Raw genomic sequence first — 957924 nt, forward strand, 5'->3', positions numbered from 1 at the left:
GATCATTCATAGCTTCTCTTCTAGAAGTAGCACATTTTAGTTTTGCATCTAGTAGGGGATGAACAGGGAGCGAAGTAACTCAGTTCTGTTCAAAAGGAAAATGGTTGCCTCAGCTAGAGAAAATAGCAAAAATGAAATAAAAAGAGTTGTTTTTTTTTAAACTATACAAACACAAACCTCAGGAGGACTTGTGTATCACACTAAGTGATTCAGCAAACAAACAAACAAGGCATTACCTATTAGCCAAAGAAATGAAGGTACCATTAGAAAACTCTTTACCTATTATATGTGGGAAATAAGAGTTGGCATCCAAAGAGGGATTTGCATGTTTTGGTTAGCTATTGGTGCCTCTTTACAACAGCTGACCTAATAGATGACCACATTTAAAAATAATTTTGGATTTTTTTTCTGCTTTGTGTAGTCATGTTAATAAATTTTATTTGCCAAAAACAAAAAAAACCCCAGTATTAACTTGAACCTATCGGAAGCCAAAACCAGTTTAGGTTACCTTTTTATAAAACTTAAAACACGTTTAACAAACAGCAGGAGCTAAGACAATTATATAGACTTTTAGAGATCTGTTTTCTCAGACTGTAGCAAGAAGCTAAAGTTGTCAGCTAAGACCTTTACATTTCAAGGGCAAAGCCTTAGTCCTTTTAACTTTATGTTTATATTCCCTGGCACAGAGTCTAAAATACATTTTATATGAAACTGAACACCCAGAAAACTTGAGGGGGCAGGTGGTGGTGGAGAAGTCCAATGCAAAAAAGAATAAAACACAAGTTGGGAGAATTATGGAGTATTTGAATCATATATAGTAAAATGATGTGGATCAGTTAGGAGTCCTTGAGATAGCTGTTTAAAAAATGAAGGACCGAATCCTGTTTCCACTTATTTAGGAGAACAGGATCAGGGCAAAAATTCACCAGGGAATACTAAAACCCTACCATTTGAGTAATTTAATATTGGATTACACACCAGATGGAAGAACATTCTACTGGGCCAAATTCTGTGTTAGTGCAATTACTCAGGATTTACACAAACATCACTCACAATTTACAACTGTTTAACAGAACATAAGAACGGCCAGACTGGGTCAGACCAAAGGTCCATGTAGCCCAGTATCCTGTCTTCCGACTGAAAAAAACGAGAAGTACTTGTGGCACCTTAGAGACTAACAAATTTATTTGGGCATAAGCTTTTGTGGGATAAAACCCACTTCATCTGATGCATGCAGTGGAAAATACAGTAGGAAGATATATATACACACAGAGAGCATGAAAAAATGGGTGTTTTGCAATACCAACTGTAACGAGACCAATTAATTAAGGTGGGCTATTATCAGCAGGAGAAAAAAAACCTTTTGTAGTGATAATCAGGATGGCCCATTTCAAACAGTTGACAAAAAAGTGTGAGTAACAGTGTTGGGGGGGGGAGAATTAGCATGGGGAAATAGTTTTTACTTTGTGTAATGACCCATCCACTCCCAGTCTTTATTCAAGCCTAATTTAATAGTGCCCAGTTTGCAAATTAATTCCAATTCTGCAGTTTCTCGTTGGAATCTGTTTTTGAAGGGGTTTTTTTTGTCAGAGAATTGCAACTTTTAGGTCCGAAATTGAGTGACCAGGGAGGTTGAAGTGTTCTCAATTTCAGACCTAAAAGTTCCATCTGATGAAGTGGGTTTTAGCCCATGAAAGCTTATGCCCAAATAAATTTGTTAGTCTCTAAGGTGCCATAAGTACTCCTCATTTTTTTTGCTGATACATACTAACACGGCTACCACTCTGAAACCTGTCTTCCGACTGTGGCCAATGCCAGGTGCCCCAGAGGGAATGAACAGAACAGGTAATCATCAAGTGATCCATCCCCGTCGCCCATTCCCAAATTTAACTGAGCACAGGACTTGGCCCAGTGTAGGGAACAATCCCATACTGACAACTTCTGGGGGAATTAGATGATTAAATATATCCTTTCCACCTTGAACTTCTATGGTCCTATGAATTCAGCTCTTCCCCCACTTCCCAGACAAAATAGGAACTTACATATTGAAACAGCATTCCGCCATTTCAAGAGTGTCACTTGTCTCTTGTAAATCACAATACTCGACTTTTATGGCTCTTACATAGTTATTATAGTACTGCTTGTATCTTATTACATTTTTAACATGTCTTGAATCTGCATGTTTTTCTTTCTATTTCATAAAAGATATGAATGGAAGACGCCGTATGCCAGGCATGGGAACTCCCACTGAAGACAATGGCTTTCTCCACATGGAAGGACTGCAAGACCGGGCTGCATGTCATAAAGAAATGCATGTATGACATGTAACACAGGACTTTTTCTCAGCACACTTGGCAAAGCTATAATTCTTACTTTTGATAGTATACAATCTTTTCTTGTATTTTAACTGAATTCTTCTCCCCTCACAAATTTAGCAAAATAATTGAATATTTTTGATTCAATATCTATTAGCAATCCATTTTATTCTTCTGATTTATAAAATGCATCCTGTGCACAGGTCTCAAGTGCATAGTGTTAAAGGCAGTCATAATTTTGCCTCAAACATTATCTGTTAATTGGCATACTGTCCCTTTACAAGTTAATCATTCTTACAAAATCATTTCCACTAAAAACGTATTTCCAACCATGTGAAGCTTTATTACTAATTTGTTCCTTTTTAGCTTTACCCCGTACTTATCGAACAAAGCTTTTCAGTAGTCTACTTGAATAATTTGCTTTAATGATAAAGCGCAATTTACTATCCATTTTAAACATTAACATTTATGAGAGTCTTTGAGGAATTAATTGATCTTACTTTCAATATTGCAAATCACATATACATCTAAACTTATTAAAATAAAAAGGCGTTCACTTTTTTGAAATTAATGTCAATGTGTTCTGTATTTCCAGGAAATAAGGTGTCAATATACCCAGAATTATAAATAAAAATGTGTGCACTCAGAATTATAAATAAAAATGCAATTACCTGTAAGTAATCATTTGTCAAATAGCCACCCATAAATGAACCTTGGTTTAAAATAGTCCTATAAAGAGATGGTAATTATCATGGAAGCCTGGTTTTAAAATATAGGCCATTGCACAAATAAAAGTTGACCTTTAATAAATCATTTTCCCCCTCAATTTCATTTCCATTAAACATTATTCACTATGAAGTCACATCTATGTGATGAAATTAAACTATTCTAACAATATAGATCAAAAGTACAAATATATATGAATAATGTTAACTTTAATACCATCTCTCCACCTCAGTAAATCAGCACCTAAAACCTCCTCTACATGGATTATTTTGGTATAAAAAGTATAATATACAGAACAGAATAAACCTGAAAATATTGGAAGGAATGAGTAACAAAGTATGCCTGAGATATAATACAAAGTTCAAGTATCAAGATGGTGTTTACATGTACTTTGAAAGACAAAGTAACTTAAATGACCACCTATTAATACATTTTTACTTCACTGGCTTAGTCTCAAAGAAGCTTTCATAAGAAAAAGAATTAGATACACTTAGATTTCCTCCCTCCCCCTCTCACAGCCGTCATTTTTAAAGTTCACCTTTTACACGTGTATCCTTACACATGTAAGGACTTCTGCGTGGTTCTCTATCAACAGCAATGGACATAGTAGCTATTGTAGAAATAGTTCAAGTGTCAGGAAAGCGTGTCCTACTTTTTGAAGGTTTCAGTCTTTTCCATGTGAGTGACATAAACGGGAAGTGCTAGAGAGCATTCAGCCAAAAGGGTCTGGGGAAAGATTTTATGGGTGTCTGGAAATATTCTCTGACTTGTAATAAACATTGTAATTAAATGGGGAATTAGAATGAACTAATGGTGAACAGAGAAATCAAAGCTAAAAATGCTGTTCAAGATCTGTTTGTTCCTTCAATGTATTATACCTTCTTCATACTAATCGGGGTTATTAATACTGACAAGTTAAATAAATGAATTCATCAAGCTATAGAATATTATGAAATATCTTATTGAGATAAATTAAACAAAGTAGAACCAATCATTTTTACTTGCTAGTATAAAACACAAGAATATTAATCATCAGCCAGAGCTAATTCTAACATTAGCAGTTATGGAAATATCTTGTTTGCATTAGAGAAAAAACAGGTATTTGTTTTTAAGGTTTGTTTAAACTTTTATTTTACTTTTATATTTCATTTTTGGGTGCTTGCTACAATATTTGAATAGGTGGCCTATTACTACTGGCATTAATAATTCACCTGCTACCCACCTCAGGTCATAAGTTAACAAGAAAACTGGTGGTTGTACATACCAGGGTTTCTGGACTGTGTCACAGAGGTGATGTATGCAGCTTCTCAGAGAGAAGAGTTGGCCTGAAAAAGCAGGTTGCTAGGGAATGATATTGGCAGCAATTCTGGAGGCTGCCGGGTGCCCTGCCCTGTCCTCCAGATACAGAAAAGTTGCCAGGCAGCAGCTGACACGGGATAAGGAGAAAAAGAGACCAAAGTTATAAAATATTAGATTATTTATCTAAATTCAACATTTGAATTACATTATGAGATAAGCAACCCCTTTTGGAGAAAACATCTCTTAAGGAATTTCCAGTTTCTAATGCACTATATATTTTTTTTAATCCATTGTCTCTTCCTAAATGTGCATCTTCCACAGCTGCTGGAAAAGTTCTTCATGACTGAACTGTAATGTGTATATCTGCATACCAAGTGGCATGGATGGAAATCACTGTCTAGCATTCAAGACAGTTTGGCATTGCTTTAATACATGAACTGTAAAGTATTAAAAAAAGATACATGGAAAATGGAAACAATTGTGGTGATTTGCTTCAAAAACTGGAATATGTCATGAATACCTTTAAGAGTACATGAAGTCTGAAGCTTGGTGAATATAGGGATTTTGAAATATTCCTTTTTACATTTCAGCACTTTTCACACAAGACATCACTTTGCTAATCCTTGTTTTTAAATGATACACACAATACTGGGCCATATTCTCAATTAGCATTGCTCCACTGAAGAATATATAGCTACACTAACCAGTTGAGGATCTGGTCCAATATCTCACATAATGGATAACTGCTCCAGTTAGCTGGTTATAGATTTTCAAAAGAAAATAAAATAAAAAAACAATAGAAGCTCTTCATATAGATTGAAATGGTTGTTTCTTTTTGAAAATATTTCCAAACAAACTCTTGAAAGTAAAGACAAAAGGAATCTTCACTATTTTACTGCATTCAGAGGACAACTTTAAAAAGGAAGCATCTCTTTCAAGAAGGACTGTATTTTCAAGTTAGTTTATCATCAATATAAAAATATTTTCTGTTACATACAGTGAGCCTGCTTTTAATCTTGTACTAGTGTAAAGCAGAAATAACTACTCCACTGAAGTTGGCCCAATATAAAGCCAGAAAGAGAAATTAAAATCATGTCAAATAATACAGTATCTTTATTTTATAAATTCAACATGGGTGTGTGTATATATATATATTATATATATACACACACACACACACACACATAAATGCTGGGCAGGAATATTTCACAACACTGGGGAAAAGAATGCAGCTTCTTTGAAATTGTCATGCTTAAATACTTTGCTGGGGAAAAAAAAAAAAACAGAATTTTCAGCACCATGCTGAATAGAGCCTTAATTGTTCACAGGATTGTGCTTAGAATTAGTATCCACAAGCAGAAACTCATTTATTCCAAAAATCTGTTTACTTTATGAACAATGATGAATATTCGTAGATTCTAATATTCACATGGGACATACTCTCAGTTCCACAGGGAATTTACTGAAGGCTCAATTCATCATTTTTTTAATCAAATAATTTTTGCTGGTTGACACAGTGTTGTTTTTGCCCTGGATCAAGTTAAACAATTCATGAAAAATATCAATTTCCCCATGTAAATGCTTGCAAAGAGAATGCTTGTAGCTTCATATACATTTTCTACTTGCAAAATCTTAACTACAGAACTAGGAAACAGGCTAGAGTCCTTAGGCCAGATCCTGCTCTCAAAAGTCAACAGGAGTTTTACCATTGCCTTCAGGGGAATAAGCTTCATTGTCCAATTCCACAACTGGACCCACTGTCAATTCTCAAAATTTTATATATGATGCCCCCTATTCCACTCCTCCAAAATATGGTAGCTAGAAGTTAAGTCTTTTAAAGCAAGTTATTTTTTCAGAGTCTCACTTTGTGACAGCATTAAATCAGAGAAAAGTAATTCCACGTATTAGGCACTGTAAAGGGATCCCATTATGGCACACATCAATCATGTATTTCACATCATGCAACAAATCACAAGGAGAGTGATGATATACCAAACAATTATGCCTGCCCAAGTTGCGGAAAATGAGAAGCCTCAGAGTTTCTTCCCTGAATGTGAAGAGACTTTCTCTTTTTCATTTTTAAATTTAAATCAAATAAACATAATTATAGTTTTAATCAGGAAACTAAAATATCCACAAGTGTCAAAGAATATGCACAGTGGTGGAACTCAAGAACTGCCTCTTTTACAGAATACAAAGTCCTTTCTAATTCCCTTCTATTCTATGTCACTTTTATGAGTGCAGTACCTGCAACCGGGTCATATGAAGCTCCTAAACCTACCCCATTGCTGACCATCCGGGAGATTTTAAGGCATCATGCCAAAATCCATGGGAGTACTTAGGAATATTTGCAAACAGACATACTTATGCTAACCACAGGAAAAAGGAAAATATTTCACTGACCACTAACACACTCCCATCCTGGAGCCATACTTCATATTTTGTAGATAATGGACTTAAATATCTGTGTTTAAATATAATTTCTAATTTTAGAGCATGTTTCCACATGCAGCATTTTTAAACATTTCTATTTACTTGTTGAATATGCTAGTGCCTTATATAGGTCTGCTTATGGTGTCAAAATAAGGCAGATTTTTTTAAAAACACCCTCTTAAACTGGGATTAAAAAATAGATTTAAATTAAAATGGATTTTAAAATAATAGTACAAAATGTCATTTTTGAAAAAAAGCTGACGTATTTGGGGCAACTCTGAAGCTTTGTATAGAAAACCATAATTATTATTAATGAGCCCATTATAAGTATTATACATTACTTACATTTACAAAGAATACCTGTGTTTGTAGAATACTCTTTCTCCAAAGTTTCAGCTTTCTTAGTGCAATGTGCTTTTCCCCCCAGAGGTAACCCTCCCCTACAAACATACCTCTATACTGCTTAACTCATCAGCATTAGAAGCCACTAAAATCTCCCACACGTTATGAACATCAGGTGTATGTGCTTGACTTACTGAACTAGATCATTTAACTCTTTCCTTCATGCACACACTTTACTCTAAATAAACTGCACTTTATTATACCTAAGGCTTTAGCCTTGGTGGGATGCGGTGTATTGGAACCTTCAACTCACAGTAATTTGGTTACTTATAGGCCAGAAGCATCAGCATTCAATATGTGTGATACTCTATAGTTTAGAATTCAAACTTCCTTTTACATTCAGAGTATATTAGTAGTATTTAACTTGTTTAATTCCGTTTAGAAAGTTATCATGTGGGAAACTGTTGAGTTCATTTTTATGTTACCTTGATACAGAACACAAACTTACAAATTTGTACCACAGCATTTCAAAGATTAAGGGAATCTTTTTTCCCTCTGCTTCAAAATAAGTCACTGTGTGATGACAGCCAGGTGCCACAGCAGGATTTTCATTCTGGTTTTGGGCTAAATCTTATTAACCATAAAACGGTTCACATAAAGAAACATTTGGTACAAGGTTTTTACCATCAGATAAAAGCTATACGATGTCAGTCCAAATTATTGTTGTGGCAACCAGTTACAGCTACATAGTGGGCAAACTCTTTTCTTTACTGGCAAATTTATGTAAAAGGAAATTTGAATAGATAGTCATTTCACTTAAAACCAAGAACAAGGCACATGCCTCCTCGCTTTTAACATTCAAAACAGTCCTAACACTCAGCAGGAGAATAATAATTGTATCCACGACTGAAACATAATGTATTAGATATCTTGTTTAGAATTTTAAAATGCAGACAAGCTCAGCTGTCTACACTATCATGCTTTTATGCTTCTAGCATAATCAGGTTCTGAATGTCATTTAAATGCACTTTTTAATATGGCTTTGTCTTTCATTGGGGAATAGTAGGGCTATGACAAAGAGTGTTTTAGTTTATATTTTACTCACTTTTGTTCTCTGTATAAAAGGTAATGTGAAAATGTGCCCCAGGGTCTGTCCCATTCCATCTGAACATAATCTGACTGTCTGGAAATAGTAACAGCTGTTTGTGGTACCTGAGTGCCCCCTATAGGATACTTCTCAAATGATTACTTTAACAAGTTATACAAATGAAATCGTTTTCAACCACAGGAGAACTATGGTTGTGAATCACAATTAAAAATAAGCGAGAAGACTTGCAAAGAATATTTACATTGGCTTTGATTACTATAATGCCATTCAATATTTACATTAGCATATCTTATTTTGCAGAATTTCAGGGGATGGGGGTTAAATCTTAGGGAGGAAAGAGCAAGTTAACTCCAAAATGTCTGTGGCTTACCTTGGTCATTTAAATTGATAAGCATTTTCTTGTATGGATATTATGTTGTTAGATGGCAGAATGGTTACTAGTCTAACATCTTAAAAAGTAGCCTTTAGCTTCTAGAGATAGATACCACATATGGATTGTATATCTTTCAGGGACATAGTAGAGCTCTTTGTAAGTTCGAAAGCTTATCCCTCTCACCAACAGAATTTAGTCCTGTAAAAGATATTACCTCATCCACCTTGTCTCTCTAAGTGACATAGTGGGGGCATTTTTCTCAAAACAACAAACCTGATGTAACCATAACCCCACACACACACACACGCACAGGCACACACACAGAGTTGCTGCTTCCTATCACCACCAGCTTTCTAGTCAGCCACTCTGCACACGAAATACGTTATTGCTTGAGTGGAACTGGCAGGCGATACTCAATAGGGTAGGGGAAAGTCTCCTTCCCACCAGTCCCATTTCCTTAGAAACAATGTTTGCTCTTCACCACAGAAATAGAGGCATGCTGTTAAGTATTGTATCTATCTATGACTGTACACACTTACCTTTTCAAGCTCAGTTTAGTACCATATTTCCAAACCTGGGAAAACTAGCCTCTAAGGAGGCACAGGCCTACTTTAAGGCAGAAGTGGGGAGCAGCAGTGGCATGGAAAACTCAACAATCTATCCAGCGCCACACTGTAAACGCTCTCTGGAATGGCAGGCCAGAAGAGTAGGCAGCTCAGTGAAAAATTACCCATCCTCCTTTGCTCCTGTGAAAGCCCCTCTAATGCAGCCAGCCATGAAACACCTCATATGTATAGGGGTTGTGTGAACATGCAGCCATCAGCCACAGCTTCATTTCCCACGCATTCCAAGCAGCTTGTAGCTTTCCTCTGAACAGGGAGGTAAGGAAGGGACACAAATAAAATAAAATAAAATAAAATAAAATAAATAAATAATGTGTGAAACAAGTAGGAGGAAAAGAAAAACAGGACAGAGAAATAGAAAGAATAAAAAAAGGAGATGTGCTGGCACATTTGCCAACCTATGGTGCAAACTGGTACAGGTGAAACATATTCCTCTTTTCATCTCACAATAGAAAAACAGATGGGAGAATAATGGCAGTAGTTGTTGACCCACAAGCGTCTTATGGCCCTCAGTTCTGGAAATCTGTTACATTTTTTTTTTTTTTAGGCAACTGCAGATATCCCAAAACTGGAGCAAGGGGCTACTGCAAACATTCCCCAGTTAGCTTGTCATGAACCTTGCATCCCAGGGGGATATGTGCTTGCAGAGGAGGGAAGCAGGCCCTGGGGAATTTATTCATTTGTTTTCTCATGTGAACAAAAATGCCTCCATGAAATCATAACCAAGGAAGGAAGCAAAACCACTTAGCAAACAAAAATATTAAGCCAACTTTTATAGAAAGGTTTATACTTTATTCCGGGGGTGGGGGAGAATCTAATGCAGATAGCACTTTAGCAGTGCAAGCAGCTGGAATAATTTGAAATGGGGAAGTAAAGACCTCAGAGTGATTGCTGGCATCCTGTCTAGAAGAGATCTGGAAACCAACTGATACCTGTTGTAATATGGTGTATCCCAAAGGCAAAGCTATTTGCTTTTCACAAGTATTTTTATGAGCCACAACTTCAAAGTAGCAGAGATTAATGTAGTTGTAGCCAAAGAGGTGATTGAAAGGTAGGGGAACTTCAAACCAGCCACCTAGATACCATGAGTGAAATCCTGGCCCCATTGAAGTCAACAGCAAAATTCCACTCAATAGATCTGTAGTGTGTTTGCTTTAAATACTGGGCCAAGTTCTTTGCTGACATAACTCCCATGAAATAAATGGAGTTATGCGAGCAAAGAATTTGATCCCCATAATATACCTCTACCCTGCCCCAGATAACTCCTTGCTACAACAGAATCACTAATTCTAACTAACAATTTAAATGCATTTCAAATCAAGCTCTTGTATTGTAAAAAGTGTCAACTAAAGCAATGCCAATGTGTCCTAATACAGCAACAGGGTCTTTCACTGATGATGGTAAAGAATTTCGAAGGAGCGCAACTCACAGTTTGTTGTTGAGCCATTCCCATGCTGTCAAGTGTGTATCTGATGTCACTAAGGAGAGATGATTTCGCAAGTCAACATCTACTCATATTTAGGAGATAGACGAAGACACTCCATGGTAGAGGTCAACAATAAACAAATCAGCCATTAAAAAAAAAAAGCAGCAGTCGGGGCCCCAAGAACATATTAAAGAATATTAAGAGGATGAGGGGAGACGTCAAGGTAATCCCCCCATATCTCAGACCATCAGAGGAACACGGAGAACCCACCCATATGGGTCACATATGATCCTTTAGAAATAATATATCTGTTTGGTGCCAGGCAGATAATCTCCCCAACTGTTACCGTCAAAGCAGCAAAATAGAGATAGGAAAGGGATACACACATTTTTAATAGAGTATTTGATGTGATGGCAGGTTTCACCGTGGAACATAGGATGACCGCTGGTCACTTAGATGTCGTGTCCAACTCATTCCAAACTTTTATTGAATATTTTGATGCTTTGTCAAATTTGGTGCCCGTACTCTCTGCAGTCTAGAGGGCATGTACAACTTATTTCTTCTTGTCTGCCCACAAAATGATGTAAGAGGGCAACACTTTTTAGTCTCAGCCCAAGGGAAAGGAAATGATTAAACAAATCACTATTTAAAAATAGGAATCTCACATTATCAGCTTTCCATCTCTCTTTCAGTGTCAGAGTATCGCAGTGGAGCTGTTTGTTTTTAACTCCCTTTTTGGCTTCCACGGCCATCCAAATGTTCCTTTCCTCGGAATAAGTTTGGTCTGAAGGCCAGGTATATTTGTTTTCCTCAGAAGATCCTTATGATTAATGGTGGTAGGTGAAAGAGAGTTGCAAACAAACAATCCCCAAATCCCCACAGTATAGAGATGTTTTCTATAATCTTTCTTCAAACAGGGCTTCAACAAGATTTCATAAGGAATCTTCATTCCTTTTTTTCTTTCTTTGGATGTTTGGGGATACAGCCCCCCCTAAAACTACTATTAGGCATACTCCCCTGTTCCAAATCCCCTTGTAAAGTTAAAAAAACCCTACAAGGCAATGGAATGTCTGAGCAACATGAGGGATTAAAACTCTGTAAAAACAAACAAACAAAAAGAAAACAGTATGGTAGATTACTAGTTTTCATATAAAAGCCTGAGCTTCCAATTTGAAAATACTAACATGATCTGTGCTTCCTTGCTGTATATGTGAGATAGGCTAAAGATGGAAATCAAACAGGCTGATTTCTCTTACCTAATCATGAATAATTCAGAGACTTCCTTCCTTTATAAATCAAATGGCATTATTCAGCCTTTACATATTGCAGGGCTGGATTCTGCAGTAACATTTCACTCACTGAGTTCCCATTGTCTGCAACGTGAGGAAGGTGCACACAGTGACTGCAGGATATGGCCAGAGTGCTTAGTGGCAAGATGTATAGAAAATGAAATCTATTTAACAAAATCCTGGCAGCCACGGGGCCTAAATCAGATGCATGAAACAAACTGGCCTTTTTCCCAGGGCTGCAGAATGTCAGCAATGGCATCCTGCACCATGCTCCCCATCTACCAGGACCTGCTTCCCTTATTCCCTTTTCAGAAAGGGCCACACACTCACCTTCAATCATGTCATGCTGCAAAAGGGGAGCACTAATCCTGATAGTAACCTGCCTTTTGTTGGGCCACAGTGCTACTGCATTGTCTCCTCTGGATGGCTGTGCAAGTGAACGAATGGAACACCGAGAGAGCTCAGGCAGTCGTTCTGGCTGGAGATCAAAGTCCACAGAACAGCAGAACCAGTCCTTGTAGATTTTGGTGCATCTGTGGAACCCACACACTTTCTGGGTGTGGTGTTCTGTCCCATCTAGTGGCACTGAGACCACGTAAAGAGAGCGATCAAATGAGTCTGCTCTACAGTCTTAGCTAACAGCCAGTTGGCTTTTAGCTCATGTGGTAGAGGCTCATGCACTAAGCGCCGGAGGTCCTCCATTCGATCTCACCCGCTGATGACTGGATCTGTCAGAATTACGTCTGCACTCTGCCTACCCTTAGGTGCTATGCAGGAGCAGCATCATATCTGTTGCCTGACACATTTCTGCTGGCTACTCATCCATCCCAAGTTTTGATTGCTTCTGATTATGGGGTATATGCAGCACAGAGATGAGCCCATGTGCGTAGAAAGGTAGGTGGATTATTGTGCTGGAGGAAACGGGAGAGGATCCAGGAAACAGCCACTCTATGTACACGTTCTGCTCTCAGAATGATATCAGATGTAAAAAAAGCGTCTTAATTACTTCTGCTGAAGACAGCAGTAAATCCCCCTTTTATGGCTTTTGCAAGCAATTGTTGGAGCATGAACATGCATGTAAGCAGTAATGGGGCCAACCAGTGGCAACACACCAGAGACTAGAAGTGCTACCATTGTTGTTGGCATTCGAGGGGGCATATGGACTGGCCAGAGTCTATGGTACCAAGCCATTTTTTTATGCACTCTGGCTGCTCCACTCCATTACCAGTCCATTTCCCAGAAAGAACAATGCAGCAGATCAAAAACACAGAAAATTCATTGCTTGAGGCAGTACTCTCCTTCCACATAGTTTGCTTTTCCTGGAGAATGGCTGACCTCCATGGCTGCATGGCCTTTAAAGGGGTAGCGGTGATACAGTGATGGGATGTTACCATGAAGTTGCTTTTGGTTTCTATGCAAAACTCTTTCCACTTGCCCTGACTACCTTCGGCACCATGCGGAGGGAGCATAAATCCAAATGTCATCTGGAATTACACTGCTCCTACTCCAAGGGTTTTTCAGACATCTTTGGATCTCCCATGGGGACCGGCAGACCGTAACTCTAAAAGCAGCTTGGAAAGCTGCACTTACAATGTAATGCAAACCCACCTTCAATTATTAGGCTCCCATCACATTAACTCATTTTATTTTTAGCACATTCTGTAATGTATAACTGGCCCACAAATGGTATTGTAACATAGTATTCTGTTGTTTAATAAACTGAACTGGCCTGAATTGTAGTAGATAAGGCTTACCTTGCCTGTCTGTAGAGATAGGATTTGTGCACCTGCCAGGAGCCTGGGAATGCCAGCTCCAGAGCAAGAATCCCCAGAGGAGAGATTTGCAGATGGTATGACAATAGCCAGAAGAAAATAACTGATTAAGGACAATGGATCCCTTGTTGAAATGGTAGAAAATACAAATCAGGAGGAGTAGGTATAATTTTGAAATCAGGCCAACAAGCCCACTCTTTGGCACACAGTGTTGTTAGTTCAGGTCTCTTCCAAAGAAGATTCCTTCTGTGGTCACAGAGAGGGTATATACAATGTACTGTAGAATCAGGAGGAAAGATACACACGGTAAGGACTAGCTAAAAACTTACAGCTCTCTCCGACATAAATTACCATAGTTCAACATGTGGAAATCAAAGTGAATAAAAGACTCCACTCAATCTTTTCTTTGTGTGCTTACTGAGATACAGACAGTATTTACTGACTGATCCTATATGGTTATTCATTCCCATCTATTTAATACGGCTGTCTATTTAATACTGTGCAAACCAAAACTTTTAAAATGGATTATGTAATCTGCTTTACTTTCATAAAATAATTTTAGTATTTTGGAAAACACACATCAAACTCTACTACTATCAGATGAATATAGATGCCATAATATTGTTATATTCCTGTTTGCTTTTGCATTAAGTTGCATTTCTTAGGCCAATTCAGGACATTCACTGTCAGCAGCACACTACAGACATTTCAAGTAAACTTTCAAAGCAATCAGTGATTTATCATTTATTTATGGATCCTTTTCACATCCAGCTTAACATTACAAAAAAAAAAAACCCTACAGTCTTTAAGTTTACTATTGCATTTCACCCTGCATAATTAAAATTACTTCTGTGTCTCTTTTTTGATACGTAACTCTGCTTTGCCTGCAATGGGGCACAATTCTGACAATGGTATTTCTACTTCGAGTCCAGCACAATCTTAGTATATTTCACCTAAAGTGTGTGGAAAAGCACTTCTGTGACTGTGGCATGCAATGCTGAGTATGCTACAGTCCCAGTATAAGTGATGCATCATCAAGTTATGCATCATCTGCTGCATCTACCTTGGCACTGAAGGAAGAATGACTTTCTTGAACAATTCCATCACAGAAGGCAGGCCACCACCCATACAAACAGGTACTGAATATTTTGCAAAAACTAGCTTTTAGATTCTTAGCCTCAGCCTTCCTCTGTCACGTGTGTTGCATTCTCCCTTCAGCTGCAGGACTGCTGCCATCACGATAGGAAGGATGCCATTCAGACTGCTGCAACCTTCCATCTGCCCGCCCCCAAGCACCCTGTACATGAGCAAGTAACACTCTTCCCCCTTAAGAGGAGGAGGCCTAAGCAAGCCAGCTGCTAGCAGGGAGCTAGCAGCACCCCTAGCACTGGGGGTAGAAGATCTAGTGAGTCTCCAAATGCCACAAATCAGTCAACAATTGCTCTGAAAATCAGGGGACCTGTGGCTATTGGACCCAGAATTGGTCAGCTGGCTGTAAACTATCTTGACAGGAGTGCAAAGGCAAATCAGAAAACCAGGAAGAATGTTTTCTCTCTGATCATTCTTGATCTTTAAAGTAAACTTGACTATGAAGGAAAAATATAGCAACTAATAAGAAAACAATCAATCAGAAATATTAAATTCAGACTCTAAAGTCAGGAATGTGGTGTCACAGAGAGAATAAATCCTGCCCCTGCTTCCTCGAAAACTAGAGATCATGGAGAACAATATCTAAAGTAAACAGATAAGTGTATTGGGAATTAGAGAGGTATTAGGTGAAGGTGGAGAAAAAATATTGGATAGCAGGGCCAGCAATCACTTTTCCTAGCAAACACAGAAATATGGGATTCTGGCAAGAAGGAAAAAAGAAAAATATATCTTTTGACTTTGTGATTACTAGAGCCTGTTTTTTGTTGTTGTTTTTTTTTTTGCCAAAATGAGGCTGGAGAAATTTATTAAGAGGGAGTTATTCATAAATGCTCATCATCAAGGTATGAGAGTACCTTACAATGAAATAAACAGGTAGTTCAATGTTACATGGTTCTCTCTCTCTCACTCACTCTTTCTCATCCCATCTCATGGTAGTTAAAGCCACTTAGTTTCTGAATTAGTTATTATATTTTTATTGCTGAAGAAAAAGCTAGGACATAGAGATGGGATTTGTATTTGGATCTGCTGCTCAGAAAGATAGGCACATATCAATGTGAACTGGGGCACTCAAATTAGGAGGCAAAAATGTGCACCATAATGAAAACAGTATACATTGATAATTAGGCTGCAATAACATATTCAGATAGTTTTTGTGTTTGGTTTGGAAAAGGACCAAAATAAAAAACAAACAAACAAACAAACAAAAAAAACCCAAAAAACCAGGTACAGATAACAATGGTCCAGAAAAATATGAACTGATCCTAACCTTCACCTAACTCATACAGAAGCTTTGCTACAGTTCAAAGAAGTTTGAACAATGTTTGTTTTGAAAATATTCTTGCATGCCTCTGCATTTCCTTGTGTCACCTGGACGGAATTCTACTTTCATGCTGCTTCAAACCTGTTTGGATTTGGTTTGGTGTACAGGCCAAAGAGGCATAGCTAAGTTTGCTATAAACTTTGGATAAGAAATTCAAAAGTTTGGCTCACATAAGTTTCTAAAGTTTTTAACCTGAGAGGCATCATGGTCTAGTAGACCAAACAAGAGGCTACAAGCCAGGAACTCCTGAGTTCTTAATGTGGCTGTGTCAAGAACTTGCTAGGTACTTTGTGCAGGTCACTAAGTTTCTGCACTGCAGAAACAAACACCTCAGCAGTGAGTCTCAGAACCTAGGTCTACAGACTTGGGCTCACACTACAGCACTAAAACTAGCAGTGTAGATGTTCCTGCTCGGGCTAGAGCTTCGGATCTGAGACCCATCCCTCTCACCAGGTCTCAGAGCCAAGGGACATATATGCATGAATGCCAGGCAACACTCTCTGACTTTTAAGACATGCTCAAGAACATACCTCCACAGCTCCTGCTGTGGAAATTTTCAGAGAAGTTTTTCTGTGAGCTTTATTGGAGACAGCAAAGTTAGGTTTTCACCTCACAATCCCACTGGTATGCACAGTCCATGCCAAAATTTGGCCCTATATTGTTATTTTAATTTAATAGGGCCAGTAAATTCTTGGATGCAAAACTGGCTCCTGATGAAGAGGATGATGAAATAGTGAGTATATTGGGAAAAGCAGCTATATGGGGAAAAAGAAAAAAAGATCTTATTTGCCAGAGCTCTAATTATTTTCCACCACTGCTCTCTGGAACTGCAGCCCTGTTTTTCATTTATTGGATTTGCCTCCGTGACTGGGGTTTAAGATTTCAAATTTAGAAATCTAAAAAGTCTTCAGTTTTATTTCTGCTATTTTACCCCCCTAATAACAAGAATAAATTAAATAAAAGCCTATGAAGTTTACAGACTAAAGGTTCTATCCTGTGCCAACAGGAACTGCTTATTTCATCTGATTTATTCTGTTCTACAGGATCCTGAATTTGTGACAAATACCATGCTAAATTAAATATGTAGACTTGCCATTAAACTGTCTCATCCCACTACCCACCCATTCTTAAACAAAACATTCACCTTAGATATGAACAACATAATATCTATCAATCACATTCTTTTCCCTCTAATGGCCATATTCTCCTTTATTCCAGAAGAATCCTACAGCAGGAGTAAAAGTCCCCAAAGAATTCTGTTACAATATGAGAATGGCAGAGTTTCTGCAGCATTCCAAGAGAGAGTTTTGAGACAGACGGACAGTTCTGCACAAAAGTACTTGTATGCCCCCTAGTATCTGAGCACCTCACAAACTTTAATATATCCTTAACACCCTTGAAAGGCAGGCAAGTGTTATACCTGTTTGCAGATGGGGAACTGAAGCAGAGAGGCTAAGTGACTCGGCCAAGGTCACACAACAAGTTTGTGGCAGACCAAGGAACTGAAGTCAGGTCTTCCCAGTGCTGGGCTAATGTCCTAACTACTGGACCATCTGTCCTCTCAGTCAAGGGAGGGAAGACCTTTGAATCACACATGTGCCAAGGAACCCACTACACATCATATGATCCAAGTGCCATTGATTGTGCAACCAATTCCTCTAAACTCTGCTCCCAGCAGCAGCATGCTTCCTTCAGGAAGCACTTTTCCAGTAGCTTCTGCTTTTGCTGGCATAAAGTGAAGCACAGGGTGGGAGTTTACAGTGCCTGGAGCAGCACAAACACCCACAGAGTTACCAGCTAGGAGATATCCCAGGGGAGCATGCCACAGAATGGCTGCTCCTTCCACCCCACTCCTGCTAGAACTCACCTTAACTTGTGTAGCTGAAACCTGGTAGAAGGGCAAAAAGAAGGGAGCCTGCTAGGGAGCTGCAGGTACCTCACTCTGGTGGCACATGTCTTCTCCTCACCATCAGCAGAACTTGGTAAGGTGGATAATATCGGCCCCTTAGCCTTGGATTTTACTCAGGTATTTCAAGTGTGACTAATGCAAGGTCATGGTCATAGGTGTTGAAACCAAATATTTGGTAACTATGCAACTGAAAGAGTCCAGCTGTAGTTTTATGGAATTAGAAGTGACAATGTTGGGTGAAATCAAAAATAATTAGCTTCCCATACACAATTTTTTTTTTAAAGTCTGTTCTCGAATTGATGCATGTGCACAGCTCCATTTACCATTAGTGGGAGTTCTGCGTGTCTCTCAAGACAACTAGGTCCTTAAGAGAATATGCAGTAATTTCCAGAATTATACTTTTAGTCCCTTGCTTTTAAAATTATCTCTATGAAGACTGTATGTTTTCTTGCATCTTTTCAGATGCTGAGTGATTAGACAGGGTTTTTAAATTTATAATCATCTCTCTTTTTGCTGTGTCCTGTGTGAGAAATTTCAGTACATTTTGCTTTTTTTTTTCCCTTCTTCCCTTGTAGTGATAAGAGCAGACTCATCTAAATCAAGACTGTCCTCCTGGCAAACCTAACACAATTGTTTTAAAACTGTACTGGGTATTTGAAGTTATAACACATTTACTTCAAGAAAACATCACTGATCTACCATAAAATCCACAAGATTTGAAAGGGAAGCATTGGATTTCATTACAGAAATTTGCCCAAGAGATTTTAATAATATCATAACACTGATTAGACATATTATACACACGTATAACTTGTACACAATTATGATTTTAAAAGCATTTGTGTTGTGCTTCCTAAATGTGATTCACAAACTAGGAGTGATTATATATTAATAAATGTCCAGTGTCTTGTATTTTTTCCTCCACTTATTGTAGAAACAGGCAATTATACATTCAATTCATTATGCCATGCTATCTGCTATTCTCCTCTGCCAGGATCCCAGATGCAGCACTTCCCTGAGTTTCCCCTGCCCTGCCTTCTACTACCCCAGAATCCTCTCTCTTAAGGCTGCCATTACCTGTGAGGTACAAAAAGCTAGAACATCCAGGTTGATCCTGAGCCAATAAAACTGGACAGCTGATGGCACTGAATAAGACAAATCTGTCTTAAAATGAGCCAACATGGCCCTTCCCAACCCACACACCAGTGTTCATGCCTATGTGAAACCAGAGCAGAGCAAGTAGGGCGGCTACTTGTCCAGGTTTTCCCAGGATTATTCCTTTTTTGAGGTAGATGTCCCAGAATAATCTGTAAAGGTGCTCGGTATGCACTCCAATTGTCCAGTTTTATTGGCTCAGAATCATCCTGGATGTTCCAAGTGCAATGGAAAAACTGTTGGACAGGAAGAAGGAGGGGAGGAAAGGCTTTGGGAAGAAAGGAAATTGTCAATCTTATCTTGATTAAGACTTGAAATAAGGGTGAACTGTCTCAAATTGATTTTTAGCTGAAGTCAGTTCCTGGCAATGACATCACTTGTTTGTTGAAGAGTGTAAAAATGTAATCTCTTAAAGGGTTGATTGCTAATACCTGCTTGACCACACTGGAACAACCAATATGGCTCTAAGCACCTCTAGGTTTAGCCTGTTTGTAAGTATCTTGATCAAATGCTTATTAAATGTTTTATTATTGTTTGAATGTAGTAAATTGCTTATTATTTAGACTTTTTAGACAAGTTTAGATCAATTGTATAAGTACTATTTGGTCTTTGGATTTAATTAAGGGATATATGGCTAAATTAGTGTTTGGTGGTTTCCCAAATTAATAATTTTCAAATATTGTTAATAATTCCAACAAGCCCCCTGAATCACAGAGTGGCAGCCAATTTGTCCATGGGCCTGGCTTTAGCCTAATTGAAAACAATGGGAATGATGGCCATCTTGTGGGCTTCAGCCCCATTATAACATCAGGAAATGGTGGCCATTTTGAGTGAGAGAACATTTGGGAGTTGGCAGCCTTTCTTCATGTTTTCACAAGACAGGCAAGAAAAACCCCAGCAACCCAACACCCAAAATTGCTAGAGTTGCGATAACATTGCGAGAGTTGGCAATATTGGTTTATCCAAATGTACCCAGGCTGTCACCCCCATTGAAAGGTTAAACCACCTCCAGATTTCTAATGACTACCCAGTTATTTCATAAGGACAGTGAAAGTTATTTGGAAGCCTCAGCGGAAAAGAGTTACATTTGCTGTCAGCAAGGCCGTCGCCTCAAAGGTCAGTGTTTACATAAAGACAGTTATGTAATTTGACAGAGTCAGAAATTAACAGAAAAACATTGCAATGTGGCACTTGCCCCGGGCCCAACGGGTTATGGCGCCCAACCATCCCCAGAGCATTCTGTCTATGTAAGGTTCTTATAATATCGGTATATTATAGCTCACCACCACCATAGTATCTGGAGGCTCACAGCCTTTAATGTAGTTATTCTCACAAAAGTCCTGGTTTGTAGGCGAGTGCTATTATCCCATTTCGTAGATGAACACAGACAGCCTAAGTGACTTGCCTAAGGCAGACCAAGGAATTCAACTCAGTGCTCTCAAGTTCCAGGCTAGCACCATAAAATGGACTATCTTTATTCTGAGTCCTCCTAAGCTATCCTCCTCCTCCTCCTTTCCATTCCCCTTCACTCCCCATTTCCCAAGCTCTCTCATAGATCTTCCAGAAAGTACCTATCCCAAGAAACTGACCTGAAATTTACTCTTTGCTCATAGGGTTCTTCGTAGTATCTGTCTTGCAGACTGTCTCAAGCAGTTAAAAATTGCTGTTTACAGTGTGCATTTTCTGGCCAAGAGAGATTTGATCAAAGCTTGTATCAGCACTCCCATCCATCCAAATTACCAGATTTCCTAAGGTTCTCCTGGAAAGCAGTATTGTACCAAAAGAGAGTAATGTAGTTTTGCCTCTAGATTGCTCCAGGAGCTTTCACAATGATTATGAGACCAGTAGCTTTGCTTCTGAGGTCTCCAGGAGTCAGGTTGCTTATCTACTTAGATGATATTATCGTTACAGCAGAGCAAGAAGTGCTTCTGTGACTGCATTTTTCAGCCACAGTGCACCTGTCAACAGCATTAGGGATTCTGGTTAAAATAGACACATCTATTTTAATCTCTTCTCCCAAAATTTCTGGTGTTTATAGTAGGTGCCTCTAGTCTAGCCAGAATCGCGGAACAAAAAGCAAACAAAATATTAGGTTTCAGAGTAACAGCCTTGTTAGTCTGTATTCGCAAAAAGAAAAGGAGTACTTGTGGCACCTTAGAGACTAACCAATTTATTTGAGCATAAGCTTTCATGAGCTACAGCTCACTTCATCGGATGCATACTGTGGAAAGTGTAGAAGATCTTTTTATACACACAAAGCATGAAAAAATACCTCCCCCCACCCCACTCTCCTGCTGGTAATAGCTTATTTAAAGTGATCACTCTCCTTACAATGTGTATGATAATCAAGTTGGGCCATTTCCAGCATAAATCCAGGTTTTCTCACACACCCCCCCCCCACACACAAACCCACTCTCTTGCTGATAATAGCGTATCTAAAGTGACCACTCTCCTTATAATGTGTATGATAATCAAGGTGGGCCATTTCCAGCACAAATCCAGGGTTTAACAAGAACGTCTTGGGGGGGGGGGTAGGAAAAAACAAGGGGAAATAGGTTACCTTGCATAATGATTTAGCCACTCCCAGTCTCTATTCAAGCCTAAGTTAATTGTATCCAATTTGCAAATGAATTCCAATTCAACAGTTTCTCACTGGAGTCTGGATTTGAAGTTTTTTTGTTGTAATATCGCAACTTTCATGTCTGTAATCGCGTGACCATAAGCTATTACCAGCAGGAGAGTGGGTTTGTGTGTGTGGAGGGGGGGGGGTGAGAAAACCTGGATTTGTGCTGGAAATGGCCCAACTTGATTATCATACATATTGTAAGGAGAGTGATCACTTTAGATAAGCTATTACCAGCAGGAGAGTGGGGAGGTATTTTTTCATGCTTTGTGTGTATAAAAAGATCTTCTACACTTTCCACAGTATGCATCTGATGAAGTAAGCTGTAGCTCACGAAAGCTTATGCTCAAAGAAATTGGTTAGTCTCTAAGGTGCCACAAGTACTCCTTTTCTTTTTGCAAAATATTAGGGTGTATGTAGAGTGGCAGAGAAAATATACTAAATGTCTTATACTATTGATATCTAAACACTCTGTTCATTTCTCATCATCCTATCTCAAGGGCTATAGTAGATATAGAAGGAATGTAGAAAACAGAAAAGGAAAACACAAATGATAAAAAGAAATGAGAGCTTTGGAGAGTTTTCTTATATAGAGAAATTGAAAAGACGTCTGTTTAGTCTGCAGGGAGATGAACAGAGGGGACATGTATGGAAAGAGTAGTGGTACGGAAAACAATGTGTGGTATAGAGAAGGTTAATTGGGGGATTCTTTAAATTCCCTTGTAAAGTAGAGGGATTTTTAATGAAACTGAAGGGCATCACATTTTAAAAACTGGTTAAAAGGAACCATACCTTCCCATAATTAACTTGTGGAACTCATTTCCTTTAGATGTCTTGGAAAGCAAGATCTTAGTGGAATTCTGGAAAGTATTAGTCATTCATATCCACAGTCATACAGACGGATACAACTTTATAAAGATATTCATGGTTCAGAGCATAAACCAATTACTAACTGTTTAGGGTTAGGATGACATTTTTGGGGGTGGGGGCAGGTCACTATATAGTTGTCCATTGTGAGCTGTCTTTGCACCTCAATCTGAAGTGCCTGAGAATGGATACTGTCAGACATGATCAAACACCGGTCTGTTGCAATATGGCAATTGAATTGTGTGGTCCAAGATGAAATTAGATGCAACCATATGTCCTTATGTTCCAGGAGACGTTGTAACTTCCTCTGTTACCAAGGTAGTTAGCAAAACTATTGAGGAGCTCTGTACACTGTATAAAAAGTTGCACAAGGTATTGTCCTGTACTGAACAGGTTTTAAGGGTCAGTCAAACAGCCTATTTACAAAAAATAAAAAGGGACCCAATTCTGGCCTCATTTTCATTAGTATAACTAGTGACTTCAAGAGAACTATTATTGATTCATACTGGTATAAATGAGATTAGAATCAGGCTCACTATACTATTTTTCCCTTAAACAGAATGAACTTTTTTTAGTTTACATTCAAAGGAAATCCTTTTTTACAATTCAGCTTTATTTTGTATATCATCGTTCACAGAGTCTTTCAAAGTTTTTGTAGAAAGAAATAATACAATTACTGAGAAAATGACTCTCTGCCTCTGCTATAATTTAAGGATATAGGCAATGGAGCAAAATTCGTTTTCACCTGTCACTTGGAAGAAATGGAGAAACGATGAAGCCACAGAGTTGTAGAGCGGTTGCTCCATATGACAGGAACTCTCAGAAAGGAAAGCTCTCACACTGACAATGAGGAGATTATATGATGGGACAGAGAAGAGGCTGGGCCAGATGACCAGAGAGACACAATGAGCTATCAGAAACAATGGCTCCAGATACCAGACCAGGACTTTAAAATAGCTACAGAATACAATCCATTCTAGAGACTGTCTCATCCCCTCCCACAGCATCAGCTGCTGAGGGGTCGAAGAGGGAGGAAATCTCTGCAAAGATCCCTTCACAGAGTTCCTCATGCATTATTTCATTAAGGGCAGGCTTTGTCCCCCATGGAATAGGCCACACATCCTGCCCCTTAAACCTTGCAGATTCCAGGAGATCAATGGGAAGCTAAGATCGCCCATGTGGAGTTCCTGTATCTCTACAGTGGCTCTGGCTCCTAACACCCTGTTCCCTCTGTTCCTGGTGGCAACTGCCCCAGTGACTCACCCTGCTTACAGTGGGGTCACTACAAGAAAGGAGGCTCCACAAGAAGGTAATATAGCCCTAAGTCTGTCTTGAGCATCTCTGTGGAGCCAGCTGGGGGATGTGTGTTCCCTTGGACTCTGTCTCCAGGCCATCCATTCCTTCCCCAAGCTACCCAGTCCCTACTTTATCCTTCTAAGTGCCTTCTGGGATCAGAGAAGTGATTACTGCAGGGTCCAGGGAATGTGCCCAGGGGCTGGCTGAGGCCCCTACCTGCACAGCTGGGTGGGGTGAAGGGGGACACACCTACATGTAGACTGTCTCCTTTGGATTCAGATCTAGGGATGCAATTCTCCCCTTGCCCCCAGTGAATACACAGGGCAGGACCGTAGGTGGTTATTGAATGCTGTGTGAATACTTCTACAGTGCAGCCATGATTAATAAAGCTCACACTGTAGCTATTGGACCTCACCATGGAATCACAATACCTTGTTTTAAAGAGATGCCACTACTCAGGGACACAACAGCTTCTAGTGACTGCAATTTAGTGTGCCATAGTATGTATAAGTGCACAAAAGGTTTTATCAGCCAAAGAAATAACACATCAGTACTTGCAGCATCTGATTGGAGAACAATTCTTTCATGCAGCGTAATGAGGTGTATGGTTGCTCAGGCAGTGTCCTGAGAATAGTGCCACTATTACATTTATATCATCCTTTATTCATGGTAACGTAAGAAGAACACAGAAACAGGAACTAGATTCCAGTCTTCCCCTAGAATGCTCTTTCATCTGCCAGCCCCAGTAGGGCCAGGACCCAGCAGAAACTGCTGGCTAAGCATCTGCCATCACCATATTATAAGAGTGGCAGGTGTAGCAGTGGCTGTGAAAATGCATAAATCTCCTGGAGTGAGTGTAAGGGGCTAGTTATGCTAAAGAGGCTTGTACATACTTCATTTTAATTCACGTCCTTTAAAAAAAAAAACACCAAAAAACTAGCAGATCAGTAATCTTTTTCTTTTGCACTACTACACTCCTCTTCATTTTAATAAACAAAAGAATATTTACCATATTGCAATTTCTTTTAGATCCAGTAGTTAGGTGAATGTAAAGCTCTACAGATTTTTTTTCTTTGACTGTTATTGCATGTGTTTGACACTATGCGAGAGAAAGAGGTCATTATAATAATACACAGACTAGCATCCACACTAGCTCATAACAGAAGTCTGCCAGCATCTGTCCCCAGAGGAAGAATGAAGAAAAGGCTCAAGAGGCCATAATATCAATATATGTTAAATTTCTACAGTCATCGCAAGGATCATGCAAAATACTTAACAAGCTCAACAACCTAAACAAAGATAACTTCATCCACCTCTGAAATGCAGTCACCTCTGGAGTGAATATAGCAGTAATTTATCAACACACGAAAGCTAGATAATAGTGTAGTTCATGGAGGGAAGAATATAGTTTAAGTCATGTTGTAAGGTAGAGGGGGAACTTGGATGTAGAACAGTATTTTGCAAATTTAAATTTGTGCTGGACACAAAGGTCAATCTCAACTCTTACAAAAATTGGCTTGTGATATTTAATGATCACAAAAACACTCATGTCTCTAAATCTCAACCAAAATGCATCCTCAACAGCACAGCACTCCTACTTTCTTGCTGGGCAATGGTCCAGTTGTGACTCAGCAAGAAATATTCCACTTAATAGAAAACCAACACCACTCTTTGCCATACCAGTAGTAGAGGTTCTTTGAATGTCTCCTATTCAAGTACTATCCCAGCTTAACTCTGCTTATATATAGCAACTTCTGATTCAGGCTTTTCAACTCAATCACATTCCACAGGAGAAATCTGCATCCTAGCTTCTTGACACACAAGGACTTTCCTTGGACCATTCTTTCTCCAAGGGTAAGAGGGAAAATAGTATGGATGAGTGTATATGGCATCTAAACATTACCAAACATAATTATTCTACTGCATAGCATATAGGTTAAACTGGCAGGTGTGAGCTTCTAGGGTGATGATTTAAGAGACCACTCTCAAGCTGGGAGGGGTTGCAAGTCATTTGGAGATTAGGATTAAAATTCAAAATGATGTGGACAAACTGGAGAAATGGTCTGAAGTAAATAAGATGAAATTCAATAAGGACAAATGCAAAGTACTCCACTTAGGAAGGACCAATCAGTTGCACATGTATAAAATGGGAAATGACTGCCTAGGAAGGATTACTAGAGAAACAGATCTGAGGGTCATAGTGAATCACAAGCTTTTATTTTCAAACTTGAGGACTAGAAGTTTACTTTTTTTTTAAAGCTGAGATTTTCAGCAAGAAAACCAGCAAATATGAGATTTGGCATCACTTACTGGTGGGGAACACAAGTCAGACATTCCCCTTCCAGCAGCAGTTACTGAAATAATGGGGGCATTCAATGTAAAAAATCACCATTATTATCACACTGCACTGCAGAGGGCCAGATTAAGGATTTCAGGCCCTTTTCACTCACCAATATTCTGTAAGAGTCTTTTCCTTTGCTCCACTTTGGGGAAGGCAGCTGGCACACAATCTGTTCTCCTGTTTCTCCTCTCAGCGGGACTTAAGGAGCATTCTCTGGGGTTTTCTCCACATCACAGTAACTCCTTGCTTCACTCTTCTCACAAACAGCAGTCAGGCTTGCCATCTCCAAGAGGATATTTCATTTCCTGTCCTAGCAAACACACAAAAGCATTCTTAAAGAGATAGTACATCCCTTATGGGGTGCTAAACATAAATAAATGGATTTTTCTTCCCACCAACAGACACTCTGTTTGCCTCCTAACTTCTGCTCTTTTTCACCTTCTCCTTCCCCCCACCCAAAGCCACCACACAAATACTAAACAATTATAATTTCCCACAAAGCTGTAGGATAAATAAATTAGTGATGGGGACAATGGAATTTTTCATTAGTGAAATTACAGCTTGTTGGCCAATTAAGTAACAGGAATCTGGCCAAAGAGGGAAGTGTAGCTTCAGGAAAGATTTTGAAATGGAAGATTTTAATTGCCCACCTATAAAAAATGAGCAATACAGTGCAGTAGTCACTGTGTTATTTGTTTTTATATTGATTTTGAATTACACATTTTCATTTTCCAATCTGCTGCAGCCCGCCACCCTTAAGTTTCAGAGTTATTGACCATTTACGATGAATGGGGTAGTCATGTTTCAGGCTGTCTCCAAGCTCATGTAGACACTACTTCTTCATGGGTGTTCATTTGTAAGCTAGTTTGTAGAACCAGAGTGGCTGGAAACAATTTTTCAAAAATGAAATCTGAGGTTCTGGAGCACAAGTCTATAGCAAGAGCTGAATTCTTCTGAAAATTCTAAGGCCCCATAATCAGAATTCACAAAGGCCTACACATTGAGCCTGATCTGTAGCCCTTTGAAATCAGTGAAAAGAGTCCCATTGACTTCAGAGGGCTTTCAATCAAGGCTGTAATGTTTAACAATCTCTATGGCCATGAGTAGCTTCCACTCACATTAGCCAACCATGCACTCTGTACTTTGCATTGCCCATGCATTTGCAGGATAAAGGCTACCATGTGTTAATTTATACATATTTATAAATATAAACTTTCAATTCTTTTGTTTCTAACTTTTCATTGAAAATGTTATACAAACTAGTTGAAGCTTCATCCTCGCCTTTGTTAAAACTCTGGGGACAATTTTCAAATAGGGTTTTAAGGAAAAATACGTTAGCACTGCAGCCGACTTCTGATTTTTCTTTCTTTTCTTAAAAAAAAAAAAAGCATACCTTTCCAGCATGACTTCCTTTGATAAGCCTAAGAGAAGTAGCCTAGCAGCATCTCTGAATCAACACATCTCTGTCAGTGATATTTTTTTAAAATAAAGCAAATAAACTCAAGATCAAAATAAGTATTGGAATAATAAAATGTATTTCTGCACATGAGGGAATGACCTGCTTTAAAACTCTGCTTTACCTGATTGATGTGCCAGAAATAATAATAAAATTGTATTGATTCACATGCTGTTTCCATGAAATCCTGTTGACTCCAAAAGAGTGGAAATGACATTTTTCTTAGATTGTATAAGATATGTATGTTACAGAAGACTGTTTATCTAATCCAGTAATTTACCAGAATTATAGGTTTCTACGTGATATTGTAAGATTTTAATTACTATGATGTCTGGTTTTGTGACTGCAGATTTCAGCAGATTGCTGTATTCTGTAGATAAAAAAAGTACTATTTAGGCCATGACCCCGCAAATACTTACGCTCATGTTTAATGTGAAGCATCCAAGAAATGCTACTGACATCAAGGTAAAGTTAAACATCTGCATAAGTGCTAGCAGGATCAGGGCATTAGCAGTATTCAGGAGCCAGGAAAGGAATGTCAGTTGTGTGACCAGGGCAAGTCACTTGATTTCAATGGGAGCGAGGGGCCTAATTATCTTTGTGAAGCCCACCCCTAATCTCTCTGTGCCTCAGTTCCCTCTCCGTAAAGTGGAGATAGTAGGTGTTATGCTCATAAATATGTAAAAGGTTTGTCTAAGTCAGGGGAGGGATTTGAATCTACAGCTACCTCCCAGGCTAGTGCCTCTCTGTGGCCCAGTGAATATTTAAATATTTATACAAAGTAGAACAGTTTCAGAGGGTCTCATGTCCCAGGAGAGTGCCTTAACTAGTGGACCACAGGTTACAAAAGGGGACATGGACTTACAACACAGAGTTTTCTATCCTGAAATGGGGTTTTACAATTTCCTGACAAATTTCAAACATTTTCGAAACTGAGCCAAACATTTTCCCTGATTTCTCATTGTGCTGGCTCAACTCAAAAATAAATTATTCACCGAGCTCTAGACTCCACATCTACCTGTTGGAGGGATTTGTTTTCCTGTGTCTTTTTATTTTATTCTATTCTTTTAAAAATGTCTGAATAATTTTTTTAGAGCTCATAAAGCTGTGGAACTAACTACACCAGCTTGAGGTGGGAACGGTGCAATTTTATTCTTTCAGCTCAGAAATGATACTCCAGTCCTGAGCCTCACTTAAGCAGAAAATTGCAGTTTGGGTATTGAATTTGTGCTATGCATAAATGGGGACTTAGAAGAGACTTAGAATTTCACTTTTAATCGCAACCAAATCAAGGCCATCTCTCCAGAGTTATATTAACTAGAGCTGAGTGAAATAAACAATTTTTGATTTGTGGAACTTCTCACTCATTTTTCATAGGTTTTTGTTTTGTTTCGTTTTAAGATCATTATAAATTATTTAATGTGGAAACTGTTTCATTCATGATTAGGCTCCTTATGGTGCTATTAATACAAATAATATACTGTAGAATAATATTAATAATTTCACCCCTCCACATTTTTCTTCAGTCACAATTTCAGTCAAATGGTCATTTCCACATTAAAAGCTTACAAAAAGGCAGTTTCACATACTGTTGGTAAAAAAGCAAGCTTCACTCAGAAAAAGGGCTCATTTTCCTCCATTTTTTCATCGACATTAGCTTGGTTTTGATTGGAAACTGACTCAATGTGACTGGATCTTATTGGCCTGTTTTCACTTGTAAAAATCTATGTACTGTAGTGACATTTTCACAAAAATGTGACCATATGTTTGTTCAACAAGAAATGTTAAAGGCTTTGAATTCTGAATTGCTTTCCTTTATCTATAACACAAAACCCACATCTACTCCCTGTTCACATCCCTGCGTCATTTATTATTGGGAACAAGGATGGTCATTGGCAAACATCAGTGTCTTCCTTTTTTTGGTGCAATGCCATATTGTATAGGCATGCTTCCTCTTCATCCATGTGAAATACACAAAAAGACACCAAGTTTGTGTCTAAGGTCCCAGCCGTGCAAAAATGTGTAGGCATGCTTTCCTTAATATACTGCCTCATGGATACCTTACTTAATATAATTGTTATTGACTTAAAATGTGCACATGCATAAGTCTTTGTCTGATCAGGACCTAAGTCATTTATTGGATATAATTAAAACCAAGAGAACTCATTCACATGTCCTTGGAAAATATACTATATATACTTCAGAATTATAAGATTTGGAAATGAGATTAGCTGCTGTCATAAATATAAAGGGAAGGGTAATCACCTTTAAAATCCCTCCTGGCCAGAGGAAAAATCCTTTCACCTGTAAAGGGTTAAGAAGCTAAAGGTAACCTCGCTGGCACCTGACCAAAATGACCAATGAGGAGACAAGATACTTTCAAAAGCTGGGAGGAGGGAGAGAAACAAAGGGTCTGTGTCTGTCGATATGCTGCTTTTGCTGGGGCTAGAACAGGAATGGAGTCTTAGAACTTTTAGTAAGTAATCTAGCTAGGTATGTGTTAGATTATGATTTGTTTAAATGGCTGAGAAAATAGCTGTGCTGAATAGAATGAATATTCCTGTCTGTGTGTCTTTTTTGTAACTTAAGGTTTTGCCTAGAGGGATTCTCTATGTTTTGAATCTAATTACCCTGTAAGGTATTTACCATCCTGATTTTACAGAGGTGATTCTTTTTTACTTCTATTAAAAGTCTTCTTGAAAGGAAACTGAATGCTTTTTCATTGTTCTAAGATCCAAGGGTTTGGGTCTGTGGTCACCTATGCAAATTAGTGAGGATTTTTACCAAACCTTCCCCAGGAAGTAGGGTGCAAGGGTTGGGAGGATTTTTGGGGAAAGACGTTCCAAACAACGTTTTCTCAGGAACCCAGATAAAGTTTGGTGGTGGCAGTGGAAGTCCAAGGGCAAAGGGGTAAAATAGTTTGTACCTTGGGGAAGTTTTAACCTAAGCTGGTAGAAGTAAGCTTAGGAGGTTTTCATGCAGGTCCCCACATCTGTGCCCTAGAGTTCAGAGTGGGGAAGGAACCTTGACAGCTGCCATGAAAAAGCAACAAAAGTCCAGACTATTTAAAGAACATTTAATTCTGGATGAATGGCCAGAATACTTTAAGAATAATGAGCAAAACTGTATTGATTAATTGGAAAATGGTTTGAAGCTTACTTCTGAAATGTTAGAGGATGTTTTCATTGCTTTGAATGCTGAAATATTTCAAATTTAGCTTTTTTTCCCCAGCCTAGTAACGTCAAATCTTAATTAATAATTTTATAAGTCATATTGTGGGATCAGAAAGTAAGAATTCTGCCATCTACCATTAAGAGTTGCAACCTAATTGCAATCTGGAAAGACAATGATTATTATTTTTTACTTTATTTCCAATCAGGATAAAAAATGTGAAAATGGCAAAGGAAAAGATGTGCCTTTTATGAAAATTAAAAGAATCATATATCTTCTGATTTGGCTCCCACAATTCATCTATATTAGAAGCTTTATTCACACTCTTGGAGTGTTCTGCTTAAAAATGGATAGCACCAGGCAGCCCAGTAATTGGTCAAATATAAGAGTTTTCACATACTTAACTTTACAGGCTAACTCCTAAGATCTAGGCAAACTCACTTTGAAATAAAGTGAAGAGCTGGCTGGTTGAGCAGAGCATTTTTGGATTAGTGGGTACATTTTTTTTTTTGCTGTTTCTTTACACCAAAGATAAGTGATGACTGTCCACCCTGATCTCACCATTATATACAAAGCTGTAAGATTTGGGGGATGTTTAATAAGAGGGTTCTTGGGATACCCACGCAAACTCAACTGACTTTTTTTACATAAAGGGCATGGTCCTGCAAACCCTCACTCGAATGACTGAATTCAATCAGTAGCATTACATCTGGTAGGATAAATTTGCAGGATTAGGTCCCAGAAGTATTTATTGGGTGAATGTAGGTTCTCCCAGACTCTAGCTACATTGATCTTAGAAACTTGTGCTGGGGTTTTTGTAGTTTGCAATATTTTTCAAGCAACAAGTGTTTGAATAAACTGGAAGGCACTCCAGGCATAGGATAGTTATGTGGGCATTCTGATGGATTCTAACACTTACCTAGCACTCTACAAACATTAGTTAGGGCCAGAATAATAACTCATTAATCCTGTTGGTGAGTGGTTACTTACATGTCACCTTATTGACTTCCTTCTGGCCCTCTACATTGTGGGTAAGGGGTTTACAATCTGGCCCTTAATTACCTTATCTTCATTCATGTGGGTTAAGTATTATTCCTATTTCACAGAAGGAGAAATTTAAGTACTAGTAGGTGAAGTGAAATAACTTGAGTAAGGCCACAAAGGGAGTCATGTGTCAGAGTTGGGAATCAGGAAGCAGGAGTCCCTTTTTCTCAGTCTTGTGCTGACTTCCCTACATCATACTGCCTCATATGCTATTGAGCTGTTTCTTCCTGTGGCTGAGAAGGACCTTGTGGACACCCTAGTGTTATCAGTGGCAGCCTGGGAGACAATTGCAAACTGATCTGTGGTCCTCCTAAAATGTCAAGGGACCTGCGGTCATTGATTCATACACTCCAAAGGCTGTAACTGATGGTAAAACTGGTGGCAAACTTTTAACCATAGTGATCAGTTTACCTGCTCAAGTGTATATTTAAAAGAAAGCAGAGATTGGACCTGATAATTTTAGGACTGGATCAGAGGCAGAGGAGTGTAACTATGGCCTTCATTGCCCCAGTGATTGGTGTTTTGAATTCGAGTTTGCCTGCATATAGCATGAGTAAAAACTGATGAAGAACCTGAGGATTTGATACCGTAAAACAGAAATTTTTGGAACATAAAATATCTTCTCAGTGTTTATGAAGAATGCTAAATAATTTTGGATGATATATTTTTCCTATAGATGGACCAGATCCCACTGGATTTTGAAAGGTTTTCAGGAAGTTGTGGTGGAAAAGTTGAAAAGGATATGGAAAGATAACACAGGATGGCCCAATATGAGCATTTTATGACTAAAATTTACTCATCTTTCTTCAGGAACACTGTGAATCAATTTTGTTAGATTTTAATATTTTAGGAGAGTCACAGAAGCTGTCTTAATGTAGATAACATATTTTGCATGCTTTTCTGATTGAATTTATATAAGACTGTGTTGTTCTGATACTCTTTTCCCATCATGAACCGTAGTCTTTATTACATATGATAGAAAAATAATATTATAATCAAATGAGGATGAATGGATTGTTGAATTGGTTGGGTTTTGGAGATGATGGGTATTGACGTGTATTTTGTTGTGTTCCAGAAGGAATTCGCAATCTATAGCCCTTATCCTACAAACAGTTACAGTCAATGGGATTATCCTGAGTAATGTTGCTCATGTGCATAACTGCATGATTCAGAGTCATTCACAGATTCATAGATTTTAAGACCACAAATGGTCATAATGATCAGCTAGTCTTCTCTCCTACATAAACAAAGAAGCTCACCCAATAATTCCTGACCGCCTAAGTGTAAAAATTAGCCTAAATATCAACATATGGATAACATATAAAATAAGAAAACATAAAAATTAAAAGACAAAAAACTAATAAATATTTTACTACAATGTGGGTGCTTGGGTGTTTATTGTGATGAATTTATTTTTTATGTATGGCTACTGCTATGTCTTTTTAATGTATCAGAAACTGCAGCTATACTTTCCCCCAATTTAGAGTAAAAAGTAAGAAAGCATAGGTTTTCATGTTTTTGTCAGAAATTTTGGGTAATTAGTTCAGTAAAGGGCTTTGTAGTTTTTGGTATCATTTGTGTTGCAAAGCACACAGAATTCACACATTAATATGCACATGAAAGCAACCTTTCAAAGGAAAAAGGAAGCAATCAGGAATAATCAACCAATTGTCACAATATATTGTTTGGTACATTCTTTCCTAAAAATGGGTCAAAGTCATTTGACGAATGCATTTATTTATGAACAACTTGCTCAACCCTCCAGTATATCATCTGCAACAATTTCTTTAGTCGAGGATGAATAAAAGATCATATGTGATACTTTTCACAAGGAAGCTAATTTTATGGCATCTTCAAACAGGAAGTGCCAAAATATGTTTTGCAGATAGCGGAATGATATATTCCACAATCAAAATCCTACTCACAGTCCTCTAAGGTCTGATTAAAAATAGGTCAGTCCAGAAGCAACCCTTTATTGTTCTGGGTCCAACATAGCAAAACACACAAATAAAGAACAAATTAAATGGTTCTTCAAAGAACAGCAAGGTAGAAAGCAAGAGAGCCTCAAGACAACTAGGGATTTCAAAGCTCTCTTAAAACTTTAAACATTCTATGCCTCCAGCACAGAAACACCTGGCTGGATGGTGGATGAAAGGCACACAACCTGGCTTCCTAATGGAGTCCAAGGTGCAGCTAAAGTATAGTATCAAACATTCTTACAAATAATAAAGTTAAAGGAACTTCCAAAATAAACATACCCAATCAGGTTCAGTGACTGGGAATTAATGGCCAAATGGTGTTAGTTTCTGCCTCTTGTATTAGTAATAGTAGCAGTAGTGCACATTGTCTACTATAATGGGGCTTTACTTGCTACCGTGGTATCTAGGCATTATCATCATCGTCACTGCCCCATCATAACTGATACCTGTATTGTGGTAGCACCCAAAGACTCCATTCCGGATCATGATTCTATCATACTAAATCTGTACAGACACAAGCATGGACTCACTTCCTGCCCTAAGGAATTACAGAAGAAGAAAATAAGGAACACACAAAGCATCTTGCCAATAGGAGAAAACCTTCCCAAGGGGGAAGCCAGTAGCATATAGGATCCTTGCCACCAGGGATGTGTTCCTTGCCACAAAGCAAGAGCACTTTCCACCTTTTTCAGTTCAGTTTCATTACCCAACCAATTCTGAGTTTGAGTATAGTTATAGTGACTTCCAAAGTGTTGCTGGAGGAATTCTGGGTAGAAAGTGAAGAGAAACAAAACTCTCTCAGTAGCTGTCCTCTGTCCTATTCACCAACAGATGGGAACAGGTCCTTATTCTGTAGAGCTTCAGACCACAGGGCTTAAACACATTTTAATGTACAAATATACATTCTTTTACATCTCCCCTTTCCCAAACCTAACCATCATTTGTTGGCAGGTTTCTTGAAGGTGTGACAACAGAGGTGAGAGTTGAGAAGTAATTTAAAAAAGCATAGGTTCTATACCTTACCGATCAGCTCATGGAGGTCATTCCACATCTAAAGAGCAGTATGGAAGAAAGCATTTCCTGTGTTACCTGTTGCTATGATTCTGTTTTATGTATACTATACCTTTAAATGCAAGAAGTCTGCCTGCTTGACTACTAAGATATTTCTACCCTGCAATTAGACACGTGTGGCTGGCCCATATCAGCTGACTTAGGCTTGCGGTGCTTGGGCTAGGGGGCTGTTTAACTGTGGCTTAAATATTCAGGCTCAGGCTGGAACCCGAGCTCTGGGACCCTCCCTACCCCAGGGTCCTAGAGCCCGGATACCAGCCGGAGCATCTATACCACAATTAAACAGCCCTTTAGCCTGAGCCCCGGAAGCCTAAGTCACCTGGCAAGGGCCAGCCACAAGCATCTAATTGCAGGGTAGACTTACCCCTAGGCAACAGGGATTGTGTGGGGATTCAAGAGAAATATCTTATAGAGACTTTTCATGGAGATGTCATTTTTGTTTTTTTTTCTGTTTTAATTTATCTATGTGTAATGTAGAGTGAAAATTCATAGTTAGCTCTTCGTGTGAAGAAATCCCCTCTGCATCACTATTTGAACATGGCTGACGTTATTACGGACAGACAGTATTATTACCATGTGATGATTGTTCCACCAAACTGTCTGATCATCTCATTCCATTCTAGTTGACATGTGGCTACACCACATAAACCAGTGACACTAATTGCCATTCTTGTTGACAGCCTCAACTGAGAGGGCAAAAACTGGATGGAAATGGACTTTAATTATCTTCTCCCCGCTAGAGTTGATCCCACAATATCTGTGTTGCGAGATATTGGTAAGGGAGATTTGAGAGGAGCTTGTACTGCCACTGGTCATGATGTAACTGGTCTCTCGAGTAAAATTAGGTTTTCAGTCCCTCGTGCTTTCAGTCACCCTAACACCTTCCACAAGCATTGTTTGCTAGTTGGTTGGGGTTTTTTTTTTTTCAAGATGTGCTAATGGCTTATAGTATAAAAGGAAGAAAACTCATGAATTCATTTGCAAAACAAACAAAAAATAACCGCAATTTTGTAGTATTGATAGGCCAGGATAGTAGTGGTGGAATGAGTCGCATCAGTTGGGGTGGATGAGGGTAAAGGGACAGGGGAATCAAATTGGTTATGTTCTTGGTGTCTTCTTGAAACGTTGTCACACTTTTGTGACACTACATGAAATGTTTAACTTTTGATATTTAGCATTTCCCTGGTTATATTCCCATCATGTACTTTTGGGAGCAATTTGTCACAGCATCAGATGTTTTTTTTATGACAAAAGTTAGTGAACCCACCCCAGCAAAACACTGGCTAGTGTCCACAGATTTTTTTTTTTGATAGGTCTTGAACCATTACTTTGAATGCAGATATCCCCATTGTGTAGGGCCTAGTTCTCCAATAAGCTGAACCAGCACCCACATCCACATTCCTCAGAGCTATGAAGATGGGTGGGAAGGTGGAAGTGTTGAAATTACATCCAACTCAGATTTGAATTTTGTAGTTTGGGTCAATCTCGCTCCTCTCTTTTTAAGCGAAACTGACAAGAAACCGAAGTACATCAGTTGTGCTCAGTGTGCTAAAGCTTTCTGTGGAGCTCAAACAGCAACAGCCACACAATTCTATTAAATGAGCGCAGGTACAATGAAGCTATTGTATAAATATTGCTTCTGTAGTTGCCACCTATGTGAAAACCTTTCATTTTCATATTCATTAGCTTCAGTGCCAGATAATTACTCTTTTCTCTGTGCTTAAAAAAAATAACTGATATGTAAATTGAGATTCACCACGCATTGTATAATTTTTTGGAATTATGATGATTATTAAACAAAGTCTTTGGAGTATTATCAGAAAAAAATGTCACAATGTTGGGTTAGAGTTCAAATATAAACTACCAGGGTTTCAGCTGTTACTAAGACCCATGACTAACTGGGCCTCATAAGTATTTTGCTGTCTTGGCAGCCTTCTTGACAATAAACAGCCTGCTACCCATTATGCACTAGCAGATTATGGAGATGTGCTAGTGACTCCTTAGTTATCTGTCTGTAGTTTTTATACTTAATTTATTGGAGTCAAACCCTATATTATCTTGAAACACCACACAGATCATTGTCAAATTTCTACCATTCAAGAAAGGGATTGAATTTTCTAGTTAATTTCCACGCTACATTGTGATGCAATTGGAGAATTCTCAGCAATTTCTAATCCACCCTTTGTGAAAACAATTGTTAGTGACTTCTAGTTTTCTAGAACAGTTAACTCTACATAAACCACTGACACAAGTTATAAGGTACTAACTAATTCTCCCCTGCCTTTTCTGCCCAATGGACTTATTGGGGTTACTGTCAGGGAATCTTAATGCAGTGAATAAAAGTAGATCCAGTAGTGGAATCATAGGACTGGAAGGGACCTCAAGAGGTCTTCTAGTCCAATCCCCTGCACTCATGGCAGGACTAAATATTATCTAGACCATCTGTGACAGGTGTTTTCTAATCTGCTCTTAGAGATCTCCAGTGATGGAGATTTTACAACCTCTGTAGGCAATTTATTCCAGTGCTTAACTACCTTGACAGTTAGGAAGTTTTTCCTAATGTTCAACCTAAATCACCCTTGCTGCAATTTAAGCCCAGTGCTTCTTGTCCTATCCTCAGAGATTAAAAAGAACAATTTTTCTCCCTCCTCCTTGTAACAACCTTTTATGTACTTGAAAATTGTTATCATGTCCCCTCTCAGTCTTCTCTTTTCCAAACTAAACAAACCCAGTTTTTTCAATCTTCCCTCATAGGTCATGTTTTCTAGACCTTTAATCACTTTTGTTGCTCTTCTGTGAACTTTCCCCAATTTGTCCACATCTTCCCTGAAATGTGGTGCCCAGAAGTGGACACAATACTCAAGTTGAGGCCTAATTAGTGTGGAGTACAGCAGAAGAATAACTTCTTGTATCTTACTTACAATACTCCTGCTAATAAAGGAAGAAGCTATGGAAGCACTAGTATGTCCCTTGCCCACCCCTGGTGGACCACTAAGCTGCTCCTTAGCCCCAGTTGGCCTTCTCTGCTCCTTGAAACTCTCACATTGTCCTTGGTTCAACTTCACTTTTTCCCCCTAAGCCATACATACCATGGTTCAGCAAGTCTGATATTCTGACTGGCTCATTTTGTTGCTGGTGGGGGTTTTTGGTACCAATTACATGAGCACATGAAGCTAATCTCTACAAGTTTATCATGCATTAGAAAACTTAAAATCCAAATTATCATTTATGAGGCTTGGAAAGCAAAATGCAATCAGGATATTGGCACAAAAGAGATACCTTATTCTATTACTTCAGTGCTTCAGCTGGCAAAATAGTGGGTGTTTTGTTCTTTTTACTGTTATCACAACTAGCCCTTCTATTTTTCCCCAGAAGCCTTTTGTGATCATTTCCCCTCTATCTGTTAGTGTTGCTCATGTTTAGTCTCACAGACAGCTATGATAAAAATTGTTTCTGCTTTCATGAGCCTACAGGTGGGTTTTAAACAACCAGATGATTATGTTTATGCCAATCATACCCTCTGCATTGCTCACACCTCATTTTCCTCTCCTGACCATGGAGGGTATGTCTGTAGACCTCAGTTCTGATTCAGAAACTACTTTTCATAATGTTGAAGAAAGAGTATGTAATTACAGTTATCTGGGCATCCAAAAATACCAAGCTTATGACAACAAGCAAGTATTACAGCCAGCTCGATATCCACAGTGAGGAGGAGGGAAAAGTAATAGAAATAGGTTTTAGTTCTTTAGCAATTATTTGCTAGGAAATATTCCACTGAGCAACATTTTATATATATAAGTATATTATATTCTTTTTAATTAAGGCATTTGGAGCCTGATCCAACACTCGGTGAAATCCATGTAAAGTCTCCTGTGATCTTCAGCAGGCTTTGGGTAATGGTCCTCATGAAATTACTGCATAGGTAGTGTCACAGTTCAGGGCAACTGCACCTGTATCCTGCTCCAGGGTCCAGCAGGGACACCCATCTCATGCTTCCAGCTCCATGGCCATAACCTCTCTTGGGCAGAGACCTCTGCCTTGCTCCCTCCTAAGTGGGTTTTTTTCCAGGTTGCACAGCTCCCTGTCTACACTAAATTCCCCAATCAATCGCACTGTCTTAGCTGGCCTGTTTTGCCTTCTCCTCAGAGGCTACAAACAGTGTAATTGCCTATAGGTATAAGTTCCAACCAGCTTTTTCTAAGCAAGTACATTTATCTTTAAGGTGAAAGCATTACAGGGAAACATATTAAAAACAATCGAAGAACCTACACACATTCTAATAAGCTTAGCAGAGATCATCCCAACTCTGGCTGGTTGTCAGGGCTCTGGCCAATGGTCATCAATCCTTCAAACCCCACCAAGGGGGTTTTCTGTGGTTATTAGTCCATAATCACCTTGGTTCAGAACAAGCACACCCATGAAAAATCTAGTTCTTCCTTTATGCAATCTAACTCTTTGATCTGGGACTAGATCATTCATAGTCAATAGCTTCAAGAGGCTGGGTTTTGCACACACCTCATTGTTTCAAATAGACCTCTGAAGTTCATAACACTTCCCAGGGTTTACATTAGTCAGATTTGCTGCCCTAGAGATTCACGATAACAAATAAAAATATGCATTTTAATACAATTAACTCCTAAAATACTTAAATTTAATTCAGAAAGGTTTAACTTAATTTAATAAGGTTTGTCCAGGATATTGCAGGGAATTGCCATATCTGTCACAGGAAGGACTCTTCATAATGAGGACTAATGTTGACTGCTTTCCTAATACATTGCTAGGCAGCTGTTGCAGAAAGGGAAAGCTGGACCAGATTGTAATTATTCTGCAAGGAGCAGAATCAGGCCAACGTGTCCTAGATGAGACCAACCAAACCAGAGGCCTGGGAGAAGCATTTTCCAGAAATAAGAAGCCAGATCTGATTGGAGCTGTCCTGAGAGGAGCAGGGCCAGACGATGGTCCTGCAGGGAGGTTAAAATGGAGAAGACTAATTCTGTGCTGAGAAATGCTGTATGTCTTACCCAATGTGCCTCTTACACATTGACTTACCCCTATTGTCCACTCCAAAACCTTAGAAGCACATGTTTTGAGGTGAATAGAGGGTGAGTAAGCTAGTATGCCGGAGGGGTGGGTGTAGGTAAGTACACAACTCAGTCTGTGACATAGCCCTATACCCGTGCCAATTTGAAGTGTGGATGGGGGAAAGGGGTGTGTACCATGTCTCAAGTTTCAGTAGTCCTCTTTCCACAATTCCATAATACACTGAACCCTTTTCTTCCAGACCCTTACTTTATAAGGGTTCTAGTTTCTCCTTTTGTCACCAGTAGTAGCATTTCTGCACTTCAGAACAGCTTTCCACTGCGCTCTTTAGATCTATACAGGTGAACGTGGATCCTTGTTAGACACTGGGTCATGGGCAGAGATGCACAGTGGTCTACACAGGAGGTGTGCCTAGAGGTCAAAGCAGGAGTCAGAAAGCAGATCCAATCCAAGGGTCAGGGCTGGAGACAGCAGTCAATAGCTACACGAGGAGTCAGAGTGTGGACCAGGAACTAACAGTGAAACTATGCTCAGAGCTGAAATCAGGAACAAGTAGCCATGCCAAAGGTCACAGCTGGAGTCAGGAACTAATAGCCAACCTGAGGATCAGAGCCAGAATCAGAAACCAGTAACCACATCAGGGGCCAGAGCCAGAGTTAAAAACCAGGGCGAGTGTTAGGAGGCTGAGACCAGGAGCAAGCTGAGATAGCAAGAACTGAGCAGAAGCAAGGCTGGGAAACAATGCAGGAACAGGACTAGAACGAGGCAGGATCATGTCAAGGAGCTCCAGACACAGGCAGTATCATAGCTGCAGGAGTGAATGCATCAAGCAGCCAGAGAGATGCTACTGTTGCTGGGCTAAAAGCAGCCAGCTGCCATTCTTGAGTAATCAGGTGGTGTAGTCAATCAGGTAGCCTTCCCCAGCCACTTGTTGGGTTGCCAGGAGATTAACTGCTGCAGCCACGATCCCTGATAATTCTGCTCCAAAAGCAGTGGCCTGTCCCACCCAGGTGCTGTGTCAATGTGTGTCAGAGTACACCATCCTCTATTACTTTTTATGGGATATTTCACAGAGGCTGGAGCAGGCGGGTATTCAATGGACCCCAGCCCAGTTCCAAGAATGCATCAAGTACTTGAGGCTCCTGTACAGGAGCACAAAAGAACTCCAACAGTAGCTCTGGAAGGGCACATGGTACATACCCCTTCTATGCGGAGCCTGAAGTGTCTCATGACCTCCTGCTCAACCCCACTGGCTTCATTGTCCAATGGGTTGCCAATGAGTACCAGGGTGAGGAGGCAGTAAGCACTGCAGAGGATGCCCTGGAAGACAGAGGACAAGGAACATGTGATTTTGCATCTCTGCCTCGAGGAGACAATTGAGGAAGCCCCCTGGCAAACCCAGCAAGGACCTTGAACTGCAACAGGAACCAGAATCTCAGGCTGGTTATTTATGGTGGACCCCCAGCTTCGCCACCAATGTCCCCTCTTCCTCTGGTGCCACATTCCTGATTTTAAGATCCAGGGCATTTGAAGTACTTTGAACTGAGTTTTTCTCGCTGAATAATATCCCATGAACTGCTAGGTCTCTGTGAGTTTGAACTACAGCATTGTGAAAGCCCCATCCTCTTACCAAACTCCTCCAACTTTTCCCCTTCCATTCAGCCTCCACACTGTTCCACCCTGAAATGATTCCTAAGCCAGGCACAGCTATAAATCAATGATTTTAGTGATTTCTAATGAATCACTATTATGCATTTGGCTAAAGCTATGTCTTAAAACAGATTATTAATGAAAAATCATTCTGTCCTGTGTCTATTCATTTCTTGGCCAGCCATCAAGTAGCAACGGTTCCAGGGCAGTGTGGACTGGGGAAAGGGAGGGTGCAGGTTGTCTAAGAAAAGTTAGTCTAGCATTCCTTTCTCCCTTGGAAGATTACAAAACTTGTTCCTGTCCCTGGTGTCTGGCTGCTTCTCATACAAAGCCATGCTTTACATACAGTGGGGAATGGGTGGGGAAAGGATCTGGTCTGGCAGTTAGAGAAACACAGTGTGGTATCACTTTGCAGTGGAGAGACGAGGAGCTTGTGGTGCTGATCAGAAACACCAAGAAACCAAATAAGTCTGTAGTGTGCCTCTAGACAAAGGACAGCCACAAAATGGATGAACCACACAAAAGGACATAGAAAGTAGCCCAGGGAAACTTGACTACTGTCTGGTTGGGTGTTAGAATCATAGAATATCAGGGTTGGAAAGGACCTCAGGAGATCATCTAGTCCAACCCCCTGCTCAAAGCAGGACCAATCACCAATTTTTGCCCCAGATCCCTAAATGGCCCCCTCAAGGGTTGAACTCACAACATTGGGTTTAGCAGGCCAATGCTCAAACCACTGAGCTATCCCTCCCCTGTTGTCCAGATCCTAGGTCAGTGTGTTTCGGCAGATCCCCGCTGACCCAGTGGCAGAACACTTCACCACTGCTAGGGCCCTGGACTGGGACCTGGTGGAGCAGCATAGGCCCGGGTCCCCCTGCCACCACCACACTTGGGTGGCAGCCTCCCCACTCTAGGCCAAGAGGCCTGCATTTTTCAGCTGTCTGCAGCAGCCAGGATACCTGACACTTTGCTGTTCTGCCTGGACTGTAGGACAATGCCTCCTGTGTTTTTGTCACCCCACCTTGCCTGAGGACTGGGCACAATTGCTGCTCAGCCCAGCTTGGGCAGCCTGAGTGTTACATACAGCTAATTCCCCTCTGAGCGAGTGCCAGGACAAGGGTGCGACTGCAAGGAGGCATGGCCTCCCTCAGAGATTGACAAGGAGGGACAGCCAAGCATCCTTACACATACACATCCCCATGTTCAGAAATATCTGAAGTTCCAAGGACATATAGGAGAGATGGGGAAAGTACAGTTATATTACATGCTTACCAAAAGTGCTACTAGTTTTCAATGCAGCAGAAATCTAAAAGACAGAAAATAGGTAGATAAATGTCTTTATGGCTTAGTTCACATGCAGAAAACTGAAACACAATTCCAGTAACAATACAGGTAAAGACAGCACCTGCCACTTCCCTGCCCTCCTTCTCCTCAACCTTGACTAGTTTCAACCTTAGTAGGGATTAGTGCTCAATAACAGCTGCTAAGTGCAGTTAGCATTGGTGACAGTGAATGGTTAACAAAAAGAATGGCTCCATACCCCCTTGACCCCCCTAAAGCAAATGTTGATGAGGTCATTCAGAGAGATTGAGTGCTCCCAGTAACAGAGGTTTGTGAATTGTGAATACAAAGGTGTTATTCAATGACTGCATTAGAACTCAGCCACCACTCTCCACAGCACAAACCCAACCCTCAGGTGATAATCCAGTGGAGGTGTCCTGTTATATTTGTCTTCAATGTGTGCAATGTCACAGGAATGAACAGCTAATGTCCTTCAGCTACAGGGAACAAAACTGTCACCAGTGAGGGGGCAATGCAATCAGGAACTGCCATCAGCAAATGTGTGAAGCAGGGGGGAACAATACCAACAACACACAGCAAAGTGGTTCCTAAAGTGTCTTTGTCTGCACAGAACCCTGGGACACCGCTAACATCACATAAGAACAGTCACAGTGTGGACATGGTATATACAAGTGTAAACAGCATTATAGCCTTGTCAGGCACAGCAAAATGGAGATACTTGGCGTGGATATGGGGAGCGTGCATGAGCATGTACATGGTTCAGTACCTGAGTATGCGTGCCAGTGTAGACATAGCCGTAACGTGAGGAAAAGAAAATCACCAGGCACTTCTGCATGCAATTGAACAAGGACCCTCTATGTAGGACTCTCCCTCCCAGGGTACAGGAAATTTCCAATGCATTGTAATTAGCAGCAGACCCCAACCCACATCTAGTCCAGATTCATCCATCACTAGTTTGCATATATCCTGTGAATTCAGAGTAAAATAACTCTGAGTAGATAAAGTGATGATATAATGGCACTTCTAGTTGTCTGAGTGAAGGACTGAGTGCTAGAAATACCTGAGTTCTATTCCTGGCAGTACTCCCTTGCATGGCCTTGGGAAAGGAATTTTAACTCACATTTTATAAAGTGGCTTCTAATTTTGGGTGTTGTCCAAGGAACTGAGCATTCACAACTCTACTTAAAATCAATGAGAGAAAGATAGCTCTGAGCCACTTTTGTGGTTGTCTGACCCTGAGGCCAATTTGGTTCCTGGCTTCACATAAAGAAATCCATGTCCACAAGGGTCCATTCCAGCTACCAGGGAGTCCCATGCTGGGGAATCCCAGGGGCCAGATCCACTAAGTTTCCAGTTGAACTGTAAACAGTAAAAAGCAGCAAGAGTGGGGCCAAGAATCTGACCTAATGTTTATAAAGCACTTTGAAGATGAAATGTGCTATGTAACTTCCAAGCATAGTTGTCAGGACATGTAAATACATTTGAAATTTTAAGAGGAAACTAATGATATCTTTGATTTATATCATATCACCCCTCTAGCAACATTGACTCGGTGCAATAGGTGAGTTTCCTTCACTGTCGGTTGTTTTATATATCATTTTGTAGGGGAAAAAACTGACAAAAAAAATCTCACTTAAACTACAGCCAGGCGTAGGGGTGCCATTCTAAATTTACAGAGATACCAACATGTCCTTATAAGCCTAATTAATATTGTTTCATTATAGATTTTTATACTCACTGGACTTTGACCTGACAGACAAATCATATCATTGTTTGCACAGTGCAAACAAATGCTGTACACCACCTGGAAATAAATAATGTACTTCCACTGCAGAATCAGCTCTACAAATTATTATGCCAGTATTCCAAAATTGGCTGTCAGTCAAGCAACCCTTCCCTCCCAGCCCCAGCCCCCAAATACACACAGAAAATTTTCAGTCCTCCCTATTTGCAATCTGTTATGGCATATTGGAGAAAACAGTTGTTTAACTGGGAATAAAGTATGAATCCACTATTTAAATCTGGGCTTTACTAGTTTACTTGGGGAGACATTCTAAAAGTCAAAGTAGTAGACTCACTTTAAAAACAAGATGATTTATTATTCTGGTGTTTTATGTAGCAAACCAGTGGTATTGCATGACAAGTTTTAGCAGGCACAAAGCCATCCTCTTCATTAATCAAGTTATGCCTAAATCCACATATTGACTGCTGATTTGTTGTATTCCCTGACAAGATCTCTAGAGACAGAAAATATAAGAATTGACTGCAAAATTCACAAGCATCCAAGATTGGGCATAGCCCTGATAAATGAAAAGAAAACATGGTGCCTTCTAAGCATTAAAAATCAATGCCATGTGTTGCGTTTTTGTGAAAGAAAGAAAGAAAGAAAGAAAGAAAATGTGCTCAAAACAATACTATGCTTCAAAAGTTTAACTAATTTTGCCAATATTTAATGACATAAAATAGGTGTCAACAACTGCAGCAAATTTATCTCTCCATAATGATGGTCAGCAGTACTGACTGAAAGTGCAAGGAAAAAGAGTGTTTTCATATAGTTTTGCAATTGTTTTGCACTGTTTCTTTTTACCTGTACAGCTTTTGAAAATTATCTTTAAACATTTTCACTAGAGTTTTTATTGTGAATAAATTGAACAACTGTCTTGTCAAGCTTGAACGGAATAGAAGTATTGCAAATGTTAGGCCTCAAACTTCCGTATACTGCAAAATGCAAGTCTTGCAAAAATACAGCTTAAGCTTCTGGTCAGGACGTGCTGAAACCAGATAATATTTTATGCTGACTCCTATGTACTTATTAAACCCAAATTACCCACATTCAAGACCCAATTGGCTACAGAAAATAAGCAGGCCTAAATTATACGAACAACTAACAATGAGATATAAAAATTAAATACGCATCAATTATACAACTAGGGCAACCACATAAACCATGTGGCCCATCCCGATTGGTTGGTCTGTTCTAAAACATAGCCGTCAGATCAGATAAAAAGGACAAAGGCACAGGACTGTGTATGTGTTTTTGGTCATAAGGGAAACCTGACCCACACTCCCTGAACCGAAGAGACATGCATTTCTTGACTGTCTGTACCTGGCCAGTGCAGAAAGTGGCCGACTGAAGGGTAACGTATTTTTGGATGAATGCAGGGTAAGTCTATGGAGTAAAGAAGTCTGGTTGCTCAAGCCAAATTGATCATAGTTGTATTGATACTGTAGCATAAAACCAATAGCAGGTGGCTGATGCATAATAGCTTTGCATGTATTTGTGCTTGTCTTTCAAGTAGTCCGAGCGGATGCATGTAGTGCTGTCGTTCATTAGCTCCTTATACGTATAGTTGTGTTTGCCTTTGAAATATTTTGTCACCAGGAATATAAAATTGGTGAATAAAAGCTTTACTTATGCTTGTCTTCAGGGCTTTTATTATGACCTGCCAGGACCAGCATATGTAGAGTCATTGTTCAGAAACTCGCAAATGGTCCACAATATTACATGTACTTACGTTTGTCTTCAATATAATCTGCCTTTTGTATTCATTCTTATTTAGTGCTTGTCAAGGTTCCTCCCCCACTCTGAACTCTAGGGTACAGATGTGGGGACCTGCATAAAAACCTCCTAAGCTTACTTTCATCAGCTTAGGTTAAAACTTCCCCAAGGTACAAATTAATTTTATCCTTTGTCCTTGGAATATCCACTGCCACCACCAAACTCTAACTGGCTTTACTGGGAAATGTAGTTTGGACACGTATTTCCCCCCAAAATCCTCCCAACCCTTGCACCCCACTTCCTGGGAAAGGTTTGGTAAAAATCCTCACCAATTTGCATAGGTGACCACAGACCCAAACCCTTGGATCTGAGAACAATGAAAAAGCATTCAGTTTTCTTACAAGAAGACTTTTAATAGAAATAGAAATAAAGGAATCACCTCTGTAAAATCAGGATGGTAGATACCTTACAGGGTAATTAGATTCAAAACATAGAGAATCCCTCTAGGCAAAACCTTAAGTTACAAAAAAGACACACAGACAGAAATAGTCATTCTATTCAGCACAGTTCCTTTCTCAGCCTGTCAAGGTTCCTCCCCCACTCTGAACTCTAGGGTACAGATGTGGGGACCTGCATGAAAAACCTCCTAAGCTTATCTTTACCAGCTTAGGTCAAAACTTCCCCAAGGTACAAAATATTCCACCCTTTTGTCCTTGGATTGGCCGCTACCACCACCAAACAAATACTGGTTACTGGGGAAGAGCTGTTTGGACACGTCTTTCCCCCCAAAATACTTCCCCAAAACCTTGCACCCTACTTCCTGGACAAGGTTTGGTAAAAAGCCTCACCAATTTGCCTAGGTGACTACAGACCCAGACCCTTGGATCTTAAGAACAATGAACAATCCTCCCAACACTTGCACCCTCCCTTTCCTGGGAAATGTTGGATAAAAAGCCTCACCAATTTGCATAGGTGACCACAGACCCAAACCCCTGGATCTGAGAACAATGAAAAAGCATTCAGTTTTCTTACAAGAAGACTTTTAATAAAAATAGAATTAGAAATAAGAAATCCCCCCTGTAAAATCAGGATGGTAAATACCTTACAGGGTAATTAGATTCAAAACATAGAGAACCCCTCTAGGCAAAAACCTTAAGTTACAAAAAAGATACACAGACAGAAATAGTTATTCTATTCAGCACAATTCTTTTCTCAGCCATTTAAAGAAATCATAATCTAACACATACCTAGCTAGATTACTTACTAAAAGTTCTAAGGCTTCATTCCTGGTCTATCCCCGGCAAAGACAAAATGTAGACAGACACACAAACCCTTTGTTTCTCTCCCTCCTCCCAGCTTTTGAAAGTATCTTGTCTCCTCATTGGTCATTTTGGTCAGGTGCCAGCGAGGTTACCTTTAGCTTCTTAACCCTTTACAGGTGAGAGGAGATTTCCTCTGGCCAGGAGGGATTTTAAAGGGGTTTACCCTTCCCTTTCTATTTATGACACAGCCATTTAAAGAAATCATAATCTAACACATACCTAGCTAGATTACTCAGTAAAAGTTCTAAGACTCAATTCCTGTTCTAGCCCCAGCAAAAGCAGTGTACCGACAGACACAGACCCTTTGTTTCTCTCCCTCCTCCCAGCTTTTGAAAGTATCTTGTCTCCTCATTGGTCATTTTGGTCAGGTGCCAGCGAAGTTACCTTTAGCTTCTTAACCCTTTACAGGTGAGAGGATTTTTCCTCTGGCCAGGAGGGATTTTAAAGGGGTTTACCCTTCCCTTTATATTTATGACAGTGCTGGTCTTTGGTTTTCCTTTTCTTGTTTTGTTTATGCTGTTATTATAGTCAAAAATCATTAAAAACCTTCCTTGAGGAATAATTAGTAGTTCTTACTTATTTTATACGGACACCACTTAACTTCATTACATCTGTGTTGGGTGGTGGGAAGTAGTGAACATCCCGGGGTGAATTAGGGCCCCAAGGCGTGCCTCCTTCTTCCTTTATCTCCGCATTTATCATGGGTATGTTTAGACTTTGCCTATGTGGTGGTGATTTTTTTTTCTAATAGTTCTATTGAGATGAACTAAAAAATAATTTTTGGAATGAAAAATGTACCTTTTCCCCATACCACCCTTCCTGCATTCATTTCAGGTCAATTCATTATATCTAGAGTATTAACAAAACTGTTTTCTCTTAACAATTTCTGTCTCAAAATTCATCTATGAATATTAAGCTGAAATTGCAGAATCATCACATTTAAAATAGCTGAGTTTACTTTCACCTAAATTACATTTTGAGGTATTTTTAATACTTTTCTTGTACCATGTTCTTCTCTAGAGATTATTATAGTTTATCTTGCTTATCAAAACCTCTCTGACATTTATCGAGCTGGAAGTATTATTTGGCTATTCACTGTCAATCAAAATCTTGAATCCTACTTTTAGTTACCTATTATGACTTATGGCTCTGATTGATATTGAAAAATATCTCTATCACTGAGTGGATGAACTTTAATATAGAGGTGAGTGAATGCAGAATTTTATAGACGAAAGACTTTGTATAGTACGCTTTGTCATTGAAACCCAAAACAAAAAAAATTACATCTTTTACCAGAATCTTGGAAAATCCACCTGACCAGCAAGCTTGCGTTGTTTTTAAAAACTTGAGTCTAATTAAGCTTAGCTAAACCCAAAATAGCAAAACAAAAAATCTCTAATTGTTGGCCTGTTCTGTCTCCCACTGATGTTGATGGCACTGGCAAAACTTCATGAACTTTAACGAGAGAAGCAGCATCACGCCTCCATTTATTAAGAGTTCAGGAGAAAACAGAAAGGTCAAGAGGCAATCAGTAAAAGAGATCCTGGTTAAGAAATGTCATGTAGGAATGTGGTGAGGCAACAATAAGAATGAGAGCTCTCCACCTTTTCTATCTCTAAAAAGCCAAGAAAATGGTTGCAGAGCATAGTCATACTTGATTACGGACTACTTGCCGTCAGGCATCAGTAGTAGCCTAAGCGTATGTTATCTATGTGCTCATATAGCGCCTTCCTGCACCAAAAGCACCCATCTAGTCCCAGACAGTACACCATGCTCAATTCCCTATAGCCTGGCCCCAGCTGACTGCTCCCCATGAGCTAAAATGAGACTGAATACTCTGATTGCCCTCTTCCATGCCCCGAGTTACAATTCTGTTTCACCTCCTGGCTTCTCTGGGGAGTCACTTGAGACAATGAAGTTTCTTAAACATGATGGAGGGAGGCATGTCACTGCTGCTTCAGAAAGGATGGTCACAAACATGAAGAAGGTGGCTGGGGAAGTTGTGATTAAATGGAGTGGAGGGACCAGGTCATAGGTTGGGAGGGAGCTGGATGGGAATTCTACATATTACTTCATATAAAACCCAGTAAAATATACAGCCACCCCTGGCAGATATTGCCAAAATATTGCTATAATTCCTCTATCCATTGCATAGACTATATACCCATTGCTGGCGTATGGGGAAAAAATTAACTCTATAGAGAATATGTAAGAAAGCAAAACAAAATTAATAGAAACCTTTTGTATTAAATAGAGATATATAATGTTCATCACTGGTGGTGGATTGGGAGACTGAAGCTTGGGAGACTGATTAGAACGATATGCCAATATACTCTTTGGTCTGTCTTCTGTAACCACCAACAAAGTTTCCATCTGGTCCTCTGTGTCATGTGTAGGAGCTGGTATTCAGGAACTGGGTCATCAATGTGTAAAGGTCTCCTGGTCTGTTGATCTGTGAGAAACTAAAAATTTTTTTTTTCCAAATCAGGCAGCTTTATTTATGCAGACAGATTTCATTGCTAATGAGGTGAATTTCAGGGTCACTGTGAGGAAAAAAAAAACTAGCAAGTATACGAAACAGAGAAACAAAACAACAAACCAAGTTATTCTGCTTACTTGAGTACCAGACCACTCTTGTCGCTCACACTGTAGCACTGTCCTTGAAGTGAAGTATAACCTACAAAGGCAGACAGTGGAGCTAGTTACATAAGCCAAACCACACGATAGCCTTAAAGATACATACGTCTTCTCTTAAGCTTAAATACAAAGCTCTATTAAGTAAATGAGAGCTATGTTTAATCTCTTCTTCTATTCCTTTGTAATTCTACGTATTCATCTAATAAAAACAATTCTCTTCATTATAGATGGGGCACTGTAACATATGTTCATGTATCACCCCAGATTATATTCTGACCAAGGACCTGCACATAAATCATACTCACCTATGAATCACTAGATTCTCTGTCATGCCTGAATCTTACCTGGGGTAGAGATTGACACTGGAGAAGAAGGAATTCTGGCACGTTTCTTTCAAGAAATGCAAATCTATTGCTAAAAAATGCTGTTTTATAAAGGACAAAAATGTATGTAATGGACACAAGAATCCAGCCCTGCTCCATGTCTTACTGACATCACTGGAAGAAGGATCAGACCATTACTTTTACCCCTATTGTATCTGCAGAAAGGAATTCATAATGTATAAGCTTGTATTCAGAGAGAGGGGTGGGAATGGGACAGGGAAAAGAAGTATTTATTCTGAGATTATTTAAGCAACAGAAACTCTTCCTCATCCACTCACATTCAATACTTCAAAACTCCAAGTTTACCCTGGAAGTATTCATAATAATAGAAAGAAGGGAAGATGATTTAGGAATAGAATACTTTCACAGTTTGTTCTAGATAATCTCCTGCTTGTCCCACTCTACTCGACTGGAAACCATAATAATAAAAAAATGCTTATTTTTGCACTTTAAAAAATAATTTCCATTAATAGAGATAGGTGAATGTTACTCCTAAATCAAGAAAAAATATCTTAGATATAGTGGGATGGGAAAGGATTTCATGTAAAAATGCTTTTTTGTCTATCAATATTTGCCGAATAAAATATCTGATCTCTTCACAACAGAAGTAGTGTCAGTTTTGTCTTTAATTCTTCAGTATGTTCATACTTCAGAAGACAGCAGAAGATTATTTGTCTGGCATCAGAATGATTTTCTAGAAAATTATGTGACCTTGGCTACAAAAATTTACCATGTGTTGCATAAAATCCATTTTCCCTGAACAGATTTTGTTTGTTTCTGCTTGTAGTTTTGATTTTTTTATTAATATTCTATTTCCACAACTCTCTAATAGCAGTTCCTTTGAGTTGACACTTCTAAGCTCTTTTGTACATTGAGTACAAGTACATTGGCTAAATAAATATTCTGTTTGTTTGAGGTATTTTTTTAATAGAAATAAACACATACACACACATATATCCAATACATTTTTACCTTCAGAGAGCATCAGATTCTGTCTCAGCTTTAATATATATCGTCTCTGTTGGTAACCTTTCAGTTATGGAGAATTCAGTATCCAGCCCTATCAATCTTTTAACAGAGAGCTGCCAAATCTCCTAACACAAGAGTATTTTGTGTGAAGGGCAGACCAAATTGGCTTGTGTTTTCAATAACTGTAATGTCCAACTTCTCATAGTATTAATAAGAAAATGCAAATTTCATTCCCTTCAAAGAATTTGAAAATCTTGAAATGAGAAGTATCGCAGTGAATTGCTTGCAATATACTATTACATTTAGATCTTTATTTTCAAAACACAGTAGTTTGTTAGGGGTAAACAAAAAGAAACAAAAAAATTAAAGCAGGACAAAAGTGTGACTTTTCAAAAATAAACAAGCAGAACACTGCAATTGATAGTTGAATCAGAAACAATAAAAATCAATATGTAGTTCATAACCAAAGTTCTTTCACAATCCATTCCTTGGGAGGCTTACTTAAAATACAAAACAAACCATTATTATACAGTATATTCAACAGTTTAGAAATACTGAATTATACTTGGGAAATGACCAACAGTTAGTGAACCAATTTTCTGTCTGCTTTGTAAAAACAACTTCTGCTTTATTGCTTTTTGGAAACCGAACTGAAGTGATGCTTCACAAAAGCTATTAAATAATAAACAGAACTCGTGGCATGCAAAATGTTATCCCTTGAAATTACATCATTTTTGTTTCTCTTTTGATTACCTAATGTCACACTGAAAAGTGATCAGGTTGCTCATTTATTGCTTGTTCGGATTAGATATTTGGCTAAAATCCAAGTTGCCCTTTTATTGTGTGTGTGTAGGAAAGAGTGTCTATGAATGTTGTGATTTACGAGTCAAATGCAGTCCTCAGTTACATATACATAGCCCTCATTGACTTCCATTGAAGCCCTGCATGTTTATCCAAGGACAAATTTTGTGCTAGGTTAGTATTAAAAACTTGATTCTTGAAGTGAAGCAATGGTGTTAAATTGAACAGTCAATCCATTACTTGACAGTATTTTTCTTCCTCAGAGTAACCAACAATTTAAATTTCCATTAAGCACAACTAGCTTTGTTCCAGACTGTCTAAGGATGGACTGAGACATTGCTGGAATACAATTCTGGCATCAATACCTTCCTTCTGACAAATCTAAACAGGGTAAGGAAATTCCCAATGCATATTTTCTCCTGTTACTTGAGAGTGAAACATTTCATACAGAAACATCTCTATCTCTCTCTATATTAGCCACTTACTGCTGTAACCCATAGAAATTATTAAAATCAATTTATCTGAGTGAGTACTTGAACTGACAATGACATGAAGTATCAGAAAATGAGAAAAATTTTTGCTTGTGGAGAGGCATATTCTCCTCCTCCTCCATAAGTGACTTGAGCACAGATGTAAGAAAGCTGCACTGAGCTGCACTTGCATTTTGAATTAGCATTAATTTAAATACTGAGAAAACAAAAGGACTTTGCAGCATGAGTTGCTGGTAAACAGATTTGAGTTGTTTCACACCAAGATGGGAGGGAGAAGTAGATTCCAGAGTCAAAATCTCCTCCCATTTAAAGTGAGGAGCAACAGCAGCTTTTATTTACCTATTTTCTGTTTCATATAGAGCTAATTGCTCATGAAGCAGGTAGCATATTTCGATGTATGTTTCACAATTTCCCATCCCTTTTATATTCATGAGTTTTAAATGGTCTGATAATTTGGTTTTCAATAATTAAAAAAAAACATGGGAAAATATAAACAGAATTATTCAAATCCAGTACAATTTCAAAATTATTTGCATAGTGAATTACATCCTAAATGGAAACACTTCAAAAGAAGATGTTAAATATAAGTAAGTGTTTTGCTATTCATTGCAGTGAAAATTACAAACTAATGTAGATGTAATATATAACTGTTGTAGATCCACTTGTCGAGAACTACTGTGGGAAGCCTGAGATTTGTAGTGTTGACTACTATTAGTAGAATTGATTTGTTTCATTTGTCAAATGCTTGAAACTATGGCTACAGTAAGATCTTGCTTGTATAAATATTTATCTTTTGCACACACTGAAACAATGGCTCAAGGCTAGTGTTTACAAAGCCAGAGATAATGTGAAGTACTGAGCTTTCAGGTGACTTGTTATAAAAATTGCTTGCCCTCACCTCAGGATGAGAAGTCCAGGATTCTGCATCCCAGAGACTAGAATTCAATTGTCATTTCAAGCTTGATGTTAGATCTCTGAGTTGCTGTTTCATATGCATCATAGAGTATGATGCGCCAATGCTTACTATGTCTTATTACTATTATGGAAAAGGTACAGTCCCATCTGTCCAATTACAGAATCTATGACACATTACATGGAGTTTTTGAGCTTACTGCTTGTGAAAGGTACCTTTACCTATTCCACTAGTTAAAAGGGCTTTCCACATTATTTTGGATGTGGAGATGTAGCTGTACATGTCTTGCATATGCAAGAAACAAAAACAAAAAAAGACAGCCATACACTGCATATCTTATATGGAAGCCAGTGTACATCCTGTACTTTAACAGTAACTCATTGTTGTAAGATATATTTCACTGACTTCTTGCACCTTGGACACAGTCAGGAATCAAGCTATCTGGGCATGGTAGTTTACTTTGGAATATAGCTCCCATATTATTGGCATATTGAAGCTACTGAGTGACAGTATTAGTTAGGTCTCATAGAATCATAGAATATCAGGGTTGGAAGGGACCTCAGGAGGTCATCTAGTCCAACCCCCTGCTCAAAGCAGGACCAATCCCCAAGTAAATCATCCCAGCCAGGGCTTTGTCAAGCCTGACCTTAAAAATATCTAAGGAAGGAGATTCCACCACCTCCCTAGGTAACGCATTCCAGTGTTTCACCACCCTCCTAGTGAAAAAGTTTTTCCTAATATCCAACCTAAACCTCCCCCACTGCAACTTGAGACCATTATTCATTCTGTCATCTGCTACCACTGAGAACAGTCTAGATCCATCCTCTTTGGAACCCCCTTCAGGTAGTTGAAAGCAGCTATCAAATCCCCCCTCATTCTTCTCTTTCGCAGACTAAACAATCCCAGTTCCCTCAGCCTCTCCTCATAAGTCATGTGTTCCAGTTCCCTAATCATTTTTGTTGCCCTCCGCTGGACTCTTTCCAATTTTTCCACATCCTTCTTGTAGTGTGGGGCCCAAAACTGGACACAGTGCTCCAGATGAGGCCTCACCAATGTCGAATAGAGGGGAACAATCACGTCCCTCGATCTGCTGGCAATGCCCCTACATATACATCCCAAAATGCCATTGGCCTTCTTGGCAACAAGGGAACACTGTGGACTCATATCCAGCTTCTCGTCCACTGTAACCCCTAGGTCCTTTTCTGCAGAACTGCTGCCAAGCCATTCGGTCCCTAGTCTGTAGCGGTGCATGGGATTCTTCCATCCTAAGTGCAGGACTCTGCACTTGTCCTTGTTGAACCTCATCAGATTTCTTTTGGCCCAATCCTCTAATTTGTCTAGGTCCCTCTGTATCCTATCCCTACCCTCCAGCGTATCTACCTCTCCTCCCAGTTTAGTGTCATCTGCAAACTTGCTGAGGGTGCAATCCACACCATCCTCCAGATCATTTATGAAGATATTGAACAAAACCGGCCCAAGGACCGACTGTTGGGGCACTCCACTTGATACCGGCTGCCAACTAGATATGGAGCCATTGATCACTACCTGTTGAGCCCGACAATCTAGCCAACTTTCTATCCACCTTCATCCAGCCCACACTTCTTTAACTTGTTGGCAAGAATACTGTGGGAGACCGTGTCAAAAGCTTTGCTAAAGTCAAGGAACAACACGTCCACCGCTTTCCCCTCATCCACAGAGCCAGTTATCTCGTCATAGAAGGCAATTAGATTACATCTCCTGGATGTATTATATAATAACCTGCATGTATAGTACTGTTGCAGAAAATGTTGTCTAATGTTTGAAAAATAATTTACAGCACAAAGAAATAGCACTGACATTTGCTGAGGAAAGCCCTGGAAGCTCCCATATAGTTCTCCAAGGCTGCGAATCTGTCTATGTGCTATTTTTTTTTATATGGCTCAAGAACAACCTAGATTAGTGTCTTTTCTTATTCCTGCCAAAATGTAGAAGCTAGCACAAAGAGCTTGGTTAACAATGGTCCTGAATGCTTTGGGAGACCACCAATTAATCACCAAAAGAGAGTAAAATGTGTCAAACCCTAGGCTGCAAATACCTACAGATATGATATGGTGGATTTTCCAGGAGGAACTATCACTTGAAGGAAATAGTTCTGCAACAAACATAGGTTCATTCAGTGCTGTGAATTACAAGCCTCTCTGGTACTGTTCATCTTACAATTATCCTCCAGCTAGTGTCCCATATGTTCTTGAGTACTAGTATTTGCACTGAGACCTTTAAATTAGCAGATATATGTGTGTCTATTCCTCATCTTAATGTTCCAACTTCTGGGAAGACTGCTGCATAACAGTTAATTCATCTGAAAGCAAGATTTGTTTTTTTTTTTACCTGAACTCACCTTCATTTAAACCAATGCCAGGATGTTGGGCTCTGATTCGGTAATGCACTGCAGTGTGTTAATGCCCCCTTTGGGCCAAAACCTGACTTATACTATGCTCAACATGGAAGTGGTGTGGATCTGGAATAAAAGACTGCATTGGGTGTAAATGGAGGTCAGAATACAGTTCTGAGGTATGCAGTTCAAATAAGAGATCATGGACCAAACCTAGTTCTCAGTTTTGTATTGACCTTTATGGGGTTTAAACTGAGAGCAGATTTTTCTCCATTCTTAATTATGCCACTTGGAGATCCCTAGGGCTAAATCTATGCTGATGTACAGTATGTTTAAATTAACTGAAGTCAATAGAATAGCATGTAAATCACCACAGTAGTTGGCCCTTGATGAAGAGCTGATAAAAATATTTAATATTACATGATTAAAAAGGTGCAGATAAAACTACTCATTTTTACTTAAATGAATTAAATTTATACAAGATACCAAAATGTTATTAACAATTGCCAACAAATGAAAAATATATATATCTCTCTATATATATTCTAAGAGATGAAAGTGTTTTGCATAAATAGTCACTGAAGACCAGATTTGGATACCTTTATCATGACAAGGGGCTCTTTACTCCACAAAAGAGTACCACATGAGTTCATCCGGACTATTTGTAGAGTAAGATACTCCCCAACAGGAGTAAGGATATCAGAATCTGGTCCTTAATACTTAGATAACTTTACAGTGCCAGAAGGCATGGAGGGGATATGTAGAATAACTGCATTTCTGCTTACTCCAAAGTTGGTTGGATTTAGCATAATATTTGCTCAGCCACACTAGGTATCTTCTAAGTATATTCACACGTTCATAGTAGATAATTTGGGTCAAATTTATCCCTAGTGTTTGCAGGTGCATCTGCATTAACATCAATAGATTTTCACCCACTTACATAAGTACTGAATTCAGCACTTTACATTCACTTGTAGTCCAGCTGCAGAACCATACATCAACATTCTCCAGAAACTCAGACTCATAGACTTTAAGGTCAGAAAGGACCATCATGATAGTCTACTCTGACCTCCTGCATATTGCAGGCCACAGAACTTCAACCACCCACTCATGAAATAGGCCCTGACCTCTGGCTGGCACTCTTAGAACAACTACTATATCATCATGCTGACATTTTCAGCCAGAATAAATCCTGCTCACTGATGATACTTAGATACAGATAAAATTTAAAATACAGGAAACACTGGAAACCAACATAGTCATACTTGTGTGGTAACCTTTAAAATAAACTGCATTTGTGAAAAATCTTTTCCAACCAATTTGTATATCAATGACTATCAAACAAGTGTAGTAACATTCCTCAGGCCATGATAATTCCTATATTAGTCATTCAAAATAGCTGACAAAGTCACAGTAAAAGAACATTAGGATATTGTAGCAAACATTTCACCCAAATTTCATAACATTTATTTTCAGTAAATTTCTCAACATTCACCAATCAGCAGAAGACCATTATCCTGTGAGAATGGTCTATTCCTCAGTTCTACTGAGATCAACTCTTAATTATTATTTTTTAACAATAACAAATTAAAAGTCAATGAGATTATAGAACACTCCCTTTGACTAATACTCTGTGACTGTTACCTTAAATGCTCAGGGCTACAAAGTGAAATTTAGTGCATATAAACTGAAAGAAGCTATTTACTACCTTAACATTTCACAAGTCAGACATTAACATTTAGCAAGTCATAAAAAAATACATCATTAAGCATTTGTACTTATTAGGTTAGTGATATGCATTTCATTCAGGACCATGGGAGCAGCATCTATAAAATGATGATGTTCTGCACCACTTGCAAATAATTTATACAATTGGTGGTAACCAGTTGTATCAACCATTCAATGAGAAGAATGTGTAAGGCTTGTATCTGAAAATTACTCTTATTCATATGAATAATATTCAGTGCAATATTAAGCTGATACAATCCCTCTTAAATTTATGTTGCATGCAACATGTAGTAGAACAGTCATTCTTTGGAGGAATAGGTGTTTATTCAACAACTAGCTGGTATGGAAGAATTTATGGACGTAGACTACCGAAAAAGAGTTTCCCCTTTGAGTGCTTGCAAATGTCCATTGCACTATAGGTATGTGTGTGCCTCATGCACCAATGCCAGAGAGTTTTCCCTAATATGTGTAGTGGCAGCCCCACCCACTGATGAGCTTCTCGTGCTCCAAATGTAGATATAAAGGACAGTCTCATCACACCCTTTCTTTAGTTCTTTCTTCCTAGCATGGTTGGTGGTCAGAGCACTGGCATTCCCTGTGAATAACTACACAATCTGCCTAGTGGTACCCAAAAGTCTTTGGAATTTTCTCTTTTTTAAAGTTCTTTTATAGTTTTTATTTATTTTAATTTAGCCCTTCTTTTAATTTTTTTCCATTCCAGCAGGTCTCCGGACTGTGCTCAGGACCGGGGGGGAGGACCTATGCCAAAGTTCCTCGGTTCACATCTTGTGTAGACTGTAGGAAGCCTATGCCTGTTGATGACCCTAACTCCAGCCACCTCAAGTGTTTGATTAAGGGCCCCGTCAGAGATAGTCTTAAAGCAATGACAGAGAGAGCAGCTAAGATAATGAAGTTGAGGGAAGGTTCCCCTCAGACCGCATCAGAACCATATTGATCATCTAAGGGAAGCTCTTTGTAGACTCCTTCCCCAAATGCTCCCATGGTCATATCAGATGAAAGAGGCCACAGAAGATTCCTGTCTCTGGGACCATCCTCTTCAAGGTCCACCACTGCTCTAAAGTTTTATATTGTTTTGTTTTTGAGTGCAGTTATATAACTAACAAACAAACAAAAAATCTACATTTGTAAGTTGCACTTTCATGATAAAGAGTACAGTACTTATATGAGGTGAATTAAAAGATACTATTTCTTTTGTTTCTCATTTTTACAGTGCAAACATTTGTAATAAAAATATAAAGTGAGCACTGTACACTTTGTATTCTGTATTGTAATTTAAATCAATATATTTGAAAATGTATTAAATATTTTTGGATGTTTTTCTACATTTCAGTTGGTATTCTATTGTTTAACAGTGTGACTAAAACTGCAATTAATTGCGATAATTGTTTTTAAATCGTGATTAAAGTCAATCACATGAGTTAACTGCAATTAATCAACAGCCCTAATATAAATCATTGCAATTTGTAAAAAATAAGTAATAGCTGTGGTCATCTTCTTTCCATAAGAACTGTCTCTTTTACAATGCAATTGCATGCTGTTGATACCATAAATAATTTTTTTTAAAACTGAAGAAAAAAATAGGCATGCATTTTTCCCCAAGGAAATGCATTAATTGCATTGCTTGGTTGAGTTGTATGGGTTAAATTGCCCTTTTCTGTGGCAAATCCCTTGGGAAGTGAATTAGTGCTCCCACAACTCTGCAAAGTTTAAATTGTGCAGTTACTGTCACATTCTTTCCCTAAAGGGGTGGAGTTTGCAGCTGCCTGGAAGTGATTGGGGTCCAAAGACACCAGACCTCATTCTTCACAAGCCCTGTTCCCAAGAGATGGTAATTTCAAAACCATTTTCATACCACAGGTTTCAAATGTCACAATTTTAGGGTAATTGTACCTGTATTCCCCCTCTGTGCTTCACCCAGGGAACACACTTTAGGCTTCTCCTATTTCTCCTGCCTGCTGGGCTCTCTGCCAGTGGGCTGGATGTTCCCTGTGAAACTGGACCATCATTTCTCTTCTGGTTGTCAGAATACAGCAAGTCAACTAGTTGCCCTTTGTCGGCTCCTCAGTGTTGAACTACCCTTCTCTGCATAGCTCAACTAGCTTACCTTTCTCCAGTTGTTAATAACTCATTTCTCCCATCTCTATTTTTGCTATTCCTTTCCCAAAAAAAGACTACAAGACATTTCTTTATGCTTTACCCTTTACAGTACTTGCTTTCTTCTATTGGCATTACAGCAATTTACACTCATAGATCCCACACATGCTGCCACGATATGTATCACAGTTTTCAGAGTAACTGTACTTGTTCTTCCCTCCCCATGTTCCACCAAGGGTGGCCACTTAAAGAACTCCCATTCAGGAGAGAGTGATTTGTAGGTATCAACCCAAGAGATGGCTGGGAGCTGGAAACCTTTAAGACTGCACAATTCCTTGCCTACACTGCGATATCCCCAGCAAGACAGATTGCCTAAAAGGCCAGTATCTGTGTTTTGCTTTCTCTCTGGAGGATATTGCCAGTGGTTATAAGTTACCACTTCACTTTAAGCAAGCACATTTATTCTTAAGGTGATAGAATTACAGAGAAAACATTAAATACAATAAAAGAAGTTACACATATGCTAAAGAGCTTACCAGAGATCACCCCCAACTCCAGCCTCAAGCTCGATAGGTGTCAGTCCTTCAAAACCCCTGTTTTCCCATGTTTATAGGTTCATAACTGTCTTAGATTCAGAACCACAACAATGGCTTGACAGTTGTTTATACAGCTTGGGCCTTTAGTCTCTAGTCTCCAGGAACAGGTAATCAGCAGACAATGACCCACTGTTCAAGTGTAGCTTCAGAAAGCTGGGTTTTTGCATAGAGGGGGGAGGAAATGTCCATTAACCTCTCCCTAGGTAATGCCCAGGAAATTCACTTCACACTTATTATTCCAAAAGTCCATTTTTGTCTGGCACACATTCTGAACTCCCAGGCTTCCCATCACATCTCCACTCCCCTGAGAGTTACAAACCATCCTGGCCTGCAAGAATACATAAACTTGCATTTAATACAATGGACCCCAAAGATACTGAAACTTAATTCAGTAAAACCTCCCAAAGAAAATAAAAATAACCTTCCCATCCCCAATTTTTTCTATTTTTGGATTTTGTAAAAAAATTAACATTTTGAAATAACAAAAATCTTTCATGAAAATGTTTTATTCTGAAAAAGGCTATTCTTGACCAAAATATTTTTTCAATGCATTGTGACCAGTTCTCCATTCCCCTTGGTAATATGGTCTCCTCGACATTACTATGCTGTAGCTCCATCCCTCTCAGGGGGATGGAATAAGGATGCAATGAGCATTGTTACATTCTGCTCACGATTGTGCTGGTATTTCCTGCCATCTCCCCCCACAGAAATTACACTGGTTCACAACTACACAGCCTTCTGATGGCTTGAATGGGAAAGAAGCTGTGTGGCCCACAGTTTCCATCAACATCCTCCCCATGAATTCTAAATTAAACCCTTTCTGCCCAGTTTTCCATTCCTATTCTCCCTTCCATACCTTTCTGCATCCAAGAGCCTCTGGCTCTACATTTTTTATCTGGTACTTTTGTTACAATAATAATCTATTGTTATTCACACGTTATTTCAATATTCCAAGTAATTGAAACAAGTACCATTCTAATGTGTTTGCAAATAACATAATATATTTTCACTTCCATGTAACAAATCAGCTAATCTCTCTCAGATAGTTTTATAGATAATGGCTCAACAGATACATGCTAATAAATTAGAGTAATTAGGGGATTTCAAAAATTTGTCCTGCTGATAAATTTGAGCACATGTACTAACATAAATAAAAACACAATAAACACCCCTCCCCAAACATGCTCTCAAGCAAACAAGACTAAAGTAGTACACATTAATTGTGACATCCTTAGTGAAATTGCCTTTTAGGTTTCTTTTTCCCTCCCCATTTCCTATCTCAGAGGGTTCTATGGATACTGAGTAAAGCACAGAGTTCAGAGCCTTACCCTTTTCTTCTTGTGTGGGTAATTCAGACTATGAATTGAACTTCTAACTCTCTGCATCTGATTACAAGATTACAAGAATTTTCCACATCTTGCAGAGTAAGAGAAAGCAGTAAGGGTGCCGCTTCAACTGATTTCAAAGCACAACAGGGTAGATCTGATCGTATGGGTAATGAGGCAACTTGAAGACAATTTAATGGAAGTTTAGGCAATATTGGGCTGTACTGTTTGCTGGGCTTATTGTTGTTGAAATTTCTGTCTTAGAACCTTCAGACACGCTTACGTGATCCCCTCTCCCTCTCACCATGTCCTTTTATAAAGTCTTTGAATGAAACACTCAGTACATGTTTTTGTTTTCTGGCTTTCTTTCTTAGAAGCAAAAAATAAAAAAACAAAACAAAAGATGTCATAGCAACACCCCTGCCAAAACAAAAATCAAAACATCAACAAATCCACAAACAAAAACCCATCTCCACCCCACAACCCACCCACCGCAAACCCCGCAGCCAAACCCCACATTCTTGTTACAGTTCATTTTCTTGAAATCTTTTTTGGCTTTATAAAGCTGACAGATGTGTGTTGTTTGAAGTCTCATCGTAGGACTCTAGGACTGAGTGTTGTGGACACTCATTATTTCTTTTGTGAGAAACAACATGAAGACAACAGGCACAGGAGCATTTTGTTTTGTTAACATTTTGGACATACTTTTTATTATATTATGGAACACGATGCAAGCAAAAAAAGAAGCTGTTCTTCCCCCATCAACATTCAATGTCAATAAACTCAACAGGGCCTTATCAAATAAGATTCTTTCTACTGATGTCAATAGCTCAGGATTAAGCCCTAAGGAAGTAGACATGACTTCCTATCATGCCTATCCTTGAACACGGAGGTGAAAGAGGAGAAAGATGCAAACCTTATTTTCAATAAATTCTGAATGTAATTCAGCAAGCATGTCAACAATTAGCAATCAATTAGTAATTCAACCCATTGTTTTGACTAGCTGGAAAATTACAGTACTTTCCAATTGCTCCTAAGAAAACCTTTGGAGCTGGTTTAGTTTTTACATCAATAAAAGAAGTAAAATAATAAAGCACAAGAGGCAGATAATTAAAGTAAATTAGGCTTATTTTGAAATTAACAAATATACAATTCCTGCAACTAGGGTTTGAACAAAAATGGAACAACAAAAGCAGCACAATTTCTCTAAGATCTCTTTGGACCATGTTAAGTGTTCCTTATTGTAGCTCAGGAAATGTAGCTCAGGAAATGTTTCTCTCTGGTGTTTAATTTGTAACAGTTCAAAATGCTGTGTTCTGAGAATACTCTCTATTTCTTCGGTTTGGCCATCTGTTCTTGGGAGTTGTGCAGGTGAAAGACTCATTGCTGGGTCAATCCTGACACTGTGAATTAAGCCCCTCTGCATCACAAAATGTAACCTACTTCGATAATAAATGCTTCATTAATGTCCCCATCATTGTCTCCTTTAACGTCTTCATTACTGATTCCCAATAAACTTCCTCTGAAAAGTTCCTCTGTAAAAATGCCATTGTGAAATTCCATGTTTCATATCCCTCAAAGATTCCAAGTCAGATGCACTCCATTTACAAGTGACTGTAGCAAGTTGATCTGAATCCAAATACCCACAAGGATCTGATCTGTTAAGCAAGAAAGTTCTACTTTTACTGTCACTTTTCTGACCATAACTACACTTTAACTTTACCATTGCTGATCTGTTATATTGTAGGTCATTCCTTTCAGAGACAAAGGGCCAAATGCTACCCTCTGTTGCACTGTATCTTCCGTTTGATTTCATTGTCATTGCCTGAGTGTTCCCAAGGATAGAATTTGGCCCAACTTATTTAAGCAATTCCTCTTTGGTCAAATATGTTTTCCAGTGGAGATTAGCACCGTAAGGGTCTGATCCAAGGCTCACTGAAGTCCACGGGACTTTAAAGGACTTTAAGTCAGTCACTAAGGCAACTGTTACCTTACAGAAGAATAAATCACATTTAGTACAAAATTTCTCTTACTAATAATAGCTCTTTATCACTTTTGCCACAGGATAAACCAAACATCATCTCATTTAGAAATCAAACATTTATTTTCCCTTATTAATTATATTCTTACATTAGAGAGACAAGGTTGGTGAGGTAATATATTTTATTAGACCAACTTCTGTTGGTGAAAAAGACAGACTTTTGATCTTATATAACCTTTGGGTGTGCTAGAGTTCACTTCATTGCCCTTCTCCAGTGGCCCCAAAACCCCACTCCCATAGAAAAGCAGCAGGAGACCCAGAATACAGTCTCTAAGGATTTTCAGCAAGGATTGCACAGGGTCAATCTCCCCACATTCAAGTCCTGAAAAGAACAAAATAAATGAACTTAATTAAGTACCAACTTTATAAAACCGTATGATAAAGAAACAAATAATAATAATAAAATAATAATAACTTAATTTTTACAACATACCTACTTTACAGTCCACGTACGTATAACTGTGAAGATAATCTAAATATAAATAAAGAAAACTAATTAAATCTAAACAGGTCAGTCCCCACAAAAACATAGTGAGAGGAAACTCAGAGTTTCCAAAAAGTTAGGTTGAGTTCGCCCAAGCCTCAGTTAGAGTCTTTGATCACCAAATCTATACAATCTGTGGAGTCAAAAACAACATTTTCCCTCCACTTGCTTGTAGGAATCCTCAGGTGAAAAACATGCAGACTCTTCCTCTGCTGCTATCACTGTTAGCCAGTCACTTAACTGGTTAACCAACCACTCAGTTAAGTATATAGATTTTTTTAAGAAAAAGCCCTGCTACAAAATGCTTCAGAAGTAGGGAAAACAGCCTGCTTTCTACTCCTAGGCTCAGCTTCTCCCAGCCCACAAAGGGCATGTGGCCTTTTGTAAAGCAGCATCCCTGACTGCTTGCCCTCAAGGCATCCAAGTCCAGCAATAGGGAACCTATTGAGCATACCTGTCATAAATATAAAGGGAAGGGTAAACCCTTTTAAAATCCCAATAAGGCCAGAGGAAAAATCCTCTCACCTGTAAAGGGTTAAGAAGCTAAAGGTAACCTCGCTGGCACCTGACCAAAATGACCAATGAGGAGACAAGATACTTTCAAAAGCTGGGAGGAGGGAGAGAAACAAAGGGTCCGTGTCTGTCTGTATGCTGCTTTTGCTGGGGATAGAACAGGAATGGAGTCTTAGAACTTTTAGTAAGTAATCTAGCTAGGTATGTGTTAGATTATGATTTCTTTAAATGGCTGAGAAAGGAACTGTGCTGAATAGAATGACTATTCCTGTCTGTGTGTCTTTTTTGTAACTTAAGGTTTTGCCTAGAGGGATTCTCTATGTTTTGATCTAATTACCCTGTAAGGTATCTACCATCTTGATTTTTACAGAGGTGATTCCTTTACTTCTATTAAAAGTCTTCTTGTAAGAAAACTGAATGCTTTTTCATTGTTCTCAGATCCAAGGGTTTGGGTCTGTGGTCACCTATGCAAACTGGTGAGGATTTTTACCAAACCTCCCCCAGGAAGTGGGGTGCAAGGGTTGGGAGGATTTTGGGGGGAAAGATGTGTCCAAACTATGTTTCCCAGTAAACCCAGTTAGAGTTTGGTGGTGGCAGTGGATATTCCAAGGACAAAGGGTAAAATTAATTTGTACCTTGGGGAAGTTTTAACCTAAGCTGGTGAAAGTAAGCTTAGGAGGTTTTCATGCAGGTCCCCACATCTGTACCCTAGAGTTCAGAGTCGGGGAGGAACCTTGACAATACCCAAAACCACCGCTCCCAATTCCAGAAACTTGTGGATATGGAGTGCTAATTGTGCACCTGCCTAGCAACAAGAACCCAGACACAACTCATGCCTACCCACCCATGGTCCAATAGACCTCTTAAAGAGATATCTCCCTATTAGGCATGTGTGTTACATTTACACAGAGTTTTTCTTCAGGTCTGGGAAAGGAAGAAGAAGAGCTCAATCTAAGCTCGAAAGCTTGTCTCTTTCACCAACAGAAGTTGGTCTAGTAAAAGATATTGCCTCATCCACCTGGTCTCCCTAATATCCTGCATCCAACCTGGCTGCAACAACACTGCAAACTGTATTCTGAGATTACCTGTTAAAAATTATATCTTATAAGAATATTACATAAATAATCATAATAATAATTAATATTACAATACTATCCAGGGGCCCCAGTCAGAATTGGGGCCCCATAGTGTGAATGTCTATACTGATATATGAAGACAAGGAATTTTTAATTTAAGATCAATGGGACTACTCTCTTGTGTAAATTTACTCACATGTGTAAGTGTTTTCAAGAATCAGACTAAATAAGACAAGTGACAAAGTGGGGATGGAACAGCGGGGTAGATGTGTTGTAGATGTTCACAATTTAAATACATATAAGTGCCAACCATCTCCATCTGTCAACTATATGCACCATTAGATGACTGATTTCTTGTTTAATAAAAAAAATACCTTTCATTTTTATATTTAACAATACTTATAAATATCCAGTGATAATGAAAATGTTCTGTCAGTATTGAAAAAGGAAGAACAATTATCCAATGCTACTTCTTTACTATTTTATAGTGTCTCCCGTCTCCCATGCCAAATCAAGAACACCTCCAACAGGCTTCTGATTGTAGTTTACACCTTCCTACACGTGGCTGCAATTGTGCAACTTCTTAAAAAAAAAAAAAACACATGCTCTGATTATATGTAAAAAGTAGATTGGACAAGATAATTCACAGAGCATCTAAGAAAATGTATTAGGAGCCAATCCTCCAGCCTTTCAAGTCAATAGCAAATTCCCATTGGCTTCAATGCTCTTTAGTGTGGGGCAATCTGCATCACCTGGATATAAGCCTTTGAATGTGCTGAGATGGAGAAGCTCTTGTGGCTTCTCAAGCTGCTGCAAAAGGACTTTCTTTGCTTTTCTTTGTGATACGCTTGGAAGCCCTGCAGACTAAGAAGCCTTTTGTACTACTCACCAAGCCTGAGGTGAACTCAAGTATCCTATGGTTCTCACAGTTCTGCTTTCAAGTTATTCTGTCAGAGAAACTGACAGTCTCAATGATGTTACTTTAAAGACCTCTTGGCAAAAAGAAGGAAAACAAACAAACAAACAAACCCAGGGTGTCAGAAATCTCCCCATCTAGTGCCAAGCTCACCAAAATTGTATATGCCCTTGCAGTCACAGAACAGGCAATTCACTTGATCTCATATTGCTTAAAACTCTACAGCTCCATTTACTTCTCCCTATCTAAGCTATGCACTATTGGTTGAAAGAAAATGAAGGTAGGTGCTGATTCACATAAAAAACCCCATACATTAAAATAATAAGGCAATTCAAAAGTTGGGAAATGCAAGAATAAAGAAAAGGAGGACTTGTGGCACCTTAGAGACTAACAATTTTATTTGAGCATAAGCTTTCCTGAGCTACAGCTCACTTCATCGGATGCATTCAGTGGAAAATACAGTGGGGAGATTTATACACACAGAGAACATGAAACAATGGGTGTTACCATACACACTGCCACTTTTAGGTGGGTAGTGAGCTGTAGCTCACAAAAGCTTATGCTCAGATAAATTTGTTAGTCTCTAAGGTGCAACAAGTCCTCCTTTTCTCTTTTCAAAGAGATTGAAGTGTTCTCCGATTGGTTTTTGAATGTTATAATTCTTGACGTCTGATTTGTGTCCATTTATTCTTTTACGTAGAGACTGTCCAGTTTGGCCAATGTACATGGCAGAGAGGCATTGCTGGCACATGATGGCATATATCACATTGGTAGATGTGCAGGTGAACGAGCCTCTGATAGTGTGGCTGATGTGATTAAGCCCTATGATAGTGTCCCCTGAATAGATATGTGGACACAGTTGGCAACGGGCTTTGTTGCAAGGATAGGTTCCTGGGTTAGTGGTTCTGTTGTGTGGTGTGTGGTTGCTGGTGAGTATTTGCTTTAGACTGGGGGGCTGTCTGTAAGCAAGGACTGGAGCGGTTGTAGGATAGGTTCAGGATAGGTTGTAGATCCTTGATGAAGCGTTGGAGAGGTTTTAGTTGGGGGCTGAAGGTGATAACTAGTGGTGTTCTGTTATTTTCTTTGTTGGGCCTGTCCTGTAGTAGGTAACTTCTGGGTATTCTTCTGGCTCTTTGGTCACTCAATTACAGACCTAAAGGTGGCAGTTCTTCAACGAAAAAACTTCAAAAACAGACTCCAAGGAGAGACTGCTGAGTTGGAATTAATTTGCAAACTGGATACTATTAACTTTGGCTTGAATAAAGACTGGGAGTGGATGTGTCATTACACAAAGTGAAACTATTTCCCCAAGTTTATTTCCCCCCTTACTGTTCCTCGGACGTTCTTGTCAACTGCTGGAAATGGCCCACCTTGATTATCACTACAAAAGGTTTCCTCTCTCCCCTCCCCAGCCCCCACTCTTCTGCTGGTAGTAGCTCACCTTACCTGATCACTCTCATTACAGTGTGTATGGAAAAAGAAAAGGAGGACTTGTGGCACCTTAGAGACTAACAAATGAAACAAACACCCATTGTTTCATGTTCTATGTGTATATAAATCTCCCCACGGTATTTTCCACTGAATGCATCCGATGAAGTGAGCTGTAGCTCACGAAAGCTTATGCTCAAATAAATTTGTTAGTCTTTAAGTACTAACAAGTACTAACAAGTCACAAGTACTCCTTTTCTTTTTGCGGATACAGACTAACATGGCTGCTACTCTGAAACCAGCAAGAATAAAGGTCGCTCTTGCCACTTGAATTTGACCCCCTTTTGCTTCTACATTATAATACAATCTCTGATTACCTGATTGGATACTATACTATATTGAATACTGCTTCATTCAATGCATAGAATGAATGGTGCCCCTCTGCACTTATACACCCTCCACCTTTTTTGCCTGTTCAGCCCCTCCAACTCACTCTGCATCTATCCACTCCCCATCTCCTTGCTCCATCACCCAGTCACCCTCTCCTCCTATCCACCAATCCACCTTCCAGCTCCCCAAATCCCCTTTCCTTCAATAATGTGCATATAATCAGTCATCTTTTGTGCTATCACAACACCCTTTCAATGGCTCTTTTAAATGTTGTTTAAAGGCTACAGAATTTGTCTCCCTAACATTATAAAGCCATTCTCAAAATACCTGATATTCCTCAGAAGAAGAAGAATTACAGCAGAAGTAGGAGAAAACATGTCATTGGCTAAAGGGTAAAATAAGGACACTGAGTCAAAAATTCAACCCATAAGAGGTGTATATAATATTATAGCGTGGGTGCAAATGTGAAGTGTTCTCTTTGTCTACTAATGTTTTTTCTCTTTGTCGCTCTTTAAAAAAAACCCCTTTTTCATTTTATGACATAAAAATGTTTATTAATGCAACAGGAGTCAATGAGTTTCTATTTTGCATTCATTTTTTAAATATTAAAGGGACATCAATTTGAAACCTAGTCACTTGGGGTAAAGGAGTTAAAAGTTTGAAGGACTTAATTTGCCCCCGAGTCTCTCACTGTTAATTTTTTTGTGCTTTCACAAACCCATTTGTCTCCAGGGGGAACTGAATCAGCGGGAACTAAATTCTTCTTTCCCCTGTTTAGGAAACCCCCACAAAATATATGGGAAACAACTAACCAAGGCCCCATCTCTGCCATGATATCTGTACGAGTTGCTTCTGGGGCCATACAGAGCTCCACTGAAGTCAATGTGGATTCTGGGCTGGCGTGAGAATTGGTGAGCAGATTTCATTGCTGGATTAGGTCCTAACTGAATTAACAGGAGAAACAGTAAAATAGGCTGTACACAAAATGCTTTCAAACAGAGACTTTTTTTCTCTAATCTCTTTCAGTTATACAACTTTAGAAATGACTTATTATTACAGGGATAAGATTTTCAGACAGACATGTGAGTTTTAAATTGACAGTGTCACTTTAATGGCTTTGACATCTGGGATTTTTAAGTAGGTGGTGTATCTGATGCTGAACAGTTAAACCTGTTTTCCCTGAAGCTTTATGAGCTGCAAAATTAAACCTTGAGCTGTAGGGGAAACTAATTGTAATTAGGAACACAACAACACTGTGGGCACACAAATGACCTGGCCAGTAATTTCTCACCTGGAGGTTTAATTTATCCATGGGTCAGGAGATGTCTTCCTTCCACAAAGTTGAAAAAAACAAACAAACCTCAGAATAAGATGGGCTGAGGTCTACCAGGTCTCCAACAACTGCCTCTGTAGGACAACTAATTTGTCCTGTCCACTGTTATCATAAGCTGTAGCGGGGTGGTTACCCTGCTTCAGCCCTGAAAGGGTTAAACCCAGCCCTTGGAGTGCGCTGGGGCTGGAGAAAAGGCTAGGCTGATTGGGGAAACAGCCACAGCTGGGGCCATGCCCCAATCAGGCCACAGCTGGCCCTATAAAAGGCCAGTGAGCCAGGAGCTGGGAGACTCTCTCTAGCTTCTGAGAGAGAAGGACTTGGCTACCTGGGAGCAGAGCGGAGCAGTGCTGGGGAAATGCAAAGGGAGCTGGGGAGCTCCAGCCTGGTAAACCCCCAGGCTACAGGCCTTGGTAAAGGCCCAGAAAGGTACTGGGGCTGAAGAGGGGTAGGCTGGGAATAGGCAGAGGCAGCTGGTCCTACCCCCTTGCTGATGATGAGTGGTTTACAGACTGCAGTCTGCTCCAGTGAGTGGGGGCTAGATGGTGACTGGCAGTCCCCACTGAGGCAAGATGGGGATAGAGGGTTGGGGGTTCCCCTGGGTGGGGAGAGGGTCATTGAGGTCTGGGAGGGACACAGGGGCCAGCGGCAGGTGAGACACTGGCCTGCAGAGGGCACTCTGGGCTGGAAGAGCTAATTCCTGAGACCACCAGCAGGAGGTGCCGCACTGGTGAGTCATCGCTTTGCTACAGAAGCACAAACACAGTTCTAGTTATTGGCACTAAAATATAGAACAAAACATATAAGGCTCAGCTGTGGCTTTTAGCTAGTGACTCATCTGAGAAGTGGTGAAAGCTGCAGTGCCCAGTGGGATCTCTGAGAGGGACTGTGCTTTAAAGAGGCCCAGTCTATCCAGGAGCTCCTCACAGAAAGTGTGCATTCTGTTACACTGCTTCAGAGCATGCAGCATATTCCCCTCCCTGTATGTCCTGCCAGCTCTACTATCCAGAGGAGGAGGGGTGTTAGCTGTGACCCCATCTCTTCCTCACCCCTTGTGGGGGCAGGGGTTACTTGTGCCCTACCCTCCAGGCACCAGAAGGAAGCAGTACTTGTTGGGGAGCACAGAGATTGCATTGTTCTATTTCTGTATCTGTCCCTATATTGCCATCAGAACACTAGTATATGAGCAACTTCTAGCGTGTGTCTAGCTCCTGCCGAAAGGACAAGACTACGACTTTTCCTCCCCTGGGCTCCTGCACAGGGGCCAGGTACAATCTGGCTTTATTTGGACTGCAAAACAGTTCTCATGACACTTGCCTTTGTCTTTGCTTCCATGACGTTTGAGCATCCCACCATTGCAATCCTGTGACTTTTAGTAGACGTACCATGCTGTAACAACAGCCCTGGGCATAAATAATTTTACAGTGATGCTACTGAAGTCTGATAAGCTATGCCCTCATGGGAACCAAATATATAAATACATCTATTGAGAAAATCAAAGCTATACATTGTAATTATGGTGCATGCCGTAGGCACCATATTTATCAGTGGCATTTCACAAGGCATGAATTTGGCCCAGTATTTACACACTTTCAAAACAAAATAGAACAAAACAACACAACACTTAAGTCTAACCATATTCCTCAACACCTTAGCCACTCCCATTATATCTATCTATCTACCTACCTACCTAGAATTTGGTCCTATATAGGTAAAATAATCTGGTTGTGTAATCTGCAACACATATTGTCATCCTTTAACTCCTCTAAAGAAATGAGACTGTCCAAGAAGTCATATTTTAAATTGCATCCAGTTCAGTTTTTCATCCCTTGCACTTCTGCTGTTTAAGTCTAAAATTCTGGACCACTCAGAAAAATCTCTATATATTTCAATTCCCATCCTACTCGCAGGGATTGACAGGCTGACCTTGGGTATGATAATGCCGGTTGTAAGAAATTGAATTTATAAAGTGTCTGAAACATCTCTGATGCCTTTCGCAAAAACTGTTTGGCTAGAGACTATTTGTCAGGCGACTGGCAACATCACGTGATGCTTGCGCTGGAACTATTGAGGAAAGGGGAGGGGTCAAGCCAGACAACATACCCCAAAAAATGGGTGGCAAAGGCAACACAGCCTGAGTGCTGAGGGGATACATCAATTCAGTAATTTCCAAACAGACTCCCCCAACGGGTCTCCTAAAAGAATCTTGGGTGCACTTTATAGTCACCATCTTCTGGGGGAACAGCCAGAGGATACAGCCTGGATGGAAATTGCCCCCCAGATCATCACTGCTCCTCAAGGAGGCATGAATCAGTTTTCACATTGCATTTCCCATCAGTACTCTGCCTGAGCTGGGGAAACTAATGATCCAACCAGCGGACCAAATTCAGTGATTAATCCTGGTCATGTGCTGCCTGAGGCATGTTGCACATATGCTAAGAAGAAGACTGCTCTTCACAGGGGTGAAACAAACTCTTGGTACAATGTCAAAAAAGGCCTTTTTTAAGCATCCATAACTCAAAAATTGGATCACCAATTTCTTCAACCTGCCCCAGAGTGTGTGTGTGTGTGTGGAAAGCCCCTAATGGCCTAGATGCATGTGGGTAAATGCCACTTTTCCAGGGAGAAATGAAGAGAAGATGGTCGTCAGAGTGCTGCCACTGCCCTGGGGCTCAAGGGAAGGCAACTTCTCCCACAGAAGAATATGGAAGAACCTCATAGTTTTCCTCCTCCACTTAGAGCTTCACCTGTGAGTTTGCTGAAGAAGGGAGAGCTGATTATCACATGCTATAACTGGGCCAGCCTCTCAGCTGCAGGGTATCTCCATTATGAAGTTTTTGATCCTCTAAGAATGATACATGTTGACTATAGGGTGACCAGCTGTCCTGATTTTTATAGGGACAGTCCTGATATTTGGGGCTTTGTCTTATATAGATGCCTATTACTCCCCACACCTTTCCTGATTTTTCACACTTGCTGTCTGGTCACCCTAGTTAGCTAAATATAATATCCAACTTTTTAATTAAACCGTCCTTGGCAGATATTTTAGGAACCCATACCTGCTTCATCTAATGTTCTCACTGACATGACATTGCCTTGTACATTCGTAGCTATATAATAATTTACATAATTTAAGAGCCTTCAGCTATATCATATTTAAGGCCTTCTATCAGGAGCATTTGACACTTAAGAGAAATAATATTTTATGGATGGATCTAGCTGATGCTATTAGCAAATGAGTCGGCAAAAGAATGTATGTACTATAAACTCTAGTGCCTATCATAATCTTGTCTCTTTCCAAAATAAGCTGGTAAGACAGTACAAGAAGGGTACAATCTTGGCTGTCCCTGTGACAGATTCAAAGATTCATAGATTATAAGGTCCAGAGTGACGACTGTGATGATCTAGTCTGACCTCCTGTATTATATAGGATTTCCCTGAATTAATTCTTGTCCGAACTAGGAAAAACTTTCAATCTTGATTTAAAAATGGCCAGTAATGGAGAATATACCATAACCCTTTGAAAGTTGTTCCAATGGTTAATTACACTTACGATTAAAAATCTGCGCCTTCTAACTATTGGATCTTGTTGACCAAGGCCTTGATTCAGGAAGGGACTTAAGCAAGTGCCAGCATTAAGCATGTAAATAGTTCTGTTCACTTCAATGGGATCTTTTGCATGCTTAACATGAAACACATGATGAGGTAGCTTAAAATTAGTGTTTAAATGGGTGGGTCTGTGACAGTATTTTTATTCTGAAAATACATTCGAAACTCACTAATTTGCACTAATAATGGGAAGACTAATTGGGAATTATTGAATTTTGTAAATTATAGAATAAACCCAAATCCTCTGCCAGTTAGTAGGTGCTGGTCAGATAGCAGGGAAGAGAAGGGAGGCATCTATCCCCAAATTCCCACAAAGTGACTACCAAGCTGCTCCACAAAGACTTCTTTGGCTAGTGGCTGAAGGAGCCTCTGTAGTCCCTAATGTGACCACAAGGTTATGTATGTGACAATCTGCATAGCAGAGAATCTTCTGGCCCTTTCCCTACCCCCTTTTCTGGTCTGCCCAAACCCTGCTCCAGCCCTCACAATGTCTTGTGTAGAGCGGAACTCTGTGTCTCACAGGCTATGTGATACCCAATGAGATCCCCAGATCCTGCCCTGCACCATGCAGCAGAATCTTCGTCTGAGGAAGAAACTTTCTCAAAGGGCAGACTTCTGCAGGGTTTCTTGCATCTTTTTTCTGGAACAGCTGGTATTGGCCCCTGCCAGAGACAGAATGAGGAAGATGGACCATTGGTCTGATGATAATTCCAGTGTTCTTATGCTAGGGGAACCTCCTGGTGCTACAGTTGGGGCAGTTCTTGTGTCTTGTTTAATATGCACAATAAAAGGGCAAGGAGAGTACATTATCAAATGCATGTTTTTCATTAATTGTGACAATTGTAGTTCAGTTTTGGTTATTTAGGGTTAGAGCTTCGTCATGGTAAATCCTATGAGGAGGCCTGGTCTAGGCAGGGGGCAAAGGAAAGATGAAAGAAGTCACTTATTTGAATCCAGGTTATTTTACAATAACCTGTATAAATGCATTTAATAAGATTCAGCTAGTGGTTTTAAACCATTTTAAACTACAATCCTACTTCAACCACATAGCTGCTGCAGGGAGCACACTTACAATCTGGACTCTACTTTGAATGCTCGACAAACCACTAGCCTTCATTTATGAGAGTATTTGCCTCTCTTAACCCTCCATGGACACCTGATCTAATCTCAGCAGCTCTCAAGGCTCTCAGTGATATTGATTTTGACTGTTACCATCACATCCATCTACTTACACTTACTTACAAAAATCTCAGTGTCAAAAGTCATGGCTATATATAAAACAACACAAAATCTCAGAATCTGACTCTTGTGACAGCTGTGATGAAAATACTGCTTTATTCATAAGTAACACTTCATAACAAAAACATCATGCTATTCTTTAAAAAATAACAAGTCTTTGTAATATGAAAACAAAGTACTTATTTCCTATATAAAGTTCTACTGAGAGGCGGAAAGAGATGACATTGGGATGTGGGGTGTGGGGGAGGAGAAATGCCTTTTGTCTGTACATTAGCCAGGTTTCTGTTAATATGATTTAATATTTATATCAGGATTGGTATCACAGTGAAGTTTGTGGGATCAGGTCCCTAGTTCTAAATTAGCCTGCCCTACAATACTTAATAACAGCTCAATTATCAGTCACACAACATTAAATATGTGACAGGAAAAAAAGACAACTCATGAAATACCTATCATCCAATGATATTTCCAATTACAATCCACAACACAGCACAAGCACCTGGATTATTCATGTACACTCCCAAATTTTGATTACCCTGGCATCATGAAAGATACAATTACTACTGCAATATCAGAATCATCATCTTCCACTTCATTCTTTCAACATCAAGTAAGAGGAAGGAGTGTGTAATTAGCAAACCTTTCAGTATTCATTTTCTAGTTTAACAGGCTTTTCTGGTTGATAACAGCACTGATTATGTGCACACAATGAATGCTTAATGGTGGGTATAGCCATATTTTATTTTCTATTTGCTCAAGAGGGGAAAACGCAACATATTTGAGTCGGGGAAAATCCATACTCGGGGGTTCTATTCCCAGTTTTGCCAGGGATTTATTGTGTGACTTTGGCCAAAGGTATCCACAGTTTATCCATCTGCAAAATAGGTATAATAATTACCTGCTTCTCAGTGTGCAATGATGCTTAATCAATTCATGCTTATGAAAATGTTTCTCTTATATAATGCTGTTATTACTATTATTATTATTCAATATTCTCTAATATAAATGCTATTATTCAATATTTTGCTAATTTCTTCTTGTGTTATAGCTGAAACATAGTGATTGCTGTCCTTTATCTGCTAACTCTTGAATAAGTTTAAGGTAAGTTTAGAAGAAGTTATAACCAGAGTTAGAGCCCAACTTCCTTTGCGCTGTGTATATGAGTGAGCCTTCTGAGAGAAGCATGGCTCCAAATAGCATTTGAAGCTTCTTGTATTTAGCAGAAAAAAACTCATGAACTTCTCACTTTTATTCTTTATGAAGCTTGTAGTGCTCTATTCTTGCATGTTTTAAGATTCAGAACCTTTCCACCGCTCTTATCACTAGCCACAGGGAAGGCATAATATTGATCATAATAATTGACATTGTGTAGGTAGTATGAATTAAGAAAGCTACCTCTGGGATGCTGTTTGAGAGGTTCTTTTTGTTTTGTTCAATTAATGTAAACCTCAGCATCTGAATTAAAAAAAGGCTTTCTTTTCTCTAGTAAACATACAAGGCTGGATCCAGTCCCATCTATGTTCCCTTTGTGTCCCTCTCTGGTGATATGTTTGGGCCTTTCAGCTGTCATAAAGGGGTTGGTGATTCTTTCAGTGTGGAGCAAATTGTCAGCACCTGCACTTTACCCTTCTTGCCCAGAGGCCTGAAGGCATAGAGGTAACATTAATACTCCTGAAAGTAATGGCCTGCAGGCATGTGGTCAAAGTTCAGAGTAGCATTAACTAATGGGCAGATTCTCGATATTTGTGTGGCTCTGTTAGTCCCAGGCTCCATCCCTTCCTGTCCTTGTCATACCAACCACCCTTCCTGGCTCAGAGAACACGGACTTGACCCAGAGCTGCCAACTCTCTCGATTTTTATTGCAGTCTTACAATATTTTGTTTTAACTGAAGCTTCAGCTGATAGAATCAAATGAGAATCACAGCTTTCATTGAAAGAAAAGTTAATTTCTATTTCTCATGCTTTCAAAGAAAAGCTTGAAAACATAAACCCAGGGCGATCTACAGGCTCAGAAACCAGAAGGCGCAGAAGAACCCATTTCTGTGTTTTGTTTTTTTTTTAAGCAATGCCATGATTTTGGGGAACCTTTCTGATGATTTTTGATTGCTGGGGATTGGCAATAGTGTTGATTCATACAGACAATTCTGCTCTATGGCTTATGGGGCTTAGACAACCTATTTTACTTTCTTTTGCATTAACTAAGCAGCTAATTATACCATAGTTGTCACCATAGTATCTGAGTGTCTGTACCTGCAGGGGTGCTGGAACAATTTTTATAGTGGGAGTGCTGAGAGACATTGTAACAAACTGTAAACCCTGCATATAATGGAAACCATTTCAAGCCAGGGAGTGCAGCAGGACCCCAGTACCTATGTGTACCTGTGTACCTCAAAGAAGGAAGAAACACAGACCCCCCACATTTCTATATTTATAGAAAAACAGTATTTCAGAAATTCACATTTAGAAGCCTATCTCTGCATGCATTTATTTTCTCTAGATTTAGATGACTGACACTGGTTACAATACCACTTTATTTTTTAAATTGCTATATATAATTACATATCAATTTAATCTATCTGTCCCATTGTCTCTAATATCCCTTTTTACTTCAGCCATTGTTTACATGATTGAATGTACTCAATTTCACAGTTCATAGTTACCAGTCATGATAAACTGATTCTTTAAATTACTTTTGAATTTGGCAATAGGAAAACGAGTTCTCTTGCCTTTGCAAAACTGTTATCCCCAGCTACTTTCATTCCAGGTATAAAACAAATGTTAAAATAACACCAAGTTGTGGGAAAAAGCCTATTATACAGTATCATTGTTGTGTATTTAGTTTGTGAGCACAAGGGAGTTGCAAGTTTTTCAACAATGATGAACAAAGTTCACCTTCTCTTAACTTGTCCTAATTTTGGTATTCAAGTCACCTGTACGCAAAGCCATCTTTGTAAATCAGAAAAAAGAAACAGAGCTTGTGGTGTTTAACCCTACGTGCTTTAGAATACTCTCAGGCAAAGAACTCCACTTAGCTAGAGGTAAGCTTGTAAATATCAATCAAGTTCATAAGGGAAAAAATCCACTAAAAATACCATATTTTCCCCAATTCCCACAAAAAACTAGAGAGCTTGAAAAATCAGAGTTAAAGTTACACTGAATGCAAATATTATAAACTATAGAAATGAACAATTGAGATCTCCTATCCAACCTTAACTCTGTCTAGTTCCCTTCTGACCTTTTCTCTTATGCACATGATGAAATTTATGAGTAAGAGGGAAACATTTTTATAACATTATATATGTTAACTATATCACCTGGATCAATCGGTCTTCAGCTGTTAAGACTGCGCTGATCACAACACGTCTGCCATTCTTCTCGCACTCTTGCCTTTCTTCTCCACGTTTGTCCAAAACGTTTAACAATGTTATCTTCCCATCTTCTTGGAGGCTGACCAGGTGGTCTGTTCTGTTCTTGCGGGTACCACTCAGCAATGATTGCAGTCCACCTATTGTCCATGAGCCGCGCTGTGTGGCCCGCCCATTGCATTTTGTTATGTCTTCTTTCCACGACAATATCTTTCACACTGCTGCGTTCTCTGATCATTTCATTTGGGATGTGATCCAGAAGGGAAATTCCCAACATAGCTTGTTCCATTGCCCTTTCAGCTACTTGACAGCCGCTGTTCTTCTTTGTCAGTGCCCATGTTTCACTGTTGTACAACATGGCTGGCAGCACTGTTCAATTGAAGATATTTGTACATGTGGTCCTGTCAATTTTTCCTTTGAGGACGTCCTTGATGGAATTAAACACACACCATCCTGCCCGAATCTTTTTCAAGAGTTCTCCACTCAGGTCTTGGCGCAAATATATGTACTGTTCCACTTCTTTGATTTCTTCTCCTGTTACCATTATTCAGGCTTTTCATAAGACATCTGATTGCATGTATTTTGTTTTGCAGCAGTTCATTTTCAGGCCGACCTGACTGCTTTTCTTGTCAAGTCTTCGTAGCATGCTCTGCAGTTGGTTGGTACTTTTGACAATTAGTACGATGTCGTCTGCGAATCTGAGATGGGATAATTGTTCTCATTTATGTTGACACCACTCCTCCAAATGCTCTTGTTCATAACCATTTTGAGGTAGGCGGTGAATAGTTTCAGTGAAATCGTACCTCCTTGCTTTACGCCTTTCTCGATCGGGATGCGGAAGGGAGTTTCAAGGAGAGTAATGTCTGTTGTACATCCAGTATTTGCTTCTTTCAACAAACTGATGTACTGCGTGTTAATGCCCTGCTCTGCGAGCACCTTTAACATTGCGTTAAACTCGATGCTACCAAAGGCCTTTTCATAGTCGACGAAAGCAATGCACAGCTGGAGTTTGTATTTCCTCGCTCTTTCTAGGAGCTGGCTAAGGGTAAATATATGGTCGATCATGCTGAAATTTCTTCGAAACCCTACCTGCTCTCTCGGCTGTTCATCCAGACTCTGCAAGAGTCAGTTCGTTATCACCTTTGTAAAGAGCTTGTAGATATGAGAGAGCAGGCATATAGGGTAGTTCTTAAGATTTTCTCGATCGCCCTTCTTGTGCAGCAAGATGGTATTTGGCTCCTTCCAGCTTGATGATATTTTTCCTTCATCAAGATATTGACTAAATCTTAAAGCGAGGGCCTTCCAAAGTGCTTTTTTTTTTTTGTCTCCTGCAGAAATAATTTCTGACGTTATTCCATCTTTGCTTGGAGCTTTTCCCTTCATCTGGTGTAGTGCGCTGTGGACTTTGCTGTTTATTTGGGGGACGTGTTCTTCTGACTCTTGGAGCGTTGGGAGAGGCACATTTGAACACTTCTGTATAGAAGTCCTTGCAGACCTCCTCCATCCCTGCTCTGTCGATTACTGTCTCTCCATCCTTGTTCTTCAATGCTATTACTCTCAATCTATACTGTGTCAATTCCCGCTTGCATGTCCTGAGGCTCTTGCGTGATTTGGCTGTTTTGAGGAGCTTTTTTTTCCCGGAAGTTCTCAAAGTCGTCCTTCAGTTTTCACTGTATAAGCTTGCACAGAATGGAGTACTCAAGGTTGTTATGCAAGCTCCTTTTCATGTTTCTCCGCTTCTCCAACAAGCTTTTTGTTTCATTCGAGATTCTTCCCTTCGCCGCCTTCAGCTTTTCAATTGCAGCTGCTTTTATGCAACATCTCAGCTTGTCAGCAAAGATACTATAGTCCTCATCACACTTTTCCATCTGGCTCCAGTCAACCCAGAAATCGCTTTCTTTAGCTTTGCTTCATCGAATGTCTTCGGCCGCTGTTTCCTGTTTGCCATCTGTAACATCTTCTTTTCCACCACTTCATTGAAAATCAACTTCGGTCTAAGCAGGCGATGGTCATTGCCAGTGTTAAAAGGCTGCACCACAGAAGTCTTGAATGATGCGCCTTTTATTGACTAAAATATAGTCAATTTCATTTTTGCTCTTCATGTTTGGCGCGATCACGTCCACCTTCTTGTGGTCGTCTTTTTGTACAAGGTGTTTGCCACATACAGTTCTTTCTTTTCTGCCATCACTACCAGTCTTTCTCCTCTTTCATTCCTTTTGCTGCTGCTGTATCTCCCTATGAACTTTTTGCTAGCTTTCCCTTGCCCGACCTTGGCATTGAAAACTCCCATCGTGACAGTATAGGTGGACTTTTGCACGAGGGCTCTTTCGACCTCTCGATAGAACTCTTCCACTTCTTCGTCCTTACTCGCATTTGTGGGAGCGTAGGCCTGGATGACCTTGAGGGTAGCTCTTGACTCCATCTGAAGATGCAGCACACCAATACATGATATTAGCTGGCATGATATGACTTCTGAAGACCAATTCTTACTGACGATAAATGTGACTACCGCAACATTTCTAGCGCCATCTCCCTTTCCAAGCCTCACAGAGCTTCCATCCTTCCAGTTGACTTCCAACTCCTTCTTTCCTCAGGTTTTGCAGACACCGAGGATATCACATCTTATCCTTTTCTTCTCCTCCATCAGATGGTTTAAAGTGTCCTCCTTCGCCAGCAACCTACCATTGTAAAAACACACACAGCAAGGGTTGTCCTTTTCCATGTTGGCCTAGCACCTAACATTTTTAGCAGCCTCTCATTGCTCAATTTCTGCTTTGCCACCATAGAACGGTTCGATGACACGCAGGGAACTAAGACCCATTTATTAGTGTTTTAGCTGTTAACTTCAACCCATCCCACTGCCTAGGTGGGCATGCTTACCTCCTCAGGCTTAGCTAGCCCTCAACCTCTAAGGAGAAAGAAGAGCACTCTTTCCTCTGAGAGAGCAATCCCCCTCACTGGATTGGATAGTCCAACACCTTTGTAGCATGGCTAGACCTACCAGGGCATAAGTCCTGCTGCCATAGCTGTCAGACAGCCAGGGTCATCGCTGCTCCACAATGAGGTGCTGAGGTAGGATTTTGCAGTGGGTTAACTATATAATTATTACATATGTTAACATGTTATAATTCTTTATTTGTATTACAGTAGTTTCTGGATGCCCTAACTGAGATATTGTCATCTCCATTGTGTAGGACTCTGTACAGTCACCTAGTAAGAGACGGACCATTCCCCAAATATTTTACCATCTAAATAGAAAAGAGTGCAGTAGTATCCCCATTTTACAGATGGGGGACTGATGATGGACACTTGATGGAAAAGGTTGAGAGAAGGACTTGAAAAAGTTCACAGCCTGTGGCTGCAGACTTTTTTACATCTACCAAATTCCCTTTATTTGCTTAGTTTACCTGTAGAGAGAAGTTGATCTGGAATACATTACTTTGGTTTTGTACCATGTCTATGAAGTATGATCACTTTTACCTTACACCCTTGTGTATAAACTACATAATTTCTGGTTTGGCACTAAAAAGATTTGATTACAGATTTGGTAGTGAAGTGTCTACGATGAATGTCAAAGGATGAGAATACTTTTTACAACTGAATGCCCAGGTACTTTGGGGGCAATTATCCTCAACCATTGTACTGAAATGGCAAAAACATGTAAAACCCCATATTTTTCTCACACCAGTGCATGGAATTAAAGGCGTTGGGAACAGATGGCTGTAATGACATACAGATAGATGTACCTTCAGTTAAATACTAGAGTGACATAGAATTAATTCTATCTAGATAGTAAGGCAACTCACGTCACAATTTTCAGAGTCACCAATGTAAAGAAGCAGTGCATCATTTAAGGATAAGATTATCCCTGGTGTGTGTGTGTTGTGTTTTTTTTTTCCTGTGGGTGATGGGGTGGGGACAGCCAAGGTTAGATGGGTGACATTAGCTATGCATTATCAGACTATTTTTTTTCTTTAAGTGTAACCATTTTTAATTTCTAAATTTCTAATTATAGAGAAAATACAACATTGTCTTAAGTAATTGATTGTCACATTTTATGCCTGGGCATTCCCTTACATTTTAAGATGTTTACTGACATCCTTGCAGTTTCCATATTGCTCAGGGATGGACTTTACTGTATTTTTTCTTTTTACATGGCTTCCTCCCTCAGTCCCCAGACACAACTTTCTGTACCCACCCTGACTGATAGCCCACCTCTCACTACAAAGACCTCATTGAGAAAACTATGGACCTTGGCTGGATTTAAGTAAACGTATTTTAGGCGTGGTCTCTATACTGCTTCATCAGCCTCCTTTCTTCCCAAAATGAGCCTCTCCATTTTGCTCTCCTCTGCTTGCCCCAGCCTGCGCCCCAGCCCCTCCCAAATAGTTCTCTCTTCCTCCCACTTCCCCACCCAGGTTGTCTTTCATGCCTCTCCATGTCCTGCCTGTCAGTTTATCAGTTGTGGCTGACTCTGGCAGCACCACATGGACTTCACATTTGGAGCTGTTATGTATGGGGAAATTGCTTGAACAGCTAAAAATTTCTTCAGCAAATCGCACCCCAGGAATCTGAATGCTAGTCCTCACCAAAAGCACACCAGTTTGGAGTTAGAGAGCCAAATCAAGGGCTGGATCCACCCCCTCACACAACAAGAAGAGCAGGATAAAGCTTAGGGGAGAAAATAATTGTGAGGCTCCGCACCCTGGAGTTTCATCAGTGTTGTTCCACCCAGAGGCAGAGTTTGATCTCATTATAAAACAGGCCTCAGAATGACCACATGGATCCTAGGATAGGTGCAAGGACAGTCACATAGATACTTCATGGCTTCATAGCAGCTCTGTGCCCTGATGACCCTTTGACCTACTACTGATGTTCTGACAGAGTTCCAGTAGCAGGGTCTCCCTCTGGCCACAGAGATCCCTGCCTTCTGTGAAGTCATCAGGGGATGGGGAGATGATGGGCAATCTCAGCAGGGACTGGGACAGGAGTGGTGAGATTCATGCATGCAGGATACCCTTTGCCTGTGGAACTGATTCAATAAAAGAAATCACCACTTTTAAAACTCTGGTCTCTCCCAAAAATTTTCTCCAGTTTGCCCCAATCATTCCTGAAAAGGTCTGGCTCGGTCTAAGGTCCAGGTGAATTTTTTTTTTTTGGTGAAGATGGGGTGAATGGGCTTCCAATAGAGGGTTAGAGTCAACCGTAACTATGGAGAGAACAAAGTGTCTTTGTAATGTCCCTTAACGCTTGCTATCAGCACATTAAAATCTAAGACACTCTTCATTGAGGCATCATTATTGCTCTATATTATATAACTCATCTGAGTGCTTTAGGGTCTCTGTTTGGAAGCAATACAACAAGCATACAAGGATATGCTATTCAATATACAGGTGTAATATTAAAATGTATGAAAATATTTCTCAGCACTTTTTTTTACTGTTTTAATGCTCTGTTACCAATCCCTACTGTAAACAAGGGGAAAAATATGAATAATCAACTGCTTTTAATCTCAGTGTTGCTTTACATGAGAAAAATTGATCCTTAAATATTTACAGTGCTGTTTGTTTCCTTATCTACAGCATAAACTGACAAATAGGTTAAACTTCTCATTTTTGTTTTGAAATTTTAGATTTAGATTTTCTTGTAGCGATTCAGGTGCACAGCAGTGACGTAAATCCAATAAACTTCTGTTTTAAGGCGATCCATTGCTCTAATGATGGATATAGGCTATTAACAGCAACATACTGTATGCATTGAAAGAATGGAGCTGACTGACTAGTATAGTGGTCTAAGTGTGAAGCATAATACTCTGTCTGGATGGAATCTTGATTATTTACAATATAACAACTGGGGTAAGATTATGTGATCTTGGTTTGTATTTTTTAATACAAAGCAGACTAAAGAGTTTGTGCATATGGAGCCAAATGCTTCACTTCTAACTCGGACAAGACTCTTAGTACAATCAAGAGGCCCATTTCTGTCTTCACAAATTCATCATGAGTATTCTGATATTTGATGTTCTTAACATTGTCAGCTGCTGGAGTCAAGTGATTACCTGAAAACATCAAAATGTAAAAAGTTTAAAAAAAAAAAAGCCCTCTTGGTTGTGGAGAAGTTTAAAAATCTGACCTTTGTATACTTAAGGGCTCAGAAATCAAAAGTCCAACAAAAAAACCCTCTGTTTGTTTTTTCCCCTAAACCTCATGGTTTTTAACCCAATCTCATGATTTTGGGACACTTGAGTATGGCAATACTGCACTCCCCTCCTCACACAAGTAGACCTTTACTTATAAGCTTGAATACTCCCTTGTGAATGAGGTTTGCAGTATTAGGCCTTTATGGACTAACCCTACAGCCATTGGAAACACTTAATATTTTGCCATTAATTGAATGGAGACACAACTGGGACCTTGGTTTGTGTTTGAACCATACTATAATTATGCAAAAAGAAAAGGAGTACTAGTGGCACCTTAGAGACTAACCAATTTATTTGAGCATAAGCTCACGAAAGCTTATGCTCAAATAAATTGGTTAATCTCTAAGGTGCCACTAGTACTCCTTTTCTTTTTGCGAATACAGACTAACACAGCTGCTACTCTGAAAACTATAATTATGGTTTGTAATTGTGTACATCCTGGTTTGTGTAAATCATATCTTTTTGTAAAGTCTGTTTCTTTGAATAAAATGTTTATGAATGAAATATATGCTATTTTGTGTAGATACTTTGTTGCATGTCGGAGTCTATACGTATTTCAGTGGATTTATGTAAGCCACATTGCTTTCCTTGTCAATTCTACTGATGCATTTAAAATGCATTAAAAACAACGTTGAAGGTTGCTTTTTTTTGTTTTTGTTTTGATCCCTTTCCCCATCCCTCCACAAACCTTGGGACTCTGACTGATATCTGAGTGCAGGCAAACAATCCTAGCAGGAAATCCTGGGAGGTTACAGGCCAATAGTAACAGATATAATGTAATATTACAACAGAGAAATAACATGGCACATTATTATTGCTTGAATGACCTTCCTCTGAAGCAGTATACACAGCACCAGCATGGATGTAGTTATTCCTAAATGTGCCAAAGCAGTACTTCTGAAATAGCTCCAATACCAAACATGTATGTATTACCAATTCCATAATGTCAGTCCAAGTGGCTATTTCGAGGATGCCAAAATACATGAACCTCTTGCGTTTGCATAACGCTGGATTCACAGATTTTACGGCCAAAAGGGACCATTGTGATCATCTAGTTGGACCTCCTGCATAACAAAGTTAATAGGACTTCCCTGAATTAATTCCTATTCCAATAGCTGTAGATGAACTAGACCTAAGAGCCTACCTTACTGTTCCTGACCCAGAGCTACAATCCCTCTATAACATTTAGGCTAAAAGGAAATAGGGTTCTCTTTCTGGTCGTTGGCTTCATCTCTGTTGGTCAGAACAGTAATACATACATTTATCATAATTGTCAGGCAGGATATGTGATCAATGATCCCAATAATATTTTAAAAATGAACATTAAAATATACATGGATATAAAAACAATCATACACAATTCTTTGTTTACAATATATAGTCTAGTTCAAAAAGGATCCATGTAAGCAGAAGATCAAAAGTTCCATACTTGAGAAGTTTGACTATACTGAATCAGGATTGGGGTAATACATTTCCTCTCCAAACACATCTTCTTGAGATGACTGTGCTGCTGATCAGCACAGAGTGCTGTCCCTAAGGTATAAAAGGCAGTATATTCATTTTTTGATGGTAGAGGGTTCTAATTTAAAACCCACCATACAGCACAGAGTGTCACTAAGTATTATGGGTTCCAATAAATCTATGGACCAAGATTTTCATAAATGACTAGGAATTTTGGATGACTCAACTTTTGGGTAGCCACCTTGAGAGTCCTAGAGTACCCGCACTCTGAAAATCAGTCTCCTTCAAAGTATCTCAAGCTGGACACACCAAAACGGAGGCATCACAAATCCCTAGTCACATCTGAAAATTATTAATATTTCTAACCATTTTGACCTAGTACCACATAGTATTTATGCTAATTATTCCATTTAAACAACCACCTCTTCTCCTTTTATTGCTGACATTCAAATCAACATGCACCACTGAAAAAATGCATGGCACATAAATTCTTAACATGTATTTTTCTTCACCTCAATTTCTTTCAATATGATTTTGGCTTTTTGTGAGGTTTTTTTATTTGAAAATGTTCACTTTCTGTTATGTCTTTTGAATAAAAAAATAATCCCACTCTTGCAAAATCGTTCATCTAAATACTCTACTCTCCCTTTATGCCTATTCTTAAATCTTCAGCATTCATAGGAATTACCACATAAAACAAACAGACATAATACTTATAGGTTTCCAGGCGGGTTGGGGCTTTCTTTCTTTTTCTTTCACGAAGTAACATAATTCTCTGTGACAAAGTCAGACCTGACCGCTATAAGAGAGTGGTGGAAGGCAGGTATATGAGTCCAAGAATGGAGAAGGCTCTTTTTCCTATGAGGTCACCTAAGACACCTGAGTCCAACTAAGGGCTGCCAGTGACCTTTGAAAACTCCTCTTCCAATGAGAGAGTGATGAGAAACAAACTACAGCAGGGAGAAAAGGAGTCTAGGTGGAGGGGCTGTTTTCTACCATATAGGGAAAATATCGAGGGAACTTTGGTTTGGGGAAGGGCTGGTGACTGGAAGCTATCATAATAAGTCTATGCTCTAGTGAGGGCAAGTAAATGTATATTTTTTGTGTTGTGGGTGGTTTGTTTAGTTTTGGGTTTTGTTGTTGTTTTGTTTTGATGTTTATCTCACCCAAGTGTCCTTTTGCAGCATCTCAACCAAGGCTAGTTGAGATCCCATTTTCACTAATGTCAACAGGCTGTATATTTACTTCCCAGGTGCAGGATAAAGAGAGGTCTCCTGGCCTTTTACTTATATTCCCAAAGTCTATTGCCTGTCCTCAGAAATAGTAAAACCCCCATTGCTTGTTTTCCTGAATCCTGCTTCTTCCCTGTTTTTTTTCACTTCTTCCTGTTGACTTCTTATGTAAATGGGGCTTCCACTGTCTTGGCTTAAAATGCTTAATTTACATGCTGACCGAGAGAGAGGTGACTTCACATCCTTTGTCTGGCAGAAAGCCAGTTGGTCAGTCCTGCCTTGATAAAGACTTTAGGAAGCTATTTTCAGTATACATACGTAACTCCTTACAAAGTATCTGTTCATACTGTTCACAGCAATATTGATGACCAGCATGATCTTGACTTTCATTTAAGACCTCGTGAAATTATTTGATGTACTAGAATGTATATATCAATATTAGGATATTCCTGTAACCCCCTTGCCAGTTGCCATTGAGGAGTCATAAGTCAAACCTTCAAAGAGCAGGAAACCTTTTAAAGGTTATATATGATATTGAAGGGATACATTTCAGATATTAGATTGAGAATAATGTTTCAATCTGAGCCCATCTCTGTTTCAAAGAACAATATAATTTATTAGAGAAACAAGCCAGGCTATAATGCCATGGAATCAATATAGTATAATTAAACCGTGATAAAATATGCAGAACACAATTGCATTTCAGCTTCTTTAACCACTTTGTACTCTGTTCACATTAACGTGCAATAAGGAAAGGAATCGCTAATCTGCTTTTAAGAGTAAATCAGCTAAAAGTGGAGCACTAATCTGACGCGGCGGGGAAGGGGCGAACAACAACAAACCGTTTATAAATGCTACAAGTAGGAGCTCTGAAGTCTCAAGAAAAGTAAGACTAATTATGAAAATCAATTCATAACACCTCCAACTACCATAACCCCCCACAAAGCAAACAGCTTCTACATTACACCAAACTACAGAACACTACAGTTTTGATTGTTCCAATAGTCATTTGGAACTTCTTCTACAGCAGTTAGGGCTTGATCTGGAGAGGTAGTGAGTACTCACATTTGCTATTGTCTTGACACTTCTCAGGACCACCTCTTTAATCTTTTCTGCCTCAAAATTCAGTTTTTCCTTTACTTCACTTCTGATTGCAAGACCTCTGTCATAATACATTTTAGCTTTTATCTTAGCTGGAGGAGTCTGGTGTGTATACCCTGTGGGTTACTATGATATGAAGAGCATTCAGCTTTTTTTCTTATTACATATTCAGGGAAAAATTGTGCCATACCAATTGCAAACTTACTGAAAAGATATGTCAGACTGCAGTTTTGGCAGTTTCTAAGTTTCTGGACATACGAGATCCTGTAATCATAAGAACGGCCATACCGGGTCAGACTAAAGGTCCATCTAGCCCAGTATCCTGTCTTCCGACAATGGCCAATGCCAGGTGCCCCAGAGGGAATGAACAGAAAATCATCAAGTGATCCATCTCCAGTCGCCTATTCCCAGCTTCTGGCAAACAGCGGCTAGGGACACCATCCCTGCCCATGCTGGCTAATAGGCATTGATGGACCTATCCTCCATGAATTTATCTAATTCTTTTTTGAACCCTGTTATAGTCTTGGCCTTCACAACATCCTCTGAAAAAGAGTTCCACGGGTTGACTGTGTGTTGTGTGAAGAAATACTTCCTTTCGTTTGTTTTAAACCTGCTGCCGGTTAATTTTATTTGGTGACCCCTAGTTCTTGTGTTATGGAAAGGAGTAAATAACACTTTCTTATTTACTTTCTCCACAACTGTCATGATTTTATAGCCCTCTATCATATCCCCTCTTAGTTGCCTCTTTTCCAAGCTCATATGGAAGCTGTTCCATATCCCTAACAATTTTTGTTGCCCTTTTCCAATTCAAATATATCTTTTTAGAGATGGGGCGACCAGATCTGTATGCAGTATCCAAGATGTGGGCGTACCATATATTTATATAGAGGCAATGTTTTCTATTCTCTTCCTAATGATTCCCAACCTTCTGTTATCTTTTTTGACTGCCACTACTATCAGAACTATCCACAATGACTCCAAGATCTCTTTCTTGAATGGTAACAGGTAGTTTAGACCATTATTTTATACATATAGTTGGGATTATGTTTTCCAGTGTGCATTATTTTGCATTTATCAACATTGAATTTCATATGCCATTTTGTTGCCCAGTCACCCAGTTTTGTGAGATCCCTTTGTAACTCTTCTCAGTCTGCTTTGGATTTAACTATCTTGAGTAGTTTTGTATCATCTGCACATTTTGCCACCTCACTGTTTACCCATTATTCCAGATCATTTATGAATACGTTTCCGAGTACTGAAGTTAGGTTTATCGGTCTCTGCTTCTGGAGACTTTTTTTTTAAAATTGGCGTCACATTAGCTATCCTCCTGTCATCCGCTACAGAAGCTGATTTAAATGATAGCTTACATACCACAGTTAGTAGTTCTTGAGTTTCACATTTGAGTTTCTTCAGAATTCTCAGGTGAATACCATCTGGTCCTGGTGACTTATTACTGTTTAGTTTACCAATTTGTTCCAAAACCTTCTTTAATGACACCTCAATCTGGGACAGTTCCTCAGAGAACTAAAAAGAATCTAAAAAGAATGGCTCAGGTTTGGGACTCTCCCTCACATCTTCAGCCGTGAAGATTGATGCAAAAAAATAATTTAGTTTCTCCCCAATGGCCTTATCGTCTTTGAGTGCTCTTTAGCATCTTGATCATCCAGTTGCTCCACTGGTTGTTTAGGAGGCTTAATTAATTTTGGGTCAGATATCTGATGCTGATGTCAAGCACTCTGTTTGCAAGTATGTTATTTTCTATTTTGATGAAAAATATTTCAGTATGTTTGTCAAGGTTCCTCCCCCACTCTGAACTCTAGGGTACAGATGTGGGGACCTGCATGAAAAACCTCCTAAGCTTATCTTTACCAGCTTAGGTCAAAACTTCCCCAAGGTACAAAATATTCCACCCTTTTGTCCTTGGATTGGCCGCTACCACCACCAAACAAATACTGATTACTGGGGAAGAGCTGTTTGGACACGTCTTTCCCCCCAAAATACTTCCCAAAACCTTGCACCCCACTTCCTGGACAAGGTTTGGTAAAAAGCCTCACCAATTTGCCTAGGTGACTACAGACCCAGACCCTTGGATCTTAAGAACAATGAACAATCCTCCCAACACTTGCACCCCCCCCTTTCCAGGGAAATGTTGGATAAAAAGCCTCACCAATTTGCATAGGTGACCACAGACCCAAACCCTTGGATCTGAGAACAATGAAAAAGCATTCAGTTTTCTTACAAAAAGACTTTTAATAGAAATAGAAGTAAATAGAAATAAAAAAAAAATCCCCCTTGTAAAGTCAGGATGGTAGATACCTTACAGGGTAATTAGATTCAAAACATAGAGAACCCCTCTAGGCAAAAACCTTAAGTTACAAAAAAGATACACAGACAGAAATAGTTATTCTATTCAGCACAATTCTTTTCTCAGCCATTTAAAGAAATCATAATCTAACACGTACCTAGCTAGATTACTTACTAAAAGTTCTAAGGCTTCATTCCTGGTCTATCCCCAGCAAAGACAGAATATAGACAGACACACATACACTTTGTTTCTCTCCCTCCTCCCAGCTTTTGAAAGTATCTTGTCTCCTCATTGGTCATTTTGGTCAGGTGCCAGCGAGGTTACCTTTAGCTTCTTAACCCTTTACAGGTGAGAGGAGATTTCCTCTGGCCAGGAGGGATTTTAAAGGGGTTTACCCTTCCCTTTATATTTATGACAATGTTTTAACAGAATCGGTGACAAGAATTGTCCACAATCCCTCACTGTGAATCAAGGATGTCATTTCTTCATGGAACTGCTAGTGGCAGTTCATGATGGATGTTGTACCACATTAAATAACAAACACACAATGCCAGCATTGTTGTCATTAAATGTGAAAATCCAGAAAGCACACGCTGTGCAAACAAGTTCAGCAGATTTCAAAAGAAAGTGCCTTTTTTCTCAAATTAAGTGTTTCTTTGGAAGAAGTGTCATGTTAAGTTTCTTGACTCTTTCGATTAGATTCTCAGCTGGTGAAAAGCAGTGTAATGCCATTGTACCCAATAGAGTCATGCTGATTTACACTAGCTGAGGACATGACCCATTGGATAAAATTTTCAAAAGTAAGTTTGAGTGACTAAGCCACTCTGGAGCCTGGGATATAGGGTTCTAAGTGACATAGTGCTTTTGAAAATGGGACTTAGATGTTTTTACCCTTTATCTTTTAATGTGCAACTTTGATAACTCTTAATAGCTACATACCGCTTGGTTTTGTTTGGTTTTTTATGTGGTCTATATGTGAATCTACTTTGTCTGGATTTCTTATTTTGTACTTCAATTTTCATTATTTTAGGGGAGATGGAGTGTGGGTTGAGTTGAGGTTCATGAGTGTTTGGCACATTCAGGAGTAGGAACAATATCCAAACTAGGGTTATACTAAAGAAGAAAATGATTTCTTAAAAACAAAAATAATGTAAAACAATATACATAGTAAAGAACGTGAGTAAGTCATAAACCTCAGATTTCTATTTTCTAGCCCTTTAATGTCTAGGCATGTTTGGTTGTTCTCTTATTAGCACACTAATCATTCTCCATGGTGCAAATCCCATGCACAAACAGCCAGACAGTCCTAGGGGAGCTGCAGATCATTTGTAGAGCCACTCCTCAGACACTGCCCCAGCCCAGTGTTGAAATATCCAACGTAGGCTCTTGCATGACACACACTTCACTCACAACAGATGGCATGTGGGGAAGATCCCTGCCTCAGCAATTCATCTGGCTCTATCTCTCATTCAACCAACTTATTCCTTTTTGTCACAATCTCTAGGTATGTTTACACTGCAATAAGCCCAGAGTTAGCAGAACTCAAATGAGCAGTCTCTGGGTTTGTTAAAATAGGATTGAGTATCTACACTCATTTGTAATCCCAGGTTAAGAATTGTTGAACCGTGGGTCCCAACGGGGACTCCAGCATCTACACTGAATTTTGCAGGCCAGAGCCCAACAACCCATATCCCAGACTTCCTAGAGCCCTCCCATAAGGGGGCTACTCTAACCCTTTGTTCATGGTACAGTGTGGGAAAATCTGACTGTCCACCCAACTTGACTGTCCAGAAGACAAAGAAAGTCAACCCATGGGATCATGTAATCCTCTTGGCAGACTCCCAGAGCATGAATCCAGTGGGGCTGCAAAAGTGAAAAGTAATAGGACTTGACTGGGTCCTAGCTTGACTCAGGCTTGGACAGTCTATCACTGTGGGATCCTGGGACTGAGCCCTGGATTACATGACTTGTGTGTAGATAGGATAGGCACTGACTTTTATTTTTCCAGAGGTGTTCCACTCCCCGCTCCACCCTGAGGCCTTTCCCCAATTCTGCCCCTTCCCTCAAGGCCTCACCCTTGCTCTGCCTCTTCCCACCCCCACTCAACCTGCTGCTCCTTGCTCTCTGCCCTACCCAAAGCACCTCCCCCAGCTGATAAACAGCTGATAGGCGGCCCCACCTAACATCTGATCAGCTGTACAGCAGAGCAGTTGATCGGCTGCACTGCGGAACAGCTGATCGGCAGTGCTGCTGGACTGCTGATCGAGGGTGCATCAGAGATTGGAGATCAGAGGTAATACCATTCTGGAATCAGGAGGCAGGAATCAGGTTCAGAGTCAGGTTGAGATCAGGAGACAAGGTGAAATGTGGAAGTGTGTGTGGTTGCCCAGACAACATCCCGGGGCAACCCCTGTGATTAAGTAGGGTGCTTGGCCAATCAGAAGGCCATAGGGTATTGTCACTCCAGCTATCTTGGGCATTACCTCCTGTGGTGATACTCTCCACAGTGCCCCTTGGCTGTGGCTCTATGTGGGCTCCTGGTGGTACGGTCAGTCCTCCCGGGCTCTGCAGACTGAAGACCTACTCCGCAGATCTTTACACATTGCAGTATAGCCAAACCCTCTATGTCTGCAGAGGTTCCCTTGATAATAGGTTGGGAGGCTGCTTCTGAGTGGACATTCTACATGTCAGGAAGCCCAGCTGAGTGGTAGCAGGAGGAGGGGAGAGAGAGGCAGAGAGGAATCACTGCTATATAGGTCCTCCAGGCTGGAGTGGGTTGGGCTTTCTTAGCCACAGGGATGAGGTAAACTAGATGCAGCAGTTATGCAGCCTAAGGAGAAGATTACTTCTTCTTGTCCCCCATGAACACACTCTACCCAATGCCAAGCCCACTACCCAGTCTGGGCATTGATTTTGTCCTGAATCACTACAGTTCTCTAAATGTTCTTGCTATTGCAAATTTCTTCTTTAGGCTAGAGAACCTTCATAGTGTTCATATGTAATTTGTTTGTTCATTGGATTTCTTGTCACACATGTATGCAAAGCCCCTTTTTACCTCAGGCTCAAATATTTGTTTTCTTCCAGTGATTGCTTTTGTGGAATCTCTCATTACTCTAAGACCTCCGGCTAAAGCATCTTTCTCTTGGATGAGAGTTAGCTAAGCCCTTGTTGATACCTACCTTTTGTTGATTTATTGAATCATCGAATTGGTGCTTTGTTCCAGTGATATACTACATATTTCAATCCCTTGTGTTATTTTGTGGTCCAAGCTACTTATGTGTCAAAGTTGGACTTGCTTTGGTTTTGTCTTTTGAAATAACTCTGAACATTTTGTCTTTTGCAAGAGATACTATCTTTTTCTGTAACTCTTCTTTTAATTTGGCATCGTGATGCCTCATCTACATATTCCATCTCATATTTTATTATTAATTGTGTTTATTTTATTTTTTTTCCTCTTGGGAGATGGCTAAAGACGATGGAAATGACTTGTTACATTTATATAGTGTACTATTGTGCCCAGCACTCCTTGCATTCTGTGGTTCAGCCCATGCCCAACCTCACCCATATCAGCCACTTCTGGCAACTTTTGGGTGGGGGAAATCACAACTCTTTCACCTGTTAGCTACTTAGGAGACAACAGTAGGCTGGCATCATTTAATTTCAAATAGATTTTCACAGGTATACATTGGGAAAAAAATTGTTGTTGTTTCAGCCAGCTAAATGACGTCTTGTCTTGTCTACACTAGAATGTTAACATATTAGCTAAGGTGTTAAAATTCACCTTTCCCCCCAGTGTAGAATATGGCATTTGAATGTAACTGGAATAAAAGATGGTTTGTGTAGCCACAAACCTTACCCATGTTAGGACATATCCTCTTGAACGACCTCCTTCTGTCCTGCATGCATAGCCATTAGTCTTAATGATTCTTCATGAACAGTTCTCAGGTTGGCCATTGTTTCCCCTAATGTCATCTAATGAAAATACAAGTGAAAATATAGATGTGTGCACCTGTTTAGCTAGTCAACTTCTGTGAGGAATTTTCCCTATAGCTCTAGTGCAAATTATTCATATAGAATTCACATAAAAGTTCAGAGGTTAGTTACAAAATTATAAATAAGATATGCAGAGTATTATGCATCATGGAATGCATCACTTTTTTCCAGTGGTACTCATCACTGTAGTATCCAAGCACCTTTGAAGATAGATTAATTAACATGAACAGCCACCTAGTGAGGCAGAGAAGTCTTAATATCCCCATTTTACAAATGTGGAAACTGAGACACAGATTCAGAAACTTGCCCAAGGTCACACGGTAAGCCTGTGAAAAAGCTGGCAACAAAATCCAGCCCTATACATGCTTGCTTATGCTTTACTCACAATAACATTGTACCTTCCAGCACTAGTGTAATATGTACATAGGGACAGGCAATTGAGAGAGCACTGGAGGGAATCTTTTGGTAGAGATAAAACAGTGCTGAACTTTGTTAGTTTTGTATTTGGCTATGTTATATCTGTGGTTTCCTTCAACTTCAGTGTGATGGGGTGTATAAACCCCACACTAAGAAAAGAGGGGTAAAAGAACAGTTCTGGGCCCATGAAGCCCTGCTCTGGCAGGCCTGTTGGGTGTGCTCCAGTTGGAGGAGGGGGTTAAAAGTAGGGTGATCATATTTCCCAAAGGGAAAACTGGACACCGCATGGGGCTAGCCTGAGCCCAAGCCCTCCGTATGTGGGGCTGGCCAGAGCTGCTCGCCCGAACACCCCTCCTCATACAGGGCATGCCTGATCCTCTTGCCCAAGCCTTGCCCTTCCACCCCCGCATGGGTTTGGTGTCACTGCTCACCAAAGCACTGCTGCACCTCTCCCCCGCCCCCTGGTGCAAGCCCTGCCTCCCCCCTCCCTGTGTGAGGTGGACATTACTGATTGCCTCTTCCCTCCACCACATTCCTCTGCACCCCAGTTTCTTTTTTCTTGCAGAAGTGGGCATTTGTCCCATTTGCTTTTGCCAACTGGTCAAGTTGGCAAGAGCTAATGGGACAAATTGATCAAGTTGGCAAAAGCAAATGGGACAAATGTCTACTCTTGCCCAAAAAGTTGGGACAGCCGGGACAGGGCTTAAAAAAGGGACTATCCTGGCTGAAACAGGATGTATGGTCACCCCAGTTAAAAGAAGGTATTATAGCACAGCCAGGAGGCTCGCAGAGAGTCCTAGGCCTTGCTTCCCACGATAGAGGGGCTACACCAGGAGGGTTCATCACCAGGAAGGGGACCACAGCACACAATAGGGATCTAACCACTAGGTGAGGCTGCTGCTGTGACTCTAGCCAAGGTGTCAGCCAGGGTGAGGTCAGAGTCCCTCCCACAGCAGGGAGTATGAGGTTGATCAGGAGAGCCCCAGGGCACAGAGGCTCAGGGAGCTAGGGGGCATGGAGGTGCAGTCTCCCCTGGCTGTAGCATACCCAATGGAGGGAAGACAGATGGCAACCTCACCGGCATGCAATTGTTTTGAATGTGGGCAGTGCAGCCACTTCTGATGTGAGTGTCCCTTCATGGACTGTAGCTATAGGCGAGCATAGATAGCTGCCCCTGGACCCTGTATGCAGGGGTCAGCCAAGAAGATAACTCCAACAAGAGTCTACAGGTTTGAGGTGAAGGGCTTAATCAATGCCAGGTTCAGCCAGACCTCGTGAGTGAAAAGCTGGTGGAGGCCCATGGGACACCAACTGCCACAATCTTCTTATAGTGATACAGAGAGATGAATGCCCATACTCCACAAAGGAGATACAGCTGACAGGAGGGGGAAGCACACCGAAACCCTCCCTGTAGTTGTGGCGGCTTTTCTAGCCTACCCATCGATCCTGGACTGAAGTACTTTGGTGAGGACTTGCAGGCATGGGAGAAAGACCCAACTTCAGGCAATGACCGTGCCTTCCGAGATGGGGAGAGGCTGGGTGTGCGTAGCTGGCCGAGGCAGGAGTGTGAGAACACCCCAGTGAGGGGAATTTATGACTCAAAGAACCAGAAAACCCAAGAACCCCCTCGATACCAAATGGCTGACCCCAAACAAGGATTTCAAAGGGGAACAGAAGGGAGATTCCACCTTGTTTCGGGCATATGAACAACTGTCTGCTATCAATGGGAAGTAACTGACCAACAGAAGCCAGAGAAAATAGCCATACAGTGAGTTAAGGAAAGAACTACTTTACTGGATGGTGTGCAATCACCAGACTAATAAAGTATGAGCTCAACTTCTGGTAGGCCTTTGTGGAGGGAATTACTTTGGCTTGAACACTCAGTACCCTGCACCAGACACCTGGGAAGGGAGAAGACCCTCTAAAGAGTTACCAGATGGTTCTTTTGGCCAGGCAACTACAAAGAGGTGAGGGATTACTGTGTGTCTTGCCTGGAGTGTCAGTTGCCAAGACCCTAGAGTACTCCCTGGGCCTCCCAGTACTGATGTGAGAGAATTGTCATGGATTGGATCAGACTGCCAGAGAAGAGTGCAAATGGAAACCAACCCATAATGGTGATCATGGTTTACACAACACAGTACACCAAGGCTATTCCACTTTGCACCATCAAGGCAACAACGGTAGCAATGGAACTTTTGAAGGTATAGGTGAGGGTGGGAATTCCCAAGGAAATAATGACAGACCAGAGAATGAACTTCACGTCATGACTGATAAAGAGCTTGGTGAGCCACTGAAAATCAAGTCTCTGAGGATCTCTCTTTACCATCCACAGACAGATGGGCTAGCTGACTGCTCTAATGGAACCCTAAAGGAAATGTTGAAAAAGTTTGTGGCTGAGGACCCTAGCCACTGGAACTGCTTGTTACCATCCCTCTCATCTACTATATGCAAAGTTCCCCAGCCCTCTCACACATACAGGAGACAACCTGTAGGGATCCTAGGCCTAGTTTGAGAAATATGGGTGCAGCAGGATTCCTGGGGTACCAGGGTAGGACCATATGTTCTCCAGCTATAAAAGAAGCTGAAGACACTAGGAGCATTTGTAACCCACACATCTTCTGGGTATGGTGTTCTGTCCCATCTAGTGGAACTGAGACCACTTAGAGAGAGATTAATGAGTTTGCTCTACAACCTCAGCTAACAGCCAGTTGGCTTTTAGCTCATGTGGCAGAGGCTCATGCACTAAGCTCCCGAGGTCCCAGGTTTGATGCCGCCCGCCGACGACTGAGGTCTGTCGGCGTCACACGTTCATAAAGGAAAACCTCTTAAAGGCCCAAGAGTGCCAAGAACAAGCCTACAAATTTAAACCTTGCCATGGACTCTAACTACTATCTTACTTTAAAAACAATAATTATAGCTAAAAAGAGAGAAAAAATCTTTCCATTCATTCTCATGTGTTGCAACATCTCTGGGAAAGCGCTGACAGGGCATTAGATTTCAAGTCTCACTTTCTTTTCTATGCAGAGAACAAATAGTTAGTGACCTTAATTGATAGTCTGCAAACTGTCATATGAAGATCCCCATTAGCACATCATGTGACAGTGTGATATGGTACCACCAGCAGATGATGCCAAGGCAGCAGTTTTTAAGTCCACGACAGAAGCAATATCATAGATGCTAGAATATACCGAAGTGGTGTAGCACTCCGAATTCATCTTTTGGTCTCTTCTGGCCTTAAACTGTATGAATATCTGAACTATTGCACACTACAGAAATCCACCTATTCCTTTCTGTTCCACACTGCTGGATCATGCATCTGGAGACCTGCTATGCTCAAGAAAGGAATTTGCTTTTATTTTTTCACCATCTTTAAAATGTTTGCTGAAATATGGGTACCCCTGGACCCAGTCCAAAAGCACTTTGGGGCCATATATTTCTAATGGCTTTGTTATGAAGAATACCATTTGGCTAATGCATCCATCCAACTGCAAGGAGAAAATGAATATGTATTCATATCACAAGTCAAATATTAATGAATAAAGCCCCTTAGAGAATCGCACAGAGATTAGTCCATTGCATATAGATGTTTTGCCCTTTTCTATTATTTTTGTTTCACTGACTTCAGCAACATAGTGGATATGCGCTAAGAATGTTCTTTCAATGTTCTTTTTTGACCATTGTTTTGGTACAAAATACACTTCTTATGATTCTGTCATCAGATCAGTCTCTCATTAAAATTCATTGAATTTTTCATTGTGTTCAATTCTTCTGCCAAGGATGTCTCTGTGAAGTATATTTTCACACTTTTTCTACTAGGGCTCTTAACAAAAATGGGGTCATCTATGCCAATTTGTGAACCATCTTCTGGCTTGTGTATGTGTGTCAGTTTTTTATTATTATTGCTGAGTACAGTAGTTGGTGTAGTGCTATGACATAATGCTGGCAGATAAGTAGAATATCCCAGCTTCAGAAAAAGAGGAAATACTTTACTGGTCAAAAAAAACGGTCCATCTAGCCCAGTCTCCTGTCTGTCAGTGACCCATACCAGATGCTTTAGAGAAAGTTTCAAGAAACCGTATATTGGTCAATTATAGAATAAATTGTCTTTCTCCCTATCATCATCCATTAGTGGTTTGTATGCCCTAAAGCATGGTGCACAAAGTATGCATGTCCCTATATTTTATCATGTCTAAGGATGTTCTCATTTTCCATATAAAATACAAAGATTGCTAATTATCTGGTTCCTGACCAGAGATATTGCAGGGAGTTCCACTGATTGATTGCACAGTGTGTAATAATATTTCCTTTCATTGTGCCTCTCCTTGTTGTATTATGAAAAGGGATGAACAGCACCCAATTTACTTTCTTTACACCATTTTGTATACCTCTATCATATGCCCTCTTATTCATTTTCCCTCTAAATGGATAGTCCTAATCCTTTCAGTTTTGCTTCATATAGAAATCTCTCTATTTTTAGCCAGTCTCATCTTCACCCTGCACTCCTATTTCTGTTATATTTTCTTAGGGATGTGGTGGCCAGACCCGAGGAATTATTTCCAGGGAAAGGTGTACCATCTCCCTATATGGCACCATCCCCTTCATACCTGAGCATGTCACAAACATTACTAGACTGCACGGTCGAAATATGTATTAGCTCCATTTTACAGAGGCAGAAATGAGGTACAGCAAAGTTAAATGAATTGCCTCACACCACACAGGAATTCTGTAACATAGCCAGGAATTGAACCTATGTCTTCTGAGTTCCAGTGCCTGAACCACAAAATCATTCTCCCTCTGCTTTTGGCAAGAGAAGGTCATCCTCTAGCACACTTGTTCTAACTTTATAGCCTAATTTGAGAACCCGTTGGGAATAATCAAGGATATTAGCAGTGGATAGGTGACTTTGGAGTCAATTCTTAGCTAGCTTTTCAAGTATGTTGGTCAGAAATGGGAGGTTGGTCTCCAGTTAGTAATTTCTGAGGTCGACTGCTTCAAGAGACATTTTCCTGAGAATAGAGTGGACTATGGCATGTTTTGGGATGGATGGTAGGTTTCTCACCTGAAAGGGGTGTTGACAATCTCTGTAACAAAGTGGTGACAAGGATTCCTTTCAGTGTTTTAGTATTTCTTGTTCTGGGACTATGAAGGACTGTGTGAAGGTGGTGTGGTATGTTTTCTGAGCTGGTTTTAGTGTGTGGTTGCAGCTGTCTGGAGAAGGTGTCCTAGATACAAGTGATCTGTGGGATCTGCTTAATTTTTTTAGAGTCACTCCTGGAAGTGCTGAATCCCCTGTCTAGTAGATCTGGTGTGATGTGGGTACAGCATATGATTCTGCAGCAAAAACATTATTAAATGTCTGGCAGTGGTAGAGTTCTACCTGGAATAACGACACAGCCAGGGATGGATGAACTGGTGCAGAAAAATAAAACAAAATTGAATCCAAACCATTCATATGTTTTTGGATAAGAAATGAAAAACTGATTAAATGACTTTTCCCCTACCTATCTTACTTTGTGTAATCACCTAGAGATGGCAATCATTTCTTTACAAACAGCTGTTTCTGAGTCCGTCCCTCTTCCTCCCTTCCACAGCCATGGACCAGACTCATTTTCTTCTCCTTGGTCTTTCTGTCTCAAGAATCCAATTGACATTCTTGATATGGGACCAGATTTGTCAATACACTCCAGTTACTTTATTACTTTGAAAAGGAAAGATGTCATAAACATGACATAACTAGCTGTATGACATAAATAGAGGAAGCAAATGTACGGTTGCTTAAAATCACATTTTTTACCATATGTAGTTAAGTTACTCCTGAGCTAATACATCCATCCATTTCTCTCTCTCTAATGATCAGCTATATGGAAAAGTCGGGATTTATACAGGGAAAATGAGGTGACTGAAGTTTGTCATTTAAGCTTTACTTGCTCCCCAGCCACCTAAAGGAACATTCAGTTCAACTTACAGAATTGACAAGATTATTACATGATCTCTGTAGGGTTCCTTAAGACAGACAAGAGACAGGGCTTGGTTACTGAAACCAGAAAGGTATTCTTTATTCTGGATGCTGGGTGCACACTGATCCTAAAACTCTTCCAAGCTCTCCAGCTCACAGACTGAAGAACACAGATACACAGCGTTAGCATACAGGGTCTGTCTAAATGCTGACATCAATTAAACACTTATGGAATAGATTGCTGACTACATTATAGTTCAGACATATGAACTAAAAAAGATCCAGAAAGAGGGACTAGTCCATTTTTCCTTGCCATAGTTTGGTATTAGGGTGAAATTTGGCCTCTTATTACTTATGTTCAATGGAACCTCTTAGAACTAATGGCAAAGTAAGGTTTACTCAAGGGGAAGAAAGGTTGGCAGAATATTGCCCTTAGAATTCGGTTAAAGTTATTTACCAACTTGCTGTTTTCAGGTTCTTCCTTATATACTATTTTCAGCAAACAGCAGCAATTACACAACTGTCAAAAAGTGTGATTTTTTCCAAACAATAACCAGCTACAGTTCATTTACCCTCCCCTACACCTCACAGGTCACTAGGGAATGAATTTATCGAAATGTACACAAATAGGGCTGCGGGATCCAGTACTACTGCCCATGCCACAACTTAATGAAAGAATGCAAAGCAGGCATAAGGCTCAACAGTTTACTCCCTGATATGGGGCTCAGTCTGTGCTAATTTACTAAATTAGAGCAGCCTTCAAGCGTAAGTTATGTCAGCTGTCAAGAGCCCAGGGAAATGCTGATCAGCAGGGTCCCCTGTATGCTCAGGAGGGATGGTAGCATAGGAATACCTATATCACCAGAGATACCTTTTTGCACTGAGGTGAGCCTCCCATCAACAGTTAAGCTGGCTTTATCTGCAGAATCTCCTGGCAATTTAGTGCAAAGAGATTACATTGCATCTCAGGATCCAGCCCAAAGAATACATAAGTGAAGAATCAGTCTAAATACCCACAGGTCCAGTGATTTTGGTGAAATCCTTTAAAATGAATAAGTAATTAAATACGGAAACTGTTCAATGACCATTCCATATACTAAATGGTTAAATATAATGGCTATCTGCTCTGTTAAAAGAAAAAGCCTTTTAAACTAATTGATCTTCCACACAACAATTTATGTCAATGCCTTTTAAGATGATCCCATCTTAAATGGGTAGCTGACAAAGAAATATATCTGATACAGCTGCTAAATGGATAGATTTACAGTATGGTAAGGCCATGCATTTAAGAGGTCTTTCATGTATCTTGAGAATAAGTTAAAAAACCTGGCAGCTCTGAAATAAGCAGATTTTTAAGTAGTGTGTTTTCTGTGCCATAAGGTTAGTTTTTTCCTATTCTGAACCCCTAATTTTCATATGGGAATTACAGTGTAGTGTGGATACTCAAGTGTGGATTTTGGAAACACTGAGTCCTTGTCCCACAGAAAATGCAATATAGACATACCTTAAGAGCCAGCCAGCCTGTGACATGCCCCCTGACCTAATAACCTTGCCTTGTCCCAGGGCAAGAGTTACCATCTATATCAGGACCTGCCCTGAATTTCCTCCAGATCTCTCTTCAGTTGGTCCACCTCCACGAGGAATTGGTCTCTATCTTGGTGTTCCTTCAGCAAGCCCTGGACTTGTATGTCAAATCCAACTTTCTCATTCTCCAGGAGCTAAATGTGGAACTGCAACACCTGCTTCTCCCAGAGTAACTTCTCTTTTCCTTCCTGTTGGCTAGGCTCTTCCAGTGTAGCACGCTCCGCCTGGTATTTCTCTGCCAGAGAGATTAGGCGGTTCGTGTTCATAATTCTCACTGCAGCCTTGGTTCCTATGCCAGCCACAGCCAGTACTGTCATAATCGCAGCATTAGTCTTCTCTGTCACTTCACTGTTCACCCTGGTTTTCATCCAGTTCATCTCAATGGTAGTAGCCCTCTTGTCTCTTGCAGGTTGATTCTGCTGAGTAGCAGCATGGTTCCCTGCAATCACTGCCACGTGTGAGTTACCTGAAACCTTGGTGTGGTATTGCAGGATACCCACTCCTTTCTTTGCTCAGCTGCTTGTACCGCAGGTTTACATATTTCTGGGATCTCTGCCTTTTCTCCTACTACAGGTCATTTTCTTTCAAGGGCAGTGCCTCTTGCTATGGGTCTGCTTCCCCACACAAGAACATATTAGCCCTGTACATGCTTTTGTAGCAGGCCCAATACCACCCAGTACCTCCGCAGTTTTTTTCTATATTCCGCACAATAGAGTCAGCCTTAAAGTCACAGTGTATATAGGGGAAAAATCTCCTTATGTACCCCAGATGCCCCCAGCATAGCATTCCCTCAGATGGGCCTCAGGTCTCCTGGTCCCGCAATACCTCTTTAGGACTTTGTTTCTGTAGCTACTGACATTTTCTCCCTGCAGCATCTCCAGCAGGTATACTGCTGTTTTTCCTACTACTGCCTTTTGCTTGTGCAGCTCCATCTACATCTCTTGATGCTTCTGTTGTTTCTCCAGGACCTGCAGGAGGACTTCCTGGGTCTGCTTCTGCTATCCAGCTATCTCCAGCTGGAGCTGCATCTTCTGCAGTTCCTGTTGTCCCCCTTTATCCCAGCCTGAGAAAGTCGATATCTCACTGCCAAAGAGGGCCTTGGCACTTTTTGGCTCCCTTATTCATCTGTCCTTAATCAGAGGATTATCATGGCCTGGTTTACTTCCCCTAAAGTGTCAGTCTTCCTCCTTTATCAGAAGGGATCTCAGTAGATCCTGGATGAGCTCTGCAAACATGGAAAAGCTGCCACCCCAATATGCCTCCCCTGGCTGGCTGTGATGCTGCTGCAAATTCCCCCCCCCCCCCCCCCGGTCCTTTGTCCTACTCCATACATAGCAATTTCCTGGTCCTCTGGCCAGAATACTTCATCGAGTCCTGCGTCTTCCAGGGCCACAAAGTCCTTTATTAAAATCCAACATAAATACTCAAAACAACTGAATCTTCAGCCCAGACAGGCTCAGTGAGGTGCCTCTTCCTCAGAGGTGTGTCTTAGACAACCAAACTGTCCAGGGGTTTGAACATTCCTCTCCTCACTCAGCGGTTCAGACAGTCTTCTGCTCATCTGGGCTCCTGCCTCCAGTCAGGCTTCCATTTCACTCTGGAAGCCGCCTGTCTGCCCTTCCCCCATTTCTCCTTCTCAGCCTTCCTTGAGGCTGCCTCTCAGAGAGAGGGCACTTCCCACCTCCTCTCTCCACTGGATCTCTGCCCTCCAGCTGGGCTCATCTAGCTATTTTGAGAAACCCCAGCATTTCCCCAGCTGGGTCTAATAATGAAGTTGAGCCACCTGATCTCCAGCCAATCAGGATCATCTGTGTGCATATGTGGGCAGAGTTGCTGATCCATCACAGGCTAAACTGTTAAGGAGAAGCCAGCCAGTGATAAGTAGTATTAAAATATATGGGGTTTGGATGTTTTAGTGCCCTTGTTTAAATAATTGTTTTATAAAATGCAATATCAAAAGCACTTTAACAAGCGATAAATTCAAAATGTTCTCTTTATATTTTGTCTTTAAAAATACCGAAGAGCTAGATTGTGGTCAGTCCTGTGTGTCACAGATGGAAGTAATGGGTCAGAAGGAGCCATGTACCTCCCCGGCACTGACTACCATGCATAGCAGTGTAGAGAGGAAAGCAGCTTCTGCAGAACCACTACATCCTCCCATGATGCATGTGGATAAGGAGTGAGTGGGAAGGGGGAGAAATGGGCAGAGCCTTGCCACAGTTGTGTCTGTAGGAGTGTGTATGCTACCCCAGGTCTGGCACTGGCACACGGGACATGTCCCCTGGAGTAGAGGACAAAGTAGACACAGGGTTGTGACTCACTGAGTTTTGTTCCCCAGTCTGCTCCTGGGGCAGATGGTAAAATGCAAAAGTTCACTTAGCCTCATACACAGGCAGATTGTAGAAGGTCAACTTTGCCCTAATTTCAGTTTTACTTCCTGTCTGCTCCCATGTAGCTTTTTCCTCCTGTCATCACTCTCTGTAGCCACTTGAGCTGAAGCCAATGGGATTTATGTGTTAAAAAAAATCAGTGGCAGGAAATGACCTGTGGTTAGTGACAAAGGCACCTTTACACATGAGAAAAAATGGAGATTTCAGGGTTTTTTTTACATATGTGCTAATAAATGGGACAATGATCTTGTCAATTTCCATGTTTAAAATGCAAGTTAGGGTTTATTTATAAACACGTTGTTCCTATTCAATTAATGCTAAATTGACATTTTTTCAAATAGAATATAACAGAACTGTAGCATTGTTAAAATCTCCAACCTTTCCTCAGGCATTCAAGTGCTGAGCAGCCCTTCTTTGTGACACACTACCCTATGCGGCATTCCTGATTCACTCTCTAGCCAAGTGGAGCTCCCACTGCCATCAATGGAAATTTTAGCCTGAATGAAGAATAAGGAGTATGGAATAGGGCCTTATCCCATCAGAAAAGCAAGATGTACGTTAATACTTATTATTTATGACTGCTTTTATCACACAAGTGCCTGGAGCCCTCAGTCAGGACCTGTTGTGGTAGGTGCTGTGTAAACACATACAGGAAGACATAATGGCAGCTCTGAAGAGTTTACAAATGAAATTAGTCATTAAAAATATAATTAGTGATTTGCACATTTATATAACTACAATAGCTGAAGCAATTATTAAATAAACCACATCCCTTATTTCCCTTTACATACTCTCAAACAATGGTTCAATGATGCACAGGACATTGTCTCTTCATTATTCTACTTTTGTTTCATGTAAACATTAGTTGGTAGGTAAGGGGCATGAAATGCGGTGGGGGAAGTTTTGTGCAACCAATAAGCAGAACACAGCAACTTCCTGTGAATTGCTTGACTGTGCTGGATATGGAAAGAATGACTGGTGGGTCAGATCTTGAAAATTGTTTTGTGGAATAGTAGGATTCAAAGACTTAACGTTATTGCAGCAAAGTGGTAAGAATAGTTTCTCCGTTTATTCCAACCATTAGAAAATGAGAGAACTTCCATACACAGCAGTTAAAATACAGCTTAACCTTTAGAATGGAACATTTAAAAGGGAACTGTAATAGATATATATAAAAAGATATATTTGTGCATGTGTGCACACACCCAGATGAAGATTCATATTTCTTAGCAGAGGGAGAATACTTGGAAACTTACAAAAGATGTTGCAGCTTTCTTTTGCTATAATTGGCACTGTACAGAAAAGTCAAGAAATAACTATTTTACAGCATGATTTTTTTTTGTCAGGAGAATTGAAACATTATTAGTTTCCAATAAGTTTAATCTTGGCATGTCTCTAAAATGAAATAAAACTGAAAAGGTAATGAAATACATTATCTCAGCATTACCAAACTTGCATACTGCATGCCAAGAGTCTTAAAAATATAGTGCCTCATTGCAATGAAGTTTACCCCTCATATTTATTGCTTGGAATATTACATTATGACTTGTGCCTATCAAGTATAAATACCACTTGGTGTTTGAATATCTCTGATAGAATATAATTTAAAAGGTTAAGCCTTTTGGACTCTAGTTAAATTAAATTAATGATGTAGAGATATATGTGTTCATTGAGAGACAGGTAATACAGGTTTTCCCTTTATTTTACTTTCTACTCAATACCCTTTTGCATGGACAGACTCCTCATACTGTAACACTATTTCTTTCTTAGTAAGTTCTTACTGAAGCTTGACTTTAAAAACAGAAAGGTGAATCAACCTAGAATCTGGGCCAAATTCTGCTCTCAGACACACCCATGTAAATCAGTTGGTGGAGTCACTTTGAATTTATGCTGCTGCGAGCAAGATCAAAATTGAATCCTATGAGCCAGTTTCTGTCTCCTGCCGCAGTATATATGGACCAGAACTGCACCACAAAGAGCAAAGGAAGAATTCTGCCAGTGCAGACACAATATAGGGCTGATTGCCTCTTCGCAAACCCTAGTATTGAGTGTGTACTGTGGACAATAAGGTGTGTGTCATGGTGAGCACTGTGGAGGTTCTGGGCTGCTCAGGACTATGGAATACTCCATGGACATTCCACAGAATGTTGCTGTAAGTTTAGAGCACCCACAGGCTGCTCTAGTTTATGCCAGGAGCCACACTGGATCCTGGAGAAGCCTTGAATCTTAGTTGTCTTCACTCCCACTAAACTTTTCCCATGACTGCACCTTCTAGAAGGTGCAGCATAGGATCTCAGCCTCTATCTCTCCATTACCTTTAGATGGCAGATCTCAATAGAAATCAGGTTAAAACCCACACATGTATATGTTCAAATAAAATATATTAATAGAACAGGGCAGAAAATGTTAGGAAAATATTTTCAGTGAAAAAAAAAAGAGATCTACATAGTAGAGATACTAGTCAATAGACTGTGCTACTCAAACCAGTATCTGATACCATGTGGGTGTGCTATACAACATATTGCTTTCATAACCTGTATGTAGTTCCTGGAATTCTACATGAGACTGTTTCTTTCTCAGAAACCTTTTGGTCGTTCACGTTCTAATGCAAAAGCTAAAGCTTGTTTTGTGTTATACTACCTATTACTGGCTTCTTGACAAATGTAAAGGCTAAAAATTGGTCATAGTCTACTTTATAATGTAGTCTGTTTATCGTAATTTCTTTTTCATTATAGCATTGCAATTCTCACTGCTGGAGTGAAAGTGTCGTCAACACTTCCATTACAAATATTGTTTCTGAAGGGTTTGTAAGTTGCCTATTAAAATTCTCTCTGGGCTGAAATTTGGCATGCAAGTCTCAGCAGAAGAGTGTTTCCTTTACATGAAATTTAAATTGGTGTAGTCATATTTTTAAATGAAATTTGCATCTGTATTAAGTCACACACACCATACAATTGCATACATTTAAATAATCACACACAAAAAATAAAGATCCGTTTATAAAAAATATTTCCAAATTACAATGGGCATCAATCTGCTGCTACTAAAACATATGGGAAGAAGGCAGCCTGACAATAGAAAATTCACTCTATAAATATACATTGACAATTTTATAACTTTTAGGTGGCTACATTAGGTATAAGGCAATGAATAAAAATGCTGTAATCAATGCCTAACAATATAAACATAACAAATGTAGAAGCTGATGGAGGGATAGACATATATAGACCTAGTACCATGTTTCTGAAGTGGCTTTGTCGGCATAAGCAAGAGCTATACTCTAAATACATCTTATTTCACCAGATCATCATGGTGACATTATGTTTGGTCACAATTTCCCTTTGTTTTAATTCATAGAGCCTACCTCCTCCTATCAAACTCTGCTTGAACTAACTTCTGCAGGATGATCCAACTTCCACTAATATCAATGGAAAAATTCCCATTGAGATAAATAGATTTGGATCTACCCTCTGCACTCCTGGATTTCCTTTCTTGGAATTTGTCCTCCCTCAGCTACCTTGCTCTGCCTGACTGATCAAAATATCTTGTTTTGACTCTCAAAGGTCTAATTCACTTGTTGCAATAGTCCTCAAAATTTCTTCTTCTGCTGCTGCTCATCTGCATTTCAAAATGCTTAAAGATGCAAGTAAAAGGAACTCTTACGGAATTTTCCACTGAATGCATCCGATGTCGTGAGCTGTAGCTCACGAAAGCTTATGCTCAAATAAATTGGTTAGTCTCTAAGGTGCCTCAGGTACTCCTTTTCTTTTTGCAAATACAGACTAATACAGCTGCTACTCTGAAACCTGTCTTACAGAATTGGCAGACAACTTTTCTATTGGTACATAAAAAAAATGCATGGTGTATGCATAGACAGGGGTTCTGAGAATCATTCTACATAAAACAAAAGCTCCAGAATTGTAGGTGGTTCAAGGGTCATGATCTCTAAGACAACATGATTTTCTTCAGATAGAACTGCTGAAGGAAAAACTTTTTTTCTAATGACGACAGCAATGAACCCCAAGATTAAGCACTATAGGAACCTGTATTCGTTTAAAAGATCTTTTTTTTTCTTCCAGTGTTGCCTGCTTTTAAATAAAGAATAGTTAAAAGCCATAAAGCGCTGTATTATACTTAGCCTCCTAACATATTCTACATTCTTTGTTTAAAAACAAAAGACCAATTGTAGACTGGTGGAATAATATTGTATTTAACCATCTATTGTTCCTTCTCTCCCTCACAGCTGTAAGAATGGTGCAAAATAATCCGCTCACATAACTGGCACAAAGTGGGTATTGTTATATACAGTAGTTTACCCTCATTTGATGTGTGCACAGGAAAAGCTCTGTTCACTAATCCATACTTAGGTTTGTTGCCTTTCAGAGGTTTTCCAGGATCTTCATAAGGCCATTTCTCAAGTTTTAAAAGATCTGAATCTTTGAATTCATGCTCTTGAAAGTAATGGGGGGGGGGGGAGAAAGCTGTAATCATATTTTGGGAGAATAAAAGTTTATTTGTTCAGAGTATCTACAATTTCTTGCCTGCATTAATTTGACTTTGTACGTGTCTGCTTTTAAAGAGGACAATAAATCTTAGTGTTTACATTATGTAAAGGGTATTGTATTTGTTGAGAAAGGTAAATTCCAGCTCCATCACAGCTGGGCCAATGTGATAGAACAGTGGTTCTTAACAGGGATACGTGTACCTCTGGGGGAACGCAGAGGTCTCCCAGGGGTACATCAATTCATCTAGATATTTGCCTGGTCTACATAAAAAGCACTAGTGAAGTCAGTACAAACTAAAATTTCATACAGACAATGCCTTGTTTATATTGCTCTATATACTATACACTAAAATGTAAGTACAATATTTATATTCCAATCAATTTATTTTATAATTATATGGTAAAAATGAGAAAGCAAGGAATTTTTCAGTAATAATGTGCTGTGACACTTTTGTATGTTTGTTTGATTTTGTAAGCAAGTAGTTTTTAATTGAGGAGAAACTTGGGGGTACGCAAGACAAATCAGACTCCTGAAAGCTGCTGTGTTAGAAGAATAGAACTACATAGCCAAATATGGGAGAGATGACTTTTGTCCATTTTCACTGGGGGAAGAGAGGGTTTCCAAAAGTGACTTGATTTTCAATGGAACTTGTGTTCCTAAATCCCTTATGCTTTTGAAAATCTATGCTTAGATATGGAGGGCCAGATTCTCATCTGATGTAAACTGGTGCAGCTCCAGTGAAGTTAATCCAGAGTTTTTAGGAATAGCATAGGAGGGAGAATGGTAACAGCAGAAATGCATTGGTATAATGTTAGTATAGAATAGCTTCCTTTTCATAGTTCCTGAGTTATATGTATATAAACACTGATTCCCCCACCCCCAATAAAATAATAAATTGCATGTGATGCATGGTAGAGAAATAGAACATTTAAGGTGCAATAAACAGCAAAAACACAGGCATTTTACTGTTATTTGTAAACAGGAAAATAATTCTATGCAGGGAGCTATACTGCAGTCTGTTAAAAGTGCATCTGTTCCAAGTACACAGAAAGAATCCTTTGTAGTTCAGGGAGGACAGAAACTGAGGCTTAATCTTGCTCTATCATTTTGTGAAGTGACTGATGGTTTATCTTGATGTTGTCTGACATCTTAAAGTTCAGAAAATTTCTGTAGTCATAGCACCCTACCCCAAATGCATACACCAGTAGATAATGTGGTACCTTTTAATGGAATAGCTCACAAATTAGCATAAAAATATTCAAGTCCTTCTCCCCAACCCTTTCTTTGAACACTAGGAATTTTACAAAGAATGCAGTTTACGCACCTCATCCTCCCACTTCTAAACACTATACTGTGGGGTGGCAAGTCACAGTAAAGCGCTGTGGAAGAGTTTTAAAAAAAGATATTCCAATAAGCATCATTAGACTTGAAATTCTAATTTCTGAATTTTAATAAAGCAGAAAGTCAGACATATATAACAGGTAGCAATGCCAAACCAAAATGGACAAATAGATCGCTATACCCAGATATTTACAGAACAATACATACAATGTAACTGATCCCTCTTATGAGTCTTTGGGCATGGGGGGATTGCAGGAGAAAGGAATGCAGAGAAGTGCATCAGTCTGTTTCCTGACGTAATTCTGCATGGTGTTTTCCATCTAAATCCTCAGCCATTTGCTATGGAGCCTTACAGTCTGTGGGAAGTCATTTGCTGTTAAATAATCTTTTCCCTGGACCTGTCATAGCTAATCAGAATTTTTCCACCATTTAGTCATTCATGGGCAACTTGAGCAAAGAGGTTATATTCAGGCAACTTTCTCTCCTATGTTTCAGCAGGTATGTAGTGGCTGCATGAAAACAGTCTAGGAATAAACACTGGTTTGTGGTGCCTGTGCCTCTGATGACCAGTGTGCTAAATAAGTGCTCACTGATCACTTGGAAAAACACCAATACACAGTAGAGTTAGATGGCCAAATTTATTCTCAGTTACACTGGCGTACATTTGGCCCAGACACTAAATTCTCCTTCTAATGTCCATTATTGCTTATCTTCTATTGAGTGTTCCTTCATGAAGAAGGTTATATCCCTGAGCATCAGTGGGACTGATGCAACCTCCAAAGCATGCCACATCATCTGGAGGCTTTGGCAGAGAATTCAGTTTATTAGCTCTTGATGCTTGAAGTCCATATGTTGAGACTACTACAGAATGGGCATGGATTACTAGGTCTCCCCTTGTAACATCCTGTCTGGATTCCTATTTCCTCCTTAAAACAATTTCTGTGAGTTGTTTCTGTAAATTGCATCACTCATTCCCTCAAAGACACAGGTACTGGAGGTTCAGTATCAGTGAATAAAATACTGTGGTATAAAGTCCAGGCAAGACAACTAACCAATTTCATATAAAACATACAGATACCTCCAAGAAAAGTAAAACAAAGTCCATTTACTTAGTGACCATTAACATTAATTTCACATGTGCAATATTTAATGTTAATCACTGCTCAGGATTTATTTACTGCTTTTTTAGTAAAACAGTATATGTTCTTGCACAGAGATAAAAGCAACAGAAAGATCTAGGGAAAAAAAGATCTAAATTCTGTCTCTTAAATGAGTTGAATTAAGAAGCTGGCTTTAACCACCCCTTAAACTGTAGGTTTGACATCTGCATCCAAAATTTGGCCTTTCCCACTGTTCAGGGTATTTAGATTCTGTTCATTACTGAGATAGAGTCAAGCTGAAAACTTGGATCCAGACTTAAGCCCATATAATTAAAAGAAAAAACATTTTTTTTAAAATCACACAATTTACAACCACTGTTTTTGCAGTGTTACTTGAAGCAGGAGAGACTCCTTCCCTCCCCCTTCCCAGAATAAATGATGGGATGCTTGAAATACTGCATTTCCATTTAGGAAAATTAATTGCACTGTAAGTATTGAACATTTGGCCACAGCACTTTCACTAAGGGTCTGCCTAATGAGTCTATCATCATTGTCTTTTTGCTGAGGCTTTTCATCCCAGCAGGGTTGGTTTGACATTCATTGAGGTGCTTACATTTGTTAGGAAGTAAAGCCCTGCAACAAAGAGGATCTGGTGACAACAATGAAGAAATTCTGGCGACACCACCTGTTGATGGAAGACTGCAACTGCCACATCAACCACTTCCAGAAAGTTGACCCAACTGTTGTTCATAACAACAGTGGGTCCCCTGGAATGTGCATGCAGACTATGCTGGGTTGTAATAAACAATGGGAGTCATTATGCAACTGTCACATTTACAATTTCCATTAAAACTGTATATTGTGCAAGTGGGTTTAATTTTTAATGTTAGAAATTATTATAAATTCAGTGATTATGTATCCAGTTTTAAGTCTATTTACTGCAGCCTTTGGGGAGAAAATGAATGTTTAAGCTGGGATTTTCAAGGGGGTACAGGCTTTAGCGTTCCCTTTGAGACTCTCAGCCCTCCTGAACTACTGCAACTACGTTCTAAACATATGAAAACAGTACAAAGTTTGGAAAGTGCAGTTTGTGTAAAGGTGACCTCAAAAGTAAACCATAGCCAAAGGCAAAAAATGTTAGCTGGGGTTCCTAAGAGACAGTGGGCCTGTTTCTTCCCTCACTTATTCTGGTTTTACGTTGGTGCAACTCTACATTCTCCTCTAGAGTTACTCCTGATTTACAGCAGTATTAGCAAGAAGAGAATCAGGCTCAGTAACCTCAGATAAGTAAGTTTAAAAATAGGGGGCCTGATTTTCCACTCTTTTGCACTGTGTGCGGTCATTTAAACCTGTGCACCATGAGTACAGATCAGAACGGTTGTGTTTATTTTCCACTTTGCACAGTCATACATAGTTACATAAGGTTCCTGGCATGGTAAAACCAGGTCCACAGTGCTTTATTAAGCAGAAATAACAGTGAGTGTGACAGCTGCTCTGCCCCTTCCCCTACATCACAGATATTAAAATACAGACATGGTGGATATTCAACCTGAATTGCAATCCACTTTTTGATAACTTTGGATGGGGCAGATTTTCAGTGTTAAAAGATGGCTTCTTACAAAAGCATACTTCTACCAGGATACTGTTGCTACAAGACACAAGGGACATTTAGACCCAGATTTGATTTACTTAAACTTTACTAGATACTGTGTTTGGGTCATACCCACCTGGTTACGGTGTACTAGTTGGGCTCTTCAAAGGTGATTTAGAATATTAACAATATTATTTCATATTTAGAGAGAATACTGACCTATCCATCTCTTTATCTATTTGGGTCCTTCTCCAGTGCCCATGTAGGTATTAGAGCTCCACTTTGCAGAAATAAAAAAAGTTACAGTCTCTGCTTCCAAGACCCAATGCTCTAAATTAGACAAACTAAGGAACTGGGGAAAACTAACAAAGGTAAAAGGAGGGAAGACAGGGATGAGGTCCCAGCAAACAATTGGAGGGTGGAAAGTCACTGGAATGGAGCACAGCCGGACCCTCAAATGAATTATGTCCAGATCAGCTGAAATGTTTCAAATAACCTCTGCCTCATTAACCCCATTAGTGCTGTATGGCTATATTATAAGGAATCCATTGGCTGAAGACAACAAACAGCTGCTGGATAAATCATACACAAATTGAGAGTAGGGATTTAGAACCCTGTTCCTCCAGCTCCAATCACTTAGGTACAAGTAGCAGCAGGTTCCCTCTCCTCTCTGTGGGCAAGCTAATGGAGGGAACTATTACTTACTTTTACATGTACAAAGCCAGTATATTACTGTATGATGTGTGTCTAGAATCAGACACCCTGTAAAACCACATGTATATTATATGTCCTAGGGCTCTGCTGGAATCTGTACCAGTGTAATACATAAGGGGGAAACAACATAACACAATGCCATCCACAGCCTCAGAAATTCTGACATCATAACCAAAAAGGCTGACAAAGGAGGTGCTGTCGCCATCATGAATAGGTCGGAATATGAACAAGAGGCTGCTAGGCAGCTCTCCAACACCTCATTCTACAAACCATTACCCTCTGATCACACAGATGGTTACCAACAGAAACTACATCATCTGCTCAAGAAACTCCCTGAAAAAGTACAAGAACAAATCCACACAGACACACACCTAGACCGCTGACCAGGGGTATTCTATCTGCTACCCAAGATCCATAAATCTGGAAATCGTGGACGCCCCATCATCTCAGGCATTGGCACCCTGACAGCAGGATTGTCTGGCTATGTAGACTCCCTCCTCAGGCCCTACACTACCAGCACTACCAGCTATCTTCGAGACACCACTGACTTCCTGAGGAAACTACAATCCATCGGTGATCTTCCTGAAAACACCATCCTAGCCACTATGGATATAGAAGCCCTCTACACCAACATTCCACACAAAGATGGACTACAAGCCGTCAGGAACAGTATCCCCGATATTGTCACGGCAAACCTGGTGGCTGAACTTTGTGACTTTGTCCTCACCCATAACTATTTCACATTTGGGGACAATGTATACCTTCAAATCAGCAGCACTGCTATGGGTACCCGCATGGCTCCATAGTATGCTAACATTTTTTATGGCTGACTTAGAACAACGCTTCCTCAGCTCTCGTTCCCTAATGCCCCTGCTCTACTTGCGCTACATTGATGACATCTTCATCATCTGGACCCATGGAAAAGAAGCCCTTGAGGAATTCCACCAAGATTTCAACAATTTCCATCCCACCATCAACCTCAGCCTGGTCCAGTCCACACAAGAGATCCACTTCCTGGACACTACGGTGCTAATAAGCGATGGTCACATAAACACCACCCTATACCAGAAACCTACAGACCGCTATATTTGCCTACATGTCTCCAGCTTTCACCCAGATCACACCACATGATCCATTGTCTACACCAAGCTCTAAGATTCAACCACATTTGCTCCAACCCCTCAGACAGAGAGAGAAACACCTACAAGATCTTTCTCAAGCATTCTTACAATAACAATACCCACCTGCTGAAGTGAAGAAAGAGATTGACAGAGCCAGAAGAGTACCCAGAAGTCACCTACTACAGGACAGGCCCAACAAAGAAAATAACAGAACTCCACTAGCCATCACCTTCGGCCCCCAACTAAAACCTCTCCAGCGCATCATCAAGGATCTACAACCTATCCTGAAGGACGACCCATCACTCTCACAGATCCTGGGAGACAGGCCAATCCTTGCTTACAGACAGCCCCCCAACCTGAAGCAAATACTCACCAGCAACCACACACCACACAACAGAACCACTAACCCAGGAACCTATCCTTGCAACAAAGCCCGTTGCCAACTGTGTCCACATATCTATTCAGGCGACACCATCATAGGGCCTAATCACATCAGCCACACTATCAGAGGCTCGTTCACCTGCATATCTACCAATGTGATATATGCCACCATGTGCCAGCAATGCCCCTCTGCCATGTACATTGGTCAAACTGGACAGTCTCTACATAATAGAATAAATGGACACAAATCAGACGTCAAGAATTATAACATTCAAAAACCAGTTGGAGAACACTTCAATCTCTCTGGTCACTCGATTACAGACCTAAAAGTTGCAATTCTTCAACAAAAAAACTTCAAAAACAGACTCCAACGACGGACTGCTGAATTGGAATTTAATTTGCAAACTGGATGCAATTAACTTAGGCTTAATAGAGACTGGGAGTGGATGGATCATTACACAAAGTAAAACTATTTCCCCATATTTATTCCTCTCCCTCCACCCCCCACTGTTCCTCAGACGTTCTTGTCAACTGCTGGAAATGGCCCATCTTGATCATCACTACAAAAGGTTGTTTTTTTTTTTTCTCTCCTGCTGGTATTAGCTCATCTTAAGTGATCACTCTCCTTACAGTGCGTATGGTAACATCCATTGTTTCATGTTCTCTGTGTAAATGAAATCTCCCCACTGTATTTTCTACTGCATGCATCCGATGAAGGGAGCTGTAGCTCACGAAAGCTTATGCTCAAATGAATTTGTTAGTCTCTAAGGTGCCACGAGTACTTTTTTTCTTTCAGCAATTAGGAGGATAAACCATAAACTTTATTGAAAGTCAAATACTATTAAAGAAAAATTAGGCCTATTGAGTTAGTGCTACTGTGGTCCAATTAACAAGTACAGGGACAGGCAGACAGCTGGTGGCTGTAGTTACACAAGACAAGCTAAGAAGATAGAACACTACTCAGAAGGTGTGAAATTGTTAATTAGGACATACAACACCTCTGTGAGATAAGTATTATTATCCCCATTTCACAGATGGGGAATTGTTCTAGGTGTGATTCATTTTCTCACAATGTTAATTTCTGGAAAAAGAAAAGCAGACTGAATTGCTGTGTGTTCGCTGTACGAAAGACAAAACCCACCAGCAGGAGAACACCTTGCCAAGAAAGAGAGCACTGCATTTGTGATTTCACAATTTCAATTTAGAGGTGACCTTTAGATTATTTTACAAAACTTCCTCAACTGTAGCAATATGTGCTGAATGCCTGAATAGCCAGGAGGAGGATAGTCAGCACATTATTAATTTACATCTTTTTCTTTTCTATTTATGTCCTGTGACATCCTACTCTGATCAGTAAAGTGCCCCAAAGTCTGGCTGGTTGGGACATTTGGCACACGTTGTTATAACTGAAGAACTCCTGAAGGCAAAAAAAATCACAACATTTCCAGGTCACCTCTGAAAAGAAAAGCAAAACACATTCTGGGCTTCTGGATATTTGAGCTGTGAAGGATCCCATTTACTTGAATAATAATAAAAAGGGGATCGCAATAAAGATCACAGGGAGCTAGATTAATTGATTTTTACTGAGCTGAGCTAGGTGTAGATTGAAAGCTCTTTATGGTGGGGATCATCTCTTTGTTATTTGTTTGTGTTGTCCCTAGCACAATGGCACCCTGGCCTCTTGGCATTACCACAATACAAATAAGTAATATTAGGACTGGTTTCAGAGTAGCAGCCGTGTTAGTCTGTATCTTCAAAAAGAAAAGAAGGACTTGTGGCACCTTAGAGACTAACAAATTTATTTGAGCATAAGCTTTTCTTTTTAATTTTAGGACTGTGAAGGAATAGGATTAGATTAAGGCAAAGCACACCCATATGGGGTCTCATGATGGCCCATCTCCCACACCTAGGCCCATCCATTTTAGTTACAGCTCTGCCTTTCTCTGGGATGCATTTAGCCATCTGCTGATTTGTAAAGGGACATTGCAGCTGGGCTTCCCCGTGTCCCTGGACTGGGACTCTCTCTCTTCAGTTGGGTTGTGGTCTTTCCCAAAGAATGGAAGGACTCAACACCCTGCATCTAACCAGAGGATTTTGTTTGGGGAAGTTCCTGCTAACTCCACCTTATCAGAGTTATGACAGGATAGCAGTAACAAGGCGCTCTTCCACACACAGAATCATGTAGTGGGGTGACGATGGTGGAGAGCCCCTGATGGCAGCATATTTTAGAGTTATGATGCATGAAGTACTAGAACTGGAGCAGTGACCAAAACCTGCTACAATTTTCCCCAACCACTACCAATAACCTACAAATCAAGGGTGTCCCCCCCTATCCTTAAGGGGTTTCCTCTTACAACTGCATACTCATCCATGCATTTACTCCTGTGACTGTAATCCAAGCTCTTTGGTATGTTTATTAAGGAGAGGAACTCCTGTCCACACTTCTACCTGCCTTTCTTTTTACATCTTTTTAGACAATTGATCTTTGACCTCTATACGTCAGAATTTAATTATGAGGTCCAAAACACCATCCTTGCACTATGTTTATTGCTCTGCTTCCCTCTCTTTCCCAAGGGCTAAGGAAAATCTGTCTTTTTTCCTAGTAAGTACAATAATCAGCATCACCTATAACTTCCTGTTTTTTATCTTTGTCTAGTAAGATTAACACAATTAACACTTCTGTGTCCTCACAGTATGCGTAGCACACACACACACACAAAATCATGACAGACAGGGAGCTATCATATGATGGAGCCCATTATGTCTTTTTACTAGACGTCTAATTGCATCTTAGCAGCAGGAGCCTCCCTCCTCATTGATTACTTACCTCTCTCTATTTCTTATTGATCTATTTCAATCATGCCTCATTTTAATTAACAAGAATTGTTGTTCTCTTCCAGCTATCCAGAAACTCCCCAACAAGCAATGTTTCAGAATAGCAGCCATGTTAGTCTGTATTCGCAAAAAGAAAAGGAGTACTTGTGGCACCTTAGAGACTAACAAATTTATTTGAGCATAAGCTTTCGTGAGCTACAGCTCACTTCATCGGATGCATTCAGTGGAAAATACAGTGGGGAGATTTATATACATAGAGAACATGAAACAATGGGTGTTACCATACACACTGTAACGAGAGTGATCACTTAAGGTGAGCTATTACCAGCAGGAGAGCGGGGGTGGGGGGAACCTTTTGTAGTGATAATCAAGATGGGCCATTTCCAGCAGTTGACAAGAACGTCTGAGGAACAGTGGGGGGTGGAGGGAGAGGAATAAACATGGGGAAATAGTTTTACTTTGTGTAATGATCCATCCACTCCCAGTCTCTATTCAAGCCTAAGTTAATTGCATCCAGTTTGCAAATTAAATTCCAATTCAGCAGTCCATCGTTGGAGTCTGTTTTTGAAGTTTTTTTGTTGAAGAATTGCAACTTTTAGGTCTGTAATCGAGTGACCAGAGAGATTGAAGTGTTCTCCGACTGGTTTTTGAATGTTATAATTCTTGATGTCTGATTTGTGTCCATTTATTCTATTACGTAGAGACTGTCCAGTTTGACCAATGTACATGGCAGAGGGGCATTGCTGGCACATGGTGGCATATATCACATTGGTAGATATGCAGGTGAATGAGCCTCTGATAGTGTGGCTGATGTGATTAGGCCCTATGATGGTGTCGCCTGAATAGATATGTGGACACAGTTGGCAACGGGCTTTGTTGCAAGGATAGGTTCCTGGGTTAGTGGTTCTGTTGTGTGGTGTGTGGTTGCTGGTGAGTATTTGCTTCAGGTTGGGGGGCTGTCTGTAAGCAAGGACTGGCCTGTCTCCCAAGATCTGTGAGAGTGATGGGTCGTCCTTCAGGATAGGTTGTAGATCCTTGATGATGCGCTGGAGAGGTGACATTATCGGGGATACTGTTCCTGATGGCTTGTAGTCCATCCTTGTGTGGAATGTTGGTATGGAGGGCAACTACAACTCATCCACAGTCAGAGGAGAACAACAACTCTACTGGTACAACTGCTAACTACTGTTTCATTTAAACTTCTTTATCCTTTCTATTAACCTCCTTTTTTAATGTGTACCTTTAAAAGATGGATTTAAAGGAAAGCTTTTCTCTCTTCACACCAGCAACAGGGCAATGAAAATTCTTCTTCTAAATTATGAAGCTGTGATCTTCTTTATCTTTCACATAAAAGGAATCATTCTACTCTCATGACCTATTCTCTCTTACTTCTGGGGAAAAAACACTAACTGCTTTGCCTTTTTTATTCCCTGGTTTTGACTGTTGGCAGTTGGACAGGGGAAAATGAAACACTGTGTCTGTGTACATACGCAGACACAACAGTCATAAGTCATCATTTAAAGTATATGCATGCAGCATGAGGATTAACATTAGTAATATCTAATATATGACTCATCTCAAGGGACCCTATAGTGCTTCACAACTTATGTGCACCTGTTGTGGCAAAGATGGTGACGAAATGAAGCTAACACCTTTACTGAACTGAACCTGACCCGAGGTCTGATGGTGCTCAACTACATCCAAACTGAACTACATGTGACCTATCCCCTTTAAAGCAGTATTCCTTTCCATATATGTGGTGAGGTGTGTGGGTGTGGCAAATCCAGACTGGACAGCTCCACCTGGACTTTGGTTCTGATTGGACACCTGGAAGCCTAGCTGAAATTGTGAGTTTGAGTGCTCTCCTAACCCAGAAGGGTTTAGAATGTGCAGGGACATGGTTCGATGCACCATGTCATGCACAGCAGTGAGGACAGTATTTTGGAAGCAAAGGCTCAGGGAAACATTTTGCCCTGTGAACTTGGCTTTTGCCAGGGTTCTGGAAGCAGAACTAATGCATTATGTATACAGTTTGCTGCTGTTGTTGCTGTTTTATCAAGTCTTTCTTCAGGTGAATAGTAACTATGTAAATAGTAGGTGAAATTCACCCATGGGCAGAAGACCAGTTTAAGACCTGTGGCTGAGCTCCGACCTTGTCCCCATAGGTCCCGTGCTTCCAGGCAGTTTATGCTAGCTTCAGAGGCTCACTACAACCCTCCACATAGCCCTTCTCTCTCTAGGGCCAGGGATACAGTCTACTGAGCCCTTTTTGTCATAAGCCAGCAATGGAGGTTGGTGAGAGAATTCCCACAGTCTCTGTTGCTCCTACAGCCTCATGCCAAAACAGTTTAGCCTCCTGTCCTGAGAGGGACCTGTTTTCCCCTCCCAGGAGGTGTTTCTCTAGTGGTGGGTTGGGGGGAACCCAGGCCCACCCTCTGTTCCGGGTTCCGGCCCAGGGACCCTCATGGTAGCAGTTGTTGGCAGCTAACCTTTCATTGCCAGAGTTGCTACATTTCCCTGGACCAGCTCTCCTGTTTCTCCCTTCTTTACCCCTACCTTAGGGCTCCCTTACCAATGACTTGAGGGTGTCTTCATTAACCAGCCCTTTAGCCAAACTTGCTCTCCTCTGCCTGACTGGAGTGAGCCCTTTTATATTATCAGAGGGGCCTTAATTAGAGTCAGGTGGTCACATTAGCTTAATGGCCTCACCTGACTCTTTGCAGGTTAATTGGAGTCAGGTGTTCTCATTAGCCTGGAGCAGCCCCTGCTCTGGTCAATCACGGAACAGAACCCTGTTCATCTAGTGGCCAGTAGACCCGTCTTCGGCTTCTCTGCTGTACCTGGCTGGCCTGGAGGGAGGAGGGAGACTGCTACTCCTACTGCTGGGCCTTGGGCCCTTGCTGCTGCCGCCACTGCCCCTGCCGGGCTGGACGCCATCCACCCACCCCCCTTCTCCCCTACCTGGTTGCTGGCTAGCTGCTGGACTCTGCCACCCACCCACCCTTAGGTGCTGCTGTTACTGCTCCAACTACAGCCCCTTGGGGGGGGGCTGCTGGCCCGCTCCCCAGAGGGGGGGAGTGAGGGACCCCTACCCCAGCCGTTGCTGCTACCGCTGCTGTGGACACCACCACCACCATCAACACCACGTGTGAGGGGTCCTCTCTGTCTGCCTGGCCACCGGGCTGCTGCCTGGAGCTGCTGCTGCTGCCTTTGCTGCTGCCTGAGAGCTGCCGGACCCCGAAGGAGGAGGGGATGAGGCCATCTGCTGCTGGGGGAGCGTACAAGGACTCTGTAGACCACTGTGGAGGAGGCTTGAAAGCTGAGTAACTTTTGGACTGTGCTCTTGTGGTGGGGGTCCTGACTGTGTTTGTGGGGACACAGGGGGTGTGGTGTGGAGCCTGTCCCCTGGTCCATCAGTGTGCCCCCCCAACCCCCTCCCCCACCACCACCGTTGGCGCTGCTCCCTCCATCACCCCCAGTGGACACTTACCATCTGCCTCAAGCTCCTGCCTCTGGGACTCTGCTGCTTGCTTGGCCTGCTGCCCCCTTTCACCACCTTTTGGGCCTGCAGCAGCAGCCAGCCCGCACTGACTTTTTTGCAAGCGCACGTGCCCCCCGCCCCATCCTGGACTGACCCCCTTCAGCAGCCCCCAGCTTTATCCCTGGCTCCCTGCCCCATTTTTCCCCTTGCAGCCTTTTTGCCCTCCCTTTTACCCCAGCACTTTGCTGGCTTCAGTTTGTTTGCCTGCCCCGCCCTTCTCCCTCTGCAGCCTTTGCTTGTTTGCCCCGCCCTTGCCTCTGAAGTCAGCCCCTAGGTTCCCTGTCCTGCCTCCAGCCTGGTTCTCCCCCCTCCCCATGTGACAGCCCTACCCTGATTGGCCCCTTATTCAGTGCGCCCATGCCCCCTCCCATGCGCTTGTGCCCTTCCCCTGTTTGAGTTTGCCCCGATCTCACTGCACTCCCCGAATGTTGTTATGACCCCCCTTCCCTTGTACAACTAGAGGAGCCGGTTTCCTACCCTGAGTCGGTGACTGTCCCCCACAAGCCCTCGACAGCCCCCCTGTGCAGCCCATCCCCTTTGGCGCCCTCCTCTCCTGCCTGCAGCCTAGTGGGGAGGAGTGGTTGACCTGCCTCCCCTTTCCCTTCCTCCTTCTGGTGTCCTTCCCTCCCTCCCTCCCTGCTCATTATGGCGGGGGATACGACGGGTGTGGCCCCTCCAGCAGCCCTAGATACCACTCCCCCAAGCCTCTACCTCAGCCGCCACTGCCAAACCATCTGCCACTGCCCCCGCTGGGGCGCCGGCAGCGGCAGGCACCGGGGTGACCTCCGTTGCTGCCACGTCCCTCCCCCCCTTAGATTCTGGGGGAGCCCCCCCAGCCAGCGGGAGGGGCCAGGGTAGGAAGAAGGGGAAGGGCCCTGCCAAAAAGTCCAGGCGCTCCATGGCAGGGACTGCCCTCACTGCCGCGGCCCTGCTACCGGCCGCGGCCTCCCACCCCGCTGCTCCTTCCACCAGCTCTGCGGGTGTCCCTCCCCCGGCCCCCAGGGCGTACGCCCAGGTGGCAGCAGCCCCCCCACCTACCGTTACGTCATCTCTCCTGCCCACCGCCTCCGCTACCAGCTGTAGCGGCCGGGGCCCCTTTCCCACCATGACCAGGAAGCACGGCATCCGTTGCCTCCTGATGCCCGCCTCGCCCCACGTGGAGACGTACGTGCGGGCGTTGGCAAGGGCGGTGGGGCCCACGGCCATTGTGGCGGACTCCAAAATGTACGGGAAGGTGGTCTTCTTCCTGGCATCGGAGGCCGCCGCCCAGGAGGCGGTGGAGAAAAGCCTGGCGGTGGGGGGTGTGTTCGTCCCTCTCAAGCCGCTGGACGACCTGGGCGTCCGCCTGGTCCTGACTTCCATCCCTCCCTTCCTTCCCAATGCCGCCCTGTTACCTGCCCTCTCTACCCTGGGGAAGCCCATCTCTGTTTTGAGCCCTCTCTCCTTGGGCTGCAAGGACCCCGCCCTCCGTCACGTTCTCTCATTCCACCGGCAAGTGCAGCTGCAACTGCCATCGGCGGAGCGTGATGGAGAGGCGCTTGAGGGGTCCTTTTTGATCCCCTACCAGGGGGCCCACTACCGGGTGCATTATTCCATGGGGGAGGCCCGGTGCTACCTCTGCCGGGCGATGGGGTATCTCCGGAGGGACTGCCCCTTGGCCCGGCAAGGAGAGGCATCTGGGACCCCCGAGCCCTGGCAGGGCGCTGGCCCCGTCATCGCCGGCGCCCCTGGCTGCCCGGCGCCCGAAGCCGCCCCTCCTCCCACTCAGTCCCTCACTGCTCCCGCTTGGGCCCAAGTGGCGCTCCCCCCAGCATGCCCAGACGAGCGGGAGAGCCCCGCCTCTGCTGCCTACAATTCGGCGGGGCCCCTAGAGGAGGGTGCGGCAGGGATACCGCCAAGGGAGAGGGCCTGCCCCAGGGGGACTCTTCCCTCCCTTATTCCGCCCCACCGCTGTCTCCCATGGTCCCTGAGCCATCGTTCTTGCCCCCTGACCTGACCCCTGTTAGCCAGCCCCCCGATGATGCCATGGAGGGCTGGGCCCTAGTCCAGGGGAAGCGGGGCAAACGGAAGGCTCGAGCTCTGCTCCTTTCCACCGATGCGGAAGGCCCCCAGAAGACCAGAAGGGGGGGCGCCGATGCCGAGCCCTCTGCCTTGCCCGCGGACGCATACCATCCCCTGGTGCCATCTGGGGAAAACGTGGCAGCACGGGAGGGCAGTACCGTCCCTCCATTGGAGTCCCTTCCCTCCAAGGACCCCGATGTAGCCCCACCTGCCCCGTTACCATCCGGAACCCCCGTGAGCCTCGGGGTGAGTGTCGCTTCGGGCACTGGCGGGGAGACCTCCGGGGTGGCGGAAGGAGAGCTCCCGTCCATTTACGAGGAGATCGAGGCCCTGGGTCTGACCCCAGTCACCCAGGGGGAGGACGACCCTCTGCTAGCGGGCCTCGATCTAAGCGACCTCACCCCGGCCCCGCCTTCCCCATGTCCCCTTCCCTTAACCGCTACCTTTGCTCCCGCCTCCGAGAGTTCCCAGGGCTCCTCCATCTGCCCGGCCGTGGGTGGCACCCTCCTGTTAGCTGCCGAGCCCACCGGGCTGGCCCTCGAGGGCATGGGATGACTGACCTCCTTCCCGGGCGGGGACCCCACTGACGGTGCTGTGGCTACTTCGCCGGCCATGGTGATGGAGCCCAGCATCACGGAGGGCCCCCTGCCCTGCCTCCACCTCCCAGAGCCTGATCGAGAGGGGCCATTTTCCAACGGCTTGGCTCCTGGGGCCCAGGATCCTGCCTTTGCCCCTCTCCCTGGCTCTGCACCCAACCCCTGCCTTGCCCCTACTCTGGATCCCTGCCCTGCCCCTGATGTCAACCCCGCCCCTGTCCCTCCCACCTCCCGTGCTATCATTGCTGCTCCTGGGGCTGTCATCTCCTCACTCCTAGAGGATAGCCCCCAGGGAGCGGCTTCTGTACTCCCCAGTCCCGACTCACTAGGGGCTGCTACCTTCCCTCCGCCGCCCCCAATCGAGCCAGGGTTTGAGGGGGGGCTGCGTGGCGCTGGCCCATCGGGCGCCACGTTGGGGGTCTGCCCCTTGCCTGCCCGTTTCGGTGGGCCACGGAGCTGTGTCAGTAGTCCCTCTGGAGGACAGCCGGGGGCTAGTGACCCCGGCCCCCCATACGCTGTGGGAGGAGCTGCGGGAGTTCCTTGAGGACGTCCGGGGCTCCCGTAATAAGGTGCAGCTCGCCCTGCAGGGATGGGGGGATTTCCATCTCATCCTCCGGGCCACGAGGGCCCTTATGGGGGAGGGTAAAAGGATGGGGAAGCAGGCCGCCACGACTTACCAGCGGGTCCACCTCTTCCGTGACTCCCTAATTACCTACGGGGTAGGTCATGGATTGTTGCGCGGCCCGTTGGGAACCGCGAGCGTCCCTGCCGGCAAGGATCCCCCCCAGCCCTCCTCATGGAACCTCTTACCATCATCACGTTAAACACCCGGGGCTGTAGGATGGGTCTCCGCAGGTGCCAGGTGCTCTCCTTCCTTCGGGGGGGGGGGTACTCTGTGATTTTCCTGCAGGAGACCCATACGGATCCGGCCGCTGAAGCTAGCTGGCGGCTGGAATGGGGGGACAGGGTCTACTTTAGCCATCTCACAGTTCGTACGGCTGGAGTGGCGACCCTGTTCTCCCCCGACCTACGGCCCGAGGTGCTGGGGGTTGCCGAGGCTGTGCCAGGCCGCCTGCTGCACCTCCGGGTCTGTTTGAAGGGGCTCGTGGTCAATCTTGTCAAGGTCTATGCCCCGACATCGGGCCCGGAGCTGCTGCATTTCTCTCAGCAGGTGTCCACCTTCCTCGGCACTTTGGATCCTCACGAGTGCCTGGTCCTGGGCGGGGACTTTAATACGACCCTCGAGGAGTGGGACCGCTCGGGGACTGAGCAGTGTCCGGCCGCCACGGACGTCCTCCGGGAGATAGTCGACCATCACTCCCTGGTGGACGTCTGGTGCGACCACCACCCGGACGACGTCTCGATGTTCACTTTTGTCCGGGTGGAGGCCCGTCGGTCGCGCTACTCCCGGTTGGACCGCATCTATTTATCACGTTTCCATCTTTCACAGGCCCACTCCTCCAGCATCCGGCCGGCCCCATTCTCCGATCATCACCTGGCCACCGTGACGGTCTCTCTCTGTGCAGAGAGGCCGGGGCTGGCCTATTGGCATTTTAATAACAGCTTGTTGGAGGACGTGGACTTTGTGGCGTCCTTCCGGAAGTTCTGGTTGGCCTGGCGAGGGCAGCGGTGTGCCTTTCCCTCGGGGCGGGGCGGTGGTGGGACCTAGGGAAGGTGCGCGCCCGGCTCTTCTGCCGTGACTACACCCGGGGCGCCAGCCGATGGAGGGATGCGGCAATAGGGCAGTTGGAACGGGAGGTCTTAGAGCTGGAGAGGCGTCTGGCTGCCAGCCCCGAGGATCCATCCCTCTGCGGGGCATGCCGGGAGAAGCGGGAGGAGCTCCGGGCCCTCGAGGACCATCGGGCCCGGGGTGCTTTTGTTCGATCCTGCATCCACCTCCTTTGGGAGATGGATTGCGGCTCCCGCTTCTTCTACGCCCTGGAAAAAGAGGGGGGCCAAGAAGCACGTCACCTGCCTCCTCGCAGAGGACGGCACCCCCCTCACGGATCCGGCGGAGATGTGCAGGAGTGCCAGGGCCTTCTACGCAGGCCTTTTCTCCCCGGATCCAACCGATCCTAACACTTGCAGAGTGCTCTGGTATGAACTCCTGACGGTCAGTGCGGGCGACCGAGGCCGGCTAGAACTGCCTCTCACTCTGGCAGAGTTCTCGGAAGCCCTCCGCCGCATGCCCACCAATAAATCTCCGGGCATGGACGGGCTGACCGTGGAGTTCTACAGCGTGTTCTGCGACGTCATCGGCCCAGACCTAGTCACCGTCTGGGCTGAGTCTTTGCAGAGCGGGGTCCTCCCTCTTTCGTGCAGGCGAGCCATGCTCGCCTTATTGCCAAAGAAGGGGGACCTCTGCGATTTACGAAATTGGCGTCCCGTCTCGCTCCTCAGCACGGACTACAAGGTCGTAGCGAAAGCCATCTCGCTGCGGCTAGGGTCTGTGCTGGCGGACATGATCAACCCAGACCAGACCTACACCGTCCTGGGCCGCACAATATTCGACAACCTATATCTGGTCCGGGACCTCTTGGAACTCGGGTGTAGGGACGGTCTGTCGTTTGCCCTCCTGTCCCTGGATCAGGAGAAGGCATTGGACAGGGTGGATCATGGATATCTCCTTAGCACTGTGCGAGGGTTTGACTTCGGACCCCAGTTTGTGGGTTTTCACCAGGTGCTGTATGCCTCCGCAGAGTGTCTGGTCAGGCTCAACTGGACCCTGACCGAACCGGTCAGCTTCGGGTGAGGAGTATGGCAGGGTGCCCCCTCTCGGGCCAGCTGTACGCTCTGGCAATCGAGCCCTTCCTCTGTCTCCTCTGCAGGAGGTTGACAGGGTTGGCGCTGCAGGAGCCGGAGCTGCGGCTGGTCCTGTCGGCGTATGTCAACAATGTGTTCCTCATGGTCCAGGACCCGGGCGACTTGGCGCGGGTGGAGGCTTGCCAGGCTGTTTACTCGGCAGCCTCCTCCGCCCAGGTCAACTGGGTCAAGAGCTCTGGCTTGGTGGTAGGGGACTGGTGGCAGGCGAGCTCCCTCTGTCCTGCGCTTCAGGCCATCTGGTGGAGCGCGGGTCCGCTGCTCTATCTCGGCGTTTACCTTTCTGCCACGCATCCGTCTCCGCCAGAGAACTGGCAAGGTTTAGAGGGCAGGGTGGTAGATGCACAAGACTACTCTGGTGTCTCTCCCTTCGCGGGAGGGCACTGGTGCTTAATCAACTAGTCCTGTCCATGCTCTGGCACCGGCTCAACACCCTGGTCCCAGCCCCGGATTTCCTGGCCAACCTCCAGACGTTGATTCTGGAGTTCTTCTGGTCAGGACTGCACTGGGTCTCTGCAGGGGTTCTCCATCAACCCCTGGAGGAGGGAGGTGCCCTGCCCACCCTTCACCCCAGGCCCTCCAGGCCTTTTCATCGGGCCCCTGCCCCGTGGACCCAACCAACCTCCCCGCCCCTTCACCGTGAGCCGGCTACACAAGCTGCAGCCGGTCCGTTTCCAGACCGCGCCAAGGAAACATCTATACACACTCATGCTCCACACCCTTCACGTCCTCACCCTCTCGTCATGCCTTGACACAAAGTGGCGGGACCTCCTGCCACCTCTAGAGGGTGAGGAGCCCCGGTGGCCTGGCCTATATTCCACCTTGGTCCCAAGGCCCGCCAGAGATATTAGTTGGCGGCTCCTTCACGGGGCCGTGAACGCTGACATGTAATTGGCGTGGTTCACCCCAATCCCGGACACCTGTCCCTTTTGCGGCGTGGGGGAAACCCTGGCGCACGTCTACCTGAAGTGCGCCAGGCTGCAGCCCCTATTCCGGCTCCTCACGAATATTTTGTTAAGATTTTGGTTGCACTTTTCCCCTCACCTCCTTATCTATGCACTCCCTGGCCCCACTAAGTCGCGGGACTTCCGGGTCAACCTCCTCCTGGCCCTGGCTAAAGTGGCCATGTATAAAAGCAGGGTGAGGAGGTTGGCTGATGGAGTCTCCTGTGACTGTGGGGCCTATTTCCGATCCTCCGTCTGTTCATGCCTCCGGGCAGAGTTCCTCTGGGCGGCGTCCACTGACTCCCTTGATGCCTTTTGAGGAGCAGTGGGCGCTGTCCGGGGTTCTCTGTTCGGTGTCCCTGTCTGGTTCCCTTCGTTTGACCCTTTGACCGCACTCCTGTCCCTGTTGTTCATTAGGTGTCCCCCGTAATTATTTGGTTTTCCAGGTCCTGTGGACCCCCCCTTAGGCTGGGGGGGAATCCCTTAGTAGTGCCCTTAGCAGCTTTGCCCGCCCACTTCCTGGATCCCAATATGGCTACTCTTCTGTACCCAACTGGCCTGGGTCTATCACAGTCCTATGAAGTTCTTAATTTCTGCTTAAACTCTATTTTAAGTTTTGGGAGCAGAACTAAACCAATTCACATTCTCTTATTGCTTATCTACACAGGGAAGTTAATTTGGATTAATTTGAGATTGTTCGCATTAAAGTGCCTTGCATCCATATGCAATTGTTTGCAGTGCAAGTTATTTGGAGTCTTACTCCACATTTAATCCTTTTTGGAAGAGAAGTAACTCTACATCAGAATGAGTTTGTTTGGTTTGAGGGTCATATGGAAACAATTCTAATTCAGATTAATTTTTCTGCTTCTGGATGCAATCCTAATTCAGATTAACACTGGTATCCCATGCTGCATTGCTTCATAGCTGGATTGGCCTATCTGTGTACCTCTGTACCCTCCACTGCTCCAGGGTTATCCTGACTGTATGTTACCTCCCTGTTTAAATGCTGGCACACAGCCAGATGTGCCTCTTTGCAATACCCAGGTTCAGACACCAAGAATCACATACGCATTGTAGCAGCTATGTGCTTCCTTGTGGACTCCTGCAAGGCTCCCCGACTTGTTGATCTCTTTGGAAAGCTGCATGTCCAGTCCCATTTGGAGAAAAGTCATCAGAATGCAGACATTCACAAGACCCTGTCAGAGCAAATGAAGAAGAGGAGGCACTTGCAGAGGTGGTCCTAGTGCGGAGTCAAAGAAAAGAAGCTCTGGCAGAAGTACCTGATAGCAAGAAATAAGAATAGGACCTCTAGTAATGCTCACACTACCTGTCCATACTATGAGCACCTGACTGCATTTTTGCAAGCAATGCTACCACCCCAGAATGACGTGGAACTCAGTTTTCCACCTCATGGCAAGAAAATTTTATAGAATGTGACCAGGAGGAGATGCTCTGAGACAGTCAAGAGCTGTATGAACCGGAAGATTTGAAATTACACTAGAACACTATGCATGGAGACAGCCTACATGTGCTATGCAGGGGAGATCTACAAGTAAGTTCTGAGAGCTGCCAGGAAAACTGGAGAAGTGACATTCAAAAGTACTTTTGTGAGATTGTCTCTGATTACATTTTATGTCTAGTGAAAAGATGTAGAAAAATGTTTGTAGGCTTTGACTATATTATTGTTCCCTGAAAAACTGACTGGGGGAATGTTCTTAAGTCTTCACTATTGCCAAGAGTGCAATGCAATTTGCAGAAAGTATTATAGCAGGTGCTAATATGGAAAGTGAACATTTAGACTCTAAGGGTGAAATTCTGACCCTACTAAAGTCAGTTGCAAAGTGCCTCTTGACTTCTATAGGCTGGGATTTCATTCTAATATGATAAATTAACAAAGATATGAGCATTTTAAGAAAGAACTTCAACATAGACTAGCCGCCCCAGTACAGACCTGTCAGGAATCAGGAGTACATACTCGGCCTGTAGCTTGTGTTGAAGTCCCTGCCACTATGTCCTCATTACTAGTGTTTCCTGCACTAACTAGATTAAAGCTAGTACAGATGTGCCTACCTAAACTATAATCACACCTTCTGTGAAGTCAGACCCTACCTAAATGGGCTTAACTGGTCCTGCTGTTTAGCCTAAGGAAAAGTGCTTAGTGCACCTATCTGCTTTAACCAGGCCTGTGATTGTCTGATTTGATGGCAGCCATTAACATCTTTCAGGGCAACGGTACATTAGGCAATGTCTATACATATAGTGCTGCAGCGGCACAACTTAACCAGCTGCGCCACTGAAGCACATCTTTTGAAGGCGCTCTATGCTGACAGGAGAGAGCTCTCCCATCGGCATAATAAAACCACCTCCGTGAGTGGCAGAAGCTATGTCGGCGGAAGAAGTTCTCCCACCAACATAGCGTTGTGCACGGCTGCACTCTGTCCAACCCCATGGTCATTTTTAATGATGTTTTCTGAACTCTTTCCAGTTTGTCAATACCTTCATGATGATATCACATCCTGAACTGAATACCTGCACCAGAGTTGGATGCAGTGGGTAAGAATGCACTAATTCTGCTGTTACTTCATAGCATTTATAACTCTCATTACTATGCATTGTTTTTTATGAACTCTAATGTGTTACTATTGTTTAAGAATTCAAAAAAATAATAAACAGAGTTTAAAAATACAAATAACATATTCACTCTTCAATTCCTATTTCTCTTTTAAAACAGTTTTGGATGTCTCAGGTTCCTTTTAGGGTATCCAGAAATCAGCCAGTGAACAACAGAAACCATATATATTCATACTATTTTACAGTTATATTCTGTTGTGGGAGGAGAAACAGCCACTTATAAATATCACAGATACACTGTGTGTGGGTGGCGGGGGGGGAGGGGAGAAACTCATTTGATTTGCAGAAAAATAGGAGGTCACACTTTCTGTAGATTCTAAATCTACACAATTGCTGAAACTGTTGCCATGTTACACAAAGACATTTTGTTACAGAAGCTGCAGGAGATTGAAGAGCTATATGCCACAATGTGAGGCAATTCAAATATATCTTATTTTTTCTGCAAAATTTCAAAGGATTACTGCAGCTTCCTTCAGAATTAATGAAAATCATGTGTAAAGAATTTAACTGCAAGAAGTTTCAGTGGCAGAATATTTTCCATGGCATTCTAGTTTCTCACGGAACTTAAAAGAAAAGGATTGTGAACTGTTTTGTTTATCTACCATGATAACAATTTACTCCATGCTTAAAAACCTGTTATAGCACATAGGATTATGGTACTTAAACAGATTTTCTGTTTCTCATCTCGGATATGTTTTTCATGTAAAAGTATACAAGATAGGTCCTTTCTTTGTTTTCTGCATCAAGCATCTCAGAAATCTGAAAATATTATTACATTCACACTATTCTGTACTGGAAATCATAAACAATAAAGACTTGAAAGCTGAATTTCCATAACAGAGGCAAATATGCAAACTCCAATCACACACTTTTGTGTGACACTACATTTGATCTTACTATTGTTATTATTGATGAAACTGAGCTTATGAGGTCCATTCAAACACCATCTATCTTAACAGGTGAACAGAAAACAAAAATTTCCCCTCCCTCTGGCGCACAGATTGAATGGAAAGTTGTGAAGCTGTTCACAATCTACAAATTTCCGTGGAAGTGACAGCAACAGCCAAATGATAAATCTCCTTCCTGTGGTAGAAGTCTAAGCAAAAACAAAGTTTCTGTTGAGTTGAGCAATAAGATCTCTTCTTTCTGGCAATGGCAACCCATGTTTAAAAATCCACATATGCCAGCTGGCAATGATTTCCTTGCAGCTTTAGACATTATGTGACCTCCAGTATAACTTGCTGTCAAACATACATTATATGATAGCCTCAGATGTTCAGATAAGGATTTTTTGCTCAAGTAAATGTTCTGTGTAAAATAATATTAATATCTAATGAGTCTAGATTGTTACCTATACTGAGGAGGGGGAGGCACATAGCTGCACTGCCCCAGAAACTGATTATAAAATGGCTTATGATCCACAGAGAGTTCCTGCTCTGCTGCCCCTTTGCTTTGGGGGAGAGTATAATAGTTCATTTCTTCTCATGTCTCACCTTACTCCTGGTTGTGTTCCAGGCCAGCTGCTCTGTGTCCAGGCAGGGAACCTGGTCTAGGGCTCCTCCCACTTTCTGATCCTTTGCCCCCTCCCCTGCACACTTGCTTGCAGTGATTTGCTTGCAAGGGTAAATACTGGCTAGCAGCCCTGTTTCCCCTCCCTGGCGATGGACTTACAATCTGAACAGGGGAACAACGGGATGATTACTTCCCTGCATGGCTGAGTTAGGGCTGTGACAATCCAGCATTAAATTATTAATAGAGAAAAATGTTTTAAAAATAATATGAGTGTTTATATAATCTGCTGTAAGAAACAGCTAGAATAATTCTGAAGACTTGGAGTTACTTCACACACATAGTTAACTGAGCAAAATGCATTGTCCATGCAGCCTGCTGCAGAAGGTATGTCCCCTTTAAAGAGCCCCATATTTCAACACATCAGCATTTCCAAGATTGCATTCTGCTGTACAAAGGGACTACAGGGGCAAACAGCAAGGGGATAAAATACTAAATAAAGGAAAGTCCCCCTTCTATCCAAAGTCTCAGGAAGATCTGAAACCATCTTTAAAAATGAACTTCAGTTTCTATATGAATATCAGATGATATAGAAAAATTTGAACATTAGAGAGAGTCAAATAATTGGGATATAGCTGCATAAAAGGCTCTAGTACCCAGAATTTATAAATACAGCAATTGTATGTACTCTGGTTTAGAATTAATAATGGGTGAATTTTATAGTGGGCTTGATAGAAAGTTGTAGGAGTCAATGGGAGTCTTTCCATTGATGTCACCAGGCTTTGGATCTGACCCAATAACCAGAGGTTCAATTCAGCTATGGATTTTTGGACTTTTGAAAACTGCACGATCCTCAACACCCAACCAGAACCTTAATCTAGGATCAGAAAATCCATCTATGGTCTCCTTTCTTGTTTCATCAACATCTGCAGGAAAGCTTTCTAAATGAACATAAGCAACGATTCTGTGAATGCTGCATGAGACCATACAGAATCCAACTCATGCTTTCATATCTGTATTGGCCCTCCCATACTAGCATTAGTGAAGACTTATTTCTTCAGTAAAGTAAACCACTTTGATTCAAAGACAAGAGAAAGCAGATATAGTGAGTGAGAAGAAGGTGCCATCTTGACATAGATGCTTTTATAACCATACTTTAAGCACAAAAGGTGTTAAATAATATATCCCAAATTTTTTTAACTTTCATGTTCCAGCAATATCGTTTCTGAAATTGTTTAGATTTACAGTGTTTCCTTTGAATTGTAGTGCACTTCTCAATGATTGCCTTGCTGCAGTAAATAATTCAGGAAATCAACTTGTACTCTATTGTTCTTCAGGCACATGGATTTTTTTTCTTTAAAGCATGAATTTCTACTGTATGTGGAAACTTTCAAAGCTCTCGGAGGAATTGAACACAGGTTGTATAATTATAACAATTTCTAGTCTACCACCTGTACATCTGCTCTATCCTATGGGGAATAGAGCAAAACAAAATGTATCAATTCCCCCTTGATAAAATGTGTTTCCAGAATTTCCATTTTCTATTTTTCCGTACCACCTAGGCTGATTATTTTTAGAACATTATGGATTGTTAGTAAGCAATGGAGGATTGTTATAGAAATATAGACAAAATTCACAATATTACCCCTTTACAAATAAATAAGAACTGCACCAATGCCACTTTTTCTTTTATGAAGAGACTGCCAGAGCACAGCTCATATGCAGAACTTTATCTACTTGTATCAGTCTTTATAGGATGAGACGTAGGAGGAAGGGTATCTTAACAAGAAACCATTAACTGCTTTTGTCCACATGGACGTGTGTTCCAAGGATAATATTTTAAGAGTGTTTTATTCTGGCAACTTTAACAATTAACCAAAACTTTATAAAAATATTTCTAAAACACCACTTATAGTGTTGATACAGTGGAACTTTGTGAATTTTTTTTGTAATATGATCGTTATATATCTCAGTGCAGTTTATGTACTACCTTGCATAAGAGAAAAATTAGAAATAGTATAATAAATCATTATTGACTAAATGATATACATGGGCTTTATTCCAAATGCTGTAACGATTAGAGTGGAATAAAAACCTAGATAGAAAGATAGCAGAATGAAAAATTAGTTCGGGGAATGAAACTCAGTCCCCATTGAAGTCAATGGCAAAACTGCCACTTACTTCAGCAGAGCCAAGATTGCACCCTTGAAGTTTTCTCACACTGTCTTATAAAAGTCACTTCCTCTATAGCCCTGCCATACTAACTCTTATTACTTCTTATGTGCATAACACTGGCAAGTTAAGTGCACACACAGGGCTAGATCCTTGGCCCCTCTCCATTTCCTTTGCACCACCGTGGTGCAGCACAATGGAGATGGAAAGCTACTAAGAACTAACTAACTAACTATGTCTTTGTGTAGCAGAATCCCTGAGTGCTGGAAAGGAGAGTCTACTTCCCCTTCCCCTTCCTTCTCAATGCCCTGGTCTGGGAGCGTACTGGGAGTGGGGGGTATGCTGGGGCATTTTGAAGGTGTGGTGATCTTGGTCCTGCTTGACTTATGATCAGCTGTCTCCTGGCTCCTATTAGGACAGGACGAGTGCAAATGTGGCATAGTGCTAGTTTTGCTTTCCTCCTAGAGCCCTGTGCCAAGCACAGCTCAGGTGAACATGAGAATCTGGCCCAAGATGGGAAGAGAACACAAGATCTGGTTACATAACAATAGAGAAATACAGAGCTTCTCTTATGTCAGAGTGGATAATATACACATATAGTAGTACCAGCTCTGCATTTACCTGAGGACAGGGCCAGTGCTACCGGAGAACTGGGGGAAGAGAGGGACATATGCCCCTCCTCCCCCAATGACCTTCAAAGGGATCCAGATTATAAGAAGATTTGGACTAGTTTTTCCCCCAACAGGGTGTTGAGTTGTTATTAGTTTTTTTGCTTTTGTTTGTTGTGGGTTTGGGGATTTCTTTTCAAAACAGTTGCTTGTTTTGGTGCGTCTCACAGAAAATGTTTTGAGAAAAAGCCCAAGCTTTGTTCTCACCAGGATGGGCACATCAGTTTCAAATTCCTGACAGACTGGTGTATGCATGCATGCTGCACAGGGTTGCACGTCACAGCAATGCAGTTAGGCGGTGCATGCACAATCGGGTGGATGGGTGGCCGAGGGGGTCGGACTTTTGGCAGCAACACCAAGCAATATGGCAGCATTGCCCAATCAGCAGCACACACTCACATGTGGGCTATGGCCTGCCATTGCTGCTACAAGTAGGATTCTGCTCATGCATACGCCATGACCTGCTGTGTTATGCCGACATGCAACGAGTTGATCAACTGCTGTGTGTGTTCCAGGCCAATCAGCTGACTGCATGTTTGGCCAGGACGGTCAAGTGAGTGGCCAGGACAGGAAGGCCCAGTGGTGGCAAGATTCTGGGTGAATGAGGGATGATGGGGAGAATTGTAGGGTCTGTGGATGTAATTGGGGGGTGGAATGAGTGGGTGAGGACTAGGGGCTGGAATGCTGGGGTAAATGGGGTGAGTTGTGGGTGGGCTGTTCATGATGCTTGGGATTGAGGTGAGTGATTTTAACGTGCATGGGAGATGTTGAGGGGACTGGGGTTGAGTTGGGGTGGTGCGAGGAGATGGGAATGCTGAGTGGGGTTGGAGGCTGGTATATTGAGGGCTGTGACCACTGAGGCTGAGCTGTTAAAATGTTGGAGGCTACGGTGACTACGAACGTTAGGGAGGGCTGTTGGCATATATGTGGGATGGGAGGGGCATTCAGGGGCTGTGTGTGGGTTGGGGAGAGAGGCGCACATGTGGTTGGTTGACTTGTAGCTTGTTGGCTGGATTCTGTGTGGGATGAGGTATGTATGGGGCGGGAGCGCTTTGCTGAGCAGCAAGATCAGCAGGAGATCAGCAATCTCAGCATACTGTTTATGCCACGGAGGGCTGGCAGGAGCCAGAGCAGGGCGCTTCTGCTCCAGATCTGCTGCCCAACTCTTCCAATTGCGCAGAATTTGTTGACTGAATGCTCTGGCAGAAGGGATGTGAGGTGGCATCCTGAGAGTTGCTATGAAAGTTTCTCACCCCTTTGTATCCCTTTGGCCTGTTCCTCCTGAAGACCAAATTCTCTCACTTCTCAGGCTGGTGATTTACATTGGAAACAGCCCCAGCAGAGCCCTGCCCCTGCCAGCACTTCTTTCTGAGCTCCCCCTTTGCGTTAAAAACCATATGGGACTAATCCCCTCTGTGCAATCTGGGCCAGCAAGTTATTGTTGAAAAACCTGGCAACCCTGCTTCCATCCCTGGCTGCAGTCCTGCAAACCTGCCAGTGGCTGGGCTTTCCACATGGAGTGGGAGCACAAGGCAGCATGGCAACATCAAGCCTTTTGGCAATATCTGGACCAATTAATGCTCTAAGTCAATTGGATAGTATGGGTTCCAGGCAAAAAGTTTCCATTTAACAGGAAGTTATCATAAACAGGATTGTTGTTAATATGCGAACCTTCAACCATTCTATCATCAAAAAAGTGGAAATATCTGTCAGGTGCCGACAAGAGAAAATGCCAGGTTACCAGAGTTGATACTATGTAACATCAGCATGCTAGCCTGCCTGAGTGGCATTTTGGTCCTAGGTTCAGGAAGGAAAATGATCATTTAGGATCTAATACATCAATGGACATAATGTTTGTTTGCATTAAAAATTCAGAAGAGAACCTTACTGAACAGGAGATGATCATGCCTGCAACTTCTAAAGCAGGGTGAGGTAGCACTGACAATTTAAATGAGCCACCCGTTCCTATTTGTCATGAATATGATGATGAATCTGTCAGCTCAACCTTCTTGGCAAGTATCCAGGAAGAAGTCCCAAGCAACTACTCATCACAAGACAAACCAGGGCAAGATCCAGTAATGTGGCCATGTTCCCAAGAACTCTCAGACTCCATTCGATATCTTGTCGGGAAAGGCCCTATTCAAGTGACATATGAAATTTTTAATTTTCCACAGCAGAATGGTAGATGCTTGATTGATAAATACTATGAAATCATACTAGCAAATGGAGAAGCTGTCACAGCTTTCAAAAATAGCGTGTCAGCTGGAAAAAGTTGGAACCTAACCTAAGGAAGCACGAGGTACCTGAATGTCATATGAACTATTACTTAAACTGTAGAGAACTGTACCATCTGAAGAATTCTGGGATTATTGATAGAAAGCTGCCAGACTGAAGAGCCCATTATTAAATATTTGCTCCCCATGTAGTTACTTATAGACTGTAATCAAGTCACCCCTTAACCTTTTCTTTTTTAAGCTAAATAGATTGAACTCTTTAAGTCTATTACTATAAGGCATGTTTTCTAATCCTTTAATCATTCTCGAGGCGTTTTTCTGAACCCTCTCCAATTTATCAACATTCTTCTTGAATTGTGGGCACCGGAACTGGACACAGTATTTCAGCAGCGATTGTAGCAGTGCCAATCTAGATGTGAAGTAACCTCCCCTACTTCTACTCAAGATTCCCGTTCATTCATCCAGGGATTGCATTAGCACTTTTGGATACAGTGTTATACTGGGAGCTCATGTTCTGCTAATTATCCACCACAACCACCAAATCTTTTTTGGCATCACTGCTTCCCAGGATGGAGTCCTCTAGCCTCTAAATATAGCCTACACTCTTTGTTCCTAGATGTATATATTTACATTTAGCTGCATTAAAACACACATTATTTTGTTGCAACCAGTTTCCGAAGCGACCCGGATCAGTCTGAATCAGTGATCTGTCTTCTTCATTTACCACTCCCCCAATTTTTGTGTCATCTGCAAACTTTATCAGTGATGACTTTATGTTTTCTCCCAGGTCATTGATAAAAATGTTAAACGGCATAGGACCAAGAACCGAGCATATGGGACCCAACTGCAAAGACACCCACTTGCTGATGATTCCCCAATTACATGTTGAGACATATCAGTTAGCCAATTTTTAATCAATTTAATGTGTGCCTTGTTAATTTTATATCATTCCAGTTTTTAAAATCAATATATCATGCAATACCAAATCAAATGCATTAGAGAAGTCTAAGTATATTACATCAACACTATTATCTTTGTTAGCTTTCTTTGTTGAAGTTATAAGTTTGGTTATCAAGTTAGTTTGACAGACTCTATTTTCTATAAACCCATGTTGATTTGTGTTAATTATATACTTTCCTTTAATTCTTTATTAACTAAGTCCCATAACAGCTATTCCATTATCTTGCCTGAGATAAATGTCAGGCTGACAAACCTATAATTACCCAGGTCATCCTGTTTACCCTTTTACAAAAACTGACACAACATTAGCTTTCTTCAAGTCTTCTGGAACTTCCCAGAGCTCTAAGTTTTATTGAAAATCAAGATTAATGGTCCTGTGATTTTTCTCAGCCAGCTCTTTAAAAACTCTTGGATGTAAGTTATCTGGATCTGCTGATTTTAAAATGGCTAACTTGAGTTCCTTTGTTTTATATCCTCCTGAGATACTAGTGGAATGGAACGAGTGTTAGCACCACCATATGATGAGACTATATCATCTGTTTTTCCCAAATACAGAACAGAATTATTTATTGAACACTTCTGCCTTTTCTGCATTATTATGGATAATTCTACCATTTCCATCTATTAATGGATCAATATCATTGTCAGGATTCTTTTTGTTATGAATACATTTTAAAAACTCCTTCTTATTGTCTTTAATTCTGGTGGCCATAGATATTTCCTTCTGTTCCTTTGCTTCCCTTATCAGTTTTCTACAATTCCTAACTTTTGATTTATGTTCATTACTATACTCATCCCCTTTCTTCTACTTGTTTATATATACACCATATATATTTTACAGTTGCCTTCACTTCCCCTCCAAACCAGGCTGGGTTTTTTAACCACCCCAGCCTTCTTCCTCATTGTGGGATTGTGACTTTTGGGGCATCTGGTAAGTGTTCTTAAATTATTCTCAATTATCATTCACATTTTTCTGATTAAATTCTTCCCCCCAGTTGATTTGGCTCATAATTGTTTTTAGCTTTGTGAAATTGGCCCTTTTAATATAGTATTGGTCTGGACTTTATTCTGCTTGCATATTATAAATGTGATCGAGTCGTGATCCCTTGTACCTAAGCTACCATTAATTTTTAGTTCTATATTTAGCTCATCTTTATCTGTTAGGAAAAGGTCTAATAAAGAATTTCCCCCATGTTGGCTGCAACACTTTTTGAGTTTAGGAAATTGTCATTTATAAGCTTTAGAAATTCAAAGGAAGTTTCAATAAAGAAAGCATGAGACCTCCAGCATATTTCACTCAAATTGAAGTTGACTATGATCACAAAACTTTTCCCCCCACACTTTATAGATAGGTTTAATCCTGTTCCCTAGTGTGATTTGGTAGTCTGTAATAGACACCAGCTAACACCCCACCTTGTGCTTTATCTATTAGGACACTGATCCATAAGCATTCAAGATCATTTCTTCTGAGTTATTAGTGACTTGGAAACAGGTAAGGGGATTTTTTTTTACACAAAATGCCACTCCCTCTCCTTTTGCCTACTCAATCATTCCTAAAATGGTTATAGCCAATCATGTGAATCATCCCACCAGGTTTCAGTAATATCAAATAGATTGAATTTATGCACATAAATGAGCAATTCTAATTCTTTTTGTTTGTTACTCAGGCTCCTGGGTTTGGTGTATAGGCAGTTAAATAATTTCTTTTTTTGTGTGTCCTTTGGTTCATGGATTAATTTTGTTCTCAACATTTCCATTTTGTGTGGAGTGCTCCTATCTTCACTCTTTTTACCCTCCCCTCTGCTATTAGTTTAACATCCTCCTGACTACTCTAGCCACCCTGTCCCCTCTTCTCCCTTCTATTGAGAGGAAGGCCATCCGAGTTATACAGCCCCCTGTACCCACAGAAGGTGAAACAATGTTCCAGAAAACCAACACTACTTACCTAGCCAGTGGTTCACTTCCTGAATCTTCTGCTTTCTCTCTTCCTTCGCTTGTGGGACAGGAAGCATCTCAAAAATCGCTGGCGCATGCTTCTTTTTCAACACATGCCCAAGTTCCAAGAAGTCATCTACTATTTGCAAGATATCCCACAACTCAGGGTCATTAGTGCCAATATGAACCATCACAAATGGATCCTTGCCCATCAACTTCAGAAGCCTATCCAATCTTAGAGTGATGTCTCAAGTCTTGGATCCAGGAAGCACCCTGTCTTGTTGTCCACTTGTCCCTTGCAGAAGGTTCAGATGCAGTGTTTACTTTGGCTATTTCAGGCCAGGGACTGATTTCTGGTTTCACACATCAGTAATGTAACTGGTGATAACCTGTAGTGGATACTACATTATCTGATTAAGAATTTTGCTTCCATGGACGTATAATTTTAGTAGCTATCATCACCAGTCCGATTAAAGAAAATTTAAAGAACATATGGTAAGTGGTAAGCCAATCAGTTGATTCACTTCTTTTTATTGGTATTGTATTGGAAGAGGCTTAGCTTTCAATACTGCTTCCTATCCTTGAACTTATTATTAGAATGATTCTGTCTGTTTGCGGTGATGCCAATCAAAAAGTGAAGACTGTCTGGATCTTTGTGCCTTGTCAATCCACAGTTGTTTTTGAAGTATGTTATTTTACTGATTGACTTATCTAGTGAATGTGTGTCTTCCTAACTGCTGAGTAGTTCTTAGTAGTTCTTACTGTTTCAAGTTTTTCTATAGCACTGGCTGAAAATTAAAATACTGGTGTTTTGTTTGCTGTATAAGCAGATTCCATTTGGAGGATCTTCACAGTAAGAACAATATAATTTAGTATATTTTGTTGTGCTCTAAACCCTGTATTTGCATTTGGGGTTATCAGCACAAATAATTCATAAATTAGGTGCAGTGTATAAACTGTATCACCCTTGCCTTTTAGTGTGATAGATATAATTGAAAGCAGTGTACAACACTGTCAATATTTCATTCTATTCTATTTTTTTCTTGCCAAGCTGACAGGGAAAATTATACTTGAAACAGCAGCAGACTGGAGAATCTTCATCCTTTATATACATTATAAATGATAGCAAAATATTGACACAGTAGCCAAATTTTACTTTTTAAACTCTCAAAATCCAAGATTTTCTAGGGGCCTAACTAACCCCTGGACTCCTGGAAGGACTTTTTCTTAAATAATGACATCCAGAGGCCCCAAAATACTGACTTGCCTCCCCAAACATGTGACCCTAGAAACATCCCTGTCTTAGGAAATTTGCATCATTACATGAAGAACCTTTGGAAATACTTGGGGAAGTGGGGAACCTATGCAAGTACACTCTGCCTCACTCCTCCTGAGTTATCTTCCATAGATCCAGGTCTCTCTCTGTCCCCATGAAGGAGCTCTAGAGGGGTACTACAGTAATAGTGTAGTCAGCAATCCCTGCTTAGCACAAGCAAGGACACAGGGAGATCTTGTGTACTGACAGTACAGGCTGTGTTTAGTTAGTCTGGGAGCTAGAGAGCCAGAGAGAATTACCATGTTTATTATAAAAAGAAAAGGAGTACTTGTGGCACCTTAGAGACCTGTCATGTTTATTATCTGTGTCCAGTAGCCCTCCATGAAGAATAGACATTGCAAGCTTCTCCACTCTCTTCTCCATCACAAGTGCACTATACTTGTGAGATTTCCATCTAATCTTTCTATATAGGTTTTTATACCACTCCTATCATTATGGCATTTGGAATAAAACTAATGCACTATATACACAAATATTTAAACTAAATATCTAAAGTGGTATCAGAAATGCATTTTGCATTTGTCTTCTTTCCTCATTTCCTTGTAATCCTTTTATCTATTCCATGCTAACGCTAATATAGAAGTATAGGGCTGAAAGGGATCTTGAGAGGTCACAAAATCCAGCCTCCTGTGCTGAGGCAGGACAGAGTAAACCTGGATGATCACTGACAGATGTTTGTCCAACCTGTTCTAAACCACCTCAAGTGATGGGGATTCCACAGCCTCCCTTGGAAGCCTGTTCCAGAACCTAACTACCTTTATAGATAGAAAGTTTTTTTTCTAATATGTAACCTAAATCTCCCTAGCTGCAGATTAAACCCATTACTTTTGTTACTGCCTTAAGTGGACATGGAGAACAATTGTCTTTATACTGGCCCTTAACATATTTGAAGATTTCAAACTTCTTTTCTCAAGACTAAGAAGGTCCTCTTCATTCCCTCTTTTAAAGGTAGGTACTATGTTTACCCTTCTCCAATCCTCTGGGACCTCACCTGTCCTTCAGAATTTCTCAAAGATAATTGTTAACATTTCCAAGAATGCTTCGGCTCATTCCTTAAGTACTCTAGGATCAATTTCATCTGGCTCTGCTAGCTTGAATACATCTAACTTATCTCAATATTCTTTAAACTGTTCTTTCCCTGTTTTGACTTGTGTTCCCTCTACCTTGTTCATATTAATTGTGTTGAGTATCTGGTCACCATTAACCTTTCTAGTGAAGACTGAAGCAAAATAGGCATTAAACACTTCAGCCTTCTTGATGTCATTCATCGGTTATCAGGTCTTCTTCCTGCAAAATAGAGGAGCTACACTTTCCTTACTCTTCTCTTGCTTCTAATGTATTTAAAGAACCTTTTCTTATATACCTTACTAGGTGTAACTCATGTTGTGCCTTAGCCTTTCTGATTTTGTTCCTACATGTTCATGCTATAGTTTTGTACTCCTCCTAGGCAATTCATTCATGTTTACACTTTTTGTAGTATTCCTTTCTCATTTGAAGGTAATTGAAGAGCTCCTGATAGTCATATTGACTTCTTACTTTTCTTCCTGTCTTTCTTTCATATCAAGATAGTTTGCAGTTATGCCTTTAATATTGTCTCTTTGAGAAACTGCCCGCTCTCCTTAATTTGTTTTCCTCTTAGATTTTCTGCCCATGGGACCTTACTTGCCTGTTCTCTGAGTTTGTTAAAATAGTCTCTGTTGAAGTCCATTGTCCTTATTCTGCTGCTCTCACTAGTTCCTTTTCTGAGAATCATGAAATTTATCATTTCATGATCACTTTCACCCAAATTATCTTCCACTTTCAGATTTGCAACCAATTCCTCCCAGTTGGTCAGAATCAAGTCTAAAATGACCGTCTCCTGGTGTTACTTCCGCAAGTTTTCCCCAATAAATTCCAATAACTTACTGGAAAATATTTGTGTTTTGCAGTATTCTTTTTCCAACAGATGTCAGTGTAGTTAAATTCTCCCATTATTACCAGATCTTGTGTTTTGGATATTTCTGTTGTTTGGTATTGGAATGCCTCACACACCTCCTCTTCCTAATTTGGTGGTCTATAGTAGACCCCTACCATGACATCATCCTTATTTTTTCCCTATTTTATCTTTAGCCAGAGACTTTTCAACTGGTCTGCCTCTCACCTCCTTCTGGATCTTAGAACAGGTGTATATATTCTTGTATAATGCAATACCTCCTTCTTCCCCCTTTCCCCCCCTTGTTCTTCCTGAACAAGCTAAACTGTTATATACCACTATTCCAGTCATGACATTTATTCCACAAAATCTCTGTGATGCCAATTAACTCATGATTTAGCTTCTTAGTTTTGATCTAGCATTAAAGTTCCACCCTTTTGCAGGCAAATTATATTGGCTGGTCTCTTCTTTAGGCCCTTAAGACAGGTCTCACAGTATTTAAATTCTTAGTTCATGCTATTTAAATTACAGGACATTTTCTTTTAACAGTTTGTGGAAAGAAGCATGGGTCCTTTGTGTTCTTCACAAGAATTATTGTTTTTGTTAGGTTACCAAACCAGCACTAATAACATGCTGTTATTCTGGTGTTTTGTTACACAGCACTAGAGCAACAATAGGCATAGCAACAACAGAATCAGAAACAGTAAGAAACTCCCCAAGCTCACTGTTAGTTGATATTTGGGAACATGCAGACTGTTTGGAAATTAAACTTGCTTACGATGTTTTTAACCATTTCATTCAATTTTAGAGATTTGTCCTAGATGTGTGGACCTGGACAATAAGTTAGGGAGGCAATAATTCAGTGAAATATGTCACAAAGGGTCGGACAAATTGCAGCAACAAGTTATAGTAGCTTGTCTGCTGCAGAAATAAAATTAAAGATGCCTCGGTTGGATAATGAAAATGTGCTATATTAATAGGCACTTTATTAATTGAAAACTTTATAGATTTGTATCCAGAAATAAAATGCAGCAACAACAAAGTGAAAAATTAAATACTGTGAGACCTGTCTTAAGTGTTCAACCAAGAGACCAGCCAAAATAATTTGCCGGCAAAAGGGTGGATCTTTTATTCAAGGTCAAACCAAACTATACTTGAAATCTTGAGAATACTTTAAAGTGTATGCTGAGGGTAGGGTAAGATCACTCTGTTAGAGGTGATCCTTGGTTTGGATTTAAATGTAAAAATAGTTTAGAGGATTTTTTTATTCTCTGTCTTTTCCACTTCCTGTCTCTTCTCTGAACACACAGCTAAAGAAAATGTGGTAATACTGAAAACTCTTCTCCAAGCAAGAAGCAAATTAAAAGTGCATGCCATTTTTGTTGTAGCTTTCCTTTCAGTTTAACACAGTCTGTATTGTACCAGTGGGAAGTGAATGTACAGGAAGGTAATTATTATCCCCATCTGTGAGAAATTATGGAACTTACACTCAAGCTCAGAAGTACTTAAATAGTTTTCAAACTACCTTTCCCACACTGAACTAACATAGTGTTGTCAGTTAGGTAGCTCAGAGTATACACATGGGTCTAATCAGTGCCAGGGTCTCATCTTTCTTGAATGGACTTTTAAAAATATTTTCAAGGGGGACTTTTTTCTTAGGTGGAAAGAAAAGGGAATGTATCTAATGCTCAGTCTAGTTATCTTCAAATACAAAGGAACATGTAGATGGAATTTTTGAAGTGGTACTGTAAAAATAAAGTTAAAATTATGTTCCTCTAAATCCATAACCACCTGAATTCTGCATTGCCTTTAACAATATTTCTCTAACAGCTGTGAGTATGATAAGATCCGGAATAGTGAATGTTAGCTAAAACACTCAAAAAGGCAGAGAGGCACAGAGTGAATTCTTGATTTGGATTTCATCCATGCTCATCCATTTGGATCCAGATAAAAAGAACTGTTTAACAATTGTGCTAAGTATTAATTTGGTTGTGGCTTAATAGTTTGGTGTAGCCAGTGTAGCTGGAGCCAAAACCATTTTAGAACTATGTTAAGAAAAAAACTGTGCCATGTTTGGGGGGTGGAGGGGGGGAAGAGGGGAGAAACTGTGTTCTATTCTATGGGTAAAATTTGCACAATTGCTTTGCTATGTTTCAAATAGAAGCCACACTGGGCTGTAGTCGACAATGCGGATGCCAGTTCCAGACCACTTGGCCTTAGGTAACGTAACAAAAGACAACAGTAAATTCTGCCACTAGACAGCAATTAATATTGTGAGCAGCCTGCACCACTCTTATTCACTAGTGCTTAGAGACAAACCCTTGCTGAGTAAATTCTCAGCATGTATAATACTATTTTTAAAGCAGTTCAATAGGGGTTAACCAGTTAACTCATTTAGGTGATTTTTAAATGCCCATGGCTCCTATTTGCACCTTTAGGCACCTAAATACCACTGTCAATCTGGTCCAAATTCACTTTTGAAAATAGAATTTGGGAACACATTTGTAAGTTAATAGGACTTAGGCACCTAGGCACTTTTGAAAATCTAACTATGTGCCTGTCTGCATCTTTAGGCACCAAAATACCTTTAAAAATCTGTCCCTTAGGCACTTTTGCAAATTTTTGCCCTGTTCTCTACTTTGCATAGAACATTGTTTGGCCCATCTACATTAACAGTGAAGATTGGGTTAAAAGCCTGTTCAGACATTAATGAGTTAAAAGTGCACTTAATTATGGTAAAACTCATTTCTTTTGCAAGTATAGATGGGGTTGTGCTCAGCATTTTTTATGCCCTCCAACTCCTCCTGCATCAGTCCCCATCTGCAGTATGGGTGGTTTGCTGAACTCTGCAAATATTTCTTCTTCAGTAATGAATACTTATTTTTCATTGACATCTTAGAGCAAATATTCCCACGTGTTTGCTTTTTCCCTCCTTCTCTACAGATACTTTTTCTACACAAACAGCAGATTGCATTTCAACTAGCCTTTTCATCTAGAGATAAAAATTCCCACACCAATGATTCTTTTGATTTTCTTCACAATGGTGTGCAGGGGCATACACTTCCTTTCTCCCTCTCTGTAGCAATGATTGTTAAGAGATTTTTTCCCCCTCTGTAGTCTCTGTTTCCTTCTATGATCCAGAACTTTACACTCTGCACTGAGGTTTAACTCTCTAGGTTTGAAAAGACCTGCCAAGTCTCATTTACCCATTTAGAGTGAGAGACTTGTTCATTTTGATTTTTAAAATTGCTTTAAAATTAAGTAGCTGCACATTTGTAATGCGTGATTTTCTAGTGTGTTTCAGTGAGACATTTAAAATCATGCTCCTAATCTTTTTTAAATGTTGTGCATTTAAATTGTCACCGCTTGAGAGCCTTGTCTCAGCCTGCCCAGATATGCTATTCTTGCCAGTAATAAATAACAGAATAATAGAAATGTAGGGCTGTAAAACCCTTGAGAGGTCATCAAGTCCAGCCTCCTGTGCTGAGGCAGGACCAAATAAACCTAGACCATCCCTGACAGGTGTTTGTCCAATCTGTTCTCAAAAACCTCCAGTGATGGGGATTCCACAACCTCCTTTGGAAGCCTATTCCAGAATATAAATACCCTTATAGCAAGAAAGTTTTTCCTAATATCTAACCTAAATCTCCCATGCTGTGGATTGAACTCATTACTTTTTGTCCTGCCTTTAGTGGATTTGGAGAACAATTCATCACCATCCTCTTAAAAGTTCCTTAACATATGTGAAGACTGTTAACAGGTCCACCCTCTGTCTTGTTTTCTCAAGACTAAACATGGCCAGTTTTTTTAAGCTTTCCACATAGGTCAGGTTTGCTAAACCTTTTTTATCTTTTTTGTTGGATTCTCTTCACTTTGTCCACATATTTTATAAAGTGTGATGCCACAGTTGAACACAGCACTCCAGCTGAGGCTTCGCCAGTGCCAAGTAGATAAAGACAATTACCTCCCGTGTCTTATATACAAGTCTCTGTTAATGCATCCCAGAATGTATTAGTCTTTTTTTTGCAGCTCCATTACACTGCTGACTCTTATTCATTTTGTGATCCACTCTATCCCCCAGATCCTTTTCAGCAGTACTATTACTTAGCTAGTTGTTCCCCCATTTTGTAGTTGGGCATTTGATGTTTTCTTCTGAAGTGGGGACTTTGCACTTGTCTTTATTAAATTTCATCTGGTTGATTTCAGAATAATTTTCTAATTTATCAAGGTTGTTTTGAATTCCAATTCTGTCCTCCAAAGTGCTTGCAATTCCTCCCAGTTTTGGGTCATATGCAAATAAAGCACATGCTCCACTCCATTAGAGAAATCATCATCATCCCACCTTCTCCTGCCCTGCAAATCTCGAAAGGACTAGCTCACAGACAAAACTGTGCTAATACCATACCTGTGTGTTTCTTTTGTGGTGTATATGACTTCTTGGGCTTTTTTTAACCATTCATAGAATCACTGAAGATTAGGGTTGGAAGAAACCTCAGGAGATCATCTAGTCCAACTCCCTGCTCAAAGCAAGACCAACACCAACTAAATCATCCCAGCCGGGATGATTGTCAAGCCAGGCCTTAAAAACCTCTAAGGATTGAGATTCCACCACCTTCCTAGGTAACCCATTCCAGTGCTTTACCACCCTCCTAGTGAAATAGTTTTTCCTAATATCCAACCTAGATCTCTCCCACTGCAATTTGAGACCATTGCTCCTTTCTCTGTCTTCTGCCACCACTGAGAACAGCCTAGCTCCATCCTCTTTGGAACCCCCCTTCAGGTAGTTGAAGGCTGCTATCAAATCCCCCCTCACTCTTCTCTTCTGCAGACTAAATAACCCCAGTTCCCTCAGCCTCTCCTCATAAGTCATGTGCCCCAGCCCCCTAAACATTTTTGTTGCCCTCTGCTGGACTCTCTCTCCAATTTGTCCACATTCTTTCTGTAGTGGGGGGCCCAGAACTGGATGCAATACTCCAGATGTGGCCTCACCAGTGCAGAATAGAGAGGAATAATCACTTCCCTTGATCTGCTGGCAATGCTCCTACTAATGCAGTCCAATATGCCATTAACCTTCTTGGCAACAAGGGCACATTATTGACTCATATCCAGCTTCTTGTCCACTGTAATTGACCTGATTCTCACCTCAGTTATACCAGTGTAAATCTGGAGTAAATCATTGAGTCAGTGTCTACTCTATATCTATCTTTTATTTTGAAAACTTTGGGGGGTTGGTTGTAATTACCTTTGTCTTCATGTACAGCAACATACACATTATCAGCACAAAACTAATAATCAATGCTATCTCACTCTGGAGTTCCAACAATGTAATTGAGACCACGACCTGGCCCACTAATATTATCTAGATCACTATGTTGTTTCTCTCTGGCTTTGGCCCTTTCACTGCCGTTGGGGCTTTATGGCTCTGATAAAAGCAAGCAAGGATTAGATAGGATCCAGACCAATACAAACCTCAGGACTTGGTTAGACAGCAAGTCAATTAGTTAAGGGCTAGTTATTATAACTAGGACTCTGTCATGAGGTGTATAGATCCCATGCTGGCCTGGCAACGAAGGAGTTACTGCAGCATCCACCATCTGGCTCTGATTGGCAGCCTCACAGCAGCTGGGAGAATAAAAAAACTGGGAAGCAGCAGGGCAGGGTTGCTGCCAAAGGACCAAGCAAGCTGGAGAAGGAAGGTCCTGCCAGCAAGTTGGTGAGAAGCTGCCCAGAGTCAACATCCTAGAAGAGGGATGATCAGATCTACAGGCCGGAGAATCCTACCCATCTAAGAGAGGTAGGAAAGAGTGCAGGGAACAGCAGGAGGAGTTGTTGAGGCTTGATTCTACCTGCCTGGTGTAAAGGCCCTGAGCTGGAAGGGGTGTTGTCACATTAGCACACCTGCTCACAGGCTCCATTCTATCTTTCCCACACCATCTTCTTGGCTTTCAACCTCTAATTCCCTCACCACAATCTCTACAACTCTGTCCTCAGACCTTCCACCCTTGGCTACCAAAGGTACTTAAGACAGAATACAAGTAAGCTTACTGTATAGCTCATTTTGAGTGAAATTCTGAAGACATTCAGGACACAGAAGGCTTAAGATCAGCAGAATACTCGAGGTCCTTGGCACTGACCATGGAGTGGTCTGCATTCCAGTCATGCCTTTCTGTGGGAGCAAGAGAGGGAGATTAACAGGCAGGTTGGGGTAGCAGTCATTCCATAAGTGATTTAGCGTTGCCAGCTCCCAGGATTTTATTGCAAGTCTCATGATAATTGGAATTACCCTCAAAGCTCCAGCTTGGGGGCATGTGATTAAGTGAGAATTGCATTTTTGTAAAGTAAGTTTCCAGCCCTTATGGTTGTTCAGGAAAACTTGAAAACGTAAAACAAGAGTATCTTCAAGATTAAAAATATAGAAGGCAAATAAAAATAACCCAGTGTGTTTTAAGCTCATGATTTTTAAGACAATCACATGGGTTTTTGTGTCCTGATTCACAATTTTTGAATGCTTGTGGTCAGCAATACTGATGACTGTGAAAATCCAGTGGTGTCCACACCCAAACAGAATGAGCTCAAGTCAGTATTGCATTCTATGGGCTATATAAGTGGTTGTGCAGTCAATCCCAGTCATGTCCATAGGGTTCAGTATCCCACTCCCAACCCTAAATGTCTCTTCACAAACAGATTTAGATTTTGCACAGAGAGAAGCATAAGGAGAACAGAGCATTTCCTGTAATGCATTTTGAAGTGTCTGTTTGGGACCCAAACATTCTCAGCATTCTATGATCTATTTCCAACAACTGAAATATACTGATATGTCCCTGTAATTTGTATCAGTGAACAAATATATGGAGCAAGATGACTGTGAGATTTCTGTCCTTGTTTTTTAATAGTTAAAGAATAATTTTCAGATTGTTTGAACTGAGGGAGAGCAGGAGTTTTATTTTGGGTAGCCAGTGTGGGGACTCTGAATGTCTTCTACTACCAGGATGAGGCATTAAAATGCAGATTCAAAATGTTAAAAATTAGACATTAGGGGTACTGAGAGGCAGAACATTGTGCTGAATCAATTGTTTTTTGTCATGGAAGTTAAATAGAGGAAGTGTTCTTTAATTGCTCTAAAACATCGGTTCTCAGACTGTACTTTGTGGACAACTGGACAGTGGCACACAGAGCTCATTGTCCACAGAAAGCTGGCTGGTCCATCACACTGAGTGCCCTGCCTGTTTCCACCAGCTATATTGCATTAAAAGACAGCCAAAAGTCGCTTTTTCATGTGCGCAGTGGCTGTTGCCACAGGGATGTTATGAGATCACTAATGTCAATGTCACTTTCAATGGGAAACCTTCTATCATGATGTGGTCCACACTAAGAAAACATTTGAGAATCCGACCTTTAGGATTATTACAATGAGAGACCTTTAGGATTATTATAATGAGAAACAATAGACAAACTGTAGTTGAAAACATATACTTCAGGTAGGAACTTGGGATCAACAGCATATTTTAACAGACAGGTAGATTTTGGATGAGTTTAGTCCATGTCTGAGATATTGGCTTCCTTGATATGTAAGAGAGTTTTGACATATGAAAGAAGCACAGAGGAACAACCCTCTGTACAAGAAACAATTTAAATGGCAGTAATTAAAATTAAAATATTGTAAAGTTTTCAAGGTATGACACAGGAGGACTCTGAACTGCTTGTGTGGGAGCCAGGTGAAACCTTGTCATCTAATAAGGTAAAATACACAAGCATAACTGTAAACATCCTAATTACTTCAAGATTACTCCAAATACAGAACTATAGTATTTAAACATGTGATTATGTCCCCATTTTCACCTCTCCAACTTATAAATGATCTTTTTTTTCCAAGTTGTACCATCTACTTGGATTGGCCTTCTATTGTCATAGGCATCTTCAAATCATTCTTAAAATCCTACTTTTTCACTTTAAACTATCTAGCTCATACTTCATAACTCTGATGTATCCATCCAACTTAGATGTAAGTTTCTGAGTGCAAGTCTATTTTTTTTTTTTTTTTAGTAAAACAACATGTGTACCTTTGGCACCACTAATAACACTATATTCACATTCTTGAATATTCTTAAGTTGCATGACTTTATCTTGGGACTGTAAATAGCTGTAAAATACAAAGCTATTATTTTATCTCTTCTTGACTGTTATCTATTTTTGGAAAATACCCTCTAGCATGTCTGCTGGAGAGACATTATATTAATATATTATGAGTTAAGAACAGCTTTGTCAGTATGAATGCTGAAATAGAGGCAGGGAGCATTTCTTTGCAAACCCCAGAATGCAAGAAACCCACACCTCAAGCTAAGGAAAGCTAGTGATTGTATAAATAGAATAAGGATCTGATACTGGATCTCACACCACTGCACCTCGATTGATTTCAAAAGAGTTACTTTTCCTTTGCTCTGGCATGAGACCTGCATTGTGCCCTCATATCCAAGGAAAATCCAGTTCCCTCATTATGCAAAAACTGATAGGTCCCACTTTGAGGGCACCTGGGAAGAGTTTTAAATGGTATTAAAATCACAGTATAATTTAACATGTATGTGTAGGAGGGAAAAAGATGATCAATTTGTATTGCTCACATTGCTTAAAGAAAACATTACTTAAGATGTACTGCTTATAAATCCCATGAGTTTTTAAGTTTTAAGATGCGTATTTGGGCTTTTGGGAACCAGCTTACCCATCCCAAATGAAAACATACCATTTTCGACAAAATCATATCTCAATTTATTAAGTGCATCTCCTCTGAATTCACTGCCAAAGTCATTTTCAGACATCAAACTAACACACAAATGATTTGCCTGCATTCTTATAGCAATTGCCTTTTCCCTTCAAACATTTCTGAAGAAAAAAGTAAAGTTTTTAATTATGAAGAGATAACCAGAGGTGTTACCCTCAGAATTTAATTATTATTTGATTAAATTTCACAAAACACAACTAAGCTATGACGGGGTACAACGTACAGTAAAATGGTAATTATGAAACAGGAGATATGAATTAAGATAAGTCAGGAAACATTCTTCAAATGCACGCCCATGGGAAGGGGAATTAAAATTAAGTGAATATTACATCAAGCTTATAAAATGTTAAAATTGTGAAATGGAAGACACCTTAATTGATGCTGTGTCCTGAATGGACATGGAAACTGAGTTACTCCTTTGATCTTAGAAGTAACTTTATCATGTTAGAGATGAGCTGCATTATCAGGGCAGTGTGGAGAAGCTTGTGCTAATGCTGTCATGAGGCCCTGATCCTTCCCCTCTTATTCAGTGCCTCAGTGGGTAAGCAGTCCTACTTTGATGTCTACATAGCAGCTAAGAGCATGCCTCCCAGCCCAGGGAGACAGCATGCTAAAAATAGCAGTGTGGATGTTTGACATGGACAGTGGCTTGCGCTAGCCACCCCGAGCTCAGACCCCAGGAGTCAGGTGGGCCTGTACTCGGGTGGCTAGCCTGAACCACTGACCATGCCCCAACATCCATGCTGTAAGTAGTGTCCCAGCACTGTCAAGGTGGCAACGTCCAAAGGCACTGAACTAGATTTTTACAACATCTTTTAATCTTTATTTTTGATTAAAGATTCACTGTCATGCTCCAGCTACTTTGAACCACTACAGTGATGCAAATATACATATAGACCTGGTTTAACCCACTGTTTAAACCTGGTTTGCAGGGTGAAATACAGCCGGAGTATCCTGGTGAACTTAGCTTTGAAAGTTTTTCTCTCAAAGCCCTTCAGTTGCATTTTTCTGCATTTAGTACTGACATACTTTAGAGAGCTGGGATTTTAGTCTGCTGGTTTTCTGAGGAAGAAAACATTAAACATACCTTTATGACTTCATATCAATCGTGGAGAGACTCATAAAGTCCTTTAAACTGTCAAGATGGTTCTATCTGTGTACAGAGCTTCCTGCTTGCAATCTAAACATGAGAAACCTGAGAATTAGAAATAGGAAAGCCAGATCTGTATGCTGTTGAATACCTCTGTCCTACAATGAGGATAAACCAAGGACAAGCTGAGCTGGAAGCAATGTGTAGATATTAGAGTGCTGGGTGCAGCACAAAGCTGCAGTCCAGCTGTGCCCATCAGGAGATTACAGTACTATCCTGTGGCTGGCATTAGATTATTTTGGCATTAACTTTTTTCTCATTCTGTAGGAAAAGAGATCCCTTTTAATATCTTTCACCTACCAAGAGAAGGCTTCTCATCCCAAAGAAAGCACTCATTTTTTATTTCTCCAGTGTGCATTTTCTTAATTCCTTTCCTACTTTGAAATCTGCATACTGATACTACATTAGTTTTACGTCCAGACCATGAACATCCATCTTAAGAATGCATCTAACCCTGAAGTCGCTTAATAAATTGGTTGAAATAGCAGTTTGATTTAAATTGGTGTTAAGATAAATATCTCAGATATGCCGATATTCTTTTATACTGACCTTTAATTAAGGATTTAATAGCCTACAATTATCCAAGTTTCTTTTCTTTGGCTTAAATGGTTTTCCTGCTACCCTTAGAAAACTGTCAGAACCCTTCTTCCCCCCACCCCCCAACATATCACAGGGGATGCTTCCTTGACAACAAAGACAAAAAACTGCCATCAGGGCTCCATGCTTATTTTCCAGAAGGATGCACAAGTGCAGTAGTCTGTTTGTACCATTTTAATTCAAGTCACAAATGGGTTCTGCTGTTACTCTTTATTTCAGTGGAAACATGCTGCTTTTTGTTAATGAGACTTTGTACCTTGTCTTTTACTAGACTGAGTGGATACCATAGATAATAACGTAATCTGCATGTTGTTCCATCTTTTTCATATTCTAATACTACTTTATAAAGCTGTCAGACATTTTCCAATCACCTGGGGCAGCGAGAGGGGAAACTCCTATTTATGTGTATATACATATGTGCACATGTATTCCCTTGAACTCTACAAAGCATTTAAGTCTTTTGAATTATGCACGATTCAATATCTGTTTAAATTAATTGCAAATATTAGTGATTTATGTACATAATGGAATCTCTTCCCTCCCTTTTTCTCACACCTTTTTTTCTGTAAATTCATTAGAATGGTGCAGCACCTAAAAAAATCTCTGTGTATTGAGATTTGTTTGTGTTTTAAGTCAGTCAGTATTGTCAAAGATGTTTTCTCCAGCTGCTATAATAAAAAGTATTATTCTACCCACTAAAGGTATTTCTGTTACTCTTTGTGCAAGCTTTCCATCCCAAATCCCTTATCTCAGGAATATACAGAAGGACAACTGAATATGACGAGTCTTTCATTACTTTACACATATTCCCAAAAGAGATGAGGGAAAACCCTAACACTTGAGTATCATCCAAAAATACAGAAATGCTGCTTCTTTGGAAAAGTTCTTGTGCTGTCCCTTAGTCCGTTGCTAGGAGACCTGTTTAAGAATTATTCAAGGAAACATAACAAATGCTGCAAAATCAAGCATCGCTCCACAGATTGAACTGTTTCAAAGAGATGAGAAAACTTGGTTTCCATTTTAACACAGCAAAGACTGCTATATTGCACTATTCCCTTTAGTCTGGTGCTATACAAATGCATAATATTTACATTATGTCTCCAACAAAGTTGACAGTTATGTCTAGCCAATTATTACTGGCACAACAAGGAACTGGGAATGGAAGAATATGCTCAACTAAATTTAGAACACACTGGAACTTTGTGAGTAGGAAATAAGAGCACAAAATGGAGTATTTTTATAAGGCGCTTTGCCCACATTGATTTTGGGCCCTGGCACAGGCATTGTAGCATGCTCAACTTGCCAAAGAAAACCTGTTTCAAAACACTGAGTGAATCATAGTGGTAATGGATGACACCATGTGTGATCAGAATTAGGAAGACTGCAGGCTTGTGTACACAGAAAGGGTGTACTGCTTTAACTATGCTGGTATATTCTACCACTGCCCCCACCCTTCCAGAGTGAATGCCATTATACCAGTCTAAAGGTCATTTATACCTATATAGCTATTCCCATATGGAAAAAGGAATAAGTTACATCTGCACTAGAGGTTATGCTGGTATAACTATTTCTGTTAAAAAAAAAAATCACACAGTTAACTAAAATAGCTATGCCCGTACAAAAAGTGTGTTCAGACTAGGCCTGAGACTTGGACTGGCAAGCAAAAAGAGGGGAAAGCTAGGCCTTAGTGCACAACTGGATCCTGACTGTACAGATAATGATACTTGGGAGCAGAGAGGGAGCCTAGGAATAAAGCAACTGGAGTTTAGGATTTTGATTTAGGTTAGGTTTGGGGTTCAGTTCTGAGGCCAAACAGGTCTAATGTTCCTGTTTGGATTTTACAGAATATGTTCTCATGTTCTTTCTACCACAGATGCTGGAACTCTAGCAGACCAGATCTCCTGAGATTTCTACCATCACTGGCCCAAATCTCAAAAGAATGGCTTTTCTTATGTGAGATTAGCCACATCTGAACTAGAACTGGAAAACAGATCCATCCCAGTTTTGGATCCAAAAATAGGTTTGTGTTTGGCTCCAAGGATTTGAAAACACAATATGTCTATGTTCCTGTTCCAGCACATCTCTAATTAGGAATTTATTCTGTGTAGAGGTTGTGACAGTAGAGCTCATAGCAGACACGAAGAGATCAGAAGGCAGTAGAGGAGCCTTTCAAATACTGAGAAGGAGGTTTTGGAGAAGAGAGGATAGAAAGGATTGCTAGTGTAACCTCCACTGTGCCTTCTCCTGGAACTCTGGGCTGAGCCTCTAGGGGGACCTATCCTATGGATTACAACAATATTTGCTACCAGAGCCCTCTGACAACATCTCCAGCATGCTTGGAGTCAGTGGTGGGGATAGAATGGACTAGAAACTCCTGCTGAAGGCAATAGAGAGGCAACTGCATGGGGTGATATGGACAAGCAGATTGCTGAGCCAGTGGTGAGCCAGAGGGGCTCAGCCCCTTATTGGGAGGGAACAGGCACCTTACTCAGAGACAAAGGCTACATCTACACAGTGAGCTTGGGGCATTGTTACCCTGAACAATGAGTTTTGGGAAGCTGCTACATTAACCTGCCTATTGCCCCCTTAATCTGTTCTCCCTGAGTTCCTGGGGTTGCTAAGGAACTCTCTGCAGCAGTTTGTCTTTGGCTTTTCTTGCTGGCTCTTTGGCTCAGCCTGCACAGGTCTCGCCTCTTCAGATGCAGCACTCCCAAAAATGTTACAGGCAGCTGGCCTTTTATGCTACACTGTATCCTGTCTCGATATAGCTTCCTATGCTTGGCTAGAGTTACCTCACTCGCACATACTCAGTCTTGACTATTACCTCAGAATCCTGATTGGCAGGTCTGACCTTTAAAACCAGTTGTAACTGGTATGAGTGGGTTCTGATCAGTTAGAGGCTTAACTGACTGACCTCTGTGTCATCCCTTCCTTCCTTGCACAGTAGCTGTTTACTTCAAGTTAAGATTCTACTGACCCCTAAACACACTTGGCTTTTTGCCAAGGCGCCATCTTGGCAATACTGGGCTTTCTGCCAGGACATTTTTTTTTCATTTTAGAAATCCTAAGTTCTTAGTGAGCTCAGGATACTCAGGATTCACAGTGTCCATCTCAGAGTGGAGCAATTTTTGCTTATTCAGAACGGAGATCAGAAACACAAAGTAGAGCCTGGAGATTTTTCTCTGGTAATAACATGGTTCTCAGCTCCCATAGACATACTTGTGCTAGCTCTCATCTGAACTAGCAAGCAAAAAATAGTGTAGTTAGGGCAGCACAGGAAGCAGCAACACGTACTTGCTGCCCCCAGTACAATCCCGCTTGGGATACAGAATATTTCTCTTTGAACCTAGAGGTTGTTGTTTTGAAATCAGCCCAAGTGATAGCAAGTTTTTAAGTTAACGGCTGTTGGTGATCATTCAAGTTGCCAGGAGACAGATGTCTTCCCACACAAAGCCACCGTACCAGCTGGCATTATCTGGCACCCTTGTTGGCAGATTTATTGACTAATGTTCATAAAGATGTTTGTGACTCTGGATAAAAGGTGCTATCAAAATACAAAGAGGAAGAATTAGTCTTTGTGAAGAGGCCACTAATGAATTAGCATGAAAACTGGAATACCCTCGCTTTCACAGAGGTGGTCTCTCCTGGTCAGTGTTGAGACATGGTGGTAGGACATACAGGTAAACTTGCACTGGTGCTGCCTTTACTGTATCTGTTCAGTGTCTGTGGATAGAGGACTTTGTTCTCTAGGTTTGTCAGTCTGGTACCTTCCATGAGCTCTAAAGTCACTAAATTAATGCATTTCTTTTAAAAGGGAAAAAAGGCTTTGAATTATAAGAAAAAATTATGCCAAACCAATTCCCCAAAAGAACACATATCCAGTGCATCTTACGATTAGATGATATATAGGCACTAATTAAAAGGAGTTGATTTGCGTTACAGAAAAGAATTAACAACCAAATATTTCCAAAAGGGTAAGTCTATCTCTACTTCCAAATTTTACTTGCTTTTTTGGCTATTTTTTCTTCAGAATTGCTGGCAGTTTTGGAGCTAAAAATGAGTTTCACGCGTATTTTTTTAACTTCAGCTCCAAGACCTCATGGCATTTCTACAAGGGTCCATCTAAGCAGGCAGAGGCAGATGCGGAGGGGTTAAAGTAAAAGCAAAGTGAGGTAGCTTCTCCTTCTCTGTTTAAGGATGAGGGGAATGCCCCTTTCTCTCACAGGTTTGTAGGAGCTGTATTTCCCCAAAGCTGCTCCTCCTGAATTACTGCAGGGAGAGCTCCCCTTCCTGTATCAATCTATGTTAAGAAATTAATACATTTTATACTGAGCATCATATGAGAAAAATGAATGGGTAGGTGATGTCCAAAGGCAACCAGGTTTAAATGCACATTGAAGGGATATTACAAACCATCTTCCTCATCTGTGTCTGCTCTATGTTAGCTTGCTATCTCAAGCAGGTTGACAGGCAGTCAGACTGTGCTTGCAAGCATGGTAGTAACCTCAGTCCAACTGTCTTTGATCACAGCTCCAGGGCACTCAGCATTGCAGCTGTTCAAACTACACATTCTGGAACTACTCCTGGTTCCACTGAAGTCATTAGCAGAAGACCAATTGATGTCAGTATGAGCAGGATCACATGTCTGTCCTCAAGCTTTTGAGACTGGCAGGCCTGCTGTTGGAAAGCATCTGTTTAGGTGGTAAACACTACAATTACCCCAGTTCACTTTTTATCTAAATGCTGGAGCTTAGTATGACTCAAAGAGAATTAGACATTTATATGAAAGAAGTTCTCTGCAGTTTCATTAGGTAGAATGAAAATGTATGAAGGTTGTAAACCCTCATGCATGAGTACACAAGTCATCCAACTGCCTAGGGCCAGGGGAAAAAATCACATTGTTGATTAGTATCAAACACTGTCAGAGACAGAATCCTGGACTTAGAAGTCTGAGCTAGTTTGGCAATTCTGATGTCCTTACAGTCACTGAGTGTGTGTTTAACTTTTATTTAACTAAAAATACTTTAAACTCAAGCTTCCAGTTTCCATTTGTTAAGCCATACACCATTGCTGATGCCAAAGAAGGGGCATAACTGAAACAATGGCTTTGCCCAGGAGCAGCTGAAAAAAGCTGAAAAAAGCATTCTTTCAGGAAATCCAGTGTGTATATATGTGTGTATATGTATATGTATATGTGTGTGTATGTATATATCTCCAAGTGTATCACCTGTGTTCAGTCTGTTCCATTCTTTCCCATGTATTTTACCCTATGCCTATCAGTAAGATTGTCTACCAGTTTCTTACTCAGTCTCTTCAGCTTTTCTCTCTTTTGTCTACAATGTGGCTGCGAGCTGAGACAGAGAAGTGCTAGCTCTTCTCGAACTAACGTACTCAATACAACAGTTTAGCTGGGAATAATATGAGTAGCAGCTTGGGCTAGCTGACTTGAGTATGTACTTGGGAGTCTTGACAGGTTTGCACTTAGCATGTGTAGTAGCTCAGGCTACCACCTAACACCAGCTACCCTGCTATTTTTTGCACATTAGTTTAAGCAGAGGTAGTGCCTGTCTGTCTAACCATGCTGGGAAGTACGCTGCCAGCTGCCGTGTACCCTGCTCTGAATCAGGTAGACGGATGTCTCAAAGCCTTGAAATGTTCACCACTGTGACTCCAGGCCCTTCTTGTTTCCAAATGTAAATGTGCCAACATTCTAAGAGATAAAAAGGCATTAAAGGTAATGGACACACACACACACACGGCTGTAGAAGCCTTTATCTGTCAATTAAAGTTTTAAAAATATTACCTTGAGAATTCTTCATATTACTTTGAGAATTCTTCAGATATGAGAGTTTTAGGTCATGGGAACTTTTTTTAACTGTATTTGCAATGGTTTTGTGCATTCAGCACCATTGCATACCTTTAAATTTATTTCAAGATTTTTTTTTTAAAGACTACAATTTTTGTGATTCATTTCAACAGTAGAGTTTCATTTTTCTTCAGTTCCACAGCTACATCAACAATGTAAGCCTTCTAGTTGAGGGAAGGAGGCTGGGAAAAGTTGGCACAGAGTAGAAAATGGTAAGAGCAAATAGGAAGTTATTTCAAATATACATGAATATCCAGTATATTAAGAGATAATGTCACATCTCCTTCACCAGCAGTTTCTATAATCATTTTAAGTAATTTGAAACACATTCAGCACAATTAACATATTAAAAAATGAAAACATATGGTACATTCTTTAAACGCACAACAAAAGCTGATCAAAATTAACATGATTTCTAGGTCATAAGTCAAAGCATTCTAAGTCTGAGAGCAGGGTAATGTAAGAAAAAGAATAGTTGCCCTTTGTTTAATGATTTTAGCAACTTTAAAGCCCTTTAACAAAGCAGAGTTCAGTCTGAGCAATTATATTTTTTCTGAAACAATAATTGACAACTATAACTTCAGCATATTTAAAACAGTTTGAAACCAATTAGCTTCTCACCTAGACTTGAAGGAAGGCCAATACTACTTCTATAGTATAATACAATCAAAATTACATTGAAGTATAAAATGAGCTACCCTGATACAGTTTTTCCAAGTTTAGAAACAAAATTAATTGGATAAGTGTATAGAGAAAATCACTATATAGTAGGTCCATCAATGGAAAAATCCTTTGTACTACAATTCAAGCTCTACCCTACAGTCAATGCAGAGGAACTTTTTAATAGGTTTAACTTAAAACTTCTTGAATAATGCATTGATCTGGATACATTGTGGAGAGCATTCAAAATAGACTTTAAGGGCTGGGTTTTTCAAAATAGGAGGTGCGCTCAATTGCCAAGATTTCATATGGAGTCCTGGTAATTGTGCATTACAGTGACTGATTCTGGTACTTTGTGCATGCAATTTCCCAGTTTACATGTATATGCACAGTGATTGCATGTGCAAACCGAGGCATATAACTGTGTGCCTAATGGGTTTGAATAATCAGTTCTTAAATATTTAAAGGTACTTGTCAGTATGAGGGCTACCTCATATTCAGCATGCTTATGAAGCCATTAGCATGGTTAGTGAGTTGATATACATTGCATTACTTTCTGTGTACTGATGACAGCTGTAGCAACCTAACTTCCAAAGCTGCTCAGCACCCAGAGCTTCTGCTGCCTTCATCTGGAATTTTATTTCGGCACCTATGAAAATAAGGCCAATAATGTCACATTTTTTGCTTCTGGGACATTCCCTAGTGCCTGGTCAAATATGGGTTCAGGATGAGGGCTAGCTGACTGAAACTCAATCCAGACAAGAGGGGAGGGGGGAAATATTTGCAAATTAAGGGAATTAGCCAAAATAAGTGGTTGGATTAAGTCATCTTCCTTGACTGAAGGAATCCATCTAATGCTCGTGTAGAAGGTGAACAACAACCAATAGTACCACCTAGTAGCTAGGAGGGGGTATGGCAGGTTGTCTCCCCAAACACAGTCCTGTCCTTCAGTGCTCCCCCATCCCCCGAGTTTCTTGTCCTTCCCTTTAGCTCAGGGACTTTGGGGTCTGGGCCCTTCAACAGCCAGTATTCCCCGGGGGGGCGGGGTCCTCCCGTGAGGTGAAGGCTTCTGTTCTTGTCACATCTTCTTGGAGTGGGTAGGGGAGCCCAGACCTACCCTCTCTACCAGATTGCAGTCCAGGGCCCAATGGTGGGGAGCTACTCTCTGTACCTTGGGGGGGCTAAGCAGCTGCCCCCTGGAACACTTCCGGCCCCAGTCTCCTTTTTCCCACAGAGTAAATCAAAGAATCTCAAAGTCTCTGAGCTGCACAATCAGTTACTTGCCTCCCCTTTTCAGGATGGCTTAGATCTGTATTGTCAGGTCTCAGACAATGAGCTCCTGGCCAGCACTTCCCACCCGCCCCCTCCCCGCAAGCATTTAAAGCAGTGGACTGCTCCCTTCCACTGCCTGCCTCCCTCTGAGCTGCTCGGCTTCCCATCCTAAGCCCCACCTCCAGCTTGTGCAGGCTTTTCAGGTGTGATTGGGTGGGGCCTCTTGGGCCCAGAGCTGTTCCTTAACCCCTTGCTCTCCAGTCTGGGTTTTGTATACCCCATCCAGCTTGTTACTGGCCACTGTGTTTAAAATGTCATTCTCAATCTGTGCCTGTTGAAAATGTTGCAGCTTTTTCCTTTGGATGCAGATTTCACTACAGCCCTCTATGCCTTTGTTCCTTCCAGATCTGACTACTGTAATGTGCACAGGGATACATCCTGAGTTATTTAGTTATTGCCAAATGAGTCTGTCCATAAACAGTGTTTCAGACATAGCACCTTACACCAGAGCTCTGTATTCCGCCTGCTTTCCATTAGTTTCTGGGTGAAATTTAAGGTGGTGTTCTTGGTAAATGGATTGGCAACTGTGATCAGAGATGCCACCTCTCTCCTGTAATATCACCGAAGCTATGATCAGCAAAGTTACCCAAGATAACACTGTGATGAGAACCTAGATTTAGAAGAGGAACATTCATGGTAGGTATTTTCTTGAAACTCATACCCTTCAGTGATTTAGTCAAGTAGGATAACTTAATCCAACCACTTCTAGCTACTTCCCTTAATTTGAAAATATCCCCACCCCCCCATCTTGTCTGGATTGAGTCTCAGTCATCTAGCCCTCATCCTGAATGCATATTTGATCAGGCACTAGGGAAGCTGTTCAAATATTCCAAAAGCAAGAATATGACTACTCATTGGCCTTATTTTCATAGGTGCTGAACTAAAATTCCATCTGAAAACAACAGGAAATTGAAATTGAGGTTGCACTGCTAGGCATGATGCCAGGACCTTACATTTTTGTGGGGACTTGAGAAAGTAGTGGGCAGAGAGCATGATGGTTGGCTGTAGGAAGCTATTTTGTGGGATGAATTAGTGGGAAAAATTGATACTGTGAGCCAGGTTGGGATATATTTTAGTTTAATCCTTTCTATAGTGTGTATACCAAGTTTATGTAATTAGTACCTAAAATTATGAATAAGCATTCTTAACTATAAATAAAGTTAATGATGTCTTAAAGGAATACTGCCAGGTCAAATTTGGCTCAAATTTTAGGTTTTTGCAAAATGTTAGGCCAATAAAAATGTTGCTTCTGGAAGAAACATTCAAAAATGGAAAAACCCAACCTTTTAAGTTCATCCACTAAGAAGTGTTATTAATAAGAAACAAAAAAAATCCTATTCTACATATTGACACTGTCGCTTTAACTTCCAGTCTTTTAAAGAGGTCTTCCATTTCAAAGAGACTTAACATTTTTAGTACCTGGAAACAAATTGTTATCCAGAAAACATTAAACTACTAGCAAAATCTGGCTTCACTGATTTTGATGCATTAACTACACATTTACAATAAACAGTGGTGTCATAAACATAAAGGAAGGGTAACAACCTTCCTGTATATAGTACTATAAAATCCCTCCTGGACAGAGGCACAAAATCCTTTTACCTGTAAAGGGTTAAGAAGCTCAGGTGACCTGGCTGGCACCTGACCAAAAGGACCAATAAGGCGACAAGATACTTTCAAATCGGGGCGGGAGGGGGGAAGGTTTTGGTCTGTCTGTTCTGTGTGCTTGCCAGACACAGATCAAGGAAGCAAGCAATCCAACTCCATTTAAATTAGTAAATACTAGCAAGGGAATGCATTAGCTTATTTTTGGTTTGGCTTGTGATTTTCTCTGTGCTGAGAGGAAGGTGTATTCCTGGTTTTCTTTTTGTAACTTTAAAGTTTGGCCCAGAGGGAAATCCTCTGTGTTTTTGAATCTGATTGCCCTGTAAGATTATCTTCCATTCTAATTTTACAGAGGTGCTTCTTTTACCTTTTTTCTTTATAATAAAGTTCTGTTTCTTTCAGAATCTGATTGGGGTTTTTTTTTTAGTGTCCTAAACAAACCCAAGGTTGGTCTGTGCTCATTTTATTTATTCTCAAGCCTGCCCAGGAAAGGGGGTGTGGGGGTTTGGGGGGATACTAGGGAGGAGTAGGAACTCCAAGTGGTCCTTTCCCTGAGTTTGTCTAAATCACTTGGTGGTGGCAGTGTTACCTAATCCAAGGTACATGGGAGAATTTGTGCCTTGGGGAGTTTTTAACCTAAGCTGGTAGAAATAAGCAGGTCCCCACGTCTGTACCCTAGAGTTCAGAGTGGGGAGGGAACCCTGACAAGTGGATATCCAGTTGTCAATATACAAAAGGATGAACCTGCCGATGCAAGAACAAAGGAAATTTTAAAAATAAATATGGTATTGGATTGATACAATTAGTAAAACAAAGGGGAATGGAACCTGGAGCCTCCCTATTGTCCTGATATGAAGTGCCAGTTTGATAATTAATTGATTCTGACTGTTTGGTGGCTTGGCAGTTACAATCAACATTTCACAGTTTCCTGCAATCTGCCAGTCCAGCCATCCAAAGCATGTTACTGGATTCTGCCCCATTCTGTTTTCTCTCCCATCTGCTGTGTTATGTGAGATCAGATAAAGGAGTCCCAGAAAATCTAGAAAGTATAACGGAGAAAAACTTCAGCATTCAACTTTCAGTGAATACCCTGGTGGGGGAATCACAAAAACCAATGAACATTACGTTAGCACAAATCCCTACCCATGTCATGAAAAACTATTTTGGAACACACACCCATTGTGCATAAAAACAAGGTGAATTAAGGTGTTGTTTTTTAATGTAACACTGGCAATAATCAGAGCAATTTTACCATGCTGTTTACATTTTTTCCTTCCTTTCTGTTTAATTCTTCCACCATCCATCTTCCTCCTCCTTCTCCTTCCTTCCCTGTGTTTTCGTCTATTTCCACTTTTTCCAATCCCACACACATTTGTAAGTCAACTCTTCAAATAAAAACTTTTCCCCATTTTTTTAGTATATTAATATATATAGGTTCTCCTGCATAAGCATAAGGTAGACAGGCCTCCTCTGCAATTCCTATCAGACCACAGGTTTTAATACACTTCGGAACCAGTACGGCCCTCACTGAGTTCAATGGGCTTTGGATAAGGATCTTAAAATACTTTCCTAGGCCCTTAGGAAAACTTTCAAAGCATATAAAAGTGAAAGCCTCTGACTGGCCATTTGCAGATCATTCTCCACATTTTACAAAATGGTAAAACTGAGGCACAGAGACATGAAGTGACTTGCCCAAGTACAGCTGGGCTAAATATTTGATTCAACCAGAAAGCAGTCAGAATCAATATTCACTGAAGTTCAGCCTGAAAATCATGGCCAGGTTCCTAGCTGTCCACAGACAAGTCTGTCCAAAGCTTTTAGTGTGTATCTCTGGATACCATTGAACTTTGAAAGTTTGAAAAAAGTCTTGTCAGCATGTTATTGCTATGATTGTGATATGTCAAGAACAGCCAAGATGTAAAGTGGAGGGCATTCCACGCCAAAGAGGTCGCATGAAAGAAAGTATGAAGACACTTGTGGGAAACTGTGACAGGACCCGCAGGGTACAACCTGGAACTGTGGGACCACTGTGTACCCTTAACTCTCCAGCCTAGGCTCTCTCTCTCTGAATGCTTTACTAGTGACAAGCAGCAAATGCCTCCAAGTGCTGCAATCACTCAGCCACCAGCATACAGAGACACACCCAGCTAAATTGCATGGATGCTTTCTAAGCCACTCATGAACTATAAAGAGGGGGGCAACAGCAAATCCACCCCAGCCCTCAGCCTTGTGCCCCAGAAATGTATCTTCTCTTGAACAATGCAAGCTCATTTATTTGCCACTTTGTCAATGGATGGTGGACATGCACCAGCCTCTATAATCTGAGCGGATTCTCCAAGCACTTTAGACAAACTCATTGGTAAGGATAAAATTTTAAAATAAATGTATTAACTACAGAAAGATTTTAAGTGATTATAATTGGTAGGCATAAAGGTCAGAGATAGTTACCTAAGAAAATAAAAAGTAAACGCACAACCTAAATCCTAAACTTTCAGACTAAGCAAGATTTGAATCAAACGGCTTTTCTCACCACACTGGATGCTGCAGGTGGGTTACAGTTCTTAATACACAGGCTGAATTTCTTCTGAGCCTGGGACCAATCTCTTCAGTTCAAAGTCTTTGTCTTCCCAGCATTCTTGTTGCCTTCAGAGTAGGTGGGGAAGGAGACAGGTGGTCTCATGATGCCACTTCCCCTTATTTTTTACTCTCAGTTCATATCCCAGGGAAGATACTGGCTCAGGCATGTCTTGGTGGACCTTGCTCAGTCACAGAGTTGAGCAATCCCCATTGTGTGGTGCTTGCACAACTGTCTCTTACAGAATTGTAAATCTCTTGCTTACAATTCCCCTACTGGTCAATGGCTCGTGATGGTCGCTTAACATTTGTTTGGGTGAGGGTCACCTCCCTTGTTGCCACTGGAGAGCTAACTGTGGGCATCTCCCAGACACACAACATTTTTCAATAACAACCATGTAGCAGAATATCATAATTCCATATACAATGATAAAACACATATTTTGGCAGAACAATGAGTTTCAGCAGTTCATGACCTTTCATGTGGTACCTTGCAAGGCATGCCTTGTATGAAATACCACAACCATATTCAGCTGATGAATATGAGAGATAGAGGGTGCTATTTTAAGGTACAATGGATCACAGAAATATATATAAATAAATAATCAAGGTTTGCATAATTGGTGGAACAGAGGGATCAAAAGATTCAGGGAATCTCTATTTCCAACTTTCATTACTGGAATAGCAGAATTAGCTGATCTTGAAGTACTGATCCTAACTTGATCATTCTTTTTTCCCCTTACATATTTAGAGAGCATCTTGATATTATACTCTTAAGAATCATTAAAGTATGATATCTTGATTCAACCAGAACAAAACACCAGGACTAACATAGCTGTCTTTCTGAAGTAGCTTGATGAACACATATATTTCAGTACCGAACTGGGTATTTCTGGAGATTGCCTGTCTATCCAGGGTGTTTCTGTGTCAATGGGAAAGGCAAAAAGCAAAATCTTCCCTAAATTTAAACATACTTAAATGGCAATACACTTCCAAAGGGCTCAATTGTCCCTAGCCTCAATGCAGATGTGCAAGGAAGAATGGGAAAAATAAGGAGTCCAAAACTGTACAGCTGCTGTGTTACTCAGATTGCAGTTTCAGGTGGAGTGAGGAGAGAAGTGCCATGTGCCTGATACTAACACCCCCTGTCCACAAGCAAGTGGATAGGAAGAGGGTAAACAAAGGTAGAGCTATGATTCAGCTTCCCTTATTTCACAGCTAGAGAAAATGGAGTCATATAAGCCTGGAAAAAGCTGAGTCCTAAAACAGAGGGTGAAGTAAGTCACTCTCCTCTCCTGAGCAATGGGTGACTAAGTCAGTTTCTTCAAGTGCTCTTGGAACAGTGCAGCTAAATTCACCTGCTACACAGGGCTTAGCTTAATGGCGCAGTCCAGTCCAGATGTAGTAATGTGTTCTCTTCAGTGTCCTGGACGTGAAGCTATGTACTCTGACTCCAAGTATACATTTTTGGTATGCAAATTTTGCCTGCCCCAGTGTTCACAAAAGCTAATGAAAAGAGTCATAAATACTGTGGGAGGAAGTCTTTTTTGTTTCTATTCAACCATTTTTACAGTAGACACCTCATTTCTCGTGAGAATTAGATGAAACTTTCCAGTTTAGTTCATTGAAGGGGATTTTTTCATACAGATCAGACCTATCATCTTCTCTTTTTTCAACCAGCTGAAAAATCACTGAGGAATACATATCCTGTTGCCAAAAACTAAATCAAGCAACACATTGCATAGATAACCTCCATGCCAAATCCAAATAGCCAGCAAGGGAATTATTCCTCATGAAGTATTTTACCCTACAGTTAACAGGTGTGCTTTTGTCAGTCCAACAACATAGAGACACGATAGACTAGGAGATAAACTGAAAATGTGATCCTGCATTTTTTATTGTCTGTATTTATGTGCAAGATGGGACAACTCTACTTTTTACACACTGCTTGTAGAAAAAGGATTCAATCCTGTTCCCACTGAATTCTATGGCAAAATTCCCACTGATCTCAGTGACAACAATGTCTGCCACAAGAATTGCAGCACACACAGTCTATTACAGAAGTATTCAGTAACATCCTGGATGGTATTCCTCAAAGAGATTTGATATATAAGTTTGTTTCTTCAAAATCCCCCAAATCTCTTGTGCCCATGACTGAAATTCTGACTTGTATTGCTTTGGATTCTGGGTTTTGCCTAATGAACCTAAGGGTAAAAATGATCTGTTTATTCAACCTCATGCTATCTTCTAGTCAGACTTTCTTTCTTTCTTATTATTTGACAGATCATTTTATATTCTAATTCAACTCATTTGGAGATGTGCACACATGAAAAGGAACCTAGCTAAATTTTTCCAAATAGTGTAATCCAGCAGCTTCCAGCTAAACCCTCCTAAGGAGTCAGAGAAGTCTTCAGTGCTATCATCTAAGTTTAGTTTCTATGAATTAGAAAATAGCAACCACAGATGAAAAAGAGAAAGGTTGAAATCCTGTTTATCCAGCAAGGTCAAAGTAAAACATGTATAGGCAAACTTTATTCTTTTAAACATCCCACATGAATTCCATACATTTGCAAAAGACTTGTTTTCCATTATTTGTACTTAAGGATAAGAGCTATTTGAATTCCAATAAATCTTACTACCTACTTACATATTATCTCCAATTCAAACTGTCAAGAGTTAGAATCTAAGATCTGTATGAAAAATTAACTAAACACCAAGGACAATGACTAAATTTAACTTTTTCCTTCAGTGTTATAATAGGAGCTATTCTTCTGAAATCTCTGAAGATCAGGTTTCATCGATAGCTTTGTACTCTAAATTACCTAAAACCACTTCATTTCCAGGAAGTTAAACACTAAATTGAATCTTCCAATTACTAAACAGGAAACAGATCAAGCAATCAAAATTGTGAATACTAATAAAGTTCCTGGATGCACTGGCTTTCCAGTTATTCTACCAAGGCCTAAATCACTTTCAGGAATTAGCAGGTGTAACATTAGTAAACATTTCCCTTCATTGAAGCTGTTACCACTCTCCAAGAGAAACCAGATAGGGATCCTCATTCTGGGTTAGATCATTCAAACACTATTTATATTGCACTGACAGCAAAATCAACAGAAGTTCATTGAGCGAAAGGTTTTCTGGACTGGACCCTCCTACAATAGATACCCCACCTTCCTAACAAATGATGATTTACCTGGAATATTAGCAAATGGGAGAGAGAAAAAACTATTCCTCATATTCTTTCTTGGCAAACTAGTTTAGTCAAACATGCAGTAGATTAAATGCAATCAATGATAGAAAACTAAAGGAACGCATATAGCAAAGTAGCCACCTATAAGACAATGAAACTGAAAGGAGTTAAGGTCAGTTTTGTAAGGGACCATGTTAGCCGTAATTAGGGTGGAGTAATAGGAGGATTTAGTTCAGCTGTGAGCTGTTTGGGCTCTGCTTGCAATTATAAAAGCCTCATTTCTGAGCTTGCAGGGAGGGGAAGAGTGAATAGGTGGTGGTTTTGGTAGGAACAAGAATGCTGTAGAAGAATTTTACTAGTGGGATGGGATTGTTGATTTTCTGGAGAGGCTATTTTCCTAATATAGGAACTTACTTTTAATATTTTAAAGGTGTATTCTATTCTTTTGTTTGTGACACATTTTACACAAAATAAGCACTTCATCACAGACCGGTCTTAAACTTAGGGCTGCCATGCTACAGTCCCATGCTACAATTCAATACCATTGACATGTAAAGCAAATGCCCTTCCCATGGGAGAGAAAAGCCATTTGATTTGATTAAAAGGAGCCATTCTACCTATTTGAAATGCAAGGATTTAGCAGAAAGATCTATTTATTTAATACTTCACACTGTCTTAATTCAGGACATTGTTTATTTTCCTATTTCATAATAGTCCATCAGACTGTTAGTTCAGTTTTACCTTAATTCTTGTTGCCTATAATCAGCACTCAAATGCAACTATCTCTTGTCACAGCACCTGCTTGTTCTCGATGGACTTGATCAAAAGTCTATTGTCGTGAATAGGAAGACTACCATTGACTTCAATAAGGTATTGGATCAGGCCTTAACACTGGAACATGTTTGTCTATCCACATTAATCCTGAAAGATGTAAACTCTAGTGTGGTGATTGAATTGATTAATCTATTGCACCACTGAGGAAATATCAAACTTAATCCAAACATTTTCAGAATATTAAATCAATTAAAATACATGTGAAATTTTAGATTTTACAAAAATTATACTATGCAAGCATGTTTAATCCTTTTTCATTAAAATAAAGCCCTCTTTCAAACTTCTAAGGGTGATACTGAGCAAGTTGATATGCAAACATCTTTCATTTTCATACAGACAAAATGATTTCCAAAACTAGATAGGAATTACAAGTATTTTCTCCTTAATCCAATGTAGTGAGGAAGATGGACATCGCTTACTACAATTGTAATTTCACATATGAAATACATGTGTAGCATGCCTCATTCCCATTTATTCTCAAGTGGAATGAAGTTTTAGGACACTTTCTACAGATATCTATGGAACTACAAATTAGGAAAAAACACATCCATAAGATCTGCAGTTGGGGAGTGAATTTTCTAAATATGCATCATACCCATCTGTGATGGTTCTCGGGTATTCATCTCTGTGCAAAATTTCACCTATAAACAACAATCATTGGTTTAGGACACCATAAACAATTCCTCATAAAATTTTCAACTTTTCACTCTCATCTCCCCTTGCTCTCTTTTTCATGAACATATCTAAAGCTAATTTAGATTGTAAGCATCATTTTTGGGCCAGGACTGTCTTGATAATGTCTGCACCTTGTAAACAGCCAATACAGTGTCAGCACTTAACAAATATTTCTATTTTATTCACTCATTATTCAAAGGTTTCATTGTTCAATATATTAATAAATGATCGGGAAAAAGGGGTAAACAGTGAGGTGGCAAAATTGCAGATGATACAAAACTACTCAAGATATTCAAGTCCCAAGCAGACTGTGAAGAGCTACAAAAGGATCTCACAAAACTGGATGACTGGGCAAGAAAATGGCAGATGAAATTCAGTGTTGATAAGTGCAAAATAGTGCACATTGAAAAACATAATCCCAACTCTACGTATAAAATGACGGGATCTAAATTAGCTGTTACCACTCAAGAAAGAGATCTTGGAGTCATTGCGGGTAGTTCTCTGAACACATCCACTCAAAGGGCAGTGGCAGTGAAAAAAGCAAACAATGTTGGGAATCATTACAAAAGGGATCGATAAGGTAAAAAATATCATATTGCCTCTATATAATCCATGGTACGCCCACATCTTGAATACTGCATACAGATGTGGTCGCTCCATCTCAAAAAAGATATATTGGAATTAGAAAAGGTTCAGAAAATGACAACAAAAATGATTAGGGGTATGGAATGGCTGCCATATGAGGAGAAATTAATAAGACTGGGACTTTTCAGCTCAGAAAAGAGACAGGTAAAGGGGAATATGATAGAGGTCTATGAAATCATGACTGGTGTGGAGAAAGTAAATAAAGAAGTGTTATTTATTCCTTCTCCTAACACAAGAACTAGGGGTCACCAAATGAAATTAATAGGCAACAGGTTTAAAACAAACAAAAGGCAGTATTTCTTCACACAACGCACAGTCAACCCTGTGGAACTCCTTGCTAGTGGATATTGTGAATGCCAGGACTATAACAGTTCAATTATCTAGTTCAAAAAAGAACTAGATAATTTCATGGAGGATAGGTCCATCAATGGCTATTAGCCAGGATGGGCAGGCATGGTATCCCTAGCCTCTGTTTGCCAGAAGCTGGGAATGGGTAATAGGGGGTGGATCACTTGATGATTACCTGTTCTGTTCATTCCCTCTGGGGCACCTGGCATTGGCCACTATTGGAAGTCAGGATACTGGGCTTGTTGGACCTTTGGTCTGACTCAGTATGGCCGTTATCATGTTTTAAAAGGCATTTATTACCTGCCCATCAACATATTTCAATAGCGCAGATGATCTTTATATTAGCATATCTATATTTGTGAACTCAAGTACCACAGGACAATTTTGTTTATTTCGATGCCATTGCAATCTTACCATGCTGCTTCATTCACAGCTTTTCCATTTGTTTTTAGGTGCTTGTTTAAATAGAACATTAAAAGACTAATAAACAAATACAAAGCAATAATCCAAATCATGCAAGCATAAATTTTAAATTGCTCCTTTGAAGCTTGATCTTGCACCATTAAAGTCAATGGGAGTTTTTCTATTTATTTGGGTGGGGGTAGAATCAAATATTGATGTTTAATTGTGCCATGTTGGGAATAGCTTTGCTTACATTATGAGACATATTATAAGGTGAAAGTTAGTCTTTTATCTTTGGTTCCACATATACTAAGAGATTTCTTTTCTCTTTCACCTTTGTTCAGTACTTTTATGATATGTATTTCAGTGACGTACGATTTTGGTGCCCTCTTTTGTGATAAAAATAAAGACAGACATAAGAAAGTGCACATTGATGGTTCAATAAAGAAGTATGAGTGTATCTCACAGTCACTAGCAGCTCTTTAAGAAGTCTTGAAAGTCTTTAAAAAGCCATGATTGCTTTATACTGCTTGAAAATGGACACTTTCCCCACATCTGGCAAAGAATGTGACATTTTAAAGTATAATGAAAATGTTCACAGTAGGTCAGCTCCATAAACTCATTCAGTGTCAGTTTTGTTAAACTGTAATTGAGATACAGTGAAAAGTATTTGTTTAATGGCCAATACTTTATAGATGTATGATGAGTGTGTATGATGGCACACTGGCTATCCCAAAGAGTATTTTCTTTGTCTGTGTTTCTTTGTTTATCTATTAGTATCGTCTTTGTTAGAAGTCCATCTGAAAAAAATTGTGAAACTTATTTCAAAGATCTCTGACCTAAAATCCACAAAGTCCATATGTTCCCTTTCCCCCATGAAAACACATAGTGGGGAGATATGTATAGAGAAGATCTGTAGCTTTGGCAAAGCTGCCACTATGGGCATCATTCCTTTAGAACCTGTGAACTGTCAGAGCTGCAGAGAGAGCAAGAGTTGAGGCAAGCCAGGTAAATCATGTGTAAAACTGACATCTGCAGGAACAGATTGGCTAAATCCTCTGGATATCACTGAATTTGCACAGAGCCACTGTGTTTCAACAATGGTCCCACCCCACCTCCAGCACTGGCACCGTAGTTGGCACATTTACCATACATTTACTGAATTTCATGGGGGAAAAACAAAACCAAGTTGCATACACAAATTTGGCAGGCCTCTTAGACAGTTTAGCCCTTACAGTCCAATACATACTAAGCTTTGTTTTTGTTTGTCTGCATTTAAAAATGGCCTTCCTATGTGAAATTACTTTTCTGAATATTCTGTGTTTTAAAATTCAAATGTTTACTGAAAATTGTTAAAACAACAAGCAGATGTACGCAGAGTCAGGATGAGCTCTACCCTGACATCTGGTGGCGAGTCATGGTGGGTTGTGGAAAAGAACTTCAGGGGCTGGTCTCATTTGCATAGACACACCCACCCCACCTAGATGGTCACTTTGGCTGCTGTAAGAGCCCCAGTTTCTCTGTTATTGGGGCAGAAATAAACTGTTATTATCCTGATTATGTGAATCAAGGACAGTGGAACTGTACTTGGCCTTTTGTTATGATGGAGGGACTCACCATCAACTAAGCAGCACTTGCTAGGCAAGGGTCATGGGTTCCAAAAACCAGTGAATGGAGAGAGGCTGGGGATAGGTATTGATACCTGGTGGTATGGGTCTCCTGGTGAGGGCATTACATGCTAATTATACTTCCTCCTCTCTACTGTGGCATATCAGAGCTAATTTTGATTCCATTAGTTACAAGCTGCTGAGCTGAATTCACATTGGGCAAATGGTGCACCAGCACTGAGGCTCCCCTACTACAAGCTGAAATCACGCAAGAGCTAAACTTACTAAGAGCTGAAATCACTGAGTGTTGTGTTAAGTAGTGGGGGAGCCTGAAGATATAGTGTGGAGCAGTTTGCGGGATGCCTGGAGCAGCTCATGGGGACAGCTGGCAGAGCGGAGCGATTTGTGGGATGGCTGGTGGTGCGGAGCGGAGCCCCATGGAGAGGTGGGGAGATTGGTTTTGGACCATGTAAGGTGCCCCTTAACCTCCCCCTCCCACATCTCCACCCAGGTTGGGAGGTAGAATTCTGCAGCTAAACTTTCAAAATTGGGGCTGCACTGACCAGGGGCAGAGACTTTTGGGTTGTGGGACTTTGGGTGATTTTGGGTTGCTGGACTCAAGAACCAAAAGGAAAGGACACGCCCCAATTTGCTTGGGGTGGGTTTTTTTGCTCATGGGTTGTGTTATGAATCCTGTTGGTGGTGTTTCCCCAACATAATGCCACATTGTTTCTTGTGTTATTAAAAGGCTTTTGCTACACTCAGACTCTGTGCTTGCGAGAGGGGAAGTATTGCCTCTTGGAGGCGCCCAGCGGGGGTGGTATATATTTGTCTCAGGTCACTGGGTGGGGGCTGGAGCCGGTTTTGCATTGTTTTATTGGATTGGAACCCCTAGATAGTGAACCCGGTCCTTGTTGCTGCCAGTTCTGATGGGCAGAAGGGTTACACATACATAAAGCATATGTGTTTGACAAGAAAAATGAAAACTACTTCATGATCAGAGATAATTTGCATATTTTATGGTACATGACATAGCTCATAAAAATGCATTTGTTTCTTCCAGTATTCTATGGGATGATTTAGTTGGGGATTCATCCTGCTTTGAGCAGGGGATTAGACTAGATGACCTCCTGAGGTCCCTTACCTGATATTCTATGATCTTGCTGGAGAGAAAGCATCCTATAGCATGTGATATTAGTTTTAAAAAATAAGACTCATTCTAATTCATATAACTATTCATACATTCAGCTTTTAACTGACATACAAAGGACAACAAACTATTATACAAAGAGACATAGACTTGCCTATACAAATAGACATAGGAAGGCACAGGAAGTGCCACAACTGCAACATATAAATCCTCTTTTTAGCAGGGCATTATTCATTGTTCAAATATCTGGTGACCATCATCTGGGGTGAAAATACAGAACAAAGGGCTGCAAGCTGCACCCAATAAAGAATGTAAGAAATTATACAAGTTGAGTCTACAATGTAACGTTTGTACATATGTTATTGGTAAGCAGAAAACATTTTACAGTAAGAGCTTGGAAGTTTGTCCCCTTGTCTCTAATTCAGGAAAGCACCCCTATTCAGGAAGGGTACTGAAGAATGCACTTAGGTGCTGTCCTGTACAGAGATGGATTTAAGCACATACTTTTCTGAATCAGAGCCATCAAGACTAGTTATGCAGTATGTGGCATATGGTAGAAACTGTTGCCTTGATTACTCTCTCAAAATAAATAGCAGAAATTTAATATTATGTGTGGACTCTTGTCTTAAATTACACAGCAGAACTTCCCCAAGTCCTGCAGAAGAAATAAAGAGAAATGGTGAGGCAACTTAAACTGAAATTGGACTAATTTTCCTTCAACATTTTGAAAAAAATTAAAGAGTAAATTGTTTCATAATGTATGTAACTCTTCTGTCTGGTGTCCATAACAGCTATCAGAGACAGGTTCAATATAATATACAGAGTACCTTTTTAAAATAAATTAAATGTTTGACTTGACCCCTACTTTCACTGCTAGCTCTAGAAAAATAAAAATCTAAAAATTGTGGCATTCACTTGTAAGAACAGATTTCTTCCTCTCCCCCTCTTGCAAATTTACTATGAATCTTAGTAATTTGGGAATTTAGCCAATTTTATTTAGTGTGTGTGGGAGGGGGGGAAATCAGCTAAACCAATAGGCCAGCTACTTGGTGGTGAAGTCCTCAAAACTCTAACATCCAATAACAGCCTCCTGTGGCCTCACTTACAAGTCCAGTCCAAGCCCACCTCAGTCACATGGGTACAGGGTCTCTTTTCAACTGGTCCATTATTGCAGCTTCCCATGCCAGAACCATGATGATAAAATTCCAGTAAGAATCCCTCTATTCTCTGTCTAAGTCTGAGTACCCAGTTTGGGCCTACTGACTCCTAAGTTAGGTTGTGCCATTTTTCCCACTGAATAATGCCCATGTTCTCACATTCTCACACACACACACACACACACATACCCATTCTGCAATTAAATAGCAAATGTAACAACACAGTTTGTGAGTGTATTAATAAATGTGTCTAGTATTTGTTCTTGTTCTTTTGAGATGCATTCTCAGCCAACTTGTTGCAGGCTCAGAGGGGGACAAAGGGAATGTTACCATCTGCCCTTGATGGGTTTCTTCAATTTAGAGTGACAGTGTCTCAAAGGAAGCTATTAGAGTATTCAGGAATCAGTTGGACATAGAGACAGCCTGGCTATGCCCTGTTTTCCCCAGTCCTATGGCAAAAGGTGCAGGAGCTTTGGGGAGGCGGAGCTCTGAGGGAACTGGATCAAACATTTCTTTAAATCATGTAAAATTCCAAGAGGCAAAATTTGGAAAGAGGGGAAAATTCAGGCAGCCATGCCATATGAAATGTATATGAATAAATACCATCAGGTTATCGGTGCTACTGGTGCATCATATAGCAACTCTTTACATGCTCCATAGTTTCCTCCAAAGCCACATTTCTCTAACACTAGAAAGGGGCATCCAGTGAAAGAGATGCATTTGGGACAACCATCCAATATAGCAGCTTTTTGACACAGCAGAGAAGCCATTTCATGCTGTCTGCTGATGCCTATTTCTTTAGAAACTTGTAAGAGCTAGGTGGATGAAATACAGAAGGCAGGTTTTCAGACACTAGATTGATGAGTGAAATAAGTCAATGTCTATGACTAATTTAAAGGAGATCTTCCTTTTCTGTGGATGTTAGGGCCATGCTGTAGTAGGCATTACTTTTTTCTTTGGCTTTGTTATACATTACCAGTAAGATGTTGAAACTACTACCTAGCAAGAGTTTGTAGATTCAAGCCATCCAAGCTTGGACCTCAAATGTTAAAAAATAAATTTGCTGCTTCAGTTCAGTGATAGGTGCTTCAAACATTATATTATTCTTCAGATGCACTTCTGGGATCTGCAAACCCTTCAGGAAGTTAGAGAGATTAGAGTCATTGGTATCCCTGCCAACACTATACGGTTGCTCAAAAAACCTTTGAAAGTGCTGGCAAATCTCTACAGTGCTTTTCATTATTGCCCATTATTTTCTTGGAGAACAAGGAGTTCCAGGTCTATCTATTATTTGTTCGTCTATAGTCAAGAAGTTTGCCAACTTGTTCACCAAATCCAAAACAGTTTTCTTCAATTTCAAGAGACCATATTCAGCTTCCTTTGTCAGTGGGCTCTTTAGTTAAGACTGATCATGTATCAGACCTTTTACAACAGATTTGATTCTTAAAATATCCTTTACAACCTTTTCTTCCAGGTTCTTCATTTAGTTCCTGTAATCTCTGGCTATAGCATTTTGTTTGAATGATGTAAAAAACTTAATTTATCCCTGGTACTTATGCTTCAAGGTCTGCTCTAGCTGCCACTGAATGCAAGGACAAAACTCACACTGATTTTAGGGGTACAACTTGAATTTAGATGCCTAAATGAGGACACAAAATTTTCAAATGTGCTTAACCTAGGCATTCCCTTTGTTATCAAATGAAGCTGCTGGGTTCTGTAAATAAGAAAATTATTGGAAAAATGTTTGGAAATTAACCTAAAGAAGTTAATAGTGACCAGATGCTTAACATAATTAATATTAACAAAAAGGGGGAAGGACTTCAGGCCAGAATAGGAAAATAACAGGTTAAAGAATTTGTAGATAAGACAGGTGTATTCAAATCAGCAGGGCCTGATGAAATTCACCCTAGAAACCTTAAGGAACTACAACAAAGCAATCTCAGAATTATTAGTAATTATCTTCAAGAACTCATGGAGGACAGGTGAAGTACCAGAGTACTGGGAAAGGTAAACATAGTACCTATCATTAAATGGAGGAAAAGGAAGACCAGGGAATTATAGACCAGTCAACCTAACTTCAATACCTGGAAAGCTACTGGAACAAATAATTAAACTACCAATTTATTCAAACCTGGAGGATAATAAGGTGATAAATAATAGCATGAATTTGTCAAGAAAAAATCATGCCAAACCAATCTAATTTCCTTCTTTGACAGTGTCACTGGCCTAGTGGACAGGGAGGAAGCAGTTGACATGATGTATCTTGACTTTTGTAACACTTTTGCCATAGTCCCTCCTCACATTCTCCTAAGCAAACTGTGAAAGTTGGTCTGGATGAAAATTACTATAAGCTAGGTGCACAATTGATTTAAAAACTGTATTCAAAGAGTAGCTATCAATGGTTTGTTATCAAATTGAGCGGGCATATCTATTGGGATCCTGCAAGGGTCAGTCCAAGGTCTGGTACTAGTCAATATTTTCATGAATGACTTGAATAATGGAGTGGAGAGTATCCTTGTAAAATTTGTGAATAATTCCAAGATGGAAGGGTTTGAAAGCACTTTGGAGAACAGGATTAGAATTCAATGATTTTGATGAATTGGAGAATTGGTCTGAGATCAATACGATGAAATTCAATAAATTCAAGTGCCAAATACTACACATAGATAAGAGAAATCAAATGCAGAAATATAAAATAAGGAAAAATGGACTACGGAATTGTACAGCAGAAAAAGACCACAAAGTTATAGTGGATCACAAATTGAATATGAGTCAACAATGTGATGCTGCGAAAAAGGCATATGTCATTCTGGGATGTATGACCAGGAGGGTCATATGTAAGACATGGGAGATAATTTTTCCATTCTACTTGGCACTGGTGAGACCTCAGCTGGAGTTCTGTGTCCAGTTTTGGGCACCACTCTTTAAGAAAGAGATGGACAAATTGGAGAGAGTCCAAAGGAGAGCAACAAAAATGAGAAGAGGTTTAGAAAACATGACCCATGAGAAAAGGTCAAAAGAATTGGGTGTGTTTAGTCTTGAGGCAAGAAGACTGTGGGGGAACCTTAATAATAGTCTTCAAATACGTAAGAGGTTTTAAAGAAGGCATTCGTTAATTGTTCTCTATGTCCACTGGGGACAGGCCAGGAAGATATTGACTTAGTTTGCAGCTTAGGAAAAATGTTCTAACTATAAGGAAGTTAAGCTCTGGAACAGATTGCCTGAAGAGGTTTTAGAATATCTGTCATTGGAAGTTTTTAAGACTGGGTTGGACACACATCTGTCAGGGACAGTCTAGCTATAATTAATCCTGCCTCAGTGGAAGGGGTGGACTAGATAATCTTCTGAGGTCCCTTTCAGCCCTTCTTTTCTATGATCATATGAAATCTGTCCACTTCATTTAAGTGCTTAAATGGGAGCTGAACTCTTACGATCTTCTGGCTGCTGCACTCTTTTAAAAAATGGAATGCTTCCCAAATAGTAGCCCAAGTAGAACTACTGGGAAGATATTTTTCAAGCAAGCATTGTTAAAAAAACTGAAAATTTTCTTATACTTAACTGTTGTCCAAAACAAGGAATTAAATTCTCATATTGCTGTAGTCAGGACCTCATGTCCAACTACTACCGCTGGAGAATTTGATGTGTGATCAATTCATATTATATTCTCAATATGACAAAAGTTTCTTGATATCAAGATGGTGGCATACAAGGGAGAAATCTGCTAATGCAGGTTACATACCTTTTAGTGTAAAGTCATACTTTTTGCTCTTTTTTTTTTTTGTATTCTTCTTGGGGCAATCTGAGACACAGGAGAGCAAAAGAATTAGTTTTAACTGACAGTTTAAATGCATTTTCTCACTCTCACAGACACGCACACACACACTCTATATTTCATGTACTATTATCTACATAGTATATTGTATTTACATACCTAGTACCTATTGTTAGACTGGAGATAAGGGGTTTGTTGTGAAGTGATCAGCATAGATTTTAATATTGTGTATTACACTAATACCGAGAGACCTCATTGTGGTTGTCACTTTACGAACATATAGTATAACGGCATAATCTAAGAAGCAGAAAAATGTTCCTATGTAATTCTATCTTTACTATCATGATTCAGTGTAAGCTGTTGACACCCGGCCAAATCTCAATGTTGACACATTGTTAGTTATGACATGCTATTTGTGAATATACAGTAAATGTTCTTTCTTTAGACATTTGCTGTATATAAAGGTGATTAGCTCACTGAAAGCTTTAAAGTACATGGACATGCAGCACAGGCCAGAGAGCTGCAGAACATGACACATAAAGGTAGAATCAGTACAATTTTTTCTGGCATGTGGTTAAGCCAAGAGACAGCTTCTCCAATCCTGATTAACAAAGTCAGCTCATATATATATATATCTCAATTTCTTTCTCAGCATCATTGCAGTGGCTGCTAGTGACTGAAAAATTAGTCAATTGATTTCAACTCCTATGACTTTTCAGTATCTCTCTTCCTATGCACAACACAGGGGCTAAAAAGAGAACACCTAAAGTCTGTCTCTTTCCAAGCAGGCTAGATTCGCCTAATGATAACTAATGGTTTTTAAAAATGCTCATTGATTTTCTCTTTCTCTCTGCCTCTTTATCTTCCTTACCTAGGCTTGACATACTTAAGAAATTAAGCTGCTACATTCTCGTCTTCTCCCCCCGCATTTTTAACCTCCTGATCCATTTTACACTACTTACATCTCTGAGGTTATACTGTAGCATGACAATGCATTTACTCCACTTTATTATATTTATTGGAGCCACTGTAGACACAATGAAGTTTTCTAGAGATGCCCAAGAGCAACTTTATATTAAAGATGAACAGTTTTTTTTCCAAAGTGAAAACCTATTTTCTGATAAATAATCAACTCTGAGTTGAAATAGAGGAAGCAAGATCTCTGTCCAGGGTTCTGGGGAGGGATAACATTAAAAATCTATACAGGTATTTCTGAGCTATAGGCAAAAGATACAACTGAAAATTTTACCCATATGCCAATTTGTGCACTGGTAATGCAAACATGGATTTCATTTTAATGAGCAAGTTTTGTTGGTGATTGGTTTCTAATGTTAATCAAATTCTGATGACATTTGTAAGAAAAATGTTTTGAAACTGTCAGCAAATTGTAAACATCATTTACATTCACAGCTTTGGAGGGCTCAGTCTTTCCCTCTTGATCCTTGATTCTCAGCCAACATTAGTGTGACCACTTTTCTCTAATGTGGACAACTGCTGCTGTTATCCAAGCCTTTGTTTCTTCCAGATTGGATAACTGCACTGCTCTGCATGGGACTAGTCTTGCAAAACATTTACAAGCTACAGCAAGCACAGGATGCAGCTACTCTGTAGGTACAAACAAAGGTCAGTAGAGTTTAACTTAATGGCAGCCTGCAAAAAAATAGAACCCATGCTCCTCCTAAAGCAATTCATGTAGATGGGACTAAGTCGCTGGCTAATTATCTTTACTGTCTTTTTCTGAGACAATCATTCTGTTGGAATGTTTTGTAATTTGTACAGGGATATGTAAATACATTCACCTGTATGTATTTTAAAGTATGTTCTGTGAAGAAGAGGCAAACCCATTGGGTGTGGACAGCAATTGTTCATTTTCTGAATGAAAAAAAAATAATTAAAAATACAATATTAAAGAATAAATAATGTAGTGAGACAAGACCTTTGGCCAGTACCACCGCCTCTAGTTTTTTAGAGGAGTTTCATTTTAGGACTTGATTGTGCTCCCACTGAAGTTAATGGCAAAATTGCCATTGACTTTGATGGGAACAATGTTGGGCTCTTAATCCTTAACTCTGAATTTCTTTTCTTTGCTGGGTTCGTTTCCTATATTTTCTCAAATTCTTTTAATATAAGGCTTTCTTGTATGTGTGAAAATATGTAAGTCTAACTCATCTTTAAATTCATTACAGGGATGTGCAATATATATTATAATTGCAGGTAAAACCAATGAAAAAATACTTTAGAGATTACAATATTCCCATCCAAGGTCATGGTAAACTTTGAAAAGATTACTTTTTCTTTGTAGGCTCTAAAAAGAAAATGAAGTGCCAATTCTAATGGAACAATCTGATTATCAAGAGTAGTACTATCAAGTTTCTGATTCATTTAAAGAAACTGAATGTGAAAGTGAATTGCTCTTATGCAGAAGAGCCAGAAGGGGGAGAACCTTGCACATCTCTGAATTTACATAATGAATGGCCTTAACTGCGGGGAAAAAATAGTGAAATAAATAAATTTCATTGTAATTATGGTACTCAAAAAGTGAACTTTGATTTGCTTGGGAGCATCGACCAAACAATTCGGATCTATTATTGTTAGTACATGACTTTGGAAAGAATAACTTTTTGGAGAAATAAGTCTTTGTATAATTTATATTGCAGGTCTTGAATAGCAAAGGGTTCCATAGGGAAATGGAGAACACTTTGGACTTGATTTTCATCTCAATTACACAAGTATAAATCAAAAGCAACTCCACTGAAGTCAGTAGGATTACAATTATGTACTACTGTTGTGACAAGAGAACTAGGCTCTTTGTTATGTTTGATTATGCTCAGTGGTATATGAATGAAACAGTACTTTTAATCCAGGCAGAAAGCTCTGTCTTAAAAATGATTGATCTTGGCAAATTGAAGATATCATGAACATTAAGTGATCCCCTACTGACTGCCAAATCCTGCATCTCTTACTCAGGTAAGCCTCCCATTGACTTGACTGGTTACAAGTATGCGTATAGATTTATTCTGAGTCGTAAAAATTACTATAGCTGAGGAGAAAAGAAGACTTAGACCAACCAAGTGCTGAACTGTAAGATTTTGGGGGCATAGGTTAATAATACTACGAAATAATGTTGGCAAATCGGTTATGTACACACCTAGACTTATGTAGCTAGCAGCCAACACAGATGTTTATTTTAGTGTCATATCACTTTCATTATAATGCCCATTATAATTAGAGCTGGGCAGGAAACAGTTTTCCTCACCTGCAAGAATTTTTGAGATTTTGAAAAAGTTTCCTGACCTGAAATTGGATGAAAAGTCAAAATCCTGAAAATGTTTGTGAACCAAAAAATCTTTTTAAAGATTGACCTAAAAATTTAAAAGCTCCTTTTGATCATTTCAAAACATTTTGTTTAGATATTGACCTTTTTAATAAAAAGAATTATTGCAAATTAACATACATTTCTAAGTGAAACGTCATTTGGAACTAAAAGCTGGAACTTTTCACTTCAAAATGTCAACAATTTTGAAACATTTTTTGTCAAAATGTTTTCAAAATGGGAAATAGGTTGAAACCCACCCTTTCCTGTGAAGAGTTTCAGTTTTGACAAATCCACCTTTTGCAACTGTGATGTGGTTTACAAATTCCACACTGAGGGCAAGAAGAGGAAGGGCTGAAGCATTACTGGCCCAGGGAGACCTCACCCCTCAGGCACTGTTGAGCATGCTCCTTGGGAAGACCCGTATAAATGGAACTTTGGCAACCCCAGGTGAGGGCAGAAAGAAAGAGGCGATTGCTTGGAGCAGCACTGCTCTGTGTTAGGATGTGGCCCAGGGAGAAGTGAGCAAGTGGGCTGGCCAAACATAAGCTGAGTGCATGCTGCTTTACCTTCAGGGACCCGGGACTGGGACCTGATGGAGATGGAGGGCCCAGGTCCCTCTACCCAGCCTATAGCTATGACCTCTAGCCCCAAGGAGGGCAGAGCTAGGAGTTATCTCAAATAGGCCAGTCCAGCTAAGACCTCATCCAGAGGTTGGGGACACATTGAACTAATAGAAAGGCTGGAGTCAGGGGCCCAGATCAGTAGACCTGCTGACCAAACAAACCATAATGCTACACCAAGAAAAAATGTTTTTGTTGAAAAATTCCCAAGCATCTCTAAATATAATGTATGGTAACTCACATAACACTATGATAGTGTACTAAAAAGGGCCAAAACCATATAAAACAAATACTACAGAATATGGAATCAGTGCTTTAAGTGTTTTGATAGCCTACTTCTTCATAAAGCACATAGTGCCAGATCCTCATCTAGTATAAAATGGCCTAATGCCATTGATTTCAATGGAAATATGGCAATTTGCACCAGCCGAGGATCCTGCCTACAGTTCCAACTAACTATCCAGACAGAAACAAAACTTTTGTTCCATAAAAGCAGTCAAATGGTAATGCAGTCAACTATTTAAATAATGTATTGATAATTCACTAGACTCATGACTGGACATGCATTTCTGGAGTTAATTCAGGGGGTTTTCTGTTTTTCTGTGTGTGTTTGTATCTGGACTTGTACAATCACATTCTTGATTTATTTTTTCCACATAGTGTTCCACTTTCCAATCTTCATGTTGCCAATTTAACTCTCTCTGATCATTCTTTCCTGTCTCTTTCTCTGGAGTCTCATTTTAGTCTGCATCATAAAAAATATATTAGTTATCACCCTAAAAAGACTCTTGGAGTCAGTTATTGTGGCTAGTCACATAGAACTTCTTTATTATAAGACACCATTCATTCTGTTGAAAATGCAATATCTAACTACAGTTAATCTTCTACTATTATTAATTTGGTTATCTACTCCAGGCCAGAAACATCACTTGTTTTCTTATAGATTGTCCTCTGAGACCCTAAAACCATCTTCCTAAATTCCTGCACTAATTGCATTGAAATGTAGCACTCTGATACTTCCTTATAACCATAAATAATCTACTGAATCCACTTACACAGATGTTCTATTGAGAGATTTGTTAGGGTTGACTATGAGAAGTGTACAGTTCTGTTTTTTAGCAATAAGATGGATCTCAACTGCTGCCAGCATTTTTGCTAAAGGTAACTTTTCACCTAATTTTTCCACTCAGCTTTATTAGTACTTGAAAAGTTCAGCTCAGATAACTCAGTTATCTGTTATCTGAGCTGAACTTTTCAAGTACTAATAAAGCTGAGTGGAAAAATTAGGTGAAAAGTTACCTTTAGGAAAAATGGAAAACAACATTTCTACAGCAGTTATCCTATTAGAATGGACTAGACACAATATGTACTGTGCTATATCTAGGCATGAACCCTTCCATTAAAAATAATAATAATTTTAAAAAGCTTGAATTACTCCACAATAAAACAGATGGCCGCTTTAGCCACATAGCTGCCAAAAGGATATTATCCCAGTGCTCTCTCACTACATTGGCTCTTCATAGAATGCCAGGTCAGATCCAAAGTTTCATTGTTTATCTTGAAGGCCTTCCATGGAAGAGGCCCGAGATACCTCAAAGTGCCTCTGTGTTTGTGACAGCAAGCTCCCTCAATGTGTGTGTTCCGTGGGAGCTATGAAAAGGTCAGTCCCTCAAGGGTAAAGCTCACAGGACTGTGAGACAGCTATCTTGAAAATTAGGACAAAGCTTTGGAACTCCCCACTGGAGCCAATGACATCCTTTTACCTCCCTTAGTCTTATTGTCTGCAGAATGAAGTGTAAAACTCATTTCTTCCACTTAGCTTTCCCACAGCTGTGGCTGAAAACAGCAAAGAGGAATGGAGAAGGAAGAAGAGGTGAGGCAAGAAGAAAGAGAGAAAAGAGGAATACTAAGGAGGATGAAATTAAACAAAACAAAACAAAGAATACTTACCACAGATCAAATACCTTGGGGGAAGTAAGCAGGAAAATTAGGCAGCTGACCTGTTTTGATTTTTGTTATTAACTCTGAGAAGGTCTTCAAATTAAAGGGGTTGCCTTCATAAGAATATAGTTAGACTGGGCACTGAATCTTTCACCATCCAATTTATGATTTTCTTAGCAACTACTTCTCTTTGCATAACCTATTATTTTCCCCCCTCAACCTTTTATTGTTCAAGCAGGCATGAAATTAGGAGTGTTTATGCTAGTAGCTGTTATAGTGAAATTATTGATCTATCAGTGTGTGTGTGTGTATTATGTGTTCAGAAGAGAGAGAGTGAAAGATACACAAAGACATGTTATCATTTGGGCACATATAGTAGAAAAGAGCAGTCGGGAAAGAGGATATGTTAATATTTGTTCAAATAAAAAACACAGATTCACTTTGGTGACATTCATGACTTTATTTTCCACAAACATTTATATGAATGAATACATTTATGAGAATGCTCATGGAAAGCTAATATCTTGTGAACAATTGTGTAAATATATGTACATTGTTCAGGGATGCCCCAAGAAATTTTTAACATAGTAGGCACAAAACCCCCTTGTGCCCACCACCCCTCTCCAAGCTGGCTCCCCTGTGCAGGCACTCTCTACTGCTCCCCTCCCCAGACCTATAGCAGGTTTTAAGGCTGTTGTTGAATGAGTCTAGCAGGAAGAGCAGATGGGACTCGGTCTGTTAGAAGCAGGGCAAGGTCCGGCAGACCCTTGGAGGGGAGGGAGCCCTACTGGCGGGGTAGGCCCGATGGCAGTGCCAAGGAGGACCAGCACTGGACACCCCATTATCCACTCAGGTTGTGATTGGAGCATGTGGATTGCAACACAGCTCACTCAGTGTTGGACCTGTGCCCTGCTGACATGGTGGAGGGCCACTGGGCCAAACTTGACTGGGTATTGGGGTGGTCCTGGGTTGGACGGTCCAATGCTGATGAATTGGTGCCCTACCAATGGTATATGCACCATGCATAATGGTGGCACTACTGATGCAGAGGTTCATTCCTGAAAGGATTCATATGGCCATCCTAAAGCCTCTTTGATTCATCTCATCTTGTTTATAAGATTTTTTTTTGTCATCCTACCACAAAGGAAGACACAATACTTCTGATTTATGTGACCAGTCATACATCACAAATAGCAAACTATCAAAGACAAATGGCCTGAAATAGCCTGGATGATGCAATGTGTTCACATAAATTGGTAATCAATGCATTCTGAATAACAAATTCATAAAAATCAATGTCTGTTTATGGATTGTTAAGAAACACAAAAAGGGCTAAATCATCAAATAAATTATTCAATATGAATCCTTCATTCAACCTTATACACATATTTTCCTGTATGCAAGCATTTTAACAATGTAAAGGCCATAGTCGTGTTTTGTAGTTCATGACACAGATTTTCAGTTGTGGTATAGCGTTTATCAACATTGCTCTTGATATTCGGACTATATTAAGATTTTTACATACGAATCAAATTTATTTATTATGTTTTACTGTCATGTGGTTTTTGACAGTAAAACTGAAGATGGGCATCTTCTGAGGATTGTGAAATCTGACAGATTACTTCCCTCACCACTGTGCCTGTTACATTATCTCTAAACATGTCTATAGAAAAATATCCAAGAAGACAATTTATATAAGTGAAATCTCAGTAAAAAGCAACCTACATCTTTAGTGTACTGGGATTTACAATATATTCCATTACTGGCTACAAACTGGCTACTAACAATAAGTAAGCATAGCCCAACATACTTGTCTCAGATACTTATCGTTCTATAAAAGAAATATGAGTAATTGTTGTACACTTATTCACACATTGGTAATAAAACATGTGACTGCTTTACTCTTGGACTATCTGAGAATATGCCTTCCAGTGAAGACAAAGTTATCATAAATAAGAGGCACTGCAGTGATGAGGAATATTCTGTTTGAGAAAGAATAAAATTGATTGATATACTAAAAATCTTGGTATATTTTCAAACAGGTGCACAGGATTTAGTCACAGAACTTCATTGATTGTAATAGATTAAAGGAAATACTTTGTAGGTAATGTCTAATTGAAATACATGAAAGAGCAGTAAATGAGCCCAGCACAATCTCTTTAGAGAAAAAGTCTGAAAAATATTAAAGGAATATGAAACACAACAGCCATTCTGGAGAAATCAAAAGTATTTTTACTTACAAGCCATGTTATTGGGATACCCTCCCCCTCCACTGACATTTCAGCTACAAACATTTTTCAAAGTGGGTAAAGAACTGATTATCAGTGCTGCTTTGTAAAGACAAACTTATGTCAATTAACCCTCAGGAGGGACAATCAATTAGTGTCAATCAGGAAACTCTTATACCATAAAAATTAGCATAATGAAAAATGGATCTCAGTCATCCAAGGTGTAAGCAACATTTACAATCCGAAAACACATTCTTGTAGAATAAGAGTATAGCACACAGCCACACAAATACAAACCACACTGACACAAAAGCACAGTCACCTTTGAACCTTTTTGGTTAGCAAACCATTGTTTGTACCTAGAATGTACAACGCTGTTTGAGAAGATTTTTTGAGATATGCATTTTGTTTTTCACTTGGATCTGCAGTGTATAATTACTGAGGAAATCACTGTGTTGAGGTATGATTGAAGCAAATAGCTCAGCAAGATTAAACAAAAGGATTTGACACATATGAATAAGAACAGCACCTGCAGTTGTACTGCCCGGGCTAGACATTAAACAGGTTGTTGAAGCTCATGGTTCTGGGTATAAAATGATCACTAGCTGCACTTGGGAAGCAATTTTCCCCCACACCATCACCTCCTCAACCCATGGATTTGGCCATTGAGATAGGCATATTATAGAGGAGATTCATGTTCTTCTGGTAAAGGTCATGGCTGGAGATAGTATACTGGAGTAGGAAGACAATTGGTCTGTCCTTCTATGACAATTCCTGTAATATGTTTGAAGATTTTATTTGAAAAATCCACAATCTTATTTTATTTTGTGTGCTCTGCTACAAGAGGCTAACCCATGTCAAGTTCAAATGTTGTCTCACACAAAGTATACGCTGTGGAGAATTACTTTAAAAATCAGATGATATAAAAAAAGTGTAAATCAAATCCATTGCCCATGTTAGCAATGAGAAAAAAACCTGGTAATGTTGTATGAAATTAATCCCATGGTGACAATAACGGGAATTGAGGAGAGCAGGAAGAACAAGGAATTTTCAAAGGCCTTCTGGGAAATGGAAATGCCATTTTTAAATGTTGATTATTGCATATCACTTATTCTAATTATTTTCAGGAGACACTCTGGTAGGCGTGATCTGTTGTTCCATTTTGAAAGCTCACTGTTGTAGAATTACAAATATCTACAGCGCAGAGGGCCCTGTGTAGCCCAAATGATCCCCTTCAGTGAACCCACCTTTCCTTCGTAGATAAGTCAGTCTGCATCAAAACATGTACTTCCTGCTTTCTAGGTCTTTGAGTCTCTGAAGCCAGGTCTACACTAAAAACTTTTGCTGACATAGCTATGTCAGTCAGGGGTGTGACGAGGTGCCACATGTGACCAAGATAGTTATGCCAGCAAAAGCTCCTTGTGTAGATGCAGTTATACTGGGAAAACTGCACTTTTGCTGATTACCTTCTCATAGAATCATAGACTTTAAGGTCAGAAGGGACCATAATGATCATATAGTCTGACCTCCTGCACAACGTAGGCCATGGAATCTCAGCCACCAACTCCTGTAACAAACCTCTAATTTTTGTCTGAGCTATTGAAGTCCTCAAATGGTGGTTTAAAGACTTCAATCCTCCAGCAAGTGACCCAGGCCCCATGCTGCAGAGGAAGGCGAAAAACCCCCAGGGCCTCTGCCAATCTGCCCTGGGGGAAAATTCCTTCCCAACCCCAAAAATGGCGATCAGCTAAACCCTGAGCATGTGGGCAAGACTCACCAGCCAGACACCCAGGAAAGAATTCTCTGTAGTAACTCAGATCCCACCCAATCTAACATCCCATCACAGGCCACTGGGCATATCTACTGCTAGTAGTCGATCAATTAATTGCCAAAATTAGGCTATCCCATCATATCATCTCCTCCATAAACTTATCAAGTTTTGTCTTGAAGCCAGATATGTCGTTTGCCCCCACTGCTCCCCTTGGAAGGCTGTTCCAGAACTTCATTCCTCTGATGGTTAGAAACCTTCATTTAATTTCAAGTCTAAACTTCCTGGTGGCCACTTTATATCCATTTGTACTGAGCTTAAATAATTCTTCTCCCTCCATTGTATTTATCCCTCTGATATATTTATAGAGAGCAATCATATCTCCTCTCAGCCTTCTTTTGGTTAGGCTAAACAAGCCAAGCTCATTGAGTCTCCTTTCATAAGACAGGTTTTCCATTCCTCAGATCATCCTAGTAGCCCTTCTCTGTACCTGTTCCAGTTTGAATTCATCCTTCTTAAACATGGGAGACCAGAACTGCACACAGTATTCCAGATGAGGTCTCACCAGTCCCTTATATAATGGTACTAACACCGCCTTATCTCTACTGGAAATTCCTCGCCTGATGCATCCCAAGACCTCATAAGCTTTTTTGACAGCCATATCACATTGGTGGCTCATTGTCATTCTGTGATCGACCAATACTCCGAGGTCCTTCTCCTCCTCTGTTACCTCCAAGTAACGCGTCCCCCGTTTCTGTCTGGCTGTCTGTGGTGGTGAGGGTGAGAGAGAGCATAGGGTTGCAATAAGCTATGCTGACAAACGTACAGTTCTCCTGGTATAAGCTGCATCTACATTAGGAGCACTTTGCCAGTATAGTATACCAGTATAGCTGTAGAGTCAAAGCCTTCCAAGTGTACATCTAACAGCCATTTTGCCATTTACTGTGTCATCCTTGTTTCTTTCTGCTTGCAAACAGAGACACATATACCAATGCACACACTTACAGAAAACATGAGAAAATGTTATATTTGCTGCACAGCTGCTTCACTACAAAGGTTATTAAGTATTATGCTACCATCATCAAAACATTTTTTTAATTAGTTCCTTTTTAAGCACTGTATTTAATTACAAGCACATAGCCACAGGGTGTGTTTGTATCTTATAACCTTTGAACAATAGAATGCAGAAGCTATAACAACATTACATTACAACATTACAAACCTTAGTTATGTGTAAAATGGCGTGAAAGGGAAATAAAGTTATTTTGAATCCTAATTACATTAATTTCATACCATCAAAAAGGAAGACTTATGGTTCCTTCACTCCATTTCTGATAAAAAAAATAACCAAGATCCACGTGTTTCAAACTCAACATAGATTTTCTAGCTATTTCTGCAGAGTTCATATTCACTTTATGGCCTAATTGTAAGATTTATATTAAGAAAATCTATTACCTGAATATGCATTTATCATAGAGTGTTTAAATACTTGAAAATAAATATATCTCTGTCAATGATGATATGAAATGGAATCTGTGCCATATTGTTAGATGGCAGCCTGTTATTTAGTGATAAAAAATGAAACCCTGTAGTTTTATGTTCAGGCTTCTCTCGGAATGTATAAAGCATACAATAGGTTTGAACTTTAGGCCCCTTTGAATGAGAAAAGTAAAAAATGGAATAGTGGGCAACTGTTGCTCTACTGTACCCCAACATTGGACAAAATGCACAATTTGCTCTGCCAGGACCATATAAAAGGGAGACTCCTTCACTCGTGGCATCTTGCTCCTGTTCTACCTTTTACTCTGCACATCTATGCATGGACCATGGACAATCTGGCCCTTAATAGAGAAAGCCAGCTAGTACCTTAGAGCACAGCAAGTTATCTTAGTTATCACAGCCAGCCTTTATTGTGAAAGGCCCAATTCCTTCTAAGGGACATGAGTGAACCTTCTTGCCAATACATCTTGGAGTTCTCCGACTATGAAATACAGTCAGTTATGACCAGCTGTACATGTGCCACTGCTGACTAATTTGCAGATAGCAGCATTTTTTGGAGAACCCATGTGTGAGGGAGAATGTTTAAAAATCATTTGCATAATCTCGCTGATTTCTTTTTAAATCTCTTCTTGTACTGGGGACATGTTTCTCCTTCATTATTTTGTGGGCGTGCTGAATGCCGAGGAAGTGATACTTGGTCAAGCTCTAGGGAGTCATTTTTTGAGTAATTTCTTTTAAGTACCAAACAGGTATCCTTTTGTATTCTGGTAAAAGGTGGACATAGTTTGGTAATAAGTCATCGATATTTGGAAAATGCCCATGACTATCTAAAGGGCACAGAGTTTTCCATAACTATCCTTACTTTGAAATTTGCTGTTCTAAAAGCTAGTTGTTGGACATTTCAGGAATGGGCACCCTTTTTTGAGAGGACTCACAGCCAACAGACTAGAGCAGCCAGCCAATATTATAGCATGACACCGATTATGCAGCACAGCCTACAATATAGCTGCAGGAATTTCCATTACTTTTCACTTATCAACATTGAATTTCAGCTTCCATTTTGTTCTCTGGCCACCCAGTTTTGTGAGATCCCTTTGTAACACTTCCCAGGCAGCTTTGGACTTCGTTGTCTTAAGTAATTTAATATCATCTGCAAACTTTGTCACCTCACTGTTTACCTTGTTTTCCAGATCATTTAGAAATCTGTTGAATAGCACAGGTTGCAGTACAGACCCTTGGGGGACCCAGCTATTTACTTCTCTCCATAGTGAAAAATGATGAGTTATTCCTATCCTTTGTTTGATACTTATGAAGGGATCACTATAACTGGGCCCATTTAAGCCTTAAGTTTATCAAAAGATTTTGAGGATTCCTATCCCTCGTCCATCCACTTGTCTTAGAATTCCATACTCCTCCAATCCAACCTGATCCTTCCATCTTCCCCAGGCTCCAACCACCCTTTTGCTTATGGTCTCCCAACCAAATCCCCAGTCTTGATTCTTATTCACAACAGATATACCATAAAAGTCTCTCTCCAACTAATGTGTTCAAACTTGACCCAATGAATCTCTAATCCTTGTTTTTGTTTTTGCTTTTGCTTGGTTGGGGTGGTTCACTTCCTCTGGAATCTTCCTCAGCAGACCTACTTTTCTCTTGCTGATATGTCCATTGAAGACCCACCACAAACTGGACAGCATTCACCATGTTTGGGCCAGCTCAGCTGGATTCTCCAATTCCTTGCATTTCGTGTAAAGCAAGAGCAAAGTTGGTGTAAATCACTATCATTTGGATTTGGCAGTGTTTTACACACACTTTTTCAATGTGAAAATGACTACACTAGGTGCAAGACAGAGGAGATGGCACTCTATTTTTTCATCTATTAACTTGGATGGGTTTTGCATATCTGAGACAATCTAAAATGTCTCGTGTGCCAAAGACAATCCTACACCTAGTTAAAGTCAGTAGCTGTACCAAGCACTCTTGCAGGCTGAATGGATAGAGCAATTAAGCCTCCTAAGTGATAGCTACGAACAGTGGCACAAGGCTGGTCAGAACTAATCTGTAAGGACTGAGGGGTTTCCCTGAGGCTACAATATTGGTTTTGCAACCTGTTAGTCTTAGAAACAGCAGGCCTGGAGAAGGAGGTGCGAGAATGACCCTGAGGGGAAGCAGAGAGATAGCACTTCTTGAGTACAGTGCTCACTGGAGTGGCACACTTCACAATTTCTAAGCAAGAAACCGGACTGCTGTTTGTGTGTTTCTATTGTATTCAGGGAAACAGGACTTTTGGACATTTTTAGTAAATAAACACCATTACACCAAAGAATATACCTATCTCATCTTAACCCTGCAATGGCCCGATTATTGAATAACTGCTTAGGCCAAAGGCCCATGGCTTCAAATGGCTCAGAAGAGACGGTCAGACCTCACTGGATTATAAGGGACAAAAGAAAAGGCTGAGGAGTTTATGCTAACCAGCGTTGTCTCATCGTTTCCTTGTGCTCCCTGTCTGTCTTAATCTATTAGTTGTCTTTTGTCTTGTATTTAGATTATAAGGGACATACTCTAATTTTGTTCTGTGTTTGTACAGCACCTAGCACAACAGGTTCTGGTCCATGCCTGGGCTCCTAGATACTATGGTAATACAAATGAGTTGTTTATTATTATTAGTTATTATTTATTGGAATAGGAGCCGCCTTAGACACTGTATATGAGTTAGGTAAAACTTAAAACTTAGTTTGGCATGTTGAACTTGAATTTTGTTATATTCTGTGTGCATGGATGCATAACAAAGGGTAAATAAAACAATGTCATTTTCTTATTTTCCCCATAAAAGATTTTGCAGATATGTGTAGCCCAGATACATTCTCAGTTCCAAACCATGTCATAAACTGCTTAGATGTCAAAGTTGTCATTCTTGGAATAGGAAATAATTGTAGTAAATGTGTAGTGTTTATTGGAAAATACTGATTTTCTAAATTGTGGCCACTGTAATTTACTAAAGAGGAGTTAATAAACAATGTGAACCCAGTAAAGTTGTTCACATATGGTATTTTATTTACCTCAACCATCACCAAAACAACCAGGTTGCATTCATTGTGTCAAAACTAGCAAGCTAGCTTCAGAACCCTTTAATATCAAACTAACACCCATCACATTTCAATTGTACACCGATTTTCTTTGTGTGTCATCCATTTCCCTGGGAAGGCTCATCTGCTCAGCCCAGTACCACAGGCTAATAGCCTGTGACAAAGTTCATCCTCAAAAATGTCAGAAATAATCAAAGAGTTAAACTGTTAAATTACAAAAGAAAAAGCTGGCTACAAACACTCCTGTGGGTCCTGCTCTCCTCTCACAAGATATACTGGGTTTTCTGGTTCACCAATCAAAGCCAAGTTACAGAACAAGCTACCACTGTCTCTGTTGCCACCACCCGGATTTCTTTCAGTGGACTATTCTTTCCTGCTGTGCAATAATTGTGAATGATTCCCTCGGGCTTGCTCACCCTCCACCCCTTTCCCACCACCTCTCCAAAAAAATCTGGCGGCTGTAATGCTATTAGCTAGCTAGCAAACACAGCATCACACATCTGTGCCTCAGATATGTATTGTTGTACATATGTACTGCATATCAATTTCCAGAAAAGCCACAGGCAGTACATTGGCTCAGATGGGTTGGGTTGAGGGGTTGGGGGGAGGGAAGGAGGATGGTCGAAGGGTGAATATGTTAAAAAAAGAGACACAGAGTGAGTTAAGCACAGAACTGTAAAAAACCTGCCTTTCCCTTCTCATTGTTCTTCTTTGTTGTCTCTCCACACATTTCTTTGTAGCGTTTGTTCTACCTTAAGCTATTGGTAGTTGTGCTGGATTCTGATGAGAGGAAACTTGCACCGCACAGTGTTGTTTTGGGGCAATTTCTTTCCATAGTAAAGATAACCTGTCAGTTTTCAGGTCAGTGTGTCTAGCTACCTGGGGTAGGTGATTTTTCCATCCAAAAGTAGTAAAAGTTGTTAATTAGGGATCAGTCTAAATTTTAACATGACCTAACGTTGCAGTAGCTGCTTACCTCAGTGCCAACATCATGTAAGCTATTCCTGATGGTGGGAATGCCCCTGCCTGCACTGCACTGTCAGTTGTAGCATTGCATGTGCAAGGAGAGGGCAGAGTTTTCCTAGATCCCTGACAAAGTAAACCTATTCGGTATCAGGACCTGCTACCCTTTACTACTGCCCAGTGTACTGATGTTAGATAGACCATACCAGGAGGAAGAGCATGACATGCAAGTCAGCCAAGGGAGCTTTGTGTTTTCATGGCATTTGGCTGTATTGGTGACAAGGGTATGTCTGGTGTCAGTTGACTCACACACCTCTTTCTGAGCACTGTGTTTCAGCCACAAAACAGTGTTCATGGTAACCAGCTGTTCAGTCAGCACATGTTAGGTCTGGAAAACACAACATCATTTACAACCTGCTGGTGAAACATGCTCTGTGTTGGGGGTTATTTGCATGACTACACCCCTTTGGCATGGATCTTCAGCTCTGCTTGCATTTTGTGCCTAGCTCCGATGCCTTCCCAGTGCATAACCTTCACCGTGCTGGGTATACAGCTGCAAAATTCCCTCTGGGTATGCAGCCTGCATGCAAGCTTCACTCTTATCTCTGGGCACACAGTTTATTTTCCTGTGTGCTCTAATACATTTGTGTAAGTGAGATGATGATTTGATCCCTTACTCAGGATCCCTTTCACATAGCATTAAATATGTATTACTTCCTTGAAATTGGTTTTGAATGGCAATGCAAGATTCAAAATTACCGTAGTAAGTAATTATTATAAGCAAAAAGTTAGTTAACTATTTGTTATTTGGGGCAGATTTTCAGAGGTGCAAAGGAGAGCCAGCTGCTCAGTTCCCATTGGAATTCAATCAGAGCTATGCAGCTAAATTCCCATTGTGTTTTGGAAAAATCTTCCACTATATAATAATGATATACATAGCATTTTTCATCAGTAGATCTCAAAAGAGGTATCATCCCCACTTTACAGAAGAGGGAAACTGAGGCACAGAGCAGTAAAGTGATATGCCCAAGGTCACCCAGGAGACCAAGGGCAGAATTGGGAATAGAACCAAGGTCTCCTGAGAAGAAGTCCACTGCTCTAACCATTGGACAACACTGCCTCCCTCGGTAGACCATGCTGAATGACTTGTGTATTGTCCTTTCAGATATAACATATTCACCAAAACTCAGCAGGAGGAGATAGCTGCTAGAGTTAGTTCACTGTTCAGCTAGCTGACTCTGGTGAACCATTTTTGATGTATTACATTTATTTCTCACAAATGTACTATGCTGTTAACTTTGTTCAGATAAAGTAACTTTCAGTTTATATCTTGCCATGACTACTTATTAAGGGCCAGAGTCTAATACCCGTCTCACTGCCCAAGAATTGCAAATGAAATCACTGGGACTTACTGTGGAGTAAGGTACTACTTAATGTGAGAACGAGCATCAGAATATGGCCCTAACAGCGATCTATAATTTTGGGAAAGAGCAAGCACACCACAAGAATTGTATTTATAAATGGCATTGACCCTGAGTACAGGAACAAAAGAAAGCTGCTGTCAGTTTCAGACGTTTTTGGGGAGGACTAAATACATGTTATCTGATTTATTTTACTGTCTCCCAAAAAGTGTTCGGGTGAGTGTTAGTTTTAATGGAGTGATAGAAGAATGACTTTATGAACAACAAACATAGAAAGAACTTGGAAACCACTGAAGATGTCTGGTCCTTAAATGAACTCTACACAGTTTTTCCACTGAAGTGGATCTGATTACTGAAAACAATAAATAAATACTCCTCCTCCCCCCAGAAAATTAAGGGCAGGGATGGAGAAGCAATAAGGTCTCTGAACTGGGTTTTAAACATTGTTAGCACTTATCAGCTCAAATACCATAGAGGGATTGTATTTGTATGATGATGACAGGAGAGTTAAGTATCATACACTGGGCAATAAAACTGTTATAGTTAAGGATGAAACTGCCTCTATTACAAATATGGATTTTCAAGATTTTATTTTATGTCAGACTTTTACAACCTTATTGGGCTGTAATTCAAGGCTATGCTCAAGGGACGACTATATTCATACCCCTCTTGATGGACTTGCACAGCTCCCATAAGTGTTAATGGGAATTATATACGGAAGTTGAAGGGAAAATATCACCTTCCTGCTCTATTGTGGCTTTTAAGCCTCAGCACACAGCAGGGGTTGGTGGTCTGGCAGTACAACTCCGGAGCCAGGCACAATGCCTGGGAGAGTGAGCACAGCATTGAACACGCACTTTAAATGTTACCCATAAAGGGATAAAAAAGGGATCATGGCTTCTCTGTGATGAAGAAATCTTGTATGGTATTTGCCAAGAAATGAGGGAAGAGTTCTACTTTTATTTTTATGTTGGAAGTTCAAGTTTTGTTTAGCCCGGAAGACTCAATAGCGACTAGAAAATGAGTGTACTGATGCTATCAAAAAAGAAATGAAAATGCAGCACATGAGAGAGAAAAAGGGTATTTTTAGAAAATCATTTAAATTTTTGTTGTTAACATCTATGTAACTCAGATACCTCATGATACTTTAGAGAAAGGATGACCTTGTTAAAGAGTCAACAGATACTCCTCTCTCCTCATCAACACACATTTTAATTAAGATGTGAGTACTCACAATAAACATCCTGAAACCCCTTTAGCCAAACTTGGGAAGACCAGGCTTAACTTTCCACATATTTCTAAATTTAAAAACTTGCAGAAATAACCCTTTAAATATTCACAAAAAAGGCAAAACAAAAATTAATAAATTTAAATTGTAAAAAATGTTGCAGTTCACATTAAACTGGATGCAGCATGTAAGCATACTCCCTGCCCTGACCCTCCACTGGCTTGCTGATGACTGCTGAAGTGGTAAATCTCTGTCCTCATGCTCACCCCATTTTCCTTTGTGGAGATGTTTGTGATGTGGTTTCACTCTCAGTCCTCTCAGAAAGAGAGTGCAAGGACTGGGATAGTTGATGGCACAAAAGGGAACAAATTCCTCTCACACCATCTTCCATCCACCTACATTTCTGTGCAGAGATAGCCACAATCCAATTTAGTGTATTAGTCTGTAGCAACAATCTATCTGATTAATCTATATATTGCCTAAATTCTTAAATAATAAGTTAATACAAATCATACATCAAATCCACAATCATAAATAATCAAAATAATATGATTGTATATATTAGTAAAATCTATTACTACTTGAAGTGTTATTGTAGCTGAGTTGGTCCCAGGATATTAGAGAGATAAGGTGGGTGAAATCATGTCTTTTATTGGACCAACTTCTGCTGAGTATCACAGCTAAATACAAGGTGGAACAGATTGTAACGCATAAGGAGTTAATGTGTTGCAAGAGATCATTCAAAGTGAGGTGGACATTTAACATCTCTGCACTCATAGGACAAAGGAGGATTAGTGGATTACAGATTGTTTTTACGAGTAATCAATCCATTGTCTTTATTGAGTCCATGATTTTTCGTATCTAGGAAAGTTATTAATTCAAGTTACCGGGCTTATCTTTTGAAGGCGTTATACCAGTTTTCTTTCAGGATGAGGACTGAGAAGTCAGATATAGAGTGATCACTTTGTGAAAAGTGATGGTATGGTGTTTTTCCTTATCATTTTTCTGTGAGTTCATTTGAGAGCCAAGTGATTGTCTTGCTTCACCCCCATAGTTGTCATTGGGGCAGTTAGTGCACTGGATGAGATACAACATACGTTGTGATAGGCATATAGAAGGTCTATGGATCTTGAAAGGTGTGTTGTGGGGAGTGTTGATCATTATAGCAACAGAGATATGTCTGAAGGTTTTGCAGTGGCAGGGTTTGGTGCCACTTTGAGATGGTGTGCCCTGGTCTGTGGGGAGCTTTCTTCTGATGGGAAGGTAGGGCAGTTTTTGACAGTCAGAAGGGGTTGGTTCAGGGAAGATTTCTTTCAGGATGTGGTCCCCATCAACTCTGAGTTGTAATTGTTTGATGATAACCTGTATGGGTTCTTATGTGGGATGACAATTGGGGTATGTGTTCAGTGGGTTTGTTTTCTTCCCAAATACCCCAAAAGAACCTGCTTCAATACAGGAAAAGAAAACCTCTGACCATACACCCCTAGTTGCCACCTACCGGCCCACACTTGAACCCAGATTGGGTATCATTACACAGTTACAACCCATACTCGATGGGGACCACATCCTGAAAGAAATCTTACCTGAACTCCCTCTTCTGGCCTTTAAACAACCCTCCAACCTTTCCAAACTCATCATCAGAAGCAAGGTCCCCACAGATCTGGACACACCATGTCAATTGTCACCAGACCTTGCCAGAACAACAGGTGCAAAACCTGTAGACATATCTCCATTGTTATGGTGATCAACACCCCACAACAGACGTTTCAAGATCCATGGCCTTACACATGCCTAACAAAACATGTAGTGTACTTCATCCAGAGCATCAAATGCCCCAACAACTATATCGGTGAAACTCACACAGAAAAATAATAAAAGACAAAAACCTGTGGGTGAACACTTTTCATAAAATTACCATTCTGTATCTGACCTCTCAGTCCTCATCCTCAAAGGAAAGCTGAATGACGCCCTCAAAAGATGAGCCTGGGAACTTGAATTCATAACTTTGCTAGACACTAAAAATCAATAAAGACAATGGATTGCTGCTCATTAAACAATCTGTAACCCACTAACTCTCCTTTGTCCTATGACTGCAGAGGTTTAAATGCCCATTTTATCATGAATGGTCTCTTGCAATGTGTTAACTCTTTATGCTTAACAATCTCTTCCACCTTATATTTAGCTGTGACACTTGGAGTACCTTTCTTGGACTTGAAGAAGAGCTCTTTGTAGCTTGAAAGCTTGTCTCTTTCACCAGCAGAAGTTGGTTAAATAAAAGATATTAACTCACCCATCTTGTCTTTCTAAAATCTATGTCATTTTTATCCTCATTTCCATGCCCTAGTGCAAAAAGTCATTTATTCCTTGGATTAATATTTTTCGGGGCCCAGCCAAATTATGCATGAGAAAGCTGACAGTTCTTTGAAATGAGGAACAGGTGGCCACTCTGTTCCTAACACTGCAGAAGTAAAGAGAGGGTTTTCTATAAATTATATCACCTCACACTTTGATTCACATATTATACAAGTTTCATCAGTCTGGTTTTGGATCTCTTATCACGAAAAGTCTGAGGCTGCTGCTATGGTTGTTTTCCAAGGGAGGACAAGATTGTATAACTTTTGTTTCTGCTTTTGTTTTTTTCCCCTTTATTATTTATATTACCAGTAGCTCTCTTATTATTATCTGTGATTTTTTCCCAGACTCTGAGACTCTCACATTTTAAATTGGAACCTTTGTTTCCTGAGGTGTACAACATGTTTTTATTGTCTATTGGTTCAGAAGGTAGAGAAGTAAATAAAACAAAAAGAACAGGATCTTTTCAGATGCCCAAGAAGCTAGTGCACACTTAGATATTTATATAAATAGAGAGAGTACATGCAGTTACATTCTCTGGAATTTAATTGACAAAGATGAAGACTCTTCATGTTGCTGGGAATAAATTGATTGGTTGCTGGGGTTGGGAAGAAATGTTCTTTTCATGGTACAGTGTTGCACAACTGGGTGACTTATGGGAGAATCATGATTTCCTGTCAAACAAACAGCATTGCAAAGTCTGAGGCACACTTCTGGATTAGATAGACTATTGTTCTGTTCCAGCACAGCAATTCCTGTGTTGCTGTATCTCAGTTTTCTATTTAAAGTACTGATCAAACGATGTTACCAGGATCCTAATCCAAAACCCATTTAAGCCAATGGAAAAACTCAACGCCATTTCTTACCAGCTTGAAGCAAGATGGTACCTCTGTTTAGTCTTATCATACCAGTGTCTAGTCCTGTGCTTTTACAGCAGTCTTATATTTGTTCCAGAAATAGGAGATTACATTAGGATGGCAGATGATAGACGTTATTTTATTTTTTTTTAGTGGGATAAGCCATACAGAAGAGCCCCTTATTTAAAATGATTGTTCCCACTACCCTACTAAAAATATTAATAATTTGTTTCTAGGTTGCTCTTCCAAAACATGTAGCAATTTACCTGTTGCATAAATGTTGCATAAATAAATAAATAGATAAATGAACCCATCAAGTCCATATGAAAGTGAATACAAAGCGGCAAAACAAGCTGCCAAATGGGCAGTGAAGAATGCCAAAGTGCCCTAAACAAGCTTGTAATCGACCCACAGATGGCTGGAAAAAAGATCTATATCATTTTAAAACTGAGATGGAAAGGGTAGGAGGACACAAAAAGATTGCAACATTGTTTGTAATAATGACTAGGGAAGACTGCTAGTCTGAACATGTGAAGGAAAGTTGGAAACAATACTTTGAGAGCCTCTTACATGAGGCAATCCCTTTTTGGCTGAGTTGACAACACATGATCCTAATGTGGTGCCTTAGTCTGACATAATGGAGAAGGAAATGAGAAATGCAGTCCAGATTATGAAGAATGGCAAAGCAGTAGCACCTGATGAAGTGACTGTGGCTCTGGTGAAAGTTTTGGGTGAGACAGACATAAAATGGATGAGCAGAGTTGTTAAAACCATCTGGTGAGACAAGAGAATTCCTGAAGACAGGTACAAGTCTATCTTGGTCCCAATACATAAGAAGGGAAACATCCATTAATGTAGAAACTAGAGTGGGAAATAGCCTTTTATTTATTCCCAAAACCTCCTGTTGCAGTGGGGGAGATTTAGGTTGGATATTAGGAAAAACTTTTTCATTATGAGGGTGGTGAAACACTGGAATGCGTTATCTAGGGAGGTGGTGGACACTGTTGGCAACGGGCTTTGTTCTACAAAAGGTTTTCCCCCACCCCGGTCTCCTGCTGGTAATAGCTCACCTTAAGTGATCACTCTTGTTACAGTGTGTACGGTAACACCCATAGTTTCCACATATCTATTCAGGGGACACCATCATAGGGCCTAATCACATCAGCCACACTATCAGAGGCTCATTCACCTGCATTTCTACCAATGTGATATATGCCATCATGTGCCAGCAGTGCCCCTCTGCCATGTACATTGGTCAAACTGGACAGTCTCTACGTAATAGAATAAATGGACACAAATCAGACGTCAAGAATTATAACATTCAAAAACCAGTCGGAGAACACTTCAATCTCTCTGGTCACTCGATTACAGACCTAAAAGTTGCAATTCTTCAACAAAAAAACTTCAAAAACAGACTCCAACGACACACTGCTGAACTGGAATTTAATTTGCAAACTGGATACAATTAACTTAGGCTTGAATAGAGACTGGGAGTGGATGGATCATTACACAAAGTAAAACTATTTCCCCATGTTTATTCCCCCCCTCCACCCCCCACTGTTCCTCAGACTTTCTTATCAACTGCTGGAAATGGCCCACCTTGATTATCACTACAAAAGGTTCCCTCCGCCCCCGCTCTCCTGCTGGTAATAGCTCACATTAAGTGATCACTCTCGTTACAGTGTGTATGGTAACACCCATTGTTTCATGTTCTCTATGTATATAAATCTCCCCACTGTATTTTCCACTGAATGCATCCGATGAAGTGAGCTGTCACTCACGAAAGCTTATGCTCAAATAAATTTGTTAGTCTCTTAGGTGCCACAAGTACTCCTTTTCTTTTTAAAGGTTTTTCAGTTCTCTACATCTTTTATAAGATACCAGTCATGTAGTGTATCGGCCTCTAATACATACGTTTATAAAATGGTTATGTAATATTCATTTTTTGTGGCAGGTGGGAAGGAAGTGAGAGGGCAGAGAGACAGTGCATGAAAGAGTAGGCGGAATTTCAGTCTGCACCTCTGTCTCTCTCTGGACTAAACAAGATTTTCTACCTCAATACAAAGTATGAAAAGTAGTGAAATAAAAATAAAAGCATATCTGCTGATACTCTCCCTCTCCTACCTGCTTCTCCTGATGTAAACCTCCTAGTCCTTCCTGTGTCCTTCTCCCTAGTTCTCTGTCATTGGCCTTTTCTCCACCCTCCTTCCTTCTCCCCTCTCTTAGACTACTCAACCAACATAGGCAAAGCTATTTCAATAACTGCAGCTGTGCCACTATATTGTAACGTTCAGATTTGTATTGGAAAACTAAATTGAGAGCTGCCTAATGATCCCAAGAGAAGGATCTCCCAGCACAGCATAATCTAAAGAAAATTTAGAATGGCAGTCCAGTGAGGACTACAAATGGAGCAGTGATGAAAATCCATGGACAAAGCAGCAGCTCAAAATTAAAGCATTTCTGTTCTCTATATTTGTGTCCAATGCACTATGGGGTATCTGCTCTGTACTTAAGGCTAGCTGGCTTTAAAATCTCTCTTGAAAACTTGCCACTTCTGCAATGCCTGCTACCAATGCCAGTTAGTCTTTTGTTTATTTATCCGATCCACTTATCTCCTCTTAGAAAAAAATAATTCTTTGCTCCTTCTCCCTGAGCCCAAGCCTCAATGAATAGCTGTAGTCATACTGATGTCATGTCGACCTCCATCTTGTTTTGCTATCCCCTCTCCTAGTTGCATTACATCTAAAATGAGACAGCAACTCTTTTGGCTAAAGGGCTTGCTTTTTATTGGTCACTTTCACATTTGGATGCTATTAAAATTAAATTACCAAAGCCCCACATAATCACATAAAGGCCACATAAAGGCCTCTCACAATCCCACTGGGCAGAGGCCCTGAGGGAGGAAATATTCACAAGGATCCCCTCAGAGAGTTTCCCCTTTATCACTCCATCCTAGGGGAGGTTGCCCCCTCAGCAGAATATAACACTGTGCCTATCTCCAGATCTAGTACCTCCTCAGGGATCTGTAGAGAGCCTGTGAATACATGGGGAGACATGTGCTTCTACATTGGCTCTAGGCACAGGGACTCTTATGACTCCTGGGTATTACTGCTGCATTGAAGCAATACTACAGGGAGCCCCTTGCTCCCCCCGCCCCCACAAAAAACAAAAAAAACCCAACCCAATCTACAGGCACTGGAGCTGAGTTTTGCCCCCAGGATCTGCAGCAAGGGAAGTGCTTCTATGGAAAAGACAATGTCACAGGCTGCATTGCCTTTTCTGGCGAGTGTCCATGGGGCTGGAAAGGAGCGGGGGTGGGCTGTGCTGATGTTTGGCCTGATCTGGCTCAGTGCCCACACCTTCTGCCTCTATAGACCATAGATAGACCCTTCTGCAGGGGCCCAAGGAAGGAGGAAATGGTGCTTCAGTGAATAGTGACCTCCCTACACACTTTCATGTAGGATAGGATAGATCAGTGTGTGTCAGGGAACCTTTATGCGCGAAGCAGGCAGGAAATGATCTGGCCAAGAAATATTATGCAGTTACCTGATTAATTTTCTGTAGCAAAGTGATGGTCACAAGCAAACCACTAGCCAATGCTGCTGATGTATATCACAGTATTGAATACAGGTGCAAAAGTGAAAAATATGTTTTTAATATCAGAAAATTATGGTTGCAATTTTCATTAACTTTTAGCTATGGCCTTGCCATTGCTAGCAGGGGAGAGACTGATCAGGGGATAAAGAGAGTAGCATTGGTTTGTAAATTGCATATTAAAACATCTTCAACCTTTAATAACTTGGTATAATACATAAACCTCTTTTGTCTCTTCCTTATCTAAAAGGGGAAAATGGGTGTCCATTCTTATAATATATCAAACTATGCTAGGTAAACAAGATGTTTTTCCCTAATTTTGACATAAACTGCCCTTTACTCTACCCATCTTTTCCCACTGGTCCATGCTGGTTATTCTACAGGTAAATGCTGATTAAATATACAAATGCACAACCATAATCATATGATGGTAAAACTATATTTTTTCTCTTGCATCTGCATTGAAAACAACCAATATTTTATTAGTAGGCTGCTTGTAACTATAATTTTTCCAGAGAAAAAGGAAACAGGTAGCTCTGTAATGCTCCTTGTTAATTTTTTAATTTTTTAAATTTTTTAATTAAAAATATAAGAGTATAATAAACCAAGTAGGCACTGAGTAAAGAGCTGTGGAAAACTACATCTGTGTTAAATACAGACCAGGGAACAGATATGCTTTCACCTTTAGGGTTTTTTTTTGTTGAAGCTGTGAACCACATAACAATATACATTTCCTTTTTGCAATTACTGTCACCTAAGCACATGAGTAACTTTAAACAGGTGAGTAGTCCCAATGGGAGTAAGCTCACTTAAATGCATAAGTGTTTGCAGGACTGGACCCACAGTTCCCTTTCCCTAGACTCTCTGCTCCATACCTTCCCCCCAAGACCATGCTCTTCATTATTTGTCTGACAATTACATCACTATAAAATTTTTAACTTTTTTTGGAGTGGGGGCTGGGGTCTCAAAGAATGGATGTATGTCTATTTGTTCTCTGAAAAATTGTTGTGGATCATTTATTGTAAAAGTCACTGAGTTCATATTGTGAAACTGTTCCCTTTTACGGAAGTTTTCACAGCTCTAGGGATTTGGTGACTTTTGCTCAGAGTAGCTGCAAGTAGGTAAAAAGGAGACTATATCGTTAAGTAGTATTCGTATTTGTCCTTGAGGAACTGTCAGTTTGTCCAGGCCATGCTGTTTCAGACTGAATCCAGTCAGCCTCTTTCCAACATTGTATGATAGCTTTGCTGCAGAAATCAAATGATTACCCATGTCCTGGGAATAGTCAATCAGTGGTCTTTTGAGAAACAGAAACATCAGGAAAGTGTCTGCAACAGAGCTTAGAGATGTTAGATACATATTGGTGTGTGTATCTCTGAGTAATATATTTAGCAGAAGACTTTGATATGTGAGCAGACCAACCACACTTATGCAAGAAATAACCCATCTTCCCACAGCCTCTCAAATACTGTGATGAGGCATTCACATAATGGATGACAGACATCTTGGTGATAATCACTTTCACATGGTCAATATAATCTCTACTTCCCATACAGAGTATGAACAGGAGCGCTTAAACATAAACTTCAGCATTTTCAAGTTTTTTTTTTCACTATATACCCAGACCAAGTTGCTTTTAACTTTAACCTGCTGCTACAACAATACATTTTCAGGCTGAGGAGTGTGGGACCCTACTCTTTGCAAGATTTTATCAATCTGTATAAATTGGAAGAGTTGCAGGTAAGTGTCAAAAAGCATTGCTTTTTGCTACTCACCGTGGGGGCTTGGGATGGGTTTTTGACCCAAACACAGATCCATTCCACTGCTACTAGACCACCTGTATTATATTATTTTAATGTTATTTAACTATACATTCTTTTGCCATACATCTTTTTCGAAACTCCGGATTAATTTCTTTTGTGATGAAAACAATGAAACATTTTGTCTTAAAGGGATTAATGATGTTCTTTTCACAATGCACATTTTGATAACAGGGGAAGGCCTCTTTCAATCAGTCCATTGTTGTTATTGCCATTGTGTCCACAGTTGACGGACTGTCCAGCTAAATACAACCTACCGGTAAACAGGAACTGCATGTTGGAAAGTTTTGAAGTAGGACTTTGAAGCAACCAAAGATATTTCCCCCATAGAATCCTCCCTTGGTTTTGAAGTAAGCCCAGTATATACTGGAATGGGACTTTGTGAGTTTAACTAGTGCTGTGTGAGTAGTCATGCAATACACACATCGTCAGTAAACTGTATTGTTATATACCTGATTACTGAGCCTCAGTGACTTTATTTAAACCATTTGCAGCAACGAGGAGCACAGCACACTTTACTTTATGTACTGACATCGTGGAAGAAGTTGAAATAAATCTTGAACCTATGAAATGTTATCAGTCACTTGAGGTTAGCAAGACTTCCAGCTTTCCCTTTGGGCACTAGTCAAATTTTTGTTATGGTTAAATAATTTTCTAACATCCACTGAGACGTTTATCTGGATGGAAGAAGTTAATTTTACCCTGACCTTGTATAGGTTTGGATCAGACATTCTGAGCTACAGTTGTAGCTCCTTACCTTCAATTTACTTGCACAGGCTTCTGAAATATTAATTATTGCAGACACAGTTTACAGACTCCAGATATCATATATATTTAATGTATTTCTTTCGATTTAATAAATGCCTATCTTCTAGGTTATTTCTATTTCCATTTAATATCCATAAAAGGACTCACCAGCAAAACCCAATTAGTGTTTACTTCCTTCAGCCCACTTAATAGCTCCAAAATATCCCCATCCACAATCCAAATACTATCTTCATACTACAATCTAAGAAAAACCTGATCAACTCACTCCAAAAATAAAGCTTTGGAGAATAGATAAGTCATGCAGAATGCCTGGAAGGTTAACACTCTTCTGTTTTTAAAAGTAAAAACCATGAAAACACTTTTTTCTTTGGGAAAAAAATAAAATATGAAATCAATTATGGTCAGGAAATTTGTAATAAACCTGTAAAATATTTGACTCTGAAGTTTGAGGCCATTAAGTGAGAATTATTTATGTTATACTCTTGCCTTACTCCCCTTCTGTCAAAATATAACAGCTGTCTACTAGTGATCTGCCACATCTTTAAAACAAGAATCTTCCAATAATATGCCCAACCCTATGAAAACACTCACAGTTAATGTAATTTGCACAATAACATTTTAAAATAAATGAAATGCAAGTACGCTTTCATCCCAAAATGTATTACTAATACTAGTCAGTGAAAAACAGAAAACCAGGGACAGTTTAAAGCATCTCTGGAGCCCTCTTAATCAGCAACCAGTTTTTAAGAACTACTAACATGTGTAAAGCACTAGGCAATATCACTAGTTCAAACTGCCTGAAATAGGCAGGTTAGCATATGATGATTCCACCACTAAGAAAATGAGGCACCTGGTGCCGTTATTCTTCATTATGGTTTCTTTGTGAACTGAATCTGGCAGACCAGAGTAGGTCAGGTTTTGTGGTATTCTAGCCAAAATAGCCCTAGTGTTTTTTTTTCTTCTTCTTCAGTTTGTTCCTCCAAACAGCTGCTGCCTGATCCACATGAATTCAAACAAATCTCCTAAGTGAAGCAGAGGAAAACAATGTTTAAACAATGGCAGGTTTTAAACAATCTATCCTGTGTCTGCAGTGAACCCCCATTATCAGAGTTATAAAGACATTCTCCTCTATCCGAAATAACATATCAAGTCATGCAGGGGGGAGGAATAGCTCAGTGGTTTGAGCATTGGCCTGCTAAACCCAGGGTTGTGAGTTCAAACCTTGAGGGGGCCCTTTAGGGATCTGGGGCAAAAATTGGGGCTGGGTCCTGCTTTGAGCAGGGGTTAGACAAGATGATCTCCTGAGGTCCCTTCCAACTCTGATATTCTATTTCTATGTGTAATGACCCATAGCCACATACACATAAAAAACCCATGTTTGCCCACTGGGATCACACCTTGCACATTCAGTGCCAAAAATGCAGGCCTGTGCTATTTGACCTTAGGAGACAAATATGTAGTACTACTTAGGATATGCAGTAGAAGTAGACTGTACAGTCACTAGAACCAATCATTACAATGGCTCATGACCACTGGCAGCATAGTATACAAAGTTGAAAATATGTGCTGTAATTTACTGCCAGACTAACTCTACCATTTCATCATACTCTAGTGGCTGGACAACAGGTCAGTGACAGAGAAACACACAATTGAATATCATTCCAAGTCCTGGATAAATACAGCAAAACATTTCCTGTGTGTATTCATTTGCGCTTCCAAGTGAACTTACTGCAACACTACTCCTACATTTGCTCAGTGTCACTCTCTGCACCTTATTCTAAAAGTAACGGCCGACCATTCAGAGAATGGAAATGTGTCTCATGACTTGTGTGTCCAAATAAAAATACTCACATCTCACAAGGAACTGCTTGTGGATCAGATTGTGGATACTCTATTGTATCATACATTTGATATGTAAGCTTAATTCTCACTTATATCAATGGGAGTTGCATCCCCAAATTAAGGAAACTAAACAGTCCAAGGAACTAGGTTGCTCTTTGCGAGCTGACACATATAAAATCAGTGGATTTTGCCACCAATGTATGTGTACTCTGCTGCTCCCACAGGTCCCAATAAAGAGACAACTTTTACTTTTCACTCTCTCTTCTGCTCTCTTGTCTCTTCCAGGATTTTTTTCCCTTTCATCTTCATCTTATGGCACTGATGCTGAATGCTGATGAGGTAATGCTTGGTTCATCTCCAGACAATCATTTTCAGGTAATTAATTTACGTTCTGAACACTCAATCTGAACATTTGCAGATAATTTGAATGCAGTTTCCCTCCCCACCTCAGACCCAGACCAAGAGTAAGTACAAACAGGTTGAAATTATTTCAGTTCTGGGTCAATGTCTTAGCTTCCTTGTAACTGGGAAATGTTTACTGTTATTTTGCTCCTATTTAAATATGTGAAATATAATGCAGGAAAAGTATTTGGCTTATTGTTGCAGCTATTCATGAGACATGGTAGTTGCAGGTATAGTACTACCCACAGAATTCTATTTAGAAGCATTTTTCAATCACTACTCATAGCACAGGTAAAAGAACTTAGTCATTAACACCTACGAAGTATTTACTTATAATTATATCTATCTCCACAGATTGCCTTTTCACTCTGCTTTTCAGTGCTTGGCTCTGACTCTAAGGAGGAAAGGAAAATGTGCTCTTTATAGGTAAAAGTGCTCTCTGAAGTGGATATTTAGTACTACTCTTGACAAGGACGTATTCATCCAGCAAAAGTTAATAGGACAGCTGCAACAGAATCAGCAGGATGCTTACACTCAATATTCATGGCAATGATGCCCACTTGGGCAAAGTGAAAATTGAGTGGAGACTATAATATTGTAGGTTACTTTCTTTTTACTCTTGAATGTTGTTTTTTTATCCTAAAATTATTATATAAAATGTCTGTGTGAAAATGTGTGTCTGAAAGAGAGAGAGAGACAGAGAGAGAGACAGAGAGAGAGAGAAGGTGAGTAAATGTAGTGAAGGCTGACATGAGCCAAAATTGCTATCATTGACAAAGCACAACAGAAGTTTAGAGGGACAGTGTCACTATGACAAGCAGCTGGGCATATTACATGTTATGCTTTCACGTAAGGAACAAACAAAGAAAAAATTGGAGAGCTATATGAAAGCAGGACTGATTTCTGCTGCTTTTAATCATTAATGTGTTTTTACTTCTATTTAAAATATATAAAATAACACTTTTGCCTTCCTGGCCATCTCTGCTCCCCACTCCCTGCAATTAACAGTGATTCCTCTTTACATCTTTTGTCTTCAAAGACATATAAACCAGGGATGCATCTCCAGTAGAAGAGATGTGTTCATTATTAAATGCCTATGGAAGAGGAGTTCATTCATGGTGTTCATAGCCTGGAGAGTGTAACCCTAAATGCAGGCTCCTCTTATGGTCTGCTTGCCAGCTGCATAATTTAAACATTAGTAGAATGTAAGGAAGCAAAGGGTCAGAAATCAATTCCATGGTCAAATGGCTCAGGGGATTTTCTTTCTCTGAAGGAGGTAAACAACTAATTTTGCAGTGAGGTCAACATGGACAGTATACTTTGTTCTGAAGAGAAGAGCAAACGGGCAGGAAGCTTTTATATGTGTGAAAAGTAATATTCATACACTCACACTCCTCACTCCCCTCTCCCATTTAGTCCCATGAGGTAAATTCCCCCCTTCTCCCCAGTGGTTGGGATCAGAGTGGGGGAAGTGACTGTCGCTCACTACATATGGGCTCCTCTATGCCATTGTCCCATACTCAGACATTCTTAATATAAACAGCAAGAGTCCTAGTTGTGGCTACTCCTTCTGTTTGAAATTAGAGTTTGCACTTTGGTTAAACGGTTCACTGCTCCTAATGCAATGACATAAAGTTGCCTCTCAGAGCCAAATTTAAGAAAAAAAAAAGAGAGGGAGAGAGTAAAAGAGAGAGAGGGAGAGAGAATGAGGCAGATGTGCTGAACGCAGAGATAACAAGGAAGTGGTTTCCCTAGCAACAACAGTACTTTGGATGGTTTCAGACAAGAGTACAACTGGGTAGAAAAGTATTTGATTAAAATTTATTGCAGGGAATAGAAGCGGTGCAAATGCTAACAGATCCATAGTGTGTGCTGAAGAGTGAGTGCCAGAGAGGTAAGGTAATTTGAATGATTTTTGTATTGTTTGGAACATCTTCCCAGCATATGAAGAAGAAAGAGGTTTGGGGGGGTGGGTGAGAAGAAAGTGGAGGTAGCATGACCAAACTTTGAAGACAAAAAAGTCAATATGAAATGTAGGGGCTGGATTTACAGCCTATGAAAAACATCAAGCTGCACCCAATGAGAAGTTTTGTTTGGATAATGTCCTGATGTCAAAAAAAAAAAATCATCTAGCTGAGAGATCTTTACTTTTTGCCTTTCTAAAACTATCAAACGTTTGAGATTAGAACTTGCTAATACTGTATACTGTATTTGTAACAGTGAGTTATAAAAAAAAATACAACTTTTGGAATGTGGCACAAAAAAAATCCCAACCATTAAATCTTAAGCAAAATGTAATCACATTTCATTATAGTGACACTAGATCCAATGGGAAATGAACAGTAAGTGTCTAGGATCCCACTTTCCTCTTCCCTGACAATTTAAGGCCTACCAGTGTACTGCAAGTATTTTTGTTGTGTGCTGGAGTTACCAACAATATCATCTTGTACAACCATGTAGAGAAAGAATCAGACTGATTTTTCAGTGATAGGAGGATTAATTTGTGGTGGCAGATGATCATTTGGTGCAAATCAGCAAAGTTCTGTTGTAGCCAATGGAGCTTTGCTAATGTTCACCAGCTTAGGTTCTGGCTCTCGATATTTGTGTGAAATGCCCAGTTTTCAAATATTGAATGACTAAAATGCCCCTTTCTGTATTTGGATACTCAAACCATCATTTAGGTGCCACAGAGCCAATTTTAGGTATGTAGAGTCAATTTGAGTACTCTAATACTCATTTTTTCTCTATGCCTCAGTTTCCCCATCTGCAAAATGCATATAATAGTACATTTGTCTCTATTGTGAGACTTATTTCATTAAGGTCTTTTAAGTAAATTCAAATGTTGCATACGAACAGCTACGTAAGTGTAAAACTGTATTCTTACAAGGGACTCTAATTCAAACTTCAAAACTTTGGTTGCTTGTCTGAGCCCTTGAGTCTTCAACACTGGACTTGAAATCTCAGAACAACATCCTTACACGTGGAAGTCCCATTGGATTCCAGCTTTCATGACTTTACTGTGATGAATAGAAAATGTCTGTAAGAGAATAAAACTCTACACATCAGATATTTCCTAACTTGTTTTGTCTTTATTCCCTCAGATGTTGCAGTTCAGAGCAGATATGACTGATACAAAGAGAGATCATTTGGCCTATGGAACATTCAGCACTTGTCTACACTACAGGTTACGTTATTATAACTTATATCACTCAGGGGTCTGAATATGGCAACACTTTGAGTGACGTAAGTTACACTAACCTAAGCGCCGGTGTGGACAGTGCTATGTCGGCAGAGGAAGCTCTCCCACCAACATAGCTACTGCCTCTCATGGAGGTGATTTCATTATGCCAATGGGAGAGTTCTCTCCCATCAGCATAGACCGTCTTCACTAGACGCACTACGAGTGTAGATTAGCCCCAAGTAACTTGCAGACCCTTTTGAGTACTCGTCTGACCAAAGAAGCCAGAACCCCTAGGAATTCATCCAATTTTCAAGTGTCTAACACTTGGTTTGACTTAGGATGGAAGAAAAGGGGTTTTACTAAATCCACTAGCCTAAATTAAAACAACTGTGTATTATCAAATAGAAATTATTGGGAAATTCTTATAATTTACTATAAGTCAAAAGAAAAGGCATATATGAGTATAAGAACCCCAGGGACTGTGTCTTATTTAAACTAAGGCCCTTTTACATTGGTGTAAATAGGCCTTAAAATGGTAACAAATTACATTTACATCTGCTTTAAGGCCTCTTTACCTTGCCAATATAGTGTAAAGGGGTCTCAGTGTTCATGAAAATTAGGTGCTCTATATCTTATGTCAAAATGTGTCATTGAATGTATTTATTAATTTATTTCGATTTATACCGACATCCATTGAAAAAGGAGTGCCCATCCTTTGCTCTAGGTACTGCATTTACACAGCTATAAGACAGACCATTCTCATAACCCCCCTTCAAATATGAATCAATATGTCCACAACAACCCAAAATAACTAGCAGCATAGAACCTATTTCAGATGGCTCATCTATTCCCTCACAACTAGGGAAAAGAAATGAGCTTGGCAGCATGGGTTAAAAAAATTAGAGCTATTTTGAATCAATGGAGAAAGGAGCAAGTTCCAAAGCCACGAGGCCTTCAAAGAGAATGCTCTCCTGCAGCCCCTGCTTTTATATTAGCGGAACTCCAGCTCAGGTAGCCTGTGCAGATCCAAAAGTATTAGTGATACTGTATATACTCATGGCAAGTCATCTCCCATTAATAAACAAGTGGCCAAGTACTGCCCCAGTTTTAGTTTCCAGTTAGTTTTAAGATGTAGCTTTTTGACAACTCATAGCAAAGTGGACTGAAAAACAGATATTCTTAAAAATATTTGGACTTGCTATTTTTCAGTCATTGGTTGGTACCAGTAGTCTCATATAGCTGTAAGTTTGGATTGTATTTTAACTGACCAAGCATGTTTCTTTACTCCTATGGAAGAAATGATTATTAAAGATGCTATCATTCCCCAAAATAACACAAAATCCCTAGACTAGCTTGTACTCCAGGCAATGATGGGTATGTGTACACTGCATAGTAAATCCTGGTCTGTGGGACCCAGGCCTGCAAATCCGTTCATTCCAAGCTCATGCTTGAGTCCACACTGCATTTCTATGTGAGTTTCATACCCATGGTGAATCAGATGTTGTTGGTTCTCAGGGTGTATCCCAGGGTTCTTCGTGCCCTTGCTAACTATAGCTGTTCTAGAGCTTGGTTCATGATGTATTGTGGGAGAACTTGTCTGTCCACTCTGCGGCACTTGCCAAGAAGTGATCTTAGCTCTCTAACACACCCAGCTGAGCCCTTTTTGGGGTCTGCATGCTCCCTGCAACTGGAGTCAGCAACATGAATCTGACACCAGTGGAAGAACTTCTCCTCCTTGTGCTTTTATTCTTATTTTGGGAATCAGGCAGAGCATCTGTGAGACTCTGGTGGACATTTTGGCAGTGGTATCTGTCCTATCAAAGGCATCTCTCAGAGGGGGTACTGACATGGCAACCACAACTCAGCTGACGTTGCTCATGCCTGCAGCCATACATGCAGATTTCCCATATGTAGACTAGTGCTTCTGAAGTAGGGCCAGAAGCATGGACTGGTGGGATCACATCATCATGTGGACCTGGGATAACCAGCTATGACTCCAGAACTTTTGCATGAAGAAGCAGACATTCCTGGGTCTGTATGATCAGCTTGCCCTGACAGTCCACCATCAGGACACATGCATGAGGAAGGCCAATGTGGTCCAGAAGCGGGTCGCTATAGCCATCAGAAAGCTGGCTGTCCCAGACTACTAAAGGTGTGTGGATAATCAGTTTGGTGTTGGCAAGTCAGTGCCAGAGATTGTGGTGGTAGTGATTTATGAGGCAATCAGGACTGAGATTGACCCAAAGGTGGTGGGCACTACAAATGTTCCTGAAATAATTGTTGGCTTTGCAAGAAATGGGCTTCTCTAACTGTTCATATACCCATAGTTTGCACTCCCCAAGGAGCACATGAGTACCTCAATCACAGAGAGTACTACTTCATTATTATGCAGGCCCTGGTAGACTAGAAGCAGATTCATGGACACCAGCGTGGGATACACTTGCAGGATGCATGCTCCTAGGGGTTTCTGGAGATCAGGACTTTACCTTCATGGACAAGCTGGCACATTATTCCCAACAAATGACATTATAAATGGAAACACTATCCCCACTGTTGTTCTAGGGGAACTTGTATACAATTTTTTGCTCTGGCTTATGAAACTGTACCCTGATTTCAGAAGGCCTGCCAAAAGAAAGTTCCATTACATGCTCAGAAGCTGTAGGATGGTGGTGGAATGTACATTTAGCAGATTGAAATCCAGATGGCACTGCCTTCAGACTGTTTGGATGCCAATGTTTTCAATGCCATCTGCATTATTGTGGCCTGCTGTGCACTGTACAAAGTCTGTGAAGCCAAAGGTGAACCATTTCTCTGGGAGTTGACCCCAAGACACTGTGAGATATTTGCAACGATACACACAGTTTACAAAAGTACCTATCATTACTGGGGCAGGATCCCCACATGCAACAGAAATCAGGGATGCTTTTTGCACCCACACAATAGGTTTGCCGGGTGCTATGGATTAGGGGGAATGACGTAGTATTTGTAATCGTGCCACACTCATCCCACAATTTATGTGGTTGGGGCAGCTTGGAAAGCTTACTCTTCATGAAACTTTATTATAGATTTTATAAAAAACTGTTCATGTACCTAAACATTCAGTTTTTGGATTACAGTGATAAAATATTATGAATTTTGTTATTCATTATATAGACACTGATTATGTACTCAATACATACTTTAGGAATTACTGCTTCATAAATTTAATAAAACCTGCACATGCAAATTGAACACATTATTTTAAACACGCATATAAATAACAAATAACAATGTAAACACCTGTCTGGCAGAGCAGCTGGTATCAAGATGTAAAAAAACATAGATTAAAACAGTGTATGTTAAGAAATCAAAACAAACAAAAGTGCAAATGAGTCAAACGAGGTACATTGCTACCATAGCAGTTTCACTGTTTCTGTGTGTCCCCATCCTCCTGTTCTCCTTGCCCTTCTGATGCATTTCTCATGTGTGAGCTGCAGCTAAACAGGCCAGGAGGAATGTACAAGGTATATTTGACTATTTTATGTAGTGTTCATTGCTTAGGCCATGGGCCAGCCAACCGCAAAATTGTCCAAAGGCTACATAGGCTGTAGGACATGGTAGTGTGGAGGGGAATCCGCCTGTGGGTCTGGGCAATCTCTTTCTCTCTCTTTCTAACCATTTGTCATTCTTCTCTTTCTGATACACAATCTGCTTATAGGCTTTGGTCAAAGTGTCCAACCGCACTTCATCCATGACTCTCTTCCCTCTTGTAAACTGGTTGAGAGTCTGCTCCCCTCAGGATCCTGGTTCCTTGTGTCTGCCCAGCAGAGTTGGAAGAACCTGCCAAGAAAAATAAAAAAGCATATTATTGCCTGACCATAACAAAAAATCCATTTCTATCATTTTCTAAGGATGAGTCACTTCAAAGTCAAAGGATGATACTTTTAAATCATTCGGCTTTATTTTATTCTCACAAAAAATCACTGCCAGTTTGTAACCTGTCCTTTAAATCAGCTGCTGTACCCAATGACTGGAAGATAGCTAATATAACGCCAATATTTAAGAAGGGCTCTAGAGGTGATCCTGGCAATTACACTGATAAGTCTAACGTCAGTACCGGGCAAATTAGTTGAAACAATAGTAAAGAATACAATTCTCAGACACATAGAAGAACATAAATTGTTGTGCAAAAGTCAGCATGGTTTCTGTAAAGGGAGATCATGTCTTACTAATCTATTACAGTTCTTTGAGAGGGTCAACAAACATGTGCACAAGGGGGATCCAGTGGACATAGTGTACTTAGATTTTCAGAAAGCCTTTGACAAGGTCCCTCACCAAAGGCTCTTACATAAATTAAGTTGTCATGAGATAAGAGGGAAGATCCTTTCATGGATTGAGAACTGATTAAAAGACAGGGAAAAAAGGGTAGGAATAAATGGTAAATTTTCAGAATGGAGAGGAGTAACTAGTGGTATTCCCCAAGGGTCAGTCCTAGGACCAATCCTATTCAACCTATTCATAAATGATCTGGAGAACGGGGTAAACAGCGAGGTGGCAAAGTTTGCAGATGATACTAAACTGCTCAAGATAGTTAAAACCAAAGCAGACTGTGAAGAACTTCAAAAAGATCTCACAAAACTAAGTGATTGGGCAACAAAATGGCAAATGAAATTTAATGTGGATAAATGTAAAGTAATGCACATTGGAAAAAATAACCCCAATTATACATACAATATGATGGGGGCTAATTTAGCAACAACTAATCAGGAGAAAGATCTTGGAGTCATTGTGGATAGTTCTCTGAAGATGTCCACGCAGTGTGCAGCAGCAGTCAAAAAAGCAAACAGGATGTTAGGAATCATTAAAAAAGGGATAGAGAATAAGTCGGAGAATATCTTATTGCCCTTATATAAATCCATGGTACACCCACATTTTGAATACTGCATACAGATGTGGTCCCCTCATCTCAAAAAGGTTCAGAAAAGGGCAACTAAAATGATTAGGGGTTTGGAATGGGTCCCATATGAGGAGAGATTAAAGAGGCTAGGACTTTTCAGCTTGGAAAAGAGGAGACTAAGGGGGGATATGATAGAGGTATATAAAATCATGAGTGGTGTGGAGAAAGTGAATAGGGAAAAATTATTTATTTGTTCCCATAATATAAGAACTAGGGGCCACCAAATGAAATTAATGGGTAGCAGGTTTAAAACAAATACAAGGAAGTTCTTCTTCACTCAGCACACAGTCAACCTATGGAACTCCTTGCCTGAGGAGGTTGTGAAGGCTAGGACTATAACAGGGTTTAAAAGAGAACTGGCTAAATTAATGGAGGTTAAGTCCATTAATGGCTATTAGCCAGGATGGGTAAGGAATGGTGTCCCTAGCCTCTGTTTGTCAGAGGGAGGAGATGGATGGCAGGAGAGAGATCACTAGATCATTACCTGTTAGATTCAGTCCCTCTGGGGCACCTGGCATTGGCCACCATCGGTAGACAGGATATTGGGCTGGATGGACCTTTGGTATGACCCAGTATGGCCATTCTTATGTTCTTATGCTGTGCTGATGCAAACAGGGGAAAATAACCAGAAACATCCAACTGCTTTTATAGGCAAAAAATTGACACCAACTGAACAGAATTATTCTGTCATAGAAAAGGAATGCTATGCTATAGTGGGGGCAGTTAAGCAACTAGACCCCTATCTCTTTTATGGAAATATCAGGGTCTTAATAGGTCATTCACCATTGATCTGGCTAAACAAAGCTAAAGGTTCAAATTCCAAGCTTCTATGCTGGAGCCTCATATGTCAAGAATTTGATATGGAAATTATGCACATAAAGGGAAAAGAAAACATGGTGGTAGATGCTCTGTCCAGGAAAAAGGGCCCTGGCATACTGCCTCTGGATCAGCCAGTGGCTAACCTTCCTGCAGCTTTGTAAGTGGAGAGATGTGATGGTCTGTATCCATGTGTTCACCCCTTTCACGGGATTATGATAGATTTTGTATAAAGTATGCTTTGTGAAGTATCATTTATAAACTCATAATTAGCAGATCTTTATTGTCCAGAAAGCACAAAAACTGGTTTGATGAGAATGATCAGGAAATCCAAGGCCTGATCAACCATAAGTGCAAGGCCTACTGTGCTTGGCAGAATGACATCAATTCCAAGCAGAATCAATCTATCCACCATCAACACAAAGTTGAGGTTCAAAGGAAAACCCATGAAGTGAAGGACAAGTGGTGGGAGAACAAAGTGAATGAGATCCAACAGCTCGCCAACACCCATGACATGCACAGATTCTTCAAGGCCACCAAAGCCCTTTATGGTCCTATCACCCAAGGGCTAACCCTCCTCAGATCTAGGGATGGAGCCAACCTTCTCAGGGACAACAAATTGATCAATGCACGATGGAAGGAATATTTCAAAGAGATCCTAAATCATGATGAAAGCATTTTTGATTTAATCCCTCAACATTCTATCAAGGATGACCTCAGAACCCCACCAACATTTGCTGAGGTAAAGAAAGCCATCGAACAGATGAAGAACAATAAGGCATCTGGATCTGATGGAATCATCTTGGAAATCTTCAAAGAAGGAGGAGAAGAACTGGCTTACCAGCTAGATATCTTAATTATCAAGATTTGTAATTCAGAAGAAAGCCCAGCTGATCTTCGGGATGCCATGATTGTGACCATCTTCAAGAAAGGAGATAAATCAGATTGTGGAAACTGTTGAGGAATTGCCCTGATGTCCACCTCCAGAAAGATTCTTGCTAGAATTCTCCTCAACCAGGTGCTCCCCTTGGCTGAGGAAATCATTCCAAAATCGCAATGAGGATTTAGACCATTTTGAGGTACCACCAACACGATCTTCACTGCACACCAACTTCAGGAAAAGTGCCACGAGCAACATAGACCTCTATACATGGGCTTCATCAAGTTCATGAAAACATTTGATGCTATCAAACGGACCCCTTTCTAGTCAAGACAGGAGGTAAGCAAGGCTGTCATGACTCCAACCCTATTCTCCATTTTCCTTGCTGTCATCCTCCTTCTCATCACTGACAAGCTCCCCTCTGGGCTTGACATCAATGCAGAATGGACTGCAAGCTTTTCAAACTCAATCACCTCCAGTCCAAGACAAAGACTTTCACGAAATCAGTCACTGAACTCCAATATGGAGACAATTGTGTTCTGTGCATCCACTCAGAAGATGATCTTCAAGAAATAGTCAACACTTTCTCGGAGGCCTACAACCAATTTGGCCTCACAGCTAACACCAAGAAAACTAAAGTACTTCACCAATAAGCTCCAAATCATCAGGATTCTGTTCCCGTAATTCAGATCAATAAAGAGACCCTGGAGAACATTGAGCACTTCCTTTACCTTGGCAGCTATCTGTAGCAGAAAGCTGACATTGCTGAGGAAATTCAACCCTGCCTTCAATGCATCAGTGCAGCTTTCGAATGCTTGAGAAATCATGTCTTCAAAGATCATGACCTCTAGAATCAAACCAAGCTTCTCATGTGCCAGACCATTGTTATCCCTGCTCTCTTTTATGGTGCCGAAACCTGGGTCACATACAATAGACACCTCCAGGTTCTTGAATGATACTGTCAATGGTGCCTCCTCAAGATCTTCTTAATCAAGTGGGATGACTGACGCACCAAAATCAGTGTTCTGTCCCAAGCCAAAATCTCCAGCATTGAAGCTATGATCATCCACCACCATCTTTGTTTGGCTGGTCATGTTCTTCGAATGCCAGAAAATTGACTACTGAAGCAGGTCATTTTCTCACAACTGAGCCATGGCCAACAGACGATGGGCAGGCAAAAAAAAAACACCTCAAAGACACCCTCAAAGTCAACATGAAGAAGTGCAATATTGACATAAACTCATGGGAAACCCAAGCCCTCGAGCAACCAAAATGGAAAAGGACGTTGTAGCAAGCATCCCAGTATTTTGAGATCCAATGGAAACAACAGGAAATGGAGAAATGGGAAAGGAGGAAAGAACATGCTGCAGCCTGACTCAAGAATCCAGATCTGCCCCTTCCATTAAGAAATGCCTGCCCCAAATGTGACAAGATCTGTGGATCCTGCATAGGTCTCATTAGCCATCTGTGGACCCACCAGCGCAAAGTATTGTGAAGCAGTTTTACAGTGGTCTGTGGTCCTAGGGATGGGTGAGAAGGGCAATTGCCCTGGATACATTCTCTCACGGAGCACTAGACTACTGTGTTACTCAGTTCTTTCTTTGTTTTTTGTTTTATCCACTCTGATTGGCTGGCTATTTTTTCTTTGCTGATTGGTTGGCCTGGGTTTGTGCTAGTTTTTTCCTCCATTAATTGATCAGCTGTGTGGGGGTATTTTGTTTTGTTTTTTGGCTCGACCACTTGGGTGGGGTGGGGCCACTGGCAAAACACCTACGTTCACTCCTGCACCTTGTTGAGGTGAAGGATTTCTAATCCTTGCAGAGTTGCATAGCACAAGGCCAGATAATAGCAATGGTCTCAGGATTTCTCCCTTTATGAGGGCTGGATTGTGCTTGGCTGCTCAAGGGGAATGCAAGAGGAGTTAAAAAGAAGCCTCTTGCACTTTGCACAGTGGCCAGATACAGTCACAGTGCGCTCATTCCCCAAACTATGGTCCCTCCTAGTGCCCACTGGGGTGCAGGACACTTCGAAAGGGAGGAGTTGTGAATATATGAGTCTATGACCCCAGACTTGTAGCGTTGACCAGCAGAGCTGGCTGTGTGCACAGAGGGCAGAATGGCATTCTCCTCTGTGCAAGGCAGTGCTTTCAGGACAAGCCCCACCTTTTAGCCAAACTGAACTGTGAATATGGATGAGACGATGACTTTAATGAAGCTTTTAGTGTGACTGCTCATCGCCTTGTAATACCCTGTGTTATTGATAAGTACACCAGGATTAAGAAACAACTTATTTTACTGCCTTCATCAATTTAAAATCTGCATTTGATTTAATTAATTGAGACAATTTATGGGAAAAGCTTTTATCTATGGGCATTGATTAGAGATAGCTTGGCCTCTTGAGGAAGATGCTCTCTGATAACTGGTCTAAGATCAGAAGACGTGGCACAGGTCAACTCTTGCTTGCATTTCAAACTAGTAGAAGAATCAGGAAAGATTGCTTCCTGATGCCTTTGCTATTTATCTTTATTTTAATGCTTTTTTAAAAGCATTATGATGTAAGAGGCAGCATAGTCTGTTCGATATTGCTCTGCAATGGGAGCTAGCCTTTACTGCTGACTTGTTAGTTGTCCTTGGGCTAATCATTTCACTATTTTGTACCTCCATTTCATAATCTGTAAAATGGGGAAATTATACTCTTACTTTTAACAGAAAAGTGACTGGATGGAAAATGTATCCCAGACCAAAGTGAATGCAAAATCTCCCTGTATTGGATTATTATACTGTTATTTAGTTGACAGTTAAAGTATCTAAGGTTCCTATTACTTGGGGAAACCTTCTACCTTTTAAGAAACCAAAGAACAGTATGAAAAGTATGGGACAAACCCACAAAGTTGAATTCATGGTACAAAAGTATATGATTGTGTGACACTATATTATCCTCTGTGTGATCAAAAGTTTTAGCACCTTTTTTTGGATACAAGTTTGAAGATATTAGGTAAGGAATAAGGGATGTCATTTAAATTACAGGACACGTGGTCACCGCAATCTAGCCATAGAACTCATTACTTGTGGTTCAAAGATAAAACCTCTGATATTTTTGCTGCTGAAATTTAGAATATTATTCAACTTTTAGACTTACAGATAATCCAAAACTGCAAAGATAATTCTTTCCACAGTGCAATCCTCTTAAAATTCTAATCATCTGTTAGAATTGGGCTGCACTTGCCATTTTATTAAGGTTTTGCTTTACTATTGGATTATGGTAATTTCCCAGGACAATGGCACTTTTTTAAAAAAAAATGTGTCATGAAGCTCTCATTTTCCAGTTTATACAACCAAGGGAAAAAATTAATTCATTATTCCCATTACAAAACTGGGGCAAATTTCTGTCCTCTATTCCACACTGCAGATATCTATTGCATGTAAATGATGTAAACTGTGAATAGCAGAAGTACAAAATATGCAATGGAGAACCACAATGCAGTTTAGAAAGGGGATTTACCCTTGGCTGGGGCTTTGTTAGTCTCTAGTAGTTACTGGTCCTTGTTTGGATGATTAAAACATAAAATCAAATTCAGAGGTTAATATAAGATGGTGTTATTTATAAATTCTTCCAGCCCCTGCAGCATAGACGTTTGTCTGTGCTAATATGTTTTGTCATTTTGGAAGATGGACACCTGTTATGTAAAACACATTTTACTAGATCTTCTCATTCCTAGGAAGGGGAGGGCCCTTTCTGAACTTGATCTTAACACTAGTTAATAGTCTGCATGAAGGTGGTCAACACAAAGCAAGGTGTTACCATGTCATCTGACTCCTTTGAAATTAACAACACATCACACCAGAGTTTTTGTAGGACATAGGAAATGAAAGTGTTGGTTGCTGTTAAAGTTTGGGATGCTGGAAGATGAGATTATTTCAATAGCTCACATGAGGACAGTGTCTGTATGAGCTGTACATGCAGGTGAAAAGTGTGTTTATTGTTGCTGAAGGAAGGTGGGCTCTGGGAACAGAGAAAAGATATACAGACTAAAAAGAAGAATTGCTGGGGAACGCAAGAGACATGGAAGGAAATCTGGCAAAATATGAACTAAGAGGAAAGTTTACAGCAGAGAAGGAGAGAGATGCCTAGTTAGCAGAAGATATGTAGAGCATCTGGCAGCACAAATGGAGAACACAGGCCTGGCAGTTGAATGAGACAAAGTCCCAGAGACAGAGAAGTGGGAGGTGTCCTGGAAACAGAAAGAAAATGACCCTGAGAAGAAGAGTGCTGAAGCCAAAGAAATGATTTAACTCATGGAAGGTTACTGGGAGGAGGACTGTCATGCTTAAACTCCCTTTGCATTTTTATGTTTGCTTTCAGTAATGCCACAGGATGCAAACTCTTCCTTCTGACTTAAAAAAATATATATTTTATTGCATCCTGACTAATTTCCCAAGAAAAAGAATAATGATGATGTTTTGCTCATAAGTGTTTTACAAAGGATTTCTAATATTTTTGAAAGGTAACCTCTAAAATAAGCGTCATGCCAACACTACTTCAGGTTTCTTCCTTTCTAAATAAAACATAGAACTTCTTCCCAAGAAAGCTATTGTTGACTTTGTGAGATCAAGTAAGGTTGATATTAAAGTTGGGGGTTCAACTTTAAGGGGTTCAGTAGCCAATGTACAGTAGTCCTAACTCTTCATCAGTTAATTTATAATTACAGCAGAAATCCTCATACTGTGGGAGTGCTATACTGTACTTAAACACCTTAACAGAGAGAAATCAAAGAAACGCTTCATGGAACTATGAAGCATTTGATATGACAAATATTTCATAAAATAAAAGATGTATAATTTAAAAGATAACTCACACTGAGTTGTAACTGCCCTGCTGTGCTCTGCATTCTCTTTGTTGATATCTAATGCTTCAAGTGAATATATCATCCACCTATCTGTATTTTACAAGGTTTATTTTTTATGTGTGATATTACAAAATTTTTGCTGATGCTTCGTCTTTAAATTTAGTTTTGAAAATGTTCATTGGTTAATTTACAATGTGTCTAAGGAACCATTTAAGTTTAAACTGCTGTATTGGGATTTCTGGAAACAAGTATAATTTTATTTTATATACTGTCCTTTGCTTTGAGATCACAAGGGAAACCAGATCTCTGCCACAATCTACATACATGACAAGAAAAGATATTGTTTCTTCTCAGTAATTTATCACCTTCTGTATGATGGAAAGCCTAGTTTTCTAAGAGAAATATCAGGAAAAACAAAACAAAAAACCCCATTCAGTACATGACAGAAATCCAGGAACTAAGAGGAAAGCTTATTATTTCTTATATTTTACATCTCGCTTTCTGATGTAACTCAGTTCAATGATAATATAGTCTAATAGAGTCACTAAGGTATAAACATACTGTGTAATTATTATTGTGTTTGTGGCTGGGTTTTATGGAAGAAATTTCCCAATGAAAAATCTATTTAGACATTTCTTTTCACATCTCAAATTATGGGAGGAATGAACACCATTTTCTAGCATGTTTTCAACACCAAGCAAAACATGACATTTCATCATGACTTTGTAACAGAGCACCGTATTTTTAAAGAGATGGCATTTCTCTTCTGATTACTGTATTCCATTAAGCATCACCTCTGTTGGGGATGGGGATGTGGGGGGAAGATCACTTCTAAACATATAAAGCCATACACCTGAAACACACTATATTTTGAATATAATAATGATAAAAACGGTCCATCTGTGCCAATCTGAAATACCATTAGCTCTTTAGTGCAGAAACACTGAGGTCTTGGGAGAGATCACTGAGACATTACAGATATAAATTTATATATACAAAAGTGGTGCACTACCATACCAATAAAACTCTTCAGTATAAACAGACATAATTGACAGCCGTGGGTAGCGAATGATCTGTAAAATACCCTCTATTTCATACAGGATAGCAGTGGAGATTATATAGGCAACAGAAAGTTGCTATAAAATACCATAATGTTTCACACAGCAGAGCTGCTAATTAGAATTGCCAATCAGTGATTGATCACTACCTCATAAACTGCATAAGATGTTATTGTATCCCAGCAATTGTGTTATCTTAAGGGTACAAGAAAATGCAGCTTTCAGTTCCTAGCTGTCAGCAGGATTTCACTGAATGGAGCTCTGTCCCTCCACTACAGTCTGTTGAACAGCCCTTCCGAGAATATCTACGGCATCATCAGCACAGAAAGATTGCTACGATAAAGGAATGTTGTGTGGTACAAAAACTGGAGTGTATTTTAATTGTTATAAAGTCAATCACATGGCGTCAAGTAGACTTCTATTTCTCCATTTATCTTTGCTCTCTTATTTTATATGTGAATATATAAGGATGAGGCTTTAAATACCAAGGTTCTTCCTGGTCTGTATGGAAATTAAAAAATCTGTGTCACTTTTCATCGGGTACCTTTTGCCCAAATGTCTCCTCATCACATTGTTGAGAAGCATCCTGTGAACAAGTTGCCCTTTTTGCTGGAGACTTCCATCCTAGAGGTGGCTGCATTTCAGGCAGGAGACATTTCTTGTATGTGTACTCTTTGCAAAGCAATTTGGGATCATTAAGGATTAGATTTCAGAGTAACAGCCGTGTTAGTCTGTATTCACAAAAAGAAAAGGAGTACTTGTGGCACCTTAGAGACTAACCAATCTATTTGAGCATAAGCTTTCGTGAGCTACAGTTCACTTCATCGGATGCATACTGTGGAAAGTGTAGAAGATCTTTTTATACACACAAAGCATGAAAAAATACCTCCCCCACCCCACTCTCCTGCTGGTAATAGCTTATCTAAATTGATCACTCTCCTTACAATGTGTATGATAATCAAGTTGGGCCATTTCCAGCACAAATCCAGGTTTTCTCCCCCCCCGCCATCCCACCCCCCCACAAACCCACTCTCCTGTTGGTAATAGCTTATCTAAAATGATCACTCTACTTACAATGTGTATGATAATCAAGGTGGGCCATTTCCAGCACAAATCCAGGGTTTAACAAGAACGTGTCGGGGGGGGGGGGTAGGAAAAAACAAGGAGAAATAGGTTACCTTGCATAATGACTTAGCCACTCCCAGTCTCTATTCAAGCCTAAGTTAATTGTATCCAATTTGCAAATGAATTCCAATTCAACAGTCTCTCGCTGGAGTCTGGTTTTGACGTTTTTTTGTTGTAATATCGCAACTTTCATGTCTGTAACCGCGTGACCAGAGAGATTGAAGTGTTCTCTGACTGGTTTATGAATGTTATAATTCTTGACATCTGATTTGTGTCCATTTATTCTTTTACGTAGAGACTGTTCAGTTTGACCAATGTACATGGCAGAAGGGCATTGCTGGCACATGATGGCATATATCACATTGGTGGATGTGCAGGTGAACGAGCCTCTGATAGTGTGGCTGATGTTATTAGGCCCTGTGATGGTGTCCCCTGAATAGATATGTGGGCACAGTTGGCAACGGGCTTTGTTGCAAGGATAGGTTCCTGGATTAGTGGTTCTGTTGTGTGGTATGTGGTTGCTGGTGAGCATTTGCTTCAGGTTAGGGGACTGTCGGTAGGCAAGGACTGGCCTGTCTCCCAAGATTTGTGAGAGTGTTGGGTCATCCTTCAGGATAGGTTGTAGATCCTTAATAATGCATTGGAGGGGTTTTAGTTGGGGGCTGAAGGTGACGGCTAGTGGTGTTCTGTTATTTTCTTTGTTAGGCCTGTCCTGTAGTAGGTGACTTCTGGGAACTCTTCTGGCTCTATCAATCTGTTTCTTCACTTCCGCAGGTGGGTATTGTAGTTGTAAGAATGCTTGATAGAGATCTTGTAGGTGTTTGTCTCTGTCTGAGGGGTTGGAGCAAATGCGGTTGTATCGCAGAGCTTGGCTGTAGACAATGGATCGTGTGGTGTGGTCAGGGTGAAAGCTGGAGGCATGTAGGTAGGAATAGCGGTCAGTAGGTTTCCGGTATAGGGTGGTGTTTATGTGACCATCGTTTATTAGCACTGTAGTGTCCAGGAAGTGGATCTCTTGTGTGGACTGGACCAGGCTGAGGTTGATGGTGGGATGGAAATTGTTGAAATCATGGTGGAGTTCCTCAAGGGCTTCTTTTCCATGGGTCCAGATGATGAAGATGTCATCAATATAGCGCAACTAGAGTAGGGGCGTTAGGGGAAAGAATAAATGGACACAAATCAAATGTCAAGAATTATAACATTCATAAACCAGTCAGAGAACACTTCAATCTCTCTGGTCACGCGATTACAGACATGAAAATTGTGATATTACAACAAAAAAACTTCAAAACCAGACTCCAGCGAGAGACTGTTGAATTGGAATTCATTTGCAAATTGGATACAATTAACTTAAGCTTGAATAGAGACTGGGAGTGGCTAAGTCATTATGCAAGGTAACCTATTTCCCCTTGTTTTTTCCTACCCCCCCCCCCCAGACGTTCTTGTTAAACCCTGGATTTGTGCTGGAAATGGCCCACCTTGATTATCATACACATTGTAAGGAGAGTGATCATTTTAGATAAGCTATTACCAACAGGAGAGTGGGTTTGTGGGGGGGGGGGTGAGATGGGGGGGGGAGAAAACCTGGATTTGTGCTGGAAATGGCCCAACTTGATTATCATACACATTGTAAGGAGAGTGATCACTTTAGATAAGCTATTACCAGCAGGAGAGTGGGGTGGGGGGATGTATTTTTTCATGCTTTGTGTGTATAAAAAGATCTTCTACACTTTCCACAGTATGCATCCGATGAAGTGAGCTGTAGCTCACGAAAGCTTATGCTCAAATAAATTGGTTAGTCTCTAAGGTGCCACAAGTACTCCTTTTCTTTTTAAGGATTAGAGATACTATGTAAAATATAATATATTATCAGACTTGATAAATAAAATAGAAAATCTCTTATCCAAATACAGAATATCCATGTTTGAAACAGCTGCAGGAACCTCAGTGGTTTGACACAAAAAGGTAGTGCTGTTATGCAGGAGACCTATGTTTACAAATAAATTCTAGGTCTCCCAGTACAGAGGCAATGGAGTGTAACAGTGCAAATGGGATGCATTTGGCTTTAAAGGTGAATGATAGACATATCACTCTCTTGGTTCCACTTGAAGGATGGTGGGGTCATTGATACTTTTTTAAACATAAAGAAGTCTGATTTAGTTATAAATAAATTAAGGTATTTTGTTAAAAATATGACAGGTTTCAGAGTAGCAGCCGTGTTAGTCTGTATTCGCAAAAAGAAAAGGAGTACTCGTGGCACCTTAGAGACTAACAAATTTATTTGAGCATAAGCTTCATCCGATGAAGTGAGCTGAAGCTCACGAAAGCTTATGCTCAAATAAATTTGTTAGTCTCTAAGGTGTCACAAGTCCTCCTTTTCTGTTTGTTAAAAATATGTATCTATTCCTAATTCTAGATTTTAATCTTTCACATCCTCCTCCTTCCCTGTTCCGATGTCAGAGAAGGAGCTGTTTACAACATCCTGAAAGAATGTGATTGTATGTGGAAAATCAGTGGTGGTGGTGATAGTAGTATGAGGCAGTCCGGATTAAAGGAAATAATTACCTTGGGATGTCATGTTGGAGAAAGCCAATAAAACTCATCTGGAATATTTGGGAGTTGTGACTAGCCATGGCAAAACACATCTTCCACTTAGATCAATGGGGAGGAGCTGGTTCATATATAATGTGTCTCACAAAACTAATTATCCAGCTGCAAGCATTAGGAAGGTTTGTTTGGTGCAGAATTATTGAAGAAATTCTCTAACTCATCATATCAAATGATAATTATTCAAAACATCTTTACTAGTTAACTGACTACTGTCAATTATGTTTAAGAAACATTGAATAGATAGCTTCCTGTATACTGATCCTTGTCAGTATTTATAAAACAGTCAGCATCTCATTCAGAATGCTTTTATACCCTTGAATTTGAAAAGTACAAAAAACCCTGTTAGAACAGATGGTTTGCTAGATTGATGCCCTAATGCACAATTTCAACTCTGTCTAGTCACTTTAACAGGAAAGTGTTTTAAGGATTCCACCAGTTGGCTTGTCAAATTAACATCAGGAACCAGTTTGGGTGTAAAATGACAAGCATAATTAATTTGGTGACCTGTGAGTGGGTGAATAATTGTCTAAACAGAAACTTCTAGCTTGGGGAAAAAACTATAATATCCACTGTTTACATTATACAACAAAGGGGTTGGTGAATCAGAATTGACCTCTTGTTTACTATACTATTGACCTCTTGTTTACAACCCTTTCTGGAGTCACTCAGTTATTGCCATAAAATGAAAAAGTGGCAGGGCTTACATAAACATTAAGTTTCATAGTTTAATGGCCCCATTTTCCTATTACTGTTGGGATTTTGACTCGGGAACATTCTTAAGATAGAAATTGTCACAGGAGCAGCTCTAACTGAATTGACACGAGTGGTGGAATGCTATTTTAAATTCATGTATACATAGTGCATTAAGACTAATATGGAGCAAACTTCACTTTTAGAGCATCATTTGTAATCTCTGTCTCCATTAACTTCTCTCCGTTTCTTTCACTTCCATGGATTCTATGTGCTCATCTTAGCTGACATCCTGTTTTGTCTTTTGTGTGTAAAATGCCTCCAGAAAAGAGCTAAAATCTAGAGATCTGGGAAACTAGCTACCCCTGTTCACCAGATAAAACCTGGATCATGCATCCATTCACCCCTTGCTTGGTTCAAATGTGTAGCAGGGATTGCACCAGAAGATTCCTCAGTGCTAAAGTGGAGCTATAGGAAAATCTCTTGCCTCTGGGGATTGTGGCTTTCTGCAGTTCCCAGTCAGTTGTACAGAGGATGTCTTAGTACCAGTTATTCATGCTTGAGGGGGGAATTGGATGGGGGCGTGTGATGCCCCCTTCCATTTTCTCCCTTTCACCCAGTTATCTTCGATGACTCAAGAGGAAGAAGGGCTTATCTCTTACCATTCTATATTTAGAATGGCATGAGATCCAAGTGCAGTTCCATACAAGTATCCTACACCATGAGGAGTTCTCAGAGTATATTAAGAGGATACACATTTTTCTTTGGATAAGTAATGCAGGGGAAGAGGAACTAGTGGAGAAACCATGCAAACCTGTATTAATTAAGCTCTTTATTTGAAAAGCATAAAGGACTAATCATATCACTCTGCTTAAAGATAGTTGGGTATAAACCTTATTTTAAAATTAGCAGAAAAGAAGCAAATACACCTTTCTAGGAGATTCTTTACGCTTAACTTTCCTATTCATTTTGAGCTTGGTCATGAAACCTGTTGCATACTGGCACAGTGGAAAAAAGAAGGATAAAGTGCCCTACACCTGTCTGTGTACGAGAAGGAAAGCTTCCTTGGGGCCTTCTTTCTCTTTCCTGTGCATGTGGGCAGGCTAGGGTAGTATATAGGCAGAGCCTTAGGACTGCCCTCCAAACACAATGACCAGCACAAGTGACCCAGAATGGAGGGGGAAGTAAGTTGCTCCAGGTATAGGGCTGGTATAACTTACTTTGTCCCTGGAGCAAAGACGAATCAGGGATCAGACTGTGATTCTCTGAGTCAAAGCTTGGTCCCTGGTCTGCTCTTGGGACTGTATAAGACATTCTTTCCATTACTCAGGGCAACTCAAGAGTCTAGCTCTTCATGTTTATCTGTCCTCATGTGAACCAGGGGTGCAGCCATGGGTGGGCCTGGGTGGCCTTCAGCCTACCAACTGAATATCCAGGCCAACCCAAATCTGAGCCAGATCCTGTGCGCCTTGGGCAGCCTTGTCTTCTGGTGCTTGTTGAGCTGTAAGAGCCTTCTGGAGAAGGCAGGGGAGCCCTCCATCACTCCTGCACCCCCTCCCACTGCCCCCATCATTGCCCGCCCACCTGAAAGTCAGGGCCCACCCAGATTTCCAGTTCTAGCCACGCCACTGATCTGAACAGAAAGATAATATCATATCTTGTATGCAATGGCAAATATTTCATTTTACCTGATTACATTTTCTTTTGTGAACTATTTACAGTTTGCAGTATTAGGCACATCACATTTGAAACTTAAACGTCTATTAAAGTACATAAATGTGTTTCAAAATGTCATCCTTCTCTTAGACTAATTATTTGAGTTTCTCATATATATGAGAAATATAGGGCTCCAAATACAGTGAAATGTATCCCTAACTTCTATATCTAACATGAAATCAAAACTCAGAGGTTATATAAAATATTAACACTTTTATTTGCTTCCCAGAGATAATTATATGTAACTTAACATATATAGAATCTAATTGTTAACTGAATATTTAATTTCAAATCTGAAGTGATAAAGCACCATACATTTCTAATGTGAATAGTTTGCATCTTGTAATCCATTCTAACCCACTTCTTTGAAATAATGTTTGCATTCTTATCATCCCTTCCACAAAGGAATTAAGTGAGGTTTATTGAAGGTATAGGGAAAAGTTTACCCCCACCAAAATTATAAGATAAATATGAATAATGTCAAAGTTTAACTAGCCAAACCAATATTAATTACCCATCCCCAAGTCATTATTAGATGCAAAAATGAAATAAATATGACTGTTTATTACATGAAATGTTTGTAACTTAAATTACTGGCTAGCATAGTATGAGAGTGCCTCCAAGTGGCATGTGTCTAAATTCCATTTGAAAACAGTTGAAATTCAAGATGCTTAAGGAATGAGTTTACAAAAACAGGACAAAGAAATGCTATAAATTCTTCCTTCCAGCTCATTTCATTTGATACACTATTATAAATATTTATGTGTACAGGTTAACGGAACTCTCCATGTGTCATTAAAAACCCACAATGAAAGTGCATTAATCGTAAATCCATCTTTAGCAACTACATCTGCTCATGGTCATTGTTAGATTTATTTTAACGGCTAAATAAAACTTCCTTAATACAATAGGGGGCAGTATCATAAGCATTTATTAGGAAGTGCCTATTACTTTTCAGTAGTTACTTTTTGTTCAGTCTGCCTACACTGGTGCTTTTATGGCACTTCCCTGTTAAGAGTGGTACCCCACTGTCCCAGCTGGTATCCAAGGTAAGGGCAAAGTTCTCATCTCTGATCCACACTGTGGATCTCTTATGTACACTGTGGATCTCTGTCATATATTTTGTATGCGAAGCTTCCATTGATGTCAATGGAGGTTCTATGGAAGGAGTAAGTGCAGAATACATAATAGGGAGACTTTTGCCCTAAGTCTCAAGGTAAATTAACTGGAATGTATGACTGAAAGGGAAGATCTGTGGAATCAGTGAGCTGTGATGTTGTAGGACTGGGAAGAATCTAATAGACTCTGTACTCTAGTACCATGGTAGATAGGATGATAAACTTTGCTGGCACAGCCCTATGGAGAAGTCTACAGGAATTTAAAGAATTATGTTATCCAAGATTCTCTTAGTTTTGGCTGTTGTATAGAATATATTACACTTCATCCTAACACAAGCTGTAATAGATGCTTATGATCTTATATTTTCATGGTAATTGGCTAGCTCTTATTATGTCTTTTCTATCTCTAACTATCATGATCTATGATATGACCCTGGAAAATCTATAATTTGTCATAATTCTGCAGGCCTACTCACCAATGGAGAAATTCACGCAAGGGGGTTTATGTGGACTTTCTGGTCCTGGGAGAATTTTCCTCAAAGTCTGAGCTCCCACATATTCCATGATCTACGTATTCATATAGGCTATTTAAGGTAATCAAGTTCTTTTCACATGGGAAATATAATTTGGTGTCAAGAAGAAAATAACAGTCAAATACACCTACTTGAATTAAGTAACCAGAAATGATTGGTAGTTTATAACACCCACCAGCTAAAGAATGTATCAGTAATACATTAATACGGAGTTATATGACCACACATTTTACAGTTTATATAGAGATAATGGGAAAGTAAGAAACTGATCCTTCCTTTATGGTGAAAGAGCATATGATCTACACAAACTTAATCTGGATTTAACTGTCTGCTTGTTGAGGCAGAAAATCAGCTGATTTAGATATGAAAGGAATAGCAGAGAATAAATGTAGATGTTGCATTTTTAGTGTAGCACCAGAGGTATAACATAACAGGTATGTATAACAGAAATAAAACACATACTCCCTCTACAACATCTTATCATCTAAGAGCACTTATCTTACAAGCTGATCTGCATATGGCAGGGTTAGGGTCTAAGTTTAGACAAATGACAGTATCAACACACATTGGGGGAAGTGTGGGCAAAAGTTACAATAATCATGTGGTTCTAAGTGGTATCTTGAGTCACCTTTTCTGTAAATTGATGTTTCTGCTTTTCTGTAAAAAAAATTTACTTTCGGTCTCTATACTGAGATCATTATTTTGTAATTAGAGTAATTTACGTAATTATAGAGAGTTTACATCCCAGCCTGATGACATGGCTGTTACATAGAAGCCCTGTGGTGCCAATGGGCAAAGTGTTTACTGTTCATTACAAGCAACTCCTGTCTCAGACCTGACAAACTGATTACACCTAATATACCACTTTCATGGTATTTAATCATGAAGCATAGCATGTGCGGTCTCTATTGAATGCTCATAACTTATCAATACTCATAATCATTACAAGATGTGTATACAGATAATATTTAAGGAATACATTAACTATATTGAAAACTATGCCATTGTGGAGTAAAAGTTAGTCACCATGGAATCATATGTCTCGGTGATGGCCTATTCAAGCAGAAGTGAATTGTCACCCCTCCCCGATCAGCCTGTGATGTAATGCAGAGTTCAATTGTCTACCTTTGCCTCATCCCAGAACGGTAAATAGAAAATGATCAAAGACAATTGCAAACAATTGAAACCATTTGAAGGTAAAAAGGAACATTATAACAGACAGGCGATGGCCCTGGTGGTGAATCAAACCAAAAGACTGATTCAGTATATCACAGGGTGGAGAAAGAAACTCTGCATCCATTCACTGAGGAGACATCTTGATGAGCAAGGATGTTTCATGACAGATTAGATCCTGGTTCCCGTGTAGCCAACCAACTCTGCAACAGACTGAATTTTGGGGGAAGAGGGAACCTACTTTATTAGACAGGAAAAGTAACTATTAATAAATGTAGGCCATAGTCCATATTTTGTTTTGAATCATAACCATTTGTTTCCATCACTTTGTTTCTAGTGGAACCTCTATTCTTTTTCAAACAAACCATTTGTTTTATTACAAGTGCTGTGTGTTATACAGGAGTAGTAATTTAAGGCAGAGGTCCCCAAAATTGTGGAGTACGCCCCCTAGGGGGTGTGGAGGGCCCAGGCCAGCCCCCCTGGGGAGCAGAAATAGAGTGCCACCCAGCCCTAGCTCTGCTCCAGCCCTGCCCCAGCTGCTAGCCCCATGCCTGGTCCCATCCCCAGCCTCACTGTGGCTATGCGCCCACGGGCCACTGGCCTAGCTGCCAGCCTCCCATGCAGCCCAGCCCTGCTCCTGGCCCCAGGCCCACCCCCAACTGTGGCCTCAGCCCCTTACCCCTGTCTGCAGCCCCCCACCCCAGGAGCCGTGGCCCCGCTCCTGGCCCTGGCTGCGGTGAAGTTTTGGGGACCACTGGTTTAAGGTAAAACTGGTCAGATGGGGTACACCACTCCTTTGGGAGTAGAGGATCTGGGATTTCTGAGTGAAGCCAGTTTCAGGGGTGGCTAACACAGGGGACTGTTTCAGTGGGACTCAGGGATTGGGCTGCACCTCTTGTTATCCTGCAAGGCAAATACAGGACTGTCATAGCCCAGAGAGTGCTGGAGTGGTTGAAAGGCTGGTGGCATTAGGGAGCTAACACCAATCTACCACAGTCAAGACTCTCTCTCAAGAATCTTTCTCACTAGAAGCAGGTGATAACAAGGTGACTTAAAGTGTTGGGTACCCTGAGAGCCATCACACTGGTCAATGAAAGAGAAACACAACCCGACTTCATTGAAGTCTATGGGAGCTGAAAACATTCAGTTCTTGTCAATAGCACCTTGCAGAGTTGGGCCCTTAGAAGGGTGGTAGGAATAAATATGAAGGATCTGTGTAAAAAACACATAGAACAATGATCTGCCTAAAGGAAAAGAAGGCCAAAGATGTATATGTAAAATTAAAATGGTAGAGAAGTTTGGGAAAGCTAATCTAAGCATAATGGAAAATCTGCCTTAGTTGAGGGGAAAACAACATTCATAGGAAAAATAGCAAAATTGTGCCATAGATTGCAATTTTATAATGTGTTGGTTACACATCTCACAATACACAGCAGCTGCAACAATGGGAAAGTTAAAGTAAGAAGGTATAAGAATAAATAGATAGTGGGCAAGGTGAGAGAGATAAGGAATTCTTCTTAGTATGGTGCACAGTTCAACAACTTGCCGATTAATGGGCAGTGCAGAAAAAAGGTGGTTTTTGAGCAGAGTTTTAAAAAGTGAGGAGGAATCAGAGGCCTAGAGAAGGCAACAGACTGTTTCACATAATGGGTGTGGCAACAATGGGAGATTTTCCTCCAATAGAAGAGAGGAGGGAGTGGAAACAGAGTAGGGAGAGTACTGGAAGCAGCTGAAGTGATAAGATCGTCAACATAGACAGGGCGTGGTCGTAAAATTTCAAAAATGAGAAGAGGCATTGTGTAAGTGTATGGTTGGTCAGCTGAAGTTTTGCAGTATAGAGCTGATGTGATCATATATGACTGAGGGCCACATCTTCATCAGCTGTAAACCAGCATAGCCGCACAGAAAATCAATTTAAACCAGCTGAGGATCTGGCCCTGAAGGAAAAAAGCCTTAGGAGGAACAAAGAGTGGGAAGAGATGAACTCCTATCTGAGAGTACATGCACCCTTGGTACCACAGATTTAGGTGTTTGTCACAAATTAAGGTGGAATATTTTTGCAGGACCCCCTTGTTAAATTAAAGGCAGCACATGAATGGCATGAGTTAACAACTTAGAACTGGAATTACATATTAGCTTAGAGGAAGGTGGTGATAGCAGAGATGTAATAGATACTTCTCATGTAAGGATAAGGTAGGTATTTTAGAATACAATCCACTCCTTATTTAAAAAGCCAGTGCATCTCCATTACTGTGCTTATTGTTATGCCATTTTTGAATGTTGGTTTGTTATCACTTAATCTTATTTTTCCAGAAGTCCAAAGTAACAATCCTGGAAATGACATTTTCATCTGCTAATTTTATAAGGGTGTTCACAGGTAGACACAGGCATTGGGCCACATTTTTAGTTAGAATTTTTTTTTAATCAGAATCTGGATGAATGATAGAAAAATTGTTTTGAGGAACACCTGGCTGTATGAGTGGAAATATATATGTAAATCCAGGAGAGGACAGTGACCAAAACTTGTGACATGTTTCATTATCAGCTCATGGCAACTGGTTGACATTTTAGCACAAGTTCTTAAGCAAAAGGAGTAACACTCAGTCAGATTCAGTCCCAGTTGGTTCAGGAAGATACAAATTACACCTCCCTGAATCACTCTAGTTGAGATTCATCACTGGGAAGGACAGTAGAGCTGGCCAGAAAACTATCATTCCAGTTCACGAAAAATTGAGGATTCAGTACTTGTTTTCATTCCAACATAGAACGAAACAGACTAGTTAAAATTTTTCATGAAAAAGAAACTGAGAGATCCCAGAATACTCAATACCACAATGCTTAGGGCATTCACCAGGGATGTGGGAGATGCAGGTTTGTGTTCCTGCTCCAAATCAGGTGGCAAAGCCTACTATCAATTTTGAGGAAACTTCCTTTGGGAAGGTTTCTCAGGTCCAGGGTAAAATTTATGATCAAGACAAAAGAGTGAGAGACCTACTGCAGAGTAGTCCTGTCACTAACCTGGGATGTGAAAGGCCTAAATTCAACTCCTTGGTAGGATCAGGCAGCATATAGACTTGAACCTGGATCTTCCACCTCTCTCTCTCTCACCCACCATCTTCAAACTGAGAAATATTCTTATGAAAGTTTCATGGAAACCAATATGTATTTGTGAAAAGTTTTGGGTTTGATTTATCAGCAACTCCCAATGGAAAATCATTTTGTCAAAAATTCCTGACCAGCTCGAGAGAACAGGTAGTATTTCCCTTACCCTTATGGATTATATTGGGGAAAGGGCATCTTCATGTTATTTCAGGGTGTTCATAATAATTCCTCCAGTGTAGACTGAATTGAGGATATGATCAATCAGTTCAGCCCCTAACTGCTACCCCATTTCTGACTAGTGCTATAGATTTTTGGGGAAGTTCAGGACAATTTTGTTCTTCAGTAATGGACAGATTGTGGCTTGTGTTTGTTTTAACAGCTTCCTTCATCTGACTTTCTGCCACCTGAGGCCTTCCACAAGTGTCTCTGCACTGGGTTAATTTGATTCTTGCTTTTACTACCCATATGATATCCAAAAAAGAACAATAAAAATCAAGAGATTTTGGGATGATTGCACTTCATCTGCATGTACCAAGCAGTATATTCCTCCAGCTTTTAAATCTGTGTATTTCAAAGGATTATCTATTAACTCCTTATATCTCTGTAATCTTATCAGAAAAGCAATTGTTCAGAAATGCTTTAGAAGGCATTAATTCAGGAATTAGATAACACTTTCGAGAACATTTCCAACTCACAAGAACATAATGAGTTTAATTTTTGTTGTTGTTGTTGGAAATTAACCTTTCTGAGTTTATGGTTTTGTAAAAGTACTATGTGGAGCTCTTTTAAAAATGAATTGTGGAATCTTGTTGCCAGCTTGATTTAACATCATGTCAATGTTGCCAAAAAAGTAAAAGGAACCAAGCATGTGTCAAGAATAGAAGGGAGATATGATAACACAGTTAAGAGTCAATGTTTAAAAGGATAGTACTGAGGAACGAAAGAGCCTTGGAGCAAATGGCAAGTTTTAGCCCAGAAGGCAGGAAAAAGTGTGAGGGCTTGGATAAAAGTGAGTGTTTTTAACAATGTATGACCATTTCCTCAGCTCATGTAAACAGGAAAATGTATCCTGAAAATTTTCTTTCTTTGAGTAAGAAGAGCCATAGATCCACTGCAATGGACACTTGAGCATGCTTGCCATTTGGGGCAGAACCAGACCTGCAGACACTGGCAGTAGGTGAATGGAGTGTAAGTTCCCACAGCCAGGATAATTTGCACAGCAAGGATAATTCATCCTGCTTTCCTAAAATATAAATCATGTTAACTGTTTTGTGGAGGGGAAAAAACAACAATTTCTCCTGCTGCAGAGTATGGAGATAATTCCCCCTAGTTAGATAAACTCAAATCTTTGGATGTTAATTTCCATATCTAACTCCAGATGATCCTTGTCTTTCCAGGGTGGGCCAGCTTGTAGGCCTGAGATTGAATTCACTCCATACTAAACCAGCCTTGGGTGAAACTCAGGGATTTCATGACTAAAATTAAAAACAAAAATGCTCCACTGTTGTTAAGGTGCCCCCACCTCAGAAATGCCCCTAACAAGAGTTTAAACACCAAGTGTTGTAAAGTAGAGACACCCAGGCACTGGGAAGTTTAGGGAGGAAACAAAAAGACCCCAAGAATTGGTAAAATAGATAAAATAAGCTGTGACCAGTGAATTTATGCTGACCATCTGCACAAACAAAGAAGGTCATAAATAAGTTACAATTTGGGCATGAGAGATAAAATGTAAAAAAAGTTGAGCAGGGAGGAGGAAACATAGGTGCCAGTGCGTGACTGGTTAAAATTAGTTACCTAGGGGTACTGAATAATGTGATAGGTTTAGTGCAGTTAAAGGAGGTAGCTAGTTTTACCTATATAACATAACAAATAACAATGCTTTTTGGGAACCATCTCCGGACTGGAATTTAACATCAAGCTGCTAGAACTCTGACCCCTCTGCACAACTGTGATGTGCAGAGGAATTGCCAAAACCCCGAGACAAGAGTTATCCTGACTTGCTGTCGGGTGAATTTTGTCTGTATATTGGGAGTGGTGAGCATAAGAAGATTTGCTTGGTATATGTATTCTGTGGTGTTGCTAATAAATAGATGTTTAGAGCACAGCTGTGTAAGGCTTTATCACTGGGAAAAGGTTCCGCAGACTCATAAAGCCCTGAGCCCTGAGGGAAAGGGTGGGTACTTAAATTGACCAGGTTTCTTCCTGAGCCCCGGGGTAAGGATAGGTGCCTTACACCCTGAGCCCTCAGAAGGGAAAGGTGGGGGTGCCTAAATTGATTGGGTCACATCTTGAGCCCTCGGTAGGGTATAGACTGGGTGCCTTAGATTTTTTGCAGATAACAAGCTTTATAGATTTTATTACTAAAAGAAAGGAAATTTTCAGGCAAACTTGAGTAAATTTTCCTAAAGCCCTCCTAAGAACTGGGGCCCAGTGGAATGAAAGAATATTTCTTGAATTCTATGGCAAAAAAATTGCGTTAGGAATGAATGCTATGTTCATTTTAAAGACTACCTGTCTGACTAAAAGGTACAATATTGGTTCTCATCAACAAAAGATCCCAAATTTAAAAATCTGACCTTGGTTGGAGATGATAGTCCCCTTTTGGCGCAAGCCAATATTCAGGGTCCTGTGAGGGAGTTTCTGTTAGGATAAGAAATCAATGACATGAGTAAGGTACATTCTTTGGTGTAATCTTAGAGATACCAGGTGAGTGAGGTGTATGGTGCAATCTTTACCACCATAGCAAAGAGGCATGTTTACCTTTTGTAATGACAAGAGGTAGAATTTGGACTGCTGCACACTGAGGAATGTTATAAAATGGAAGTTCATATGGGGGCGGGTAAAAAGAAGCAAACCATGAGGAAAAAAGGCCCAATACTGCCTACTTTCTCTTTATACATCTAGGATATTCTCCCTCTCCTCTTTCCTCAGCGGTCCGCATGCAGGATCAGTCCCAGTGTGTAGATGTGACTGAGTATGTGGTTTTGACAATTTGGTGAAGAAAAAGATAAAAATAGCAATGATCCTATGGAGAACAAAGCTCCTCATCTATTTATCAAAAAAGCATTCAAAATCTTCTTTCATTAAATTATACATCTATAATATTATAAAATGGAGAGAGAAACAAAAGAAGTGTCAAACTAAAATGTTTGATGTAAGAACTTGCACAGGTTGATAAAAAGCAAAGCCCAGTATAGCTGTCTAATAAAATCTATTGGATTTATTATATAGTATTGTATACATGTAGTCTGTACAATACAGATTTCTAATTTATAGAAGCCATTTATTATTTAAATAGTGACAATTAATTATGGTTAAGTCAATATTTAATAATATATAAATTATTTACTTGCAACACTGCTGTCATTCAGAATTGTAAGGCAAAAGGGATAGTAACATTTGACTAACTTGTCCAACTCACATGCAAATTGCTTTCATTGATTTCAAATCTATGATATTATGGGCTATTGTTGTCAGAGGAATTATTAAGTGTACCTACAACAACAAATTAGTACTACCACGGAACGTTTCCCTTCTTTCTAACATAGATTATTGTCCAGATGGCCCAACTAAAGAGAAAGGAGGGGGGAGAAAGAGCATACTTTTACTTCATTAACACTATAATCTGTATCACCACTCACACCAATTTTACATCAATGTAATGCCACTGACTTCAGTGGAGTTACTTCTATTTACACTGTTGTCAAGGAGAGGATAACTGGGCTCATTGGCTTTTACTCTTTCACAGATGGTGGGTATCACTCTGTTAGAAAACTTGCATGAGAAAATGTGATAATAAGGTTCTAAAGCACTGAGCAGTTAGGCAGATCCACTATCATCCATCACAGAATAAGACAGTATTTCTAGGACCAACATTTCACCCAGCAGGTGATGGGTCCTCCGAGCCTCTGGAGATTGCACTTTCAAGGGTCTCTTTAGGAACACACATTTATGTTTATTTTGCAACATTTTAAAAATAATATTCTAGAAGTAAGATGTCCCTCTGCTAAGCCTTTCACTGATGTTCCATTACAGTTCAGAGAGCTGGAATTGTCCATAGTTTTTCATGTTGCTTGTAGTTATCTATTTATACACAACAGTCTAATAGGCTTTGTAAGGAATCTGTGATGGGGTGCCTACCCCACACAAGCATAGGAAGATTAACCATGCCCTGACCCAGAAGAAGCAAGGGAGGTGAGTCCTCCAAGTGGCCCAAAGGCTATGTAAGGCACAACCAATCAGGGAGATGATACAAGGAGCCAATCAGGGTCCAGAAGGTTCACATAAAAGAAGCTGCAGAGACAGAGTGGGTCACTTGCTGCTGGGACCTCAAGAAGTAAGGACTCTGTCCCTGGAGGGCTGAGAGAACTGTAAGCAACTTGGACCGAGCAGCTCCTGGCAGGGACCAGGGGAACAAGAGGGAGCTCCTGGCTGGCTGCTGGGACTGAGCAGCTGAGTGCCCTGAGGTGAGGGTGAGGAAGGTGCTGGGGCCATGGGGAAGTGGCCTAAGGAAATATAGCAGTATTGAGAGCAGTTAGAAATGCAGCAGAAGGGTGCTATTTACAGGATCCCTGTGTTGGCACCTGGAGTAGTGGATGTGCCTGGGTCTCCCCCTCACTAACCACTGGGAAAGTGGCTGGACAATAGGACTGTGATACGCACATGCACACCACAGAAGGGGGAAACATGGATGGTGACACAACCAGAGGGCTGAGTCGTGAAGAGGATGTGACGGTTCTGGAAGCTGAGAGAAGGGCCGTAGGTGGAAGCAGAGACACAATGATGTTATGCAGACCAGGGATGGGGTTTTAGCCTTGAGCTAATCCCCAGAGTGAGTAGGAGGAGGTGCCAGTCCAGTGGTGAGGGCTACCCCCCATGACAGCATCCTAAAGAATATTAAGGCATGTTAGTTGGGTAGCAATGGTGTGCAGTAGAAATTTGAATGTTTGCTCATTTTATTGAAACTTTCTGCTGAAAACAATTTTTAATATTGTTTCAAAATGTCATCACAGATTTTCTTACAAAAGCATTACTATCTCACAAGCCAAACCTTTAGAGATAAATAGCTACATATTCTTTATTTATTTTTTCAAAAAGTCAAACACAGATCTCTTTATCCCTTTCTCTATAACAGACTATTATGTGCTGCAACTTATTTGTAAGACTACCAGTGAGCCAAATTTATAATGTATGAAGGTCATTCTGTCTGACAGCAATCAGTGTGTTACATAAAAATGTGATTAAAAATTAAATTATATTTAACAAAAAATATTTTATATTATCCTTTCTTTTTAAAGTATCCCACTGGATGGTATGTTTACATTTGGATATTTGATTTTCAGAAAGAATTTAAAAAGAGGATGTGATTCTTCTTACAGTGACAACTGAATTCTTCAAAAGGCAAAGCAAAGGAATGGGTGGAAATAAAATCACCTCCAGTTCTTGAGTGGGAATGTTCAGGGTTATCAAGTTGGCACTGTCATATAGTATAAAATGACTATTTTTTTCCCACACAACTTAGCCGCTATATCCAGCAGAGCTGTTCTTTGTCACAAAGATTAGCTGCTAAATCCACCAGTTTAGTTTGTTATGAAGTTTAACTAAGGAATGCAAGGTCACACAGTTTATCCTTCATTTATTGTATTTTCTGCTATTCACCTTCCTTCATAGTGACTCATGAACTTGCCCTTCCTATTCTTTAGTCTCTTTCATAGGAATTATAGCATGTTTCCAGTAGTCATGCTGAAGTGAGGTGGACCAATACAGCAAGGGTAAAGTAATAAAAACAAAGAGAATAAAACAGTTCAGGCCAGATTATGGCCTCCAGTATATCAGCATAAATAGGATGTTACTCTATTGACTTCAATAGGAATACCTATTCATTCAAGTGACTTTGATGGAGTTCCATCCAATTTACACAAGTGTAACTGAGATCATCATGTGTCCTGAATGTCCAGTGCAAAATTATGTAGAAAGGTTATGTAAAAATACTTGAAATTTTTCTTAATAAATGAATGGGGGGAGGGATAGCTCAGTGATTTGAGCATTGGCCTGCTAAACCCAGGGTTGTGAGTTCAATCCTTGAGGGGGCCATTTAGGGATCTGGGGCAAAAAATTGGGGATTGGTCCTGCTTTGAGCAGGGGGTTGGACTAGATGACCTCCTGAGGTCCCTTCCAACCCTGATATTCTATGAATGCAGAAATAAAAGGTGGTCCAATTACAGTGTACTGTTTGGGTTATTAGTGTTAAGTCCTTTGGCAAGTTAGAAAAGGTGTAGATTTTATTAAGAGAGTTATTAAATTGCACAATAGAGAATTCCAGTTCAGACCACCCTAACAAAAGTTTTAAAAAATTGTCTTATGAACAATGCTTTATTGACCTTGATGGCAGACCAAGCCACTGAAGCTGATGGATTTACAAAATAGTCTTTGCATGAATGTCACATATACAACAGTGGGAATGCCTCTGATTGTATTGGTCATTCAGCTTATATGGTTGTATAAAAAAACAAATCTACACTCGTAATATTAATGGCCTTCTTTCTGCACCTGCCTGTATATATACAACCTAACCCATTATTATGTTGTTACCCTCCTCCTCCACTACAGAAATGTTGCCAGACTTGATGCCCTGTTTGCCCTCTTCTCCCACCCTGTCTCCATGCCATCTCTCCTGCATGCCAAGCTACTACAGTTTTCCTCATTCAAGTTCTGGCTTAAGACTCACTTCTTTGTGGTGCTCATATGAAGTGAATCAGCAGTTATTTTTAACTTCAGTAGAGCTACCCTTGTACATAGCTGCTCAACAATGAGTAAGGGAGTCACAGTCTGGCTCATAGTTACTATTACTGGGCCATATTACACTTAAGGAAACATGAAATTTTCCTGAAACCTTAACCTAATGATATGGTTCATACTTAAAAACAGTGTCTATCAAAAGTATACAAAAACTAAGGCCCTGATGTGCAAATACATATATATGGGTGGATCAGTACACAGGTGCAGAGCTTCACTAAAGTCAGTGGGACTCTATATGGGCCCAGGGTCCACTCACACAGATGACTTAAAGGATCAGAGCCTTAAAAACAAAAAGAACAAAACAAAAAAACAAAATGTTGATATGATAGTTTTACTCATACTGTCCTTCCCTTATTTTAACATTTGCACCTTTACCTATATTAAGCATATGGAAAATCTATGAAAGTGAGGTGCTCTATGTACATAAAGTACTAAAATGTGTATTATAAATCAAGTGTTGTTATAATCACTGTACCCAACTATAGAGTGTGACTTCAACAATATGGATCTTCTCATTATTAAGACTGTCCATCTATGTTAGTTCCACTACTGCTTAATCACCATTCTAAATATTCTTGAAAACGTATCTTGGCTTCTCTGGACTAGTATTTTAACCTCCAGAAAACTATTATGCTTGAACTAATGTGCAATTCTCATTCAATCAGAGGTGTTTGGGCTTGACTTTGTAACCTCTTGAATACAGTAAAATCACTTGAGTAATGGTCAATGACATTCAGCATTGGAAGTGTCGTAAGATTTTCAGTACTGCTGCTTTCTCAATTTCAAACTTATCAGACAATTAAAATAATTAAATATTCAGTTTCCATTTAATTTAACAGACCAGTTGAGTCTGCTTAATGTTTTGTTAAACCCATCATCAAAATAAATTTTTTAAAACCATACAAAATGAAAGACATTTTGCATTTTACATATTTAGTGTTCTACAAAAAAAAAGCCACACACAAGATTCCTAGTTCAAAGCTGACTAGTCTTTAGAACATTGTTTCAATCTGTTTTACTGAGTAAATTTGACTATGGTAAAATCAAATAACAAAGATAAATTTGGTGTATCTCCTGTTAATCACTGATTTTAAATTAGACACATTAGTTCAATTGAAATGTCTCAGCAGATGTGAATATTAGAGTTAATTGTTTAATTTAGAAAAATGCAAAAAAGTTTTCTCCCTTATGTACTGATTGTAATCCTTTGAGACTAAAACATTTGGACTCTCATCTATAACATGTGATGCTGTCTTTTGAATACAGAATATTTTGGATGGACCATTATTCAGAGAATAATTAATACCTGGAGACCCAATTTATTTGGTTTACTCTAATGTTTGACAAAGACGCTCCATTTATCAATGTATATTTCCCATGCATAAAGTAGGTCAGATAAAGAAGTGTATAAAAGTTATAAGAACTATCTAGTAGGGCCCCAATTCAAGAAAGCACTGAGATTCAGCAAGCACTCAAGCACACACTTAAGTCTCATCAAAGTCAAATCCTATTAAAGTTAAGCATATGCTTCAGGGATTTCCTAGGAAAGCAGCATCAATAACTGTTGGCCAACAAAAACTCTAAGGGATGTAGTCCTGAATGCTGCTCCTGAGACAAAAGTGGAAATTCACTACATGACTGTGACTATATGATGTTCATTAGATAACTTGCTTGCTTTACTGTTGTCCCATCCTCTCGCCTTCCCCAACTCCCTAATAGTTTGTCTCATCCATCTTTAAGCTCTGTGAGTGCAAGGACTGTCTTTTTGCTGCATGTCAGTACAGTGCCTAGCAAAATGGGATGCTGATCTTCAGCTGATGGGCCTAGGCAATAATATATTACAAATAAATAATAAACATAAATTCTTATTATTACATGTAGCTATCCCTTTCAAATGGATAGAATCATAGATTTCACCCAGACTATTCAGTGGTAGTGGCAGGCAGAAGAACTCAGAAGAATGATATTGAGGATATGCCGAACATCCATTCTTAATAGCTTAATGTCAGGACTGATGGCTAGCTCTGGAAAGTTTGTAATGAGACTAGCTCAAAGACCTACCTCATTCTCAGTCAGAGAAAAGCAGAGAGTAGCCAATCAAATAGATTATCACCAACTCAATGCTGATTTATGGGATTGATACCTTCCCTGAGGCAGCTTGTTTAAGCAACTTTATCTGAAAAGTTTGCCAAAGGACAGTTAGCTTCTGTGTCTGGGGTAGCTTCCAGAGGAAGTACAATATAAGGAACTGTAGAGATTAAGAAGGAGAATAGACAGTAGTGAGAATCAGGTATATCATTTCCATGAGCTTCTGTCATCTTTAAGCATCACAGTTTCCCTTTTCTTCTGCTATTGATGCTGGTGTTTAGGATGGCAATGCACAGATTCCTTTAACAGTTATAAAAGCATCTTTGGGAAATAAATTGTTCCAACATACCTAAGCAGCCAAATTCTTTCCATCAGAATTTTTGGGGATTCTACTTTACTTGCATTACACCCAAAATACCAATGGTTTTCATAAAATTTGCATTAAAAGTGGCTGATTCTGTTTCTTGTATTTACATAAAGTCTGATTTCTGTGAAACTCTTATTCTGTTAGTCACATTTGCAATGTTGGTAGTACATCTGAAAGCAAGTTTATTACATGAAGCTAGACGACAAATCCAAATGAAATATAATTTAAATTATACAGAATTTTGTAATGACTTAATGATTAATTTTAAAAATATTCAAATCACATTTATTTTTCATGTAAAATATTTTAAATTAATGACTTTAAAATTAATTGGCAAAAAATCCTTCCCCCACTCCTTACCCCCTCTCCAGTATCTGCTTTCCTCCAGCCAAAAAATTTGGATAAAGATAACTTTCATAGCATGTCGGCATACTTACAAATCAACGTGACTGGTGAATAAAATATTGCTGTATGTGGATGCCAGTTAACTCATTTATTTCATTAACAAAACAAACGACTAATACTTACATAAAAATTAATGTATATTACTATTAGGGATGTACAAATTTATAGTTTGATGCCCAGCTACCATTGAAAGTCAATGGAAGTAGGTATCTAATTCGCTGAGGTGCTTTTGAAAATCTCACCCTTAATTTCTAGACAAACCAGATTGCATCCTACTGATAATGTTGACCAAACATTGAAGGAGAAGGTGAAATGATACTAGTCACCTGATTTGCTGGTGTAAGATTGAATCAGGAGAAGAAGAACAAGGCAGCAGAATAGCTGCTCTGCCTACCATTATATTTTGATGGCCAGAGAAACAGAGTGATGAAGTAGACTATGTAGTCTATCAAATGAAGTAATTTGATATTAGCATAAGACATAGGATATGGAACCAGATATAAAGCTATTGTTTCAACACTAGATCTAAGGTTAATATTGCTTCAGCCAAAAATTAAGACTGTATGGTAGGGTGGAATCAAAAAGGACAAAGTCTAAAGCTAAAAGAAACTGAGGCATCTAAAAAGTCACTGGGATGTACAAAGCCTGGGTTAGGCACCTAGGCTCCTTATATAATGAATGGAGAGAAACAGTACCTCAGAATGGGATTTACAAAACAAAAGACAACAAGCTAGGCGGTTCCTCTCCTAGAGATAAACACCTAAGTCCAGGCTGGAGGGAATCCTGTTTGGCCTTGGCATTAGGCACCTACCCCATTTTTAGCAAGAAGCCAGGAAGGGGGATCACCTCCTCCATAATGTTTAGTATAGTGGAATATGGGACCTAAAAGTTATGAGGGAGGTGGTCCTCCTCCTCTCTAAAATGGCATAGACCCCTAACACCAAAAGAGGGTCTGCAGCTGAGAAACCCAAACAGAGGGAGGTGCCTGCCTGCACCCTGGATGTAGGTACCTATTTCTGTTAGAGAGGCAGGGCATGGCACATACCCTTGGTGTGGTATCTCCCATTGGGTAGCGTAGGCAAGGAACCATGTAGCATGGTGGCTCTTGTGAATGCCATTCATTCTGAGGCACCTAACTCTTTCCATTCATTGTATAGGGAGCCTAAGCACCAAACTCAGGCATTGCAAATCCCAATGATTTTCTAAGCACTTAATAATTAGGTGTGGCAATGCTCAGCATCACCATACCTAAGTGCCTACGTTACTTTTTAAAAATGAGATTTAGGCTCCTAAATCAGTTAAGCATTGCAAAACTGAGCAAAGCAATACCAAAATATCTTTAAAATCTGGGCTAAGTGACTTGCTCAAGGTCACACAGACAATCTGTTGTGAATCAGGGACTTGAACCCAGGTATTCCAAATCCTTGACTAGTGACCTACCCATTGGGGGTGAACAGATATTGTGCCTTGTCTGAGAAAATATGCTTAAAGTTAAGTGGGTGCTAAAGGGCTTTCCTGCACTGGGGCCTAAAACAGATAAATCTAAAGCTAAGAAAAAAATTAGGAGCATTTCTAATAGCAAAAAGACGCATCCTACAAAATCAATCTAAGCATTTATCTTGCCATATCAAATTAGTATAATGATCTGAGTGAACTAGCAAGTTTAGAAAGCATAACCTATCAGTGTAATGAGGAATTGGATGGGTTTCAAGATATCTGGTCAGCTTTCCTGGGGATTTATTATTGTCAAAAGCCTAATAACAGAAAAAAAATTGAGTCTTTGTGACTTGCTATTCATATTTACTATTTCATGCATCCTGAAAAAACTCATACAAGCGTTTCTGGTAGAAATATTAAAATTTTGGGCCAGATTCAGATATAAGATTATGTTGTTATAATTTACATTTACTCCTAAAGTCTTTTTGTGTAAGTTACACCAACTTATACTCAATTATAGTCTACATAATAATATATACATTACACTCCCTTACATTTCACATGGAATTTGGCACAGTGATTTTGTTTTTCTTTCTTTTAATGCACATAAATGTTGAAATTGCAATTGTTCTCCATTGCTTCAGTTTTGTACTCTGACATTTGTCAGAACAATATCAGTATAAACAATATAAAATTAAAGTATTAAAAAGAGAAACATCATTACAATTATCATAGATACAGTAAGAGATACCACTATTCCCAAACCCAAGTATAATTTGAAAAGCTTTATTTAACCCAGCCACCAAAATAATCATCTTTATACCATTAAAGAGGGAGATAACTATAAATATAGGATACTTATGATCTTAATTGCTGAACATATTTAGAAACATACTAAAAGAATGCCCAGGTTTGATGCTTACATCCTCTTGCACACAAAACTTCCATTACTTGAAGAGGAATTTTATGCAGGACTATTTCAGAAATAGTTATAGAGAATATCATATTTTATTTTGCAAAGCCATTAACATGAATAACTATGCTAAGCAAAATATAACTACCTTGAAATAAAAAAGATTTGCACATTTTCCCTCTAAAAGCATACTATTTATTTAACCTAACATCCCATATTTTGTGCTTTTTAATGTCGGGACTGAGACCCAACCATTAAATCTGATTATCTGTTTCTGAACCAGGAAAAATAAGGAAAGATCAGCTCACAAAAGCTTATGCTCAAATAAAGTGCCACAAGTACTCCTTTTCTTTATATGTAATGTGTTTACTTTTCAAGCTGGTTTTGGAAAAGGGTTTTGGCTGCAATAATTTTCACCTGCTTCAAACGTTCACTGTTAATACACAGTGTAGAGCAGCACAGAAATAATTTACCTGCTTTCTGAGAAGACTGGAAAAGGTCAACAGATGAATGATGGAATCAGGGACCATCAAATTATTTGAAAATAAAGAGATAAGATATAGCACAAATAGTATTAGACATGGACAATGCTGAGAGAAGCTTTTACTTTGCAAATGTTAATGACTTGAAAAAACTAAACTAGGGTTGGACCTGGGAACCATTTTATCTGTCGCCCTCTGTGAGTTTGAGGGTTTCAGATAAATGGTTCTAGTTTTGGCCTTTTTCTAAGTATTACTATTAACCTGATGCCCTCTCCAGCATTGCACTGTTACATGAGCCAAAGGCAGGTATGGGCCGGTACGGCATACCGGTAAAAAGTGGCCACCCATACTGCTTTAACATCATTGCCCCTTCTGCCCCCCTCATCTGCTGATGGTGGGGTGCAAAAGGAGCAGCTGCCTGGGGCCGGCGATTTAAAAGGGCCCAGAGCTCCAGGTCCTTTAAATCACTGCTGGAGCCCTGGGCGGCACGGGCCAGGCAGTGTGGATGGGCTGGCTGGAGGACTCTGCCCCTCCTACCCCTTCTGCCCGAGGCCCCACCCCTTCTGGGTGGGTGGGGGGAGCCGGCCCCCACAAGAGCTCAATTTTACTTTCACCCCTGGCCAAAGGACACTTCTATGGCTTCATGGCAGTTGGTTGTATATCATCATGGCACACTGCACCACTGACCAAAATGGGTCAGCATGAAAGGTGTCATTCTACATTTTCCACACAAGGTTTAAGCTGATCCCTCCCTCTTCAGTAAATTAGACACTAAAGCCTCCAGGAAATCAAACTGAATAATCAAACGCTTTCATTAAAAATGCATCATAATACGTCAGCCTATGTTGTCAACTTAAAGAAAGTGTAAAAAATGCTCAGAAAATAATGATTTTCATGAATATAAACAACTTCATTTTAATTCTTCTGAGATGTTTAAACCCTTTACTATATTACTATTTTTCTTCAAACATTTTTGACAAACAGTACTTTAAAAAAAGGATATCTGCAAGTTGATGAATGATTATGTATTTACAGATTATGAATATGCAGTGAAATTAGCACATCTCAAAGCTATACTTATAGTGCACATTTGTAAATATTAATTACAGTCTCCTCACAGTCACTAGTAGGTCACATCAAGCAGCAAGATTTCAAGTGGCATTTCCCCACACCCCTTATATCATACTGGATAAGGAATAAGAAGCAACCTTGAGAAGGGATGATGACAGCCCATGTATGAATGTAGCAGTCTACATATGTTGCGTGCATAACCTGGTATCAGAAAAAGGTAAGAGTATCTAATATTTTGATTTAATGTTAGTGGGTTTTATAAAAAGACAGCACCATACCCCTTTAGCAGCATAAAAATTTCTATTTAATAATCAATGAAAAATGACACCGTGACATTATTCAGGTTGCAACTCTAAAATATGACGTACCTTTCAAAATGATACTTTTCAAAAATTGATCCAAAACTTTATACAATGTGTGCTTTAGAGCTGGCCTTTGGGATATATGAAACTCATGGCTTTAGAGCTCCCTTGATTCTCGGGACCTTCAATTATGAAATTTTTAAAAAATAAGGCCAAAACATTTCAAACCTGGGAGCCTAACATTAGGCATCTAAATAAGTGGTCTGATTTTCAGAAGTCCTGAGTGCTCACAGCTCCCAAGTGTAGTCAATGAGAGACATGTGGGTTCAGTCTATCTTAAAATCAAGCCATTTATTTAGCTCCCTATGGTTATGTCTACTCTGCTATTAGATACCCATAGCTGTCCTGTGCCAACTGACTCAGGCTCATGGGCCTTGGGCTAATAGACTGTTTAACTGTGGTGTGGAAGTTCAGGCTCAGACTGCGACCTGAGCTCTGGGACCCTCCCACCACACAGGGTCCTAGAGCCCGGGCTCTAGTCTAAGCCAAAAACCACAATTAAACAGCCCCTTAGCCTGAGTCCTGCGAGCCTGAGTCAGCTGGCACAGGCCAGCCTGAGTTTTTAATTGCAGTGTAGACATACCCTTAATGGGGATTTATTTGCCTAAATGTGAAAATTTTAGGCTAAGGACCTTAGGCTTGCTTTACAAAGAGGCTTAGATAGCTAAATGCTACTTTAGGAGCTTAAGTTCAACATTTAGGCACCAGTGCAAAATTATGCCACCTAATCCCATAGATGCCTAAATTTCTGCTATTAAAGTCCCCGTGGCACCTAAGTCTCAACTGGTGTGCTTGAGCAACTACCAAAGCCCCAGCAGGATTCCTTGGCCTATCTCGCCTGCACGACCCAGTCTGGTAGGCATGCTGAGAGCTTGTTTAACTTGCACAAAAGAACAGACGGAGGTGACCAGATCTGGAATTATTGGTAATAGCTGTCATGTGTACCCAACAGCCTAGCGGTTAGGGAGTTCGCCTACAATGCAGGAGACCTGATTTTAAATCCCCACACTGCCTGGTTTGGTATAGAGCAACTTGGGTCTCTCATCTCTATGATGAGTGCCCTAACCACCGAGGTATTGGGTATTCTGTTTTAGAGTTTTCTTAATCTCTTCTGTTGAAGCTGCTTCACTTTGTATAACAAAATATTCATTGGGCCAGGAAAGAGATTGACTGTGCAGCCTGCTGGTTAGGGCACATAAGAGCTAAAGTTCAAGTCCCTGTTCCATAACCGGCAGAGTGAGGATTTCAAAACAGGTTTCTTATATGCTTGCTCAGTGCCCTAACCGCTAGGCTATTGGTAGGGCCCTACCAAATTCATGGTCAATTTCACAGTCAAAGGATTTTAAAAATGGTAAATTTCATGATTTCAGCTATTTAAATCTGAAATGTCATGGTGCTGTAATTGTAGGGGTTCTGACCCAATAAAGAGTTGAGTTGTGTGGGGCGGGGGAAGGGAGGGGGTCGCAAGGTTATTGTAAAGTGGTTATGGTATTGCTACCCTTACTTCTGCACTGCTGCTGGTGGGGCTCTGCCTTCAGAGCTGGGCATCTGGCCAACAGTCACTGCTTTCCGCTGCCCACCTCTGAAGGCAGCACAGAAGTAAGGGTGGCAATACTGCACCGTGGACCCTCCCCTGCAACTCCCTTTTGGGTCAGGACCCTAATTTAAGAAACACTGGTCTCCCCCATGAAATTTGTATAGTATAGGGTAAAAGAACACAAAAGACCAGATTTCATGGGGGGAGACCAGATTTCATGGTCCAAGATGCATTTTTCATGGCCGTGAATTTGGTAGGGCCCTAGTTAACGGCTACAGTGGGGTGGGTCTCTCTCTATTTTGTTGTTGTTGTTGTTGTTTTGGTGAGCAAGTTCTGACCTGGATTAGGCACCAACTTCTAGAAAAGGGTTCATGGCTGTGTACCCCAAGCAGTCTTAAATGCCTAACTACCTTTGGGGGCTTAAGCCCCTCTCCTTGGCATTTCCCACTGGCTTGCTCAGACAGCTCCCTGCTCAGTTTTTTGCCTTCTGTGAATCCCATTATTAGGTGCCTAACTTTCCCCATGCATGGTATAGGGAGGCTGGGCTGTGGATTACACTGGTGAGCAGGATGACTTCAAGTCTGGCATTGCACCACTTAAGTCGCTTTGTTGATCTAGCATCTGATCCTCAGCTGGTGAAAATCAGCATCGCTCCATTACCTTTGAAGACATGGCCCTACATTTTCAGTGCAAGAGAGATTTCAAATTGCAAAACCTTCTCTACAGTCGTGGCTGATCAGGGTGGTCATGCCTTGGGCATCACATCACTTGGCAATTTTTGTTTTGCTGTGATTTCTACTCAGCTGCTCAGGGGCACTGAAAACATTTTCCACCCTCGGTGGGAAAACACCTAGGGCCAGCCCTAACTAGTGTTGAAAATGTATCACTGTGATTTTTCTTAAAGACTCCAATTTATACAAAGGCTTTCTATTGCCACCCACAGCTGAACTTTGCAGCCCATGAAATATGCTCAGGCGACCTCAGATCCAATTCACATATAAGGTGGTTAATGCTGCCCCAGCTGCAGTTGATGATAATAGAACTGACTCAACAATGCCCAGGCACTAGCTAGGTGTCGCCAGATGAACTGATTCTAGTGATGAGCAACCACTGTGGACATTGACAAGAGTCGCAACTTGATAGCATGAGTGGCTGCTTGGTCTAAGTTTGATACTAGAGGAGAGCTAATCAAATATTGGTTGAATTATTTATTTTAAAAAGTGGATGTCTTAAACTGCTGTGCCTGGGCATTTATCCTTTTATTTTTATTTCTTAATAGTTGGCATCAATGCACAGTCCCCAGCAACAATATATTCGCTCCACTTCTCCTTCAGCTGGAGGTTCGTGATGGCCTAAAGTTCCCCAAAATCTTAAAGATAATGGTGTTTAGAAGCATGATTATGGTGTGGGTGAGTAAAAAATTGTTTCGCAGATTTGCCAAAAACTCTAATAAGGCTATGTCTATACTATGGTCAGATCGACGCTCTGGCGATTGATGCACCATGGGTCGATTTAGTGGGTCTAGTGAAGACCCGCCAAATTGACCGAAGACCGCTCTCCGATCGACCGTGGTACTCCACACCAAACGAGAAGAGTAAAGTAAGTCGACAGGTGAGTGTCGCCTGTTAACCCAGCATGGTGTAGACACCGCATAAGTTGACATAAGCTATGTCAACTCCAGCTATGTTATTCGAGTAGTGTAACTTAGGTTGACTTACTGCGGTAGTGTAGACATAGCCTAAGTCTGCTTCTGTTTTCACTGATTCAGCACTTGATAGCTAGCACATTGATTTGTTTGGGTAGGCTAGCAGTTCAAAGCAATATGAATAGGCAGTCATTTTTTTTGCTTGAGGGACAATCTGCATGTATTTCTGATATGAAATTTTATTTAAGTGCATAGTTTTATGACTAATTTCTTTGTAAAGTCCATTGATTTCAGTGGGACTACTTGTGTGAGTAATGACCATTCATCTGAAACATCCAATGCCCCAGCCATTATATGGCTTGCAAAATTATAGTTTGAAAATTAAATTATAGGGAGAGGAGTTTGTGGCCGCTACGTTTATGTTGCCTTCCAATGTCCACTAAAAAGATTCTTGAAATGTTCTTTTAAGAAATTCCTGGACCTCCAATGTTTGCAGTAGGCCTTTGAAATTTGGCTGGGAGAAAACCCTTGAGCAAGCCCTTTGTCGCAAAAAATTCTGTTCAGGTTTGGCTGACTTATGTAAATTGTTAAAAATCATCATCTCCCTGCTCTAGGAATGCATCCGATGAAGTGAGCTGTAGCTCACGAAAGCTTATGCTCAAATAAATTGGTTAGTCTCTAAGGTGCCACTAGTACTCCTTTTCTTTCTGCTTTAGTTTGTATTCCTTGAGAATATTTTGGCAACTTGTTAAAATAATAACTGAACATGAACATTCTAAAAAGCTATGCCCCTGCCACCACCAAAGCAGCAGCAGTGCACACTTCCCTAGAACTACCTGGGAGCTTCCACTCCAGCAGGGCAGAGATGGGAAGAAGAAAACTGGTATGGGCTCCACGACCCAGCACATAGCCTATACCTCTCATTTGGGGACCTGTAATAAGGCAGAAAGTCCCCCTACCTTTAAGGGAAAAAAAGAGAGTAGTGCAGGGCACCCCTGACGAGTGACTAGCCCATCCTAGTGTTCTACCCTCTCACACGTTTCTGGCAGCCTCTTCTGAAACAGGAGGAGAAGAAAATGAGCTGGATTAAATACCCCCTGACCAGTCCACAACTCTGCACATGATGTCAGCAACACATCCCCATTTCTAGAATAGCAGCCTGCTATGGGTGCAAACTAACATAAAGAATCCTTTGACAGGTTTCAGAGTGACAGCCGTGTTAGTCTGTATTCGTAAAAAGAAAAAAGAAAAGGAATACTTGTGGCACCTTAGAGACTAACCAGTTTATTTGAGCATGAGCTTTCGTGAGCTACAGCTCACTTCATCGGATGCATAGCATATCGTGGAAACTGCAGAAGACATTATATACACACAGAGACCATGAAACAAAACTTCCTCCCACCCCACTGTCCTGCTGCTAACAGCTTATCTAAAGTGATCATCAAGTGATCATCAAGGAAGGCCATTTCCAGCACAAATCAAGGTTTTCTCACTCTTCCCCCCCCACACACACACACAGACACAGACACACATACAAACTCACTCTCCTGCTGGTAATAGCCCATCCCTCTTTGAAACCTCTCTTTATAATGCGCATGATAATCAAGGTGGGTCATTTCCAGCACTAATCCAGGTTTTCTCACCCCCCCCCCCACACACACCCCCTCCAAAAACCACACACACAAACTCACTCTCCTGCTGGCAATAGCTCATCTTACAATGTGCACAGCAATAATCCAAGTTTAACCAGAACGTCTTGGGGGGGGGGGGGGTTTGTAGGAAAAAACCAAGGGGAGATAGGCTACCTTGCATAATGACTTAGCCACTCCCAGTCTCTATTCAAGCCCAAATTAATAGTATCCAATTTGCAAATGAATTCCAATTCAGCAGTTTCTCGCTGGAGTCTGGATTTGAAGTTTTTTTGCTGTAAGATAGCGACCCTCATGTCTGTGATTGCGTGACCAGAGAGATTGAAGTGTTCTCCAACTGGTTTATGAATGTTATAATTCTTAACATCTGATTTGTGTCCATTTATTCTTTTACGTAGAGACTGTCCAGTTTGACCAATGTACATGGCAGAGGGGCATTGCTGGCACATGATGGCATATATCACATTGGTGGATGTGCAGGTGAACGAGCCTCTGATAGTGTGGCTGATGTTGTTAGGCCCTGTGATGGTGTTCTCTGAATAGATATGTGGGCACAGTTGGCAACGGGCTTTGTTGCAAGGATAGGTTCCTGGGTTAGTGGTTCTGTTGTGTGGTATGTGGTTGTTGGTGAGTATTCGCTTCAGGTTGGGGGGCTGTCTGGGATATTCTATCTACTACCCAAGATCCATAAACCTGGAAATCCTGGACGCCCCATCATCTCAGGCATTGGCACCCTGACAGCAGGATTGTCCGGCTATGTAGACTCACTCCTCAGGCCCTACGCTACCAGCACTCCCAGCTACCTTCGAGACACCACTGACTTCCTGAGGAAACTACAATCCATTGGTGATCTTCCTGATAACACCATCCTGGCCACTATGGATGTAGAAGCCCTCTACACCAACATTCCACACAAAGATGGACTACAAGCCATCAAGAACACTATCCCCGATAATGTCACGGCTAACCTGGTGGCTGAACTTTGTGACTTTGTCCTTACCCATAACTATTTTACATTTGGGGACAATGTATACCTTCAGATCAGCGGCACTGCTATGGGTACCCGCATGGCCCCACAGTATGCCAACATTTTTATGGCTGATTTAGAACAACGCTTCCTCAGCTCTCGTCCCCTAACGCCCCTACTTTACTTGCGCTATATTGATGACATCTTCATCATCTGGACCCATGGAAAAGAAGCCCTTGAGGAATTCCACCATGATTTCAACAATTTCCATCCCACCATCAACCTCAGCCTGGTCCAGTCCACACATGAGATCCACTTCCTGGACACTACAGTGCTAATAAACGATGGTCACATCAACACCACCCTATACCGGAAACCTACTGACCGCTATTCCTACCTACATGCCTCCAGCTTTCACCCTGACCACACCACACGATCCATCGTCTACAGCCAAGCTCTGCGATACAACCGCATTTGCTCCAACCCCTCAGACAGAGACAAACACCTACAAGATCTCTATCAAGCATTCTTACAACTACAATACCCACCTGCGGAAGTGAAGAAACAGATTGATAGAGCCAGAAGAGTTCCCAGAAGTCACCTACTACAGGACAGGCCTAACAAAGAAAATAACAGAACGCCACTAGCCGTCACCTTCAGCCCCCAACTAAAACCCCTCCAACGCATTATTAAGGATCTACAACCTATCCTGAAGGATGACCCAACACTCTCACAAATCTTGGGAGAAAGGCCAGTCCTTGCCTACAGACAGCCCCCCAACCTGAAGTGAATACTCACCAACAACCACATACCACACAACAGAACCACTAACCCAGGAACCTATCCTTGCAACAAAGCCCGTTGCCAACTGTGCCCACATATCTATTCAGAGAACACCATCACAGGGCCTAACAACATCAGCCACACTATCAGAGGCTCGTTCACCTGCACATCCACCAATGTGATATATGCCATCATGTGCCAGCAATGCCCCTCTGCCATGTACATTGGTCAAACTGGACAGTCTCTACGTAAAAGAATAAATGGACACAAATCAGATGTTAAGAATTATAACATTCATAAACCAGTTGGAGAACACTTCAATCTCTCTGGTCACGCAATCACAGACATGAGGGTCGCTATCTTACAGCAAAAAAACTTCAAATCCAGACTCCAGCGAGAAACTGCTGAATTGGAATTCATTTGCAAATTGGATACTATTAATTTGGGCTTGAATAGAGACTGGGAGTGGCTAAGTCATTATGCAAGGTAGCCTATCTCCCCTTGTTTTTTTCCTACAAACCCCCCCCCCCTCCCAAGACGTTCTGGTTAAACTTGGATTATTGCTGTGCACATTGTAAGATGAGCTATTGCCAGCAGGAGAGTGAGTTTGTGTGTGTGGTTTTTGGAGGGGGTGTGTGTGTGTGGGGGGGGGGTGTGAAAAAACCTGGATTAGTGCTGGAAATGACCCACCTTGATTATCATGCGCATTATAAAGAGAGGTTTCAAAGAGGGATGGGCTATTACCAGCAGGAGAGTGAGTTTGTATGTGTGTCTGTGTGTGTGTGTGTGTGGGGGGGGGGGGGAAGAGTGAGAAAACCTTGATTTGTGCTGGAAATGGCCTTCCTTGATGATCACTTGATGATCACTTTAGATAAGCTGTTAGCAGCAGGACAGTGGGGTGGGAGGAAGTTTTGTTTCATGGTCTCTGTGTGTATATAATGTCTTCTGCAGTTTCCACGATATGCTATGCATCCGATGAAGTGAGCTGTAGCTCACGAAAGCTCATGCTCAAATAAACTGGTTAGTCTCTAAGGTGCCACAAGTACTCCTTTTCTTTTTTCTTTTTATAAAGAATCCTATAGCTCATATGGTAGCACTCTGTGTGGTAATGCTAAAGGCTCAGAGTTCAAACATGAGCGATGCGGGGATTGCTACAGTAGTATGTTATAGAATTTGGTTTCACCTTTTTCCTTCTAAAAACCATAAGAAAGTATGTGTACAAGGAAAAAATGACTTCAAGTAACTTTATTTGGGATGCACAGTCAAGCACTCAGAACTTAGGAAATGGCAGATTTAAGAGTGTCCATGTAGGCTTAATTCAGTCCCCTTTTGTATTTGTAATTACCTGATAACATACAATTTTTTCCACGGGGCCTTGCCTCATTCTGTGCACAAGATACTCACACACAAAGGCAGAATTAAGGTGCAAAAGCAACAATAGATCTGGTATTTCCTAACTTTCAAGTGCTTGATTTTGCAAACAAAATAATGTTCTTGTATCATGCTGGTCTTGTATGTTTTTTTTTTAATGTATAGATGTACCCCAAAGCTTCTCCAAACATATACATTCATTATTTTACTCTAAGAGCCACGAAATGGCTAAAGGTAGATGTTTCTGACAAAAAGAAATATGATGCTGGATTGAGACTGTATAATAAATTATAATAGAATTAACAAATTTAATAGTCTGTACATAGTGTTTTACACCAGACATACCCTTAATTACAGTGATATGTACAGCCTCGTTATAACACAGGATTGATCCTACTGTCATTACCCAAGCAAAATCCACAAAAAATCTTACCCTTTGTAAGGATCCAACTCTGCAAACACATCTGTCCTTGACCTTCAGTCATGTGTTGACTTTCATGCAGCTTCTTGTGTGAGTAAAGTTGCTTGCATCCCAAAGCCTTTGGAGGAAGGGGTCCTAAATGTGTCCAGTGTGATGAGTCATAAAATCACATCTATAGTTTTCACATATGCACATTTACATTTTTTCTTCTTTGAAAAAAATATTTTGTCCCTTTACACGCTAGTGGAAAAGTCACACACAAATTTAAAAAAAAATGGTATTGTGTGTTATTCAAATAGATTTCTGATACACAAGTCTTTCAACTGCTATTAGCTGAATGGTGGTAACCTTCGCTTTTGAGCTATGTACACTACTTTTACTAATAAAGAGAATAAAATATCATACTCAGTTTCTAATGCATTAGTTGATAAACATTAATAGAAAGTTCAGACATCTATAGCCAGCTTGTTAGAGCAATAACACCAATGACAAGTTGGGAAAAAAAGGGTACACCATAAAAGTACTAATGATCCTCAAAAGTTCCCCTATGTTTATTAATATACCTTGTAATGAACCAGCAGGAAGACAATTTGTTCTTTCCTTCATGCAAATAGTTCTATTAATGGAGCAAAGAGAATAATGAAAATGTAAAAGGTACACTAAAGCACTCTGATGAATATATGGGCTGAATTGGTGTTTCTAGGGCTAGAATACTGAAAGAAAATAAAACACTAATATGCTACATATTACTATTGCTATGATACAGCTCAACAGTACTTGTTGATAATGTGACAAATTCAGTTCTGACAGATATAAGAGAGTGGTGGGGTATAGATGTATCAGCCTTAGAATGGTGAAGGCCCTGTTCCCCATGAGCTGGAAGAAGATTACCTCAGGTTAACTAGAGACACCTGAGGCCCGTTAAGGGCAGCTAGTGACCTTAAAAAAAAACCCTTTTTCTGGTGAGAGAAAAGGAATGGGATGGGTTAAGAGGAGAGAGCAGCAGCAGCAGCAGCAGCAGGAAGGAAAGAAAGAAAGAAAGAAAGAAAGGCAGGCAGGCAGGCTTCTCATTCATGGAAGGCTGTTTCTCCTCCCTGTACAGAAAGAAACTAAGTTGATAGCTGGTTAGGGAAGGATTAGCAACTAGGAGCCAGTGTAGTAAGGTAATACCCTGGAGTGGGAACAGGGAGAAGTATTTATGTTTTTGTTGTGAGTTTGAGGTTGGTTTTTATTTTGCTTTGCTTAAGAGAACTTCCTGGGCTTATCCTGAGGCCCACCATGTAAACAGTGAAAAATAATACCAAAGTGAAGAGAAAAATCCCCTGGAGTCAGACTGATATACTCCAGCTCCTCCCCTCCCCTCCCCCCCCCCACCCCCACTATCCCAAGGTGAAATGGTGTGGCTGAGGAGATGAAAGAGGTATCCTGCCACAGTAGTTTCAGGTATTAAATAAAAGGCCTAAAGACAGTCCCAAGCAAAAAATATGTTTCCACTCTTATCTAGTCACACAGGATGATTTAAGATGATACAAACAAATAGATTGTTAGTATAAATTGGTTCAGCTCCATACACTCCACTGGATTTATCCTGACAACAGTGGTCAATTTGACCAAGAGTCTCTAAATGCTGGCATCGTTACAATTCCAGGATTGTGGTGTTCCACATTGAATACTTCAAGGTTCTGATCCAGCAGAAATTTAAAGCATGTGCTTAACATTAAGCACCATTTACTTTAAGTATTTAGTCATGTTGTGAATGTTACCATTGCAAATACACAGTTGTGAGAATTATGCTTATGTACCCATGCATTTCATATAAAGATATATGCCCTGATGCAGCACAGGACATATATACATGCTTAATTTCAAGCACATTAACCTCAGTGTAGCTACTCACATGCTTAAAGTTAGGCATGTGTTGAGTACCTTGCTGAATCAGGGCCTAAATGCCTGACTCAAAGCCTAGGCTCTTACTGACTTCAGAGAACTTTTGATCAGGCCCTATATGTATATGAACCCTCTTTTGAACTGATAGAAATATTTTAAGGGCAATCACAGGTTTTCCGAACAACAATGTAGAATAATAATAATTATCCCTTCTATAGAGAAAAACTGTAGAAATGTTACCTTTTTAAATTACATTTGATCGGTTTTAGAGTAATTTCTATAGAATCCTGTTACATTTCTATGGAGCCCAGTTGGTTTCATTTCTGTTAAAAGCTTTTGCACAAGGTGGTTTTTAATAGAATAAAAGGAGTTTATAGACTGCCTGAGAAAATGCTAAGCACTGCGGATTATTATTAGCCTTGTGTTTCAGATGTGTAAACTAACTGAGAAGATGCTGAGGCAATGTAGTTACCACTGCCAGGATTTATATTTTATGCTATGTAACTCTGAGTACTAACCTACAACTTTGTTAAATGCTAAAATCAATAAAGTAAAACCCACCCATCATATATTACACTGAAATCATTAGCATGGCATACATTAACAGAACATTTAATCTGCAAAAAGTATTGCATCATGTTATATCTGTACTTTTTGAGGGCATCTATCATGTTAGTGTGTATATTACATTACTGCAGCATAGTAGCATTGCAGTAGCTATCCAAATTTGATATTGTTCTTAAATTTATGGCCAAAATAGTCACAATTTTCTTAGTGTAAAACATAAAGTGCAATCCAATATTTATCTTCCTGCCAAAAGAGCATTATAATTCTATTTGGTCAGCAGTCTTTATTTACAAAGACTAATGATAGAAGTCTGCAAAAATGGTAGTGAATTCTAGTAAAAAAAACCCAAAAACCCTCTGTCCAGTGGTTACCTAATTATGAAAGTAATTTTCCACAATTGTTACAAATATTGGACCTTCTTCAAGATTTGCTCACATTGGTAATCCTTACTCAAGTAAATCATTGAATCTGGATGATATTAGCTCAGAAATCAATGGAATTATTTGAAACAAAGGTTTCTCTTGTAAAGAATGCTTGCAGGATCAGGACCATTGTAAATGTTTCTGTTTTTCATTGGTATCGATGTTTGTTAGACAAGCATTTCTACTTTAATATCACAACCATTTATGGATGTGATCCTGCTCCTAGTGATGTCATGGTGATATGGTTGATATCACAACCATTTATGGATGTGATTCTGCTCCCAGTGATGTCAACAGCAAAACTTTCATTGATTTCAATGATGCTGGACTGGGTCCATTGTGAAAATTTGGGCCAACATTTTCAAAGCATCCATTAATCCCAAGTGCCTCAGCTTTTGGGTGCATAACTTAAACCCCTTTATTTCTGATTTTGAAAAGTGCTGAGCACCCACAACTCCAGTCAAAGTCAGTTGGAGCTGCGCGTGCTTAGCACGACTGAAAATCAGATCCAAGGTGTCTCATACAAGGCACTCAAAAGTTGAGGCATACAGAATCAGTGAACATATTTGAAAATGTTCACCTGAGTAACTAGCCAAAGTGTCTTTCACTTAATTATTTCAGTGTTCTTTTCAGTATTAAATAAAGACTAATTGATTGCTATCATTATTTATGCAGTCTTGAAACTGTTATGTAGTTAAGAAGTGGAACGGAGATTTGCCTGAAATGTTTTCAAAAATACAAGAAAAAGAATGATAGTTTACTTACTGAAGGGAAATATATTTATCTAAGAGACCAAAGCTTATATCCTGCTGGTCACTAAAAAATGTTGTATTATTATAAGGCTGACTCTTCAATGCTCAGACAGGAAAGGAGGAGCAAGGAATTTAGTTAAAATATCTTGGCAAAGGAGAAAAAAATAAAAGAAGATTATAGCAGTAGCAAACTGACTTCATTTACCTAAAAAAAAAAGTATTTATTCTTTGATGCATGTAGCCTCCTTCTTCCTTCAGATGAAGGCACATTTTCTATTTACTAGTTATGAAGACCTCAGGGTGTGGAATGGACATAGATTTCAGAAATAATATAACAGAGATGAATTCAACAACTGTATATAAGAAAGTGTTCATACAGAGAATTCCTGCCCTGAAGGATGCATTATGTTATGTAGAAGATTATTTAAAAAGCATTATTTTCCATTGCTTTTTAGGGAATGACTGGAACTGGAGGAATATAGAACTACTCAGTGTGAGACTTAGGCCCACCGTGACTGCGTTGCTCTGAATTACTCTTTTTAAAAAAAAAAAAAGAGAAAAGAAAAGAAAAAAAAGGGTAATTAAATATATGCTATAACCAAACTGGAATAAAAGGTCAGAGCATGAATTAGTCTCCTCTTGGGAAACTTTACCATGTGTCCTTGGAGTTTTTAAAGACATTTCATTAATGTTTTTAAATGTATATTGCAAACCTTGGGCATAGGAGGCACAAACTTTTTATTTCCAGTTGAGTTTGCCTCCTTGATTTGCCCTCAAAGACACAAGTGGAAATCCAGCCAGCTATTAGCATACACAGGAACTCCAATAAATAACATATCTGCTGAATATGCTCCTTTTAAATGTATTAAATGTGATGAATAAACTGTACAGAAAAGGAAACCCTTAGAAATGAAGACCAAAATATCTCATAACGGTAATGATAAATTATCTTAAATTTCTTTTGTGCTAATAAGATCCATTTCTTATATTTCAAACTGCTTATGTACATTATGGTTATTGAAATTACAAAAGAAGAAAAGATCTCGGTATCGAAATTATCTGCTATGTATGGAATTTGCTGTGAATATTAACTATAATACATAATTTATAGATCATTAAAATGATTCTACTAGTTATATTGCTTAACAAAAGAATCAGTCTGGATTAATTGAATAATTGTATGATCTAGTTTATAAAGGCCAATGGAATGCTTTGCTGATATTGTACTTTATAGTTATGTCACCAGTCTAAGAATCATAGAACCATAGGGTCATCTAATCTAACCCCCTTGACTTCTTCTGCATTAAGTTCATTTTCCCTCTGTGTTTTGATGTTGGATTGTTTTTTATTTTGACATGTGCGTGTGTGCGTGTGTGTTGGGGGGGGGGATGGCTATAAAAAGAATGAATTCATCACAACTCCATTTGAGCACAGAAAACTGTTATTCTAAAGGCAACATTATCATTTTTTATTGGTGGTTCTACCATGTTGGCCACACAGTGCTAGGTTCTCTTTTTACAGTCTCAAGCCCCAACCTTGCATCAGGATCCATTAGTGGGGGCCCATGCAGTGTGTGGAATTTTGCTGCTATCAGTAGAGCTCTGCACAGTGCAGGCATCCCTTTTAGTGGTTCATATTGTATCATTAGGCCTAAGAGGACAAGTAACAGGTGGAAAGTAAGGAATTGGGATAAAACATATAACTTCAGGGCTAAATATCTGTTCTGTGGAATAAAGGAGAATAAAAACTCTATTTGAATCCTATGAGGACTGTCCAAACCTGAAATCTAGACAGGAAGGAGGAAGGTGAGTGGTGAGGATCAGGAGAAATGGGAAAGCAGGGGGGTAGCTGACTAATTGTGCCTCAGAAGAATAATGCCTCCTGAAGGTACTCCTAGGGTGTGGCATTTAAGCACCATACCTTGCTCAGGGCTGTGCCTAAGGGAACAATGTAGCCCACCTTGTTTCTCTTTGGTGGTTCTTTAAAATCTATCACCCACCTCTAACTGCCCCATTGCCTAGCTATAGTTAGCTGGCTAATAGCAGCCATTGTAAAGTGGGTCTTGGTGGGGAACTGAAGAAGAAGCATCAATTCAGTATTGAGATTAATATAAAAAGTACAATTACCCTCTAAATAAATATCTGACTTTTTTTCTTTTATAGCCATTTGGGAATGTTTCAAAAATATTTCCAAACAAGCAAGTACTTAAAATAGTTTTCAAACCACATAAATAAAGTGAGTAAAATGTCACAATAAAATGAGATTAGTTTTGTATCTGAAATCCAAATGGAAAAGGTAAAGAGGGGCTGAAGTACATTAAGAAAAAATAGAAATTGTACAAGGTGTGGAATAACTGACTAGTAAGGAATGGTGTTTTCTAATCAGTTCCCAAGGCTTTATATTTACATTGCTGCAAAAAACTCAATATTGTGATATTTTTAGAACTGGTCAAACTTTTTTCGTTAATCTTTTTTTCTCTATAATAAATGGCTTTTCAAAAAAAATGATTTTTTTGTTTCTTTTTGAGGGTTTTTTTTTTTTTTGCAGAAAATGGTTTGTTGTGGTCAACATTTTCTGTGATTTTGATGAAAATTTTCATTTTAGGTACTCCTGCCGCCTTTTCTCTCTTTCTTATCTTTTTCTGTGGACAAAAAGGTGAGCATAAGAAAAGAGAGAGAGGCAGGAACCAACACCCAAAAACTTTTTAGTTTTTGAAAACTTTTTTTCAGTTTTCACTTAATCAAAAATAAAAAGTGAAAAAAATTGAACAAAATTAAAATGTTTCATGTAATTTTTGTTACTACCTCTAGTTATGATTCAAAAGTATTACACTGAAACTTTTGGTCAAAGCATTTCTGTATCTCCAACCCTAAGCATTCACGAAATCATGTGTCAAGCCTCAAAATCATTGGATTTAAAAAAAACAAATGTTCAGTTCTTTTTGATTGTGCGTGAGCCTTTAGGATACACATTTTTTATCTTTTGTCTTGCTACCATGAAGGCTATTTTTTAAAGAAAACAGAGGTGTTTATGTAATTCCATGATTCCAAGAGCTGACGCTTTAATGAAAACCAACAAAGAGAGCAAGATTCAAGATGAAATCCATAAGAATTGTCACCAGTAAAATGTCTTTTTCATATCTGTAATTCTTGGTAGAATACTAAGTCCATTATTCCTGTGCTGTAACCTTCTACTCTTACTGCATCCATGATAAAACTGACATTGCATAGGTTCAAATGATTCCAGGCATGTAGTGTAGGTAAGTCTGTCACTATATCTTTAGTATTTATATGTACCCCATTATCGTAATATCTGATCACTTCACAATCTTTCATGTATCTATCCTCACAATACCCATATACAGTTGGGAAGTGCTATTATCCTCATTTGTTTATAGGGAAACTGAGGACCAGAGAGGCTAATTGAGTTGCCCATGGTCACATAGGAAGTCTATGGTAGAGTAGGGATAGATAGATAAACATCTATCTAAGTTGTGCATCTATAGGTGGCCCAATCCAGCTTCCAGCGAAGTCAATGAAAACACTCTGAAATCATTCACATTGTTATGTCCAGAAGTCATCAACATTAAAGTCTGTGACGAAGAAATTACATTGACTTCAATGAGAGCAGGACTAAGCCCTTAATCTCTAACTTTTTTCTTATTCTCTTTCCTTGAGCAACTCAAAAGATTCTAGTTTTAGTCGCTCAGAGGCACAGATGCTCAGTTTGTGTTGCGCTACACTGATTAACACCAAACGGGGATCTGGCCTTCTCAAGCCCTTTAGAATTTTGTCTGCATAAATTAAGGAGTATTGGACTTCTAGTCACTGAAAATGTTAAAATGTTTAAAGATGGTAACAAAGTGCATATTGCTGGCATTAAACAATTATTAAACATTCTTAGATACCAGCAGCTGACCAACATAAGTAGGTGCTTTGCAGGTAACTATGTGCAGAGGTTTTGGAAAAGCAATACAAATGTTGTCTACTATTATTAAGAATATTGATGATTACAAGATAAATTATATGTGATTCAGAAATTTGTGTAAAGACTCAGTCCAATTGTTATTCAGCACATTGACCAAGCATTACAAAATAATGTGCTAAGCAAACCATATTGAACATCTGTCTCAAAAATGTTTAAATCAATAACAAAAGCAAAGTTTATTTGACTTGTAGTCACAATCTAATTCCATTCCTATATTTTCCACAGGCTAAATATTTGCAATTAGCCATTGATTAATGCCGTAACTAACAAGAAATTAAGACATTCTTCAATTTTGTTCAAGAACTGAATGGACCACCCTATAACCACACATATTTTCTGAGGTCAAGAAATAAAAGTTATAAAGCTATATCAAATGCATATTTAAAGACAGACTCTAACAGCAAATGGAGTATTGCTTTGATCCTTTCTTAAATTTCCTCATGTTTGAATTAAGGTTTTATTTTAAATTTGGAGTTTGGTAAAATTCAGACAAAAACATTGAAAATACCTTGGGCCAAATTCTCTTCTCCTTTATCCAGGACTAAAGCCAGAGTAACTCTATCCACTATCCAGTGTAAATGAGAGCAAAATTTCATTTTTCTTTTTCAGTAGTGTTTTCTCTTTTAATTGATGTCAGCCTTTGTATAAGAGCCCTCCTACTTGTTAATGGGGGCACTGGATTTACTCCTTCTCATAACACAAGAACTAGGGGTCACCAAATGAAATTAATAGGCAGCAGGTTTAAAACAATCAAAAGGAAGTATTTTTTCACACAATGCACCTGTGGAACTTCTTGCCAGAGGATGTTGGGAAGGCCAAGACTATAACAGGGTTCAATATAGAACTAGATACATTCATGGAGGATAGGTCCATCAATGGCTATTAGCCAGGATGGGCAGGGATGGTGTCCCTAGCCTCTGTTTGCCAGAAGCTGGGAATGGGCAACTGGGGATGGATCACTTGATGTCATTCCCTCTGGAGCACCTGGCATTGGCCACTGTCGGAAGACAGGATACTGGGCTAGATGGACCTTTGGTCTGACCCAGTATAGCCGTTCTTATGTTCTTATGTAAAACAATCAGAGTGGGTCAAAGGATCTCTTCCTTTATCTTCACTGTTCGAATAGTATTGTTACCACTAACGGGAAGAACAGAAAAGAAAGGAATAAATTGTTTCATAATGATTTAACACATAACCTAACTAGCTAAATAAGGACCTTATTCTGCCATCCTTACAGATGCATGCAACATGTCCTTTGAAATCAGCAATAATATCCAAATAAGGACATCTTGTAATTGTTTTACTAGACCTCGTTTAAACAAGGAATTTCTTCTGTTCCATGGTAAATTCTGACATTTGGGGTGAGGAAGAATCAAAATTTCCCACAAAATGAAATTTCTGGGGAAAAAATATTTTGGGTGAATCAAACATTTTCATTTACATAAAATTAAAAAAATCATTTCAATTTCACCTTTTTATTTTAATATCTTTGTTTTATATTGTTTTAAAAGTAGGGACTAATAATTATTTTAAAATTATAATATAAAATAATTGGTAATTGGTATTGATAAGTATTCTAATTGGTAATTTAGTATTGTATTAATTCCTTTGGTAATTGGTACTTACTTTGCTCATTTGTAAATGGTATTCTAATTGGTAATTGGTAAAGCTGGTTGAAAATTATCTGATGGAACAGGGGTTTTTTTGTTGGCAAATCCTGTTCCGACAAAATAAAAATGTTTCACAAGAATGTGTCAGTTTCATCTACATTTATCAACTGGAAATTACCACCATCTAGTGACCAAACTTGTGAATTGACTTTCAGAAAGATACTGCAGTAATTGTTTTTCCTTTTTCCTTCCCAGCCCCTTGTAAGTTTTCTCTGCCCCTTTCTGATTCCATGTCATTTCCCACATCACACACACTCCCATTTCAGTGTAAGCTCCCCCCGCCACCGCATCTTTTTCCGTCCCTGCTCTGTATCAGCTTCTGTTTATCCCCCATCTCCCAGCTTGAGATGATCTACACATTATCAGTGTGACAGGGGAGGAAGAACCAGTGAGAAGCCATGCTGGGGGTTAGGAAGACCCCTGACAAGACAAGAGGCAGCAGTTCACTTCCAGATTAGAATATTCCTTTTGCAGGACATTCTGATGTTTAATGTTTTGTTCTGATGTGGAAAAAATAAAATCTCAAACACTCAGAATTTCCATTTTTTTGGCCATCTGTAGTAATTGCTAATTGGGGTACTCTAATGGATTGATAAAAATAAAATATACATTTCTAAATGGAGAAGTTATCTTGAGGTGAAAACTTGAAATATTCTGTTCCATTTGACCTTACTGCAATGTTTCTTTTTAATATTTTAAATGAAATGTCAATAAAATCCACACATTTCTGCAAAATGTTTCCATTCTGATAAATAGACATTTTCTAATGAAAAAATGTTCCTTCAGAAAATGTTCAACCAGCTCTAATTTTTACTACACTCCAGAGATAAGCCAGTCTCCAGGATTTTAAATAAAGCCCCTGTGTGGGTGGCTTGCCTGGTCTGTTAACTATCCCTGATTGTGTTAGGTGTTTGCCAAATAAATTAATCACACAAATGTGACTATTAGGGTTTGGATGAAATATATTCTGAGCAGTATTCAGCACCACTCCCATTACAAGAAGGAGAAAAATAAACCACAGTTTCCTTAGTTCTAATATCTACCACAGATCTGTTTTTTTTCTAAACACTTTACTTATTGAGGGAAGAAAGTGAATGGATTGCTTTTATTGTTCACTGTTGTCACTACTTTTCTGTAATAATACCTCCAAACTGCTCTGACACAAGGTTGTTCTTCATGAGACATTCTTAATACTGTACAGTAATAATATAACAAAGAAGGTCAGACCCATTCAATTTCTGTTAATTTCTTTGGGCCACATAAGAATGGCCATCCTGGGTCAGACCAAAGGTCCATCTAGCCCAGTATCCTGTCTGCTGACAGTGGCCAATGCCAGGTGTCCCAGAGGGAATGAACAGAACAGGTAATCATCAAGTGATCCATCCCCTGTCTCCCATTCCTAGCTTCTGGCAAACAGGCTAGGGACATTATCCTTGTCCATCCTCGCTAATAGCCATTGATGGACATATCCTCCATGAACTTTAGTTCTTTACTGAACCCTGTTATAATCTTGGCCTTCCCAACATCCTCTGGCAAGGAGTTCCACAGGTTGACCGTGCATTGTGTGAAAAAATACTTCCTTTTGATTTTTTTAAAACTGCTGCCTTTTTTAATTTTAATTTTTTGTATTTTTAAACCTGCTGCCTTTTTAAACATCTGCACTCAGTATTCAAGATGTGGGTGTACTATGCATTTATATAGCAGCAATATGATTATTGTCTATCCCTTTCTTAATGATTCCCAACATTCTGTTCACTTTTTTGACTGCTGCTGCAGATTGAGTGTATGTTTTCAGAGAACTATCCACAATGACTCCAAGATCTCTTTCTTGAGTGGTAACAACCAATTTGCACACCATCTTTTATATATATATATATATATATATATATATATAGTTGGGATTATGTGCATTACTTTGCATTTATCAACATTGAATTTCATTTGCCATTTTGTTGCCCAGTCACCCAGTTTTGAGAGATCCTTTTGTAGCTCTTCACAGTCTGCTTGGGACTTAACTATCTTGAGTAGTTTTGTATCATCTGCAAATTTTGCTACCTCACTGTTTACCCCTTTTTCCAGATCATTTATGAATATATTGAATAGGACTGGGTCCAGTACAGACCCCTGGGGGACACCACTATTTACATCTCTCCATTCTGAAAACCATTTGTTCCTACCCTTTGTTTCCTATCTTTTAACCAGATACATGTGTAAAGGTATTTTGGCACCCAAAGATGCAAGGTGTCACGTAGGCACAGATTCACAAAGACACTTAGGCAGCTAACTGCCTCTTTCGACACCTATGTCCAACATTTATGCACCACTGACATTCTCAAAACCACCACTCAGCAGCCACCTAACCATGTAAGTGCCTAACTTGCCACAGTTAGCATACACAAAGCCACCGAAGTCCTGACATCGTGACACTGCTAATGAGCTGCTCTAGTGTAAGCCAAAGTGATGGCAGCACCAAAGCAGGATTCTCAAACTAGGCAGGGGAATGCCTATCTCACCAGTGCACCAAATCTCATGTGTGTGCTCTAAGCATGTCTAAAATCTAATTCCTTTCAGACTGCACAAGAGGATGAAGGCTGCCAAGAAGTGGAGGGGCAGCATAACACTGACTCAAAAGAAAGCCTGGTTTTGTGTAAGAAAGGGCTGACCTGACTTAGGCACCTAACACCAAGAGTGGGTTCAGGCCAAGAATCATGATTAGGGGCAGATGCACCTCTGTATTTCACTCCTGGCTAGATTAGATATCTCCCTGCTCAGCTTACTAGCTTCTGAGGATCCCTTCCTCAGAAGCCTAACACTCCCCATGCATTGTGTGGGGAACCTGGGTGCCTAACGCAGGGCTGAGGATTCTTTTGTGTGGCTGGTTGCTTAGGGGTTACGTGTTGCAATACTGAGGGAGAGATACCTAAATATCCATGTGAATTTGAGCCCTACTGGTATTTTCAAAAGTGCCTAGGAGCCTATCTCCCATTGAGGTGACATGGTACAATTTCTGTTTCTTAATTGAATAAGGATAACTTTTAAAATGAAATTTCAGGTGCAAACACTCAACATTACAAAATTTCAATTCCCTTTCTGCAATATTTACTTAAAATTCTCTTTTTTGGCAAACATCCCTGCCAGTAAATATGTAAGCTAGACAATTTGTGGAAAGAGGGACGAACACGGTTGAAATTAATTAATCAAAAAGTGTAGAACCATTATTTATGAGAGACTTCACCATAATCGCCCAGTTCCACTTATGAATGTGAAAATTAACTGCCTCATACAGCCCTTGCATCTATGTAACCTTATATATTTCAATAGGTTGCACAGGTTAAACTGAGGGCATATTTCAGCCTTAAGAGTCAACCTGTGTGCTGCAAACTTAACTTCCCTCTCTAGATGGACATTTTCAGTGCAGAAGAATGCTGCTGTTCTTATTTCTGCAGCAGTTCCTGCTAAGTGTTTTCAAAATATTTATTTCAGTCCAGATCCTTTGAGGTAGTTATACACCTAGCTCCCTTTGAAATCAATGAGATTAAGGTGCTTGAGGATCTGGGTCTTTGAGTCTCAAACCCATCTGAATTGAACTTCAAGTCTTAATAAATTCTGTGAACGAGAGTGCAGTGGGAAAATCTGCAGACTATATAGGAATGCAGTCCTGTCAGCCAGATATCCGACTGCTTCCAATTACACAGCACTGAGGTCCCCACCTTTCACTTGGTATAGTCTAGAAGCTTGGCAACCACTGTACCTTGCACTGTATGGGGCCAGATATTCAGGAATGGGGAGGTGGCCATTCAACCCTCCTGTAAGAGGCTGCCTGCTATAAGCCACTACCTTTCCCAGTCTTAGTTTTTCTATGGGCAGGATGTATCAATTCTACAACTGGTTAAAAGGGGTGGAGACCATTTCCTGAACCTGCTCTGTAACTAAACTCTGAGGCAGAGGCTCCCCAGTCCCTAGAACAGCATGTCCTCCAACAAATATACACTACAGTTTATGAGGTTGCTGGAGATTACATTTGGTGAGGAAAAGGAGAGGGGAATTGACAATATTTTTTAAATTTTGAAATTCTAAAAGCCACGAGGGTAGAGTTGGGTAGCAGTTTTGCTCCAGGGGATTGGGCAAACTTCTTCATGGATTCACACTCCTCTGTTTCGGTTTGAGTCTTGTACCTGAATAAATTGAATATTTCGTATTTCAAAGCAAAAAAAAAATCACTTGAAGCTGCTGTTGACCAATATATGCTAGCTAGCATATGGACCCATATTAATAACACATGAAACACAAATATTAATAACACATGAAATATTAATAACACATGAAACACAAATATCACAAATATATGCTATCACTAATATCACTAATATATCACAATATCACAAATATATGCTAGCTAGCATATGGACACATATTAATAACACATGAAACACAAATATTAATAACACATGAAATATTAATAACACATGAAACACAAATATCATTAAGCATAAATATTATAGAAGTCACGTAGCCTAAATTGGCCTATGATTTTTATATAACTCTACTCACTGATGTTAAGTATCCGTTAACTCCTTGCAGTAAGTTTTGGCTTGAGCAAATAGGGAAGCTGTCAAGATCGTGACAGATGAGTGCTTTACCATAGCAACAGAAAGGGAGTTATTCTCACAGGCCTGTACTGGAATGTCCCAAAGGAAGAGGACAAAACCTATGGTTATTCTTCGCCCTTGCAATAGGAGGTGCCTTCACACCCATTGGTACCCAGGGGTGAATATAAGCTGGTACGGGCCAGTACGATGTACCGGTAAAAAGTGGCCGCCAGTACCGGCCTGTATCCAGCTGACTTTAAAGTGCTGCCACAGGGCCAGCGACGGGAGGGAGCAAAAGGGGCAATGACGTTAAAGCGCTGCCACGGCAAAGGACCCTGCTTAAAGTGCTGCTGTGGCAGCGCTTTAATGTGGTTGGCCCTCCCCGCCCCGCCCCCCACCCTCGGCCACTGACCGGGGGGCGGAAGGGCAAAATGAGCAGCTGCCTCGGGCCAGCGATTTAAAAGGACCCAGGGCTCTGGCTGCTGCTGCTGCTACCACAGCAGCGGCCGGAGCCCCGGACCGTTTAAATCGCTGCTGGAGCCCCTGGCAGCACAGGCCAGGCAGTGTGGAAGGACTGGCTGGGGGATGCTGACCTCCCCAGCCCCACCCCTTCCGCCTGAGGCCCCACCCCTTCTGGGGGCCGGAGCCGACCCCCGTACAGGTAAGTCTTCAGCTTTACTTTCACCGCTGTTGGTACCTGAAATACATGTGTTCAGAACAAAGAGATAAGGGGTACACCATGGTACCAGAAAAACAAGCTGGAAAGCTGATTGGTTCAACAGAGTTTCAGATGACATACACAGTTCATTTTCCTGTAAGTAGGATATAAAATGATAGCTTTAGGGGTGTAAATATGGTAGCACATCTTCTGCATAACAGGAATGTAAGATCATTGCATGAGACAGCTTTCAGGAGACTGGTATTGTCTAGAACCTTTTTCCTGTATTATTGGGTTGTAGCAACAAACCTGACTACCGTTGGTTATTTGGTTTCTTGAGTATATTTCATAATGAACCAAAGTGTGGTTAAGCAATTCACTATCCAATTTATCAGTACTGTGAAGTTTCACCTGTTTTCAGGCCTCAACCACATATTTTACATGATTTCCATGCTACACCATGGTTCATTTAAAAACAGGCTAATGATTGTTCCAAAGTTTAGTGAACCTTAGTGCAACTTTTGATGAACCTGGTCTAAATTTTAATTTATAATGAATCCCCCAAACCTGGACAATTTAACATCTTTATGCAGGGGAGGGGTTAGGGGAGAGGGAAGAAAGGTTGTGGCCAACTCCTTATTTTTAGAAGTCTTCAAAACAAGACTGGGTACGTTTCTAGAAGATTGGCTTTGGTCAGACACAAGTTATTGGGCTCAGGATAGGAGTAACTCATGAAACTCTATGGCCTGTATTACATAGGAGGTCAGAATAGATGACCCAATGTTCCCTTCTGGCCTTAACCTCTCTGAATCTATGAACTAGTCACACAGATCTAATTCTCACTGGCAGGACCCTTTCATATCTAAGGACACATAAGATTTTCCCTGTCCAAAGACAATTTTCAAATCTTTTGGCCCACATATAGTTCTCAGTCTGCTCACATACTTTACATTTTAAGCTCATTAGTTATTTTATATTCACAATAGTATGATTGTTTTTAAATGGTGAGTCAGTATGAAAGTTTAATTGGCATTCTAACAAGTTTCCAGGTGGCTGATTCTTCAGCTGCAGAGCAACTTGCAGTACAGAACTTAAAAGACATCTCTAATTTCTGTTACAGTCAAAAAATGGATGGGTTCAACATTTCACTTTGAAATTATGTTCTTCTCATGAACTGCTTATTAGGCAATTATATGTGCTGGTTAAGCTAGAACTGGCCAGAAATTGAAATAAAATTATTTTTAAAAGACTCTGTGGTAATACTCATTGAAAGGCCACTATGACTGTGTGGCTGTCAGATAGGATTTAGACTGACGAGACACACAGGTAATCAGAATGAACTGACAGGAACATTTTTTCCATGGTTTCATTCCGAGGAGACCTGATTAGAGAAAATATTGCGCTTATTACTTTTGAATGAACATTTTAACTAAGCTTGTCTAGAAAGAGAATTACATGTGGCATTACTATTTCAATCATCTATAAACTGTAAAATCTAACTAAAAAGTAGAAAATCATCATTTTAAGGCTTATCATTTCAGCAGACCAGCCAGCCAAATGTTTGTATCCTTACAAGCTGAAAGTACAATTACTAAATTGTGAAAAACTATACAGCTGTGATTATCTCCAGTGCTTGTGGACAAGAATCATACAAATTAAAGATGGAAACGAGATATCAGGTCATCATTTCCTTCCCACTTCCATGCAGGTTTGTTCCCTCTGATCTATTCTTAAATGTTAAGACTAGTCTTATGATAATGATCTTCCATTTTAAAAGTTCCTGTCACCCAAATGGATCCCAAAGCACCTTACAAACCGACTGCACATAACTGATCCTTTATTCTTTACATTATCAAAATTCTCCATTCATTCACTAGGAGTTTTGGGTACATACAGAATAAAAAGCTCATTACTATAAAACTGACCTAGACGAAAAACATTTGAGAACATAATGTAGTCAGCAAACCTACAATGGCAATGGAATGGATGAGATGAAGCACCATGTCTACGAGTCTTTATCGTCTTACATTTTGTATTATTATTTGAGGACTTTGTGTGTTTGTTATGTTATTTTCACTGACTTTTGTGACAATGCAGTGAAAACAGAAATAAATAGAATTTAAAATTAATTAGCCTAACTCTGTAAACTCATGATTGTCTGTCTTGTGAGCAGAAGTTATTGCATATTTATAAAACGTTGGGTTTGACTCTTTTTATTCACAAGTTTTATACAATATATATCTGTTGAAGTTTATATATGTAGGTACTTGTCTGGCTCCCATCACCATGGTGTCTGAACACCATACTCAACAAGGTTTACACTGATGTAAGTGAAAAGTGAATCAGGCCCTTATTGTTTGCTGTGAAAAGCATATCTTGGCTTAAGATGTCACCAGAACTCCCAGGGGTCCTTTTGCAGGGGCAAAAGAATGACTGACAAGTGATAGAGGCACCACTGCCACACCGAGTACTACTCATTCTTAAATACTTGCAGGGATAGGTCCACTGATGTATTCAGCACCCGGAGCTTTAGACACTAAACCACAGTTAATTAATAGAAACAGCATTTTAAGAGAATTTTGTAAAGCTGGGCTGCAACTCCCACCTCCCATCTGCAATTGTCAGTAAAATGCCACCACTCACTTTGAAGTATGTTGAGATGCCACGACTGAAGAATATTTATTTATTAGTCATAAATTAGTTAGGGAAACTTAAAAAAATAAACTAAAGTGAAACGAAGTAAACAGACTAGAATTAGAGGCAAATTAGCAGAATTAGCTGATTGCCTAGGGCATCGTATGGTAGATGGATTATAGGATGAGAATCAACGAATAAAAGCCTAGTTGCTATTCCACATTTTGCTAATTTATTTAGACAATTTCATTTCCAAGAACAAAGAGGTGATTTTGATTTCTTTTCAGCACATTTTTAAGTATATTGGGTTGGATTGTCAGCTAGAGTAAATGAGTACACCTTCACTGAAGTCAGTGATGCTATGCCCATGTACACCAGCCGACAATCTGGCTCATTATTTTTGATGCTCCATCTCCTCGGAAGCAGGTGCCAGCCTTATGATGGTGAGCACAGCTGAGTGTGTGGGCTAGATTGAGATCAAAGAACAGAAAGCAAAATCTTGCACCAGCCAGAAATGGGAGGAGCTGTGCCTGTGTGGAATACAAAGATAAGCACCTCAGAAAATAGCAACCCCGTTCCCCATCTGGAGTAGCTGAACTTGCTTAAAATGGCTGCTGTCTTCTGGAGTTTGGGAGCCACATCTTGGCAAAAGGAGGCCTGCTGGCCACTGCTACTCTGTACCCACACATTCCCTTCCCCCTGCAAGCCAAGGCTCAAACTTGGGCCCCAGTCAGGCTCTCCTTGGGCAGTAAGGTCTCTTCAAGTGGATCTATTTGCAGAACCAGGGCTTAGAAAGCACGGAGGGCAGCTCTGGGACATTCATGTACTGCTGAAATTTGTACAAGATGTGGCTGACAAATCCACAACTGCAGTGATTCGGCACACCCACAGTGTTCTTAATGTCTCCTTCAGTCTTCCTTCCCCATACCACACACTGACACTGAGCTGCCCCCAGAGTGAGCCTAATTTGAACATTTACTTTCTTTCACCAAAATATTTTTTTATTCCCCACTCTCGCTCTAAAAAAAGCAGTTTTTAAAATCATGATTGTTGCTCAATGTAATGCAATAAAAAATCATGATAAGGCAGTGGGAAAAGTTTGATCTTTCTGGCTGATTTGTAAAGTCAACAAAAATCAAATTTCATCATATTTGCTTTACATGCAAAAAAAAAATTCCAGAGTTTTTTACACAGATATTGTAGATTCAGCAAAAACACATAAATATTGTATGTTATTGCTCTGATTGTCAGTGTGCTTCCTTTTAAACAAACATAATTCTTCTATAATAGTTTCATTGGAGAATATGTTTTGCTTTCACATGCAAGTTCATTCTCTTTACTCTGTCTATTTACAGTTTGTGCATGCTGTCTGATTACGTTAGGACTGTCATTCTGTGCTGCCATTATTATCTGGATTGTTTTGTTAGCTCTATTGCTGTTAGACTCATTATTTTCAGTCTGCTAAATGTCCTGACCTAGATTTGATTGCCTACCAGGTTACTCATTATTTAAATTAACTGATAGACCTACATCATGCATTACAGCCTCATTCCTTGAATTGGATTGCCTGCTGATTCCCCCCTCTAGATGATTGATAGCTTGAATGATTGTCATTTATAAAAAAAAAAAATCCAAATCTGTATTTAACTCTTTATTTTCCTCTTTAGCTTGGGATGTCTTTGCTTTTAGGGACAAATACTAATCCCATTGAAATCAACAGCAAAACACATGGTGCCTTCATAGAATCATAGAATCATAGAATATCAGGGTTGGAAGGGACCCCAGAAGGTCATCTAGTCCAACCCCCTGCTCGAAGCAGGACCAATTCCCAGTTAAATCATCCCAGCCAGGGCTTTGTCAAGCCTGACCTTAAAAACCTCTAAGGAAGGAGATTCTACCACCTCCCTAGGTAACGCATTCCAGTGTTTCACCACCCTCTTAGTGAAAAAGTTTTTCCTAATATCCAATCTAAACCTCCCCCATTGCAACTTGAGACCATTACTCCTCGTTCTGTCATCTGCTACCATTGAGAACAGTCTAGAGCCATCCTCTTTGGAACCCCCTTTCAGGTAGTTGAAAGCAGCTATCAAATCCCCCCTCATTCTTCTCTTCCGCAGACTAAACAATCCCAGCTCCCTCAGCTTCTCTTCATAAGTCATGTGCTCTAGACCCCTAATCATTTTTGTTGCCCTTCGCTGGACTCTCTCCAATTTATCCACATCCTTCTTGTAGTGTGGGGCCCAAAACTGGACACAGTACTCCAGATGAGGCCTCACCAGTGTCGAATAGAGGGGAACGATCACGTCCCTCGATCTGCTCGCTATGCCCCTACTTATACATCCCAAAATGCCATTGGCCTTCTTGGCAACAAGGGCACACTGTTGACTCATATCCAGCTTCTCGTCCACTGTCACCCCTAGGTCCTTTTCTGCAGAACTGCTGCCTAGCCATTCGGTCCCTAGTCTGTAGCGGTGCATTGGATTCTTCCATCCTAAGTGCAGGACCCTGCACTTATCCTTATTGAACCTCATCAGATTTCTTTTGGCCCAATCCTCCAATTTGTCTAGGTCCTTCTGTATCCTATCCCTCCCCTCCAGCGTATCTACCACTCCTCCCAGTTTAGTATCATCCGCAAATTTGCTGAGAGTGCAATCCACACCATCCTCCAGATCATTTATGAAGATATTGAACAAAACCGGCCCCAGGACCGACCCCTGGGGCACACCACTTGACACCGGCTGCCAACTAGACATGGAGCCATTGATCACTACCTGTTGAGCCCGACAATCTAGCCAGCTTTCTACCCACCTTATAGTGCATTCATCCAGCCCATACTTCCTTAACTTGCTGACAAGAATACTGTGGGAGACCGTGTCAAAAGCTTTGCTAAAGTCAAGAAACAATACATCCACTGCTTTCCCTTCATCCACAGAACCAGTAATCTCATCATAAAAGGCGATTAGATTAGTCAGGCATGACCTTCCCTTGGTGAACCCATGCTGACTGTTCCTGATCACTTTCCTCTCATGTAAGTGCTTCAGGATTGATTCTTTGAGGACCTGCTCCATGATTTTTCCAGGGACTGAGGTGAGGCTGACTGGCCTGTAGTTCCCAGGATCCTCCTTCTTCCCTTTTTTAAAGATTGGCACTACATTAGCCTTTTTCCAGTCATCCGGGACTTCCCCCGTTCGCCACGAGTTTTCAAAGATAATGGCCAAGGGCTCTGCAATCACAGCCGCCAATTCCTTCAGCACTCTCGGATGCAACTCGTCCGGCCCCATGGACTTGTGCACGTCCAGCTTTTCTAAATAGTCCCTAACCACCTCTATCTCCACAGAGGGCTGGCCATCTCTTCCCCATTCTGTGATGCCCAGCGCAGCAGTCTGGGAGCTGACCTTGTTAGTGAAAACAGAGGCAAAAAAAGCATTGAGTACATTAGCTTTTTCCATATCCTCTGTCACTAGGTTGCCTCCCTCATTCAGTAAGGGGCCCACACTTTCCTTGGCTTTCTTCTTGTTGCCAACATACCTGAAGAAACCCTTCTTGTTACTCTTGACATCTCTTGCTAGCTGCAGCTCCAGGTGCGATTTGGCCCTCCTGATATCTTTCCTACATGCCCGAGCAATATTTTTATACTCTTCCCTGGTCATATGTCCAACCTTCCACTTCTTGTAAGCTTCTTTTTTATGTTTAAGATCCGCTAGGATTTCACCATTAAGCCAAGCTGGTCGCCTGCCATATTTACTATTCTTTCGACTCATCGGGATGGTTTGTCCCTGTAACCTCAACAGGGATTCCTTGAAATACAGCCAGCTCTCCTGGACTCCCTTCCCCTTCATGTTAGTCCCCCAGGGGATCCTGGCCATCTGTTCCCTGAGGGAGTCGAAGTCTGCTTTCCTGAAGTCCAGGGTCCGTATCCTGCTGCTTACCTTTCTTCCCTGCGTCAGGATCCTGAACTCAACCAACTCATGGTCACTGCCTCCCAGATTCCCATCCACTTTCACTGGAACAAATATTAAGAGCTTAGTATACTGCTTGTAACACTCTCTATTTAGGTATCCTAGAGCTCTTGTTTGGCTATGAGGTGCCTTTGCCAACACTGTCATTTATAGTACATGTTGCCTAGAGGCCCCGACTAAGAATGTGGACCATTGTGCTAGGCACCATACATTTAGGGCTAGATCCACAAAGGGGACTTAGGCTCAGCATTGCAATACTTAACATTAGGTACCTTGCCACCTATTGGAATCCTCATCTCTGAGTTAGTGCCCAGGCTCCTTATCCAATGCATGAGAGTTAGGCACCTAAGAATATTCCTAAGAATAAGAGCAGGGACTGGAACCTGGGTCTTTCAGAGAAATGTATTAATCACATAAGGAAAGTGGTGATTTGCACCTGCGTCTCCCAAAGGCTAGCCAAGTGCACTAACTACTAGACAATTAAGTGTCCTCTGAGGGTAAGTCTGCACTGCAAAGAAAAATCCATGGCACCCTGGGTAAGAACCCAGGTCATTTGACTCAGGCATGTGGGACTTGGGCTTCAGAGCTAAAAAATAGCAGTGTAGTTGTTCCTGCTTGGGCTGGAGTCTAGGAACCCTCAATGGCTTTCAGAGCTGGGCTCCAGCCTGAGCCTCAATGTCTACACTGCTATTTTTTCACCAGGTGTCTGGCAAACACTAAATGCTCTCTGGCAGGCAAAGAATTGTATAAAGTTGTACGACAGTTTTATTATTCCTAAGAAATTCAAAATAAAAAATACAATATAAACTTTTTCTTTTCTGAACACCATCTTCAGTGACATTATTGGCCCACTGGGAGGATTTGAGGACTGGCCCTGGCCCTAAGGTAAATTGTGTTTGAGACCCCTGGCTTAACGTATCAGTTCGGCACATAAAACTCTTTGTGGAGCTAGTCTTTACATAATAAGAGACAGAGCCTGCCCTGAAGAGTTTGTACAATCTAAGGGCCAAATTGGGAATCTCTTTTTCTCCCTGCTACGTAACTGCTCACGCAAGCAAGCAATCCCCCTTGGGTCTGTGCTTGGGTGGCTAGCCTGAGCTTCTGCCCATGCCGCGACATCCAAAAAGCTGGGTTTAGTGAGCTAGCTCAAGTGAAGCTAGTGCAAGTCTGAGAAATATACTCCGAGCTGCACTATAAACATACCCTTATTTTCTTTACCAAGAGATAATACTGTGCAAACGTTATATAAAGTAAGAAGCAAATTAAGAAAAGTCATAATCATTATCTTCGAATTATATTAAACTGCATGGTATTGGAATTGTTATCGTTAGTGTTGTATCCAGCTGGCAGTCATTTTGCCTCTTCAAGGTCAATTGTTAAATGGTTGCAGTCATTGTACAGTGGTTTCTCCCCCTGGAATTTCTTGTTTTACAGCAGTAGATACGTTTTCTTTGTCTCTGCCTTGATGGTCACTTCACCTCTTTTTTCCCTGAAGCATTTATTTTCTTGGTTTTAGTTTGACAGGTTTGAGCAAGGTTGCAAGAGTTCATCTTATTTACAACTACTCGGGGGAAAAAATCATTTTTTTCATATATTCCGGAATTAAACATCTAAACGGGTATGTGCAGAGGTTAGATTTCCAGTTCTCCATTTGCCAATAAAACTTTTTCTTCTGAAGATTTTGACAAGACATTGAAGTAAAAACAGAAATAGAATTTTTATTTTTTCAATTGGGTATTCAGAAGGGATGAAATTCACCATAACTGTAAAGATCATAGAAAGCCCTCTACACATCAGAACTGCTGCAGTTTTGCTGTACGAAGTAAGGACAGGTATGGAATATGCATACAGTCAGACTTGCATGTGCATATCAGATCTAGGCTACATGGCTCTCTTTCTGCAAAACACTTAAGCACATGCTTAAACTTAAACATATGAGTTATCCTGTTCCTATTCAGCAAAGCACTTAAGTACATGCTTAACTTTAAGCATGTGCCTACATCTCTTTTTCTTCAACAGAACATAAGGATGTATTTAACATGCTCTAGTTCTTTGTTGAATCAAGAACCGTGGTAGCTCCTTGTACATGGGGGGGGGGAGGCATGTGCAAAAGAGCAAGTGTATTGCCTGTTGGTGGATTGTAGCTGGTAGCAAGAGAGAGCATAGATAAGGGGGTTATGAGAAGTATATATTTATTAATAGATAAATGTAAGTGATAAGAAAAATGAAGAGGAAAATTTCTCCTATCCAGCGCACTGAAGCTGAGGTTAATCCCTCTGGTAGCACAAGCCTGTATATCCCAGCCCCAGAAGCACTTTTGGTTGTTCCCTCCCCTCCCCCTTCCGAAGTATCAGGAGTTATGACAGATAACCTCTGGTTGTTGTGAGAAGTGTTCCTGTGCTGACACAAGGCCTGATCCTGTCAACAGCAACTACCCACAGTCGTAAACACTACAACTGAGTGATCTCCTTGACACCCATGGGATCACTCACTGTGGTAAATATTCAGTTATGCTGGTAAATGCTTGCAGGATCCAGTCCATAATCATGTCCTCATGGCTTCCAAACAGGAATCATAGGGCAATTATGTTTTATACTGTACTATTTTCATTGCCTTCAAAATTCTTGAATCTATTATTTTGAAAAATAAGAGTGTTAAAGCTGTTAGGAACCACAACAATAAAAAAAATTAAGAGAAAATGGAGGAGGAAAGAATGCTAACTCATTACCAATGCAAGTGAGAATGTGAATACTTGTTAGATACTGATTACAGCGGTGCATAAACTATCAAACTGTTTCTGCACAGCTAGGGTACAGACTGCAGAATTAAACATTAATACTAAGCCTCTTATACTGAATCCTGTGTCTCAAACTGTGTACATTAGAAGGGTTGTCGGAAGTCTAATTTCTCAAGGAAAAATGTTTTAAAAATTAAGCACAGTCATCAATAAATCAGCCCAGCTTAAACTAAAAATAGAGGGTTTGCACATTCTGACATTTCAATAAAAAAATGGATATAAGAATAAAGGTTTTACAAAACTATGTTCTAAAGTAGTCAACTATTTTTTTCATATAGTTCATAATTATTTTTTATACTGGAGATTATGATTAAAGGATTGTAACCAGTTGTGTAGTTCATGGATTTGTATCAAAGTTGATACTGTACTAACATTACAGTAGATCTTATTCTTAGAATGTACATGTCAAATTACAGCTTCAGAATGCTTCACCAATATTATCCAAGGAACCCTCACAATGGCTCTCTGAGGTAAGTTTATGCAGATGGAGAAACTGAGATACAGAAACATACTTGCGTAAGACTAGACAGTGAGTCAGGGCCAGAGTCAGAATTAGAACTGAAGAGACTCTGACTCCCAGCCCTGTCCTCAAACCACTAAGGAATGTGTTCTTTCAAAAGTGCTTTTTAAATTTGATTAAACTATTTAAAATCTTCATTTGAAATGCAACCACTATATACATTACTCTAGATTACTCTGTTATTCTCAGAAAAATCTACCTGTCGCAGTCACATAGGGCTAAGTCCTGAAAGATGCCAAGCACTTTGGCCCTGATTCAGCAAACAATTCATGCCAATGGGACTACTCCCATGCTTAAAGTTAAGCACATGCTTTCATGCTTTGCTGGCTCAGGGCCATGGTGTTCTGCACCTTGAATCAAGGCAGAATCAAGCCTTTCAAAACACATTTTAATATCACATGTTGACAAGTACAACTAGGATGTTTAACAGTATATTATTTAATGCAGAATAAGAATTCAGATGCCATAATCCCAAATCTCAGGTTGCACTGGGATTGTTCTGTGCCTCTCTGTATTGGCCAATGGAATCATTGTCAGCCAGCTTAATTTAGAGCAGCCCTAAGGCTGCGGTATACAATAGCAGCCCTTGCAGCCTCTCCTGGCCTGCACTAAGTACTCCATAGCTGCGGGCCTGGGGCAGCTTTGGAGACTCTGTACATTATGGTAATAGACCAAAAATGTTCTAATTGTTGACTCTAAGGTGAGACACATTGTTTGGTATTCAGTAGGCTTAGAACTTGTTTGGTGCTTCTTTCTCTCTTTTTAAAGATAACAACAAAAGAAGAGGAGGGAAAGGGATGATTACTTTTCAGATACCATCACAATTTCCCTTTATCTGTTCCATGGGCTTGGCTCAAGGTCACAATTTTGTTCTGATAATGAAAACTACTTAAACGAAATTGTCACTACCTAATCTGTTTTCATAATTAAAATATTTATTTTTATCACCCTTTCACTGTTAACCCACTAATTCAGCAACCTGATTTAATAACGTATGTATTGATTTTATCCATCTGTTAGCATTTCTTAAGCACCTATCACCATAGTATCTGAGCATGTATATGGATTATAACAAACAATGAGAATTGTCCACAAGGGCAGTCAATTCGGTTTCCTACTCAGGAAGAGGGAGGCTGTTTTGTTTGAGATGTCATGTTTTTGTCATGCTCCCAGTTTAATCATGGACTGTTGCATTTGAACATGATGGTGGATTTTCTTCTGCTGTGGTTCTTTGGGGCATGCTAGAGTGAGGAGGGGTGTCTTTCAACCTGTCTTGAAGATGGTTAAAGTAGGATTTCCCTGTTAATCTTTGTATGAGGGTTTTCCAAAGCCTTTGGTCCATTTTTTATAAGACTGTACTTTAAAATTACAGTGTACCTTGGCTCTAATCAACAGTGTGCCTGATGACAGTAGCTGTCATGGTGGGACCCTGATGAATAGGCAGCCTAAATTAACATGGGCTATCCCACTGAGGGCTTTGTAAATAAGAAATTTGAAGCTGATTTGGTAGAACATGAATAGGAGCACTGCAGGGACATATTCTTTTTGACTCACTCGTCCACTTAGGTGATGGTCGATTGTGTTGTAGCTTATCAAGTTCTTGTCTAGACTGCAGTAGAATGAGTTGCAGTAGTCTGGCCTGGAGGTAACGAACCCAACAACATCTGAGATGAATTGTCTCCTTGGGAGCTAGATATGGTGGAGGGAGTTTTTGATAAAATGCTGGTTTTGAATTTTACAGGGCCAGTGATGAGTCCATCGTGACCAAGACTTCATCCTATCATAATTGTCTGAGGATACCCATCTTCAAATAATGTTTACCTGTTTCTGAACATATTGACTTCTACCAATGCGACTGAGAATCATTTGTTTTTGTCCAGGTGTCAGGGCTAGGTCACTGGCAGCCAGACCTACTGGTCAGAGCTAGAGTCCACAGTCAGGAGCCAGGAGTCAGCTGGGTCAGGATACCAGGAGAGCAGGAGACAAACTGGAGATCAGAACCACAAGTCAGTAACCAAAATCAATCTGGGTCAGGATAGCAGGAGGTTAGAGGCAGGAGACAAACCAGAGATCAGAACCTCAACAGAGGTCAGAGGTCAAAGCCAAAAGGTACACACTCCAGAACAGGGTGGATCCCAGTTGTTCAGACAGCTTCCTGTTCCTGTTGCTGTCTTAAGTAGGGCCAGTAGGCCAATCAGCTGCTCTGGGACTCCTCCAATAAGACATTGGGGTGGAGCCTCAAATTGGGGCTGGGCTTCATGGGTCCTGGGTCAGAAGTTGTCAGCAGGCTACCAAGTGGAGAGTTGAAGTGTGGCTACTCCTATAGACCTGGGTTCGAGCCCGTGGGTCACGACAGCTGGGTTCATTTTCACTTAGCTGTTCTTCATGCAGGTTCCCACCTCCTTCATTCACTGACTGCAGGTTCTTTGGGGCACTGTCTTTTTATTACATGTGCATATAGCATCTTGCACCATGAGGTCTTGATGTCTGGCTAAGAACTCTAGTAATACTAATAATAAGTGTACTGTGATATTTATAACATAATGCTACCAACACCAAAAGAAAAGGGTACATAAAGATGCATAACATCAACTCAGTGCTGGCCTCACAGCACAGGTCATCTCAAGATATCCCTAAAAGAGGAGGGGGAAGAGAGATGAGGAAATACCAGTGGACAAGCTGAGTGAGGTTGTGCAGCTGAGGGGTTGCAGTGGAGGAGAGGGGCAGGATAAAGGGGCCAATAACCAATGGTAATGCAACAAATGTGAAGATCGAGAAGAACCCAGGTTTGATCCCTGCAGCTGACAACCCACCCAGGGGTGTCACCACTACAAGTGGTGGCCCTTACGAGGTTTGAACTTGGAAACCTCTGGGATGTGCTTCCCCAGCCAGGGGAGATATACAAGCTATGCCTACTTGGTTTGGCACTCTGGGCCTGATCCTCCTGTCCATATTGGTGGCACAAAGCAGCCCTAAAGATAACCAGCCATCTGAGGATTAACCTACTTGGGGGATATTTGGATGCCATGGAGGTTCCAGAGCAATTTCTGTGATACTCCTCTTCTTGATCCCCTAGTGCAGGAACATGGTAGGGGGGGAAAGGCTGTGACTGGGGTATCTGCACATCCCTGTGATCTCCAGCTTCTTGGGGCCACAGGTAGCTGATGTAAAATAAAGAAACTGTATGTCTCATCTGATTTGCACTGGAGACAACAGCAGTACAACCTTCTTGAGCTGCATCAACCCCAGCCTGGCCACAAGTCAGGATTTGGGCTCACTCCCTGTTATGTAGTTTTCTAGTTTGTTAGAATTTACACTGCAATTTTGCAGTCAGACTCGGGCATGTTGCTTTTGGGATTTTCCTTTCCAGTCTGCTTTTGCTTTTCAATTCTAGTTCATTAAAAATGGCTATTTACTGATGCAGGCTGACAATCATAATATAATATTGTGAAATCTGAGCATGCCCAGTGAGACCAGCAATATCAATATGTAGACAAAAGATTTCAGAAGCAAACAGAAAATAGAGATGAGTCCAAACTCCATCGGCTCAGTCCTGACAAGAAGCATGGGGAGGAAGAAGCAATTTTTTGAGATATTAGAAAGAAAGAACCACTGACATTTAACAACAATCTGGATGTGTGGGGAAAATGAAAGAGAACTCTGGTATGACAGTAAGGTTATGAGCCAGATGATTGAAAGGATTAGAGAGTTATTAATCCAGTATATGATGGTGCATTTTACCAATAATTCTCAGGTTACCCAATCAGCTGCTCAATCTATCCTTCCATTTAAAGAAAAGAATCTTAGGTTTCCAGTCCTTATGTCTGTGAACACATTCTTCTGAAAGTGAGATGACGCAGTGCTGACGTCTCAGACAGAATGGAAAAAATAGGTTTCAGGCTAAATGCTGCCTCTGTCCCCACTGCCCACCCTCCCAAAAGCCTTGTACCCAACAAAACAACTCTGATTCTGTTTCTTAGGTAGAATGTGGGATGAGGTCACTCAGGGAAAATCTACATGTAATGGGAGTGTGTCACATTCCGGGGTGCAATCCAGACAACTGAGGGGTTTTGCCACCACCTGCCCTGCAACCTTAGGTGCCTCACAATGCTTTGCCATTGTAGCTCCCAACCTGGGCCACTCACAAACAGCCTACCAGCATGCAGGTCACACCCTGAGTGTCTGTGTATAGCTATAGCCCTGAATGTGACATTGGCATAGCTTCGCTGTTGGGTGGCACCCCTAGGGTTATAGGGAAGGCTGTGACACAACCTCTCACTGATCTGGATTGCACCCTGGAATGTGACAAGAGTGGTTCAGGGAAATGTCTATAGACATGCACCACTATAGACCCACACACATAAATAGGGGCTGTATCAGGTATTAAAGTTAGCCACGGCGGTAGCAGTAGAGGTTGAGTCACTCTATCTCAAGACATCAGGGTGGTTTTTCCCCCTCCCCTCCCCTTTCTTAGACTTTACAGGGCAGCTTGCCCCTTTAAGGCCTGGGAGTTGGGAGGCTGCCTGGGGATGGCCAGCCCCATTCCATTAGCCCTGCCCTGCCACATCTGGGCAGGGTGTGGGACTTAAAAAGAAGAAAACCTAGCAGTAGGGGATTGAAAGGGAAAGGCATGTAGACTTGTTGCTTCAGTCTGTGATTTTTTTTTAGTGTCTAGCAAAGTTATGAATTTAAGCTCTGGACTGAACAGGGACCCTGGATTTATGGTTTATTACAACAATCTGTAATCCACTAACTGCCTCTTTTTCTCCTATGATGACTGCAGCAGTGTTAACTGGCCACTCTACCTTGCATGCTCCCTTATAATATATGCTAACTACTTATGCTAAACAATTATTTCCACCAGGCATTTAGCTAAGATGCTGGGATCACCTTTCCCAGATCTGAAGAAGATCTCTGGGTGGCTCACGAACTTGTCTCTCTCACTAACAGAAGTTGGTCCAATAAAAGATATTACCTCACCCACCTTGTCTCTGTAATATCATGGGACCGACATGGCTATAGCTACACTGCATGTACTCAGCTGTGTCAATCTGCTACTATCCATTGGCTGACTGTAACCAGGAGCAAGATATTTTCTTTCCTGCTCTTACCCTGTCTGTGTCCCCATACATTAAGGATGTTTCTCAAGCAGTACAAATATGTGTGAAATCTTTTGATTGCTTTTGCCCTGTGTGAAAAGGCATTGTACACACTGTCCTTGACCAGTTATTGTTATGCCTTTTCAGCTAGTGGATGAATTCTCAGAGCAAAAGCACAACTGATGATGGACTCTAAAGAATGTAATTTGTAGAGGATGTGTACCTTGCCTTGTCATGGTATGTCAGAAGACTGCAGAATGCTCTGTCTGTGAGCTGTATTTTCATGTTATATATGGGCTACATTCTTATTAACAGCCACAGATTCTTATGGATTTGCTGTATCTTTTCCCTATTTTCAGGAATCTTGCTTTTTTGGGCTGGAGAAAAATCAGTACGTACTTGTTTCATTCATAAAGGTAATAATCACAAAAGAATCAGCTGTATCACAACCACCACTATGCTTGCAAGATGCATTCCCAACTCTACACAGGATAATGGCACACAGTAACATCTTCCTTCTCTGCTGCAAGAACAGAAATCTACAAGGATTTGCCATAAAATGTGCAGAATTTCTGCAGATTCGCTTCACGATAGCTGTTTGATTTCTTGGCAGGGACGATGGGGGAAGAAGCGCGGTACATTTTACTTTCAGTTGTCCTTGTCTAAACACTTATTGTTTTAATTCCAGATACAGAGAGATATACACAGATATTTATCAGATTGTTAAAGGGAACTTCTTCTGCTGGTGGAACAAAAAAATCATGTAAACTGCACCTTGAAGTCTAACCCTTCTTGAGTGATAAAACAGTAAGCATCTCTTTCACTAATCATCTTAATTTCAATAAGTAAATCAAAAGCTAGAGTAAAATAGACCATTTGGGGACTTTTAGCAGGGATGTCTAGAAACTAAAACACAGTAGCCATACAGTGCTTTTGGAAGACCCACAAAAACTCTAGCATTAAGCCTAGATCATCAGCTGCAGTACTCCTAGGGGTGCAAAGGAATATTTACTTTTCACTCCCCCAATACTCGGTTGTGGTATAGTCCTCTGACATAAAATACATTAGCCTGAGGAGGGACATAGCAACATGTGGACTATGGCCCACCCAGTTAGCACCCATGCCCACCCAAATCTGAGCCTGTGTGAATGCCATAGTTAAGTCAATTTATTAACAGATTTTTTTTTTTTTAACTATGCATCCTGAAGGTGGGAACTCAGGAACTGGACAAACAGGTTTAGTACTGCCAGAGGCAGAGCGGTTCGGAGCTTCACTCCAGCACTTGAAATCCAGAACAGAGTTATGCTCCGTCACTTCAGAAAGCTGCACTCTGACAGCTCTGCCTTGTCATTTTGTGAGCTCTGCTCAATTGGTGCTGGGTGCAGCACCCCACTGAGTGAGCAGTACAGAGTGGAAGGATCAGCAGCTGGGACAGGCTTGGAGGATTCTGGGCATGCTGGAGTAAGTGCAAGTGACCCCATACAGGGGTGGCGGGGGGTGTGGCAGTGCTGGCTGCCCACGTCTTGCTGGTCAGGGTCTACTTCAACTGCAGCCTGATTGTCCCCAGCTCACAATTGGCACCAGTCTGGCTGCCTTTTACCTGCTTTTCAGGGGGAGGCAGCAACAAGGGCCTGGGCACAGCAGCTTGAGATTGATTTTATGCCAGCAGAGCAGAAGTTGTGTAGGAGGTTGTGTAGGCTATGGCCTGGCTGTTGCTGCTCTTTGCTGATGAGCACTGCAAGGTGAGAGCATCTGGGGAAACAGCGGGAAGGGGAGACTGGGACTCAAGCCAGGTAGTGGGGAGGACCCTGAGGGGAAAGGGAGACTGGGCCATTGGCTGTCCACCATAAGTTGCCCACCCAAACTTCTATTCCTAGCTATACCACTGAGGACAGCTATAATGTATACCATCTGCCAATGGTCCAAAGGGAATTCCAGGGCAAAAGGAAGCCCTAAACATGCCCTCTTTCCCCTAGCCATGCTCCTATGCTGGCGGCTGGGAGGGAAGTGGCTAGGAGTTGGTATGTCAGTATGACACTGCCTGGTATAAGGTCTCAGGCCTTTTTCTGCTGTAAAAGTCTCAGCCAGAGTGAGAAACAGCCATGAGCTAAGTTGCAGAGAGTCACATCCTAATGTTTCATCTACATTTAATCTAAACAATGTAATACCGGGCTGCTAAGAAGGCAATCCTGTTCTAACAGTACCCACCATCACCAAATAAAGAAACAGATCTAAAGATATTTGAAGAAGACTTTGTTTGACAGCATTCTGTCTGGCGAGAAACCACTTATCAATAGTTGTGATTGTGAAATCTATACTTTTTTATTGTTTTGCCTTTACGGTCCCTACTTCTCTATTGTGTATCTGTATGGTCTCTGTTTGATTCTTTAATTGTTTCTGTCTGTTACTGTGACATTATGAGTGTAATATAATATCTCATTGAAAGGTAATATCTCATTGAAAGATGACAGGGCCAGAAAGAGTTAATTAACTCACAGACTGACCGGACCCATGGCGGAACTTTAAAGACTGGTTAGGAAGATATGTAAATGAATAGAGCTTTGAAATGCAAGCCTGCATTGTTAGAGATAGAAGGGTAGGTGTTTGTTCAGGTCTTGTGATGTAAGCAAACAAGTCTTGTCTATTCCTATAGATTTGATTCAGAGATCAAACGAGGAATATTAACATTTAGGAAGACACTTGATGAAATAGTATTATTGTCTATATCTCTTTGAAGGTTGTGACAACCTGTATCTGAACTGTTTTATGGATAAATTATCCTGTGCTAATTGCCATGATGTTTGGAAGAAGGAAAGTTAAGCCTATTGTTTTCTCAGACCAAAAGGCTGCTGGAAATGTATAAACACCTTGGGACATGATCCTTCTTCATCTCAGATCTGCTTTGAGTTTCAAGAAGGGGAAACCCTAAGCCATAAGGATTGAGATCCCCAGTCACTGACTGGAGTCACCCTGAACATGGACATTGGACTATAACCTATGGACTATTTCTAAAAGGACTTTTGGCCACTGCAAACTCATCTCTGCTATGTGTCTGAACCTCAAGAATTGAACGCAAGTCTGTATGTATATCAATCTTTTAACCAACACTCTCTCTCTTTTCTTTTTAAATAAATTTTAGTTTAGTTAATAAGAATTGACTGTAAGCGTGTATTTTGGGTAAGATCTGAGTTATCATTTGACCTGGGTCGGAGGCTTGGTCCTTTGGGATCAGGAGAACCTTTTCTTTTATATGATGAAATAAGATTTTCAGAATTTATCATCATATGTTTGACATGTGTGTCTGGATGGAGACCTGAAGCTGGGTACTTTAAGGGAACTGCATTATTTGGACTTCTGAGTAACCAGTGAGGTACTATAGAAGCTGTTTTGTGCTGGCTTGGTAAATCTAAGTATTGGAATATCCACCAGCATTTGGGGTTTGTTTGCCCCGTCCTGTTTGCAGTTCACCCTAATTGAGTGACCTCAGTTGGCTCCCACAGTCAGCACTGTCACAGTTACATAGCTAATTTCACAAGATTTAAATCAGCTAAGGTGGTGGGGTGTGATTGGTTAACAAATTGTTTCGTAATGGGCTAGGATTGGTGAAAAATACTGTTGTGTAGTACTTTCGTTTAAAATGCTTGGTTATGGTATAGCTAATAGGACTCAAGTTTAACTATATAAACTGGGGTCCAAAAGGAAGTTCTTTGGAACCTAACTCTAGGACAGAGCCCAAGGTCAGAGTTGCCAGACCTGAACACCCTGCCAACCCCACTGTGCAGAAGCTGGAGCCTGAGACAATCTAACCTTGACTGGCCATCAAGAAAAGTTTGTCTGCCTCATTGGGAGTGGTGAGCATTGTATGCTTAGCATGTGTATTCTGTTTTGATAACTGTTAATAAACAGAGGTTAAGGGTACTACTCTGTAAGGCTCTTTCACTGGTAAAAGGTCCCACAAACCTGCAGAAGGTTATGCCCTGAGTCCAGAGTAAGGTTGGGTACTTAAATTCACCAGGTTTCACCCTGAGCCCAGGATGGGAAAGGATGGGGTGCCTTATGCCCTGAGCCCAAGCCTAAATTAACTGGGCTATGCTTTGAGCCCAAAGTAGGATAAAGATGGGGTGCTCTAGATTGTGTGGGTAACAACAGGGATATCTTCCATTCTGAGGCACCTCACCATCACCTGCCCTTAGCATGAGGCAGCCTTGTCTGTGCCTGCTGTGGATCAGCTCTCTGAAACCACCAGCCTCTGGCAGCACAGGCACTGCCTCGTAAGCCTCTGCAGGCCTTGCTGTCTCTGTGTAGGTAGCAATTCACACATACCAAACCCGGAGTCCTCAGAGCTTTCCCTGCAGTGTCCAGCCCCTTATCTACTGGACACTCAGAGAATTACCAGGTCTGCCATTCCTAAGGGAACAGTACATACCAGCTTGTGAGATTCAATTTGGGACCAGCACTTTGCTTAACACCCCAGCATTTAGATATATTTATTGTGAAAACAAGAATACGGTTATCATCAAAGAATGTAGATGGAAGTAATAGCAAGGAAGGATATTGGAAACAAATGGTTACATGTAAAACAATCATAACATGCTCTATAGAGACTAAACTTAACTAATGAGTTAATCTCCTGTCTAAAGAAGCTTATCGCACCCAAGGTCTTCTCCAACATTTTCAACCAAGGCTGGCTGAGATTCTGGCTTAATGAATGCAAACACACTGCCCATTTCCTTTCTAGGTGCAGGATGTCAGGTTGTCTTCTTTACTTTCCAGAAATACCCCCAAAGGTCATTGTCTTTCATCATTGTTCATGGTGGTTGGTTTTGTTTTTTCCCCTTTGTGCTCCTTTCCTGTTGACTTCATATCTCTTTGATAACTTTTAACTTTGTATGTAAATGGGAATCCATTGTATTAGTTTACAATGCTTAATTTACACTCCCAACAGAGAGAGGCAAATTTTTTATCTCCTGTTTGGATTGGTCTAAGGCATGTCATATTTTGGTAATCTGCTTTTACATTACATGCTTAAGAACATAATTTTCTGGTACAAACATGTAACTCCTTGCACAGTACGTCCATTCCACAATAATATGGATGACCAGTGTGACACCAGCTTTCATTTGAAACCTCACATAACATGATTTGATGAACCAGAATGTACATGTGAGAATCAGCAGATTCCTCTAACCCCTCTCTACCCTCTGGTCAGCTCGTAGTAAGAGGTTCTTGGGTCACCGCCAGCTCTGTGCCATTAGAGTGATCATCCAATGCTTTGAGCTGGCGATTCAATGTAAAGTGGCTGCAGTGCAGCCAAAGTTCAGAGTCTTAATATATCAGTAAGCCTTTTACTTTTTCATTGGCTCTAGTGTTGTAAGACATGAGACTTATTGGATGTAAATCAGGAAAGCAATATCAAAGTCAGTGGAACTATGCTGATTTTCACCAGCTGAGGATCTAGCCTGCAGTGGTTAAAAATCAAAATCCAATGCTTGAGTAAAAATCAGTCATTTGTAGGCTTGTGAAAAATACCAGCACAGCAATTTGTATGCAGTGTGTTTCTGGAATCTTCACTTAAGACTTTATCAAAAGTATCAGGAAGGGTATTATAGATTTAATCTTCACAAAAGCTTCAAGGGGACTGTGTGCCAATTTGTATTTTAAAGCTGTAATCAACACAGCCCTATAGAGATATATAAAAAAAAACAGAGGAACAAAGAGATGGCTTTGAGTCTTGTCTAAAGCTACAGGAAAAGAGGATTCCAGGGCTGGACAAATTAACCTCTTATTTCAAATTTTTGTCACAAATAACTAAATTGTAATTAGGAGCAACCCCTTTAAATTCTGTACAGCTCTCCTGCTTTGAGCAGGGGGGTGGACTAGATGCCTCCTGAGGTCCCTTCCAACCCTGATATTCTATGATTCTGTGATTCTCTTCCAGATTGCAATGTTTTTCTGGACAAATGAACATCTTAACTAGGGATGTTTTGAGGACTGTCATTGCCAATATGTATTGTGCCCATTCCTAGCAATTGATGATTGTATATCTAGAATCATAGTAGAAATTGGAGATAAAAACTAGGGCACATGTTTGCAGTTTCAATTGCCAGCACAGGGAGAGAAACTGTAGCTGTGAGCCGTCTGAAGAAGGAGATGGAGTGACTAAGGTCGTAGGAGAAGAGGGAGTACTGAGGAGATCCACCTCTGAAAATAAAGGCTTGCAACATGGCAGATGTGCTGCAGACCTTTGATCTCTATGCTGTTCCTGATATGTTGCTTTAGTGGTTTATTAGGACTAAATGTCTACAAATATGGTCCCAATCCAGCAACTTGTTACACATGAACCACTGACTTCAGTGGGGGGCTACTTATGAACAGCATGGTATAGCCTATGACCCTGATTGGGCCTATGAATTCTCACTGGGTTAGAATACACTTTGGTTGAATACATTTCTTAGGTAATGTTTTTCCCTCCCCTGCGAGATGAGGAAGGTGTCCTATCACACATTTGACAGTAACTGGTCTAGTCACATTTTAAATGACTTAGGGCTATGTCTACACTAGAGACCTCAGAGTGGCACAGCTGTACCAATGCAGCTGTGCTGATGTAAGATCTCTTGTGTAGCCACTCTATGCCGATGGGAGAGAGCTTGCCAATTGACTTAGCTGAACCACCCCCAACATAGCTATATCAGCGAGAGAAGCTCTCCAGCCAACATAGCCCTGTGCACACTGCCACTTATGCCAGTGAAACGTATGTCATTTAGGGATGTGTTTTTTCACACCCCTAAGTGACATAAGGTTTGCTGACATAAGTGGTAGTGTAGACATGGCCGAGAATCCCAACTTTTCCCTGGGGAGATTATTACATACTCTAAATAAATGCTATACTTTGGTATGCATGGTATCAAGGTTGCGGAGCAGTTAGGAAAGCCTTGATGTCAGGTTGCTTGATCCCTTAATGGGTGATGCATTAACTGATGCAAAGTTATATATATTTATGAGTATATATACTCTTGAATAGGATTAGTAGATGGCAAAAGCAAAGTGCACCTTATGCCTTACAGATGTAGCACCCCACTCTCAGAACAAGAGAAAAACAGACAAGTACTGGACTGTATAGTTCTTTTTGCTTTAAGGTCTTGTCTACACTCCAACTAACACCAATCAAGCTGTGAATCACGTTTCCATTCATACCTTTCATTACTTCAGTGCAAGTCTGTACGGGCACCTATTTTTGAATAAAAACATCCACACATACGTAATGCTTCCCAGGGTTCTGAGGCACTTCACCACTATCTGCCCTTAGTGTGAAGTTGTCTTGTCTGTGGCTGTTGTGGATCAGTTCCCTGAAACCAACAGCCTCTGTCAGCACAAGCATTACCTTCCAGACCCTACAGGCCTCACTCTCTCTATACAGGTTTCAGAGTAACAGCCGTGTTAGTCTGTATTTGCAAAAAGAAAAGGAGTACTTGTGGCACCATAGAGACTAACCAATTTATTAGAGCATAAGCTTTCGTGAGCTACAGCTCACTTCATCGGATGCATACTGTGGAAAGTACGCATCCGATGAACTGAGCTGTAGCTCACGAAAGCTTATGCTCAAATAAATTGGTTAGTCTCTAAGGGTATGTCTACACTACGGAATAAGGTCGAATTTATAGAAGTCGGTTTTTTAGAAATCGGTTTTATATATTCGAGTGTGTGTGTCCCCACAGAAAATGCTCTAAGTGCATTAAGTGCATTAACTCGGCGGAGTGCTTCCACAGTACCGAGGCAAGCGTCGACTTCCGGAGTGTTGCACTGTGGGTAGCTATCCCACAGTTCCCGCAGTCTCTGCTGCCCATTGGAATTCTGGGTTGAGATCCCAATGCCTGATGGGGCTAAAACATTGTCGCGGGTGGTTCTGGGTACATATCGTCAGGCCCCCGTTCCCTCCCTCCCTCCGTGAAAGCAAGGGCAGACAATCGTTTCGCGCCTTTTTTCCTGAGTTACCTGTGCAGACGCCATACCACGGCAAGCATGGAGCCCGCTCAGGTAACCGTCACCCTATGTCTCCTGGGTGCTGGCAGACACGGTACTGCATTGCTACACAGTAGCAGCAACCCATTGCCTTCTGGCAGCAGACGGTGCAATATGACTGGTAGCCATCATCGTCATGTCCGAGGTGCTCCTGGCCACGTCGGCCAGGAGCGCCTGGGCAGACATGGGCGCAGGGACTAAATCTGGAGTGACTTGACCAGGTCATTCTCTTTAGTCCTGCAGTCAGTCCTATTGAACTGTCTTATGGTGAGCAGGCAGGCAATACGGATTGCTAGCAGTCGTACTGTACCATCTTCTGCCGGGCAGGCAAGAGATGAGGACGGATAGCAGTTATATTGCACCATCTTCTGCCGGGCAGGCAAGAGATGAGGATGGCTAGCAGTCGTATTGCACCATCTTCTGCCGAGCAGCCATGAGATGTGGATGGCATGCAGTCCTTCTGCACCGTCTGCTGCCAGCCAAAGATGTAAAAGATAGATGGAGTGGATCAAAACAAGAAATAGACCAGATTTGTTTTGTACTCATTGCTTCCCCCCCCTTCCCCCGTCTAGGGGACTCATTCCTCTAGGTCACACTGCAGTCACTCACAGAGAAGGTGCAGCGAGGTAAATCTAGCCATGTATCAATCAGAGGCCAGACTAACCTCCTTGTTCCAATAAGAACAATAACTTAGGTGCACCATTTCTTATTGGAACCCTCCGTGAAGTCCTGCCTGAAATACTCCTTGATGTAAAGCCACCCCCTTTGTTGATTTTAGCTCCCTGAAGCCAACCCTGTAAGCCGTGTCATCAGTCGCCCCTCCCTCCGTCAGAGCAACGGCAGACAATCGTTCCGCGCCTTTTTTCTGTGTGGACGCCATACCAAGGCAAGCATGGAGGCCGCTCAGCTCACTTTGGCAATTAGGAGCACATTAAACACCACACGCATTATCCAGCAGTATATGCAGCACCAGAACCTGACAGAGCGATACCGGGCGAGGAGGCGACGTCAGCGCGGTCACGTGAGTGATCAGGACATGGACACAGATTTCTCTGAAAGCACGGGCCCTGCAAATGCATGCATCATGGTGCTAATGGGGCAGGTTCATGCTGTGGAACGCCGATTCTGGGCTCGGGAAACAAGCACAGACTGGTGGGACCGCATAGTGTTGCAGGTCTGGGACGATTCCCAGTGGCTGCAAAACTTTCGCATGGGTAAGGGCACTTTCATGGAACTTTGTGACTTGCTTTCCCCTGCCCTGAATCGCATGAATACCAAGATGAGAGCAGCCCTCACAGTTGAGAAGCGAGTGGCGATAGCCCTGTGGAAGCTTGCAACGCCAGACAGCTACCGGTCAGTTGGGAATCAGTTTGGAGTGGGCAAATCTACTGTGGGGGCTGCTGTGATGCAAGTAGCCCACACAATCAAAAATCTGCTGATATCAAGGGTAGTGACCCTGGGAAATGTGCAGGTCATAGTGGATGGCTTTGCTGCAATGGGATTCCCTAACTGTGGTGGGGCCATAGACGGAACCCATATCCCTCTCTTGGCACCGGAGCACCAAGCTGGCGAGTACATAAACCGCAAGGGATACTTTTCAATAGTCCTGCAAGCTCTGGTGGATCACAAGGGACGTTTCACCAACATCAACGTGGGATGGCTGGGAAAGGTACATGAAGCTCACATCTTCAGGAACTCTGGTCTGTTTCAAAAGCTGCAGGAAGGGACTTTATTCCCAGACCAGAAAATAACTGTTGGGGACGTTGAAATGCCTATATGTATCCTTGGGGACCCAGCCTACCCCTTAATGCCATGGCTCATGAAGCCGTACACAGGCAGCCTGGACAGTAGTCAGGAGCTGTTCAACTACAGGCTGAGCAAGTGCAGAATGGTGGTAGAATGTGCATTTGGACGTTTGTGCAGTTTACTGACTCAGTTAGATCTCAGCGAAACCAATATTCCCACTGTTATTACTGCTTGCTGTGTGCTCCACAATATCTGTGAGAGTAAGGGGGAGACGTTTATGGCGGGTTTCGGAGGGAGGTTGAGGCAAATTGCCTGGCTGCTGGTTCCGCGCAGCCAGACACCAGGGCGGTTAAAAGAGCACAGGAGGGCGCGGCACGCATAAGAGAAGCTTTGAAAACCAGTTTCATGACTGGCCAGGCTACGGTGTGAAAGTTCTCTTTGTTTCTCCTTGATGAAACCCCCTGCACCTTGGTTCACTCTACTTCTCTGTAAGCTAACCACCCTCCCCTCCTCCCTTCGATCACCGCTTGCAGAGGCAATAAAGTCATTGTTGCTTCACATTCATGCATTCTTTATTCATTCATCACACAAATAGGGGGATGACTACCAAGGTAGCCCAGGAGGGGTGGTGGAGGAGGGAAGGAAAATGCCACACAGCACTTTAAAAGTTTACAACTTTAAAACTTATTGAATGCCAGCCTTCTTTTTTTGGGGCAATCCTCTGTGATGGAGTGGCTGGTTGGCCGGTGGCCCCCCCACCGCGTTCTTGGGCGTCTGGGTGTGGAGGCTACGGAACTTGGGGAGGAGGGCGGTTGGTTACACAGGGGCTGTAGTGGCAGTCTGTGCTCCAGCTGCCTTTGCTGCAGCTCAACCATACACTGGAGCATACTGGTTTGGTCCTCCAGCAGCCTCAGCATTGAATCCTGCCTCCTCTCATCACACTGCCGCCACATTTGAGCTTCAGCCCTGTCTTCAGCCCGCCACTTACTCTCTTCAGCCCGCCACTTACTCTCTTCAGCCCGCCACCTCTCCTCCCGGTTATTTTGTGCTTTCCTGCACTCTGACATTATTTGCCTCCACGCATTCGTCTGTGCTCTGTCAGTGTGGGAGGACAGCATGAGCTCAGAGAACATTTCATCACGAGTGCGTTTTTTTTTCTTTCTAATCTTCACTAACCTCTGGGAAGGAGAAGATCCTGTGATCATTGAAACACATGCAGCTGGTGGAGGAAAAAAAAGGGACAGCGGTATTTAAAAAGACACATTTTATAAAACAGTGGCTACAGCCTTTCAGGGTAAACCTTGCTGTTAACATTACATACATAGCACATGTGCTTTCGTTCCAAGGTCGCATTTTGCCTCCCCCCACCGCGTGGCTACCCCCTCAACCCTCCCCCCTCCCCGTGGCTAACAGCGGGGAACATTTCTGTTCAGCCGCAGGCAAACAGCTCAGCAGGAACGGGCTCCTCTGAATATCCCCTGAAGAAAAGCACCCTATTTCAACCAGGAGACCATGAATGATATCTCACTCTCTTGAGGATAACACAGAGAGGTAAAGAACGGATGTTGTTTGAACGCCAGCAAACATACACTGCAATGCTTTGTTGTACAATGATTCCCGAGTACGTGTTACTGGCCTGGAGTGGTAAAGTGTCCTACCATGGTGGATGGAATAAGGCTGCCCTCCCCAGAAACCTTTTGCAAAGGCTTTGGGAGTACATCCAGGAGAGCCGCGAATGCCAGGGCAAAGTAATCCTTTCACATGCTTGCTTTTAAACCATGTATAGTATTTTAAAAGGTACACTCACCGGAAGTCCCTTCTCCGCCTGCCGGGTCCAGGAGGCAGCCTTGGGTGGATTCGGGGGGTACTGGCTCCAGGTCCAGGGTGAGAAACTGTTCCTGGCTGTCGGGAAAACCGGTTTCTCTGCTTGCTTGCTGTGAGCTATCTACAACCTCATCATCATCATCATCTTCTTCATCCCCAAAATCTGCTTCCGTGTTGCCTCAATCTCCATTGAAGGAGTCAAACAACACGGCTGGGGTAGTGGTGGCTGAACCCCCTAAAATGGCATGCAGCTCATCATAGAAGCGGCATGTTTTGGGCTCTGATCCGGAGCGGCTGTTCGCCCCTCTGGTTTTCTGGTAGGCTTGCCTCAGCTCCTTAAATTTCATGCGGCACTGCTTCGGATCCCTGTTATGGCCTCTGTCCTTCATGCCCTGGGATATTTTGACAAAGGTTTTGGCGTTTTGAAAACTGGAACGGAGTTCTGATAGCACGGATTCCTCTCCCCATACAGCGATCAGATCCCGTACCTCCCGTTCAGCCCATGCTGGAGCTCTTTTGCGATTCTGGGACTCCATCATGGTCATCTCTGCTGATGAGCTCTGCATGGTCACCTGCAGCTTGCCACGCTGGCCAAACAGGAAATGAGATTCAAAAGTTCGCAGTTCTTTTCCTGTCTACCTGTCCAGTGCATCTGAGTTGAGAGTGCTGTCCAGAGTGGTCACAATGGAGCACTCTGGGATAGCTCCCGGAGGCCAATACCGTCGAATTGTGTCCTCAGTACCCCAAATTCGACCCAGCAAGGCCGATTTAAGTGCTAATCCACTTGTCAGGGGTGGAGTACGGAAATCGATTTTAAGACCCCTTTAAGTCGAACTAAAGGGCTTCATCGTGTGGACGGGTGCAGGTTTACATCAATTTAACGCTGCTAAATTCGACCTAAAGTCCTAGTGTAGACCAGGGCTAAGGTGCAACAAGTACTCCTTTTCTTTCTCTCTATACAGGTAGCAACAGGCCCACACCAACTGCCAAATACTTGGAGCATTCCCTGCAGTGACAAGCCCCTATCCACTAGCCACTCTTACCAGTCTGCTATTCCCAAAGGAACAGTACACACCAGCTTGTAAGATTCAACAGGATCATCACTTTGCTTAACATTACAGCACTTAAACTTATTGTTTTCACTATAAATATATCTATTATCAAAGAATGTAGATGGAAGTAATAGTGAGGAAGTATATTGGAAACAACGTTTACACGTAAAACAAAATCATAATTTGCTTTGTAGAGACTAAACAGCTAACTAAACTACTGCTAAACTCATTTGCGTAAAGAAGCTTATCTCACCCAAAGTTCGCTCCAACATTTTCAACCAAGCCTGGTTGACACCCCTTTTTCATGAAGTAAAAGTGCTGTCCTTTTATTCCCTCAGCAAAGGGAGCGTAGGCATTTCCTTTGTCTTCCCAAATATATTCAAACATACTGTTGATATGCACTTCAAGATAAGGTTCTTTCCCCCCTCTGTGTTTCTTTTCCTGTTAGTTTCTTTCTGAAGTTATTTCTTACAATCTTTCATTTGCATTCCGTTCAGATTGGTGATAGGGCACCCATTGTGAAAGAGACAATACCCAATGTGCATGTTAACACATAGACAGATAGACATCTCCTGTTGGACAGAACCTGATTTTCACCTTTGCTGGTGACTAAACTTGGTACAGACTTTAAGAACATATATTAAGTATATATACATAATGGCTTATATACTGTCTGTATCTTCATTTCACAATGACATTGATGACCAGTGTGACACCAGCCTTCATTTGAGACTTCACATATTATTCTTTGGTGAACCAGAATGTACATACCAGAATCAGGAGAGTCCTGTAATCCCTCTGTACCCCCTTGCTAGTTCGTATTAAGAAGTTGTTGGGTCACAACATAGACTTGTGCTGAAATAACAAAATGCATGGATTAAAACCAATTTAGTTATTTTAGTGCAAGTTTGTGTGTAGACAAGTCCTAAGTATCAGCGTCTTTCAGTCCCCCTTTAAACACTAAGGAATAGACTCACAAAGGGAGTTGGGTGTAGCAATGCTCAGCATCACAATACCTAACTTTTAGGTACCTAGAAAATCACAGGAACATTGCTGTGATTCACAAAGCCTAGACTCTCCATAGAACAAATGGGGAGAGATAGGTGCCTTAGAATGCGATCCACAAAGCCAGCATGCTAGGCAGGAAGATCCCTAAACTAGCCAATGGAAGATGCTGACAAGTGGATGTATGCTAAGCTCCACCACTCGCTTTGAGATAGGTGCCTTCCTGCAGCCTGGCCTTAAAAACCAATCTCCATCTCTGCTTGGAATGCATGAACAGGGGAAGATAGGTGCTCCTCTGCCTAACTGGCATGTGGAGCCTGATCTGGGAGGCATGCTCAGGGGCTGCCTAACTCCACTTAAAACCAGTGAGGGAGAGGAGGTGCTTCCTTTAGCCTGGTGGCTAAAGCACATAGTGATATTGCAGGGAGACCCCTAGTTCATGTTCCCCCTTCACTTGATGCGACAAAGGGATTTAAAAAGGGATCTGTCACCTCTCATCTGAGTGCTCTAGGCATCAGGCTATACAGTCATTCTCCCTCTTCCTTGGCTAATTAATATTCAATTATTGAATTGAAGCGGAGCAGCTTCAGTCGGAGAGATTGTGGGAGACCCCCTCCCACCAGAGTATTTCATAGCAATAGCAGATCCTTATGTAAATTCCTTCTCATCAGGCAGAAGGAGAACTTGATGTGGAGGGAGAAGGGTCTCCCACATCCCAGCTGAATGTTCTAACTGATGGGCTAATGGTTATAAGGGAGTATCCCCTGGCTCATTGGTGTGGGGTTAGGTGGCCCCTGAGCACACCTACTGGCTCTGGTGTCATATGCGAGTTAGGCACAGAAGTGCTTGTCTTCCCCCAGTTCATGAATCACTCTGGGGCTTAGGCAGGGACGTAAGAGTTAGAGTGAGGCAGCAGCATGCCCAGAACAAGAAGAGTAGGCACCTAGGGAATTTTGACTGTAAAATCTTACACGCCTACAGGTTCAGGCAGTTGCTGAGTTGGAGTTTTGTGAATCACAGTGGTGCCTAAAAATAGGTCATAGGGACCTAAGTTTGAGGGTTAAGTGCCTAAGAACCTTTGTGAATCTAGCCTTAAGTCTTGTTAGGAGCAGGTTGTCACAGGCAGGCTTGGCTCCTTTAAGGGGATGGTGTCTGGTCCACTCCACCTGCAACTAATTAGCTGCCATCCTGTGGGCCCTAATGAAGGATAGCTGGTATATATAAATGTCAGTGGGGAAGTTCAGTGGAGAGAAAGTTAGAGAAAGGTGATAGAGGCCAAAAAGGATGTGCAGGAGTCCGAGGTGGCTGTGGAGAAAGCATTGCAGGAATAGTGAAGGCTCTCATAAGCCTTCCCCAGGAGAGGTGAGAACAGGGTAAAAGACTGATTGGGAGTCCTAGATAATGCTGTATAAAGCCCTGGTAGGGCAAAAGACTGTTTTGAGAAATGGTATAAAGTCTGTTTGCTTTCAGGAAATGGTATAAAGCTTTACAATGGCCAAGTGGGGTGGAAAACATTCTGTACCTAATAATGCTGTGTGAAGGTGTGAGGGATATTTTTCCTCTAGGGGTCAGAGGCCTGTCGCCAGCTGGCTGGCTAATTAGCCCCAGACTGGCAACTCAATCAATGGCTGATCCTCCTAAAAGGAGGAGCAGGAAATGGGAGAGGGGGTGGCAATAGAGACCAGAGCAACTGCTGGGAGACGCAGCTCCAAGAGACAGAGGGATCAAAGGAAAACTGGGGGAAGCCCTGTGAGCACAAAGGGCTCTGAGCTAAGAGCCAGGAATGATTAGTTGATGAACTCATTGGGTGAGGAACAGTGTGGGGGGCAGAGGGAGGGGGAGGAAAGGACTTAAGCTGTACAGACTTTGTGGAGAAAAGCTGTGAAGCTTTGATCCCGTCTTTATTAAGAAGGGTTGAAATAAACCACCAGCAATTAATTAGACTGGAGACTACCTTGCCTGGATTCTGTGAGAAGACCCCAGGTAGGATTTCTGTATGCTGGGAGCTGGCTCTGCAAGCACTGGCCTGGATCCATCTGGAAGAGAATGTGGTACAGTAGGCCCAATCCTTCACATGCTGACAGAGAAAATAGAAAGGTAAAGTTGGGAAGAAAGGGGCTGGACTGGAACAGGCTAGCAGGTAGAAAGGGGATGTTCGAGAGGTAACCCCATGACATGGGGGCTTTGACTGTCATTCAAAATTGCCTACTCTTGATGACCATCTCTAAATGTTATCCTCAGATAAATGTATAGCTGCTATTTGAATTCAGTGAAACTACTTAAATACAAGAAGAGACACATCTGCTGTTAATGGCCCATCTAGTCTGAAAATACAGATTATGCTCCCTAGTACTCTATTAACTCATCTTGATATGACTAGGTATGTCTATCTAGGCTGCAATCAGATTATCTATTACCTTGGTATTTGAACCACTCTTCTGTACATTCTCATCTCTGATAGTTATTTCAGTAAAGTTAGAAGTTTCTTATTTTTACCACTGTGCATATGTGCTTACAACATCTTATAAAACTGCACAAAATTTGCACTTCAATGGTTCCTCCAATATAATATTGTTAGAACTTAAGGTAATATCACTGAAAGGGGAAGTTTTACCCAAAAGTACTGTAGGCAACTACTCTGTCAGAAATGCCATGGGATCTTTAATGTCCAAACAGAACAGACAGGACTCCAGTTTTAATGTCTCATCCAAAAGATACCCACATACAAAAAACTACATGAAACTCATTTGATCACATCTACCGCAGAAGGATGAAGAGCTGAGTTGACCCTGCCATGATTTGAACCTTTAGTTCTAGGGAGCCTAATTGGTTCAAGCTTGATGCTTAGACTTCAAAGCCTGCCCTCTGGGTAAAGAAAATCTGTCAAGTATGAAACAAACCTGACTGTTCCCACCACAGAAGGGGCTCAGCAATTATTTTTTCCTCTTCTTGTCTTACCAGCAGACCCGCCATGTGGCCAAGTAACTGCCTTATTCTCCACCCCATAATTAAGAAGTGGGAATATTTTAGCTATTTTAATATTGTTAAAAGTGTGTTACAGAAAACTTAGATTCAGTGACTGTAGCATTCCTTACAGACGGCACATCACTTTTTTTCCTCCAAATATTCGAAAGAAAAATAGTCTTTCAAAATTCATCTTGACAGATCTAGGATAGAGGAATAACTGAAGCATAAATACCTTGTGTCCCGATGTATCTATTTTGTAACAGACACTATACTTCAGGAGGTGTGTGTGGAGGGGGGGAATGAGATACGAAAATGGTGATGACATATCTGAAATCCAGAAATCTGACAGTTACTGTCCTTGTATTTAAAGGTTTGCTTCATCTGTTAATTACTATATCACTTTTTTAACTTTTATTTTATTTTGCGCATAATTTTTCCATGTATTGTTTTTGCCTTTGCCTTTATTTCTGGCAAATTTGATGGGTTATTTCTTTTGGCATCCAACACTGACAGTCTCTGTACTACCTGTTCTCTACTAATTCTGTGCCTCATTTATATTGCAGCAAATAAAAGATACTGTCTATTGTCATTGTGCATAGCATTGTGTTTGAATTAGGGCTGTCAAGCGATTAAAAATGAATTGTGATTAATCGTGCTGTTAAACAATAGTAGAATAACATTTATTTAAATATTTTGGATGTTTTCTACATTTTCAAATATATTGATTTCAATTACATCACAGAATATAAAGTGTACAGTGTTCATTTTATATTTATTTTTATTACAAATATTTGCACTGTAAAAAACAAAAGAAATAGTATTTTTCAACTTACCTAATATGAGTACTGTAGTGCAATCTCTTTATCATGAAAGTTGAACTTACAAATGTAGAATTATGTACAAAATAACCTGCATTCAAAAATAAAACAATGTAAAACTTTAGCGCTTACAAGTCCACTCAGTCCTAATTCTTGTTCAATCAATGGCTCTGACAAAGAAGTTTGTTTACATTTGCAGAAGATAAAGCTGCCCAGTTCTTGTTTAGAATGTCACCTGAAAATGAGAACAGGTATTTTCATGGTGCTGTTGAAGCCAGCAACACAAGATATTTATGTGCCAGATGTGCTAAATATTCATACGTCCCTTCATGCTTCAACCACCAGAGGACATGCAACCATGCCGGTTCCGCTCAATAACAATCCAAAGCAGTGTGGACCAACACATGTTCATTTTCATCATCTGAGTCAGATGCCACCAACAGAAAGCTGATTTTCTTTTTTGGTGGTTTGGGTTCTGTAGTTTCTGCATCAGTGTTGCTCTTTTAAGACTTCTGAAAGCCTGCTCCACACCTTGTCCCTCTCAGATTTTGGAAGGCACGTCAGATTCTTAAACCTTGGGTTGAATGCTGTAGCTATCTTTAGAAATCTCATATTGGTACCTTCTTTGTGTTTTGTCAAATCTGCAGTGAAAGTGGTCTTAAAACAAACAGCATGTGCTGGGTCATCGTCTGAAACTGCTATAACATGAAATATGACAGAATGCGAGTAAAACAGAGCAGAAAACCTACAATTCTCCCCAAAGAGTTCAGTCACAAATTTAACTCATTATTTTTTAAAAAACAATGAGTCCTTGTGGCACCTTAAATGCTAACAAATTTATTTGGGCAAACTCTTTTGTGGGCTGTAAGCCACTTCATCAGATGCATGGAGTGAAAAATACAGTAAGCGGGTATAAATAGCAGCACATGAACAAATGGGAGTTGCCTTACCAAGTTGGGGGTCAGGGCTAATGAGGCCAATTCAATCATGGTGGATGTGGCCCATTCCTAACAGTTGACAAGAACGAGTCCTTCCTCAGCAATGGCTCATGCGTCAACGGAGTGCTGCACACTGAGAAAACGACACTTGGAGTCGGGTCCGCCATGCCAGGCTCTGAATGAGGCCGAAGTGCTGCCTCCATAAGCAAAACTTGGAGGTGCTGTTCTCTGTCTCTAAGGGTCCTGGGGCAAAACCCTCTACAGATCTTTTAACGGTCCCTAAGGTGACCATGCTTGAAGTGTCTTGGAGAGGAAGTATACGGGTCCCTTGTTGGCATAAACCTGCCACAGTCTGAACATGGCTTAAAGCCTGGGGACTGAAGCGTACACCAGTGCCGGGGAAACATGATGGGGTGGGAGGAACCCCCCGCAAAGGAAACTTAAGAAAATCTACACTAAGTATAGTATCAGAGGGGTAGCTGTGTTAGTCTGGATCTGTAAAAGCAGCAAAGAGTCCTGTGGCACCTTATAGACTAACAGACGTATTGGAGCATAAGCTTTCGTGGGTGAATACCCACTTCGTTGGATGCATGTAGTCATCCGACGAAGTGGGTATTCACCCACAAAAGCTTATGCTCCAATACGTCTGTTAGTCTATAAGGTGCCACAGGACTCTTTGCCGCTTTTACACTAAGTATACTATACTACTACTAAATCTAGCTATATACACAAAGAGTGATACCGCGAAGCACAAGCTTGCCAAGGCAAGAGCAATGAGGCGTTCCAGCTAGCCATAACAGGTGGTAAGAAAGAACTGAGGGGGGGCAGTCAGGTCGGCAGGGCACCATATTGGATGCCATGAAGGCTCAATTCCAGGGGGCGCCCAGACCGACTCTACGGATACTGCTAGAGGAAAAATCTTCCAGCTCTCGTGCACACGGTGCACACACACCTGATTGGAATTGACATGAACAAGCACTCAAAGAAGAAATACTATTTGTTTTATCATTTTTACAGTGCAAATATTTGTAATAAAAAATAATATAAAGTAAGCACTGTACACTTTGTATTCTGTGTTGTAATTTGAAATCACTGTAGTTGAAAATGGAGAAAAAATCCAAAAATATTTAATTAGTTTCAATTGGTATTCTCTTGTTTAATAGTGTGATTAAAACTAAGATTAATTGCGATTAATTTTTTGGAGTTAATCATGTGAGTTAAATGCAATTCGTCATCAGCCCTAGTTTGAATGTTATTTATATATTGATTGTAACAAGCAACAATCTTTTGCCCTGGGCACTTTCCTAGTGATTACAAATAGTAACAAAAGAAATCAGTTTTCACAAGGTTGTCAAATCTATGGCATCAGGATCTATACATGCATTGGGCAGATAGAAATACTAGTATGAAATTCACTAATTAGTGTGGATTGCAAGCTGCTTCCTGCTGAGTGAGGACAAGTGCTCACTAAGGCTTGATCTACACTTAAAACTTATACATAGCTATGTTGCTTGGGTTTTGGGGGGAAGGAGGGAACACCTCCTAGAGATACAGATATGCGAAAAAAACTCTCAGTGTAGATGCAGCTATGCTGATGGAAGAGTGCTGCTGTTGGTATAGCTAATGTCCTTCAGGGAGGTGGTGTCCCTATACTTGCAGAAAAATGCCTTCTGTTACTGTATGCTGCATCAGGGCAATGCCATAGCTATGCCAGCATAGGCTTTGTGGTGTAGACAGTCTAAGTGCCAGGGTTTTGGGTTACCGAGTTTGAGAAATAAGGGGCCTGTTTTTCAGAAGTGCTGAGCATTCATAGCTCCACCTGAAATCTAATCTATAAAGCTACTACCCTCAGCTTTTGGTGGTGTGTCTCCCCCCTTTAAATTAAATAGAAATAGGATATTCTTAGCCCAAAATAAGTGTCTACACAGTCTTGCAGTAAAATTACAGAAGGCATTAATGAAAACTGGTTTAGGCTTGGTCTACACACCGATTTTGTACTGGTATAACTATTTCACTTAGGAGTGTATCATTTTATTGATACAGTTCTACTGGTATAAAGTTGCCTTCTGACAATACAGCTTTTCCCCTTCCTGTACGGAAATCAGCTATACCCTTATAATCACACAGATAGGAAATATGACTGCATTCAAACTACAAGGCTTGTACCCTTAACTAGATCATTATAGTCACAGCAGTACAACTTTTGTGTGTAGACAACCAACCCCTTAGTTATTTGCTTTAATTTTGTATGTGAGCACAAGCCTCAAGTCATCCACCTCCAGTTACAGATCATGCACCAGGGCTCTAGGAGCTGAGAGGAAGCCAGTGTGAATGGACACGTCTTACTCTCTGCAAGCCCAGGACTGAGGTTGACATGAACCTTGAAGGGGCTGCATGTTCAAAGAATATGGTGAGAGCAGCATCGGCTAGAGGCAAGCACTACTGTTAAACTGGGGTCTCTGTTCATAGTGTTAATGGGGATAACAGGCTGTCCAGAACTGAGGGGGGGCATCCCTGTTAAGGAGATTCTGATGTATTCATTTTCCTCTCTGTGGAGAAACTAGATTCAGCAGAAACTAACGGCTCTTTTGCATGCAGCGTACAGAAGTATAATTTGAATTGCAGAGAATCAGGGTTGATTGAAATTCCTTCCCAGAGCTTGATATTCAAATCCTTATTCAGGCAAAACGCCTACTTAAGTCAACGGGAGCTCTGCTTGAGTAAGAACCCCAGGATTGTTCCCTGAGCCTAGTAATTTTCACAAAACTGTACTGTGCTACATATAAAACTAATAGTGTCTTTAGTACACTGGCTGCAAACTGTGTACTTTGGACATTCTGGTACAAAGTATTCTCAAAGTCTTGTTGAGAAAGGTTGGTTAGCTGTGGTCAGAGAGATCACTCTTTAACAGATTTTAAAGCCACAAACTTCACATGTTCAACTATGGTCTTTTAAAAAGGTTTGTTAAATAGGGAATTACACTTGTAAAGCCTCTCTTGTTCTGACATTTCTAAGTCAGAATGACTTTCAGTCTGCTGGACTTGCTGATTTACATTTCAAAGAACTTGAGTGAACACACTGTACTTTAGCTCCAGACATTTCAAGTGTTTGACCTAAAAAAAAAAAGCCAAAAACCTACAGCCATTGTTACTCAAAGTGCTGACTCATGAGTGATGTCATGCTTCTGTAACTTGCTTAAGGGTTTAATTAAAGAGTTCTAAAATAAAATACACCATGGGCCAGATAACAGCAAGGAGAATTGGGTTGACAGGAGATTAGCAAAGGGACAGAGTTAGATTTTGAAGGAATATTATCCTCTCCGTATCCCTGAAAATTCTGACAACTGATCAGAGAGCTGGATGTGTATACCTAGGTGTTGTCACCATTTGTAAGTACACATAATTGTTTTATAATAAACTGACAAGTCTGACATATCTTTCATGAGCTCATGGAAAAGGATCTTTGGGCCCAAGCTGTGACTGTATAAAACTAATACACTGACATCAAGTATCCTGCCATAGAGCGGGTGATGTGCTGTCAATTCCTTAGTAAGAGAAACCACACAGAAATGACAACGCTAATGTTCCTGGGATGTGTGTAACCTTCCAGAAAATAAGGGTGTGTGTGCGTGTGTGTGTGTGAGGAGGGGGTGGGGAGCGCTAGAGAATCTGTTCATTTGTTTCCCCTTCTTGTAATCAGGGAAGGAGGAAATTAAACCTGGCAAGCAAACTTAACTACATTTACTATTGGCATATTCATACTTTACTTTACTCCTGAAAAAAGTGTATTCTGCATATCTATGCAGAGCATGGGACCCAAGTTGTATATCTTGAAATAGGGGAGGAAGGGGAGACTGTCTAAGTGGGTCCCCAGGAATTTTTTTGAAAACTCCTGCTGTTCAATAGAGCCTACCTAGTACATTCCACAGGCAAAAACTTTACTGAAGTATTTTTTGACTCCCAGGGATAAATCCTGTCTGATAGGAAAATTTAGCAATGTTTTTCAAAGCACAGAAATCACCACGACCTTCCCTCATTTTCAGCAGAGTTCTCAAGAGCCCCCACTAGCATATCAGTGTTTACTACAACACTGTACTTCATGTGAAATGCCCTTGCATGAGTTGTGCTAGGTGGGGAAGGCCTAGCCCATGGTAAATTCTTTGCAAACTACTACAGTATTGTAGTATGTTCCATGCTTTCCTTTGTATACACGTTATACATACTTGTGCCAAAAGCATATCATAATAGTTCCATATATTATTAATGGTTTATGGAAGCATGTATATATCCTTTAATTCTATAATTATTCTGCACTACACGTTTATCATGGATTGCCTTCACAAACTGAGAACATTAAACTCCTATGTTACCTCTGTCCTGCACACCTACAAGGTTGTGTGGAACATGTTTCCATAACTCAGACCTATTCAGCAGAAAATCATTTTACTTTTGAAATTTGATTTAGTACAATTACATTAGGTCTTCATGCAAATGAACAAAATTAAGAGGCTGATGCAGCTGCAGTATTTTAAAATGTGGTAGCACTAGAGTAAGTGAAATCAGTCATGAATAAAATTTAATTCTGAGTTTATCCCCCTTTTTGTAGCTAGCAAATTCAAGGGTGTAAATATTTATAACTATTCATCAAATAGTTTGGATGGATAATTTTCAGACTTGAGTTTTTATGAAGTATCTTTCCGCTATTAACTGATCAGCTACAAAGCAGGAATATTTAACAAATTCATAAAGTTGAAGGCCAGAAGGGGGCATGAGATCATCTAATCTGATCACGTTTATCTCACCAGCCACTATTTCACTTGATTACCCCTGTATTGAGCCCAATAATTTGCATTTGACTAAAGTATAACTTGTGTTTTGGCTAAAACACATCTTGTAGTCTTAATTTGAAGAATCCAAAAGATGGAGAATCCACCAATTCTCTAGGTAATGGTTTAATGGTATTTAAAACTTTGCTGTTAAAAATTTGAGCATAATTTCCCATTTTAATTCGTCTGGCTTCTGTTTCCAGCTACTTGTTCTTGTTATAGCTTTCTCTGCTAGATTAAACAACCGTGTAGTTCCTGGTATATTCTCGCCATGTAGCTACTTATACGCTGTAATCAAGTCACTCTAAATCTTCTTTTTGATAAGCTACATAGATTGATCTCTATAAGTCTCTCACTGTAAGGCATTTCTCCAACTCTTTGATCCCTGTTATGGCTCTTTTCTGCATTCTATCCAATTTTTCCAACATCCATTTTAAAATGTGGACAACAAACCTTACACAATACTTCAGTGTCCGTCTCATCAATGCCATATACAGAAGTGCAATCAGCTCTCTATCTATATTTACTATTCCCCTTTTTAAACATCCATGGATTGCACCTTGTACCTGATAATATTCATCTTTGCCTCAAGCATATGACTGACTTCCCTGGTACCATGTGACTATTTTTCTTGAATCCAAGATACTACAGGAAATGTATCACTCTGTGTTTTCTTCAGCTTTCCCTGTGTATAGAACCCTGATTTTAAAAAAATGTCTGGGAAGAGAAGTGATTTTCCTTCTTCTCTAAAGCCACTCTTATTACTATCAAGATCCTGGAGAGAGTCCTTGGGAGAACATGCAAGATCTAGTGGTGATTATCAAAGTTGGGAAAAGAGAGACTTCCATCCATCTGCAAAACATAAGAATTGTCTGGGATGGTAAAATGGGATTGCTTTGAAGACGAGGCTCCTCCAGGAGTTACAAAAGTTTCAAACAGGATCCTGCTTGTCCCTGCTTCTCTGAGACTAGACATAGGGTGTGTCACACTGTAGCTCACAACTGAGAGTCACAGAAAACATGGCAGACACCCCAAACTGGTGGTATATTCTATAATTAGATTTCACCGAGCCAGTAACAAATGTGTATTCCTGGATTACTATATTAGTTTTACCATGGAGTCAGAAACAGTCCCCTTGGGCTCTCCGGATAAACTAAACTTTTGATGAAAGGTTATTAAATCCAAAAATCACTTCACATTAGGTTACTCCCAATCACAAAGGATCAGTCACTTACCCCAGGTCAATGGATACTCTCAATCTTACACCAAAAATGACGCTGCCAGTCAATTTCTCTGGAAAACAACCTAAAGTTTTATTAGCTAAGAAAAAGAAATCAGAGTTATTGAGAAGTTAAGGCAGGTAAAATATATTAACAGGTGAGTCCAAGTTTGTACGTCCAAAGTCATAGCGGAGATGTAGTAATCTGCTAGTTTTCCATAAATCTCTCAGGGTTACCCAAAGTAACTTAAGGGATCTGTCTTGTATCTGGAACACTCTCTGAAAGTGTCCAAACAGCTCAGAGATATAGGATAGTTCCCTGGATCCATTCTTATCGCTGTTTTCCCCAGAGAGCAGTCTGGAAAGTGTTTCTAAACACAGTTTGGGTCTGTGGATTTCCCATTGTCAAACACAATGACCCATGCTTTGAAGTTAGCATGCTTCTTCATTCACAGTTACAAGGCTCCAATCCCATTAGATGGGCAATCCAATTACAGAGATATACACCAATCATTTAGTTACAGCAATCCAAGCAATCTTTTATTAGTTTTCATGAAGATTACACCTCAAGTACATTCACATTTTAACACTACCACACTTAAATCCAGGGTTATCTAATTACAGGAGATCTATCTATATATATAATGTAATGTGATCATAAACAATCGGTTATAGGTAAAAGAAGACAATAACATTTAACATTTCTTTTATATCCACACACAAGTTAATTGTCCTATGTCTCCTAGGCCCGCCGCTTGTTCAGAGAAAGCCCCTGGGGTGCTGAACCAGTTTGTTTACCTGCCATGTCCGAAGGTTTGGCCGATCGCGGCTCCCACTGGCCGTGGTTCACCACTCCAGGCCAATGGTGCTGCGGGAAGGGCGGTCAGCACATCCCTTGGCCCGCACCGCTTCCTGCAGCCCCCATTGGCCTGGAGCGGCAAACCACAGCCAGTGGGAGCCGCGATTGGCCGAACCTGCGGACATGGCAGGTAAACAAACCAGCCTGGCTCGCTAGGGGCTTTCCCTGAACCAGCGGTGGCCCGACTTTGAGAACCACTGTCCAAGGCTACTTAACATTTCTTTGATATTCACACACAAGTGAACTGGCCTGTAGCTTTGATTTGAGTTGATCTGTCAGCATCACAGGATGGCTAGCTTCTTTGTAATGGTCAGCTCTGGAGCAGATGATGGAGGATTTAATTCACGTTGTGGCTTTTCCATGGGTTGCTGAGACTGGAAATGGGACAAAGTTGTTCCTGGAATTCTTCCAGAGCCCCCTAGAATACCCACTTGGGATGATGTCCAGTGGCCTCATTTGATCAAAGCTCTAGGTGTGACCCAAGGATCTCTTGATACCACCTGGCAGAGGGTACAGGGGGTGTAGAAAGATTACAGGGATCTCCTGGGTCTGGTGTATACATTCTAGTTCACAAATAGCGTCATGTAAGGTTTTGCTGAAAGCCTGTGTCACTTTGTTCATCAAAACCTTTGCACAATTTGTGTGTGTGTGTGTATATATATATTAGAAATTATGTTGTAAAGCCTTCAAGTTAGAGGCAGATAGCCTAGCGTTAAGACAGGTTACATCAGGTGGTATGTGGGATTCACTTGTCTTCCTGACTGACCACTGTGTATTATGTGTCTTACCCTCAGTGTGCAAATAGGCTTCCATTGTATGTCTACACTTAAAATGTTACAGCACTACAGCTGCAGCACTTCAGTTTAGACACTCACTACAGTGGTGGCAGAAGTTCTCCCATCTCTTTAGTTAATTTGTTACCCTAAATTTTAGATACCAATTAAATTAGCCTACGATAGCGCTTCTAATTTAACAAGAGGGTAACAAGGTTGTGGCCCGCCCTAAAGGAATTGCCAGAGTGTTACCAGGGTACTTGTCTCCAACCCACAGAGGGCTCTCCAGAGCAAGCTAATCTTGCTAACCCCTGAAAGGACATGGATACAGCCTTCTGCTCAAGGATTAACACACACAAGCAGAAATTCTTTGAAGCATGACAACCTGCAACAGAAACCTGCTTATCCAACCTGAGTTGCATGATATTTTTCTTCTTCATTGTGATCTAGTCTGACCTTCTGTATAACACAGGCCAAAGGATTCCTGAATTAATTCCTGCTTGAACTAAAGCATACCTCTTAGAAAAATATCCAATCTTGATTTTAAAACTTCCAGAAACTTGGTAAGTTGTTCCGATAGTTAATTACCCTGGCTGTTTTTTTTTTAAATCTGCTTTATTTCTAGTCTGAATTTGTCTAGCTCCAACTTCTTGCCATTAGATCTTGTTATACTCTGGTCTGCTAGATTGAAGAGCCCTCTGTTATCAAATGTCTATTTCCCATGTAGATACTTCAGGGGTAATTTGATCACTGTCTTTAATCTTTTCTTTTGATGAGCTAAATAGTGAGCTCCTTGAGTCTCTCAATCTATAAAGCAGGTATTTTAATACTTTAATTATTCTCATGGCTCTTCTCTGAACCCTCTCCAATTTTTCAACATCCTTCTTGAATTGTGGACATCAAAATTGGACTCAGAGTAACAGCCGTGTTAGTCTCTATTCGCAAAAAGAAAAGGAGTACTTGTGGCACCTTAGAGACTAACCAATTTATTTGAGCATAAGCTTTCATGAGCTACAGCTCACTTCATCGGATGCATACTGTGGAAAGTGTAGAAGATCTTTTTATATACACACAAAGCATGGAAAAAATACCTCCTCCCACCCCACTCTCCTGCTGGTAATAGCTTATCTAAAGTGACCACTCTCCTTACAATGTGTATGATAATCAAGGTGGGCCATTTCCAGCACAAATCCAGGGTTTAACAAGAACGTCTGGGGGGGGGGGTAGGAAAAAACAAGGGGAAATAGGTTACCTTGCATAATGACTTAGCCACTCCCAGTCTGGGAGGAGGTATTTTTTCATGCTTTGTGTGTATATAAAAAGATCTTCTACACTTTCCACAGTATGCATCTGATGAAGTGAGCTGTCGCTCACGAAAGCTTATGCTCAAAGAAATTGGTTAGTCTCTAAGGTGCCACAAATACTCCTTTTCTTTTCACAATTGGACTGAGTGTTCCAGTAGCAGTCACACCAGTGCCAAATGATGAGATGATATAACCTCCTTCTCCTGCTAGACATTCCCCTGTTTATAACGCCAAGGAGCATATTAGCTTTTTTAGCCACAATGTCACATCGTGAGCTCATGTTCAGCTGATTATCCACCAGGACCCCCAAACTTTTCTCAGTATTACAGCTCCCCCAGGATAAAGTCCTCCTTTCTGTAAGTATGGCCTGCATTTTTTTGTTCCTACACATATGACCTTACATTTGGACATACTGAAATGCGTATTGTTTGCTTGCATGCATCTTATCAAGCAATCCAGGTCGTTCTATATTAGTGATCTGTCCTCGTTGTTTACCACTCTTACAATCTTTGTCATTTGAAAACTTTATCAGTAATTTTATATTTTCTTCTAAGTGATTGATAAAAAGTATTAAATAGCATAGTGCCAAGTACTGATTGCTATAGGGACCCCACTAGAAACACACTGCTCAGTGAAGATTCCCTATTTACAATTACATGTTGAGGCCTATCTGTTAACCAGTTTTTAATCCATTTATTATTTGCCATGTTGATTTTGGTTGATCTGGTTGATTTGGTTGATATGGTTCGGTGGTTCGCAATTTATTTACCATTGTGGGCTGCATATGCAGCTCTCTGTGTTATGTGTGTCACCAACACAATATATATATTACCTGTATGGGCCTGAAGATGTCATATGGCCCAAAACTGTGTGCTGATTGGGTTGCAAGTGGCCTGCAGGTTGAGAACCACTGCTCTAGTTTCTTAATGAAAATGTAATATTATATGATCCTAGTTCATTAGAGAAGTCGTCTACATCTATATTACATTCATCAACCAAATATATAATGTCATAAAAAAAACAACTTCGTTTGACTGGATTTATTTTCCATGAGCCCATGTTTTACACATTAACTTTATTACTCTCTTTTAATTCTTTAATAATCAAGTCTTGCATCAGATGTTCCATTAATTAGCACAGGATTGTAGTCAAGCTGACAGGTCTATATTTACTCAGGTCATTCTGTTTAGCTCTCTTAAATATTGGCACAACATTAGTTTTCGTCCAATCCTTTGGAATGTACCCAGTGTTTCAAGACTTATTAAAAATCAACATTAACAGTCCACAGAGCTCTTTGAACAGCTCTTTTACAATTCTTGGATGCAAGTTACCTATACCTACAGATTTTTAAAATGTTTAATAGCTGCTGTTTAAAATCCTCCTTAGTCACTGTTGGAATGAAAAGGGTAATAATCATTATATAATATGAATATATCACCTGGCTTTTACCTAAATACAGAACAGAAATATTTCCTGGCAATTCTGCCATTTGCATATATTAATGAACTGATACCATTGTTAGGTTTCTTTTGTTCCTGATACACTTAAAAACTCATTATTGTCCTTAAATCTTTTGCTTCCCTTATAAATTTTCTACAATTCCAAGCTTCTAATTAATAATCAATTTGTTATATATTAAAATAGATATTTTTTCTGCTTTCACTTCTCTAAACAAGGCTCTGTTTTTATTGTTGAGGGAGAAGTTGGAAGGTTTTGTTTCTCAGTTGTTGGATTGTGGCTATCCAGTGTGGTACCTTGTAAAATGATCTTAAATAGTTCCCAATTATCATTCACATTTTTGGTTATAATTCTTTCTTCCAGATTATTTGGCTCATAATTGTTTTAGCGTTATGAAATTGGCCCTGCAAAAGCACCAAGTATATATATTTCTGTTTGGGATTTTATTCTTAAAATTGTCATCTATAATTTTTAGAAATTACAAGGATGATGTAATATTGGCAGTCCAAGACTTCCAGCACATATCACTTAGATTGAAGTCCCACAGTTAACTGATAACACCATTTTTTACCCCACACATTATAGATAGGTGCTGATGAGCCTGTTCTCCAATGAGATTTGATACTCTGTAGCAGACCTCAACTAGTACCCCATTATGTGCTTTTTGTGTTAGAACATTGATACATAAGATTTTAAAATCAATTGCTTCTGAGTTGTCAGAGACTCAGAAACAGTCAAGTAATGCTATTTTAATAGTGCAGTTCTGCCTTTCCATTTGCCCACACAATTCTTCTTAAATAGGAAACTGTGAAGCTTTCATGATATGTACATATTTGTGAGCACCTAACATACATCCAAATAATTGCTGTGATGGGGTGTACCAAACCCACTCTGGGCCTGAGGGGCTTAATGACAACCTGTGGGCTCAATCAGTCTTACACTTATTGAAGGTGTAGTGGGGGTAAGGCCTGGAGGGAGGAGTTAGAAAGACTGTTAGCCCTGACTAGGAAAGGAGAGAAGATCTCTAGTTGCTGCTCGTTGAGAGAAGCCTGGCTGGAGTCAGGGATCTGAGTGGGACTGCTGGTGGCAGACAGTCACCCTGAAGAATGGTACATCTAAAAGGGAGCCCAGTGCAGTTGGAAATGAATGGCAGGAAGAGAGTTTGCCCAGGATTCTGAGCAGAGGCCTGTGGGGAGCAGGAAGACTCCTGGTGAGTCAGAGACTGCTCTGGGAGGGGAGGAAAAAACTCCTTTCTAGCTGACTAGCAGAAAGGGCTAAGGATGTCTGCAGTGAGTTGCTGCAGGAGGCTTAGAGAAAGCAGAGTTGATACACTGGGAGACTGGGAAGAGGCTGAGGCAAGAGCCACCATTGAGGTAGGAAATGGCAGGTTAAGGTATGAAGTGGTCCAGGGAGGCAGCCAATCGTCTGTGTAGTCATGCCTAAGGTTGCCACCTGTCTAGATTTTCTTAGGAATGTCCTTTTCTGAGGTAGCCATCCCAGGAAATCTGTAGGGGTGCTCAGTACATATTGCTAGTTGTCCAGGGTTATAGACTTGGTCATCCTGGATGTTCCAGGGTTTTGTGTATCTCAGAGGTGGCAACCCTCAGGCCTGGACTGGAAAGCAGTGGAGAGATAAGGCCTGGGATCCCCTACAATCCCATGAGGAAGGGGGAGTGGAAACCAGCCCTGACGAGGAGCAAGAACTACTGAATACCCCCCCACTCCCTTTCCAGGGGTAAGGACTAGTGAGTCAGGACTTGGACCAAAGGTCCAGTGTGAAGTTGCTGGATTATTATTTGTTGGACTGTTGATACCTCATAGTGGAACTTCACGTGACCCAGTCAGAGGGCTGAGTCGCAAGAAGCAGCAGACTATTGTAGGGCCAGAAAGTCAATCAACAGAGAGCTCTAACCTAGTCTGCTACCTGGGGTCATGCTGGCCAGTGAGCCACTTACATACAGTTGCAAGTGGTGGGTAATATAACCCCATGATCACAGCAAAGCAAACTCACACTTTAATATGTGCTAACGTTTATGAATCCGGTTTTTCTTTTTCATTATACAATCAACTCTGTATAGCACAGACAGAGGACTGTGTAAGATAGCTGAATGGAACTCATTCAAGTTTTTCCAAATGAATGAGAGCATACTGAAAACTGAACCATTCTTTTTCAAGGCTCATTCAGTGAAACTAAAGGATGAATGAAGAACCAATACCTCTTTAATGCAGGAGAGTGTCAAGTTGTGAAATTCACTGATGCAGGAAGCCAAGTCAGATACTGCTGGCTGGATTTTTACAAGTGGATAATTTAATGAACAGTAACAATGTTTGTAACCATGAAATCTAACAAGGCTAAGATAATGACAAGGATAATCAAATATTATGGTTCAGGTATAAACTGACTGTAGAAGCAAGGGGAAAAAAATCTTTCCTTTTCTTTCACCCTCCAGCCAAAAAGTCTTTCACATGATTACAATAAATTGTAAATAAATATTTCACAAATCTCTAGCCCTAAACTTGGCCAGGAGAAAACTGGAAGGGAAAAGAGATCCTACTCATTCAGAAGAATCTTTATTTGTTTTGGTACTGGAAATGGTTTCCTGATCTTTTGCTATTCCTGGGAACTCTCTTCTTTACCTTGAATACTGAGTTGCTACACTATTTACTGAAAACTGGTCATTTTTAGTTTATTATTTATCTTAAGAGGTTGTTCTTCAGTCTTGATCCCTAATGGACTTCTGTACTCATCCTTTCTTAAAATTCTAGTTTTACTTTTAAGCACAGGCTTCCTCCTTGCCCCAGAGATGCTCAACCCCTGCTCTGCCCCAGGCCTGACCCCACTCCACCCATTTTCCCAAGCCCCCATCTCCACCCTGCCTCTTCCCACCCAGTTCCGCACAAATAACTAGGTGAACTTGTGGGGGAGAATCATCAGAATAACTCTACTACCGGACTAGTAGATCAATGGTCTGGTCTTATACTGTATACATTTGAGTTTGAGGTGCAAGTGGTGTTCTCGTCCATCCTCCCTGTGGAAGGAAAAGGCCCGGGTAGAGATCCTCAAGTCTTGGAATTCAATGAATGGCTACACAGGTGGTGTCAGAGAGAAGGCTTTGGATTCTTTGACCATGGGATGGTGTTCCAAGTAGAAGTATTGCTAGGTGGAGATGGGCTTCACCTAACGGAGAGAGAAGAACATCTTCGCAAGAAGGCTGGATAACCTAGTGAGGAGGGCTTTAAACTAGGTTCTCTGGGGGAAGGAAACCAAAGCCCTGAGGTAAGTGGGGAAGTGGGATACCAGGAGGAAGCACGAGCAGGAGAGAGCAAAAGGGGAGGACTCCTGCCTTATACTGAGAAATCAGGACAATCAGCGAGTTATCTTAAGTGCCTATACACAAATGCAAGAAGCCTGGGAAACAAGCAAGGAGAACTGAAAGAAGTCCTGGCACAGTCAAGGAATTATGATGTGATTGGAATAACAGAGACTTGGTGTGATAACTCACATGACTGGAGTACTGTTGTCATAAAAATAAAGGGAAAGGTAACCACCTTTCCATATACAGTGCTATAAAATCCCTCCTGGCCAGAGGCAAAATCCTTTCACCTGTAAAGGGTTAAGAAGCTAAGATAACCCACTGGCACCTGACCCAAAATGGCCAATGAGGGGACAAGATACTTTCAGATGTGGAGGAGAGGGGTGTTAGGATATAGATATTCAGGCCTGTCTGTAAAGGCCTATACTCTAAGAATTTAGGTGTATTCTTTTCACTTGGCTAGTTATAGAGGTACAAAAGAGAATCAAAATCACTGTCTGCCGGTGTAAGGGCCTTTTCTTACTGTGACAGTCTGAGGCCCTGTGCTTAGGCTAAGGCCTTTGGCTAAGCAGCAGAGGCAGCCATAAGCTAGGAAGCGACAGGTCACATCCTCACATTCCAAACTAGTCACATTGAAAGAAGGTGCTATTGGGCTGTTAGGAATACAATCCTGTCCTGATAATGCCTATCACCTCCAGAGAAAGGGAAGTGCCTAGAAAATGTAAAAAGGAAACAGCATCCTGTCTGGCAAGAACTCACTTATCAATACTGGGATGTGAAATCCTCACTTCTGTATTGTTTTGTCATTATAGTTCCCACTTTGTTATTGTTTGTCTGTATAATCTCTGTCTGGTTCTGTGATTGTTCCTGTCTGCTGTATAATTAATTTTGCTGGGTGTAAACTAATTAAGGTGGTGGGATATAATTGGTTATGTAATCATGTTACAATATGTTAGGATTGGTTAGTTAAATTTCAGGAAAATGATTGGTTAAGGTATAGCTAAGCAGAACTCAAGTTTTACTATATAATCTGTAGTCAATGAGGAAGTGAGTGGGCCTTGGTGGGAGGGGGTGGGTGTGTGTGTGTGTGTAAACGGGGAAATGGGAACAGGGAATGAGGGTAAGGAAATTGGAACCATGTTTTGCTAAAGGGGGAAATGGGAACAGGGAATGGGAGTAAGGAAACTGGAATCCTGTTTGGCTAAAGGGAGAAATGGGAACAGGGACACAGGTGTAAGGCTCTGTGGTGTCAGAGCTGGGAAGGAGGATACTAAGGAAGGAAACTGGAATCATGCTTGCTGGAAGTTCACCCCAATAAACATCGAATTGTTTGCACCTTTGGACTTCGGGTATTGTTGCTCTCTGTTCATGCGAGAAGGACCAGGGAAGTAAGTGGGTGAAAGAATAAGCCCCCTAACAAGGGGGAACAAAGGCTTTGGTCTGTCTGTGTGATGCTTTTGCTGGGAACAGATCAGGAATGCAAGCCTTACCACTTCTGTAAAGTTAGTAAGTAATCTAGCTAGAAAATGCGTTAGATTTTCTTTTGTTTAATGGCTTGTAAAATAAGCTGTGCTGGAGGGAATGTATATTCCTGTTTTTGTGTCTTTTTGTAATTTAAGGTTTTGGCTAGAGGGATTTTCTGTTCTGAATCTGATTACCCTGTATATTTACCATCCTGATTTTACAGAGGTGATTCTTTTACCTTTTTCTTTAATTAACAATCTTCTTTTAAGAACCTGATTGCTTTTTCACTGTTCTTAAGTTCCAAGGATTTGGGTCTGTGTTCACCTGTACCAATTGGTGAGGATTATCATCAAGCCTTCCCCAGGAAAGGGGGTGTAGGGATTGGGGGGGATATTTTGGGGGAAGACGTCTCCAAGTGGTCTCTTTCCCTGTTCTTTGTTTAAAATGCTTGGTGGTGGCAGCATACTGTTCAAGGACAAGGCAAAGTTTGTATCTTGGAGAAATTTTTAACTTAAGCTGGTAAGAATAAGCTTTCATGCAGGTCCTCACATCTGTACCCTAGAGTTCAGAGTAGGGAAGTAACCTTGACAACTGTCATGGATGGATGTAATCTGTTCAGGAAAGACAGGCAGGGCAGAAAAGGTGGGAGAGTTGAATTGTATGTAAGAGAGCAGTATGACTGCTCAGATCTCTGGTATGAAACTGCAGAAAAACCTGAGAGTCTCTGGATTAAAGTTTAGACGTGTGAGCAACAAAGGTGATTCGTGGTGGGAGTCTCCTATAGACCACCAGACCCGGGGGAAGAGGTGGACGAGGCTTTCTTCCAGCAACTAACAGAAGTTACTAGATCGCAGGCCCTGGTTCTCATGGGGGACTTCAATCACCCCGATATCTGCTGGAAGAGCAATAGAGCAGTGCACAGACAATCCAGGAAGTTTTTGGAAAATGTAGGGGACAAGTATAGGGGACAAATTTGGACAAGTGTAGGGGTGCACGTGCTCGAGGACCCTACTATGGGCAAAGCTCTTCTTGACCTGCTGCTCACAAACAGGGAAGAATTAGGAGGGGAAGCAAAAGTGGATGGGAAGCTGGGAGGCAGTGACCATAAAATGGTCAAGTTCAGGATCCTGACACAAGGAAGAAAGGAGAGCAGCAGAATACAGACCCTGGACTTCAGAAAAGCAGACTTTGACTCCCTCAGGGAACTGATGAGCAGGATCCCCTGGGAGAATAACATGAAGGGGAAAGATTTCAGAGCAGCAGCCATGTTAGTCTGTATCCGCAAAAAGAAAGGGAGGACTTGTGGCACCTTAGAGACTAACAAATTTATTTGACAGGTTTCACAGTAGCAGCCATGTTAGTCTGTATCCACAAATAAATTTATTTGAGCATAAGCTTTCGTGAGCTACAGCTCACTTCATCGGATGCATGCAGTGGAAAATACAGTGGGGAGATTTATATACACAGAGAACATGAAACAATGGGTTTTACCGTACACACTGTAACGAAAGTGATCAGGTAAGGTGAGCTATTACCAGCAGGATAGCGGGGGGGGGGGCGGAGCCTTTGTAGTGATAATGAAGGTGGGCCATTTCCAGCAGTTGACAAGAACATCTGAGGAACAGCGGCGGGCGGGCGGGGGGGATAAACATGGGGAAATAGTTTTACTTTGTGTAATGACCCATCCACTCCCAGTCTTTATTCAAGCCTAAGTTAATTGTATCCAGTTTGCAAATTAATTCCAATTCAGCAGTCTCTCGTTGGAGTCTGTTTTTGAAGGGTTTTTTCTGAAGAATTGCCACTTTTAGGTCTGTTATCGAATGACCAAAGAGATTGAAGTTTTCTCCGACTGGTTTTTGAATGTTATAATTCTTGACATCTGATTTGAAAGTCAAGGAAAGTGTGGGCCCCTTACTGAATGAGGGAGGCAACCTAGTGACAGAGGATGTGGAAAAAGCTAATGTACTCTATGCTTTTTTTGCCTCTGTCTTCACGAACAAGGTCAGCTCCCAGACTACTGCACTGGGCAGCACAGCATGGGGAGGAGGTGACCAGCCCTCTGTGGAGAAAGAAGTGGTTCGGGACTATTTAGAAAAGCTGGACGAGCACAAGTCCATGGGGCCGGATGCACTGCATCCGAGAATGCTAAAGGAGTTGGCGGGTGTGATTGCAGAGCCATTGGCCATTATCTTTGAAAACTCATGGCGATCCGGGGAAGTCCTGGACGACTGGAAAAAGGCTAATGTAGTGCCCATCTTTAAAAAAGGGAAGAAGGAGGATCCTAGGAACTACAGGCCAGTCAGCCTCACCTCAGTCCCTGGAAAAATCATGGAACAGGTCCTCAAGGAATCAATTCTGAAGCACTTAGATGAGAGGAAAGTGATCAGGAACAGTCAGCATGGATTCACCAAGGGCAAGTCATGCCTGACTAATCTAATTGCCTTCTATGATGAGATAACTGGCTCTGTGGATAAGGGGAAAGCAGTGGATGTATTGTTTCTTGACTTTAGCAAAGCTTTTGACACGGTCTCCCACAGTATTCTTGCCAGCAAGTTAAAGAAGTATGGGCTGGATGAATGGACTATAAGGTGGATAGAAAGTTGGCTAGATTGTCGGGCTCCACAGGTAGTGATCAATGGCTCCATGTCTAGTTGGCAGCCGGTATCAAGTGGAGTGCCCCAAGGGTCGGTCCTGGGGCCGGTTTTGTTCAATATCTTCATTAATGATCTGGAGGATGGTGTGGATTGCACCCTCAGCAAGTTTGCAGATGACATTAAACTAGGAGGTGTGGTAGATACGCTGGAGGGTAGGGATAGGATACAGAGGGCCCTAGACAAATTAGAGGATTGGGCCAAAAGAAATCTGATGAGCTTCAACAAGGACAAGTGCAGAGTCCTGCACTTAGGACGACAGAATCCCATGCACCACTACAGACTAGGGACCGAATGGCTCGGCAGCAGTTCTGCAGAAAAGGACCTAGGGGTTACAGTGGACGAGAAGCTGGATATGAGTCAACAGTGTGCTCTTGTTGCCAAGAAGGTTAACAGCATTTGGGCCTGTATAAGTAGGGCATTGCCAGCAGATCGAGGGATGTGGTCATTCCTCTCTATTAGGCATTGGTGAGGCCTCATCTGGAGTACTGTGTCCAGTTTTGGGCCCCACACTACAAGAAGGATGTGGAAAAATTGGAAAGAGTCCAGCGAAGGGCAACAAAAATGATTAGGGGGCTGTAGCACATGATTTATGAGGAGAGGCTGAGGGAACTGGGGATGTTTAGTCTGCGGAAGAGAAGAATGAGAGGGGATTTGATAGCTGCTTTCAACTACCTGAAAGGGGGTTCCAAAGAGGATGGCTCTAGACTGTTCTCAGTGGTAGCAGATGACAGAACAAGGAGTAATGGTCTCAAGTTGCAGTGGGGGAGGTTTAGGTTGGAGATCAGGAAAAACTTTTTCACTAGGAGGGTGGTGAAGCACTGGAATGCGTTACCTAGGGAGGTGGTGGAATCTCCTTCCTTAAAGGTTTTTAAGGTCTGGCTTGACAAAGCCCTGGCTAGGATGATTTAGTTGGGGATTGGTCCTGCTTTGAGCAGGAAGTTGGACTAGATGACCTCCTGAGGTCCCTTCCAACCCTGATAGTCTATGATTCTATGTAAAGGATTTTTAATACAACACCATAGAGGTTTTTAAGAGAAAATTGTTACCCTTCTTTCACATGTCAAGATGACAGTATTAAAAGTATTTGATCAGTGGTGACATCTCTCCATTTCAGCTGTTGGATTAGGTGGTTCTCAGTGTGACTAAAGGTTCCTTTGTGTAAGCGCATTAGGGAACCTTTACTGTGCCCCAACAATGTCTACATGGACTGACTCATGCACGTCATGTTACTGTGCTTTAGAAATCACACCCTTGCATTATGCATTAACCCATCCTGGGGACAAGCCCTCAGAGTAATAGATTCAAATAAAGCAAAGGAAAAAAACAAGATGAATATCAGGTAAAATCTCTTATTTGGTAGACCTATGATGCTGTTAATCTGTGGAACAGTCTGCCAAGTAATGTGAGGGAATCCTCATCATTATGAACCTATTCCAGGACCCACTGAATCTGTGAGACTGATTTTATAAAGGACAGGACAAAATATTAGAGAATATAACATGGAAAAGACTTCTTCGGTGGCAGAGGGATGGACAAAGTGACTTTAAAGCTGTTTTCCTCTCTAATTTCTAAATGTAAGTCATAAATCATGTAGTTTTGGTATTTAGGCCAAATCAAAATTTAGTTAACACATTTTTTCCCATGAAATTTCACCATCAATCAGGGGGAAAGGCAATTTTTTACATCAAGCTATCAAGCATTCCTAGTTTAAATAAGAGGAAAGACGTACTTTTTTGTTAACAAAAAATATATTTTCTACCAACCATAATATTAGGACTATGGGCTAGATTCACCAGGGTGACATAGGTTTTGTAGCAAATGGATATAAACTGGCCATCAATAAGTTAAGGCTTGAAATTAGATGACGGTTTCTCACCATCAGAGAAGTTCCGGAACAGCCTCCTAAGGGGAGCAATAGGGGGGAAAAACTAACTGCCTTCAAGACTGAACTCGATACGTTTTTGGAAGGGATGTTATGATGAGATTTCCTGCAATGGCTTGAGGCCCAGCTGCCACCGCTAGTCACAAATATCTCCAAATATCCCAAAGATGGGATACTAGATGATGAGGGCACTGAGTTACTACAGAGAATTCTTTCCCAGGTGTCTATCTGGTGGGCCTTCACAACATGCTCCAGGTCTAACTGATCACCAAATTTGGGTTTGGAAAGGACTTTTCCCAGGTCAGACTCGCAGCAGAGGCCCTGTTTTTGTTTTGTTTTGTTTTTTCCCCACCTTCCTCTGCAGTATGGGGCATGGGTCACTTTCTGGTTTGAACTAGAGTAAATGGTGGATTCTCTGTAACTTGAAATCTTTAAATCATGATTTGAGGATTTCAGTAACTCAGCCAGAGGTTGGGGTCTATTACTGGAGTGGGTGAGTGAGGTTCTGTGGTCTGCAATGTGCAGGAGGTCAGACTAGATGATCCCTTTTGGCCTTGAAGTCTGAGTCTACAAGAGGAGTGTGGTCTAAGCCTTGGTGCTCAAAGGAGTTAAGCACCTAATTCTGGGCTGAAGGCAGACACCTATTTCTGCTCAGGATTCATAGCCATGAACCCTCTCCTGGAGTCAGGCACCTAAGCCGTGTTGGCTTTTCTCCAAGAAAGGGCCAGAGAGAGAGAGAATGACTCTATAATTTAGTAGCTAGTGCATACTACTGGATGAGTCAGGTTCTACTCCCTGCTCCAATTGCTACTCAAGTATTTTATACAAACTAGAACAGCTCTAACAGGAGAGATTGAGAGCCTGATCCTAAAGTTACCCCAGTCCAGTGGTCTGAAGACTTGTATTCAAGTCCTTGCTCCACATCAGGCAGAGGAGGGTTTGCAAGTTGGTCTCCACATCCCAGGTGAGTGCTCTAATCACTGGCCTACACGACAAAGGGAGTGGTGGTAACAGCACTGTTGTTTTCTGAGGGGCCAAAGCTAGTAGGCATTTTCTTAGGCAGCCTCTGAGCATGCCTACTGGATCTGGCCCCACAGGTAAGATAGGTGGTGGTGGAGGGAATGCCTAGTTTGTGAATCCTGCCAGGATTTAGGAGCAAAGTAGGCACTGAGCAGCTTGCCCAGTAGAAGAAACTTATATGTCTGGGGAACTCTGGTATCTAGGGACTCTAGGCACCTACAGAGTAGGCTGCAACTGAGCAGTGTTTTTTGTGAATAGCACTGATGCCTAAATATTGGATGTAGGCACCTAAAAGGGCAGTTAAGTGCCTAAGTCCCCATTTGATTGTAGCTCTGAGTGGATATTCTTTCCCCCTTCCCAAAACCTATACAAATATTTCCATTCAAATCTCTGCAGTAGGTTTCTGGGCTGCTAAAATCTTTTAAAAGAAGCAGTGAACTGAGGAAAGAGCAATTTGCATTAAAATATTCCTGACACATCTGAGTGTCTATGTGCAGTCTCTCCTAAACCATGCTGGGTAAAATCCTGGCTCCGCTGAACTCAGTGGGACTGGTGTTTTTAGCCCCAGTGCAAAGTGATTAGATACATACCTGGATATATAATATGTAACTTTATTTGTCCATCTAGTATCTTTGCGATAATGGTGGCTTTGTTTGTTAGTCTTTAGGCTACTGATTAAATTTTAATCCTTCCACACTGACTTCTGTTTTGCCAGCACTTACTTCCTATTCTGAAGACCAAAATACTGATTTAAATAAGCCTTTTTTTTTTTCACTTTTCAAACCATAATGCCATATGGCATGACACAAGAATAACTTTTTTTTTAAAAGTTATTCAAAGTTTTTTTTTTATTTCAAGTAGTAAAGGTCAAATGTTCCCCCCTCTCAGGTTTGATTCAATTGTAGTAGGAAGCTCTGTCTGGCCATCTGTTGTTGAATTAATTGTCTCTTAGTTGAAGCATTTGTTTCCAATTTTCAAAGATTAGCAGGGTATTAAATGAGGGAGATCAGTGACATAATTTAGGGGAGTGTTCTAAGTTTTGGTTATAGAAGCTGGGAATTGTAGCTTTCATTAAACATCATTCTAGTATAATTTGTGTCGTTAAAAGTGGTAATTTTAGCAACTTACTGCAGCTGTTTTGAGTTTACTTGCTTGAGTGATTCCTGAAACTAGGAATTAAGAAGATGTGAACACCCACTATTGCTTTTCTGTTAGCAGTTTTTTCAAAATAGAAATACTTGCAATAAACTTCATTATACAATTTTTCTTACTGTCTATTGGATCATTAAATTTTTTAAATCAAAGTATGAATATATGCAAATATGAAGCTCTGGAAAAAAAGACATTGGACTCTAAGTGCAGTGATTATCTTTGATTTTGGGGAGAGGATTAAGTTTTTATAAAGGGTAGGGAGACTAAGAACTAAGAGCCCCCTGTCCTATAATGAGTTCTGTGAAAGTGGACCCCTGTCCTGAGTGGCCCATTGACTTTAGTCGTGCTCCAGGCAGCCAGAGAGAGTCGGCTATATGGAGCTAATTGCTAAATTGAGGCTTATAATTTCTATCTAATCACATTGGCCCAATTAAGGAAAGCATTTCTGCATGTATATGCAGAGCTATTTAAGACCAGTAGGGACCTTTAGATCATCTGATCTTGCCATGTGTATAATACAGGCCAGAGCTTCACCCAGTTATCCAGGTATGGAGCCCAATAACTTGTTTGATTAAAGCATATTTTCAGGACAAATGTGCTTAAATCCATTGCCACTTAGTTGAGGCTTCCTGTAAGCTCTCTGCACACTCAAACAAAAGGTAATTTTGGGGGAGGAAGAAGAATAATTACTGGGGAGGCTGATTTAACAAAAAATGCAAATATGAATGATTTGAAGCTGCCCAGGGATTTAGCCTAAATCGTGGAAAGATGGATTAGAGAATAGGGCAGGTGGAATGATCAAAAAAATGCCTGACGCTAAAAAGCCATGTAACAAATTTATCACACTGATATCACTTCTATTTATGATGTTTCTAAAATAGACTTTGTTAAGTCAGTAATACACTGTCACTTTGGATCAGGGCTTAAATTCAAGGGACTCTGAAGGAGGATCCAGTTCCTTAAAATAATGATTGTCTACATGCTGGTTAATGCCCTCTGGGGGGGTGGGTGGGAGGGGTGTGATTTCAAAAGCACACTAATGCATTACACATTAATAGGCCCACATAGACCCTGCTGGTGTACACTAAAATTGTCCTTGTGTGCTTTAACATCCTATGATTTCAAATTTCACTACATTAAAGTGCATCAACAAGGTCTATGAGCCAATGAATGTGCAACATATTAGCAAGTCTTAGACTGCATTTTTCCACTGTGTAGACAAGCCCTAATTAGTGTACTGCACATATATTCTGGGAAGATCATAAAAGCCAACATTTTACAAAAGCCCAAATTTCAAGTCAGGTAAATGGAGAGAGATTCTGCTCTTCACTCAGTTAGGCTGCCCCACAATCAAACCTTAGGCTATGTCTACACGACCACTTATGTTGGTATAACTTATGTTGCTCAGGGGTGTGAATAACCCCCACCTCCCCAAAGTGACATAAGTTAAACCTATCTAAGTGCCGCTGTGGACAGCACTATGTCAGCAGGAGCGCTTCTCCCACCGACATAGATACCGCCACTTGTTGGGGGTGGATTAATTAAGTCGACAGCAGAGCTCTCTCGTCGGCTTAGAGCGCTTACACTAGAGAGCTTACAGAAGCGCATCCATAGCCTCCAAGTCTAGCAAAGACTTCATGGCTAAACCCACACTTAACTATGCTCCTGAGTGTCTTTTCACTTACACTTCTTTTAGCCCATTGACTTCAAATGGGTTATGCTTGATTTATGTTGGTGAGAGTGAAGCATTTAGCCCAGTTACTTTTGTTGCATAATCTTCTGAAGTAGGTTACTTTGTATAATAGCTCTTCTTGAGGTCCTTCCCAATAAAATAGTTATTTTGTTAATGAGATCTATACAACCCCACCAGAAAAAAAGCCCACCGCTCTATCTAAAAATAAATATTACTCTGTTTTAAAGTCTTTCATGCAGGCCATCAAAGATGCTGTACAGAGTCAATCATATACAAAAAGGGAAAACTTTAGTGTCAGATTTTAAAAGGAGTTACTCAGCAGCTAAAAATCAGGGGCTATTTATGATTAAAAATGTATTTTCTGTTCAATTGATGCATGAAAAGCCTGTTCCTTGAGGGGTTTTTTCACTTAATGTAAAGTCAAACTAGGTTATATTGATTAAGGATCAGAACAGAGCTTCCATTATAGAAATTTTGGATAGTGAGAGTCAGTGAGGATTTAAATAATAATAGTGAACACCCACTTCCAAATCCTTGCTTTTCACAGTTCAGAAACATGAGACAAGGATTCCTTTTAGATGTTCTTCTACAATCTATATATTCTTTTACCAGGCTAGAATTCAGTTCAGTTTCAGCTGGAAAACTTGACATTTGCTCACACTGACATCATTATTAATTGTATTGCGGGATTGGGATCCATTGTACAAACACACACAACTATATTGTAGCTGATAATAGTATGCACTTGTCCTGCCTCCACAATATGTCCTATCCTTTCCTGACCTGGCATATATACTATTTGATGTGTATTTGCCTATACTGTTCGTTGTAACACTTATTTATATTTGTGTCGTAAAGAGGAAAAAAACCTGCCTTAAATCGTTAGATCTGTTCTTTCAGGCTGGGAAATGTTGATACTTTCATAGGCAGCAAGAGAGTGCAACAAAACATTCCTCCTTTTGTCTGAATGAATTAACTTTGATCTATAAACTATCTCTGTAAGGCTGTTAGCGCTAATTATATTTCTTTCCCATTCAAACCAGTGATGATCACAGTGATTCTTTTAATCTCCTTGTTTAATAAATTGTAGCAATTACAGGTGTTTGCAAATTTTTTTGATTTTTTCCAATGGAAAATGCAGAGTCAAAATTTTTCCATGGAAAAAAACCAGATTTTGCTGATTATTTTATTTCCATTGGGACAATCAAAACAAAATATTCTGTTCTGGAGTCAAGTCTGCATGCATTGTCATAGTATATTACCTGACTAATTATAACCTAAAACTCTAAAAAAAGAACAGGAGTACTTGTGGCACCTTAGAGATTAACAAATTTATTAGAGCATAAACTTTTGTGGGCTATAGCCCACTTCATCGGATGCATAGAATGGAACATATAGTAAGAACGTGTGTGTGTGTGTGTGGAAGGTGGAAGTTGCCATACAAACTGTAAAAGGCTGATTAATTAAAGATGAGCTATTATCAGCAGGAGAAAAAAACTTTTGTAGTGATAATCAAGATGGCCCACTTAGACAGTTGACAAGAAGGTGTGAGGATACTTAACATGGGGAAATAGTTTTACTTTGTGTAATGACCCAGCCACTCCCAGTGTCTATTCAAATCCAAGTTAATGGTATCTAGTTTGCATATTAATTCAAGCTCAGCAGTTTCTTGTTGGAGTCTCTTTTTGAAGCTTTTCTATTGCAGAATTGCCACCCTTAAATCTTTTACTGAGTGGCCAGAGGGGCTGAAGTGTTCTCCTAGCAGTTTTTGAATGTTATGATTCCTGATGTCAGATTTGTGTCCATTTATTCTTTTGCTTAGAGACTGTCTGGTTTGGCCAAAGTACATGGCAGAGGGGCATTGCTGGCACATGATGGCATACATCACATTGGTAGATGTGCAGGTGAACGAGCCCCTGATGATGTGGCTGATGTGATTAGGTCCTATGATGGTGTCACTCGAATAAATATGTGGACAGAGTTGGCATTGGGCTTTATCGCAAGGATAGGTTCCTGGGTTAGTGTTTTTGTTGTGTGGTATGTGTGTGTGTGTGTGGTTGCTGGAGAATATCTGCTTCAGGGTGGGCGGCTGTCTGTAAGTGAGGACTGGTCTGTCTCCCAAGATCTGTGAGAGTGAGGAATCATTTTTCAGACTAGGTTGTAGATCTTTGATGTGCTGGAGAGGTTTTAGTTGGGGGCTGAAGGTGATGGCTAGTGGCGTTCTGTTATTTTCTTTGTTGGGCCTGTCCTGTAGTAGGTGACTTCTGGGTACCCTTCTGGTTCTGTCAATCTGTTTCTTCACTTCAGCAGGTGGCTATTGTAGTTTTTAGAATGCTTGATAGAGAGGTGTTTGTCTCTGTCTGAGGGGGTGGAGCAAATGTGGTTGTATCTTAGAGCTTGGCTGTAGACAATTGATGGTTTGGTGTGTCCTGGATGGAAGCTGGAGGCATGTAGGTAAGTATAGTGGTCAGTAGGTTTCCGGTATAGGGTGGTGTTTATGTGACCATCGCTTATTAGCACAGTAGTGTCCAGGAAATGGACCGCTTGTGTGGATTGGTCTAGGCTGAGGTTGATGGCGGGATGGAAATTGTTGAAATCATTGCGGAATTCCTCAAGGGCTTCTTTTCCATAGGTCCAGATGATGATGTTATCAACGTAGCACAAGTAGAGTAGGGGCATTAGGGGACGAGAGCTAAGGAAGCATTGTTCATACTGTGCGACCATGCGGGTACCCATAGCAGTGCTGCTGACTTGAAGGTATATGTTGTCCCGAAATGTGAAATAGTTGTGGGTGAGGACAAAGTCACAAAGGTCAGCCACCAGGTTTGCTGTGACATTATCAGGGATACTGTTCCTGATAGCTTGTAGTCCATCTTTATGTGGAATATTGGTGTAGACGGCTTCTACATCCATAGTGGCCAGGATGGTGTTTTCTGGAAGATCACCAATGGATTGTAGTTAAGTGACTGTCTTAGCTTCTGCTGTATTTTATGATCTTTCCTATAACTCACTAACCTGCACTGCATATAATAGACCTGACTCAAAGAGTTAGTAGTCTTTCCCCAGTTTTAGGGCCAAATTAAGCAGTCCTTACCCAGCCAAGTTCCTGGTGAAGTCAGTGGGGCAAATTCACATAACTGACTTCAGAAAAAAAACTTCTCACCTGAGTAAGACCTGCAGAAACACTACTGTATTTAGTAAGTGCTTCTGGGTGAATGACTACATAGAGTAAATGTACATAGTGTATATAAAATACAAAACAACCACATTTAAAGAAATATTTAGGTTGAAAAGCCAAGAACTCCATAATTAGAAAATTCCAGTTTTAAGGTTGCCCATTCAAACTTAATTTGTGTATCCATTCTGTGCACTGAATAAAAAGCAGGGATCTTTTGTTAAAAAACAACACTGTGATCATGTGATTAAAGACAGGATCATAATGCATATGCACAAGGGGTCTCAATGAAGATTGCATGGACAATCTTAATACTGGCATTATGTAACTTCGGAGTGCTTGAATTTGCAACCTAATTAGTTGTCTTTTGATTCATTTGTTTGTGTACTTTCCTAATTTCTTTTAAAGAAAAAGAGAATTCTATTACATAAAATTGTATAACCCCACCATTAGGCATCTTCAGCAGTGTGTGAGTACTTGAATCTTCAGCATTGCAACTCAGACTACTTGAGCTAGAGGATTACTAACAGCAAGAGAAGTCTAGTGGATGAATCACTAACACCGTGTGCTAGGTCCCAAGGGAGCCTGGCCCAGCTCTCTCTCTCCTCCCAGTTGAGGTGGTAGAGGGCTTCTGCCCTAGGTGCTGCCCCCAGAGATGGGTGTTTGGGCCATGTGCTAGGGCCAGATGAATTACTGATGGAGTGCAACCCAGCTTTCTTCCCCTACCCCTGACTGTTCCAGCTGAGAGGAGCTCCTGCCCAATGAGGTGCACCCAAAGGGAGAGATGGGCTGTAGAGGTCATGTGTTGTGTGTGGTCATGCTGCCAAAAGTTTCCCAACGTGCAATGGAGAAATAGCATTTTTTAACAATTCAGCCAAACCTGAGTGGAATTTCAGGGGACAAGATTTTTTTCCTCTAGCCATTGGGCTTTCTCCCTGCCAAATTTCAAAAGCCAGCTGCAACCAATGGAGGCATTAGGGCTTCTAAAAAGAAGGATCTTTTATAATTGAAAGTGTTGGACACCTCAATATAGTGATCAGTAGCCACACCCTTTGTATGCTATGGTCATTCTGAACATGTCTCCACACTTCCATGCACTAGACCTTGGGTATTGGAAAAGGTCTTATCCCCTAGGTGCCTCTAAGGTGTCTGTTGAACAGCTTACCTTCTGGCCAAGCATGAGTGCTTGGTAATGTTCTGATGATTTAGATATGGGCTTAAACAGATAATTATGTACGGCTAACCATCTCTTCCCAACAGTGGACACTTTTAAACATGACTGTTTTCCTAATTTAGACTGAGCCACTGAGATCTCAGTGTGGTAATAACATCTCACTGAGAGAATGCTGCAGAATCGCACACAAGTGCAATTTTTTTTCATTTCTTTTATTCAGAATGTATGCAGACTTGCTGGGAAAGGTAATTAGATATTGGCCTGCAGTGTTATTTGGATCTACAGTTCTATTGGGTCAGCTAGTTAGACAAAGCTTCCATGGTCTCCAGCAACCTTTTTCACCACTTGGATAATTCTCTACCCAAATAGAGCTAGATGGCATGGTGGTAAAAATACCAGTGGCCATCAGCATTCATCTATATTAGTACACCCATAACTGTTATCACCAGTACAGTTGAAGAAGTTATAGTAATGGGGAGACATGTAGGGTTGTTGGGGGCAGATAGGTAGTGTAGACACAGCCAGAGTGATGACTGATGGGCGTTGTGACTTTGATCTTTGACACAAGTCCTCAAGAAGTTATATGTCTAGAAATAAGAAAAAAGAAAAGGAGTACTTGTGGCACCTTAGAGACTAACCAGTTTATTTGAGCATGAGCTTTCGTGAGCTACAGCTCACTTCATCGGATGCATAGCATATCGTGGAAACTGCAGAAGACATTATATACACACAGAGACCATGAAACAAAACTTCCTCCCACCCCACTCTCCTGCTGGTAAAGTGATCTTCAAGTAGGGCCATTTCCAGCACAAATCCAGGTTTTCTCACCCTTCCCCCCCCACCCCCCCACATACACACATACAAACTCACTCTCCTGCTGGTAATAGCCCATCCCTCTTTGAAACCTCTCTTTATAATGCGCATGATAATCAAGGTGGGTCATTTCCAGCACTAATCCAGGTTTTCTCACCCCCCCCCCCACACACCCTCCTCCAAAAACCACACACACAAACTCACTCTCCTGCTGGCAATAGCTCATCTTACAATGTGCACAGCAATAATCCAAGTTTTAGTTGGGGGCTGAAAAAGGTGACGGCTAGTGGCGTTCTGTTATTTTCTTTGTTAGGCCTGAACTAAAGGACAGGCCTAACAAAGAAAATAACAGAACGCCACTAGCCGTCACCTTCAGCCCCCAACTAAAACCCCTCCAACGCATTATTAAGGATCTACAACCTATCCTGAAGGATGACCCAACACTCTCACAAATCTTGGGAGAAAGGCCAGTCCTTGCCTACAGACAGCCCCCCAACCTGAAGCGAATACTCACCAACAACCACATACCACACAACAGAACCACTAACCCAGGAACCTATCCTTGCAACAAAGCCCGTTGCCAACTGTGCCCACATATCTATTCAGGGGACACCATCACAGGGCCTAACAACATCAGCCACACTATCAGAGGCTCGTTCACCTGCACATCCACCAATGTGATATATGCCATCATGTGCCAGCAATGCCCCTCTGCCATGTACATTGGTCAAACTGGACAGTCTCTACGTAAAAGAATAAATGGACACAAATCAGATGTTAAGAATTATAACATTCATAAACCAGTTGGAGAACATTTCAATCTCTCTGGTCACGCAATCACAGACATGAGGGTCGCTATCTTAAAGCAAAAAAACTTCAAATCCAGACTCCAGCGAGAAACTGCTGAATTGGAATTCATTTGCAAATTGGATACTATTAATTTGGGCTTGAATAGAGACTGGGAGTGGCTAAGTCATTATGCAAGGTAGCCTATCTCCCCTTGTTTTTTTCCTACAACCCCCCCCCCCAAGACGTTCTGGTTAAACTTGGATTATTGCTGTGCACATTGTAAGATGAGCTATTGCCAGCAGGAGAGTGAGTTTGTGTGTGTGGTTTTTGGAGGGGGGTGTGTGTGGGGGGGTGAGAAAACCTGGATTAGTGCTGGAAATGACCCACCTTGATTATCATGCGCATTATAAAGAGAGGTTTCAAAGAGGGATGGGCTATTACCAGCAGGAGAGTGAGTTTGTATGTGTGTATGTGGGGGGGTGGGGGGGGAAGGGTGAGAAAACCTGGATTTGTGCTGGAAATGGCCCTACTTGAAGATCACTTTACCAGCAGGAGAGTGGGGTGGGAGGAAGTTTTGTTTCATGGTCTCTGTGTGTATATAATGTCTTCTGCAGTTTCCACGATATGCTATGCATCCGATGAAGTGAGCTGTAGCTCACGAAAGCTCATGCTCAAATAAACTGGTTAGTCTCTAAGGTGCCACAAGTACTCCTTTTCTTTTTTCTTTTTACGAATACAGACTAACATGGCTGTTACTCTGAAACATGTCTAGAAATGTTTTTATTCATTTAGAAATGTTACCATGGTGATTATTGCCACAGCAGCTAGGAGCCCCAGGACATAAGAACAGCCATACTAGGTCAGACCAACCATAGGACTGGAAGGGACCTTGAGAAGTCATCTACTCCAGTCCCCTGCACTCATGGCAGGACTAAATATTATCTAAACCATTCCTGACAGGTGTTTGTCTAATCTGCTCTTAAAAATCTCCAATGATGGAGATTCCACAATCTCCTCAGGCAATTTATTTCAGCGCTTAACCACCCTGACAGTTACAAAGATTTTCCTAATGTCCAACCTAAACCTCCCTTGCTACAATTTAAGCCCATTGCTTTTTGTCCTATCCTCATAGGTTAAGAAGAACAATTTTCTCCCTCCTCCTTGTAACAACCTTTTATGTATTTGAAAACTGTTATTGTGTCCCCTCTCAGTCTTTTTTCCAGACTAAACAAACCCAATTTTTTCGATCTTCCCTCATAGGTCATGTTTTCTAGAGCTGTAATCATTTTTGTTGCTCTTCTCTGGTCCATCTAACCTAGTATCCTGCCTTCCAACAGTGATCAATTCCAGGTGCTACAGAAGGAATGAACAGAACAGGTAATCATCAAGTGATCTATCCCCTGTCACCCATTCCCAGCTTCTGGCAAACAGACCAGCAAACCAATTCACAGAAGCTATGGAACCAACATGACTGAGCCTAAATATAGCAGGCAAAACTGAGCCAAGAAGAGGGATAAAAGGATAAAATGTGGTTGTGGGAACATAATTCTGAGTTCTTTCCTTGTCTTTGAGCATTTAAAATTTAACATCCATTTTTCTACCACAGATTTGTGCTTTTGTAACCTACATGCTTATATTGCAGCAGCATTTGATTACTACATTTTTTTTCTAAGCTCATAGGAAGGGAAGGAAGCAATAGGGAGGAGACATAGATTTTAGCTGACTCCTCAGGGTGTCTGGACTCATGCAGAAAGCAGACAGGGCAATTTAAAACGACCCAGAGATGTCTAAAGGATGAGTGTGGTAGTTATTAGACATGCTCGATGGCTCTTTTTGAAGATGTACAGAAAGTTTCCATTAAGGGCAAGCAGTCTTGCAAGATCCATACACTGACTGTCTGAGATTTGAGCCAGTTAGAGCTCCTTGGGGGGGAAGTCATAAATATGGGAATTAGAGATAAACCTGTGGACTTAGCAGCTGATTAATGCAGAACCAAGAGATGTCTCTTTGGAAGGCTGCATCCCAATATCTGTACCTCTTTAAACAGTGGCTACAAATTCCCCATCTTGCTAGAAACTGAGGAGACAATTGACTGGCTCAGGAACTGGAAGTTCTGTTAGCTGTAAGGATCTTTAGGCTGCTATTTTGCTGAAGAGATTCTGAAGTGTTTGGCGCAGGCTCTGGAGAATCCAAGTAACACACACTTTTTAGGCCATGTGATAGAGACAGGAAGGGAATGTGTCTGTATGTGTGTACCAAAGTTTAAAAGTGTGTGTTCTGTGGAAACCTTGCACTGAAATATATGTATCAACAGCAAGGTGGGAAAATCTCTGTAAGGCACACCAATAGACTTACAGTTTTAAGGAGATATTCAAAAGTATTCCTCATACTACTTGAAAATGTCTGTGGATATATTAAATATTTGCTCACTAAGGCTATGGCTACTTTAGAAAGTTTACAGGTGTAGCTGCACCACTGTAAGCTCTCTAGTGTAGCTGCTCTAAGCCTATGGGAGAGTTTTCTCTCCCGCCGACTTAGCTACTGGTGCTCATTGGAGGTAGATTAATTATGTCAGCGGGAGAAGCTTTCCTGCTGACATAGTGCTGTCCATACTGGTGCTTAGGTCGGTGTACCTTACGGTGCTCAGTGGCGTGGTTTATTCACACCCTGGAGCGACATAAGTTATAACGACAAAAGTGGTCGTGTAGACTTAATATAAGAAATTGTATGTCTGCGTGGAAGCTGTTATAAGGCCAGGTCTACACTGCACTTTTGTCATTAACTATTGTTGCTCAGGGGTGGGAAAAGAGATCACAGACAAAAGTTTTAACAACAAAAAGCGCTGGTATGGACAGCGCTTCATTGGCAGACTCTCCCGGCAATGAAGCTACTGCCCCTCGTTGGGGGTGGTTTTATTTTGTCACCAGGAGTGCTCTCTTGGCGAAAAAGAGTGGCTACACTGTGTAGCCTATAATGGCATGGCTGCAGCAGCACAACTATGCCGTTGTAAGGTGCGCAGTGTAAACAGAGCCTTAGACTTTCATTCAGGGTTTTGCATACCATAGCTTTGAAGTTTAACACTGCATAATATATTTGTTAAAAGTCCTGAAAATACACACCTCTAGTCTGTGCTTTAGCAGCGAGTTAAGTTGAAATACAGGAATAAGAGGAGTCTAATCAATTTTACACGCATCACCTCTTCTGTTTCTTAGAATCATAGACTATCGGGGTTGGATAGTCAATCCCCTGCTCAAAGCAGGGCCAATCCCCAATTTTTGCCCCAGATGCCTAAATGGCCCCCTCAAGTATTGAACTTGCAAACCTGGGTTTAGCAGGCCAATGCTCAAACCACTGAGCTATCCCTCCAGTCTCAAACGTTCTTTTCATCAAAATGGTGGAAGACTCTGGAAATAACAGCAAGGCAGAAAGGACAGTTGAAATCAGAATACTGGTCATTTTGAAAGAACTGTATTCTGGTCTAGCCACCACAGCACTGATGGAGCGTGTTTTTAGCACAACTGGATTGTTCTGGTTGCAACTTCGTAACAGGCTGGGATCTGAAAAAGCAATTAGGTTGGTTTAAAAAACAACAACAACAAAACCTCTCGGTATCTAAGGGCACATGTAAAAAGTGATAGACCTAACGAGTTAGTAGACTAGGAACTTGATTACCGTGTTCTTGTGATTCACGTATGGAATTGCAAGCTTTTTATTTTGGGGGGTGCCTTTATGTTTGAGGAATAAATACGCTTACAAAATGACAGGTTTCAGAGTAGCAGCCGTGTTAGTCTGTTAGGTCTGTAATTGAGTGACCAAAGAGATTGAAGTGTTCTCTGACTGGTTTTTGAATGTTTTGGTCACTCGATTACAGACCTAAAAGTTGCAATCTTCAACAAAAAAACTTCAAAAACCGACTCCGAGACACTGCTGAATTGGAATTAATTTGCAAACTGGATACCATTACATTAGGCTTGAATAAAGACTGGGAGTGGATGCGTCATTACACAAAGTAAAACTATTTCCCCATGTTTATTCCCACCCCCACGCCCACTGTTCCTCACACGTTCTTGTCAACTGCTGGAAATGGCCCACCTTCATTATCACTACAAAAGGTTCTCCCCGCCCCCACCCCGGCTCTCCTGCTGGTCGTAGCTCACCTTACCTATCACTCTCGTTACAGTGTGTATGGTAACACCCATTGTTTCATGTTCTCTGTGTATATAAATCTCCCCACTGTATTTTCCACTGCATGCATCTGATGAAGTGAGCTGTAGCTCACGAAAGCTTATGCTCAAATAAATTTGTTAGTCTCTAAGGTGCCACAAGTACTCCTGTTCTTTATGCTCACAAAGTGAATCTAGTGCATACCAATGCATTGTGTGCTTCATTTCATAAAACCTTTGTGTGTGGTGTTTTTTTTTTCTTAAACCCTTTCCATGTTTTTATTTGTCTCTTCTCCCCCCCGGCCCACCCAAAAAACCCAGAGGTTTTGGGTTGGGGATGTGACCTCATCATTGCCCTTTGGGTCCTAAAAGGTATGTACTGCTTGTCACAGTGCCTTTAGAGAAATAACTTCATCAGAGATATGTCTGTTAAATGTATCGGTATCGCTTTGATTAATGGGGGGGGAATGGGATGCAGATGGGAGTTCAAAGGTACATGGGGGATGCAAGGAAAACTCATCTTACCCACTAGTCCTTAGACACTCGCCCCTTCCCCCCCTCACTCTCCTACCCATTTGGCACAGCACTGCTTTGCTCAGTGGTGGTAATGTCAGAATAATTTGTACCAATGTGTATATTATACCTTTTTATAATCAATACCTTTTAGCTAATAACAATTCACTGAATTACCTGTTACTTATGAGGAAAAGGTATTGAAAGTTTCTTGCTGCATTTTTCTCTCTAAAACATGACTACATATAATATATACTTCTATTTATTTTGCCCTCCTTTCAACACCAAATAACAAAATGGCTGTGTAACTGTGATCAGTATGATAGATATCTATTACCATTGTTCTTACAGTACAGTACTTTTTTTTTAACCGTACACTTTTTTAGAAAAATGAACTGCTCCAATATGTTTGTCGTAACTCAGCAAATCTATGCACCACATTTAATATTGTCTCTGGTCACTGTCCAGAAGAAATATCCACAGTGTATAGTTAAGACACCCCTCAAAGGCAATAGGGCAACATGCCTTCTATGTCAAATTAGGGTAGCCATGCTGTTTTATTCTTTCAGGCTGCTGTTAAACCTTCTCCAAATGAAATATATCTAACGGTGAACTTACATAAAGGTGTGTTTCATTAAAATGTTACTGGAAGATGAATCAGGCTTAACCCTTAGAGTGCTTCTGTACATATACTGTGCCGCTAGAGAATTAGTATGGCACTGACAGAGCTTCATACTTTTACTGCTTAATTGAAGATAATTGGCCTGGCTGTACAAATGTAGACCTAGACATTCCAAGATCTTGACACATAAAGGTTAAGTACCACTTCCAGTAAAATCCTCTCAGGGAATTTAAAAGTTGAAGAAAAAGTTATGCAGACAATTTTCTTGCTATCGTGTTGCTAATTTTCAGTTAAAGATTATTTTGACAACTAATTTTACAGTTATATGCATAAAACTTATCTTATTTTGTTTGTCCCCACAAAAATACTATTACATTGTTTTTGTTTTTTTTTAATATTGCTTTTATAATGATGTGCATGTGGATATTTCTTTTTCTAGTTTCAGAGTAGCAGCCGTGTTAGTCTGTATTCACAAAAAGAAAAGGAGTACTTTTGGCACCTTAGTGACTAACAAATTTGTTTAACCATAAGCTTTCATGAGCTACAGCTCACTTCATCAGATGCATGCAGTGGAAAATACAGTGGGGAGATTTATATACACAGAGAACATGAAACAATGGGTGTTACCATACACACTGTAACGAGTGATCAGGTAAGGTGAGCTATTACCAGCAGGAGAGAAAAACCCTTTTGTAGTGATAATGAAGATGGGCCATTTCCAGCAGTTGACAAGAACGTGTGAGGAACAGTTGGGGGGGGGGAATAAACACGGGGAAATAATTTTACTTTGTGTAATGACACATTCACTCCCAGTCCTTATTCAAGCCTAATGTAATGGTGTCCAGTTTGCAAATTAATTCCAATTCAGCAGTCTCTCACTGGAGTCTGTTTTAGAAGTTTTTTCTAGTGACTTCACAATTAAGTAGTTGTCATGGAAAAGGATAGCTATTGGTGTGAAAGTGAATGATACATTAGGGCTGCTATTTCACTAATAAAATAAATGATGGAAGCAGAGGTTAGCATTCCCAATGACAGAATGGTCTGCTTATACAAAGAAAATTTTGTGAAACAACCATTAAATATGTAGTAGCATTACCTAAGAACAATATAACAATTTAATGGCAATATTTGTAGGTTATAACTATGTTTCTGAGTTGCAATAAATACTGTCTGACTGAATTAACTCTGTCAGAGGTGTATTGATCTCAGGTCCAACAGCTCAGCTGTAACCGAAAACTAGCATTTCATCTTCCCGTCATGTTTGCCATAGGGAGACATTGAATTTCCTAGTACTATGTATGCTACCCAGAGATGTCATATTTAAAGCTCTATCACATTTCCATTGAAAACCAAGATCTTTAGGAATTTAGAAGTACCAATAAGTTGTAAAAACTTATTTGGGAGAAATGCAGAATGATCTTAGCTGAAAAGTTTGTTGTGCACTCTTCCAAAGAATCAGTTTGTCTGATAACAAGTTATATAGAATCTTATGGTGGTGTATGTAGTAATGGAATCTAAAGAGAAGAGAAAAGAATGCAAGGACCTTTATGTAATACGGACCATATGTACTTCCACAAAATGGTGTGTGCAGGATAGTGATTCAATCTCACTACTTTGATCGCAAGGTCCAGAAGAGTTGCAAAAGAGATGCAGGAGGACAGGTGAAGGTATTTTAATACTCCACTGTACCAGTGGCCCCTCTTGTTCCCGTAGTGAGCAAGTTTCAAATAAGCCTTATCTTCAGTCCTCAGTGAGGTGGTGGTTGGCAGGAGAAGTCATTTTGGATCTCATGCAGGGTGTTTGGATGCTCTCACTGTGCAATCTAAAGAGATCACTGTTAAGCACATGCATCCTCTGGCAGTGGGAGGGAAGAGTGTGTAGCCTCTATTTAAAATTGAAAGGATAGTCCTGTGTTTAAAGTATCCTGGCCCTAGGAAGTGAGCTCAGCTCCTGTGCGGCTACAGTTTTCAGATAAACAGGGTGAAAATTACACTTCACAATTTTCTTAGGCTCCTAAAAGTCTCCCAAACTATGAAGAATGAATACACTGACCACAAAAACAGTAGGAACTAATAACTTACAAGATAAGTATTTATAAGTTACACTCACATACATGGATACGCAACCTGAGAGAGCCCAAGCAATAGCCCCCCCCCCCTTCTGCAAACATACCTTTATATTGGAGGCTGGGTAGAGAGGGCCAGAAAGGGGTAGAGCCATTGTGGTAGCCCTACAGCACCAAACCATTTCCTGAACAAAAGAGAAATCCTTAGCAGGTTGGTTAAGGTAGGCTTATGGATCCTTTGCACTCTGGGAACAATACAAAGGGACTAATGGGGTGGAGTCTCTAGCCCGCAGCCTGTTTGCAAGATTGATCCCAACTCGGTAGGTGTCACATCTTAACACTGCTCAAAGAGAATTTAAAATGCTTGTTTGTCGTATGATATAGAAATAATTAGATATTAAACAACAATTCTGTGATAGCTCCTGATACAGGTGATTTCTACCCTATCCAGAGACAAATTATAATCTTCTCTTTTTCTAAGATTAGGGTCAAGAAATTCCATAAACCTTATTTTTTGGAGTTTAGAACAGAGTCTAGATAGCCAGAAATATTATTCTTTGGCTTAAGCTTGGCAGTACTTGGTAACAGCCCCACTATGTCAAAGTTTGAAACCAATTTTTAAGTGGAGACAGTGGGGTACTCCTAAATGATAGCAATTGTTTTAAAAATAGGAATGAAGTTATGTAAAATGCTTCATGAACTAATATAATGAGTTTTGATTTCAAAAAGTGGAATAAAGTTGTCTAACACTTTGTGGCTGTGACACTGGCAGGCCAGATGCCAGATTTTGCCAAGGCTGCAGGCATTAGCTGAGATCAAACTCATAGCTGGAGACCAGAACAATTCACTTAGGGTTAGTATTGCTCAAAATAGGTATTAGTCTTATAAGAATGTATTTAGTGTTTAGACTCTATAGAATGTTTGTAAGATGCTGCCTGCATTAATCTTATTTGTAAAGTCTGTATTCCATGCTGTAACAAAGTGTGTGTGTGTGTTATATAATTTTCTTTTGCTTTAAAACTTGGAAAATGTTTGTGTGACACTGAGCCAGAAAGGATTACGCAACTTGCAGGCTAAATGACCCAAATCCAACCTTTAAAGAAGTGGTTCTCCACCTATTGATCTGTGTGTGTGTGTGTGTGTGTTACATAGGCCTCAGGTTGAGAACCTCAGTGCCCCTGTGCAGAGACCCTGCCACAGAATGGGGCCAGGAGGGGAGCCCTCATATGGGGCGAGGAAGCTTGCAACCGGGACCCGTGTCCCATCGTATGGGGCCAGGCAGCCTAAAACCTGGGGGTATTGCAGCACCCTCACAAACCCTTAGTTCCCAGCACCCCACACCCCCTCACTGCCCAGCACGCATGCAAACAAAACTGCCCAGTGACCCATGCTCCCGCACCCTGCCCCCCCCCCCCGCCACACTCACCAGCCCCCTGCTAGCAGGAGTGCTTCAGCAGGCTCCAAAATGCTGTCTCCCCTTCAGCCAGTCCCGCGCCTTTTTCAGAGCAGCAAATTTTGAATTTTTAGTACACAGCTGGACCGCAGATTGAAAACCACTGCTTTAAAGAAATATTAGAAAAGCATGGTAATTAGGGCCATTCCTTATAAATAGCTACCAAACCATGTTAGATAGACTAGAGTTTTGAAATGTAGACTTGTATCTTCTTTTAATTCTCTAACAATACTGATTGTATTTGTTTACCTATATCTTGTTAGATGCTAACAATGTAACCAGATAGTTCCTGTCTGTTACTATATTCTATTGATTCAGAGATCACAAGGGAATATTAACATTTAGATGAAACTTTAAGTATAATAAAACCATTATCTGTATTTCTCTTGGAAGTTCGTAGCAAACAGTCTGTGAACTGCTAAATGGATAATTACCTTAAGCTGATGAATGCAACTAATTATGTGGGGTGTGTGTGTGTGTATACATGGGAAATAGATGGTTTTACTTCAAAGCCACAATGCTTGTTGTGCTCTAATGCTGTCAGGAGGCAATAGTAGCCTGCCAGAGATCTACGAAAGTACTCTAGAGCATGATCCTGTTATCTCCGATATGCTGTTCTGTTGCCACATCCGCCTCTGGTGGACAAAAGGTGGAACGGCAGCACTTCTGGGGCAGAATGTATTTTCTGGGGCGGGAGGGGGATTCTGTGTGTGCCGTGACAGAGAATTCCCCCAGGAGTAGAAGTTAATCACAGCACCTGGCCCATGGAGCCAGGTTAGGACAGAGTGGGGCACACATGGGGGTTACAGACTGGGGTTCAGAATGACTAGTGGGTGGGACAAACTGGGGCATGGGATCAGGAGCTAGTGGGGTGACAGCACTGAGCCAGGGGCTGAAAGGGAGTGGGGGTGCATGGGGACAGGGGAGGAGGGCTGCAGGGACACATAGGGGGATGGGAGAGAAGGCTGCAGGGACCCATCAGCATGGGGCGTGCAGGGATGGGGCAGATGTGCCTGATGGAATGGGAGAAGCTTGGAATCAGCCAGGGCCTGCATGGGGAGGCTCCCTAACAAGCCTGCCCCCTCCCCCCAAAAAACTGTTCCGTACTTCCACCCACCCACCCACACCCAACAACCTTCCAGGCTCCTTCCCTCTCCCTCAGCTCCTGTGTTACCCTTGACACTCCCAAGCCTTTACACTGCTTCTCACAGGTGCAGGAAATACAGTTCTGTATTGTAATTTAAATGAATTACTCAAAGTTCTGTATTAATATGCCTAGAAAAGAATCTGTATTTTTTTTTAAATTACCAGAATAATTGAAACTGGCATGATGATGATATTGTTGTTTTGACAAATAAAATATGCAGAATTTTAAAATATTGTACGTAGAATTTTTAATTTTTTGTCACAGAATTTCCCCAGGAGTAATACACAGATGATTATATAGGTTTAAAGCTGCCAAGTGCTGTCACTCACTCAAAGTCATGTTGAGCTTATTCTTTGTCAGAAATTAACTCTGCTACCATTAGGACAATATAATTTTTACTGGCTAAGTTACTTAGTTCACAGAAACTGGAGTTTTAAAAAGCTAATTCAACCAGTAGTTTATAGGAAATGTGTCCACATTAATCATATTGAGATTATGCAATACTCCTGCATTAGATAAAAATGAGTCATGGGGGGGGGCGAGACAAAAGAGGGTCCTCCATACACAGCTCTCCACCTCCCACCCCCTGCTCTGGATCTCTCAGAAAGCCTTTTGCCAGTTTGTGGATCAGAACAGCAGGGAGTAACTGAAAAAGTTAACAAACATTATTTCTTCCAGAGAGTGTACTCCATGGATTCTCTTTTAAGGGGATCTCCAGTGCCAGGGGGAATCCCTGGTAATCCAGATCCTTTGGATCCATGCTGCCAGGGAGTGGAAGAGCTGTCAGGGACCTTACCTGGTACTGAGTCATGAGGCCTCCACACACAAGGTTCTGGCCTTCTGCAGCTCTCTGAGGTCTAGCAGCAGGTTTCTTTCTTTTCCATGCTTCACTTCCTAATGAATAACTGGAGAGAAATGACAGTATAGTATCTTGGGATATACCAAAGGTGGCGATGATGCAACTGTGCATGATTGTTAATAAAAGCCCAGATCCAGCAAAGCAGTTAAGCTCGTGCTTAACTTTAAGCATATGAGTAGTCCCATTGACATGCTTAAATGCTTTGTTGGGTCAGGACCATAATGCTCAATGTGTTGTAGAATTGAGTACTTGAGTGGTGCCAGACCAAGAAGATCCTATAAGACAAAGGTAGTTATGGTACATGAGTAACAGGTGTTTGCTGAACACATCTCTCTATTGTGTGGTTCTGTGGGAAGCAAAGGATGGGGGTGACAGAGTTAACACAGTTTGGTCCGAACCTCAGCAGCACATTGTTAATGATTCATTAATATTTCCAGGATTGTTTTTGCATTCTACATTCTAACAGCTTGACATGAAAAGTTACATCGCTGAAAATAATTCCTCGTTCTGCATCAAGACAATGGAGTGCAATACAGATTACATTGATTTGCTACAAATTAAAAATGAACTAGAAAGACCATGAATTGATCTGTATATTTGATGTTTTTATGTTTATAATTAAATATAAAATGTAACATAAAAGAGCTTTCATATTTAATTCTTTCCAAAACTTTTAAAAATAAATTTTACTTTTTCTGGGTTGTAAAAATTCATTTTCTCCATTTAATGATGCCTCAGAAAAGCCCTCAGTGCTCGAGGAAAATCTGGTTTTAGCACAGCGTTCTTATGTAAAATACTACCAGCATTTTCTGAGAGTCAGTAAGCAATTTCCATGCCAATCAATGATAGAATTGGTGATAGATTTTTCTTGAAATTCACAGCTAAATTGTATGCCTGTTTAACAGGCATACAACTCAAAACATGGCACTTAGATATTATGGTAAAAGTCTTCCAGTTGAATCTCTAAGGGTCTGATCCAACTCAGACTGAAGTCAATGGAAACCACAACATTGTTCATAAGCCATTGTTCATAATACTAGTTACCACCTCTCCAAAACATAACCAGATTAAGGGGCCAGTTCTCATGGCAACGTTTCTGTATGATATCAACTGAAGCATTTAAATAATTCTAAGCAGCACTTTACTTCCCCATGGGGAGTGAATTGAAAGGTTTAACCAAACTATGGAATATATGAAAAGGGCTTTTTCCCTCAAGCATAAGAAAAATGGACTGAGATGATTCAAGAGTTGACCTTAACTACAATAATCTCTTCACAGCGTGACAAGCTATCCATCATTTTGCTTCATGGTTGGCAGAGTGCCACATGTGAAAGCTGAAATGTTCAGAAATGCCATACTAAAAGAATGAAGAAACAGTTACAACACTGATGGGATTCATGGGCCCAACCTGCATCTTGGCATGCTGGAGGTTGAAAACCCTTCTGTGTGCTGCTGATCTAGCCAAGAAAGGCTGACTTACTACAAAATGCTCAAAAGGTTAAAAAAAACTAGATAAATTCATGGAGGATAGATCCATCAATGGCTATTAGCCAGGATGGGCAGGGATGGTGTCCCTAGCCTCTGTTTGCCAGAAGCTAGGAATGGACAACAGGGGATGGATCGCTTGATTACCTGTTCTGTTCATTCCCTCTGAAGCACCTGCCATTGGCCACTGTCGGAAGAGAGGATACTGGGCTAGATGGACCACTGGGGGCTGACGCAGTATGGCCCTTCTTATGTTCTAACTTCTTGACTATCAAACAGCTCCAAGCTTTCAAGACTATCAAACAGCTCCTTCCTACATTTTAGGCTTGATCTCCTTTTTGTATTCATCCCACCTTCCTTGCTCTGCCAATGACATCAATTCTGGTACCCTTTAAATATCCTTCTTTCACAAATGTCTCTGGGAAATTCATCCCTGCATTGGCACCAGGGCCTACACAGGGACCAATGGGAAATGGCTTGTGCCTCCCATGAAGGTTGCCTTAATTCATGTGTTCTGCTGCCGTAACCCCTATGGAGATTATAGCCTCAAGGAATCATCGGGAACTAGGGATTCCATGGCTTCATTTCCTCATATACCCCCTGCCCACTGTAGAATTTCCTGATGCATCCCTCTGCTTGGAGGAAAAGATCTCTGTCAGTGCTTTCCACCAGCAAGAGCTCTTTATATCTGCCCTATAAGTATAACAAGTACAAAGGGAATGCTGGGCAACAAAAAATTGTTCCCTATGCTTCCATGCTCCACCATATACTTGGGAAAACAACCCCCCAAACCTGTGTAGTGAATCTGCAGAAACTTTGCCTCACCCAAAAATGATTTCTCTCCCTGTGAACACAGTGGCTGGAGCAGCATGGGCTAGAGAGGTGACGACATGGTGAGCTGACAGCAGAGCATGAAAGCTGGATGCTGAGCTGGGAGCATCGTGGGCATTGGCCATACGATAAGCTGGGAGGGAGCAGAACGGGAAAGAGGCTTCAGAAGCTGAGGAGCTATGTGCACAGCAGGAAGCCAATGAAGAGAACAGACGCTGAAGAGCTGCAAGAAGAGCAGGCTGTAAATGGAGGACATTACAGCTGGGTACAAGTCTGTGCAGAACTTATGGCAAGAAGCAGAACAGGGCCTGAGGTTGAGAGGAAACGCTCAGGGACCAAGAGCCAGGGTCTAGCACAGGCTTTTAAAGGGATAGGAACCAGTAGAAGGCTATTGCAGACAAAGTGTCCTATCTACTGGAGACTAACCTGGGAAGGGGGACATGTGCTCTGACCAGAGATTATTGGACTTGAGAGAGAGGGCTACTGGTCTTGTAGAGGACCGCTATACAGAGTCGCTGACGGGGTGGGGCATGGTATCTAGACAACACAGAGGACACACACACACAAATACACACACCACAGACTGATCCTTGCCAGGAAACCTGCAAGTTACTTACTTGCCTTTAATCAAGGAATGGACTGGTGAAGGCACCCCCAAAAGTAGGCCTGAGGAACCCTACCCTGAGACCACTAGTAAAATATCCCCGATAGCCATGTATCTGGGTGACTATTGGGCTCAGCTGGTCTTGTGCCTATGCAGCCTACTAGCTAAAGCACCTTGAGTCCCTCGGGTGGGCTACTGAGGACCTGAAGAAGTTTGGTACACCACTGTACTCCGCCTGTTTGCTGTACCCTATTCCTCCCCTCAGTAAAAACTCTTCTGCCATGAAGTCTTGGACAAATGAAGGTGAGAGAAAGCTGCCCAAAGAGAATAAAACGAAAAGCAGAGTTTTAATAGAACTGTCAGACTACTGAGTGACTGTGGGAACTTACTATTATCCATGTCCTTCCTCTCTCTCTCTCTCCTCCTCCTCCTCCTCCCCCTCTCATTGAGCGACACTAATAAGAGTAGTAAAGTTAAGCACATGCCCAAGTGTTTTTGAAGGATTTGTTGTTTGTGATTTTGAGTAATCATATTTTCTGTATTTGAAACAAAACAATACTATACTTCTAACAGTTACAAATCGACTGGCCATACTAAATGGCTGATGGGGAATTAACCAGGCTAATAAAGAGCAATCACCTGATTCTGAGACATAATATAATCAGTAACAGGAAAGCTACTTTAGACAGGTTTCAGAGTAGCAGCTGTGTTAGTCTGTATTCGCAAAAAGAAAAGGAGTACTTGTGGCACCTTAGAGACTAAGAAATTATTTGAGCATAAGCTTTCGTGAGCTACAGCTCACTTTTTGTTAGTCTCAAAGGTGCCACAAGTACTCCCTTTTCTTTCTACTTTAGATAATGTCTGTCACTGTATGGACTCTAGGCTTAAGGACGCTTTAGGCATAAACCTTATCTGTGTTTAGCCTGGGGATCTAGCTGCAGAAAGCCTCTTTCTTTTCATTGCCAATCTTTGCACTAGTGAACTTTTTTCAATTTTAGTTTGGGTAAGGTGACTATTTTTCAAAAGAAAAGGCAATTATCCTTGTGGGAACATTTTTAAGGGTGTGAAATACTTATACAAAAGAGAAAGTATGCTTTATAAAACATGCACTGGTGTCACTATTGCCAGCTTTTGACTTAACAGTGACATGCATTAGTTTCTGGTACTGGAGGATTCTCTCTTTGCTCCTCTTCCCTCCCTCCCATCCCCCTGTAAATTAGGAGTGTAGCTTTGATACTGGCTAAAATCATCTGATTTTTCTTTTTACTCAACACGTTGTTCATCACTGTTTCTCTCAACTGTCCCTGGTAAACAGAAAGCAAATTCTGCTCACCATAGCAATGCCTAATGGACAAATACTGAGCCTCATTCAAAGACTGTTAAGGTCAATGAGATACTTTCCGTGGATTTGAATGGGTTTTGGATTAGGCTTGTTGTGTAGTTACTTAAAAATATATTTTTGGACTGCAATGAACGATTGGGATATTAGGTGTTTAGGTTAGTCAGGGGGCCACCAGCAACCAAACCATAGCCCTGCCCCCCCAACTCTGCCCCTGCCCCCCATGCTGCCCACCTCTCTGAACTTAGCATCCTCACGCTGCCCCTTCTCCCTCCCTCACACTTCCCCTTTCCCAAAGCTCCCTGCCCTCATGCCACCTCTTCCCCTCCCCCCAAGACCCCATCCCCAGATTGCTTCTCCCCCACCCCCCCACATCACTTGCCCTTATGGCTGGTAAAAAGTGATGGGGCCATGGCCCCCTGTCCCACCTGTGCTAGGACATCAGATGAAACTGGTTGAAAAAGCCTTTTTAGCTTTGGGACTGCTCAAATAGTTCACTAGTGTTTTTGCCTTGAAATCCAGCTGGCTTTACATGTTTCTGGACTGGGATTTGTCTTTTGGTTTTAGGCTCCAACTAAACATTCTCTAACTACAGCTTTAAAATTATATTTCAACTGAAATGATCAATGGGAGTTAGACATTTTTTCATGAACCTATTCACTTTTTTTTTTTGAGACAGAATATACAAAACCATTGTCTCTGCAAATAATTAAACATTTTAATTTGGGACCGTTTTTGATTAATGAAGAAGCAGTTTCAGAATGCTGTTCTATGACTAATAATTGATCTCTAATTGTTCCATCTAAAGGTTATATATTGCCTTTCCTCATGATTGTCTCTTCCTAATGCCTCCTTGGATCCAGCTATTAGCAACATTCATTAATTTCCCTTGAAAATGGTCTGAACTTTGCAGATAGAAAGAAAGATCATTTTTAGTTTTAATAAAATACAAGTGTTTGATTTCTTTTTGAGATATGATAAGATGTGACATAACTCTGTGTGTGTGTGTATATTACCTACGGGCTACTGTAGAATTGTTTTATCTGAGTTTCAGGCAGATTAAAAGTAGGGGACAAGTTAATTAGGTAGACATATATGTTCAAAATATGTAATTTTTTTCTGTTAGAGGTTGCGAACAGGTGGACTGAACCTGCAATTATAGCGGCATAAATGTATTTAAGTAGAAACTGGATGACCTATATGGAATTTAGGACCTAATAAGTCTATTGAAGCTAATGTAAAGACTCCTAATTACCTCAGTAGGCCCCTAAATACATTAAAGAGTGGCTATTGGTTATCTTTGTGGATGGGAGTAGCTAAACACACATTAGTCAATGGAATTATTCATTTATTATGCTTTCCCCAGTCACTCACTATATTAACTGTGGGCTTGGTTTGCTTTTGTCTGGAATATTTTGTCGTCATCAGGCATAAGTTTTTTTTTCTTTTCTTTTTTTTCCAAAATAAAGTTGAATAGTACTTTTTAAAATTATATGCATTCATTGTTGACTGACAATAGCCTCATAAGTTGCCACCAGGTTCCATCATAAGCTCTATTTTAACCCCAATGTGCAGTGGGATTAAAATAGAGCTTAAAACAAAGACTCGGCAGGCCCTCATCCAATACCTCCTCTTCACTGATGGCACAGCAGTGACAACCTACACAGATCCCACCTCCAAAACCTCATGGACAGTTTTGCCAAAGCCTGCCAAGATTTCGAGCTTACCATAAGCCTAAAAAAAGACACACCTAATGTGCCAAAGAGATGAGGAAGCACCCTCCAAGATCAACACATACCTGGTGTAAGGGGACTGTTGCCCCCCACTGAATGTTAGTAATGGGTGTTTTCGTTGCTAGTTCCCAGTACTAAAAGGGGGGAGGGTCAATGGGGAATCAGGACCCTGAGACTGACCAGGAACAATGGGGAGAGGCCAATGCTCCAGGTCAGTCTGAATGACAGGGCGGGCAGGCTAATCAGGGAGGCAGGAAGCCAGGGAGGTCCTGTCCTCCGTGTGAGCTGGAATTGCCTGGGTCAGACAGAGTGGGGCCCAGCTAAGGAGAAAGCAGGGGCCCAAGCTGAGCTGGGAGCAGAGCTGTGCCAGATCCAGAGGGACCAGAAAAGCAGCCCAGAGAGAGCAGACCCTGTCCTGGGAGCAGAGCTGCAGCCCCAAAGCCAGAGGCACAGCCCAGAGAGAGAGCAGACTTGCCCTGGGAGCAGAGCTGCAGCAACCTTTCACTTGAAACGGAGCTCAACATCAGCATTGTAAAAGCTGCCACAACAATATCTAGACTGAGCAGGAGCACTGTGAGGGGATCCCTGGAGTGCAGTCTGGGACTGTGGGACTGCTGTGCCCTCTTAACACTCCAGCCTGGGCTGTCCTTCACAATGCTTTGCTAGTGACAAGCAGCAAGCCCCTCCAGGTGCTGTTATCACTCAGCACAACCGCATGTGGAGCCCCATACCCAGCGAGATTGCATGAATGCTCCTTTAGCCACTCATGAATCTCACAGAGAAAGGCACCAGCCAAATCCTCCCAGCTTTGTACCACAGGAATATACCGTCTTGCACTGCTCAAGACAAGCACTGCAAATTTATTAATTTGGTTCACCACTTCATCAATGGAAAGTGGACATATACTAGTCTTTGTAAACCTGAGCAGATTTTGTAAAGATAAACAATAATACAAGTTTATTGACTACAAAAGATAGGCAAAAAGTCAAAATGGTTACTAAAATAAAATATAAACATGCAATCTAAACTCTCAACCCTATTAGACTGTGCAACATCTACATTAAGCAGTTTTTCTCATCCCACTGGACATTGCCATTCATAGTACACAGGTTTCACCCTTGAAATGTGGGCCGGTCTCCTCTGTTGGAGTCTTCAGTCTTCGGAGTATCCTTGTTGCTTGCAGCATAGATGGGGGAGAAGGAAAACAGGTGAAGATTTGGGCCACTGTGTTCTGTTTTATACACTTAGTCCATGTACTTGGAGAATAAAAGTCCAGGTATATCAGATGGGCATTGCTGAGTCACCAGGTAAGGCTGAGCAATTCACCTGGTATGGCCTTGTGCAAGTGAGTCATTGCAATATAGCTCCCAGATGCAGTTGTGTGTGTTGCTGGACAATGGCTATTGATGGTTGTTGGACACCCACGTGGGCGTTGGTTACTTTCCTTGCTGTTGTTACTGGGGAGCTAATATCTGGCCGATTCCCAACTTACAGCATGTTTTAGCGACAACAATACAACACAATCTCATAACTTCATATGCTCTAATGACATATATATTTAGACAGAACAACGTATTTCAGCAGATCATAACTTTTTGCCTGATACTTCACATGGCATGCTTTTATATGCAATATCACAATTTATATATAATGAGGAATATGGAGGTTACAGGATGCTCCCCCCGAGATATAGAATGTCACAGGTATGGCAAAACAACAAACTGACAGAACACACAAAGATCTTTGTGTATTGGTCATGTGTTATCAGCTCACTTTTCATGGACCTTGTACTCTCATCATCAAAAGAGGCTCAACAGCTTTCATATACGTTGCCTTTGTTGAATTTTTGGAATCTACTAGAGCAGTGGTTCTGAAACTTTAGCAACCCAAAGACCCCCCTTTTGATTTAATTTTTTTCGTGGACACGCAAGGCTCCCACTCAGCCCCAGGCCCTGCCCCCACTCACCCCATGCCCCACCCAGCCCACCTCTTTCCACCCCCTCCCACAAGCATGCCCCATTCCTGCTCCTCCCCCTCCCTCCCAGCTCCTCCTGTATGCCACTGAACATCTGCTTCTCGGTGTGCAGGAGGCACTGGGAGGGAGGAGGAGGAGTTGATCGGCGGGGCCCGTGGACCCCATTTGAGAAACACTGTCCTCAAGGCACGGAGTCACCAAGTGCTCAAGCAGGCCAGTATATCCAGCATGCAAACGCTCCTCAAACAGAGACACCGCCGCTGGCTTGGGCATGTATGCCAAATGAATGATGAGTGCATCCCAAAGGACATCCTCTCCGGTGAATTGGCATCTGGAAAAAGATCCAAAGGATGCCCAAAATTGTTTGAGGTCTCACTTTCACACATCCTTGAAAGAAATGGACATGGAATTGGACAACTGGGAGGATCACACTGAGGATTGCAGCCTTTGGAAACAAGAACTTAACAAAAGTCTCCAGTGTTACAAAAGGAAGAAGTCCAGTTTAGCGGAGGAGAAAAGAGCTTGTGGAAGGCAGAGCCCAAAGGGTGAAAACACCGCCTTTAAATGTGACAGATACGGCAGAGATTGTCTCTCTTGAGTGGATCTCTTCAGCCGTGGCTGCCATAAAACCAACTGAGTAAATTCTTCACTTCTCAGGGGCCCATATCCATGGTCTCTTGAAACTGAAGGATGCCTACTACTTTGGCTAGAAAAGTCATTTTAATCCTGATATTTGTCAGGCTAAAGGGAAATGTTCTGCAAAATGTGAAGACAATTTAGCAAACTGTTTTAGTTACAAGGTATTAAATAAATTACCTTGCTTTAGCATTTTGACTTCTGTCAGTATTTTATTGGACTCTGAAGCTCAAACATGTTTTTTAACTGTCCCATCAAACTTTCATGCATTCTTTAAGAGTTTAGCTATGTAGAAACTGTATTTGCACAAAATACAGATATATAAAATATATATATATATTTAACTAACACATCTAAATATATATTTGGATTTGCATTTAGTTTCTTTCTTCCTGGATTTTTCTGTCCCATTTCACTAAAGTGGATGACTTTTTTTTTCCCTTCCCCTGTGGCATTTTGCCCATCTTTGGTTTAATTGTTTGTTTCTACTTTTTTCAGAAGCCTGGCTGCCTGGATATATTTATTCTGAATAAATATATTCTGAAAGGAGGAAAACAGGCTAAATTACTGGAAGGAGGCAGAAGTTTAGTTTAGCTTTGTTTTGTTTGTTTTTCATTTGGCTGAGGAGAGATAATAAAATAATCCAGAGAAATTAACAGAAGTAGATAACGTTAATTGAACCGTGGGGGGAGGGGGGAAATTGTGTCAAATGGTGGTAATTTATTCTGTGGAACTGAGGAAAGCCTTAAATGATACACAGATACTTTCTTTTTTCTTAGAAAATATCATTTTATTCCAATATACTTAATATACCTTGTATTTAGGGAAATTTTTAATATACTTAATGTATATGGTAACATAAAATAAGATGAACACTTTGATATTGTGCTTTCAGTAATATATCTTGAGTGATCTTTAGCAACTCTTCTGAGTTTTTTATGACTTGCTCAAGGGAAATGCACTTTTCAAAGATCATATGCAATCCCTATGGAGACCTGTAACGTTCCTTAGAGCAACTCACCAGAAACTGATAGGTTGCCCAAAGTACAAGTGAGGTAGCTGGTTTATAATGGTGTAATAATGCCTTAGGAAATATTAATAAGGCTCCTCTGAAAGACGAGTCTGCCTGAAATCTTTGGTTCAAGTAAGGGGAATATCTGAGGATTATAAACATCTGTAGGAAGTCAGATACTGGCAAGAGTTCATTTAGTCTCGGGCCAGTTTGTTTTCTAGTTCACTGCATAATGAGTTTATTGGAAAGTCAAAGGCTAAATCTAGATAAGGGACATATTTCCCAGAATTCAGAGGGGAAAGTATAGAGGTCAGTATATGTGTTTAAAAATAAATACTATGACAAATTGAAGTGTGGCTTTGATTCTAAAAGGGGCTCCCTATTCCTTTGGTCATTCCTGATCATACTTGTGCAGGTAACAAATAATAAGCAAAATTGTCTCATCACCTGCATGACCAGGCAAGGAAATAGGCAGTAAAGATGTACCCTAACTTACATTCATGGTCTACCAGTGTCTCAGGACATTGCATGGGGAGAGAACACGCAAAGTGGCCTCTACTCACTGTCTCAGGGCTCCTTTTCACTGACCAAAGAAGGGTGGGCGGGTAGGGAGGAGGGGAAAGGATAACTAAAGCAGTTTAAACTGTCCTGTGGAAAAACACAGCGAGACAAGGCAGGGTCAGGGCTGTCCTTACCCATACACAAAGTATGCAGCTGCGTGCTGCTCCAGCCCCTGCTCCGCCTCTTCCCCCTGGCCTCTGCCCCAGCCCCTCCTCTTCCCACCTGTGCTCCGCCCCAGGCCCGTCCCCACTTCAACCCTTCCCCAAAGCCCCCGCCCCTGCTCCACCCGCACTCCACCCCTTCCCCTGACAACTGCAGCAGGGGTCAGGCCTGCACTCACTCGGTGGTGGTATGTGCAGTGACCTGGCCCCAGCCCGCTCCATGCTGCTGGCTCATGCTGGGGGGACGGTTTCCCTCATGCCCCCCAAGCCTTCTCCTGCCCACCCTACGGATGCCTGGGGCCACCCCCACCCCCATGGGGGGGGGCTGCATAGGGCACCAAAATGGCTAGGGACGGCCCTGGGCAGGGTCAACCCTAGCAAATTGTATAGTGATGACCTTGCCTACCTACCTCCTGGTAAACACTGCAAGTGTCTTGGCTCCACTTAAGATCTTACAGTGAGATAATAATCGTGTTTATTATCTCACTGTAAAAACAACTTTTGAAGCCATTAAAACACAGCCTCATACAGGTGAATGTGTAACCCACACACTGCTGGGTGTGGTGTTCTGTCCCATCTAGTGGCACTGAGACCACTTAAAGAGAGAGAGATAAAATGAGTCTGCTCTACAGCCTTCACTAACAGCCAACTGGCTTTTAGCTCATGCAGTAGAGGCTCATACACTAAGATCCAGAGGTCCCAGGTTCGATCCTGCCCACTGACACCTAGCGTCTGTCAGCGTTACAAATGCAGGGATGCTGGAACAATTTGTATAGTGGAGGTGCTGAGACCATCGGACCAAACTGTTAAACCCTGTATATGATGGAAGCCACTTCAAGTTAGGGGTGCTTCCACACCTCTAGTACCAGCACCTATGGGGAATGGGCAAATAAGGGGGAGTGAATGGGTGGATCCAAGACTCTGCTGTCCCAATCCCTTTTCCTTACTTTGTCCAGTCCAAAATGATATTTCCATGCTAGGATGTGGAAGTCAAACTGTGGCTACATTTACACTTGGCACTAGGGCTGTGATTCCTGGCTTGCTTAGATATACTTACGCCAGCTCTCAGCCCGCCAGCGTGCTAAAATTAGTACTGTAGCTGGGGTAGCACAAGAAGCAGTGGCATGAGCTAGCTTGTGAGTACAAACCTGCACCGGGGATGTAGTTGGGGCAGGTAGCCCACGCCTCTGCTTGCAACTGCCCATGCTACCGTGGCTATGCCACTATTTTCAGCGCACCAGCTTGATGAGAGCAAACGTGAGTATGTCGGCACAGGCTGGGAATCACAACCCAGCTGCAAGCATAAATGTAGCCTAAGTATGCTAAGCGGCAGTTAAAATCTCTGTGACTGTAAAAGGATATCATAAAGGGTTTCTTTGTGCACAGTGTCTCTAGTGGCCTAGAAATAAAGTTTACCCCTCATTAGCACCTCAACTGCTGCTATGATATGTATTTGGTGGGTCAGGCTTACTAGCGAAAATGGGTGAGTAAAAGAAAGCTCACTGGATTTCCAAATGCCTGGGTTGTCCCCTTGCTATACAGTACTACAAATATCCACTAAAATGTAAAAATATGTGAAAAGTCCCCTATTCCTCTGCAATAAATCAAGATAATGAGCAGCAATAAGTTGTCCTTTGCAGCAGGGAACTTTCCAGTGGCCAACTCCTCATTGTTCCAGATGGAATATTTTTATAATTCTGTTGAATATAGTTGCTTTAAGCAGATCAAAAGGGTATCAGAAGGCAGCCCTTCGCTAGTTCCCTGGGATACCCATAGGCTGCATCTATCCTAGCGTTGCTCTACCACTGTTGCAGCTCCATTGAGGTTATCCAGACTGGGAGCACTAGTATAGGCAGGGCTCAGGCATTGTAACCATTCTTGTTTAAATACCCTTGTCTGGAGTAGTTCTAGGTGACACAGAGGTAAAACACCTGAACACTTTTTTTTTTATTATCACCCCACTGTCGGTACCACCAATGCTAATGCATGGTCAGAGATTCTCCCAACTACTACTGTATACAAACCTATAGGTTCTGAGTTTCTTATTTCTACTTATTTTTCTAACATACTGTACTTGAAAAATGGACCTTGAACCACTAATACTAGCTTAAAGGCTGATAAGGGAATGAAAATGACAACTGTATAGAAGCATGAAGAAAGAAGAGGACAGCTGTAGGTCACATGATGGGTGGAGGAACCCACATTTGAAAACTCAAATGAAGAGAAAAGAAGGAAAAAGTGTGTCAAACAAGCAAGAAGATTCTGGAAGCTCAGTTTGGCCATCAAAAGGGCAGCGAGTTTCACAGGAGCTACTTCAATGCTGTTGTATAAATTTAGAAGGAAGGATCATGACTATGGAGAGAAGTCAGGAGAAAGCATGAGGGAGAGGGGAACATGGTGTGGTGTTTAGATGCTGCTTGTAATTATTAGAACTGGGAGCACTGGCTGTTGGGGGTCTGAAAGGACAGGAAAGAGGAAGGAGGGAGGAGGAGTTGAGGAGGCTGAGTGACAGCTCCTGCGGGTGCAGCAGCAGCTTGGTAAAGAGGTTTCCACTTTAAAAATAAAATCCTATTGAAGTTTGTTAGTACCTTGCCTAGTTGCTACAACATTTTGGCGACGAGGATGGATCTTCTGCCTCTGAACCCACCTGCACCCTTTTTACAAAGCCCAGGTGAGCCTCCAATTGCTTTTACTGCCTGGATCCATATGTTTGAGAATTATCTGCTTGCAATCAGTACTACAGAGATTTCTGAAGTAAGAAAGCGTGCTCTGCTAATCCACTGCCTTGGAGAAGAAGGGCAGCATATGTTTTACACTTTTCCCCTTGCAGACAATAAATATGAGACTGCACTCACTGCATTAAAGAACTTTTTTGTGCCAAAAGTGAATGTAGTAGCTAATCGCTACAGATTTCGCTAGTGTGAGCAGAAACCAGTGGAGACTATAATGCTGGCAACTGACAAGAATGACCCTCATTTGTGTGACTTCATTGAAACTGGGAATTGAAATTGCTTCCCTGAGGAGTCTGATTGTAACTTGTGACTTTGGGAATATGGCAGATGAGATGATTAGAGACCAGCTCATTGAGAAAACAATCATGCTTCGTGTAAGAGAATGCTTACGTCTAGAACCACAACTTACACTAGAAAAAGCAATAACCATTGCTACTCAGATTGAGTCAGCTACAGCTGAAGCCAAAATAATGAGCATGGGTACAGAAGGCTCAGTCCAGGCTGCGACTCCTTTGCAGAAAAGTTCACTATCACTGCAGACAAACAATTACAAGAGGAAAACTAATGAAAAACCACTGAATCAGCAAATTCAAAATACAGAAAACGCATGCTTTCACTGTGGATCCCCACAACACCTTGCAAGCTACACAGGATGTCCAGCAAAAGTAGTTCAGTGCAGTCATTGCAAAAAGATTGGGCATTTTGCTGAAGTATGTCACAGCAAATTCAATCAACAAATGCATGGAGTTACAGTACCAGATGTTACTGTGCTGTGCATGGACAAAATCACTACTGCACATATTCCAGAACAAATAAAGTACACTGTAAATGTTTCCGCCATACCCTCAGGCAAATCACACTCTATTCAGCTAATGTTGGCCACTGGCTCAGCAGTATCTATACTACCTGACTCCATCTCTTTGAATTACTTTAAAGATGTGCCTCTTCCTGAACCCAAACTTCACTTGGTGTGCTATTTGAAAAACCATATTTCAGTACATGCCTGCCTGCCAGCAATACTTACTTTTGGTGATTGCTCTGTAACTGCAGAGTTCTACATTGTCCACAAAGGCACTCCTGACCTTGGCAGAGATTTATTGGCTGCTTTAAATCTCAGGGTAGTTAATGGACGAATTGATCCTCCTCAGCAAAGTACTCTTGCAGTACACACACCGGTTTCAGCTGGGACCCAACACCAGGTTGAGGAGAAACTCAGCTGTGCTTATGGGTTTCTGCATAAAGTTAAAATGCGGAATCATGTGATGCCTGTATGACAGAAGTTACGGTGCTTACCATTTACAGTCAGGGAAGCTGTTTCAGAGGAACTTAGAAAACTTGTTCAAAAGGACATTATTGAAGGGATTGACTCCTCGGAATGGGTTTCACCTATAGTAGTGACGCAGAAGAAGGATGGAGGCATTAATCTTTGTGTGGACTTAAGGGAGCCAAATAGAGCTATTGTGATTGACAGCCATCCTCTTCCTCACATAGAAGAAGTATTTGCAAAACTCCGTGGAGCAAAGATGTTTTCTACTCTTGATTTGCAGAGTGCATACCACCAGGTTATGTTGTATGAAGACAGCAGAGACCTCACAGCTTTATTACACATGAGGGACCATTTCGTTTTAAACGTGTTCCATACATCTCACATCTGCCCCAAGTGCCTTCCAAAAAATGGTATAATTGATTCTGAAGAATCAACATGGAGTTCAGTGCTATCTGGATGATATTATCGTATTTGGAAATACTTCTGAGGAGCATGACAATAACCTGCAATCTGTACTAAACTGCATCAGCAAAGCAGGCCTCAAGCTCAATCGGTCCAAATGCAAATTTAGACAAACTGAACTCTCCTTTCTGGGGTATACAATTTCACAGGCTGGACTAAAACCTGATCCAGATCATATCCTGGCAATTACAAATGTTCCTCCTCCAACAGATTTGCAAACCTTACGTTCCTTCTTGGGTCTTACCTCCTGGTATGCAAAATTCATTCCCAATTATGCTTCTGTCATTAAACCGTTATGAGAATTACTACGGAGAAGTTCAGCCTTAGTGTGGACAATGGATGCATAAGCTAGTTTCAAAATGGTGAAAGACTTGATTGTACATAGTCCAGTACTTGCACTATTCAGTCCTGCATTGCCCTCACTTGTGACTACTGATGCTTCTGATTATGGACTTGGGGCTGTCCTCACACAACTTCATGAGGAGAACACAGAGAGGACTGTGTCATTTGCTTCAAGGACACTAAGTAATGCTGAGAGAAAATATTCTACAGTTGAAAAAGAAGCGCTTGCTTTTGTCTGGGCTACTGAAAAATTGAGAACTTACCTGTGGGACCGCATGTTCAAGTTGTGCACAGACCACAGCCCTTTGACAATGTTGCTCACCACAAAAGGACTGGGAAGAGCAGGATATCATATTGCTAGATGGAATGCAAGACTACTCTCTTTCAATTATGAACTGGAATATAAGCCTGGAAACCAAAATGTGGTAGCTGATTGCCTTTCTCGGCTGCCTTTGCCTTCACCAGATGGTCCACCGGAGGATGAGGATGTAGTAGTTGCACTTATTACAAGCACTCTTACTGCAGTTACAAGAGAACAATTTAAAGCTGCTTGTTAAGCTTGTCCAATTCAACAAAAACTATGGGAATTTCTGACAAAGAGATGGCCCAGTCACCCTAAACCTTGACCCAGTTTTGCTCTCTGATTTTAGAGTTCGGGATGAACTTTCTTTGCTTGATGGCTGTGTGCTACGAGGTACACACCGGCTACTTGTGCCAGAAGAATTACAGTCAAAACTCCTACACCTGGCACACGATACTCATCAAGGAATTGTCAAAACCAAACAACGACTACAGGATCTGTATTGGTGGCCAGGGATGGACTCTCAATCAGAAGCACTCATAAAATCCTGTGTCACTTGCCAAATGCATGATATGACAGCAGTGACATGTACCCCTCCATCACAGCCTGTTCCTCTTCCTGAATATGCATGGGAAAAAGTAGCAATTGACATTGTAGGACCCTTTGATACTGCTCCAATTGACTGCCGTTATGCCATCACTTTAACAGAGTATTTCAGTAAATGGCCTGAGGTAGCGTTTACATTGCAAATCTCTTCTGCTACAGTAATTAAGTTCCTTTCTTCAGTTTTTAGCAGGGAAGGTAACCCCAAAGAACTGGTTTCAGATAATGGTAGTCAATTTGCTTCCCTGGAGTTTGAAACTTTTCTAGCAGAGAGGAACATTTTACACAGAAGGTCATCCCTATATTACCTTCAAGCCAATGAGGAAATCAAACGGTTTAACAGAAGTTTGAAAGAAAGTTTGCAAACGGCTAAACTGGAAGAGTGATTATGGATAACCTTCACTACTGATTTCTTAAAAAGAAAAGGAGTACTAGTGGCATAGTACTCCTTTTCTTTTTGCGAATACAGACTAACACGGCTGCTACTCTGAATACTGATTTCTTGCAAGCATACTGGGCTACGCGACATGCCACAACGCAAAGATCACCCGCAAAGTTACTGCATGGGAAACAAATGAATACTAAACTAAACATTGCTGGATTGTTAAAGGCATGACCTGAGCCCCCAGCTGAGGATGATGTGAGAAAACAGTTGAACAGAACCAAGCAAAATACAAGACTTTCACAGACAAGCAGTGGGGTGCTAAGGAACCAAAGTTTGACTGTGGTTCCTTCGTTAGAATACGAAAGCCTGGAATTTTACGCAAAGGGGACCATAAATTCACAGCTCCTCTTAAAATCATAGAGAAGAAGAGATCTTACATCTATCGACTTTCTGATGGGTGGGTATAGAATGTTTCTTATCTTGCACCTGCCTTTGCACCAAGAGGAGATTATGCCAACACCCACTCTGCATTGGATGACTTCACCGTAGTATCAACACAACAAGACATTGCACTGAAACCGGGGCTTGAGAGACGGTCTGTCAGACCCAGACAACCACCTATCTGGACGAGGGACTATGTTATGTAACATCTACAGTGTTTTCAGTGTAATATTTCTGCCAACAGTATAGTGTCTTGTTTCATATTTGTTCCTGTGGTGAGAACAACAATGTTTATTTGAATTGGGAGAGTTTCTTAAGAGAGGAGGGAATGTGGTGTTTAGATGCTGCTTGTAATTATTAGAACTGGGAGCACTGGCTGTTGGGAGTCTGAAAGGACAGGAAACAGGAAGGAGGGGGGAGGACTTGAGGAGGCTGAGTGAGAGCTCCCGCGGGTGCAGCAGCAGCTTGGTAAAGAGGTTTCCACTTTAAAAACAAAGTCCTGTTGAAGTTTGTTAGTACCTTGCCTGATTTCTACAACACATGGTCAAGTAAAATGGAATGAAGATCTGACAATTTCACAGATTTACTCAGTGCCAAAATTAGAATCTGACAGAAGCAGGATGAGCTATTACCTGTAAATTGACATGAATGTGTAGACTTGATCCAGCCTATTCCTGCAAAAGGTTAAAACATAACCCTGTACTTGAGGATACTCAAGGGCCAGACTTCTGGATTAAGCGGGAGCAGGTGAAACCCCTCCAGTAGCCATGAGTTACTAGGGATTTTAATGTGCCTGGAACTCTGGAGGAAGGGAGGTCTCAAAGGACTTTTGGAAGGAACAAAACAAGAATAACAAACTCAGTGGAGAAAGAGCAAAGATTTTACACTAGAATTTACTAGGCAGTTGCTGCCATTAAGCTTGAGGTGTTGAAGTTCGCTGTGCCTTGGGATGACATCTGTGGATGATTTGGTCAATTAATCTTGACGTGAGACGTCTGAGCTGAATGTTCTGAAAATGTTTAGTCTTCCCAAACAGAGACAACAGAATCAAGTTGTATAAAGGTAGAGCACTGTCTGCACAGCTTCTCTATTCCCCTTTGAGCGGATGAACCAGACCAGTTCTGCTGCCCAAAGGCCTTCAGCAGCCTTCTAGAAAGATACAAGACTTGGTCTTTATTACAGCTAAATGTGTTTGGTTAATTTAACCATCATTTGCACACACATGCTGTCAAGGTTCCTTCCCCACTCTGAACTCTAGGGTACAGATGTGGGGACCTGCATGAAAGACCCCCTAAGCTTATTCTTACCAGCTTAGGTTAAAAACTTCCCCAAGGTACAAACTTTGCCTTGTCCTTGAACAGTATGCTGCCACCACCAAGCAATTTAAACAAAGAACAGGGAAAGAGACCACTTGGAGACTTCTTCCCCCCCTCAAATATCCCCCCTACACCCTCTTTCCTGGGGAAGGCTTAATAATATTATCCTCACCAATTGGTACAGGTGAACACAGATCAAACCCTTGGATCTTAAGAACACTGAAAAATCAATCAGGTTCTTAAAAGAAGAATTTTAATTAAAGAAAAGGTAAAAGAATCACCTCTGTAAAATCAGGATGGTAAATACTTTACAGGGTAATCAGATTCAAAACATAGAGAATCCCTCTCGGCAAAACCTTAAGTTACAAAAAGACACAAAAACAGGAATACACATTTCCTCCAGCACAGCAAATTTTACAAGCCAAAACACAAAGAAAACCTAATGCATTTTCTAGCTAGATTACTTTCTAACTTTACAGGAGTTGGAAGGCTTGCATCCTTGACCTGTTCCCGGCAAAGGTATCACACAGACAGACAAAAACTTTTTCCCTGCTCCAGATTTGAAAGTATCTTGTTCCCTCATTGGTCATTTTGGGTCAGGTGCCTTAGCTTCTTAACCCTTTACAGGTGAAAGGATTTTGCCTGTGACCAGGAGGGATTTTATAGCATTGTATACAGAAAGGTGGTTACCCTTCCCTTTATATTTATGACACATGCACTGTAGAGTCTTCCAGCAATAAGCGTGATTGGTGGTAGTTGTAACAGGGCAAAATATGCTACTTCCATGAACTACATGCCCTGGCACACAGTATCAAAATAGCCACGTTATTGGATAATCTCATTTCTTTTTCTTATGTATTTGAACAGGGTTTTTAAAAATTATTTATTGTCTAGGTAGGACTGGGAGAAAAATGTTGTATACATTTTTTTATATCAGTATTATGGTGGGGGCACTGTGGTTGATTGGCTGTATTGCAGTATGACCTGGAGGCCCCAATAAGGAAACAAGGTTGCCATTGATCTAGGTGCAGTGCACACATAATGAAAAGACTTCATCTGCCCTAAACAGCTTAGAGTCTTAATATAAGAGGAGATGACAGATGGGTAAAACAAACAGAAGGGTAGAGGAAGGCAACAATGAGACAATTCTGAATGGTATTTACAAGCAGCAGTCATGGCACACCACTGGCCTTGGGTCACAGTGCCTGGTGTAGCAGTGCTGAGCACCCCATGGTCCTAAAAATGAGCCTGGAAGTCTGCTATTCAGAGATGTTCTCGTTCTGCAGCATCCTTAGTCCTAGCATACCTATATGGTCATACATAGCCCTGCACCCAACCACTTAATCATCTAAATACGTACCTAAACATAACCATGTTTCTCCCCAAACACCTCCACTCCAACATCTCATTTCTTAACAGTGAGCTTTAGTTGACCTAGTTTCCTCCTCTGGTTGCTCTTACTGGGGTTGATCTTCATAACATATCCAGCCCAGTTGCCTCCAGTGTTGCTTCCATTTGCTTCCTAAAACTGGGCTTTCAATGGCCTGAGCCCAACCTCATCCTGTTCATATTAATGGATGGATGGACTCTTCAACACCAGCAGAGGCGCTCTCCTCTCTTCCCATATAATAAGACCTCCCTCCCACCGTTTGGCATGAGTCTGCTTTCATGTTAACAAGAACTAGACAAGCTCTAAACAAGAGTTTTCCTGGATATGTGGAGTATGGTACTGTAACTTTAAGAAGCTAAAGTTATGTTACTCAGAGGCTGTTGGAACTGAGACACTGAATGAAGCAGATTTGTCAAGCACTTTGTCTGTGATTACTGAATGCCCCAAGGTACCATGATGAAAGAGAAATTAAGAAAATAGCCTGAGTGGAAGAACAGAGAAGTTAAAATCTCCACTGGAGCTGACGCTCTCTGGAAATGTGAAAGGCAACCAGTGGAAGTTCAAACAGTAATTCATTCTCTATCTGCCAGCAATGAGTGCCAGTAAAAAGGAAGACGGACAGAAGGTAATGTTCTTTTTTATTTTAGTGGGAGAATAAGAAGCACTGAGCCTTCACTTTTGCCTGAATAGTTCTGAGAAAGGGACCAACCAAAACAGGTTAAGACAGATAAGTCCTAGGACATGAAACCATCAGAACAAATTGACTTACTGCCTCCTGACAACAGTTGTATTGATATCTCAAGGGAGATATCAAGAGAGAGTACAAGGTACCTCAGAGACTAATAGAATATCGTTAGTAAATGTAATTAGTAGGGTGGTTATAAATATTTGAAGGTCTGTATTTATATAAATGTTGATTGTTCATGGTTGTTAAATTTGGCTGGGAAAGGAAGTTGTGGGGACTGTACTTTTTAAGATATTTAACACAGAAGCAATTGAAGCTGAGATACTGAATGAAGCATATCTCTGTCCAGCAGCTTGTCTCTGAGTGACTGCTAAACACCACACAAAGACCCAAGACACAGATGGTGAGTGAGATGGATGGAGGCACATATGTCTTAATTCACATAGGGCCAACCCAGGGCCCCTTCTAGCTGACACATCAGAGGCTTAATAGACAAACAATTGCTAATGCTTTTCATTTTCATCTACCACAAAGTGACTGAATTTTGACAAACACAGAAATTAAAATATATACGCTACTAGATATCCATATTATGTAAATTGCACTTCATACTGCTCATCCATCTGCCATCATCCGTACTAAGGCTGCTGACTCTTGGTTGTAGGCTACCTATATTTATTCATCTGTTTTACTCACCCATCTCCCAGGTTGTTTGTTTTTTAATTTGACTAGTCCTGCTGCACTTTCTAACTTCTATCCCCTTTCTAACAGCCAGTTAAAATATTTATTTCAGTTGCACCACTCAAGTGAATAAGTGCTGCTCAGTGAGAGCAAGGGTTGCATAATTGAGTGTTATGTCTAGTCAAATGTCTATCCCCTTCTCCTCAGGTCTGGCAAGAGAATTTGGTTTATGATGTTCACTAAAGGTATGTCTACATTCGGAGCTGGGGATGTAAATCCTAGCTGAAGGAGACATACCCACACTAGCTATGACCCAGCTAGTATGCTAAAAACAGAGTGTGGCTAGAGTGACAGCAGGGGCCCAGCTAATAGGCATGTACCTCAAGGTCGCTAGCCAATGTTCCCTCTAATTTTTGACAGGCCGTGTGCACAAAAAATTTCCTCTGTGCAAATTGTTTGCTTCTGTGCAAATTTTTGTGTGCGCGGTGTTTTGCAGTGTGCGCGGGGTTTAGGATCTGTGTGCGTGCACACGCACGCAGCTTAGAGGGAACAGTGTCACTAGCTACTTGCACCACTGAAGCTACATTCTATTTTTAGTTATGGCTGTGGCTACACTCTATTCCCAGCACGAAATGTAAACACACCCTAATCTGGTAGCAAAGATCCATTAATGTATCTCTACTTGAGAGAAAGTTAAATTGCTTATAGTTTTTTTGTTTGTTTTTTTGGGTTTTTTTCGTCTTGCATTTAATTTTGCTGTGGTCAGAGGAATAAGTTTCATGTATCTGACTTCTAGTTAACTGCAGATGGTCACGTGTTCAGAGATAGTGTTGTTTAGTCTGTACATAGAAAACGCAGGTCTGTGGAAAAAGCTGTTCTTACCACTACGTTGTTTGCATGTTTAAGAACTTCCTCATTCTTTGTCTGAAATGGCTGCTAACTGCAGGGTAATGTGGTTTTACTATGGAGTAGAAAGATGAGCTTTGTGAAATTACTTTTAACACTGTGTCAGTTTTTGATGTTAAGGTCAATATGTGCCTAAGTTACTTTAAGTAACTGAGTTTATTGTAATTCCAGTCTGTCACATTCTCTTGCTGCAGATGTGACACTGTACTGTGTAACTTATTTAATTATATAATTATATGTTTACTGAATGTTTGTCTTTATATTAGCAAAAAGAAAAGGAGAACTTGTGGCACCTTAGAGACTAACAAATTTATTTGAGCATAAGCTTTCGTGAACTACAGCTCACTTCATCGGATGCCTGCAGTGGAAAATACAGAGGGGAGATTTATATGCACAGAGAACATGAAACAATGGGTGTTACCATACACACTGTAACAAGAGTGATCAGGTAAAGTGAGCTATTACCAGCAGGAGAGAGGGGGAGGGAGGGAACCTTTTGTAGTGATAATCAAGGTGGGCCATTTCCAGCAGTTGACAAGAAGGTCTGAGGAACAGTGGGGGGGAAATAAACATGGGGAAATAGTTTTACTTTGTGTAACGACCCATCCACTCCCAGTCTTTATTCAAGTCTAAGTTAATTACATCCAGTTTGCAAATTAATTCCAATCTTTATATTGTTGCAGTCATGTTGTGAATATTATATTTAGAATTTTTTCCATTACTAATAGTTCTGTAACTTACTTGAATTTAATGCAGTATTTTGAAAACCCTGTTAGGATGATGTAAATTTAGAAAGCAAATTGCTTTGGCTTGCATTTTTAGGGACAGATCTTGAAAACTGTACTCATATGAATAAGAATTACTAACATGACCAAGAGTTGCTAGGTCAGACTCTTGTACTTTGTTTTTTTAAAGGCTGCAGGTCTGTAGTTCTTTAGTCCTTTACCACATGTAGTAATGCTATTGGTGCATTCAGCTGGTGTTTTTTAACCCTTGAGACTACGGATTTATATTGCGTGCATATGACCCTCTTAAACATTTATTTGGCCAGCAGCCTGGAAAAGATCAAAGTTCTATGGGTTAAACTACCTTCGGCAACCTGGTGAACTGCTATTAGAGGGCAGAAAGCAGAACAAATTTTCTTCATGTGATAACCTCTTTTAAGACGTTAGTGATTCAGCTTTAAGTAAAGACTCATGCCTTGTGGCAGCAGCGTGTTAGGCGGAAAGTACCGTGAGTAATCAGCTCTGAACACTTTAGGAAAATATTGGGGGACAGTTGAATAATGAAGATATGATGATACAATTATATAGGCAGAGAATAGAACTATAAAATAGTATAAAATTGATCTAAAAATAATCAAATTATAGTTCTTAACCTAAAGGTCCGTTCCCTGTAAGTTTGATAGGATGGTTTGTTAATATTTCCTCATTGAGATTTTTTTTTTCAGTTAGTAAACTATGTATAAATGGCAAAAGAGAAATATCCACACTGTTATTAGTGGCATTTATGTTTGTTTTGTAGCTTTAAAATGGAAAATGCAAGGATAAAACTGATATTTGTGCTGAGAGACTATATAATGACTGTAGAATATTTTTTCTCAGCGTTACTTAGTGTCCTTGAAGCAAATGCCACAGTCCTCTCTGTGTTCTCCTCATGAAGTTGTGTGAAGACAGCCCCAAGTCCATAATCAGAAGCATCAGTAGTCACAAGTGTGGGTAATGCAGGACTGAATAGTGCAAGTACTGGATTATGTACAATCAAGTCTTTCACCGTTTTGAAACTAGCTTGTGCTCCAACCCTAACCCCCAACCACAAAGCAACTATGCAACAGCCCACTTATAGTATCCAGAGAGAGAACATGTATAGATAAGACTGATAACATCAATGATAACAAATGGGCTTTTGTTTCATCAGCAAATTTTGCCAGCCGGTCTTTGCAGGCTGTTTCGTTTTAACCTGTTGTCATTGAATGGGCAGTTTCTGATGTGAGCTTTTTTTTTTTTTCCCAGGGGTGTAGTAGGATCACTCGCACTGTTGCTCTATTCTTCCATGATTTAATATGCCTTCGATGTCTCCTCACTCTGGCGTGACGCAAACCCTCTATCACACATGCGTGGTGCACTTGTGTGTTGGTGGGCAGACAGCTGCTGTATTTTCAACAGTTTTGATCTATTAGTGCTTAAACTGTGGAAGTCTGAACACTGCAGCATTTTAGCTGGACACAGAAACTTTTAATATTAGATATCCTTGTGTATTGTGATAATATTGCAAATCTTTAGACAAACTTGAACCCCCCCCCCCCCCCCGGGGCAGATTAATTTATTCTTTTGTCTACTGGCAAATCCATAAAAAAGCTGACCAGGCCAGTCAAATACCAGCCAGGCAGTAACCCTAGTTCCACTAGAAACATCACTTCTTTTCTGTTATAAAAAATAAATGCTGTCTCTAGAAAGCCAAATAGGCATCAGAAAGTTGAAGGAGAAAAAGTAGAGGAGGAAATCACATCACCTCAACTAAATTTAAAAAAAATTAGCCTTGTTCTGATCATTTTTGTTTCAGTTAGTGAAAACTTGTCCCATTTTGACAGAATTCTGAAGTGAATTCTTCAAGGAAGGATGAGGCTTTTGCATTAATGGGTCTCTGAATTTCAACTGGAGAGGAATACAGCACATATTTTTTTCAGTTACCTGTCAATAATTGGGTAAAACTGTGTTTACAAAATTCTCAATAAATATCAGATAGGATATAACAAATCAATGTTGAGAATTGTATGAAATAATTGCATGGGTCTGTTCAGCAGCAATTAGGATGCTCAATTATGCCATAAAGGCTGCACAGGCTTTCATGGTTTAGCATCCAGCAAGCCTAACTCCTATTCCAAAGACACAAATGTTTACTCATTCTGGTCTCAGAAACTCTGGGTTTCTGGGATTTCATTCCTCAATGGGATTTTGATTGATTTTATTTTGGTAGTTTTATCTTATTTTATAATGTTTATGACACATCACATACCTGCAAACGGTTATTATTCATTTATAGCATCTAGATATTTGTGGGTTTTTTTATTTGCTGTCAAAACTTGATATAAATAAGAATCTTAATAAATGGAAGTCATTGATCAGATATAGCAAAATGCAGCATTGACAGGGACAAAGGACCTTATCCAAACTCTACTGGACTTAATAGAAAGACTCACTTTTATTTCTGTGGGCTTTGGATCATGCCTCAAGTAGGGGCTGGGAGTAATGATATTTGCTTGTCAGGCAAAAGATAGTCATCTGAAGTACAGTGGTCATTAATTCAGGGTGATAACTATTGGGCATATATAGGCCTTATTTAAAAATAGCGAATAGTAAGGCTAAGGGTGAGATTTTGTACTGTGCCTCTGAGAGGGGAAGAACAGACCTCGCAGCCTAGGAGAAAAGAGGTAGGTGGGGGTGTAAGGTGGTTTTAAATCACATTAGGCCTGGACAGGCGGCCCCTGGTGTAATTTAGACCTGCCCCAGATACCTAAATTACAGCTGCCTCCTAGGGCTTCCCTATGGGACTCAGTGCTGTCTGAAGAAAAGGAGTACTGGTGGCACCTTAGAGACTAACAAATTTATTTGAGCATAAGCTCACTTCATTGGATGCATGCAGTGGAAAATACAGTGGGGAGATTTTGTATACACAGAGAACATGAAACAATGGGTGTTACCATACACTCTGTAACAAGAGTGATCAGGTAAGGTGAGCTATTACCAGCAGGAGAGAAAAAAAACCTTTTGTAGTGATAATCAAGGTGGGCCATTTCCAGCAGTTGACAAGAACGTGTGAGGAACAGTAGTGACGGAATAAACATGGGGAAATAGTTTTACTTTGTGTAATGACACATCCACTTCCAACTGCCTTTTAGCTAAGGCTGTAGACCAGACTCATTGTATCTCTCTCTCTAAGTGGTCTCAGTGCCATTGTGTTCCACAAAGACTGAGACACCTTAGAATGTGATCCACACAAGGCAGAATTCTAGGTGGGGAGCAGCCTAAGCTAGTCAATGGCAGATGCTGACGAGAGGTGTGTTTGCTAAGCCCCACTGCTGTCTCAGATAGGTGCCTTCCTGCAGCCCGGATGAAAGCACCTATCTCCGCTTAGCGATCCATGAATGGGAACCCTGCTCCTGGAGTCAGAGGGCTTAGGAGCCTAAGCTGTTTCTTGCCAGAATGAGTTACATGCCTGCCTCACTTTACACAAGTCAGCCACAGCAGGCAGTGCCTGCTTACAGCCCAGTGGCTAGAACACTTGCCAAAGAGGTAGGAGATCCTGGGTCAATTCCCTCCTCTGACAAAAGGGCTTAAACTGGGGTTTCCTATTTTTTCAGTCAAGTGCTCTAATCACTGAGCTATAAGATATTCTGACCTGTGGTTCCCTCAGCGTCTCCTGTTGAAGTTGTTCCAGTGTGGGTAAATAATGAAAGTGGGACTGGACTTGGGATCTCCTATCTCCCAGGTGGGTGCCCTAATCACTGTGCCACCAAATAATTCTTGTTCTTTCTAACCCATTTAAGTATGTATCCACAAAAGGACAATCATTGGACCAGAGAGTGTGAGAATGATTCTGTTGCCCAGTACTTAGGGCATCCACTTGGGAGGTGGGAGATCCTGGGTCCAGTCCCCCTGCTCCAAACATTTTCATTATTTATCCACAGTGGAACAGCGTCAACAGGAGAAATTGAGGAACCACTTCTTCTGAGACGAGGGTGTCAAGGTTCCTTCCCCACTCCGAACTCTAGGGTACAGATGTGGGGACCTGCATGCAAGAACCCTTAAGCTTATTCTTACCAGTTTAGGTTAAAACTTTCCCAAGGTCCTTTGCCTTGTCCTTGAACAGTATGCTGCTGCCACCACCAAGCGTTTTAAACAAAGACCAGGGAAAGAGACCACTTGGAGACACCTTCCCCCAAAATCCCCCCAAACCCTACACCCACTTTCCTGGGGAAGGCTTGATAAGAATCTTCACCAGTTTGTACAGGTGAACACAGACCCAAACCCTTGGATCTTAAGAACACTGAAAAATCAATCAGGTTCTTAAAAGAAGAATTTTAATGAAAGAAAAGGTAAAAGAATCACCTCTGTAAAATCAGGATGGTAAATATCTTACAGGGTAATCAGATTCAAAACATAGAGAATCCCTCTCGGCAAAACCTTAAGTTACAAAGAGACACAAAAACAGGAATATACATTCCATCCAGCACAGCTTATTTTATTAGCCATTAAACAAAAGGAAATCTAATGCATTTCTAGCTAGATTACTTACTAATTTAACAGAAGTTCTGAGGCTGCCTTCCTTATCTGTTCCCGGCAAAAGCATCACACAGACAGACAAACCCTTTGTTCTCCCCCCCACCCCCTCCAGATTTGAAAGTATCTTGTCCTCTCGTTGATCATTTGGGTCAGGTGCCAGCTAGGTTACCTTAGCTTCTTTACCCTTTACAGATGAAAGGGTTTTGCCTCTGGCCAGAAGGAATTTTATAGCACTGTATACAGAAAGGTGGTTACCTTTCCCTTTATATTTATGACAGAGGTGGACCCCTGTTCAAATCCTGTCCCCTCCCCTCCACCTCGGGCAGAGAATCGGGAATTGAGCTTCTGTCTCCCACATCCTAGGCAAGTTTCTAACTACTAGACTAACAGTTATATTACCACCTCAGCCTCTGGCCAGATTTTGAATGGGACCCGAGCCATAGGCAGCCTTAGCACAGCTACCAGATTGGGCCCTGCAGACAGCCTAGGTGGCCGAATGTCTGTCTTCCCCAGCTTGTGAAATGTTCTGGTTCTTAGGCATTGTGACACCTAAAGTAAGGCAACAGGGTGTATGCCCAGAGTAGAAACACAAGTGCCTGGGGAATTTTTACCCTAAAAACTTAGGCACCAAGTGAGTTTAGGTGCCTACAGCATTTGGCAGCAGTTTTATGGATCACAGTGAAGCCAAAACTGGGCCTTAAGCTCCTAAACCCCAGACTTAGGCACTTGAGTGCCTTTGTGGATCCCCTCTAGCATCCACATGGTGCACTGTGACTATAAGATCTCATCTGTACTGATTTTGTGTCTGGCTGAGTTTCTATCTATCTATCTATCTATCTATCTATCTATCTATCTATCTATCTATCTATCTATCTATCTATCTATCTATCTATCTAATATGACCCCTTTCACTGTAGTAGCTGTAGGTTTATGGAACAATGAAGCCAGATCAATAAAGCAAGGAATTTGCAGGAGGTTATTTGGCCATATTACTCTGTGGTAGAATAATTTTTACTGGAGGTATATGTAGGTAAGAAGAGTGGAAGAATATAGGCCCAGTTCTCAATTGCACCAGAGTTCTGCTTGATACAGCTGGAGGGGTTGGGGAAAGGTGGCTTTAAACCAGTTTTCTTTCCCTAATTCTCAGAGCTGAGCTGATCTAGTGTGTAATTGATAGGAGCCTTTCCTTTGGGCTGTTAAAGGGAGTGACGTAGAGTGCATTCTAGCTGCCTGGAGATTTCTTTAAACTGGGCCAATACCCAACTAGCTGATTAAGTCAGTTTTTCCAAGTGCTCCTTGTGCTGCAGAACATAGCAGGGGTTCAGTAAGAACTGGCCCATAAAGTACATAATAGTTAATTCACAAAAAAGTACTTCAAAGGCAAATATTCTTTGACAAAAAATCTGTTAGGCCAAATTTTCAAAAAAGCCTGTGAAAATGTATCAAAAATGTATTAAGGGTAGTTTTTTGTGCTCCAAACACTTCACCTCTAGGTCTCTCTGTTTTTCATGTGAAGACTAGTGGGTTTGCAGATGTTGCATTTGTGGTTTGCATACTCTGGAAAATATGGCCTATCACATTGACTGGTTGGCCTGTGTTTTCCCCTCTCTTTCTCAGTGCAGAGCAAGTATAATGTTAAACCCAAACTGGTATGTGGTCTAGTAAGAGTGAAATATTATTTCAAATCCTGTTCTAGAAAACAACACTTCCAATCATGCCTTTGTCTGCCATCAGTGTTTCCTTTTTCTTTCTCTCACTTTCATTATTATTTATTTATTTATTTCAGTAAGTGAAAAAGCTGAAAGTGTTTGAAGGTTGCACAGACTGGAAAACAACTTCAAATGTAGCTACACACCTGCTCTCTTTCAGAACACAGATTGAAGAAACAATAAAATAATAATGCTGTCCCTGGCTTTGAGTTCTGCAAATGTGAATGACACTCTAGAACTTGTTACCGCTGTCAGTTCAGCGGTAGAATTTAGAAGCTGCTGATATAATTTAAAGAGGAAACAGCACTGTATCTGTATTTGGGGCTACAGCAATATGTTGTCTTATAAATGCTTGAATTGATCAATTGTAGTTTGCCATCCCATTGAAATATTTCACTTTATAAAAGCTTGGATTCAAATAAATCTTCGATGTCAACTAAAGCAGCATTAGTGGTCTCTTATCAGCCCTTAGTGAATATGTATCCTGTAGAATTTAAACTATGATGTTTTTCATTTTAAGGTGAAATTGAATGACTGGAAAATGGATTCATCTTCTCATGGGTTCCCAGTGACCGTTTTAGAACAAACTGCCTCGCAGGTAGGATGCAATCCAGCGGATCAGAAACTTGCTTTGCACTTAGATGAAGAAGATGAACTGAAACACCTCCGTGAATGTTTCCATATTCCAAAAGTCAAGGATCTACCTCCAAGTGAGAATCATACTTCTATTGGGGAGTTTTACATCTTCTGCATATGTTTTTTCATAAATCTTTGGAAATTGTCACCTATAAGAAAATGGAGCAATTGCAGACATATCTGAGCACAGTACATCCTCAGTGTTGCTAAATCAATCCATCAGCTTATTCTGACACAGAATACTTTATGCTCTCATTCCCGTCCTGAATTAAATGTGAAAATATAGTACTTACATAATGCTTATGCTGTCAGTCAGCTTCTTTGAACAATATAGTGACTGATTGAAAATTATAGGCAAAAGAATTTTTATCTAGTGGATTGAAACTGCAATGTCTCTAAGAACTTACAGCGCAGCGCAATTGCTTCTTCAGTACAACATAGTTTAGTGTTATGTATTTTGTTACAATTATTTTGTGGTAATGGAAGAGACCGTATATATGTTATGTTAGAGTATATAATATTTTATTGTTAGGACTCAAGAGGAAATTAATACAGGAGCTTAAGGGAAATATACAGGGCTATCTCTTAAGAAAAAAGATTGATGTGGGCAAGTAAATCAGTACGAACCATTTATTTGAACAATTGCTCCTCTTTTTCTGTTCATGAATTTTCTGCAAATAGAGCAAGACTTTCCCAAATATAGTAATTTGAAATTAATCACTAAATATCTGTGAATAATTTTTTGGTCTGAAGTTTGCTTGTAAACAACTCGTTGTGAGCACTAGAAATTTAAACTGTTTTGATTGGATAGTCACAATGTGTTTCTGTTCCACTGATTGGATCAACGTAAGTATTAGAATCAGGTTTCTTATGTGAAAACTCATAATTATACACTGAAAAGTCTCTTTTTATCAACATTTTTACAATATTCAATTAATATTCCCTTTTTCATCAAACAATCCTGCCAGCATACACATCGATAGATGTTCATAGGAAGCAAAGGTGTGATGCTAAAAAAGAAAGGATGCTAATACTTAAATTCAAGTGAGTAATTGAAGAATAAAATAACTATTTAATTTTTTTGTATTATTTTCTCACTTCTATGAAAGGACTCTGAATTATAGACAGAGATGTGTAGCATTTGAATGTCAGGCTTGGGACCAGCAAAAGCAGAAATGAGTGACAAACTTATAGCTAAAGGGCGAGCAAAAAAACTGGTACAATTTTAATAATGCGTGCATCATCTTCACCAATGTATGTAGGGCAATGTTAATACCTTTTCTCATGATAGTTGTTAGAGAGCTTATTCCTTCACTCTCCCACTTCCCTGGTCCTTCTCGCATGAACAGAGAGCAACAATACCCGAAGTCCGAAGGTGCAAACAATTCGATGTTTATTGGGGTGAACTTCCAGCAAGCTTAAATACAAGTTCCTTTTTCCTTATTTTCGAATCCCAACTTACTTCCTGTTTGCCCCTAATTTATATAGTAATATTCTTAGCTATACCTTAACCAATCATTCTACTGAAATTTAACTAACCAATCCTAACATATTGTAACATGATTAGCTAACCAATTATATCCCACCACCTTAATTAGATTACACCCAGCAAAATTAATTATACAGCAGACAGAAACAATCACAGAACCAGACAGAGATTATACAGACAAACAATAGCAAAGTTGGAACTCTAGTGACAAAACAATACAGAAGTGAGGATTTCACATCCCAGCTATTGATAAGTGAGTTCTTGCCAGACAGGATGCTATCAAACTAAGTTTCTTTTTACATTTTCTAGGCACTTCCCTTTCTCTGGAGGTGATAGGAATTATCAGGACAGGATTGTATTCAGGACAGGATTGTATTCCTAACAGCCCAATAGCACCTTCTTTCAATGTGACTAGTTTGGAATGTGAGGATGTGACTGTTCGCTTCCTAGCTTATGGCTGCCTCTGCTGCTTAGCCAAAGGCCTTAGCCTAAGAACAGGGCCTCAAACAGTCACAGTAAGAGAGGGCCCTTACACCAGCAGACAGTGATTTTGATTCTTTCTTTTATACCTCTAACTAGCCAAGTGATAAGAATACCCCTAAATTCTTAAAGTACAGGCTTTTGCAGACAGGCCTGAATATCTATATCCTAACACTCCACCCCTTTTTTTTCTTTTTCTTTTGGGATCCTCCTGCCCAGGTATCCCTGGAAAAGCATAGGACATATGGCGACACATTTCCTGATAGGGCCAGGCATCAAGGTGGAAGGTGTCGGTGCTCCATCTGTCCCACTGCCCCTTGTGTAGTACCATGCCCTGCACCTTCTCTCGTACGGGCATACTACACCTATTCCAATTAGTGTTCCAGACTTCCCAGTATAGTGGGCCCGAGAAGGTTGGGTCCGGGTTGTCTAGTACACTTGGGGGGGCTTACTACATTACTTATAGGTTATAATTAGTGGCTGTTCTCTAGGGGGTTGTGCCCCCCTTGATCGTTTCCATATGCAATGTAACACACATATAGTTAACAATACACCAGCTGCTATGATAATCCACAGCAACACCGAGAGTCCTGACCACTGCAGTATGGTCCAACATCCTGGCCACCACCAAAAACACTGCTTCTCCTCCTTTGATAAGGTTAAAATTTTGTCAGCGCCATCCTGTAGTGTGGATTGTAAGTGTGTCCAACTGTTGGCGCTTGCAGCAAGTTGCTCTTGTAATCTTTGTGTACTTTTGTCCATATTGTGTGTCCATTGAATATCCACAGTGAAATTTGGTATTGTCCAAACCAATTCAACTACTTGGTACGGTATGGGGTAGTAGGTGCTGGTTCGATTGTTTACAACAATTAAGTCCACTGATCCATTGGTGCACCATAGTCCAGGTGGCAGTGTATAGAAGCTCATAATTTTGTCATACACTGGAAGGATTTTGCCTCCTAGTGTTATATTGCAGGATTGGATACATTCCCAACAGAATACACCGTACCCCATATACATTACCCCTAAATGCCCCCCCTTTGCAATAGGCCATTGATCCTGCTCCTCCATAGTCATAGGAGAGGGGCACATCCATATTCCTCCTCTGGATATACAACTGCTTAATGTGATGACAGTCCAGTTTACCCCATTCCATCCCCCCCACCTATTCCCTAGTGGCTCCCAACGTGCTCCCCCTTCCCTACTTACTCCCATAGGGTTCAAGGGAACCACCTTATTTGCATTTCCTTCCCATGGTATCATAGTAACAATTACACAAGAACTGTCCCCACAGGTCGGGGATGTTATTTTCCAGGTAGATGGGTATGTTTTTGCAATTGTGGATAGATATGGGCTAGCCTCCCGATTTAATACTGAAGGCCATTGTTCTGACCAAGCATCTCTCATAATATCCATTAACATTATTAACTGAGCATTTTGAATACCTACGCACACTTCTCCCCATGTTAGTCTTCTGAAGCCATCCTCTACCCATGTCACCAGGTCCCCTGCCCAATGAGTTAACTGCAAGTTTACCTCTACTGCTGTCCTCCACCCTGTGGCAACTGCTGATAGATGCTGTGCCATTAATTCATTAATTTGTTGTTGAAATTTCACATTTTGGCTTACTAATTGTTTGGTTACCCACTCGTCCCCCAGATTCCATGTACCCAGCATAGTGTTCCCAGCTGCCCACAATCCCCTTTTCCGACGACGATTCCAGGTGTGTCCCCTCACCCATGCATTGAATTGTTGTTTCAATCCTTTTATGTACATACTACAATTAGGATGGATTTGGTCCACCCACCATTCCTTGGGGCGTACCACCCATGTAATAGAGTGAAAGGACACGTTAAAAAGTGCTGGCTGCACCTGCTCCCACAATGGCTCCCATACATTTGCTCGTCGGGGAATATTCTTGGCTCCAGGCTGTGGCCACTTTAAATTTGGATTCTTCCAACTTGGCATCCATATCACCTGTAGGGTTACATTCTGTAAAATGGTTAACTCATCATGTGGGGTTGTAATGAGATGCTTAATCTGTTGGGGGCAGGAGATTTACACAAACTGGGACTTGTACTGGATTTAGCCAATTGGGTGTGTTTACTGGGGCAAACGCAGGACGGTCAGGGCTATACCATTCCCATGGGGATAGCCACTATGACCATTAAAGCGGCACATGCCCTCCCACCACCCCCGGCTGGGTGGGAACACATCCCTGTGTGGGCGAAGGATAACCTGGATTGTGGTAGGGGCAGCATGGAGGTACTGATGGAGGGAGGGGACCCTCCCCCACAGAAACAGTACCCTATTCCTCGGGAGGCATTGGCAGAGGTGGGGGCAACTATTGGGGAGTTGGAACAGAGGGGACTGATTCGGGCAGTTGCATCCCCTTGTAATGCTGTTGTGTGGCCCGTGAGGAAGCCAAATGGTACCTGGCGCCTCACTGTGGATTACAGGGCACTAAATGCTCTGGCCAATTCGCCAGCCTCAGTGGTGGCAGCATACCCTGAAATGTTGGCCCGTATTGGACCCCAATTCCGAATTTTCACTGTTTTGGACATAGCTAATGGGTTTTGGTCTCTGCCACTAGCTACCTCGTGTCAGTATAAAACTGCATTCACATGGGAGGGCAGACAATTCTGCTGGACAGTCCTACCCCAGGGATATATGGACTCCCCTGCAATTTTTCACAGATACATGAGACAGGCTCTGGAGGGGGTGGATTCAGCAAGGTGCATACAATATGTAGACGACCTGTTGCTAATGTCAGGGACAGAGGAAGAAGACAGGGAACTAACTGAGCAGGTCCTGCAAGCTTTGGCAAGAGCAGGATTGAAGGTCAATGGGAAAAAGGCTCAGATGGGACAGACAAGAGTGACCTACTTAGGAGTGGAAGTGTCTCAGATGGGAAGGGAAATCGATAAGGGACGGGTGCAACTGATCCAGTCCCTGCCACTGCCTACGGATATTAAAAGCTTGCAAAGTTTTCTGGGTCTAACTGGATTTTGCAGGGATTTTGTGGCCAATTATGCAGAAATAGCCCAGCCTCTATTTGACCTAACCCGAGCCTCAACTTGGGAATGGTCAGAAGAGTGTACTGAGGCAGAGAGAGTGCTAAAGGAAAACCTGGCCAGTGCTCCAGTGCTGGCCTCCCCGGATGGGGAGAAATTCTTTTATCTGTATTCTTTGGTATCAGACACTACCATTGGCTGTGCATTAACACAGGAGTATGGAGCAGAGGACCGACCTGTGGCCTTTGCCTCTCGACTTTTGAGTGCTGTGGAATTGAAGTATGGATGGTGTGAAAAGGTGCTGTTGTGCACCTACTGGGGGGTAGGGAAATTTAAATACCTTACGGGAATGCAGAAAGTAATAATCCGATCTCATCATGACCCCCTGCGGCTGTTAAACATGCACACTATCTTACAGGGACAAGTGAGTGGGCAGCGTATTGCTAAATGGTTGCTGGCTCTACAGGCAGAAAACATTAAAGCAGAGGTGTTAAAGGAACCCACAGTCTGGGTAGCTGGATTACATCTGGCTGGCACCCCATACCAATGTGAAGCCAGCCCAGGTAAAACCCAACATCAGGTGTTTCGGGCGGCTAACCCCAATCAGGTAAAAGAGGGGACACTGGTATGGTTTTTGGATGGAAGTTGTAGGTATCAAGGGGGACGGAAAACTGCAGGCTTAGCTGTTGTGGGAATCAGAGGAAATGAGACAGTCAGCACCATTGGTTTCTCACTAGAAGCAAGGTCAGCTCAGGAGGCAGAACTGGCAGCCTTGCTAACAGCTTTAAATGAAGTGGATCCCAAATTTGAGCCAGAATGTTGGGTGGTGGTAGATTCAGATTATGTATTTCGTGGTGCCACATTAATGCTGAGATGGTGGGCAGATAATCATTTCAGGGCAACAGACGGCTCCACAATCAAGCATGCTACCTGGTGGAAGCGAGTGGAGGAGCTGAGTCACTGTTTTACACGGATCAATGTGGTAAAGGTAAAGGCACACAAGAAAACAGGACCCCTAAGCAAAGGAAATAATCTGGCTGATGTAGAGGCCAGGCGGGCTGCAACAGAGGCACCCCCCTGGCCCTGGGAGCCAGAAGAGAGAGTGCCTGTAGCAGTGATAACAAGAAGCGGGGTGAATACAGATCGGGGAGGGCGAATTCGAGAGTTGCAGGAATCTGACCCAGGACTGGAAGGCATCATGAAACTTGGGGACAGGCATGTGCCAAAGGTGGAACTAATGGAAGGGATTTGGTGTGTCTTAACAATTGAGGGACCGGTAATGTTGTGCCCTCAGGGAAGTCGGACGGCTTTCTTAAGCTGGGTGCATGGAAGCTTGGCAGGGGGACACCCCGGGTTTGAGGAGGCACTGGGAACTTTAAAAAGGTTGTGCTGGTGGCCAGGAATGGCAGCTGATTTAAAATCACATCTGGAACGTTGTTTGGACTGTGCCAGGCACAGCCCACCTCACAAGGTGCTAAGGGGAGAATTAATGAGACAAACCCCAAGGGGACCATGGGAAAGAATACAGATTGATTACACAGGACCCTTACCACCAGATCACAGGAAAAACCGATTCATGTTGGTGGTAGTGGATGCTTATGATAGTAATAACAACAAAAAATCCCATGTAAGTCATTGAACTGCTGTAATAGTAAATTACTATTCAGGATGAATAATGTTATTGAAATATGGCTCTTATTTTAAAACATGGTTCAAAAACATGGAAAACAAACTAACTTCCCCAAAGTGGTTACAGTAGAACCATCGTTACAGAAATGAATCCCTCTTACAGGAGACTTCCTATTCAAATTACAAAGGTTAGGAATGATAATCTGGACATATCCAACTGCTTCATATTGACAGGTGAATAATTGGAGGCTATTACTGGTACTTGTTTTTTGTTAAGTGCCAGTAATAGGCTGAGTGGTGCACAAGACAAAACATAGACAGTGCCTGCCTTGAACAGGTTGCAATCTAAACAAGAGTGGACAGAAAGTACTGCGAAGCTCAGAGAAGGGCATGGGAAGGATATATGAGTTTTGTGATTATTTATTGTTATTTACTCTGTTCATATGTGCACCATGGATCTGGTAGCTGAATACAGGCACAAGAGTAAGTGAATATTATTTGTGGATGCAGTAATGGTAGTTTTGTAACAAAGCCTTTCAAATGAGGAATATTGTAAATGCTGCTATCCATAGGGGACATGTTGGAATTTTTTTTTAATTTAAATTGTGAATGTTTTAAATGGTAAATTTTACAAAATGGTTTCTTATGAGAGGATTAGTATAAAATATCAGTTGCAAAGGCTGGTGAGCAGGTTTCTTGTTTCACTAAGGACCCCTGATGATAATAGCTTCATTAATAATTCAGTTAATTTACCTCTTTTCCCACCTCTAACCACTCTTGTCCACAAAGGATCCTTCAGTTAGTAGTGACTGTCAACACAGACCCTTCATCCCCATGCAGCCAATACCAATGCCATGCTTGGTAGCAGGGTGCTGTCTGAAAGGATATGCTGGTACTGAAACTCTATAAAGAGAAATCAAAATAATCACCTTTGCAGCACACCTACTATCATCTAAGTTTTGGTTTAGAAAACCAAATCTGTTTCAGATCTCCCATGAGCAAGTCTAAGCACAAAGTGCACACCAGTTCAAATCAATATAATTCTGGAAGCTTCAAGGACATCATGCTGTTTCCTTACATGGTAAATCTGTGTAGCAAACTTGTTCCTTCCTGCTGTTGCAAGCTACCAGGAGACATTTAATAAATAATTCAAGAAAAATTCAAAGCTGATACCTAGTAGATCTATAACTAGCTTCTTTCTGCAAAATGTGTCCATTATGAAATAAATAAAGCACTCTGTTTGCCTTCAGTGTAACAACACATAGAAATAAATAGTTGCCCACAAAACTGCTACCTAATAATCCACTGCATGCATGTTCCTCTGCAAGTGCAGGTAGAGGTGGCACATCAGAAAACACAGGGGAATATGGAGTAAAGGTGAGTCCCTGAACTGTGTGTTAGGTAGAGATCCATGGTAGAAGACAGAGGGGATTCCATGAATCTCTGGACAAATTTATGAAAGTATCGCTGCTTTCCTACTCCTTCCTGCTCATCCTAAATACTAGCAACATGATTTGCTTCTGTTTCCATACTGTCATTAGATTCCCTAGCAAAGCTGCACTCTGTGACCCCTCTGATGAGTTACAGAGCATGGAGGGATATCCAATCTAGTTTTCTATATGTGCAGGTGGGGACTGATCCTTCCTCTCTTTGAAGTCAATAGGAGCTTTGTCACTGACTTCAATGGAAGTAGGATTGAGCCCACATCATGGATATTTTAGTCTAACAGCAGGCTACATATTTGTTTGTGGTCCATCTGCTCTGAAATGGAGTTTGCACAGAGGGTTTCTGGCAGATGCACATTTGGGGGATACTTCTGAACACCTGCTTTCTTCTCTGCTCCCATTTTGGGCTGATTACCCTACTTTTGTTCTTTATTTCCCCCACGATGCATAGCAGAGAGGCGAATCGGTATGGAGCCCTCTCTCTCTTTGTCTCTGTCCCAAATATCTCTAGGGCACCTATCAGCTTAATATCTCAGCAACTTGGAGTCCAAGAAAGTATCTCTTTCTATACACACAACTATAAGGAGATTTCTATATTCTGTTTTCTCTATTTTAACACACTGGTAATGTTATTGTTTCTACCTCCCCACCCCAACCCCCAACTCCATTCACCATGGGTATCTAGGCCCCAAGACTGCACTGTTACATATTTCGTTGATGGCACAACAACACACAAGGCAGTAAAAGTTTTAACAGTGTTCAGAACCCATTGTTCTCACACATCCTGAGTCCTCTGTCTTTTTTTTTTTTTAAACTGTCATGAAATACAGCTCCTGTCCTGAAGAACAGCAGGGTAAAAAATATTTACATTGTATAGATATACCATCATGACTGATCTTTCTTGACATTTAGCTTCACGCATGAGCGGATCCTAGATAACTCGCTCCTGAAGATAAATGTCATTACAGATATTAACCATCAAGTATTCTTTATATATTTACATAAAACATTACAATGAGGTTTTAACATAGTCTTGAAAGAGGGAGATGAGAACATCCATGGGAGACAGGTGTAATATTATGTACTCTAAAATGTGTCAAATATCATAATGATAGTTTAACTTTATCATAATGTAAATTGTAATAACTGTTTACACTATATAAATCAAGTGAAAACCTGCCAACAGACTAATTCCATGGCACGTTGTTCTGGGAGTCTGGCAAGCATATGGATGAGTGGAACAAATGGAGTGAGATGACAGCAGAAAAGTTAGATAAATATTCAGACTTCTAAGCACTTCTTTGCATAGTCTCCATTATACTTGCTTTGTTGGGATGCCCTCAGCTTGAAACTGCTGGACTATACTTTCTTAAAGAAAATATCGAAAGGTTACAGTAAACCTCCTAATCTCTTCTTTGACCATCTACCCATCATTCTACAACAAGGCATATAACTATATCATATACCAGCATAGCCAGTAGCTCCTCCTTGGCTAATTAAAAATTATATATTTCCCCTTCATTTAGACTGAACATCACTGAAAGACCACTTGCTCTTGGTCTTGGATTAAAGGTGACCTTAAATCATTAGAAACACATCTCTAAATTATATGTAGAGCAATGTTATACTTCCGTGTCCAAAAGGATATATGTTATTAAATCTGACCTGTTGGAATCATTCAAGTAGGTGTGGAAACCACTTACTATATCTTATCTAATGAATTTGAATATAAATTTTATCTATTTCTTTTTTATATTGTACATATTGTTTTATATTCAGCCTTATGTAAGGGGCACATGTTTTAACTGTAGTTGTCTTTTTGTTACTACTATGCTCCAGTGCTTAGCTACAGTCCTTCAGTATTTTGGAACACTGCATTACAGACCCACGCCTATCCCTCTGAGCCCCTCCAGAAATAATTTGAGGGCCAATGGTGTGAAGAAAAGGAGGTGCAGAACAGCTACATAGAGAGCTATGTAGTAGCGTAAGCTAATCAAATGAAGAGCTCTGTGAATAGTAGGGGAATAGTAGTGACTGGTGCAATGTCATGGCTTTACAATATGCTAGTCAGAGAAGTTGTGGAATAATTAATATGGTGCTGAAAAGCAAGCATAGTTGGACAGCCACTACAGTGCAATGTGGCATTAAAGATGGCAGGGAAAGGGAAATTATCAGCATTTTTTGAGAGGAAAAAAGCCCAGGCCCAAGCCCTATATGCAGTTGATAACCAAAAAAAGAGAATCCACAGGATAACAGATGTAAAGGTAGAACAATGTGGGAAGGAGATAGGCCCAGCTTTCTGCATCAGTAGCCAATGGGCATTTGTCTGAAGAGGGGACTGTAGTACAGAGGAGCAGTTTAGCTTTTAATTCATTACCTTCTTTAATGCTTGATTGGAATTTAAGGCGTACTAGTGAGATTTACAGCTCTAAATTCTGAATAAGATTCTTTTCTCTAGTCTCAGTGAGACTATTATTGTCTTCCTGGATAACAAAGGAACAGTTAATAGAACCAATTTAGAAGTGTGAATAATATTTACACCACTCTATCGTTCATGTTAAAAAGAATGTGCATGAAAAACAGGCACAGAGCATCTGTAAAACAGATTAGATTAAAATTGCTGTCTGATTTATGCTTTTTAAAAGACTTTTAAGGTTTAATTAAGAAGTTACCCAAGTTGTCTTTACTTCTGACAAATGTGCTAATGGTTCAGTTCAATGAAGTATTGCAAAACTAAGCAAGAGATATTTTCTAGTCATTTAATCTATTTTTCTATAGCCCTAAAATCAAATCACTGCACAAAGGAATGTAACCTTAATGTGTGTTTCTAGCATGTATTTTAATACATTTATTTGATCTTTTCATTGATCAGGAAATTGGTTCTCTTTGGAGTGGATGGGGATGATACTACTGTCTGAATAATGGTACAGTTATAATTGAGCTGTTTTATTTTTTCCCCTCCCAGCCGACTCAACTTTAGTGAATGAAAATGAAAGCTGCATATACTTTGCTGGGAATTCTCTTGGACTTCAACCAAAAAAAGTTAAAGCTTACCTGGATGAAGAGTTGGATATGTGGGCTAGAAGGTAAGTAATTAAAGGATATGTAAAACATTAACCATCATTGCTTCAGGGGGCAACCTTTTATCTTATCTGGAGAACTAGCCTGAAAACATTTTATTAGGAGAATATTATGTTCAAACCATTCCCAAGACAAAGATAAAGCATATTCAGTCTCTTCCTAGCAAAATTTAAATCTTCTTTAGAAGGTGTGAGCTGGAAAATAGGCAAAGAGAAACTTCCAGGAGACCATTTTAGCCTGGCTTTCATTGGTTAGCCAGGCTCCCATTTGGCTCACCTGGAAGATCTTCAGATTACAGACTTCAACTTGCTCCATTCAAGCTCTAGCTGTGCTTACACAGAGAGCACACATGCTCATATAATTATGGGTACTTGCCAATATACATGATACAATGTCAGTTCCCATGATGTTCTTATTAGTATTCCTCATTGCTCATAATTCATCCCAACAATCCTTAAAATAGGCAAATTCCCATTGAGATGGCCCTCAGCACAGGTAGTATGGCTGCCAGTGTTGGCTGTTCCCCCAGCTGTTCCTATACCATGCCTGAAAATTCATTCTGTATGGGAAGAACAAACTTTCTGTCCATAGCAGAGTCTGAGCAAGCAGCCGAACATGGATTAGAACTAGTACCACAGAGTGGACCTGGCATAAGAAAAGATGGATAAATTACAGCACTGGGGACTTCACAAACATCTTCATGTGCTGCTTAAAAGGGGAATTTATTAGAAACTAATTAAACTTGCAATTGAATAATAAATAATAGTAAGGCAGCAGCTGCTGGGCTCACGATTTGTGCAGCTGTATTGAGAACAATGATGTCCAAAGACAACAGCTACATCAGGTGACTAAAAGGAGACCTCCTTCTGATGCAGCTAGTAGCCCCACTGCTAGGCATAGAGAGTCTCTCTGCACATTACAGCTCTGCTAACCACACTGCATGTTCTATAGTAAAAGCGCAAAGAGCCGTACAAAGTAGTGCAAGTGCTTCCAATGTGGATCTGATGTCGGAACACCTGGAGAGTTCCCACCATCAATGGCCTCACTAAGGGGACCAGGTTCACTTTAAAATTGAAAAGGAAGAGAAGAGACAGAATGGGGAAGAAGTTAGAGGAGTTAGAGGGAGGGAATAGGAGAGAGACAAAAGACAGAGGAGAAGATTCCCAAAGACATCTCTGAAGTCTGTCCCTTCCTTTCTGTCTTAGCAGCCAAATCCTTTCTCCACACCTTTATTATCTGCTGCTTCAACTACTGCAATCTTCTAGTGTTTCTTCATACAAACTTTTCTATTAAGGCTAGTCAAAATTTTTCTATCCTTTTTTCTTTCACCAGGACTTGCAGCTAAATAAGTATTTTCAAGGAAAGTCTATCGTTTCTGTGAAAATTTTAATTTTATTTCCACTAGAAAATTCAGCATTTTTTTCCCTGTGAAAAATCAAAATTTTCCATGGGGAAGTGGGGGCCCTATTTTTCAACCTGTTCTAATTTCTGTATCTTCTTTTATGGCGCATTCAATCCCACCTAAAAACTTACTTGTGAGACACGTGGGGAGAAAATATATGAAACTAGAGAGAGAGAGAGAGAAGGAATTGAACTATTGAATTCTCATGTTACCTTATTGCCACTCTTTTCCTCCCTCTCCTCTTCCCTAAGGGATTGTCAGGTAAATTTAGATAGTATGCTCCATGGAGCATAGAATCTTAGCCTGCTTTCTGAACTGTCCAACAGATACCTGGGCAACTGCCACAGGGGAGAGAGGGAAGGGATACATAATAATGAGGGAGCGGAGATTAGGAGGGAAGAGAATAACCAGATGACTGAGTTATTTGGGAAAAGAAGAAAAAAGGACAGTTTTACTGGGTAGAGTATATTGACCTTAAGAACCCCTCAGTGCCAATGGCTAAACGGTTCATTGTTCCATAACAGAAACTCCTAACAGGCCTGGCAGACTCACTACGCTGAACACATTGCTTTCATGATATTTATCCAAAGAGTGTCAAGGGGGAGGTATCTAATACATATTTGTCATACTGATTCTCATAATCATTGTGAGATGTATGTACAGACGATATTTAAGGAGTTGTGTATATGTACTGAAATTATGTTTTAAAATCTGCATCCAAGGCAGAGATGACAAACATGTTTTGGATCAAACAAAGGACTTTGATTCACCTGTCTCTCTGTCAGCCATGTAGATTAAGCATTATAGGCAAAGTTCTCTCTAATTTTTTCCATCCATGTGCAGAATGAATTTTGTTTTGTGCGAACAAAAAACCCTAGATGATATAGAAACAAAAAACCCTAGATGATATAACTTTAAAAAATCTCTCTATATATAACCATGACAAAGCTGAGGCAGCCCAAGAGAGAAAAGCTGAGGCAGCCCACAGACCGCTGTGGTGGAATAATGACACTAGTGGGAGCTGTGGTCACACAGAGGGATGATTCTGTCACCTACACCAATCTCTATGGGGACCTCACAAACACTGCAGTAAGGGGTTAGGGAGAGATAGGTTTGGGGATTTGAAGAGGCACGCTCAGCCTTGGGGCTGTGGCAGGGGGAGAGGACTCCCCCAGCCCTGTCTCCCCGCAGCAGCCCTGGCTGGCTTAAACAGACGTCTCTCCCCGCAACCACCCCGGAGCTGGGAGATATAGGCATCTCTCTCCACAGCTGCCCCAACAGGAGACTACAAGATACTAGAAAATAAACCCCAGGGTAGGAGGGGCACATCCTGACTCTGGGGACAAAATAAAAAACTTTGGGGGTATAAGACAAAGGGAAAAAGACACCATTTGTTTCCATTCCCTGAGGCATGAATGCTTGGATCCTAGTTTGACTGAAACCCAGCTAGCTCTGCAAAAGACTGAATCCTAGGGGAAAATCTCCTTTATTAAATAGGAAAGGTAACCATAGAGAAGGGTAGACCCAGGTTTGCTTTTTATGTTGTTTCCTTTTACGTAATCCTTTGTTTCTATTGTCCTCATTGTCTATCTCTTGTATCTTATTCTGTGATAATTAACTTCTGGGTGTTTTCACTATAAATGTATCAGTGCAGTAATGTTCTATTGGAGCTGAACTTCCGTTGACTCTAACAAGCTGGTGTGTTTAGTTTCTTTGGGGACCTCTTACCTGGTAATTTCTGTGAGTGTTAGTGCTTAAAGGCTGGACACTGCAAGGAGCACTCCGAGCACTCAGGGGTTGGTGTGTACCTATCACTAGCCTGCACAGAAAAAGTGAAGTCTGCAGAGACCTGGATGGCAGTGCTTGTGTGACCAGAGGCTTTTGATTTCAGGGAGCTGAGCTGAGACAGAAAAGAATGCTTCATACTGAAGTAGTGGTAGTGGTAAGTGGTAAGTGGTAAGTAGTGGTAGTGGTAAGGTGCCTCAGAACTCTGGGTACCCCTGGGGCACGTCACAAGGATATGACTGGAACAGATATGAGTTCCTGGTGAGTGGTCATAGGAAAGGTGGGGAGGTTGACTGGGGAAAGTAGGTTCTACTAATTGGATAAATTTTCTACAATAGGCAATTGGCTGCTACAGAAGCATAATAATATACATTACACTGTAAATGTGGAAACGTTGCACTTCCTTGTTTTACTCTTTAAAAGATGAAGGTTAATAAACCTGGCTTAGAACTTACAATAGCTAGTTGCATTCTTACAGGGGAGGAGGGAGGTGTTCTGAATGAATTTGAACTTTGTGAAGCACTCTTTCCTCTTGGCTATTCATTCAGCACAGCTCTGCAGTTTCTGTATTCATTTAAAAAAATTGCAACCCTGTCCATTTCTGTATGATTATTGTACTTTATCACGGAAACGGCTGACTTCTTTCAAAAGGTTAAAGTCAGATAGCACTCTTCTCTGTAAAATGATGCAGACAGAGCATATTTCAGCTCCCTCACTGTCCCTTTTTGTTGGTTTGCTTTCCATTGTTCTGTTTGTCTTTGTGACAATGAAGGATTTTTTCCCGCTTAATGAATAGAAAAATCCAAAAGTAAAGGTGATGCAGTATGAGGTTCCATAATATCAAAAATGCCTTCACAACAAAACCTAGAATCTTAGAAAAAAAATCTGGGTAAATATGATTTCAAACCTGTGAATAGAGGGAAAAAATCTACAGGCTTCTTGTGAAAAATACAATTTGGCCCAAAACACCTTACTCAGTAAATAGCAGAAAGTTAAAAAAACTATGTCACTGTGTTAGCTATAGAGACACCTAAGGCAACTGAGAATGTCAAAATAAGGTCAGTACAAAATAGAACAGAGTAGAGAAGCTTATACTTGGAGAAGCCAGCATGCAAAAGAAAAAAAAAGCAATAAAAATAGAGTGTAGGTAGTTGAAGCCATTCAAAATGGTTTATGGTACCTTTTACCTTTAGTTTACTAAGCACAACTAGATAAACTCCAGGCCAAGTAAGTAGTGTCAGAGGGTTGTTACAACTGATGGCTGTTTAATGGCCTATATGTTGGCAATGTAAGATTTTGCAGTGGGGGATAAGTGAGGTAATACAACTAAATAAAAGGAATCAAATAAGTAGCATTATGCAAATTAGATGTATCCTTATGAAAGCAAGTAAATCTATATTTTACACAAGCAGTACTCTCAGGGATCCTGGCTGTCTTGTAAAGCAGTACTTCACCTTTTCTATCAGGTTGTTAGTGTCTTAGGTCTTCTTTCAATAAACTTCAAAGCTAGTCCATTCAAACTGTGCTCACTCATTGTAGTGCCTTGGTTGTTTCTCAGGTAAGCAAGAGCAGCAAAGTAACATTGCCCAGTAGCGGCAAGAATAGCGGCAGAATAGCAAATATCTTAAGCTGTACGTGATTAAAGCATCTAAACAGATTAGGGTCTGGGGAGAGACTAGAAACTTCTCCTCTCTTGCCTTGGTTCTCTTTACACTTTTATGTTGGCCCTTTCCAACTTGCTCCATGTCTTCTTCTGTTTCTTTCTCCTTTTCACTGGCCCCGTCTCCTTTTCTTCTCCTAGGTCCTTTGCCCCCACTCACTTGCACCCCTTTAACTTTCCTGTCCCTTTCCTGAATCCTTTATTATTTATTTTCATTTATACAAACAACTAAAAGGTACCCATCTCACCCTCTAGGCATCCTAATCGGACACTGAAAAATAATCAAGCAATATGAAAACAGGGAACTAACAGCAATCCTCCCAAATATGGTGGTAACTTAATTACACCACACAGCACAGCACAGTGATGAAAAATACTCCATCCTCCCTAAATATTACTCTTCTTGCAGCATCCACTTTCTAAAAATGGGAAAATGAACCTTGTAGTGCTCTCTGAAGATCAACAAATTCAGACTATTTCTGATGAAGTGAGTGGAAGCAAGTTTCTAAACTCTTGATCATTGTTGGAGAACACCCTGCCACCAGCAATTATCAGTAGCAACTTAAAGATCTGCTGCCATCAGCATAGACACTTGGTGGCAAGAACTGAAGTCAACAAAATGATGAAGATTTACACTTATTGAGGAGGTCTGGCCATTGATCTTTATCCATTGCTAGGAGGAGATTCTGAACCAACATAGCTAGCTCAGTCTCTGTACCATACCCTGATTGGTATGCAGTCTGACAAGGGTCAGGAAAGCTGCGATATATAGATACTGTTGTCTCTCCATAAGGTTTCCAGTAATCTTAACCATAAAGGGAACCTCCAAAACACAGGGCCAGATTTAGAACTTACGTGCCCATAGGCACAGCATCTTCAGCGTCGTCCTCCTTCCCCCAACCCCCACATCTGACCCTTGTGTTTTCCTTAAAAAATGAAACTTTAGGCACCCCTAGAATGCCAGCACCCCTAGGCATGGGACTACTATGCCTAATTGGAAATCTGGCGCTGCCAACACAATGCAATTGTTAGATTGTCAGTGCTAAGTGGTGGTTTCTCGAGCACAGGTCATAGCAAATGTCGCTAAGAGCAGCAGGCTTAAGGGAAGCACTGGCAGTCCTCCAATACTACTGGCTGTAGTACTCCCTCCCCAGTTCCCCCCCCACACACACACTTTATCAGCCAGATAAGGTATGGATCTAGAACACAGTTTGTCACACAGAATTCTACCATCATATCGCAGCACCTCAGAACTCTCCGGAACTCAGAGTTCTGGAACTCAGATAGAGTATTTGTTCCCCCCACAATACTGTCCTGCTTCCACTGATGCTGACAATTCAGCCCAAATCAGCATTTTTGCTATGCAGACAAGTAACATCCTGACAATGGAGGGTTCTTGAATCAACCCCCAGTGAGGACAGGCAGGATTAACCAAACTGTTGATGTCCCCAGAAAAATGAGCTGGTAGAGAATTAGTAGATGCTTTAGTGAAGGCAAAGAATCTCGCACAGCTGAGGCAGCTTTATGATAATATCAGAATCAGTGCAGTAGTTTAGCCATTGGCACTCGACCAGCCTTCTCTCTTGGTTCATACATCACAAATAATCATACACCAAGTTCAGACTTGTGTGGATGGAGGTAGGGGGGAATAAGAATACTGTAGACAAGGAATGGCAGTTTTCATCAGTTCCTGTTACAATGCTAGTTTTGCAGTGTGATTGGTAGGTAACAATGGGAGTGCCCTCACCACAGAGCCTGCACCCCCAGCAAGAGCCCTCACTCACTGCACCCGATCCTCTGCCCCATCCCTGTGCCCCTCATCCCTGGCCCCACACAGCTGTAGCCCTCACACCCCTGTACTCCAACCCTCTGCCCCAGCCCTGAGCCCCCTCCCACACCCCATGAATTTTGTTATGTGCCCCAACATGAAGGTGATGTGTCACACACCACCTCCATATTGGGGCACATAACAAAATTTATTCCGCACATGGGTGGGAAAAATTAGAGGGAACACTGGTCACAATCCCAGTTTAATGGGGTCACCAGGGCCGGCATTAGACTTGCTGGGGCCCTGGGTTGAAGCCCAAGCCCCACACCCCCAGGGACAAAGCTGAAGCCCGAGGGCTTCAGCCCTGGGTGGTGGGGCTCAGGTTACAGCCCCCCCCAGACACACACACCTGGGGCTGAAACTATAATAAAAATTTAAATATCTGAGTTGGCTCATAAAATAACTGGCATAAAACACTGGCGAAGGAAGATCCTTCCTTTTGTTTGTAGATGATTGGGACAGGACAAGATTCTCTCTCTCTCTCCCTCTTGTACAAGGTTGGATGAGACCAGAAGACCCTTGAAGTTGGAAATTTAAAGTTCTGTAGGGAAATAATCAATCAGCTGGGGGACAGCCCCCCAAAAGTCTTAAAGGGAAAATGGCATTAAGATGTCATGCCAAATTGCAAACAGACAAGTAACTGCATAAATACTAATTTGCTCAGTGAGAAACTCACTGTAGTCTACACAATGGTTCTCTATCAGCTTTTCTCCTGAGCTTTGATAAACCAGGCATGCATTCATTTATTCGGGTACCTCCACTTAAACCTCTGTCACTACCTAAGGGTAGAGTGGAAACAAATAGAGACAGTAGGCTATCTATGTCCAATGAGCGGAATGCCATGAGAACTTCAGTTGTTACTATATCCTTAAAGATTATTATCCCCAGTGTCTACCAGACTTGTGAATGCGGTGGCATAATATGCAGAAAGATAAATTCTCTGAGGCAGAGCATAGAATTTTACAACCTAAGTGTAATAGAACGTATTGTGCCATCAGCAAAGGCTACAGAGTTCCATGTGATTAAAATAAAAAAGGAGCCAAGAATATGCCTTTAAGTACCATTTTAGCTGTAATAATTTTTGTCTCTTAGCATTTATGTTGGCCATCAGGAAAGAGACAGGCTGAAAGCTGTTCCATAATAATATGAATAATAATAATGAATACTGCTTCTCCCATTCTCCATTATGCTTTTATTTCCAGGTTTTTTTTTTCTCCCAAAATAAAATAAAAAAGTGTTCAAGGTTCATATCAGTTTTCTGGGTAAACTGGAAATTAGTTCTGGAATTCTGATACAGAGTTGAATGTTGGGGAAGAGATCTTTCACCAGTAAAGTCACCTTAGGAGGACATTAATGTCTATCGAAGGGAGAAAGCTAAAGAAAGAAGAACATCCCATAGGTTGTTGTCCCTTTCCACTCAACCATGTAAAGTGTGCCCTTTTCAGAACTTCAAATCCAGTGAGGACAGGGAGGTTATTCAGCCCATGGAAAATCCTTCTGTTTTCCCACCAACAATCTGTATTGTTAAAGCTTGCTTGGTTGCTATCCTACCATAAAGATGAGTTTTGAAGGGAAGTTAGTGATGGCTGTCTACCTGTTATCCTCTGCACAGAGACAGAGAGAAATTGTTTTATGGACTGAGCCCAGCCTAGGAACTCCTTCAGATTAATCCTCCTGGCTCTGAGACTGACTTCTTCTGCCCCAAAACCACTGGTCACTTAGCATCTCTGCCTCAGTTTCCTCATCTATCAAATTGGAAATATTACTTACCTACAAGAACTGTGCCTATTACAGTTATTTCTTTAGGGATTAATTTTAAGGCTGGGAAAAGATGTTTTAGCCCAGCCCATAATGATTGTATCTGCACTGTGGGTAGTGATATCCTCTGGTCTCAGTGTTAGATTTCTTCTCATTTAATATCTTAAGGCCAGATTGTGCTTCTTGTAAACAAGATGAGGGAGATGGCCGTGTCTTTGCACATCTTTGCTCCATTGTGCATCTACATAGGGGCCAGTGCAGGGGTTTGCGCTTCCTAAGCAAAGTGAGGATGAGATGTGTAACACAAGTCTTTGCTTTGTTCAGAAATTGTTCTTTACTCTGAACCAGTGAATTGCTGAAGTGTAAAAGTGGCTCATGTCAGTCAGAAACCATAGGATTATAAAAAATCCATATATGTGTGGAAGAGGGGTGCTGCAGGACAAAAATTGATCAAGGGAGGGTTTGGAGCTGCTTGGGGAAAACATTTTAAAGAAGGTGGGAAAGGGTATGAGCCCTTCTGATGTTGGTGGCTAGTTCCTACAACGTGTTTGCTGATGCATTAATATGCCAGAAGGCTCCCGCTGAGTTTGGGGGAAACATCATAAGCCTGCTGTAATTCTGAAGGTTTATTTAGACCACGGTTCTTTTTTACTTTTGTCACAGCTTCTGGTTCTTTTTGTTCTCCATCCATTTCTCCACTGGCCCAGTTCCTCTTCTGAAGCAGCTTTAATCTTTTTCAGTTCAGACACCTGCAGTCTGGTATTTCAGATTCCACATGTGCCTTCTGGTGTTCAGCAAGCAGGAAAATTATACAGTGTATGAGAGATGAGTCCAGGAATAAAATTCCCTTAAATGAACACCAATGTTATTTTTTCATATACTGATTTATTTTGCGATTAAACATTTGCAATTTTGCATGTGTAGATTTATAAGTACATTGGTTACCTCACAAACTTATCTTTTTGCAGAGTTTGTAGCAGAGATGACTTCCAGCCATGTAGTTCAGATTCAGATGCAGATTCCAAATGCTCCAGGGGTTTGGTTTGGTCCCCATAAAGAGAGGAATAATTTTCAAAATACGATTTAGAAATACCAGCTAGGGTTTCATACACGCCCCCCAAATTCAAAGGACATTTGGATCTGGGGTTCTATGGCTCTGAATAATTTTTTAGGGGGAAGAAAGGAAATGTCTGATGGAGCAGGTTCACCCCTGAATATACAGCATACACATACATGTCATTTTGTACAATATGGTGAATTCAAGGGGGCAAAGCTTTTTCTATTCAAAGAGGCTCTAAATGATCTTTGGCAAGGATTGCTGTTACCTAACAGCAAGGAAATCCTCCTGTCCTTCCCCCTCCACCCTACGTAGCCCCCCTTCAATGTAAATGCTGCTTTTGGACTAGATTGTGGCTTATGCTATGCAGCCGTGCACAAGAGTAAGGGGGTGTAAAAAGCATCCCTTACTCCCCTGCGCTGGCTACCAGAATTGTTGTTAGCAATGCAGGTGGGAAAGCAGCGTTGCAGGGTCACTAGTCTCCCTCCTGCACGTGTGTGTGGAGTCGGTGGGCAGGGATAGGAAGTGCCTACTCCAATGCACCAGCCAGCACAGCTATGCCAGGTATATGGCTGGTACAGATTACTTCCCTTCTCCACACACACAGCAAGCCCCACCAAGTTCCGATCTTGTACCCAGTCTGCTCCAGAGACAGTGCAACTATGTACTGCCCCTTTATACAGGACTTGTGATAAAGGTGTTATCTAGCCCTTTGTGGTTTTCTAAACAAAACATCCATTTTGGGGTTTATTTGTTTGCTTGTTTTGTTGGTCAAAATTTTGAATTAGATGTTTTCCAGTCTTTAAAACCCCTCTTAGAGGCCAATAAATTCATTGTTTGTTGGTGACTCTATTTGTTATGAGCTCATGTGGTTTAATAAATGTTCTGTGTTCAGATGAAACAAGCCCCATATTGAGTTAGTGTTGTTAGCAATGTACCAAAGGGAACAGAATACATTTTCATCATTTGTTTCTCTTTCTTTTCAGAGGTGTTCATGGTCATTTCAGTGGTAAGCGCCCATGGGCTTTAGGAGATGAGTGCATCGTGGAGCTTATGGCTGATATTGTGGGTATGTGTGAGCCAGAGAGAAAACTGTTTTTGAAAAAGTGTAATTTTTTGTCTTGTGGTAGAGAACCCAGAAACTTTACATCCAAAACTTAATTCTCAGCACTTTGTTTCACAGCAGTCTTTCTGACTGCTCAATACAGAGTACAACTTATTTTAAGATCTATATGTGATTTAGGAGATGAATGTGGACGATAATATATGACCATGAGTATATCCTGAAACTAATTGCAGTGAGGGCTTCTGGGATCATCATAAACCACTTGCTGTTATATATGAAGCCAAAGCCCTTCTTAAAGGGCAGTGAACATCACTTCATTTCTCTTTTAAAGGGAGAGTCGGAGTGAAACAATGATAATTCCTTTGGTTCTAAATCAAATGATTGTCTAGATGTTTCCTGCTTTTCCTCCTTGTCTTGCCTACATGCTCAGGGTCTGACTGATTGCCATATTTGAGGTTGGTGAGGAATTTCCACCCCCAGGGTAGATTGGCAGAGACTATGGCGATTTTTTTTCACTTCTTCTGCAGCATGGGTCATGGGTCACATGTTGGTTTAAACTAGAGTAAATGGTGGATTCTCTGTAACTTTAATTCTTTAAATCATGGTTTGAAGACTTCAGTACTCATCTTATGGGTCTATTTCAGGAGTGGGTGGGTGAGGTTCAGTTGGCAGCAATGTGCAGGAGTTCAGACTAGATGATCATGATGGTCCCTTCTGGCCTTACAGTTTATGACTCTGTGATCTAGCACGAAACCCTGCCCCATGTTAAGAGTTGTTTACCTCATCAGCATGGGGGCAGAACCAGCTGCCAAAAAAGAATATTTGACTTGCACCTCTTGTGAGCACCAGTCCCCTCATTGCACCCCTCTAAAGAATCTGCCAGGCTGAACAATGAATACACCTGATTATTCTAGAGTTAGTGTGGTGGTAGCCATGTTGGTGCCTGGATACTAAAAATACAAGATGGGTGAGGTAATATATTTTATTGTACCAACTTTCTGCTGGTGAAAGACAAGCTTTCAAGCTACACAGAGCTCTTGTTCAGCTCTGGTGAAGTTACTCAGTGTCAGAGCAAAATATGAAGTGGAACAGATTTTTTTAGCATTAGTACTTAACAGACATTCTAAGAGACCACTCATGGTGAGTTGCCCTGTTAACACCTTTGCAGTCATAGGACCAAAAAAAAATGGGGTTAGTGAGTTACCGGTTGTTGCAATAAACGATAAATCCGGTGCCTGTGTTAACCCCATGATTTTTCGTGTCTAACAAAGTTAGGAATCTAAGCTCCCAGGCTCATTTTTTGAAGGTGTTGTGCAGGGTTTTTTTTTTTTTTTTGAGATCAAGGACTGAGAAGTCAGATATGGATGGATCATTTTGTGAAAAGTATTCAGCCACGGCTGATATGGTGTTTTTGGCTTATCATTTTTGTATGTGAATTCATTCAAGAGTGTAGTGATAGTTGTTGTTTGGGGGCATTTATTTCACCCGATGAGGTACACCACATGTTGTGATAGGCATATGTAGGGCTCATGGATCTTGAAAGGTGAGTTGTGAGGGATATTGATCATCATCATATTGATCATCATCATAGCGGCAGGTTTTGCATCTGTCATGAGTTGGTCAGTGTGGTTTGTGAGGAGCTTACTTCTGATGATGAGGTTGGAGCATTGTTTGAAGGCCAGTGGAGGGGCTTTAGGAAAGATTTATTTCAGCATGTGGTCCCCATCGAGTATGGGTTGTAACTGTTTAATTGTACCCTGTATGGGTTCCAGTGTGGGGTGATAGATGACAAGGGGTGTGTGTGTGTTTGGAGGGGTGGTTTGTTTGTTTGTTTTTTGCTTCTGTAGAAGCAAGTTTTCTCAGGGTATTTGGAAGGCACTTTCCATAGTGTGATCTGCTTCTCTGGTGAAATGACCTTGTTTGGTGAAGTTAAGTGTGTTTAAGGTTTGTTGGACTTTCTCCTCAGAACACGTTCTGTGAATCTGTGTGCCTGGCTTTAGATAACTGGTTTCTTGGTGTGTTTGGGATGGTTAATGGATCTTTGAAAGTAAATGTGGTAATCCATGGGTTTCCTGTATATACTTGTCTGTGGGGTTCCATTGTTGTAGCTGATTGTAGTGTTCAGGAAGGTGACAGTGAGGGAATGTTCTGGAGAGAATTTGATGGATGGTTGATGGTAGTTAGATTTCCACCATAAATTCATGTGGGAATTTAGGTCATCTGTCCAGAGGATGAAAATATCATCAATGTATCTCAGGTATATGACTGGTTTCATGATCCATTTGTCCAGAAACTCTTCCTCAATGTGTCCCATGAAGAGGTTGGCATATTGGGGAACCATCCTAGCACCCCTGGCTGTTCCCATGGTTTGGACAAAGTGTGTGTTGTTGAGTGTATAATTGTTATGGGTGATGACGAAAAGTGTTTGGGGTGAATATCTGAGTGTTGTCTTGTAGATATTTGAAGCAGGCAGAAATGCTATCATTGTGAGGAATGTTGGTGTATAGGAAGGTGCCATCCATGATGGCAAGGATTGTGTTCTGAGGGAGGTTGTTAATATTGTAGACTTTCTGGAGAATGTCAGTTGAGTCCTGGAAGAGGCTGGCCCTCTGTGTGGTGAGTGGGTTGAGGATAGTTTCTATGAGTCCTGATATTTCTTAAGTGAGAGTGACCTGGCCAGATATGATGGCTCTGCCTGGGTTCCCTTGTCTGTATATCTTGGGAAACATGTTGAAGGTCCCTGGGGTGGGTTTGTCGGGGATAAGGTTGTAAAGTTTCTCTTGGAGTTGTTTGGGGAAGGATTTGGTGATATTGTTAAAATTCCTGGGTAAATTCTGATGCGGGGGGGTCTTCTTTGAGTTCTCTATAGTGGATGGTGTCAGAGATTTTTTGGTTGGAGTCCTCAGTGTACTCATCACAGTTGAGAACTATGATGGCACCCCCTTTGTTTGCTGATATAATGGTTGGATTTCAAGGACTGCCTAACCGCCCTCTTGGCAGTGGAGAGATTGTGGTGGATGTGATATTTGTTAAGAATTTCACAGTCAATTTTTTCCCCTGAAGCAATCAATATAATCAAGTGTGTGGTTTCATCCACTGTGGGGTGTCCAATTAGATGATTCTTTTTTCTGATGACTGTCAGTGGGGACACGGTAGTTGTGATAATGTGGTCATTGTTGTGAAAGAATTCTTTGAGGTGGAGTCAGCAAAAGAATTCTAATTCTCCATGTTAGCTTGGCATCAGGTTCCAGAGCAGAAGTTCAGTCCCTTGGAGATCAAAGGTAATTCAACTACAGTTAAGGGTAGTCTTGATAAATTGATTATATGGGGCATCGTTTAGTGTCAATCAAGCACTAGGCTCTGGAAAGAACTGGCTCAGAAAAATAAGACAAAAACACCATATCAAACATGGATGAATACTTTTCACAAAATGATCACTCAATATCTGCCCTTTTGGTCTTCATTCTAAAAGGAAACCTATGTAACACCTTCAAAAGATTAGCCTTGGAGCTTATTTTTTTAATTTTGCTAGACACTAAAAATAATGGTCTTAATAAAGACACTGGATTTACAGCTTATTACAACACCCTGTAACCCACTAACCCTCCCTTTTTTGTCCTAGGACTGCAAAGGTGTTAAGAGGCCACTTCACCTTGAATTCTCTTAGAATGGTTACTTATGGTAAACAATCTGTTTCTCCTTGTATTTATCTGACACTGAGTAACTTTCCCAGACCTGAAGAAGACTGTGTAGATCAAAAGCTTATCTCTTTCTCCAACAGAAGTTGGTTCAATAAAAGATATTACATCACCTACCTTGTGTCTCTAATATCCTAGAGGTATAAAAGGCAGCCATAGAGAGTGCTCCTGGAAGCTCAGCAGGCCTACATGCAATGGATTGGGTTTGAGTACGAATTTTCCTTAGTAGCTCCTCTCCAGAGCCACAAATAAATGCTGACATAGATTTTTCCACCCTGGCTGTCTTCCAAACTGCTCTGAGGGGAAAAGAAATGGTGTAGGCAGAGTCTCCTCTTGTCCCTTTCTCTCTACAAAGATCACAGAATTTGCATAGAGTAAGAAAATAAATTGAGATTAGGCTGGAGTTAGCCAGTACCTTTTACCTCAGTTTAGCAAACTGAGGTTAAGGATTGGCCTCAATTTGCTAAACCCACTAAATTGGGGTGTAAGGTGTAAACCTGTGTCTACACTAGGGAAAAGTCAAGGTTAGATCAGATTAATGCATGTTAGCTAAACCCAGTGTAGCCGAGACCTTTTCTTACTGTAGAGAATCACATGGCGTGGGAAATCCAGGATCCATACCTGTGGCCAAGGGAAGAATAATAGGACTCTGGGGTGATTGGAGAGAATGCCTGGAAAGCGTTAGAGAATGCCGACCATCCTATTTGACTATTCCTCATATCAGTTCATTTTACGATATTTAAACCTTGTGAAAGAAAGTTTTCATTATTTTATTTTATGAACATATTTACTTCTAGCCGTAATGAGGGAAAAAAATATTTATAAATATCAGGTTGTTAAGCAAAGCTCCCAGCCAGCTAGGGTTCTGGCAATGGTTACTAGACTTGAGATAATGGGAGGAAATTTAATCATGGGCTCAGTCTTAAAAGGAAAATCACAGGCAGCCATATTTGTTTGGGTTTTTTGTTTAATTTCCCTCACACACTTGTGCAACTGGCTTTCATTCATGTGAATGTTTGGAGAAGAGTTTTTATTTGTGAGACTACAGGTATCTGTTTCTTTGCAAACAAATATATTCACTTTCCCAGCAAAAGATTACAAAAAAGATTACATTTATAAAAATCACAATATATTCATGGGAAAGTCACAAAAATATAAATAAAAACCAAGTCTGATCAGTTATTCAGCATGAATAGTACAAACAGCTTTAATTGTTTTTCTGTCTAGGATCTAACATTGGTACCCATCAAGCATACCACATAGTACTGGCTAAGAGAAACAACAATATTTCTCTTTGTAGAGGTGGGTTTTGCAATTAGCACTGAATACAGAGAAGTTAGTGGTCATTCTTATTTCATCTGGCAGTGAGTTCCATAGTTCTGATCTAGGTCCTATGAACGATCTGTCTCCCACGGTCACAAGTTTCTTTCCACTGGTCAACATTTACTGTTCTGGTGCTGGGTAGCTGTTATGGGAGGTTGTGCTCAAGGAGAGACATTTAATCTCTCAGGTAGCTAGCACCAATTCCATTCAGGGCTTTGAAAGTCAGGACAGAGACCTTGAACTGCACATCTGGGTGCTGTGGCCACTTTGTGCCACCTACAAGGGGACAATACATCCCCCTGCATAGAACAACCCTCAGCTACCCAGTGCAGAGATGCTTTGCAATTTCTGCACTGCCTCCACATAGGCCCTGGCATAGGAGGCACTCCAGGGGGTAGACTGAAGTGGGAGCAGACATAATCAAGGCAGACCTGCACCCTGATTTTTCCACTGCCACAAGCCCTGTATGAGTTATGGCTACAGGAGGTGCAAGTTACAGTAGCTCTGGTGCTGCCCTAGCCTTTATTGTTTGCTGTTTGTTTTACAGTAGCATCTAAGAGCCCCAGTCATAGATCACCACTATATTAGATACTGTACAAACACAGAACAAAAGTCCCTGCCCCAAGGAGCTTACAATCTAAGTATAAGACAAGAGACAACAAGTGGATCGTGACGGTCCAACAGTAGTATAAAGAAACAACGAGCCAGTATTAGCCAGCATGTTGGGTTGCGGTCTCAGCCCACCAGACTGTACCTTGTCCCACAACAGCAGACAAAAGGAGAGGTACATGCAGCCTCTGCTCAGACTGTGTGCTAGCACTGATGCAGGGATGAATCTAGCTGCAACTATTAATTGCCTGACAGAAAGTAGGGAATTGGAGTGATGTGTTCTGTGTTGCAGATCTGTCAGACTTCTGCATTCTGTATTTCACCATCAAAACAGTGTATTTTAAAGTACTACTTTAACTAAAGAAAATATGCACAGCTCGGAGAGAAGTGTTACGTTGGAATTTAAATCTTTGTGTAGCAGCCATCTCATTTCTACTGTTGCCAATCTCTTTGCTCACCCCTTCTCTTTTAGAGCACTCATAAAACTGTTATAGTGTATCTTACAAATATTTCTTCCGGTCTTTCACCAGAGTCAAAATGTTTTTAAGTTGTTACACCTTTATCCATTTTAAGCAGCATGAACAATGAATAAAGGTCAACACACTATTAACCTGCATTTGTTTTGTTTTCAGTTCTTCAGTGGGCAGGATTCTGTAGCCCTGTTGCACTCTACAGCAGTTAAGGTTCATTATGTACTGAGCTGTAAAATGTGGTCTGAGTTGGAATTTGGCATTAAGATAATCAGCCCAGCAGGATTTTATTTGTGGGAAATTTCCTTAGAACTAGTTTGCAGAATCTAAATGATTATTTCTTTAAAAAGGAGCAAATTAAGATAATAAGATCTCCCCCAAATAATGGATGAATTGTCAACTATCTAGACTGCTAATGTCTCCATAATATGGACTGATTATTTCAGGCTCTTTTTTTTTTCCTTTTATGTAACAATGAAAAAGTGAAGTGAATAAATATGAACAACAACACTGTTAAAATGTCTCCTCCAATGTGGTATTTACAATTAAGCGTTCTCCCCAGCAACATGCAATGCTAAGTATATCAGTGTGTGTGAAGGAGAGAGGAAGGCTGAATTCTGAATTTTTCCTTTAGTAGGTTTAATGAGAAGACATAAACAGAATTTTAACACTGTTTGGTAGTGAATATTTACCATATTATAGAGGAGGAAGAATTGTCATAGCTTATTCTGAGAAGCAGTAAGTATATGTTGTCTAGTGGGATTTATTCAGGAATGGACTAAAGGCTGTAAAGATTTTCTTTTGTCCATTTAAAGGTTTATAGCTCTGTAACACCTTGATTATTAAATGTGCACACTTTCTTTTAAAATGAAAGTTACAATGGTGAATATATTGTGAAATGCAGAGTCAAGGTCACTAGATGCCAAAGCTCTTTTCTTTTCTTAAGCCAAATGGCGTAACAGGGAAAATGTAATATTGGCTTTTCCTACTATACTTTATTAAAACATTACAACCTTGGCAGGATCACCTTCTAATGAAATCAGACTAACTGCATTGCTGCTGTTGTACAATGTGCTCAGGCAGGTCTCTGTTGAGAAAAGACTGAGTACTGAGCAGATTGGTAGTGACTTTGAGCGATAACCTGTTTTCAGGATTGGGGCTTTTAGCCTTTTCCAGTCATTGCACAAAATGCTTTTTACTTATTCTGGTGAGACCCAGACTCCTGTTGCCAAGGGTGCTGGAATGATTTTTATAGTCGGGGTGCTGAAAGCCATTGAACCAAACTGTAAACCCTGTATATAATGGAAACCACTTCAAGCCAGGGGGTGCAGCAGCACCCCCCCCACACACACACTCTTGGTTCCATCACCTATGCCTGTTGCAGTCACAAGACTGCAGGGGTGGGAAAAAACTGGCAGTGGTTGCCTAGAACAATCAGAATTATTTCCAATGTTGTAGCAAGGATGGTGTTTTACAAACACTGCTTCCTTTCATTAGAGAGAGGATTTATCAAGCAGAATATATAGAGGGTTATTCTGTCTCGGTGATATAGTATAAAGATAGGAGATAGTGATGGCAAATATAGTTTTGTCTCTTGAATGGTCTCTGAGTATAGTAATAGGTTAATTGGATCATACAAGGGTTGTTTTCTTAAATACAATGCAGATTATAAAGGATTCCAATGAATCATAGAATATCAGGGTTGGAAGGGACCTCAGGAGGTCATCTAGTCCAACCCCCTGCTCAAAGCAGGACCAATCCCCATCTAAATCATCCTAGCCAGGGCTTTGTCAAGCCTGACCTTGAAAACTTCCAAGGAAGAAGATTCCACCACCTCCCTAGGTGACCCATTCCAGTGCTTCACCATCCTCCTAGTGAATTTTTTTTTTCTTAACATCCAACCTAAACCTCCCCCACTGCAACTTGAGACCATTGCTCCTTGTTCTGTCATCAGCTACCACTGAGAACAGTCTAGATCCATCCTCTTTGGAACCCCCTTTCAGGTAGTTAAAGCAGCTACCAAATCCCCTCATTCTTCTCTTCTGCAGACTAAATAATCCCAGTTCCCTCAGCCTCTCCTCATAAATCATGTGCTCCAGCCCCCTAATAATTTTTGTTGCCCTTCACTGGACTGTTTCCAGTTTTTCCACATCCTTCTTGTAGGGCCCCAAACTGGACACAGTGGCTTGGATGAGGCTTGGTATTTGCAGCCATGAAATTCAATAAAAGAAAGCTTTAAATTTTAAATATATAAATTACAAGACAGCAAGACTTATGTGATAAATACAGTGCCATATTTAATTTGGGATATTGGCATGCAGTCAACCATTTTTGTTCATGTGTTGAACAGTTCAACAAGACACAGGCAGAGAAAAGGTCGTTTTAGCTCCACTGTGGCCCTAGTTAGAAGGGGCTCTGTGTGCTTATGGAGATGGGGAGATAGGGACAGGGGACCCATCACTTCATGGTGCCACCCCTTTTTCAGCCCCATGTTTCTATATGGAAACAAAGGATGCAGTTAATATAGCTCTGAGCTGCACTAACTCCCTCTGGTTCCCTCCTGCAGCTGCTATTGAGCAGCCATGTAACAGCATGGCATCTGCAGGAGCATGCTGCCAAGAGAAAGAAAGGGTAGTAGAGAAATGTAGGTTGGCTGAGGGTGAAGTAGTTTCGTACCTATAGATGACCAGGCTTGATGTGCTTGCCCCCAACAAACTTCACGGTGCTTCAAACCTCTGCCCACTGAGTCTGGAAAGTCCATGTGAGAAATTCTTCAGGAGATCTCCTGACTCTTTAGAATCTTGCCACAGTTCCCTCCCTCTCATACAGTGGCAGGTTGAATGACACACACAAGGAGCAACTGAAGACCTATTTATATTATAAACTCTTCAGGGCAAGGATCATCTAATACTGTGTTTGTACCCTAGCTAGCACAATGGGTTCCCACTCTTCATTGGCCCTTAGGCACTACTGTAATAAATATAGTCGATTAATAACAACAACAACAATAAATCATCCTAGACAGCATATTGCTTGGCCATTCATCCAGTAGTAGCAAATAAGGCCTACTGCAGGTATGTGATCCCTTATACAGAGGTTTTGGGGCAGTAAATTCATGTCGTTTCCAAACCCACTGGCCATGCAATCTGGTCTTTCTACTTCAGGCCCATTCACAAGTACTATATTTTTCCTATACCGGTGCACTGACAATCCTGACAGAACAGTTCTCTGGAGCCCAGCCGATGGCAGAATCATGGTGCAGGCTCCTTCTCCTCTGCTTCTCCTTTTCTGTGTATGTGTTCACTCTCCCCTTCAAGCTTTGGTCCTCTCTTGGTCTTCTGTTCTCCTCAAGCCTACCCCACATCTGTAGAGATTATCAGGCAACTCAGACAAGCCCATCTTCCAGCAAAAGAGACTTGGCAAAGTGCTAATTCATCTCTAGGGTGTACAGATGGTTGTAATTCTTTGCAACAAAAAGACATGAAACCAAAGCCAGGAACTGGTAATTTTTCATGTTTAAACTCTGCCCTGTATAACATATAGCCCCTTATCCTGCCTAAAACCTCCCCAGCAGCTGATAGGTGTTTGAGAATTGGTTCATAAATAAGCAGTTAGAACAATATTGGAAAAATCCATTAGTTGTGCCTGAGGTTCCTATTAGCTTCCATATATCTATATAGTTATCTCAGAGCTATGTACTCAAAGCTGAATCCAAAAGCTTGGCTGTGGATAATAATTAATTATATTTTGCAAAAATCTTTTTTATTTTTATTAAGGATGCATTTTACCTTGGCATTGTATACTAACCATTTAAAAAATAGATGATTTTCCTTAATATATATTTTTGTCTAGAGATATTTGTTTAGAGATGTACTTATGGCAAACATACACTGTTGTTGAATTTGGCTAAGGTATTAATGATAACAATAAATCAACTGGTGGTTTGCTGGGAAATGAAGCTACTTCATTATCTCTTAATGGCTATATCAAACCTGAAAAATACATATTTTTTGTCAACTGACCCAGTGAGTCAGGCAGGAGAACTTTTTATTTCACTGGGATGACACATCAAACATGTTTGCCGTCTAGTCTTTTGAGAGACATTGACTGAAAACCATGCCTTTGCTTTTTACATCATTTTACCAGACTTTACACAGGGTGAAAAGAGAAAGAAACTTCTGTGTTATTACTTTTCAGGTGCTCGAAAGGAAGAAGTAGCCCTAATGAATGGGCTAACTGTTAATCTGCATCTCCAGATGGTAAATTCATTCTTTTTTTCTCCAATATTTAGTACATTTGGTATTGTCAAATTAACTTTAGTCCTTATACCTTGAATTTGAAAAGATTTTACTCTTCATTTATGTTAATTAAAATATTTTGTGGAGGTTCCTACAAGGAAGCATGGGACAGTGATCTCGATGCCTTTTTCAAAAGACTTGAGGATCTTGCTGAGTGCTCTGACCTATGTAGAGGTATATACAGCACCTTGCTCAGCCCATAGGAAACACAAAGCACAAAAGTTGGGCAGCAAAGCTTTTTTCCACAAACATTTTAAGGACAAATTTGATCTTTTCTCATGTACACTATAAAACAATGACTAAAGGGTAGCATTCAAGACTCTCGTTCAGGAGATATATGTGCAAATACCTATTTGGTTTTTTGGGGGTTTCCACACACATCTCCAGAGAGACATTTTGATAGCTGCTCTGAGAGTCCTCTCAAAACATCAAAGCTCAAGAAGATTCTCATCTGAGGTGTTAATAATTTCCCTACAATTTAAGTCAAAAATGCATGGTGTATGGGCTCATCATGTGAAGGACTATAGTATATAAGCCCTACCAAATTCACAGTGCATTTTGGTCAATTTAACGGTCATAGGGTTTTAAAAATAGTAAATTTCATGATTTCAGCTATTTAAATCTGAAATTTCACGGTGTTGTAATTGTCGGAGTCCTCACTCGAAAAGGAGTTGTGGGGGAGGGGGTTGCAGTGATATTGTAGGGGGGTTGCGGTACTGGTACCCTTACTTCTGCACTGCTGCTGGAGGCAGTGCTGCCTTCAGAGCTGGGCAGGTGGAGAGTAGCGGCTACTGGCCAGGAGCCCAGCTCTGAAGGCAGTCGCCACCAGCAGGGGTGCAGAAGTAAGGATGGCATGGTAAGGTATTGCCACCTTTACTTCAACAGTACTGGGCCCTCATTAAGCAGCCGCCACTCTCCGACCACCCAGCTTTGAATGCAGCATTGCAGGAGTAATGTGGCATGGTATGGTATTGTTACCCTTACTTCTGCACAGCTGCTGGTAATGCTGCCTTCGTAGCTGGGCGCCTGGCCAGCAACCACCACTCTCCGGCTGCCGAGCTCTGAAGGCAGCGTAGAAGTAAGGGCAACCCTCCAGCAACTCCCTTTTGGGTTAGGACCCCCAAGTTGAGAAACGCTGGTCTCCCCCCTGAAATTTGTATAGTATAGGGTAAAAGCAGACAAAAGACCAGATTTCACCGGCGGGAGACCAGATTTCATGGTCCGTGACTCATTTTTCATGGCTGTGAATTTGGTAGGGCCCTAAATATAACACCTGGTAAATAATCTTTTCACTGTTCGGTATGGAATTATAAAGCTGCCTTCATTAGGCCCAGATCACTTCACAGCCCCCCAAGTTCTGTGCTCAGTCCCAGAGCTCCCACTTTTTCCGGAGCTTGTGAAAGGCATTCTGTCAGTGTGGATCCCACACTACATGAAAGGGTAGAAAGTGGATGGACCATGGTTAGTGGGTGTGGCTTCAGACAGAGTATAGGTAGGAAATGACATTCAGCTTGGGGCTGTATTATATATTTTGTGGAGCATCACCTTGCAAGTCTCTCTGTCAGGGAGATGCAGGTGATGCAGTGATCCAGAGCTGGTATACAGACACAGTCTCTGCATGAATGGCCCAGGTTTCTCCTAATCGTTTATGTTTGGAGGTAGGCCCTACAACATTCATCACAGGAGGGTGGCGACAGCAACACCACCCCCATCACCAGAGGATGATGTGGGAACTTTGCGGAAAGCTCTGCACTCCCTCTGCTACAGAAGGGAATAATCTGGATCTTGGTGATTAGAGCAGGGCGATGGAAAATCAGGATGACTGTGTTTTATTTCTGTCTGCCAGTAATTTGCTTGTATGACCTCGACCAAATCATGTAGGGTGTAATACTGGCCTCACTGAAGTCGGTGGTAATGTTGCCATTATCTTAAAGATGTGGATTTCATCCTTAAACTCTCCATGGCCATACTTACAAATCTGTAAAATGGGTACATGTTATAAAAGTTTTCTACATCAGAGAGTATTGTAAAGACTAAATATTTTTCAAGTGCTCTGGGATTATTTTGACATGCTCTACATAAATGCAAATTGTTTGTATTTTTCTTAAATTATACATGGGGATCAATTCTTTAGTATCGGTTTAGATAAATGTTTCAACATCTTTTTTTTTTAACAGTTATCTTTTTTTAGCCCTACTCCAAGTCGCTATAAGATTCTTCTAGAAGCCAAAGCCTTTCCCTCCGACCATGTAAGAAATTCATATTTCACCGTATTTGTATTATTAATCATATACTGGAAAGAGTATCAGTAGCCTGATTTGAATATTTATTAGATAAACTTGTCCAAGTACCATTACAATAAAAATAAAAACTGTCAGATGCTTTTGAGCTTAGCATGTTTTACAGATTGTAGCTTTATTCCTTTCGTTCAAATAAAAAATGTTACAAGATGAAAAGATTGAATGGGCACATTGATTTATTAGTCTTTTTAAAGACATTGAACAAACTGCTGGCCTAAATCAACTGAAGTTGTAGCTGTTTTATTAATTCATGTTGCTGTTTTACTTTATGGAAACCAAATCAATAGAAAACTCACAACATTAACACTTGTATATCCCCAGACAGAGATGGAAATGCTTGTTTTTTAGCACTTTAAATTACTAGTTTAAACATAATTTGTGTGCTATGAATGTGTGCTATGAAATAGGAGACAATAGTCCGTGCATCACAGCTTACAGCAAATAAATCTTTGAGTTTGTGGCCCAGTGCTACTTAATCATCTACTCAGTAAACTCTTGGAAATTGATAATTTTTATTAATCTTTAAGGCACAATAAAATGACTCCAAATATCACTCAGAGGATTATTTGTAACTCGGATGCATGAACTTCAGATTGCCTTTATTCTAGGCTACAGAGCTCAACAGTTACTTTTGCCTTTGCTCACTGTAGCTTCATTTGTGCACACTCTGTGCCTTCTATGTTCCTTTGACACCCCAATAATAAGCTGTACAACTGCCTTCATCTCAGACCACTGTACTATCATTATTAACTGTCTATAGCACAGTATTTCTGATTGACTATATGTGACATTGTCCCCCAAACGTTATCAATACAGTATCTTTAGAGATAAAATCATTGGCTGAGATATGCCATGCTTGGAGATATAGACATTGGGTGGACTTAGTAGTAGTAGTACTGTCTGTAGTGCCTATGAGCCCTAGTCATGGACTCGAACCCCATTGTGTGTGTTAGGCGCTGTTCAGTCATAGAACAAAGGACAGTCCCTACTCCAAAGAGCCTTGGCTCACTGAAGTCAATAGGAGTTTTGGCCCATTGAATTTAATGGGGCCTGGATTTCACCCACTAATTTTAATGAAAGATGTGTGTGTAGGTTTGATCTAAAAATCTAAGACATTTCTTTTAAAATCTGTTTGCTTTGCTAACCTGTAGTACGTGAAATTCTTTTTTCAGTATGCTGTTGAGTCTCAGCTTCGGCTTCATGGACTTGATGTGGAGAAATGCATGCTCATGGTACAGCCACGCAAGGTTTGTGAGGGGTATAAATGTCAGAACTCTGCTCTCCTTGTTAACATTGGCTATATACGTGTAGTTAGCATTGGCTATAAATGTGTAGTTAGTACAAGAATGGAGGTGTTGTCCCCCAAATTCTTTTGCATCTGCTGTCGTTGGTTATGTATATGCATCTCTTCTTATATTTCTACTCATGTGCCTAGAATTTTCAGAAAAACTTATCGATTGCCACTAATTGTCTATTCTGTTGCTTTCCATACATTTCTGATGTTAAGGACCAATATTATCTTTGTTGTCTGACTTAAATTGCTGGACTTATCTCTTAGGAAGAAAATAATCTTTCAAAACAGTTACTTATAATGTATTTTCTGATTGCCATAACAACAATAGGCTCCTAAAAGAACGCAAAATTCAGAAGCATCAGCATGTATCTTCCTTATAGTTTTCTATCTTAAAAGATTGCCATAAAGACAACATACTGTATCTTTATTATCACAACCTAAGGAAAGGGCCTGCTTCAAAAAATATTTAATTTAGATCATGTTGAGAGATTGCATTACGATCCCTTCTCAACATAAGAACTTTGCCACTTAACTATAATATGGATGATGACCGTTGGATTCTAAAATCTGAGTAATCTTATGAGGAGAGTGAGGCTACTCCTGAATCCTTGATAGATGTTCAAAGATTGTTAAGATAATAGCAGTTACTCCCAATTTAGCAAATTTTACCCAAGCTCATTGCAGTAGCAAATCTAATTTCATTCTGAGTTTTAACTGCCTAGGTGTCCCGAGATAGTGGTGGGTGGTGGCTACTTTGTAGGAAGAAATGTGGGGAGAAGGAGGCAGAAAATCTTGCTACAAAGAATAAAAATTAGATTTTTCTGTTGAAATTTTTTTATATTTAATGACTTAAGGTTTGGGATTTTTTTTGTACTTCTGATTATGACAGACTTGTCTTTTTTTGAAATATAAATATGGCAGATTTAGAATAGCTTCCTGTGGGAAATGAAGTGTACTAAAACGTGAGGGTGAGACCTGATAGACAGCTTTTAATACTTGTGGGTATCACGATATTCAAATGCCACATAAAAATCATTATGTATTCTGTTTGCACCAAGATCTTTTTATATTGTACTTAAAACTGTCTGAAATATTAAGAGGGGTGAAAGGAAAACAAATGTTTTTAAGAATCTACCACCTTGAAAATAAGTTGCTAATGATTTTTCATTTTTTGAAGTAACCAACTCAAAGGCTATTTCCTGTCAATTACCTTTGTAGATCATTGTTGTGCTAGGATACGCTTTTGATCTCCCTATGCAGGCAGCACAGCACATAGTAAAATATAGATTATGAAATAAGAAATGACAGTTTCATTACTGCCAGGGTAGATGTAAAACATGTGCTTTAACTTTATTTTAGGGGGAGGAGACCTTGAGAATTGAAGATATCCTTGACATAATTGAGAAGGAAGGGGACTCTGTTGCTGTAATTTTGCTGAGTGGAGTGCAGTACTACACAGGACAGCTGTTTGACATCCCCAGAATAACAAAGGCTGGCCAAGAAAAGGTAGAATTGTTCCAAGACTACTTCTCTAAAATCGGTTTAAAATAATCCTTTCCCCCCTCTATAAACTGGACAGATATGTAACGTATAGGGGGTCTATCTAAATCACTCTAAAGATTTATAAGAAATCATAATCGTATTCTTGCATTTCCCATAGAGTTCTTATAGGGTGGCTTAAAAAAATCTACAGAAAGGCTGTTATTCTTTATTAAATTCTGCAGGCCTCTTGCTTAAGAGTTCTGAATGGGGAAGGAAATGATCATCCCAAACTCTTTAAAATAGAGCACTATGTGTTAGACTTCTATATTTAAACAGAATTTAGCTATGTTCTCTCTTCTCACCCACTCACTGGCAGCTGCTATCACAGCATTTTGCCTCCAGTCAGCAGGGCAAGGTGAGTTCCTTGTGGAGTTGACAGCTTCTGACTCAGCTGATCAGTTAACAGGAGACGGGCAGGATACTGAGTATATCACCTTCATGAGATGACTGGTTTTCAATACAATAACTCAGACTTGGAAACTTGCAGCCAGTGTACTAGAGACTTACTGTGAAGTTTTTTAACCATCTTGATTGCCTCCGGAATGCAGGGGAAGGTAGAGTCTTAATTAAGTTTTCTTATCAACAAGAGATCAGCACACTTATCAGGAGGCACATTTTTTTATTGGATATATCTTATCTGACCTGAGATACTCAAGGAATTAACATACTGGATGTTACTAGATTCCTACAAACCTGCAGTATAGCTGTATCTAAACAGTTAACCCTTTTGAGGGTTCAGCCCTGATCATACCAGGGCTTCCACTACCTTTTGTTGTTATACGTTCTGTCTCTCCTCTGCTGAACCCCTGGGGCACAAATGCAGGTCCATGAGTTAGCTACAGTGACCATGGGATGCAAACATTGAGTGCACCCACTGAACAATCTAATTTTTCTAAATGCAACATAAAGCTGCTTTCCCTTGTGCCAGAAACTTCAAGGGAGGATAGGCAATGGTAACTGCATCTGCCCCCTCCCAGGCTTGAAGCTGGCATTGCACCTCCTTGCACCGGCTTGGGTGAATTTAGGTCCGCACATTTTAGAGCCGCATAGTATAAAAACATAATTACTAGATCTATCTTCCTTGAGGATCACCTAGCCTCTTGCTAACTCTAATGAATCAAGCTTCACAACACTGCCTTTTGATTAAAGGAAAGGATAGTCTGATAGAAAGATGATGTAGCCAAATGCTAGGGTACTGTGTCAGTTCATAAAAGAAGGTTATACTGGGGGTGATGAAAGCATTCACGCACTGGAAAGCTGGAGCTAAGTGCATACACGTGTATATGCGTGCACAGACACAGAGCATGCTCCCTCTCATAAATCTGTCATGTAGCTGATGTCTGACATGTCAGACAGCCCAGAAAAATTTATACCAAACTGTAAATTCAGGTAAACTTGCAAGCCTCTAACTTTAGTGCCAGTCTAAAGATGTTCTCCATAGTTTGGACCACATCCACATCTACTGCAAATCAGTATAGCTCCATTAAGAATAGAGAGATACTCTTTCTATACCAGTGGAGAATCAGGCCCTATGTGTTTAGGTAGGCATCTGTTTAACTGTTATATGTTTTCAATATTAGGAAAATGAGTAATACATACTGTACTGTGTTTAAGCTTTTCAGGGATTGGTATCTCAGTGTTATCTGAGGCAACTGCTGGTTGGTGACTAGAGAAAAAGTAAACTCTGTAGAGTAGGCAAAGCAAGGTGAAGGTGACTGCCTGTAATGGGTCTTAGACACAGGACAAACTGTAGTCTTCAAATCAGAATGAGAAAAGTTCTTGAGCGGATTGTGGCTGCTCTATGACCTTGGCAAGTCATGTAACCTCTGTCCCTGTTGCCTATCTCTTAATGGAACAGCAATTTACCTAGCTCGTAGGGGTATTTACAAGCGTTAGGATGAAATCCTGTCCTTTCATAAGGTCAGAATTTCACCCTTGGTTTTTCAGAAAATCCTCTGATATCCTGTGAAAGGCAATCCAAGTAGTATATTATATGTTAGTATATTATTATTATTATTAGGAGCTAGAGGTGTGTATAGGAAGGCGTACAAACCACAATGTCCCCATTAGAGCTTATTGGTGCATTTGTGCATAGATATCTAAGTCACATATTTTATTACTTCTATGTGTTAGAAATACTTTAGAGGACAATGAATTTCCAGCAATCATCCATCCCATTAGCATCCAGAATTGGAAGCCAAATGCCGTCTCTTCTGTCTGAAAATCTACAAAGCTTTTATGATTCTAAATAAAGGTGGCGTGAGACATGTATCAGTTGGCTCCTCCAGGGATTTTCAAAAGTACCTAAGAGAGCTAGATGCTCAACTTCCATTGACAGTCAAGTGCTTTAACCGCTTTGATGCAATAATGATCAGGACTTGGGAAGGGTGGATTCAGGATCCTAAAGTTACTGAAAATTCATTCAACACAAAGATGCAGTTCTAAGCACTATTTATGTGTTGCTGGTCTGGGAGACCTTAAAAGCATGACAAGAAATTTTAGGTTTCAGAGTAGCAGCCATGTTAGTCCGTATCCACAAAAAGAAAAGGAGGACTTGTGGCACCTTAGAGACTAACAAATTTATTTGAGCATAAGCTTTTGTGAGCTCCAGCTCGCTTCATCGGATGCATTCAGTGGAAAATACAGTGGGGAGATTTATATACACAGAGAACATGAAACAATGGGTGTTACCATACACACTGTAATGAGAGTGATCAGGTAAGGTGAGCTATTACCAGCAGGAGAGCGGGGGGGGGGAACATTTTTGTAGTGATAATGAAGGTGGGCCATTTCCAGCAGTTGACAAGAACGTCTGAGAAACATGTACATAAACATGGGGAAATAGTTTTACTTTGTGTAATGACCCATCCACTCCCAGTCTTTATTCAAGCCTAAGTTAATTGTATCCGGTTTGCAAATTAATTCCAATTCAGCAGTCTCTTGTTGGAGTCTGTTTTTGAAGTTTTTTTATTGAAGAATTGACACTTTTAGGTCTGTAATCGAGTGACCAAAGAGATTGAAGTGTTCTCTGACTGGCTTTTGAATGTTATAATTCTTGATGTCTGACTTGTGTCCATTTATTCTTTTACATAGAGACTGTCCAGTTTGACCAATGTACATGGCAGAGGGGCATTGCTGGCACATGATGGCATATATCACATTGGTAGATGTGCAGGTGAACGAGCCTCTGATAGTGATGAAGTGAGCTGTAGCTCATGAAAGCTTAAGCTCAAATAAATTTGTTAGTCTCTAAAGTGCCACAAGTACTCCTTTTCTTTTTGAGCCTCTGATAGTGTGGCTGATGTGATTAGGCCCTATGATGGTGTCCCCTGAATAGATATGTGGACACAGTTGGCAACAGGCTTTGTTGCAAGGATAGGTTCCTGGGTTGGTGGTTCTGTTGTGTGGTGTGTGGTTGCTGCTTCAGGTTGGGGGGCTGTCTGTAAGCACGGACTGGCCTGTCTCCCAAGGTCTGTCAGAGTGATGGGTTGTCCTTCAGGATATGTTGTAGATCCTTGATGATGTGTTGAAGAGGTTTTAGTTGCAGGCTGAAGGTGATGGCTAGTGGCGTTCTGTTATTTTCTTTGTTGGGCCTGTCCTGTAGTAGGTAACTTCTGGGTACTCTTCTGGCTCCGTCAATCTGTTTCTTCACTTCAGCAGGTGGGTATTGTAGTTGTAAGAATGCTTGAGAGAGATCTTGTAGGTGTTTGTCTCTGTCTGAGGGGTTGGAGCAAATGCGGTTGTATCGTAGAGCTTGGCTGTAGACAATGGATCGTCTGGTGTGGTCTGGATGAAAGCTGGAGTCATGTAGGTAGGAATAGTGGTCAGTAGGTTTCCGGTACAGGGTGGCATTTATGTGACCATCGCTTATTAGCACCGTAGTGTCCAGGAAGTGGATCTCTTGTGTGGACTGTTCCAGGCTGATGGTGGGATGGAAATTGTTGAAATCCCGGTGGAATTCCTCAAGGGCTTCTTTTCCATGGGTCCAGATGATGAAGATGTCATCAATGTAGTGCAAGTAAAGTAGGGGCGTTAGGGGACGAGAGCTGAGGAAGCGTTGTTCTAAGTCAGCCATAAAATTGTCGGCATACTGTGGGGCCATGCGAGTACCCATAGCAGTGCTGCTGATTTGAAGGTATACATTGTCCCCAAATGTGAAATAGTTATGGGTGAGGACAAAGTCACAAAGTTCAGCCACCAGGTTTGCCGTGACATTATTGGGGATACTGTTCCTGATGGCTTGTAGTCCATCTTTGTGTGGAATGTTGGCGTAGAGGGCTTCTACATCCATTGTGACTAGGATGGTGTTTTCAGGAAGATCACCGATGGATTGTAGTTTCCTCGGGAAGTCAGTGGTGTCTCGAAGATAGCTGGGAGTGCTGGTAGCGTAGGGCCTGAGGAGGGAGTCTACATAGTCAGACAATCCTGCTGTCAGGGTGCCAGTGCCTGAGATGATGGGGCGTCCAGGATTTCCGGATTTATAGATCTTGGGTAGCAGATAGAATACCCCTGGTCACGGTTCCAGGGGTGTGTCTGTGTGGATTTGTTCTTTTGCTTTTTCAGGGAGTTTCTTGAGCAGATGGTGTAGTTTCTTTTGTTAACCCTCAGTGGGATCAGAGGGTAATGGCTTGTAGAAAGTGGTGTTGGAGAACTGCCTAGCGGCCTCTTGTTCATATTCCAACCTATTCATGATGACGACAGTACCTCCTTTGTCAGCCTTTTTGATTATGCTGTCAGAGTTGTTTCTGAGGCTGTGGATGGCATTGTGTTCTGCACAGCTGAGGTTATGGGGCAAGTGATGCTGCTTTTCCACAATTTCAGACTGTGCACATCAGCGGAAGCACTCTATGTAGAAGTCCAGTTTGTTGTTTCAACCTTCAGGAGTCCACCTAGAATCCTTCTTTTTGTAGTCTTGGTAGGAAGGTCTTTGTGGGTTAGTATGTTGTTCAGAGGTGTGTTGGAAATATTCCTTGAGTCAGAGACGTCAAAAATAGATTGACAGATCCAGAAGAGTACCCAGAAGTTACCTACTACAGGACAGGCCCAACAACAAGACTTTGTGACTAGCTCACCTTACCTTATCACTCTCGTTTCAGTGTGTATGGTAACACCCATTGTTTCATGTTCTCTGTGTATATAAATCTCCCCACTGTATTTTGCACTGAATGCATCCGATGAAGTGAGCTGTAGCCTGTGAAAGCTTATGCTCAAATAAATTTGTTAGTCTCTAAGATGCCACAAGTCCTTCTTTTCTTTTTGTGAATACAGACTAACACGGCTGCTACTCTGAAACTTTTCCTTTTAAGAAATTTTAGACATTCAAAGACCCTTATAGGTACTACCCTCTGCAATATCTAAATACTATACATTTATACAAAGTTAACAGGTTTCAGAGTAGCCGCCGTGTTAGTCTGTATCCGCAAAAAGAAAAGTTAACAGACTCTTCTACCATACTCAGACACCCTAAATGTTGAAGACATTTACTTCAGCAATTTCCAGACTGTGGACAGTTTGTTATACTTATAAGAAGCACACGGGATCTTTATAGGGAAGAAGGCAGTTCTCTCTCTCTCTCTCTCTCTCTCTCTCACACACACACACACACACACACACACACACACACACACACACACACACACACACACACACACACACACACACACACACACACACACACACACAGAGAGAGTCCTGCCAGTTGATGTTTATAGTTCCCAGTCCAGAGTCTGGATCAATCTAGTGGCCAGCCAGATTGGATGCAGAGGGAAGCAGGACTCTGTCGGTTGCGATCCGATACTCCTGGAGTGTGGCAAGACGAACCCAAAGTCCCATGGCAAAGCACCCTGTTCTTACAGTCCTTTTTCTCTGTTGAAGTCTATAGATTTTGCTGTGTCAGTTTCTGACCGGTTACTCCTTGATTGGTGTTAACATTCCAAAACACCTGTGAGAGGGTCATCCTGCCTGGTTTCGATTTAATCAATTATCTTTAGGGGTTCCAGCCTTCACATCAGGGTTGTCAATTTGCCCTTCCTCAATCATGGATATGCGTTGATGGTTCTTTGGCATCAACAAATCTCAATAAGTGTCTTCGCTCCTCCTTTCTTGACCATCTGGTTAACAATGGCCTTCACACTGTATCTTTTCCCGATGCATGCATTCCTCATTCACACAAACAGTCTCTTACAGAGACCAAACAGTCTTTTACAGAGACTCTGAGAATACAAACAGTAGTATTTTATATCAGCAAAAAGGCATTGCAAATTAAACCTTGCTAAGTTTTACAATCAATAACCAAGACAATTTACATTGAGACCCAGGCCTTCAACGTTCCTCTAATCGACTTAACATAGACACAATACAGAATCCTGGGTTATGAATAGATTTAGGGATAAATTCTTTATGCTCCTAATCACCCAAATAAAAGTCCTAGTGCCCCTTGTGGCTGATGGAAAACTAGCACGGAACATCTGAACCCTTTAATTACCAACTTCATCAATTCCTTCTTCAGATTAGGCAATCTACCAGCAACCATTAATGATATATCTATATTTACACTACTGCCTGCAACACCATTGAGCACAAAATGCTGCTATCTCAGTTACACAGCCTCGTACGAGTAGTCCAGGAAAGCACTAAGCTGACTTAACTCATTCATCTTGGACAGATCCCAGATAGTTATGATGAGCAAGTGTTCCTCTTTCACAGGAGCTTTCACATGTACTCTTCTGCATGGAACTATCTCCCCTCCTCTCAGCTGTTCAGTTTAGATATGAACTAACTTGGAAAGATTGTTCAACCAATATGTGAGTGACACTTACCTTTCTCTCCTCAGTGGACAGGACTCAAGCCATCACACAGATGTCATAATGCTTCATGGAAATAAGCAGATGGATGAAAATTGGTTTAAGATGTACCCAGATAAGACAGAAGTGATAACTAGAAAAACTATGTTGAGCTGATCTCATTCACATCCCCTGAAGGCATCAGTCCTCCATGTCAGCACTTAGTGGTCTGATATTTAAGCAGGGAAGACTTGCAGTATCACGTCACACTACTGCTCTGTACTCTCCATGACTACCCATTCAACTCCTTACCCTAGCCTTTCTGGTTTCTGGTGGACTAAGGCTCAGTTACCTTAAAGACCACATCTTTCTGCCTCTTTTGGTGGGGGATGAAACTGTTAGTGGCTAGAATGAAACTCTTAAGTGCTAGTGGAAAAACTTTATCAAAAGGAAGCTGTAATCTTTGGGATGCCAAAAAAGGTTGGAATGAGCCGTAATCATCTCATGTTCAAATCAAAACGCAAGACCCACTACACTGATGATTAATAAACCTGCACATCTCATTAACAGAAAGTAAAGTTGGGAGAACAGAAGAGAAAAGAAAGAAGGAAATGTAAAATGAAAATTGAAAGTGTGATGAGAGGAAGGAAACAAATATAATTTGTAGAACAACCCACTAAATATTATAGTCAAACAATATAGCAGAGGGAAATATTCTTCACATGAAGTCTTCAAAATCTTTTAAAAACGGAGTTTAAATGGTACACCACAATGATTGCCCTAAAACTGCTTAAACAGAGATTTAAGAGGCAAGTTCAGAAAGGTCTGAAAAAGTGTTTTAAGAAGACTGAGGTCAATTATTTATGAATTAAATTACTGATTTCCTTTTGAATTTTTTGAAATCAATTTCCTAAGTTCTCTGCTTAAACTAAGATTCCTCCCAGAGTGAAAACTCTGAACACAGACAGCTTCATTAAGCCATTAAATATTAAATGAACTAAATTAAGCTTGAAAAATCACCTCAAGCTATTTTTCCATCTTCAGTCTCTCAGATAAATGAAAATTACTACATATTGTGCCAAGCTCTCCTCAGCAGGGTGTAGGCAGTGGAGGGTATAGCATTACTTTCTTTTTTTTTTCATCTTTGCTTTTAGGGGCTAACCCTCTAGTCTCCTGAACCACTTAAGAAACAGCCAACTTCTAGGAAACTTTAACTTCTAAGTTCACTTTTGTATAATACATTATGTAATAAAAATACTGTGCCTTCAGCCTCTGTGTACGACATGTAGACTATTTTTAATCTCTCAAGTCCCAGTAGGAAATGCTTTAAAATCCTTCATCTTCATTTCTCTTCCTGACTTCCTTTCTAAAATATCCCAGCTGTGCTTGCGTGAAGCTGTCAATTCCTTCTCTCCAAATGTCATTGACCATGCTGAGCTGCTACCTGCCAGTTACCAGCAACTACCCAGGCACTTTCCAACAACGCCTTTCAGAAGTTGAAATAAAGATGAGGATTCAGTGGGGACCACATATCCCTCTCCTCTACCAAAAGCAGATGGAGAGCTCCCCATGGTCTCTGTAAGCAACATTCCCACACAGCTCCCCTCCCTGCTCGTTTGGTGCAATGAGAGCTCTTTCAGTTTGCTTTAATTGCCATTTAAAATCTCTCTCTATATAGAGTCTTACTGTTTACATAGCTGTGCCACACATCAGGTAGGGAAGCATGATTATCCCCAGTTCAGAGATGGCAACTTGAGGTAAAGGGAAATGAGACTTGCCCAAGGTCATAAAGGAAGTCCGCTGGCACTGAATTCAGATCTTCAGGGTCCCACTCTGGTGCCTTAAACACAAGGCCATCCATTCTTGTAAGGAGTCTTGTGCTACCTCACTGAACTTCTTATTCTTTACCGTGTGAAGTACCTGAAGAAGAGCACTGTGTAATTCAAAAGCTTGTCTCTTTCATTAAAAGAAATTGGTCCAATAAAAGATATTACCTCAACCACCTTGTCTCTTTAATATCCTGGGACCAACACAAGTACAACAACAACAATATGACAGACATTTTAAACAACAGGCTTTCTTTGTTCTCTTCTTTTTGCTTTCAAAGTGGCTTTTGTAGAAAGCTGGCATATTCTTTGGGAATGGGTGAACCAGTTTAATAGAAGTAAGAACTGGTCCTCACACAACTTAAATAAGTAACTTATTTAAATTTTTACTGATATGTTTTTGGCCACTTATTAGTTTCTGTTGAGACTAGAAATATCAAAATACCTTAAAGGCTATTCCCAGAATAATCTGGATTTTGACTGGAACCAATGCGAATCTAGTGAAAGATCTTCAGATGAGCTGCAATTCAGGGCATGTCTACACTCCGAAAATTTAAAATGACTCAACAAAAAGTGCAAAGTTCATGCGCAATAAACCCCACTGTGGACGCCTTCATTTAGAAGTTAAGTGACCTTAACTTGCTGTAGTTTATTTAGGATTAAGCTACTGCAAACTAAGGCCAGAATGAGAGCATCCACAGAGGTGTTTAATGCACATTAACGTCACTTCTTTAGTTGATTCATCTTAAATATCCTGAATGTTCCTGTGTAGACAAGTTCTTTCTGTGTGAGGGCTAGAATACTTATCAAACCAAACCTGAACTCTGTTCCTATTTCAGTTCACCCATTATTAATATTTATATTGTGCAAGTGATTAGGTGCTGGCAGTTCATCCCATTATTTTGAGAGAATTTTACAGCCCCACAACTCCATTAGCAGCTTCATTAGAATTAGGTTGTCACACTTTTATACATGCTGTTTCATTCGGTTAGCTAGATAGTTTTTAGAGGGGATTAAGTATACTAAAGTATTCTTTTAATAATTTAGCTGAGATGCCTTTTGTACAACAAACAGCAAAAGAGATTTTTAAAAAAAAAATAACCTTTGTTTTATTACAGGGCTTAGATGTATTAAAGTCCATGCTCTCACTTTCATTCCTACCATACCACTTGTAAAAAGGCCATTTGTGTCTTTAGAGAGAAATGTAAAATAGTATTAACTTGTAGTCCATGCACAAAATACGCTATTATTTTTCTTCACTTTAATGGTGTAGCATTATAGTACAAGTTTTAGATCACTCTTTTAATTTAAAAATGCTGCCATCTAGTGGTTATTGTGTGTATAAAATGTTTTGTTTCATGCTCCTTAGTTATTCCAAATTTTCAGTTCCCTAGATATGGCCATCCTATAACCTTTACAGGGAGTAGAGGGTGGAGTGGGGGTGTTAGTATAGTGTAGGGACAAGTACAATAAATTTAAAAATGCATGGTACAGTATGGGATGCTACCTCACCTGTTGCAAAATTCTAAGGGACAGATTTCCATAAGTGCTAAGGTCCCAAAATTGCAAAGGCAATGAGAGCTTCAAATATTTAGCAGCTCTGAAAATCAGACCCTTACCATGTAACTGATATAAATAAATTATTTATCCTTGTCCTCGCAGCATGTCAAAACATGTATTTTAATTAACTATCATCTTTTATTTGTTATTAATATTTTTTCACATACCATCACAGCGTTACAATAGATCAAAATTGGGGGCCTAATAGAAGCCCGTAAAATTATTCATTTGACGATGGATATAGATTTGTGTGTGCATGTGTACACACACACACACACACTGTACACAACTTGTTTCTATCACCAAATCAAACAGACTTTGGTGCTGGGATATGGGGAGCAATTTACTTTTTTTGCAGAGTCACTTTTATGGTATTTATCCTTTTAGGGAGTCTATTAAAGTCTTCTCTTTCCTCTAGGGTTGCTATGTAGGCTTTGACCTGGCTCATGCTGTTGGTAATGTAGAACTGCATTTACATGACTGGGGGGTAGATTTTGCCTGCTGGTGTTCCTACAAGGTGAGAGCTGCTATAGTATTTGAGAATGTTTTTAATAATTATGTTTCAGAGAAGGGTGGGCAAAGAGGATCAGATTAAATAGGAATTGTACCGGCTCCTTGGACCAAAACTCAAACAGAAGCTTTGTCTAAGGTATAAATGCAGCTACCTTGGGTATGGTGGTTTTTAAGACAAATCTGAAGAAATAAAATATTTTACAAGATCTATTTTCAACAAGCTCATCACTTTAAGACAATAGATGAGGCCAAAGAGCTTCAACTAAAAGCCTTATTGAAATTGTATAACCATCCTGTCTTTATTGAGGGAGGATGAGGGAATGCTGCATGTGAGAAATGATGAGAGCAAAATGTATTCATGTTAATATATTCTTTACAGTATTTAAATTCTGGAGCTGGGGGCCTGGCTGGTGCCTACATTCATGAGAAACATTCCCAGACTATAAAACCAGTGTAAGTATTTCTATATATCAAAGAAAGCCCACAGGGGTGTTGTAAAGTTTAAATGTGAAAACAGTTCACTCTTTCTCTGTCAAAATACACTGTTGCCTTTGTGACATTGCTGATTGATTCTGTTTTTCTGACGGAGGATAAGGTTTTAGAGGTTCAGGTTCCAGGTCCAGCCAGGGCTGGAGTTCTGGTTCAACAATATTAGAATTTCATAAGATTCTTCTTTTGAGATATTGGCCCCAAATACTGGAAGTCTTCTGAGCTCAATATCTTGAGGGTAGGAAATCACAAGTATAACTTATTCTTGTGAGAATTCCCACAATTTTGGACTGATGTCTTAAGATTCATTTGAAACAGAGAGCACTTAGGGAGGGTTCAGAATTAGGGATAAATATCAACAATCCTCATTCCCAAATTTGAGGAAATTCAATTGTACAGTTCCTGTTGGACCATGTCTTATATAAGTAAGTAATGGTGCTTATGGTTGAAGAAGCTAGATCAGTATGCAACATCTAATATTTTTGCCTTCCCTCCTCCCCGCCAAAAGAAAATGGATGAATGTGACCACATCTGAAAAATTTAACTAAAAGCTGATTTTTTCCCCTCAGAGTGGATAGGAATAGAGCTCTGTACATCCTTTCAGTTTTGTTTCACAAAGGTTCATGATATCTTTTTTCCATTTCAGTCCATTTGATTTTCATCTCGTGACTTTTGCTTTCAGTTTGTGGTTAGAATGAATCAGTTTTATGCAGTCAAACCAATGAAGTGGCATCCAAATTTCAAACCTCAGGGAGTTTTTAAACGAACACAGGCTGAGTTTAAATGCCTAGTCAAGCCAATATGTACTTTCAGAAGTAATTCACTGACATGAATGGGATGAGAGAGACAAGGTGGCTGAGGTAGTATCTGTTATTGGACCAACTTCTGTTGGTGAAAGAGACAAGCTTTCAAGCTTACACAGAGTTCTTCTTCAGCTCTGTGTAAGCTCAGAAGCTTGTCTCTTTCACCAACAGAAGTTAGTCCAATAACCAATATTACCTAACCCACCATCTCTCTCTAATATCCTGGGACCAGCATGGGTATAATAACTGCAAACTTGAATGGGATTACTTATGTGAAGAAAGGTTATCTGTGTCCGCAAGTAGTTTACCAGGGTTATGGGCTAAGACCACAGTGCTACAATGAGCTCCACATGTGCAGCCCCTGATGTCTGTATGGAGTCCCGTTGAAATTAGTGAGGTGTGGGGTTCCATCTGCTCAGAGTTCATTGCAGGATCAGAGGCTTAATTTGTTTAAAAACAAAAACATCGAACCCATAACATGAAACCAATAAAAAATTGTGTGGATTGTTGTTTTCTTGCCTCTCTAATATGGAATTGCTTAAATCTTCTGTTTGGCCCTAAATTATAAATAGTAGTATATGAGGGTATTGAAATTAAAAGTGTATATGCAGGGAGAGATATTTCAGATTACATTACAGAAAGTAAGTGCTCATGCATGCCCTAAAATGGATTGTGATTTCCAGTTTTTGTTAATGGAAGGGGTTTTTTTAATTGGCAATTTCACTTTTCAGCTATACTCTAAATACTGGCTAATACAAGTTCAGGCAACAGTTAATTAACCTCATTTTATTCTAAAATAGTGACTGAGAATTTTAATAAATTATAATAGTTTTAAACTCCATTAACACATACATATGCACCCCCTAAATAGGTCATCTTCTTGGACTCTGCTTTCAAGTTTACATGCAATCTAATAAGAGGAAACAGTTATAACATTAAAAATAAGTAACCCTAATCATGTCTAAAAGACTGTTTAATGTAAAGAAAATACAACAAATTTTCTTTTAAAATGTAAACACTGAGTACCTTTCTTGGACCTGAAGAAAGAGCTTTGTCTAAGCTCAAAAGCTTGTCCTTTCCACCAACAGAAGTTGGTCCAATAAAAGATATCTCACCCTTTTAAGTTCCCTTTTAAAGTTAGACTTTAAAAATAAAAATCTGAGTCTGTGGTTGGTGAACAAAATCAAAGACTGTTTTAGCTCTGATTAATAGTTCTCTAACTGTGGCATGCTTTCATTATAATATCTACTTTTAAAGCTAGGAAGCATTACATGAAGATCTGTTTTCTCAAAGACTTCTTAATTCATGTAAAGCTATATTCTCTGAACAGAGGTTGGCTGCATACAAAGAAATACTTGTTAAAAAATGTTATATAGATGCTGTCATATTTAAAAAATAGTCGGATTGTGATTTTTTTTAATACATCAACAAATGTAAACAGTACTTTTCTGATGTAACACCTGGAGAAATTGCTGGTACTTATTTTTATTTTAGCTGGGACAAGGAAAACTAAATCTAGTTTCAAAGAGAAATAATATTATTATAACCAGTTGCATTACATTATGTGCGGCTCCTAGACTGTCTAGACTCTTAATAGATAACACAATATTGCTGATTGGTTCTTGGAATCATCTCAATTGCTCACAACAGAGAACCCATTGTAGGGCGTGCAGCCATTTATAAGCTGATCATCACAAGTTTTTATTTGCTTGAGGCAAACACCAGCAAGACTGGATGCTCTTCTGAACTATTCCACCCAGTACTTCTCTCCCCCATTTTCGGTGTCCCATCTTTCTTTCTCCCTCATTACTATTTTCCTTGAACTACATGCTCTTTGTCCTCTCTGTATATGTCCCCTCTCCTTCACTCAAAAGATTAACTCATCTGCTCCAAAAGATGCACCTTCCGTTCCGTACTCCTTAACCTCCCAGTAGGCTTTCAGGTCTGAAAAACAAACTAACTACCTAGCCCATCTCTGCACTTTTCCATCACTCTAGGCCTGGTCACCTTTTTATGGTCCTTGGGGTTTTCCCAACAGAACACACAGAATAGCCATCTCTTATCGCTGCTGTGTTCAAGAGTACTCATAGGCTCCCCCCAGTCAAATACACACAGTGCAGTCTGGCACTAATGTGGCCACGCCTGCTGGATCCTACAAGGATCTTCAAGCCTATTTGGGGTGGGTGGGAGAAGAAAGGGGTCAGGGTCTCACGGGGGAAGATGTTGGGGCCAGGAGAGAGGAAAGGGACTTTGTAGTGAGCCGTCTGGAGACACAGAGTGGGAAGAGTGATTTACATTTGGGGGTGTGTGTGAAAAAGAGACACATAGGGGATTGGATCCCTTTCCTCAGCTTTTGAAACCTTAGTAAATGCACCAGCTTGAATTTGTGGAATGGGCTAAGATTAGAGTTTGTTACTGAACCAATTTCCCCATACATAGTCATTAGTCCTGTACTATGCTGAGATAAATGAACATTTTAAAGTATAAATATAGCTACATGTTACATACTTTCCCAACCTGTGACCCGCTGTATACATTGCAGATGGCGCTGAAGCCAAACTGTGGGTCTAAGCACCACAGAACTTTGAAGTTCAGATCAAGATCTGCATCTGAAATTTGAGGCGAGGCCCTATCTTTATCTCTATAACAGGCTCGAATCAGAATTCAGGATCAGATCCCTGAGTCCAGACAGCTGCAAATGTTAGAGATGTAGAACTTTGGGTGCAAACTTTGCAACATGAGCCCATCTCTCAGTCAAGTTACTTTAAAGCAGGACGACACAAAGTCAGAAAAGCAGGACAGTGAAAAATTGTAAGAGTAATTTTTTGTTGGGACCTTAGTAGCCATAGTTCTTTTGTATATAATGAAACATAGAGATCAAATTGTTTGTTGTTAATATGCCCCAGTTGCATTCCTTTTTCCCTCTCCCACATCACCCAGCCATTTCAGATTTCCAAATAAAGCAGTGATACAAAAGAGAATTTGTCTATGTCAAAGTGCTCAATTTGATAGCTGATTCAAATGCAGAACAATTTGCTGTGTGATGTACAATCAAATAGAGTAGAATTTAACTGTTAGTGAAGTTGCAGATTTTATGCTGTATCTAAAAAGTCTTTAATCGTCATTTGAATCAAGGATGACACCCAGTGGCCAGAAAAGATCATTCAAACACAGAAGCCCCAAATATCTTTTCATTTTTGTCTTTCAGCCACCCTGAAGTAGGTAATTAAATTCCAATCCAGTTGATCTCTGTGTCATTTAAGTGATTTGACAGATTGTTTTTAACCCATGGCCAATATTATGTAAACCACTTTAACCAACCATATTGATTTCTTTAACTTATCTCATCCTTCATATTCAAGCTATTGACTAGGCAATTATATTTATCAAAATGTTTTATTGCCTTGTAATGTAAAATGTACATTCTGGCCATCTTTCAAAGATGAAGCTCCGAGGTGTATGCCAAAGGACCTCTTGCCTGTAATTAGCAAGTATAAATTAGAGCCCAAGGTAAAACCAGGGCACAGGGTGAGAAATGGTTTTGTCGTCCCGCAAAACTTTTTGAAATTTCAACATTTTTTCCTCTACCACATCAGGTGAAAAACAAGAGAGAGCGAGAGAGACCAACCCTAACAGCTAATAGCCTGATGGTCAGGTCACTAATCTGGGAGATGGGACACCCACATCCAAGTCCTTCTCGGCCTACTGTAGACCAGGAACTTGACTGAAGATCTTCCACATCCCAGATGAGTGCCCTGATCATCAGGTTGCTGGCTATTCCGGGATGGGTTTCTTTCAATCTCTCCTTTTGGAGCTGTTCCACTTTCCATATATAAGTAAACAGTCATTAAGTTTCCCACATGAGTACCCTAACCCCTGGGCTCTAGAGTCAGTATCTCTCCCTCTCTGTATAAATAATTAAATATTTGCTGGGCCAAAGCAGAACAGCTCCAACAGGAGAGCATAAGACACAGACTGACTCTAGAGCCCAGTAGTCAGGGTAGTCCTGCTCAGCATTATTAAGCATCTTTACCTAAAATGTCAGATGGCATTTTTCTAGCTTATCTTTCCTTTCTTCCTTTAGTGGAAACTTTGGGCCAATTGACTTTTGATGTCAATGGTCGCTAGTCTGTTGACTTTGACAAGAGTTGAGATCACTTCTGACACCAGGGCTGAATTTAGCCTTTCAATATCTGTTCCACCTTTTAGAATGCAAACTGATTCAGTCAGCTTGGACTAAGATGGTTTCCCCACATAGGTATACATTGACATTTTATAATGTAAAGAGGTGTGGTCTGTTGAGCAAGGATTGGCTGTCAGGACTGAAGCTGTATGATTTAACATTTGATTCCCTAAGTTTGGGGCTGCAACAAACCCAAATACTCTGTTTCTTTTTTTCTGGTGAAGAAAGAGGGTCTAATTCTGTTAATTTAAGGCTACGAAGGAGGAAATTTTGTTTTATTCCTGACTATACTACACAGTTGCTCTGTGAGCCTCAGGCGGATCACTCAGGGAGAGATGTTCAAAGATACAAATGATAGGTGCCTAGCTCCTTTGTGAACTTCTCCCTCTTAACTTCTGTGCCTCAGTTTCCCAATTTATAAAAACTTACCAACAGGATTGTTATAAGGAAAAACTAATATTTGTAAAGTGTCTGGAATGGAAGGCACTATGGGAAAAAAAGTATTTATATTGTACGATTTGTAGTTATAATTGAGCAGTTTCTTTAACCCTTTTTTTTTAACCCTTCTTTTTTGCTGTGCAAAACAACCTGACTGAATCCTGGGTTAGAGGAAAAAGAAAAAAAAAGTTCCTAGCTGAATCCCCTATAATAAAAAGTACAGCACCATTTAATAAGATGAAAAGAAAATAAATGTATGTAAAGCAGCCAGGAGAATAATAGATAAGCCTTGGCAGAAGAGTAAATAAATATTCTACACCGTCTAATGTTTAAAATTAAAGGATTTCTCAAGCCTTTACCTGCTGCTTGTCTGCGCTAAAGTTGAGTTTAAAAATAAACTGTTTGTTTGATGTCGTGGAGAATGCTGTACACACAGGAAACAGCTGATACCCCAAAAGCATCTCATTTTTATTATAGAAACAAAATATCAAAGGAAAAACAAGAAGGCCATAGCTATTTCATACACGCCAGGCTCCCACTTCGAAAAGCTTAGGATCTTCAAACAAGATCTTGGTTGTTGGTTTCTTGATTGTTAGAAAGGCGAGAATTCAACCTTTTCTGGAGGATTGCCTTTCTTTTTGACCGTATGGTCCCTAACAAAAACTCAAGGGCCTGGGTTCGTCCTCTTACAAAAACCTTATCCCAGTATGCCTTCCTGGTTTTAAGATGATTAAAGACCAGCAAATACCATCTAAGCTGCCTGATGATTTAGAGGTCCTGAGCACCCACAACTCCATTGACAGCATGCATATGCTCAGCATCTCTGAAAATCAAGCCTATAAGCTGTCTGCTTTGCATCTGATTGTTCCATCTCCATCCCTTCCAGCTGGTAACTGTTCCTGGCTCCTATGACATTTTTTACTTCAGTTTATTGAGTTTCTGATTACTGTTATTTTATTCCTTTGAGGAAATAAATGAGGAAATGCTACATAACCATATTTTGGGATTTGAGCCCTCAGTGCTGTGACAAAAATGGCTGAAGCTGCTGTAAAGATAATACATCTGCCCATCTTTGGGAATGGAGTTATTCTAAGGAAGAAAAAATGGTTCTCAAATAGGGCAGTAATGTTGCTTAGTCTGTGCTGGAAAAAACTATGGCTGCTTTTGTGAAGGTGTTTATACGGACAATAGACACATGGCTTGATTTTCATTGACCTTCATTCCTCTTGAGGCCAACTGGAGCTGCAGATCTCAGCCCTTCTGAAAATCAAGCCAAAATAAACAGCAACCTGGCCAAAGGAAGGATGTGAAGGAGCACTGTAGGAGACTTCTGAGAAGCTGTGCTCAATGGAGCAAGGTCAAAAGTTAGTGGTAACTGATAAAAAAAATGTACTGGGTGCAGTTTGTAGAAAGATTTGTTGTTAGTACCAGTGAAATCAAATAGTTGGGTAATGTAGCTGTAAGCTGTTTGTGAAATGCAACAAGTGTCTCCTGAGTGCATAAACTATCCTAGACTATGACAGAAGTAAACTGTTTCCCTGCCAAGTCAATGAGAGCAATTTAGCTCCTTAAGCTAATTTAAAAACCAAAACCTAAAATCTCCCATGGGAAGAGACAGTTTAGGAATAAAGGCACTGGCTAATTAGGTTTAATTGCATTGTCTTGGGACAAGTGATTTATTAGGCCAATCTAGACCCATGATGGGGCTGCAGGGGTATGTTCTTGGATTCGCCATCTGAATGGCAAATATCCAAGAGCATTATTTAGCTTTGGAAGGAGTTTTAGGTTATGAAAGAGAGGCTGGTTAATATGCTTTCCATCTATTCCCATTCTCATCTTTTCAGCTTTGGGCCTCCCATTATGTCTGTCTTCATCAGAATTACTGGTCTAGTTGATGCAGGGAAGGTGTAGACATGACATATCTTGATTTTATTGAGGCTTTTGACACAATTACACGTGACATTCTCATAAGCAAACTAGAGAAATGTGGTCTAGATGAAAGTACTATAAGGTGGGTTCAAAACTGGTTGAAAGACCATACTCAAGAGTAGTTATCAGTAGTTTGATGTCTCATTGGTGAGACATATGTAGTGGCATCCCACACAGGTCTGTCCTGAGTCTGGTAGTATTCAATATTTTTATTAATGACTTAGATAATGTTGTAGAAAGTGTGCTTACAAAATTTGCAGATGACACCAAGGTTTGAGGGGTTGCAAGCACTTCAGAGGACAGGATTAAAATTCAAAAGGACCTTGACAAGCTGCAGAACTGGTCTGAAATCAACAAGATGAAATTCAAAATAGACAAGTGCAAAGTACTACATTTATGAATGAAAAATCAAATGCATAACTGCAAAATGGGGAGTAACTGGCTTGGCAGTAGTGCTTCTGAAAAGGGTCTAGGAGTTTTTGGTGGATCACAAATTGAATATGACTCACCAACTGGATGTAATTGCAAAAAAGTCTAAGTGTCTGGGGTGTATCAACAGGGGTGTCAATGTATAAGATCCAAGAGGTAATTGTCCTGCTCTACTTGGCAGTGGTGAGGCCTCAGCTGGAGTACGGTGTCTGGTTTGGGACGTCCCCTTTCATAGGAAAGATGTGGACTAATTGGAAAGAGTACAGAGAAGAGCAAGTAAATTGAAAAAAGGTTTAGAAAAGCTGACCTATGAGGAAAGGTTAAAAAATCCTTGGCATGTATAGTCTTGAGAAAAGCAATCTGAGGGAGGTCCTGATCAGTCTTCAAATACATTAAGGAATGTTATAAAGGGGACAGTGATCAGTTGTTCTCCAGGTCCAGGGAATGTAGGACAAGCAATGGCTTTATCTACAGCAAGGGAGATTTAAGTTAGATATTAGGAAAAACTTTCTAACTGTGAGGATAGTTAAGCACTGGAATAGATTTCCAAGTGATATTGTGAAATTCCCATCATTGGAGGTTTTTAAGAACAGCATACACAAACACCTATCAGGGACAGTCTAGGTATACTTGGTCCTGCTTCATCACAGAAGGCTAGATGAAATGACATCTCAAGATCCCATCCAGCTCTATATTTCTATGACTTATTTAGATTTTAATATCCTTGGGACAAGGAATGTATCTTTCTGTTTATAAAGTGCTGTGTATATTTGTAGTCCTATATAGCCATAAATATGTTGCAATAATGTTATCAGAGTTAGGTAAAATTGATTTTTTGTGTGTGCGTGGAATATGCCACTCACATTCTCTTTATTCTTTCCATGTCACCCTACAGTTCATTCCTAGACCATTGTTCACCATTTCATTGCATCCAATCACATTTCCCAAAATTATGGTTTTCCACAAACTTTTGGGGAACTGAAAGTTTTCAGTAGAACCTGTGGTAATGGGGTTCACTCACCACTCTGGCATCTCCTGCTGGCTGTCCTGGGGATTAGCTCAGTTCGCAGGGCGCCCTCCTCTGGTGGTGGCTCACCGCCATCACTCCTGCTCTAGGACCCACATCAAGGACCGTGGCGTCCTCTTCAGCAACACAGACCTCCGGCCATGCCACATACTGTGCTCCCCTCCTTCCAGGGGACCTGCAGTCCACTGTTCAGCCACTTCCCTTAGTGGCTACTGCAGAGAATTGTCTGGCCACTTCCTCATGGCCCCAACATCCTCTTTGGCCTTGCTTCAGGGCCTCATCCTGCAAACCCCAGCAGCCATCCAGGAGCTGTCTCTTGCTCCCCCGGTCCCTTCTAGCAGCACTGCTCTGTCCAGGGTGCTGGCAGTTCTCTCAGTCCTCCAGGGACACAGTCCTTCCACTCTGGGCAGAGAACTTTCCTTCTCTGCCCTCCCTTTTTGTATGGGCCTGCTTGGCTGCTCCCTTCAGTCCTTCTCTGATTGGCTGACTCCTGTGCAGTCTCCATAGGGCTCTATTAACTGCTTAGAGCCCAGTGTGGGGCAGGCACACCATCACACCTGTGAAAACTTGAGAATCCTATTTCATGTAAATCTGTCAATGTATGTGTCAATTTTGAAAAGCATGCTCATGAGTTCTATTCCCACCTCTTCCACTAGCTAGCCTTGACATTTCTTTGCACCTTCATACAGAACTTTACAATTATTATCTAGTCCATAGATATTATTACCTACATTTTACAAAGGAAAAAATAGGAAAGATGACTTGCTGAGGATCACAAAGTAAATCAGTATCAGAATTAGAGCTCAGGACTTTTGCCTTCTGTCCCATGCTGAAATCAACTTATCCAGTGAGCGTCTTAGAGAAATCACCCAACTTCTCTGAGCCTTAGATTTCCTATCTATACAATAAGGATAAAATTTATTGCTTACCCATGTGTGGCTGGAGACATCTCATGTACCATATAATTTTTTGGATTTTATGAATGATGTTTTTAAAATGTTGCCCTCTGACAACTTTATTCCTTTCAAAAGGCCAAACCTTATGCTGTAAGTGAAAGAGCATCCTATTTAGAGCCATATCCTCTACAAGTTCTCTCATATCCAATGCTGATTCATCAAAATCAAGATGTTTCCTGGAGCCTGTTGGATTTTGAGTAAGTTGTGATAGGCCGCATGGTTACCTGCTTAGCTGCTCAGTAGACCACCTGCAGACTGACAGGAAGCCAAGAGTTTGGAGGCCCTGACTTCTGAGCTCCCAGACTCCAGCTTCAGCTTTTCAAACAATTTGATGGGGATCCAGGAGCCTGCAAGCCCTGGCTCCCAAGCCCATAAGATTCTGACTCCATTGGGCTTGCAGCCTCCCAATTCCCCATCAGGCACAATAACAGGTAGCTGGGACTCTGGGAGCCCTGGGTGTGCTGGCTCCCAGGCTTCTGGCTCCTTGACAGCCTCATCTCCTGGGACTTCCAAGGTCTGTTGCTTCCAGAGCAGGCCACCAGATGACCTGCCTCTGAGCTGGGGAACACAGGGCTCCCAGGATCGAGAGTTGCGTTCCTTTTTGAATTTCCATTTCACAGCACATTCTGAAATTTTGTGGGGGTTGTTCCAAATGGGAACTAAACCAAATTTAGAAATATCAAAATATGACAGAAAAATCAATTACTTTTCTCTGTGCAGCTTGAATCCTGATGGAAACCAGCAAACAGAGCTGTAAACAGGGGAGTTTGAGTTGGAGTTCTGTTGGAGGAGAAGGTATTTGTAGGTATGTGTATTGGTATTTATAGAGGCTGGTAGGGGCAGTGTGCTGGGAGAGAAGCTGAACCCTGATTAGGGGGCGGGGCTTCTCTGACTAGGGGTCCTATAAAGGTAGCCAGCCAGTCAGGCAGGCAGCGGCACAGACAGCTACAGGGGCACAACAGCTACAGCGGCATAGGAGCCAGCAAATAGAGCTGTAAACAGGGGAGTTTGAGTGGGAGTTTGTAAGGGGAGTTTGGGGGTAAGATCAAGAGAGCCAGGCAGAGGAACAGACAGGCTAGTGAAGGGAGTGTGTGGTGGTCTGGCAGTGTTTTGGTGCTCATTGGGGGTTTGTTTTGCTGTGGGTGGTGGTGTTTTGGTTTGGTTTGTGTTTTCCAGACTAACAGGACTTAGGTGAGAAGGTGATGACAGATACACAGGCAGCAGTGGGAGTGACCCAAATAGTGGAAGACACAATTAAGATGACTGGATGTAGAAGCTGCGGCATGTACATGATCCAGGAGGGGGTACCTGAAGAGAGTTTCGTCTGCATGAAGTGCTGCCTGATAGAGCTGATGGAAGAAAAGATCTGAGGATTGGAGATGCAGGTGGAAACTCTGGTCGAGTTTAGAAGGGGGTTGGAACGGATGATGGAGCAAAGACATGAGGAGGCTGAAGGGAAAAGCTCAGACTTGCAGGTGGAAGCAGGACCAAAGAACTCTGAGGGGATACTGCTGGGTGAGGAAAGTGGACAGTGGAAGCATGTGACTAAGAGACCCAGGCAGAGGAAAAGACAGGCTAATGAAGGAGAAACGGAGCTCAGGAATAGGTTTGCGGAGTTGGAAAATGAAGAAGGGGCACAGCAGGTGGTCACTGAAGGTGAGAGGGCAAGGAAGAAGAGAAGAGCAGCTAGCCCTATAGGAAAAGGGCAAGAGTCAATGGCTATAACAACACCAAATATGAGCCCCCGGAGGATATGGGATGGGTTTCAGAGGATTGCAAGAGACAATAGGAATCGAGAGGACTTGCAGCCAGAGGGAACAGGGGATACACTGGAGAATCGCACGATCGCCAGGAAAAGCCAGGTCTATGTGACTGGGGACTCATTACTGAGAAGAACAGACAGGCCTGTAACAAGAGCTGATCCAGAGAACAGAAGGGTGTGCTGTCTGCTGGGTGCTAAGATACAGGATGTGGACCTGAGGCTGAAGAGGATCCTAACGGGAGTGGGAAAGTATCCACTGATTTTCCTTCATGTGGGAACAAATGATACAGCTAGATTCTTGCTGGAATGTATCAGGGGAGACTATGCCAGGCTGGGGAAGACGCTCAAGGAAATCAAGGCTCAAGTGATCTTCAGTGGGATTCTGCCTATTCCTAGAGAAGGGCAACAAAGGTGTGACAAGATTATGATGCTCAACAGATGGCTCAGGTAGTGGTGCTATAAGGAGGGCTTTGGGATGTATGGCCACTGGGAAGCATTCATGGACAGAAGACTGCTCTCTCGGGATGGACTTCACCTGAGGAAGGAGGGAAATAGACTTCCAGGATGGAGGATGGCAAAACTGATCAAGAAAGCTTTAAACTAGGAATCTGGGGGAGATGGTTGGGAGATGTCCAGGTAATCTGTACGCTGGATTTTAACATTGAGAGGGAAGAAAACAAAGTAAGAAAGGATATCGCTGTGGGTAGGAGAATGGAAATAAGGAGGAAGGGTAGTGTACATACCAGTCTAATAGGTGATACTGGAAGTAAAATGTCTGTGCCCAATTGGGTAAAGAATGTGAGCAAGGCCAAACAGCAAAAATTAAGATGTTTGTGCAAGGAGCCTAAGTAACAAAATGGAGGAACTAGAGCTACTGGTGAAGGAAGTGAAACCAGATATTATAGGGATAACAGAAACATGGTGGAATAGTAGTCATGACTGGTCTACAGGTATTGAAGGATATGTGCTGTTTAGGAAAGACCGAAATAAAGGCAAAGGTGGTGGAGTGGCATTGTATATCAATGATGAGGTAGACTGTAAGGAAATAAGAAGTGATGGAATGGATAAGACAGAGTCTGTCTGGGCAAAAATCACATTGGGAAAGAAAGCTATTAGAGCCTCCCCTGGGATAGTGCTTGGGGTGTGCTATAAACCACCAGGATCCGATATGGGTAGAGACCTCTTTAATGTTTTTAATGAGGTAAATACTAATTGGAATTGTGTGATCATGGGAGACTTTAACTTCCCAGATATAGACTGGAGGACAAATGCTAGTAATATTAATAGGGCTCAGATTTTCCTGGATGCAATAGCTGATGGATACCGTCGCCAAGCTGGATATAGCTGATGGATAACTTCGCTGAACGAACAAGAGGGGATGACATTTTAGATTTGGTTTTGGTGAGTAGTGAGGACCTCATAGAAGAAATGGTTGTAGGGGACAACCTTGGTTCGAGCGATCATGAGTTAATTCAATTCAAACTAAATGGAAGGATAAACAAAAATAGATCTGTGACTAGGGTTTTTGATTTCAAAAGAGCTAACTTTAAAAAATTAAGGAAATTTAGTTAGGGAAGTGGATTGGACTGAAGAACTTGTGGACCTAAAGGCAGAGGAGGCCTGGAATTACTTCAAGTCAAAGTTGCAGAAACTATCAGAAGCCTGCATCCCAAGAAAGGGGAAAAATTCATAGGCAGGTGTTGTAGACCAAGCTGGATGAGCAACCATCTCAGAGAGGTGATTAAGAAAAAGCAGAAAGCCTACAAGGAGTGTAAAATGGGAAGGATTAGCAAGGAAAGCTACCTTATTGAGGTCAGAACATGTAGGGATAAAATGAGAAAGGCCAGAAGCCCTGTAGAGCTGGACCTTGCAAAGTGAATTAAAACCAATAATAAAAGGTTCTATAGCCATATAAATAAGAAGAAAACAAAGAAAGAAGAAGTGGGACCGCTAAACACTGAGGATGGAGTGGAGGTTAAGGATAATCTAGGCATGGCCCAATAGCTAAACAAATACTTTGCCTCAGTCTTTAATGAGGAGCTTAGGGATAATTGTAGGACGGCGAATGGGAAGGAGGATATGGAGGTAGATATTACCACATCCGAGGTAGAAGCCAAACTCAAACAGCTTAATGGGACTAAATCGGGGGGCCCAGATAATCTTCATCCAAGAATATTAAAGGAACTGACACATGAAATTGCAAGTTTTTAATGAATCTGTAAACTCAGGGGTTGTACCGTATGACTGGAGAATTGCTAACATAGTTCCTATTTCTAAGAAAGGGAAAAAACGTGATCTGGGCAACTACAGGCCTGTTAGTTTGACCTCTGCAGTATGCAAGGTCTTGGAAAAAAATGTGAAGGAGAAAGTAGTTAAGGACATTGAGGTCAATGGTAATTGGGACAAAATACAACATTGTTTTACAAAAGGTAGATCATGCCAAACCAACCTGATCTCCTTCTTTGAGAAGGTAACAGATTTTTTTAGACAAAGGAAACACAGTGGATCTAATTTACCTCGATTTCAGTCAGGTATTTGATATGGTTCCACATGGGGAATTATTAGCTAAATTGGAAAAGTTGGGTTTCAATATGAAAATTGAAAGCTGGATAAGGAACTGGTTAAAGTGGAGACTACAATGGGTCATACTGAAAGGTGAACTGTCAGGCTGGAAGAAGGTTACTAGTGGAGTTCCTCAGGGATCAGTTTGGGAACTAATCTTATTTAATCTTTTTATTACTGACCTTGGCACAAAAAGTGGGAATGTGCTAATAAAGTTTGCAGATGACACAAAGCTGGAGGTATTGCCAAAACAGAGAAGGACCGGGATATCATACAGGAAGATCTGGATGCCCTTGTAAACTGGAGTAACAGTAATAGGATGAAATTTAATAGTGAAAAGTGCAAGGTCATGCATTTCGGGATTAATAAAAAGAATTTTTGTTATAAACTGGGGACGCATCACTTGGAAGTAACAGAGGAGGAGAAGGACCTTGGAATATTGGTTGATCACAGAATAAATAGGAGCCGCCAATGTGATATGGCTGTGAAAAAAGCTAATGCGGTCTTGGGATGCATCAGGCGAGATATTTCCAGTAGAGATAAGGAGGTGTTCATATAAGGCACTGGTGAGACCTCATCTGGAATATCGTGTGCAGTTCTGGTCTCCCACTTTTAAGAGAGATGAATTCAAACTGGAACAGGTACAGAGAAGGAATACTAGGATGATCTGAGGAATGGAAAACCTGTCTTATGAAAGGAGACTCAAAGAGCTTGGCTTGTTTAGCCTAACCAAAAGAAGGCTGAGGGGAGATATGATTGCTCTCTACAAATATATCAGAGGGATAAATATCACGGAGGGAGAAGAATTATTTAAGCTTAGCACCAATGTGGACACGAGAACAAATGGATATAAAGTGGTCATCAGGAAGTTTAGACTTGAAATTAGATGAAGGTTTCTAATCATCAGAGGAGTGAAGTTCTGGAACAGCCTTCCAAGGGAAGCAGTGGGGGCAAAAGACATATCTGGCTTCAAGACTAAGCTTGATAAGTTCATGGAAGGGATGATATGATGGGATAGCCTAATTTTGGCAATTAATTGATCTTCAATGATTAGCGGTTGATATGCCCAATGGCCTGTGATGGGATGTTAGATGGGGTGGGATCTGAGTTACTACAGAGAATTCTTTCCTGCATGTCTGGCCGGTGAGTCTTACCCGCATGCTCAGGGTTTAGCTGATCGCCATATTTGGGGTCGGGAAGGAATTTTCCTCCAGGGCAGATTGGAAGAGGCCCTGAGGGTTTTTCGCCTTCCTCTGCAGTGTGGGGCACGGGTCATTGCTGGAGGATTCTCTGCACCTTGAAGTATTTAAACCACGATTTGAGGACTTCAATAGCTCAGACATAGGTTAGAGGTTTGTTACAGGAGTAGGTGGGTGAGATTCTGTGCCCTGCGTTGTGCAGGAGGTCAGACTAGACGATCATAATGGTCCCTTCTGACCTTAAAGTCTATGATTCTATGAACTGCCAGATGATAAACACACACTTTATTTCAGTTCACCTGACCTATGGAAGAGGGGAGGGATGCAGGTGCTGTTATGTTATCTTTCTGTTTCTCCCCCCAACCCTAGGGGTGATTTGGCTCCTTGTCTATATTACAGTAGCCTTGGGACTGTTCGATTTACACCAGCAGGAAGAGTTCCAGATGAGTTCTTCCAGTGGCTGAGGATTTTCTGGACCCCAGGACCTCTTTTTCTTTGTGTGAAGGGCTGATGTAAAGAGATGAAGGAAGAAAGCCAGTTGCCGTGTACAAGCAGAAGCTTTAATCAGTCCTGCAAACTCCAGGAACTATGTTGTATATTCTTGAGTGCCATTTACTGTCTGGTGCCTTATCTATTTATGTATAATCACACAACTCTCATTAGCACCCCTAACGTTTTAGAATGTGCTATGGAATGGAAATTCAAAAAGGACAGGAAGGCAGTAGCACAAAGTCTGTTCCAGGAAGCTATATATCCTCTGTGCTGCTGGAATAGAACAAAGGGAATTTATCATAGGGTACAACTCATCCTTCAGTATTAATTCATAGTCATCACTTTTTATATAGCACAAACAATTTATATTGGGTGGTCAAGGCCATACGCATCACAAACACCCAAAGGAAAATTTACGAGCATAAACCATCCACTTATGTTCAGTTTCTCCTGAACTCTGAGTCCAGTCTTCAAAGTTGCTTTCGTTAGGACCTTTAAGATTTTTTGCTGCTTCATATAATTAAAAATAGAGGTGATGACTTCTTAAGTGTTTTTACTGTGCCCAGTGCAATGGAGTCTTAATGCTGACTGGGGCTTTTGGTGCCACTACCACATTACAAATAATATTCAGTATATATTGTGTTAATCTACCTTGAAAATAAAAAAGCAATTCCTCCACATCACACACAAATGAGACATTATTCAAATCCTGTAGGACAAAGAGGATGTAACAGAACTTCTAAAACTAGAGTGTGATGGGATATACAAACGCCACTCTGGACAACAAGGGGTTAAGGAATTGCTCTATGATCAGCCAGCCCTGCCCCACCACACCTGTAGGAAATGCTCCAACTGGAGGAGGAGTTAAGAGGCAGGGGAGCAGGGAAAAGAGCCAACCTGCAGCTCCAGCAGAGGAGAGCTGAAGGAAAGGCAGAATCTCTCCCCATGACAACTGCCCAAAGGTCCCTCCCTGAGGGAAGGGAGAGCCTGCTACAGAGACAGCCTGAGAGGGAAGCATTGTCCTCTCCCTCTTATGTGGACTCTGAGTTTTGTTAATTCCCCTTTATTTTGTTTGGACTGCCCCAGCAGGAGAAAGCCCTAGGACTAAGCTGGCCCAGGAGGGTGGGCCATACCACAGAAGGAGGCAGTTGCCACCGAATTGAGGAAAAGAGCTACCACGCTATATGCAGCCACCAGAAGGTGTTTTGTGGTGAGCGGAGATACTTCATGCCTTCTACACCCAAATGGTGACCTGGGGACAATCACAGCCTTAAGCATTCCTGGGCTGTCAGATCACTGACAGCCCTCCACGTCCTTGGATCAGATCCCGGTGGAGTGGGAGGGCCTGGCGCCCTTACCAACAATCCCCTACATGTCATAGGCCTGAGCCCTGACCACTAAGTGACACTCCCTTACCGACCAACTCCTGAGCAAAGACCATCACACAGAGGAATACAGTACTGCGTGTACGTGCACACATGCACTCATTCTCATACACCTCATACACCTACTGCAAATGCTAGGCCCTAACCGGAGGAACCCACATTTAGATCAAGTTTATCTTGTTCTAAGTACTTGTGTTAGGTCACTTGAATCAAAATTGGGCACTGGGTGCTGGGACTTGTAATCTCCATGGACTACTCATCCCTAATAAAAATGAGAGCAATTATGGGCCACATTTAAAAACAACAACAAACACCTCTGTATCTTAAGTCACATTTTGCTTGTTGTTACAAAGCAACAACAACAACAAAATGAAAGTTCTCTAATATGAGGAGGAATTTTAAAATGACAATGATTTCCATATTGCACATGATCAGTTTCCAAGTAAAAAGATGACTTCTTAGTTTCTGTCCTGTGTTCCTGACTTTTCATGCATCATCACCAGTAATAAAAATTCTGCAACACAAATTTAGGGTCTGTGAAACCTATCCAACCCCACTACCTTTTAAACACCTCTTTTGCAATATATCACTAGCTCCAACCAGTGACCTAACCCCCGCCCCCCCCTTAATGTGGACTGATTTCTGTTGCAGACAAATCCAATCTGGTCATAATTCATAAATTCTGTCTAATAAGGGTTGCAATCTCATTGAGGGCTTGCATTAATATTACGATGTCTGTATTCAAAAACAATCAAGAGCTACAGGAAGCATAACTCCCTGGATCTTTAAATTTTTATTTTATAGTTCAGTCAGATGTATGCATTTATTTAGAATTTCATCTAGATACTGTTCCCTCAAAGATCCATTCAAGAGATTAAGGAGTGTGTGAATAGTTCACTAAATATATCATAATAATCAAAACCATTTGAGTCTTCTTTAAGTCAGAAGTCACAGTTCAGAAATATCTTTAGGTGGGATTGTCGCTTCATGTTTAATTTAATCTTGTTGAAACACCCTAAAAAGATTTACCATATTTCTTTACAAAATATAGCATTACCCAGGACTTTATAGAAAATGCTGAGAACTTTATTAATATCTCTATTATGAGTAAATTGGCTCCCTGTTTGATTTTTAATTTCTGATGTTAGGCAGGAGATTTGATTTCCTTTTAGTAAATGTGCTAACGTACTGTTGGCTGTATTCCACCTTTTCATATATCTTATATTTGGCTAGTAGAAGTGATGATATATGAGCACTCCGTGATAATAGTTGCTCATGAGCTGATTTAACAGTTTTTAATTCAACTTGATTAGCCTTGGAGGGGTTGTTTTTTGTAAGATCTTTTCTTAGGATTTAATTTAAGCTCCAGCTCTTTTTGCAGTTTGATCATACCTTTTTTTCAGTCTGGCAACTGAATGAAATTATCATCCCTCATTGTGAATGCCTTAGAGGTTTCCTAAACTGTTCTGGGTGAATTCACCAAGCTCTGATTGGATTCCCAACATAATGGTCATTTCTCTTTCACATGCTCTGATCACAAAAACTTGTTTCCTGTTATAAAAGTCAACTCAATCTCCGTTTGTTTTGACCTGAAGGGATAATATGAATGGACATGTTCTGAGATTGGAATATTCTCAGTTGTACTGAGTCTAAAAGTCTAACAAGGAAAAAAATCAATCCGAGAGGAGGACATATGCACTCTTTATCTGCAAATACTTATAAGCTGTAAATCAACTCACACTTGGTTGACCAAACAGTCTAGGTTTTTCACCTGTGGAATGAAGTTGCCAGCAGATCGAGAGACGTGATCGTTCCCCTCTATTCGACATTGGTGAGGCCTCATCTGGAGTACTGTGTCCAGTTTTGGGCCCCACACTACAAGAAGGATGTGGAGAAATTGGAGAGGGTCCAGCGAAGGGCAACAAAAATGATTAGGGGACTGGAACACATGAGTTATGAGGAGAGGCTGAGGGAACTGGGATTGTTTAGTCTATGGAAGAGAAGAATGAGGGGGGATTTGATAGCTGCTTTTAACTACCTGAAAGGTGGATCCAAAGGGGATGGATCTAGACTATTCTCAGTGATAGCAGATGACAGGACAAGGAGTAATGGTCTCAAGTTGCAGTGGGGGAGGTTTAGGTTGGATATTGGGAAAAACTTTTTCACTAGGAGGGTGGTGAAACACTGGAATGCGTTACCTAGGGAGGTGGTGGAATCCCCTTCCTTAGAAGTTTTTAAGGTCAGGCTTGACAAAGCCCTGGCTGGGATGATTTAGTTGGGATTGGTCCTGCTCTGGGCAGGGGGTTGGACTAGATGGCCTCCAGAGGTCCCTTCCAACTCTGTTATTCTATGATTCTATTCCCTAACCTTGTAACCTGATACATTAAAATTTCCACCTGTGACTCAAGTGAGACCTGAATTGGTCAACTTTTGGGGAAAGGAGGATGATTACTCAAATCTAGGTCATTTTATAATATCACCAACCAAGACAGCAGAGTTAAGCTTGTGTCAGTACTTGGATTATAAAACTGTTTTTAGAGATTTAGATTTGTGCCATTAAAATTTGCATCTGGGGAGAAAATCAGTTTGGCCATTTTTAAACGAGACATACGAAAATTAAGAAAATAAAATAAAATTACTTATTTTAGCTGTTGCTGAAAATGCAAACAATTCAACAGAAGAGACGTCACACTATTAGCCTATGGTATAATCTTATTGTTTTGGTCTTTTGACAAAGTAAAGCTTCAGAGATATTAAATATGAAAAGTCACTATTTTTATAGTAACACCTTTCATAAAGGGTTTTGATTTTTTATTGAGTTCTAAGAGAGCAATCCATTAATAATGTACAGCAATATTAATGAGTCATATATACTTAATAATTACAAAAATATTTGTAGCAAGTTGCAAAGGGCAAAGAAAGTATACCAGGATATGTGAAAGACCAAAACTACAGTAATATGAGACTAATAATTACCTGTGGTTCCAAACCTTTTCAAGCTCCACAAACATCCTACTTATAATTAAGTATTGATCCAGTGTACAAGAGGACTATGAAATGGTTGAAACTTGACACATGTGATGGGAGCCACTGTGAGATTGCTCAATCAGGGCAAACTACAAAGAATGGGGCAGACAAAGCCCGCAAATGGTGGTTATTCTAATGCTTAGATTCACCAAGCCAGCAACAAAACAGCTTCTGCAAAACCTTACTGGTTACCCAGAAGCCAAAACACAGTTCCTTTAAAGCAACCCAGCCTTGAGCTCTCACCCAGACAGCCAAGTCAAATATGATGAGGATTACTGAAAATCTTGTTTATCATATAAAAGTTCTACCAATCCCAAAGGATTGGACACATTACCCACCAGGTTAATGAATATTTAAAATCTTACCCAAATATACACTTACAACCAATTCTTATTAACTAAACTAAAATTTGTTTAAAAAGAAACGAGAGTGAGTATTGGTTAAAAGATTATCATACATACAGCTATGAATAGAGTTCTTAGGTCAGTTTCATAGTAGAAATGATGAGCTTTATATATGTAAACACACAAAAAACACAACCATTGTCTACTAATATGTCTCTAAAGGTTGATTCTGGGTCAATTAGCCTGCTAGTTGTATAACCCTTTCTGGCCGTGTGTCACAATGTGGGGTAAAGGATATGTACCGTTCCAATAAGTGAATCGCTTGACAGAGAGAAACAAATAGGGTTTTAAACATAGCTGCTGGGAATCTTGGCAGGGATTTTCCAAGGAGCCAAAGTGAGTTAGGTGCCTGAATGTTATTGGAATTCAATGAGAGCCAAATCCTATGCAAATCCTGGCCAACCATATATATTACAGAGCCATAGGTAGTTACTCCATACTTAAGGTTACAATGAGATTTGCACCTGCAGCAGGAATAAAACCTCTGCATTTTGCACTTAATTTGTAAATTATTTAGCAATAGTGAAACAGCTTCAACAGAAGAGACTGAGAAGCCCACCTCAGAGTATCCCATAGCCCAGTGATTACAGCACTCACCTGAGAGATGATGGTAAAGCCTACTTCAAATCCCTTCTCCCCCTCAGGTGGAAGAAGGATTTGAACTGGGGATCTCCCAAAGCCCAGATGAGTTCTTTAACCACTGAGCTAAAAGTTATGAGGGAAATTAACTGCTCCTTGCCTCCCGCCCAACTGTTTTGTGTGATCTTACATGCAGGGCCTGGTCCGGTAGGCATGCTTAGAAGGTCCCTTCCTGATTGAGCCCTGCATGCACCTCAGATGGCTAAAGGCCTATCTTCCCCTGTTTTGTGAATTGTGCTGGGGCTTCAGCAGTAGATAATGCCTGGATGCCCAGAGAGAGGCAGCAGTGTGCATGCCCAGAGCAGAAACTTAGATGTCTAGAGATCTTTTACTTCAAAAACGTAGTCACTGAGTGAGTTTAGATGCCTAGAGGGTTTTGCAAGAGTTTTCTGCATCACAATAGTGCTAAAACAGGGACTTAGGTGCCTGAATCATGGTCTTGGTGTCTAACTCTTGTGCATCCAAGCCTAAATGACTTGCCCAAGGCTACACAGGAAGTCTGTGACAGAGACGGGAACGGAACCTAGTTTTCCCAAGTCCCATGCATGGGCCCCCAACTTCTGGACCATAAAACACAAAAAAAATGGTAAATAAAATGAACAGTTTCACTAACATTCTTGGCATTTTTGTGAAGTGCTGGAATGAACCCATAAAAGCGAAGCTGTTTCTATGGGTTCACAGTGACAATTACTTTGAGGAAAAAACTGGGTTTTCAGAACCTTTTGTGTCCTCAGTTCTGATGCCATTCTGAAAAACAATATTAATTCAGTTGTAAATAGTTCAAAATTTTAATAGTTCTTAACTTTTTTAGATCTAGTAGTTTTTAGTGTCCTTTAGAGTTAAATTAGGCTACAGGCCACCCCCTTCGCCCTGTACCCTGTTTGGGTATTGGACTGTGCCCAGGAATCTGGGCTTTAAACTCTGTACTTCCTGCCTGTGATCCTTTTCGTTCAGTGACAACCATCAACACTGCCTCTACTGCCTGGGAGAAGCTCACATCGAAACTCAGTGCAGTATTTGCCAGTCCTTCCCCAGCCATACCTAAGAAGGGTAGACACTTTGTCTCTGCAAGTATCTCATGAAGATGACTATGAGACCCCAATCAGATCCAGGCCAGGGAACCCCCCTGTACATCAGCCTGAATCAGCACGGAGTGTGCCTCCCACTGCAAAGTTCAACTCTGTGCTAGAGAATCCATCCACACAGACCCCACTGCAGGACATAGGAAGTACTCACATAAGCATAGGACTAAGCCTTCCTCTAAATCCACGTCAAAGAAATCCAACATGCTTGCAAGCAAATTCACCAGTTCGGCCCATGAGCACTTAGTATGTCCTAAGTCCCACAGGCACAAGAAAGCTCAGAAACATTGGGTTCCACCCCATGCTCCATCGGTACCACCATCCCCAGCTCTTCACAAGACCTGGAACCCTCCACCACTGGCAAAGACTAACAGCTGCCAGATAACATCATCATTGCTGGCACCAACTGCCCTGACAGAAAGAGTCCCCTTTACACCGGGGAGATCCAGATCCATAGCCACACCACAGGACACTTTTGCTTTCTGATTCAGAATATCCCCTCCATTGGGACCTTCCATTTCCGGGAGCTTATATCTCCTCCAAGAGACCTGCCTGCAGAAAAGAGCCTATTGGCGCCCCCCAGAGACAACTTACACCTCTCCAACAGCACAAGCGGTACCACCACTTTAACCCAAGTCAGGCTTTTTCTTCTTGGGAGATGCGGAACCCTCAGATGAACCACTTCTTCCATACCGCCCTTACCCATTCCCCAGGAGATCCACATGGCCCTGGGACCAACCATTGCCTCCCCTGACTCAGCCATGGGGACCTCCGTGACCATCTGTCAACCCGTCCTACTGGCCATATTGGTGACCCTGGGATGAGTATCCCTCTTCAAAATCTATCCGATCTGCCAGGGAGTCATCACCTTTCTTCCCTCTGAGGGAACCATCAAATTTTCCCCTGGCTCCGATAGGGGAGGAGGAGTACTATGCTCTGGTTCCATAAGAACTGGCCAGACTACCATCACCATCGCTGGATGAAGAGGTAACTTTGACATCCCTTTCCCCCTGGATGACTTCAGGCAGTTCCAAGGCCTTCTCTGCAGAGTCATCAGGGAACTTCAGATTCCACTAGAGAAGATCCAGGACTCCCAACACAGGCTTTTGGACATCCTCCATACCTCTGGGCCTACAAGAATTGCCTTCCCTGTCAATGATGCCATACTGGAGCTGTCTAGGAGAGTGTGGCATACCCCCGCCACCTGCGCTCCTACCCTCAAAAGGATGGAAAGATGCTATGTGCTGGCTAAGGGCTCAGAATTCTTATTCTCTCACCCAGCTCCCAACTTGTTGGTGCTTCAGGCCACTTTGGAAAGGTCCAGGCAATAACATCCCAGATCTACTCCCACAGACAAGTAGGGTAAACATTTAGATCTAGTGGGGAGGAAGGTTTTCTTGTGTTCCAGTCTTCAATTCACGATAACCAATTATCAAGCGCAATTGGCTAAATATTATTTCCTGAACTATACTTAGTTTGAGGAATTCGCCAATGGCCTCCCACAGCAGAATCATATTCGTTTCCAAGCTCTGATAGAAGAAAGTTAATTAATAGCCAGAACTACCCTCCAATCTGTAGTCAATGTGGCTGATACTACCTCTATAGCCATGGCTATTGCCATTGTTATGCAGAGGGAGTCCTGGCTTCATGCCTCAGGGTTCCCCTGGGAGGTCCAGAATACCATTGAGGACCTCCCCTGGATAAAACAAAGAGTCATTCTACCAGAGGAGATGTATATTCCACTCTCTTAGACTATATCCTATCTTTGAAGACATTGGGTCTCTCCCTCAGCTCCTTGCAAATCCACTTAGCAGAAATCAGTGCATTGCATCCACCTACTGAAGGCTACACTATTTTTGCATATCCACTAACCAATCAATTCTGGAAAGACCTGATAAGAACTTTCCCACCTCTTGAAAAGATTGTGGTCCAATGACACTTGAATCCTGTTCTTTCAGTACTGACAATGCCCCCCTTTTTGAGTGTTTAGCTACTTGCTAAAGGCTCCTCTCCATGAAGGTCACCTTTCTTGTAGCCATCACATTGGTGAGGAGGGTCACTGAACTTGGAACAATGATGGCAGACCCTCCATATGCTGTGTTCCACAAAGATAAAGTTTCTTTACACATACATCCCAAATTTATCCCTAAAGTGATTGGAATTTATCCCTAAAGTGATTTGGAATTTCACCTTAACCAATCCATTCACTTACCTGTATTCTTCCCGAAACCGCATGTTTGTGCAATGGCCAACAAGCCTTAGCCTTTTACCTGCAGAGAACAAAACCAACCAGGAAGTCCTTGAGACTGTTGCTGTAGTGAAGAGAGTCAGAGGGCATACCATCTCCACCCAGAGAATTTCCAAATGGATATCTGGTTGCATTCTACTCTATCAGCTCTCGAATGTCCCTCCCCCTACAAGGTTATGAGCTCATTCCACTAGAGCTCAACCAGTTACCATAGTGTTTCTCCAGGAAATACCCTCCTAGGATAGCTGTAAAGCATCCATGTGGAGCTCCATCCACACATTTGTAAGGCATTATGCCCTGGTACAGTATTTAGTTGCTGATGCCACCTGTGGGACGGCTGTTCTCTGATCAATGCTACTGTCTTCATCCACGCACTCTGTTCCTACTTGGGTACTTCTTCTCAATCACCCACAGTTAAATACAATAGGGAGTATCACTAGAAGAAGAAGAAGAAGAAGTTACTTACTGTAACTGGAGGTTCTTCAAGGCATGTGGTCCCTATCTGTATTCCACTACCCACCCTCCTTCCCCTCTATTTTGGATCTTATCTGATTCATGGTGGAAAAGGAACTGACGAAGTGATTGGTCCACACCACCCTTTATCACCTCGGTTGGACACACAAGGTGAGCCAGGACACATTCATCAACCAACAGACACTACTTTCAAATTCTCTGACTCCAGGTGCATGATGTGCATGCATAACCCCCCCCCCCCCCCAGTGGAATACAGATAGGGACCACACATCTTGAAGAACCTCCAGTTAAAATAACCTTCCTCTTAGCATTTGTTAATCCTGTGAGAAAATAAGAATTGTTTCTAATGATGGGAGCATCACAAGAGGTTCAGAGTTCTTGTTCTGTTCAGATAAGAATCTAAAAATTCAGATGTATTTCCAAACTATGCACACCTCTTGGGTCAGCACAAGTGGGCTGAAAATCTCATGAGAACAATTGAACTTGTCAAAATTGACATTAATATTTTTGTGAAAAATTCATATTTTTTTTCATCAGAATTTTGAATTCTGAAATGTCTTGATCAGCTCTATAGACCAGACTTTCTCATGAGATTTCCAGCATTACTGGTTGCCTTCCCATCTGGTTAGCAGAAGAAGGTATGTTGAAAGAAAGGATCCAATGTTTTCAATTCTTAAAGGCTTAAGTTTACTTCTAAGAATGGGCAAACGTTTGGCAGGAGAGAAGGGGAGGGACAAGTCTTTTGTATTTTTGTCCTTATCTGCTTTGCCTACCTCTTGTTTTTTCATCTTCTTAATCCATTCAGATATTAGGATTAAAAAGCCAAGCATAGGTAAACTATATAAATCCAATAATATAGTATTTCTATATCATCCGAGTAAGGCATAAGACATTTCCAGGCAAGGATGTGATCTGACTAGTAAAGGGAGAGACCATTATACTCCATACATAGTGAAGTTTGAGAATTTAATATTTAGTGTCATTCATTCTACACTGTTATTTTCCTGTTATATCTTTTAGCATACTTTCCCATAGACCCTTAAAATGATTTCTCACAAAATATGATGATAGAATGGTTCATAGAAGGCTTTGTCCTGGGTTGTGGAAGTCAGGCTGTGTTAACAGTGTTTGCTTGTTTTCACTGCTCAATAGTTTCAGAGGGGTTCTCTCCCCCCGCCCCCAAGAAGGCAAATGAACCACGTTTCTTCACATTGTAAATTATAAATGAGTTGCATAATCATCTGTTACTTAGAAGCAAAGGTCAAAGGAATTTTTTTGTATTTCTTCTATGTTCTTTAACTGGATCTTCTTTGATGTCTTCACCGCACATACATAGTGATCATTATATCCCACACTCTTGCATCATTAATGCAACTACAAACGAAACGACTCAAGTTATGAATGCCCAGCGCTTCTGTCTAACACACACAGATGTGAGAAAAAAATGAGCTAAATAAAAATACTTACTGAAGGGATTGTTCCCTGGTGTAAATGTGCTTAAAAGAAATAGGAACAAAATGAAAGGATGATGTGCCTATCTGGCATAATTTTTCCCCTCCATAAATCTGCTGTCTACGCCTCTTGATTTGTAAAATGGGAGAATGTTCGGGTAAAACAAGACCAATGAAATATGTTTAATGATCTTTAATTACATGCCTTATTTGTGTCATGAACTTGGGCAAGTAACAGTGTGCATTAACCCAGCATATTAAACATTTAAAAAGTAATGATGTGTATAGCTCAGAAATATGCAAAAATATTCTTTCTTGTGAGAACATTAGGATTCCTGCTTTATTTTAGAGACAAAATGGACCAAAATGCTTTCCCTTTTTAATGGAATTTTTACTTAAAAACCAAAAAACTAAAATTATTTAGCTCTAAGTAGGGTTATGTGATCACTTGTACCTCTCACAAAAAACACCATCCTAATTAGCACTGCTTTTTGACAAGCTCAGCTGTGAGTCTCTATGCCCATTTGGTCCATGGACTGAAATACCTTCTCACACTGAGAGGTTCTCACTCCTGAAGCATATTGGCATGGCAATCTTGAGAAGCTGTATGTTCTCTAGCTGTTTGTGGGATGTCAGAAGGCTAATAATCCAACACTTATCAGAAACACAAATACACATACAAAGCTGGAATGGCCATTTCAAATTGCGTTATAATAAAATGTGAAAAATCTCCAGTCTCGTTGTACCTATGTGTGTAAATAGCCATATGTGCAAATGTCCAGTAAGAGTCAGTTCCCAATAGAGATTATTAAAACATGTTTCCATAACAAGTCCCTTCTCTAATCTAAAAAGCATTTTTTTTATCATGGTTTGTAAAACAGTCATGCCTGGTTTACAACAGCTAGTTCTCCTAACACAGTTTAATGCCCCAACTTGGCTAGGGACAAATTACTTTAAATACAGGAACATAAAAAAACAAGTTTTTTGTTATTTCATGCATTTTGGCATTACAAGATTTTGCCAAAATCATGACTCAGATTTAAAATAAAAGTTATAAGGTGCTGCCTTGGTATTTTGAAAACATGAATGTTTGAAATAACTAATTCCTTTCAGAATATCCATTTTGCATGCAGAGTAGCTACTCTTGAATAAGAAATTTTACTACCTCATCTTACTATGCAATTTTACTGCCTATTATTTTTACTATGCATTTATATACCCTTATATAACACCTCAGCTATTTCACATCATAACAGGCTGAAATTTGGCATACCAGTAGCAGCCCTGATTTCAATTTTTTCACAGAAAACTATTAACTGTTGATTGCTAATTTATAAAGATTGTGTATGTGTGTGTATATAGATATAAAACCTCTTTGAATCCTGTTGACATATCGTACATCAAACAAATGACATCCATAGAAAAAACTGGATTGATGATGGTGTAGAACCAGAATTGTATCTAAACACCCATCATGTATGATGCCCATGGAGTTCTAGAATGGCAAAAAGAAATGTCGGTTTGTCAGTGTTTTAGTAATGGTAGGGACAGGCAAAATGATTTAAAAAAAATTACGCCACCTTTAAATTTCTTGCATTTCTATCACCAAACTTTAATCAATTTCTGAAATTTCAGTTTCCAAGTTCTAGACATGACAAAGCACAGGATAGGTCCTGTTCTAGGCCAGTTGCACAGAGTCAATAAGTTTTGATACAACACCAAGCTTTTGGAGTCTCACCTGAACTAAAACCTGAAGTCCAGGACTGTTAGTCCTTCATCATTCTTTACTTGGACAGTACTCCTGTTGATGTCTGTGGGTCTCCCGTTGACATCTATTGCCTGAGGAATGAGTGCATGACATGACCCAACAAGTAAATTGCTCTTTAGTATTTTTTTAACCTTACTACACACTGTTATTCTAGGTAGTATACTTCATGTTTGGTTTTTTGCTATGCTAAGCCAATTGGAAAGAATGGAATACTTGCACCATTAACTTCAGTGGGATTTTGTTATAATATTATTGTGTAACGTGTTTTATGGTAAACTATTATAAAGGAAAGATACTGTAAAATACTATAAAACAGTTGATGCATTTTTTATTATTCAAAGCATCTGCATCTGAGTTATTTGGGCAATAGCAAATAAATAGTTTTATTTGTAATATATTATTTTTGCCAAAAAATTCATTGAAATGAATGGATGATTTCATTGTTGATTTCCATGGGACTTTAAATAGTAAGACTATTCTTTAGCAATATAATATTTCACATGTCTGCTTTATATAATACAATGAGATGAGAGTGATGGATCTATTCATGGGGTGAAATATAAATCCATATTATCCAGAAATAACAAGTAAGCATTTTACTTGGCACTGTGCATAGTTTGTATAACAATTCTTTACATACAGTGTGACTGACCAAACTAGTCCCATCTATCTTGGACTTTTTGGCCTTTTTAATTTGCAGCATGTGGCTAGGCCTTTCCAGGAGTAGAGTGGAGAAGCACAGTTCCTTTCCTCCTTGTTTGCTCCAGGGGAAAGTAATTTGCTACTAGCTCTTGCTAGCAGCAAATTACATACACACTCTAGCCTTAAACACAATGATAGCTCAACTGTGCTGGCTGGCATGCTGAAGATGGAGCCACAGAAAACAAAGCCACCTAATTGCTTAGAGATGTGTATTGGGCGCCCAGCACCAGTTTAACTCTTTGTGCTGAGACCCCAGGTCTACAAAGACCACACACAAGTTGAGGTGGGGTTGTCTTACTCCCCTCATATCCTTGTATGGCCACATGAGCGGGGCTATGATCGGGCTCATAGTAAATGCTAGGCCAGTGCAAAATATTTGATGAAAAACTTCAAATTTTATGTTTTCATGTTTTATTTAAATTTCTGCAATATTTCTATTTTTGGGGGGGGAGGGAACCACCCTGAAATGTCTTCAGAATATTGTCTCAAAAATCTAGTTGTGAATTAAATGGGACTAAATTTCATTCAAAAAAGGGTCATATTATTGAGTAATAAACCCAGTTTCATAATCTGAAATCTTATTGCTAGGTTGGGATTCACATCAGCACAACATGGCAATGGAACGATGAAGCAACTGCGACCTTTACTCAGAGGCCTCTTCGCTATCTTTTGTTTGCTGTTCATATCTTTGATTTTGTGGATTTAAGTCAGATTTATAATGTCCTTTGGTTTTCAGTATTTACCAAAGCGGATTTGTGTTTGTCCTTTTAGCCATTAGGAACATAACACTGGAAATATTTCTGCTTTATTTTTCAGTTTGTAAGATGAATTTAGACAAAATGAACATTAATAGAGCCCCAATAGATTGATTGTTTGAAAACTATAATAAATATCATATTTCAGTGTTGAAGAGAAATTGCAAAGTCACATAAATAAGTTATTAATGCCAGTTAACCACATAACTTACTGATACTATTTGATTAGTGTATCAGAAGCTATTTAGTAATACTCATGTCAGATTTAAATATATATCAATGTGTGATTTTGTTGTTTTTTCCCGTTTTTTTCCCCATGTTATGTTTTAGGCTAATAGGCTGGTGGGGTCATGAATTCAAAACTAGATTTCTCATGGAAAACAGTATGTATACTTTTTTAAATATGTCACATGATATAGAATTTGCATACATTGCTGTTCACCATTATTTTGAATAGAAATTATAAGACTTTATATTTGCTCACTGTTGTTAAACCTATTAAAGCCAAATTCATCCATGATGTTGTGCAGCTTCACTGAAGGCAATGAAGTAACAACCAGAATTAATTTGATCATGTCAATCTAGTTGGTTGTTTCAGGATGGTTTGCTCAAACAAACACGCCAAAAAGGCCTTTCAAAAATTCAGACTTGGACTATGGGTAAATTTTTCACCCTACTAGATCCCATAAGGACTAGAGACTACTTTCCTTCTTCATATTGAGTAGTACTTTATGGTGGGAGTAGTTCCATTGGAATGAATGGGAAATGTGAATAAAGGCAGAATCTGGCACTAACTGAAAACAGCCATCTATTTTGGCTTTACTAGCCCAAGCTAGAACTTAATGAGGTATAAAATAAAACAATGACCTGTTTCAAAAGAAGTGAAATGTCTGTGTTCCAGCCTTGTGCATGGACACACAGGAGTACTTTCTGAATCTGGAGGTCAGTCTCTCCTCCAACCCCATCTTAAAGGAGACCTCAGCCTGCAGGAGGGTTAGAAGCTTGCTTTGAGGCTTTACCATGCGAGTCCTTGCCAATCTGACTTTAGGTCAACACTGCTGGCCTCAGTCCTCTCTTTGAGATACTGCAAGGATTCTGGCCAAAAGTATAGAGAGGGACTGGGCTAGTCTTGCTGGAGAGCCATCATCAGACATGTCATCTTCTAAAACATAAAAAATGAAATCTGTCACTTCAGACGCTCTCTGTTCCCTCTCCTTTGGATTCCTTCTCACAAAAGGCTAGTCTTGAAGTCATTTTGTAGGAGCAGTTCACAGGAGGAAGATAGGCAAAAATTATATGAGTTTAATAAGTCCTCACAGTGAGTGAGAGGTGCTCCTTTCCATTGAAAGAGCTCTGGTGCTTGCACTGAAAAGATAAACAATGATGCAATATTTCAAAGAATGCAGTATAAGACAGATCACATGAAATTTCAAAGCCTAAAGCAGTGGTAGCCAAAATCTGGCCTGGAAGTCAATTGCCCCCACAAGTTCTGTAGTGGCCTAAATGGGTTTATGGACACTACGTGTCCCTTGGATATGATATTCCATTTGATCCAAGTGGACTTTGTTTAGCTCAAGATGGAGCACTGCAATGTGCAGTCTCCACAAGCCACTTATTCATATTAAAGATAAAAAGCCTGAGTCTCCTCTCAATTACTGTGGTTTTGTACTCCTTTTATACTACATTGACTTCAATAGATATGCTTGTAGTTTACACCAGTGTGAGAGGGGAATTGGGCCTAAAGGCAATGTTAATATGTTCCATTGTATGCAAATTAATTGCAGTCCTCTGGCTCCTGGGAAGCTGCTGATGTAACCTTCAGTTGGGTAAAATTTGAGTACCTCCAATGTGAAAAATAGTAGCTGCAAGTGGAGTAAACGTGTTTCCTGATAATGAACCAAATCCTAATGTCCCACTGACTTTAGTGAAAGTTTTAATTGAGTGAAAAGTCATGGTTTGTCCTAATGAATAAAACAAATTAAAAAATATAACTAACAGAAGTTATTCATTTTCCAGAATTGCAACTAAGTCCTGGAATCAACGGATATCGGTTATCAAATCCTCCAATTTTATTGGTCTGTGCACTGCATGCTAGTTTAGAGGTAGGTAGTTATATTTCTTATGACTATGAATTTTAAGAATCTACAAATTGTAGAATGGAATCTTAGATTTTTCATCAAGATTGTCTTTTTTTAAAATGTAAAATTTAGACCAGGACTACATGTGGTTATGAGAGAGATGGTTGACTTTTCACAAACCTTTCTATTGGCAACCCCACACTTGTTTTACATTTTGGGTTGATCTGAATACAAGAACTCAAGATGAAAATAAAACAAAATTGATGGAAACTCACCAGATGGGTAAAAATCATTGTGGTAAAACTGACCTTTTCCATGTGAGCTTTTTAACAGAATCATTTTATCTGCCTCTGCCAAAAGACTAAAATTAATCTTGGCAGCATTTGTTGGTGAGACTCAAAACCCAGAATCAGGCAAGATTTTATTTGATTTCAGGCTTCATTGAACTTGCCTGGTTTGACATTTCCCTTTAAATGTTTCAATGTCCTTAATGTACAGAGCCAAATTCTGCTCTCAGTTACTCACCTCTAGCTCCAGACTGTCTCCTCCTGACTTCAGCTTACTTTGCTGTTTTCAGTGGAGTTCCTCCAGATTCACACCTATGGAACTGATGGGCAGATTGTGCCTCACTGCAGTTTACCTGTGAAAGCTCCAGGAAACTCAACACAGAGTTTCTTCTTAATTATTTTGTCAGGAGAGTGAGGTTTGTTCAATATGGAAGAAACAGGATCTGGCCACCCAGTGTCATGGATCTTGGGTGGTTGCACTGGCTCTGGGAATCCATCTCCTCTATTTCCTGGCAGCAGAACTCCAGCAGCTGGTATTTGGCCTTTGGAGCCTTCCTCAAAGAGGGATTACCACTATAGGGTTTGGGGGTGGAAAGGAATTACAGCCTGGGGCTGTTAGTATACTTGGGAAGTACATCAGAGCAGTGGAAGGATGATATGCATCTCCTTGGCCCACACACTCCATGCCATATCCTCCTGCATTAATTCCTGAACCAGGAGAGTGTCCCCTCTGATGGCCATGGGAAGGGAGTTTTTGCCATGATGGTAGGACAGGAGTAATCTATGCACAGAAGGTCCCATGATTAGACCTTGAGAGCAGAATTCAGCCCATTTAGGAAAGCATTCAGAGCTCCTTTAGATGTCCTGTGTGGTAGTGCAGTCACATATTGCCACATTTCATCTCCAGACATGGCTGCATTTCTGTGATGGGTGAATTTATCCCTGTACAAATGATTCTCAATCACTCAGGGATCCTTTGTGGATGAAAGGTGCAGTTATGCATAGCTTTCTCTATGCTGCAATACTCACAATCTTGAGAAACTGTTTTAAAAACTCAGACTTAAAACAATCTTGGTTAACAATGTTCTGTGGCCAGTCTGAACGGGGTATACGTTTTTAAAAAAGTTTCCCAAACCATTTTATTTGCACTAGTTGTACTGGTGAAGCCAATTCTGGAACAAAAAGCCAACCCCCTCACACTAAAACAAAAGTATCTTAGACATGTACAGAACAAACCATTAAAGTCAGAAAATTGCCAGCTGAGGCTATCTTTTCTCTCCAGCATTACATACTAAATTGAAGGACTGCAAAAGATCACAGAAATACTTCTTGTTCTGTTTGACAATTTATTTTGTTAGTCCTTAAACATTCAATATATTTTTAAACTTTCAGTGACCTTAGAGATAAGCTAAAAGCAGCTCTGCTATGACCCAGATTGTCACTGCTCCAGTTTGTGTGGGTGAATGTAATTTAACCCACCTCAGGGAGTCTCAAAGAGCAATAACTGATCATATTCCACTGACTCCCCTTTTCATGCCTACATTACCCTTTTGGCACAGACAGGATTTCCAAGTGCTAATTGCTCTAGGACAGTGGGAAACAGAATAGTTTCCATGTCTGGCAAGAGATGGCTTGTGAAATTGTATGCCATCCTGCACTGGGACACATTAAGCAGAAGGCAGTGTTTCCAATGGAAACAATGAAAACTGCAAGTGTTGAAGCCTCAATAATGCTTAAAGTGACTGTTATGGCACTAGTTGTTCCATTTTATGGATTAAAGTGCGTGTGGTGGGAAGATCTCCATCGCCACATTAAAAAGAAGTTTTTGAAAAATTCCACTCAGAGGGCACATGTTCCTTGAACAAAACCTGAGTAACCAGGCTTTCTAGCAGCAACCTAAGAGAGGGACCAAGAATCCTGCTCATCCTGTAAACCCAGAAGCTCTGTGGTACCAGCAAAGCCTTCTGTATAACTCCTGCAAAGGAGCAGTTCTAGTTTTCCATCCATGCCGGTGCAGCTCACTTAACGCTCCTGCCCCTTTCACATTCTATACCCCCCTCCACTGCAGCAATATCTCCCTGCAAGGCCTCTGCCTGACCAGCCACATCTTGCACACCGCTGCATACAGAAGATGTGACATTTCAGTTGTGTTTAGGCCAGGTTACTCCATGCCCATGATAGTATTGGGGTCAATGGCCTGTGGATATTCAGCAGGGAGGAGAGTACTCTCCAGACAGCATGCTGTAAATTAAGTGGGATCTCTTGGCTATCTCTTCTTGTAATTACTTTATACGCTTTATTTTCATATTATAGTGTAGTATGATTTTAAATGTTATTCTGAAATTTCTCCCTCAGGGTCTGATTTTTTGAGTCTGCAATCATTAGAGGGCACAATCAGCTGCAACTACATAAAGTAAAATGTAGGGTCTGGAATATGGCCTTAGATTTAACTACCTGGTTTTCAGGGACAATCACTACTTGGAAGTTTATTCTGTCATTTGCCCCTGCAACATGCACAAACAAAATGTTGTGTTGTGTTGTGTTTTGTTTTGTTTTTAAACTTGGTCTTAAAATCATATTTTCAATTGTCCTCTTAAACCGAGCCGTCCCATATGCCAATGGGGGAAGTGAGAGCTACATGCCTCCTTTTTATCCCTCACAGATTCTGGCGATACGGTTTGTCCCCCTCAGTGTGGCAGCAGGGTTAAGCAGTGTCACCACCTATTACAATTTTAGCGTGAGTCTTCAGAAATGTGGAGTTTGTCTTAAAACACCATTTCTTTGAATCATGTAAGAGCCTTTTTTAAAAAGAAAGAAAAGAAGAAAGAAACAGTTCTTTTCAAACATCGTAGTTGTGGAGAAAAGCTTAAAGACATGAATCCTAAAGGCTCCAAAGACCAGAATGCAAGTTAAAATGGACTCAAAATGTATTATTTAAAAAAAAAAACAAAAAAAACCCTCATGGTTTTTAAGCCAATATCAAGATGTTCCAAGGCCTGATCCATGATTTTTGAAACTGCTATTTTCATTCTTAGCCCTGGTCCAGCACCCATATTTTTTTATTGTAGTGGCAGTATTTATGGACAATATTTATACGGGATACTGCTCTCCGAGCCACTTGATGTGTGTGTTCAGATTCCCATGTGCATAGGTAAATGTGCTCAGAACAATTGCAGCAGCAGATAAGGAGACCCTTTACATCTGACCCTTAAAGTACATAGTCTTGTATTTTCTAAGGCTCAATTCTGCTACCCTCATTTACACTGGGTAGCATGTTATTACTTGGTTCCAGTGGCACTACTTACAGAGAAAGCTACTACTTAACATGATTAAGGATGGAAGAATTCAGGCCTCAGAATATTGTGGCTCTTGAAATGATTAAAATTATTGAAGAGGACAAAAATGGCCTCATCCTACTTTGGAAGGTTTCTGTTTTATTGTTTCTGTTTTCAGCTGCAGCAATGGATTATCTTTCTAATTATTTACATCCTTGTAGGTCTTTGGGCAGACTACAATGAAAGCACTGAGAAGGAAATCCATTCTGCTAACGGGTTACTTGGAGTACCTGATAAAGCATTACTACAGTGAGGATAAAGCAAATCCAGAGAAACCCTTTGTAAAAATAATCACACCATCTCAGATTGAGGAAAGAGGATGCCAGCTCACACTACTTTTTTCTGCTCCAATCAAATCTGTATTTAAAGAACTGGAAAAAAGAGGAATAGCTGTGAGTATATCAGTCTTCTCTGCTGCTGATTTTCCCATGCTTTGTTTTATGACTCTACTGCACTGAGTTAATCATTTTTGTTATTATTCCTGTATAATTTCATATAAGACCTGAGAAAGACTCCAGTTAATTTCAGTAGGCTTTGGCTCAAGCCTACAGAGGATAAATTTCTTATTTATAATAAAAGAGAAGCTTTATCAATATTCAGATTACAAGAATATGATTGTTTCACCCTAAACTTGAACAAACTCTTTTTGCAGGTTTAGAAATGTTTGGATAACTTCCCTCTCACTTCATATTTCCCCTCCTCCTTGCCCCCCACAGACACCATAAACAAATAGTCTGCAATTTTATACAGCACTGCTCTGCTTTCTCCCAGTCAAGATGAAACTTTCCAGCTTAACATACTACAAGGGAAGGCTATTTCCAACCCATTTGGAGAGTGTCAGGAATCCCAACAAGAAGGACATCTTGAGATTTCCAGGCTAATTCTGTTGATTGAAGAAGTGTGGCTAATTCAGAAAAGCCTTCAGATTTTTATATACTGAATAAATGGAATAATAAAATATTTTCATAACTCATCTTTAGCTCTGAAAGAAATTTATATAAGTGGATGTTATTACCCACATTATATAGATCATTCGCTAGACTGTAGGCTGTCCAGACCATCATTCTTTTTCTCTATGTTCTGTACAGCATTGGTTTAGTATCATTAACTTTTTGGCTGAAAAATGCAGATTCAGCTCAACTGAAACACTTCATGAATTTGTGCTAATTTTGGCAAATTGTTTCAGTCAAAGGAAAAAACAGAAATGTCCAAATGGTTAATTTTGATATTTCCAAAATGTTTTGATTTTTTGGGGAGCTAGATTCACAAGGTGTAGTAGGCACCTTTCACAAAACCGAGGGGGAGTTCGTGCCAGGAAGGGAAAATGACTCTCTAGCTTTGGTGCTCACTGAGGAGAGGGGGACACCTGGGTTCTAGTCATGTGCCCATGAACAGCTATAATTATTTATACAAAATGGAATATCTTCAACAGGAAAGATTGAGGTAGGCCCTCGCTAAAGTAGCCAGTAGTGTGGTGGTTAGGGCCCTCCTCCTGGCCTATAAGACACCTGAGTTCAAGTCCCTGCCCTAGAGCTAGGATTTAAACCTGGCTCTTTCTCAGATGAGTGCCCTAAGTAGTGAGTATAAGCACGTCTCCCTGTGAATCTAGCCCTTCATTTCCTTTGATATATATATATATATATAATCAAATAGTTCAAGTTTCCTAAAATGGAAACAATTTTTTTCTGATTTTTCAATTCATTGAAATTTTTTTTTAAAATGTGTTTGGGTTGGCCCTGAAACAGGTTTTGTTTTGTTTTTGATTTTTTTTTCCAGAACTGTATCTGAAAAATCAATAATTCACACAGCTCTGATCAAGGCTGCACTGTGGAAGATGCTGCCTATACACATAGTAGAAGACCATCCCTGCCCCAATGAGCTTGTAATCTAAATAGAAAGAAACAGAAACATTTTACAGATGACAGGTTTCAGAGTAGCAGCCGTGTTAGTCTGTATCCGTAAAAAGAAAAGGAGGACTTGTGGCACCTTAGAGATAAATGTGTCAATCTCTAAGGTGCCACAAGTCCTCCTTTTCATTTTACAGATGGGAAGCCTGAGACAGAGAGATGAAGCCACTTTCCAAAGCTCACTCAGGAAGTCTGTGGCTGAGTCAGAAATTTGAACCAAACTCCATATCTTAAACCACAAGATCATCTTCCTCTAACTGACACTTATTAACTAACAGGTTATTTTCTCTAGATCTGAAGAAGAGCTCTGTGAAGCTCAAAAACTTTCCTCTTCTACCAACGGAAGTTGATTCAATAAAAGATATTACCTCGCCTGCCTTGTCTCTCTCCCTGGGACCAACATGACTACAAAAACACTACAAAATATATAATGCTTAGTAAGGAGCTCTCAGATAAAACCCATTCCTTTAATGATCTGCAAAAAGACAGAACCTTGTTGTTAGCAATACATACAACAGGAGAGATAAAAAACACTCATCTCCTTAGAGAAATATTCTAGAGTTCAGATAGCAAGGCAACTGAAAGCCAATCATGCTGGTAACCAATGAACACAGGTCAAAAAAAGTGAAGGAATCAGAGCCTGAATTTAAGGTATTGAATTAGGAGGTTAGAAGTGTTGGTGGGATGATAGTCTAATGCCATATAAATGATATAGTAGATCTATTTCTGCTGGTGACTTGCGTTTCCAAAGGGCAATACTTGTAGACAGAATACACTTATGTGTTTTGGTGCTGCCAAGGAATTCCAGGAAGTACTGCTTTTAAGAGGGCATAGGGCATAATACTGTTGCCTTGTCAATGGGACACAGTAATGTTTCATTTTTAGGAGATTATCCTATTCAGAAAAATATTTAAGTTCAGAATCACAGTAAGTCTTGTGGCATTATTTTACCTTTATTATAAAACATACTATTGTACTTTGTGCATACTTTTTATCAAGAATCTGGGCCATATTCAGTGCTGTGCCTCTCAGGATTCACAGTGCAGAAGGTTTCAGAGTAGCAGCCATGTTAGTCTGTATCTGCAAAAAGAAAAGGAGTACTTGTGGCACCTTAGAGATGAACAAATTTATCTGAGCATAAGCTTTCGTGAGCTACAGCTCACTTCATCGGATGCATTCAATGACAGGTATGCATCCAATGAAGTGAGCTATAGCTCATGAAAGCTTATGCTCAAATAAATTTGTTCGTCTCTAAGGTGCCAAAAGTACTCCTTTTCTTAGTGCAGAAGGTGTAGTCCATGGGTGAGAGGCAAAAATGGCTTTTTTGCCAGCTGAGTGCTTCCCTAATTCTGGGCTGCTCCAGGGGCCGATGTAGATCATGGCATAAGTCAGTTCTGCAGCACAGAATAGCCAGAGTTCAGAGTGCTCTGGCCACTCCCCATAACATTCCCCATGCTAGGGGCTGCACAGAAGGGAGGGGGATGTAGGGCTGCCTATGTTGTTTCTGTATTGGGGATATTCCCTGGAGGTGCTTTACTTCACCAGAGTGATGTAAGAGGTAGCAGCATGGACCAGAATCTTGCCCCCACAGGTAGGTTCTTGTAATATGCCATTATTCATCGTATCTTTATTGTCTCAACTTTAAAGGTTTACATAAGAATATAAGAATGGCCCTACTGGGTCAGACCAAAGGTCCATCTAGCCCAGTATCCTGTCTTCTGACAGTGCCAGGTGCCCCAGAGGGAATGAACAGAACAGGTAATCATCAAGTGATCCATTCCCTGTCGCTCATTCCCAACTTCTGGCAAACAGAAGGATCTCTCTTCCTCAAACTTGCAGTAAGCAGACTTCAGGGAGAGAGGGTGGGCTGGTTTTTACTTAGTGTTATTGCATGAAGGCAAGGAAGAGGTGAGCTTTTTGTTGTGACAAATACATTTGAAGTGGCATTAATTTATTAAATGTTCCTTTTCTGTTTTGCAGTGTGACATGCGAGAACCAAATGCTCTTCGTGTTGCCCCAGTTCCTCTCTACAATTCTTTCCATGATGTACACAGATTTATTGAAATCCTGGGATCTGCAATTACATCTGCAAAACAAGCAGCAAACAATGCTGCACTGTCCTGATTTTATTGATGGCTCAGCTGTATCTTTTAATATATTTCTGACTAAGATGCATTTATTCTTCTGAGCAATTCTGTCCTTCTAGTAGACTAGGCTATATTCACTGCAATTTGCAAAAAAAAAAAAAAAAAAAAAAAAAGAGGGGGGGTTTGAATAGTTATTTACAACAGACTGTACTTTTTATTAAAGCTAATATTTCCTCTTTGCTTTGACTTTGACTCCACAAGTTCTTATGATCTGTACATTTTAATGGGGCTTTCTAAAACATTTTATAATTTCATTCCATTAGGCTTGAGAAGAGGAACAGGTGAAGACTTCAATAAATGAAAAAATAAAATCTCATGGTACTATAACAATATGATGCATAATAAAGAATGGAAATATTTGGCTTATTACTTCAGTAATGTACCAAAAGTTTGCTACCTATTTTGCAGTTTTAATTGGCATCAATTCTGTTTATATAAATGCATAGGTACATTTTAAAAAGAAAATCTGTTTTTTTGGGGGGTAAAGTCATTAGTTGATGCTTGAGGAATCTTAAATGGAGCAAACATTTTGAGCTTTTGTTTCACTCAAAAGACCAAAGTGGTGAATTCTCATTATATTACAGCCACTTTACACCACGTTAGCAGCATGAAGGAAGGGACTTTCAAGGAGAGTAATATATTTGCACCCATGTAGACAGGGCTTGTCTACATGAGAAAGTTACTGGTTTATATAACTGATTTTAAACACTTACTTTGGTTTAAACAAGGCTTATTATATGGTTTAGCTTAAGTCAGTTAGGAAATGGCTTAAGTTAAAATAGTCAGGAATCAGGACCTGCAGCAGAATCAGTCTCTGGGCAACCTAACAAGCACAGCTGGCGTGCATAGTAGGCTGCCTGATTAGCTACACTGCCTGATTGGTGGGAAAAGTCAGCAGACCATTATTAAACCCAGCAGCAATTTGGTGGTGGTTCAAAGTATTTACCTGTGACAGCTGCCCTGCTTGCTTGTTCTGATCCTTGCTCCTGTCTTGGACCCAGCCCCATTCCCACCTTATCTAATTCCAGGTAACCTGGCTCCTACCCTCTGCTCTGATTTCTGACTTTGGCCCTGGCATCTATCTGCTAACTGGTGCTCCAACCACTAGGTATGGCTGTCTATAACCCACTCTCTACAGTTAAACTCAAATATCAGCCTCCACACAGGGATTTGCCCCAGTTCAATTAAATCGGTTTAAAAACTGATTTAAGTTTAATGGGGAAATTTTCTCATGTGACAGGAACTTTGTGTATGTGATTATCTGTAATTCAAGGGTATGCCAAACAGGACAGGCAATATCACATCTCACATGATGTTCAATACTTCTTGAAAATAGCATCTAGTGCTACTTCAGAGCTTCTCTTTATTGGAATTTTAAGTCAAAAGAGGAGTGGGGGAAGCCTTAGGACTAAACTGCATTGGGTGGTAAAAGCCATTCCATAAAATGAGATTCCCAAAGCACTAGTCATGCCCTCCACACACTCTCCTATTCTGACGCATCTCTACACATCAGTGAGCAAGACCAATGAGGGATGTTCCTATGTTAAGGGTGCATGGCAGGGGGATCCCCAAAAGCCTTATCTATTAGGTTTGGAGCAAACACTGAAGCTCTGGTCCTGTGCCTCTTGAATTTCCCCAAGGATTTGGGGGGAATAGAATAGCAATTGCCTTAATGGTATCATGATCTGAAACCATCCAAGAGTAGGGCAACATGATGGTTAAATCACCAGTTGTGTTGGTATCTGTGACTAATGTTACCCCAGTTTCAGGGAATGTAATGTAGCTCTGGCCAGTTCATACAAAAATAATTACAAAATAAATCATTTATTGATATTATCACTGCCTGCCAAAAATAAGAGCACCAGTAGATATACTACCAATATAAGGAATAGAAGATGTTTAATGGTCTGGGAAGAATGATGATAAAGAGGTTATAATAACATTAAAACAGTTTCTTTTTAATTAAAGAAGCTTTACGAAATTGCAGCTCAGGTATCTATGCATAAGTGGTTACAGCTTTGTTTTCACTTTTGATTAAAGGAGAGGTATTTTCACTGTAAAGTCCATGACATTCTGTAGGCAGGAGAAGACTGAGTTCATATAATGTCATGAAATTAGAAAAGCACCATTTCACATATAGTGCAGTGAATGAAAAGGATTCCTGAACAGTATGTAAGGACATAGAACAGAAGAGAAATTCTGCTAGCACCTGTGAAGCAACCACGGGGCTGTATAATACTGTGGAGCAACCACAATTTGTCCTCCACGCAATGTTTAGTAAGTTTACTAATAAAAGGCCAGATTCTGACACCATCACTCATGCTGAACAAAACCTTACTCAGCAAGTAGTCCAACTGATTTTTAGCAGGACTACTCGACAAGTAAACTACTCAGGGTAAGTAGGAGTGTTGGAATCTGGTCCTAAATAACTATTAGAAGACCAGTCACTAGCAGGTACTGGTCCCTTTGGTTTCATGGGAGATACAAGTTTGTGTTCTCAGTCTAGTAAAGCACTTCAGAATTTGCATAGCTTTCAACACATTGACTTAAATATGACTCCTCATATGCTTAAAATTAAGCATGTGCCTAAATATTTTGTTGGCTCATAAACTACATGCAGGTAGAGGAAGGAAAATTTCTTCCTGTTCCCTGTGGAGCTCAACCGATGACCTGAAAACAATTTGTTAATGAATGTTATATACTTTGCCCTTCTGTGGCACTTAAAATGCTCTGGGTAAACATTAACTAGCTAATTCTGTGTACGTAGATGTATATTCTATTTGGGTGAAGTTTGGTACAGCAAAATTCACTTGATGTTTCAGCTTTTCTGACTTATACTCTTACTTCCACTAGTGAACCCTGAAGATAAATACAACCCCCATTCTCTTACATATATTTAGTGTCTGCTTATCCATAATGTATCGAAACATCTTATGTTTAAAATGTTAGAGGCTATCAAGATTTTACCAAAGTAAAATTACAGTTCAGCAATTAATTTTAAATATTTTCCACAAACTCAATACAAAAGTTTTATGAAATGAATAATACTGAAAGTTAACATTAGGTGTCAGTATTTTACATATTATTCAGTGAAAAATCTAGTGGAAAAAACTGTTGTATAAGAAATGAATATTATAAACTACATTTTCAAATGCTTTTAGTTATGATTGTCAAAGAAAAATCAGAAATAATTATGTGCTAAAGTAATTAGTTGTATACACCCCAAAATGCTTCTAGCTAATTATGTCTCTGATTTTAAATTCAGTATTCAGTACCACTGGATTTTAATTGTGATGAGATTTAATTTTAGGATGGTTGGAAGAAATTACATTTTCAAATTAAACTACAAGATGTAAGGATCTAAAGATGCAGGAGGGAAAAAATACTCTGGTCGTGTTGAAAAAAATGCCAGGGGACTGACAGAGATTTGTGACAATAAATGGGAATCTCATACCAAAGAGAAGGGGAGTCTGTGAGTTGTGTGTCATCCTTCTCTGAACAGGACAATTTACTATTATGTAGATTTCCTTAATTACTTGGGCTCAGATCCTGCACAACTGCTGAAAAATCCCTGGGAAGTAGAAATTGCACAGCTTCTACTTGCAGAATTTTGCCCAGATACTATAATTGGAAGGATAGGGGGTGGCAGAGGGCAGAGTTTTCCTTCCAGAACAAACAGGGAATTCAGTCCCCTGAAATTGTTCATCTCTCAAGATGTACATGCACACTGAAGGAGTCACTGGAGGCCCTGTTCTTCTACAGCAGCTTCAGGTCCCACTGGAACCTGGCTTCATAGCTGTCCCCAGCTGACCTGGGAAAATCGGAAATACAAATCAGTGCCTGTACCAAATACCAACCATTGGTCCATGGGATATTCTGATGTGAGGTGTGCTCAATCTCTCCTATTGGAGTTCCATTTTAATTAAATATTAATTGGGCCAGATGAAGAGTGAGAAGGATTCTACTGCCCAGTAGCTATGGCACTCACCTGAGGGATAGCAGCTCCCCATTCAAATCCCTTTTTCTCATCAGGCAAAGTGGGGACTTGACCTGGGATCTTCCACATTCCAGGTGAGTACCCTAACAACTGAGCTAAAGGTTATAAGATACTTCTCTTCCCCTCCTCCCTTACCAGGTTATGTGGCATTACTTGCAAGAAATTATTTAGGCCCCTGAACTGCCTGATTCTGGGAGAGGGGCACCCACTTACAAGCAGAAGTAAGTGCCAAACTCCCAAAGAGGGGAAAGGCTTAGGACACACCCTTATCATCAGTATCTCCTATGGTGGCTCCCCGCCTAGTGTGCTGGCTTTTGCGTATTACATTCCAAGGTGCCTAACTCTCCCTATACATTGTACAGGGAGCCTAGGTGATTTCCCAGGTGCCTAAATGTCAGTACTGAGCACTGCAATGCCTAAATCCCTTTGTGTCATCTGGCCTTAGTACCCACAGAAGGCTGTTGGTCACTTTTTCCAGCCAGCCGAAGAATAATTTTCTATGCTAAGCCTAGACTTTTGTCAATATTTGTGAAATATATTTATCAGGCTTCTAACATTTAGAAATGAATAAGTTATAGGTCAGCAATTCATATTTTTATGTTCCTAGTTTTTATTACCTAACTTACTTGTCTAAGTATCATTTTATGTTTCTAGTTAAATATAAGTGAAAATTGATTGGGGGTATTTCTCAGTGGAATTCTATCTTTATTTCATCATAATTGCTTCATATTTGAATAATGACAGATGAACTCCTTCATTCAATTGCAGTTTTAAGGCTTTGAAGTCACAATAACCGCAAAGGATTTAAATCCTGAAGCCATTATTATGGCAGGGAAGACATCAGGGAAAATGAAAACTTATGGTGTTGTAATTTTCCAGCAAGAAAAGTACTCGTATGGCTACACAGCTTCTTTCCTGGACAATTTGCTAACCTTACTAAAATCTACTAAACCTCAGTGAAATGACCAGCTGGTACAACTCCTAGCGCACCAAATGTCTTCTACAGTGCCCAGAAGAAGACGTTATAAATGTTGAGTGAAAGTCCATGTATTAAGTAAGCTTCTCTGTGGTTAGTTTGATTTGAAGTCACATGCTAGCTACAAACCATTTAGAATTCTATGCAGCTACAATACTGTATTTCGCCAATAAAGAGTTCATTAGATCTTTTTTTTCTCTCTGACATTTACATCTAGTCCTGAGTACATGTTAATACTCCAAGGTATGAATTTCAAAGTTCCCTTTATCTCCATGTTCAGAAATTAATCAAACAATATGAAACTGCTTTAGAAAATAAGGAACAAATCCTGCATTCAAATATGTATCCAAAAAGTTGTTACATTATAACTTGATTGCAGGGTACAGTGCATATGGTCGCTCACTGAGGGAAGTTAATCAGAGTATTATTTACTTGTTACTTGCATTTTACAGAAAGGTTTTAAATACTTTGTCATAAGGTTAAAATATGACCAAATCGTATATCCAGCGAACTTCCTTCTGCTATGAGGCAGCATCAACGCAGAAGAGGCATAGCAAATCATTACTCAAAGTGACTCGAAGATGCAGATAAGCTTTATACAGGATTCCAAAGTATGTCTGGGGACAAGGAACGCTGACAACCCTTTTTCAGAAATAAAAGGCAACTGCATTCTTATCATCGCCAGGTATAAATACAAAGATATATGTGGAAACTGTCCCAGTAATTTCCTAGTTAAAGCACATCTTAAATAAAAAGATCTCTCTCTCACACACACAACCAGCTGGTGATTCCACCAAAATTTGACAGTAATGACTCTCTGGTGGGCCTTCATCCTGGCCTAGTCTAGGAAGCCCTGACATGTACCATTTGCAACATCTTGTATGGGATTCAAAATTACATGGAGCACCAACAAAACTGTCTCACAGAACTGAGAACATTCATTACAGTGGAGACAGTGTTGTGTAGTGGTTCCAGCAGGAGGATGGGATGGGACTCCCAGGTTCAAATTACAGCAATACATGTGTATCATGAGGCTTACTGGCAATTAATGATTGCGAAATACGCTGGGATATGTGCATGAAAGGTCCTAAAATCAGACATTATTTCAAAAAATAATGTGACCAGCCCCAGCCTTGACAGGTAAAATTTCTGTGATATATTTACTTTCTAAGTAAAGAGAATACTGTGGTACAGTCAAATATTGTGGGTCTGTAAATGTTTGCTTGTTTGGTTATTTTTAATGGAATCCACTGTAGAATGCAAAGTATTGCTGAAAATAAACAGTTTCTGCGATAGGAAGTAGAAAGATAAGACTGGAAATGTCATTCAACTAAAAATTTGAGAATGCACCCTGTTAGGATGCCCCCAATGTGTAGTATTTTACTTTATCTTGCACATACTACATCAGATGCCCTAAAATGGGGTCACAGATGCCAACACTAATGCTAGTCTATTTTTAGCCTACTGGAGCAGTTCAGATCCTTACAACTAGGGGACTTGAAAATGTCAGCACTTCTCTGGAGATGCTGCTAGACTTTCCTATAATGATACTTTCTGCCCAGAAAGCAGGATACAGGTCTCTTGAGAGAAGTTAGTTGTTTGTTAAGGGCCACCCATCACACATGCTAAGTATTATTGTCATTGACTCTGTGAGGGCTATTACTCTCTTTCCTGGGCTAAGCTGCTGCTAAAGAGTAGTGGTACTCTCCTAAGCGCCACCCACAAAATAAGGTCTTCCCAAAGGAGATGCCATACACAGTAAAGTATTAAAAATAAGGCCAGGCACGCTCTCTAGGATTATTTGGGCTCATCTCCCCCTTATTGGAGTACAAAAAATCCATGAGGTGCGCTGGGCTCATCACATATCTTCTCCTCAGGGAGGCAAATAGGTCCCAATGGGTTTTTTGAGCTTGCCTTGCCCATGGGGAAATCAAATGCCCTAGTGGGCAGTGTATGGCTTCTTGGACTTGGTTCCTTCTTGATCAGGTGAATAGGAAGTAGTGGTTTCTCCCCAGCCCGCTCTCTGGGTTTAGGACTCAGGCTTGGTGAGACTAACGAAAGAAGCATCCACTGCAGGACTGCTGCAGGTGATGGTTTGGAGTCCAGTGAGCAGACAAGAGACCAGATCAGTGGGTGAACCAGCTTGAAGTCAGAAGGTTGAAGACCAAAGTGGAATGATTAAAAATAAATATGCCATAAAGATGCCTTAGAATCTCAGTTTGGAAAGGGAGCTCTCCCTCAGAAGAATACAGAGGGACTGAAAATCTGGCTGTGTTTAGTTAGTTAGAACTATTTATGGTGTTTCCTCCTGTATGTGTGATCATATCCTTCTAGATGAAAGTCACTGTATAAATATGATCATTGAGTGAGCCCAGATCCTCAAAGCTAACTTCCATTTAAATCTGGGCCTAAGTGATTTAGGAGTGCAAGTTCCACTGAAAATCTTTGGGATTTGTGCACTTAGATGCCTTTGAAAATATCACCTGCTATCATTAAACACAAATATGATAGGTTGAAGCCATCGTTAAGTAGCTGGTTCAGAGCTGACGGTCTTTCAAATCTCCTTACAGCATCTAATTTTCTTCTGTTGCTATAATGTCCTATCAGCTGAAGCATCACATGCTACAAAATGGTTGAAAAAAATCACTGAGAATGGTTGAGGTTGGGAAAAAAGAAATACCTCTTTATTCAAATTTACAAATTAAACCAATTAATCAAAGATTGTTATTCCACCTCAGGGCTGGAGGTGGGGTTAGTCCCTCATTTCACCCAGCCTATGGTTAGGAGCAATGAATTATAAAAGTCTGACCTTTGAGGAAGTGTAGATCTATAACATATCTCTAGGTTTCATTATTTTTGCACTTTCTTGTTTCAGCTGAGACAGAAAATACCCTCAAAAGTCTGGAAATACTGTGAGAAAAGCCTAATTTGAGTCAAGAAGAAAAGGAGTACTTGTGGCACCTTAGAGACTAACCAATTTATCTGAGCATGAGCTTTCATGAGCTACAGCTCAGTTCATCGGATGCATCCAACGAAGTGAGCTGTAGCTCACGAAAGCTTATGCTCAAATAAATTGGTTAGTCTCTAAGGTGCCACAAGTACTCCCTTTCTTTTTGCGAATACAGACTAACACGGCTACTCTGAAACCTAACTTGAATCAGTATTACCAAAAGTCAGACAATGGAGTCTGTTATCTTGAGGTTTTCCGAATGACTCTTGTTTAGCAGCACAGACCAAACAAAATCTCCAAACTCCTTAAAGTTCACCCATCACTAAACCAGACTCATTCATTTTAATGACGTTCACTAAAATGAATAATGTGCATGACTTTTGTTTTCAATCATAAGAATCTTTAAAAAGTAATTGCAAAATACAGTATCTTATAAATCTATCCTGGAAAAAGGTAGGCATAAATGGATTGAAAATAATGTTTTACCTCTGGTTGCATATTCTTATTATATATATACTCTTTTCCAGAAGCCTATGAGATTTGGCTGTGTCTTCTATTTTTTTTTCTTTTTCATATTTAGAGAATGTGTAAAAATTGGTTTAATTTCATCAAATCAAACATTCAGTGAAAGCTAAGGCGTTAGCTCTGCAATAAGACATCAGTTTTGCAGGGCTATACATCCTTTGAACTTAGATGACATTGTCTCAGAGGACAAGATGTTTGATGAGTTTTATACTTTAAAGCCTCTAGTAGGAAAAATTAGTCTGGAATCTGTTTCTGTAGAATGGGGGGAAATCATTCAGTCTTCAAAAGATCAGGAAAAAAAGGTCATTTTCTTTTTCCCTTAAGTATCTTTCTTTCACATGCTTATATTGGAAGAGGTTCAACAGTCATTAATTTAGGGGCTTATTTTTCCAGTGATTCAGGGGGGATTTATGTGCACCCTGCCCTGAATACTAAGGAGAGAGAAAAAATCTTTAGAATGGAAGGATAAAGGGATCTATTGTCAAGCTGATCTCATAAAATCACTGCTGACTATTTTTAATCTATTCATGTAATATAAAGAACTTAATACCATATTTAAAATGTCAGTAAGCATGTAATACACATGCTAGATCTGATGGGAGGTACTGTTTTGTAGTGAGTGAGCCATAACATTATGGAGCAGTGGTAGCCACTGTGTGGTTTTAAGGATTATGATTACTTTGCATTTTGGCTTTTGCATTCTGGCACATGCAGGAGCAACGTTGCAAGGTGCTTTTCTGTATGTGCAGAACAACATGAATATTCACATGCATAAGGTTATGCACGTGCTGAAGTACCTTGTTGAGCTGAGACCTAAAAGCCCAGTTTTCCCCCAAACTCAAAGTGCTGTGTAAAAACAGATGGCCTGTCTTCTTTAAGGGTAGTGGAGACCCTCTTCTAAGTCATGGCCCCTTTAAGAACATGTAGTTCTAAGGAAGATCACCAGACCAAATCAGGAAAGGGGGCCCAGGTGCCTGAGTTATGTGACTACTGGCTAAGATTATAAAGGGATACTCTTAGCTCAGTCAAGAAATAGGGAAGGAACATCTAGAGTTGGGGGTGACTGGCAGGGAGGCTCTCTTTTGGAAGAATCAGGGTGACAGTAGGCTGGGGAAGCCTGCCAGGATTCATGCACAGCCCCAAGAAAAAGTTATGGAGACCCTGCCCCAAGGAAAGAAGGATTTTGAGTTGAAGTTCTAAGAAGATATCTTGGGATAGCTCTCTCCAAAGAGGCCCAGGATCCATAGTAGGACTGGCAGAGAGCTCCTTTGCTCTGAGGGACCTGGAAACCCAATAGAAATGGTGCCTCTAGCCCTGAAATATGGGTAGAAGCCATGAGGGAGGAAGGGTTTGAACCTGGAAGGGCCAAAGGAGCTATCTGTTTATTTTGTGAGGGCTTAATAAATTTCATTCCTAGAGAGGGACAATTATGTTAACACTCCTGGCTGTGGACATTGACAGGGGATCTGAGGCATGGTGACTGCAGTGCCAAACCATGAGACAACATGTTCTGGACTGTACCTTTCATCCTCTCTCCTCTCTCCCTGAAAATTAGCTTGCCACCTCTGATCCCACAGTAGTTGGTCTGGGAAGTTTGGTAAAAGTTAGACATTATGGGCCCAGATCCAGTGCTCTGGATGAGGGGTACACAGCACAAGGGAATAAGGATGCTTTAATTTATAGCAACAGCCTCCAGGGAATCAGATGGTATATAGTCCTGGCCGTGTTCCCTATCCTGTCCCCTACACTGGCAGCAGAGAGGGTGTAAGAGCTGCTATGCTGGCTCTTTAACATTAAAAGAACCCCTTACACTGGGGTGATCCTCCCATGACCATTTACACCATCTTTAGGTTAAGAATATGCCAGCAGCATAGTGGTGCTTTGTGATACGTCAGTCTAAATTTGACATGGAAGGGGTTAACTAGGGGCTCATTAAAAAGGGTTATAAAGGAAGAAACAAGGGGAATGCTGAAGGAGGAGCCCTGATGGGGAAAAGGAAAAGGCAATGTTTTCTTGGCCAAGCCACTGGGTCAGGAAACAAGGAGAAGATGAGAAACTAGAGGACTGTCATGCTTAAAAGCTGTAAGGTAGGAGCTGTTAGGTTTTTATTTTTCCCTGGTTAAAGCAAGCTTAAGTTATCTGTGGTTTGCTTGGACGTTTCTGAAAAGAGACTCACTTCTGATTCCAAGTATGTTAGGCTCTCTACAAAACAAGTTTAATTTAAAGAGGCTGGCTGAATATTTGTGCAGAACTGTTTTCACGGCTACACAGGACAAGTTCAAAAATTGTTTGTAAATATTTATAAATGTAGATTGATGTGGATATGGGGATGTAGGAAATAGCGCACATATAGCAGGGAAGAATTCTGAGAGGGCACATGTTGAGGGTGAGGACTAGGATGGCATGGACTATTGGTTAGGGGGCTTGTAGTTGTGGTAACAGGCCTTTAATTAAAGTCAATGGAACTATGCCCATTTACACCTGCCAAGGATCTGGCCCATGGTATTTAGAGATGTGACACTATGGTCTGCCGTATATACAACCATGCACTAGGAGAAATTTTTACAAACGTCTCTGTATACAAAGGAGACAATAAGGGTGAGACTAGAATTTGAGAGGAAAGGTGGTCTTTTCTCTTGTGGTTAGGTGATCCTGGCTCAGTTCCACAAGGTCTCTGTGTGATCTTGCACGAGCCACTTAATCTCTTCTTCCCCCTTTGTAAACTGTGGATAATAATCCTTCTTTTGTCTTGTCTATTTAGACTGTAACTCTTTGGTGCAGGGATGGTCTCTCTTATTATGTGTACAGCATCTAGCACAATGGGGCCCTAATCTCAGCTGGTACCCGCATTTTTACAGTGGTAATGCTCAAATAAATAATATTTAGTTTGCTAAAGTAAAAACCCTTTTAGCTCAGACTAGCAGAGATTAGTATATTGGCTTTAGTTTCCTTCTGAGGTTCATTATATTTTGCGGGGGAGGGAACAGGTTTCCCCTGACTTCTATCAACTGCTTGTTGGGTTTTCAATATCTTAATTTCTCCCACTATGGGGGCCTTCTCCACACTGCTGAGGGAACTAAAATTTTGGGGACACAGCAGCAAGGGAACAGGTAGGGTAATATTATTTTTAATTGGAAGTATTAATAGTTTCCACTTAGCAATAATGAAATTGTTATTTCATATGGAATATGAAGTATGCCCTGAAGTCACTCCAAAATTTAGATCTTCAGTGTGCTATGCATTGAACTGTTGCGACTGCTGTTGAGGAGAGGCATTTTATACCATACATAACTTCTGAGGAATTAAGATTATTTTTAAACACTTATCACACCTTTTTGCACTTTAAGATAAAGGTATGCTATAAATGAGACTTCACATGTAATTTTAAGAATATGATGATTTCCTATTGTGAGTCGTGCCACAGTTCAGGGCAAGTGCACCTGTATTCCCCTTCCTTTGTCCAGCAAGGACACCCACCCTAGGCTCCAAATAAAGGATAATATTTCTAAAGGTAGAGTTCTCCAGGGAAGAAGAAAGTATAGACATATCCTTGTATTGTCTGATCAAGTGAAAAAATCACAGAAGATGATTGGGATGGACATCCTGGATCATCTAATCCAACTACCTGCTTCAAGCAGGAAGGACCCTGTACAACTTTTTTCATAAACTTGGTACTGAATCCCCTAATTTAGTATAATTACAGTCTTTAGCAAGCTGCCCTGTCCTCCTCCTCCTCTTCTCAGTTCAGCTGGAGCAGCACAGCCTCTTCTGGGAGCTGCTCCAGCTTTTGGAAATGAGGAAAGCAAACCACCCTGTCTCCATAGAGAAGTTTCACGTACTCTTTCTTCCTTTCCATTTGTTTCTTTGTCTTTTTCCTGGAGGTGGCATCCAACCGGTACAGACACCATGTGTTGTGGTGTGGGCAGGAACAAGGACTACAGAGAGACCATGACATAGGTAAATACTTTACAAGTAATAGCCCCCAAGTGATACAAATAGTTGGCATTGCTGCCAGGTGTGGTATGAACTGCATTAACTCTTTATGTGCCTTGCAGCACAGTGTATCTATCCTTCTTATTGGCCCTGTCTATAGCATTTGATACTTTGATCACTTAATACTCCAGTCCTTCAAAAGGCTGCAGGAATAAACAGAAATATCCTGAAACATACCATATCTTTCCTCTCAAAAAGAACCAAGGGGCAACTGGTCCTTATCACTTGGAGTCCTACAAGGCTCAGTCCTCTCTCACATGTTATTCAGCATCCATATGAAGCCATTGAGATAGTGGTAGAAACAGCATGGGCTGAAGTGCCAGAAGTACTATAATTTCTATAAAAAGAAAAGGAGTACTTGTGGCATCTTAGAGACTAACAAATTTATTTGAGCATAAGCTTTCGTGAGCTATACCTGAAGTGAGCTGTAGCTCACGAAAGCTTATGCTCAAATAAATTTGTTAGTCTCTAAGGTACCACAAGTACTCCTTTTCTTTTTGCGGATACAGACTAACACAGCTGCTATTCTGAAACCTGTCATAATTTCTATATTGTCTTTATGTCAAATATAAACAGCAGCATATCCCAGCTTTCTCAACACTTTGCTGCAATGATCACTTGTATGGAGAGTAGCTGGTCACAATTCATCCCAGCTAGTGCTGGTAAGAAGAGAGAAGTGCTTTGAAGAAGGCTTTTAATTGAACCTGGCTGCAACCTTCACTCTGGAGCAATATATTAAAGTAGGGTGAAACAATCTGTCTTTTTTTTTTTTAAGTCCTTTACTGTGTGATGTCAAGTTACCTTTTTTTTGACACTCCTGTACTCCAACCCTAGCACTTTTAGCACACAAAGGTCTAACAGCACAGAAATGTTTGCACTGCATTTGAAGTTTGCATGCTACTAAACCCAGTCAAATAGTCTTTAAATAATGCATCAACATATATTCGTTTTTACTCTTTTTTTTCGTACAGTTTTACTTATAAAGATGTTTGGTGTGTTTCTGTCTTCAAATTATCAAAGATGTGACGCTGGCCTTTAACATATCTGACAGTACCGCAAAGTAAGAGGTACACAATCCAAAATACAAAGAACCTGAGATTATTTTCTTTTATCCACATGCAAATTTCATTAACATTGACTTCATCATTTCTAGTATATGTATTTTAAAAGATTAAAAATCAGATTTGTTTGGGCTGGGGAAATATGGAATGTAAGAATAGTGCAATATACCTTGTAAATAGGTTGGGACCGAGAAGTATACACTGGAGGAAGGGCTGAAATTTATTCTTCCTTATATAACTGAGATCCAACAAAAAAGACTGATCCAGTAAGATATAAAGTTTTCATATACCTCTGCTCTAAACATCTAGACCACTTTGCAAGGTACAGCTGTATCCATAGCTTTTGTCTGATACTGAAATCAGCACCAAGAGATGCTCTAATTTTAGCCCAAAGTAACTTTTTTCCAAGAAGGTAAGTGTCCCCTCGTGCAGTGTACGTTTCTGACCTTAAGTCACTCCAAAATTTAGATCTTCAGTGTGCTATGCATTGAACTGTTGTGACTGCTGTTGAGGAGAGGCATTTTATACCATACATAACTTCTGAAGAATTAATTTTTGCACTTTAAGGTAAAGGTATGATATAAATGGGACTTCACATGTAATTTTAAGAATATGATGATTTCCTGTTGTGAGTTGTGCCACAGTTCAGGACAAATGCACCTGTATTCCCCTTCCTTTGTCCAGCAAGGACACCCACTCTAGGCTCCTGGCTCCTCTCTTGTGCAGAGGCCCACCTCTCTCTCCTTCCTGGCCAGGATTTTTCTAGGCTGCACAGTTCCCTGCCTACACTGAGAGTTCCCCAGCAAGTCAGATGACCTAAGCAGATCTCTGTCTGGGCTTTGCTTTATCATAGGAGGCTATAAATGGCATACTTTCCCACAGTTATAAGGTACCACACAGACCTTTCTAAGCAAGCACATTTATTCTTATGATGAAAGCATTACAGAGAAAACATTAAAACATAAAACAACCTACACACATGCTAACAAACGTACCAAAGATCCCCCCTCACAATACCAATAAGGACCCTGGTAGGTGAACACAGGTTTTTCTGTGATTCAGCTGTTAGCTCAGAACATGCACCCCCATGCATAGGTTAGCTTTTCCTTTATGCAGCTTATGTTCTTGATCTTCAGAGACCTTTAATAGTTAGTCAGTCAGAAAATGGTTCTCTTCTCAGGACACAGCTTCAGAAGGTTGGGTTTGGATGTGGGAATTTGCATTCACCTCCTCCCCACTATTTCCTAGGAAACCCACTTAACTTCAGTTGTCCCAAAAGCCCCCCCCCCCCAGGGAAATTGCATACAATCCCACCATAATACATAACCTTTGCATTTATAATACAATGTATTCCAAAGCTATTTGAACTTAATTCAATACAATCACCCAAAGATATTGGAGGAAATTGCCATATCTGTCACAAGTAGTATGTGTTGTTCAGTGGAAATGTAGCTTTTTGGACAGTATGCTATGGACAGTATGCTATGACTAGTAATAAATTGTTGTGTATATGCATGTAAGTACTGGAGACTGCTGCCTTTTATGAGCGTCAGCATAGTACAGAGGAATGAACTGCTGACTTGCTGAGTAGCCTTGTGCAGGTCACTTCACTTCTCTGCCTCTGTAAAATGGGGCTAATACAGTCCAAGATGTGTTGCTATAGGAACTAATGAGCTTACATTTTCACAGCATTTTTAGCATATGATGCATCATCTGAGCATTAAGTCATAATAGGTATAGTGTAGGCAACGTCAAGCAGAGCTTTTCTCCACTACTTGCCATGCCATTGCCTTGGAGGAATAGCCGCTATGGGCAATAGGATGACTTATTTTCCACATTGATACAATCCTTGGCTTCTCTGCTTTTTTAAAGTGTGTTCAAAATCTGGAAAATGTTGACCAATTTATGATAAATGTGGGCAAAACTTAGCATTAAATATTGCTTCTTGAATTTCACAAAGTCTTTTATACATTATTTTATTTTTTCAGTGAAATTATTGCAAAGCAAAACTTTGGAGAGTTCTCCATCTCTGTCATCACAAATTTATTTTAATCTAAACTCAACTGACCATCTGAGAAGTTCTTTTTGGAGCTTGCTGGCTTAGTGGGACATATAACCATTCACCTCTAGGCATCTGCTTAGCTCCTGCCAAGATTGGAGTGAACGAAAACTGTTAACTTCCCGACTATACTCAATGCCCTATCTGAAATTAGTTGTTCCAGTTTCTAATGTTCATATCACAAGTCATGCTATGCTTAGCATGGATTCACCTCCTTGTTAGCTGTTTTAGCAGAGACCAAGGACTGAATAGACAAAAAGTCTTAGGTACCTTCTCACCCTTAGAAATTGTCAGTCCATAGGAGGGCTCAGGCACAGTATCCAAAAACATGAGGAATCTTGTGTTCCTTCTGCCTGTGTTTATTACTTGTCATGCAGGCAAATATTAGACTTCAGTCTGTAAGAACTCTCAAGCAATCAGTATCCTTAATATACTATGTTTTTAGTCTATATAGTCTGTAACAATATCTCTTCTGCTTTCAGCTGTGGTTTGCGTACATTTAGATACCTACCACCTGGCTCCAACAGCATATGTATAACCAGCAACGGCTGGGGCTATGAACAGAAGAATAACCAAACTGATTTTTCAAATGCCAGGTACTAGAGGTCAGGACAGGAGCAGAACAACATCTGTGCACCATTGCTTTCACCTGCCTAAATAGTCATGCAAGAGTAGAGCTAAGAGCTCTGAGCAGTGACCTGTTTCAAGTAATGCCTGTGTTTTTTGTTTCCTGTTTAGCTTACTTAGGATTTTAGAGCTTTCGCATTCTGACTAAACTGGTCTTATGTGCACGTCTAGCATATTTTCAGTGTTCCAGAGATCACACAGGAAGCTCATACTGCATAAGTTTAAGCGATATGCAAAACTACCATCTCTTTTTATAGTGTTTTGGCAATACTGCCAACTGGATGCTAGGGAAATTAGGAGGAAGTAGTTTAGCCTTTCACCGTACATTTAACATTTTCAAATCATTTTCACTAAAGAATGGCACTTCTTCTGGTTATTTAGGTTTTGGATATGATAGACAGAGTTTACTATATAGTTGCCTGAAATTTTACTGTATGTATCGTATAAGATTTCTGATACTTGACTCACATTTTAGTAGTAAAGTAAATGTAACTATTCTATTTTTTTTAGTCATGCATCATTAGTCCACAGAGATGTACTATATAAAGCTGATGAAAATCACTTCTGTTGTAGAAAAATCTGAGAAAATTCATACAGTTACCTGGGATGTGCCCATGAATATTTTCCTAAGATTTGCTAGATATCACAAAATAGTTTTAAAATTGCATTATTCCTAAACCAGGTATCTATAAATTACAAAAGATTAGTGTTTTGCTACTGAATTTTTGGAGTCTCTCCACTTTTTAGGCATTCACAGATGAAAAGTTCAGATGCTTTATAAGAAACAAATGGAAATCAATGAGAGCTATAGAGTCATCCTATTTTCTGCTGTGACCCCCATAAAAAACCCCATGTTACCTGTGAGTTTGAACAAAACTTCATATTTTTTGCTAATCAATTCACCTCCTCAGGATGAAAATAGTGAAATTCTTCCCCAGGCAAAATCAAATGGAGATTCCATCCTCTTGCAGCAAATGCTAGCATTCTGCCTGGCAAAACTGTCAGTTAGAACCCTGTGTGGGACCATTGTAGAGCTATGGAGTGGGACTGAATGGGAATGGCAGTGGATATTGCAGGGCAGGTCAAGAGCAGGATTAAATATAGTCTCACGCAGGGCTGTACTGTCATTCACTGTAACCATAGCAATTTCCTCATCCTCACCTTTAAAGCCTTGTGCAGTTCCACTCCTGCCTCCATCTCTGCCCTTGCCTCCTAACACATCCCCACCCATGCCTTTATGCTTGGCCTTAATGAACACTTCACCACCTCACCATTTTTCATGCTGCCTCCTATGCTCAGAACGGCCTCCTTCTTCCAGTGTGACAAGTCACTCAGGGGTGGCTGGTCATTGCAGCCTTGCAGAAAGGTCAAACATCCAGCAGACCTTCAGGGGGTTCCGATGCAGTTTCTCCTCCTGGGAACTGTGGGCAGCTGTGCCACAGAGTAGACAAACTGTCTGTCTTCATCTGCTCCCCTGTGATATCCAAGCTGCCAAAGTTCTCTGATGACAAGGCGAAGAAGCTGGAAGAAGGAGGAAGACAGAAAATGAAGACCAGGGTATGTGACAAAGGTTGAAAGGTGGGGATGGCTGGGGAGGGAGAGGATGGTAGGGAGGGACAGAAGAAAGGAGACTAATATGGATGATGGATCAATGGGAAGGATGTTCCAGTATCTTGTAATCATCCCTCATCCCCCTCCATCCAGTTCCCTCTCCAGGTCACTCGACAAACCTTAATAACCACATCTCTTCTCAGGGTGCTCCAGGTTCCCTCCAGCTCTTAAGAGTCCCTGCACTTCTCCAACCCTTCCCCTAGATCTCCCAATCCACCATCACACTCTCTTCTTCTCTCCCAACCCCTTACTTGCTTCTGGGGAGTTGGGGGTGGGTCCTGTAGACTCCTTCCACCTGTTTCTGATGCACTAGAATTTTACTCATAGTCATCGGGTGATCTGTGAGCGTGTGATGTGTGTCGGGAGGATAGCTGGGAGCTAATCTTTCAGTGGCTGAAGACAAAAAAAAAATCAAAATATCGTAACCCTTCTGCCAGATGGAGCCACAGCAACCAGGGCCGGGTTCAATATCTAGGGCGGGGGTGGCCAACCTGTGGCTCCGGAGCCACATGCGGCTCTTCAGAGGTTAATATGTGGCTCCTTACCTATGCACTGATTCTGGGGCTGGAGCTATAGATGTTACCTTTCCAGTGCGCTGGGAGGTGCTCACCGTTCAACCCCCTGCTCTACCCCAAGCCCTGCCCCCACTCCACCTGTCCCCCAAGGCCCCTGCCCCTTCCCCTGAGCCTGCCATGCCCTCACTCCTCCCCCCTTCCCCCATGGCCTCCTGTGCATGTGAAACAGCTGATTGCAGTGGGTGGGGGGAGGGGGGAGTAGGCGTTGATTGCGGTGGGTGGGGGGAGTAGGCACTGATTAAGGTGGGAGGTGCTTCAGGGCTGCTGACATAATACTGTGGCTCTTTGGCAATGTACACTGGTAAATTCTGGCTCCTTCTCAGGCTCAGGTTGGCCACTCCTGATCTAGGGCTTCCTTGTCAACAATGCAACACAGAACTGGCTCAAGCCCCCACCCCGTAACCTGGGGAAACTACACACCATACTTGGACACCTCTGGGAGGCGATACCTCCCTATTCACAAGTACAGAGTCTGAGTGTAGAAAAGAAACTTTTAATGAAAGGAGGGAAGCCACCTGACTTTAATTAGGGAAAATGCCACAACCAGGATCCATAAACATAATGCTGTGAGCAGGACACCCACCCCAGTATGCGTGGGGCAGTGCCTTCTGCCTCATGTTCTTGAGTTCTATAACCAAAAGGTCCTTTATTGTGCATCTCTCTGATTCCCTCACCATACCCCACTCACAGGGGTTGTCCTTGGTTACTAAGGACCCAGGGTTCAGAGGTGCATCTGTGTGAGTTCACCTCCCACACGGGGAAGAAGGTACCTGGCTTGCTCTGCCATCTGAGCACTTGGTCTGGTTGGCCGCCCTGCCAGCCCCGCCCGCTGTCAGTCACCTTCTGCTGCCACCTGCCTCTCTGCTGTGACCTCTGCAGGTCAGTCTCTTAGTGATTATCAGTTCTTAGTGATTTTCAGCTCTTAGCAGGCTGAGTAGAAATGCTGTCCCATCACAAGTGATTTCAGCTCCTAGTAAAGCACTTAACATAACAAAAGACTCCTAATGGACCCTATTTAGCTCTATCTTTGAACAGTAGGGAGGAACAGGTTAAACCAGACCAGGGACCTTTAGGTAGAGTCTACACCTCCTGGCTGAGACACCTGTCGCCACCCCTCTTACTTTCACAGGGGTCTGGCATTCGAGCCCCTGCCTTTATGAAGTCCTTTCAGATGAGGTTGACCTCGTTATTTGGGATAGGTTAAGCATAGTTCTGCTCCCCTTTACTCGTACAATAAAGATAACAACATTAATAACATCACTTCACTGCTCCTGAATTCAGTACTAAAGTGATTTATAACCCAGCACCAGCCAAAGTTGATCACTTGGAGCTACACAGCTCCTATCTGGACTCATGATGGAATCCTTGAGGAATTCACCACGATTTCAACAATTTCCATCCCGCCATCAACCTCAGCCTAGACCAATCCACACAAGCGGTCCATTTTCTGGACACTACTGTGCTAATAAGCGATGGTCACATAAACACCACCCTATACTGGAAACCTATTGACCACTATACTTACCTACATGCCTCCAGCTTCCATCCAGGACATACCACACGATCCATTGTCTACAGCCAAGCTCTAAGATACAACTGCATTTGCTCCAATCCCTCAGACAGAGACAAACACCTACAAGATCTCTCTCAAGCATTCTAAAAACTACAATACCCACCTGCTGAAGTGAAGAAACAGATTGACAGAGCCAGAAGAGTACCCAGAAGTCACCTACTACAGCACAGGCCCAACAAAGAAAATAAGAGAATGCCACTAGCTGTCACCTTCAGCCCCCAACTAAAACCTCTCCAGCACATCATCAAAGATTTACAACCTATCCTGAAAAATGATCCCTCACTCTCACAGATCTTGGGAGACAGACCAGTCCTTGCTTACAGGCCCCCCAACCTGAAGAAAATACTCACCAGCAACCACACACCATACAACAAAAACACTGACCCAGGAACCTATCCTTGCAACAAAGCCTGATGCCAACTCTGTCCACATATTTATTCAAGTGACACCAGCATAGCACCTAATCACATTAGCCATGCCATCAGGGCGTGATATATGCCATCATGTGCAACAATGCCCCTCTGCCACGTACATTGGCCAAACCGGACAGTCTCTATGCAAAAGAATAAATGGACACAAATCTGACATCAGGAATCATAACATTCAAAAACCGGTAGGAGAACACTTCTACCTCTCTGGCCACTCAGTGAAAGATTTAAGGGTGGCAATTTTGCAACAGAAAAGCTTCAAAAACAGACTCCAATGAGAAACTGCTGAGCTTGAATTAATATGCAAACTAGATACCATTAACTTGGATTTGAATAGAGACTGGGAGTGGCTGGGTCATTACACATATTGAATCTATTTCCCTAAAGTTAAGTATCCTCACACCTTCTTGTCAACTGTCTAAAAGAGCCATCTTGATTTATCACTACAAAAGTTGTTTTCTCCTGCTGATAGTAGCTCATCTTAACTAATTAGCCTCTCACAGTTTGTATGGCAACTTCCAACTTATATATTCTTACTATATGTTCTATTCTATACGTCTGATGAAGTGGGCTGTAGCCCACGGAAACTTATGCTTTAATAAATTTGTTAGTCTCGAAGGTGCCACAAGTACTCCTGTTCTTTTTGCAGATACAGACTAACAGGGCTGCTACTCTGAAACATGTAAATACAGTTTGCACCTAAAGTCTCTTCCCCCTCCCCAACTAGCTGTCAGGGGAGAGTGCATTCAGACAGAGGCTTACAATATCCTACCAAGAGCTCAATAGAGAGTTTCGCAGGCTGTCCTGCATTATCCGAACGGGCCAGACTTTGCAATGATTTTGATGACCCTTTATAGCCAGTCAGCCAGGAAATAAGCATTGATAGCACAATGGAAGAAGTCTCATCCTTCCCTTCTGAACAGAGAAAAGTCACTTGTGATGGAATGGAAAGTGTGGAAGCTAGTTATAGAGGTATAAGGTAGTGAAGTGGGCTTTTGTGGAGCTCATAAGATATAAATAGTTCAAATTTCAGTTCCTTAGGTTCATCCTGTCTGGGTGAGGAAATAGTGTTGAGACTAACTATGGGAAGTAATCCAGAGAAGCAGACTGCTTGCTTGGTTTTCTAAGAACTGGCACATGAGGATGTGTTAAAACAGAATATTAAAGAAACAGAAATGTTTTTCAGTGTGGGTTTAACCAGCCTGAAGTTGAAACAGATATAACTTCTCTAGTAAACTTTCTGAGTACTTACTGTGGTTGGAATTATTGTTTTACAAACTCCAAGTAACTGAATGGTAAGCAACATGTTTACTAAACCTCCCTTTAAAAAATGCACAAGTAGATTTGTTGCAAGCTTTTTATTTTAGCACTCAAAGCATTTACAGAAGGTAAGAAAAGGGAAGTTGTCTCAGGGCTTAGCAACACAATTCCTCCCAGCATTTCCTTTGAAACCGCATATTTACAATCTGCAAAAAATTAATGCTATTCTCTACATTTATAGTAATTTTAGCTGAAAAAAATCTGTTTTTATCCTATTGTGCTGCCTGTTATCCAAAACTCAAGGTTTTCTTCTATAGACTTTGATGCAAGTGACTTATCGGTACGGTGGTTAGCTCCTGCTTTGCAGGAAGTGGTTTTTTACTCCCTCTCCCCCCTGCTTTCTTTCTGTCTTTATAAGCTGAGGGAGATTAAACCAATTGCACCCTTTAGACATGTGACCTACATGGTTTCCGTTTTTAGAAATAGTTAAACAGTCGCAAGTTGATGGCAGTTGGAGATAAGAAGAAGACGTCCATGATTCTGTAGGTAAGCAACCTTACATTAACCTTAATGAAATTCATGAAGCCTATTGTTAAAGATGTGTGATAAAAGGTACGTTTATATATCCTTTCACAGAGACAATTTTAGACACAAATTTTAATATTTAAATGATTATTTTATTCCTCTTGGCATTATTTGTTAACTTTAGTACTATAAGCATATGGTATAAGCAACTGTGAAGGATGCACAAAAGTATATAGTCATTAAAGGGCCAACACCAGCCCTCAGTTACATTCACACAGCTGTGTAAGTTAGGGCAGAGTTTGGAACTTTATTGTTTGGGGCTAAACTGTTCTGAAAAGGAAGGAGGGAGAGTAAAAAAAGCCTTCTCCTCTCTATGGAAGCTAATGCGCTTATTACATGATGGGGTCATGTAGCTCCATGAACGCCAGGAGCTACTGTTACACTATTTGTACTGCAGTGTAAGGACAAGAGACAACTGCAGCCCCTGCAGTCTAATGAGCCAAGTGACTACGCTCTCCTTGTAACACCTCATGTGCAAACCATCCCAAAGGGGGTGAGAAAGAGGCAAGGCTATAACTATTGTCTCCCCTGTCCTGGCTGGAAAGGGAGAGAGGAGAACATTGCACCATTACAAGACCACACTAGCATATTTTGGGAAATCTCCCACTGTTAAGTTATCACCATTGCAGCAGCACCTATGATAGCAACAGTGGGAGTGCTAATGCAGATAGAAGACAGGTGTTTTTAAGTCTACATAATAGGGTGGTAAAACATCTGTGCCCTATCTACACTAGTGTTCCTATTATTATCATAATAATGGAGCTGCTTCAGTGGAAATGCAATGGTGGGATACTTCCGGGAAGATGCTAATGTAGACATGGCCTATTGGATGATGCATTATACATGTTCTTTCTGTACTCTGATCTGCTCAGAGCGGGGTTATACTTCCTGAACCACAGTCTCTCCCAGAGCTTCCCTTTGGGCCATATTGCTCTGAATTGCCCTTAACATGGCGCTGTGTATAAATCTCACAATCTGGCCCTTAATCTTACTCAGAGAAATAACTAATCAGCAAGACGTACACATGACACACTGTTATATTTTAATGATGGTCAGCATTCTAAGATTTCATTTTGTGGGACAATATAACAAAGGTTTGATTTTGGTTACTTTGCATATTATGCAAAACTCAGTCACATTTGTAAATGAGTGCCTTATCACAAAAAATAGCTTGGTTATTTTCTGGAAATTTGGGTCATAGCTGAGAGAAATCATACATGGTTTGAAGTTCCCTTTTGCAATTTGCATACTGACTGTATTGTGTATGGAGGACAGGCTTTTTATTACTGTGATGACAACCCAAAATTTCTGAACTTCTCAGAGACAAAAGCATTCTGTGTATACTAAAGCAGTGAAGGCAAAGATGAGGAACATAGTTTATATAAAAAAGACTCTGTATTTGTCTGTTTGATACTTTTAATGTTTACTGTTGCAATGTGCTGTTGGTCATTTGAAATTCACTTTTTTGGAGAGTTGCAAAATTTGTTTGAATTCACAAACTTCTTTTTTTCTTTCTTCCCCCTGTAGTTTAACCCACTTTTCCCAAGGGTAATTCAACTTAAAAACATGTTTTTTTTTTTCCAGAAAAGAAAGGTCTGTGCTCTGTTTTCCAGATGGAGGTCCCCATCTACCCAATTATACCCTAACCCTATGCTGGTACATATGGGTGCTTATTTGAAATGTGATAGATCATTCTCTCCCACACGTATAAACAGTATCCACATTATCTTCCTATACTTAGAAGCTACTACCATACCGTGATCTCTAAAGTGTGGCAAATGTTTAGGTTGTGATGGTGTCTTCTGCGTATCTTAACACAGCCTCTGTGAGGCTACTACTCCTCTTGCACACAGGTGAATGGAGAATGGATGTGTGAATGGGAACTGACAGGTACCTTTGACTGTGCCCCACTCTCTTCCCACTGTGCTGGCCAATGCAGGTGTGAGGAGAGAAGTAACCAGGTAATGAGCTGGTGTAGATTTTTTCCACTCTGAAGCAAAAAAGGAAGTAGGAGCCAAATTGTGACTCTGGTGTTCTCCCGGGTAAGTATTATTATGTGTTGCCCCCTACTTAGCACTACAGCCACAATCTAACCCACACTATTTTATACAGTTGTAGAGAAGAGTTATATCTGATGCCAAGATTTGTTACTTGTCCCCAGTCATGAATACTAAAGAGAGAGCTCCCAGCCAAGCTTTCAGGCAGTATGCAGTCTGATAAATTCACAACGCTTCACCCCTTTACTAGTTCTTCCAAATGATGTGTTTGCTACACTCTGCATAGATTTTGGAGTTTGATTCAGAGGTGGGGAAGGCCTCTGGACTATTGGAATTACAAGCAACTGATGGACTATCTCCTGTTGGCTGGTCAAAAGCAATGTCCTCTGGGTTCTTTGAGGCTGACCACCTGCAATTCTGATCTTTTCCCATCTTTCTATAAGCAAGTGTTATGACTGTGCCTCAGCCAGGGAAGGCTACTAACTGTTCTTAAACTTGCAGAGATCTATTTCCTCCTCCAGAAACCTTCTCTTGATGCTGGAGTGCTTGCCAGTCATGCACAGAAGAGAGCAGACAATCTGTGAGAATGAACATATGTGTTATCAATGAGAGATTTGAAATGTGGCACCTGTTAAGTTCTCCTGTCTACTCAGCATATATATAATGCCTTTTGAGGTGATCATTTTAAAAGACAATTTTGAGTATTGTTAGAATGCTGGTGTAATTATGGAGACACTGGTTGTGGTTCCTTAGTTAAGGCTGTGTTCCAGTTTGCACTTAAATGACTTTCTCTTGTATGAAAAGTACAGGGTATTCTCCCCAAACTTACAGGACTTATTCTTTGAATTGAGAATGTACAGTTGTGTATCTCTCGGCCTGGTCTCAGTAGTTCATTCTCTTCACTATCTGATATCACTTCCTGGATGCATCAGAACCTACAGTTTCGTTACTGGTGGAAGTTGTCTATATGAAGCAGCTTTGGTCTTCTTTAAGGTTTTTCTTCAGAGGCAGTGAGCCAGGTTAAGAATCTCAGCATAACTTCTGGCCATGCTTCTTCCATGGTATGCCAACTGCCCAAGCATAGTACAAAAGTGATTTTTCTAGTTGCATAATTTGCCCAAATCTGTGCCCTTATTTATCCTGTGATGACCTTGCAACAGCAGCAGATGCTGTTGTGACTATGAGGCCTAATTATAGTAATACCCTCTTAGCGAGGCTCACAGCAGGGGTCTCCGTTACTTCCATCTTGTTTAGAATGCAGCAGCACATATGCTCTTTGTCTGAGCAATTGTGAACGTGTTATAGCTGCCTTGACTTCTTTAAGTTAGGAGCAGGTTGACACTTCCGGCTTTGAATGCCCTTTGAATGCCCCAGGCTATACTGGGGAGCTCTCTGAACCTCAGTTTGACAGATGTCTACATTCACAAAATATCCACCTTTTAGAGATGCCACTATTGTGTATTGGGTCCACAGGTGATTGTGCCTTTGCTGAATTGAGCACTAGGGTGTGGAACTTGCTCTCCCCCCACACACACCTTGAAGCCCATCTTGGTCCATCTCTCCCTGATTTTGACAAGCATCTCAATGATTTTTTTTCCAAAGGTGTATTTTAGAATGAACACTGTTAATCTCCCATTTCTCTCTCCAACCCTCATTATTATATTAGACCCTCTCATTTGCTAGTCTATATGAATTTTAATAATGTGGTTTTTAAGTATGTTTTAGTGTCATGTAGGCCCAAATTGTCAATGCATCTCCTGCTCCAATTAAAGTCAGTAGGGTCTGCAAGTGCCCGGAACATCTGACTCAGGTCAGCAACCCAAATTAGTATCTTTGGAAAACTTAGATCTTTAACCTGTCTGTATCAGTGTTCCCACCTTTACAGCAGGCTTTACTCAGCTGGGTTGTTGTTAGAATTAAAGGGCTACATAACAGATGTTGGTATTATCTAACTGACCTTCTAAGACTGTTTAGGCTCACAAATTACTTGGCAAAATATTAACTAAGGGAGCATATAGGTCCTTTAAAAACACTTTAAAAAAACCCAACACTTTAAGCAAGCTCAGGTCATTAGAGATTCCAGAGAAAGTGATGAATGGTTGGTTAAGACACTGACTTATTGTGGTAAAGTAATACATTTTCCCAACAGAATGGTCTCCCATTTGAGATGGAAGGGTATTAAATACCTGAGCTTCTTATAGTGTTACTTGCAGATACCCTAAATATACCTGAAAATATTTTATTTTTATTGTGGTATGTCAAACTCAGCATCTTATTGTACTAACTAGGCACTTCACAAATGTGTAAGATGGCACTGTCCCTGTCCCATGGACCTTAAAGTGTTCCTGGAGTTGGGCCTGGCTCCGGTCTAACATATCTGTTTTCAGCACTACTGCAATATCATAAGAAGAAAAAAAGATATAAGGCAGACAAATGAAAAGAGAGCAAGCCAAAAAATGTGTTTTAAGTCTGTGCTTGCTCTTGTTCTTGTAATTTCCTTTCCCACCCCACCCTAAGCAAAGCTTGTGACATATGGTACATCCCGTTGCTGAATCAGATATCACACACACAAATTTGTCATTATGTTGCACACAGACACTTAGCACCTATAGCTGTTTGCCAGCTAGCCAGCATGCTGCTAAACTCTCTCTGTCTGGGCAGCAGAGAGGGAACTATAACGCATAGTTATAGTGAAAAGAGTGGTCCATGACTTTTGCCACTAATAATAATAATCCCAAACAACAGAATCAGTGCTTGAATCAAAACCATTATTCTGTCTCTGGGACTAGTAAAATAATCATTCCATATAGTAGACCTAGTGTTTGAGCCAAACCCGCCATTCTTATGGCTCCTCTTGACTGTGAGTAGCTCTCACATGGGCCACCTGGTTTTTTGGATCTGGGTGAGAGGTTGTTTGAGCTTGAATTAGGTCAGCATACCATTGGCCGATGTTATATCTTAGTTATTTTGAAAGAAAAAGAGGAGGAAGTGACAATAGACTAGTTGTTCAAAACTCCTATGACTGCTCTTCTTACAATGTCAGGCAGCACTGACCCTATGGCTGTTCAGAGCCAGCCCAAAGGATTTGGGAACAGTACAACTATTAGTACATAGCACCCCCTTCCTTGTGGTAGTCCATTGGCCTCAATAAAGTAATAAGTGGAGAGGGTCAGGAGGGTTTCTAGCCTAAATAATTGGCTAAAGAAACTGCTCCCCTCCTTCAGTTGATTTTTGCTTTTCCTCTGTGGCTGTTCTCTGAGATTCTCTAGTGCTCCAGTGATACTGGTTTGAGTAGCATGCAGGGATGTTAGTTGAAGAACCAGAAGGTCCTGTAGAGATAGAAGTCAATAAGAGTGGATGACTTTCTCCCTGATTTTTATCATCCTTTTTCATTATTGTACTTTTGGATCTTTGTAACATGGTCATTTCTGGAAGGGCAGCAGGATGAGGAGGTGGCACTTCACTATGTCTACACTACCGCGGTAAATCGACCTATGCTACACAGCTCCAGTTATGTGAATAACGTATCTGGAGTCGACATATCATAGGTCGAGTTACTGCGGGGCCTACACCACAGGGGGTCGACAGGAGAAACTCTCCCACCAACTTACCTTGCTCTTCTCGCTGGGGGTAACCCCCAGCCCCTGTACTGGAGCGCAATCTGCTGTTGATTTGGTGGGTCTTCACTAGACCGATGGATGGATCTCAGAGTGTCAATCCCGGCTGTAATGTAGATGTAGCTTAAGATGTGGAACTCAAAATAATACCTTAATCAAAGTGAAAATAATACATAAATACAAAGTGATAAAAAATGAAAAGGTTTCTTACACTAGCTATATTATGTGTTGTGGTGTAGATACTCAGTGATATGCTGTTACGTACAAACGGGAAGTTGTTTTATTGTTCTTGACAAATATGGTGTCTTTGGATATGTCTGTCACAGTAAAGTAGGACTGGGTGTGCATTATGGTCCAGTGATTAGGACACTAACGTGGGACTTGAGAGACTGGAGTGCTGTGAGATCTTCTGATGGAAAGCACTATATAAGAATGAGATATTATTATTTCTTGGGTTCTTCACTTTGTGCTAAGCATGCACATGATTAAAGAATATTTAATATTTTAAACATATACCTCCTTTAAAAATAACTTAAGGTACCATAGGTGTTTCTCCCTTATTGACAACCAGGTGCTTTAGTAATAGCCAGTGATGTCAAGTAAATCGAGGCACAAGAGACTAAACCTCACCAATTAAATCACCTCCCTTGAACAAATCCCCTTTGGGGCAGATGCCTTTCTCTTCCGACCTTCTCTCCAGCAGCATAATGGAGAGAAGTTCAAGGGGTAGGGGAGAAGAGTGCTGTGAAGGAAGAAAGAGCAGCCAGCTTGTAGTCCATTCAGTGCATCATTAGAATGCAATCTGGGATGGCTGGCAGTGCCCAGATCCTTCACTATGGCAGATCCACGGGGTGCAGAAGAGACAGGGAGAGACCAGAGGGGCTTGCTGGCTTCTAGCCACTAAGGCTGCATTTACAGTTGCTGGTGGGGCTGAAAAAAGTTTGCCCCAAAGAGTGAAAAGTTGCAGCCCTATTGTAGAGTACTGCCCTCACTTCAGGAACTGCACCAGAGGCCCAATGGGGAAAACCTGAAGTGGGATTGAGGAGCTGGCCAGCTTGTGATTTCAAGAAAACAGTAGGCAGAGGACTGTAACTGGAAAAAAGGAAAGCAGGAGAAGCCTGTGACCAGGCAAGGAGCGAGGAATGTAGGAAATACATCAGTTAGATTCCTGTTGTTTTTTTCAGGTGGGAAGTGGAAGGCAGAGACCCTGCTCATTTTCAGGAGGAGTAGGAGAGCTGTTCTAGGAGTTATAAATTAGGAGCTACTGTGGACAAGGTGGGATAGGAAGAATTCCAGGTGGGTTAGTTGATTGGTGGATTTTATTTGAGATATCAATAATAATTTTGTGTGTGCACAGGGGGGATATTTGGGGTGTATCTAGCTGGCCAAATCCCTATCATTTATTCTGGACACCAACTGCAACTTGTCATAGCATCAGAAAGAAAAAGCCTTTGGTTGCATAACCATTTTAAACATTTTTATCACGTTTTTAAATACTTGGGAAAGTTTGTTCTTTTGCCTTTCCCATGCAATAAACTTGGAGCCACCAATCGTACAGGCCTTGTCTTCACTAGGAAAAAAATGAATTTTTAATCTGTATTAACTAACCTGCTTTGAAGATAGGGCAGTTACAGTTATGATTTTAACCTGTGTAAACTGGTTGAGGCTCCCCCCTTTGGATTTTCCTCACCCAGTTAACAGGTTAAATCTACTGTTGCCTTGTATTCACTTGGATTTTAATGGAGCTTAGTTTAACATGGGTTAAAAACACACCCTTTTTTCTAGTGAAGGCACAGCTATAGTCAAAATGAAAGTGAAATTTGTGCTAGCACAGTTGTGAAGTCAGAACTTGTACAACACAGGAAGGTCTTCTTGAGTCACTGGAATACTTACTGCTTCACTCATTTGAAGTTCTTTGGTGCTAGATGTAGAATTGTGCCAAACTTTTCATCATCAGGTGCCTGCTTAAGGTAAGTATCTATAGTTTGGGTGCTTATTTGAATCTTGCCCAGATAAGTTTTGCAAAATGGTGCTGGAAATATCTCAAACAGGTTTTCTGTGAGATTTCTAGCACTTCTACTTCTTGTTGCCACTGAAACTGTTGCAAAAACAACCTTTCTCATGGTATTTCATTGGCTCTGATCTGGTCTGGCAGCATGAAGGAAACAACACTTTTTTAAACAATTTAGAATCTCAAAAAAGGTACAGTTCAATATGGGTTTAAAAACTGGTGAAAATTCAGGATTTTTATGACATCCAACTTCCTAGTGAAAAACGTTTCTTATACAAAATGAAAAATTCTCATTTTGCAGTATTCTGGAAACAACATTAAGAAGCATCATATGCAGGAGTAGAGTGAAACTTTTGCATTTAGATCTACTCAGTCTTGTATACACTGGTTAGAATTTCATAATTTTATTTCTGTATTGATAGAGGGTTTTTCTTTCCCTTTGCTACACATAGTTGGAATATAGTTGGCCTGTAGTAGCTCAAACACTATTGCCCAAGCTGAGCTGTGATAGGAACACATCGATCAGCATTTCTCTAGCTCTATCTGGTCTAGCATTAAACTAATTGGATCAATGTGATCCTAGCTCTGCTGCTGACAGCAATTGTTACTGTCAACAGCATAATGGGCAAACAATTTCTAGTTTGTTGAACATCAGCTGATATTTTTCCAGCTGTTTTTGGCACTGAAATAGAGTCAATATTCAACATATCTGGAGTATATTTTATGTAGTTTACGCAGCCTAATAATGGAAATCAGCTTGGTTATGAGTCAAATAGATTAAGGTAAGACATTAAATATGTTGCAAACAGGAAGTACTGTAAGTAGCAGTTTGCATGGGGAGGGTTCTTTTTTTGCAATAGTTCATATTCACGTGGATTCTTTCTATTGCTTGTTATGTTTTTGTAACCTAAGCCACAAAAGTAATGTAACCCATATAGTACACTTTGAGCTTTGGGTTCTATTTAAAAAACTGAAATATTAAGACCACACATCCCATTCTCAGTAAATGGCGGGGGCGGGGGCGGGGGGTGGGGGGGGGTAAAGCCTCAGTGATTTTTGTCACATACCGTGATTTTGGACATTAGAAAAATTGTAAAACCCCTGATGCTTTAAAATAACCCTCATATGATGTAACTCAGAACCAAGTGACGTGTGTGCACTGATTTATGCAGTAGTCACTTATAGACATTAAAATTCTCTCTGACCCCATACTCTCTGATGTTCCCTTTGTGCTATATACTAATCCTCTCCCCACTAACCAAGTGTTATGCAGGGATTGGTGGGGAGGGAAATGGTATCTTCACTTGCCAGGTCACAGAATGCCAGAAAAAGAGCCTGAAGTCAATAAAAGTACGATTGTAGGGCTGAGCATTAGATCTGATTAATTATTGAACTATTTGCTCATCACAGAGTCTACTACTACTTGCCTGGTCCCTCAAACGTTTCCCATGCTATCGTGGAAGAAGCATCATAGAGCACAGCAGAGACCCTTTCTAATGAGTCTGTCTCTCTGAGTATGTCTACAGTGCAGCTGGGAGCATGCCTTCCGGCCAGGGTACACAGAGTTGCGCTCCCTCTGCTCAAGCTAGCATGTTAACAGTAGCAGTGTGGACATTCTGGCATGGGTGGCAGCTCGAGCTAGCCATGTGAGCTTGAACCCAGGGGTCACATGGGCTTAGACTTGAGAGATTAGTCCAAGATGCTGCCCTTGCCGTAATGTCCACACTGCTATTTTTAGAGTAACAGCCGTGTTAGTCTGTATTCGTAAAAAGAAAAAAGAAAAGGAGTACTTGTGGCACCTTAGAGACTAACCAGTTTATTTGAGCATGAGCTTTCGTGAGCTACAGCTCACTTCATCGGATGCATAGCATATTGTGGAAACTGCAGAAGACATTATATACACACAGAGACCATGAAACAAAACTTCCTCCCACCCCACTGTCCTGCTCGTAACAGCTTATCTAAAGTGATCATCAAGGAGGGCCATTTCCAGCACAAATCCAGGTTTTCTCACCCTTCCCCCCTCCCCACAGACACACATACAAACTCACTCTTCAAAGAGGTTTCAAAGAGGGATGGGCTATTACCAGCAGGAGAGTGAGTTTGTATGTGTGTCTGTGGAGGGGGGGGGGAAGGGTGAGAAAACCTGGATTTGTGCTGGAAATGGCCCTCCTTGATGATCACTTTAGATAAGCTGTTATGAGCAGGACAGTGGGGTGGGAGGAAGTTTTGTTTCATGGTCTCTGTGTGTATATAATGTCTTCTGCAGTTTCCACAATATGCTATGCATCCGATGAAGTGAGCTGTAGCTCACGAAAGCTCATGCTCAAATAAACTGGTTAGTCTCTAAGGTGCCACAAGTCCTCCTTTTCTTTTTTCTTTTTACTGCTATTTTTAGCATGCTAGCTGGAGCCGATTTAGCATGACTCCATCTAGCTGGGCTGGTAGGCATGTTTCCAACTGCAGTGTAGAAATAAACTCTGTGGCTTGCTTCTTTTAGGGGCCTATGCACCCATACGTGGCTGGGGGGGCAGATTTTAAGGTTTTGTAGCTGGGACTGCAGTCATAATACAGGCAAGATTCCAGAGCAGCACAAAGCTGCCCTAATGCAGGACAGGATCTGGGCCTTAGTCCTCTATTTACACCTAGCAAGGGCAGCTATCACCAACATGCTACTATGGGACTACTGTTCACGTCTCTCACCCTGTCCACCCACTCTGTTTCTCTTCCTTCACATCTCCTGTCTCCAAATCTGGAGACAAACTGAACTACAGCTTTTGAAATGCACAGCTCTTTTACTGAATTTTCATATTTTTATCAAAACATGTAACAAGAGTAAAAAAAGGTACGCACATGCCACCTACCTAGCTTTGTCTAAATGTAACGCAAAGGAGGACAACAACAAAGCAGTCATTTGGTTTATTGTTCTTTTGTCTTAATTTTTTGGCCACTTCAGATACTGTAAATGAGCCACTAAAACAAATATCTGAATAACAAGCTACAACCAAACTATTCCGGGCAACAAACCACACCTAACATATTTTTAATACTATTGTTACCACACAGGAAATCACTGAATTGAAGAATAACAGTTTGCAAGCTATATTACTGTGTACATTTTAAAACATAAGAGTATGTTGGTACCTACTCTGTGGAACCATAGAAAAAGTGTGGATGTAAGCTATATTCCAGATTGGTGCTTAAGTATGTAGGATGAAATATTGTGCTTTTCTTAAACTTTAGTACAAATACATAGAATTGTAGATGGTAGAGTTCGAAGTAGAAAAGAAGCAAAAAAGCAGATCAAAATCTTACCCAAAATACTATAACAGACACATAGTTTGACTATGATATATATACACACATGACATTGCCATCTTTGTCTTCGTAGCCTTGTGGAGGAATGGTCAGTTTGTTTTTTCTCTCAAGAAATGTGGTGAGTTACTGCTTGAGTCTGATCTAATTTCACCCCAGTTGTCTGCTATTGTAACTCCATTGACTTAGGTGGATTCTGTGGTGAGATCAGAATCAAGAAAAGGGTACTTGACTCCTGTAGTCATAATGTATTTTGAACAGATTATAAGCAAACTGTTAAATGGCAACAGAATCCCATAAGAACTACAATGTTCTTATTCCAAGTGTAAACCATTAAGGATTTTTCCTGTACTTGTTTATCATGATTGAAAATTTGTATATTTACTTGCCTTGGTCAAACTAGTCTTTATCCGGAAAAAAATATATAAAGTTTTAAAACTGCAAGAGAGAGAGAATGAAAGAAGTTGAAAATAGCCTTCCTATATACTGGAACAGTTCAGAACCTCACAGAATACAGGATTTGGTAGTTTGGGATCTTAAGGCTGCTTAAGGAGAGCGTGGTATGAAAACATTTTATTATTTGTATTACAGTAGTGACTATGGGCCACCATTCAGGATTGGGGCCTCATTGTGCTAGGAACTGTGCAAATATATTCTAAAACATGGCCCCTGCCATATTCTACTGGGGTTTGTTCTTGGCCCAATGCTGTTCAATATCTTTAACAATAATCTGGAAGAAAATATAAAATTGTTGCTTTTAAAAGTTGCAGATGATTCACATTGATAGAGTAGTAAATAACTATGGGAACAGATCAATAATACAGATCCAGCTGTATTGCTTGGCAGGCTGGGCTCATTTGAACAACACATATTTTAATATAGTTACATTTTAATACGGCTAAATGTCAGTCACTCGAGATGGGAGACCATATTCTAGAATGCACTGGCACAGAAAAGGGCTACTGGTTGAATATGAATCCCCAGTGTGATGCTGTAACAAAGAAGGCAAAAGTGATTCTTGTATAAGCAGGGGAGAATATCAAGAGGAGTCAGGAGGTGATATTACATCTGAATATACCAACAGGGAGACCATTACTGGAATACTCTGTCCGGTTGTGGTGTCAAAACTTCAAAAAGGATGTTGGCAAATTGGAAAGAGTTCAGAAAAGAACTACAATTATGTTTCAAGGTCTGGAAAAGATAATGAGAGACTAAAGAAGCTCAATCTATATAGTTTATCCAAGAGAAAGTCAAGAGGTCACTTGATCATGATCTACAAATACCTTTATGGAAAAAAAGGTGTGTTATAGATGGCTGTTGAATCTGACATAAAAAGACATAAAGAGATTCAATTGTTGGAAGCTGAAGAAAGACCAATTCAAACCGGAAAGAAGGCATATATTTCAACAGTGGGGGTCATTAATTGTTGGAACAAATTGTGAGTTTACAATAAAAAAGGGAAAAACAAAACTTTAGATTATTACTTTCTCTAGTTTTCCCAGTGTATCCTGTCAGCTCATTATCATCTCTTAGATCGTAAACTCCTTCGGGCAAGAACTATATTTATCTGTGTCTTTGTAAGAGATATAAGACTCGTTTCTGAACGCTTTAATGAATTTGTCTCCACCTGTAGCAGACTATAAAATGCTGAACAAACTTGACTGCTGATTTGCATAAACAAGGTGCTAGAGTGGCTGCTGTTTTCTGATGATACTACGTTTTGGTTTTAATGTTAAGGAGTTTTTATGCAGGTTGTTTTTCTTTGGTATTTGGTGGAATGTGTTATTGCCTGTTGGTCAACCTAACTTTAAGAGGAATGGAAGAAGACAGAGTCCTTCAAGTGAACAGTAAAGAAGACAGTCCTATGTGGAGGATTGATGCTGATTTTCTTTGTTCACAATATTGGAAGAAAACTGCTTGGCAAAGAAGATATGGTAATCCATAACTTGGCGTATACCAGGAGGAGCCAGAAGATACTATGGCTAAAATTTTCAAAAGGGCCTAAGTAACTTAGGAACCTACATTCCATTGAAAGTTATTAGATCTTAGGCTCTTAGTCACTTAGGTAATTTTACCCTAGGTCTATCTGGAGTGAAGGTACTTTATTGGCAAAACTTTTGTCTTTCAGGGGTGTTAAAAAACACACACCCTGAACGAGAGAAGTTTTACCAACAAAAAGCACCAGTCTGAACAGCACTTTGTCAGCAGGAGCTCTCTCCCGCCGACAAACAGCAGCTATTCTGTGCGCCTTTCAGAGGCACAGCTGTAGCGGCACAGCCAGCAGAGGGGTGGGAAGGGAGTTAGCCTGACTACTGCCAAAGACACTGGGAGAAGCAGGCTATACTTGCCTCTGTATTTGCATATATCTTCCGTTGCTGTGTGGTCCCTTTCCCCTAACACAGATTTCCTTGTTTGTACAGTCTCCACGTGCTGGCAAGTGGGGAAGCTCCACCTGTTGAGGGCACCTAGGCAGGGTGAATTTAGTTTTGGTGGAGGGATAGCTCAGTGGTTTGAGCATTGGCCTGCTAAACCTAGGGTTGTGAGTTCAATCCTTGAGGGGGCCATTTGGGATCTGGGGCAAAAATTGGGGATTGGTCTTACTTTGAGCAGGGGGTTGGACTAGATGACCTCCTAAGGTCCCTTCCAACCCTGATATTCTATGATTCTAACTGTGTTATTAAAAGCTGGGTAGTGTCGAGAAAGCCTAAGTTATGGCAAGCTGCCTATGGACTGCAGTGCTGCCCAGAGTCTCTTCAGGGCTGCCTTGCAACATAGCAACATTTGCTTCCCCCACCCATAGCCTCTCCTTACCCCTGAGCTTGTGAGGGAGTCCCCAGAAGAGAGAGTTATAGCTGTCTTCCACTAAGCCTATGCGGGAGGAATCCTCCCTTGGGTGGATAGGGGGCCTTTACACCACTCTGGACCTTTTCTTTATTATATGGGATAGGAACAAGGATGAGAATCTCACCCAGAAGCACTGTGTAGAATAGTTCTTGATCATAGTTCCTGATCTGTTGTGGCTGAGATGCACTCAGCATGACTCAGGGGAGGGCTTGAATGCTGCTCTAAATTAAAGTGGCTGCAAATGATCCCAGGCCACAATGGCATTCCTTTCCCTCTGCACTAGGAAAACAAGAATTCCATTTAGCAAAAAAGTTTGAGGTTTTAAACCTATTTCCCTTCTACATTGTAATAAAAATCAGACCTTTCAGAATTTTTTTTTTAAAGTTAAGCTTCTGATGTTAGGACACTCACCCGGGATGGGGTCAAGGCCCTGTTCTGAATCAGACAGAGCAAAGACCTGGTTTCCTACATCCCAAATGGCTGCTATGACCCCTGGCCTACTGGCTGTTCGGGGGGTGGAGGGGAGAGGTATGTGCTTTCTTCCTCTGGTTTTGCTCAGAAATTCCAACTTGGACCTGAGAAACAAAACAGATAAGTTTCTGTGAAAAGCTTTGGTTTAAACAAATCGGCATTTTCTGACCAAAATACCAAAGTTGTATTATATAAGATATGTTGGTGTAAAGACTGTTTTGGCTGCCAGCATGGCACACAACGTCCCCAAGACGGCTGAGAATTGGAGCCATAATATTTTTACATTGCCTCTGAAATTGGTGTGGTTCAAATATATTTGTCTTGCTCTAAATCTTGGAGAGAGTGTATCCATGTATTTCCACAGTGACTTCAAGATAGAAATAATTGCTGTTACGGGGTAATTGGGCAGAGGCGATGCATGGAGTGAGGGAGGCATGCGTGATCATGTGCCCCCCAAGTTTTTTGTCAGGGTTTATATTTTTATTTTTATTTCTTTTGCGGACAGTGGGCTCAAAATATATGCTCCCCCACTATCAACAGTTACACATCGTCTGTGTAATTGGGCCACCAATACCATCTGCTCTCTCATAACATGTTGCTACGTGAGCTGTCACCTTCCAGGAGGGAAAATATCTACCAGAGTTGTGCTCCACTCCTTGGTTTTTGGGGGATGGCGCAAGTGACTACAGGGAACAGGAGGGGCCATGTGAGCCCTGTTCCCCAGCAAGCCTCTGACCTTCAAACACCATTAATCAGATGCCATTAATATTGTCTCCCCATGACTTGCTGTTTCTGTCCATCTCCTAAGCTCTCTAGCTGAATCTCTGCTGCAGAAGGAGGTCATAGTCGTGGTAGAACAGGCTGATAGGGAAGCCTAGCCAAAGTGAAAGAAGGAGGGGAGGGCAGGTGAGAGGTACTCAGGACAGTGAAAAAAGTAATTGGATGTGTGGTTCCTATCCCTTCAGTCATTTCATTTGTATTTGGTTTGTCTATCTTATCCACTCATTGTAAGCTCCATGGTGCAGAGAGTGTCATCCTATGTGTTTGCTCAGCATCCAGCATGCTTTGAGTCCTACTTTAATACAAATAATGTGAACAGTAATCTTGTACACTGAGAGCACAAAACTGAAAATAACTAGCAAAAAATTTCAGACCCGGGTCTATGAATTAACGTCCCTCTCCTTTTTCTAGAATAGATAACTCTGAGCCATTGAGGTATGTGTTGTTTTGTTTTGCTTTTCCTATGGAGTTGACTAGGGCTGGCATGATTTTGTAATTCTCATTTCCTGTGCAGATAGCACCTTCAGCTTTTATAGTTTGTTTTTTATCTCAGTCACAGGCCTTGGCTTTTTACTGGTTGGTTTAATGGCGAATGTGGGATAATGAAAGGAGTGTTTGGCCTTTTTAGTTCTGTCATACTTGGTAAGGGTAATATTAACTGTTGATGTACAATATCCCATTCACCCTGGAGACAGAGTAGCAAATGACGATCTGAACCTGTGAAAACCGTGACAAGGTCCATTTTTTCCCTCTTGCAATGTCTCCATTTTCTTATGTTTGGCATTTTCATGGCCATTATTCATTATCCTTTCTATTTACGGAAGTAGTCTGGGGAAATTAGACTTAATAGAGGTGCAAAAATCACAAGGAGGAAAGAAGAGAAAAGTGACTTGAAAGGAAACTAAAATTAAAAGGTTATTTTGGTAACTGACACCTACAATTAGAGTGCAAGATAATTGTCATCTTGTCATGAAAAATAAACACAAATGGCAATGTTCCTTGAGTTACCACAGCCACCATTTTTTTCCCGTGGGGAAAAATGACTTACAACACCACAACTCGCTGCACATTCTTGCTCTGAGACGGTGATGAATTTATGTCTGCGCTGTATATTGTGTTGTCATATGACCAAATAAAATGCATGCAAACCAGAGTTTAGAAATGATGCTATCTTCCCCTCAGAATCATCTTCCTGCTTTGTGGTAAGGCGGTGGCCTGACTTTATGGAATCAATGCAAGTAGTTATATGTAATGTATGAAAACTCCTACAAATTAAAAGTACCTGCACAGCACCATATAACTAAGCAAACATTGTGGTATTGTGTACTGCTCTGTAGAAAAATGCATAAATGGATTAACCCAGGTAGACCCTTGTGCTGAGCAGAGCCCCAACGGCTGTGTGCCTGATACATAATTACAGTTAAACCAAAAAGTTAAGGATGGTAATGGGTAGAGCTGGTCAAAAAAATAACTTTCACGAAAAAATTAAATGTTTAAAATTAAAATTAAATTAATTAAAGAGCATTAAAATGTTTGTTTTATTTCAGTGGGGAAAAACCCACTTTCTCTCACTTCCCTCCATCCTTTTCCCCATTGCTGGAGATTAAAAGAATGAAAGTGGGAGTTTTCCAACCACAAGGAAATGAAAAATTATACCAAATGCATCATTTTGAATTTTCATCAAATAGAGAATTTCAAAGAAATCAAAGGGCTTTGGGTGAGACACTGTGATTCAATTGAAACACCATTTTTGGACAATTTTTAGTTTGGTTAAAAATGTTTGTGTTTGGTTGAATAGTGGGGCTCTTTATGGGGCACTGTGGTCTGACTTTGTGGGACAGCAGGCAGGATTGAGGACAAAAACTGGATTTGTCAGTACAGCTTCTGTGTTCCAGAGGGTCCGTCTATAATTGTTTTGCCTGGACCAACCAACTCCTGAGTCTCTGAGACCCTCTGTTTCTGGATGAGCTCAGCAACATGCCTCTCTGATGCTTTTAAATGTGCACAACTTTGCACATGCAATTACCTGTGTTCATTTTTCACCCAGAGTGCCAAAGACAGAATTTTTGTAGGGCTCTGGGAATGCCGTGGGGTTTGGGCTGCTGTGCTTTGAACCTGGTTCTCGCACATCCTGGGAAAGTGCTCTTGAGATGGGGGAGACAACTCTTTTTTTTTTTTTTTTTTTTTTTTTTTTTTGGTGAGGAAAGGGATGGTCTGATGTATGCACCTAATTTCAGCAGAGGTTTCACACCTTTGAATCCAAAGTGCGGACAGGTACCTGGCTTTTGTGGTTCCCATTCTTAGCACCTAACTGTTCCTATACATTGTATAGGACCCTGAGCCTGCTGAATGGGCAGCCAGGCATCCTCTCTGCCCCCCTCTTTGAGGGCTATCTGCTCCTGCTGCCATTCCCAGATGTGTGGCTGAAACTGCAGAGAGGTGGCTGTGATGGAGGTCATCACCCAACCAGGTGAGATGAGGGGCTGTGGATAAAGAAAACTAGGGGCTGGTGGGGTAGGTAACAGTTGTGTTGGGAGAGAGGGAGGGGCTACTTGAGGAAAAGGCAGGGACAGAAGCTACTGGAAGGAACTAAAAAGCAGCAGGAGCTAAGGGAGAAGCAAGTGATGTGAAAATGGGGTATGGAGAGCGACAGGGTTAATGGAAGGACAGGGTGATGCAACCCATAGCAACCTCCTCCATACTCTGGTTTCTCTCCTGTCCAACAATACCCCCCACAACACTCCTGTAGCTACTCCTAACTCCCTCCATGCTGCTTCTGGCTCCCCATAAGTCCTTAGCCCTCTTCAGAGAGGTTTGGGAAATAAGATTTTGCCTCTCTATGCCTGTTCCCACTGCTCCAGGGATTGCTGTAAGGCAAATTCAGACTCAATTCAATGCCTTTCATTAGCACTAAATCCAAGCAGAGTTTTCAGATCTGATATTTATTTGTAAATATGCAGATTAGCTAATTAAATCATTAGCATAAAATGCCCCACATGGGTTTGGACAAAATATCCTGCCAGCCTTAGAAAATGAGGCCTCAACTTGACCTTAGGCATTACCAGTAACTCTTGCTAAGTCTGGATGCATCCAAACAAAGGTGTGAGTTTCCCCCATTGGCCTTTGTAATCTTTTCTTTCCTGGTTCCAAAGAAGAGAACTGCTAAAGAATTTATGTATAAAAGCAGCATGTGCCTTTACACTGTGCATGTAGTTAATATAAAGTGTGTCATCTACTGGCATACAAAAATGTGTTGTATTGTTTGTAAATTTACAAGCATAATAAAATTGTTGTTATGCATTGCAAAAGGCTTCCTGACTGCAGCCATTTAGAGTAGCATCTGCAGTAGAGTACTTTGTTTTCTTGAGATTCTGCAAGTTTTCACTATGCTGTAACTGGGTTTTTTTTAAAGTATTATATGACACCTCTTCTGTGGCACTGATTATTGTATCTCAGGCCCTCACAAGCATTACTGAATAACATCTCTCTGAGACAGCAGAGTATTATTATTTCAGTTTTACAAAGGGGAAACTGTGGCACAATGAGACCAAGGTCAAAATCTTTATTAACTTTGTGCATCCCAGTGTTTGTGCTCCAACTTTATATACCTGGCCTGATTTTGTCATAGTGCATAGCATTTTTATGGCAGTTTGTGTTCAAATCACACATTATGTGATTAGTCCTCCCAACACCTGTGATGTAGGTGAGTGAGTATGGGTATTCCCATTTTGCAGATGGATGCATATAGATGGAAAGCCAGTGACTTGTCCAAGGTCAGACAATTACTTAGTCATTCAGGCACCAGAAACTAGATTCACAAAGGAAACTAAGGCTTAATGTTGCAAAGGCTAACTTTAGGCACCCTGTCACCTTGTGGAATCCACAGCCCCAGATCAGGTGTCCAGGGTCCTATACAATGTATGGGGACAGTAAGGTGCTAAGAATGGGAACCACAAAAGCCAAATACCAGTGTCCACTTGGGATTCATAGGTGTGACACCTCTGCTGGAATTAGGTGCGTACATCAGACCATTCCTTTTCTCTAAATAAATAAGCGGTGGCCCCCGTAGCAAGAGGACTTGCCCAGAATATGGGAGGAGCTGGTTCAGAGCCACATAGTGCCTGAAAGGAGCAGGAGTTGAACTCAGGTCTCGTTTCTTAGATGAGTGCCTAGCTACTTGGCTCCAGGGTTGTGGTAGCAGGGGGCCACTGTGACTCTCAGCTTTGCCTGTTAAAGCTGTTCCACTTTGTATAAAATATTCATGGAGTCAATGAGCAACCAAGAATGATTCTCTATCCCAGTGGCTAGTGCACTCTCCTGGGATGCGGGAGAGTAAAGTTCTGGTCCCTACTCTAATGAATATTTAATTATTTATACAAAGTAACATTCAACTGCCTTAATTACAATACAACCAAAACTCTTCCTGCAATCCTCTCCTTCATTCTCTAAGCCCATTGCAACCTCTGTAGGGGTCCTACAGTCTCATTTCCTTCACCACCCTGATTAATTCACTGAGCATCACCTGCACTGAATGAGGTAGGGGTCCTCTAGAAGAAATAACATGACCATATAATTAAAGCTTGTATCATAATGAATATTCAGAAGGGGGCTGAATTAAGGTTGCACAGGCAACCTCCATTCTGACATTTCCTAGCTTTTGAATGCTTAACTTTGCAATCTGAGTAACATTTTTTCGACATAGTTTTTGTATGTAACTTCCTATATTTTTTAAAGGAAAAAACAAATTCTACTATATGCAACTGTACCAACCTCCCATGACGCATCAAGATCTGTATTTGAACCCTGGATCTTCACCACTGGAACAGACTTTTACCACTTGAACTAACAGACTAGCTGTCATGAGGAGACGGCTGTTAGGCTCTGTGGACAAGCCCCTTAAGAAGGGCACTTAAAAAACTGTTCTTCTGTCACCTTCAAGTGCACTGTGTTCCGTAATATCTGCATGCTGTGTGTTAACCCCTTCCCCCAACTTTGTGTCCCCTTGTCCCTCCCCTGCTCTGTCTCTCTCCGAGGGTTGTGTATCTGTTTCCCCCTACCTATGTTTTCTCCCATGTTGCTGTGCCCCTCAGTGTTCTGTGTGCTGTTGTAACCCCTCCTCTGTGTTCTGCATCCCCCAGATCTACTGCTTGATGTGTTTTGTCGGTGTCTTGTAGAAGATTCAGCTCTCTGTGGAATTCTGCAGTGAAGCAAGTGGGCAGGGCATGTGTGCAGACTTTTAGAAGCGTAGCCTTATGATTAATTTGGGGTGCAAAATGCGCTTGTTACTAATAACAGGTTCCCCATGCACTGCAGTTAAGGAACTCTGGCCAAATAAAGTGTTAGACAGTTTATCACAAGATGTATATTCCTAAATCTTCTGACTCAGGGTTACCGACTAATCCTAACTTTTATTAGGCCTAATGTGGCCTTATGCTCACTATTATTATCACTAGGCCTCAAGATAAATACTAGGTTTCAGGCTTACTAAAAAGCCCATTTTAAAATTATCTTTGTTCCTTTGCTTATTCCTACTTGTATTATAGTTTTAGTTTCATTTGCACTAATTTAGCAAGATATAAATGATTATTTACCTGATCATAGAATCATAGAATATTAGGGTTGGAAGGGACCTCAGGAGGTCATCTAGTCCAACCCCATGCTCAAAGCAGGACCAATCCCCAACTAAATCATCCCAGCCAAGGCTTTGTCAAGCCTGACCTTAAAAATATCTAAGGAAGGAGATTCCACCTCCTCCCTAGGCAAGGCATTCCAGTGTTTCACCACCCTCTTAGTGAAAAAGTTTTTCCTAATATCCAACCTAAACCTCCCTCACTGCAACTTGAGACCTTTACTCCTTGTTCTGTCATCAGCTACCACTGAGAACAATCTAGATCCATCCTCTTTGGAACCCCCTTTCAGTTAGTTGAAAGCAGCTATCAAATCCCCCCTCATTCTTCTCTTCCGCAGACTAAACAATCCCAGTTCTCTCAGCCTCTCCTCATAAGTCATGTGTTCCAGTCCCCTAGTCATTTTTGTTGCCCTCCGCTGGACGTTTTCCAATTTTTCCACATCCTTCTTGTAGTGTGGGGCCCAAAACTGGACACAGTACTCCAGATGAGGCCTCACCAATGTCGAATAGAGGGGAACGATCACGTCCCTTGATCTGCTGGCAATGCCCCTACATATACATCCCAAAATGCCATTGGCCTTCTTGTCAACAAGGGCACACTGTTGACTCATATCCAGCTTCTCGTCCACTGTCACCCCTAGGTCCTTTTCTGCAGAACTGCTGCCGAGCCATTAGGTCCCTAGTCTGTAGCGGAGCATGGGATTCTTCCGTCCTAAGTACAGGACTCTGCACTTGTCCTTGTTGAACCTCATCAGATTTCTTTTGGCCCCATCCTCTAATTTGTCTAGGTCCCTCTGTATCCTATCCCTACCCTCCAGCGTATCTACCACACCTCCCAGTTTAATGTCATCTGCAAACTTGCTGAGAGTGCAATCCACACCATCCTCCAGATCATTAATGAAGATATTGAACAAAACCGGCCCCAGGACCGACCCTTGGGGCACTCCACTTGATACCGGCTGCCAACTAGACATGGAGCCATTGATCACTACCTGTGGAGCCCGACAATCTAGCCAACTTTCTATCCACCTTATAGTCCATTCATCCAGCCCATACTTCTTTAACTTGCTGGCAAGAATACTGTGGGAGACCGTGTCAAAAGCTTTGCTAAAGTCAAGGAACAACACGTCCACCACTTTCCCCTCATCCACACAGCCAGTTATCTCATCATAAAAGCAATTAGATTAGTCAGGCATGACTTGCCCTTGGTGAATCCATGCTGACTGATCCTGATCACTTTCCTCTCCTCTAAGTGCTTCAGAATTGATTCCTTGAGGACCTGCTCCATGATTTTTCCAGGGACTGAGGTGAGGCTGACTGGCCTGTAGTTCCCAGGATCCTCCTCCTTCCCTTTTTTAAAGATGGGCACTACATTAGCCTTTTTCCAGTTGTCCGGGACTTCCCCTGATCTCCATGAGTTTTCAAAGATAATGGCCAATGGCTCTGCAATCACATCTGCCAACTCCTTCAGCATCTCGGATGCAGCGCATCCGGCCCCATGGACTTGTGCTCGTCCAGCTTTTCTAAATAGTCCCGAACCACTTCTTTCTCACAGAGGGCTGGTCACCTCCTCCCCATGCTGTGCTGCCCAGTGCAGTAGTCTGGGAGCTGACCTTGTTTGTGAAGACAGAGGCAAAAAAAGCATTGAGTACATTAGCTTTTTCCACAAGCTCTGTCACTAGGTTGCCTCCCTCATTCAGTAAGGGGCCCACACTTTCCTTGACTTTCTTCTTGTTGCTAACATACCTGAAGAAACCCTTCTTGTTACTCTTAACATCTCTTGCTAGCTGCAACTCCAGGTGTGATTTGGCCTTCCTGATATCACTCCTGCATGCCCGAGCAATATTTTTATACTCTTCCCTGGTCATTTATCCAATCTTCCACTTCTTGTAAGCTTCTTTTTTGTGTTTAAGATCAGCAAGGATTTCACTGTTAAGCCAAGCTGGTCGCCTGCCATATTTACCATTCTTTCTACACATCGGGATGGTTTGTCCCTGTAACCTCAATAAGGATTCTTTAAAATACAGCCAGCTCTCCTGGACTCCTTTCCCCCTCATGTTATTCTCCCAGGGGATCCTGCCCATCAGTTCCCTGAGGGAGTCAAAGTCTGCTTTTCTGAAGTCCAGGGTCTGTATTCTGCTGCTCTCCTTTCTTCCCTGTGTCAGGATCCTGAACTCAACCATCTCATGGTCACTGCCTCCCAGGTTCCCATCCACTTTAGCTTCCCCTACTAATTCTTCCCTGTTTGTGAGCAGCAGGTCAAGAAGAGCTCTGCCCCTAGTTGGTTCCTCCAGCACTTGCACCAGGATATTGTCCCCTACACTTTCCAAAAACTTCCTGGATTGTCTATGCACCGCTGTATTGCTCTCCCAGCAGATATCAGGGTGATTGAAGTCTCCCATGAGAACCAGGGCCTGCGATCTAGTAACTTCTGTGAGTTGCCGGAAGAAAGCCTCGTCCATCTCATCCCCCTGGTCCAGTGGTCTATAGCAGACTCCCACCACGACATCACCCTTGTTGCTCACACTTCTAAACTTAATCCAGAGACACTCAGGTTTTTCTGCAGTTTCATAATTGAGCTCTGAGCAGTCAAACTGCTCCCTTACATACAGTACAACTCCCCCACCTTTTCTGCCCTGCCTGTCCTTCCTGAACTGTTTATATCCATCCATGACAGTACTCCAGTCATGTGAGTTATCCCACCAAGTCTCTGTTATTCCAATCACATCATAATTCCTTGACTGTGCCAGGATTTCTTCCAGTTATCCTTGCTTGTTTCCCAGGCTTCTTGCATTTGTGTATAGGCACTTAAGATAACTCGCTGATTGTCCTGATTTCTCAGTATAAGGCAGGAGTCCTCCCCTTTTGCTCTCTCCTGCTCGTGCTTCCTCCTGGTATCCCACTTCCCCACTTATCTCAGGGCTTTGGTTTCCTTCCCCCAGTGAACCTAGTTTAAAGCCCTCTTCACTAGGTTATCCAGCCTGCTTGCAAAGATGTTCTTCCCTCTCTGTTAGGTGGAGCCCATCTCCACCTAGCAATACTTCTTCTTGGAATACCATCCCGTGATCAAAGAATCCAAAGCCTTCTCTCCGACACCACCTGCGTAGCCATTCGTTGACTTCCATGATTCGACGGTCTCTACCGAGGCCTTTTCCTTCCACGGGGAGGATGGACGAGAAGACCACTTGCACCTCAAACTTCTTTATCCTTCTTTATCATCTGAGCTCAAGTTATGGGTCAACAGAAGCTTCAGGGTTTTTGGGGTGCTGTCAGAAAAAGCTTTGTTCCCTGAAAACACATGCAGGAATTGGTGACTTTCACCCAGATCTCAATGACTTTACATGTCCCTGGCCCCAAAGTAATCGATATGTCAGATTTCAAAGAACTACCCAACCAGTAGTGGTGGTGGAGCTATTTAAAAAAAAAAAGTGTCAATTAAAAGTATTAAGCAACTAAATATGTGGATTGTTACCACTCCCTCCTTCTGCTCTCATAGTATCACATATCACTTCACCTACTTTTGAAATATACGACTTGTGGGTGAAAATGCAGCAAGTGTTTAATGGGACACATTTTAGCACAGGAAATACAAAGTCTCTAACCAATGGAAAATGTATGGGGAATTTAGACAGAATACGAAGACTAGAGTTCCATTGTGACCAGAACACTAAGTTTATTACCCATTCTACTGGAAGATCCCGTGGGAATTTTTTCATAACTCTAAGGCCAGAAGAGACCGTTCTGATCACCTAGTATGTCCTCCTACATAACCATAGAACTTCCCCAGAATATTGCTAAAGCATACTTTTTAGAAGAACGTGCAGTCTTGATTTTTTACTTTAAATAACAACAAGGAGCCAGAACCATGGCTTTGCATTTCATTCAAAAGATGGCCCATCCATAGTCACAGTGCCCTTTAGCATCATAGAGGTGCACATGTAAGTTATTTATACCACATCATTAGTACTACTTCATGCAGGACTTCTGCATTCCATATAGTACTTTCCCACCAAAGTACTAACCAGGCCTGACCCTCCTTAGTGTATGGAATCTGATGTGCTCAGGCTTCGCCGAAGGACACAGTTTCTATATAAAAAAGAAAAAGTTTCAGCTATAGATGAAATGATTGAAGCTAAGAAAGGTTTAAGAGATCTGTGCTTAAGAAGACTGTGCTAACAGGGCTCCAGCATAGTTTTCTAACATGCCTGTAGCATGGATTTTAAAGTACTGTAGTGTAGAAGTCAGTCAGGTTAATTACTTTCAAACCACTTTCCTTCATATGGTCTAAAAATGTATTGTGTGAACAGGGCCAAAGACAAAGTTTGATAGCTGCCAGCTGGATATGATAGAAGGTTACAGAGAGATTACACTATAGAGGAGAATGGCATTTGAGATAAGGATAATCTTTTACATAAACTCAACTCTTCCAAGAGACAAGATGGGTGAGGTAATATCTTTCACTGGACGAACTTCTTGAAGTTGTTCCAATAAAATATATTACCTCACTCGCCTTGTCTCTCTAATATCCTGGGACTGACATGGCTACACCAACACTGCATTAACTCTTCCAAGTCAGTTTGGCTGTGTGAGTGATTAGTACAGTAATCAACTGTTGGTTACCCCAGTGTTCAAAGATAACCATGCTTTCCTGAACTGGTTCAGCCTGTGTCTGCTATTGACTGCACTGATATGTTTTTAGGTAAAGAGCACATGTATCTAGAATAACTTTATTGTTCTGTGTTTTTCAGGACAACGCAGTAATCATGCAAGGACTTCCAGCTTCCGATACCTCCTCTGAAAAACCGAATCCTACCCACCAAAATATAGGGGCTGTTCAAATGAGGATCAAAAGTGCTAACAGCCACCATGACAGGCATAGCCAAAGTAAATCAATGATCCTTTCTGAGAATGTGAAGGTCAAAGAACCTGTAAGTAAAATTCCACAAGTGTTTCCTGATCTGATTTTTGTTAAACCAAGTTATTGTCTTCAGGCTTATTATTAATTCTTCTAGAAACCCTTGCAAGTAGGAACCCATCCACCTACAAGCAGTCAGAAATGCCACCTTTCAAATTGTGTCACCAGTTATTAAAGTAAAACTGTTTAATCCAAAGAGATATCGTGGATTTGGTGCTACCACCTTTAATGACTAATCAGGATCTCCATTCTCTTGCTTCAGTGTAATAAAAAATGAAGCTGTGCAGGTGTATAGTGCTTACGTTTCCCAATATATATCACTTCTAAAAGCCAGAGGCTAAAATCAGACAAAAGGAGGAAAAAACAGACATTAAAACTCTTCTAATAAAGGGAAACTTTGCAACTGACACACCTAAAATAGTCTTGCTGTAGAAATTACTGTTTTGCAGAGCTCTGATACTGAACTTATCTTAAAATGTTAACCGTGAACAGAGTTGAGTCATTTTTATCCATTAAAATGATTTAAGATAAAATAGTTAGTGATGAACTTTATTGCCAATTATGTCCCTGCCCCTGTACTCATTCTGAGCTACTAAACAGACTGATTGGTATGAGTCTCCCCTGGTTAATTTTCTTCTGTAATGGTGGCAACTTGCAGCTGAGGCCATATGATGTTACAAAATTATTTATGCAATGTTAGCTACTTTTTTGGACTCCGCATTCACTGAGAACAAAATGGATCTGAACGAGTTAGGTTAGCTGGGGACAGACCCCCCAAGACTCAGTCAGTCTTCACAGCCATTCATTGCTGTTCTGTTAGAGAGCTGAATATTTCATAGGAATCCATTATACTAACTGAGTTATTAAATGGAATAAGCTTGCTATAGAAATTGTATTTTTCCTGCATTATTCACTCCGAGTTCAAAGACAAAATTAACCCCCAACACTTTCATCAAGGTAGATTGAAAAGTATATGATTTTAATGATTCTTTTTATTTACGTACGTACTTACATGAATTTAGCTCAGGGAAGCAAATCATTATATTTCTGTACTGAAAACATTGCTTTAGATCATGGCAACTGATGAGAGATTCATTTCAGTATGTTTACTTTCCAATTTAAAAGTATCATTTGCCTCAGACACATTGCACATATTGCTTTGTTTTTATCCTAAGTGAAATGTTCCTCAGTTATGAACTTGAAACAGTGTTTACAGTAATTTATTGGAAATACTATAATGCATTATCAGTAAGAACTGTACCTTTGAAAAAGTTTAAAAGTTAAGTATATTTAATGATGCCTAACATATTTTATTGGCTGTGTTTAACAAACGGCACTAGGCTGCAGTTGTTTTTGACAAGCATGAAAACATCACAGCATGAGACTGCAAAAGGAATTATGTAGAGAAATTACAAGTGATCCATCTCTCAATGAATTATCCACCTCAATAGCCTGCAGAACTCAGCTACCAATTAACACCTACTTTATTACATGTTGGGATGTACTTAATAACTTTCATGTGTTTATGCACTATTACCTTGACTGATGCCTCTTGTACAATTAGGCATAATTGGCATATCAATATGCAAAAGTTAAAAGGATTAACCCTCTTAAAACTAATGAGCATTTCTGTATCCAGCTGCTAAATGAGACAAAATTAGCATTTTTCACTTTTGGGCAGGATTTTATCATGCAGTTTCTCATTGTTGATATTACCTTGTTACATAACTTTAGTTTTGGGGGTAGTATGCTGGACTGTTATAGAGCAAGGGTTCTAAAAAGTTAAATTAGACATAAATATTCACTGCTGCATTCCCATAACCATAGCAGGTACAATGTATGTTCATTAGTAGGGAGCTGAAAAGTTGCTTTGTGTTACATTTGTTTAGTAGCTAATTATATGAAGTGGTATTTTGCTCAGTATATTTCATTTTACCAAGCAAACTTGGCTCCAATATCATAAATTGAAAGCTTTCCATGCTACTGATTTCCTTTCTGTTTCAGTTCTTTTCATCTCTTTTTGCCATGCAGAATTTTCTGACTATATATTGACATACTGAAAAGTATTTTGGCATATTTACTCAGATAAGCCTGTTAAAGTTGTTTGCTAAAGCCAAACGAAAACCACAATTCTTAAACAAGAATTCAAACATATTCAAATATGTTCTTAAAGTGTAATGTTGTTTGAATGTAAAAGATTTACCAAAATATCTGTATCACTTTCATGTTGACATATCAGATCCTCCATGCCTGATTAGTAAAGGATTTTGGGGGAGGGTATGAAAGGGAGAAGATAGAACCTTTGTCTGTGAAGTGCCTTGAAAAAGTGAAGAGTTCTTTATTATGGTTGTTTGGAGTAATGTATTCTTGTTTTGTAGTTTCTGGGCACTTAAATAAACAACCTTCAGTTTTGCATCCAAAGGAATATAGATCAGAGCTTAAAGATACATATACTAAAATATCAATTGGATCTTATTACACTGTGTTGCAGGGCAAAAAAGGACTTATGCTGTTTTATATCAGTTGAGAATCTGACTCTCTGTTAAGATAGTTGGTGTGGGTGTGTGGCTGTGTATGTCATTGGTTGGCTTATCGAACGTTTGGAAACATTTTGTATTGGTTTCACATAAACTGTATTTCTTTGTCTTCAGCTGTTAGGGTTTTTAAAAACATTGGTAATATGAGTGAACTCATAAGAGGCTCCATGTTACTCTGTTACTTCAATTATGGAAATGCATTAGGAATATCTGCTAATCTGTGATCTGTTAATGAACACGTTTCTCTTTCTATTGATCTTCCACATCAAGGGCCAAATATTCCTTGCCTAACTCATGCAAAACCGATTCACTTCAGCTGGAGTTTTGTCTAAGTTAAGGCAATTCAGGATTTGTTGCATTTTGAACAGTTAAAAAAATATTCCTAAATATGTTTGAAAAAAATAAAACACATTTATGAAGAACCTCTGGTAGTGATTTGTAGAGAAGAGACTATATAATTTTGTCTAAGTGATTTGTGGCATTCTAAAGTATTCAGAGCTGTGCTTGTGTGTACACCTTGGGCTCTCCTTTTGAAGATGAACAGATTATTTTCTATGGTGTGACAATGGAGGATATGAAGCGTACGTCAGTAAGGCCATATGAACTGTGCATTTTGTATTAGTAAAGATGCTGAATGTATAATAGAGAAGCTAGCTGATGCAAAAACTTAATGTAAATGCTCATGTCTTTTAGTTTGTGGAATGGAAATGCTCAAGTATTCTGCTGGAAGTTGGAACTGATATTAATGTAGAGTTTAAAGAGCACAAATCTTGAAGCTGGACACAGAGTGTAGTAGGCAAGAGCTCTTTCATTGTTTAATATTAGTATCTCAACCACCAATGTACATCAGTATTTCTATCTTTTAAACCCAGAGAAATGCATTTTGCTTCATTCAAAGCAAATTCACCAATGAAACGTCTTTTGTTATTGGTGTTTAGATTAAGAATTACCGTCTATCTTAGACATTCCAAAATGCTAATGTATTAGAGTTCTTTTTAATTTAACAGACTTTGTTGGTTTATTTAGCTCTCTGATACGTTATCAGAGAAGCAGGAAGAAATTTTCTTTTGTTTCTTACTCCAGTCCTGTGATCATAGAATACTTGCCAAAGTTATGACTAGCCAAAAAAAAGAGAAATAAAATGGCTAAAAATACAAGCCTTCTGTTTAGCAGAGTTTTTGAGCCATATTATGAGATTATGGGGCTTGTACATGTTTACTTCAAATCAAGCTTATAGTCAAGTTTGAAGCTTTGTATAGATTGTCCCGAAGTAGATCCTGATATTTAATTTAAATGACACTAAATCACATTGAATTGATAAGACTTGGCATCTCAAACAAAGGTAATTGCCCGTATTGGTTTTGTACAAAAATAGAGCTGCTTGGAAAATGTGCAGCCAACACAGACTGTCAACTCCATTTATAGATCAATATGTGAGAACCATTGATCAGGCAGGCATGTGTAACAGTAACACTTTGCATTTATTTGTGGTTTTTATAGCATGTTAAGACTTACAGGATTATCGGCTTCCAAAATATTTTGACTTCCTCATAAATATGTTATCTGTTTAATGTTCATTAAAAGACAGACTGCATCCTTCCTAAAAAATGTTTTCAGTTTCATGATATTTCTCTTATTGCTGTAGGAAGTTTTAGCTGAAAATGGATTATTTCCTTCTCTATAAGATCATTGGAGCTCCTTTTTTAAAATAGTATATTTAGTGGAAGTTTTTGAAGATTTGTTTTTCCTTGTACTTTCTTTTTTTTTTCCTGGAGAAAAACAGGCATTGATAAAAATGTTCTCTCAACAAGTAATTGCTTAATTCATTAAGGCATTCTCCCCATTCACAATACTATAAATTGCAAAAAATAAAATCTATTTATTTTATTCTAAAAAGGGCTGTTCACACTGGACTCTCTTCAGACTTGTGTCTCATAGATATCTACATATCAAGAGAGAGAGAGAAATATCTGCATCAATATTGATAGAAAAAACGTACAGATATACATAGGCATTTTTCTTTAGCTTTCAATAAAAAATATGGTAGACACCATTAAAAGGGAACAGTTTTGACTCCCGAGTATCTGAGGTAACTCAGTTGTTGCATGTTCAAAAAAATAGTACTAGAATATTAGGGCTAGAAATATGAATGTACCTAAGATGACACAATGTGATAACTGTTGGTAAATGCTTATTTTTTAATGGCAACCACTTTAAGTTCATCAAGCATGTAAGCGTTATATATAAAATGAGTCGATTTGTGTTAAAGCAGTGACTTGTATGAAAGTAATTCCAGTCCTGTTTCTCCAGCAAGATTGTTCGTGAAATCATAGAAGTTAGAAATGCAAAAGACCTGTTAGTTCCCTACCGTTGAAGGAAAATAAAACAGAATTTTCAGATGCCTCATCTCTATGTTCTACTCTGTGTAGTTCAAATATATTTTATGTCATCGAATCAAATTGGCATTTTACTTCTATTCTCTGTTGTACAGTAGAATATTGTACATCTAAAATGTTCACAAATTGTAAGTAAAGTCATAATTCCTGAGGCTCCAATTCTTCAGTTTTTTTTACATATGTTAACTTTAAGCACATGACTAGTCAACTGAAGTCAATAATCATTTGTAGGAATAGGGCCTTAGTCTTTACTTCGGCGAAACTGCATTGAAACCAACTGCACTTCTTAGTGCTGGACTGGGCCCACATATTGGTTTAGAAGGAAAAACTAAGGTATTGAGGAATTAGAGTCAAGATAAAAAGGTACATTGAACAATATAACTTGCTCTACTGCCTGCCATTTTTCATGACCAATGATTTCTTATCAAACTGTTTTTTGTCAGATATTTTGTCATTTTTTTCACGTGTGGAAACAAGGCTTAGGAAGGCACCTTTGTTTTCTAAAATAGAATTTCTGAATTTCTTTTGTTTGTGTATTTTGTTACAGTGTGTGTGTCTGTGTCTCTATATGTGTATTTTATATTTATACTGCAGGTACCAGAACTGAATTGATCTTGGCTAAAAGGGTGGATGTTAATTTTATTGTTAAAATCTCCATCTGTCTATATTCAAGGCATTTTTAGTATAACATTTCAACTGCATAACTTGATAGACAACATCATAAGATCTTACAGAAAAAGAAATAAGCAGTACCTATTTCTTTTTGAAAGATGGACTAAATTCATTTCAGCTCTGCTGAGGAAGTGGTGAATGTAACCAGTTTGTGGTGTTTGCTAAATCAAACCGAAGTTCAGACCAGATATTATATGAATTGGAATTGCTGATTTTTGCTGACTTTTACTCAATGTGACACATGTAAAGGAAAAAGGTTCAAAAACCTCAAGTGTGGTGGGTTTTTTCCTTCAATCATACATTGTCTCATGCTGTGAAAATCTTCACCCTATTTACTAAGTACAAATTGGTCTTGCCAAAGGTTCTGAAAGTTTACAACTTCAGTTTAGATACTAACACTTCAAAGAAAGATGCACCTCGACAAATTAGTGTTTGTACTATGCCAGGGTATTTTAACCTGAACCTAACTAAATTCATTTATACTTTACTACTGATTGAAAAGAGCCATAAATGTACATCGGATACATTTTTTTAAAAGTTAGTCCTCTGATTACTAATTTGAATCAAAAATGCTAACCTTGTTAGCATCTGGACTTATTTCCATAATAACAACCCCTTCAGAACCTACAAAGTAATGAATAATTGACAACAAATGAAATGTTTTGATAGTTGTCGGCACAAAGCATGTTTAATGTTTTGTGTTGCTTCCTAGCTAATTATGTAGATGACACATTTGTCAGACCTTGACTGCCATTAGAAACGTGTTTCCAGAGGGGAGAAAAACAGGCTATTCATAGAGTAATTAACTAGAATGCTCAATGACCTGTGAGAGATTCAAATGGCTGCCAGTTCAGACATTGTTTTGTTACAGAAGCAGAGGGGTAATTAAAATTCCAAATTACAGTGCTATGATGAAGCATTTGTTTGTTGACAGTATACTCTTACTCTAGTTTGTTAATTCTTTTTTAAATTGCTTCTAATCCATTTTATAGCTTTAGGAGTTCCGTCTTTGAATTTACTGACAACTAATATTATGGTAAATTGTTCTTCAGTGGAGTACTGCAGGCTTGGCAGTTTCATGGGAGCACAAGGTGGGTGGGATAGAATAGCTTTTCTTTCTCTAAACTGACATACCATGTGCTGTCATCGAAATGCAACTAACATAGCACATCTTGTGAAATGATATGTTCATAATTCTACATTAAGAAAGATGTCTAGTTATAGGAGGAAATGATTCAGATAAAGTAATAATAATCAAACAAATTCACTAAGGTGTCCAAAAACATTACAGTAGAGCTCTAATATTCTTTAGATAATGATGATCATTTAAGTAAACACTTTGGGAAGCTGAGATCTAGTTGAAAACAGAGGATCGTAAGGCAGTGGTCTGCATGAAGAAACCTAACACATAGCATGAAGAATGGTATATGTCATAAGAGAAGATCATATCTTTGCCAACAACCTTCCTAGGCAGAAATGGCTATGACAGCATGAGATGTCTTTTCAATAAATATGGGAATTGTTTGCAAATCCAAAGTGGTAAAGTTTGCTAAACAATGAATTAAATGCGAGCCCAAGTGAAATATTTATTTACTTTGCCAAAAGTGAGAATACGGCTTTATTAAAAAGATCTGACAGAAGTAACATGGTGTTTGATGCAGGGGAGCTGACAGCGGCATGGAGTGAGCGCTGATTATCCTGAAGACACTGTCAGCTAGGATTGATTTCCACTTTCTCCGTTTATGTAACGGTTCCTGTAATACAGCTGACCCCGAATCATGTTACCTTGTCATTTCTCTGCATGGATCAAGAAGAGATGAGCTGAAAATAGCTAGGCACTGACCTTGAACTTGCCAGAAAAGTGAGAAGTGACAGTGGTGATTTTTGTGTGTGTAGTTCATGTACAAAGATTAAGCTAAACTGTTATTCAGTTGAGTTCACTGCAGCAGCACAAGGGGGCAGAGCAGTACTAGAGATTACAGGTAAAGTAGATACTTTAGTTGCATTTGATTTTACAGAGGTTCAAGTGTGTGCCAAACAGCTCTCTTGTTTTTAAATTTGGGAGATGCTCTAAAGAAGAATAATTGATTAATCAAAATCCTTATATTTCCATAATCTGCCATTTCAAAACATACTTAATTATAAGGCTTACTGAATACTGATATACCTTTCTAATGAATAATTTAAAAAGTGCTAAGAAGTTTTCCATCACAGTACGCTCCACAAAAAAGATTTCCCCTCCAGTTCCTCCAATATTTAGTGAGAGAATAAGGTGTTTGTACTGCCATAATAGTAGATCCATTTTAGCCTTTTGGGAACTTGATCAAATGTGAATTTATTCCTCAAAAAACATACCAGTCATCTATGGTTTCAAAGGAAACAATTTAGCTGAAATATGTTCATTACAAAAGTACAAGTTGGTAGAAGGCACACAAATAAGGAGGACATGTAGTTGAGTGGGGCGGTGGTATGATTTTTCTTCCTTTGTGTATCTGCTGTACTCAACCATGCCTTAGGGGAAAAATTGAAAAGTAGGTTATAAATATTATCAGCATCTACCAAAATGAATGTTGTGTAAAAACAAAAACAAACCCTTCACTTATTTTGTTTTACATTTTCTTTGTTTAATTCTTATTGGCTTCTTTGCACTAGTACCCAGTTCCTAACCTACAGAGGTCCATGTGTGGGATGCTTTTTCAGAATTCCCCACCCTGGAAAATATTCAGGAGCTGACACTTGTAAAAGGATCTGACTGTTGTTCGTTCTCTTACTTTGGTCACTAGAGCTTCAGGCGGGGAAACACACACACCACACAAGATGTCTGGCTGCAGTTCCCCCTCTTGATTTGGTGAGCAGGCTTTTGGCAACATCAAGACGTACATGCCTGCTGAAAAGTCTGTGACCCCCAGTCATCATCTAAATCCTTAAATCCTATTTTCAGGCATTGGCTTGAGCATACATGCTCTGGGCTTGACACACATACCTTCTGACTTACAGCTCCTGAGGACTCACATGGTTTCTCTCAAGTACTACTTTATTCTTTTCCTTATCAATTTGGGGGTGGAACTACAGCACTTTGGACCTTAAAGCACAAATATTTCCCTAAAGGGATTATTAGATACCACTCTGGAGGTACGACCTGGTTCAGAGGTGTGGGCGGCAGAAATCCTTCCCCAGAGTTTTTCCTCCTTTGATTGTGCAACGCTTTTAATAAGGGACCCTATTCCCGGACGTCCCAGAATTCATTTTATTCTTACCATCTATTTAATTGCCCTTTCAGGTTTCTGTAGCAAAGCAGGGAAGTGTTTTACCCTTCCTTAGAATCCCTCACTTATTTGAGAGTGGGTAAAGTATTCATCAGTTTTCAAAGAGTATATTAAAAATTGGCAAACAGAAGCATCTCTGAACAGTAAAACTCAAGGAAAAACATTATTTTTGAGATTAAAGCTAGTTGTTCAAGATAAGGAAATGTAGTACTGCACTAGCAAGTAAACAATATTCATGGATTATTACCCCTTTTGAAATTATTGAGTTTTGCTGTTTACATATAATTCATGGAAATTTTGCAAGGCACCATTTATGGAAGTAGGTGCATAGGATATGCAAGAGGGTCATATTGATTAAATTTGTCCCAGGTAATATTATGGAACAGTTACTGTTTAATCATTTTGCTGAAGGTGACCTATGACTAGAGCTGTACAACCTGTGTGTGATGAATCCACTAACTCCATTAAAATTGTCTATTTTCATTACAAATTCAAAACTCAGAACAAGTTTACTGAAAGACTCTGTAAGGGTTGCAAATCTTTCAAGTAAGCCCAGTCCCAGTTTTGAGTGAAAAAAGGCTGATTTATGGCTTTCCATCAAAACTATGTAAAAATTGTGGTTTTGATGTGAAGCCAGATGAAGTTTAACTGTTCCAGCTGAGTTTCTCTTTATTCAAACCTAAAAGACAATCCACAACTCAGGAGGGGTCAATGGAAATGCAGGAAGCTCACAACCTGCTTAACATAAACCTTTGCAAAGAGCAGTCATTCAGCTATCACAGTTAAGGAACGGAATAGACTGAGCGATTAAACCTAAGATTTTAAATAAATAGTAAACCTCTAATTATATTATTTCTTGTAGTTTAATATCTAACTCAAATTGAAATGGTGCCAGTGCTTTTGTGTCAACTTTACTGCTTATAGGCCATTCGAAATAGCACATGCTGTGTGTATGGTGTGTGTGTGTGTGAGCATGAGCGAGAGAGACAGGGAGAGAAAAAAAAGTTTTTCTGCATCTGTTGTGAATATGCTGCTCTTTAAATATTCATTTTTTGTTCTCTGTCACGTGACATATGCTGGCTCCCATAGGAGACATACTACTGGCATCGCATTCTGTATGCTGGAACTAAAATGTCACCAAGAAATACAAAACTAAAGCTTTTGGCCCCATTGCTGGAGTTGGATGTAAAGAAACAACATATCTGGCATTAGAGAGTGTACTTAATATTATATAAGTAGTATTTCAGTTGGATTCTGTGCTCTTCCTTTCTCCTCCTCTGGTGTGGCCTAGTCAAGAGGGCACTGGGCTAGCAGTTGGAGGAGCTGGATTTTGTTCCTGGCTTTGCCACTGTCCGGATAGGTGAACTGGGGCAAGTCTCTTCACCTCTCTCTGTCTCAGTTTCCCCATCTGTAAAATTGGGATGATGATGCTGTAAAGTGTTTTGACATTTTTAGATGAAAAACAGCATCTAACAGCTGGATGCAATATTACCCTTCAACCATGCTCACTCTCATAATGGTAAGTACATCAATTTAAAGTGAATTTCTCTACTTTTACACTGGTAGGTCTTGGAGTAGAATTTTTAAGTTGCCTTCATGTGCTGTTCTCCTGTATCAGTACTTCACTACTCCAGATTCTTTTTTACTCAAAAAAAAGGGAAAAAAGTGTTTTTGCTTTCTTTCCATCCACTTGGATTCAGTGCAAATGGGCCTTCCAGCTGTATCACTTTTTCCCCAGGGGCTTTCCACTTTCATAGTATATATTTGGAAATTCTACTCCAACAATAATTTTATTTACAAGAGTTTTCCCTAGCAATATGTTAAAATAGATGCAAGGAGCGCAAACGACGCGGAATGATTTTCTTTCCGCATTATTTTTGCTTAATGATTTATTGCAGCTAAATTGTGGTATCTAATAGACTTCCTTTCAAAATGCCATTAGATTAGAAATACCTAGGTACTGAAACTGAGATAATTATGTCAAACTTCCTACAGCTAGTTGTGGGCACCTGACCTGCTTTGTTTCCCACAGGGGAAAAGTAATCTGTGTTTCTTTAAATTTCCAATGAGAAGGGACATGTGTCTTCTTGCATTGAGTTACATTACATCACATCATGTGATACAAAGTGACCCAACACAACATGACAGGAGAGGTAAAGAAACAGGTTTTTTTATACTATAGTAGTAAAATAATTGTAATACTGAAATAATGAAACAATATTGAATTATTCTGACCTGCCTTAAATATATGCACAACACAGAGACACAGCTACCAGATGTTATTATTTAATATACAGAGAAAAGATTTAAAAACAGACATTAGAAAGCCCTTGTTAGACAAACAAATAACAGGAGAATCCTTCTGCCCTAAATCAGACAAAATTCCTTCTGAAGTCAGTGTCTCTTTTGCCTGAGTAAGAAGTGCAGGGCCAGGCCTAATAATATTAACATGATTTATAATATTTTACATGATATTTGATGATCCTTTGTTCACTCATTAAGTGCTGAAAGATATCCTTAGTCATCTGTGACTACACAGTTGTTACTGTGCTACACACTATGGTTCCTTTCCATTCCACATCATGGGGTAGAGAGAGTGGAATTTAGATCCTCCAGTTCAAAGAACCCAGGCCTCCTACAACTGGAGTTGAAGGCGAATCTTAGTTGTTAACAGTATAGGGCCTATGATACACATAAGAATAATTTTCCTTTATCTAGCAGAGAGCAGTGCTACTTGTACACACTAGCTACTTCATGACAATGCAGAGTATGGCTAAGCTTTTGTGAAAATTACCTCTATTTCTTTCATGCTGAATGGTTACCTGACATATTTTGAAAAAAACATAGAAAAACTAAAATAAAAAGAGGTTCAGAAATGGATGTACTGGTTATAAATAACTAAGAATCCCTTCTTCCATTTCTGAAACCAAATTTGAAAGGGCTCTGAAATGATCAGACACATTCTCCCCATCCCTGCAAAAATACTGCAAGAAAGGTTACTCTATGGGAATTTTCAGCTGTGGCCATAAATGGAGCAGCAGTGATGAAAGAGTCTGTTCTTATGACATTTCTAGCTGCAAGGGATGTAGAGCACCCATATAAGCATCCAAAATGTGGATGCTTATCTGAACTAAACCTGAATTTTGATTCAGTTGAGGTTCAAATAAACAGTTCTGTTATCCTTAAAAGCTCATTGTTTTTTGTTGTGAAGTCAGATATCTACTTTAAAATCTCACTGAAGAAAAAAAAAAAGTTTAAAAATTCAAAAGCCAGGTGGTTATTCTTTTCAGTAGCTACTTCAACTTTGAGTTTTCCATTTTTATCAGCAAAAGATAAATTGAAAGTTCATAGTGTTCCCAGTTTAGATCTTTTTTAAAACGAAAATGTAAATCTTGAATGGCTACCTGTAAGCACTAGAACCTGAAGAAATTTGGACATGAGTTAAACGAATGTTTAAAATGCCACCTAGTTGTAAAAGATCCAAAATAAGGGGTTATTCATTCCTGATTTTTTTTTTTTAAATCCAGGCATTGGGAGGTGGGGGTGGGAAGAGAGAGAGAGAGTAAGTGGCAGCTGGTTGTGGTAGACCAGTGGTTCTCAACCTATTTTCCATTGTGGGCCACATCCAATACTACCAGGATGTCCCTGCGGATATCACATGGGCTGCAGCTGTGTGCTGATTGGGCCGCAGGTTGAGAACCACTGTGGTAGACTGATGAAGGGGAGAAAAGGTGAATAAGTGTGGCAACAGTGTAAAGATACCTGGACTGCGGGGAATGGGTAGGGTAGGGTGCAGCGTAGGAAAGGGAGGCACAGGAGTGATTTGGTAGGCAGATGGATCCAAAGAAGCTGTGTGGGGAGAGGCCAGTGAGCTGCCCTGGGGAGCTGCAGCTGTGTGTAGTTGAGAGGCTGTCTCACAGCTGGTGGAGAGGCTGAAGAGGCAGAATACAGGCACACGGAGGGGCTAAAGACTTGGCTCAGGAGACTAGTCTCTTCTGTACAAAGGTTCACATCGAGCTGGGAATGTTGAAACCCTTAGGGATTTTACACCAGTTATGTAAATTAAAGTATCTCCTCATCTGCTATAGCTTAGATAGCCACCAGGTAGATGCATCTGGCTCCCTGACATGCCCTAATCGTCCTGCACCAAACAGCTCTTTGCCTTAAGGAAGATGCTACTCCTACATATATAGTGATTTATACCATATCTACAACAGGACAGCACCTGTCCAAGGCTCCGGGAATCATTGATGATCTTAAATGAAATAAACATACCAGTATATAGGTAAGTGTGAATGAAATACATCTACATGCATACACACACACACATGCTGTTAATTCATTACAAGCTGTAATCAGATTTCAGGAATCTGTTTTGTTTTTATTTGTCTTGGTGTGTTTCTTGCATAGTGGATGAGCCTTGGTACATTGAAATCTACCTTTAAAACACTTCTCATTTATCACACAGTTCCTCTACCTAGAAATTCCCAATGCGACTACCGCTAATGTTTGATAAGATTTGTACCTGGTAGATTCTAAATTACATTAATGCATAAAGCCAGCAATGCCAGGCTCCCTATTGTTACAGTTATTAAAGCTGTAACTGAAATGATATCTTTCATATTGATCTTCACCGAGCAGCTCTTATCCAGAAGCTTTGTTTCACATTAAAGACACTAATGACTGTCTCCACAAAATGAGCTGCTTAATAGTCAGAAAAAGTTAAATGGAAAAAAAAAAACTTTGATAGCCACCTTTGATAGCTCTTCATTCCAACATCTCTCATAGCCACAAAGTGCAAGCTAAGCAGTAATAGACCTTTTAATAAAATGACTTAAAAGGAATCAATGGGATTTCTCACAAAGCTTAATTTCCAGCAAGATATATTATTTAAATGTTTGTATTCCTTTCCTTGAGAGCTGATGTCTTTGTGTCGCAGCCAATGTTTTCCTGTAATTTTAAAGATACCATTTTTTCCTTCTGTTTTTAAAGCCCTAGTTTGGTTTATTACAATATTGGAATGTATATAAAAATATGGATCTGTTTCTCTTCTTACGTTTGGTTTCCTCTTTGGTTTCCACCCTACCCTACCCTTACGTTTGGTTTCCTGTTTTCCTCTGCCACAACCCGGGTTGTAGTTACCAGGCGTGGGTGTGCAATGGCACCATTGTATTCTGTATGTGGACAGAACACCAACCAACACTCTCCCAATAGTAGATGGGGAGGGACAGACCAGCTGGAAAATGCACCAATATAGTGCCTCTTCAAGGCAATCTTTTGCCACTGAGATTCCTTTGAAGCCATGGATAGATTTTAAAATGTCCTCATCATTGGAACCCTTGTGGGAGGGTGGCTGCCTGGCCTTTCATGTGTGGATATCCCCTACTAATACAAGTGGCCTCCCCAGGTGCAGAATTTGGCATCTGCATCTGCAAGGCCTGCCTCCTTATACCAGCTTTTGGGAAGGGAAGCTTCTGACAAGGGCCAAGGTTTGTGAGGGTTTTGGACTTGGTTTTATTATGATTAGGGTTTGGGGATTTGTTAGTTTGCTGGTTGGTTTTTTTTTTGTTTGTTTTTGGGGTGGCAAGCAGTTTCTGGCTTTCCTTCAGAATTTGATTATTTGTTTTTTTAATTTTTGCAAAGGCACCTAGAAACCAAGATGAGTATATTTATTACAAAACTAACAAACTAAATAAATCTTAACTTCTTTGTTTTATTGAACCAACCTACTATAAGACATTTGACGTATGACATCTATTTATTTAAAGAACAGGATAGCAAAAATGCAAACAAATTCTCAGGATGGCCAATAGCAAAAGTATGCATCTTATACACAGATTCTCATGGAAAAAGAGGACCATTAAGTTTTAATGACTCCTTTATACACACAAAATGTGCAGTTCATAGGAAAGAAAGTAATGATATTTTGGAATAGATCAAGCTACTTGACATTAGATACAAAAATGAAAGAACATAAGAATGGCCATACTGGGTTAGACCCATGGTCCATCTAGTTCAGTATCCTGTCTTCTGACAGTAGCCAATAATTATTATTAATTCTACTGCAAACTATAATAATGCAATAGAAACTCCTCCTACGTGATCAGTTCAGAAGATGGGTCCTGGCAGGAGGAAGGAGAGGAGTAGGTAAAGGCAGGGAGAAGAAGAGGAATTCATATTGACAGAGAAGCAGGGGAGAGCCCTGGGGGCAGGAGGCAGTGCAGAGATATAGGCCTGGTCTACACTACAGAGTTAGGTCGAAGGAAGCCACCTTAAGTTGACCTGTTAATGTATGTGTCTACACTACCAGGTCCTTTACGCTGACTTAAGTCACCTCTAATGTCAACTTCTGTATTCCACCTCTGCGAGAGACATAGCACTTAATTCGATTTTCATGGGTTGACTGAAAGGTAGTGCAGATGCAGCGTTGTGTACTTTGACTTAATTGTCCTCCAGGTGGTGTCCCACAATGTTCATCTGTGACCGCTCTGGAGATCATTCTCAACTCTGCAGCATTGCAGCCAGGTACACAGGAAACAGCCCCTCCCCTGCTAAAGCTCTGGGAATTTTTGATTTCCCATTTCCTGTTTGATCAGAATTGGGAGCGTGCCAGCTTGAGCACAGCTGATCATGGAGACTACATGCCCCAAACGCGCTCCAGGCTGGTCTGCACAGGAGTGGTGGATCTCATTGATGTGTGGGGAGAAGAGTCTGTGCAGGCAGAGCTCCGATCCAGCAGAAGAAATGCTGATATCTATGCAAATTTACTCGTGGAATGGGGGAGAAGGGCTACATGAGGGACACACAGCAGTGCCATGTGAAAATAAAAGAACTTCGCCAAGTGTACCAGAAGTCAAGGCTGAACCCCACACATGCCAGTTCTACAATGAGTTGCATGTGATTCTCGAGGGTGACCCTACCAGTACCCCCACAACCAACGTGGACACCTCACAGATGTGTGAGTCTAGGGACAACAGGGAGGACAATATGAAGGATGAGGAGGAGGAGGAAAATAGGAGACAGGCAAGTTATGGATCCATTCTCCCTGAAAGCCAGGAAATATTTTTAACCCTGGAGCTCTGTGGCTCACAGGACATCACGGTGATTGACCATGATGCCGGGGAAGCCACCTCTGGTGAGTATACAGTTACAATCAAAGTCCAGTTAAACTTTAGCAGGCACACACATTCAGTTTACTGTGCATGTTTACTGTGAAGGAAAAGCGAGGTGCTGTGGTTTTCTGCTTACAAGAGTCTGCTCCGGCTACGCAGAAGGTAGCCCCCAGAAAAGACTGTTTATGTACTGGGATAGCCCGGAAATCTTCCATGGATATCTCTACGAAACTTTCATGTAGGTACTGTGCAATCCTTTGCAGAAGGTTTCTGGGCAGGGCAGTCTTTGGCAGGACACTTCCCCATGCAATTCCTGAATTAATTCTGTTGGCAGCATTGCAGGACCAGGTCTATACCCAGATGATTGCAGCATCTCCTTCCTTTCCACGTCTGTTACCCTCAGGAGACTGATATCATGTTGGGTCACCTGGGGGAAGTTCTCATTAAAAGTGCTCTTACAAGAAGAAAAAGAGCATGTAGACCCATCCCACCCCACATTCCGGATCACCAAGCCACGCAGCCGCTAATGTGCCTTTACTGTGCTTGGCATGGGTCGGCAAGTAGTTTAAGTGGCTGATAGATGGACTGGGACCCCATATGTGAGATTCTGCAATTTGGGAGTGAAAACGTTTCTCCCCCCCCCACCACATTCATAAACAGCTTACTGTGGTGCTACAAGGAGGGGCGATTGTTTGACTAGCTACCTCTGATCCCAACATGAGCCTGCCGTAAACTTAATTAAAAGTGCGGTCACCCATGATTCGGGGTGGGGGGAGTACTCACCATGGCTGAAACAGCAAAACGGTGCAGTGAACGGTTATGGATTCTGATTGTTATAGCTTGCACCTAGTGTAATAAGGGTTGGGGTTTTTTTTTTTGTTTTTTGTTTTTTAATGAAAACAGCCTTGCTATTGGAAACACTTTATGCATGTACAATGGTCCCTTTCTTTTTACCCATGACTGACATCTGGAAAAGTGTCCTTCGGCATGTCATCAACACCTGAAAGCAGACTTTTGCTGATTAGAAGGAGGAGAAAGAGAATGCAGGAGGACATGTTCACTGAGATAATGAACGCCTCCGGGACAGCTGACACAGAGCTGAGAGCATAGAGGATTTCACTGTCTGAGAAGTTAGACATGGACATGGAGAGCAGAAAAGCTTCCCATGAGCATGAGTGTGTGGTGCAGGATGAGATGCTTCGGATTATGAGGGACCAATCAGACATGTTGAGGCATCTGGTTGAACTGCAGGAACAGAAGCAGGAGGATAGAGTCCCTCTGCAGACCCTGGTGGACAGCCAGCCAGCATTGCCTGGCACAGAATCACCGTCCCCAAAGCATTCCATGAGGTGTGAGAGAAAAGTCCATTATCGCTTTTGCTTAACTCAGGGGGAGGGTACAAGGAACAAAAGGTATCCATTCACGGACCATTGATGGTCTAGAATGTGGTGTTATGTTACTCAGCTGAAAATGTATCTCCCATTCCAAATTTACAACCCAGTTTCCCCAAGGCTAACTTTTTTTTCTGTTCTCCCTCTTTACTTATGTTTGTTAAATAAAGTAAATGGATTCAGGAAATAAATGTTTATTGAATAGAAGCAGTGGGCGTGGGTGGGGGGTTGGATTTACAGGGAAAGTGATACAAGCCAGGTGAAGCTTTGGGAAAGCACAATGCAGACAAGCAGCTCACATTACTGAGACTCATTATTGAAATGAGAAAAGGAGGACTTGTGGCACCTTAGAGACTAACCAATTTATTTGAGCATGAGCTTTCGTGAGCTACAGCTCACGAAAGCTCATGCTCAAATAAATTGGTTAGTCTCTAAGGTGCCACAAGTCCTCCTTTTCTTTTTGCGAATACAGACTAACATGGCTGTTACTCTGAAACCTGTCATTATTGAAATGGCTTTTCAAAGCCTTGTGGATATGCAGTGCCTCTTGCTGTGCTCTTGTTATTGCCCTGGTGTCTGGTTGCTCAAAAATGGCTGCCATGTGATCTGCCTCAACTGCCCGTCCCTGTGGAAAATTTTCCCCCTTTTTTCAGCGATATTATGGAGCACACAGCAGGCAGCTATAACCATGGGGATATTCTTTTCACTAAGGTCCAACCTTAGCTGCTTACAACTACCTGAAAGGGGATTCCAGAGAGGATGGATCTAGACTGTTCTCAGTGGTAGCAGATGACAGGACGAGGAGTAATGGTCTCAAGTTGCAGTGGGGGAGGTTTAGGTTGGATATTAGGAAAAACTTTTTCACTAGGAGGGTGGTGAAACACTGGAAGGGTTACCTAGGGAGGTGGTTGAATCTACTTCCTTAGAGGTTTTTAAGGTCAGGCTTGACAAAGCCCTGGCTGGGATGATTTAGTTGGGGATTGGTCCTGCTTTGAGCAGGGGATTGGACTAGATGACCTCCTGAGATCCCTTCCAGCCCTGATATTCTATGATTCTATGATCTGTTTAACTCTGATAATTAGTTCCATGCAGCAAATAGTTTTGGAGGCACTTTCTATTGCAATGTATAGTAAATCACTGAAGGAATTAGGATCCATTAAGCCTTAAGTCTCCCATTGTTATCAAATGGATTTAAGTATATAAGATTAGAGAGATGACACAGTGGGCCTGATTCTCCACTACGGTGCTGCTTATGTTGTGTTTGCCTGTACAAAGTAACTGTAAAATGCTGCTTTTCTGATTTAGCAGCATTTTGCACACTGGTAAATGACCATATGAGGTGCAAGACTTTGGAAAAATCAAACTCTTTAATTTTTTCATGCTGTTTTGTTTACTTTTTAAAGAAAACAGGTATGTTGAAACAGTAGTTTTGTATCTTTCTGATATACAGTATGACACAACATAGTTCAGAACAGTTATACTCTACTGCTGAGGAGAAGTCAATGGTCAGTAAAATGCTTGACCATAGTGGCTTTATATATACAATGAAGCTTGCCAGACTCAAGCTTTGATGGACTCTCAGTGCAGGAGTCCAGATTCATGGGCCCGCCATCCACTCTTTCTCTAATCCTAGACATTTTAAGGCATTGTAGGTTCTGACTGATACCTTGAACTGAGGTCCAAAGCAAATAGGTAACCAATGCAGAGCATAGCACGTTGGTGAGATATGCTCATTCTGGCTTGCCCAACTCAAAAGATCGCTTGCCCCAGATGAAGCTGCTTTTTGCTTTTCAAAGGTTACCACAAGGGAAGTTCATTGCACTAATCTGCCTTTAAGATTATGAAGGTTTTGATTACCATTGTGAGGTCTTTATTAGGGAGGAACAGTCACAGAGTGGGCCAGCTATCGGTCAGCAAAAGATACTTCATCTCATTGCTGTCACCTGGATTTTAAGTGTGGCAATAGATCAAATATGAGTGAAACTCCAAGCGGAGGTTGGACATACACCTCTAATAGAAATCCTTCCGCTAGACCAAGTACAATCCATGAGATATTTCTCCATCTCTATTCTTCACTGTTATTTGAGCTAATTCTGTGCCATTCTGCTCTCATTCATGTTCCCTCTCTTAAAGAGTGGAAAAACAAGGAGAAAACAGTATCAAGATGCTGTTTTGAAGCCTTCATTGGACACGAGAGAGAGACATCAACACACTTGTAAATAACCAGTTTGTCACGCAAGTTTTGTCCCCTCCCACAAATATGTATCTCTACTTCTTGTGACTTTGCTGGCAATGCAAAGGCAATGTACTGAAATGTGTCCGAAGTACTGCATTTATACACCACAGAATTTTCTAACAGCAACAGATGTTTCTATTTTTTTATTACTTGTAAGTTGGTTGACTTTTCTATCATTGCAGTGTAAGGACAATCAAATCAGTGGCAATTTCCAGTCTGTTTAGATGCTTCAGAAGTTTCAAACAGAATAATTCCATTTCTTCTTTTCTTTATCTACTATATTAAGGATATGTGCCTTTACTGTCAGTGTCATGCAGCAAGCAGAAAATTGGATGAGTTCAAACAGTTTATATGCATGGACTTCTTTTCTGGAATCAGTACCAACGGGGCCTGTGCCCAAGGGCCCAGCCAATTGGGGGGGCCTGGAAAAATGGGCACCCTCATGCCCCGGCCCCGCTCCTCCACACTGGCCCAGTGTTCCTTCTGGAGAGCAGGATCGGGGCACAGGGGCTTGTCCCACTCTGCCCACTTGCCCGGTGCTCCTGCTGGGCTGTGGGGGGAAGACCCTGCACCCTGACCCTGCTCCCCGAAAGGAGCACCAGACGGCCCCATTTCTCCGGCAGGAGCACCGGGGGAAGGGAGAGACTGCAGGTAGCAGGGGTAGGGAGGGGCCCCCACTTGCTCTGGCCCAGGGTCCCAAAACACTGTAATCCACCTCTGCCCACCAGAATTAAACAGAATGTATTGTCTATTTTGAAACATATTCTTGTTTGCTTACCTGACTTAGCACAAATAGTGCACAAAGACAACACAAGTGTTTTGCAGTCATGCCTTTCAGCCTTCCAAATAACAAACAGGAGACAGTGGCCTCTTTAAAATGTAAGACAGAGACACAAAATAAAGGACACTAAATAGCTGGCAAATTGCTTGAAATAATTTGTGACTTTTTTTAAAGCATTTTTCTAAATTCTATTTCATTATTTAGCATTTAGGATGTCAATAATTTGCAATAAAAAACAGTGAGGTAATTTTAATTTTGTGTAGGGTAGTAGTGTAGTACATCAGATGTGTAGTACCTCAGAAGTGTACAAATGTGAGTAGTGTAACTGTGATAGGGTCTACAGACATAATTTTTCCTCTTGGGGGGTCATTACCCTTCAGGAGCACAGGGAAAACCTTCAGTTTGGGTTGATTTGGGCCCCCACTCTCTGGTCATCCTGGGAATGCCCTGGTTCACTGCCCATGGCCCCTGTATCTGTTGGCAAAAAGGGACAGTACAATTTTTGGTCCTTATACTACCAACTGTTCTGCCTTTCTGAGGCCAAAGAGAGAACTGGTATCCTCTGCAGCTTGTGTTATCATATGGGGAATCCCTGCTATGAGGGAACAGGCCTGCAGGAGTTGGGCACGCCCCTGGCCATCATGCCTTCTGCCACTGAAATACCTCGCAAGTACCATGATCTTGCAGATGTATTTGACTAGGGAAATGTGCACACCCTTTCCCTGCACAACAAATACAACTGCCCAATTGACCTTCACCCAAGCACTGAAATTCTCTTTGGCTAAATATATGCACTTTCCGAACCATAGCTCCAGACCCTTCATGTCTGTCTGCAAGAGAATCTGCAGAAGGGTTTATCTGGTCGTGCACTTCAGCAGGGGCCTGATCATCTTCATTAAAAAGAAGGACGCTTTCCTGAGGCCCTGCATTGACTACTGGTCCCTCAATCAGTTGATGGTTCAGAACCATTACCTTCATCAACTCCTAAACCAATTATGCTCTGCCTGAATTTTTACAAATTTTTACCTTTGTAGGGCCTATAACTTTGTGCAGGTGTGAGAAGAAGATGAGTGGAATATGGCTTTCCACACATGGTATGGACACTTGGAATACCTGGTCATGCCATTTGGTCTATGTAATGCTCCCGTGACCTTCCAGCACTTTATCATTGACATTTTCAGGGATCAGTTCATTGTTACCTATCTTGTTGACATTCTTATTTGTTCAAATGACCAAGCAAAGCATGACCAGCATGTACAGATGTCTTAGGCCTGACCTAGAAAAAATTAGGTTAACCCAGCTATGTCGCTCATGGGTGTGAAAATCAACACCCCTGAGTGATGTAGTTAAGCTGACCTAACTCCTGGTGTAGACCATGCTAGGTTGAGGGAAGAGTTCTGTGAACCTGACCAGGAGACTCCATCCACGATCCTCAAAACATCTAATTTGATCTTGGGTTTCTCTGTCCATGACCTGCTTCCTCCCATACATTCCCTGCTACTCAAGGATCCTTTTGAAGCTCAGATATACCAAGCCCTAGACAATACCAGTGCCCAAACTGCCTTGACCTTCTCCCTCTCTGACGGAATTCTGTATCAGAAGGCGCATTTCTACGTACCCAATGTCTGACTCAGGCTGTAAGTCCTATGAATCTGCCATGATGATTCTCTGGGAGTTCACGTTGGTCAACTGAAGACTCAGGCCCTGGTGTTGAAGAGTTTCTGGTGGCTGGCCCTGTGCATTTTGGTAGCAAATTACATCTAGTTCTGTGACCTCTGCATCCAGATGAGAACCCCCATGTGTGAAATAGCTTTAATTTCCTTCAGCCCTTACCCACTCCACCTTGGTCTTGGGTCATTGTGTCTATGGACTTCATCTTGGAGCTACCACCTTCCCATGAGAACGCTGCAATTCTAGAGATAGTTGATCACCTGACAAAGATGGTGCATTTATGCCATGTTGCAGCCTCCCCACGGCCCAGGGGTTCAGCCCACCTGTTCAAAGGTAACGTCTTTCATCTTAAGTGTGTGCTCATAAGTATAGTACCAGGTGTCTCAGTTTGTTTACTGTTTTTGGCAGGAATTTCTGCACCTCTTGGGCATCGAACCTCACACCTAGACTTCTGACCACCCTAGTACAACAATCAAGCCAAAAGAGTCAATCGGGTCCTGCAGCGGTACTTATGCTGATTCCTAAATTACCACCAGGAAAATTGGCTGGTGCTCATTCCCCATGCAGAATGCTCCTACAATAAGACCATACATGCCACAAAGCAGTAGAACTCTTTCTTCACAAATTATGGGTTCCACTCTTGGTGTCCCCTCGTCTTGCCAGTGTCCATCATTACTAACTGTTGTGACTGCACACATCCAACAAGTACGTCAAGAACTCAAGCACCAGTTAGAAGAGGCTAAGACAGCATACATATGCCATGCCAACCGATACCATCAACTCACACCCAATCTCAGTTTTGGGGAAAAGGTTGGGCTCTTTGTGGAGGGCCTCTTGGGTGGAAAAAAAACATTAGAAAGGGTGACCGTAAGATTGTGTTGGCCTGGTATCCACAAGGAATTGTGAGCCTGTTGTGCTTCATGCCCTGAATCTCAATGGATGGGCCTGAAGAAAATTGCTAAGTCCCTGCTAGATTCCCTCCCCGTGGCAGGGATGGATTTAATAGGCTTGCTTGAAAAAAACATAGCACAGAACCAATATCTCTTAGTGATCATGTACTATGCCACATGCTATCCCAAGGGGATACCCCTTTGCTCCACAAAAGCTGCAGTCATCACCACCAAATTGATGAAAATATTTACCCAGGTAGGGATCCCTAAAGAGATAATCACCGACCAGTGAACAAATTTTATGTCACAGCTAATGAAGGAGATGTGCAACTCACTAAAGGTGAAAGATCTAACATCCGTCTGTCACCCACAAACTGATGGGTTGGTTTGGAAGACAACCCCAGGGATTGTTAGATCTGATTCATGAAACTTGGGAGGGACAGGAGTTAAGATCCACCAGCAGTGATGGTGGATTAGCCCCCAGGCCAACGGGGCCTGTGCCCCGGGGCCCAGCCAATTGGGGGACCCCGGAAAAATAGGAGCCCTCATGCCCCAACCCCGCTCCTCCACACTGGCCCAGTGTTCCTTCTGGAGAGCAGGATCGGGGCTCAGGGGCTTGCCCCACTCTGCCCACTTGCCCGGTGCTCCCGCCAGGCAGTGAGGGAAGTCCCCACGCCCTGACCCTGCTCCCCGACAGGAGCACCAGACGGCCCCATTTCTCCGGCAGGAGCACTGGGGGAAGGGAGAGACTGCAGGTAGCAGGGATCGGGAGGGGCCCCCACTTGCTCTGGCCCAGGGTCCCAAAACACTGTAATCCACCTCTGCCCACCAGCACAGTACAGTATATATTACTACTAAAAGAAAATTTAAAGTCCATGGGAACATTTGCAAAGGAGAACTTACTGAAGGTGCAACAAGACCAAGCAACAAGGTGCCTGTGTCCGAGGACTCCAATGGGGAACCAAGTGTTACTCGTGCTACCTACATCTGAATCCAAGCTGTTAACATGTTGGAAAGGGGCCCTTTGAACTAGTGAGATGGGTTGACATGGTAGATTATGAAGCTTGCCAACCCAAGAAGAGAAGGGCCACCCAAATAGATCATGTCAACCTACGGAAAGCATGGAAAGACTGCATCACTCCATTCCCTCCTGAGCCCAAACCCAGCCCCTTTACTACAACAGCTCCCTATCCATAGACAGTGTCAGTTGGGAAAAGACTTACAACCCAAACAGGAACAGATGTTATACAGGCTTATTAGTGCATTCCCCTCTATGTTTTCAGTGACCCCAGGCCAGACTCACCTAGTGTTCCACTGTATAGAGACCGAACCTGGACAAAAAGTATGAGAAAGTGTGAGACCACTACCCAGAAAAATGAGAGACTGTGAAACAAGAGCTACATGTTAACCATGCGAGTCATCAAAGAGCCACACAGTGAGTGGCAGAGTCCAATAATACTTGTGCCCAAACCAGATGGCTCAACACAGTTCTGCACAGACTTTCAAAAAGTGTATGTAGTGTCCAAATTCAATGCCAATCCTAAGCCATGAGTCGATGAATTGCTGAAGAGGCTGGGGCTGCCAGGTACATATCCACCCTTGATCTGACCAAGGAATATTGGTAGATTCCCCCTCATCCCTGAATACAGACTGAAGATGGCCTTCTATACACCCCCACCCCCCGGTAGCAGCAGAACCCCAAGGGAAGCAATAGAATCACACAGGCGTGATTGAGACCCACTGCATACAACTTGGCTGAGGCTCCTTTGAACAACTAGGGCAACAGAAACTGTAGGCTCACTGCCTAACCATGAGGCCAGCTGGTTATCTTACTGTCCCGTTACAGTAGCAATCACTGTTATCCTGTGTGGTTTGCTTCAGTGTTCAAATTAGGTGAAAAACTAAGAAATATAATAGAAAAAGTAAAGGGAAAGACAAACATTTGTGCTTTTTCTAGTACTCCAGGCTTCCAGGTAGAGTAGGAAAAAAGGAAGGAAACTTCCTAACAATGGTTTTCTGTGAAATCCCCCTTTCACTTGAAAGGAGACTTTAAATATAGCACTTATAAAAGTTGGTAACCATTTTTTCATATTGATATTATAATAATGCTTAGGGAGCTTGTAGCTGATTTTTTTTAAATCTTGTACCATGGGCTAAGGTTGTTGCATCTTCCAGATGCGTGCTGGGTTCCTTTTAAGCAATACTGAGACATACTTGCTAGTTTACAGGAAATGATTTGATAAAGAGGTGAATGTCAGCCAATAGGAAGCATTTGGAGGATTCCTCAATTTGCTGGTTGAAAGAGGAGGGAGAGTGTGTGGTAAAGCAGACAGACTTCTACATATCCTTATGTTCAGTGGTACCCAAATGTTTCATCCCATCTCTGTTTTTGATCGCTAAAGATTGCTGGCAAGAGCAACATTAAATCAGGGGGGTTCATGAGTTCTGACTTTCCGTAGTGCTAGGAGACAAAACTATCTGTGATCACTTGTAAGAACATGGTGTCTTTGAAAATTCTTCCACTGACAAAAACAGAATTCTTACTGTAAATGTTTTGCAATGTTTTTCCTCTTATGCCATGCAGTCAACCACCTGACTGGTGAAAATACAAGTAAAGATACTTGAGGGTATTAACACTGATCTGTTCTTCTTACTAAAAAAGTGGAACTAAGCTTTGACTTCAAAACAAAGGAATTTCTACACTTTTACATGTGACAGTTCTATTAGAACAACATTTGAATTCTTTGCTTTTGGTCAATGGACATTTATATAGACTTTCTTGGCTTGTGTATCAGCTAAATATAATTTGATTCTGGAGCCATCAGTTTTTTGGCACTGCTCCAGTGAAATTTGGAGTCAGCAGATTGACAACATGTCCAGACTAGAACAGATCAAGTAGTCACGCATCTGATTCAGCTGAACATGCTCAAAGACAAGCGGGATGTCTGCACCATAGAATCATAGAATCATAGAATATCAGGGTTGGAAGGGACCCCAGAAGGTCATCTAGTCCAACCCCCTGCTCGAAGCAGGACCAATTCCCAGTTAAATCATCCCAGCCAGGGCTTTGTCAAGCCTGACCTTAAAAACCTCTAAGGAAGGAGATTCTACCACCTCCCTAGGTAACGCATTCCAGTGTTTCACCACCCTCTTAGTGAAAAAGTTTTTCCTAATATCCAATCTAAACCTCCCCCATTGCAACTTGAGACCATTACTCCTCGTTCTGTCATCTGCTACCATTGAGAACAGTCTAGAGCCATCCTCTTTGGAACCCCCTTTCAGGTAGTTGAAAGCAGCTATCAAATCCCCCCTCATTCTTCTCTTCTGCAGACTAAACAATCCCAGCTCCCTCAGCCTCTCCTCATAAGTCATGTGCTCTAGACCCCTAATCATTTTTGTTGCCCTTCGCTGGACTCTCTCCAATTTATCCACATCCTTCTTGTAGTGTGGGGCCCAAAACTGGACACAGTACGCCAGATGAGGCCTCACCAGTGTCGAATAGAGGGGAACGATCACGTCCCTCGATCTGCTCGCTATGCCCCTACTTATACATCCCAAAATGCCATTGGCCTTCTTGGCAACAAGGGCACACTGCTGACTCATATCCAGCTTCTCGTCCACTGTCACCCCTAGGTCTTTTTCCGCAGAACTGCTGCCTAGCCATTCGGTCCCTAGTCTGTAGCGGTGCATTGGATTCTTCTGTCCTAAGTGTAGGACCCTGCACTTATCCTTATTGAACCTCATCAGATTTCTTTTGGCCCAGTCCTCCAATCTGTCTAGGTCCTTCTGTATCCTATCCCTCCCCTCCAGCGTATCTACCACTCCTCCCAGTTTAGTATCATCTGCAAATTTGCTGAGAGTGCAATCCACACCATCCTCCAGATCATTTATGAAGATATTGAACAAAACCGGCCCCAGGACCGACCCCTGGGGCACTCCACTTGACACCGGCTGCCAACTAGACATGGAGCCATTGATCACTACCCGTTGAGCCCGACAATCTAGCCAGCTTTCTACCCACCTTATAGTGCATTCATCCAGCCCATACTTCCTTAACTTGCTGACAAGAATACTGTGGGAGACCGTGTCAAAAGCTTTGCTAAAGTCAAGAAACAATACATCCACTGCTTTCCCTTCATCCACAGAACCAGTAATCTCATCATAAAAGGCGATTAGATTAGTCAGGCATGACCTTCCCTTGGTGAATCCATGCTGACTGTTCCTGATCACTTTCCACTCATGTAAGTGCTTCAGGATTCATTCTTTGCGGACCTGCTCCATGATTTTTCCAGGGACTGAGGTGAGGCTGACTGGCCTGTAGTTCCCAGGATCCTCCTTCTTCCCTTTTTTAAAGATTGGCACTACATTAGCCTTTTTCCAGTCATCCGGGACTTCCCCCGTTCGCCACGAGTTTTCAAAGATAATGGCCAAGGGCTCTGCAATCACAGCCGCCAATTCCTTCAGCACTCTCGGATGTAACTCGTCCGGCCCCATGGACTTGTGCACATCCAGCTTTTCTAAATAGTCCCTAACCACCTCTATCTCCACAGAGGGCTGGCCATCTCTTCCCCATTCTATGATGCCCAGCGCAGCAGTCTGGGAGCTGACCTTGTTAGTGAAAACAGAGGCAAAAAAAGCATTGAGTACATTAGCTTTTTCCACATCCACTGTCACTAGGTTGCCTCCCTCATTCAGTAAGGGGCCCACACTTTCCTTGGCTTTCTTCTTGTTGCCAACATACCTGAAGAAACCCTTTTTGTTACTCTTGACATCTCTTGCTAGCTGCAGCTCCAGGTGCGATTTGGCCCTCCTGATATCTTTCCTACATGCCCGAGCAATATTTTTATACTCTTCCCTGGTCATATGTCCAACCTTCCACTTCTTGTAAGCTTTTTTTTTATGTTTAAGATCCGCTAGGATTTCACCATTAAGCCAAGCTGGTCGCCTGCCATGTTTACTAATCTTTCGACTCATCGGGATGGTTTGTCCCTGTAACCTCAACAGGGATTCCTTGAAATACAGCCAGCTCTCCTGGACTCCCTTCCCCTTCATGTTAGCACTTCAGTGTAGGACTCCCTTCCCCTACACTGTAGCACTTCAGTGTAGTCACTACCTATGCCAATGGGATGGGTTCTCCCATCAGTGTTTGTAATCCACATCCCCTAGAGGTGGTAGTAAGATCAATGTAAGAATTCTTCCATCGACCTAATGCTGTTTACACTAGGGGGTTAGAATGAACAGCTAATTTGCTCAGGGTTGTGGATTTTTCACACCCCTGAACGATGTAGCTATGCTGATATAAGTGTGACCAGGTGCCTGGGATGGACCACATTGAGAATGTCACACTCAAGGCAGACTGCAAGAAATAGGGCAGACATTCCCCCAAATGGGTGGTTTATTACATAATTAGATTAATCAAGTCAGTAACAAAAGAGCTTCTGCAGTAACACACGGGTTAACCAGAAGCCAAACACAGTCCCCTTTTGGCATTCTAAAACTTGCCTCCCATCCAGGCAACCAAGTCTAATATAGTGAGAGGTTATTGAAAACCCATTTGACCATATATGAGGTTCTTACTGATCCCAAAGGATCAGACACCCCAGATCGATATGTATCTCAAATCTTACCCAAATATCACACTGTCAAACAATCCTTAGTAAACAAACTAAAGATTTATTAATAAAATAAAGCTATAAATGGTTAACAGATCATATACATACAAATGATTGCAAAGTCCTTATATCAGGTTTGTAGCAGTGGAAGAATAGACTGCTGGCTTGTAAAGTCTCTCTGCTAATTTCCAAAAGATTGGAAGTCCTCAGTCCATAGTTCAAGATGCTCCTTTTAGTTGCAAATCCACAGTCCAGGGAATCAGAGCAGGAAAGAGGCAACATGGAGATGTTCCAGGTGTCTTTGTATATCCTCTGCCATGTGCATGGAAATTAACTGTCACAAACAAAGCCCACAGCCCCTGTCTGTGGAAAGTTACTGGCCCAAGTCCAGGGTCACATGAGAATATCACATGTCCCTACAGGTTTTGCTGAATCACAGGGGGTGGCCATTGGCTCCTTGCTTTCTGAGGCATCCTCAGGAATTGCTATCTGGACAGGATGAGTTTCTTCAATGGCCCATAGTGAGAATGGAGTGTCATTGATAGGCCATCAACACATAGCTGTCTAGCCCTAATGTAAATTCTATCTGATGTGTTGTATTCTGGGTTACACCCAGGTTTAGATACAACTGCATAGCCAATATTCATAATTCAGATAAGAAGATGATGCATGCATATAAACAGGATAATCATACTTAGCAAATCATAACTTTTCCATTGACACCTTACATGATATGCTTTGTACAAGATTTATGGTACTTGGATAACAGAGGTAATATCAATTATATAAATGGTCATCTTTAATCAAACTGCATGACAATAAGATCCCAGTGTAGGCCTAAGTTAGCCTTCCACTGCTTTCTGACTGCATCTAGAGTCCCAGTCCAGGATACAGATCCAGCCATATATTTCTTATGTCTCTGTTCCATCTGCAAACAAGCATTTATAATCTTTGGAACTGGCGATTGGTGCATAGTGCAAAAATATTAACAAACACTAATTAGAATAAATACGTGAATATGCTATCATGATATTTGCAATCCATTTAATTATTTTTCCATTTATTTATTTGTGTGTGTGTGTGTGTGTGTGTGTGTGTGTGTGTGTGTGTGTGTGTGATATTTTGTTTTCAAGAATGCTGGCTGAAAGCAAGAGTCTTAGAATATTCATTTGAAAATATTCTCATTTTGAAATCACTGATTTCCTTCCTCCTGTTTTTTAAAAGTTCCAGTCATCTAGTCAAGGAACAGAAAAAAGTGCAATGTCCCTTTGGTGACTAATCTTGCACAACAAATAACAATTAGGTGAAAATATAGTTGTCGTGAATATTTGCAAATCAGCCCTGGGCTGAAATAAAGTGCATAAAGTGTTTGCTATTGAAATTATTTGACCAATATATTTGTAAATATTAAAGTCTATGTGTGGATAATTCACAAACAGAAAAAGGTTTTATTTGCTACGTTAAAGTCATAAACTCCTACTATATGTTAATCTACTATAAACTAAAGTCTGTCTTTGAGAAGAAAATGATGTTTTATTGTTACTAGTATTGCTTTTTACTATAACATCCACAGTCAGGTTTCTTCTCAGCCCTAAAGAACATGGGAAAAAATCCCTTGTTATGTGTTGCCCTTGTAAAAGGACAACACACAGCTTGTTATTTGTAAGGGTTTATTTGGGTTTATTCTATTGCTGCAGATTTTTGACTTTTCAAAGAAGGAGAAGCCATTTAAAATGCGAGCTCTATTGAATTAGCTTCTTTACTGGCCTTTTTTATTAGTGCCATTGTTTTCTGTGGGACTGCTTTTTTTGCAGTACAGTAAAATGGGCTACGTACCTTTGTTAAAAATCTTTTGACAGCCCCAATGCAGTTGGATAGCCAAGGTAGTGGTTTCAGCACAACCTGTCAATCTCTGAGAAGAGTCTTTGTTATCTGTCTGCATCTTCCTGTCTCTTCCTTTTTCAATAGTCCTTGTTATGTTTTTTTTGGCACATAAATGTCCACAGGTGTGATTAAGCGTAGGGTAGCATGTGGTATCCATGCTGCAGTGCTATAACAGAGGAAGGACTTCCTAAAGGAAAAAAAATGATCACTTGCAGTATTTTTCAGGCTGCCCATCTAAGCCCATCATTGCCTGGCACCTACACACTAAGGGCAAGGATCCAGCGAACTTGTGAGTGGGCACCATGCCATCTGAACAGATGGGCATGGAAGTAGGCAGCCAGTAGACCATGTATGTGCATCAACTGTGGGTGTTGAGGGCAAGATTCCCAGTGGAGAATGTCCAAACAGCTGTCTGGCCTGAGCCAACATGCCTACGACCAAGGAAAAGTGCCATCCCTAAATCCTGCTGAGTTGGATTAACCTTCAAAAATAAAAATTGCTTCTGCAGTAGCATAAGGTGAGCTTTTGGCTTGTCTAACTCTGGGAGAATGAATTAGGCGGGCAAGATAAAGAGATACATTAACGAAGCATCTACTAGAAAGGCTTATGTTTGTAGGTCTTGGAGTATTAAGAATACTTCATATATCATATATATATATATATATATATATATATATATATATATATATATATATGACTATATAGTTCTTGCAGATCTATAGCATTGTGACATTATTATTAACTGTTCGTCTTCCAATAAGGCGATGCTTACAGAAATTACATTAAACCACTATTGTAATACATTCAATTTTTAGTGCAACTGTTATGTAATGGGTTTTTGTATATGTAGCTTTCAATTTTTAAGGACTCTGTCTGCCCATCTGCCTTGAGGCTACCATTTTGGAGAGCAACTTCAGTTCAAAATAGCTGATATAATGAATTAAACATACTGGGTTCTTTCATGTTAACCATACATTTCTTCTTTTTCTACTTTGTTGTTTTAATTAAAATAATAATAAATTGGACAAAGTATACAGTTGCTTTCTGTTTTTAACAATTCACGTGAGCTGCTGCTCTTATAGAAAAAAACCATCAAGAAATGCAGAGCTACACATGTGACAGGTGAAGGCACAGTGTAAGAAACTACTGTTGAGGACTCTATTCCCTTGGTGCTCCTCCTGTTGCTTCTGTTTCATATCCAGTTTCACTAAAGTACCATCCAACCCAAAACACCTGCAATATTTAAGAACAGCATGGTATCTGCTACTACTGATGTACTAACCAAAGGTATTAGGGATGTTATGAACAATAGAAAGGCAAGCTGAAGAGGGCTGACTTATGGATACATGTGTATTATTAATGTATTTTGACTTGTTTTCACTAGAGGAATACTATTTATTGAAGTGTATAAAGATTACAGTATATAATACAGGGGTGAAATGGATATCAAAACATAAAAAGCCCCCCTTTCCTCTCAAGTTACTTATTGGTTCACTGATTGAAATGGTCAACTGTGCAACCAACCTGTATTATATTTAATGTAGATTTAGATCTTGACCTTTGGGTCTACTTGAGAGGCACAGGGTGAGAGGCACAGGCAGAGGGAAATATGGCTGTACCATCTATGTGCTTCTTCAACCCCAGGGCTGACAGGAGCTAAAATAGCCCTGACATAAATTAGAGCAGCCTTAGGGGTTCTCTATCTTACATGGACTGGTAACAGCCCTTGGGGACTGTGCCTTCTCCACCATGCATGATCTGGACATGGTTCCTAAACCAGAGGGGGTTAGAAAAGAGTGACTTAGAGCCTGCTTCATGAGATGGGGACTCCCTCAAGGCAGGGAAATTGTCACTTTCCCAACTGGGCCAGCTTTAACCTTTGCACTGCCAGAGAGGTGCAAAAGGATCATAGTTTGGCCTGGGATTTGATCCTTAGAATCAATGTATTGTAAATTCAAATAAATAACTAATGCCTGATATAGGAAGAAGAGGAGTTCTTGAAATAATTCTAAGAGACAAAAATATCAATTAGATAGTCCAGCAAGAACTTTGGGGAGAAATATGGCACAGTTTCAGTGAACCCCATGTTTTGGAATGGAACTCATAATTACTGCTCTTATTGTCATCCAGTACACTTTAAGGATTGACCCAAATTTAAACTAGGATCTGAACATTTTTGTATTCTTACTCCTATTGACCAAAGCAGCTGAATAAATGTGGTTACATCAGGAGTAAATTGACTGTTAGGATGCTGATCCAGACTAAGCCCTGATCCTGTAGAGTACTCTCTTTTCTACTAAGTTTCCTTGATATACAATATGTATCTTTATAAGCTTGAATATGAAGGAGACCCTCTCAGTGTGGAAAAGGTTTATAGGACTCTGATTTATAAGTGATCAAGAGGTCAAGGGAAACAAAATCATTATCATTACTCTCTCACACTCAAGAGATCTGAACTGAATATAGAGGGCAGGGTGCTCGAAGGAGACATGCAGAGGGAATGTAACACAAACCTATTTTTTCTTGAATGTACAGATTCTGGTGACAATATGTAATATACTCAAATGTGTGAGGACTGTGAAATGGTTTCCTTATTAAGTGATGTACCGACAGATTCTGGTTCCTAGCAGGCCCACAAAAGTTCCCTCCAGGAAAATCCCTGTTCCTTTGCAGAGAGGTCTTAGTCACTTCCATAGCACTGTCCCTCTACCTCCTATGGATCCTGTGCAGCCTCTGTTCGTGGGAGAGGGGAAGGCTAGGAACAGCATGGGGAGAGGTGAGGGCAAGATTCAGGTGACATATATCATTCCTCCCTCTTCCCATGAAGCCACGTGGAAAAGGCAGGACGAAAAGTTAATCCAGCCTTATGTTGCATTATGATTTCCATCACCCTCTCTACCTGGGGGAATTCCCCTCTCCACTTTACAGGGAGTCCCTAGAGCAGCAATTGCTGGGGATAATCCTGACAGGGTGGCTCCAGTGGAGTTCTCTTGGAGTTATGCTATGAGGAAATCTGGGAATGCTACAAGGGCCGTGGAGCTGGTGCTGAAGTTATCAGACCCTGGGGACTTGCTGATTCTGGGGAAAGTGCAGGAGCCATCTCTTAATAGTGTGGGTCATCCTCATTGGATGGAATGATTAGGGATGGAATTCTGGTGAAATATTCCAGATGAGTAGGAGGGGGCAGAAAATGCCATAGAGGATCCCTTCACAGAGGTGGTGGTTTGTTCCATAACCCCTAAGAATGTGTCTTAAACGTTAAAAATATATTTTATTTGGAACCCAATAGTAAATTTAGATGCTTCAGTGTTTAACATTTGTCCATAGATGGTGCTATTAAGAAATTGACTGTAAATTATCGTACCTCTCTGTCTAGGAGCTGCCCATCTCTGTGGTATCTGAGTGACTGGAGATGAAATGAATCGGTATCATTGAATCGGTATTACCTGCCCTTCCTTTGTTGTATGAAGGGAGTAACAGAACTTTATGTGGCTAGTTTTGTATTTGTACAGCAAATACAAGCTGCAGCTGGAAAGTTCAATCCTGCAATGTGCTGAACATTCTGGCCCTGATCCAGCAAACCACTTAAGCACATGCCTATGTGCGTTCCTGGATCAGGGCCAGAGAGCTTACCAAGTGCAGTCCCAATTTGGGGTGTTTACAAGGGATTCTCCATTATGGAAGTTACAATTTGATTTTGATGTAGTAAAATAATAGACATAACCCCTGGAGAAGTCCCTTAAAAGGGAGGTCAAAACTTGGAGAGAGTGAAAATATCCTTGCAGAAAACTTACTAAAACATCCAAAAAAATCTCTTTCTTGGTGGCATGAGACAAGCATTTTTGAGGAAATTTTTATAGTGGCAAATCATCTTAACTCTGTTAACCAAATCACAGTTGGGAAATCCTAGTGGTCTGCAGGCTGAGATTCTGGCAATATGCTGCAAGGTAAGGTTGTTGGGTGAATAATTCACAGTGAATAATTTATTCAACAAATTTAATCTCTTTTTCTGTTTGCGAATTATCCACAAACCTCTTGCAATTATCTGGAATTTGCTTGTTCATAATTATTCAGCAGATAATTCTAGGTAATAATTCTTTGTAGATTGTGCTTGAGCAGTTTGTTAGGAGAAGTCCATATTTGAAATCCCAGCTGTCTTGGTTAGTTTTGGTTAGACACAAAGATCAGAGTATGCTTCTGTTCATTGCCAAAATGAGTCAGATTAGAATCAGATTTCTAGTGTGAATACTGAGTCCCAACGCCCCTTTTTAGGATCTGGGTCCTGCTGTGATAAAAGAATAACTAGCAACGAGCTGCGTTTTGCTAGGATTGGTTTATTGGCACACAGAGTGGACCCCCAAAGCAAAGCATATTATTTTCAGAAAACATCTTGAGAACAAATGGGAGCACACAAGGAAATTAAATTAGAGATCAAGTAATTGTAAAAGTTCAGGTATTTTATTTACATTGAATTAATTATGATAAATAGTAGTTGTGAGGGAGTTATCAGTTCCTGCTGGGGTAGCAGGCATATTTTACCGCATATTCTGTGTGTTTACTGAAAGTATGACACTGGATCATTTCTTGGATGCTAGAATAACTCCAGCAGTAGAGGGATACCCTTTAGCTAACTGGGGGGAGGAGGGGAGAAGAAGTTGCTGAGGCTGAATTTAACAAAACCAGACTTGCCCACGGACTTGCAGGCGCTCACTGAGTGGAGTTTTAATGCTGCAGGTGACATTGTTGCTGACTGAAGAATGTTCATCAAATCAGAAAACTGCTGATAAGATAACTTTCCTTGAGATTCCTTTTAGAACTACTCTTATAAATCTCTGCCTTTCATAACACACTATGGGATGAGATAGAGGTGTTATGACAGATACTATTTATTAGGTTCAGCTTGACTTTATTAGGATAATGGGGTGCGTGGTATTGGGATGGTGAATTCCTAAATCATGCCCCTTATTGTGTACCTATAAAACAAGAATATCTTGGAACCAAATTAATGTAATGTAGCCTTCTCTAGGTGCATGTGCACAACTCTTATAATGTGCCCCTTACCGTTGTTAATAATCACTTAGATTTTCAGTATTTTACATAAAGCAAAATTGGGGATTTATTTGTAAATTTTGTTTCCAGAGCAGCCCTGTGTCAATCAAGTGGTCCTGTTCAGAACAGATTCCTACTGACTATAAGTATATTTGGGAAGCAGTGATGTAATGTGACCAGTAAACTGCTTTAATAGATGGGATATTTACAAAATATAAATATTTATGTTCTGACGAGTTTTTAGACAAATCTCCTCAGTATGCCTTTACTTCTGTTGGGAGTTTCTGTCAAGATGCTTCGATTCAGTTTATGGAGATCTGAATAAAAGAGTGGCACTATCCCTAAACAAAATGCTCTCCAGGAATTACAATGAATAGAAAAAACTTTGTTTAAAGTTTTCTTTCATTTCATTTGAGAGCCAGATGTTTGGGGAGATTTCTAATGAAAGTGTTGGTTTGGCTTGATTCACTATAGAGATAGGCCACAGGTTCAAAGTCTAGATCTAGATTCAGTTTTGGGGGCTGAAGGAGGTTCTAGTCTGAATTACATTGGAATCCACCATTAGTACTTGACATGATTTCATATTTTCTACTTTTACTTGGGTCTCATTTCCACAAAACTACTAATGTATCTATCATTTAATAAATAACAACTAAGAGTCCCTTTCTCTCTTAACACACATGCAGCTTCCATTAATGTTTCTGGTGCTGCATGCACAATGAAGGTTTTTAATTAATATAATAATGGGACAAGGAAGTCATCTATATCTGGAACTGGCAATTGTTGTTTTGCTTTCTGGAAATCTTTTGAATGCAGTATCTTCTGTCAGTCTGTTTGTCTGTCTTCACTGCAGAGGATGTGTGGGAGATACCCACATCAGAGCTATCCTTTTTGGGAGACAGATCTGAAGTACTATCCCATATTGATGTATTAGTATAAGAGGTTTTAGAACAAATTGATAAATGCAATAGTAATAAGTCAGCAGGACCAGATGGTACTCACCAAGTTCTGAAGGAACTCAAATATGAAATTGCAAAACTACTAACTGTAATATGTAACCTGCTGCTGAAACACGCCTCTGTACCAGATGACTGGAGGGTAGATAATGTAATGCCCATATTTAAAAAGGGTTCTAGAGGTGATCCTGGCAGTTACAGGCCAGTGAGCCCAACTTCAATACCGGACAAACACTTAAATAAACATGATTTGTTGGGGGAGAGTCAACATGGCTTTTGTAAAGGGAAGTCCTGTCTCACCAATATATTAGAATTCTTTGAGGGTGTCAACAAGCAAGTGAATAAGGATAATCTAGCCAATATAAAGAAAAGGAGTACTTGTGGCACCTTAGAAACTAACAAATTTATTTGAGCATAAGCTTTCATGAGCTAAAGCTCACTTCATCGGATGCATGAAGAAGGACTGAATGACCCATCCCAGCTGTGGATGTACTCCAGAGACTTGATTTGAACCTGCAGTTTATTCTATAACTGCTACAAGCCTGAACCAAGAACTTTGCCATTACTGTATGTAATTGATTCCATTTAACCAATTCTAGCTCTCATCTATATTTCTTTCCTTTTATGAATAAACCTTAGATTTTAGATTCTAAAGGATTGGCAACAGCATGATTTGTGGGTGAGATCTGATTTGTATTTCAATGAAGTGAGCTGTAGCTCACGAAAGCTTATGTGCAAATAAATTTGTTAGTCTCTAAGGTGCCACAAGTACTCCTTTTCTTTTCGCGAATACAGACTAACACAGCTCCTACTCTGAAACCTAGCCAATATAGTGTACTGGGATTTTCAGAAAGCCTTTGGCAAGATAATTCACTAAAGACCTTTAAGGAAACTAGGTAGTCATGGGATAACAGGAAAGATCCTTTCATGGATTAGTAACTGGTTAAAAGACAGGAAACAAAGGCAGGAATAAATGGTCAGTTTTCATAACAGAGAGAGGTAAATAGAGGGGGTCTTCAAGTATTCTGGGACCTATGCTGTTCAATATATTCAACATAATGTCCTGGAAAAGGGAATGAATAGTGAAGTGGCAAAGTTTGTAGATGATACAAAATTACTCAAAATAGTTAAGTCCAAAATGGACTGCAAAGAGTCACAGAGGAATCTCATAAAATGGGGTGACTGAACAACAAAATGGCATATGAAATTCAACATTGATAAATGCAAAGTAATGCATGTTCGAAAAAATAATCCCAACCTCACATATGTAATGGTAGGTTCTCAATTAGCTATTACTACTCAAGAAAGAGATCTTGGAGTCACCATGGTTAGTTCTCTCAAAACTTCAGCTCATTGTGCAACAATAGTCAAAAAGGTTAACAGAATGTTAGGAACTATTAGGAAAGGGATAGAAAATTAGACTGAAAAATACAATGCCACTATATAAATCCATGGTGTGCCCATAGCTTGAATGCAATTCTTGTTGCCCCACCTCAAAAAGGATAGATTGGAACTAGAAAAGTTTCAGAGAAGGGTAACAAAGAAGATCAAGGGTATGGAATGGCTTCCATACAAGGAGAGACTAAAAACATCAGTGCTGTTCGGCTTAGAAAAGAGTGGACTAAGCAGGGATATGATAGAGGTCTATAAAATCATGAATGGTGTGGAAAAAGTGAATAAGGAAGTATTATTTACTCCTTCCCATAACACAAGAACTAGAGGTCACCGGATTAAATGAATAGGCAGCGTGTTGTGAAGACCAAAAATATAACTGGGTTCAAAAAAGAACTGGATGAGTTCATGGCGGAGAGGGCCCTCAATGGCTATTAGCCAAGCTGGTCACGGACCCAACCTTATGCTTAGTGAGACCCTAAACCTCTGTCTGTCAGACTCATGAAGGGGAATGATGGGGTGAATCACTCAAACTGCTCGGCTCTGTCCACTCCCCTTGAAGCTTTGGTATGAGCCACTGTTGGAGACAGGTGTGTAGATGGGCAATTGGTCTGACCCAGCACGGCAGTTCTTATGTTCTTTCTCTCTCCTTCCCACATCCCATTCTCCACATGCCAATCACGGTTTTGGGGAAGAAATTGAAGGATGCTTCTCCCTTCTCTTTCTCTGTCCATTCATTCTGCCTTATTTCTGGCTGCTTCAAGGTATATCCGAACCAATCTTGTCCATTCTCTTTAGCGTGTGTCAGGCAGCATGGAAAGCATTCCCCTTATCGCTGCTGTGGCCATTGTGCCCAAGTCCAGAGCAAAAGAAGCTCTCAGATCAGTCCAGTGGATGTCCCAAGAGTGCTATGCAGGGCCACAAAAAGCCACATTTTAATTCTTCAGCCACCCGTTGAATATTGCTTGGCTATAAAGTAGACGTTCGGGAATAGTGGTGTATCATTTTATGTAATTTGGCCGAGAGAAAATAATATTTTAAAAACATCATATAGCAATATGCCTTGTTATATGTAAAAGAATAATTAGGTGTGGAGAGAATTATATGACCTAGACCTGAATAGTTTAGTTATATGTCTTGTGCAGTATATAGTCTCCAGATTTGTAATGCTGAAGATAAAGAAAAAAAGATAAATTGAATTAATTTATTTTGAATTTATACACAAGCCTCTGTTTGCATTAATACTAAGTTCAATCCAAAATCTAAGTAGAAAGAACACAGTCTTAGAAGTTCTCTCAATAGCATCAGCAAATCATTCTTGTTTACCCTACATGCTAATAAAACAGAAACATGACACTCCTGAAAACAAGACTGCAAAATACAGAAAATGTGGTCTGACATATTTTTCTCCCCAAAGGAGGGACTGCCACTAACTAAAGTATTTCTTATGAAGGCTCGATTGCTTAAGATGCAGAATATTAAGAGAGAAAAACACTTTAGGACACAGCCATGTCACCAGCTGTTACTCACCCCTAATGAAATTGTTAAGTGATATTCTTTATAAATAGGTCAGAGAAACTTTTTGAATTGTGAAGAATGTTTATCTCTTTATCTGAAAGGTTTGTATTAAATTTATAACTGGTCATTCATTAAGCTCATTAGCTCTGACTAGGAGAGTAGAGATTTATCTAGGATATAGATTTCAGGGCTTAAAATGTTAGTGGTTACATATAAACATGAAGGCAAAGTGTGCCGGAAAATATGGGATCATAATGTGGTTAATTGTTTTTTAAGGGAGGCCCTACGGATTAATTAAGAACAGTTGGTAGATTCAGATATTTAAATGTAAACACAATACATTATGGCTTTTTGTTAACTGTGTTTTAGTAGGTAATAAGAGAATGGATTATGGGGAGTAAAATTCAGGCCAAATTTGTTTTTTTTTTCTTGTTTTGGTTCCAACTCCCAACTGTAAATCACCCTCTTTTGTGTTTAAAACTCAATTAAAGCACAACCAGCTTTTACAAAGAGACCTGGCATATCTTTGGGTAACCTGCCTGAGTTTCAGGTTTGTAGGAAAACCTGAATGCAGGTGAGTTTTAGGTTCATTGTGAAAGATTCATGTAGCTCTGATAATTTCCGAGGGTCACGTGTAATGCTTCTGTCAATTACAGTTTTGTACACTTTTCTCCTGGGAAAAAAGAGGGGACTGAAAGAAATTAAGGACCCAATCCGAGCAGCAGAATCAGGACCAAAATATTTATGTAGCTTTCTAGTCATGGAAGGTTGAGGGATAGCCATTACAATTGCTGGGACATATTAGGTACATTAGATTCTTTTCCCAGTTCTAGTCTATCTCCTGTTTCTCTCACTGACTTGTAATGTGGCCTTGGGCTCATCATTAACTTCTCTGTACTTCAATTTCTCTATCTGTTAAATGGGGCTAATACTGCCCATCTTTTAAAACTGCTTTGAGATCCTGTGAATGAAGTGTTCTACATAAGCTCAGAATGCGTATTTATATGCCAGTTGATTTTAGCTTAATTTGCCAGAGTTGCATTGCAAACATTAGGACTAAGAATGATCCTAAAGTCTGTTCATGCTCAGTGGGAACCAGGTTTTCAAAAACTTGATTTTTTATTTAATATATAAAATACACCTATACATACACTGCACATGTCCTGTCAACAGATTGTTTCATTCTAGCTTTACATGTAAACCTTGTTTGATTTGGTACATTTATATCAAGCTGATTCTAAGTTGTAAATTAATATATTTTCAGATATCTCGTCATAGAAGGAATCATTCCCAACATAACTTATTACTCACAGACATCATTAGCCCAAAGGAACAAACGGTAAGCAATTGTATTACGGAATCTATGTGTTGCTTTGCTTATTTACTTTAAATGTTTTTAATGGAAATATAGTATGTGTTGTGTTAAAGATGAACACTTGATGCTCTGTATGCATTAATATGTTAAGGGGGTACAAAGAAGCAAAAATGTGTGGAAAGTTTGTTACTCAATGGAAATTATAATGTTAGAAATGACGAAGCACTTTAGTTAATGATATACAATGTCAATTTGCCATTGACTTAGTAGAACTAGGCTGACATTTCAGCACTACTAATAGTTGGATGTTAATTAACTGATTATATTTCTTTTCCAAAAATTATTAGTTTGGATTAGCAGAATAAGCAAAATTAAGGGAACATACTAGGTGTGAATTTGTTTTTAGTAATGTTTGAGATTCAGTGAAGAGAAAAATATATATTGAGAAGAGTGAAGCCCGTTTTCTGCCTTTGCCCATGCTACTATGTTTTAACTTCCATTTTTGTACATAATTAGTTACCTGTAGAATTTTGCTGGAGAGAAACAGAGGCAAATGAAAAGATTATATTTTTTAAAAGAACATTAATATGAAAATTCAAAATCATCCGAGTATCTTATTTTTATGCTAATTCTTTCAGGGTATTTTGGATTATTCGCTCAACCTTTCCTCAGCTGGAAAGGTGCAGGAAGGTCAACAACTCAAAAACAAATGATGGATATTCATTGAGGCAGAAAGAAAAGAGAGTACTATAAGGACATTTCATGATTTTGTAACCCCATGTCATCCATCAGATGAAGGGCTGAAAGAATAAACTGAATTGTCCTAGAAGGATTTCTGTGAAATCTCATAAGACAAGAAAAGGGACATTAGCAGATGTACTATGCAATGCATGTGCATATATTGCTTTATAGCGTATATGTATATATAAAGATAGAGTGGTACCTTTAAAACCTTTTCAATTGCCTTGGTAACTGAAAAATGTTACTGCAGAATTCCCTTGATATTCCCTGTGCTAATTATGGGGAATATCAATGAATGCTATGATAACATCAAATTATCAAAGACAGCTGTAACATTTTTAAAGGCAATCATTGTACTTATTAAATCAGAATAATATATAAGCAACTACCATATATAGAAACAAGGAGCCTTCTGAATATTACCTGGAGGATTTCTAGTGCCAGGATAAACCATGAGATTTGAATACTAGTTCTTGTGTTTTTGAAATATCTAAGTTAGAACTAGACATCTAAGTTAAAACAAGAGATGGGTTTCAGCTGTGCAGTTTGGATTTGAATTCCCTAGATCCCTCAGTTTGGGTGGTGTATTCATTTGCTGTTCCCGTTCAGGATTGTTAGAGAGAGGGGTCTGAGCAGCAACTTTCTAATCTGGAAATGAATCTTGTTCTTAAATCCTCCAAATTTCAGGATAGGGATTGTTCAGACTGAGTATTGAAATTCAACGTTGCTTCTATTTCTGTTTGAATATAATACCAATCTAGACATAGTGATGGGCAAACCTTGAAATGATCAAAATTTGGGTCTGGTTTGGAGAAGCGATTAACAACTTGTTAATTAGTAAAAGCTTTTCCCAACTGCCATTTCCAGGTGGACGGAAATATTTGGAGAATAACCTTCTCATCTGACATTTAGCACTTCTGGTCCTGACTACACACTAGAAGTGTAAAGCAACAAAAATTGAAGGATGAGAAGGGATGGAAAATGATCTAAGGGTTTGTTACACGTATGATTGAAAAGTAGGAGGATACTGGGGGTCAGTTCTTACTTTATCTAAAATTATCCCCCCTTCTCTAGCTAGATGGAACAATGATGTGATTCTGGCGAACAATACCTGTGGTCCTAAATGTATTTTTTCTCTACACTCCATATTGACACCCAGGGATTTGCATGGAACATCCAACAAGGGATGTGGTAAATTTATAAATCAATATTGGATGTTTTTCTGAAAGATATACGCTAGGAATTATTTTGGGGAAGTTCTATGGCCTGTGTTACACAGGAGATCAGGCCAGGTGATCACAATGGACCTTTCTGGCCTTGGAATCTATGAATGGAATAAGTGCAAGTTGTAAAAAAGGCACAGACAAATTCCTATATGGTCAGATGAGGATGTCACCCAAAATGTTGTCTGTAAGCATACGGATTTTCAGTATGCATGTGCAAACATGTATGTATATGCAGTGTACACAGTACTGTATATTCCAAACTAAAACTCTAATGAGAAACTGAAGTACCCTTTGTGTACCATTGTATACACCATTCTGTTTATATAGTCATATTTTTGTACAGTAAGAACAGACTTGTATATTTGATTTTATAATCCTCCCTTATATACAAAGCACGTTTTCTATTGCTCTAAATAACCCTGCAGAAGGCTAAAGCCTATCACAGTTTTTAGGAAATCATCTGCTCCACCCTGAGCTGTGATAACTCAGCAGAGACTATAGGAAGTTACCAGCATCCTCCTGGGGCATTAGTTCATAATGACTGAAAGTTAAGACAATCATCTTCTAAATCACCAGTCTCCCTTCCTGCACCATTTAGGTGTTCCTTGAATTCTCTTTTCCAAGTACTGACCCGATTTGATCCTGTTTAGCTATGCAGTCTGATGGGTTCACAGGTCATGGTGGTTTATCTGAAGGCCAAAATAAAAGTTTCTTCAACATACACTGAAACAATTGGCCAAATCCCTCAATAAGGTGTGGTTACTTTTTGTTGCACTGCCATCGTAATCTGGCCATAAAATTGGTGAAACCAACCCCTCAATCTCCCAAGTATAAGGATGATCATATAGTGCCATAGATCTGACACAGGAACTCTTACACTATGAAATTTCCTTGCTGCTGATTTAACAAATAAAAGAGAGAGAGTGTGTGCGTGTATGTGGCGGGGGGGTGGGGTGGGAGTTTGAGGAAAGGAGTGAGCCAGAATGCCTCTGTGCTCTGCCAATCCTCAACTGCAATTTTGGCCCCTTTTGAGTGTTGCAGCCTAATGTAATTTAGAGCAGTCCTTAGACTGCTCTAACACCGCACAGGAAGAACTGGCTTTCACAGAGCAGCACCAGGATTGCGGAACTGCAAAGGTGAGGTTTAAATCACATCTACACACACACATTTATGCCCTGGCCAATTTGGCCTCACCGGATGTTCTGGCCCAGTTTTGTAGATACATATAAATTGTGATGTTTTCATCTGTAATTCCAACTCAAGATTGTGGTGGCAGTGATGAGCTACTTACAGAGTGCTTTCCCTAGGTTATATCACTAGAACATTTTGGTACAATTGTAAATTTAAGGACAAATGCTGCCCTCGCATGAACATAAACAATTCCCATTTGAGTGTGACCTTTTAATGGCTGCAAGAGGTGAGGGCCTTTGTATTACATCTCAGTAGAAAGACAGCACCACTCGAATCATAATGCTTTTCTGCACCTTACAAGGGTCTTGATTTAGTACTAACTCAAAGGGAAAAGTGGCACCTATAGGGGTCCACCTACATTTGATAATCTTTTGGAGGTCTGACATTCATATATCTGACCCTAGCTAGCTTATAAGAGCTAAAATTGCACAGCAGAGGGTGCTATAGCTCTAGGATAATATACGTTCTACATACCTTATAAGCAAACATAAAACTCCTGTAGAGGTTTCATATAACTGAAGATGCATTAGTGAACCAATATGATACATTTTAACCAATGTTTCATGTATAACCAGAAACTTTACTTGCACTTAAACAGGTTTTTTTTTTTTCAGATTTAATGTTCAGAGTTTCTTTTCCGTTTTATTACTATATATTTGATTGACATTAAAGATAATTTGCCAACACTTGAAAAGAACTGACCATAGATAACTCAAATAAGAATAAGTGATAAAGTGCTACAACACTAGACGTTCCTATATACAGAGTCTTGTAGCATGTACTAAATAAATTGGTTCATATTAATAAAAGATAGGGTTATGATATAAATATTCTTTCTTGCAGGTAGTGGAAAAAGAAGGATATCTTCTAAAAGCTAAAATTGCAGATGGAGGCAAAAAGTTAAGGTATTGTGCACTTTATGTTGTGTCAATTATATAAATTTTAACCAAAAGTCATATGGGCCATATCATGAATATCAAAAGTGGCCAATGTCTGGCATATGAACCAAATGCAATCCACAGTTTTACTATTCTGCACATGGGTGCTCTCATGTTTAATATGTTGTTGTAGCTTGCTGAGGCTACAGCTCTCAGAATATAGTTGATATGCGCTGCCAGGCTATATTGTATGATGTGACCATGAGCCCTGTTTCCATATTAAAAATTGGGACAGCTGCAATTCTGTTCCATTTTATGCACATTAGGTGCAGCCTTTGGGCTCCAGGCAAATAGATAATGCAGCTTTCAGCTGGACAGTGTTTGGGCACAGCTGGTGTGGACTTCAGGGGTGTGATCTGGACACCCATATAATTGCTGCTTCCATATAGGCACCTAGGGTAAGACTTTTAAAAGCAGTCAGAGCTGGCCTATCTCTGCTGCTGTTGAAGTCAAAGGGAGTTTCACTATTGATTTCAGTGGGAGCAGAGTTAGGTAAACACTGAGAGCTGAGGAAAATCCTATCTCTATAGGTACCTAAATGGCAGCAGAACAGACACAATTCATTCTTCCTTCTTGAGGATTACTAGCTAATTGATATGATATATTATAACATTCTATCTGAAGAAAGATCTACATTTTAAAGTTCCTAACTCTCTATATAGTAATAAACTGTGTGGGTCTTTTGGGTCAGTGACCCAGGGTGTTTGAAAGCAAATATTCTTTTGCCCTTATGCATTGCCAAGATCATGTTGCATGACCCCTCATCATCTCTGAGGCATTATATTTTTTCTGGTAGCAAAATCCTATATACAAAGTAAATTTAACCAAAAAACAAATTGCTATACAGAAATGATCAGAACCGACCAAAACAGAGACATTCAAAAGTAAACAGAAGGTCTGATTGAGCTTTCCTGTAAAGCTGTATAAAGATGGAGTAAGACCACTGACATGTCTGTCTTTCTGTCATTCTCTGTTGTCACTCCTTGGTTTTGGTTTTTGACAGAAGGCTTTTGCAAAATGTAGAGTCTCAGTAATGAGCTCTAAAAAGGGCCAAACTTGGGCTAAGTCTCATCTTCTCCAGTGGCTGTTTCACAAGGGGGGTTCCCCAATGGAGCATGCCTTACCTCCTTCCTATAAGCTTGTCAGAGACATTGTTCTGTGGGCGGTCTTGGTGGGTTGAGAATGAAGAGGTGGGGTGTGATGTAGCTAGTACCGAACCGATAGAGGGCCTAAGGGATTAAAACCAGAGCCTTGAATTGACACCAAAAGCAAACTAGGAGCCCCTGGAAAGTGCAGATATTGCTCAGGATGGGGCTGTTGTTTTAATAACTGGTGTGACAAAGTTCCTGCTCTACCTTGGTGGGTCCTGCGCTTATTGACCAATATGCTCACCTTGGAGCTTCATGGCAGCCCTCAGCTTGGCTGTTTTTCTGAATTCACAGTCCAGGTCGACTCCTCCTGTGTCTGACCAGGAGTTGGGAGGTTTGGGGGGAACCCGGGCCTGCCCTGTACTCTGGGTTCCAGCCCAGGGCACCGTGGAATGCAGCTGTCTCGAGTGCCTCCTGGAACAGCTGTGCAACAGCTACAACTCCCTGGGCTACTTCCCCATGGCCTCCTCCCAACACCTTCTTTATCGTCACTATAGGACCTTCCTTCTGGTCTCTGATAATGCTTGTACACCTCAGTCCTCCAACCGTCCGCATTCTCACTCTCAGATCCTAGTGCCTCTTGCTTCCAGCTCCTCACATGCACACCATAAACTGAAGTGAGCTCCTTTTTAAACCCAGGTGCCCTGATTAGCCTGCCTTCCTTGATTCTAGCAGCTTCTTGTTTGGCTGCAGGTGTTCTAATCAGCCTGTGTATCTTGTCTCCAGAAGGTTCCTGATTGTTCTGGAACCTTCCCTGTTACCTTACCCAGGGAAAAGGGACCTCCTTAGCCTGGGGCTAATATATCTGCCTTCTATTACTCTCCTGTAGCCATCTGGCCTGACCCTGTCACACTGGACTTGTTGTGTTCTGTCTCCTTTCAACACCAGATATGGTGTTACAATAGTCCAGTCTGGAGGTGACAAACACATGGTTCACTGTGGCCAGATCCTAGTTTGAGAAGAAGCAGCATGGTTTCCAGACAATCTTGGTTTGGAAGAATGCATTCATTTCTTGCAACTGTTATGCAGTATTAGTGATGAGTTGAGTAGGCCTCAAGGTCTCATTCTATGTTGATGACCTAAGTACAAAGGAGTATCAGCTGAAACTTTGAAATAATTTTCTTTTTTGCGATTTTCTATCAGGCATTTAACATTACTTAAACAAAGGGTATGTATGAGTAAGAAGTGGGGCTTTGCATATGTTAATACCATGTAGTATTCAGAACAGGGAAGCATGCAGAATATGTTTGTTTCCAACACATATGGCTACACATGGAAAATTCAGAATATTATTATTGCATTTATAAACATGGTATTGTCCATTCAGATTTTAAAAACACTACTGTATTAAGAGACAGAGCAATTGTGAACAGTGTTGGTGTTATAATGTGCTGCCATCAGGTGTCCATTTGATAGAATGCAAATACTGCAACTGCTGTAAAGCTGATGCATTGAGTGTATTGCTTCATTTTACAATATGAAGATGTCAGATTTCACACTTTGATGACTCTGCCACCATTTTTTTAACTTTTGTATAAAACAATTCTATTGATTCAAAAAGATGATTTTATACAATATACTTTCTGCTTTTCATTTTGGATCTTTCTGCATACTGCTATTGAGGGCTATCTGTCTCTCTTTGTGGATGAAAAACAGACAAAGGTAACTTCTTTTTTTTTGTTCTATGTATATTTTATCCATCTTCTCCTTCTCTTTATTTAGCCCTTACTGCTCATTCACTGGGAGTGAATTTTTCAAAGCTATGGAATATGCATCTGGAAAAGAGTACAGTCACTGCTGAATTGACTTACCCAAAGGGCTTGAAAACCTTGCCCACACTTTTACATGTCTAGTGAAATTCTATATTTGAATGTCCAACTGTAGAAAAACCAGTTAACCCCCCCAAACTATATTTGACCTTATTAAGGTCTGTTTAAGCACTTCATAAACAAAGACTGCTTTTGTGAACTAAAAATTAAAGGTAAACAAGTAGAAACCATTAAGTTTTGATTTAAAGATAATTTTGAATTTAGGGAGAATAGTAGGGAAAAAACCTATCTTGTCCTGAAGCCATACTCAAATATGATATAGTCATTGTCTTGTCAAGTCTGCTTCTGTTACACAGTATCCTGCAAGAGCACTCTGAATCTTCATATGTCATGAGGGGTTGAACCAACCCCTAAAAAAGAGAATTCAAAGTTCACTAACACTGCTCATTGCCACATGGCACTGAAGTCTTGATGCAGAATGCTTTGAAATGACCTTATCTGAGACATGGCCTTGTACTATAACACCTCAGTATTCCATAACACTAACAATCCATGCTTACATGCAACATATAGATGCAGTGGTTGTTAGCTAACTGCACACATGCATCATCAGGAACATACCTCCAATAACAGCTCTTGTGAAGCTCAGTTCTTTCACTTCTCAAGGGAACCTTCAAAATTATTCTTCAGTTTTCCTCTATTTTCCTTCCACACCCTTTATCTGCACCCTGGATTTCAGGCTGACATGAACCCTAAAACTCAAAGTGAAACACAGGGTGCATCTGGACTTTAATCATAGAGTCAGACTGATGCTCATGTAGACATACCTGAGCTAGCTTTAATCTAGCTAGCTTGGATAACAGAGCAGTGACTCTGCAGCAGCACACACTTCGGTGTGGGCTAGCCCTGCCGGTAATTACCCAGGGTTGTGGATGGGCTTATGCAGCCCACCTTGAAGCCTGTGCTGCCTTGGCCTTGCTGATACAGTACCTGAGCTAGCTAGATTAAAGCTAGCTCCAGTAGGACTACACAAGCTGCAACCCCACTCTGTGATTGCAGAGTAGACGTATGTTCAGTCAAAACAACAGTCTTACCTGGCTTGGTGCAAAAGCAAATTTCACATCTTCAGTGCAAAATTGTAAATAGCTCCAGGTTCTCTTGAAGCTGGGCCCAAGTTAACAGGAAAGGTTGCAAATCTTAGGGAACCTTCTGATTAATCTGACCTGAGTTCTGAGTTTGTAAGGAGACTTGAAATGTAGTAGGTTTTGAGTATCATTGTGAATATTTCACATGGTTTTTCTTGTGATTCCCAACACCCAAAACACAGGTTTTATGTTGATGAGTCAAATAAAGCCAACGTATGTACTCTTGAGCAAGTCTGGTTATATGTCTACTAGAGGGGGGCTCTGGTAAACATATATGCAAATCTCTTGCATACTGGCCCCTATCTTAGTTCTCCACTAGCTCTGCCTGAGTAGACTAGGTCCAGCAAGTCCTTTCAACTTGAGGTCAACTGCTAATTCATGTGTGGATTAATTATGAAACACATACTGGATTGACACTGGATAGGTCAAATAACCCGCCCGGTATTGCCTCAGATGTTCTTGCTGGGAATGTAAAATACTAGGGACGTCAACCAAAATCATTGATCATTGCACACTAGTCTGGTAGAGGAGACAGTAGAAAGGACACTCTCACTGAAGATCCTTCCGTAAAATAGGAGCTGGAGGTAAGGTTTGGCTGGAGAACCTTTCCCCTTGGTTTTTATTGCTAGCCATTTTTGAAACCCAGTGTGACAGGGTCGTGCCAGATGGCTTCAGGAGAGTAATAGAAGTCAGATATATTAGCCCCAAGTTAAGTAGGTCCCTTTTTCCTGGGTAAGGTAACAGGGAAGGTTCCAGAACAATTAGGAACCTTCTGGAGACAAGACAGACAGGCTAATTAGAACACCTGCAGTCAATCAAGAAGCTGTTAGAATCAATTAAGGAAGGCTAATCAGGGCACCTGGGTTTAAAAAGGAGCTCACTTCAGTTTGTGGTGCACGTGTGAGGAGCTGGGAGCAAGAGGCACTAGGAGCTGAGAGTGAGAACACGGACTGTTGGAGGACTGAGGACTACAAACATTATCAGAGACCAGGAGGAAGGTCCTATGGTGAGGATAAAGAAGGTGTTGGGAGGAGGCCATAGGGAAGTAGCCCAGGGAGTTGTAGCTGCCTCACAGCTGTTCCAGGAGGCACTCTAGACAGCTGCATTCCACAGGGCCCTGGGTTGGAACCCAGAGTAGAGGGCGGGCCCGGGTTCCTCCCAAATCCTCCCAACTCCTGGTCAGACACAGGAGGAGTTGACCTGGACTGTGGGTTCAGAAAAACGGCCAAGATGAGGGCTGCCGTGAAGCTCCAAGGCGAGCAAATCTGCCAATAAGTGCAAGACCCACCAAGGTAGAGGAGGAATTTTGTCACACCAGATAATAACAGATAGTTACAATACTACATTATAAGGATATTGTGTTGATTAGTTAGCAGAGCTTGTTGATAAGTTTATTGCAAATAATGGTCCATATTTTCAGCTATTGTGAATCAGCATAGTTTATATCAGCTGAGGATTTGGCTCAGTTATTCATTGGGAATTTGAGAGGGAGGCTCCTAAATCACTTAGACACATAAGTTCTATTGACTTTCAGTGGCACCTATGCTCCTGTGTTACTTAAGTACTTTGGAAAATCCCACCTTTAGCCTTTTTTTTTTTTTTTTTGGTTATCAAGTCTTCACAAATGGATCCACATTTTCTTCAAAAGTGTTTGCTTTTAGTAAATATTCACCAAATAAACTGGGTGAATAATTTTCAACTTCTGGGTTGTTCATGGATTGTTTATTCAGATATTTGGTTTTGCTGCTCATTATTTATATAGGCTGGGTGGTCACTAATATGCCTGAGGTTAAATCTTGGCCACATTAATGTTAGTGAGAGTTTTGTCTTTGATTTCAATGAGGCCAGGATTTCACGCAAGGTATTATTTCTGCTCCTTGATAGAATGACTGAAATATATTAAATAGGAGAGTAATCAATAGTGAATTGTGATTAATTATCACTTTTGGTACACATTTTGGAATGAATAATGGTTTCTGCTAAAATTTGCAACACTTTTAGGATTTGCAGGATTTTTGTCTGTGATGTGTCTAAATTCTTGGGGATGACAATATGACCCCCTAAATCACAGAGAATCAAACTTAATTTTTTTATTTGCAAATATATTTTTTTTCTGTGAGACTAGTTCTGTTAATTAGGTAATGATAGTGCAATGCTTTTGAACAAGCGTCCATCAGAGTGATGAATATTATAATCTACTGTATGGCTTGTAATTAGCTGGTTTTGTGGTTCTCTCCAGTGTGCTGCTAACAACCTTGAAAGAATGTTTTTGTCCCTTCTATACCTCTCCACAGAAGTTGTTGCTATTTGTGTTTGACAAATGAAGAACATCTATATGTCGTTACACTTTCTTGTAACTTACATAAAATACTACTAATGTGTATCTTGATCTTCTGGAAACCTCTCTTGTTTGATTCTATTTTTTTTTTTATTATGGACAGGAAGGAAATGTATTGATCTTTAAATATAGGTCCTGTGCACAGCTCTGTATACCTCACACTGACAAAGTGATTTGCTATTCTGTCCTGGGCCTATCTAAAATATCAATCTCCAAATGGTGGCTGATCATGCGGACCCTGATGCAGTAAAATATTTAAGCACATGTGAACCTCAGGCATGTGAATAGTGCCATTGATTTCAATTGGACTCTTCATTTGGTTAAAGTTGTGCATGTGCTTAAGTGGTTTGATGGATAGGAGCAAGCTGGGCTTTAAATGTGAATTCAGGGAATTGGCCCATCAAGCCAATTGGGCCAAATGCAGAACAAATGGTGTGAACAGGGGCAACTCCATTAACATCAACAAAAGTGAATTTGTTGACACAGAGTGTGAATTTGGACCATTTTCATTTCTGAAAAAAGGGTTGGAACCCAGGTCTTCAAATATGAAGTGTTATTGGCTTAATCCATGGTATCATCTTCCTCAACCAAGATAGCTCATGCTTACTTGATCCATTAATTTTTATTTTATTTTATTTTTTTTTAAGGAAAAACTGGTCTACTTCTTGGATCGTTCTTGCTGGTGGGAAAATAGAATTCTACAAAGAATCCAAACAGCCAGCACTGGCCAATCTGGTATGCAGTTATCTATCTTATTGTGCTCATCTTTTCAGAAATGATGTTACTAAATAGAAAGTTTGGCATCATCAAAATAAATAAATAAATGCAATCAAGCTAAGTAGCCAACCATAAGACATCTGAGAACAGCTGTAAGAAAACAACTCAAACTTTTAATCAGGTTGAGGGTGGGGGAAGGAATACAACTTAATGTGTCTTTTATTAAGAGGTGCATTTTGAGAATAATTGCAAAGTGAGATGGATGGTGAATGACTATCCAGTAATGTGAAGGTAACACTTTAAATTAAGGTGCCATTTACAAATGCTTTATTCTTATTTATGAAATGATCACTAAATGCAGCTACTTCCTCAAATAATGTATTATAAAGCATGTTATAAAATGCATTAGTAATAAATGCTTAACAGATGATGCGATGAGAATCTGTTGCAAAGGATATTATAAGACGTAAATTGTATTAAACCAAGTGTGTGCATCTTTAATACATGAATTTCAGTTGTTATCCAGCATGCTATAAAGTGGCTTATGCATTAATAAATAATAATTAACTATTTATAAATGGCACCTTAATAAAGGGTGTTACCAAAGGGAAAAACACTGTAAGTTAGCAAAGTGATTTTTCATCTTAGTATAGATGTGACACCTACCATATCCAGCTAATCTTACAAACATTTCTTATGACTCCTTCTAATACAGTTAATGCAATTTCTGAAGCTGTAGTTACTACAAAGTGAAATTTGGCGTATCTTTTTATTGTGCCCCAAGGAGAGGCCACTGATCTTAGTTTTCAGAGATGTGACAGTTACATTGCACAAGCAATAGTGGCATGTATCCCTTCAGTGCTAGTTAGTGTGGAGTCTGAGCCTACAAACCTTTGTATGGGCTCCAGAAAGAGAAGTCAGTAAGTGTATGACACTGTGGACAGAACAGGAATGGTTTGACAGAGCCCTGTTGTGAAAGGTTCCCAAGGCTTGATCAAACCTGCCATACCTTATTGAAGTGATGGGTGGCCAAGAAGGTGCATTCTTTGGCAGGAGTCACAAACAATAAACTAGTTTATATGTTGCAGGTGATGAAAAGTGTTTTAGTTCTATGCTCTTAAATCACCACTATTGTTTGCCATAACCTCTTCTCTAAAAGGTTATCATTCCCTGGCCCTCCTTGCTCCCATGTGCAAAGGGTTGTTTGTTAAAAAAAAAAGTAAAAAAGAAAAGGGGACACTGGCTCTTTTTGATCATTTCAATATCTTTTTATACTGAAATGGCTGGATGAAGTCATGTTTCAGAAGCTATGCAGACAAACATTATGCATAAATTAAAATTGATTTGGAATTCTGTGTATAGGATTATGTTGAGTTATAGGCTAGAAAATTATACTGGCTTAATTAAAGTGATCTGCTTTAAAAATGTATTCTGTTAGCATGTGTTTTTGGGCTGGTATCTCAGAGATGCACCTGTTGGATAGCTGCCCACATCAATCCCACAACTGGCACCAATTGATACCTTTCATAGGAGTCTCAACAGAGTGGTCAAAGACTAAATGGGCAGCTGTCTCACACCTGCAGATCATCCCTCCGTGTCACAGTTACGACTCTCTGTGCTTGACCAGATAGTGGCTGTCAGCTTGAAACCTTTCAGAGGCAATACATTCTCCTAAAATAACTTCATATAAAATAAATAATAGAGCACCTAAGGTAAATCCAGGTTTAAAGATCAAAAGCCACCTGTTTTTGTGAAGAGACCCGTTGGGAACCTCAGCTTCTGATGGTGCCACCACAACCTCGTGTGGACCTGCTAACCCAGAGCCTCTTTATATTGGGTCTTTCAGTATGGGCAGACAGAACCCTGAGCACTCCAGGGAGAATAAAGAAATACATCTTTGCTCCACCAGAGGACATATTTTGTTTCCCCAGGTCTGCAATCTCCTCTGTTGACAGGACCATCTCTTACCAGGGTGATGTATCCCCTGGAGGAGTCAAAGGGCTACAGGAAAAGTCTCTTCCATCCTGTCTACTTGCTGCAACTTTTTTCCCACGGAGATATTAGCACTGCCAATTGAACCGGATCTAGTCTTTTTTTTGTCATCAGGAGACTCAGAGCTATTGAAGGAACTGTCATCAACTCTTCCAAGAGAGATCCATCCAGACAGGACATTGAGAACCTCCTGAAACCAACCTGCACCCAGAATGTCCCCTTGGGACCAACTGTACCCATGCCTTGGGGACCTCCGCAACCCAACTTCAAACACTCCTACTGGCCCTACTGGGGCCCATGGGACCCATACATATGATTCCCAGGGTCAGTGCTATCTAACATGGAATCATTCCACCCCTCCTCTCTAAGACAGTAACCAAAGCTTACTCCTGACCCTATAGAGTAGGAAAAGTATGAGCTGGATCTGGCGGTTCCACCGGTACCTGCAACACTATCTTCCTCATCTCCGAATGAAGCAGTTGCCCCAGTTGTGCTGTCCCCTCTGGATGACTGTAGTGAGACCGAGTGGCCTCCCTCGGAGCGGGAGAGTGAGGGTCCACTACACTTCCCTTGGTGGGCAAAGCCTAACCTGCCCCACCCCCCTCGCCGGAAGTGCCAGGGCAGGGCTGGAAGTATAAGAGGAAGGCCCTGCAGCCCAGCTGGGGTGGAATCCCGGGAGGAGAAGGACGCTTCTGCCATACTGCTATGCCCAGGAGGGGAACCTACCCCTGGCTATCCGATAGCCGCAGAAGTGGGAGACCCCAACGTGGAGTGGCCCGATGAGGAGTGTACCCCGAGGAGCCTGACAAGCCCGGGAAGCGAGAGATACCAAACCCCAGGGAGGCAGGATGTGGCCCGGGGCAGCCATGGAGCAGCCAGCTGTAGTTCAGTTGGTGTGTTGCGGCTGGATCACCACCGAAGCAGGGGCAGTCAATCCTGCCTCTGCTAGGGCCCTGGGCTGGGACACAGTGGAGTAGGGTGGGCGTCCCCCTGCCCCCTCCCACCCTGGGGTGGCTGAGTCCCTACACTGTGCAGGGAAGCTCCCACCCTGAAGAAGGAGTTTCCCTTACCAGCTCCCTTATAGACTGTTGCTTTGCTGGCTGCCTGAGCCTCGCCCAGGCTAAAGCCAGCCTTAAGACCGTTTGCTTGCTGGCTGCCTGAGCGTCCTCAAGCCCAGGCCCCAGCCCACCTGTAGACTGTTTGCTTTGCTGGCTGCCTGAGCCGTTCGCAGGCTGAAGCCAGCCGCCTATAACTGGTGTTTATTTGCTGGCAGCTGCAGCCTCCATAAGCCTAGGCTAAAGCCTGGCCACAACTGTCTGGTGCCCAGCCCTGTTGTGGGGCTGGGAACTAGAGGAGCTGGGGGGCCTTGCTCCACCTTGGGGGGAGACAAGGGGCCCTAGACTATTCTGCAGCTTTGTGGCTTGGTCAGACAAGCCTGAAGGCAACTTGAATGAGTGGCCTCCCTTCGAGCGGGAGAGTGAGTGTCCATTACAATGACCACAAGCAATTTCAAGAGCTGCCACACAGGGTGTTGAAGGAGCTCCATATCTCCCTAGAGGAGGCCCAGGATACACAACACAAGCTTTTAGACATCCTGTGACCCATAGGGTCCAGCCAGATAATACTACTGGTGAAGGAAGCCATACTGGAAACAGCAAGAGCCTTACGGCATACACCAGCAACATGTGCCCTTACCCCAAGAGGGATGAGAAATGTTACTTTGTCCTGGCTAAGGCAATGGAGTTTCTATTCACCATCATGCACCGAACTCCCTACTTGTTCAGGCTGCCACAGAAAGATCAATGCAGCAACATCCAAGAACCATCCCCTCCGATAAGGAGGCCAAATGTATGGACTTGATGGGGAAGAAATCAGCCTCCAGTTCAGAATGTTGAACTATCAGACACTGATGTCTATGTCTGATTTTCTGAATTATTCAAAGTTCTTAGATTTTAAAGACAAATTACCTCAGCAAGACAAAGGTCAATTTCTGGCACTTAGTGATGAAGGCAAGCTCTTGGCCAGACCTGCATTAATATCTGCAGTTGTTGCGATAGACGCTACTTCAAGGGGGGTGGCAACTGCCGTTGTGATGCACCCTTATCCAGTTCCAGGACTCAGGGCAACGCTTACCCATTTCCTCGGGCTCAGGGTGTAATCTTCTGTGGGTTTGCAGGGTGTTTTACCAGTGAAAGAGCCTTACACAGTAATATCCTTAACCTCTATTTCTTAACAGGTACCAAAACAGAATACACATGCTAAACATACAATGCTCACCTCTCCCAATAAGGCAGATAAACTGTTCTTGATGGTCAGTCAAGATTAGATCATCTGGGGCTCCAGCTTCTGCACAGTAAGGTCGGCACACTGTTGAGGTCTGGCAGCTCTGATCTTGGTCTGTGTCCTGGAGTTAGATTCCAAAGGACTTCCTTTTGAACCCCAGATTATATAGTTAAACTTGAGTCCTGTTTAGCTATACCTTAACCAATCATTTTAAAATAACCTACTACAAAACAGTATTTTTCACCAATTCTAGCCCATTATGAACAATTATTTAACCAACCATACCTCACCACCTTAGTTGATTTAAATCTTGCAAAATTAGCTATGCAACAGACAGAAACCATCCAGATAAACAATAGAGAAGTAGAGACCATAAAGGCAAAACAATAAAGTATAGATTTCACAATCACAACTATTGATAAGTGATTCCTTGCCAGATAGAATGACATCAAAGAAAGTTTTCTTTAAAGGTCTTAAGATCTGTTTCTTTATCTGGTAATGGTGGGTCCTATTAGGACAGAAGCACCTCCTAAACACCCCAATATTACATTGTTTTGATGCAGAAAAAGGCCTCAGACCGCGCAACAGGACACTTGGGAGTTGTGAGCCACTGTTGGTGTCATCGCCATCCAATCCTCACATATGTATTGGTGGCCATCTAGCACTCCTTACCCACAATTGGAGTTCAATAAGACCTGTTTTTGCTCTGCACCAATTCAATGTTTTTATTCTCAAACTAAAATTCTGTAATGTTAAACTGGCCTCAATAATACCATCCCTGGAAAAGAGCATGTAGTTCACAGCTCTCGATATCAAAGATGTATACTTCCACATGGACAATCACTTTGTCCACAGAAGATTCCCTTAGTATTATGGTGGGTCCTGATCACTATCAATACAGGTGATTCCATTTGGTCTAGCAACTGCACCCACAATCTTTACCCAAGTGTTTCTAGTAGTAGCAGCACAGTTCAGATGAAGTGGCTTCACAGTCTTTCCTACTTAGACAATGAACTTCTCATTATCAGGACACATCTAGAAGCCCTTGCATTAGCGTCATCACTGCTTTAGCTTCTTTCATCCCTAGGAGTCTGTGTGAATTTGGAAAAGTCTGTTCTGACTCTGATGCAAACCATAGAATTCATAGGAGGGACCTTAGACTCAGTCAGGTTGAGGGCTTATCTCCTCATGGCCAGATTTCATACCATGAGCAACTTGATAGACCAAGTTATGTACAACCCTCAAACATCTTTCCAGTCTTGCCTTTCTCTCTTGGGGCACATCGTGTCATGAACTTACCTCATTCCATTCCTCAGCCTCCACCTCCATTGCCTTCAGGCTTGGCTCTGAACAGTATATATACCAAGCAAACACATCATGAACATCACAGTGACAATCCCTGCCAGGATGGGGACCTCAATAACTGGTGGAAAAATCCCAAGCAAGTGTGTATGTATGTATTCCTTTCCCATCCCCCACACCTGACAAGATGTTAAATATGGATGCCTCTATAATAGGCTTGGGATCCTACACTGATATGGTCTAGGGCACTTGGATGCCCAAGAGACCAGAATGCCAAGAGACCAGAATGCACATCAATCTTCTGGAACTCTGGGCTGTCTGAGAGACTTGTAAATTTTTCCTGCCATTCATCCAGTTTCACTGTGTACTCATACTGTTTGACAACATGAGAACCATCTTCTACATTAACAAGCAGGGATGAGCAAGATCCTTGTGTATAGAAGCAGTCACCTTGTGGAACTGAGGCATCAAGAACCATATCGCCATATTGGCAGCGTACTTTCCTGGAACCCAGAAATCACTGGCAGACAGCTTGAGCAGGCATTTCAAAAGCGATCACAAGACAGAGATACACAATACAGTACTGAACAGCATTTTCACTCAGTGGGGAACCACTCTGACAAACAGGAAATACAACATATACTCCTCCAGGGGAGCTCAAGGAAAGCACTCCAGAGGTGATGCTTTCCTAATGCCTTGGTCAGATCACTTGAGATATGCTTTCTCTCCCATCCCATTCAAGGTATGCCTTGAAGTCTATGGAAGATTTGACAGGCCTGGGCATGAGTTATCCTCATCATCCTTAAATGGGCCAGGTAAATCTGGTTTCCAAACCTCCAATGAATGGCATCCTATCTGCCAATTAACATCTTTTCCTTTCTGAATCTCTTGATTCAGGGGTATGGTAGAGTCAAGAACCCTAACCATGAAGCACTTCATCTCGTGGCTTGGTATTTGGGTGAGCATCAAGCCTAGAATGTTCCTGATCTAAAGCTCTGCAAACCATTCTTAATAATAGCAGAAAGGATTCCACCAGAAAATGTTACCTAGCCCAGTTGAAACATTTCTCTATCTGGGTGCAGCAAAAAAAAATATTTCCAGAGGCAGCAGATGTTTCTTACTCTCAAACAACAGCTTTTTCCCTTAGCTCGCTACAGATTCGTCTGGTGGCAATCAATGCATGTAAGTCACCATCGGACAGTTACTCAATCTTTATTCACTTAGTAACCACCATATGTTTGAAAATTCTTGAAAGGTCTGATCAGAACATTTCCACCAGTAAAGAAACCTACTCCTCCTGGAATCTTAACTTTGTACTTTTGGCACTCACTCAGTCACCGTTAAACTGTTAACTACATGTTTGACGTCTCAGCCATCAATAAAGGTTACCTTCTGGGTTGCCATCACCTCACCCAGAAGGGTAGGTGAACTCGGGGCACTAATTGCTGATCTGCCATACACAATATTCCATAAGGACAAAGTCTGGCTATGAGAACACTCGAAATTCACTCCTATGATAGTTTTAAAATATCACATAAACTAGTCAATTCACTTACCTTTGTTTTTTTCCAAAGCCCATGTTCTGGTGAAGAGAGAAGACTCCATTGCCTTGATGTAAGATGAGCATTGGCATTTTACCTGCAGAGAATAAAACTGATCAGAAAGTCATCTAGACTGTTTGTTGCCATAGCAGAACAACTCTGAAGTCAAGCTATAGCCTCTCAGAGGATCTATACGTGATCTTTGGCTGAATCCTACTCTATCAGTTGGCACAGCTCCCTCCCCCACATGGGTAAGGGCTTACCCTACAAGGTATTGAGGATGCTCAGCTGCTTGCAGGAAGGACTCCACACCTTGTAGATTCAGGTTCCAAATACTTAATCTTGCACCCACTCTAGTTAAGATTCCATTAAATCAATTTGGTACAGGGTCAGGCCTGAAATTCCAAAGTTGAGAGAAAATTCATCTTTGGGTTTGCCAGATATTTAAAACTAGACCAGAAAAGATCACCTGTTAGATGTGGATTCCATGAAGGTCATGAGCTGCACGGAACTCACACATGGCACAGCTTAGGCAGGGGAAGGAAAGGTGGCTGTTTTCTCCCTTTTCATCTTCCAGGATGTGAGGCCAGCCACGGTGTTGAGCCAGCCCTAACAAAATGTAGAAACCACCCCCCCCAGGGCTACTCTAACTTGCACTAGGAGTGAGGACCATTCCACCACCTGAGGTTTGTTAGAGTGTATTATATATACTCCAACCCCAGCCCCACTTTCTCCAACCCCCGTCACATCTCCTCCAGGCCCTCTGCAGGCTTCTTGCCTTCCTGTATGACAGGAGACTTAGAGGCTTGAGTAAAAGCAACATATTTTTATGTTAGTCCAAGATTCCCCCACACTGGAAGAATTTTCATCAGCCCCTTTAGGGCTGTTTTAATGAGTGGTGCAAAGGACCTTACCAGAGAATGAGGATATGGTCCAAATCTAAATCTAACTCCGTTTAAATATGAAATAAGTATTTACATGTTATGAAACAGCCGTTCATTCCAAGCCAACAACCTGCCCTGAAAATGCACTTCTTCAGCAGTGCTCAGTGTCAGTGAAATAATATTCACATCCTTGTATCTTTATCTTACTTTTTTTTTAATAAAAGGTCAAATTTAGCAGAACAACCATTATGTGCACATGACCAAACTGAGAAACCATTTGCGGTAACTTTCCAGGTCCTGGCCCAATCCTCTCCTTTCTCTTTGCTGGCCTTCCTCATTTTGTCACATCTCATGTCATGACCCATTTCAGCATGTGTTCCCTCTGATCTTACCATAGCCCCATACACATCCCCTCACTCAGATTAGTCTTCCTCTCCCAGAAATGATCTTTTAGGTGGTGGGGCTATGGCAGCAGTATTTACCTGGAACAAAATTACAGGCATGAATTAATGTTGCTGTATGTTTGTGTATTTTGGGGACAAAACAAAAATGAGCTAGACTTTGGCTTTTGGGCTATTAGTCTGAAAGTTCAGAAATACATCAAAAATTTGGACTGCAGATTTGAACTTGCTTTTTTTTTTTTTTTTTTGCCGTACTGTCAAATATTTACAAGGAGAAACAGTAGATGACTATCACTGCCAATTATGTCATAATCCAACATGTCAAACCCAAACCTAACGCATCAGAGAAGTTCCTGCTCAAAGTAGCTAAATCCAGGCAAGCTGACTCTATCTGATGCATCTAATGCAATGTTTGGTTTTTTAAACCCATTCATCCTGCTATAATTTTGACAGCTGAAAAGGAATAATATAATAAACTTCATTAAGAATCATTTGTTTACTGATTTTTTTTCAAATATTGTTTATTTCGGCAAAGGGGGAACTCAACCATTAATTAAATAATGCAATAAAGTCAATGTTCATTCATTGTAGTCTGAATTTAATAACATAGCAATTTTATTTATAACAGGAAAATGATGTGATTTAACAAAAAGATAAATACTGCTTTGGATTATAAGGTTATTAATTCATTAATTCTTAAGTACTGTATATAAAGTGAAAATTTAAAATAACGATGAATCATGATAAAAAGAACAATATTTCACTGTAAAGTCACTCAGGCAACATGAGGGGGGAAATGAAATCACATACACATAATCCCTCTCTTAATGCTGAAGAAGTAATGTTTATTGGCAATTTAAATATATATTTACCATAGTTTTTAATAATAATCTAATACACAGAATTGATTTTACCTTTAGCCACACAGTTTACTGTGTTATTCCTTGCTTTTGTATCCCTATTGCAGATATAGGGCCTGATCCCAGATAAGATAGTAATAAAATTGTTGTTGACTTCAATGACAGAAGGATCGGGCCCATTGTTCTTTTCAGGTTAGCTCTGACATATGGCCTCATCATTAGTATTAATTAAAAAAAATGTTAGTGTAAAGCATAGAAGGAGAGATTGAGAGATGGTTGTTTAAAAAACTGTTAAAATATTAATAAAAATACAAAGGAAATGCAACGGTTTAATGAATTTGTATTTTTTGCTCCTGATTTGATCATTCCTAGTCAAAAATCTGTATTTCATTCCACTTTATAGAAGTCACAAAACCTGTTGAACTCCTATTTTTTTTGTATTTTAAATTGATAACATGATCAAAAAGGATCATAGCTCCATTCCTAGCTTCTGCTTGTATCAGGCTGTCAAGAATTCCCTACGTAAAATTCTGTTTTCAAAGATTTGTAATTTTGACCGAGAGAAGGATGAGTGCAGTTTTTTTCTGAAGAGTTTATTGAATAGAGGATATTTAACACATGTGCAAACTGCCTTGTAAATGCCTCCTAAATCCATATTCATGCAGAGGAAGATTTCATTGTAACAGACACTTATATCAATTTACAGTATAACCCCCACCAACAACATTGATATAACATAAATGGTCTGACTGAAAAGCACAAAGCAAGGTAATTAAGTATTAGGTCTCTCATGGTAGCCTTAACTCACTCAATTACAGGATGTGTTAGTTATGCCTACATGCTTATGAAGCAGACTGTGAATCGTAGAGCACGTAGGACAACACAAGGCCATATTCTACTTTCAGACATGTTCATGGACTTCCTGTAGACTTAAATAGGGGCCACATGTTTCCTCTGGAGATCCATTTTGGTAATAATGATACCTAGCTCTAACATAGTGAATTTCATCCAGACATCTCAAAGCACTTTTCAGAGGAGGTCAGTATCATTGTCTCCATTTTACATATGGGGAAACTGAGGCACTGTGGGATGGGAAAACTGAGGCATGGGGAAACTGATGGGATGGGGAAACTGAGGGAGCACTGTGTCCAATTCTGGGTCCCATACTTAGGAAAGGTGTGGCCAAATTGGAGAGAGTCCAGCGGAGAGCAACAAAAGTGAGAAAAGGTTTAGGAAACTTGACCGATCAGGAAAAGGTTAAAAAAACTGGGCACATTTAGTCTTGAGAAAAGAAGACTGAGGGGGGACCTAATAATAGTCTTCAAGTATATTACAGTATATACAAGGATAGCGATCAGTTGTTCTCCATGTCCCCTGGAGTAGGATAAGAAGTAATGTGCTTATTCTGCAGCAAAGAAGTGTTATGTCAGATATTAGGAAAAACTTTCTAACTATCAGGGTAGTTAAGCTTTGGAATAGGCTTGCAAGGGAGGTTGTGGAAACCCTATCTTTGGAGGATTTTAAGAACAGGTTGGATGATCTACATTTACATGGTTCTACCTCAGTGCAGGGGAGTGCACTTGATGACCTTTTTAGGTCCCTTCCAGCCCTACATATCTATGATTCTGTGATCTCACTGTCAAGGAGCTTTATCCTGATCTCATCCAAAATTTTACTTTCTTCCTTTTTTTCTTATATTTTTCCAAGATTTTCTTTCGTTCACTGGTGTTTACACCTTCCAAATTTTGGTTGAGTGGGTAGTCTTTTCCTTCACCCTAGATATGTAAGTATTTGCAGGCACAGCCAATAACTTTGTGATTTTATCCAAAGAGAGGAAGCAATCAAATTTGTCTGACAAAATCTGCACCAGTTCCACAGGGAACTGCACATGTCTGTTCTGTGGGAGTGCAAACCTTGATAGATGTTGATAGAGCATTTTGGATGGAATCCTTGACAGGTGCTTCATAGATATTCCTGTCTCTGAGCCCCTGCTATCGATTTTACAATTGGAGTGATTGATCTGTCCCATGAATATGGTGTGTACATATATATTTCTAAAAGTTGTGCAGTACAGAATTTTGTAACTTGGACATTTCTATTAAAATATTTTGCTTGTAATAATAATTTGCCCCTCAAAATCTTCGATCTGAAGATCTCAAAATGCTTAAAAAAATTAATTAAGCTTCACAACATCCTTGTGAAATTAAGTATCAATATTACCATTTTGCAGATGGAGAAACTGAGGTTTAGGGAGGTTAAGCTGCTTGTCAAAGACTAAACAGGAAGTCTGTGGCAGAGTTAGATATGGAACCTGTTAATTTCATAGCATACACACTGAGCAATTAGATAAAATTCTGGATTCTAAAAATAAAGCAGTGTTACATTGTAACTTTCCAGTATGAGTATTTATGTTTTTAACACACAATAACCCAAAAACAGAGAAAGAGAAAAGAGGCTACACCTTATGGCAGACAGGCACAACTCAACCCACATTGCTTTTATGCTGGCTTTTGCAGAGTAATTCTGAGTGCACTGCACAACTTCCTGCAGAGCCCCTGAGTCTGCAAGCAGAACCAGGAACCCTCCCTTCCTCACTTTTAAATGACAGTCCTCAATACCCCACAGAATGTACCTATTTCTTCCAGCCTAGTGCTTTAGCTTTAGCTCCTTCTCTTTTGAATAACATATCTTTTATTTCCCTTTTGGAAACAAGGAACAAAGACCAATTATAGGGCCTGTTATTGCCAAGGGTCCTGAGACACGGAAGTGTTGTGGTTTGGCAAATTATGAGTATAATTATAACTCCAGTCCTGAAAAATGCCAGGTTCCCTGACTGCAAAGCTTTTCACCATGATTTTTTACTGTGCTTCTCTCAACACAGATTGATCCTTTCTTTTACCCAATTCAAAGCAACTCTGGAAATACATGTTTTTTAGCCATTAATAACAATGTCAGAGGAATTTAGTGAGCATTTTTAGGCAGCTGAAAAGTGTGATTGTGCTGGAATCGCCATGGTGCCTGCTGCCATTTAGTTTTCTTTACAACCGATGTCACTTTTAATGTTAGAATTGTTTAAAGTAGCAATATGGCCTAGTGGATAGAGCACTGAACTGGGACTCAGGAGACCTAAGTTGTATTCCTATTTGTCTCGTCCCCCCTCGTGCCTCAGTTTCCCCATCTGAAAGGGCAAAATGATACTGTCCTCCTTTGTAAAGTGCTTTGAGATCTACTGATGACAAACCTTATATAAGTAGTTGTACTAGTAGTAGTAAGAATGGGGGACAAAAAAAATGAGTCAAGGTGACTATTAACATCACTCAGCTATTGCCCTGATCAAACGCAGAAGGAACTTTATGGAACTAATTTTTTTTTTAAGTATTATTGTCTGGGATGTGTGATGGCCTGTAAGGTGTTGAGTAGCTCCTGAGAGATACTTAGTGCATCTCAAACCTGTTGACTTTGGTGGAACTCACAGATGTGGGCATCTCATGGCATTGAGACCCTGGTAACTTGCTCAGATAAAAAGATGGCCTGCTGTGGAGCTGAGGTACACATTCTTCTACAGTCTCAGTTCTTTCCAGCTGTGTCAGTGAGAACTAATCTATTCTGCACAAGCATTTTTCAGGTTCAGTGGTGCAAAGTAAGCATTACAAAAAATAGGAAATATCTAGTCATTTTTTTTCTTTTGCTTTAATTAGGAAATAGCCTAATGATTTTTTAAAATAACACACACACACACATACACACATGTAATTCCCACTGAGAACCTGAAAAAGGGATATATATTGTATTAAAGGGAGGATTAATAGGCCCTTCAGAGTGGTGCTAGCAACAATGCTCGAATTCTCTGCCAGTTGAACTTGATCCACTCTCTTTTTATCTGGCAACTGTCCCCATATCTGTAGATTCAATTTATATTTTGTATTTAATTTTTATTTGCAGAAAGCAGGATATAAACCAGAATGGGTGGATTTGTGTGGCGCTCACATTGAATGGACTACAGAGAAATCTAGTAGAAAGAATGTCTTTCAGGTAAGAGGGAATTTGTTCATTCCATTCTCCCTTTGGGTACAAAGCCTTTAAGGTTAAGAACTAGGTTTTATTTCTGTGATTAGATATTTTAGTAACTACAGATTGATCTAATACAGCACTTGTTTCTTAAACAAATTTAAAAGCGTAACATTTTATCCAGCCTCAGTTTACTATTTTTTTCTAGGCTAACGAGTCCTGATGATTGAATCTACTAAAAACACTTGAGAACCTGTTGATTTATTGATTAATGTTCCACATTCAATTTGTTTTTAAAACTTAGCAGGTAATTGCTTTGGGTTTAAGCCTGGAATCCTTGACCTAAAGAACTTCCATAAACAGAACTTTCTCAAATTGCTTATTTAAGCTCTGATCCAACTGAGTGTGGTTACTCTGTTTATTTTTATTGCTGCTCACGGCTGTGATGACCCAGGTTCATTCCTGAGTGGAGAGGGCTGGAAGGAGAAGAACCTGGCATCCATCAGAGCCAATTCAGAAGTTTATATATTTCTCATGTGCTGATCATTTTATTGTATGGAAAACAATGTTGCTTAATTTTTTTTTTCATCCAAATGCCATTTCATTGAATGGCAAGATAAATGCCTTTCAAGGATGAGAAAGGCATTATTCTAGGGTTGACATTCCAGGATCTGGATGCTAAAAAAAGGTTGTTACAACACTTCCACTATAGGGACCCAGTCCAACACCGATTGAAATGAATGGAAAGGCTTTTGTTGATGTCATGGGAGTTGAATCAAGCGCTATAATTTTTTCTATCCGAGGATTTGGAATTTTATATAGGGCTTCAGTAGCGAGGATCTAACAATGAGAACTTTCCTTTCTTCAGCTGTTATTTATATATTAAATTGATTTATTTTAGTAAGGCAACTAGTGTACCTCTAGTTCATACCCTGGTTTTATAGTAAGGTAAAGTTTATACAGTGTGAGTTTGGTAAATATGGGAGTCAGTTAACAGTAGCCTTACAAAAGATATGACTATATATTTAGGTGGTAAGAGGGTATAAAATTGTGCTTAACAGTATTTTATTTCACCAAATTGGTCACTATCTGAAACTTAAATCTTGTCTACACACAAAAGGGACTCATGCCTTTTTGCAATGTTTTTCCATTTATGCTTCTAGAGTGGGGGAAGAACAAGCAGAGATGTGAGCAAAGATTAGTAGAAGAAGGGAAATGTAACAAAATTATTTCAAACCTCAAAATAACGTGTGAACTTTGGGTAAAGATTTAGGTCTTATTGTCATCAAACTTATTCACCCTTCCTAGTTCTCTTATTTAGAGGTTCATTGTCCCTTCAGTCATCTCCCCTGGATCTCTGTCCTGCTCCTCATGTCATCCATGAAGAGCTGTATGTGCTAGACTTGTGCCCCACTGCATCTAGGACACAAGAGGAGGGGAGGATGCATCTTCAGGACATATAACTCCTGCCAGATGGAGTAAAAAATGTGCATGTCAATTAACCAGGTTGCACGTGGCATCACTAGAAGTTATTGAATTGCTTCCAAGGTAGGAGTAAGTGTGGATTACATGCTGGAGAGAAGTAAGAGTAAACACTGCTTAATATGCTGTGCCAAGACCTTTGAAGACTGGACTATATAGTAATTTAGGTCTTTACAACAGTGAAGCAGTGATGCTTCCACAGGTCCGCTCCAAAGCAGTGATGCTTCCATAGGTGAACCTCAATGATCTCTACTGGATTAGAATGATTTCAAGGAATGGGCCATTCTGTTTCTAGCCCTGCCCTGTAGGTGAGGCCCTCTTTTAGAGCTGGCATAGTAGGCTCCATGACATCTATCCTACAGCAACTAGTGTGACAGAATATCGAATGGGGATATGACATAGCTGGCATGTGCTGAGCTCTGGGTATCTTCAGCTGGTTCAAATTCCCTTAGGGACTGTTGCCAGCTTGAAAGTGCCAGCTTTTACTTGCAGCTGTGACTGGGGTGAGACTAAGAATCAGGGACTATAACTGTCTTCCTGAAAGGGCTCATCCCTTACTTGCCAACTGTGGGTACAACAGATAATTTGGATCCATTCTATCTAAAGATGTAAAGGGAATATTTTTGAAAGCACCTACAGGATTTAAGACCACTGAAAGTCAATAGGACATGTGCACCTAACTCACTTAGGTGCTTTTGCAACTGTCCTCTTAAAATCTGACAGTGATTTATAAAATATGAGGTTTGACAATTCTTGGGTAATCCATAGAGAATATTGGTAGAGTGAACAACCAATTGCTCTCATTCTTCAGTTTTGTCTCCCTAAAAGTAATAAAATATAACTTTAGCCAAATTCTGCAAACCCTTACACATTAGCAGAGCTAATGGAGATCACTGAACTCTTTGAGTATGAGTATAGAGAAGAATCAGGCTCAGTTCTCTTCTGAAACCATGAAATCATTTGTTCATAAGACCAATAACTGAGTGTGAGAGAAATCAGAGATATAAACCTAAAAGGGTGGAGCATCGTTCAGATGGATCATGGAGATATACTAGAAGTCTGTGCCAGATGGCAAGAGTTATTTGGTACCAACAGTGGTGACATTTTGGGAAAGGACTGAAAGGATTGGTGCTAGATGAATGGAAACAGTAGGAAGGGGAGTAAAATGAGAGTCCAGGCAGAGATTTAAAACCGAGGAAAGTGGCTTATACTTGGATGTTGAATGCCGGAAACACTCTTGATGTTTTATTTATTTAAAATATATAGCCATCCTTTGAATATCTACCTCTTCATTATTCTGTTGGATTGGAAAGAATCCGAAAGGCTTTGCTGGAAAACTAAATCTAGATGACTTGCACTGCTATTTGATTAGCTACATTAGCTGGCCTAACTCTGAAATTATCAGAATAAATATGATTATATATCCAAAAGCATGGCAACAAAGCATGACCAGTGGGTTTTCATTTCATTACAAACTGAATAATAAAGCAGGTTTCAGAGTAGCAGCCGTGTTAGTCTCTATCCATAAAAAGAAAAGGAGGACTTGTGGCACCTTAGAGACAAACAAATTTATTAGAGCATAAGCTTTCATGAGCTACAGCTCACTTCATCGGATGCATACAGTGGAAAATATAGTGGGGAGATTTTATATACACAGAGAACATGAAACAATGGGTGTTACCATACAGACTGTAACAAGAGTGACCAGGAAAGGTGAGCTATTACCAGCAGGAGAGCAGGGGTTGGGGGGGGAGAACCTTTTGTAGTGATAATCAAGGTGGGCCATTTCCAGCACTTTACAAGAACAGTAGGAGGGGAAATAAAGGGGAAATAGTTTTACTTTGTGTAATGACACATCCACTCCCAGTCTTTATTCAAGCCTAAATTAATTGTATCCAGTTTGCAAATTAATTCCAATTCAGCAGTCTCTCGTTGGAGTCAGTTTTTTTGTTGAAGAATTGCCACTTTTAGGTCTGTAATCGAGTGACCAAAGAGACTGAAGTGTCCTCCAACTGGTTCATGCCTACATGCCTCCAGCTTTCATCCAGACCACACCACACGGTCCATTGTCTACAGCCAAGCTCTATGATATAACCACATTTGCTCCAACTCCTCAGACAGAGACAAACACCTACAAGATCTCTATCAAGCATTCTTAGAACTACAGTACCCACCTGCTGAAGTGAAGAAACAGATTGACAGAGCCAGAAGAGTACCCAGAAGTCACCTACTACAGGACAGGCCCAACAAAGAAAATAACAGAATGCCACTAGCCATCACCTTCAGCCCCCATCTAAAACCTCTCCAGTGCATCATCAAGGATCTACAACCTATCCTGAAGGACGACCCATCACTCTCACAGATCTTGGGAGACAGGCCAGTCCTTGCTTACTGTCAGCCCCCCAACCTGAAGGAAATACTCACCAGCAGCCACATACCACACAACAAAAACACTAACCCAGGAACCTTGCAACAAAGCCCGTTGCCAACTGTGTCCACATATCTATTCAGGGGACACCATCATAGGGCCTAATCACATCAGCCACACTATCAGAGGCCCGTGCATTTACCAATGTGATATATGCCATCATGTGCCAGCAATGCCCCTCTGCCATGTACATTGGCCAAACTGGACAGTCTCTACGTAAAAGAATAAATGGACACAGATCAGACGTCAAGAATTATAACATTCAAAAACCAGTCGGAGAACACTTCAATCTCTTTGGTCACTCGATTACAGACCTAAAAGTGGCAATTCTTCAACAAAAAAACTTCCAAAACAGACTCCAACGAGAGACTGCTGAATTGGAATTAATTTGCATACTGGATACAATTAATTTAGGCTTGAATAAAGACTGGGAGTGGATGTGTCATTACACAAAGTAAAACTATTTCCCCTTGTTTATTTCCCCTCCCACTGTTCTTGTAAAGGGCTGAAAATGGCCCACCTTGATTATCACTACAAAAGGTTCTACCCCCCACCCCCGCTCTCCTGCTGGTAATAGCTCACCTTTCCTGATCACTCTTGTTACAGTCTGTATGGTAACACCCATTGTTTCATGTTCTCTGTGTATATAAAATCTCCCCACTATATTTTCCACTGCATGCATCCGATGAAGTGAGCTGTAGCTCACGAAAGCTTACGCTCTAATAAATTTGTTCGTCTCTAAGGTGCCAATAATAAAGCATTCATTCTTGACTAAAACAGAGCAATGTTAGTTTCTGTTGATGAGTTGTATCAGAACTGGCTACAGAATTCTGAGTTTGATTTGCCCTGGATACTCTGTCTGAGACCAAGAATTATAGTTTACAAATAGAAAATGACTATTGAGATTTTGTGTTAAAGAAAATCCAACACCCAAAGTTACAGGAAATGTGGAATTTGAGTTCTAACTAAGACATGTACATGTCTTAGTAAACGCATGCCAACAAAGAGATGGACTATACATAATTAATTAATATGGGTGGAAAAATTTCCATATTATCTGGGTGGAAAAATATGTAAACCTACAGCAAATGAAATTCAGGCAGGAAGGTTTTGGGATTGGATTCTGATCTTGCACATGTTTAACTTCACTGTTTTTAATGGAGTTATTCCTTTTCTAAACTAAGGTAAATCTGATCAGAACGAGGCCTAATTCATTTAAAATGTGTGCACAATAGCTTATTTCTGTGCATTTTGAACACTTCAGTTTCATCAAATAGTGCATAGCAGTGTCCTGCAGCATGACTCACCTTTGTTTATTTTGTTGATGATATAGCATCAGTAAACAGAACTACTTTGAAGCAGTTTCAACAAAATCTGAGCAAACAGAGCAATTTGCAGTGAGATACTGTATTGTTCTCTGTGGCTAACTGATGTGATGCTCTAGGTCTTCATCAGAGATGTGGTGAATAAAAGAAGATTTATGTTCAAATCACATGCTTTAAACATTTCTGCTAAGTGCTAGTTTGCTCTTTGGTGTTTAGCCTGAAATTTAAAGCACCGAGGATTAAAAGGATTACAACATAATCTTAAATAATCCTAAGTGTCATTTACAGAGAGATGGTTGTAATAACTAAATAAAACCATGTTAAGGGATGGCAGTATTGTCAATCAGCAACTGGAACACAAAGAGTGCCTCTGTCATCCCGTCATTCTCCTTTCTCTCCTTTACGTAGTTAAATTTTGCAATGGATAGGTACATCTTGATGTGAGCTATAGCTGAAGAAAATAACAACATGATGGAATGCTTTTTAGCCTGCACTAATATGGTAACTGAGGCATTAGTAACTAGATTAGTTGAAAAATGTTCTTGATGCTCAATGTTGTGTGCTTGTGGAGAACTTTTCAGAATAGGGTTTATCCATTTCTTCTGCATCGCTCACGCTCTTCCTCCTCATGTGTAAACCGAACCGCCCTTCGTGAGTTTAAAATTATGACAAGATGCTTGGGAGGAAGTTGCAGTGTTCATTTGACCTTAATATACCTGTTGTTCCACAATGCTAAGGTTTCATTAATACAAAATCCTGCAGCAATGGAATAATGAATTGTAGAGGGATTTCTTTTTGGCTGATTTAAAAAAAAAAAGTCAGTGTTAAAAAAGTCGTTATGCAGCATATGCATGAATTAGTAAGCAGCTTCATTCCCCTAATAGCTTCATTCATTTAACAAACACAGTCATTATTTTATTTCATTGGTGTTTCTGTTCATTTTCCAAGTTCATTTGTTTATAAAGGTTTTGTTACATAAATTACAGAGACTGATACTCAGGGTTTTGCCACAGCCTTAATGTGATATTGACTTTAATTTCAAAAGGCTGCAGCTCTGTCAGTTCACTCATATTCATAAAACTCTAACATGTAAAAGCCTAGAAAACAAGGCAAGAAATGTAGTGAAAAATACTAGAAAGTTCTGTATTTTGGTTGAAAGTATAGTTGGACCTACACCTAATATAAAAGAGATTATCCTACAGCTAGTAAGCATATAACATGCCTGATTCTGATCTCAGTTACACTGGTGTAAATCCAGAGAAACTTCGTTATCTTCAGTGGAGGTACTCCAGATTTACACCAAGATCAGAATCTGACCCATAAATTTTCTGTTCTCTTTTGTACAGTACAGGTTCTTAAACAGCCCTCATCACCATAGTATCTGAGCGTCTTCCAGTAGTGCATTAAGTGACATGACTGACATCTGTCACATGTGGTTTGTTTTCTCTCCCTCATCCTCTCTCCGGGGTGAGAATTGTGTGCATGGTATAACATTTTGTTTTGGTAGAGTTTGGGGGCTTGATTTTGTGTGTGTTAAATGTATGCTCTGCTCTGTGTGTGTTTTAGAGAAGGCAGGTCAAAGATTGCACTTGGAAAAGTAGATGGTGAGGTTTGTGATGATCCTTAGTTCCTTTTGGAGTTTGTTCCACAGTCTCCGATGGGCCCCCAAGAAAGCTCTGTCTTCTGCATTAGCTTTAGAGCCACAGAAAGCTTTTGTCTGTGACACATACAGTCAGTGTACTAACTTTTGCTGGTCTTACGTTTTATAAATAGTGGATGGATCTGGCCCTGTTTTAGATACCTTTATGTTAATTTATCCATGGGTGAAAGTTACATTTATTTTTTGTGGGTTTAACTGACAAGCCAAAGATCTGAATTTATCCAAATCCAATTTCATATCTTTAAATAATTGACTACATATATAACGTTATGACAGTGTCATTAGTTTAATAACCTGCAATTATTATCTAGAAAGTAATAGGAAATTGGACCAAAAGAAAGAGGCTTAACCAGGGACTAGCCGACAGGATTCCCTCCCACCCAGGAATGATATAAATAACTCCCATGGAAGTCAGTGAGAGTTACTTGTGTGTTGAAGTGGTAGAAAAGGGTTGCTGGATTGTATTTCCAGTTCTACCATTTACTTGCTACGTATCACTATTGGGTGAGTAACTTGGACTCGGATTTTTAAAGATGTACATGCAAAAGTGTACACAGAACATCTACGGGATATGTGAAAACTGGGGTGGAAACCTGGAAAATTATGTGCCTGTGCAAATTCCTGCTTCATGAACACATCAGCACTTTGCTTGTGCAATTTGGGTGCAAGGCAGAAGTGCACACACTGTTGTGGGGGGCTTAATCTCTGTTTGGTTTATTTTTCCATTTCTAAAATTAGTATAATACTGTATCTTTCAGAGATGTGGATGTAAAACACAGTAAGAACTTTGGATAACAGGTGCTTTATAAGTACAAATTTTTACTGATATCAGAATTAATGGCTCTGATTCTCCTCTCTTACCACTTTTACACTGGTGCAATTCCATTGACATCACTGGAGTTACTCTTGATTTACCCTGTATTGAGAATTATTTATTCATCATTTCTTAATTATGTTATTATCTTTTTACATAAAGTTGCATTAAAAATAAGCCCATGCTTTTACCAGTTTTCTGCCTCACTCTTTTGATACCTGCAATTACTATACGCGTCAAAAGCAGAAAATTCAGACACACATTAGATCTCAAATTTTGCTTTAGAAATTACTGCTACAGTAGAACACTGTGTCACACAAAACCAGACGGAAGCATATGCAAGTAATGCCGGGTAGAGCTGTGTTTTCACTGTGTGCATGGATGCAGAATATTTTATCCCTGATTAACAATGAAAAGCAGGAAAGCTAGTAACTGTGGTTAGATAGCTGGTTTTAGGAGAACTGAACACATCTGTACAGAATGTGTAACTGTGTGTGTGTTTGTGTGTAATGTACACTGCAAACATACTAAGGTTGAAATGTCAATTCCATTCTAAGGGCTAATGCCTGTCTGAGTGAGGACCATGCTGAGAGACAGGAGAAGCACTTCCTGAACTGGGGCCTTTGGGTGTAATGTGGAGGAACCATCATAATGCCCTGGTGGCGTATGGAGCAGGGTGTGTATGTGAGGCATTTGTTGTGCCTGCTCTCCCCTGGAAAAAGGATACCAGAGAAGTGGACAGTGAGAAGGCAGGTTCATTGCCTTTCTGCCTCAGCCAGTGGTGTGTGGACAACACAATCTGTTCCATCCATTCATAGGTGCTGGCACTAGGGGTCCTGCCGCACCCTCTGGCTTGAAGTGGTTTCCATCATATACAGAGTTTACAGTTTGGTTCAATGGCTCTCAGCACCCCCACCATACAAATTGTTCCAGCCCCACTGCATCCATTACCTCCCCCGCAGATTGTGGCAGAGCTCCCTGGAGCTCCTCCTGAAGTAGCACAGGTCATTACTGCCCCCAACCTAGGACAGGTTTCAGAGTAGCAGCCGTGTTAGTCTGTATCTGCAAAAAGAAAAGGAGGACTTGTGGCACCTTAGAGACTAACAAATTTATTTGAGCATAAGCTTTCATGAGCTACAGCATCCGATGAAGTGAGCTGTAGCTCACAAAAGCTTATGCTCAGATAAATTTGTTAGTCTCTAAGGTGCCACAAGTCCTCCTTTTCTTTTTACCTAGGACAGTGACACAAACGCCACTGACTCTTTATTTCATGAATATAAACAGCCCAACAATGCTTATTTTACCAGATTATCAGACAGTTTTAGGAAGTTAGTGTGTTTCACTGGGCTGCTGAGGATCCAGCTTAGCCCTGTGTTTGTTGTGCTTACCAGAAAGGGACCATTTTGCCCAGAAGTTTGTGCATTATACATGACATGTATAACTAGTAAATGGTTTCATATTGTCCACCTTGCCCACTGGGGTACCACTACGAGAAAATTAAATAAAACTCAGGTTGCTTTTGATAGAGTAGGCTCACAGGCTGGTTGATGAATGGTTGATGAAATTCAATTTTGGGAGATGCAAGGTAATAAGACTGGGGCACGAAAATAAAAAAGGAAAGGGAATATACACTCAGTGGTTCTGTGATACAAATCAGTGATCAGAATACGGGGGTACTGGTGGATAAAATTCCTGAATCTTTGCTCTCTGCTTAATGGCAGGAAAAAGAAAACAAGGCCTTGAATTGCATACATAAGAGCAATAAAGAGAAGTTGAAATTATACAGGTACTTTATAGAGACTGAGAGAGCCCCTGTACTGTGCACAGTATTCATCATGTTATTTCAAACAATATATGAAAAAATAGAGAAGATCTGGTAGAAAGAAGCTGGATTGAGGCCAAGACTTGAGGATTTTATATATATAAAGAGTTTGGGAAACAAAGTCATAGAATCATAGAACTTTTCTTTCAACTTTTCTTTATCCTTTCTAAAAGAGAAGGTTGAAGGAACATCTACTTGTTCATGAGCTGGCAATGTAAGCAAATGAAGAAACAGTTGCTACAAAAGTTTAGGCAGAATTTCTTCCCTTTATCCGTCTATTGAAATTTTTACATTTAGTATCTGAGCATCTACCTGGAGCCTGATTCTGTAGCCATGCCACAGCAGAACATAAAGAACTCTCATTGGGTTCAAGGGAGTTCTGCATGTTTCATGACTGCAAAATTGGGACTGTAGAGAGCCTTTAACTCTCTGCCAGGAGTGACTTGCTTTTCTTTTCGCTAAAAAAATCTAAACCCCCAAATTATTGATAGTATGAAACCTACACTAACAGCCACCTCCAGTAGGCAATCTCCTGTAATCATAGAATCATAGAAGATTATGGTTGGAAGAGACCTCAGGAGGTCATCTAGTCCAATCCCCTGCTCAAAGAAGGACCAACCCCAACTAAATCATCCCAGCCAGGGCTTTGTCAAGGTGGGCCTTAAAAACCTCTAAGGATGGAGATTCCACCACTTCCTTAGGTAATCCATTCCAGTGCTTCACCACCCTCCTAATGAAATAGATTTTTTCCCTAATATCCAACCTAGACCTCCCGCACTGCAACTTGAGACCATTGCTCCTTGTTCTGTCATCTGCCACCACTGAGAACAGTCCAGCTCCATCCTCTTTGGAAACCCCCTTCAGGTAGTTGAAGGCTTCTTTCAAATGCTCCCTCACTCTTCTCTTCTGCAGACTAAGTAAGTCCAGTTCCCTCAGCCTCTCCTCATAAGTCATGTGCCCCAGACCCCTAATAATTTTTGTTGCCCTCCGCTGGACTCTCCAATTTGTCTACATCCTTTCTGTACTGGGGGTGTGTGTGCAAAACTGGACACAATACTCCAGATGTGACGTCACCAGTGCCAAATAGAGGGGAATAATGATTTCCCTTGATCTGCTGGCAATGTTCCTACTAATGCAGCCCGATATGCCATTAACCTTCTTGGCAACAAGGGTACACTATTGACTCATATCCAGCTTCTCATCCACTGTAATCCCCAGGTCCTTTTCTGAAGAACTGCTGCTTAGCCAGTTAATCCCCAGCCTGTAACAGTCAATAGGATTCTTCCATCCTAAGTGCAGGACTCTGCATTTGTCCTTGTTGAACCTCATCAGATTTCTTTTGGCCCAATCCTCCAATTTGTCTAGGTCACTCTGGACTCTATCCCTACCCTCCAGTGTATCTACTTCTTCCCCCAGCTTAGTGTCATCCGTGAACTTGCTGAGCGTGCAATCCATCCCATCATCGAGATCATTTATGAAGTCGTTGAACAAAACCACTCTAAGTGGTCACTCTAAAATATACCCAAGGTTTCCAGTGCAAATGCGGTGGACTTTTAGTAACAGTTTCTTGGATGGACAATCCTTTTTCTCTAGTCCACTGAAGATGGCTTTCACTGTGTCTGGAATAATCTCTTGAGAATTGTGGTTCCCATGCACTACTTTAAAAGGAGATAGATAAGGCTGTAGAGGAAGAGTATCTTGTTGGTGTGTGACGGGGTTATACTGATAGGAAAGGGTTAAAGGCTACTTGCCTCCTTCCCTTAAATTCCTTGCTGGGCCTTGTGATGGGCAAATAGCCTTTACCTCTTTCCTGGCTGTTTCACCTTGTCACAGTGGGCACAGCTGCTAACTTAAGTATGAAACAGGACTGGTGAACCTCCTGGTCTTTTTGTGTACTGAAATCTCCTATGTTTACACACTCTGGGCCAAAACCAGCCTGGCCTAAATGGCCATAGTTCCACTGAAGACCAGGAGTGGAATTCTGCTCTCATTTGTAAGGGCATATATCTGAACTCCAGTGAAGCCAGTGTGTGAATGAGAGCGGGATTTGCCTCCCTGGGCATGATCCTCCTCTGCGTTGCCCCTTAGGTAATCATTTACATGTGTGGAAAGTGCATGTAGAATGTTAAAAAATGAATTCAATTTCAAGTTGGCAGTATCCCTTTGACCACTTGTGTCATTTTGTTTGTCCAGGTACTTTTTCTTCTATTCTTTGTTTATAAAAAAAACAACATTTTTAAAAGGGGGGTAAGATGGCTTTTAAAAAGCTGCTTTGAACCCGAGACTTGTGCCAAGAGAGGAGATTTTCTCTTTCCTCTTCCCTTCTTGAGTCAGATCCTCAGTTGGTGTAACCCAACACAGCTCCGTCTGGCTCACAGATATAAATGAGTACATGAGGTACAGAGGCAGTGGATAATCAAGCCTCATGTTGTTGCCCGCACTTACACTGGGGCTGAATTTGGCCCTATGTGTTTAGTAAATCCTTGCTTCTCACAAATGAAAATCTAGTCAAAGGTTGCTGTGAAGAATGATTTGATTGATTTAAAAAAAAATAACTTTAACCAGACAATAGACATTTAATTTCAGTCATCTGAAATGCTGATAATAATAAAAAGAATTGCTTGAAAGTAGTCCTTTTAAGTGACCCCATGTAGGTAGGGGTGAAATGTCTAATATGTCTCTGTCTGCAAGGGGGGTGGGTATATATACACGTGCTTCTCAAGAAATTATGTGACTCACTTAGCTTTTGACAGCTACACTGCAGCTTTCATAACTGCAGATGTTATTTGTCCATCAGAAAGAAAAATATTTATTTTGAGCCATGGGCATTTTCTGTGTTACAAAAATAAAATGTAACATCAGTTAATGCTTAATGTGCATGTGAAGTAATTTTGGTGGAGCAGAACTACTGAAGAACGTATGGGCCCAAATAGATGGTTGCAGAGTAGGGAAAGCAATAGCAGCATTGATTTTCACTATCTACTGTGAAAGAGCAATCTCAGCTAGTCAGCCATAACCGACTTTATGAATGCAAAGCTGTTTATTTTGCTTTACTTTTTGGCTGAATTCATTTTGGTTTGTTCATATCTAAAGAAGTAACTATTGTTTCATCGTTTAAATGTGAAATGGAAGTGGACTACACAATGTTACTGCATTATTCATAAAACACATTGCTGCCATCTGGTGGACAGTATGTGTATCAACATGGGCTTTCTCTGGTTTGATTTTATTGTTGCTAGGTTAACAGTTAAAAAGCGGAATGCTTTCCAAGAGCGGGGTTTTGTATGATATTGTTGTTCCAGTGAAGCAATTTTCAGAGACATAAAATAATTTCACCTGATCTTGTACTTTCCTTGATATTTTTGAGTAATCTTGCATGGATTAGACTCGCAACTGATCTTTGAATGGGAGGGATGTTTTTTAAAGGGAATGTTTTACAGGTGTAACAAATAGTAGTCATTTGCAACTGATATTTGAAGCAAGTTTTAAAATTCTTACCAAGGAAATAGTTTGTTACCAGCCTTGCTCTTTCAAGCTGATTATTAAATGAGGTAATGTCTGATTTAGAAGGAAATATTGCTATTATAAACCAGTAATCACTAGTTTATACACGCAACAAAATTTTTATATTTTAAAACTGTGACTGATTGTGGAGCATCTGATCAGATGTAGTGAAAGTGGGTGGATACTTCGTAGTGGTAAATAACTTATACAGGATGCTATCTTAGTTAAAGCACAGGGTGAGGATATCCTGCATGTGACCTTGGAAAAGTCACTAAAACTCTCTAGGATCTTCAGTTTGTCCAGCTGTGAAGTGGGGATATTATTAATATTTTTTCAGCCTCAGAGGGAACTCGTGAGACTTGATTCAGTGTTGTTTTTACAGCATTTTGAGATCAGCAGGTAAAAGGCACTGCAGAAGTGGAAAGTGTGTATATGTTTCTGCAGGCAGACTTTGGTATGTCATTTAAATGCTTTGGGAGCCCTCTGAACAAAAGCTGCTAAATTAATGTAAGGTCGTGCTAAAAAAATTAATCAATATAATATATATATATTTGCCTTTATATGTACCCAAACATTGCACATTTCTTTAATGTATCAAACTTATGCAAAGCAGAGACATGAATCGCAAATGAACTCACTCAGAGATAATCAAATCTGACTTGTTTACATGTTTGGAGCTGGTATTTCTGTATTCAGCCACTACATTTTCTAAAAACTTGGCTAAGTCACTTTACTCCATTTTTCTGTTTCTCTTTAATGAGTGAGGCAGATATTTTGATGTTGGCTGTGCAAGCAGAGCCTTGGCTCTCCTCTCTTTGAAAGACAGCACCTCACATTTGCACACAAATGTGTGCCAGATTATGGTAGAGAATCACATATTTCTGTGTGAGTGGTTTACATAGAAAAAATCCTGTTGGGGAAAGACAGTCCTGATAGGTGTTTCAAAGGGATGCATGGGGCAGTAGAGGGCAATTTGGTTTTAACAGAGTCACACAAGTAACACCCTCCATACCTCTTAGAAAATGTACCTCTCCATTTCATGTAGAGCAGTAGTTTTCAAATTGTGATTCACAGACCACTAGTGGACTTCAGAGCCTTGCTGAGTGTGATAATGCAAAAACTGTAGTCAGCAGAAGTGCTTGAGCTAGCATCTCACTTGGTATAAAACAAGCTGGAGCTGTCAGCGAGACACTTTCCATATGGGGTCCTCAATTATGGAGCCAACTCCATGAGTTTCTTGACCTCAAAGATGCACTTCAAAACCATCTCATTTACCTTGGCTGATGGGGGTAAAGGGGACTTCTTATAGGCTTGGATTTCTGTGTAAAGCTGAACCACACAGGGGCATCGGCAGCAGGGATCAAAGCTGGGACCTCTGGAGCTAAAGGTATGAGCCTCTACTGCATGAACTAAAAGACATGTGTCTCTTAGCCAAGGCTGTAGTAGGTTCAACAATCTCTAGCTGGTCTAGCCACCACTAGAGGGGGACAGAGTGCCACATCAAGCCAGCCTGGGTTACATGTGGCTGGGGATATTGATTGAGTTTGGATTCTATTTCTTGTCTGTTATTTTTCTGTTTTGGAGTGAACAGCAGCTGCTTTAAGTTTCTGATGTGGTTGTATTTTGAACTGATGACATAGAGGGCTAGAACCCAAGGTAGGAGCCTGTTGATTTATATTATACAATGAAATAAATAAAATTAAATAAATCAATTATAAGTTTAACTTACTGATAAAAAAAGAAATAGGAGCTGTAAGAAAACTGCTGGTACAAGGACACTGTGTTAAATGCAGTGCGGACACAGGAGTAGATGTTTTTATTTTGATGCAAATTAGGAGGAATCATGAGCAGACCTTTTCCTTCACAAGTTGTTCCAAAGAAGGGATATGCCCTCCCTCCTCCTTCTCTTACCTCATCTCACAAAAAGCGCAGTATACATTAACATCTCTTTAATGTAGTTAACACCGTAAAAATGTTTACAAAAGTGTGAAGTCGTCATGATATACATATGCAACAACAACTTAAATTACTAGGTGATTTTATCACTGTGGCCCCCATTCCTCTTAATCAGCCTATCCTTTGTCTGACCTTTTTATTCTTAAACCCCAATCCTGCAAATTTAACTTTATTTACAGATTCATACTTAACTTCTAGTATGTGTGTAGTGTCACAGAGGTCATAGCCTGCAGGTTTATGACTTAGATTGGCAGTTCTTCAGGACAGGACCATACATTTTTTATACATACGGGAGGCAGCTAGCCAATTTTTAGATTCTATGCAATAAGAGACAATAATCCTCTTTCTTGCTATCTGTATAAATTTACCATGAGGTGGAGATGGAGCTTAAATATTCTAGGGAGCATGTAATCTAAGAGAGGCAGCGTTGGAAGTGACTTAATATTGCATAGCTCCTTGAAGAGCAGAGAAATGTTTAACTTGTCACTTGAATGATCAGAAATAACCTATTTTGCCACAGACCTTATATCAGAGCTGCCTGATATAGAGACAGGAGCAGATGCAGACTGGAATAGGTGCTCACTAGCATGTAAACAGGCATGGCTGGAGCACCTATTGAGTTCTGGTAGTGGCTGCGTGCAAGCCCTCCTGTGTCTAAAGGCCCCTCCACCAGCTATGTGGAGGAGCTACTGAGCCTACAGTTCAAATGAGATTGGGGGACAACAAATGAAAAAAAGCAGGAACCAGTATGAGGGTCACAGGAGCATAAGTAGGGAACCAGAGGAGGACACTGAGCAGCCCTAGAACCCCGGACAGCACCCATTGCTCCTCAAATATCTCTAGGGAGACATAGGCCAGAGGAACTGTGCCTGGATGTGTGATTGGAGGGAGGAACGGAAATAGGCCTCACAGTCACAGAGAACCTCCCAGTCCAGCATCCTCCTCCTGGAATAATGGATGACCAATTTGGCCAGTGCCAGGAGGAGATTGACAAGGAGGTCTCGTGACTTTGTGGGATCACGGATACGGTGCATAAACCAGGAGCTGTGGGGAAAAATGCAGCCAGAAGCTTAGGAGAAGGTTCTGAAGGAGCCAGAAAAGGGGCCTCGTATAGTGTGGGGCCTATCGCTCGAGATAAATGTATGCCAGGGTCTTCTTCATGCTGTAAAAAGGGCAGGTGTGGGGGATGGGGGTGAACCACGCCAGGTACATGCCCGTGCTCATGGCTCCATGAAGGAGCCACCAACTGATATCCCTGGCGGGCTGTGGGACCAAGGTGGAATACACACTGGCCCACCAGAATTCCTTACCCTCCTCAGATGGCAGAAGGTCCTGCTCCTTGGTGTGAGGGTGGGACACAAGTGTGAGGAAATGAAAAGTATGGAGCATGAGCATGTACAGATGTGTCCTTGGCACAGTTCAGAAACGAACTGGCTGCAGGTCATGCGGCTTTCTCAGGTTATGCAGCAGAAAGGGAGAGGGAGTGGTCATGTGGCAGGGCTGATGAAAAGGTCCAGAGGGCTGGGGTGAGGGGCAGGCAGGAAGCACCCTCCTGTAGGACCCACTCAAGGAAGGCCCGACAGCAGGCAGTAAGGCTGCCCTCACCTCCTGCAATACATGCCGGGAGGTATGAAGGGTGGAAAGCCCCATGCACCGGCCAAGTGCCAGAGGATCCACCCAGTTCCCCCAGTCATAGTCCAGGAGACCTCCGATTCTGGTGGTTCCTGCCAGGACCAGCCTCTGGAGCACTAGGGGGCACTCTGCCACCTGCACACCAAGTTGAGGGTTGTGTAGCAGGGGCGCTGCGAGGAGATCTGCCCCTTCTGTGGCCACCACGGACCTGGTTGCCAAAACCAGCTTCCAGGTCTGGCGAAGGTCCTGGTAGGCATGGCTGGAGAAGGAGCAATGGCAGTCTGTTGAAATTATTGGCAATGGGAATGTTCCCAGCCAGGTAGTGACACTGAACAGATTGGAGAAACTGCTTCCCTTAGGAGACCTTGGTCCTCTCTTGTGGATTGTCCAAACGCTGGTGGTATGGTGTGGGGCTTATCACAAGACCTGCCGATAATTGCCTCTGATGACTCATTAGATTCTCTGGCTCACGGATGACTCATCAGGCTTAAGCAGGTTTAGGCTTAGAGGTAACTCAGGCTGAGACAGGCTCAGAGGTGACTCATCATACTTCAGGGCTCCCAACTCAAATAAACAAATACAATACTCATGCCTCGGCCACTCTTAATACATTAAAAGGCTGTGAATAACTTGCACAAAGTCATCTGATATTCTCTAGTAGATTGTATTGTTTAAGAACAATGCCATAGTTCATGGTTGGTAGGCTAAAAGGAGCAATGAAGCAAGTGTTCTGGAACATCCCAGAGATGTGTGGATCGGTCTAATTTAGCACTGTGTATTACTGTGTATTAAATCAATTAAGAGCGGGTTTATATTGTAACTTGCTTTTATGTTTCATTTTGCATTGAAGTATCCTCTTCTGTGCATAGTCCACATTTGCATTCCTGTGCATTGTGTAGCTATGTGTGGTAGATAGTAGGGGGTATATCCTCAGCTAGTGTAATGTGACTTAACTCCATTAAATGAGCTGAGCTATTTTGATTTACATCAGCTGAAGATTTGTCCCACTAGTCTATTTATATATTGTGCAGCTCATATGCTTCCCAGAAAAAGTGCCTTATAGTGTATCTAGGTTGATTAAAGGCAGAGAAGAGTTTTTTAGTGTAAATGAGTATGTAGAAAAATATATACTTTATTCAGAAAAATGTTTCCCAGTCTTTCCGGGTGAGGCACAGACTACAGGCCAGGTTCTGTGCTGAGAGTCCTGAGAAGGGTAGGGACACGACAAAGTTGATATTGAGCCACCTTTGTGCATCACAGATTCTGGGTTGTTCTTAGTGTGGCCATTGTACAGCAGCCTCCTCACATTTATCAAGGGCTGCTTCTTAGCTCAGAATTACCAGAGTGCTCTGGCCATGACCCCCTCCCATTTGGGGTATGCCCCTCCTGGTACTCGCTTTGGTCCTGGCCTGGAATGCCCTCACTCTAAGGGTCTACATAGCAGCTGGGAGCCTGCTTTCCAGTGCACATAGGCACACATATGCTAGTTCTGCTCAGGGGGGTACAGGTGGTGTCTCAGGCTAGCCACCCGAGTCCCAGCTTGCATGAGACCCTGGATCCAAGGTTGGGTGGCTAGCTCGAGCTTCTCCCCATGCTGCTGCAGACACACTGCTGTTTTTAGCATACAGCTCGAGCACAGCTAGCTCATGTTAGTCTACCCGGCGGGGAACATGGCTCCCTAAGGGCAGTGTAGGACAACATACACCAGCCTAGGTACCCCTACCCTAGGAGTGTTCCTCATTTTACTCCCTTTATGGCCTGTGTACAGCTGGAATGGTGGAAAGGGGCTGTAGTGAAGCTGGAAGTTTGTTCCTGCATTTTTAAAATGATTTGGGATCATATTTTCAAAGATTGTATTCACAAGCTGAAGTTACAGGATATTGTGTAGTGCTAACAGAATCAACAGCTAGTGTCCAAGAAAGAGGTCTAGCAATACTGCAGCATGTAGAAAGAATCTTATCAATGTTTCAATGCACACGGGTTGGAGTTTTGTCTTGACTCACAAGATGTCAATTCTCAGTTCTGATTTTTCTGTTTTCAGATGAGTTGGCTTTTGTGGAAATAAGGCTGTTGAACAATAGTCCCAGCAATCCAAGCCACTGTTACCGCCTACTTATGAGAAATTCTGTAGTGGTATGTTACTGGCATTTGAAAAATTCGCACCTTCTGAGAAAAGGCAGGAAAATTCTGTCAAACAGTTAAACTGATGGGAATTCCCAGGTTTGGAAAAACAAGTCCTCTGTTGGAAAAGAATAACAGTAAGGTTTATATAAGGATGTGAATGGGAGTAAAGAAAAGACTGTACTTTTGACCTTGTGTAGTCTGTTCTGTTTTCCTTTTCCCTTGGTTTTTGGAAACAAATATGGTGCTTAACATGAAGTTGCAAACTAAGGAATAAGAGTTAATAAGTTGCATGTATTGGACCATAACACAGGATGGACATTATGCTTTATTGATTGTAGAAAAAACCATGGAGGAAGATGGTAAAATAGAATGTAAACAAGGAAACGGGGATATGAACAGGGAAGAGAGTGAGGAATTGTGTGCAGGTCATAGAAAGAATGCAATGAAATAATAGTGGATCAAAGGGATGGAAGCCAATTTTTTCATCTATCAGGATAATAACTTAGTTGCAGTAAGGGAAAGGATCAGAGAAGAGGGTCAGAATTATCAGAGATGGGAAAAGGGAACAGAGAGAAAGGAGGGTAAGAGCTTTTTTTAAGGCTCAATCTTCCCATCTCTTGATATTTTGAGACTCTTTTATAACTGCTACTACTACTATTATTATTACTATTCTCTTGAGCACATGCTTTCTTCCTCCCCACCCCCCCCAGCACTTTTCCACTTGCACAGATTTGAGGGAGTAGTACTGTCTCCGCGGTTCTCTTAGATGCTAGTTTCCCACTGCAGAAAGTGGCATTGCCAGGATTCTTCAGGGGTCTCTGACAGTTATCCTTAGAATCTCTAAGAGGAGTGGGAGAAAATTTTCATACTCCCCACACAAGGCCAGATTCTGACCTCCTTGTTATGCTCAGTAGTATGTAAATGAGCAAATAATACCACTGAAATTAATGAAAATTCTTGCAGAGTAAGATGCTATTCATTATCTCAAAGTATCAGAATTGGGCCCTAGTTTTCACTCCAGCTTTTTCAAGATGCTGCTTTTTCCATTCAAATGAGGTTTTGTTCCTACCTGGATCTTTCATTCTAATCTTGCCTGTCTCTACTCTTTCTCCATTTTTCATTACTCTGTACTTTACACTTTTGTATTTTAATAACATTTTTAAAAAACCCATTTTCTCTTGTTTGCTGTGTGACGACAACATGTCCTGATGGAAAGATAATAATGCCCAAGGAGATTTTCTTTTATGAATTCTGCTAGTGTTACTTTCACATGCACAAATATATCATCTTGATTTCTAGCTGTGGGTCATTTCATTGCTCTTGTATGTCTTGCTAGGAGATGTTTCCTGTAATTAAAATATTAGGTTAAATAGATTATTTGTGCTGTCCTGTCTACATAAATGTTCTATTTCTATGCTTGGAGACACTAGCTTTTGTGTTTTAAGGCATTGCTATGTTACATGGATTTGCATTCTGTCTCCTTTGTCTTTAAAATGCTGACTTATTAGTAACACAACAAGTTAGACATTTATTGCCTTAGTTCTGTGGGGTCAATGAATAAACAGCTGCCAATAACACAAGTTTTAAATAAGTCTTTTAATTACTTCTAAACTAGTTAATTAATGGAGTCGTATGTGGAGTGGTGATTGAGCAGAGACATGATACTTTGAAATGTTTCTTAAAAGTTTTATTAGGAATGTACCTAGGGAACTCATTCTGATTTTCATTTAAAGTATTTGCATTGTGTAAAGCAAGAGATGGACTCAAAAGACCTAGCAGGATGTTAATCAATAATGGGCTGAGATCTAAGAGTCTACACTGCACTGTAAACCTGGGTCTGTGGGACCTGGGATAATTGACTTGGTGTTTCCAAGCGCACGCTGGAGTGTCCACACTGTATTCTGAACATGGGCTTACAGTTGTAGGACCTGGGGGTCTCAGGCATGCTAACGTGTCATATTGCACTATGCAGATCTTGTGAGTCAGGTCTGCAGCAGAGCTGCATCCATACTGCAGAATGACAGGACTTGGACCTGTCCCACTCCCCTAGCAGGGTCCTAGGTCCTGAGTGCTTGCTGACCCACGTCAGACTGATTTGTGTCGGGACAGAAGGGAAGCTTGGGCTCAGACCTGAGTCTGAGTGTGCAATGCAGACAAACCCAAAGGATATGTCTACACTGCATTGCAAGACCCATGGCACAGCTGTGGCTGGGCCAGGTCAGCTGACTTGGGCTTGAATTGTTGGGACTGCAGGGCTCCAAACTGCAGGGCAGACATTTGGGTTTGGGCTATTTTAGCCCAAGTCAGTTGGCCTATGCTCTGAGACTTGCTGCCGTGGGTTTTTATTGCATTCTAGATGTACCCTATGGGTCCAGGTTGTGGATGGCTATGCAAAGCTTATCTATCCCTACTGTGCTGTTTTTCCCTCATGCCCTGTATTGTTTAGTAAGCATTCCTTGGTCAGGTTTATCAGGAGAGATGGCAGAGAACATTTTATTAACTGCACAAATGCACAGTCCAAGTCTGCCCAAATTTCTAAAAACATTTATTTCCCACTCAGCATGCTTACAGGCTTAACAATAATATAACCATATCATACTAATATTGCATAATCCACTATTCTCTGCTAGCCGCTGATCCCAAGAGGCTTCTCAGTCTGTGGACTTCTGCTTCACCCCCGAGGACTTATTCCTTTAGCTCTAGAGGCCCATGTGTTTAGACCCTGATCTAGCAAAGGACCTACACACATGCTTAACTTTAAGCACTTGATTTCAATAAGATTACTTACATGCTTAAAGTTAAGCATGTGCTTAGATCCTCTGCTGGATCAGCCCTTAGTGATGAAGGTCCTGGGTTCAAACTCCATTGTTGGCCCGGGCAACGTCAGCTGCAGTTGCATCATTTCCTTTGAATGTTGTACCCATACTTACAATCTCTATCTACTTATTCCCTTTCCAATATAGATATGCCATGTTCCTTCCAGGTCAGCAAAATCCTTCCACAAAATCCATGCTCCCTTCCTGTCAGTCCTATCAATCCTTGATCCTCCTTGTAAAAATAAAATAATAATAATTAATAACAACAGTAATAAATCTGTTCTGTACATTCTGGCCCTGTTAATTCCATTTTTTATTCCTCGTATGCTGCTTTTTCTTCCAGTACCTCTCTTTTCTTCTCTCCCTTTTTGAGAAGATCGCAGCTCTCTCATTGGATATACAAAACTTACCTGAGTGGTTCAGAACTTTACAAAACATTTGCCTTTGTATGAGTTTCAGGCTTATTTATTAAACTAATTCACTTAACATCCCTGTTGTTACTTGCAAGAACGCCTATGGATGTATACTTTACATACCTTTTATGTCCAATAAGGTTCTGTGAGTTGCAGGCTGTTTCCTTGCTGTTCTGTAGGCAGCACTATTGAAATTAATAGAAGCAGAATACTGGACTTGTGCAAGGAACAAAAGGAGTTCAGAATGAAAAATCACTAAGATTGGTAAGGCTCATTTAATTTTTAGTAAACTACGTATTTCCCTCAGTTTCTCCCAATTCTCCTTAGTTAGCTGTGACTAAGTAAGTTATCTCAGCCCTGACTATCTCAAAGACTGAAGTGTTAAAGTGCAAAGCTGTCTTCAATAACTGGTTCATTTCCCCAGCCAGGAGAGTGCTACATTAATTTTCATTGTTGCAGTAGGACTGGCTGTTCCATAGCACCACTCATCTGTATTTCATTAAGCCACATTCTGTGGTGTAATGTTCCAAGTTTGGAAATACAGAAACAGTTCAAGAAATTGATTCTATTTGTTGTTTCAGTTCAATAGACCTTTGATCTGAAATGTTCATATGTGCCAGACTGTTCCACTTGAGCCACCTTTTGCCATTGTTAGCATAGTAATAACCTTGTTATCAGGTTGTATGAATTAATTCCATCACATTAGGAGGAGGAAGTCACAATATCACAATACCAAGAAACACAATATTAACTGCCTTGGATAACTTGCCAGTGGATTCACTAATAATACTACATTCAAACGGCATGATTCTGTTATTTCATAATGTTGCTTTCACTTCAAAATGGCATAATAATAGAATAGTAAAAATGTATTTATATGGTGCCTGCAGGCCTCTTGGAGCCTCACAAAACATAACTAAAAACACTGCCCAGTAAATTCCTGATTTAACAAATGGAAAGACAGGGGGAAACCACAAGATAACCCCCCCTCCTCCAACTTATAGTGAGTAAAATAGCAACCCATAACCTAAAAAGGAAACAAAATGTTTGCTTTCATCTAGTTATCTCTGTGTGATTTAAGAAAGCAAAACATGTACAGATTGATCCTGTATTAGTTGAAGTATTACATACATTGTAGACAGTGGAGATGGTACAATCGAGTAACAGAGAGTGGAAGATAATATAACTGATAAAGAACTGAACTTCTTGTAGAAGTACATTAGGCCATATGAGGGTCTCACTTCTGCCCCACTTTTCAATCTCTGACTTAATTTCACCTATTTTTATTCCGTTTCCCTTTCTTAGATACTGTAGTGACAAGTACATGAGCTGGGTGGAATCAGAATTATTCATAGGTGTGTCATAGGCCATTTAATGTTAACAACTAAAGCAGATATTCCTTTTGTTTAATGGATAGGGGCTTTTCTTTCAGTTAACAAGTAGGGTGGGCCACCATATTATCTGGAGGACTTTGGATGCTGTGCCGATGGATGTTATAAGAAACAGTATCTATACGTACAGAACAATCTCTTTCTTTTATCTTTATTTCTCTGTTTCTCTAGCTCCCATCACCAGAGGATCTAATCTCTCTAGCAAACAGGTGGCTCTTGCAGCATGCTCTTAAAATCAGTCAGACTTTGGCTCAATCTAATTTGCTTAATCATATCAATTAATGACTTTTGTAAATGTCAGAAAAGATCAGTGCACATTTTACTATCCTACAGATTTTCCATTGACGATCTCTTTGGTAAATATATAACTTTTAAAAATCTGCAGTATTCTCACATAAACTTCAGAACAGAACCGATCAAACTATTCATTGCAAATAAATTATCTGACTTATTATGTCCTTTTTGCTCTTTGCTATTTGTATGTATATGTATCTTTTATTTTTATGAATTTATTTGCTATTGTTCAATCATTTGAGACCAATGAATTTCAAACTCTGGGTTTTTTTTTTCAAACTATTCTCATCAGTTATCTATTAGTCATGGCCTGTGGTTGGCCAGGTAGTCATGGCCTACATCGTAGATGGCTTTTTTCCAGTCCCTGATTGGAGGATTAAAACATTTTAAATAGGAGAATGGTGGATAGGAAATAAAGAATAGGCGTGCTCGTCTTCATGCATAAATCCCTTGTTTGTTGGTGGATGCTGGTATTTAAATGAAGAACAGTCATTCCCCAAACATTAATGGCCACAACTCCCCATTTGTGCATAGTGAATGAAAACGGGCAAGAGCATAGCTGAAGTGGAATTCAGGTTGATGTTTGTGAGCACTGGTTTTGCTGCATTTGCTGCAGAAGGCAGTATTCACTGACCAAAATGGTGATTTCACCCTTGACCTAATTAACAAGCTTTGTGGGAAATGTGAACATTCACAATACACAGAATGATAGCTTCCCACAGCTCTGCTTTCCTGTCCTCCTGGTGAGACTGTGTGTGTTTAATTTGCAGTTGTCTAGTAAGGAGTCAGGAGAGGGGTCAATGTTTTGGTGGTGGCTGAAACGACCGTGCTTCCAAAAATGAAAGCACTGGGAATTTGAAGAACTCCACCCTGACCATTTTGTAGTCAGGGCCAGGTGCAGGGAAGGAGAATGAATGTTCAGAAGCCTTGGGGCTACAAATAAAGAATAATTGACTAACAAATCTACAAATGGTGCATTGCCTTATTTATGACCATTTTGTGTGCTTATGCACACATTACGATTTCTTCTCAGTAACACTTTTTTTTTCGACTAATGACATCTGATGTCCTCAACCTGCACAGCACATCAGGGTTTAGGCAGAGTGCTCCAGATGTACACTGTAAGATCACTATTGTGCAGCACAAAGTCCTTCTGTTCCTATCTGTAATAATATTTAATTTTTAACAGGCCGGTACTCATTGCTCTGAATTTATTTATATCTTCTCCGATCTTTAACATTAGTAGTGAAGTGTAAAACTCCCACAAAATAATTTGAGAAGCTGGCAAAATGTGTTTTATATGTTTTCAATATGATGACATATTGCAGTTCATTTTGTTTTTAATTCCCCACCTATTTCAGAATCAAATGGATAGCAAGTAGCTGATATACATAAAATGCTTCTTACCCTTAAATGTCTCTTATATGTTACCATGGAATGTGTCCTGCCACTGAAAACAATATGACCTGGCTCTGATGCATGCTGTATATTTAAAGAAAAACAATATTTATTCCAGTTTGGTACACATTGTTAACAAGTCAATGTTTAACAGCCACATGGCAACAAATATCTGGTAGCAAAGAACTGGGAGTGTTGAATGGAGTTAATTTATATTGTTATTATTTAATATGAAATTGTGAGCAGACAGAAGCAAACTCATAAGGACCAGGAAGGGTCTGTTTTCTGTCTGTTCATTTCTAACTGTATATATCCATGCAAATATTTACTGCAATAGTAGTAGCAATGAAATTAGCAATGAATTTCAATAGCAATGAAATTAGAATTCATATTACTACTGAGAACAGCCATTGTTGGAACCTACTCTAAAAGGTATAACAGGTAGTATGGCAGTCAGGCGAAGTGGTGCCCAGTTGTCAGTTACTTTAGTTTCCTTGCTCATTGCCCCGGTGGAGAACAAGTGTGTTGGGACTGAAGCTCAGGAGACTTGAGTTCTTCTGCGAGCGCTGTGACGTGTCATGTGATCTTGGGAAAGTCATTTCACCTCTCTGAGGCTCTGTTTCCTCTCCTATAATTTAACCATCTTGTCTAAGTTCAGGGCTGTCTCTCTAGGTGTTTGTACAGTAGCTAGCACAGTGGTGCCCAGTCTCAGTTGGGCACCTCTTGACACTAGAACTATACAACTAATAAGTAATAGTAATGCTTGGATCTCTGAGAGGAGTAAGAATGACAGGCACCACCGCAGTGAAGGAACTCTGAACTGCTGTTAGAGTGTCGGATTGAGAGAGGGATCTGGGAAAAATGGCTCCCAGAACTGATGGGGCCATAATACTTTTACCACCATGTCGTTTAACTTGGCATAGACATAGTTCACACATTTTTACTGCTGTGTAATCCAACCTTCCATCAGTGACTCTTGGCAATGCAGATACAATCTTAGAATGCGGGCGGTTCAGGATAGTTATCCATTTTATGTTTGGAACTGATCTGCCTCTGTGCAGCATCATGTGCATTGGTGCCAGTATAGTAAGTATTAATACTGCTTATCCTTTTAGTCTGGATTAGGCTTTCAGATATGTTGTCTATGGGCTTGTCTTCACTACCAGCTAAATCGGCGCTGCTCTGATCAATGCAGCAGCATCGATTTAGCAGGTCTGGTGAAGACACGATAAGTCACTGGGAGAGCGCTTTCCCATTGACTTTAGTACTCCACCTCCCTGAGAGGCAGAAGCTATGTGGACAGGAGAATGTCTCACGTTGACATAGTGTGGTGTAGACACCACTGTAAATTGATCTAAGTTACATTGACTTAAGTTACGTAGTTTATGTAACTTAACTAGTGTAACTAAGATCAACTTATCTCATTAGTGTATACCTGGCCTATGTAACCAAGTATCAGACATGCCAGACAAAATAAAGAATTGGTACACAGACCTGATTTCTCTTAAGTTTTCTTTGTATTTTTCTTTTTTGATTGTTGGGGTCACTGTGTGGCACTGTGACAGTGAAACAAAAGAAGTTGAAACCTAGAAGTTGGCCAGGTTCACTTTAATGTTCACTGAGTTTTGCCAACTTTTCAGTGAACCTGGGCTAAGTTTTAAATGATGACATGCCAAATAAACTAGGGCTGATGTTGTGAGGTCCTGGGCCAGATGATGGTTTTGGCCAGGAACTATATAAAACACAGTGGTTTTTCCTGTTTTCTGTGTGACGCTAGTTATAACTGGACAGTTCACTGAGTTGCCCTTTGTTTTTTTGGGTCTGTTGGAACCAAAACTCAGAGCATATTCAATGAATGTAGACCCATGTGACTCAAAAGTGAAGAATACTCTTCACATACAGTCCTGCAAGCACAAGCTGCTGAATTTCATACAGCTCTGAGGTTAATCTTATTTCTCCAACTCTTTTGGAATATGTGTTATGATTACAATGGATGTAGTCATGTAAACTAGTTATTTTAATAATCTTTCCAACTGGAATGCAATTACTCACTCAAATTAGCTTTTTAAAATGTTGACTACAGGGAATATGACATCCTGACCCTTCACAAGGATATGGTCAAAAATTACCAGTTTATCAGAGAGGCAAGATGTATGCAGATGAAATAGAGTGTAAACAAAGGTTCTGTATACTCCATCTACATCAATAATATTTTAAAAAATGTAATCAGCATAATACTTCTCAATGTAGAACAGCGCAAGCTGAACTTCTAATTTCAAGTCAACAATATAATGGCAATTTAAAGAAATTGGACTTATCATCTGATCATACTTGATTATCCTTACAAGCTGCAAAGGACATTATTCAGACATGAGGAAACGAGGAAGGAAAAAGTAATCTAACAATGTATACAACTGATCAGAACTTCCCAGCCAAGCCAACATATCTACCAGCATAAAAGTGAATATGCTTTGCTGGCTGTAGATGCATCAAGTAACTGACCAGGGACCTGATGCAAAACCCATTGAAGTCAGTGCAGAGACTCCCATGGAATGCAATGGGCTTTGGATCAGGACCTAACTGCATTACTTTTGTTTTCATGGTGCTAACTAGAAATAGTATTAGTTCTTTGTTTTTTCACAGTATGGTGAATTCTTTGGAATGGGTCTATTTCACAATATGATGCTGTTTGCTTTCTCTAGAAACCAATATTTTAATAGATCGCAATTGGAAACTGTGTAGGAAGACTTTCAGAATTCTCCTGACAGCTGTATCAGTATGTATGGACACATAATTTAGTTAGGTTAGTATAATCCAGACTAATGAGAAAAGCTAGCTTCTTTCTAGAAATTAAGTGAGAAAAAATTACTTATTGAGCTAATATTACACCTTGAGTTCATAACATATCGCACTAGCAAAGGACAAATAACTAATGGAATTTAAGAAATCTTTTAAGTGTGAGAACCATTTACAGTGCAATTATTTTATAGGGCCGAATCCCAACCTTGTTTTACGTGTAATATTAGGCCCTTTATTATTGTGCATGCCACTCTGCTCCAGCCTGGCCAGTGTGGAAGGGATAGCTACAGAGGTGTTGCACCTGTTCTGTGCTGAGACCTGCAGAGCTGCTGAAGGGATAGGACCTCATAAGTACATTTCTCTCACCACTGTGTAATTATTTTGGGTGGTGTGTATAGTTGGATAGTGTTTTGCTGTCTGCTGGATGGAGATCTCATTTTGTGTTCAGTACTGATGGAGACAGGAAACACATTGTAATTTATTATGGGGACCTTACCTTGTTCTTTCTTGTTTTGTTGCTTTCCCTTAATCGAAAATTAATTTAATGTAGAGTAATTTAGTATTTTTTTAGATTTCAAATGCTTTTTTCCCATATGAAAAATGTATCTTCAGGCATTTAAAATAGTTCTTACCCCAAAAATATGCTATGCAAAATTTTGCAGTGTAAGTCAATGGCTCAGGTAAATTAAAAGTGTCAGCAATATTTTCAGAGCAAAAATGTTTTAGACAAAGAGAGGAGAAAAAGAGAATAAAAGTAGGACCCCTAAAGATGCGAATTATTAGGGAGTCTGATAAGTTTTTTGCTAATCTAAATAATGACTAAATATTTTGGCAATCCTTATATTCTTTACTATACATATCCAGTCATTCCTATTTAAACTCCAATGATAAATAGCCACTACAAAAAGATGCCTTGTTCACACATTTCATTTGAAAAGTCTTTTTGGGAAATAATTTTAAAATAAGACTGTTGGTCTTTAGACAGAAGCAGAACGTTCACATTTCAGGGTGGCAAAGAACCAGCAATTCCTGCCCCAGAAGAGAAAGGCCATATAAGGAACCATTTTTATAGGGACTGTATTAGAGACAGAGGCAGAATGAGAGAGCGAGGTTAGGCTCAGTCTTGGACACAAACCATACACTACAGGTACGGTTCTGCTCTGACAGTAACACACCTAGTTTTTATGGTATTTAGACTGAACATCTCCCGCTGCATTTCATTAGCTGCCAGCTTGGAGTGTCTTTCTGGGGTGCCTTTGAACACTGGATGAATATTAACTTCTGAAACCCAGGGTTCTGGCTGGCTTGGTGTATGTGGTGGGGTGTCCCTTTTACTATCCATTGTAACAGGGCAGGGTGTAGCAGGGCTTCACAGTCTTAGAAATGTACTTGGCTAGAGTTGTTCTCAGCTCCCTTTGAATATACTGACATTATAATAAGATTTCTGCTCAGCACAGCCCACTTGTCCCTGGGCAGCCTATATTGCTTCCTCCAGCCCTTGTCATCTTCTGGTAGATCCTGAAAAAAAAATCCTTTCTCTGTAATCCTCGTCTTTTCCCAAGGCCCAAGTACAGCACTGTGACTTTAACACAGAATCAAGTCAGAAAAGGCAGTGGGCCCCAGGAAGCATATACTTGTTTAATCACAAAAAGATTCAGTAACTTGCAAATATGTGGCCACAGTCTGGCAGACATTGTGTATCAGTGTATGCCAGAACCCCCATGTTGTACAAAAAGGAGTGTGAACTAGAAATTGGCTGTTCTGGGTCCTCCCAAAAAACATGTGGAGAGGCCAAAACATCAACAAGCCTTCCACAAAAGGAACATGGAGGGCATTCTGTGGTAGGTCCTAGGGATCTGGGATAGAGGTTCACATGGGTTTGCATGTATGCCCAGCGCAATAAGTAATGGCCCATGGACAGCCTCTCCCATCTGGCAGGGATAGTTTGTCCCAAGGACAGAATAAGCTAAGTATGCAGCTGCTGCCAGCCAGAATCTGGAGACACAATGTTACTTTTCCACTGATGGCCAGTCTCCACCGTTCCAGAATTTGGTGCATCATGAGAAAAACATGTCAAAAGAGAAATGATATATTTGTAAACTGATCTGCATACAGTTTTCTACAGAATGAAAGTTTGTTTCTGACATTCTCCATTACCATAATTTCAGAGGAATTAACACATCTCTACAGTTTAAACTGTAATGTCTATTACTATTCTTCTTATGTTTAGGTTTATAGCTCACACTCTGGTAAAAGATATGTACTAACATGTACTATCTTTCATCCAAGTATACTTTGCAGTCATTACTGGTATTCAGGACAGCAACCAACCAGTAAGTTGTACATTCATAGCAGGGTTGGGGGAGAGGGAATCATGACAAGTGACATCATGGCAAACCCTAAAGTGTCATGAAGTTTTTATTAATGAGACAGCACCAACAGCTCATCATTTTTATTAAGTAGATACAGTAAAATGCAATTCCCTCTCAAAATGTGTGGTTTTCAATTTATTGACCTTTGAAAGAGAGAGGCCTGTCATGCCCTCTAAGGATTTCAACCTATCATTCTAGGGAGTCCAGATAATTTAAACCTGACCTTAGATTTCTTCCAGCTACTTACTACTGTGTCTGTCTAGCACGTTAGCTTTAAAATTGTATTGCTTCCTACTGCTATGCTACCAGACCCTTTGGAATCATGCTTACACTACACATTCCTTCACACTTCATAAGGCTCTGTACTATCATTAATTAGAAGACATTTCCTCCAGAAAGTCCCCTCTGCTGGCACATGAAGAGCTATATCTACTCCACACCAAATTACTCGTTACTTCACATTGGTGATTATCAGCGTGGAACAATGAAATCTGTCCTGATGCCTTGGAATACGGTAAAGTACTGTGCACTTATACTGACTGCATTGTGCCCTCCTGTGCACTGTCTGAGTTTAGCTCAGGTGCAGTGTATGTGCTCAGCCAGTGGCTTCATACTACTACCTATCTCTGTAACACTCCCTGTTTCATTCCCGGCCAACCATGATATCTACACTCATGGTTATGTATAATAAATCCATGACAGCAGCCAGTAAAGCATATTTATATTTTTAAATGATTAATCCAAGTTCTTATTTTTTCAGAGTTAACTTTGTGCAGTATAAACAACACTGGGTGATTTACATGACTAAGACTTTCTTTCGCAGTTTGGAAAAAGATGCCAAGACTCAGGCAGGTTTTACAGCACATGTAAAACCCTCACCTTTCTCTTTCTAAACCTTGGAGACATGTATCTACGTTATGTATATTTGGACCCAAAGGGATCCTTTCTTCTATTTCTCCCTCTGGACATTACTGGACAATTTTCTATGTATGTCTTAGTGCGATTGTTCAGGACTATATCCATTCCAGCTACCTTCAACTTCACCTGAAAGGCAAAATCCCTAAGGTTTTGACACCATACTGATAAATACATGGAATTAGTAAAGTTGCCATCTCAGCAGAAAAGAATTGCTGCTCCCTTTGTTCTCATGGGAATACATATTTCACCCACTAGCAAGACACCCAACTATTGGTACAATCAGAACTCTCTGAAATGCCTTTAAGCTAATCATCTTTGAACATAAGCCTTTGTTCTTGAATCAGGGACCTTCTAGATGCAAGGCACAGAAACCTTTTTTGTTTTTTATCCATCTTGCACAAAACAGCTTTCAGCCTGTCACTGCGGACAGTAAGGTTCAGTGATCTGTCAACATTCACCCCGATAAAGACAGTGAGAGAAATCCGTGGCTCTGGAGAGTTCAGTAGAGACCAAACTGTATGTTTGCAAAAGAGCATTTTTATATGTTTTCTTGTGACAGCACTAGTTTAACAGAAAATAGTTGGAGTGTGCAAAAAAAAAAAAAAAGAGTAGTAAGTTAGGCTAGCATGACATGATGGATCTGGGCTATGACAAACAGAATTGGAAAAAAACTTCCCTGGGGACCAACTATACCAGGTTTGCTGAATTGTATTTCTTGATTTCTTACTGTGCAACAGTGCTTTTTAGTGTTAGATTGACTAGGCTTCAGAATATTTTTTAAATTGTACAAATCAAAATCCATGTAGCTTAAAAATGAAAGATGTAAAAGGTTTAGGAGTTTGATGTATTGAAAGGCATTCTGTATTCCCTCATGTGAGTATTAAATGTACATTTTGTCTGTCTGATGAATTTTAAATCTTTGTGGAATGCAACACGCACTACAGCAGTTTAGGGGGCATAAAGCCTGGGTTTGAAGCAGAGTTTATAAGCTGCGCAATGTTCAGATTTAAGGTTAAAGCCACTCTTTATCCACCCAGCTGAGCCTAGGTGTTGCAACACACACAGATTCTAAAATTGCTTAGTTTTTAGAGCACTAGTCATGATGGCTGGGGGGGCGTTCCTGAAAATGTTTTCCTTAAGCCATCTAAAAAGAGGCCGTATCAATATAGAGGTGGGTGGGGCTTTTTGTGCTAGATTTTGCTCTTTTTTATGCAATGCTGTGTGAAAAAGCAAGGAAATAAAATATAAGAAGGGGTAAAAGGAAAGAAAAAATTGCCAATGAAATATATGGCTTATTCAGACCCTATCATGTCAAATAAGGGTCTAACTCAGTAACAAAACAGCATGAGGACAGGATGCTTCAGGGGGTTTGAGTAATAGGATTAGATGACATTCATCTCAAGATTGCTGGTCTCTAGGTAGCTTAACAACTGAGCACGCTGAGATGGCAGGCAGGGATAGCAAGCAGTGTTTCCAGCATAGCTAGTCAGTCCTGGTAAACAACCCAATTTGGCCCTGTCTTCCAGTGACCAAAATGCCTGCCTCCTCCAGTTCCCTACAACAGCCCTACATGAACACACACTCAGATACCAGGTGATAGGCATGATACAAAAATCCTAAACAAAATATTTTGCCAGTGTTAATGGCTGGGGTGTATATTTAACTGCAGCCGAGAAAGGAGTGTCAATCATTAAATTGACGGGATAAATCAGTATCAACAAGATGAAAAACTAGTATGACCTTTCTTCCGAAGGTTGGGACTGGTTCAGATAAGTACTTCTCTCCTTTTCGCTCACCCCCAAAGGTCCCCTCTCTGCTTCTATATTGAAACATTTGTCACAAGGTCTGAGCAGAGCTGGTTTTTAACCCTCTGGGCATTTCCCCATGAGCTTAGAGAGAGCTGAGTAGTGATCAATCCCCGATCGCTCTGCCGTCGACTCCGGAACTCCACCAGGGTGAGAGGCGGAAGCGGAGTCGACGGGGGAGCGGCGGCCATCGATCCCACGCTGCGAGGACGCGAAGTAAGTGATTCTAAGTCAATCTAAGATATGTCAACTTCAGCTACGCTATTCTCGTAACTGAAGTTGCATATCTTAGATCGATTCCCCCGCACCCCCAGTGTAGACCAGGCCTGAGTATGTAACTAAGGCCTGGTCCACACTACAAGGGGGGATCGATCCAAGATACGCAACTTCAGCTACGAGAATAGCATAGCTGAAGTCGACGTATCTTAGATTGACTTAGAATCACTTACTTCGCGTCCTCGCGGCATGGGATCGATGGCCGCCGCTCCCCCGTCGACTCCGCTTCCGCCTCTCGCCCTGGTGGAGTTCCGGAGTCGACAGCAGAGCGTCTACAACTAGACACGATAAATCGATCCCTGATAGATCAATCACTACCCGCCAATCCGGCGGGTAGTGTAGACGTGGCCTAAGAGAGAGGAAGGGAGCACAGCTGAGAATCAAGTAAGGAGAATCAGGGAAAAGGAGAAGGATCTAGCTGGGTGAGGAGAAGAGAAGGAAATTGGGGATATGTTGTGGTAGGGCACAACAGAGAGAGCCTCTGCCAAATGAAATAATTAAGAACAGTCATACACTAACATAATGCTTTTCATCTCAAAGTGCAATGATAAACATTAACTGATTAATCCTCACAGCAGCCATCTGAGATAGAAAGATTTCTATCTTCTTTTACACTTGGAGAAACAGAAACTGACAGTAAGGCCCAAATTTTCACAATTGGTCTCTAAGTTTGTGTGTCTCGATTTTGGGGTGCCCAGCTCTAGACACCAAAGACCTAATTTTTTTGGAGGTTCTCAGTACTTGCATCTCCAAAAATTAGAGGCCGCTTTTGAAAATTTGCTCTCTAAATCATTTCTTGAAGGCCCTAAATAAAGTGAGTGTTAGAGCTAGTTTTATTTCTCAAAATTTCCTGGCCCCAGTACTGTTTTCAGACAACAAGTCCACATCTTTCTCTAAGCAGTTAGACTTTGGTAGGCTTATTCCAAATGAGCCTTTCTAAAATGTCTAAGTCTTATCTGCACTAATAAAAGGGTGACATACAACTCATGGGCAGTGACTTACAATCTCTCAGGTGTCCTTTGATAACTTATGCTGGCAGGTAATTGAAGGGAAAAGACCTTCACATTGCTTATAAGTAAATTCTGAACTCTGGGAGGGCGCATAGCTGTGCTGCCAATTGCTTTGACTAGCATTGTCCGTCATGGTGCTGCCAATCACTGTGCTGATGCTTGTCAGATTTCTGTTTCTGCCAAGCATAGTGTGAAATTAATAAGGAATGTCTCTGTGACCATAAGTGCTGTAAGGCACCCTCTGCCTTTTTGGTGCAGCAGACACCTGTGGGTTCCAGGGACAGAAAAAGATCTCAAACACTTCACTGCTTACATTTCATGATTCAAAAAGAACACAAATACTTGGCAGTACTCACCCACATACTTTGATCCTAATGATAACATTAATATTTTCCCAAATAGAGGTAATGTTGTCCAGTGGTTGAGTAGTGCACTTGTCACTGGTAGGTGAAATAAAATTAAAACAGGGCCAGATTTTTATAATAGCAGTAAAAACTTTTAGTTCAGTATTCCAAGGAGTTTTTGTGTTGGTCTTTATCTTATCAGAATATAGCTAGCATACAGATTGTTTTATTATATTAATTTGACATTGTGGGCTAGATTTCAGAAGGCTACCAAGGTGTATTCATCCACCTGTTCCCATGTATACTCATTTGCGTGTATGAAATGAACAGCACAAATTGTTTAGCCCTTTCCCACAGGGTCAGAGAGAAATAGAGGTCTCCCTTTCTTACGGTCTTTCAACACACTGGGCTCAGCCAACCCAGCTCCTGTCTCTTTCTTATACCCCTTAGCTGATGGGCTAATTGGTTCATGAGCTCTCACAGCCTGTTCAGCTAATTAGCTTACACATCCACAGTATGCCCAGTGGCCTCCTGGAATCCATGAGACACTCCGTGGTCACAGAGGACACACTCTTGATCTCTGTCAAAGGTGAGATCACAATACATGTCAGTGGCCCCTAATTCCCTGGTCATAACTTCACGGAACGGCAGAGCTTGGCAGAGCAAATTTAAGTTCACTCCTAAGGATAAGGATTCTAAGAGGATGGCCTTGATGAGTAGAAAGATCTATACCTCCTCTTCCCTGAAAATGCAGATTGTGAGCTAGCAAGCATTGTTGTCCAAATATGATTTTGTGAATTGGACAGCTACGTCTAAATTTGTAAGCCAGCTGCCTGAAGCATCCAGGGTGGAATTTCAAGCATTCATCACAAAGGCTGCTTTGAGGCTAGGACATTGTTACCGTCCATGCTGGATGTTGCAGACACTTTGCCAGAGTGATGGCCTCAGCAGTGCCCATGAAAAGAGTGTCCTGACTGCAGAGTCTGGGCATTGCTCCCAATGTGCAACATGCTAAAGAAGATTTTCCCTTAAGTGGCTGGGTGCTTTTTTCAGACAAAACGGACAAGACTCTGCACTCCTTCAAGGATTCTAGGGCTACCCTGCATTCCTTGGGGGTGTATACCCCATCACTGCAAAGCTGTCATTATAGTGGTCAACAACAGCAGCAGCAACAATACCGCCTGCAACATGCCTTCGGGCAGCCTTTCCTTCCCCTGAGACAGTGGGACTACCCAGAAAGAGGCATAGGTCCCAGAGAAGGAGGCATTTGGATCTGAGGTTCAGCCAGTTGACACGCGCACCCCAAGCACACAGTCTCTTTGCCCGTTGGACGGATTGGTCCATCTCCTTCCACTGGTTCTGAACTCCTTGCACTGATGAATGCTTGTCAGGGTGTATGTCAGGGTGTTCCCTTCACCCAGCCCTCACTAAGGTCTGTTGTCATCGATGCCTCCCGGATGGGCATTTGGGGCCACTGAAACTTCAGGGGCTGTGATTGGGGCAGGAAGCCTCACTCTATATCAATGTGCTAGAGCTTTGGGCCTTTCTGGAATGCATTGGGGCTCAGTGGTTTTGCATAATTGCTGACTATACCACTGTAATGTCTTACGTGAACAGGCAAGGGGAAGTACACTTGCAATAAACAATCCGTTTGTGATAGCTTTTTTTTTCCAATGCCAGGTAGCAAAATCTACATGAAGAAGAAGAAACTTCTTTGAGATGTGATGCAGATATGTATTCCACAACCCTCTCGCTGTCCCTTCTGTTTCAGAATCTAGTCTCTGGACGTTCAATGCGAATCGTGGGAGGATGAGGAGGTGCTGCCTCATATAGCCAGGGAGGGGCTATGAGCCTGAGGTGCATTCACTGCCTCCTATGGGTAGTGCTAAGCAAAATTCTCTGGCTACAGTGCACTGCACGCACACACACCTAAGTGGAATACATGGCTGCATCAGATCTCAAAGAACCACAGTTGCAGTAAGAAACCTTTTCTTTTCTGGCTCTCCTACTTCGAGCCCTTTCTCTAGCTTCCTCAGTGGCTCAATTCTTATCTGCTCTGGACCCCAGATGCCAGCTTTCTTCCCATATAAGAAGGTTCTCCAGTCTATCCCTAACACCACCGATTGGGGCAACATATCTATAACTCTAGCCCATTTTCACCTGAACTTTCCTTGGACCTCTAGGAGTATCTTGGCCATTGGACAGAGTTTTCTCTACCCATACACTCCCATGGCAGGAGACAGTGTGGCGTTATCACAACTTTACTGGCCAGTGAACACCCTGAGGCCAGAACACCCTTTCTCCCATCTCCTCTCTGCTTTGTCAGGGATTGGGGCCTGCAGCAGAATCAGTCTCCTGGCAACCCAATAAGCACAGCTGGTCTGCACCAGGCTACCTGATGGACTGCACCACCAGACTGGACAGAAAGGGCAGCTGGCTGCTCAGCAGCTGTGCTTGCTCGAGTCCCTGCTTCAGCCTGCTGCCTGTCCCTGCTCCTGCTCTGCTTCAGGCCTGGTCTCTCTGTTACTGATCCTCAGCTCTGCCTCTGGTTTATGACTTTAGTTACCCTCTGGCTCTGGCATTCGCTTCAGTCCTTTCAGTACTGACCCTCGGCTTATTCCTGAAGTCTGCCCACCCTGGACTCAACTCTAATTGGTAGGCAAAACTCTTGCTTTAACCACAAGACAAGACCACCCACAACCCAGTCTCTAACACTCTTTTAAAGCAATGGTTGGCATTTTTCTCCACCACAACCCCAAGTTGTCTGCCCAACTGCATAATTCAGCCAGTCAACAGTTCATATAGGGGCAGTCATTTTTTACATCCCAGTCTCCCATGTTGGTAGCAGCTAATTTCTTGACTCCTCAAAGAAGTTCCTCGGATCTCATCCCTTTTCTTCTCTGAAGGCTTTATCCCTGCCAATTTCTCTAAACTTCTTTCCTGGCTCTGATCTGTTAAATAGACTCAACCCATTTGGGGGGGAAATTAGCTTCCTCAAACTCCCCTGTGAGTATGACCGCCGCCTCCCGTTCCGTGGGTTGATGCCTCCTAACTCATACATGGGTGTTCTCAGGGAGGCCTTGTAGAAATTGCTCCAGAATTATGGAGTCCATAATTTCACCCACACTCTGTGTGTCCGGCTTTAACCAGTGGATAGTGCTACTTGTTAATCTTCGGCCAAATGCCCTGGGCCGTACATCTCCAGCTCATCTAGCAGCCCAAAACTGCTGCTGGTACTTGCCAGTGGACAGGCACATTTGTTCTGATATGGCTGCCTTCACAATATCATAGTCACTGGTCTGTTTGTTGCTCAGGGTCATGTAAGTTTGTCGCTCAGGGTCATGCTTAAGCCACGCCCACTAACTAGGGTGCTAACCAGAGCGTCCACGTTCCACTGACCAATTCTGATCACTACCCTTTCAAATATAAATAGATTTCGGGGTCATCTGCAGGCCCCATTTTACACAGGCCAACCCCCTGCGTCCGATTGTTGTTCCCTGTATGGGGACTCACCAGTTTCTCACGGAACCGCTGCTGCCCTCATGCTTGTGCCCTGGTAAATTCCTGCAGGCTCTTCTGCTGCTCCACCTGGCATGCCAGCAGAGATTGGCTTTCCAGCTGGTGTGCTTGTTGGAAGGACTGCATAATCTTTTTTCAGCTCCTTCTGCTGCTCCATCACCCAGAGGCCGAATCCTCACAGTGGCTTAATTCATCTAGTTTCTCTATCACTTAGCTGGGGGAGTCAGATCCCAGACAAGGCCCCATGTGTAATAGGCCATGCTCCATCCCTTTCCTCAAGTGCCTCAGGAACCTTTCAGAATCTGTCCAGTTAGTAGCATGTTCATGTGATTTATTTACATTCCCATCACCAACACAGTTCCATGCAGCAAATTACTTACAGTGCTTCTCCACCTTTAGCCCTTTCCCACAAGGCCAGAGAGGAACTGAGGTCTCCCTTCTTTGAGATCTCTCAGCTGGCCAGGTCCTGTCTCCTCCACTGCTTCCCATCTCTTACTTATACCCTTCAGCTGATGAGCTAATCTGTTCATCAGCCCGCCCATTCTTCTCTGAGGGAGCTGACTGATGCTTAAATGACGAGAATGCTGGCTCACCTGCTAGCTCCCAGCACTCTGTCACAGTCCAAAATCACTTTGACATTGTAAGCTAACACCATATCTTCTATAGAATAGAGAAGATTCATAAATGCACTGAAGAGAAGTCAATAGCTTGCGTTGCTGTGCAGAATTATATCATTAAATATGGAAGCTTTTGAGGAAGCTATAAAAATGAGGTTAATATGTCAGACTAATAAATTCTATATAATTGAGATTCCCAAATATAGAAACTATAGAATATGTTTCAAAATAAACCACAGTGACATCAAGTTATTTAATCTTAACATTGTTACATTGTCTTATGAACTTCCACTGGTGTCACTGTGAGATTATTGTGACAGCACCACTAAACCCCATTCAAAGGAATGGGGAATTAGTGTCATGAAGGAAACCGCTGCAGCTAATAACTTCTCTCCGTTGTCTGTAGTTTTTTTTTTCAAAGTTTAATATTTTGCTATTCAAATACATAGATTTTCCTATATTATAGAATTCTGTGTATTGACCCATTACTCATTATCAGGCAACGTGACAGACAAACAAAAGCTGAAGCAAATGCCCAAATAATTTGTCCAACAAATCCAAACAGATTTCTAGCCTCCCAGCTCTGCCAATAATAACTTCCCAGCAGGATACAAAGTTAAATCAAACAGGTCCTAAAGGCTGCCACTTGGTAGCCTGCAAGAATGGAGAGAATTGCAAAGTCCAGAATCCTCCATTCAGACAGTCCTGGCATCCCCCTCTTCCTCAGATGACAGATGCTAGACATATTTCAGTCAATCACGGCAGCCATGACAGGGCACAGGAGCATGGGAGGAGATCATATTGGCGACATATAAATTGACACTAATGACTATGCGTTCAGTATTCTGAGTTCCCCCTGGAGGCGCTGAATGCTCCCAACTGCCATCGTTGACCTTAAAACACCCCTTTCCCACCCCACCCATGTTATAGCAATACAAAGTTGGATTAGCATTTCCATTTTAAATACTGATTTCCCAGCATTACGTATCACAGTCAGTTGCCAAGAATATTAGACTGAAATATGCAATAATTAGTTCAAATTGTCATAATATATATTTTCCTTACACTTATATATAGATTTATATGTCTAAATAAATTAAAAGAAAACATGTAAATACAAAGAATATATATATACAGAGAGAGAGAGAGAGAGAATGTCATTCACAGTTTAAAATGTGAGGGTCTCAGCACATCACAGGATCCGTGCTTAACTCTATACGAAGTTTAATTCATCATGTTTTATAAAGGTATATTGTAACTAATATTTTTGTGTTTCAGTCCAATACTATATGACTGGAAATAGGTGGATTTTAATGTTGAAAGCAATAGGATGAGTTGACGGGGAGTGATTGTTTCGCAATCCATATTGTTTTTCTGTTTCTTTGAAAGTAACTTCTTGAGTGAAGCCACACACTTACGGATTTTTTTATGGCATTTAGGATGAATAATTGTTTTTTGTGCCCAGTGAAGATTTCAGCTGTTACAAAAGAGTTGGATTCAGTTGCTACTGTAAATAGGTTCTGAGTTTTCCCACAGGGAATCCAAACATTATAATGGTGTAGTAAAATGACAAGAAATAGTTATATTGTAAAACATTTTTTTCTATTGTCCAAGTGGCATAACCTGTCATTCATCACCTGCACATATCCTTTCTCACAGATTCTAACCTGCTACAACATTTCTGAGTCCTGAACTTCAGATAGTTCAGATTGTTGAAACTTGGGAGGTCAATCCATTCATTACTGCTGTTTCTTTTGGCATTTTAATGGTCGCTGTGCTCCTAGGAGAAAAACAGTAATGTGAGATATACAGTAATATCCTTGAGCCTTTGGGAACAACGGCTCTTCTGTACAAATGGAACGTGAGCAACTGTTGTAAACAAATTAAGTACAGTTTTAAAAAATACAAATATTACTAAGTGCCAAGATTATGCCAATCAAACAGAACCAGTTGGTGCTATAATGTACAGTACAATATATATTCTAAATAGGTACACGGTGCATCTCATATAAATATTCTTTGATGAAAAGGCAGTTTGTTGTGGATACCTAGATTGAATTTCTTCTAGGGCAGCTGTTTTGGAGGATATAAGATATTTTTTCAACCACCTGTTTCATTTTATTGTCTCAGTGTTCAAGTTTGTTGGGCCAGCCCATGTGAAGAGATAAGGCAGGATTTCTATGTTCTGTTTATAAGGGCATTCTTATTCATGCATTTTAATATTAGTTGTAGGCCTTCAGTGGGGTAACCCCAAATGGATTGGATGAAGCAGCTGCTTTTGTTGTGAATTTCAGCTCCTTGTGGTTTTTGTTGCTTGGCACACTGCTGTAATCTCTCCTTGCTCTGCCATAAGAAAAGAGTTAAATTAATTCTTCATCCTCAAACAGCTGCATGTACAGAGACAGCTAAAAACACTAAAAATAATATAGAAATATTGAGCTACAGTCATCTAGTTACACCATTAACCTTACAAAGAGCAAGGCCCTGATTTTCCATTGACTCATGACTCATAGTCACTTGCACCAGTGTCATATGGGTGTAAATCACTATTATTATGATTTTGTAGCAGTTTAACCCCACCTTGCAGTAGTGCAAATCATTACACATAGTGCATCAAAGAGAGAAGCAAGTGCCAAATGTTGAATGATGACTCTAAGAGTGTTCAAAGGTATGCGTTTTGGGGCATTGAACCCATGAGGATCCAAAATAGAATGTGTTGTAAAAGAGGTTCAAATATTTGTTTAGTTGTAAGTGGTATTTGTTATGTTTAATCAATTTAAACTTATTTATAAATGTCAGGCTTTGAGAATTAGCACAAGATTGAGTGGCAAAGAAGTAATTAAACATTATCTCTTTTCTTTATACAAATATTAAGAATATATCATAGGTGAAATGTGCAATCATGACTTCTCAGGGGAGGGGATTACTAGCAATAAAATAATGGGCCAACTCCAGTAAAAAATGACCCCACATAAGTACAATGTTCACACATAAGGAAGATTAAATGTTAGCTATTTGTTAATATGTCATTCTTCCAAATTTACCAAAAAGGATGGTGTATTGGAAATCAGGTGTATTAAGTTTTGAAGCTTCAGCTTCATCATGTTTACCTTTACAATTATATACTTGGTCTCTGGCATCATTACTGTACATTGACATAGCTAGTGATGACTGTAGGACAGATTCATTTTCACTACCTGTCCTTTAAAAAAAACAGTATTTTTTCTGTCAAGCCATTTTTAATGCTTCAAACAAATCCCATGCTCACTCCATTGCTTATGATTCTTGATAAAATCATGCAAACACAGCCAGTTTGATGTTGTTTTTTTGTTTACAGTATTGCTATGTTGTTTTGGTTAACAGAATGAAAAACAGCATAGTTAGTCTACAAGTAAAAATGTTTTATTCTTAGTTTGTTTCATCAATAAAAGCTGACATTTTTGCAAGAAAGATGTTATACTATTGGAATTAACTCTTAGTCAATTGTAAATAATTGTATTATATTGGTATGTTATCATGAAGATTAGAAATCATTTCCTACAGAATCATGTTCTTGCTTTCTCAGCACTGTTTCAATTGAAAGGAATTTGAATGAAGTGCATCTCATTACTAATATAAAGTAGATGGAGCTTGAATAATTTTTATATTTATTTTCCATAGATGGCTATTACATTTCTTATCCTATCTATCCAAATTTTATAAAATAAATTGTTTTAATCCATTCTTTGGAGAGAAGCAATGAATTTGTTTTTGCAAAAGCAATGCATCTGAATATATTGTAATATGCATAAAAATCTGTTAACACAGTTATTTATACAAAAAGTGTAGCTGCCTTACCTTTGATTTAATTTACATACTTTATTTTCCTTCTGACAAGTTCCTCTCTTGCCTTTTTTTATTTATGTGCCAAAAATATGTCTTTTCAGATAAGTCAACTAAAACTTTATTGTATATTTTTAAAACTACATAAAAAGTTTTATGTTTTCACTAGGTTCCCCCCCGCCGCACACACACACACACAAGCGTTTGTTAAAGGTGATGCTATATCAAGATTAGACAAGTTTTACCACTGTTAACAGCATAATGACATTGTATTTCTTAAACATTATGATGAGTTCTATTTTAAAGGCTAATCTGACATTTAGGATGAATTATCAAGCATAAAATACAGAATCTTTATGACTAGAAGGTTAAAAGTTTGGCAGCCTTCATTTCTTAAAGGTAGACATCCAGGCCTACACCCTGAGAAAGAATCTGATGCATTAATTTTAAGTATGTAAAAGATGTGAGCAACATAATTATTTTTCCATTCAAATGTGGAAAACGATAAAAGTTTCCCATATGTAGTTCATAGGTTGTAACTCATATCACTCACCAGTAAAGTAATAAGCAATAGGCTACAAAGGAGTCACTCCGAAAATATCAGTTTAACCCTTGCCTTCCTTTTTTCTGCACTTTGCTACTGTAAACACAATTTGAATTTACATAACCCACTATTCATATTCTTGTGAGTTCACAATATAAATAATGCAGGAAAATCACATTCACTTCCCCAAATTATGCTAGTCATTATAGATGATTCATGTAAGTATCTCTTGGATGTGGCACAAAACTAGGGAGAAGAAACTACCTATAATATCCTTTGCAGTTAAGAATATGCTGCATAACTTTAAGCTTTATTTAAAGTGCTTATAGTAATGGGGTATGGATGGTTTAGCTCTGCTAAAGCCAAACAGCAATATGGGCTTCTATGAGGCTTTGTTGTTTTGTTTTTTAATGTGACAAAAAATAAAATCTGTGAAATCTGCTAAAGTCACAAGACTCCTTCAGTCATAACCCAGACCTGCTGCTTGGAAATAGCAGCGTGAGTTCTCGGTAGTATTGCAAGGTTGAGGGAATGTGTGTGTCCACCTGTTTCACTACATTTAGTCACTTTTCCATTTCCTCTCTCCAGAAGAGCTTATTAGTTGCACCAGGGTAGAGTGATGAAGGGGTGGATTTCAAATTGGTTGAACTATGCTGAATCACTGAATCCTATAAGGATTCTAATGTAAAAGCTAGTGCAACTGTCAGGAGGCCAGGCTTAGGAGTTGTTGGCTAGTACGTACCTTATCTAGATATTAATCTATCTAAACACCTATGCAAAAGAGAGTAGGGATTAGATTGTGAACACAGTATAATTGGTAGGAAATACGTCAATGGGTTGACTATTGAAACCTGAGCAGTTTCTATACCATTCCAAAACTTCACTCTGCTGTCTTACTCACCCATTTCTTCTTTCATGCATACTCAGTCCTCTCCTGACCTTTCTGCATAACTCCCAGCCAAAGATAGGCTGGAAACAAAATGCTGGCTCTAAAACTCCTTTGACTTTAGGTAAATTTGGATCTTTATCCAAACTTAACAGGTCACGCCCATCCCTACTCTGAGTCTCCTTCTGCTCCAGGACATAGGCAACCTCACAGTGAGGAATAATGAAGGAGACTGTCCATGGAAATGATGGACCCAATGAAGGACCTTATTTTTCTTACTTTGATATCCCCTTTTGCTCTCTCCCTTTCCTTAATCTCCTTCCATCCACCCCCCTTGTTCCCATCTTTCCTCAGATGAACTAGCCTCCACACTTGCAGCAGTAGGTGTCTCCTGGGCAGCCCCACATCTTTTCTGTGGGGAGAATTTCACAGAAAGTATCACTTAGTCAGCTGGTTGTGAGTGTGTGGATAGCCCCAGGTTGGGTAAATTCTTCTAGCTCTGTGGAAGGAAGAGTATGAGGTGTTGGGACAATGACTGTAGTGTTGGTAAGAGCTGTGGGCTGAAGGCCATTCATTGACATTGTTGGGGAGAGTTCTTGTAGCCACGTTGGTCCCAGGATAAGAAAGACAAGGCAGGTGAAGCAATATCTTTTATTAGACCAACTTCTGTTGGTGGAAGGGAGAAGCTTTTGAGCTTTACAGTATTGAGGAAGAGATCGAAAGCCTATCCGTTCCACCAACCAAAGTTGTTCCAATAAAAGATATTACCTCACCTACCTTGTCTCACATGGGTGGGGAGAGTACACCTGATGGCAGAGAAAGAAATGCCCATAAAGCTGACTCTGGAGTTGGTGTGTGAGGAGCAGGCAGCCAGCTAGCTCAGGAATTTGCTAACAGGGAGAACATATACAAATAGCCAGGTGACTTGTAAGAAGCAGAGCTTATGTGGAACAGTGTAGACACATTTTGAGATGTTGGGACAGAATCTCACAAACTCTCTCAGGTATGCAATTCAAAGCACAGGACCACTGGAGAAGTGCACGTTTTACATAGGCAATGCATTGCAGCCATGAGCTACATACATTAGGGGTCAGACTTTTACATCTGACGTTCATTAATAGTTAATGATACTGTGCTACAAAGTTAAAAGGGGATTCTGGTGGGTAATCTACTCCCAAAGTTTAGATTTTAAAAAATTAGATACTATTTTTTGCAAAATCAGTTTGTTTTCTGTCTTATTGTCCTGTACAAAGCCTTACAGTGGCATACAAGCTACTTGCCTCTTAGGTCTGACCAGGGATATAGGATGCCTGAGAAATATGATAGTTGCCATTTAAAAAAACCTAGTAATTTTTCAGTTACCTCACAATGGTTTCTATGGTAAGGATTATATCCTGTTCTGTTTCAAACACTGTGTGTTAACTGGGGAAATGTTTACTTCTAGTTAAAGAAGAAAGAATAGGAAAGTGTGTGTGTGGGGGGGGGACTATTTCCAAAAATAAATCTGTCATACATATTTCTGTGAATAGCCTCATAAATATTCAGGCCTATGAGTAAGATGGATAGTTTGTAGCCTGTGCCACAATTTTTAAAAGAGACCAAGGACATATCCATTGCTCCAAGTACATGTTATAGTTCAGATGGTCCACAGGTTTTACAGACTCTCTTCAGGCTGACATAGGAACTGAGCATTTAAATGCCCACATCCTGAATGTAAAAGCATTTGGATATGCCTCTAATGTAACAGTAGAGTAAAGGCACTAGTCTTCATTTTTAATAAAGCCATTTGAAAGCATTTTCTTGTAACATATTTAGATTTTGGTTTTAAAGTTCTGTCATTTAATTGCAAGAGGGTTGTAGCTCAATTTTCTGGATTGTGTGGGACTCTGCACTATGAAGTTCTAAAAGATACAAAAGAAAAAAATCTTGTTCAAATGTAAAAGTTATTTTTGCAGTAACGTATGTCATGATTTTTAAACATTCAGGCCTTTAAACTTTTTTTTTTATAGTGTATGTTCTTGCCAATCCCAGCAGAGTTCTACAAAGTAAAATATTTGGCAGTGAATTCATATTAACAGATGGAACAAGAAATTAACACGTTTTTGCTTTGCTAATTCACAGTTCTTTTAATACGCTAATTCTAAATCACCTGTTCTGACTTTGACAGGCTACAGACACCTGTTTGGGGTAATATTCCACAGCTAATTATTACATGAGAAATTCAGTTTCCAACAAAAGGGTTTCTGTGTGAAATTGTCATAGTTAACAAATTAGTAATACCAGGTTTATACAAAAATAGCTTGCAGTTTTAATTTAAATGTATTTAATCTTACCTAGAGAAATAGAAATGGTGAGATTACATTTTATGGGCAGCACTCTGGACTGTGTGTTGGAATGCTTGTGTTCACTAGATAGTTTAATCATGCAGTTCCTGGTGTAAGTCTTGTACCTACCAGATGAGTCAATGTTTTCTTTGTTGTATCAAAAGTTTTTACGGTGCTGTACTTGGAAAGCCAAGGAAGATGAAACAAAAGTTTCTTCTAGTAACCCCGGCTGGGCAGATTCAGTTCTGAGGAATTGTGTTAATGCAGTTCAGAGGCATGCAATAAAGAAATTCAAAAAGGGCCAACACCTTTCCTAAATAATGACCAAACTGCAACACAAAGGAGACACATTCATGCTACAGGTATATAGATTGTTTGTTTTTACTGTGTGCTTCTGCACACCATACTTAGTTATTTAGTGGTGAACTTCTATGCAGCACGTTTAAATACTGCCACAGAAGCTGACAGTAAAATAGTCTCATCATACATTATTGGGAGCATTTAACTTTATATTTTATGTCTCCCTGTCCATAGCAAAAAAATACATATTTTCTGGTTGTTTTTAGAGAGGTTTGTTACACTTCTGTCAGTACATTGATTATATGAGCTATGACCTGCCCAGCACCCCCTTTGAGGTGCTGCACAGCCCCAGGGAAATTGGGAGGGAGTAGTCACTGTGCTTCTGCAAATTGAGGCACTGGAATCCTGCTTGGCTTTAATGTGTGCTATGCAGGGACTGAAGTAAATTTCCTTGCCCTCTCCCTCAGCTGTGAACCCACCTCTGTACACCCACCTCCCATACTTGTGTTAGTGAGGGTCATGTTAACATGCTAAACATAGCTATATGGACGTTGACATGCTGGCAGAGGCTTGGGATAACCACCAGAGCCCAAGCCCACTCTACCAGCCACTGCCAGTGCCACAACATCCACACAGCTATTTTTAGTGTGCTAGCATGAGCCTGCTAGCACAAGCCCGTCTACTTGGGTTGGGAGGTTCCCTCACAGCTGCAGTATAGACATACCCAAACAGACTCTGAACCTGTATAACAAATGTGTTTTCAAGGTGAAAGAAGTATATCTAGAAATGATTCCTGAGGAGGGATTTAAAAAAGAGTGAGTTTTCTTGGCATGCAGGATTAGGAATAATATTCTAGATGTGAGTGGTAGCATGGGGAGAGGCTGGAGAAGAACTTATCAAGAACAAATCATGTCAAACCAACGTAATAGCCTTTTTTGACAGGGTAACAAGTCTTGTGGATGGGGGGAAGCAGTAGATGTGGTATATTTTGACTTTAGTAAGGCTTTTGATACTGTCTCGCATGACTTTCTCATAAACAAACAAACTAGGGAAATACAACTTAGATGGAGCTACTATAAGGTGGGTGCATAACTGGTTGGAAAACCATTCCCGGAGAGTAATTATCGGTGGTTCACAGTCATGCTGGAAGGGTAGATCGAGTGGGGTCCCACTGGAATCAGTTCTGAGTCTGGTTCTGTTCAATATCTTTATTAATTCTTTAGGTAATGACATAGAGAGTGATGGTGGTGATATTTTTCTTAATTGCATTTTCAAGGATAAATCAATTACCCATTCCTTTGGTTTCCTCCACGTTTGACTTCTCCCCACTTATCTCCTTTTTTATCTTCTCCTTCCACCTTTTGCCCTCTTTCCTGTTTATATTATCCTACAGTTCTTAAAACTTGTCCATCTTCTTCTTCTTTTTTTTTTAATTTATAAAGCACAGTGTTCCAGATAATTTGGAAAGCATGCTTATCTAACATAAACTGCAATTCAGATCACATCACTCTACTAAATACGATCACAACTATAGATGTAATGAAAATTATATGGGAAGCTTCTGAGATATTGCGTGATGACTGGCTCGCTCCTATGAACCAGATATATTATATTCAGGAATTTCTGCAGGCCAAAGATGGACAAGCTCAGTCTCAATATAGAACATATTTGAACAGACACAAATTCATGAATAGCAGAATATTTCACTGCCTACACAGGCTGAGGAGAGGTTTCTTTTTACTTCCCCTTGTATTTTTGCCTTGAGTAGAATGAGTAGGATGGGTATAGAGCACTCTCTCTCTTTTCTCCAAAATTTTCCTTAAGTCATTTTTGTCCTCTCTTATGGAGGTTGTTCACAAGGGATGCAGATGCATCTAATGATTGATAAGCCAAGGAAGGGAAAGAATTTCTTGTGTGCCAAAGTCATGCACATTGATCATACTGTCACCATTTAACATGCTAAATCTCTCAATTGTCTTATTTGGGAGTGTTTGAACTAACTAACACCTAACTTCTTAATAGCCTGAATGGCAGCCAGAGAGGTGATGACGCTTACAGCCAAAGAACCTCTGTTATGGATAGACCCCTGGATCCCAAAATTGAAGTCTGCATAGATTCAGGGGTTCTCAAACTGTGGGTTGGGACCCCAAAGTTAGCCGCGACCCCGTTTTAATGGGATCGCCAGGGCTGGCTTAGACTTGCTGGGGAACGAAGCTAAAGCTAAAGCCCAAGCCCCACTGCTTGGGACCGAAGCCCAAGCCCTGGGCAGTGGGGCTCAGGTTACAGGCCCTCTGCCTGGGGCTGAAGCCTTTTGGCTTCAGCTTTGTACCCCACCACCACCAGGGGCAATGGGTCTCGGGCTTTGGCTGTGGACCCCCCCTGCCTGGGGCAGTGGGGCTTGGGTGGGCTGAGGCTTTGGTCCCCCCTCCTGGAGTTGGGTAGTAATTTTTGTTGTCAGAAAGGGGTCGCGGTGCAATGAAGTTTGAGAATCTCTGGATTACATGATTCTTACACCTGGCATGAATGGAGAAAGGTGTATCTCAGCTGATAACCAAAACTTCCCCAGTGGCCCAAGTGCAGCTGGAGGATCCTTCCTCTGCTGTCAAGCCTCCACCTCCCAGAAGACACCTGTGATTAAAAGCAAAAGATCAGCTGCTAATGTCTCTTTTTGCCCTCATACTCAAAGATGAAGTGAGTCCAGCTCTTATCTCTAAAACAATCAGGAAGGTTTGCCTGCCACTTAGATTTTCTCCAAAAACGTTTTCCTACTACTATGGGAATAGATAAGGGACTATTGAGAGGAACACCATTAGTCAGCCCCTGAGCCAAACTGTCTTCTCTGCTCAGACCAGTGTTTAGTTTGTCCCCATCACTCTTGTTCTTTCGAGCCTTGTTTTATATGGAGCCTCCTGTTAAACTGGACTATGCACATCTTTTATACTGATATAACTATTTCAGTTACAGGGATGATTTTATACCAAACTAGCTATTCTTAATATTCTTTTCCAGTACAATTCATAATATGGACTAGTATAAAGGTGCCTTATACTAATATAGCTTGTTCCCCTTCCCATACAGGAATAGCTATAAAACTGATACAACTTTTGTGTTTAGAAAAGCTCTGAGAATCTTTACCTGTAGGCTAAATGCATTGTTCAATAGTGTTTGTGACCCCCGGACTCCATAAAGGAAATTCCTTTAAAGTTTTTAACACTTTAAATACTTGAGTGTTTTGATAGCAGTTTTCTCCTGTTTGCCTAGTATCGGAGATGGTAGCCCTAGTTTACAACCTCTCCTTCCAGTTTTCCATAAGTCCAACACTGTCCTACTTACTGTGCCATTCTTTGTCATAAGACCTGTCCAATTTTCAGCAGAATCAAGAAATAGTCCTTCCTTATGTTTTACTGCTTGTTACCAGTGATGAGCTGCCAAAATCTTAACAATGGATTCCCTCCTCACCCCACGAGGGGGTCGTTGCCCACCCCCGCCCCCCAGGACTCCTGCCCCATCCAACCCCCCCGCGTTCCTTGATGCCCCCCCAGGACACCTGCCCCATCCACCCCCCTCCCCTGTCCCCTGACTGCCCCCAGAACCAGGCAGGAGGGTCTCGTGCCCACCCCACCCCTAAGAGCCAGAGGAACCTGCTGGGGGGCAAGGTGGGGAGTCCCGGTGGTGCTTACCTGGGGCAGCTCCCAGGAAGCATCCGGCAGGTCCCTCTGGCTCCTAGGGGCGGGGGAGCGTAGCTAGGGGGGGAGCAGGGGGAGTGGCCGCTCCCCCACTGATCACATCAAAAGTGGGGCTTTAGGCGCCAACTCCCTGGGTGCTCCAGGGCTGGAGCACCCATGGGGAAAATTTGGTGGGTGCAGAGCACCCACCAGCAGCTCCCCACCCTGTGCCCGGCCCCAGCTCACCTCCGCTCCGCCTCCGCCTCCTCCCCTGAACCCACCGCCCCACTCTGCTTCTACACGCCCCCCCCACCCCCCCAGCTGGAACAAGGAACAACCAGTTCTAAAAGGGCTTCTAAATTTAACAGCCGGTTCTAGCGAACCGGTGCAAACCAGCTCCAGCTCACCACTGCTTGTTACTGGTAAGTGGTTCTCAACCAGGGGTACATGTATCACTGGAGATACACAGATGTCTTCCAGGGGTCACATCAATGCATCTAGATATTCGCATAATTCAGTGTTTCTCAATCTGGGAGTCGCAACCCACGGGGAGGGGGGGTCCACAACGGGTTATGGGGAGTCACAAATGCAGAGCCACACTTGGGGTGTGGCAAGCAGGGCAATTGCTAAGTTACATGCTTCAGCCCTGGGTGGTGAGGCTCAGTCTTCAGTTTCAGCCCCAGATGGTGGGGCTCAGGCTTCAGGTACACTGTAATGTAAGTACGATATTGATATTCCAATCAATTTATTTTATAAGTATATAGTAAAAATGAGAAAGTAAGCAATTTTTCAGAAACAGTGTGTGGTATTTTTATGACTGATTTTGTTAGCAAGAAGTTTTTAAGTGAGGTGAAACTTGGGGTACACAAGACAAATCAGACTCCTGAAAGGGGTACAGTAGTCTGGAAAGGTTGAGAAACACTGTGTTAATGTATTTATTTGTCTAGCACCAACACTGTGCTTGGTTCTGTACAAATAGAGATATCAGGACTAAACATGCACTGAGGAACTTTAGTTTTTGATTTAGCATTACTAATGGTTGTTTGCTTACTAATGCCCTTGTTCTGAAACATATTTCTTGAGGATAGGCTCTGACAGTGGTTTACAGTTTGTACTTTCTGGATAAATGTTTTTCACTTTAATAAGATTCCTTAATTTTCTTTAACCAATTTTATTCCAGCCAAATGTCTCAGATCCTCAACATGTATATCTCTTTATAGTAAGTGTTACGGCATTCATGCTGGGCAAGCTAACAGGAGTCTCAGAATAATATGATTTGGTATTGGGGCTCAGACAGCTCTGAATTTTCATTGGTGCACATGAATGTTCATGTCTTTCTCTTTTCCTGGGTTATTCATGCCTGACTTAAGCAAAACCTAATCTAGTTAGAGCCTGGTAAGAGAAACTGTCTCTTCTGTTTACAGTCGATTTCACAGGTATTCTCATAAATGACAACCAACAATCTTACCTGCTGTTGCCTCCTCACCTCTAGTTGATTCGGAAGCACTGTATTTTATATAAGAAATTAAACAAAAAAAAAAAGAGTTGCAATGAGCAGCAATACTTAAATGCTTCTTTTACCTGCTGTGTCTGGGAAAGAGCTACCAAGGTGATTATTACACACAATATTACACAAAGATTGATAACCTTTCCGTTTATTGATGTATGATAGATAGTGAAAATAACATTTAAACACTGAAGAAATTATTTTAATTGGAAGATTTTCAGCAGATGTCTTATTAGTTGGAAACCACCAATAGTACGTGCATTTATAGGTATGCCATCTGAACCGTTTGACTTGCCAGATGCATGTTGTTTAACAGCATTTTGTACCTCATTTACAGAAGATAGTTCAGGAACATTTGCTTTTAGTATGTGTTCCATTTTTTGAAACATTTTTTCTTATTGTTAGGTTGTCTGTTGAGGACACTGCTCAGATATTAGGCTCAGCATCTGAGAATAATTTTTCAGTCAGTGAAAGTACTTGTCATGCAGTTTGATCAGTGGGTAAAACAGAAAATCTGTGGGATGTTGGCCCATAAACCTCTTCAGTGGTACAGAAGAAGGTTGTAATGTTGTACTGTTTTACCTGCTACTATTCCTTTTTTTCAGCATCTGCTACCACTTGTTATGAATTTATCTCCGTTTTCATTGTACATTATTTCTCCTTTTGTATTGCTCTTTTTTGATTGGCAATTTTCTGTTTTTTAATCTATTTATAAATGGTGCTTTATTTGATAACATGTTTTAATTATTGTTACTTTGTTATCTTCAACATTGCCATACCCTTTTAGAGTGTTTACTTTATCTACAGTGTTTCAATCTTCTCCATTTGACTATTAGGATACTTTCAGCATTTTGTTGTTCATCTTCATATATGTGGTGTAATATGGACCTATGAAAGCTTATCTGACAAGATAAGTGATATCTTATTTTGTATAATTGACTCAGACCATGATATTTTCAAATTAATATAAGATTTATTGAAGTCAAGTATAGCTACACATTGATTAATGATGATACTAGAATTTTCACTTTGTTGATTTTACTTTGATTGGCCACGGACATCTTTATTGAGTGACATAATACATGAGGTCATCTAGTGTTACATGTGGCTGAAATAGAGTATATCTACAGTATTCATGGTGTATCATTCACAGTATATCATGGTGTCATATAGCCATGCTTTTTCTGCCATTAGAAAATATATTTTGAATGCCAGTTCATGTGCAATAGGCTTGGTGAACAAGAAAGAAGAGCACCTAGCTACTGGCAAATGAGGCTTATGTCTGGGATTCATCTTATTTTGTTTTGACTACCAGCCAACACACTAAACCATGGCGTAGCCACTTTTATGTCCAAAAGTATTAATCAGAGCCTTAAAAGATACTTAAATATTTAATAAAGACCAACTAAGTCATCCATATTTAGGAAGAAGCTGATAAAGGAGCAGATGTAAATTATAAAAAAATGACTTTCAGATGAGACAGTTTAACAAAAGGGAGGTTTCCCTTTGGTTCACCTGAGGAAACTGTTGTCTATGAACTACACAAGTCCAGATTGGGTCTCAGATATAATATTCTGCAGGGCACACATACTGCAACTCCTGCCAGCAGATGATAGACTCTGCTTATTGGTTATGTCTGCTCTAGTGTCTGGTCACCAGTTGGCAGAAATAGTAGTAGACAAATTACATCACCTCAGAAACACAAAGCACCCTATTAATCATATGAAATTTTATATAAGTACACACCTTAACACATAATTTCTATTTTAAAAGAATCCCTGTCAATATTACACATCTATAATATCCTGAAATATAGGTTAAGAAGGAAAGTATATATTTTATTACACTGCCTATTATGTAACTGGGAATTAGCAAGAGCCAGTTGGTGTAAAAATTAATGAACTAGAGTTTCAGAGCTGCAATGCTCCAACCTGCCTTACATTACCAATAAAATTCATTTGGGAACCTGAACGTAGTCCTTTGGAGGCATTTGTCCACCTCACCAAATGATCACACAACTGAACACATTCTAGCAACAGTGCCAGTTATTTTCTGTATTTTGCATTTTCATTTCATTGTGCAGAAACAAAACAAACTGATAAAATGTTATTGTTTACATTTATAGTGTGCACTCTATTCAAAGTTCCTATGATTCTGTATGTGTGTCTCTCTCTGTGTGTATGTGCGTACTCACACAGATGTTTGTTTCAGCAGATTTCCAAAAGTTTAGAATAGTCATTGCAGAATGATTAGACCAGTTCTCAATGATTTTGTATCTAAGGTAGGAAACATAAAAGACAGCTGAAAGCTTAAAGCTTTGCTAAAAAGGAGGAACAGCATCTGTCAGAAATACATTGCACAGATTACACTCAGTCCACTTACTAATTTAAGTAGTCTAACATAGTTACTTTCAATAAAATGGAGCTTATGTTATTCATACTCCAACCAGAGATACATATTTCCACCTGTGCAAAGTGACTATACATCATGTTCTTATTATGAAGGATAGGAGCCAAAGAATGTTCATGCACATTGGCATGGTACTTATTGAGCCACAAAAATTAAGTCTTAAGGTCACGGCCACTGTGATTTTACTTTACCCAACAAGGAAAACCAAACTCTGCCATTAGAAATTAACCTATTCAGTTGTCTCTGACAGAGTGCTAGCTGTAGCACCCTGGTCACTTTGGTAATATCCTAACAGAAAAGATAATGGGATTAATTGGAATTAAATTAAATGGTTTTGGTAGGGATTGTTGACACTTGGGAGCAGTGGTTGGGCTAATGAGGTAATTAGCTCAATAAAGGGAAGATGTATAATTGACAGGACCAGGAAGTAAGTGGGGAGTGCAGAGAGTGAGTTGGATGTGATGGAGAAAGCTGGGTGGAAGACTCCTCTCAATATGTGCTTGTGCTATATTTTTGCAGTGCTTGGAATCTAAAGATTAAAGTTACATGTAGGGAAAAGAAATGGACTGTTGTGTATGTTGTGAATAAGAGGCCATGCGAATGGGTCAGACATCTAGCTGAGGGAGTACCTGTGACAGTCTCCAATTCAAATGCCAACTAGGAATTGTCTCAACATTATTGGTTAGTGGCAGTACTGCCAATATATATGAGGCTGAATTAGTAAATTTGGTCATACTGATGTACAAGAGAAGCATCCTAGAGCTGTCTTTATTTACACTGAAGGTGCAATTCACTATCATTAGAATTTCATATATCACTCTAAATTGACTTTTGTTGTATCCAGGTTCATCATAAAGAGATTACATGATATCTCGTTTGTAGTGTTGTTATAGCTATGTTGGTCCCAGGATGTGAGACACACAAGGCAAGTGGGGTAATATCTCTTATTAGACCAACAACTGTTAGTGGAAGGGACAAAAGGTGGCTGGAGTGGGGCAAAGGAGAAGAGAATGGAAAATGGGGAAGAATATCAACTGTCACAAAATAATTACCAACGCCATTTAAGTCAAAGGGAACCTATCCATTGATTTCTCTAGGCTTCCGAGCAGGCCCCAATTGCCAGAGTGACATCAGCCTGCATGCCGTTCTGGCTGGTAATGTATTCAGATGGGAACTATCTCGGGGAATGCTTTTGGCTTCTAGGAGGAAGATTGTGATCCTTCACACACAATATATAAATGGGTGACTGAAAGCCAGAGAAATGCACTCACTGTATGCTATTTTATTCCTCAGATTAGGGGGTGAATCTCCCTTATTTCCTCATTCTCACCCACATCTAACTGAGGATGAGGGCTTGGCACAGCTCAGTGTGGTTCTGCCTGACATTGCTTTGAGCCTTATGAAGTATTGGTTGCCTCCCCTACTTTCACCTTCATGCACCTGGCTTAAGGACCAACATGGGAACAATTTGCTGCCCGCTGACCCGATATTTGCACTATTTTTTCTCAGTGAATTAGTTTTTGGTTATGGTCATTTTTGGTTTTGTTTTCTGTTTTGAGTGAACATTAATACTCGTTAGTTGCAAGTACTATCCATGCATTATATTACTTAACAGGTTTAGTTGTAGGCAAGCTTCCTTATGACTTTGCCAATAGAACTTGTTGCTGGCTTTCAGTAACCCCCTGTTATATCTCATACAGAATTGTGCTATTTTGTATGGTAGTTTATTTATATGGACACTGAGATCTATCAGAAGGCCAAAGGCTGAAAGTGCCAAATATAAATTCCTGATAAATCAGTGATGGAGAAACCTTGAAAGATTTGGAAGTTTGGGGCCTGACTCAAGGGCAGTGGTGAGCTGGAGCCGGATCGCATCGGTTCGCACGAACCGGTTGTTAAATTTTGAAGCAGTTTTAGAATCGGTTGTTAACCTGCTTCCCTGCAGGGGGTGCTGAGGCTTTGACGGGCTCTGGCCAGGAAGTGATGGAATTCCTCCTCTGGCTGCCGGGGGGCGCTGCGCTGCAGGAGCCATGTGGGCTGCTGTCTGGCCCTGGGCACAAGCCCTGATGCTGCTGCTGCTCCCCTGGCCCTGGGGCTCCTGCTGCTGCCTGGTGGGTCCCCGGCTGCTCTGCTGGGCCTGGGCTGCGTCCTGCTGCTCTCCCCGTGAGTACCCACCACCCTGCCCGCAGCCAGCCCCTGTCTCCAGCCACCCCCGCACCCCCTGCCTCCAGCCACCCCCGCACTCCCTGCCTGCAGCCAGACCCTGCCGCACACCCTGCCCTGCCCGCAGCCAGCCCCTGTCTCCAGCCACCCCCTGAACCCCCTGCTTGCAGCCAGCCTCTGTCTCCAGCCACCCCTGTCCTGCCTGCAGCCAGCCCCTGCCGCACCCCCAGCACCCCCTGCCCGCACCAGCCCCTGTCTCCAGCCACCCCTGCACCCCCTGCCCGCAGCCAGCCCCTGCAGCACGCACCCCCTGCCCTGCCCACAGCCAGCCCCTGTCTCCAGCCACCCCCTGCCCTGCCCGCACCAGCCCCTGTCTGCAGGCACCCCGCACACCCTGGCTGGAGACAGGGCAGCGGGTGCGTGCGGCAGGGGCTGGCTGCGGGCAGGGTAGGGGGTGCATGCAGCAGGGGTTGGCTGGATACAGGGCAGGGGGTGCCGCAGGGGCTGGCTGCAGGCGGGGGTGCAGGGCTGGCTGGAGACAGGGCAGCGGGTGCGTGCGGCAGGGGCTGGCCACACGCACCCCCTACCCTGCCCGCAGCCAGCCCCTGCCGCATGCACCCGCTGCCCTGTCTCCAGCCAGGGTGTGCGGGGCTGCCTGCAGACAGGGGCTGGTGCGGGCAGGGCAGGGGGTGGCTGGAGACAGGGGCTGGCTGTGGGCAGGGTAGGGGGTGCATGCAGCAGGGGCTGGCTGCGGGCAGGGGGTGCAGGGGTGGCTGGAGACACATGTGTGGCCACATCCACACATGTGAAACGGAGCTCATTTCTAGTTCAGGCCCATCTTTTAAAAAAAGAACTTTAGGCAGGGTTAACATACATCCGTATTTTTCCGGACAGGTCAGGCCTTTTAGTTCTTAAATCGCTGTCTGGGAGGAATTTTTAAATTTTAAAATTTAAAAATCCCTCCTGGGAAAATACAGACGTATGATAACCCTGTTGGTACAAAAAATACATACTGGGGCACATCCCTTAAATCAGAACTTTTTATAGGGAACCGGTTGTTAAGATTTTGGCAGCTCATCACTGCTCAAGGGCCTTTAGTTTAGTCCCTTGTTTTGGAGAAATAACATACCAAACTTCAGGTAATTTTATGAGAAAAAAAACCTTTGTGGGTTCTGGTACTTTCTCCTTCAGTCAGGCTAAACTACCTTGATAACGGTCTTTCTTGTGATAAATTGTCTTTTCTGTATCTTCTCAAGGATTTCTCTATTCTATTGGGCAGAGTCACATGAAACTCAATGATATATTTGTTTGAAGTTAATTGAAAAAAATTATTATTTAATTTGGGTTTTTGTTGATCCTTATTTTGGCTAAATTGTCATATTCATACCTAGATTAAATCCACATTTGATCCCTGTCTCAAGATGTGTAAAGCTGGGTTATAATAAATGTGTATATGAGCAGGAAGTGGGCAGAGATTTGGTTTTGTCTGCCACAGTGCACTGACAAGTGCAGCTGAGCAAGTATGTAAAGGAACAAGTATCAGAGGGGTAGCCATGTTAGTCTGGATCTGTAAAAGCGGCAGAGTCCTGTGTCACCTTACAGACTAATAGACGTACTGGAGCATCAGCTTTCGTGGGTGAATACTCACTTCGTCAGTATTCATCCACAAAAGCGTTGCATCCAACGAAGTGGGTATTCACCGATGAAAGCTTATGGTCCAATACGTCTATAAATTAGTCTATAAGGTGCCACAGGACTCTTTGCCACTTATGTAAAGGAAGTAATCTGTGTCAGGAATAGGGCCAGGGCAAATTACTTACACCTGAGCCAAATGGGGAAACCAGAGGCCACATTGTGACTCTGAGTCACAGTATAGTCCATGGTATGCTCCTATGTGCTGCCCTTTATTCAGAGCTTGAGATAAAACTGCAATTTCCCCATTAGGCCCTAATCTTGCAATGACCCCTGCACGTGCACAGAGCTCATTGCAGGAGTGGGACCTAGTACCCATGTGTGCAGCCTGTTCCTTGTGAGTGTGGACTCTTACCCCCGTGAAAACTCCTACTGAAGTCAATAGGGCTCAATATGTGTGTGACACAAGTTACACATGGCAGTTTGCAGGTTCAGAGTGTTACTCTCCTTGTTGTTGTAAGTGTTTTAGGACACTTAAACTTTGATTTTCTACCTATTTCAGACGAGATATGCTAGAATAATTTATCTCTATTATTTGATCCAACTATATTAAATGATACATTTTGATATATTTCATTCAAAACAAAATGTATGGATATAACATTTGTATTTGTTAAAAATATAACAGCTCCACAAGATGATGAGGGTGATAGACATGGAATAGGAAACTGAGAATATAAAAGGTTAATGAGCAAATTTATTGCTTTATCTGGGGCATCCTCTTGCACTCCCCCCGCCCCAGTTGAAACTATATGGATCCCTAAAATACATTTATACAGTACCCTGATTCTCCTTTTAGTGTGTGTACCGATACATTGTATAAACATGAGACTTAAAGCCATTTAGTGCTCCACCAAAGTAGCAGGGCATTAGGTTTTCATTCATCCATTTGAAAACAATTAGGAGAAAATGCCACTTATCTTAAATAGTATTTGTCAGAGTTTCTTCATCAAACTTGGTAAATACAGATCTTCTGACATTCTGATGTATTATCATCAATCTGTGGTAAACGTAAGTGACTGGGCTTTGGCCCGTGAATGGCTTTTGTTTCTCTGTGACATTAAAATGTTTTTTTAAACCCATGATATTAATGAATATTCAAAATTAGAGTCATTCTCCAGCATACTTATGGTAGATCAGATGGCATAAGATCATGAGACTATTTACTGTGTAACCTAGAGGTTTTATAACTGCCTCTAAAAAGAATTTTGCACATGGTATAATTCTGTGGTGCTAGTGTGCCTAAAATCATCATTTAATTCATACCAAAGTCTGGTTAAATAGACAAATAATTAAAAACTGGGTATATTTCAGTAGTTCTATACTGTCTTTGGTCAAAGGTTCTTGACTTTCACATCCCCAAGCCAAAGTAAAATCAGTCAAAAAGATTCATCGTGGGTCAGAACATTTTCTTGAAATCTTTCCACATTTGACCCTGGTTCCAACAGAATTACATTTGTTCAAGTCTAAATCTTTTGTATACTCTAGAGTCCAGTCTTAAACAAAACATTACATTTTACTGCTAAGAAATATGTATCCTATCACTAAATGATGATGATAAATGAAATATTATTTGGACTATTATTTATCAGTTTTGGACTTCCTAAACACAAAATACGTTCCCAGAGACTTCTCTCTAGTGGCTTTATTTATAGTATCTAACAAGGGCTAGAAGAAATCTAGGAGATCTGTTTCCAGCAGTATCTTACATTGGTTTCTATGATAGTCTGTTTTGCAATTCTTTTTTTCTGACATGATTCGATAATGTGTCTGTGGTTTTGTGAGATCAGCCCCTGGAAAGTGGGATCTATAAGCCGACTTTCCTGTTCAGGTGGTTTCAACCTTCCAACAACTATGTTCTAATACCTTAAAACAACAGTGGGACCACCTCAGTCTAAACTAAGGCAGAAAAAGAATAGAAAAAAATGTGTGATGAGCAAAACCATATGTGCTATTTTGAAAGCCTGATAAATAAAAAGGTGAAATTTTTTTTTGAAACACAAGTGTTATTTTGGTGCTTCCAAAGAATAACATCCACAATATTTAATTATTTGTAGATGTGAGATTTTTTTGGTGAACATTTTTTTTTTGTATCCTTACCTCTTCTTTCTTCCGTTCCCCAAACTGACAAATTCTGTCTCACTTTTGCCCTGTGCAACCCCATGTATTTCAGTGGGGCTACACAGGGTATAAGATAAGAATTTTGCCCCCCAAAGTGTTTTTGGTGTTCATTTCTTCCTGTCTCAGGTCCTCTCTTCCTCCCTGTCTCCTGATAGCCAGAGTGCCCTTAGTTTTATGTCATATGCTCATAAAAATGTCTACCCTTGGAAGATTATGACAGTTTTACTTCTCTTTCCAGAAACTTTGCTGTGTCTTCTAAAATTTATATTTCATACTGGCAGGATAGCTTGTTGTTTGAAGTAACAGTTCATTGCCAGTTAATATGGGTATGGAAATCACGAAGTCTTGAATTTTAATTCTGCTCTGACATTGACTTTCTTTTGGACTTGGGCCAAGTCACTCAGGCTCTCTGTTTGAGTCTCTCTATCTGTAGAATGTGGATAGTTATACTTACTTACCTGAATAAATAGTGAGAAGAGGACTATTTATTTAATGGGTTTCATTCATCTCTGCCGGAAGAGTGTTTTTCTGACTGAACACCTTGCAGTAGCAGAGTCATTCACCCATGATTATTTGAACTATTGCCATCTGTAGGATTCCATTTTGGGTAAACAGCTTTCATTTGCAACTGGAGCTCCATAGGAGCCCTGCTGGAGGAAGCTTCCAGTGCATGCACTGAAATAAGGCATCCCTCAGTGTCCTGGCCCCACACAACCCATCTCCAGCCAGCAGCACTGAGTTTCTGAGGCTCCTCTGGGCGTCTGTTTTCCTTCAGTGCTACAGTGCCCTCCACGCAGACGTTCTATTGGTGTATACCATGGATTCATTCAGATCCAGTGTTTGTGAAGTGCTCTGGACATGAAAAGTACTATAGACGTGCTAAGTATTATTACTGTTGTTATTACTATTATTATTACTGAGCAAATAACAGAGAATGTTCACATGTTAAGGGTCTGTTCACCTGAATAAATTGGCCAACTGGATATTTCATGCAACTCTATCTAAAGTTGGAAACTCCAAGCTAAATTCCCTCAATGTTTTTCTGTAGTTTAGGTTGTATTACATAAGTGTTACGAAAAGGAGTCATTTGTGTAGCCCTGTAGGTAAATATAGAATGCTCCAATTGAAAACTGTAAGGTTTTTTTTTTAAATCTGCAGTAATGATACTGGATGCGTACAGAATAAGGGCAGGAAGGTTTAACGGCCTGATCCCACATTCTTTACTTGGGTACAACTGGCAGTGAATTCAGTGAGAGTTTTGCTTGAATAGGTGTTTCAGGATCCGGCCTCAAGTTTATGGCAGCAATGGTAAATATCACCAACTGTAATAATGGTGGGAGCTCCAGATTTGCTGATGGCAAAGGGGTTAATATAGTTTCTGGAATCTGACCTCAGGTTTAAATTGTGATTCTAATGTTAATCATTATGAGACATAGCTTCACACCTCATAAATTCAAAGTCAGCCTATTTCTGCCATCCAGTACACTGTTTAAATAAAGAGCAGCTTCACACAAGCATACATCACTATAGATTCCCTTTTTGCACTTTTTTTTTCAAATTATATTGCTGGTTTATACAAGCCACCTTTCATGAGCTGTCTGCCAGAAAGCTCTAAAAATAATAGCACAGACGCTTGCATCAACAAATTGGCTACCTCACTTTCGATGAATGTAATGTTCAAATGGAAAGGTTTCTGCTTCCAAGTATTTGAGGCATACCTTGAATATGTTATCAGGCTAATAGGCACTGCTCACAAAGAAATGGAAGATAAAGGATTTATTTACATTTATTACAGTTTCTGCTTTTTAAAATAAGAGATACTGAAATAAGTAAAGGGTAAAGAAGAAAAAAGAAGTAGTAATAATTTGACATTGTTAGTTATTTCCAATAGCTACAGCCGGGAAAAAAGGGTAGATGTTCCTATTGTCTTGATCCTGAGATATAATAACATTTCATAGCAGCAGATTTACATGTGAATTTGTATTTAGCCATCTTATTTGAGAAAATATTTAGTTCTATATTGCAGTCTGATATTTTATACTTTATAGTAATAACCTCATGCAGAAATTTAAAACTACATTGTGTAACCTGGACTTATGTAGGTGATTGCTTACTCTCACAAGTAGCCCAGTGAAGTCAAACATTTGTGTGAGTAAATGCTCACCAGTACAAATGGTGCCGAATGTGGCCCCTGAAGAATCTATGCAAAAAAATGAACATCTTTTCATAAATACTTTTTTGTTTTCAGATGATCTGTCCAAACTTATGAAAGCATCCAAGTTCATATGGCTTTTTTTTTTTACTTGTGGATAGTTCGTTCAGATATCAAATACCTTCAAGTGGGATATGATGACACAGGTATTCATGAGATCATTTTTCATAATCTTTTCACCTATGCTTACAAGTTATGCAGCTTGCTTTCCTCTGGGACCTTAGAAAAGAGCCTCTGAGGAGTAATTCCAGCTAAACAACATTTTTTAAACATCCATTTCTTAAACTGAATTCGTATAGCTTCATCCAAACTTCCTGGGGCAGTTTCTTCCCACTCTTCATAACGTAAGTGATAAATGCAAATGTCAAACACTATTAGTTCTGTAGCACAAGTACTAATTTTTGTTTCTGCTATGCAGTATATATGGGAAGATCTGGAACATTTCCAGTCATCTTCACTATCATTTAGTCCTTAAAACCCAGAACAGACATTTAAACTGGAAAACATTATATCTCGTCTGCAGATGCACATGCAGTACCATCAGAAGATGAATAGTTGTAGTCTTGAACTGGCGTCTCTATCAGATAGACTCTGTATAATTAAATAAGAGAGCATTTTATCAAAAAATTACAACATCTTGGGCATTCCTTTGTGAATAAAGGAGCAAGCTACAGAGAGAGAGAGAGAAAAGTCCACAAGTGATTAGCGGTTGATTTTCATGAGAAATTTACGGCACCTCTAATTTGATTTTTTTCCCTTTAATGAATACTTTCCTCCGTGATGTTGTTTGTTGTTTTAGATGCAGCTCAGCATCATTTTTAATGTCATTACCATATGCAGGCTCTGCAGTTTGGCGAACTTAAAATACCAACCAGCTCATAAAAAAACTGTGGTTCTTATGGCACCGCAGATAGCAGCTTCTGTATTAGATCTTTGCTACTTTAATGCCATCCTTTCTATATCTCAAGGCTGTTTCATGCAAATGTTGAAGCTAGGTATTCCCACAAACAAGCAGCCATAACATTTTCAGTAACTTTGTTTTAAAAGAGAGACTTTTGAACATGCAGGAAATATTAGTACATCAAACAAAGTGAAAGACAAGGTAGTTTAACTTGTTGGTTTGTTTGCTGAAACTCTAAAGTAAATATACTGTAGCTAAAAGTGTTCCATTTTTATCTGCCTGCTGCAGTAATGGCTGTGTTACTTCAGGGCTTACACTTCAATAATTGATCAGGGTTTGTATAGCACCGGCTAAGAGCAAAAATAAGAGTGTTGCTTTGAACAAACTGCTGCAGTGTTATAGCATTAGGCACAGAAACAAGATTCTGGAAATATAGATATATAAAAAACAGGAAAAGATGGATAAGTTGGAGTGGTAAATACTGCTTCAGGCTAGAAAGTAATGAGAATTTTTCCACAGAGAGTTTTGACCTGCTATTCAAAAATTGTTTCTTGTCTTAATAAATCCTAAAAGTGTAATTTACTTGCAAAAGGGAAAGAACAAAGGCACCAAAATTCTTTTGATAACAACACTTGTTAAGGTTGATAAGTTGGGTTTCAAATGTGTGAAGAAAAATGTGTGACAGTTTGTTTTAAGGTGACAACCTAAGTGTTCAGATACTTCCATCTTATGTTGTTTTATAAAGCTGAACACTAGTAAATGGTTTACACATGTACACTAGAAATGGAAATCTTAGATAACATATCTTCCCATCAAATTTTACAAACTCATTTGTATCTGTTTACAAGATTGGAAAATTGTGTCAGTATAATTTGCCCATTAAAAAGTTGCAAATAAGATATGTACTGTTTCTTAATGTCCCACAAAAAATGATAGAAATAATCCTTTCTTGACAAATCACATGAGCTTTTGAAAATTATATCTAATACTTTTTCTCCTCTGTTTTGATTATTTTTATTGTCACCCTTTTACAACTCTCAGAGCATTTTCATAGTAATTTCATAATGATTGTTTCAACTATTTAACTGATGTGTGTCCTTTCCGTCACATAAAACAAGAACTGAAAATAATGTTAAAATTAATATCAGACCAACAAAACACTAAAAATTCTCAATAAAAGCTGCATTACCATCATTAACACCCTCTGTTTGTCTTGCAGTAGGGTTTGCAGGAGCCTCCAGACAGTTGGAGATTTTATATAACATATGTGCTGTACTACCTAGTAAAAATGTGGATTAAGGATATAGTTTAAATTTCATATCTAAGTATGATTATAAATAAGATCCTTAGCATTATGTTACTATATTTAATTTAGATATAGGCTGATTTCAGTTCTCAAACTGTGGCTAACTCTGACTAAATGCATGGGCTTTGTACATGTTTATAGAAATACACAAAATTCAGATGTCACAGAATTTCACAGGCAAAAGCCCTGAGCTTTTGTGCTGCCATATTGAACAGTAGTTGAAATCCACAAATTAGTTTCCATGGCACTCCCAAATAAATCAATTTGCAGTAATCTAATGTATATATTTCTCAAGGTAAGGAGAAGGGAACAGTGTGGTTACAAACTTCTCCTTCTCCCTACATGTATCAAGCAGTAAATCAGAAGCTATTAACTGGTTTCCAAACAATATAGACAGGGCTGCATGACATATGGCAGTTTTTGTTATTTTTGAGTACCTTACAATATTACATGGATATCAGCTTGAAACAAACTTCTGCCATATACAAAAAACATATAGTTCATGAATTTGTTGTTGGCTGTCCACAGTAACTCATTGGTGTGACATCCCATTGGTGAGATTTTCAGGCAGCAGTGCCTTAAACTGAAGTCACTGCAGTGCCATGTTAAAAACAAAACACAAAACCAAACAAAACCTTCTCTAGTGTTGTTTTGAAGTGAAGCCACTTCAGTGGCATTTAGCAAAAAACCTGCTCAGATGGCAAGGAAGTTGCTCTAGCGGAATTTGGTAAAAAGCCAACTATACAATATTAAGCCACATTCCTATTGAGAATGTGTGTTGAAAATATATTACTTTTTAAAATAATACTTTTTTTACAAAAAAAATCCCAGAGGAACATAATGTGAGTATTCAGATTTTCATTCAACACCAATTTCTATCACTTACTGTCTGAATGTATTTGAAATTGCTTATCTTCACCTAATTTCTCTATCTTTGTTCATCTAATGAAATAGTCAGTCTAGGCACACTTAAAGCCATGTTGTGCTTAAAAACTAAAATTCCTTTAAAAACCTGAGGCTTGATCCTTGTTCTGTGGCTCTGTACAGTATCTTGTTGAGTCTGCTGCTGTGCTACTGCCCTGAGTGTTCCAAGAGTAATTTTATCCTCGAACATTACACGGAATATGTGGTTACAAACAGGGAAGGATTCAATGTGAAAGATTCAGCTCCAGATTCAAGTGCAGTTGTAAAGTACAGCCAAATTTCAAAATATTTGGATCCAAGTTTTTGGTTTGGAACCATTTCTATTTATATTCAGGTTATCTTTTTTAATAGTGTCAGGGCTCAAACTGGGCCAGGCGCCAAACTTCACCTCCTGGAGATGCCAAAATGAGATGACACCACTTGCAAACACGTGCTCTTCTGGCCTCCTCAGGCTTGGCTCACTCTGTTAGGTTCAGATAAACCATATGCACAATAGGTACATGTTTAGGGCATCAGCTCCCAGAGTCATGTGATGGTGTCATAATCTCAGCTTTCTAGCCTTCATGGTTGTGAAGAAAAGCTTGGACATGTGAACTGAGTGTAACTGATGCAATTATGTCTACCAGAGTCTGCAGAAAGCCTGCAGCAGAGGGAAGAGAGCAGCTATTAGAGCCAGAGATGAAGCTGCCCAGCAGCTACCCCCAGTACAGACCTGGTTCTCACTGGTTGGTACAGAGATGAGGGTACTGTCAGGTCAGTAGGACTCGGATGCTCTTCTGGGCCCCAGTAGAAAGAAAGAAACAGTGTTATCTCCCATGTACCGCTCACTCATGTCACCAAAATGAGATGCTACTCTAGGAGATTGTACACAGTAGATCCTCCATCTCCTTTCTTAATTGCTATGGTAGCAGAGAAATAGTTAATAATTTTGGCATTTAAATAATCATCATTGCACATCTAAGTTGCCCATCATTGGACATGAAGAGGAATGGAGCACTTGGTACCTCTCAGAGCTATTGTTTCAGGGTCTCTCTAGACTTGGGTAGATATTGCACCATTGGTTGATGCACGTTTCTCATTTTCAAAGTTTTCTTCACAACCATAATGGCTAGAAACTTTTTCTATTTTAATTAAAGAAGCTGAGATTCTATAGAACAAGATGGCGGCCATAAAATAGTGCTGCAACACTGACCTGGGCCAATTTAAGACCCGAAAATGATCTTCAATAAAAGTCCCTGTTTATTTACCATTTCTGGCCTGTTTAGCCTAACCAAAAGAAGGCTGAGGGGAGTTATGATTGCTCTCTATAAATATATCAGAGGGATAAATACCAGGGAGGGAGAGGAATTATTTAAGCTCGGTACCAATGTGGACACAAGAACAAAAGGATATAAACTGGCCATCAGGAACTTTAGACTTGAAATTAGAAGGTTTCTAACCATCAGAGGAGTGAAGTTCTGGAACAGGCTTCCAAGGGGAGCAGTGGGGTAAAAAACATATCTGGCTTCAAGACTAAGCTTGATAAGTTTATGGAGGGGATGGTATGATGGGATAGCCTAATTTTGGCAATTAATTTATCTTTGACTATTAGCAGTAAATATGCCCAATGGCCTGTGATGGAATGTTAAATGGGGTGGGATCTGAGTTACTGCATAGAATTCTTTCCTGGGTATCTGGCTGATGAGTCTTGCCCACATACTCAGGGTTTAGCTGATTGCCATATTTGGAGTCGGGAAGGAATTTTTCTCCAGGGCAGATTGGCAAAGGCCCTGGGGTTTTTTTGCCTTCCTCTGCAGCGCTGGGCACAGGTCACTTGCTGGAGAATTCTCTGCACCTTGAAGTCTTTAAACCATGATTTGAGGACTTCAGTAGCTCAGACATAGGTTAGGGGTTTGTTACAGGAGTGGGTGGGTGAGCTTCTGTGGCCTGCGTTGTGCTGGAGGTCAGACTAGACGATCATAATGGTCCCTTCTGACCTTAAAGTCTATGATTCTATCATACCTAAAACTCAAAGTCCTATAAAAGCCTGTATTATATTAGGCTGCATTAGGTAGCCACATAATAGATCTCTCTCTCTCTTAAACTATATAACATTTATAAGGCATACATACACATCAGATAGAGTACACAAGTGTTTATGTACAATGCAATATTCAATACTATATAATATGTTTTGACATTTGAGTTTGAGGCCTGAAGACGATGAAGTTAAACTTTTGATTTCACATAGTAAAGATAAGTGATCTGATTGCATAATACAATTTGACTATATTTTTTCAATCTGCTGTTAAAACTTTATAGAATTAGAACAAAACGTAAGACTAGAAACTATGATTAATACTGCAAACGTCCATAACTGAAGTGTTTTGCTTTTGCTGTGATCCATACACTCACAGCTACCTTGTACAGCACGTGAGCAAAGCATGAAGAGCAGGTGGTAAATGTTGCAAATGGCAAGTAATGTTTTTAAATGGACTCTCTTAGAACAACATACCGTAAGCTATCAATTAAAAAAGGTAAATTGACCAAATGATACTACTTTCCTACTGTCTCAATAGCTATCATAGCTAAATTAGCTGACGGGGGTGGGGGAGAGGTCTTGTCATAAAAGCACAGTCCACATAGCTAATACTTTCATATACAATATATGCAGCAAATACAAATAAAGTGATGATTATTATTACTATGTATTTGTTTATATGGTAATAACAGCCAAGATATGCTAGGCATTTCCTAAACACACATGTGGAGACCAGAGTCGTTCTCTGCTCTGAAGAGGTTACATATAGTCTTCAATGCTAGGGGTGGGGGAGTTAAGCCGGCAGAGTTAGGCCGGCAAAGAGTAAGGAAAATGAAATACACATAAAAGAAAATGAAAGTTAAAAGTTTTTTGGTTTTATTTATCTGTGTTATGGGGTACAGATAAGCCAAGTGAAATGGACAAAGGAGGTAAGTTAACAGGAAGAAAGGAAAAGGAAAGAAGGGGAATAGAGACATTTTAGGGGAGGAGAAAAAGGGAGATGTTACCTCAAAACAGGATGTAGAGATAATACTTCTAGACACCCTTAATGACTATTCTTGGAGCAGTTAGTCCTGGAACCCACAAGGGGAGAGGCAATTCTTGATTTAGTCCTAACTGGTGTACAGGATCTCATCCAAGAGGTGAATATAGCTAAACCGCTTGGTAATAGTGACCATAATGTAATTAACTTTAATATGGGGGGAGGATACCAAAGAAACCCACCATAGTAGCATTTATCTTCAAAAAATGGAATGACACAAAAATGAGGAGGCTAGGTAAACGAAAATTAAAAGGAACAGTCGCAAGAGTGAAATGCCTTCAAATTGCATGGAAATTTTTTAAAAACACCATCAGAGAGGCTTAGACTCTATGTATACTTCAAATTAAAAAAAAATAAATAAAAAAGCAACTATGAGGACCAAAAAGATGCCACTATGGCTAAAGAGAATAAAAAAGATGGTTAAAGACAAAAAGTCATCCTTTAAAAATTGGAAATCAAATCCTACTGAGGAAAATCAAAAGGAGCATAAAGTCTGGTGTAATTAGGCAGGCCAAAAAGGAATCTGAAGAGCAACTAGCAAAAGACACAAAAACTAGAAGCAATTTTTTTTAAGTACATCAGAAGCAGGAAACCTGCAAAGGAATCAGTGGGATGATCAAGGTGCTAAAGAAGCACTCAAGGAAGACAAAACCATTGCAGAGAAACTAAATGAATTCTTTGCATTGGTCTTCACTGGAGAGGATGTGAGGGAGATTGCGATACCTGAGCCATTCTTTTTAGGTGATAAATCTGAGGAACTGTCCCTGTCTGAGGTGTGAATAGAGGAGGTTTTAGAACAAATTGATAAATTAAACAAAATAAACCAGGACCAGATGATATTCACCCAAGAGTTCTGATGGAACTCAAATATGAAATTGCAGTCCTACTAACTGTGGTATGTAACCTATCACTTAAATCAGCTTATGTACCAGATGACTGATGGATAGCTAATATGATGCCAATTTTTTACAAAGGGCTCCAGAGTCGATCCTAGCAATTACTGGCCACTAAGCCTAACTTCAGTACCAGGCAAATTGCTTGAAACTATAGTAAAAACAGAATTACCAGATACATAGATGAACATGATATTTTGGGGGGAATCAACATGGCTCTCAAGCAAAGTAAGGAATCATGGGATAAAAGGGGTTAGTAACTGCTTAAAAGCTAGGAAACAAAGGGTAGGAATAAACAGTTTTCACAGTGGAGAGAGGGACATAGTGGGGTACACCAAGGATTTGAACTGGGACCAGTTCAACATATTCGTAAATGATCTGAAAAATGGGGTAAACAGTCAGGTGGGAAAGTTTTCAGATGATACAAAATTACTCAAGATAGAGAAGTCCAAAGCAGACTTCAAACAGTTCCAAAGGGATCTCTCAAAACTGGGTGACGGAATGACAAAATGGCAGATGAAATTCAATGTTGATAAATGCGAAGACATAATCCCAACTATACTTATAAAATGATGGGGTCTAAATTAGTTGTTGCCCCTCAAGAAATCTTGGCGTCATTGTGGATAGTTCTCTGAAAACATCTGCTCAATGTGCAGTGGCACTCAAAAAAGCTAACAGAAAGTAAGGAACCATTAGGAAAAGGGTAGAAAATAAGGCAGAAATTATCATAGTACCACTTGATAAATCTATGGTATGCCCACACCTTGAATGATGCCTGCAGTTCTGGTTGCTCCATCTCAAAAAAGATGTATTAGAATTGGAAAAAGTACAGAGAAGGACCACAGAAGTGATTAGGGGTATGGAACAGCTTTCATATGAGGAGACATTAAAAAGACTGGGACTGTTTGGCTTTGAACAGAGATGACCAAGGAGGGATATGATAGACATGTATAAAATTGTGAAAGGTGTGGAGAAAGTGGACAAGGAAGTGTTATTTACCCCTTCACATAACACACTAACCAGGGATCGTCCAATGAAATTAGTAGGCAGCAGGTTTAAAAGAAACATAAGGAAGTGCTTCTTCACACAATGTACAGTCATTGCCAGGAGATGTTGTGAAGGCCAAAATATAACTGGGTTCAAAACAGAATTAGACGTATTCATGGAGGATAGGTTCATCAATGGCTATTAGCCAAGATGGTCATGGACACAATCCCATGCTCTGTGTGTCCCTAAGCCTTTAACTGCTTGAAGCTGGGACTGGACAACTGGGGACAGGTCACTCAATAGATCAACCTGTTCTCATCACTCCCTCTGAAGCATATGGCTTTGGTCACTGTCATAAGACAGAATACTTGGCTAGATGGACTTTTGACCTGACCCAGTATGGCCATTCTTATGATCTTCTAACTTTGGCAGACTTCAACTGTTTGGGCTGGTATTTTCCATGCCAGGTGTCAGCCTCAGGCTGAATTCTTCTGGAAATTTTCAGCCAAAATAATTCATCCATTTCTGAGAATGAAACTAGAGCAAAATGTGTTGTTTTGCCTATGTCAAAAAATTCTTGAAACTTTGCTTGGAACAACTCTATTCCCTATATGCTTTGGAGCAAGGACTTGAAATGTGGCAAGGGATGGCCTTTGTGTCAGAGATGTGTTTTTTGCTGTTCCTGTGAAAATCCACCCAAATTCTCTGAACCTATAAATCTTGGAGCAGTTTGCACATACTCAATAGAGACTGCTTCGATTTGAATAGTTAAAATATCTAAAGATTCCATCTTCACTGAGGATGTGCAAGTCTCTCTCAGCTCATAGTGCTGACCATACTGCACACACCTCACTCCCACAGAGTGACTAAGCATGCTCCATCCGTTCAGAGGCTGGGACTGAGAGCCAGGAGTGAGACTGGGAGCTGGTGAAGGAAAGGGGGGACTGGAAGCACATATTAAGCACATATTTCTGACCAAGTGTTTTGGTGGTAGGGATGTAAAGGGAATTTGGAATGTCTACACTTAGTTACCACAAATTTGTTTAGGCCTTTTCTATTCTTTTTGCATCAGTGTAGCTACACCAGTGTAGCTGCATCCATGTAAATTCCGAGTATAGATTTACTGCACTAGTGTGAAAAGTGTCATGCTGTAGTTTAAATCTGTGGTGAGGTGCAAGCCACTGTTTACACTGATGCAGAATGTCTATATTAGGGATATCCATCAGTGCAGCTACATCAGTTTAGCTATACTGGTGCAAATATCCCACATTTTTTAGTTTTAAAAAGAAAATACAATTATGAATATGTCATATTTGGGAGAAGGGAAGTAATAGTGGGGAGTTGTAATACATCAATTTTCCTGGCATACAGTTTCTTGGCTTACAGTTTCCTGGCTTACCAGTTTTAGGGCTTACCACCAAAAACTCTATGCAATGTATCAAGTACATATTGTAAAAACCTGGCCTTTTCTTTTGCTTTGTAAATAATTATGGACACAATTATGTCTAACTATCTGGCTGTGCTCACAGATCAGTTAGTTAGTTATCTAGATCACTATTCACACCTGCAAGTCATTGTGTTTGGGAAAATTATGACTACATCTAGCTGTAGGCACAAACGGGAGGTTGGGTCAAAGCTGCTTTAAAACTCAAGCCCTTTATATAAAATAAGTATGAAAATACTTTGCATCACCTGAATTCAAAACCTCATCATGAAAGGGGATAAAGTAACTCCTGGACTCCCGAAGCGGTTGCTAGCATGTAGAATATCTCCACCCAAACCTCATTCTCTATTTTGTGTGCTCTCTAGATAGAAGCTGGTAGGAGGAGGCGGGGACAAGCACAGAATAACCTTGTATATCCCTGGGCTGGATTGGGTCCTAAGTGTAATGTTAATTTTGAGTATTTCCTGCCACAGTGTTAACACTGTGTTGCTGTTGGAGAAAGCAGCAAAAAAGAAGCGTCTGCTTTTTGACTGAACAATGCTCCCTGAGAATTGTGCCTGTTCGTCATGTGAGAGACCCTTCTTTGAGCGGAAAGAGAGCATTGACTCAGATCCCAACCATTTATTCTTTCCTAAACCTCATCCCTGTACCTTGGGCATTTTCCTTTTCAATCATGCTTGTGAAATCTGTTTCCCGTTCTCACATAAAAATGTGGAAATAGAGCAAGCTAACTTTAAACAATCTGCATTTTTCATGAATCAGGTTATAAAGTTCACTGCCACAGAGGAAACATATTTTTGTAAAATTCAGGAGTTACAAGAAAATGTTATCTTAAGATGGGTAGAATGAGATGTCAGACTTACAATTATATTTTCCTGTTAACATAAAAGCATTAGAAATATCATTCTGAACTCTTCAAAATACTTTTTAAATAGCCAACAAGAAATGATATTTACCATTTTATAAACATTATAAATATTTCATTGTCTGAGTGACTTCCATGCACTCCAGTAAATTTAAATTGGATATTTGCTGTCCAAACTGACTGTGCATGATTAAGCCCAAAATAAGAGCAGTATCCTTTAAATTTTAGTGGTGGCATCATGTTATATTGCCAACATTATGTTATGTTGCATCAAGGCAGTCACCACAGACCACAGTTTTCACAGATATAAAGCTGATCAAAATGGGTATAGTCCTAACTTCAAAATCACTATCTGTTTGTGACAATAGAGCCTTCAATATTTGCATGTCTACTAAACAGACTTTGCATTATTTTAGATAGACAAGGTGGGTGAGGTAATATCTTTTATTGGACCAACTTCTGTTCATGAAAGAGACAATCTTTCAAGCTACACTGATCTGGGAAAGGTTTGCATTATTTTGTCAGTTTGTTTCAATTGAAGGGGTATTCAAAATTGATATTCATTCTTTCATATAACCGTTAAATTGTACAATTTAAGAAAACTGTCTGAAAAAGATAAATTAAATGGGTAGAAATATTTTCAAATCAAAGAACAACTGACATATATAAAAATGATGTATGTTTCTTACATAGTCCACAGGGAGAATTCTGCAGGCTTGCTATGATCTCTACAATTTGCCTCCGGGCAAACGAGGCTTTGGGATATTCTATTATCCCTTTGGTCTATTTATCATGGAAACTGATGTACAAATCGAAGGTTCTTTTGGACCCTTCCTTTATATTTTCTAGAACCAATAAGAATGCACTTATCACCTGCCCTCACCTCCAGTGAAGTGCTTTGGAGAAGGTTCAGTGACCAATAATCAATTATTATTGAGAAGCAATCAATTGCTAATCTCCATAATTATGCACATCTAAACACTATGAACAAGAAAGAGAAACAAAGCTGCACTCCAAGCATTGCCTTGTTAGCAGTATTTTGTTAACACAGGCTCTAAAAAAAGCTGCCGCAGCTGGTACCACAAATGTGTTTCCAGTATTCAGGCCATCAACGTGATTCGTCGCTAAATGTATAGAATCAGCTTCTTGCTAAAAACTACAATTACAGGTGATATACAGATTGAAATCACAGGGCTGGTTTGTCGAAGAAAATTGTCCTAATGATGGGTTTTCGGATCGGGAATGCAGCTCTTTTCTTCCTCTGTGATGGGTACTGAAGGCAGCTGCACCTGCCTCTGTGCTGTATTCTGCCGCACTTAATGATATCTGATGATATCATTAGGCAAAGTGTTCATAAACAGATGTTGAGCCTGTGCCTAAATGCTGTCAGATGAGCGGTTGCTGGCCTGAAACAGTATTATTTATATAGAACATTTACGTTTGTTATGTTAATAACCCCACTATTAGCTCTCTGGATGTTGCGATAGGAATGTAAATGTAGTTAATATGAATAACAACCTCTTTACTCTTTGTGCTGCAGTTGAGTATAACTTTTAGGCTTTTAGAGAGAAACAAAGATCCCCCCACCAAGTCCTTTTGACTTCGTGATTTTTTTTGGCACCATTTGAATTTTTGATCAGCAGATAAATGGTAAGAATCGGTGGGACAGATGTTAAAGACTGGAATTTGTTTCTCTTAACACTTAATGTTTTAAAGAAATACTAGTATTTATGTGTTTTCTTGTAATTCCCGGGCCCAGTTCAATACCCTAATATGTCAGAGTTGTGATCATAGACACCGAATTAAAATTAAAAATAAAAAATACTATAGCAACTGCAGAATTGTGATTTGTATTTCTAAAGATTATCTTCCATCAATTTATTTCCACACCATAACTAAATGTTGGGGAGCTCACCCCGCACAACATTCATTTTTTGGTTGGTGGTTTGGTCTTCTATTATTCTAGCAATGCCTGAAATACTGCTTTACAATTGCTGTGGGTTTATTTAGCCAAAGTTGCATTTTATACCTCATACTTAATTCATGTAGAGTAAGTTATGTAAATTTTGACAGTCATCAGAATGTGCAGTGTTTCTCTGAAATACAGCTTACTAGCAATAGCTCTGTTATAAAAAAAAATCATCAGTGCCTTTATAATTTTATTTGATATTTTAACTCTTTCTGAATACAATTTGGGAGTGGAGGTGGATATTGTAAATGGATTTTCCTTGTTTGTTTAAAACAGCTGAGGATGATCATCGATGCTTTTTCACATATAAAGCATTATTAGCCTATGTCACTGTAACTATACATAGAGACTATAGTGGTTTTTGAAATGTTAAACTCATTATCTGCCTTAATAATTTGAAAAGATTTCTTATGGATGAAAATATTAAGGATATCAGTGTAAATGCATGTCTGTAGCATGAGGGAAATTTATGTTTTTTCCTCTGGATCCTCTTATGTCAAGGTTAAGCTTCCTTTGTAATTTGTCATGTTCTGAGGAATGGTAGTAGTAGGTCTTATTGGAGAGGAGGCCCTTGACCAGCTACCATCTTCTCCTCATCCAACATCTAATCTTCTCTTCAAGGGACAACCACATGTCTGATTGCCCCCACAAGATAAAATAGGTAGAGAAGGCCTAATAGTATGCCACCTGGTAGTGTCAATGAAAAGGGCAGGCAAACCCAAACTGATTAAGGGGAGTAGGCTGCCTGGAAAACTCTTGAAGACATTTGGGGATGGATATGAAGGTGTGGCAGAAGCAGCTACTTGATTGTCCCAAAGGAGGAGGCGTGGGAACTAGACTAAGTGGTATGCCACCAGATCTCCCCCATAAGAGCCCTGCCACCAGATCAGAGGACAGTATAGAGGGCATTTGGCACCCTCTTATCTCCCCCTGGGGTGGAAAGGAAACACTTCCAATCTGAACATTTCAGAACCTTCAGAAGGTTCAGATTTGAATGGTGAAGGGTCAGGGGTTCTTATTTTTTCCTGAACTGCTTTTTAATACATCTACAACAAGATGTACAACACAGACTTCCTCTGGCAAAAAATCACATCCAAAAAAACCAGGCTGTTAAAGGGCTAAATCCTGCCTCCATCTACTTACTGCAGTTGGGAGTAACTCAGATATTACTGTGATGGGTGTGGGATAAATTCATATGTAAATAAAAAAGGACAAGGAACAGTGCCAGGCCAACCACGTGACATTTCCCAGAGCTACTGTACTATTTTGGGCAGGATTGCTCAACAATGGCCTGGGGAAGAACTCCGTGGGGTCAAATTGCTGTTCCTTTAAAATGGCTTATTTTGCTAGGCTGTTAATGAGGATTAAAAGGGCTAAGTCAAGCCCATATTTGCTGAACTGTGTGCATGAGCTAAGATTATATCAGGAAGGGAGAGAATATAGACATAGCCCTGGCTCCTGCTGTTCTCATGCAAACTCCCAACTAGTCTATGGGAGTTGAGTATGAATGTTAAGATTCAAGAATCACACACTTTAAAAAAGATGAATCACATAATAGTTTTACATTATAATTTGTGATTAATCAGCAATCCAGGAGTAGGACTTAGCAAGCACAACAGAGATTTAATTGCATCTTTTTTTCCTGTAGGGATTTAGTATTGTAAGTTGTATTATTGTTAATGTGACCTTAGTAAGAGAGCCTTAAAACTGTCAAAACAGGAAATCAACATCTTTACTTTTTATCTTCTCTAGTTTATCAAATTGTATGTAGGGTTGGCCTTGATTGGGATGCCAGAGCTGAATTTCCTTGGGTTTTGTAGAACTTCAGATCTAGATTTGGATCTGAAATTTGTGGCTTAGACTTAATTTCAGTTGAAAACTAGGATGTGGTAAAACACTATAAAAAGGCTGTTTTAACACATTAAAATATTTTGGGTCTATAGAAGAGACTTGATTGTGTTGAGAAGGTACATCTTTATGCAGACCCTAAACATCTGGGTGCCTGGAGAAGGGTTGTCTATATGAAGAACGAAAAGTATAGTGCTGAAATGCATTAATTATGATGTTAATATGTCACTCTATGAGTTCTTGCAGTGATGAAAACTGTTATGAGATCTTGGCAGAAATCACATATTATGTCACAAAATGTGCAAGATTACAGAGGTTGGCAGCTTATTTTTAAACAAATTGTAGTTTTCTCCATTTTATTTTTGAAGGCTTGGAAACCCTCTGAGTATTTTGGGTTTTTTTGTTTTGGTTTTTGTTGTGTTTGATTTTGCATCTCTACCACACAGCAGCCAGCAGAGATTGCACTGTACTGTATGCATTCTCTGTGGACAATGCAGAGATTTTTCATTTTGTACATCATTCTAAACTTGCTGCAGTGGTTACAGAAGAACACACAACTTCATTGTACACTCATATTAATAAAAGATATTTATGTTCTTTTTGGTTGTAAATTTTAAGGTCCAATAAATTTAGGTATATAAAGTGAATGTATTGATTACAAACTTTTTGATACATTGGGCCAAATCCATTATTGGACACTTGTGTAAAACCAGTGCAATTCCATTGACTACAAAAGAATTTTACCTGTGAAAATAAGGGTGGAGTTGGCCCATTGCACAAAATCTACAGCGGTGTAATCCTCTTCTCCTTTTTCATAGGGCAACACTGTTTATCCAATATACATATGGTTACACAGTATATTAGTCAGGAATTTCACTTCTTTACCAACATAACTATGTCATTGTAATTTGCATACTTGGTGGTGTTTTGTGTCCGAGTGACATCTCCAGTTTGAAACTCACTACTTCAAGCAACAAGTTTAGCATAATGTAGAAGGTTAAACTATAAATATGAAAATTAATAGCTGGAGAGACTGCTAGGGGTTCCACAGCTACACACAAATTTCTGCAACATCAACCACTAAAGCATATATGAAGTTTTTGACATTGTATATGCCTCTACTGTTGCTTCTATGCTAATAGGGAACAGTTCGACAGAATAGCACTGCCTGAAGGCAGTGCTCAGTTTCAGGATAAAAGGACAATGATATTACTAATTAACACCTATAGCCCAATTTCTGTTTTCTCCTCTTCTACTGAACAAACAATAAATGACAAATTGTAACAAATTATAGCATGTGTTGTACATGGAAATCCTAATTCAGTCCTCATGTAAGCAGATACAATTCCCATTGGCGTCAATAGAAGTTACCATCATTCCTGCACTCAGGTTTGTCCGGACACTAAGCATATAAATGTAGAGCATCTGATAATGAATCATTGTTGGACATGTGTGATTGTAGTATCCTTAGTTCAAGCGGTGACCTTACTAGAGAGAGTTTATATCAGAAATGTAGAAAAAAATATTTTTTCTTTGTGTCTCTGGGCTATTGACTTCTCTCTTCATATTTGAAATGGACTGGAGCTTAATTTCCTATAGAGAAAGAGCAGGGGTGGCTTCTTTTATGTTCTCCACCCCCACATATGCCTGTTTCTCTCCTCCATAGCTGCTGCAGTGAAATTGGGCTTTATAAATTTGGGGGAAGGAAGGATAAAAACTGTGGAAAACAGCTACCTAGCTTGGTGGTTGTTTGTCCATCAGGCTAGTGGACTGCTGGCCATTTGCATCACGGGCCTGTACAAGATGGATGGGCACAGAAGAAGAGGCTACGATAAGAGGGAAAATTTATGCAGAGGCTGCGATAAGTGAGGTGCACCCACAGTATTAAAGCACATCTGTAGCCTACACTCAAAATCTTGGGTACAATCCCTCCTGCTTGATACAGCTGTTGGGAAGCTGATACCTAGTGGGCAAAATGATGGACGAGCAGTTATTAAGGAGCCATATTTCTCAAGCAATCTTGGCTCCCTTCTTTATTGTTTTGAGAAGGAAGTGGATTACTCTGATCTGTTTCTGCAACACCTATGGTTTACCAAACCAAACTTGACTCCTGATGACTAGCCGTCAAATACAAAATGAAATATTTTTGTGTTGCATATGCAGACTGTCATATTGATCCACATGGAGAGCACACTACATGAGTTTCTTTACTAAAGGGTTTTTGAGAAGATTATAATTAGAAGCCTAGGCAGTTGGTGATTATGGTTAGAAGGATTTCACCCCCCCTCCCACTGTGAAATCTTTCAATGCCTCAGGGACATAGCCAAGGGTGTGGGAGTTAGCAGTCAGGCCCATGCAAGTCAGAGCACCAGGCACAGTGCTTTCAATGAGGGGCTGTGACAGGAAGTTGCAGCTCCAGAAAAAAACTCTTTGCATTAGGTTGCTGAGGGATGCAGCCTTTTAGTAAAGCTGCTGCTGACTCAGACTGCTCTGCTCAGCTCTGCTTCCCCATGAACACAGGCTCTGACTCCATCCCACACCACTCAGTTCCAGTGACTGCGTCGCCACTGGCAGATTGTTTGGAAAGTGAGAGCCAATCAGGTGCTAGTCAGCAGGTAGAGAAAAGATACACCTGCACCAGCTGGGAGGCAGTAACCAGAACAGCGCCCCCTTCCCTGCTAGCCTGACGGAGGGGTGACTGGGCCAGATTTGAGTGGTGCTGCAACCCCCACAGAGGGGCTCCTGCTTCCAATCTTGGTCTCCTCCCCATATATGTCCATGGGGGATGCAGAGACTGGGAACAGCAGAACCCCTAGTACCAGGTCACAAGATTGCTCAAATTTGGCCCAGCCACTCCTCCATCATCCCAGCAGGGAAGGGGCTCTGCTGTTATGTTACCCAGCTCTTGTTACTGCTTTCCCATTGACAGAGGTGCACCCTGGTCCACCCAGGGTTGTGGGAAGGGGCTGGCTACATTCTGATTGGCTGGGGGATCTTTGAGCCAATGGGAAGCTCCTCCCCTGTATGAGTGACAGCAAGGTGGTTGGGTCAGTGACTGGTGTTATGATGTAGTCCATGGGCTCCTGCTTCCAGTCTTGGGCTCCGCTCCACTCCCCATTGACAAAGGCCATGTCTACACCTGAGCTGACAGGTGTGATTCCCAGCTCGCAGAGTCATACCTGTGCTAGCTTAAGCAGAGCTAGTGCATTAAAAATACCAGTGTAACCAGTATGGGCTAGCCACCCAAGTATGTATTCTGGGAATACAGGCAGTTACATATCTGGGGAGCTAGCCCAAGTCACCAGCCAGGCTCCCCTGACTGAATTTCTATTTTTAATGTGCTAGCCAAGCAGAGCTAGTATGGGTAGCTCAAATGTAGAAGCGGACACAGACTCTGTCTCAGTCCCATGCCACCCAGCTCTGATAACTTCATCCCCACTGGCAAAGGTGAGCCTTGCCCCTGTACACGGCTGGCAGGTGAGGGATTGGCCGAAACCTGATTGGCTCTCACATAGGCGCTGAGTTTTACTTTTCTCCAGGGGGTGCTCCACCCCCGCTCTGCCCTGAGGCCCCGCTCCCACTCCACCCTTCCGCAGGCCCCTCCCTCACTCTACCTCTTCCTGCCCCACTCGGCCCCTTCCCCCAAGGCCCCACCCTTGCTTTGCCTCTTCCCACCCCCCCGCTCTGCCCCCTCCCTGAGGCCCACTCGCTGCTCTCTGCTTTCCCCCAAGCTGCCGATCAGCTGATTGGGGGCACCACCAAACAGCTGTGGCCGATGGCAGCTGAGCACCCACTATTTTTTTCAATGGGTGCTCCACAGTGTGGGTGCCTATGGGCTCTCAGTTCCTAACCAATCAGCCAATGGGGTGGCAGTACCAGGAGCTGGATAGAGCAGGGCAGAGTTGTAGCCTGTGTTGATGGGGCAGCAGAGCCCAGAGAAGTGCTATGAGGCAACAGCAGCTTTACTGAAAAGGACTGCACCTTTCCGTGACCTGGTTCAATCTTAATTTTTTTCCTGGGGCCGCACCCCGCCACTCCCCTCACTTTAAGCACTGTGCCTGGTGCTCCGATTTGGGTGGGTTTTGGTGTTAATTGGGTGGGCCATGGCCCATCCATGGCTACGCCCCTGCTCAGCCTCTCCAAAGATTATTTTCACCAGCTGCCTATGATAGGAAGTCAAGTGCACAGTCCAGTACATTCTTAAGTAACAATGTGAAACAACTGCTTTGATTGGATCTGATCCTGTAGTGCTCATGTTGGCAGAACTCTCATTGGTTGAGTGGGAGTGTGTTAGCACATATACTGCAGGATCAGTAATTCCTAAGGGTTTTCTTTAAGCCTTTTCCCAGACTTCAATTCCTGTGCTTACATCAGTGTTTCCAAAAATTGTGAACATTGATCTTTAAAGAAGTATTGTAGTACTTTCAGGGGGCTTTTCCCAAGCTTTCCCACCTTTAATGTGAATTCTACTAAGGGGAATTTATGGTATGTTTATATTTATTAATTGGAATTACATTTCCAGATCCCTATTTTATAAAAAGTGAGACAAGTGTATTATATACCATAATACTGCAAGTATCCCACATACTATACTCAGAGTTAGTAACATTTTTGGATAGTATCCTAACAAGTCACCATTTTATTACATTTGCCCTCTCTATTTTCTCTTATTTCATTTTGAAATGCCATGTTTTAGTCAAATAAAATTAAACTTTAAAACATCCACTTGGATACCGTATGTGCAGCCTTATGTGGAGTTTTAAAATGTGCTATACTACCAATTGAGTTTCAGAGTATTTTATTTTGGAGATATTGGCGGAAGGAAGGGTCGTAGAGGGGTAGACAGTTTCCTTAGTCATAATTATGGTACCACATGTTTTTGAGCTGAAAATCTTGGTCATGTTGTTATTTTGTTCAGATTTAGTGATCAAATATTAAAATAATTCTTTCGGGTTTTTAAATAAGGATGACTTCAGAAAAAAATTGTTTTGAAAACAACAAATGAATCATTATTCTCCTTGGTGAACAAAATGGCTTCTTTAAAAAAAAAAAGTTTTTTAATTAGAAAGCTAAGGCTGCCCAACTGATGATAAATGGTGTTTAGATATGCCCATAATAATGCCATAGTGTGGCAATAATGCCACAGGTGATAATGGGACATTTAACAAGTGACCTTTGTTAAGGTAGAAATTTGTGTGCTCTAGTGCTCCCCTCTTTAAATGTCCTCAGTGCCTCCAAAATCACAAGGGAGAGGGAAAGGCCTGTAGGTGATGATGCCGTCTAGGGTGGGGTTTTTTAACGCCAAGTAATCAAGACCATATTTGGTCATCAATTAATTCAGTCTAGTTCTGTGTAAAACAAATGATGCAGGATATAGCCCTCAAGCCATTGTCACAAAACTGAGCCTGAATCCAATTTAATATCAAATCAAGGGGACAAATGTAGGCTTTCCCTGGATATGCCTTAAAATGGGCACAGATTGATGCTGCAGAAAGCAGTATTAAAATGTGTTTGCATTCTGATAGCAAGCCTCCCCCATACTGATTTTGACTGCCATGACCCTGAATAATTTGTGTGTGGCCATTCCTACAGCCGGGGTGAATGTGCAAAAGCAAGTTGACCATTCTCCCTCACTCTGAGGCTTCATTCTGTAAATGGCTTCTTGTAAGCTTCCTGTTGTACAGAGTCTGCTGAAAGGCTACTCAAGGGGTTTTGAGGGACCAAAACCCTGTGGAGCCCATTATTCACCTATTCAGTATAGATTCTGTGGCTTTTTTCTCTGCCTAGACCCTTGCAAAGATATAGTCTAAGATACCAAAAAGCATCTGAAGGCAGGTGTAGGACACTGATGATAGTGAGCAAAGACTGAATCTATAACTAACTGTCATGTATAACCAGTGATGAGCTGCCAAAATCTTAACAACCGGTTCCCTCCTCACCCCACGAGGGGGTCATGGCCCACCCTCACCCCCCAGGACTCCTGCCCCATCCAACCCCCTGCGTTCCTTGACGCCCCCCCCTGGGACCCCTGCCCCATCTACCCTCCTTCCCTGTCCCCTGACTGCCCCCAGAACCAGGCAGGAGGGTCTCGTGGGCCACAGTACTGGGTGCCCACCCAGCCCCTAAGAGCCAGATGGACCTGCCAGGGCAAGGTGGGGAGTCCCGGCGGTGCTTACCTGGGGCAGCTCCCAGGAAGCATCTGGCAGGTCCCTCTGGCTCCTAGGGGTGGGGGAGCATAGCTGGGGGGGGAGCAGGGGGAGTGGCCGCTCCCACACTAATCAGATCAAAAGTGGGGCCTTAGGCGCCGACTCCCTGGGTGCTCCAGCACAGCGAGAATTTGGTGGGTGCAGAGCACCCACCGGCAGCTCCCCGCCCCACGCCCGGCCCCAGCTCACCTCACCTCACCTCCGCTCCGCCTCCTCCCCTGAACGCGTCGCCGCGCTCTGCTTCTCTGCCCCCGCCCCCCAGCTTCCTGCGAATCAGCAGTTCGCGTGGGAAGCCGGGGAGGGCTGAGAAGCAGGCGGCGGTTTTCTGCTCAGGCCGAGGGTGGCGGAGGTGAGCTGGGGCGGGGAGCGGTTCCCATGCACGCCCCCCCCCACCGCCGGGTTACCTGCTGTGGAGCGGGCGGCCCTCCTCGCACTCCCCTGCCCCAGCTCACTTCTGCCTCCCTGGGCCTGAGTGCGAAGCCGCTGCCTGCTTCTCAGCCCTCCCAGGCTTCCCGCTCGAACAGCTGATTCGCGGGAAGCCGGGGGGGGGCGGAGAAGCAGAGTGGGGCGGCGCGTTCAGGGGAGGAGGCGGAGCGGAGGTGAGGTGAACTGGGGCTGGGCGCAGGGTGGGGAGCTGCTGGTGGGTGCTCTGCACCCACTAAATTTCCCCCGTGGGTGCTCCAGCCCCGGAGCACCCATGGAGTCGACGCCTAAGGCGCCACTTTTGGCCGGTGGTTAAATTTAGAAGCCCTTTTAGAACCGGTTCTCCCTCGCAGGACAATCAGTTCTAAAAGGGTTTCTAAATTTAACAAGCGGTTCTAGCGAACCGGCTCCAGCTCACCACTGTGTATAACTCTGTCCCCTTCTCTCATTTAGATCTGAATCTTGTATTTGTTACACAGTTCTTATGTAGACAAAACTCCTAACAACGTTGATTATATTTTTTGCCTGCATAAGGGTGGCAGAGCGACTGGAGGATTTCCTGGTTATTTGATGCTGACCTAGACTATTTATATCAATATCACATCTATGAAGGTATACACATATAAAAATACATACAGAAAAGTATCTTTGCTCCATGTTCACCACTAAGAACACATAAACTGAGGAATCAAATCCCCATAACTGATTTTGTAAGATAGTTTTCAACAGGAAATTGTTGATGATTTGCAGATTTTACCAAACAGCTGGAGAGATTTAATAGATAAATAGACATAACTTTAATTACTGAGTTCTCAATTCATGAGGTCTTACACACCTCTGTTGGCTGACTAGAGAGGATGAAAGATTCTTGGTGTTGTTTTGCTACCCTCTAGAATTTACTGAAGGCTGGAGTGAAATTATAGCCAATCAGTTCATAAGTATTGAGACTAAAAAATGCTTCCGGGATTTTGGTCACTTAAAAATCTGCCAGCCCTTTAAGGATGGTTATGTATTACTTCACTGATTTAAAAAGAAGAGAACCAAACAATTACAGTAGATGAAAGATGGCAAATGAAGTTCTGTGCAGTTAAACTGAAGTGATTTACCCATCTGTCTCATCCATATTTTCCTCAAACCAAAATAACTGGTTTGCCTGACCTACTATAGAATATGTTAACCTGTTTACAGTCCTTTGGGCCTGATTGCTTAGCAGTGGTGCCCCACCAGAAGTTACAGTTCTCCACAGGAATTCAATACAAGTTTGAATTTCTTTATACTGAAAGGCAGAGCTGGAGGGCAGAGAGGGCTTTCTACTAAGTACTTGGAGTGCTAAACCAGCCACCTCCTCGAGCCCTCAATCTGTCTTTTCCTCCCTTATAGGGGGAACACTACAGCCTGCAACACAAGAATAGATATATCAGTAGAAACAAGTTACTAGTTGAAAACAACACCACAAAATCAATGGCATAGAAATTACCCCTTTCCCAAAAATGCAATTAAAAGTCATATTGACAAAATGGGTTAGATCCTCAGCTGGTGTAAATCAGTGTAGCTCCATTTATTTTAAGGGAATAATACTCATTTACATCGGTTGAAGATCTGTCCCATAATTCCTTAAGAAAAATAAATGTTTAACTCTTTAATAGTCATTCAGAGATCACAGAAATGGGTGTGGGTTGAGAACCTGAATAGAATGGAAGAGTAGTAAAACCAGGTGTACTAGTAAACAAAACATGGCTCAACTGGTTTAATAATCCTGGAATCTGAAGGCACCAGTTTAATGAGATCTCTTCATCCTGAAATTAAAGTGCAAGAGAACAGTATTCAGTAACAAAATATTAAATGATAAACACAGATTGCTTAAAATCAGATGGACCATTTTAAGAAAAAGCATTTTAGCTCATCATGATATGTAGCACCTTATTTAAATTAGGAGGTGTTAATTCTTAGCTTGAATAATATATTAATATAATATGTAAAGTGAATGGCATTGTTAATCACAGTCGCGCCTGAAACGACTTTGCTTCTGTGCACTGAATGTTAATTTTGCAAAACATTAATTTCAAAGATTTTGCAGCAGTGCTTTTGTAATTAAATATTAATGTCACATGTTATTGCAGTAGCATGTTTATGAAAGCCGGCAACACTTCAAGTCAACTCATTTGTTTTTATATTTATTCTTGTACATCTGCAATCCTTTCCATTTCACAATTTCAAAGTGAAGGCCATTTTGAATAGTCAATATGTGAACATTTGTCATTGTAAGCGTTTTTTAACATCCAACAGGGTAAATATTTAATGTTGTGTTTTTAGCTGGTATAATTTTTCAGAAAATTGGCTATAACTTTTAACAACTCAAAGGTACCTAAACTGTCTACATTTTTGGCTTAAGTGATCTGAAAATAAAATAGCAATAAATGTGATGAAGCTGTGCAAAAATATTTAAAAATTAGAAGCCTCTTTATGAAAGTTTGAGTTCCAGAACATGTAATTTTCTATCTAAGTGCATTCACACAGTCATGATTTTATTTCCTGCAATGTTGTGACTTGGCATTCACTTATGTCATTTTTAGCAGGTATAGGATTGACTTTTGATCAACTTTTTTCAAGTTATATAATTGCTTTTGTGCTGGAGAATTCTTGTTCTGCGGTGTTTTGCTTAATGATTGTTACTAAATATTTTAAAGTAGACATTTTCTGTTCATGCCCTAAGCAATGTCTGATGTCGCGGGGACAATTCAAATTCAGACATTTTCTGGTAGGAACAAGTGCCTTTGTAAGGATGAATAAGTTTAATGTCAGCCCCCCTTACCTGACGTATATACTATATATATGTCACCGTATTGGTTTGCCCATGACTGTTTTGACCAAATTACTACATTTGACAGTCTTGCCCTTGGCACTTCAAACCTGTGAATTACATTAGTCTAAAAAGAAAGTAATTTCCATTTTAGCATGTTGGCAACAAGAAATCCGTTTGAGATATCACATTTTAAACCTTTCCCCTCCTCCCAATGTCTTTTAGTAAAGACCTCCATTATATGGCAAAACAATTTAGCAGAGAAAATTGTGAATTATCAAATACATTATTTATTCTACCACAAAATATATGAACAATCAAGATGCATTGTGTTTGGTTATGGGCACATTTAATAGTTAAAAATTATATCTGCACCTGATGTTGCATGTTAACAGCTAATACCATTTGACAGTGATGAAATTAAAGGATGAAGAAGAGATACAAACTACATTTTACAAGCATGATGGGTCTCCAACAATGCCATTTAAATATTATTTGTCACTATTTAAAATGAACCTTTCCCCTTTAAGCTATGCCATTATGCTCATTTGTCCTGTCACTGCTGACAGGCTCTATGACTCACACACAAAAATGGTCATTAGGTACTGCATCTTCATCTTATTTAAAAAAAATAGAAAGCATTCTGATGCCTCTAAAAGCCTGTAATTATTTTCATCCGAGGAGATAGTGTTGCTTGGAAGGTAATTTAATAACCTTTTGCCTGTACCTGGGGAATGCCTCTCTAAGGAACCAAGGTGCCGACATGCCATTCAGTCGTCAAAACATGACCTTTAATGGTTGCTTGGAGAGAAGTTAGCATGGAATGTTGTACACAGCGCAATGCTAATTCTGCTTTCTAATATATGCAAAATTTAGTTCTTGAGCAATGATCTTTGTAAGATGAATTAATATAGGTACTGCTCCAGGAAACAAAAGAAATTGTTATATAAGAGCTTTTTCCCCACCATCATCCTCATTTTGAAGTAGTTTACAATCTACGTGATTTGAGGGAAACAACAACAGCAACAAAACAGAACAAAAAGAAGCAAACAAAAACCAACTATCCAACAGTATTTCCCATAATTTATATTTTCCACACCTTGTTTTATGATGCATGCACTGTGTTTTTCACTTGGAAATCTAGACTATAATCATGTGGATTTATGTTAGATTTGGATGGTAATACGATCAGATACTTTAAAACTACACTCAGAAAGTAAAATAAAAGCTTATATTTAAATAATCCTTCCTCACATTACAACACACTGAAGAATGGCTTTGGAAAATTACTAATGCAGTTATGGGGTTAAAACAGAAAGTGAGGATTTTTGTGTTGCAATACAATATGCCAAGCTCCTGCAGGATGTACTAAATGAGGCACAGAGTGTGTCCTGTGACATCAAGGTCCAGAAACTCTTTATTTTGGTACACTGATATTAGATCCCACCCTAGTTAGAAATGCTGGGATTTCAACTCATACTCTGACATGCCATCCGTCAATTTATTAGCACGCTGGTGCAGTAAGCCACTGAACAGGCTATATCAATTCGTTTAGGGTTTTTTTTTTCTTTAAAATGTCTGTAATCCTCAGCTCTGCTCTCTCAACCGGTCAACATTAAAGATTTATGTTGCACTTTTTTTTCATTGCCACACCTGAATATGGATTACTTAAATGGGCTGTAAATAATTCATATCTGGGAATAAGTTTCCATTACTGACCAATGTTGTAATTTAATATACTGTATTATGGGTTATACAATTTTACATTGTTTTCTGTGTGCATTCAGGAGTTGGGCAGACAACAGTTTAACTAAAAAGGATAAGATGTTTATTCAGCTTATTTTCATGTTCACTGCTGAGCTGCAGAAAGAAAGAAAGCTAGTTACAACTGCCTTCTTTGGAGCTGTGCATGAAGATAAAAATCTTGACCTGAATCAACATAAAGAAAATTGAATAAATATGGGAAATAGCGTTAATCTAGTTTTACATTCTCCAAGCAGATGTCAAGGTTTTAATGTACAATACAGATTTCTTTTATTCAACAAGACAAAATCTATACCAACAATTTGTTTTTGTTTTTAATATAGCACTGGTGGCTTTCCCATGTGGTGCCTGGTTATTCTGTCTAAGGTACCTCTAACAGAAAAGAACATATCTGATAAGAAGTTTTTGAATAATGTTATTAGCTACAAACAGAAATGCTCCAAATGTTAAAGAGCAGAGTATTTCTAAAAGCTGTCCATGTACCAGTGTTTAAACTTAACAGAGATTTAAACAATTTAAGATTAAGTTGAATATAGTAAAAAATTAATAATAGATTAATACATGAAAATCTATGAAGACACATAAGATAATGATTTAAAAAGGAATAATTTAAAAAGATGAATTAAAAAGTAGAATCAGAAAAGAAGGCCAACATAAACTAGGGAAAAACATGCTGTGAATAAAGTCTGTTAGATCTTGAAATGGGAGAACTGCTAAATAATGCATAGTTTTATTTTTCTATAATTTGCATAAACCTTAAGAGAGTATTTATTTGTGTAAAACTTGATGTATCAAGTAAGGAGAATAAAAAAAGGCATTCATTTTGTTTTCATTTTGGTATTTAGGAAAAATATTCTGTTACATATGGACTACTTAGACCTAATCATCTGACTGAATGTGATGTGTTTCTTGAGCCAGGTTGGAAAGGGCTGGATTGAGAACAGTGCCCTGGTCTTGCTGCAGGCTATGCAGGTTGGCCCAAACTCTGCTGGGGAGCAGATGGTGAGCCAATGCTTGTAGTCACACTTACCTTCCTTGATAAATCCATAATCCCTCACTGGACACGCAGCCAAGGCAGGCTTTGGAGGCAGAAAGGAGGTTACAATCTGGACTTGGGTATTGACTGCCAGAACTGAGAAAACAGCTCAGAAATTTCAAATGCTTAACAAGTTATCTGTCTTGTCCCTAAGCCAGAGCAGCATTTTTAAAAGTAATTAAGACATGATTGAAAATGTGTATGCCATCTAAATACAAAAATCTTCAAAAATAATCAAAACCAATCATTAAAAGCCACATTTAATATACTAGTGGGGGGGGAGACTTATTTTAAATGAACTTTCATTTGTTTTGATTGCAAGATGTAGATTTTTTTTTAAAGAGTGCTTACATTTCATGTTGGGAAAGAAAATAGCTTTCTTTTTATAAGCTCCTGTATGTAAGGCGATTTTATATATTTATATAGACTTTTAGTTCATAGGATGATTATGATTAATTTAATTAATCACTTAACTTCAAACTGAGTGAACATTAGTCTTATTTCTATATGTTAAAAGGTGTGTGTGTGTGTGTATATATATATATATATATATATATATATATATATATATATATATAGTAATAAGTATAATGTTCAAACACAGAAAAAATAATCACTGCATATAATAAACACAGCATGACCCATCTCTCTCTCTTGCTAAATATCTGGTCTATTCTAAACCAAGATATTGTACCTCCAAAACATATCATCTCAAAAAATACTGCGCAAACAGCCAAATCCTATTCAGCTATAATAAAGGGGAAATGGATGTTCCATCTGTTTAATGCAAATATTTGATATAAAAGGCTGCCACACATAAAAAGTTACAGCAGTATAGTGATTGTGCATTAAGGTGTGTGTGTGTGAGAGAGAGAGAGAGAGCATTTGAGCATGTATTTAACTTTACATATATGCATAGTTCCACTGAACTACAGCACCTTGAAAGACTGGAGACTGTGCATTTTTAAATTTTGAAAATAAAAAAATATATATTTAAAAATCATTTAAGGTTGCATCAGGACTTATTAGATCACTTACAAATCTAAAATAAAAAATAAAAGAAATGAATAGTTAAGGACAATAAATTTTACAATCTGCACATAATAAAATACATTATCAAGTATAAAGAAATTCATATTTTATGATAACATTACAACCTTAACTCTGGCCCATGGACTATAGGGCTTTTGTTATAAAGTATTTTTGCTATTTTTAAATCAGTATCTAAATATATTCTTCTAAGGGATACTGTTAAGTGGGAAATGTCAATTAATATATTAATTTCATAGTTAAAATTGCTTAATTTTGAGTATAATGTTGAATATATCAGTTAATAATGGAAGTGTATACTATTGCTGACTTACAATATAGTAAAATTGTGTCTCTAAGTGGATTACTATAGGAGACTCATCTGTCTGTGTCACTAATGGCTGTACACATGATTATAAAATTTATTTTTCAAAAGGGATTTCTATTGTGGGGATATGAAATTATTGATACAGAATAGGGCAGAGTTAAGACAGTTGTTTTGTAATGAGCCAATGTGTATATTAATAAAAAAATTGGCCAGATTCTCAGCTGGTGTGAATTAGTAAAGTAGGTGTTTAGTGTAAGATTTATGAATGTCCTTAAAGTGCTTAGGTTTGTTAATGATACAATAACAATTATATTAGTTTAATTTAGCTCCTTAACTAATTTATGAAATGAAGGCTTTTTGTTTTAGAATTTTCCAAGCTTCTCTTTTATTTCTTTGAAGATGAAGGAAGATATTGTTTTTGAATATTTTTAATAAATGGGTGAACAGTGCTAACTAAACCCTGCTCACCTTTCTGTGTGAGTAATCCCATTAAGAATAATGTGACTACTTGAAAACATTAGGTATGATTTGATCCTTCTTCACCCATCTCTTACTTTCAGTGTTTGCTGAAGGCAAATTTCCTTGTCTGTAGTTTCCTGGGAGTTTCGTAGATCTATGCTTAAGTATATAATAGCCACTCTTATGTTTATCTTTCTCCAGGCCATTGGTAACTCTCATATTTCCAAAAGACTCTGTAGTGGCTAATTTTAATTGCTTCCCATTATGGGTTAATGTCTTCCCTTAGATGCATTCAGATAGCTCCCCTTCATTCAGTGGGAACTGTCCATGCACATAAGTGTTCAGAATTTGGCCCTATATCTTTGAGTTTTCCTTTCCAAAAAGCCTTTTAAACATATCCTAAGAAAGCTTTTCTTTTTATGCACCACTGTCTTCAGAAACCTGTCTTTCTCATAGTGTTATCAGCCTATCGACAATCACCTATTATATAGTGATCTTAATTTCTTTCATTTGTGCCATTTTCTTCCCTTGAGAAATGGACAATATGTCTGTTTCTGCTGTATTGCCCCCAAACTACTTTGTGAACAGTAAGGGAAGTATTCAATTTTTGTTATCACTGTCTACCTCCGCTGCCAATGAATTACCCATGCCATCTCTTAGAGGATCTTCTGTCTCCTTCACTGACCTCTTGGACTATATGTACTTGAAAAATGTATTTTTATTTATCTTTATCATCTTGAGCAATCTTCCTTTCATTCTCCACCTTTGCTTTTCTTATCATTTTTTACACTAGACTTCATTCTGTAATCTTTCCATTCCCTTCTGTATCTGATATTATATACCTCACATACATCTTTCTTCATCATTCTGCATGTCCTTGCTCATCCTAATTGGCCTCCTTTAACTGCTGGTATATTTATTACTTGACAGATAGAACACATTGTCTTTATTTGTATCTTAATTTATCTTTGAGAAGACTTTCCTTTTGTCCTCCACCTCCTTTTCCTTCATTTCTTTAGATCATTCAGACCCACCGACAGGGGTGGGTAAAGGGCAATTGCCCTTTTAAGTCATCTGGGCAGGGCACAGGGTGCCTAGGCACGTGAGACCGCTCCAGGCCCTGTGCTTTGGGGGGCCCTGCAGGCCGGCATGGGCAGTCCCGGAAGTGACAGATTCATCATTTCTGCCCCGGGCCCTGCTCCGGCCCTGGGAACCAGAATTTCTGTCGGTGGGCCTGAGATCATAGAATATCATAGAATCATAGAATATCAGGGTTGGAAGGGACCTCAGGAGGTCATCTAGTCCAACCCCCTGCTCAAAGCAGGACCAATCCCCAATCAAATCATCCCAGCCAGGGCTTTGTCAAGCCTGACCTTAAAAACTTCTAAGGAAGGAGATTCTACCACCTCCCTAGGTAACGCATTCCAGTGTTTCACCACCCTCCTAGTGAAAAAGTTTTTCCTAATATCCAACCTAAACCTCCCCCACTGCAACTTGAGACCATTACTCCTTGTCCTGTCATCTTCTACCACTGAGAATAGTCTAGAACCGTCCTCTCTGGAACCACCTCTCAGGTAGTTGAAAGCAGCTATCAAATCCCCCCTCATTCTTCTCTTCTGCAGACTAAACAATCCCAGTTCCCTCAGCCTCTCCTCATAAGTCATGTGTTCCAGACCCCTAATCATTTTTGGTGCCCTTCGCTGGACTCTCTCCAATTTCTCCACATCCTTCTTGTAGTGTGGGGCCCAAAACTGGACACAGTACTCCAGATGAGGCCTCACCAATGTCGAATAGAGGGGAACGATCACGTCCCTCGATCTGCTCGCTATGCCCCTACTTATACATCCCAAAATGCCATTGGCCTTCTTGGCAACAAGGGCACACTGCTGACTCATATCCAGCTTCTCGTCCACTGTCACCCCTAGGTCCTTTTCCGCAGAACTGCTGCCTAGCCATTCGGTCCCTAGTCTGTAGCTGTGCATTGGGTTCTTCCATCCTAAGTGCAGGACCCTGCACTTATCCTTATTGAACCTCATCAGATTTCTTTTGGCCCAATCCTCCAATTCGTCTAGGTCCCTCTCTATCCTATCCCTGCCCTCCAGCGTATCTACCACTCCTCCCAGTTTAGTATCATCCGCAAATTTGCTGAGAGTGCAATCCACACCATCCTCCAGATCATTTATGAAGATATTGAACAAAACCGGCCCCAGGACCGACCCCTGGGGCACTCCACTTGACACCGGCTGCCAACTAGACATGGAGCCATTGATCACTACCCATTGAGCCCGACAATCTAGCCAACTTTCTACCCACCTTATAGTGCATTCATCCAGCCGATACTTCTTTAACTTGCTGACAAGAATACTGTGGGAGACCGTGTCTATTCTTCATTTCCAGTGTTTTTTGAAAAATGCAATGATTGTGTTTTCTTTGCTGAGATCTCATTTTGTTAGTTGCAAGCCCAATTGTGTGATGGTCACTGTTTTATCCTAGTGGCTATAGGCTCCCATCTTACATGCCATGACCTTTGTGTTACTCAAAAGAAAGGGTAAAATTTGAGGTCTGATTCTCCTGTCACTTATACCAGTGTAAACACCAACTATGGAGAAGTTAAACTATGTGAATCACAGGAGGCTCTCTACATCAAAATGTCCAGGGGATTCCTTTGTGCAGATTCCCCCATACCATCACAATAGAGCCACAGAAAAGGTTTCAGCACATATCCTTAAATCTGCTAGCTCCCCAGGGATCTGTGGGATTCTGGACCATCTGTAGAGTGACCCTGTGTGTCTCGATGTCAGGTATGCACTCCCCCACCCCGCTTTAGTGCTTTCTATAGCAATACAGCCAGGCTAAGAAAGACTTCTCCTGTCAGCAGTGGTCCCTCGGATCCATGAGGGACTACATGGAAAAGGTCATGGGATAAAATTGAGAAAAGGAAATTTTAGGCTGAGAAAACTTCCCAAGAGCAGATTTAGTGGGCTGTGCAAGAGTCAGATGATTATATCCCTGCTATAGAATTCTACAGCACTAGTTCTCAACCAGGGGTATGCAGAGGTCTTCCAGGGGGTACATCAAATCATCTAGATATTTGGCTAGTTTTACAACAGGCTACATAAAAAACACTAGCAAAGTCAGTGCAAAGTAAAATTTCATAAAGACAATGACTGCTCTATATACTGAAATGTAAGTATTCAAATTTGAATTTATATTTATAAATGAGAAAATGAGAAAGTAAGCAATATTTCAGTTCTAGTGCCCTGTGACACTTTTGTATTTTTATGTCTGATTTTGTAAGCAAGTAATTTTTAAGTGAGGTGAAACTTGGAGGTACGAAAGACAAATCAGACTCTTGAAAGGGGTAAGGTAGTCTGGAAAGGTTGGGAACCACTGTTCTACAGAATGGTTAAAACCTCCAAACTATTAAAAGATATCCATTATCTGTTAAATGCATAGACTCTTGGAATTCTCTAATATTTCTATAGCACCCTATGGGGTTCATCCCTCTTAAATGCTATAGGACTTTCCCATAATCAAGCAATACTCTCGTCTCTAACTGGAGTCAGGGTTTGATCACTTTATTCTCTTCTTCCTGGCTGGCATTGGGATTAAGTACTTCTTTCTTCTCTCCTTTCCCTTTTCCCACTCAGGAGAGAGAGCCTGAGTGTTCAGATGGCTGTTATACTCTCTATATGTGGGTGCGTGGGGGAGTGAGGAGTACAGCTAAGATTCACAGTAATATATGCATCCTTGTGAAGCCCTTCTTAACTTGAGCCCTACTGCTGCCACAGGTTTTCCAGCTTATCAGAAGGGCCCTGCCTTATCTAAAGAGGTATTCCTACATTTCACATCAACAAATAGATCCCTCTATTTATAACATTAATATAACGAGTCCCAGTTCTTACCTCCCTTTGCCAGTTTGTTTGTAGTTCCCTCAATTCTCTCAATCGTGATGTTTAAAGTTGTTTTGATAAATACCTGCTTTATCCTCTTTCATCATGACATTATCCCAACAATTCCTCCAAGGTAGCTTGCTCCTGTTATTTTTTTTTCAAATCTTCTTTCTTAGTATAGAAAAGTGTTCTCTGACAATTTCTCTTACCTGCCGTCTTTGCAAAGGATCTATATCTCATTGCTTTTCCAGTACTGTACTTAAATCTGTTTTGATTAAACCTATGATGTCATAATTGTTTATGTACACAACACACATTTAGTAACTTCTTTGTCATCTTCTTGTTCTTGGATACCAACAATTATCACATTAATTTTTAATGGTGACCTTTATTTGCTTAGGTGCCCTTTCTTCTTTACATTTTTCATTTTAAGGGATATTTAATCAATCCAAGTGGTACTGGGAATGGTTAACCAGTTCCTTACAGTGGGAATGTCTCTTCTAAAACCATCAGCCCTTTGTGTGGAATTGCTGCCCATGTACTAGAGACTCTGATGGCAGTGTGGACAGTTACTAAGGATTACTAGAGAATAATGCAGTCTACATCTCCCTACATGCGTTGAGAACTTCACCTCTGTGATGTGCACAAAACCCCCCAGTTGCCTAAAGTAAAAACGTCCAATGGTTAGATTTGGCTTGAAGTCAAATTATTGGGTTATACAGCAGGCTCCATTTACTTATCTGCTATTTCTATGTTTTAAAACATTTTGGCATGATTTGCATATTGTGATTCTTGAATGCCACACAGGCTTTGATTCCCCCTGAAGAGATGTAAGAAGAGGTCTTGTTTCAATCTTGGAAGTTAGGTTTTTGTCTGATTGTTCTTTTGTAAAAGAGTGGGAGAAAGTTTGGGAAGGATTTTTAAGTTTGATTGACATAGTGAGTTCCTAAAAGTGAGCTATCAGCACAAGACTCAGTAAGCTAGGACACGTGCTGCTAACAAAGAAATGGTTTTATATATTATTCACCAATCTCCAGGGTTTCCATGCCACTCAGAGTTGGCGTACTTCCCATATATATTATTTAATGTTTTACAGTTCAACATGCATACAAAGGGAGTATGTGATGTGATACATACATTTCTGATTATACATATGTAATAACTTAAAATTTAACTATTCAGAGACACAGTGTAGCACATTGGTGCCTATATAGGTACACACCTAAACACACACACACATAGATAAAGCTTGTTGCAATCAGACAGTAATACAGGTTATTATAAATCCAATCTCACCCCTTGATTAACTTTTCCTAGAGGCTTTCCCTTTACCAGGTATTTATTTTGTATAAATGCGCTTACTGGTATAACTAAAACCTGGCTGGATGATGGGATAGGGTCTTTATTAGCCTAGAATCTCCAGACTTTTCTTTAATTCAGCCAGAGCCAAGAGAGGGTCAGAGAAGAGATGCAGTTGATTTAATATGTAAATTGTGCTCTACACCAGATCTGGGTTAGTTTGTCCCTCTCATGTTAGAATCCAGATTAAGTTTAAATTAGGAATAGTTGTGGTGTACAGGCACCTTGCTACTCCACTGATTTTCCCGCTGAGTTGACAGAGATATTTCTCATCTGAATGTTGGAGCCAGCAGACCTTCTGTCCTGGATGACTTCAACATCAGTGCAGATAACAGCTCTTCCGGGTTAATTTGAAAATTCATAGCTGCCACACCTGGGATACCAGATGGTTTCAGACTATTTTCATGTTCGACATCCAGTTGTTACTGGGTTTGAAGTTTCAGGGGCTGTTACACCTTATTCATGATCTGACCTACTTCAGTTACAGATCACGGTTCATTTTTGTTCCTATTGAGTCAGAGTTTCTATTTATCTGATTAAAACTGAATAAGGATCACAGGATTTGGCCCAATGCCAATAAAACCAGTAGTACAGGTCACTAGGGATGGATATAATATACAGTATAAGGGACCTCAGTTGCTTTATGTTTCCATCACAATGCGGTGGTGCCTCCCAATAGGGTGACATTTGCAATGCTGTAGGTAACTGAAATACTGCGCTCTGTGGTCTCCTTTAGAGCATTGATCCATGAATCTTCCATGAACCCACTGCTGCAAAAGGACCTATAAGGAAATGGAGATAAGCCTGTCTGTCTCATGTGCTTCTGTGTACGTCACATGTTAGTCCCAAAAGCATTTTGTCTGGTAACTTTTGAAGCATTAACCACTTGACTACTGTAGCATTCCTAAAGAGATCATCTGAAAAGAAGGGAACAGGGCATTGAAGCATGTCCACCGAAACTAAAGTAAACTGCTATGAGGTGTTCTACACTCAGGCGAATTCTCAGGCTCCAGTATACCAGCTCCATTCAGCTTCTCTGTCTTCCATAGCTCTTGCTCTTGCTCCTCCCAAACATGTATGTGTTAATGAAGAAAATAACTAGCAAAGTTCAGTGTACCTCTTGTAGTAAAATAAATAAATCCAGGAGAATACAGGAAAGTGACAACTATTGAAAAGACCTGCTGATTTGTTTTTGAGGTTTATACCCCTTATTGAATTTTAAGTCCAATAAGATACTTCCTTTTTTATTTTTTATTTATTTTTATCCTTTCTTCAGCTTAGGATACAGGACCTCTGAAAGGGCCTAACCCTGTTCAAACTGGCGATGATAGGAATTTTGACATTGACTTCACTGACAACAAGATCAATCCCGTAGTCTAAAAAAAAAAAAAAAAAAAATTGGTGAGTAGCGCAGCATTATTTAACATCAGCTTACTCCACCTTATGAAAATGATAGCAAATTTGTACATACTGGAAAACTACGGAGGTCACCCCTTGTTTCATTTTTAGTTGAATGCTATTTTTTGTGTTTGTTTGCTGACAGTGCATGATAGAAAAAGTAGATCTGCAAGTCAGAAAATGTTATATAATGCCAGTTTTCCTGACAAGGCTCTTTGTCAGGTTTAGGTCTTCCTGAAATAAGGGCAGATATTGAACCTTTTTCAATTACAATAAAAGAGAAAAGAGTCTGTGACTGGTGGTAGGTTGGAAAGGATTTGTGTAATTTTTGTAGTTCTTGTAACTCCCTGGATTGCTCTCTGAAGTACTTCTGAATTGGCCACTGACAGGTAGCTTTCTTTGAGGTTTTTTATAAATCCAAACAGATATCAATTCCAGAGGTTACATATCGGGAAGGGGATGTTGAGAAAAATGATCCAATTAATGACATTGAGTGATATCCACTGGTCACATCTTATATCTTCACATTCAGTTAGCAAAGAGTGTGATGTAAAATAATGCCATAATGTAATACAATCGATTCAATGCAATCCAGTGCCTATAAAGGAACAAACAGATGTATAAAAAGGGCACTTATTTTTACCTATTTTCAAATGAGAATATTGCTACAAAAATCTGAAAAGCAAGGCATGTTTTCTTCAGTGATAAAAGTAAGAATATAGCTTTTATTTTAAAAACGATTTTGTATTTATTAAACAAAATATACAAACATTACAATGTCAGTTAAATCAATGTATTTTGTAGCATCTAATGACAAGTATGTTGCAGGTTGTGCCTTGCAATACAAAGTGGATAGTGATATTTAGGGCAGTTTACTATTCCTTACGCTGTTCCTCTCAATGCTTTTGTTTTAGGAATGTAGAGTTCACCGTGTTGGCCTTTGGTCTCTCTGCTCTCCTCATTCATTAAGTAAACAATCTAACAAACACAGACATTCTTAATTTTAATGGCAGTGGGATTACTAACATGCTTTAAATTGTACACGTGATTGTATTTGCAGTATCAGGGCCTATAACTAGGGATATAATCTGTTCCAATATTTGCCACTCTGTCTACCTTCTCATTTTTTAAATTCAAATAAAGTTCTAGCCCTGCAATGTGGTTCATACTGGTGGATCCTGATTTTAGTGGGAGTCCATATGGTTACGAGTTTGCCCATTCTGATCCCATTGCAGAATCAGGGTCTCTCTCTCTCTCCCTGCAATTTAATGTAGACTGTGTACATAAGACCCACCTCCTTCCTACCCCACTTTTAATGTGGAGATTGTGGGATTGGCCCATAAAATATATTTTCTAAATTTCATTTTCTGAGAGTTTCCAATAGTACTGAATGTCTTTTTTATGTATATTATCAAAATATGACTACATTTAATGTAATGTAAAAAGTTTTTTAGGGGAAGAATGATGTAATCACATAAAATATCCTCATTAGGGATCCTTATTGACACAAATAGGGCCATTGACTTTTAATGAAACTATCTGAGCAAAGATTAGTCACATTAGTAAGATTATCAGGAATGGACTCTAACATGACCATATTTTGAGACTCTGTTATTTGTCATTTAACAGATTAAATATACTGATTTTTTTAAACAGCCAAAATTGTGCTGAGATATTGCTTTGTAATATTGGATTACGTCAATGTATTTTCTAACATGCCTGAGGAATCAATTCCCTTGAAGTCTACACCTTGAGCTCCCTTGTGGGAACGACTGCCTATTGCTTCAAAGTTTTATATATTTGATTTATTTTGATTTATAGGTCATTGATCAAGCATTTATCCCATGATATAGGAATATATTTTATAGCATTATATAGAATATAATGGATATACAAATTCAGCAGCTTAGCACTCCCTTCCCTCCCACAACTCAACAAAATAACCAACCAGTCAAATTAAGTTAAAGTGTCCTATTTTCCCCGAGCATATGAACCCTCCCTCCCTCCCCCCCCCAATCCTTTGAAGATAGTTGAGCCTTGCCATATGCCCTTAAAGTCAACAAATTTGTACTATTTCAGACTAGAAGGGGAGTGAACTCCAAACCTGAGGAAGCTCCAATTCATGTGCCTCCACTGGTCACAACTGAGACAGATCTCAACCCATTTAGGGTTTTTAGGTCAAAACCAATACAGTGATTCTACCTGGAAACCAGCTGGGACCCAGGGCAGATCATGGGATACAGTTGTAATGTGATTATGGTGGGCTACACCCTTTAGCAGAATATGCTTCAATTGCCTTGTGTTCATGCGACAGAGGCGTAGAATGGAACATAGTGGCAAACTCTATATCAAAAAAACCTCAGTGACAATATCCTGCCTTGAGGCAAATTATAAAATTCTATCTAGGTTGTAGTTACCGTAGCCACTTTGTTCAGTGGATACCTCACAGGTGATGGTGTGTAACCACCTCTAATAACCCTGACATATGTCAAATGATTTAACCCAGGGAATAAAAGTCAGTCTCTTACCAGAACTCCTGTGTTTCCTCCTTCGATTACATCCTTGATTGCTACCTGATCACTCAACAGCAGCTAAGGATCCAATTACACCCTCTTCCCCTCAAACAAATATATGGGCAGATATAATCTTTGTTGTATGTGTTGTATCTTCTGATTGCTTGACCCAGCCCATCAAAATCACCTCATTGTTACCCAGACTTAGTCAAAGCTAGTAGCTCTCTAATCTCTGCCTTCCACATGCACTGAATCAGGCCCTAAAATGCAATGGAAACATCACCAGGAGACTAGTCAGTGGATTCTGTATGCCACAGAGTGCCATAATGCTGAACTCTGCAGAAGCTGTGTGCTGCTCTGTGTGAATAGGTTTTGGGGAAAGTATGAATTATGGCTAACAAGCCTATGAATAACATGTATTTGCTGAGCAAAACAGCATACCCTATGTGATGAGGAGGAGCAGTAGGCTATGACCACCATCCCCCAAATTCATATTCAGCCATAGTGTAGCAGCTGTGGTATGATTGTGGGATACCAAGGTCCCTACATAACAACTGGGCACAAAGGAATCTGTTACCCACATCTTCCATGTTGTTCTCGTGGGCAAAAATTGCATACTAGAGTTGGCCTTTGCCCATTTGACCTTGATTAATCCCCATGACAATAACATAAATAATTCAAAGTAAATTGGAGTACTGACACCACGACTGGTAAAGCTGCTGTTGATGGATGCCATTTTCTCTCACTACAAACTTCATACTCCTTGTACGTAACCAGGAAATATATTAAAGTATTTTACTCTATCTGTACATAAAACATGGTAAAGGTTTTATGTCTTGGCTTATGTATAGTTTAAAAGTACAATCAATGTAAAAGTATTGTGTGTACTTGGTCTGGAAGGGTGGAAGGCAGTTTTGTGTTACTTAATGAATCCCACACAGAACTAATCAACTTACCAAGATTTTGTAAAGAATAAGTGAATTTGGACTATTTATAGACTTTCATTCTTGATATAAAGACAGCACAAGTAAGTATACGTGAATTAAATGTTATATTGATTTTAAATGATGAATTTTGTGCTTCAAGTTAAAATATGGTTTTGTACCTGTTCAGCAGAAAATGTACTGTGTTTTACCAAAAAATGATCATTACAGCCAGTTATCCCAACTAATGATAGCTACCAAACCTTGTTTGCATCCCTCAGGCAGCCTGAAATGGAGTTTAAAAAAATTGGGTGACGACCCTCTGAATAAATGTATTACCGGAAGAACATTTCTTATAGAAAGTGAAACAAAGAGGTGGAAACCCATTAGAAAACATAAAGTAGTTTTAAGGTACTTTCTTTCCTATCTGGGATAAAGAAAAGAACAGACAGGAGCACACCAAGGAGAACAGCAGAATGACACCAGTAACACAAAAGACAGATTTTGTTTTCAGTCTTGACTTGAAAAAGTAATTAGGAAACCCTTGCTCATGATGCATAAAGAAACTGGCATGACCTAGAAATGAGCACCAAAGAGATGTGACACTTAGGTGTTGCTTAAGCAGTAAGACACAATACGGCTGGGAGATCCATATGGAGCATGCATCATGAAGCAAAAGATAGACCCAAGTGCCTGCATCTGCTTTAAGTATACTTTGATTATAATATGACAGGGGGACTGAATGTTTATTGTAATACTAAACTATATTAGCTTTTAAAGAGTTCAGTGATTGCAATTTTTACTAACCTAGCTTTTAGTTGAGCACTTTGGGACAGTTTGACCTTTGTCCTAGCAAGGAATTTCAAGGAGCATCCCCTCCCCATGCAAGACCTGTGGATAATTGAAGTCGCTATGCTCGGGGGAATGCAGGCAACACTCCCTACATGCACCTGTAGAAGTTCAAATATCCCCAAGAGATAAGGAGGGCCCAGAAGGAGGCAGGGGTGTAGCAATGATGCATTTTACACACTGGTGGATTCAAGAAGGGATTGTGCCTCCCTCCTTGAGTTTGCAACAATGGCTTTGCATCACCTCCTCTCCTGTAGGGCTGTGGCTATATGCCAAAGACTAGTCTGTTATTTTCAGTGGAGTGGCAGCATGTGCATTAGTAAGACACACAGGATTATTTTAATGGATGTATGTTCCATTTGTGAGGATATCCTAAAGAGATTACAATTCTGTATCCTCTAGTTTTAGCAGTATTTTCAGGGAAGTTTCAATGCATGTTCTCAAATGCATGTTTTTTTCCTCTCTGTTTCCTTGCCTTTCCCTTAATCATATTGGCCAGTTGGTGTCTTTTATTAAGTTGTCTTGATCCTGATTTTTCCACCTGTAGTTGGTTTCTCAATTGGTTTTGATTCCTGTGCCCGTCAATGAATATTTGTGTGGCAAATGAGCAAAGAACTTGGCAATTGTTGTCAGGGTTAATGTAGAAAAATAATTCTCAAGTACTGCCAATGTGGATTTACTTCTTACTCTTAATAGCACCAACAGATGCTTGAGGAATCCTACACTTCCTGAACACTTCCATTTTTACAGCTGGTCTTGCTTGACTAGTTCTCAACTTTGGGGGAAGTGTTCATGTGTTGTATATTTACACTTTGATTTACGGACACCTCTGTCTCTCTGGACTGGCACTGTCCCCTCCCCTTTATCTACAACCATCTGAAACATCCTAAACATTCCCCCTTCTGCCTCTCATTCCTGCAACTTGATATGTTTCCAGTTTTACTAAAACTTCTAAATCCCTGTTCCGATGCTGTAACTGCTCCGTGAGCCATAAGTCACCGTGAACAATTTCAAATGATTCTTTGTGTCGATACTTAAGATCCAGCACAAAGGCCCCCAGCCTTTTTTTTCCCCAGAGCACAGAAACCGTCCTAATGTATTGTCTTGTGCATTACTTGTGCTCCCACGCGCGTTTGTGTGGATCGCCTCCTCTCACACTGGCAATCCAAATCACATGATTAGCAACAGCAGTTACTACATAAAAAGTTAACATTAGCAAGGCCTGTAGTATAGCTCCCTTTTAATAAAAATTAGCCGGTGAAAGGAGGAGAAGCCAGCACCATGTGACCGACGAGTTGTCTGTGCACCACCAGCAAAGCTATATGGGTCACTCATGGGCCACAGATGACATTTTCTGAACCACTGATAAAGAGATTCTTTCCATTTCTGTGGCAGGACCTTTGCCTTGTTTCACTTTCCACTTTGGTGAGAGAATTTTCTTTTTTTCCAGGGAACCTATTCACTCATAGCTGCATTTTAGAAGCCTAGTGCTCTGGAGAATGGTAGCTTTGTGTCTTGTTTTCTTTTTAGGAGTAGCCCTTAGTGGCACTAGATATAACAACTAACAACAGCATGCTCCTCACACCTGATACTTCAGGCAATGGTGACAGCTTTTAGAAATTTGGAACATCCCATGGGACCCAGAGTGCTGTCTTCTTTGTTTGGATTTTACTTTTCTGCGTTGTCAACTTGTTCTGTGAGTTGTAATAGAAAAAAGAAAAAGAGTTCCAGACTTAACCAAAGATAAAAAGTAATGCCCCACTTACACTCTTTAAAAGAATCCCCTCTGCAAGAAACCTTTTAACTGATAAAAACTTTTTAAAAAATATATGTTTGAAACTATGGAATTAAAAGTAAAGAAAGGAAGATGGAGATACCCAGTATTGCTTGGAAGAAATAAGAACATCAGAACGGCCATACTGGGTAAGACCAAAGGTCCATCTAGCCCAGTATGCTGTCTTCCGACAGTGGCCAATGCCAGGTGCCCCAGAGGGAATGAACGGAACAGGTAATCATGAAGTGATCCATTCCCTGTCTTCTATTCCCAGCTTCTGGAAAACAGAGGTTAGGGACACCATCCCTGCCCATCCTGGCTAATAGCCATTGATAGACCTATCCTCCATGAATTTATCTAATTCTTTTTTGAACTCTGTTACAGTCTTGGCCTTCACAACATCCTCTAGCAAGGAGTTCCACAGGTTGACTGTGAATTGTGTTAAAATGAACCAGGTAACACAGTCATTAAAAAATATTTTGTCCCTTCCTTTCAACTTCAAGGGCTTCAAAAGGAAGATGTTATGCGCCTCTCACACATGCTCTTCTTTACAACAATCTACCTACCTGTCTAGCTACAATAAGCTTTCCCCATACCTTATGCTATCCTGTTTAAGGGCCAGTCATAATCAAAATCCTTGCACTTATCTGTATAAGGTCTGCACATGTTAAGCTGTGTGATCCATGGTAAAAGAGGGAAGGAGGCAGCACTATGGACCTGCCTTCTCCACATGGGCCAGCATAGCTAGTCAGCCACAGAAGGGGATATATATTATGCTCCTCAAGAGGAAATGTTGGGGACATTCTGTACCACCCCATATATAGGCAGGGCAGAGCCCACACTATTGCCAATTATCTACAGGGTATTTTTTTTATAGAATATTCATCTTCTGATGAACTGAGTGTTAATGTAATGTAATGTTAATGTAATCCTTCTGCCAGGTGGAGCCAGCAGCAACCAGGGCAGGGTTCTTGAGTTCCACAACCAGAAGTTCCTTTTCCGTGCCCCTCTCTGCTCCCTCCTTATGCCCCACTCATGGGGGTTGTCCTTGGTCAGAGAGGAGCCCGGGTTCAGATGCACATCTGTGAGTTCACCTCCAACATGGGGAAGAAGGGACCTTGCTTGCTCTGGCATCTGAGCACTTGCTTTGGCTGTCTTCCCCGCCAACCGCTGCTGCTTTCTGCTGGCCTCCCTGCCAGCTGCTGCTCCTCCTCTTTGCAGGCCACCCCCCCAGCTGCTGCTCCAATCTGCTCTCTGTCCAGCCAGCTGCGGTTCGTTGCTGCCTCGTGAGCCACTTATTCTGCTCACCACCTCACCAGCCACTTATTTGCCAGCCGACTGTCAGTCACCATCTGCTACCACCTGCCTCTCTGCTGTGACCTCTGCACATCAGTCTCTTAGTAATTTTCAGCTCTTTGCAGGCTGGGCAGAAACACTACCCCACCACAACTGACTTTAACTCTGATTCAGCATTTAAAATAACAAAGAGGCTCCTAATGAAGCCTGTTTAGCTCTTTCTTTGAACAGTGGAGAGGAACAAGTTAAACCAGTCTGGGGAAAGCCCTTGGGGAGAGTCCACACCTTCTGGCTGGGACACCTATCCCCACCCCTCTTACTTTCACAGGGCTCTGGCATTTGAGCCCCTGGCTTAGCAAGGTCCTTTCAGCTGAGGGAGACTCCCTCATTTGGGACAGGTTAAGCACACTTCTGCTCCCCTTTATTCATACAATAATGACAACATTGGTAACAGCATTTCACTACCCCTGCATTCAGTACTAAAGTGATTTGTAACCCAACACCAGCCAAAATTGATTAATTTGATCAACACACTGCTCTGTCTTCTTGATATCTAAGCAGAGTAGGTGTATTCATGTAAATATAGTTTGCTCTTGAAGTCTCTCCCCCGCCCAGCTAGCTGCCAGGGAAGAATTCATTCAGACCCTGCTTACATTAAGAAATGTAAAATAATTAGTTTATGATGAAGACAGAACCTTAGAACTAGAGAGATAGGGCAGATCCTGAAACCCTTACAAGAATAGTCTTTGGGCTAGTTCCATGGATTGTTCTCCCAGCCAGCTCTGTGAGTTGGTGCAGAGGGGTTTGAAATATGGCCTTGCCTATTCCCTACTCCTTCCTGTGGGACATTGTGCACACAAAGGGGGAAATGGGGAAACAGTCCCTCTTCTTTCCCAAGCACAAGGCCTACAATGGCTCGAGCCCCTGACACCCCATGCAGTGGGTTGGTTAGGTACTTATGTGCCCACACTCCTATGGACTCATATAACGACCAGTCACAACATAGCTCTTAAAGGGATTGCAGCCTGAAACAAGCTTTCTCTGGCAGAACTCTGAGAGGAAGTTGCCAGGAAGTGGGATGAAGGAAGCTATAGTACAATACACTGAAGTTCTAGCTGGGGAAAGACACAGCTATGTCCCAGTTAAGTACAGAGTGTTGGGCCACCTCCAAGAAGTGGAAGACTTGTGAGGAGATCTTTAGTCTAGGAGTAGAAAACCCTGGGCTGCTTGCCCTGGGTGGCAGCTTCCAGGCATAGAGAGTTGCCAAGTGTGGGAGGTGAGGATGTTATGTGCCCAATCTCTCCTCTTCCTTAGCAGCTATGCAGTTTCATACCCTGAAGCTGGAAGACTTGAATTTTGTTTTCCCTTCTGCTGCAGGCTGACCTTTTCCACTAGATAAATCTCTGAGAACTTAAAAAAGAGAGAGGGAGGAAAAAAAACCACATGCAAATGGACTAAGTTAGAACTGCATGTCCCATCTGCTTCGTTCATTTTTAGAATACGTTTTTCATACCTTGTACTTTTAAAACTTGTTATTCTATAATACAACATTGTAACATTGGCCAGCTCAGTGCTATAGACAAACTAAATGAACTATCCTGAGACTAGGAAAGCTAAAAATTTAACAGGTAAAGGAAACAAATTTAATTCTGCCAGGAAGGTCTTTTTGTCTTTGTGTTTGAATGATGCTGATAATAAATAATCATAGAACTGTAGGTCTGGAAGGGACTTGAAGAGGTCATCTAGTCCACTCCCCTGTGCTGAGGTAGGATTAAGTATATCTCGGGTTTCTAAACTTCCTGTCCTAAAATGTTGTGTAGGAGAGCTGTTCACTATTACACAGTTGCTGAGGGTTGCCACTGAGGTAGGTAGGCGTACTGGGCACTATATATGGTTTTGCTGTCCAGTTTATAATGTATACATTCAGTTAATAAAATATGTTCATCATAGGGGGATTAATCCCTGATTACAGGTATTGTGTAAATGAAGGATCATTACTGTTTTTTTCAAATTAATTCATACATTCCTTATACAGTAGCAGCCATTCTAGTGGATGGCTAGCTGGATTATTAATCATACATTTCAAATTCTGATGTCAATCATATCAAGCTAATTTGGCTGAAAGTTGGCATATAGTTTGTTACCTTAATGGGACTGTCTCAGCACAACTTCTATTGTTTTAGCCACAATGAGGTTTTTCATTAGTTCACTTGACAGAGCAGCTGCCTCTGGGAAAGGATCTCATCTTGAGTGTTAAGTGAAATGGTGTGCACTTGCACTGAATAAAATCTGGTTCTGGATTAATATATGCAACAATTGGCATTGTGGGTAAGAGGGGCTCCTTCATGCACTCCTGAAAAGGGCAGGATAGAAGGTAAAATAATCTTCCAGCTGAAGAAAAGGTTCAGTACAGCCAGAAGGCCCTTATATCAATACTCAGTGTTGTGTAGTACTTTTTCTTTCTGAGGTCCCCGCAACATGCTGTAAAAACTCTACGGTCCACCTATGCAGCAATAACTTCTTTTCTGCCTATAAAAGCCAGGGCTGGCGTTAGGGGGTAGCAATCGGGGCAGTTGCCTGGGGCCTCATGCTACAGGGGCCCTAACGAAGCTACATTGCTCAGGCTTCAGCTTCAGCCCAGGTGGCAGGGCTCAGGGACCTGGGCTTCAGCCCCATGTGGTGGGGCTTCAGCTTTCTGCCCTGGGCCCCAAAAAGTCTAATGCTGGCTCTGCTTGGAGGCCTCCCTGAAACCTGCTCGAGGCTAGTGAGCTGTGGACACCTGGTTGAGAACTACTGGCGTGGTATACACAATTGGGCTGAGTTAAAGATTCTATTGTAGCACTAATTCCAGAATTTCTTTTTGTTATGGGTTTTTGGGTATCAAACATCAAATATTTTAGTGACTTGTTTTATCTAACAATAGTAAATTTTCTTAATAAACTAAGCAATCAGTCAAAATTAGCCTTTGGTATTTGAGATAGTGTATGCCCATATTACAGCATATTTTTATCCAAAAGCTTACTATGTTTGATTACAAACAATTACCTGAATATATTCATGATGTGTCTCAATGGTTTTTCTGGGGAGTGGAGTTTTAGTGATTTTTTTTCACATGGAAGTCACAGGATTCTCAGCACTAATGTTACCATCACTGTGTGATAAAATTAGGTGCATGGTCATGTGATAACTTCTAAACTGTGTGATTCTCAAACTTCAGTAATAGAGCTGAGAAGCTATTGTGCTTTTAATTGTTCAGCCAGAGCCAATTATTTGTAACAGGTGTAATGAACTAATCAAGCAAATTTTGGCCTGGGGACTATAAAGGTCCTTATGCAAATACTGAGCTGTATTGTATATATACATGCGCACACACACGCACAATCTCATCCTTTCGATATCTCTGTTAATGCTAACCGACCTGCCGTCCTATCAGTATAAAGAATCAGTTCAGTAGCAAATGGAACCCCTGCATACATCTTTGACAGTTTAACACAGTCTTAGTGCTTTGACACATAAGTATTTATTTCCTGCCCATTCATTTCTTGGACTCCTTAATGTTTTTGTTTAGCTAGAGTAATTTTCATAGTCCGGTTTATAACTTAGCATAAAAATAAATGGTTTCCTTAAAACATACAAGCTGTAATTCACATCATCGATGAAGAGATGAGTTATACTTGAGCTGCATTTCATTCGCTAAGAAAAGGTCTCTGGAACAAAATGAGCTCCCTGTATGTGGGTTGAAGTTGCATCTGAGCATTGACATGCTAGGCAATTTTAAATCTAAACAAGATGAAGTTTAGTAAATTTTAGTTTTAATTTCTCTTTTTCTGCATAGAATATTACAAATTCATTCATACATTTTTTGTGAAAAAAATTCTGTATTAATTCCGGCTTCAATAAAATAATAAGATACGAACACTTTCTCTTAGGAAACTCCAATAATAAACAGCTTTCCAGTTACTTCTTGCTATGTAGTTGCCAGCATGAAATACAATGAAAGGAAGTGCAAGGTCCAGATTTTTCATACCCAGGAGCAACTTTTGTGCCTGACACAGAGTAAAATAAGCCATAGGCTTGTGTAGCACAGATATTATACCAAGGTAGAAAACAATGTTGTTGAGCAAGCAGCAATTCTCTGAATGTTACTGTGACAAGATTCAGACAGATGATGGAGAGCTGAAAGGGTCAGGACAAGAATGTACAGAGACTTGTCTTTGGCCATTTTAATGCTCTTAACTTTTGCCTTTTTTCAGAAAGGCTAGCAGAGAAAACTAAGCACTGCAAATTTTGCAACTGGTGAACTGGCAAGTTTTTTTATTATTGTTTTTCACATGATGATAAAATTATCCTACTAGTTTGTAAACTTGTAGCTTGTAAGCTCTTCAGGACAGGGACACCATCTCTTTGTGTATTTGTGGAGGTCTGAGCTTTTAAAGGCTACCACAATACAGATAATAAATAATAGTAATTTGTGCACACATAACTCTGCTAAAGACTTTCAAACTGATTGAGGGGTCTCATCAGTGGTTGGAGCAGTAGGGCTCCTAGGTTCTACTGTCATTCTGGCCATTGTGAAACCTTTAAAAGTGAATTTGGCCCAGACTTTCAAAAGTTCTCAGCATGCAGTAGCTCCTTTTCAGACACCTAAATAAGTAGCCAGGTTTTCAAAAGAACTCAGTGCCCAGCAGGTTTTCAATAGGAGCTGCTGGAACAGAGCATTTCTGAAAATCCAGCATTTAATGTCTCTATGCCTCAGTTAATCCATCTGTAAAATGGGTATGATGAAAATTACCTACCACACAGGAGTACTGTGTAATTAATGAGTTATATTTGTCCTCTGATAATGAACACTGGTAAATATGTTCTCTTGCTTAAGTGCTGAAATTCAGCTAGGTAACTAACATAAACACTAATGAGTATTAGACATGTAATTCCCCACATGTCTTCAAGAGAACAGACCCCTCTATATAGCCCACATATCATCTTATTCCCAGAGTTTGACAGGGACATGCAGAAACCTCTTCGAGTTCTCCCTGGAATACAATAAGAAGGAACACAAAGGGGATATGTGATGCAATAACCAGTGAGGGAAACGGAGGGAACACAAATGAGGCAAAATTGTACATCGTGTCAATGTTTTTATTAGGCTTTGGAGTCTTTCACCAGTTTGAATTTAGCCTATTTTACTGATAGCTCAAAAGTCATGACCATGCTGGTTTCACTTCAGTTTCCAGTGGACAGGTGTCCACATAATGAAAGTCATCATTACAATTGGCACCCTTGTTTGCAGACTTAATAGAGAGACCAAAGATTCAGTGGTCATGGAGACAGAATTAACCTCTCAACCTTATAGGTGATCTCTCTAGGTCAGAGTTGAGGCAGTTTGTAGAGTAGTGTGGGGAAGCTTGCACTGTCACTGCCTCTCTGTACTTATTTAATGGATAAACAGAGGAATTTAGTCTACAGGATGTCAGTCTAGGACTATATTTGAATGCTGGTTTTTTACATGCATTAAATTATTTTCAATTTTAATTTTAATATTTTTAAATATAAAGCCATGTTTTACAATCTTTCTAAAAAAGCAAAGTGCATTTTGCTGTTTTTCATTTTGCCTTGTAAAATATTTTTTCAGAATTCATAGTAGCTTCATCACCCTACATCACTCTGTTTAGTTGTTCCTTTTAGATGAGCACATTTTACTGTATCCCAAGTGCATTACTAACAAGCCACAGGTCGGCACCAGATGGGCAGGTGAAAATGTGATTATGAGGTGTGTGATGATGGTTCTGTATCCATAATACATTCATCCCCAGGTTCACTTGTGCATCTGTTATGTATGTAGTTTTTCTTTTTTTATTAGTACCCTTTAGAGATATTTAAGCAGGTGATTTTTTACAACTAAAAGATTATACAAGATGAAAAAGTGAACAGGGGTCTTGAAGGTGGCCCCACAAAGAAAGTGAGACATGCACATTGCTAGTAAATGTCCCTGTCTCATATAACATTCAGAAGAATATAACAGTATAATTATTCTCTTTAGTCCATTTGTTTGCATATTAATACTGATTACTAAGTCTTGTATTTATTAGGTTTTAGCTAAACTAGCTGTTGCTGTACGTAGAAAGACATGAGGTAGGAAGCACGACCTTGCTTTCTCACTAGTTTACAAAAGATTCAGAGGGCTGGCAAGCCCAGACCCAATCCAGATGTTTGAATTCCCTAAATATTCATCTGTGCCTAAACTTTCAAATGTCATGTGTGTGGAAAGGACATTTAACTTCTCAAACCAGACATTGTTCAGGTTTTTAAACAGAAATATTTTTGATTGAAAAGTTTGTCATTCAACTGTTCCCAACCAGCAGTTTTATGTAAGTTTCCTTTTGTTGTTTTCCTATATTTATAAAAAACCAAGTTTGCAAAATCTTCAGTGCTCCCTTTGTTTAGTGCCAGTGCAAAAGGAGTTTCATGCAATTGAAATCATTTTCATTTAAAAACAGGGAGATTATATATGCAAATTCTTTATTGAAAATAGAAAAAAACAGTAAGGTATCCTTGGTTAACTTTTTAGTTATTTAAAAGTAGCCTGTTGGAGATTGAATATTTCTATGTTTCACTAGAGCCTTTAAATATAAAAGAGATATGAGACTATATCTGACACCATCAGGCATATTATATTAAAATTTATGAACAACTTCATCAAAAACCACTTTCCCTCTCCTGCATAGAGACAGATTTGTTCTGACATAAACGTTACATGGCTGGTTGCAGCCTCAGATTAATGCGAAGACCCTGGCGATTCCTTTTAGACGTTATTTTATGAAATAATACCTGTCAGCTGCTGCCTGATCCCAGAAAAGGGGGCAGGTTTTCCAGGTCATCCTGCCATCTGTCAACTAAAGCTCATCTGTCCCTCCACATTACCACCTGATCTGTGCTAACAGGCCTCACAGGGAGGCCTGCTTCATTGGCCCAGTGGGAGCCAGGCAAAGAGACTATGTGAGGACATCACCTGTGATTCCGAGATTTAATTATCACTGAAGTGATGAAGATGTGCACACAGATTGAAATGCTTTTGAATAAATTCATGGCTCTAGATAGGCTTCTCTCCCCTCCTCCCTCCAGTTTGCTTTACCAGTTCCAACAAAAGCCTTCTGATTCCATCCTATTTGGGTTCTACTAAAAGCACTATAAAAAAATCCAAATTGGTGTGTTTAATAATCAAAGTCAATGTAAATGTTACTACAACTGGGGTGCATACACTCCTGGGAAAATTACCTCTGTCTCATACATGGCCTTTTACAGAAAACATTATTATTTTCTGTAAAGGTTCCTTGTTAGCAAATTCCTAAGATGTATTGATTGTTGCTAGCTGAAAAATCAGGTTTCATTGTAATTCCAGCCTTTTACTGATGGTTTTACACACAGCCTATGTTAGCAGTCGTGCAGAGTTACCTGGAATCTCCTGTGGAGAGTTAGTATGAGGGTTCATAGTAGTGTTAGAAGGGCTAGAGAATGTAAGAGGTAAAGGAGGGCATAGAAATCCACTGGAAACCCCAATGACTGCAGGCTCTCTCTTTCCCTGAATCAATACAATGTACAAAATTTATTACAGGTCTAGGCCTTTTTACTTCAAAGCTGCTTAGGCAGTATGTGGCATTAATTCCCTCCTGTACAAAAATGTAGTTGATAATCACCAGGCTGAGGAAAGGATTTAGGACTAGAACAGCAGATTTCCTCACAGATTACAGACTAAAACCTAGTTTCTTGGGATAAATCAGGATAATTAACTGTAGTGAAATATGTTACCCTTGTTGATTCATAGCCTTGTGATACTTTTCTTAGGTGCAACTGCAGACAAACATTTATGCCATTATGTGAGGGAAGATCTTATTTCCTCTTAGTGCCATAGCATGTTACATTTCACAAAACATTTCTTTATCTTGGTTGTCAAGTGTGTGCCTTCAGTCTCACAGTAAATTACAGTATCGGGCAAGCATTCAGCAGGTATTCAAACCTTTAGTCTTGTGGCTGCAACTATAAAGGCATAAATGAAAATGGTATGTTAGCCACATAGAAACCACCCTTGCTACTAAAATGTATTTGACAGTCAATACTCTCCTAGAGTTGGCTGTGTTCACCTATAATTCCAGTGCTGTGTGGGCAAAATTATTTTCAGAAACCACATAAGCACTGTATTAAATTAATTCTTTAAAAAATCTTTTTAGTTATGGATCCAGGACTCTTGTTTTTGCCAGTATGTTCCTGTCACTAAAATCTTATAAGAGAGACTGTTCTTATGTTACTTCATGTTGGGAATATATGAGAATGCTGAATTTCCCTTTACAGTCAATCCATAACCACCCAGCAGATTCCTGGAGTAAATGTGGGATCTTTCCTTATTTTAACATTAGTGACAGGACTTTGTTAGGACTCAGTTGAGAAAGAAGATCAATGATCTTTAAAGAATAGAATAAAGTGTGGTATGATGTAGTGATCAGAGCACAGAACTGGGAGACAGGATCTCCTCTGTCCTAATCTTGACTCTGCCACTGACTCACTTGACCTGGGGCAAATAATTTAGGACATGACTGTGGCTGACCCCTGTATGATCAGACAAACATAAAGGGGTGCAAAGAGCTTCACTCGTCATGGAGGGACCAGTCAAAAATGTAGTCCTTGTGCTCTTCTGAGTTCAAGGACTGTTCCTGAATAACTCTCTCAATAGGGACAAGGATAAGGTGGGGTCGTTGTCTCATTCGACTCTTACCATCCAGAAAAAACTTGCCAGCCACAGAAGGGACTGCATATGTAACTCCCGTAGGTGTTGTGCAACAGCCATGTTTTCCCTGCAGCGCTGGAGTTCTTCTGGTGATGCAGCTCCAAACCACCTGTCATGCTAGGCCGTGGCTTAATGCCACAGTTTAGATCATAACATATTGGCCTCAGTTTCCCCAACTGTGAAATGGTGTTAATAATACTTATCTACCTCACATGGATGCCATGAGGATTAGCCAGTGTTTGTCTAGAGCCCTGAAGATGAAAAGCATTTTATATCAGTTTCAAAGAGAGAAGAGTTGTGAAATCTTATGCACAGTTGAAATGTGCTTTGGAAAGACAACTATTCATTGTTGTCATTCAAGAGGTTGCCTCCTATTGTCTGAGAGATGGTGTAGATATTTATGAGGCTGCCATTTTGCTCTAATCCCAAAGTAAAGTTCACATACCAACACAGAAAATGTACTTGCCCGGAACTCCAGATGTCTTTGTGTCAACCAATCCTCTATTCCCCACAGAGATAGCATTCAATTGATGCCCTTTTATTTGCAGTAGTAAGCAGGATTTATTTATTTATTTATTTATTTTTGATTATATACTAATTTTAAGATAATGGAGCCATAATATGGGGCCTTTTAGTTTTGCATTTATTTACTTCATAACAAATGGAGAAAGCCAGTTTGTTTATTTCCAACAAACTGATATTTGATTATAAAATAATGTGGAATTTGAAGTTCACAATATGTTTTAACATGTATACTTCAAGGAAGTGTTTTATGGTGTCAGGGTAGAGATGGTATAAGCAGTGGCAATCTGGGTTCTGGAGTTTCTTGTGTTTAGGTCTGAATACTAATTTAGATTAGTACACAAATGTTATGAATGGTGGTTTTACTTGCTCACATCTCAAAACCACAACATACTGCTCATCAGCATCTTCTTGTACAAACCCAGAGACATAATATTAAGGCTGTTGGAGGTCATAGTTAAGGTTCCTTGACATCTGCCTTTGTTCTATTTGGTGTTAGCCATGCCTAACAGATGTCTGGGTCATAAGAACTAAAAATTGTCAATCTTAGCATGTTTATCATAAAAAATAACAGAAAAGTCTGCAGTAAATCATAGGCATGCCAGGATAGAGGAGACTGCCAAGCTTGGTCCCTTTGATAGCTCCCTGATCTTTTTATCTGTTTTTTTGTTTGTGTGTCATTGCTTTTGTGTGTGATGGTGGTGGTGGGAGGGGTTCCATAAACTTCTATACTGATCCTCTCCTACCTGCGTGTGTTTCCTGAACCGATTGTCATTTCCTGCCTATTGGGCTCCTTTACTCTATTGATTGCAAGTTCACAGCTGTTATCAAATTGTCTGATTACTGCTTGCACATTGATCTGCTTTCACCATATTGATTGTCATTTACCTGTTTGTTGATCTGTTTTACTTTACTGAGTTACTATATTGAAAGAAATACTGTCTTCCATTGTATTGGATGTCTTGTATATTGATCTGCTGTTGCTGTATTAATTGACATTTTTCTATACATTGTTTTGCCATAACAGTTCCACCAAATTACTGATCTTATTCCTATATTGAGTGCCCTCTATTTGCTTATTGATTTATTTCTGTCATATTATTTTTTATTTATCTTCATAATTCACCTACATAATTCACTTCACCTGTTACTGTGTTGATTGCTATATTTCTGTTTGCCTTAAGACTGACTCCTATTGCTTTGATTGTTTCATGTTTTCTATCACCCCATTTTAACTGCTGAATATTTATTCTTCTCATTTTTTCTCTTCTCCTCCCACCCGCCTCTTACCCATTTCGTCCCCTCTCTGATGCTTGCGCTTTTTGCTGCCATTTTATCTCCCACCTTAGCATTTTAGGAAATACTCAGATACAGTGGTGATGAGTGCACACTGCACAGAACACTGGACAAATAGAAGTACCTTCCCTATCAACATACATGTACTGCTCACCTTCACTTCCTTCTCTTTGTCCCCATCCCTGCAGCTGGTGGCACCCCTCCTAATCGAATCCCCCTCTTCACTACCAGCATGTTCTTTATTCCTCTTCTTTTTCATTCTTTCCTTGTGCCGATCTAACATCTTCTTAAGCCCTCATTTCACTTGATCTATCTACTCCTTTAATGCCATTGATTATCCCCTTCACCCTTTTTCCCCCTGAATTCCCGTTATTGTGTACTCTACTAGTTCTTCTGTTGTACAACTACCTATGTCTTCATTTTCTTTTCTATGGATTCCTCTTCCTCTACTTTGCCTCTTTGTTAGAATCCCTCTGGGCTTTATTCTGGTGTACCTTTCTATCCCCTCCCTAGTTATCTCTTTTTTTAACATGGGTTGAGCAATCATTTCAATTTGGAAGTTTCCCAAATCTGTCTTTTCACCCTCCCACCTTCATCCCTGTCTTTCTGATTTCCGTTCTTGGATGTCTCACTAACACTTCAAGCTGAAACTATCTAAAACTGGTCTTCCTGTTTTTCCCCATAAACCTTCTCTATTATCTTCTTGTGTTATTGCTATTGTCTACCCCAGTGATGGCTCACATAGACTGCAAAAACTGTAGTTGCAGGGGGCAGCAGGTTGGGAAGAAACCACCAGAAGACACAGTTATTCCAGTAGAAATTTTCCCCTACAGCTGGTCTCTCCAATACTGGAGGTCAAGCAAGGCCTGGTGCAGAGCAGCCCAGGCACTGTGGCACTTTCAGCAGATGGAAAGGCAATGAGACGAGCGGCTTAGGCAACTCTTGGGATGAGAAGTAGCAGGGACTAGAACACTTCAGACACTTTTTTTCTTTTCTTTTTTAGAATGAGAGGGAAGATGAAGTTGAGTGGTTGGAGCTGTTACACACATTACAGGACAGGTAGAGGGAGTTGGAAATAAGGTGCCTCCAAGGCGACATCTACACTTCAGCACTTACAGCGGTGCAGCTGCGCCTCTGTAGCTCTTGTGGTGGAGACACTCTAAGCTGACGGGGGAGAGCTCTCCTGCCAGCTTAATAACTCCAGTCTCCATGAGAGGCAGTAGCTAGGTCTGCGGAAGAAGCTCTCTCACTAACATAGCACTATCTACACCTAGGTCAGTATAATTTATATCTGTCAGGTATGTGGATTATTTAAGCCTTTCATAGGAAGGACTGTGTTGTGAGGAACAGAGGCCCTAGAGAGGGACCGGGTTTAGTGATGAATAGTCATTTCATAAAGAGATCTGCTTTAGTAAATGGCTTATTTTAATGACATTTCTTTTTCGTCCCTCTTTGTCTTTCCCATTTTCAACTTTTGTGACTTTTAGGCCATATTGGCTGGGTGTATGCTCGTGTGAAGCTGAAATTTAATCAATATTAAAAGCTTGCATTTACTTGGAGCTCCAGCATTTCACACCCTTTTCTGAATAAAGTCTACAGATCAGCTATATTCAGACACAATTGTGACTCAAACCCTAAGAATCTAGTAATTTAACCCTTGATGTGACCTCCTGGGATCCATTCCCTTGTGCAGTAGAACCACACCAGTTCTACTACCTTGTGGATTTCCATGGCTGTGATGGTGAGAGCTTGATTTGCCACTTTGTGCACAAAGTAGACGACAGGGTCTTTGGCTGCTTGTGGTACAAAATACATTCATGATATTTCCAAAATACATTTTTATCACAATCATATTGTAATATTTGTGTTTCTACAAACAAAGTTTGAGGCACCACTGACTGCGGTAAAACCCACTGTGTATTATAGTAGGCAGCTGACTGATACTGGGAATTTGGGATGTGCACAGCCAATTTAGTTTATATTTCACAATATGGAAAGGAAATCTGGGTTGCTGAATTTTTCTGGTTCATAAAAATGCAAAATAGCAAAACTAATAAGTTGGGGTTTATGTATAGTTTGGCCATGAAACAAACTTTTCTGAGATATGTAATGAAAAGTGACATCACTCTCATCACTATCCTGTTTTAAGTTTAAACTGTTCTGCCTTGCATAATCAATTACTGACAGAAAATTGTAAAACCCTTAAAATTCTGAAATGGTTTCTGGTGTTTAATTATATAAGATTTTTGACCTGGCTAGGCAGATAATGTTAACACAGCTTTAATACTAAACAAGACTGAACATGTGTGTGCTTGACTTTTATTAAACTCCTACTGAAGAAACAGATTAATTGGAGGCTGATTCACTGATGAACAGGCGTTAAAGACAGAAGGACCTTCTCACATTTTGTTCTGTTACCCAGGCTTATGCCATCTCAGGTTGGCAAGGAGATCCCAACTGTAGTGTTTTGAAATGTAACTGAAAGAAATTTTAGAATAACAGGTGCAAAAAAAAAAAAAAAAAAAAGCATTTACAAAATGTTGATCTGATTCCTTTTTATTCTCTCTTGCCAATTGACCACCTGACACTTTATTAACACAGGTACTGCCCAGATAGGGTTTCACATAATAATGTTAAAGTGTAAATAGGATCATGGGAACCAGCATCTGTCATAATGACTTCTTACATGATTATTACTTCTGCCCCCCTTATAACAATTTTTAAGAAGATGTGTACGAACTGTGATTAAACCACTTCAGATTAAACTCAGAGTAAATTGGAAAAAGTCCTTCTTAAAGCTCTCATTTAACAGTGCTTTACATCCATCTGTAAAAGCAGAGCTTTGCTTCCAAACATTCTTTGAATAGCCCACTTCCCACAAGGTAACTGAGGTTAAAAATACAAATAAAACAGGGAGAAATCCAGGCCAAAGCATGTGTGAGATTAAAGGGGTGAAAGTACTGTAGTGGATAACTATTTTTTTCTGTCTGAGCTTCTCATTCCATTACACGGCACTGGAATAACTAAATCTAACATTGACACTTTTGTGCAAATCAGTATACTGTATATAACTATGTTCAAATCCTAATTTCATTCTTTTTCCTTTCAATTATTTACTCCTATTCAGTTATTACTCTAGTTTCTTATCAGAATGGCCAGTGAAGCTATTGTTTGTAAATATATTTTGGTTTAACTAGATTTGTGTGAAATGTTCACAACAAAACCCAAAATTATGTACAGTTTGCTTGCTTTTGAGTTGTATTTGTAGGAACTCAATATTCAGATCAGGTCTACTGAAAGATTCAGCAATGCTCACTAACCCATTTGAGCAAATGTTGGTCCAGTTTCAGAGGAAGATGGGTTGATGTGTAGGTTTGTGTTCAGATCATGAGAAATTCATGGTTTTGTCTGGTTCTTGTGTGAAACAAGGAGAAACATAACCATTTTAACAGTTTCCCACTGCATTTTTTATTTCGTGCAGACCTGAAAATCAAAGTCAAAATTGGTATGTGTGGGTGTGGAAGTGGAGAATGGGGAATGAAATCACGCAGATGAAAAGCAAGGAAAATGTTTGCAAAAACCAATGAAAACTGAAATCTCTGAGTTTCCTAATGCTCAAAGTGTTAAATCATAACTTATGTCTTCCTTTCATTGAATGTTAAAATTAGTGGGCCAAAGTTCATCCCTGCTGCAATGTACATAGAGTTGCATACACCACATATGGCCCATTTTATCTTGTGATTTGGCCCATTTTATTTTAGGATTATTAGAACCCCAAACATTAGAAATTAATATAATAACTGAAATCATGAGCTAATTACATTTTCTTTTAGATTTCATTATCATTTTATGCTTATTACTGTTCAAAAATAGCAAATAACATTGGAATTATTGTTACAGTTGAACCCAGGATTAGGTGTACAATACCTGATTTTCACAAATCAGTTACTAGCTCTTTATTGTTGGCATTCTTCAGGTAAAAAAACCCACCAACCCCTGAATTGTGCAGGAGAGCTTCTGACCTTCTGAAAAAGAAAAATTACAATCAAAGGAAATAATTTAAAATAAGAATCTTATCAAATTTTTATGGCCTGACATACTTTCTGTCTTGCTAAATTTAATGTATGAACTGATTGGCCAGCTGTGCACACTTAACCCCTGAACAAGATTATAAGAATTTAACATAAAATACAATATATGCACAGATAGATTTAAAAAAGTATTTCAATAAGTATATAATATAGTAAACTTTATGCCTGTGTTTGCAGCAACTGATTTACTAATGCAGGACAAAAGTACAAGAGCTGAAAGGTGAACTTTTTTATATTTCCACATTCCAAGCCTGGTAAAACTGTTCCGCTTGCTACATAATGTTATAAATATCAAGATTAGTTTCTTCTAAAATTACCAGTGCCAGATGCATTCATTTCCCCATGTTATGTAGTATTCTGTTACCAATGTTCACAGTTTAACTAGAAGGGTTTTTTTTCAATAAAATTGATAACAAAAATCAAAATTTAAAAACATTTATATATGTATATAAATAAAAATTGGGATTACTTGACTGAGTTAAGCAAATGGGTATATAATATAATTATAATAAACCCATTTGCTTTACTCAGTTGAGTAGTCCCATTATTATCACTGGATCTGTTGTGTAAGTAAGATGAGCAAAATTTAGCTCAAGGTGCTAACGGTAGTCACTTTAATTCCTTTTCTAGTCCTGATTCTTAGAGATGCTGAGCACCTACAATATTTCAGCAGTCTGTGAAATGCCTTTAAGCATGACCTGTGTATGTATGTGTATGTGTGTGTGTCACACACACACACAAGTGTACACACACCCATACACACACACACACTATGCATACAGATATAGAATCCATTGTACTGCTTTTTTACTTCAGTGTCACTGCTCACATGTTTAAAGTTATGTGTGTGCTTAAGTACCTTGTTGAATCAGGGCCTTTATTAGTACAGTTCCAGAAAGCAGCAATTTCTACACCCATGAAGTCCTTGTAAATTCTTGCTTTGCACCCATGTATATAGGTTTTTCAACTGAAATCATTTCAGTTTGGGAATATGACATACGGTCACTAATCCAGGATTAATTGGGAACTTATGTGCAGTACAAAACATTCTTTATATATTGACAAATGTTTCTAAAAAATGGATTGGTATTTTTGTTGTTAATTGTTTCATTACTGACCTTTACCTCTGTAGACATATGCAGTTTTCATTTTTTTGGGTGAGACTTTCAAAATATTTTTTTTTAAAGTGTCCAATGCTCAATGTTAGCAGTGACATTTTTACAGTGTGTTTAGAGGCTTATACTTCACTATTTTGTATTCCATTTCTTTCTATTTATTTAAACCAACTCAGCATTTAAAATTCTGCAGATTTAAATGACAGTGATGATGTACAATATGCATAACATGAGCTAGTCCCTACCCGGGGTGTGTATTGCTAAAGACTCCATTGCAATATTTACAGTTAAACTAAACTTTTTTAGATGAAGCAAAATTGCATTTGTTTTGCAGATTTGTTCATCATTAAATGTGAAACATTTCACATTTGTCTTTTTGAGTAATTGGCTTTTTAAAATGATAAGGTGCTCTGAACACTTGTTATGTGGATAGGTCTGACGTTGTATCCCAGAAATCCATATGCCATACAGACAGAACAGAAGAAAGATATTCACAAGCATGTCACAGATTGGACTAAAGCAAGCCAAAAACCAAAGTGCCATGGCATTAACAATAGCACCAGATTTACTGTCACGATTGCAATCTGTGCTGTATCACAGACAGAAGGAGAACTTTTGATAGGTAACACCTCAGTGTTTTTTAAATCTTTTTTGGCAAATTATCATTTTCATTATATTTTTGCCTGCCATATAATATTATTATAATGATATTAAAAAAAACATATACACACACACAAAATAAGTTTCCTAAGGCCCCCAACAAAAGGGCCGGTTTATGAGACATGCTAAGTAGTCAACAATAAAAAATAAGATATTTTGTTGTTTCCTTGGAGGTTAATATAAATTTTTAAAAAATCAGCTCTGAAAGTAACAATGGCTTGTAGCATTTATCAGGTTAATCAAATCATTGTCTTAATAATAAATGTAAAGCGATAAAACAATGAGCACAACATAAGAATTGAAAGCTCTGAAGTTTGGAAACTTCAGATCCCTTTATAGGCATGGTATTAAAGGGAGGTATTTTTGTCCTGGGTTCAGTCATAACTGACTATATTTTCCAACTGAAATTATGTAGACATTTCTTTTTTGACCATAAAATTATACATTTTATTTTAGTGTAAAAAAGCTACATAAAGCAGATTTGGCAATACTATAATTCATGTTGAGCTCTGATAAGTGCTGAAAAAGATTTACAAACTCACAGCTTGACACTGAGCCCACATGTTGGGCAGAGTGAAGGAAAAGCTCTATCAATACTACATAGAGCTTCCTGGCAGCAAATAGAGAAACATCAGTCAATTGTTTTTCTTAATTGAAGGCTACCTTGGGACCTTGATGAAAATAACGTATCTGCCTATCTTTTTTGCTGTTGGCTAGGGGAGTTGTCCAGGGGCCATCCTCAATGGGCTTCTTTGTCAGAAGAAAAATACTGAAATTATCAGTTTTTCCTTATAGAAACTAAAGATGTAAAACCGTAGTATTACAGCTAATAAATGAGAACGATGACAACAAAGAAAAACCTGACTAACCAAGATCCTGGAATTCCTTAGCTACATGACACTGGAAAACATTTCCCCTATTTCTACGGAATACCAGTTCTGAAAGGGTTACTTACACAAGTAATCCTTGATGTCTGAAATTAATGGACTTCTCAAATGAGTAATGATTATTTGCATAAATAAATCTTTCTGCATCAGGCTCAAAATTAAAATAGTACACAGTATTCTTCAGTAATGATTCAAACCACTACAGTTTTCAGTTATGTTGCTGGTGCATTTTGTGGTCATTACCACAGAAGACTGTATTGTGGTATTGTTGGAAATATTTAATTGAAATATTACCAGAAGGGCTTTTCTGATAGCAATCCGCTCCAGTGAAAACCAGAAATTACTGGACATTTTTTGAAAAAGTAATTTCTTTTGAGATAACCAGATGGAATTTTTTCAGCCCAAAAAGGTTATGAATACACACACGTTAACCAAATTATGCTGTCGGAGGCTCGCCATTACTTCTCATAACTATACCTGGAGCTAGGTATGGTACACGAAGGCACTGTACAATCTTCCTAACATAGTTGTGCCATTGCAGATTAATCTCAGTCAGCAATAGTTCTTCTCCCACTTATCTCGATTGTCTCCTGAGCAGGGCTTGGCAAACATACAGAATTGTTCAGTGGGGTTGTGAGTTTGAAATACATTCACTAGGGACAATGTTATAAACTTTGAAACCATTTTTAACTGTGACACATAGGAAGCAGACCGTGGGCACTTGCTTTTAGTTACCTCCCACGCCCATTGATGAGGTGTAGAACAATGTTTCTTGACATTTTCCATACCAATACTTCCTTCCCATCTAGTTATAAGCTAGCCAGGACCTCTCTCAGATTCAGCATTGTGGGAAAAGCAGGATGGTTGCAACCCCTATTCCTGTTTGCAGCATTCCCACTTGCTTACAGTAACTTACAAGCTCTCTGGTATTTACCAACAGACCCTTTCCTGTATTTAAATCATCAAGTGTGAGCCATCTTATTATCTACACACTTAAGACCTTTCACTAGGTGTGCATGCATGCACAGTACATATGCTTTAGTGTGTCCCTGTAGACTTAAGAACATTTTCTATTGCATAGTATGCAATTTTTAAATGATTCTTTCTTGTCCGGCTATACTGGAAGAAGGACAGCAGACACTAGGCTGCAACTTTATTATTCACTGTCTGGCAGTACTCGGCAGATAAAAGTGTACAGGTAACTTCATGATCATTTCAATGTCTATCTTCCTTCAGCCCCCATTTTTTTCCGTCCTGGTCCCCTGCTGCTGGGACCTTACCACCCCCCTCTCTCAAATGAAGGCTAAGGTGGGCTACAAAAGAGGGGAGCTTGGCTCCTTACCATGCCAGTCATAGGAGTCCCAACCCCCCTGTTTCCACTGATTTAACAAACATCTCCTTTATATTCTTTACCAAACCATTTATCTAATCCCTGTATCTCTTCCCTATGGAGTACCTGCACTGAACATCCATCCCACGTTTACAGAATGAATTGCTACATCATAGCCTAAGTCCCATTCCTTGTTTACCCCAACTAAGCCTCCCCCCTCCAAACCTGCTGTTGGGAAGACAAAAAAAAACCCCACTCTGCCTTGGCTAATCTGGCAGTGAGGGAAAAATTCCTGCCCAGCCCCCTGAGCTAGTGCAGTGCCAACAATGGATCCTGACTGAACCTGATATTTTGCCACTTTCAAGGGAGGGAGGATGGGTGCTTCTCTGCTTGGTCCAGGTGAAAGAGGGCTTCCCCCACCCAGCTTGTACCTATGTACTCCCCATCTTCCAACCCCCTGGGCAGGGGCATGAGTGAGCATCCTCATGCTGACCTGCTCGGCTCTGACAGCAACATCCATGTCTCTGCCTTAAACAGATATACCTTTATCCCTGGCAAGCCAGACAATACCCACTCCTTCCCTCCCACTTAACGTGTGGTGAAGTCATTTGTAAAAGTAATTGGACTTTTTTTTTCAAGTCAAGCAAGACTCTAGTCCTTAGTAAGGCCTAGGTCCACCAAGTTTTCTGCTTCAAGCAACAGGTAATTTTTGAATGATACCTTTGTCTTATAAAATGTGGTTAGAAATTTTTAAAATAGAAAAAAGTACATTTTTCCCATTCTTGGCAAATTCAAGTAGGCTGAAGGGATTTTCCTAATTTTTTTCTTTCAGAAACAAAACAAGAAATCACCTTCTTGCAGTGATCAAGCAATGAATGATTTCAGCTCAGAAGCTGAAAGTTTCTGATATTTATGAGCATGGGAAAGGGGTTTATGCTCAAAACTTGTTTTCAGCCTTCACTATATGAAGTTCTATTACTATAAATGTGGAAACATAGAAATACATCTGGATAAATAAAGCAATCCAATTGCATACAGCAGTGTAAAAAAAAATATCTTGCAAGAAGATTAAAACTTGTACCCATATATGTTCTATACTGCAGCTCAGAGTGTGAGTAGTAGTTTGCTCCATTAAGTAAGATATGCTGATTGCCATTTAACACTGCAGCTTTTCACAGTGGCTCAGCACAAAGTTATTTAGCACAGGTGTTTCTGTAATTCTGATACATTGGGAAAATTCTCAAGGTTGAATGACTTCCTAACGCACATTGCCACCAGTGAACCTGGAATTGTGGTGTAATAATTTACTGTTCCTATACTGGTCTGTAATAGAAAAGAGAACCTATAGGAAATTAGAGGGTCCCCAAACGAACTTACTTGTATTTAACTAATTAAATAATTGACTTATTTGTTTATTTTACAACTATTGTTAATTTATCTAGATTTATTTCCTTGTTTCTAAATTGTTATATAACACATTGTAATATGGAAAAAATAAAAATCACAGATGTGAATGACAGCAAGATCAAATAGAAGCAATGTAAACCCTGGAATCTTCTGTCTTTTGGATGAGATGTAAAACTGAGTTCCTGTTCTCTTGTAATATTTAAAAGATCCCATGGCATCTTGTCAACTCTGGCATCTTGGCTAAATAGTGACATTGGTTATTACTATTTGCATATCTACATGTCCCCGCAGTTAGAGTTAGATAAGGTATTTGTTATATATTTTGTTAATGTGTTTCAGCCCAGATGTAGCTGCATTTCAGTGGTTGTTGAAGTAATACATTTGTTAATTTCAAAATGGGCTCCTGTCACACCCATGCGGAGACAGCAGCAAAGGTCATATTTATTTTGACCCCCCACAATATGTCACTCAATGATCTCATCCTTTCATACCATGTCCTCGAGGTATTTTCACTGATCCATTTAACTAGTTTCCTCTCTTATAAGGCCAGGTGCAAAGGAGAGCAACCTCCCTTCCTCTCAGATATGAGCAAGTGTCTTGTAGAGTTAGTCAGAATATTTTGTTAAACACAAAATTTCCTTGAAAACTACTTGCTATTTTCCCCTCCAGTTTTCTAACAGATATAGTAGTTTATGTTTTGACTCTGGCTCATTTTATCCAAAGTTAGATGGAAACTGCATTCATTTTCCATTTCAGTGGTCTGTAAGTGGACAGAGTGTTAGGTTGTTTGAGTTTTCTCACATAAGTGAAATCACATGATAGCTTTTCTGTTTCTTTAGTGAGCTAACCCCACTGCATAGTCTCAGGAGGGTTAGCAGAGACTGTTGTCACTTGACAGGTTTCAGAGTAGCAGCCGTGTTAGTCTGTATCCGCAAAAAGAAAAGGAGGCCTTGTGGCACCTTAGAGAGTAACAAATGTATTTGACAGGTTTCAGAGTAGCAGCCGTGTTAGTCTGTATCCGCAAATAAATTTATTTGAGCATAAGCTTTCGTGAGCTACAGCTCACTTCATCGGATGCATGCAGTGGAAAATAAAGTGGGGAGATTTATATACGCAGACAACATGAAACAATGGGTGTTACCATACACACTGTAAGGAGAGTGATCAGGTAAGGTGAGCTATTACCAGCAGGAGAGCAGGGGTGGGGGGGAACCTTTTGTAGTGATAATCAAGGTGGGCCATTTCCAGCAGTTGACAAGGACGTCTGAGGAACAGCGTGGGGGGAGGGGGTGGGGGAATAAACATGGGGAAATAGTTTTACTTTGTGTAATGACCCATCCACCTCCCAGTCTTTATTCAAGCCTAAATTAATTGTATCCAGTTTGCAAATTAATTCCAATTCACTTGCTTTCCTAGGGCTGGTATGGTAGAATAAAACCCAAACCAAAATCATCTTGCCTCATCCTGTCTCTAGTTTGTTGTATTTGGCTACTTCTTTACTCAAAACAATCATCTAAGCAAGGATGGGTAGGAGTGACCACAATTGCTTTCATTTCTTATTTCTTTAGTTTTATATAGTGTACCTACGATCTGTCACTGAAACATGCTTTATTCTCTACAATATCTGTGGTACCCTTCTGTTTGAACAAGGTCAACTTTTCTGCTATTGCTGCTCCTGCCTCATGATACTAAATGTTTTATTTGCTAATCTTAAGTCTTGTCGCTGAAGACAATGGGACTGCTCATGCACTGAAAGTTATGAATGTGCTTAAGTGCCTTGCTGCATTAGGGGCAACACCAGGAAGATGAAAGAAGAACAAATAAGATGATGTACTGGCAGGTTCTACTTTGAAAGTTTTTTCTTTAATTCAAGGTTTTGGCTTATTAGCAATAGCGGGACATGATTTTGCAGAGCAAACGATTTTTAGCATTATTGTGAAGCTGATCAAAATGTTAATTTCATTGGTATTGTTTACAGCGCAAAATCGTTCACATATCTCCAGTCTTGAGCACATCTCCAATCATCAGCATGATTAAAGGGAGAGAATCAGCCATTCCAGCTCTTGTCCTGTAAGCAAGTATCCCACATCAACAGAAAGTAACTTCTCAATTTAACTTATCAGCCTCAAGAATCCGTTAACATAGCTAATTATTTTAGTGGTAAGGAAACAGAAATTCAGGATTTAGGGCATGGGTGGGATTGTAATGCGGTGTAACATAAAACCTTAGCAAGTAAGCTCAAAAATTCCAATTTTCTTAAGAGTTTTTGTTTTGTTTGGCAGTTTTTAAGGTTTAAAATATATGTCTGACCTGATGTTGCTTTCTAGCTGTCAAGTGTCACTCACTACTATATGATATCTGTAATAGTGTGATAGGAATGAGAGGGGATCTGAGAGCCAGGGGTCCATAAAATAGTGCTCTGGTAATGGACATTCTATCTTTGTAGTTTGTTTTGTGGGATAAGTCTGGGTCTCCAGTCACCTAAATTGTACTTGAATAAATATGCATTGTGATATCATTGGAAGAAGAAGCCATAACAGTTTTCATATGCTTTATTTTCTCCCATTGTGTGTACTGTATATTTGCTAATGACAGGAAGCGGAGTGATTGTCATGGAGCTATAAAATCCAACTAAAATCTCATGGTTAATGAACTAAATAGCTTGCGATTTCCATGGCTGATATTTTAGCTTTTTTTTTTTTTTAATTTTAGATTCTCATGTTTTGTCTCTTAAGTGATTGCAGGAAATGCCACCCCAAAACTGCATTTGGAAACACTGCTTCATCCCAAGTCTTCCTTTAGAAATATACAAAGAATACTAAGCTTTAAGACACATCATATTTAGAAAAGAGGGAGAGCCTGCCAAATCCAAGCAACCACTTCCTAATTCTACTCACAAATAGCAGGAAATTACTTATTCGTCAGTAATTCAGCCACAAAAGTTATTGATTATCCAACCTCAGTCATGAGTGTTGATGGCCAAATATTTTGCGATTATTCTCTGTTTAAATCTAGGAGATGTGGTTTCATTTCTGGGAACCAGAGTTTTTCAATTTTTTTGCACGCTATATCACATTGTGGCAGAACCCTGCAGATTATCCAGTTACTGTGAATGGTGTGAGAGTCTGAAACTTGACTGACAGTGTTTTGTAAGGAAACTCTAGTATTTCAAAATTTCAGACACTAGTAGGGTTGCCAATTCTGGTTGGACATATTCCTGGAGGTTTCATCACATGACATAATCTTTAATTAAAGATTAATCTTTTAATTCCTGGAGACTCCAGGACAATCCTGGAGGGTTTGGCAACCCTAGACACAGGTTTTATTTTTATGTTTTAAATAATTCCTTTTATCCTTGGAAAGTGTTACGTTTGGCATTAGGAATACCCTAGTACATGTTAAGGGTAGCTATCTAAATAGTGCCTTCTCCGTGCAGCACTTTAGAGTTGTCTTTTTCTTATTATATCCTTTTAATTTTCATATAAAGAACTAATAAATCAGCCCAAACTGTTAATCTTGTATTTAGACATTATCTTATAGGGCCTTTTTGTGAGTCACTTATTCATGCTGGTGAGCAGTTACTTACCCATGTAGTATCATTGATTTCAGCAGCACTATATGTGTGAGTACTTGCTCACTAATCTTAGTAAGGGTTTCACAATTTGGCCCATAAGTAGTAGTTTTTCACAACAAATATCACTCTAGTTATGTTCCTGCATTCTAATTTTTAGCTCCATCTGAAACCAAAAATTATTATAATTTCTCACTTGACGCAGACAACAGTGTCACTGAGAATGAGTTGATAAATTTCAACCCACTGAAGTATCTTGGATTTCATTTTGGTTGGGAACTGTGGGAAAAGTTCCATTAACCTCCATCCTATGATTGCGCCTTATGCTAATCATAACCATATCACTGTTACTGTGTGCTCCCCTCATCTGTTTATGGTACCCAGCAGTTATCTTTTCTCTTATATTCAAATAGCGAGCTCTTTGAGACAGGAGCCCTCTCTTCACTCTGTGTGTGTGTGTGTGTGTGTGCAGTGCCTAGCATAATGGGACCCCAGTGCTGAGTGGGCCTTCTAGGTGCTACCACAGTACAAATGATAATAATTCATTTCTGAGTCCATTCTCATCACCTTGAGAGAAGTCACTAAAAGACAATAGTCATGTCTTGTTTAATGGTGGTTTCCGATGTGTTCTTTCTTCAACTGGACTGGCTACAGTTTAAGAGAATAGTCTGCCTGGTTCATTTAAAATTCTCCATTTTCAGACTTTCAACTTTAATCAATGTTTCTACTTGTCCAACACAATGTTCTTTATTTTTCCTTGTATTGGGGGTGGGCAGGAAAGTAGTTTGAGTTCTGGTTAGAGTTAATACTTTCAGAGCCTGTATCATTTTTTTTTCAATAATCTTTTGTGACAGGTTGGTCTGTTCTACATCTCTATTATTGTCCATAAAGCAAATAATATCATGACATGTTTTAAGAAAGTTGTGAGGGTGATTTCTCAATATGTCCCTTAACCAACTTGAGGTGAGATTAATTTACTCAATAAATCCTGACTCACCAGAGAACTTGGTGGCCCCACAGATATGTCAGGAGTTTTAGAAGCCGCACTTTTAGGATGCAATTCACTGGAGGCTTGGAGGCCTTGCACAAAACATCAAAGTGATGCTGCACTGACAGATACAGATTACGCTTCCATGAAAGGAATCTCTATAGATGGTCTCTCCATTCTGGCTCTGAATAGGCTGAGGCATAGGGAGGGTAAGTCAAGGTCTGGATCACTGAATCTACATTTATTAGATCCAGTAGCCCCAAACCCTGTTATAATTTGCAGGACAGTGGAAGATGTTGAGGAGGAGGGCTTGCAGTGCAGGTTTGTGGGTGGTTTATGGCTGGTAGAAGGTATTGAAATTAATTTCTCACAACCCCTATAAAGATTGCTGAAGTTTTGTAAAGGGCGAATTTCAGCATTAGTGCATTTATAATGAATTACATGTTATTTTCTGCCTTTCCCTATAAGAGCTACCTGGAGACAGCTATTTTCAAATGACAGAAATTTTGATTGTCTGATATTGTGAAATAATATTTTGGGCTATTTATTTATGGCATTGCTACAATACTATTTAGAATTCCATGGTGTTTATGGGCCAATGCTTGTCCACAGCTCTCAATGCAGTTCCAGAGTTGAGAAAAAGTAGAATCCTATGATCCTCTAATTGTTTCCAAACTTTAAATCTAGGGATTGCAACATCACCTGTCCTGGGATTTTGAGATGCAAAAGTCCATTCTGTGGATCCCTAGACTAGCAAATTTACATACTGAATGGCAGCTGGTGCTCTTTAAAAGAAACCCATGCTCCAGATTATTCAGTGATCCTGAATTTCTTATAAAGTAAAATTGATTCCAGATCCTTAGGATTGAATAATTGTTCCAGGATTGTGTCCCCCCATTTAGTGTGTCTTTGGTCTTTATGAAGTATAGCATGGATATCTGTGCATACCTACTAGTTGCTGTATAAATATAAATACTTGTGTAAGTACTGTCTAACAAAATAGTTAATTTTTAAACTACATAGCTCATTTAGATCCTAACAATATAATTACATTCTTAGTGAATATCAACAACATCATTTTAAATTTAAAATGTTAAATAACTAAGTAAAAAGATTTTAATGAATATATTTTGCAGATAATGGAAAGAAAATACTAGTTTACCGAAAACATTTTCCTAAATGAATGAATGAAACAGCCTACAATTTAACTACTATAAACTACAATTTATAGTAAGCTGTAACTTTTCCTATTTTTCCAGTATTTTTGTGCTGATGAGGATGGAGAGATGAAGATGAAAGCACAGATTTTGTGTGTATGTTTTCCAGTTTCTCTGTGCAAGAAAAGTAAAGATAACCATCATAGATTTACATTCCTGCCAGCTAAGATTAAGAATTTGACACAGCTGGCACGATACATGTTCCTATCATGGACCAGCTTTGATGTTTCGTATCATTGTTAAATAGAATCCCAAAAGCCAGCTATCCTGGCACAATGTTACACTATCATTCAGCAGACCTGGTTTGAGGGAAGAGACCTTTTGCTTCCCTTGCCCTCGGCCAGATGAGAAAAGTTCCATAGCAGAGAATGGTGTTTGGGTCTCTAGCTTTAGAAGGATTCTTGCATTTTTCTATTGCATTGTCTAATGACAAATGAATAAAGTAGTGTGAACAACTCTTTTAGAGGACTGACTACACATGCTGCATTTCCATTATGTGGAAGGAATATCATTAGAGAAAAAGAAGAAAAACACTTCATGCAAAGGAGGCAGCAAAAATAAGAATGAGAAAAATATATATTCAGTACCATTATTTCATCCTTATGAACTACTTCTCTCAGCAGTGGGTACTTCTCCCCACAAATAAGAAATATACATCTGTGTTCCATACTTTTCAGGTACACCTTTGTTCACTGCTAACAGAATTAGCATCACTATTATAATTCAGCAGATTTCTGTTTTTCACTCAAACCTGGATTAGCACTGATTTGGGCTGGAGGGCATTCAAGCTGCTGTTCCTCTTTTAGCTATATTTCTCTGTAAACATTTAATTGTTTCAAAAGCAATGTATAGTGTGCAAAAACCTGAATTCAATGCAAATAAGTCTGTGCAGCTCTAAAGTTAACAGGTGTTCTCATTAGTATAAGTAGACAAGGAACGATTCTCGAATGTTTTATAAACACTTATAATCATGGCCAAATACGTTACTATAAGTATAAAGATACTTATAGCAATGTCTCTTTTTCCTGTTGTGTAATCTCAGCACTTATTAATAGGAGACGTGTGTGAGTAAATGAAATACCCACAGCAGTACCTGCTTTTGCCTTCAAGTAATGTAGTTGTAAATATTCTCTGCTACTGTTGAATAAATCTACAGTGTCAACAAAACAAAATGTACATGCATGCAGTATTTAAAACAAATAAACAAACATGTATATCCTTTAGACCGATTGTACTGAAAACATAGCACACATCATCCTTTTGATGTTGTTTGGTACAGTGACTTATCATGTTGCGTTTCATGCACATATATCATAATGTGTGATAACGTGCATATAAAATTGGACAGCAGGACTATTAATCACAATATCTTGTCCCGCTGGTAAATCTAAGAAAGATGGGGTTCCTCAAAGAAACCATTGCCAATACGTGTGGGTATGTGTAATATATAGATACAGATTGTGAAGGCAATAGCAGGAAAATATTGCCGCAAGGGAAAAAGTATCCTGGAGAAGATTGTGTTATATTACTCTGTCTTAAATCTTTGAACAATATGCACAATTTTCTTTGCCCCTGTTTCCCCATTTAGTCAGAGAGTATTGTTAAATTGTGTCTTGATTATCTCTCTTGCTTCTCCATCTTCAATCATTTGTTCTGTCTATCTTCCTTCCTACTTCCCTTGCCTTTGTCTCCCTCTCCCCCTTCTTACCTTCCTAATGCTTTCTGTTTTAAAACCGTTATGCCTTGATGGCGGCCATCCCCAGCTCCCTTGCCTGAATGACCGACAGAAGTCTAATGTGCCCCACTCCCATTACATCATTTGTAGCTGGGGAAGCCAGAAGCGTTTCATCAGTTCCACTGTCAGGGGCAAGCACCAGCAACCTAGCTCAATGGTTAGAACCAGGCTGAGGGGACAGGAAGTGGAACAGGGAGCCAACAGGCTGGCCTGGCTAGTCTTCAGGCTCAGCTGAAGGTGCTCAATCCTAACATACATTAACCAGCTCTTTTTGGGAGTGCAACACTGGTGCTTGATGCTGGGTCTTAGTGGTGAACGGCAGGGTTGGCTGCTGTTTGCAAGAGAGCATGTTCAATGTCATGACATCCAGCATGGTCTGTTTCTGTGTTCATTGTACATTTCCATTCTTCCCTGAGGGAAGGGGAGAAGAGAGAGAGAGAGAGAGAGAGAGAGAAAACGTATTATACTTGTCAGTGGAAAAACACAATTTCAAAGGCCAAGACATGATCATGTCATTAAAAATAGTTTGACAATACTGACATCCAAGCTGGCCAGTAGTATTTTGCTGACAAAAAGACTAGCCAGACATAGACTGAACAGGATTTCTGGAGTTAATCATTTGTGCCCTATGGGAGTAAAATGTGGCATTGATTGGATAAAAGTGCTCTCAGCTTGTAACTTTGGGCATTATTTATAATCCTTCATCAGTTACTTCTTCAACCAGAAGAGCAATAATATTTTTTAATTAAAGACTATCATGGAAACTGTTGCTTGTGAGTTGAAAAAAAGGTGACTAGAAATAATTATAACTTGAATTATAATGGTGAAAATTCAACTTTATTCAATTTGATATGCAATGGGCAGATTGTCTATCTCAAATTACAGCCTGGCTTTACTAACCTCTAACAGTCCTTTTATCTCAGCTCCCAATCTGAGTAGCCAGGCTTGGCATTAAGGTGTTCTGCACAAGCTAAGGGGGACGAGTCCTCTATACCTACAGTTCTCTGCATGTTAACCCTCTAAGACAGGCTATGAGAGCATTCTCATCTCTGTCTATTCTTGTGACTCACACAGGGGACAATAGCTGACTTATTTGCGGAGCATAGGCTCTACCAGCTCCAGCCCATTTCTTCCCTGCCTTTCTACCTGTGCTGCTGCTGGTCAGAAGGTCTGTTTCCCCTTCTGGAGTTTCCCAAATACCATCCATCTGCCTTGGAATTGGAATCAGATCCATTCTACTGCCTCAGGGATCCTTCATAGCCCAGGAAGAAGGGAAAGAATCTGCCCTATAATGCATATAGAGGACTGGATTCTCTCCTCACTAACGCTGGTGTTATTCAAGAGTAACTGGTGCAATTAACTGGTAAAGGGTAAGTGAAAGAGGAAAGAATTAGACCCAGAGACACATCTTCTCTTTTGAACAATCCAAACTTTGAGTACAGAGGATTTTATTATGCTGAAGAAGTGTCTGTTCTAAGAACTCTGAGGGCAAAATTGTTTGGGGGTATCAAAGAGACATCTCAATGTCAATTAAGAAAGCACTCTTCCTTGTAAGTTTGACCTCAAACCAGTAGAATTTTGTATCCACTTGAAAACCACTCTTTCTTGTAGCCCAAACATTTGTGTAAAATAACAAATTACTTACTTGAGCAGCTTGTTTTGATCTGATGGCACTACTGAGGTTTTCGCCAAATGTACATGCAAATCAATCAGACCTAAACACACTGAAAACATATCCCATAACTTCTGGCATAAAATGGGCTCGCAATTGTTAACACTGGGGAAGTTGTAAAAATGCAGGAGTTATTTGTTGCCTCTTTTATTTAGCAATGTTTGGATTTAGTAACAATTATTTGAAGCGTCAAAAGAATCAGGGTAATTATAACATAAGGTTCAACATTGTTAGATATGTAGAACATTTGCTGTTGCTCAAAACAAATATTCCCAAAGAAAGTATAAAACATGTTTTTGACTTGCAAAGTTTTTGCAGTCTATCATTTAAATTACTTAAATAAAGGGAGCTTTACTACTCCCAAAAGCTGAGAATATAACACCCTCCATGCATATTAGTTTGATCTTTTTGACAGACCAGAAAAGTGTTTGTGTGTGCCAATTAAAACAAAAATGGATCCCCAGTGGCTTGTTCCTCACACAACTTCTGAAGACTGCCATCATTGTTTGCTGGGGTAACCTTGGATAAGGCGGCTATCCAAAGTAAACAAACTTTACAAAACTTTCATGACAGATGGGGGTTACAAATGCATTTTAATAAAAAAGTTGCCAAAGCAACTTTTTTGCAATCAGCATATATTTACTTAACATCTAGCAACATTGGGAACACAAGACAAATACTTTCTCACAAAACGTTTTAACAAGAAACATTTTTTCAGAGAGCTGATAGAAGACCTTTTTCTTCGAATTGATATTTCACCCTCATTTTTATATTAACTTTGCTTGACATGTCAGAAGGACTATTAGAGGTTAGTTAAGCCAGACTGTAATTTGAGACAGACAATCTGTCTGATAATGTAATTTCCGTAGTGGTCATAAACACCTTTCAGTCCACTAAGTAATTTAACTATTAGCATAACCATGACAATGTTAGCTTGATAGGCGATATCATAGCATGGGTATGTGATGCAAGGTGAATAAAATGCAGTAGAATACTGATTTTTTCTTTGCTTTTGTTCCTTTTGTTCATTGTTGCATATTTACGTCATTATAGTAGAGCACAAATAAGTATTTTATATAGTCTTCTTTTTACTGCTTACTCATTCAGCACAAACATGGCAAGAGACTTGATTATCAAAGAGAAAATAATTTAGATCAATTTCTAGCAATGAAATACACTTTTGAGGTGTTTTAAAAAAAACTACAGATCTCTGTTTCTGTTTAATTCAATTCGAATACAATTCATACCAAATTAATTAAACCACTAAGAAGTGCCAAATATCTCCAAACTTTATTTTAATTAAATTCTACTTCTGCTCACTTAGGGTGTGGATAAACCCATGAATATCTGCTGTATTCTGTACCAAAATTATGCTATATTCTAATGATAAATGTAAAGAAAAGGGGGAAAAAACCTAATTTCTTAACCTTTTGTTTCTGGGTGAAATTCAGGCATTTGCAGGCCCAGGCATGTGTCAATAGGGTTGGGGGGGGGCAGTGCATTGCTGTATAATTATTATGAGGAGAAAATCATAACCCCCAGATCTGTGCATGGAGATAGCCGCTCCCCAACATGAAAAGGTGAGAGGTCAACCACTTCCACAGCACCATTTCTTTCCTAAGCATGGTGACTGGCTGGGCTGGGGAATAAGGTGGCCCTATGTGGGGCAGAGGAACTCCATGCTTGGCCCTCCAAAATGTCTGAGGAAAATAAACAGCATGGGGCTTTGTTATCCTTTCGGTGCCCCCTCTCCATGAGAGGGATCAGGATGGCTAGCAATGACTGAAGGGCAGCCTTGGGAACATGGTACAATAGACACACATTTCCAGAGTTCAAGGGTTGGGGAGCATGTGAATTGGGTCAGTACTGTTTCAGAGAATCAGGGTCTCCTACCACCTATCTCACAGGGGAGTAAACCCTGTGCCCTATGAAATGATGTGGGTGAATCTCTGCAAGAGGAACATCACTGAAATTCTAAACATAAAGGTGTCCACTAATTCACAATTAAAATACTTTCTGTTCACTAAGGGGGAAATGCTGGGTGCATAGGTACCAGGTGACATCCAGTGAACAAGACTGTTACATTGCATTTATAGGCTCCCTGGAGCCCATGATGGGTTTCAGACCCTGGAATGTCAACAGGCATGGTTCTACATAGGCTGCCTGCATCCCAGCACTCAAGACATTTTAAGGAGTGAATGTGCAAGGAACTATAGTTCTGCACTGCGTTCATCTTTTTGTCATCCCCCTACGTTAAGAGTGTACTGGGTCATAAGGGAGTGTTGCAACCTCAGACTGAAGTAATTGCTGTAGGGTGATTCCATGTCCCAGCCTATGCTCTGTCTCCTCCCCATTCTGATGCAGATGTTCATAAAGCACAAATGGGCTACTCAGAATTCAACTGATAAGCTCTGTAATACTATTTCGTGATTCTTTGCTATTGTTTCCTTTTTAAAAGCTTTCAGATATATGGTATATTTCCGGCAATGATCTCATATCTTGTGTTTATTGTGACTGGAAGGATGTTTTTGTGACTTAAGCACAGGTCTGGGTTCTGGACTTAGGTTTTTTTCTTGGCTATGAATTTGGGGAAGTCACTTAACATTGCTGTGCCTCCATTTCACAATCTGTACATTGGGATTAATATTACCTGTCTCTCAGGATTGGTGTCAGGCTTAATTCATTCATGTCTGTAAAGTGCTTTGAGATCTTCAGAAATGAAAGTGCTATATAAGGCCAAATTACCTTCCCTTGATGGGGGACAGAACTGTGTTCTACTGAGAGCTCCAGAGAAATGGTAATAGCTGTAGCAAGGACTCATTGAATGGCCACATTCCCCATGGGCCCTGGTCTTATCACCAACTATCACATTGATTTCTGGGCTTCTCCTTCAAGCCCCTCCAGTTTCAGAGGAGAGGTTGATCCATCTTTTGCTGCCACTTCTTCCCACCATTCACCCCCAGTGGACTTTTCACTTCACTGCTAGGTGCCCTGTATCAAGGTTTGCTCTAGACTGTCTGAAATTAGCCTATCACTAAAAACAGGCCTTAAATATGTAAGAGATGAACATGTGCACTTTGATATAAGTGCACTTATAAGTTTGTTTTGTCTTTTTGTTCTCTCGTGAATTTCTCTCCTAACCTCCCTGGAGTTTCCAAGGCTCTTATATATATTGTATGTCAATAGCATCTTTAAAATTGCTTCTACCTTATTAAATGTGGCTAAAGCAAACATAGGAAGTAAAGCAATGTGCGTATAGAAATGTGTATGCAAATAGAAATACAGATATTTCAAGCAATATCTTGGAGGTCATGTAAAAATGCCCTTGTGGCTCTCTTGAACTAGTACAATGGTTACCAAACTGAGGTCCAGGCCACCAATGGCCTGTGGAAAGCTGGCTAATAATGTCATGCTGGCTTCTCCCCTTGATTCCATCTCCAAAATTGCACTAAAGATAGTTAAAAATATTTTCCCCATAAGCAATTGTTGCAGTTGCCCAAAAGAATGTTACTCAATGACCAATGGAAGGGAAGGTGGTCTATGGGATACTGTCTTCATAGCAAGTCAATGACAGAGCCAGAAAGAGAACCCAGTAGTCCTGATTCCTAGTCATCTGTTCTAACCACTGGATGACACTCCCTCCCCAAATAACAGAGCGCTATACAAGTTATTTATTCCTTTTAGGTATCTAGTATGTATTGACAATATCAGCAATTTGTTAAAGGTACATCAACACACAGTTGCCAGAATACATGCCTTGAAAACATGATATGCAGAGAGAAGGGATTTCAGGAGATATTTAAATAAGAGGAGTAATAGGCAAAATGGAGACTGGCAGCTCTAGCTAGAGCTCTTCATACTTTTGCAGAGTTGTGTTTCATTTTTGTCTAGTCCCTATGTTTATTTCAGCTATGCCTGATACAGAGATGGCGTGTTAGCACGCCTTAATACTGAACCATTTACACTTGTTAGTTATACAGCATTTAGGGCAGTGATCATAAATTGTTCAATCACAAGGTTTAGTCAAAGCTAGAATTCTTTACTGATGTCTTTTCCCAAGGGTGTTGGAAATTTGATTGTTCAAAGTGCAAGTATGGTTTAGCAATCCTTTCCAAGAACCATTTATCAGAAATCCTAAAGAGGTAATATATAAAAGTGGGATGGGAAACGTACACATTAAATGGGATTTACCAGCCAAAGCCTTTGGAACTGCTTTCCTGTGAATGACTGGAATGGAGCAGAACAAAGTCAATTACTGACTGTAATTAAGAAGTGGATGCATTTAAACTGTAGAGAGCAGTAGCAGTCTTCTTGAAATTGCCTAGTTACTGTGAAGATTAGTATGAAGAAAGAGAGAAACAGACTTGAACTATATCTTACAGAAAGTATATTTTGAATGAATTATCTTCCTACAATTCTGTGATCTATTTTACTGATTTATTCATAAATCACCATTTATATGATTATTACAATAACACGTTCAGACACAGAAACTTTCAAAATGTATTTTGTTTTAGTCTTGTTAGCAATGAAGTGTCTCTTTTTCATATCATACGGTACAATGTTGTTGCAATGTTGAAATACGTGTATTTTAATAAAGCCTGAATTTACTGAACGGAAGACTGAACTATGTTGTGTCCTTCTTAAGCCTTCAAAATACAGTAAATCTAATAATGTATGTTGCTCTTACTTTGAAAATGTTATTCCTTTTTATAATTGTAATAATTATTTGTTTATACTGAAAGAGATGTATTAGATTGGATTGTCTTCTGTGTTTGGTTGAATTAATTTCTGCATGTGTATGTTAATAAATTGTGATGTTATGTAATACATTTATAACCCAAAAGCTTTCAGTATAAACCAGAGAAATAATCAGAGATCTGGTTACCTTAAATTGGATTTTGAATTTGTACTGTTGCTAAAAAAAGAGAGGGGGATCTTACCTTTTTAGTTCACAAGCAGGATAGCAACACTGGAGTTGGGAATCAGTGAATTTGAGATCTACATGATATTGATTATGCTAGGGATTAATATAATCAGTTATGGGCTGATCGGCTCCTTTCTGGAAGGGGCTCTGAATTTTCCCCAATCATTCTGAAAGTCTGTCATCTCCTTCCTGCTCATGATGGAATAGGCAGCATGCCCACTTCCAGTGCCCAGGAATCCCAGTGGATCTGCAGGAGTCTGCAGATGTATATCTGCACAGAAGCCCTGTGACTTGAACCTAGGTCCTGGACCTTTTGCCCCACCTTCCCTAGCTCTCTGACAGGATGGCTTCATGGAGCTGTGCTGCCAGGAGTCTCCTTAGCTGCTGCTGATTCTGGAACCACCTTTTAGAGAGGTTTCCTCAAAACAGAGAGAGTCACAGAACAGTTGTTAAAGCCTTGGGCCGCATTGCCTTTTGCCACCTTTTCTGGTGTCATGGCAGGGAAGAGGAGATGGGGAAATGATGTGTGCTGATATCAATGGGACTCATGTGGTCATAAGGGTCTGTGCTTGTGGATATCACTCCACGATGAAGGTTTGACTAGCAATTAAGCACTCCAGGGTGTGGTCAAATTAATAGCATTGCAGCTTAGGTGATAATGACACTTGGCCTTTGCACCTTGATGCCTTAAAATGAACTCCAGGTGTAGTGAGACTAGACAGTAACACCACACCATATCATGTCTCTCTGTTTAAATGAACATCCAAGTCCAAATCTTGCCAACCTTATTACATTTTTCCTCATTCCTTACTTGGACAAAAATTTCAGTGAGATTCTTGCTTGTGAAAGACCTAAGTAAGAGCCTCAGGATTTGGTCCCCAGTTTTAAAGTTTGGAGCATGTCTGAATGAATGGCCAAATTTATAGACCACTTGTACATCCCCTATACTCTGAATCTTTCATGCACAATCTCTGTATGTGATGACATGGGCATTATCTGTGTCTCTTTCTCAAAATATGAATAATTCCTATAACACTTCAGAAAAAGTTCAGACTGAGAGAAAGATAATGTCTGCATATTTGCATCAAATATTACCAGCTACATTAGACTGTAGAGCTGCATGTCAGGGGAATTAATATTCTTTTGGTAAATATTCCCAGTGTGGGGGGTCAAAAATGTAAATTGACTTGTATTCAAATAAACTATTTTTCTCGGTAAATGGACTCCTAATTACTTTGCTGTAGATATATCTGTATGTTTTTTTATAAAAAGAAATAACATTAATGTTACTTTGACTGAAGTGTTCAGAAAGAGGCATGCTGGGGTCTTAGGTAAATATATTTATAATCTTCAATATAAAGAAATCAAATATAAAAAAAATGCTAGCAGAGTTGAAACAGAAGTCTAAAATGATAGGAAAGTCACAATTAATTCTAACACACGCATGTGCATTTTTTTCCAGAGAGCCTTAACTTAAATTTGAACCGTCTGTCTTAACTTTGAATTCCCTGGCTTTTCTTAGCTTGTGTCACATTAACATTATTTTAGTATTCTTTGTATTTAATAGTTATATTACTGAGACAATAAGTCATTTGTTGTGACATAGACTAACAGTTTTCAAAGAGAGGTTCAAAACTGCTTGGTAACTCCCAGTTCTCTAAGAGATAATTACTGGCACAAAAAGAAAGCATTTCAGTGTGTGAGAGAATATATATTACCAAAAATAAAATAAAATAAAATAAAATGATCTATCTTGCCTGGTTTGCTTACCTGTCATTTCTTCCCCCCTTCCTGCAACCAGATCACAACAATATCAGGAAATGAGTTCCTCCTTCAGTCAGATATTGACTTCATCATATTGGATTGGTTCCACGCTATCAAAAATGCAATTGACAGATTGGTATGTATTTGTTTTGGCTGTTACCTTTATTAATTAAGATGTAGTCATTTAAACTTCATTTGCTTAGGCATCTATACAGGTTTTAGACAGGCAGAAAGCTAGCTAGCTAGACAGACTTTCCTTTATTTGAAGGATATATAAATATGTATGTATGTATATCTTGTAAAGAAAAAAAGTCAGATAAACAAGGTTGTTGAACTAAAAAGTCATTTGATTCCTGTCTTAAAACAGAATGCTGCATTTATTTCTCTGGAATAACAAGGGCATTGGTTTACTGTGGGTTGTAAAAGCACACAAGCGCTTAATAACTAATGAATTTTTACATTTTCTGTTTATGCAGCCTACAGTATATAATCTTCAATAGAACTCTTAATACATTTGAGCCTTTTATGCATTTTCATATTACTTATTCACAAGAATAGCACTAGCAAATAATATTCCTTTGTAACTGATTGCTGTTATTCTCCCAGGAAGGCTGGGGTTTTTCTTCTAGAAATAAGCAGGGCTGTATTTTCTGAAAACCATTTTTAATTACCCAACCCAATTCAGCCATAGTTTTTTCTTTTTTTCTTTTTGCTATACTCAGTATAAATTCCAAATCCCTTTTTTCTATCTATGCCTGATCCAAGAGCAGATTTCTTTTTATAGGACATTGACCCCTCTTGAATACTGCAAAATGTAGTAAGAAAAGTTATCTTTGTTTGCTGAATTTTCCAGGGGATTTTGCTGAAACTGAGTTGATGTTACCTGAAACTGGTCTATGTGAACATGGTCTATGTGACACATCCAAAAGGGTTAATTTGTACATGGCTACAGCTTCTTTAAAGAGCTATAAACAATGTAATACCTGAACGCTATAACCAGCCAAGGGAAGTTTGATATGAGGATGTATGTCTTCATACATTGTATTTCATTGGTCAAATATACTGTCACTTGATATACTATTGGAGCGTTTTGGGTGGAGTTTCTGTGGAAGCTCTTTCTTGCTTATGTTGTTCAGTTAAGCTCCCATAAATTCAGTTGTTGGGATTTTTTTTAACATGCCTCTAAGGGTGAAATCCTGGCTTTAAGGGGCTGAGCCTCTTTGGTGGGCAGTACAAAGAAATACATAAAGGTAGCTGCTCAGCTGAAGTAAATTATCATCATCAGTGGAAATATGACAGTTTATACCAGATGAGTGTCTGCCCCATGTTGTCCATGCAGGACAGTGGCATGTGCATGTTATCAAGTCAGCGTGGACTGAGGATTATACAAAGATGCAGCAACTGCTATCACTGTCTTCTCAGTGTATGTGCAATGTGCCCGAGGTACCACATGACCAGGATTCATCACCAAATTTGGTCTGCTGGTTAGATCATTAGCTTCCCTGGTTTGGGCCAGGTACCAACGGCGAGGGCAACGTGAACGCTGATCCATGCCCCCCACTATAACTATGAAAAGGTGCAACGTGCATTTCTCTTTAAAAATTCATCTGAGCTTGTGGGCACCAGAGTGATTACATCTCCATTTTGCCTTTTGGGGTGTTGAGTATTATCAGCTACAATAGCACCGCCCCTCTTGTTGTAAGAGACCAGTACCGTTCTGGTTGCTTTCCATATGGGTGAAGTAGGACAAGAGGGGGTCATTGAGTCCTCTCCTTCTCTCCACCTCCAAAATGCATGCAAATTGAATCCAATCCCACATTAGTGGTACTTGAAACTCAACAGTTACTGTAATTTCCAAGATAGGAAGCCAGACTATTTTAAACAAACTTCCTCTTTGCAATAATTCAGAAACACCCTTTGGAAACACATGCAGTGGGGAAATCATTTCAGTCACCAACATAAAAAATTAGGCCTTTTGTTTTCCAATTTAGCATCTGAAATTTATCTGAGAAATTAAAACCAACTGTAAGGGTTATAAAACAGCAGTCTTATGGTGAACAGGTTTTGTATTACACTTTCCTTAACTTAAATATTCATTATATCATCTGGTATAAGTGTCTATCCGTTTCTGATTCTATGAATGTTCTGTAATTTTGTACTTAATTGTTCCATATAATATTTAAAAAAAATCATTATTTCCAGCCAAAAGAACAGAGTTGTACACCAAGAAATCTGGAGTTCAAACTTCAAAGATCCTCTAGCAGTGAATTACTGAGCAGCTTAAGTACAGAGTCCAAAGAACCAAAGTCTGAACACAGAAGATCTCTAAGTAAGTTTTTTAAACTAAATAACGGTTTGTATAAGATAATTTGTTTTATGTATAAAATGTAATGAAACTAGGAACTTAATATTAGGGCCTATTTTTGCCCTTGTTGGGTAAATAACTTACGTCTAAGCAAAGGACAGTTTTTATCTGCAGGTATCTGAGTTGGGGGGACATTGTCTTCTAACCTAAATAAATTTCACATGAAGCAAAGACATATATCCAAGGTGTTTATTTTAAAAGTAAGAGACATGGATCCTATCCTAACATTCTATTACAATGACTTTATTTCTATTTCAGGAAAATAACTAATTTTGATAGAGGAATTTTATCTGATAGAAGTTTGTGCACTTCAGTTGTGTACCGAAAAAGGCAGATCCTTTGCTTCAGACAACTAGAAACATTACTATAATTTTATGAAAAAAACTAAATTCCAAAAGTCTGAAGTTTTACTTTATTTGCCTAGGATGATTATAACAGAAAATTCTCTGAAACCAGTGTTGATTTATTCTGCTCCAGATAATCTTTCTTTCTGAAATTGTATTGAGATGTTGATGATTTTGTGAGGACTAAAGGCACAGAGCTTTTTCATGGGTTCCTGATGCCATACACACCCTCAAAACTAGAATTGTTTCCCTTTTTCTATATGAGAGACATGTACTGATTCTAGGATAAACTCAGTTTCCCATGTGCCTTGAAATTCACACAAGTGGTGGAGCTGTGTGCAGGCACAGGAATTTGCCTGTGCATAACTCTCTGCAGGATCGGGGTATTAAATGTTAAGGTGATACAAGCCTTAGAAATACGACAGCTAGATGGATGGATGATTTATTCTCCTTGATAAATGGGTGTAAATATAGGTAACAACAGTGAGAATTACATATGTATATACAAAAGTAAATTCAGTTAACTCCCTCATTTTGAAACCTATAGCCATATTTGGTTTCTGTAGCTTGTCCAGTTGAATAGATTTGTTTTTCTCTTTTTAATAGAGTGTAAAGCAGCTTTGATTGTAGCATGTAAGAATGTTCTTATATATCTTTTATTATATTATTACATTGTATTCTTTGCTACACATTTTGAAAAAGGCTCAACAAGCCGTGAAACAGTCTAAGGGCCTGATTCTGTTTCAACTAGAGTTAATGGCAAAGTGCCTTACAACTGTCTCACCATTTGCTGACCTTTTTTGTTTTCATGGTATCATAATTCTTATATTTCACTCAACAATGATTTAAGAGACAGAACAGAAGAAACTGATCACCACCAATGACATAAACTTAGTCTACATTTCTATTTTAGACCTTAGAGAGTTGTGATTGGCCTCTTTCTTGTTAGAGGCTGTTTAAACAGTTTAAAAATTTGAAAGTATCTGGTGTGAAATCTCACCGAACTGAAGCTTATATTTAAATACTGTAGATTGCATTGCTTAAAAATATGTATCTGGATTTTTTTCCCCCATGAGATTAAGTAATTATTTGGAATTAGAAAAACCATAGTATTCACTTACTTATTAGCAGTCCAAGCACAAACTGTATTGTCAGTTTTCTGCCTTTGGCTTTCTGTGCCCTTAATGTTCACACAAGTATCGTCGCCAGAATTATTGGCAGCTAGAGCCAAAATTGCTTTAAAAAGGCATGAGAACTGGTAATGACACATTGTTAGCAGTTAACAGGTGGTCGTTTCATTGTCCAGTTTGACTGCAGAGCACAGAGAAGATATGTGCAGTATCTGCAGTAAGTGCACTTAGAAAGTTATTTCAAAGTTTAAACCGTTGTCATCTTTCTGTTACTTCCATTTTATTGATGACTGTCAGCAAAGTCAATTTTTTTTCTAAAAAAGGATTTTTAAAGTATGTTTATTTCTCAGCCTGACAGAAACCAAGAAATTGAAAGCTTAGGAAGACTCTTTGTGGGGAAGGAAGGCAACTGGTGTGAGCTAAAGTTTTACTGACACGGCCTGGAAAACTTTAATTACTATTCAGAGACAATTCAGATTAATCTGTAATTTTTTCTTTACATTTTAAATATAATGCTGGTAAAAAAGTGTCAAAGGTCTGGCACAAGATATTGAAAGTTTCTGCTTATTGATTGAGCAAGTATCGTGGGGACAACAATTATCTCGGGTTTCATCCAAAACTGTCCCACCAGTGTATGTCTCAGTTCAGATCTGAGGAGATCTCTAGGTGATGAGGAGTGAGAGTTAGGTTTCTATGCTCATTTAATCCTTAGTGCCTCTGTGGAGATTCCCAGAAATGGTGGCAATTAGCACTACTAATGATGATGGTTTTTGAGACTTGGACACCGATTCCAATTTGGAAAATCAGCAAACTCACTTTACGGAGTCCCCAGAACATTGGTCAGCTCAGTCATACAGATTTTCAGTCACCACTAACCTGGTCTGGATTAAATCCAATGACCTAATATCTACTTTTCTTCTTAAATTGATAGTTTGCAAAGTTTCCCTGTGTTGATATGGTGGCATTGATTAGGGTGACCAAACATCCCTTTTTTAAAAAGACAGTGCCATATTTAGGTCCTCCTGCTGGTGTCCTGACTTTTTCTTTAAAATGGGCAAATTGTCCCATATTTTCTGTCTCCCCCACCCCATCATTACTGGTGTATCCTGCTGCTGGCCGGATCCCTGCTTGTCAGCCGCCTGCCCACCAGCAGCGAGGGGAGTGTGCAGTGACTGCCGATGGGGGTGGGTGTGTAAGGCTGGTGGCATGGCGAAGATGCAGCGCGTGGGGCCAGGCACTCCCCCTGCTGGTCTGTCAGCGCAGCCCCCACTGTGTGCCAGCTCTTGGCCAGCAGGGCCCCAGCCCCCGTCCTGTTTCCAGCCAGTGCTAGCTGCGCACTCCGAGCTGCTGTGGCTGGTGAGTGTGGATAGGTGCCAGGCGGTGGCCAGTTATGTGTTGCCTCTGCTGTCCACCCATTGGCCCTTTATGAGCTCCCCCTCTCACTATCATCTCCCTGCTTTGCCTCTTCATCCCCGCAGCTCTTCCATATCCCCCTGGCGGGGCATGTCCCACTCCCAGTGCTGTGCTGAGAGCCAGCCCCTGGTCAGAGCGTTCAGCTCACCAGCAGCTTGCTGGGCCGGCTCCTTCCTTCCCTCACTGCCTCTGGCTGGGCCAGAGCCCTGGGAAAGCCGAAGACTCTGTGGCCCGGGGCACTGGCCAGGAGGAGGTGAGCCCTGGATGAACCAAAGGCACACACAGCGCTGGCACAGGGAAGTCTCTCTGCCCCTCATCTAAGCTCTGGAGTGGCAGGGGGAGGGGAGGAGGTCGGACGAGATGATCATAATGGTCCCTTCTGACCTTAGTATCTATGAATCTATGAAAGCAATTTCCAGCAAGTTCATGCCCTGAATCTTCAGGCTCCACAGCAACCCCCAGGGCAGAGGCTTAGCACCCTCTTCATCCGCCCCGGGTCCTGTCCCCAGGGAACGCGGGGCTGCTCCATCCCCTAGCACCCTCCTCTGCTGAGCCACCTCTCTGGCTGGGTTCGCTGCAGCCCCTGCAGTCAGATTCCCTGGGCCCTGGTGCACAATGCATCCTTAAGGCTTCACCCCTTCCTGCCCGTGCTGTAGCTGGGGACAGCTGGGTTATGTTGATGTCCAGCAGCAGCCTGGAGGTGTTAGCTGCCTTTTGACACTGTGCAGGCAGGAAGGGACAAGCTGCTTCCAGCCACATGGGGGGTGGGTGGGAGGGGAGAGAAGAGATGAGCTTTGTAAAGACATGGCCTAGGTCATTTCCCCGCCACCCCCCTGCCCCACAGCCTGCAGGTCCCTCCTGGGGGCCCAGCCAGGCATGGAGGGCGGAGAGCCCTGGGCAGGGAGGGTTGGGTTGGTCGGTCAGCCCTCCATGTGAAAGAGGTGTACAGGAATGGTGGGGGGGCGGGGTAGTGGGGTGTGTGTGTGTGTCATCTCTCCCCATATGAACCCTAGTCTTAAAGATAAGAAGGTAAATAAAAAGAATCCAATTACACAGTATTTCTTTTTAACCAGGGCTCAGTCAACTTGATGTTAATTTGAATGTTTGTACTGCATAGTTCTGCTTGATTGCTGTTGAACTCGCTTGAATACAAGTAATTTTACAGGTGTACCATATTCAGCATAGGGAAATATAGTCACCCTAGTATTCATAAACATTATCATTACAATCTAAGACCTCAATCCTGCCCTCTGATATGCAGGGATCCATTACCTTGTATTTTACAACAGTAGTCACTGCACAGCTTTAATTTATACAGCTACTACTTATGCAGTAGGGTAGCCTCTTGCCCTGTGTCAATGGTAATAGGAGCGCTCAGCCCAGTTGGAACACTTTTTGCATTAAAGCAAAATCCTGCACTCTGGGATCCTATACCTTTGGTGCAAGAAATTTGGCTAGCAACACCAGCACCCTTTAGTCAATGGCCCGGGTACAAACCCCGCCAGATTTTTTTTTAATTAGTGGGAATTTTTCATAATCTGTACATGATCATTCAGACCTCAGCCTTTTTCCTGAGACTGCCAACAGTTGTGCTAATTAGTGCCAGCTATAATGGTGCCTTCTGTGGTGTAGACACCTGTTCACTAGGAAATGGCCTGTGATCAGCAGGTTCATTTTACACTGGCACTGAACAGCCATTTTATGGTAACCATTTAAATTCACCACTAGTATGGGTTGGATTTGAACTGTCGATGCTTTAGATACCCCTATAGATAGATCTATAACTCATTTCTATTCTCCTAAATAATCATGCTCTCTAGAAAGTAGACTTTGTTTTGTGTGTTGTCAATTATAAATATTAACTTTTTGTCCACAGCCAATCAAAATCTCACTTTTTGCTCTGTAATAGGCTTAACATTTTTTGTGTTGCATATGGAGGTGGTGATTTTTGCATTTTGGTCCAAATCTCATGCTTTTTTCCCCAGTCATTAGTGATCTCTTGTGAATGAGGCAGGGCTTGAGTAGCTAGAAGCTTCTCTATTGATTGTAGGCTGGAATCCATTTTTTTCTTCCCTTTTCCAAATGGAAACAAACGGCTTCTCAGTAGGAAGAGTGCCCTTTGGCTACTATATCAATCTGAGGGCTGCTCTTGTCAAAATGCACAGTCACAAGCTTGATAATGCAGTACATTCCAAAAGCACTATATTTCCAACCTGTTCTCCATCATTTCCTTATGGCGTCACATTTACTCAGTTCATCACATTCTTATTAATATTTTACATTTCCTTGAAAGTGATGGAATTCTATTTTTATTACAAAAGCAACAAGAATAAATACTAATTGTTGTCAGTTATTTCCTTATGCAGTGGGAACAGTAATCTGTTCCTCAGTTTTAGGTTGCCAAGGCAAAATAATTAAATATTTTAGAAATTAAAAAGCAACCCTGTGATATTAGAAAAACCCAATTTGATCTCCTTGTTTGCTGTATACTGTATAAGAGCTTGAACTGACTGTATTATTTTTTATTGTTTCTACTTGTAATTTCCCCTTATCTTTAAAAATGTCCTTTTTCTGGTAAGCATCCTGTACCTTCTTAAAATCTAGGAGTTACTCATGCAATCACTCTGAATATTTTACATCTTTCTCTATATTTGGCTGTTATATTTGGAAGTCAATCCCACTTATAAAGGCATACCAGTTCCAAATGAGATGTAAAAAATGAAAGTCCAGAAGATTGCTGGTGCATTATTATTAGTATTGTTATTTATTATTACTGTAATGCAAATGTGTAGGGACATTAATCATCTCCTCCTGTGCAGGCAATAGTGGATGGATTTGCAGCAATGGGGTACTCAAATTGCAGTGGGGCAATAGACAGTAGTCATATCCATATTTTGGTACCAGCCTACCTTGCCATTGGCAATATTGAAATGCCAATAGTGATTCTGTGGGATGTAGCCTACTCCTTGCTCCCCTGGCTCATGAAGTTGTACATGGCCATTTTGGCAGCTCCAGGAAAAGATTCATATATCAGCTCAGAAAGTGCAGAAGGATTGCTGAATGTGCTTTTGACAGATTGAAGGGATGATGGTGGTGTTTATTCACTAAATCGGATCTCAGTGAGAAACATTTTGGTGTTTATAGCTGCCTGTTGTGTCCTGCATAGTATGTGTGAGACAAAAGCAGAAAAGCAGTTGCCAGAGTGGAGGGCAGATGGGGAGTAACAATCTGCTGATTTTGAGCGGCCAGAAACAAGGACTATTATAAGAGCCCAGTGTGGAGCTATGTGGTTGAGGGACGCTTTGAAAGAACATTTTAACAGTCTTCCATCCAACAGTGTTCTGTTCTGGAATGTTCTCTGGGCCAGCAGCTTTGGGTGCTGCTAGGAATTATTGCTGTTAATTTATAAATAAGTCTGGGTGTTTTCTTGAACCTATGTGCTTGGTGGACTTTTACAAGTATTGTTTGCTTTGACTACCACTATGCAGTCTGGAATATTTATCATGAACTAAAAAATTTGATTCTCCAAAACTAGAAATTTATTGAACAGAAAAAAAAAAAACCCTGCAGAAATTCAATGTGCAAAAAACCTCACAGGCAATGTTATACAAATTTTTAACATAAACTTAATGGGTGGCAATTTAAAAGTAGAAGGATGTAAATATTTCTATCTATTTGAATGTAGTCCATTGTGGGTACATCTATGCCCACCATCATTCTCACAGGTCAGTGTATGTGAAGCTGTGGTTCTCCTTGCTAGAGTGGTAAGGGTAATGATGCACTCTGTGAGGGCATGTAGTATGTTGTGGGGTTTGGGACCAGCAAACATGGAGTTCTCCAAGGGCTGCAAAGGATGGAGAGTCTGGGATTTTTGCCCCTGTAGGTCAATCAGGGTCTGCAGTATTTTGGTTTGCTGCCTAAGAAGACGCATTATGACCTGGTTCATTTCCTGCTCATTGTCCTGCTTGGAGTCCTGGGCCTTTTTCCTGTCCTCTCTGTCTTTCTCCATGATGTCAGTCATATTGGCTTGCAGGATCTTGTTGAACATATCCTCCCTAGTCCACTTCTTTTTCCTCCTCCTCTGGTTCAGGAGTTCTGTATCCATGGAAGAGGCACTCTTCAAAGGACACCATGCCAAAAACTGCTGATAAAGACAGACAGATGTATCATTGGTTTACAGACACAAGGAAGAGAGAAACATAAATGTCAAAACTCCCTTCTCTTATTCTCTTAAATATTTTTAATAAGAAATACTTATTGACACTTCAGCTTGGGTGCACCTCAGCCAAGCATCACTCTCCATCCCAGCCATGGTAAATATCACCCATCAGGGATGGAGGGGAAGGACTTTGTTGTTGATTGGAGCGATACAATTTTAATCCCTATTCCATCAGTATGAGTACAGGGCAATGACACTGAATATTGACACTATTTTCCACAGGTAGTGGTGATATTAGCTGATATCTTGCTCCTGAGGGTCACAAAGGCACAGTGAGCACAACTACTACTTGTGTCCCGCCTGGGCCTATGTACTGCTAGCCCATTTACTGCAATGGTGCCAGCCAAATTCATCACAGAGTGGTGTGGAAAAGTGTCCTACCACAGAAGAAGAAATAAAGCAGCCATCCCTGGAAACCTTCAGGAGAGAATTGCAAAGTATCTCCATGAAAGTTTTGTCACAATATGTCAGTAGGATAAAAGGGGCATCCCTATGAATATAAACAAACTGCTCCACGTGGTCTACCCCCCCAAACCCCCGTCCTGCTGCCACCTAACCCAATGGCTCTACTTCTGTTTGTTGTACCTCTAACTCTTCTTGTATGAGTAAAACAATAAAAGGTTGATACTTTGTTTTGTTAGCTTGGCAATGGGCCTTGCACCAACTTTGCATTTAAGGATTATAAGGAAAAATCTATGCAAACACTTAACCAAAGTCCCTTCCACTTCATCATCTCATCTGTGCTCTGCTGGTGGGAATGGCTAGACTGTGGTGTGTCTCAAATAGGGCTTGGCTCATGACATGGCTGGAGTCCCCTGCCAAATTTTCCCTCTTGTCCTTGTCCTCATCCTCATCTTCCTCTTTACTATTCATAGGAGGGGTCTTTTTCCTCAGGCTTCACCAAGGTATCCACAGTGGTCTGCAGAGTGCTTTTGGAGTCTACAGCAATATGGCACGCGGTGCTTGTAAAAGCACCAGGTCTGCAGCATAGCACCACATCTATTGTTGGCTTCCCCAGGCTTGCGCTATCCCTGGCTATGTTCTTTTGCTTTTACACATCACTGCTGTTGATCTCTGCCGTACCCCTTTGCCTGGAGCCCCCTGCAATCTGCTCATACATGTCCACATTTCTGTGGTTAGTCCGCAGCTGAGTTTGCAAAACTTATTCTCCACACAGGCCCAGGAGATCCAATATCTCCTGTTTACTCCAAGCAGAAGCATGTCTAGTGCATGGGTGTGGGCGGTTGGGCAGTTGCAGAGAACAAGGGGAGAGTTGCTAGGTGTGTTTGAAAGATGGGCAACGAGGACAAAGCATTTCAAAAACACGTTTGGCAGGGAAGATTAAAGGGCTGTAAGGTTTCTGGTCTCAATGAAGCCAGAGCATTAAGTTTAACAGTCACACATCACTGATTACTGACCTCTGACCAGATTTGATTGTGGTCTGAGGATCTGTACTTTGGTGATGAGACTGCTGCAAATTGGCTTGGCAAGTTCCACATCTGATAAGAAAAAGTGGAATTTAAAATAGTGACAAGCGCAGTCACTGTTTCAGGGAATGGGACATTGTGGGACAACTGTTGGAGGACTCTCGGAGTCGACACAAGTCATGCAGTGTCTACGTTCACCCTGTGTCAACTGCAGTAGGTCAACCATGGTTCTTCTCCATTTTGGGGAGGTGGTTTTACTGTGTTGCTGTCTAAAAGCAATAGATGTTTCTTGAATTTGAATGTTCTGCTGCTTTTTAATATGTCATTGTATTATTATTATTATTGCATCAGGTCATTTCTTGCACAATGATTTGTATTTACTTTTCTAAATCCTTCCAGAATGTATTATTTGGGTTTAATAGCATATTTTTAAATTGGGCATAACCAACTTCCATGTAAAAGTTTGGCAGAGAATTGCTGCATGTTCACTTAATTCATTTTTATTGAACCAAGTCCAGATTTTAAGTCAGGAAGAAGTTAGATATTAATCATATTTGAACAGGATCATTAAATTTTCCTTTACCTACTAGAACATCAGGGTCATTACAGAACCATGAAAAGTTAGCTCACTGATTAATCTTTACAATTACATAGAAGTGATCATTTTCATAGTACTTAAGAGTAGCTATTACCCATTATTTGAAGAGTATGTGGGTATATTACAATATAATATAATATATTATTATAGATGTGACCTGTGACTCATTGGTCTATTCGCTGACACACAACTCACTGTGAAGTTATTTGTTTGAGCTTGGATAATCTTTAATTGTTTCATGCTTCTCATACTCATTTGTGGGGCATACCAGTGAATAGCAAGATAGTGAGGTATTAATTACCTCATTATTAGGTAATTATCATTATTGCATACTTAATTTTTATGGAGAATTATAGCATAAAGGAAGGTATATTATACTGCCCACTACTTGAATGACAGTGATAGCTAATGTAAGTTAAAGAAAATCAATCAGAAATCTTCACTATAGATTATTATCTGGGTTTTTTTTTCTTCCTTCTCCTGCAACCACTTCTCATATTTGACTTTGAAAACCCAACGGTTTAGGCTGGGTTCTTGTTTCAGTGGACTAATCCCCTTTCATAAATCATGTTCAAGTGCTGAAATAATTTGCACATCATTTAAAGTGTATTTGCTTTGAAACATTCACCTCAAGCCCTTTTGTATATCCTTTCTCTCTAAAGATTTGTAGTATTTGTTTTGTTCTCTGAGGTATAAAGGACCTGGGTAAACTTTATTCCTGTTGTTTCAAGATTAGTGAAATAAAATACATATTTATTCAACTGGGACTGAAAGAAGCTTTAGTAAAGACGATCATACATATGACCCTTGGGAATGTTATTATACAAAATGTCTTAAAATCTCTTTAGATTTGTTCAAAACAGTATCGAAAGACTTAAGTTAAAAAAACCAGCTACACATGCATTTTTTACAAACATTTCTTCTGTGTTGCAAAGAAGATAGCCGCCATATATTTTTGTTAACAAAATAAATTCCTATTGATAGAGGAACAAAATTCATACAAGGGCAAGAAGCTATCAGGCATTGAACAAACAGTCTAACTTTGCATCCACTGAACTAAAATATACACTGTAATGACAGTTTTTATAGGATGCTACGTTTTGAAAAAAATGTGTAGAGCTAATTTAGCACAACCATATAATGTCTCCAGGAGAACCATGAAGAAATCATGAACAACATTTCCGAAATTTAAGTATTAGTGGAGGCAACTATGTTCCAAGACTTTCTGTATTCTCAATCAAATATTAACTTGTTTGGAGCTGGATAAAAATATTTGCTTCTACTATACTGCTTTCAAACCCCATTATCAAACATTGGTTGCTCCAACTTGGTGCAGTCTTTGCAAGCCTCACAAAGTGAACTCTGATGCATTTTCTAAGGTGGATCTTGATTTCTTTTTGCATACTATGGTGGATCATAATATTTTGTGGTACCTTCCAGAAACACATCATCCCTCTCAGCCATGCATCATCATTTGCATCATTTTCTATATCCATTCCCCACTATGAAAGAACATATTTTCATTCTTTTACTGGTAGATGCTAAAATGAGCCATGAATTTTCACTAGTACTAGAAATATCTTCCACTACTGAAACTTTGTCTTCCCCACCCATTCAGCCACAACTAAGAAAACGGAGAACTGGAATGACTTATTGAACTTTGTTTTATGAAAAGGCACCAGTAAAGGTAGTCTGTCACCACTTCTGTTTGCCGTAATTCTGAAATCCCTTGTAATGATTATTAAAATGACTATCCCAATGGCAATGCCAGCAAAACTGATTCTCAGATGGCATTGTATTCAGAGGTTTCTCTGCTATTTATAACTAATCCAAATACAATCCTCCTGGTATTTTGGAAGGAATGTAATAGAAATAAGAAGGTTTTTAGGTTATAAAAGTCTAAATTAAACTAAATTAGAGAGACTGTAAATCAGGCTCTAAGATGCAGATAGGGATTACTTACTGGTTAGGTTCACCTTTTTTCCTGATAGATAAATCATTTAAATGTTTATACCTTCCAGGTTGGAGGATGCATTTCATTTAAATTATGACCCTTTAAACATTTAAAGAAGGACTTTATGGATGGAAGCACATTACTGTCTCTTGGATTGGGTGTATTAACACTTTAAAAATGAATGTGCTTCCCAGGACCTCCTATTTGTTCCACCAGCTGCCTGCTGACATGCCAGATAAACAGTTTAAGGACAAGCATGTTAAAGAAGCATGTACAGTTGTAGCACCTAAAAACTTACACTAGTCTGAAATACTGTACCCAGGGATGTCCCCTATCTTTAAATTGGGAATTCCATTAGAACCAGTGCACTCTTTCAAACTGTAAGGGGGTGCCAACTGTATATAATTGTGATTTATATGAACCTCAGGAAAAAGCCTCCCTGCCAGGAAGATCAAAGGATGGAGGAAGTCAGGTGCTTAATTAAGGTCAGACTATGACGGGCCCTTATGTGGATATGCCGAGGGAGAGCATCAAGAGCTTTGCCCTCTGCATGGCTTTCACAAGGGCCTCTCAGAATCACATTCGCTGCATCCGTGAAGACAGCCAGACCTGATCCCTCCATGTGCAGCTGCAGGACCAGTGGAGAGTTGGAGCTATTGCTCCACACTCCACGGCACAAGTCCACAGACGAGAGGGTTCCTATGGTGCGGCTTGTACAATCTGCCTGTGCACAGATGGGATTGTGTCTCCCTGAGCTCCGCAAGAACAAAGCATCTCTGCTTCCTCCTGCTTGGGCAGGTGCTAAATTCCACAGTTTGGCCTTTACTGTTTTCCAGGTTCCCAGGAAATGTGAAAGGAAAAGGTTCAGTGAGGTGGCTTTGAATAATGTTTCCTAAAAGACCATTGTAAATTGTGAACAATTTTTATTCCATTATAAACACAAGGGGTGATATCCTGGCTTCATTGACATCAATGGAAGTTTGGCCATTGTCTTCACTGGGGCCAGGATTTCACCCAAGTTGCATTCAACTCTATTATTGTTATTGAAAAGTTGAGCAGGGACAAAAATAAAACATAGTGGCCTTTTATGCATTCTGGGTCCTTTGCATCATTCAAGTGATGCAGTGCAGCCCTAAATCTATCCTGACTGGCCAGTTGAGCTGGGTTTATAGCTCTTTGCATTACTGAAGTTGAAGCTTACTGGTAAATCTGGCCCATGGCTCACTGGAAGTCCAGCTACTCCAAAAGTGAGCGCAAACTCTGCCATTATTCCAATCTATCACATTAAAATAAGATTCCGTCTTCTATTAAAGTTAGTGGATGCAACAATTCGATGTTATGATTTTAATTACATGCCATTTAAATGATGTGAAAATGCAAGATTCTTAGGAGCTGTGCAACATGGTGTCAAATAACATTTACCATAAATAAATATCAAAACAGTTTATAATTCTCGTATGTGCTGATGGATTATGCACTCACACAATCACTGGTAGGGAAAAAGCCTTAGGAATAATCATGGGTAACTTAATGAAGATGTCTTGTCTACCCCACAGAAGCAGTTTAAAAAGCAAATAGATATGAATCTCTACTAAGTAAGCCTGTTTACATAAAATAATTGCCTTCTACTGAAAGAAGCTTAAGCTACAGTAACAGGAGTCATACCCAGTGATGCCTTAGGAACGCGGGGAGAAGATAACCAAAGACTGTGGCATTTGAAGTCAGTTGGAGAGGGGTGAGAGTGAGGAGCTGACTATCCATTCCCATGTAAATTGACTTTGGGATAACAAATTGGTATTATTAGCCAATGTTAACCAAATCTGTACTTGCATTTTTCCCTTTAGTGAAAAATCTGTGCAGTCTGTTCCTGACTGGGAAATGAGTTTCTGTATTTTTTCTCTGAGTTGGGTGATTTCACACTAAAGATGAAAATGATGACACTGTATGATAGCTTAAAAATTCATACACTTCTTCATAGGATGCTCGATAAGTCTATTCATGAAAGTCAATGGGGACTTTTCCATTTATTTCTATATTAACCAAAATTAAAGCCAGGTGCAAATTGGATAGAGAAATGTACTGAAAAAAATACATGGTCTTGAGAGGTCCTTCATTTTGATTGGTAAATGCTGTGGTGCTCTCCAGGCACAACATCAAAGAGTGGGAATTCTAATTTCCAGTTGAACCCTTGCTATGAATATAGTAGTATGGCAAAAGTGACACCATTGACAAGTTTAAACCCTACAAACCAACTGAGAATCAGACAGAGAAATACTAAGTCACCTTTTAGAAATTTAGATTTCTGGATTCAGACACTGGGGAAATGAAGCTGAGAATCAATAAAATGGTCAGATTTGAGGGGAGAGGAGGGTAATGAGTGGACAAGCTTAAGGAGCAAAGAGTTGAGAGGCAAGGGAGGAGAAATCAGATGGGGGAGGCAGAAGCACAGTTGGCTTGCTGTATTATTTGTATTATTTGCCTCCCTCTAGAGAATGGTATCAGATATTCCCACTGGAAGAATTAGGATGCCAGACTAGATGTATCAATGGTCTCATCTGGTATGACATTTTTTTCTGAGTCATTTAGGAATGGTAAAATGTAGAGTAGGAAAGCGAGCTATTATTGAAGTGTTTTCTCTCATTAATGGGAAGGACAGGATACCCGAATGAAAAATGTTCTTCAACACTAACCTTTTCTCCCTTCTGGTTATTCGTACCGAAAACTCCGTTAGAAATAAAGAAGTGTACTTTTCTGAAACAATTCTTCAATGTTGAATGAATCAGGGGTACATAGTTTGTCCCTACCCAAGTTTTAGGTTATTCATAGAAATAAAGCTTTCATATTCTGAGAATAAATAGTCACAATATCTTTGAAAATCTCAGATAATAGTACCATGAATTTGGACAGTAAGGCTTCAGAAGATTAAGGCCTCTGATTTCTGCTTTACTTATTCATTGTAAGCTTGGAAGATTTCAGATATCAAGCACATATTGAGTTTTATTGCTTGATAGCCTAATTGCATTTGTATTATCTTTCTCCTTAATAATATTTTCTTTCTCTGTGTTGGATTTCATCCAAGTCTTGTACTTCCATGAAGTAGTTTTCTGGAAAATGTTTTGCTTAAACTTTGATGCTTAACTACTTAACACATGAATGTTGTCATAAGGTGCTGTTTCCTGATAATAGAATTTCCATTCTACAGTACTTTTGCTTACATATATTAGAGCTCTTGAAATAAGGCTTTTTGTGCACAAGATAAGCTTTGGATAAGCATCTCAAGTTTTGGGTGCTTATCTGAACCATATCCAAACTCTAAAGCTTGTCCTTCATTAGTTGTTTTGCTTCTCACTTTAAAGGCTAAATTATGCCATTCGGTATGTTTTTATATAGATTAAATCCTGCTTCAGTTTATCAACTGGGGTGTTGATTTTAAAGCTAAAACCATTCTCCTTTAGGCCAGGTCTACAGTTGGGATTTGCCCCAGTTTTAGCCATGGTAGGACAGGCATCACTGTAACTGCAGCAGTATAAACCCCAAGTGTAGTCAGAGTAAGCCTCTTTAAACTACACGTTGCACCAATTTAGCTTGCCCTTGTTTCAAGGAAGGATAAAATACACAGTGTCAATTGCGATTTATAGTGGTTTACCCATTTGCACTAGCAATTTGCACCAGTTCAGCTATACTGGCAGCTGGACGCTGACGGCTGAAAGCCCCAGTGTAGACAAGGTCTTACATTCAGAAATGGCTCCTTCATCCACTAGAGATATGTACAGGGTACAGGAAGCCCTCCACAGCACACTCACAGGGGCACCAGGCGTGGTCGGAAAATCCAGGGCAGCAAGGGCTACTGGCAGTGTTAGTGCTCCCAAAGGGAGTATTCGGAGAAAGGTGACAGTTGAATCATGCCTTCCTCCCCTACGTCTGTGTATCAAGATGGCTTTGTCATGCAAATTCTGTTTACTTCCTTTGAGCAGTTAGAGCAAGTAGTGCCCTCCCTGTGCTCCTCTCCTGTGGCTAGAAGCATTGGGCTACATTCTCTGAGCCCTAGTGACACAAAGGAACCAGTATCTGGCTGCAGCTGCCCATCTGAGAACTGGCATAAAGCCAGCAAAGCTGACTTCTACACCAGCTGCCATTCTCACCTCAGCATAAGGAGCATCTCATGGGAGAGAGGAGATGTGTTGGCATAAGGTAGGGATAGGTCACAGTGCAGCTTCTGTGCCATTTCTCAGCTGGCTTGTAGTCCATTATGGCTTGCTCGAACCCTCAATGAAGTCAGTGGAAACACTCCCTTGGGAAGGCGTGCGATGGAAGCAGGCCCTTTGGGATCATGCAAGTTGGCCTAAGAATCAAGGAGCCATAACCAGCTTCCTCATGCAGTTCCTCCTCTCTTTTTCTCCTTCTCCCTGCCACCCACAAACAACATACAAACACCACACAAGAAACAATCCAACCCACAGTCTGTTTTACACCTTTCCCCCCTACCCAGTGTAGAACAGACTCGTAGAAGAACCAAAACTGAGCCCATAAACTTTCCCTTCCTTTGTTTTTAGTTTGTGTGCTTATTTCACATAGCTCCTAAAACACCTTCATTACAGACCTTTTTCCTTTGTGCAAATTCTTCAACACTAAGCCATGGTCTACACCTCAGAGGTAGGTCAATGTAAGGAAGCTTACATACTCCTTTTCTTTTTGCTAACACTGTAAGCGTCTCCCCCAAAATGTTGCGACCCTCCAATGTAACTTGTTTGCTATGCCAACTTAATAACTCCACTTTCATGAGAGGTATAGCTCCTAGGTTGACATAGTTAGGTCAATGCAGTGTCAGTGTAGACTCTGCATGGCTTACATCAACTGTTGCTGCCCCACACTGACAGTTAGGTTGGTGCAAGCGCTCCTGATGAGGACGTGCACCGCCGACACAAGGAGTGTCATGTGGATCTGCAAACATGATTTAATTACTGTGGTGGCTGTAAGTCGATGTAACTTAGGTTGACATAATTTTGTAATGAAGAATTACCTAAGGAACTGTCTTGTAAAAAAAGTCTGTAAGTGTTTGAATGTTTCTAAATTCAATTGTATTTTAATCAATAAATGTATATAACTTGGATCAGAAAAGTAAAGTGAAGCTCGTGGTAAAGATCAGTCTGTCTAGGACCTCTGCAATCTGTGAAAATAAATGTAGGAAACTATTACAAGAGCTTTTGTTTAAGGAAAGAAGTAAAATTACTTCTTTAGCATATGAAATTATTCTCTTTAAAAAAAACCTTTGTTCAATTACACTTAGTAATGATTTACTTGTGGTAGAGATAACTTAATAAAATAGAAAAGACACAAATTTAATAATAAAAAATGTTTGTATAGAAAATGGAGCTCAGCTCTTTGATTGGCTATTCCTTGATTACCTTCAAGACAATGGGTGTGGGTCTTCTTCACAAGAAATTCCATTTGCCTTTTTATTCAAACCCTGCTGCTGACTTCTTATTTAAAATACAAACACACATATCTTGGCATTTGCTGTTTCCTGGTATGCTAACATTCCTTAGTATTCAAATAATAAATTTTAATATGAATAATACCATGTGTCTTTAGCTATTCATTGGAAGGAAACATTATCATCTTGTTGGTTCTTATAACATATGTTATATGTAGTATAGGTCAAATCCAGTCCTTTACTGTATGGCTTGCGCTAATAAGCTCATTTTGGGTCTAGAAAAAAATAAGGTTATACACATGGTGGTACAACTGGGTGAATAATGTGAAGAATTGATATTCTATTGATATCCCATCACATTTCTAAATGCATTTAATTCATCCCCTTTGTGTTCACTTTGAGCAATGGAGCACTATTGACAAAAAATCAGTGAAGAATGATTTTCATTGATAATATTCCTTCAGAATGGCCCCAGTTCAGCAGGGTACTTAATCACATGCCTAGCTTCCAGACCAGAAGAAGAACTCTGTGTAAGCTCAAATGCTTGTCCCTCTCACCAACAGAAGTTGGTTGAGTAAAAGAAATTACCTCACCCACCTTCTCTCTTTAATACCCTGGGACCAACACAGTTGCAACAACGCTGCATGTATCTTTAAATATCTGAGTAATCCCACTGAAGTCATGTATGGCATCTAGATAGATACAAGGAGTACCAAATCCTTCCTGGCCTCTGCAGGTGGTTAGTTTGTGCCCCAAAGCATGAGATCCACTTATCTTTAATAACACATCTTACAATAAATTACAGATAATATCCTAAAATTGAAAATGCATGGAGAGACTGCAGCATCCATGTGTCACAATTCAGGGCTACTGCACCTATATTGCCCTTCCATGGTCCAACAAGGGCACCCACTTTAGGCTTCCAGCTCTCAGTGTCATCACCTCTATTGTGAAAAGGTGTACATCTCTCTCCACGGTGAGCTGGGTTTCTCCAGGCTGCATAGTTCCCTGCCTACACTGTGAGTTTCCCAGTAAACCAGACTGCCTAGAAAGGTCAGTGTTTGTACTTTGCTTTCTCCGCAGAGGCTATGAACAGTTGTAATTGACAATTTATACCCTCTTTCTAAGTGTGCACATTTATTCTTCACATGAAAGCATTAGAAAAAACATTTTTAAACAAATAAAATAAAATGCATACATGCTGATAAGCTTATCCCAGACCACCCCCACTCCAACAAGGACCCTGATAGGTGATCAGTCCTTCAGTCCCCCACACAGAGTTTTTTCTGTCGTCACAAGTTCATCACTGCTTTAGCTCAGGACAAGAATCTTCATTCTTGACTTTATACAGCATGGGCCTTTGATTTTTGCCCTCAAGTAACAGGTGATCAGCAGACAATGGTTATCTCCCCAGTGTATAGCTTTGAAAGGTTGGGTCCAGAGGTGAGAATTTGCATTCCACCCCCCCCCCCCAGATATTCCCTAGAAAACCCACTTAACTTTTGTTCATTCCAAAATTCCTCCTTGTCTGGCATATTGTTTAAAATAGTCATAACTTTATGAAGCTCATAAGTTGCCAAAGTTTGTTTGGCTCTTGGGTCCGTCCCCTCCGTCACCCCCGTTCCCTCCCCCCGCAAGAAGTTACATGCGATCCCACAATAACACATAAACTTTGTGTTTAATACAAAGATACTTAAACTTAATTCAATATGTTGGTTTTTTTCAAGGATATTGCAGGAAATTGCCCTATCTGTCAGACCAGGCACATCCCCGTTAAAGTCAGTGGGGCTCTGTGTGATTACAGCAGTCCACTTGTGTATTGCCATTGAATACGGACCCATGTAACTCATCAGACCATTCAACTGAGCAATTTAATTTAAATTATAAATATTCACAATCAATCAATAGAGCAAAAATTTGAAAAGGTATTTATTAAGTGAATTCATACAACGGCTGCATCAATATCTGCTCACACCTATTCTACAACCAGAAAAAAAAACATGCTAAATTCTTTCAATACATTTTTTTGTTGTGAATTATCTTCTCAACGCTGTGATAATGTTAGCCAGTTCCTGGTTCACTCTTCTCTGCTCTTTTTTGGGGAAGCATGTCCCTGCTTGTTACTTCTTGAGAATTCTACATACAAAAAAGCCTTATTCAAATCATTTTCACATTCTACGTTTAAGATATTCATAGATTATAAGGGCAGAGGGGACCACTGTGATCATCTAGTCTCACCTCCTGTATAACACAGACCATGGGTTTTCCCTGTATTAATTTTTCTATGAACTAGAGCATATCTTTTAGAAAAACAATCCAATCTTGATTTAAAAATTGCCGGTGATGCCTTGCTACGTTGCTCCAATGGTATTACCCTCACTGTAAAAAATTTGCTACAGGTGAACTTTGAAAAACATATTTTGGTCAAATACTACTCGGCTTTTCCACTGCAGATATTAAGGTGCTTTACAAAGGCATTTTATAGATGGGAAAATGGAGGCACAGAGACTGAAATTGACTTGGGTGAGGCCACCCAGCAGGCTAGTGGCAGAACCAATAATATAATCCTGGTCTCCTAAATCCAACTCCAGTGAAATTGTTGAATGTTTGTTTCTGTTTTTCTGGGAATTTTATACCGTATGCTGCTCTGTTGCTTTCACTATAGAGAAGCGCACTGAAGGAAAAAAAATGTACTCCATTGTGTTTCTGAGTTTTGTGATAGTTTATCACAAGCGCATTCTTCACCAGAAGAAATATGGTTTGAATGCTCATTGCTGTTATGTGCTGAAAAAGATGCTTTTCAGGGTATTACTTTATCTTATTCATCAAGGGTGAAAGACAAAATTTAAGCTAGGTGCTGTGGTGGCTGTGCAGGTGCTCTGCTGCTGGAGGGGCCACATAGGAGCACCTGCACACCCGATACGTGAGACAGAAAAAAGCTATCTCAGAAGGCTGCAATCAGCACAGACCAAGGGAGTTGCCATAGAGCCATGTTTCTGCAGCTCCGGTGACCCCCGTACTCTCTGCCAGTGGCACAAAGAGGAGGCGACCTCTATTTGAGCCCATAAGCCATAATAGATGCTGTAGTCAGACGGCGCAGGAGTCCTGCACCCTGGCACTGGCATGCAGGAACCAAAATCACCTGCCCAACTGTTCCATGCTCCACCTGCATGGAGCCTGAATACTCTGGCTTTGTGTGAATGGAGCGGGTTTCACCCCAGTGACACATTTTTCACGTTACATTAACATAAGCCAGTCACACTATATGAATAAAACAGATTCACTGATTTCTGGCATTGTGATTTGTATACTTAAAATAAATGTAATGTATACACAACATAATGGCATTGTTAAGATGGTGACAGTAACAAAATGCAATCAGTTTTCTGAAATACTACATTATTTTTCCTCCCTATAAAAGCTACAAACAACGAATGCAAAATCTATGAGTGTAGCTTCAGTTCATAATGTAAACTTACAGCGAAACTAATATGTACCTTCAATTTATTTCCATTTATTTTAGCAGATTTGACAAACACAAAAATTTTAGAAGCATAAGAGTTTGATGCAGAAATATGAATTATATAGTCATTTTATTGCATCTTTACTGCTAATGACATGGATTTCATGAAGTATAAGGACAGTATTGGGCACTTAAGTTATAAGGCTGTCATATTACAGCAAAATTATATGTGCTACATAATCACTGTTTTCTTTGTCCTATTATTTATTTCTGAGTTTGTTGCATAAATATTTACTATAACAAATCTACTTGGTTGTTTCAAACACCTGTTTTAAACACAATTTAAACACATTGAATGTAATTTAAGTTCATGCATTTAGGCCTATCATGCCCTTACACAGTAGAAATATCTTCAAGAAATCCCTCTAGCCTCTTCTGGCTATCATCTGCTGCTGCACAGTTTTCAGATCCATGCAACCTGTTCACAAAAAACACAACTCTAAGGTCTCAGGGAAGAGGAGGGGATTAGGGGTCAGAACTCCTGCTTTCTATCTTTTTCTCTGCCACTGGCTTTCTGGGTTCCTGTAAAGCAGACCACTTATCTTCTCCATGTCTTAATTTACCTATTTTCAAACAGGATATAATAATAATAATAACTACTTATTCCATAGGAATTGTGGGAGGCTGAAATAATCAGATGAAGGGTGCTATACAACCATGAAGGGTGAGATTGTACCTCTTACTGTAGTGAGTACATAAATTAAGGAGACCCTCAAAAGATTTTGTATTCCTTGTGGAAGGAACAGGTAAAGTGTTGCCTTGGCCGAAGTGTTATAAATTCCAACACAATGAACTGAAAATCTATGCCCTGATTATACAGTACTGTATCACTGTTAGACTCACATTTCCAGTATCCAAGGAATTATGGGACATTTTCTCTATGCTCGCATTTAGTATCTTACATTCAGCACAGTCCTGCAAGGTGCTAAGCATGCTGGCCCTAATTCTGCAAAGCACTTGAGCAAGTGATTAGCTTGAAGCATATGAATATTCCCAGTGAAGCCAATGGATCTACTCACACGCTTAAAGTTAAGCACATGCTTAATTGTTTCTCAGGACTGGGACCAAAGTGCTCAGTACCTTGAAGGACTAAGCTTGTGGCTCTTATTAGTGAAATAATGGCCTGTGTAAGTGTATTGGGAAGAAGTTAGTGAAATATTGACCTGTATAAGTATTGTTCTCATAGCACAAATCAGCTTTACCTTACAGGAAATGTTCAAGATTATTAAAGAAAGCACAGCACACACTGTTGTATTGTTTTAATTTCAGCAATAAATCTCAATGAAAGAGAAACTAGCAATGCTAAAGTATTTGCATTGTTTAGTGCCTTAACTTCTCCCGCTGGTGCCATTCATTCCTTCTGAACCCTTTCTTTTTGAGTGCATTACATACAATAATTTTGGGACTTATGATAAACAGATAGGCACTGTTATAATGTATTACAGTTAGGAAGAGGCACTTGAAAGAAATTGGTTTTGCTATACACATGATGTGAAACAATCAATAGTGCTTTAGTCTGACAAGCACTGTCAATATCCATTGTCACAGTCCAGAAAGTCGTTAATGGATAGTTCTTCAAAAACCAATGCTTTCAACACAGGTTCAAAGTACTCAAATATACTGTATTTGGCAGGAATTAATCATAGGTAAACCCTTGGGATTTTGTATAAATGTTTTGTAAATTGAGAGTGAAATAAAAGTCATTGGGAGGAAGGTAGGATCATATTGTCTAGTGTGGGGATATAGGGGTAAACCATGTCAATAAAATCATTCAGCCATACAGGGAAATTTAGAAAATGTTAAACCTGTTCCTTTCTGGGTCATACAGGCCTTGTCCAAAGCATTGCTCCTCAAAAATTAGACTGCTGGAAATGTACTGTCTGGTTGCAGGGTTTGTATTTAATATTCTCTCACCACATTCACACAAAGTAATCACACATGCAATCATGGTCCTAATTCTGAAAGGATCGGTGTCTTTTCTGGTTCATTTAACTGCATCTGCACCATGTTTCTGGATAAAGGTTTTGGAAACCTTTCCCCCCTGAAATTTCAAGCCTGATCCACCATACTTACATGATGCCTAATCTGTAAACTACCAAAACAGACCAGATGGCCACTCTTGGTGGCTCTGTTTTCTGGGAGACTCCCATATACTGTCCAAGTGTAAGATCTGCATTTAAAGGCAGATCTCAAAAATAGAGAAATAAAGTTTAAATTGTTGATGAAGGAGCAAGCCCAAAGACCAGCCTCCAGTACCGGCTTAGAGAATCCTGCATACATTGGCCTCCAAGCACTCTTAGGCTATGTCTGTACTACACCCACTGACAGTGGCTTATAGAGCATGTGCACACACTAATGAAAAAAAGCTGTGTCCACGCTGTAACATGTAACTACGTGTATCAGTGAAAAGCTCTGTCGGGGGGAAGCTGTGGGGAAATCTCCACTGCTTCTCCCTGCCAGAGACTTTTCCTGCTTCCAAACTCTTTCCTGGGTGCAGGATGGGCAGCTGGAAAATTCTGCTGTGAGAAAACACTCCAGCAATGGGGATCTAGTAGAGCCTTTCTCTGCTACCACTGTCTCCCTATATTGGTACATCTGAGTCTGGACATCCTCATTCAAAGCGTTCAGCACCCACAGCACTGGTACACTCCGTATGGGTTCCTATCTTGGTACCGATGATGGTCTCTACAGAATCACATTCAACTTCTGCTCATGTACCATCAGTACTGCGGGAGTTTAGACATTCTAGGGATCATTTTGTTTCAGACAAGCTGGAGTCTCCATTACTTAGCAGTACCATTCGCTTGTCCATCCCGAGATCTTCCGGGTCACCAACTCTGCATTTCTCATCAAGACCTCCTACTATTCAGGGTGAACAATTATCACCTCCCCTGAAAGTTGTTGAGGATGAGTCTTCTGACTCTCATATTTTCTGTTCAGGGATCCCCTTTCTGCAGTACAAGATACTACTCTTTATACTGAGAGAAAGACAGGTGGGGACAGACAATCTTGACTCCCATCCAGTTACTGTGACCAATGATCGATCCCTACTCCTATGCTCTATGTGCCCCCACAGTGGCCTTCTTGGGATCTCTGGGGTCTATATAATCAGCCATTGGTAAGGGTCCTGAGTGCCTCTTCTAGGGACCCTAAGGAGAGTCATTCTCCTGAACCATCACTCCCCTCTCATCAACCTGACAAAGAGGTAACACTCGATACAAACATTTCTTCATTATCTCCAGATGACACTGTAATGCCTCTAGCACCCTCAAGGGAAGATGATTTTAGATCGTTTCAGGAGCTAATGAAGCACATATCAGGTGCTCTTCAAATTCCTTCGGAGGATATTCAGGCCTCTCAGCATAACTCCTAGACATTTTATATAGTACAGCTTCTGCGTGTGTGGCCCTTTCTGTGAATGAGGCTTCATTGAGCCTGCTAAGGCTATCTGGCAGACTCCAGTTAAGCACCTTCCACCTGTATATTATGTTCCAGCCAAATACTCAGAATTTCTGTTTTCACACCTGTCACAGAATTCCTTGGTGGTAGAAGCAATTAATAAGCCTGGTAGACAATACCGTACAAAGTCTACCCCTTTCAACAAAGATCAGAAATTACGCCATCTATCCAATCACAAGAATTACTCATCAGTGACTTTACAATTCAGAATTGCTAATCAACAGTGTTGATGTCAGGGTATGACTTTATTAATTACAATAAGTTTAACAGCTTTATTAAACATTTACCAGAGAAGCACCACAAGCAATTTAAGGCCTTCATAACTGTATGTGAACTTTGAGCAAGAACATCATTGCTGGCCTCCTTATAGGAAGCCGATGCTGTAGCCTGGTCCGTGATTTGTGATGTGATGACAATCTTGTCTCCTGTTGCCAGGCTTCCCTAGAGACGTATAGAGTGCACTTAAGATCCTTAAGTGACAGCCTTACCATGGAGCCCCAGCCACCCCAAGTCCCAGCTTCCCTAGGTCCAGCCTCAACCCCAGCAGGCTTCCTGAAAGAGAAGCAGCCCTGCCTGGGCTGAGCCAACTAGCGGTAAGCAGGAGGGGGCCTTGGGGAGGAGCGTGGGTGGAGCCACATGGGGCTGTTTGGGGAGGCAGAGTCTTCCCCAGCCTATTATATGTGCTGTCTATGCCCTTGTGTACTTCCAGTCTATCTTACCACCCAGGAAAGCTTGTCTTTGTGACAGATGGTCCCTTACATCAAAAATCACAACAATATTCAGGTTACTCCCAGTTCCAAAGGACTAGTCACTTACCCCAAGTCACTGCACCTTAGATCCTACACAAGACATGCTTGTAGCCAATCCTATAATAAATTAAAGATTTATTAACTATGAAAAAGAAATGAAAGTTATTTATAACATTAAACAGGTAAACATACACACATACAAGTTATAGTCTTAGGTTTCAAAAGATGATTGAAGCTGCTGTAATATGCAAGCTCTCTATGTCCCTAAGGGCCAACCTTGACTAAGCAGCTGTGAATCCCTTGCTTGTGCTTAGAAATCTTGCCCTTTCAAAGTCCAAGCAGCATAGAGATCCATTTTCTTCTTGTCAGGGATTTTTATTCCCTTCTGACAGAGTTCAAGCTGATGGCATGAGTCCACATGCACATCTCCTCTTCATGGGTGCGGAGGGGGAGAAATTAACAAAGTCTTTGTTTTTTGATATTTCACAATGGCTCGTTTGCTTTCAATGAACCTCCTTGGTGGACAGGACATAACATCTTCTGTAGGAAGCCATCATTTTACATTAATTAATGTAATGTATTAATTAATTAATGTCCTGTTTGATGACTTACACAGTTACAGAGGTTTATGATTAGGGTTGTCAATTAATCACAGTTAACTCACGTGATTAACTAAAAAAATTAATCGCGATTAAAAAAATTAATCATGATTCATCGCAGTTTTAATCGCACTTTAAACAATAGAATACTAATTGAAATGTATTAACTACTTTTGGATGTTTTTTATATTTTCAAATATATTGATTTAAATTACAACACAGAATACAAAGTGTACAGTGCTCACTTTATATTATTTTTATTACAAATATTTGCACTGTAAAAATGATAAACAAAAGAAATAATATTTTTCAGTTCACCTCATACAAGTACCATAATGCAATCTCTTTATCATGAAAGTGCAACCTCTCCTTATCCTTTTGCTGCTGGAATGTAGTGTCCTGATCTCATTTTTGGCAAGGGAAAATTTAGGATGATATTTTGCCTTCTGTAATTTTCACCTACACATTCTGTAAAGGTTTCCTTGCCCAGCACAGACAAGTATTCATTCCCCTTTCCTCTCTCAAAAACTATTTGTGTTTCCAGTGGGAATAATCTGTGCAGGGAGAGAGGGGAAATAATACTCACACGGGTCTTTACTGGTTGGATCATGTTGTTTTTGAAGCATGTATGCGTAGTGCACTTTAAACAATGCTCCAGAATTTGTTCCATCATATGTCAGAATAGCCAATATAATGGTACCAACTGAAATACCTATTTAAAATGAGTGTTGGAGGTGTAATGGAATGGTAAACTGTATTATACTGTTCAGCCACTAGGTGGCACTGTGCGTAAAAGACTTTATTTAAATGAGCTTCAGCCTGATCTGGAAGAGCAGGGAAGGATCTTATGCTGAACATATCTGGTGTGTAAGCAGGCTCTGTGATTAGTCCATATCTGGTACACAAGATCATGATGTGGTATCAAGAGTAAACTAAGAATAGAAACAGAAGGAACATAGCAACTAAGATTGGAAACAGAAGGAATATAGCAACTAAGGTTGAAAACAAAAGGAACAGCAACAAAGCTTGCAGACAGAGGGAGTAAAGCAACAAAGGTTGCAGGATCTCATCAACTTGCCACTCTTCAAAGCCCAGAGAACTCCAGCTTTGACAAACCTTCACAATGGACAGACTGGAAACAATATTTTGCAAGATTTCACATTGCAAATAAATTCCACAAAGAAAGTGGAGATATACAGGTATCTTCTTTAATATATGCTATGGGGAAGCAAGCAGAGCATACCTTTAAATCCTTTGACTTTCCTGAAGACAGTCACAAAGATTACTATAAAAGGCTGTTTGATGCATACTTTATACCCCCAGAGAAATGTGGTTTATGAAAGAGCAAGCGGTCACCAGAGAACGAGTGGGAAATGTTGCATATTTCACAAAAGCACTGCAAGCATTGTCTAAAAACTGACTTGGGGAATGCAAAAAGAGAAAATCAGACAGGCTGGTTATTGAATTAACAGGCAAAAACCTTTCACAGTAGTTGAGAGATTTAACCATATATATAGATAGCAAAGACATCAGAATTAGTCAAACAATAGAACAAAAATGAGGAGCAACTTGAAAAATCTGAAACTAACTGAGAAGCTACAAACAGAAACTCGAGTGTTAAAAGTCATTACCATAAAATCCCGAGGCAAGGAGAGAGAACTCCTAGGCTAAGGGCTTGTCTTCACTATTGCACTAAATTGGCGTTGCTATTAATGAAGTGGCATCAATTTAGTGGGTCTGGTGAAGACGCACTAAGTTGATGGGAGAGCGCTCTCCCGTCAACTTCAGTACTCCACCTCAACGAGCATCTCCCATTGACATAATGACATAGCACAGTGTAGATGCCACTTTAAGTTGATGTAAGTTACATAGACTTAAGTTACATAACATGTAATTTAACTAGTGTAACTTAGATCAACTTACAGTGATAGTGTAGACAATGCCTAAGAGGGACAAATTCTAGCCTACATGCGCAAGGTGTGAAAAAAGTAACATCCCAAGATAAGATGCATGTCCAGGCTGAGGCACTGGGTGTAATGAATGCATGAAATATGGACATTTTGCAGCTGTTTGCCTCACCTAAGCAGGCAGGCAGTTGACTCATATTACAGATAATCAAGAACCATTGTTTCTGGGATCTATCACTTGTGATGACATAGAACCTGCCTGGTGACTGAAATGGAATATTCACAGAAAGACTATTGACTTTAAAATGAATTCAAGAGCTGACATCACAGTCATCTCAGGAGGCACCTACAATCACCTTCAATCCATCCCATAGCTGAAGTCACCTGACACAGCTCTGACTAGCTCTGCAGGTATTTTGAACTGCATGGGCCACTTCACCATAGAAACAACTTAGAAAGACAAAGCTATGCATTCGTAGAATCATAGAATATCAGGGTTGGAAGGGACCTCAGGAGTCATCTAGTCCAACCCCCTGCTCAAAGTTCATTCAGAGTTCATGTGAACAAAGGATCAAAGACCAACAGCTTCTCAACTGCAGCACAGTAGCCATGATGGGCTTAGTGAGAAAGGTGGAGGAACTCTGTCGAGGATTTGATTATATTGGATTTTTGAAAGGAGATCCCGTACAAATCAACTTCAGAGATGATGCTGAACAATACAGTATACAAACACCTCTATCAGACAGACCTTGGAAGAGATTAGCTGCAAATTTATACCAATTCAGAGGACATCATTACCTCGTTGTAATGGGCTATTTTTCCAGTCATACAGAAATATCGTGTATTTGAAATACCTAACGTGTTGCAGTGTTATCAAGAAACTGAAGTGCACTTTTTCTGACATCAGTATTCCAGAACAACCAATGATGGACAATGGACCACAATTCACTGCAGTAGAATTTAAGTCATTCCTAACGAAGTATGATTTTGATCATATTACTGGCAGTCCATAAGTGAATGGAGAGGCTGAGATAGCTATATAGACAGCCAAGAAAATCTTACAGCAGGAAGATCCTTTCATCACTCTTCTGAGTTACAGATCAACACTGACAGCAGCTACTGGATGTAGTCCAGCACAACTCCTGTTGGGAAGACAACTCAGAACTTCTGTTCCAGCTTTGGAAAAGAACCTATCTCCAAAGTGGCCAAACATAGAGAGAGTAGCTAAAATTGATAAAAAGGGTAAAAGAGCTTAGGAACACTTTTACAACAGATGCCAGTCAGTTAGAGAACTGCCAGGTCTAGAACCTGGTGATCGTGTTCATATATTGGATGGAGAAAAAGGATGGACAACTCCAGCTGCTATAAAGAAAAAGAATTCAGCGCCCAGATCATATGTAAGTGAGACCGACCATGGGGAGTTCAACAGAAACTGTTGACATATATACAGTTTGTTTCTTAGAAAGAACAATCAACAGAGCAGCCTCTACAGATGGCAGATGCAGAACAAGAAGAAGACTCAAGGATTCCAAACTGACTGCAGACAGTCATTTTAACTAATGGACAGATAGATGGCCAAGTTGTTACATACAGTTGGTAGTTAATTTGTTTGAGTTTGCCAACTTCCATTAATGGAAGATCTTCGCTAGTCACACCCGTAGTCTGAAATTTGAAAAAGTAAAGTACTATACAAAACTGTTTGTTATAATCTTTCTGTTGTATAACTACACTTTTTCATTTGGAAACAACATCTAGGTCTCTTTGCATTTCCAAATATAAAACAAAGCCATTATTACATGGGGATACCACGAGAGCAGTGGTTTGGCAGGAAAAAATATATTTCTAAACAAGATCCCAGCAAGAGTATTTCTAGCCAGTGCTCAATTCTGGATCATATTACCCAAACCCTTGAATTTCTGGGAGGTTTCCCTCTGGTGACTTGCATGTCTGGTGACTTACCAGCATAATATAAGAAACTCATCAAAATTGGCTTTGCTGTTGTTTTTCTCCATGCTATATATAATCTGACATGGAATATACAAAAAGTGTCTATGACAATAATGATTTCTACCTCTAGATGTAGTTTTAACACCATAGTTGCTGTTTTAGGTATAAAACTACAGAGCTGGAATAAAACATCTTTCTGTGCATAAGGATTATTTACCCCACAAATTGAATTGTAGATCCCCTATCAAACTGTTCTTCAATGTGAACCACATTGGGATCTGTCAAATCATCTTAACAAATTTGGTGTTAGAGGTAATACTGAAGTGCAAGCAGGCGTTATGTGAATTATAATTTATAAGGATTTCTGCAGACTGAGAAATTTGCGGATGATACTAAACTGGGAGGAGTGGTAGATACGTTGGAGGGCAGAGATAGGATACAGAGGGACCTAGACAAATTGGAGGATTGGGCCAAAAGAAACCTGATGAGGTTCAATAAGGATAAGTGCAGGGTCCTGCACTTAGGACGGAAGAACCCAATGCACAGCTACAGACTAGGGACCGAATGGCTAGGCAGCAGTTCCTCGGAAAAGGACCTAGGGGTTACAGTGGACGAGAAGCTGGATATGAGTCAGCAGTGTGCCCTTGTTGCCAAGAAGGCCAATGGCATTTTGGGATGTATAAGTAGGGGCATTGCCAGCAGATCGAGGGACGTGATCGTTCCCCTCTATTCGATATTGGTGAGGCCTCATCTGGAGTACTGTGTCCAGTTTTGGGCCCCACACTACAAGAAGGATGTGGATAAATTGGAGAGAGTCCAGTGAAGGGCAACAAAAATGATTAGGGGTCTGGAACACATGACTTATGAGGAGAGGCTGAGGGAACTGGGATTGTTTAGTCTGCAGAAGAGAAGAATGAGGGGGGATTTGATAGCTGCTTTCAACTACCTGAGAAGTGGTTCCAAAGAGGATGGTTCTAGACTATTCTCAGTGGTAGAAGATGACAGGACAAGGAGTAATGGTCTCAAGTTGCAGGGGGGGGAGGTTTAGGTTGGATATTAGGAAAAACTTTTTCACTAGGAGGGTGGTGAAACACTGGAATGCGTTACCTAGGGAGGTGGTAGAATCTCCTTCCTTAGAAGTTTTTAAGGTCAGGCTTGACAAAGCCCTGGCTGGGATGATTTAATTGGGGATTGGTCCTGCTTTGAGCAGGGGGTTGGACTAGATGACCTCCTGAGGTCCCTTCCAACCCTGATATTCTATGATTCTATGAAATGTGGCAGGCATAAAGTAACTGAGTGGTTTTACTTGTGCCATATTTGAAATGGGGAGGCTGCACCCTGGGAGCAAGGAAAGAAAAATTGAACTACTATGGAGAGAATGAACTTAAGCCACATAGCCACAGTCAGAAAGCTAAATACAATTTACGTTACTGTTTCAAAGTACCCTTAAGATGCAGAACTGGAAGCATCCATTTGTTATTCTTTTTATAGCAAGGCTGAGTGACTTGGAATTTTAGCCTATCCTTGCCAAGGATTGCCTAATTTGAACAAAAAGTTCTAAAATATAAAGTGAACAAAAGAGTCAACCAATTGAACACTAATCTTTATATTCTATGATGCATCGCCCTAAGAATGCTACCGTTAAAAATGTGAAGTCTATTTTTCATAAATGATGGATTATTGTACCAAACTGTGTATTTTCCAATAAAGTGTTGTTTTATTTGTCCTGTGTGATTACTAGTTTGTGGAAGTATGTGTGGGGTCATTTTAGTGCTGTGGGAAAATTGAACACTCTTCAGTTAAAATCAGTAGTGAAATCAGAAGCAAACTATGCTCCGATTATCACAGGCATGTGTTTAAATGTTGCTTTCCTTAATTGGTTATGGTTATATTTACTTAAAATGAACAATTTGGCAAGTTTTGCTCCCTTGACAACAGCAAAGTGTAAACTGTTTTATAAGGTTGGCTGTTAAAATCAGATTTGTAATATAGACCACATTATTCCAGGATTTTGTACTGTTCTTTAAGAGGACCCTTTTTATCATCACTGTTTTATACTTGTGCACCTTTTAGCATTCTGTTTTTATTTATAACTAATGTGAAACTGCTTGCTACAAAACCCAGCACAATCTATATCATGATTTCCCTCTATAATGTTTTTCTCAGATCCTTCTAGGGAGAACAGCTGCATCTTGGGGGGAGATTTCATGTGGGGGGAGGATTGTACTTCTATAACCATGCTGTCATAGAAGTTATGAAAGGAGAGGGGCCCTGAATGCTCCATAGAAGCTCTGCCACTGGAAGGCTGAATCTTCTCTCTTAGAGGAGCACAGAGAGGGAACTGTAAACTTGTGGATCGCCTCTTCTCCATGAAGAATTGCGGACCAGCTACCTTTCCGGTGAGCAATTCTGCGAGAAGGTGCTCTCTGCAGTCAAAGGTCCATGAAAAGGAATGAGATGGAGACTGAGTGGGCCAGGAGACAGATATCATCCCCCTCCAGCCCTGGAGATCTTACTGGAAAAGATTGTATAGCATCTTGCTATATAACCTTTTGTTCACAGCCCTCCAAGTGACTTAGGGACTGCCAGAGCCAGGGCCAGGGAAACTGGAAAAGCCTCATGAGGGGCAAAAAATGGATATTTCTGGCCTCCCACAGATCTCCTAGGATGTGTGAGGCTGGGGAATCCTCATAGAGATTTTCTTACATAGAATCCCTACTTACTGCTTTAAACACAGGATGGAACAATATAAACATGGAGACGTGCTGAATGCTGAAGTAGGGAATATTCTGGGGTACTGGGGATGCCTCTTGCCATCGGTATTGCCCATTTAGGGGGCTGTGACAGTTCTCTGTGGACACCGCAGAAGACAAGAAGTTATAGCTGACTTGCATCATCACGGGGTGCTCCTGTGGACTCTCAGGAAGTGGGACTCACATCTTGCTGGCATAAGCCATAAGAGAACTTAGCCCAAAGGTTTCTCAGTGCAGTAAATACCTAAATACAATAAAATGTAGTAGTTAGAATTGGAACACTTTTTCTTCCATAAATTAATGCATCTTGCATATGTTTCTTACCATTAAGCCATGCTTTCTACAACTGTATTAACAATAATGGGATGCCTAATCTGACTTGGCAAGGGGATTCAGACCATCACCAGTGCTGTGATCAACCCACCCCTTCTCATAAAAATAGTATCCCGCTAATAACATATAGCACACTTCCAACTGGAACTTTCAGTTGAATAATCATCCATGTGAAACTCTTGGGATTCATGAACATTTCACAAGTAAACTGGTGGCCATCCAAATATTTATGAACAATAAATAATATGACTCCATGAATAATACTGAGTGAACGCATCATGTTTTTTCACACAAATATTAATCAAACTCTTTGTACTATCCAACCAGCTATACTGCTGACCTACTGTCTGATTTCTCAAGGGTGGACATGGCCATTGTTTTCCAAGAAAATTTGCACGAAGTACTACTAGTTTTTAAAATGTAGCTTTACTAGAAATGTAGCTTTTCTTTTCTTTTTTCTCCAGTTTTCAGACTGAACTACAGTGCCTCTGATACAAATGACAGAAATCGAGTCAAAAGCAGATTAAAGAAGTTTATCAACCGAAGACCCTCGCTGAAAACATTGCAAGAAAAGGGACTTATTAAAGGTGTGTTTTCTCTTATCTATTTTTCTGAGTAAAAACTGAAAGTTCATTAATGAGTGTTCCTATTTCACAATATTTTCATTCCTGTCACCAATTAAATGCATAGGACTATTTGGATTTTGCAGGCATTTCTTGTTAGATATTTTTTTCTGCTGTGTATCAGAGAACTCATTCAGTTTCGTAAGAATTTAGCTTTTCTGACTAAAACAACATGTAGCTAAATTGTATTGCTTGGCTTCTTCAGTTGCTATTTTGGTGTGCATATTCTAGACACCCTCACACTTCACACAATTGTACACCATCTACATTGTAAAGAAGCATGCTATACACCTTCATTGTCTAACCAATATATCTAGTTCTTTGTAAGATAAAATTTTATAGATAGATAGATAGATAGATAGATAGATAGATAGAGTGTGTGTGTATTAGATGTTCTAGTTTTTTAAAATATATATATTTTATATATAATAATAGAGAAAACACACTGTTACCTTTTGTTAGCTGATCTCAGGAATGCTGTTTTCCAAAGTGTAGGTACTGTTATCTTGTAACTGCTGGTATTCTGACCACTAGTAGTCAAGCAAGACCATAAATTCAAATATCTTCTGGAATTGTGCTTGAAAAATTTGCACACTCACCAATTAGTATGTGCAAAAACTACAACTGTATATGCAGAATGGCTAGATATGTGTTCTTTGCCACAATGCCTTGGCACCCCTTGGGTGCCAGCAATTCTGAGCCAGCAGCAGTCAGTTAGCAGTCAACGGCTTTAGGGGTTAAACCTATCACCTTTGCCCAAGATCAAGGTGGTGGCAGAAAGCTGCTTTCACCCAGCCCTCCACAGTGCTCAGAGCAATCTGTGGGATCACCTCAGGATCTGACCCTTACTCTCTAAAATATTGTGGGTCAGATTTTCACAGTTAGGCACACACAAACATGTGCACATAAATTCTTGATTATTTTGGGAGAGATTTTTAAAAGTGCCTAAAGGATTGACGAGCACAACTTGCACTGAAAGTCAACGAGACTTGTGATTCTAGATCCCTTAGACACTTTTGAAAATCTTCCCCCACATATACATCAGGTATTTGCAAACATAAATTAGTCACATGCACATTTATGTGTGCAGTTGTGTGCCTAACTTTCAGAATCTATCCCTAATTGACTATAGTACCTCATTATAATATGTAAGGGGTTTGGATGCCACTTAACTGCACAATTTGGGTCGCGGGTGGGATCTGGGTGCATCATTTTAGTTTGTTTCAATTATTACAGTATCAGAGCAGAAGCTTGTGTTGTAATTTATAGTCTTTTAATTTCTGTATTTAAGGGTGGTTATTTGCAGTTTAATAAAGTGTAGCTGATGAATCTCCTGTGGTGTCACACAGGGATCAGATGTGATCCCTACTAACAAATCCAGATTCATTAGGATAACTCAAATTCATCCTCTAATGTATCTCTGTAGGAAAACCAGATGCATTTGTTTTTAGATATAGTTGCATTAGACTCCTGATTCACTAACACAGCCTGGTTCTAATTGGGTTGTTCTTATATGGAAAACCCAGATGCATTATGTTCTGCCATAGTGAGTCAGGATCTGCATTCCCTAGCAGAGTTTTAATAATAAACTAATGTAACTGTACAGAAAACATGTTAGTTTTCTTCCAAGAAGATTCATTAGGATTAGGTTCTGGCCATGCAAATGAGTCAGGATTCGTTAGCAGGGCTTAATTCCAATCTACAGTAAGTCTATGTGAAATGCTCATTTGATAAGGTTCCTTCATTGTCTTCAGTGGAGTTTATCCCTTAATCTGTTATAATGTTATGAAAATGCAGTTGCAGTGCTTACACATAGACCACTTTTAAGTGTTAATTTTTAGGCTTATATTACAATATTTTAAATAGCAAATTGCAACTATCCAGATTAAAAATAAAGGGTTTACAAATTTCATGTTTTAAAATGTATCTATTTTTTCCCTAAAGGTGAATTAAATGGCTTCAGAAACATCGCAAAACTGTTTATTTCCCCTGTTCTGGGGGTTGGGGGGGGGGAATGTTGACCAATTTTTACAAGAAATTCCTCCAACTCTGAGAACATACATAGTAACTTTAATTCCAGAGGGGAATACTTCTGTCAGAATTATAAATCCCTTTAAATAATTAATACTTTCAATAAAAGTACATCTATAGCCTTGCAGGACATCACAGTGCCAAACTTATAACAAAAGCTGTTCTATGGGCTAGTGACGAATTGATATAAATATCTGTAAAGCATGTGGTGATAATTACACCAAAGCAGTGGCACCGTAGGTGCTATGAAAACCTTCACTTTTCATCAAGTGCCATTCATATTTGCCAGGGACACTAGAAAGCTCTCAAATCTGTATTGATTTTTCACTTTGTGTGTCACACTGGAACCAAAACTCCAATAAATTTAACACGTAAATTATAGGCAAGAGTGAATACATTTTAAGGTGGTAAATTCACTTAAATGCAGTCCTCTTCTCTGTTTGTCACTGATGTGTGCACTCTTGGCCAGAGGACTCAACACATTTCTCAACAGTAGCCTAACTTGGGATATATATGCTTCAAAATTAAATTGTACTTTTTTCTCTTGGGGTACTTTGATCCATCAGTACAGAAATTAGAAAATCTGGAGATTATGTTATTGTCACTTAACCCTTAACAAAACTTTGTTTTAAAGAAACATAACTAATACATGAAGGAGAGTGGCAGATTCACATGGAAATGTGATTTGCACATGTATTTTAAATATAAGGTTCATCAGACTCTGAAATGTGCAAGGTTATTTTTCTTGGTTTGCACTATCCCACTTACTTTCAGTGTCATCTAATTATCTGGGCACTAAGGGCCAGATTTTGAAATATATTTAGGTCCATGAAGATGCAGATGGGCATTTAATGGGATTTTCAAAAGCACGTAGGCGACTGACTCAATGGAACATAGTCATCTAGACATTTTTGAAAACCCCTCTAGGCCTCTCTCTGTATCTTTAGGCACCTAACAACTTTTGAAAAACTGGGCCTACATATCTTTCTGTGTAGAAGTATATCATTTCTTATGGAAACCTTAAACAATTAATGCCATTAAAATGATATGGACCCCAGTCCTATATACATGAATTACATTCCTTATGTGAGTCGTTAGTGTTTGTAAGACTAGACCATAATGATTTCATTATGCTGGAAGGCTGCGATATAATGCTACTTTATTTATTGGCAATCAGAATGATAACACATAAGAACCCAAAACTCAGAGAATGAAAGCAGGGTGCTCCTTAAGGCAGAGAGGCACAACCCACCACACCTTGCACTAGGCTTGCTCTTTGCAGATTGACTGCACAAGACCCAAATCACACAATTCCCTACAGAGCCTGCAAGCAGGACCAGGAATCCCCTCACACTTAAGTGATGGCCTGTAATTTCAACACAACTTCCACTACAAGACACCCTGCCTGCCACGTACACTGAATATATAGAAACTGCCTTTTTCAATGCCCCCCCCAACCCAATAATTGTAAAATTGCTGTTTTGATACTCATTTGAGTCTCTCTGCCTCTCTTTACCCCTATCTTACCCTCAACATTTAAGAGGGTGTAGAGAGGATACGTTTCTCAACTTAGGCTCTGATAAAAATTGTTAGCAAGCCAACTGTCCAAATTAAGTTGTAGCAGAGATAGATCAACATTTATTTGGCTTTGGAATGCACTGCATTGCATCTCATTAAAAGCTTTGTCTTCCCAAAAACCTGTAGGGATGGTACTACCAGGCCACCTACTCTTTTTTCCAGAATTAGAACACTGATGTTCCATTTTTCCAATGGCACTAATATTTTTTTCAATGGTGCACTTGTGCTTGTGTTTTAATTAAAATATCAAAGAAATAGACACACTAAGAGTTCTGTGAGGACTTGGCCATATTGCATACATACACACCAGAAATAATTAAGCAGTAACATTCTGAATGCAGCTGTGACTTCTGTGATCTTGTTTTAAATGTTCATTTTACAGCAGTATTGTCTCCCATTTTCTAGGTTTCTGCAGCTTAGAGTAAATAGGTCAGACTTGGACTGCACAAGCTGCATGTGAAGAGTATGTCTGTCAGGCTCCTGGCAGTGAGCTTGCAAACTTGAAGGGGCTTGTTCACCATAATGAGCAATTAATAGCAGCTGTAGTGATCATTTTATATCTTACAGTTTTGTTAGTGTCCATGCCATCCCCTTTTGGTGGATCATTTTATATCAGCATAGAACGTTGTCACAGATACCACCATCTTGAATAGAAAGTTTAATGCATAGATATCAAGGATGTGTAATGCAAACCATACTGCCAAACATATTATGAATATATTGCTCTTCTTTAAAATGCTTGTTGGTTTTTCATTCTACGGTATTGACTAACTGTCTGTGTTTGATGCATGGTTTACCAGCCTGATGTAGACTTATGGTTAGAGCTTAACTTGTTAGTTCTGCTTTTGCAGCCAATTCAGAATAACTACAGATGCCCAAAATATTAAAATTGAATGCTCAAATGGACTCAGTGTGGGAGTTTCATTGGTTTTAAATTGATAACAGCTGAAAGAGTGAATGATTAAAGCTATATACGGGCATAGTATGCAGCTCCTTTGTTCAAGTTCTTGTGAACAGAGTCCACTGTATGAGAATTTCCTTTGTTACAATAAAAGATACTTCTGAATAATCATTAGTTAAAATTTGTAAATGAAGAAGAAGAGAATTTTAGGAGCTTATAGAGGGAATAATTCCTGAGAAGCTGAAATAAACTTAGAGAACATGAAGTGGGTTTCTATTCAGAGGGGAACATTTAAATTTAAGTAGCATTCCATAAGGTGGTAATTGTGTCTATTGCCCAGGCATCTGAGTTAAATAAGCTGGATAGGAAACATAAACTGGTATAACAAGACGTTAGAAGTGTTGTGTACATCTTTTTTTTTTTTCAAATCATAAAAAGTGGAGTTCTGAAGTGCCCTAATACAGATAAATCAAACAAAACCCTCTTTTGCTTCCTTTATCTATTGGGAACAGTTATTGTTTTCATTATATGAAAAGATGTTCTGGTTACTTTCTTCTCTTACAGTGATTTAAAATATTTATAGATATTAAAGAAGAACATTTTTAAGAGCAATAATTTATTTTTTCAATAAGTGAGTTAAAAAAAGAAAAGAAATATCAAATTGTTGCCTACAAAAATTAACTCTTAGCACTTGTATAAAGTGTTTTCAAAACATTGTACAAGCATAAAAATATTGCACAAGCATATGAGTTATAGTAATCTACATACTGTGATGTAAGCATTACCATCTCCATTTTATAGACAAGGAAATGGAAACTCAGAGAAATTAAGTGACTTGGATCAAAGTCATACAGTGTCAGGGGCAGAACTTGGTTTTCAGCTCAGGAGTTCTTGGCCTCCAGCTGCATATTCAGTCACTAAATAATCTTGCATTTCTAAAATAATACTTTTTAGAAGGAAGTAGATTGGTTTAAATGTTTACTGTAGCCTTTTTCATTGCTTAGCAACTGTAACAGTGGTGTGACAACTAGCCTCATGTTGCCCTTTTGCCTCTATGGTCCTTCAGTTGAAGGCAATAATAATACTTAGCACCTGTTATCTAAGAAGGATGACAAAGTGTGTTTCAAAACATTAACTATAAGATAAGTAAATAGTGCTATATCCATTTTTAGAGGTAGATAAACTGAGGTTAAGCAGTTTGCAGGTTCAAGAATAAAATCCAAAGGTTAAATCCTAACCTCACTGAAATCTATGGGAGTTCTGACATTGACGTCAGTGGAGCCAGGATTTCACCTCTGGAATTCCAACTTCTCTGTTCCTTCCTCGAACCACCATTCACTAAACCAGTGTGGCTTTGTTTGTTTGTTTTTTCAAAGTATAACACTTATTGGAAATTGTGAAAGTAACTTGAGATTCCTGGATGCCAGACATGATGTACTTATAGTAGTTACAGTAACTTGCTGAACCGTAAAGAATTAATTGTTCCTCAGTTGTTGATACGTTGGCTATCTGTAGACAATGCAGTCCATTGCCCCTGTCATTTCTGACCTATCATTTTACAAACACCCTTGCCCCTCAAATGAGATACAGTTTTACATCTTTTTAATATAATTAGCATCAGAGAACATTCCATGTCATGTGAAGAATTTGACAGGTCTTCACTGAAATTTTAAAAACAATTAAGATGTCAAAGGAGGAAGTACTAGTACATTTTAATCATAAATCTCCGTATACATAATTACCACTGGAAGAAACGATAAACTTTTCATGAAGAAAACTTAACCTGTCCATTCTTTGTCACAAACATAACCCCAAAACATGTAACAGATCACTCACTAATATGTAATTGCCACACATGCACATGACCTTCTAGAGTGTGTTTCTGTGACCCCAACCCTGCATTCCTTGTGTACCCAGAAGTTTGACTAACTCAGTGGACTTTCGGGTTGTAAAAAACTGCAGAATACATATCAGTCTGCAGAATACATATATTTGGATGAGTTGAAATGGACCTTCCTTCATATATTGACTCAGGAAACCCAGAACTCCTTTCCCTGTATCATATGGCAAGCAGATCAGCAGGCTGCAATAATTTGGAGAAACAGGTGATCACTGCCTATTTCTTATTTCTAGTTATATTCCTTTGGGGTTAAAATATTGCACATCATTGCTCCAAACTCCCTACTTAAAATGCACATTTTGAAAATCTAGTTCTTAGTAACTATGGCTTCAGACTCCTGGAGTTAGGCACCTAAATACCTTTGAGGATCTGGTTCTGTGTATCTGAGATGATTTATATGTAGGCTTGAAAGGATTACATTTTTATCAGCAATGTCACCATACACACACAAATGGACAAAAAAATATTTCCATCAATAATAATAGACATTTACAGATAGGCAAAGTAAGAGAAAAGCTGCTTGAGAACTTATCACAGTCAAAATCCAGTGATGTAGACTTTTGAATTGGCTTGTTACAAGTGGACTAGTGAATAAATAGTAATATCAAGTAGGGTATGTTGATTCAGGGATAATTACTTCATATATTTTGACATGTGATGTTGATTTTTATGTTTTAACGGTTTATACAGCTTTAACTTTTTGACTCTGTGTCTACCGTCATTACATAACTGTCTGACACTCCCATAATTTCCTGCAACTGTCAAAACTTAAATCAATAAAAATATTTTTAAAATAGAAATAAACATATATTATCTCTCAAAATTATTAAAAAATGAAAATAAATTCTACCTATCCTATTTATATAACTCCCACTACATTTTCCAAACACACAATTCATTCTAAAACTGTTCTGAGAATAAACACACAGATACACAGACACACACACACACAGAAAAAAATTATAATGATGTTTATTAATAATCATCTAGTGCAGAAATATGATTTATAAAAAAAATGAGGCCTGCACTTCAAAGAGTTTACAATCTAAATCTAAAAATTGCTCAGATGATAAGAGTTCCCTTTTTACATGAGAAGGTCTGTTTTGTTTTGTTTTTAATTTAAGTACTCCTATTTTAAAAATTTGAAATTAGTAGCACCTTAAATGTTAGAATTAAGTTAAAAAATATATACATAATAACATGTGTACATCACCAGGACCTGTCTGTTTGCCAAAGATTTTGAAAAGCTCTGACCCAGGGAGAAGGGAGGCTTTCTGGCTATTTGAAGACATGGCAGAGTGGAATTCTTGGCAGAAGTTTTGGTTCTGAATCTTCGATGCTGGGGACCATATTCCGGCCTGGGCCTGCACTCTCAGCATGTCTTGCCTTGCTTCCCTGCTCCCCTTTCCCAACTTGTTCCTCAAGCTGACGACCATAAACAGAGAAAAGGCAATTTATATTGCAAGGGTGAGAGTAACAACAAGGAGGCAAGAGCTGGTGACCCTATCAGGCAAACAGAGGTGCTGGAACTAGGGGCACTGGGAGTGCTACTGCACCTCTTGACTTGAAGTGGTTTCTGTGATATACAGGGTTCATAGCTTGATTCAATGGCTCTCAGTACTCCCACTATAAAAATTGTTCCAGGCAATTGAAGGCAAATGATGAACATGAAGCTTTTGGCCTGCTGTGAAGAAGGGCAGAACAAGTTGTGGACTACTTTATGGGAGGGGTGCAACTGAATTTTGGATGAGGGTGGATATAGTTTTGGGCGAGGGAGACAATGCTCCTGTTCTGTGGGAGTGGGAGGAGCTGAGGTACCATAGATTAGTTTCCGAGGAGCAGCCGTGTTAGTCTGTATCTGCAAAAAGAAAAGGAGGACTTGTGGCACCTTAGAGACTAACAAATTTATTTGAGCATAAGCTTTCGTGAGCTACAGCTCACTTCATCAGATGCATGCAGTGGAAAATACAGTGGGGAGATTTATATACACAGAGGACATGAAACAATGGGTGTTACCGTACACACTGTAACAAGAGTGATCAGGTAAGGTGCGCAATTACCAGCAGGAGAGCGGGGAGGAGGGGAACCTTTTGTAGTGATAATCAAGGTGGGCCATTTCCAGCAGTTGACAAGCATGTCTCGGGAACAGTGGGGGGTGGGGAAATAAACATGGGGAAATAGTTTTACTTTGTGTAATGACCCATCCACTCCCAGTCTTTATTCAAGCCTAAGTTAATTGTATCCAGTTTGCAACTTAATTCCAGTTCAGCAGTCTCTCATTGGAGTCTGTTTTTGAAGTTTTTTTGTTGAAGAATTACCACTTTTAGGTCTGTAATCGAGTGACCAAAGAGATTGAAGTGTTCTCTGACTGGTTTTTGAGTGTTATAATTCTTGACGTCTGATTTGTGTCCATTGATTCTTTTATGTAGAGACTGTCCAGTTTGGCCAATGTACATGGCAGAGGGGCATTGCTGGCACATGATCGCATATATCACATTGGTAGATGTGCAGGTGAACGAGCCTCTGATAGTGTGGCTGATGTGATTAGGCCCTATGAGGGCGTCCCCTGAATAGATATGTGGACACACTTGGCAATGGGCTTTGTTGCAAGGATAGGTTCCTGGATTAGTGGTTCTATTGTGTGGTGTGTGGTTGCTGGTGAGTATTTACTTCAGGTTGGGGGGCTGTCTGCAAGCAAGGACTGGCCTGTCTCCCAAGATCTGTGAGAGTGATGGGTCGTCCTTCAGGATGGGTTGTAGATCCTTGATGATGCGCTGGAGAGGTTTTAGTTGGGGGCTAAAGGTGATGGCTAGTGGCGTTCTGTTATTTTCTTTGTTGGGCCTGTCTAAATTAGGCTTGAATAAAGACTGGGAGTGGATGGGTCATTACACAAAGTAAAACTATATCCCCATGTTTATTTCCCCACTCCCCACTGTTCCTCAGACATGCTTGTCAACTGCTGGAAATGGCCCACCTTGATTATCACTGCAAAAGGTTTTTTCCCCCTCGCTCTCCTGCTGGTAATAGCCCACCTTACCTAATCATTCTCGTTACAGTGTGTATGGTAACACCCATTGTTTCATGTTCTCTGTGTATATAAATCTCCCCACTGTATTTTCCACTGCATGCATCTAATGAAGTGAGCTGTAGCTCACGAAAGCTTATGCTCAAATAAATTTGTTAGTCTCTAAGGTGCCACAAGTACTCCTTTTCTTTTTATAGATTAGTTTGTTTGTCTTTAGTACTGCTGTGCAGAAAGTAAAGGATAACAATACTCATCCTTGGTGTTCTGGGAGTTACTATGGTGTGTTTTACGTGCTCTCCTAAATTTCTAATGGTACTAAAAAATCTCAAGTACAGAAGTTTTATCAAAGCCCTTTGTACTAATTTTCAAAGTGTAGTACACTGTTGAAAAGGTATATGGAGACTGTCTCTTTGGGTAAATAATGATAATGCAGTCAGATTATTTGAACATTAAACTGCTCTTATTGAGTGATTTTCCTCATCTGTTTGATTCATTTTGATTCTAGATTACAAAATTCCCATTACTGAGTGCTCTTTTCATACTTTGTCAGAAAATATAGAGTGGAGATGAGGAAGATAAAGCTAACTTGTAATCTGAGATATTTAACCTGGTTATGCTGTGTTTCGAGATGAACATCCTATGACGGTCAAAAGTTTAAAAGCTTAAAAACTAAAAAGCAGCATTACCTAGTTAAACTCTAATTCAGTATGTAAACAGTGTGATTTACAAGTTCAGTCACTGAAGCCTATTTGCTATTCCCATCAAAAGTACATCATTTTTAAATACAAAAGTACAGAAAATGGGTTTTTGCCAACTGCCTTCTACACAAAAAAGAATACTAAGAGGAACAGAGCAGCAATTGACACTGGAAGTCAAAGCCATAACTACTAATAGTGTATTCCTAAATCCAGATGCACTAGACAAGATAAATTATCAAAATAGTTTCTTTACAAGGAAAACAAATAAAAAAGGCAAATGTAAGAAGAAAATATAACTTTGTTTAGTGTACAGTTGTTGCCCTTAAAAATTTTCTGATGTTGCTGTTAGAATTACTTAACGTTACCATTGTGGTTCTTAAACTTTCCTGAACTTCACATAGGACATACTTACGGTGAACTGTAAATACTGAAGTATTTGGTTATCTCAGGCAACTGAAAAGTTTTTCAGAGCAACCACTTATATACCCAATGTATGGAATTCACTGCTGCAGGACATGATGCAATCAAATACTGTGGCTGGACTTTTTAAAAGGCTGGATAATTTTATGACCAATAATTACAGTAGAGATGGGATTAGGCATTGATTCTACAAGCTAGTATGCACAATCGAACCCATGCACCAACATGGAGCTCCATTATGAGCAATGGGGCTCCATGTGGGTGGAGGGGTCTACTCGTATGTGAGCTTTCAGGCTCAAGGACAGCATGATTTACTTTTGGATGTTTCAAATTTGAACCAGACAGAGATCTGGATTTCAGAAATGGCTCTTATCATAATGCTTTACTGAACCAAAATCCCATACCTTAACATTGGAAGGTTCAAAATACAAATCACAATTTTGTGGCTTGATTCTCTCTAATTTTCAGCAAATTATGTTTATAAGAGCAATTGTATCCCAACTGGGGCATAAAATAAAAACCTGCAGGAGTCAGGAAGGCTTTGGTACTTCTTTTATCTGTCTAACAAACACACAGGAGTAGTTGGTTAATGCACAAGCCTCTGAAGAAGCAAAAAGCCCATTATTATCATTTATTTATTAGTTATTGTTTACCATGTTTTAATATATTTATCTTCTTTACTCTGTTTAGATCAAGTTTTTGGCTCCCATTTGCACTTAGTGTGTGAGCACGAAAATTCCACAGTCCCCCTATTTGTAAAACGGTGTATAGAAGCTGTTGAAAAAAGAGGTGGGTAACTTAATACTCAACACAATTTTTCATTCCTGCAGCCATATTTACAACTGATGCTCTAACTTAACAACTCCACTTGTCTTGCCAGAGAAGCCATGCAGTTCAAATTATACTTTAGTGATTCACTCAACTATTACAGATTCTTTCTTTCTTTTTAATTTTTTACAATAGAGATATTAATAAAACAAATTAATGCTAATTAATGTCTCTCTATTGTCTGTTTGACATATTGTTGATTCAATTGCAAACTTTTTGTGCGCAAGCCAATGCTAATATATTCATAAAATGTCGGTAATTACAGTGCTAGAACCCTCATAACATTCATACTAAGATCCCTTGTGGTTGTTATGCCATTATATTTTTTGGTAAGTCCCCAATGTTACCTAACCAAAACAAATGCCAGTCTAACTTGTAAGTAATTTTAGAGTCTCTCTTACATTTTTTTTTCCTCTTCTGCATTTTGGTGCCTGTTTTTATTGATGTTATTCAAAGCTATAGTACTGTCCCAGGGTTAGGATGCACTTTCATTTGTATTTTAAGAGTTTTTGTTTAATCATAAATAATCACAGCAAAATAAAATGTAATGAAGACATTTGATCTTTCTTCTTCTCTCATTGAAGGTCATTTTCATTGGAAATATATACAGAATCCTAAAAATGTATTGTATAAAAATGTGAGACTTAATCACCATTTCTTACAAGTTTACAACTTGTTCCAGGGGTCATGGGAAAAGTATATCTTGCAAAAGATAGTTTTCAGAATAAAGATGGAACAACCCAGTGCTGTTGTTGTCTAGAATCTGAAAAAAAGAGAACCAGTGGAAAATAAAAAGATCTTTAGACAGTTAACCACAAAGGAGAAAGCAATTTTAATTTAATGATTGTTAGCTGGATTTATGTGAAGGGTGCAATGAACTTGGCCTAGAGATTCAAACTCCTGGAAATTCATGATTTAATTAAGTAGAAAGGACAGCACTGGAAATACTGTTATTCCCAGAGTGGTAGGTAGACAGGAAGTGACAGAATAACAGAACGGAGGCAGTGTGCAGTGGGAGATAGTAGCAGTGTTTTTGGAAAGAAAGGAGCACAACCATCTGATAGGGGATAAGACAGGGAGAGAAATATAGAGGGAGGGAGGGAGAAAGTTTTACAGTGGGAGGAGGAGGAGCAAAAAAGAGAAGCAGATTGCAAAAGGGAAAAATGGAGATTAGAGAGAAAATCAATTTTATTTTTCAAAATTTTCATTATGAAAACCCCAAACCTTGTACAACTTGCCTAGTTTCATGTTCCAGTCTCAGCTCAGGCTCATCGAAAGGTGCACCTAGTGTTTGCGGATGTTTTGAGTAGCCTGGGAGTAACCCAGGAGGACGGAGGCCAAAGGTGCCTTTACACACCTTTGCACCTCCCAGAATCCAGGCTACGGGGGTGGTGGTGTGGGGGGTAGTACAGCCCCAGTACAAGGCTCCCGGGCATCTGTAACTTATGGCATCCTTACCTAGGCTGCCTATGGGCTGTTCTTCAGCCTAAAATATCCAGAGTGCAGAGCGCTCCAGCCATGAACCCTACAACACTGACCATCACTCCCTTACCTCTAAACCTTGATGGAAGAGTGACATAGGGCTGCTTACACTGGCTCCATATTTCTGCACTTGAGGAGTTTCCCTAGGACCACAGCAGCCCCTTTACAACCCCTTTTCATGCCAGAGTGACATAAAGGGGGCTGCAGCTGGGGCCAGAATCCTACCCAAAGACTTATACCATTAGTCATGATACTGGCTCTTGATGAATAAATAATAATTAAAATAGATGTATTTTACATATGCCTACAGGTGTCTGTCCTATATCTTCTTATGCCAGACCCCACTCTTGTGCAAACAAAATAAAAAGCGTTAAAAAGAAAAAAGAAAGCTGGTATAAATCATTTGTGTGTTTCAGGTTCTCGCTATCCTAGTGTCCATTGCTAATGCTAAATTATAACAGAAAAATCCAAAGTATGTAAGATATCAGTATGGATATCAAATGAATTCATAAGGATTAATAGGAAAATGTGTTCACTGTTTCTACAGAGCAATTGATCCTTTAAAGCATTGCATTATTGTTCTTTGGTTCATGTGCTTTTTTCATAATTGCTGTAACTTTAAGCAAGTATATCATTTTAGTTAATACAGTATGTAAATAAAAACTAATCTCAATGGTATGAGATAAAATTTCATTGTGCTATATTTACGAGTTTGTACTTGATATACATTTTTCTATTATCATTTTCTTGGATTAAGATCCTCGCATTTACTCATATTCTATTTACTCTAAGTGTTGTTTTTACTAAGTTCTGGCATAAACTATCTCAGAACAGCAGTAATTTATGTGAAGCTAAGTCCAATGTTTATGCAAGCTTCTGATGACATTTTATACTGGGGTTGGTATTAGGAAGCAGTATGTGGAGGTGCCAAGTCTCCCGGCATGGCTGAGACTCAACAGATCTAAAGCCCTCCTCCTAATGGCCAGATATGCCTCCAGCCAAGATACTCAACTGCAGAGTCATGGGAAATACTTATGTACCAATTATGGGAAAGGCACATTTAATGAAAACTTTATGTTTACTTTCATAGTCTTAGTAAGATGGCCTAAATACTCAGAACAGCTGGCACATTCGCTGTTGTGGAAAAGATTTTTTTCCCTCATAGTTACTTTTTCTTTTTAGAAAATATATAATCTACATACTGTACGGTATCAAAAAAATGTTGCTTATATACTTCATTTAAAAAAAATCCAAAAAACAGATCTTAAGAGTCCAGCCCTATATGTTGCCTGTTTGAATCAGAAAGAACAAATATTCATACTTTGCTGGACAACTGTGCTGTTAACAAGATAATCTTAACCATTATGTTACAAAGGTGCTTATATGTCACATACTGTGCCCAATAAAACATGGTTTACTTTTTTCAATTTTAGCATATTGTTGCCACACATAGGAAAAAAATCCTAATAGTGAGCTAAATAAAACATACCATTTAGTATGTTTCCTTATCTAGATGGTTTCACATTATACTGTCAAACCACAAGAGGATTTTCTGATACACTGACACCGTTGGGTAGGTAACTTGCTATTGGCCTTTTTTTATCTTAGTTACACTAATTTGTATCCAGACTATCTCCATGAAATCAATGGAATTACTCTGGAATCACACTGACATAACTGAGATCAGAGACTGGTCTGTTGATTCTGTTGGATGTTGTTTGCCTCTTAGCCAGCCTTTTAATATAGATGGAAAGGACAGGATTTCTTTGTGTCCAGTAAACTTCTCTTCTCAGACCATAATGCAGATCTAACTAGTCCATACGCATTTGTTTATACAGTTGTGAACTCCAGCTTTGTAATCTCTCATTTACTATTTCTAACTGTGGAAATGGAACTGGGTGCAGAGTCTCTCTCTTCATGAGCCATATTGCAGGGCTGTCAAGATAGTTTATCATAAATATTAAATAAAAAAAATTAAAAAATAATATATTCCTGCAAACCCTACCTGAGTGGTCCATTGACTTAAAGTTTTCAGGAGCATGCTCATTATTTTTTTTCCTATCCATTTTACTTGTTCCTTCTTCGATATTTGGTGAAATGCTGCCCCTAAAAATATGAGGAGCCCAACCCTGATCCCTTTCAGTCAAAAGGACTTTTGCTACCAGCTTAACTGGGGGAAAGAGTGGACTCTTGGTATCCAGTGTAGTAGTCCCTACAGAGAAAGTGTCTATTATTTCCTTAAGGCTAGATGGTAACTGAACATTTTGCCTTGAGTAAGGTTGGTGTGTACCTGATGGGTACACTGAGGGAAAAATTGTGAGTGACAGAGTCACAATTATTTTCTTGCTCCCACTTTCTCTCGGAGTGGGAAGAATCATAGAAACATAAAATTGTAGGATTGGAAGGGACCTCGAGAAGTCAGCTACTCCAGTCCCCTGCACTCATGGCAAGACAAGTATTATCTAGACCATCCCTGACAGATGTTTGTCTAACCTGCTCTTAAAAATCACCAATGATGGAGATTCCACAACCTCCCTACGCAATTTATTGCAATGCTTAGCCACCCTGACAGTTAAGAAGTTTTTCCTAATGTCCAACCTAAACCTCCCTTGCTGCAGTTTAGTCCATTGCTTCTTGTCCTATCCTCAGGGGTTAAGGAGATTGATTTTTCTACCTCCTACTTGTAACAACCTTTTATGTACTTGAAAACTGTTATCTCAGTCTTCTCTTCTCCAGACTAAATAAACCCAGTTTTTTCAATCTTCCCTCATGGGTCGTTTTTTCTAGACCTTAATCATTTTTGTTGCTCTTCTCTGGACTTTCTCCAATTTGACCACATCTTTCCTGAAATGTGGCACCCAGAACTGGACACAATACTCCCATTGAGGCCTAGTCAGCACCGAGAAGAGAGAAATAATTACTTCTCATGTCTTGCTTACAACACGTCTGAGAATTATGCTTGCTTTTTTAAAATCAGTGTTACACAGTTGACTCATATTTAGCTTGTGGTCCACTCCCATATCCCTTTCTGCAGTACTCCTTCCTAGGCAGTCATTTCCCATTTATATGTGTGCAACTGATTGTTCCTTCCTAAGCGAAGTACTTTGCATTTGTTCTTATTGAATTTCATCCTATTTACTTTGGACCATTTCACTAATTTGTTCAGATCATTTTGAATTTTAATCCTATCCTCCAAAGCACTAGTAACCCCTCCTAACTTGGTATCAACCATAAACTTTATAAGTGTACAATCTTTGCCATTATCTAAATCATTTAGGAAGATATTGAACAAAACCGGACCCAGAACTGATCCCTGTGGGACTCCACTTGTTATGCCCTTCCAGCTTGACTGTGAACCACTGATAACTACTCTCTGGGAACAGTTTTCCAACCAGTAGTGCACCAACCTTATAGTAGTTCCATCTAGGTTGTATTTCCCTAGTTTGTTTATGAGAAGGTCATGCAAGACGGTATCAAAAGCCTTACTAAAATCAAGATATACCACATCTACTGCCCCTTCTTCTCCCCCCATCCAGAAGGCTTGTTACCCTGTCAAAGAAAGCTATTAGGTTGGTTTGACACAATTTGTTCCCGACAAATCCATGTTGACCATTACTTATCATCTTATTATCTTCTGGATGTTTTGCAAATTGATTGCTTAATTATTTGCTCCATTATCTTTCCAGATACTGAAGTTAAGCTGCTGGTCTGTAATTCTCCAGGTTCTCCTTATTTCCCTTTTTATAGATTGGCACTATATTTGCCCTTTTCCAGTCCTCTGGAATCTCTCCCATCTTCCATGACTTTTCAAAGATAATCGCTAATGGCTCCGATATCTCCTAAGCCAGCTCCTTGAGTATTTTAGGACATATATCATCAGGCCCTGGTGACTTGAAGATATCTAACTAAGAAATAAGTTACTTTGCCTCTCTTCATGGAGAAGTCTACTTAGTTACAGATTAACTAGGATGAGGCCAGAGCTCCCTACCCATTTCTGCTTGTTCCCAGCAGGGAATATTGGGTGAGTAGCTGGGGACACAATCTGAGCAGGGCCAAGTATTGGAATGAGGGAAGCTTGTGACAGTCTAAACCTCAGCTTATACAATAATTCACAGACTGTGCAGTCTTGCCAAGGGTGGGGCTCTCATCTCAAGTTTTTATGTCCCTATGCCAGGTATTATTTCCAGTCATTTCTTGAATCATTTGTTTATTTTGTTATTCACAGACCCTTTAAAGTTCCACCGGCTGTTTTTAAGTAAAACTAATTAAAAAAATTAGAACCATCACTCTGTAGTACCTTAACAAAATGCCAACCAGTACCTTTTCATATCAAAACTTGATCATGTGAAAGTGAACTGATATTAAAATCTTTTCCAGGGATGATAATTTCTCTGTGTCCAATGGCACCATAAACTAACATATTGAATACTTTACTACCCTAAACATGTTGTTGTGCGAACAGTATATTTTAGGTTTGTGAAGGAATGGGGCTAGTTTTCCAGAGAAATTTGATTTCATTTATCTTGGCATCCATCTATTGAAACATGGTTTTGACAATTCATTCTTCCCCTACATTTCCAAATCCAACTTATTCTGCCCAAATTAATTTAAATGACTTTAAAATGATACCATCAACTGCACAGTTGATGATTACAGGTATAGGTTTTATTATAACGTGAACATTGCAGACACTGTTTTGTCTCTGGTTTTTTGGAGCACAATATGCTGTGACAGGAATGATACATAGAATTGCATATTTGACTCAGTGCTGAAAAGCCACTCTGAGATCCATAACCTTGCCTAAAGATTTAAGAAAGACCTTTAGTCCACTTCTGAGAAGGTTCTTAGCTCAGAAAACTTTATCTCTCAACTTTGCTTCTTAGCAGCTGTTATGTTTTTTGCTGTCATTTGTTTGACAGGATCCAGTTATAGGTTCCGATGTCTGTTTAAAGAAACAGGGAGGTTGTTGGCTTTAAAATTCCCTTACTGCTTGTGTGTTCAACATTTTCCCAGGCTTTTCTACATAGTTTGCCAAGCAAAGGGACTGACCTTTTGTAGCAAACACTTTTTCATTTCTAAATGCTCACTTTGATTTTTGTCCCATTTTATGCTCATTCCAAACTGTTTACAACCCACTAAAAATGACTGTGAATTATATGTTTGTGTAATGGATTCCTTTTGTGGTTGAAGTAGAATGTTTACTTTGAACAATTAGTTATCTTTGGGTAGATTATAGTGACCTGAAAAAAAGAATGGCTAAAATTATTACGGTACCTTAACTATTTCCTTTTGTTATTTTCTATGTTAGTCTAACATGTTATTTACCAGCTTCATTGCTCTGAGCTTACAGTAAGAAAATCACATTGAACAGGAGCAGTGACAAAACCTCTACTAGTAGTTCTGCTCAGATTTGTTGGTCATTCTATTAGATTATGGCTAGACACACCGAGTCTAATATTTCCAAAGTAACTAATAATTTTGAGTACCTCCATTTTGAGATGCCCAACCTTAAAAGAGCCTGATTTTCAGGAATTTTTGAGCAGCTGCCCTCTGAAAATCAGACCTCTTGAAGTTGTTTCAAGTTGGGCACCACAAAATCACTAGTCACTTTTTGAAAATGTTGGCCTGATTGTCCAAAACTGCATTTTGATTGTTTGGGATATCATCACATAAACACAAATAAAAAATCCCTATTTCCCTGTGTTCAGTGATTGAGGGAGAAGATTTATTGGTAGGGACAAAAATAAGGTACCTTGTGGGATTGTAGTGAAGCGATGCAGTCATCTCACCCCAAGAATTTAGGACCATCACAAACCACACCCCTTCTGCTCCAAGTGCAAGGCGTGTTTCTTCTACCTTTCCTTCTCTAACACATAGCAACAAGTATTTATATTAAACATACACACACACACACACCCTACTAAAACAGGACTCCCCACTCCACCTGCTTCTCCCTCTAGGGAGAGCATGAGAGAACAAACAACATATGAGAGATGTGTAGTCATGTGCTTGATGGACTACTGGAAGTTCTTCAGATACTACAGTGATAAGCACAGTATAAGAACATAGAATAGAATATAGTACAGTAGAATAGATCCTGAGGGAGAGAAGCGATGAAAGTGAAAAATGGCAGTTTAAACTACCCTCTCCCACAAATTACCAAGATGCCATTTGGGTAGCAGCTTGTGGCCTTTTCATCCACTTTTAACTCACATTCTAAAAGAGAAACTGGGAGATGTTCTATAGTCCAAATTGTTGGGAGATTTTTTTATAAAAGAAAGTGAGACGAAAGTAGCTGTTTGGTCATAAATTGCTCCTGAAAAGACAGCTGCATTTCTGGGGGACAGATTAAGCACCCAAGAGTCCAAATAGTCTATGGAATTGAATAAATGGAGAAAGTTAAAAATAATTGCAAACAATAAAGGTGACTATTTTCTTCCTATTTTATCCTTTTCCTGGGAACTACTTTTTATAGTGGAAGGAGACATTTAGTAAGACTTTTTTTTTTTAAGGAAAAATTAGTTAGCCTAATCTAATAATGGCCAGCCATTAGTAGACACTTTTGGGGTAGTTGATGACACAAAGCCAGGGCAGCCAAAGTATGTACGAACAGCCTACTCATTCACAACTTTTCATAGTTTACCAGTGTATATAGTAATATGCTATTGTTATTAGATTTGTACTAAATGATCTGTTTGACCCACAGAGCACTGGGTTAAGGAATGATGTTAGGCCAGTTCCTGAGCAGGAGCCAAGAAGTGCACAGGGCAGTTCAAGAAGAGATGCATGAATCCACCTTTGTGCTCCCCCAGTCCTGGGTCTGTCCAGGTGCCAGCTAGTCCTAGACATAAATTAGAGTAGTAGACTCTGACAGTTGTTCCAACAGGGCATTTTGGAAGCTGGGAATTAGGATTCCCTTATGTAAGGGGGAATTCTTGAGTGGTCAGCTACACTGTCTTTAGGGCAGTTTTACACCACTGTCAGAGTGCAGAATTGCTCTAAGGCAGTGCAGGACATGGGCCATGAATTACAGTTTAGGAGCTACTTTGCTCCTTGTTTCTCCTTGTATATCTTTTATTGTTGCAGGCTTTTCTGTCATAAACACAGGATTTCATCCATGAATAACAAGCAGTTCATTTCTATGATTTCATTCATTTATTTGGAATATATTTGTTTACTTTTTCTTTCTATTAACATTTTTTTCTATCTTTGCCCCTGCTTCCAGGCCTACAGTTGCTTGCTTGCTTGCTTGCTTACTCTGATATCATTTTACATACTGCTTCCAGTTGCCTTAGAATTCAGTACCCTGAAAGTGCAGAGATCATATTGCTCCACTAAACTATCTGAGCTCCTAGTTCTGCTATTTTTTTACTGTTCATTCTTTCCAACTTTGGGATAATCTATTATAGTTAGATCCAGGCACACAGTAAAATCTAACGCTTCCATAAAGAATGTGCAATTTGTACTGTTTAGCTTGTGATGAGATTCTTGAAGTCTTTTTATGATTCTATCTTGTTCCAAGGAGATTTCTGTTCCCTACTTTTATAAGCACTGAGTGTGTGCGTGTGTGTGTGTGTGTGTGCGCGCGGGGTGGGGGAACAGAATCAAAACAAACTGATAAAAAAATTACATGCTGAAAAAAAATCCAGCAGTTCAGCAGATAAACCCTTTTTCCAGGGAATATTTGTGGAATGAACAAAAATGTTCCTGAGGGCAATGAACTATGTTTACTTTAAAGTGGCCATCAACCATAATGTTAAATGTACAGATGAATGCAATGTGAAACAAATGAACGAAGTTCAGAGAAAACTCCTTGCAAGTTTGTGATTTAAAATGTTGTATTTTTACTTCTGAGTAGAAATTAACAGGAATTTAGTTTTGTGCAAATGTATTGGCAAGGATTCCTCAACCAGTTCTATGTTCAGACTCATGCAATCCCACTATAGCCACCTTTCTAAGAGCATGAGCCAGTTAACAGTGTTGTGCTAGGTCCAAGATAGAATTGGCTCTGTAGGGGTATTCATTCTGGGGCCTCTGTGTCTGCTAGAAAGCCACATTCTGAGTTTGAAAAAAAATCAAAAAGTGTCAACAGGAAACATCAAGGGCAAATTGAGGAAAAGAGGGAGACAGCAGAATAAAAAAACTGAACTTACACAGTACAGAAAGGAAGAAAAAATGTATTTTAAAATTCCAGAAACATGTAATGTAAGCGAGACAAAAGAAGTTCAACATGAACACTGTACTGGAAAAAAGACAAGCTTTTGAACCAGTTGACATCTTTGTCATAGTTACCTGATGCCTGCTTCATTGACTAATCTGTTCCAAAGAAATGTATCCTCCTTGCCCCTTTGCCAGTAACAACACGCAGACACTGAGTGCACCACAGTAACTTTTGCAGTGCCTGGGCCAAATTAATCCCTGGTGTAAATACAATGCTGTCACTGGTATTACACCAGGGATGCAATTGAGCTTTTGCCTTTTTCTAATGTGGTATAACGGATCGTTGTATAACCTTTTATAAAGAAATGGAGATTTTATGTTCAGAATTTTCTATGAAACCTTTCTCAACCTGCTTACCAAAAAAAGTAAACCCATGTAACTTATGAAAATAAAACTGAGTACCATACAAAGGCGTCTAAAAATTAAAACAATTTCAAAATACATTATAAATGAAATACGTGATATTGACACGTTAGAGCCAAGACTATGGAGAAAATAAAATCATATAAAACCATTTGCTCATTGGCTTACTCTACGTCAGTGTTTCCCAAACTTACAACAGTTGCGTACCCCTTTTGAGACATTTGTCTTGGAGGTGGGGAAGGTGGTAGCCACATTTTTGTAACACACTGATAATTCGTTTAATTCTGGATTAAATGTTTATTAGAAATAAATAAAAAATTATATTACATATAGTTGACACAAAAATTGTAATAGAAATAATAGTTACATATAGAAATAGTACTAGAAATAATTAAAATAGAAGCAAATCAACAGTCTGGCAGAACAGCGTGTATGTATGTATATATATGTATATGGTGAATTCATATAATTCTGAAATTAAGATATGCTGGTTTGGTTAGGTTAGTGAAGAAAGCACTAGTTTTAATACTTACTATTTCGGTATTGAAAATTTTTCGATACAAACCAAACTATTCAGTGCGAGGGATGGAACTGCTTTTGACCAGACACTATCGCGGGGATATCTGGCTCAACGTTTGTGATCTTAAGATGAAGATGGGGCTCCACGTCAATAAGACGATTTCGTTTTTTGTTTTGATGCCAACCAGCGCAGAGAATCTGATCTCGCACAAATACGAGGTGGGAAAAGGTAGAAGATACTTGACAGCTTTGTCTGATAGAGCTGGATATTCAGAGCTAACCCCCAACCAAAATGACGTCAGTGTATTTTGCTCAAATTTTGTTTTCAGGAAGCTATCTGAAGCCAGCTCCAAGAGCTGTTCTTCTGAAGCAGAGAGGTTATTTGGCAATGTTTGAACATTGATGATAAAAGGGTTCCTTATCCATTCAAAGGTGCCATCCAGTTCAGGGAAATACTTACGAAGATCTTTCTGCAAGCTTTCCAAATGCTGCTTCATGGTTTGCAACACATCACTATCAAGTTTGTTAGTCAAGTTTATTACTAAGTCATGAAGAGATGGAAAGCAATCCAGTTCATGACGACTAAGATGTGTATGCCACAGTTTCAATTTGCGACCATGGTACTCACTTTGTCTTGAACATGGAATATGGATATGAGTTTTCCTTGCAAGGATAGACTGAGGTTGTTCAAATGAGTAAAGATATCTGCAATATATGCTAGTTCGCGTAGCTATTTCCAGTCATGTATACGGTCTCGCAGGTTAAAGGTTTCGTCTAAAAAAACTTGCAGTTCTTCTCACAGCTGAAACAGGCGATTCAGAACTTTTCCACATGAAAGCCAACGCACTTCAGTGTGAAATAGGAGTTGTGTGTAATCACTGCCCATCTCATCACAAAGCTGAGAAAACAGCCGGGCATTCAGAGGGCGGCCTTTCACAAAATTGTTTATTTTCACAGCTTCATCCAGTACTTGCTTTAGATCTGCCTGCATGTTCTGGGTGGCGAGTGCTTCCCTGTGAATGCAACAATGAGTCGATTTTGCTTCTGGTGCAACAGCTTGAATATGTGCAACAACTCCTTTCTTCGAACCAATCATGGCTCTGGTGCCATCCGTGCTTATTCCAACACAACAACTCCAATCCAAGTCATTGTTTTTGATAAAGTCATCAGTAACTTTAAAAATAGCTTCTCCAGTTGTATGTGTTGGCAGAGATTGGCAGAACAAAATGTCATCATGGACTTCATTATTCAGCTCGTATCTGACAAACAACAAAAGATTAGCTAAATTCACAATATCAGTGGATTCATCCGCTTGCAGTGCATACTAGCAACTCTTTTGTACTCTTGACAATAATTGCTGCTTTACGTTTTCGGCCATATCTGTGATGCTACAATGAACAGTGTTATTTGAGAGGGAGACACAATCTATACCTTTGCGAGCCTTGTCTTCAATCATCACTTGCACCATTACTTTGGCTGCAGGTTTTACTAATGTCTCACCAATCACTTCAGCAGCTCCGGACTTTGCAATTAAGTACGCCACACTATATGAAGCTTCCAAGGATTTCATATTTTCACCTCCCGTCAAATTATGAATTGTTTTCTGGAAATTTTGGAGATCTTTGTGCCTATTTTCGAAGAATTCTACAGGTTTTCCCTCGTATTCTTTGTTTGCTATCGAAATGGCGTTTTAGGTTGGATGGTTTCCTACTTTCATTTGAGAGAGTCTCGTAACAAATCACACATAGTGGAACAGGCTCCACCCCATTGCCAGGCCTCGAAAATCCCAGTTTAAGATATTCTTCAACATATTTGCGGGCTTTTTTCATTTTCTTTGCAGCTGATACGTTCAATAAACTTACAGATGGTTCATACGGTTCACTAATTTTGTCATCACAATTGTCTGATGTAGCCATATCACTGCATTTTTGGCATAATTATCACTAACATTCATATTTTCTTCAAAATTTTCTTTTGTACGTTTCAAACTCCCTTTTTTAGCCAGCGATCCATTGCTAATGGGTTTAACAAAAACGAAAAGAGAGAAATTTTGTATATTAATACACACCAAGTATGTACTTGCTACGATCATTAGATTACTATGAGTAGTTACAGGTTTCAGAGTAACAGCCGTGTTAGTCTGTATTCGTAAAAAGAAAAAAGAAAAGGAGTACTTGTGGCACCTTAGAGACTAACCAGTTTATTTGAGCATGAGCTTTCGTGAGCTACAGCTCACTTCATCGGATGCATAGCAATGCATCCGATGAAGTGAGCTGTAGCTCACGAAAGCTCATGCTCAAATAAACTGGTTAGTCTCTAAGGTGCCACAAGTACTCCTTTTCTTTTTTCTTTTTATGAGTAGTTATTCACTTTTATCTTTTATCAGTCAGTATGACTTCTGCACATGCCACAAAGGCAAGTGTATTGCCCAAGCTGCGGTAACGCGCACGTTTGGTTTGCGTCGGCTCTGCTGTGCTATTAGATGTTACTGAACACGTTATCATATTAGTTACAATGTAAACCTATGTGTATTTCTACTGTAAAAGTGTACACCATTCTTATATATTAAATTTTAGTGAATTGTTTTCTGCTGCTAAAAAAAACCTGATAAAGTAAAATAAAAATTCTGCCGCGTACCCCTTGCAACCCTTTCACGTACCACCAGTGGTACGCGTACCACACTTTGGGAAACACTGCTCTATGTCAATGAGAAAACGAAGGCCCTGACATACCTCTAGTCAGAGCCATATGAAGGGAAGCTCATTCTTGAGAATATTCACCTCCCAGCCACAAAAAATATTAAAGAATAAACAATATTCTCCCTTCCTCCTCAAAATCCAGGATGTGAGGCACAGTGCTATAGCTTAGCAGCAATGTTTATACCATCAAACTATGTGTTTCCACTGTAAACCCCTATATTAAGAACTTAATAGCTCAACCATAATAACACACTTTGGGCTAAAGTGTGGCATAGTGAGTCTTACCCTGGAAGGAAATATTTACAAAATGGTGGTTTCAGCTTCTTTTTCTGCCCCTGCTCCTCAGAAATGGCTTAAAATGATTTTTAAATAAAATTGTGTATGAAATTATTCCTTAATGTAGACTAATTGCTTTTTGTATTTTGGAAAAAATAAACATTATAGTACCTGGGTTGACATTTTTTAAAAGGAAGTGCTAATGCAATAAAAGGAATTAAATAAAAATTTTAGTGTGTCCATATAGCACACTATGGGGTGGATTTCAAAATTTTTTAGCCTGCAACTTTCAGGAACAACTAATTGTTGTTGTAGTTTTATTACTGCAATTATTTACTAGATCGGTTTATGTCATATCAATGGCTAACCATGTGATATGAGAGGATAATCAGATTGATGCCTAAATGAGAACTGATCTCACAAATAATTTCTGGGGCAAAGAAGAGGCCAGGTTAAAAATCAGGGCCTAGGGTTGTTTCTGTAACTCAGTTTACACCCAGTGGATTTATGAAATTTACACTGCATGGAGTTAATAATCTGGTAACTAAGAAATCCCCAAACAGGCTATTACATGTTAAGCCATTATGTGCTATTGAATTCGTGTTTCTTTTAAAGATCCCCAAATTAGACATTAACCTAATAGACTGCTCTAGCTCAATCAGGATCCTAACAGGTTATTGGTCCAAGAAGAGTTTTTAAGAATCCACATTGTAATTATATATACCAAATTCTGCTTTGTTACATGCAAACAACCGCATTGGTTTGAATGGAGTTCTACACAGAATGTTTCCTTGTCATTTCATAATATACCATAAATATATCATTTAGAGAGTGAATTGACCTATTTGAGCATCTAATTCAGTGGTTCTCAAAGCCGGTCCGCTGCTTGTGCAGGGAAAGCCCCTGCTGGGCCGGACCGGTTTGTTTACCTGCCATGTCCACAGGTTTGGCCAATTGCGGCTCCCACTGGCCGCGGTTCACCGCTCCAGGCCAATGGGGGCTGCGGGAAGGGCGGCCAGCACATCCCTTTGCTTGTGCTGCTTCCTGCAGCCCCCATGGGCTGGAGCGGCAAACCGCGGCCAGTGGGAGCCGCAGTCGGCCGAACCTGCAGACAGGGCAGGTAAACAAACCAGTCAGGCCGGGCAGGGGCTTTCCCTGCACAAGCGGCGGATCGGCTTTGAGAACTACTGATCTAATCTATCTGTCAATGAAAGATTACTCCATGCAGCATATTTTCTGGTGCCTTCTTCTGTCCAATTTTCCAGTGATGTGTTTTCCTCCACATACTTGGGAGACTATTCCATAGTCTAGTAGATCTTACTATTAGAAAATATTTCCTGATGTTCATCCTACATTTTGATTGGCTACATATAATTTCTTTCCACTACTCCTAGTTGTACTAACATAGGACCCAATCTAGCAAAGCAATTAAGCGGATGCTTAACTTTAAGCACCTGAGTAGTCCCATTAAAGTAAATGGAACTACTCACTTTCTTAAAGCTAAGCAAATGCTTAAGTGCTTTCTGTTGAATTGGAGCTTTATGATGCCCTAAACAATTCATAAATCCAGACCAGAAATCTTAAACTTCCAGGTTTTTCTCAGGGCAAAAGGCATGTAAATCAGTTGTCCAGATCATGGCCAGCCCATATAGCAATGAAATACAAATATTCCTCTGCACCTCCAGAATCCAAAAGAGCACAGGGATTGATGCAGCAGGTTGATTGATTTAACACCCAAGTGGGAATCCTTGATTTAAACAATCAATTGTAATCAACTTTTCCATTTGGACTTCAGTTATTTTTTAAAGAAAGGTGCATTTTAATTGGTTTATATAACCATTAAAACATGTTGATTTACAACTAAATTGAGCCTTTGCACTAAATTTGGTACATCCTTTTGCTACCAAGTAGGGTATACTATGACTATATACATTTATTTAAGCAATTATGTAGTTTAATGTTTTCACTTCTTATTAATGGTACATTTTAGTATATTAAATGATTAATGATAAATTGTTTACTAGATAATTAACTTTTTGCTCATGATTTGTGTCAAGCTGCATTAGGACAATAACTGCAATTTCTTCTTTGAGTAGTGTTCCTATGGGTGTTCCACTTCAGGGGCACATGTGCCTCTCAAGCTCATGATTGCAGATTTTTCATTAGCACTGTCCTTTTGGCCTGGGTGTGTGCTCTATATAACCTCGTGCAGTGCACTGGGGGTATATAAAGCTTTGTGGGCAAACCAACCTCAGTTCCTTCTCTTCTGCGTCAGCCTGTCTGCCTTGTACGTGCATCAGCGTGTTTTGTATTAGTTAGGTTAGTGTTTCTAGCTACTGTTAGTTGTTGTTAGTATAGAATTAATTAGATAGTTGTGAGAGGTTTCAGTTTTCCCTCTCCCCTTTTTTCTCCTCCATTTTTTTCTGGAGAGTTTATTTGGTTTAGCTAGACATACCTGGCTCACCAGGTTTCAAATGCTGCCTCTCTTGTCTGAAGGCTATCCCAGTCTAAGTGTATCTATTGCTTAGGAGATTCCCTTAGGAGGGCCACACTGAGGTTATACTTCTACAGACAACAGGAGATTTAGCAGGTCTCAAACTGCCCAGAGATCATGATTGGCTCAGATCTCTGGTTTTCACAGAACCACCAAATCTGCTAGAAAAAGACAGAGATTCCAGAGGAAAAGTGCTTCCCACCCTCCTTCAGCTAGTACCACTTTACCATCAAAACAGCAATTTTGATGAGTTAGTCGAGGGCTTGATTCCTCCCTCACCTATAATTTGCAAGCTACAATGCTTCGCACTTTTGGACAGTGCCTTTCCCATTTCCAACGGACCAGGAAGCATATTATAACAGATGTGACTCATAGAGGTTATAATAGTTGGCTACTCTATTCACTTTACACACCCTCTTCTCCATCCCTCTTGAGCGACCCTGCTCATGAAACTATACTATAAGTCAAGGAGTACGCTCCCTTCTTTGTTTAGGAGCAGTAGAACCAGTCCCATTCCCTCACCGGGGGAAAGGGTTTTATTCAAAGTATTTTCTTATGCCAAAGAAGGACAGAGGGTGGAGACCAATCTTAGATCTAAGACAACTGAACATATTTGTAAAGTCTCTAAAGTTCTGGATGGTGACTCTGGCAGCTATAAACCCTTTTCTAGAGGTAGGAGATTGGTTTTTGACCCCCCAGCCTACAGGACACCTATTTCCATATAGCAACACATCCTTCACACAGGAGATAGCTGCACTCTTCTGCATCCTTCTACTTCATTCCATGACTCAAAGAGGAATTAAACCTGAAATGGGTCTTCAATACTTGCATAAGCAAAGATGATGATGCAATTAAAAATTATACCTGTAACTCCACTGCTTAAAATCTAACTCTTACTATAATTTGACATTGTTGTGCAATATTTGCTGCATTTATTTTACCTCCAGATCAGATAACAAATACTCAGTGCACATTGCTGTATATAAAGGAGGCAGGTAGATTATTTCTTTTCAAAAGTGACTGTTTGCTTCATGTCTCCGTTGTGTTGCAGTTACATTATTTGTGTTTCAACTAAAATATTTTCATATCTGAATATGGTATGTGTAGAAGGTGATTTGCTCTGTTGAAAACTGTTGTAATACTTAAAAAACACCCTGTTTTGACATATAGTACCAGAGCAATTCCTAATTCAAAATATGTGTTATTTTAATGTAATACAGTGTAATAGTGCTTCTCAAACTGTGGCCTGGAATACATTTCCAATGGTCCACGGAGTTGCTTCTGTCAAAACAGTGAAGCTGTCTGCCAGTTTCCAAAAAGAAGCACTTTCTGATATTTGTAACTGAATTCAAGACTCTCTAAAAGTTTTTATAGGCATTGGTGACTTTGTTCAGTGTCTTTTAACATGTGTTTCTTTTGTGGAAATTCATCCACAAACAATTTTGGCCAAAATTATGGGAGTGGCAAACACAGGAAGACAGAACCAAATTGCCAAGTGACTTGGAGTGATTAGTGCAGTGGAGGTAGTTGGCAATGAGAAGAAAGGCAGTGCTAATAGCTGCAAACCTTATGCACAGGGAGAGGAAATAACTATATTTGGTAGATACAAAAGCAACTCCCCCATTTTATGAAAATGTATATGTTTTCATATTATCTTACTATCCTAATATCACTTTTTAATGTAACCAAGTGTTATACTTGCTCCAGGCAACGTGAGGGATCAGGATTGGATGGAAAATAGTTCATGAGAAGATTTTTATTTAAGAATTTTACTATAGCTATTTATTATTTTATACAGCCAGAATTTTATAATGTGGGCACACATTAAAATAACATAACATGCCAATTAAAGCAAAGTTAAAAACTGCTAATAGACATAGAATCTGGATATCAGTTGGGATGTTCAAGCTCAAGATGAGACTGAATAACTTACAAGGGTTAAAAAAGTATGGTCTTTGTCACCACTACATACAAATATATACAGTGTATACTAGAAAAATACAGTCCTGTATAGTAAATAAATATAACATCATATGAATATATTACTCCTGGGGGCATTCTGCACCAAAAAAATTAAAAATTCTGTGCCAAAAAAATTAAAAATTCTGAACACAATATTTTAAAATTCTGCAAATTTTATTTGTCAAAATAATACTACATAATCACACCAGTTTCAGTTATTTTGGTAATTTATTTCAAGATACCTGTTAGTAAGTATGTCTGTAACAATACAGACACACAAAACAATTCCCCCAGGAGTAGAGAGTTAAAGAAACCCCTATGACAACCCAGGTCCTGTTTCTCTGCATCCTTCTTCCCCCGCAGGGCCCAGCCAGGGGATCAGATATCCACAACACATCCCTCCAGAGCCCAGCCATGGGGGCCTCCCCAGCGAAATACACCCAAACCCTCTTGTCCCCGACACCCTGAGCCCAGCCACAGGGTCTCCCTTTGCCTAGTTACCTGCACGCCTTCCTCCCCAGAGCCCAGGGATCCAGAGGGAGAAACATCCTGAAGCTCGGTCCCAGGCTTGCACAGAGTTTCCTGTGCACTGCCCTCTCCTTCCCTCAGGGCGTGCTGGGAACTGCACCTAACAGGAACCCTCTAGCTCCCTCCTCTTCCCCTCCCCCCAGTCTTGTCTTCTATGTGAGAGCTGGGCTCTGCTGGGTCCAGCAGCCCCTATAGCAACCAGTAGCTCCACAACCCATTTCTCTGGGAGAAAGGAAATTTCACAGGCACAACATTGATTTCTGCAAAATTCTGCATTGCGCAGTGGCACAGAATTCCCCTAGGAGTAGTATATGTCTGCATATTTTGTAAAATGAGGGCCAAGTCTTGCACACCAAAGCATTGTAACTGATTTTACAAGGTACACACTGCTGCACTCACATTTATCTGACAGCAGTGCTTAGATTTAAGGGCCTAACTTTTAAAACAGCCCTCCCATTTTGCAAACACAATTGTGAACAAATATAAATACTCCTATATAGACATCTAACTACCTGAATGTACTTAAAATCAGATACATATTTATATGCCTGCAAAATTATGCCCTCATTTCATATTGTGTGAAATATGGGAACTGAAGGTAAGCACCTTTTGAAAAAACAGGTCCTAAATCTCCATTTTAAGGGCCCAGTTTCTCTCAAACTACAAAATTCAGAATTAACTATGATGGTCTGTTTTTTTCTCACTGTATGGGCCAAACACAGCTCCTTGGATGTGAAAAGCTATTTGAATCCCATCAGGTGTCCCCTTAGGATTCTATACTCATTGAACACATCCTGCCTACCCAGTGGCAGAGTTATATTCTCTCTCCCAGCCTACAGTACTGGGAAATGATGTCAGAGATGTACACATGGTGTACAGTACACAGTACCTATCCCTGAAATCAAAGGTGGTTTCTTTCCAGATAACTCTGGGGCATCTGAAAATTCCTTAAAGGAGCACCATTCTTCAGGAACATATCCAAAATGGCAGTGTCAGATGGAGAAAAGAGGAGTGGGCCTAACTGGATTTTTCACCCATAACCAAGCAGCCCAAGGATAGGGAAGTCAGAGATCTTCCTAGTGACTCTTATATCCCTTCCTAGATATAACACAGTCCCAGTCACTGTCCTTCTGCAGTAACCTCTGTGGGCCAAGAATTGGGAATGGGGGTACCAAAATCCAGGGACTATAAGCTCCCCACCAACCCTTGCCCAAGCAGATTCATGGCACCCAACTGCGGAGTGCTTCCACCTTCATCAAATCAGAGCCAAATAATCATCAGCATTGGTCAGCCTGGTGACAGCATACACAGCAGTAAGGAGTTAACTTGACTCTTGTTGTTAAAGACAGTATCAGGATTTGTCTCTATTGTGCACTAGGTTATTTCTACTATCAATAAGAGGAATTGCCTAAAGAGCTATATCTGCCCTTCAGTTTGCACCCACAGCCCCCATTGAAATTAATGAGACTGACTCAGGGCAGTGTATAGCCCTGAGTGAAGAGTTTAGACCCCCCAAGTACAGCATTCATTAGTATTCTGCTGTTGCTCAGAAAATGCAGGCCTAATGTTTATGATGATGGATCCCCAAATGGGGCATGGTTTAATGAAAGTGGGAGGATTTAGCAAAGTGCATAAATTCTTTGTATGCTACTGTCTGAAACAGACTGATCCTGAGCCAGTCTAGTGAGCATAAGTTACAGCTGGCTTTTGCTGGAATATTTTATGCTCTTGACCCTCCTCAGTTGTGTAGCCAGTAGGGAGTTGTCAGGCTACATGTGTTTTTAAACTTCTTTCAGCTAAACCAGAGATCCAAAGGCAAAATATACCACTCAAGGATATCATGTGGAGTTGTGACACTCCCTGGAGGGCTTGGGTCCATAAACTAATGAATGGATTACATTGAGTCATAAATGTAGTATTTTCATCCATGACAGATATAATCTTGAGCCTGTATTTTTCATGTTACTTAACTCTTTGAGAACATAATGTGTGACAGAACAGATACGGATAGAAATTTTGTATAAAGCATATTGCAATAAATATCAGTCAAGTATGCTTTATTCCTCGACCGTACATGTTTTGAGAAGTTAACAGGCACAGCTGGGATATAAGAAATGGAAATGTTGTACATATTTCTTGGTCACAGATATACCCTTTCTCTCCCCCCCTCCCCCTTCATTAGATCCCCAGCTACTCTTTTGTGATCATCTCTTAGAAATAGCCAAGTTGCTTGTTTCCATCTGCGCCTGGCCAGTGGTGGCAACCTTCTTTTTTCTGATAGACTTTTCTTCTGGACTTCACAATTATTATCCACACCATTATCACATCAATATTAGAGTACTGCAGTGTGTGCTACATGGGGGCACACAAGCAGAAACAGTAACTGGTAGAAAGCAGTAACGATGAATATCATTGTATCTGACAGGAAATATATGGTGCCCATGCTCTGGGATCTCTATTGGCTGCCTATTGGTTTTCACACAAATTTTATTTTTTTTACCTACAAAACCCTAAATGGCCTGGGACTTGCTTACCTGAAAAATCAGTTTTCATACCCGTAGTGCTGTACTGCCAGAATAGCAATTACCAGAAGTGTTCAAGTTCAGCTCAGAGGGGCTGGAGACCCCTCTATGTAAAAGAGAGGGAAATGGTAGCAGGGCACTCACTGTCAGGGCTCCCTCAACTTTGGAACATATGTCCTTTCTTGGTACAGAATAGCCTGGATCTGTTGACTTTTAGGACGTGCTGCACAGACCATCCGCTTGCTAGGGATCTTGGGAAGGTCTGAGTGTATCAGTGGGATGGGCATTGGGATAGATTGGGCGGCTTTGAATTACTGGCTAGTTGAGTTGATTTAATTTTGTTTGTGGGTGGGAGAAAGGTTTGGCTACTGGATTATTCCTATGGCAATTATCATTCATTCTACACAATTGTCTGGATCCTAAAACTGTAGATTGTGTCTTGTTCATATTTGACTAGGTGCTGTTGTTTCTTATGAGGAGGAAGTGGAGATGTATCTATTTTGTGAAGGAGATGGAACTGGTGCTCCAGTGCTGTCAGCTCTACTTTAACTCCTGGAAGCCCATTTGGTTTGGATTGGATAGCTAGAATGAGGCACATGCCATAAACTAAAGTACTTTGTCCATGCTTAGCCACATGGATTAAATACTAGCCATATTGGGCCTGGCTAGCCTAAACTTCAAAATATTAACACTGCCCACAACCAGATCCAGCAAAAGAGAGCAGAATGGAAGTTCTCTAGAAAATATTCAGAGACAAACAAAATCTTCCAATTAAGCACTTACATTTTAAGGGCAAAATTTGGTCTTTAGAGCATTTTAAAAGGCTTTAAGGGGGGAAACTGGATTGTAGTTATTTCAGATATTAAATCGTGTTCCATAAAGTAGAGTAATGTTATTTTTTAAAATGCCGTTCCAGTTAAATCAAAGAGCTGGCATGTGTACACGAGGTCTGTGTTTGGTAGTTTTTTTCCCTTTGTCATAAACCTTGTTGATTTAAAAAGTGAACAAAGATGAATCAGGTGGTAAATATATTCATGTAATCATTTTCATTAATAAGACATTATAAATAATAGAGGGAAGGTTTTAAGTGTATAATTTTCTGTAACACAATTGAGATTTTTCCACATCTTCAGCAGTAAGTTAATTAGAATCACCTGCATTTTCTTGGGCGGACACCAAATGGATTGCAAACAAAAACAGATTAAAATAGCTGTAGCTCATGGCATACAGATGACAAGATTCACAAAGAGGACAATCAGGCAATGAAAACCTCCTTTCTTTCAGATATTTTTAAAGGAAATTCAGCTCCTGTGATTCCTCTGTAAAAAGATGTTTATAAGTGTTTCACTGAAAGACTAGAATGGCTTTGTTTCTGATCCCATGATGAGTGAAAGAAATGTTTAAGAAAGATCACTTTACAGAGAGATTCAGAATGAAATGTGATGACTGTGATTCAAGCCAAGCCAAAAATTACAGCTCAGAATTAAAGGGGATGGACGTGGCTTGGGAATCTATTTTCCCACATTCCTTAATCTCAATCTTCCCAGCCAATGTTTAAGAGAAAATGCAGTGGAAAACAATGAGGTCACTTTGTTTAGCTACAAAAAAATGAGGATAAAAAGATGGCAAGAATATGTATTAGTAGCAACATACTGCATGCTTGATGTAACTTTGATGACACATTCTAAACAAATATCTTCAAAGTTTAGTTTTCTTGTTTGTCACAGTGAACCTTCTAAATAAGTTTTGCTGTTTCTGTACTAAAACTACAAACTTCGTGGACATTAAAAACAGTGCTATACAATTGAGGGGAAGATTAAGCAAACTTGATTTAGGTATTTAACTGTAACGCTGTACGATGATGAGATGAGTACTCATATTTTATACTGTTATTGACCTTATTCCATTGTACAAATATGTCTAAGTAAACAATCTGCCACCTAGTGATATGAAAAGGAACAAAGTAAATTACATGACACGTTTATGGACTGAAACCACAAAAATAACATCAGTTCAAAAGAAAAGAATATTGACAACATTATTGAAATGGTATAGATTGCATACACACTCTTCATTACTTAATTCAGGTGTTGCAATCATTCCCATTCGAGGATGTTCAATTATTGGGTTTCCTACCTTGATTTTTAAACATGAAGCAAGAGATTCGATGGTACTCTTGGTAGTGGGCAAGGAGTCTATAAAGAGAGGAAGAGAAGGGAGAATTATCTAGAACCAGAAAGTGAAAGCTTTCAAAAGTTCAAAGTTTACTAAATATTTCAAAAGTATATGCGCTAGTGTGTGCATGGTGGGAAGAGAGGAGGCATAAGCTAAAAACTGTTGAAATCCAGATCCGGACACCTGAGTTTTCTGTTGTGGATAAGTTTTGGAACAATTTCTCCAATGTCTGAAATACAGAGAGTTCTTCATCAGATTTCCATCTCCTTTTGTTCCATCTTTTATTTATCACTGCAAGGAAAATCTGACTCTCTCTTCATGTTGGAATGCTATTATATCTCTCTGATCATGTCAGACAACATTGATAAAATACAAAATCATGTTCTTCACTTATATATCTTTCAAGCACAGTGACAAAGACTTGTCTCATTTCTTGAAGTGTTTCACCAAACCCTCACACCAAGATCTACCTTTGGGATGCCTAGATGGCCAGTTGTTGTTGGGTTGTTTGGGGTTTTTTGTTTGTTTGTTTGTTTTGTTTTGTATTTCTTAATGTGAAATTTTCCTGGAGTTTGCATGATCTGTGTCAGCTATAGGACTGGGCCTATAAGATAGCCCTATGCTGGCACAAAGTGACTGTAAAGCAGTATGACCACTCCACTCCCCAAGAAAGTCCCCTGGCATAAAGAGTCCCTGGTCAGTTTGGTCCTATACAGAGAATCAGAAGGCTGCTATGAAGTAGGGAAGCTCAGGAAAATATAGAGTTTGAAATTCAACAACTGAACATCTTTATTCAAAAGTCAAAATTTAGGATGGTTACACTAGAATCAATATTCCCCTTCTTACAGAAGGAAACGTGGTTCGTGGCTCTCAACATGAAGGATGCCTATTTTCATGGAGATATTCCTCTTCCCCACAGAAAGTTTCCTCAGTTACTGGTAGGTCAGGAACATGACCAGTTCAGCGTCCTTCCCTTTGGACTGGCAATAACACCCAGGGTATTCACAAAGGTTTTCTATGTGGTGGTAGCCCTAATGAGATGTCATGGCTACACAGTCTTCTCATACTTGGATGACTAGCTCCTAACTGGTCATTCCAACCAACCAACAAAGGTCAGCAACTTTGTTCCTGCTCCATCTTTTAGCAGTGCAGGGTATCTATGAACAAAGAAAAATCCATTTTGAGCCCCACATGGATGATAAACTTTATCAAAGCAACACTGGACTCAAATCAAAAACTATACTCAAAGTACACCTTTCTCTACCAGGCCACATGACCTTGTGTACGTATGTGACATCATGCGCCAGACTTCATTTACCTTGCCGACAGGCCTGGCTCTGGTCTCTCTACACCCCAGACAGGAGCCACATGAACAGCGAAGTGACTGTTCCCACCAAGGTCTTTGCCTCTCTCACATGGTGGTTGAACCCATAACGAGTGGGACTGGGAGTACGCTTCAACACTCCAACCCCCCAGTGTCACCGTAACAGACACATTCCTTCTGGGATGGGGTGCCCACCTAAATGACCACACCGTATATGGCTTTTGGATCCCATGGAAGGCAAGGCTGCAAATCAACCTACTGGAAGTGAGAGTGGTCCACCTGGCCTGCAGGGCATTGCTCCCACTCATACAACTTATCCAAATAATGTCACATAATATTACCGCTGTCTTTTAGATAAACAGTGTAGAACAAGATCCTTTCCCCTCTGCCTGGAAGCAGTCAGGCTTTGGAACTGATGCATCAGAAACCATATCACTATTCAAGCCACATATGTACAGGTGTTCAGAATTCTCTAGTGGATAACCAAAGCAGGCACTTCTCTGCAGACCATGAATGGGAAATACACTACTTGGTCCTGAGCGAAATATTCACTCCCTGGGGAACACACCAGTGGGATCTCTTCAAGTCCCAAAGGAACAGGAAACTTCCCCTGAACTGCTCCAGATCAATGATGAGCCACAACTCCCAGGGTAATAGTCTCCTGTTATCATGACCCCACCAACTCAGATATGCCTTTCCTTTCCATCCATCTCCCCATCCATCATGACAGGACCAGAGTCATTCTTATAGCATGCAACTGGACCAGACAGTTTTGGTTCCCGGAACTTCTGAGAACCCATCCTCCAATCAGGATCTGTCCCTTCCTGGATCTTCTAACTCAGTAAGACAGCAAAATCAGACACTCCAATCCAGGCCCACTTCACCTCACAGTCTGTTTTTTGGATAGGCATCAGAACTAGAATACTCATGTTTGGAAGCTGTCCAAGCCATTCTTACTCAGATTAGGAAAGATTCAACTAGGAACTTCTACCTAGTTAAATGGAGATGTTTCTCTACCTGGGCACAGCACAATCAGTCTTCCTCAGGCTCTGCAGATGTCTCAGTCATTTTAGATTATCTTCTGTCACCGAAGAATTTGGATCTTTCCCTTAGTTTACTGAAAGTCATTCACAGCAATCAGTGCTTTCTTCCTCCAGTGGAATTTTTAATCGCCCAACAACAGATTAGATTCCAGAAAGGCCTAGTCAAGACCTTTTCACTAGTGGTCAACCCTACAACTCTATGGGACCTCAATCTCATTGTGTCAATAGTCATAATATGAACCTTTGGCCAGATGCTGTATGACACAGCTTTCCATGAATGTTGTATTTTTAGTTGCTATTACTTTGACCAGAAGGGTAAGCGAGATGGGAAGGTTTCCTTTCCTTTCATCCTAAATTCCTCCTTAAGGTAATTTCTGAATTCCATGTCAACCAATCTATCCACTTACCTGTTTTTTCCCCCCAAACTGCATGTTTCCATTGATGATTAAAGACTTAGTTCCTTGGATGACAGACATGTCTTCGCATTCTATTTGGAAAGAACCAAACCAATCAGAAAATCACCAGGAATGTTTCTTGCTGTAGCAGAAAGGTCATAAGGCAAAGCAATATCTTCTCAGAGAAACTCAAAATGGATTTTTGGTTGCATCATAACATGCTATATTCCTCCCCAAGATGGGGTAAGGGCACACTGCAAGAGAGCACAAGCTGCTTCTGCAGCATCTCTACAGGAGGTACCAATACTGGATGTATGCAGAGCAGCTACCTGGAGTTTCATTCACACGTTCACAAAACATTGTGTGCTAATTCAGGCCTCTCACAGATATAGCTGTGGGGACTGCAGTTCTTCAAGCATCTTTACTGCCAGCATCCCCGCACCCCCTCCAATCTGAATACTCCTTGTCAGTCACCCACATGTGAAATACACTTAGACACCAGCATTCAAAGAATAAATGGAAGTTCTTTGAGATGTGTGGCCCCTAGCTGTATTCCACTACCCACCTTCTGTCCCCTCTGCTTCAAATCCTATTGGATTTGTGGTAAGAAGAGGAACTGGAGAGATGTTGGCCAGCACTACATCTTATGCCCAGTTGGGCAGCCCAATGGACACTTGTTAAGAATCTCTGGACTCAGGTGTGCATGTATACCCACATATGGAATACATGTAGGAACCACCCATCTTGAATAACTTCTAGTTAGAGGTAAGTAACCTACATTTTTAGTCACTAAAAAGCTTGTTTTATTTATTTTTATTTGTAACCAAGCCAGTCTCTTTTATTCTTTCTTAGTGTCACTTAATGTCTGTTCTTTGTTAATAAACTTATTCTTGATTTATTACAAAATCATCTCTATGCTGTGTATTAAAGTAACATGTGAGTCTTTAGCTAACCTAACAGGCTGATGTGTGCTGCCTTCAGAGAGAGAGAGCAAACTTAATAATTTCTGTGAGTTTCCAGTGAGAGGGGCTGGACACTGGGAACTGGGGTTCATTGATAGTTACCTACAAGACAAGGTTTAGATTGGTAGAGTCTTGAAGTGTTTGCTGGCAAGGCAAACAGGCTGGTATGTCAGGGAACTGACACACAGCTTAGCAATAACAAAACTTTCCTTTTCTGAGGCAAAGAAGGTAACACAGTGGCTCACAGTTATGGGAGTCCTCTGCAGTACATCACAAACACGACAAATGCTTGATTACATAATAATTTTTTAGTTTTAAAACATATTTTCTTTCTGTTTATCGGGAAGCATACCAGGTTCCTTTGAAATACAAGATTTTTACCCTGAACATAGCTGATTTTAAATGAAAGTACTGCCCAAGGGATGCCTTTCATCAAGTTTACATTTTACTTTGTTATACCCAGTACGATGCTTCTTTTCATATAACTACAAACAGGTCTCAATACCAGATCAATTTCAGTAAATAGTTATTGTTAAAAGTTTTGAGTGCTCATGTATAGGAAATTATCAAACACTCAGTAATAAAATATAATGGATTTTAAGATCTAGAAAAAATGTATAAAAATAACTATTGAAGTTTTTTAAAAAACAATTGAATGAAACTCACAAAATATTAAGTTTTAAGATAACAGATAAGATCTAATGGATACTAAGATAATGAGTTGGCACCCATACTTTGTGCTATGATCTTAAAACTTAAGCACAATAAGGGGTTTCATTGGTATGAGACAGAGCAGGATTTTAGCCAGTGGATAGATATGACAACTCCTGTATTGGGGAGGGGGTAAACTAGCTCAGAAAACATAAGAACTTCTTCAGACATTTGCCCATTTCTATTACAGAATCCAAACTGAGTAATTTAGAAGTTCTGAAATATTGGGATTATATTTATATCCTCTGTAGTATTTTGTTATTCCTAATGCTCCTCTATACTTCCAGGTTCCAGCTGGGACTGCACTTGGAAGTGAAACAATAATGCAAGAAAGGCCATTTTTGCAATATTCCCAGCTCAGCTAGAAATAAAGAGCACCAGAAGTGTTCTTTTGAGATCTTCAAGCCACTTACACAAAGTAGTTCATATAACTTTGATGTTTATGTATCTGACCCAAACCTGTATTCTGTTCCCTTTTAGATTTGCCCATTACTAATACCAGTGTATCCTAATCTATAACATATGACTGCTTTTAACAAGAGCATTGTTATACTCTGTCTATATTCTGGTAGCTAAATTCTGGAGTCAGTCCTTATCCAATTTTTTTTTCTGGAAAGCTTATAAGATTTATGGTGGGAATAGCTTGGGACAGCTGCATTGTTTCCACTGAGTTTTGACCACCATTTGGTCTGATAATATCTAATTGTGTGCCCATCCTATTCTAAGCTTCTTTAAAAAATACTTGTTACCCTCTGGGGGAAAGACCAGTTATTTTTCTCAATGATAAAAACCATTTCGAAACACAAGAAGGTCAGCACATGATGAACAAATAATCTGACTTTAATACAGCGAATATTTTTTTTTGAATTGTTCTTTACCACTATACTTTAATGCCAGCACCAGATAGGACACTTTGAAAATACTTTTGTTTCATCTTGTATTTATAGCCTGCCATGAAGAAACACTGACAGCAGAGCAGTGATGTTTTTATTCTTGATAAAGGTGCCCTTAAAAGTGATTTTCTTTGAAAACTTCTTCACACAATCAGAACATAAGAACCTTCTCTTTTAAAAAAAAAAATCACTTGGCCTAATTGGATTTCCAAAATAAGTAGTTTCCAGCTAGGATAATGTGGTAATGAAAAGGATGTCCAAATCCACCAATTTACATTGGTTTGGTTTAGCTTAACTTTCAAAGTTCTTGGAGCAGAAAGTTAATGACATGTGAACACTATAATTGGTGTAATATTCTCAGGTTTTTCTCTGTCTGCCATATTGTGTGTCCAAATGAAATGCTAATCAGACCTCCTTTCTGGACCCAAGTAAATTTATAACAATAATAATTTACTTATATGTTCCAGATCATTTTGCAAGATGTAATGTCCTCCAGTTTACTACAGAGGTTGTCATTTTCACTTGATTCAGATCATTTAAATAGCATGATACCAAGGGGGTAAGCTCTTCCAAATCAGTGCTACTAATGTGAGAGATTATTATCACATACAGAGCTCTATATGTGGCTTTCACATGCTCTTATTCCATGTCCAGAAGGCTTGAGAACTGAGTCATGCTAGATTCAAATGGAAGTTAACATTTCTTTGTTTTTTTTCCTTTACATTCTGGTTTAGATCAACTCACTATGCAGTTTAGTGGGATGCAATTCTCAATCTATGACCACAAGAGATCCACATTCTTAAACTGGCAACTACTCTGTTTGTCTTACTCCCCCACTTCCAAGAAGAGAGTGGGATTGTTGAGTTTTAAGATAGAGTTGCATTACTTAAGCATTTTAGTAACTTCCATTTGTTCGTATGTTATGTATCCTGTACATGGATAGTTTCCAAGTGTTCTTGATTACCGAATCCTTTTTTATTTCTCTTAGATAAACTTTCTCTTTAGCCCTCTATAACCAAAGGAGATCTTCCTGACATGAACCATCATTTTCAGTATTAGATTGCAGAGCTCCCACTGGTGAAGGGTAGACAATGAAATGGACTGATAAAAGACATGTATAACCGATACATATTATGGAATTATTATTTCTTTTTCAAATAAATTGTTCAAGATAAACTGACGCAAGATGTGTCTGCAGCAATATTTAAAACAAACAAACAAACAAACAAACAAATCTGTAAGCAACTCAACTCAGTTAAGTTACCAAAGGTTGTGCCCCTTACTGAATAGGAAGCATGAGACTACCCTTCAATTATTAAATCAGTATGGTAACCTGGATATAAAGCATCCCAAAGCACCTTTCAGAAATAATAAAAATTAAATTGTATGAGACTAATATAACTAGAACAGCTTCAGACAGATCTTGTTTTGCTTAGGAAATCTCTGTCACAATATGCCTGTTATACTTCAGTTCTCAAGCTGCTAAAAATACATTGAATTTGTGTATCAAAGTATACTTTGGAGACAGAGACGGGTTCAGAATGTCTGCAATATGTGTGAGTTTACATGTGGCAAGGGTTGCAAAATATGAAGGATGTTAAAGGTAATGTTATTTCACCTTTGGAGTTAGTATGCTTGTATGGTTATTATTAATATTATATTAATATATGGTTAGTAATATTTAATATTTATATGCAGTTTGTTGCTGTGCCAATGTTTATGATGTCAAATATTAAATGATGGGATGAGTACTGCTGCCAACCCCTGAAAACTTTTTCTGCCTTTCTAAACAAACTATAGTCAAATCTTTTGGAAGTTTGAGAAAAATCAGTTAAAGATTCTTACCAACACTATTACCCAATTTCCTCAACACACAGAAGGCATCAGCCGAGCACTTCTTCCTTCCCTTACCCATTTCTTACCTGAATAGACAGTCTTTTTGAATGGGACTGAGGTCCAATGACCTGTTATCCATTTGCAATCTCAAGGGTGAAATTCTGCCCCCTTTGAAGCCAATGGGAGTTTTGCTAGTGACTTCTGTGGGGACATTTCTCCACAAAATCTCAATTTCCAGGGCCCAGTCCTAAAATACACTCACATCATCTGGAGTGTACCCGTTCTCCCATTTGCCAGCAGCAGGATTCCCCGTAATCCCTCCTCTGCGTCTTGTTGACATGTTATTTTAAAATTTCAAATCACATCTGAATTTTGCTTGGTCCTGCAGTGTAGTATATAAGTTATAGAACTGCTTTGTGTTGTAATATGAGCTGTTTTTTCTTTTTTTACTTTCAATAGGTAACATTAAAAGCAGAATTTAGTTTACTACATAGGAGGAATGCTGAGCCTGTCTTCGGCTGTAGCACATGCTAATTAATTTAGGTTTTTTCTGTAGAAGAAGTCAGCCTTCTTATAAAACAATGTGGCTAAGACTTGGGTTCCAAGTGACTAATAGCTTCTACAACTCCATTATGGAGCAGTGGATCTCCAGTAAACCCCTCTCTGCATCATGCTGATCTGCGACTTATACATTTCAAGTGGCACTATATGGTTTAGTGTTTTAAATTTTGGAGCATGCAGATTTCTTCCTCTGTTCTTATGCGATTGGCAGTTACCAGTTTTAAGTTTTAAAGTTTAAAGTTTTCAATTTTAAAAGAGTATATCAGCAGACCCTACTGTAAGAGAAAGTTTCCTCCAAAAGATGATACCTGATCAGATTTAAGGGGAAAATGGGACTCCCAAGGTGTCCTTGAAAACACTCTTCATTATTTGCAATAAAACCTCCGGGGCATTAAATCATCAAACTCAATCAACTTGGTACAAAACAGTGCCATAGTAAAATGCTTTGTAAATAACATACACATCTCGCTGATTAATTCAAGCTCAGCAGTTTCTCGTTGGAGTCTCTTTCTGAAGCTTTTCTGTTGCAAAATTACCACCCTTAAGTCTTTTACTGAGTGGCCAGAGAGGCTGAAGTGTTCTCCTACCGGTTTTTGAATGTTATGATTCCTGATGTCAGATTTGTGTCCATTTATTCTTTTGCATAGAGACGGTCCGGTTTGGCCAATGTACATGGCAGAGGGGCATTGCTGGCACATGATGGCATATATCACACTGGTAGATGTGCAGGTGAATGAGCCCCTGATGGCGTGGCTAATGTGATTAGGTCCTATGATGATGTCACCATAACCTCAGCCGTGCTGAACACAATGCCATCAACAGCCTCAGGAACAACTCTGACATCATAATCAAAAAGGCTGAAAAAGGAGGTGCTATTGTCATCATGAATAAGTTGGAATATGAACAAGAGGCTGCTAGGCAGCTCTCTAACTCCACATTCTACGGCCATTATCCTCTGATTCCACTGAGGATTACCAAAAGAAACTACATCGTCTGCTCAAGAAACTCCCTGAAAACTCACAGGAACAGCTCTGTGCAGACACATGCCTAGAACCCCAACCAGGGGTATTCTATTTGCTACTCAAGATCCATAAACCTGGAAATCCTGGCTGCCCCATCATCTCAGGCATTGGAACCCTAACAGCAGAATTGTCTGGCTATGTGGACTCTCTCCTCAGGCCCTATGCTACCAGCACTCCCAGCTATCTTCAAGACACCACTGACTTCCTGAGGAAAATACAATCTATCGGCGATCTTCCAGAAAACACCATCATGGCCACTATGGATGTAGAAGCCCTCTACACCAACATTCCACACAAAGATGGACTACAAGCTATCAGGAACAGTATCCCCGATAATGTCACGGCAAACCTAGTGGCTGACCTTTGTGACTTAGTCCTCACCCACAACTATTTCACATTTGGGGTCAATATATACCTTCAAGTCAGCGGCACTGCTATGGGTACCTGCATGGCCCCACAGCTTCAAAAACAGACTCCAACGAGAAACTGCTGAGTTTGAATTAATATGCAAACTAGATACCATTAACTTGGGTTTGAATAGAGACTGGGAGTGGCTGGGTCATTACACATATTGAATCTATTTCCCCATGTTAAGTATCCTCACACCTTCTTGTCATCTGTCTAAATGGGCCATCTTGATTATCACTACAAAAGTTTTTTTCTCCTGCTGATAATAGCTCATCTTAATTAATTAGCCTCTTACAGTTTGTATGGCAACTTCCACCTTCTCTGTATGTGTGTGTGTGTATATATATATATATATATCTTCTTACTATATGTTCCATTCTATGCATCCGATGAAGTGGGCTGTAGCCTACGAAAGCTTATGCTCAAATAAATTTGTTAGTCTCTAAGGTGCCACAAGTACTCCTGTTCTTTTTGCGGATACAGACTAACATGGCTGCTACTCTGAAACCATACATAGTCTTACATGTCATGGTTACATGGCAATCATCTCACTGAATATATGCAATACCAGAAATGCAATTCACAACCTTTAGCTCAAAAAGTCTGTGTCTCTACCTGCAAAGTTCTGTTAACCCAGCTAGTATAAGTAGTTAATATACACTTACGCAAATTTGATTTTACATCTTGTGGAGGGTATTTGTACGTGAACACACAAGTTAATACTTACACTACTCTTTTCCAAGCTAATTGAAATATCTCTACCTTTACTGTATGCCTGTGAGAGAATTACTACAACATTATAATAAAGTATTTTGAGTTCAATTGAGTTAACCTACAATTTTGTTTTTCTGTATTGTTTTAATCAGGCAGAAGGCATCATATAATTCTGGTCTTTCTCAGGTGATTTATTATCTAGTAGTTCACCATACTATTTTTCCCCATATTTGTTAGGACATTTATGTTTTCTTGACTGTCATCTTCAATAAAGTACGCACATGAGCCAATATGAAATATGTTTTCCTTTTTTAGGTCTGGATGTCGATGGAATCTACAGAGTTAGCGGCAATCTGGCAACAATACAGAAGTTACGATTTGTTGTCAATCAGGGTAAGTGATTCCTTCACTCTGGTAATATTTTGTTTAGTACATAACTGCCTCAGATGACAATATTTCAGGATCTGCTATACAATAGCGGCACAGAATGATGAGTCACATTTTGGGGAATGATAGGAAAGGTGGAGAGATACAACAAACAAAGAAGTAGGTAGGGTTAGGAAACAGGAAAGATAAATAAAGCACAGGAAAAAAAGGGAAAAGTAGTAGGGAGAAGGGAGATGAGAAGGAGAATAAAAGAGAAAATGACAGAAAAAATGAAACAAAATTACAAGAATGAGGCAAACATGGAAATCAGAGAAACAGAGTAAGCAAAGGGATAAAAAAGGAAGAGTGAAAGTAAACTGAATATTGAATGTGAAACAAAAGCTGGAAGAAGTAGTGCAAGAATAAAAAAAATCATGAAACAAAAAGAAAGATTAGAAGAATACATAAAATACAGGTGCTGAAAAAGAAGAAAAACAGAAACATAAGAACTGGGGATAAATTCTCGTTCCGTTGATGTCAATGCGGTGTTTGCTATTGACTTCAATGGGATCAAAATGTCACCTTACAAAATGAGGGATGATGAACAGTAAAATGAGCAAATGAGAACCAGAAATACAGTCAATATTCAAATTAAATTTTATTTTAGAATTGTATTGGTTTTTCACAAATATTACCCAAACGAATCCCGCATCCATCAATAGATAATATGTTACAGGTGTGGAAGCCAGTATAGGCAGCTAGTGAACAAATACATCCCAAAGCCACTCACAGTGTTGAACACTTTACTGTTCTTGGCAAGGGTTAAGCATACAGCATCACCATTATATAAAGGTATATCAGATGATGTTCACACTCTGCAGAGTTGTGCTGAAGAGATGGCTTCCTGGAACTCTAGTTTGGGGAGCTAAACAACAAGTAGACTTGGAATCCTTCTTCTTGACCTTGCAAAAAGTGGTTCCGTCCTATAGAGTTGTAGGAGAGGGTTGTGAGTTAACAGCTCGGACTGCTGAGCACTCCCTTTGCTGCTAACAATCCAATATGGCAAAATACATTGAGGGGAGTGAATGCTGCTGACTAACAGTTCATGAAGAACACTGTGCCCCCACATCTTCATTGGGCCAATGAGCAGGTGTCTGAGATATTATTGTCAAAGGATCCTAAGACACATTTCTGTGTTATTGTTATTATTTTATTATTTCTGTGTTATTATTTCTGTATTTCCTGGTTCGCAGTAACTCCTACTGAAAATCATAAAAATGGCCTGCACACATGCATTTTGAGGCTGCTGGATTGCACTTAAGCAGCTATAACCAGGCTAAATCTTATTTTGGACTCATCATGCCTACTTTTCCCCTGCTCTCCAGTGCTTGGTACAGTGCTGGCATAGAATTTTCCTCGCATTGCTGAGCATTGCATATGTTTCTCCACACTGTGCAGAATCCTCTCTGCTCAGATCCTGAGCATCAGGGCCAGATTTGGGGGCAGGTGACCCAGGCCTAGGGTGCTGGGGTTAGAGGGGCGCTGGGCTAGGGGTGCTGTTTTTGTTAGAGACAAAACAGAAAATAGAGTGTTTGAAGTAAAAGGCTTCAGGTATTCCATATGTGGATTCATTTTTCACTAACCTCCTAGAGTTGTCTGGACCTTTGTAGAATCTCGTGGAACCTTCCAGACTTTCTGAGAACTATATTTTCCTCAAACCTCCTAGAATGTTGTCAGCCATGCCCTCGCGGGTATATAAAGGTGGTGGTGGGGAGAGTAACCGGTCAGTCTTATACGACAGGGATAATCATGCATGCAAATCGTGCATCAAAGTCATTAAATGGGCTACAAATGCAATAAAAATAAGGCATTCAAAGGTTTAACAAATGGACGGGTGCCGAAGACACTTCTCGCCTGGGGGACCTTTTGGTCTAGGGCCGGCCGTGCTGAGCACTGAACTCTAGCATTTTGGATTTCCACACTTTTTTTAGCATAGCTTATCAGCCTGCAGGACTGAGCTCCTCTATATCTGCCCTCAGCCCCTAAGAGTATAATTGAGCCTTATCCTGTGAGGTTCTGAGTGCCTTGCAGTGCCACTGGAGTCTTGGCTTTATAGACATCAATGGCAAAACTCCCACTGATTCTGATAGGGCCAGGATTTTACCCAATGAAGGGTGTGGGCACTCTGCACTTTGTAGGAGTGGACCCAAGAGCTTTCACAATAGTAAAGATATTTTGTCATAATAGGAAATTGCCCACAGTTCCCAACAGTTGTTGGCCTATTAGTTCTAGCTTAGTGTTCAATGCTTTTAAAAAGTTTCTATTGTTATTTTTAACTTAGGGTAGTAATAGGAAAGAGTTTTACTTTATTATTGTATTTTCAAGTATTTTGAGACACAATAGAAAAGATGGTGGTTTTTCTTGAACTATTCAGAGCCACAGGTTGAATTTGACTCCTATAAATGAAGGGTAGAAAGATTTTTCTTATGTTATTTCATGTTTGCACTTAACTTTGAACATGTAAAATGCTATACATGCTCTCATATAAGTACATGGTATTATTAATATATTTCAGTTTCCTCCATCCCAAATTTTGGTACATGTTCGCTCTTCTGTCATTCATCATGGATTGTAATAATTTCAAGGCTATGTAGCATGGCATATTTGTTTCTAAAGGATATATTAGAAATTCTTTATGATTGTGAATACAACTGCATGACGTTATTTTTGAAAACTATATGGTCCAAATTCATCCCTGATATAACTCCATTCAATTCAATCTAAAAACATTTCTGTGAACTTTTAATCAAATCTAAGTGAAGATGTCACCACTTTGAAAGTGAATTTCACCAGGGATGAATTTAGCCCCGTATCTTTATGTAAAACTGAACTGCCAAATTCATCCAAAACCAAGCTACAGCAGAGAGTTGTGTGTGTGTGTGTGCATATATGTGTGTGTGTGTGTACACAAACAGAGTTTTCAAATTGCATATTTTACTGTGCAAGCTCTAGTCAGAGAGCAGTTCGATTTCTCCCATTTCTGGAGTAGCTTCAGCTTTTCATTCCCTGGTCTTTCTTCTGGCATAAACTACTATGAGAGATAAAGAGCCTCTTTTTTTCTTTCCAATCACGGCTCTAAATTGCATTTTTTTTTATTTATTTCTTTTTTTTGGTGGGCACTCTTGCACATGCAAATCAAGTAATTAGATGCACAATTATCTAAGTTGCATATGCAGATTGAGGCTTTTCTCTATTTCAAAGGCTGCCCATGCAAAATTTGCTAGTTTGAAAATGTGGTCTATAGCATCCCAAGGCAAAAATCTTTATTGTTTCTTTGTTGTTTATTTCGAAATTATTTTGGTGCCTATTGGCAAGTGTCTGGATGTTTTACATTTATGAAAACAATCGATAGTTTCTGTGTTAAAGCACTCAAGACTGGCTGGACTTGCAGCATTTATTATCTTAAATTTTCTAAAGACATAGTGTCAGTTTCCAGGTATTTTATCTGCCTTGAACTTGTTTTGCACTTTCCCAAGCTATAAGTAGTGGCCGTATGACTGGCAACTGGGCATAAAATCCATCAGAACCCAGTGTGTGAATGTCTGGAATGTGTAGACGTAAGCAATGTAGGGTGACTTTGTGGAATTTTACAGAATTCATTCAAATGCAAATTTGACTGTGGAGAGGAAGGATGTTTGCCCAACATGGGAGGGATGCCAAGCATAGTAGTCCACATGGAAGGGAGCACAAAATGGGAATGGCAAGAGTCACAGTGAAAGTCTGGCTGGAAGGGAGGGTTAAAGTAATGTGAGAGGCAGCAAAAGAAAATGGGAGCAAAAATGTGTAGTGAAAGCCTCATAGCTGAGGATATAGAGCTTGACTTTGTTTTGGAAGCCAAGTAAAATGCAGTGGTTCAGTCTGAGCTTTATTGTTCATTTGAAGAGGTACAAACTCCTGCAGATTGTAATCAGAGTTAACTTGTGACCTCGCAGTGTGAAGCAAAACTAGATCCTTCCTCTAGTGGCTGTATATCACTGCCAGGCAGCAAGATGGCAGAAAGAAGAACACACAAAGATATATTGAAGGACTGGAAATAAAATGGATCAGCTTGAAGTATGAATTCTGTGTTGAACTGTAGGTTAATACTGATGTCATCCCTTCTATTTCTGCAGAGACACGCTTCCTGATTCTCCCCCCATTTACAACTATTTTACACTGATGTGAGTGGATTATCAGGCCAATAGTTTTCAGATCATAATAGTTTGGTTGTGTAACATATTTCTCCTGGGAAACAGAGGGGCAGAACCAGTAACAGGAATAAGAGCATTCCCTATCTTTATTCACTTCCTAAAATCTTTGCTTGACACTATCAGAAGAATGGGAAAATAACTCTTCCATAACAATATTAGATCTGTCCATCCAAACATTAGCTTACTCAAAGCTACATTACTGCTCAAGTTTCCATCTAAAGAAGAAGGTTTGATGGTGTGAAGCTGGTCAGAAAGCTAAAGCACTTAGCTTGTTTTGGTAGCATAGAAATACCAGGAGGCCTTTCTTCTAGTTTATGCCACTGTCAAATTTGAATACTCAAAGGTGCAAGTAATAATACATTAGGACCATTTTGACATTGTCTACCATGGGCATACTCAGGAAACCTAACTTTCTATTAAGTGGTCAAAGGAAATTCAAAGAAAAATGGTATCTCTCGATTACTGACAACATGTTTTATCTTTTCATCTATTTGTTGTGTTTAAAAGTCTTTGTTGATTCAGTTGCATCATCCTAGCAGTACAGATTGAGATTTTCAAAGCTGCCTATAGAACTTGGATGCCCAGTTCCCATTAGAACAGCTTTGAAAGTCTCAGCCATAGACCTGTTTAGGCCAGACCATGTTAGCCCTCACTCAGGTGCACGCATAGGAATGTGTCAGGGAATCTTTTCCACAGCCCTCTAGCAAGGGTTTCAAACCCTGCTGGCTCTCTTAATAGTGTGTGCCATGAGCTCAAAGATCCTCTGATTTCATTCTTTAAAGAATCAGTATTTTTGGTTCGGACACCTAGGAAATGATTCAGACATAAGGAAATGCTTTCAAGGAGCAGGCTGAAACTTTATTAATTTAAGTGACAAGAACCTTTCTCTGGTGCAGGGGATGAAGAGGCAGACAGTAGTGCATTAGTCTGCATGAGACTTAAGTCAGTTGCCACCGTGACACTACACTGGGTTGCTGCCAGTGGCCTCCTGGGGTACTGTACTTGGGTCTACCCCAAAAGCTAGCCTATGCTAGACTCCCTGCATTGGACACTATCCACACAGCGCGACACTATTTTATTTTTAATTTTAGCATCCTGCTAACTTACTCCTGATTAATGAGCCCAACCTCTAGACAGTTATGTGGAAGGTAAAAAACCCGCCAGACGTTGGCCAGTCTAGTCTAATAGGTAAGTCCCTTCCCCCACTCCAGAAAGACTAGGCTCACAATATACCTGGGATCCCAATAGGCAACTCAGAACAAATAAAGGGGGAAGGGTGAGTGCACTCATCACAACCTGTCTGTGGACAGTGCAGAGATGAAAATTCACCCCACAGAATGAGCACTGTGGTAGCTAATCAGCTTCCCCAGCCTCCCGCAAAAAAGCCAGTCGCTGCCCCAGAAGTGACTTAGTTCTACCTCCTCTGCACACTTCCCATATGAAAATGTGGGGGGGGGCAGTGTGATTTACGTGTCACATGCTAGAGTGGAGCTTAGCCAGCCCCACCCCTGAGGTAACAAAGGCTATTAAAGGTGTTCAACCCCTGCCGATCAATCAAAATCACACCCTGATGCTGACACAGGATGAGGAGGGGGAATGGGCACACTTTGCCTACATGTTTCAGGGATTGATTCAAATCTCCTCATCACCTGCTCATTTACAAATCGTGAAAGTGCTAGAATAGGGTGATTTTCAGTAGTATACTTGACAGAGTTGTTTTACTTTTTGTTTTTTGTTTGCTTTTTGTTAATCCCTCTGTCTTCATTTTTTTAAATTAGTCTAAACCAGACAAATAGTATTTTAAATGACTTTTTATTTTGTTTATTTCATTTCTCTTCCGTAAGTATTTTGTTTTTGTGAAAATTTATTCAACTATAAGTACTAATCCACACTGCCCCCAAGGGCCATTTAAATTCCAAAAGTTGAACATGTGTTCAGCCTTATACAGGCAAAATGCTTGGGGGTTTATTTCTTGATGCCCAGTTGATTTTGGCATTCCCCTCCCCTCTCCCCCCCCCACCAAAAAATATCTGTATTGTTCATCTGTATTAAATATTAGGCTTCTCTGGTTTTATAATAGATGGAATCTGTACTTACCAGTGCAAATTCATTATCATAGGAAAAATTCCAGGCTGCCTACTGTACTTTTAGTGTTTTAAATAGAATTAACTCAAGAGCAAAGCATGAACTCTGGTCCCTGTCTTTGTACCGTTAACATTTCAGTATCAAAAACTGGATGAAAGAAAAAGTAGAGTGGGTGGGGAAGGTAGAAAAAGCAAGCAAGATGACAATTGACTATTTAATCATTAAATAAGGAACAGGAAGAAAGGGGGAAAAATCAAAAGAGGATTTTCAAATTCTATGAATGCATTTTTTTATAAATACAAACCTTCCACATCCAGTCCATTAATTTTTTCATTCACTGAATTTATCTTTCTTTTATTATTGTTCCTTAAAGTTAAGTAATTCCTAAAGCTGTTTGTTTTTGCCAACAACAGAAGAAACTACTTTATTTGTTCAGCCCACTGCATGGGGTTTTCTTGTTGTATGGAAGGCTATTGATATTGTATCTTTTTTTGCTTTCGTGTGACAAGATTATCTTTTACCAGTGATGTATTTTTCCCATTAAAAGCTGAAAAGATCACTTGATCATAAACAGGCCAGACTATAACATCCTTCAGTACTTTGGAAACTTTCCGAGTCATCATTTTTCAGCATCATTGATTCAAGGAGCTAGAAGTTGCAAAGACTATTGGTGACATAAAGATAGCCATATTTTTTCTTATTTTAGAAATGTTTTAAGAATGGGGCTTCTGGAGAGTAAGTTAACAGTAATACGAGAACTGTGGCCTAGACAATTGGTTGCTGTTCTAATGGCTTCAACCTTTATCATGAGGAACTCATCAGGGATGTCCATTCTTCCTGCTACTTTTCATGTTGCCCGTTGAATCTCTGGCAGTTAAAATTTGGAAGCATCTAGACCCTGTGGGGATAGCCCAGTGGACTGTAGTAAGCAGAAGCACTAACTGGCAGTGTACTGGTGACATTATGATCATTCTGAAGGATCCAGCCAACAAAAGGTACTACATGTTTTTGATGATCTTTACATTGGTTTTCTGGGAAAAAATAAACTGGAATAAGTCATACTGTAGGTGATGCCCATGTGCAGATAAGAGCAACATAAACAAATGTATGAACTCGTAGCTGTTAGAATCTAGTCCAACCAGCTGAAATTGCTGACATGATTCAGAATATTCTTTAATTTCACTGTCAACCCTATGAAAAAGAGACCTATGCTTTCAACAGATATGCTAATCTATGTGAAATGTGTGCTGATCCCAGTCTAGTTATGGCATATAAGTGTTCACCTCACAGAAAGCATCAGTACAGTTGGAAGTCATTGGCACCCTTGTTTCCATGCCCATTTTTCTGTAGTGTGCAAGGAATGAATATATTATCTTGGAGACTGAGTTACTCTCCCCAATATAGGGTTAATATACATTGGTGTGCTAACAGGGCGAAGCTTACTCTGCTACACTTCCTATGCTGTACCTATTTTGTGGCTAGAGAGGAATTCAGTTTCTGGGACTGTCAAAGAAGCAGTTTTCATAAGCACTTAAATTAAAAAATACAGCTATAAAGGGTTCATAATACCTCAAGGAAGCACTATAATCCTATGCAATTGCATGTACGTTCAGGGAAACTAACCACAGAAATACAGATTTCCATCTTTACTGGTTCATTCAGCAAACAAGGCAGCTCCTAATTTCCTTTATATTCAATCCTTTGTTTGCAAAATGCTTGCTATTTGCAGTTCAGGTGACCTTTGGAAGCCATTATTTTATTTGGAATACCTTGTGTTATTAACTGTAAAACACAATTTACCATCCAAATATCAGTTACTGTGTTTTTAGTTCTTACGTACTATTTAAAGAAGAAAAAGAAATATAACTTTTTATGGAGTTTAAATATTGCTGCAGAAAGCAGCATGTTTGTGGTATGTATAAGAGAAGTGCCAAAGATATTGGAATTAGTAAAGTGAGCTAGATTAGAAAAGGTACATTTATTATTAAAACTATCATCTCAAGTTAACAGATACTATTTTGGTAAAAAAATTAAAATACTTCTCTTGTGAGCCTGCTACAAGAAAATACTCAAATATCCATTCCAGAATTTAAAAAAATCAAAAATTTAAACTACAAATATGTTAGCCAATTGTGAATATTTATTAACTAAATAATTTAATAATAAAGAAAATGCCTACTTGATTAATTGTTACAGAGTAAAAATTACAATAAAACTGTCTTGATCAGTGCTTTGCAGAAGCACCATTACTGTCTGTGCAGTTGTTTAACAAGGATTTAATTGGAAAGATAAGTGAATGCACATTTAAAAGTATTGTTAATTTGCTTTATAATCACCCCATCCTTCACAGTATTGACAGCACCAGGCACAAACCCCTTTCTCTTTTACAAGTATTATTTTCCATATGTGCACAATAAATTCTGAAGCAGTAATTGGAATTTTTACGGATTCCAACATACCTAGTATATTGACTTTATAGGTGCAATATTCCCTTTCTAAAGGTAATTCACTAGTGGCATTATTAGTAAAATCACTGAACTTTTATTCACATATGGGTTTTTAGGAATATCTGGCTCCCGTTTATATTTTGCTGCAGTTCGAATGACCAATAAAAAACCTCACTATCATTTTCTTTTCCATGTTATACAATAATGCCAGTCTTGGAATTCAGACAGCTTGAAGCTTATTGTTTTTCATTTGTGTTTATATTTATTGTTCTACAATGGTTTGGACAAGAGCAAGAATCTAATTGGCCAGTGAGGGTTTTGAACCATATGAGCATCTAGACCACCTTCAAACATCAGGACTCCTCAGCTGTATTACCATATCAGTTATCAAGAAGTCTGTGAGAGGAAGAAAACAAGTGGAAACGTTCTGAAGATATTTTCTCTGCTATTTTTGATCATGTTATTGTACAATTAAAATAGTACAGATTTTAGGAACCTGTTGGAGCCTAATGTCTGGAGCTGCTCTTATCAAGAAAAGAGAAGCCAGCACTGATTCAGCTCTGCCTCTGTTGGCAGAGCCTTTGTAACTGACGGAGGATTGAAGTTGCCTTTCAAATTGACTCATCAGGTCAGCATAAATGGGTTGGGTGTTTTTAAAGCAAGCATTTAGAAGAAGAAGAAGAAGAAGAAGAAGAAGAGGAAGAAGAAGAAGCTACTTCTCACAGGTTTTTTTTTAAATAAGAAAAACTAAGGTTCTGCTCAAAAACATCCAACTGTTTCCACTGACCCAACATATCCATTTCAAAGGCAGCCAGCAGCTTCAGTCCTCTGTCAGTTAACAAAGGCTCTGCGGGCAGAGGCAGAGTGGCTTCAGCACAAGCTGCCAACTTCCAGATAGCAGCTACAAACTTAAAGGTCCAATGGAGAAGTGAAACTCCTCTTCCAGATAGTTTTCTTCTTTTGTTATGTGTTTTCCTTCTATTTTAGAAACATATATGGCAGGCAGTGTGGCCAGTAAGTTTCAGCTCATGCAAGTATAATGAAACGGGTTAGATTCCCCCTTTTATCCAATTCGTGCATTTTTAGACAGCTTTTATGAACTAGTTGATTACACCTTTCTCCTTTTTAACAAACTCTAAACCTGGATTCTAAATTTAGAACTCAACCACGTGCACAAATAACTTCTTTTCAGATGGACCCCTGAGCCAACCTGCATTACTGAATATGGGCCTAATTGTGAATCTCTTACTTGCTTTGGTGAGCATTTACTCACATAAGTAGTCCTCCTGGAAGTCAAGAGGTGTGACGCCATTGTGTGTGTGCTGAAGTTCACTTTTGAAACATCAGGCTCTGCTTGATTTTTTTGCTAGATGAAGAACCAAAATGTCTTGAAAGCATCAAAAAATAGTTATCCTTTTCTTTCACATTGCTCAGGCAAGAAAAGAAAAATAAAACAGACTGAAGTAATTCTCAGGAATAATTATAAAACAATTTGTTCTTGGGTTAAGACCTGCATATGCCAAGTTGCAGCCAAGAACATCACTCTTCTATTTTTGCCAAGTTATAAAATCCTGAGAACAGAGGAATACAATGGAAAGGACAAATTGACCGTTAACTTCAACAGCACAGAAGTGATGTCTTAATGCCCTTGGTGTGCATATGTTATTGATTAAGCCTTTAAATGCTCCAGTAGGAGGAGCTTTCTTTTTCTCTTTCTGAAAGGAAAAGGGGAAGGGTGTTTAAATGACCTATCCTGAGGATCAGACCTTTCATTTTCATTTGGAAGTGGGCCATTTAAGTAAAGGATATGCACGTTACTCTCTTCTTTTGGGAAGGAAGAAGAAATAGGTACAATACCACCAACATATCCATTTTGGAAATGGAAACCAGATTTCCAGACCTGATGAGGATAATAGTCTGTTTATATTTCACTGCACCCCGTTTTTGTATTTTTATTGTTTGCTCGTTTGAAATTTTAAAAAATAACTGTTATAACAGTAATTGTTTTTCTCACTCAGCTAACCTTGTTCTTGGTGTGTAAGGACCAAGGACTTAGAAGTATTGGCGTACATGGCTTTCCAGTCTTCAATCTTAGAACTAATATTTTATGCTACAAAATGTGTTGTCATACAGTTTCCTTTTTAACCCACTCAGTGAGTAAGTCAATAAAATGAGGAAGAAGAGGTAATAAGTTAGGTCAGCGTGAGCAGCCGCATTCGTACCATGAATTTTATGGCATGCATTGTTTGGCCATGCCCATAAGACATGCCTTTTATTTCCTCTCTACTCCACAGAACTATTTACATCATAATAGGTGTTTTGTGTACTAGCACTTCAAAAAGTTCAATTTGAAAGGGCCCTGCTTTTGAAGACTTTACAAAATTGTGGGCGGTAGCCACATATTGGGATGCTGTAAGTCCTTGGGGATAATTTCTTCTTTCATGAATTGTGCTTCTCTGATAGCAACAGTACAGAAAATGTTAATATTGAAGAAAATGAATCCAAAACAAAAGATCAAGATAAATTATTTAGAATGGCCCAGTGAGAGTCAAAGTAAAATTAAGCAAATGAAAATGTACTAGAGACATTTATAAGTGGATTGTACAAAGTGTGGAAAATGCTCTGCACAGTATAATCTAAGGGCCCCATTTTGTGAGTTGTAGAGCCCCAAATAAGAGATGGTGACATTCAGTGTCTTGTAGGATGAGGCCCAATATGACCAAATAGATTTTTTTCCCCTGTAGCTAATGTCTATAATTCTGTGATTAAGATGTAATAATGGCAAACAAATAGGAGCTTGCAATATGAGCCTGCAACAGAAAAAAGCAATATTATTTATGGGTGTACGTTATGTGATATTGTGCTGGGTGGTATTAGAAAAAGAAATCAACATTTACCACACTGTGGAAATTGACTTTATCATGGTGTTTGTTGTAGTCTTTATACATAGAATGGGCAAAACCACACAAATGCCATGTAAATGTCGCTACCATAGGTGGCAAGTGTTGATTTTTTGTAGTATATTGCACTGTAGAGGTACTTCATGTAATAGTAGTGACAGGTAACAATATTCAAAGTGTCAGTAGGGCCTGACCTGGAGTACTGTTGACAATTTTGGGAATTTCACTGTCAAAACAAAACAAAACAGCAAGACTACAAAGAATACTTATAAATGTGTAAAGAGTTGGAAAGTACTAAAAGAAGAAAGATTAAAAAATACTTTGTTATGGTCTCAGAAAGTATTAGAGTGTTGCGGGAATATGATTTTTCTGTATATTCTATATACAGAGTGAGAGTATTGATTTAGTTACAGCTGGTCACAGCTATATTACAGGAAGAACTAGTTTGATGCTAAAGATTTTAGAAATAACAGTAAGATAAATTGGAGAATGACGCAACTGCCATGAGCTGTCCCAGAGACACCTTCAGTGGAAATGGTTGAAAAGGGGCTAGATAATACTCAGAAAAGCAGCAAAGGAGGGTGTGGACTTGAAGACCTCTGACGTAGCTTCCAGCCTTAATTTCTATGGGGCAGATTATCCACTGATGTAAATTATCATAGGTCCATTGTAGTGATAATTTACTTCCCCATAAATATATGATATAAAGAGCTTTATAAAGAGGAGTTCTCCTCGAAAGGTTTTAACATCACCAGTGGGGTGTGCTCTTTTCCAAGAATTTTTACTTCACAAATTCAGTGTGCCTTAGGAAAATCTTCATGCTGAAAAGGAATTGCCCTTTTTAAGAAATTTTCAAATCACTCATGCCACTTTTTATATTTTCATAATATTGTAAATTACTGTTTTCAGTAAAATCACTTCTTATTCCTCGTGACCTGAATAAAATTATCTCATTAGCTAATTGCCCCATTTCTGAGAAGTGTGTTCCCTTAAAGTATTCTGTGTATCCCTTAAAGGGCCCATTTAAATGTTCACATCATTACTATTTCCCTGAAATACTCTTCCCTATCTGTATTTTCTTCTCCCTGCCCTCCATTCCAACCCCAAAATATTCTCCTTAGGAATACCACTAAAAGGATATTTCTATTCTGTAATATTTCTTCTTGACTGTGCTGCTCTAAACAAAGGAAAAAACCCATAAAAACTCTTAAAGTTTGAAGTTATGCCTGGTACCTGATTCTTGGAAGTGAGTGCACAGCTGCGACATCCTGAATTTCAGCACTATGTAATCTCTAATGTTATATCTGTTATCAGTGAAAGTCACCATAAGACTGTGTCTAGACATCTTGAGGTCAAAGGGACCATTTCCTAACTCTGATATAAAAAATGAGTCTGACTCAAAACTTTGGATCTGACCAGTGATTTCAGTGAGATTGTGGATGTTCTGATTCACTGAAAATCAGCCCATAAGTGTGTGAACCTGCACTTAACATGTCTTCTCCTGTTATTCTTCTTATTTATTTATATAGCAGCGTAATTGCATATAACATTTTGGAACTATTAAAATATATTCAGCTGAAGATTCTCTATCATGTTTGAGCATCTTTGCTATGGTTGGATGGCACAGAAGGGCCAAAAATCTTCCATAGTTCCCCAGCTAAGGATTTCCCCACTGAACAAAGCAAAATGTTATACATAAGAGTGAATTTCAGTACAGGTATATAGATTACCTGTTTAAACTGCTAGTACCTTACTTACTGAAGTAAGGTTAAAGTAAGTTAAAGGTTGAAGTAAGTTAAAATGAAAGCTTTTGGCCACCATTTGAGGATTGAACTAGATGAGGGGGTTGGACAAGGTGACCTTCTGAGGTCTCTTCCAACCCTAATCTTCTATGATTCTATGATCGCCAGCCCTTTTCTAGCCCGCAGGCAGCGCAAAGGAGCCAGATTCTGACCCTTCTGACCACTGATATTTCCCCCCCACTGGGTGAGTGTAAATCTGGGGAGCTGGATCCTTCATCAGCTGCAGTCCATACTGACAAAGTGGACATATCTGGGACAGGGAGTGTTGTGTCGATTCAGGGCAGAGCTATGCTGTGCTATACAGATCTACAGCAGGAATAAGTAAGAGCAGCCCTTAAATTGCTCTAATTCATGCCAAGGTCAGAGTAAGTCAGGCCTCAGAAACAGGGATGCATAAATGGCTCCCAGATGCCCCCTATCCCCACACTCTGGGGCACTGAACAGAGCTCAGCTGTGGAGAGAATCTGCTCTTTTTACTTAAGCCCAGTATAAAACCCATGTGAATAAGATTTAATCTTACTGTAGGTCCATTGCACTTAGGCATTGCAGAGCATTCATTTTTTCTCATTCAAATTTGGGATAACTACTTGGAAGAAACTGATATAACCAATTTATGTTTAATGTGTGCATGACACACGTATTTTGAGATATAGTCATCCCTCAGATGCACATGCTCTACTCCTGCTGAAATCATTGGTAGTTGTGAGCACATAACCAAGCTCATAATTTGGTCCTTTGTTTATGCCTTGTAATTTGTAGTATTTTTCAGGGTATAAAGTTTCCCCAGTAAAAGCTTTATTGTTCTTGTTGCGTTGCTCTTCTCTGTTTACCATAACACAGAGCTAAGGTGTAATAGGTTGGACTGTTGGGGTATGTCACTGCAATTAGACACCTGCGGCTGACCCATGCCAGCTGACTCAAGATTGCAGGGCTCAGGCTAAGGGGATGTTTAATTGCAGTGTTGACGTCATGAAGTTCTAGGATGCCTGGAAAAAAAACAGAATTCACTACTGTTTGTTGCATTTTTACTTGCCACCAGTGAGATATATTTTTCCACAGTAATTAGTTTTTAAAAATGGGAGACTTCAGAACACCTTTCCAAAGCCCAATATTGTGTGCTTATAATACAGAAGATTTGAGAATGGCTGAATTAATGAGATATCAGGGCTGGAGAGACAGTGGATGTGAGAATGAAATGAAGAGATGTATAGGTGCTGGTGATAGTGTCTTTTATAGATTACACAAACTTTTCTGGGGATAGTGTGCAACATGGGAATGGAAAAGGACAATATGTGAGGTCAAAGTCCAGTTGGTGTAGTGCTGAAAGAGGGTCCTTAATAAAGCAAAGGTTAGATGCTTTCAAAATGTGTTATTCAAGGACAATGCTGACATCAGCTGAGAAGTCAGAATAACTGACATTAAAATGGGTAGGACTCTGGGTGCAGAAACAGAGCATGTTATGGCATGAAAATAACTATAGGCAAAAACTACATGATGCCTGACTTGAGATCTATATGCTGGGAACAAAATGGAATTGGTTATGCACAGGAAAAAGAATACACTTAGAAGGTGAAAATAGAGATAGGGAACTCTATATTGAGAGGCCTAAGTTAAACAGTGATAACAAGCAGACATCTGTAGTAGCTGGCAGAGGAATATTGAGGTCTTCGGTATTTCTAGCCAGTCTTGATATAACAGATGATTCACTTAATTTAGGGGTGGGGGGAAGGAATACTTTTGGCCTTTGCAAGTTTAAAGCATTTGTGTAAATGAAAATGCCTTTATAAAAGGAGATTTGTATTTTTATTTTTTTAATCAAAGACACATGACAAAGCATTCAAACATAATGCAAATAATTGCAAACTGATGTATCCAGCAGTTCAAAAAATGAATAAATAATTCAGCTTTTACACATGGGCAATCCTTGCTAAAAATTGCAAATCAGAACTCCTCTGTTTGAATGTATTTTATTTTGTTAATGGATGCACTAATATGAAAGGCATCTAATTGTATAATGTATTATTAGTCATTTTCTTTGGCATCCTATTAACTTTAAATAATGCTAATATTTAACATTTTATAACATGCACAACAAAATTCTTCCTTTTCCAGCAGAAGAGAAAAATGTGCATTAATAATAAATTTTTCCAAACGATCTCCACTGTGCATTTTCTGTTACATATTTTTGATCAAAAATATTGAAAATTCAGCATACAAATATGCAAGTTGATATTTTATAAAACATCTTTTGTAATTTTTGTATAAATGCAAGATATAGAGCGTAATCTGGTTTAATTAACTCATTTGAATATTGAGCAGTATATAAAGCATGATAGGATGTAGCTAAATGCATCCACTAAATATCTTTTTAGTGATGGTTGAATCAAAGTATATAAAGTGGTGGTTAATTCCTATTAATGGCAAGGGTCTCCACCACAAGTTGTGAACATAACAGTTGTGGCTGAGTATAATAACCACACACACACCAACACATGCACTAATATTATCCTGTGGTTATCTAACAATTCCAAAACTCTTCTTGTGCTAGAAATAAGATGATTTGCTGGACACAGCTGCTGCATCACATGAGAAATCTTTGTGAGGAGGCTTTTCTTTGTTTATTTTTAATGGGCCAAATCCTGCTCCCATGTTATCTGAGTGTAAGGGAAATGGAATCTCCTTAACCCACATAATTTTCTCCACACTAAACTGACCGATGCTAATGATAGTTAGGACAGTGCTAACAGGAGCAAGGGAAGGCCTCCACATATATGGTGTTGTAGACCCCTCAGCTCAATGCTGATAATATTAACAAATAATAGTTAGCACGTGCAATGCACTTATTATCCATAGATCTCAGTTTGCAAAGGCAGATCAGCACAATTCTCTTTATTTTACAGATAAGGAAATTGAGGTACAGGGAAGTTAACTGATTTGCCAAGTTCCCACAGAAAGTCAGGGCTGCTTTACCTGGGAACATTCAGGAAAGTTAATCCAATTTAACTAAAGGTGTGAATTTAAAGAGGATTAGTTAAACCTGTGTGGAGGCTCTCATTCACAGTTAGAGTGGACTTAATTTGGTTTATCTTAATTCACTCCTAAAGTGAACACCCGAAGGGTTTTTGTATTCATTCTTTTTATTATTTTCTATATATTTCTATGTATTATTTATTGTCTATTTAATATTTATTGTTATTATTAATTTGTAGTCATTTCTGTGAAGCTCATCACCATAGCATCCTTATCATCTGAGCATTCACATCCATTAATAGATTTATCCTAACACTGCTGTGAGGTATGGAAGTAGTAATATCCCCATTTTACAGGTAGAGTGATTAAGAGACTTTCCAAGGATCACATGGGAAGTCTGCAGAGAGTCAGGATTAGAACCCAAATCTCCTGGTTCCCAATCCTTAGCCATGAGGTCATCCTCTTCCACATCTTCAGGTTTTTCAACTCAGGCTCAGTCATGGAGAACTGGCCAAGCACACATTCTATTCTAACATTAGGATTTAGCAAATATGATGGTTTAGGTCAGTGTTCCTTAAAATCTTTTCAGATTGACAAATCCTTACGCGGAATCAAAAATTTTCACAACCCCCTTATATTTACTGTAAAAGCAAGAGTAAAAAATGTATCGTTGATGACAATAAGCCATATAATTTACTTGTGTGTGAGTTTCAAAAGGCTGAGCGAGAATACTTGACCTTGAAGATATAGGTATGCGAGAAATGGGGGAATAAGATTTTCTTTGCTTTCAATCTTAATTACATTTTCAACACTTTAAGACCCCCCACCCCCCACTCCCATTGTCATAAGGAGTTGTGTCACAGTAATTGAGAAACACTGGCTCAGGTGATTAACAAACAAATACTGGCCTTTCCGTTCTGGGTTTCTGGTTAAAATATAATCCAGGAGATTGAGTTTTGACCATTTTGTGGTCTACACCAACCAGTTCTGAGCTCTTCAGCTCAGAACTGTTGCTGCAGATCTCCTCCAGACAGGCTTCTAACCATGGGGAGCTTGCATCCCAGCTGCTGCAAGCACAATCTAGGGGGTGAATCAAGCCCAAAGGTGGTAGTGACTAAAAATAGTTGAAAGTTCATGGCTGTTCATTGGCCAATGTGAAGAGAGTTGTTAGATGCAGCCCTCATGGACAGATGTGCATATTAGCACCCAGCATGATTGTCATCACAGCTTGCACCAGATGGTATCCTTGATGGCAATTTCAGCAGAAGTGCCAATGACTTAATAGGCAATGGAACCTGTACTACCCTCTTTCACCACAAAAAGGGATCTCTCCGAACAGATTTCAGAGACTTTGGGCAATGGGCGCATAGTGAAGCTTGCACTGCTATGTCATTTGATGTATCTGTCCTTTTGACAACCGAGAGCTTTGGCCAGTCTTTGTGTAAAACAGAGAAAATAAGATGAACAGATTTATATCCTCCTTGTGTGTTTAAAAGTGCCATTTGGAAAAGAAAATGAGAAAGAAAGAAACAAAAGTGTATTGGATCATTTCTCTTTAAGCAGATATAGTGCCAGTGAAAGATTGACAGCACTGGAAACTGGAGTCCTCCATTTATCCACACTTCATTTCTATCCATTTATCCACACTTCATTTTTAATATCTGGCTTCAACAGCTGATTGTAACCATAGAAAGTCTATAGATTTTGGGTGAAATGCACTCCCTTTTGGATTCAGTTTTATAAAAGAAAACAATTATACAGAGAATGCATGTCTTTATTCTTTATTGTACATTTCAGAGTCTCCATGAATACTCATTTGCATGTGTCAGTTAATGCTGCATCTTGTGTTGGCCAGTAAGAGGCATGATTGCACTAAATTGGAAGCAGCAGGCACAGGGTTTCTTTTAAGAATGGGGGTGGGGGTAGCCATCCACTCATTCTGCTCTCAAGTCTTCAGTCAACATGATTTCAGAACAGTTGCAAGTCTAGTTACAGGGATAATAAATCCCAAATTAACTGGATACGCAGATTTCACTTCCATTAGGTTCCACTTTTTAAAATGACATTCCCTTCACTTTATCTTTTTCAATGACCTTAACATTTAGAGCAAATGAAATCTGGATTATTAGCAATACTAAACTTGTTCTTCAAGAGTGAATAATTAGAACACAAATAGTTTCAAAGCTGACATACTTATTCTTATTTCTTATTTTCTTTGTATTTAATAGATTGCAATAAACACATTCTTTCACTTTACATAGTCACTGAGCTGATTTTGTAATACGAATGAAATATTTGGTAGCAGGATTGAGGCAGTGCAGAAATTCTGTTGTCGCTGATGCTAACAATGAAGTCTATGCACACAGCAGCAACAGAAAATAATATGGAAACCTTTTCACACCCCTTTTTTAATGTATGCAGTTTTGTCTCAGAGAAGCTAGAAGACGTGGAGATAAATGTTTCTATGTAATCCTTTTTGAAAAGTATCTACAATCTAAAGGGGACAAAAGCAGCTCTTTGAAAACTACCCCCAAAGTCTTTCTTTTCTTATTGTAATGTTTTCCATTAGAAGGAGAGTGTAAACGCTACCCATTCCTACGGCTGATGAGAAGATTAACAAAAATACCTCTAAGAGGCTTGCTAATGTACATACTGGATGATAATAACTTCTTTCCAAAAAGTTAAAATAGAAAACTGCCTTTCATCCATTTTCTCAAATGCTACAGACCTTCCACGTTCTTCAGTGGGAAGAAAAAAACCCATAAATAACATATTAACTGTATAATTCTATCTAAAACGTTAGAAAGTTTTACATGCGTTCAGTATTACAACTGAATTACCTGCAGTACAATTTTTGTTTTCAGTAAGCAAAGGAAGAAATATGTAAGAGCCATTGCATTCCAGTAACAGACAGGACTTACTTTGTAAGATGGATTTCAAAAGATCTGGAGACTGCTGTTCCTTATAAAAGTATGCCAAAGACTATTTAAGTGGCCGGTAATATAAACATTATGCTACTAACACTGAACAGTTTATCACATAAATATAATTGTCTTCTTTTAGAAGAATAATAAAAGCTGAATCCATATGTTACACATTATTTAAAATTGTTTTCTGCAAGATGTATTAATCCCAGCGAAGAAGCAATTCTTCCACCATAGCAGTACAACAGCAGTTTTATTTTATTACATTGTCATTGTTTAATTTGTTTGTTCCCAGTAGTAGTTTCGCAGATTTTTATGAACTGTTACTTTTACGGAAAATCAAGTCACAAATGATGGACGCTGTTTGCTTTCAGAAAAAAAAGGTCATAGAGGTAGATAATGTACATATTTATTTACTTGCTGTGCTCAACTTAAAAAAAACAACACCCTGAATTTTTACAAAAGCTAAAATAACCTGTGGTTTTTAGACCCATGAGGCACATATTTTGATATTTCTCTTCAGCAACATTGCTAGCTCTGCGGCTTATTCAAATTTGAGTAAAATTTAAAGCTCAGACAAAAGCATTCTGGATAGCAATGACTGTACAATGCTCACAGTAGATCCTCAGAAGAAATATGATCATTTAGCCAACTTGCTAGTTTTTGCTTATACATTTGAACTGTACACTATGTCAATAATATATTTATTAACAAGCAAATAAAATTCCAGTTTTGACAAACTTACTTCCCACTATTCTAGAAATCGCTTTTGTTTTCCTGGTTTAATGCAAGATTGGAAATAAAATGTTTCTGTTCTAGAATTTCAAATTATTAATTTCCCTATGTGAAGTTGGAAAGTCTAGATTACTCGTAATTGAGAGGCAGAGATTTTAAATAACTCCAGGATAAATACTAATTCTCAAAAATTAACTACGTATTTAAAAACAACACAGAGAAAGGGTTTAAACAGCTGAAATATTTTGGGCATATTCAAGTCTTTAAACCATTTTAAAATATCTGACCTATTTAATTCTATAATATAAAATGTAATTATTTTTACAACAATCTCTCCATTTAAAACAAAAAAAGTCTCTGCCAGACACCATACAAAGTAAATGTATGAGAGAGGATATCATTACAGCACTTTAGGCAGTATCTGAAAAATAACTGAAATATGATAATATGCCCTTTTGCTTTTAAATTCCTGGTAGATAAGTTATTGTTATCTAATATGCAGAATACCAGAAAGGTTTCACTCTACATGAAACGTGTTAATATTTGATTTCAAAGAGCTGATATAGAAATTTCCTTCATTGTGCAGTACAAAATACTATCAAAAACGCAGAGGCTGCCTTCTCCAAAACCAGAGTCTTCCTCAATAGGAGTCACATTGACTCTCCTGTTTACTCTCTCTATGCCAACAGTCGTTTTGTTGCTGATTTATGTCGAGGCCATGGGCCTGATCCTCAAAATACCTTTGCACATGAATTACTTTACTCTCCATTGATCTTAGTTTGATTGTTTACAAGAGTAAAGATACTCACCTGCATAAGTGTTTGGAGGACTGAGCTCCACATCTGCATTGTACTGAGATGTTGTTAATCTATCTAGTTTTGATTAGAACATATTTTATGTAAGGAAAATATTAATATAAGTAACTTTTACTTTTTTATCTTATTATGTTTTAATTGTAAGAAAAAACAGTTATATTTTTGAAAAGACACTGCACCTTTAAGCGGGTGCGGGTGGGCTGGGAGAGGGGATTTGTCTGGCTGGCCAAATGAAGGGAACTGTGCTTTATGGTTGGGTATGGGAGAGAGATCCAACTGCTACAAAAGGGGGCAAGGGGCCAGCGTGGCAACACTGACTTATCCCTTGGAAACTGGGTGGGCAGAAGGGCTTAAAGGGGGCAGCCCTGTGTGGTAAATTCCCCTTTTACACAGGGCAGGCTGAGACCTTCCCTCCCCTTTAGTTGGTGAAATACTATGTCTGGTCAGGACCTGTCTCTTGTCCTTCTTTCAGTATAGCTGGATAACTGGTAGTTATGGTTTGTTCATGACTCTATCACTGACTTATTTTGTCACCTTTGGGAAATCACGTAATCTCTCCATCTCACCTTCTACTCTTTTTTTTTTGTCTTATCTACTTAGATTGTAAGCTCTTTAGCCAAAGTCTCTTACAATGTGCTTATACAGCACCTAGCACAATGATGACCTGATCTCAGTTAGAGCCTCTTAGGCACTACGGTAATACAAATTAACAACAACAATAATAAATAAATTAATAAATAATAATAACAAAAATAATATTGTCATGGCTCAATCATGCAACCTTTGTTATTCAATTAAAACTACTGAAGTCAATGAGAGTTTTAACTGACTACTTTTCAATATCTATTTTGATTTTTTATGGAAATTTCAATTTTAAATGCTTGACATAATTTTATAGCGCACATTAATTTAGAACTAACAGTAAACTATTATTAATCGTATTTCAATATGGCCATACAGCATCTAACCATCATATGTCTGCTTGTAACTCCATTTTGTATTGTAACCTCCATTTTGGATTAGGGCATCCATTTTCTTTTAGGTATTGAATTGATGTCTAACCTCACCCAAGCCATGATTATTATGATGTATTCCAAGCAGCTGTCCTGCTACAGAAAGGTGCTTGACACCTCATTAAAGGACAGTCTCTGATGAGGCATCAAGGCAATAATCTAGGGCCATTGACTCTGGCTCTCAATGACCAGCCTTTGCTAAACCTGTGTTCTTTGCCTAACTGCCACATGGTCCCTAAAGTAGTTAAGACAGAAGCCAGAGTACTCACAGCAAGGTGGAAGTCTGGGGGACCAGCTACAGGGCTTGGGAGGCCCTGAAGGACTCCAGGGTTGGGAGCAGCTGGACTGCAGAGTCCCATATTCCAAGACAGACCCAGACAACCAGAGAGGGGTGCCCTAGAGACACAGAGCTGGGAACAGTGACTACACTCAGCCCAGACCCATTAGACTTAGAGAAGCACAAGGGACCCAGGGGCTGGGTCCACACAACAGACTGGTAATTGTCCAAAAGGGAACTGAGCCAGGTTGTAATAGTCTGTAAAAAAGCAATATATTGTATTTGAAAACTCTCTGATGGATCCATTACTAAACCTTGTTAAGATAAAAAGATTTAACATATAATAAATACTGATGAGCAACCCTCACAAAATTCAGAGTTCAGATTTAGTTAAAACAAGATTCCAAAAGGCTAGATGTTTCTCTGAACTATCTGAACCTCTTATACTGTGCAAAAGAGGAATAAACACTTTGTAAGAACAATCTTTCTCAGGATATTTTCTGCATCTTCACTTCCTGTCCTGGCAGGAGATACCAGGAGAACAATCTTTCTTGCATTATTTTGATCTGGACAGATCCTGGAAGTGAAGGTAAGAGGTTGGAATCCAAATACTTCAGACTTATTTGGCTCAGTTTTGGTTTTACAAATAGACAATGTTTTGGTGGGAGCACAGGGTGGTTCTTTCTTCTTCCAAACTGGTTTGCCTATGCTTAATGAATTCCACTGAAAAAATATCCCAAGGATCACCTTCTGAAAAGTTCTTAGCACTCGCATCTCCCATTAAAGTCAATAGGAATTTAGGACACACTGAAGTTCATATGAAATATGAAGCATCTGGTAGGATCCAATGCTTTGTTCTCTCAGCAGAAGATTAAATTATTACACAGTGACATTAAACTTTAAATTGTTCTTTATTCATTGTACCAGGGGAGTCAGTAGGTTTGCTTGTACTGCAGTCCAACCCCACCTTCAAAATTCTTAATGGATCTCTTGGCTGCACACATAGGCACCGACTCCATGGGTGTTCCAGGGCTGGAGCACCCACAGAAAAAAAAATTAGAGGGTGCTTAGCACCCACCAGCAGTCACGCTCCCTTTCCTCCCCACAGCGCCTCCCGTCCACCAGCGGCCCTACTGACCAACTTCTCCTCCTCCCTCCCTGCGCCCCTGCCTGCTGCCGATCAGCTGTTCCATGGCATGCAGGGGGCAGATTTGGGTGGGCAAAGGTGGGGAAGGGGCGGAGGTGGAGGGAAGACAGGAAGAGGCGAGGTGGGGGTGGGGCCTTGGGTGGAGTGCGGGCGGAGCCTGGGTGGAGCGAGGGTGAGAAGAGGTGAGGTGTGGACTTGGTGGAAGGGGTGAAGCGGGGGTAGGGTTCTGGGGCTGAGCAGGGATTGAGCATCCCTGGGGAAAGTTGGAAGCCAGCACCTGTGGTTGCACATCCCAATCACCAAATCACTCTATGGCAGCATGAAAGTAGTGTAACATCAATAGTCTCTCACAGGGTGTATGTATGTCAATCCTATCTCTACTTTCCCTGAGACATAAGTGATTTAAAAAGCGTGGAGGTCCCTAGAATGTAGCTCCACCTTTTCTACAAAAAATGTAGAAAGCACATTGCCTCTGCTCTTTCAAAGGCAGTGCAGCTCGATATAGTTCCCAGAAGGCAAATCATGCCCGTTTATCTCTGCATCACTTGACGATGTTGCATTGTGATGTTGTGAAGCTGGTTGGGAATACAATTTTCTGATGCAACAACGCCATGTTATAGCACCAAAAATCCTTACTTGCTTCTCCAATTGTCTCTCCAGAATATATGTCATTAAATATTTGTGAGCTCTCTCAACTTCCTCCATGGTAATTGTGCCACTGACATCTATAGGGCCAAAATTTCATCTCTTATCTTTTTTGTCATTCTTTAACCCCTTCTTCTCAAGTGATGCTGAAACCACATGCTGCAGAACACCAGACCACTCCTGTTGCAAATTCAGTCAGTCTGTCTCCTCTTTCATTCCTTATGCCTAATGCTTGGTCATCTGCAATATGTGGTTTCAGCATCACCGAGAATATTATATACATGGAGAAGCCCTGGGGACAAACCATAACATACTATAAGGAATCAAACAGATTACATTTTAATATCAGAAAGATTTTTAATGCAGATTCAGATGCTAGAACATTCCTATCAGCACACTGCAGAAGTGATCATAATCTGCTTGCCGTGAAGCTGAGACTAAAGCTTAGCACACTACCTAAACAACCTACAAGGCATAAAAGACTACAGATTGATGTGGATGGACTTGAACAACAACAAAAATGCATAGAATACAATTAGAAAGTCAACCAAACTCTTGATGTCTCCCATGAATACAACACTGAAGAGGAAACTTGGAAAAGTTTAAGATAGGCGTGCATACAGTCACTATGTTGGTAATGGGCGAGAAAGGCTGTAATGCTAAGCAATCATGGATGACTGAGGAAATTGTAAACCTAATACATTTAAGAAGAGAATGCAAAGTTAAGCGAAATTAAAAATACTGGAAGATACACAAATTCAAGAAGTGTACAAAAAGACAAAGAAAAATGGCTACAACAAGATGCAATGAAATCAAAGAATATGAAATCAGACACAAACACAAAGAGATTTGTCACACTGGAAAAAGAATTATAAGACAAATAAAGAAGTAAAGAAAAGGAATTAGCTGCATTAAAGCTAAGGACAGCAGAGTATGCTACGAAACCAACAGCATCCAGGAGAGATGAACAAAATACGTGAAGGAACATCTTGACAATCCTGAAAATCTGGCAGATATCAACATTGAAAGAGGAGAAGGAAAAGTGTTGCATATTACAATATATGAACTAGAAAAAAATGCAAAAAAAGTAGAAAGCAAGGAAAAGCAACCTGGGGAAGGATAGTGTTGGGATTGAAATGCCAAAATCCCTAAATGAAGATTTAAAAATGTACCTGCTAAAATGTTTCAATTAGAAATACACACAAGGAGAATTTCTGGAGGACTTCAGGTGGTCAGTCTTCATTCCCCTACTGAAATTTAATAATGCTAGAGAATGTGAACAAAATTGAACTATAAGCCTGATAAGCCACACACTCAACGTTTGACTGAAAATCATCAACACCATCAAAATCTTGAGACAAGAATTAGCGGAAGTCAGTTTTGATTTTGCTCAGGAGCAGGCAAAAGGGAGGCGTCTTTGGCTTGAGGATCTTATGTAAGCGTGCAATAGAAGTGCAAAAGGAAATTTATATATACTTTGTGGATTTTGAGAAGGCATTTGATAAAATCCAACACAACAAGATGATACATAGTCTTAAAAAATGTAATATTGACTCTCAGGATCTACGATTAATAAAAAGTCTGTATTGGGGACAGAAAACAACAATCCAGATGAACTATGAAATATCAGTGTTTTGCGGCATCAAGAAAGGTGTATGCCAACACTGCATTCTATCTCCACAATTATTCAGTATATACATAGCAAGTATAATGAGGAAAAGTTTAAAAGACATCAACCAGGTCAATTGTGCATACATCAACATCATAAGATATGCCAATGACCTACTTCGCATCACTTTGACTAGGGAAGAATATTAGAATATACTCACTGCTGTGAACAATGCCAGCAACAAATACGGAATGACAATTAACATTAGGAAGACAACAAGTATGATGATAAGTAAATACAGTAATGCACAGGTAGGCAACACATGTACGTGGATGGTCAAGTGGTGGAATAAATGGTTTCCCCTATTTAGGGAGTCTAATCATATCAGGCAGGTGGTACAATGAAGAAATCATGAGGATACAGCTTGCAAAATTGTATTCAATAACATCCAAAGACTTCTAACTGTGTTGTCTAAAGTTAAAACTGCACATCCATATTAGATTGCTATAGTGCTACATATCGTCAACCCTCCGGTACAGATATGAGAGTTGTATTCTTAAAAAGGACACTAAGAACATTTGAGTTTGGAGCTACAGAAGAATGCTAAAAAACAGCTGGATAACAAAAACTAAAAATGATGAGGTGATGACAAGGGTGAATTTTTAAAAAGCACAATTACTGGAGACTGTAGGTAAAAGAATAACATCTGTCTGCGAACACATTGCTCGCCAATCACAGGACACTTCAATTCCAGCACTTATGCTATCAGGGAAGATCACAGGCAAACCAGGAAGAGGAAGAAGAAAAGCCAGCTACATGAGAAATATTACCAAATGGAATGGTATCGAAAGGAGAGTGAAAGATTTACAACTCTATTACAATAAGAACATAAGAATGGCCATACTGGGTCAGACCAAAGGTCCATCCAGCCCAGTATCCTGTCTACTGACAGTGGCCAATGCCAGGTGCCCCAGAGGGAGTGAACAGGTAATGATCAAGTGATCTCTCTCCTGCCATCCATCTCCACCATCTGACAAACAGGGCACCATTCCTTACACATTCCTTAAACATAGGGACACCATTCCTTACACATCCTGGCTAATAGCCAATAATGGACTTAACCTCCATGAATTTATCCAGTTCTCTTTTAAACCCTGTTATAGTCCTAGCTTTCACAACCTGCTCAGGCAAGGAGTTCCACAGGTTGACTGTGCACTGAGTGAAGAAGAACTTCCTTTTATTTGTTTTGAACCTGCTGCCCATTAATTTCATTTGGTGGCCACTAGTTCTTATATTAAATAACTTTTCCCTATTCATTTTCTCCACACCACTCATGATTTTATATACCTCTATCATATCCCCCCTTAGTCTCCTCTTTTCCAAGCTGAAAAGTCCTAGCCTCTTTAATCTCTCCTCATATGGGACCCGTTCCAAACCCCTAATCATTTTAGTTGCCCTTTTCTGAACCGTTTCTAATGCCAGTATATCTTTTTTTGAAATGAGGGGACCACATCTGTACGCAGTATTCAAGATGTGGGCGTACCATGGATTTATATAAGGGCAATAAAATATTCTCCGTCTTATTCTCGATCCCTTTTTAATGATTCCTCACATCCCATTTTCTTTTTTGACTGCCGCTTCACACTGTGTGGACGTCTTCAGAGAACTATCCACGATGACTCCAAGATCTTTTTCCCGATTAGTTGTAGCTAAATTAGCCCCCATCATATTGTATGTATAGTTGGGGTTATTTTTTCCAATGTGCATTACTTTACATTTATCCACATTAAATTTCATTTGCCATTTTGTTGCCCAATCACTTAGTTTTGTGAGATCTTTTTGAAACTCTTCACAGTCTGCTTTGGTCTTAACTATCTTGAGCAGTTTACCAATCTTTTCACAATTGTGAAAGATGCAAGGTGGTGTCGACAAGCTCTGGATCAGAGATGTTATTTGAAGAGAGAAAGAACACCTTCAGACTTACCATGCAATTTAGTAAACTTGAGCAGTGTCTTACTGGGGCTTGTGCTGTTATTATTGGACATATCTAACAATGTCTTTTTGTATTCTTTCTTTGATACTGGCATTTATTTTGTAGACATTTTTATGCATACTGCACTAATTGCTGTATCATATAATTCTGTGTAATCAAATGGATGAAGACATTAGCTCCATTTTTCTCTCTCAGCCTCTTCTTTCTTTATCTTTCCCTGAGTCACATCATTGGCAACAGTTAAGTAAATCAAAGTTTTTAAGGCCAGGAAAAAATAGTCATATGTTGCACACAAAACCAAGCTCATGCTTTGCAAAGTTTTGGTTGAAGTAACAATATCCAAGAGCCTCTGTCATGTGGGAATCTCTCTTTCTCTCACAGGTATGGTATATACTATTAAAATCTCCTGTAAATGAAGTGCGGTGAACTCAAAGTACCAGTTAAGGAAAACAGAAATACACCAAAACAATATTTTCTATGTATTTGCCTTTCTTTTCTGTCCTTTGTGGCCTCTTCTGCATCACTACCAAGCAAGTTGAAAAAATAAAAATCTGTCAGAGAGAAGAAAAACATTTTTACCCTCTGGTTTTCATCTTCTCCGATCAGTGTTCCATAGTTCTAACACTATCCACCAGATCTGCCCTTAATATTAGTACTTCAGGTTGACCCTTCTTGCTAATGGTAACCAGAGCAACTTTTTGGAGAAGTGGGAAGAAACTTACACTTCCATGGGGAGAAATCATGTGTTTTCACAAGTTAATAAAAAAGGAAAACTTCTGGTGGTGTGTTTTTGTGTTGATCTTTCTTTCTTTCTTTCTTTCTTTCTTTCTTTCTTTCTTTCTTTCTTTCTTTCTTTCTTTCTTTCTTTCTTTCTTTCTTTCTAAAGGAAAGGCATTTATTGCTTTCAAAACTGCCTTTTCTTTCTTACCTGGTCAGTATACCATGTAAGGTCCCAATCTAGTAAATCCACCTTTAATTTGAGAAACTCAAAGCACATAAGAAATATTAATCATCACAACATTCCTTTGGAGCAAGTTAGTATTAAGAACCTATTTTAAAGACAGTTAATTTTTTTTAAAAAATGAGATAATGGCAGACCCCAGGAATCCTGACTCCCAATTCCCTGCTCTCATCGCTACACCACACTTCCTTCAATCTACCCAGAAGAATATCAGGGGAAAAAACACTCTTCAGAGACACAGATCCCCCTCAAACATGATCACCATACGGGTCAGGAAGGCCATGTATAGCATTACACAATGAGCCAGATGTTTCAGATTTCATCGAGGCAAGGTTTCATGGGACCCTTCTTTTGAAGCATTAGCTATTGACCACTGGAGAGGCTTGATCAGACTTTGTGGACCAGTAGCCTGATGTAGTATCATCCATCCTCTGTATCATTGTGTCATAAATATAAAGGGAAGGGTAACCACCTTTCTGTATACAGTGCTATAAAATCCCTCCTGGCCAGAGGCAAAACCCTTTCACCTGTAAAGGGTTAAGAAGCTAAGATAACTTCGCTGGCACCTGACCCAAAATGACCAATGAGGGGACAAGATACTTTCAAATCTGGAGGGGAGGGGGAACAAAGGGTTCTGTCTGTCTGTGTGATGCTTTTGCCGGGAACAGATCAGAAATGCAAGCCTTCCAACTCCTGTTAATTTAGTAAGTAATCTAGCTAGAACATGTGTTAGATTTTCATTTGTTTAATGGCTGGTAAAATAAGCTGTGCTGGAGGGAATGTATATTCCTGTTTTTGTGTCTTTTTGTAACTTAAGGTTTTGCCTAGAGGGATTTTCTGTGTTTTGAATCTGATTGCCCTCTAAGGTATTTACCATCTTTATTTTACAGAGGTGAGTCTTTTACCTTTTTCTTTCATTAAAATTCTTTTTTTAAGAACCTGATTGATTTTTCATTGTTCTTAAGATCCAAGGGTTTGGGTCTGTGTTCACCTGTACCAATTGGTGAGGATTATTATCAAGCCTTCCCCAGGAAAGGGGGTGTAAGGGTTGGGGGGGTATTTTTGGGGAAGACATCTCCAAGTGGGCTCTTTCCCTGTTCTTTGTTTAAAATGCTTGGTGGTGGCAGCATACTGTTCGAGGACAAGGCAAAGTTTGTACCTTGGGGAAGTTTTAACCTAAGCTGGTAAGAATAAGATTAGGGGGTCTTTCATGAGGGTCCCCACATCTGTACCCTAGATTTCAGAATGGGGAAGGAACCTTGACACATTGCTATTCATCAGCATATTTATTATTAAAATGAATTATTATGAGTCCCATACTGTTTTTCTATTATTTTGTTTTGCTTCTCTACAATGTATTATTCTCTAATGGAGTGTGCTCTAATACCTTAGGGCCGAGTCCTTCAAATACTCATACACATGAGCAACTATACTAAAGTAAAGATTACAAAATCTTTGTGAGATCAAGTCCATAGAGGACTATATTATTATTCAGGACTGAACTGAGAAGCCCTTACCACATGAGTAATCCATGGGACTACTCACAAAAGTGCCCCTCAAAGGCTATAATTATTCAAGCCCTTAATCTTGACTCATTTATTGTATTTATTTATTTGCTTGTATGTTTATTGCTTATTTTCTTTGAAGTAAAGTAATTATCTAAATTTTAAATGGAGAATTCTAGAGAAAAATAATGCAAACCTTGATGAGGTAGTTTGTTAGAATCAGATGTCTAGTCTTTGAATACTACTGGCCTCAAGAAATAGAAATATTATCACCTTGGTAAGTCTCCAGTCAAAATTGTACCTTTTACTAATATCTGGTTTGATTTAATGGTGGAAAAGGAATGCAAGTGTGTTAGGTTTTCAGCTATTCTTTATGATCTATTTTACTTTCATTGTATCATTTCATAAGAAGTCTTGACAAGTAATTTTTTCCACACAGAACCCTCTTGTTAGAGACCTGTGAGACTACTATAATTTCCTTCCCATTACTTTCAATGAATTCCATGCCTGTGGAAGGGAAAATGGGTATTGGAGGCTGAGTTCCCATTGTGTAGGTACATGGAGGAGGAGGGAGACATAATACAGGCTTCCATACATTGCTCCTCTGCTACACATTAGCCTTAATCCTCCTCTGAGCTAATACAGGCAGCAGTGTCAAATACAGAAGGGATTAACCCTTTGGAGACTGCACACTATGGGCTTGATTCTTCTTTCACTTGCTCTGGTGTAAATATATATATTTAAATGATGGAGCATATGTGTGTGTATGTATACACACCTATTTTACTGGTGTAGCTCCACTGATTTTATTTAGGTTATTCTCAGTTAACACCAAGGGAATGTATGTAGTCCAGCCATTAGGGTTTTTTTTTTAATAACTTACAGTTAAGGTTTGTCAAGGCCAATTTCCTTGATCAACACAACTACTGAAAGATAAGGAAAATCACCAGATAAACCAGCATTTAATATCCACACCAAAATCATGTGCCTTATCATCCAACCATCACAATACCCAGAATATGCAACTCTACAGCAAACCACCTTTCTACTCCAACATATAAGCAACCATAATACACACATCCATTTCCTCACAATTGGAAGCACAGTCTCAACTGAATGTATTAAGATACATTCCTTCTAACAGTATATGTCGTTTTAAAGGCTATGATGTTAATTTTACAAGAAAAAGTGTGTCATCTACATTAAGTTTGTGCATTTGAGTATGTTTGTGAGGAGTTATATGTTTGCATTTTGGTTGCTTCTATTTTGGAACTGAGAGGAAAATGGCAGCAACAGGGTGTACGGCGGAAATGGGGGAGAACCCCAGCACAAAGTTGCCTGAGAAGCACAGGTTGCATCTCTCTTACAGAAAGAGTTGCTTCATCTGGCAAACTTTCTGTGATACACCAGAGTGGAGGCCCATTCTGACAAACTGTACTAGTTACTCCAGACTGGAGCTCCCTGTGCACATAGGCTGCACAGTGGGTCAGGCAGGAAGGCCAGGGAGTGAGTGGGGAGCCCTACTGCCCAGCACAGCTCTCAAATCCTGTTCCTGATTCCTTGCACAGCCTGCCTCCCTGCACCTATAAACCTGGTCCCCTCCATGGCCAAACCCTCTGGCTATCCTTCACTCTAGCTTTCTGTAAGCTACTTCCACTATCCATACTTTCCCCCACTCAGCATTCCACAGACTGGCTATACTACAGCAGAGGGAGTTACAGTCTTCAGTGAAGCTGTAAGCTCTGCCTCTGAGGTACCTGTTGTTGAAACTTCCCCTTTCTTTGTATCCCTCCTTGCCTCCTTGTTGATGGTAGTGGCTAGGGCCTGATGAGGAGACCATGTTGAGGGGTAAACTTGCGTTGAAAGCTGCCTGAGAGGTAGACTGTGAAATTCCTCTGCAGCAGCAGCATCTTCATCTTCATCTTCATCCAGGAACCAGGAATGGAGGACTAGTGAGTCAGGGATGTAACAGTGGAGAACAGAGGCAGCTAGCAGAGTTTGACATCTCTAGGGGGTTTTCTTTTGGGAGGTAAACTAGATTACGCCAAATAAGTGGATAATTCATTTTGTGTTTAAGTGAAACATTTGAAAAGTGTCTGAAGTTTTGAGTTTGTGATAACTGTGGACCCCCCCCCCCACAAAATGAGATTCTCAGGGAACCTTTGCCATAAGGGAATCAATTTTAAATGTTTCCTCTGCAAATACTGGCAAATATTTTACCAAAGGAATATTATGGAAAATTCAGCTGTCCTTGGAGGAGTTATTTTGTTACATCTGGGGATTAAATTCAATAGCAAAGTGTGAAATAGTGGGATTTTAGCCCAGTTTAAGTTCAAATTCAAAGGAACCTTATGTATGGAGTCACTAATGATGCCTCCGGGGTGTGTGTGTGAGGGAGAGATGCACTCCTATGCACAGATTTGGCTGGCACACTGGAAAATGATTAACACAGTAAATGTGGGGTGTCATTTTTTGTAGTGGAGAATGTGGGCCAGAAGAACTGAACTGTAACCACTAAATATTTGCTTAAAATAATTTTAACCATCTGGACTCTTTTTTTCCCCTCCTCTCCTTTTGAGATGGGGGTGGGAAGGGAACATTTTAGTAAAGACTGATTTGCAGTCTCAGAATGAATTTGGTTAATTTGGTTACCACCACCGTTTACATGAATGTTATAAATAGTCTGTAATGTCTGAAGTTTTAAGGAACAAGCGGAGTTTGCTCTGTTAAGCTTCAAAAGCTGGAAATGAACCTAGGAAAGACAATAAAATTGCTCCCAATGGAATAAATACTTTGCTTATTGTTCCTCTTGACAGCAACACTGATGTATGTTACTAAAGGAAGAACTGAAGAGTGGTAGGGCTAGATGCCTCTGTTAGGCAAAATTTTCCACTTTAGTGCTGGAGTCAGGTTCCCTAGTTGTAGGGTAGTGAGAATGACATGCTTAAATTCCATGAGGACACAACACCTGCTGGCCATTTCATACAGCCGTGTTGTTGTGAGTTCTTTATGGCGCCTTCTGAATGCAGCTCAGCCAGAAAAAAAAATGGATACATGTTTGAGGAAACTCGAGAGTAACTTGCAAACATGTGTATCTTGAAGATAGCACGTTTCTAGCCTTATCAAAGTTTTTATGTTTCAGGGAGGTGGTCCCTGAGAACATAGTTCTTGAAGAAGAGAGGTCTCTTGTTAAAAGTCAGGCTGAGTATATGAGTCCTTGCTTCTCTAATGCTAAAAAGAGTGAGTTTTTACTTTAATGTTTGTGCTGTTTAGGAACATTTTGTTTTTAAAATTCAGAGACTAGTGTCTGGTTTTCTGGTTAAAAGTCTACTGAATGTCGAAGGTAGTTAGTAAATGTAAACGTTCTTAAACTTTCTCCAACTTGCCTTAGCATATTAAATGAATGTTTTAGTGGTTTTGCTATAAATAAATGTTATGAGGTTTTTATAACACTTAAAAATACCAGATTTGTACAGTTTTCTTTCTACATTAATGAGGTACTAGCAATCACAAACAGGAGGAAAAAAATCTATGAAAAAATAGATAACGTATTGTAACATCCCTATTTTAGTAGCTCATGGAGAGACCTTTCTTCTGATTTATCATATACGGCAGCACTGGTTATATCCAATCTATTGTACATTAGGAACAATTTAGTATCACTTCATTTAAAATATGCAAGCTTTATACTGAGAGTAAAATGTGTAGCCACAAGGTAAAAGTAAAATATATATACATATTAGTCTCATCATTAAAAAAAAAAAAGCCGCTAAAGTTACCATTAACCATTATGTCAGGTAACAAATATCTTCTCAATGTAACTCCAGACATTAAATCTGTCAAGAGGCATGCAGTAAAATAAATGTCTGGGATACCTTCATAAACAAAAATCTTATTTCCATAATTCATACAGCTGGCTGGCATTTATTGGCACGTCAGGTGCAATGGGGACATTTCAGGAACATTAACATGTACAGCATCATTTGTCAACAAAGCAACAATGTAAGCAAATCGTTCAGAACTCATACAGATTTACAGCTTTCTCTGCCAGCTGCTAATTACGGTGTGCTCTGCCTATTTGGTATGGTCTTTTTTTATTGGAAAATGACAAAGAGGTTATGGTATCCCAGTTTGGAATATAGATGTGGCTTTTAGTAATAATGTGAGTGGTAACATGACCATACAGTTTAGAATTTTGGTCTAGTTTCTCAAGTCTTATAATTGATCAGTTCTGATTGATGAAGAACAAAGTGATATTTAGTTACTTATGTAAGTAACCTCTACAAACAAAGAAATAATAAAATATCATAGAGCATAGAGAAGTATTATTTTTAAATGTTCATTCTATTGACCATGACAGAGAATATTCACTTCTCACAGAAAATCTGATCCGTTGATTGAGCAATTTTTACAATACTGTATACATTACAATTGACAAATATATTCTGAACAATGGTGAAGCCCGTTCAGTGAATAATAAAGATAAAAACTACAGCATTAAAAACAATATGAAGATACTGAGACAACCTGACAAAAGCCAAGTCTGTCAGATGTAGGGACCAAGATGTAAGTGTTGAATCTTTGCCTTCATCGATCATTATTTAAAAAGATGTGTGTGTGTGTGTGTGTGTGTGTGTGTATCTACACTTGCATTTTATCTATCTATCTATCTATCTATCTATCTATCTATCTATCTAATTTATATATATAAAAGGGCAAGTCAATGATGGAAAATCAGCTTTACTTAGCAATTTCAGGCTTTGCTCAGTTTGCATTTCAATCTTAGAAAAATAACATTAATAGAGGCCTGTACTTCTAATTTATAAATGAAATATGCACTCACAATTACAGTACCTGATATTCAACTCTTATGTGAAAGGATCCATTAGCTAAATAGATATTTAGAAACATAAAATCTGCATGCAGTTCTATTTCTTAATTTCAGTGCACGAACAGTAACTGCTGTCAAAGTTAAGATCTTGACCATTTAATTTTTTAAAGAAAAAAATATAATTAGACCACATCATGGATTAATCTCTTGCCAGTTTTCATTTTTTAAATCAAAGTAATTTTAGACCTTGGAACCACATAATTTTATGCAAAGTATGTTTTTGCCAACCTTATTAAAATCTTTAAGGGCCATATTTTCTATAGGCTTCCAAAAATGCTCCCACAAAAATGTGTGGGTGCATCCATCTGTGCACATGAATTGGATAGTTAGGAGCATAATTACCTGATTTTGTATGTGTGAATGTAGGTGTTTGAGTACAAGTAAAGTGAACCATACATTTTGCAGTGCATTTTTAATGTGCATTGAAAATGTTCCTCTATTATGTTCCATAGCTTGGAAATTAGATTTCCCAATTTTACATCCTTTACAACTTTGCTTAAGTATGAGAATAATCTTTCTAATATACCTGAAATAGCTCTTTGGAGTAGGTGCCAGCTTTCTGTTCTATGCTTGTACAGTATCTAACACAAAGGGGTCCTGGTCCTTGGGGCTCCTAGCACAGCAATATTATGATTGTAATTATAATTATTATTGCATAAAAATAATAGTAATATAAGTTGGTCTGATGTATCAGTATCAATGAGGTGTACCACAGAACACAGTGGTTCAGGTGTCATCTCAGGCACTGTATGAGTCTTGCCATGGTACTTTCCATGTAATAAACCCCATTGGCTCCAATTCCAGAGGAGATTATTTGCCTGTTCTGCTAACTGATGTGGCTGAATTAGTGCATTAGGTTTGTAAAAAGGGGCTCTTAATAAAGATGTGTGCATGAATCCATAATCACATGCAAATAAAAGTATCCATTCCTTGTAAGTAATTTACTCTTCTGTAAAGATACAATATAGACTAGATTCCTACTCTGGAAGACTGGAAAGCTTGACATCAGGCTCCACAAAATGATGAATTCCCTACCATGTAAAGGAACAGTTTTGTATATTTCAGAGAATCATGGTGACTTCTCAAAACCCCTTCTACCAAAAAGGAATTGGAAGAGCACCCTGTCATCCAGAAATCCCCAGCTGCCCTAAACTAGATCACAGAGCAGTCCAACACAGAGCTGACACCAGGCTCAGGGAGCCACTAACAACTCTTTCGTACACCCCTTTCTCATCTGTGCCCACTGCTGTTTGGTCACAGTGCAGGAACTGTGCTCATAATCTTGTGTGGGTTTACTGTTTAATTCCTCCCATTGAAATACATGGGCAGAATTAAATATCAAATATGTAGAGTTAATTCCAGCAATTCTCATAGATTCATAGATATTTAGGTCAGAAGGGACCATTATGATCATCTAGTCTGACCTCCTGCACAACGCAGGCCACAGAATTTCACCCACCACTCCTACAAAAAAAACCTCACACCTATATCTGTGCTATTGAAGTCCTCAAATCGTAGTTTAAAGACTTCAAGGAGCAGAGAATCCTCCAGCAAGTGACCCGTGCCCCATGCTACAGAGGAAGGCGAAAAACCTCCAGGGCCTTCCAATCTGCCCTGGAGGAAAATTCCTTCCCAACCCCAAATATGGCGATCAGCTAAACCCTGAGCATATGGGCAAGATTCATCAGCCAGATACTACAGAAAATTCTTTCCTGGGTAACTCGGATCTTACCCCATCTAATAACCCATCACAGGCCATTGGGCCTATTTACCATGAATATTTAATTACCAAAACCATGTTATCCCATCATACCATCTTCTCCATAAACTTACCGAGTTTAATCTTAAAGCAAGATAGATCTTTTGCCCCCACTGCTTCCCTCGGAAGGCTATTCCAAAACTTCACTCCTCTGATGGTTAGAAACCTTCGTCTAATTTCTAATCTAAATTTCCTAGTGGCCAGTTTATATCCATTTGTTCTTGTGTCCACATTGGTACTGAGTTTAAATAATTCCTCCCCCTCTCTGGTATTTATACCTCTGATATATTTATAGAGAGCAATCATATCTCCCCTCAACCTTCTTTTAGTTAGGCTAAACAAGCCAAGCTCCCTGAGTCTCCTTTCATAAGACAAGTTTTCCATTCCTCGGATCATCCTAGTAGCCCTTCTCTGTACCTGTTCCAGTTTGAATTCATCCTTCTTAAACATGGGAGACCAGAACTGCACACAGTATTCCAGGTGAGGTCTCACCAGTGCCTTGTATAACAGTACTAAAACCTCCTTATCCCTACTTGAAATACCTCTCCTGATGCATCCCAAGACCACATTAGCTTTTTTCACAGCCATATCACATTGGCAGCTCATAGTCATCCTATGATCAACCAATACTCCAAGGTCCTTTTCCTCCTCCGTTACTTCTAATTGATGCGTCCCTAGCTTATAACTAAAATTCTTGTTATTATTCCCTAAATGCATGACCTTACACTTCTCACTATTAAATTTCATCCTATTCCTATTACTCCAGTTTACAAGGTCATCCAGATCCTCCTGTAGGGTATCCCTGTCCTTCTCTAAATTAGCAATACCTCCCAGCTTTGTATCATCTGCAAACTTTATTAGCACACTCCCACTTTTTGTGCCCAGGTCAGTAATAAAAAGATTAAATAAGATTGGTCCCAAAACTGATCCTTGAGGAACTCCACTGGTAACCTCCCTCCAGCCTGACAGTTCACCTTTCAGTAGGACCCGTTTTAGTCTCCCCTTTAACCAATTCCCTATCCACCTTTGAATTTTCCTATTGATCCCCATCTTATCCAATTTAACTAATAATTCCCCATGTGGCACGGTATCAAACGCCTTACTAAAATCTAGGTAAATTAGATCCACTGCGTTTCCTTTGTCTAAAAAATCTGTTACTTTCTCAAAGAAGGAGATCAGGTTGGTTTGGCACGATCTACCTTTTGTAAAACCATGTTTTATTTTGTCCCATTTACCATTGACTTCAATGTCCTTAACTACCTTCTCCTTCAAAATTTTTTCCAAGACCTTGCATACTACAGATGTCAAACTAACAGGCCTATAATTACTCGGATCACTTTTTTTCCCTTTCTTAAAAATAGGAACTATGTTAGCAATTCTCCAATCATACGGTACAACCCCTGAGTTTACAGATTCATTAAAAATTCTTGCTAATGGGCTTGCAATTTCTTGTGCCAATTCTTTTAATATTCTTGGATGAAGATTATCTGGGACCCCCGATTTAGTCCCATTAAGCTGTTTGAGTTTCACTTCTACCTCAAATATGGTAATGCCTACCTCCATATCCTCATTCCCATTTGTCATGCTACCATTATCCCTAAGATCCTCTTTAGTCTTATTAAAGACTGAGGCAAAGTATTTGTTTAGATATTGGGCCATGCCTAGATTATCCTTGACCTCCACTCCATCCTCAGTTTTTAGCGGTCCCACTTCTTCTTTCTTTGTTTTCTTCCTATTTATATGGCTATAGAACCTTTTACTATTGGTTTTAATTCCCTTTGCAAGGTCCAACTCTACTTGACTTTTAGCCTGTCTCACTTTATCTCTACATGTTCTGACCTCAATAAGGTAGCTTTCCTTGCTGATCCCTCCCTTCTTCCACTCCCTATATGCTTTCTGCTTTTTCTTAATTACCTCTCTAAGATGCTTGCTCATCCAGCTTGGTCTACAACTCCTGCCTATGAATTTTTTCCCCTTTCTTGGGATGCAGGCTTCCGATAGCTTCTGCAGCTTTGATTTAAAATAATCCCAGGCCTCCTCTACCTTTAGATCCATAAATTCTTCAGTCCAATCCACTTCCCTAACTAATTTTCTTAATTTTTGAAAGTCAGCCCTTTTAAAATAAAAAACCCTAGCTGCAGATTTATTTTTATTAATCCTTCCGTTCAGTTTGAACTGAATTAGCTCATGATCACTTGAGCCAAGACTATCCCCTACAACCATTTCTTCTATGAGGTCCTCATTATTCACCAAGACCAAATCTAAAATGGCATCCCCTCTAGTTGGTTCAGCAACTACTTGCTGAAGGAATCCATCAGCTATCGCATCTAGGAAAATCTGAGCCCTATTATTATTACTAGCACTCGTCCTCCAGTCTATATCTGGAAAGTTAAAGTCTCCCATGATCACACAGTTTCCATTAGTATTTACTTTATTAAAAACATTAAAAAGGGCTCTATCCATATCCAAATTAGATCCCGGTGGTCTATAGCACACCCCAAGCACTATCCCAGGGGAGGCTCTAATAGTTTTCTTCCCCAATTTAATTTTTGCCCAGACAGACTCAGTCATATCCATTTCATCGCTTCTTATTTCTTTACATTCTATCTCATCATCGATATACAGTGCTACTCCACCACCTTTACCTTTATTTCGGTCTTTCCTAAACAGCACATACCCTTCAATACCTGTAGCCCAGTCATGACTACTATTCCACCAGGTTTCTGTTATACCTATAATATCTGGTTTCACTTCCTGCACCAGTAACTCTAGTTCCTCCATTTTGTTACCTAGGCTCCTCGCATTAGTGTACAAACATCTTAATTTTTGCTGTTTGGCCTCACTCACATTCTGTACCCTATTAGGCACGGTTATTTTACTACCAGTATAACCTATTAGACTGGTATCTACACTGCCCTTCCTCCTACCCACGGCTGTATCCACTCTTACTTCATTTTCTTTCCACTCAATGCTAAAATCTGGCGTGGAGATTACCTGGACATCTCCCAACCATCTCCCCCAAATTCCTAGTTTAAAGCTCTCTTAATCAGTTGTGCCAGCCTCCATCCTAGAAGTCTATTTCCTTCCCTACTCAGATGAAGTCCATCCTGAGAGAACTGTCCTCTATCCATGAACGCCTCCCAGTGGCCATACATCCCAAATTCTGTCACTTGCAAGGTCCCTTTGAATGGAATGGGAAGTCTATATGAGGAATAACAGCAGGATTAGGCCCATAGAGTTATGTTTATTTAATTTCCGCCAGGTATTTCAGCATGGAGGTGGGTTGGGAAGGGTGGGGGGTTTCAATACCAAAACCCACAGCAATTAATTACACCATAGAACAGTAAAAATATATACTCAGCAACTGATTTTTAAAACATTTAGTAACATCTTGAAAAACCACTATAGATGTAGTATACAGTATAGCAATTTACACAGATCTCTCTGATATTGTAACGGAGTCATCCTATGGTACCAAAAGCCTTACTAAAATATATTAAAATTAGACTTTATATTGCAATGTTTGGATGCTCAACTTTATTTAATTTTGGTGGGTTTTTATTCTTTTCTCTTTGTTCATTTGTTGGTTTATTTGAAGGGGAAGCGTTTGTTCGCTATCCCTTGATCCTATATGGTTACTTTTCTCCTTGCCCCATTTATATTCACTTGCCTAATAATAAGAGGCATTATCTTATATCCATATTTAATTTTATTGTGTCACCACTATTACAAGAAAATGATGTTCTTTTCAAACATTTTAATGCATTTAGTATTTCACTAGTCATCAGTTAAACCATTTTTTCTCTTTATTGGATCTGAATTATAAATCAAGTAGTCTTTGTATAGGATACTGTATATGAATGTACAGTATATCATTATGATGTATCCTATAATAATGTATCTTAGAAGTGAAAACTAAAGATGGTGCTTTAAAGTGCTGAGGGAGAGAAAAAATTGGAAACATCTGTTAGAACTAGAGAAGACTTTTCATTAAAGTTTGTCATGTGTGTTTGATAGAAAGACCACACAGGGCCATATTCTGCTCTCATTTACATCCATCCATGATAATGGGTCATGGCTCATTATTTCTATCTTGAATGGAAAAGTCACTGTTGATAAAGATACTAAAAAGCCAGCCTAGCACTGTGGGTCTGGCATAACAACAGCAGTTCAGGAAACCTGAGTCCTGGAATGGAGTTGGGATTCACACTTTTTGGATAAGCAGAGACTGAATGCATTATAAAAGTGACACGCTTAGTCCCTGGAATGGTGCTCACAGTTATATTGCACATACTGTGATTCCTGCTGGCATATCCATGTGGAGGGACTGGTACAGGTTTTGGAGAAAATCTCTTCACTTAGCCCTCAGCCACTTAGTGCAAAGGGGTCAAAGTGTTGGAAATCAAAAGAAATGAGCCCATGTTGAAGTGATTGGAGTGAAAATTCCCATTACCTACTACCATGGAGTTGGGAGGCACACGAAACAAATTTCCTTTTCCCTGGTACTGTGGCAAAGATGGGAGAGATCTGTCTCAATGACAGATACAAACATCATTAGAAACATTGAAAGCAATTTGGTTTAACATGACTGTTTTGAAACACATTAAAGTGGCAAAATTACATAAGAAACTGCACCTTAAATGATCCAGGTATAATTTTATCAACAAGAGGCATTAGGTATACACATAGAGATAGCACTTTTCCTAGGGCCTGTCCATATTATGAAATTTGTAGTAGTGTAGCTACACAGACGTAACTGCATCAATGCAAATGCCCTATTGAAGACATGCTGATAATGTAGCTTTTCCCAGTGTGAAACAGTCCTGTTGAGACACTTACATACCCTTGCAATAGCCACTATATATATATATATATATATATATATATATATATATATATATATATATAAGCTAAACAGGTAAGTAAGTATAGACCTCATGAGAAGCATCTGTGATGCTAGCTACCCTTTCATGGGGGTGTGTGTCCCTACTTCATCTTTATACCAACCTGTAAAGCTGATTGGGCCCACAGTGAAATAAATTCTGTTTGAGTGGCCGAACTACAGCAAGCAGTTCCTCAAGGGGATCCACCTGTGGTACAAACCCACCAGACCCCTTCCAGCATGAGTTATGGTTAAAAACCCGTATCTGGCCCTGAACATGCAGTCTTTACACATTCCCTTCTGTCACAGAGCTGTCTCTAAGACGTATTGTATACATGGTAATGTCCAATATTATGCAATCAAATATATCAATCACAGGGGCCAATGTGATTTACCTTTGAGTCAATGGAAAACAGAATATTGCGTATTGATTTTGTTTAGTCTGTTACTATTGTCGATGGAGTACAAGCTGATACAAATAGAATGAATCAACTGGAAGCTGACTGTGTGCCTCAGTGAGTCATGTGAAGTAGGTTTCTCATATCCTTTATCTTCACACACAGCCAGTGAGACAAGAGTGCTACTGTCTTCTGCTGGCGCAGGGAGTTACCTCGGGCTATGCTGGAAAATGCTTTTTTCTTATTTTTAGACCTGAATCAGTCCATGCCTCTAAATGTATTCCTGTGAATACAGATGCCACTTTGTTGTAGTACTCATGGGAAGGCAATAGTGTAACCTGTTTGGATGCAGCTGCAGACCACCTGTAGAGAAAGTCAAATTAGGGAGAGACCCCACTGTTCTCTGCATTAATGCTTTCTGTATTGTTGTTTCTCCCCTTCCCCCACCCCATCTCCTCTTCTATGTATCTTTCTCAACTGGGGAGTTAAGGAACACATTTTAAGGCCTTCTGTCCCTTTAAGGCATGTAGTGATTGAAAGAACTCTAGGATTTGAAAGACTTTAAAAACTCCCCAGTCACCAATGAATGATGTTGATGCAGAGAATCTTAAAACTGTTAAAATGAGTTGTCATCTTGATTTTCTTGCAGTTTTTGTTTATTTGGTGAACTTTGAGCATCTGCACTTAAAAAACACATTTAAGTCTATCCAAAGTGATTGCATTTTAAAGGGATCTGCCTTTAATGGAAAAGTGGTTGTCAAGAACCAAAGCCCATCTTGCTGCAGTTGTTTCATCATCTGTAAACGGGAAAAAAAACCTCATCTAACAAAAGAAAGTAGAGCTGCTCTAAATTAAATGACTACACACTTTGTTCATATGAAAATTAATGAACATGTAAAATGAACTAACTGATCTTAATGACACCAGAATATCCTTCAAATATGAACTGGACTGAGTTTAGGATCGATGGATAGCCAGGCAGATAGACCAATTTGGGGGCTTTATGAGCCATTGTGTGTAAGAGATATTTGAAGTTTGTGTTGTATTATTTTGTGAATCTGATCTGACTCAGACTCACAACATTCAGAGCACCTCATTAAACTAAGCTTTTCAGTGTTTACCAAACTGCAATATTATCATGCAAAATGATGCACCATTCTACCTTTTGTCATTTAGAAGGTGACAGACCTGAAAATATCATTGGAATATATTTTGTCACCCCTTTTCTTTTATTGGGAGCCCAAATTTAGCATTATTCATTGCTGTCCTGGGTAAAGCATGAAGTGCTTCCTCATTATGAATTTCTTTGGTATCAGCATTCATTGCAATGGCGCTGATGATACTGAATTTAATTGGTATTAATGTGCAGGGTCATGTGTACTTTCCTCAAAGTTTCTGTGTAACTTTTCACTGATTGAAATTAGACTGAAGTGTTGCTGTGTACACTGCAAGTTAATGGTGACAACGTTGAGCCAGCTTCGAAGCTCAGATGCATGGCACGCATCCCAAGAAATCTGCTACGATGCTCCCACATACATCTATGCATATTTTTATGGTACAAGAGACATAAGGTGTGGAAAAGGAGCAGTCTCTCTTAGGGGGATGCAGCAACCCTATCTGCCAGTCATCCTGCCTCTGCTGTTCTATTCCTTTTACAGCCATTCTTCCTTTCCGGTATCTGTATCTTTTATTAAATTGTTTAGGAAGGTGAAGAACAAAGGATTAATGAACTAATTTGCCTGGTTCTTTGATTGTTGGGGAAATGCCTCATGTTTGATTTAGGTAGGGGTGTACTTACTGATGAGTGGCCAGCTTATTTACTAAATTTTTTAGTACATGACCAACTTGTTCACTGAGCCATTTTTGCAAGTCAGTAGTGAAATCAACCATCTGATTTAAGGGCCCAATGCTGCTATTGTTAGGTACATGGAACTCTCATTGAAGTTAAGGGGAGTTTTGTTTGTACATTGGAGGTAGGATGAAGGAAGTGAGTACTCTCCATAACAGTGCATTCATAAGACATTTTTTAAGGACAGAATGGGTACTAGTAAATTATTTTATGTGGCTACTGGAAAGGTGTTTTGACATAACACACCTGAATTAATAACTGTTTATAGAACTGTAATGCATAACAATGTCCTTGAACATTCTGCTCATTCTTTGAGGTGACTTTTAAAAATTATTAGTTTTCTCATTGTAAAATTGATCAAATCTGTTTTTACCATAAAATAATCTAGATATTAAACATAAGAGTGCTTTAAAAAACAACAGATTATTTATTACATGAATCAATCAAATACAATACAATACAGGTACAATAACAAAGTCAAAGTTAAAACCACAAAATATTAACAAAGCCCCAAAATCTAACTATTTTGTATTGCATGCTGTTTTAATGACTGTGATTTAAAAATATGCATAATTCCAAAGAGATTGCATGTTTCATATAAAAATTGCTATGATATAAAATATATATTTCCTTAAAATGTACTCGTTATATCAAAAGGACTGTGAAGTATTAGCCTTTTAATACATATTTATCTTTTTGTGCAGATGATTACTTTTTCATTTTAATTGCTCACATTTCCTGTTCTGATCTTAAGGTTTTATAGTAGGCAAGCCATGACACAAAGAAAAAAGATTTTATTTGTTTGTTAACTGTCTTCAGAAGTCCTAATTTGGCCAATGTGTTCTGCTGCAAAGTCTTGGAATGTTGTCTTGCAGTTTCAACAGTGATCTTATTTGGCTTCCCAGAAACTATGGTGCCTGGAGGATGCTATGAAAACAAGGACTGCCTTGTTAACAAGTAGAAAACTCTCAAAAACAAGATAGAATCCTGATATAAATCATAATTTAGATGCACAGAGCTATGTTCACAACCACACTAACGTAATTCATTTACTTCTAGTTATTACTTATCTCCACCAGAACTACTAAGTTCAGGAATGCAGCTGCCTTGTGCCTTGTGACTCCTAGGGTTATGGAAGAATGACATCACTAAATTTAAGCATATTACCATACTGACATAGTGGCACCTTGTTTTCCCTTCCACAGATAGAGCTAGGATTGTGTTCTACTCCCCGTTCTTCCAAAGAATACCTTTTTTTCCCCTTCCCAGCAGCTGCTATATGAAAGGTTGCAAATGTCACTTCAACTAATGATGAATGATGCTTGACCTCTGGACCTGTTACTCTGAATTTTATGCAATGCTAAATTAATATGAAAGATCTCAACTAGAAAGACTTCAGCTATTATGCATGCAGCAGAAATTATATCATGTTAACCAATCTGCATATTTTTCTGACCATGGTAAAATGTAGAGCTGTGCTAAGATATTAATGTGTATTTCCATGCAAGATTAATATCTTTTAGTTCTAAAAATATTTTTGGAAAGCAAATCAGTTTGTTACAAACATTGTCAAAAGGGCAGCTAGCCCACATGTCTTTGTTGTTTGTGTTTGAATATAATTAATTATGTAAAGCAATAGTTAGTGAGAGCTTAACAATTAGTAGAATCTGTCAAGTAGTCACATGGAAATTACTAACTAATTGAACTACTGGTCTTTTATTGTTTCAGGAAGCAGCATTGAGTGTCATTCTTTTTATCTCATAACTTTGTTGTTATCACACATCTCATTTTTTAAGAAAGGTATGCTTCATAGTAGACTAATACATAAATAACCCTGCTGGTAATTTCACAGTGTGCAAAAGTGTTTGAAATAAAAACACCTGTTTTAATTACTATTCAGATTTGCTCAGTTAAAAATGATAATTCTGTTCCAGTTATAAGACATTTTAAAGCTTTGAGTTTCCATCTGTATCTTATATTATGATGTTCCAGGATTGTTGTGAGTTAATTATGTTAACTTAGGAAACATTGCTTGCATTTAGAATGAAAAACTTCAGCTTGAATAGACAGAAAAGCAGATGCTATCTTTCTTGTCAATTGCTTTGTTGTGTGCTGCCTTGAAACTTTTCATATAATTTTGTACCCAAAAGGAAGTATGAATTTTTGAATGTCTCTGTAAGCTACCGAATATTTTAATATATCTTTTGGGGGAATAGGGTGTGTGGGCACCCGTGTATCTCTAGGTATATCAATACACTACAGGTATGAAAAAATTCTACTTTATACTTAAATTATCAAGTTATGCTCATCTGTTCCCAAAATTAATTTTAGGAAAAACAGCTAGTAAAATGTGTCCAAAGTTTTTGAATAGTCTCACCCTTCTGTTTTTTTTCCCCCCATCATGCCAGGAATTATAATTGTAACAAGAGGAACTAAAATATTAGGGGAAGAACTGTGTAAACCAAAAATATGGATGCAAACATACACAGTTAAAGTAGCATGAATGAACATGCAGTTCCTGTCTTAGAACATGATGAACATTTCTATATGTGTAAGGTTGCGGGGAAAGGCATGACTTTAATAACTACTCCCAACCACACAAAGGGCCATGTCTCCTATTTTCACTTGAAACTATAAGGAATGTGTAGAAAACTGAAGGAAAATTAATCACGCGGCATTAATCATCTTCATTTCATTGGATTAGTTCTTTGCCAAAGAGGAACTGTAAAACTTATTGATGTACTTTCATGTGCCCTTCATGTAGTTTATTTCCAAGTAAGGTTAAATAAGCAAGGGTGCACACAGAATAACACATGGTGTTTTGGCAGGGTAAGCAGAGCCATGTTTTCAAGCATGTCATGCCATCTTTGTCCTGTCTACCCCTAACTCAACCTTTTTTGCTATTAAGCATGGCCCAAGCAAGTCATGCCACAAAGATTTGTGGGGAAAGAGGTAAAAAGATTCTTCATGTGTAATTTGTTCCTCCACATTTCCTATAGACACATGTATATGTGAACACAAATTTGGTCCTTAAGGCATGATTTTCAAGAACTCAATATTCATTTAACATGGGTACAGTAGGTGCCATTAAAAAGTCAACATTTGCAAGCAGTTACTCTACATTCATCTCTGAATATGCCATCTCACCCTATGGCTAGATCAAGAAATGACTATGGCATCCCTGACATCAGAATGTAATAACTGCTGGCAAATGTTGATTTTTTTTAAATGATAACCACTGCAGCACCACATTTATGTCCATGATCATACAAAGGACTACATCTATTTCAGTTTTAGACCCTCAGCTGGTAGAAATCAGTGTAGCTCCAATGAAGTTGGTGGAGCTATGCCAATTTACACCTGATGAGCATCTGATCAGCTGAGTATGGTTATTTGACTCTCACATTGCATATGAGTATTTGTGTGTGTGGTGGTTTAGCCATTGAATTGTGCACAGTAATAAATTATTAAAATGAAAGACTCATTTTGAAAACTTTTACACTGTTCTGTAACTTTAAAACATGTAGTTTAAAGATAAACTTTGAAAATCAATAACATCAATGAGGGCCAGATCCTTTTCAGATTAAAGAGACAGAGCAAATCGAGATGATAATTATTATAATTAGACTTCATTATTAATATTAGAAAACCTACCAATGCATGTGAACAGGATATTTTTTCATGGAAGTTATAAAGTCTTCCCCCTTGAAAGTTTTATTTTATGCATGTAAAATGATCATCTCATGTCCTGATTCAGTTAAGTTTAAGCACATATCAAACCTTAAACATGTAGGTAGTCCCATTCATGGCAAGCCTTAGATGCAAGCAAGTTAAACAAGGTTTTTTTTAAATGAAGAATGTAAAATAAGTTAAGTGCTGGGGGTTATTTGTTTACTTTAAATAAACGAAAAGTTTTCCAAAGCAGAGTGAACCAAATATCCACATGTATCCTTCATAAAAAAAAAAAGGTGATAGGAAGTTGATAATTCAGGAGACTAATAATGGGTAGAAGATCCTGTTCCCTCTAAGTCATCAGTTATGGGGTATGTCTTCACCCCAAAGTTTTACCATTTATACCCATATAGTTATAGTGGTATAGTCAAACCAGTATATCTCTCAGTGCGGACATTCTTATTCTGAAATAAAAATGGCCTTTTTTCAGTATAGTTTATATGCCACATAAAGTAAACTGAAAAAGCCACTCTGATTCCGGAATGAGTGTGTCTACACAGGGGGCTATTCCAATATATTTATAGCTATGTAAATTAACACCTTAGTGTATACCAGTATAACTTTCCCATATAGACAAGCCCTAAATCTAGCCCAGAACAGTATCAAGTGAACACTGTAGCTGTCTGGTGGCTGATAAGTGGCCTATCTGACATGAGTTTAATAGGCTCAGTCAAGTTCCTTACTATATGTAGCACAACTGAAAATAATTGTTACCTTAGGTGACGTTCTCAACAAAGATGTCAAGCGCTGAGTGTGTGGGGAGGAAGACTGACCTACCCTTTTACCTCAAAAAAGGTTTGAAGCATGTTGATGAGGCAGTGTAGGGAAATTTCTATTATATGGACAAAGAGACTTTGGTTTCCTGGGCAGTCTGATCTGCATTTTTCAAGAGTACTGAATTCCCTACAAATAAATCAGTTAAATAATATAAAAAGAAAAGGTCAGGTATAAGTGCTATAAACAGCCAATTAAAATAATGAAGGGAATTTCCTTTTAGTTTGAGTAACTTGAATAAAGTGCTTAAAATGACCTCTTCCAAACCAGAGGACAGTACAGAATAAAAATTAAGCCTTATTCATAAGTTAAAGTGCAAATCCCATGGTTGATTAGAGATATGGTCTGTTTGAAATAGTTACAGTTTCAGACTTCCTCTTCTACTATCAGCGGGTGGAGACCAACATAATCCAATTAATTGTAATTCCCTTTTGTGGCACTGGTAAAGTGGTGAATGATACTATAAATCCATTGAAGTCTTATCTTTGGTCAGATAATCCAAATGGATTCACATTATGAAACTAGTAACAGCTCTTCATAAAGTTCTGATGAACAGAATTGTTTTCGGCTTTACTGAACAGAAGATAAATTCTATACAAAATAAAAGATTCTGTCCTTGACTTTTATACATGGGATATACAAATACCTGGCCACTGTGTCAGAACAGCTTTTCCTGTTGGCTTGTGGCATAAATCAATTTCATAAAGCTCACATATATGAAGTTATGTTCCTGACTTTCTGCAAACCTGGGTCTGAATCCTGCAAAGACTTGCTCATACAAATAATGCTTACTCATGTGAGAAGCCCCATGTAAATCAGTGGAACTATTCATGTGAGTTAAATTTTGTAGGATCGAGCACCTAATTTTATTTTCTCTTAATAGCTCAAAGTAAATGAATGATCCATAGGTAGAATATTCTATACACCAGTACGTATGTGAGGTTTTTCTTTAAAGTACTGTAGCTGGAAAAGAGGAATTGCTTAACTTTAGTTCAGGTATCAATCTGTCTCGATGTTGATCATCCATTGCCCATGGAAGAAGTTATGATCTTTATTGTTTTGTTGTTTTGACCTCCTTTGATTATCAAAACTCATTAATCAAGGAATAAACAGATTGTTTCTGGAATCTGGAAGGAATTTCCTCCCCATGCCTAATCCTAGTAATATAATTGACTATGTGCACCAAGTAGCTTGGATATTTGGTTGGTTGGTTTTTGTCTTCCTATGAAACATTAGAAATTAACGACATCTAGAGATGGGATACTGGACTTAAGGAGCAAGTAGTCTGATCCAGTATTTCACATCTTGTGTTTCTTGATTCCTTTACGTATTTGTGATCCCCTAGTTATAACAGGATACTTATAACAAACCTGTTTTCACATCTAGCCTATTGAAATTGCTTATGTAATGAATAAATGTAACAATTTTTGTGGGAAAACAGTAAACCATTTGTTGAATTTAAATCTAACAGTGTAGCTAGAAAAATTACTTTTGCCTTTTTTTCTTTAATCAAATGATTACAATTTAATCCCAAGAATTTTTTACCCTTTGGGGTACATTATGTGTGAAGTATTTTATGACCCTTGGATCACAAGCAGACAGTGAATTACATTTTGAATAAGTCTGCCAAATATTGCAAAACATTGTGTATAGATTTTTAGGCCATAAATGGCCTTTGACAAGATGGAAATAGAAGCAGTGTTAGAAGCAGTGAAAAAGGGAGGGAATTGAAGAACTGTATGTCAGAATCCCCAAAAAACTCTGCTTTAATAGTACAATCCATTTAAAAATGACACAGAATATGGAGATATTTTTCAAGCTGAACAAAGAGACACTGTCTCACCCTCAATCTTCATTCCCTCTTTGTGCAAGATCTCAAAAAACCTTAAATAAGAACAATGTAGCGTATTTGAGCCACCTCTGATTTTTGATAGCATTGTCATTTATGCTGAAGTACCTAAAGAAATTATCAAAGACCTGAACATAAAAGGGTGAGAGTATGAACTCTAAATTTATACCACAATTGTGTTTATTACACAATTACAGAAACCAAAAAGATGGCAACGAATTGGAAGCTGGAAAGGGGGATACTTACCCTGGCTAATTTATACTATACTGTATTAAATCAGAATGATTAGCTGAAGAGAAGAAATAAAGCTGCACAGAAAGTCTTCGGATTGTAACATATATAATGAAAAGCAAGCTACCTATATAAGAAATAATTTGTCACCTGTGTCCTACAATCCAGGATGTATGGAAGACTGTTGTTAGCATTTACCAAGCGGTTCTCAACCTGTTGTCTGTGGACCCCAAGGGTGCTGCAATGGTGCTGGGTGGAAGCAAGAATCTTGCCCTGTGGGCTTAGTATACTCAGATTATAGAGCTGACAGACTGGATGTAGGTTATGATGTCTGATCCTACTTATGGTTGATTTATGGTAGTATGTTTTATGATAATTCTTAATATACTTTAATTGTATTTTTGAAGACAAATATTTGATATATAAAATGATTATTCTTCCAGTATATAATAGTGGATTCAGTTTATTTTTCTGATTTTTTAAGTATTTGTAAATATAATGCAATTTAATACTGTAATTATTATTTCAAGTCATTAATGGTTGTGCTGCAACAAATAACACCAACATCTAACCCTTAAAATGGTATTTGGAAAGAAGGACAGAGAATAATACGGTAATGATAAAGCTTGTTTTTGCATACCAATTGCAGTCTTCATTTCGGGTCACTGTATATTTTTATGCTTCCAGTTATTTACAGAAACTGATAAAGTGGTAACATATTTGATGTAGTGGAATCACCAGCTGACCATGTCGCAAAACTTTTGAACTACTCTTAATGTTTTCATGGTGTACTATTTCTGAGCTGCTTGTAATTTTTTTTGGCTATATTGGATCTCTGTCGTCAGAAACAATGAACATCCCCGTGTGACTCCATGGTGGACTTCTGTGAAGTTACTCTGAGGATGAATATGGTCCAGTGTATCCAAGTATAGAAATTCTATTTCTTTCTGGCACACATTAAGATTTAAGTTAGCAGCACTGGGTTGTTCCAACTTGCCCTCAGGTCAGTGAATTGTCATTTCAGAGAACTGGAATAAACAACACCATTAACACACATCTAAAAATGTTTTGCTTTTTAGTTACAGTTGCTCAGTAATTTGCACCTAAACACCATGATAAAGGGCAAACTAGTAATACATAGATACATACGTAGGTTATTTGCTTGTCCTTTTATCCATATATCATCTATTTACGTCAAATGCTGTAAAGTCTTCAATTTTCCATTAAGAGGCCCTTCTTTTGAACTGGTGGAGACTTACACAGTAGGGTAGTAAATGCTGTTTTTGTTTTACTGATTGGATCCATGAAGATCTGTCAACAATAAAGTTTGGTAAATTAAGCAAGAAGCTATTCATGAATATTTTACATCCTTCCTGTGCCCCTGTGGGCACCCAGGGCGGAAACTATATATATGAACATATTACCAATACAACCCAGTGATTCACTTCACTGGTATTTCCCTCTTCTTTCATCTGCTTGAAAGGTCCTGGAAGAGAAAGATAAGATAGGACTGTGCAAATCTAGACAATAGGCCACTTTGAGCCTAGAGAAGGGGAGAGGAGAAAGAATCATGCAGGTTGGACAGAAGTGTCACAAAGGAGGAGAAAACTTTGTTGGTCTGCAGGGGATGGGTGTTCCATACAGTGTGCTCTAAGGTTCAGTCTTAGTTTAGATGAATGTCTGAACTTTTGGATGCTTATTTAAATTGAAACTCCAAAGCTTTTGATATTTTCCATCACTACTTTATAATGCAGTGTCATCACTTTAAAAAGGCAGACAGCTGGTTGCTTCCTTATTCCTGACAGGGTTGATGAGATTCCACCATTACAGGGGTTTTACCAAAGGCAGCTTCATCTTTAATGGGGCAAGTTTTTGTCATTTTTAACATGCATTTATGTTGTCAATCAAGCTAACACAAATTAAAACAAAACAAGCATCGTACCAATCCTGAGGATGTTCAGACCCAATGTGAAAAGGAATAGTAGGGCCTTGCACCTAGTCCATGGTCAGGTGATACAGCATTGCTTTGTGGCCAGGGATCTCATGCAGCTTACCCCAGACTAAGCTGTCCTGTGTAGATCCTTTGTTATGCTGCTGTTAAGTGAGTGATCAGAAAAGTGTCTCCAAAAGAACCTGTCCACACAAAAATGGTGGAAAGGATATTAAGAGGGAGGCCATTTGTTGAAGAACTGTCCTTTCTCCCCTTCCCCGTTGCCATGGGAGAGGGCTTTTTTTTGTCTTGGGGCTCCATTTTGGAGTTCGCAGCTGGAAGATATCTATTGGGTCACGCTGGCCCACAGTTTCCCTGGCTTTTAGTCACCTGGGGAGGAACCCACAAATGACATGGAATGGGTAAGGCATTGCATTTCCTCAGCACCCAGATAAGGGAGGGACTGTGGGCCTTTGTAAATGTGACAGTGCAAGGCTTTCCCTGAGGGGAAATGATAAAAATAATATACGTATTTAATATCAAAAGGAGCCATTTCAAGATGACAAGCTGTAGGCTCCTTCTTTCGAGAAGATATTTTTGAAAACAGCTTTGAACAGGAGCTTAAGTTCTGCTCTTGTTCTTTCTTTACATACAGTATAATTCCAGTTATCCAATTTCCAGATATCCAAAAATCCTAGTTTTTGAATCTACAGTGTGTCCCCAGTGTAGCCCTATGTTAATTAATAGCACTTCCAGTTATCCAAGTGCCCAGTTGTCCGAAAGTTTCAGATTTCCCACAGGCCAGTCAGATAACCAGTAATGTACTGTATCAGTGGTGGTAGTGGTTGTTTTGTGGTTTTGGTATTTTGTTTCCCACAAAAATAAACAAATGGCCATTTTGAATGCCCCCAATTAGCATAATAAAAAGAGATGCTATCTTGGAAATGGTTTGGAATAAGATATTCCAGTTCCCGAGGAACGTCTGTCCACACTCCAACACACCTTTCTTAGTATTTCATGGCAGCAGTGTAGAAAAATGATCCCCAGTGCACCATGAGAAACTGACCTGACCCCTAACTGTGAGACATTAATTTTCTCCCATTCTGTCTCTGTTCCTCCCCTTTGACCCTGTCACTTCCCGCTGCCACCTTATGTATTTGTCCTTGATCCTTTCTTCTTACCTCTCTTTAATTTCTTTCTCCCTAACTTGTTCCTTTCCCCTTCTAACCATTGTTTGTCCTATTCCTCATCCTTCTCCATGTTTTCTCTAGCTCTTTTTGTCCTCCACTTTTCTCCCCTCTCTTTCTTATCTCAACCAATTCCAGGTCCCCTGTTTTTAAATTGTGATCCATACTCCTTTCCGTTCTGTTTTAACGCATAACAGATCACCAGTTAGTGCTGGAACTATTGCACTGATTAGACTAAATGAGGTGGATTCAGTGGCACAAGACCCTCATGAAGGGTACACACACACTATGGGCCAGATTCTGATATCTGTATTCACATTGGACAGTCCCTTATTCTGGGAGTGATCCCAGTGAAATAAATGGGACAATTTGCAGAATGAACTACAGCCTAATATGGCCCTATGGAATTTACTGGCAATGTGGCATGACAGCATGACCTGTAAAATGGTCTAAAAAAAAGGATGCTTCACAAAATAAAGAACACTTGAGAGGAGGGCTCAAAGGATCACTACTCTTTTCCAGAGACAGATCGTATGCAAGAAAGTACATCCTCTAAAGGGATATGATCCTCTTTAAAACGTAGGTCTTAATACCATCCTGATTATTTTGTTAAATTTTTCAATCGATCTTTCCATGGATTTTTTTTTCTTTTTGAGGAGGAGATCCTTATGGTGCACATCAGTCACCCACATGTGAACACATATTTGTTTGCACAGGAACTAATACAAGAAAAAAAATGAAATGATATACTACTGAAGACGTTGATTTAAAAATAATAACAAAATCATTAAAGCCCACACTCCCTTCATGAATTTTAAACAAATGTAACATTTTTTCCCCTAAGAGCTTTGACGGGGCCCCTCTAACTTTCTTCTTTTCACTACGTCACTTCTTATTCTTAGCTTTCTATTAGCATAATATTTTTGTGAGGATCCTTAGCTTGTTTATGTCCGCATCTGAGATAAAATGGTATCATCTGGCAATTAGTGGGGAAATAATCAAATGCTTTTTAAAAGCAGCAACTTGAGGGCGTGATCCTATGAGGTGTTAAGCATCCTCCACTACCAAGGAAATAAGTTACCAGATTTATGTACTCTGGATCCAAATCTCTCCAAATCCAAATCCAAAACACTCACTGACTCCACTAGGAGTTGTGGCTGAATAAACTCTGTAGGATCGGGCCCTTTGTTTAAATTGAAATGCATTTGAAACGTATATATCTTCTAGGTCTGAATAGGGCCCCATCACCACAGTATGTGAGTGACTGCAACCAGTAGGAACAGAATTAAAAGGTTACATTGAATGGACTGATATTTTCTTTTTAATTTGTTTTTTACTGTGTAATATTTTTACTTGACATTTGTCCCTTCTAGCAAATATTTTTTTTAACAATCTCTTATTGCTAGAGGGTAAAGTGACACCCTTTGCTTTCAAGAGGATACATTCCTAACAGAGGTTTCAGAGTAGCAGCCATGTTAGTCTGTATTCGCAAAAAGAAAAGGAGTACTTGTGGCACCTTAGAGACTAACCAATTTATTTGAGCATAAGCTTTCGTGAGCTACAGCTCACTTCATCAGATGCATCATGAAAAGCTTATGCTCAAATAAATTTGTTAGTCTCTAAGGTGCCACAAGTACTCCTTTTCTTTTTGCGAATACAGACTAGCACGGCTGTTACTCTGAAACGTTTCCTTGAAGAGCTGGAAATGGTGCAAAAATCTGGGGAGATAAGTCTCCGTAAAGCCGTAGAAGCAGAGCATTTCTCATTAGACATTTAAGACAAATGCATGGTAAAAACAAAGGGTTTTTTTAAGGTTTCTACTTAAAGTTCTGTGCAGAGCTACAGTACTTATACATTTTCTAAATGTGTTTTAAGCAATAAGTTGTACAACATTTTTAGAACATGTGTTAAGCTATTTCTCTAAGAATGAAGCTCTTAACAAAACATAAGCACTCTGCATGAGATCTTAGCAGCAAAGTGCTTAAAAGATAAAGTAAGAATTGGTACCATGGGAAGAACACCAGCTGTAGAGCACACAGGTCCATTATGAGAAGTATGGTAGTGGGTAGGGAGAAAATGATTTAATCAGGAGTAAAACCAATTTTATTATAAGGACACGCAGGGGGTGTGGCACCATAGTGAGAGGGACATTTCAAAATATCTGACAGATTTCAACAATGTGAAAACCCACCCTGTTCTTTAAAGTGACAGTAAACCCCATTAGGTCTCTCTTTTTGATGCTATTGTGAACAGTTGACTGTTTAAAGCTGGCCTGCTAAGACGCTGTCGATCTATTTCAATAGTCTGTGGCAAAATAAAAGGCTAATTGTTGAAATACAATCAATCAAATATGATCTTGTGGTCTAAACAAGGTCCCTTCTGCTAATTCATTTCAGATCAAATCATTATTTTTATGGTCTAGGTAAGAATTTGAAGTTTTTAAAAAAAGAAGAGAAAAGGAAAGTAAAAACCCATGTGATAAACACAAGTTCATTGTTTCAATTTCATTGACACACATTACTATAAATTGAGGCATGGGAGCATTAATTTATTTATTTGCGGACACCTTCTGAGTCCAATATTTCATAAAACATTTATTAACATTTATAGAGAAACACAAAGAAATGTGCATCCTGAAGTTGAACTTCTGCCCAAAAGCAAATTCTCTATAGAGAAAAACCATTAGAAGAACTGAAATTAATGGTGTCCAGGTTTTTCCATTATTTTGTATAAAGAATGGAATGATAAAAATGATGTTAAAGTTGGGTAAACAGGATGGACTTGAGTCCAACTGAACTGCTAAACACCCAATTTCAATGAGCTTTGGTATAGCTTGCCAGGATTATGTTGTTTTGATTTTGTTTGATCGTTTTCATGATTGTCTCTTGATCTGAACACAGACTAAAACTTGTCTAAATGTTAAAGTCACACCACACATTTAAAAAGCTAAATCCATTTTTGGGGTAGCAGAACTTCCAGAGAATATGTGTCCTTTTAATTGTAAGGGGTATTTACACTTTCACAGAGTTTTATATGGATTATGATTCCATTGTTTATTGTGTTCTAATAACACCAGACTTCTATAACAAGAAGACAAAAATAGAATAATAATCACCCAAACTTTCTTTGTTTTTATTAGAAACTTTATTTTAGCATTTAGTTTCTTTTATATTTAAATTCCTCAGCTCAGTCAAGCTTCAAAAGAAAACATTTTTGTTGTTTGCAAAAACAGTTTTGTAAGCACTTGTGGTTTGTCTTTAGTGTGTTATCATTTTTGACAGCTTTGCATAGCCTAGGTAGTCCAACAGGGGTCTGTCTAATATTGTTGCTGGGCAAATATTCCTCCCAGAGATGAAAACCAAACAAAATATTTTTGAAGCAGTGAGAAGGAATTAATATCCTTTCTCTCACAGTACTCTATTCCTTGCTGACATTGCATTCAGGCAAAAAAGGAGAAAAGTGTTACCCATTATTCCCTTGTACATAGCAAGGCTAACACATGTAAAGCAATAACTCATTTTCTATTGCCATGTTTAGCATATGTCTCCTGTTGGCTCAGCAAGGCCTTTAGGCCGGTCCCTTGAGCCGGCCATCATTGGCAACTCTTAGCCCCTCGGCCTCAAAACCAAATAGCTTTGAATCATGTTGAGCTGTGATGCTAATTTTCATACTGAAGCATTATGGGAATAAATGTATCTGACATACTGTGTCAATGGTACTGTCTCTTTGTGTCTCTTGTTTTTTTGTCAGCTGCATTCCTACAGATGGTATTCCATTCAAAATGTGCTCTTCCTACCAAAAAAAACACACACACGCACACACACACATGCACAGCACCAAACCTCTAGGTGCAGAAGGCTGTTAACGGTTGCTGATGATAGTAGGCAAACATTAACATAATAATTAGTGTCTTGTAATTGTTTCATTAAAACCAGTTGTTCCATTTCTCCTCGTGTTTTCCCAGAAGAGAAGCTGAATTTGGATGACAGCCAGTGGGAGGACATCCACGTTGTCACCGGAGCACTCAAGATGTTTTTCAGAGAGCTGCCTGAGCCACTGTTCCCATACTGCTTCTTTGAACAGTTTTTGGAGGCAATAAGTAAGTACATCACATACAGTAGCAGCTAGTGAAATAGCCTATCAGTTAAAAATAATCAAAAAAAAAAAAGGAAGGAAGTACAGAGGCATCTCTGACATGATTTACCTTCCATTAACCCTGATCCTGTCCTTTTATTGGTTTTGATTGTCTTTTATATCTTAAAATATTTTATTATCAAACTGGAAAAATTACTATATTGTCTGTGTACAAATTTTAAATATGCAATTTATCTTAAGCGGGTAAGAGAGATTGAGGAAAGGAATAGAATGCTCATATTTTGTCTCATTTCACTGGAGACATTCTAGGCTGATAATTTGTGTACCTCCAACCATAGTACTTTAGTACAGGACTAATATTTGTGAATTACAAGAGCATCTACTCATGTTTTGAGGGGAAAGTTCAGCAGTATGTATCCAGAATGAGATGCATATCTCACATTGCACAAGGTCACTGTGTCTTACAATGACCATATGTATAATGCAACAATATTTGTGATATTTTATTTTTCATACCTCTTATTAATTTTGTTTAAAATTGCAAGCAGAACCAGTATTTTCAAAACACAAAGCAACTTCTGGTACATAGAGCTGGGGGTTGTATTCTACCAACACTTCTCTAAATTTAATATCTTAGAGTTCACTTTGTAGACTGCGATAGCTTGGGGGGGAAATTGCCTGCTAAACAATCTGAGTTGGGGCGTTCTTTCTTTCTTTCTTTCTTTCTTTCTTTCTTTCTTTCTTTCTTTCTTTCTTTCTTTCTTTCTTTCTTTCTTTCCCTTTAAAAAAAGCTTGCAAGCCTAACAGGAGCTTAAATAAAGCCCAATAAAGAAAAATCTCCAGGAAAAACAATACAGCACTTAGGGATCTGTTCTCCAAATGACGCTCACGCATAACTGCCATTACCGTTAATGAGAGTTGTGCGCGCGCGCACATCCGTCAGAGAATATGGAAACCTTAATGTGCTGTTTAATTTGATTTTATGTTCATAAGAGTGTTTAGGTTCAACTAAAGCTCTTCATGACTAGCATCAGATATAATGAAGTTGAATAAATCTCTCAAAATCCTTCTCTTCCCCTCTCGGCTACTTAAAGATATCCTGTAGTTAAATATACAATGCAAAGAAAATGCATCATGTAAAAGTTCACTTTCAGAGGCTCAATCCATGGCCCCCCATCATCTTCTGTCAGAGCACAAGAAAAATAGGACTAAAGATTGTCTTCTGGGGTTTGATCCAGTCACATCTCACAGTCTCTGTAATGCTCAAAGAGGAAAAAAATAAAGTATACCCATTTCCTTATTGTGTTCAGCTTCAGTTTCTGTGCTGCATTGGAATGAAGAGAAGTTCCTTTGCAGTACTGATGTTCCAATATGCACTTCAAGTGGTGCCCCATCTACCTGCTATGTCCTCTTGAAGTGTTGGATCTTTGGTGCTTCAAGAGGATATAGTAGATACATGGGGCACTACCTGATGTGCATTTTGCTTCACATCCCATTTACTTTATGCCGCAATCAAGTATTTAATACATATTCTCTGCATTTAATCTCTTTTTCTTTCTGATGTGCAGACTCCCCCTCATAATACTGCTCTTTTGGGGCTAAATCAGGCTTTCTTCACCCTTATCACTACCCCTTTCAGTCCTTTGTGCTTGTGCTTTAGCTGAGCCAGAAGAAAACAAAATCACATTCCGAAGCACATTATCATGATTCCATGATCTCATCCTTCACGTTATCTTATGATCTCACCCTTTGTGTTAGCCTTTACATGTGAAATATTCCAGTGGCTCATTTTTGCCATCTCTTATTGATAAAAATAACAGGTAACTAGTAATAAATCTGTGCATTAATATTTGAAAGCTTGTCACACACACACACCCTACTAGCACAGTTGCCAACTTTCACGCGGGTAAATAAGCACCCCGACTTTCACAAAAATCAAGCTAATCCCATTTTAAAACAAGGCCAAATCAAGCCAATCTCTAAGAACCCCAATGCTCTACATGACTAGATCCACCGGAATGCAGTGTGGGACTGTGGTGGGCCCGCTGTACACTCCTGACTCTCTCCCTCCATTGCCGCTGCTTGTTGGGAGCCGATAAAAAAAAAAGAAGCAACAAGCTACAAGCCAAACAAGCTACAAGCCAAAAACTAGCCAACAAGCAACTCACAAACCAATTAAGCCAAAAACAAGCCCAATTTCTGCATTTTTTTCCATGGGTTTGGCATGTCTGTTTACTAATGCAATAATATTTATGTATGATAAATTAATGTTTCTGCTCTTTTAACTATTATTAATTCTTGTTCTGATTCTGAAAGCTGTTATACCCATTGATAGACAAATGAACAGACGTTTATGAAGGGGTTTTAAGACATTTTATTTCTAAGAATAAAATACTAGCAGTCTGATAAAAACATTATTTGCTATTATTTGTAATCCTTGGTCCTTACTGCTTCCTTTGTTACACCTCGGGATGATTTCTAGCTAATCCATCCATCTAATATAATCTATCAGATCTATTCAATCAATCTATATATCTGGCCCCTACAACCATAGTATCTGTCCCTTCATATGCTTTCGATTAGCTAGAAATCACCTTAACTATTTACAAAACAACCTGCATGGGACCTTTTTATTGTTTTTAGACTTAGAGTCAGGTGTGAATGGAGGGGTGTTGTTTTTTGTTGTTCTTTTAATAATCCATTTGATAATATAGGTGCCCTTTCATGATACCACTGAAATCAATTACAAAACTCTCATTGACTTTAGTGAGAACGAGGTGAGACCAAACCCTTGACACTGCCCCGTCTGGCTAGTTTGCATTGCTCAGTAAACACTAAGCAGATAGAAAGCTGCCTTAAGTGAGTATTGTGGGATTCCCCTGCTGTAGATGAGTCCCCTGGGTGGTGTAAAGATGAGCTAGCTGGGTCTATGTCACTGATGCCTAGTTTTCCATCAGGGGGTATTTCCAAAGCACAGCACACTCTGGTGATCCTGGACCAGCAGAGCAGCCATAATGGGCCCTTACTGTGGCCTTGTCTACACTGCCACCTTACAGCGCTGCAACTTTCTCGCTCAGGGGTGTGAAAAAACACACCCCTGAGCGCTGCAAGTTTCAGCGCTGTAACGTGGCAGTGTAGACAGTGCACGTCCCAGCGCTGGTAGCTATTCCTCTCATGGGGGGGGGGGGGGTTAGAGCACTGGGAGAGCTCTCTCCCAGCACTGGTGCCGTGACTACACAGCCACGTTAATGCGCTGCCGTGGCAGTGCTTTAACATTGCTAGTGAAGACATGCCCTAAGTTACAGAAGAGGACAAGACGATCCTAGGATTAAAGGACAAAAGGTAACTTAGAGCTACCCCACCCCACTGTCAAACATTGGGTTCTGCACTGAGCACTAATTAGCTCCATGTATTTGGTGAGGAAGATGAAGTAGTCCAAAATCCTGCTATTTGTAATAGTTGGGAATAATCAAGAAGCAGGGCATTTCCTGAGGATTTAGCCTGCTAGGTAGGAGAAGTTAATTCCCAGGAACTTTCATGCTATCCTTATGCTAATGCTATTTTAAGCATTAAATGAAAAGTAACTTACACAGTAAGCCTATGGATATTTTTCCCCCCTGGATGATGTAGTTTCATTTGACTTCAGTTGGTATGTAGATAGCTCCAGAAAATTACTACACTGTGTATTAGTCAGTCAGATTGCTTGAATCATCTCTCAACATTCCATTCCCCCTTATAAACAAACTTTGATATGGCCATAACATTAGAAGTTAATTCAGGGAAATCATACAGTGTTGCTTGCCCTGGTGAATGTGGGTAATCACTACCCTTATGAAGTATATTTGAAGATTTACAAACAGTAAGGAGTGGAAGATCACAAGGCCTCAGCCAATGAATACTCTACCGTATCAGGTCCTGGGCATTAGATACACAAATATTTCTGGAACTCCGCCTACACATCACAAGCATGTCACTATGGGTACACATGTATATCTGTGATGTAAGTACAACAATGCTAATATAAGGTTAGGTTCTGCCACATTTACATTAAGTAGCACCTTAATCCCTGAGTAGCCCCATAGATTTTAATAAGATTGTTGCAACATAAAATTCTGCTTACCATGAGCAGGGATGACAGAATCTGGACCAAAGTCTGAATGTTTAATCACCTCTGTCACTGAATCTAATTTGTATTGCCTTCTGCCATTCCACTCTAGCCACTGACAGTGTAAAAGAAATCCACTAGGGTTAAGCTATTTGCTAGCAGCACACAGATTTTTAATGGGTAGTTAACTTGCCCTGTGTAAAAGTATAAGGGAGAAGACATAGAAAAGTGTATTTTGTCCTTTCCCTTTGGTCATGTGGCATAATGATTCACCTTCATTGTATAGCCCAAAAGAATGAGTTCAAATCTAGAAATATTTGTTATCACGCCTACTGCCTGGTATCATTTCAGGTGAAGAATACTATACTCAGATCCTTATGAGAGGCGAAAAGCTGCATGGACATTAACGTGTCGAAGTGTAGCTGTGTAGTTTAATCAGTATCTATGTGGGGGAGGATAGTCCAGTGAGTAGGCCACTAGCTTAGAACTTAGTAGACCTGAGTGCAAGCTCTGTGGGCCAGAAGGAAAGAATGAATCTATAACCTAGAGGTTAGTGCACTTGCCTGGAAGACCTCAGTTCCAATCTCTGCTCCAACAGCTATTTAAATATTTCATACAAAATGTCACAGCTTCAACAGGAGAGATTGAGAGACACACCCTGTATCCCACCCACTGAGAGGTGGGAGGCTCAGTTTCAAACAGTCCTCCTCCAATTAGGCAGAGGGAGGATTTAAACCTGCATCCTGGGTGAATGTTTTGGGTCCTGAGACAGAAGAGAGCACCACCACCTCTTTGCTTTGTGTTGGTTAGGCATGCTCTGACCCTACCTGCCAGATGAGGCACTGCAAATGAGATAGGAGGGAGAACATCCAGCTAGTGAATCCAGCCAGACTTATGCACCAAACAGCTCAGTAATGTCAGGTCTTAGATGGCTATTTGCATACCCACTGGCAGAAATGTAAGCACCTTGAGAATTTAGGCAGAGCTGAGCAGAGGTTTTGAAGATTTAAATTTTGGATTTGGACTCCTACAGTGGCAACTAGGAACCTAAATCTCTTTGTGGATCTAGCCTGTAGTCTCTCTGTGCATCTGCTCCCCAGCTGTAAAAGGAGGAAAATAACTTCCCCACCTCATAGAGGTGTTGTGAAGAGACGTGTGTTAAATATTATGATGCACTCAGATACTTCGGTAATGGAGAACGTAAAAGTATCATAGATCTGAGTTATTTTTAAGAATCATATCACAGCTCTTTTTTATTAAAATAAAATAGTTTTAGTTGTCAAAGCCTTTAAAAAGAACATTTGTGCCAATGTCACAATCTATTTAATCTTTGTCTAGCTTTTCTTCAAAATATTTCCATCTAGTTACCTATTATGTTTTTATTAATTCTTGATGACATCAAATCAAATTTTTATTTACTTTTTCTTGTTTTCAGTCCTTCTGCATCTTCAGCATTTTTCATTCTTCTCTCTTCATCTGTTCTTATTTTCAAGTCTGCTTTAATTTCATTACAAAGAATAGTTGTGGTCTTGAGCCACAACCATGTTACAGCTTTAAATTTGAAATATGCATAATAAAAAGGATAGCTCTGTAACTAATGCCATCTCAGATGTACTAAGGTTTCAGACTTTCAGAGTCTCAGCTATGAAGTGGGCCAACCCAATAAGCACAAAAATCTGCCAGGTTCTCAGAAGCTATTTCTTCCTTTTATGTGAGTCCAGGATTGTGATGCATTTCATGGAGAGAAGTGACAGAGAGCTTTGCATCAGATTCACCTGGAAATTTAAATAGCATTCTGCTTTTTTGGAAAGCAGAATTAATCCAGACACCGGCTAGATGGTATTTTAAGTATCTCTGGATGACTATGGAATTTTGATCTGCTCTTCCTATTCCAAACAATTTTCTGAATGAAATTGTAATTTCCTATTGCTATGGGCTTCCCACCTACAGTCCCTTAGTGTGTTTTCCCCCTTTGGCCTTGGTTGCTCCTATGGACCATTAACACTCTCTTCAAATGACTTCACACATGTCCTGTCAATTAACCAGTAATAAGACACCACCTCATATCTGTGAGTGTCTTTTTGTGCAAGCTAAGTGGAATTAGGAATGTCATTACTATTGACCCTACAGTGTTTGGCATAGTCCTATTATATATGAAAATTTAAGAAGATCGATGCTTAGGATTTTGAACATGATATATTACTGCCAACTCTTTTAGTTAATAAAGGAAGTTAGATTTTAGTTTAGTACTGTTTTGGCCAGATGGAAAATTGATGTCCCTTGGTCCTATGTGACAATCTCAAAGTCCATAAAGTCATGACAGGTTTCAGAGTAACAGCCGTGTTAGTCTGTATTCGTAAAAAGAAAAAAGAAAAGGAGTACTTGTGGCACCTTAGAGACTAACCAGTTTATTTGAGCATGAGCTTTCGTGAGCTACAGCTCACTTCATCGGATGCATAGCATATTGTGGAAACTGCAGAAGACATTATATACACACACAGACCATGAAACAAAACTTCCTCCCACCCCACTGTCCTGCTCGTAACAGCTTATCTAAATTGATCATCAAGGAGGGCCATTTCCAGCACAAATCCAGGTTTTCTCACCCTTCCCCCCCCCCCACAGACACACATACAAACTCACTCTCCTGCTGGTAATAGCCCATCCCTCTTTGAAACCTCTCTTTATAATGCGCATGATAATCAAGGTGGGTCATTTCCAGCACTAATCCAGGTTTTCTCACCACCCCCCCCCTCTTTCCCAACACACACACACCCCCCTCCAAAAACCACACACACAAACTCACTCTCCTGCTGGCAATAGCTCATCTTACAATGTGCACAGCAATAATCCAAGTTTAACCAGAACATCTGGGGGGGGGGGGGGGTTTGTAGGAAAAAAACAAGGGGAGATAGGCTACCTTGCATAATGACTTAGCCACTCCCAATCTCTATTCAAGCCCAAATTAATAGTATCCAATTTGCAAATGAATTCCAATTCAGCAGTTTCTCGCTGGAGTCTGGATTTGAAGTTTTTTTGCTTTAAGATAGCGACCCTCATGTCTGTGATTGCGTGACCAGAGAGATTGAAGTGTTCTCCGACTGGTTTATGAATGTTATAATTCTTAACATCTGATTTGTGTCCATTTATTCTTTTACATAGAGACTGTCCAGTTTGACCAATGTACATGGCAGAGGGGCATTGCTGGCACATGATGGCATATATCACATTGGTGGATGTGCAGGTGAACGAGCCTCTGATAGTGTGGCTGATGTTGTTAGGCCCTGTGATGGTGTTCCCTGAATAGATATGTGGGCACAGTTCTTTTAAAACACAGAAAAAATACAATACAGAAGCAAGCTATATTACCAGAATGAAAAATAAATGAATTACATTGTTTGCAAAAGTACACAATACTTTAACATTGCTTTTGGTCTTACAACAGCAAGGGTGAAATCCTAGCTTCAGTGAAGTCAGTGGGAGTTTTGTCATTTACTTCAATGGGGCCATGATTTCACCCTAGATATAGTGTAGTGCTGAGGGTTAAAGTGTTTTTTTTTTTCCACTGGGACTTGAGACTTGTTTCAAAATCTGGGTAAGGTACCAGTGACAATAATGTGTTCTCTGTCCCCTCCATGTCAGACTGCCTTCAAAATGGGTGTTCCCCGTCTCCATGGCAACTAGACACAGACCAGATCTTTGCTCTGAGTCTGGGTGTAGGATTGCCCCTCAAGATGAGCTCTCCAGAATTATCTGCCTCCAAATGGCACACATGGCAGACTTCAGGGGTCCCCTTTGAAGTAGAGCTTGCACAAGATTTTTAAAAGAGTATTAACTAAATGCCTCTCAGTGGCTTTTATGTTGGCTTTGAAGTTTTCTTCTCAAAACTGTTAAACTAAAAAAAAAAAAATCTTTTGGCTTTCTGAGAAGGGTAGAGGGACAGCACCTTTCCTCCCCTTACCCCTCTGAAATGGCAGACAGAAACCAGGCCACATGGAAGCTCCTTCACTTAGATCAAGCCAGAACCAGTAGCATCTAAGGGGGTAAGTTTTTGCAAAGCCCCTCTACCTCTCCCCTAAGCATGAGATCCCTATTATTCTCAGGGGAAGGCAAGGTCCCCTGTAGCAACCAAGAGGAAGGCAACGGCTGTGCAGAGATGGTTAAGAAGCCCGCAGAGCATACCTCCTTCCCACAAGCTGTTTTGTATGCAAACCCTAAGCTTGCATGAAAGATGCCAGCTCCTGCAACGTTTCTGATACTAATGAGCCATTCGTGTCCAGTGGCTGCAGCTCACTCCTCATTCTGTACAATGGTCTTTCCTCTGCTCAGATCCAGGTAGCATGGGAATGAAATTGTTCAGCTCCCTTTCCCTAGAAGATAGACCTCCCACTTATCCCCTTCTTGCCTCTAGGGTTCCAACAGGAGGTCACGAAGTGGGTATTATTGTCGTCAGGGAGACATTCAGAGAGTTCCGAAAGAACTCAAATGTGAAACTGCAGAACTACTACCTGTGATATGTAATCTATCGCTTAAATCAGCCTCTGTACCAGATAACTGGAGGGTAGCTAATGTAATGCCGAAAAAAAGCTCCAGAGGTGATCCTGGCAATCACAAGCTGGTAAGCCTGAATTTAGTACCAGGGAAACTATAGTAAAGAACAATATTATCAGATATATAGAAAAACATGATATGTTAGGGAAGACTCAACGTGGCTTTTGTAAAGGGAAATCATGTCTCACCAATCTATTGGAATTATTTGAAAGTGTCAACAAGCATTTGGACAAGGCCGGAGTACCAGAATGGGGGGAGTAGGTCCTCAGAGGACCATGGTCCTCCCCCTTTTTACCAGCTATAAGGGCAAGCAATGGGGGGAGGGTGCGGACAGGAGCAAGCAGGTGGCAGGGTCTTGGGGGAAAGAGGCAGCACGGGAGCAGGGCCTCAGAGCAAGGGGCAGTGTGAGGGCGAGGCCACAGTTTGGGCACCAGTAGCCACCCTACTTTTAGGGACCTTCTGGCACTCCTGGGACAAGGGTGATCCAGTTGATATAATGTATTTGGACTTGCAGAAAGCCTTTGACAAGGTCGCTCACCATAGGCTACTAACCAAACTAAGCAGTCATGGAATAAGAGGGAAGGTCCTCTCACGGCTCAATAACTGGTTAAAAGATAACAAATGGTAGAATGAAAATTCACAGGTAATTTTTTTCCTTTCTTGCACACAGAGTGCTTGCAGGACCACATATATGTTTGGTAAGAAATGAAAAAAGGCGCTGCAAATCAGGATTGATATCTATTGCACAGAGTCATCATAAGCAGTAAGCTTGCAAAATACTCGTCTAAAACTAAAGCTGGCTCTAGATGTTTGTTTGTTTTGGTTTTTTTCTTTTGAGCATGAAAATCCACCTCTAAAAAGAGATCTTTCGCAGTATTTTGCTACTTCCTTTCTTTGGCTAGCCCAAAGCTATGCTGCAAATATTGCTCAGGTAAGATTTTTGAGAAAAATCTCAGTCCAGCATCTTTGTTTTCTTTTCTGTGGACTTTATGCTGCCCCTTACTCAAACTTTTTTTGAGGCATCATGTAATGAGTTATGTTGCACTTCAAAGAGAAGGGGGAGGAAAGCAAAGTTCCTGAGACACTTAACAGAAAATGCTTGTTGAATATAAAAGGCTGATGGTAACAAATTGCCTTAACAATGAGAAGAACAAAAAAAAAATTCTAAAAAATTGTGCTTACAGTAACCAGAACTCTAAAATAGGGCAGACTTTTAAGATATCTTCTGCTGCACTGTATCAAGGCAACTAACATTTTAAATGAAATTATATTTAGCATAGTTTTGGGGGGGGGTTATACATTTGCACAGCAGGGACATATTCTCACCAGTATCTTGCATATTTTGTTGTTGTATTTGGGGGTTGTTGTTTTTTTCTTAGCATATTGGAAATTTTATTGCTCGTGCCTGGCCTGTCTCTTAACTCATGCTAATTATATTCATAATTAAATGTTAAACAAGAATGACTACAGCCAACTGGCTTGCACAGGTGTCTTTGTTATGAATGGTTTATTGCTTAGACAATAAATCACTGGACCCCAATCTGTGGTAATCTTTTCAATGAGAACCCCTTTAAAGGTAGAGTATAACAGTGTGCCATAAGGCCAGGGTAGTGTTTTGAAACCGGTTCTTGTAGGTAGGTGCTAATAGAAAGGATCATGCTGAAGCATGCCTTGTCTCCAAAATCCCTAGACTGCATATTCATTCACAGGATCTTATTCAGCTTTAATCCTGTCTTTATCTTTATCTTTGTTTTAACCAGTCTGACAATCCATTAAATTTGTCTACACTTTTATACATTAGTAAAACTAAATGCTTTTTCCATTCTCCTACGCTCCATGGAACTGCTGTACTTACAGCATTCCATATCTGTGGAGGAGAGGAAACAGCCACTGGCTCTTTAGAAGGAATGTCATTTGGTCCAAAAATACCCATATGAAAAGTGTGTCTCAATTTCATTTGAAAAAAAGTGCGTTTCTAATTTACAGCCAGATTCAGTCCTGGTGCGCCAGTGATTCTCCATTGGTGTTACACAGTATAAGAGCTAAGCGAATATCAAGAAGAATAGTTGCAAATGTTGCAGTGAATTTAAAACCAGATTGCATATTGCACACCTGTTGTACTCACTTTTCGCAAATATTCAGCAGAGTGAAATGCTGTCCATACAAACAGTCATAGCAAATGGATTTTGGTTTTGTAGCCTAAATTTGATATGTGATTAAGAAAAAATTTGGGAGGGGGCAAAGGAAGCAATGAATCAACCCACTAAGAATTTCATCTGTGGGGTTAGTAGTGGAGGAGGGAGTTCAGAGAGGGAGAGAATGGAGGAGGAAAGAAGGAGAGAAGTTTGAGGTAGTCCATTTTGGAGGGAAAGAGAAACAAAAAAGGATGAGGAAACACTTATCACCTGTGATGAGATTCCTGTGAAAGACAAGTGAACTGAAGTTCTGATGAGGGCAGGTTGGATACTTCAGCCCTGTGCAATTACTTGGAGGCTCTGATGGAGAAAGCTGTTTCTCCTCATTGTCAGCAATGGGTGCAGCTTCCACCCTGAGGGAGCAACGTTCGTGTTAGGAGGAATAATGGCTTGAGGGAAAGCAGCTAATACAGCCACACCTTCAGAATCCTATAATTGCAAAATTGAACCTTTCTTGGAGACTTCTGCACATTCACACACAGCCTGATTAAGAAGAAGATGAAGGAGCCCTTGATAAGGAGAAGAGGATCTGAAAGGAAAGGAAAAAGGAACTTGCTATGAGAGAAAAAAATGACATAGATGAGAGGTGTTGGTTGATCTCCCATGCTGTGTCCTTCTCTTCTGTCTGTATACCTCCCTGCCATATAGGAGATCCTGCCGTTCCAGTCCCAGCACACTATACGTGAAATACTGTTGTATATGGGACACTGCTTAGCAACAGAGAAGAAGGTGACTATGTTGTTCCTCAGCCTCTGGCCAAAATTCTGACACGGAAGCTGTCTTGGGGATCAGACATTGGAATGCATATTTGCATCTACACCGAAATTACTAATTTGATATTTACTGGGGTGAATGATGATGGGTCACTGAAAATTGAAGCCCAGTAAATTAAACACTCATGATCCTTTGGTCTAGCCGAGTTGTGCTAAGTGCAGTGCCTGAGGTTAGGAGGGAAAGGTGCTACATTTGTGTTTCCTTATTACCCCAGACCACTTTGGTTTCTGGCATGAATGAGAGCACAATCTGGGCTGCATTCATGTACACCAGCTGTGAGAGGATATGTGACTGCAGCCTTCACAGCAAGGACTGTGCCAGTCCCCTTGGCTACAGACCTAGTAAAATGGCAGTTAAACAAACAAGGTAAGGCAATGCCTTTAGTAGCTGGGACCATGTAGGCATGTGTCAACCTCAGTCACTTTGTGCAAGAGTGATAGGAGAAATTAATTTTAAATCAATAAAACATTACAGCAGCCTAATTTTTCCAGAAGTGATATCTCTGATGAGGCCTGATTCAAGTGGCTGATAAAGCAGGGGGGTGGGGGAGTTTAAATGTTTTAAAAACTCCACCAACTAGTCCCGCTCTCTCCCAGAGAGAATCAAACATCCGGTGACTTAGCCAGAACCTGCTCATTTATTACAGCAGCACATACCCAGTCAGGGAGAAGAAATAATACCATGTTGCTAGGGTGGGCAATCACATGCTAACACAAGTACTACAGAGAATACATACAGTGAACACAGTTTGAAATGTGGTTGCATGAAACATTCGTCAAATCAGACTGGTGTTTAAGTATGAGGGCAGGTTCTGTGTTCCTACCAAGAGTGGGACAGAGTTCAGTCAAAGTTAATGTGGTTTATACTGTCTCTTGAGGGACACAAATTGTGGAAACCTGCTGCTGGAAAACCTGACAATCTGGCCATGGAAAAGCATCCTTGGCAGCTGTACGTGCACCTGCTGTCCTGGATGACAGCTGAAAAGAGGAGACAAGTAAGAAAAAGTGAGGGAATGGAAGAAATAAGTAATACCACGAGTCTGCCTCCCTTTTAAAGTGATGGCAGTGAATAGGCAGTACAAAGACAACCTGTTCAGCAAAAATTCATCGCACTTCACTTGTATTTTTCTTCTGTTAAATGGTATTTCTGTAAGTGGGCTCCACTGTACACACAGCACAAGTATTAAATTTTAAATATCCATGATCTTAAAACTGAATAAAATAACACGATTCTTCCCCAAAAGTCAACAGTTGCTGTTCAATTCTCTTTAATATGAAAATGCAAGTCTGTTAACTTGGCTCATGTAGGCTATGTCTATAGTAGGTCCAGATTGAAAACCCCTTACTCGCCTTGATGAGCAGTTACTCACACGAGTGATTTCACAGACATCAATAACTCTGCCTATATGATCACTAATGTAACTAAGGGTTTCACAATCTGGCCCTTATCAAATAAAACAATGTATGCAAGTAGTGCTGCCCTGCAAATCACCTTAAAATTTACCAGTCCAGGCACAAAATCTACATGCCTACGCTTACCATTATAATGTTGCTTAAAATCAAATTGTATTTTACTCAACCATAAAAAGAAAATGACCTTAGCCAAGTGGACATGCAGACTTTTTCAAGATTTTAGTGGCTTAAAAGATCGGGGATAACTAGTAGTGTTTAGATGCAAGTGCATGTCTGCATAAATCCTTGTGGAGCTCACTGATCTTTCATAACAGATAATAACAGGAATCTTGACTCCAAAGCAAAAAGAAAACATCTTCCAAAGTGGTATGATCCTCTCTGGTTAGCGTAGTGAGCTAATGGAGAGAGCCATCCTGACCATGCACATGGCAATAAGGCAGTGTCAAGCATTGCACTGGTAGTAAAAGGCAGAAGGTCTGGAGTTAGCACATAGTCAAGGTGTCATGTAATGGGTGCAGGAGTGTGGGGTGAACCATGAAAAGAGCTAAAATCTCCAACCAAAATGTCCTGTCCACCATCACTAACTGCTGCAGATGCTGTCGAAGAGAAAGGGGGACTGGGAGAAAAACACTTGGGTGCCTACAAGACTAAAGTGAGTGCTGAGGGCAAGTGAGGGAAGCATGCAAGCTTCAGCAGTTCTTTTTGTTTATTAAAAAAAAAAGGAGAGAGCGTCAGAGAGGGCTTGCCCAGCAGGCAATTTTATACACGCTTCTGCAGTTCCAACCCTTGGCTACCAAGTGCCACTTTTAGAATGGTGTTTTTCTCTGCTCATGTTTGATTTGCATCTGTAGCTCCACATTCACCCAGAACTAACCCACATGTTCTGCAGCTGAGTTCTTTGCTCATTTTTCTTCATACTGTAGATTGGGAGCACCTCATGCACTCAGACTCCAGCATGCAAGTTTAAGTGTATTACCATAAAAAAAACCTGGCCCACTGTGCGAATACAAATCCTCTGCAGAGAGCTATCAAAACTGTGGAGACAGTAACCACCGAATGAAATGTTAGTAGGATTTGTTCCAAGATAAGTGTTTTCTCTTTGAAGCTGTAGCTGTCCCTTATTTTAGATGGTATTTCTAAATGCAGCTCTCAAAATGGGGTCTTTGGGCATATGCTGTAGGCTGATGACAGGCAAAATGAGGAAATTCTGTCTCAGAAATCTCGAAAAATAATCTTAGGCTTGACATAACACACCATGTCATAAAGTGATATAAGCACATAAACACAAAGCAGTGTTTAAAATTTAAAGGAGAATAATCCTGTTTTGAGATGAGATACTTTCCATTAATTTGGATAACAAATATCTGATCCAGAATATAGGCATTAGGCTTTTAATGCTGAGAATTCTTAATGCCTGCCATTCCTATTAGTTAGCAACTGTGGCAGTTTGCTGACTACCGCCATTATCTGATAGTGGCTCAGCATACCTTTAACATTATACACATACACACAAGATTTCTATCTGGAAATAAATATCTCCTCTATTGTCTTTAACCCCTCAGTGATCCAGAGCTCCCATTGCCAAACACTGATGCAAAATGCATTAATGCTTAGCATTCGGAAATCCCAACTCCTAGTGCCAAAAGGTTCATAAATATAGTAATGAAACCCCTTGACTCAAAGTGAGCACTATTTAACAGAACAAGCATGAACAGCCTTTAGGAGATTTTGCAGCTGGATTTGTTCCACTGTGTCAGAGCTCAACCTCTGTGATAGTAGTTTTAAAAACAGTACAAGTTTAAAAAAAAAAAAACCTCTCAAGAAATGTGAAGAAACTCATGAAAAGAGGAAGTAATTTACACCACTGCAACCTACATGAGAAAGTAGACACCAGGAACAATGAAGTATGAATTCAGTGGCAGATGTCAAGGTCTCCGGGAACTGTCCACCAAGCTTTATTTTGCACATGTTCCTGAAAAACTAAAATGAGTGCTTTGTGTGATAATTTACAAGCAAATCAGTGTCAATAAATCAGAATTGTGTAAGCAGTCATGTTTATTATATTCCTGTTGCTTAATATTCATGATAGTAATTTATTTTTATAGTACAGTTTCACTGTTATCTCCTCTGATGCCGTAACTTTGAGTCAAGCAAGCTGCAGAAGGAGAAGGTCAAATAACCCTTTAAAGACTGTAAAAGTTCATTCACTCAGTGAAATGTGCTTGACTGCATGTTTCTTTGAAAATAGTGCACAAAATTGCTGCAGTTGTTCCTTAATATATATATATGTGGCTTTTATTATTCTTTAAAGCATTTTAGCATTATTCATTTACCAAAACATCATTACAAAACAGGAAGCACAAAATTGCAGCATGGATACCAACTATGGAAAATAATGTTCTTTAAAGTACCAAAATTACAAAGTTGAATCAACATCAGATGGATTTTAATGTCAAAGCTTTAATTAAGGTAGTGCTTTCCCCCTAAAATACAGCTTCAGAATAATTATTTAAAACCTTGAGATATTTGTTCTGAAATAACACAACAGACTAGTTTCACAAAAGGACTTATGTGCCTGATTGCCACTTTAGATGCTTAAATCCCAGAATCTGGCCCCACAGGGATTCAATAAGCCCCTGCTCAGCTGCCCCCTAGCTTTATAGGTACCTAAACTCACTTGGCACCTACATTTTTTCAGTAGAAGTTCCCTCAGCTTTGTTTCTGCCTCTGAACATGTGTACAGCAGCCCATGCCAGGTGTCTACATGCCTAAGCCCCAGAGTGATTCACAAACCATGGAAAGATAGGCATTCCTTTGCCTAACTTGTCTGCAGACCCTGATCCAGAAGGTGTGTTCAGAACTTGCCTACTGGATCGGGCCCTTTTAAAGGCATTTACACAAAACTGCCAGGGAGGAGCAGAAAGAAGACTTCCCTCATAACTTTTAGCTCAGTGGCTAGGGGATTCATCTGAAATGTTGGAGACCCAAGATCCTGTCCCACTATTACAGTGATTTTTTTTAATTATATGTCCACAGTGGAATATGTTCAATAGGAGAGACTGACAGTACCCCTATAGATCAGTGGCTAGAGCACTCACCTAAGAGAGGGAAGAGCCCTGTTCAAATCCCTTTGCCCACTTTGGTGAAGAAGATACTTGAACTGGGTATCTCCCACATCCCAGGTGAATACCCTAAGTTCTGGACTAAAAGTTACAAGGAAAGTTGTCCTCTTCCCGCCCCCTAGGCTTCTTGCTAAAACACAGTAGGCGCCTAACCCCAAAAGAGGGTTTGCAGCTGAAAATCCCAAGCAGAGGGCAGCACCTCCCTGCAGTCCAGATTTCTGGTGCCTATCTCCAAGACATACCACTTGGCTTGGCATCTCCCTTCAGGTAGTCTCCTACTGTGCTGGCTTTTGCAAAGCCCATTCTCAGTCACCTGTCTCTCATCATTCATTGTATGTGGAGCCAAAGTGCTGAACTCAGGCTTTGTGAATCCCAGTGGTTTTCTAGGTGCCTTAAAGTTAGGTGTGGCAACACTCAGTGTCACCATGCCTAAGTTCCTTTGTCCCAGAGTTCCTAACCCAAAGAGGAAAAATTAAGCTGATGACTTTTAAAAAAATTTTAAAAACGTAAATGGGCCTGATTGTCATTTACACCAAATCCCATTTACAGTGCTCAGAGTGGCTTTAAAGTGGAAGTGAATGTAATTTTCATTTTATAACCCCTTTTTACACTTCAAGAGCAGTATAAAGGGGCCTTTGTGTATATGTGAAAATAAGGCCCCAACATGTGAATGTAGTGCTTGATAAAGCTGCCAGGTTGACAGCACTAGAGACTGTGGTTCCTTATTCTCTGGACAGGTGCAGCAAAACAGCTCACTTCCATCAAGGCACCTCAGTCCTGATCTGCAGGGATCACTTGTAGGCATTGCTAGGTGTCTATGGCTGTTTTAGTCCTAGCCTCTCTAGTGAGAGTGCTAATTAGTGATCATTATGGTGGTGGATACTAGATTGTTCTGAATTAATAACTAAAACTACTTATCTTTTTAATGCTAGCACTCCTTAAGTTAATATATGGATATACTTCAGGTAGGCTGCACGGTAGGAAAAAGAAAATACATTGTTTGCTTTCTCAGAACTGTTTCTCACATGTACTTTTAGAAAGACAAACAGTTCTCTATAAATTAGTTTAGCTCAGTAGTTCTCAAACTTTTGTACTGGTGACCCCTTTCACATAGCAAGCCTCTGAGTGCGACCCCCATTATAAATTAAAAACACTTTTTTATATATTTAACCCCATTATAAATGCTAGATGAAAAGCGGGGTTTGGAGTGGAGGCTGACAGCTCATGACCCCCCATGTAAGAACCTCATGACCCCCTGGGGGCTCCCGACCCTCAGTTTGAGAACCCCTGATTTTATGGTTATACTTTTATTTTATGGTCCATACCTTTTTAAAATACAATCTTATGGTAGGTTCACGTCTGTAAAACATAACTGGGTTTATTTAGTGTAATGACAAAAGGTACAAAGCAAAGGCAAGGATGGGGGCAGTCTCAGGTGCCCAGTGCTCTCACCACAGGTTATGAGTAACTTCCATTAAGTCAACAGAAACACCTGTATCTTGAATAAGGCTGTGGAGAGAGAACTGGGCATCAAGAGTGCATGGAATTTTGATGTGAGAAGGATATCTCCTACTTTTGCCATAATCCCATTAGATCTCACAAACTAAGCAGAGTCAGCAGCCTGGGGCATGGGTCACTTGCAGGTTTAAACTAGTGTACATGGCAGATTCTCTGTAACTTGAAGTCTTTAAATCATGATTTGAAGACTTCAGTAACTCAACCAGAGGTTAGGGGTCTATTACAGAAGTGGATGGGTGAGGTTCTGTGTCCTGCAATGTGCAGGAGATCAGACTAGATGATCATGATGGTCCCTTCTGACCTTAAAGTCTATGAGTCTTTGAGTCAGATTGTTGTTATCTATATAGGTGGCCACAGGTGCCGACTCCGTGGGTGCTGTGGGGCTGGACGCCCACGGGGAAAAATTAGTGGGTGTTCCGCACCCACCAGCAGCCAAGCTCCCCCCTCCTCGCCTCCTTCTCTCCCCCCCACCCCGCCGAGCATGCCGCATCCCGACTCCTCCTGCTCCATCCCAGCGCTTCCCGCCCGTTCTGCCTCCTAACAGCTGTTTGGTGGCGCTTAGGACTTTCCGGGAGGGAGGGGGAGGAGTGGGGACGCGGTGTGCTCAGGGGAGAAGGCAGAGAAGAGGCAGGGCAGGGGCAGGGACTTGGGGGAAGAGGGTGGAATGGGCTGGGAAGAGGGTGGGGTTGGGGTGGGAAAAGGCAGGGTGGGGCGGGGACTTTGGGGAAGGAGTGGAATGGGGTGGGGTGAGGGCGGTGCAGGGGCAGGAAGAGGCGGGGGGGGAGGTTGAGTACCCACCGGGCAGAGGGGAAGTCAGCGCCTATGTAGGTGGCCATGTAGGTATTCTAGGGAGCACCACCCATGATTTAGTAGGTAGCTCCCTATGTAGCTTTGGCATTGCATTAGAGGGTACTGCTGCTTGAAGTTTCTGTCTTTGGAGTGAGATGTGGTCATTAAAGATCCCATAGGAATTTTTTTTTTTTGCAAAGTGAGGAGTGTTGATAGCATTGTCCTGGGCATATTTCAGCTCCAGTAATTGCATTCTGCCTACTAAAATTTCCCCTTCAGTCTCCATAGGGTCAGGTATTCTTCATTTTCTGTCTGTTTACTGTGATGTCGCATTTTTCTATGCTATTGAACAGTTGTTGCCTTTCACCTCAGAGGCTACAGCATTTCAATGGTAGAAGTAGTATTCAGTTTCTAAAGTGCTTGGGGATAAAAGGCACTGTATAACTATACAGTTACCATATTGGTCTGTGCCATTGGTTCTCTTCTAAGGACGAGATTTTTGATGAAGCTGTACTGAGTATTGTACATAATCAATTGGTTTTCATCTATGTACATTTTTTCATTAGACAGCAAGCTGAGACTACAAAAAATTGCTGATGGGATGAACAGAATGTAAACTCACCTCATCACACAGATACCTTAACAAAGAATGTGAGGGGTTTTTATGACAAAAAGAATGCCTGTGATTCAAGAAATGGGGAAGATAAGCAGACTGAAAACATTTTTATTCTAATTGTAGACAATTGTTAAATGTATCTAGATTTATACCCTATAATTATTATGATTGTAGCAATTAATCAATCAACTGATTAACGTGTAGGGTCAGTAGGACCTAGTGCTCTTATCTTTAAGCTTGAATTAATTAATTATCTCTTACCAACATTACGATTTTCTACTTGTGTATCCAGTGTGTATAAAGTGTCCCTATTGACAAAATAGATACCAGTTTTTCTACTTATTGAGTCAGGCATGTGAAGTTACTGATGTACCTTTACTAATTTGCTGTCAGAATTTTAAATGTTAAAATATTTTAAGCTTTGCATAATTTTTAACTACATGTTATATTCTAATTATCCAGGTTCAAATGATTTGTTTTCAGTGTAGCAACTTAAGAGCTCTCATCTGTTCAAGAGGAGTTGATTCAACTGGTGTATATTGTTTTAGTGATATAATTCTGTGTTAATTATACTACAAGCCAGTGCAGTCTTTATACTCAGGGTGTGTGTATAAACTGTGGGTGGGTGTGGATTTTCTTGTTCCACAGCCCAATAGATCTCACTGTTTGGAAGCTTTTCCTGATATTCCAGCTTTTCCTCATAGTCCCTTTTTTTATTTGATAGCATTACTTCTAGCTAATGCCACCTTTATTATGCTAAATAATTCTTCTCACTCCTTAGGGTAAAATTCTGGCTCCATTTAAGTCAATTACAAAACTCCCATTGACTTCAATGGGGATGTGAAGGAAAGTGTAGGTCCTCTACTTAGTGGGGAAGGAGAGCTATTAACTGATGATACCAAGAAGGCTGAGGTGTTTAATGCCTATTTTGCTCCACTCTTCACTAAAAAGGTTAATGGTGACCAGTTACTCAACACATTTATATTAACAAGGAAGAAGGAATGCAAGCAACAGTAGGGAGAGATCAGGTTAAAAAATATGTGGACAAGTTAGATGTATTCAGGTCAGCAGGGCCTGATGTAATTCATCCTAGGACACTTAGTAACTAGCTGAAGCAATCCCAGAACTATTAGCAACCATCTTTGAGAACTCCTGGAGGATGGTTGAGGTCTCAGAAGACTGGAGAAAGGCAAACATAGCACCTCTCTTTAAAAAGGGGAACAAAGAAGACCTGTAGCAGCAGAACGATATCTCAGAGGTTCATCTGCATCTATTCCATTTTCTGTTCTCTTCCCAACCCCATGAAATCATTATTGAGTGTCTCAACTCTTCCTTTACAGCTGCTGTTTTCTCTCATATGGATTTCAAGGTGTAGAAATTCCCAGCATTATTTCAGATATACCTCATTCTTAATATTGCCATTAGTGCTGAACCACCGTATGTACTGTACTTCTGAAGGGGCTCTTATGGCTCCCTTTGACTCTGAAGTGTCTTTTGCTTTTTCCTTTCTTTTCTTGTCTTTTCCCTTCTCATGAAAATATCACTGGGCCCAGAACCTTCTCCCACCCTACCACCTCATTGAAATATTTGAATCAACAGGATCTTTTATCAAAGCAGATAGCAACATCTACACCTGAAAGTGTGGGAGGCCATCTAGCTACTCAAATTCTCACACCAGATCCAGTGAAACTTATGCCCAGTGGCCTCCCTTTACACTTCCTACATGGAGAACAGAAGCAGCAGCTGGAAGCAACCTTCACAGCCATGACATCATCATTCACTTGACTTTGAAACTTGGATGCTGGATTTATTCCCCCATTTTCTCATTTGATTGTTGATCCCTCATCATCTCACTCCTCTTTTACTTCTCCCTAAGCTCACTCTCTGTCATATTCTTTCTGCTCTTTCTCAACTCCCTGCTTCCATGTAGTTTTCCCCTCATTTTACCCACTCCTTCTTTTATCTTAACAATCTCTTACTCTCCCTCAATTCAACTACAAGTTCCCGCCATGTCTTCCAATGTGTTTGTACAGCACCTACCACAAGGAGGCCCTGATCCTGATTAGGGCCTTTGGGGGCTACTATAATATAAATAAATAATAATAACAACTGCTAAAGAGCAAGCTGTGCTTTCTTCAGCCAGGTTGCCAGAGTTCTTATTCTAGAATTTTTATTGCAAGTGATGATGCACATGGTAGTTTTATTTTCGGGTCCTAGGTGGAACTGGCAACAGAAACAGTTAGCAAGTTCTTGCTCTGAAGTATAAACTTAGCAAAATCAGGCATGGAAATCATTTATGGTGTATACATATGGAACTACAAAAATGCCACTTTTATCCATTCACTTTCCTGACCGTAACCACGTTTTCACACTGTCAGCACTTCCATTATAAACTCTTTTTTTTTGTCAGAGGTTTATAACGAGAATGTAAAGATTTGCTATGGGCTAAATCTCTATCCAAGAGCAAATGTTTATACCAATTTTGAAAACAATCAGCTTGCCCATTTGTAGTTATGCATGTGTTCATCATCTGTTATTGCTTGTCCAATGCTCTGCAACTTCTGGAAAGAAAAAGAGACATCTGGAGGGGGAAAAAAATGCTATCCTGCAGATACAGTGTATGTTCTCCTGAGTTGTTGAATAAAGCACCATGGAAATGTCTGTTTTTCAATTTATACTAATATTTTGCTGTAGCAGGTTGAATTATCTCTTAAGAATAATTGAGCCCTTTTCTTCTTGTGAATTATTTGCACGATGGTTGAATCTAGAGATGAACATAGCCTTTTTTGTTTGCGCATTATTGTCAAATAGACAATAATTCTTACTATTTTGTTAATTATTTTAATTGTTCTGCAAATACTTCCTGTGAACACATTTCAGCCTGTGATTTGGTCCTGAAGTGGTGGCTATCATTTTTCCCTATGTTGTTTGCACTGTGTAATTTAGTCAATGTAATTACATTTGTGCAACCCCACAATGTGGACACATATATAACAACCAGATATGAGGACCTGGTATAGCCGTGTCCACACTAGGGAATTGCACCAGTTTCTAAATTGATACAGTTAAAGCAGTACAAAAACTGTATAGATATCAGGCCTAAGAAACTTTTCTTTTGGCAAATAATTTATTAAGCATTTTATAAGTAGTTGACAAATCATTGTGCCACTAATAGAAAGGGTTTTCAAAATGGGCTTGAGAAAACATCAGGTATGAATACTTTCAGATATATTTATCCATGCTGGTATTCACAATGATTGTGTCTTCGAGAATAAAAGTGCTCACCTGACTGTTCATGAATACACAAACATCAGCAAAGTAAGTCAGCAGGTCTGATTTGCAAGAACAGCCATGGATCTTAATTTTTTTTTTCTTTTTTGCTTTTGTTCACCTAGCTCTGCTCTCATCCAGGGATCTAAGAATGCTTTAAAATCCTAACTATGAGCTAATTAACTAAGCTTCACAAAATCACTGTGAGGTAGGTAAGTAAGAGAAAGATTGTATACATTTCACAGAGAGTAAACCGGAGCACAGAGAGATTTGAGATTTGCCTGAGGTCACAAGTAAGTCAGGGGCAGAGTCAGGCATAAAACAGTCCTGACTCCCAGTCCTGTGCTCTAATCACTTTTACTTTGTTATACTCTCTCTCCAGGTTAAACATACATTGAACGTTAATTGATTACAGCTTTTATTTTTTCCCCCACTTATAGAGAGAAGGTAGTAAGAGCAACAACATTTTAATAACTTGTCATAAGCTTAAAGGCTGCAACATACCGAATTTTAAGTATTATTTTTTGCTGTTATTGTGTATATTAGGGTGGGGCCTAAAAGCCCCCATCAGAAACGGGGTCCCATGATGCTAGGTGCTATGTAAACAGAGTAAAACAACATATTTCTACAAGTTTATGTATATATTCTTTTGTGGAGTGTTTACACCGTGACAGCCTGTCAGACTTTTTTACATTGGTATGGATGTCAATACACCATGTAAATGATAGCATTTTGATTTTTTAATTTCCTGGGGTCCCCCCACTAATGAAAAATGGCAGCTTTTTAGCTTTGTTTATCATGCTTTTTATTTACACTTTGTTAGATGTTTCTGTCAAATTGTATCCTGTGTATTATGGCACACCTCTGTTGGGGGATTATGGGCCAGATCATGGGGTCTAACTAAGCAGTGCTCAGCACTAGTCCTGGGGAGTTGAACAGGTGGCTTCAAACTACCTTTGCACTACTCTGATCTTGCGGCCACACTCCAGGGGGTGACGTGAAGGTGCAAAATGCTGATCTATTTTGTACCAACTGCTGATAGCCTCAAGGAGCTAATAGAGCAGTTGTGCATTGCTGGGTCACAGGAATGCACCGGCTGTGCCTGTTTGCACTAGCTTGCAGGAAGAGCGTGTGCCATAGGAGCCAATAAGTCAGCTGTAAGAAGTTACTAAAGGATCCCCTATGCTGGGCAATCCTTCAGTAGCATTAGAGCAGTTTTGAAATGGTGGAAGCGTATGGTTTCTAGTGTGACTTTTGGGGGAAGGTGGTAAGTCAGGAAGTCCATGTACAAATCTTAAATTGTTGGTTGATTGTGAGCTAACTAGTAACTTCCATTTCATACGGGGGAGTGCAAGTGTTTGAATATCTACAATATCACTACAAGCCACTTTTTCTTTGTAAGATGGGTCAATGGGAACAACAGGTGATGCCAGTGAGTGAGTGAGAATGATTCCAGAGCCTGGTTTGTAGGGCACTTACCTGGGTGGTGGCAAAACTAGGATCCAGGACTTTGTAATTATTTATCCAAAATACAACAGCTTCAACAGAAGAGATTGAAAGAGAGTGGCGAGGGCACTCTCCTCAGCGCTGAGAGACCCTTGTTCAAATCCTTTCTCCCTATCACCAGAGGGGAGAGTTGTACCTGGTTCTTCTACATCCTGGGTGAGTACTGTAACCACAGGGCAGAAAGTTATAAGGTGAGCAGCAGCACCACCATACCACTTCCAGCATTTATTGCAAGAATCGTCTTAGGTGCCTGACTCTAGGAGGTGTTCACAGCCGAAAGTCCCGAGCAGAGATAGGTGCCTCCCTGCAGCCCAGACTTAGATACCTAACTCTGTGGGTATGTCTGTACTACAGCTGGGAGCATTCTTCCCAGCTCAGCTAGACAGACACGAACTACCTCCACTCTAACTAGCACCTAAAAATAGCAGCACAGCTAGGGGTAGAGCAGCCAGCAGCTTGGGCTCGCCATCTGAGCACAAACCCACCCAGACCCCAGGTATGTACTCGTAGCTGGCCCAAGCCTCTGTCTGTGCTATCCCTGGCTACACTGCTGGCATGCGTCTGTCTACCCGAGTTGGGAAGCATGCTCAGAGCTGCTGGGTAGACATACCCTGTGAGGGGACAAGGCTTAAGGCACACTCCTTTAGTCAGTATGTCTTCTGCAGTTTCCACGATATGCTATGCATCCGATGAAGTGAGCTGTAGCTCACGAAAGCTCATGCTCAAATAAACTGGTTAGTCTCTAAGGTGCCACAAGTACTCCTTTTCTTTTTTCTTTTTATCTCCCATTGGTTAGTTTAGGTGGCTCCTCGTTCGGCATGCTAGCTTTTGTGGAGCCCATTCTCAGGCACCTCTCTCGCCCCATTCAATGTATGGTGAGCCTGAGCATCTAACTCAGGGCTGTGATTCACAGTGATTTTCTTGGTGCCTAAAAGTCAGTGGGTGCAACACCTAACTCCCTTTGTGGATCGAGCCCCAAATATACAAACCAAAACTCCAGATGTATTAAGTGTGGTTACACTCTTCTGGTTCTACTTTTTATTTCAATGCACTAAACCAAACACAATGTTGTTCAGGTACCTTGCACTGAGTCCCTGTCCTCCACTTTTCACAGTCAAGAGCCTTGAAGGCCCCAGGCATATTTGTTATCTTACCAAACAAAAGGGATGCAATCTCATTTAAACCACAAATCCACACAGCCATGTCTTTCTGAAATCAACCAGGCTTTCAGAAGGGGGGCACACATTTATTTGCAACACCAATAGCTCCTCCCAGAGTCTCTTCCCACCTACCATGGCCCATTTTAACATAACACTCTGATCCTAGAGCGTGACTATTGGGCCACCCTCCAATTCTAACTCCAAGCACCATAGAAATGTTGTCACAGGATCATCAATGATTAGTTAACTACACTCTGCCCCTCATCCCCTTCAACAAAACCTTTATATTCTCCATAAACACATTGACCTCAGCATCTGACCACTGGCCCCAGCTTCTCCATGAACCTCCGGCCTCCCTGATGGAGACCATAAATGTTCTAGCCACCTGACTTATTTCCCTCCTGATGGTGAATTACTATGGCTGAATGTAATGCACCTGTCAGCTCACACCTGCAAATTGGCCTCACCTCATGCTTTTGGCCAGAGGGTCCACTTTTTCAGTCTGTTCTCTGATGCCCAAGCCCCCCACTCTGAGTCTCTGGCTTACTTGGGCAGCTGCCAAGGTGAGCAGAATCTGTGGCCGAGACTTCCTCCTCTCTCTCTTGGACCTTGACAGCCAGTCAGGCTCTCTTCTTGTCCTTGGTTCCTCTCTGCTCCTGCAGTGAGAGACCCACCAGGTGGTGAAGGAGCCCAGGGTAGGAAGCACTGAAAAGCTGTCTCAAGAAGGAGAGGGAGTCCAGAGCAGCAATGAGAGCTACTGCAGCTACTACCAAAGGAGCATAACACCATCTTGGGTATGCGGGAGAACCAGGGGGAGACGTACTTAAAAGGAAGGAGCGAACTGACAGACTTGAGGGGGAGTGAGATTAGGAAGAAAGTGGTCTAGGTGTAGAATGGGTGATTTGGAAGGGATGATTAATTGACAGAGACAGGGTAGGGGAAATTAGAACTGGCTGAGAAAGAGAACTGAGGGACAGAGATGGGGAACAGAGGAACTTGTTGGGGATGTTAATGGGGTGGGAGCAGGAAGTGAGACTAATGGATTTCAGAGCAGAATTAAATCAGTGGAAGAGAAAAAATTAATGGAATGGGGTGGAGGAAAAATTAATGCACTGAAGAGGTGGGAGAATTAATGGAATATAGGCAGAAGAGTGATGCATTTGTGTGAAGGCAACTAATGGGGAGAGCTGATAGATTTGGGGAGTTGAGTAGTGGATTGCCCAGTTTTGCATCTAAAATTGACATAAACATTGGATATATGAATGTTATGCATATTTTTTTCTTTTTTTGCTGTGCAAATGTAAGCAGATCTGTAAGAGTCCAAACTACACCAGTGCAGTGTTGGGAAAGTATTGCATGAGCAGCATGAAATGCCATTTGGTTTTCCCTGTACATTAACCCCAGTTCCACACATTGGTGAACAACCGAGATCTCTAGACCATTTACATCATAAGCTGGCTTCACAGCAATTTACCATGCCATCACAGAAGTGTCAAACTCCAGTTGCAACCCCAGGTCTAGCCTCACAGCAATATTCTGGCCCAGTAGACAAGCCTGTTGTCAAGCTGTCTGGAGTGGCTCAGGAGCATGAGTACCTCCCTTAGGGCAGGCTGTTAAGAAACAGGGCACCAAGCCAACACTGGTTGTAAGTTATATGCTTAGATTTCCACCAACCAAGTATTAAGTGTGAATTCCTCAAGCACTATAACAGCCTTAACATGGAGTCACAGACAGTCCCTTTGGATACCTCGGTCTATCTTGCCACCCTGTCTTTGTGATAAATGGTCTCTTACACGAAAAATCACAATATTCAAGTTACTCAAAGGACTAGTCGCTTACTCCACGTCAATTGCGCCTTAGATCCTACACCAAAGACAACACTTGTAGCCAAGCTTATGCTAAATTAACTAAAGATTTCTTAACTAAGAGAAAGAAATGAGAGTTATTTACAAGGTTAAAGCAGGTAAACATACACACACACACACACACACACACACACACACGAGTTATGGTCTGAGGTTACAAAAGGTAATAGAAGCTGCTGTAATATGCAAGCTCTGTATATCCTCTACGGGTAACCCAAGCTAAGCAGCTGGGGATCCCTTGCTTATGTGTAGAAATCTTGCCCTCTCAAAGTCCCAACAGCATAAAGATCCAGTTTCTTCTGGTCAGGGATATTTATTCCTTTCCCCTAGAGTCCTCATGCACATCTCCTCTTCATGATTATGGGGGGAAGCAATCAACAAAGTCTTTGTCCTTTGATGTTTCAAAATGGCTCATTTGGTTTCAGTGGGCCTTCATGTGGGTAGGACCTAACTCCTTCTGTGGGAAGAGTGCCTTTACATTAATGTTTGTTTCTTGTTTGGTGAGTTACAGAGGTGTACATGCAAACACGTAATATAACCTTATAACATGGAGTACAGATGTTAAGTGAGATTAACACATGCAGCAATTTACAAGCATTTCGTAAAGTCTAAACACATTCTTATAAACCTAACATCTTATTTAACAGTGCTAACAGCCAGGTGAGCCAGACTGGTTTCCAGCTATCCATTTGTCAGTGTTCAGCTGGAGTCTAGTGGCTTTGGCATGAGCTGGTACTTGGTATGGCTCCATGTCTAGTTGGCAGCCAGTGTCAAGTGGAGTGCCCCAGGGGTCGGTCCTTGGGCCGGTTTTGTTCAATATCTTCATAAATGATCTAGAGGATGGTGTGGATTGCACTCTCAGCAAATTTGCGGATGATACTAAACTAGGAGGAGTGGTAGATACGCTGGAGGGCAGGGATAGGATACAGAGGGACCTAGACAAATTGGAGGATTGGGCCAAAAGAAATCTGATGAGGTTCAATAAGGATAAGTGCAGGGTCCTGCACTTAGGACGGAAGAACCCAATGCACCGCTACAGACTAGGGACCGAATGGCTAGGCAGCAGTTCTGCAGAAAAGGACCTAGGGGTGACAGTGGACGAGAAGCTGGATATGAGTCAGCAGTGTGCCCTTGTTGCCAAGAAGGCCAATGGCATTTTGGGATGTATAAGTAGGGGCATAGCAAGCAGATCGAGGGATGTGATCGTTCCCCTCTATTCGACATTGGTGAGGCCTCATCTGGAGTACTGTGTCCAATTTTGGGCCCCACACTGCAAGAAGGATGTGGAGAAATTGGAGAGAGTCCAGCGAAGGGCACCAAAAATGATTAGGGGTCTGGAACACATGACTTATGAGGAGAGGCTGAGGGAACTGGGATTGTTTAGTCTGCAGAAGAGAAGAATGAGGGGGGATTTGATAGCTGCTTTCAACTACCTGAGAGGTGGTTCCAGAGAGGATGGTTCTAGACTATTCTCAGTGGTGGAAGAGGACAGGACAAGGAGTAATGGTCTCAAGTTGCAGTGGGGGAGGTTGAGGTTGGATATTAGGAAAAACTTTTTCACTAGGAGGGTGGTGAAACACTGGAATGCGTTACCTAGGGAGGTGGTAGAATCTCCTTCCTTAGAAGTTTTTAAGATCAGGCTTGACAAAGCCCTGGCTGGGATGATTTAATTGGGGATTGGTCCTGCTTTGAGCAAGGGGTTGGACTAGATGACCTCCTGAGGTCCCTTCCAACCCTGATATTCTATGATTCTATGATTCTATGTTAACATCACACCTGTATCCATAGATTCAAGCATTCGCAGGAAGTCTACTGACAATGACCTCATATATTGGGGGGTCCATCTTCTGCTGTTGCTGCTGTTATTTTTGCCTCTGCTGCTGAGCTCTTCCTTACTAACTTGGTGATCAGAATAGCTCCACTATCCTTTGGATTATCGGCTTCTTTCCGTCACAGGTGGTCCCTGAAGATAGCTTATTTTACGGACTTATGCTACTCTTAGATCTGCACTGTGAAGGGAAAAGAGCTCCATCAGTCCTTAGCATCTGCCATTCTACTGCTTTGTCAGCCACTAAAGCAGGGATGGTGCAAAGGAGACAAGCCAATGATCAGAACTGCCATTTCTTACGTACTGTCTGAAATACATAGGTTCAGTGAGGCCTTTCCCTGTGGCTCTTACCTGCTCCTGCCATTTTACATTGCCTGTAGCAATGGCAGCTGAGCTCTAATCCATGTTGTGCTCTTTGTGGCTGAGCCCCATTTCCAGCTGCCTATCCTAAACCCCTTCTGCACTGTAGCAAAGTCACAGAGGAGATATTACCACTGTTGATGGCAGCTATAAGTTGTCTATTATATCTGCCCTGAGAAGGGAACATATAAAGCAGCTGTTTCTCTACCTCCTCTTCACTACTCCTGACATACCTTCCTCCAACCTTCACAGCTATCAGATCTTAGCTGTGGAGGTGACAGAGGCAGCAGCATCCATGTAACCACCTCTCCCTTCTACATGCTCAGTGCTCACACCCTGGCTACAGAATATATGCGGAGGATCAGTGTAATTGGGACAGCAGTTCATACCTTGTTCCAAGGCACTAAAACAGTTTGACACTTTTCTGCTAGGCCACTACACCTGTGATTTTTCTCTATCCAAGTTTGCTATACATGTCCCAGGGTAATATGTATGATAGGTGGGTTACAGCCATGGATCTGACTGGCTTATTCTGTCCTCCAAAAAATGCAAAACACTGGATCTGTATATCTTCCACAGTTACAATGGATATCCAGAAAAGATTGGAGTTTCACCAGAAATGGAGGGGAGTAAGCCAAGTGCACATGCCACAATCAGAAACAGGCAGTGCTGGGCCTAATATCATAGTGAGCTTAAATTACAGTCAACTGAATGTGGAATTACTTAGGTGTGTGAACTTGTGTAAATGTGTAATTAATAGTGAAGTATCTGCATACAGTTTTTTGGCACGTCCATGTCCCCTCTACTTGCCCAAAGTCATAACGTGTATGAATGGCTTTGTATGGGTAATGATTCTGAATTTTACAGATAGCTTGTCTCATAGCTCCTCTGTGACATTGCTAGAAAACAGATTAAATCATAGCTCATTTCTCTTTCATTATTCTGACAATGATTCTCATTTATTCAAAAAACTTCCCTTTTGCCATCAATACCTCATATTCTGTCACATTTCGGGAGCTTTAGGATGTTTCAGTTCTGAGTGCAGAGCAAAAAACATGTCCCGCACCTTAGCCAACTCATTATAAAGAACATTCTCCCTAGATAACAAATATCAGAACAAACATGCATCAGCTTTAGATAATGCAATCCCCAGTTCATTTGCTGGGCTTTGTTATTTCCAGCGAAGAAGTGACTAGGGAGCCCACTTGGTGCCGAGAAGACAAAATGAGGCTCACCTTGGGGTGGGGGTGGGGGTGGGGAAATGCCTTAGTTCAGACCTATATGGGTCAAAGTATACAGGAAACATTGACCATGTTTGGCAGAAGAATAACTCTGATAAGCTCTGGGCACAACTAGAATTATGAAGATAAAAGTGCATGATAGACCAAAACAAACACGATAACCACCCACAATACTCTGAAATATATTACAGTCCTCTTCTATATATGTGCAGTGCCTGGCAAGGATTTAGAAAATAGATTATAAAACCCAGATTCTCAAGTGTGTCACAGCCACTTTGAGCCACATCATTGGTAGAATCTGTAAACAGGTGTAACTGGCCACAAGAGGTTCCTCCTTGAGGTGGGGAAATCCTTCAGTGGTTTACAGCCAGCATAACAATTCCTATGTCCTGTCCTCTGCCTTCTACCAACTACTGCTACCATGGATGCTGTAGTCATCCCCTGGGGCCAAAGGAAGCTGGCTTAATTTAGAGCAGCCTGAAGGCTGCTCTAATATACACCTGGATACCAGCCCAGGAGCAGAGCAGTAGGAAAGTACAAAGCGCACTTTTGCACATGCAATCTCTTCCTAAGATGCTCTGGGCACTGTAACTAATGATTGAAAAATTCAGCTAAAATTGGAAAAGTTACAGTAGGCATGAGCCTTAAAAAGTACTACAGTCTAGAAGACAAAGCGTTTTGTAGGACTCAGATGATTTTAACCTAACTAATGTTTGTACAGAGAGAGCCAAGATGTTTATTTTTACATGAAAAGCAGTAATATCACAAAGTTTATTATCTTTGGGCCTGATCCTGAACTTATTGAAGCTATCTGAGGTTTTCCCTTTGACTCAATGGGTGCAAAATTAAGCAGTTTGAAGATTATAACATTTTTTAAATGTTGTAATCTTCACATATGTTAAATGCATTCATGGCTGGGGTTTGAGAATGAGGTTAGAAACAACTAGCTGTGTTCTTTTTCATGACACTTGTTTTGTTCGTGAGCGTGCATATGCATTTGTGTGTGTGCGTGTGTACACAAGCTTAGTCCTCAGGTGGAACTGTGGTTCCTGGGCTTTCGTTCTCGAAGCTGTTATTCTGGAAGGGAATGGAGGCAGCTGTGTTTACAGCTCAAGTCTTGGCATACATTTACCAGAATCTATTATTCATATCATTCAGTATCAGGGAGAGATCTCAGGCCACCTGTCTATCTGACAAATTCACCCTTTTGTGAGCTTTCTGTTCATAGCAAATTATGTTCACATTGATGAATTGAGTTTTTATGAGCATTACTAACTAACATTCTCACAGAAGGCCAGGGGCAATAGACTGAAAGTGTTTCTGGTCCACAAGTAAATGTTAAAAAGAAAAAAACCTGCCAGTATTTAAAGACAATTTGCCATGGAGGGATACTTGGAATATTTGGCAATGCCTTAATATTTATACATGCAAGACTATCCACAAATTAATGCAAAGAATATTCTTATTTCAAATAAAACCATAGGAAAAATTATTCTGTGTTATCCTCTGTGACAGTAAAATACTTCTTCTTTTTCCTGTGTATTAACAGGTAGCCAATGACCAGTGCAGAACTTAGTATGACAGAAATATGCCTGTTTGTGAGGCATCTAATAATCTGTTACACAAAAACGTCTTTTCGCCACTCCACCTTAATACAGCTATAAAGTATTAGTTGAAATAACTGAAACTAGAACATGAGTTATGAAGGAAGGTGAATGAGGAAGAAGGATCTTCAGGAGAAAATTAAAAGTGAAAATCCCCCATGAGGTCCATGGGTCAAAGCCAAGGACTTCAGTAGAAATAGTGAGTTATCTGACCCTCAGTGTGAAGATAAGCTCTCTCTGGATGAATCCATTGTTCAGTGAGGGGTTGATGGCAGCTGCGCGCCATATTAAGATCTGAGTCTAAATCTCCATATAACAGGTGATTTGACCACAAGGTAGTGTTTTTCCTAAGTGCAGCACTCTTCTACATCCTGCCATCCTAAATCTGTTTTAAATGAAGTCTATATCAGGCACAGAAACCACTGAGAATGAATAACTGGTGTGTAAAAGCTACTGCAAACCAAAAGCCATTAGAGAAATGGATGGACCTACCTATAGGTGTAGCCAGTCACGTATATATCTGCTATGATAAAGATCACGAAACGAACATGAACAATCACGAGGGCAATCACTGGAAAATATGTTTTCCAAGAAACCTACAAACTGTGGTGACATTCAGATCTACAGGAAACCAATGCTAGTAGCCACATGTCTTAACATCCAAAGATTAGTTTTTCAATATGAAGACTACCAAATATGTAGTAAAAATTATTTTAAGCACCCCCTTAAAAATTAACACCTCACAGAGGAGCCTAATAGATATCATCATGGATGAGGAAGCCACACATGACATTTCCCCATTGCAAACACGGCATAATCTTTCCATATTTTGATGCCTGTGACCGCATAGTGAAGTCTATGGTTCATTATCACAAGAATTGTGCACGTCCCCAAGGAGTGAGAGAACACAGAATTAGCGTTGCTGATTCTGTTATCGTTCTTTAATTCAGCAGAATACGGGGTTCAGAACCTACTCTTTGATGAAGCAACATTATAGGTTTGTATAGAATATATGCCCCTCCCACAGCCAGATCTATCATAGTCAAATTTGTGGAACAGGAAAAAGAGGACATGTAATGTGACTTGCTTGCCTGTTTATGCTCAGAGATCTGCAGGCAACAGGAAGTTCTTCTGACAGATCTTCTTAAGAGTTAAGTTTGTATCCACAAAGATATTGCTAAATGTAATAGATTGTATCAAGCTTACATTTTGAATTTGGTCTTTTGGGAGTTCTTTAGTTAGGAATGTTTGGATTGTAATCTTATGTTTCATTCACATAGTCAAGCAATTTATAGATCATCATTTTGTTCACTCATCACTTCTGGGATAGCAGAAAGCCTTTTAAAGTTGGCCATGAATGGCAGAGCATTGTTCTTTTTTTTTTTGTTTTAAACCCATGTGATAGGTGTTTTCAAGAGTGTCAAACAAATTTGTAGAACTGGTGATTAGTTGCCCAAAGAGCATAATGTATGCATTATTAATTATAGAAGGTAAGTTTGGCTAATTGTCATTTCTATACAGTAGCACTGCACTAAGATACATTTTAACAATCTATAAATAATTGATATTTTTTTCTTTCATCTTCCTTCCTAGTTTGCATAAAACTAATGACTTGGTAAATGTTACTCGCTTCATCATATTCCACTGTTCCTATGAAAATTAAACTAACACTGTAACCTTAGCAAATAAGGAGATTTTCTTTTTAATATAGGTTAAAAAGAGAGGAAATATAACACTTGTAACAAAAATCTGATTCTGTGAAATCCAAATGAGAAACATAAATAATATAAAAAGTCAGCAATAAGTGTAGTACCTTAACAAATAGACTTTGACTTTTAAAACAGATCCAAAAATTCAGAAAAGTTGTGATTTTATTTTATTCCTCAAGTCTTCAAAATGGTCAGTAGTGTTATTTGTTCAGCTTTAAACAGGATAAGACTACAACACACACAAAAAAGAGATAGATCAAGGAAGGTTTCCTTGTGAAGTGGTAATATTTTCAATACTTATGAACTAACTGCATGCATAATCCCATAAATCTGGTTAGCCGAGGACTCAAAAATCTTCTTAAATGAGGTGTTTTGGTATAGTTTCTGGCTTCTTTGTTAATATGATTAGAGTACCTTGCTGGTTCCTTGAAATGAAGGATTTGCTACAATCAAAATACAGTATTCTTCTGACTTCTCTGTTATTTTATCAAATCCACAATCTGTCAGAGTACTATGTTACTGCACTGGGGCTTACTCTCCAATTTTCAATGCAACTGAATACATTCCCGGTTATTGATGGTACTGTGATTTTACATTCATTTGTTTTGGAATATGGTGTCTAAAAAATAAATTGAAAAGATCTACAAACTAAGTATTGTCTCCAATTTCCATATGTTGTTGTTAAACCTACACAGATACTTACATATGCTTCATTATGATAAAAAAACAGGTTGTAAGGACTGCTTCTGTGACCTTTTTTCTCATTTTAACCCTACTGATATGTCACCCATGGCAACCTTAAACCGATTTTAATAGAGTCTATCCTATTATTCATTTAAATTGAGGTGCAAGAGCACTTAGACCAGAGAAATTTGCATTCAGCAAATGGGGATTTGATGAGCAAAAATGATAAGATATATGTTGTATAACATGCCCTATTTTGCTAGCAAATAAACAGCTCTTGAAATTGATAAACTTCAGAATATTTTATCCTCAAATGTTTACACATAAATGATTAAAATGCATTAGCAATTCTGCTTTTGAAAAAAACATATTGGGGAAACAACACAGTTGTGTTGCTTAAATTTGTAATTAACAAATTTATTACTAATTCTGTTCAGTTCTTTAATATGCTGCATTCCTGAAGAAGAACATTAATACACAATGGCAGAAAGAAGCTAATTTTAAGACTTTGGAGAAATGAATGTCTTTTAATGCTGTGTGTTTCTCTTATCTACATGCCACATTATTGTAATAAGTACATTCAGGAATAATTTCTTTTCAAATATTTTTACAAATCTTGCTCTTATTTGCATGCAAGTAAGTTGTCAGCTTAAATCTTTGAAATGCAAAATATATCTCATTTCTATATTTCATCAAGGAGCCTTTCATGTTTAATAAATTACAACTTAGATCCTCCAAGACTTTGTTTTTCATTAACTAAAAGCAAAAGGATACATTTAAAATCTTAATCACAACCTGCAAGGGTATTTGCATGTTGCTGATATTTGTCTTGATGGGACTTTTAATATTTGCAAACTAATCAGGATAGCAAGGTTATACCAATAATTTCTGCAGACAATAAAAGTTTCTGTGTTTTAGTCTTTATTATAACAGAGTGTGCAACTTGGATAAAACTTTAAATATCTTAATCCTCATGCGATATAACAATCCGTATGGATTTCTTTCCCAAAGAGTATGTCTATAAGAAAGGGCACCATTTCAGAAGTCCTGTAAAAGACGTTCAGAAGATTTTTGCATATGGATTCAGTCTCTAGAAATTATTAATGTTTGATTATGTGTTGGGCAGAGTCATTAACAAGACAGAGCAAGTAAAGTAAAACCCCTCCATTCCTTGATACTGAATAAAGACTTGTATCCAGTAGGAATAGATGAGCATCTGTCTCATGTATGATTTGACCCTCAGTTTAGCCTGGAATTTTACGAAACATCTTAGTTCATCTTGCAAAAGGTCTATTGCTGGTCTTTCTGTAATAAGGTGGGTCATCTCATCTTATCAGAGACAGAAATCCTGACAGCTGGCACCATTTCCTGATCCTGGTGGTCTCTGGGGACAACAGCAGTATGGTGTTACAGAAAAGGCAAACTTTTGCTGAACTTGCTGCTCCAAGACCCTCAGTTAATCTTTTTTCTGTGGAGTTGAAGATGAAAAAAAAGCTAAAACAGTTCAAAATATGCAACTAATGTCGTGTAGTTAAACTGATGTAACATGCATGTTGTTTTGCAAGCTAACAGGTTAAATATGGCTTTGCTTTAAGATTCCTATCAAATTTTGTTTTTATAGAGAAATCTCTGAAAGCAGAAGGGGTTGAGGGAGGGTGAGGTAAAAAGAAATAAATCATTTAGTCTCAGGAACAGTAATCCTTGTTGAGGATTTTGGCTGATTGATATAAATAACATCGTCCCCGCCATCTGTCCGAAGAGGGACCTTTCCAGTTAGTGTTAAGCTGCAACGGCAGAATAATTAATGAATGGTGTCCTTTGTGCTGGTAATAAAGACAAGACAAATTATGTTATAATCCAACTGCTGCTCATTTGTCATAGCCAAATAAAATGTCAAATAAAAGTGAGGGGGGCACGGTGTTTGTTTAATGGACTGCAAGCTACCTGTTCGTATTATTGACAGACAACTACAGTGTAAATTCTGTATGTGGAAGGCAATGAAGTGCTGTGAATCTAATTCAGCATTTCTTTTTTTTTCTTTTTTCCTTTTTTTGGGGGGCGGGGGGCAGGGGACTGGCAGGGAGAGGAGGGAATGGTTACCAGGCTAACATTAACACTCGTTTTAATTAGATAGCTATAATACCACTTTCCCCTTTGAGGAATGTTGGTTTAGATTACAGGGTGCAACGGAAATTACAGAAAATAATAACTTCAAAACAGCCCCAGTACTGCAAATCTGTAAGAATTTGGTAGCATTCTCATCTTACATTTTCAGGACAGATACATTCATCCAGTTGCTAGGAAAACCAAATAATGAAAACATAGCTGGGATTTAGTAAGTTCCAGTGGGAATTACCTATGATAGAGGGCAGGGCTGCACTTCCTCAGAACATGCTCCTGCTGTAAAAATTCACAAACCTGGCATTCATACAGGCATCTGTCGCTTGCTCTAATGCCAGTTCATAGTATACATACAAACATCTGCTTCCATGCACAAAGGGATACAGAACGCTTGACAGGTCTGTGTTAGCAGGGTTCGCAATGCCAGTTCTTTATGCAAAAACCCTAATGCTTCCCGTCAAGCCATTAGAAGTGATACAATCAGCCCAGGCCCCATTAAGCCATCAGTGTCCACCTGTGATAAAGATGGCCATTTGTTTTCTTAAAGCCCACTTAATGTCTGCTTAACTCAATTTGTCAGGAAATGTAGAACAATTTCCTCACAGCCTGAAATTTGGTAGTGGTTCAAAGTCAAAAGGCCAGGTCTAGTCTTATTCAAATGATATAATGAACAGTCTTCAAATCTAAATCTCCCTTGGGGAGATACTGTTTACTGTTGTTGGATTTTTAAAAATAATTTGGATGGGGAAAAGAATCAAATGTGCATATTTCTTTTGTTCCTAAAAATCTTGAAACTTCTAATCCCCAAATATGGCCAGTATTAGCACATATGAGGTATCTCTCTTCTTAACCTTCTGCAGAATTAGGAGACATCAGACCAAAGGTCATAGTGCAGCAAAATGTTATGGGAATGCGTATTTGAAAAAATATTTTCAGTGCATTTTAAACAGATTTTTAAAATAATCACAACTTTACATTTTAATCAGGTAAAAAATATTTGCTTTTATCATGTATGGATCCAATCCTAAAGTTCTCCCTTAGGACCCAGACCTGTTCCCACAGAAGGCCGTGGTAATATCCTGTTAACATCAGCAAGTGCAGATTCTTCATTTCTGCTTGTTTCAATGGGAGTTTTGCCCAAGTAAGAATGGATAATATCTTAGGAAAGACTTCAGGATTTGGCCCCATGTTTCCAGCTTTTTTGTAAAGATTCCTGGTAAGCATCTTAATTTCCAGGCAAGGAGAACGAGGGGTGGGGGAGTGGGGGGGAAACGTGTCTCATCTCATCCCAAATAGATTCCTCAGAATCCTTACTATTTTTTCTTCTTTTTTAACCCACTTCTATTATTCACATTTATTATTCACCCCACACAACTCTGGGAAGACTAGAATGCCAATCAAAGTCATTCCTTAACACAGGCTTGGGGAGGGGTCACTCTTCTGAGCAAACAGAAAGCTCTCTGTGGCTAACTGTGCTGCCTTGTCGTGCTCTTTCCCCTTCCAAAGAGAATAAGATGCTCGGTTATCTTTGTGGCAGTGCAGAGCACTCCTGCTAAAACATCAACCTGGCCCACAAAGAAATATTCTAAATGCAACATTTGTAAAGTAAATAGGGATTTCTGGTTTCAAAAACATCAATAATTCTTTCATGGGAGAGTCTGTTTATGGATGCACAGAGGATTGAAAAATAAAATTTGGACCAGGGAAAAATTACATGATGATTTGGGGCCTTTTAAACAATGTTTTTAATTTTGGAGATCATTTTTAAAAGGATAAGTAGCTATTTTTGCATCTCTGGAAAGAAGTATAGATTAAGTATTGTAGCACAGACTCTCTGTTGGCTATAACTGCTGTTAGGGAGGTATGTGACGGCCACGAGTTGTGCATTTGCAGAGAAAATATCACACCATCCAGATGCTCAAGTCTGCTCTTTCTGTACAGAAAACCATGCACGAGGCTGAAACTGAATATGAAATCTATCAGAAAAGAGCTCCGCAAATTTTTTTCATATTTAAATGGAAACTAGTCATGAAGCACAATCGTCTCTACTGGGATCAGACTTTAACTGTTATTATTAAAGTCCTAAGTCTAATTAACCCTTAAAACTGACTAACAAAGAGCATCTCTCTTTTATAATGCCCAGCTGATTGTATGTACTCTGAACATACAGTACCTAAGTCAGATGCTGCTTTGTTATAATTAGAGCAGCAAATTTTGTCTTCCGTTTAGTATTTGCTGTTACATATTGCATGTAATGTATGGCACTGTTAAGGGGGAAAAAATTGGAGTCAAAGTGACTGGAAAGTTAGGTCTGGTCTGTAGCACTGTGAGATTGTTGACATCTGCCGAGGTTGGAGAGCTCAGTAAGCAGGAAATGGGGTGTCACTCTGAGTGGTAGTTTACCATTATCCTGGCATCCTAATGAAGTGTCTGCAGTGCACAGAGCTTCTGGATGGCATCTTAACGCACGGCTAAGCAAAAGCACTTCTCTCCTTGTCACTGTCATCCATCTGCCTGCACCCTACTGTAGCCAATGGGATGGAACCATGCTACAATGTGCTATAAGCCATTTAGAGTTGCACATTGCATAATCAGTCCCATCAAATATGTAAAAAATGACTATTATTGGTTATTTCCCTCAAACTCTGGCACCTGGAGTTTGATACATTAAAGTTTAAGTTTTGTAAGTGCTGTTTTTCCCCATTAATTCCACATATATTTTTGTTAAATGGGATTGAGTTGCAAACTCATTGTCTTAAGTCTTGCTAATGGATTGCAAGAGTTGTATGAATATTCATTGAAAACTCCACTCTGTATCACATTTGGTGAATTCATCAATTGGATATATAAAAAGGTTTCTTGTAATGTTCATTTTTTGCAACATCTATTTCTGAGGCATGAATAAAAAGTAACCAGTTTGTGGTCTGAATTGATTTATTCTCCTTATAGCAAGCATTAGTTAGTTTGCACATTCTTATGGATTTTTTTAAATGTAGTAGTATTTTACAATGTATATATGCAATAAGGTTTGCATTGTCTATAGCAGATGATTAAGATTGAGACGTTAATGTTACACAAGATGAAATATCCTTGTTTTTCAAATTATATGAGGAATCCGATTTTTTAAAAAAAAATCTAACTTCACATTTTTTTTAACCACAGTGGTCTTTGTTCTGAATACTGAAATCGACTGATGGCAGTTGGGGAGGTGGGCACTCAGCACCACTGAAAAATGAAGCCCAATGTGCATTCTGTTTTAAGTAAATTCTCATATCCTGATAATACAGAGGTAGTTGATAGGATTTGGGGTTAAGTTAAGCACTTGTACTATGGGAGAGCTTCTAAAATGGGCAAGGGCAGGACAAACTGGCCAAATCGGGTATTTTATTTACGTAAACAAGAGAGCATAACATAATTTAGTTTCATCAGGAATTTTTCACAGACATTAAAACTATAGCAAACATAACAGCAGGGATGCTTGCACAGCAACACAGTGGGGAAGCTTGAGGAGCGTCTGCCCACACTATGGCTGGCAGTAGCCAGCACCATAAGTCTCACAATTTCATTAGCACTCAAAAATCCACCTAACCTACTCAGTTCTGATTAAACAAAAAACAAAAACAAAACCTGGCAGTTGAATCAATTGTGTGAATTGTTGGACGTAGTCTCTGGTTACGGAATTTGCTGTAGCAATAGTGTGTGACATTTTGAACACAGCATAAAGTTTCTCAAAAAAATGGTGAGCAGTGCAATATAAAAAGCGAAGAGGGAAACGCTTTTTAAAAAAAATCTTAGTGTTGGTGACAGCTCAGTAGTGCAATATTTTATGCAGAATCATATAGCGCCTTTTCCCCAGCCACACAACACAGTTCGGTTCAACAGGACAAAAAGAAGAGATGATGGCTTGAAATAAAATTAAGCATTAATGTGAGCCATAAATGCCAGTTTAACGTTAAACATGAACAAGTAACTGAAGCTGCTGGTAAAGGGAAATGGGTACTGTAGTAAAACTACACAAAGTAAGTCAGGCATGAATAATGCAGCAGGTCTGAGGAGGGTCAAAGGTCAGACTCCAGTACCTTGCAAAATAATGAATGCATGTCAGGTTAGAGACATACATCCCTTCCTAGAAAATGTGAGTTATTGGAGATAAACCTTGGACTTCCTGTTCTAAAACAAAGTGGTTTGTTGTAAATAGCTATGTCCATTTAAAATTAATGATTAAAAGAAAGATTCAATGGGATTTGTTTAAGTATTCTTTATGGACATAAAAGCTAAAGGTTACTTTCTTTGTTCATTTTCACCCAGCCACAGTTAATGTTACAGGCACGTCATGTTTTCTTCCATGTTCAAATGTTTATCCAAAGCTCATTTTCAAAAGAGCCTATATAATATTAAATGCTTTGTAGCTTGTTTAATGCATTCTTCATTTAAATATAAACAAGAGCATCTCTACAGTCTTGCTTTCTTAAAGAGAACCTTATTTTTAAATACAGGAACCCAATTTCTAAATATATGTACTAGCAACATAAAAGTACCTTCTGCAATTCACATGAAATTATCTTAATTTGCTAAAATTGTTACATTCTCCTTCCATATTTATCCTAAAATAAAAAAGGGGGGGGAAGGGCTAAATGTTCTCCCTGTTTATTATGTGTGTGTGTAATTTTTGGTTGTTTTTATTCCTATTGAAACAGTTTAGAGAAAAGAAAACAGAACTTTCCAGAACTTACTGATAATCTTTTAACAGGGATTTTTTTTTATTTTTGCAATTACAAGTTGTACCTTTGTGCTACTTTAACTTAAAAAAATTAGTCTATTTCATATTCTGGACTTAGCCTTAGAGTTTCAAAAAAGAAGTGTCAGATCTACAAAATGTCTTCTCTTTCTTTGTACTGTAAATTACTGGGCTTCATTAGGCAACAGATAGTTTGGTGATACCTCTTGGATGACTATTTACACAAATCTTCAGGTAGGATTTCCCTCCCCCTTCTTTTTAGTTTGATGAAGAGGCATCCATGAAAAAAATCTTCCCAATTAGGAAAATGAAGGGAGAAAATCTTCAGTGGCTTTAAAGTGGAACGCAAGGATTTCAGGCAGAGAAGAAAATGCATAGGTATTTCAAAATCAAGCATAAGGACTTACATCCGATCTACTCTTAAATATTGCATTGACAAGGTCAAGAGCAGAGACAAGTCTGGCCGCTAAGATAGAAGCAGGAACAAGGTTTTTAAAAAAGTAGACAGTTTATCAACTTCAGTTTATAAAGTTGGAGAAAATTGTCTTTAACACATTCAAAAAAAATCAAGCATATGTAGCATTTAAAAAAACAACATCAAGCATTTTAATGAAAAAGTACCCAATGTTTTCATGGAACTATAAAAGGTAGAGAGAGTAAGCATTGTGGCAAAAATTCTGGGCTCAGCAGCTTTGTGTGGGAAATGGTGAAATGTGACTGTGATTTATAATGAGAAAAGGTATCTACAACATACAATTTTCTACCTAGCTGCAAATAATAATTCATAGTGATGTCCCTTCCAGATAAAATACCTTTGCTATGTAGGACCCATGTGGTAAAATGATCATGATAAATGTCAGACCAGTGCAGGTAACGGCTTTACAAACCATTAAGATTAGCTGGCTCTTTTTTTCGATGATAACAGTAACCATGCTGTGAGTCTATGTGGTAATAATATCTCAGTACTGATAAATGCCAGAGCCAGGCAGAGGTGTTTATCATTCCCTGTTCAGAAATGCTGACTAAAGTTACCACATGTTGCCTGTTTTTCCTCTTTTACAATGGGCTAACAATTAACGAATAGGCTGATTCATAAAATAATTTTATGCACCATTTCTTCTAGGATTTCTGTGCTTTAGAAATTGGTTAACTGTCTCTCATCCTATTTTCTCCTGGCCATGTCTTTGGTTATGCACTTTAAAAAGGAGGCAGAGTCTGCCTTTAAAAAAGAACTGTCCATACTTTCCATTTTCTAAAGGGATTGGGTATTAGAATATTACTGTGCATTTATGTAATGCTAAAAGTTTCATGGATTATATCCGTGTAAGAATCACTTCCCTGATCTCTGAAATGCAGTCACTTCTGGAATAGAGGGTGACACCCAGGTAGATATCTATGCAAATCAACCTGGGGGGTGTGGGATGGGAAAACATCTCCATAGATGCCTATAATAAATCCTTCCTGTACTGCATTTCCCCTGAAGTATTGAGCACTCAACAATAAGCAAGCATCAGGTGCTTTGATTTGTGGTGTTGACCTTCTTTCATAACTCTGTTTTTTAAAAATCCTAGGCTAGATTCACATCTGAGCTGAGTGGGTGCATCTGTGGTGCTTAAGGCCAGTGAATGCTTTCTGGAAAACAGAATGGAAACTATTGTTGAGTTATATCAGTTGAAAAGTATACTTGCTATAATTTTATATAATTTTGGATAGCATCTTCAATTCAATTCTCACAGGACAGGGTATCCACATGACAAAAATAATCACTACTTTTGGCAGCCTCAACAGAGAGGCCAAGGACTGACTGAGCATTGATACTGAACTACCTTCTCCACTGTACAGTTGGGTCCCTAGATATCATGGTCAAAATACAATGATAGGGCTGTGCATAGAAACCTCTGTCTGTTGTCACCCATGCCTATGTCTGTTCTGTGGATAACTTCGTTCTCCAGGGTTGTCAGTCTCGCTACTTTCCCTGAAACTATATCCACATGGAAGATTTTGAAAAGAAAAAATAATCTCTATGTTGATTATTCGGAGGTCTAGTCTTTTCTCAAAATACTTTGAGCTTCCTAGGAAGAGATTGCATAATTAAACTCAATTTAAATGATGGATCTGTGGTGCTATAAATTTGCTTCTTAGATTATAAAATCTACAGGGTAGAAACTGTGTATTCATATGGTTTATGCAGCACCTAACACAAAGAGGGCTCAACTTTGACTGGAGAATCTGGATGCTAGACCAACATAAATATTAAATACTAAAATATACTCAGAATTATAGATGATAGTTAAGCTATAGCTGATCAGATCAGAAAAGAATTCTCAGGTTATCTAGAACATGCAGCTTACAAGATGTTTTCTCAATATCAGGCCTACTGTCACCTTATCTAATCTGTTCCTAAATGAACCACAGTTGTACGTCTTTGTTTTAGTAGCAACATCTCATGCAAATAAATGCAAATATCACAAGCATAAGCCATATGCAAAACGTATGTCCTTGAAACCATGAATCACACTAAACTACAATGCTTATCCCGACCAAGACAGCAGTAACATTCTTAGTCCCATATTCTTTTGTTACTGATTGTATATTGGTAATGGTAATTGTTTCCTACCAAAAGGCAGTTAAAAATGATGGTGCCAATACAACCAATTGTAGAAGATAGCTAAAAAAATCGAATTGTGTGTAGCCAACTGCTGATCACTAGAAAGCATGAGTTAAATCATAATATTAAATTAATATCCATAAGTGTGTGGATCAAAAGCATGATATAGAGAGATTAGCAGTAAAGAAAGGGAACCAATCTGGTCATTGGAGGAGTGCACAGGAAAAAAAAAGACAGTAAAGATTACATGGTTACTCAGTTTAAGGAGGTGTCCAGTGCAGATCCTGGTGCACTGGTGGAATGTAGTTCCAGAATAGGAAACTCTACTTTATAAGAAGGCTACTTACTATTCACAAGTAGGCCAGCCGTGGAATATTTGCATTTGTACGAATCCAAATGGCCTATTAAAATAAATGCATAGAATACAAAGTCAGTTCTCTGATGAGAAAATGTTTCCTGAACCATTAGAAAGATTTTTCAATCATTTGTAAGCTATTGTGTAGGCTCTCCATCAGTATCACATGGGGTAAGACATTCTAAGATAGCTGCACTTGTAACCACGTTAACAGTGCCCTCTAGTTTAAGCTCTAGTTACTAAGATGTCTGACATAACTGTATGCAAACAATATCCTAAAGTGACACTCAAATCTTATGCTTTTTTTCTATTTTTCCCCATCAGAAAATCCAGACAGCAGCACTCGAGTTAAGTCCATAAGGCGTCTTTTACAGAAGCTCCCTAGGCCAAACCGTGACACAATGAAAATCCTCTTTGAACATCTAAAAAAGTAAGTTAAGCTAACAGTACTAAAGGAGTGGGATTTTTAAAGGGGCCTAAAGGAGCAAGGTACCCAAATCCTACCCTAAATATCTAACACTATCAATGCAGTATACTCTTTTTGCAAAACTGAATATGATTATCAAATATGTACATATATTCTATCTCTACTCACAAAAAGATCTGTACAGCTAGACTTAAATACTCATTGTTTTTATACTAGCAAATGGAACAGTAGTACTTCTCTTCACATGGGGTAAAATGCTCTGGATTACTGTATACTAGGTTATGTTGAATTATACAATACAGTATTACTCAGAATAATCTAGTATATATATGTATGCAGTTGGTTTTGTAAGTTGTGGGTTAGAAAATTCTCCTTCAGGTTTGTTTCTATTTTTGAGCTGTGCACACTGTAAGGTATGTCATTAACAAGTTTCTATTCATATAAATGGCTCTTGTGCATGCATAAGTCATAAAAAAGACCTGCAGTTTACATCAAAAATTAGTTGTTCTACCTTACAGTGAAGTTCAGTGCAGTGGAGAATGCCTACACAAGCTCTTAGGAAAGATTTAAAGTGCCCATCTCCTCTGGAAAAGTTGATGAGATACTACAGATGTTCCGTTCAGATACTATGGCGATGGACGTGGCTCACAAATCCAGATTTGTAAAAACAGCATTGTTGAGTTCCATGTTTATCATCTCTTGGCAATTTCCATATTCACTGTGCCCAGTTTACAAGAGAGAAATATGGCAGCCGTACAAAAGCAACCTGGAATCTACTGCAAGCTGGGTTTACTTTCTTTCTTTTGTGGCATCAGTGGTAATGAAGTTTCTGAAGGCATTATTTAAAGTGGTCTGAAAAAAGTGAAAGGATCTATCATTTTCTACAGAAATGAGAGAGAAAATACCTCTGCCTGTTCTCCAGCCCTCCCATCAGTTCCACCACATCAATTCTGCCTCACCTCTGCCTCTCCTACAATTCCAGGGGTGGTCCAGAGCAGGGTCCCTCCTGGGGGAGAAGCAGAGGAGCCATCCCAATATTCACAGGAGGAGAAGGTGTGGGGAGGAGGGAATAATAGGACTGGAAGGGACCTTGAGAGGTCATCTAGTCCAGTCCCTTGCACTCATGGCAGGACTAAGTATCTAGACTATCCCTGACAGGTGTTTGTTTCTAACCTGCTCTTAAAAATTTCCAGTGATGGAGATTCCACAACTTCCTCAGACAATTTATTCCAGTGCTTAACTACCCTGACAGGAAGGTTTTCCTAATGTCCAACCTAAACTACCCTTGCTGCAATTTAAGCCCATTGCTTCTTGTCCTATCCTCAGAGGTTAAGGAGAACAATTTTTTCCCTCCTCCTTGTAACAACCTTTTATGTTCTTGAAAACTGTTATCATAGCCCCTCTCAGTCTTCTCCAGACTAAACAAACCGAATTTTTTCCAACCTTATCTCATAGGTCACATTTTCTAGACCTTTAATCATTTTTGTTGCTCTTCTCTGGACTTTCTTTAATTTGTCCACAGCTTTCCTGAAATGTGGCCCCCCAGAACTGGACACAATACTCCAGTTGAGGCCTAATCAGCACAGAGTAGAGCGGAAGAATTACTTCTCATGTCTTGCTTACAACACTTCTGCTAACACATCGCAGAATGATGTTTGCTTTTTTTGAAACAGTGTTACACTGTTGACTGATATTTAGCTTGTGATCTACTATGACCCCCAAATCCCTTTCTGCAGTACTCCTTTCTAGGCAGTCATTTCCCATTTTGTATTTGTGCAACTGATTGTTCCTTCCTCAGTGCATTTGTCCTTATTGAATTTCATCCTATTTACTTCAGACCATTTCTCCATTTTGTCCAGCTCATTTTGAATTTTAACCTATCCTCCAAAGCATTTGCAACCCCTCCCAGCTTGGTATTGTCTGCAAACTTTATAAGTGTACTCTCTATGCCATTATGTAAATAATTGATGAACATATTGAACAGACCCAAACCCCAAAACTGGTCCCTGTGGGACCCCACTCAAGATGACCTTCCAGCTTGACTGTGAACTGAGGAATGGAGCCACCATCAGTTAGTAGGCTCTGGTCTGGTCCCCTTTCTCCCCCTGCCCTGTCCCAAGAATGGCTTCAGCTCCTGAGTGGGGTGGGGAGAGTTCTGCCTACAGTGGCTCTGATTGGCTGTTTATACCCCTGGAAGAGAGGAATTGAGGGAAGCAGCCAATCAAAGGGGGCTTACTCTTAGGGAGGGCTGAAATGACACCCCCAGCTCTAGTTGTAGAAATTGTATTTGCTGGTTGTGTGACTCCTTTTGACCAGGCACACTTTAAGCACTGTTTGTAGGCCAAATAATGCCTTCAGTGATGCACCGAAGTTGCATTATTTCAATGGGATTGGACAGGTGTAACAGATTACAATGTAGTAAACAACAAAGGATAGAATCCAGCTCCTCTCTTAACTGTGCTGGCTCTGCAGCGTTTATGGAAATAAGAAACTGGGAACAGATCAATGCAGCAAGAAGGTGCCATTTTACAAAGTCACTACTCAGAGTAGAGCTGCTCTTCACATGAGGTGTATGTATGGCCTAAGTGATTTGTATGGACTCATTCAGGCCCTTGGCACAGGGGTGAAGTTCACCCAGTATAAACAAAAGTGACTCCCACAAAACAGACCAAAGCCAGCTTTTAATGAATGGTACTTTTATACTTTTCTGCTGCACTCTATAGTTCACTACATACAACATATGTAAATCATTTTATGGGTGTATGGCTACCAAATAAATGCTGAATTGAGAAAAGAAATCCATCTAGTTGTGTGATGGCCCCATTTAATGAAGCATGGAAAGGTCTAAGCAAGTCCATAAAGAGATTTAAAAAAGTAAATTTGGCCTTGTGGAAAGACCATTGCCCCAGTCTCCCTGTAATGTACCCTGTGTGTATAAATTGACCTTTAGTGAATGGCCTAAAGGAAGGTTGTGTGACCTATTACTGTCAAATTGGGAATTATAGGGGAAGGTGTCTGCTAAAAGAGAACCTTAGCTCAAGTGATCGAGGCCTATGTTTTTGTGCCTAAAGGACCAGGGTTCTATTCCTAGCGGCCCATGTGTGTGCTGTCAGAATAGGTCTATATATAAAGATATATTTTACCCTCCAGAAGTGGACCCACCAAGAAGAAACTACTGTTACCCAGGCTGTAAGGGAAAATCACATCAGATATGCACAAAGGCTATTTAAGACTGAAAGGGTGATCTTGTAGTTCATCCACGGACTGAAACTCATGAGTCGTGGGTTCAGTTGCTGGCTTGGCCGTGGACCTTCTGCGTGACCTTGGGTACATCACTTAATCTCTCTGTGCCTTGGTTCTTTATGAAATGGTGATGATACTTTATCTGTCTTGTCTATTTTGACTGTAATCTCTTCAGAGCAAGAACAGACTCTCACTGTGTGTATATAGAGCACCTTGGCACAGCTGGGCACTACTGAAATACAAATAATTAAATAATGATACTTAGTTGCATATGTCCTCAGTATATGTCCTCATATCTCCACAGGAGGAAGGAGGGCAGATTTGTTATCTAAATATACACATGTTCTTATCCATCCGACTATGAATAGCTGCATTTCCAATTATCAGTGTGGCAAAGCCCAGTGAATCAGCTGGTATAATAGTGGAGTATACTAGCACACCAGCAGTGCAAGATAGGACAGAATGATAAATTGGACCATTTGGGACTATAAGCATTATGGAAGCAATATTCTTAATCTATATGAAGAAAGCCAGCATGTGGTGCTGACTTGTATAAGCACATCCTAATGGAAAGAAGGAACTATTTTATGAGTCTTGGCTCCATGGTATGGAAGCTGGGGTAGAAGGTTATATTGGAAACAAATGTCATCCAAAATTGAAGGGGTGGCATAAAGGTCTATGCCGGGGTGGCCAACCTGAGCCTGAGAAGGAGCCAGAATTTACCAATGGACATTGCCAAAGAGCCACAGTAATACGTCAGCAGTCCCCCACCAGCTCCCACACACTGGCAGCCCTGCCAATCAGCGCCTCCCCATCCCTCCCCGCACCTCCCAATCAGCTGTTTCGTGGCATGCAGGAGGCTCTGGGGGAGAGGAGAGAGGAGCAAGGGCATGGCAGGCTCAGGGGAGGGGGCGGAAAGGGGTGGAATGCGGGCAGGGCCTGGGGCAGAGCCAGGGGTTGAGCAGTGAGTGCCCCCCGGCACATTGGAAAGCTGGCGCCCATAGCTCCAGCCCCAGAGTCGGTGCCTATACAAGCAGCCGCATATTAACTTCTGAAGAGCCGCATGTGGCTCCGGAGCCACAGGTTGGCCACCCCGGTCTATGCTGTCTTGTAGCACATATTATCAATGGGCAAGAAAGGATCCACTCTGTGACCCAGGGAGGCCCAATAGGTCAGGGTCAATGAAAATACATACATTATTTAACAACAGGGTATTTTAATGTGGGAAATGCAGACATTTTGTATTTGTTTTGAACTAAAGCAGTTAAAATGGGAACTGGTGTACTTAGGTCCAACAACATGTGTAATTATCTTTCCTTCAGACTGAGATTGTCTAGCAACATCGTACTAAAGTATAACTATAATACAAGCTACCAATCATTTCCTGTACAATGACACATCTTGCTATCGCTGTTCAGAGCTATATGCAGAATCTAATCATGTCTAACTACATACATGATTTTGCTTTGGCTTCATCATCCAACGGGGAGGAAGTAGGTGGAGAAAGAGTGGCCGCCCCATTGCTCTTGGTATCCCAGCCCATTGCAGCAACCTTAATTCTACTTTGCAGCAAAAGCCACAAAACTGATTACTTGTTTGACTCATTAGCATGCCGTAGGTGACATCCTTCCATTATTGCCCCAGCTATGCTCACTGTACTCCTCCAATTAATTCCCACCTATACATATCTGGGTGCAGGCTGGGTCTTCAACTCACCATACTGAGAATGATGTGGAAATCTCCACACTGTGTTGGTGCAGCCAGCACATCTACTGAGCACATGTGCTTTTGTGCGTGTAGCTCAGCAGTCACATATCTCCCTTGTGCCCCATCTTCCATGCTGGAAGCTTGTTAACATTTCTAGGGGAGCTTTTGTTAAATAGCTATGCTAGCATGTAATCATAGAGATTAAAGAAGGAGATTGTTTGCTGGGACTCTGAACAAATGTATGTATGAAACCGTCATTAGAATGCTTCCCCAATACTCGGGGAACAATTCTGTTCTAATTTACACCTGGGCAACCCCACTGACATAAGCAGATTACATGGACATATATGAAAGCAGAATTGGGTACTCAGATGTTTTCAGTGGCTCTTCTGCAAGACTATAGTCAATGACCCAGCTGTACTGGCTCTCACCTCGGGCGGCTCCTTTGCAATCAGTGGAGTTGCACAAGGTGAGTGATGGCAGAACTTTGCTCAATATGCATAGATAGTGTTTACCCCAAATTGTTGCCAGTTTTTGTTTGTTTGTTTGTTTGTTTGTTTAAGTAAACTGGTTTGATTTGAGTCAGGAATGCAATTTCAGGGGAAAAGCCTTTTCTCAACTTCATTGCTACAGAGAGGCCTTCACATTGTAGACCTAATGTGCTGGAGGTACACATCCCCTGCACACCGTGAAGCTTAAGTCTATGGGGGATCTCCGCTGCTGCCACAGGAGGATAGGTCAGGAGTAGCTGAAGAATCTACAACTACTCAGATCCTCCGATCTTTCCGCATAGGGGCAAAGGGGGAAGCAAGACCCCAGAACACTTAGGCTGGAGTATCAGCTGTGGAATTCTTATGTAACATACAGCTGGGGACTGGCAGAGGAGAGTCGGAGAATGCCATTTGTCCCAGCAGCCAGCACAGTGGCTATGTCTACATTTGGAGCTAAATATATGATTCCCAGCTCACATAGACATACTTGAGCTAGTTCTCATCAAGCTAGTGCACTAAAAATAGTATATCTGTGGAAGCATAGGCAGCAGCAAGCAGTGGCATGGGCTAGCCACCCATGTACAAGCCTGTCCAAGCCCCATCGATGTGTACTCAGGGCAGCTAGTCCGTCTGCCACCCCAGTGCTACCAGGGCTACTGTACTGACGACAGCTAATACATGTCTGTGCAAGCTGGGAATTGCATCCTTAGCTCCAAGTGTAGAGGTAGCCAGTGATGTACACTTGGCACTGGTGAGAGGATTTGGCCTTTATAAGGAAGACACCACTATCAATCTTGGTGAGAGAAAGGTTGTAGAGCAGATTCTATCTATGGCTTTTCAGTTCTGGAGAAGTAGGTTCAGATCAGATGTGAAATGAGCTTGAGGAGAACGATCTCTCTTTCTAGTCTTTAGAAGTGCATCCAGAATATTTGACACAATCAGTCATTGCTGTGCAAGAGAGGTCTAGTGCTGTAATAGCAGAACAGAACAGTGAGGTACTGACAGAACTGAACTGGAAAGTATGTGTAGTGTCTGCCCACACTAGCAGGCCTGTCTGTTTCACAGAACATCCATAAGATCTAAACTGCACCGAGTTCCCTCATGTACAGAACACACATTAAAGAAATCTCGTGTTCTTTTAAAGGGAAACAGCTAACACTGCAAGTTAAATTGTATTATCACAATGTCATTTATTAAGTGCAGAGAGTAGCACCCACTAGGGCAAGTGTAGCTCTATTTTACAGTGCAAATGGGATACCAGGTTTTTAGGGCACTTGCTGTTTTAAGCATTTTGCAACAGAAGGGCAAAACCTTTAGTTTCCCATTGATTTTACATGAAATCTGTCCATATAACATGAAAGGTAAAAACACACAGCTCAGGACTGGTTAGACAAATCATATGGCATATGCCAATTTAATGCTACATCAAGTGTTTTGCAAGGAATGGTCTTTAAAAAGTAGTTGAATCTTAGAGGCCACTGACATTTTCTATAAAATCAAACCACAAACTGTAGGCCAGTTTCTACTATCTTTAATACAGGAGAACTACCACTGAAGTTAGTGGGAATTTTTCTCAGTAAAAAGGCCGCATAATATGACCCGTTCTGTGTTAGCATATTCTACTGATGCAGCACTGTGTGTGTCCCCACACTCCCTTCAAATCCTTGTTTCTTTTTTTGATTGAAAACGGGATTGTGACTGCTCAGCATTCTACCCATTCTTCCTGTTTTTTCATCAGGAGATAAATTCACCTCTGTGCAGAAATCCAGCTATGCCTAGGAACCACCAAAGTCTATGTAAACCCATAAATCCCATTTAGGTCCTATTTTGAGGGCTTAAACAGGCCATCAGTGATGCACTATCCCTCTGCATAAGGGTGAATTTCATCCTACATGAAGTAACCACCCTCTGTTTGTGAAATCACTATCTCCACAGCAACTAATTCACAAACTGAGATTTGTAAGCTCAAGTGAGGAATAAACAGCACCTTCCATCCAGGACTCCCAAAGTGCTTTATGAACATTAACTAACTAACCCTTCTTGGAAGTAGCTATTATTATGAACATGTTGCAGATAGAAAAGCTGAGGCACAGGGAATTTAAGTGACTTACCCAGGGTCAGAGAGTAAGTCAGTGGTAGAGCCAGCAAGCTCAAAGTCATTGCACAGAGTCTGCTGCAGTAGCCACAAGATTCTTTTGCCTCCCTAATCTAATATGCACTAACATAAAACAGCTAAAAGTATCAAACAATATATTAGAGACAAACATCCTTAAATTTCATACTTTCCCCTCAAAAGCATTATTTACTATATTAATATTATTATATTATATTATTTACTATATTAATAAGTATTTTTTGTAACAATTAAACAAAAAGACAGTGACCTGGATGCCTTTTAGCAATCCCTCTCCCCACTTCTTTAAGTGGAAAGCATCGAACCCAGATGCCCAAGTATGGACGATATTCTTCCAGCAGCAGCATCTGGTTCCTTGGCAGGCACTTCAGGCAAGTTGTCTGGGGAGTTCTGCAGTTGCCTCTTGGTTTATCACGTGGATCAGGTACTGTGGCCTATCTGGCTGCCTTGTCCGTGTGGAAGCCAATTCCTTTTGATTCACCTTTGATTCTGCAAAATTAGTTCACTCTGTTTTTCCTACGCTTTAGGCCACTTATGTTTTAGCATGGTACATGCATTCCCATGGTACATGCAATCCAGGCTTTTTCCTCCTTTCAGTCAGAAATGAAATTATCAGAATCCTGGCCCCCCATTAAAACCATTCGTTCTTTAATAATAATGACTTGAATCAATTTCACAAAAAATAAGCCCCTTGTTAAGCAGGGGCGGTGTTGATCGAAAACAACAGCAAATACCCTGTAACCGAATATATTCTCTAACACAAGGCATGAAAGTATTACAGAGGTTTCTCTATTAGTTGATTTTAAAAAAAAATTGGCTCCCCGCTTCCTTGTGGCACCATGAACAGCAGAGCATCCAGTGACTGAAAACAGACAAACAAACACTGCAGTATGGGTCAGCTTTATTGCATTCCAAAGAGCACCAGCTTCTGGAAACTACATTTAACAAAATAGATTTATTTTTACCGATTTTTTTTTAAAAAGGAGCCACATGTATGAAGAGCTGAACAATAGCCCACGCAAGAGGCAGGAATGACAATGTGATGACAAGTCCAGCAGTAATACCCAGGATAAATCAGAAATTAAAGCTATTGTATGACAACTAGTAATACTTAGCATGGGACGTCTGCAAAATTTCCATATTTATTTTTATGGAGGAGAAAAGATGCAAGTTACACATGTGATTTTCATTTATTAAAGTATGTACTATACCAGAAGATCAGCATATTTAGACAGGCTTAGATAGTAAATCTAGGCTCAGAAAAACTCTCTTCTACACAGCAGAACAAATCACATATACAACTGTGAAACTTTCACAAAGAAACCCCAAATCAGGCAAAATTCATCAAGCTTAGATAGTCATTATGAAGCACTCCACGGTGCAGAGAAGTTCAGCAGATCTCAGAGAGATTGCAGGAGGCCTGAAGACAGAGGTGAATGGAGAATTAGGTCTTGATTCAGGAAAGCACATAAGCAAACAGCAATTAAGTGAAATCAACAGAATGTAAGCATGTGTTTAAATGCTTTCCTGAATCAGGGCCTTACTTAGGATTGTGAGTCTCCCTCTTAGCCTTGCGCTAAAGGGCCAGGACCGCAACAATGGGAACAAGGACATTTTGAGTCCCACTGCTGCAAAATGGAGCAAGGGAAGCAATGCTGAGAATCTGAAGAGGACAAAAGAAGCATGATTGTGAATGGATGGTAATACACCTAGTGGCCGGGGACCTACCCTCTTACCCCAAAGGACTTTAATGGCAGTCAAGGATGCTTGGCACTTGTAGGTTTAGGATTTTAAGCCTCATATGAAATTTTCAATACAATTTTCTGGTACAAAAAGGCTAAATGTAAAGTATATCATGGAGGCACCTTTGTGCACACAACACATGTGCTTACTGTTTCATAGAAATATAGGGCTGGAAGGGACCTCAAAGATCAGCGAGTCCATCTTGCCCACACTGAGGCAGGACTAAGTATTTCTAGAGCACCCCTGAAAGATGTCTGTCTAAGCTGTTCTTAGTGATGGGGATTCCACAGCCAGCCTGGGTAACCAGTTTCAGAGCTTAACCATCCTTAGAGGTGAACATTTTCCCTTATATCTAACCTAAATTCCCCTTGCTGCAAATAAAGCTGCGTACTTCTTGTCCTGCCTTTGGTGGACATGGAGAACAATTGATCACCATCTTATCTATATAAAAGATTCAGAGAGGAATTCAAACAATGAAAATACTGAGTCTAGCTCAGTGCAGTTTTCCTTTAGGTTACTCAGAAAAGGAGTTGAATCCATTTTCTGTATAATTTATTAAATGACTTCTCCCTCCGCCAGTATGTGGCCACTCTCAATACATAAACAATATACATCTCAGCAAGTGTGCACTAAGAGAGTAGACGGAAAAGAAAACAAAGTTGTTAGTCAAAAGAGCAACAAAACCAGGTTTCCTGGGTATCTTTACATTGCTATCATTTTAAATGCTAAAGTATGTATGTATATCATGGAGTCCCCTACAATCACACATAGCAATTCTTAATGTGAATAAAACGTTCCTCAAAGATCACTCATTCTTCAGTAACATGTGAACTTGGCAAATTCTCAGTGTTTTAGAGAAAATGTAACAGTGCAAGTCATAGGGACTGTCCAGTTTGGCCGATGTACATAGCAGAGGGGCATTGCTGGCACATGATGGCGTATATTACATTGGTGGACGTGCAGGTGAATGAACCGGTGATGGTGTAGCTGATCTGGTTACGTGTCTCTACGTAAAAGGATAAATGGACACAAATCAGATATTAGGAATGGCAATATACAAAAACCTGTAGGAGAACACTTCAATCTCGCTGGACACACAATAGCAGATTTAAAGGTAGCCATCCTGCAACAAAAAAACTTCAGGACCAGACTTCAAAGAGAAACTGCTGAGCTTCAGTTCATTTGCAAATTTGACACCCTCAGCTCAGGATTAAACAAAGACTGTGACTAGCTAGCCAACTACAAAAGCAGTTTCTCCTCCCTTGGTGTTCATATCTCAACTGCTAGAAGAGGGCCTCATCCTCCCTGATTGAACTAACCTCGTTATCCCTAGCCTGATTCTTGCTTGCATATTTACACCTGCCTCTGGGAATTTCCACTACATGCATCCGACGAAGTGGGTATTCACCCACGAAAGCTCATGCTCCAATACGTCTGTTAATCTATAAGGTGACACAGGACTCTTTGCCGCTTTTACAAATATTAATTAAGTCTCACAACTGAAACTCTCCTTTAAGGTAGATGAGTTTTATTATCCTAATTTTACAGATGGGGAAACTGACACATGAAAAGTTAGGTAAGTAACTTTCCGAAGCTCATGCAGTATGTCACAAGTTCTAGGTTCTGCTCCTCATTTACTGTGAAATAGTCAGGCCCTTGGTCTACCCACACAAGGGTCCTGCTTTCTGGGTTTCACAAGTTCTAGTGAACTTTACTGGTGGGTTTAATTTATGTGGTTTTGCAATCCCTGAGTTTTGCTTTGAGTTTAGAGTTCTTTTAAACCCAAATATCTGAGAGTGCTCAGGATACTGGAGAAGGGTCTTTGTATCTTAAAAGATTGGGCTCCAACATGTTGTAGTGCAGAACCAAGTCACCAAGGGGTTAATTTCAGTGTTTTTCATTCTTAAAATCTTCATTGGAACTTTTTTTTAATTAAAAAAAAAAAAGACAAATGCCAAAATGTCAGTGTTCTGTACAAAATAATTTAACACAATGAGATTTATTCTACCGTCAATTGAAAGAATTTATGCAGGTAACTCATTAATGTTAGTGAGTGTTTGGCAAGTAGACCCCCAGCATTTTGATGGTGAAAATAGACCCTGATATTCCTTTTAGATTGATAGATAGAGATATATAAAATACATGCTTGTCAGTGGCAAATATAGGAACTCAAAAACAAATTCTGATCAGCCAGGCCAATGGATATACCCCACTTATAAAACTGCAGAAAACATATTAGATCAGATCGTTTTTCACACATTGCAAAACATGCAACAACCGTTTCAATCATCATGCTAAGAGAAATCAATATATTTTTGCTTTCAGAGACTAGCATTTCACATTTCAGCATCTCCAAATTATCAGCAACATACATCTCTTTTTGTGGTCTACTGCAGTATTTGTACTTCTAACAGGATATTGGCCATTTTCTTGTGAAGATCTACAAATCCTCGTAAACAAATACCAGTTTGAAAAAATTAAGAGCAAATCTGTGGACTGGAATGCACCCTATTTATAATAGGAACAAAAAGCTGGCAATGAAATATAAACCTAAATCACAGCAGAATGACCTACTTTAAGGCTTTTGCCAAAGAGACAGTGTTTTTAGACAGCTCCTCTGAAGTAGCGTCTTTATGTCTATGCCATCTGCAGATTTATTATTGTGCCTGAAAAAACGAAAAGACCTACAGTATTCCTGAATGAAACTAAGCTTTGTCTATAGGAAAAACTCCAGTATTGTGGGCACCACACCCACACCTACTGATGTGGTCCAAGTTTTTTTTCCTTTAGAGCACCTAATTAAGAAACCCTGACTCATTTACATGGATACGTTTGATCTAAATTACACTCCAAACCGCACCAAATTAGGAGCATCTGTGAATGTGAAATGTTTGTTCCCTGTGACTGGTAAAACAGGGCCAGCTCTGGACAGCACATGTTCAAGTGATGAAAAATATTTCAGATGTAACACACTTCTCAGACCCACTTTTCCACTAATAATTCATAGTGAGTTAACCCAGTATCTCTGCTTCCAAAATCATTTCAGACAGTGAAAAATGTCATCTTTTTTTTTTTAAGTGAGAAAAGAGGTAGACGACCACCTACTTTGTTTGTTGTCACTGATAAAAGGTCTTAGTACACCCACTGGCAGAGATGCAAATCTGCTTGTCACATGCGTAGTATCTCTCTGCAAGGCATTCAGAAATCCTGAACTGTGGCAGAAAGGGAAATATTTTATGGATGACTGGCTATTGACCACAGCAAAGGCCTTTTAACTTGAAATATCTTCTCATATTTGTTAACCAAAGTTTAGTGCTGTCTAAAGGATCTGGATGAAGACCTGGATGTCAGCTTGGTGAAATTTCACCATGCACACTGGGTAAACATTTAGAATTAATGTCAATTGGCCAGATTCTTGCATGTGGGTGCAGCCACTTTCTGCTGCATTATTGCAGCACAATAATCCCACAACTGGAGAGTCTGTCCCCAGAAGGATCACACCAATGCAAAGGGGGAATCCTCCAGTAACAAAAAAGCTTTTACTCCACTCTCCTGGCCACCGCTGCTGGCATAACAGAGAAAAAGGGGCATAGCTGTAGCAAAGGAGACTTTGGTATGACTGTGCTGACCTCTGGTTGCTGTTCTGGCCCCTTGGAGCAGTTAGTAACTGAGAAACTCAACCAGCCCTTATCTTTCTCTAAATTAAGCCAGGGAACCAGCCCTATACATGGTGGCCTAGGATCAGGGACAGGCAAACATGGCTTTAAGGCATCTTTGCAACTCCCAATTCCTGCTGTGTGCAGTTTGGCCAAACCTCAGGATTAGGTCCAGGGTGTTTTGACCTGCAGGGTTTGAAAGAAGGCATCCTTGCATTACAGTCAGCATTGTATTTTTACTTCTTTCTTGCTCTATAAACACTGCAAGTCACATAATATCAGTGAAAATTTGTTTATGAGAAGTATAATAGTGTGCTATGGTTACATTTGAACTTAAATCCACATTCAGATAGCTAAGGATCCTCTTGCTTTCTAGTATGTTATATATGATGAAGGTTTATGTTCAAGACTTTAAGTAAAAAGGGGAGAAACTATATAAATAACACTTCTTTTGTCTGAAGAGATTTTAATACATTTGTCTGATCTACTGTTTTTGCAGTAGCTAGAATATAATTTGAATATATTAATATTTTCAGCAACTGTGCTCAGGGAGCACAGTTAATAACTTATGCATGGATACATAGATATACTTCAGACAGAGGTAATGTTTTTAGCCCTTATGTTGGTAATACTTAGAAACACACAATGAAAGAGCCTGTTCTTTCCTCCTCTTTGTTGTGGGCATGCATTGTGATGGTATGGAGCCAGTGTTCTTGCTGTTGTCTACACAGCCTGGATTCAATAAGCAGTTATATATGCATATTATGACAATGTGGTCAAGGAAACCAGATTTTTTACCATACCTTCATGTGCCTGTATAGCATAAAATCTGGTGCTTATTTTTCTTCTCCTCGTTCAATATGTTAACATATTTATAATTTGATACAGGTTATGTTCATTTTATAATTAAAATTATAAGAGTTAGATGAAAACCCAGCAAGATGTTACTAAATGGAAAATATGTATCTTTTCATACATTACCCATTATGATGCAATGTAAAGTCATAAATCTGTGGAATGGCTAACCCACAGCTGAGTGTATGATAGATGTATCCTCTCCTGTGTCACAAGTCACAACAAGTTGCCTCTGTCTCAGAAGTTGGGATTTTTCCTTTACAGTTCTCACACCCAGCAACTAGGAGGCACTGTTGCTGTTTTGTGAGAAGCTACCTGTCTCCTCCCTGGCACTTCTCCTGTCAGTTGCTCCATTCCCATCTCTGAGCCCATCCCTACAGGACAGCTGTGGAGAAGGAGAGCAGTGTGGAGAGAAGTACTCATCTGGGCTGTCTGCCCCACTCTACTACTGCTAGAAACAGCCTCTGTCAGGGTAAAGGGAAAAGGAGGCTCCAGGGGAATAGAGAAAACCAAAAGTTTGGGAGGGAATGAGCGAGAGAAGCTCTGCCTTGCATAGATGCTGCAGGCAGATGTGGGAAGGGTCCTGCTGTTTCAGATAATCGTCTCACCGTTAGCATGCTTATTCAGCCTGATTTCAGACTCAGAACTTAGATGCTCTCGCCTTGCCCCCTCCCTACCATGGCATGTTGCTACACTGAGGGCTGTAAGACGGGTGGCATACAGCTGTTCTGGAACCTCTACGCCATCTGCAAACCCCTTTATGCTGGATATTCCTGAGCTGCTGGTTTCATCAGCTATCTGTCCCTTGACACCTCTGGAGAGCCATAAAGGGGCTAAAGCAGAATGCAGAATCTGAGCCCCTGTCTCCAGACAGGCTTATGCTCCACATTATATTTACCATACATAATACTATATGCTAGCTAGTTTTACATTTTAGATATATTCTGGGTAATGTTGCACTGTCACATAACTATGATCCGTACACGCTCCTCGTGACTGAATGGATCATTCTTTTCTGTACGCTGGACTCAGGTTACACTTGAATTAATATCTGCTGTCCCTAAGAAATTTACAGTTATATCGAGCAGCTGGAAATAGTGCAGGGGCGTCCTGTACAAAACACATGCAGTTTGTATTTGTCTGGCGTCCAGCAGTCACAGCCAAACTTAATCCTCCTCATTAATGAAATTCCTATCCATAGTTCAGAAAAACTCCAGAGAGCAGGTAAGTACAGATCTGCAAGTCCAACCAGAGGGTCCTGAAAGACAAATATGGTGACTATAAGGTTCTAGAGTTGTCTTTTGGCTGAATTCATCTTTCCTCCAGGTCTGAGCTCAGTGCAAGGACCAACAGGGTGAGTGCACAGAAAGCTCACCGTTTACAAGGAATTTAGGCCCAGATTTTTGAAGGTATTTAGGTGTTGCTGCCCTTGGCATTGCAATGCCTAAGAGCCTAAATCTCATTTTTTAAAGGAATTTAGGCAGTTAGGAGCCAAAATCCCATGAGCTGTCGATGGGATTTTTTGCTCCTACGTGCCTAAATTCCTTTTGAAAATGAGATTTAGGCTCTTAAATCAGTTAGGCACTGCACCACTGAATGTAGAAACACTTAAATACCTTAACAAATCTGGGCCTTAGAGACTATGAGAATGAACCATTAACCACTTTGGTACTGCCTAACTACACAATGGGCAAAACACACCTGGAGTAGGTTTCAGAGTAGTAGCCATGTTAGTCTGTATCAGCAAAAAGAACGAGGAGTCCTTGTGGCACCTTAGAGACTAACAAATTTATTTGGAGTAGTATCCTGGATATCTGGAGTGTCCCCTGCAGACATTCCATTGGCAGAGTGCTGCGCCATACACAAGCTGCAGCTGAGTACTCATTTAAAGGGTTAATACAAAAGACACAGCAACTCAGATATGGTGCACTTCAAGCCCCCTCCCCTACTAGTCTAAGGAAATTTACATGAAAGCTGGCAGTGATCTGAGGAGTTTTTTCAAGTGTATCTGAAGGAGAGGTTACACAGAAACCTGCAGCCTTCTAGGCAGCCATTTGACCCTGTCCACACTGGAGGCTAATTCATCCCTGTGCCTCAACTCAGTGCCGTGTAGGAATTAACATGGAAGCACCTCACTTTTGCACATCCCCTAATCCAGGGGCTTGCTGGGGAGTAGTTCAGCCCCCATCACACTCTGGACAGTTCTGTTTCCTAATTTTGCACCCTGGCTGCAACAGTCCCTTTGGCCATTCTGGCCAGCATGTGCAATGCCCTGGCCACACCCTCTTCTTGCTTCAGCAGGCCCGTTATGCCCCCCTTATCCAGGAGCTCCTGTAGCCTCTGGCATAGAGTTGGCATAGTTGGCTGTACACTGTCTGGAGCTTTCCCTATGCCAGTAAAACTCACCGGGGAGCTGCAGTCCAGTGGCAGATCAGCCAGGCACTGTAGCTTTGGATTATCACAATTAGAAACAAATGTAAAGCAAAAATAAGCCTTATTTCTTGATCACCTTCAGTTCTAGACATTCGCACAATTACAAACTTGTGGCCTAAACTAGTATTTAATGGGGCTGAGGCAGAAAGCCAGAAATTGTGAGTTTAGCATGACAGAAAATGAACAGTGGACATTTGTAGAGCATCTGAGGCAATTAGGATGGGTTCAGCCACGATCACATGACCCACTGTAACACTCCTGCAGACAGATGGATAGTTGAACACACAAGAGGGCCAATGAGCTACCCAACCCCTATTTAAAACTGGGAAGACATGGAAACCTACAAAACTTGCAGTTCATGCAAATGGTGCATTCCACAGTTACCCATTCCAGACATTTCCTGCATTTAGTGCAATGGGCTACATATGTGCATAAAGACTAAATATCAAGCTAAGGTGAGTGGACAAGACAAAGTGTGAGTGGAAAAGACAATGCTGACGTTATAAATACATTGTTCATGAGGATGTGAAATGTAAATAAATTTAAATAAATCAAAAACTCTCAGTGGCATATATTCACTAGTGCATTTAAGAAAGACCCTCATTCCATTCATATTTGATATCAGCGCTGAAGCAACTGTGATGCTGGGAGGCATGTTAAAGCATCTTTCAGATGTGATACAAATTCGTGGATGTATGTTGCACTAGTAGCTTGTAGAGGGTTCACATACCATACTCAGTCATTGCTCGCAGGTAGACCAATGTGCATAGACCTTAATCCTAACAACAAGAGAGGGAGCCTGTAGGACAATACACTCAGGTTTTTCAGGTGTTGGAATCACTTAAAATGGCATACCATATAGAGAACATATATATCTAGCAGTTCACAGAACAGGAAGTGCAGTTGTGCTATGACCCTTATGAAGCCATTCGCTGCCAACATTTCTTGATTTCAACTCCAAAGAACATCCCATGCCATATAGAACAGAAACATTTGTTCATGATACTGGATAAAAATTATGATTTATTGGCAGGATAAAGCTAAGTTTGTCCTCAGAGCTTTCAAGATTCATTGGAACAGATACATTTTCAAACAGGTTGCCTAAAGTTGAGCTTCCCAATTTGAAAATTTCAGCCAAATGACTACATTAAGTCAGAAACTGGACATTTTGGAAACATATTCTGGGTCCACATCTTTGCTCCCAATAGATTATTGGAGCTTCAACTCAAAAGGACGGTGACTGCACACTGCAACAGGCTATGGAATGGATAGCAATGGGAGTTTTGTAATTGTCTTCAATTATCAGAGGGGTAGCCATGTTAGTCTGTATCCACAAAAACAATGAGGAGTCCGGTGGCACCTTAAAGACTAACAGATTTATTTGGGCATAAGCTTTCGTGGGTAAAAATACCACTTCTGAAGAAGTTGTAATTGACTTCAATTTCTATTGACTAGCACTTTCACCCATGGGCTAGAGAGGTAATATGTACAGGGCACCGCAAGGCGTACGGTGATGTGAAAAGCAAAGGTAAATACTAACCCAATGGTTCTTTGGGATATTTTCTGAGGGCTGTTGCCTGGCCAGGAATTTCTTTGATGAGACGACACAGCCCTGCTGGGGAAACTACTATATAAAGCTGTGATCGTGCAATGAGCACAGGATCTGCAGTAGCAATTAAATCTGTGTGAAGGGGGCACACTACCATTTCTAGTGTTTCTACAGCTGGTATCCTGGGAAAAAATATGACTTTCTGAAGTGTAGCAGGGTATCATTTGTTGCTGGCAACTTGAGAAAAATATTGGTATCTGAACAGCAATGCTCATGCCCATTGCCATTTCAGCTGAACTGCAAAGGGGAAAAAATTGGCTGTATGAGTATTTGTATCAGACGGTATCATATCCCCCTCTCTATGGATGCCAAATCCATCTCCTTCCCCAGAGTTTGCAGTTGTTGGGAGAAGACTACAGCAGCTGAGAGGGTTAGTGATAGCACTGTCTGGCTGAAGCTCTAAGCCTGCTCAGAAGGATGAGGATTCTATTATTGTACACAATGCCAGGGGTTATATCAGCTTTTTATTTTTCTCACCAGCATATTTAAAATAAACCATTCCAGTTATGTGCAATTGTGTACAACCTTACTAGTTCATTTGCAGGACCTCGTGCATACTTTTCATGTTCTGTTTTGAATGTGTTGTCCAAAGGTGGCCATATGTGATGACTAGGAAAATGGACTAGGAGTCAGGAGATCTGGTATTTAGTTTCTGGATGGAATCATTGTGTGATTATGGAAATGTCACTTCGTATCTCAGACACTCAGTTTCCCCATTGGCAAAATGAAGATAATAATGCTAGCCCACCTTTGAGATCTATGGATGGACTGTTCTATATAAGTGCTGTATATTATTATTAGAGACAAAGTCCACAGCATAATGAAGAAATGTGTGCATTTTTCCTTGCTGACCTAATTTCTCCCCTCACTTTAAAAATCTTCCATTGATTGTAATTAAGCTTAAGGTAAAAGCTAAGCTCACAAATCTAGCAAATTTGAGACCTTTTTTAAGCAAATTTGCTTGCTTGTCAAGCTTTCTCAAGCTTTCCCAGCTGTGTTTAAAAGCGTATTTCTAGGACAGACACATGCTGCAATAGTTCTGTTTCTGTAAGAAGCATCTAGTGTGACTAGTGTGTGATGTGAGTTCAAACTGTACCTTGCTTGAATCATGCTAGTACACAGCATTCTTCACAAAACAGCCACAGTCCTTTTCTCGTCAATGATAGCCAGAAGCAGTTACAAGGGTGAAGGATATCTATCATGAAAAGTCCAGCGTCAATGTGTTCCCCCAATTTATTTACTGACCTTCAACACAACAGCCATACTCCTGACCCTCATGAGATGGAGCCTAAGGGGAAATGGCACTGAGCACCAATTCCATATCCTGTTGTTCTGTGGTCTAAATTAAGTGCTAATTAATTACCACTGGCATCTTTGGCATTGCTTGTCACATTGGATTTAGGATATCCTTTCACTGTTTAAACAAATAGCCCTATATCTCCGGATAAAATCCCAAGTGTTAAATATTTCCATTTCTTACGAATCTGTATTTAAAAATTTGACAAATGTGTCTATGGCCATTGCAGGTAGAATTCAAATAAAAGAAACAGGAATTGCGATTGTCAATTTTGATTAATAGTCCTTCATTAATAAGCATCCTGTTATTCAGTTTCCACCTGCAGTTGCTGATGTTGCCTGGAATCAATTAACTCATATAATTTGATTTATTTTACAAAGACATTTTTGGATGTGCTGTGCTGATGATAAAGGTTCTATTTTTGCAGTTCTTGATTCAAGTGAGATTGTTACCGAACTCTTTTTTATTTTTTCATGTTTCAAGGAAACATGGCTTAAGCCATTCTTGAATTACAAAAATTAAACTAATTTAGAAACTTAAAGCTATATTCATATAAAAGTATCTGCTGCCTTCTGGGACATGCAGACCCCCAAAGCTTATAGATTCTGGCACCAGGACAGGTTGAGCTATTTACTAGGCTGGTCTGGTGTACGAGTCAATAATAAAAATGGTTTTGGTAATTAAATATTCATGGTAAATAGGCCCAATGGCCTGTGATGGGATATTAGATCGGTGGGATCTGAGTTACTCAGGAAAGAATTTTCTGTAGTATCTGGCTGGTGAATCTTGCCCATATGCTCAGGGTTTAGCTGATCACCATATTTGGGGTCGGGAAGGAATTTTCCTCCAGGGCAGATTGGAAGAGGCCCTGGAGGTTTTTCACCTTCCTCTGTAGCATGGGGCACGGGTCACTTGCTGGAGGATTCTCTGCTCCTTGAAGTCTTTAAACCACGATTTGAGGACTTCAATAGCTCAGACATAGGTGAGAGGTTTTTCGCAGGAGTGAGTGGGTGAAATTCTGTGGCCTGCGTTGTGCAGGAGGTCAGACTAGATGATCATAATTGTCCCTTCTGACCTTAGTATCTATGAATCTATAAACAAAACAATAGCTTCCAGAGGCAAAAGTTACAAAGCCAGTCAAGGATGTTGTGAGTAAAGCTATACATATATTTGAGTCTGATTCTATTCTCTTCTGTATAGGTTCTTATACCACCTTCATCACTGTACTATCCAAGAACTACACCCACAAAGGGACTTAGACACCTAACTGCCATGTTAGGTCCCTGACACCATCATTTAGGTGCCACTGAGATCCTCAAAACCCTGATAAACTGCCACCTAAACCTGGAGGGGCCTAAATTTCTGGCAGCGGGCATGAACAAAGCTGCCCGAGTCCTGATGGTGCTGTTCATCTCAGCACCTAAAGCTCCAGCAGGATTCTCAAACTAGGGGTTCCCTCACCTGTGGGGGCCTGATCCAGTAGGCATCCTCAGAATATATGCCTAATGTGCATAAAAGGTTGTTCTCACTGTAACCAATATCCCAGTGGTTAGAGTGCTCAGCTGGGATGTAGGAGACTTAGGTTTAAATCTCTGTTCTGCCTGATTTGGAGCAGGAACCAGAACCCCGGTCTAAACACTAGACTATGAAGTAATTCTGACTCTGGTCCAATATATATTTTAGAGACTCACCCCAAAATATCCAACAGTTTGCTGAGTAGAGCATTCACATGGGAGACCTGTATTCAAGACAGGCAGAATACGGATCCAAACCTAGGTCTCCACCACCAACTGTAAGCACATAAAGCCAGGCTCAACACTTAGGATCCCAAGCAGAGAGAAGTGCCTCCAACATGCCTGTGTTAGGTGCCTAGTTCCCTTTGAGGGACAGGACTTAGGTCCACCTCTCTCCTTCAGCATTTCCTACTAGCTAGCCTAGGCAGTTCCCTGCTCAGTTTCCTGGCTTCTGTGAATCCCATTCTTAGACACTTAATGCTCCCCATGATTGTACTGGGAGCCTAGGCTCTAAACTCAGGGTTGTGGATTCCACGAGACAGGAGGGTGCCTAAAAGTTAGGCATTGCAATGTCTTAATTCTTTTTGTGGATCTAGCCCCAAGTTTCTTCAAGGAATGTATTACACAATGTGTCTAACATCTGTACACATGGTTTGTTCTCTCTCTCATCCTCTCCCCTATGGGAAGAATTGCATGTGCAGTGTTTTATTTTACTAGGGTTTTGGTTTGGGGTTCCTAAAGGTACACCCTGCTAGTTGTTTATGTTAGAGAAGGCAGGTCAAAGATATGCACCTTGCACTTGGAGCAGTAGGTGGTGAGGTTTGTGAGGGTCCTTAATTGGAGGGGGAGTTTGTTCCACAATCTTGGACCACCTCCTCAGAAAGCTCTGCCTCCTGCACAGACTAGCTTTACGCTAATGGTAGAATGTTCCATTGTGCTCAGGTGATTAGCCCAAATGTGTTAGTTGTATCCCCTTCAAACATTAATCAGAACCGCTCTGTGCTCAGTCACAAATAATGAATTAAATACTGTACAAGCCAAATATAATAGAAGATGTGGAAGTTTATCACCGGCTAAAAATTGCAAGAGGCCCTGACTTAGTATGACTTCCAAGCCAAATCCTCTGGAATGGGTCATTTCAAACTTAGCTGCCTAGGGAATTCTTCCTTTGAAAAACGTAAGCACCGAGTGAGTTTAGGTGCCTAGAGGGTTTGGCAGGAGTTTTGTGGATCACAATAGGGAATTAGGTGTCTAAATCTGGGTTTAGTCTCCTAAGTAGCTTTGTGGATTCCACCCTTAGTCTCTCTGGGTACGTTTACACTACAATGAAACACCCATGGCTGGCCGATGCTGGCTGACTCAGGCTCATAGGACTCAAGCTAAGGGGCTGTTTAATTGTGGTATAAATGTTTGGGCTCAGCTGGAGCCCTGGTTCTGGTACGCGATGAGGGGGGAGAGTGAAATTTCGAAATACCTTCCTCTTAAACTCAGGGTAAAGCCAAATAGCCAGAATGAATGTCTTTCTCCAGCTTGCCTCCAGCTTGATCTTTGAGCCAAATAAGAATCTATTCTCAGATATAATTTAGCCATTGTTTTGGGGAATACCCATTCCCCTTAGTGTCATTATCAGCTGCCCAGTTACCATATATGGTAGTTGAATGAGCAGAGCTGAAGGCTATTCTGGAGAAGGAGGCAGCACCAAATTCCATATCTTGTGTCCCAGAGCCTCTGAGGAGAAGGGATTTCCCCCAAAGAGTTGTGATTAGCATCTGCAGCTGCAGAGGGCAGGAAGCTATGAAGTTTTGTAGGCCAGGGAGCCACTAAGGCTATTTGCAGCTAAAGCAAACCCTTAAGTATGTCTGAACTATTTCTGACCTCTGTTAGATAGCATATCACACGCTATGACTTGGTTTCTCCATTACTGATCTTACATAGTTATTATTTTGACTTCAACATTTTGGAGCAAATAGGAATTTTAAGCACATTAGTATTTCAGGCTGGTGAAAAAAAGCAGTTTTGTAACTATATTAATCATTTTAGTATTTACTATAATCTTTGAATTATATATTCAAGCCACCTAGTATATTTTGGAAAGGGCATACGTTGTAATATAATATTTTGGCACTCCACTATAAAGTATAAATCTGAGATACTATGTACATATGCACAGAGAAGCCCCCCAAAACATAGTATATGAAGTTAACAAACAGCAATCTAGAGATTCCCTTGATAGTGTTTGCATTTACTTAGCTTCATCAGCTAGTGAATAGCACTGCATTGCAACTGAGCAAATCATCCGTAAAGTACATAAATAATTAGGGTTTGTTTGTAGTCATAAAATATTGAGACTCCCAATTTATTACTATATTTTAAATTTATCTCCATTGTACTGCAATGAGCTAACAGTTTAAACAAATTGGACTTATGGTATTGGTATCAAGAGCTCAATTATATTGATTACTTTGGTAAATCTCTTAAAATGGGTTCAGTGGTGCATCGGCCTCGTACTAGTTGTCTGCACAGAATGAATTTCACCATCTGGGGTGAGCTGGGTCACCCTATAACTGGACATAGTCCCCTGAGAATACAGATTATCTCTGCACGATTACTGTTGCCAATGTCTTAAAATGATTCCCAAAATCAAACTCCATACCTTGGTCATCCTTGTAATACCAAATAACACAACAATGGTCATGAAAAATGGCTAACATCGCTGAGCGGAAGTAAGTTTGCAAAAGAAAATAACTTTACTATAATATGCTGTATATCAGAAAAGTATGTACCAGAGGCTTTGAATAAAAAGCAAATGTAGTCACAGGAAACCTGATAGGCTATCTCTGTATCATTTGGTATATGTACTTCCTTCCTAATAGTTCACTACTAGGCTGCAAAAGCCCTGTCAAAATGTGCTTATACATACAGACATTATCACTTTAGAGGACGGCACTTTTATTATCAGGTTATTTTCCAGTACATTTGGCACAGTTAAGGTAAGCATATTAACTTTATTTCCGAATAAAGAAAACAAAGTTGTACTGAATGCCTCAGCCATTGTCAGTGAGTTAAGAACTGACAGGAGGTCTAAGTAATCAACCCTGACTGGTGCACAGTTTTCCCCTGGGACATCTGTTCGGATCCTACAATGCGTCTCACTGGCATGGATGTAGAATTACTTTCAATAAAGATTTTATTTCAAGCTTGGATGATTTCTCCCCAAATATCTTGTCACTAAGGCAAAGTATATAATGCAATACCTGTTGTTGTGTGTGTGTGTGTGTTTTTAACTTCTGCAAGTCAGCTTTTGCAGCAGGGAAGGAAAGTGTAAAATGCTCAGCTAGGATCAGTGCATCTAAAAAATCAAAATTTAATATGTCAACACTGATTAAAAGAAATGCAATATGAACAATCAGGAAACTACTGTGTAAAGCCAACCCAAAAGCCTACAACTGTAAAGCAAAGAGATCTGTTAACTAATGATATCCTAATGCCAGTACACTCAGTATAGCAAGCAATTGAACCATTCCCATAACACAGGAGTGGGCAAACTCTTTGGCCCGAGGGCCACATCTGGGAATAGAAATTGTATGGCGGGCCATGAATGCTCACAAAATTGGGGTTGGGGGTTCGGAAGGGGGTGAGGGCTCTGGTTGGGGGTGCAGGCTCTGGGGTGGAGCCAGAAATGAGGAGTTCAGCATGCAGGGAAGGGGAAGTAGGGTGTCGGGGGGGGGCGAGTGAGGTTAGGGCTCTGGCTGGGGGTGCGGGCTCTGGGGTGGGGCTGAGGATGAAGGGTTTGGGTGCAGGAGGGTGCTCTGGGCTGGGATCAAGAGGTTCAGAGGGTGGGAGGGGGATCAGGGCTGGGGCAGGGGGTTGGGGCACGTGGGGAGGCTCAGGGGTGCAGGCTCCAGGCGGCGCTTACCTCAAATGGCTCCCAGAAGCAGTGGCATGGCCCTTATCTGGCTCCTATACAGAGGCGCAGCCAGGCAGCTCTGCGTGCTGCCCTGTCCGCAGGTGCTGCCCCTGCAGCTCCCATTGGCCATGGTTCCCATTGGGGCGGGGGCAGCATGCAGAGGAGAGACCCCTGGCTGCCCCTATACGTAAGCGCCGGAAGGGGCCATGCTGCTGCTTCTGGGAGCTGCATGGAGCAGAGCCCGACCCTACTCCCCAGCTGGAGCACCAGAGCGGGGCAAGCCCCAGATCGCACTCCCCAGCAGGAGCTCAAGGACCAGATTAAAATGGCTGGTGGGCCGGATGCGGCCCACGGGCCATAGTTTGCCATAACAGGTTACTTCTAAAGTTAAGACGCTCCATTTCCATGTGCCTGACTACGTATAGGAAACAGATATTAGCTAATTTTGGGATACTTACTGGTAAAGTGAATCAAGGGAATATGCAGATTTTTAACCAATAAATGAGGTTATAGGAATTTACATATTGTCTCAGACCAATAGTCCAGTGACCTGTATTTGACAGTAGCCAGTACCAGACTTCAGAAAAGATGCAAGCCACTTCAATGGACAAGCAAAGAATAATGTATCCATAGAGGAAGTTTCTTTCTAACTCCAGGGTTTTAGTGGCTGTCCCCAGAAGAATAAGGAAGTGTAATCATGTATACATTTTTATCCCCTCTCATGTAACAACAGAGTTTTCATTATCCATATACATCTCTAATCTTTTCGTGAATCCTGCCAAAGTCTTGGTCTCAATATCTTGTGTCAGCAAGTTCCACAGGTTAATTATGCATGTGCATAATGCTGTAAATGAGCTATACTCTGCCTAGTTGCGAGATTATTTTTCTCCTTGTTTACTTTTGATTACTCCTTGATTACTTTTCTCCACGCCTTGGAAGAAGCTGTGATGCTCTTGACAACAACCCCCCCCCGAGAGTAACACTCTGTACTGGTGTAAATTGGTGTAGCTCCATTGCCTTCAGGGAATAAAGCAGGCATTCTACCAGCTGAGGATTTATGTTTCAAAAGCTGAGCCATTTGTTTGTTCTAACTATTCTGATTGGTTTTGTTAATGTTCCCTCGTGTTGCTCTTTAGTCATATTATATTTTGCCCAGTCGCTGCAAGAGTGGCAGAATCAGACTCTTAAAATTAACTTTTTAATCTAATTTAAAATAAATAGTAAATAACATTGCCAAAATCAGTTTCTCCAAAAGCAGAGATGCCCTCCTCCCCCAACATTTGAGTCAAGGTAGAAGTTTCAGTAGCCATATAGGGCCGATGACACAAAGTTGAACAGTTCTGATTCCATCTAATACACATTAGCCAGCTCACTACAATATATAGTGAATTACCAATACTAAATAATTTCCTTTAGGAAAATTTAAACTGATTTACCTTTATAGATTTTGGTGTATGTTTCAGTAAGAACACTTTTCCATTTTAAAGTGCTAAAGGAATCAGTGTCACCAGGGGGAAAGATTTACCTCTTTCTTAGTCACTCACACAAAGTACCCGTCTTAACAGATGGTTTGTCTGAAGGGGTTGTCACACCCACCATGACTCCCAAACTTCAAAATCAATAATGATTTTACCGTTAGTGTCTGAAAACTGTAAGTTTACATAGAACTGGAGAGCCATGTTCACTATAAGGTAATGACCTTAACTGTATAGTTGTCCTACAGTCAATTACATCGCTTCCAGCTTCCAGTTACCATGGTAACAGCCAAAGCACAAATTTTAAAAAGTATTTTTGCTTATATAGCTGTCCTTGATATTAGAGTTTTCCAATCAGATACTTTACTGTTTTAATACATGACTAATTCTTTTCATTATTAATAATGAGATCTGTATTTTCAATATGAGTTTCTTTTGGCTTGTGATCTTAAAGCATATAAAACATTCTTTGAATTAGCAATTCAACTGACTTTTTGGAGGGAAAAAAAAAAACCTAGCACAGCATAAGGCTCAACAATTTTTTTGACGAGGTTCCAACATCTGTAGCACTGGATTATAGATTGTTTCTAAAATAATCTTAAATGGATGGATCATTGCTCCTTCCATTTGGGCTTGACAAAAAGTAGCTCTGGCATTTCCTTTCCCTTTTTATGTTGTCGGCTGTATATCATGTTTTCTGCTCTTGCCAAAAATGAATTCTTGCCCATTTTAACCTTTTTTTTTTAATAAACTGATTTTCACTTCACAACTACAGGAGTAATTTACACTGTGGATATAATACAGCAACCATAATTTCATTGATAAATAATTTCTTTTTTGAAAGAAAAAGGTATAAAACCACAAAGTCATAATTATTTTCCTCAAATTGTACTGGATTAAATAGCATTTAAAATTGCCTTTCAAATAAGAGCTACTTTTTGCTCTAGGTCTAATTTATATCAGACTCAGACCAGGTTGATAAGTAGTTCATATTTTTGAAGATGATAATCACAAGTCAGCAATACAGCCACTATGATACAAAAAAAGTTTTTACTTCAGCTTTTATTCATCATTAATGTTACATTAGTGTGGAGAGGTCCATCTAAAATGAGTGCTGCCCATGCCATGTTCTGTACACAAACATAGTGAGAGACAGTCACTGCCCCAAAGCACATAAAAATGGCAATACTGGATCAGACCAATGGGCCTGCTAGTCCAGTATCCTGTCTTCTGACAGTTGCCAGTGCCAGATGCTTCAGCGGGAATGAACAGAACAGGACAATTATCCAGTGATCCATCCCCTGTCATCCAGTCCAGCTTCTGGCAGTCAGAGGTTTAGGGACACGCAGATCATGGGGTTGTGTCCCTAGCCATCTTGGGTCATAGCTATTGATGGTCCTATCCTCCATGAACTTAGTTAATTCTGTTTTGAACCCATTAATATTTTTGGCCTTCACAACATCCCCTGGCAATAAGTTCCACAAGTTGACTGTGTGTTGCATGAAGCAGGACTTCCTTATGTTTGTTGTAAACTTGCTATCCCAGTTCTTGTGTTATGAGAAGGGGTAAATAACACTTCTCCATTCACTTTTTCCACACCATTCATGATTTTATAGACCTCTATCATATCCCTCTTCTTTGTCTCTTTTCTAAGATGAACAGACCCAGCCTTTTAATCTCTCCTCAGATGGACGATGTTCCATACCCCTAGTCATTTTTGTTGCCCTTTTCTGTACCTTTTCCAATTCTAATATAACTTTTATGAATTGGGGTGACCAGAACTGTACACAGTATTCCAGGTGTGGGCGTACTATGGCTTTATAAAGTGGCATTATAACATTTTCTGTCTTATTATCTAGCCCTTTCCTAATGGTTCCCAACATTCTGTTAGATTTCTTTTATTGACGCTGCACACTGGGTGGATATTCTCAGAGAACTATCCACAATGACTGAACTTAGAATCTACAGAGGCAAGACAGACAAACTGTGGGCAGGGAAAGAGCGATTCAGAGAGGTAAAGTGACTTGCCCAAGGTCACACAGCAGGTCTGTGAGAGAGTTTGAAATAAAACTCAAGGTTCCTGACATGTGGTCCACTGCCCCTGTCCACTGGACCATGACATTATGACACCACTAGTTATTTGTGTAGGGCTCAAACGAATCTTTGTGTTTAGGGGATGTGGCCCAGGAAGAGCACAGGGAGTCATTCTGCCTTACAGAGACACTATTCCTTCCTGGGTATTTGGAGGCAACACACCTGCTACTACACACCTCATATCCCTTATGTAATGGCCTGCAACTGCAGGCTGATGCCATGTGAGGACTGAGCCAGGGAGGGAGCGGTATTTAAATATTTAGGACTAGATTGACAAAAGGGACTGAGGCTCAGCATGGCAAGGCCTAATGTTTAGGCATCCTACCACCAAATGGAATCCACAATTCCAAGTTAGGGACCCAGGCACCTATCCAATTCATGGGGAGAGTTAAGTGGCTAAGAATGGGATTCACAAAAGCTAGCACCCTGAGCAGGAAACCATCTAAGGTAGCCAAAAGCAAATGCCGAGGAGAGGGGTATGACCTAAGCCTCGCCTGTCAAAGAGATTTAGGCACCTAAGTCCAGGTCAGAGAGAGATGCCTGTCACCACTCAGGATTCACAGCTATGAACCCTCTCCTGAAGTCAGATGCCCAAGCTCTTTTTCACAAAAAATGGGGGATGGGGTGTTTTTCCCTTTATATCCTTTAGCCCAGTGGTTAGAGCACTCACTGAGAATGTGGGAGACCTGGGATCAGATTTCCCCCACCTCCCCTGTCTGTGTTGAACATAGGTCTTCCACATTACAGGTGAGTGTCCTAGCCTCTAGGTTATAGGTACCCTGGGGTAGTGCACTTTTGAAGCTGTTCCACGTTGTATGACTAATTAAATATTCATTGGGCCAGAGAAAAAGTAAGAATGACTCTATAACCCAGTGGTTAGGACACTGCTCTGGGCTGTGAAAGACCCAAGTTCATCTCTCTGTCCAGTGAATCGTTAAGTATTTTATATCATACAGAACAGCTTCAATAGGAGAGGTTCAGAGAGCCCTTCCTATTGTATCATATAGCCCAGTGGTTAGGATACTTGTTTCCCCTGAAAGAGACCTATCTTCAAGTTGCTGCTCCACATTGGTCAGAGGCTGGGATTTTCTGGGTGAGTGGTCTAACCACTGGACGAAAGGTTATAAGGGGAGCTCCAGCTCCTTCTCCATCACAACTTGTTGGTGCAAGGCCCAATCTGGTAGGTGGCCTCTGAGCACACCTACCGGATTGGGCCCATAGGGAAGAAGTCAGGGCAATGCCTAGTTTAAGGATCTCACTAGGGCTTAGATGTGAGCTAGGCACCCAGCCATCAGAATTTAGCTGGAAGCACACATGCTCAGTAGGCACCCTGGGGACTATATTAACGAAAATTTAAGCACCAAGGGAATTTAAGTGCTTACAGGATTACCATGGGTTTTGAAGATTTGGGCACTAAGTAGCAGTTAGGTGCCCAAATCCCTTTTGTGGTTCTAGCCCTGAGTTACCTCTCCCAACAACTTACATGTCTGATTTAAAGCCCATTGCAAATCAGTGAAAGTCTTTCCAGTGGCTACATTGGGCTTTGGATTAGGCCATAAAGCCCAGGTCCTCAAAAGTATTTGATATCAATTGGAGTTAGGTGCTTAAATAACTTTGAGTGGCTGGGCATGTGGTCTTCTTCTTCTTCTCTCTTCATGACTTTGTCTTCTCCCTACCGTTCTCATTCCTCCCAGCCAACTCGATATTTTCTTCAACCCCATTCCTACCTCAGCCCAACTCTCGCTCTCTTCAAATAACTGCTCAGTTTCCTCTCTACTTCAAACTTTTTCTCTCCAAACACCATTGGTGATAGTCACATCAAGTGGTGATGCCTCATCACTTACCCCCCTCACCCTGAAACTCATCCTCCCATTCATCCACCCCAGCTCCTCGGCCCGCCCACCACATTCAGCCTCTGTCATTCCACACAACTCACACACTTCAGTCACCTCACCACCACTGTTGACTCACACTCCACTTATTTGCTGTCACTCCCTGACCCCTCTCCCCCACCTCATTTATCCTCTCATTCACTCCCTCTTTACTGCTCCACTTCCTATCTCACTGCCTCCCCGTCCAGCCAAAATCATCTTCCTTGCCCATGACTTGGAATGTGTTACTCGCTGCTCAAATCTCTACCCTGGCTACCACTAACACGTCAAAGCACATGTAAAATTCTTGCCCTTGCTTTAGAGACGCTGCACGTCTCTATCCCAGCCTATAACTCTTTTCTTGATTCTTCTCACATCCTACCTCACCCCTTTGCTCCCACAAGGATGGCAGCATGCCAGAATGGTGCAAAGTAGCCTCCTTGAGGCCAAGGAGCTGGCTCTGGATTTTCATGTCTTACAGCAACAAACACAACGTTGGCACTTAAGAAATAATAATTGGCTTAGAAATTTACGAGGTTAGAAGCCAGTGTTGTAGCTTGTTTCTTCATGTGAACATTAGTGTTTAGCTTTGCATATTTGGGGGATGATTTCATATTTTAATAATAGGCATATCATCTCACTCGATAACCACGGCAAGTGCTAGAATGCTCACCCCTCAAAATACGCACAATAGACATATTGCACATGACTTTTCCCTGGGTGAAATGGACCCTCATAGCTTTGCCAATATAATGTTGTATACACTGATCTTGCAGAGATCATTTATGCATGTAATTTTTATCATATGAGCAGCCCAGATGAAGTCACCGGGACTATTCATGTGCTTAAAGTTAAGCACATGAACAAATAAATCTTTGTAGGATCAGGACCTTATTAATCACCTGACAACTGCTTGAGTGGTATTAGGAAAAAATGTTTGTAGCAATAAATAACTAGGATAAAATGTATGACAGTGATCAGATGCTCACACTTACCAAATTGGCACCAAAGCTATTAACAAGTAGTTTTTCTTCCTGACTTCTGACATTCTGAACCCCTCCCTGAGAAGAACAATGCTATGTTAATATTGCAATAGTGGAAAATATACTGTATTCTTTTTCATTTATAATAAAGATGTTATATTTTAAGAAACTAATAAGATGTTCTGATTCGTACCATATGGAGAGTGCTTTGTGTAATGGACACCACAGCTACACATATGAGACAGAACTACAGTAATGCTTCCTATTTATACATGCAAAAAAACCTAAATGAGTGTTTGCGTTTAGGGAATGTGGTAAACTACAAGTTTGGCAGGGTTCCACTACAAGATAGTCTTCACTGCATGACCCACCCACTAACAGGAGAGAAATCTTTCTCTAAGGGATGGAATAGATGATGTCTCATGCAGCTTTTGCCACCATTAGTGTAGCTTACTGTAGCTTCTGCGAAAAGTATTTAGAAACAGAAGAATTTGTATTTTTTGATGTTTAAGATTTTTAAAAGATATATCTGATGAAGAAGGAAAGAGAGTATTAGAAAGTACTTTCCCCCAAAACATTCACTCTGCTTCTTCAGCCACTTCTCATTTCAGAATGACAAAAAGTCTTAAAACTACTCTGTTGTAAAGTGTTCATAAATGAAAAGCAGATCAGTGCATAGTTAAGTTCTGAAGGTACCTTTAGTCTGCATTCATGGGTAGGGGCTGACTATAATTTATTCTATTAAAAATGCATATATTAGACTCTTTCCACTCTACTACATTTTACATATTTTTAAAGAAAACAGATTTCTATTCACTGGGGTTCTCCAGGAAAGTATATCAGACATGTTAGAGTTTTGCTTTCATAAGGACTGTTCCAAAGCCCACTGAAGTCAATTGGAGTCTTTCCATTAACCTCACTGGGCTTTGGGGCTGACCCATAGTGTAAGTTACAGTTCTTAAGTAGTTCTTTAAAAGACTATTCCACTCTCTGACTAGACAGTATGTTTCAAGATTATAGGCCAAGTCCCCAAGTGGTGTAAATCCACTGAGTGATGTGGAACTACGCTAATTTGCATCATGTGAGGATCTGGCCCAGTGGGTCAGATTTTCAGAAATGGCAACCTATACTTTATCCACTAAATCTGTGTTGTTCTTAAATCAGACTTCTTGATCCTTAAGGTCTTATCTGTAAGAATGCATGATTGTCAACATTTAGTATTAATATTGTAGCCAACAGCTTTATAAATTATACGGAAAACCAATATGTCTAATGCTGTAATCCTGAGCATTATTTTCCAAAGCCTTTAATTAAGATGGAGGGTCTTATTTTCTTTTAGGAAGCCTTATGTCAGGATAGACACGTCACACATACTGTTATATATTTTACCCTTCTTCTCAAAGTATCTTTTCATTCCTGCACCCCTTAGGTAACTGGGCTGAGATTGGCAGAAGCGGCAAAGGTTCATGTGATCTTTCATTTAATTTGTCCATGCACACCAACACTGCACCAGTACAGGAACTTGTGCTAACAGAAGCGGGTAGGTTCCTTCCAGGAGCCCCCCAACAAATCTGACTGTCTCCCAACCCTCACGGCCTGATATTCATTCCCTGTGTCTAAATCCAGCCATGAGTGCACACAAACAAAAAATAAAGGGACTACATAAACTAGTTGTGTTTGGGTCCTACCTGAGTACTGAAATTCAGGCCCTAGATCTCAACCCAATTGCTGTCTACTTATACATTTGCTTTCATCATTTGTCATGCTGCCAGAAGTTATCGACTCCTGTTCCCTCCTCGCTTTTTTTTTTTGATAATTTAACCAAATAAACATTACTGATAGGAGAATCAATAAAATGCATTTCTCTGCTTCAAATGCAATAGCGCCTCCTTTGACATCCCTCATCTTTAACCAATTCTTTCCTTTTGTCAACAGGATAGCAGCCAAGGAATCCGTGAATCTTATGTCAACACAAAGCTTAGGAATTGTATTTGGACCAACACTCCTTAGACCTGAAAAGGAGTCAGGGAACATGGCAGTGCACATGCTGTACCAAAACCAGATAGTTGAACTTATGTTAAGTGAGTACAATAAGATCTTCAGCTCTGATGAAGACTGACAGACAGGGCCTGTTATTGAAAATGTTCACATCTGTCTTGATGTCTAATATTTTTACATTTCTGTAAACATATTTCTGAAATATTTCTTTTTCTTTCAAGTGACAGATGCCTCATTTTGTGAAAACTTAATGATGATTTTGTGTTTAATTTTCAAACATTGGAATAAAAAATATTGTCAACATTTGCTATATGTATTCTACATTAACCCTTTGAGAGTTTCATTCTGCGAAACTCCAGGGCTCATTTTTCATCCCATTATTTTCAAGCTGGGTACATAGAATGTGGTCAAAAAACACAGGAAGTGCTGCTTACCAGCATATACAATGGCACAACAAGATAAACAGCAATGCAGATTAATGGTTTAAAAATATATTAAAAGCAATTAAATTAAAACAGACATGTTTCATCATTCATAACCGATTTTGGTGTAAATGTAACATACCTTTTCCCTTTGATGTATAGTGAGAGTTATGGAGACATGTTGAATGGTAATTTTTCCCCTAGCAAAAAGTGACAGTTCAAAACAGTTTCCAATGAATATGTTTAAAGAGAGAGAAAGAGAGCAAGCTGCACTTATTGCAGTATTATAAACATTCTGTCTGAAAAATTAGACACAAAATTAAAGCCTAGACATTTTGTCCTTAATGCTGTACATGAAATTTAGAAATTGCATGACTGCTCATTTTTAATGTAACATCCATTTTGATTCTTCATCACATTGTACATCTTCCCTCTTTCCCTAGCTATGTCATGTTATGTAGAATTTTTATTATGCTCCTGAGGATGCTTTATTGGTGAACTACATTAAATTCATCTAGAAAGAACTTTAAAAAAAAGCCTTTTTATATGCCCTTAGGATTACTTGGCTAGACTTGAATCAATTTATGCATTTGATGGTTAGTTTCAGTTGTCATGGATAAACAAAAGGGTAACTGTCTCAAATATATCAAATATTGTTTTATTTTGAAATGTATGTTTCCAGCTATAAACATCTTCTACCCTGTTTTGTAAAAGTATTCTGCTGATAAAATGTACACTTATGTTTGACAGCTTTTTAATCAAGTTCAAAGAGAATAAATAAAACTAATCCAGTGTGGTAAAGAGTCTGTCTGGTTATCGATTTTTCATAAAATGAAAAATAAACCATGTAAATAAAATGTGTGAAACAAAGATCTAGAAGCAAATATTTAAAGCAATTAAAGACCCCAAAACACAGGATTAATGCATAGATCTGCTGTTCATGAGAGATATGTCTCAAGTATCACCCCTAACAGGTCATGAATTACGCTGGCTTTGTTCAACAGCATTTTACAAAATACCAAGTTGTTAAGCAGAAGAGGTTGCTCCTTAGAGTGATCATCTATGAGAATAAATGTATAATGATGGTGCTGCATCATTAAATAAGCACAGCAACATACCAGGTACTGTTTATAGGACTGGAAGAATGATGGTCAGAAACTCAGTGTATTCCTTAATAAATACCATTCACATTACAGCTTGTTTAGCCTAACCAAAAGAAGGCTGAGGGGAGATATGATTGCTCTCTATAAATATATCAGAGGGATATATACCATCGAGGGAGAAGAATTATTTAAGCTCGGTACCAGTGTGGACACAAGAACAAATGAATATAAACTAGTCATCAGGAAGTTTAGACTTGAATTAAGACGAAGGTTTCTAACCATCAGAGGAGTGAAGTTCTGGAACAGCCTTCCAAGGGAAGCAGTGGGGGCAAAAGACGTATCTGGCTTCAAGACTCAGTGTATTCCTTAATAAACACCATTCACATTACAGTTTGTTTAGCCTAACCAAAAGAAGGCTGAGGGGAGATATGATTGCTCTCTATAAATATATCAGAGGGATAAATATCATGGAGGGAGAAGAATTATTTAAGCTCAGTACCAATGTGGACACAAGAACAAATGGATATAAACTGGCCATCAGGAAGTTTAGAGTTGAAATTAGACGAAGGTTTCTAACCATCAGAGGAGTCAAGTTCTGGAACAGCCTTCCAAGGGAAGCAGTGGGGGCAAAAGACCTATCTGGCTTCAAGACTAAGCTTGATAAGTTTATGGAAGGGATGATATGATGGGATAGCCTAATTTTGGCAATTAATTGATCTTCAACGATTAGCGGTAGATATGCCCAATGGCCTGTGATGGGATGTTAGATGGGGGTGGGATCTGAGTTACGACAGAGAATTCTTTCCTGGGTGTCTGGCTGGTGAGTCTTGCCCACATGCTCAGGCTTTAGCTGATTGCCATATTTGGGGTCGGGAAGGAATTTTCCTCCAGGGCAGATTGGAAGAGGCCCTGGGGGTTTTTCGGCTTCCTCTGCAGCGTGGGGCACTGGTCACTTGCTGGAGGATTCTCTGCACCTCAAAGTCTTTAAACCACGATTTGAGGACTTCAATAACTCAGACATAGGTTAGAGGTTTGTTACACGAGTGGGTGGACGAGATTCTTTGGCCTGCGTTGTGCAGGAGGTCAGACTAGATGATCATAATGATCCCTTCTGACCTTAAAGTCTATGTTTCTATGATTCTACGGCCCCAGTTCACAGTCACTGAAGTAATTCCCAGTATTGTCCGCAGTGAAATGTTCATATGTTACTTGGAACCTGTAAGAGTCAGAAGAAGTTATTCTTAAAAAATACAAACAAAAGTTTTCCCTGAAGCATAAAGGTTCCCCTTAACTGCGTGGATGTGACGTCTGCAGAAGCCTCAGTTTGGTGATTCCTGACTTAAAAGGTCGCTCTGTAATGTCTTCAGTGCTATCTGTGTAACTACTCATATGGGTCCCAACATTTTAGTTTCTGAATGCGGCAGAGTCTATCCCTTCCTGTTAGACCTTGCTGTGGATCATGGAGAGAAGCAAGGATGCCTTTGCAATCAGTGCACTCATATGTGACATTTCACAAGATACCATTTTTATCCCCCATCCCATTTAACAGCCACATGAATCCACTGGGGGAAATTATTGACTCAAAAGCCAACCAGACTTAAAAACTCAGCTCCATATCCCCATGCCTACTTGAGAGCAGCTCCTCAGGATGAAAAGCTGTTGTTGCTGAAACCAGCAAGACAGAGATAACAGCGGAAAGAGAAGAACTTTGGAAACCATGATGACAACTCTGACTTCACCCTCTGCTGAGAGAGTTTGTTCTCAATCAAGTAAGTTCACAACTTTGTGGTCCTAACAGGACTCCTGGATAGATATGGCTACAGCTTCCAAAACGTCTCCTTCATCAGTGGCTAGCCAGGAGGCTGGAGCAAATACTGTCATCTTATGATCTGGCCACAATGATCCAGGTCTTCATGTCCTCCAGGTTGGATTACAACAACTCACTGGGCCTATTTCTCCACTGCTTTGCTCCTTGGGCTGTCATTTAACACTGTGTAAGTGGATATAAAGGTGCAAGGAAGTGGCGAACTGGGGAGGATTTTCCAATGCTTGAGAAGCTTCAGTCAGGCCACATTGCAGCAGCCTGGCCCCTGAATGAACCTGATCATTAGAAACACATCACTGTCCTCTGTGCTCCACACTGGCTATCAGGTCACGTTCTTCAAGATCTCGATTCTGATCTTTTAGACCGAGTGGCATGCTATCTACAGAAGACAACCACTCTCTCTCAGACCACAAACTTTCCCAACTATGCATCAAGAGTCAAACTCATGTCTGGCAGAGCTTTCTCTGCAGCTGGCCCAAGAGTATGAAACTCTTTCTTCCAGAATGACCACAGCCACAGAAAAAGGCAGTCAAAAGAACAAGCAGGGAACTATAATCAGCAGTGTCAAAAGCATCAAAGAAGTGAAGAAGGATAAAGAGCAGAGGCCTTAATATTTCTCCAGGAAGGCCAAGTCAACAGGATTTTTTCTGTACAGAGGATTCTGGGATAGCAAGGCAGCCAAACGCAGCAGCCTTTGTACTGTGACTTCCATGGCTGACAGGAAGATCAGAGAACCTAAGTAAATTTCTAAGAATGGAGATCATGAGTGTATTTTTTTTCCCTTTTATAAATACATTTTGTCATTTGTTGTTAAATTTCCTATTAAACTATCTGCAGAGCAGGCAACATATTCCAGCTGGTCTGCATGGGCATTCCATGCTCCATCAAAGCCAAAGACTCCTTCACAAGAGATATCCTGTTCATTCCAAAGCACACAAAGGGTTAAGTTTATCAATTAGTCCATGGCCCATAGACCCTGAGTCATTTCATAGAATCATAGAATATCAGTGTTGGAAGGGACCTCAGGAGGTCATCTAGTCCAACCCCCTGCTCAAAGCAGGACCAATCCCCAATTTTTGCCCCAAATGGCCCCCTCAAGGATTGAACTTACAACCCTGGTTTAGCAGGCCAATGCTCAAACCACTGAGCACCCCCAATTCACCACAAGAGCAGGTGCATCTTGTGCAGACCCTTGTCACAGGAGGCCCCCTCGCCACCCCCACACGCCCAGCTCCTCACCACTCTGTTAGTGTATCCCATCAGTTTGTTCCTCCTCTTCCTTTTTGCCTGGGCAGGAGCAGGAGCAGCACTGAAAGCATGGGAGAGACAGTCTCCCTGCCCTCAGTTAGTGTAACTGGACTCACTGTTCCCTTCCTCCCGCCCCCACCAGCAACCAGCAAGAAGTGCTGCTCAACTCTGCAGCCACAGGTTGGAGCTGCCAAATTGTAGAAAGTGTCTACTGAGCATATGCAAACTGAGATGTTTGGATGCCCATAACTTAGCCAAATTTGGTGGATTTTTCACAGGATGGCAAAAGGCACATCACTGGCACCAAGGTATATCTCAAGTCCCTTCTCCAAAGTATGATACGTGCTAACCCGTCTCAAAGAAACATGCATGAATTTTTTAACATGAACAAAACCACATATTTTCCCCTAGCCTCATTCAGAGAAACAGCTGCACCATTTTTGCTAAACTTGTCCAAAAAAAATTCAGCCTGAGGCAGAAACCCAGCACGGAAAATGCCAGCCCAAATGGTTAAAGATTGGCAGAGTTATAAGCCCCTGAAAACCAGGAAAATGGAAAGTGTGGAGCAACCTTAACTACAGGAGGCACAACCAACTCTGCCTATAAAACTGGAATTATATTTTGCATAATACTAAAAGTCTTATTGGCACTATTGTGGCTAAGTACAGTACACATGCAAAGTGAGTCAGCAGATTCAACACTAAAGTCGTCGGCCCTTCCTGCTCCTCCTTTAGTTCCTGAGTGTTCAGACTGCAGCATTTACAGCAAAAGAAGCCAACCTTGTGTCAGATAGGCAGAATCAATAGCCAGGCTGGGCTGCTTTCACCTCAGAACAGATAACTGTGCATGGAACCCACCTTACTGCAAGGCTTCCTGGCCACCTACCTCCAAAAAGCAACCAGTGGGCCTATGAGGCCTGAATCGCCACTGTCTTACACCTTGTGTGTGTGTCATTTATACCTTTGCAAAGTACCAGCTCAGAATGCACACTATTTAACACCTAAACATGATAGCACTTAAAATACTCTTAAATAACCTTTACAGCGTACCCCTTCAGAACAAACACAGAATTATTTAACATTTATATTTTGGTACTGTCTGGAAGCCAACCAAGTTGACAGTCTGGTTGTGCAAGTGCTGTTTGGATACAGGATAAGATTTTTTTTTTCAAAAGCATGCAGGATTGGCCTAACTCTGCTCTCACTGAACTTCCAGGAGTTTTACAGAGCAGCATTTCATTCAGCCCCTCTTCTATGCTCTTCTTAAGATTGATTTCAATTTAAAGGAGCTTGATAATTGTGACTTTAATAGGTTTTGCAGCCTGTGGGGAGGGGCGGGAGTGACAGAACCTCCAACCCTCTAAATGCCTTCAAATACTCCACATCGGATCACAAATTAGTTTGCCAAGGGCTTGCCTAATGATAGGGCTGAGTGGTAAAAATCCAATGAGCCTCTCTACAGAGATGCTCTCCTCATGCCCTGACTCAATTTATGTTGTTTATGACAAGGTGTTTCTGGACTATGGGTGTGTGTGAAGTGCAGAAATGTTTGACTTTTTGCTGAATTATACACCAGGGTTGCCGGCAATAGTAGAGAACTGGACTCAATGATCCACCTTTCCAGCCCTATGTTCTTCTGGTCCTTGTAATGGTTTTAAACTGCTATTGAGCATGCTCAGTAGCTACCAAAACATCTGCTATGGAGTTTCTGGCCCTGTGTAGCTGTGCTTTGGGCTCCTGAAAATGTGAATTGCTGTCTAGATCAGACCAGTGGTCTCACTAGTTCAGTAGTCTGCCGCCAACAGCAGCCATTATGCTGAGAAGATGCAAGAAACCCCATAATTATGAATAACCTGCCTATAGGAGATATTTCTTCCCAACCCAGAAAGTTAGTGGCTTTCATCCCATACATGTTTTTATCCTACTGTAACTGTTATTATCCATAGAAGACTATAATGCATTTTTTAATCCTACAATGTTCTTTGTCTCAGTGATCTCTGGCAAGTTCCGGAGGTTAATTATGCACCCTGTAAGAAAGTATTTTACTCATATCATAGCAGTTTTAATTTCTTTGGCTTTTAGTTTCACTGTGTGTCCTTCCCATTGTTCTTGATTTATGGGAAAGACTAAATAGGAGTGTCTGACTGAACTCCTCTGTACAATTCATTGTTTTATATACCTCTATCATATCTTCTCTTCTCTAAACTAAATAGTCCTAATCCATTTAATCTCCCCTCACATGGAAGATTTTCCAAGCTGCTAATAATTTTCACAGCCTTTCACTGGACCTGCTCTATTTCCACTATACCCTTTATGAAATGGGGTGAACAAAACCCACCGTACTAGAGGTAAGTACATCCCATACATTTATATAATGGCACTGTAACATTTCAGTATTATGCTCTTTCCTTTTCTTAACGTAGACAAATATCTTCTTGGCTTTTGCCTGCTATTATGCATTGAGCTGCCCACAGTGGCCCCTAGGTTTTTATCCTGAGTGGAAACTGTTTATTTAGAACATATCAGCACGTATGGTACATTTCAATTCTTCCTTCCATTTTTGGGATCCCAAAAAGAGAACAACAAATTCCTTCTGCCTCCCCTCTCCTATTGGTACTTTCTCTAAAGTTCAAGGGGGAAAAAAAGATTTTTCTCGTATAAAACTTATTAGGTTACCCTAGTTTTCTTGACTTTCTACTCAGAAATCATGTCATCAAGGCCCTACGCAACACTGCTCCTCACTGCTTAACAGATATAGTCTCATCTCATCACCTCCTTGATTGCTCTGCTCACCAGTGGTCCCTGGTTTGTCCACTTCTCCCATAACGATCTCAGTGTTTTTTCCACAATGTACCTACACATGGAACTGACTTCTTGAGCTGATCCACAAAGCCAATCCCTTTCCTCTTCTAAATCCTACCTGCAGATCCACTTCTTCACTACACTTCCCACTGTCTTGCCAACCCTCTTGTTATATAATGTGTAAACTAAATGTGCAAGCACCATGGGGCAGGGATCATTTTAAAATTAGTATTAATAATAAGTGTACCATTTGATAATCCACATCCATCTACTACACTCCTTGTTTGAACACGTAATAATATAAAAGGCTGTAAATAATGCTGTCATGAACTGGCTGGTGCATGCATAGAGCTCTGCCCTCTGTAGATGGAATCAATTGTGTGTCTCGTCCTTTCCTGCTCATAACGGAGATTCTCTGTTACCCCAAGCAGTAGGGGTCTGTGTTCTACCCCACAAGCTCTTCCAGTGAATTCTGCCCTAATGTGCAGCACAGTGATAGCCATAAACTCTTAGCTTGCCACAGATTTGTTACAATGTAAAGTGTGAGTGACCTGATCTCCAGCAAATATTACCCTTAGATAAGAAAAGCAACCACCCAGTACCTCTGTATGGCACTTTTATGTCATATGGCCCCTTTGCCACAGCCTCTAAGTACCTCCCTATCTTTAATGTATGTATCAGGCTCACAACCCTCTATGAAATACTATTACCCTCCTCTTTACAGAAGTGGAACTGAAGCTACAGATCATCAGAGGTACTTAGGTGCTTAACTGCCATTGAGCTCAATACCTTTTCGGATCTGAGTCTAGGCCTAGTCTACACTATGGGGGTAAGTTGACCTAAGTTCCTAGCTACGTGAATAATGTAGCTGGAGTTGACGTAGCTTAGGTCAATTTACTGCAACTTACTGCAGTGTCTACACCACACTGCATGGACAGGAGATGCTCTCCGATCGACTTCTCTTACTCTTCTTATTCTGGTGGAGTACCAGAGACAACAGGAGAGTGATCTGTGGTCAATCTAGTGCATCTTCACTGGACCCTCTAAATCAACCCTTGGAGCATCGATCACAGGAGCGTCAATCCCCGGTAAGTGTAGACATGCCTTTTGTGACTAGCCCAAGCTTACGCAGGAAGGCTATCGCTAGACAGGGAATTGAACACAGGTATCTAAAGTTCTCATTTAGTACTTAACCATCCTTCCTCACACCATAACTAGCCTGAGAATGGTGGAACTTTTATGCTGATATAGGTTAGTGCAACAGAAGAACTTACAGCCAGGGTCCAAACCCAAACTGACACACAATAAACTAGAGTCATGCATTTGCACTTCTTTCTCTGTGGAAGGATAAGAAAAAAATAAAAACTGAAGACAAACACCACCGGATTTCTGAATGTGTATACATATGGTTTACTTTATGATATAGTTTACTTTACTATAGATTGAAGACAAAGAACTAAAAAACATATTTCATAAACTGTGTTATTTTTCAGTTGAGATTCCTATTCATGTTTAAGACAAGTGTGAGGCTACAGATGTAGACCACTTTCTTCCCAGGATCCTCAGTTCTGCTTAAAGGGTAGAGGTGATCATTATCCCACCTGATAAGAGACTGCCAATTACAACAAACTGATATAGTAATATATGGTAGTATGGTTTTCTTGGCTTTTAGCCAACAGAGAATGAACTGAGTTTCACTAAACACTTAAAGGTGTGCTTTCCCCTAGAATGCAAATACTGAAAGATAATGTAGATGCTTTAAACATAAATACACTGAGATACATAGTAAAAGCACCTTCACCAGAACTTAAAAACTGTACAGTTTCTCTCACAACATTAATTCTCTTTGAAGCACAGATAGCTGAAGACACTGGAGAATGTTTCCCTCTGATGATGTAGTTCTATAGAGTATTTATGCAGTATTGCATACATGTTTTCTTGCACTAGTTTGAAAAAAATAATCTTATTAAAAATGTAAAAGGATTTCAGGGCTTCTGTGCAAACTCAGTGGAAAGAGAGACATCAACAATAAATGAGCTATCTAAACAATAAGGAAGGCGCTTTCAGTCCTGTGGGCATAATATATGTTTTATTAATAACTGACTTTTATACCTTTTTTTTTCTTATTTCTCTAACAAGGATGTTTTGAAATCAAAACTCCTCCCTGTTCTGAGAGTTCAGTGCAGACCCTGCAATGCTCACCAGTGCAACCATCTGAGCCAATGCAAAATTGAAGCAAGGCTGGTTTTGTGCGCACCTATGTCCTGCGGCTACAGTGCACTCCTCAAAGTTCAGGATGTCTCTGACATACAGGACAGGGTAAGGGCACAGTTCCCACAGCATTGGTTATGCAGTGGGATGTTTCACCATGCACTGATGTAACAGAGAAGGATTTCTTGGGTTTGGAGAGGCCTCCCAAGACTAGACTTGGCGGAGAGTAGAAACTCCTAAAGTTGCTGATTTGGGACGCTCAGTGGCAAAACTAAATGACCTCTGATCACCCTAAGTTAATCATGTACTACAACTACTGCAGAAAGGGGGGGGCAGAACTGGGTGGAACACAGAGGTCTTTGCCTTTCTCTTTTATTTTGCTAAGTTTCATCAATCCTGAAAACACTTATGAGCATAAGTAATTTTACACTCATGAGTAGTCCTGTGTGCATAAAGCTACTCAGGTGCATTCATGTTTTGAGGAGCAGGGCCTTATGGTCTATTATTTTACATACTAGGGAAGAATGCTACATTATCCTTCAAATGTGGATGTTTGTTTAAAAGAAAAGACATATACAGATTTCAAGACCTTGAGCCTAAAAGTTCAAAGTTTTCTTGCCTTAGAATTTATCATTATAATTGTAAATAATTTCTTAGGTACCCATCAGCAAGGTGTCTATCAAATAGGACTTATCTTAGTGTCACCAGTTTTTTCCACTGATGGCCACCTGGGGGATTCGGTCAATACTGCCTCTCACCTAATGCTGGCTTTATATGTTTTTTCAAACTTTCTTGAAGAAATGAAACAGATGGTATCACAACCAATTATTTCCTGTTCAGACCTCACTCAGCTTTCCTCTGGTCAAAGGGCATTTCCAGAAATGAATGAAAAGAGGAGGGTATCTCTACTCCAGCAGACATTGTCCAGCTGAGTTTCCTCCCAGGCCCTCACTTCTGGATCATAACAAGGTGTCAACTCCAGAGAAGGGTAACCACCTATACATGGGCTTTCTTGACTCACCACTCTCCTCATGAGAATACCTTTGGACCTGCTAGCTACAAAAGCCTGTGATCCTGGTACACTCACTTTTTCTGTATAGCTTCCTCTCAGAGGCAAAGCCCTGTGCAAACCACCAAATTTCCTGAAAATGGCCAGTTTTCACTTGCTAGGAAAATGTTATATTGACAAAGTTAAGAAAGGTGAAATCTCTAAATCTATGGTATGAGTGCTTATATCCCAAGCCAAGCAGCACATATAACAAAAGGCAACATTTCCAGGATCTTACATGTCACTTCACCCATTCGTAATAATGACAGTGATGCCATCTTCGGCACAGTTATAGATTAGTATGAATAGACAGATAAAGTTTCTTGGACTCAAAAGTCTTATTTACCTTTACAAGACCATAACAGATACAGAGTTCAAATATGCCCTAAACCAGCAAGGCCTCAGATTTACCATAAAATCCCTTCTCCCTATCTGTATTGTTTAGGATTCACAGAAGATACCAGGTCTTTGACCCTCAACATTCCCTAGCCCAAAGGGGGAATCCATCACACACACACACCAGATTGTGATGTCTTTTCCTCCCTTAATTCAAATGTGCTTTGAGAGGTTACCGAGGTCACTGGTTGCTCTGTTTCTTGCCTTTCTTCTCCATTGTAAGAGCATCTAGAAGAATTTACTGGGTGTAAGGAAAAAGCTCACTAATTAAGAAGCAAGTGTGCATCTGTCTCAGAATGCTTGTCAAATATAATGTGGTGGAGGGGTAAACCTTCTGCTGTTAGAGCCCACTCCTTCCTGCACATGCTCATTTTAGAAATCTTAAAGACAGATGCCTCATAGTCAACTTGCAGGGTTTTCTTTGCTTACCTAATAATAAGTAAATTGTGGGATTTGCCAGAAGTCCATCAGAGTATAAACAAGCCCGAGGTTGTTGAGGTTTAGACAGCTCTAAATACATCCTGGATTTATTTATTTAAATGTATCCCATGCCTAAGTGTCAAAACTTAGGTGAATGTACAAAACAACAGATGCCAATGGACACCTCTAAGAGCCCCTGTACAGGTTCTGTAAAATAAAAGCACCATGGTGGCCTGAGTCATTACATGAGGGGGAACCAGGTGAAAATGGATGACCAGTTTGACAGTACAAAATGGGAAGATGTGTCAGAGTAAGAAACACAGTGTAACTAGTCAGCACATTAAAGGACTTCTGGTGCCCTAAGCAGGACCCCCAGCCTGTGGAGAAAACCTTGAATTATTTGACTGCAAAAGCAGTTGGTGGTAAATCTACTGACACAATCAAAACTTGTGCCCCAGCCTTCACTGTATATACCCTGGAGTGACCAGAATCAGAGAATTTGGCATTCTAGCCAGAACTGCCTCCCTTGCCGTACCCAAATCTTGAATAGGACTCCTCATTAGGGGACACTCATGTTTTCCTAAATCAGTTACCCTCAGAGTCAACTGCTAAACTGGCCTGTTTCCTAGCCCTATGTTGGTTTGCCAGGGTAACAGAACTAACTCTCCTAAGAACTAATGAACCCTGCATGGGGGACAAATACTAAGGGGTGTGAAATGGTCTTCTCTGGAAGAACTTGCAACCTTAGCGATGCCCTGACACAGATGGATAAGCATGGCCTGATCTACACACATAGGATAACTATTTCAGTTAAGGGCATGATATTTTACTGCTATAATTATGCTGGTACAAGTCCCATTAGGTAGGTATAAAAGTGCTTTATACCAGTATAGTCTATCCCCTTCTTTTGTACCTCTTGAACTATTCTGGTATACTTAAAGAGGTACAACTTTTATATGGTGACAAAGCCCAAGATGGAGGAGCCTGCTTTCCTTCCTGTCTAGGAAAAACATATTGATATATCTCTGGATAAAAGAGCCAGTGAAGATGGTCTTTTTCTAATATATGCATGTCCCTACATGCCTGACAGAGCCTTTGCCAAAACTAATGAAAACTAAAATATCAAACAAACCCTTAATTTAAGCAGATATAGAAACTACAGACTTAGATGTATCCACGTATGGGCTAGAAAACTGCACACATGTGACATGTTAACTAATGTTCCAATGCAGTGCTAGCCAGCATGAAATATATTTTGAGACCTAAATACTAAAGGGCACTATAAAAGGTTATTTTACAAACGGTAAAATCAGTTGTTGTGTAAAAGAATAGAAAAGGCTCACTTTCTGGAAACCTGACCCCTTTGGAACCTTTACATGAGGTTTCTCACTTAAACAGAGTTAAAAGTTTGTAGTGAACACTCAAAGGAAATGTCTCATGGAAGGGGTCCACTTTTTCAGATTAACATCTTCTTTCAACCATTCACCATTTCGATTACTGTAACTTAATTACAATGCGTACTGTACTGGTGACAGTAAATACTAGTGCTGTGTGCTACAAAACAAATAGCCTATGATGAAAAACTCAAATACTATAGGGTTTTTCATTAGTGCAATAATGGCTTTCTCACACATTAAGCTCATTTTTAACGCAACCTGCTATGGTAAGGAAATGACATGCTTGCTTTGAGTAAGGCAGCACACAGAATATAAGTAGGTACATTTTTATGGGTAAAGAAAATGTATTCTGTATTAATCTACTTTTATGCTTTGTACCATCCAGCATGCTGATGAGTCATTTGAATGCCAAGTTTCATTAGTAAATTGAGAGTGATACTGGTACTCTGTGATAAAATAAAAATATATGTAATGTGCAAAACCTCTGTTCTAATGAAGAGGTATCTAAATACTACAGTAAATAGAGTATCGCAGGGTGTAAGTATAAAATCCTAGGACCCTCTTTACAAAGATAATTTTGTGTTCATAAAAATACAGGAGTAATACATTCTGCCCTAGAATGTTTTGTGTTCTCTCTCTATGGATCGTATTTGTCAGTGTCCTGTTAACATTCATTTTATCATACTGTCATAATATTGTATTGAAATAAGAGCTGGCACTTTTGGGGTCCTGTGTAAGATGAAAAAATGGGTCTCCAACAGTCTTCCTCTTAGATATAATTGAAAAAGAGGCATGCATGAGGGCATGCTGTGACTCACGCTGCCAGACAGTGATCCTGAATCATTCAAATGATGAGAATACAGAGAATGCCATGCACAGAAAGATGGCAATTTGCTGTACTAATGTTTTGAAAATGTAAATTTCTAGCTGTTTTGCAGAAGGGTTTAGTATGAGAGGCAAAAAAAATAATAATAACTTGCACAGTTAATCCAGATTTTTTCTGTTAATTTTTTTTAAGTAGATGATGCAGGGTGTACATGTCAAATGTGGTTTCTAAAGAAAAGTGTAAAATGTATGTGAATGTTGCTTACCTGGATCATGGTATGTACAAAATATATCATGTGTTAGAGGTAGGGTAGGAGGAGGAAAAAGTCCTTTTTCAAGTAAGTGTAAAGTATCTGACCATTCACCAAGTCTGTTACCTGTCTGCCTTCTCTGATTCTCCAACAGTTTAAGTTACTTATTATCAGCCCTCTAGCAAGATAGTTACAAAGCCAGCCAAATATTTCTTCCAGAAATTTCCCCATATCCAAAGGGAAATAGACTTTTGCAATGTTAGGCATCTGGAGACACAGTTTATACTGTCAAGAGTGCCATCCATCCACAGTAAGCCTGATGCAACTGAAATATAGAAGAGAAAATGTGAAGCACCAAACGGAAGTCAGATGAACATATATAACTTAACATTGTGCTCATTGCTGAAGACAACAACGAGAAACGTGATATAGAACCATGGCTTACTGGTATGCTCTAGATGCTATTACTACAGAATCCGATCCATGAGTGCATTTACGCTTCGCAACCAACACCAGGAATGAAAGCATCTATGATCTCTCCCATTGTTTCATGTTCTCTGTGCATATAAAATCTCCCCACTGTATTTTCCACTGCATGCATTCAATGAAGTGAGCTGTAGCTCACGAAAGCTTATGCTCAAATAAATTTGTTAGTCTCTAAGATGCCACAAGTACTCCTTTTCTTTTTGCGGATACAGACTAACACTGCTGCTACTCTGAAACCTGAAATCCTCCCCAATAGTAATTTGTCAGTCATTTATATCTCTTGCTTTCAATCCCATCTATTCTGCTGCAGTCACTTTTGCTTTGAAAATGCATAAGTTGAATTTGCAAAAATGACCGATTAAAGACCAATGCATTCTTGGCCTTGTCTTCAACAAGAAATGGCAGCTTCAGGGAGAAGACATGGCATATTGAGAGCAACAGTAGGGTAGGCAGAGGGATAGATGGATTTTCATGGTGAATGACAAAAGTGGCATGAGGCAAAAGTGTCAGGCATAGTGACTATTACTCAGGGCAGTTGCGCAATCAAAAAACCATCAGTAGAACTGCTTGAACTATTAATATTCTCAAACAATTTACTTGCTGAATTTCAACCTTTTTTCTATTTGCAAATTGTTTGTGCACAGGTTTTATTTCTGAATTAAGTTGTTATTTTAAAATTATTCAAAAGACCCTTTATGAGATTTCATTTCAATCTATGGGTTGTTCACAAACTGTGTTCATTCAGTGCATTCACCTTTCTTCATTATTTATAATGTCCATTATTCATAATACCTTAGTCATATGGTATTGTTTCTGTTCCCTGATTGGGGATATGGGATGGGATGACCAAATAATCTGCAATTGATTCTCTATCACAGAGAAGGTAGAAGCAGTTTGTGACCCTAGGAAGAACTAGGCCATACGTATTAAGGGAAGTATGGGGACATTTAAATATGATCATTTCTAGGCCACCTGAGTCAGGCCTTGCTTGATATATCATTGTTAGAAAAATGAGGGTGATAGGGTGAGGCCAAAATTAAAATTCATATTCAGTCACACTAGCACAAAGTAACTGTGTGTGTTGGAGCGGAGGCGGGGTGGTATGTGCAGACCCAGATGCAAAAGTTGCAATCACATCTTCATCTTCACCTTCACCACATTTATTCTAAAAGAGAGCTCTCTGGCTTTTGGACTTTTGCATGATCCTAGTTGTGAAAGATGCAGTGACATATTGTTGCTTATCTCATTTAACTTCATAGATGGGCCAGGACTCGAGGCAGGGTTTTGTAAACACTACCCATAATGCTGTATAGTTGTTAAGCATTGTATCACAGCCCATATACAGCAATCTTTATATATCTATCTAACTCAGGGGTGGGCAAACTTTTTGGCCTGAGGGCCACATCGGGGAATAGAAATTGTACAGCGAGCCATGAATGCTCATAAAATTGGGGTTGGGGTGCAGGAGTGGGTGAGGGCTCTGGTTAGGGGTGCGGGCTCTGGGGTGGGGCTGGGGATGAGGAGTTTGGGGTGTAGGAGGGTGCTTTGGGCTGGGACCAAGGGGTTTGGAGGGGGATCAGGGCTGGGGGGCGGGAAGGGGTACAGGTTCCAGCTGGGGTTGCGGGCTCTCAGGTGGGGCTGGGGATGAGAGGTTTGGGGTGCACGAGGGTGCTCCGTGCTGGGATCAAGGAGTTTAGAGGGTGGAAGGGGGATCAGGGCTGGGGCAGAGGGTTGGGGCATGGGGAGAGGCTCAGGGATGCAGGCTCCGAGCAGCACTCACCTCAAGCAGCTCCCAGAAGCAGTGGCATGTCCCTTCTCTGCTCCTAGGCATGAAGCGGCCCCCAACCCTCAGAGCGGGGCCATGCCGTGGCTTCCGGGAGCCGTGTGGTGCAACCCCCAACCCAGCACCCCGGCTGGACCACCAGAACAGGGCCGAGCTGCATGGTGTGGCCCCCTAGCCCGCGCCCCAGCAGGAGTCGGCTTAAAATGTCTTGGAGGGCGGATCCGGCCAGAGGGCTGTAGTTTGCCCACTCTGATCTAAATCATGCATTTGTTGAATTTAGTGCTCTTGAGTTTTTTACTGCTCTCAAGTAGCTATTAGCTATTCATCACAATTGCTAACACCAACATATCAGCAATTGTGGTGTGAATGTACAAGCAGAGGCCTAGCAACAAAAATGATAAAAGATTTAGAAAACATGACCTATGAGAAAAGATTTTTAAAAACCTGGACATGTTTAGTCTTGAGAAAATAAGAGTGAGAGGACCTGAGAGCACTCTTCAAATATGTTAAGGGCTGTTATAAAAAGGACAGTGATCAATTGTTCTCTGTGTCCACTAAAAATATGGCAGTAAGTAATCAGGTTAATCTGCTGCAAGGGAGATTTAGATTAGATATTAGGAAAAACTCTCTCCTTATAAGGATATTTAAGTACTGGAAAAGGTTACCAAGGGTGGCTGTGGAATCCACATCACTGGAGAATTTAAGAACAGGTTAAATGAATACCTGTCAGGGATGGTTGAGGTACACTTTGGTCCTGCCTCAATAAGGAGGACGGGGGGAAGGGGTGGACTAGATGAGCTCTGAAGGCCCCTTCCTATGATAAAGGGGGCCAGATTTGGATACCCTTACTCATGATGAGTAATATTTTATTTCATGAATAGCCACATTGATTTCAACATGGCATCAGACAGGATAAGGCACTACTCAACATGAGTAAAAGTACAAAAGTCTGGCCCACTATGACTATCAGCCGCAAAATTCATTTTCCATTAATATTCATATGAACAAAACTTCACTCACATGACCGTTTGCAAAAAGCAAACACAAAAGGGAGGAAAACATGGCAAATCATTCACATCCATTTTTCTGGAATTGCGTTCTTTCATGGTTTGAAAACACCCTGTTGCTGAAGCTGGAGGATCAGTTCCTTTAGCAGTAAATCTCCCTACCCTTTTTTTAGCTCACACTCTGTGATTAAGCTGGGAAATGTTAGTGAATGCAAATGCAAAGGCTTGGCTGAGTGTTATGGTAGCATTACTGATGCAAACTCCTTTTCTTGCCCAAGTACAAAAGGAAAAATGAACAATGTGCAAAAGTTTAGGTTAGTGGGCATAATTTTCAAAAAAAAAGTGTGATGCAGGACAATGACTTGCACATCTATAGAATAGTTTACACATTTCAAAAATCTATGTCGGGCACCAGACTTTAAAAAACCTTGAAAATGTGCAGGGTTTCCCACATCGCCTTTATGCAGTTTACATTAATCTCTCAATCTTCATATAGTCCTTGCCACCTCCTAGATTTGAGGGTAGGATTTTTAAAACATCTTTTCCTGTTTCTTTTTAATGGATCTGCTTTTGCCATCACTAATTAAATTTTTTATATCTCTCCTCTTACTGCAACAGTCAAAGTCTAGCCTCACCAGTCAAAAGAAAGAGCTTCTTTACTTAGGAGAGAATGCAGGAACATATGGCCTTGTTGGGATATGGTGACCTAGAAATGGATGGTTCCTGTGAAATCATTGTTAAGTGCCAAAATGTGCACTTCCCTAAATGTGCATCAGCACATTCAGGTGAATGGAGAACATTTAAGTAAATTCCTATTGAAGCTGAAATTGGGACTGGCTCACCATTTTTATAGCTATCAGTTTTGAGGTCACAGTCACCAGGACTGGAAACTTAAAAATGACTTCAAAAAGGCAAATGCTAACTAGATTTCACAGTAGAGTTCATTTTACATGACATTAGAGAAAGAATGCAGGTATTAAATAGACTGTTTCCTGTATACAATAAGGTCAATTAGTAGCTAGGGATGGAAATCAGTGTAGACATAACTCTTTTAGACAGGTATCAAAAATAATCCCCTGATCCCCACAGACCCCAGCTGCATTGAAAGAAGAGCAATATAAAAGATTCTTTAAAAGTAAAATTTTCAAACATTCTCCAGGTGTCCCAGCCGTATTTAAATAGGCCCATGGCCCCATGTGTACTCCTGCTCTTTCTGCTCTACAGTTCCCTTGCCCCAACTTAAATCAGCAGAGTAGTTGCACAGAATTGTGAGGTGCAACATAAAGGCTTTCTGTACAAAGAAACTAGTATTGCAAACTGAGACAGACAGGAGAACAATAAGAAGACTATATTGTGGACTGAATGGGACTTCCCTAAGCTCCTTATCAATAAGGTTAATAAGGGTCTATGCAATTTACTGATCACTATGATGCAACAACTGTGCTAAAGCTATAAAGAAGCTACACAGACACTGTCTTTTAGTGCTTTTCATGGCCTACCACATTAAAGTCCCTTTACCCTCCCTCTACTGCTCCTCCGCCTGTAAAAGAATAAACTCCAGCCCATGTGATTGGCCTCAATAAAATCCTCGGTCTACTATTACACTTCTACCTGCCCTAGTTAAGCAGATTAATGGTTATTTCCTATAATTTGATCCTCCAATCCCTTTGTAATTGAAGGAGTAATGCTCAGATATTTCTAAAAATGTATTTCTGAAAAATACATTTCCTTTTTTCTCTGGTTTAATTTTGTTATCCTCAATCATATGCATGATAGAAAAAAATTCCAAACTTCTATCTCCTCTATAAAATACATGTCATATCAAAAGGTGACAAGAGGGGGAAAAGTAATTAGTGAGTTCACAGAGTTCAGTAGAAAAGTTAAAATAGAGTAACACATTACTTTTTATGTTAAGATTTCACAAGACAAATCTTGCCTGTGTTTTAATTGCATGTGACCCTGGCAGTCCCACTCTGAAATGAAGTGCCGTAAAATTAAAGATGACAGACGCTCAAAACAAGTCTTGTGATCTTGATTAAACTACAAAGACCACACTTTCTCTCTGCTGCAACTCAGATATGATGGGCTGTTTTATTTGGGGAATTGCTTCATTAATGCTTTCTTTGACTAGACATGTTTATTATAAAAAATTCTGAATATGGTGATATCTTGCATAGCTAAATAAAGTCTAAAAGGCAAGTTAAAAATTAGGAATCTTTAAATAACCCCAAGACCTAAATACTTCTTTTTATAAATGCCTGTAGCTTTAATCTATGAAGCAGACATATCTGATACATATATTACCTATTTTAAAAGGCCAAGGTTTTATTCAGAATTATATCCCTAACATGCAAACCAATTATTCTGTCAATGTTACCTAACAGACATTAAAATTTAAAGTTCTCCAGCCCAGAAAAAAAAAAATAGTAGGAAAAGAAAAAAAACCCACTACTTCTTCCCCTATAAAAGCCCTTTTGAAACCCATTGTTTTGTACTTTAATTTTCAAAAGTGTAACAATAAATAACTGGCTGTGAGTCGATTTAAGAGAACTACCAAGCTAACATTCTACATGAATTATTTATTACCAAACGTGCTGTATTATCTAACTGCTGAGATTAAAGAAAACAAAGAAATATACACATTATTTTAAAACATTATTTTAAAAATAAAAATTTTAATTGAAACTACTATACATTTAACACATTAATACTCTTGGAGGGGTTGGACCATGATATACACCACTGTATGTAGCTTATGCTTTTCGCTATTGATTTTCAGTCCACAGAATCCAAAGATACAAGTTTTCAGCGAGAGAATCAGTTGAACAATGTTTGGAGAATAGCAGCATCATAATACTGCATTTATTACCAACACTGTACTGTAGATGTTATGACAACATTCCTTGCATTTCAAAAAACCATGATTATAATCCCTTCATGTGCTAACGCCCCAACTCAGCAAGACAATCATGTGCCTCACTTTAAGCACATAAGTTTCCCCTTTTACTTCAATAGAATTATTCACATGCTTAAAGTTAGGCACAAGCTTAAGTAAAGAAAGATTACTTACCTTACTGTAACTGGAGGTCCACGAGATGTGTGGTCCAGATGGGTATTTCACTGTGGGTTTGCATGCACAACATGTGCCAGAGACTGGAAAATTTTTCACTAACAACCATTACTCCACACCTGTGGCTCCCTGTGCTCTAAGCTGAGGGCAAAAGGAGAGGCATGTACTGACTACCTCTTCAGTTCCTTCTCTACAATGAACCACCTTTAGAAAGGATCTGAAGCAGAGGAGTAGGAGGACAGATAGTAGAATACTTATAGGGAACACACATCTCAAAGGACTCTAGTTACTGTAATGTAAGTAACCTTCCTTTCTTTTATGAGTGGTAGTCCCTATGAGTATTTCACTGTAGTTTACTCCCAAGCAGCATTCATGGAGGAGGGGAATGCGAGGAACCATGCTATGCAACAGATTGCAGAATTACTGTATCGAAGAATGTGTCTACTGAAGAAGCTTGTACCAGGGTGTAATATCTAGTGTAGGTATGCACAGATATTTCCACTTTACAGAGCTCCAGGAGGGGAACACCCTGAAGAGAAGCCACCAAGGGTAGCCTGCCACCTGTCAAGTAAGCTCGCACACTTTGAGGGGGAGGAGTTTCCATCCATTCATACAAAGCAGGATGCATTTAGAAAGTCAGTGTGAGGAGATTGCTTCCCCCTTCATTCACCCAGCAATGAAAATATGTGACCCAGAGACTTCCTGAAGGGTTTCATCATTCGCAGGTAGTAAGCTAAGGCTTGATGGACATCCAGGGAATGAAGCTTCCTGTCTTCAGTGGTGAAGTAAGGTTTCAGGTAGAAACAGGTAGGTGTATGACCTGACGTGTGGAATTCAGAGGGAACCTTTGGAATGAACTTGGGTGTTACCTCCTTATGGAAGACTGTGTAGGGAGGGTCTGCCATAATGCCCCCAAGCTTTCACATGCAGTGAGCTGAGAGATAGGCCTGAATCCTTTTGGGGAAAAGAGGTAGTCCAAGATGGTAGGGATCTCCGAGTCCTCTGGAGATATCTAGGGATGTTGGCACAACATATAAAATCTCTTCCATTTTCTCATAGAGATCTTCATCCTATTACTGAGAATGGATTTCACCACCTCTGAACATGACTTTTCTAAGCTCATCATCCATCCATATACCAGGATGTTAGATGGAGGGATGCTGGGTTGGGATGACTGGTCTTGCCTTTGTCCTGAGTCAGCAGGTTCAGAAACATCTGGATTCCTATGCATGGATGTGCTGACATCTGAAGCATGCTGGGGAACCAGAACCGCCTCAGCTGGCAGAGCACCATTAGATTATCGATGCTTTGTCATGCTTGATTTTCCTCAGGAGTTGAAGAGAAGGATGGGTGGGAAAGCAGACATCAGTGGCTCCAGCGATTGAACTAGGAACATGTCCTCTTTGGAATCATGATCCCAAGCTGCTCAGGAATGGTAGGTTTGGCACTTCTTGTTGTCTTTGAACACAAAGAGGTCCCACAGTGTGAGAATCCCCACTGTCAGAAGATATTCTATATCACCAAGTCACTTGTGGTCCTTGTAGAAGTGCCTGTTGAGGTTTTCACCAAAATGTTCATTACTCCTGGGAGGTGCACTGCAGAGAGAGTGAGCTGGTGACAGATACACCAGTTCCAGAGCTTGATAACATCTGTGCAAAGAAAGGAGAACCTTGGTCCTCCCTGTTTGCTTACGTAGTATACTGTAGTCATAGTGTCCAACATGACCTGAATGTGCTGGGCATAGATGAAAGGCAGGAATCTTCTGCAGGCTTCTTGTACTGCTCACAGTTCAAGGAGACTGATGTGTAGCTTGAACTGTTGTTGGGACCATGAACCTTAAGCCATATGATTGTCCAGGTGCACTCCCCAGTGTCTGGAATCAGCCTCTTCATGGCTGAGGGGGGAATGGAGGGAACCCTTACACATATGGCTTCTGTATCCTCCCTCCAGGTGTAGGATGTCAGGACTCTGTGGGGCATTGAGACTTGCTCGTCCAGGTTGTCTCTGCTTGGAGGGTAGACTATCTGTAACCAGGCCTGAAGACACTGGTAATGGAACCTTGAGAAGGGTGTCATGTAAGTGGAGGAGACCATGTGGCCTAGGAGTACCAGGCAGCATTGAACCCTTTTTGAGGGCTAAGTTGAAGCTGAACAATAAATTCACCTGGAATCAGTCCTCAGGTAAGTATGCTCTGGCTGAAATCAATCCAGAGTTGTTCCAATAAATGCTACAATTTGAGTGGGAACTAAAGTGGACTTTTCAAAGCATTTTTTCTCTGTCCTTTTGAGGGTGGGGCATAGATGGCTGAGGTATGCCACTTAGTTTTGGCCAGCTCCAGTATAGCTTTGTTGACTGGATATGCCATCTTGCTACAGCCTTCCATTTGGAGGATGTCCAGCAACTTGTCAGTGGAGTCGTGGACTTTCTCTAGGGCAATCTGGAGTGATGTCGCAATCCTTCCCAGGAGGTCCTGAAAGTGTCTGAAATCATCAGGTGGCAATGGTGAGGTCAGTGCCACTGCTTTATCAGGAGTGGCTCCATCTGTTGAAGCTGATCCTCCTCTTCATAATACTTCCAAGGGCTGAGGCCCATCTTTGTGAGGAGACCTCTGTATGAATCTCTGCTCAGAACCGCTAAAATCAGGAGGTCTGAAATAAGGATCCCAAGAACCCCATTAGGGCCAGTGAGTAGGATCATAAGGTAGAGAAAATGGTGCTCAAAGGGGAGAGTACCATTGGTCCCAAACCTGGTAATGTGCTCTTTGGGAGTGTGAGGGTGCCCAGGAGATTTCTGAATCCCTGTCTGGGCTAACCTCATGACTTGGGATAGGAAGAGGTACCTAAGACTCTAGCTCACTAGAGTACAAATCTTCAGATTCCACTGGCAAAGCCGTTGGTACTGCATCATAGAATATCAGGGTTGGAAGGGACCTCAGGAGGTCATCTAGTCCAACCCCGTGCTCAAAAGAGGACCAATCCCCAATTTTTGCCCCATATCCCTCAATGACCCCCTCAAGGATTGAACTCACAATCCTGGGTTTAGCAAGCCAATGCTCAAACCACTGAGCTATCCCTCCCCCCAGGTGCTAGTGTTGTCCTGTCCCTTCTACACAGGGTCAGGAGCACCTGAAACCACTGGTGGTGGTTTTGGGTGCTCTAGGCTCTATGCCTGTTCACGCACACATATGCTTGCCTTGCAGGGTCAAACAACTGCAGAGAGACCTTGAATAGACCATCACCTGACCATGGACAAGCATTATAACATGTAAATCTGCAAATCCCAGTGGCCACATCTGCAGGT

At 40.3% G+C, this 957924-nt stretch overlaps 2 protein-coding genes across 5 annotated transcripts; both read left to right on the forward strand.

Moving 5' to 3' along the window:
- Positions 1 to 370356: 370356 nt before the first annotated feature.
- KYNU (kynureninase) lies at positions 370357 to 469626 on the forward strand. Of its 4 annotated transcripts, none has more exons than XM_074966808.1 (15): positions 370357 to 370487; positions 370713 to 370894; positions 377958 to 378147; positions 389096 to 389216; positions 399688 to 399770; positions 410065 to 410126; positions 412343 to 412414; positions 413638 to 413712; positions 415119 to 415265; positions 425888 to 425986; positions 426362 to 426435; positions 456517 to 456569; positions 458203 to 458288; positions 462048 to 462278; positions 465774 to 466059. In XM_074966808.1, the coding sequence occupies exons 3-15, from the start codon at positions 377979 to 377981 to the stop codon at positions 465915 to 465917; spliced, it is 1416 nt and encodes a 471-aa protein (XP_074822909.1). In that variant the 5' UTR covers positions 370357 to 370487; positions 370713 to 370894; positions 377958 to 377978; the 3' UTR covers positions 465918 to 466059. The 4 variants fall into 4 exon arrangements, with proteins under 4 accessions (XP_074822909.1, XP_074822908.1, XP_074822907.1 ...); XM_074966807.1 differs by lacking the exon at positions 370713 to 370894 and adding an exon at positions 469487 to 469626 and having other exon boundaries at positions 370431 to 370487; positions 465774 to 465936; XM_074966806.1 differs by lacking the exon at positions 370713 to 370894 and having other exon boundaries at positions 370432 to 370487.
- A 362-nt stretch (positions 469627 to 469988) lies between these two features.
- On the forward strand, positions 469989 to 935539 carry ARHGAP15 (Rho GTPase activating protein 15). Its single transcript, XM_074967296.1, has 14 exons — positions 469989 to 470011; positions 513573 to 513752; positions 554367 to 554441; positions 558419 to 558480; positions 565561 to 565648; positions 578836 to 578925; positions 719513 to 719611; positions 721678 to 721804; positions 754094 to 754216; positions 765496 to 765594; positions 799058 to 799135; positions 856633 to 856767; positions 901219 to 901324; positions 934269 to 935539. The coding sequence occupies exons 2-14, from the start codon at positions 513588 to 513590 to the stop codon at positions 934450 to 934452; spliced, it is 1431 nt and encodes a 476-aa protein (XP_074823397.1). The 5' UTR covers positions 469989 to 470011; positions 513573 to 513587; the 3' UTR covers positions 934453 to 935539.
- Positions 935540 to 957924: the final 22385 nt, after the last annotated feature.

This window comes from Natator depressus, chromosome 11, assembly GCF_965152275.1.
Source record: "Natator depressus isolate rNatDep1 chromosome 11, rNatDep2.hap1, whole genome shotgun sequence".
NCBI lineage: Eukaryota > Metazoa > Chordata > Testudines > Cheloniidae > Natator > Natator depressus.

Coding starts and splice junctions, on each gene's coding strand:
- KYNU (XM_074966807.1), top strand. Junction 389,217..399,687: donor TTGGATATGTGGGCTAGAAG/GTAAGTAATTAA, acceptor CTTTCTTTTCAG/AGGTGTTCATGGTCATTTCA. Junction 413,713..415,118: donor TCATGGTACAGCCACGCAAG/GTTTGTGAGGGG, acceptor ACTTTATTTTAG/GGGGAGGAGACCTTGAGAAT.
- ARHGAP15 (XM_074967296.1), top strand. CDS start 513,588: ATGCAAGGACTTCCAGCTTCCGATACCTCCTCTGAAAAACCGAATCCT. Junction 721,805..754,093: donor TGAACACAGAAGATCTCTAA/GTAAGTTTTTTA, acceptor TTTTTTCTCCAG/TTTTCAGACTGAACTACAGT. Junction 765,595..799,057: donor AGAAGCTGTTGAAAAAAGAG/GTGGGTAACTTA, acceptor TTCCTTTTTTAG/GTCTGGATGTCGATGGAATC.